General features: G+C 36.9%; 2 protein-coding genes and 1 pseudogene across 2 annotated transcripts in view; all 3 read left to right on the top strand.

Annotated features, from left to right (window-relative positions):
- The first annotated feature begins 19,377 nt into the window (after window positions 1-19,377).
- On the top strand, window positions 19,378-21,627 carry LOC148131299 (MLV-related proviral Env polyprotein-like). Its single transcript, XM_087960000.1, has one exon. The coding sequence runs from the start codon at window positions 19,378-19,380 to the stop codon at window positions 21,625-21,627; it is 2,250 nt and encodes a 749-aa protein (XP_087816126.1).
- An 8,795-nt stretch (window positions 21,628-30,422) lies between these two features.
- LOC148131298 (uncharacterized) lies at window positions 30,423-644,553 on the top strand (annotated as a pseudogene).
- A 251,985-nt stretch (window positions 644,554-896,538) lies between these two features.
- Window positions 896,539-907,500, top strand: part of RGS18 (regulator of G protein signaling 18) — a 22,109-nt gene continuing 11,147 nt past the window's right edge. Inside the window, exons 1-3 of the mRNA XM_087960835.1 lie at window positions 896,539-897,057; window positions 901,486-901,584; window positions 906,430-906,491. Of these exons, the coding sequence (XP_087816961.1) occupies window positions 896,942-897,057; window positions 901,486-901,584; window positions 906,430-906,491 (277 nt within the window). The 5' untranslated portion in view covers window positions 896,539-896,941. The remainder of the gene's footprint in view (window positions 897,058-901,485; window positions 901,585-906,429; window positions 906,492-907,500) is intronic.

Below are 907,500 nucleotides of genomic sequence, written 5' to 3'. Positions count from 1 at the left end.
AGTTATTTTATGTCATTGTTCAATATAGATAGGATGGATAGGTGGGAGTTATAGAATACTGTGGCATTATAACATGAACTCAGTAAAGGAGTGAAAAGAATTCTTCAATTTTCCAAAGTTATATTTTTACTCCAACTGTTCATTAGCCAGTGTTATAATTAATCTAATAACAAAGATTTTAAAAAGTAGGGTAAACTAGAGTTAAATTCATAGTCAACATCAATTTTAATTGTATGCCTATGGGAAGCAATTTCTGATATGAGTGTTCTGCTTTAGGTTTGCACAAGCTGTTAGCTTCGCTTTGGACCATAGGCTTCCTAAACATATAACATCCATACCTACCAACAAAAAGGAAATAATTTTTGCAAAAAAAAAAAAAATTAAACAGTCAAGATGGGAAAGTCAAAACTTGGATAAATAGGTAATATAAAGTCTAGGAATGTTTATCTTGGTAATTTGTTATCATGATTTTTGCATGCCTTGGAGATGGCTATCTGTATAGATACGTTTGTGTGTTCTTTTTTTAGATACTTCAGCTTTCCTTCTTTTTACCTTTGCACTTAATTTTTCCCTGTATATAATAAACTCTCAAGGTGATCTCTTTGCAAACTGCTAATTGATAAATTAATGTTAAATAATTGATGAAATGATGACCAGCAGGAATGGCTTTTTAAATAATGTAACATTGTTCTTAATGATGGATTTCACATTGCATGAAAACACTTTCTTGAAGCTAACAGTTAAAATGTATCCAAATCAATGGGGAGGGAATTCATTATTATGGGTGGTTTGGATCGCCCATAATTTTCCAAACATTATTTAAATTATTTTAGCTCAATAAACATATTAGCTCACTGCAGAAAAACCAAGCTACTTAGCAGTTGAATCCAAGTGAGGAATAATAGAAAAGTTATCTGGATGAAAACAAGAAAGTATCTAGCTTAAAAACTCATCTTCATTCTGCCATATATAATATTTGAATAAAACTAAACTCGGAGAAACATAAATCTTATACTCAAGAATGTTCTGTTACATAGGAATGTAAGTGAATGCAGGATTAGGAGAGAGTACTGTTCAAGGGAAGATTTAACAAGATTCCAATTGTGCTCATGTGCCCTTTCTAATGTCATCAAAGGATCATGCCAAATTGGCTGATGCAAAATTGGGATGCCATCCTATACAGGCTCACTGATGCTTTGGGACCAGTCACAATTCCTGATTGTTTTAACTCTTAAGACTCCTCCAAGTAAGAATGTGGTAGAAGTAGTCAGGAATACCTTCAGCTTTACAAACACAGGAAAGTTTTCTGAAGGCTCAGGAAACCTATAAGAAATGTTTGTCAGAGACGTTGGGTCTGAAAAGGAGACACAAAAAGTTGGTGCGGAGAAACTAGGGGAGAAGGAAGGTGAATGAATGAATGCTTGCTGGGATGGATGGGTACAAATGCTTGCTAAGAGGGATGGGAACAACAAATGTTTGCAGATTGGCCTGCTTGGGAGCCACATGGGGGCTGGGAAGAGAAGGCAGCTAAGCAATAAAGTGCTTTCTGGTGCTTTCTGAGCAGGCTTGGGTGGGTGAGGCTTCCCAGGGCTTACCAAGCAATCCCAGAGCCATCATTCTGGGGCTGCAAAGCAGAGTGCAGGACAATCAAAAGAGCATAGATGGAGGGAGAGGTAGGGAGGTGAAGGTAATCCCTTGCCTTACTGAAGCAGGAAGCTCGAACAGACCAAGTCCAGAATGGCTTAGATTAGGGTGAGTTAACCCATGGTTAACAAGCACAATGGGAAATGCTGGGATTGCAGTTACAAGTTGGTGTGGTCATGTGACATCTCACTTATGACTGCACCGACTTACGATGATGGCAGTCCTGGTCCAAATTGTGGTCATAAGTTCAGGACTACTTTTAAGGTTTTGAGAATAATGAATAATGATATCCCAAATGCTGAAGGCATACAATGCAGCTGTATTTACAATAAAGGGTTAGATTACTAGGGATTCTATAACAAAGAAAAAATAATAGTTGACATGTATGAATATTTCAGAGAGAGAGAGAGAGACAGACAGACAGACAGACAGACAGACAGACAGACAGACAGACAGACACAGACAGACATACAGACTGACTGACTCTGTTTTGAAAGGGGGCAGAATCCTTTGCAAACCAAGAATCCCTCTCTTTTAGAGTTTTAATTGGACTCTTTATCATTCCCATAGATAAAATGTGCATATAGATCGCAGCATTCAACTTTGATGATTTTTATCCCTCCTCAACACCTTTTCACCATTCACCCCAACAAAAACATTCAGCCCTCTTGAAATGCTGAAAGTTGTTAGAAAATAAACAACCACTTGGGTTTATCAGCTACAGTCAATATCACAGGTTTACAAACATTTTGGATTCAGCTGTTAGTCCAAATTATGAGATTCAGTGTGACTCAAGTCTTTTTTTTTTTCCAGATTTCCAAATCCATAAAAAATCTTGTAGTTAATGTTCATTGTAACCATGCAGGTACTTTTAACCTTCACAGCCTTACAGAGGACTCACACAGACTGTTAACATTTTGTGCCAACAAATACTTTTCGCCTATTCAGAGTGACCGACTACATCACGCTTTAATGAGTTCTTCCTCAGCATAATGTTGTGCTATCATTCTTCATTGAAAAAAATCCCATCTACAGCATGTTTAATCAGCAAAAAATGTGCTTCTCTTTTAGGGACCCTTGAGAAGAGCAGAACCACACAAAAAGTTCCACATGGATCTTAAACTGACCAATATCTTACAATAAGAGGAATAAAATGGTTGAATCCTGCATCTGTTATTTACTTCTATTTGAGAGATGGGGAGGATAATGTTTTATTTTTGCATTCCCAGAGTTTGTGTCATAAGCTATGCAATATTTAATTTTTGAAAGATTCCATATTAATTGCTGGTTCTCATCTTGGGACTGTATTTATTTATTTATTATTAACTTATTTATAAGTTGCATATCTCTGTGGTTTTAAAAGCATCTCTGCATTTGCTTTTGTTTCTTTTAGGATTTATTGCTCACATTTATTAAATTGGCATATGCAGCTGAAAGGAATACTTTCACTGCAGGAGGTAAAGTACTATATAACCTAGGCATTTTACTATATGACAGCATTTTGACCACCCTAAAGATGAAGGTTTTGCTGATAACAGTTTTTTTTTAAAGAAAATATTTGGGAAAATTCGAGCATTAATCTTTGCTGTCAAGGAGTGGAATGTAAGCACTGGGATTATTCTTCTGATACCTTCTTTTCAAGGTCGACCTTAGTTTTTTGTTGTTTTTTTAAGCAGTGCTATGTTTTAAATGACCTTTTATCTTTTTTAATGACTATTTTAACAGTTAAATTATGTGATCCCAAGCCCTGTCTTTGTACCTCTGTAGCTTTCCCTGAAAACGGGTGGAACTTGATCTCACCACATTGAACCATCTCAAGATGAGGGGAGAAAAATACTTACACTCTGTGCACCATTGCTCTGCCTATAAGGTTCTCAGTTTTCCTAAAAATGTTAAATGCGGCCCTGGTTGTTAAAAGTTGCCTTCCCATAGTTTAACTTTTATCACACGTACAAAGTTACCAGGCTTCACCAAGATAAGGACACTGACCATCCAGCTCCTACTCCATACCTAATTCATACCTGTTCTTCAGTACTTGTTGGTAAGTTGTCATCACCAACATTAGCCATGGTGGCACAGAATGCAGTACTGCAGGCTACTTCTGCTGACTGCTGGCTGCCAGCATTTTGGCAGTTTTAATCTCACCAGTTTAAGATTGACTCAGTCTTCCATCCTTCCGAGGTGGATAAAATGACGACCCAGATTGCTGGGGAGCAATATGCTGACACTGTAAATTGCTTAGAGAGGGCTGTAAAGGGCTGTGGAATGGTATATAAGTCTAAGTGCTATTGCTACTATATTAATCATGATATTAATCAGGTTTTCAAAGACTCCAGCAAGAGATTTCTGAAATTAGGGCTACTCGGACTGGGCTGCAAAATGATGAGAGGGAAAATATGACCAATGTTTTGGCTTCTCAGACATGCTTGCAGATTTATTACATTGTATTACCACTAAATAAATTATTTTTTTTTCTAATTCACCAAAGCAGGGGTCTCCAATCCTGGTCTGTGGACCTCTACCAGTCCACAGCCTGTTGGGAACCAGGCAATGCAAGCAGTGGGCAAGCATGTAAAGCTTTATTTGTGCATGTGTGGGACCTAAATTGCGCACACAAAACAATCCCCTCCCGCTACCACCACTATCACCACTGCTACCAGTCTATGGAGCCAGAAAAGTTGGGGAAATCTGCTCTAAAGGAATATTTATCTACTATGAAAATATTTTGGGTTTATCTTTTTTTTCCTTTTTTATTTTCACTTTTTGGTTTCCCCTAGAAATAATCAACATCTTACTTAAACTCAAGCAAATGAACCACATTTATGACTTAATCTTTTTGTAGTGGATCTTTGTTTTAGGTGTTTTTTATGTTTAGAGGATAGTGGAAATTAATATGTAAGAATAATAAACAGAAAAGAGAAAGCAGTTAAGAAATAAAAAAAACCACCCTTCCCCTTCTACACAACTTGAGTCTGTTCTTAATCATTCAGGATGGAAGTAATTTTGTCTTTGAATCCTTCCTTCCTTCCTTCCTTCCTTCCTTCCTTCCTTCCTTCCTTCCTTCCTTCCTTCCTTCCTTCCTTCCTTCCTTCCTTCCTTCCTTCCTTCCTTCCTTCCTTCCAAAAATAGCAATACCAGAAATCTACTGTGGAGTTTTAAGATAGCTTTGCTACTAGAACAAGAATAAACAAAGAGACACAAGCTACAAATGAAACTCCACTAATATAGCATAATCCGTGGAACAAGCTCCTTGACATATACCATTGTCAAGTGCACAATTACTGTAAGTTGTTATTCAAGCATTCATCATTTGTCAGGTCCATTGAGGACAATGGCATACGAAAACAAGGGTTGTGAACACGTTGGAGTAATATATGAAGCATAATAGGCTCCTAATTAGGCAGTTAATGTGTGTTGCTTAGAGCTTATATCTCAACATAATTTCAGCTACTGATGTTAACTGCAGCACTTATGCTTCCTGAAATTTTGCCAGTAGCTTCAGGAGGCTATAGATACTAAAGTTTCTCAGACTTGTACATTAGGGTAGCTATTCTCCCAAAGGTGCTTTTTCAAAAGGCAATTGGACTTTGTTTTTTCTTGAAGATGTTTAGCTTCTCATACAAGAAGCTTCTTCAGTTCTGACTGGTGGAGGATGGAAGGATTGATATTCTTTGCACTTATTTGGTCATTAGCACTCTTTTTGGAAGTCATGGAGGCCACTTGGAGATTTATCTGTGCCCTCAGGGTCATCTTAATACAGGTAGTCCTCGAGTTATGACCACAATTGAGCCCAACATTTATATTGCTAAGTGGAACATTTGTTAAGTGAGTTTGCCCCATTTATGTCTTTTCTTGCCACAAGTTAACATACATGCTTGTAAAAGTAAAATTATTTTTGAGTAGTCCACAAACTAACTGCTGCTAAAAAAAATAAAAAAAAACAAAAAAAAAAAAAAAAAAAATTTTTTTTAAAAAAACAAATTTTTAACCACTTTAATTTTTTTTTTTTTTTGGGGGGGGGGTGTTGGGGGATTCCCAAATTTTTTAGGATTTTTTTCTTCAAAGACTAAGATCGAACTGGGAACTGAGTTATTGTTTTTTAGAATATATTCTACCCCTGAGTTGCTGAAATGCTTCCATGAAAGCTATCTTGCTTTAATGATACATTCCTAAGCATGCATCATGTGACAATTATATTATAAAAGTTAAGAAGTACTAATTTTATAGCAATAATTCTGGACCACCTATTATCCAATAGTTTGTTACACTGCCAATCTATACTCAATGTCTCTACTCCAATTTAGTATCATAGGCCACTTTCAACCTGATACGATAGATGTATCATCCTGATTTCAAGAGTCTTCCAGGCAAGCAAATTCTACCATGTTTCTCACAAAATAAGGCTGGGCCTTATTTTTCTTTTGACCCCTGAAAAAACGGCTAGGCCGTCTTTTCGGGGGTGACTTAATTTCCTCCCCCACCTAGAGCAGCCTATACGCACATACCTCGCCACGAGGCCATTTCTATCGGCCAACGAAAGCTCCCCGAAGGCAGAGTCCCTAGCCGCTTCATGATGTGGCATGGCTGCCCGTGTCTCCTCGCCTTTAGGCAGTCTCTTTTAGGCAATGGAAGCTCCCCAAGTGCAGTCACCAGCCACTTTGATCAACCAGTAGAAGTAGCCTCGGGGTGAGCGCACATACACACTCCCCTCGCTGCGAGGCCGCTTCTATTGGCCGACGAAAGCTCCCCAAAGGGAGAGTCTTCAGCCGCTTCAGGGCATGGCATGGCTGACCATGTCCCCTCGCCTTTAGGCAGTCTCTTTCAGGCGATGGAAGCTCCCCAAGTGCAGTCACCAGCCACTTCGATCGGCCAGTAGAAGCAGCCTTGGGGCGAGCGCACACACTCCCCTCGCCACGAGGCCGCTTCTATCAGCCAACGAAAGCTCCCCGAAGGCAGAGTCCCCAGCTGCTTCGGGGTGAGGTGTGGCTGCCCGTGTCCCCTCACCATTAGGCAGTGTCTTTTGGGCGATGGAAGCTCCCCAAGTGCAGTCACTAGCCACTTCGATCGGCCGATAGAAGCAGCCTCGGGGTGAGTGCACACACACACCCCTCGCCACGAGGCCACTTCTATTGGCCAATGAAAGCTCCCTGAAGGCAGAGTCCCCAGCTGCTTCGGGGTGAGGTGTGGCTGCCCGTGTCCCCTCACCTTTAGGCAGTCTTGGATGATGGAAGCTCCCCAAGTGCAGTCACCAGCCACTTCGATTGGCCGATAGAAGGGGCCTCGCGGCAAGGGGAGTGTGTATGTGCGCTCGCCCCAAGGCTGCTTCTACCAGCTGATCAAAATGGCTGGTGACTGCACGTGGGGAGCTTTCATTGCCTGAAAGAGACTGCCTAAAGACGATGGGACACGGGCAGCCACACCATGCCCTGAAGCGGCTGAGGACTCTGCCTTTGGGGAGCTTTCGTTGGCCGATAGAAGCGGCCTTGCAGCGAGGGGAGTGTGTGTGTGTGCTCGCCTCGAGGCCACTTCTACCAGCTGATTGAAGTGGCTGTTGACTGCACTTTGGAAGCTTCCATCGCCCGAAAGAGACTGCCTAAAGGCAAGAGGACACGGGCAGTAATGCCACGCCACGCCCTGAAGCGGCTGGGGACTCTGCCTTCAGGGAACTTCTATCGGCTAATGCTCTATCGGTAGATCGGGGTATTCTAGCCTAGGCTACCTCCAGGGCACTCCTAAAGGCAAGTTTTCTCCCCACCCACCCCGCCCTTCCCCCCCATTTCTCTTCACCTCGTGTAGTTCTAATGAACGATGTGAGAAATGGTGGGGAAACGCATGTTTTAAATAGGCCTAAATTTTGGAGGTGGGGCTTAATTTCACCTCATGCCTAGAAATCATGCTGGGCCTTCCTATTGGTGGAGGCCGTATTGTTGGAGAAACACGGTACTTCCCCCAAAAATCATCTCTTTCACCTACAATGTGGAATTTAACAAGGAACAAAGCGGAGAATAAGAATAATGATGGCCAAATCCTTCCTCAAGATTGCACTGCTCTTCAAGCAATGTTGCCCTTGCAAAATAATATTCTTAAAAGAATAAAAGCCTTATCATAAAAGATTGTCTGCCCACTTTTATTTGGTATTTAAACAAAATGTGGATGATTTCATGGGCCTTTTGTTGGTGATAGAATTCCAGAGATGGCAAATCTCACTTCAAAAGCATCACTAGAGGTTATAAATATACAGCAACAGTATGAAAGATCTTATTCTTAATGAATGTAATGATGATAATAGTCAAGGAAGAATGGGGCATTTGCTTCCTTAATATAAAAAAAAAATTCAATTAGAAGCAAAGCAGGGATATGGCATACGGAAACGATGGATTTTGCTAGTGAAGTTTACCAAAGCCTCTGCTCTTTACAATAGATTGGGGGGTGTTTTCACTGCTCACATCAGCCCTTTGAACAAAGAAGCCATGCTGAATTTTGCCATTCTTTAATATGTGCTTCAAATGATAATTACTGTATCATCACCTAATGCTGCCCTGGAATATTAAAGCAATTATCCCTCTTGGATAATTATAATGTTTTGTTACCTCTTGGACAAACTTTTATTTCACAAAAGGGTACTAACAACTTTCAAAAGCAAAGTCAAGCTCAACTAGGCATCTTTCTCAGTCAATTCTTCCACAATTGATTCAAGGTTTTGTGTTTATGAAGACCAACTATTTCATTACTGGTTGAAATCCTCCAGTATTGCTTGGATCACCATTTCTTCAAATCTGTCTTTCACGCAGATCGAGAGATGACCATTGGCTGCCTATGGGAACAAGATGGAATGAACTTATTTTTAGAAATTTAAATGGTTAGAAAGCAAATTAGATTCATGTATACATTATTGTGGTAAATGAACTTGAGAAGAAACTTCAATGCATTTGGTGACATTGGGTAAGTTTAATTAAAAATGAAGAAATGAATACATTCTCTGACCTTACTTCTCTCCTGATCAACTTGTCTTCAGTAAATCTGAGTTTTCACAGGGCTATCAAAATTTTGTTTGCAGATTCAAAAATAAAAATGACTTGAAATAAGTTCCACTACCACCAATGCCACTTGGATGACATCAGCATCGAAAGGGCATACATGTATACATCACAGGTGGGAAACAAAAGCTTTTGCACAGGCAACTTGAATGAATGGGCTGCCACACAAGCAAGAACAATGACAATGTGAAAGATATAATGCCATTAACATCTACACATGTGGGTATTCTGAAGAGATTGCTGTTATTTAGGTCATGTTGGTTTGGGCAGGACTTCCTGAAAGAGCTTGCAAGGTGGGTGCTCTTGATCTGTAAATGCATTAATAGAATTGAATTCCATTGAGATTGTATCCATGTTATGCTGAGGGTAGTTACAGACTCATTCAGTCAATCCCACCGTCTACAAGTCCTCAGATTTCATAACAATATCCCTGTGCATCAGTGACCCACCTCCAAGAATCTTAAAAGGTTAAAAAAAATTGAAATGATATTTAGAAAATGCTGTCTATATGTATATCTTTGTTCTTTTTTCAGTCGTATAAAACAGAGTAAACTGAATTGAACAATAATATCTCTAAAGAGTTTTTTTTAAAAAAAACTTTAAACAGGATGAAAGCTTAAAAGCAAATTCTGCCCTAAAATAGAATGAAAAAAAGATAAATTGTACCTTACTGTTCATTTTCTTCTTTTAACCTTTATAACAGGCCATGATCACAATAACAGTGATGACGACAGCATTTCCTCCACTCTTCTAGCATTCTTACTTTTTTAACTTTGGAAAGTAAAAAAGAATAGTTTTCAAGAGCCATCAGATCTTAGGCTCTAATTTAGACAACAAATTGATTGTGATGCAGTGTTATTCTCGAGAATATTGTAGGGAAAAGGTTGAGGTAGTCTTCCTTATAAAATGCATTTCATTTATATTTATTGTCATTTCTATTTGTGGCAATCGGAGGATAAGCTATCATTGAGTTTCATGAAATCTATTTCATCAGAATATGTGGGAATTCACTGCAATCAAAATATTATGGGAAATTATTTTAAATGTAAAACTGCCATGTTAATTCAAGATAGATTCATATACTGGTGTTTAAGTAATTCACCTTTCAGTTCTATAATATAGGTACATCCTATAAAAATAAACAAACATGGAGACTTCAAATATTAAGATGGTAATAAGTGAATATTATTTTGAATTGTTGAAAGGCTGGAAAATGCCTTTCTTCTGAGGGTTCGGTTTTCCTGCTGGGAGTACTCCAGTGCAAGGATTCAGACAACTGCTTGGAAGCTGGTTCTTTTTATTTTTCAGGAAGGCGAGAGATAGCAAGAAGTCTGCTTTTCTGGAGCTAGCTCCCTTTGTATAATAAACCCCTGAATTTTATACTTTTTCTCCTTTTGTGTGTGAGTGCTTGTGTTTGTATTTCTTAATGTTTTAAATCCTGTCAGGGGTTGTCTTCATTTCCGCCAGAGGGTAAACTCTGTGGGGTGCAGAAGGCAAACTTTACAGGGTAGTTTGATTGGATTATCAGTTTCCTAATGTTTTCTTATATTTGTTTTGTGGCAATCTCCTGTCTGCTATGGAATTTATTTCGTGTCTTTTGTCTATTTGTTTTGCTGATTTGGCATGACCTGTTGTTTGTAAGGGATTTCTTTTTCTTGTTTCCCTAGCTTTCTTAATTACTTGGCTTTTGTCTATGGGGCTTCTTTCAATACCTTTTATTACATCTCTTTTCCTATGCAAGTTTGTTTTATGGCTGGCCTGATGTTCCCTTTGGGCTTTTCCTGCTTGGGTGTCACCACTGTCCTCATGAAGTTCCCTTTCCACAGAATGTATAAATACCTTACACGGGGAAGCTCCCATTGAAAAATAAGATGTATCCTTTGCTAATATTGCCATTTCTTACTAGGGACCTGTTAAAAATTGGAAAGGCTGTCCCCCCAAAAATTCTGATTGAATAATTTATGACAACTTTGGAAGTCTATATATTACTAAAATTCTTCTGTCTACAACATTTAACTGGACAAAATGGTGTATCGTAAAACAAAACTTCACCAACAATAATAGCTCAAATAGGCTAACTTACAGAATGCTAGGGCCCATTATTCTTGAGGCAATTCAAATTGAGAAATTTGCCTCCCCGCTGCCCAGCTGCTGCTGCTGCAGTCACATGTTCTTCATTTTTAATGTTTTTAACATTCTGTGACAGTTTCCAGTCACTTGCACAATCCCTGCTCCTTCCCATATCAAGTTGTTACCTACTTGAAGGGAAGGGAAGGGAAGAAATTTCCTGTTTATATAGGTAAGAAAAGAAAGAGGGGTCAGGGAAGGGAGAAAGCAAAGAAGGGGGAATAGAAGAAGGGGGAATAAGAGGAATGTGATGGAATGTGTAGCCAAAGAAGGAAAATGGAGAATGTCAGCAGTAACCTCTATGGCTTCCCAGGGATGAGGAAACACATTTTAAAACAGGACCAAGAGAAGTGTGCACAGTTCTGGACTAGATGGTGGAGGGAGGAAAAGTTGCAGGTTAGCAACAATCTACTATATCCAAGAGTATACATGTAAGGTTAGAAGGTTATAACTTTAGTCTATTTTGTCTAGAAATAAGTACTGGACTAAACTGGATCTCACTTTGTCATCTTTGGGCTTAGGCCTGACAAGAAAAGAAAAAAGAGAAGGGGAGGGGAGCGGGGAAGGAGGGAGGAAGGAAGATTCCCAATGCTCGCTGCCAGCATTTCACAAGGGAACTCAATAGTAAAGCGACAGGAAGTCAGAAGTTACTTCCGCTCCCACCCATGGTTATTCTGTTTCTCTGTAATCAAGAAATATATCTGAAAAGATGTCTCAACAGGTCACACATTTTATTGTGTGTGTCCTATATAACACAACATTAGAAGTGAAACTATATTGCAAGTAACTCCCTAGAAACAACAATGTAGAAAGTGTGAGTACAGAGAAAGATACATAGATATATAAATGTGGCCTCCCAAAAATTACAGAATAGCTTAATAATTGCAACTTTTTCTAGTAAGAAAATGTATTGATAGCTAGAGGTGGACTTCTGCCTGGTATTTATAATGTCTCATCAGACACAAAGGTGATGCAACTCTAGCAAAGTCAGCAGATGGCTACTTTAATCTACAACTCCCCATTCTACAATTAGTCTGCCTGTCTGACAGTGGATTCAATAGTCACATGTAATTGGGTCACAGTGAATTTGATTTACTTTAATTTAGAATCCCATAGACAGAAGTCCTAGATTTTATGTTTCTCAGCTGTAACTAAAAAGCCCAGAATTATATATGATTATTAGGATGGAATAGGAAATACAGTATATTTCTGCTATCACATCATCTGGCTTGTTCTTTCTTGGATCCTTCCACTCTCCTACTCTTGGCAATGATACAAAGTTGGTAGGCCCTTATTCCTGTCTCATAGTAAATAGGAAATCTCCAAAAATGATAATGCTGCAGGGAAAAATATAAGCGTAGAAGGAATGGCTGAGCACAAAAACTTTGAAAAGCAATTCCATGGATGCTCATTAATCATAAACTTCCAAAAAAACTAAATATCATGTTGATCCTGAAGTTGAATATTTGCTGGCAATATTCTGACCTTCAGTTTTGACCTTCCTCCACAGATCTCATTTAACATCTTTAAAAACTGACTTATAAAATGCCTTTATTATGTGGGCTGTGATAACCATGTCTCCAAACACTATTGCTTCTGGCTGTTTTGCCATGCTATTTTGGCCTATTATTCTAGAAAATACTTTTTTTATGAATCTGATAGAGAGATTAGGAGATAGAGTTAATAAACTCTTGGCCTTCTTTCCTTTTTCTATTGTGTTCTGCTTCAGGTCTCATCTGATTCAAAGGCAGACTTTTTATTATTTACCAGTGGGCAGCCTTCCAAATATATAAATGGATCCTCCTATATCAATGGATATAATTTTAATTGATTGACAGGTTTAGGGCTAAACCATTTTGATGAATTCTGCTTTTTTATAATGTTAAGTGGCTAGGGCAGAAAGAACATCTATTTAGGAAATGTTAGACAATGATATCCTGAGGGAGAGAACAATATACTTTGGCAGGGCACTATAAACTACATCAGGAAAAAAAAAATCAAAATTTAAAAATAAGCAATTAAAAAGAAAACCCACAGAGATTCCCACATTGCTTTTGCTAATTGTTTCAGTCCTGCCACTGACTGTTTTAAAACTGTCTCCCCCCCCCCCCCAAATTGATGTGAGTTCAACACTCAATTCACTTATCATGTAAGTTAAGAATATAGTAAAGCTGGGGATAAAAAGCAATTTGGGAGGGATTAAAAAACAAACAAACTCACACTTGTACAGAGGAAAGTATTGTTGGAAGAAATATCCATCTGGTTCATTTCCAGGCAGGGAGAAAGACACTGGAAACATGGAGAGTGATTGGAAAGAGGTTTAACGGTGAACAGGACCATTAAGCACATGGTCCTGGTGCAGTTGACCACATGGCGTTGGGAATGAGAGTTATTTATACCTTCTCTGTGGCCTTGCACTTGAGCTTCCTTTTCTTGTGCAAGAACATGCATTCTATAGGCTGTTGCAGGGGTCATAGCTACCTGTAGGTTGTCTGGGAAGTTTGGTTGAAGCCTGGAGGGCGATGTAATGTCCCCAGGTAATTTTTGCAATGCAGTGAGCCCTACTGTTAGATAATCCTATTATGTCCTAGAGGGTCATGTTTTAATCCCATCACTCTGGAGCTGGGAGTCTTTTGTCTTGTAGATAGGCTGGCCCAGTCCCACCGGGGCTATTAAGAAAGGTGGGGAGCATGTTTCCCCTTTAGGAAAATGTAATATTTTGCTTTTTTAAATATTTCTCAAAATATTTCATTTTTCTAGGAGGGATGACTTCCCTCAGTATTAAAACAACAATAACATTTTTATCTCCAGCTGCTGGTTAAAAATAAAAGAGGACTCTTCCAATGATACTATGTTAAAATTTGGGCTGGTGGGCTTCACAATGTCTCCTTGATCTTGACCATGTAGTGACACAGCAACTTAAGCTGACTTATTACTTAAACTTATTCTTTATGTTTATAATTTATCTCCCTTCCACACCTTTGGTTATGGTAAGAACAAGAGGATGTCAGCTTAAGTTGTTTGCAGAAAGCCTGAGAATCATCTGGATAAGTTGGCTAGCAGAATTTCTACATTGTACATCTCCAAATTGTAAAATCTATTAAATTCTGACATATCTTTAACAATAATAGTTTATTGTTTTAATTGAAAAATCAATAGCCTTTCTGTTTAATGTTATTAAGTTGGATTTCTTCTCATGAACAAACTAGTCCTAAAATGACTAGAAGTGGAGTAATCAAATTAAATCAAGAGTAGAAGCAGCAAAAAACAACAGCTAATCAAGAACTGAAATGCAGTACATGCCCATGCATTGATTTTTAGAGATAAAATACAAGGAAAACTTGTATAGCTCTTTTTTTTTTTTTTTTTTGCCAAAGATCACTGGAATGCCATGTAATGTCTGGTATGCTTCTGCTAACCCAATGGGGATTATTTTTTCTGTTCACCCGCAAGCTCAAAATAATCTGTATCAGTCTTCATACCTATTCTAAAATGGTATATTTATATTTATTTATATTTAGACACCTAAAGAACTATGAAGCTCAAGAACAGCTACATGTTTGCAACCTTCTCTGGATGATAGGTTCTTTTTTTGTGTGTTCTCTCTCTCTTTCTCTCTCCCTCTCCATCTCCCTCTCTCCCTCTTTCCCTCTCCCCCTCTTTCCCTCCCTCCCTCCCTCACACACACACACACACACACACACACACACACACACACACAGATACACAAAAGAGTGTCTCCTCTCAATGGCATTTTTTTTCATAAGGTAGGAAAAAACTGCAGAATTTAGCTTGGTTCCTGCCAAACAGTAATCAGAGTAGAAGGGCTTGAATTGTTTGCAGTTTTATTTTTATTAGGAAAAGAAAAAGAAAAAAAATTCCTTCATTGTAGGCAAAAAGGGCAGAGATGCACTCATAAGGGTGTTTGGAAATGCTTAATTGTATATGATTAGTTTAATTCCTAGGGATATTTTTTCCTTAAAAAAAAAAAAACTTTAGATACAGTAGAACCTCTGATCACAAACTTCTGACCATGACTAAATCAGGTTCCAACCAAAAAATTCAACATTTTTTTTTTGCAGCTGATTTCCCCTTCTGTGCCATTTTTTGGGGTAAGCACCAAATTTCCAAAATTAGGTTTGAGTCACGACCAAATTGGGTTGCGACCAAAGTTATGGGATGAATTATGGTTGTGACCAGAGGGTCTACTGTATTTCTACAATTCTTGGACACAAATGACCCCTTGCATTTTTATATATGCTTATCCAGAACCAACCTTGAGTTGATAATGATACTTTAAAATCAGATAGAATCTCAAGTATACATCATGCATGTTTGTATGTAATATCAATCTAAAAGGGTTCTTTTCTGCATGGTGTTGGAGCACTGACTAATGCTTGCTTTTAGTGATAGAAACAAACCAATGGATTTTAACCAATGTTTGTAAAATCCATACTGTTGGTAATGGAATGGAATGTCCTCCAGATTTTGCCGTTAACAGCCTATCTCTTGGAGATGAATTTGACAAACAGGAGACATAACCTCATTGAATTAGTGGGTTAATTCAAAGGTGTCCACAAGATCTGATGCTTTTGCAAAATTACAAAAGCAATATAGGCCCTTATCCATTATCTCTAAATGGACAGAAAAGCATGGTAATAAATTAGTGTGCATGTCAGGATGTTCTAGGATGGAGAAGTGACCAGTCAGCATTTTATAAACTACATAGGGTACACAGTGTCTTTATATGTGCAACACAAGTAAAATATAACCACACACAGCAAAATATATATATTAAATTAATGAAAAATGGACATAATGCATTATACAGTGTAACTATCCCTATACCAGTTTATTGCTGATTTTTTTTTTCTTTACCTGTTGTCCTCTCTACTAATTGGGTACAGATTTGTTAAACAGAATTGTCATACCATTGTAACACAAGCTATTTCCCTTTTGTATGAATGTCATACCAAAAGGGATGCAGTTTGCATCATTGTCTGCCATCCCTCTCATCCAGTTGCCTCTGACTAATTAACAAAAAACTAACAGTATAAGGAAACTTCTCTAAAATAATAAGCAAAGACTCAAAATTAAAAGCAATAGATGAAGAAAAATGAAACATCTGCTACCGACATAAACTGGAATAAAAGATTATCCTATCTACAAATGATCATGCAGACATTTAAACAAACAAACACATTGATGCCCAAGCAGGATGGAAGAATGGAAAACTGGGCAAAATCAAGTTTTATAATTTGGTCCACTATGGATTTTCAGGGAGAATAAAACAGGCATGTAGGCATTTGTTCTAAAACAATTTGATTTCAAAATGACAAAAAATGCCTCATGATATCACAGTGCAAGCACTACCCTTTTATTTATGGGTTGAAATGATGCTCGCAGGTTGAATGGAAATTCACATCATAGCACACATTTCATTATATGCCCTTATAGACACCTCAGCACAAAAACTTAAGAAAAGAAGTGTTATTATCCATTATTCATTGCTCTGAAATATATACAAAGATCTAAAACAATCTGGTCCTGAATTTAAGAGATTTGAGATTCCTCACAGAACCTTCCTACCAAACTCCCTATAATCTCCTATAGCATTTATTATATTCAAGACTGCTGCCAAATCTTCCAGTAGCAGCAGCAGCCACCTCTAAAGTGTTATTTTCCTAGGGCATACAATGCCCCAGCTCCAGCTGTGAAAGTTTTATGGAATTTACTTATCACTAAGAAACAGCACACGAGTACATGAACAGTATTGCATGGGTAAAATAATAAATTTAGACAATACCACAGTATTGAACATATTATTATGAATCTTTAGGTGCCTGGCAGGTATGTCTCCTTACAGTTGGCATCCATCTTCACTCACATCAAAAAAATGTCTCCCTAATGATGCAATGGAAAAAAAGCACATTTTCCCCTATGCCTTCCAGTCAGTCTTGATTCCTGGTGATTGTTGAAGTAGTTCCTCCAGGTTTCTTGGCAATATTTTGGAACTGGTTTGCCCTTATGTTCTTCCTAGGACTGAGAGGGAGTAATGGGCCCGAGGTCACCCAGACAACTTTCATGCTTAAGGTGGGGCTACAACTCCCAGTCTCCCAGTTTCTAGTCTGGCTACTACTGCTACTACTCCATGCTAGCTTTCTACAAAAGTGTAGTACATATTTAAACATATGAACTTCCTGCTCCCTCACAGATTTCCCACAACAACAATCATCACTATGAGGCACTTCTCACAGTCTTTCTTCACATCTTGAACTTCCCTCTGAGGATTTGCTGGATAATTTCATCATTCACAAAGTTGCCACCGTCTCTTCTATCCATGTGCTGGATGAAGTTCCAAGTAATATCCTAAATGTATTGCATGCCTCATACCGGCCCCCTCTCTTATTAGCATCAAATTAGGAAAGTGGTGCTGGGAAAAAGCCTGACGCTTTCTCCTTTTCCCCCTTACTTAGTATTTCTGCCAGTAAAGAAGAGGGTGGTGTTGGAGTATTACTACTCTACCAAATCCTATCACCAACCTATCTCCATGAGGCACTTTTAAAAAGAAGAAGAAGCTGTATTAAAAGCAACATCACACATCAGAAAAAATTGCCTACATTCTACATATATTAGGGGACATTACAGATGAGAACAAATGTAAATTTAAAAATTGGGAACAGAGACTCAAAGCAAATTTAACTGATTTGTACTTCCCAACTATGCTCCAATGGTGGCACTAAACTCATTTGTGGCCTTGCTGCATTTTCATTCTTCTTTATTTAGAAAATGCTATGTATCACAGCTTTTCATTATAATTAAAATGTTTAGGAAAGCAATACAGTACATGAATCTGTGAAACCACTGTCAAGAATATCTGGCTTTATACCAGTTCTGCTAGAATAACATTCTAGTTACATGCCTGCTGGAACCATTCTGCTTCCTTATTAGTGACTGCCTAACTGCCACATGACACAGAAGGTAGGTCATGAACCAGGAACAAGGAAATCCAGCAACTCAGCACGTGCTCAGTATAGGGTGATCAAAAAACCCATGATGCACCAGATTATGCCAGTATGTGGAAGGAGATGATTGGTCCTCCGTATGGGCCAGTATGTGGAAGGAGATTATTGGTCCTGATTAGCAAACAATGTAACTGTTCTTATTACTTCTTGTTAATAAAAGAGCAGGCCCCAAACTGTTCTGGGCTTGCTCGCTTGCTCATTCATTCCAAGGAACCTGGCTCATGTCATTTTTCCTTCTCGGCGTTGTAAGGCCTACCCATGAGCAGCCCATTAGGTGTGGGATGAAAAAACCCGCATTCTGGTGACCCCGACGTGATCCACTCCAGGGTGCGTCTCGGACCGCTCATCCTTACTCGCTCGAAGGGAGCTGCGCATTCGTCTGGCCTGAAACACGACCACGACTCCGTAAGTATGGGCGGAAAATTCTCTCAACAACAGACGAAGCATCTGAAGGAATTGAGAGAATTAACCGAATCCTCTTCCAAATTATTAAAAGCCTCAGGGAAGCCCACATCCCTTGTTAAAAAACGGCAGATAATTGATCTGCTACAATATATTTGGCTCCATTGTCCCACCTACCCCGAAAAGGGTTCTCTTAAAATTAGCACTTGGACTAAAATTGGCGAATATCTCCATACCAGTCCCCGAGCTCCAATTGGCATTTTAACAGCCTGGAGACATGTTATGGAATGTTTAATGGTCCATCATAAATTCTCGTCTCAAAATTGTCCTGGGGATGCCTTACCACCTCCAAATTATGAGGACTATCCCCTTACACACACGGGTCAACCAGACCCTAAAAACTGCGTTAGAACGCTATATTAAAGATGGGGAAAAACTATCACCCAACCTCCCGGCGCTGCAAAACACCTTGAATCTTTGTCTCTATACACTCAATTTCTTAAATCTCACTGGGGTGCCACCCACCTCAGCTGCCACTCGGCATTTTTCTTCTCCTGATCTATCTTCTTCTTCACGCCCTTTGGTCTATTATAGGCAACTTCCCGACCCCCAGTGGAAGGGGCCAGCCAAACTAATTACTTGGGGGCGCGGCTACGCAGCTGTCCAGCTCACTGGAGAAAAGACCCTGTGGGTTCTGGCCCGAGCAGTACGACCCTACCATGGCTCCTCATAGCATTTTACCCTTCATATTATTCCTTTTCTTTTTTCAACCTGTGCTCACTTCACTTTCTGTCTCTCCCGCGGTCATGTTTGCCCCATTCAAAGCTGAGATAATTTTTCATTATAAACTGCCGCGTCCCCCTCACAGCTGCCCCATCGCTTGCCTTTTTAAACAAAAGCCCGTCTTTCCTTCTCCCTACACACGGGAACAGCGCTATTCTAATTTTCGATATTGTTTTCTTGACCTTCACATCCTTTCTCACCCATCTACAACAGGATCCTATTCCTGCCTTGCCTTTTCCACCTTGCCTAATGGCACTCAAATCCAATTTTCCATATCCGCTCAACTCTACACCCCTTACTCCTTCCACTATCCTCCCATTTCCCCCTTCCTTTCTCTTTGGTCCACCCTACCTCAACAAATGCCTGCCATCTCCATCTCGCTGCACGGCTATTGTGATGACTCCATCCTGTGGGATCCACCTGCCAACTTCCGTCAGTGGCTGTCTCATCGACTCTCCTTGATCTGCCACATCTGCAACAACCAGTTTCGCTTCCAACTTTCCTCCTGCCCACCGCTGACGTTACACCGCTGCACAACTGCTCCTACACCGTCGCTGTATGCCCGTGGCTGTTTCCTGCATGCCTCTATGGTTCCTCAGTTTCCGTCAATACCCGCACCTGCTCGACATCGTCGCTCGAAGGACCCTCAACTTGCTCATCGCTCCTTCAACATCACCTGGACTATTAAAGATACTTATGGACAGATTCTAAACTCCACTTCTAACTACACTCGATTGGACTCTTATTTTCCTTCCCTCCACTTCGACCTGGCTGAAATGATCCTGGGACAAACGGCATACAGGGAAGAGACTGGATCTCTTACTCCAAATCCTCAATGGGTCCAGAATACTCCCTTTTATGTATGCCCTGGACATGACTCCATTCCTGCTCACATCTATATGTGCGGAGGGGTGGCGGACTGTTTTTGCAAGAGTTGGTCTTGTGTCTCTACTGGACAAATATCATGTTCACCCCCCTACAAAAATGACTTGATCATAATCCGCCGTACTACCGGCCATTATCCATCATGCCACAAGTATGCTGCCCAACCATGGAATCGGTGCAACCCCGTCACAATCACCTTTACAAATGCAGGGAAAAGTAGTAAAGAATGGGACACTGGGGTTAAATGGGGGGGTCGTATGCATGCTTCATGGCCCGGTTATCATTATGGCAATGTTTTTTATATCCAGCGTTATGTTTCTCTCCTGCCCTCCCCTCCCTTAGGACCAAATGCTGATCAGATTCAGTCTTCTTTTCTTCAGCCACTAACCAATCAACAGCACCCTTTGCTAGGATTGCTCTCCTCCTCCTACCAAGCTTTGAATTCTACTAACTCTACCCCTTCTTCCCAATGTTGGCTGTGTGTTTCCTCTATCCCTCCATTTTATGAAGCGATTGGCTCAATTGAGCCCATTGTCAACGCTACTAATGATTCCTCATGCCGATGGAGAAATAGCTCTCTCACTATTACGTCAGTCATTGGTCAGGGATGTTGTCTTGGTAACATTCCTCAAAACTATTCTCAATATTGTGCCAATGCTACTACTGGTAAATATCTCTGTGATTTATATCTCCCACAATCCAGAAATCCGATCGCTGCAGGCTACACTCAGGTCTTTTCCACGGTCAGTGGTGCTAACATCACTCTGCGCCTTAAAGGTCAATATTTTATTCCTGGTAACAATTCCCTTTGGGCCTGTTCTACCGGTCTCACGGCCTGTGTTCATGGAGATGAGCTAGTTAAAAGTAATTCATTTTGCATTCAAGTACAATTGCTTCCAAAAATAGATGTGTATACCTCTGATGATTTCATTTCTATCTTAGAGCCTCATCAATATCATTTAAAAGCGAAAAGAGAGATTGTCACTGCTCTAACATTATCAGTCCTCTTGGGTCTTGGTGCTATGGGTGCCTCTACCGGCATTGCAGCACTAGCAGTTAACCAGAATCAACTTCATCAACTCAGTGCCACCATTGATGAAGACCTCAGGCGCATAGAAACCTCAATTGTAGCCTTGCAGAACTCTCTCACCTCCTTATCCGAGGTAGTAATACAAAATAGACGAGGCTTAGATCTCCTATATTTAAAACAAGGGGGATTATGTGCAGCACTTAAAGAAGAATGTTGTTTTTATGCGGATAGCTCTGGAATTGTTCTAGACTCTATGAAAGAGCTTGATAAAAGGTTAAAAGAAAGAGAGCTTGAAAGGTCCTCGCAATATGCTTGGTACCAGGGACTATTCTCATGGTCTCCTTGGCTTACTACGCTTCTCTCTGCCCTAATTGGACCTATAATATTACTCATATTACTTTGTACCATTGGACCCTGTGTAGGCACTCGCCTACTAAAATTTGTCAGAAAACGCTTAGCTGCTGTAGATACTGATATCAATATGCTTGTAAACATGCGCTCTGGTGATAAGGACGAACAACTGTCACTATTGGCTTATCAGTCCAAAACTGAGGACGAGTCTGATACACCCCCGGACCAGAGCTATGGTAAGAAACCTCCTTCCCCTGAGAAAGCATCCTTCCCTCTGGCATGTTTGGAGCTCCATGATAAGGTTCCGCCACTGTTCAGTGACAGTGAGCAGGATAGCTCCTAAAAACAAATAAAAACAGAGGAGATGCTGGAACCATTCTGCTTCCTTATTAGTGACTGCCTAACTGCCACATGACACAGAAGGTAGGTCATGAACCAGGAACAAGGAAATCCAGCAACTCAGCACGTGCTCAGTATAGGGTGATCAAAAAACACATGATGCACCAGGTTATGCCAGTATGTGGAAGGAGATGATTGGTCCTCCGTATGGGCCAGTATGTGGAAGGAGATTATTGGTCCTGATTAGCAAACAATGTAACTGTTCTTATTACTTCTTGTTAATAAAAGAGCAGGCCCCAAACTGTTCTGGGCTTGCTCGCTTGCTCATTCATTCCAAGGAACCTGGCTCATGTCATTTTTCCTTCTCGGCGTTGTAAGGCCTACCCAATGAGCAGCCCATTAGGTGCGGGATGAAAAAACCCGCACATGCCAGGATATTTTAACATTTTTTCTTGCAAATAGAATGTGGGTTGTGTATCTGCCTATAAGAGCCCATAAAAACACTGCAAATAATCTGGTTTATAACATGAGTTCAAGGAGTCCATCTGAATAGCCCCAAGTAATCCTGGTCAACCATATTTCCTCAACAAGATACTTACAAAGGATCAAAAAGAGCATATATATCTAGGGCTAATCAATGTAATTGACTTCAGAGAGAATGAATTATAAAGGTCTCTCTCTCTCTCTCTCTCTCTCTCTCTGTGTGTGTGTGTGTGTGTGTGTGCATGTGTGCATGTGCATGTCCCCAGGAATTTGTCATGTTTGTCAGAATGACAAAACTGTTGGGCTACACATTCCACACAGTTGAGGTATGTGAGGCATCTAGAAAAATAGAAGTAGTTGCATTGCATACTGCTGATCAGGAGTGGGTTTCTACCAGTTCGCACCTATTCGCTAGAAACAGTTGTTAACATTCTAAGCAGTTCAGAGAACTGGTTGTTAGAAAAATTATTGGCCTAATCCTGTAAGGAAGGCAGGAAGGAAACATTCTGGTGTTGCTTACAGAAACTGCCGCTCCATTAACCCTTATTATACTCTTGGCAGGACTAGACTTCCTGTCTCAGGAACTTCTCTGGAGTTTTTTTCCCCTCCTTTGCTGGTACTTTGCTTGTGTGGAGTGACCATTCAAAGTTACAATGGCACTGAAAAAAGTGACTTATGACCATTTTTCACACATACGACTGTTGCAGCATCCCCATAGTCATGAGAGGCCAGGTGAAGAGATGAGTGCCTGGACATGAGTGATATTGAGTTGGCCAGTAACATGACCACCAAGCCATGTCCACCCAGTCACATGACCACCAAACCATGCCCACCAACTAAGCCACACCCACAGAACCGGTTGTTAAAACATTTGAATCCCACCCCTGCTGATGTCAGTCAGACACCACCCCCATTTTCCATCTTCCTGCTCACAGATACTGCAAGGGTGAGTGGAATATAAATTAAATGTGGCCAATATTTTTGCAGCTAAAAGAAGGAAGAAGCAATATTTCATTTCATTGTTTGCAGTAGCAGCTGATTCACATTTCATTGGAAACATGTTGTCAACTCTGAAGTGAACCTGGCTGAGGCCATTTTGGAGGCTTCAGGGTTGCTACACAACAGAGTGAGGGGGGAAATAGCTAGATGCAGTTTTGCATCCAAAACAATAAAAAAATTTGTAGGAATCAAGGACATTCTCACAGGAGGCGGGCCAGAGGAGGAGTGAAGTAGCCAGTAACCAGCCAGTAGCCAAGCAATCAGCCAGCACCTTGAATGAACAGCATGACCAGTGACTTGGGGGAAATGTGAAAGCCGTGGGAACTTTAGAGTCAGCTTTCACCAGTTGTGCCAATATGATGTATCCAATAAATTGTTCTTTAAGGAATCTTTCTGCCTCAGAGTTCTGCTTTCTATGGGTGCATTACTTGGAACAGTGACAAATGGAAGAGGGTAGCCCTCAAAATTCACAGCTAACCAAGATACATGGAAAACAAATGTGTGAAAGCAAATGGATTCAGTTTATCTCAGAGATGAATTTTGCTGTAATGTTTAGGAAGCTATTTTTCTTCTACTAAATATGTGATATGATGACATCATAGTTTGAATTTCTCCATTTTTTTCTCCTCTTCATGGGCTACCCATGGGTCAGATCATAACCAAGAATGTTAGATATGTTCTGTTTAATTAATAACATACATTTTAACATGTTTAACCATCACAGTTGTGAAGATTTTTAATGGTGTCTCATGTAGCAAGAAAAAGCACATCTCTTTTCCTCTTGACATGATCCGCATGAAAGAAGGTTTTAATTGGATTTGTCCAATTAAAAATTGATAATTCAATTAGAAATAATGAGAAATTCAGGACAAAGAAAACAGGATACTCAACATGGTACATAAAGCATTGAAATTGGAATTGTTAGAAATCAAATAATGAGAATTTCAGGCTCATAGCATTGTTGACATAAATTAACTACTAGGATTGATGGCTACATGTTATTCTCAGTATCAGAGACAGAATGTTAGGGAGATGAGCAAGAAAATGACATCATTCTCATGTCATGTTTATTGTCTTTTTCGAGGCATCTCTTTTGCTCTTGTGATAAGAAAATGCCAGTTTAAATAAATCCCAAAATTTATCCTGTACAGCTCTTATATTCCTATTCATGAAAAGCTGTAAATACTTTGAATTCAATACTCTTTTCCATTTATTTCTTTTTTATTATGGTAAAACATCTATTGATAGAGTACATATTGGTGTTTTTTTTTAACCATTGAGTAAACTATAAAATGTTACTACATCCTGAAATGGAGAAGAGAATGAAGGTTTTTTTCCACATATTATTATTTTTCTTTAGTCCTTGCATCTGACATCTAATGCCTTAGATTTGTTATAACAAAGTATGTTTATTGATAGACGATTGGATGTTATCTCCATAGCTACTTTACATTTTCTATATGACCTTGTCATGTACTTCTCACCCATGTTGCATGAAAAACAATATCTTTCCTAATTACTAATGCACATCACTCTTATTTTCCATTACTGATGTTAACAATCAATAATCAGACAACACTGACTTATAATATGCAAGAGTTGAGAGAATCCTGCATCCTGTTTAAAGGTGTCATTGAAACATTGGTCTCAACAATCATGCTCTGCTTAATTAAATACAGGGATTCATATATTATATTGCATAGGACAGTATTTCAACATTTCTATTTTTACCTTCTCTGCTTATTACTAAGGCTATTAAGGTCATTGGAAATAGCAAAATAAGCAAGAACAATTGCTTCAAAGGGACAGTGAAATTTCATTTCCAATGCATGTGTTTTTAACACCTACTTTCAGGAACATCATGTTCTTCATCTAAATGCATGCTTTGTGATGGTTGGTTCTACTTCTGTTACAGAGGTGGAATTCAATTTTTTTTTTTACTACCGGTTCTGTGGGTATGGCTTGGTAGGCATGGCAGGGGAAGGATACTGTAAAATCTCCATTCCCACCCCACTCCAGGAGAAGGATAGTGCAAAATCCCATTCTCCCCCCCTCAACCTGCTTTCCAGCTCCGTTCTCCTATGCAGGGCAACAAAAGAAAACCCAGCTCATCACTGGGAACTCGGAAAGCAGAAAATAGATTGGGGCAATGCCCGTCTGAGGTGGTATTTGTCAGTTCTCTGAAGTACTCAAAATTTCCACTACTGGATCTCCAGAACTGGTCAGAACCTGTTGAATACCACCTCTGTTCTGTTAGCATTACAAGCTTTTCAACTAGAAGGCCATGGAACCATGGATACATCTGGAATTTTGCCACATAAAAATGGAATTTTAATAAAATTGGCTGCTATATATCTGTTTATCAACACCCATTTATGTTTTGATGGGTAATTATTGATCAAGTGGAAATATCAGGATGAAATAATTCAAAATGTTCCATCCAAATATGTTATAAGTTCATTGTGAGAATTTGACCTGCTCAATTTTTATCAACCTTACCTTCATAATTATTCTGAAAATACTGAGAATACTGTCAAAATGGAATAAAGATATACACTACTCTGAATTCTTGAAAGCCATGACAGTCTACTTATGATTTCTGGACCTATCTTTTAAATTTAAAGTTTATCTCCCTAGTAACTGAATAAGTCATTGTAACACACTTTGTATGCAAGAAAAATAAATCCTGACCTCTTGACTGCGTCAGAATTGACATCAATGAGTGAGACAATCAATGGTTTCAATTGCTGCAGTGCAGCTTCATGACATCTGAGCTATAAGAATGCAAAGAAATCCAGCACAAGAGCATGATAGAAATATTGTCAACTTGATGATTAATTCAATGCAGAATGACTTTCACTGATAGAATGTAGACTTAAAGTTGTACTTTGAAATGGTCCCATTGTTGCAAGTACATGGATAAATATTGATGTTTATTGGGTAAAAACTGAATTAGCATTTTTCATCTTTAGGTTGGGACATTACCAATTTTTCTGACATTAAAAAATAATATCTATTTCATTTATTTATTACATAAAGCATAGTCCAAAGCAATCCATTAAAACACCAAAATTTTACTCTTATTAATGTAGTTAAAATTGCATTAACATTATGGCCATAACAACAAATATAACATAATAATGAAAATAAAATAAGGATAATTGCAGCTTCACAAGTTATTTCAATTCCATATTAATACATTATTCTTTGCATCCTAAAGCATCTTTTCTTCTCCTATATTCCTTGGTCATCTTATCTGTTTGCAGCTTGGTTTCAAATGAGCTAAAATTCTTCATAGATTCCAACATGTATATAACTGTGAACAACACCTGAAGAATGATGCAAACTGGCTCCATTTAAAAAGACAATGAATCTTGTCAAAATTATATAAATCTGTTTAATAGAAAACAAGTTTAATTTAAAGCAATTAAACCATTAAAGATGGATGGTATATAAAAGAACCATTCACACGTATTCAGTTTTCCTTTTGTCTTTACTTTTGTGCATAGTTTACATATCACATTACCTTAATTTCTAATAATATGTAACTATAATGGTCTAGCTGCAATCAGCAATGGAATATTGGAAACTTTATGATTGGGGAATGGTGCTTTGAAGATGGTTCTATGATTCTATGAATGTAAAGACTATTGCCAAAAGCTCATGCAATTACAGGGGAAGTTTTTCCCTCTGTTTCTTAATTGCTTTTTCAGCTTGTGTTTGGGCATTTAAGTTTTATTGTGAAAGTTGTTATTTTAGCTTAAAGAACTCATAAACAGGCGCTGAAGAAAGAATAAGAAGTTTTTGGCTTAGCTGGAGTTCCCAAATGATTTTTATGGCAATTTTACATTCTGTTCTGTTTGCATTTAATTACTACGGACCAGATGTTTGTGGACTTGATTTCACATCCATCTATATGGCCCAATGCCAGGGGGTTTCAGAAAATTGAAGGACCGGGGAGGAGAGGGGGGGGGGGGGCGGCGCGGTCTGTTTCACCCACCCCGCCCAGTGTCCCGTTGCGCCGCCTGCCTGCTGTTCTGGTGTTGGGAGCAGCCTGAGAACTTGCTCTTCCAGCGGGGTTCTGTCAACCATAACGGAGGCAAACGGCTGGTGAATCCGCGCGGGCGGCGGGCGGACGGTGGGGTGGGGAAACGGGGCCAGGAAAGCCCCCTAGCGTTTCTCCGGTGGTGAGGAGAGAGAGGAGAGGGACCCAGAGAGAAGGCAGGCTGGTGCTTCCCCCCTTTCATTGGTCCTGATCCCCGTCCCAGCAGCATTCACGAAGGTGAAGCCGCCTTTTTAATTCTGCGCCGTAAGCTCCACGGCCGGACCGGCCGCGGCCGTGTTGGGGACCCGTTTGAGCTTAATGGACTTCTTTTTGGAGCAGCACAAGGGAGGATTTCCTGGAAATTTGGTGAATTGAAGATGAGTACAAAAAGCAGAGCTGATGTTTACAACCATGAATACAAGTAGATCAGCTCCTTCAACCTTTTCTGGACAAAAAAAGGATATGAGATTGCCTAAATTGTTCTCTTTATAATTACTTTTCATGAGGAGATTGCAAGACAGTGGTGTCCAGAAAAGGTGAGAAAATGGGTAACAAGGAATTTGCCATTATTGCTCCAGTTACAAATGGAACATTTTTAAATGACACTAAGTTCACACTTTACTTGCTAACCAGTTTCAGAAATGGCATCAAAGAAGTTAGACACCTTCAAAATGAAAATATCATAATGAGAAAAATAGAAAACGGAGACATATCTTTATAACCTTTAAGAAATTAAAAGCAAAAACAAAAGAAGGATGAGGATTTGGCTCTATAACATTTTAAACAGATGAGGACTCAGGAAACATTGGAATATTGGATTTTATTAATTATTATTAATTATTATGAATAATTATTCATAACTATGTATATACTTATACCTATTATCTTGTAAGCGATTGACAGATCAAACAAACAAACAAACAAACAAACAAATAAATAAATAAATAAATATTGGAAACATAACAAAACAAGAAACTTTGAGGAACTGCATTAAAAACAGTGCTTGGACTTGATTAAATTATGTCAGTTATGTTGTGTCTTTTAATGATCAGACATGATTGAAAGAAGAATAAAAAATAACAAGATATGATATTGGTTCACATAATGTTGTTAGAGGTTTAGGTTTTGTTTTTGTTTTTTTTAAATGCAAAACAGTGTAAACCTAAAACGTATATTCCACTGGATTAAAGATCTTTCTTTAGAAATGTGGAAAATTGTAAAAAGCTTAAGGTTTCCCTGTCCAGTCATGCTTGATTCTAAGGTGCAGTGCTTATGTCTGTTTCTTGGCTGACAAACCAACATTGTCTGAAGACATTTTCTATGGTCATGTGGCCAGTATGGCTATGTGCCTAAGGTGCATATAATGCTGTTACCTCCCCACTGTAGTGGCACCTATTAATCTACTCACATTTGCATGCTTTCAAACTGCTAAGTGGCAGCAGCTGGGGCAGGAATGGGAGCTCACCCTATTGTGCAGTGCAGGGTCTCAAACCCAGGCTGTCAACTCTCCAGCTGACAAGGTCCACATCTTTAATCGCTAAGCTATTGTGCCCCTTGGAAAATTGTAGATAAAGCATATAACTGTAGATATTTAAAACCGTGGGAGAGGCAATAAAATAAATATATTGAAATGTCTTTATGGTTTCTTTTCTAAGATATTCGTATAAACATCTGGGCATTTTTTCCTTAAATTTATGTTTTATTTTTTCTTCTTATCCATGTTTTTTTAAAGCAGCCTTCTCCCCCACCCTCTGTAGAAATGTTTAACCATTAACTAGGACCCTAAAAAAACCTAGAGGCAGCTTTAACACAAAATGCTAAGCTTGCTTAGTTTTAACCTTGTTAGTTTTTCTGTGGCTTAGAATGTTAGGGCAGCTGAATTGGTGTTAGTTACATATGTTTAGTAATCATATGTATCATATAAATTCAGAAAATAGATTAATTTACAACCAAGGAAGTATACTGTGCAAAAAATACTACCAGTCTCCTGATGTACTGAAGAAGCTGCTAGACTATGATCTGGAGCCCCAAATCTTTTTGTATTAAGAAATTCACCCAACACATTTGATTGTGAGTTAATTCTTAAACTACTTCCAACATGGTCAGACTCCAGTCTTCCAGAGGATAATATGCATACTATATAATATACAATATTTATATATTCATTTACATTTTACGTATTCTTTGCAATCTAACCCATAGCATGGAAAAACGGGACTTTAAAAAAATGTTTCTTTGTTCTGCAATTTCTCCTAGGAAACAACCAGGCTGTTCCCACATGTGATTCAAGTGGTACAAATATGAATTATACAATCCTTTCCAATAATTTCAAAGCACCTAGTTATATAAGTTTTGCCTTTTTAAAAAACTCATTTACATTATAAAAATATATTCTTAAAATATTGACATTATACTAATAAGCCTCAGAGCATTTTATTTTCACTTGCCACTTGGTGTGTGCCCCCCTCCAACCCTAGAAGTTTCTCATAAAGGACTGATGATAAAATGTTTTGAAAACCTTTTGCAGTCTATGATTGCCAAAGGCAAGCTCCAAAAGAAAACATCTATATTTTTAGATCATTTCACATAAACTCATAAAAAGAAATCCTTTAAATACACTATTCTTTTTCAGACATTTGTCAAGGTCATGAGTTTTTCTTCTCAATACATAATGCACACATAATGTGTGAGAGATTAAGTATACTAACCACCAATGTACGCATAAAAACACATACGCAGATTGCACAGAACTGAATGTAGTCATATAATAAAATCTTATAGCTTATAAGGATATAGAGTAAATCCTAATATACTGCTGGAGCCATCCATCCATCCATCCATCCCAGTACTTTTTCAGTATCCTGTTCTGGATGAATAAATAATGCAAGAATAGAATAAAATAGGACAGGATAGAGTAGGGTAGGGTAGGGTAGGGTAGGGTAGGGTAGGGTAGAATAGAATAGAATAGGGTAGAATAGAATAGAATAGAATAGAATAGAATAGAATAGAATAGAATAGAATAGAATAGAATAGAATAGAATAGAATAGAATAGGTTTATTTGGCCAAATGTGATTAGACACACAAGAAATTTATCTCAGGAGCAACAGAATGATGATGATGATGATGATGATGATGATGATGATGATGATGATGATGATGATACCAATATTTACCAAGAGCAGAGGGTGGTCGAGGTCTCCTATAAGTAAAGCAGACTGTAGAAGAAGAAAGACACAGCTTGAATGACTACATCCAGAAAAGTGAAGAGCCAATGATTAAGGAAGTACATAAAGAAGGTCTTTTGGAGACAACCAAATCAAAAGCTGAATACCAAAATGAAGTAATTGAGAAGCAAACTGAAAATTGGAAAAGCAAAGCTACGCATGCCCAATATCTGAAAAGTATTGAAGGTAAAGCTGACTAAAAGATTACTTGGGACTGGCTAAAATTGGGAATACTGAAAAAAGAAACTGAAGGCTTTATTTTGGCTGCTCAAGAACAAGCCTTAGCCACAAATTGCATGAAGGCAAAGATTCGGTATGTCACCACCAACAGCAAATGCCGCCTCTGTAATGAGAAAGATGAAACAGTTGACCATTTAATTAGTGGGTGCAGCAAAATTTCACACTGACTATTTAGAACGCCATAACCAAGTTGCTAAAATCATTCACTGGAAACTGTGCCAAAAGTTTAGATTTGAGTATAGTAACTACTGGGAACATCAGGTTGAGAAGGTTCTGGAGAATGAAAAAGTCAAGATCTTGTGGGACTTCAGAATTCAGACTGACAGGCACTTTGTCCACAACACACCTGACATAACAATAGTTGAAAAGAAAAAGGTTTGGTTCATTGATATTGCATGAACCAAATGGTGATGCATGAATTGAAGACAAGCGGCACGAAAAAATCACAAAATACTGGGACTTACAAATTGAAGTTGAGCAACTTTGGAAAAAGAAATCATGTGTTATCCCAATTGTAATTGGAGCCCTTGGAGCAATACCTAAAGGGCTACCTCGCTATTTGGAAATTCTGAATTTATCAGACCTGAATACCCTGATTCTACACACACACACACACAAAAAAAAAAAAAAAACAGCCTACTTGGAACAGATTATATCCTCTGATGCTACCTTAACAGTTCCTAAGTCTTCGGTTAGGAGTTGAGCTGTTGAGCTACCAACCAGCTCCAAAGGCTGTGAATCTCACCAAAGATTAACCACCATAATACCAATAAGAGAAGGTAGTAAAAAAGATGAGAATGATAATAACAATGCAACAATACTACATGGGTAAATAATATATGTATATATAAGTACTGTGGGAATTAGGTGTTCAGCAGAGTGATGACATGAGGGAAAAACTGTATCTGTATCTGGTTGCTTTGACATGCAATGCATCCTGAAGGGAGGAGCTGAAACAATTTATGTCCTGCATTGAGGAATCTGTAGGTTACATATTACAGATTAACAAAGTTGGAAGGGATCTTGTAGATCATCTAGTCCAACCCTCTGCCCAAGCAGGATACCCTATACAATTTCTGACAAATGGCAGTCCAGTCCTTCTTGAAAGCCTCCAGTGATGAAGCTCCCACAACTTCCAAAGGCAAGCTGTTCCACTGGTTGATTGTTCTCACTGTCAAAAAATGTCTCCTTATTTCTAGGTTGAATCTCTCCTTGATCAGTTTCCATCCCTTATTCCTCGTGTGGCCTTCGGGTGCCTTGGAAAATAGCTTGACCCCTTCCTCTCTGTGGCAGCCCCTCAAATATTGGAAGACTGCTACCATGTCTCCCCTGGTCCTTTTCTTCACTAGACTTGCCATGCCCAGTTCCTATAACAGTTCTTCATATGTTTTATTCTCCGATCCCTTACTCATCCTGGTTGCTCTTCTTTGCACTTTTTCTAAAATCTCAACGTCTTTTTTATAGTGTGGTGACCAAAACTGTATGCAGTATTATAGGTGTGGTATTTTCTTAATCTTCCTTCTGCAATATACAGGTCCTCAATGGAAGGCAGGCTGGTTTGAATATCATATTCAATCATATTGGAATATATTATTTTCTTCTACAATGACAGTGGGATACAGACAGAGAAAGATGAAAGTGGCCCATTGCCAATGACTGCATCATCTGTGGTGGATGAAAAGGTAATTATATCTTCTGTTGGCTTTCTTCCCAACTCTTTGCCAGCATAAGGTACCATAACAATACAAGTTAATGACATTTTGTCCTATCTTTTTTGATCTAAAGAATGGTTTCTTAGTATAATACCATATCTTCACCTTCACTTATTTGTTGATTTGTTACAAAAATATATATGTTTTTATGGAAGTTCTTATAAAAGGAAATGTAAATATGTTCTTCTTCTCTAACAGTTAGCCTCAGAATTTACAGTGATGGACATATGTACCTTATATTTGTTTTTTCTATAACTATCTTCTTTTACAGAGGCCTAGGGAACTAATCAAATTGATGAATCAAATTACTTGTGGTAGAGTCATGAGCAAATATTTCTCTCTAGCCAGCATTTCAAGATCCCTGTGGTTTCTACTAACAATCTGCCTCAGTTTAGAATTGAAGTCCTATGTCAGTGTCCCCAACTTGTCCTAAGGTTATTCTTGACTTTCTAGAGGAATCATTTGTGATAGCCTACAGAATATTTTTCTATTCTGGAAGGATCCTTTTTTGATAGAAGTTTCTGCAGGCTAGATGAACCTTGGAAAGATATATCCAAGATTCATCTTTTTAGTGTATAGAATATAAGAAGGCCACACTGTTATTGCTGAGGAGGGCTCACCAGGGGAAGTTCTTAGGTTATATTTTCTCATATGTATATTCCTTACAGAAGCTGTTTGTTTGTTTGTTTATTTATTTATTTATTTATTTATTTATTTATTTATTTATTTACAACTTATCACCTTTTATGAACAAGCTGGACGTAATTTTTAAACTTCAAACTAATATTTATAAATATGTTGGTGGATTATTACCAGAATGTATCAGTTTTGCTTGCAATTTCTACTAACCATTAGAATATATTTAATGTATTTTGTGTGTGTGTGTGTGTGTGTATGTATGTATGATTTTCATAAGCATAGACATATGTTACAGGCTTTAATATTTTAAATTTTAATATTTTAAAATTGCATTGTAAAATTCAGAGAATTTTCAAATGATAACTATATTTTGATTTATGTTTTGGTTTACAAATGCTAAATTAATGCTTAGATATGGCTCAGCAGTTAAAGATGCTGGGCTTGTCAGCTGGAGATCTGACAGTTTGGGTTTGAGTATTGAGCTCCATGCAATAGGGTGAGCTCCTACTACTTGCCCCAGCTCCTACCCATCTAGCAGCTCAAAAACATGCAAATGCAAATAGATTAATAGGAACCACTTTGGTGGAAAGGTAACAGTGTTCTGTGTACTTTCAGCATATACTCATGCTGACCATGATTAGGGAAATTGTCTTTGGACCACTCTGGCTCCTTCAGCCAAGAAATGGAGAAGAATATTGTGCCGTAAAGTTGGACATGACTGGCAAGGAAACCTTTACTTTTATAAGCTACCCTCTTCCATTTTTGAAGTCAGAATTAAATCAAACTGTTTAATTAAAGTATTAAAAAGTTTATATTCAAGTACAACGATCTGGTCATTTGAATGCAGAATTACTTTTCATTCTAAAATTAGAACTATAATTAAAATAGAATCAGTTTGGTTATTTAAAAGAATGTGAAAGGATCAGTTCTTGGACAGGAAATTTGTGGTTGAGAAAGAGATTATTCAAAAGAACATAATTTGAGCATTTAAAAACTTCTTTGCATAACTTACGTCTTCACTTTCCTGTTCAACTGTTATTATATGTCTATTTGTTTAGAATTGAGGGGCTGGAACATATTGTTTTATTGTAAACCTTCTGCTCACTCTTAATTAAAAAAAAAGTAGAGATTTTTCTATTTTCTCCTTGAAAAGGAGAAATAGTGCAGGCTATTTGTAGCAACCTTTATTACTTTCCTTACATTTCTCTCATTTATTTGAGCCTCCTGTGATATATTTGCTCCCCCAATTTTATCCCTCAAATCTCCTTCATATTGCTACTTTCAATTCATTTTTAATTCTTCATCTTCTAGTTTGCTGAATGTTCTTTTCTTTCCTTTTGACAAATTTAGCTTGACTTCTGTGTCAGCTATAACTACATAATGTTTACAATCACAGCAAGGCTACATGTATTTCTTGGATCCTGGTGAGATTCCCAAATCAATTCAACAATTAAATAGTCAGGGTGATTGACTCTTCCCTGATTTCTTTGTACCTTTTTTATTTTTATTTTTTGCAGCTGCATGAAAATTTTTAGCAGTGGATAACTTGCAAACTATCTAGTTTATTGTTCTGAATACATCACTGAAGATTTGTGGCTGTATTGTTGCTAGTGACAGTAGAAATAGATTAACCAGCCAACGTGAGGTCACTCTCATCATGCATCAGTTTACCTGGCCATGCCAGCAACAATCAACAATATAAACTGAAGGTGGGAAAATATAGAATCTGGCACCTGAAAATAAGCTGCATGTTGTACCCTCTCCAGTACATATTTCCCAGAGGGAGGATGCTTATCCAAACACTGGAAAATTATCCAAGCATCTCCTGTGTTGCAAAAAGACAATGATATACTTGCTCTTCTTCCTTGCATGCTACTATTATCTCTTTTGTCTTAACCAATTTCCTTGATACATTTGGATTTAAATTATCCCAGGTCCCAAGTCTAGGTCCCATTTGCTGTACCATGAGAAATGAGCCTCATTTATTAGCTTAGTTTTGCATTCCTCACTAGGCCACAGAAGTTAATTCTTGTGCCCAGTTTCAAGAGACTTGTGTCATATTCCCTCAGATCTCTAGTGAATGAATGAATGAATGAATGAATGAATGAATGAATGAATGAATTAATTAATTAATTCTTTATTGGCCAAGTGTGATTAGACACCCAAGGAATTTGTCTTGATGCATACGCTCTCAGGAGTACAAGACTAGTGTAAAGCTATTTCCATTGAGGATAGGAATCAAATGTATTCCTAATTTTCTCTAGGGTCATTTGCAGGGCATTGTTGCTCTCTCAAAGTTTGGATGACTCAGAATTGTTTCTCTCTTCCAAAGTGGGAATTTTAATTTGGCAGGAGATTTCTTTATAAGAAGGGTCAATATCTAAGGAAGATCTTCCAACTTCCTTCTTTACAATTTTCAATTACTTTCGTCTTAACCATTTCTAATTGATCCCCAGATCTCTCTCTCTCTCTCTCTCTCTCTCTGTCTCTCTCTCTCTCTCTCTCTCTCTCTCTCTCACACACACACACACACACACACACAAACACACTCCTTTCAAAATAACTCCTGTGTTTCAACTTTCTCTGTTTTATTTCCTTTTTTCCAGTTAATGCTTACTAAGTTTCCTTCCTGCTATTGCTGTTTAAGCATCTCTTTGAATATTTTCACCCAAACTCCTGTAAGTATGCAGAAAGAAACATGAACTCGATTTATTGCCAATTTGGTCAGGCATGCCTAACCAATAGCACCCTTACAAAATAAAAGTTTGACATAAAATCAGACTGCCTATTTGAATACATGGATATGCAAGCCTAGTTTTAATTCCTTCTCCCTTCTGAGGATTAAACAGGAACATTAATTATACTTGGTAGACAATCTTTCTGGCTAGTACCATAATATTATGCTGAAACTTTGCCACTTAATCTCTCTGTGCAAAGTCTGTCTCTTCTTCACTAAGATCTCTTGCCATTTAGCTTCTTTGTTTTTCCAGAGGCTTCTCTTATGTCATTCTGGATTTGCATCACTGGAATCTACATAGTTTTAGTAGCAACAGCGGCCTAAATCTACCTTGGTTTTCTTCCTTTCTTTCTCTAAACTTGAACAATTCTCCTCTCCATGACAGCTCATCAGCTCCCTTTTCCTTTCCCTGAGACTTTTCTGTAAATGTAATTGCTTATCTTCTTAGCTCAATACTTTTTCTGGGCTAGTTTCCCAGCTTGCTCTTATTAGAGTACAGGAACATGTGCATGTTTGGAATTCATGTGTCTGAATGGCAGATAGCATTCTACTCTCTGCATTCTGTCACAGCTTGTCTTTTTCTTGAGAGAGAGAGAGAGAGAGAGAGAGAGAGAGAGAGAGAGAGATGAAGACAATTTCCAGAAAAACAAAGAGCAAGGCCTGGTAAAACCGTATAAGAAGAAAACTTCTAATTCAATAATTTTTTTTTTACCTAGTTAGACACAGATACATGTCTACTTAGCATTGTGCTATGGTTATTCCTTTTGTGTGAGGGCGACTTAGGAGCTTCTATTGTCTGATATTTATTTACTCTATGCAATTGGGTTTTCATCCTTTTGAAACAGCTTGGACTCTTAGAACAGCAAAGTTCCCTATATACCATAGGTAATGCTCCACTTACAATTAGGCCCAGAATCTCCAACCTTGAGTAAAGCTGTCCTTAAGTGAGATGCCACATGATTACTACTCTCAATGACTGCAATTCCAGCTCACCTAGATATAGTCAATAAATGACTGTAAATGTTGTTAAGTGGAGCATCAGGAAGAGAGTCTGACCTTCTAGCATGGTGGGATGGAGAGAAAGCCCATGCCTCCCACCAGTGACGGGATTCAAATTGTTTTACCCACCGGTTTGGTGGATGTGGCTTGGTGGGCGTGGCTTGGTGGGTGTGCTTTGCCTAACACAGCTTTCACCCTACCAGCTGAGACCAGCAGCGCCAATCAGTTGAGAGGATAAAGGAGAGAAAAGCACAGGGACAGGTGGGAGGGCCGATCCTGCGCTTTTCTCTTCTTTTTCCTCTCAGCTCATTGTCAGAGGATTTTTTTTCCCCTCTCAGCTGATCTTCAGCTTTTTTTTTTACTACCGGCTGAACTGGTCCAAACCGGTAGCATACCACCACTGCCTCCCACCATACCCAAGAGTCCCAGGCTCTTTCCCTGCCCCATTATGTCCAGATCCATTTTCCTTTGTGTTGTTCAGCTGTTGCCTACCAATGCTGCCTGCTTCATCCTGCAAATGGGCCCCATTCTCATGGCCACTTAGGAGACTCCTGCTCCTAATGGTGCAATTTGAAGAAGGAAATGTCCATCAGAACAATGCCATTCAATGGTGCTCACTAATGTTTTCTCCAGATTTGAGATCCATTCCTCCATCATACCAAGAGATTTTCTTTCCAAGTTCACAAATCTGGAAAACACCTGTGTGAATGCCATCATTCTGAAAGGCTGAGGGATTTCCCCTCCCCAAAAACTAACAAAGCCAGTCTTCTTTACCAATTTTGAAGTCTGTTCTTCCCCTCCATGGAGAGGAGGAGAAATCCTTCAGCACATTGGGGCAACAGATTTCCTTCAGCACATTGGGGCAACAGATTTCAAATCCTCCGTTCCTTCTACTTGAAAACCTCCTTGCCAGCTTCCCCAGTGACCTTTTGGAGAAGCTAGTAGAGACTGCAATAATGATCAAATGATTTCTGGTGGTTCTTTATGGGCCATTAAGTACTTGTTCTGAGGCTGTCATAAATGTGAATGGTTGTAAAATTACTCATTGTATGTCAAGGACTACAAGTACTAGCAGCAGATCTATCCCATCTTGTTTCTATCTAAAACCTTATGGTCCTTTATACTGTAGTTTTCTATAGAAGATTCCTTTTAAATGGCTTTTGTGTATTTTGTACAGCTCGGTGCTTTCATTTATTTTTTTGTGTATCTGTGATTGTTATAACAAGAAATCCATTCCTCCTCCGCTTTTTAAAGAAGTAATTTGATTGATCACTTGTCAAATTGTTATATTTCTCAACATGGGATGGGCGGGCAAGGGACTGATTTCTTTAATCCAGTGTTTTTCAACGTGTGCAACCTTAAGACAGGTGGACTTCAACATGCTGGCTAGGGAATTCTGGGAGCTGAAACCCATCTAGCTTAAAATTATCAAGGTTGAGAAACACTTCTTTAATCATATGGCTCTTGGTGCAGATCATAAGGTGATATTTTATCATTTTATCGATTTTTTTCTGTTGTATTTGCCAGTAATTGTATAGGCTGCGAGGATCCTATCTCTCTAACACACCAAGGGTAAGAGGGAGAATGCTAAGATAGTTGGTGGGTTTTATAAAAAAGCTAGATGTGCAAGTACTCCCCAATTTACAATCACAATTGGTAGCAGAATTTCAGTTGCTAAGCAAGGGGGTTATTCAGCAAGTCATGCCCAGTTTCATGAGCTTTTTTGCCATGGTTGTTAAGCAAATCATTGGAGTTTTTATGTAAACCATACAGTTGTTAAGTGAATCCAGCTTTGCTCATTGATATTGCTTGTTGGAATCTTGAAAGCAGGGGAATCTTGAAAGCAGGGGTGGTATTCAAGAGGTACTGACCAGTTCTAGAGAACCGGTAGTGGAAATTTTGGGTAGTTTGGACAACCAGCAAATACCACCTCTGACTGGGGATTTTACAGTATCCTTCCCCTGCCACGCCCACCAAGCCACGCCCACAGAACTGGTAGTAGCAAAATTTGAATCCCATCACTGCTTGAAAGTTCACAAATGGCAATCACATAACCCTGGGATTCTGCAATTATCATAAACACATGCTGGCTATCAAGGGCCAAAATTTTGATCACGTGACCATGAGGATGCTGTGACAGTGGTAAGTGCAATGACCAATCATAAATCACCTTTTTGCTGTTATAACTTTAAATGGTTGGTTGCAAGTTGATGACTATCAGTTCAGGAAGTCAGGGTTGGCTTTTTTTTTTTTTTTACATCTATCAGTCTTTGTTTAAAGAGAACAATCCTGCCACTAAATCATTTCCCAAAATGTGAGGTGTCCCTTACTTGGGGTGGTACCAGTGGTGGTATTCTACTGATTCAGCTGAACTGGTAGCTCCGAGGATCATCTATGAGTAAACCTGTTCACTCCGATGATCAGCTATTAGGGCCTCCCACCCACCCTGGCTCTATACTGACCTTTATTTCCTGGTTTTAAAGCTCAGCTGCTTCGCATGGCACAGTAGATTGCAGATTGCACATCAGCTGTTGAAGACACAAGGAGAGTGCAGGATTGCAGGAGAAGTATCAAACTCTCTATGTGTGCACAAAGTGCACCCTCAAAACCGGTGGTTGAATCCCCCCACTGGGTGGTAGAGTCCAGGGAAGGCATGAAGAACCTTTCAGTTATTATGTTAAAGTAAATTCATATTTCCCAATGTTTCATCGTAGTGTTTTAATTTTTCATTTGTTTTCATTTGGGTGTTTGGAGTTTAAGAGACCTGTCTATGTTAAGTTAAGTTCTTACCAGTTAATGAATATTTCAGCTTTAACCACAACAACACAAGAGCACACAACAGATATAAACTAAATGTAAACTACTCCAAACTCGATTGCAGGAAGTAAGATTTCAGCAACAGTGTGCTCAATGTCTGGAATTCACTATCGAATTCTGTTGTCACCTGCTCAAATCCCCACTCCTTTACCCTCAAACTAACCTCTATTGACCTCACCCCATTCCTAAGAGGTCCATAAGGGGCATGCATAAGCCCACAATCGTCCCTATTGTCCCTGTCCTATTGTCCCCAATTATTAGTTCCTATTTCTTGTATTTAAACCAGCAGTTGCCAGCTGGTGGGCCACAGAGGAATCTCACCCCCAGAGCACCCCCTCAAAGCAATTAATCCAGGTGGCGCAGAAACACAAGGCTGCGCCACCGACATGGCCTGTGGGAACCCTCCCACCCTTACCTGGCAAACTTGCCTGCTAAATTGCTATTTTTCCTTTTTCTGACCATCAGCTGTTCTGCTGTGCCAGGAGATTTAGATTAGCTAGAAATCAGGAAATGGTTGGATTTATTGCTTTCTAGCTAGTCTTTAGATCTTCAGCTCTGCTTTTAAGCACAGCCAAACCTCCCTTAGGACTGAAGGTTCTATTATTCAGTGCAGACTCACGGCAAGCAAATTTTAAGTGACAGACTCAGGTAGCCGATGGCAGATAGATAGATCACTGAATGATTCTGTGAGCAACTCAATCTGCCTGCCTGCTTTGCCTGATTTTGGGTAAAAGTTGCTCTTTTTTAAAATAAAAAGTTCCATATTTACATACATGGTGTGTTGTGAGTTAATTTTGTGAGTTTGCTTGTTAGCAAATTTTATGTGACAGACTGAGCTAGCTGATGGCAGATAGATAGATTACTGAATGATTCTGTGAGCAACTCAATCTGCCTGCATGCTTTGCCTGATTTTAGGTAAAAGTTGCTCTTTTTAAAATAAAAAATTCAATATTTATATAAATATTTAAAATATTTACATACAAGCCATGCCCACCAAGCCACACCCACAAATTAGGACACACCCACAGAACTGGTTAGTGGTCCCTGGGATATAAAATTATGAGTTTGATGGTCCCTGAGTTCCAAAAGATTGGCGAATCCTGATTTAAACTTATGTTTATTCTTGTTTCTGTTGTATTGTAAGCTTTTGACAAATAAAAAAAAAAAAAAAAAAAAAAAAAAAAAAAAAAAAAGAAAAAAAAAAAAAAAAAAAAAAAAAAAAAAAATAAAAAAAAAAAAAAAAAAGAAAAGAGAAAAAAAAAAAAAAAAAAAAAAAAAAAAATAAATAAAAATAAATAAGATTACCTGAAAGGCAGGTTTAATAATAAATAGTTGAGGTATCCTTCTGGTAAAGAATTCTTTAATTCTCTTGATGTTTTGCCTAAGGCAAAATCTTCTAGTAACAGTAATTTGTGGCAGTCAATGCATATTTAAGAATTTCATCAGAAATACCACAATATTTTTGGTTTTCCTTATGATGCTTCAGGCACTCTCTGTCCTTCTCTTTCTGTTTGTGCATGGAGAAGGAGAGAGAGGGAGAGGGAGAGAGGGAGAGAGGGAGGGAAGGGAGGAGAGAGATATTATAGCTGTTTTTGTCTGGGTTGTCTTCAGGGGTGGGATTCTACCAGTTCGCACCTATTCACTAGAAAGAGTTGTTAACATTCTAAGCAGTTCAGAGAACTGGTTGTTAGAAGAAATTACTGGCCTAATCCTGTAAGGAAGGCAGGAAGGAAACATTCTGGTGTTGCTTACAGAAACTGCTGCTCCGTTAACCCTTATTACATTCTTGACAGGACTAGACTTCCTGTGGAGTTTCCCCCCCCTCCTTTGCTGATACTTTGCTTGTGTGGAGTGACCATTCAAAGTTACAATGGCACTGAAAAAGTGACTTATGACCATTTTTCACACTTACTACTGTTGCAGCATCCCCACAGTCATGAGAGGCCAGGGGAGGAGATGCGTGCCTCGATGTGAGTGATATTGAGTTGGCCTCACTCAGCCAATAACATGGCCATCAATCCATGTCCACCCAGTCACATGACCACCAAGCCACACCCACCACCTAAGCCATGCACACAGAACCGGTTGTTAAAAATTTGAATCTCACCCCTGGTTGTCTTGCTACATACTTATTTTTAAATGAAAATGTATATTGAATATTGTAAGCTGCTGATAGTGTTTTGGAGTAGGGCAACTAGAACAAATGTAATAAATAAATTAAAATATTTTGTAGGAGAAACTAATCTATTTATTTTCTAATTTCACATACAGTGTGTATTAAAGTCAGGCCCTGTATCAAATCACAATCTCTTTCTATTTTGGGGTGTATATATTCACATGAAAATATTACTGTACTTAGGAATGTTCAAAGATTATATGTCAAACAAATAAGGAAGTGTTTAGAAGAAACTAGCAACCAATCATAACATTTAATGTGATTTATATAATAAATCCTCTATGGGCCCTGGCTGTGTCTTGGGTTCTTGACTTTTGGTACATCTTGTATATGTATGCATGTGTATAAGCTTCAACTTTTATTCAAGAGATTCAGGTGGGGTTCATATCATTCCCTCCTCCAAATTTTCTCCACAAGGCAATTGGTTAGATTGATAATAGTAACTGTTGCTCAAATATCCAATGAAGTTCCATAACTGAAAGTGGACTTAAATTTGAGAATCTTTGTTTCTAGCCTAATTTAAGCTGTACCCTACACTCACACACACACACACACACACACACACACACGTGGCATATTTCATTTTAGCCACAATGTCTTGTAATCACTGTGTTGTGTATTCTCCATTCTAAAATGTCCTTGAGAAAATATTTCTTTGCCTGATTAGTAGCATCAAATAGTAGCATCATTTCCATAGCAAATGGAAGTGACATAAGAGTAGGGCAGTTTAGGATTATATAAAGTCCCTGAGTTATATTTCAGAATGAACTTGGAGCTCTATTGTAGATAAAGATTCTTGGCTATATATCCATATTCTTTTCCAGCACAGTCATATAAATGAGCCTTACATTTTAACACGAAACTTTTGAGAAACTATACAAGAAATATAACTCCAGCAGAAAATATTACTGTCATTTTTAATAACACAATATATTATTAATACATGAGGGAGACAAATTGGCTGGTGCTAGATCAGTTAAAGTGCATATTCTCCTGTCAAAGAAAAAAATAGCATTATAATAGAATTTCTGATATATATGGAAACCTATCTGTCAGCTGGTGCTCCATTCAAAATCCAAGAAAGAAATACTTAGACTCCATTAATCAGAGAAAAGATATCTTTTACTGGAAATCAAGTGGTAGCAACAAAAGAATTCTGAATCTGAGAAAATGGACGCGTAAATCACATATACAAAGTAATGGCAACGTTCCCACCCCCAATAGTTCAATTGGCTCATCCAATTAAAAGTTGTGTATATCATCATGTGGGCATCTCCAGGTGGTGATGAGGCCTCTGTCCGTTGACCTTGACATATTTTGAAAAAAGTTGCAGCTGCGCATAGCATAGGATAGAAGCCTAAGCAAGAATCTACCCCGCCCCAGCTTATACAGTTCTGTTTTGTAACACCTCCAGTTCACTTCCCATAACCAAATCCCCCCTCCTCCTCCCCGTTACTTATGACAGCCGAAAGATGCAAAGCAAAGGGAGAAAATCTTGAAGGCTGACACTATCTCTGTAGATAGATTTTATCAACAGTTGCAGAGTTATTATACTTTATTACATCATATCAATAGGCAACTTCATCTGAGCTTGTTTTGATAGTTCTATGTGCCTGCTAAAAAGGACTATTTAGTATCAAATATTAAATTATTTCATAATATGCAGCAATGCAGAGAAAAGTAGGAGAATATAGGATTGACAATAGAAGGCAATTTTTATTTGTCTTTTTCAGGAATTGGTACATTCTAAGCTTAAAAAAATAGATGTCATAATATATTCTTTATAATAACTGGCTTAATAGTGAAAGTGATAATTAGGCATATTAAGCTTATTGGCAAAATGTATATTATGATTGCATTATTGCATTATTTTTTCTATTTAGCATATTTTCTACATTTTTGTGGGGGTAGATTATGAGAAGAATTATGGGAAAAGGCAGTAACTTATCTACCCTCCCATCCCATGGAAGCTTCTGCAATCCTTTTGAAATTTGAACAGGTGCTGCCAAATATTTCCAAGGATATTTTTGAGATAATGATGAATAGAAAATTGTTTTTAGACAGGAAAGAAGTACATGAAAATCTTTTGTTTGAGTAATATATTAATTTGAGCCTTCATAAAGAAACTTCCAGCCCTGATGATGCCTGGATGGTATCTACTTCCTCGGCAGAGATAGACGATGTATTGTACAATTTATACCTCCTATAATTATTGTTATCCACATTTTATATTAATATAACCACATTTTGCCCCACTTGCCATATAGCAAATATTCTCTAATAAAAGTACATTTCTTTGACACACTCATAATTTTGTCTTTTCCCATTCTTTTTTTCTTTTTCTTTTTAAAATTTATATTAATTGCTATTTTTATTGATTTTGTACAATTTTACTATATATATGCATATACGCTGGTGAAATCATAATTACTGCTGCTGCTGCTACTAAATATCAGATACTAAATTAAGTCCAAATTGTGTTTATTTTGTCTCCATTGTCATTAATCTGCTGAGAATTCTATAGACTTAAAGAGTTTGATCAGTCCTTTAGAAAAATATTCTTTATTTTAATTATTTCTATTTATTAGATAGTTTATAATGTGCAATATTGTTCATTATTATTGTGGATAGTAATTGTATTAATATTGCTTTGAATTTGAAGAGTAGGAGTTTTTTTTTCCCTGACAGAGATAGTAATGACCTTATGAAATGTTCACTGCCTTATTATGTCATACAAGAGTCAGTTTAATCTCGGAGTTAAGACAACAGGCTAGAAACTGGAAGACCGTGAATTCTATTCCTACCTTAGCCATGAAAACCTAGCCATTTTATCTCAGCCCAGATTGAAAGTGAGCTTCACAGACACAATCATCCATCTTTTGATGTATTATTCTCATAGTGCTCCTTTGTCATTGTTTATTTTATTGTTCTGTTGTTTTATTTCTGTTTTACACTCCTTTCATTTTCCTTCCTTTTTATTATTGTAAGGTGCCTAAAGTAATTCTACAGCGAGAAAGGCAACAAATAAATTTAACAAACAACACAGATAATATATACACAGTATGTATGTATATATCCATGTGTTTATGTATATTAATAATTTTTATTCTTTTTTATTTTGCTTTTTTTTTTAAATTTACACATGGAAGGTTGGAGGAGGGGATGTTTACAGTGAGATATAAAAATCACCCAGAGTATAGAGGAATAAATGATATACAAGCAAAGATACATGAATAAAGACACTTCTTTTGTCTAGACCTAAAAATTGAGAATATAAAGTGAAATATTTGGAAGTAGAGATGTTGAGATAAGTATCAAATACTGTTTTATGGTCTGAGTAATAAGATAGTATTACACCTATCAGTAACCTGTTGTTACTATCATTCTTTTTAAAAAGAGGTCTGGAGTAAAAAAGGAATATCTATTTACTGTTAACAGCTTCTCATAATATGTTTAAAGTCATATGTGCACTTACTCTGGTGTGTCTTTTCTTTCTCTTTTAAATCTTCCCAACATATTTAAAAACAAAACAAAACAAAACATGGCCTTACTTTTTAGCAAAAAAAAAAAAAGTCAGTGTAGTTCTTTTGTTAACTGTAATGTTCTCGGATGAAAGCTTTTTATGAAGTTACACACACACACACACACACACTATATATATACATACATATATATATATATATGTGTGTGTGTGTGTGTGTATGTATATATGTATATATGTATATATGTATATGTATATATGTATATGTATATGCCTTGGTTTTCCAGGTCAGTTTTATCTTTGGGGTTTCTTGGGATGGCTGCTATTTTTCTGTCTGTTTTGAAGGCAGTCTTGATGTGATGCCTGTGTAGTATCTTACTGTTTTTGTCTGTAGTACCTCTTATGTAGGGCAGGACAGCTGTTCCATAGGTCTGTCCATCTAAGTACCCGCCTGGATGAACACAAAAATGCAGTCAAAAAGCTGGAACACACTTCCTCACTAGTCCAACACATGGAAGCTACAGGTCATAGCATCAACTTCAATGGCACCAAAACCCTGGCCACTATGGAAAACCCTAGCCACAGAGTCATCAGAGAAGCCATAGAGATTGAAAAAAGACCAGAAAGCATGAACAGAAGAGATGATTCCACCAGGCTGTCAATCATTTGGAAGCCTGCACTCACAAACAAAAAAATATCCACACCACAAGTCAGGCAAACACCTGGGCACAAACAGATCCCCCTGATACCTCCAGCTCAAACACACCCCAACCAGGCACCCAGATGAAACCCAGCTTCCTAACTAATGATAGCCGTCCATTTACCCGAAGCCAAGCTGCACTAAAGGCCTCCATTAAAGTAACACAATGCTGCCAGCCAATCAAGATACAAAAGAGCCAAAAACAGACAGAAGATATCAGAGACACCCATCAAGCAGAACACAGCAAACTCCGAGACCAATAAACACAGACCAAGACTCCCAACCAATCAGGATGAAGAAAAAACCATTCTGGCACAGCAATAGGCTGCCCCAAATTTAAATCTGAAACCACTGTAAAAGTCTGACCCACAGACGGACACAATACAGAAGCCTGATGATGGCAGAAGAGATGATTCCACCAGACTGTCAATCATTTGGAAGCCTGCACTCACAAACAAAAAAATCTCCACACCACAAGCCAGGCAAACACCTGGGCACAAACAGATCCCCCCTGATACCTCCAGCTCAAACACACCCCAACCAGGCACCCAGATGAAACCTAGCTTCCTAACTAATGATAGCCGTCCATTTACCCGGAGCCAAGCTGCACTAAAGGCCTCCAATAAAGTAACACAATGTTGCCAGCCAATCAAGATACAAAAAGAGCCATAGAAGCCATAGAGATTGAAAAAAGACCAGAAAGCATGAACAGAAGAGATGATTCCATCAGACTGTCAATCATTTGGAAGCCTGCAGTCACAAACAAAAAAATCTCCACACCAGAAGATATTAGAAACACCAATCAAGCAGAACACAGCAAACTCCAAGACCAATAAACACAGACCAAGACTCTCAACCAATCAGGATGAAGAAAAAAACCATTCTGGCACAGCAATAGGCTGCCCCAAATTCAAAGCTGAAACCACTGTAAAAGCCTGACTCACAGATGAACACTATACAGAAGCCTGATGATGGCAGATGAGATTCTGCCGAAACGTCGCTACATGTATGTATGGTATTCAGCTTTGTTCGGGTATTTTCCCACGTCATTATAGTTGTGCTTTTAAAGTTGTAGCAACGTTTCGGCAGAATCTCATCTGCCATCATCAGGCTTCTGTATAGTGTTCGTCTGTGAGTCAGACTTTCACAGCCGTTTCTGTTTTAAATTCAAATAACCAAGAAGAAAATTAAAACCAGCTACATGAGCAAAGAGATCCAACAGACGATCATCCCAAGAGAAAAATCTTCCAGATGCCCCAAACTATACGGCCTCCCAAAAATACACAAAGAAGGCATACCTCTCAGACCCATAGTCAGCTCCAGAGGAGCACCACTACAAAACCTAGTGAAACACTTAGCAAAACAGCTACAGCCCCATGCTGAAACAGCAGCTTCACATGTACAAAACTCATACCACCTCTTGGAAATGATCAAAAATCTACACATGGAACAAGAAGATCTGTTTGTAATTTTAGACGTGGTTTCACTATTCACTCAAGTCCTGATAGAAGAAACTCCCGAAATCATCAAAAATAAATACCAACCACCCAAACACCTCATGGAACTAGCAGAACACTGCTTAACAAACACATATTTCATATACAAAGGACAAAGATACAAGCAAATGGAAGGAGCCCCTATGGGATCACCACTGTCACCCATCATTGAAAACCTGTTCATGGAAGAATTCGAATCCAGAGCCCTAGCCAATGCCACCCACAAACCCAAACTATGGTTAAGATACATCGATGACCCATTTGTTATTTGGCCCCATGGAAAAGAAAACCTAAACAATTTCCTAACACACCTAAACAGCACACACCCCAAAATCAAATTCACCATGGAAATGGAAACAAACAAACAACTACCATTCCTAGATGTACTAATCTACAAAAAAACAGATGGCCCACTAGGACACACCATATACCAGAAGAAAACACACACCAACCGCTACCTCAACACCCAATCCCATCACCACCCAGCACAGATAAACTCCATGGCCAAAACACTAATCGCCAGAACCAAACGCCTGGCAGACAAGACACACATAAAGACTGAACTATGCACCCTGACTAAAGTACTGACAGCCAACGGCTTCCACAAAAGCAAAATCACTGGCTTGATCCACAAAAACATAATGAAGACCTAGAAGATGAACAGACCTATGGAACAGCTGTCCTGCCCTACATAAGAGGTACTACAGACAAAATCAGTAAGATACTACACAGGCATCACATCAAGACTGCCTTCAAAACAGACAGAAACATAGCAGCCATCCTTAAAAACCCCAAAGATAAAATTGACCTGGAAAACCAAGGCATATACGAAGTCCCCTGTGCATCATGCCCTGCCACATACATTGGACAGACCAATAGAAGAATAAGTACCCGCCTAGATGAACACAAAAATGCAGTAAAAAAGCTGGAACACACTTCCTCACTAGTCCAACACATGAAAGCCACAGGTCATAGCATCGACTTCAATGGCACCAAAACCCTAGCCACTATAGAAAACCCCAGCTACAGAATTATCAGAGAAGCCATAGAGATTGAAAAAAGACCTGAAAGCATGAATAGAAGAGATGACTCCACCAGACTGTCAATTATCTGGAAACCTGCACTCTCAAACAAAAAAAATCTCCATACCACAAGCCAGGCAAACACCTAGGCACAAACAGACTCCCCCTGACACCTCCAGCTCAAACACACCCCAACCAGGCACCCAGATATTGTGTTCCTGTATTGGAGGCTTTTAGTGCGGCTTGGCTCCGAGTAAACGGACGGCTATCATTTATTAGGAAGCTAGGTTTCTACAACTTTATACAATGTTGCTACAACTTTAAAAGCACAACTATAATGACGTGGGAAAATACCCGAACAAAGCTGAATACCATACATATAAATACCCACGAAAACTTAAGAAAACAAATACAAACATCTATATCTATATCTATATCTATATCTGTATCTGTATCTGTATCTGTATCTGTATCTGTATCTGTATCTATATCTATATCTATATCTATATCTAAATCTCTATCTATCTATCTATCTATCTATCTATCTATCTATCTATCTATCTATCTATCTATCTCTATCTCTATCTCTATATCTATATCTATCTATATCTATCTATCTATCTCTATCTCTATCTCTATCTCTATCTCTATCTTTATCCTTATCTCTATCTCTATCTCTATCTCTATCTCTATCTCTATCTCTATCTCTATCTCTATCTCTAATCTCTATATATCTCTATCTATCTATCTATCTATCTATCTATCTATCTATCTATCTATCTATCTATCTATCTATCTATCTATCTATCACAAATTCACTATCATAAGCCTGTGATGGATTTCTTTTAAATCCTTACTAGAAAGACGTTTATTTCTGCACTAATAACTTCAGCATCTTCAGACTTTTGCCCACAGCCTTACTGGAATTATATAAAACCTAAATCTATTACTCCTATTTTGCCACAGTGATGGTTTGTTGACTCCAGAAGATGTTACAAGTCACTTGTGAAGAAATGGCTTTAAGCAACTCCAGACATTTTTGTTATCCAGTTTTTCACTACCTGTGCTTCATTTTGAAGAACTCCTTTGATATCTATATCTATATATCTATATCTCTCTATGTCTATATATCTATATATGTATCTGTGTGTGTGTGTGTGTGTGTGTGTGTGCAATAGGAAAAAATGAATTTGATTAAGATGGCAATGTAAACTTTTTTTAAATATGTTTCATTTGCTGTTGTTTCTATTGGGATATTTCTATAGAATAAGTAATAGCACTTAGACTTATATACTGCCTCATAGTGCTTTACAGGACTCTCTAGGTTATTTAGAATGTCCGCACATTGCCCCCAGTAGTCTGGGTTCTCATTTTACCAACGTTGAAAGGATAGAAGGCTGAGTCAACCTTGAGACCTGCCAAGATTGAACTCCTGGCTATGGGTAGAGTTTGCCTGCAATGCTGCTTTCTAACCACTGTGTCACTAGGGCTCTTCTGGTTAATCATCCCCATGCTATAAATGAAAATTCACTCTCTTGTATTCAGCTTATTGATGTTTGTAACTTTTCAATAAAAACTGCAGATGTTTGATTGGGTTCTGGTTTTTATCAATGTTAATAGTTTTCTTGGTATGGTTCCTTTTGATTTTTTATGCTTGAAGTAGAACATGAAATGAAATTTCAAATTTAATTTGAAGGTTTAATAATTGTGCAGTTATAGAACTTGCTTGCAATACTTATAATTATAGGTAATGTAAATATAATGTAAATGAGATATAATATAAAAAGCCAGTTTGTTCTACTGGTTAAGGCAAGGGTGTCAAACTCGTGGCCCATGGATCGGATGTGTCACATGCTGACCATGCCCATCCCCAGTTTAGCGAAGGGAAAAAATGTCACAATACATCACATGATGATAATGTGATGCTGCGAGTTTAACAACCTAGGGTTAAGGCATCAGACTAGAAAGTGGAGGACTGACTTCAAGGCCCACCTTAGCCATGAAAGCCAGCTGAGTGACTTTGAGCCAGTTACTCTCTCTCAGCCCAACCATAAGGTTACTCTCTCTGGCTCATAGGGTTATTACTTTAATGGCTTTGATTTGCATGGTAGAAAGGGGAAAAAAGGCTAAATAGAGCATAATAAAATTTACACTAAGTAATATTTTTGCTTGTTTCACTTGAAACTAAAGATTTTAGTTATTTGCTCCAAATAACCTTGAACAGTTATTCTGAAGGAGTAAGCATCAATCACAAAGAAAAAAAGTTTTCTCTCTTCACTGGTTTTACAAGATTCTTAGTAAGTAGCTATCTTAAATCTATAACATTTTGCACTGCTGTGATAATGGTGTGATGTTACATGTTTTTGTTACAAATAATAAAGTGCAAGCTTGGACTGATAGGAAAACCCATTCATAAATACCACTATTAATGAAATGCTTATCAAATTAATCTTCCATTGAGGAAGTCACAATTTTTAAGAGAGAAGGTATCAAGTATGCAGCATCAGATTTCTTCTGCAACTGCTTAGTGGTTCTGTTTTATTCATGCCAATTCCTTTACTATCTAACACTTCATCAGTGATCTCTAGAAGTCATTGTAGTTAACACAACTAAAATGTTCTGTTGCCAAAAGTACGGTTCCTCCTGTCTTATTCTGTAAAAAAAATTATAAGAGGGATTTGAAAAGAGCCAGGAAATATCTTTCAATATATATCTAGATATGCAGTAGACCTTTAATCCTGCAACAACAATACCTTGTTCTGTATAAGGTGCTATTGTATCCAAAATGGAGATTCTTGGAATTATAAATAACTGTAATTTTCAGTCAAGACCATCAATATTGACAGAAGCCAGGAATGGTATGTATTCATAACAAAATACATAATTCATTTTATGTATTCTGCAGGTTGCAGAATTGCTTACTTTTCTTTTTCTTTTGCCTGTATCTTCTGGTTTCCCTACAGACTGTGATTATCACTATTTATGAATTCTGTCTTTTTTGGTTACTGTCTCTTCCTTGGTCCTTAATAATTTTTTGGGATAATTCCATCCATAATCAGAATGCAATGGGCAATGAAGTGTTGCAAATTATACAAGTTGGGATAGGAGAACATACATTCTTTTGCCCAAGTTACAGAAGCAACCCTATCCCAATTTTACAATTTTAATTTTACATTTGCATTCAGTAGTAGTTACTTTTGCTTCTATTTTTCAGAGGAGAGGAGAAAATAAGAACAACTTACTTTGAAGAAAGGCAAATGGGTAGCTGATAGCCAAGGGTTCCTTATTTCTTTGTTTGTACTAGAGGTTGTCCTCAACTTATGAATGATCATTTAACAATCATTTGAAGTTATGAGAGACTTCCCCAGAAGCCAGGGATGAAAGGTTCACTGTAAAAACGATAAAATTTATGCTGTACCATGCTTGGTCCTCTTCACTGGTTCTACAGATCACTGATCAATATGGAGTATAAGATCACTGAAGGATATGGAGGAGAAATAATCTACCTGGACTAGGAGAAATCCTATGGAATCTGATATTAGGAAACCAAGATATCAATACAGCTTTGTTCTTATCCACATTATTGGTGTAAATTAGACTGCACCTTGACAATCTTACATAAGTCTACTCAAGAGAAAATAAAAAGAACTAGCTTCCAGGCAATTATCTATATTTGTATAGTTTTACTTTGTTAGCACAAAATCCATTCATTAAAATATAAATTTAGCAGACTAGATTTCTAACACTAGTTTTCTCGAGTTTATTGATTAATTTGGATTTCTGTTTTCCCTTTCTTGATATTATATCAGTCCTTTGATGTAGGCCAAGTTTCAAAGACATAAAAGGGATTCCAGCAGGAATGTTCTTTATTGCAGTTAGATAGAATTAGAAAATCTTGAAAGCTGTCCAAGTTTCTTTCTGCCCATCTTACATTATCAAGATGAAGTTATTTTGAGTTTCTTTCTCACATTTCCTTTCTCAACAGCATGTAATCTTTTCTGTAAGTTCCCCCTTAGCAGTTTGTTCCATTCTTCCCAAGGTCAGTTCTTTTTCAGTATATAACCTTCTGGGTAAAAAGTTGTTATCAAAAGAAGCCCATTTTGTTTCCAAAATATGGACAGAAACTGCAAAATGGTGCACTGATTGTTTTTAAATGCAATGTGTCTGTATAAAATTAGACCAAAAACTCCTTACTGTGGACAGAGAAAGGAAAAAAAGAACTGGCAGAAGTAAATGAAAATATAGTATTTTACTGCCTTAAGAGAAGCAGCAACCCCTAAAATCAACATGTACAAGGCCATCCAAAATACTTTAGCACTTGGAGCATGTAATAATTCAATCACTTTCCCAATAAAAATGTAGTAATAACTAACAATTTACTATCCACAATAAGACTTCAGATCAGCTGCCTGCCTCACTTTCTTTATTTATGAGACATACCTTAAGAAAAATACATTTTACGCTAAGGCTCTAGATAATATAGATGAGGGTAGATGGAGGTCAACAATAGCTCTTTGTAACTTATAAAAATATATTTCTTGTCCATACGCTGGTTAGGATGAACTGATGGAAATTTCTAAGACAAAGTTAAACCTCTTGAAATGCATATATTAAACGTGACCTAAGACCAGAAAGCAAATAATTGTTACACCCTATGCTGTTAACCATAAGCATGATGGATTTTGTTCAATTATGCTATGAAAGTTATCATATCATATATAGGCTAGAAACATCTGGACAATAACTAGATTATAGCATCCTCTCTTTGAATGCTGCCTGGATGTTAAAGACCTAGGCTTGTATTTATTTTGTCTTGCATTGCAGTTTTTGCTCATGAAAATAAACATCAGAAACTATATGTGGAAAAAGAAGAACCCAGGGAGACTGGATAATAGAATTCATTGCAATATTATTTGACAAAAAAAGGCAGCACATTTCAAGAGCAGGTGGATATGAGTGTTTTTGAACCAGTTTCTCCTATTGTAATCTACTAGGGCAGGGGTGTCAAACTTGTGTCATCATGGCAGTATCACATGATGTATCATGACTTTTTTCCCCTTTGGTAAATCGGGCATGGGTGTGGCCAGTGTGTGACTCATCTGGCCTGCAGTCCATGAATTTGACAGCCCTGTACTAAAGTATAAAGGTAAGGCAAGTGTAAGTACAGTCTATGTCTATCAAGGACTTTAGATCCTTCTGCATTATCAAAGAGAAAGGACCACTCAGAAAATCTTGTTTGCTAAGCTATAATGGCAGTCCTGCTGCCATGAGGTGATCATTTTTGAATGTCTTTATATTGCATGCCTATATTTTCACTGCATAAGAGCTCCATACTTTTTTTTTGGCAAATATACAGGGCAAGAGAAGGCTGTTTCAGTATGTAGAAAAAAAAATTAAAACAAATATGGAAGATGTGCAGGACTTGCTTCCCAATGCTGAGCGGCTTCCTCTAAGTTTTGCTGATTAAATCTGGAGTCTTTGCCTGAACTTTCCAAGATTTGTTGTTGCTGAGACCATGTGCCCTTAGCATTGGCTAAGATCTTCCCCTTTTGTAGACGCTGGGCTTAAATAGATTGAAAGAAACTAGCTGCTGGCTGATGAACACAGTCTATGACTCTTATGTTTAATGCATATATTCAACCTATGGGTCCTACTTGCCTTGTTGAGGAGTTGAACTTTTCATTCTTTAGGGACTTTCAGTGCAGATGGAGGGGAAAAGGGTAGAAGATGGGTTTATGCTTCTCAAAAGAATCCTAGTTTGAAAGAAATCTGGTTTCCAACATATTTTTTTTAAAGAAAAAAGAACTGTTATTCACCACATTCTTAATTTCTACATCAAAACAATAATGATTCATTCATAACTTTCTTTCCTCGTACTTCCAAGCTGTAGGTAAGATGGCACATTGCAGATTAGAGATGGAAAAAAATAAATTCAAACATGTATTGTTACTACACAAACTAAAATACAGTTACTGTATGATTTAAAATGGGCAGTTTTCCAGATTGTGTGAGAATGGGCACATCTGTATCTGCAAGACAAACGTAATCACCATAAAAAAAAATTACATGACATTTGGGGAAATTCATCCCTTCCATTCCTGTTGTTTACCTCCTTGATTTTTTTAAAAAGTTTTTTTCCTCACATGATTTAACTGATGTACATGTTTTTTTAATAGAACAGTATGGGAGCCAAAATGGGAATTCAAGGAAGTAATACATCAACCTTATTAGTATTAATTAAAATGTAATAATTTTAATCATTGTCGAATGATTTCACACTAGAACAAGGTGACAGTTTAGATGCCACAGAATTTTGAAGCTTTTGGTTCATCTCACATAGTAATAACAATTAAATAATAAATAGTAATTAACAAATAAATATTAAGTCTGCAGTTTTATGCATCTATTCAATAGTAAGTTCAGTGGAATTTACTCCTAGGCAAATAAGTCAAGAGACTACAACTTTTTGAACTTTTTTTTCCAGCTCTCCACAGGCAATCATACTGGAACAGATAAAAAAGACAGGAGAAGTATGCACAAATAGTTCCTGACAGTATGGGATTTTTAAATTCCTTTTTTAACTAGTATCTCTGGTTCATAGTCAGCATGATGATATAACATCATTACTGTCAGTAGGAATCTGAAGAAAGATTGTATAAAATTAAGTGTATTTTTGCATTTTGATTTTACCCGGCTTTTTGTATTCATATTTCTCAAATATGTAAATAGCTGCACCAATTAAATGCTTCAATTGTTTTATTGAAAATGCACTGTTCTCCAAATGATCTGCTTTCGCAAAGCATTAAGTACCCTTCCAAATCCCAGAGTAAAAGCTTTGAGGTTTATTTCTCATTAAAATGATTGAGATGGAAAATTTGTTTATAACTCTAGTTTAAATAAATATTTCATATTTAACTGCAGGTGGTCTCATGGATAACTCAATTCCATTCCACCACTGACAAAAAACCAGTTCTCAGAGTTGTCGTCATTATTATTTTGTCCACTAACGTCTCTGATACATTAGATCTGCGTTTTTTGTGAATCGTTTGCTGCTCAGTGAAGTTAGTCTCTTTGATAGTAGCAAAACAGATTAAATACTGGACATAACATACTTTAATCATTGTTTGTAGATTAGCAGCACAGCAGTACTTTGTAAGTTTAATGGAATTCAGGAAAAAAATAATTAGTTTTGGACTTGGTTAGAATTAAAATAGATCAGAACTGGAAGGGACCTTGGAGGTCTTCTAATCCAACCCCCTGCTCAATACTTCAATTTAATACTTAATTTAATGTAATACTTCAACAAGAGATTCCCAGAAACTCAAGAAAGTATCTGAGGGAAGGCAATAGCAAACTTCTTCCATATTATTTGGGAGAGTATAGAAAAAATGTACAGCTGTATCCAACTAATCGCCAGGAGCTGAACTTTGTTTGAGGAATTGATATTGCTGTCTTTTAAGAAAAGGAAGTTTGGTAATTTGAATGTAGATTGTTAATGACTGTAGTCATATAACCAATAGGTGCCCAATCAGTTTAACTGTGATACAAATCTTGCAAACAGCCCTCCCCAATTAGATTTCCTCCAAATTTGCTGTGGTACAGAAATCTTGCAAGAGCAAATATTGATTGAAGAACTTCTGCTAAAGGTTCTTAAATAGAAATCAACTATAGTTTTTTTTTTTTTAAAGACACATTGGTAATTTGAATGTAGACTGTGAATGGATGTAGTCACATAACCAATAATTTAATTATGATTTGAGACTTGCAAGCAACCCTCCCCAATCAGATCACCTGCAGAATGTTGCAAAAACAGATATTGAAAAATTCCTGCTAAAAGTTCAATAGAAATTAGTTGTTCCTTCCTAGAACTTCATTGTGAATGGAAATATTAAGAGTTTACCTTAAATGTTATGTTTTATATGTAACATTTAAAGAAAAAAATATTTTTTCAGCATGTGGAATAGATAATAAAATTCACAGATTCTATTGCAAAGCCCCTATAGCCAGGTTCAAAATTATACAAATAGCATTGTATTCAGTCAGAATGGGGATAATAATAAAAGAACTTGTAAATGCTTCTCTTTTCCTTAAAGAGTACTTCTCGGGATTTTCTGATGGGTTGAGCTATTCCAAATTGCTCTGAAGATTGAAGAATACATTATAGAGATAACAGACTATTTTCTTGCTTGGAACTTCAGAGATTTAATTTAGCCACACATTTAGAGGTGGTTCCTGTTCTATATTAACATACTCCAAATACTAATTTCTGATTGGTCCGCATATACCGCTATGCGATTGGTCAACTACATTGCTGTGATTGGTTCGCTATGAATCAACCGCGATTGGCCGAGCCGATCGCGGGAGATTCAAAGCACTGTCATTGGCTGGCGAGCCACGAGCAATCCCTATATCAAGGGCTGCTGTGGCTCCGAGATCTTGTACAGATCTATACATGAAATAAAGAGCTGAAAAAGTCACACTGGTCTCGAGTCCCTCTCTCTCCCGACATAACACTGGTGACAAAGGTGGGATTCTGAGACAAAGAGACCAGCCGAGCACATGGCAAATCAAAGCTGAACAACTGACGAGATGGCCGGCAGCAACTCGCCACCCGTACCCTTCGATCAGGTGGCCGAGGACTGGGAATCATACATCGATTGATTCCTAATGTTCCTCGAGAGTAACAACCTAAAAGATGGCAACGACCAGAGGAAGAGAGCCGTGTTCCCGACACACCATGGGCCCGCAGTGTTCAAGATGGCCAAAGCACTGGCCAAGCCCCAAGATGTGAAGGAGATGGCCTGGGCCGACCTGGACCGACTGCTGTGAAACCACTACGCCCCCACCATCCCCAACCTCATCAGGTGGCATGAATTCTACAGAAGGGATTAGAAGGAGGGCAAAAGCATCGGCGATTTCGTGGTGGCCCTAAGGAACCTCGGCGACATGTGCAGGTTTACCGACATGGACGAGGCTCTGCGAGACTGTGTGGTCCTCGGGCTAAGGGACCCCATACTCCAGAGCCGGCTGATGGCCCAAGCGGACATTTCGGTCACCGAGGCCATCACCGAAGCAACCGCAGCCGAGGCAGCGAAACAGTCGGTGGCCAAGATGCGGCAGATGAATGCGATAGACTGACAAGCGCCCGCAGAAATGACACCAGCCCCGGACAGATGACCAGAAGCAAGCCACAAAGCCACAACCACACACACCACGGGGATATCAACTCCCTCTCCAAGACCAAAGACGAAGAGGAGGAGGTCCACAGACTGCAATCGGAATGAGACCAACAGGAGCGGAGAGGTTGTAAGTCGGGGTTCCAGTATGCCGGGTGCGGAGACGAACATCCCCGTTCAGAGTGCCGGTTCATAGATAGCATTTGCCAGCACTGTGACAAACGGGGACACATCGCCAAGGTCTGCCAGAACAAAAGAAACCACAGTCCCAGGCAGCGAGACGGCACTCCCCCCAGAACCAGAGACCGACACGCAGAGAGCCGGTGGAGCTGAGAGGGAAGAAGCAAGCGGTTCAGCGAGACCCGACGAAAGGAAGAGACCAATCAGACGGTCATAATCGGGCACTCGAACACAATTGATGTCCAAAAGATGCATGTGCAGGTAAACATCGAAGGCCAGCCATGCGAGAAGGAGGTGGATTCCAGATCCTACCTCTCCATGGTCTCCTGGAATACAATTAAGTGTCTGGTGCCCACCATACACAGACGAGAATTAGAGAACCAGAAACTGACCCTGAAAGATTACCAGGGAAACCGGATTCCCGTGGTCGGAATTGGACATTTTCAAGTAGTCTTTAAGGGGCATACAGAGGTACTCCCACTCACTATTGTGGATAAAGATTGCCCAAGCCTGCTGGGACTGGAGTGGTTCACACCATTGGGGATCGAGGTGACTGGCATCAACCACATCGCTGAAATGGACTGGGAGGAAATGCTCATGAGGGACTTCCAGGAGGTCTTCAACGGTGAATTAGGCAAGTACTGTGGGTCCCCAATCTCTTTCAACCTTAACCAGAATATTGCCCCAATCCGCCTTAAGCCACGGCGAGTGCCATTCGCACTCAAACCCAAAATTGATGAGCAATTGGACAAGTTCATCGCACAAGGGGTCCTAGAGCCGATAGACCACGCACGATGGGAAACCCCTATAGTCACCCCAATTAAGCCGGACGGGTCTGTGAGGATCTGTGGTGACTACAAGGCCACCCTCAACCATGTGCTGCAGCAGAGTGCTTACCCCGTTCCGGTGGTACAGCACCTCCTACACTCACTGCGGGGAGGAAAAGTCTTCGCAAAGCTCGATCTGGTGCAGGCATACCAGCAGCTGCCAGTCGACGCCGAGACTGCTGAGGCGCAAACCATTGTGACCTGCTGGGTGGCATTCCTTTGCAAAATGCTCCAATTTGGAGTCAGCATGGCACCAGGGGTATTCCAGAGTTTAATGGAAAGACTATTGCAAGGAATAAAAGGGGTGGTGCCCTACTTCGATGATGTATTGGTGTCAGCAAAAAACAAAAACCAATTGGAGAGCCGCCTCAGGGAGGTCCTGCAAAAATTTAAAGACGCAGGACTAAAAGTTAAAAAAGAGAAGTGCCAACTATGCACAGAAAAAGTAGAATTCCTGTGGTACCTAGTTGACAAAAATGGAATCCACCCCACCGAAAAGAAAGTCAAAGCCATCAAAGAAGCCCCTAGACCTCAGAATAAAATGGAGCTGCAGGCTTTCCTTGGACTTATTAATTTTTACAATGTTTTTCTGCCACAGAAGGCAACAACAGCAGAACCCCTACATAGGCTGCTAGACAAGACAGCCACCTGGTCCTGGGGAAAGCGGGAAGAAAAAGCCTTTCAAAAATAAAAGACCTGCTAACATCAGACGCAGTCCTCATGCAGTCCTTATGCAGTACAGCGAAACCCTACCATTGACCGTGACCTGCGACGCTTCACCGTTCGGTGTCGGAGCCATCACTCTGCCAGATGGGAGAGAAGCACCAATCGCATTCTTCTCAAAGACATTGTCCAAAGCAGAGAGGAACTATAGCCAGCTGGACAAGGAGGCGCTAGCAGCGATCACCGGCGTGAAGCGGTTCCACGAATACCTATACGGTAGGATCTTTTCCCTTATCACTGACCATAAACCGCTACTAGGAATACTGGCAGGGAACAAGGCCACCCCGAACACTTTGTCACCAAGGATGACAAGGTGGTCCGAGTTCCTTGCCGCCTACAACTATCAACTAATACACCAACCGGGGAAAAACATCTCACATGCAGACGCACTAAGCCGCTCCCTCTTACCTGACCTGGAAGACAACCCAACACCCACAACATCTACACTACATATAGAGACATTACCCAACCCACCCCTGACCACGTCAGACATTGCCAAAGAGACTAATAAAGACAAGCGGCTGGCGCGAGTTTTGAATTGGGTGGGAAAAGGGTGGCCGGAAACTGACGGCGGTGAACAGTTTAAACCTTTCCGGAATCAGCAGACTGAACTGTTCACAAAGGGGTTGCATATTATGGGGGGACAGGGTTGTGGTTCCTGAGACATTACAAAAAAGAGTACTGGCCATGCTGCACGAGGGACACCCAGGCATAGTCAAAATGAAAGCCCTGGCCAGGAGTTATGCTTGGTGGCCAGGGATGGACAAGAATATTGAAACTTGGGTGGCAACATGCGGAAAATGCCAGGAATCCAGACCAAACCCTCCTGCCGCACCAGCTCTAGAATGGGAGACCCCCAGAGGCCCATGGTCAAGGGTCCATATAGATTTTGCCAGACCCACAAAGGGACAGACATTTCTAATAACGGTCGACGTTTACTCAAACTGGCTGGAGGTTAGCATCATGAAATCCACCACCACGGAGGCCATCATCAAGGAACTAACCAAACTGTTTGCCACCCATGGACTACCAGACTTGCTAGTGTCAGACAACGGGCCACAATTTACCTCGCTGACATTCGAAAAATTTCTGGCTGAACGGGGCATATGGCATGTGTTGACAGCGCCCGCTCATCCAGCGGCGAATGGGCGGGCGGAACGCATGGTTCGTTACACAAAAAACGCAATAGAAAAAATTGACACTGGGGAAATACACGACAAAATAAATAGAATGCTAATGATACAACACATAACACCCAACACAATCACGAATAAAAGCCCAGCAGAACTACTGATGGGCAGAAAATTACGATCCCAACTAGACAGACTGCACCCCACATACAACCCCGAAAAACCACCAGACTCATCTAGTAAATACCGAATATTTACTCCGGGAGATGCAGTCTATGCAAAAAATTTCACAGGGGACCCGCTCTGGATACCAGCAAAAATAACCCAGGTAATGGGCCCCTGGTTGTTCCAGCTAGAAACAGATGACGGAAGAAGCTGGAAACGACACATCGACCAACTAAGGTCAAGAATAACCACCGACAACATGGACACCACACAAACGCCACAAATAGACATTAATAAAAAAAACCAGAGGGGGGGGAGAAACCTCAAACATTGACCAAAAAGAAGGAGAAAATCCCAAAACACAACCCGAACACCCCCAACCAAGAATAAACCAACAATACTTACCGGCAGACGGCGTCGGCAGAAGGGAACCATCGGCGGACGAACAACACGAAGCCTCGCCTGGAAGAAGCAGCCAAGCCAGCTCAACCAGCCTGGAAAGACCAGGTGGGAGCGGCAGAGCCAACAACTCGACCGACCCAGGTAGACCGGGTGGGAGTTGCAGCGGTAGGCCTGACTCACCCTTCCAGGCGGTTCCATCAAGAAGGATGAGAGTAACAAGGATCCCGTCTGAACCAACCGAAGACCAAGCGACAACTGAGCTGCGCAGGTCAAGTAGGCAGGTACGAAGCCCCGCCTACTTACAGGACTACGTTCTGTAGGACTGAACCAAGAGGGGAGGGGTGTTCTATATTAACATACTCCAAATACTAATTTCTGATTGGTCCGCATATACCGCTATATGATTGGTCAACTATGAATCTATGAAACTATGAACTGTGATTGGTTCGCTAGGAATCAACCGCGATTGGCCGAGCCGATCGCGGGAGATTCAAAGCACTGTCATTGGCTGGCGAGCCACGAGCAATCCCTATATCAAGGGCTGCCGCGGCTCCAAGATCTTGTACAGATCTATACATGAAATAAAGAGCTGAAAAAGTCACACTGGTCTCGAGTCCCTCTCTCTCTCCCGACATAACAGTTCCCATTTAGCTACTACAATAGGGAGCAGAAATTTAATTGTTAAAACAGTTGCTAAATGAAGCATTGTGACTTTGCAATTTTACTTCAGCTTTTCTTTGCAGAGCTATGAAGTTTGCAAATACTGATTGCAAAAATCACTTCTTCATCATTGTCATAACTGTGAACAGTCCCATATTGAGGCAGTGGCTAAACTGTATTCTGGAAACACTAGTTTCACTTAACTAAGAGCCTAGTTCAAAGAAGTTAGAGTTCATAACCATCATCAGTTTTGGCAGCAATGATTTGGTGGTGCATTGTATCTATTCCTCCTTCATGGCTATGATGTAGATTGTGTGGGAGGAAAGTCTACTTGGGGACTTTCTGTTCTTTCTTTCTTGGATGGGATCTCACTTCAGGTACAACTGAAGGAGAAAACATGACAAAAGGTTCCCTAATTAAACTCAAAATGACTCTAAGTTTTGTATAAAGCTGCTCAGATGCCAGATGCCCACATGAGGAAGATTCTGAGTGCCTGCAATCGGTAAAGCCCTTTTCCAAGCTTTATATAGGTATAAAAGACATGGATAAGATATATTTCTTTTAAAGTGAGTGGAATTAGATCTGTGCATCCTTCAAATGGCCTTCCAATTTTCTTTTGTTAATGTAAGAGAATACATTTCTACTGTGCTATATTTCCTTTTTATGGATTTGAAGAAGAACATTTTGCTACCAACTATAATAGAAGAGGAGATGAAATCATTTTGGAAAGATATAAAACAATGGAGAGTGAGAGGAGGAGTTTACAGTTCTGGGTGTGTCATTCAGATACCAGTCTTCATTACCTCCTTTATTCATATATAATTCTATACTCCTTTATAAAACCTTATTCTATACTCCTTTATAAAACCTTATTCAGTTTTAACTTGTTGAAAAGCAATACGGTGTCTTTCTTTAAAATAAAAAGTAAAGAAAGAAGAATGTGTGGGGAGGAAAGAATCTTTCAGTGGTTTTGAATTATAATCCACCTGAAGCTGCCTTAGGAGAAGATGAATTACAAGCCTGAAAGGGGAATAAAATGGCTGATTTCAATTTGCCTGTCTGCTAAAAGAATGGTGAATGAATTGTGGGTATTTGAGCATATCCCTAGTTAAAGCTACACAAAGACTAAAGAGGATTGATTGATTGGTTTTGCTTTGTTTTAAGGAATTTGATGAAATTTGAAGTAACAAAAAAAAAAATCTCAGACATTTACAGGGGAGAAATACTCATAAACTGGAAGAACAAAGGGATTACTGAAAAAAAAAGCTTTGGGGGTAGCAAATGTTCTCTCTCTCTCTCTCTCTCTCTCTCTCTCTCTCTCTCTCTCTCTCTCTCTCTCTCTCTCCATCCCCTCTTGTGTTCCAGTGATGTCTTATTAAACAAAACCAGCTTTGCTATATTCAAAGAAAAAAAATGTAAGGGAAATATGGCTTGTAGGCTCTTCAGAGAATTACTATGGTCCTTGCCAAAAAGCAGTTTTAAGAGAATAAAGAAAAGCCTTTGTTGGCACTCTTCTTTTTTTGCAAAATGATTTGTTGTTGGATTTTCACCCACTTTTCAATGTATTTATTTGACATTTAGTGTGGCTTAACGGAGGTTAAAAAACCCCACAACCTTCCAAGTTTAAACAAAGCAACTTTAAGGCAGTGAAACACAGATATGGAACAATGATGAAAATGTATTAATTAACAGTTAACCTCATGAGAGAAGGGATGTGCTTTTACCAGCTTCCAAAATATATAGAGGGCTCCAAAGTCACCTTTTGTGGGAGTGCATTGTGCAGCTTGGGAGCCACACATGCCAGACAAGTGATTGTCTGGTAGCAAAAATATCTCTGATGATTTGAGTTGCTGAGCAATTTAGAATGGAAAAAGGAACCCTAAAGACCTCTGCTGGCCATGCCCACATGTCATTAAGGGGGAAAAAATCACGATATGTCACATGATGCTGCTGTAATGACACAAGTTTTACACCCTTACCCTATGTCATTTAGATTTTATAGGTACTACTACTACTCCATGTCAGAAGCAGTGAAGTGCTTCCATGGTAAAAGGATCTGCTGATGACATCACCATTGCCCAGGGGACACCCAATTGGTGGCTCTTTCATGTTCATGTTAAGTTGCCCAATAAAGTATTACCCATCTATGTATTTGCAATCACCTGCTTTTGAACTGCTGAGTTGGCTGGAGTGTGTGATGGGAGCTCACCCCATCCTGTATAGTAAACAGGTCTTGAAAGTAAGCCTGCCAATCATCAGCCAGCACCCCAAAGTCTGAGCCAATGCGCTCTTCTGAATTTTATAGATAATATCAACCTCCGGTAATATTGAATAGGGTATAACTAGGGCATACAAAACCTTTGCTAGACCAATGGATTCAAATACAGCTTATCTGTCTAGAATCCACACTGTATATCGGAAATTAATATAACTGAGCGAGTCCAGAAGTATTTAATGAGAAAAGTACTATACTCCTCTGCTCGCAACAGTATACCCTATATCACCAGGCTTGAAATTTTGGGCTTGGACAACCTTGAACTATGCTGCCTACTGTTGGACTTAAGCGTAGTACACAAAATTATCTGCTACAATGTCCTACCAGTCAATGACTACTTCAACTTCAACCGCAACAATGCAAGAGCCCACAACAGATACAAACTCAATGTAAATCATTCCAAACTTGATTGCAGAAAATACGACTTCAGCAATAGAGTGGCCAATGCCTGGAATGCACTACCTGACTCTCTTGTTACATCTTCTACCCCCATTCCTTTAACCTTAAACTATCCACTATTGACCTCACCCCATTCCTAAGAGGTCTGTAAGGGGCATGCATAAGTGCACAATCGTGCCTACTGTCTCTGTCCTATTGTCCCCATTTATTTGTACCTATTTCCTGTATTCTTCTTCATGTTTATACTTATACATATTATCTTGAAAGTGATTGACATATCAAATAAATTAAAGAAAATAAAATAATCCTTTTGCAGCTATGCCCAACCAGGAAGAATCAAAGTTACTACCAAATATTGATCCCAAGACCCAATCCATCCAAGCAATCCAGAAAGATACTAGAGGTCATAGTACTGAAATCTACTGAAAGATCTTGAAGAAATAGCAGGCTATATTCTTCCATGTAATGTTCTGGGATAATCTACCAAATGATCAAGTAGATTAGGTTCTTTAGGTAGTCCTCAGTTTACAACCATAATTGGTTCCTGAATTTTTACTGGTAACCTGATGTTATAGTAACACAAGATGTCAATTTGACTTCTTGTTTAGTGACCGCATTCCAGCACTCCTGGCTGTTGTCATTTATTGAAAATCATAGATTGTTAGGAGGGAGCCAGGTAAGTGATATTACATAAAGGTTGATGAAGCCCAAGAAAACCCAGTGAGCTGCACATGAGTTGGATTGGTGCTGCAGAGTAGGTCAAAGCCACAGTTGCTCTTGGAATCTCAGCTACCTCAATCAATATATACCACTATGCGGGGCAGCCAAAAATACATAGATTGGAATTAGTGGGGCAGTTATGGCACCCCTGTGGTCATAAGTGTGGATGGTGTGTCAAATGCCCAATTTTGATCACATGACCAGGAGTGTTGCCATCATTAAAACTTCAGGCACAGGTAGTAAGTGACTTGTAACTTTGAATAGACAGTGAACAAATGGTTGTGAGGTAAGGGCTATCTAATAAATTATATATTCCCTTCTGACATTTTGGCATTTTATTTCATTGTCCTCTGAAAATTGCTGAATTTGCCCTTTATTATTATTATTATTTCTTTAATTATCCTAAAACATCCTTTCTCAACCTAGTGCTTTCTAGCTACACTGGGACATCCTGTTACAAACTCCTCAGCCAGCATGTTGCAATCCCTATTACCTGGGAGTATGCCAGATTGGAAAAGGCAAATAAATCAATTGCCCTGAAAGTATTTAGGGAAGGGCATCATAAGAATCATCTAATAATTAAATGAATCTTTTTTACTATGTCATTACCGTACTGCCTCATTTTTCTACTAATTTGTAGAAGTGCTATTGATTTGATTTCAAGAAAGACCATTAAGCTATTTCTATATTTACACTGTTAGTGTCAAGTTTCAGATAGGAGCTACTGTTCCCTCTTGGTAGAATTTCTCTCAGAGCTCAGCTTACTTCTCACATTCTTCTGTATCATTTTTGAAATACTTGTTTTAGCCAAAAATTCTTTATAATTCAATCACCTATTTCAGGCATTTCTTCCCATTAATACATCCCTCCCTGCTGAGAGGTTTTTGTTTTTAAGGTGCTCTCCACAAGGAAGTAGCATGCTGCCCCCTACAAACTTGAGCTGTGTTTTCTGAGCTCTCCAACCCCATTTATATTACAAATGATTAACTATTCTCTTTCTGAAGCCTGGCAGGGCAGCTGGCTTTGATCTTAACTGCCTTCTGGCTAAGCCTCAGGACTCTGCAGCTTAAACAGATCAGAACTTGTGATCTTGTGATCAAAAAAGTTCTTAGCTCTGTGAAAAAAATTCTTATTTTTCTACCATCTTCTCTGTGGAAGGTGAGATGGAAGTGGAGAATGAAATAAGTGAAACTCTGTAATGTTTCACCATTGCAATCAGCCACCAGATCTTAATACTTTTTAAAAAAATGAACATCTCAATTTGGAACAGCTGACAGGAAAAAGCACTACTTCTTGATAGTAATAAAATTGTTTCTTGTTTCAGGAGGCTAGTTAATTCCAAACTGGGTTAGAATCCAATGCTTAATTCAATAATTTTGGCAGTGTGGAAATAATGTTTTCAGAGAGATAAATGATCATATTACTTGGTCCAACTGGGTGATTGATAGACCTCCAAAGGGAGCTGGGAGTTGTTCCTGCTCATCTACTGCAAGGTCCATCCAAGGCCTTGATCACTGCTTGGAACAGAAGAATAGCTGAGACTGTAGACCAGGGCTGTTAAAATTGTGGCCCACGGGCTGGATGTATCATGTGCTGGCCACACCCACACTCAGTTTAGTGATGGGGGAAAAAGTTGCAATACATTACATGATGCCACCATGACGCCGCAGGTTTGACACCCCTGTGGTAGACTAAATCATGCTTATGAGACTCCTCCCCTCTTGTGGAAAACCCCCCCCCCATTCCCCATGGTTTACACAGGAACTTAAAAAATTGAAGCAAGAGAAGAATGCATTGCTAGGGAATGCTCTACTGGGAATGAATTTGCCTGGACATGGGTTAGAATCATGATTAAGGCGTATCATGTGGCAGAAAATGAGGTGTTTCTTATTGCATCTGCAGATAGTCATCCTGAAGCCCTGTTTCAGGTGACAAGCTCCCTGTTGGGCAAAGAGGACTCCTTTGTAGAAGTGTGTGAAAGAACTTGCTCAGCATCTGTCACTCAGTTGTGCTCACAGTTGGACACTGAGCTTGTTGTAGCTTCAGGAGAGATATTGGGGAAATGTTTTGTCCAGTTATCTAGAAATGGTTTGAACATATCAAGCCTGATGAAGTGGACAGGGTCTTTAGGACTGTGAACTCAGCTACCATCCCTATAGATCAGGGGTGTCAAACTCATGTCATCACAGCAGCATCATGTGACTTATTGGGATCCCCCCGCCTTGGCTAAACCAGGCCTGGCCGTGGCCAGCACATGATGCATCCAACCAATGGGCCATGAGTTTGACAACCCTGTTTTAGATCCTTCCTGGTATGTTAAAGGAAGTTGAAAAGTTGATGGGTAAGTGAGTTCTTGTGGTGAATTCTTCCTTTAATGAGGAGGTTGTCCCTTTACCATTTAAGAAGACCTTTATCTACTCCCTCCTCAAAAAGCCATATGTGGATCCCACAATACTGTACTATACCAAACTGGTTTCAGGCTTCATTCCAGCCACAGCTGTAAATTTTGCTAGCTGGTCCTCCAACTCCTTATTCAGAACTTGGCTTATTCATTAAAATGTTCACACACATTGCATCATGATTAGTTTCTTATACACAAAAATGAAGCTAAACATGGGCAAAAATATTTATCCCCTGAACTACACCATAATCAAAATCCTTGCATTGATCTATTCATTAGGTTTAAATACTAGGTTTTTTTTTCTTTCTTTCTTGCTCAGCAGATAGTCTTGTGATGGCCTTGAAAGATACCAGCTCTGTCTCTCAACCTAATGGTTTTCTTCACCCTGGGAACAGTGCCTTTTGCTGGGTTATGCTGAATGTTGGGGTGTGGCTTGCATTTTTTTTCCTGGCTGCTATTTTATCATGTTATGAGCCAATAGTAGGCTCATATGTCAAATCAGCAACTACATTAATCCACTAAATAAATACAGTATATCAACTATTGGTTCCTGGCTCTTCATATGGTTTATTTATTTAGCAACTTTTATGCTATTTCAGTTGCAACCTCCCATTCAAGAAGGATTCTGAAGACCAGTGTTGGATGTAACATAGTAGTACAGGCAAACTCTATATAAGAATAATTTTCACTACTGAAATAAAAAATACAAGGAAGGGCAACTTCTGGTTTGCAGGGCTTCAGCGGCAGGCAGGAATCCACAATCATGCGCAGTTTCTGCCTGGGCTCGTCGCTGGAGCGTCCCAAGCAAGCTGGCTTTGGGGCTAAGCCACCCCGTAGAGGTGGTGAAGATGGGGGAGACCCAGCAGGGTTTGAGGGGAGCCGCACCTCTCCTCCTCAGCTGGCTAAACTCCCTTTCCCGAAGGCGGTAAGAGCGGCGGTCAGAAATGGCCGCCCCAAAGAAGCACTCAGCCAGAAAAGAAAGTGCAGGAGGAAGTTAAGAAGTGAAAGTTTTTGGCTGACCAGGACAAAAAGTAACAACCAAGGTACCCTGGAATTTAAATTTTGCAAAAGATACATTGCTCCCAAAGAAGAGTTGGAAGCAGCGAACGAAAGTGAAAAGGGAAAGTTTTTTTTTTTCCACTCTCCTTCCTCATGCTGATAACAAGAAGATCTGAATAAAGAAATTGGAAAAATCCACTTTGGCACCAACAGGTAATTTATCTGGAAATATAATTAAATGCCAAAGGGACAATAAAGATTTCTGAACACTAAAAAAATCCCTTTTTTGCTATAAGTGGGAAGGGAGAGGAAAAGAATAAGGGCAGGACTTGGAAGGAGGAGACTGCTTGGAATTCAAAAGAATTTAAAGTTAAATCTTAACAAGACTTCTAAAGGATACATTTTAACTGGAACTTTGCAACTAAATAGTAACCCCAAGAAGAGAAAGTGAAAAAAGAAGAAAGTGTTAAAAGAAATAGCTTGTGTGTATGTGGATTGTTTGGTGATTTTGGGACTTTTGGAAATCATATTTGAATGACTAAAAACAATTGGGTGGTTGTTTAAAAAAAAAACCTCTACAATGGCATCACCTTTGGATGAACTGAATGAACTGAATGAACTGGATGAACTGAAAATCGAATTTAAAAAATATAAAGAAGAAGAACAAGAAGGGAAGGGCTCCTTTGGCTCCATTTTTCAATTCTTAGAAATGGCGATTGGTGTCTACAAGAAACAACAAGAAAAGACTGCACAACAAGAAGATTGGGACAAAGAAGAAGCCATTTTTAATGAACAAGTAATTCTATCTGGGGAAGAAAAGGGAAAGAAAAGGGAAAGGGGGGAAAGAGAATGGAGAATTTAAGACCTAAAATAACAGCCAAAAAAGGGAAAAATAATGTGAAAAGGAGATATAATGTTGGAAAGCAACAGAAAAGGGGAATAAAGAAGAGGGAAATGGAGGTGGAGAGACAGGGGGGTAAAAAGGGGAGAGAGAAGAAAGGGAAAAAGGGAGGGAAGAGAAGTTACAAAGGTTTGGAGCAAGATGTAAAGAAACAAGATTTATTCAGAGATAATGGGTGAAAATTTAACTGAAAAAGGGATTCTGTAAAGGTACATAAGATTGTATTGTTATATTTGTAATAGAAATAATGTTAGAAAATTGGAAACAACATATGATTAAAAAGTGGAATAAAATAGTTAGTGTAATTTAGTGAAACGTTTGTGAACAAAATAAACGAAATGAAATAAATGAGAGATTTGAACTAGGAAGGAATGGGAACATTTTAACTACTCAACCTTTTATAAAATATAAGTGAAGTGAGAGGGAAGTAATTAGGGAAAGTTTATAAGTGTTTCCATAGAAATATGATACTTATTTGAAAAGTAATGTGTAAAATGTTCAAGATTTAAATGAATATTAATATTAATGATAGAATCAAATTGGTATGGATTGTGGTTTTAATTATGTTATATATTTATAATTTTTTTTTTAAATACATTGTGTAGTTTTAGAATGTACCAAGCAGAATCCGAACGGAAGTTATGTATTATATTAAGTGTTATAATTTTAGGGGAAAGATAAAAAGGCGTCATACTCCAATCAGTGATCACAGGAGAAATTTTGCTTAATGAGAAAAGTTAATAGACAGCTGAAATTGGGCAGACAAAGAATATAAGTATGATGATTTGAATTGAGATGAAATAAATAAAATAAAATTAAGAAAGTTGAAAGAGGGGAGAAGTTATATAGAAAATGTAGAATGGTAATAAGATATGGAATGGAATATAAAAATGAGCATGAATTTGAATTTGTGTCTGCACGAAGAGATGTAACCCGGGATCAGGCAGCTTTCAAAAAAGATGTTTTATGTTTTTATGTTCTATGTTTTGTTTGTTTATGTTTGTTTTTAAAAACCAATAAAATTTTCAAAAAAAAAAAAAAAAGGAAGGAAAACAATAGTTTGAGAACCACTGCAACAACACTATCTGTTAGAAAATAGGAAAAAAAAAACTTTATAGCATTTTTACATCAAGAATTTGAGGAGAATTCTGGTGCTCTAATGCCACATAAGAAACATTTAACATTTCAGTGAACTCTAAAACATGTATATCTAAATTCTCAGAGTAGAAAGTTGACTTTAGAGTCTTTCAAAATAGCAAACTAGGTGACCCATTCAGAGTAAAAGTCATGTCAAAAGAGCAGTTTTACATTGGAAAACATGAACCAATCACCAGCTATTGCTAGAAGCTGTGCAGTGTCATGAGCCAACACAGCAGCTGTGTACAACAGATGCCAAGGAATGAAGCAAGAGTCTAATTCATGAAGTTTTATTGAACTAGAGATAGGTTGGAGGCAGAGAGCATGAAATAAATTATATGTGTATCAAAGGCCAGGTGTCTCATATGGATGCTTGTATTTTGTTTGTTTGCAAAAGGAAACCCAATCAAATATTGGTACTGAATATCTGTCTTTATGCATGAACTAAATTAAACTTTTGAGAATAGCCTCTAGTTGTTATTTAAATATCACCATTCAAACTTTTGGAGGGGTGGGTAGAATTATGAATAATTGTTTGCATTATGCTGGACTGCTCTATTATAAATGAAAGGCCATGCTAACTGGTTTATTTCTTTATTATTTGTGTTGAAAATGCATGTGGAGACAAATACGTTATAAGAGATGGGTCAGAAAACTAGTTGTAAATGCTATCAGAAAATGGCAGAAGGCCAAATCAAATATTATATATAATATCCCACAACTTTCAAAAATGGCCCAAGCACTGTTTCCTGAAGCTGCAAGGGTTCTAGAAGACACTTGATATTGATTGAGCCATGGTGGCATAGTGGTTAGAATGCAGTACTGCAGGCTACTTCTGCTGACTGCCAGCTGCTTGCAATTTAGCAGTTCAAATCTCACCAGGCTCAAGGTTGACTCAGACTTCCAGTCTTTATCTTATACACCTATCTGCAACCTATTGCACGCTCACCTGGTGGTAACTTTACATCCTCATACACCTCTAAATCCTTTAAAGATTTTAACTCCCTATTCATAGCTTCCTGCCAAGCTACCTGATCCTTTGTAGGATACAGTTTTATTTCATTGATGTTAGAAGGTTCTGTTTTAACATGACATACAATGCTTGCTTGAAATCTGTCAGGTGGACGTCTCTCCCTAGTTGACCTCCTAGGCAACTCTTCCTTTACCTTCCCTATCAAATCCTCATCTTCTACAGTCATAGAGGGTTCTTCTATTGATGAGTCCTCCATTGAGGATTCCTCCACTATCTTATCATCAATATTATTATCATTAGGGTTATCGGTAAACAATAGAGTCTCAACAACAACACTATCCTGTACCTTATTATATTCCTGTTCAAGCTTTCTCCAGCCAACATGCTCCAGAAATTTAGCACTTGCACTGCAATATACATTAGTAGTACCTGGCTCCCAAAATCTAAATGATCTATGATTAGCTTCATAACCTACAAAATATAATTGTCTCGCTCTATGTTGTCCCTTTTGCCTTACTTGCGTGGGAATATGAACCCATGTTGGGGTCCAAATGTATGTAAATAATTGAGATCTGGCTTTTTTCCATTCCAGCGAGTAAATGGTAATTCACCAGTCATTGAATTCACTATGTTATTCAAAACCTGGTGAGCACACATTATTGTTTCACCCCAAAGTTCCTCTGATAAATCATAGTCCTAGCCATAGCCTATAATGTTTGTCCTCTACGTTCAATATATGAGTTATGTTGTGGTCTATAAGGAGCAGAACGCTTATGTTCAATGCCAGCTTTCCGTAACATGGCTTCAAATTTTCTATTGGTAAATTCAGTACCATTTTCTGTTACTAAGTTAATAACTTTCTGTTTCTTTTTCCTTTCAGCAAATTTTATTCAGTTTACAAAATGCTGGTATGTTTCCATCTTCGTTTTCATTAAATAATAGAAAGCATATCTGGAAAAATGATCAATTATGCTTAATATGTAACAGGCTCCAACTAAACTAGGTTTCTTAGGTCCAATAATATCAGCAAAAACAACTTCTAATGGTTCACTGGTTTTGAATCCATTTACCCTATTCACAGGAGTTACCTTACTTTTTTCTTAATTGCAAGTATTGCAATTTAAATACTGTACTTTGTACAAGGTTTTAATTTTATACCATTAGATAACTCAATAGTTTTCTTTAGCATTTTGAAATTTATATGTCCCATACATCTATGTAGCAGATGAATACATTCATCATGAGGCTTTTTATTCTCATAAACTGAGTTAACATTAATTAATGGATTATCATGTATAATAAACAAACCATTATCCAATCTTGCAGTAACGCTTTTACACCGTTTTTCAATTAAACATTTATCTCCCTGAAAGGTTACAACAAATCCTGTTTTTGCTATTGCTCTTACAGATAGCAAGTTAAATATCAGTCTAGGTACATATAACATCGGTAAACATTCATTAATACATGAACAATATGCAGTACCTTCTCCAGATGCTCTCAATTTCCATCCATTAGCTAATGATACATGCTGTTTACTCTTTGTCATGTTAACAAACCTCTCTTTACTTTTAGTTATACACTGCGATGCTCCACTGTCAACTACCCATATATCATGGTTTACAGTTGTAGTTGTACTTGATATGGCTAAACTAACATCTTTAGAAGCTCTCTGTATATTAATAGCATTCTGTTTCTTACCCTTTTTACAGTATCTGGCTACATGACCTTTAGCCCTACAAGAAAAACATTTCCTAACAATATAGGCAGTTGAAGACAGTTTTTCTTCCTGTGGTTGTCTTTCTCTCAGTTGATTTCTATCTTGCCTTCTTCTTGACTCTTCTAACAGTCTTCCAGTTATGCCAGTCAATGTAAGTTCATCTCTGTTTAAAACTTCCAGTGAAGACACATAATCATCATAAGTTTCATCCAAAGGAGAAAGAATGATGTAAACTTGATGCAACTCCAAGAAAATCAGCTCCTTTTCTTGTAGCTCTTGTAAAGTCCTTTTCATAAACTCCAAATGAGCTAACATATCACCACCTTTTATAAGACGGTCTCTAAACAGTTTACGTGTAAGGTGTATGTGTGCATCCACACTATCTCGAACATAAATCCTCTTCAAAATGTCCCAACACCTAGCAGCAGATTTTTCACCACGAATATGGACTAACTGATGACCACTCAGTGTCAGTCCAATTATACTAAGAGCCTTTTCATTATCCCGGTTAAAGTCAGCTATTTTCTTTTTATCTTCATCATTCAATGAGTCTCAAGCTGTTACATCCAGTGGACTATTAACTACAGTCCATAATCTGTCTTTACGCAGAAGTAGGCTGCACTTCATAGACCAGGAAACATAGTTTGTTCCATCCAACTGGGTAATCTGGGATATACTGGTTGACTGTACTTGTGCCATTGGTAGTTTATCAATAAACCGCAATCTGCTATTTCTTAAAGTAAACTTTAACTCAATTTAGTGTATCTGTGTGTGGCTGGATAATTATTCATAACTACTCTCATAAACGTTTCCATGTGCATATCCTTTTTACTCAAGGGTTATTCTGTACATATCATAACAAAGTGCTATTGCTATTAATCATGGAACTTCACCCTGATTTTCTCTAGTATTACAATTTGCTTACAAAAAATGTTTAGCTTATCAAGTCAACACTTTTTCATCCCCTACCAGCTTCCTATGTCACATGGGTCTTTATACAGAAGGATGAGAAACTTGGGGACTGATAAATTACTATCCAAAAACTGTTTTACAAATGTAAGGTTGATTTCATGTAGCAGGCACATAGAAATGATTTTGCTTTTGAGATTATAGAACAAACTATTCATATTTAGAAGCTGAAATATCTTATAGTTAGAATTCTCTGAATCTTAATTTGGGATGTGGTACAGGGAAGCCCCACAAAGTCAACTAGGCTTGTATGTACTGTACAAGCAGTTAAGTTACTTAAAAGGTGACTTAGTATCTTCCTTCATCTTGGATGTCATTGTTTTTATTTGAAAAGCCATGTTCCTTCTCACATTTACAGCCCATCAAAAGAACATTATATAAAGAATTGAAGGTGAGTTGATCAGTGATGATACGATGCAGTGTAGAGTGTAGTAATTAATTAAATATGACAGTGAACCAAATCCAACCATTTACTCCTAACTGTAACTGTGTGAACATGTGTCACTTGTCCATAGACTTCATTAGTTTTCGTTATACTGTGTGCTGATAAAATGTGTATGGTTATTCTTTCTTCTGTGCTGATTAGTAATGCTACATCATTTTTGAAATAGTAACCATTAAACCTTCTTCAGTATGAGCTCATGAGCATGTTGCAAGAAACAGTTTTCCATTCATTTTGTTTCCTGTAATAGCATGGCCCAACAGAGATGTTGCTTAATAATCCACAGCATCTATACTAGCAGGAAGAAAAATCAAGGATTTCTGCTAGGAGATAAGATAATTATCTTTTTTTCCAATACATACACAATTTCACAGGCCAAATCTTATGAAGAAATAATTAATCTGTAATTTTAACATTTGGGAACAGCACTACCGTATAGGACATTGCCAAAACAAGTAGACAAGGGACAGTTTTTTTCCTTTGTGCCATCAGCCTGCTGAACATCTAATTCCCACAGTGCTGCCTAATGTCTATATATACTTACCTATGTAGTATGGCTGTAGTATTATTATTTATATTTCTTATTATCTTCTTTACTCCCCACCCATCATTTTTATTGTATTTTGTTGTTTTACATGTACACTTTTGTACTGGAGATAAATTCCTTACATGTCTAATCACATTTGACCAAATAAAGTATTCAATTCAATATAATTCAATCATTAATGAGCCTTGATAAAACTGCAATATTACTTTTTTTTCCTAGCAGATTCTGAAATCATAATACACTGTATTATGATTGTTGAGGTAATTCCCTGTTAGGAGAATGAGTGCACACAGGGAGACGTAGTGAGAGTAATGTTGAATAACACACACAGAGCACACAGCTACACTGTATAGTAAAATGTAGGTTTTACTTCCAGTAAATGGTTAAGCAAAGTCCAGCAAACAGTCCAAGTCATACATGGATATAGAAGTCAGTTTTCAGTCTAGGGATAATCCAATAACAAAGTCCAGTATCAAAAACAGTTCAGTTATAGACTCACATCAATCCAAGAATAATGACGATCAGCAAAAGTCAATAGGGAATTCAGGAAACAGCGAACATCAGAACATCGACCAACTAGCAACTAACAACAACAGAACTAACAAGCCAGGTTTCTGGCTCCATCTTATGGCCGTTTTAGGAACCACACCCAATTATAATTTTAACATTTCCTTAAAGAGACAGTATTAAATGTCTATCCTGGTTTATATATTTCCAACCCAACCGTTAGATGACTTACATTCCTAACAATGATCTCTGTTAAAGGTAGTGTTAGGGTTTCACATAATTTGAATTTCAATAATGCAGCATTTCAAATTAAATGCTTCACACAACTGCTTTAGATTAAGAATTTAAAGATTTTTCTTCATCTGATCTTTGGTCTAAATTTACCTTCTTTCCAAGTAAATAGGAAATAGTGTGTATGATAGATATAGTTGTAATCCCTAAAGAAATGTGTTTTTTCACTAAGCATACTGTGACATTTTCCCCTTATGCACATTTTGATGACAAATCCATTGAGAAACATAAGTTAATTCTGGAAAATCTTCTAATAGTATATGGAAATGACTTCAGGACAGAGTAGAAAGACCGCTGCCTCAGACTCAGCAATGGTCTGATAAGAGGCAGCTGAACCAACAAAAGAAGTGGAGTTATGGTAAGGGATCCTCCCTAGTTTACTGAAGACCAGCTTATAGTAGACCAGCAAAATACTGTGGACATAATATATTTAGATTTCAGCAAGGCATTCAGCAAAGTAGATCACAACCTACTTCTTAGTAAGGTAGAAAAAAGTGGAATAGATAGCATCACCACAAGATAGACTCACAACTGGCTGACAAACCATACTCAATGAGTAGTCCTTAATGAGTCTAAGTCTACATGGAGGGAAGTAAGCAGTGGGGTGCCACAAGGTTCTGTCTTAGGCCCAGTACTTTTCAATAACTTCATTAACAACTTAGATGAGGGAATAGAAGGGGAACTTACCAAATTTGCAGATGATACTAAGCTGGCAGGAATAGCTAACACCCAAGAAGATAGGCTCAAGATCCAGATGGATCTTGACAGATTAGAACACTGGGACATATCTAACAAAATGAAATTCAGTGTAGAGAAAGGTAAAGTCCTAGACTTAGGCAAGAAAACCCAAAAACACACATACATACTGGGTGAAACCAGGCTCAATAGCAGTAACAGTGAGAGGGATCTTGGAGTCTTAGTGGACACCCAGCTAAATATGACCCAGCAATGTGCAGCAGCCGCCAAAAAAGCTAATGCAATCCTAAATTGCATTAACAGAGAGATACAATCGAGATCAAGTGAGGTACTAATACCACTCTATAAAGCCTTAGTAAGACCACACCTAGAATACTGCATCCAGTTTTGTTTATCACATTATAAAAATATGTTCAGACTCTAGAAAAAGTGCAGAGAAGAGCAACCAGGATGAGTAAGGGGCCAGAGAATAAAACATATGAAGAACTGTTATAGGAACTGGGCATGGCTAGTCTAGTGAAGAAAAGGACCAGGAGAGACATGATAGCAGTCTTCCAATATTTGAGGGGCTGCCACAGAAAGGAAGGAGTCAAATTATTTTCTGAAGTGCCTTAGTCCAGACAAGGAATAATGGATAGAAACTGAACAAGGAGAGATTTAACCTGGAAATAAGGAGAAACTTTCTGACAGTGAGAACAATCAACCAATGGAATAGCTTGCCCTCGGAAGTTGTGGGAGCGCCATCACTTGAGACCTTCAAGAAGAGATTGGACTGCCATTTGTCAGAAATGGTGTAGGATCTCCCACTTGAGTGGGGGGTTGGACTAAATGACCTATAAGGTCCCTTCCAACTCTGATTATCTGTTATCTGCTATCTGAACTGCAAAGGTGAGGGGGAGAAATAGACTTTCTGCCTTGAAAGATTCTGTTAATATAACCTTACAGTAAAGTTAGAGCTAATAGTCCTGAGTGTATTTCTTGCCTGGGCTATCTTACAAGACTGTCAGATCTACATACCAGGTATTTTTACATTATTTTTATTTTATTATTTTTTCAAACTTTTTAATTGTTTTATTTTATTTCATTTTATTATTTTGTTTTATTATTATTATTCATTTCTATGCCATCCTTCTCACTAATATAGGGACTCTGAATGACTTACAATATTATGTTCTTTCATCTCCCATATAAAAATGTATTGTGAGAAGTGCTAACTAGAGATATAAGAGAAGCGAAAGAAATAAAAGGAATGAAAATTAAGAAAAAAGAATACAAATTACAAGCATTTGCAGATGACCTGGTTTTTATTAGAAGACCCATTGGCAACAGCGACTAGCTTGATAGAAAAGATAGAAGAATATGGAGTGGTAGCTGGTTTAAAAATAAATAAAGATAAAACAAAGATTCTGATGAAGAATATGCTAGTAAAACAGAGGGAAGAATTGGCGGAAGTCCTGGAAATCCAGGTCACAAATAAGGTTAAATACTTGGGAATATATTTGACAGCAAGATGTGGCACACTTAAACAAAATAATTATAATAAACTGAAGCAACAGATTGTGACAGACTTGGCAAAATGGGAAAACTTACAATTATCATTAATAGGGAGAATATCAACAATTAAAATGAATATTTTACCAAGAATTTTATATTTGTTCCAGATAATTCCAATTAGATTAGGGAAAGAGTATTTTGATGAGTTGAATAAAATAGTGCTGAAATATATCTGGCAGGGGAAAAAAGCAAGAATAAAATTAAAGTTATTACAATTGGGAGTTATATTATCAAGCAACAACTCTGATGTGGGTCAAGGAATGGATTACATTAAGAAATACTAGACAATTGACACTTGAAGGACATGATTTGTTGTTGGGTTGGCATGCTTTCTTATAGTACAAGGGAACTAAAACACATGGATATTTTAGAAGACACTATATATGAGAGGCTTTATTATTAAATTGGGAGAAGAGTAAAAGGCAACACTATTTGAAAATTCCAGTCTGGGTTTCAACTATAGAAGCGTTTTCATATCCAGTGATATATAAAATGGAACAAACAGTTAGATATGGAGAAATTATGAATGAAAAGGGTGAACTTAAATCTGTGCAAGAACTGGAGCAACGAGGTATAAGGATGAATTGGTTTTCATATGTGTAAATACATTCTAGGTATGATAAAGATCTCAAAACAGAAGGTTTTTATGATAAATTGACTGCTTTAGATAAAATTTTAGCAGGTACTGATGAAAAGGTGATTAAGAAATTATACGGATATTTATTAGAGGTTAAATTAGAAGAAGAACAAGTTAAAGAAACAATGATTGCATGGGGGGAAAATTTTGGATACGGGATTGACTTAGAGAGATGGCAAAAACTATGGTCCCAAAATTATAAAATGACAATGTCAATTGCATATAAAGAAAATTTGTATAAGATGTTTTACAGGTGGTATCTTCCCCCAATGTGAATAGCAAGAATGTTTAAGAATAAATCCAAAAAATGTTGGAAATGTCATCAGATACCTGGCTCATTTTACTATATGTGGTGGACATGCGCAGAGGCGAAAAAATATTGGACTACAATCCACACATGGTTGGAAAAAATGACAAAAAGTCATATTGATTTTAAACCAGAAATATTTTTATTGGGTATTGTACCAGAGATATACAGTAGAGAACTGATATATTTGATTGTGAATGTACTAACAGCAGCTAGAATTGTATTTGCAAAGAATTGGAAAAATGAGAAAATACCAACACAGGAGGAAGTTAATAAGAAAATAGTGGAATGTGCTGAAATGAGTAAATTGACATTTGAAATTAGAGAACAAGAAGTAAAACAATAAGATATGGGACTTATTTTATCAATGGTTAGAAAAAATGTGGAAATGATATATTTTATAGATAACTTTACAATATAAAATTAATAGAATTTAAGACAAAATTATATAAGAATGTATTTTTATTAGATGAAGTGGCAATGGAAGTTACATTACATATTGGTTTAAAATGTTGAATATTCTATATGAAGTGGTGGAACAAATAGTTATTGTTAAATGAAAGAACCATAATGATAATAATACGTCATTATAGTTGTGCTTTTAAAGTTGTACAACTTTAAAAGCACAACTATAATGATGTGGGAAAATACCTGAACAAAGCTGAATATCATACATATCATCATCATTGAGTGAGTCGTAGGCAGATTGGCTCTTAGAATGGTTTTTCTTCATCACTCTCGAGTTGGTTGATCAACATAGTTTTAATGAGCCGCAGCTACAGCTCAGCAACCAGCATCAATACCCGCTGAGTGAACCATCCCAATAAACGACAAACCACACGATGAAGAAAACCATTAATGAAATATATATATATATATATATATATATATATATATATATATATATATATATATATATATATATATATACACACACACACACACACACACATACATACATACATACATACATATACAAAATGGAAAATATGAGAATTTATGTGTCTTGTGAAGGAGGACTATGGACACGTAGCACAAAAGAATTGCGACCAGTCGACACACTGTATGTAATTGAAAGATGGTTTTATGTTTTTATGTATTGTTTTGTCTGTGTTTGTTTAGAAAAATAAAAATCTTTTAAAAATGTATTATGCATTCCAATACATAGGAACTTTAGTTTTATATAAGAATACATTTTTTTAAAAAAGTATCAAATTAAATAATTATTGCAAAAATACACTAATGTAGAAATGTCTTCACAGCTTATACAAAGACAATATATGAACATAAGAAATACCTAATGAAACTTAAGAGTTAATCTTCTAGCAGTCATTACCACAGAAGCTAACAGGATTCCCCTCAAAGTCTCAAAAAAGGACTTTACAACATAGTATTTTTCTCTTTGTGTTCATGAATACTGAGCATGGTATGAGAAGCACATTGTAATTAATGGGCCAAATGTCATTGATAGAAATATGTGCAATACATGACCAGGGCTGCCTGTGGGATCATTGGATTTAATAAAAAAGATATTACGAAGGTCACTCTTTGGATTCCTCCCCCAGTTCTTTTATTAATAAAATGCATCAAAGTAAGCATGCTACTTTTGATATAATTACATTTCTTAGCAAGAATTAGCAAGGATTATTTACTGTAAGGCAAAATAAGGTCATCTATACTCCTTATTCTTTCTTTTCTACATTGCATCCTGAGATTAAAAAGACATTGCAACAGAAGGCCTTTTTCCCCCTGTACACAAGATTACAGTATAAGTTTACTTTAATGGCATGCATTCTGAAGCTATAATGTTGAACTAATATAAATGTGCACATGGATGATTACACGTCTGCTATTTTAGAAACAAGGGTAGTAATAAATATATCCAGATACTTTTCAGCCTCAAAATAGTCCATGCTCCCTCCCTTAGTTCTAGTAGGTAGAAAGCATTATCTGTAGCTATCTTCAATTTCTGAGGGATCACCTGTGAAAGGTAGACAAGATTTCACCTGCAACTTCAGTGAGCCTACTTCTAGATCTTACCCAGCACTGTTCTGATATAAAACATAATATAGACATATAAAACCACTGGTTGAAAGTATAACATAAATTTTAAGATAAAATTTGGAATATCTCGTATAAAATGATGGAATGAATAGTTTAGTCATGGATGATTAATAACTGATAAATATATAAGCATATGTTAGTTTGACAATGTGAAAATTGATATAAACTGTGAGTAAGGACTACAAAAGGATAGCACAAAAGATTTGTAACCAACTGACACACTGTATGTATATAAAATGGAAGATGGTTTTATGTTTTGTATATTTTTTAAAAAATAAAAAAAACTATTAAAAAAAAGAATATGATATATGACTTATGTGTATGTATGTAAAGTAAATGTAGATAAATAAGTATTGGACTTTAACAGTAATATAGTAAGTAAGGAACTAGTAAATTAGTTACAGATATACTTGTGGTAAATGAACCTGTTATTTAAGGACATGTACACTGCTACAATATCGCTGTAAAATGTGAGAACTTGTTTCTCTTTTTTAAAATTTTAAAACTTTGAATACATTTTCTAAAAAATAAGAATTAAGAATTCATCATTATTGTTCACTAAATCAACAGTTTTTTCCCCAGCACTATTATCTAGACCCATCTTAAGTTCTACTAGATATGCTTAAATTCTGCTAGAGTTCTCTATCAAAAGTCCTTCTCTATCAAAAGTCTTTGTTTCTCTTCCCAGAATTATTTCCACTGTTATGTTAAAGAATCTACATGTTATGAGAATATTTTCATGTCATAAACTGAACTAATGTTAGCTTCTCTTGTCAACTAGCTAACACAAACCATTAATGTGGTGTCAACATGGATAGTGAACAACCATATATGCAGCCCACTTAAAGCTCTGTAAGTTGACTGTTATTTTAGTGAATTTATACTTCATTGTTAAAGAAGCTTGTTTTTTTTTCTTCACCAACTTTCTTTATATATGCATAATTTTATATGCCTATATAATGTTTCTCCACACAGTGGCATCCTTTTGTCCTAAACCAAATATCATATGTTGCAAAATTTCTTCAATAATGAGTTTCTAAAGTACCTCAATAATTTTGAACTATTTTCTGAGTTTTTTCAACATTGTAATATTCTTTTTGAAAAATCATGACCAGAACAAAACATAGCATTTTATCTGTGGTTGCGTCAATATGATTAGGGGACTGGAGGCTAAAACATATGATGAATGGTTGCAGGAATTGGGCATGGCTAGTGTAGTGAAGAGAAGGACCAGGGGAGACATGACAGCAGTGTTCCAATATTTGAGGAACTGCCACAGAGAGTAGGAGTCAAACTATTTTCCAAAGCACCTGAAGGACAGACAAGAAATAATGGATGGAAACTAAACAAGGAGAGATTCAACCTGGAAATAAGGAGAAATTTTCTGACAGTGAGAACAATCAACCAGTGGAACAGCTTGCCCTTGGGGATTGGACACCCATCTGTCAGAAGTGGTGAAGGATCTGCTTAGGTCGATGGTTGGACTAGATGACCTACAAGATCCCTTCCAACTCTGTTAATCTGTAATCATACAGTTACATAAAAAGCTTTATGATTACCCATTCTTTATATTGATTTTGCTTTTGATACAGAAACTGTACTTTTTGTAAGGTGAGAATCCTACTTCACTCCATAAAGCCACAAAATTGGTTCAAAAGAGCTCAGTTTGATTTGTGATCTGAGATTTAGCAAAATGTAATGGTATACCCCAGATAACCTTGTACCGCCACTACCTCTTAATTTAGTCTGGAGGGTCAATTTAGTCTGGAGGGTCAACGTGAAGATAAAATTTACAAAAGAGATAAATTTACATATCTTGAACATTTAGAAAAAAGGTGCGTTTTCACCAATTATGACAAAAGCTTGTTAGATAGATAGATAGATAGATAGATAGATAGATAGATAGATAGATAAAAAATAAATAACCAAAAAAGCATTCAAACAACAAGATATATTCAGTAATATATACTGTATACAGTTTCTTCTGCATTTTGGCATTAAGTTATCAGTGAAAGACATATATAATTATTTGCACATTTTACCTCTTTTTTTCCCCTTAGTATGCTTTATATAAACAACCTGACCATTGTTTGTCTCAAATTCCAGTTTCACATAAAAGAATTATATAGCAATCAACTGAATATTCATTTTTTTCCAATCTCAAAAATACAGAATACCAGAGTCTGTTATAAAACCACAATAATTTTAGTTGGATTAGCCAGATTTGAAAAATCCAAGTGAATTAAACTGTTAGTGACTGTAATAAGTTTGTTTATCCTCTGTATTAGGATTCACTGTATTCTTCGGCCTTGCTGATAATATCCATGCCAGTCTGCCAAATGAAAAACAAAAATTCAAGAAAATACTTAGAATGGGATAAAAATGTATTAATATGTGAGCCTCCACCTCCAAATATTTATTTCTGCTGTGAGAAGAGACAAGTGATGTAATTTATTATACTGGAGGGAAGGAAGGAAGGGAGGGAGGGAGGGAGGGAGGTCCCAAACTACCATCACTTGTTTTTTAATCAGATGTCCAACATGCATTGTAGAACCCCACATTTCATGACAGGATTTAGCCTAGTAGAATTAATGTATTCCCAGTCTTGCCCAAATTTTCAAAAGGAAAATGAAGAGGTCCCATTGATTTGAAAACAATATAGCAAGCAGTCAAACTTCTGCAATCTTATATGAAGCTACATTGGCTAAAGCTATTTGGACTGTGTTCAGCATTTAAATTTATTCAGCAGTCCATTGTTTTCATATTTTACTCAAAATATTTCATTTCTCAGATATGCAGTGAAAGCTTCCAAGCCACTTCCCTTTTTGCATGCCACACTGGGATCCTGAGGGGTTAGTAATGTTGATTAGCCTCAATCACAATCTTTACAAACTTTAATTATAATTTCATCCAGTTATTTTCATATAATATACAGAGACCACCCATTGGGAGGAAGGGAAAGAGGGAAGGAAGTGAGCTATTCCATCCCTCTTCACAACTATTAGAAACAGTGAAAAGCTATAGCAGATCAGCCTCAAAGCCTATTTAATATAATACTCTGTTGTCACGACAGCCAGACAAATACTTATAAGAATCCTGAAAGGAGGATATTAGAATAGTAGCTTCTTCTTGCTCGAATTCATATCAATCAGAACTACTGCTTGTAATACTAGAATATTAGAATTGTACTATAAATCCATCAAGAGGCGTAACCACTGATAGCCTTCAAGAATTTATCTAATGCCCCTTTAAAACTGTCTTTGTTGCCGATTTTCAATTGACTTCTGTCAGTGAATGCTTAAGTTTATAAATGTGCTTTTACTATCCCAAATCTTCCAGCATTCAGTTTTAATACATGATCCTAGATTCAATTTTCTGTTCACAGTACACTCAATTTTATATATCCTTATTTGTCCTTTTTCTTCCTTAACCTATATAATCTTAGTGTTCCAACCCCTTTTTCTAATAGGAGATGTTCCATATCCAAGATCACAGGGGCTTTAGTTGCCCTTTGCTGACATTATGCATTGGGTAGAACAGGTTTTTTAAAAACCACCTAGATAATTTTACCACATGGAAAGTGTCTCTGGGCTCTCTAAATAAGTAATTACTTATAGGCATATCTAATTAGATTCACTTACTAGTGAAAGAGTTGCATGCAGTTTGCTGACACTGCTATTTGTCAAAGTCTTAGTAGCACTTTTTTTTATTAAAATATGTTTACCAGAAAAAAATGTTTCTGAATTAGATTTTAGACAGTTTTCTTTATTTTGAAAAACAATAACAGACATCAATTTATTGTCCAATTCTTCACATTCTAGTATGTGTTGTCCTCTGGTAAGATGGGTGGCCAATATATTTTATAAACACAAACAAACAAATAAATGCACTGTAAGTGTGTGTGTGTGTGTGTGTGTGTGTGTGTGTGTGTGTGTGTATGCATGCTTGTGTCAACCCTGAAGCTGGTCTGACCGAAGCCATTTTGAAGCTGAGCTGAGGGATAAGGAGGGAGGAATAGAAATAGCCAATATGTCCAATAAAGTTATTCTTTGAGGAACCTACATGTCTCAGAGTTCTGTTGACTATGGGCATATTACTTGGAACCCTGATAGCTTGTGTCTGTCTCTCTCTCTCTCTCTCTCTCTCTGTGTCTCTCTCTCTCCTTCTCTCTGTGTGTGTCCAGTATCTTATTAATTTCCATTTTCTTGAGGTGCAGCTATACCTTCTAGGGCCCACTGAGTTCAAATTATATTTCCACAGCTTTTTTTTTTTCATATATAGTATTCCAGATATGCAAAAGAGCTTTCTTTCATAATGTTTAAGACTTCAGCCAAAATAAAAGAGGAATAATAAAGCCAAATTTCACAGAATACCACATGCAGTTCTTGGTGTCATAGGCTACTTCCTATTGTTAAAGTTGGCCTAATTTGATAAACTGGAAATAAACTATGAATCAGATTGATTTGATTCAGAACAGGTCTTCAGGATGCACTGGAATAAGTTCCTGTCTTATTAAAGCAACTACATCATTTTCTAGCATCATGTAGCTATAGAAGTCACATGATCCTAGAACGAGATATGGATACTTGAATGAGTTATGGGCACAAGTTTCTGCTTCCACAGTTCCAGAGGATCTATTTGGAACTGAATTCAAAACATTGTAATCCCTTCAAAGTGCTCCATATTAATAAGGTGTGTAGCTCCTAAAATGTGCTTTTTAAATTGTACAAGCAGAACACATCACTCCCAGAAGATGAGATGTTATCTTTAACCATAAACCAGGTCAATTAGCCTACCAACCTAGAAATGCAAATCATCTCGACATTTAGAAAGACCTTATTTTTTCAATTGGGGCAGGAAAATTATGTCCTATTAAATTTGCTATGCTAGCTCAGCAAATATCTTCCTAGATTCATTGCTGGACTACTTAGTGCCTGTTGTTCTGTTCCTATCTCACTCATTAGAGCTTTGACCTAAAATAGGTACGGATGGATTTTTTTTTAATGAGGGCTGAAACTTTGCAGAGTCAATATCCTCCTAAATGTCCAATTAGTTTTCACCCCTTCTGTCATAATATGAAGCATCTGCATGTGATTCAATATCTTCCCATTACAGTTTTGCTCAAATATTTTATTGGATTGCACATCAGTTTGAAATAAGTATCAGTTTAGTTCAGGTTTATTACAATCATCAACAATAATGTGTAAATCTAAAATTATGAAGCACCAAGGAAATTAAGACCCAAAAGTAATAGTAAAATAGATACATGCAGTGTATAAGGAAACTTTAAGGGAAGTTCTTAAGGTACTAAAAAGATAACAAAATAGAAAAGAAACCACATCTTAATAACAGTACATTAATACAATTTTGAATTGAGTATTAAAAGATACATAAAGATCCACCAAATATTAATATCTTAAGGAAATATATATACCATAATTTCCCAAATATTCAGAAAGGACCTTGACATAAACTCAAACAAAATAAATCAAATGTTGACACTGGGGAAGAACTTCAGAGTGAATTGAATATCTAATTTTAAATTGAAATTCAGTCTTGCTACTTTCAAATCAAGCATGTGAATCAAATCTTGGCTACTCACTCAGCCTTGGTGTATGGTGATGATATAATTCTGCTAAAATAATTTTGTTTATATAGAATGAGTACAAAATAACTGATACTATTAGAATTGTAGTTGACACATTTGCAGAAAGATCATAACAGCATATAAATTCATGAAAGTCCTATCAAATTTATTTCCATGCTCTCTCTAATTCACCAGTGAACCTGAAAAATGTGCATATGGCAACTAAAGCAAAACACATACATAAAAAAATCTTGCTCAGCTCAAAATATAACACACTTTAATTTAGTTTAGTTTGTTAAAAATATTCAACCATACAAGTCAAGGCCAAATATAGATGGAAAGAATTTTAAGAACATTTAAGAAAATGCACGTATCAGCAATTTGCAACATTTAAACATTTTGAACACCTTCAAAACTATCCTTGAAGTGACCTTGGAGATTGTTTTGTGATATGAATGGAACACTGCATAATTGCTTGGTTATCTTAGAACTGTTCAGCTAAATGCTGAATAATTATGGAAATAAATAGTGGAAGGTATAAGCAGCTGAGTTTATCCATTTTTTATCTTTCAATGTTAAAATGTTGAAAAAGACACAACATAGACTGCTTTCATAATTAAAAAAAAACCTGTTTAGTCCTAAGAAATAATTTTTATTTATTTTTATTTTATTTATTTGATTTCTCAATTGCTTACAAGATAATAGGTATAAATATAAACATGAGTAAGAATACAGGAAATATGTACGAATAAATGGGGACAATAGGACAAGGATGGTAGGCACGATTATGCACTTATGCACACCCCTTACAGACCTCTTAGGAATGGGGCAGAGGTGGTATTCAGCAGGTTCTGACCAGTTCTGGAGAACCGGTAGTGGAAATTTTGAGTAGTTTGGAGAACTGGCAAATACCACCTCTGACTGGCTCCACCCCCATCTATTCTCTGCCTCCTGAGTCACAGCTGATTGGCTGGGTCTTTTTTTGTTGCCCTGCACAGGAGAAAGGAGCTGGAAAGCCAGTTAGTGGGGTGGGGAAAGAATGGGATTTTGCAGTAACCTTCCCCCAGGAGTGGGGAGGGAATAGGGATTTTACAGTATCCTTCCCCTGCCATGCCCATCAAGCCATGCCCACCAAGCTACACCACACCCACCAAGCCACACTTACAGAACCGGTAGTAAAAAAAATTGAATCCCACCACTGGAATGGGGTGAGGTCAATAGTGGATAGTTTGAGGTTAAAGGAGTGGGGGTTAGAGGATGTAACAACAGAGTCAGGTAGTGCATTCCAGGCATTGATCACTCTGTTGCTGAAGTCGTACTTTCTGCAATCAAGTTTGGAGTGGTTTACATTGAGAATGTATCTGTTATGTGCTCCTTTATTGAAGCTGAAGTATTCATTGACTGGTAGGACATTGTAGCAAATAATTTTGTGTACTATGCTTAAGTCCAACCATAGGCGGCATAGTTCAAGGTTGTCCAAGCCCAAAATCTCAAGCCTGGTGATATAGGGTATTCTGTTGCAAGCAGAGGAATGTAGTACTCTTCTCGGGAAATAGTTCTGGACTCGCTCAATTGTATTAATGTCTGATATACAGTGTGGATTCCAGACAGGTGTGCTGTATTCGAGTATTGGTCTAGCAAAGGTTTTGTATGCCCTAGTTAGCAATTCTATATTTCTGGAGGAGAAGCTTTGTAAGATTAGATTTAGAACTCTTAATGCTTTTTTGTTAATGCTGTTACAGTGAGCTCTGACGCTTAGGTCGTTAGAGATGAGTACTCCAAGGTCCTTGACAGAATGAAAGTCATCAATGAGGTCATATCCACCTAGCTTGTATTTGGTGTACTGATTTTTTTTTTTTTTTACCAATGTGTAGGACAGACCATTTGTTCTCTTGGATATACAAGAGTAACAGTTTTTCATTTTGGCCAATATGTGAAAGAAATATGTGAAAATTATCCCCAAACCACAGAAATATTTGCTTTCCCCAATAGATATAACTAGAAAATCAAAAAGAGCAGTCAGTACTACACATCCTAATCTTCAATATTGTCCAGTATATCCAGACCACTAGCTCCCTTTAGTTCACATTAAAATTCAGTTTCTGCCCTTGGAGATGCTGCTTATGGGAACTACTGTATTGGTGTAGAGATTGCAGAATGACCCAGTCATAAAGCTGACAAGTCTGGAATACATACAAGCCAAATATCAGAGTGATCCCAATTTTTAGAAGTTCAACCAAAAAAAAAAAAAAAAAAGCAAACTCCAAAACAGAACCAACCAATTAAAACCTGGCTCAGTCCTCAATCTAGTTTACTGCCAACAGTCTTTTCTAAGGAAAACACACTTGCTTGCCAGTAGAAAAAGAATCGAGTGGGAACTGTCAGTGAATTCCCACACCTAGGAATAGCCATCAAGAAAGGCTATGATATTTCTACTCGATGAATAATAAAGGGAGATGAGACAGAACTGCAGAAGCTTTTTAAAACATCTTGATGTATAGTCATGGTCATAATGGAGAATATTTAAAAAATATTTTATAAGACAAATTTTATAAGACTTTACAGGGCATAACTGGCCTTTAGTGCAAGGAATCAAATTAATCACAATATTTTCTATAACCAGTTCCAGACAACAGCCTGGCTGCAGAATTATGGATCACCTGAAATTTCTTGTTGATGTCATTCCTACATAAATAATTTTACAGTGTACTAAACAGAATGCAATTAAGGCATATGTTATTGGTGCTCAGATTCAACTTTTCCAGGAAAAGGTACAGCTAGCATTCTAATTAACTGCAAGCACAGTCATAGTTTTTGCCAGAAAAGGAACAGGACTGAATCTAGGAGAGCAACTGAAGCAAAGCCTTGAGTTTTCAAACCTCATCTTAGCCAGAGCCTCACTCCATGGTCTCTCATATCTTATTTGAATTAAGATCTAGCTGAAGCACAGTTAGTGTTATAAGTCTTGAATCTACTGGCGTTAGTTTGGCATATAGGTTAAATTGCGTGGGAGATAAGTTGGAATATAGATGTGACAATCTTCACCTGTCTTGGCAACCTGGAATTTGAACAAATATAGCCAGGGGTAGGATTCAAATTTCTTAACAACTGGTTCTGTGGGTGTGGCTTAATTTGTGGGTGTGGCTTGGTGGTCATGTGACTGGCTGGGCATGGCTTGTATGTAAATATTATGAATATTTATTTAAATATTGAATTTTTTATTAAAAAATAAGCAACTTTTACCCATAATCAGGTAAAGCAGGCAGACAGATTGAGCTGCTCACAGAATCACATATTAATTCAGAGATCTCTCTTTCTGCCATCAGCTACCTGAGTCTGCACAAGCTTCAATCCTAAGGAAGGTTTGGCTCTGCTTAAAAGCAGAGCTGAAGATCTAAAGATTAGCTAGAAAGCAAGAAATTCAACGGTTTCCTGATTTTTAGCTAATCTAAATCTCCCGGCACAGCAGAACAGCTGATGGTCAGAAAAAAAAGGGAAGATAGCAACTAAGCAGGCAAGTTTGCCAGGTAAGGAGTGAGTGGGCAGGGGGGTTCCCACAGGCCATGTGGGCAGCACATTCTTGTGTTCCTGCACAGCCTGGATTAATTGCTTTGGGGGGTGCTCTGGGGTGACATTTCTCTGCAGATCACCAACATTTTCTCGCGGCCCACCAGTTGGTGACTACTGGCCTAGACTGCACTTGAAGGATTCTGCCTATCTCTGGGCACTGAGGATTGGACATTTGAAAAGCCTCTTCTTTCCTGCTTTTTCAACCTCAGCTGTGCTGCGCGAAGCAGCTGAGGTTGAAAAAGCAGGAAATAAAGTATAGCTAAGAGCCCGGGCAGGTGGTTAGGCCAAACAGATGAACAAAAGATTGTTGCAGTGAACCGGTTCGGTGTCTGCTGCTCTTCAGAGCTACTGGTTCTATAGAACCAGCCAAACCGATAGCATCCCACCCCGGAATATAGCTATTTATGTATGTTAAGGATAACATGGTTACCTAACTTAGTTTCGGTAAAATAATATATATAGACTATGATTGTGTATGTCACTTTAAATGCAGACCATGTATTTTGGGTGCGGTTGTAAAATCACCATAAGAGGGAGCAAGAGAGCTCACTGCTGGCTTTTACTGGATTGCTGACAATGATGGATTGATGGTGATAACTGCCTGTTTTCCCTGCTATTGCTGAACGAAGAAAAGAGGTTTGATTTTCTTCATATCTCTACTGCAAAAAGAGATATATTACTGGACTGATTATTTGTAAGTTTACTGACCTCTTTTTCAACACTGGACTTTGCTAATGGATAATCCCCGGACGGACTGAACTAAGTGTATGATATATGGACTGTTTGACTATGCTAACAATCTTACTGGGATAAACTATTTAACTAGCACATTGTATCTGTTTTACTGAGTGTAAACTACAACAACGTTTATCTCACATATCTGCCTGCCTGACTGACTGCCGTTGCACGTTCTGCTAGGTTGTATATCCCTAACAATGTACTTATGAAATTTATTTGCTGCCCATCTCATATCCAGCAACTCTATTAATGGTCGGCAATCAATCAACATGGGCATTGCTAAGAATCCTGAGAATTTAAATGAGAAATGCTATAACATCACACCAGCACAGCAATACATTTCTCTCTAGCAATAGAAGGACACACCTGTAATTTAGCAAGGGAAGATTGAAAGACAAGGTTCAGACAAATAAGTTGCTTTAAGTGAAGATGCAAAAAAGCTCTTGCAAGATATTGCATAATGTTGGAACGTAGCCATGTTTATATATCACATTTCCAGTGTTTAAACCTTGCCTCTTTCTCCACTTGCATGTGTAATGGACATTTTGCTATCCATTACTCAGCCTTGGATGTTGAGGGAACCTACAAAGTGATTTATTAACAATTTTGTTTAGGATCAGATTCTTTACACCTGGACTTGCCAAATCTTCCCTTGCTAAAAGCTATATTTAACCTGAAACCATTAGCACAGAATCTGGAATTTGGAATTTAGCACAGAATCTGGAATTTGGAATTTGGAATCGGTCTGATCTAAGTATGGTATATAAAATCATACATTGCTATGACTTACATCTGTCAATGAATACTTCAGCTTCAACCATAACAACACAAGAGCACACAACAGATACAAACTCAAGGTTAACCACACCAAACTTGATCGCAGGAAATACGACTTCTGCAACAGAGTGGTCAATGTCTGGAATACTCTACCAGACTCTGTGGTTTCTTCCCCAAACCCCAAAAACTTTAACCTTAGACTGTCTACTATTGACCTCACCCCTTTCCTAAGAGGTCTGTAGGGGGCGTGCATAAGCGCACCAACGTGCCTACCATCCCTGTCCTATTGTTTCTTTTATTTTTCTTATGTATCCATTTCATGTATTCATAACTATGTACATACTTATACCTATTATCTTGTAAGTGATTGACAAATAAAATTAATTAATTAAATAAATATAAAATAAAAATAAATAAAATCATTATGCAGTTGCATGTCTCAACTCAGGACTGAAAAGGAGATCTGCCTGAGGGTTTGTCTTAATGTTTGGAGACTATAATGGGTGGGGATGAACTGGCTTAGACTCAATTCCAGCAAGATGGAATGGTTTTGGCTGTGAAAGCCACTAACTATCTCTACTTCTAGATTAGCCTTGTGCTGCCTTCACAAAAGCAGCTTGTGACTTGGAGATACTTCAGAACACACAATTCCTATTTAAAGAGCAGGTGACAATTGTAGCTAGACACATATTATATGCTAGGCATTGGATTTTCCAGGATCAGGAGGATTTTCTGTCTGTCATTCACACTTTGATCATCTCCTGTTTGGATTATTGTGTGATCTCATGAGGTTGCTCTTGAAGACCACTTGAAAACTTCAGTTTTCAAAATAGAACTTGAAATCCAGCATAATCCACAGGGACTTTCACATCAAATTCCTAACATAATTCATTTTTCAAAGTCACTATAGCAGTCCTTGTCCCTTAGCCATGTAGAAATGGTTCTTCTGAATCTATATAATCCAGAAATACCTTAAACTCAGACTTCAACATATATTGCGGGAGTCCATGTGTTTATGTGCATTAATAATGGTTGTATGTCTGTATTTTGTTTCTTGTCTTGAAACTATTTCTTAAATCTCAAGCACTGAAAGAAACATTTCAAAGTGCCTGTAGTTGTATATTTTGTTTGGATTTAGTGGAGCAAAAATACAAGCATTGTACAAAAATTACTTTCTGATTAATTTCCAACTATGGTGAGTGGATGATTGTGTTTTAGCCTTCAAGTAGACCACACTAGGAAGCCATACCAGACATTTTTTAAAAAAATTATAAAGATACAGGAATGTAGAGATCTGCTAAAGACACCCCTTTATTTTTATAAGAGCTACGGAAGGTCTTGTCTACATTTTGTTATAGTTCTGTCCCTGATTTTAGTTTCTTTAATCTGAAAGATGATAGCGGCTCTTCCTCTAGTCCAGGGGTATCAAACTGGATTTCTTCTTCGAGGGTTGGATTAGCATTGTAATTCTCTGCTGGCTGGGGGAGCAGAGGGAGGTGGCAGGGACTGCAGGAGGAGTAGTGGAGGGGAAGGATGCCTCCTGCAGCACCTTGCTCGCCAAAACAGTACCTGCCCCCCCCGCTTCATTTTCACTCTCAATGGATCCTGTAGCACTTTTTGGGCTGTTATTCTGGCTATTTTCAGTCCATCTTTGGCCCACTTTTGGTGATTTTCAGCCCATATTTTGGCCTGGTTTTGGCCTTGGTTTTGACCCATTTTTGGCCCATTTTCAGTCTTTTGTTATCTCCAGGCCAGCCTTGAGTTTGACACCCTGCTCTTGTCCCTCAAAGCATTCCCTCATCCCACAACATCATAAAAACTTAGACAAATTGTTTTCTTTCTTTTTCTTCAAGTAGATGGATTCTATACTGTAGGTTTGTTGTCATATTGTAATGCTTGTCACATCTCCTGATACTGTAGGAATTTCCAGACCGATTATCTTTTGCTAAGCCAACAGAAGAGTTTGGTCGGGCCCTCCTCTTACATCCAATTTTTTTCCTTTGCATTGTATAAACTGAGGAAAACTTCTTGAAAAATGGGAATGAAAGAAATCATGTAGATATGTTAAGTTTCCATAATTCCAATTTCATAATAGTTAAGATGCTGGGCTTTGTCTACCAGAAGGTGGGCAGTTTGTGACTATGGATGAGGTGAGCTCTGTTCTTGCTCCAGCTTCTGCCAACCTAGTAGTTCAAAAGAAAATGCAACTAGCTAAATAGCTACCACTTCTATGAGAAGGTAATAGCATTCTCTGAGCCTCAGCATACAGGCATGCTGGCCCCATGACCATGGAAACACTAGTTCCTTTGGCTAGGAAGCAAAGATGAGCATTGCCCCCTAGAGTCAGACACGACTGGACAGGGGAAACTTTTATCGTTTTTGTATATTTTTGTGTATAATTGCAGGAGAACTATATAAATCTTTCACTTTAAAAGTATGCTTTAAATTTATATTTACATAATCCTCTAGAGGATAATCCTAGGTGCAAAGACTTTGAATGTAGGTGAAGAAGTGAAATGCAATATATGTACAGTATGTTCCATGCTTCTTTTGTTTCTAGTGTAAAACCCAATGGGTTTTCAGGAGAGGGAAAATCTAATATTTTCTATCCTTCTACTTTGCTCTTAAAAGTTGATTCAGTTTATTCAAAATATATTTTCTAAAGCTTGTTAATTTTTCACTGCCGTGTCCTCAGTAGGAAGAATGTTCACAGAATTCCTTCTGGTACACAGCACCCATTATTCTCTCATGGAATCAGCAGATTTACTACCTGAATGGTATACAACATGTCATAGCAGTAAATAACCTTATGGTCTATCGAAAAAGGAAATAGCTTTGCTGGAAGCTGTCCATGTTTTGCTTTGGTCTCTTGTTAGTGCTAGCATTAATTCTTAAAATACAGAGTTTGATTGCAGATTTGTCAAAAATGATGTACTGGGGAAGAGAGCTTGACAGCCTGTGCTATCTGTGTCCCTGACACCAATATTCTAGCAATATAAGGAAAGGTAATTGAAATAGCATTATATGGAGAAATGAAACCTGACTTGGTAGATAGCCAATCTCTCCCTTCTATCTCGTTGACATTTATCAGTTTAATACGAAGAATATATTTAAACCCTTTAGGGTCTCAAGTTTACATGGTGATTTTGTGTGATGGATACCATGTCATTTAAAAACCTCAGTATAAAAGCCTGTTCTTATTTGAGTTGCTAATTTATCAGCATCTTCTAATCACCTTGTTCCTCAGGTTACAGTCACTACCAGTGACAAATATATCCATGTGAGCTATTCATTTTGAAGTGGGCTGAGAAAAGATGTAAGGATATAAGAGAATGAAAGGAAGCTCAAGGAAGCTAAATTCCAGAGTCAGGATTTCAATCCATATATTTAAAAGCCCTACCATATTAATATCCTGTTGCAACAAGTCCTTAATAGTAGGGTGACTTGTAGCACTTTGGTATATTTTTTTGCATCACACATAAATTATGCAATGCTTCCTTGCAATGTTTTTCAACCATTTTTCAACCATAACACCACAAAGTGGTTGTAAAAGAATCAGTAAAACTAATAAAAATATTTCAGCACATACATAAAGGGAACTGTAAAAAAATTCCAACCAATTTCAGTATTGATTAGAAAAGCCAAAACAAACAAATAAAAGAAAATCTATTATCTGCCCATTGAGTGAATTAAATACTATTATCTATCCATATATATCCATGAAAACAATTTTTACAGTGTAGAGAGTAAGCCAGATGATCGTGATGGAGTAACAAGCTCTGTTACTAAATCAATGAGGGGTAAACATATCTTAAGTCCACAATAGAAAGAAAATATGTGGAAATGGCTTAGGCAGAGGCCTCCATAATGAATGAGTACAGCACAACCAGAATTACAAGATTCTGATATTATGGCCGCGCTCAAAAAAAGTAATCTTAGCCTTCCTATGGAGTTGATTTCCTGGTCTGGGCTAACTAGTCAAGCTAATAACAATGACTGGCTTCATTTATCATACTAAATTGTTTATTTAAATGGTTGATTAAATAAGCCACAATGTCAGATCTGCCCCAACCTGGTCTTTAAGTAAAAATTATCCTTAAGTCCATTTGTTGAGAAGGTATATTTTACTAGAAGTCAAGTGATTGACAGTAGTGCAAAGCCAGAACTAAGGGTTTGCACCAAATTTTCCCAGTTAACTTTCCTCCCTTAGTCCCTTCCCATTGCTTGTCTCTCATTGTTCAATCAATTTTAAAAGAGGTTTTTTTGGACACAGTTACTCTACGTGTTGGTAATCTTCTCCCAGGAAAACAACCTTGAAGACTTCATTGGTTCTCACAAAGAACTGTTCTCACTGTTCAGTTTTACTTTCCCACAAGCTGTCAGCCTTCCTTCCAGCCTCCCCCCAGGGTACATTGCAAACTGGAGGTGAGGTGGCAGTTCTGACACACAATGTTGAATTTGAAATAACACTAAACCATAAAAGAACAGATAACACTAACTATCACAAACACTCTAAGTTAAAGCCAAACAAACCATATTATGGTTTGGCACAATTTATAACTAAGGTCATGCTGTGGGAAAACATTGATTGGTGACTGGTATATTTATATCAGAATCATGTCATATGACATGATTCTTATCTCCCATACTTGCTGGATGTTCAGAAGCACATATCATAGGTTTGAGTCTATATCGAGAATTCCTGACAAACTAATCTCCATCATTTTCCTCTTCCAGTTACTGTTCCACCTAAAGTCAACTCTGGAAACACCAGATCTTCTCAAGGACTTCCAAAACCAGACCCAGCAGATTTATATGCCAAATTGGTGTTGCATAAAATTACAACTGAACGAGATCATGATTTCTTAGAAGAAGAGCAGTTCTTTTTAGAAACCTTGAAAAGAACTTCCTGTAAGACTTCCTTCCAATCAGCATGAGAGAGGATCAGTCCTAAAGATAGCTGTGCCAAGATTCACATTTCATCAACATCATCATCAAAAAATAACTAATGACAAATTTATGACTACATCATCAATGACTAATTTACCTGAAGTAATCTTCACATTCCTTAGGAAACTTAGAAAAGTAGAACTTCCAAGGTTAGAGCTAGCACCTTGAATCCAACTTATATATGAATAGGTATCTAAGATTGATAGATATACTTTCCATTGAGGAGTTGGCAGCATTTTCCTTTAGACCGGAATCCTCAAGGATGATTCTCCAAGCACAACAAAATGGTATAACTGGAAGCACAAAGCATAAATAAGATTTTCAAGTGATGGATGTACCTGATGAACTAACATGCACTTGTTAGGTATAACATTGATACCAAATATGGTTTGGGTGAATAAATATATAAAACTTAGATATCATGGTTTAAGTGCTTATCACTTTAAGCACAATGCAGCAGGCAATTAGCCGATTAAGGGTGCGGTTAGAAGTTACAATATAAGGAAGCATTAGAAGCTGGAAAGCTTACTGGCTGTAACTGTGTGCTGTCTGTTACTGTAACTGTGTGCTGCTGCGACTTACTGTGTGCTACTGCGACTAACTGAGATTACTGACTGTGAGTGCCTGTGACTGAACTGTTATTGTTTGCTACTGTTTGTTGATTACTGCGTAATTCTACTGAATATCCAGCGTTTGTTTCTCTGGAGAGTGAAACTGGAGGAGGAGAAGATATCTTTATCGGCTGATAAAGATATTGCAAGGACTCTTAACTTGGACTATACTAGTGAGTCTTACTGGATGGAAATACTGTGAATGACTTAATGGACTGAATGACAATGCTTAAACTCTAACTGGATTAAAAACTATTTAAACTACAAACAGTGTTTGTGTTCAGTGTGTGTATACTCTGGGGCCCTTCCACTCTCGTTTGGCTTCCTGGCTTGACTACTGCTGCAATACTCTTCTAGGGGTTAATCCTCAAACCCTAACATTGGTTATGGGCCCAGCAGCATAGTCTAACTAACCAGGATATAGCAGAGAGAGTTGGTGTGAGTTGCACATTACTGTAAAAACAAACTGTTTTAATTAGTTTAAAATAGTCAAAATATCTGAAGAGTAATGGCACAAGTAAATTTGTCACAACTGTCCATGATATCCAGGCTGGATGGAACAAACTATGTTTCATGGTCAATGAAATGTAGTTTACTTCTACGCAGAGAAGGTTTGTGGGACATTATAGCAAACCCACCAGATGTGAGTAGCTGGGACCCTGCTAATGATGATGATAAAGAAAAGTTACAAGATTTTAAACTGAAGAATGAGCAGGCTTTATGCATCATAGGACTGACTCTCTGTGATCAGCAGCTTGTCCATATTCGTGGAGAAGAAAATGCTGCAAACTGCTGGGAGAACCTCAGGAAGATTTATGTTCGGGACAGTGTAGGAGCACATATAAATCTTACACGGAAGCTTTTTCGAACGCATCTTCAGAGGAATGGAGATATGTTAGTTCATTTAAACTGTATGAAGAGCATTTTTCAAGATTTGCAAGAAAAAGAGCTTATATTTAATGAACTGCAACAAGTCTACATAATATTATCTTCATTAGATCAAAGCTATGATGACTATGTGACTTCGTTGGAAGTATTGCCAAAAGAAAGCCTCTCATTAACCGAGATTACAGGCAGGCTACTAGAAGAAGCCAGAAGAAGGCGTGAGCGTGACGAGCTGAGAGAAGATAAGAAAGAAGAGAAATTATCTTCAAAGTTTGAAAGAAACCAGCAAAGCAAAGTAAAGCACCTGGAAGAAGAGAATTTATCTTCAACAGCATACACAATTAAAAAGTGTTTTAATTGTGGAGGCAGAGGACATTTGGCAAGATTCTGCAAAAAGAGAAAAAGCCAGAATATAAAAAAGCCAAAGAAAGCATTTGAACTAGCCACGTTTAGCAACTCTGATGTGAAGAATAATTTATGGGTGGTTGACAGTGGCGCATCCCACTGCATCACAAGAGATAAGACAAAATTTATAAAAATGTCTACAAGTTCTCAACATATATCTCTTGCCAATGGCTGGAACCTGAAAGCGAAAGGTCAAGGTTTTGCACGTTGTCCGTACATAAACCAGGATATAAAAATGTTGTATGTACCGCAACTAAAGTTTAATTTGCTTTCAGTAAGGGTATTAGATAAATTAGGTTATGTAATTACTTTTAAAGATAATAATTGCATAATTGAAAAAGATAACAAAAGGGTAACTGCAGCTTTAAATGGAACATTATATGTCTTAGATAATAGTAAGAAAGAGGAGGCTCAGACTGTATTTAATAATATAAAACCTCATGATGAATGTAACCATTTATTGCATAGGCGTTTGGGGCATGTAAATTTTAAAATGCTAAAACGTACAGTTGAGTTATCTGAAGGAATAAGGTTAAAACCTTGTGATAAATATTTGCGTTGTAATGTTTGCTGTGAAGATAAGAGCAAGGTATTGCCTGCAAATAGGTTAAATGGTTTCAAAACAAAAGAACCTTTAGAAGTAGTATTTGCAGACATAATAGGTCCAAAGAAACCCAGTATGGGGGGTGCTAGATATATACTGAGCATTATGGATCATTATTCTAGATATGGGTTTTGCTATTTAATGAAAAGCAAAACTGAAACATATCAACATTTTTTCAATTGGCTTAGGTTTGCTGAAAGAAAGTCTAAACGACAACTGATAACCCTGGTGACAGATAATGGTACGGAATTTATTAATAACAAATTCCAGAACAGACTTAAGGTAGCTGGAATAGAGCATAAGAAGTCTGCTCCATACAGGCCAGAACATAATGCTTTTATTGAAAGAAGAGGCCAAACACTACAGGCAATGGTTAGAACAATGTTAAATGATTCTGGGTTACCTGATTCTTTGTGGGGGGAGGCTACAATGTGTGCTAATAACATATTGAACAACGTTGTTAATACAACAACAGGTGAAATACCATTCACCAGATGGCATGGCAGGAAACCTGATCTAAGTTACCTGCACACATTTGGTGCACCAGCATGGGTGCATATTCCTGCACAACTCAGAAAAAAAAGGGCAACATAGAGCTAAAAGATTTTTCTTCGTTGGTTATCAGGCAAACCATAGGGCATATAGATTTTGGGAGAAAGGCACATCTAAAGTGTTATGTAGTGCTAGTGCCCAATTTCTAGAACATGAAGGATGGGAGAAATTAGAACAGGATGCCAATAAAGATGTAATTATTGAATCCTATAGAAATCCCATTAGTTATCCCTGTAATTTTAAAAATAAAGTAAAGAGAAAAATACAGGATGAAATAGTGCCCATAAAGGAAGAAACAGATTCAATAGCTGAACAGGATGAGGAAGATGAACAGGTAGTAGTTCAACAAAGTCCTCCTGTAAGCCCTGTAATTCCCAGAAGAACTACACGTATATCTAGACCGCCTGATAGGTACCAGGCTAACACAGTGTGTCAGATTAATGAAGTTCCTAATTCTGTTGAAGAAATTAAAAAGTATCCTACTAAGGAAAAAGAAAAATGGTATGCAGCAATGAATAAGGAACTGAATTCATTAAGAGATATGAAGGTATATGAAAAAACCTGTTGGTATTAAAAGTGAAAATAAGGATAATAATGATTGTTGGTTGTTAAAGAAAAGCCTCTATGGTCTTAAACAATCAGGCTATGAATGGAACCAGTATATTGTAAAGGAACTAGACAATATAGGATTTAAAGCTGGTTTAGCCGATCCATGTCTGTTTAAGAGGGAGACAAATGCGAAAGTATCATTATTATTACTATTCACAGATGACATTGCATTGATAACTGAAACTAATGATGAAGCAAATAAAATAATAGCATCATTAGGAAAGAGAATAAAGATCAAGCAATTAGGGGAGATAAAGAAGTATCTCGGTTTGAATATAAAGAAAACACGGAAAGGTTTTAAGATATCTCAGGAAGATAAGATAAGCAAATTGCTAAAAGATTACAAGATGGAGCTTTGTAAGCCAGCTAAGACTCCAATGAGTCAGGAGTTTAGCAACACTGATGTACAAAGCCCTGAGTTTGATAAGGTGATTTATCAATCTTTAATTGGTAGTTTGAGTTATATTAGTAATTGGTCTAGACCAGATATTTCGTACTGTGTGAATCAGTTGGCTAGATTCAATTCTGCACCATGTGAAAGACACTGGAATGCAGCTAAGAGGATATTAAGATATCTTAAAAGACAATGAATTATTCATTGTATTTAGAACCAAAGGGTGATTTAATTCTGTGTGCTTATGCAGATGCTAGCTTTGCATCAGAAAGAGACACTAGAAAGTCGACTTCAGGAACAGCCATAATGCTGGGTAATACATTAATAGGCTGGAAGTCAATAAGACAACAGCATATAAGTTTGTCTACTATGGAGGCAGAATTCTCCTGTTTATCACTGTTATGTACAGAATTAATAATGAATAAACAAATGTTAATTGATATAGGTATAACTGTAGATTATCCTATAATTATTCATGAAGATAATCAGGCAGCAATTCAAATGGCCACAAATATTGGAGTAAAAACAAGGAGCAAGCATACAGATCTAAGATACCTAAACGTGAGACAATCTGTAAGAAGTAAGATGATTCAGCTAGAGTACTGTATGTCGGAGGACAATTTAGCTGATAATTTTACTAAAGCCCAAGGTGCCAGTAAGCACCAGGAGAGTTGTGAAAAATATGGGATTAGATTGTAAAGGTATTATATATTTATTTCACCCAAAAGGGGAGTATGTTAGGTATAACATTGATACCAAATATGGTTTGGGTGAATAAATATATAAAACTTAGATATCATGGTTTAAGTGCTTATCACTTTAAGCACAATGCAGCAGGCAATTAGCCGATTAAGGGTGCGGTTAGAAGTTACAATATAAGGAAGCATTAGAAGCTGGAAAGCTTACTGGCTGTAACTGTGTGCTGTCTGTTACTGTAACTGTGTGCTGCTGCGACTTACTGTGTGCTACTGCGACTAACTGAGATTACTGACTGTGAGTGCCTGTGACTGAACTGTTATTGTTTGCTACTGTTTGTTGATTACTGCGTAATTCTACTGAATATCCAGCGTTTGTTTCTCTGGAGAGTGAAACTGGAGGAGGAGAAGATATCTTTATCGGCTGATAAAGATATTGCAAGGACTCTTAACTTGGACTATACTAGTGAGTCTTACTGGATGGAAATACTGTGAATGACTTAATGGACTGAATGACAATGCTTAAACTCTAACTGGATTAAAAACTATTTAAACTACAAACAGTGTTTGTGTTCAGTGTGTGTATACTCTGGGGCCCTTCCACTCTCGTTTGGCTTCCTGGCTTGACTACTGCTGCAATACTCTTCTAGGGGTTAATCCTCAAACCCTAACATCCAAGAACAGATAACACTAACTATCACAAACACTCTAAGCCAAAGCCAAACAAACCATATTATGGTTTGGCACAATTTATAACTAAGGTCATGCTGTGGGAAAACATTGATTGGTGACTGGTATATTTATATCAGAATCATGTCATATGACATGATTCTTATCTCCCATACTTGCTGGATGTTCAGAAGCACATATCATAGGTTTGAGTCTATATCGAGAATTCCTGACAAACTAATCTCCATCATTTTCCTCTTCCAGTTACTGTTCCACCTAAAGTCAACTCTGGAAACACCAGATCTTCTCAAGGACTTCCAAAACCAGACCCAGCAGATTTATATGCCAAATTGGTGTTGCATAAAATTACAACTGAACGAGATCATGATTTCTTAGAAGAAGAGCAGTTCTTTTTAGAAACCTTGAAAAGAACTTCCTGTAAGACTTCCTTCCAATCAGCATGAGAGAGGATCAGTCCTAAAGATAGCTGTGCCAAGATTCACATTTCATCAACATCATCATCAAAAATAACTAATGACAAATTTATGACTACATCATCAATGACTAATTTACCTGAAGTAATCTTCACATTCCTTAGGAAACTTAGAAAAGTAGAACTTCCAAGGTTAGAGCTAGCACCTTGAATCCAACTTAGATATGAATAGGTATCTAAGATTGATAGATATACTTTCCATTGAGGAGTTGGCAGCATTTTCCTTTAGACCGAATCCTCAAGGATGATTCTCCAAGCACAACAAAATGGTATAACTGGAAGCACAAAGCATAAATAAGATTTTCAAGTGATGGATGTACCTGATGAACTAACATGCACTGATTCAGATTTATGCTGGGTCATAACTTCTACCTAAAAATTCCTTGTGAGGGAATGCTATGCAGAGGAAAAAGAGAATTTCTTTTAAAGTGAATGTAATCTCAGTGCTAGGCATTTCCATGGATTTTTCTGTCCCCAACATTACTGTCAGTTTTCTCCACCACTCATTGTAAATGTTTTTTCAAGCAAGCAATCGTATCTGGATCTAGTAAAAGAAAAGATACTGTTAGATTTTGAAATATTTCATCTAATTTTGCTTCAAGCAAAGACATTTTGAAGTAGATAAAGAGAAGAAGAGAAGAAGAGAAGAAGAGAAGAAGAGAAGAAGAGAAGAAGATGTGTCTACAAAATACTAGAATGCAGATTAATAGAATAAATAATGAAAATGCTAAACTTGTTTCAATGACTGGTATATTTATATCAGAATCATGTCATATGACATGATTCTTATCTCCCATACTTGCTGGATGTTCAGAAGCACATATCATAGGTTTGAGTCTATATCGAGAATTCCTGACAAACTAATCTCCATCATTTTCCTCTTCCAGTTACTGTTCCACCTAAAGTCAACTCTGGAAACACCAGATCTTCTCAAGGACTTCCAAAACCAGACCCAGCAGATTTATATGCCAAATTGGTGTTGCATAAAATTACAACTGAACGAGATCATGATTTCTTAGAAGAAGAGCAGTTCTTTTTAGAAACCTTGAAAAGAACTTCCTGTAAGACTTCCTTCCAATCAGCATGAGAGAGGATCAGTCCTAAAGATAGCTGTGCCAAGATTCACATTTCATCAACATCATCATCAAAAAATAACTAATGACAAATTTATGACTACATCATCAATGACTAATTTACCTGAAGTAATCTTCACATTCCTTAGGAAACTTAGAAAAGTAGAACTTCCAAGGTTAGAGCTAGCACCTTGAATCCAACTTAGATATGAATAGGTATCTAAGATTGATAGATATACTTTCCATTGAGGAGTTGGCAGCATTTTCCTTTAGACCGGAATCCTCAAGGATGATTCTCCAAGCACAACAAAATGGTATAACTGGAAGCACAAAGCATAAATAAGATTTTCAAGTGATGGATGTACCTGATGAACTAACATGCACTGATTCAGATTTATGCTGGGTCATAACTTCTACCTAAAAATTCCTTGTGAGGGAATGCTATGCAGAGGAAAAAAGAGAATTTCTTTTTAAAGTGAATGTAATCTCAGTGCTAGGCATTTCCATGGATTTTTCTGTCCCCAACATTACTGTCAGTTTTCTCCACCACTCATTGTAAATGTTTTTTCAAGCAAGCAATCGTATCTGGATCTAGTAAAATAAAAGATACTGTTAGATTTTGAAATATTTCATCTAATTTTGCTTCAAGCAAAGACATTTTGAAGTAGATAAAGAGAAGAAGATGTGTCTACAAAATACTAGAATGCAGATTAATAGAATAAATAATGAAAATGCTAAACTTGTTTCAATGACAGTGGCTTAAAAATCTCTCCTCCACCTTACGATCCTGGCCAATATATGAATACAAATATTGAAGGAAAATAACCTTTTAACATGATTAAATTGAAAGGATGGTTGGATTGCAAAACAAATCAAATTTGTGTGTGTGTGTGTGTGTGTGTGTGTGTATTTCTAGGCTTATGGATGTACCTGCTTCTTATAAGTTGAGTATCACTGATAATTTTGTTACAGAAATATTAGAGAAATGCTTATGGATGTACCTGCTAATTATAAGTTGAGTATCACTGATAATTTTGTTACAGAAATATTAGAGAAATGCACTTTTGAACCTTGCTGTAATTTTAATCACACAGAGACAAAAAGGCCATTGCTGCTCTTAGAGAGGTTTCTGTTATTTTCAGAGAAGGCCCTACAGAGTAGTCCTTGACAATTAATCACAACTGGGACTGGAACTTCCTTTGTAAGTAAGGCTTACACAGGGATGACAATGTGATTGCTCTTGTGAGTGCTCCCATTACTATGACCTTTTCTCTCACAGTTGTTAATCAAATTGCCTCATTCTTAAGTGAATCCGGTTTCCATCACTGACTTTTCTTGTCAGAAGCCTCCTGCAAAAGTCACAAATAGCAATCCCATGATGTGAAAAATGGTCATAAATCACTTTTTTCAGTACCATTGTAACCTTGAATGGTCACTAAATGAACTGTTGAAAGTAAAAGATTACCTCTACAAAAATACAAAAAGCTTCTTTGCTTGCAAAAAGCTGCTCTAAATACCAATCATTAGATTAAAAAGACCTGCAAGCTGGAGTTACAAATCAGGCAGGGTGCCAGAGCACCTTGAGGAATGAAAATAGTTAAAATGCAATGATAACTATCAGCAGCCAACTCTTGCTCATAAAGTGAAACCCTTTAGCAGAGAGGTCATTTAAGCTCTCCAGAAAGAGCACACCCAGGAGAAGCAATCCTTAGATCCTTTTGCACCACTTAAAGACACCAGCTGGTCTCATTCACCTCACAAGATATCCTAAGGAAATCATCCAGATTTAAGAAAAGATCACTTGCCCCCCAGAAAGGCAGTAAAAAAATCAGTGCCAAGCTTGCATCCTGCTTCTTGGAAGTATACCCCGAAAGGACAGTGCCAGATATCACTAAAGCGGTGAAGGAAGACCCCTTCCCCAGATAGAAAAAGAAACCATGAGGCAAAAAAAATTCAAATACAATACAAATAATTAAATTACGACAGTAGCTGTTGCTTGTTAAATCAATCACCAGAACAAATAGACACAGGAACTAGTCAGATTTCTCAACCCAGTTTCTTTTCAGGAACAGAGATTAACCTTTTTCCTTCCAAACAAAGCTGAACAGGGAAAATTATCACATCAATAAACACAGGATTAAATGTCACCAAAAACCGAATTAAACTTCACCCAAAACCAGTTTTAGACCAAAACTCAGAAAGGGTATTTAAACTCATGTTTGAATGTCAATCTTTCTAGCTAGCCAAGAAGCCTTGCTGAAGGAGCCTCTTGGTTCCTTGTCATTAAAAGCTTCTTTCCAGCAGCTCTGCTTCATTATTCAATTATTTCTTCAAAGTGCTAACTCCAACAGAGGACTATTTCCTCCCAACAGCAGTGTAAAAAGCTTAAAACAACCCTTCCCCTTTAAGAAAGTCAAGCTGTCAGGTTTCCAAGTGAAATGGCTACACATATTTTGGGCTCTACATAAGCAAAGTACCAGCAAAGGAGAAAAAAAAAACTCCAGAGAAGCTCTGGAGACAGGAAGTCTAGTCCTGCCAAAAATGTAATAAGGGTTAACGTAGAGGCAGTTTCTGTAAGCAACAACACCAGAATGTTTTCTTCCTACCTTCCTTACAGGATTAGGCCAGTAAAGTGGAAAAACAAAAACAAAAGGAGATTTCTTCTAACAACTGGTTCTCCAAACTGCTTAGAAAGTTAACAACCGGTTCTAGCGAATAGGTGAAACCGGTAGAATCCTACCCCTGGTTGATATATTAGTCTCAAAGAATTGATCATATATTAAAAATAGTCTCCCATGTCTCTTTTGTAGTTATCTGTACAACAAAATTCTGTTTTCAGTTGTATCTAGTCTTTAAAATTCTTTATAGCAGTGTATATATTGTAATCCAAAACTTTCTGATTTTTTAAGGCCACTGGACATGATAAAATGATCCTTTGTTATGCCTGCATTTTTAAAGGAAATTTGAAATCCCTTATACATTCTGGATATTATTTTTTTTTGAGTCCTACAGCAATGCTACTTATTTTATATGAAGACTTGTTTCACTTATAATATCATGTCAATTTCAATCCTTTCAGCCACATATACTACAGATGAGTTGTGATATCTTTACAATAGTCTACAAACTAATGGAAACACTGTTGCTGAAATTGCAGGCTATGCAATCTAACAACAATAAAGATATCCAAAGACAAACCACATCCAGTTAAGAAAGGTGCTTCTCTTTTATACTGAGAAAAAATCATAGGCCATATTGGAAAACTATTAGAGATACATAGCATAATAACAATCTACAAGTCAATGAAGAAGATTTAAAACATCATTTATTCTTCCAAGGATGGCAGAAATCTATTTGCATTATTAGTGATCTACCAAGTAGTTAATACCAGTTCTAAACAAGTGTGTGTGTATACCTATACACACAGTACACACACACACACACACACATTGTCATGCCCCAGTCGGAGTCTGAATCTGTTGGGGAAGATGATTTGGAATAAGAAATGCCAGACATTGAGAGGGCGGCTTCGTTGGCCTTGGAGGAAACTGGGGAAGGGCAGAGTCAGTCCAGGCAAGGTTTTTCTGAAGTAGTAAGGCCTGCAGGCAGGGAGGAACAGAGGCAGGAGGAACATGAGGGACAGAGTTCAGGTGAGAAGCCAGGACCACCCTTTCCTCATCCAAAAACTCGGTGAGAGCAGGTGTAATCAGCACAGATGGAGAAGTCTACGCACTAGGAGACTGCCCCGCTCATGTTCATAAGGCACACCGGGGTAATGAGACTTTTTTAAAAAAAGAAATTTTTATTAGTTTTTAAAAACAAACATAAACAAACAAAACATAAAAACATCAAGCTATCTTCCATATGTGTACATATAGTGTGCCGGTTGGTTTATAAATTATTTTGTGCTTCTCTTTCGTAGTCTTCAATTACAATTGCATTGCATATAATCTCATATTTTCAATCAAAAATTAAGTACCTTGGTGTCATTATTAATCAATCATTTGACTATACTTTTATTCATTCATGTTTTATAAGATAATCATAATTTACTTAGTTTATTTTATAACAGTTCATATTATCATCCCAAATCTATCCTAAAATCATTTTGTAGATATAATAAGAAAGAAGTACATCTTTATATATTTATTATTTTCTAAAAGTCTACATATTTCATTACTGTATTTTATTATCTAACCATTGATAGAAAAGATCCCAAATTTTATAAAATTGTTTATCCTCTTGTTATCTAATTTCAAATGTCAATCTACTCATTTCAGCACATTCCAATATTTTCTTAATGATTTCCTCCTGTGATAGTATTTTCTCATTTTTCCAGTTTTTAGCAAATACAATCCTAGCCGCTGTCAACATGTTTACAATCAGGTATTTCAAGTCTTTACTATATATTTCAGGTAAAATTCCCAATAAAAACATCTCTGGTTTCAAATCTATATGTCTTTTTTTTTTTTGTTTTTTTTTTTTTTGTTTTTTTTTCCAACCACATGTGGATTTTAGTCCAATATTTTTTAGCATCCGCACAAGTCCACCATATATGGTAATATGAGCCAGGTGTCTGATGACATTTCCAACATTTTTCAGATTTATTCTTGAACATTCTTGCTATTCTTGTCCGGGGAAAATGCCACCTGTAAAACATCTTATACAAATTTTCTTTATATGCTGTTGACATTGTCATTTTATAATTTTGAGGCCACAATTTTTGCCATTTCTCTAAATCAATCTCATATCCAAAATTCTTTCCCCAAGCAATCATAGTTTCTTTAACTTGTTCTTCTTCTAATTTAATTTCTAATAAATATCCATACAATTTTTTAATCACCTTTTCATCAGTACCTGTCAAAATCTTATCTAAATCAGTCAATTTATCATAGAAACCTTCCATTTTAGAATCTTTATCATACCTTGAATGTATTTGTGCATATGAAAACCAATTCATCTTTATACCTTGCTCCTCTAGTTTTTATATAGATTTGAGTTCACCCTTTTCATTCAATATTTCACCATATCTAACTGTTTGTTCCTTTTTGTATATTATAGGATAAGAAAATGCTTCAATAGTCGATAACCAGACTGGAATTTTCAAATAACATTGTCTTTTAATCTTCTCCCAGTTTAACCACAGAGACTCCCGTATATAACATCTTCTAAAATACCCCTGTGTTTTAGTTCCTTTATACCATAAAAAAGCATGCCACCCCAACAACAAATCATGTCCTTCTAATGTCAACAATCTAGTGTTTCTTAGTGTTATCCATTCCTTAACCCACATCAGATTTGGAGCTTGATAGTACAACTCCCAATTAGGCAAACCAAATCCTCCTCTAATTCTAGCATCTTGCAAAAGTTTTAACTTTATTCTCGCTTTCTTACCTTGCCATATATATTTCAACACAATTTTATTTAGATCTTCAAAGTAATCTTTTCCAAGCCTAATTGGAATTGTTTGAAACAAATATAAAATTGTGGGTAATATATTCATCTTGATTGTTGAAATTCTCCCTATTAGTGACAGTTGTAAATTTTCCCATTTCACCAGATCTAGCACTATCTGCTGTTTAAGTTTGATATAATTATTCTCCTTTAATGTACTACATCTTGCTGTCAAATATATCCCCAAGTACTTGATCTTATTCGTGACCTGGATTTTCAATACATCCACCAGTTCTTTCTTTTGTCTTAATAGCATATTCTTTGTCAAGATCTTTGTCTTATCTTTATTTATTTTCAAACCAGCCACCTTTCCATATGTCTCTATCTTTTCTATCAATTTTGATGCTGTTTCTAAAGGGTCTTCTAAGATGAAAACCAGATCATCTGCAAATGCTTGCAGCTTAAATTCTTCCTTTTTGATTTTCATTCCTTTTATATTCTTTTCATCGCTAATATATCTGTTTAGCACTTCCAAAGTTAACACAAACAACAAAGGTGATAATCAGCACCTTGTCTTGTTCCTTTTCTTATATTAATAGAGTCTGTCAGTTCTCCCTCTATCATTACCTTTGCCGTCTGCTTATAGTGTATAGCTTCTATTGCTTGAATAAATTTTCTAGCAAAACCCATCTGTTCCAACAGTAATAACATGAATCGCCAATTCACATTGTCAAATGCCTTCTGTGCATCTAGAAATATCAGAGCCATTTGTTTTTCAGGATATGTCTCATAGTATTCCAAGGTGTCCAAGATTACTCTCATATTGTCTTTAATTTTTTCTCTTTGGCAGAAATCCCTTTTGATCAGGATGGATAAAATTATTTAAATATTTTTAAAGTCTTTCTGCCAATATTGAAGCAAAAATTTTATAATCTGCATTTAGTAGAGAAATGGGTCTATAGTTCTTAATTTGTAATGGGTCAGCCTCCTCTTTTGGAATAAGTGTAATATAGGCTTATGACCATGATTTAGGTATCTTCTTCTTTAACATAACTTCATTCATAACTTCTAGCAATGGAAGATTCAACGATTCTTGTAATGTTTTATAAAATTCTGCCGGAAGTCCATCTGGGCCTGGTGACTTTCCATTATTTTGCTTCTTGAGTGCTTCAATTAACTCCATCATCGTTAAATTGCTTTCTAACATTTTTTCAGTCTCTTTAGGTATCTGAGGTAAATTAGCATTCTGTAAGTACTATTTAACTCTTTCCTCATCAATATTCTCTTGCATATATAATTTCCCATAGAAGTCTCGAATGATTTCCTTCTTCTCTTTACTACCATGGCAAACTTGGCCTTGATCATCTATTAATTGCAATATTTTCCTTGATTCTTTCTCCTTTCTCAATTTGTATGCTAACCATCTACCTGGTTTGTTTGCGTCTTCAAAGTAGTTCTGTTTAGCACCTCTAATTTTCTGTGCTAATTCTTTTTTTTTCTATTTGACCCATTTTATGTTTAATTATATCCATTTTTAGCTTGATATCCTTTTTCTGTGGCATTTTCTATAGCTCTTTTTCAAGTCTTTTATGCTCATCCTCTAAGGCCTTAGAGGCTAGTCTTTTCATAGTATTCCTTTTCCTTGTATAGTCTATTATCAAGCCTCTAACATATGTCTTCATTGTATCCCATACATTCTGAGTTGATGTATCTTCTTTTTTGTTTTCTCTAAAGAAAAAAGCTAATTCTTTCTCCATCCACTGTGTGAAGTCTTTTTCCTTTAAAATACTATTATTTAACGTCCATCTAGATCTTCTTTTTTGTCCTTTCCATTTAATTGTCATTGGATTGTGATCTGCCCAAGTACTTGTTTCAATATTTATTTCTTGAATGTTAGTCATTAATTCTGTTGACATCCACATCATATCTATTCTGGACCATGATAAGTGTCTATTTGAATAGAAGGTGTATTGTTTAGTTTTAGCATTTCTTTCTCTCCATGTATCTTTTAAGTTTATTTCATCTACCATTTTAAAAAAGATTTAGGAGAGTCTTTCTGTTTTGCTTTATTGTTTTCTGTGCTGTATAGTCCAATTTATTGTCTACAATTCCATTAAATTCTCCCATCATAACTATATTAGCATAGTCCAGTTCGATTATTTTCATATGTAATTTTTGTAGAATTCTTCTTGTTTGTCATTCGGAGCATAAATTGCAATCAGGAGTGTTTTCGTATTATTGTCCATTATTTCCACCATTAGTATTCTTCCATCATCATCGGTATAAATCATTTTGCTGGGGTGGTCTCTTTAATATATAAAACCACTCCTCTTTTCTTACATTGTATCAAGGAAGTAAATATTTTCCTAATTTTGGCTGTACCAACAATTGTTCATATTGTTTTTAATATGTACTTCTTGTAGACAAATTATATCAAATTTTAATTTCTCTAATTTGTGAAAGGTTTTCCTTCTTTTAACGGCTGAGTTAAGTCCATTTATATTAATTGTAATCAATTTTTTCTCTTCCATGGTTATATTTTATAGTTAAGTTTAGCAGCTCTCGTAGATCTTAGTTCACGTTGTTCTTTGGCTTCCACCTTTCCCCCTACTGCAACTTCTTCTTTTTCAGTCGCCATTTGGCAGTCCTCTTGGAATTCAGTTAGTGAGATCTCTTTTTCTGCCTCTTCCTCTTTCCCTCCAAAAAATTAAGTATAAAATAATTCCGCTTTCTCGATTGAGTCAATTCTATGTCTCTGTTCTTGCCATGTGAACATTAAACCTTCTGGAATCAGCCATCTACAATTCACCTCTTTTTTAAGTAGCATTTTAGTTAGGAATCGGAATTCTCTTCTCTTCTCATCTCTCTCACTCTTCTGGGTATTTGTTTCAAGACCACAATCTCCTTGTCTTTATATTTCAATGTTTTCTCTTTTGCCACTTGCAATATTTGCATTTTAATGGCTTTCTTTGTAAATCTAATGTGAACTTCTCTTGGTAAGCTATTTCTCATCACATATCTTGTGAAAACTCGATAAACCTCATCTATTCCATCCATTAATTTCTCTTGATTTAGGGGTAATGAGACTTAAGGAGATGCTGTGGGGAGGGGCATTTGTCAGAACAAACACTGACTTTCTGAAGTGTGGGTGCCGATGTTTGAACTGGCCAAGAGTCCTTACATTCCTGTGGGTGTTCTGGACCAGGGGTCGCCAACCTTTTGGATCTCAGGGACCACCAAACTCATAATTTTTGATCCCAGGGACCACTAACCAGTTCTGTGGGCATGGCCTAATTTGTGGGTGTAGCTTGGTGGTCATGTGACTGGCTGAGCATGGCTTGTATGTAAATATTATAGATATTTATATAAATATTGAATTTTTTATTAAAAATGAGCAACTTTTACCCAAATTCAGGCAAAGCAGGCAGGCAGTTTGAGTTGCTCACAGAAACATAGATTCTATCTATCTGCCATCGGCTAGCTCAGTCTGTCACATAAAATTTGCTTGCAAGCAAACTCATAAAATTTGCTAGCAAGCAAACTCGCAAAATTAACTCACAACATACCATGTATGTAAATATTGATTTTTTTATTAAAAAGAGCAACTTTTACCTAAAATCAGGCAAAGCAGGCAGGGAGATTGAGTTGCTTACAGAATCATTCCGTGATCTAGCTATCTGCCATTGGCTAGCTCAGTCTTTCAAATGTACTTGCCTTGAGTCTGCACTGAAAATAGAAGCTTCAGAACTAAGGGAGGTTCGGCTGTGCTTAAAAACAGAGCCCAAGATCTAAAGACTAGCTAGAAAGCAAGAAATCCAACCATTTCCTGCTTCCTAACTAATCTAAATCTCCTGGCAAGCAGAACACCCGATGGTCGGAAAAAGGAAAAATAGCAATTTAGCAGGCAAGTTTGCTAGGTAAGGAGTGGGCGGGGAGGGTTCCCGCGGGCCATGTGGGCGGTGCAACCTTGTGTTTCTGCGCAGCCTGGATTAATTGCTTTGGGGAGGGTGCTCTGGCGGTAAGATTTCTCTGCAGCCCACCAAATTTTTTTCATGGCTACCAGTTGGACACCACTGTTCTGGACTAATTACCTGGATCTTTTGCTCCTTGAACTCCTTGATTTGCCAAATACCTTTGGATTTATTGCTGAGCAGCCTTGGTGCATATAGCTCTGGGCTGGACTAATTGCAGCCACAAGGTGCTTGAGGTTTGTGTGGGGTTTTGTTATCATTCTGCTCAAGACTTGCCAGAAATGTGGGAGCATTTAGGGAACTTTGGATCAATAAAGGGGTGGTTTGAACTGCCAGCTGTTTATTTGATTATTTGTACGTGCCCTGGATCATCACACACACACACACACACACACACACACACACGTGTGTGTGTGTGTGTGTGTGTGTTGAATTCCCATCTTTTCAGGTGGTACAGTCACTGAATATCCTTCTCAGTCATATAATAATTATCTCCCCTTTCTCTCCTCAATTTATAGCACTGCAGCTGTAGAAACTTTATTTATTTTATTTATTTATTTATTTATTTGATTTGCCAATTGCTTACAAGATAATAAGTATAAGCGTATACATAGTTGTGAATACATGAAATGGGTACATATAAGAAAAATAAAAGAATAAGAGAACTTTGTTGTCTACACCTTTCAGAACCATGAGTCTGTGAGGGTACAGCAAGTAAGATTGTTTAAAGAAGTGGAATGCATGTACTTCACCTCCCACCTTCCAAAAATATTCAATATGTTTGTTTTAATTAATCAAACTCTTCAGTCCAGAATGATATCTGCCTTAAATTCCTCCCCACTCTCCAGTCAGGTTAGAAAGAGAGTTTGGTCAAGGATAGCAATGATAGCAATGATAGCAATAATTCATTAAACATGTATGCTATCTGACTCCCAATGACTGTAGGTTGCACACAACAATAAAAAACCCATAATAAAACCAATGAAAGTTAAAAGATGTCAAGTGGGATGAAGCAGGAGTCTTGCTGTCCTTTGCATGAGGGAGGGGCCTGATCTTCACAGCTCTTCTAAACAATAGCACAGTGGGGGCATTTAGATTTCAGAAGAAACTTCTGAGCAGTGATAAGAGAAGGTGCACTTTCAAGGTCCCTATAAATGACATTGTTTAATTGAAGGAACCAGAAGCATGCCAACGCCATACAATTAAAATGGTTGGGTTAGTCAGTCCCTGCTCAGTTGTCTGATGTCTACATAGCAGACTATTTCACCTGTCAATATGCAAAGCACAGTTGCAGGTAAAATATCAAGAAATCTATTTTCAAGACTATGGTCAGTATACCCTGAAGCCCAACACTGCATAGCAAAAATGAGCTGTGAAAGCCTACACAATATACTATACATCAGGATATTATAAAATAACTTTTCCAGAAGTAAACAAAATGGGCATTTTTATATGGCAGCAAAATGGGCAGTAATTTATATAGTAAAACAGGTATTTTTTCTGCGATGGTATTTGTTCTCTCAATCACTTAAATAAAGTATGGATGATGGGAAAGAACAGGAAAGCTTCACCAAGAGTTGGAAAGTGTCATCTAAAACTATGCAGAATAGGGGATCTGTTATTAGAAATTTGATGAATGGCAAGTTATGATTCTAGAAGGTTTTTTTAAAGAGATGAGCTGCCTCAGGAATGAAGGCAAGGACATAACAATGAGTGACATGGGGTACCACCAAACAGCTTTTAGGTCCTGGGAGTTTAGTTGTAAACCTACAAACATTATATTGCAGGGCACTGTGGAAAAGGAAAGACATTTCACAGACCAGAAGTCTTGCAAGTCTCAAACTTGGCATGGTAACAACTGAGGTGTATAAAGAAGCATAATTCTTGACATCTGCTCTGATGCCAGACCACAACAAAGCAGGAAAAAGTAGCTGAGCAATTCTAAATAGCTCAGAATTTTGACAGAGTTTCAACATTTCCTCCTTCAAGGGAAAAAAAAAAAAGTAGCCAGTTATTATTTCACAGTTCTTGTTTGCAGAAAAAAAAAGGAAGAAAAAGATCAAGGGATGCTTTGAAGATCATTTATCTGAGTTTGCACATAAAAGCCTTACTCTGGATTTTTATATGGATTTTATCAATTAATGAAAAAAAAAAAACTCACTTCCAAGTCAAAGAGTCTCATCAAATGAGCTGGAAGAAGAGGACAGGTTTTGGGGGAGTGGTAGGGAAACTTGAGAAAGATTAGATAGTAAAAAAAGTATTCTGTCTTGTACAATATTATTGCTTGTTCTACATTCTCAGAATGAAAGAGATTCAAAAGCCATTTTTTAAAGTGCCCATTTGACCTGTTACTGTGCAATCCTGCCAGAAATCTGCAGGTGGTTAATTTGAATTTCTATATGATTTCACATGCCTTTTAGACAGCAAAGTCTTCTGAAAACCTTCTTTGATGCCCAACAGTTCCTTAGTGAAAGCATCATAGTATTTTTCAACTGTAACTGCCAAGAAAGGAACATGCAGGGGAGAGACTAACTGAAAATTCTGAAATGAACAGTAAAAGAATGACTCCCAAGGTAAAACCAAAAGCACATTATAAGTGTGGGCCAGATCATAATGTCAGAGAATGTGCTACAAATATGACTGAAATGACAAAAGACTTCATGGCCTTTAGTATTTATATAAAGAGTACCCCTTTCCTTTAAACCCCTTTAAAGAGAACACTTTAGTTAGGGCTGCAAAATCAGGAATACACTTACATAAAAATTGGCAATCCCCTATATATCCCATATATATATATATGGCCTTCGGCTTTGTTCGCGTATTTTCCCACGTCATTGTAGTTGTTCTTTTAAAGTTGTAGCAACGTTTCAGCAGAATCTCATCTGCCATCATCAGGCTTCTGTATTCAATCAGCCATCTGATTTACATTTGAGGAAATACAGTAACATAAACAGTTAACATAGGCAGATTCAGTAATGTTTAGCACAGTGTTGTTCTCATAAATATATTGAAAAGCTGCTCAGATTTGAATGTCATGAATTGCAGGATTAAATTAGCACATCACCTTAATTAGCACATCATCTAAATACCTTGTCAAGGAAATATCCAGAAAATCATGAAAAATACGATCCATAAATCTTCAAAGGACCACGGGTTTGTTATGCAGTCCAAAAGGAAGTTAAATATTCATGACCAGCTTTTATACAAATCATATACTATGAGCTCATCTGAGATCCAGTATGGAAAAAAAACTTGCATCTTTTATAAGTTTGTAATTTTGTAAACCTTAACACAATTAGTCATCATGCACTATGCATGGGAAGTTATTTTCCTTTTAGTTAAAAACATAATAATAATAATAATAATAATAATAATAATAATAATAATAATAATAATAATAATAATAATAATAATAATAATAATTGGAAGTGTGGGAAAGAAAAAGGCACTTATTTTCATATCTGGTGGACAGGCCCAGAACTGAAGAAATATTGGAATATAGTTAGACAATGGCTAGAGGAAGTTATAAATCAGAAAATTGAATTTAATCCAGAATTTTTTATTAGTTATAATAACACAGAAATGTAGTAAAAAGATAGATACATTATATTACATATACTAACAGCTGCAAGGATTTCGTATGCTCAACTTTGGAAAGAGAAAAGGATACCATCAGAGGGCATGGTTACAAAGAAAATAATAGATTGTATAGAGATAGACAGGCTATCACTGAAACTAAAAGACAAAGAAGATTCAATATATTATAGAGCCTGTCTGGTATGAGTGGTTTAGAAATAAAAAGAAAAGAAAATGGCAATTAGAAAAGAATGAGGAAGTGTGTGTGGACAGCCAACGGCTTCCACAAAAGCAAAATCACCAGCTTGATCCACAAAAACACACTGAAACATAATAGAGACCCAGAAGATGAACAGACCTATGGAACAGCTGTCCTGCCCTACATAAGAGGTACTACAGACAAAATTAGTAAGGTACTACACAGACATCACATCAGGACTGCCTTCAAAACAGACAGAAAATAGCAGCCATCCTTAGCAACCCCAAAGATAAAATTGACCTGGAAAACCAAGGCATATCGAAGTCCCCTGTGCATCATGCCCGGCCACATACATTGGACAGACCAATAGAAGAATAAGCACCCGCCTGGATGAACACAAAAATGCAGTCAAAAAGCTGGAACACACTTCCTCACTAGTCCAACACATGGAAGCCACAGGTCATAGCATCAACTTCAATGGCACCAAAACCCTGGCCACTATAGAAAACCCTAATCACAGAATCATCAGAGAAGCCATAGAGATTGAAAAAGACCAGAAAGCATGAATAGAAGAGATGATTCCACCAGGCTGTCAATCATTTGGAAGCCTGCACTCACAAACAAAAAATCTCCACACCACAAGCCAGGCAAACACCTGGGCACAAACAGATCCCCCTGATACCTCCAGCTCAAACACATCCCAACCAGGCACCCAGATGAAACCCAGCTTCCTAACTAATGATAGCCGTCCATTTACCCAAAGCCAAGCTGCACTAAAGGCCTCCAATAAAGCAACACAATGCTGCCAGCCAATCAAGATACAAAAAGAGCCAAAAAACAGACAGAAGATATTAGAGACACCAATCAAGCAGAACACAGCAAACTCCGAGACCAATAAACACAGACCAAGACTCCCAACCAATCAGGATGAAGAAAAAACCATTCTGGCACAGCAATAGGCTGCCCCAAATTCAAATCTGAAACCACTGTAAAAGTCTGACTCACAGACGGACACAATACAGAAGCCTGATGATGGCAGATGAGATTCTGTGAAGTGACAACTTTAAAGAACAACTGTGGAAAATACCCAACCAAGCAACACCATACATTATATATATATATATATATATATATATATATATATATATATATATATATATATATATATATATATATATATATATATATTCTTAAGTTTTCGCGGTACTTACATGTATGGCATTCAGCTTTGTTCGGGTATTTTCCCACGTCATTGTAGTTGTGCTTTTAAAGTTGTAGCAACGTTTCGGCAGAATCTCATCTGCCACCATCAGGCTTCTGATTGTGACACATATATATGTGTGTGTGTATGTGTGTGTGTGTGTGTGTGTGTGTGTGTGTTTTCGTAGATTTTCATGGGTACAGGTATGTAGGTCTAGGTGTGTTCAGGTCTTTTCCCGTGTAAAATTAGGAGTATCTTGGCAATGTTTCGGCAAAGTCCCACTCGCCATCCTCAGGTTGGTGCTTTCGGCTTCATGCCAGTGCAAGCAGTGTGTGATCAGAGCTGCCATCTCTCTATAAATACTGGTGGTGGGGGCTGGTTTGCTGGGCTGGTTGGCTGCACTGCTGCCTCTTGATTGGTTGATGGAGTTGATGTTGGTATAATGGGCTGTGTGATGGCCTTGTGAGTTTTGTTGTGGAAATATCCTGGATCTTGTGCTGTAATCTCCTGAGTCATTTGTTTTGTAGTGATCTTTTTTCCATTAGCCACTCGTGTTTTAACGGCTTGAGTAATGGGTTGTGTGATGGGCTTGCGAGTTCTTTTGTTGTGGTATCCTGGGTCCTGCATTGTAATCTCCTGGGTCATTTGTGTTTTGATCTCTTTTCCATTAGCTTCCTGAGTAGTAACGGCTTGGGTAATGGGTTGTGTGATCACCTTGTGAGTCTTATTGCTGTGGTATCCTTGGTCCTGTGCTGTGATATCCTGGGTCATTTGCTGTGTTGCAACTTCTTGAGTTCTTGTGGTGTAATTTCCTGAGTTTTCTGATGTGATATCCTGAGTGGGTGGCTGTGATGTAGCATTCTGGTTTTTAGTCTGGCTTCAAGTTGGGGTCTGGGTCTGTGTTCTTGGTCTGTGTCAGCTTGTTTGGTTTTGGGGTCAGGGGGTCCAACAGCTGGCGAAGCAGCCGTGGTCTGTTTTCTGGATGGTGGTTGACCTTCATTTATAGGATGGGCTTGGGCCTGGGTCTGATGAGGGGGATTGGCGGTGGTGTCCCATGTTGTTTTGGGTCTGATGTTGGTTTTCATGGCTGGGACTCGTTTGTTGGTGAGGGTTAGCTTCCAGATGTCTGCTAGGTGGGAGGTATCTTCCTGTCTATTCATGTTATGGGGGTGTTTCTCTATCTTGATGGCTTCCCTGGTTATTATCTTGCTGGAGTGTTCAGTGTTGGATATTAAATTGGTTCCTTTGAAAATAATTTCATGTCCTGTGGCTTTAAGGTGCTGGAAGAGGGAGGAAGTATTTTCTTCTCTTCTGACTGCGTTTTTGTGTTCTGCGATGCGTGCATTTATTCTCCTGTTGTTTTGTCCAATGTACGTGGCTGGGCAGTTGTTGCATGGTATTTCATAAACTCATTCGTTTTCTAGCTGGATCTTGTCTTTGGATCTTGTCATCTAGGTGGGTAGTGAACACAAAAATGCAGTAAAAAAGCTGGAACACACTTCCTCACTAGTCCAACACATGAAAGCCACAGGTCATAGCATCGACTTCAATGGCACCAAAACCCTAGCCACTATAGAAAACCCCAGCTACAGAATTATCAGAGAAGCCATAGAGATTGAAAAAAGACCTGAAAGCATGAATAGAAGAGATGACTCCACCAGACTGTCAATTATCTGGAAGCCTGCACTCTCAAAGAAAAAAATCTCCACACCACAAGCCAGGCAAACACCTGGGCACAAACAGACTCCCCTGATACCTCACGCTCAAACACACCCCAACCAGTCACCCAGATGAAACCTAGCTTCCTAATAAATGATGGCCATCCATTTACTCGGAGCCAAGCCGCACTAAAAGCCTCCAATACAGGAAACACAATGTTGCCATCCAATCAAGACAGAAAAAGCTACAAAACAGACAGAAGATATTAGAAACACCAATCAAGCAGAACACAGTAAACTCCGAGACCAATAAACACAGACCAAGACTCCCAACCAATCAGGATGAAGAAAAAAACATTCTGGCACAGCGTAGGCTAGCATCAAATTTAAAACAGAAATGGCTGTGAAAGTCTGACTCACAGACTAACACTATACAGAAGCCTGATGATGGCAGATGAGAATCTGCCAAAATGTTGCCACAACTTTAAAAGCACAACTATAATGACGTGGGAAAATACCTGAACAAAGCTGAATACCATACATATAAATACCCACAAAAACTTAAGAAAACACACACACACACACACACACACATATATATATATATATAATTAAAAAGCAGAAGATTATTAAACACAACTTCTTTCTTTAGAATTGATGGCAACTACATCTGGAATAATGTATTTCATTGATACAGCCTGCCAGACCATTAAAACAAATGCTTACTCATGGAAAAGCTAATATTCTGTTAGTTGTTTATATTTTATAATAGGAGTCTACAATTTATTCTGTAAACTGTGAACAAGGAACATACTCCAAAAAAAGCCCTGGGGGGTCATTTCATTTTTTTATATGTAATTAGATATTAAATATTAACTGTAATTGCACTCCATTCATCTATTAAATATTTTCTCGCTTTTAACATATTAAAAAATAATAATGTTTGATAACAACTTTTGGGAGTCATAGCACCTTAGTCTTTTAGAATCCATCTGTAGCCATGGGGGTCTCGGGTTATAGACCTCTTCTAACTCCATTTTCCTATCCAGTGAAACAAACTCTTGTTAAAATAATAATTACTAAAGAGTAGGGGTTAGGGAGTATTGGGGTTAGATTCCAGAGTAATGTTTTTTGCATGCTTCAAATTATAGGCCACAAAGATTGTCCAATAGAGCTATTTGAATTATGTGTAATGTATTGCATACAATAAATATGCTCTACTATATAACAATAAATTTATGTAATATATCTCTTTTTTGTATATGCTTAGTAGCTTTATAGACCTTGGGTTCTATGACCATAATTACCATTGGATAATTCAGCAGACAAGTATAGAAATACTATTTTTTGGGCTTCTTGAAAAAGAGTGAATATTAGGTAACTTTTGAATATTATACTAATCTGGAATTATTGGTTGTATGGAAAAAGCCTAGTGTCAGGTGTATCTGGGTTTGGGGATAGAAACAAGGTTTCAGGTCAGAATTGTATTGCTTTATTAAAAGATAAACTCTTATTTGAGTAAATTATATTCAATAGATCATCAGATCATCAACCATTATATATCTTTCTGAAGTCTATAACATGAATTAAGTTAATGAACTTTCTCAATCTGTTCAGTTTTTTGAACCCACCAATTAAACGTGTTTTTATATGATTCTTATTTGAATCTTTCTACCTGGAATTGTCCTGAATAAAGTTGAAAACAAAACAGAGTGCTCTTTACAGTATGTTATAAAGTACAGTAAACTATATGTAATTGCTGCAAAAGTCATTGCCATTATTCTTCAAAATAAACATCTGCAAACAATCCCCCTGGAGATCAATGAAAAGTAAATAAATACAGAAATTACAGACTTTTAGTGTTACATTTGGGCTGTTGGGTTCATCTTCCATTGCCACCTAATTTAAAATATTTTGTGGTATAATCCTGAAAAAAAGCTATTCATTCATTAGAACTCTAAATAGTATTATCTGTATTTAAATGGAATTTAATCCATCATTTTCTTCAGTAAAATATAAAAGAATATGTAAGTACGTAAATATGTATGTAAATTTTAGCCATTTATAACTGCAGTTGCCAGTTGACCAGAGATATGCCTTTCTCTTTCTGTGTCCTTAGCAAAAACTTAACCTTCAGAAACAGAAATGTAAATTCTTTTCTAATGACAAGCGACCTCACTTAAACTGAATTAAAGATTTACTTAACAGGCAAAGCAATCCTCAAGGGAAATCAATCACTTTATTTAATACTGTCTGATCATATTGCAACTCAGCAAAAGATACTGTGGATTAGACTCCTTTTTCCAATAAACCTTCCATTAAGGATACTAGATCTAAAATGTATAAAGCTGGATGAACTTTAGGTGGCAACAAAGGAATGGAGAACACTTTGTATTTGAATATAAGATACAGAAATACAGAGAAGAAAGCAACAATATCTATACATATGTTCCTTCTCATCTATCAATACTTCATACAGAAATATCTTGAGACTATCTTCACAATAACAATAACTTAGTGCTTAAACACTGGGTAGTCACAGTAGGCATGGACAGATCCAAATATTGTAGGCTCTCCAATGAATACTACAAAATGGGCAGGTTGCAATAGGCATGATCTGGCCATTACAGCCAATCACTGCTTTAAATGGATTATGTGTGCCTGTGATACAACTGCCTCTGTGGAAATAATTTAACCCTAGGCATAAATGGGACTGCTTTGAGCCAAACTTAACCTTCTGGGGATTAAGTGATTAACTGGTTGCTTCTATAGCACATTAATCCCTTAGTGATTAAGTTAAGTGTATGGTGAGAACAGGGTGTCTATGACACATACTGTTTCTTTATATCTGTCTCTGTGTTTGTGTGTGTGTGTGTGTGTGTGTGTGTGTGTGTGTGTGTATACACGCAGAGAGAAAGAGCTGGAATAAATAAGTACAAAAGGAAGAAAGGAGGGAAAAGAAACTAAAAAATTAAATATTAGTAAGTAAATGGAGTTTAAAATTGTCATTAAAGTTTAAGTTCAGTATTTCATTAATTGATTGATTATGTAGAACAAACTATGTTGAATTGTTAAAAATACTGTCTCTTAAATTATATTTTCAAATATATAGTATACAATGGTATAAAATGATACATTTTGAACATTCTGATATGCAGAACTTGGGACTTCTGCTGTGATGGCAGCAGAAATGTCATCCATGTAGCCATGGCATTGATTCTCAAGGTAATCTTTACCCAAATTTTTCAATTATACTACTATTCTTGCCTCCCTGAATTTCATGGATGGATATTTATTCACAAAAATTTTCATACATATTTTGTGTTGTATTAAATTTAAAGCAAGTACTTATTTCCAAGGCATACACCAAGAGATGTGGTTCCTTATTAATCAAGTAACTCTTATATTTCCTTTGATGCCTTAACCTAAGAAAGTGTGAATCAGTATTAAATGTCATAAATCATACCTTGATTCTTGAAGGAAATACTGCCAGAGAATATATTATTACAAATAAATACGGTTGAGATTATTTTTCTAAATGTGAAAGAAATGCATTCTTCCATAGAGACCAGTGGTGGTATTCACATTTTTTACTACTGGTTCTGTGGGCATGGCTTGGTGGGCATGGCTTGGTGGGCATTACAGGGGAAGGATACTGCAAAATCCCCATTCCCTTTCCACCCCACCAGTGGTGGGATTCAAAATTTTTTACTACCGGTTCTGTGGGCATGGCTTGGTGGTGTGGTGTGGCTTGGTGGGCATGGCTTGGTGGGAATGGCAGGGGAAGGGTACTGTGAAATCCCTATTCCCTTCCCACCCCACTAACCTGCTTTCCAGCTCTGTTCTTTTGTGCAGGGCAACAAAAGAAGACCCAGCCAATCAGCTGGGACTCAGGAGGCAGAGAATAGATGGGGCAGGGACAGTCAGAGGAGGTATTTGCCAGTTCTCCGAACTCAAAATTTCTGCTACCAGTTGGTTCTCCAGAACTGGTCAGAACCTGTGTTCCAAACCACTCCAAATTTTTGCTACCGGTTCTCTGAACTTCTCAAAATGTCCACTACCGGTTCTCCAGAACTGGTCAGAACCTGCTGAATGCCACCTCTGATAGAGACCAATGCTAAATTAAGTATTAATTTTACTATGTTAATTTTACTAACATATTTTACTATGTTACTATGTTAAAAATACTTTTAACAAGTATGTTCAAAAAATTAAAAGAAAATATATATTTGGATCAAATCTAAAAGGATAACATCTTTCCAGTTTTCCCATATTGTTCATTTATCACATTTCCCCATTTAGTTTGGATGGTTAGATCAACTAACAGAACTGGCACAGGAGAAAGATATAACAGCTGGTGTTAAGAATGCTGTTCTTGTTCCAACATTCACATTCCTGAGAGGTAAAGTTCTCAGTCAATCAAGCTTCCATAACATGCGTACCTTCACATTTTCAATGAGTTAAATGTGGCAGAAAAATTGTCAAGTCAAATGCAGCCTGTAGATTATATATAAGGGTCTGCCACCTCTTTGACAATCTCCACCTTCATTTCAACCTACTTGTATTGTGGGCAGATGGCAAATTCTGATTATCTACTGAACTTTAATATCCTGTGGCAACTGCATGTCAACCAGATGTGTAATTGTAACTCCTAGAATTTCCAGTCAATAGGACAACATTTGAAAGTCATAGTGTCAATTTCAAGGATCTTGGGAAGTGTCAAGTTAGGCAATATTAAGCTATCATATATGTTGATGGGATGAAAGAGATGAATAATATGAAACAAATAAAAAGCCATCATAATTCTGTTGGTTCACAAAGAAGAAGAATCCATAGCTGGTTAATATATTTATTAAGACCAATAAAATCAGAGTGCAGCAATAAACTGATCCTGGCTGAACTTTAGAAAAGCTTAACAAAAACTATTAAGTTCACCAAGAAATCTTAGGATTGCAGACTAGACTGAAATTAAAAATCACCCTAAAAGAAATGAATGACAAACCGATTACTTTATAAAAAAAACCATACAAATAACTGTTTATGTAGCAATCAGAACTGAGATCAACAAAGGCAGGTTTTATTTTTTTGTAATGTGCAACTTTTAAGAAAGACAATTCCCAAAATTAGGCCATATATTTCAATTATACTCTAAGTATAAAAATTGGAAGTTACAAATTGAACACATAGTTCAGAATTAGTAAATTTTGTGTTCGCTTTGGACAACAAATCCAACAGCCCTTTGTCTTTGCTTTACCTGTAAACTACAGTAAAAAATGACTAGTGGGAGCTTAAGTTATCCATTCTAGCATAGTTGTACCACAATATAAGATGAGGAAAATCAGTGGTTTATTAACCATTAAGCAGACTAAGCATATCCTTAGGGCACCAGGCCCAAAGGGGGCACCATAAAGTTGAGAAAGGAAAAAACAACAATGAAGATTTGTAAAAAAAATCTTGTATGTACAAAGGAGGGGGGCATCAAGACTTGTCTGCCACTGAGGAAAATGGTGATTTTTTTCTTGATTTAAACACATAAAGAACATTATTATCTTATCTACTCCTGTCATGCATATTGCGTTGATCAAAACAATTCACCTAGAAACCAACCACCAACTTCTGCAGTCAGCTGGGGAATACTGGAAGTTAACAGTAACACATTTTCAAGTTGCTAAGGTTGAAAAACATTGTATTAGGCATACTTCTCTATGGCAACATGAAGATATTGAAAGAGGTGTTTTGATTTCTCTACCTTCTTTCTTTTCCAAGAAAGATTGCATAGTGGTATTCTGCTTCTGTTCCTTGAAGTTTCAACACTATTTCTTTCACCAACAGCAAAGCAAGGCAAGTGTCAAACAAAACAAACAAAACAAAATGGTAGGTACAGTGAAAATTACAGTGTGATGATGACTATTTTAGACAAATTCATTCCTGTGACCTTTTATTATTATTCCTTCCTACTAGATTATCATGCTAGCTAAAATTTATTTGAGATATAGTCAGTAAATAGAAACATTCTGGTTTACTGCATATTCCTTAATTTCATATTCTATTCAAAACTAGATGTGGATTGCATACATGTTTGAGTTTGACCTCACCCGATTCTTAAGAGGTCTGTAAGGGGTGTGCATAAGCGCACAATCGCGCCTACGTCCCTGTCCTATTGTCCAAAATTATTAGTTCCTATTTCTTGTATTTAAACTTATGTTTATTCTTGTTTCTGTTGTATTGTAAGCTTTTGAAAAATAAATAAATAAAATCAATTAATAAAATAAAAACCTCATTGGCTTGTATTTTTTATCATTTTGAAGTGTCAGATAATTTATCGACTCCTGTTTTGGATATTTGCAAAGGCTGTCACTTGAATCTGAGTCATAAAGTCACTGCATTAAAAATAAATAAAATACATTTAGAACATGAGACAGCACTACCAACAGAAAAAAGCAATATTATTTTCAAGATCCAAATTTTTATTCAGAAAGGGTGTTGTTCAGTGGTGGGATTCAATTTTTTTTACTACCGGTTCTGTGGGTGTGGCTTGGTGGGCGTGGCAGGGGAAGGATACTATAAAATCTCCAGAGGTTCTCTGAACTACTCAAAATTTCTGCTACTGGTTCTCCAGAACTGTTCAGAACCTGCTGAATACCACCTCTGATGTTGTTGTTTTTTGTTTGTTTGTTTTTGATAGGTGAGCCCTGGCATCATATATTCCTCAGATTAGTCTCTAAGAGTATTTACCATATGTGGATCTGTAAAGAATAGCTTGCTGTGCCTAACCAAAATTCTCTAACAACTCAGAAACAGCTTCATTTTAATTAGGAAATATTGCAAACTGGATGATCATTATAAGAAAACTTTGACCTGTGAAGATTTTCTACGGAGACAAGCAGGATGATGTATTATATAAATTGCCTTATTTTTATTTTAGTAAGAAGCCTCAATTTTTAATAGTTGTTTTGTTTGCAGAGGAGCAAACTTTTTTACCCTCTTGGTTTAGTTACTTGCTTGGCAAGAGATCAGCTACAGTAGCCTCTTGAGAATTCAATCTTTTTCCTTAAAATGCATTCAATCCAGTTAGAGTTCAGTGATCCATGCATGATATGTCACTGATTACTTAAGTTGAATAAAACGTTTTTGTCAAGTGATATTGTTTGGAATAATTAATTATTCAATATTGGCTGATATGCATGGACAATGGAAAAACTACATAAATAAAAAAAACCAAAACTAATATTTATGGCTTGCAATTCAATATACTCTTCACCTGCTGACATCTTATAGAGATCATTAAGACATTGCAGTGTTTTGGTTTTCTTCATGCAATCACACAGTTCTGTGCTATGACAAGTACAATGTTCACATGTGGTATATTGTGAGCGAATTCCACAAGTATGAAGTTAACTCATTATAATCATGTTTCAGGATTTAAGAAATCCCTTTCAGGACAAATCTGCATAGTAGATGTTTGTACTCACACAAATTGTATACCCTTGCATGAATTTATGTATATGTCTGGAGAAGGTTATTTCAAAATATGGCCAGAAGCAATTTTTGAGTTTATAACGATTTGAGAAAATGTAGTTGCAATCACATTGCTGCCAACTAAATCTACGAGCAGCTAAATTCAATCATGTGATTCTAATGTATGCAGCTATTCAGAAATGGCCAAGTCTGCTTGTGCAGCTGAAAAATATATTTTGTGTATATTAACTGCTACAGATTTAGCACCGATAAAATTATATTATTGTGGGTATATATATGTTAAGTTTTCTGTCATAATCACAGCACATATTTTTAGTGAGGCATAAATAAGTATAACATAAAAAATATTACACATTATAGCTATCTTAAATACCTATCCATAGTTTCAGCTGAGGCTGATATAAACTGGTTCAGGTTACAATTTAGAGAAATATATAAGTCTAGAAAACACAGGTATCTTTCTACACTGAAAGAAAAACAGCAGAAACAAAACTCATAGGCAATCACACTAATCAATAAGAAAGTTGTCATCAATAAGAAAGTTGTCATCTTCAGTTACTGAATATGTAGATTTATTAGAAATAAATAATAAAGAGTTAGTAGAGGACATAATGGCTAATGTTTAACATCCTTCATTGCTGGGATATCATAGGTGTTTTTTTAGGAAGGAAGGAAGGAAGGAAGGAAGGAAGGAAGGGAGGAAGGAAGGAGGGAGGGAGGGAAGGAAGGAAGGAAGGAAGGAAGGAAGGAAGGAGATGCAATGGTCCCAAAATGGGAGAATGGGTGCTACATATATCTTTCAGCCTGTGGATTACTCATTTACGGTTTAAACCACCTAAGTTTGATCAAGTTGTAAATTTTCATCTTCAGTTTCAAGTCATCTTTATTACAGCCAAGGACCAACCATATTAACTGTTTACAAGTAACACTCTTTTTAATACTAATTAATGCAATCTCCCATTAAACATTTATATTTCAATCTGTAGTCTTAAACAAAAGGATATAAGGGATTGAGGAACCAGATAATTTGCATAGTCCTAAACTATGGTTCCATATTACATTCTTAACAAAGCCTGTGGGTTTTTACAAGTAGAAGCCATGTGCTAGATATTTAATTTTCTCTGCTAGATTGTATCATATGAGCACCTGATTCACTGAGGCACAGATAGTATGCCACAGAATGCTTCTAAGCCTGGTATCCCTTCTTCTGTGTTCACAACAGTCTGCTGATCTATGATGATAAGATCTCTGTATCTTCTCAGAAAGAGATTTGACCTGAGAAAATCAACAAAAAGGAAAGAAAATATGAACTTTGTTCAATCCAAAGGAGCAAGCATAGAAGCCAATATCGTCCACTCATGTTCATAGGGCTCGTGATACCAATGTGGTTTTATAAGTCTTATTACAACTATATGTTTGAGTTGTTTATTGAATTGAAGCAGCCTGTTAGAGAGAGAACAGTTGGCTTTTATTGCATATCTTATTTTTTAAAAAAATCCACACACACAGACACACTTATACATAGGCCAGCAAAGCTAGAAAATAAACACTTTTTTGTCTCATTTGAATAGATTTCATTGGGATGGAGATTCTGTATGAAATCAAACTTTGGGAAGAGAAACTTGATTGTTTATGTAACACTGGATTTAGTTCATAATATTTAGCACCTATAACAGCAAAATACTTTTACCTTTCATTATTCTGCTACTTCAGCTTTCTTTAGTCACCTTGTTGTGATCTTAATATTGGATAAGGATGTGTGTATATAGGCGTATGTGCATATACATTTTATTTTGGGGTCCATATATAAACAGGACATGGTAAAGGAAGGAGTCCAGTTCAAGCTAAGTAAGGAAGAATTGACTTTCCTCAAATAATTGACATCTCCCAGTCAAGTTAACATTTAAGGCCTCCTGCTACGATCCATTGTGAATAAATGGAAATGATTGTGCTTCTTATAATATAAATGCTAAAAAGGAGTATTCTAACACTAAAATCCAGATAAGCATATTAGTATGTTTTCCTCTCATCCTCAAGTCAGAAGAAAAGTATATGGCATGCTTCCAGCCACATGCAGGGTTTCAGAGGTTTTTTTTTTTTTAAAAAAAATTCAAGGCTAAATTTTTAATATTTGCTTCTTTATTTTTAGAGGAATCTCAATCTTTTAATCTCATGGAATATATGGAAGGTCAATATTTTGTCCAGAGATAAGGCCCACAGATTCCTGTCTCCTTATTTTTGTTTATTAAGAAAAAGGAAAAATATAAGCAAAAAAAGTAACATTCTTTTGAAAAACAAAGAGAGCTCCAACATTCTACAACCCCTCTCTGTTCAATTAGGTATCAAAAAGATCCAGTCTAGTGTCATCTAATCTTCTTCTGTAAAACCTACTTTTATATATCCAGTACAAGGTATTTATGAATATGAGTTTGCATTTTATGTAATCACTATCAGTCACATGTCTCCCACTTCACCAGGAACCACCAAGTGACCTTTGGCAGATTGCTATCAGTCATACTCTTTCATTTACAATAAGGAAAATAGAACAGAAGGTGACACTAGTCAGAAGTTGGAAAAAAAAATGAAATTTTCCAAAAGGAAAGTTATGATTAGGTAGAAATATAGATAATAAATCTTTTTTTTTATTACTGTCAAATAACATTAGTCTGACTTTTTTTTTAAAAAAAAAGCATTACACTGGATTTCCCTCTTTCTTTCCCTGTATGCAAAAGATAACACTTTAATTAAGAAGGAAACTTGACAGAAATCTGCATAATTATTAATCTGCTTGGATACTTTCTTTTTACTTATGTAAAAGTGGTTTTCTGAAAATTATGAAATATATACTTAATAAATTATCACTAATTAAGGAAGCTTAATAGACCTTCGCTTCCATAGCTTTGAAAACATTGCATACAATGTGTTTTTGTTTATTTTTTCATTGTCATACAGTTATAATAAACTCTGCTTTGGCGAACATAAGCTTTTAATGTTCAACTCTTTGCAGATGTTAAGTGTTTGTTTGAGATATAGACCTAATGAAAATAAAGTGCATTATCATATTTATTAGCCTTTTCCTTCTTTGGGCACCTGTCCTTCACATATTTGAACTGATATCTATGTTATATACTGTGAGTGAAGATGCTTGCCTCCCACTTGCAAGTTGAGACTTCAATCCTAGGTAGTGACAGGTTTTTCTCTATTAGGGTACAAAGAGAAAAATATCTGCTGTGAACTCCACATAGGTGTCACCCTGATTCCACCCTGATAAAAGGGATCAGAGGGTCATAAAATGAAAAAAAAAATCAACTTACAACTAACATGTAGACTCTACAAAACTGTAGATGCTCCATCTTATGTATATAAAGCTTTTGTATAATACATAAGTGTACATATCCCCAAACTATAAAATGTTTCAGATTTCAGATTGAGCAGTAGGATAATTTAGGAACTATTGCCCATCAACTAATTTGAGCTGTACTAATGTGTACTCCAGAAATAAGTATTCCATAGAAAGTGTAAGCAGTTATTAAAAATATCCTATTTACTATTAGAAACCAATCTTGAAATTCTTGAGCAGAGGTAAAGAGAAAATTGGAAACAAGCTAAAATTGGAAAGGGAGTTTTTTTTCTTTGTCCCTATATGCCAGGTAGACTGCATATTTTGTAATTCAATTTGCAACTTAAATAATACTATTGTGTACATACAAAACTGAACCCAAAATATATTAATTAGGAAGAAATAAAAGAAAATATATGTAGAGATTCATGTGAACCTATAAAAATACATTGAAATTTATATTGAAATAGTATGGAATAAACATGCAAACATGATAAATTGAATAAAAACCAAGTTAATCGGTATGTCTTTTGGGCTCCCTTCTTCTATGTCTATTTTAGAAGGCTAGAAATGTGGATGCTACCCAAGGACTTATATACATGCAAACATACTAGTATTCCTTTTATAACATGGAATTCTTCTAGAAGACAAGCTCGGGATCCAAAAAGATCTTGACAAACTTGAACAAGGGCGCCTATCCAACAATATGAAATTTAATGTGGAGAAAACCAAGATTTTACATCTAGGAAGGAAAAACCAAAGTTACAAGTACATATAAATTAGGGGTGTCAATCTCGCATTGTCACGGCATCATCACATGATGTATCAGGACTTTTTTCCCCTTCACTAAACTGGGTGAGAGCAGGGCCAGCACATAACACATCTGGTCCAAGTTTGACACCCCTGGATTAGGTGAAACCTGGCTCAAAAACGGTAAATGGGAGAGGGACTTTGGCATCTTAATGGACGATCAATTAAACATGAGCCAGCAGTGCACAGCAGCAGCCAAAAAAGCTAATAAAATCCTTGGTTGTATAAACAGCTGCATAGAATCAAAATCACATGAAATATTAGTTCCACTTTATAAATCCTTAGTAAGACCACACCTAGAATACTGCACCCAGTTTTGATTACCACGTTACAAAAAAGATGTTGCAACTTTGGAAAAAGTGCAGACAAGAGCAACAAAAATGATCAAAGGCCTGGAGACTAAAATGTAGAAAGAACAGTTGCAGGATTTGGGTCTGGCTAGCCTAAAGAAAAAAAAGAATTAGGGGTGATATGATAGCAGTATTTCAGTACTTGAGGGGCTGACACAAAGAAGAGGGGGTCAAATTATTTTCCAAAGCACCAAAAGTCAAGACAAGAAACAATGGATGGAAACTAATCAAGAAGAGAAGCAACTTGGAATTAAGGAGAAACTTCCTAACAGTGAAGACAATTAACCAGTGGAACAGCTTGCCTTCAGAAGTCGTTAGGTGCTTCATCACTGAATGTCAGAAAAGACTGAACAACTACCTGTCTGGGTCTCCTATTTGGGTCTACTGTCTGGGTCTCCTGCTTGGGTTTCCTGCTTGAGCAGGGAGTTGGACTAAAAGACTTCCAAGGTCCCTTGTAGCTCTATTTTTATTGATTGAAGAGAGCAGACTGGGTTATAGTATTCAGCCATGTTGAAACCAAGGTTAGGGGAACATTCAAACATCCACTCAAATGAAGGAAAGTATTTTCAGAACTGGGCCTTGTAATTTTTTCACATTGTAACACTTTCCCTCAATTTTATCTTTTTGCATCTTTGGAGGAAGAAGGGGCAGAGAAAATTAGAACTTATATTGTTACCTTCAGCATTCATTTTAGGGGTGAAGAGTATATTCCATGGTTGCTTGGCAACGACCATTGCTTCAATCATTTTCTGTTGAATTGGCAAGAAAATCTTCTGGACGGAAGCACAAAGGTACATTGTAGCCTATAAAGGAGGATCAAACTAAGCTGGAATGTCTCATATTTTGCAATTTTCCAAATAGAAGGGACTATTTTCTGTCAGGGCTTTTACATTTGGGCTGCAATAAGCTGGACGAGCATCAGAGGGTAAATTTGTTTTTGTTTTTTCAGTAGAGCAAAGAAATAGGAAACAGTAAAGAAGCTGTTTTGTATAAGTGATAAATCATGAATCATGTATGTATATATACACACAGACATACACATATAACACATAAATAACAGACACATACATATACACTTATTAAAAAGATGGTAGCTTCAATATCCAGATTGCAAGGACTGGATCAAACATTTTAATTTTTTTGGTCCAGTAGCTGCACCTCGAATGTTAACAACAAGGAAGAGTATTTTATCTTCCATTTTATCTTTTTAATAATACCTATCTATCTATCTATCTATCTATCTATCTATCTATCTATCTATCTATCTATCTATCTATCTATCTATCTATCATCATCTATCCAGAGGTGGGCTGCTGCCAGTTCACACCATTTTGGGCGTACCGGTTGTTAAGATTCTTACTGAGTTCGGAGAACCGGCAAATCCCACCACTGGCTGGCCCCGCCCCACCCTATCTCACCTCGCCCGCCTTGGTCAGTGGCTATAATCATGTCCTCATCCAGCTACTTTCCGGTTCCTTCGCTCACTTGCCCAGACCACGTGGCCCAGCTGATCTCTGCACCTCACCCACTTTGCTCACTACGGCTGCCTGCAAAGGTAAAGTGTTCAGCCAAAGGGCCACCTCAGGGTGCACATGGTGAGGCTTGGCTGCCTTTCAGGCCTGGATCTCACCATCTTTCCACCTGCATGTCAACCTCTCACCTTTAGCCTCTGGTCAGGGGATGCATCAGTCCCTGGCTGCGGCCTTCCCTGGTGCCTCCACCCGCATGTCACCTGCCCAGCCCAAAGCAGGGCCTGAAAGGTGGCCAAACCTCACTCCACCAAGAAGCCTGCAGCCACCACATCTTTGCTGGCATTAGAATCTTCCAGCCACCAGTCTTTGCCAGTGTGAGAAGCCTGCAGCTGCCAATCTTTGCCGGCACAAGAAACCTCCAGCTGCCACTCCAGGCTCAATTCCAGATGACAAAGAGGCAGCTGCTGGCAAAAAGCAGTGGCTGCAGGCTTCTTGTGCTGAAAAAGAGTGGCGGCTACAGGTTTCTCGCACTGAAAAAGAGTGGCGGCTGCAGGCTTCTCACACTTAAAAAGACTGGTGGCAGCTGCAGGCCAATGTCTCAGGGCGGGGTTGTGTGCTCAACTGTACCAACAAAGACTGGAAGTAGCTGCCCTCCATTTCCTGTTGCAAAAACCTTTTTAAAAACCCTGACTGTCAGGCAGCGAGACCCAGCAAGAGATGAGGCATTGGAGAATCACTGTTTGCTGTTGCTACACAAAGGTAAGTCTAAGGCTTTGGCCACCACGCTTTCAGCCCACCTGTGCTGTCCCACCTTGCTGTGAGTGACATTGAGTTCACCACACCCATTACGTCACATGACAACCACCACCCCAGCTGCACCCACCCAGTCTTTAGGAAGAACCGGTTGCTAAACTACAGTAGTTGGAGCCCACCACTGTATCTATCTACCTATCATCGATATCTAACTGCCATGGGTAAGATTTGCCATTCATAAAACATCTATTTCTCAAGGCAAAAATTGGTGGAGATTACTTTACTTTTAAAAAAGGAAAGAATAAGTTAACTTTAGAACAAGTGTTTCATCAAAGTCATACAGATTTTACTATATTCCTTACCAAAGAACAAAGCCAGAATGAAAAAACTGCCCCACTTTGGTTAGTGTTAAAAGTCACCTCTGCTGAAAGACAAAACTATACTGGTTATGTCAAACATGGCCCCAGTTGAGGTGGGAGGTAATCTTTCCATCACTAGTGTTGAAGGTAGTTCTCTGGGGAGTTCACACATAGGACAATAAGAAACCCTCTACGATTTACATTATGCACAACTTATTCTAATAGCCCAATTAACTCTGCAATTTGTGTTAATGTATAACCACATTGGCTAATACCCAAGGAATCTGCTTGTATTTTGAAGGAGACACAAAAAGAGAGATTGCCTAAAGTTCAAGGGGAAAAGTGAAGGATTGTGACAGTCATCCTAGAAGTGATGTCACTGTAAATAAGCCAGTTATGGGAGATAAAGACAGAGATTGGTGACAGTCAAGCAAAATGAGGAATAGCCATGTGCATATCTGCAATGAAGACAGAAATTGACAATAAAAGCCTAGTCTGGATATTTTATTTAGCTAAACCATTTTGTTTTAATGTGTTTTATGATTAATGTCAAGATACTTAGAATGCCATTGGCATCTCAACGTACATGTTAAGTGCACTAGATAAAGCTCTGTAAAAGCATTATAAAAGCATTCATGCTCTGGTGACCAAATCTCATTTGCTGGCAATACTAATGTGGTGTTATTATGATTCTGTCAGGGCCAGTAGAACCTGTCCCCCAACCAAATTTAATAGGAGTTGAATCAGCCCAGATGATTTCAGACTGAATGTCCCAACCTCCATTATTTGACTGTTGCCAGCACCAGATGCTATAGAGTCTCCTGCAAAACGACAAGAACTGTGAGAACTAAAATGATATGTATCTCTTTAACTCTTAAAGTTTGAAGTTAAAAGTCCAACTGCAGGACAGGTTTTGATTATGTATTGTCTGCTACACAGGAGGTGTGTGTGTGCTTGTGCGTGATACACACATATCTATATATCTATATATCTATCTCATATATATCTATACCCCCCATATGTATGTGTGATTTTTTTTTTTGTCTTTTAAATCTGGCTGATTGGAAACTAGCTTTGCAACAAATTAGCAAGGCTGGCTTGCAAATAAAAATGCATACCCTAAAACAGTTCCAAATAATGAAGCTGAATTGTTTTCTTGCCTAGAATTTTTCCTTAAAGAAATTATTTAACTTTAAAAAAATATATTTTAAGAGAAGCTCAGTGTAAAGAGCTTCATCCTAGATAAGTGTAGGATTGTATTTGACACTAATTGGTAGACATTCTACAAAGATACTAGAAGACTTGACAAGATAGCTAATGGGTAGAAAACCACTGTGTGTTAGGAATGCTTGTTTAGGTTTATTAATTATTTCTTCTGTAGCTTATCTTCTTGTGCCTATATTCCATTAGTATTCATTAGGCTATTATTCTTTCAACACTATTGCTTGCTGTTTGCTTATTCTTTGAATAATTTTCACTGTAATGATATTCTTGGAATATTTAGTTTTCACTGTATCTTGAATCCTGAAGTGGAAGCTCAAATACTTTGACCACCTAATAAAAAAGAGGGCTCATTGGAAAAGACCCTGGTGATGGGGAAGATTGAAGGCAAAAGGAGAAGGAGAAGACAGAGGATGACATAGTTAGAGAGTGTCATTGATGCAACAAACGTGAATTTGGTTAAGGGAGACAGTGGAAGACATTGGGTCCTGGAATGCTATGGTTCATGGGTTTACAAAGAGCTGGACAGAACATAGCAACTGAACAACAACATATCTTGGTTCAGAATAGTGTACAGCATAGTCATTTACCTTTCAAATAACTTACAAAAGAGATAATGTTCCATCCCTGTGGAACTACTGACACATTGATTCCTGAGTTCCAGTCTCAAATTGATGGCCATAATTTCAGAGATAGAATAACAGAATAACAGAGTTGGAAGGGATCTTGGAGGTCTTCTTGTCCATCCCCTGCTAAAAAAAGAGACCCTATAGCATTCCAGACAAGTGGCTTTTCAGTCTCTTCTTAAAAGTCTCCAGTGATGAAGCACCCACTGATGAAGTCAGTCCATTCCACTGGTTAACTGTTTTCATTGTTAGGAAATTTCTCCTTAGTTCTAGGTTGCTTCTCTCCTTGATTAGCTTCCATTCATTGTTTCTTGTCTTGCCCTCTGGTGCTTTAGAAAATAGGTTGATCTTCTTTGTGGCAGCCCCTTAAATATTGTAACATTGCTATCATGTCACCCCTAGTCCTTCTTTTCACTAGATTAGTGAATTCAACCATTCTCCATATGTTTTAGTTTGAAGAGATACTTCTAGAGTTGAACTGGCATCATGCAACCCTGAAATCCCATAATTCAGAGACACATACTGTATATCCTTCCTTTCAAAAATTTTAAATTGAATATTACCTTGGCATGATTTCTCATCTTCATCTTTCCCCCTCCTTCTCAATGCCCAGCTTTGCTTTGCATGCATTCAAGCTAAAGAAAAAAGAAACATTTTAGGGCTGGGATAAGAAAGAATGAAAAAGTATATACAATATGTTTGTATGCATGGGTGGGTGGGCTTATATATGTGTGCCTTTGAATTTGTCTTGATTCCTGATGACTGCTTGGGAAAGTCCCTGCAGTTTTCTTAGCATGCTTTTGGAAATGGTTTGCCATTGCCTTCTTCCTAGGGTTGAGAGAAAACAACTGTCTCAAGGTCACCCAACTAGCTTTGTGCCTAAGGTAGGACTGGAACTAATGGACTCCCCATTTCTTATATGGTGCCTTAACCACTCTGCCAAACTTGCTCTTATTAATAGGTTGTGGAAAGACCAGCATCCAGAAAGAGGTCAGCTTGGGAGATGAGAAACTGTGTCTGCAGATCCCATAGAAAGTTTTGTCTAAAGCCACGACTTTGATAGGATTGCCAATGTATCAAGGCCATAAACTTTACATAAGGAAGGACAACAACGAAACCTTTATGAAAAACAAACCAAAATTATAGCGTTGGATGGATAAATATGTGTACAATCAAGATGAAGAAATCAAATGAGCTTCTCATACATGTAATAAACCAGATGCCTGCAAAGTCACCTTGCTGACTGTAGAATGGAATATTTGGAGGATAATTCCTCATGGAGACAGAGATTTAATAGCATTTCTTTCTCATTACTCTGCATAGTACTTACTTAAATTGATTCTGAGTTCTCATTATTTCCCATCACATTTTACCGTCAGTTTTTTTTTTTTTTAAACAGATCTAGATTTGCTCTTAAAGTATCTTTATGCACTGGGAGAGAACTTAGTTTCAGTCCTGCTTTTCTCTCAGGTGGTAAAAAAAAATGTGCCTGGAATATCATCCTGTACAAGTGGAAGCTCTTCTTGCCAATAGAAAAGTGGAGAGAAAACTAAGTTAAATCTCTTCCCATTAGACAATCTTTTTGAAAACAATAACAACCACCAAAACTAAAATAGATCTTTTAAAGATAAGGAATCATTCAATCAGATGGAGTGGCAAGCTACAATGTTAACAATTGCTTTGTAATTATGTTTATTTGCCATGTATGTGTGTGTGAAGAAGATAGGTTGTACAGGTAGTCCTCAAGTTACAACCACAACTGAACTCACCATTTATATTGCTAAGCGAAACATTTGTTAAGTGAACTTTGCCTCATTTACAACCTTTTTTGCCACAGTTGTTTAGTGCACCATTGCAGTTGTTAAACTAGTAACATGGTTGTTAAGTGAATTGGATATCCCCATTGACTTTGCTTGACAGAAGTTTGCAAAAAGTGATCACATGACCTTGGGATTGCAACCATCATAAATATGAGTCAGTTGCCAAGTGTCTGAATTGTGATCATGTGACCATGGGGATGGTCATAAGTGTGAAAAATGGTCATAAATCACTTTTTTTCAGTGCCATTGTAACACTTTCTTGGAACAGTGACTAAATGAACCTTAGTAATTTGGAGACTATCTGTAGTTACACATAGGTTATAATTATCTTTTTTTGGAGTTTTGACCACAGAAATTGAACTACTGTACCATTATCTGTGCCATCACTTATGTGCAGTTACCTTAGTTTTAGAAATCTGTATTACTGATAGTGGCGGGCTATATGGACCTAATGATAAAATGATGTAGGGCTGTGAATGTTCATCCCTCTGCAGGTTTGTAGACCAAATGCCTTCTTTCTTCTTCTGCAAAATAAGCTTATATTTGAAACTTAAAATATAAGTTTGTGATGTTAAAAAGTTCAAGTTTATTTGAGTGACTTTATTGTTGGACATGCAATGGATGTTACAACTTGTAATTTTGCTTCCCATCAGTTCATCACACTAAAGATTTCCTAGCTGCTGAAACTTCCTAATCTGGGAAAACCCATAGGAGGGATGTCCTAATAATGCCTTTGGAATGTTATTAAAATATAAAAAGCCATGAGTTTGGAGAGGTTGGAGAGATGATTATACATACAACAAAGATGGGACCTCCAAGTATTTATTGTATCTACCTCATGATATCATCATCTGCTCATGAAAATTGAACCATAATTATTTTCTCTAAAATACATCCTGAAAGCAAAATTTCTTCCATTAAACTGGTAAGAAAAAAGTGCTCAATATATTTTCTTCATACCACGAGTTCAGGACACCAATGAGACCCTAATCAATCAATGTTTTGGAGGAGAATGTAATGCATGGAGGGAATGGCCAGTTGAAAGGAGCAATAGGACACAAATGTCAGGATTCATATGTTTGCGTCAGTGGCTTCATCACATTAGTGACCCATTTGCACAAAGATATCAAGATGCATCTGTCAACATTTTGATGTTACTGAAGCTTGCTATATATATTTTTTTCTTTTTATGATCCTGTAATCCCTTAATTCAGGGTACAGTTAGAGCAACTAAATGGAGCCGAATGTTTACTGGCTGGACTCCCTTCCTGATGCCTATGCAGAGTTTGCAGCACCTATTTTGACTTTGTGCCCTTAACTCTCAACCTTCTGAGTGGGAGATGAGCACCTTCACTATTACACTATCATGTCACTCTGAAGCTTACTGCAATATTATTTTATTTATTTTATTATTTATTATTTTATTGTTTTTATCCCACCTTTATTATGTTTATAAGTAATTGGGAGGGGAGCATAGTTTAAATTTCTTGCTCCTCCTATTATTCTAAAACAACAATTATATGAGGTGGGTTAGGTATATAGAGAAAGTGGCTGCCCCACAACCACCAAGTTGGCTTTCATGCCTAGGGCAGGACTAGAATTCACAGTCTCCTGATTTCTAGTCTGGTGTGTTAATCAATTAGACTAAACTGGATCTCTTTAATTCTGAATCAGTCATGAAGTCCCCCCTGGAATAAAGACAAGATGTTTCATTTCAGTTTTTTTTAAAAAAAAGTTGTTCTATAATAACAAACAATTACGGCTTCTGTTCTCTCAATCGCAACAGTGTTAGCTTGTAATAATCATTGAACAGTTCTAAATAGATTAGCTTGATGCAATATATGGCTGAGAGAGTGGTAGAGAAACTCTTTTTTCCCTCATGAATGACAGAAAATGAATAAAGCTTCAAATGGGCTCCATTTGGACTCTTGTCCATGTTCATTAATTTCAAGTTTTGGTCACCCAGGGAGAATTTCAAGGTTTAATGAAAGGAAGAAAAAAATCCTTAGAGTTATTGTGTGAAACCTGAGTCTAATTTCCTATTCTAGAAAGTCATTTAGAATATAGCTAAAATTTATTGGATAAAAGGTGAAGGTAAAAATTTCCCCTGCCCAGTAATATCCAACTCTACGGGGCTGTGCTGATTTCTATTTCTTAGAAAGGAAGCTAGTGTTGTCTGAAGATCCTTTTGGTGATTATATGTCCAGCTTCACTTTATGCCAAGATGCATGGAATACTGCTACTTTCCCACTGAAGTGATACCTATTTATCTAGTCGCATTTGCATGCTTTCTAACTGTTAAGTGGACAGGTTGGGGCACCTATTGGGAACTCATCCCATTATGCAGCACTTCAGAATCGAATATGGGCTATCATCTTTCCAGCTGACAAGCTCAGCATATTTAACTACTGAGTCATTATGACTTTTATTGGATAAAAGTTTAAGATTATGTTCAGGGCACTGTGGAGATAATGCTGCAGAATAATGTCCAGAATTCAGTGATGATTGCAAAGATTGTCAGGAATCAGAAACATAAATGGGGGGGGGGATGAAGAAAGAAAGAAAGAAAGAAAGAAAGAAAGAAAGAAAGAAAGAAAGAAAGAAAGAAAGAAAGAAAGAAAGAAAGAAAGAAAGAAAGAAAATACATACATACATAAATACATACATACATACATACATACATACATACATACATACATACATACATACACAAGAAGAGTTCTCTACTCCTCTATTCGTTGAAGAATACCTTATGCCATCAGACTCAAAATTCTCAGACCTAGAAAACCTACAACTACACCGCCTTCGGTCCGATCTAAGTATAGTATATAAAATCATACATTGCAATGTCCTACCGGTCAATGAATACTTCAGCTTCAACCATAACAATACAAGAGCAAACAATAGATACAAACTCAAGGTTAATCGTACCAAACTTGATTGCAGGAAATACGACTTCAGCAACAGAGTGGTCAATGTCTGGAATACTCTACCTGACTCTGTGGTTTCTTCCCCAAACCCCAAAAAATTTAACCTTAGACTGTCTACTATTGGCCTCACTCCTTTTCTAAGAGGTCTGTGGGGGGGGGGTGCATAAGTGCACCAACATGCCTACCATCCCTGTCCTATTGTTTCTTTTCTTTTTTTTTTATTTTTCTTATATGTATCCATGAATTCATAACTATGTTTTTACTTATACCTATTTTGTTGTAAGCAATTGACAAAAATAAATAAATAAAATAAAACAAATAAATAAATAAATACAAAACATCATACATACTACATACATACATACATACATACATACATACATACATACATACATAAACGGGCGGAGGGAGGAGGAATGCTACTATCACTGCTAAAAATAAGTGTGTTCCTTGGATCTTTTGATGAAATTGTCTCCTTCCAGTTTACTAATCTATAATACGGTGGAGAATTTTGAGAGTCCAAAAGAACTATTGGTCATTCCCATGGACTCATTTTCTAAGTCTGATATAATTTTATACAGATAGATACAGATAATCAGAGTTGGAAGGGACCTTGTAGGTCATCTAGTCCACCCCCCCGCCCAAACAGGAGACCCTACACCATTTCTGACAAATGGCAGTCCAATCTCTTCTTGAGAGTCTCAACTGATGGCGCTCCCACAACTTCCAAAGGTAAGCTGTTCCATTGATTGATTGTTCTCATTGTCAAAAAGTTTCTCCTTGTTTCCAGGTTAAATCTCTCCTTGTTCAGTTTCCATCCATTATTCCTTGTCTGGCCTACAGGAGCTTTAGAAAATACCTTGAGCCCTTCCTCCCTGTGGCAGGCCCTCAAATATTGGAAGACCGCTATCATGTCTCCCCTGGTCCTTCTCTTTACTAGACTAGCCAAGCCCAGTTCCTGCAACTGTTCGTTGTATATTTTAGCCTCCAGTCCCCTAATCACCCTGGTTGCTCTTCTCTGTACTCTTTCTAGAGTCTCAACATCTTTTTTATAATGTGGTGACCAAAACTGGATGCAGTACTCTTGGTGTGGTCTTACTAAGGTTTTATAGAGTGGTATTAGTACTTCCCCTGATCTTGACTGTATCCCTCTGTTAATGCAATTTAGGATTATATTAGCTTTTTTGGCGGCTGCTGCACACTGCTGGCTCATATTTGGCTGGTTGTCCACTAAGACTCTAAGATCCCTGTCACAGTTACTGCTATTGAGCCTGGTTTCACCCAGTCTATATGTGTACTTTTGGTTTTTCTTGCCTAAGTGTAGGACTTTACTTTTCTCTATATTGAATTTCATTTTATTAGATATGGCCCATATCTGTCAAGATCCATCTGGAACTTGAACCTATCTTCTTGGGTGTGAGCTATTCCTGCCAGCTTAGTATCATCTGCAAATTTGGTAAGTTCCCCTTCTATTCCCTCATCTAAGTTGTTAATGAAGATATTGAAGAGTACTGGGCCTAAGACGGAACCTTGTGGCACCCCACTGCTTACTTCCCTCCATGTAGACTTATACCCATTAAGGACTACTCATTGAGTATGGTTTGCCAGCCAGTTGCGAATCCATCTAGTGGTGGTGCTATCTATTCCACTTTTTTCTAGCTTACTAAGAAGTAGGTTGTAGTCTACTTTATCGAATGCCTTGCTGAAATCTAAATATATTATGTCCACAGTATTTTGCTGGTCTACTAATTTAGTCACTGTGTTGAAGAATGAAATAAGTTCTTTGGCATGATCTGTTTTTAACAAACCCTTGCTGACTGCTAGTTATTACTTTACTTGTTTCTAGATGTTGGCAGATCTGTTTTTTTATTATCTTTTCCAGTATCTTCCCGGGTATTAATGTTAGGCTGATTGGTCTACAGTTTCCTGGGTCTGTTTTTTTTTTTTCCTTTTTTGAAAATGGGAACCACATCAGCTCTTTTCCAGTCCTCTGGTAGTTCCCCGATGCTCCAGGATTTTTGAAAGATGTGGTGCAGTGGTCCTGAGATGACCTCTGCCAGCTCCTTTAAAACTCTGAGATGTAATCCACCAGGCCCCGGTGATTTGTTTTCATCAAGATCAGACAGGTGTTCTTTTAGTATTTTTTTTGCCTATTTTAACTTTTATTTCTGGTCTGTCTTTTACAGTTATGTTTTTGGTGGGTTGAGCTATAGTTTCTTCTTGCGTGAAGACAGAGGCAAAGAATGAGTTAAGCAGTTCTGCTTTCTCTCTGTTGTCTGTTACTTCCTTGCCATCTTCTCTCTTTAGTGGATGGACTGTTTCCTTGATTTTTTTCTTGTTATTTATATGTTGGAAGAAACTTTTTTTATTACCTTTGACTTTTGTTGCAAGTCTTTGTTCGTTCTGAGCCTTTGCTTTCCTGACTTCGTCTTTGCAGATTCTGGCTATCTGCTGATATTCTGCCTTAGTTGTATGTTCTTCTTTCCATTTTTTGTACTTGTCCTTTTTTTCTTTCAATTTGCCAAAGAGATCTTTGTGTAGCCATGATGGTTTCTTCTTGGATTTCTTGTTTTTCTTTCTCAGTGGTATTGTGCTGGTCTGGGCTTCTATGATCATACTTTTTAGAGTTTCCCAAGATTCTTGAGTTGTTTTCCCCTTTAGGATTTTCATCCATGGAATCTTTCCGAAGTTCTCTCTGAGTTTATTGAAATCAGCTCTTTTAAAATCGAAGACTCTGGCATCATTATGTTCTGTTGCTTGTGTTTGTCTTATGTTGAATTTTAATATGACATGGTCACTCTCACCCAAGGTTCCTGCAGTTTTATTTTTATCTGTTGGGAGAGGCTATACTTAGAAATTTGGGAAACTCATATTTCATAATGGGATTTGGGGATCAGAGTCATCTGATTAACAGTGAATAAATAATCAGTGAACAATTAAAGCTCTGCTCCATTTTTATCTGTGTTGCACACAAAGGAGCAGAACTTCAGTTGTGTGGCTGCAGCTCACTTTGTTTTCCATCCATCCATCCCCAGGCTCCCTGACTGAGATTGTCATTAACTTACTTCCAATGAGATTTCAAGATCTATTGCTAGACCACTAGATGGATAACCTAGGCAAAAAATAATCATTTTCTTTCAAGTCAGTAATAACATTCAAACAAGCTTTTTCTTAGATATACTCTGGATTCAAATGAATTTGTGTTATAAGGAGTATAAATTGGATATATTTACAAAAGTATGTGACGATTCAAGACCGGACAAATATTAGATTTTATTTATTGATGGATGTGGTTTAGTATTAAAATGATCCAAATATAATTGCAACTTATATGTGAGCCATTTCCCTAGTTTATTTGCAAATTCAAAATTCTTTTGCATAATTCAGCATTATTTCCATCTCTGTCACTGTTTATATATATATATTGATTCCACCAGACTGTCAATTATTTGGAAGCCTGCACTCACAAACAAAAAAATCTCCACACCACAAGCCAGGCAAACACCTGGGCACAAACAGATCCCCCCTGATACCTCCAGCTCAAACACACCCCAACCAGGCATCCAGATGAAACCTAGCTTCCTAACAAATGATAGCCGTCCATTTACTCGGATCCAAGCTGCATTAAAAGCCTCCAACACAGGAACACAATATTGCCAGCCAACCAAGACAAAAAAAAAGCCACAAAACCGACAGAAGATATTAGAAACACCAATCAAGCAGAACACAGCAAACTCCAAGACCAATAAACACAGACCAAGACTCCCAACCAATCAGAATGAAGAAAAAACCATTCTGGCACAGCAGTAGGCTAGCCCCAAATTTAAAACTGAAACAACTGTAAAAGTCTGACTCACAGACGAACACAATACAGAAGCCTGATGATGGCAGATGAGATTCTGCCGAAACGTTGCTACAACTTTAAAAGCACAACTATAATTACGTTGGAACAAAGCTGTACATACATGTAAGTACCTGAAAACTTAAGAATGAATATATATATATATATATATATATATATATATATATATATATATATATATATATATATATATATGTTTTCTTAAGTTTTATATTATATGTTAGCTTTGTTATTTTCCACGTCATTATAGTTGTGCTTTTAAAGTTGTGCTGAACGTTACAACTTTAAAAGCACAACTATAATGATGGGAAAATACAACAAAGCATACCATATATATATAAACCATATATATATATGTGTTTCGAGTATTCCTGTTTTAGTTGTTCTTTAGTTAGCAACGTTCAGCAGATCTCATCTGCCATCATCAGGCTTCTGGCAGATGATGGCAGATGAGATTCTGCTGAAACGTTGCTACAACTTTAAAAGAACAACTACAATGACGTGGAAAATACCCAACCAAGCCGAATACCATACATGTAAGTACCCGCTTATATATATAATTGCCTCTGTAGAAATTTGAATTGGTGGATAATCATTGTCCACTCTGGGGATTTTCTAATTTTTTTTCCTTTTTTAAAAAAATCACTTGTATTTCCTTTTGTATTTTCTTTTTAAATTCTTGGTTATATTGTATAAATACCTTTTAACAAAAGCCTTGTTTGCATTGCAAATCATTCTTACTTTTGTGCTATTATTATTATTATTATTATTATTATTATTATTATTATTATTATTATTATTATTATTATTATTATTATTATTATTATTCTCAAAAATAATTAACTTCTCCACTAATTATCCTCCATTATTTATCCACTATCATTTTCTAACAATATCTCCTTCTATCATCTAAGAGCCATTTTTCCTTCAAAAAGTTAAAGTTGTGGTCTGAACATTAATGTCCAATGTCTAAGAGATCTAAATAATATCTGTTCTTGAAAAAAGATGTATGTCTTTCAGAAAAATACTTTTGAGCCACCATTTTTATATCTTCATACATCACCATGTTCCAAATTGTCCATTAAATCAGAAAAAAATCTTTGATAGTTTGCCTTTTTTAATGTTAAATATTTCGTATATTTTTGAGATGTCCTATTTTTAAGTGGGGAAATTACCTCATTCCAATTTCTGAGAGATGCCTGTTTTTACATGGAAAGTCCAATAATTTATCCATAACTCTTTATGAAATGCTGTTTTATCTCCATTCGGATAATTCACAATATTAAAGTGTTATTGTCCTTATTAACTTCTCCTTAATCCAATTGATACTTTTTTAAAGCATAGGCATTACAGAAATAACTCAGGGGCCTTTACTTAATCCACCAATGAATCCTTGCAATATTTGAACACTGTTTATTGCAAATCTAATATAAAGATAAAATATCATATTGATAGAGTGAAAAAAAGAAAAACAGGAGCTTTGAAGTTGTCCATTGGACAACTTGGAAGCTGGACAGCAGATACAGACCATCTGATTTCAATTTTGATAATGGAGGGGCCTCATAAGACAATCCACAGCAATAGCCTGAGGTCAGTCTCCATGATTCCCAGCAAGAGAAAGCTTCTAAGCAACAGTTATTTCAAGAATAAGTTTCATCTTACACCTGCTGCTTATCTTCATGATGATGCATTCCTTTAGAAAAGAAGGAACCAAAGCAGCATGTTTAGATATTCACATAGAGGTCTTTTCTAATAATTAATATGAACTTTGTCCAATTCATTCTATTTTCATGAAGATTAGAATGTACAAATATTACCAATTTTCTCCCTCAAAAAAGACAGAAGTTTATTCATTATATATGTGTGCATATTCCTACGAATATAAATACAGAGAAGAGAAAATTTTTGCTCTTTGATCCTCAGTTAAATGGATTCACACTCCCTATCCAATACATTGTGATGTACATCATTTGCATAATAATTTAATTCTCACTCATTTATGAATGCACACTCATAAAAATTTTCAAAGTATTAGTAGGACCATATTTAAAGCCCACAGCTACATTGCAATGGGAAGATCACAAGCCTACTAATTGAGGGTGATTTACTACAATTTTATTTTTCATTCAGTAGCAAACAGTTTTTTGAAGATTTTATGAAACATTGGACTGTGTTTAAATACATTGCTTGGGATAAATATTGCAAAAACTGGAACTGAAATTGAGAAAGTTTACTTATGAGTACAATACCCTTATAGAATGAAGCTTTTTGACAGTGATCCTGAATAGACTGGAGATAATTTTTGATATAAGCAGAAGTAAACAGAATAGATAAAAAATAAATGATGTAGAACCATATTCATCCTTTCCCCTGATCAGCAATTCTTCTTCTTCTTCTTCTTCTTCTTCTTCTTCTTCTTCTTCTTCTTCTTCTTCTTCTTCTTCTTCTTCTTCTTCTTCTTCTTCTTCTTCTTCTTCTTCTTCTTCTTCTTCTTCTTCTTCTTCTTCTTCTTCTTCTTCTCCTCTTCTTCTTCTTCTTCTTCTTCTTCTTCTTCTTCTTCTTCTTCTTCTTCTTCTTCTTCTTCTTCTTCTTCTTCTTCTTCTTCTTCTTCTTCTTCTTCCTCCTCCTCCTCCTCCTCCTCCTCCTCCTCCTCCTCCTCTTCTTCTTCTTCTTCCTCCTCCTCCTCCCCTCCTCCTCCTCCTTCTTCTGCTTCCTCCTCCTCCTCCTCCTCCTCCCCCCCATCCTCCTCCTGTTTCTCAGTCTTGTACATATGCATCTAGAGACGTACCTTGTCTTGTATCCCAAAACAAACTTTGTACAGCATGGAATCAGTTCCTTTCACAGAAATAAAATGTATTATAAGGATCTTAATTTTTTTATTCATACTTGTACAGCTGGGATGACAAAGGTGAAAAACTGGAAAGTGGCAAACAGGTTATCCAGCTGAAAGATATTTCTCAAGAGTTTTGTTAACCTACTGCAGCAAACTAATTAGGCAAAGCAAGAGTCCTTTCTGGCCATTGAGTATACATTTCTGTCCAATATCAATAAAGGATCTCCCCAATGTCAGCTGCATGTTAATCATTCTTCCTTTTGTAAAGATTCTCTTGTGTGATGAGAGTAATCTGACAGACTAATATCACTTGACATTTGAAGATATCTAGTATCAGAACTTTCAATAAATTTTGAATCCTTATCAGTCTGAGCTCAGTAGGGCAGAAGAATGATAGAAGCAATATTTCCCTCTATTTTTTTTCTTTCAAAGCAAGAACTTTCTTTTACATTTGTTTAATTTATTCTCATTGAAATCCATGGTAAATAAATGATCTATGTCAGCTCTATGATTGATGTAAATAATAACCACAATTTTTGTATATCTGGTAATTAAACACTGATGGTTTTGTGATTACCAAGCCCCAGTCTCAATGTCATAATTTATTATCTGGGATGTATATGAAAGAATACAACTATAATGAACATTAGAGACAGAAAAGGCCTCAAGCAAAAAATATTCTATGAACCTTGCAATTGTTTTCATAGACAGTTATCATAGTCAGATAATGAAGGATGTTTTTAAAAACTTTTTATGTATAAACTGTAAGTATGTTTAGAGGAAGAGAGCTTTAAGAAGAGTTCTCTCTCTCTCTCTCTCTCTCTCTCTCTCTCTCTCACACACACACACACACACACACACACACACAGAGAGAGAGAGAGAGAGAGAGAGAGAGAGAGCATGGCAAGTCAGAAGTAAGCATAGAATAATGTCTGCAAAGGGACTTAAAATTAAAGTGCAAAATATGGAAGGAATAGGGGGATAATTTCAGTTTATTTGCATTCTACAATTTTCAGATTATGAAATGCCAATATAAAAAGCATGAACTTTTTTCAATTATCATCATAACAATAATAGCAACAACCCAAATCATTGGCAAAAAAGAAAATTAATTTACCTCAGAGAAAACAAAAATTGAGTTAATTTAATCTGCATCCAAAAAGTTTGCAAAAAGGATAAGGTGGCAAGATATCTTTAGACAAACCAAATACACATATCCAGAGAAAGAGAGGTAGGGTTACATTCTGTAACTACCCAAACTGTAGACAGCTTCCTGAGATGGACAAGATAAAAAGATGTTCTGTTTACATCTTTCTACCAGTTCTCTCAGATAAACGTACCCTTGGGTAACTTTAGATTTAATATTTCATCAAACCAATGGAGTTTCATTTTCCTAGATTACATTTCAGAATCAGGAATGATTCAAAATGAGCCATAGTTGGACAGACCTAGATTTCTTCAACTAATTCTGGGTCATTGGATTTAGCTGTGGAATGTAGTGAAATGCACAGCATAAGAAAGAGAGAAAAGATTAGCTCAGTGAAGCAAAGCTTGTTTAAATTAAAGTTCAGCTTTCAAAGATCATATGATTTCTGAATAATTGTGGTACCTCAGGTTTTTTTTCATAGTGATGAAAATGCACATATCCAGTGCATCATAAATATCCCAAAATTCAAAAGTGATAGAGTCAAAATCACAAAACTGGAATAGAATGATGTATTATTCTCAATGAAATTAACATTTTTACAATTAAATTAACTCAGTGTGTTCTCTCTGTTCAAAGAAATTACAAAAGTGTAACATACCTTTATCATGTTAAAGGTTTTATACTTCAGTTTGACTCTAAAGCTTCTTATCTTCTTACAAAATTGGTGATCATATATTGAAAAAAAATCAATGCTCTGACATAATGATCATTATAATAAAAAGACTTTGCACAGAATCCTTGAAAATACATATTTTATTTGCAACACTTCAGGTTCATTGTCATAACATACACGAGTTGTTGTCTGCACTTATTACATAGAAATAATACCCATATAGATATGTCTTTTGTTCATGTATACAATGAGGATCAATTGGGCAACTGAGCAAACTAATCAAAATCTTTGTACAATTCAAGGGCACTCTCCCAGTTTTAGATTTCTTTATTACCAGTTAATTATTACTTAGTAGAAGGCTATGACTTGGTAATAGCCAATGCACTAAGAAATGATTTTGATTAAATAAGTTACTGCTGGCATTCTTCCAGAATAATTTTCTTCTCTTTTATTTCTTTTGCTAGTAACGTGGAAGCCAAATAGAGACTTGGAAGAAATCCAACCCCTGGGATACTTTAATGAATTATGAAAGAGAAATAATTACAGAGTCTGCTAAAGAAAGGTTTAAGAAAGAGGGAGTTTGGTTGCACTGGCTTGGAAAAGGGAGTTAAAGGAAGTTAGCAATCATGACTTAGGTGAGGTAAAACTACTTAATGAACATAGAAGGTGTTGTCTGATAGTCCCTAGAAGCTTTTAACTTTACTTCTGAAGCTGTATAGTAGCTGCATTCCTGATAGCAATTTCCATTAGCAAGACAACTCTTTTTGTGTTGGCATGTTCTTTGAAGATCAATTATTCTAATATGGTTTGTTTCTTGGTCATGTTTAACATTCACATATTTCACATATTAAAATCCTCTAGGGCATTTGGCATGGGTGTCAAACGCAATATATTATGTTACCATCATGTGATGTTTCGTGACTTTTTCCCATTTGTGGAGCTGGGGTGGGCATGGGCTGCACATGATGCATCCAGCCTGCAGGCCACCAGTTTGACACCCTTGCTCTAGGGAAACAATCCATACTCTTTTATTTCATCATAATATCATTACGGCTTATTCTTTTAGTGTTGGTTTTGTATCAGTCAACTTCACTTCGATTTAGAACAGAAGCTTTCAACCTTCTTGTTATTCTTGGTGGTATTATCAGGAAATCTCCCAGACCGGTGCTGCAAATTTCCCAATTACCATAGCAAAGGGCTAGATTTTCATAGGTGTCTTTGCTGTCTACAATTTTTTGACCTAGATCTAGTATCCAGTGACATCAGCACATACCCCCCCTTTAAAACAAAAAACACTGATTTTGCTATGTGAGATGTTATCAGTAATAAATCAGACCTCTTTTTTCAATTACATTTTACTGAACATTTTTGAAAACTGAATGTATTATATTGTTTTGAAAACTGCAGAGCATTGTTAAACTCCAAATGATATATGGATATCAATGGGAGTAATCAACAGAGTATGAATCATAACATAAATAATTACAGTAAATTATGTTTGAACAATTTAAAAATCTAGATCTAGCTTACTTTAATTGAGAGTTAAAATATTAAGACTTTGCGAAAGAAACCCAAATGTTGGATGTGTACATGCCCCTACATACAATTATAAAATTGACTTAAATTCTATACTAAATGCAAAGTCATCTCAGACATTGAGATGTACTCTTACAACTTAATTAGCCATTCTTCCATAAAAGAAACCTATGTGTAGTTTCTAGAAGGAAGGAGTTACCACATACAAAGATACTTTAGCATATTTTGTACAAATAGGAAGTTCAGTAATAATTTTTAAAATTGCAGGTTAAGAATGGAATTCAGTTCATAGGATTTGTTTTATTGTATAAGTAAATTGTTTCCCAAATTGTTGAGTTTCATTGGTTTTACAATCTCCAAATTTTCAGAAAATCAACTCTTCATTTTAGCAATGAAACCTGAGAAATGCACCTTCAATAAAGAATCTTACATCATTTTTTCTATATTTTCTCACACGGTATGGATAATTCAAGCATTTCAAATAAGACAAACTAGAAATAATTAACAATAATAACAGATGATCCATTGTACAATTCACTCCTAATGCACATCAATCAATAACTCATATAGGTATTCCCTTAACCAACAGAAACAAGGGAAGTATGTGAATGATTTCTCTAATTTTAACATGTTTATTTTAGGATTATTATTATTTGTCAGAGTAGGAATAGATAACCTGATGATGATCAAAAGCTGTATTTAAATTTGGGGGGCAGGCCACTAAGGTAGAAAAAGAGGATGGAACCACAACACAATTGTGGAGCAGAGCTGAAATTGAACAAATTCTTTTTTCTTTTCTTTTCCTTTCCTTTCCTTTCCTTTCCCAACATGCTTATTTTAATCCTACAATTTGCATGTATTTCTGTCTCAGAATGGGAATCTGTGCTGTCACTGTTCACAAATTGTGAACTTACAGGAAGTCTGCAGAAAGAAGACTAAGCAATTTTTAAAAGTCATAGATCACAAGGGGCATTCCTGTTCAAGCACAGGACAGGGGACACTCCTGTTCCTCTCTTTATTTTATTTACAAATATATTAGATAATGGAATTTACAGCTCAAATTTACATTAAATTGCAATATTTGTAGTTTTATAAAGTTTTCTAAATATTTTGTAAACAGATTTTTTTCAGGAGTCAAACTGTATATTTACAGTAAGGTCTAAGCTCTTTCAACTCTCATGTACTCTCTTGGTCTTTCACTAAATCACTTCCATTCATTCCCAAAATATTATAATCTTTGATTAACAAATTTTACAAATACATATGCTATAGGTCCTCTTAAATGCTCTCTTATCATTTTTTGCATTACCTTACATTGTGTCCCCTTTAATTGCCTTACCAAGTCGTCTCTTGCTGCTTGTTGTCTACCTTAGGATAGCAATTTTCCCTCTCCCACTTCACTTTTTCTTGTAGAAATCATTTTGGTGGAAGACAATTACTCTGATATCAGCTAACCTTTCATCTGAGCCACTAAAGAAAATTAACTGAATGTAATTTTATGTATAGAAAACATATGAGTGCAATCAAACAATTCAGAGCAAGTAGCATCTATAGAAATAGGTGGTTTGGTCAGAGTAGCAAAATGTTCACTATGGTATTGTAGGAGAAGCAGTGGCAAAACCCGGGGTCAGAGTTAAAAGAGGAATCAGTCTAGAATCTCTACATAATGACAAGTAAACTAAGTTCAACCCTCTTTGAATTCCATTGACCCTTACCTAACTCCTAGCAGATGCTAACCATTAATTGAGAATATAATTGTTAATGTGTTTGAAGGAGAGTGCTCTTTCCTCATCTAGTTGTTGTACTGTATTCATGCATAAAAGTCTGTTGTGATCATTTGAAAAGCATCAGTCAATCAGCCAATGCTTATACAATCAAGTTCTCGGCTGGTTGGTAAGAAACTGGTTGGTATGAGACCACACTTGGAATACTGCATACATTTCTGGTCACCACAGTTCAAAAAGGATGCTGAGATCCTAGAAAGTATGGAGAGATAAACAACAAAGATGATAAAGGGTGTGGTGGCTAAATCATATAATGAATAATTGAGGGAGCTAAGTATGCCTAGCCTATCAAAGAAAATGATTAGAATAACTTGATAATTATCTTCCTGTTGTGTCTGGAAGGATGGGTCCAAGAACGGAGACAGACTCAGAAAGTAACTACAGCTCTTTATTAGTGACTTCCGATCTGAGCAAAATGCCCTAGCCGCAGCAGCTCCTTTTATAGAGCTGGCTGCGGCTATATGGCCAATGACAGAGGTTTGAGCTTGCCATGCTTGGTTTGCCCAATCGCAGCAGCCCGTTTACTAGCCAATCGGATCAGTCCGGAGCAACCAATCACGACCCGCTGTTAGCGGACCAATCCGCTTTGCAGGCTTTCAAGCCTGCTAGTCCGGAACACCCCTCCCCTCTAGGTTCCGTCTAAGGCGTCGCAGGTAGGCGGGTCTTCGCACCTGTCTACCTGACTTGCGCTGTTCGAAATGTCTTTGCTCGGTCTCTGGTTCCAACGGGCTGCTAGCCGGGAATCCCTGGAACGGTGAGCTGGTTCCGTAGCTGTGACTCCCTTCAGGTGACCTCGGGATGAGTGGCACGCCTCCTTCGTTGCTAGCGCTTGGGCTCACAGGGGTTCGCTGGACCTGTTCGGTTGCTGCTACTAGGTGAGGCGATCACTTGCCAAGGCTCTTCATCAGCTGGTGAGTATTGTAGGCTTTTATGTGGTGATTGTGGGGTTCTTGCTTCTATACCAGATGTTGGTTCAATTTCAGAACCCCCGATTTCCCTTCCCCCTCTGGTTTTGTGGTTAGGGTCACTGATGGGAGATGTGGTTAGCCTGGATCGCAGCTGGTTGATGTGGCGTTTCCACACTCTCCCATCTGTGGTTTCTAGCTAGTAAGAGCGGGGGCCTGTAATTTGAGTTATTTTGGCAGGGATCCACAGAGGGTCACCTGAAAAGTTCTTTGCAAATACAGGGTCTCCTACTTTAAAGGCACGGTGTTTACTGCTGGAGCCCAGGGGTTTCTCCGGGATGTATGCAGGATGCAGGCGGTCTAGAGGAGATCTGAGTTTTCTGGCCATCAGAAGTTCAGCTGGGCTTTTGTTGGTTGTAGTGTTTGGTGTAATATGCCGGAGAAGGAGCATCCTGGTGACTTTATCGTGGATGTTGCCATGTTCCATTTTTTGTAGAGTTCTTTTTGTGAACTGAACCATTCGTTCAGCTCTACCATTCGCCGCCGGGTGAGCCGGTGATGTCAGTGCGTGTCGTATGCCACGGTCTGCTAAGTATTATTCAAAGGCTAAGGCGGTAAATTGAGGGCCATTGTCGGATACCAGGACATCTGGTAACCTGTGCATTGCAAAAAGTCTGTTCAATTTCTTGATGACCGCATCTGTGGTGGTGGTCTTCATTTTATTAACCTCGAGCCAGTTAGAGTATGCGTCTACTGTTATTAGGAAAGTGTGCCCTTTTGTAGGTCCCGCAAAATCGATATGGATGCGCGACCAGGGGCCTCTGGGTGTTTCCCATTCGGCTGGTAAGGCTTTTGGTGGGGCTGAGCGTGTCTCTTGGCATTTGCTACAAGTGGCGACCCAGGTTTCAATTTGTTTGTCCATACCTGGCCACCAGGCGTAGCTCCTTGCCAGCGCTTTCATGCGTACGATGCCCGGGTGTCCATCGTGCAGTAATTGTAGAACTTTTTTTGTAGTTTTGCTGGTATGACCACTCGGTCTCCCCACAAAATGCACCCTTTTTGTGAGAAGAGTTCTGTTTGTCTGTTCTTGAAGGGTTTAAAGGTTTCATTGGGTTCGATTTGTGGCCATCCCCTCTCCACCCAGCCAAGAACTCGTGCCAAGCATGAGTCTTTTTTGGTGTCCAATGCGATGTCTTGTGCTGTTAGTGGAGGCGAGGGAAGAGTCTCAATCTGTAGTGTTGATAGTGTGGGAGCCGGGTCATCTTGGAGTTCTGGCAATGGAGAGCGGCTCAAAGCGTCTGTGTGGGGAATGGTTTTCCCTGGGCGGTGCTTCAATTGGTAGTCGTAGGCGGCTAAGAACTCCGACCATCATGTCATTCTGGGGGATAAAATATGTGGAGTAGGTTTATCGCCTGCCAAGATGCCAAGTAATGGTTTATGATCTGTGATGATGGAGAATGATCTTCCATACACATACTTGTGGAACCTTTTGATTGCAGATATGATAGCGAGGGCTTCCTTGTCTAGGTGACTATAGTTTCTTTCTGTTTTTGACAGTGTTCTTGAAAAAAATGCAATAGGCGCCTCTGTACCATTTGGCAGGACGTGGCTCAAGATGGCTCCTACTCCGAAGGGTGAGGCGTCGCAAGTCACAGTTAGTGGAAGTGTTTCATTGTATTGGATGAGCACTGCATCCGAAGTTAAAAGGTCCTTTACACGTTGAAAGGCATGTTCCTCCCTTCATCCCCAAATCCAGGAAGCCTTTTTATCGAGGAGTCTATGAAGGGGTTCAGCAACGGTCGCCTTCTGGGGTAGGAAAATGTTATAAAAGTTAATGAGACCCAGGAAGGCTTGAAGGTCTGTTTTGTTTTGTGGTCTCGGGGCATTTTTGATTGCAGCCAATTTCTTTTCTGTAGGGTGAATTCCTTGTTTGTCAAGGAGGTAACCAAGAAATTAAACCCTTTCAGTGCATAACTGGCACTTTTCCTTCTTTACCTTGAGGCCAGCGTCTTGGAATTTTTGTAGGACTGTTCTCAGTCGTTTTTCTAGCTGACTCCTTGTTGGGGAGGCTATTAACACGTCATCGAAGTAGGGCACGACCCCTTTAATGCCCTGCAACAACCTTTCCATCAGACTTTGGAAGATGCCTGGTGCTACGCTTACTCCAAACTGGAGTCTGTTACACTTGAACGCGCCTCTGTGCGTAACTATGGTTTGGGCTTCGGCGGTTTCAGCATCAACTGGCAGCTGTTGATAAGCTTGGGCCAGGTCAAGCTTTGCGAATATTCTGCCACCCCCAAGTGAGTGAAGGAGATGCTGGACCACAGGTACCGGATAGGCGCTCTGCTGTAACGCGTGGTTGAGGGTGGCCTTGTAATCCCCACAGATTCTCAAGGATCCATCAGGTTTTATGGGAGTTACAATTGGGGTCTCCCATCGGGCGTGATCAATGGGTTCTAACACACCTTGTGCAATTAGTTTGTCCAGTTGCTCATCAATTTTTGGTTTGAGAGCAAAAGGGACACAGCGTGGTTTTAAACGAATGGGCGCGATGTCAGGGCGGAGATTAAAGGAGATAGGGGACCCCTTGTACTTGCCTAGATTTTCACTGAAGACTTCTTGGAAGTCCCGGACGAGGGCTGCTTCCCAGTCTTTGTCTACAGTCTGATTGATGCCTGCCATTTCGATTCCTAATGGCTCGAACCACTGTAGACCCAGTAGGCTGGGTCGGTCTCTGTCAACGATGATGAGTGGTAGTATTGCGGTGTGGTTCTTGAAGGATACCTGGAAATGACTGGAACCGGCGACCGGAATCCGGTTGCCCTGGTAGTCCTTCAATATGAGTCTCTGAGTGCTGAGGTCCTGGCGGCGGATGTTGGGGATCAGCTGCTTCAGGGTTTTCCAGGAGACCATGGATAGGGAAGAACCGGAGTCCACTTCCATGATGCATGGTCGATTCTCAATGTTGACCTCTACACAGATTTTTCTAGTGTCTAAAGATGAGGTGTGGCCGATGGTGATGGTCTGATTTGCTTCTTCCCGTCTGGGTGCGCCGGTAAATTTCCGGGTTCTGTTGTACTGGCTCCACTGGTTGTTTGGGCGGTCTCGATTGGTGGTGGGGTTGCCATCTGTTTGTTGAAGACTGTTTTCTTTCCGTTTGGGACTGGCTCCTCTTTTATTCTGGCATACTTTAGCAATATGCTCTCTTTTCTCACAGAACCGACAGATGGCGTCTAGGAATCTGCATTCGGATCATGGGTAGTTTCCACCACATCCGGCACATTGGAAGTTTGATTTACGACTCCGCTGGTCTCGTTCGCGCTCTGACCGGAGTCTGTGGACTTCTTCCTCCTCACTATCTGATGAGGACTCGATGTCTTCATGGTGGGTGGCTGATGTGTATTTTTCTGATGACGTTGCTGTATCGTTGGTGGGTTGGCGGTTAGCCCCATTGGCCCGGCGCATCCGTGCTGCTGATTTGCGGGTGGCTTCTGCTGCGGTGGCGTCAGCTATTGAGTCTGCGAGGGAGATGTCTCCTTTGGCCATGATTTTGCTTTGGACTGTGGGGTCTCTTAGTCCCAGGACAACTCGATCCCTCATGGCTTCTTCTAGATTTGCGAAGCCACACAACCCACCTATATTCCTTAGGTCAGCTACAAAATCCCCGATGCTCTCACCTTCGCGTTGGTCCCTTTGATAAAATTCGTGTCTGTGGATGAGAGTCGGTACTGCCGGTGCGTAGTGGTTGCGAAGGATAGGAGCAAGGGTATCCCAGTCCATCGATTTAACTTCAGCCAGTTTTGCCAGCGCTTTGGCCATTTTAAAGACGGCAGGTCCACAATGCGTCAGGAAAACTGCTCGTTTTTTGCTGGGAGTGGCATCCTTCAGATTGTTGGACTCTAGGAACATCTGAAACCTGTCCATGTATGAGTCCCAGTCTTCGCTGGCTGGATCGAACGGGGCGGGTGGTATAGCGCTGCTGGCCATTCTGCCGATGTCTGCGTGCTGTCAGCCAAGTGCTCTTGTTGATCGTTGGTGAGTGCTCAGTCAGCTCTGCTGTCTCCGCATCCCATCCTCGTCACCAGTGTTGTGTCTGGAAGGATGGGTCCAAGAACGGAGACAGACTCAGAAAGTAACTACAGCTCTTTATTAGTGACTTCCGATCTGAGCAAAATGCCCTAGCCGCAGCAGCCCCTTTTATAGAGCTGGCTGCGGCTATACGGCCAATGACAGAGGTTTGAGCTTTCCATGCTTGGTTTGCCCAATCACAGCAGCCCGTTTACCAGCCAATCGGATCAGTCCAGAGCGACCAATCACGACCCGCTGTTAGCGGACCAATCCGCTTTGCAGGCTTTCAAGCCTGCTAGTCCAGAACACTTCCAGTACTTGAGAGGCTGTTACAGAGTAGAGGGGATTGTCTTATTGTCTAAAGCAGCAATCCCCAACCTCTGGGCCTCAGCCTGCTATTAGGCTGAGGCCCTTTGACAAGCAAGCCTCCAAAAGAGCAGGTGATTGTGTGAAACTTCATATTTAGTTTGCACACACAAAACCATTCCAACAGAACTAAGAACTAAGAGACAAAGTAACCTCTAAGAGGTGTGACTTTTTGAAGCCCATATTTATTAAAATCTAGAATCATCCTATAAAATCTAGAATCAGCCTATATATCTCAATTTTCCAAGGAACCCTGGAGAAAACCCATTATGCAAAGGTGATTCTTTCTGATTGTTAGGAAATTGGCAAAACATGGTGCAGATTGTGCCATCCATACAGTTCTTCAGAATTCCTCTATTAGAATTTTACTGATAAATATTCTCCAGTTTTGTTGATTGGGAGGGTATTTGCTAGATATTTAATTAGTATTATGTGTCATGATCAAGCACAAATAACCAGCAACTTCACAGTGATTTTCACAGAGCGATTAAGTACGGGTTTGAATTCTTTTGTTAAAATCAATGGCATTTATAAGCATTTAACTTTGTCATAAAAGGGATTCGGCAGAAGCATTTGCCACTTAAAGATTTCATAGCAGAACCCAGTCATTTTATAATATCTGACACTTCGTATGCATGAGCAATTATTATGTGACAGTGTCAGATAAATGACTTGCAACAAGATTTAGTAAATTCAGTTAAGCCATCAAAATGAGGAAGAGGTTGAATGGCATTTTTTCAGAGAGCGAACACTGAATCAGAAATCTTTTTTTAAAAAAACTTTCATTTCTGTTCCCAATTAAATGGAGGTGTTTTTTTTTTTTTTTTTTTTGGCAAGCAGTCTTCATCTGTAATTTTAACCTATCTCAAATATTTTTTAAAGAATTACACATCTGGAATATAAGACATTTTTTGAAACAGTGCTTTTATTTGGAATCATAAAAGTTAGAATTCCAGTTTGAAACTGAAACAGGAAAACCTAGGTCTAATATCAGGGAAATCTAATATCAGGGGATGCAATCAAAAAAAGATTCTAAAAGCTATTGAAAAGTACAATTTTTTCAATGTCTATCATTAAACCAATCACACACAAAACTATTATAAAGGGTTTTTTAAAGGAAAATCTGTTTTCATATCTTATAATGTAGAGGTGTGCAACCTTAAAAAAGTTCAAATCAGAGATGGCATTTCTCTAAGAACAGAGAATCAAAGACATCCAGAAAGAAAGAAATAGCTTTTCCCAGATATCTGAGCTATCTCCTACAAAGGACTTTTGAAATAACATCAAGGGATGCATATCTAATCTTAACAGAAAACTGGTCACCCAAGATGGAGAAATAAAACTTCCTTGTACAAGAAAGTCCAAAGACATTTTTTTAAATAAAAAAGTTATTGCTACTCACTCCCATCCGATCAGCTATTCTTTGAAGAATGAATACTTAGTTTCTTTCAACAAGAAGATTCTTGTCTTTATTTTGATCTGCATTTCTTTAAAGATAAACAGGTAACAACATTACTTCTGGAGATTATTTAATGGATAACATTTTAATCCTGCAGAATCCATTTATGTAGTAGCTGATTTTATGGAACTCAACAGAAACTATATCTGAGGAGATACTGTACTTTAGATTTTCACTTCAGAAGCAGGGCCCAGGTGAACTCAACTGAACTTGCTAAGGAGTAAATATGAGTGGACTTTGATGTAATGCTAGGACTTTTGGTCTGAAATCTTAAGTGTACATATTGGGAAGTATCACTGAACATGACACAACTTTTTTTAGAGTAAGCATACAAAGGATTTTACTGTGGAGTCCGTGATGCTCTTTGAGCTTAGCTGTTTTCTTACAGATATTTCATTACCCAGCTAGGTAACATCATCAGTGCTAGCACTGATAAAACAACCAAGCCCAGAGACCACCAACGGCCTCTCAGTTCAACCCTGATCTATAATATCTTCTACTGATACCTCATACAGATGTCAAATGCTTTACACAGCACATAGCTACCACTAAAGATGTTATCTGGTTGGGTAATGAAATATCTGCAAGAAAACAACCAATCTCAGAGAGCAAACAAGGACACCACAATACAATCCTGAGCTGCAAATATTCTCTTCCAAAAAGTTTTACTGTTTCCTGGCTAAGTTCTATTTGAATGAAGACCTACATCTATAAATTAGAAGTACTACATCCTACAACACCTTGAATCTCCAAATACCTATGCAAGGGTTCTCTTTGTAGACTTCAGTTCAGCATTCAATACCATCATTCCAGACATTCTTCTAACTAAACTAAACCAGCTAGTGGTACCCGAACACACCTGTAAGTGGATCATAAGCTTCTTAACAGACAGGAAGCAACTAGGCAGAATCACATCTGATACCTGTACAATTAACACAGGGCTGTGTGCTTTCTCCACTTCTCTTCTCCCTATATACCAATGACTTCATCTCAAATGATCCATCTGTTAAAATACTGAAGTTTGCAGATGATACAACAGTGTTTGGTCTCATATGAGAAAACAATGTATCTGAGGTTGTACAACTTGCCTCGTGGTGTAACCGGAACAATCTGAAACTGAACACACTCAAAACTGTAGAAAAGGTGGTAGACTTTAGAAGAAATCCTCCCATACTACCATCTCTTACAATACTAGACAACTAGTATCAACAGTAGAGACCTTCAAATTTCTAGGTTCCATCATATCACAAGACCTAAAATGGATACCTAACATCAAAAACATCATCAAAAAAGCACAAGAAAGAATGTTCTTTCTGTGCCAACTCAGAAAGCTCAAAGTGCCCAAGGAGCTGCTGATACAGTTCTACAGAGGAATTATTGAGTCTATCATCTGCACCTCTATAACTGTCTGGTTTGGTTCTGCAGCCCAACAGGACAGACACATACTTCAGAGGGTAATTAGGACTGCAGAAAAAAACAATTACTACCAACCTGCCTTCCATCGAGGATCTGTATACTGCACAAGTCAAAAAGAGGGCTGTGAAAATATTTACAGACCCCTCACATCCCAGACATAAACTGTTTCAACTCCTACCCTCAAAACGATGCTATAGAGCACTGTACACCAGAACAACTAGACACAAGGACAGTTTTTTTCTGAATGCAAGCCTCTGCTAAATAAATAATTCCCTCAACACTGTCCAACTATTTACAAAGTCTGCACTACAATTACTATTCATCTTCTCATCACTCCTTATCACCCATATCCCCTCGCACTTGTGACTGTATGAGTGTAACTTTGTTGCATCCTTACAATTTATATTGACTGTTTCCTAGTATGATTTGACTGCTTATTGTTCCCTATGATTATTATTAAGTATTATACCTTATGATTCTTGACTCTTAATGAACGAATCTTTTCTTTTATGTACACCGAGAGCATTTGCACCAAAACAAATTTCTTGTGTGTCCAATCACACTTGGCCAATAAAGAATTCTATTCTATTAAACTTAAAATGGGGTCTTCACATTCTCTATATTGATAAACTACTATACTCCAGCACATTAAAAACAGAAAGTAGCCTAAAGATCACAGTTCTGAACTTAACTGCAAATATCCACATATATGATGAAGATCTCTTCCCTATAGAGGACATTGGCCTTCCTGTCTGCACTGTTGTTGTTGTTGTTTTTTTGCTGGATCACACACACACAAAAACTTAACTGAAAGGCTACAACTACTTTTACTGAGACATATAAGTCTCAGAGGAAAGTTATTGCAGAGGGTACACAATGTGTTAGAAAAGGCCACACCTCAGTCCTGCAAGATGGCACTATTTAATAGAGAACCTGGAGCAGTTCCACAGGTAACCTGGCTCTGTGTTGTGTAGGGTTTTAAAGGTAGTAACTAGCATCTTGATTTGCAGTTTAACTCAGAGTACTGAAGAATAGATCCCTATAAATCCAATAGTAGTCAGGTTCCTGGAAGAAAATGAACTCACTCCTGGATAAATGATAAATCTGGGTTGGTTTGTGGGGGAAGAGAAATCTATTCAAAGATAAATAAGAAGATCAGACAAACAATACAAAATAAAGAATTTTAGCTAGAATTATATAGAAAATCCAGAAAAAACAGAAGGAATGAAGGAACAGATCTAAATGATGATGGCAAACTTTTATTTTTTGTATGAAATATTAATCATGAAAAAAGGCAGATCAGATGATTATCAAGTGCATGTATAGTCATGCAAAAAGTTTAGAAAGATGATACTCCTAATGCTAATGTAATTCACATAAATACAAAGGATACCAATCCAGTCTACAACTTGCTTGACACCATGTAGCATATCAGTGAAAGATTAAAGCAAATTTTCAACATGGATTTGAAAATATATTTCTGTTGCAAGCAAGATTAGTCCAGAACTTTCATTCTGTTTGTTTCTTTGTTAGCTTTAGGTCTTTCTTTCTCCAGGAGGTCAAGATGGAATTCATAGCACACTCTCCATAAGTCTTTGCTTACACCAAGATCCCAAGCTTTTATGTCTAAAATATATATATATATTTGAACCTGATCCTTCCCAACAACACTCATCACTTGACCTCTATAGGGCCACATAGGATTCCATAGAACTCTGCTAAAGGAGCTGTTAATTATTTACTTAACTGATACTGTTCATTTTAATAGCAAAAAAAACAACAACAGGTGACAGAAGTAAAAATGAAAGCACTAAAAGTTTATTTCCTGAAATCTATAGCCAAGATTCTGATCTACTTATAGTCAAACCAAATTGGCACTAGATAAGGGTCAATTGAGTTTGGGGTGGTGGGTGTGTGGACTTAGGTCTCTTGTGTGGACATAATGACTTCAAACTAATGGTGAATTTGACCCCACCCTTGGGCTCCACCTGATCGTCTCCTACACCTCTTATGTTTCTAAAGATTTACATTATCTAAGTATACCAATAAATAGGCTTATTTTTCCTTAGCAGACAAAATAAAAAATAGTTTTATACTAATTGTTTGAACATACTAAAAATATAGAAGAGATCAAATCATGGTGCAGTAAATGAATTATTAACATTTAAGTGATTAAGAATTCAAAAGTATGGCTTTTTTAGGCATATTGAAGAGCAAACTTCTGGACAGTAGGCAAATTAAATTGATTTATAGCTCTCTAGGATGGAAATAATTTGTTAATCTATCATAATATCCAGTTAACATGCTGATAAGAAGCCGATTTGGAATGATAAAAGAAAGAGAATGTTAGGAATGATAGTCACCTAACAGTTGGGTTGGAAATATATAAACCAGGATAGTAATTTAATACTGTATCTTTAAGAAAATGCTGAAATTGTGATTGGCTAAGGTTCCTCCAATGGCCATAAGATGGAGCCAGAAACCTGGTTTCTTTCTCTTTGCATTTCCTATTTTGCCTTATTGCCTGATCATTGTTCTACTTGGATTGTTGTGAGTCTTGCAACTGTTAGCAAACTCCGTTTACTGAACTTTGTTTATGATACTTGACTTCGTTTTTGGATTATCCCTGCTTTACTACCTGCTTTAACCGTGTATGATTTGGACTGTTTGTTGGACTTTGTTTACCCATTTACAGGAAGTAAAACCTACATTTTACTATTCAGTGTATCTGTATGCTGGTTGTGTGTTATTCCTCACCACTCTCACTACGTTTCCCTGAGTGCACTCATTTTCCTAATGGGGAATATCTCAACACTGGTTATGGGCCCAGTACATACCACACTTAGATAACTGAGAGTTATGAATACACAGTACCGTATACAGACAGCTGTTTACTGTTTAATTGTGGGTTACTGTCCTGATAAAGATGGCACAAGACCCGTCAACAAGTCTATCACCGATAACCCAGTTGGATGGAACATACTATGTTTCCTGGTCTATGAAGTGCAGTCTACTTCTGCATAGGGAAGGGTTATGGGCTGCAGTTCAGAATCCACCAGATATAAATGCTTGGGTTCCAAATAATGAGGACGATGTCAAAAAGTTAGCTGACTTTAAACGGAACAACGAATGAGCTCTTTGCATAATTGGACTAACAATGAGTGACCAGCAGCTAGTCCATATTCATGGAGAAGAGTCTGCTGCTAGGTGTTGGGAGAATTTGAAGAGGATTTATGTTCGTGACAATGTAGGTGCACACATACATCTTACACGTAAACTGTTTAGAGCATGTCTTCTGAAAGGTGGAGATATGTTAGCTCATTTGAATTTCATGAAAAGAACTTTTCAAGAGCTACATGAAAAGGAACTGATTTTTTCAGAGCTGCATCAGGTTTATATCATTCTTTCCTCATTGGATGAAAGTTATGATGATTACATATCTTCACTGGAAGTCCTGACCAGAAATGAACTGACATTGACTGACATAACTGGACAATTATTAGAAGAGGCAAGAAGAAGGCTGGATATAGACCAACTGAGAAAGAAACAACCACAAGAAGAGGATGTGTTTTCAATTGCCTATACTGTTAGGAAATGTTTTTCTTGTGGGGCTAGTGGACATATAGCTAGATTTTGTAAGAAAGGAAAATGACAGAATACTGATAATCACCAGAAGGCTAAGAAGAATGTTAATTTAGCTATGTCTAGCAATTCAACTGTAAACCATGATTTGTGGGTAGTTGATAGTGGAGCATTGCAGTGCATTACTAGAAATAGAGAGAGGTTTGTAAAGATGTGTACGAGTAAGCAACATGTATCATTGGCAAATGGATGGAAGATGAAAGCATCTGGTGAAGGTACTACATATTGTTCATGTGTAAATGAGCATTTATCCATGTTATATGTACCTAAACTGAAATTTAATTTGTTATCAGTAAGGGCTTTAGTTAATATTAGTTATGTAGTAACCTTTAGGGGAGATAACTGTATAATAGAGAAAGAGGGTAAAAGTGTTACTGCTACTTTAGAGAATGATTTATATGTGATACATGATGACCCGTTGCAGACAGCTAACTCGGTTTATAACAATGTTAAGCCACATGACAAATGTATACATTTACTGCATAGACATCTGGGGCACATTAATTTCAAAATGCTGAAACAAACTGTTGAATTGTCAGAGGGAGTAAAATTAAAACCCTGTAGCAAGTACTTAAATTGCAATGCCTGTAACCAGGAGAAAAGCAAGGTTACTTCAGCAAACAGACTGAATGGGTTAAAGACCAAAGAACCTTTAGGGGTTGTGTTTTCTGACATTATTGGTCCTATGAAACCCAGTTTGAGAGGTGCCTGCTATGTTTTGAGTATAATGGACCATTACTCACGATACGGTTTCTGCTATTTAATGAAAAACAAAACAGAAACATTCCAACATTTCTTAAATTGGCTAAGGTTTGCAGAGAGAAAAATGAAATATAAAGTAATTACTGTAGTTACAGATAACGGGACTGAGTTTATTAACAATAGATTCCAAACTATGTTAAAATTGGCGGGTATCGAGCATAAGCGTTCTGCACCTTACAGACCACAACATAACTGGTTTATAGAACAAAGAGGGCAAACATTACAAGACATGGCTCACAGTATGTTATCTGATTCAGATTTGCCTGAAAAACTGTGGGTTGAACCCATAATGTGTAGCAACCATGTCTCAAACAATGTGGTGAACACAACAACTGGAGAATTGCCATTCACTCATTGGCATGGCAGAAAACCAAATTTAAGCTATCTACACACATTTAGAGCTCCAACATGGGTGCATATTCCCTCACAAGTAAGACTGAAAGGACAACATAGAGCTAGGAAATTATTTTTCATAGATTATGGGGCCAACCATAGATCATTTAGATTTTGGGATCCAGGCACAGCTAATATTTACTGTAGCGCTAGTGCTAAATTTCTTGAGCACATTGGGTAGCATAAACTAGAACAGGAATCTAACAATGATGTAGTTATTGACACCCAGTTAGTCCCTAATGATGAAATAGTTAAACCATCAACAGCAATTAAAAAAGAAGAACAGGCACAGGAGGAGGTAGAAGAACAGGAGCAGGTGGAACAAGAGAGTCCACCAGTAAGCCCTGAGTTATCTAGACATTCAACACGTGTAACATGACCAACAGATAGATATCAGGCAAGTATAGTATGCCAAGTAAATACAGTTCCTAGTAACGATAATGAACTGAAACTGTATCCTGCTAAGGATCAGGCTACTTGGCAGGAAGCAATGGATAAGGAACTGAAATCCTTACAAAGTTTGGAGGTATATGAAAATGTCAGGTTACCACCAGGTAAGCATGCCATAGGGTGTAAGTGGATTTATAAAATTAAGACAGGTGTGGATGGGTCTGTTACCCATAAAGCCAGGTTAGTAGCACAAGGGTTCAATCAGTCAGCCAATGACTACGATGAGGTGTTTGCACCTAGTCTGAAGGCTACCACATTATGAGCGGCATTAGTATGGGCAGCTAAAAATAAATACATAATAAACCATTTAGATGTGGAGACAGCATAACTTCATGCACCATTACAACATACTATATATTTAAAGAAGCCTTTGGGGATAAAAACTGATAACAAAACTGATTGCTGGAGATTAAAAAAGAGTCTTTATGGCTTGAAGCAATCAGGCTATGAATGGAACCAGTGCATAGTGAAGGAATTAACAAAGATAGGTTTTGTAGCTGGCACGGCTGATCCATGTTTATTCAAAAAGGAAAGTGATGGTGTAATTTCATTGTTGCTATTGTTCACTGATGACATAGCATTAATCACTAAGACTGAGAAAGAAGCTACTGAGATTATTTCACTGTTAGAGAAGAAATTTAAAATAAAACATTTAGGTGAGATTAAACAGTATCTTGGTTTAAAAATAGATAAAACTAGGTGAGGCTACAAAATCTCACAGGCAGATAAAATTAACCAGTTACTGAAGAACTTTAAAATGGAACTTTGTAAGCTGGCTAAAACACCAATGAGCCGGGAGTTTAGCCACAGTGGATTGGATTGGAAATATATAAACCAGGATAGTAATTTAATACTGTATCTTTAAGAGAATGAAATTTTGATTGGCTGAGGTTCCTCCAACAGCCATAAGATGGAGCCAGAAACCTGGTTTCTTTCTCTTTGCATTTCCTGTTTTGCCATATTGCCTGATCGTCGTGCTACTTGGATTGTTGCGAGTCTTGCAACTGTTAGCAAACTCCATTTACTGAACTTGTTTATGATACTTGACTTCGTTTTTGGATTATCCCTGGACTGATACTACCTGCTTTAACCGTGTATGATTTGGACTGTTTGTTGGACTTTGTTTACCCATTTACAGGAAGTAAAACCTACATTTTACTATTCAGTGTATCTGTATGCTGGTTGTGTGTTATTCCTCATCACTCTCACTATGTTTCCCTGAGTGCACTCATTCTCCTAATGGGGAATACCTCAACAGAGATTATTTAAGTAAATTGATGCTGCTTTTCAGCCTATGACTGAACTCCTGATTCTTAACTCAAAGTCTTGCTGTCATGCTCCTGGTGGAGACTGACTCTGAGGGAGAGGAGGAACAGCCAGCAAGGAGTGGAAGTGTGGCTCCAGAGGTTGTGGAGAAGGCTGAGGAAGGTCAGAGGCTGGCTGGGACATGACCCAGGCCCATCCCCTCTCTGTCCTAGGGCACGCAGGGAGGAGAGGATAAGAGAGAGAGATGGTCTACTGGGAAGGAGGGGGGCTCTTCATGGACTGCAACTGTGACAACTGGATAAGAGGATGGACATGCGTATAGGTGAGTGCTGGAAACAAAGCGTGGAAATATCTCTAGTTTATTGTTCCTCTATGAGTTTGGTGTCCTTCCCAGTGTGTGTTCTGATATCTGTGGACATCTTCCAGCCCTTATCTTGCCTGATTTGTGTTTTTTTTTTTACTCTTTATAATTTAAATGACATTTCCTCCTTCTTGTAACTGCTTGTGTGGGAGCTTTTTTGTCTCCAGTCAAGGATATTTGGGACTTGGAAGCAAAGTGAAGGAATAAAAAGGGATTCACCTGTTTTTTGTGACTGTGTTTATTTTGTATCCCACCCTGGGTCATCACACTTGCATTAGAATTGAATGAGACATTGAAGCTACTGAATCCAACCTTCTGATGAGTGCAGGAATCCAAAGGAAAGCATCACCGAGAGATGTCTGTTGAGTCTTTTCTTGAACAAATCCAATAAAACAGAGCTTGCCATCTCCCTCACTAATTAGTCAATGTTCTCTTTCTTAAGATTCATTTGAAAGCCATCTTTTGTATCTTTAGGACTTTGTTCCATGCCCTGCACTCAGGGGTGACAGAAAATAGAGATTTTTCTTTTTGTATGGTACCTTTTTTCAAGTACTTTAAAGTATGGTTGTTCCTTCTACTCCATCTTCTCAAAGCTAATTAGTTCCCTCATGTCCTCTTTTAAGGTTTGCTTTCCAGACTCTTATCTCCTTTTCCTCCATTGCACTTCTTCTGATTTCTCTGAATCTTACTTAAAATGTGATGCCCAGAATTGGACTGTGTTCTTAAGGTGAAGTTCAGTCAATGCAGAATCTATTAGTTTCTGCAGATTAGAAATTACATTTCAACTGATGCAGACTAACATTGCATTTTTTATTAACCATAACACATTGCTGGAGGGTATTCAGATTCTGATCAACCACATTTATAATACTGATTTCACAGAGGGTATGATACAACAGCTATTTTTTCCTTTCCATACCCTGTTTCATTCTATTGATAAGTAGTTATTCTTTTTCATCTACACCATTAGTAAAAAGGTTGGAAAGTGCCAGTTCCGTGGCTGAACTTCCAGCATCTCACTTGGTATCTCATTCCAGGCAGATGCAGAACCATTGATGAACATTCAAGCTAGCTGTTAGACTCACTTAATAGATATACCTGACTAGCTTGTTCATCAGAATGCAAATGATTTGCTGAAGCTACAATATGTCCATACTCTCATAATATACTATGGAAGTCCCTTATAAAATAGTTGTTAACCTCACACTATATTTGTGTGATGACTCAGGGTGTAACACAAATGTAACAAAATCCAAAACATAAATAAATGTCCTTTATTGCCTCCAACTTTGCCCCACTGTTCAATAATACTCAGTTGGAAATAAAACGTACTCAAAAATAGTGTTCAAAAGACAGCAATACAGTCCGAATTTAATGAGCAGATAGAGGTGAAATAAAAACCAAACTACCATGACGAAATGTCCACAACAGAACAGGTGAAGTATTTACCAAATTCAAGAAAATAACAAAGCACAGACTGTTGGAAGGACACCAACCAAGATAACTTCAGACCAAAATAAAACACGCTTGTTTCTGGCAACCTGTGTTCTCACCGTCCCTCTTGTATACCCGCCTCCGCAGCTGTAACCAATGAGGAGGATCATTGCCGCTTCCTGTCTCACAAGACAAGTTGTTGCCTTCTCCTTTCTTCCCTGTGTGTCCTAGGATGCAGAGGGGATGCTCCTGGTTCTTCCTCTGACTGCCCTGTCGGCTGTTCCTCCTCTCCCTCAGAGTCTGACTCTACCAAGGGCATGACACTTTGTTCTGATGGCTCTCTCTTTGGAAGCTTCAAAATCTATAGGAGTTTTTCATCAAAATTATTATTTTAGAACACAAGAGAGTAGAGGACAATAACTGCACGACAGAGAGATAAAACAGAAATGCTAAAGGCACAGGATTTGAGGCTTAAATTAGAGACTTGGAAGAACAGTCAGTTGTATGTGGTGGAAGTGAAATTAAACATAAACAGTTTGGGTGAGTGAACAATGAAATTCTAAAGATGACACAGCTACAATGAGAAATAGCAAAGCCTAACAAAGAACCTTACAAGTCTTTTGATGATGCAGATCAGTTATGGCCACCTAGCAATGAGTAATTGCCTTCCTCCTCCCACCAATAATAGAGAAATCAAAAACAACTCAGTAAAATGGAACAATTGCCCAGCAGTATGAATCTGTAGCAGACCTACAGAAGTATGGACACCCAAGCATGAAGATAAATATAAGGCCAAATGTACACCCATATTGAAGCACTGAAACAAGTAGCAGAATGGCTCAAATTAAGGCTAATGAAATTACTCTGTGTCACCACTCTTTCTCCTTTTAATTTTTCCTTGATTTCTTTCTAAACTTTCAAGCAAAGAACTGTTCTGCAATCACCCTGAGGCAATTTATATGGGATCAGAGTCATTCTTAGAAACTAGAGATCAAGCAGTGGTGGGATTCAGCCAGTTTGCACAAGTTCGGAAGAACCAGTTGTTAACTTTCTGAACAGTTTGGAGAACTGGTTGTTGGAAGAAATCATTAGGGCAGAGAATTGATTATTAAATTATTTGAATCCCACCACTGGGATGAAGTAATAAACAGAGGATTTTAGCTGGATTAAAAAGGTGTTAAATTTAGTTGAATAAAGAAGGTTATAAATTAATCTATGACAATATGATAAAAATAAACAAAACAAAATTGAAAGCCATTATTCTAATATTGGAATCTCTTTTGGGCACAAATGTTCCCTTCACAGGTGATTATAGTATTGTCCTCTAAATATTGGCAACTACATTGACATCCAAATATTGACTTGTCTGGGTGTTAGGAGTTAAGTTCTGCAGAATCAGGAAGTCTACAGGTTCTCCAGCTGTATTCTGGTAAAGCAACAATATACCGACCTTAGAAAGATCACAGAGTGCTTGCCATCAAATCTTGAAGAAAACAACTACTCATTTTTGGAGAACCATCATTGAAAAGAATTTACAATAATTGTTTTTAAATTGTCCAACTAAACTGGTACCTTCTCTATTTCCTTAGAATATTCATTTAACTGAATATGACATGTAGGAAATATCACAATTGTATGTAGTTTCATATTTTATTTATTTAGAATTTACAGTTTTTATTTTTGACTGAATCTGTCATTTTTACTCTCTGGTTTGTCATAGCAACCAAACAGGACAGGTACAGACTTCAACGGATAATTAGGACCACAGAAAAACAATATCAACCAACCTGCCTTCCATTGAGGATCATATACTGCATGGACCAAAAAGAGGGCTGAGAAAATATCTACACACCCCTCACATCCTGAACTTAAACTGGTTTCAACTTCTCCCCTCAGGATGCTGCTCTAGGGCATTGCATGCCAAAACAACTAGACACAAAGATAGTCCCCTGTCCCCCCCGCCTAGTGCCATCTGCTGAAAACCTATTTCCTGTCTTCGGCTTAAAGATATTTAGCCATATAGTAGGTTATATTGCTATTATCCTTCTCAGCTCCTCAGCTTTCTCATGTTCTCATCTCATTTCCAAGCTTTTCTCATCTTCTCATCTTTCCTACTATCTTCTCCTTTTGGTATCTTATGATTTATCACTGGTTTGTAGCTTATGACTAATGATTGTAACTATGATTTATGACTTATCACATTGCTGTTCATATGTACTGGAACTTACATCAGAGACAAATTCCTTGTGTGTCCAATCACACTTGGCCAATAAAGAATAAAAAAATTCTGAAGTTTTCTGAATTGTCCGATAGCTTTAAAAAATTGTTTCTGATAGAAAGGAATTGATATTGGGGAACTGATCTGGATATTTAAATATTCAGATTCATTAATTAAAAATATGAAAATGTAGTTTTAAATTTTAGGATATGTTTTTTTTCCATTTCAAACTAAATGTTGAGGTGAACAGATATAATTCAATGTAATATAAATTAAACCATTATATCTTTGATGGTTGCCTAGTGTTTATATTCATGTCACTAGTTCTGCTTCTTGAACTAAATAATTCAAAATGCTCAAATCTTTCATTCTTTTTCTTTAAAAAAAACTGGATTCCAGAGGACCACAAGCCAAAGATTTAATAACTTTTTAAAAACAAAGGCATATTTTGCTTTCCCAAATCAGATATTCTCCTCAGATTATAGAATGTTTCAAACACAAGCTGAGATTTAGAACAAACTAAACCTTTTCCTTATTTCAGGGAAAGTATATACTCATCAGTAATTAATTTTAAATTGTATTGTGGATGAGGTAACGACTGAATAGGCTAAGAGCCCAATTTTTTCACTGACTTCTATTTTTTCCCTTCCTTCCTTCTCCTAAGTAGCAGACTTTTATTATGATTTGATCTTAACTGGTCGGCAAAGGAGTTATAAACTGTGTTGATGACAATGCACAGGCATTGACTTTAGCTTATCTAACCCATTCTACAGCATAAATCAACTTTTATTATTAGTAATAAATGTAATTTTTCTATCTGGGTACCATTTACGCCATAACAAACCAAATTACAAAAGCAAAATCAAATAACGAAAATGAGAAATAGCTAAAACGATGAGACAAGGCAAGACTAAAGCATATTCTTGCTTGATATCATATCTGCTAGCACCAATGTGAATAATTTTCTTCCTTGAAATAGCTGCACTGAAATCTGGCCATTGCCCAAGAACATTATCTTTAGTAGAAGACAAGAAAAATGATTATGTAATCAGCTAGCCAATAATTTTGTTCTGCAAGATAGGTGAGAGAGTTTTTTCCAGGGCTTTGTAGAAATAGGGAATCAAATAATTGGTTCAAGTTACTTTTGTCATATACCTACAAAAGGATGAATTATGGAGAATATTTTTGAAACCTGCTTTTAAGTCTGCTTGATGGCACTAATCTTGATAACAGATGCTATCAGTTTCAATGATTGAATAAATTCAATTGATTAGGTGTAAGTTAAAAGTGATCTGACTAAAGCCTGATCTGCTTGATCCCAAAAGGCCAATGTTAGAACCATATGGCTTTGTAGAGCTTGATATACTGATTTGATTATATCTTTCCCTAATAAACAGAATATAGAGTTTTTGAATTACAGTACCATATCAGAATATTTTATTATAGGCACCAGACCAAGGAGGCATATAAAAATAAAACCACACTGATGTATATAACAGAAGTGATAAGATGATTTCAATCATTGAGATGATTCCCCATTCTCAATACTTTAGTTTCTATGCAGGCTGTATACACTGTGTATAGCTGTAGAAAATAATTGTTTGATCGATTTCAGAAATACTATTTTAAGACAGAACATATACATGAAAAGCAATCATTGAACTCTTTCCCATTTACATCTCAGAATTTGCCAACTGATGGGTACTGATTATTTGAGAAATGCAGTTCTGCATCAATTTCAGCATTCCATCCTCCTGTACCGAAATGAAGAAAAAAATATAGGAAAATGTCAGGGTCCTTCCCAAGAATCTAGGAGTTGAAATTCATAACTCTTGACGACGTGCAGTTTAAGATGATATTTTTATAATTTAATAACAAGTTCACTGTTCATAATTGGAGGAATAATTGGAATTATGTTACATTCGGTGAGGCTAGAATATCTCTACTTTAGTTATCTTTAACAGAAATGGAGAATAAATAATTAACCACTGCTGTACATGAACAGAGTACTCAATAATATTAATGGAATATATTTTCTGATTTCCCAGTTTTCCTCAATATGAAGTTAATGGAGCTCTGGAGAAATAAATAACAAGAAACTTAAATGCTAAATTGTATACACTACTGTGTTTTACAAATAATCCCTCTGAATCTTCAACTGAAATTATCTGGTTAATGGATATCTTCATTAGTTTCTTTTTTCTGTTGAATGTCAAATTGTGCTTTTCAAAATGAGGCAGGTCATGTCATGTATGTCTGACACAATTTTCATAATTTGCATCATTTGCATGATGATGTCATGGCATCTACTGGAGATTGATTACTCAGATAGGGAGAATGTGTAAGTGTTGTTTTCAACAAGATGACAATATAGAATACACAGATTTATTTCAGTCTTGCAATATAACCTCCTCCCCCTTATCGTCATCTTGAAGACCAAGTTCACTCTGATACTGAAAAGTGTATGATCATTCCTTTATCCTAGCTTTCAGTTGACTCTGGTTTGTCCATCTTGAAGACCAAGATAGACCAACCACAGTCAACTGAAAGCTAGAACAAAGGAATGATCATACACCAAAACAATGGATACAATTCCTTCTTTTCAGTATTAGAGTGAACTTCACAGTTTGTTTGTAAAATTGACATTTAAAAATCCATTACCATTTTTATTCCTTTTTTTCATTGTAGCAATTTACTTTAGAATGATGGGAAGACTGGTTATTATAAATTATCTGCAACTCGGAAACGATTGCTGATTTCCCTTAATTTGCCAAGAATATTACTAACACATATTGCAAATGACCTTCTGACAGCCTCAGATGTAGAAAAAAGGGGAAAAATCATAACATATTAGTTATATCTTGTCTCATTCTGATTAATAAAATATGCCTATAAACGTTTAACTACTCAGGTAATTTCTACAGCTGGAAATAAATAGTTGATGTTTCAGCAATCCTGGCTAGTTTGAAATGGCAAATTTAACATTTTTGAAGTATTACCATCCATTAGATAGAAGTTGTTTTAACACTCCGATTTGCTCAGCAAACATTAAGTCATAGATTCCAAAGGTCACAAATATTTGTCATCATTTAACTTGGCCAAAGTCATAAAGCTTCCTTTAATCTTGTTATTATGTTGTTGTTTTAACTGTCATTTCAGAAATTACTATTTGTCACCAAGGTTGTGCATTAAATAGAGTACAACCTTGTTACCAAAACAGAAATGTGATATTCCATTTAAAATTATTAATCTAATTCAATTGAATTCATATTAGATTAATCTAATCTAATTAATCCAATTCTAATTTAATATATCCTAATTGTTTAAGTATACTTAAAGAATTAGGATATATTGCTGAAAATAACTGAGATTTGAACCTTTCTGTTGGAAAATGACTGTGGATATTTCCAGTTTAGTTTTCTAGTATATATGGTTGTCCAATCTTTAGGCTTACCTGGGCGATATTGAATGAAAGGAATTGTCTTGGGCCACATATAAAATATACAATACAATTAATGTATATAAATAACAAATGCTCTTTATTTTTTACATTTTTTGTATTATCTTCTGGCACATGACTAGCTTTCTAAAGCCAGAAGCAACTCTAGCATGTTTCCAATCAATTTCTACATCCAGATCAAAGTAAGCAGACATAACATTTAGTTCAAATAGCAAATCAATATGGCATGCTGTTGGTATATTAAACATTTGCAAAAATAAATGGCAAATGTGACAAAAAGCAGGCAAAAACAGGGAGAAAGAACCCCTCAAATAAGAAGAGATAAAAGAAAAGAAGGATAAATATCAACAATCTATGCTCTTGGTATCATTCACAGAAATTTTTAAGTCACTAGAAATAACACTCTGGTTAATTAGCACAGAGAATCCTAAGAATGGAGTGGTCATTCATTATTCCAGCTTTAAATCTTTCATGTAAATATTGGCAGAAGAATAAAGGTGACCATGTACCAGATATACTTTCTGTATTCTGCACCATTTAGACAACAGTTGGGAGGATAACTAGGATATCTTCAACCTTTCAAGAGCTTCTATTGCAGAGGATAGAGAGAAAAAAAATATGAGATTGATTCACTCTTGGTTGTGTCCTATAACCTACGTGTACTAAAGTTATACCATGCAAAAAAAGCGGAAGCAAAAGACACAATATGCTAAAGACACATCCAATCATTTATTCTATAAGATTGCAAAGGTGAATGGATAATAATGACCACAGGCTATGACCAATACTAAATTATAATAATGTTATGAAAAAAATAAAACAATATTATGTTTTACATGTTAATAACCCATACATAAAAGTGCATTACTCTGATCCTCTTATTCTAAAGCACAAGATCTCCACAATAGTTATTACCAGTTCTGCAATAACTCTTTTTCTTAGGTTTTCCCCCCTGGTGCCACAGGATATAAACCCACAATATGAATAAAATATTAATTGCATTGCTCAAATAAAACATTATTTTATCTGGGATACATAAACCAACACATCCTTCCCTTCAGTTTAGCATTGGGCTGATTTTATGTGTTATCTAACACATAAAAAGCTAAACAGTCTACTATATTTATTTCTCATATACATCTGCATTTATTAGGGATCCAATCTACATTAACGCAAGCAGTCACATTTTAATCACAAATTATGTTGTGGAATTTGCCTTGAAAACTAATACAAATTTTGATCTTCCCTCATTTTCATTTTCCTTCTTCTCTCTTATCACCATTAGTTGCATGTGCATATAATATTCTCTCTCAGGACTCTTATTCCATGCATCTGATAAAGGCAATGTGATCTCCTAAAGTCTAAAGTCAATGTGATCTCCTAAAGTCTCTCCTAATACTAAGAGTTCTAGTCCTACCTTAAGTATTAAGCCAGCCAGGTGACCCTGAGTGGGTCAATCCTAAAGTATAAACGATAATAAAACTGTTTAGTTTTAAGGTTGCAGGATACTCTGCTCCTTTTATCTGTAATCAAAATATTTTAGTATTATACTATATGTAGTATTTAAAAGCCAGTTTCTTGTGGTGGTTCAGATACCAGGCTAAGGACTGGAATATTTATTTATTTATTTTATTTATTTATTTATTTGATTTGTCAATCGCTTACAAGATAATAGGTATAAGTATAAACATGAGTAAGAATACAGGAAATAGGTACAAATAAATGGGGACAATAGGACAGGGACGGTAGGCACGATGGTTCACTTATGCATGCCCCTAATACTAAGAGTTCTAGTCCTACCTTAAGTATGAAGCCATCCAGGTGACCCTGAGTGGGTCAATCTGTCTCAGCGTAGGAAGAAAATAACAGCAAAGCATTCTCAAAATCTTTCCAATAAAACTATAGGGATTTATCTAGGTATTTGCAAGGAGTCAACAATGACATGATGACACACACACACACACACATACATACAAGCCTATTACTGATATATCGACAGGGTGTTATATGTTAAAATGCCCTTCCCCAAATTCACTGGTATTGCATTTAGATAAAATTAAATGAAAATGATGTCTCTTAGACCACAGACAGGAACCTCAGCTTCTCCTCTGGTTTCTCTGGTAACAATCAGAATTGCTTCTATCTATGCCCTGCTCCCCAAAATTACTGCTCTTAGTAACTACACAATTTCAGTAGATTTTCTGTTCCTTGTCACCCTCTATTTCTTGATTGTAACTATGTACCATTTTTATTTTATTTGTATTATAGCCTGATTCCATATGGGTAAAAGCTTAAAAGTAAGAGCTGAATCAGAGGTAGATTCACTGCAGAGCTAGATGGGGCACTTCAATCTCTCCAATGGACAGGGCAAACATAATTTCTCAGTGAAAAATAAAGCAAATATCAAGCTGAAAGACCAATCTGGAGGGAAAAATATAAAAGCATATAAAAATCTGCAAATACAGTTTAGGACATGATGCAATCATACTATTGAGAAAAAGTAATAATGGAAAATGTTAATTGTAGTCAGATTGTTAGCAGCTGATAAGCAAACAAAAATAGGTGTTATGTGTTCAATTAACCCATGATCTGGGAACTGAATAATAAAGGGAAATCAGCGAACATTTCTAAATTTTTGCACTTTCTGGAATTCTTTGACAACATTTTCAGTTTATTGCCTAGAAAGAACAGGAAAACCATATTTAACTGACACAAATTTGTTAATGTGATTTTGGGAAGCATGAGTGGGAAGTTAATTCAGAAATCTGCTTCCAAACATGTCATATACACAGGGGTGGGATTCAAACTTTTTAACAACCAGTTCTATGGGTGTGGCTTAGGTGGTGGTCATGGCTTGGTGGTCATGTGACTGGGTGGACATGGCTTGGTGGTCATGTTATTGGCTGGATGTGGCCAACTCAATATCACTCACATCAAGGCATGCATCTCCTCCCCTGGCTTCTCATGACTGTGGGGATGCTGCAATAGCCGTAAGTGTGAAAAATGGTCATAAGTCACTTTTTTCAGTGCCATTGTAACTTTGAATGGTCACTCCACACAAGCAAAGTACCAGCAAAGGAGGGGAAAAAACTCCAGAGAAGTTCCTGAGACAGGAAGTCTAATCCTGCTAAGAATGTAATAAGAGTTAACGGAGAGGCAGTTTCTGTAAGCAACACCAGAATGTTTCCTTCCTGCCCTCCTTACAGGATTAGGCCAGTAATTTCTTCTAACAACCGGTTCTCTGAACTGCTTAGAATGTTAACAACTGGTTCTAGTGAATAGGTGCGAACTGGTAGAATCCCACCTCTGCATATACGCATAGTCTTGTATGCATAATGGCATGAAGCAAACTTTTTAGAATACTAAATAAATTGGAAGTATTATGTTGCATTTCACCTATAATGAGTTATGGATTTGATCATTCCAATTCCATGAAGAAAAGAGATCAAATAATATGCCCAGGGATAGAAATGGAAGTCAAGAAAGTTAAAACCCCAATAGACACATAATAATTTGAATAAACAAAAGCTATGTGTTATTTGTCTTATAAAATATTTGTTTATTTGTTTATTGATGTATTTATCTATTTATTTGTAAAAAATTATTAGCCTTCCATCTTGCCACACGGTAATTCTGGGTGGGTTTAAAATATTAACTTATTAAGTTTTATGTATTTATTTTTCTGCTTGAAATACCTTGAAGATATGAGTACAGAGTCCATCTAAGCAAATATTTTATTATTTTTAAATCAGTTTTATTTATATATTTTTAAATCTTTGAATAAAGTAACTAAAGAAATATGTGTATCTGTCTTGCAGTTTTGTTAATTTGTACCATATTTATATTTCCATATATGATGATAAACTAAAATTAAGAATTGTTTTACAAATATTAATAAGCCCAGCCTACAGAAATTACGTAACAGATACAGATAGTCCTTAATATATAACTATTCATTTAGTGACCATTCAAAGTTATACCAGCACTTATAAAAGTTTTCCCCATAATCAGAATTTGGAGGCCTGCCATGTGTTTATGATGGTTGCATTGTCCTGCCTCAGGTGATCACCTTTTGTGTCCATCTGACAAGCAAAATGAATGGGAAAGTCAGCTTCACTTAACAATTGTATTACTAACTTAACAATTGCAGTAATCCACTTAACAACTATGGCAAAACAGGCTGTAAAATGGGGCAAAACTCAATAACTGTCTTGCTTAGCAAAGGAAATTTGGGGTTCAATTGTGGTTGAATAATGTGATAATTTAACAGAATAATTCTTCTTCTGCTAATAATTTTTGGCATACAGCATTTGTAATTATTAATAAGACACAATATATCTTTAATGTATAGTTATGCTGTTTGTTTCCACTACCTAGAAGGTCCTTCACTACCAAGAACAGGGGTGTCAAACTCATGTCATCATCAGGTGACGTATCAGGACTTTTCCCTCCTTCGCTAAACTGGACATGGGCATGGCCAGCACATGACACATCTGGCCCGTGGCCCAGGAGTTTGACATCCCTGATCAAGAAAGTCCCTGATAAAATAGATTAATATTTCCAATATTGAAGTAAATAAAAGAGACAAAATATTTTCTTGACAATTTCACTTAATATTGTATGTGAAAAAATAATTCAATGAATTTCTTTTACACATTCAACAAGATGATCACTGTTGTTTTCAGCTCTTATGTATGTATATGTATATAACATGTGAAAATCTCATACCATCGCAACCTTGTTAAATAATCAATAGAACCACCACTAGTTTTCAAAAACATTTATATAAGCTCACAAAAGGAATTTAGAAAATATTAGCTTTCTCATATATGCCTGAATATAACTTTACACCATGATGTCAATAAAGATTATCACATTTCATTTTTATCATCTATATACATCTGCAGTTATAAACCATCCATTCAAGAGTCTCAAACATCATAATAACATAACAGTAATGAAGTTCTAACAATGTTAAGATAGTGTGTGTGTGTGTGTGTGTGTGTGTGTGTGTGAGACAGAGAGAGAGAGAGAGAGAGAGAGAGAGAGAGAGAGAAATAGAAATAGCCATAAGATCAGAAGCTTTTCCTGTTTTCATATATTTCTAGGTATTTAATATTTAGTTTGTCCTGAAGAGATAAAGGTGCTGATAGAAAAACAGCTGAATCATCTATAATATTTAGAAGACTTACAATAATTTAAAATGATTAATTTCTTCTACAGTAACCTTTGATTCAGTGTTATAAAGTCAAGTATAAACATGAAAAATGCTGATTTTTAAAAATATATTTTAAAAATATATATTTCCCTTGTGAATCCTTTATATTTCAAATAATATTACTTTTCTGTTGTTATTTTAATCAAGCATAAGTTACCACATCTTTCCCTTTGCTTTTGATCTTTTTCTTTTAATGTATGAATGAATATTCTTTATAAAATGCAAATAGGGAATTTCTCTAATTTAGCAGATAAAAAAAAACCTTTGTAGAGTTCTAGTATAGATTATCTTTAACTCAAAAGCTTCTTAACTTTATTTTTCACATTGTTTACACTTTTCCATGAAATATATACAACAGTAAAACAATGAATAAATTCCTTATTCATGGATCCAAACAATTAGAAAAACATATTTTATCTTCTTTTTTGTAAACAATGGGTTTGTATAATGATGTATTTAAATACCATGTTGAACTACAATAATTGTTTTGATATAGTCATTGATAATTGTAATAGGATCTGTGTTACATTAATCTATACATTCCTCTAAAGATCAAACTGCTAGAAAATAATCATGTCAAAGAAATATCTGATGTAGTGCTGCTGAAATGGTTTTAAAACTTGTCCTATAAAATTCCACTATATTTGTTTGCTGCATTTTCCACACATGGTAATACAGTTTAGTTAAGTTAGTATGATGATACAATACTAAAACTTAATATGTATCACTATTATGAGTAAATAATACAGTAGTGGAACATTTATTTCTTGTTCCTCTACAAATTTGGAGGCTTAATCTAGCAGTATCTATTATAATTTCCATTATTATAATTTGTCCTTCAGATAAAAGATCTTTCTAGTATGAAAGTGGGGAGTTCCTTCAGGTTTTAAATTGTCCAATTCTGTCTGTATGTTATAAATGATAAAGACATCAAAGGCCTTTGATGTTCCACAATTAAAGATGGAAAAAGTAGGGGGAAAACCCTTGCTCTTAAAAAAAATATCCAGTATTTTTATAGAACAAGAGAGAAGAGCTTGGTTGTTTGTTTCTATTTAGTATCACTCTTGCCATGGTGACACTCTGGGTAGCAATAAAATTTAAACAACAATCATAATATAACTATTAAAACATATTATACAGTCATATAATTTAGTCCAGAGACAATGTAGTAGAGTAAAATGCAATAGAATAAAATATGAATCCATCTGAGCTTCAATAACTACATGACCCCTAGGCTTGGACAAATAATCACATTTTCACCACTTTCCAGAAGGTCAACAGGATCATGGGTAATCTGTTCTCAGGTAATATGATGTTCCTGAATGCAGGTTTTGTAATAGAAAATGCTTGCTTACAGGGTCAAACAAGATAACCAAGCCTCTCCTGTTGCATCACGGATGGAGCTCACTGAAAGAAGCCACCATAAAGGACATTGTAGGTGACAGCCATTGCCTTGAATTGGAGCTGAAGGCCAAATAAGAACCATGACAGCTTTCATAGCAAAGATGTGACATTAGCAAATTGGGAAACACCTATAGTTGCGCATACAATCCATTCAGGACCAGATGTAGCCTCTGGATGCTCTTCAAGACCACTCTCATGTAGCATATTTTGAATGGATCCATTCTGAAGTGCACTGTGCATTGCCTCTGTTTAGATCCAGGAAGGAGTGATGTTAATGCACACAACATGAGATTTTGCAAATGGATTGTCATGGATATCACACCTTTTGAATATTATGTACCACGTCTGGTTGGGATAGAGCAAACCATCCAGAACAGGGGTCACCAACCTTTTGGACCTCAGGGACCACCAAACTCATAATTTTAAATCCCAGGGACCACTAATCGGTTCTGTGGCCATGGCCTAAATTGTGGGTGTGGCTTGGTGGTCATGTGACTGACTGGGCATGGCTTGTGTAAATATATATATATATATATATATATATATATATATATATATATATATATATATATATATATATATGTGGTATTCGGCTTGGTTCGGTATTTTCCCACGTCATTGTAGTTGTTCTTTTAAAGTTGTAGCAACGTTTCAGCAGAATCTCATCTGCCATCATCAGGCTTCTGTATAGTGTCCGTCTGTGGGTCAGACTTTTATAGTGGTTTCAGATTTAAATTTGGGGCAGCCTATTGCTGTGCCAGAATGGTTTTTCTTCATCCTGATTGGTTGGGAGTCTTGGTCTGTGTTTATTTACAACTACAACTATGGGAAAATACCGAACCAAGCCGAATACCATACATGTAAGTACCCGAAAACTTAAGAAAACATTGTATGTATGTATGTATGTATGTATGTATGTATGTATGTATATATATATATATATATATATATATATATATATATATATATATATGTTTTCTTAAGTTTTCGTGGTACTTACATGTATGGTGTTCGGCTTGGTTCGGGTATTTTCCCACGTCATTGTAGTTGTTCTTTTAAAGTTGTAGCAACGTTTCAGCAGAATCTCATCTGCCATCATCAGGCATATATATATATATATATATATATATATATATATATATATATATATATATATATATATATATATATATATATATATATATATATATATATATATAGTATTTTTTTATAAAAAAGAGCAACTTTTACCCAAAATTAGGCAAAGCTGGCAGGCAGATTGAGTTGCTTACAGAATCACAGATTCATTCAGAAATCTATCTATCTGCCATTGGCTAGCTCAGTCTGTCACATAAAATTTGTTAGCAAGCAAACTCACAAAATTAACTCACAACACACCATGTATGTAAATATTGATTTTTTTATTTAAAAAAAGCAACTTTTACCCAAAATCAGACAAAGCAGGCAGGGAAATTGAGTTGTTCACAGAATCATTCAGTGATCTCTCTATCTGCCATCGGTTAGCTCAGTGTCTCAAATGTGCTTGCTGTGAGTCTGCACTGAATAATAGAACCTTCAGTCCTAAGGGAGGTTCGGCTGTGCTTAAAAGCAGACCCAAAGATCTAAAGACTAGCTAGAAAGCAAGAAATCCAACCATTTCCTGCTTCCTAGCTAAATCTCCCAAAACAGCAGAATAGCTGATGGTCGGAAAAAGGAAAAATAGCAATTTAGCAGGCAAGTTTGCCGGGTAAGGAGGAGTGGGCAGGGAGGATTCCCACGAGCTATGTGGGTGGCACAGCCTTGTGTTTCTGCACAGCCTGGATTAATTGCTTTGCAGGGGGGTGCTCTGGGTGTGAGATTTCTCTGCAGCCCACCAACATTTTCTCACAGCCCACCAGTGGGCCATGGCCCACCAGTTGGCGACTGCTGATCCAGAATATGCTGTCTCGCTCACTCACATACTCATGTAATATTCCCCAGCAATTTCCTTCACCAAAACCCCAACACTGTCCCAATTATGTCCAGCAACAAGCAGACCAATGTTAGTCCACAGTGAAATGGCTAACGAGACCACAAGGCACTTGAAAGTTTCTCAATAAAAAAAAAATCCACCAGGCAAACTTAAATCCATAACACAAGAGAATTCATGAGGCAAGAAAACTCCAGAATTTCCAAGGCATAATCTAAGTCAAGGCACAGTGTCAATCCAAAGTGAGGCAGGAATTACAATGACCAGAAAATACACAGCTAGGAAATAAACATATTGTTCCCAGCATTGTCTTCATCTATCTGCTGTGTTAAAGAGCCAGCTTCTGATGCAGCCCATCAAGAAGGGCAAGGCTTTGCAAATAATCTGGCTGACCTTCTCTGCTCTGACCTTTTCTCTACTTTATGTGCTCTTGGATCAGATGCAGAAGCAGTTCCTCTTCCTCATCACTGACTGAATCCTTAGGACTGTCCTGCTGCAGCTGCGCTTCAGCCAACTCCCTCACAGCCAGGTGCTTGGAGCCATCAATCAACTGAGCTCTTGAAAGGCTAGGAATTGGTTCAACCTCTCCTGAGCTGACATCTGGAAAGGCATCTGGGAAAGCATCTAGGGAAGTTATCACACAGAACTAGAAATTAAATATCATTGCTAAAGGGGCCACAAATTCCTTAGGTGCCCAGTCTTAGTGGGATTGAGCTTCAGTCCCCTGTAACTTTCAGTCATTGAAACATAACCTACACTGCACCATTTGGTCAGCCAGGCATAGATATAATAGCATGGTATCATTTGCATCCCATGCCATTGGATTACTTTGTTAGGGTTTGTGGATTAACCCCTAGCAGAGTATTGCAGCAGTAGTCAAGCCAGGCAGCCAAAGGAGAGCGGAAGGGCCCCAGAGTATACACACACTGAACACAAACACTGTTTGTAGTTTAAATAGTTTTTAATCCAGTTAGAGTTTAAGCATTGTCATTCAGTCCATTAATTCATTCACAGTATTTCCATCCAGTAAGACTCACTAGTATAGTCCAAGTTTAGAGTCCTTGCAATATCTTTATCAGCCGATAAAGATATCTTCTCCTCCTCCGGTTTCACTCTCCAGAGAAACAAACGCTGGATATTCAGCAAACAGTAGCAAACAATAACAGTTCAGTCACAGGCACTCACAGTCAGTAATCACAGTTAGTCGCAGCAGCACACAGTTACAGCCAGACAGTAACAGCCAGTAATAGACAGACAGAGACAGTAAGCTTTCCAGCTCCTAATGCTTCCTTATATAGTAACTTCTAACCGCACCCTTAATCGGCTAATTTCCTGCTGCATTGTGCTTAAAGTGATAATCACTTAAACCATGATATCTAAGTTTTATATATTTATTCACCCAAACCATATTTGGTATCAATGTTATACCTAACATACTCCCCTTTTGGGTGAAATAAATATATAATACCTTTACAATCTTATCCCATATTTTTCACAACTCTCCTGGTGCTTACTGGCACCTTGGGCTTTAGTAAAATTATCAGCTAAATTGTCCTCCGACATACAGTACTCTAGCTGAATCATCTTACTTCTTACAGATTGTCTCACGTTTAGGTATCTTAGATCTGTATGCTTGCTCCTTGTTTTTACTCCAATATTTGTGGCCATTTGAATTGCTGCCTGATTATCTTCATGAATAATTATAGGATAATCTACAGTTATACCTATATCAATTAACATTTGTTTATACATTATTAACTCTGTACATAACAATGATAAACAGGAGAATTCTGCCTCCATAGTAGACAAACTTATATGCTGTTGTCTTATTGACTTCCAGCCTATTAATGTTTTACCCAGCATTATGGCTGTTCCTGAAGTCGACTTTCTAGTGTCTCTTTCTGATGCAAAGCTAGCATCTGCATAAGCACACAAAATTAAATCACCCTTTGGTTCTAAATACAATGAATAATTCATTGTCTTTTTAAGATATCTTAATATCCTCTTAGCTGCAATCCAGTGTCTTTCACATGGTGCAGAATTGAATCTAGCCAACTGATTCACGCAGTACGATATATCTGGTCTAGACCAAGTACTAATATAACTCAAACTACCAATTAAAGATTGATAAATCACCTTATCAAACTCAGGGCTTTGTACATCAGTGTTGCTAAACTCCTGACTCATTGGAGTCTTAGCCGGCTTACAAAGCTCCATCTTGTAATCTTTTAGCAATTTGCTTATCTTATCTTCCTGAGATATCTTAAAACCTTTCCGTGTTTTCTTTATATTCAAACCGAGATACTTCTTTATCTCCCCTAATTGCTTGATCTTTATTCTCTTTCCTAATGATGCTATTATTTTATTTGCTTCATCATTAGTTTCAGTTATCAATGCAATGTCATCTGTGAATAGTAATAATAATGATACTTTCCCATTTGTCTCCCTCTTAAACAGACATGGATCGGCTAAACCAGCTTTAAATCCTATATTGTCTAGTTCCTTTACAATATACTGGTTCCATTCATAGCCTGATTGTTTTAGACCATAGAGACTTTTCTTTAACAACCAACAATCATTATTATCCTTATTTTCACTTTTAATACCAACAGGTTTTTCATATAAATAATATGTTTTAATGGGGCGTGCAAGTAAGCAGTTTCCACATCTAAATGGTTAACTATATAGTTTTTACTAGCTGCCCACACTAAAGCTGCTCTCAAGGTTGCTGCCTTAAGACTAGGTGCAAACACCTCATCATAGTCATTAGCATTCTGCCTAAAACCTTGGGCTACTAACCTTGCCTTATGGATTAAATTACCATCTTTATCTGTTTTTACCTTAAATATCCATTTGCAGCCAATGGTTTTCTTTCCTGCAGGTAATTTGGTATTTTCATACACTTTCATATCTCTTAATGAATTCAGTTCCTTATTCATTGCTGCATACCATTTTCTTTTTCCTTATTAGGATACTTTTTAATTTCTTCTACAGAATTAGGAACTTGATTAATCTGGCACACTGTGTTAGCCTGGTACCTATCAGGCGGTCTAGATACTCGATGTAGTTCTTCTGGGAATTACAGGGCTTACAGGAGGACTTTGTTGAACTACTACCTGTTCATCTTCCTCATCCTGTTCAGCTATTGAATCTGTTTCTTCCTTTATGGGCACTATTTCATCCTGTATTTGTCTCTTTACTTTATTTTTAAAGTTACAGGGATAACTAATGGGATTTCTATAGGATTCAATAATTACATCTTTATTGGCATCCTTTTCTAATTTATCCCATCCTTCATGTTCTAGAAATTGGGCACTAGCACTACATAACACTTTAGATGTGCCTTTCTCCCAAAATCTATATGCCCTATGGTTTGCCTGATAACCAACGAAGAAAAATCTTTTAGCTCTATGTTGCCCTTTTTTTCCTGAGTTGTGCAGGAATATGCACCCATGCTGGTGCACCAAATGTGTGCAGGTAACTTAGATCAGGTTTCCTGCCATGCCACCTGGTGAATGGAATTTCACCTGTTGTTGTATTAACAACGTTGTTCAATATGTTATTAGCACACATTGTAGCCTCCCCCACAAAGAATCAGGTAACCCAGAATCATTTAACATTGTTCTAACCATTGCCTGTAGTGTTTGGCCTCTTCTTTCAATAAAAGCATTATGTTCTGGCCTGTATGGAGCAGACTTTTATGCTCTATTCCAGCTACCTTAAGTCTGTTCTGGAATTTGTTATTAATAAATTCGTACCATTATCTGTCACCAGGGTTATCAGTTGTCGTTTAGACTTTCTTTCAGCAAACCTAAGCCAATTGAAAAATGTTGATATGTTTCAGTTTTGCTTTTCATTAAATAGCAAAACCCATATCTAGAATAATGGTCCATAATGCTTAGTATATATCTAGCACCCCCATACTGGGTTTCTTTGGACCTATTATGTCTGCAAATACTACTTCTAAAGGTTCTTTTGTTTTGAAACCATTTAGCCTATTTGCAGGCAATACTTTGCTCTTATCTTCACAGCAAACATTACAACGCAAATATTTATCACAAGGTTTTAACCTTATTCCTTCAGATAACTCAACTGTACGTTTTAGCATTTTAAAATTTACATGCCCCAAACGCCTATGCAATAAATGGATACATTCTTCATGAGGCTTTATATTATTAAATACAGTCTGAGCCTCCCCTTTCTTACTATTATCTAAGACATATAATGTTCCATTTAAAGCTGCAGTTACCCTTTTGTTATCTTTTTCAATTATGCAATTATTATCCTTAAAAGTAATTACATAACCTAATTTATCTAATACCCTTACTGAAAGCAAATTAAACTTTAGTTGCGGTACATACAACATTTTTATATCCTGGTTTATGTACGGACAATGTGCAAAACCTTGACCTTTCGCTTTCAGGTTCCAGCCGTTAGCAAGAGATATATGTTGAGAACTTGTAGACATTTTTATAAATTTTGTCTTATCTCTTGTGATGCAGTGGGATGCGCCACTGTCAACCACCCATAAATTATTCTTCACATCAGAGTTGCTAAACGTGGCTAGTTCAAATGCTTTCTTTGGCTTTCTTACATTCTGGCTTTTTCTCTTTTTGCAGAATCTTGCCAAATGTCCTCTGCCTCCACAATTAAAACACTTTTTAATTGTGTATGCCGATGAAGATAAATTCTCTTCTTCCAGGTGCTTTACTTTGCTTTGCTGGTTTCTTTCAAGCTTTGAAGATAATTTCTCTTCTTTCTTATCTTCTCTCAGCTCGTCACGCTCACGCCTTCTTCTGGCTTCTTCTAGTAGCCTGCCTGTAATCTCGGTTAATGAGAGGCTTTCTTTTGGCAATACCTCTACGAAGTCACATAGTCATCATAGCTTTGATCTAATGAAGATAATATTATGTAGACTTGTTGCAGTTCATTAAATATAAGCTCTTTTTCTTGCAAATCTTGAAAAATGCTCTTCATACAGTTTAAATGAACTAACATATCTCCATTCCTCTGAAGATGCGTTCGAAAAAGCTTCCGTGTAAGATTTATATGTGCTCCTACACTGTCCCGAACATAAATCTTCCTGAGGTTCTCCCAGCAGTTGCAGCATTTTCTTCTCCACGAATATGGACAAGCTGCTGATCACAGAGAGTCAGTCCTATGATGCATAAAGCCTGCTCATTCTTCAGTTTAAAGTCTTGTAACTTTTCTTTATCATCATCATCAGCAGGATCCCATCTACTCACATCTGGTGGGTTTGCTATAATGTCCCACAAACCTTCTTTGCGTAGAAGTAAACTACATTTCATTGACCATGAAACATAGTTTGTTCCATCCAGCCTGGATATCATGGACAGTTGTGACAAATTTACTTGTGCCATTGCTCTTCAGATATTTTGACTATTTTAAACTAATTAAAACAATTTGTTTTTACAGTAATGTGCAACTCACACCAACTCTCTCTGGTATATCCTGGTTAGTTAAACTATGCTGCTGGGCCCATAACCAATGTTAGGGTTTGTGGATTAACCCCTAGCAGAGTATTGCAGCAGTAGTCAAGCCAGGCAGCCAAAGGAGAGCGGAAGGGCCCCAGAGTATACACACACTGAACACAAACACTGTTTGTAGTTTAAATAGTTTTTAATCCAGTTAGAGTTTAAGCATTGTCATTCAGTCCATTAAGTCATTCACAGTATTTCCATCCAGTAAGACTCACTAGTATAGTCCAAGTTTAGAGTCCTTGCAATATCTTTATCAGCCGATAAAGATATCTTCTCCTCCTCCGGTTTCACTCTCCAGAGAAACAAACGCTGGATATTTAGCAAACAGTAGCAAACAATAACAGTTCAGTCACAGGCACTCACAGTCAGTAATCACAGTTAGTCGCAGCAGCACACAGTTACAGCCAGACAGTAACAGCCAGTAATAGACAGACAGAGACAGTAAGCTTTCCAGCTCCTAATGCTTCCTTATATAGTAACTTCTAACCGCACCCTTAATCGGCTAATTTCCTGCTGCATTGTGCTTAAAGTGATAATCACTTAAACCATGATATCTAAGTTTTATATATTTATTCACCCAAACCATATTTGGTATCAATGTTATACCTAACATACTTCACTTAGTGACTTCGGACAGATGTTAAGTAGAAGCTTTTCTCTTCCTATCAACAATGACTCAGAACAGAGAAGTAGCTCAAACTTGTGTTCCTAACATTTAAAACCTAAAGCTTGCTACGAGTATGCCTTGAATAAAGCTATCAAAGGCTATTGAGGGTTTAAACAGAGCAAGGATTTCTGCATTATCCCAAGGTTCAAGCAGAGATTATCCACAAGTGTAATCAATGTCATTTTGGTCCAATGCCAAAGTCTGAAACCTGACTGAAAGGGGTCCAGATAATTTGCTTCCCCCAGAATATTACAACTTTCTCAACAGTCTTCCTTAGAAAAAGAATACAGAATGTCACATTAAAATTGTACAAAAAGTACAATGGAGTCTAACTATTGCTAACTAAGAGGAGATGGATCACTGTCTCCTTAAGTGTTAAATGGCCACCCCATGTCTTAATGATGCATTTACCAGCACCAGCACCCATCCACTCATCATCTTCCAGGAGGCCTTAGCCAACCAAGAGTGTTGTCCACTTTCTCAGGATCACAGGATCAATCTTACTTCAGATAACCTTGCAAGACTGAATTCCATCAAATCCATAGGACCATCAAGGACAGAATTCAACTTTGGAATAAATCCAAATGACTTGTGCAATTAATGCATAGCATATTTCTCATAGTGGCCCTAGGAATGTATCACTGGCTCCTCCTTTCCAGAAGGTAACAGAGAGACTGAACAGGGTTATAGAGAAGCTATCTGTGGATGTAATAATATCAGAATAGTACTGGTGCTTGATTGCCCTTGGCATTAACAATGGTTCTAGGTTGTGTTTGTTTAAGTTCATACTTCATGGCCATCTAAATGTGCCCCTTAGCTTCTCCATAAACCAAGGGTAATTCAGGATCCATGGGGCTACATAGGCATGACCCAATCTGAAGTCTTCCCTCTCATTCCAAGTGGAACTATGCTTCAGCTGAGCCATTCACCATGAATAAACCATTCAGGTACAACTCTATGCTCTCTCTTTAGAATCCAGATAGGTCAATCAAACTTTTGGGGCAGCAGAATACTCCAAGCAGCCAGAAAATGGAGCGGTGACAATTTCCTCCAATTCCAGATCATATCATCACTGCACCAACAGGAAGATCAGGTCTAAAGAGTAGCCACCATTATATGTCAGGCCTTCAGTGACCTAGGTCAGGTTAATGGCTACTGTGATAGATATGAATTCCTGAGCTATTTGACTCTACCATAAATTAGGCATGTTGGAATCAGCTCTTCTTTCCACCATGATTGTTGGCTCTACTTTTAGTGTAGCTGTCTTCAGTTCACCATTTCTTCCACAGAAGTACCCTAAATAATCATTGTTTCATGTTAATTAATCACCCAGGTTCTACTAATTTCTCATCTAACACATTAATCTCTACTTAATCTCCCAGAGGCTCTGCTTTATTTTGTACACTGTAATTTTGAACATCAGATTTGTTAAATTGTGGGAAACAACTTTTAAACAATCCTACTTTTCCCCCAGTTATTTTCTTTAATTTTTCTTGTAGGTCTAAAATAAATTCAGCAAAGTATCTTTCAATTTTCAGCTCATTTGGAATCTGCTCTCCCCCAGGAGACATAAAAGAGCCCAGTTTCTTTGCCTTTTTGACTTTAGACCCATTGTTAATGTTAAAAGAGTAACATACATTTAAAATACAAATGAACCATTCTCATTAATTAAGCAAAAAGCTGTCAAAATATAAAAAGATAACTCTTTTCAGTAAAAATTATCTTGTAATGGAGGAATTTACATGAACACAAATATCATCTTTGGATGCCTGTTTTCTCTATTTTGTGCAATTGAGTAAAAATATTTTATAATATGGCTTTTATAACTAAGGCAAGAGGGGAAAAAGTAAATGTTTAAGATCATGTAACAGAATATGTATACAATAGAAAAAATATATTAATTTATCAAAATATTATCTTATTTTACTTGGCTTCCTAAATAGGAAGTTTCACTTTTGACAAATTAGTCTTTTTATGGACTAGTATTTACGTTCATCTATGATGTATTACATACATAAAGGGCAAAGCATATTTATGTTCAGTAAAATTATATTATCTTGCTAACATTTTATCAAATTAGGATACTTAGCTTAGAAACATATATGAACCATCTTTAAAAAATTGCTTGGGTGTAGCAGATTTATAAATATTATAGTTTATTTCCAAAGGCATGGAATAGCTCATATTTATTGATCTTTCATCCATGAAATATGAATTATTTTTGCAATCGGTAGTCTAATTGGGTTTTGGCTCAGCTGGACAGCTACTGCTCAAACATTTGATAGAATGATGTGCTTGTTATTAAGTCTGAAGTCTGGTGATTTCTGCTCAGTCTGATCTTGCAACTATTTTAGTCTTTCTTTTAAGTTGTTTATTAAATGAGCCATTTAAAAATCAAAAGTACTTTGCCAGTTCCTCCTATTAGCTTTATATGACTTTTGTGAAAAGTAATATGTGTGAACAGGGTTGTATATTATTAATTCCTTGAACTGAGTCTGCCAAGTTCAATATTCTATACTGAGAGCATTTTACTGAATTAACTTTCTTTTCTTTTATAACACAGAAGAAAAGCATTTGAAGTTAAATAAAAGCTGCCAGTAGAAACTATAATATATAGACCACATACTTTATAAAGATGTGGATTTGTGCCCATAGCATATTCCTCAACGCATTCTGGAGTCTTGCTGTAACTTAATTTCCAAGAACCTACAGTAGAAAGAGCTGAAATTTTCCTGAATTGCTTTTTCTGAAGTCTAACTGAATGAGCAGCAGAATAATCAGAACTGCTGTGTATTATGTTGTCTTTCAGACAATATTTCCACAGCCCAACCTTTAGAGATATATAGTTCTCTAATATTTTTTGTATTATTTCTGTTGATGCTACCTGCATTTTTATTCACTACTGGTACATATCAAATGAAGAGAATGTCCAAACAGATCAGATTTTCTTTCCAGTAGCTGAAGACAGATAATATTATCCTCTATACTAGATTATGTGCTTGCAAATATTGGACTAATCATATGACTTGAAGATCTAGCTAGATTGTGTCACTTGGTCAATTCTACATGTGTTGAAGTATATCTGTCCAAATTATTACATTTGCATATATTAACCATTGCAGATGTTATTTATCCTCATTATATGCTCCCTCCATACTTAAGAGTCATAAAGACCCTCTGTAGCCTGGAGCCTGGAGCATTGACTTCCTTATGAAATTTCATTATACTCTGAGAATACACTTTTCCACTTTCCAGATTGGGAATCAACAATGATAATGCTTTACATCAATTCACACGTTTCTAAAAATGGTCTAGCATAATGCTGTACAGAAAATATATATGTGTAGCCTTGCATTCATAGGTGCTACGTCTATCTTATTTCCAATATTAAATTGTTTTGCAAATACAAGGGGAGCTTTTTTGATATCTCCTTTATTTTGCCAACCTTCATATTGCCTATATTTTGCCATAGCTGAATCAGCAGTTAGATGTAAGTCAAGATCAGATCTATCACTGCCCTAATACTAGGCAAATCAACTTCTCCTGCATATAAGATACCCAAACATCTTAGGCTCTCTGATGGATAGTAGTAAAGATGCATCTGAACCAATATTTTGTTTTCCCACAATCTTCTGTAATTTTGTTGCTTGTATTGTTACGGTTGATATCAACTGTTTCCTAGTATGATTTGATTGCCTATTTGTACCCTATGACTATATTAAGTGTTGGACCTTATTATTCTTGATGAATGTATATTTTATTTTTATGTATATTGAAAGCATATGCACCCAGAAAAATTCTTTGTATGTCTGATCACACTTGGCCAATAAAGAATTTATCTTCTGTGCTGTCAATTCCACAAACTCACAAACAACATCTACTACAAATTCAAGGGCTAAGGCAACTCCATTTCTGGTTGCTTGCCACTGAGATTCAAAGGTCTACTGTCTTTGCACCTGGAGGCAATACCACAACCATGATTTGTAGTCATGATAGTCTTCATTTCCATTAATTTGTTCAACTCTGACATGGAGTTTAATTATCATCAAAATAATGGCTATTAAAAGATGCTATGGCAGTGGACTACATCGATTTGTTGCCCTCCCTCCTTCACATCAGTTGTACTGAATGACCCCAAGGTCTTATATAATATGCCAGAGAGTGGAAAACTTTTCTTTTAATTTCTCCACATCACACATGATATTATGAACCCAGATGAACTTGCTTAAGAGAATAAGATACATGTAGTATTCATTAATTTAGCATATTTTATCCCGCTTTTCAGCTAAAAGTCCCTGAGAGGCTTACATAGGATTTTTAAAAATAATTTTTATTGTTTTTCAAGTTATATAGCAATTATCCTGATAAACTGCAATGGTAATTAATTAAAGAAAAAAAAATCCTTTATAATGAAAGGCACCAAGTTTTCATCCCTTTCCTCTTCTGTCCCTTGATGGTTTGTTGTGTGTGTGTGTGTGTGTGTGTGTGTGTGTGTGTGTGTACAAATGATTTTCTCAACCCACCTATATGTGTAGTGAGAAGATTGTGTGCTGCCACAATTTATAACCAGTTTTAGATATTTCTTAATTAATAACTGAATGAAGAAGACCAAAATTTCCCAGAATCTGACTGGAGATGCTGGATTTCATCTCAGCAATATATTCTGTACGAGCATCTGAAAATAGACAACTTATTGGTCCTAATCAGCCAGACAGAGAAGGATGTGAATACAAAGTACATTGAATTTTGGAAATTAATGAGTTCCACTAAGTGACTTTATGCCAGCGTAGGCATACAATTCTATTAAGATATAATAATGATAGTACTTAGTACTTACATACCTCTTTACAGTTTCAAAATATTTTACAAGCATTAACTAATTAGTTTTTATAACAACCTTGTGATGAGGTGGGAAAGCATTATCCTTCTTTTATAGTTATATAAATTGACAGGCAAGGATGTTAATTGCTCATGCCTCAGGCTACTGCTGGGTCAATAATGAAGAAACCTCAAAATGCTCTGCTAATATTTGTCTTCTTCTCCATTGATGCACTGATGACTAGATGCCTCACCAACTGCCTCTTTCTCCCTCCCTCTCTATCTCTAGGCCATTGTAAAAAAAATAAAGTGGGGATTCATGTAGATATATGTATGCGGTCCTATTACTTCCCTCTAAAAGCTCCCTCATGTTGGAGCTTAATTATCATCAAAATAATGGGCATTAAAATATGCTATGACAGTGGATTACTCCCATTAACTCATACCAGAAAGACTTCTCTTTGTTGCTCTCCCTCCTTCATGTCAGTTATACTGGAGAAGCATAGAAAAAAAATCTGGTGCTTGAACACATGACTTCCTATGGAATTGCTCTAGATGATATAATGGTAATTTTTTAGGAAATAATGCAGTTGAGACCTCTTGCTATTGTTACTCATTGGCATTTACTTTCCTACAGCTTTGCACATTCAACATGAAAGTTTGCAGTAAGAAAGCCCCTGGCTTTTCCTGGCTTTGCATGTCCCTGCTCCAATGGAAACCAAGTTGGTTTAACCAACATACCTTCTTTTCTGGAGATTATTACCCTGAAGCTGTAAATGTTTTCAGAGAAAGTCACTTCATTAAAACAGTAGGATTGGTTTAATGGAATTTTGGACAACAATTTGGGAGTAATTTAATTAAAGTATTTAGAAGTCAATCTTTATAATATTTTTTTTGCCATTTTTTAATTTTTTTAAAAAATGTTCATTTTGTGAAATAAAACTTCAGGAAAATCTTGCAATTCCATGTTCCAAAGTTTTAGGCTTTCCTCTTAGGAAAGGCTTTTATGTTACAAAGTTCTAACTTACTCCTATCATTTTTTTTCTACTCTAGCAATGACAGCATCCCTTGAAAGTAATGTTTTTTCCCAAAACAAAAAAAGATAACACAAATCTTAAACTCACATACTATTTGTGTAGATGCATATGTTAATCCCTTTTATTTTCTGCTACAATGAAAATTATAGTCATAATCCCAATAAACCTACCATCTGGAAGAATACAGCACACATTTTCCTCCCAAAATAGCAAAGTTTATCCTGATAAAAACAAGAGATTCCACAAAAATACCATTGTACGTAATTACTGACTTTTCAAAATCTTATAAATGCTAAACTCAGAGATTGGTTTTTTGTGTCTTGCTGTGTGTGTGGTGTTTGGTTCTTTTCTCGGTCCACAACTTGTTTCTTTTTTCTACCCATCAAATTCCTATAGCGAAAAGGTAATTTATAGGAATGCACGCAGTAAACGCCCTGTCTTTGGCTGGCTGTGCTGGAAGATTCTCTTGGCTTCTGCCAGGGCGTGGTGGGTCCTCCGTTCTGTGGGCTGGCTTGGTGGGCGGCAGGGGGGTCTGTAAATCTCCAGTCGGGGGGCGGTTCTCAACTACTAAATTTCGCTTCCGGTTCTCCGACGGCCCCCGGCCCTGGCGGGCTGAAGGGGTTCGTCCTGTGTCCCAAAAACCTTCAGGGTCCCAACAAAACAAAATGCCGCTTTGCAAAAGAAAAAAACTTTTTTTACTTTAAAAGAAAAAAGTCATGCAAAATATTTATGTTAATATCTAATGGATTTAATATTATTGTTTTTGCATGATTCGGCAAATAAATATTTTACAAATGTGTCCATATTTATTTATAAATATAACTCATACAAAAAAAAAAAAAAAAAAACTCTTCTGCAAAAAAATGAGAAAGAGTTCTGAGATCAAAAAGTTTAAGAAACAGCGTCTTAGACAAAAAGTAAGCAGAATGATAGCAAAGATTGAGGTGGGGTAAGAATTTCTCTATCTGCACTCTACTGCCTCCTTGTGGATGACAGCTGTTAAAGGTGATGTCCTGAATGAATAAACGTTCCATTGAATTTGAACCCTCAATGGCATATACATTACCACAGGGGTCTATCATCATCCCATTTTTCAGCTTTATTTAATTCTATCAGCTTTGAAAATACCTGAACAAAGATGGTAGAAGAGAGATTCCAAGTTTTTGCACCCAGAAGAAACAAAAGGAAAAAGGGGACTTGTAGCACCAAGGGGAAAGAGCTGGATGAACATTTCCTTTGGAAACAGGTATACCGGTATGATAAAACTAAATATTTTGTCCAGGGCTAATATATAGCACCATCAAGCTTTCTCTTGGTGGTCAACGCCAAGATTACATGGCTGAAGTTAATAGATCTATCACCGAGATCATCTTCATCTGCATTCTCATATCATCATGATCACTCAATTACCAGTCTGCTAGGCAGACCACTGGATTAAGAGCAGACTCTCCCTCTCCCTCCCCACTCTCCACTTGCCCATCTTTTTACTAAGTCATATTGATGTATTTTCTTTGTTTTCCTTTCCTTTGTTTATGTTATTGTTCTTTTATTTTACTTTTGTCTTGTTTAAACTTTTGTTTTATTACTTGATGTTTGTTGTAAGCCACCTAAAGGACCCCCATAGTGAAATAGGCAGGAATAATAATAATAATAATAATAATAATAATAATAATAATAATAATAATAATAATAATAATAATAATAATAATAACAACAACAACAACAACAGCTGAGGTGGTGCAGTGTTTAGAATGCAGTACAGCAGGCCACTTCTGCTGACTATCGGCTGCCTGCAATTTGGCAGTTCAAATCTCACCAAGCTCAGGGTTGACTCAGCCTTCCATCCTTCTGAGGTCTGTAAAATGAGGACCCCAGATGTTGAGGCAATATTCTGACTCTGTAAACCACTTAGAGATGGATGTAAAGCACTGTGAAGTAGTATATAAGTCTAAGTGCTGTTGCTAATTTAACTGAGGCCAATCAGGAAATTCAAAGGAGATCAAAAGTGACAATTACAGCAATAAAACAATGCTAGAAGACATGACTGACTAACTTCTCAGTTTTCAGAAGATGTTCTGTGAGCCTGAATGTTTTGGAGCTAATGAATAGTAACTTATTTAATTGAATAATGTAAATGAAATCTGCAGTGTATTTCTATGGGAAAAGATTTTAAAGATTCACCAAAAGGAACTTCCAACTCCTGAGTGATTAAAATTCAATTCAACACCCATCCTCACATCTGTTTGTGAAACATGAGCTTGTAAAAGAACATTTAGAAGAGTTGCATACAAAAGCAGTTTATCCAGGTAATGTTTACCTTTCAAAGGCTGCATCAGAGAAATTTGCATCACAATATTTTCTCAGGGAACTTAAATTAACAATAATTTGTGTTAGGGAAGCTGAAATGGAATGGAATGGAAGGGAAGGGAAGAGAAGGGAAGAGAAGAGAAGAGAAGAGAAGAGTTGGAAGAGACCTTGGAAATCTTCTAGTCCATAATTCCCCAACCTTTTCAGGTTGCAGGTGGCAGGGGGGAAAGGAGAACGGTTTTGTGGACACATGAGCGCTTGTTTCTCACACAAGTTGGGTGGAGAGTGCCTGTGATGATTATGCAACTGAGGCCCTGAGGGTCCACAATGCTCATGATAGCAGGGCATCCATGACACTCACGTAACTGAGGACCCAAGCTCCCGTGACACGTGTGAGTAGACCAAGAGTGCCTGCGATTCTCACGCATGTGAGGTCCCTCACACCTGCAATGGTTGTGCGAGTGGGGCAGCAAGCCCCTATGCTGCTCGCACAATGCACTGGCATACGCACACACCAGTCAAGCAGTTGCACACCAGTCACACAGCCCGCTGTTGAATAGGCTGCAGCCCAGTAGTGGGCCATAGCCCACAGGTTGGGGACCCCTGTTCTAGTCCAACCTCTGCTCAGGTAGGAAGCCCTATAACATTGCAGACAAATGGTTGTCCAATCTCTTCTTAAAAGCTTCAGGTATTGGAACATTCACAAATTCTGGAGGCTAGTTGTTAAGACAGTTAATTGTTCTAACTGTTCGGAAATTTCTCCTTAGTTTTATGTTTCTTGACTTCTTGATTAGTTTCCATCCATTGTTTCTTGTCCGGCTTTCAGGTGTTTTGGGTAATAGGTTGACCCCCTCTTTGTAGCATCCCCTGAGATATTGGAACACTGCATAGAAGAAGTTGTGAACTGAAACATGTTGTTTTAATGCATATATTTTTGTGCAAACCCTCTCATGTGTGGACTGAAATATTACCCTACCAGTGTGGGGGAAAATGGGGATTTAAATTATCTCTCAACAGTTCTTCAAACCGTTGCTGCTGCTGCTGCTGCTGCTTTTCTGATAAGTTAGTATTGTTACAAGGCAGTTGTATCTGCAGACCCATTCATATTCTTCTGGCTCTTTTGTAACATATCTCAGAAGTTTTTTTTCTCTCAAAGAAAAGCATTTACACCTGTAATTTCAGATTATTTATAATACTCAGAAAATCTTACAGATCACAGAGGAGGAGGAAACTGTATATGTGTTTTTGCACTTTTGTATGCAAGTAACAATTAGTCTACCATGTGTCATGTATCATTTTGATTTATTCAATAATTTTGAATATTTATTTATTTGAGTGGGGAAAGGAATTGTTTGAACACATTCTATTTAGCATGTATTGCATGATTTTTATTTTAAAAATTGGCACCTGCGTCTGCTTCAGTTTTGAAGGTACTCCACTATGCATAAATACACTGAAGGAAATAAGTAAGAATTTGACACTTTTTTAAAAATGCATCATCATTATCATTATCATCATCAGTTTCTTTTTTTTTCTTTTTTTCAAAATACTCTTGTAAACATAGGTAAATCTTCCACAAGAGGGCCTCATTTTTCAAAGTCTCATCCTTTTAATTTGGCAAAAAATGAAGACTAATTTGCTTTCATTATGTCAAAAAGTTTTTTTTAAGCACTGAATTTTATTGCAATAGGAAAACAATTGCCACAACTTTCAGTACATTGGCTAATGGCTACATTACGATGCAGTTTGATAGGCATCTATTTTTTCTGCACACATTACAATGTAAACCAAACAAAGTTTGAAACAATGGCCTAAAGCTTCAGCTTGTGTGGAATGTATTATTTTCCTTCATTTCCTTGATATTATGTAACTATTTTATTATGTTCATTTTTAATTGAGGCTCTTTTTTTGGAGGGGAAAGATAATCCTTTATAGCATCAAAGTAGCCAGTTCTTACAAGATTAATGAGAAAGATGAACATGGGTAATTCAATTTTGCTGCAAAATTATTCTGTCAAAAAGAATGATATGACTGTTCTTTCCATTTAATTTGTGAATATTCAGTGAAATGTTAGCATCTCCCATTTATACATGTTCTTGAAGAGCTGATATTTGATGATGCATTGCTGCTATCAGAAATATGTCAGAATCTGGTGTTATAGTCAACAGCTGAAAGTGTCAATAGGCTGGTTTGCAACAACAGGCACTTTCTGGCAGTTTCCAAAATACAATTGAGCATGTTTGATAAGATATGACAGACAATATCCAGTAGTCATTAGTATTTGACAATCTCTCATAGACAACATAGATGACATTACATGCAATTTAGTCAATGCATCAACTTTCGTTCATGTAACCAATCAAAAACAAGGAAATGTTGAAGTCATCATTTAAATGTCCCTTTGTTCTCTGACAGTGAACAAATAAAACAAATTCAGTCATACAGATGATGACTGGAAGTCCAACTTTTAAACTCAAAGTTATGAGACATGATAATATCTCATTGCAAGTCTTAGTTTTGACAGTTCAAACAAATGTGTATCCCTGGAAAAAATACTTATACATTTAGTCAATAAAACTTTGTTCAATTCATACTGACACAGTTGCAAGCATTTCTTCTTTCTTTTATAAACATATATTCTGCTGTACAGTGACTGTTGCATAGAATGCTCACAATATTTATGTAACAAAATCGGTATTTGCAGCATTTACCAACACCTTACTTCCTTAAATGCAATAAATGTTCCTCTTTTACAATGTGAGACATGACTTTGCAAAAGCTTGATTAATATTTCACTTGGGCAGAGAGGTAATTACTGAAAATATATAACTTATTGCTGACAATGTAGGTCAAAAATAAAGTTTAGAATTTCACCTCTATACTGTGTCATCTTAGAAATATGCAAAGCAGATGTAATATTTTTGTCATATCCAGATTCACTCATTGGACATAATTTTAGACCTGTTCAAATGCTGCAATGATGCAATGAGAAAAATAATGCACCAAATGGCTCTAAACCTGAAAATCTTTGGAGCTGCTTTCTTCTTATTCATTTGCTCATCCAATTAGAACAGGGCCAGTTTTTGCTCCCATGATTTGAAATTTCATTCCTCTCTATGGAGATCCCTCTTGCTCAGAAAAAAAGAGCTAAATTTGGTTGGAAGAAATGGTTTAAGACTGATCCCAATATGCCCCATACCTGACAAAGCATAGTAATTCTGCCCCCTTCTCTGTTGTAGTTTAAAAGCTGGCGAAACTGATTTTATTCTACAAGAATGTTATACACTTGTAAAATATTAATGCCATGAATATTTCAAGAAGAAAACACCTCTTTTCTATTCTAAAAAAAACATCTTTTTTCAGATATTCACATTATTAGGGGAAAACAGCAATGATGTAAAGAGATTTCTCACTGAAGTAAACTTCAAACTGTGGTCCTTTTTAGGATTTCCTAGAATTTTTTTAAAAAACTCTCACATTTCTTTCAATAATCATAAAGAAATACTATTCTCATGCCCTGTTGAAATCTGAATGCCATTTTCCAAATCAATTTTAAAATGGGAGCAGCCCTCCACAAAATGTTTCTGATTTACTATTTTTTAATACAGTTTATATTCCAGCATACTGAGATTTTCACATTTTAAGGTATTAGTGGATTCAAAAATCGGCATAAAATTATTTTGAAGAAATAAATCTGCATTACACACCTTATGGTTTTTCTCCCTATGATTCTGATAGGAGATGCTATTACTATAGCTTATGAAATAAAATTGCTTATAAAACAGAGGTGGAATTCAGCAGGTTTTGACCAGTTCTGGAGAACCCAGTAGCAGAAATTTTGAGTAGTTTGGAGAAACAGCAAATACCACCTCTGACTGGAGATTTTACAGTATCCTTTCCCTGCCATGCCCACCAAGCCAAACCCACAGAACCAGTAATAAAATAATTTGAATCCCACCACTGTTATACAATGATTAAATGATTAGAGAAAAAAAGGATTTCACACAATTTCATTGCTCTAGACATGAGTATGTTGGTCTACTCATATTTTCTAAACTAAGTAAAAAGAGAAGGAAAAACATTTGGTGCTACCAGGTAATATTTATTGGTTTGACATCAGTAGTTACAGCCCATTCAGATCTGAGACCTACTTTGAACCCAATCTGTGACATGGCAGCTACCTTACATTTTCTATAGTACAATAAGTCAGCATATGTTATGACCCATGTTAGACAGATCTATTCTTCTAGCTAAGTAGAGTGAATTTGGGTGTTTTGGGAAAGAAAGGAAGGAAGGAAGGAAGGAAGGAAGGAAGGAAGGAAGGAAGGAAGGAAGGAAGGAAGGAAGGAAGGAAGGAAGGAAATGAAACACAAGAAAGAAAGAAAGAAAGAAAGAAAGAAAGAAAGAAAGAAAGAAAGAAAGAAAGAAAGAAAGAAAGAAAGAAAGAAAGAAAGAAAGAAAGAAAGAAAGATTAGAAGGAAGGCCTGCAGAAAATATATATTCTGTATGACTAATCTGCATACAAACGTATTAGTAAGTCCCTTACTTATAGACTACATTCTGTGACACTGTTCATAAGTCTATTTTGTTTGTAAGATCAAACATCTTTTCTCCCCTATTCGCCACTAACTTCAGAACATGCTTTCAAACGTTTTTTAATAAAAACTGTAGGAAGAGAAAATAAATACCTTTAGCTTTTATCCTTTCACAAGTACTGTATATGAAAACCCACATATACATATACATATGCATATACATATACATATACATATACATATACATATACATATACATATACATATACATATACATATACATATACATACATACATACATACATACATACATACATCCATCCTCCCCTACATCAAAGGCACCACAGACAAAATCAGCAAAATTCTCCACAAACACAATATCAGGACAGCCTTTGACATTGACCAAAAAATAGCCAACATCCTAAGAAACCCCAAAGACAAGATCCAGCTAGAAAACCAAGGAATTTATGAAATACCATGCAACAATTGCCCAGCCACATACATTGGACAAACCAACAGGAGAATAAATGCATGCATCGCAGAACACAAAAACGCAGTCAGAAGAGAAGAAAATACTTCCTCCCTCTTCCAGCACCTTAAAGCTACAGGACATGAAATTAATTTCGAAGGAACCAAATTAATATCCAACACTGAACACACGAGCAAGAGAATAATTAAGGAAGCCATTGAAATACACCCCCATAACATGAATAAAATGGCTGGGACTTGTTTGTTGGTGAGGGCTAGTTTCCAGATGTCTGGTAGGCGGGAGGTATCGATACCTCCCGCCTACCAGACATCTGGAAACTAGCCCTCACCAACAAACAAGTCCCAGCCATGAAAACCAACACCAGACCCAAAACAACATGGGACACCACCACCAATCCCCCTCATCAGACCCAGGCCCAGACCCATTCTATAAACGAAGGACAACCACCGTCCAGAAACCAGACCACGGCTGCTTCGCCAGCTGTCGCACCCCCTGACCCCAAAACCAAACAAGCTGACACACACCAAGAACACAGACCCAGACCCCAAACTCGAAGCCAGACCAAAACCCAGAATGTTACATCACAGCCACCCGCTCAGGATATCACATCAGAAACTCAGGAAATTACACCACAAGAACTCAAGAATGAGTTCAAATGACCCAGAAAATCACAGCACAAGACTAAGGACACCACAGCAATCAAACTCACAAGGTCATCACACAACCCATTATCCAAGCTGTTACAACCAGGAGGCTAATGGAAAAAAGATCACTACAAAACAAACGACTCAGGAGATTACAGCACAAGATCCAGGATATCTCACACAGCCCATTATACAAACATCAACTCCATCAACCAATCAAGAGGCAGCAGCACAGCCAACCAGCCCAGCACACCAGAACCCCCTCCCCCAGTATTTATAGAGAGATGGCAGCTCCGATCACGCACTGCTTGCACTGGCACGAAGCCGAAAGCACCAGTCTGAGGATGGTAGTTACTCTTAATCTTACATGGGAAAAGACCCAAACACACCTACACCTACATACATACATACATACATATTTTCTTATGTTTTTGCGGCTATTTACATGTATGGTATTCAGCTTTGTTTGGGTATTTTCCCACGTCTTTATAGTTGTGCTTTTAAGTTGTAGCGACCGAAACCTACGAGAAGCTGGAAGTTAAAAGAGCAGGAATACTATGTGACCTCAAATTCCTAAACGTCGCTACAACTTTAAAAGCACAACTATAAAGACATGGGAAAATACCCGAACAAAGCTGAATACCATACATACATACATACATACATACATACATACATACATACACACACACACACACACACACACACATACACACACATATATGCATATGCATAACAAGAACATTTTTCATATAGGAGTATGCAACAGATTTATTCATGAAACCAAAAATTTTCATCCTCATCCTCATCTTCATCCTCACCCCATAATCCCTTGTGGGGTGGAGTCTGGGCAATTGAATGGAGCTGAGTGTTTACTGGCCAGATGCCCTTCCTGTTGCCAATGCAGAGTTTTTTTTTCAGCAGATATATTCTCAGCATGCCCAGAGAGAGAAATATTTGCCTCTACCTAGGATTGAACTCACAGCCTCCTGATTGTGAGACAAGAGCTCCACCTCTAGTCATCGTACCACTCTGAAAACACTAATTTTAATACTATTTCTAAATAGGAAATAATTAGAAAGCAAAAAAGAAATAACTCAGACAATCATTCCAATTCAAAATGTGTACGTATAAACAGAGGACTCTTTACATGATAGAAGGGAAAGGTAGCTGGTTATCATACCCCACTCTTAACAATGGATGAGATATTGATATAAGAAAGATGACTATTAATGACAGTTAACAGGCTAAATCCTGGAAAGATATGTGTAGATATCAGGCTGAAAAGAACGCAAATGAGCAAAATAGACGGATTTAGAGAAAAAAGAAATGGATGAAGGATGGATGAGGAAACTTCCAGCTTTCTCCTCTTTTTTAATGAAAATGCAAAGTCGAAGTAAATCAAACCTGTGAACCAACACATCAAAGTAATATGATGCGATCTTATCCAGATATGATTTTCTGGGGAACTTACAACTGGCACCTTGAAACAGATCTTTATTGAAACCAGAATAAATGTGGGAATTGTAGGGTTATATTTCTATATCGTTAATTTATAATGTACTATTAATTAAGGATATTGCTTGGGAGATAGAGTCGGAACCCTCCGATGGATTTCATTTGGAGTAAGATCACATGGTTTTCTCTATTATTCTCCCCTCCAAAAAGAAAGAAACTTGGAAGTTTCAAAAAGCCATATTGTAATTAAAGGTAACTTGAGAGGAGAGCTAAGAACCTGAGAAATTGCATATTCTTCCTCACTGATATATTCAAACAGAAGAACAATAATCTGCTAGAGAAGTTTTAGCTTGGATTTTTTTAGTTTGTATATTTAGTTTATGAAATATATTGTTAATAGAACAGCAAAATAATCATTGCTGTGTCCCAAATAGAGGCCAGAAACTTTAAGTACAAAAAGTGACTTCAATTCATTTCTTAAAGGTCTAACAGCATATGTCACATCTTGAAATGAAGTATGAGCAGTTTGAATTATCTAATAAGAAAAGAGAAGAGAAGAAAGGGAAAAGGAAAGGAAAGGAAAAAGAAAGAAACAAGATGTGTCTTTCTAACATCTAGAAATATGTGCTAAAGGAAGATGACCGCCTTGATTTTCAGTTCTAGTTGTGGATATGATTGTGGCAAATATAAACAGTTGCATGTGTTTATGATATTAAAAAACAACAACCCTGAATTTCCTGTTTAATATTCACAATCATTGATCTCAAAAACTGCAATTTTACATGTTTGAGCTGTTCATAGGCTGACTAAAAACTCCTTTAGAAAAGATACTAAGATAGCTGACAGCTAAAGCCATTCCAACCATAATTTGGATTCAGCAGAAATTTTGTCAAAAGACAAGACAGTCTTTGTTTAATTAGAAGCAAAGTAACTGACCACTGAAGAATTATTGTGTGTATGACATCACTAATGTGATGGGAAGTAGAACACAAATCCTAAGTAAGGCTTTTACGTTAAGCCTCTGGAATGGCCAATTTAAAAGTCAAAATCCTTCACCAGGAATACTGGGTGCAGTTTTTGACAAAAGGTAGCACTGGGAGGTGGATTTTTTCCCCCTGAGAACAATCTATTTTCTTTTTTATATATATAATAAATGTTATTAAGTTTCCAAATTTTAAAAACATAAAATAAAACTTTATACATTGTTATCAACATCAAGGCATCTTTTGCATCTCCTCACATTTTTCAGTATATGTATTTACTTATTCTAAACCAATGAGTGGTTTAGAAATAAAAATAAAATAAAATGGCAGTTAGGAAAACAATGAGGGAATATGTAAATATGTAAATATACCATGGAGAAGATGTAAGGATAAAAGATATTGATTTGTAGTAAGAGTAAGATGTAATGGTAAAGGAATAAGAACAATCCATTTTCATTTGCATAACCATGCAAAGTAAAGATGAAGTATTTGGTAACAGAGGCAGCAAAGTTCCATCTTTTATTGGCATGCCCAATAACAGTAATCAGTAGACTCCTTGCCAAAGGAACTCAGAAGAGTCCCAATGCCTAATTTTCTCTGAAATAATGTATAAGACTTATAAAGGCAGTAAAAATTTTAACATGATCTTGGCACTAGGAATGCAGACTGACAATGACAGGGGAACACCTTACTATGTACTGGTCCTGGACCTCTCACTACATTTTGCTCTTCAAAGAAAGGTCTAAGCCCATCATTTTACTGGTAGTATCACCTTTATGCAGAGGTGGTATTCAGCAGGTTCTGACCAGTTCTGGAGAACCGGTTGCGGAAATTTTGAGTAGTTTGGAGAACCGGCAAATACCACCTCTGACTGGGGTTTTTACAGTATCCTTCCCCTGCCATGCCCACCAAGCCACACCCATAGAACTGGTACTAAACATTTTTGAATCCCACCACTGCCTTTATGTAAACAATGATCTTTATTGTATTCCAACATTAACCCTCTTTTATACCATGGAAAATACCATTTTATTATCCATCTTCTTCCCCTTCAGGATCATAAAACAATTTCAATTTGCCTGCTAAGTGTAATAATGCACTTCAGAATTGTAAAATGAAGGATAGATATTATTTCTCTCCCACCTCCATTCACATTTTATTTTCCCATTCTTCAAGTGGACAATATGGTAGGCCAGAACGATAATAGGCAGATCATGGTGGGTCATCATCTGTTAGAGTACTGAAAAAGATTTGATAAAAACCTTTCCACCTGGGTTTTGAAGAACTTTTCTGCTGGTGTATTAAAAAAGAAAATATCAATATTTCCCATTGGATCATTCACAAAGCTCTACTGCCCATAATCATTAACATAAAATATGGAATTGCCACTCCACTGTGCACTTCCATAATATAACTTATTAAGACTGACAATAACTCTGTTCTTCAAGCCTCTTGCCTGCCACTTTTTTTTCTGAACAAAATAGGCTCATATAATAGTTTGAGGGAAATATACTTTTATAGCAATAGCAATTGCAATTGCACTTAGACTTATATACTGCTTTATAGTGCTTTACAGCCCTCTCTAAGAGTCAACATATTAGCCCCAACAATCTGGGTCCTCATTTTACCCACCTCAGAAGGATGGAAGGCTGAGTCAACCTTGAGCCTGGTGGGATTTGAACTGCCAAATTGCAGGCAGCCGATAGTCAGCAGAAGTGGCCTGCTGTACTGCACTCTAACCACTGCCCCACCAAAGTTCTTTATGTAGGATGTCATATCATTTGTGATTTCTAGCAATTTATAGAAGAGTTCTATGCAATTTTCTTAGCAAGAAAGCAATTGCAGAAGCATTCTGTCATTGTCTTCTTTCAGGTTGTCTTTTGACTGTGAATGAAAAATGCTGTAGAAATAAGTAGAGTAACAAGTCCAATGCCACCTACCTGGTTTCAGAACCTAAGGGAACTTGGGTCTTTGCAGTTCAGAACCTTAACCACCATACTATTTTATTTATTTATTACATTTATTTGCTGCCCATCTCTCCAAAAGATGACCCTTGTCAATCATTCAGGATAGTTCAGACAAGAAGCACCAACTAAAATAATTTACACAAATCTTATGATAAAGTTGCAGTAGCAGAATCTTGCAAATCTGACATTTCTCCTCCCTCACTTCCAAAAGCTAGGAAAGGTCTCTTGTGAGAAGTTTGCCATGCCTCAGTTCTCCTGTGAGCTGAGCTGCTTTTTATTTGATCTTTGTCTAGTCTGTGGTTTCTCTTTGTTTTTATGCCTCTCAAGAACATTCTCATGGATCATCATATCTCACTCTTAGGACAATACCATACTACTGTATTATATCAGCTCTTGATGCATCTAAGCTATCCTATGAAGTTGATACTGGTAGATTCTAGTTCATCAATTAAAACTCATTTGGGTTTATAGATATAGGTATAATTGATATTGAAAAAAATGATATCAATATATAATGTCCTCAAGCACCATTCCAAACAGGTCAAATGTTTTAATTGGTTTCTAGTCTATGCTAAGGAAGAATTTCAACAAGGACAGGAAATAATTGAATAGCATTATTATGATATTAAAATTAATGGGAATTTTCTAAGGAAAATAATATGGCTATAAATTAATGCAAAATATTATGTTGAAATACACTTAGTAAATTGTTTGTAAAGATTAATTAATTCTTATTACCACCCTGTAGGCACAGGTTTTACTTAGTTATTAGGGAAACTGTTAACATTTATATTCATATAGATTTATTTTTGTCCTTGAACGTAATTAATGTTGAAAAATGGCCAATATTTCCCATTCCCTATAGCTATAATAGAAGGGAAAGAATATTAATAGTATACATTCAATTACTTCTAAAAAAAAATTGATGAAAATATTTTCCCCACCCATCCAATGGTGTCCTTTACTTATATTATTTTATTATTGTCAATAAAACACTACTTTTAATATTGCCAGTGATTTTGTTGCATTCAAATGAATGAGAATTTTTGAAATTTTGTTGCAATGCATTTATTTTTCATTTCCCATTATTTTTAAATTGCTATAGTAACTGAAAAAATAGTCTTCAGATACCCTGTTTCCCAAATAGGCAAACATATTAGATCACTAGCTTAAACTGAAATTTCATTTAATATAAAAACTGAATTTGTGGCTACAGGGCTGTCCACTTTGTGTGCTTGACAACTGAAGATGGTAGCTGAAAAGAGGTAATCAAAGATGTACAATTTTTAAAACTGTATTTTATATATACAATACATGAAAAGAGGCTTTGATCATACATTTGCAGTTACATCTTCACTTTGTTAACCTTAATGTACAGTCATTCCAGTATGGCTGGACGGAATGCTCTATGTACTTGAGTCAAGTACTTCAACAATATATTTCTGATATCTCCCCCTCTCTCCACATATGCAATGCTCATCAATCTCCTAAAAATAGCATTCCTTGGGAAAGTATAAAAATCCCCATTGATCTGGATGATTAGGCACTTCTCCAATCTCAAGAAACTGAAATAAGGATCAAGTGTGCAACACAAATAGCATAAGCTCATTGCCATGGCCCCATCGGAGCCCGGTTCCAAGGAGAAGGAGGAGATGGAGCCTGTTGTGGCCCACGCAGCAGATTCAGTCAATGAGGAGGTTGGGGAGGAACATGGGCCAGTCCTGGAGTCTGGGGAAGGCTCTGACGAGTGCTCTGCATCAGAAGCAGAGAAGGGGCCAGGGCCATCTGACAGTTATCAGCTGCCTTCAGAGTCGGACAGTGAGGCAAAAGAACAACTGGAGCCTGTTCCCAGTGTGCACATGTGCAGAGTTGCCAAAAGAAGGGAACATCTATGGAACAAGGGTCGACTTGGGAGTAAAGCCACAGGTGGACAGTAAATGGTCCCTCCCAGAGGGAATAAAAAAGGAGCGAAAGGGGAGTGGGGTTTTGCAAGAGACAATTAGTTCATTTAGGTGAAGATCTGTTCCTGCATTCTTGCTAATTATTTGGCATTTGCAAGATATCGGCCTGGCAACTCTCCAATCCTGATAAAGGTCAGTAATTGTGGAATATCTTAAAAGACTGTTGGCTGAGGCTTTGCCGGAGATGAATTCACCGTAAACTAACTAAAATGAGTTTATCAGGACTAGGAGTCAGCTTCATGCTGTTGGTGAAGCCTAGGCCAGATCAGAGCTGGGGCCATTGGAGGAAGAGGGCACAGCCTCTCTGGCCCTGGAGGAATGACCAGAGGATCAGAAAGAGGCAGTCCTGGATCCCTTGGGCCTCAAAAGAGTTGCCAGAGAGGAAGAGAGGGTGCAACATGACTGAGAAAGTGGGGAGGAGATGGAAAGATAGGCAGTGGAACAGAGGAGGATCGGAGTCCAGATGAACAACTGCCCTAATCCCTGAGTGCAAAGAATGGAGAGGAGGCAGAATCAGACTACTAAGGAGAAGAGTGTCCTGCCCCTCTTCACAAGGCTCACCTGGAGAATAGGATTTGAGGAGATGCCAGGGGGAGGAGCTTTTGTTGGGAACAAGTGTGGTATTTGCCAGCAACATTTTCCATGATTCAAGAAGCCTTGATGTTACCTCTGACTTGCTGCCTTGTTTTGCTTTGCCTTGCTGTCTTGCTCATCCTTTCTTGGCTTTGTTTGCCTTGCCTCATCTTGCCTAGACTTACTGGGTGGGTGTTGCAGTGACCCAGCTAAGAGCTCTGATTTGTGCTGTGGCCTCAGTGAACTCTCTGTAGGACGATGACGCACATGACCAAGTGTCCTGAACTCTTTTTGTTCACAGAACTGTGCTGCCCTCTCTCTCACACTCTGGATTCAAGGAACTGCTTGAGGTGTGAGTACATGTTAGAGCCTTGCCCTTGGGCTTACAGTGAGCTGTGAGGATTTTGGGGAAGGTTAGTTCAATAAAAGGGGATTCAATCCTTCTTTCGCATTGCCGGTGTTGCTTACATGCGCTGCCCTGGGTCATAACACCCATAACTCTTTTTTTTGGCTATGGATTGTATTTGGCTTTTAATTGGCATGCTTAGACATTGTACTTTCCAAAACAAGTAATTTATTGCAACTAAATCACATCAATTCAGTCAGCAAAATTATTCTTCATTTATTACATTTTAATACATTAATACATTTTTTTCTTAATACCTTAAATATGATCATTTTAGCCCATTTGGGGATTATTGATGGAAAATAACCCTACTTTACATAATAATTTTAATAACGTTTCACCTTAATCTCAATCCAGGCCCCTATCCTACTTCAAGAAAGATGTGGATGAATGGCTGCCCATCTCAAAATAGAAACTTTGGGTGGCTTACAGCATTAAAAATAATTCAAAAGCATGATATCATATAAAGTACAGCAGCACACATAGCAGTCAAGGAATGAAACCAGTTGAACAGGCTCCCACTAACCACAATGCCTGGGAACACATATATGTATTCACAGTCTTCTGAAAGACTAGCAGGATTGGGGCCTTTTTAGTTTCAGAGAGAATGGTGCTACATAGGACAAGGGCAGCAATTGATAAAATTTTCTTCCTAGTTTCCATAAGATGACTTTTTTTTACTGATAGGATCTGCACCATACACCTCTAGTTCTAATAGGAAGAGTAGAAGCAGCCAAGGACATGGAAATAACCTAGCTTGATGCCATGGTGACTACAGATTTTATTGATGACTACCAACACTTAAATTTCATCTGGAAGTGCAATTGAATCTAATGAGGCTCATGGAGCAAAATTACTGAGATGCAGTCACATTGATGTCCCTTGGAGGACTAAAACTGCATTGTCTTCTTCCAAACTGCACATGTGGCTTTTCTTCAATACTTACGTTCTAAAGAATATCTCTTCAGTATTGTGATAGAAGACTTTGGGAATATATCTGGTTCATGTACCAGTTCATATATCTGGTTCATGCCTGATTAATAGCAATCATCCCACAATTTCACTGAGACAACATCCCTCTGGTAAAACTTCAGTCATTACAGCTCTGTCTCCTCTTACAATACCTTGTTTTTATACCTCTTGCCAATCAAGTTAAGCCTTTAGAGTTTGAATTTATCTGACATATTACATTTTATTATGTTTTCTCATATCTGAATGACTTTTCCTAGTTGCTTGTGTAGTTAGATATGTTCCTCTTCTAAAAGCTTCTAGCAAAACTTAGACTTATATACTGCTTTATAGTGCCTAACAGCCCTCTCTAAGCTGTTTACAGAGTCAGCATATTGCCCCCAACAATTTGGGTCCTCATTTTACCCACCTCAGAAGGATGGAAGGCTGAGTCAACCTTGATCCTGTTGAGATTTGATCTGTCAAATTGCAGGCAGCTGGCTGCAGCAGAAGTAGCCTGCAGTACTGCACTCTAACCACTGTGCCACGAGACTCCTCATAATACATTTTATAATACATTGCTCTTAAATTAACATCTTATTTCAGGATATGTCTCTAGAAGGTTTAATAAAAAAAAACTTCTTATGAAGAAAATTACTGATTCCTAGAATTTAGAATCAAAAGTTTTTCTCTAGAGGATTTCTTGTCATGAAGATATGAATAGTTTATAGTATATCCACCATAGTGCCTCAGGTCAGACCTAACAAGATTCTTAAACAATGGGTGGGTGGAGTAGTAGTAGTGATGATTAGTAGTGATGGTTGCGTTAAGTAAAATACAATAGAAAATATTTTGAAAAAGTCAGCTGTAAAGAAAACAGAAAACAAAAACCATTCAGCTAAAACTGAGAAGTTTCAGCACCAGCTCCAGAGCCAAACAGTGTGATGTGAAGCTTCTTTGATTTCTATTTCTTACATTTCAAAAAGTATAGAAAAGAGAATAGTGGACAAGACAGCTTTTAGCCTGATCCAACAAGGCAGTTCTTCCAACCAAAATCTATAGAGAGAGTCAGATAACCCAAATTCTGAAAACTGCAGACCGTTGTATTTTTTTGGTATTTTAATCCTTGTATACTTCTTTTCTCTCATCCAGCAATACTAGAATTCAATTTCTACAAAATAATTGATTTGTAAGAATGTATGGTAGGGAATCCTTGAAAATACTATTTAATCATAATCAGTATACTTCACTCATTACTTCTTTCTGATATGCAGGCTACAGAAATTTTAGCTTCTTATAATTTCTTAGGCATCTAGTTAGTTTATGGATGCAGCATCATGGAGGCACATGTATGGAAGTAACTAGGATGTGATTTTTTTTAAAAAAATATCACCATGATTATCTGTTCTTATAATTGAATCCAGCTACTTGTTGCTGATCTTCTTGTTCTTCTCTTTCCTTGCCTTCTGACAAATTTCCATAGTCTTCAAAGGAAAGTTTATTTAACATAGTTAATTATAATCTGAGAAAATTGATTCATATTCTATGCCAGATATCAATCTGTATACTTACTGGAAATGCAAATGATGAAAAACTATAATGTTGTGACAAAGCTTGTCAAATTTATACAGGAGGGAATGGCTAAAATTATTACTCATGTTTCCTCATTGCATTATGAACAGTAAATGTTTAAAACTAGATAGATTAAAAGTTGAGATAATAAATTTTAATAAGGCTAATATGTGAAACAATGGTCTCTTTTATCTATTCAGAATATCAATTTTCAGTGGAATATTAAGCCACTTCTAATTATTGGAGATGTGCTAATAATATTAGTTTTCTAGGTGATAAAAATTGAAAATCCCAACTGAATTTTTATTTTGATTAGATCAATAGTTTGGATCAAGCTGTGTCGAATCAATCTGGTCATTACCAAATCAACACAACAAACTGATGGCTTTGGGTGCATGCAAAATTGTCTTTCTGAAAAGTTGTCTTGACTCAAATATTCAATTTGTAAATGACAATCAGAAAATTTTAAGTATCCAAAGTGAATCCATGCTTTGTTTAAAATTTGGCGTGACCCACACATATTTGTTAGCTATTTAAAAAGGAATTAAGTAATATATAGATGAGAAGGTGAAGAATTCCTCAATTGTAAACATTTAAAAGACAGCATACTATAGGGTATGGTTTAAGGAGTGCCATTAACATTTATTCACAAGGAAAAATTGTGATCTTAATAATGCCAGTGGAAAAAGGTGATTTGGTATCTGGCAATGAGTAATTATAAATGATTATGAAAAAATTGTCCGCTTGCAACAATAATGGATATGGATGAAAGCATAGAGCTTACAAACATCACTTCTACAGATCTTATATATCACAACTATCTGTTTGCTTTCCATTCACTGATGTCTGTACTGAACTATTTAGGATTCTCTTTGACACAAGGACAAAGAGCCATAATGATTGGCAACTGGTTTATAGATGTGCTTAGGAAATGGCCTGGGTGATGTATGGAGTTTATAGAATTGTGTGAAAAATGAATAGGCAATTGATTAAATAAATTTTAGATATTAATGCATTGTGTATTTGTGGTGAGTAGTGTGTTGTTAAGTGAGAAGCACTTATAGAGTCAATAAAATAAGGATTAAGAAGATTGGGAAACAAATCACATAGTTCATTTAAGCATCAGGCATACTATTGAAAAAGTAAGCAACAACCATGGTGAAAGAAGGCTATGGAAAATTAAATGGCCAATGGTTCAATGGGCTCTGGGAAAAATGTATAATGAATTCTTATGTCTGCTTTGAAATTAAACTGTTTTTTTTAAATGCAATTTACATAGTGGCCATCTTACCATGGTGACTCTGGATGGCTAACAATAACAAAAGCCTCAGCAAAATAATATATGCAGCCTGCAGCCAGATCTATCAGGTAGCTATTAAAATAGCAATCCCAGAAATTTGAACTGAAATTTGAACTGAAAACCTGGGATCACAAGCATGTTTTCAGCGCATTGTGAAGAAAGTGTCTATGCATTCATTCATCCATACAATCAGATGTGCAAGTATAACATAATGCCATAGTTAGTATAAGTCGTAAAAGAATGCATGTATTCACAATAGATTCTACTTTTGATTTATCAGAAAACTATATGTTGATCCAAAACTGTTTTGCTGTTCAATTCTATTTACAGAATGTATTTTAAGTACAATTTCTCACAATGATCTACTATTTTTGCCCCTGTGTTATAATGTTGGAAATTGATTATCTGAAAGATGCAGAATAATAATGGAAACATTATTTACATAAACAATTTGTCCAAAATGTTATAGGGTCTCCTGCTCAAGCAGAGATTTGGACTAGATCATCTCCAAAGTCCCTTCCAACTTTGGTATTCTGTTAATACATAAACACAAACCTGCATGAACGTCAGGGGTGGGATGCAAATATTTTTACTATCAGTTCTGTAGGTGTGGCTAGGTGGACATGGCCATGTAACTGGATGGGTGTGGCTTCTGTGGGGTTCTGTGGAGCACCCCCTGCTCCATCTTTTTGCCTCCTGGGCCTCAGAGAAGCTTCTTGGGAGACTGTTTTTGCTCCCAGGAGGCTTCCCTGAGGCCCAGAAAGAAAAAAAATAATGGAGCATAGCCACTACCCCCATGTCCCTTTTTGCTTCCTGGGCCTAAGGGAAGCCTTCTGGGCAAAGCAGTAAGACAGCGAGGGAGATCCTGGCACAGCTGATCATCAGAACAGCTGATCATCAGAAGGAAAAAAAAACCAGCTTGGCCAAACCAGTAGCTGTTTTTTTTACTACCCGTCTAGCCAAACAGTAGCACTTTTTATTACCGGTTCAGCCAAACTGGGGTGAACTGGTAGAATCCCACCACTGATGCATGTGTGTGTGTGTGGGGGGGGGCATTTCTACTTTACAAAATATGTGCAGGAGTGAATAAGGTGAGATTTGGATACACAAGCTACGAATAAATGTTTGTTTAATCTGAATTGTTAGTTTTTATTGAAGTAAGATTGCATTTTCTGTGGCTATACCCCGATTGAGTGTCCTTGCTACAATTTGAAATGTTTCAGAAGTTTCTTCATGCTTTATGTTAGATTTCCAGTCCCAGGTTAAAGCATTTACAATAAACTATGTTTTGCAAATACAGAAAATATTGTGCTGCGTGGTTCATTGAATATAGCATCACCCAAGGTTAGAACTGTTTATAAATAAAATTCAGAATCTCACAATCATTTTACTGGAATTGCAAAATAGTATTATACCTTGAAAAAAAAAAAGCTCTATGCATGGATAATTTATTTTGGAATAGAAAACTCCCTCAACTAGTTTTCCTCTATTGTTACTGTTTCTTCCACTGCTTGCAGTCTTGGTCTTCAGCTTCATTTTTTTTTTAAAAATATTTTATTCTGAAAATTCATGAATTAAGCACAATGGATCACAAATATGTAAAGTAGCCAAAAATAAAATAATTGGAAACTTTGCACAAAAATAGGAATAGTTTGGGGGTTTAATATAGATTTCCAGGCACCTCTATCTGGTGAATGGAAACCATATACTTTCCATTCATATGTTCTGTCCTTGATTTGAATTCTCATGTTAATGCATTGCATGGAAAAGTTTAGCCCTCCTTTGTATCATAATATGATGCAGATTAAAAGTGATCATTCTCTATAGCTAAGTGATAGTTTTTTTTCTTTTACTAACTTCAAATTTGTTCATTCTCAACCTTCACCTTTCCATATCATACCTTCCTCTTATTGTTATCTGTGACTTTCTGAAGTCTGCTTCAATAGAATAGAATAGAATAGGATAGGGTAGGGTAGGGTAGGGTAGGGTAGGGTAGGGTAGGGCAGGACAGAACAGAACAGAACAGAACAGAACAGAACAGAATTCTTCATTGGCCAAGTGTGATTCAACACTCAAGGAATTTGTCTTGGTGCATATTTATTTATTTATTATTTATTTATTTAGATTTGTCAAACGCTTACAAGATAATAGGTATAAGTATATGCATAGTTATGAATACATGAGATGGGTACATATAAGAAAAATAAAAGAAACAATAGGACAGAGATGGTAGGCATGTTGGTGCACTTATGCATGCCCCCTACAGACCTCTTAGAAAAGGGGTGAGGTCAATAGTAGACAGTCTAAGGTTAAAGTTTTGGGAGTTTTGGGAAGAAACCATAGAGTCAGGTTCCAGACATTGACCACTCTGTTGCTGAAGTCATATTTCCTGCAATCAGGTTTGGTGCAGTTAACCTTGAGTTTGTATCTATTGTGTGCTTTTGTGTTGTTATGGTTGAAGCTGAAGTATTCATTGACAGGTAGGACATTGCAATGTATGATTTTATATACTATACTTAGATCAGACCGAAGACAGTGTAATTCAAGGTTTTCTAGGTCTAGAATTTCAAGTCTGGTGGCATAAGTTATTCTACAACGAGTAGAGGAGTGGAGAACTCTTCTTGTGAAATATTTCTGGACTTTCTCAACTGTGCTAATATCAGATACGTAATGTGGGTTCCAGACTGATGAGCTGTATTCAAGTATTGGTCTAGCAAATGTTTTGTATGCTCTAGTTAGTAGTGTGATATTACCAGAGAAAAAGCTACGTAGGATTAGGTTAACAACTCTTAATGCCATTTGGCTATGTACTTACAGTGGGCTCTAGCACTTAGATCATTAGAGATGAGTATTCCAAGGTCCTTTACAGAACTTGGATCATCAACAAGGTCTTGACTATTCAGCTTGTATTTTATTTTCTGATTGTTTTTGCCAATATGTAAGACAGAGCATTTATTTGTTGAGATTTGAAGTTGCCATTTGTTTGACCATTCTGATACATAGTCAAGATCTTTTTGAAGGGTAGCAGTATTGTCTGTGGTATTGAACAGCTTTACATCATCAGCAAAAAGAATGCAATTGCTCTTAATATGATCACAGAGGTCATTTATGTACAGTATGAAGAGAGGAGGTCCTAGAACACTGCCTTGGGGGACACCACTATTGACAGGTACAGAATTTGATAGGACACTCCCAATTTTGGCCATTTCTTGTCTGTTTGACAGGAATGCTTCTATCCAGTTATGCAGGTGTCCAGAGATACCATAAGATTTTAGTTTTAGGAATAGTTTGTCATATACCACTGAATCAAAGGCTTTACAGAAGTCTATGTAGATTGTGTCTATTGTTTTGCCCTGGTCGAGTTGTGTAGTCCATATGTTTTTGCAGTGTAAGAGTTGCAGATTACAGGATAGTTTTTTTTCTGAAACCAAATTGTTTATTAGAGAGTAGGTTGTTTGTCTCTAAGTGGAGGATAATAGATTCATTAATAATTGATTCCATGACTTTACAGGTGACGTAGCATAAGGAGATTGGTCTGTAATTTTCAACTAGGCTGGGGTCTCCATTTTTGAAGATGGGGATGACCATGGCTTGTGACCATAGGTTAGGCAAGGAGCTGGTCCTGAAAGATTTTTCAAAGATTATGCTTAGAGGTTCGGCTATGGCAGTGGATAGCTTTTTTAAGAAGTAGGCACATATTCCATCCGGTCCAATAGATAGAGATGGTTTTAGATTGCGTAGTGCTTTTTCAACATTGTCTTCTGTAAAATCGATATGTATTAGATCATTGTAGTTTTCTGTGGTTCGGCTAGGAAATACTGGGCATGATCCATTGCTGTTTACAAATACTGAGCCAAAGAATGTGTTAAAGAGGTTGGCTTTAATGGTGTCATCGTTGCAGTCTTTGCCATTAGGTCCTTTCAGGGGTGGAATGGACCTTGAGTCTTTTATTTTGTTGTTTATGAAATTGTAGAAAGCGCGGGTGGAATTGGTGCATAGAAGGTTTTCTTCTTGTTTAATGTAATAATTGGTGCATTCAGTCTTTATCTGGTGGCATAAATTTTTGTATTGGCTTTTGAAGTTGGCAACGTGACCAGATTTGTTTTTCCACCAGAGTGATTTTTTTTTGGATTGAAGTTTCCTTATTGATATGGGTAATCTGCTTTTTTTTTTTTTTTTTTTGGGGGTTGTTATTGGTACATATACACTGCTCAAAAAAACTAAAGGGAACACTTAAACAACACAATGTAACTCCAAGTCAATCACACTTCTGTGAAATCAAGCTGTCCATTTCGGTAGCAACACTGATTGACAATCAATTTCACATGCCGTTGTGCAAATGGAATAGACAACAGGTGGAAAGCATAGGCAGTTAGCAAGACAACCCCAGTAAAGGAGTAGTTCTGCAGGTGGTGACCACAGACCACTTCTCAGTTCCTATGCTTTCTAGCTGATGGTTTGGTCACTTTTGAATGTTGGTGGTGCTTTCATTCTAGTGGTAGCATGAGACGGAGTCTACAACCCACACAAGTGGCTCAGGTAGTGCAGCTTATCCAGGATGGCACATCAATGCGAGCTGTGGCAAGGTTTGCTGTGTCTGTCAGCATAGTGTCCAGAGCATGGAGGCACTACCAGGAGACAGGCCAGTACATCAGGAGATGTGGAGGAGGCCATAGAAGGGCAACAACTCAGCATCAGGACTGCTACCTCCGCCTTTGTGCAAGGAGGGACAGGAGGAGCACTGCCAGAGCCCGGCAAAATGACATCCAGCGGACCACAAATGTGCATGTGGCTGCTGAAACAGTCAGAAAAAGGCTCCATGAGGGTGGTATGAGGGCCCAACGTCCACAGGTGGGGGTTGTGCTTACAGTCCAACACCGTGCAGGACGTTTGGCATTTGCCAGAGAACACCAAGATTGGCAAATTCACCACTGGCATCCTGTGCTCTTCACCGATGAAAGCAGGTTCACACTGAGCACATGTGACAGATGTGACAGGGTCTGGAGATGCCAGGGAGAACGTTCTGCTGCCTGCAACATCCTCCAGCATGACCGGTTTGGCAGTGGGTCAGTAATGGTGTAGGGTGGCATTTCTTTAGGGGGCCACACAGCCCTCCATGTGCTCGCCAGAGGTAGCCTGACTGCCATTAGGTACCAAGATGAGATCCTCAGACCCCTTGTGAGACCATATGTTGGCCCTAGGTTCCTCCTAATGCATGACAACGCTAGACCTCATGTGGCTGGAGTATGTCAGCAGTTCCTGCAAGACGAAGGCATTGATGCTATGGACTGGCCTGCCCATTCCCCAGACCTGAATCCAATTGAGCACATCTGGGACATCATGTCTCGCTCCATCCACCAACCCCACATTGCACCACAAACTGTCCGGGAGTTGGGGGATGCTTTAGTCCAGACGTGGGAGGAGATCCCTCAGGAGACCATCCGCCACCTCATCAGGAGCATGTCCAGGCATTGTAGGGAGGTCATACAGGCACGTGGAGGCCACACACACTACTGAGCCTCATTTTGACTTGTTTTAAGGACATTACATCAAAGTTGGATCAGCCTGTAGTGTTTTTTTCCACTTTAATTTTTAGTGTAACTCCAAATCCAAACCTCCATGGGTTGTTAAATTTGATTTCCATTGATAATTTTTGTGTGATTTTGTTGTCAGCACATTCAACTATGTAATGAACAAAGTATTTAATAAGAATATTTCATTCATTCAGATCTAGGATGTTTTATTTTTGTGTTCCCTTTATTTTTTTGAGCAGTGTAGTTTGAGGACTCTTTTGACTTCAAGTAAAAATATGTTGTAATGGTCTTCAACAGTATTGCATCCAGTGAATAGAGATTGCCAATCAAGGGATGAGAGATAAAAGAAAAGATACATTCGTCAAGATACATTCGTCAAGAGTCAAGAATCATAAGGTACAACAATAATAAACATAGGGTACAATAAGCAATTAAATCATACTAGGAAACAGTCAATAAAAATTGTTAGGATACTAGCAACAAGGTTACAGTCATAAGTGGGAGGAGATCAGTGAAAGGAAGGATGGGAGGATTAATAGTAATAGTAATGCAGACTTAGTAAAACGTTTGACAGTGTTGAGGGAATTATTTGTCTAGCAGAGTGATGGCATTTGGGAAAAAACTGCCCTTGTGTCTAGTTGTTCTGGTGTGCAGTGTTCTATAGCGTCATTTTGAGGGTGGCTTATATCCGGGATGTGAGGGGGTCTTTAAATATTTTTACAGCCCTCTTTTTGACTTGTGCAGTATACAGGTCATCAATGGAAGGCAGGTTGGTAGTAATTGTTTTTCCCTGCAGTCCTAATTACTCTTGAAATCTCTGTCTGTCTTATTGGGTTGCAGAAGAGTGGTTGCTTAATTTATAAAAGCGTATGTGTACTACTTTCTTTGTCCCTGTCAAAAATCTTGAAACAAGCCAAACATAATACAGATATTTTCACTGCCTAAACACATCAAAAATGGGGTGACAGGAAATGATTAGCAATGAATTTCATATATATATTCCCCTCTTTTGAGGTTCAGTTTTTGTTGGCAACACCTCCAAAGATAAAGAAATTATTGTTTAAAAAGCTTTTTTTTTTTTTTTTTTTGGCTTTAAAAGTTAAGAAAGATATGCACATATCTCCATATAGTAGTTAAGAAGTAGAAACATTTGCTGGAGACCAATGCAAAAACAAATACATATGTTGTCCATCTCCAGTGTAACATGATTCACATTTATATCATGTCAAGAAATCCAAATCTGAGAACAAATTTAAAAGCCAGTTTGGTCTAGTGGTTAAGGCATCAGGCTAGAAATTCAGAGACCATGGGTTTTAGTCCTGCCTTAGCCAGTTGGGCAACCTTGGTCCAGTCTCTCTCAGCCAACCCATCCCATAGGTTTGTTGTGGAGAAAACACAAAGCAGTGTTTGATATGTTTGCCACCATGGGTTACTTGTAAAAATATTAAAGGTTGGATACAAATATAAATAAACAAACACATAAATGAAGATAATTTAGTTATTCCCCTAGCAATAGCATACGGGATAGTTTATGCATCCTACTGTAGCATCCTCTGCTCTACAAATAAGGCCAGAACCCTGAGCATAATTTTGGTCAGGATTCATTAATGTTCAAGCTTGGGAATGTTTAAGGGTGGGGGGAAGCAAATTGTCTTAGATCAGGTAGATACATTTGGATTTGGCAAAACTGAAATTTTCACTAGTGAACAGACTATCCCTACAATGAACCATGACATAATTGCATCTTGTTTTGCATCTTGCACATTGAATGATTTAATGAGCAATACTCAAGCAAACTTGAGACCAGGATGCTGATCAACCTATTTATACTATGTGTTTGTATTGTACTGGGTACTTGCAGATACATAAGGCAGAAATCACAAGATGGGTAGATGGCAAGCAAAAGAACACAAATGGTGTAGACTTACATTGGCAGATAGCCTTAGGCTCCTTTTATAAAAAAATGTCTTGCAAGAACAAAGGATTGTGAGAACAAGTGGAAAACATGCCATTAAGGCACAAAAGAAAAAAAAAATAGAATGATGAGACTTGAGGACAGCCATTACCACAAACATGCAGATGTTTTGTGTTTACATTACACTGTGAGATTCCAACAGACATTCCTAATTACAGGCTGTACATTGATGTGCCTGCAATGCTAGCCATTAACCTTCACATGAATCACCAGCTTTAGCATAAGGTGCATTGTTGCTGAAGCACACTCCCACTTCCAGCCTCTCACCCATTTCAGACAATATCAGTGAATCCACCCTGAAATGGCATTTGAATGGAACTTATATCAAGCAGCTTTTAAAAAGAGCAAATAATTAAAAGGGGGCAGAAGATAGAGCATTGAACTGAATATAAGCTACTTAGCCATTTGCAAAAAGTGGGGTGGGCATCTTAAAACTGCAGCAATCCTGAGTTTCTAAAGAATGCTTTTCCTTGGAAAGGGGGGAGAAATATGAAGATAATTACAAGAATAATTTAGCAATTTCAAAAGGAAAGAGGTTCAATTATAACATACAATTAAAATCAAGGACGTGCTTGACAAAAGCAGAAATTAAGAAAACAATACAGTGCATTCTGGGAGTATACCAGTTGATAAATTCTTTTGGGCAGACTAATTACTATTTAAAATCTTTAGCTTTGAGAGCCTTTTTTTTAAAAAAATAAGAATAATAATTATAGAACACATTTCTAAATGGTGTAGGGAGGCTCTTTAGAATAGAGAGGCTATTTGTGAGTACTCTTCATGTAGCATGGCAAATGAAATATTGAACCAACAAAAAATATGCCTTTTGCATTCTTACAGTACATTGCCTTCTTTGCACTATGAAATGACATGCCTTTAACCATCATCATTTAGAAATATGTGGACAAAGAAAAAAAAGCATGATATAATGAGCCAGAAAAAAAGAGAACTCAGAGAGGCCAAAGTCGTTCAGCTTAAAAGCAAACTCCATACTGGGTGATAAAAAGTTAATAAATTCCCCTTAGTAAAAGCACTGGTAGGATGTTCTACTCATGGAAGAAAAGTGAGTAGATGTCTACAAGAAGGATCAAAACCAAGAAGTAAAACTACTTTAAGATATATTATGCATTGTAATGTTTTAGTAAAGATGTAAGAGAGAGAGAGAGAGATTCCAGAGAGGTGGCAGTAACTCAGTGACTTTGGTTGATCTTATAAAACTGCTTGGACCTTCCTAACACATGAATGATATCTCCATGAAATCCCAAAACTGTAGTCTAGCCAGGGAAGGTAAGTAAGTAGGTAAGTAGGTAAGTAGGTAAGTAGGTAAGTAAGTAAATAAGTAAATAAGTAAATAAGTAAATAAGTAAATAAGTAAATACAATTTACAATGGAAATTCTAAACTCAGTTGTGGTCTTTAAGTGAGGACTACCTATATATAACTTTAAGTGAGGACACACATATGCACACACACACAACCACACACTCACCCTTTCACATGCATGAACTTACATTATATTGAATTTGTTTATCCAAAATTAAAGCAGCAACATTTACTACTACGAATAATAATAATTAATGAAGAAAATAACAAAAAATACAAAGCTCTGCAAATAGCAGTGAAACAAGTATGGCAAAAGAAAGCAAAGATAGAGTACCAGTAGTATAAAGCTCATTGGGTGCAATTTCAAAACATCTAGAGCATTATTTGCACACATTTGGCATCGACAAAATCAACATCATTCAATTGCAAAAGGCAGATTTACTTGGGATAGCTTACATCTTGCAATAAAACCTTTAACACCATCAAACAATAACACCTGCCTATCCCAGGTCATTGCGAAGGACTTAATAGATGGATAAAAATGCAAAATCTAGTCTAAATATCTGGATAACTATGTAACCAATCTTAATGTATTCAATGCATAAGCTATTTGACTCCAAACGATATGTATCCACAACAAGCAGATTCACACAAATATACTTTCTTCTTGCCCAGTTGCTTTCCAATATCTGTTGGAGCTCCTCTTTCCATGAATGTCATAATAACATGATTATAATATTTACCTACCTCAGCCCTCATGAGTCATTCAAAGGCCATATTGGTAACTACAGTCCAATGACTCTTAGATAATCAAGAGTTTCTAAGCCTTACCTATTAGGTGCCTATTATTAAAATTCTTTGAAAAATCTTGTAGATTGGCCCAAAGGTGCTTTTTCAAGAGACCACTGTGCTTTCTTGTTTTTCTTTGAAGACATTTCACTTCTCTTTCAAGAAACTTCTTCAGCTCTGACTGGATGGTAGGGAATGGAAGGTTTTACATTCCTTGCCAACAGCTGGTCATTTGCACTCTTTTCGAGGGTCATTGAGGCTATTTGGATGTATATGTGTCCTCAGAGTCACCTGAGTAGTGCAAATGGATGTGGAGGACTTGTAGAATGGAGATAGATGATGTCATATGCCTCCCCCTGTGTTGAAAAGGGGCTGTTCAATTTTGACATAGATGGCCACTTTGACCTCTCTTTAGAAACAGTGGTCCTCTCTGGTTTGTCAGTTGCTTCTTGAAAAAGCACTTTTGGAATAAACATGACCTGGATGACTGAGAATCTCCATAGATTCTTGTAGATTGGGAGCTCATTTTTTTTAAGTATAAATGATATTAGTTGTAGATGATTAGCTAGATTCTTTGCACAGTTTGCATGAAAGGCAGAAGAACTTTCTGTGAGCATTTTAATTTTGAGATGGCAAAGTAAAAAAAAATGCAATGTACATCCTTTTTAATCAATCATCAGAAAGCAGCTCATACCTCCTGTTGAAAAAGAAGTGAACAAGAATAAGATAAAAGGCTGCACATTTTCAATTTCTTCATAATTAATAATGGCAATTTTATGAAATCTGGAATATAAAATCACCATTACATATGAGCCTTGAGCTCATTTATTTCAGATAGCTTTAGATAATACAGATATAATACAATGATTGTTATTCCCCAATGCAGGAAATAAAAATCCTTGGTGGACTAGGAAATGTTAATGTGTTTCTTTCCCCCAAGACTAAAACTAGTAAACTGTTTTTCAGATGCAAAGTTCTCATAGGACTAATAGTGAACAAAATTTTATTTGATCTATCTACATAGTTAAAGGTAATGATCTAATTTGCAATTCTGTGTAAATTAGAATACAATTATCCCTCAGATGTTGTAATTTTCTGGGTTTGTTGCAGTTTTTGACTCAAAAGTTCATGCATTAGGAAAAGCTCTTACTAAAATATGTTAGGAATAGTTGGGAACCAAACAGAGATAATTTTATGTGAAAATTGGATGAATTTAACTGTATTTAGTAAGAGGAGAAATTCAGGTATTTTATTTACAAGGCTTCTTGCATTGAGTAGCTTGCATTTAAGGCCAGTTGTGGTTGGAATAGAGGTGGTTAGGGGCATGCATGCCTAGTTTTGTGTGATGTTGGATTGGATGGGATGGGGTTGGATGCGGAGTTGTGGGTTGTGTGACTTTCTTTTGATGCAATCAGCACGGTAGTCAATGTATAGATCCTTTTTTCCATTGTCTAGACGGTTTTTGAGTTCTGCGCGGAGTTCACGGGAGCGGATTCTTTGCAGTATGGATAAGTCTTTCCTGACAATTCCAGCTCTGGAATTCTCAGGAAAGTGTCTCATGGGGAAGGGAGGGGTTTTATGGGGTTTTATGTAAGATTTTGTGGGGGGGGGGGGGGGGGGGGGGGGGGGGGGGGGGGGGGGGGGGGGGGGGGGGGGGGGGGGGGGGGGGGGGGGGGGGGGGGGGGGGGGGGGGGGGGGGGGGGGGGGGGGGGGGGGGGGGGGGGGGGGGGGGGGGGGGGGGGGGGGGGGGGGGGGGGGGGGGGGGGGGGGGGGGGGGGGGGGGGGGGGGGGGGGGGGGGGGGGGGGGGGGGGGGGGGGGGGGGGGGGGGGGGGGGGGGGGGGGGGGGGGGGGGGGGGGGGGGGGGGGGGGGGGGGGGGGGGGGGGGGGGGGGGGGGGGGGGGGGGGGGGGGGGGGGGGGGGGGGGGGGGGGGGGGGGGGGGGGGGGGGGGGGGGGGGGGGGGGGGGGGGGGGGGGGGGGGGGGGGGTGGGGGGGGGGGGTGACATAAACTGACATGTGCATGAGTTGGACAGCCATATAAATTTGTATAATAAAAAATAATAAGTAAATCTCACTTAAGTACTAAGCTACTTCACAGCCCCAGCCAGCTGCTGATATGTCTTAAGAGAATGAAGTTGTTATAATACTTTTGGCAATGTTTCCTATTGATCTATAATTGGCAAATCATTTTCCTAAACCCTTCCCTAAAATCCTTCTGGTTTTTAAACACACAGCATACTCTTTAAATTCTTCTGTCCATCAAATCCTGCTATATAACAATGGTAACTAAAAAGCCAAGGGCTTTGTTGAATTATAACCAATTTGATGTTTAATCCCTAATTTAAGAAATAACTTGTTGGTTGCTGTGAAAGTGTGCTTAAGTAGACTCCGAAGAATATGTTCAGTGTCTGGGCCATTTTTTAAAATATTTTTTTTTCAAATATGTTAATACTTTCAACTGTGTGTATGTGATTTGTTCCCATGTTCATAAGTGTGTTTGGCTGGGCACATGAGTTGAATTTCTAGTCTTCTCATTCTTCTTGTTTTCCAGACATTTGCACTAGGATCTACAATTCCAAAGGCAGAATAAATATATGTGTATTACATTATATGCCAATATTATGTATTATGGCTGATTCCATTCTACAAAATTGGATGTTTGGAAAACAGAGGTTCACCCTCAAATTCTTCCTCCAGTAACTGCCTCAAGAAATCTCTACAGTGTTGTTGGCAAGATTTCTAAAGTGGTTTGCCATTGCCTGCTTCCTAGATTGGAGACAGCCCTAGATTGACCAAGGTCACCCAATTGGCTTTATGATTAAATGGAACTAGAATTCTCAGTCTCCTGATTTCTATCCTGGTGCCTTGACCACTAGATCAGACTGGCACTGTAGATGCTGCTTCCACAAAAACTGTAGGAGTATCATGTTCTCACTGTCTAAACACTCACCTCATAGAAGACAATGGAGTTGTCTTTAATTGGGATGTTATACTGCAAGTCAGGCATGTAAATTTCCTAAAATAATGCTATAAAGATTAGTTCTCAGGCTGATAAAGATTCAGGAGAAGTTCTGTTAATAACCAATTGCCCATGCATTATCAGTGAAGTGTCATTTTTGTCCCAATTCACAGAAAAACAGTTAGGAATAATGAGGAAGTATCTCCATTAGTAGATCTTTGGATATCCTATGTTTATATGGGAAATAGATAGAATCCCACCCTTTATTCTTAAGAATCTTACACAAGGAAGTTGGTAAAAAACAGGATTGGAAGAGTTAATTTAACTTCAGGAAGGTGGACGCCAATAGTCTGAGTACTGCACAATAGAATAATCCATAATTCAAATCTTCACTCTACAGCTCAACTTACTAACAATCAATAGAACAAATTGTGCAATATGTACTTAATAGGCACTTATTGTTATACCTAAATACATTGGCGCAAATTAATCTACTCTTAATAGAAAAGTAGACCAATTTTCATCAGTCAATTTAAATGCATGTCACCTGTAAGTCTATGTCATTCAGTTTGGGAAAAACTAGATAAAGTTACCATATTTGTGATTTCCACAAAGAGGGTCTCACTTCCCGTTATGTCTGGGGCATCTCATTATGACTGGGGCAGTGCCCAAAGTTCAACAGAAATAGCAATAGCACTTCACAGTGCTTTACAGCCTTCTTTAAATGTTTATAGAGTCAGCGTATTGCCCCCAACAATTTTGGTCTTCATTTTACTGACCTCAGAAGGATGGAAGGGCTGAGTTAATCTTGAGCCAATGAGAATCGAACTGCCAAATTCTGCTGGCAGCCAGCAATCAGCAGAAACAGACTAACCATGCTAGTATTTTTAGTATTTATTTGATTTGTCAATTGCTTACAAGATACAGGTATAAGAATAAATATAGTTTTGAATACATGAGATAGATACTTATAAGAAAAATAAAAAAACAATAGGACAGGGACGGTAGGCATGGTTGGTGCGCTTATGCACACCCCCATTCTATATTCTATAGACATATAGATATATTCTATATCCTATTCTATATTCTAGATGATACCAGTCATACCTCCACCATTGCTCCAGTGTAAAGGCTAATGGCCAGTGGTAGGATTAAAACTTTTTTACTACTGGTTCTGTGGGCGTGGCTTAATGGGTGTGGCAGGGGAAGGATACTGTAACATCTCCAGTCAGAGGTGGTATTTGCCGGTTCTCCGAACTACCCAAAATTTCTACTACCGGTTTTCCAGAACTGGTGAGAACCTGCTGAATATCACCTCTGCTAATGGCACACTTGAAACTCAGAAGGACACAGACCTCACCTTAGGCCAGAAGACATTCTAAAGAATGGGGGTGATAATAGAAAATGTTCTCCTTCTAGACTCTACCAACTGAAACTCTCTGACTGCCCATAGTATACTCCTTCTGCTGGACTGGGAATTATTGGAATCTGGTTATGCAGGCCAGAGCAATTCTCTCAGCAACGATCAATTCATGGACAAAGTAAGCTTTGTTACAAGTCAACCTAACATTAAATAGCAGTTTGAGTCCAGGGTCCAGGGTGTTATGTCTTGAGGTTGAACACAGGGGTTGGAACACAACATTGGTATTAAGCCCTGAGCCTGCCTATCCCAAAAGCTGCCACCCCCTGTTTCTGGAATTCTGCAATCCATGTCACTGTGGTGTGAACATTAACAGCAAGAGAAAATTTGCTTTTTTAAATTTTGTCACCCATTGAAAACTTCCAGACAGTTCTCTGAATGTGTATCAATATTAGCTTTAGCTCCTGTAGGTTTGTTGAGGACAGGTCTACCATCGCATTTCATTGTTGCCGGTGTGGTTGTCTTATTTTATTTAAGTTGGAGATGCATTTAGGACAAAAGACAATATTTTTTTCCTTTTTTTGTCATGAACTTCTTTTTTAGGATATTTAGCAGTATTATATATAAGGGAATAAAGTAGTGGAATCCCATATTCAAATCTGCCTTTAATGCAATCCATTGCCACTTGGATCTGTTATTTTTAAAATTAAGTTTTTATCCAGGCTACAGTGCATAATGCTTTTAACTTGGATTTATGTCATAAACTTGTGTTTACATTCTATTACCCACAGCTTGAAGCTACAACACATAAGTGTGAGGCTTGATAATAATATCTAATATTTTTCCCTAGGTGATTGACTCCGTGTACACTTCTGTTACAACACTTCTGTTATAACATCAGCATTTATCACTAACTGCACTGCTGTATCTGTACCTGTTGATATTAGATATTTATCAACCCTATCATATGGAACAGAAGAATGGAAAAAATGCTGATTTTTTTTTTTAAAAAAACGGAATCATATGTGACATCTATAGAAGAGAGGGACTTGAATCTCTCCATTTTTTTTCTCCATTCCAGGCTTATTTGGTGTCATAGGACCCTAAATGAATAAAGTCTATCAAATATAAAAGAAAGATTGAACAAGGATAACAGAGGCACCTCCAAAACTTTTATTCCATAAGCTTCATTACATTTGCTACAATATGAATGTCCCCAATGCATGTACAAAGATGGAAAGAAATAAAAAAGGAACAGGCTTATGAGAATTCTATGTGCAACTGTACCATATAGATTGTACAACTGTTTTTTATTGTTTTGTATGGATTTTTGGAGACAAAACATTTCCCCCTGGTTTTCACAAAAAGAATATTAAACTCCCAAAATAGTTTAAGAAATCAATACTAAACACCGATTTCAGGACATATGACACATCAAAAGAAATTTTGAGATACAGAGAAAAAGTAATTTGGGCACCACATGGTTGTTACAAAGTTCATACAACAACCATCCGTAGTATAAACCAGACAAGAAGACATGGAGCCAAATAATTCTGATGTCACAATTAAAAAGATTTTTCAGGTCAAAATTATTATAGAAACTTCAAGTTTAAACATTTAAAATGATTTTAAAAAAACATTAAGAAGAGATGTACCTGGGTTATTCAAAGGTTTTCTTCATAGGAACCTATTAATAAATTGATTTTTGAACATAGGTGATTATGCATGCACAAATGACTGCCACTATTCTTGTGCACTTGTCTATATTGTTGGATTTATATTCATCTGTGATTACACTATCCAAGTACTGTCTCTGTGGGAGAAAAAAAGTATTCCATCAACAGATAAATAAATAATCTATTTAAAATATCTCGTAAATGACACAGAACACTCCTGGTGAGGACCATGGCTATCTGACATCCTACTAATTTGAAGGACAGTTCACATGAGATGGAGGATCTGAGCCAGCAATTTTTTTCCAAAGAAAGACGAGATCATTGAGACCATCCACATGATTCCAGAGAACTGCTGCTTATGAATAAACCATAGAAACTACCATTTTGTGGATGGCTTATGAGTTGAGTGGCATGAAGGAGGGATTCCACCAAATTCACTCCTGCAATACAACCTTCTACAGACATGATGATTGAGCCTCATTTCTAAATTACCTTTGGGATTTAAAAAAGTATTGTTGTATTGAGAGATTAAGATCCTTCAGATTGACAAAATTTTCCTGCATTCATTAGGTCCTAATGCTGTCCTAGGCTGCATCAACAAAGGGATAGGATTAAGATCCTGCACTGGTAAGAACACACAAACACTGTTTCGAGTTTTGGTCACCATGATATCAAAAAAGATCTTGAGAATATAGAAAGAGTGCAGAGAAGAGCAACATAGATGGTTAGGAGGCTAAACTGTACAATGAATGGTTGTGGAAACTAGGAATGTCTACTCTAACGAAGACAAGGACTAGGAATGACATGATAACAATCTTCTAATTTTTGAAGGCCTGTCACAGAGACATGGTGGTCAATCTATTCTTCAAAACACTTAATGGCAAGACAAGAAGTAATGGATAAAAGTTTAATAAAGGGAGATCCAACCTAGAATTAAAGAGAAATTTCCTGCCAGTGAGAACAATTAATCACTGCCTCCAAAGATGTGGGTGCTCCAACACTGAAGTTTTTAAAAAGAGATTAGACCACCATTTGTCCCAAATGGTATAGGGTCTTTTGCTTGAGCAGGGGGTTTGGCCAGAAAAAATCCAAATTTCCTTCTAACTCTGCTGTTTTGTATTCTGTAGGTAACTTCCCTTCGTCTTAGAGGAAGATAATGTAAATTTGATTTTCTAAAACACATACACACGCACACATCTGTCTATCTGTCTATCTATCTATCTATCTATCTATCTATCTATCTATCTATCTATCTATCTATCTATCCATCTATCTATCTCTCTATCTATCATGATATCTTAGGTTCCTAGGAAGTACTGATTCCTGATAATGAACTGAAAGCTGGTATTTCACATTGTTCTGTGCAAAATACTAATATATTAAAGTGATATACCACCTCACTGCCAGTGACTCTGGACAATTTACAAACAGGAATATTAATAGTACTTCGACTTATCTACTACTTCATAGTGTTTTACAGCCCTCTCTAAGTGATTTATTAGGGTCAGCATATGGGCCACAACAATCTGGGTCTTCATTTTGTTGACCTCCAAAGGATAGAAGGTTGAGTCAAACTTGAGCCCATCAGAATCAAACTCCAGGCTATGGGCAGAGTTAGCCTGCAATACTGCAGTCTAATCATTGTGCCACCACAGCTCTGTTCTAAATCCCTTCCTAAATTATTAAAAAAAATAAAGACAAGGAATACAAAAACACAACAGAAATAAAAATAGCAGATTTGGCAGAGAAAGGAAACCAAGGTGTTCCATACTAGCAGGCTTGTAGACCTGCATTCCCATTGGTCCGGAAGAGCCGGGCCGTGATTGGACGATATAAAGCACTCCTGATTGGTTCGTATGGGGCTTGCCGCAATTGGGTAAAACCAAGCGTGGCAAGCTCAAAAGTCTGTCATAGGCTGCCTAGCCACGGCCAGCTCTATAAAAAGAGCTGCCGCGGCTAGGGTTGTTGTCTCAGAATCTGCTTCCTAAATAAAGAGCTGTTGTTCACTACTTGAGCCTCGTCTCTCAATGGGACCCACCGACCATACTTAACACTGGCGACGAAGGTGGGATGCTGAGACAACTAGACTGATTAGCACGTGGCAAGCAGCGCAGAGACGACCAGCGAAATGGCCAGCAGCGCCATGCCACCCGCACCATTCAACCCAGCCAGCGAGGACTGGGAGTCCTACATTGATCGTTTCCAAATATTTTTGGAATCCAACAACTTAAAAGACGCTACCGCCAGCAAGAAGCGAGCGGTCTTTTTAATGCACTGCGGGCCCGCCGTTTTTAAAATGGCCAAGGCACTAGCGAAGCCCGCAGATGTCAAGACAATGGATTGGGACACCCTAGCTCCCATCCTCCGAAACCACTACGCTCCGGCTGTGCCAACTCTCATCCAAAGGAACGATTTCTATCAGCGCGATCAGCGCGAGGGTGAGAGCATCGGTGAGTTCGTAGCTGACCTGAGGGACCTAGGGGGCTTGTGCGGATTCGCTAACTTGGACGAGGCCATGCATGACCGGGTCGTCCTCGGCCTGAAAGACCCAACACTCCAAAGCAGGTTGATGGCCAAGGGTGACATCTCCCTCACCGACGCCATAGCCGAAGCCACCGCAGCCGAAGCCACCCATAAGTCAGCGGCGTGAATGTGGCGTTCAAACAGAACCGGCCGCCAATCAGCCAGCGAGACAACTACCGCACCAGAAAAACTCGCGACCTCCACCCACCATGGCGACATCGAATCCCCTTCTGACAGTGAAGAGGAAGAAATTCACAGACTTCAATCGGAGCGTGAGCGGCGAGACCGGCGTGGTTGTAAGTCGGGGTACCAATGCGCCGGCTGCGGAGGAAATCACCCGCGTTCCAAATGCAAATTCCTGGACGCTGTTTGCCATTTTTGCGAGAAGCGAGGGCATATTGCCAAAGTATGCCGCAACAAAAGAAATTTCAGCCCCGGCGTTGAGGAAACAGCCCAAGAAGACTAGATGGCACCCCCACCAAAAACCGGGACCGCCCGACTGACAGCAGATGGAGCCGGGATAGTCAAACCAAGAAGTTCAGCGAGGCACCAAGAAGAGAAGAAACGCACCAAACGGTTATCATTGGCAACGCTTCATCAATCGACGCACGGAAGATACGTATTGAGGTCGCCATTGAAAACCAACCATGCACCATGGAAGTAGACTCTGGCTCCTACCTCTCTATGGTCTCTTGGCAGACCATAAAACGCCTGATACCCACCATACGCCACGAAGAACTAAGCGACCAGAAACTGATTTTGAGGGACTATCAAGGAAACCGCATCCCGGTTGCTGGTACAGGACACTTCAAGATTTCTTTCAAAAACCGTACCAACATCCTACCACTCACAATCGTTGACAAGGACCGCCCCAGTCTACTTGGGTTGCAATGGTTCACACCACTGGGGATCGAGATGGCAGGCATCAACCACACAGATGATGAAGACTGGGAAGTGACGCTCGTAAAGGACTTCCAAGAGGTCTTCGATGACACCTTAGGCAAGTACAAGGGGTCCCCAATCTCCTTTAATCTTAGCCCTGAGATTGCTCCCATCCGCCTCAAACCACGCCGAGTGCCATTTGCACTCAAGCCTAAAATAGATGAGCAATTAAATAAGCTCATAGCGCAAGGCGTATTAGAACCTATCGACCATGCCCGATGGGAAACACCAATTGTCACCCCCATCAAACCAGATGGCTCCCTGAGAATTTGTGGAGACTACAAGGCCTCCCTCAACCATGCCCTGCAGCAGAGTGCCTACCCCGTGCCAGTAGTCCAGCATCTCCTACACTCACTGGGGGGTGGCAGAATCTTTGCAAAGCTTGACCTGGCACAAGCCTATCAACAACTGCCGGTTGATGCTGAAACCGCTGAGGCTCAAACTATCGTGACACATCGAGGGGCATTTAAATGCAACCAACTCCAATTTGGAGTCAGCGTTGCACCGGGGGTCTTCCAGAGCCTAATGGAAAGACTTCTGCATGGAATTAAAGGAGTCGTACCCTATTTTGACGACGTTTTAGTAGCAGCCCCCAATAAGAAACAATTGGAAAAACGACTCAGGGCAGTCCTTCAAAAATTTAAAGACTCCGGCCCCAAGGTAAAAAAAGAAAAGTGTCAATTATGAACCTAAAGGGTTGAATTCCTTGGATACCTCCTTGACAAACAGGGAATTCACCCTACCGACAAAAAACTAAAAGCCATCAAAGAAGCCCCCAGACCGAAAAACAAAATGGACCTCCAAGCTTTCCTTGGACTCATTAATTTCTATAATATTTTCCTACCCCAGAAAGCGACTGTCGCGGAACCCTTGCACAGACTCCTCGATAAAAAGGCTTCCTGGATATGGGGACGGCGAGAGGAACACGCTTTTCAACAAATAAAAAACCTTTTGACTTCAGACGCAGTCCTCATTCAATATAACGAAACCCTACCACTGACTGTTACATGCGACGCATCACCCTTTGGTGTTGGTGCAATCTTAAGTCACACTTTGCCAAATGGAACAGAGGCTCCCATTGCATTTTTTTCCAGAACCCTGTCCAAGCTGCAGAGGAACTACAGCCAGCTGGACAAAGAAGCCCTCGCCATCGCCTCAGCAGTAAAAAGATTCCACGAATACATTTATGGTAGGACATTTTCAATTATTATGGACCATAAACCCCTACTTGGCATTTTGGCGGGTAACAAACCCACTCCACACATCCTGTCACCTAGAATGACAAGATGGTCTGAATTTCTTGCCGCTTATAATTACCAATTAATACATCGCCCAGGCAAGACTATCTCACACGCCGATGCTTTAAGCCGCTCCCCCTTACCAGACATGCAAGATGACCCAGCACCCACATTACCAATTTTGCAAATAGAAACGGTATCCATGCCACCTTTGACCGTGCAAGACATTGCCCATGAAACAAGAAAGGACAAACGCTTGGTGCGAGTTCTCAGCTGGGTGGAGAGGGGCTGGCCAGAAAGCGAGCAAAACGAACTCTTTAAACCGTTTAAAAACCGACAAACTGAAGTCTTTTCACAAAGGGGTTGCGTGTTGTGGGGAGACCGGGTGGTAATACCGGAAACATTACAGAAAAAAGTTTTAGATTTGCTACATGACGGGCACCCAGGCATTGTATGTATGAAAGCCCTGGCCAGGAGCTATGCTTGGTGGCCAGGCATGGACAAGCAAATTGAAACCTGGGTCGCCGCTTGTAACAGATGCCAAGAGACTCGCTCGGATCCCCCAAAAGCCCCACCATTGGAATGGGAGACACCCAGAGGCCCTTGGTCGCGCATCCATATTGATTTCGCAGGGCCAACCAAGGGGCATACCTTCTTAATCACTGTTGACGCTTACTCGAACTGGCTCGAAGTGAGCAAAATGAAGACAACCACCACGGAAGCTGTTATCAAGAAATTAAATAAACTCTTTGCCACGCATGGTCTGCCAGATGTGATAGTCTCTGACAATGGACCCCAGTTTACCGCCTTGGCTTTTGAGCAATACTTGGCAGATCGCGGCATCCGACATGCATTGACATCGCCAGCTCACCCGGTGGCGAATGGCAGAGCTGAACGCATGGTTCAATTTATTAAAAAAAACTCTTCAAAAAATGGAACATGACAACATCCATGAGAAAGTCACCAAAATGCTTCTAATTCAACACATCACACCAAACACCACTACCAACAAAACCCCAGCAGAATTACTGATGGGCAGAAGACTCTGGTCACCCCTGGACCGCCTGCACCCTGCTTACACCCCGGAGAAACCCCTTGGCTCCAGCAGCAAGCACCGTGCCTTCAAAGTAGGAGACACTGTCTTTGCCAAAAACTTTACAGGAGACCCACTATGGCTCCCTGCAAAAATCACCCAAATCACCGGCCCTCGTTCCTACCAGCTCGAGACCACCGATGGTAGGTTTTGGAAACGACATATTGACCAGCTAAGATCCAGGCTGGCCACCTTTCCCCTCATAGACTCTAACCAAGAAATCAGAGGGGGGGACCTCAAACACTGAAAAAGAACTGGCACCTGCGCAAGCAGAACACACCCCACACACATTAAATAAAAACCAAGCATTAAACCAACAATACTTACCAGCCAGCAGGGAACCGTGGCAGACGGGTGCTTCACCTGGAAGCAGTAGCCGGACAAGCTCTACCAGCCCAGAGAACCCAGGCGGGAGCAGCAGAGCAAACGACTCGACTGACCCGGAGTCACCAGGTGGGAGTCACAGCTATAGGCCCGGCTCACCCTTCCAGGCGGTTCCATCGAGGAGCTTGAGAGCAACGCGGAGCCCATCCGAACCTGACGACGACCAGAGACCTTATGAACCGCGCAAGTCAAGTAGGCAGGTACGAAGACCCGCCTACTTGCATGACTACGTTACCCCGCCCCTTGGCCGGAACCAAGAGGGGAGGGGTGTTCCATACTAGCAGGCTTGTAGACCTGCATTCCCATTGGTCCGGAAGAGCCGGGCCGTGATTGGACAATATAAAGCACTCCTGATTGGTTCAGAGTGGGGCTTGCCGCAATTGGGTAAAACCAAGCGCTGCAAGCTCAAAAGTCTGTCATAGGCTGCTCAGCCGCGCCAGCTCTATAAAAAGAGCTGCCGTGGCTAGGGTTGTTGTCTCAGAATCTGCTTCCTAAATAAAGAGCTGTTGTTCACTACTTGAGCCTCGTCTCTCAATGGGACCCACCGACCATACTTAACACAAGGAATAGAAAGAAAGGCATTAACCATCCTCACCAAAGGTCTGGGTGAAGACCAGAGATATTCAAAATACCAATGGCTGCTTCATTTTCAAGTAGTGAAGACCATAATTAGAAGAACTATCTTCTTCCCTGAGCCTTTGGTGGGTACACTGCTGCTTGCCTCTGGCAGTTATGGTTTCAATGTTTTTATCTTGATGAAGTTTGTTTGCCATTTTTTATTTTGTGACCCTTGCAAAGTGGGAGGCATCTAAACAGGGGTGGGCTTCAAAAATTTTTAGCACCCGGTTACTGGGTGGGCATTGCCATGGTGAGGGTGGCCTAGTTGGCCTCCTGCACAATGGTGGAGGGGTGTTTTTGCCTTCCGGGCCCCCCAGAGGCTTTCCTCGAGTCTCCTGGAGGGCAAAAACAGTCTCCCCGGGCTCTGGAAGCTCTCTGGAAGCCAGAAACAGGCCCATTTCTGGCCTTCTTGAACTTCCAGGAGGCCTGTTTTTCATCTTCCCTGAGCCTCCATGTAGGCCCTGCAGTTACCTGCATCCAAAATGGACCATGTGGTGACTCTTGGGAGGGGCAGGGCAGGGTAGGCGGGAACAGCCAGGAGTGGTATTTGGGATTCTCCGAACTGCACAAATTCTTAGCTAGGGGCTCTCCTGAACCCCCGCGAGCCCCCAGCAGCCCACTCCTGCATCTAAATATAGTATTCAAGCACATGAGTTCAAGACTGATTATCATTCCAAAGTGGAAGGCATGAAGTAATAGATTTAAAGGCGGATTCCATGTGAAAATTAGGAAAGAAACTTTCTAAGAGTCAGAACAATTTCAGAGTTTGGAATCAATTATCTGGAATGATGGCTCCTATTTATTTTATGCGAATTAGCTGCTATGTAGGCTGGATGATGGCCCTGCTACTCCTACCTCCCTTTTGAATTTAACATGCGTAGCTTGGCTTAATATTTAATGCCTCTATTAGTCAAATTCTCACTTTTGTTCCTTGATGCTTTTATCTGCTGTAGAGCTGTTTCCTATTTTGTACAAGATATTTGCCGAGGCTTTCTTTATTGGTGACTGTCTGAAGGCAGCAATTATGGGAATTGGTTGCTTAGTTTTTTTGTCTGTAATGGCATTCAAAGTATTATGGAAATGCTCAATGATTAAAATAGACAAGCAGAAGAAGGGTGAAGGGAGACAACAAAAGAAGACACATAACATGTGATGACAGAAAAATGTGAGTCAATCCTCTTCTGCATTAAAACGATGAAGGTAGAAAAAATGAAACTGATGGCAATGGATATGTAAGTTATATTTGTTTTCTTTCACATTTACTTTTTTGTTAAAAAAACCTATCCTGTTGTGAAAAAAAATGTTAATATTTATGAAGCTTTATTTAAAAATTGTGAACAAAACAATATTCCAAGAAATGCTAACTGTCATATTCATCTTAATCTACTTTTTCTCCACTTCTGGGAAAATGCATTAAGCACAGGAAGCTCAGATATTATTTATAGGGAGAGGAAAATCAAGTGGTGAAAACCTCTGCAAGACCATATCATTTTGTCTATGTGTGGGAATTGCATATGTGAACTCTCACTTCTGGGAAAATATACGTGAGGCAAAACTCAAGCATATTGTTCTGTCTGGTTGGGTGAACTGATCAGTTGAAAAACAATACATGTAGTCCTTGACTTAGGACCACAACCAGGGGTGGGATTCTACCAGTTCGCACCTATTTGCTAGAACTGATTGTTAACATTCTAAGCAGTTCAGAGAACCGGTTGTTAGAAGAAATTGCTGGCCTAATCCTATAAGGAAGGCAGGAAGGAAACATTCTGGTGTTGCTTACAGAAACTACCTCTCTGTTAACCCTTATTACATTCTTGGCAGGACTAGACTTCCTGTCTCAGGAAGGTCTCTGGAGTTTTTTTCCCCTCCTTTGCTGGTACTTTGTTTGTGTGGAGTGACCATTTAAAGTTGCATTGGCACTGAAAAAAGTGACTTATGACCATTTTTCACACTCACGACTGTTGCAGCATCCCCACAGCCACGAGAGGCCAGGGGAGGAGATGCGTGCCTCGATGTGAATGATATTGACTTGGCCACACCCAGCCAATAACATGACCACCAAGCCATGTCCACCCAGTCACATGACCACCAAGCCACACCCACCACCTAAGCCATGCCCACAGAACCGGTTGTTAACAATTTTGAATCCCCCCCCTGACCACAACTGAACCTAAAAAATTCAGTTGCTAAGCAAGACAGTTGCTAAGTGAGTTTTGCTCCATTTTACAACCTTTCCTTAAGTCTATCATGCCCCTGTTGGAATCTGATTCTGAGGGGGAGGCCGAGCAGCTGACAGGGAGTGAGAGTGTGGCTCTGTTGGCTGTGGAAGTAACTGGGGAAGGGCAAAGTCCCCAGTTACTTCCACAGCCAACAGAGCCACACTCCCACTCCCTGGGCAGAGCAGGGAAGATCCTCTGAACTCCCTCTGCCTTGCTCTAACTCTCCCCTGCTCTGTCCAGCCAGACTGTGCCCTTCCCCAGTTTCTTTCACAGCCAACAGAGCCACACTCCCACTCCCTGTCAGCTGCTCGGCCTCCCCCTTGGAATCAGATTCTGGCAGGGGCATGACAAAATCAAACAAAAAGTTGTTAAGTGAATCCCTGCATTTATTAAATTAGTAACACAGTTGTTAAGTGAATCAGGCTTTCTATTGACTTTGCTTGCCAGAAGATCACAAAAGGTGATCATATGACCCCTGGACACTGTAACTGTTATAAATAAGACACAGTTGCCAAGCATTTGAGGTTTTTTTTTTTTTTTTGAAACAAATTTTATTAATTTTAAAGACAAACAAACCATCGTTATCCATTAAGTACACAAACCTCTCCATTATTAATTTTACAAGTCAGATAGAATACTATTTTATACAACATAATTCTATTTTTCACCATTTCAATATAACCATATAGATATCTCTCAACAAATTTCTCATTATTTCTTTTTTCTTATTCAATTTCATTAATTATTATTAATTTTCTATATTTATCCAGTTTACAACCATCATCTTCATTCCTCTCTGTCTTGTTTAACATTATTCTCATCCAACATTCCTCTGAGGTTTTATTAATTCTCAAAAAAAACATAGACACACAAAACACAAAAATATAAAACTTCTTTTAAGAAAATAGTTTGGCCCCAGATTACCTCTCTTTGTATGGACTTCAATTAAATTCGTGCTCATCTTATATGCCATTACCTATCTTATTTACCATTCTATATCTTCCATATAACTTCTCCCCCACTTTTCACTCTTCTTATTTCTATTTTATTTAATTCATTTTAATTTAATTCATTATATTTATATTTTTTGTCCATTCTTTCCAAATTATCCATTTATCTCATTCCCTACAGCAAGTAAAAAAAAAATTTTTTTCCCTGAAATCCCTGATCAAGGTATGATGCCTTTCTATCCTCCCCCTAAATTGATATTTAAAATAACACCTAATACCCAATCTGATTCTGCTTAGTACATTCAACCTACTAGTCTCTAAAGAAAAAAAAATAATAAGTCCACAATAATTAATATAATTAAATAATAAATCTAAATTTTAAATCTTATAGCCTTCCAATTGTCTATTTCAAAAAACAAATGCTACAGTAATGAGTTTATAATAAGATCAAAACAGCAGTAAATTAGTCTTTTCAATTAAACTCAATATTTTAAACATTCCTTTTAACCTTTTATTAAATTTTAAAATCTATCATTACTAAACATTTCAGATTCTTATAACATTCTAATTTTCTATTTCTAATACAAATACTACCATACCATCTTATGTACCTTGCAGAATCTTCTTTTTTAAAGAAATTATACATTACCCTTTATCCCTGAAAAAAATTCCTTTTTTCCCATCTTGTTTTATACCTTTGTGGCTTTTCCCTCCCTTTTCCCTTCCTTTCTTATACCACCTAACCTTTTTACCTCCAACTTCCCCTCTCTGTTGTATTCCTTTCTCCTTTTGCTCAGTAACATTAACATTAAATTGGTTTTGCATCTTATTTTTTCCTTTCTTAAGTATTTTTTTAGATCTTAAGTCCTTCATTTTCCTTCCTTTCTTTCTCCTTTCTCTCTTAACTAAATTTTTAAATTCATTGAAGATGGCGTCTTCTTCTTCTCCTCCTTCTTCTCCTTCCATTTCTTCCATCTGTTGTTGTTTTTGATAATTAACAAACGCCATTTCTAGAGAGAGAAAGGCTCTTTTCACAGCGTCCTTTCTTTCTTCATATTCTCTAAGTTCATCAGCAGATAAAGCCATTCTTTATTCTTCTTCTTAAAGCAACCAAAGTGTTTCAAAAGTTAGAGCAATTCCCCAAAATTCCAGAGAGAGTCAATCAGTCCAAACAAAACACAAAGTTCTCACTTTCTCTTCCTGGTAAGGTATCAAAGGGAAAGGAAAAAACCTCCAATCTGTATTTTAAAACCTTATTACAATTAATTTCTGGTCTCAAGATCTTCAAGGCATCTCCTCCAACAAAATCTTAATATATATATTTTGTCCTCTTCCTTCCCACTTATAACAAGAAGCCAAATCTTTACCTTTTATAAAAGAAAAACAACAGGTTTTTCAATGGCCATTTGTTGATTCCATAAGGAAGGAGAGTAAACTTTCCCTTTCAGCACTCAGTTTTGCCGCTTGAGATCCTCCTCTGGAAACAAAGTATTTTTCAGAAAACCATCGTTCTCAGGATTAAACGCCTCTTAAAGTCCTGGGTCAGCCACAAAAACTTTCTCTTTACCACTTTCTCCTCTCTTCCTCCTGCTCAGTCTTACCCAGCTGTCGGCTTCTTTGAGGCGGCCATTACAGACCGCCGCTCGACCGTTTTGGGAAAGGGGGGGTTTGCCAGCTGGGAAGGGGGTCTGCAACACCCCCAAACCCCTCACCAGCTCCTCCTTATCTTCGGCTGCTTCTTCGTAGCAACCTTAGCCTCCAGATCTATAGATCGGAGGCACCAAAACGGCTAGCGTGGCAGGGATCGCGCAGGATCGCAAATCCCTGCCGCTAGCGAAGCCGACAAACCGGAAGTTGCCAAGCATTTGAGTTTTGATCAGGTGACCATGGGGATGTTGCAATGGTTGTAAGTTTGAACAATTATTGTAAGTCACTGTTACAGATACAGATATAAGTCAAGGACTATCTGTACCTTCAGCACATATTCTACCCAATATGGTACATTTCCCCTGAATATTGCTCTATAAGTCAAGAGTGGCTTTCAAATTCAACAAAGCAGTTCTCTTCTCTTCTCTTCTCTTCTCTTCTCTTCTCTTCTCTTCTCTTCTCTTCTATTCTATTCTATTCTATTCTATTCTATTCTCATACATACACACATGAATATGTTTAGAAAAGTACACCAAAATGTGCATATTTATTGAAATAATAATATGCTATGCAAACTGTATAAGAAATACATGTAAAATGTGTGCAGTGTTTCTTTTTTGCATTGTTTTCTAAATGCCTTAGAGATTAGTTTAAAAGAGAGTGGGGGAGGGAGGGAGAGAAGGAAAGTGACTTTCTGCCTTGTTTGTGCTGCTTGCTGACAACACTGCAAACTCCTTAAATTTCTTTTTTTTTCTAAAGTTTTTGGTAATATTAAAGTATTGAATTAAATATGGAAAAATCTGCATTTTTAAAGGGAAAATGGTTTTTTCTCCTCAAAATTCAAGTATTGTGAACTTGCTAGCTTTTTTGTCTTTAATTTTAAATTTTTTATTACATACAAAATTCTAGCTTACATATACAATTCTAGCTGCAGTTAATATGTGTAAAATCAAATATGTTTCCCCTTGTTATACTTTTCCAGTAAGATGCCCAACAAAAATATATCTGGTTTTAAATCTATGTGTTGCTTTCTTGATTTCCAGATTTTCAGATAGACATAAGCTATGGAGCATTGGCATGTCTACACATGGAAAAGAAATGGTAGTGAAGGCAAGCTGGTGGACTTATGGTCAAATAATATCTTTTAACTTTGGTGGTCCTAGTGTTAAGTCTGAGGAGGAGTTAGAATCAGAAGGATATGTCTGCCATTGGTTTACATATTTACAATTGAAAAAAAAAATTAAATCCAACAAAAAGAGTTACGGGTTTGATTTTGTGAAAAACAAATTGGAAATCCTACTGTGTGGTGGTCATGAACATATTATTGCCAAAGTTTATAAACTGTTATTGAATTTTAATTTGGAGAATGAATATGTAAAGCACTGCATGACACAGATGGCAAGGGACTTTGGATATAATGTGGGAGAATATGTGGATGAAAGGTTTAAAAATTACATTAAATTATAATTTAAAAGGTTTTTTTTTAATAAGATGATATATCATTGGTGTTTAACACCAGATAAGTTGTCAAGAATGTATAAAGGTATTTCAATTGACTATTGGAAATGTAAAAATAAAGAAGAGACTTTTTATCACTTATAGTGGGCGTGTGACAAAGAAAAAAATATTGGGTAGCGGGCTTAACACAGTGGAAGCTTCCACCCATTCTTTGCTTCTCCCACTTCTATTTCTGTATTTCTTTTTAGAACTGCTAAAAAGCAGGGGAAAACAATTGTTCCTTTGAAACCTGGATTAGAAGGAGAAACCTAGGAAGGAAGGAAGGAAGGAAGGAAGGAAGGAAGGAAGGAAGGAAGGAAGGAAGGAAGGAAGGAAGGAAGGAAGGAAGGAAGGAAGGAAGGAAGGAAGGAAGGAAGGAAGGAAGGAAGGAAGGAAGGAAGGAAGGAAGGAAGGAAGGAAGGAAGGAAGGAAAAAAGGAAGGAAGGTCCATCCAGCATTGAATGGATGCACACAGTCTTTCATGAAAGACAACTGCTGGTATGAAATGGCCATTAAAGGCAGAACTAAATGGAATGGAGGCATTTTTTGTAAGGTGGAGATAGATTAAATTTCCCTGTTTGTACCAAGGAAGGGATTAAAAGAAACACCTTTTTATGTGCATAAAAAAAACCTGGGTAGAAGATAAGTTCCCTGTAGGGTAAAATATGGCTGAGAACACATTATCCAATCCTGCCTTCCCTTAATGTAGGGGTCCCACCAGTGGTGGGATTCAATTTTTTTTACTACCGATTCTGTGGGTGTGGCTTGGTGGGCATGGCAGGAGAAGGAAAAGTCTTCATCCCCACTCCTGGGTGAAAGTTACCACTGGTTCTACGAACTACTCAAAATTTCCACTACGGGTTCTACAGAACTGGTCAGAACCTGCTGAATACCACCTCTGGGTCCCACCCTTTTGCTAAAGCAAGAAGAAAGGGCAGATCAGCTTGAATTATTCCAGAACAGTCAGCTCCAATTCAAGTGCATGAACAGACTGTAATTCAGTACAAAAGCAGATGCAGAAAGACATGCATTGTACTTCTTTTCCCAGAAGAATAGGCCAAGTGAGATATTTAGAAGAGGGCAAAGAACCAGAAGTCGAGCTTCTCTTTGAATTCATTTTTTTTTAAAAAGATGTTTGTAAGAATTGCTACCAGACAGAACATTGTTAAATGTGCAGTGAAAATACTTTTAAGTAGGGAATATCCATGTTAAATTTCATGCAGTGTGTGTTTTGCACAAGGGTAGTGCAGCATTTGTAAATGAATTGGGACATTTTTTTGCAGAATATGAAAGAAACTAATTATCAGAGTCATGGCAGAAGTATCAAGATGGATCTCAAACTTACTGGTCTTCATTTTTCATAAAATACAGTAGCTCAGTTGTTGGGTCAGCTCAGCCAGGAGATCAGTGAAAATCATGCCTGGAACCTTTGTGGATGGATGTTTCTAGAAGTCACAAATATAAGAGTAGGTAGATGTTATCATTTCCTTTCTTGTTTGGAAGAAGTGGGTGCTATGTGGATAATGTCCACATCATGCATCAGATGATAGAAAGGCTAAAAGTGTGGCTGAAACAGTAGGCAAATATAAGTATACAAGGAGTCAGATAATACTTCCACATGACCCCAATTTTATTCTCCAATTTTATCAAAGTTTTTTTCTCAAATCTGCTGTTGAAGTGTCTTTTCTCTTGTTGATCCCAGAATATTGAGAACTAAAATCCTTCATCTTATTTCACAGAGAAAAGAGAAAAAATAAATCAATCTACACCCATATTTCAAATACATGCTGCATTTGACTGATCTCATGTCCCTCGAGTATGTCTGAGGTCCTATTCATCTTGTATTTCTTTTTCCATGTATGTCTCTCTATTTGTCTGTAAGAAAAACCTTGCTTGGACATCATTGTATATTAGTGCAATGATTTGGCAATTTAGACATTCTCCCAAATCTCCCTTATTTGGTCTAAGAATTCCACTTTTAATACTAGTACCATTAGTGACCAAATTTCATTTTGGCTTTGGTCAGAGTATACTATCATTCAATTTATTCATGAAAGTTCATTGCTGTTTCCCAAAAACTAGAATGATCCTCCCTCCCTCCCCGCTCCCTCTTAACTGGACTGACTGATATATGATATCAAATTATCAAATATGATATCAAAATTTAAATATATGGGATAAATAAATTGTTTTAAATATATGGGATCCAAGATGGCACTGACAATGGCTGCCTCGGTGAAATGCTCTCTAATGGTTTCTTTATTCTTAATTATTCTCTGCAATTCACTATGGATTTTATACTCATGAGACCATCTGCTAAGAATTGGGGAATGTTTCTTTAAGGAGCAGCTTTCTGATTTCTCACCTCCCCTGTCTTTACAAATGCGGAGGAGATTCTAACTAATTCCCCAGTGCTATGGATTACAACAAACAAAGGAAAGAAGCAGATGCACCGAAAAAGGAGAGACATCAGAGCAGCAAAAAGAAGCTACTCTGAAAAGTTAAGGAATCAGTTCTCAATAAATGAACCAGCAAACATGTGGAAAACTCTTAAAAACATCACTGGCTACAGCAAACCTCCTTCCCCGGCAGAATGAAATCAACAACTAGCACATGACCTGAATGGGTTTTACTGCAGGTTTGAAAGGAAACTACAGCCACCTATCTCCACAACCCTCATCTCAAACACACCAACAACAGCCAAGCCTCCTACAACTGACCCCAGCCCATTGGGTTCACAACCTCTGGTGATCACAGAAAAAGAAGCGCAATCTCTATTTCACAGACAAAAGCCAGGAAAAGCACCAACTCCTTCTTGCTTAAAAGTCTGTGTTGACCAATTGGCCTACTTCTTCACCTGAATCTTCAATAAATCATGAGAGATGTGCTATGTTCCTTCTTGCTACATTCACTCTACTATCATTCCAGTGCCAAAGAAGCCCTCCATCAGGGAACTGAATGACTACAGACCAGTTGTTCTAACATCTGTAGTTATGAAAACGCTAGTGCTGTCCCACCTGAAAACCATCACAGATCCGCTTAGATCCCATGCAGTTTACATACCGAGCAAATAGATTGACAGATGATGCTGTTAACATGGCTCTGCATTACATCCTACAACACCTTGAATCTCCAAATACATACGCAAGGGTCTTCTTTGTAGACTTCAGTTCAGCATTCAATACCATCATTCCAGACATTCTTCTAACTAAACTAAACCAGCTAGTGGTACCTGAACACACTTAGAAGTGAATAAGCTTCCTAACAGACAGAAAGCAGCAGAAGCTAGGCAGAATCACATCTGATACCTGTACAATTAGCACAGGGACCCCCTAAGGCTGTGTGCTTTCTCCACTTCTCTTCTCCCTATATATGCATCTCAAATGATGCATCTGTTAAAATACTGAAGTTTGCGGATGATACAACAGTGATTGGTCTCATTCAAGACAGTGATGAATCCGCATACAGACAGGAGGTTGTACAACTTGCCTTGTGGTGTAACCAGAACAATCTGGAACTGAACACACTCAAAACTGTAGAAATGGTGGTAGACTTTAGGAGAAAGCCTCCCATACTACCTCCTCTTGCAATACTAGACAACACAGTATCAACAGAAGAGACCTTCAAATTTATAGATTCCATCATATCACAAGACCTAAAATGGACACCTAACATCAAACACATCATCAAAAAAGTACAACGAATAATATTCTTTCTGAGCCAACTCAGAAAGCTCAAACTGCCCAAGGAGCTGCTGATACAGTTTAATAGAGGAATTATTGAGTCTGTTATCTGCACCTCTATAACTGTCTGTTTTGGTTCTACAACCCAACAAGACAGACACAGACTTCAGAGAGTAATTAGGACTGCAGAAAAAACAATTACTACCAACCTGCCTTCCATCAAGGATCTATATACTGTGCAAGTCAAAAAGAGGGCTGTGAAAATATTTACAGACCCCTCACATCCTGGACATAAACTGTTTCAACTCCTACCCTCAAAATGACATAATAGAGCACTGTACACCAGAACAACTAGACACAAGGACAGTTTTTCCCCGAATGCCATCACTTTGCTAACAAATAATTCCCTCAACACTGTCCAACTATTTACAAAGCCTGCACTACTATTACTATTAATCTCCTCCTCATTCCTTATCACCCATCCCCTCCCACTTGTGAATGTATGACTGTAACTTTATCACTTGTATCCTTATGATTTATATTGACTGTTTCCTAGTATGATTTGATTGCTTATTGCACCCTATGACTATTATTAAGTTTTGTACCTTATGATTTTTTACTCTTGACAAATGTATCTTTTCTTTTATGTGCACTGAGAGCATTTGCGCCAAGATAAATTCCTTGTGTATCCAATCACACTTGGCCAATAAAGAATTCTATTCTATTCTATTCTATTCTATTCTATTCTATTCTATTCTATTCTATTCTATTCTATTCTATATAGAAAATTAAACCTTGTGGGAGATGCTAAAATTCTAAGTAGGCAGTAATAAATTACCACTGTTCTTTTAGATTTCCAGTTTTTTCAGCTTGTGCTGGAACAATGATGCCTTTCCTGAAAATTTGTAATATGTTTTTAATCTGGAAATCTCATCATCTGGCATTCAAACTCATTTAAATGAGATAGAAATATCTATATCTTTTCTTGGCAACAATCTAGAAATGGTTTGTCATTGCCTTTTTCCAGTTAAATGTCAATGTTTAGGATAAGTCTAAATAGATTGGTTCCTTTTTCACCTGCCATAGGTCCACTCACTTTGACTTTATGGTCCATGTTGCAATAACTAACTGGTATTTCAAAGACCAATCCATCTTATATTTACTTTATTTCTAGGCAGATGGAAAATGGAATGTACAGCCAATCCATTTTTCTTGTCCAATGGAAAGCATTCATTGTCAAAAAAACTTTATGGAAGTAATAAACAATCTTATATAAAGAGTTTTTTATTAGATTTCCAGTTTCTTTTTAATTTTAAGGGATATTTAGTGCAAAGTATCTTTATTTCCATGATTTTCTTTAGAAAATCAAGATAGATAAGGCTGAAGATTAGCAATCCTGAAAAACCAGGTTAGGGACAGATTGTCATGGGAAAATATCCATCTAACTTCATTTTTAAAGAAATGATTGCTAAGAATTGATGATCATTTGATGACATATTATCAATCAAGGGTAAAAATATGTTGAGAGTATAGGAGCCACTTTCTTACCCATCTTCTCATATAATCTGAATCTCAAAAAGTATCTCTTCCTATAAAAATATTTCTACTTACAGTGTGTTTCATTTAAAAAAATGTTCTTCACACTATTCTTATCCTCAGCTGGAAATTTTTTTAATGTTGTTGTTAGTCGTGAAGTCATGTCCGATCCATTGTGACCCCATGGACAACATTCTTCCACACTTTCGTGTCCTTTACCATCTCCTGGAGTCCACTTAAGTTCATGCTGAATGCTTCAGTGACTCCATCCAGCCACCTCATTCTCTGCTGTCCCCTTCTTCTTTTGCCCTCAATCCTTCCCAGCATTAGGCTCTTCTCCAGTGAGTCCTTTCTTCTCATTAGGTGACCAAAGTATTTGAATTGTATCTTCAGGATCTGGCCTTCTGAAGAGCAGTCAGGGTTGATCTCCTCTAGGACTGACCGGTTTGATCACCTTGCAGTCCAAAGGTATAGTCTATTTTTTGAGTAGACTATACAAAATTCCTGGTTTGATTTACATTGTTTTTAATCTATAGTACTTTTGGTGAACTGATTTATCGCAAATTCAGTTCCAACAACATCCCTATTTAGATGTTTGTATTTGATTCACCTTATGCTAGATTTTTGAATTGCCTTAAGATTGAGGACTTTCAATAAGGGAGAAACGGAATACTATATGATTTGGGACACATGGTATGAGTGATTAGAGAATAGACGTGAAGACTATATATAAAGGTTACTCAAGAATGACAGGAAATATATGTATGTATGTATGTATGTATGTATGTATGTATGTATGTATGTATTTGTGAAAAGGCAAAATATATATGTAAGAATATTATTATAAGAATAATACATAAGAGGAAAGGAAGAAAAAAGAAAATATGTATGTAATTATGAGTGATACTGATACTGAAGCACTGTAAAGATTGGAAATGTGGTGTAAATGTTGGAAAATGTATAATAAAAATAAATAAATAAATAAAAAAGGTTGAGGACTTTCTTCATTGGTTTGGAGTCAAAATAATGCTTTAAAATTGATTGCCTAATTGGTCTAAACAAGGGGATTCACTTGGCCATTTAAAGAAGCCAGAAAGCATGATTGTCTATTTAAAGAACACAGACTGAGAATGAAATAAATGATTCATTGGTCATTTGTTTGTTTATTTCATGGAACAATGTTTGGATATTTTACAAGATTCTGTACTTGACATGGCAACCTTTTCTTTTATCTTCAGTTTTCCTTGAACTCCTTAAACACTGAATCATCTTGTCCCAAATGTGCTTTTTTCAAGAGACAACTGGATTTTCTGGATTTTCTTTGAAGACATTTTGCTTCTCATCCAAGAAACTTCTTCAGCTCTTTTGCACTCCAGATGCCTCTCCAAAAAGCACCTTTGGGGCAACCATGATCAGGATGGCTGAAAATCTCCATAAACATTTAGTGATACACTTTGGGATGAACACCCTTTGTCAGAGCTGAAGAAGCTTCTTGGATGAGAAGCGAAACATGTTCAAAGAAAAACCAGAAAGTCCAGTTGCCTCTTTAGCACAACCATGTCCTAGATGACTGAGAATCTCCATAGACACTGTATAATCTCGTACACATAAGGCCAATTCTAATGTTTTTCTGCAGAGCATATGCATCATTTCTGTATGGGCTGACCACATTCTATCCCACTAATGTCTAATAGCAGGATATGAACAAATGGGAGAAGAGGACAATAGGGCAAAGGGAACAGTTGTCTTTTCCTGCACTGGTTCTGAGTGGGCAGCAATCCCATCAAACTACCCTGATGTTCTCCCATCTGCTGATCCTAAGAACTGTAATTTTAAAAAATGCAAAAACTTCTCCATGCTTTTTCCTTGAAATGTTGTATCTTTGAGATGATAAGTTTGAAGGAAAGGACTGCCTAGATCAGTAGCCTGACAATCTTATCAACTGAATTAATTATGTTAAATAAATAAGAAAAATATGAGCTTGGCAGATGATGTGGATATTCCCATATCATTTCTGCTCTAGGAATGCCTTATGACTCATTCATCAATTTTAGACAATTTAGACAAGAGTCAAGGGACCATACAATAATTTCAAAGTTGTACACATAAAGATCCTGAATCCCGAATGCTTATATAACCTAAGAAGAAGATACTGGAAACAAAAGATTGAAGATCTATAAATCAGTTTTCTGACCAATTTTAGGATGCTGTTTCCAGAGAAGTTCAGCTGGTGTTAAAGTTTGATGCTATCAAAAAATGTTGATGTTAATGTTCATTTTCCAGACCTAATTTACTTCCTTAATTGATTTAAATCTAATTTATTTATCTAATTTTCCAAAATTATTTTGTGGCATTTTATATTATTATTTTCTAATATTTCATAAAGATTGCTGTTTTAGGAAGATATTATTATCTCTTTTTTAGGTGATTGCTGCTGCATTGGCACTCATCTTTAATGTGATATTTCCAGTTTATGGTCTTAGCTTTATTGAAAGTTTAGTTACTTAGCCATGTGAAAACCCACACAGAGATGCATCTATCCCAAAGAATAAAGAGAAAATGTCTTAATTACTTTTGTAGCATTGAGTGAGTAGTTGGAAACAAATCTATCTAACTACAGTATATGGTGAGGTTCACTGTACTTTGAAAGTTGGTTAAAATAGTGTCTATTAAATACTGGCCATCTAATTATTATTTTTTGCCTTCAGCTGATGATTGAAAAAGTAACTGTAATTATCAGCATCATGTTCTGTGGAGCAAAATAGTTCAGTTCATCCTGACTTGCAGTATTATTCAAAGTAATTTAATAAGAAGAAAAGTCATTCAAAATAAGCAACTCAATAGAAATAGATTTCACTTTATTTTGAGAATAAAATTCAGGTTGTTTCCAGACTGAAAATGTTTTATTCCTGAAGATCTTCCTTTGTTATTCTAATCAAAGAACATAAAATATCTCATGTTTTTATTGTACAAGGTTTTTTAAAGCATAAAAGTTATATTTTTCATTGGGCACACATATTCAATAACATTTTCAGTTTTACTGAATGAAAGTGACAGGTTGCATTCAATTACATTGTTTCAATAGATGCTTTGTACTTTACTACGAGGACTTATAAAGCATTTGTGTCCTTATTATTATATCTTTTCTTGAAGTACCATCTGCAGGTCCAAAAACTGATTAATGAGGACATCAAATTAAATGGAATTACTGCAAGAGATCATTTATGATTCCATCCCATAAAGGATGGCAGTGTTAAAAGGTCCATTTTACTAGCTAAATTGAGAGATTTGAGAACCTTAAATTGATTGCAGACAGAAAATTGCATCTGTGAAGTAGTTGTTTACAGTGTGTAGAGAAGAACCAGATTATTTAATCCCAATAAACTTGTGTCACAAACTAACAAAATCAGAACATTTCAAAGATAACATCATAAATCTGTTTTTAAAAAGAGAGAGGAGGAGAATAAGATGAGAATTAATAAAAGGAAGCTGCTGATGGATCATGATGGTAATACAGACTCATTTAAGTATATTGGGGTAAGTAAATTGGTATTCTTCAACAAATTATGTGTAATTATTTGAATAACTGCTATTTTGAAAATAAAAAAATAATCTTTAAAATATTTGGAAAATTAGATTCAGAATTTAGGGCCTAATTTTCATCCCCCAACCTAAATATTGTTCAAGACCAGAGGTGGTATTCAGCAGGTTCTGACCAGTTCTGGAGAACCGGTAGTGGAAATTTTGAGTAGTTCAGAGAATTGGCAAGTGCCACCTCTGACTGCCTCACCCCCATCTATTCTCTGCCTCCCGAGTCCCAGCTGATTGGCTGGGTCTTCTTTTGTGACCTGCACAGGAGAATGGAGCTGGAAAGCAGGTTAGTGGGGTGGAGAGGGAATGGAATTTTGCAGTAACCTTCCCCCAGGAGTCGGGAGGGAATGGAGATTTTGCGGTATCCTTCCCCTGCCATGCCCACTAAGCCACGCCAGCCACGGCACACCATGCCCACCAACCGAAGGCATGAACCGGTACAGAACCTGCAGTAATTTTTTTTTAATCCCACCACTGTTCAGGACCTCTATTATGAAGAATGATCGTAGCCTTGGTATGCAAGAATGTCCTTTATTTCTTTTGATTTTGTCCCATCTTTTAATTCTTGTTAGAGCTAAGGTGAAATGATTCACAGATTTGGAAAATATTTAACAAAATGTCAAAATGCTTTCTTTTCACATTTTTTTTTCAAAATATAATTTAAAACATAGGTTCATTTGAATTTTATCTTGCTTCTCTTTTAATCAAATGAATTATGTTTCATACTGTTCGCTGCATGATCTTTGGTTGTCTTGGATCTCCTACATAACTTACATAACATAAAAAAACCACCTATGTAACATTATTATGTTAGCTGCAACCTATCAATTAATTAATCAAAAGTACTTTAAAAAAAAAAAAAGACCCATAGTGATTATTAGGAAAAATGCACTTGTTTCTATGAGTTCTCATTTAATTTGATGAAAAAGAGCATATAGGAGAATTTCTCTGTTAGGCAATATTTAGTATTTTTGCCAAAGTGATGTTCCATTTATTAAGACAAGAAAAAGGAAGATGCAAAATCGTGGTAATCAAGAGGAGAATGATGTTACTTCATGGTGAAATTTCATCAGATGAAAATCATATAGTATTCTTTGTCTGATAGTGTGTTCCTATGATATAAATGAAGCTACTCATAGATGTAATCTGTCTGTTTTCCTTCCAGTTGGCTTGTCTGAACACAACTGTTCTTTGAAAATGCATACCTGGATGCAAATTATCGTCCATTATTTGTAAAAAATGCATATTCTGAATCGCTGCTGATTGCAAGAGATGTAGTTTGAGAATTGGTAATTACCTAATATGGATGACTGAGCAAAAGTTTCCTTCCAACTTCAAGAGTTAACAGGAGTTTTCAGGAGAAAGTTAATGGAGAATGTTCCTCTCTCAATTTTTTTCCTCTAAATCAGTTGTATGTATTTAACTAACCTGAAGAGCAGAGAGGAGGAGGAGGAGAAGGAGAAGGAAGTGAAGATGGTTGATGTCCCATTCTTCCTTTTTGTTCCCCTCAGGATTTCTTTTTTTGTGATAATTGTTCTTTTGTCTTGTACTGTTTTTGTGGGGGCACCAGTTGTATTGCTTTTTATCCTTAAATGTTTTTAATAACTGTAAATCTCCTGTAGCAATTGAAACAGCTTTTGTCCTCTAATCTTATCCCTCATTGAAACTAAAAAGTACACTTCACATGTCCCAAACTGTCATGCTTCTTCTTGAATGTTTGAGATTTTTAAGCCAGTAGTTAAGATAACCACTTACCCAGCATTTAACAAGAAAGTTTAGAGACATAAAAAGAGACCAATTAAAAGACAATAGACCTTCAGAAAGCAGTCTAAAGAGAATATCATGCAATCCTGAAAAGGAAAAAGGAAAAAAAACCAATTCAAGCTTTTAAAAACTCTTCTTAAAGCCAGCTGACTGTGATATAGAGGAAGAAAAATGTTGCTGTTCTTGGAACCTCCAATATAAATTTACTAGGTAATGTGGTAGACTTAGATATACAACTGCAGTAATAAATGAAGGAGGAGGATTAAGATCACCCAAAATTTGCTTGGAAGAAGAATGAAAGTGGTGTTTTTATTGTTTCCACCCAACTGTGGATATTAATTAATTCCAACCATTAACTCAGTAAGGTTTCTGGACCAATGTGCTAATTCTAGAGCTATTGCTCTTTGGGAAATAAATGAGGAAGTAAATCCTAATATAAATCATGTATAGATTATACAAAAGACAACTGGTCAAGTATTCTGTGGAAGAATTCTTGAGTTCCCTAAAAGTTCATTTTCTTGACATGAAAGGCTTACGTTTATATACCTTGTATATTTCCTAGGCTAAAATGAGGTTTGGATAAAATACAAAGAAAGGGAAGACTTCTCTTTAAATCAATTTGGAACCAGTGAATAAATGGAGTTTTTAAAATAGATTGTCCTGGATTATACAGGCCAGGAATGAGACCTTGATTCAGAAACTTATCAAGTTCTTAAGTCATTCTGTTTGGTCATGCAGTATAATTGATCAAAATAGGCAAAAAAAGAAAAGAAAAAAGAATGACAACTTAGTTTAGCCTTGAATTCATTATATCTCACTGGGGAGCACTATCAAAAATGGATGGAGAGTGAGAGTGAGAGAGAGAGAGAAAGAGAGATGGGTGGGAGAGAGGGAGTGAGCAAGCGAGAGAGATTTTGTATCAGAAGAATATTTAAATTTTGATGGAATTGTTTAATTTCTTAGATTATTTTGCCGGACCATTTCTCATGGGAAAAAAAGGATACATGCTAAGAAGTATCAACCATAACAACAGACTAACATCAGATACTCAAGTCTTACTGAATTAAGTTGTATTCCCTAAAATATCTCTGCTGGCTGCTTCTTTAAAGCAAGGACTATGCTGTAAAATATCTCTCTTTCTCTCTCACTCTCCTACTCCCTCCCTTCCTTCCTCAAAGGAAGGAAATGCAAAGAATCTTGTTTTAGTATAACTCTTCAGTAACAGAAGCCTGATTTTTTTCATTAAAAAAAATATTTTAGTGAATACATTTCACCCTCTTCAATAGGAATATCTGAGCTTGGAGGATGTGAATACTTCATGTACAGACTGCTGAGTTTATTCAAAAATAAAAAAAATATGCATAGTGAGATTCTATGTCCCATTAATTTAGCTAATTTCACCCTATTTTTACTTTATGTGTGTAGTTGTACATCTTGTGTGCTTAGTATGGGCTACAGTCCAAACAAAATAAAACAAAAATATATTCATCCATTCCAAGATTTGCTATATACAGTAGATTACTAAGAATACAACTGTTCAACCCATATCTACCCAAACTAATGATCATCTACACTGTTTTGATTTTTTTTAAAGATTTGTAGTCTAGACACATCTAGAAGTCATGACACAGTCAGGTTGTTATGTAGTCTTACCTGATAATAAGTTGCATTGATTTTCTTTGAAATAGATCTGTGCAACATGCCAGCATAATAAAATTGCATTAGTTCATATTTTAAACAATTTGTATTGTTGCTATTCCCAAAAGGTACATCATGGTTTAGCCTGAACAGCTGTAATGGAATGTATATGGATGACCTTGGGGAAAGAGGGAAATAGTGTCTGCCTAGGAAGCAAGAGAAGAGGAGTCCCCCAGTAGCTTAACAGACAAAGACACATTTAGGAAAGAATCGTTCCCCCATGGATCAAGTAGTTAAAAGTGGGGGTGATGGAAGTGGAAACTTTATACTTTCAGATTTGCAAGACTGTTTTAATGTAACCTTATAACAAAACAGAACTAATTCGTCTACTGCCAATTTCTGTCTTGTTTACCAATAGTCATATAATAGGAAAATTGACAATTGAGCTGCAACTTCATTAAGAAATAGTGGCTGGTCACATTAACTCCAGATGACCCAGGGGTGGGATTCTACCGGTTCACACTGGTTCAGTAGAACTGGTTATTATGATTCCTGGTAGTTTTGAGAACTGGTAAAATGGCCCCCTGGCTGGCCCCACCCTTCTCTGCCCGCTCCTCCATTCCCTCCCCAGTCAGTCCTTATTGTGCATGTGTGACATCATGCACATGCATGACAATCGCTGATGGCATTATCCCCCTGCCCCACCCAGTCACTCCTTATACTGCATGTGTGCTACATCGCTTCCCACATTTTCCCGCCTGCCTTCCACCATCTGATCTCCCTAGGTGAGTGAGGCTCTGAAAGCCCTGGTTGCCTACATACCACTGCTACCACCAGCTCCAGTTGTGTCCCAACTCCTGGGCCGATCTAAGCCACACCATTTTGGCACCACCGCCACCCTCGTCCTTGACACCACCACTCCCACAAGCCCCAGTTGAGTCCTGACTCCTGGGCTGGCCTAGGCTGCCACTGCCATGCCGCTGCCGCCCTCAGCACTCACATCCTAGCAAGCTTCCCCCACTTGCCTGGCTTGCTTAGGCACCAGCATGTACCACCATGTGGCACACATGGCCTAGCAAACTTCCCCACCACCCCACTTGCCTGGCTTGCTGGTGGCTGAGAGGAAAGTGAGCCAAGGCTGACCCGTCGCCACTTGGGTCCTGCCTAGATTCTCCGCAGCTGCTGGGCCTTGCCTACTAGGGTTGGCGGGGTGACCAGGGAGCATGATGCTGTGCCACCTGCATCACGCCTTGCCTGCCACCCCTTCCCTCTGACACCCACTGGCCTGTGCACTTTGGCTGAATATGGGCCAAGCCTCGCAAGAGCAGACCTTCCAGGCCATGGAGCTTGCACAGCGGCAACCTGCACTCAGCTAAAATCCTTGGCTTGAGGGAGGAGCGGCTGGCAGAGGGGCAATGCGAGCAGCAGAGGGGAGGGAGGGAGAGGGAAAAAAGGAGATGAAGGAAGGACACAAACCCTGGTTTCAGAAGACTCTTTGAAATAGCACAGCAATCTAGGGCTGGCCTGGAAGGGATCTCGGAGGTCATATTCTAGTCCAACTATGTGCTCCAGCAGGAGATCCTTAGAGAATCAGAATAGCAGGGTTAGAAGAGAGTTTGTGTATATGTGTGTGTGCATGACTGTCAAAACTCCAAAAACAGGTCAAGTAGCTCTGGGGAGGTCAGTCATAAATTAGAACACTTGCTAAGCAACTGGCCATTAAGCGAGAACCACTTGTATTTGGTTTGCCAGTCACCTGGCCACCTGGCCATGCCCACCCAGTCACATGTTCACATCATCAAGCCACATCCACCTGGTCACGTGACCACCAAACCATGCCCATCCAGTCATGTGACCACCAAGCCACACCCACAAATTAAGCCACACCCACAGAACCAGTTGTTAAAAAATTTGAATCCCACCTCTGAGATGACCCTATTGTTATTCTCATGGTCCAAGGAAATATTAACATAGAATTTATCATAGCCAGTAACATAAACCTGCCTCTTCAGATAATGATGACATAACAGAATTGGATATACATACAAATCTATTTCTATCTCTATCTATCTATCTATCTATCTATCTATCTATCTATCTATCTATGTTTATGTGTGTGTATGTTTAATAAAAATATTATATTTTTAAAAGACATGATATTTTAAAAACAAAATTTCCAAGATCCCTTGATATATTTGGATTTTCAAGGCAGTGGAAGATTCTCCTGATTTACCAGCCTCAGTTTATCAATCATAGAGGCATGCTTACTTTTACTATTCAATGGGAATCCTCAACTTTTGAAGATCTGCCTCTAATATTGGGTTGCAAGCAATAGTTATAAAATTATTCTCTCTGCTCGGCTCAATCAGAAACAATGTCCTTGAAATGTAATAAATCACAATTATTTTTAGCAACACTTAAAAAAATTGGATCAAAAGCTTTCCCATTTATATTGATAACAATGAATTAAATACTTTAGAAGGGAGGGCTTATGGGTTGATGTCAATTGGTCTCAGTTCTAAATAGATATAATCTTTGGCAGTGCTGAAGAAAGACAAAAAGGGTAAGAGGAGTATACCATTAAACTCTGAATTTCTTGCTCATATACCATATTTGATTAATTTCAAATAAATGTAGGTTTTACTGATGTATTGGGATGCCATCCCCATTTAAACTGTCACTGGATTTCTTCAGAAGTCAAACACAGCTGAGAAGAAAACAGCCCTTTGAAGGGAAGTGAGTTGATTTTATATGGCATATTGACATTTCTTGAGGTGGGGTTGTGTAACTGCAAATTTCTTATAAATTGTAAATTGCTTGCAAATTGCTTAATATGAACTTCTAACTAAAAGTAAAGATGCCTGCCAAGACAAAATATAATTTGAGAGATTTGTTATTGGAGAAAGCACATATGTACCATGATGTCTATTGCTATTACTGGTCATGTTGTTATTGTTATTTCAATAAAATGGTACTAAAATCTTTAGGTATTTTCAAGTGTGCTCTCTTCACATGGTTTCACCACTACTAAAAATTATAAGGATGCCATTTCTTTAGGGTTGACATAAATGCTGTTTGTCAGATTCTCCTAAAGCAAAATTAGAAGTGAATTCCAGAAAAAGCGAAAAGGGGGTAGGAGGAAGTGTAAACCTGTAAAATTAGCCAGAAAATAAAAGAAGGACATGAAGCATAGATGATTTATAAGTAATGGCAAAACTTTAGAGAATTGCTTTATGGGAAACATTACCGCATTCACTGAACCACTTATGTAATTTCAGGTGCTTATGCATATACCTATAGATATTTTTAAATGTAGTAAACCAGTCCTTTAGGACAACTGTAGTTTCTTTTGCCAAACTGTGATTTTAAAATGCACCCTGGATAGGACCACTGGCTGAGTTCCACTCACCTCCACTTAGAGTTAAATCAAAGTGAGTTCTATTGACAAAAATGCAGAAATTTCAATAGTAAATCCTTTAGCTGAAATATATTCCCTGAGGCACAGTGCTTTCTATGGGTGCTTTTGAAACAGTGTTCTGTTGGGGCACTGCTAAGGTGCTACAATGCATAGCACTTGTTGCCCAGAGGGCTTTTCAGATTGGTATAAATCAGGCCCCTTTTTGTGTTTTGCGTTGCAGAGCATATTTCAGTTCCAATAGATTTATGTGTTAATTTTTAATGGAATAACCGAACATAAATTTGCTGATTTGTTTAGGAACAAAGGGCAGGTTTAGCTGCATTTGAAAACGTATGGCGCAATCAGCTTTTCAGCTCCCCTCCCCTCTTTCTTTTAAGAGCAAAAATGTTCTACACATTCATACCAGCTTCCATTGAAAATGGCTTTCCTTTTGTAATTCTTTCATCTGATTTCCCTTTGCATAGCCATTTGGCCATTCCAAAAAGTGCTGCAACGTTTCATATGGCTACCTCTGTACACAGGTATCTGTACACAGGCTGATTTTTCTGGGAAAGAAAGGTAAAATTGACATTTTAGGGGCCATGGTGCATTTTTTCAATAGGAAGTTGGATTTTTGTCCAATTAATAAATGAAAGTTAATCAGAAGTCATTTTCTTAGTGTATGTCTCACCTTGAGACTGCTAAATCACAGAGTATGAAATGTCAGCATGACATTTTAGCATCTTAAATTGAGTTTCATTTTACTAATTTCACTGTTTTGACTGTTCACTTTCAGATTCAATTTTTCTGTACAGTCTTTCCATACAGAAGTGAAAACCAGATCTTGTTTATGTTATTTTGTTTTTTTAAAATAAATTTTATTAAGTTTCCAAATTTTAAAAACATAAAATAATACTTTATACATTGTTATCAACATCAAGTCATCTTTTGCATCTCCTCACATTTTTCAGTATATGTATTTACTTATTCCTTTACCATTACATCTTACTCTTACTATAAATCAATATCTTTTATCCTTACATCTCAATCTTCTCCATAGTATCTTTGCATATTTACATATTCCCTCATTCTTTTCCTAATTGCCATTTTATTTTCTTTTTATTTCTAAATCACTCGTACCAGGCATCCCAGGTCCTATAATAAATTGAATCTTCTCTATCTTTTATTTTCATTGTTAGCCTGTCCAGCTCTATACAATCTATTATTTTTTTTTATCACCATGCCTTCCGGTGGAACCCTTTATTCCTTCCAGAGTTGTGTGTACGAAATCCTTGCAACTGTTAATATATGTAACTTAATATATCTATCTGTTTTATTGCATTTTGTGTTATTATACCTAATAAAAAAGTTTCCTGATTAAATTCAGTTTTCTGATTCGTGATTTCTTCTATCCATTGTCTAATTGTATTCCAATATTTTTTCACTTCCTGGCATGTCCACCAGGTATGAAAATAAGTGCCTTTTTCTTTTCCACATTTCCAACAATTTGGGTCTGAGTTAAAAATTTTTGCCAATCTAGCAGGGGGAAGGTGCCATCTGTAGAACATTTTGTATTGATTTTCCTTGTATGCTGTGGATGTAATTAGTTTGTAATTTGATCCCCACATTCTCTCCCAATTTTCCAGGTCTATATTGTGGCCAACATTTTTCGCCCATACCACCATCGTCTCTTTGACCACCTCCTCTTCCATTTTAAAATCTAGTAGAAAGTAATATATTCTTGAAATCATTTTCTTTTCCATTTCTTGTAGAATTTTATCTAATTGATGCTTTTCCATACAGAAACCAAATTGTTCTTTGTCCTTCTGGTATCTCGCATGAATTTGCATGTATGGCCACCAATCTATCTTTATATTTTGTTGCTGTAATTCTTGTCTCATTTTTAATCTTCCTTGTGTGTCTAATAGGTCTTTGTAATTCCTCTTTTTCCCCAGATCCATTGCATTTGGGTAGATTTGTCCTTCCATAGTTGACAACCAGTTCGGTATTTTAGTATAATGATTCTTTTTAATCTTGTTCCATGTCCGAATTAATGAATCTCTAATCATATGTCTCTGAAAATATGCATGCTGTTTACATTTCCCATCCCATAGGAAACTATGCCATTCTCTCTGCAAGTCGTGACCCTCTATCGACAATACTCTTCTATTTTCCAGGTTGATCCAATCTTTAATCCATACCATAGCCGCAGCCTGATAATACATTTCCCAGTCAGGGAGTTCAAAGCTACCCCTTTCTCTTTTGTCCTGTAACAATTTCATTTTTTCCCATCCCAAACAAATTTACTTATTATTCGATCTAATTCTCTAAAAAAGGTTTTATCCAATCTTATTGGTACAGTTTGAAAAAGATATAGTATTTTTGGTAGGGTAGAAATTTTAATTGCCACAATTTTTCCCAGTAGTGATAGCTGTAATTTCCCTCACATTTCCAATTCTTTTTTTGATTTGTATTATTAATTTGTCATAGTTATCTTTTTTGATTGAAGAGCATCTTGCTGTTAACCAAATGCCTAAATATTTTACCTTTTTCACACTTTACATTCCCAATTTTCCTTCTAATTCTTTTTTTTTTTTTTGCTTATCTTTTAAATTTTTAGTCAATAATTTTGTTTTGTTTATATTAATCTTAAGGCCTGTGACCTTGCCAAATTTCTCTATTTCCTTTATTAATTTTACTCCTGTATCCTCTGGATCTTCCAGAAAAAATACTATATCATCGGCAAATGCCTGTACCTTATAATGCTCCTTTTTAATTAAAGCCCCTTTGATTTCTACATTTTTCCTAATGTTTTCCAATAAGTTTTCTAAGGTAAGAATAAAGAGAAGGGGTGACAGTGGGCATCCCTGCCTTACTCCCTTGTTGATCTTAAATGTTTCTGTTCTGTCACCGTTCATTATTACACTGGCCGTCTGTGTTGTATAAATTGTCAAAATCAATTTAATAAATTTATTGCCAAATTGCATGCTTTTTAATTGTTGTATTATGAACTGCCAATTAACATTGTCAAATGCCTTTTGTGCATCAAGGAAGACCATTGCCAATTGTTTTCCTGGGTTTGCTTCATAATATTCTACTATATTCAATACCATTCTGGTATTATTTTTAATTTGTCTATTCGATAAGAATTCGTTTTGGTCGCTATGAACGATCTGATTAAGTTTTTTTTTCAATCTTTCTGCCATTATGGACATAAATATTTTATAATCAACATTTAAAAGGGATATGGGCCTATAATTTTAAATTAATTTATGGTCCGAATCTTCTTTTGGGATCAGTGCTATGTATGTCTCCCCCCATGACTTAGATAATTTTGCTGTCATCAGTACCTCATTATAGAGTTCTAATAATTGTATTTCTAATTTTTCTTGGAGTGTTTTATACAGTTCCCCTGGGAGACTATCCAATCCCGGTGTCTTATTGTTTTTCTGTTTCAGGATTGCCACTTGCAGTTCTCTTAATGTTATTTCCCTGTTTATCTCTTCTTTATCCTCTTCCGGGATCACTGGTTGCCCTTTTCCTTCTAAGTAATGTTGGATATTTCCCTCTGGTACATCTTCCCTACTATATAATTCCTCAAAAAAACTTTTAACATTTTTTTTTCTCTTTTCAGTTTGATGTTGTAGCGTGCCATCAGCATCCTTCAATTGTTGGATTGCTCTTTTTTCTTTTTCTTTCTTAAGTCTTTAGGTTAGCCACCTTCCCGGCTTATTCATGTGTTCAAATAATTCTGTTTTATCTTTTTCATGTCCTGTAACCATTCATCTTGTGCTAACATATTCAATTTATGTCTAATCATTATCCTCTCCGTATTTGGTGTCTGTGGTGTTTTTTCTAGTGTTTTTTTCTAATTCCTTAAGAGTATCTAGTAGTTTAGATTGTTCTCCTTTTTTTTCCTTGTATCAACGTGTATTATATGAAATTGCTAGGCCCCTGATGTATGCTTTAGTCGTGTCCCATAGGTTTGGAATTGATGTTTGTTGTTTTTTGTTTTCCTTCAGAAAGAACTCCAATTCTTTTTCCATCATCTTAACACATTCTTTTTCTTTTAGGATCTCCTTGTTTAGCATCCATCTTCTGTTCTTTTTCAATCCTTTCCAAATTAATTTAATAGAATTATGGTCCGCCCATGTGTTAGATTCAATTTCTATTTCTTTTATATTACGTTCAATTTCCCCATTTGTCCATAACATATCCAATCTTGACCATGATGTGTGTGGTTCTGAATAGTAAGTATACTGTTTTTTGTTTGGATTTCTTTCTCTCCATATATCTTTTAATCCTAATTCTTCTGCCATTTGATAGAATACTTTTGGTAATATTTTCCTTTTCCTTTTTTCCCCTGGATTTTCATTATTGTAATCTTTTCCTAAATTTGCTATTGCAATGAAATCACCTAGCAGGCATATGTTCTACTAATTTTCTGTATAGTTTGGTATAATTTTTTTCTTGTTTCTCGTTCGGTGCATATATCACTGTCAATAACATTTTCTTATAATTTATATAAACTTCTAACATCAAAATTCTACCCTCCTCGTCTGCATATATCCATTTTGCTCATAAATGTTTCCTAATATATATTGCTATCCCCCTCTTTTTTTGTTGGGCTAGAGATACATATAAATCTCCTAACTTTGGTGCTCCTAACAGTTTACTTTGATGTTTCTGGATATGTGTTTCTTGATGGCATATAATATCAGTGGTTCGTCTCTTGTCACTTTGTATATCTCATCTCTCAGTTGTTTCTTTGAGAATCGTATATGAACCTCTCTTGGAAGTTTAAAACGTCTTGTATAGTTGGTATATATTCTATATACCTCATCCATTTCCCTTTGAACCTCTTGATCCTCTTTTTGTAACACTTCTGCTATGAGATCTGCCATTAATTTGGGCAAGTGCCCTCCCCTTTCTTCTGTTGGAGGCTTTTTTATTTACTCGGAACCAAGCTGCACTAAAAGCCTCCAATACAGGAACACAATGCTGCCAGCCAATCAAGACAAAAAAAGCCACAAAACAAACAGAAGATATTAGAAACACCAATGAAGCAGAACACAGCAAACTCCAAGACCAATAAACACAGACCAAGATTCCCAACCAATCAGGATAAAGAAAAAACCATTCTGGCACAGCAATAGGCTGCCCCAAATTTAAAACTGAAACAACTGTGGGGACCTGACTCACAGACGGACACAATACAGAAGCCTGATGATGGCAGATGAGATTATATATATATATATATATATATATATATATATATATATATATATATATATATATATATATATATATATATATATATATATATATATATATATATATATATATGTTTTCTGAGGTTCTCATGGGTATTTGTATGTGGATCTTTGGTTATTCGGGTTTTCTCCCGCGTAAGATTCAAAGTATCTAGGCAATGTTTCGGCGAGGTCCCACTCGCCATCTTCAGGCTGGTGCTTTCGGCTTAGTGCCAGTGCAAGCAGTGTGTGACCGGAGCTGCCATCTCTCTATATACAAGTGGTGGGGATGGTGTGCTGGGCTGGTTGGCTGTGCTGCAGCCTCTTGATTGGTTGATGGAGTTGATGTTGGTATAATGGGCTGTGTAATGGCCTTTTGTTGTAGAGATATCCTGGATCTTGTGCTGTCATCTCCTGGGTCATTAGCCTCTTGTGTTTTAACGGCTTGGGTAATGGGTTGTGTGATGGGCTTGTGAGTTCTTTTGTTGTGGTATCCTGGGTCTTGCGTTGTAATCTCCTGGGTCGTTTGTGTTTTGATCTCTTTTCGATTAGCCTCCTGTGTAGTAACAGCTTGGGTAATGGGTTGTGTGATGACCTTGTGAGATTTATTGCTGTGGTATCCTTGGTCTTGTGCTGTGATATCCTGGGTCATTTGCTGTGTTGTGACTTCTTGAGTTCTTGAGGTGTAATTTCTTGAGTTTATTGATGTGATGTCCTGAGCGGGTGGCTGTGATGTAGCATTTTGGGTTTTTAATATGGCTTTGAGTTTGGGGTCTGGGTCTGTGTTCGTTTGGCTTCGAGTTCGTGGTCGTGCCACATCTTCATGGTGGGGTCAGTTCGCTTCATGTATGGTTCAGAGGAGTTTGAAGTGGGTAGTGATGCAGCTGCAGTGCGGCTTCTGGTCTGTGGTCGTGTCTCATCTTCTGTGTGGGTGTGAGTCTGATTTTTACGTGGAAGTGTGGTGGTGGCACACAAGGAAGTGTGGTGGTGGCACACAAGGTCATCACACAACCCATTACCCAAGCTGTTACTACACAGGAGGCTAATCGAAAAGAGATCAAAACACAAACGACCCAGGAGATTACAACGCAAGACCCAGGATACCACAACAAAAGAACTCACAAGCCCATCACACAACCCATTACCCAAGCCGTTAAAACACAAGAGGCTAACGACCCAGGAGATGACAGCACAAGATCCAGGATATCTCTACAACAAAAGGCCATTACACAGCCCATTATACCAACATCAATTCGGCTTGGTTCGGGTATTTTCCCACGTCATTGTAGTTCTTTTAAAGTTGTAGCAACGTTTCAGCAGAATCTCATCTGCCATCATCAGGCTTTTGTATTGTGTCCGTCTGTGAGTCAGACTTTTACAGTGGTTTCAGTTTTAAATTTGGGGCAGCCTATTGCTGTGCCAGAATGGTTTTTTCTTCATCCTGATTGGTTGGGAGTCTTGGTCTGTGTTTATTGGTCTCGGAGTTTGCTGTGTTCTGCTTGATTGGTGTCTCTAATATCTTCTGTCTGTTTTTTGGCTCTTTTTGTATCTTGATTGGCTGGCAGCATTGTGTTGCTTTATTGGAGGCCTTTAGTGCAGCTTGGCTTCGGGTAAATGGACGGCTATCATTAGTTAGGAAGCTGGGTTTCATCTGGGTGCCTGGTTGGGGTGTGTTTGAGCTGGAGGTATCAGGGGGATCTGTTTGTGCCCAGGTGTTTGCCTGGCTTGTGGTGTGGATATTTTTTGTTTGTGAGTGCAGGCTTCCAAATGATTGACAGCCTGGTGGAATCATCTCTTCTGTTCATGCTTTCTGGTCTTTTTCAATCTCTATGGCTTCTCTGATGACTCTGTGGCTAGGGTTTTCCATAGTGGCCAGGGTTTTGGTGCCATTGAAGTTGATGCTATGACCTGTAGCTTCCATGTGTTGGACTAGTGAGGAAGTGTGTTCCAGCTTTTTGACTGCATTTTTGTGTTCATCCAGGCAGGTACTTATTCTTCTATTGGTCTGTCCAATATATGTGGCGGGCATGATGCACAGGGGACTTCGTATATGCCTTGGTTTTCCAGGTCAATTTTATCTTTGGGGTTGCTAAGGATGGCTGCTATTTTTCTGTCTGTTTTGAAGGCAGTCCTGATGTGATGTCTGTGTAGTACCTTACTAATTTTGTCTGTAGTACCTCTTATGTAGGGCAGGACAGCTGTTCCATAGGTTTGTTCATCTTCTGGGTCTCTATTATGTTTCAGTGTGTTTTTGTGGATCAAGCTGGTGATTTTGCTTTTGTGGAAGCCGTTGGCTGTCAGTACTTTAGTCAGGGTGCATAGTTCAGCCTTAATGTGTGTCTTGTCTGCCAGGCGTTTGGTTCTGGTAATTAGTGTTTTAGCCACGGAGTTTATCTGTGCTGGGTGGTGGTGGGATTGGGCGTTGAGGTAGCGGTTGGTGTGTGTTTTCTTCTGGTATATGGTGTGTCCTAGTGTGCCATCTGTTTTTGTAGATTAGTACATCTAGGAATGGTAGTTGTTTGTTTGTTTCTGTTTCCATGGTGAACTTGATTTTGGGGTGTGTGTTGTTTAGGTGTGTTAGGAAATTGTTTAGGTTTTCTTGTCCATGGGGCCAAATCACGAATGTGTCATCGATGTATCTTAACCATAGTTTGGGTTTGAGGATGGCATTGGCCAGGGCTCTGGATTCGAATTCTTCCATGAACAGGTTAGCAATGACAGGTGACAGTGGTGATCCCATGGGGCTCCTTCTATTTGTTTGTATCTTTGTCCTTTGTATATGAAATATGTGTTGGTTAAGCAGTGTTCTGTTAGTTCCATGAGGTGTTTGGCTGGTTGGTATTTATTTTTGATGATTTCAAGGGTCTCTTTTATCGGGACTTGAGTGAATAGGAAACCACGTCAAAACTTACAAGCAGATCTTCTTGCTCCACGTGTAGATCTTTGATCATTTCCAAGAAGTGGTATGAGTTTTGTACATGTGAAGCTGCTGTTTCAGCATGGGGCTGTAGCTGCTTTGCTAGGTATTTGGCTAGGTTTTGTAGTGGTGCTCCTCTGGAGCTGACTATGGGTCTGAGAGGTATGCCTTCTTTGTGTATTTTTGGGAGGCCGTATAGTTTGGGGCATCTGGAAGATTTCTCTCTGGGTATAATCGTGTGTTGGATCTCTTTGCTTATGTGGCTGGTTATAATTTTCTTCTTGGTTAATTTTTCCAGATATGTGGTTGGGTCTGTGTTTATGGGTTTGTATGTGGAGTCTTGGAGTAGGTCTGTCAATTTTGTTTCGTAGTCTTTTCTGTCCATTACTACAGTGGCATTTCCTTTGTCTGCTGGGAGGATGATTATTCCTACGCAGTTCCTACTCCAATTCCTACGCAGCTGCAGAGACAACAATACTACACCAACCTGCTTCAAATTAACATTTCATCAAAGCACAGCAGCCACTAAACGTATCCTGAAAAGAACTGAAATGGCTTTACTACGGAACGAGCTCCACAGTAAGAGATTCCGATTAGATCAGTTAAACAAAGATTTGCTAGCACTACACCTGGAACTGAGCAGCAAAATCCACCCTCTATTTTGGGACAAGATAAAACAACTTACAACTTGGAGAGCTGATTCTGAAGGCATTTACAAACAGGAAAAATTATTGAAAAAATTAAAGAAATTAGAACATGACAAGAAAACCCACAACAACTCACAACAACACCTGAAACAATTAGTGCACAATGTTTCCAACAGAGAACTCACCAAAACAGAAACAGATGTTCTAACCAAAGGATTCAATTATGCTATAGCACCCCAAAAAATCCCCACAGAATCCATCATATGTGCAGTAGAATCCAGCCTAACTAAATTAAATACAGATGAAGCTGATAAAATAAGACACCAAGTTACCAATATCCTATGCACAAGCAAGCCACCCAAAAGCAACTTACAGAAAAATGAAATTAAAGCACTACAAACCCTGAAAAGAGATAGCAGCATAATCATCCTCCCAGCAGACAAAGGAAATGCCACTGTAGTAATGGACAGAAAAGACTACGAAACAAAATTGACAGACCTACTCCAAGACTCCACATACAAACCCATAAACACAGACCCAACCACATATCTGGAAAAATTAACCAAGAAGAAAATTATAACCAGCCACATAAGCAAAGAGATCCAACACACGATTATACCCAGAGAGAAATCTTCCAGATGCCCCAAACTATACGGCCTCCCAAAAATACACAAAGAAGGCATACCTCTCAGACCCATAGTCAGCTCCAGAGGAGCACCACTACAAAACCTAGCCAAATACCTAGCAAAGCAGCTACAGCCCCATGCTGAAACAGCAGCTTCACATGTACAAAACTCATACCACTTCTTGGAAATGATCAAAGATCTACACGTGGAGCAAGAAGATCTGCTTGTAAGTTTTGACGTGGTTTCCCTATTCACTCAAGTCCCGATAAAAGAGACCCTTGAAATCATCAAAAATAAATACCAACCAGCCAAACACCTCATGGAACTAACAGAACACTGCTTAACCAACACATATTTCATATACAAAGGACAAAGATACAAACAAATAGAAGGAGCCCCCATGGGATCACCACTGTCACCTGTCATTGCTAACCTGTTCATGGAAGAATTCGAATCCAGAGCCCTGGCCAATGCCATCCTCAAACCCAAACTATGGTTAAGATACATCGATGACACATTCGTGATTTGGCCCCATGGACAAGAAAACCTAAACAATTTCCTAACACACCTAAACAACACACACCCCAAAATCAAGTTCACCATGGAAACAGAAACAAACAAACAACTACCATTCCTAGATGTACTAATCTACAAAAAAACAGATGGCACACTAGGACACACCATATACCAGAAGAAAACACACACCAACCGCTACCTCAACGCCCAATCCCACCACCACCCAGCACAGATAAACTCCGTGGCTAAAACACTAATTACCAGAACCAAACGCCTGGCAGACAAGACACACATTAAGGCTGAACTATGCACCCTGACTAAAGTACTGACAGCCAACGGCTTCCACAAAAGCAAAATCACCAGCTTGATCCACAAAAACACACTGAAACATAATAGAGACCCAGAAGATGAACAGACCTATGGAACAGCTGTCCTGCCCTACATAAGAGGTACTACAGACAAAATTAGTAAGGTACTACACAGACATCACATCAGGACTGCCTTCAAAACAGACAGAAAAATAGCAGCCATCCTTAGCAACCCCAAAGATAAAATTGACCTGGAAAACCAAGGCATATACGAAGTCCCCTGTGCATCATGCCCGGCCACATACATTGGACAGACCAATAGAAGAATAAGTACCCGCCTGGATGAACACAAAAATGCAGTCAAAAAGCTGGAACACACTTCCTCACTAGTCCAACACATGGAAGCTACAGGTCATAGCATCAACTTCAATGGCACCAAAACCCTGGCCACTATGGAAAACCCTAGCCACAGAGTCATCAGAGAAGCCATAGAGATTGAAAAAGACCAGAAAGCATGAACAGAAGAGATGATTCCACCAGGCTGTCAATCATTTGGAAGCCTGCACTCACAAACAAAAAATATCCACACCACAAGCCAGGCAAACACCTGGGCACAAACAGATCCCCCTGATACCTCCAGCTCAAACACACCCCAACCAGGCACCCAGATGAAACCCAGCTTCCTAACTAATGATAGCCGTCCATTTACCCGAAGCCAAGCTGCACTAAAGGCCTCCAATAAAGCAACACAATGCTGCCAGCCAATCAAGATACAAAAAGAGCCAAAAAACAGACAGAAGATATTAGAGACACCAATCAAGCAGAACACAGCAAACTCCGAGACCAATAAACACAGACCAAGACTCCCAACCAATCAGGATGAAGAAAAACCATTCTGGCACAGCAATAGGCTGCCCCAAATTTAAAACTGAAACCACTGTAAAAGTCTGACTCACAGACGGACACAATACAAAAGCCTGATGATGGCAGATGAGATTCTGCTGAAACGTTGCTACAACTTTAAAAGAACTACAATGACGTGGGAAAATACCTGAACCAAGCCGAACACCATACATGTAAGTACCCTCGAAAACTTAAGAAAACATATATATATATATATATATATATATATATATATATGTATATGTATATGTATATGTATATGTATATGTATATGTATATGTATATGTATATGTATATGTATATGTATATGTATATGTATATGTATATGTATATGTATATGTATATGTATGTATATATTGCTTTAGATTTTTTTTCAATATACACTTTTGAATTTAATACTTAGAAATTATTCAGCTTTCTTCTTCTTTCTTCCTTCTTCTTTTCCCTTTCTTCTGCACACCATCACATCACTTTCCTCATTTCCTGTTTTCTTAGTAATCTTTAAGTACTTAGTCACTTTCACTCTCAAATTGCACAGTCACAGCTTTCTATCAAAATGGTTCCACTCTCCGTTCAACTACAGTTCTCCATTAAAGTTCCAATTGTTCTCTCTAATGTCTCTTTTCTGCTCTGCTAGTAATCAATCCAAATCGTAAAAATTTTAAGTTTTTATTCACAGAGTCTTGATCTTTTCTTCTGCGGCGCTCTCTCTCAGCTGTCAAACTGTTCTATTTCCTCCTCTCCCTTTTGCTCCACTATCCCCCACCAATTTGCCACTGTATTCACTCTCTCCGGAGACTCCCTCTGTCAAAGTCTTTCACAGGACTCTGTTCTCTCACCTCTCAAAAACCTCTCTGCTCTGCTCCGCCATGACCTCACCACCGGAAGTTCCTTGTTTATGTTATTTTGAATGATTCTTCTTTCTCTGTTGAACTATTTTTTCCTTTTATAAAATTTCCCTCTTTTTTAGGCACACCATTAGAATGGAAAGACCAGTTTTCTTCATGTTTTTCTATACAGTTCAACCATTTATTTTATTTTCCAATAGCTAAGGGTTATGAGTGATTCTAAATAAACTCTAATCAAGTATGTTTTGCTTTTCTGCAGATACAGTATATAATGAAGTGTATGGACAAATCTAAAAAAAAACTTTTTTTACATTTTCAGATCAGAATTAATCTTAATTTTTACTTCATTTTATCATCTCTTGCTTCCTATCCTAATCCTTCAGATTTATAAGAAAATGTATTCTCCCTCTCTCCCTTCCTTCCTTTCTACCATAAAGCACTATGTATTTCAGGTCACTGAATCTGTCTCAACAGGAAAGAGCTGAAAATATCATTGAGTAGTCTCTTTTTCTTTACTTAACTTCTGAAACAGGGCTATTTTGCCAAGTGTCACACTGAAGTTCTAAGCAATCTGCATTCTTAATGTACCGATTGGAACACTGTACTTTGTAACATATACATGGACAGGATGCAGGCATTTTGAAAATAAAAATTAAATTAAATTAAATTAAAAAATGGTTTGCTCCCAGTTCAACTCTGTCCAATGGCAGCTGTTCTGCAGACTGCCATTTAAATGGATGGTGAGGACTGGTATCCTCAATGGAGAAGTTGGGGATTCACCATTGGGAGAAACTGAGCTGAGCTTCAGGTGCTTGAATGATGGGACTAGATCCATGTAGCTTATGTCCTCATAGGAATCATGAGTACAGCAACCAGGTTCTCTGCAGAATTTATTCATTATGGCTGAGGAGCAATTAAGAGAATTGGTACCTAACAATATATTCATTTACTGAAATGCTGAAAGAGACTCAGCCAAATCACACCACACACCTATGATTAGCTTATCAATATTAATAGTTTTGTAAGGCAGATCTAAGGAAGTTGTTTTCAATGGTACTGGCTCATTAGCACTATTCCTTGTTTCTCATTGCACCAACCAGTAACTCATCATTGTAATGCTCCAGACTTTGGAACTAGTCGGAAGAGAACCACATAAATCAGTGCAGTACAGAGGTGGCATTCAGCAGGTTCTGACCAGTTCTAGAGAACCGGTAATGGAAATTTTGAGTAGTTTGGAGAACCGGCAAATACCACCTCTGACTGGAGATTTTACACTATCCTTCCCTTGCCATACCCACCAAGCCACGCCCACAGAACCAGAAGTAAAAAAAATTGAATCCCACCACTAGTGCAGCAACTATATTATCAAACTATAAATATGACAAATGAATAAACAATACAAGGACAGTTAGCATAGATCCTTTATTCTATTATTTATCGCTTGAAACAACCACAGATTCAAGCCAGATAATATATCTCAAATTTGCAGCCCACAGGCCAGATGTGTCACGTGCCAGCCCTAACCCCACCTGCTTTAGCAAAGGAAAAAAAGTCCTGATACATGACATGATGCACCGTGATGCTGTGATACCCCGATATATATGAAGTAAAGCAGAAGTAAAAAAGGCAAAAGTATAAAGGCACCTGTTCTGACCAAAGGTTCCAAGACCATAATTACATACATGCTTATTTAAAAACAAGTCTTGTTTTATTGCAACATTGGGAATTATTTTCATTCCCAGCCAGTAATGAATTCTCAAACAGTCCCTCGAGATAAGCACCCACCTTTCTTTTCTGTGAAGTGCTGCCAATAACAGAAGTGTCCGATGAACTTGGGAAAAAAAAAAAAAACCAACCGAAGTACAAAGAGCTTCAGGAATGAATCTGAACTGAATGAATGACTTTGCTTCCTGCAATGGTTTTGTCATCTTTGTCTGTCCTTTATACTTTATGGGAGGGGCAATCACCTCCCAGCCTTATTTTCAAGTCGCCCCTTTTGTTTCAGCTGCTCTTGCCTTCTAGCAGCTCTGTGCACATGCGGACTGGGAACAGGCTCCCCTGGGTCCTTTGCCTTGCTGCTACCAGACTCTGAAGGCTCTGGTGGCAGAACCCCATTCCCAGATAGCGCCATCTCTGCATTAGATACAGGACCCTTGTCGGAGTCCTCTCCAGACTTCCGGACTGATCCCCTTTCTTCCCCACTGTCCAATTCTGCTGCCGTCTGCACAGGCTGCTGGCAAACTACAACAGCACCTTTCCACCTTTGAGCTAATTCAACTTGTTCTCTACTAATCCTAAAGGATGGAATGCAGCTTTGATGACAATACAATTATTGCCACACCCTTCCCAGTATATCAATCAAATTCATTCCACCCTCAGAATGCTTTGACCTCTCAGTCCCTTATACAACGTTTGGAGAATCTCAGCTATATACAATATGAGCATAAGTTAGACCAGAGACTATTACTTGGCTGTCAGGGAAGAAGCCTCATCTTCTCTTTGGTCAGTTTTAGTCCAAAGAGAGAAATAAATTAAATTTGACTTCTGCATGGAGGAAATGGAGCAAACAGTTAGAAATTGAAGTATTGGGAAAGCCATTTGGTACCCTGGGAGGTACAACATGCTACTATCTCTCTTCCCAGCGCTGTCTGTTACAGATTATGTAAGTATATTGCCCATGATCATAATATTCTTGAAACGGCCATTTATGTTCCCAACTTTGTGAAATCTGCTTTTGTGGTCTTTGTTCTACAAGGCTGAGGAAGATTTACCTTTAGTGAAGATTCAAGCATTAGGGGGAAAAAAAATTGGGGGGAGGAATTAAAATTGGGGAGATTTTTTGTGATGTTTAATATTTTTTTGGGTTTGTGGTGGAAATTTTATAATTTTTTATTTTAAATGTTTTTATATATTTTAAATTTTTAAATTTTAAATTAAAGGAAGATTGTGGAGGAGTTTTGTTAGTGGGGGGGGGGGAATATGGGGGTTTAGTTTTGTGTGGGGGGGTTTTGGGGGTTTTTTTTTTTTTTTTTTTTTTTTTTTTTTTTTTTTTTATTTTTGTTTTTTGAAAAAAAATTATTTTTGTGGGGTTGGGGTTTGGGGGGGGGGTTTAAAAATTGTAAGGTATTTGAGGGTAGATGTATTTATAGAAAAAGAAAAAAAAAATAAAAGAAAGATAGGGTTTGGGGGGGGGGAGGGGGTAGAGGGGGGGGGATGTTGGGGAATTTTTACAATTTGGGTTTTTAAAGGGGAACTTTAACCTTAGACTGTCTACTATTGACCTCACCCCTTTCCTAAGAGGTCTGTAGGGCGTGCATAAGCGCACCAACGTGCCTACCATCCCTGTCCTATTGTTTCTCTTATTCTTCTTTTATTTTTCTTATATGTACCCATTTCATGTATTCACAACTATGTATACACTTATACTTATTATCTTGTAAACAATTGGCAAATCAAATCAAATAAATAAATAAATAAATAAATAAATATCCAAACTAGGTAACTTAGTTTGTGTTACCAGGCTTAGAGAGCGCCAAAGATTCATCAAGTTTTTTGGTATTTGGAAAACCAGAAATTAACCAAGGGGGTAGAATTTATAGACCACAAGTCTTTGCTATTTATTTGTGTAATTATTTATACAAGTTGTATAAGAAGGACACATAGAGTATTTGGAAATGTGTCTGATAGTTAGAGCAGAGACATATGTTTTGATAAATTCATTCTGGGAGTTGAAGTTTGTGTGGGACCCAAGATTTTCCTGCTACTTTCTATACTTAATAAACTACTTTTGTCATTGAGCTAACAGAACTAAATATCACCTGGGGCAAAACAAAAGACCTCTACTACTCCCTCTCCATGTGAGGTACAAATCTACAGCACTAAGCAACATTTTTGAGAGTTATTGATATCTTATTGATACTTTCAATCTTGTGGCATCTTAATGCCAACATTTTCTTTGCTGGGTTTTATAGCACTTCTCACTCATAAATATTAAGGACAATCTGCAGAGAATGGATGAATGAATTTGTTATTAGAAACTGTTAAATGCATTTAGATTTCATTTGAATCAATGGAACAAATAAGACTTAAGGTCGATTGATTTCTACAGGATCTAAGTGTGACTAGATTACAATTCAACCATATACCTATCTGCTGAGAAGCTTGGAAGTAGTAGGACATAGATAAGTTCAATTTGGCTTCGCTCCAAGAAGAACTAAAAAGCTTTGCTTAGATTTATTGATTATGAGTAGCAATTATGTATAAAGAATTATATAACCCTGTACTTTGGGTGTACATGAGAAAGTACTATAGATATTGTAGGATGAGAGCAGCCTAGGGGGCAAATAAAGTCATATTTTTTTCTAACAAATTGTATTAAAAGGCATAAACTTGTGTGAGCTGCATCTAATGAAGTGAACTGTAGCTCATGAAAGCTTTTGTATGTTAACCAATGTATTTAGAAAAAGTGACTCTTGAATATATCCAAGACAAACTCTCTCAGTTTCAATTAAATTTGAAAACATTTTTGCTAATTGCTTCTTTGGGTAGTTATAGCAATTAAATTCAAATCAAATTTGCTGTCTTGAGAACAACTTTGCAATTTTCGCAATTTTCCAGTTTAACTCACTTGATGTCTAATAAAAAACCCAATTTGCCAAAAGGTATCTTAGGACAGTTTATGAAGCTTTCTCCTTGTGTTTGAAAATATTTAACCCTTGGTGTTGTTGAGAAAAATAATAGTAATTGGTAAAGAATATTTTACATTCATTTGTTCTCCTGCTTTCTGTACAATTATATGCAGATCTGGATGTATGAAGATAATTGTCTATAGTGATTTTTGTTTTGCCTTCAGTTCAGTGAACAGAAGACAGTTCCACTTCCTGGTCTGATCCAATATTAGATCCCCTCCAATTGGCTCTTTCCAAATCTTAACACTCCAAGAAAGCAGAAACATCCATGGAGAGACCCAAACATGGTTTTCAAGAGGCAACTGGACTTTCTTGTTTTTCTTTGAAGATGTTTCGCTTCTCATCAAAGAAGCTTCTCAAAAAAGCACCTTGAAAAAAGTACCGATGGGACAACCGTGACCTGGCTGACTGAGAATCTCCATAGACATCCATGGAGAGAAGAGAGGGAATAAAAAAAATTCAAGATGGTGGCTGCTTTTGCACAATTGAAGTTTCACCCATGTTTTACATACAACAACACACATAATATATTTAAAAGGTGGTGGTTTTTGATTGTCTAGTCATAGCCCCTACCTTGGCTCTTTTTTTACTACCTGCTTCCCAAAGAAAGATGATTCTACAAAGAATTAGAAACTGCAATTAACAAGTTCTTCTCAGGAGATTCTGATAACCTAGTAAGTAAAGTAAGATTATTTCAGAAGGAAATGTAGCCATATTTCTCCATATTTTCCTCAATAAAACACATTTTTGCATAGCATTATCTCTGTTGCAAACATCTTTTCTGAGGCTCTCTCCAAAACTCTTTTATTCCCTACACAAAATCCCTATGCACACCACACACCCACACACATCTGCCAAAGAGTCACTGATTTTTATCTGCAATTTCAAGCTGGAAGCCAGCAGACTCTGAATTTTATGCCTACTCCTGACATAATGTATTCCATTTTGTCAGATCACATTATTTCACTTGGAAAGAAATCTGTGATTGATTTCTTTTACAGGAGAAACACATAAAAGTGAATTAAATGGCAGCGAGAATAAATGAAGCTTATGGCTATGAAGGTGAACATAATGAAACAATAGTAACAAAAAGTGCTGAGTCAAATTTTAAGAAAGATTCTGCCATTTTATCAGGATGCAAAATGGTGACCTGATGATGCTGGAGGGCTATTTGAAACTTTACCTCTAGCCTCTTCTAAGGAGCTGAGAATTTCTCTGCCGCTAAATAAATGTTGAAACATAGATTGTCCAGTCTCTATATTAATAGTCCTAATTTGGAAAGGTTATTTGGCCCAGTTCTCAGCATTTATAGCATTCAGAGAAAGTTATAAGTGTACTGTTTCCAACTATTAGAATTTGGAAATCTGTGCTACAGCTCTATAGATGATTGGTCAGATTCATAGGTGATAATCTCTTATTTCATTGTTCTTAATAAAAGAGCATTTCCTTTGTAATCATTATGCTTGGATTCCAGCTATGGCTTAATGCTGTTTGATATATCTTTGGGCTTTCCCCATTGCTAGCTAAATGCAATCCATCCATTTTTAATTTAATACAAATTCACTGGCAAATGCTGGTGTTCCGATTGTGTACCTGTGGTGTCTGTAAGAGAAGCAATTAGCTGATCTGACTGTCAATGCTTCCCTTTTACTCTCCAAACCTCATTAGCTGGCGGGGTCTGACAACTGGGAGCTTCTGTGCCCTTTAAGAGTAAGCACTGTGTAGTGAGAAATCCATGAACACAGGAAATATCATCAAAAACAAATTATACCAGCACACTGCTCTGCAGTTTTCAGGGTTTGCATCAACTGGACCATGTCTCAAAGCCCTCAGGAAACAAGTAACCTCCACTTCTGGGGAAGCAACACAAGACTGAAGAAGGCTTTGCTTTTAACAAACTGACAACTACAGCAGAAAAGGATCTGATGAGCAAATTGGTAGCTTGAAATTCCTCTCCAGTTAAAGGAGAGGACCTTAGATCACCCACAGTGTTCCATATAGAATGATGCTGCCCATGATGTAACCATAGAATAGTAGTCTCTGGTAGATCGTAATGCTCTGGGAAGTATGAGAGTCAGCTTTGCCCAAGCTGTGATTTAGAGCTTTAAAGCAGACACTGGGTTTGCCACTTCCTCTTTTAATCAGTTCAGTAAATATCTTGTTAATTCATTTTTGGATACCGAGAACCTTTAGGAGGGCAATTTCCTTACACTGGGTGATTCCTCTGTGAAAGAAGTTTCATATAAGAACATAAAAGATTTTTATGAGAAATAAGTAGCAAAAGAGTGATTAGAAAGTTTATTTCTAGAAAGTTTGTATACATGGACAAAGGGGAAAGATTGACTGGAAATAAGATTTTGAAACTTATAAGAATCCTTCCCGTGGTTGTTTAATGTTCTATGAAAATATATGAATTTAAGAAATCATTCAATTGAAAAATGTTATGGATTATTGAAAAACACAATAAGATGAAACCTTGAAGGCTGGTTACCAGAGGCAACCAAAAAGAACTAAATATTATAATTAAAATAGAAGAGATCCTCTAAAACAGAATAGAGAAAAGTATTTCAATTCTGGAAGAATTCAAGAATATTTGGAAACAATACTTAGAATGTTCTCTTTAGATTTCTGCTACTATAAAAAGGAGTTTAGGCAAGGAGATAGAAAACAACTGAGATGTGGATTGAAAAATAATAGGCTACAAGAAAAATATTGACAAAGATATGACTTAAATGTGATTTACAAATAAAACTGGCTGATATTTTAATAGCTAAAAGAAACACACAAATAATCAGAAAAGTGATTTGGGTGTATGGATTTCAGTTCAGAAGAATGATTGGATAACTTTCTTATTTTGGTTTTATAAAACAGATTTGTTATATTTATAAAAGAGTTTCTAAGAAAAGATATTGCAAAGAGAGAATGAAAAAGTCAGCCTTTGAAACACTGCTTCAAAGAATTAAACATCAAGACTGTTAAAAGCAAAAAGAAAAAAATATAAAGTCAGCTTATTCTATCAAAGTTAAAATATATGTCATGTTTTTTCTAGTAGTTTTTAATGGTATTTTCTTGATTAGGACCGAGGTTTTTAATTATTTGTTTATAGATAATACATTTTTGTTGTAATGTTAAGCTATTTCTAGATCAGAAACCACCACAGTTTAGAGATGTCCTGTTGAAATTTGAGGAAACTGAAATGAGATGTCTTAAAGAAAAATATGAAAAATATGGCAACTCAAAGAAAAACAGTAAAATAATGCAGCTGTTTGTTATCTAAGTAACATTACTTTTAGGGTTTTTTACACCCCCCCCCCCACTTTCCTTAAGAAGTTGAAAAAAAACCATACAAATCTTTCTAAAAAAAACCTTTTCTACGGTCAACATCTATTGATGCAGTACCTTTAACAACTGAGGTACATAAAACAAAAAGAAGTTTATTGCAGTTATAAATGTAACATTTCCAGGAACTTCAGATAGGTGAAGTATTAATCTCCCTCATCTCCAAAATATACAAAAAAACCTCTACTACACCATACTGTTATATTGCTTTGTTGGTTGTTATTGTTCTTGCTTATCACCTATTAACTTTTACAAACTTAACCTTAACCTTATAAAATCTTTTTAAAAATCATTTTTTAAAAGTCTTGTAAAATTAAATATTTTTGCATTCATGTACACAGAAGATTAATTTATTTTAGTTCAACCCTACTTTTTGATAGTACAAAGAATTCATGCAAATCCCAATCCATGCTTTTGTATAATGGGGAAAAAAACTTCAGCATTTTAATGCTGAAATTATATGTTGGACATTTTTAAAATTGTATGTGGACCAGTTCTTGAATGTACAGAGAAGGAGAATATGGAGAAGAATAGTTCTTTTCTATCCCCAAACAACTATAATGCTGATTGCCGTCTTACATAATTCTAAAAATTACCATCCCTGTCCTATTGTTTCTTTTATTTTTTATTTTTCTTATATGTATCCATGTATTCATAACTATGTTTTTACTTATACCTATTATCTTGTAAGCAATTGACAAAAATAAATAAATAAATAAGATTTGTAAAAGTTTATTATTGTTCTTTCACTTTCCTTGTCTTTCTGCTTGCCTGACTCATATTTACATCAAGATATGAGAAAACTAAGTATATTTCTAAACCCCATGTACAGAATAAGTTTATAGAAGCTGATGAAATATGGTAAAGAGTTTGAAATCCTGTTTGGTTCCTATTGGCTTTGGTGAGTGTGGCTTCTTATTGGTTGTATTGGTTATGAAAATAACTAAGTCATCTCAAAGCTGGAATAGATTGCAAAATGAGGCTTGAAGGATAACTGCATAAACAGAGTAAAGCAATGTATTGAGTTGAATTTAGCTCCCAGTACTTCAGGGGCTATTCCATGCTGTTTTCTTGACAAAAATGTAGAAGTGTTGATTTTTTTACAGCATATATTTTATTTCTTATTCTACTATACAGCATGGAGATTTCCTAGCAGACTTCCATTTATGTATTAACCCGGACTGACCTTACTTAGTTTCTAATTCCAGTGGAGCATGCTGTAATGCCAACTGTGAGAGTAAAACCAACTATGGTACTATCCTTGAACTATAGCTGAGAAATTGTATTAGTCCAAGAGCTCCTGATGTACCCCAGAATAACAATAAGGGACTCCTGAAAAGGAAATCCTACACTGAATAATGAGGTGAAAAATCTAACACGAGATGCTTAATATCATTCCCGAATCAACCCATTTTCTGCATTTCTACCACACAGTAAGACACAAAAAGAGTCATAATGTTTAAAACAGCATATATAAAATCTACAGAAAAATGCAAATATAATTTTATTTGAACATTCTTCTTTTTTAAAGATTTCTAACATGTACAGAATCAGACTGAAACACACTTGTGTTGCAAAAATTGTGAAATAGAATATGACAGAGCAGGATTGACTAAAACTTTTGTGTTTAGCAAATAAACACGATCTTAGCACAAGCAATTTAGGAATGTTGGTCTTTATGATTGAACACTGTCCTATATTCCTAAGGGAGGAACCAGATATGAAACTTTAGGACTTAATCCAGGAAAATAATTGTATTGCAAAGTCAATAAAAGACAGAATCATAGTCAGTTACAGAACTGTATTTCCAAATAAAAGCAACAAAGAGATAGCAATTAGGCAACAGCAAATTGTGGGGCAGGGGGAAGAATGCAGAAAGATCCAGGAGAGGAATAAGTTGAAAGATCATTAAAGAAAAGTGCAATCAGGAATAACAAAAGTTCTTTGCCTGATCTATAATGAATTAAGGTAAAATAAAAAAGAGCAATAGATTTCTCAACTTTTCCTCCCCCCCCCCTTTTTTTTTTTGTTGGATCTTTGAGTCAGTGTTGACTCCTGACCCTCCTCCCAGCTGGACAAGACCCTGCAGTTTTCTTGGGAAGGTTTTCAGAAGTGATTTGGCCTCGCCTTCTTCCTTGGACACAAAGAGACTAGCTGGTCTAAGGTCACCCAGCTGGCTTTGTGCCTAAGGCAGGTCTAAAAGTCATAGTGTCCTGGTTTCTAGAAGGAAAGAAAGACATAGCAAAGTGTTCTGATGTTTTAAGATTAAAGTGTATCTTTCCCTAGGCAGAAGGTTGCTGTGAAAGGAGGCAAAGATGGGAGATTCAAAAATAGACTCTAGATAGCTGGAAGACCTCACCAAACATTTATTTGTTTGTTTGTTTGTTTGTTTGTTTCCTGCCTTTATTAAAATTCTGCACATCTTCCTCCTCCTATTTTCCCCACAATAATGAACCTGTGAGGTAAGTTAGGCTGAGACAGAGTGACTGGCCCAAGGTCACCCAACTGAATTTCATAGCTAAAGTGGGACTAGAACCCATAGTGTCTGTCTTCTTATCCTGTTGCCTTAGCCCCTAGCCCAAACTGGGTCTCTTTATGGAGATGACCCAGGATTCTAGAAGCAAGCAATTTTTAAAATAGGAGTTCATGAAAAATACAGGTAGTCCTTGACTTACAACCACAATTGAGCCCAAAATTTGTGTTGCTAAGTGAGACATTTGTTAAGTGGATTTTGCCCCATTTTATAATCTTTATTGCCATATTTGTTAAGTGAATCATGGCAGTTATTAAGTTAGGAACATGATTGTTAAGTGAATCTGGCTTCAGCATTGACTTTGCTTGTCAGAAGGTCACAAAAGGTGATCACGACCCCAGATCATTACAATTGTCATAAATATGAACCGGTTGCCAACCATCTGTATTTTGTTCACATGACCATGCTGCAATGGTCTTAAGTGTGAAAAAAAGGTCATAACTGAATTTTTCAGTGCCATTGTAACTTTGAACAGTCACTAAATGAACTGTTGTGAGTTAAGGACTATCAAATCCAGTACCTGTCAATAGTGGTGTTCCCCAAGGCAGTGTTCTAGGACCAACTCTCTTCATACTCTACATAAATGACCTCTGTGATCATATTAAGAGCAATTGCGTTCTCTTCGCTGATGATGTAAAGCTGTTCAATACCACAGACAATACTGCTACCCTACAAAAAGATCTTGACTATGTATCAGAATGGTCAAACAAATGGCAACTTCAAATCTCAACAAATAAATGCTCTGTCTTACATATTGGCAAAAAAAATCAGAAAATAAAATACAAGCTGAATAGTCAAGATCTTGTTGATGACCCAAGCTCTGTAAAGGACCTTGGAATACTCACCTCTAATGATCTAAGTGCTAGAGCCCACTGCAACTACATAGCCAAAAAGGCATTAAGAGTTGTTAACCTAATCCTACGTAGCTTTTTCTCTGGTAATATCACACTACTAACCAGAGCATACAAAACATTTGCTAGACCAATACTCGAATACAGTTCATCAGTCTGGAACCCACACTACGTATCTGATATTAGCACAATTGAGAAAGTCCAGAAATATTTCACAAGAAGAGTTCTCCACTCCTCTACTCGTTGTAGAATACCTTATGCCACCAGACTTGAAATTCTAGAACTAGAAAACCTTGAATTACGCCGTCTTCGGTCTGACTTAAGCATGGTATATAAAATCATACATTGCAATGTCCTACCTGTCAATGAATACTTCAGCTTCAACCATAACAACACAAGAGCACACAATAGATACAAACTCAAAGTAAACCGCACCAAACTTGATTGCAGAAAATACGACTTCAGCAATAGAGTGGTCAATGTCTGGAATACTCTACCCGACTCTGTAGTCTCTTCCCCAAACCCCAAAAACTTTAACCTTAGACTGTCTACTATTGACCTCACCCCTTTCCTAAGAGGCCTGTAGGGGGGCGTGCATAAGCGCACCAACGTGCCTACCGTCCCTGTCCTATTGTTTCTCTTATTCTTTTATTTTTCTTATATGTACCCATTTCATGTATTCACAACTATGTATACATTTATACTTATTATCTTGTAAACAATTGGCAAATCAAATAAATAAATAAATAAATAAATAAATAAATCTGTAATTGCCCATCTCCCTCCACACTTGAGAAATGAATAGGAAGAGATGACAGGCCTACTTTCTAAAAGCAAGGAAATACCTGATTTTTTTTAAAAAAAAATTGATGCAAGATTATTGATTAAAAATTTGTCCTAGCTCATTAGGCATTTCTAGGAGGCATCCGGGGTCCAAAATATCCTTGTCTCTATTTCAGTAAAGATTACTGGGACACACATGCTAACACTCAGTTATTTTTACATGCTAAACCTTCATCAGGTAAAACAGCAAAAGGTAAGTACTATGTCAAAACAGAAGTAGTGCAGGCACTCCCTAAACTGCTTAATTCCCTCATATAAGCATTTGGAATTGTACGTGGAAAATGAGCTTTTCACTTCATTCAATTGTCTTGGTGTTTTGAAGACCATGTTTGTGATATGGTGATTGGGGCTAAGTGTATTGGCAAATTTTCTCCCAAAAAAGGAACTAGGGGGCTTTGTGGAAAGCAGCAGAGAAGAAAGGGTGGGTATAAATGAAATTAATGAAATGAAATGAAATTAATTTTACAAAAAAGAGTGAGGGAAATAGCAGCCACTTGCCTTCTTGTATATTCCTATGTCCATTCCTACACTCAAGATCGCACTTTGAAGAAAACTTCTGTTCTGGTCTTCCTGCAATGCTGCTGTCCTAATCAGAACAGCAAGTTGTGATTCCCAGTCAGCAAAAATGCTTTAGATCGAACATTGTTTTGAGATGTTCTAGGAAACAAACAAACAAACAAACAAACAAACCAGAGATTGCAACTGGGAAAACGTCAGAGCTTGCAGAGGAAATCCTATTAAATGATAATCCTTCTTCAGAACAGGGGAAATAGCCTTCTGTGTAAATGCAGCTCCACCTGGCTGCCTTTTGCTTCATACTAATTGCAAATAAGAATATTGTAGAATATATTGCAGAAGTAAAATGTGTATTCTGGGCATCTTCAGGCTATCTCTCCTGCTTAATCCAGGAACAACCGCAGAACTGTTGTTCTTCGAATGTTTTTGATTTGACTGTAACTCCAACAAGTATGATTACATAAGGATGCTGAGAATTGAGATCAATATCTGGAGTCCCAAACATTTCTTCTTTTGGCTTTCTCTTATAATTCCTTCTAGCTTTGCTCTATCATATATGGTGGATTATCATAAAATGCTTTTAAATAATATGTTGATACAGCCTCAAAAATGAAAGAAATATGGCCAACATCAATTTCTAGATTTTTCTTTCTTTCTTTTGTAGTTCAAGGCAACGAACTATCTGTGTGTGAACATAGGAGAAGGGCATTTTCTCAGTACAAAGCCTGTACTTTGCATTCAGAATTTCATTTGCTCGTATCCTTATTTAAAAGGATCTGATTATAGATTGTGGGGAAGACTTACAGTTTAGATATAGAGAAAATTTGTCAATCAAAATGAACAACAGTATTGTACAGAGACAACTTGACATAGTCCTGGGATGTTCTAGCAAGAGCATGGGCTAGTATCTTCTGAACAATATTGCAATTGATGCAGATACATTCTTACATAATGATAACAATCCTAAATCTTCATATAAAAATACATTCTGCAACTTACTTGCTTACTTACTTCCTCTGCATAAATTGTTGCACTGAAAATAGTCTTCCTTACACATCACCGGTAAAAGCTATCTAGCTACCCTAACAAAGGTGAATCAATTATAGTAATAGCACTTAGACTTATATAATGCTTCACAGTGCTTTACAGCCCTCTCTAAACAGTTTACAGAGTCATCATATTGCCCTAACAATATGGGTCCTGATTTTACTGACCTTGGAAGGATGGAAGGATGAATCAACTTTGAGCCACTGAGAATCAAACTGTCGAACTGCTGGCAACACTTTAAGTATGTTTTATAGTTAAATTGTTGATGGGTGTACTTGCAGAAAGCTTGTAGAAGTCTACAAAATTCACTGAAAATGGTGTAAACAATTTATGAGAAAAATATAGACAATTTATGAGAAAAAATTATCAAAATGGGAAAAACATCATACTGCAAATAACCTTCCCAGAATGCCAAATCCATAATTCTTCTTGTGCAGCAATGATTAAAGATTTAATTTTTATATCCAATAGGGCCTTCAGACAGAGTTTGATTTGCTTTCTTAGCCAATTCTGTACATTTTTGATATGAGCTGAGTTGAGAAAAGACGGCTGACTACTGAATTATGTTCTGAACTCAAGGTGAATAGAACTTTGAGTCCACACTTTGCAATATGCAAAAAACTTTGCTTCTGCAGTGGACTTCCGGTTTGCAGGGCTTTGGCGGCAAGCAGGAATCCGCGATCGTGTGTGGTTTCTGCCTGGGCTCGCCGCTGGAGCGCCCCGAGCCAGCTGGCTTTGGAACTAAGCCACCCTGTAGAGATGGTGAAGAGGGGGGGAGATCGCCAGCAGGGTTGAGGAGAGCCGCATCTCTCCTCCTCAACTGGTCAAACTCCCTTTCCCGAAGGCGGTAGGAGCAGTGGTCAGAAATGGCCACCTCAAAGAAGCACTCAACTGGAAAAGAAAGTGCAGGAGGAAGATAAGAAGTGAAAGTTTTGGCTGACCAGGATAAAAAGCAACAACTAAGGTACCCTGGAATTTAAATTTTATAAAAGATAACATCGCTCCCAAAGAAGAGTTGGAAGCAGCGAAAGAAAGTGAAAAGGGAAAGTTTTTTTTTCTTCACTCTCCTTCCTCACATTGACAACGAAGAGAGCTGAATAAGAAATCGGAAAAATCCGCTTTGGCACTAATAGGTAATTAAGCTAAAAATATAATTAAATGCCAAAGGGACAATAAAGATTTCTGGACACTAAAAAAATCCTTTTTTTCTATAAGAAGGAAGGGAGAGGAAAAGAATAAGGGCAGGATTTGGATGGAGGAGACTGCCCGGACTTCAAAAGAATCTAAAGTAAAATCTTAATAAGACTTCTAAAAGATACATTTTAACTGGAACTTTGTAACTAAATAGTAACCCCAGGAAGAGAAAGTGAAGAAAGAAGAAAGTGTAAAAAGAAACAGCTTGTGTGTATTTGGATTGCTTGGTGACTTTGGGATTTTTGGATATTATATTTGAATGACTAAAAACAACTGAGTGGCTGTTTAAAAAAAAAACTACAATGGCATTACTTCTGGATGAACTGAAAATGGAATTTAAAAAATGTAAAGAAGAGACACAAGAAGGGAAGGGCTCCTTTGGCTCCATTTTTCAATTCTTAGAAATGGCGATCTACACCTATGAGAAACAACAAGAAAAGACTGCGCAACTAGAAGAGTGGGACAAAGAAGAAACCATCTTTAATGAACAAGTAACTCTAGTTGGGGAAGAAAGGGGAAAGGGGGGGGGAAAGAGAATGGAGAATTTAAGACTTAAAAAAACAGCCAAAAAGGGAAAAATAATTTGAAAAGTGGATATACAGTTGGAAAGCAACAGAAAAGGGGAATACAGAAGAGGGAAATGGAGGTGGAGAGACAGGAGGGTAAAAAGGAGAGAGAGAAGAAGAAAGGGAAGAAGGAAAGGAAGAGAAGTTACAAAGGTTTGAAGCAAGATGTAAAGAAACAGGACTTATTCAGAGATAATTGGTTGAAAATTTAACTGAAAAAGGGATTCTGTGAAGGTACATAAGATTGTATTGTTATATTTGTAATAGAAATAATGTTAGAAAATTGGAAACAACGTATGATTAAAAAGTGGGATAAAATAGTTAGCGTAATTTAGTGAAATTCTTGTGAACAAAATAAATGAAATAAAATAAATGAGAGAATTGAACTAGGAAGGAACGGGAACATTTTAATTACTCAATGTTTTATAAAATATAAGTGAAGTGCGGGGGAATCAACTATGGAAAGTTTATAAGTGTTCCCATAGAAGTATGATATTTATCTGAAAAGTAATGTGTAAAACGTTAAGATTTAAATGAATATTAATATTAATGATAGAATTGAATTGGTATGGATTGTTGTTCTAATTATATTATACATTTATAATTTTTTCTTTTTTTAAAATACAGTGTGTAGTTTTAGAATGTACCAAGCAGAATCCGAATGGAAGTTATGTATTATATTAAGTGTTATAATTTTAGGGGAAAGATATAAAGGCGTCATACTCCAATCAGTGATTACAGGAGAAATTTTGTTTAATGAGAAAAGATAGTAGACAGTTGAAACAGGACAGACAAAGAATATAAGTACAATGATTTGAATTGAGATGAAATAAATAAAATAAAATAAAGAAAGTTAAAAGAAGGGAGAAGCTATATAGAAAATGTAGAATAATAATAAGATATGGAATGGAATATAAAAATGAGCATGAACTTGAATTTGTGTCTATACGAAGAGATGTAACCCGGGATTATGCTGCTTTCAAAAAAGATGTTTTATGTTTTATGTTTTGTTTGTTTATGTTTGTTTTTAAAAATCAATAAAATTTTCAAAAACAAACCTTTGCTGTTGCAATTTAATTCAATTCAATCTACATTTTAATTTAACTAGGCTATAGATGGCAATTATCAGGAGGCACTCTAAAATTGGTCTGAGAAAAGATATCATTAGGGAAATGATCACTGTGTGATCTTTAGTCTTGAGAGAGAGAAAAAATCTCAGTTATAATAATCAATCTCAATTTAACAAAAACTATATATACCTAGATTTAGTAGCATAAAAAATTGCTTTTCTTGCAAAGGATCCGTGGGGTTCAATCCCTATAATCTCCTGATAAAGCTTAGAAAATATTTACATAAATCATGGTGATCTGTCATTCCACTACTAGCGATTATAAACTCCTCTTTAGTTATCCAACTGAGTGGTGCCAAAATAACAGTATTGAGTACAGACTTTATACAACTTTGTACAACAATAGAAGATAATGCTATGAAAACCCTATTACTGGTAGGAAATACTCAATATTACCATTGTTAGGCTAGATCAGAGGTGTCAAACTCGCGGCCCATTGGCTGGATGTGTAATGTGCTGGCCACGTCCATGCCTGATTTAGTAAAGGGGAGAAAAGTCACGATGTGTCACATGATGATGCCATGACAACGCAAGTTTGACACCATCTAAATGGACCAATAACTTGATTTGGTATTAGGTAACTTAATATGTTCCCATAGAATGCAGTTACTTTTGGTTGATTACACCTATCCCTCCTAAAATTTTCATCACAAAGAAAGAGACCCAAATGTATGTGTGTACATTACAAAATAATAAAAACATCTATGGTATATATTAACTACCCTGTTTCTCCAACAGTACGGCCTCCCCCAATAGGAAGTCCCAGCATGTTTTATAGGCATGAAATGAAATTAAGCCCCTCCCCCCAAATTAAGGCCTATATTAAAACATGCAAAATGGGGGGGAAATGGCAGGGGGGCTTGCCATTAGGAAGCACTTTTGTTGCACACCTGGATATGGTGCTGCCTGCGTTGACCCCGATACAAAGTGCCCCACCAACGCCGAGGTCAACATCCAAGCCATTGCCGCCCGCCCGAAGATGCAAGGGGGGGGGGGAATTAAGTCACCCCCGAAAAGACGGCCTAGCCATTTTTCGGGGCTCAAAAAAAAATAAGATCCAGCCTTATTATATGAGAAACACGGTACATATTGATCACATTACAAATATCATCCTAAAAGTATCAGATACATCTAGTTTTCCCTCTTGCCCTCAGTTTCAAGCAGGTTTTCAGGTATTTTGTAGACTATATTTTAAGACTAGTGGGTTGTGTTCAGCTTGGTAAAGATACAACATGCTGAGTTAATTAAAAATGTACCACTCAATATAACAAGATGACTGGGAGAACTCTTCATTCTTTTATGTTGTTGCTATTAAATATTCTCAACACTCAAAGTATGGTAAAAAACTTTAACTTGAAAGATTACATCCAACTTTGCAGGAGGTATGCCCTCACATCAATGTTGGGAGGATTTGGGTTGTTGGGTATATTTTTCCCCTCGAAGGCATCAGGAATGGATGTAAGAATGGCAGTTGTGATAAATGCCTAAGGAAATATGAAACATATCAAACAAATACAGAGATAGAAAATGAAGTCTGCAACATCGTAAATTGATCTCTGCCTGTAGGAATTGTAAAACCTGGATTCCTTTTCCACAAATGTGACATGGCTACTTCTGCAGCAGGTTTACAAAAATTAAAGAGCCCAAAAATTATCTTACATTTATGACACAAAAAGTCAATGTTTACATACTTATTATGGGAACTGCATCAAAAGATCTGTGGAACGAAATAATTTCATAATGGCTGACTGGTTGCAAATTGCACATGATATATTAGGCACCCTATATAAATAAAGAAGTGTATATTTTAAGTGAGGAAATATATTCCATGCCAGTTTGAGGCAGCCTAGTCTTTCTTATGTTTTTGCTTTCAGATAACCAGCTATCCAAAGTATCTCAACAGAAGATTAAAGTAGGTTAAGGTATCTGCACATGTAGGTTAAGGAAGGTTAAGCCCAACACTGCAAAGGCCATCTTTAATAAAGGACTTAATCCAGGTTTTTACAAAACTGTTGATACAGAAAGAGATGAAATTCTCTTCCAAGGATTCATTTTCTGGCCATCGTTCAGACAACACAATTATAGTGTTTTCCAAGTAGGATCATAGCCTTGACTTTCGGTCCAATCCAATCTTTGTTCACATACTATACAACTTCCACAATATTTCTAAGACATTTGCAAATTGAGTGAGACCTGCTCATTTTTTACCTATCCTAAATATTTCCCATTAGCTCCTGTATGTCCAGTCAGTGCCGAAGAGGTTTTTTTCTCCACGATAAAGGAGTTAACATCTGTTTATAAGGTTGTGAATGGGGTGACTGATAGTGAACTGATAGTGAGGATTACTTTGAACAGATCCATCCATCAAGGAATCCAATGTTCCTTGCATCACCCTTCTTTCACACCAAGGCATTTTATACAAGCAATCATCAAAAGTTATGGTAGTGATGATGAATGTTCAAGTTTAAGTAATTGTCATGTCATAGAAATTTGCAGCACCATGACACTTCCAAATAAAATAAATCAGAGCTGTAGCTTTATAGTTATTTTCATGAAAGAATTTATTTCTTTCTCTTTCTCTCTCTCTCTACTATATTTTAAATATAACCACAGTTCATTAATTTATCCCTTCTTTTGATTTAATAATTTACATATTCATATTTTACTATTCTTGGTGTATCTGGACTTTTTTCCCCTTAGCTAAACCAGGTGTGGGGTGGGTGTGGCCAGCACATGACGCATCCGGCCTGCAGGCTGGGAGTTTGATAGCCCTGTCCTAATGTATACATTTCTAAAAGAAAATATTTTTTCTAATATATAATTTATTTACATGCAATTTTGAACTAACTTTTGTTCACATGCATGCCTTGTGTATTTGTTTCTACTTGTTTAGAGAATTCTCTTATATAACATAGCAATTTTTATCTGGCCCATATGACGTGTCCACCCCACCAATGTCTTAAGCTGTTATTTGGCAACTTATAACAGAAAATGATTTGTTCATTGAGCCATACTAAACTATATTTAGCAAAATTGGTAATTCATTGATTGGTTAATTGATTGATTGATTAGATATATGCCTGTCTTTCATTTATGAGCAAAAGGCAGCAAACATGTTATAGTAAAAGCCAAAAAGGAGAGGGTATAAGAGACAGTGGATGGTGTCTTGTGGTGACTTCACAAAAACTAAATTAAGAAGAAGAAATACATGGGAGTTGATCTTATAGATATATAAGATCATGCTTAAGCTTCCAAAGAAGGAACTATCTTGAATTTTAGTGGGTAAAACTGACTTAACACAAAGACAAAAAAGAAAGTGGAAAAGATAAAAATTGGAAACAGCAGTCAGTTGTTTAATACCATCAGGAATAGCCTATGTAGAATGATCAGCAAGAATAATACATTGATTATCTGATCCAGTCTTTCATTACAAATGATCGTGACCAGAATTCAAACCTATACCTTTCTCCCAATTTAAGATACAATGATTACTTTGATAATATTTTAGAATTGCTTCTGGATATTGTGCACTATATCAGACATTTATACAGACATTGCATTCTCTATCAGACACAAAAATGTTTTATTACATAGACACTGCATATTCATCTCTATTTGTCTTACTCCAAACACATGTCTAAAATGCTGTAAAAACAGAACTGTGATTTTACTGAAATATTCAATTGGATACCTATTCTCCTGTAGCTCACTGCAGTAGCAGAAACAATAATATACTATTTCTTCCTTCTTATTTATCAGCAGGGACAGCTTTTATATCTTCCCCAATATATTTTGCTTCCAGCAGGCCACTCCTAAACAATAAAGCCTAGGATATTATAATCTTGATCTCTAACACAGCCAGACTTGTTTTTAGAATAGACAGAGAAAAAAATACATAACCTAAAAAACAAGTCTTGAATGAATTCTAAAATTATGCTCATTTTACCCCTCTTGCTTCGACGAGCTTCATGGACCACTGAAGGCTAAATTTCTTTTGTATACTCTGTCCTAGTGATTCAAAACATGACATTATTAACTGAGATTCTCTTGCACTTCTCAATGCATCCCTGGAGGAACAAACAATCTGCTTCAACTGCTTTACTTCCAGTCATTTGGTGGTGGGTCCTAATAGTGTTGGCTCCAACTTGTGAAAAGAATGAATCAGAAAGAATGAACCACCTTGACAGTGGTATGGTTTCTTTATTTGCTTAATTTGTGTTCCAACTTTCTATTAAAATTTAATAGAAGGCAGCTTATTTCTTACTCCACCTTGTAGCACATGTTCATTTTTTTTGGTTTGCAAATTGCTAAGTTCCTGTATACAAAAATGAAGTCCCCAAGGATTTTACATCCACTAGTCACTGCTGATTATAGGGAGCAGTGCTCATCTCTATTTCAAGGCCATTGAGCCAGCACTGTATGGAGACATATCGAAGAACATGACATCACAGAGCATTGTTACCTTCTTACTGAAGTGGTACCTATTTATCTACTTGCATTTGCATGCTGGCAGAGCTGGGCAAGGATGGGAATTTACCCTATCACATGGTGTTTCTGGTTTTGTATTAGCGATAAGCTCAGTGACCATATCACCTCCTAAATTCCCTTTTTCTTTTATAACCTTTAATCCCTTTATTTGGGGTAAAGTCAGGGTGACTGAATGGAGCTGAGCATTTGTGGCAAGATGCCCCTCCTAATGCCTATGTGTAGTCTGCAGCAGATATTATCTTTTTGCGTCCTGATAGAGAAACATCCTGCTGCTGTCCAGGATTGAACCCTCAAACCTTTTGAGGCAAGCACCTTAACCTTTAGGCCACAGCACCGCTCGCCTACCGAGTCCTATAACATGAATGAAAGCATGGATGGCAGAAATCACTGTTCAAACTATATTCTTTGCACTCTTCTAGTGGCCATCTAGATGAAAGACTGAGCATTTCATTTATTTGTTTGTTTTTTATGATAATTTTTATATAGTACCATAATACAAACTTGCTTTCTCTCTTTCGCTCAAAATTCCACAGAAACAATAATGGTGGTATGGAATTTTCTGCAATGTTCTCTCCCCCCCCCCCGCCAGCTACTGTAGCTTCAGCTTTCAGAAACAACTAAGCTTTCCTATATTTTGAATTGTTCTATTTCCCTATTAAAAAAAATCCATTCAGGTTTTTTTTACTGTAAACAATTTTTTGGGTTTCTCCCAAAGTTTGGTGATACAAATGCCAGTCACAATAATAATGAAGTATGAGTGCACCCATCTCTGTTCTCAGTCTTGAGGAAGGTGAAAGTAGCCCTTTGGGGATGGGGCGGGAGGACACTGTAATATGTAAATATGTGACACTGTAATAAGTTTTCAGTGTATGAAATGCATTACTTTTATAATGTTGGCTTATTCTTGTATGTAATTCAATGCAAACTGTTACTCAGACAGTGAAAGGGAACTGCATGTCATGTTTCATTAGCTGCACCATTATGTATATGTCTGTGTTTATGGTATTTTCCTCCCAGTTTTACTTCTTATCAAAATCAGGATTTGGCTGTTAATGAGGTATACAATGTACTTTATGGTAGCGGTGACATACTGAGCTATGCAACAATAAAATAATGAAATCGTTAAATATTTGCTTCCTGCCAGTTAGTAGAAAGCAACTTGGTTAGAGATCTGTGTTTTACAATAATGCAGTATACTGTGTGCATATTTACAGTCCATAGGAGGAAATGAAAGTCTGTAAACTCATAAGGAAAATTTATTAGTGTTCTAAGAAGCAAGGAAAAGAATGAATAAAGTATGAAGTAGCACAATATGGATAATTGTCGGGGTTTTTGGTGTGTGTGTGTTTGTGTGTCTGAAATAGATTTGTGGCATGAAGTGATGAGAGACTCAGGCTGTTTGAGGATTACGTTCATAATTTTTTTAAAAAAATTGCATTTTTCCTTGAGCAAAAATTTGAAGAGTCCAAATCTTACTGAACTTTTCAAAATATTTTCCCCCAATGTTTTATTAATTAAGCAAAACAATCAAAAGAGCAAAAATTAAGAGAAAGAAAAACAATACATATGGTGGTTATATTTTTAAAAAAAATAAAAGGCAAACAGACAAGATGATAAAGAAAAATTAATTGTAAAAGAAATATTCCAGTGGCCCCTCTCTTTCTCTTTACCATTTTGCTTCCAGAAATTAATTCCTTCTTAAACATTTTTAAACTTTCACAAGAATTTTTAATTGTTATAGGGATTTAGAAGGAAGGAAGAGTTCCATATTCCTGAGACATGCAAATGTAAACTAAAGCAATACTTACATAGGAAAGACTTAAAATGAATGTGTTTCTCTGGAGAAATTCAGTGGAAGGAAGGAAGGAAGGAAAAAAGGAATGGATGATGAATAAATATAAGTTTGGATATATATATATAGATATAGATAGATAGATAGATAGATAGATAGATAGATAGATAGATAGATAGATAGGGATATGGATATGGATATAGATATAGATAGATATAGATATAGATATAGATATAGATATAGATATAGATATAGATATAGATATAGATAGATAGATAGATAGATAGATAGATAGATAGATAGATAGATAGATAGATAGATAGATAGATAGATAGACATGGTGCATATATATTGATTATATGTGCCATCAAGTAGACCACACAATTTTTTCTCCATGACCATCTATCCCTAACCTGTTCTTTTCAGTCAAACAATCCCACTGCTGCTGGTCATTCTCTTCTTCTCTTTCCTTCCATCTTTCCCAGCATTAGAGTCTTTTCCAAAAAGTCAGAACTTTGCATACTGTAATTGAAGTAATTTGAGCCTGGCCATTTGTTCCTCAAGTGAGAACTTTGAGTTAATATGTTATTTTCCTGGCTGCCTATGGTGTTCTTAGAAGTCTTCTATAACAACAAAGTTCAAAGGAGGTAATCAATAGGAAGTAGTCCTTGAGTTATGACAGCAATTTGGAGCAGAATTTCAATAACTAAGCAATGTGGTCATAAAATGCTAGATCATGTGGAATCCCACCAGTCAATAACTAAGGAGCCATCTTAATCCAATCCATTCTTGACTTGATTCCTTCCAATCTTAAGCCTTTGTAAGATAACAGATTGTCTTCTCTTCAACTCTCCCTACCTGTCTATCTGCCTCGAGTTCTCTTTCCAGGAACATTAAAGGAAACTGGGAAATAAAGGGTAACATAATCATGTGTACACACAAAGCAAAATAGTGTAATAGAGATCCATTTCCATATCATTATTAAGAAAAGTACCTGGATGTGTCTATATAGTCACCAGGAGTTGCTGTGGATTCCAAAAACAGCATTTTTTTTAATTCAGAAAAAAGCCTTCTAAATGTTTCTTGGAACCTTTTCTGTTTATTTTAGTTCTCCCTTTTCCCCCCATTCCTGTTCATTTCATTTTATCCAGTTAAACCCCAATTTATTCCTCTGGACATCAGTTTTTAAAAAGTTCTGTTTCACTTTTGTCAGTCTAATTTTTCTTCTAAATTATGTTATCTTAGTTTCCTAGTACATTACTGATTCTTCACCATTTAAAATAAATATAGTACATTCTGCTTCAGCTTCTCTTTTAAAATTGATAACTACTGTTAGATGAACCTGCTCTTGAACAGAAAAGATTCATCTGCATTTGCAAAATGAGATTTTAGCTTTTAAAAATGAAAAGCACCAATATTCATGGCATTTCTTCCCTATTTTATAGCTGGGATAGAATCATGGGATTATGTCCCATAAACAACTTTAATTGCAGTTAAAATATATCTTCATAGCCATTTGGTTATCTTTGGGCAAATCATCAATCTTCTTACTTAATTGGTTACTATGATGTATCTCTCCTAATTTAATCTGTGAGATTTTTGTAGACTGTTAGGTTTAAATATCTTGTCATTTATCCAAATTAAATAGAAATAATGATCATCAAAGACAGTCATGTCATGTCTTTATTTTCAGCAAATGAATAAAAATGCCTGTATTTTTGCCAGCCAACATTGTCAGTCACTTATACAGTACACTTTAAATTTAAAGTATCCATAGCTTGTTTATGCATTTTTACACATTTTTCTGTTCTATTTCTTCTTATAATATCTTATATAATATCACACTATCATTTCTCAGCTTTGTCTCTTTGCATTAATGCAATCAATTTTCACAAGCAGATTAATCAATTTACTTAATTGAATAGTGACTATCAATTTTAATTGTCTATGTGCAAGGTAAAAGCATCCTTAGGGTTTTCTTTTTTTAATTATTATTTGAAGCTATTTGATTGTGTTGTATTGGTATAAAAAGCAATTGAAATATTAACTTTTACTTTTCATTCAAAGTGAATTCTCTCCTTTTCTTTATCTTATGGAAACATTTGCTGTTGAGCAAATTAGCGGACAGAAAAACTAAATGTAATTTTCTTCTTGATGTTTTCTTCTTCTATGATAAACTAATATTAATGTTGTTTAGGATATATCTAAGAGTTCCCAACTACTTTTGTTGCTTTTGTATCAAATTGTTGATCATAGGATTTTAGGAGAGGGTAAAAAAAATAAGATGATGGGCATGTGTCCTTAGTTTTAATGTCTGATTTTAACTTTTTATTTTTTAACTGTACATGTAACTGTAAGTTATCTAGAGTTACGCTATGATAAGATGGACAGTCCTATCAATCAATAAATCATATTTGTCACATGTGGAAACAAACATGATTATTATTATTATTTCTTCTTCTTCTTCTTCTTCTTCTTCTTCTTCTTCTTCTTCTTCTTCTTCTTCTTCTTCTTCTTCTTCTTCTTCTTCTTCTTCTTCTTCTTCTTCTTCTTCTTCTTCTTCTTCTTCTTCTCCTCCTCCTCCTCCTCCTCCTCCTCCTCCTCCTCCTCCTCCTCCTCCTCCTCCTCCTCCTCCTCCTTCTTCCTTTATTGCTATCTCTGATTGCTACAGCAATGAAGGCAGTCTGAAGAAAAAGTGGAGTCATCTGGAAGCCCCAACTAAAGCAAAACATGTCAAGTTATGGCTGTCGTTATTAAATGATGCAACAAAATGCCCATAATCTATGCTTCATGAGCTTGGAATTAACTGCCTTCTAACTTCTAATTAGAGAAAAAATGTAATATGCAAAATCTTAAATTTGCTAAAGCCTGGTTGTTTGTGAAACAACAAAGCCTTGTTTCAGGAAACTGAATCATTTATGGGGAATTGTCACAACTTCTCCTTGTTTCAAGAGAGCAATTCTTCAAAAATCACAGGTGGATCAAGTCAGTTGTCAGCCTTTATTAATGTACCCTTTAGAAGTTACAGTTGCATCAGTGTGTTTTGTTCTGTCACCCTTGACATTGCTGCAATGTTTTAAGTCCCAAAATTATTTGGATAATTTTTCCATATTCATCACATGCTGGAATGGAAGATAATGATGATCAAGTATAAAAGAAAAGACTTGAACCCTTGAACCTTTTATTCTCATCTATTTTTCCCCTACCACAATCATATAGATACTTGATGGTTCATAAGAGTCCCATAACATCATAAAACTAATACAGGTGAAACTCAAAAAATTAGAATATCGTGCAAAAGTTTATTTATTTCAGTAATGCAACTTAAAAGGTGAAACTAATAAATGAGATAGACTCATTACATGCAAAGCAAGAATGTTCAAGCCATGATTTGTCATAAATGAGATGATTATGGCTTACGGCTCATGAAAACCCCAAATCCACAATCTAGAAAATTAGAATATTGTGAAAAGATCAATATTCTAGGCTCAAAGTGTCCCACTCTAATCGGCTAATTAAGCCATAACACCTGCAAAGGGTTCCTGAGCCTTTAAATGGTCTCTAAGTCTGGTTCAGTAGGAATCACAATCATGGGAAAGACTGCTGATCTGACAGTTGTGCAGAAAACCATCATTGACACCCTCCATAAGGAGGGAAAGCCTCAAAAGGTAATTGCAAAAGAAGTTGGATGTTCCCAAAGTGCTGTATCAAAGCACATGAATAGAAAATTATGTGGAAGGGAAAAGTGGGGAACAAAAAGGTGCACAAGCAGCAAGGATGACCGCAGCCTGGAGAGGATTGTCAGGAAAAGGCCATTCAAAAGTGTTGGGGACTTTCACAAGGAGTGGACTGAGGCTGGAGTCAGTGCATCAAGAGCCACCACACACAGACGGATCCTGGACATGGGCTTCAAATGTTGTATTCCTCTTGCCAAGACTTCCTGAACAACAAACAATGTCAGAAGCATCTTACCTGGGCTAAAGAAAAACAGAACTGGTCTGTTGCTCAGTGGTCCTCTTTTCTGATGAGAACAACTTTTGCATCTCATTTGGAAACCAAGGACCCAGAGTCTGGAGGAAGAATGGAGAGGCACACACTGCAAGATGCTTGAAGTCCAGTGTGAAGTTTCCACAGTCTGTGTTGATTTGGGGAGCCATGTCATCTGCTAGTGTTGGTCCACTGTGCTTCATTAAGTCCAGGGTCAACACAGTCGTCTACCAGGAGATTTTGGAGCACTTCATACTTCCTTCCGCAGATGAGCTTTATGGGGATGCTGCCTTCATTTTCCAACAGGACTTGGCATCTGCCCACACTGCCAAAAGCACCAAAACCTGGTTCAATGACCGTGGGATTACTGTGCTTGATTGGCCAGCAAACTTGGCTGACCTGAACCCCATAGAGAATGAATGGGGCATTGCCAAGAGAAAGATAAGAGACATGAGACCGAACAATGCAGAAGAGCTGAAGGCTGCTATTGAAGCATCCTGGTCTTCCATAACACCTCAGCAGTGCCACAGGCTGATAGCTTCCATTCCACGCTGCATTGAGGCAGTAATTGCTGAAAAAGGGGCCCAAACCAAGTACTGAGTACATATGCATGCTTATACTTTTCAGAGGTCCGATATTGTTCTATGTACAATCCTTATTTTATTGATTGCATGTAATATTCTAATTTTCTGAGATTGTGGATTTGGGGTTTTGATGAGTTGTAAGTCATAAACATCTTAATTATGACAAATCACAGCTTGAACTATCTTGCTTTTCATGTAATGAGTCCATCTCATATATTAGTTTCACCCTTTAAGTTGAATTACTGAAATAAATGAACTTTTACACAATATTCTAATTTTTCTAGTTTCACCTGTATAACTTCATAGAATGATACATGGTAATGAATTAAAATTAACTAAGAAAATCAGCAGCAGATCACAAAAGCTTAAAACCCAAAGGAATTAACTCATGTTCCATTTTCTCTCACAAACAACTATTTGTTCTTGTTAGCTGATACAAAGGTGAGGGGACAAGTTTAATTTGCAGAGACGTTTCATAAAACTGATGTTCTCAACCAAAAGCAGGGCCTACATGATTCAGTCCCACTTGACATACACAATTTGGGGACCAATAGCAGATTCATATGAATATGTATAATTTGGACAGGTTCAGCCTGATTGGAGAAGACAGTTCTATTGGACCTCAGTGTCAGATTGTATAGGACTTTATAGACGAAAATCAGAGTTGACCATGTCCTCATTAGTGTGGGACATTGTTATAGTCCAGGAAGAGTATCAGATGATTCTGTCATAGTTTGAACTTCACAGACAATTGACTCCCACAAATTCAGAAAGTTAAACAGTAATTTAAGCTACTTCCAATTTTCTTTATTAAATTACAACTGTTTTAGCTTATAACATAAATATACTGTAAATACTTTCCTATTTAGATGGTAAGACAAAATAAAGGAAGACATTCAAATTCCTTTTTGTTCTATATCTCTTTATACTGTAAGAGTTCTTTGTTCTTTCCAAATGTTCAGAGGATGGAAAATATCTCAATCCTGACTATCAAAAATTGGGACGAAGGTGATGACATCCACTGGTTGGAATCTCACCCAAATGAAAAACTGGCTGATAAGTATTAGCACATCTGAATTTCATGCATTCTTTTTCATTACTAGATGGAATGTTGCTTATTTGGTTGGCTTTAACACTTAATCATGGCAAAGCAATATATCCCTCTAAACCAGTGGTTGCCAACTGGTGGGATGGGGACCACTGGTGGTCCATGAGAAAATTTTGGTGGTCCTCAGAGAAATGTCTTCCCCAAAGCTATTAATACAGGCTGCGTGGGAACACAAGGCTTCGCTGCCCACATGGCCTGCCTACCTGCTGGCTCCCACCCTTCAGCCAAGCGCAAACCTTACCTTGTGTAGAACAAGGCAAGCTCGAACTGGAAGTTAAGACCAACAGTGGGAGAGGAAAATCCACCCCAGGGTGGCTTGCTGACGTTGGTGGGAAAGTTGGTTCCATATTCCAGAGCTGCAGTAGTCAGAAGACTGGCCCTTTGGTCGTCCTGGAGTAGCTCCTCCTCATGGCAGGCCAGTGCACCCAGGTGGAGGAGCAGCTGCTCTGAGATGACCAAAGGTCCAGTCCTGTGACTACTCCAGCTCTGGAATATGGGACCGACTTTCTCACCAACATCAGCAAGCCACCGTCAGTCGAAATTCATATTAGTGGTCTGTGGGATTTAAAATTATGAGTTTAGTGGTCCCTGAGGTCCAAAAGATTGGCGACCCCGGCTCTAAACTGAGCTTGTGCAGAAGGAATGTCATAAGTTTAAAACTAGATTGAAATTGCTCAGGACCTAGTAAGATTTGATCACCTTACAAAAAACCTTGGAACATTTTTCTTTAAAGTCTAACCCATCATCTCAGAATGTTGGGTCTCTACATTAGTACCATTTTGAGCTAGCAGGAAGTATAGCAGCTTTTGGTGTCCTCAATCTGGAACACTACATTTATCAACATTACTGTAGGTCTTGAGGAAGATTTATTAATTTACAGGACATGCCAGAGTAAAGAAAAAATGGGCCATTTTTTTCCTCTGATACATACACATCTGTATCCAGGTAGATCCAGTTTAGTGCAGTGGTTTAGATGATTTGTGGGACTGTGAGTTCTAGTCAAGACTTAGGCATGAAAGCTAGCTAGATCTAGACTCTTACCCAACCATTCTCACTCAGCCCAGCCCAGTTCACAGGATTGTTTGTAATGGCAAAAATGGAGACAGGAGCATGATATATGCTGCCCTGACTTTGTAAAATAAAGACAGGGATATAAAATCATCTTCATCTGGATTGCAGATTAAAATCAATTCACAAGGCTGTGATAATAGAGCAATAAGAACTCAAGGAGGTTTTCAGGAGCCCAACAGTGAACAAACAAACTCTGCTTCAAGAATTAAACCCACCCTCCAGATGAACTGGTTTTATAGGAGAATTGTAGAAGTGGAGGCTTTTAGAACAGTTCAACTTGACATGAGAGTATAGAAGTCTTTTGGCACTTATACTTCAATGACTGCACTTCTCTTCAACTTTTTAAGTTGTCAAACAGTATATCCTAAGCAAGAAAGGTCACCAAGCTTTCATCTAACTCAGATTCTATTGCTGCATGGAAGGTTCACAGTATTATTGGGTACAACATCTCTTTGTTTACTTCAAGGACTGACCATCTCTTTGTTGGAGGAAAATTAAATCAAATATGTATTTCTTGGTTTCCTTCCTGAATGGGAGGAATTGTCAGTTATGAATTATATCTGTGTGTTGCAGAACAGCTATATCATCCATAATGGGGTTGATTATCAGTCATATATCATTTGTTGGTGTCTCATTCTTAAAGTCCTTGATGACTATGTGATTTCTCAGAAAGAGAATATGAAAACAGAATGGCCTTATGGTCAAGGAAAAGAAAGATTTCTCTGATTAACCGGACTGTGTAGTATAGTAGTTCTTCAATGTATTTTTCTTATAACTATGTTTAGCCTCCAAATTACAATGGAGTGAAACTGAGGTGGGGAGAACCTATGTTACTGAAGGTTGCAGCAGAAGCATCTGATGTGCTCAGTAATTTTAATGCAAAAAAGGGCAGGATGCTATTGGGAATTAAATCAATTTTTACAAGGTGAAATAAAAAAATCAAACCAGGTGTGAACCTTATTAGAAAGGATACTTCACTTTAGATAAAATGGCTTCATTCATATAATATGGTTGGTTTGATTTAACTATAGTCCCAACATAGGAACTCTCTCTGTTTCTCTCTCCCTCCTACTCTCTCTCTCTCACACTCTCTCTGTTTTATTATTTTATTTATTTCATTTATTCCTCATTTTTTTCCAATCTAAATCAACAAAGACTGTGGAAATTGAAATAGTTGGTCAGTAAGAAGTGTTTTGTTCAGTTTTAATTTATCACTACCCACACTGTTATTTTTAGCATTTGAATATTTTGTAAGTGATTTTTTTCTTTTTCTTTTAATTGCATTGATTTACTTTTTCATGTATGATTAAATATATACATGCTTATCAGACAAACCTTTTGGGGTAAGCATTGTTATGCGAAGTGAAGAAGTAAGAAAAGTGAGCTAAAGAAATTAAAGGCATGGGATAAGAAAAACAAATGCAAACTTAGCTAAATCTAATTTACAACATCAGTTGATGTATTTCTTCTCCTCTCTCTATGCTTGCAAATTTTTTCATGTTTCCAGAACAGCCCACACATTGGCTCATATATTTTCTTTTCTTTTTTAAATTGAGGATATCATTAACTCTATTTAGCTACAACATTTGGGGTCTTTCCCTTTCCCACACTCTATTCTTTTTATAACCAAAGAACCTCAAGTTAATTCTTTTGTGTTATCACTTATTTTGTATTCAATCCATATTCATTCAGCATCTTCATTTTTTAAAAGTTTATCTTCATTTTCTTTGGCCAGTATCTCATTCCTATTGTCTTCAACTTTTATTTTTCTCCTGGCACAGTAACTCTTGAGTTGCAAACCACAAAGAGAGTAGGAACACAATTGTATATTCAATCTTATTTTGAAAACATTTCTTGCAGCTGACTGTATACTCCCCACTATCTTTCTGACAGCATGTCTTAACATTTTTTTAATGGATAATAAACAATATTCTAAAATGTGCAAATTCATCAGCTTGCACTAGTTTTATTTTCATTTATGTGTACGTGACAATAATTCATTCTGTTTTCCCTATCAAACAAAATACTTTGGTATGTCTGATTTTGAGATCCATGTGCCTCAGTGCATCATACAAATTATCTACCATTTGCTGATTCTCAGAGTTGAATATTTACCAAGAATTCCTTTTATTCTTATGAATGCTATCTTACACAACTCTTGTAGCATTCAGTAATCAACCTTCACATTACATATTAATTCAATACAAAGAAGTCATCCATTATTTGATAATGATTATTAAATTACAATCTAATACAAAGTTCATGGATGAGAGAAGTCCCACTGAATTTTCAGCATAAACTCAGCAACTATATTGCTGAGATGGCCAATAGTCAATGACATCTGATTATTTTTTTTTGTGCCCAGTATTAAGAGGTGCATAATGAGTCTTACAGAATCATACTGATCTTAAAAATAAAGGAAAATAATTTGATATTAAAATTGGGAGAAGTTGAAAAGCCCCCTTTTTTCTCCAATTCAATTTGTATTGAAACTCCATGAATAATTAATTGGCCAACATTGTACTACAGTTGGAACCAATTCTCATTTTGTTATAGCATATGAATTATCTACAGTGAAATTTCAGCTCCTTATCAAGCATATTTCCTCTGCTCTTCTCTACTTTTGCTGTATCATTTCTTTCTTTTCTGATTTCAGTGGACTGTTATTAAAAGTCTGAAGTTGTTCTCCAAGTTTTATTGGACAGCACCATAGCACTCTCTCTGGCTCAAAAAGCTGTCTTATGAAAGTCAAATTGAAAATGTTGATTCTTCTCCTAAGTGACATTGCTGAAACATAGCATAGACGTGGAAAACTGGCCTGACATGTTGTCTCTTTAACAGAGGAGTTCAAAAAATATATGATCTGACCATGATTGATGGAAGAGCTGCCCTTTCTCGGTGATGGAGAAAATAATCTGAGTCAAAATAGATCTACCTCCATTACGGCAACACTTTCTTTCCTGCTTTTTCCTCATTTCTCTTCATTTAGATGAGAGAATTTTGCTTTGAACACTCTTATTCCAACAGTCTTCAATATACCAACCACTGTGCTTATTACTTTCTTCTTTTCACTTTGAAATTACTTCAGAGACATTGTTTCATTAAAGTGAAGACTTTTAAGCCATTCGTTTCAAAATAGATAGACTAGGTCAAGGACAACTGTGCTGAAAATTAGACTTCCAGATAGAGGTGAGCCTGCTGTGTTGTTTAGATGTTTGCTGTTTATCATGGCAAGCAACAAAGAGGCTAGGCTTACCTGAAATATAACAGAAAGTGTGTGAAACATCTGAGCCATACAGGATTCCACATAGCCAGTGTCACACTAAAATGGAGTGGATGGGACTCCTGAGCAAAGTATTAGTCAGAAATAGCAACTTGTCAACCTGTTCAAGTATTGTACCCCTGAAGTCCTTGCCACTGTTGTGATTGGAAATACAGTAGTTCTGAAAAAGAGATGGGGGAGAATTGGATCTAGAATAGGGAAACTGCACATTAACTGCTCCAAAGGAAAGCAATGTTACACTGAGATGCTTGAGGAAAGGAATTTTACCAGCAAACCAGGAAGTAAAACAAAAAGTGGCACCAAACTTGAGGATGATTCTTAAAATTTCTAAAAGAATTTGGGAAGTTTCCTTATGAAACTCAGAGTACATTTCTTTATTTTATTTTGGATTATGATTGCATTAGGAAAGTTGGACAAATACGCTAAACTCAATGTACATACCTTCCTTGTGTTGTGTTGCAATCAATATCAATACTGAATATTGGAGGGTAGGTAGCAACATGGGAGGATATAGAGGCTGTTATTGTTTATGAGAAATATAAGCTGGTTTAGTACTGTTTTTATTTTGATGTAAAATATGCTCAAGAAGGACAGGAAAGGTATTATTAATATTGGGGCATTTTTAAGTCAAAGTGAAAAGTGTATAGTTATCAGTTGATATTTTTAAAAGAAAATATCTGTTTGCTGCCATCAGGGAAAAGAAAGATAAAGACAGTTGCTGCCACCACTGTCTAAAGAAGTTTTGGTCTCCCATAAAAAGAAAAACCTACATTATTTCTCATGGCTATAGCAAAGAATGGTAGTATATACAGATGTGCATTTTACCGGAGGCTGGAGGAATATTATTTTTTAAATGCTTGGCAAATATGATCCCACCCCTAATCAAAGTGTGGCCTTTCCCAAAACCTATTTGTAGCAGAAAATTCACCAATAACATTTCTCCATTCTCTAACATGTTCAACAAGCCACTGGTTCAATTTGCTATTTGAAGACATTATACTAATAGAGACAAAAATTACCTCCGTTTTCAAAACTATTTGCTTTTGAGCGTCCTACTGTGCTCTTCTGCAGTCATTGCACTGGGCAGACATTATTCTACCCTCACATGCCAATTTAAAACAGCGGTTGGCATGCATGTTGCCAAGCTCCATTTTTCTAATGGAACACAGAGATCCATCTGGACACATTTTATTCAGTGCTTTGGGGCAAACTGACCTTACAAGTTTGGATAAATGGTGAACAGTTAATGTAGCAAAGCCAGGGAGTTATTTTTTTTCTCCAGCTTTCAGAAAAGACACCTATGATGCCAATTCTTTTTTTTTTTTAATTGCTGTGTGTCAAATCTGTTTGTTCAGTTTTGTAAAGAAACATTCTGGTGTAGGTTGGACTGGTTCATTTTGCAAGTTTTTTCTGAGTTTGATGTTAGTTCTAGACACCCAGAAAAGTATACCAGTTTTTTTTTAATAAAAATAATTAAGTAGATAAATAATTCTGAATCAATGAGAGAAAGAGTACCTATAATCATGGAAAAAGCAACTAAGATAAAAAAATGTAAGAATAAAATTAAAAGGAAAAAAGTATTGATTGATTATGAATTTTATAAAGGATCCTTAGTCATAAAAATATGTAAGTCCATGTAAAAATAAGATACATATAAACACAACAACATAATATTTATGTTGGTCCAACCAGAAGCTTGTAAGGTTGTCCCCATTTATCAATTAACTTGTTTAAGGACTATTTGCATTTATGACAGTGATAAATAAGCAACTTTGCAACCAATACATGCATTTACGACATTTGCAAGTCAGTAAAGCACAGAAAAACTGAAGTAAGATTGCAAGTCATTATTTCATTCAGTAACTACTTCACTGAATGATTGAGTTACCAGTCACTAAACAAGGACCACATGTAGAAGCTTCTGGTTAGGTCCATATGATGGTATCTCTATAAAGGAGGGAATAGCCTCACTGACTTTGAAGGAAGTTTCTATGTAGGATAGTGTACTGAGACAGCATTTGTCAAATTTCTTGATGACCATTAGCAGAGTTGAGATATATGTTGTGTGCCCATCCTTCTGCTGATTTCTCAATGGCATTTGATATTGTTTGACATGGTATATTTCTGTATTGGAGGTGGGAATCTCACAAGTCTGAAGGTACAACTCTTTCACTATCTCCTTTACAGCCTGAAAATTTAGGGACATTCCCTTCTAAGCTTCACATTATGCAGGTGTTGGTTTCTTTTGTCTCTTTTTTGGACTTTTTATGGACAGCATCTCCCAAATTCTTTCCCACATACCACATAGAAGAATGCTATAGTTGGCAATATCAAAAGCCTTTGGGAAGTCCAGCAGGATGATACAATCATAGACCTTCTATCCATGTTTTGTCACAAGTTACCTATAAACCCAATAAATGCAATTTCCATCTATAAATATGCATATAGGACAACATAATATTTCATAGAAGCAGAGGTTAAAATTTGAATTATATGTTTTAGAAGCTATTTATTTCAGAGTCCATGGGAAATAGAACATGTGCTGTTTGGAACATTGTCATTTCAAAGTATCTGAAATCCAATGCTCTTAATGCCTTTTTGGCTATGTAGTTGCAGTGGGCTCTAGCACTTAGATCATTAGAGGTGAGTATTCCAAGGTCCTTTTACAGAGCTTGGATCATCAACAAGATCTTGACTATTCAGCTTGTATTTTATTTTCTGATTGTTTTTGCCAATATGTAAGACAGAGCATTTATTTGTTGAGATTTGAAGTTGCCATTTGTTTGACCATTCTGATACATAGTCAAGATCTTTTTGAAGGGTAGCAGTATTGTCTGTGGTATTGAACAGCTTTACATCATCAGCGAAAAGAACGCAGTTGCTCTTAATATGATCACAGAGGTCATTTATGTAGAGTATGAAGAGAGTTGGTTCTAGAACACTGCCTTGGGGGACACCACTGTTGACAGGTACAGAATTTGATAGGACACTCCCAATTTTGACCATTTGTTGTCTGTTTAACAGGAATGCTTCTATCTAGTTATGCAGTTGTCCAGAGATACCATAGGATTTTATTTTTAGGAGTAGTTTGTCGTGTACCACTGAATCAAAGGCTTTACAGAAGTCTATGTAGATTGCGTCTATTGCTTTGCCCTGATCGAGTTGTGTCGTCCATATGTTTTTGCAGTGTAAGAGTTGCAGATTACAGGATAGTTTTTTTCTGAAACCAAATTGTTTATTGGAGAGTAGGTTGTTTGTCTCTAAGTGGAGGATGATGGATTGGTTAATAATTGATTCCATGACTTTGCAGGTGATGCAGCATAAGGAGATTGGTCTGTAATTTTCAACTAGGCTGGGGTCTCCCTTTTTGAAGATGGGGATGACCGTGGCTTGTGACCATAGGTTAGGCAAGGAGCTGGTCCTGAAAGATTTTTCAAAGATTATGCTTAGAGGTTTGGCTATAGCAGTGGGTAGCTTTTTTAAGAAGTAGGCACATATTCCATCCGGTCCAATAGATAGAGATGGTTTTAGATTGCGAAGTGCTTTTTCAACATTGTCTTCTGTAAAATCTATATGTATTAGATCATTGTAGTTATCTGTGGTTCGGCTAGGAAATACTGGGCATGATCCATTGCTGTTTACAAATACTGAGCCGAAGAATGTGTTAAAGATGTTGGCTTTAATGGTGTCGTCGTTGCAGTCTTTACCATTAGGTCCTATCAGGGGTGGGATGGACCTTGAGTCTTTTAGTTTGTTGTTTACAAAATTGTAAAAAGCATGGGTGGAATTGGTACTTAGAAGGTTTTCCTCTTGTTTAATGTGATAATTGGTGCATTCAGTCTTTATCTGGTGGCATAAATTTTTGTATTGGCTTTTGAAATTGGCAGCGTGACCAGATTTGTTTTTCCGCCAGAGTGATCTCTTTTTGGATTGAAGTTTCCTTATTGTTATGGGTAATCTGTTTTTTTTGTTTTGTTTTGGGAGTTGTTGTTGGTACATATAGTTTGATGACTCTTTTGACTTCAAGTAAAAATATGTAATGGTCTTCAACAGTATTGCATCCAGTGAATAGAGATTGCCAATCAAGGGATGAGAGATCATTGTCTATAAGATCATAGTTGCCTTTTTTGAAGTTATAATTGGGGATTACGACATTGTGGTGGTTTTTGTGTGGGCGTATGTTGAGACAAAAGTCAACATCATAGAAGGAACATTCTCTGGGTTTTGGACTGTACGGGTGCGGGAAGGAGGCATATACTTTCAGAATTGCAATATTCTGCTAGTGTAATCATACAATAAAGATAGTGCTGGTGGAAATACTTCTTGTGTGCACTACCTCAAAGCTTGTCACCACTCGGCCAAAACTATGAAATATTATCACTTAACCTTTTCTGGAGGAGGAGGAGGAGGAGGAGGAGGAGGAGGAGGAGGAGGAGGAGGAGGAGGAGGAGGAGGAGGAGGAGGAGGAGGAGGAGAAGAAGAAGAAGAAGAAGAAGAAGAAGAAGAAGAAGAAGAAGAAGAAGAAGAAGAAGAAGAAGAAGAAGAAGAAGAAGAAGAAGAAGAAGAAGAAGAAGAAGAAGAAAGAAAGAAAGAAAGAAAGAAAGAAAGAAAGAAAGAAAGAAAGAAAGAAAGAAAGAAAGAAAGAAAGAAAGAAAGAAAGAAAACAAACAACACTGGCATTTTAATGAACACTTTGTAACCATAGAACACATAGTCTTTGGTCTATTGATTCAGGCACACCATTTAATTGATTTTCTTGAACATAAAATGCCATATGTCCCCTGTTAAGTAACCTGTTTACTTAATAGAACAATAATAGAGTTAAGTAACCTGAATTAAGTATACGCCTCATGGAGTTGGTTGAATTGAAGAGGCACATAAGTTAAGGTAAAAAGAATGATCTATCAGAATTGTAAGAATACATTGTGAAATTCTGTATTAATCAGGTTGTAAAAGAAAAGAGGACTTACAAAGATATACTAATGTAAATCTAAGATGTTTCTTAGTTACATGTGCCTAGTCAGCATCTAGTTTCAAAGTTTTTTGAAGAACTTTTTGAGGCCTAAATACATTAAATCCATAGTAGCTGATGCTACTTAGTATAAACATCTAATATAGTGGTAGTATTGAATATATTACTTATTAAATTCTCAGAAAACAACCTTCATAGTGAAAAGTTTGCCCATGAATGATGCGGCTCTCACAGAATCATTTCTCAGAAGTTAAATTGATATGGAATTGTTTCATGCCCACCTAGGATTCTATTTATCACTCAGCTTATCTTTTGTCTTTATTCCATGCTTATTGGTTGGAAACACACTGTAGACAATACTGGGAGACTGTCAATAAGAGGTCCAACAATATCCTAATAAACAAAGAGGGCCCTAAAGTTCTTAAATTAAGGGTTCTCAAATTTTATTTATTTTGTATTTTTAATTAAAAGCAAAAACTAAATGCTTAAAATGAAATAAGTGAGCTAGTTAAATGCTGAATGAAGTATGGCATAGATCAGGGGTGTCGAATTTGTGGCATCACTGTGGTGTCATGTGATGTATTGGGACTTTTTTCCCCCTTTGCTAAACTGGGCGGTGACAGGGCCAGCACGTAACACATCTGGTTCACAGGCCGTGATTTTGACACCCCTGCCATAGATGGACCAGAAGCAAGCTGAGATTGATCTGAAGCTGGGAAATGTTGGCCTTATCTTGAAAATATTTGGCTTTTTTTAAATCGTGATCTAGCATATAGCTAATGTGAATAAAGAATAAGAATGCAAAAGAATTATGAAATATCATAAAACATTTAAGCTAAAGGAAAGTCATTTGGGGGGAAAAGTTCATTTTTGTTAAAAGGATATTATTAATTAATTACCCAAAGTTATGAAGTTTTAAAGTTAATAAAACTATTTTATCAAATCTAGCTATTTTATATGGTGTAAAAAACCAATTAAAATTGAATTTCGAGACAAATAGTTTATTATACTCTATGGAATCTGTGCAAAAGTTAAATCAATCTGTACTCTATTTCTGCCAGGTTGTTTTTCAATGTGACTTATCTGCTATCTTTTTCTTAGTCTTTTTGTAGGGTGGGCAGTGTGGAAGGGATCAATCTCATAAAATAATTAATTGTAAGAAATTTCCAAAATATTATTTTTAACCTTTAAGGTTATGGGACATAGACCTATTTATGTGTTCACAACCATTAGCAATATCTATGGAATGCTAAGTTTGAAGAGTAATTTCTACATTGCTGACAGGGACCCAGTTCATTGGGTTTACGGATCTTTGACTTTCATGTGAATACCAAAAGCTTTTCTTCCAACAAATTATTAGTAAGGAAGGAACACTTTAAATCAGTGGTCTCCAATCTTTCTAGCTTGGTGGCCCAGTGGTTGGAGACTCTGCTTTAGAAAGAAAGCCTTTCTAAGAATGCAGAAATTGTTCTCACAACTTCCAGCTTTAGAATAACCACAACTCCTTGTATTTCCTAAAACTATACATTAAAATATCAGAAAACATTGAGATTTGAGCTAGAATTATCTGTCATGTGCATTTCATTTTCCCCAAGTCTTTCTTTCTAAAATATTTATGGGCTGCCTTAAAGACCACAAATTCTTCAAAAAGAAGCCTGCAACAATATAATTAAACAATTTAATAATAAAATAATGTAGATTAATAAAGTTAAAGAAAACAAATAGAGCGCTCCACAGTTAAATCTTCCTTCCAGAGTACTAAAATCAATCATAATTAATGTTTCAGCTAAAATACAAAACAAACCAGTAAAGTTTACTCTACAGTGCCTAAGGATGATACATAGCTTTGAAACAATCATCTGAGGAGCAGCAACAGCAAAACACTTCCATATTGTTGCCAAAACCCCAAAAAAACCCTACCTGAGATACGCTGGACTTGAAAATAGCTGGTTGCCATGCTTGCCATGATGGGTAATGATAGAGACCAAATGGCTATTCAATGTCATCATAAATCAAAAACTCTTCAATCTTACATTTTTTTGCACATAGAAAATTGCAGATGCTACTTTACTATATACATTTTTGTATGCACTTTTCCTGAGCACTCACATTTTGGCAAGTCATGTTTGGTCATGAGAAAGTTTGGTCATGAGAAAATATACCTGATATTTGCTTTTCTCTTACACATTTTGAAGATGTCTCTCATGTTGCTTTGTGGACCATTTTCTCATTTCTTATGCTTAAAATGTGATGTGCTATTTCCTAAGTAAGCAATAAAGCTAATTATAATATTTACATGCAACCCATATTTAAACAATTTAAAATATCCATATCTCATCCTACATTCCTATTCTGTATTCCTCTATGTAGGCAGCAAATCCAAAGCTGAACTCAGTTTCTAAAAATCCCTGTGATGTTAAACCATAATGCAATTTCATCAAGCATAGTGTTATTTGATATAGTAATTAAGACCAACATATTTTTTTTGAAATCTATACAATACATTCCAACAAAATGGATACTCACACAACTTTATCAAAAAGTCCCTGACCACCATACCCAATACAGCACAATCAACACAAACCCTAAAATGAATTATGCTGCCATACATCAAGAATATCTTAGAAACCAAAATAGACTACTACAACCACATGGAATCAGCATAACACTCAAGCCAACTAAAGCCCTTTAAAACACCCTGAGCAAACCAAAAGGCCCAGGAACTCCAGAAGAAAAAAAAAGGAGTCATCTATAACATACAATGTACAACTACAACAACCACTATGTTGTACAAATAGCCAGAAGGCTGGCAGAATGCATCCATGAATTGGCAGTCAGAAGTCATGATGATTTTTTTTTAAATTTCACAACATATAGATAAGATAATTTTTATTGTTGTTTTTTTTTACTGTGAGGACACTGGCCCACATTAAAAATGAAATTCTGTTGCTTGCTCTCAAGAGAAAGTGTATATCTCCCCAAACACATACATAACACACATATAGATATGCTATATACATACATAAATATATACTTGCACCATACTTGTGTGTGTATGTGTGTGTGTGTTGTTGTTGTTGTTGTTGTTGCTGCTGCTGCTGCTGCTGTTGATGGTATATTGTGACTGAATCTAGATTTTCTGCTTTGGATACCACAAAGCCTCCTCCCAGAAGGTAACAAGGAAAACAGGTCATGAAGAGGATATGTAGGATCCCAGACAATCCTGTGGATTCTGCTCAAGCATAACTTACATACTATGTCCTGGATAGGCACTGCTATGCACACTTCACCAGTGTCTCACTGTTGAGTGACCAAGTTAGCCTACTTGTTAGAAACTTGATGCTGCTAACCACAGGTGAATTTAACCATAGTTTCAATTGGGAAAATGTGACTATCCTAGACCAGGCCAAGTCCAAAAATGCCAGGGAATTTCTAGAAGCCTAGCACTCTGACAAATCAGTCATCAATAGACACATAGACATTAACAACACCAATAAACTATGCAAAAGAGACAATCAACCAGCCCAAAAGAGAAAAAGACTGCAGCACCTCTCCACCAGTATTCAGCATTCAAATCAGCATAGATTAATTCCAAGGTTAACTTCAGACTAACAATCAAGTGAGCAATACCTGAATCAAGAAAATATCAAAGAGCCATCAGTAAACAGCCCAACCAAACAATTTCTAAGACTGCCCCCACAACACAGACAGGCAAGATACCAAAATATAAACTGACAGCAAACAGCACTCCTTACTAGCACTGATGATGTTACCTAGTTAGAGTAATGAAATGTCTGCAACAAAACAAGCATGCTCAGAGAACACCAAGAACCCCTCATTTTTGAAATCTAAATACAGCATAGTCCACTAAAATATCTCTCACAAAAATTTAGTTTGAAAATTCAACTACCTATCTACCTACCTAGATTAACAGTAGAAAACCTCCAAAGTTGCTTCAATTAAAATAATAATTAATGTGCAGAGTTACATTAAATCAACAAGTGATATTTTTTTCCCTCTAAAATGTTGTCCTGGTAAAACAATTGAAATTTCAGAGAACTTTTCAAAAGTGACATTACTTTAAAGAAGCCCAACCAACAGTAGTGAGTGCTAGGATGGTGAAATTTCAACTTCTGACAGATGTCTTCTATCTCAAAAAAATTGTTTTGATTTACCAAAATAAACTCCCCTGAGGAATGGATAACAGCAGAAAACTACTGCAGATGTTGTCCATCATTCTATACTACAAAAATTTATAAAAACCTGTTTAAAATTGGGAAAGTCAGAGTTTAAAGATATATTGGAAACAATTCAAAGTAAACTGCATTATTGGGTTAATTTGTACTGGAAAAGGTTTTTTGTAAGTGTTTGATAATATTAAAATAGGATTTTTGATAGTAATCCTTAGATCAAAAAAAGCTGCACAAAGGTGACTGCAGATCTGGGGGGGGGGGGAATGATTTGCTGGAAAAAATATGAAATACTAGAAGCTGTGCCCCTGGGGTACTGACACAAATTAGTTTTTAATTAATCTATACACCTGTAAGAAGATAAAGAGAGAATTCAACTGTGTTTTGACCATTGGATATATGAAAATTGTTCAAACTGTGATGCCAATGAAAAAGCAAGCTTTAAAAGCATCAGCATTTATTTCACGTAGCCTACAGAGTGCTGCCTAAGCTTCGTCATATGAAAGTACTAAAAGCACACAGTGGAGAACATTATCTCAGCTTGCAGTAATCAGTCTAAGAAGATTAAATGGTTGAATCTTTCTTTCAGTTTTGTTTCCTAAGCTGATTTTTATCTTCATTCACAGCATAACTACAGAAGATGAGTGGCAAACTTGGCAAGGAATTGTTATTCTTCTGGGTCTCATCTCTCAAGGTGCTTCTTGTTTGCTTTGCCTACTCTAGCTGCTTTGCCTGTTCGGTCAAGCACACATTTTCTTCCCCATTTTTTTAAAGAACTCATGTAATTTTTTTCTCACATTCCCTTGCTTTGCTCTGGGCAGAAAAAGATTAGGAGACAGCAATCCTAGAGCTTTGAAGCTCCTGCTCCAGCTGTGACAGCGTGGCTTCCCGGTGCTTTTTTCCAACAGGGAAAAAAATGAAGATAAATTGAAACCCCAAGAGCTTCAGGGGTCTTCAGGGGATTGGGAGTGTCTTGAAGCTGCAGATTTTGTCTTCAATGTGCTATTGAGAAAAGTGAGGGCATGCTATAATTTTAATTAAACCTGTACCATTACAGAGTCATCGATCTGGATTGAGCTTCTGTTGTTCCCAAGGGTTAAACAACATCTCAAGAGTAACAGCTACTTGCAATTCATTAAAGATGGATCACTGACCCAGCTTCACTTATAAGTCGGTGCTCTTTTCCTTATGGAACAATGAAGGATGAAGCAAAGCCAAAAATAAAAGATGAAGCAAAGCTCATCACTTCCCGGGGAACTGGAAAAAGATATTTGCTTGACGAGGTGTAGGCCACAAAGAGAAGTCCCATCCTTGGTGTACACACTGCATTAAAGTTCACTAGTTTCCATTTCATCCACACTTACCAAGATAATTGCTGATTTATTTAGCTGGGATGGGGTGGTAGTAACTTAATTTTTTTTAATTTATTCTATTATTTCAGGACATGCAATTCTGGCTCGAGGGTTGCATTGAGTTTTTCACTGGCATGCCAAGCTTATTTCCCAAAAAAGTGGTGATGAGCCAAAATAAAAATGTATATATTATTTTATTATGCTTACATGTAAATGAAATTAAAATATATTATGATTAGCTTCCAATCATGTATTTTCTGTGATATTGTCACATTACTTATGAAGTTAGCTGAAAAATCATGAAGTCCACCAACAACTCTTGAATATTTTTACATTTTATGTAGGTGTCCAATAGCTGCTGAAATTTTAAATTTTCCATCGGTGATAATGTCTAGAACCTGAACAGAGAGCACAACTAGAAAGAAGAGAATATGATGTGGTCATCCAGATAGTTTTATTTTGCAAGTGGTAGCATCCCCATTCACCTTGGCCAGTAAGGAGGTATACTGGGAGTTGTAGTTTAGTTTGTTAAATCAAAGAAAGCAAACTTTAAAATGACATTTAAAAGTTATGACAATTTGTTTCAGATTTACAGAAAAATAAATACAATCAATCAGTGGAATTGTGTTTCTCTCTATGTGTGCATATAATAGTACAGTTTTCTCATCAAAACCATTTTCAATTTTTCTAAACTTAGCAGGAAATTTTATCAGATAGTCACTACCCCTCAAGGATTTTAGTATACTTGGTTGATATATTGAGAAATTAATATTTTTAGCCTTTGTGAATGGCACTCAAATACATCTGTAGTCCAAGAGGGCAGCCTTCATTCTGCAGCATAAGTCAAAAATGCCTTTGAGACTAATTTATTTCCTGCTGCAGGTTATATACTCAGTACAGTACGGAACTGTACAGTAATAGAAGTAATGAAACAGAAGAACAAGCCTTAAAGTCCCCAGCATATTTTTGAAGAGAATGTAACCCCTCTAATATATTTTTTATTATTGATTTGCCCAATGCTTCTGATTAAGTTCTTCTAAAAATAAAATTTGAAGGTTTATCGCCTACCCTAGCTTATTGACTATATATGAATCTGTCCAGGGATGCAATACAACCAGTATAAGAATCAGTTTGGTGACTGTGCGCTTTGCGCATGTGCTCTGCTTTTAGAAAAGTAATACTTACCTTCAACAGCAGCTGAAGAAAACAGCTGAGGCACAGCAAACCACTCTGAGGCACAAATCAGCTATGCTCTAACAAAAAGGCACAGGAAAGAGTAGGGGTGGGCACGCAGGCCCACATGCTCGTCAGAGTGAACTGTTTCAGAGCCAGCTGATCATCGGAACAAGGGGTTTGCCAGAATTGGTCTGAACCAGGAGAATCCTACCCCTGAATCTGTACCTTACTGCTTATGGCTTTTCTGATTTCAACTGACTTATAGAAAAGTTACATCACTCAATGTTTTATATTGTATCATGTATGACAACTTAATCTTTCATGTGGATTTAGAAAGCTTGGTGATTTATCTGAATTGTATTTATAGTGAACATTTCCCCCTTTTATATTTTTGTTTCTTCTTTTTCTTCTTAGTCCTATTGAGCAAAGTTCACTTGGAAATATCATTTTCCATTCAGAAGGTGTCCTTTGCTTGCCATGATAGTTGTCCTTCATGCAATTCATTTTTTCCCCTTTGTTAAGTGAAACCTTTAAGACCTTGGGTGATATTTTCTTTTACTGATGAAAAGAAACCATATTGATAATTATAATATTAACAATGATAATAATTGGGTTTAAGAGATTCAGTTGATTAAGAGAAACCCTGCACTGTCATTTGCCTATTTTATAGCAGAGAAGCCAATGTGGAAAAAAACCCAACTGCCCCACCTTGGCCTGTAAAAAGATACAAAAAAGAATTATTAAAAAAATTATTATAGGCTAGTTGTGGCCAATTTCATATATATAATATAAATAATTCATATATCAAATATAAATTATTTTCTACTGACAGCAACATTTGGAAGATAACCATTAATTTAGTTCATTTAGAACTGTGAGATTATAAAATTGGAAGTGCTGTCTAAGTCAAGTCCAACATGATGCTTGATATAGGAATCTAAATTAAAGCTTTCATGATAGATGGCTCCAGCCTTGCCTTAAACTCATCCCATGAAGGAAAGCTTACTATCTTTCTGGATAAATGTTTTTTGTCAAGCTACTTTTGATAGAGGCACTAGGGACATGCATTGAAGATAAGGCTGTGATTAGCTACTAATGTTATAGTTGTATGCCAGCAAGATGGGGGCTGCATAAGGACACCTGAAGGCCTGAACAAATCAGAAGTGTCCATTTTTAAATGGAAAGATTAGTATTTTCTAAATGGTATAAAAAGATGTTTAAGGTAAAAATCAATGCTAAAGTCTAAGTTGGTCAGTGTCAGCTTATTTATAGCCGAAGGAACTATGTCACAAATCAAAACCCAAACAATTGTCACCTCCCTTGATTTTTATTTACTTATTCATTAATTCATGCATTCTATTTTTATCCCTCTGAAATCTTAGGACTCTTAACAGTTACTGTGTTACAGCAAAAATAACAATGACTTCAAATGACATCCAGTATAGAACACAAAAACAAAATCAAAGTAGGAAAGAATAAGAACAAGAGGCACAAGGGATGTTACTGAAAGCCTGTTTGAAAAACCTAGTTGTGTATATGTGGAGGTGAGGGGCAATGTGATCTCAGTGAAAAGTCTATTCCATAGTACCAGTGTTGTTACAAAGAAAAACCTTCTAAATCTGATTTCTTTGATGTTCTGTCAATGTGGGCCCACAGGTCCCACTCTCTACATGATTTATCAGGCTGGGCCAATTCTAGTTGTGGGAGGCAATCCCACAGTTATCCAGGTTCAAACCCATTAAGTGCTTTTTACCAACACTTTAAATTATATTTGGAATTTAACTGTTCAGCTGTGCAGGGCCCACAGTGTAACTGTAGTAAATTCCCAATATAGGGAGCAGTTAAGGAACAGGCTACCACGCCATTCTTGATTTATTGTTATTTCTAGGTAATCTTTAAAGGCTGTCCCATGTAAAGTGCATTCTAGTAGTGAAGTGAGTGATGATGATAGCATGCATTGCTATCACTAGGTCCTTCAACACCCAGTAAGGACACAATTGGCATATCACCTGAAACTGGGCAAGGTGTCCCATTAGCTATAGCCTCCACTTGCTGTTTAAGCAGGATCTGTGAATCTGGAATGATTCCCAAAATGCAAACCTGATCATGGACAGATAGTGTCTATCTGTTCAAAGATTATATTGTGACCATAAGCAAACTCTGATTTGTGAGGAGAAACTCCATCTTGTTTGTGTTTAATTTGAAAATGTTCTTTCCCATCCAGATCTTCCATGGACTAGGAGAGAACATCCTCTCCTACCCATCCCAAGTCAATAATATATAGTTTTGGATGATCACCCTCAATGTAGAGAATGTAAAAAAATCATTGTCCACCAGAATACCATGAACTGTTACTGCTCTGACAGAATGTCACTGTCACATATTAAGTGCTGATCTTTTACACTGTACAAGGTCAACAATAGGATAGCTGTTCAAGAGATAAATCCTGAGGAAAAAAGGAACCAATCAGAGCCTGGGTAGGACACATATTTGGAAAGTATCTAGACATTTGAGGCAATAAAAGATGCCAACAATTTTCCAGTAGAACAAAAAGAATTCTGAAATATGCTTTTCTTCTCAGACCTTAATGTTTTCATTATTTTCTCCAACAGTGTATGTCAGCTTCTAACATCTTCAGACCAACTCTATGAAGCTGTGATAAATTACTTAAGGGTAGCTTGTTTATGCAATTTGGTATGCATCCATTTTCTTTGTATACAGACAACTGAAATTGCATTTAAGGCTAGCTGGCTGTTGACTGGCAACATCTCAGATTGGCTGTGATTTCACCTGAACATCCTTCATGGTTTAGTTCAAATCTATTTGAAACAATATTTCCCTCTAAAAAACCAAAATATTATTCTTTATGTAAAAATATTTTATGTGTATTCAAGTCTAATAATCTAGCCATATATGTTATATATACTAAAAAAAACCTTTCTTAATTAAAGATACAGTTGATGAAGGAACAATGATTACCTTCCTAGGAATTTATTATTATTTTTTCAAGAAGCCCTTAAAGCATTTTTTTTGTATAGGCCCTTCACTTCTGAATTAAAATTTCTGTTTTAAACATTGCTAATATTTTGATTTTAAATTTGATTTTTAAATTATAAATAGCTGAGATACTTATAGACAGGAATAAGCCAAGCTTAAATAAGTAGAAAATATATTCCACTTTGCAATGCTCAAGAATATATTCCAAAAGCTCACAGGAAAGATATCAGGGTGATAGCTGTGTTGCTCCCTACCAGCTGGTAGCATATGTGCTGGAGGTTATATATATTGGAATGGTCAGTTCTTGACCTGCATTAGAATTTGTGTCCCCGGTGAATATATCAAACTCAAATATCACTAAGGAAAGACAACAACTGTTGCATAGTTATTGACTCCAAATTACAATACATCTGCCTTCTTATGTTTATGGGGATTTTCAGTCATCCAGGTCTGGTGTCCCAAAGGTGCTTTTTCAAAAGGCAACTGGACTTTCTTGTTTATTTTTCCTTGAAGACATTTCACTTCTCCTCCAATAAGCTTCTTCAATTGTGACTAAATGGTGGAGAACAGAAGAATTTATATTCCTTGCATCATCTTGTCTTAGCTGTCAACATCCATCTTGAGAATCCAAGTAAAGCTCCAGGATTATTACATTTCCAAAAACCTTACTATTTATTGAATACACTGCATTATAATGTTGAGGCAAAACTAATTCTGAGGTTCCCAGTTCATAGAATTAAATAACAATTTTCCCAGACAAACCCCCAGCCTCTCATGTAGTCTATGTAAACAATTATCTTTGTTATGGGAACTGTCTGCTTTAACTCCACACGATGTTACGATGTCCTTGAAAAGTTTCGAGGCTCTCACGGTTTTCTTTGGAATTGTACAAGTTTCATTTCTCCATCGAATCCATTTGAAAGCAACACCTCTCCCCCTTACTCTAGTGGCAAGTTTAAACAAAGAGGCAGGTAGCTGCCAAAGTTTCATTCTTGACATTAGCACTCTTAAGGTCAGTCATTAGTGCTTTGATAGTCATTGAGGCCACATGGGAGTTTATCTTTCTTCCATTCTTGTCATTCAGTCAGAAATGAAGAAGCTTCTTGGATGAGAAGCAAGATGTCTTTAAGGAAAAAGCAAGAAAGCCCAGTTGCCTTTTTGAAAAGGTACTCTTGGGATCTGCCTCCTTAATTCATCACTAATTATTCAGAGATATCTGCAATCATTCACACTGCTTTCTCAGTGGGGCAAACAGAGAGGCATGTGTTGTACTGGGAATATGTGTTATTGTTCCCATGTTCTAAGGTAGCTGCCCATTGATATTAGTTTAGGATAATAAAAGAGAGTATAAACTAAGAAAGTTTACCGAAAAGGGTCGAGTATTCAGCAGTCATCCATTGTATACTTTCACACTGTTCCTGTACCAGTCAGGGGAAAGTAATTTGTTACTGGTGGCATAGGTCACAAGACTGCTTCTATGTTTGGATTATTGCATTGCAGAGCTGAGGTACACAAGCAGCCAGTGATATCTGAGAAGAATTTCAAAAGATTCTTTGACATGAAGCTTGTCATTGCCCTTTTCTCAGCTCATCGTGTTCAAGACCTATGCTGGATTTCTATAATTCAGAGCTTATAAATATCTCAGTTCATTCACCTACAGTATATGGGAACTGTAATTCCCACCTCTGCATTACATACATCACTTATATCAGTAGCTGGTAAATACAACTTCTTATAAATAGCTACGTATTATAAGTATGGAACAGAAAGTGGGTATAAAATCCCAGGATTTCTCTTATCTGTTCTTCTTATGTATTCAGACTGTCCCAATGAAATTCTTTTTGTGTAGATGTTTTGTGAGATGTCAGCAAAAGGTAAAAAAAAATGAAACAGTTGTCCATACTTTTAATAAAGTAAGAGAAAGTTGTATTCTCTGTTACAAGTAGAAAACTGTGTCTCCAGAGAATGGGTGCATTCTACTCTTTTAGTTGGAAATCCAGTGACATGATAGTGGAAATTCACTGAAGTACAAGGATCCTCTTCTGTTACCTTACTCAACTCTGAATTTTATGCTGAAGGCAAAATGTTGCTTTAACTCTGTTATCTGGAGAAATTTCCTTACACCCACACATTGGACAAGGGATAATTTTCTCATTATTTTTCACATTTCGCTTTCTGGTATAAGAGCAAATCTGTTAGAAAGTTTCTATCTCCTGGTAGGTTTGCATTAAAAGTTTCATTAATAGTAATATTAAGTTTCCATAGAAACTGAGAAACCAACTGGAAGCAAAGTGAAGCTATGTCCTTTTTTATATTAATCAAGTGGATGTCTTGCATGGGGACACAGGAGAGTGATAATGGGAAAGGGAGTGGAGGAGTAAAGGTATGCTCACACTAACAGAGTTGGAGACCCCAAAATATATAGACAATTCAGATTCCTCTGGACTAGTGGTACTATATCTAGACTGTAAAAACCCAGCAAAGCAACACAATAAACCATACAGTAATCCTCTTGTGTGAGTCACACACACACACACACACACACACACACACACACACACAAAGCCTGACCTCAGTAATTATTGCAATATAAAATGCAAACAGTGCATAGATATTACCTTAGCCAGCCTGAGACCCGAATTATAGGGTATTTACCTTGGTATATGTAGTAAAAGAACTTGTTCAATTCATTTGCACTGTTGTAATTATAAGATTCATTCAGCCTTATTGCTAGGTCTAGAAAAGTTTGCTATTTTATACAGCAAGAAGAACCAAGCCTTTCTCCTGTCTGGTGGGAATCCAATTAAGAGCAGAGTGCAAAATGCCAAGTTTGAAGACTAAGGAATCTTTGTCAGAGTCCAACTGCTGCAAAGTTAGTTAAAGTTAAGTTGACAACTCAGCCAACACAGTACCATTAATCTTAGAGAAAGAAGCACAGACAAGAGTCAGAACAAAGTCCAGGACTCAATGAACAAGATTTGGAGTACAGAGGCAATCTAAAGCTGGTATTATGTCTACTCCCTGATTACTTTGCATCAAAGGCAAAAAAAAAAACCAAAAAAACCAGGTTCAGCTTTTTTTAAAAAAAAAATGTATGTGTGTGGGTGTATGTGCTTTTGAATAAGTTCTGCCTCCTTGAATTTGCCTGGACAAATTTTTGCAGCTTTGTTAGGAATATAAGTCATCTAACAGGTATTTGGGTTAGAAATATATAAACCAGGATAAACATTTTAAAACTGTATCTTTAAGAAAATGCAAAACTGTAATAAGGTATGGTTCCTCAAACAGCCATAAGATGGAGCCAGAAACCTGGTTTGTCTTAGTCTTAGTCTCAGAAGAGAGTGTGAGTCAGTCTCTGTTTCCTTCTGTTGGAGAATATTGCCGTTCCTCATAATTGACTAGTATTCCTGGATTTGATGTAAGTCTGATACTGAACTGTTTTTGACACTGGAATGTGTTATTGGATTATCCCTGGATTGAAAACTGACTGATTTACCTGTGAATGACTTTGGATTGCTTGTTTGGACTTTGCTTAAAGTTTCTGGAAGTAAAAACCTACATTTATTATACAGTGTATCTGTGTGCTGTGTATGTGTATTATTCAAACACTACTCTCAAATACGTCTCCCTGTATGTGCTCATTCTCCTAACGGGGAATTACCTCAACAAGCTTCCCAAGTTTCTAGTCTATTGTCTTGACCACCACACCCTCCCCCTCCCTCCCCCTCCCTTCTCTCTCATAATACTTCGGGATTTCAGAATATTGCATAATCTGCTGGAATACTATAATGCAACTACTACACTGCCAATATTTTCAGGTAGCTTTTCCGAATTTTTTATCCAGATGAAATTACCCAGGAATTCTTATGAACAATCCAGAAAGCGTAAAGAAGACACAGCTTTAAATGCAAGTTATAAAAAAGAACAATGCTTAATCACTTTGTATGCATGCAGAAAGCAAAAAGATAATCCCTTGCATAACTAAATAATTCCCCTGTAAATAATTCCCCTGTTCACAACATTTTTCAGAAAAAAATAGCCTGGTGTTATTATATTCAATGTGCCATTTTCTATGGACAAGATTTAGCCATATAACTGTTTATTTATGGGACTTGTGGAAACCAAAACAATTCAAAATGAAAATATTCAGTTGGACATATTGGACAGTTCAGTCACATTGATTTTCATTTCTTAAGTGACTTCAAAGTGTGTTTGTAGTGCCTATAACACTGTTGTGCTTTTCTTGCCAGAGGTTTCCAGCCTTAACATAAATATTTTGTTTTCCATCACACCTTGTGGATAGTGCCATTTTCTCTTGGGATATATCAAAATAAGATTCTATTTTTATCTGCAAAGTAAGGAGCTTCCAAAATCAAGTACTCCAAAAATAAGGCCTGGTTTTATATTTTTTGGGGGACTCCAAAATAAGCATTAGGGGTTATTTTTGGAGAAACATGAAATCAGGGTGATCAGCCTGGCTAGGCACCCCACCCCTGGCACATGCACAAGAAGGGGCAAGCATGTGGGGATTGATGGTACCCAGCAGCAGCAGCAGCCCACCAGTCCCTTCGTTGGCACACTCTGGGGCTGAATAGCCTGCACAGGACAAGTGAGTTGATTCCCTGTCTAAGCAGCGGTCAGAGGCAGAGGCATGGGGTGATGGAATAAACCAGACATGCTACATGGGCTGAAGCCAAGAATCAGTGAACCAGAGAGTACAGCCAGCCATGGGATGGTCATCTTCATGTAGCAGCAGCAGTAGTAGACAGATACAGAGGTGCAGGGTAGAAGGGAGGTGATCCCAATATACCATTTGGGCCGCAGGCAACTGAGAGATGTGAAGACAAGCCTCTCGTGTCTGCCCTCTGGACCACTGACTCTTGGCTTTCCTGTGACCTGCACAGTGTGTCCACATCACATGCCTCCCCCCACCTCTACCTCTACCTGCTGCTTGGACAGGGAATCAACTCACTTGCACTGTGTGGGCTGCAGCTGCTACTGCATACCATCACCCCACATGCACTCGCCACCTCCTGCGCTGGCCATGACCAACCCCTTCATCAGGGCTTATTTTTTGGGTAGGGCTTATAATAGGAGCAGACTAAAATCAGGTTATGTCTTATTTGGGGGATAGGTCTTATTTTGGGGAAAACATGATATGACGGATCAGTACACTTAACTTTCTGCTGGGAATCTGTTCATGGTCTCTCCAGTATTTTAGAATGTAGAGATGACCATGCTCCCTGCCATCATTCCTGTATTGCAACTAACTATATGGCAATATTAAAAAAATACACTTCAATATAGCAAAGGCCCTCCTTATAAGGAACACGTGAGAGCTGTGATCCTGGAAAGAATAGATTTTGGTAAAAATGACCTACCAATATGCAAATTGATAAGCTATACTCAGTTCCTGGTGACTACATAAATGTGTCCTGCTATTTTTATTGCCAACAAAAGAGTATCAAGTGTCTGACTAATGAACCCAAAATAGGGAAACACTTTTGGGAGCTTTGCATTCTCAAAAGTAAAACTTTATTGGATACATCATTTTGGTACTGAAGAAACAAGTCCAGCTCTGGTTTCCCCATGCAAATGCTTGCCTAGTTAAGCTATAGCTTCCTCTTTCCCCCACCCCTGGGTGATTACATTGTCCAATTATGAAACCTTATTTTGTTATGGGAATAGTCCATCTCTTTCTCAAGCACCTACAGTGGTGACCTGGATGGTTGCCAAGCTCTCACGATTCTCACACATATTCTCAGCATTCTATTTCCCTCTTCCCACCCTCCAAGATGAAGATGAAAAGCATTAAGGTTTGAAAGAAGCAAAGCAGTTCAATCTTGACAAAGAGGTTGCCGACCGTACAAGGTGCTCTTGTATATATTTTGCCAACAATAGAGAGATTGCTACCTTTGGATATACATTTTTAACAACTTTTAAAAACTTATATCCAGGGTATATGCTCTGGATTTGTAGATGCTGAAATGTGCTTCCAATAAGGTGGAATTGCTGCAAGTTTTGGCCCTTTTCATATTACATATATTTATACTAAAAAGACCACAGTATGCATTCTCCACAATGGCACAGCATAGCAGAAGCTGAAATGCCTTTCTCACTTAGTGTTACCAATTCCTATAATCCCTTTTCCAAACATAGTGCAAATTCTTTTATACCCAGCTTTGGACTTAATGTGGTGACAATGAAAACATAGACTGCAATTTATAGAGTTGCATTTCAAAAGTAAAAATTCATTCTTTTTCTACTGAAGTTTTATTTCTTCAATTTCCCTAAAAATGATACCCTGGAATTCCTTTTGAATTAGACATCAACTATCATAATTTTATTCACAATAAGAAGGGGACAGAAGTAGAAGACTAATAGAAATCCTAAATTCAGAATCTTTGGAATCTATCTCTTGAAGATGCAGACAAGGAGTTGTGGTGTTTCCCAAGAGGTATAATGTCTCAAAACCTGAAGTCTCCATGAGAACAAAATGTGATTAGAGAGATTGGGGGTTGCTGCAACATTGTACTACTTCTCATTTTGGAGTAGATGGAATTTTTTTTTCTGGTATAATTCTGTTTCCTAAAGTTGTTTCTGTTGAGCATGCCGCTGTGCTATCCTCATCTTGAATACAAATCCACAAAACATGATGGATCCAAGAACATGGGAAAGTTCAGCAAGTTGAGCATTAAATTCATCAAGATCATCCTTAAAGCATTTGTATGCCCAGATGGAGGGGAGGGGAGGGGGTATCCCATTGTAAGTAGACTTATATCAATACCGCTATAGTTTGTCTTCAGTAAGATAAATGGTGGTGCAAAACTGTTTGCTCAATGCAATCTGCAAATTAACTGTTGTGAAACTGAACAGCTCAGTGATGGGAGGAAAAATCTGTGATATCATCATCATCATCATCATCATCATCATCATCATCATCATCATTATCATCACCATCATAATCTTTTTGCCATGATCTAGACAAAATCCTATGAAAGACTACTCTATAGTCATGTTTTTGAGAAGGAGAATACAGCTGTCTCAAAACAGGAGTTTATACTCATTTGGAAACAGCTTTCAGTTTATGGGAGAAGAGGACCTGAAGAAGGTAAACAAAAAACAAAAAACACCACCAGCAGCAATTTCTGATTTCAAGTCTCTAAGTTAATCTCTTGTCATATTGTCTATTGTTGTAAAGAAACTTCACTTCAATAGATCAATAGTAAATAACTCCGAATTGTTGTTGCTTTCAAATCCCATAGGATATATTTCAAGATGTGTACCACACAGTCCAAAATGATTCTGAAACATGTTTTGCATTTAATGTTAAAAAAGACCATAAAATGCAAGATGGAATGTTGCTATCTCTACCCTTCTATTCCACCCCTCTCCAGAAAATTACTATTACTTAATCATTTTAGCTATTATCTGTGACTGAAAATTTGTTCATATATCATAAAGACTCCTTAGCACCTTTCCTTGTGCATGGGTGATGTTGTTTTACATTTTTATGTAGTAATTTAAGCATTTATGTAATAGCATTCCATATTATTGGTTGGGATAACAAAATATTCTTTCTACATTTTAATTTTTTTCTCCCTCTTCAAGTGTTCTATATTGTTCTCTCAACCACTTAACATTCAGCCTGAGTTCCATTCCATACCATTATTGCATAATGAGTGAGAAGTCTTCATGTTTTATTTTTGTTTTCCTAAATCTGTTTCATATCATCTTCAAACCATATGAGAGCTGAGCTGAATATTCTCTGATACATTCTCTGACAAAGTGACAAAATTAGTGGACCAAAGGAATGCTGTTGATATATTTACTTGGACTTCAGTAAGGCATTTGACAAAGTAGACCATAACATACTACTTGATAAAATAGAGCAATAGTGGGTTAGAGAGCATCACCACCAGATGGATTTGTAACTGACTAACCAACTGCACTCAACATGTAGTCCTCAATGGAACTGTATCTACATGAAGGGAGGTATGCAGTGGGTACCCCAGGGCTCTGTTTTAGGCCCAGTACTCTTCAACATATTCATCAATGTTTGGGCAAGGGGATAGATGGGGAACTCATTAAATTTGCAGACAATACCAAGCTAGCAGGAATAGCCAACACTCCTGAATATAGGTTTAAGATACAGAAGGATCTTGACAGACTTGAACATTGGGCACTATCTAACAAAATGAAATTCAATGGTGAAAAAAGTAAGGTTCTATATTTAGGCAAGAAAAACAAAATGCACAGGTACAATATATGTGGTATCTTGTTCAATAGTGGTGACTATGAGGGAGATCTTGAAGTCCTAGTGGACAACCATTTAAATATGAGCTAGCAGTGTGCTGCAGCTGTCAAAAATAAACCAACACAATTGTAGGCTGCATAAACAGAGGGATAGAATCAAGATCATGTGAAGTCTTAATACCACTTTAGAATGGCTTGGTAAGGCCACACTTGGAATACTGCATCCACTTTTGGTCTCCATGATGTAAAAAAGGTTTGAGACTCTAAGAAAAAGTGTAGAGAAGACCAACAAAGATGATTAGGGGACTTGAGGATAAACCATATAAAGAACAGTTGCTGGAACTGGATATGTCTAGTCTTATTAAAAGAAGGACTAGAGGAGACATGATAGCAGTGTTCTAATATCTCAGAGGCTGCCACAAAGAAGAGGGAGTCAAACTATTCTCCAAAGCACCTGAGGACAGAACAAGAAGCAAAGGGTGGAAATTAAACAAGGAGAGAAACAACTTAGAACTAAGGAGAAATTTCCTGACAGAACAATTAATCAGTGGAACAACATGCCTCCAGAAGTTGTAAATGTTCCAACACTGGAAGTTTTTAAGAAGAGATTAGATAACCATTTGTCTGAAGTGGTGTAGTGTTTCCTGCCTAAGCAGGGGATTGGATTAGAAAACTTCCAAGGTCCTTTCCAACTGTGTTATTCTAATTCTAATCCTTCCTGAAAATTCTCCCTTGATGGTTGTCTCATTGCTTTCTCATTCTGAAGGGCCAGGTAAACATACCGTATATGCCGGCGTATAAGACGACCTGGCGTATAAGACGACCCCCCAACATTTCCACTCAAAATATAGTTTGTTATATACTCGCCCCCTCTTCCGCACGCCTTCCACTTTTGCACTTTTTTTTTTTTTGAGGCACTTTTGTGCACCGTGGAAACGAGTCCCGTGAAGCCGAAAGGAGCAGCCAGCCTTCTCCCAGCTCCCAAGGAGGCTCGCACCGAGGCTCTGCTGAGGTATCCGGCTGGGGTTGTCAGGAGTTGCGCTGGCGCAGCTGCGCAGCTCCAGTCCGCGTTGCCTCGGGAAGGGAAAGGCAAAAGGAAGAGCGCGGCGGCGCTTGCAATGGCAGCAGCGGCTCCTGGTTTTGCCTTTCCTTCCCGAGGCAACGTGGGACTGGAGCCGATGGAGCTGCGCCAGCCAACTCCTGACAGCCCCAGCCGGATACCTCAGCGGAGCTCGGGCGGTGCGAGCCTTGTTTCCTTGGGAGCTGGGAGAAGGCTGGCTGCTCCTTTCGGCTTCACGGGATTCATTTCCACGGTGCGCAAAAGTGCCTCAGCCGCGGGCAGCCGCAGTGCTTCCCAATTACTATTTGCTGGCGTATAAGACGACCCGGCATATAAGACGACCCCCCCAATTGGAGGCATGTTTTTCAGGGCAAAAAAGTCATTTTATATGCCGGCAAATACGGTACTTTCAGAAGAAGGGAATAGCCACTTCTGTGTTGTTGCCTGGAAAGTTACAAAGAATTGTTAGAAACTACGTTTGATCTGAAGACTTATACTGCAGTGTGTACTCCTATGCTGGCAGTAAAAGAAAATTAGAACAAAATGAGATGGAAAAGAATTTATCACTTTTTATTGCAAGAAAGTTACTCTTGATTTGGTAATTGGGGAAAAAAGATGCTGTGAAAACTCTTCTATACAACCTAAAATGTGCAGTAGATCTTCATTGCTTGTAAGTATAGGATAAATGTGAAATACATTGTGATTGAGTTCCGTAGGTCAAGCATTAAATGACTAGGAAGGAAATAGATGTTGGTGCTAAACATATAGTGCTAGACATAATTTGTTATAGCAGGTGACTATAAAATAACCAAGCTCATCCGTAGGTTCTCTGCTATTCTAACTGGCGTTCTGGCATTTATGCCAGATCACTTATGACAATCAAATAAATTTTACCGCTTGCTGGCTCCTTCCTTTAAAAAAGAATTAGACCCAGTGGCAGTGTTCTTTTGAAAATTTCTATGTGGCATAACTGTTGAGAGTGAATATTATTCACTGCAATGAATGTGAGGTTTGTTGTCTTTTTTTGCAACAGCAATAATGCTAATTTCTAAATACTGTCTTGAAATCTGCCTTCCGATTTTCAAAGTTTTCTTTCCATTGATTACCATTGACTCAAGTCCTTCTTAGAACTTCACTAAGCAAATAGCAACCTCCACAAAATTAGAACATATTGTAAATGAGTATTCAATAAAGTTAATAACAATGAATGCCAAAGGTCTTATCACTACATGATTGTGCAGGTACAATAATTTTCCAAAATATTACAATTTAGTAAACTTGAAGTTATGTTTCTTTTAGTAAAATTTCAATTCACATTTATTATATTAAGATTTTACTTCAGTTACTCATTTTACAAATGTTGCTGTATTGTTTATGCTGAAATACCTACTGTATGAACAATATTTTTTCTTTTCCAGTAGTTGAACCAGCCCAGAAAGCTTCAGAGGAATTGGGAAATAAATCTGATATAAATTTTCCAAGAGGAATAAATGAACCTAACCCTTGAACACTCCACATCTCATTGAACAGGATATAACTAGTAGAAATTAGGAGCACAGAAAATCACATTGTCAGATACTAAGGTAAATAAACATAGACTGATTTTTACTAAGTCATAGCAACTACATAGATTGATTTTTCTCCATGATGATCTGTCCCTAACCTGCTGTTTCAGCTTTTTCAACAATCCACTCTTGGTTATTTCACTTAGGTTTATTTTTGCTCCTTATCTATATCATTTATTCAAGCTGTATTATTGTTGTATTTCTTTGGGTTTTTTTCCCAGAAACACTCTGATTTTCTTTGTCAGGTATTGACTGGAGGAATGGGACAACTCACCATGGTCAACTCATGATGGTCAACTTGCCATGGCCAATTTGCCATGATCAACTCATCAAGGCCAGCTAGCATGGGACAACTCGATGCAGGACAATTCAACAATTCACTTTAATTATTTAAAATAATTTTTAAAAATATTTTTATTTTTGTCATTCACATTTTATTTTGTCCCTCCTTTGCCATCATTTCTTTAATGATTTTATTTGACTATTTATTCAATATTAGTGTAAGTGTTATCCCAAGTCAAATTTTCCTGTGGCAAATTAGCCCTGACAAGTTGTCCCATGATGAGTTGGCTGCAGTGAGATGGCTGTGGTAAGCTTTCATAGACCATTGATGTCTATAGTATGTAATTCAAGCTTCAAATCTGCTGATCTTCTTCACTATGACTGTTATTTGCTACTTTATTATTTCCACTGCTTTTTAAATATTACTTCTTTCTAGTAGATATATCTTGATTAGATATTCTTTGGTTTTCTTATTCTTCATCTGTTTGAGCTTGTTTGCATCTGGTTGTTAGCATGCTGATCTTATTTTCCACCCTGATGTTCCATTTTGCCTTTTTTTTTCCTTGATTGTTTTTTTCTTGTTTCTTGTTTTTTGCATTACAAATATCTAATTACAACTGCAGCCATGCTGTACATTTGTTGGTTTATTTCTTGCAGTAAGATGATGATGATGATGATGATGATGATGATGATTACAGATTATCCATCCAGAGAAGCCAGCAAAATTACTGTGAGGGAGAGATTTTATGAAAGATCAGTATTAAGCTTTGTCAGTCAAAAATCAAAAGGAATCCAGTAGTACACCTTTTCAGATGAACATAACTTATTAAAACATGTAAGCTTTTGTGTGCTGTAATTCACTTCATTGTATGAGTGAAATGATTTAACTAATTTATGTATTTATTTATTTGTCAAGCATGTACAAGATAGCAGGTATAAATATGAATATAAACATGAACAAAGGAAGTATATACAGATAAATAGGGACAGTAAGACAGGGACGGTAGACATGCTGGTGTGCTTATGCACACCCCCTAATGTGGGATTTAAATAGGGATGAAACAAGGAATAGAAAGAAAAAATGCATATGCGGATGTAGGTTACGTGTGAGAGATTATCTTAACAATTAGCAAATGTAATGTGTGAAAAATCAATTGTTTTTGTTAAACATCTAAGATTTTCTGAAACCTTTTCATGTATGTGACTTCAGCAGACTCTTGCTCTATGATAAAGGTATAGTTTCATTATTTTAAAACAGCAACCTTAAATTCTGTAATCAAATGTCCTAGGAGATTAAAATGCTTTGATATTATTTATTAAGCTTTCACACAAGCATTACTTCATAAGGCATTAAACAATTTCACAAGCAACAGGAAACAAAGCATGATCTAACATGAAATCAGACACCACAACAAACCCAGATGTCTACATTGCATTTACACTGGTAACCACAGCAGCAGGTCTACCTTCAATAACTTCACATACAAGATTAAAGATGTATTTCCATGTTCTTCCTCTTGTCTAGGTGTTATATGCCATCATTTGCCAGGCATTCCCCTCTTGGATTTTATAAGCCAAGTCCTGCACAAAAGAATTAACAGGAACAGGTTTGACATCGGGAGTCATAACAAAGATAAAGTAATATGAGGATATTTTACCCTCCCATGGCACCTTATTACAGATTTCAAGATTGCTATTTTAGAACAGTGAAACAGTCCAACAGTACTGGAAAATGAGACTTTGCTGAACAAAGGCTACATCAAATGCTTCAGGCTAACTCAGAAGGTCTTAATAAACAAAAAAAGGTGTTTAGCAAATTGTTGTGGACAATTGATGAGAAACTTGTAATCTGTCTCACATGTTACCTACTTCTTCATAACCACCCTTTACGTCCTCACCACAGCTCATTCCTATTTAACTACTACATAAAATTTCACTGCTCCATGTACATATCTGAAATAAAAGCTACAATTCATGAAATTTTTCATGTTTTTATAAAATCTGCTTGCCTAAATCTATGCTAGCAGAGTTCTGATCTGGGGGAGGAAGAGGCAATTTTAATTCTCCCTCTCAGTGATCCTGAACAGTGTCACTGAAAAGGGAACAAAGCAATGATACTTGCCTTTCCTAGCAACATTTCCTACAATTAAAAAAAAAAAAAAATCCCTACTGGGAATGAGAAGGAGGCTTAGCAAGTTGCACTTGGTACCATGACCCCTATTGTTAGTTGCTGAGGTAAGAGCATTATGGTACAAGATTTCTGAGGGGGGAAAAAAGGAGATACAACTTTCTCTTTGTCCCAAGTAATCCTCTGTTATCATGGAAGGGGAAAAAAGACATCTGAAATTAAACATTCTAGTGTGGCATATTCAAAGTCAGGGTATAATAATTGATACCCATTCATAGCTGTAAAAAAAACCTACTGCTTTTATGGGTATAAATGATATATTATTATGTCACAAATACTTTCAATTCAAACTGTCTCTGTCCTGTGCACAAATCAGCTTGATTGTAAACTGACTTAAGAAGAACCTATCTAGATTCAAATGCTTTGGCAACAGTAGTTTGGATTACATGCTACCAATCCTTCCATTGGGCAGTCGTCCTGCTGCTGTGCCCGCCTTCCTTTCTGTTCTAGGAAAGCAATGACAAATTGTTTTCCTCCCTCTGGTAAGTTTTTTCTCGGGGTGGGCTGCTGGGGGTTCACAGGGGTTCAGGAGATCCTCTAACTAAGATTCTGCACAGTTTGGAGAACCCCCAAATCCCACTCCTGGCTGGCTCTACCCACCCCACCCCTCCCCTCCCAGGAGTTCCCACGCAGATCATTTTGGATGCAGGGCATGTGCAGAGGCTCAGGGAGGGTGAAAAATGGGCCTCCCAGAAGTTTGGGGAGGCTGGAAATGGGCCTGTTTCTGGCTTCCAGAGAGCCTCTGGAGCCCAGGGAGGCCATTTTCAACCTCCCTGAGGCTCAAGGAAAGCCTCTGGAGCTGAAGAGGGCAAACACATCCTCCCACCATGGTGTAGGAGACTAAATAAGCTATGCCCATCATGGCCACACCCACCAGCAACCAGGTAGAGAACCTGTTGCTACCATTTTTTAAGCCCACCCCTGGTTTTCCTGTATTTACACACTGGTTTGTGTGTTTATGGGCTTTGCACTTTGTGGGAGCAACTTCTTTTTCAGGTGACTAGAATTACACTTATCTCTTTGAACGTTAAAAAAAAAAAAGAATGGCTTGAAGCCTTCTTTATGCTAAGTGAAGACCATAACCATACCATCATGGTATTTCAGTAGCGATCACAGGAGATATACAAAATTAGATAAACATTGGCTCAGATGAAGGGGCAGTTTTTTTTAATAGCTAATAAACTACATGCAGTCGATTGAAATGTTCTAGCTCAGACAGACAGGAACACTTGTAGTGACATAACAGGAAAAGTATAGTTTACAAGTGACACAGAGATTGCAAATGGAGATCAATTTGAAATGAGTGGGAAATTAATAAAGGAAATGTGATCCATTTTTGTCCACCAGAAATGTTTGTCTGGTCATTCTGGCAACAGGACAACCAGACAGTGCAGATCAGCCCATTATGTAATATACCAGCTTTGCTTACAATGTACTTTAATACTTTTTTTTTCTTTTTTAACAGAATGAAATTTCAAATTTCTTTTCTTTGAAGTACCACATTTCTTTTTGATGTCCCAGTACGGCAGTCATCTATAAAGGGAAAAGCTTGGTAAATACATTGTCTTCAAGATATCAACTTGAAAATTGTGACAGCTGAATCAAGCCTTTGTTGTTCTCAGGCTGTTCTGGTTCACTGAATGAATCTATGGAGAAAGAGTGACTGGAGCAGAGATCAGTCTTGTGCTGTCATTATTTTTACTGCATGTTTCACTAGCATAGTCGTGGCATGCGAAACTCTTCCTGAGACTGGCAGAAGAAGCTATGCATGCAAATAACAAAGTGTTGTACCCTTTCAGGTAGGTCAGATAACTATACTTAACAATATAGTAAATAGCATGGCATGTGATCCTAAAAAAACGTATTCTTTAGCTTAAAAATCATCTGGTATGACATTTTATCAGATATCTTCATAGAAAAGACTATCACAAAGCAGATTAACAGATAAAAGATAATCTGAGTTGGAAGGGACCTTGTAGGTCATCTAGTCCAACCCCCCACCCAAGCAGGAAACCCTACACTATTTCTGACAAATGGCAGTCCAATCTCTTCCTGAAAGTCTCAAATGATGGTGCACCCACAACTTCCGAGGGCAGGCTGTTCCATTGGTTGATTGTTCTCACTGTCAGAAAGTTTCTCCTTATTTCCAGGTTAAATCTCTCCTTGTTCGGTTTCCATCCATTATTGCTTGTCTGGCCTACAGGTGTTTTAGAAAAAAGCTTGACCCCTTGCTCTCTGTGGCAGCCCCTCAGATATTGGAAGACCGCTATCATGTCTCCCCTGTCCTTCTCTTTACTAGATTAGATCTTGAGCCTATCTTCTTGGGTGTGAGCTATTCCTGCCAGCTTAGTATCACCTGCGAATTTGGTAAGTTCCCCTTCTATTCCTTCATCTAAGTCGTTAATGAAGATATTGAAGAGTACTGGGCCTAAGACGGAATCTTGTGGCACCCCACTGCTTCCTTCCTTCCATGTAAACCCATTAAGGAGTACTAGTTGAGTACAGTTTGTCAGCCAGTTGCGAGTCCATCTAGTGGTGGTGCTATCTATTCCATTTTTTTCTAGCTTACTAAGAAGTAGGTTGTGGTCTACTACTTTGTCGAATGCCTTGCTGAAATCTAAATATATTATGTCCACAGTATTTTGCTGGTCTACTAATTTAGTCACTATGTTGAAGAATGAAATAAGATTGGTTTGGCATGATCTGTTCTTAAGAAACCCGTGCTGACTGCTAGTTATTACTTTATTTGTTTCTAGATGTTGGCAGATCTGTTTTGTTATTATCTCATCCCGGATATTGATGTTAGGATGATTGGTCTGTAGTTTCCTGGGTCTGTTTTTTTTCTTCCTTTTTTGAAGATGGGAACCACATCAACTCTTTTCCAGTCCTCTGGTAGTTCTCCAGTTCTCCAGGATTTTTGAAAGATATGGTGGAGTGGTTCTGAGATGACCTCTGCCAGCTTCTTTAAAACTCTGGGATGTAATCCATCAGGCCCTGGTGATTTGTTTTCATCAAGATCAGACAGGTGTTTTCTTACTATTTTTTGGCTTATTTTAACTTTTATTTCTGGTCTGTCTTTTACAGTTATGTTTTTGGTGGGTTGAGCTATAGTTTATTTTTGCGTGAAGACGGATGCAAAGAATGAGTTAAGCAGTTCTGCTTTCTCTCTGTTGCCTGTTACTTCCTTTCCATCTTCTCTCTTTAGTGGATGGACTGTTTCCTTGATTTTTTTTTTTCTTGTTATTTATATATTGGAATAAACTTTTTTTTTATTATCTTTGACTTTTGTCGCAAGTCTTTGTTCATTCTGAGCCTTTGCTATCCTGACTTCATCTTTGCAGATTCTGGCTATCTGCTGATATTCTGCCTTAGTTGTATGTCCTTTTTTTCCATTTTTTGTACTTGTCCTTTTTTTCCTTTCAATTGCCAGAGAGATCTTTGTGCAGCCATGCTGGTTTCTTCTTGGATTTCTTGTTTTTCTTTCTCAGTGGTATTGTGTTGGTCTGGGCTTCTATGATCATACTTTTCAGAGTTTCCCAAGATTCTTGAGTTGTTTTCCCCTTTAGGATTTTCATCCATGGAATCTTTCCGAAGTTCTCTCTGAATTTATTGAAATCAGCTCTTTTAAAATCCAAGACTCTGGTGTCCTTATGTTCTGTTGCTTGTGTTTGTGTTATGTTGAATTCTAGTATGACATAGTCACTCTCACCCAAGGTTCCTGCAGTTTCAACTCCCTCTATCACTTCTTCTCTGTTTGTAAGAATCAAGTCCAGTATGGCTGTCCTTCTAGTTTCACCCCCTATCTTTTGGACAACAAAGTTATCAGCTAGGTTGGTTAGGAACTTATTTGATTTCTCACTTGGTGCAAAATTAGTTTTCCAATTGATATCAGGATAATTGAAATCTCCCATTACTATTGTTGTGTGTTTCCTGCATATGTTTGTTAGTTGGTTGGCAAAAAGGACATCTATTTTTTTCTGCTTGATTGGGTGGCCTATAATATATAATATGGCCATGTCATTCTTTTTTTCTTTTATATTGACCCATATGCATTCTAGGAGGTTTTCATCTTTGGTTCCATGCATTTCTATAGTAATATAGTGGTCCTTTACATACAGTGCAACTCCACCTCCTCTTTTATGGGGTCTGGGTTTTTTGAATAGTTTGTATCCTTCTACCAGTATGTTCCAATCATGGGTTTCATCCCACCAAGTTTCTGTTATTCCAACTATATCATATCTACCTTCATGTATTCGTAGTTCAAGTTCACCCTGTTTGTTCCTCAGACTTTGTGCATTTGTATATAGGCACTTGAGATCTTTATGTCTGACACTGTGTTTACTGTCTACATAACCTGTGTGCCTGCCTTCCCCTACTTTCTTGCCACCTGTTTGATTAATGCATATGGTATGGCACTCACTATTAAATGCTTGGTTTTGGGGAGTGCAAAGTGGGGAGATGTAGGCAAGGAATAACAATAAATGCTTCATGGAAATGTAAGTTGCTGTTCATTGACTAGAGTTAAAAGAAAGTTCAAAAACACTGAATCAAAGTGGAAATAAGCATAGGCATAATATCATGTTAAATACATTATGGAAATTCTGTTTTAGGGTCAACCAGAAATAGAGAGGTAGATAAGGCACTAGTGCTACAGTAAACATTAGCTGTGCCTGGATACCAAAATCTAAATGATCTATGGTTGGCCTCATAACCTACGAAAAATAATTTCCTAGCTCTATGTTGCCCTTTCAGTCTTACTTGTGAGGGAATATGCACCCATGCTGAAGCTCCAAATGTGTGTAGATAACCTAAATTTGGTTTTCTGCCATGCCAACAAGTGAATGGCAATTCACCAGTTGCTGTGTTCACTACATTGTTCAAAACATGGTTGCTACACATTATGGCCTCACCCCACAGTGTTTCAGGCAAACCTGAATCAGATAACATAGTGAGAGCCATGGCTTGTAACGTTTGCCCTCTTCGTTCTACAAACGAGTTATGTTGTGACCTGTAAGGTGCAGAATATTTATGTCAGACACCAATCAATTTTAACATAGTTTGGAATCTATTGTTAATAAATTCAGTCCTGTTATCAGTAACTAAAGTAATTACCCTATGTTTCATTTTTATCTCTGCAAACCTTAACCAATTAAAGAAATGTTGAAATGTTTCTGTTTTGTTTTTCATGAGATAGCAGAAACCGTATTGTAAATAATGGTCCATAATACTCAAAATATAGCAGGCACCTCCCAAACTAGGTTTCTTAGGACCAATTATGTCAGCAATAATAACCTCTAAAGGTTCTTTGGTCTTAAACCCATTTAGTCTTTTGCTGGAGTAACCTTGCTTTTCTCCTGGCTACAGGCATTACAGTTTAAGTACTTACTACAGGGTTTTAATTTTACTCCCTCTGACAATTTGACAGTTTGTTTCAACATTTTGAAATTAATGTGCCACAGATGTCTATGCAGTAAATGTATACATTTGTCATGTGGCTTAACATTGTTATAAACTGAGTTAGCCATCTGCAACTGGTCATCATGTATCACATATAAATCATTCTCTAAAGTAGCAGTAACACTTTTACTCTCTTTCTCTATTAAACAGTTATCTCCCCTAAAGGTTACTACATAACCAATATTAACTAAAGTCCTTACTGATAACAAATTAAATTTCAGTTTAGGTACATATAACATGGATAAATGCTCATTTACACATGAACAATATGCTATACCTTCACCAGATGCTTTCATCTTCCATCCATTTGCCAATGATACATGTTGCCTACTTGTGGACATAATTACAAACTTCTCTCTATTTCTAGTAATGCACTGCGATGCTTCACTATCAACTACCCACAAATTATGGTTTACAGTTGAATTGCTAGACATAGCTAAATTAACATTCTTCTTAGCCTTCTGGTGATTACCAGTATTCTCTCATTTTCCCTTCTTACAGAATTTAGCTATATGTCCGCTAGCCCCACAAGAAAAACATCTCCTAACAGTATAGGCAGTTGAACACAAATCCTCTTCTTGTGATTGTTCCTTTCTCAGTTGGTCCCTATCTAGCCGTCTTCTTGCCTCCTCTAATAACTTCCGGTTATGTCAGTCAATGTCAGTTTATCTCTGGGCAGGACTTCCAGTAAAGATATGTAATCACCATAATTTTCATCCAGTGAGAAAAGAATGATGTAAACTTGATGCAGCTCTGAAAAAACCAGTTCCTCTTTATGTAGCTCTTGAAAAGTTATTTTCATGAAGTTCAAATGAGCTAACATATCTCCACCTTTCAGAAGATGTGCTCTAAACAGTTTATGTGTAAGACGGTGTGCACTTACACTGTCACGAACATAAATCCTCTTCAAATTCTCCCAACACCTAGCAGCAGACTCTTCTCCATGAAAATGGACTAACTGCTGGTCACTCAGTCCAATTATACAAAGAGCTTGTTCATTGTTTCATTTAAGGTCAGCTAACTTCTTGGCATTGTCCTCATCATCTGCATTCTAATCATTTACATCTGGTGGATCCTGAACTGTATTCCATAACCCTTCTCTATGCAGAAGTAGGCTGCACTTTATAGACCAGGAAACATAGTTTGTTCCATCCAACTGGATGGATAGTGATAGACTTGTTGACAGGTCTTGTGCCATCTTTACCAGGACAGTAACCCACAATTAAACATTGAACAGTTGTCTGTATACAGTACTGTGCATTTACACCAACTCTCAGTTATCTGAGCCTGGTATGGCCTACGCCCATAACCAGTGTTGAGGTAATTCCCCATGAGGAGAATGAGTGCACACAGGGAGACGACGTGAGAGTGATGTTGAATAACACATGACCAGCACACAGATACACTGAATAGTAAAATGTAGATTTTACTTCCAGTAAACGGTTAAGCAAAGTCCAACAAATAGTCCAAGTCATACACGGTTAAAGCAGTCAGTTTTCAGTCCAGGGATGATCCAAATAACAAAGTCCAGTATCATACACAGTTCAGTAACAGACTTACAGCAATCCCAGAAGAATGACGATCAGCAACAGTCAATAGGGAAAAATGCAGGAACCAAGAACATCGAACATCAGAACAACTAGCTACTAACAACAACAGAACTAACAACCCAGATTTCTGGCTCCATCTTATGGCCATTTGAGGAACCACACCCAATTACTATTTTAGCATTTCCTTAAAGAGACAGTATTAAATGTCTATCCTGGTTTATATATTTCCAACCCAACTGTTAGGTGACTATCAATTCCTAACAGTTCCTTTCTGGTTATTCAATTATTTCTTCAAAGTGCTGATTGTTGCATGCGGCTGGAAGTATATCCAGGGGAGTATTGCCTCCCAACAGCAGTGTAAAAAGCTTAAAATAACCTTTCCCCTTTAAGAAAGTTTTAAAAAAAACCTCCATCGGAGACAGTAAGTCTAGGCTGTCTGCCAAGAATGTAATAAGGGTGGGAAAAAAACAAAAGGAGAATTTTTTCTAACTACTGGTTCTCTGAACTGCTTAGAAAGTTAACAAGGGATTCTATAGAACTGGTCAGAACCGGTAGAATCCCACCCCTGGACAAACTCTGAGAACTAAGGAAATAATGAAATACAGAGGAAAATATGATCAATTTATAAGACTCATGGAATCTTTCTGTCTCCTGAAGTCATTTCTGAAAAACAAAGGCACATGCCCTCCATTTTAGATTAAAGTGATCATATAATTAGAGAACATAGCAAAGAGATTGACATCATTTTCTGGGTTATATCCCATCATATACTGGGATAAAAGCCAAATTAATGAAAAGAGAAACTCTATTTTCCATTTGTCAACTAAGATAAAATAAATGTAGGCTGTTACCCTTGCTTTGTGCAATCATTATATTTTATTTTCCATTATCTCTATTCTGTTTATAATTTACAATTCTAAAAATAATTTACATTTTTTACATTGCACACTTGGTGAAAGAAATCCAAGTCATAATAATAATAAAAAAATCTGAGTTTGAGGGGTAAAGATTAACATTTTCAGTGGGATAGAAATCCCAAATACTGTCCCTCAAATTTGTTTTATTACACTATATGGCAGCTTCATGTACTCATATTTACAACAATTAAAAACTGAAGAAATGTTCAATATCACAAATGATCCTGGAAACAGAACTGGCGAAATGCTGTCATTGAGAGTGTGTGAAGATCAATTAAAGAACAAACATAAACACAAATTTACTTTTTTATAACTATGTAGCCATGTTTATAAAAGCCTGAAGTACATTTTGTCTAGCTTCATATCTGCTTTTATTAGTGTATTTATTAATGTATTTATTAGTGTTAATGTATCCCAGGGTTTCTAAAATTTATTATATGAACATATTGTCTTATGCAGCTGAGACAAACAGAAATCAAGGCAATTACAAGTTTGGGAATGTAATTGGCTTGTCATAATTCTTTCAGCAGAAGCCAAGGCTGACATAGCAGCAGGCTGTAGAGAACCAGAAAGCCTCATACGAATGAATGAGTTCTTGTCATGTAAATTATATCAATGGTGCAAGACCATTTGCTTGAAGAGATAAAGAAGCAAAGGCAGGTTTCTCAGAACAAACCATTGAACAACAGTTAGAGGAATCTACAGAAGTCATCCTAAGGTTGAGCCAAGTGATAGAACAAGAGTTAGAAAATCAAAGAAATACCATCAGGAAACAGGAGGGTTGTTTCAACAAGAGAAGGTGTCTCAAGGACACTTTTATGTAGCTTGAGTTCCTAGCATTGCCTAATTAGACCAGCTGATGTCTCCTCCTGTTCAAATGTGATGCTGATCTCCACTGCTTGGCCTTTTTAACTGGTAGCATGATTTAAGGTTTGGCACTTTCCCAAGAAAAGGCTATGACTCCTGTGCTATCAGAATCAGCAACTCCCTGAGTTGTATCTGATTCATCACACACACACAGCTGGTTGACAGCCTGAGGGTTCCTTAACTGGAAGCTGAAAGTCCCCTTCAGAATCAGAAGTGTCGGAGAGGGCGGAGTTGGCGTCCTGGCAGTTGGATGGGAGATCTTGATTCTCCAAGATCACCATTTATATCTCAGGTGCTGGTCGGTCCCCATGGACCTAAACCATCCCGTAGAGACGGTGATTGACAAGGGCAGGTCCTGTTGATCCCAGGGACATCACAAAGTCCCTGGTTGATCCAGGGAAAGCCTTTTTGCTGGCGGCAGAGAGGCAGCCTCTCAAGCTGCTGAAGCTGGGACAGCTCCGAACAGAAGAGACTGGAAGAAAGTGTGTCAGTTTGGTGAGATGAACTTTTACTTACTATTTCTTGGAGAAAACACCCTGAAAAAATGAAAGTGGACTAAAAGTGAAGAGGAAAGAGTTTAAGCGGAGGTATTAATTGTTAAAGTGAAAGTTTTGTCCTTTTTTCCGCTTTTTATTGGAATTTTGAACTTGGCAAAGCTGTTTTACTTTTTAAGCTGGACTGGTACTTTTTAATCTTTTTATTTCTGTTTGTATTTCCTTCTCCTTTTTAAACAATCCTTTTGAAAATTCTTTTTTGATTAAGACTCTTCTGCTTGATTTAAGATTTATTTCTCTCCCTTTAAAAAAAAGGGGGGGGGAGATTCTACTTTTTTTTCTTGTAGTTCCTGGTTGTAAATTGAGGAGGGGGAAGTGAAAGTGAAGGAAAGTGAGTAGCACTGCCACCCAGAGGCTTGGATACATTGTTTCTTTTTCCTTTCACTCGTTTGTGTTATGATCAAGGACTGTGAGTTGTGTATTGGAAAAGATAGAGATGAGCATGGCAGTTTGTTTATTCAGGTGCTCATTTCTGAACAGATAGTTGGAGTCTGGAGTTGAAGTTGAAAGAAAGAAGATTGAAGTGACCTTGAAAAACTCTGAGCTGATTTATTAAAGAGCCTTGGATATTAGGCGGAAGAGGCTTGTTTTATATTAGAATTGCTTTTTACCTTTTGCTTCCCTTTCTAACCCCCCCCACTAGTGGGGCTCTTTTTTTCTCTCTAATTGGATTTTAACTTTTCAAACCAGGAATTAGAATGTAAACCTTTTATTCTGGTTTTCTTTTTGACTATTAAGAGGAACATATAGAATATTTCTCTTTTTTCTTTTTTCCCTTTTTATTTTTTACATCTACCATTGCAAATAATTGGATTAAGGTATACAAGTGCCTGAAGAGTTTCTTTTTCCTTTTTTCCTTTAAAGTAGCAACTGTTTGCCTTTGTTGTTGTTTTTTCATTTTTTTTCCTTTCCCTCTTTTTTTCTTTTTTTTCTTTTCTCTCTCTCTTTCTTTACAGATAAGCATTACAAGATGAGTAGAAAGACAACAGCACCAGCTTCTTCAATACCAACCCCCTCACCATCTGGAGGACAATGATCTATATAGATAATATTACAACAGGAAAAAGAGAAAGAGAAAGAGAAAGAGAAGGAAGTGACATTGCAGATGATCATACAAGGAATTCAGAAAATTGACCAAAAAATCGAAAAGACAGATGAAAAAGTGGAAAAGATTCAACAGATGATGATGAAATATGAAGACAGATTCAAAAAAAAATTGAAGAAGAAGATATACAAAGAGATAAGAAAATTGGAGATATTGATATTTGTTTGAGCGATATCAAGAAGGGCAGGGGTGAATCATTAGGATGGGAAATAGACAAATCAGAATTTTACTTAAGATTTCAAAATATAGAAGAAGGGAAAGGTAAAAACCTTGCTGAAATAATGGCAGAAATATTGGCAGAAGCACTGGTAACAACTAAAGAAAAGATGATGGATGGAATGTGTGGTAATATAACCTATTGATCATTTTATCATTTTCTGTAAGGCCTTTGTATAACTAGCAGTAAGTCTAGGAAGATGTGGGCATTCTTGGTGGGGGTAGGAGTATCTTTGCTCAGAGTGCCTCATTCTGTTTTGATTCTGCCAGTTTAGAAGGAATAGGAAAATGGGTGAAAGTTCAAGGTACAAGATACACAGTTGTGCTTTCTCATGGGACTTTCCAAACTTTCCCATGAGACTTTCCGTGGCTGTATGATCTCATCCTAGCAAGGTAACATCTGGGACTTTCCAAGATTGTGTGTTCTCATGATGGTGAAGTAATCTCCTGTTGAGGTCATTGTTTTCTGAATATGCATACTGTATTTTTGCTTGTGTTTTTCTCAATAAATACTGCTACCTGAGTTCTCTCAGGGTTGGCATTTTCTCAGAGACAGTTCCCTGTGTCTCATTTCAATGTCAAACCACCATAAATGGTGACCCCGACGTGATAGCTTGAAGGCTATACGTTTCCGCATCCTATACTCATCGTCGCGGACGTCGACTGGGCCCTCATCTTCTTCGCTGGACGAAGATAGATTCTTTTCGTGAGTATGGGGAGATCTCTCGAAGGCTCAGAAAGAGCACATCAGGGAATTGAGAGGGATCATTGGGAATAGTTTTGGGTTTGGAATTGGCAGTAGGGGTTGTGCTGTAGGAAAGAAAGAAATTGAGGACTTACTACAGTATGTTTGGAAAGTCCCAGATGTTACCTTGCTAGGATGAGATCATACAGCCACGGAAAGTCTCATGGGAAAGTTTGGAAAGTCCCATGAGAAAGCACAACTGTGTATCTTGTACCTTGAACTTTCACCCATTTTCCTATTCCTTCTAAACTGGCAGAATCAAAACAGAATGAGGCACTCTGAGCAAAGATACTCCTACCCCACCAAGAATGCCCACATCTTCCTAGACTTACTGCTAGTTATACAAAGGCCTTACAGAAAATGATAAAATGATCAATAGGTTATATTACCACAGAATGGATGAAGTGTTTTTTGTGTACACAAGATACGCAATGAGGAATAGAGTACCAAGAGAAGTTCACATCAGATTTACTAAGAAGAGTATTAAGACACAGATACTCCAGGCGGAGAGAGAGAAAACACTAAAATATAAAAATAAAGAAATTGTGGTGCTGAAACTGATACCAAGAAGAGTAAGAGAGATGAGAAGAGAATATTTATTCTTGACTAAAAAGCTACTTAAAAGAGGAGTAAACTACAGATGGTTGATGCCAGAAGGCCTTTTGTTCACCTGGCAGGAACAAAGACACAGAATTGACACAGCTGGAAAATCTGAGCTATTCTACTTAGAATACGTTAGAGAAAAGGAGGAAGAAGAAAGAAAGAGTCACTAATTGAATTCCAAGAGGAGTCTATAGCAGTAATTGAAAAAGAAAATGAAGAAGGTGCAGTAGGCAGTGAACCCAGAGCACAATGAGAATGGATGAAAGAAAATTGATTACAATTAACATAAATGGACTTAATTCATCTATTAAAAGAAGGAAAGTATTTCACAAATTAGATAAATTAAAATTTGATATAATCTGCTTACAAGAGGTACATATTAAAAAGCAACATGAATATATACTAAAACAAGAAAAATCAGGGAAATTATTCACATTGCTGGCACAATTAAAAAAAAGAGGTGTGGCATTATATATTAAAGAAACAATTTTGGCACAACAAATTTATACAGATGATGATGGAAGGATTTTGATGGTGGAGATAATAGATAACAGTGTTAAAACACTTTTAATTGCAATTTATGCCCCGAATGATAAACAAGAAGAATTTTGTAGGAAATTACATACAAAAATAACTGATTTGGACAATGTTAATTTCTGCATGATGGGTGATCTTAATGGAATAATTAATAACTGGTTGGACTATAAAACACAGAAAACAACAAAGAAAGTTAGAAAGATACTACCAAAATCCTTCCTCCGAATAACAGAAGAATTTAATTTAAAAGATGCATGGAGAGAAAGAAAAGTAAGCAATATACTTTTTACTCAAATAGACACACATCCTGGTCTAGAATAGATATGATATTGATGTTAGCAGAATTATTGACTAATGTACGACAGATTGAAATAGAAACAAGCACATGGGCAGATTATAATCCAGTATCAGTTGTTTGGAAAGGATATAAGAAGAGATCCAGATGGACACTAAATAATATTATTCTGAAAGAAAAAGACTTTAAACAGAAAATGGAGAAAGAACTTGTTTTCTTCTTCAAAGAAAATAGAAAAGAGGATACTTCTTTACAGAATCTCTGGGACACGATGAAGGCCTACACAAGAGGCTTGATAATAGATTATACTAGGAGAAGCAACATAAAACAGAAAAAGACCTTTAAGACATTAGAGCAGTGATCCCCAACCTTTTTTATGCTGCGGCCCGGTACCGGCATCAGCTGGGCGCCGCGACCAGTACCGGCATCAACTGGGCGCCGCCATCTTTTTGACGAAAAAGTGCTTCCGGTGACCTCACCGGAAGCACTTTTTCATCAAAAAGATGGCGGCGCCATACCTCGGTGAGCTTTTTGGGTAGAAATGGCTTTCTACCCGGAAAAGCTCACCGAGCTAGGCGCCGCCATCTTTTTGATGAAAAAGTGCTTCCGGTGAGCTTTCTACCTGGAAAAGCTCACCGGAAGCACTTTTTATCAAAAAGATGGCGGCGCCCAGCAACCAGCGGCCCGGTAAGACTTGTTCCGCGGACCGGTACTGGTCCGCGGACCGGCGGTTGGGGACCCCTGCATTAGAGGATGACTATAAAAAACTGGAAAAAGACTTACAAAAGTCCCCACAAAAAAAAAGACATTAAAAATAAAATGGATATAATTAAACATAAAATGGGACTAATGGAAAAAGAGGTATTAGCACAAAAAATTAAAAGTGTGAAACAGAATTACTTTGAAGATGCAAATAAACCAGGCAGATGGCTAGCTTATAAACTGAGAAAGGAAACAGAAGCAAGAAGAATTAGCCAATTGATAAATAAAGAAAGACAGATTTGTTATGGAAATGAGGAGAAGAAGAAAAATTGTACAAGATTACTATGGAAAACTATACTTTCAAGAGAATATTCAAGAAGAAAAAATCAAGCAATATCTTCAGAAAGCAAATTTACCTCAGATACCCAAAAATATTGAAACAATGTTAGAAGGAAATATAACAATGATGGAACTAACAGAAGCCTTAAAAAAACAGAATGCTGAGAAAGCTCCAGGTCCAGATGGGTTGCCAGAGGAATTCTATAAGACTTTTCAGGAAATATTGAATCTTCATCTTCTAGAAGTTATGAATGAAGTTATGTTAAAGAAAAGAATACCAAAAACATGGTCAGAAGCGTACATTACACTTATACCAAAGGAAGGTACAGACCTGCAGCAAGTTAAAAATTATAGACCTATATCTTTATTGAACTCAGACTATAAAATCTTTGCTTCAATTTTGGCAGAAAGACTAAAAAGATACTTAAATAATTTTATTAATATTGATCAAAATGGATTTCTGCCAAAGAGACAAATCAAAGACAATGTGAGAATCATTTTGGATACTCTGGAATATTATGAAGCACACCCTGAGAAGCAAATGGCCTTGATGTTTTTAGATGCTCAAAAAGCCTTTGACAATGTGAGTTGGCGATTTATTTTACTGCAACTGATACAAATGGGCTTTGGTAAGAAATTTATCCAAGCCATTGAAACAATATATCATGAACAAATTGCAAAGGTGATGGTGAATGGAGAATTAACAGAATCCATAGATATAAGAAAAGGGACAAGGCAAGGCTGTCCATTGTCTCCTCTGCTGTTTGTATTAACATTGGAAGTGTTGAACAGGAATATCAGAGAAGACCAAGAAATAAAAGGAATGAAAATTAAAAAGGAGGAGTATAAATTGCAAGCTTTTGCAGATGACCTGGTATTTATATTAGAAGACCCAATGGAAACAACACCCAAATTAATAGAAAAAATAGAAGAATATGGAAAAGTAGCAGGTCTGAGAATAAATAAAGACAAAACAAAGATATTAACAAAGAATATGTTAACAAGACAAAAGAAAGAGTTGGAAGAAACTTTAAAAATACAGGTCACAAACAAGGTTAAATACTTAGGGATTTATATTACACCAAGATGCAGTACCCTGAAGGAAGATAACTATGTTAAACTCAAACAGCAGATTGCAACAGACTTGATGAAATGGGAAAAATTGCAACTATCATTGATTGGGAGAATATCCACAATTAAGATGAATATATTGCCTAGAGTTTTATATTTATTCCAGACAATTCCTATTTGATTAGGGAAAGAGTTTTTATGAAGATTTAAATAGAATTGTGTTGAAATATATTTGGCAGGGTAAAAAAGCAAGAATAAAATTAAAGCTGTTACAAGATGCAAGAATAAGAGGAGGGTTTGCCTTGCCCAATTGGAAGCTGTATTACCAGGCGACAAGTTTGATGAGGGTAAAGGAATGGATAACACTAAGGAACGGTAGATTATTGACTTTAGAAGGCCACGACTTTCTCTGGTATAAGGGAACTAAAACACAGGGGTATTTTAGAAGACATTATATTCGTGAGGCATTGTTTTTGAGCTGGGAGAAGATTAAAAGACAATATTACTTAAAAATTCCAACATGGATATCAACTATTGAAGCTTTTTCTTATGCAATAATATATAAAAAGGAACAAACAGTTAGATATGGGGAGTTATTGAATGAAAAAGGTGAACTTAAATCTATGCAAACGTTGCAAGAACAAGGTGTAAAATTGAATTGGTTTTCTTATTTGCAAATACAATCTAGGTTTGATAAAGACTCCAAGGAAGAAGGTATTTATGATAAGTTGACTGACTTCGATAAATTTTTGATGGGCACTGATGAAAAGGTAATTAAAAAACTTTATGGACATCTATTAGAATTTAAATTGGAGGAGGAACAAGTTAAAGAAACGATGATTGCTTGGGGGAAAATTTTTGGATATGGGATTGATTTGGATAAAAGGCAAAAATTGTGGTCTCAAAATTATAAAATGACAATGTCAACTGCATATAAAGAAAATTTGTATAAGATGTTTTACAGGTGGCACCTACCCACAATGAGACTTGCGAGAATGTTTAAGAATAAATCAGATAAATTCTGGAAATGTCATCAGATACCTGGTTCATATTACCATATGTGGTGGACATGTTCAGATGCAAAGAAATATTGGACTAAAATCCACACATGGTTGGAAAAAATGATAAAACAGCATATAGACTTTAAACCAGAGATATCTTTTTATTGGGAGTCATACTAGACATATACAATAAAGAACTGAAATATTTGATTGTAAATGTCTTAACAGCAGCTAGTATTGTATTTGCGAAGAACTGGAAAAATGACAAAATACCTATGCAGGAGGAAATTATCAAAAAAATTATGGACTGTGCTGAAATGAGTAAATTGACATTTGAAATTAAAGAACAAGAAGGTAAGCAATTTTATAAGATATGGGATTTGTTTTATCAATGGTTGGATAAAAAGACATGGTAATATAATACACTAGATAATTTTGTGATAGAAATCTAATAGATTGCTATAAAACATGATACAGATATATATAAACCACTGGTTGAAAGTATAACATAAATTTTAAGATAAAATGTGGAACATCTCGTATAAAACGATGGAATATAGTTTAATCATGGATGATTAATAACTGATAAATATATAAACATATGTTAGTTTGACAATGTGAATATAAATTGTGAGTAAATGACTACAAAAGTATAGCACAAAAGATATGTAACCAACTGACACACTGTATGTATGTAAAATGGAAGAGGATTTTATGTCTTTATGTTTTTGTATGTGTATGTTTGCGTTTAAAAATAAAAAACTTTATCTAAAGAATCAGAAGTGTCCATAATGCACATTAAGGAATGAGAAATCTATATGTCAAAATATACTCTAATAACTGAATGTTGTTATTTTAAACAGAGGCTGGTGTTGTGCAATCATTTCAGTCTAAGAATGTTATTGCTGAATGGACCACAGGATATGCAATAACACTATGTACTCAATAATAGATTTTAATTTCAAAAAAGATAAATATGTACCTTGCGATTCTAAGGTTTTCCCCTAAGTACTAGGATGCTTAGAAAAAGGCACATCAAGTTCAGGCCAGATAAGACAGGTAATCAAAAGGACCAGAGCAGGTCTTTTGGACAAGTGAAGGAATATGTTAGCTATCCAGAAAGTGAGTCAAGTGGAAACATCAGGGAAAGAGAATGTTACTATGAACATTAAAGCTGTGAAATATGCAATATGATTGCAAAAAGTTATTTGAAGGCACTAGGAATTTAAAGAATTGGGTCTTGCCTATGAATGAGAACTAGTTTGGTTTAGTGCAAGAGTGTCAAACTCAATTTCATTGAGGACTGAACCAGGGCTGTCATGGGGGGGCTGGACAGGCATGGACGACTGAGCAGCCATGGCTAGTTTGACACCACTCCCCAAACTGATGGCATGTTTCCTCTTTGCATTGGCTAGACCAGGCAAAAGCCATACCGGCTTGATCTTTCCTCTTTTGCATTGGGTAGATCGAGCTGAAGCCAGGCTGGCCTGATCTATTCTCTTCACACTGGATAGACTAGGCTGAAGCTATGTTGACCTGAACTTTTCTTGCATTGGGTAGACCAGGACAAACCTGCAGGCCAGATCTGACCAGATTGCGGGCCGGATTCTGGTTCACAGGCCTTGAGTTTGACACCCCTGGTTTAGTGGTTAAGGTTTTCTGATTAGAAACTATGTGACTATGAGTTCTAGTCCCACCTTAGGAATCAAAGCCAACTGGGTGACTTTTAACCAATCACTTTCTCTGAACCCAAACCACTGAACAGGGTTGTTATGAGGAAAATAGGAGGAGGAAAGAGTATTAGGTGTCCTTGCTGCCTTGAGTTACTAATGAAGGCTGTATAAAATAAACAAACAAACAAACAAGCAAACAAACAAACAAATAAATAAATAAATAAAGTTTATTATGATATTATCAAATAATGTAAATATATCACATATAGAGTTGCATGGTGGCCTAGAGGTGGTGCTCTTGCCTCACAGTCAGGAGGCTGTGAGTTTGATCCTAGGTAGCAGCACATATTTCTGTTTCTGCATAGGCTATCAGGAAAGGCATCCAGCCAGTAAACTCTCAGCTCCATTCAGTTGCCCTGACACCACCCTGCTGCAAGGGATTACAGGGTCGTTAAAAGAAAAAGAATGTAAATACATCACTTATAATGATCCATTGAAGACCAGTTCTACCAGCAGGACATTGATTCCAACTCTTACTGTCAGGAACATGATGTTCTTCCAAACAATTCAGTCAGGACTCTTTTGTATCATAAGGTAATCATGAGGTGATATGAAAATAAAATAGCAATTTTCTTTACAAATATGACAGGATAATTTTATCAATATAAGTAAAGGGCTGTCAGCACTATTATTATTCTAATCAAGGAACAATGATTCAATATTATCACAATGCTGGGGAAAGCAAGATCAGCAAAACTTTAGCACCTGGGGCTTTAATCTTTCTGACTTTTAACAATGATAAAAAGGATTATTGTCAGCAGATTATCATAGTGTATTATTCTCCCTTCCTCCATACAACTGCATTGTAAAAAAGAATAACCTTACTTTTGAATGGATTCTTCCTTTTGCAAATTAGCTTTATGTAGAAAGCTAGACAATGACAAAAGAACACCTAGTAAGTCTGCACATTGAACCCTGCATATCACAATTGATGTGCACCTTTGACATAGCCCTTTATATCCAACCCACTTTTGCTCCATGTTATTCTCATGAACTGCATTTCCATGACTACTGTTACTGATGGAAAAGAAGGAAGTCTGGAGGCAAGAGATGTGGTCAGCAGTCAGTATCTCTAAAGACCAAGCAAAGGATGGTAGCAAAGCATAGGATAAATATATCATAAATGTGTTCTCAATGTGGAGTCACAGCAGAAGAGAAGAGTTGTACAGCTATTGGATGTTTTTCCTGTTTAGCTCACATCATTTCCAGGTTCAGGTAATTTATTTTATTTATTTATTTGATTTGACAATCACTTACAAGATAATAGGTATAAGTGTAAACATGAGTAAGAATACAGGAAATAGGTATGAATAAATGGGGACAAAAGGACAGGGATAGTAGGCACGATTGTGCACTTATGCATGCCCCTTACAGATCTCTTAGGAATGGGGTGAGGTCAATGGTGGATCTGATTACTGAAACCAATAGCTCTGTCTTCCTAAAAAAAAAAAAAAAAATAGAGAGGGTTATCTTTTTATATAACTATTAAGGATGGTGCACAATTGACCATGAGGACAATTTCTGTATTTAATCTGTGAAACATTTTCCCTGGCCCTATAGCTGGGATATTTCCGAAGGCCTGGAAATCACAAAGGTGTTTTTTTTTTCCCAAAAGGAAACTGGACTTTCTTGTTTTTGCCTGAAGATATTTAGCTTCTCATCCAAGAAGCTTCTTCAGTTTCTTCTTCAGAACTAAAGAAGCTTCTTGGATGAAGGGTGAAACATCTTCAAAAAAATCCAGTTGCATTTTGAAAAAGCACCTCTGGAACAACCAGGACTTAGATGACTGAGAATCTGAATAGAATAGAATAGAATAGAATAGAATAGAATAGAATTTGTTATTGGCCAAGTCTGATTGGACACACAATGAATTTATCTTGATGAAAATGCTCTCAGTGTACATAAAAGAAAAGATACATTTGTCAAGAGTCACAAATCATAAGGTAAAACACAATAATAGCCATAGGGAACAATAAGCAGTCAAATCATACTAGGAAACAGTCAATATAAATCATAAGCAACAAAGTTACAGTCATACAGTCACAAGTGAGAGGGGATGGGTGATCAGGAGTGATGAGAAGATTAATAGTAGTAGTAATGCAGACTTAGTAAATAGTTGGACAGTGTTGTGGGAATTATTTGTTTAGCAGAGTGATGGCATTCGGGAAAAACGGTTCTTGTGTCTTGTTCTGTGTGCAATGCTATATAGCATCTTTCTGAGGGTAGGAGTTGAAACAGTTTATGTTTGGGATGTGAGGGGTCTGTAAATATTTTCACAGCCCTCTTTTTGACTCGTGTAGTATACAGATCCTGGATTGAAGGCAGGTTGGTAGTAATTATTTTTTCTACAGTCCTAATTATCCTCTGAAGTCTGGGTCTGTCCTGTTGGGTTGCAGAACCAAACCAGACAATTATAGAGGTGCAGATGATAGACTCAATAATTCTTCTGTAGAACTGTTATCAGCAGCTCCTTGGGCAATTTGAGCTTTCTGAGTTGGAAAGGCTTGGAAAGGAATATCAGTTCATTCTATAAAAAGGAACTTCAGCAAAACAATATAAGTAAGGATGCTTCTTTGGATAAATACAAACATCTTTCTCCCTTATTCTTTAGTGTCTTACTTCATTTTTTTTACTACTGTATTATTTGAAAGCAGCATTTCATATGTTTTAAAATTAATGAGAAGTATTTGCTATATATTTTTTAAAATAAGAACATACTGTTGATTTAAAAAATAACACCTATATTGAATTACCTTAGCTGGAAGTCCAACAGCCACTAGAGAATTAATGAATTCTTTGCTAGAAGTCAGAACGATGTCCTACTGATACCATCTGGATGTTGGCTGGAATCAACTTTTCTCCTGCTGCTGGATGTGAGAAGTTCAGCTGCTGATTAGCTTTCTACACAGGAGCTTTTAAAAATGGTGATTAATCAGTAGGATATGTCAACTACTTGTTTTTAATTTCATCATTTGGTTGTATAAACGACTAAGAATATGAAGAGAGTGATTTAGGTAACAAGTACTTGCTTTCTAAAAAAAACCCCACCTATTAAATAATGGAACGGGGAGAGGTCATTTGATAAACAATGGCCATAACAATCCCTTTCTTGATTTTCATAAATTGCCATCCTACATAATTTTGTCAATTTAAACCCACAGGTATAAGGTCATTTCAATCTTTGGTTTCCTAAGTAACCACCTCATTAAGTGATGAAGCATCACTGCCTTCTTTCTTAGCACCTATTATTTGTTCATAAACTACTCTACATAATTGATTAAATTCTTTATATTTTCCCCCAAAAAATATTTTCTTCTTTTTTCCTCACCCCTTACTGACTTTAACGTTGACTGGAACATTTATCAAATACAAAGGGAAAAAAGGTCATGATTATTTAAACAGAAATTTGAGAGGGAATAGAAGTTTCATGAAATAGAGTCAGCAGCAAATTATTCAATTGTATTAACTCAAAAGGATTTTACAAAGCAAATATATGAGAATATGACAAGAAACTTTGGATTGGATTGTCCTTTAAATGGCTTTTTGCTTAAGCTGAAAATGAAAGTGTGAGTATGTTCATGTGTCACAAAAATCAACTGTAGAATGGCAGTTTTATATCATTGTCTAATGTTGCTGTTACTGAACTATCCAATACTGTGTACATAGATTGGCAGAAGGTCTCCCAGAAGAATATATCTTGTACCTTCTGGAGATACCAGTGAGTGAGTGTATTTGAATGAAAAATGTGACTTCTACAACTGAATGATTGTCCTTCTCCAATAGTAAGTTTTAATCCTTCAGTCATGTACAATTATTGGTGACTTTATAGACAAATGCTCTCCATGCTACCCTGTCAAGCAAGCTTCTTTCGGTTGTTGGATGTTCTACTTAATTTCAGCTTTGATGATATTAAACCAGTGTGTTCTTTGTTTGCCCCTTCTTCTTGATCTACTAACCATTCCTAGTGCTTCTCAAATGAATTTGCATGGATGACATGTCCAAGGTAAATCAGACATGGTCGTGTGATTTTGGCTTTTAGCAATGTTTCTGGTTTTATATAATTCACCACCTCTCTCACACACACACACCTTCTACAATGAATATTCAGAATATGTGTACAGGTATGAATATTCAGAATATGTGTACAGGTAGTTTTTGACTTACAACAGTTTACTTAGTGACTGTTCAAAGTTTCAATGACACTGGAAAAAGTGATTTATGACCATTTTTCATACTTATGAGCGTTGCAGCATCCTCATGGTCATGTGATTTACATTCAGAGGCTTAACAGCTGGCTCACATTTATGATGGTTGCAGTGTCCTGGTGTCATGTGATCACCTTTTCACAAACAAAGTCAATGGGGAAACCAGACTCACTTAACAACTGTGTTACTAATTTAACAATTGCATTGATTCACTTAACCAATGTGGCAAGAAAAGTTGTAAAACAGGGCAAAACTCTCTTAACAAAATTATCACTTAGCAACATAAATTTTGGACTCTATTGTGGTCATAAATTGAGGACTACCTGTAATTCCATTTGAAATCTCAGATATGAGTCCTGATGGGTGCATTGGAGCTGGAAACTTGTTAGAGTTTATTTGTGTCTCTGCACGTGTGTGACTGTACATATGCCAGAGCTGGTTCTTTCTATTCTCTTTTTCCATCCAAGTGTCTAATCAATGGATTGTCATTGATTTTTCCAGACTATACACTGTGAAATCCCAGTAGCTACACAGGGTGGTTGGCTTAGGATCATTAACTCAATGGAATCAATTTCAGTTTTAAATTACTTACCTTCTGTTAACTCCACTGAATCCATCAGGACCATTTATGAGATCTTATTTTCTGCTCACACAATTGGAGTGAAATTACTGGAAGACCATATCTTTCATATCCAAACTTGTGAATTGTTTGAAACTTCTGACTGGCTGCTGTTTGTCAGAGTAGAAGACCTCCATTTGATCAAAATCCACCCTGAAAGATTGGCTTTCTTAAAACAAAAATTCCTAAAAGAAATAAATAAGCAAATAATCAGCAATGTTTTTTCCTTCTGAATTAACACAAGGAATTAAACTCAGCATGCAAGAGAATTAGATAGAACCATACATAAAAATTGGAAACAGGTGTAACAGTTCAGGCATTAGTCTAGAAAATGGGAAGCTGTTGAGTCTTAGATCCACCTTATACATGAAGACAATTGGCTGATGTTGGAATTCCCAGTTCTTTGTATCTTCCTACAAATATGTTTTAGAAAGCACAGCTATTGTTACATACTTTGTTCCTATAATAATGTCACTCCCCTAAACTTTCTATAAGAAAAGCTAGTTTTTCCCAAGAGTTCATTCTCTATCCATAAAAGCAAGACAGAATGTCCTTTAGTTTGGTCTTATATGAAACTGAAATAGATTTGTCCAACACCCAATGTCTCATGATTGCGGGCCAAAAGCCTGATTTTATCAAGAGTTCTTTCTAAATTTTGGCTAGCCCAAGATGGTTCTACAAAAGTTGAGTCAATGACTGCAACAAAGACTAAGCAACCAACAAGTAGACTGGTTCCTTGGAACCTGGCCATGTAAGGAGAAGATAGGAGATCACACATGTATTCGAGATGTCTGCTCCTTTTGAAGAGACCACCCAGTACAGCAATTTTCTGTAGGCTTGCACGCTGAGAGACAACAAAGTTAGTCATCTTGTTTGTAAGCAATCTAGAGACACCATTTCCTAATCAATTTCAGAAATTGTTCATTAAGAACTTCTACACTATTAGACAACTTCAGAAAGACAAATTTGAAAATGCCAAGTGAGTCTGTATTCAATCCTGAATGAATAAAATAAATTTTTAATGATAAGCTTAAGAATTTTTTAAAAAATACAAAATAAACAGCAAAAACCAAAATGACATTTGACAATATGGCAATATTATGACAATAAAAATACTGAAGGAGTGTTTTAAAGAAGTGAATCAGAAAATACTAGCCACAATGTCAACAATATCACTTATTGAAATGTCATATTTTATCTGCCAAGATTGGATGACAGCAAAAATGGATTTACAACTGATGGTCAAGAGAAAGTTTCAGAGAAGGATGTTTTACTAAATCTTCAAAAGAGAATAAATAAATAAAAGCTAAGGTTTTAAAATTTAAAGGGGAAACATGAACATTAAAGCAAGAGTGTGACCTTTATTCCTTTTTTTAATTTTTGTTATCCTACAACCATATTTGAGTAAACCACAAATTAAGAGTATCGGAAGCAAAAGGAAGAAATATAAAGTAGGTTGAATCAAGATAAGTTCTTATTTCTGGCAACTCTTTATGGACTTTCTGATGATACCAAGGCCAAAAAGATGATATTTTATGTATTTGTTTATAGATAGCAAATGGGCTATGGGATGAAGAGATTAATGTATAACTTTAGAGAATGTGAAGAATTTCTAAATTTGTGTATACAGGCAGTCCTTGAGTTATGATTATAATTGAACCTAAAATTTCTGTTGCTAAGTGAGATATTTGTTAAATGAATTTTGCCCCATTTTATGACCTTTCTTGCCATAGTTGTTAAGTGAATCACTGCAGTTGTTCAATTAGTAACATGGTTGTTAAGTGAATCTGGCTTCCCCATTGACTTTGCTTGTCAAAAGGTCACAAAAGATCACATGACCCTGGGAAGTGTCATAAATAAGAGTCAGTTGCCAAGCATCTGAATTTTGATAAGATGACCATGCTACAATAGTCATAAGTGTGAAAAATAGTCATGTCACTTTTTTCAGTGCTGCTGTAACTTTGAACAGTCATTAAACAAACTGTTGTAACTCAAAGAATACCTGTATTTGTGATGAATGTTAAAAATCAGTTCTTTATTTTTTCCCCTCTTTATTATATTCTTACATTTCTCTTCTGGTTTCCTGTTTCTTTTTCCTTGTACATATTTATTTATTTGTTTGTTTGTTTGTTTATATAGATTTTATTATTACAATAAATTCTTAAATAAATCACATAAATATTATTATAATACCATACCATACCATAAATATCATGTGTGGAGTGGTTTCCTGCACCATCTAGGAAAACTGCACAGGGGTTTAAATGTTCCCTTCAGACTCTATGATTTCTTATAACAAAACCTTTTAATCTGAATTGGGAAAAATAATTTTCCTAATGTTTTGTACCAATATAAAATCAACACTGTAAAACTCACACTCCTTTGCTATGGAATTATTATCTTATTTTATTATTGACACAAACTGTTCAGTTAAAGTATTCTGAATGAAATTATAATGCAAACTTCATTAAAATACCTTCCTGTGCAATGAAATGAAAACAACAAAGTCTTACTTGCTTTGTTTCCAATGGTGTAATTGTTTAGTTTAGTGCATGTGATACTGATCAGACCGTCTTTACTGGGCTGATGCCACATATGATAGCTCTTCTCCTTATTTTTGTTACCCTTTCCAGCTCTCTTACATTTTCTCTTCTTGAATGAACAGGGGATAGCTAATAAACCTTTCCCAACATGCTCTGCAATTTACCTGGATAATGTAGTTCCTATGACAACAGGTATTGTGAACCTGCAGAATTTGCTAAGATGGTATACAAATACAATGGATTCTTTTTTTAAAAAAACGTATTTTTTCTAACCACAAAACTTTCCCATCCTTCATTGATGTCTGTCTGGTTAATATCCCCTTCATCCCAGGGCTTTGTGGAAACTACTTAAGTGCCTTGAAAGGGGTGAGATTTCAGGACAATGAACAACAACTATAAACATGTTTCTTTGAGATACGCTATAATGAAACTAATGAAACAAAAGAGAATGGGTAATGATTCTTGAAAGTATCATCGATAAAGAGCTGTAAGTAATTAGCAATCTGCCATTCTAATAGTTTACCTATTCCAGTTCAAGTTTTTCTTTCTTGTATTTGCCTTTTTAATTATTGTTACAGATCTGAGGCCTTCACCTCACAGAGACCATCAAAATGTTATTGCAGCTAATGACATTGACATAGATTGTTTCTGTCAGATGGAAAAAGGTAGGATGCATAAACTGTGAAATGCACAGAGTCTTGCTCCCTCTGGAGGGCACTAACAAATGAAGAAGAAAATTGGAAACATAAAGGTGTGGAGGAAAAGAAAGATCCCTGTTGTTTATCATCACACACTGCAGATATGCAAGTTGGACCAAATACTGGGGAAAAAAACAATATATAGTATAACTTCATAATATAGTTTATATTGCTGATAGGAAAAATTCTGCAGAGTACAAATGTTCTTCAACTTATGACCACAATTGAGCCCAAAATTTCTGTTGCTAAGTAAAGCATTTGTTTGGTGAGTTTGCCCCATTTTACAATCTTTCTTGCCACAGTTGTTAAGTGAATCATAGTAGTTGCAAATTAGACAAACTGTTGTTAAATGAATCTGTCTTCCCAATTGACTTTGCTTGTCAGAAAGTCACAAAAGGGGATCACAGGGCCCTGGGACACTGCAACTGTTATAATATGAGTCAATTGCCAAGTGTCTGAATTTTGATCATGTGACCATGGGGATGCTGCATTGATCATGGTTCAAGGTTGACTCAGCCTTACATCCTTCTGAGGTGGGTAAAATGAGGACCCAGATTGTTGGGGGCAATATGCTGACTCTGTAAAACTGCTTAGAGAGGATTGTAAAAGCACTGTGAAGCAATATATAAGTCTAAATGCTATTAGTATCATAAGTGTGAAAACTCTTGTAAGTTGATGACTACCTGCATTTGATGATTCAACAGATTTTAGGCAAAACAGAAGGGATGTGAATAGTATTTGGTTCGGTTTGTTCATTTTCCAAGTGACATCCTCAAACAAACAAACAAGCAGCAACAACAACAACAATAATATGATTACCAAACTCTGTAATTTGGAATGTCAGTGACTTCTCAGCACTGTTGGTAAAAAAAGCTGGGGTGATATATCCCACTCAGTTTCTCTACCGTAGAAAATGTTCAATATGGCTTCAAAAAGAATCTCAGAAGAGCCATAGATCTTTTTTTATATCTATAAAACAAACAAATTCAGCTACTAAATCCACTTCTTTCATTTTCCAATGACCATGAAGAGCATGAATTGGCTTTATCCTACTTTGAGACACTATGTGGACTTGATCTTCTAGATCTTTCTAGTCTTGTGTAGTACTGACATACCTCAACAAACCAATCTTCAAATTGCATCACCTTCTTCCAAAATTATTCTTTTTTGCATGTTTTACTTCTATGCTTTGAACTTACTAATTCTTTTGTGAGACCACTGTGTTAAACTCTTAATTTTCATTCTCATCGAAACATCACAAAAAGCCTCCAATTATACCTCTTCATATTCAGTCTTAACTTCCTTTCCCCTTTCCTGTTTCTGAAGTGATTATTTGTTCATTTGTCAAATTTATATAAGCAACCATGTCATAAAACAAGTGACCCTGGGTAGTGTACAGCAAGCTCATTGACCTTCATCAATGAGTTGTTATTGTTGTTGCTGCAATGATGTGAACAAGAATACTTTGAATGGAACATGCATTGACTTAGTGATTCCCTTATTCCTTTGTATGAAACAATTCTGTAAATAAGAAAATACAATAATTGGCTGACATTCCATTGGTAAATGAACTGTAATTGAAGACTGATTCAATATCTTGGAAAATATGATATGTAAAATCCAAGCTTACATCTATTTAGGCCAGGGGCTCCCAACCTGGGGTGCTCGCACCCCCTGGGGGTGTGAGATGATATTCCAGGGGGTGCGAGAAAAGTCCAGGTAAATAATAGGATATTGGCTATATGTTGGCACTTTTATTTATTATGCAATGGATTAACTTTGTTTTCATTTTAGAGTTAAGTATCGTTATTTAGTGGCCGTCACATACATAGCTGAAAAGATTCAATCCTACCATATATTTAATGCGTTCAGTAGTTCTAAAGTCTAAATTTCAGGGGGTGTGAGGTTCGAGTGAAATTTCTTTAGGGGTGCGGGGCGAAAAAAAGGTTGGGAACCACTGATTTAGGCACTCATCTGATGATAAATAGAGCTACCATTTTGTTAGGGATAGTCTTTCAATAATAAGAAAGAATAAGAATAATCAAATCAAATCATAAACCAGATAAATAGGTGGGGCACAGTTATTAAAAGAAGTATAAAATATATAAATCAGAAGGTACAAAATACATATAAATGATATACATGTATTTCACTCATATACAATATTAAAAGTGAGAATCTATCAAGGATGTAAAGGAATGATATATATATATATATATATATATATATATATATATGCACAAAACATGAGTCTATGGAAGACTATATTAAGTTACAAACATCCTAATATGACAAAGTTTAAGTTGAATCTACTTTCAGTTGAATACATTGAATTTAGTTTATAATGTTGAGCTCCTAGCATAAGCTAGAAGTTATTACCCATTGAATATTGTTTGTTGCAGCCAGGTTAGCATCCAAAAGCAACATGAGGATGTAAAAACTGTCCTGTGTACCCTGGGCATTTATGTAGTAGTCATAAGATGAGAGTAATACAAATATCCTTGTACTAGAAGCATAGGAGAAGAATATATCCTGCTATTTCTGTGTGTCCAAAGTCACAAGTTCATGAATTTCATTCTAACAGGAAATATCTGGGAGCAAAAAATAATGTATTAAGTAAGATACTATGATTTTGCTACATGCATTTATTAATGTATATTCTGCCTAATATTAAAATTGTATTTCAGTATCTACTTTTGAAATACTTTGGAAAGTACATTCAGAGTCTTTGACCCTAAACAGAAGGGGGGGAGGAATGTTTGACCATATGACTGTAATGTAAATATATTGTTAAACATTCTTCCTACATGAATCATTGCAGTTCCTTAGTTATAAATAGAAACTGAATTTGTGCAGGAAGCAAATTTATGTTACATAATCTTGTATCGAGAAGCTGTAAAAATTTGTCAAGAATTCAAGCTCCAAGTAATAGTTTTATTATATTGATGCCTAAGGGACTTAGTAAATATCATGCAAACTTGTTCTTTTACAAAGCCTTTCTTTTTCATTTGATTTTATTTCTCAGAAAGAAATGTGCAAGCTTCTACTATGAAAGATGCAGTGAAGAAAATATAAAAGTTGGCTTTTTATTGATATTAGATTACAGTTTAGGAGATAGACTTGCACCTCTCCAAAATGCTTCATGTCAGGCAACCAGAACCATGTATGCAGAGTTACTTCTAAACTGCCAATGTTCCACTTGTAAGCTGGCAGGAAAAGCCCATGAATTCTTCTCTGACTTCCAAACACCCACATTATGGCATTTTATAATTTTTAATGGATTTTCTGCCTAGTCCATTTATTAAAATTGCTACTCATTTTGTCTTAGCTCAACTTACTTTACAGGGTAGTTGCTATGGGGGAAAATAGGAAGAAGGTGTTATGTGCCTGTTGCCTTGAGCTCCTGAATGAAAACTGGGATATGAATGAACGAATCAGTTAATCAATCCATCAAGACAGCTCTTGTAAATGGTGACTTGCTTGTTTGTTTTTCCCTCTTTCATGGATAAGGGCAATCCATGAGAAAGTGAGGCAACAACTGGAATCACTGCTAGTTTTCAGTATTCTTCCCAATTCAAAAGCTGTTCACCTCACTCCAATAATGTCAGTAGGATTTTGCCTATCTACAGGTGGCCTCAACTTTCTATGAATAACTTTCTGCTGAGTCAATCTGAGGTTCAAACCCAGAATAGGACATTTAATATATGCCAGTACTTCTTTCTTTGTGCTGTGTACAAAAGAATGTTTCAATATTTTATTTTATTTTTGTCTTAATTGTATTATTAGTACACCGATATGTTTTTCTTATTTTTTCAATTCAGTTTTGAATTAACTAAGATTGGAATGACATTTCTTTCAGCACTTTAAACAGTGAGATTTGTGTGGTCACTTGAGATATTCCCCATGGGAGTGTAAAATGGAAAGTCTGACAAAGCTAACAGAGCAAACTGGATGAAATAGGAAATCATGTTTATTGAGGATAATTGAAAGAAATAGAAATCTTTGTATTGCTGGGGCAAGGATGTTTTGACACAAGCAAAGAAGGTAATCTATAAATAATGAAAATCTTGAGAAACTGCAGCTATTTTATGATGCCCACAGGCAGAATCATCTCCATCATTATAATCTAGCTTCATATATGTTTCCTTAGTTCAGTGGAGTTTTAATTTTAATCTAAATAGTTGAATGAATCTTCTTTACAGGCTTATATTTACAGAATTTTTAAAATATAGGGAAAGCCTAGACTAATAAATTGGTAGACCATAACAGTGAATAGTTATGAACACATTTGTTGCTTTTCTCCTATAATTGCATAGTTTGACTAAACTGATGTAAAATTATGAAATGTTAAAAAGAAATATAACTTTTAGTGAGAAATATGTCCACTGTTGAAATTGGACAGAAGACATATTGTTTGGAAAATTGAAAAAAAGAGAAAAATACTTTTGCTGGAAAAAATATGAAATATTGGTTCAGGATCTCAAAACTATGGAAAAAAAGCTAAGTGTGTGTTTATCAAATAAAAAGACATAGAGCTTCCATAAATATTTTTAGTTCATTAAAAGTATTCTAATTCTATCCAAAACATTTTGCTATGAATTCAAAAATTAAACTGTTCTAAAAGATTTTAGAAACTCGTTTTCAGAAAATGGCATATTGCATTTCTGAGGACATCCTAGTATGATGTTGTTACAGCAGTTACCCATGAGAAATTGTTGTCCTAGTGAGTAAACAGGTTGACAAAAACATTCAGTCTGTTATTCCAGACAAGTGTAGTTTTCTTTCTAGCACTTACATAAGTAGCATTTAAGCTTGGCAGCTGATGTATTCAAATTACTGAGAAGGAAAGCCAATTGACATATTAGTAAAGCGGTAGTGGTTATATGCTGGGGGGTTTGTATAACTATTTCAAAACCTTGATTGCATGTTTTAAAGCAGGGGTGTCAAACTTGTGTCATCATGGCAATGTCACGTGACCTATCGGGACTTTCCCCCGCTTTGCTAAACTGAGCAGGGATGGGCCCAGCATGTGACACATCCAACCCACAGGCCATGAGTTTGTCAATATACAGTATATCATCTTTTGCTTCTTATCCTAGATATGAGAGTGCTGTTTACAATAGTCAGAAGCAAATTCTGCAGATAGTTGCAAGTTCTACACCTAGAATAAATATTGTCCTCTTTGGATATAGTCTTTTTTTCAGCCCAGGAACCATAACTGAATCCTCCAAGTCCAGATCTATAGCTCAGCTCTTCCATTTTCTTCTCATCTATGACTCAGGGATGTCAAACTGGTGGCCTGCAGGCCGGATGCATCATGCATAGGGCATGCCCACCCCAGCTCCATGAAGTGAAAAAAAACATTGAGATATGTCACAGGACAGCAATGTGACACTGCAGGTTTGAGACCCTTGTATATGTAGACATTTACAAATGGGAAGAATTAAAGCAAACCCATAATAAATAAATAAATAAATAAATAAATAAATAAATAAATAAATAAATAAATAAATAAATAAATAAATAAATAAATAAAGGGTTAACTTGTTCTTTTATTCTGGACAAAGTAATAATCTCTATTATAATCCATATAATAGGCCCTCAAACAGATCCTATCCCAAACAGATCCTTTTTCAGTTGCTCATGGCAGAGATATGTGCAAGTTTCTGGAGTAATTTCCCATTGCCCTAATTTTCTTGGCAGTTCCACCCATAACAACTGGAATTGAAACAATGGACAAGTTTATTTAAACCTGTGGAAATAAGTCAAGCAGAAAGGGAGAAAAAGAGCAGGAGTTTAATCTTATAAAAGAAATCAGCAGCCTCATTTGTAGCTATTAGTTATTGAGCAGAAGAAAGTTATCATCTTTGATAAATACAGCTAAATTGCTTAGTTAAAGCAGTAGCTGGAAAAAAAGTTGTTCCATCAGGAATCATGGGTCCTTTAGTTTAATAAATTAGCATCATTTTCTAAACCTGTCAGTAGAATATTACCTTTCATTTCTCTTTCAAGTAGGTAATTTTTCATTAAAGTTAAACACTCTGGTTAGTGTTGAGGGCACCTATCAACTGTTCAGGGCAGCTGAAGTCAAGGTGTAAATGTTTTTGAATGAAATCTCAGTGTATTAGCAATGCACTTTAACTTGAAAATGGCAACAAAGAGATTTATTCTCTTGTCCAGTTCGATGCTCCCAGTCTTGGCTGTCCTTGTCACTTATAAATGCCTTCTCAGATGAAAGAGATAATAGTCAAATGTGTCTCTATATATTTTTTAGATTCAATAAGAATACAATTATTGCAATAACTTTATGGAAGGGTATTTTGAGCTTTTTAAAAATATATTCTGTTTGTGATGGAAGCCAGGATGGAGTAGTACTTCCGGTTGGGTGCTGTGTTGGTGTAGAGCTGAGAGCAGATCGCCGCTCTGAAAGATTCCAAATTTTGCAGGTTGGCGGCTTCTAGGAGCGTGCCAGACCCCGGAAGAAAGGGGAAGGCACGGGAAGGCATGGAGGTCATGGGGAGGTGCTGAGATCCTGGAGACTGGAAGAAGAACCCCGCCGAAAACGAACAGCAGAAGAGAGAGATTGTGATGACTGTGATGATCGGAACCAGAGACGCAGCAGCCCAGCCAACTAAAAGAAGCAAAGAGAGGGAAACAGCAGGCTGAGCAATGGAAAGATGCATTTAAAGAAAGAAAAAAAAGAGGTTCAGGTTTTAAATTTAATTTCAGAGCCTGGGATGAGCAGACCTCAGACTGATTATTCAAATCATCAAATACAAGTTTTTTCCACTATCTAGTTTCCTTCCTTAATTAGAAGGCCTCTAATAGACCCCAGACCTCATATCAGTGACTAAGAGTTAACAAGGTCCTATTGAAATGTCACTGTGTGAATTCTCTCCATTGAATCAAGTTAATATAAAGTTAACACAATTTTACTCACTTCTTAGATAAGTTTCATATAGAAGATTAACAGTTCAGCAAAGATTTACTGATCTAATATTTGCCAGATATTTTATTTTATTATTTTATTTACATATGACTTCAAGTCAGTCTTAATACCAGGCAATTCCCTGGACTAGGCCTTGCAGTTTTCTTGGTAAGATTTCAGAAGCAGTTGTCAATTATCTCCCATCTAGGGTAAGAAAGAATGATTGGTCCAAGGTCAGCCACCTAGCTTTGTATCTAAGATGGAATTAAAATTCACGATCTCTCAGTTTTTAGCCTGGTACCTTAATGACCAGACCAAAATAACTCTTCACACAAATAATTAATACAGTATAAAATGCCAAGACATTAATGTCAAGGTTCCAAGTAATACAGCCATTTCAAAGCAGAACTCTGAGGCATGGTAATTCCTCAAAGAACAACTTTATTTGGAGATAACATCTTGGCACAAACCAGTGGAAAGCCAGTTCTAAATCTTCCTGCACTTGCCACAACCTTCAGAGGGAACATTTCCCCTTTTCTCAAAACAATAAATCATATTGCTCAATATGGAAACTGGCTGGTTGATTGATTACCTCCCTCTTTCTCCTCTCCCAACCCAGCCATTGGAATGCCTCTGACTCAACCAACGCCCCCCTCTTACTCCCCTCTCCAGCTCTAAGCTGTGTCAGCTTGAAACTCTGAGAAAGAAATCCCATAGAAACTAAATGGCCATAGCCACGTTGGTTTCAGGCCTGATAATTAATTTAAAAACAATAGAAAAAGTATCAGCTGAGGTAATCAACATACATTAATAAAAATTAATCAAACCCTACATAAGCTCTACTCCCACTCCCAGGTACCTACACTTGGCAGCAAGGTTGGGACAAATCTGATCACTAGGTGAATAGTGTTCCAAAATGTGGAAATCCCAATGGAGAAGTCTCTCCTTCAATGCATTGCCAGACAATATTTGCTGGTCAATTGGATCAACATGCCTTTTTTGCTAAATCTGATGAGTAATTGCACAGAGACAACCCCTCAAATACATGGAAGGGAGGGAGGGAGGGAGGGAGGGAGGGAGGAAGGAAGGAAGGAAGGAAGGAAGGAAGGAAGGAAGGAAGAAAGAAAGAAAGGAAGGAAGGAAGGAAGGAATGGGGTTGGATAATAAATGACTTAGAAAGCAATGTCTTCCAAAATTTTTGGAAAAGCATGATCACAATTCATTCCAGCCTTCTTTCCAGAAAATGAGATGTTATTTCTCTCAAGGCATTAGGCCTCTATAGTTTAGCTTAATCTGTTTTGTGAAAAGTTGTCTACTCCAGGAGTCCCCAAATCCCAGTCTGTGGATCAGTACCAGTCCACAGCATGCCAGAAGCTGGGCTGCACAAACAAGCAAACTTCCATCTGCAGATAGCACATGAAACCAAACTGCTTTTGGTCCACAGAAAAAAACTCTCTCCATGGAACCAGTCCTTGGTACCCAAAATGTTGGGCTGCTGGTCTCCTCTATGAGTAGTCAGCATCTTTGCATTAATTCTCACATCTCACTCCCTTCTAACTATACTTCATGTTCTTCCAGGCTAGGCACAATTACCAGTATTCAAACTGCAAGTAATGGTTTCATGAAGGTCATATACCAATTTCCCAGCACTTGGTTTTCCAGGGCTGTGATCCATCCAATTACCGTAATGGCTTGCATCAGTATCAAAATGTTGTTATCCAATTGTTGCATGTACCTTAATATTGTCCACACGTCTACCTCTGACAAATGGGGTGATGCCAGGGTTAGAATTTAACCGAGATTCTTTTGCATTCAAAGCAACTGAACAATGGCTTTTCCAAATAAACTACAGATTGGTTAAATTGGGTGGGTGGGTGGTAGGTGCTGTTGAGAAAGATGCATTGTCTCCCAATTTTGGAGTGCCACCATAAGCCAGTTTATTGACTCTCTGGTTAATTTATGGTATTTGTTTGATCTGTATGTTATTTCCATAATCAAATAGTGAAAACTAATAGCAGCCATATATTAACATTTTTATTGAAATGTAAAATAAAGCAATGTATCCAACTGCTGGAATGCAAGAAAAAAAGGTTTTCTTTTACATAATGTGGACTGATTTACACACACTGATTTACAGCTATAATAAGCTTTTCCCCCAAGTTTTGATTACATTGGGCTTCAGATTATTCTTTCTTCTGTTTACTTGTGTTTTTCTATTAAAATTATCAAATGCAAGGGCCTCTTGGCCTTCCATCTGAAGAGCAGCTTTGGATGCAACACTGATAGAGAAATTAAAAATGCAATGCGATCCAGGAACATTATTTAGCTTTGCACCCCAATGGAATATTTTATAATATAAAAATGGATCCTGAATAATTGGTTTTGCCTGGCAAGAGCCCAAGGTACAATGGTAATATCTAGATCACAATCATAGTTGTCAGAATTCTCACTGGATCTACGAGAGGCATAGCCAATAAAAAATATTATTTTCACACAAGTAAGCCATTTCTTAACAAATGATAGGGATGTGAAGAACAAATTGGCCTGCTTTGCATGCACAGAAACACTTGTAAGCTGATGCTGGAGGAATGTAAGAGAAATTTAGCATAGATTTCTAGTTTATTTATTTGAAGTAGTCTCATCTGTCTAAGTGGACCATATTATTATGCAATTTTTATGTCAATAATTAAGATCCGTTCATTACCTGTTATTTATTGGAACAGTTTGCTTTAAAATTGTTCTTTGGAAGCATACAAAATGTACATATGAATGTTACAGGTAAAAAACAAAATGCTATTACATGTTTCATGGGGCAAATGGCTATGGTAAAGTTAAAAATGTAAATTGTGCAACTGCATATGTCATATGCATAGGTCTATTTATTGAAAAAATATTTCAAACATTTATGCTGAGCATTGGGAAGCATTTTATTTTATTTTTTAGATTGCTGAAAATATGATGAAACCAAGTGATATCTATTCATATGGTACTGGTATATATTTGTTTATAGACATTATGAAAACATTCTCTTCTAAATAAGTTTCTAGGAAACAAAAAAAAAAATGATTCTAAAGCACTGTATATGGCAAGGTTTGTACATCTAAAAAAGGTCCACCTGAAAGTTCATGTTCAACAGAATTAGAACTGTTCAGAAAGGCAGTAATTCTGATGCCAATTTTGTGGACAAGGATATTTTATTCATTCATTCATTTCCACAGCCATTAGTGCACGGACTACGGGACATAAATAGCTTGGCTTATTTGTTACATTGTGCTAAGATGTAAACCATGGTTGATAAGCTATGTAACAGTTGAGTTCACAAGCACATAAAACCAAAAATACCATGTTATTGCTTATGATCAGAAAAATAATAACAAAATATTCAAACATATATCAGAAGGTAAATTTAGAGGTTCAGGTACAGCTAGAAAGTCAGAACCAAGAGCATGAGTTAGGAAGGATGTGTAATAGATAGTTGGAGAGACTGCATCTCTGATATACTGCTGCAGTTGTTGGTCAAGTGCAGATTGCTCTGTAAAATTGAGATATCTTCAAATTGTAGCATCAAATGCATGAGACAAATACATGTGCATGAATCCTTCATTCCATTTGTCTACCAGAATTGGAAAAAACAGTCTATCTAAAAGCATTGCTGGAAAACTATAGTGAGTAGGAGTGTGATCTGTCTTCTAAGAGGATATGTCAAAAGAAAGATCCTTCCTATTCATTGCTATAGCTTTGCTGCCTGAGATAGGAAAGTTGTTGAAGAGAGATGAAAATACTGTGACTTACTTATTTCTTTTCCCTTTCTTAATGGGTTTGACTCTTTGACTCCTTTGACTCTTAATAAAGGCTTTGGAATTACAGCGAGTGAGAGGTTCAACCCCCCTCTAATTTTTGTACACCTTGACTTGTGAAATTATTTGATGCATTGCTTGGAAAGCACAACGTAGAAAAGGACTGTAAGCAGAATATGTAAGTTCATTTTTATTTATTTATTTTACTTATTTGATTTGCCAATTGTTTACAAGATAATAAGTATAAATGTATACATAGTTGTGAATACATGAAATGGTTACATATAAGAAAATAAAAGAATAAGAGAAACAATAGGACAGGGACGGTAGGCACGCTTGGTGCGCTTTATGCACGCCCTACAGACCTCTTAGGAAAGGGGTGAGGTCAATAGTAGACAGTCTAAGGTTAAAGTTTTTGGGGTTTGGGGAAGAAACTACAGAGTTGGGTAGAGTATTCCAGACATTGACCACTCTATTGCTGAAGTCGTATTTCCTGCAATCAAGTTTGGTGCGGTTTACTTTGAGTTTGTATCTATTGTGTGCTCTTGTGTTGTTATGGTTGAAGCTGAAGTATTCATTGACAGGTAGGACATTGCAATGTATGATTTTGTATACCATGCTTAAGTCAGACCGAAGACGGCGTAATTCAAGGTTTTCTAGTTCTAGAATTTCAAGTCTGGTGGCATAAGGTATTCTACAGCGAGTAGAGGAGTGGAGAACTCTTCTTGTGAAATATTTCTGGACTTTCTCAATTGTGCTAATATCAGATACGTAGTGTGGGTTCCAGACTGATGAACTGTATTCGAGTATTGGTCTAGCAAATGTTTTGTATGCTCTGGTTAGTAGTGTGATATTACCAGAGAAAAAGCTACGTAGGATTAGGTTAACAACTCTTAATGCCTTTTTGGCTATGTAGTTGCAGTGTGCTCTAGCACTTAGATCATTAGAGGTGAGTATTCCAAGGTCCTTTACAGAGCTTGGGTCATCAACAAGATCTTGACTATTCAGCTTGTATTTTATTTTCTGATTTTTTTTTGCCAATATGTAAGACAGAGCATTTATTTGTTGAGATTTGAAGTTGCCATTTGTTTGACCATTCGGATACATAGTCAAGATCTTTTTGTAGGGTAGCAGTATTGTCTGTGGTATTGAACAGCTTTACATCATCAGCGAAGAGAACGCAATTGCTCTTAATATGATCACAGAGGTCGTTTATGTAGAGTATGAAGAGAGTTGGTCCTAGAACACTGCCTTGGGGAACACTACTATTGACAGGTACTGGATTTGATAGGACGCTCCCGATTTTGACCATTTGTTGTCTGTTTGACAGGAATGCTTCTATCCAGTTATTCAGTTGTCCAGAGATACCATAGGATTTTATTTTTAGGAGTAGTTTGTCGTGTACCACTGAATCAAAGGCTTTACAGAAGTCTATGTAGATTGCGTCTATTGTTTTGCCCTGGTCGAGTTGTGTCGTCCATATGTTTTTGCAGTGTAAGAGTTGCAGATTACAGGATAGTTTTTTTTCTGAAACCAAATTGTTTATTGGAGAGTAGGTTATTTGTCTCTAAGTGAAGGATGATGGATTGGTTAATAATTGATTCCATGACTTTACAGGTGACGCAGCATAAGGAGATTGGCCTGTAATTTTCAACTAGGCTTGGGTCTCCCTTTTTGAAGATGGGGATGACTGTGGCTTGTGACCATAGGTTAGGCAAGGAGCTGGTTCTGAAAGATTTTTCAAAGATTATGCTTAGAGGTTTGGCTATGGCAGTGGATAGCTTTCTTAAGAAGTAGGCACATATTCCATCCGGTCCAATAGATAGAGATGGTTTTAGGTTGCGTATTGCTTTTTCAACATTGTCTTCTGTGAAATCGATATGTATTAGATCATTGTTGTTATCTGTGGTACGGCTAGGAAATATTGGGCATGATCCATTGCTGTTTACAAATACTGAGCCGAAGAATGTGTTAAAGAGGTTGGCTTTAATGGTGTCGTCTGTTGCAGTCTTTACCATCAGGTCCTATCAAGGGAGGGATGGACCTTGAGTCTTTTAGTTTGTTGTTTACAAAATTGTAAAAAGCGCGGGTGGAATTGGTGCTTAGAAGGTTTTCCTCTTGTTTAATGTGATAATTGGTGCATTCGGTCTTTATCTGGTGGCATAGATTTTTGTATCGGTTTTTGAAATTGGCAACGTGACCAGATTTGTTTTTCCGCCAGAGTGATCTCTTTTGGATTGAAGTTTCCTTATTGATATGGGTAATCTGCTTTTTTGTTTTGTTTTGGGAGTTGTTGGTACATATAGTTTGATGACTCTTTTGACTTCAAGTAAAAATATGTTATAATGGTCTTCAACGGTATTGCATCCAGTGAATAGAGATTGCCAATCAAGGGATGAGAGATCGTTGTCTATAAGATCATAGTTGCCTTTTTGAAGTTACAATAGGGGATTACATCATTGTGGTGATTTTTGTGTGGATGTATGTTGAGACAAAAGTCGATCATATTGTGGTCACTACTGGAAAAGGGTTCTTTAGATTGTATTCCGTAGATTAGGTTCAAACTGTTGCAGAAGATGAGATCGAGGCAGTTGTTTAGTCTAGTGTTGTTGGTTACTAGTTGTTCCAGTCCCAGATTTGTAATAGCATTGTAGAAGGTTGTGTGTATGATTTCAGTTGTACAATCATTTAGGGTCCAGTTAATATGAGGTAGATTGAAATCACCAAGAAGGATAAAAGGGTATGGGCAGGATGCAGCCCATGTTAGTAATGTATTTAGCTTGTTTACATGTTCGATGTCATAATCAGGTGCTCTGTAACATAGTAAGAATCGAATTGTGATATTTGAGGATAGTTCACAGATGATGGTTTCAGGAAGGGCAAACTCCTGGGTAACTTGGATATTTTTTAGATGTAAGGATTTTTTATAGAATATAGCAACTCCACCTCCTCGACGATTTTCACGATCTGATCTGTAAACATGATAGTCTCTTACTGTGGTAATGGAGTCAGGAGAGATGCATTGAGCCATGTTTCACAGACAAATATAATGTCGAAGTTAGCCATATTTAGGAGGAAGAGAAATTCAGGTATTTTATTCACGAGGCTTCTTGCATTGAGTAGTTTGCATTTAAGGCCGGCAGTAGTTGGAATTGAGGTAGTTGGGGCGTGCGTGCCTAGTCTTGGGTGATGGTGGATGAGTTGAGGTAGGGTTGTGGTTGAGGGTAAAAGCTGAGTATTGGGTTGAGTGGTTTACTTTTGATACAGTCAGCATGGTAGTCAATGTACAGGTCCTTCTCTCCATTGTCTAGACGGTTTTTGAGTTCGATGCGGAGTGCACGGGAGCGGGCACGTTGCTGTATGGTTAGGTCAGGGCGGCAACGGAGGTTCTTATGGATGGTGTTGGTTTTGGCGAGTGAGTTTATAGTATAAATGAATTTACGTTTGCTTGATTCATTTTTGCAAATGATCCTGCACAAGCGTGGGGCCACAGAGCCATCTCTATTTTTGAGCTCTCGGTCAATGCGGAAATGTCAAGTATTTCATCAGCGGAGATGGTTGATGCTTGATAATTTCTGATGATGTTTCGGACAGTTGTGATGTCATCATTGACATTGATGTCTTCTAGACCAAATAAGATGGCGTTTGGGCGTTTCCGTTCACGCTCAACGGCTTCTCTGATGAGAATTGGGATATCAATATTTGTCTGGGTTGTGTTTATTTGTGGATTGGGTTGTGGATTGGATTGTGGTTGATTGGTAGAGATGTGGTTTGTAGCTATTGGATGTTCAGGTTTTGGCGTTGTGTCCTTTTTTCAAGGTTGGATATTCTTTCTTTTACGGCGTCCAGGGATGCTACTATGATGTTGAGGGATGTTGTAATGGTTTCGATGGTAGGGGATGTTTCAATGGTTTCAATGGTATCAACTCTTTCAGACAGATCCAGTTTGGGTCTGCATGATTTGCAGATATGTGGAAACTCATTGGATGATTTTAGGTATTGAATCATCTGCTCAGGTAATCCCAAGCAGTCATGATGAGTGTATTTTTTACACAGAGAACATTTGATGGAGTTTTCATTATCCTTTAGATTTTTGTAGCATTTAAGGCATGTGCAGGAGTCTTGTGGTTCATTGGTGGGATCATCTTCTCTTTAGGTTGTGGTTTGACGTAGGATTTTCTTTTTGGCATGGTAGGATTGTTAAAATAGTACGTTGATTGAATTAATTAGAGGAACAATTTTGGGTAATCTATATAGCCAATATTATATCAAACAATCAATTGCAGTAATCTCTCAAGTCAGATAATATTCCTGAGCAACAATCAGCCTGAATAGTTAAATTACTCTAATCATTAATCAATTAATTACACTAATCATTAACCACACTGTTCATTTAAATTCACTAGATCAATGATTTTGCTATTCAATTAAATTACATGAATTTTGATCTTTTAAACTAGTCAGTAATCACACTATTTGCACTAAACACTCTAATCACACTAATCAATTAAAAACAATAAATCAGTTAAACCATTAATAAAATATTTTATAGAAATTGATTATCTAATCGTTGATATAGGTGATGAGGTAGAAAAGTTGTAAGATTTGAGGTAATGAGGTAGTATTAAGAGTCTGCAAGGAACGGGTTAATTGTTTAACTGGCAGCTGAATGGGAGGAATTTATCGCTGTTTGAAAAGCAGATCGCTATTACTCTGTAAACAGGAAGTTGTAACACAATGATCCAAGGGTTTTTATCTGAGTGAAGGAAAGATTGAACAGCTCACAGGAAACTATTTGTTTTTGTTTTCCCTTGATGAATGAGATGGCCCTCCCCGCTTGCCTTTGCGCCTCCAGGCTGTTTGTTAGCGCTCTTTCGCTGGTCGTGAGAACGCTCGCTTTGTGCCACGAACGAATCTTTGTATCTTTTGAAAGGCCAGCAATCCGCCAAACATTTACTCTAAACTAGTTCTATTCGAGTCTGAGTCCCGAGGGCGCCAAGCAGAGATCGCGCCTGCAGTCCTCACTTTCTCTTGGGGGAGATGATTCTGCCGGCCCTTCCCGATCGTTTCCCGGCACTTTCACTTTCCCCTCTGGGGCTGTTTCCTTTCCGCGCCGCGGACGGGCTCAGCGCCGAAGAAATCGCTTCCTTCCCGGGGAGAAGCAGCAAAGAACTCGGAGGTCCAAGAAATGCAAAATCCCCTCGCTGGGAACCCCTCGCGCTTTTCCTCCCCCACGGGTCAGATCGGCTTTTCAGGTGGCCCCGCAAATGGAAGCTCTGTCCTCTGCCTTTAGCAACCGGAAAATGGGACTTCTCCAAGAAAGAAAGTCAATTATGTCTGGCTATATTACTTGCAAATATATGAGAGAAATTTATTTATGGGGGGACCTGAAAAAACAAGCAGATGAAAGAAGATACTTAAATATTTTTTTTCAGTCACCCAATAATTCTAAGTAAAACTTGAGGCTATATTTTCTGAATGCCAAATCTCACCAGCCATGCCATCTGCTGTTTGGGTGTCTGTCCTGCTTGGCTCTGTACTCTGTAAAACAAACACAAATGTTCAATTTCTAATATGCATCTAACTGTTCTTCACTTCCCAGATTATTTGCTTGGATTGTGCAAAGCTTCAGATTTGCTTCAGAAGAATACATGGTATGCAGAAACTCTTAGCTATAGACACAATGCCCATGGGAATAATGCCAAAGAAATTCCTGTTAAGAAGAGAGTGAGACAGGATATATTCTAGCCCCACCTTTCTTAATATATCTATACATATTAATGCCCTTATTGACAAATTGAACAGTTTATCTCTTTATCCATCGACACTGGGAAACAGACATATTTCTTCTGTTTGCAGATGATGCTTTCTTGCTTTCCCAAAGATTGGCCTGAAATGGGTGCTCCAAATGCTGACTACTGCCAAGAAGAACACCTAGAAATATATTGCTCTAAAACTAAAGTTATGGTGTTTGCTAAGCACCCTAAGATGCAGATCTGGCAATTAAATAACCACCTAATATAGCAGGTCAAGACCTTTAAATATCTAGGGATTGTCTTCCAGGCTACAGGTAACTGCAGATCTCATGCTGATTATGTCACTTGAAATGCACAAAAACATTGTCAGCCTTACAAAACTTTTACTTCTCCAAAGGATCTTAGCTTACATTTACCACAATTAAAGTCTTCTTGGCTAAGACTGGTGCCCAGCTCCTTTTTGTAGCTTAACTGCAGGCCATTCCCTTAGAAAGAGTTCAGTCCAAATTTCTGAGAATCATTTTTCAAGCACCTTACTATGATTTGAACATAGTCCTTTGCTGTGAGTCTGGCCTTCTCAAAATTGACATGTCTCACCTCTTCTTCAACTGGCCTAAAATCCTTTTCTCTCCAGTCAGTTTGGCTCTTTTAATGATGACTGACAGTTTCCAGTGTTCCTGGATCCAGATAATACAACCCAAACTGCCACTGTCTGCCTATTCATGGCCAACTATCACCTTGATGGGCTATGAACTTAGAGCTGCAGGCTGACTTATCAGCTATATCGAGGGGTGGGATTAGTTCACACCTACCGTATTTGCTGGCGTATAAGATGACTTTTTTGCCCTGAAAAACATGCCTCCAAGTGGGGGGTCGTCTTATACGCCGGGAGGACTCGACTCCCACTTGAGCTTGAGTTGCAGCCGGGAGGGAGGCTGGGGGAGTGTGTGTGTGTGTGTGTGTGTGTGTGTGTGTGTGTGTGTGGCGGGTGTCACTCGCCACGCGCTGTGCAACCTTTCCCCTCTTCCTTCCTTAGCGGTGTGGGGAGGAGAGGATTCAAGATCCTCACGTGCGGCGTACTTTTCTTTTCTTTTTTTCTTTTTGCACGCAGGTTTTGCATGCGGGCGGCTGTAGGTTAAGGATGGGGAGCCCCGGGTGGGTTATCAGGTTTTACGGTGCTTCCAACATGTGCGAACGGTGGGAGAGCAGAGAAGAGAGCGAGCGAGCGCCCGCTGTGTGAAATCCTGCCGTCAAAGCAACACTAGGGGAGGCAGGGTATAAATTTACCAGGTTAATGTAGCAATGGTGATTAATGCCCAGAACATTGTTTGCGGGTATTGGGGTGTGTGTGTGTGTGTGGTGGTGGTGAGGAGAGGTTGTCCTTTGAATGCGGAAAAGTAGGTGTGACCTTGTGTAGGAAAATAAAGAGATCCTTTTAGCGTGTTTGGCTTCTTTGCTCCCTCGTTCGTTTTGACGTGGAGATAATGGCCTTCGGGCGGGAGGGGAAGAAAACGGTAGCTGGATCATTTCAAATTTCACTTACTCTCCTGCCTCACTTCAATATGTCTGAGCGACTCCAGATACTGGAAGACTTTTTGAATGAAAGTGTTACCTCCATTTTTTTTTTTAAAGAGGGCCACTTGGGGAAAAAAAAAGATTCTAAGGAATTCCTTGTTTCTTGATTAAAGAGAAGGCATTGAATATACTGTTCCTTGGCAGCCTTTTCAGTGTCCGGTTTTTGGTGTGTGTGTGTGTGTGAGAGAGAGAGAGAGAGAGAGAGAGATATCAGCTGTATTGAGAAGAGAACGTTTCCTGTGTTCTCATTTTATTTACAACATATTTTACGCTTAATGGTAAGCAATGAAAAATATTTTTAAAACTCATTTCTAAACTCCATAGCTATTTGCATATTCTTGGTTCAAAATTGGATTAGCTCATTTCAAAATTGTCCAAAGCAGAAAAGTGCGTCAAAAAAAAAAAAAAGTGCAAAAGTGGAAGGTGTGTGGAAGAGGGGTAGTCTTATACGGCAGTATATAACAAACTCTATATTTTGAGTGGAAATGTTGGGGGTCATCTTATACGCCCAGTCGTCTTATACGCTCGGCAAACACGGTATTCACTAGAAACAGTTGTTAACATTCTAAGCAGTTCGGAGAACTGGTTGTTAGAAGAAATTACTGGCCTAATCCTGTGGGGAAGGCAGGAAGGAAATATTCTGGTGTTGCTTACAGAAAATGCCTCTCCATTAACCCTTATTCCATTCTTGGCAGGACTAGACTTCCTGTCTCAGGAACTTCTCTGGAGTTTTTTTCCCCTCCTTTGCTGGTACTTTGCTTGTGTGGAGTGACCATTCAAAGTTATAATGGCACTCAAAAAAGTGACTTATGACCATTTTTCACACTTATGACTGTTGCAGCATCCCCACAGTCATGAGAGACCAGGCGAGGAGATGTGTGTCTCGATGTGAGTGATATTGAGTTGGCCACACCCACAACTAAGCCACGTCCACAGAACCGGTTGTTAAAAAATTTGAATCCCACCCCTGGCTATATCCAATGAGGGGAATCACCCATCCAGGACATAATAGGATTATCTAGCAGGAGAGCTCACCACATTGCAAAATCACCTGGAAACATTACATCACCCTCCAGACTTCAACCAAACTTCCCAGACAACCTACAGGGTTAGCTATGATTCCTACATACATGTTCTTGCACAGGAAGAGAAAACTCAAGGGCAAGGCCCTAGAGAAGGCATAAATAACCCTCTTTCTCAACTCCATGTAGTCAGCTGTACCAGAACCATGTGCTTAGTGGTCCTGTTCACTATTAACCCTCTTTCCAATCAGCCTCTCTGTTTCCAGTGTCTTTCTCCCTGCTTGGAACTGAACCAGATGGCTATTTCTTCCAACACCAGAACCAACTTCTTGAGCCACTCTGCACATATCTTCTCCAGCTAGCCAGATATTTCATTTTCATAATGATCCCAATATTTAGAAGGGACCATTTTTTTAGCTAGATTCAATGCCCTTCCAACAGTAATTACAGAAGGAAGATACAAAAAACAATCCCCTTCAAACACAGACCATGTCTCTGTGGTGGTGGAATAACTGAATTGATGAAACATGTTATGCTTTAATGTTATCAGGGACATCCCAGAAATTATTACTTTCACATTTTATTAATTTACTAAATACTTTGGTCATTTTGATTTATTTTATCTTAAAATGTTATCAGATCAACATGACTTCATTTCTCTATCCACAGCCAAGTAATACTCAAGTTGCACAGTACATGTGGTATTAACTCTAGCCATTCTTAGATATTTTACACACACACACACACATACATGATTTCTACATTATATTTGCTGGTCTATGACTGAATAAACATTTGACTGATTAATCATATGCAGAACCATGAAATAGTACCACTTTGCAAATTAATAAAGCAGCTGTATCTATTTCAAATCTTAAATAAAAATCCAAAGCTAAGTGTGATGTGATACTCAAATAAAAACCATTTTTACTTGGTTTTAAAACCAATTAAAAATAAAGTATCCTTGGGGAAAAGTACAGAAAGAAGTGTGTATCAGCAAAAGGAAGGCATAACTAAGTGTTGTATTAAAGAAAATTCCTGGCAAAAATATGCATTTTAGGAGAAAGTGGACAAAATGACATTAATTTAGTGTAATTCAAAAATGTAACTTTAGTAACTAATGCAAATGCCTGACAAAATAAATATTGAAATAATGAACAACTGCAAAAAAGTAAAAATAAAATAAAACTGATGCATTAATTCATTTCAACTTCAACTTCAAAGATGCAAATATATATGAATTTTAAAGTATTTCAGATAAATAAACCAAATAACAGATATCATACAAGATATGCATTTTGTGAGTAAGACTTGGATATTAAATACTTGGATTTGTTTTTTCCCAACTGAGACTTCCAAGCAAATTGAAACCAATGCCATTTAAGATGAACTAACAATTTGCTCTTAAGTGATTTGTAAATTTGCACCATTCCTATGAATTTCATTATGGCAAAACTTTTGAATTCTACAGAATGGCTTGCAATCCTCTTGTGATTCTCTGATCGTTAAATTTGAATCCTAATGGACTGCTTCCTAGAATGCTTAAATACACAAGTGTTTTAAGTGCTCAATAGCTGTTTAGGCTCTTCTGTTCCATACCAATCAGTTATTTAAAAAAAAATCTATTATATGAAGTTCTCATCTTCAGAGGAAACATTTCATTAAACACAAATCATGATGAAGACAAGAGGATGAGAGTCCCTTGATAACATCCCTATACATAAATGCATGAGAGTTAATAAAAGCAATTGCCTACTTCAAAAAAGCCAGATATATCAAGTCACACTCACACTCACAACACACACACCTCGAATTGTAAGCAAGTCATGTTTGAATGACCGATACCAGGTTACACATTTTGTCAATAGTTGGTTCATTGGTTCAACTCTTTAATTAGATGATTTATTTGTAGGTAGCATTCTCTCTACAAAGTATTATACGTACATGATGCCTTCTTGAGTGGTCCTCCTGGACTTAAAAAAAAACAGGTGGTCAGAGGATTCTTGCACCAATCCATCTTGTGTGCTTTGGGCACTTAGTCTTCCAGAGTCTGGAATGATGGGCATTTAGTCTTCCAGAGTCTGGATTTATTATACACAGGACTGCCTGCAGAAAGTATAACATGTCCAGAATGGAGCAGTTTAAGTTGTAATAGGTGCACGTTGGTATGATTCTATAACATTGCTAGCAGGAAACAAGTAGGTTTATGGGTACTATTCAAAGTAGTAATGGCTAGCTAATAAAGATCTTCATGGCTCAGCCCTGGATTATTTGTGAGATCAATTTTCCAAGTTGTTTGCATCAAACCAGAACTATCACCATTGAAGCTGATACTAGCCAGAGCATAGAACAGCTCAAAAAAGCAGTGCAAGATCAGAAGACATGGAGACACCATAACCCTAACCTGGACCACAAAATGCCAAGCATCAGTCACAATTGAATGGATAAATAATATCCAATAATATATGTCAGGTTTGGCATGTTCCAGGTTCCATTCATGGATTCCAGAAGGTATATCTTCTGTTGTTTGTACCTGCCATATGGAATAGTATACCTTCTTCTCCACCTGGAGGTCTGTATTGTTCTGATTATCCTTATCTCTAGAATGACATTTAAGATTTTCATCTTCCCACGGACTCTGAACTTTGTTGCTATGTGACCCTAATAATTACAAGCAATGCTAATGTATGTCTACGTTCCCCTTTCATTAGCGCAGCTTTTTTTTTTTTTTTTTAGGTTTGGCTTAATCTTCACTGTTTTTGCTCTTTTCAACATTTTGTAAACTGCCCCAAGTCATGGACAAATGAACAGCCTTAGAAATTGCTTACACAAATAAATAATCTTGTCTATTCAATCTGTTGAGGATACCAAGTGCCATTTTAATGCACTTAATGGAAACACTTTCATTCTATAAATGACTGGACTAGCAATTAAATTTAACTTCCTTTTCAGAACAGCAAACAAAATAGTTGTGAAAAAATTGCAAGCAGGATTTGAGGAGCATGGTTCTTCATTTTACTTGTGCCTGACAATAAATATTTAGAAAAGTTGACTCTGTTACACATGTATTATTATTTAGATAAATGGCAAGAGCTATGCTTAAGTGTTTTATCATGCATAAAGACCAATTATTTTTAAATATTTTTAAATGCCATTATTGGTAGATACTTCAGTTCCTATCAGATGCCACAATCAGATTTTCTAGTCAAAGTAATTAAAATTATATAATGATTGTGGTGTCAATCAAAATAAGAAAGACTTGTCCTTTTTGTCTTCCTAAATCTATGTATTAGTCAGCTTCATTGTCCAAGTCCATCTCTTACTATATATATTTTCTATATTTTCTTTTCAAGTTTTTTCATATTGTGCATTAAATGCAATTTTTATTATTCTACTTTCCATGACACTTTAGCTGATTATTAAATAAAAATGAGTAAAATTCCACATTATATTACTTGTTGCAAAATTCTCCTGACTATTTGTGCTCTCCAGTTTTTTCTGATCAGGGGCTCTGATATCAGTCTTGAACAAGGAAGTGACAAAAACTTCCAGAATGGGATAAATTCCAGTCAACCATGTCTACTTTCAGTAATTATGTACCACAGTGGTGCAGTGGTTAGAGTGCAGTACTGCAATGTGCTTCTACTGACTGCTGTTTGCCTGTAATGTGACAGTTCAAATCTCACCAGGCTCAAGGTTGACTCAGTCTTCCATCCTTCTGAGGTGAGTAAAATCTTCCCAAATTGTTGGGGGCAAGAGGCTGACTCTGTAGACCGCTTAGAGAGGGCTGTAAAGCACTGTAAAGCATCATATAAATCTAAGTGCCATTGCTATTACTATATTGATTATTCTTTCATAATGAAAAATAAAAGATTCTGATTGGAAACACTGAGCATTGGCACACTACAAAGACAGAACTGTTTGTTTCATGTTCCTTGCCATCATTAATATTTTGCAAGATAATATAAAACAATTTATGGCTGGTCTGCATCACTTCCTCTTCTGTCAGAAAAGTTGACTGTGGCTGTCTTTTAATTTTTTCTTCATTAAAGAGAAAAGAAACACAAAAAATAGATGTATTAACATCATATGGAATAAACATCACTTTAAATAGGTCAGTGTGAATTAAATTAACAAGAACATTGCTATAATGAACAAAAAAGAAGGAAAGAAACACTTGAAAACATATAATCAGAAACTAAACAGTTCAAAGGAACTTAACAAGACTGGTTTCTTTTTTCTTGTCCAGAATAAAGCCCATTTAAACAAAGAACTATATATTGAGGCATATTTCTTCAAGATACCTAACACTGCACTCACCTAAACATGAACTAGATTGAAAAGAAAAACAGATATTGTGATCTGGCACTGCAGAATGGTCAACTAAATCTAAAACAAATTCATTTTGTTTAAATTAAAGGTATAATTGGGGGGGAGTTGCTTTTGTTTTTGTTTCAAATTAACACTTGGATTTCTGCTTAACAACTTATCTGCCTAGTGTCCCTTTTCCAAATCAGTTCAAAAAATCAGAAATAATATTCTATGATTAAATAATACTTACTTTAAATCTTAAGGCAGTGATCTCCAAATAATTTAAAACTCCTTGATCTAATAGTAAGAATGCACAATCTGAGATGCATTTATACTTAAGTTTTTCTGGCTTTCATGACTATTCCTTGATAATGAACCTTCACATTATCTTCAAGTTGAACTCTTCAGGCAGGATGTGAACTACATAAGATGTGTGAGTGATTCAGGACTTCTGGTTTGAGCTTCTTCGGCAACAGACTGAAGCCTCATCTCTGTGAGGTTTCGATCCATGCTCACCGCTGGAGTGTCCTGAGCTGGCTGGTTTCAGGGCTAAGCCACCCTGTAGAAGTGGTGAAGAAGTGGGAGACTGCCTGCAGGGTTGAGGAGAGCCTCATCTCTCCTCCCCAGCTGGCCATTACTCCCTTTCCCGAAGGCGGTTGTAGCGGTGATCAGAAATGGCCACCACAAAGAAGAACTCGACCGGAAAAGAATATGCAGGAGGAAGATAAGAAGAAAAAGTTTTGGTTAACCGGGTCAAACAGCAAAAGCAACAAATAATCTGGAATTGAAACTATTAAAAAAAACAATAACATTGTTCCCTAAGAAGATTTTTAAGCTGCAAAGGAGAGAGATAAGGGAAAAGATTTGGTTTTTTTTTCTCCTTTTCCTATACTGACAGCTAAGAGACTTAAGCAAGAAATTGGAAAAAAATCCACTTTGACATTAATAGGCATTTAGTGCTGAAAATAAAAAGTCAAAGGGATAATAAAGATTTCTGGATAATCAAAAGCTTTTGAAAATAGGAAAAGAGAGAAAAAGAATAAAAGGGCAGGATCTCGAAGGGAGGAGACTGCCTGGAATTAAAAAGAACTTACAGCAAAATCTCAACAAGACTTCCAAAAGATACATTTTAACTGAAACATCGCAACAAAAAACCCAGGAAGAGAAAGTGGAAAAAGAAATAAGAAGAAACAGCTTGGGACTATTTGGATTACTTGATGATCTCTGGATTTTTGGTTATTGTATTTGAATGACTAAAATCAATCGGGTGGCTGTTTAAAACTGTTTAAAATGCCTCCACCTTTAGAAGAAATGAAAATGGAACGTAAAAAGTACAAAGAAGATGCACAAGAAGGGAGAGGTTCTTTTGGCTTTGTATTTCAGTTCTTAGAAATTGGGATTTGGAACTATGAGAAACAACAAGAAATGCCTGCAGAACAAGAAGATTGTGATAAAGAAGAAACCATCTTTAATGAACAAGTAATCTTAGGTGGGGGAAAAAAAGGAAATGGGGGAAAGAGAATGGAAAGTTTAAGATTGGGAAAAACAACACCCCCCCCCCCCCAAAAAAAAATAGAGTGAAAAATAAGTATAAAATCAGAAAGCAACAGAAGAGGGAAATGCAGAAGAGAGAATTAGAAGTAGAGAGACAAGGGGGTAAAAAGGGGAGGGAGAAGATGAGAGGGAAGAAAGAAAGGAAAAGAAGTTATAAAGGACAGAAACAAAATATAGAGAAACAGGGCCTATTTAGAAATAATGGGTGAAAATTTAATGGAAAAAGGGATTCTTCAAAGGTACATAAGATAGTATTGTTATATTAGAAATAGAAATAATTTTAGAAAATATGCAACAATGTATGATTAAAATGTTTGATAAAATAGCTATTGTAATTCAGTGGAATGCTTGTCAATAAATAAATGTAACAAAATGAATATTTAATGATTTACAAAACATATGTGAAGAGAAATAAGGGAAAAATTAATTATGGAGATTATACGTGTCTTTAAGGAAGTATGATATTTAATTGAAAAGAAATGTTAAAGATGTTAAGATTTTAATGATTATTAATAATAATACTGAATTGGAATGGAATGAGGGTTTATAATTACATATATTTATAATCCTTTTTTTTAAAGAATATAGTGTGTATTATAAGAATGCACCAAGCAGAATTCGATTGGAAGTTATGTATTATGTATTACATTGAAGGTCATAACCTTAAGGTATATATTGAAGTTTAAATAAGAGTTGAATGGATGTAATTAAAAGATATAAAGGTGTCATACTCCAATTAGTAACTACAGGAGAAAACTTGTTTAATGAGAAAAGGTAATATGAAATTGAAACAGTGTAAATATGATGATTTGTGTAAATATGATGTAAATATGATGATTTGTAAATATGATGATTTGAATTGAGATGAGATAATCAAAATAAAATTGAGAAAATTAAAAGAGGGGAAAAACTATATAGAAAATGTAGAATAGTATAAGATATGGAATAGAACACAAAAAGGAGCATGAAATTGAGTTTTGTGTCTGTATCAAGAAGTTCAACCCGGGACCATGCTATTTTAAAAAAAGATGTTTTACTTGTATTTTGTATGTATGAAAACCCAAATAAAACTTTATTAAAAAAAAAAAAAAGATGTGTGGGTGATTCAGATGTTTTGGTTCATTCCTCTCTAGGATAGCTGCACTTAGTTCAGGGAGTTGGATTTGTCTTCCAGAGTCACTAAGTGGTAAATCTGAAATGTCATCCTAGCTCTAACTAGTTTTATATTCTGATTAAAGTTTATTCAAATGCATTTCCTGCCATATTGATTCTCTGTAGCTCCAAAATAGGAGATTTCAACCAGATGCTAAGTCTTTCAATGGTAATTAACAGCATGACACAGTAGTGAGTAATTTTGATAATGATTACCATCATTCTTTTTTCATTCTCCTGAAGTGCTAAGTACAGTAATCATCACCTGTTCACAGTCAGTCTTATTGCACCACAGGCTATTAACAATTGATATCAGCATTTAACTAAAGTTTGGTTCTCAGAAATTGTTTGCTTTTAGATTAATAATAAAATAACTCCTTAAAAACTGGGGCCATGTTCAATACAGCAATTTTCCTAGTTCACTGTTTTTCTGATCAAGCTTTGATCCATATTTTCTCTCTAATAAACGTGAAATAATATCTAAACATAGAGCATTTTTCACCCAACTTTTGAATTGTTCTACACAGAGAATATATTTATCTCTATATATTATATGTACAATATTTACATTAGTAATATAAATATAAAGAATATATTTATAGTTCAGCTCAATGTTCAATTCATATAAAATAATTCAGTCAGCTGGAGTAAACTATAAATATGTATGTTTTTAATCTGATTAATTGTTTAAAAGAATGACATATATAGATAGGTACCAATGGTAAGGCATAACAGTAGTTTTCCAAAAATAAAGATTGGGTAAAGGAATGTCTAATTTTGCTTCCATCTTATGTTCATCGGAGCTTTTTGCATTTCCTCCTCCCCTTCTTTATTCAGGGAAAGTCGTGCATGGTATTTCATATTTCAGTGTTAGAAAAGGAAATTATTCTTCTGTACATGCACAGCAAGTCAGAAATTGTACACATTAAATGATTTAACAGTTTGTTTTTACAGTTTTTAATCAGAGTTTATTCTAAGTCCCTTTCTGAGTATGAAGGTAATCTGGGCCAAACTTTGTTACTATATGATCAAAGATCTATAAAATATAAAAAAATTTGATTAGATGGTGAATTTACAAGTACATCCTTGAAGAAATCAATGAAAATCTAATTCTTGTAGGTACTGTCCACATTTATAATAAATTAACTGTTTTCCGAAATCGTTCTGGATAGGGTTCACTGACATTAAGTCCAATCATTTATTCATTTTTTTAAATCATAAAATTTGTTGCAAATTTAAAATCACAAAGATGTTCTCAATTATTCTCAAACAAATGTAAATTAGAGCAAATAATACAGTTTGTAAACCATCTATCAGCAAAATTAAACAATTATACCAAAGAATACAATTGTAATCCCTTCAAGCTAAAACCCAAATGGTGATTATATGGATAAAAGTATTTTCAGCTAGGATCACAATATAGTGATCACTTTTATAATGATGACCACAATTAGCGTAATCTTACATAATCTGAAATAAATTTAGAAATTAAAAATAATTTAGAAATGGAGGGAGAAAGCAATTAGAGTTCATAATTCCTATCTTTTGTGAGTAAAGTTGAACTTTATTCCACAACTTCTATAAAACACATTTCTCCTGAGATTTTAGTGACTCACAATAGAATTGGGAAATTGGCATTGTGTTGTATGGAGGATTACAAATAGATTTAAATAATTAAACAAGCCAAAGTTTATTATTATGAATAATTTTTTGGCACAACACTTTGAAAGAGTTGCCTTGCTTAGGTTTAAGTAAGGAGAAAGGAGTAGAACACCTAAAATAATAATAATAAAAAGTGGGGTGAATAATTTCCTAGTTGTGCAAGGTATAAGAGAGAATTGAAGCAGCAGTTCTTTCATTGCAAACAGCATGGCTGGATCAAAAGCTTTAGAAAAGAATTAAGATGGTATTAGGGAGAGACAAGTGGGAAATTTTTTTTGGATCGGATTAGATATAGCATATGGGGCTGTATCTAGGGCTAGAATAGTCATCAAATTTTGTCCAAATTTAAAATTTAAAGTGAAGTATTATGAAATTTGAAAGATACCCAGATTAAAGAAAATTTATTATTCAGTATTTCTGAAGTGTAATGTCAAGTAATATGAATGCATATCTCAGACTAATATGCAGGTTAGAATGTAATACCTTTTCATATGTTGCCATGGCATATTTCATAACACAGCTTTCAGGAATAAAATGTTTGAGCTGCAAGCATCACTTCAGCCACTGCCTGGCAGCCAAGAAACATAGTTGTCCATAATTGCCACATGGTGCTTTATTCAGATTTTGCAATCCAATTTATTAGATTTAAAATGGGCATTTTAGTATTAGAATATGGCTGGAAATAATGCAGTTTGACAAAATGTACATATAATAATTCATTGTAGGGTGGAACAATTTAAAATATGCATAGAAATATATTTCTATAAGAATTGTTCCTTTAAAAAATTAAAAATTATAAGCACAGGGCAGAATAGATAAGCAGAGACAAATATGCACATCCACCCACCCTCTGGAATTAATGAACAGGTAGACTAAGTGATTTCAAATAAACTACCAGTCCAAGGCCAGGATAAACAGGCGTTGCCAAACATTTTGCTTTACTAGACTTCCACATTCATTGTTTAGTTCTATTGAAACAAGTCTTTCATAAGCATCTTTTTTTAAAATCCTGTTCTCTTATTTTTGTCAGTTGTTGAATGTTATCTTTTCATGACAAGGATCTCTCCTTTAGTGCTTCATGTTACTAGGTGGAAACTGCTGTGGTGTTAGTCATCATGGAGTGGAGATAATGGTAGTATCATTTTACATTATACATACTAATAGCATTTGTGGCACATCATACATGCCTTAAGACTCAAAGGATAGCAAGTGTGTTTCATTAGAATTAAGCCAAAAGCCAGCAGCTTTGACATTTATGTAAAATATTCAACAACTGTTCAGTTTCAAGACCACCAAGCATTGAGCCAACAGCCTACTAACAGGTGAGAAGAAAAAATGAAGTGGTTGAACTTTTGTGAGTGTCAGAGGAATTGGCCAATTCATACCAGCAGTGAACAATCTTGTGGCTTCATTCTTGTCCATCATGAACAGTTATGACTATGAGCTCTTTGCCAAATTTATGTGAGAAGTAATTATTACACACTTGGAGGAAAACAACCTGATACTACATCTGTCCATTACCAAAACACAGGAGAGAAATGAAGCTTCTCTCCTGATAGGACTATTCAGCGTTGCATGAATCAGGTGGAACACAGAAGCACAAAAACTGACCAGAAATCTCACTATAAATAAAACTTGATTTGATGCACAGTATCACCAGAATTCTTTCACAGTAGCTTCATAGCTTTCCTATAATTAAACTACTCATTTTCAGTTTGTGGATTCTTGTATCGGATTCTTTAAGTGGTTCCAGTTTAGTTGCCAGAAAAAAAGTCCCAAAATTAAGCTGAGAAATTGGCTTAAGCAGGGAGGTCTCAAAAAGTCTTTGATTAATGTTCCGTTACAGCCTACAATAGTTGCATAAAAGAGATGTAGCATTTAAGAAAATCAATTCCTATAGTATAACACTACTTTTTTTTACATAGCTGTTTAAGATTATGCACCTGATCCCTTTCCATACCATGATTTCCTCTGGCAAGATTCTTCTATATTTGTGATGATAGACAAATTCTACATTACACCTGAAGCATCTCTGTTGGGACAAGGCTCTTGAAATGAAACTTTGAGTGAAAATTAATCACATAGCCAGTGAATATCTGACCCAGGATTTTCCATTATCACTAAAACCACTGTCAATTGTTCAAGACATTCTTTCCCACTTGGAGACACTTGAAGTTAACTTGTCACACCTGTTCTTTGACACATTTTTCAACAGTGTTAAAAGATGCTAAATGAAACATGAAGCCAAGTAATAGTCTTCAACTGCATTTGCAGTTCAATTAAAAATAAATAAATAAAAAATTTTAAAAAGCTCAAAAGTGACCCAAATGATAACCCAAAGTTGTGTTTTTTTAAAAAAAATATTCACTTCAGATTACTGCCATTTTTGCCAAAGAAACCTTTCAAACTTGTTTTCCATCCCTTCTATTTACAGCACACCAAGTCTTCTGATCATTAAATGTTTTCAATTTTATCCTTTAGCCCTAAATTTTACTACAATGTTTTCAGTACTAGCTTCTTTCACCATGGCAAGATTTAGGTTTTTTGGGAAGGAGTGTAGAGTATAGGGTTATAAAGACATTGTGTGATTGTTCTTAAGTTTTATGAGTATATTGCATGATGCCAATAAAGAATATTTCTATCTCAAGGTTGAAATGAGGGGTCCTTAGTAAACTCTGAGCTTGATTGTTTTCTTGCAGACATTTCATTACCCAAACTAGATAACATCATCAGTGCTAGTAAAGAGTGGGATTTGCTCTCAGTTTATATTCTAGTGCCTTGCCTGTCAATATTGTTGGGAGTGGTGTTAGAAGTTTCTTGATTGGGGTTTTACTGTTGGCTTCTTTGAAAGTTCCTTGATTAGGATATTGTTTACTTGATTGTTGGTCTGATGTTAATCTTGGAATTAATTTATCTCTTTGCATAGTATGTAGCTACTGTTTATGTCTATGTGTCTGTGATGGCTAATTTATTAAAGTGCCAGGCTTCTAGACATTGCCTAGCATTTTTTATCTTGGCTTGGTATAGGATGATCACAGTTTCCCAGTTGAAACTATCTTTAGGTCTGTTCACATGTTTAGGTCTGCCAATATGTTGTGAAATTCATCATGTCTTCTGACTGCTAGTTGGTGTTCATGGAGGTGTTCTGGTAATCTTCTGTCTGTTTGTCATATGTAATGGCTGTTGCAGTCATTACACTGTATATTGTAACAGATTAACAGATAATCAAAGTTGGAAAGGACCTTGTAGGCCATCTAGTCCAACCCCCCGCCCAAGCGGGAGACCCTACACCATTGCTGACAAATGGCAGTCCAATCTGTTCTTGAAAGTCCCAAGTGATGGTGCGCCCACAACTTCCAAGGGCAAGCTGTTCCATTGGTTGATTGTTCTCACTGTCAGAAAGTTTCTCCTTGTTTCCAGGTTAAATCTCTCCTTGTTCAGTTTCCATCCATTATTGCTTGTCTGGCCTACAGGTGCTTTAGAAAAAAGCTTGACCCCTTCCTCTCTGTGGCAACCCCTCAAATATTGGAAGACTGCTATCATGTCTCCCCTGGTCTTTCTCTTTATTAGACTAGCCAAGCCCAGTTCCTGTAACAGTTCTTCATATGTTTTAGTCTCCAGTCCCCTAATCATCCTGGTTGCTCTTCTCCGTAGTTTTTCTAGAATCTCAACATCTTTTTTGTAATGTGGTGAACAAAACTGGATGCAGTACTCTAGGTGTGGTCTTACTAAGGCTTTATAGAATGGTATTAGTACCTCACTTGATCTTGATTGTATCCCTCTGTTAATACAACTTAGGATTGCATCAGCTTTTTTGGTGGCTGCTGCACACTGCTGGGTCATATTTAGCTGGTTGTCCACTAAGACTCCAAGATCCCTCTCACAGTTACTGCTATTGAGCCTGGTTTCACCCAGTCTATATGTGTACTTTTGGTTTTTCTTGCCTAAGTGTAGGACTTTACTTTTCTCTACATTGAATTTCATTTTGTTAGATACGGCCCAGTGTTCTAGTCTGTCAAGATCCATCTGGATCTTGAGCCTATCTTCTTGGGTGTTAGCTATTCCTGCCAGCTTAGTATCATCTGCAAGTTTGATAAGTTCCCCTTCTATTCCCTCATCTAAGTTGTTAAAGAAGATATTGAAGAGTACTGGGCCTAAGATGGAACCTTGTGGCACCCCACTGCTTACTTCCCTCCATGTAGACTTAGACCCATTAAGGACTACTCGTTGAGTATGGTTTGTCAGCCAGTTGCGAGTCCATCTAGTGCTGATGGTATCTATTCCACTTTTTTCTAGCTTACAAAGAAGTAGGTTGTGGTCTACTACTTTGTCGAATGCCTTGCTGAAATCTAAATATATTATGTCCACAGTATTTTTCTGGTCTACTGATTTAGTCACTATGTTGAAGAATGAAATAAGATTGTTTTGGCATGATCTGTTCTTAACAAACCCGTGCTGACTGCTAGTTATTATTTTATTTGTTTCTAGACATTGGCCGATCTGTTTTTTTATTATCATTTCCAGTATCTTCCCGAGCATTGATGTTAGGCTAATTGGTCTGTAGTTTCCTGGGTCTGTTTTTTTTTTCTTTTTTTGAAGATGGAAACCACATCAGCTCTTTTCCAATCGTCCAGTAGTTCTCTGGTGCTCCAGGATTTTTGAAGGATATGATGCAGTGGTTCTGAGATGACCTCTGCCAGCTCCTTTAAAACTCTGGGATGTAATCCATCAGGCCCTGGTGATTTGTTTTTATCAAGATCAGACAGGTGTTCTCTTACTATTTTTTGGCTTATTTTAACTTTTATTTCTGGTCTGTCTTTTAGAGTTATGGTTTTCATGGGTTGAGCTTTATGCATGAAGACTGATGCAAAGAATGAGTTAAGCAGTTCTGCTTTCTCTCTGTTGCCTGTTACTTCCTTGTTGTCTTCTCTTTTTAGTGGACCAACTGTTTCCTTGATTTTTTTCTTGTTATTTATATGTTGGAAGAAACTTTTTTTTATTATCTTTGTTGCAAGTCTTTGTTTGTTCTGAGCCTTTGCTATCCTGACTTCGTCTTTGCAGATTCTGGCTATCTGCTGATATTCTCCCTTAGTTGTATGTCCTTTTTTCCATTTTTTGTACTTGTCCTTTTTTTCCTTTCAATTTGCCAGAGAGATCTTTGTGCAGCCATGCTGGTTTCTTCTTGGATTTCTTGTTTTTCTTTCTCAGTGGTATTGTGTTGGTCTGGGCTTCTATGATCATACTTTTCAGAGTTTCCCAAGATTCTTGAGTTGTTTTCCCCTTTAGGATTTTCATCCATGGAATCTTTCCCAAGTTCTCTCTGAGTTTATTAAAATCAGCTCTTTTAAAATCCAAGACTCTGGTGTCATTATGTTGTATTGCTTGTGTTTGTGTTATGTTGAATTCTAGTACGACATGGTCACTCTCACCCAAGGTTCCTGCAGTTTCAACTCCCTCTATCACTTCTTCTCTGTTTGTAAGAATTAAGTCCAGTATGGCTGTCCCTCTTTTTTCACCCTCTACCTTTTGGACAACAAAGTTATCAGCTAGGTTGGTTAGGAACTTATTTGATTTCTCACTTGGTGCAAAATTAGTTTTCCAATTGATATCAGGATAATTGAAATCTCCCATTACTATTGTTGTGTGTTTCCTGCATATGTTTGTTAGTTGGTTGGCAAAAAGGACATCTATTTTTTCTGCTTGATTGGATGGCCTATAATATACACCTATGGCCATGTCATTCTTTTTTTTCTTTTATATTGACCCATATGCATTCTAGGAGGTTTTCATCTTTGGTTCCATGCATTTCTATAGCAATATAGTGGTCCTTTACATACAGTGCAACTCCACCTCCTCTTTTATGGGGTCTGGGTTTTTTGAATAGTTTGTATCCTTCTACCAGTACGTTCCAATCATGGGTTTCATCCCACCAAGTTTCTGTTATTCCAACTATATCATATCTACCTTCATGTATTCATAGTTCAAGTTCACCCTGTTTGTTCCCCAGACTTTGTGCATTTGTATATAGGCACTTGAGATCTTTATGTCTGACACTGTGTTTACTGTCTACATAACTTGTGTTGTAGATGACTCCTCTTTTTTCTTCTGGGGCCACTGGGTCTTTTGATTTATTTAAGATGTTTTGGAGGGCTTTAGTTGGCTTGTTTATTATGTTGATTCGATGTGGTAGTGGTAGTCTGTTTTTGAGATATGTTCTTGACATATGGTACTGTTATTTTTTTAGGGCAGCAGATTTGGGAGAAATGAGGTCTGAATTATGTATAGAGAAATATACTGAAGATACTATCTTACTAACAAGTATATAGTACTCTTTGTACTCTTTTTACAATTTAAAATAAATCTTTGGTCATAATGGTTGGGTATCTTAGGAGTTGCCATGTTGACATATTTGGAAGATGCAAAGCTGGGGAAAACTGCTGTGTAGGTCATACAACACTTTAAAATTGTTAGGGACACAGGACAAATGTCAATTCAATTGAATAATTTGATGGATACCATTTTGTGTCTAAAGCATAATCCAAAGAGAAAGAACCAAAGAGGTCTTATGTTTTATGTTTTGTGGAATTATATTGGGCATAGGCTCTCTTGGTTCTCAGAGGAAATAAGAGCTGAAACAAAGTGCTACCAATATTAGAAAAGCAGTAGGAACACCTTTGTAAGCTTGACTTTTCTGTACTGTGCAACTTTTGGTAAGTCTGGACATCCACCTTTTTGAAATGTTATAGGGTCTCCTACTTGAGCAGGGGGATTGGACTAGACTACCTCCAAGGCCCCCTCCAGCTCTATTCTGATTGATTGAATAGGGTTAAGATCAGAGACAGGGACTATACAGAAGGAATGAAGAACAATGTTTTTTTGCTGAATATAGACACTAGATTCTTTGTATCTGTTTCTGGTGTTCGAAGCATGTACTTCCTACAAAAGTTGACATCCAGGAAGTGCCTTTTAACAAGACAGTTTGGGTCTCTCTCTTGAGATTTTCCTGGTAAAACTGAAGGTCTGATAACTTTCCCGATTTAAGAGAAAGACTTAAATAGTAAATATTGCCTTGTGCTAATAGAACAGCTATTAAGATGTTTTGTTTTAGAGCAGGGGTGTCAAACTCAGCCTGCGGGCTGGATGCGTCACGTACTGGCCCTGCCCTCACTCAATTTAGCGAAGGGGGAAAAGTCCCAATATGTCACATGATGTCGCCATGATGTCATGAGTTTGACACCCCTGTTTTAGACAATTTTCTTAGCCACAATATGAATATTATGGTAGTGCATAGTTAAATTGGATCTTGAGAAATGAGACAGAATTCAAGACAGAGGGTTTACTTTCACTCACCTCATCAAACCACTTCTGTTAAGTGTAAAGGTTGGCTCAAAGATGAACTAGAACCAGGATAGTCTGCCAGCAATGTGCTAATATTTTACTTTGCATGTTTGGCTTTGGGTTCATTTATTTCAATCTCTCAGAACTTTGAATTTCCTAAGGTGGTTGATTGCCACTTATTTTTTTTCTAAGTCACACCATGATTGCTCATGTTGCAAATGGTTTAATTAAGAGTATTCAGAAGAAAGTAGCAGCATTAAAGCTTCAGCAATATTATTTTAATTATGATGGCATAATTAGTATAATTGAGTTTTATTAGAAAATCTTATTTTCAGTAAGCCAGATAAGTAGAAAGGGAAAATATGATTGTTAATGATTAAAAGAAAAGTGAAGATGAAATGAGATATATTAGGAAGTCATTCTAGCGATTTTAGGGGGGGGATACCTTAAAATATATATGTTTTAAAATATACAGTTGTTTATTTAATGTTAATATGTCTGAAGTTGGGGAATGAATTATTAAATAAGATAGATTGAGGGGATATACCATGTGGAACGTAAATGTATTGGTTTTGTTTTATTTTTGCTTTTTTAAGATTGTTTATTATATAATTGGCTTAGGGAAAATTAATGATAAGAATGATATGTAATGTTAAGGTGGTAAGCTAAAAATGAAAATAATAGGGGATAAAGAACTGGGAATCTATATCTGGATGAAATGATAATGATATTGAATGAATGAATTGAAATATGAAATGGAAATTTATTTAAAAATAAGTAAAATGGATAATGATATGAGATGATATTATATAAGATTGGTGGAAATGAAAGTATGATTACGTACAAGTTTTATAATCTGGAACCATGTTGCCCACGTAAAGAGATGTATACAAATTAAAAAATTAAAAAACTTTTTGGGAAAAAAACAAAAAGCCAGGATTTATTTTACTTTCATTGTAAAGTATTTTTTAAGATACACTTATCAAAATAGTTATAGAGTTGAAGGATCACCATTTCCATGCTTGGGAGTATTAATACTTTACATTTGTAGTCCCTGTACATTTGAGTTGGAAACAAACAAAACTTCAAAAAACAAAATAAAGCAAAATATTGTGCTTTATTTAGTTATCTAATTTATGTAGCCACCCATATCACAAGAAGTGATACTTAATAGCATGCTACAATCAAATTAAATGCAACTATATAAAAACAATAATTTTAAAAATATAAAAATCATTACTAAAAGAAATACTTTCTCCAATAACATTAAGAATTCTTTTTTTAAATTTATTTATAAAATTTATAGGCTGCCCATCTTCAGTCACATGACTCTGCACTTTGGACTCTGATCTAATTTTGTCTTGTAATTCTGCCAGTCTTGACTAATAAATGTCACATAACATATTGTTCATATAGTTTTGTTATAATTGTTATATAATATATAGCTCAAGATGACACAGCCATGAGTCTCCTATGAAAGAATGTATTCTGGATTATAGATAAAATCAACAATCTGAGAGGTAATGGAAAAGCACCAAGCCCTCATGCCTTATTCACTAGTTTTGTGGTTCTCCTTCATTCTGAGCCAACTATGCACATCTCTTAGTTAGCTTTTCAAGATAGTTTAGTATGTCTGAAATAAGACACTTGGATGTGATATTTATTTATTATTTATGTGTTTATTTATTCATTCATTTCAAACTTGTGATTCTGGTGAGAAACAGTGGTTAAAAATACAAAATAATACCAAAGTAAATACAGAACAGCAGCTAAGGGAAAAACTTTCACAATCATCAACACAATCATCCCACTGGGTGTGTCACTTATTCTAACCACCATGTCTGATGACATAAGCAAGTCTTCAAAGCCATCTGAGAGGTTACCAGGTTTGGAATTACTCTAATCTATCAGGGAATGATACAAAGACCAGGCACCGTAACAGAAAAACTGTCTTGCTAGGTCATGCCAGATGGCATTTTGTAATAGATGGAACCTGTAGCTTGTACATATCTCCTGCCAGATCTGCTAGGACAAGTAGACATGATTGCCCTGTCTCAGCATGCAAATCTGATTTATCATTGCTCTTCTAGCATGAATTCTTGCTATTGTCACGTAATGGATCCTTGCCCTCAATAAGGGGCATGACCATTTGAATCCCCCTTCTTTTAATAGCTAAGAACAAATGTCACCTTGGAATGATCTTTTTGCTGGCTGACATGTTGTAATGATTCATACTGGGTTGTAAAAGTCAGGAACTGATCCTGTTTTCCTCCTGGCTTCTCTGGCAAACACCCATGAGAGCAAAGAAACATTGGTTGATCTGCCAGTTACTGTGTGTTGCTGCTGTTGAGCCAGCCTTGTCCCAACTGTTGTCTTAATTGTACCATGGAATTGTGTAGGTTTGCAATTTGTATTTCCAGTTGCTGTTGATATGGTAACAATGAAGAACAAGCTGTTCTGCAGAGAGTAAAGTAAAGTTCTGCTGCCATCTTCATGACCAAAGGAAAGGTTTAATGTTTCTTTTTTTGAATAATAATGTTACTAAAAATAAAAGATTTAAAAAGTATAAAGTAATAGAATATAAAAGAATGAAAAGACAAGATAGAAAGTACAGAAAAATGAAATGAAAAGAAAAGAACTCTATAAACAAAAGGCTTCTCCCTTTATCACAGCAAGTACACAAATAATTTTAGTAATTTACCACTATCTTTGAAAATACAATAAAAGTTCTCTTCCTGTGTTTCATTTATCATTTGATTCTGATCAACAAAAATTCATTAAGGGTTACAGAAGCAATAACACATATACTTTGAACTTGATCAAATAAACCAACTTTATACCCCTATCTTTTGATTTTAACAATTTTGATCTTTGATCTCTTTAAATAAACTTTAATATCCCCAAATGTTACTTCTTTCCATTTTCTCTTTGTCTCTTTTCAGAAACTCTTCAAAACTTCTACTAGTCATTCTTCTGATTGGTTATCTGTAAATACCTTATAATTATTATTTTTTACTTAATTTTTATAGTTGTCATTTTTAAATCTACATTTAAGTTAGTCTTTGGCTAATAAAATTTGTCATTCTACCTTTTTAAAACTAGTTTGCTTATCATACCAGATATTCTTAAGATTAACTTTGGAGTTAATTTTTTACAAATCTCCTTTAATTAATCCAAAGCTAGACTATTTTTCTCCATTGTATATTAGTGAGGCAAAATGAAATGTTCTTTTCCTTTAATTATAATATTTAGTTCTTTCTGATTCCCTCTAGTATCCAACCTTGAAAGTCCCATCTTATCACTTTTTGCCTAACAACAACATTTTCCAATGATAAACTTTTGTATAATGAATTTTAAAATCATTTCACTTCCTTCTGGACCCTTAATCCATTTTAAATTTTCTAAAATCAGGGCTACAATCATACTTTTGAAGTTTATCTATCATCCCATTTTTTAAAAAAGTCCTTAAAAGTCCTTAAGGACTTTAAAACTTCAAGGATTGAAAGACACTCATGGACCAAATACTGTTAAATGTATTGATCAAAAGATTCTTAATAATTGATAAGTGGCTAAAAGACAATTTGTAAAATTGAATAAGAAATGAGGCTCAGCTTCTCCCCCACCCCCATGTATGTGGACTACCTTGTGACTGTAAGTTTAGATGAAATACCTTGACTCCCTATTATTTCACTCACAAGCCAATTACAAAAACTTTAGTTCCTTTAGTTTAACTCACGAGTAGCAAGTGTCTCGAGGGCATGCGAGCAACCTCACAATCTATTTTTTTAGGGGAGATTTCAATTGGTAGAACTTGTCCTCTGGTCACCAATCTCTGCTGCAGCACCATTGCCACTCTTTCAAGGACATCCAACTCTTCATATCTTCATCAGAAGTCTCAAAAAGTAATCAAGCTTTAAATATTGCTGTTAGTCCTCTGAACAGGAGATAAACTCCAAATGGACTGCTGGGACTCTGCTTAATTGTAATACAGTAAAATCTTGAAGGTCTAACAGAGACCTCCTGTCTCTCAACACTTTTTTATCTGTTTGTTTAGTGATAACAAAGTGCTAAATGTACTAGCAAGTTTCCTTTCTCTCTGTGAGGCAGCAACACTTTTTGGCTGTAAAACATGGTCTTTTCTTTTTCAGGTTGTCATCTGGTATTGGATCAAAGCATTGTGCAATTCATTAATAAGTAAGTAAAAAGATGTTACTGTGTACTTGAAGTACAGGATAATGCAATGATTAATTGATTGGTATTCGTTAATAGATAGGATTTGTTTGTGTTTACTTATGGGTCAAAGAGAGAGATAATTGGCTGATTCCCTGAGTTTTTCCTGGCAAGTAAACATGTCCCATCCTCATAGCATCCCAATTTTCAAAATGATATAAAAGATTTGGGCTAAATTTCCTGACTTGGGAAAGGCTACCATATCTGGCTGCAAACATCCAGTTAGACATATCTACAGCCCTATGCTGACATCTCAAAGTTGTTTGCATTTTTGATGCCAAGGTACCGGAGAATTTAAACTTAAACTTAGGCAATTTTTGGAGCTGCAAATCTCAGTGCCCATGATGTTTGCAGCATTTGGAAAATAATGTACACATCCAGAAGTTCCCCAGATCAATGAATATTCTAAAATGAAAAGACTGATCAGAACAGTACTGAGTAAGGTGCATATCAATTAGAAAGTTTTGGAAATTAAAAAAGAGCAACTACTTGTTTGGAAATTCCTTAAGATAAGTCTAACTATCAGGCCTTCTTGCTGTTAAAAATGCAGTGTTGCATGTTTACACTGATGTAAGTTCCATTATGTCCAGGTTGTTTCTAAGTAACAGGTACAGGATTTTAGCCACAAGTTTACTTTTTCATGTATTTCCAAAATGCATGTTAATTGCAATTAAATAACATTCCAATAAACAAGGTTTTCCAAGTATCTTGTAGGATATTTGGATTTTTTTCATCACACATATAATAGCATTAGCACTTAGACTTATATACCACTTTACAGTGCTTTTCAGAATAGAATAGAATAGAATAGAATAGAATAGAATAGAATAGAATAGAATAGAATAGAATAGAATAGAATAGAATAGAATAGAATAGAATACTTTATTGGCCAACTGTGATTGGACACACAAGGAATTTGTCTTGGTGTAAATACTCTCAGTATACATAAAGAAAAGGTACATTCCTTAAGAATCAAGAATCATAACATACAACACTTAATGATAGTCATAAGGTACAATCAACAATCAAATCATACTAGGAAACAGTCAAGTGGGAGGGGATGGGTAATAGGGAATGGTGAGAAGATGAACAGTAATAGTAGTGTATACTTTGTAAATAGTTGAACAGTGTTGAGAGAATTATTTGTTTAGCAGAGTGATGGCTTTCGGGGGAAAAACTGTTCTTGTGTCTAGTTGTTCTGGTGTGCAGTGCTCTATAGCATCGTTTTGAGGGAAGGAGTTGAAACAGTTTATGTCCGGGATGTGAGGGGTCTGTAAATATTTTCACAGCCCTCTTCACAGCAGTATACAGGTCCTCAGTGGAAGGCAGGTTGGTAGTAATTGTTTTTTCTGCAGTCCTAATTATCCTCTGAAGTCTGTGTCTGCCCTGTTGGGTTGCAGAACCATACCAGACAGTTATAGAGGTGCAAATGATAGACTCAATAATTCCTCTATAGAACTGGATCAGCAGCTCCTTGGGCAGTTTGAGCTTTCTGAGTTGGCGCAGAAAGAACATTCTTTGTTGTGCATTTTTGATGATGTTTTTGATGTTAGCTGTCCATTTTAGGTCATGTGATATAGTAGAACCTAGAAATTTGAAGGTCTCTACTGTTGATACTGTGTTGTCTAGTATTGTAAGAGGTGCTAGTATTGTAAGAGGTGGTAGTATGGGAGGGTTTCTTCTAAAGTTTACCACCACTTCTATGATTTTGAGTGTGTTCAGTTCCAGATTGTTCCGGTTACACCACAAGGCAAGTTGTATAACCTCCTGTCTGTATGCAGATTCATTGTTGTCTCAAATGAGACCAATCACTGTTGTGTCATCAGCAAACTTCAGTATTTTAACAGATGGATTGTTTGACATGCAGTCATTGGTATATAGGGAGAAGAGAAGTGGAGATAGCACACAGCCTTGGGGGGGCCCTGTGCTGATTGTACAGGTATCAGATGTGATTCTGCCTAGCTTCACATGCTGCTTCCTGTCTGTTAGGAAGCTTATGATCCACTTACAAGTGTGTTCAGGTACCGCTAGTTGGTTTAATTTACTTAGAAGAGTGTCTGGAATGATGGTATTGAATGCTGAACTGAAGTCTACAAAGAGGACCCTTGCGTAGATATTTGGAGATTCAAGGTGTTGTAGGATGTAATGCAGAGCCATGTTAACAGCATCATCTGTTGATCTATTTGCTCGGTATGCAAACTGCATGGGATCTAACAGCGGATCTGTGATGGTTTTCAGGTGGGACAGCACAATCCTTTCAAAGATTTTCATAACTACAGATGTTAGAGCAACTGGTCTGTAGTCATTCAGTTCCTTGATGGAGGGCTTCTTTAGCACTGGGATGATGGTAGAACATTTGAAGCAGGAAGGAACATAGCACATCTCTAGTGATCTATTGAAGATTCGGGTGAAGATGGGGGCCAATTGGTCAGCACAGACTTTTAAGCAAGAAGGAGTTATCTTGTCTGGCCCTGGTGCTTTTCCTGGCTTCTGTCTGTGTAATAGATCTTGCACTTCTTTTTCTGTGGTCACCAGAGGTTGTGAGCCCAATGGATTGGGGCCAGTTGTAGGGGGCTTGGCTGTTGTTGGTGTGTTTGAGATGTGGGTTGTGGAGATAGGTGGCTGTAGTTTCTTTTCAAACCTGCAGTAAAACACATTCAAGTCATCTGCTAGTTGTTGATTTCCTTCTGCCTGGGAAGGAGGTTTGCTGAAGCCAGTGATGTTTTTAAGAGTTTTCCACATGTTTGCTAGTTCATTTGTTGAGAATTGATTCTTTAACTTTTCAGAGTAGCTTCTTTTTGCTGCTCTGATCTCTCTTGTTAGTATGTTTCTGGCCTGGTTGTATAGCATTCTGTCACTTTTTCTGTAGGCTTCCTCTTTAGAATGACGTAGCTGCTTAAGTTTAGCTGTGAACCAAGGTTTATTGTTACTATATATTTTCAGGTTCCTTGTTGGTACACATAAGTCTTCGCAGAAGCTAACATATGATGTTCCAGTATCTGTGAGCTCATCTAGATCTGCAGAGGCATCTTCAAAAACATTCCAATCAGTGCAATCAAGGCAGGCCTGGAGTTTCAGCTTTGACTCATCTGACCAAGTCTTCACTGATTTAATTGTTGGTTTAATGGTTTTAAGTCTATGTCTGTAGGCAGGTACAAGGTGAATCATGTGGTGGTCAGAGTGTCCCACAGCTGCGTGTGGTAAAGACCTATAAGCATCTTTTACTGTTGTGTAGCAGTGGTCTAAAGTATTTTTGCCTCTGGTGGGACAATTTACATGCTGGAAATATTTTGGGAGCTCTTTCCTTAAATTTGCTTGATTGAAATCTCCTAAAATGATGGGAAGGGAACCCCTCTAAGTGGTTTACAGAGTCAGCCTATTACCCCCAATAATTTGGGAGGATTTTACCCACCTCAGAAGGATGGAAGACTTAGTCAACCTGTTGAGATTTGAACTGCCAAATTACAGGCAGCCGGCAGGCAGCAGAAGTAGCTGCAGTACTGTACTCAAACCAGTGTGCCACTGTATATACTATTCTATGTTATTCAGCATTGTTTGGGTATTTTCCCACATCATTATAGTTGTGCTTTTAAAGTTGTAGCGATATTTTGGCAGAATCTCATCTGCCATCATCAGGCTTGTGTATTGTGTATATACTATTATATATACTGTACATATATAATAATAAATTTGCAGTTCATATTTCAAAGTTCATTTCAAAACAGTTTAGGTGTATTATATATACAAACACACATGAAATGTATATTAAAATCTGATTGGACTTATTTTTTTTAATTTGAAGCAAACAAGTTTGCTTGCTGTAGAATGTATAGCAGATATAAAACTGTCATTTTGTATATCAGTATTGAGAGGTGAAATGTAGCTGAATGGAGCTAACAATGTTTTCAAAGGGACATGGCAAAAGCTTTTTTTTTTTTTTTTTTAGGAAAAGCTAGAACAGAATGGGATGTCATACCATGTACATGCTTCTGGTTATTTATATGCAGTGTTACATCTGTAGCAGTCAGTCCCTATCGGGCAATCAGATTTTGATTTATCTGTAATAATCCCCTCTCTTTTGCTTTCATTCGCCTTACATTGCTTTGGTGCTTGCTCTAGAGAAGGTAAAGTATTCTCGGGGCTTGCAAGGTTAACACTATAAATAGATCTAATTGAAAAGGTGAAGACAATACATACAAAACGTCTTGTTACTGTGCCCTTAGTTTAGAGAGAGAGCTGCAGTTACCTAGAACAGCCTGAGAATGGAGAATTGTTTACATTAGCTTTTCAAACCTGGGCTACAATAACCTTGTAAGTCTTGCCTGATAAAAGAGTCTTTGAAATGTAGGTCTGTCTGGCATTTAGGGCTTCTCCCCCTCCCCCATGCAGAGACAGTGGTGTAAAGAATCCAAATAAAAACTAGAATGTTAGTAAAGGATATTGATTTGCCTTGTTACGTTCCTGATTTGAATCACAGTTTGGCCATGAACTTTTGAGAAGGTTTTTTGGGTAACATGAAAAAGCAAGTAGCAACTCAATTTCTCAGAAACTCTTAAAATTAGAGCTGAACGTGTTTTAATTTTAGAATTCTTTATGGGCCAACTATGATTGGACACACAAGGAATTTGTCTTAGTGCAAATGCTCTCAGTGTACAAAAAAAAAAGATACATTCATCAAGAGTCAAGAATCATCAGGTACAAGACTTAATGATAGTCATAGGGTACAATAAGCAATCAAATCATATTAGAAAACAGTCAATATAAACCGTAAGGATACAAGCAACAAAGTTACAGTCATATAGTCACAAGTGGGAGGTGATGGGTGATAAGGAGTGATGAGAAGTTTAATAATAATAGTAGTGCAGACTTTGTAAATAGTTGGACAGTGTTGAGGGAATTATTTGTTTAGCAGAGTGATGGCATTCAGGGAAAAACTGTTCTTATGTCTAGTTGTTCTGATGTGCAATGCTCTATAGCATCTTTTTGAGGGTAGGAGTCGAAACAGTTTATGTCCGGAATGTGAGGGGTCTGTAAATATTTTCACAGTCCTCTTTTTGACTCGTGCAATCAAAGGTCCTTGATTGAAGGCAGGTTGGTAGTAATTGTTGTTTCTGCAGTCCTAATTATCCCCTGAAGTCTGTGTCTGCCCTGTTGGGTTGCAGAACCAAACCAGACAGTTATAGAGGTGTAGATGATAGACTCAATAATTCCACTGTAGAACTGGATCAGCAGCTCCTTGGGCACTTTGAGCTTTCTGAGTTGACGCAGAAAGAACATTCTTTGTTGTGCTTTTTTGATGATGTTTTTGATGTTAGCTGTCCATTTTAGGTCATGTGATATAGTAGAACCTAGAAATTTGATACTGTTGATACTGTGATGTCTAGATAAGAAGATAAGAAAGTGAGCAATGAGTCCAGAGCTTCAATTGCATCAAGTAAATTAGTACTGCTCATTCACAGTTTGTTTGCATCCTATCTACAGAATGGGACAACTTGGGGTGGTCAACTCACTGCAGCCAACTCACCACAGCCAACTCACCATGCAACAACTCACTGTGGGACAATTCAACAAGTCTATTTAAGTATTTAAAATAATTTAGAAATTATTTAATTTCTGTCATTCACATTTCATTTTGTCCCTCCTTTTGCATTGTTCTTTAAATTATTCTATTTCACCATTTCTTCAATATTAGTGCAAGTCTTGTTCCACTGTGAGTTTATACTGTGGCCATGGTGAGTTGTTCCACAATGAGTTGGCCATGGCAGGTTGGCTGCGGTGAATATGTCCTTTCTTGTACCAGCATTTTCAGAGATTCCAAACAAAACAGAAGTGGATTTGTGAAGCAGTAGTGCTTTCCAGAGGGGAACGATCCAGTTTTTTTCCATCTGTCTTCTGCTTCTTCACTTGTAGTTCCTCTTTTCTTTAATATAAATTCAGTATACACACCTCAGTATGTTCCTGCTCCAGAAGTAAAACAATGTTCCTGTTGTATACACTTCTTCCTACATAACTAGTATGAAGTATATAAGACCACCTTTTGCATAAATTAATCTCTAATGCAGCAATTGCCTTTCTTTCCTCTGCATGGCTTTTCCAATGCAAGCAAGATAAACTGTTTCATATTCTATTCTCCATCATAGTTTTTACACTGCACTTCATCTTGCATTGATGCTCAGAGTTAAGTAAGTTGAAAAGCAGCATGCCTTTATTTTCTAACACAGCAGTTTGATATTACTGTTAACCCATGACTGCTCCAAGCTAAACAATAGGGACAATTCATACACAGCTCCCCTATAAGTAGTTCCTCTCTGTGCATGAATATAAGAAATGTAGCAAAGCTGAAAATTCTTTCTGTTCACCATGGTGACATGTTAGCAATCCAGGTCAATGTATAGCTTCCTCTTGTTTTAGCAGTTACAGCAAAAGATCTACTTATGAAATTCTCAACAATTGGTATGAGAAACCAGTAACATCTTCTCTTCATGTGCAGGTTCCATTTTCAAGGTATAAAATGGACAAAAATTACAGGCAAAAGTTGAGCCCTCTTTCTAGCTCAACCATTTGTCTTATATGGTACAGGTTTCCTGCTTGAAAGGGTTGGACTTTCTAAGGGGTTGGACCAGAAGACGTTCCTTACAACCCTTTCTTATTCTGTTAGCTGAGGATATTTTTTTAATGTAGTTAATATGAATAATACACTTCTAGTGTAGTGAGACTGTAGGATGGTCACTGACTTCTCACCATTTTGGACAACTTACTCTGTGTGTTTATAGGACACATGGAACAATGCCTCTAAATATTGAAGATTTTAATTTGTTTGATCAGGTGTTTATTTAATTGCCATGCATGAATTTTGGGACTCTTAACAAATACTAATAACTTAGAATTTGCATAATTAATTAGAATGTTTCTGCACTTCAATATGTGACTAAAGCACATGAAGCTTGCTTTAGATCAACTGGTGTCTGAAATAATATGGGATCACCTACTTATAGGAGGATTACAATGTGTCCTTCAGTTTAGAAGATGATAAGATACATTATTCATCTTGGCCACAAGGGGACTGATGTACAGATTCAATGCTGCCAAGAAACCTGCTTGCCTAACTCCTCTGCTGTCAGAAATTTGACAGGCTTAGCTAAACCTTGACATTGCCCTCTTAAAATATCATCAGGTGGAGATCTAGATCCAAAGACTTTGTATTTATACCGTGTATTTTCTAAATGTGTAAAGCTTTTACTCTAGGAAACCTGGGAAGCTCACAATACATATATTAGGAATTGAAAACTTCCCTGGTTGCTATAGTGGTTAGACTAGATTGTCTGTGGGGAGTATAAGTTTACACATCTCAATGCATCTTAATATCATGCCCTCTAATTAGAATCCCTGGAATGATATATGCAAATAGTTGTAATTAATTTTATCAATGCAACTTTGTCTTGTAGATATCTAAACACTAAGCCATGAAGAGGTTTGAAATCAACATGTATCTTCAAATGCAGCCAGTAGCTAACTGGCAGTTAGTGCATCCATTAACATAGCAATATTTTATAGAAGCAAATTCTGATGTGCCAGTAACTAGAAAAACAGCTGCATGCTCCATGATGACTTTCAAAGCCACTGCATTTATTTGTTTGTTTGTTTATTTATTTAAATAACACAGGATACCTCAGGTACAATATCAATTCCAAGTGGTTTACAAATTAAGATTAAAGCAAAACCAAGTTAGAGAAATGAAGCAAATAACCTGTTCCAAAAGCCATGTGAGAGAAACAATGATCCCATTTTACAGTATGGAATGTGGATTAGTAGTCTCAGAAAATATGTTGTCTTAAGGCATGCTGAAAAACCATGAGTTCAAGGATTGCTGAATCCAGGGTTAATGTTGTTCCAGAGAGAGAGAGACTGCTAGAAAAAGATCATGTCTGAGGCGCTACAATATCAATATGTTTCAGTGATGGAATCTGGAGACTATTGAATCCACCATATGGTTAGAAACAACTGGAACATGTGATCCTATAGGTATCCAGACGTAACAAGAAGCTTTACATATGACAAACAGCAGATTGAATTTCATCCAGAAAGCAATTTCTATTCAGTACAGTGTGTGTGGTACAGTTGTTATATAAGTGAAATGAGATGCATCCATAACTGGTTGTTGAATTTTGAACCAACTTAGCTACTGAATAGACTTCAAGGGCAGCACTGTGTAATTTATATAGCAGTGTACCATTTAGAAAATGATTTAAGGCTAAATAAAAATAAAACCAAATTGATAATCAAAAACTGCACTGCAAATCAAAAAATAGAGATACAAAGCAAATTGGGATTACATAATGGGAAAAAATAAAATACTTGGGAATATGGCTATCTGCTAGGTGTTCATCAATAAAAGAAGATAATTATTCTAAATTAATTGAACAAATTAGAAGAGAATTAGAAATATGGTTGAAACTATAATTATCAATACTAGAGTTGCAGTATTGAAAATGAACACCCTACCTAAATTAATGTATCTTTTCCAGATGATAAAATTAGGGAAACCATTTTTTAATGAACTAAATAAAATAACAACAAAATTTGTCTGGCTGGGTAAGAAACCATGCATCAAATTAAATCTGATGCATGATAGTAAAAGCAGAGGTGGTTTTGGGCTACCAGATTGGGAATTATACTACCAAGCAGCAATATTAAATTGGGTTAAGGATTAATTGGGTTAAAAAAAATACTAACAATAGAGGGTCATGACCTCTATGAAGTATATTTCAATAGGCATTTATTAAGAGATTCATTATTACAAATGTGGAGAAAAAATAAAAAAACAAACATTATGTGAGAATACCATGCTGGTTGTCAACCATGGAGGCCATGATACACCCAAACAGACTATATTTAGGTAAAATGATAAAGTATAATGATCTATTAAATGCCCAAGGAAAACTAAAATCAAATCAGGAGCTAAAAGAACAAGGAATCACAATTGATTGGTGGCCATATCTTCAAATTCAAAATAGATATAAAACAGATTCAGAAGAATTTGAATTTTATATGGGGCAAAATCAATTGGACAAGATTTCACTTGGACCAGAACAAAAATTTATATCCAAAGCATATAGATATTTATTGGATTTTAAAATGGAAGAGGAAACAATTAAAAATATGATGATAGTGTGGGTGCGGAATTTTGGTTATAATATAAATTTAGACAAGTGGGAAAAACTATGGAATATAAACTATAAATTAACAATGGCCTCATCATATAAGGAAAATTTATATAAAATGTTTTACCAATGGCATTTAGCCCCGGCAAGATTAGCTAAGATATACCCGAACTCAAACCCAAAATGTTGGAAGTGTAAATGAGTTGATGGTATCTTCTATCACATGTGGTGGCTGTGCCCCAAGGCCAGGACTTACTCGACTAAAATTAAAGATTGAATACAAGAAGTCACAGGACACCAAGTGGAATTCAAACCGGAGCTCTCCCTACTGGGGATAATCAAAAAACAATATCCAAAAAAGATAAATTATATAATACTACATATATTGACAGTGGCCATAATAGCTTACATGCAAATGTGGAAAAAGCAGAATCTGACTATTACTCAGTTTGACATAGATGGTACAAATGGCTAGAAAAGAGGAACAAGAATGGATAAAGACTGTATGGAAGAAACTTCAATAAAGTAATACATAGATAGGTAGAAATATAAAATAGATAAAGATAGATAATAAATAAGAATTATAAAGAAAGACAAAAACTATGAATAGAATAGAATAGAATAGAATAGAATAGAATACTTTATTGGCCAAGTATGATTGGACACACAAGGAATTTGTCTTATGTATACTCTCAGTATACATAAAAGAAAAGATACATTCGTCAGGGTCGAGAATCATAAGGTACAATACTTAATGATAGTCATAGGGTACAATAAACAATCAATCATACTAGGAAACAGAATATAAATCGTAAGTATACAAGCAACAAGGTTACAATCATACAGTCACAAGTGGGAGGTGATGGGTGATAAGGAGTGATGACAAGATTAACAGTAATAGTAGTGCAGATTTTGTAATAGTTGAACAGGGTTGAGGGAATTATTTGTTTAGCAGAGTGATGGCTTTTGGGAAAAAACTGTTCTTGTGTCTAGTTGTTCTGGTGTACAGTACTCTATAGCTTTGTTTTGAGGGAAGAAATTGAAACATTTTATGTCTGGGATGTGAGGGGGTCTGTAAATATTTTCACAGCCCTCTTTTTGACTCGTGCATTGTATAGGTCCTCGATTGAAGGCAGGTTGGTAGTAATTGTTTTTCCTGCAGTCTACATTCTCATAAATGGTCTAAGTCCAACTTCTTTTATCCCTTATCTAGTGCCAAAATAGTGCTAACCATTGGTTGACTAGATTCCTGTGCAGGGAATGAACAATAAATCAATTTAATTGGAACTTAATTAGCCTTATTCTTTCATGCCAGGCATGCAGTAGCCAAGCTTTCTGCCACCTCCAACAATACAATAAACTCAAGAAAAGTTTTGAGTCCGGCACTCCTGAAAATAAAATAAAAAAATAGAACCCTTTTGTTAAGCAGAAATCTTTCAAGAAATTGGGAAGGAATGTGAACTAAGTATAACTGAGCTAGCTTTATTGTCTATTCAGAGGTCTTCAGGCTTGACTGCTTTAAGATTTGTGGACTTCAACTACCAGAATGCCTCCTCTTGTCATATTAGCTCAGGAATTCTGGGAGTTGAAGTCCACAACTCTTAAACTTGCCAAGTTTGAAGACCCTTGATATACATAAAAAATCAGAAATCAGCGCAGGAATCTGTCTTAATGGGTTTTATTGCTTGTAATCTGTCTTTATCTGACAATTTCTGAAATTGAAATCTTTTGGGGGGCTTGATATGTATATTATATTTTTTAGATAAAATTTGCCCTTCCTTCCCCTGAATTGATTTCCAGATAAGGACTTTTAAATGCTACTTTCTAAAATCATGCTGTGAGAATTCAATTAGAACTGAACAGAAAAAAATAATTAAGTTATCATTAGTATGCAAGCTGCTTCTTGAAGCTGAAATTTCTCTTCTTCACTTCCTGTGATCACTTAAGGCTCAGTCATTTGTTGTTTTGTCTCCCTGAATTTTACCACCTGGAAAAAAAATGGCAGCACTACAAAAAAGCTAGCAGTTAAATTAGCAATTGCCTGACGACATAGAATGGCATAGCTAAGCAATATGAAGTAAATAAAGCTGAGATTGAGTATGTTCCACAGGGATTAAAATCTCTGTGATAGAAATAAGATTTTTGAAAATGTAGAGTGAAATCCTGGAGCTATGTCCTACTTTAATGGGCTTCTCTTGTGTATATAGATGTTGTGATGGCCTCCACTTTCCATTCTTCATCTACCGTCCTACAACTGTGTCATTCTACATCAAGATGTTCATTTCATTATGCTGTTCCCATTCACTTTATTCAAAAGAAAGTCCCTCTTATTGCTAGTCTACTCATGAGAAGTAAAGTGCCAAGTGATCTCTGATACTCCATAAATTAGAATGGATCTTGGAGAACATCTAGTCCAAATCTACAATATATGCAGTGCAGCAGTACAGGAATTTCTGTAGGATACAAAGTGTTAAAGTTGAAATCTTTTCAGAATAAATGGACTGATTCTGTAAAGAAATTCAAAGCTTTTACTGTATATATTGGGTTTAAGGAACTGATGTGAGTGAGAGACAGAAGGGGAAAATAAAACAAAAATAAGAATCATATTACTTTACTAATTCAAATATTTATCTTTCAACTGATAGGCCTCTAACCAGGAATACATAAACATAAGTATGGATAAAAAAAGCCACAGGATTCTAAAATGAAGCAGCAGCTGAATACAGATAGTCCTCAATTTATAACCATTCATTTAACAACATTTCAGATTTATGATATTGCTGAAAAAAGTGACATGGTTGGTTTTTTTCATTTATGATCACTGCAGTGTCTTCGTGCAGGTGATCAAGTTTCAGATGATTGGCAAATGGCATGTATTTATGATGATTGCACATCCCAGGGTCATGTGATCTTTTGCCATACTTGTTAACATATTGAATAAACAAACAAATATAGGGATGACATAATTCACTGAGCTGGAGTGGAACGATGCATACTTCAGCCATCCATGCCAATACGTGCATAAAGTCCAACACAGAATTGTTGTAAGTAATGGGGCATGAATCTGTTCTTCTTGTCATGGGTGCAGAAATGCATCTGTGTGAAGCTCTTGTGCTTAATTTCATATGGCAAAATGTTTTAACTTCATGCAGAAAACAAGGCAATCGTAGTCTGTCAAATATCCTGTGATTTCAGTGTTATTTACCAAATGCTGTTTCTGTAAACCAAACTTAACAAATTAGAACAACAACCTAAAATTTCCCAGTGTGAAATACCTGCTAATACCTGCTAGTACCTTCTAGTTTCATTCTGATTATCGATGCCAGCAGGAACCCAAGAATAGTTTGAGAGCACTAAAGGAATAATTTTCAAAGTGTAATATGGACCACTGTCTAGGGACAGCCTCAAAGACTAGGTACCTGGCCCATATGTCATGATACTGAAATTCTTAGTCTCTGTATAGAAACAAAAAACAAAACAAAACAAAACCCTTGAAAACCAAAGACCTTGCTAGTCAGAAATGGAGCAATCCATCAAAATTTAGCTTCTCTGATTTTGTAGATGTTTAAATTCTACTCTATTCTCTTCTAACTTCACACTAATAAGAACACTTTTAAAGAAAATATTTTTTCAAAAATATTTCCCTTCCTTGCATTTCAATGAATTGAGTCAATAGTTTGTTCATTTGCTCATATATATTTATTGATCAATTGGTTGGTTGATTTATTGATTGCATTTATATGGCCAGCCATTTTTCAACTAGCTTATGGTTGCAATATAATTTCTGTTCTATTTCACTTAAAACTGCCACAATGCATTGCTGTCATGTATATAAAAATACCCTAACAAGCATTAGAGTATGATGAAATGCCGCCACACACTGGCACATTAGTTGTTTTATTATTTATTTATTAGTGTTTATCCTGTCTTCATTATTTATATAATTAGTTCCTGGTGGTGAACATACCTAAAACTCCTTTCTCCTCCAATTGTGCCAACAAAAGAAAAATAATACTGTGTGATGAGTTGGGCTGAGTTGTGACTAGCTCAAAGTCACACAACTGGCTTTATGCCTAAAATGGGACTAGAACTTCGGGTTTCTAGCCTGGGGCCTCAACCATTTAGATCAAACTGGCACATTATACAGAAAAAAAGAAGTTTGCTGTCCTGAACTATCATGTTATTTTTTTTCTCTCTATTTGGGGACAAGCCATCCCTTGCCTGGAACATTTGCAGGTTTCATTTTCAATGTGTGTGGTAGTCGTTCCACATGACTGTTTCCTTCTTTTCTGCCAAAAGAAATAAAATCCTCCTGGAATATTTAAGTTATGAACTTCATTTCAAAATTTTATTTTATTTTATTTTGTTAAATTTATTTGCAACCTATCTTACTATGGGGCCACTCTGTGCAACTAAAGAAGAAATGAAAAGAGCGAAACAGAAGTAAAATAATAGAACAATAAGCAATGAAAAAGAAAACAAGCATACATCAAAATGATATCCAAAAAGATGGATGGGTGGAGAGAAGAACATGTTGTGTCGGGGGGGAGATGGAGTCTGCCAACAATCCACAGCAACCTCCAGCAAGGGACTCTCCCATACACCAATTTTGGTCCCAGGCCAGCTGCACAGAAAGATCTTCAAGCTCCGGCAGAAGGATAGGAGGTTATGGGCAGCTCTTACCCTAGAGAGTAGAATTTTCCAAAGGGTGGATGCTGTGGCAGAGAAGACTCTTTTTTTGGAATCCAGTAGCCAGAGTTCTTTGATCAATGAGGTCCATAGTAGGCTCTCTCTGCCAGAACAAGTAGGATGGGCTTGTCCTGGCAGCACAAGACATTTCGTCAGGTATCCTGAATCTATGCCATTAATAGTATGATAACTGATACCTTGAACTGCACAGATTGGTAGCGAGTGAAGTTTACAGAGCAGAGGTGTAATACAATTATGTGCATGATATAATATAATTACCCCAGCCACCTGCTTCCTAAAAAAGATACATGAGTCCAGGAGAACCCCTAAATTGTCAATTGGATCTGAAAGGAGTAGTGCAACCCTGTCCAGAACTAAGGATGATAACAAGTTGGATCCTGAGGCTCTATGCACCTAAAGACACTCAATCTACCAGGGTTCAATTGAAGCCTGTTGTTTCTCATCCAGATTCCTCCAGCTTCCAGACATTGTGAGAGGACAGAGACAGTCATAAATAACCCATGAAATATCTGTGAAATATTCAAAAGTTAGAATTTGCCAGGATATTTATTGAGATGATGATGATAAAGAAGATTGCAATATAGAAGTGAAAAATAAAAACACCTTGAGCTCGTGTCGATGGAGAATCTCAGGCATCCAGGTCATGGTTGTCCTCTTTTTCAAGAGGCAACTGGAATTTCTGGGTTTTTCTGTGAAGATGTTTAATTTCACATTCAAGAAGCTTCTTCTTTGTTCTCTACCTGTCCATCATTTTTGATCATATTGATGTATTCATTATGCTATTTTCATTGCTTATTTTATTCTATTTTTTACTTCTATTTATTTACACAAATAAAAAATATAAATAATAATCATGAATTTTAGGGCTCCTCCACATAACATATTTGCCTGATTGTGAGATTGGGTAACCAACAATTTTTGAGAACTTCTGGAACAGTGTTGACTGACTGAGAGTGTTGACTGACTGAGAGATTCTGGGAGCTGAAGTCCACACATATTAAAGTTGGAAAAACACAGCTCTTAGACACATCTAGTCCATTAAGTAAGTAATCTCCATCCATTTGTTTCAGCTATATGTAAAAAAAACCCACCTGTTGTTTGACATCTGCTGGTTCAAGATTGGTTCATCTTCTATGCTTCATTTCATTGTAGGCAGACATCTCCTATATTTTGGGGGCAATGTCTGCTTCCCTTCATGGTCGTTTCATTTCCTAAATCACTGAGGAAACTGATTTTAAAAAAAATCCAGCAGAAATTGACATAAATTATGCTGCTTCTCTAAGAGATTGTGTCTCTAAGTGAAGTGAAAAATATAAATCAGTCAGTTTTTGTTTTTGTTTTGGCCAAGAAGGATAAAGAAGAAAAGATACACACACCAGTCAGAGATTATAGTAGACTTGTTACAAGCCATATCTGTGGCCAAAGTGGAGGAAGGGATTGAAAACTGGAAAGGGACTTCTAAGATTAGCTTCCTTTCCAGCTGATTTATGCATGGCTGCAGTTGAAGGCTGCAGTGAAGAAATGCCCTTAAACCAATATTTATTATGCAATATCAAGCTGTGCAATTGCTCCACTTTGGTGGTAAATAAGGGAATGAATAAAAAAGTATTACTGAATTCTTGAAGGAAGCCAAGTATCCCTTTGTTGTAGTTGCTTGTGTTTAAACTTTGTGTAGGAGCCATGGTGGTTCAGTGTTTAGAATGCAGTATTATGGGTAAACTTTTCCCACAGTCATGAGTTTGATTTTGACCGGCTCAAGGTTGATTCAGCCTTCCAGTTTTCTTATATTGGTAAAAATGAGAACCTGGATTGTTGGGGGCAATGTGCTGACATTTGTAAACTGCTCAGACAGTGTTTTAAAGCACTGTGGAGCAGTGCATAAATCTAAGTACTATTGCTATTGTCTTTAAGTTGCTCATGTTGCATTTATAAAGAAAGGAAGAATTATGAAATTCTGGAAGTAAAAAATCCAACCATGCTTACATGTTGCATGTCTCAAATAATACTTTGTTTATATCCAAGAATTCACTATAATATCTGAAGCAATGGATGGTGGATTCCACCACGAACCTAAGAATATTGAAGATAACCAGCTCAGGATTTGCTGACCCAGTATATTGTGCTAGATAAGGGAAGAAAAAATCTTATATTTCTACATTGCTTGATTATATATATAATCAAAAAATGTTCTTCTTGACTCTACACACACACACACACACACACACACACACACACGTATGTATGTGTATGTCAAGAACATTTTTTTTAAAAAAAGGCTCTATCACGTTCTAAGAGGACTAATTAAAAAGTCCTTTACATTAACTGAATAGATGTTAGCTCATTTTCAAGTGGAACCTCATTAAGGCAAAACCTTCTGCACAAATGTCTCTTTCCAAATAGAACTTCTGGCAATTATTAATGATGTTTCCATGTGAATTACCATCCGCTAAGCTATAAAGCTAAACAAATCCAATATAAACCCGGGGTTGATTATGTCCAGTGGTCTTTTATTTATCTGAAGCCTTAGTTCCTTTTGGAAAGCAATCTCATTTTGAGCAAGTGGGGCTTTTAGAATTAGGGAGCATTGTAATGAAGGCATTACTGTCAGTATTCAGGGTAGAATGTATCTACCATTTATTATTTATGAATTTGTGAAAATCAGTGCATAACACACAGCTATTTGCATCTCCTCATTTTAGGTTGTTCTTGTATTTTTTTTTAACTTCAAAGAATGAAGAAATAGGTAATTAAACCAAATGAAGTAAATAAAACTCAGTGTTAATAGGATGTAAATAAAGCTTTAAACTAATGAGAAATGAAAAGCCTATTACCTGCTGATGAATACATTGTCAATATTGCTTCATGCTTTCTACTTCTCTGAACATTAAAAAAATTCCAGAGGCTGTCCTTCACATGACCAAATATTTTGAAGGGAAGAGACATAATAAAGCAATAAAGTCTTAGAAGCAACTATTTTTTTTCAAAAATGAAGACTAAGTTGCGGGGTGAATAAATTTATTCTTTATTTATATTTTGCATTTCTGGACTGCCTATCTCCCGCTAACCTGCAGAAACTCTCATAGATTAAGACACCTCCAGTTTCTTGCACTGTTCTTCCTAGGTATGCATAAACTTAAACCTGAACTGAGTTTGATTCTTAGAAATTCACATCCATGCAGTTTTCTGGTGGAGGAAGAAAAATCCACTTTGGTTCCAAGCTGGGAGAAATAAAATGGAGGCTACCTACAAGGAAAGAAGGTCTCTGCTTTTTTGGTTTTCAGAAATTTCAGTGACAGCAGCATGTTTCTGGGGTGGCTGACAAAATGGCTGAGTGAGGGGATGGGTTTTTATAGGAATTTGGTGATTGAGATGCTCCAGGGGGTTGTGCAATGAAGTGAGCCTTGTATATTTTGCTATTCTAATGGTGGTGGGTAAATTTTATTATGTCTAAAAGGTCCTGTCTTGTCCTTAGAATTTTGGTGGGGGGATGTAAATTCTTAATCCCATCAGCTCCAGCCTTCTGTGGGAGCTTGTGGCTGAACGGGTTTATGAACGCCTGTTTATGAATAGATTGGCCCAGTCTTTCTGAATGGATACAAAATCTCCATTGCAATAGACCAGTCTATTCTGCTTGAGGCTCTTTTCCTATGGCAGGAAGACTGCTTTCTGCCTTTAAGAACATGTTTCTCCATTTCTCCTTTGGGGAAATATTCTATCCTGTCTCTTTTTGATATTAATAATAAAGAATATTTTAATCTGGGGATGGATGGGGCTTCCTTCCTACTTGGTAACAGTGTAAAAGGAACTTGCCACTTTCTCCATCTAGGATTTTATTACTTCTTCCAGCCTTGAGATTTCCTAAACATTTTACCAGATCCTACCCTGCTTTAATTTTCAAGGTCTGGAAGTGCTGTCATTTATCTGGGTTTAACATTCCTGATGTTGGTTGTCCTTTTCAAGTTTGGAAAAGAAAAAAAAATCCTCCAAAAGTCTCTCAACTTTTATCTCCTCCAAATTTTGCCTCTCATTTTTCTTTAATGGCAATAACAAGCAAAATCTTTGTCTAGTCCCTACAAGCAATCTGACTGAATCACAGTTCTGGGCCATGAAGCAGCATTAAGTCTTCCAAAAGGTAAAAACAAAAGGGTTAAAGAAACTTTTTTTTTTTCAAATTTCAATACACTGATCTGATCAAACCTTTCAGGAACTGGAAATTTGCCAGCAATCCAACTTCAATTTTTCTGAATCTTGGAATCATCTTTTTTTTCAATTAAAAAAATGTATTGAACAGATGTATGTTTAGAGCAAGAAAATTATATGCAAATCATTGAGATGGATTTTGAACAGTGCAAATTAATAAGAATTCAGATAATCCCTCTTAGAGTTACCACTAGATTTTCTATTTTGTCAACCAACAAGAACAACAACAAAAATCTGCAAAGCACTGTTTCTTGTTTTTGTTTTCTTTTTCTGGCTGTGATCCTGCTACCAAATTGAATTACTCCAGCCCTTAGCCAAACATCTGGGATGTGCTTAACAGCTAGTTGTCACCAGTTATCACTGCTCATTTTAAACCATCAGGGGCTATTGAGTAGTCATATTAGATGTTAGTTTTGCAGTGGGCTAGAGACGTTTGTTCACTATGCAGGGCTTTAACAATTGTCTGCATAAACCTTAAAGAAGTGCACAGATACAATACTGTATGAATAAAAAATCTTATCACGACTGCATAGTACTTTCTGGCCTATTTTCTTTTTTCTTTTTCATTTTTGTGAACATGCTTGAACTTTAATGGAAAATTATAGATTGCATTTGTTTTTTCTTCAATGATTCAATAATGGATAATCTGAGCATAGTTTCAAAGTGCATATTTTTTGATCTTCTGACACAGTTAAGTGACAAGAATTGCATCACAAATTATTAATGTAATTGAAATCTTAAGTAACTGAAAACATGTTAAATAAATAAAAAGAACCAGTAGCTCAAGAAGGAAAAAAAATATCTACAGCATAGAGTGCAAGGTTATTTAACAGCCACTATGTAGGACAGACAGAGAGAGTTAGTAGAATGCATCCATGAACCCCAAGTAGCAGTCAGAAGACATTATAAAATTCCTTTATCTCACAATACATGGATATACTCAACCATAATTTCAACTGGAAAATTGAGCATCCTAGTCCAAGCCAAATCCCAAAATCCTGAGTTCAGAGAAATCAGCTATCAATGGACAGATAGCAATAAATCATATTTACACACTATTCATATTTACACACTAAAAAGCTAGGAAGGAAGTAAAAAAGAGCAGGACACATTTCCTCCTAGCCATCCACATAAGCAAGGATTAACACCAACAAACAGTCAATAATAATACTCTAATCAAAGAACCACTAAGGAGAAAACTCCCCCCAATACAGGCAGGACAAGCTACTGTATAAAAACAGAGAGCTAATCTTACACTCACTAGCATTGTAAATGATACATTGTTGGGTAATGAAATATTTGTAAGCAAACTATTAAGCTTGGAGAATCACATTATTGTTGAAAGCAGGACTTTGAGATAGTTGTATTCTAGTGCCCTAAAAGGCTGCTAAAAGAAACATTTAGAAAAAACAGTTGCAGTGCCAGAGAGCTATAAATGGGAAGAACTGTGCCATTAGATTGCTAGATACTCCTCAATTTCTACCATTTATTCTGTTAACCTTACATTCAGCTTTCGCAATTCTTTCCAGTTTTGTTTGGAGCTTGTTATCATTATACAAGAAATAAGGGCATGTCCACTAATTTCTTTAACAAAGATAAATCTGATTGCTTTATTGTACCCAAACACTATTTCAAATTCTTGCATTGTCGACAGCAAACTGAATCAATCAATTGATTTAAGCAGTACATTATGCAGTGAATAATGAGACAGTAGTATAGAACAGTTAAAATTACTCTGAAATGTTTGGCTGCTTGCCTTTCAACTCCTTCTTCACTTATTAGCTGAGCTGTTGCAATAACATGGCATGTTTCCAAGTACTCTAGCTGCTGAAGATAAAAAATAATCAATTCTTCATTAGAAAATTTAAGCCTCTCAAATATTACTTGCCAGATAAAATGAATGGGAGTGTGTCATTACACATTTACTCTGCTTGCAGTCTTTCCATTTGCATTTGGATGGATGGAAGGAGAACATGCTCGACTAAAATAGCCTTCATATCTCATCTGGAAGAGCTCTTTTTACATTTTTATGTGTAGTAAAAAAATGTAGGTTGGATTTTGTGCTAAGGTCTTTGCTAGAAAGAAAATTTAATGCATCACTCACAATATCTTCTATTCTTAACAAAGATCATTAAGAAGAGGATATGGGAATGCATACCATTATTTAAGATAATTATCACTCTAAGAATCCATACTGTTTAATATTTTTCTACCACTAACAATCTGTCTAATTATCTGCATACTGATGAATGTTTTCATAACAACCTACAACCCTTTTGATATTTTTCCAACTCTTGTTCCCATTTCATAGATTGGCACACTCCAATGTAAAGTTTAATAGAAAAAAAGTGTGTGGTCTGAAATGTCCATTCTTCCGAAAGAACAATTGATCTGAAAAATGTCAGGAAAGTTAGATAAAGTATTTGATGGAGATGCTCCTTGCAATGTTTGGCTTTGGCTAGTGGCATTATCATCACAAAGCATAGACAACTATATTTTTACTGCCATGTGTGCCTGAGTTCACCATTTATTTTAGTTGCCAAATATGTGCTATATTGATGGCTTTCAGTGGAAGGGGAAGGGATCTTGGAAAAAGTCATATAATGTATTTCCTATTAGGCAAGTAAGGTGACTTAATCTAGCACCAAATGTACCATGTTTTATATCTAAGTGCAATGCAAGGATGGACAAAGTTTTTGAGGCAAAGGTCTCATTAAATGACTTTTGGAAGACCACCACACAAATGGATGGATAGAACTCTGTTTTCTCCTGGGAATCTTCAATATTTCCTTAAAATGTTACATATTTTAGTACTTCCTCTAAAATTTCTATATGCTTCTCAGCTCAGAGAGACAACAAACTCCAGTTAGTTTTCATTAAGCATTGGTGGCACCATGCACCACAAAAAAGAGAGTTAAGGACACCAGGAGCTGCTCATTTCTAGCACAATTGTTAATGAAAGGACCAAGGTTTTTTGATCAAGAAGAAGCTCATGAAGGATAAGGTGCCAGTGCAGTTCCTGACACATCAAGATTGAGACTTTCAGGAACCAGGCTGCTTAGGACTGCAGCCCAAAGCAGTGTCAAACTGTCTCCAGTTTTATTCTAGTTCAGTGGTGGCTAACCTTTTTGTGCTCCTGTGCCAAAAATTGAGCATGCACCAGCACGCACGCACTTGCGTGCCAGCACCCAGAATGCAATGCATGCCCCACTTCCCACTCCCCCTGTACATGTGCGCACAATCCCCCGCCACCCCCTTACCTGTACTGCTCCTCACAGCTGATTTTTTGGCTGATTTGAGTCCTTTTTCGGCTTGGAAAAAGCCTCTGCAAGGTTTTTCAGGACAAATTATAGGCTCGTTTCGTCACTTCTGGTATTACAGAAAGTGATGAAACAGGCCTATAATTCATCCTGAAAAGCCTTGCAGAGGCTTTTTGTGAAAAAGACCTCAAACTAAGTGAAAAAAATATCAGCTGTGAGGCACGCGCATGAGGTAAGTTTGCCTGTGGCTCACATGCCAGCACAAATAGCTCTGCATGCCACTTGTGGCATGCATGCCATAGGTTCGCCATCATGGGTCTAGTCTCTTAGATGACTTTGGACACAATATATTTTATTTAACATGACCAATTTTATAAAATGAAATATAATTCCACTTATACCCTTTTAAGTTCCATATAGGAAAAAAAATTGTATTGCAATGCAATACAAACTATAGCTTAATTGTAACATTCTGTAGTTAGCAGAATTTACCAAGTCAATAATAACAGGTATTTTTCCCTCTTTGTATTTCTAAAATAAGTCTCCTTTTGGTATCTTGATCTATACTTTTATTATTATTTTCAGTAAGGATATTCAATATTTCTATTTCAACATGTTTTTATACAGTAAATTAGTTGCAGAACAACAAAACAGCTCAAGTATATTATGAAATCCATCATTCAAATTGTTCCTCTTCAAAGAACTTACTAAGGGGGATAGGTCAAGTTGTTCCCCCTACATCTGAAGGCCCATTCAAATTCTGTTGTTGAGATTACCCAAAGAAGCACAAATGTTATTTGGGGATTCTGCAGGACATCTGGTGGACAACATTTACAATTGGCTCTTAAGGTACTTTAAGGAAAAGGCATGGCTCAGCTACTTTATGGTGCTGGACTCAGCATTTATAAAAACTACAGCTCTTGGAGAAGATCCAGTTAATTAGAACTCTGTTAGCAATTCCACAGGGGATGTCAAATGAAGTGCTACCTATGGAGTTAGTACAAAGATCAACTGATTTGTGAGCTTGGCAGTCCAGTTTTGTCTCCATACATTTTCTGTTTAAATTTACTATTTTTTTCTATGGGGATGGAATCTTTAATTCTATAGCATAATTTTCAATTCTCCTAGAATAGGATTATGCACAGGAAGACTTCAGAAGCACTGCAAATGTGATGGTTGTGATAAAGAAGCAAATATTAATTCGTCAAATGATCTTGATTTATATTAAACTTAGTTGGTCTGCTGGAGAGACCTGCCCCTACCCCAGGATGCTGCATGTAGCTCCTAGGTTGCAAATTAGGTAACCTAACCCAGAGAGGTAGATGCAGTTTTTGACAAATGTGTTTTGTATAGTAACTGTATGTTCTTTAGTTTTCTTGCTTAAGACTCCTTAACTTGCAGATTTGGAAATTATTCACTACCTCTGTTAAAAATGTAGATATGGTTTTTCAAGCTACAAATAGCTGCATGCAAGAACTATGAATATGCTAACATTTAGGAATAAAAAACTTAGTAATAGACTGAATTGTGAAGCAGGAAAACCCTCCAGTGCAATTCTCATCCCTGTCATGAATGCAGCAACATTAAGCTAAGTGGAATTTCCCCTCACCAGAAATCTTTATGCTGTTTTTCTTCAATAAAAATGTATGGTTTATAAGTCAGTCAAGACATTGTCTCTCAGCTTTTTACAAAACCTGTAAGATAATGTAACAGATGTCTGAAGGATAACGTAACAGATATCTTATAATTACTCAGATTATCATATTGCTTTCTTTAAAAAATGTTACTTTTCATTATTACTTAAGCTTTTATTATTGTTCATTATTGTTCTCAGTTACCTTTGAAAGAAATGTACTTGATACTATACCTTTTAATATTTCTTAGCAATAAAGGACAAATGCATGTTTTCTGAACTAAAGGAATGAATAGTCTAAAAATAAATATAAATCCTTATCTGCTCTTCCCTCCTCCCTTCCATTTCCCTTCAGATAAGTTTATTTTTGCAAACCCAAATGCATTTAATGTAAGACTTTCTAAACTATAGTCAATATATGTCTGTCTTTATCCATCAGTACATTTCTACATTCATCCTTCTGTCCAAATGTGGTTTCATCTGTCAGTGACTCTGTACATCCATCTGTCATATCAGTCTGTTTGGCAATCAGTCTGTCCTTCTACCTACCTTTCCATCCACCTGTTATTCTTCTATCCTTTTGTATGTATGTTCACCTGTTCATGGGTCTGTTTGTCAGTCTGCGCATTCATCTATATCTGCATCCATCTGTATATTAGTATGTCTATAAATACATCCATATATCCACATGTCTATCCATTCACGTGTCTGTCTAGCTGCCCATCCATCCATGTATCTGTTATTTTATGAGTTTGTGTGTCTTTGCATCCATGTATTCCTCAGTCCATTCATCTGTTCATTCTACCCACGTATATTTTTGTCCACCCCTCTATTTGTTCATCTTGACATCTATGTGTCCATCTTTCTGCCCATTTATTTACTGTTAAAATACTAAAACAATAGAGATATCTCCAGAGGTCTTTATTTGCTGATATGTACTGAATATTATAAATGTCATATTTTAATAAGTGAACGTGATTTGTTCTCAAGCATGAATTCCATACCCTTTAGCAAGAATTATTAGGTGACTTTAATAGCGATACAGGTTTCCCAGCAACTGAATTATTGTAAATATATATGTGTGTGTGTGTGTGTGTATGTGTGTATGTATATGTATATTGTTATATATATGTTAAGAATTATGTGATCTTTATATTGCATTGAATTAGAATGCCCAGGCAAAATACCAAATCTGAGCGGCTTTGCAGAAAGCTAAGAGGATAAGGCCCGTGCAAATGTCAAAGCATAGCTGCTCCATAGGGCAGAGGAAGCAAGTCTTATGATGGCTACACCAGTAGGCTCACCCTGTAAATTCCTATAAAATTACTTCTGTGGTAGGTTAAGTCCATTCTCCAAATTTTACTTTAAATTGTTAGAAAACTATTCAGACACAATGCTACCCATTTTGGAAGCGGAGGAAGAATAAAATGGAAATGTATAAATGCAGTGACTCAGATGTCAAATATTTCAAGCTGGAAAGGGTTTAAGCTCAATTTAGCAATTTCTACAAGGGTCAGTTGATGAATGTAGCTTTCAAATCTGAGACATTTAAAATATACATTAGGAGAGAAATTATTATTCAGTACCACAGGAAGGTGATTTTCTGCAAAATTATTGTAATTAGTGTAAATGAACATTGTACCTGAAATAGCAGTAAATGATTAAGATTCTTGTTTGTAAGAATGAAATTGAAAAGGCAGTCATTTCCATGTCCAAGAGGAAAAAAAGGAGAGTCAAATGAAACTGTGAATAATTTAATATTATATTTCCTCTCTGTGTGATTACCCTGCGATGATGGAAAAATAAAAAAGATTAAAAGTTTTATTTCAATTAAGCACACTTTCTCAATTTTCATATAATTATAATTAATACTGTGCCAATTCAATGTCTAGATTTTTAATAGGTCTTCTCACAAAGTGAGCTCATGTTATTCTACCTCATCCCAGGATTCTTGCAAATTTTATCTTACTGATGTTCTAAGCTTATGTTATTGTTTTGAAGTGCCATAGGATCCTGGTGCTGTTTTTGTTATTAAAAGTCGCAACTCTCTAGTCTTCTTAACTATGCATAAAATTCACACAGAGACACACACACACATAATGTGGGTATGTAACACATACACATATTCCATCCAATTAAATGAGAACAGTTTAAAAATATGCAGAAAAATATTTTATTGTAATAAAATATATATTATTTCACATTCATCTCAGGAGTGGAATGAAATGAAAGCCATTGAGGAACAAAGCAGATTCATTAAAATGCTCACATGAATTTTAAAGAATTGAAGAGACAGCATATTAAAAACAATCAAAAAAGCAAAATTACAAACAATTGATCAATTATGTGCCATCAAGTTATTTCCAATTCTGGAGATCACATATTCAAAGAAATTAATCTCTCTTAAAAACAACAACACCTTCTATTGAGGCATGGAGAACCACCTGAACTGAGTATATGCTGGCTTGGGCTGATTCCAGACAGTGCAAACTTCTTAAATCAAAGGAAGTTCAAGAAATAATCAACATGTGCTCTACACAGTGTTCTTTTGAGTTAACTGCAGAAACTAAAAGGTTCTTGCAGCTGGCTTGAATATTGAGCTGTTGAGGAACCTTAACTTTCATCTATGGTCTTAACTGCAGTAGAGCCAAATGGGCACTTACATTTTTGCTTCGTATTCACACTGGGAAGTAATTAACTACACTGGAAAACAAAGATTTTGCTTCCTGAACATTACTGATTTTTGGCTGCTAATCACAAAAACAAGCTGTAATTTATCAATCACATACCATTGATTAAGTTATGAATATGTACATGCTATCCAGTGATGGGATTCAAATAATTTAACAACCAGTTCTCTGCCCTAATGACCAGCTAAGTAGGCATGGCTGGGTGGGCATGTGGCTGTGTGGACATGGCCAACTCAACATCACTCATACTCATACTCTTCTTCTTGCCATGCCTGGTCATGCCTCACCCCCCCCCCCCAACAGCCAGTCCTTGTCACACCGGGTCTTGCCTCTCCTTGACAAACAACCACAATTGAGCCAAAAATTTATGTTGCTGAGTGAGAAATTTATTAAGTGAATTTTGCTCCATTTCATGACTTTTCTTGCCACATTAATTAAGTGAATCACTGCACTTGTTAAGTTAGTAACATGGCTGTTAAGTGAATCTGGCCTCCCCATTCTCCAAACTGCTCAGAAAATTAACAACCGGTTCTTGCAAACCCATGAGAACCGACTGAATCCCACCACAGATGCTATCCAGCAATATCTGGACAATAAATAGTACAGTACAATATTGAAATAAAAAAATCAGTAATGATTCAATAGGCATCAGATCAATTTTAACTTAGCTTAATGCAATTTAACCCCAAAAGGCTAAGTAGATACACTATAAGATGACTTTTTTAAATTCAATTTTTTTGCCCTTTCTTCTTAAAGACACTGTTAGGAATTGATAGTCACCTAACAGTTGGGTTGGAAATATATAAACCAGGATAGACATTTAATACTGTCTCTTTAAGGGAATGCTAAAATTATAACTGGATGTGGTTCCTCAAACAGCCATAAGATGGAGCCAGAAACCTGGGTTGTTATTTCTGTTGTTGCTAGTTGATAGATGTTCTGATGGTCGATGTTTTTGGTTCTTGCATTTTTCCTTATTGACTGTTGCTGATCGTCATTCTTCTTGGATTGCTGTGAGTCTATTTATTGAACTGTTTATGATACTGGACTTTGTTATTTGGATTATCCCTGGACTGAAAACTGACTGCTTTAACTGTGTATGACTTGGACTGTTTGTTGGACTTTGCTTAACTGTTTACTGGAAGTAAAACCTACATTTTACTATTCAGAGTATCTGTGTGCTGGTCATATGTTATTCATCATCACTCTCACTACATTTCACTGAATGCACTCATTCTCCTAATGGGGAATTACCTCAACAGACACCAGTACATCTTGCTTACTATAACTGGGGTAGAGCGGAGGATATTGTTGAAAATAACATTTCCATACACATTCATTCCATAACCATTCCATTAATATAGGAAAAGTGAATATTTTATTTAATTCATGTGTCCACAGCATTTATTTGTCTGCCTAGTGTGAAAGCAACCAAAATCCTTCATTACTATATTTTATCCATTGGCTTGCTCCAAGATTTCATTCTCCATCTCAAAAGTCACCTTAATTTAGGTGTCTGCTGTTGTTAAAATAGCCCATTTGAAAGCTTTTTGAGACTATGCATGGAGGTAATAATTCAATAACTCATGAAAAATTGAACTGAGTTCTAAAATTGACACATATAATAATGTCCTCAGTAAAGTCTTCATGCCTTATGGAAATATATAGATTGACACTACCTCAAAATTCACATTGTTTGCTTTCACTATCATGTCCAAGATTTTAATTTCTTATAATATGTTCTTATTTCTTCATTAACACCTCATATGAAGAACAGTTACAGGAACTGGGCTTGGCTAGTCTAGTAAACAGAAGGACCAGGGGAGACAGGACCAGGAAATATTCTTCCAATATTTCAGGGGCTGCCACAGAGAGGAAGGGGTCAAGCTATTTTTTAAAGCACCTGTAGGCCAGACAAGGAATAATGGATGGAAATTGAACAAGAAGAGATTTAACCTGGAAATAAGGAGAAACTTTCTGACAGTGAGAACAATTAACCAATGGAACACCTTGCCCTTGGAAGTTGTGGGAGTGCCATCACTTGAGACTTTCAAGAAGAGATTGGACTGCCATCTGTCAGAAATGGTGTAGGGTCTCCTGCTTGGGCGGGGGGTTGGACTAGATGACCTACAAGGTCCCTTCCAACTCTGATTATCTGTAATCTGTTATTAATTTCTTATGAGATTTTTGCATTGGAATTTTTTTTTTGCTCTCTTAATTGTAGATTCTGTGCTCCTTGGCTTGTCCACTTATTATGTTATTTTCATTGCCTTTCTTTCATTATTGCAGTTCTACTTTAAAACATAATGCTGTGAAATATAACATGCCCTTATTATGGTAGAAGACTTACTGGGTGAATGTAGATAAGTGCAGCTTTCCTCCATAAAGAGCATTTTCTAATGCAAATAGCTTTTCTATAGCTCCAGAATAGCAATTGATTCTCTTTTTATATTGACGGATTATGTTAATGGTTACTTTAAAGAAGCATTGCATAAGAACTTTATTTTGGTCATTGGCCCTAATACCACATTTTTACCAAAATGCTTTCTTTGGAAGTTTTATTTGTTTGTGAATTTAGCAAATCCAGTGACATCTGATTGAACTTAAGTTCTCATGAACTCACCTCTTAAAGCCCATTTTCCTTTCTAAATCTGGTTCATAGCATCTCACAATCTTGCAGAATTTTCAGGAAGGGACAAACTTTATGGGAAGGGACAATTTGCTCTCCTCTTCATTCTGCTGAAAGGCATTTTCAATGGAAAATCTATTATCAATTTCACCTTGACTATGTAGAAGTTTCAAGACAAGGTCATCACTATTTATAAATAAATACAAATAAGGCATTTCACAAAGATGTAACAGTTAACACTATCATTTATTGAATGTTTTGGATGGAGAACTCACTTGACTGAGGGCAATGTTTCAATTTTTTTGGATGACTGCTCTTAATATCTCAAGAAGGTTACTACTGCTGTAGCCTATACTACAATAATAGAATATTGTACTGTGCTGCCGATAGTAGGGTTGTTCAAAGTGTTGAAAGGAGGACTTTGTAAAGCTTGCTGGTGCTTCAACATCCTTTCTTCAAAACATCGAGGTAGTTGTATTCTCCAAAAGGCTTGATCAAGAAAACACTTGACAAGTTTTTTCTCAGTTTAATTTCCATAAATGTGCATACATAGCATCTTCATTGTTCCAAAATTCTCAACAGAAGTGTCCTTGTGCAAAAAAAAAAAAAAGTGGATATATCGGGCTAGCTGTAAACTGAATCAAGAAGCACTTTCCCATTAAGAATAAAAATTGCAGAAATGCTTCAATCATTCAAAGACCCTGTTTCAACCTAAGCAATTATGCAAATATGCTCCCCTCTCTGATTTAAAAGGTGTACACACAAAAATATATTTTAATGTTTGATTGTAGAAAATAGATTCCTTCGTTAAATATATAGGCTGTTTCATTCTACTCGGCTAAAACAAATTACAGTGTTTCAACGTCACTTCACCTTTTTAGAGTATGAGAATCAGAAGGAAAGAAAAGTCTGATTTGGCATATTCCCTAGAGAACAAGTGGTCTTGAATATGTCATAGAAATACCTTAAGGTAAGTCATTAGGTAGAATGTACTAAACAATACAACAGAAAAGCTATAACATTTTTATATCTTTTATTTAGAAAGAAAAGAAAGAAAGAAGGAAAGAAGGAAAGAAAGAAGGAAAGAAAGAAGGAAGGAAAGAAGGAAGGAAAGAAGGAAGGAAAGAAGGAAAGAAAGATAAAGAAAGAAAGAAAGAAAGAAAGAAAAGAAAAAAAGAAAGAAAGAGAAAGACATGAAAGGAAGGGCTACTTACTGATACTAGTGGCAATATTAAATTCATTTTTAAAGAAAAAAATCACTAAGATTATAGAATCCTGAGAAAGTCCATCTGTCACATGAAATTTCTCCTGGTTTCAATTTTAATGTCATTTCATGGAAAATTCTGTGAAGGCAATACCTTCATTTTCAATGTAGCTTTTTATTATGAACCATCAAAAGACTTCTGTAGTTGACAATATACCATATTAATTAAAGAAAGTGTACCCTTTTATTTCTGCTTTTGCCTCTGGGGTTATCAGGGGTGTTAGGGGCTCTGTAAAAAAAATCAAGTCAGTGGCTTTAATCATGCATTCACAGTCACCATCTTAACTTTTTAAAAAAATTCCCTTAGGATGCCCCTGGGGTTACATAAGAATTACTGTCCCAATGACAAGAGGAAGATCATTGATTTAGAAAAGAAATACAAAACCAGCCTTTGCCACATATTCTAGTCCTTTTCATGTTAGTCCAGTTGTAGTAGAATAGAAACCCATATTAACTCCCATGTCACTAATAAAATGCAAGAAGGGGTTTGAGGTATAAATCATATGTTTTATTCATATTGGAATTATTTTGGATTGACTTGAAATTGAGGAGATAAAAACTACTCACATGTTGGTCTAGCAGCAGGGTCACCATATTGAAATATACTGAATACCCTCATGTTTTAGACATTCCTCATTAACTTTTCACAGGAAAATGAAACTACTGCCAGCCCCAAGCAGTTTTGTATACATATTGAAAGCACAGGAAACAGAATGGAGCCTTGAGGAACATCATCACCTTATAGCAATCTCCAAAGAACAACATCAGAAATCCACCTGAGGAGCAAGACAATGCCTCCTGTTTCCAAAGGTCCTGAGTGAATTAAAACTATTTATAAAGAAGAAGCAACAGAAATACATTCTCCCTCTTGATCCCCAAAGAAATATAATCACCTAACTGGTTTGAAATGGATCGGGGTTGATTTGCTTCCTCCAGGACTGATCCTACCACAGATCCCTTTACCTAGCACTGGAAGCTTGTAGACTGGTTTATAATTGCTGATCTCTGAGGTATCAAAAACAATCTTCTTGAGAAGAAGTAAATGGTAGTGCTATCAAATTAGAGCTAAGTTGGTTTTACTATGCTGATGTTATCTTAATAGCAATCGATAATTGATGCTTATGTACTTAGTTCAACAATAATAGATAGCCCTAGTCTTCTGGTTTAAGAAATAAGTCATAGTGTCCCATCCCTTCCATTCTTCATTGTCACAACAACTTAATACACATGGAATGTTCTATTTGACTAAAGCCTCTGTTTAAAAAAGTAAGATGAATTGATGCAGGCCATGAAAGGTTACCATATTAAGTTGGATTATGGAATGTATGAAAAGAGATAGATTGCATCAGTTGCTGGACAACCTTGATTACTGTTGAACAGCCTAAAATCTGATAGTGGGAAGAATAAGAGAATGAAGGAAAAATGTTAGAAGTTAGTAGTTTTGTTCCAAAAATTAGAGAAGTGAAAAACTAGAGAGACAAGAATTAGGAAAAAGTTTAAAAACTGCAGAAGTGTGGTATCAGACTCACCTGTGCATGGGACAGAAAAAAGTAAATTTAATCTTGAAGGCACGGCTAGGAAAGAGCAGAGGGGAGGGATTTTAGTTTAAAGACAGTCTAAGAAGATGAGAAGAATAAGAAACAATGTTTGAAATTCAGAGAAAGAGAAAGGTTACTCATGAATAAAGAGAAAGTAGAAGGGAAATGTGCTTTTCTCTCTCTAGCCCTTAGCTCAGATAAAATTCAGGAAGAGAGGGAAAGGAAGAACAATGGTTTGAGGAGCTGAATAAACCAAGCAGCCAGAAAACCAACTATGTTGCAGAAATGGCCGCTATAGTGGGCATTTGCAAAGGTGGGGGCAGTCAAAGAGGGGAGAATTGCTTTGTTTAAACAGATTCTGTGTTTTTGAAATGTACTTAATGCTTAAATAGTCTCTGCTATTGTATTTGAGGGAGCACACATTAACAATCTGTAAGAAAGCCATTCAGGATATAGGGAAGGGATGTCAAACTCAAGCCCCATGGGCTGCATCTGGTTCATGGGGTGCTTAGATCTGCAGGGCCACCCTGGAAACAGTGAAGGACTGGCCTCTGGTGCCAGTGAAAATGGAGCTTATATATTATATGCCTTATGCAGCCACCACAGGCACCCCAAGCATGAGTGATGTTGAACTGGCCATGCCCACTTTGGCCATGCACAACTTTGGCCAAACACAACTTTGATGCGGCCCTCAATGAAATCAAGTTTGACATCCCTGATATAGGGTGATTGTTCTTATTAAATTGTTTTGAATACTTTTACAAGTTAAGTTGTTCCAATCTAGTCATACCAGAGATTTAACATTTCTCTTATTGATGATCTCAAAAAGAAGGAATGTCACATCTTAGCCTTCCCCTTGCTAGTGGAAGATTTGGCAACAAGTTCATTTAAAATGAATGTTAAAATAATGTAGGAGTTGAGAAAGCTCCCACTAAGGACATTTCTGAATATTTCTTAGCTCCTTAAACCCAGGGACAACCTTTGTTGTCACAAAAGATACTTCATACTGTAGATAAGCAGTTTTTCATCAGCATTTCCATCTTTACCGATATAAGAAACTAAGATATATATTTTTTTGTGAAGCAGAGTGTACAAAACAATTCCTGTATAAGCCTGTCACTTGAATAGGACTGGATGTTTTCAGTCCCATAATGGTGAAGCACTAGGTAGAAAAAAAACTTGTTTTAAAAAGATAATATATTCTAAAAATGACAGATGGTACTTCAAAGGCAAACTTCTGATCTTCTAGTTTCTTCCTTTTTTTTTTTTACAATGGAATATATGAATGCTGCTGATTAGGGGGGAAATGAACATCTTCAATTTTGCACAACTTCAAGTATTTAATATGTACTAAAAATGTTTCCAAAAGGACTGTAATTGAAGAGTTGGTCGATTTGTTTGAGTGGGAGAAAGTAATCAGTGGGTTAGATTAAATATCTGTATCTCAAGGGAGCTCAGTATGTCATAGTGGTTTTTTCAAAGCCATTGATAAATAACAATGAACTGGCTTCTCAAGAATAATGGGAGAAAGAAACACTTTTCAACCCTGACATTTATTTGTTTGTGCAAGTCTCTTTGTGTGTAGGTGTGTGTGATGTCAGCCTTCATTTTAATGCTTTATTTAAAAACTATGGGAAGAATTTAGAACTTTTCTATATAACTAATAACTGGAGCTTGACACAGAAACAGCATTATTGGTCCCAGCCTCTGTTATCTATTGTGGTTAGCAGTCATTTGTTAATGATTTATGAATGTATTGTACTTCCATTTTTGAGTCCCTGGAACAGCAGCAAAACAATAAAATCAATCTAAAACTACTCCTTAAAATATATGAAAATAAAATATGTCATTGTTGCCAAACTAAGAGTAAAATAAGTGCCAGGTAAGCCAATCTAGGGGAAAAAATTCGAACAATGAAGTGTTATTTTTTTTAAAAAAATGTCCTTTCTGTTAGAGCCATTCACATTGTTTCTCTGAGAGAAAGCATAATCTGGATAAGTAAATAATCTCCTCCTCTTCCCTCCTGTTACAGCATTGATGGGAAAGAGAAGAGAAGTGAGGCTTGAGCCATTCCAGCCTCCATCTTCCAGTCAGAGAAGCTACTCACAGTTCTTGAGCTGCAATCTCGATCCATCTGAAGGTATTGTGGGTGAGCAGGACATCCTTACATACCTTTAGGCAGTGTAGGCTCTGTGGGATGTCAGGGGCAGTTGTATTTTTTGGCCTAGACAATGAATAGGCTATGTCATACAAAATACATGGTCTCTTTTATGGAGCATAGCTGCTAGTTGTTATTCGGGTTGTAGTCATATACTGCTGCTTATTTTTTCTTACAGTTTTATCGGAACTTCCAGCATTTAATAAAGTTTAGATGTGAAATACTGTCACCTTTGTTGAATGGCAAGAAAGGTTAATTGCTTGGATAGCTTTCCATAGAGCCACTGGCTTACAGATTAGCAAGTCCAGGAGACTTATATAAGGAGAGATTTGTTGTTTGGACATTGAGTCAATGGTGGGATTCAAAACTTTTTACCACTGGTTCTGTGGGCATGGCTTGGTGGGTGCGCTTTGCTTCCCGCATATGCAGAGGTTTCCTACTGACCTCCTTCAATCCTGCACTCTCCCTGTGTGTTAAACAGCTGACGCATAGCAATCCACTTTGCCACGTGAAGCAGCTGAGCTTCAAAACCAAGAAATAAAGTTCGGTATGGAGCCAAGGGCCCAGCAGCTGATCATTGGAGTGAACCGGTTTGTTCATAGGTGATCCTCTGAGCTACCAGTTCAGCTGAAGCAGGCCGAAGTGATAGAATACCATCCCTACATCGAATCATATATAAGACCTATTCACATAGTTAAAAGCCATATACTCTGAATATGAGTAGCTTGAGGACATCAAAATCTGCTTCTGATCCATATGCATTCATTTGTAGATTTGTTTAAGGAAAAAACCTTTTATATTGATGCAATATACAGACATGACTGGGGATTAAATAAAAAACACAGCTCAGTGACTAACTACATACCCTGTTTGCAGAAAACTGCATATTTTTTGACATCTCTAGATAAAGTTGGAAAATATTGTCTGAAAACAATATATTAAGAATGATTGGACATTCCTTTGATACATTCAATTTTGGAAGCACGGGGTTATGAGGCTTCAACTTGTGATCCTTTTTTTTTTTTCAAGAAAAAAATTAGAGTTTGCATTTTAGAGAATGGATTATCGTGACAAGATCTGTCCAATTCACAAACCACATAAATTCCATACAAGAAGACTACCTCCCCCTCTGTGTCCATTCTTAAAAGAAAATGGATGTTATAAGTTCTTTGTTAAAGTCTTCTTAAAAAGAAAAAAAAATAAGCTGTCAAATACAATATATAGCTTGTGCTCTTTCATACCTTCCTGCAGGAGCTTTTGCAATTAGCTCCAAAATAATCTTGGCCAGCAGTGTCAGCCTCTTTCGTAATTGTTCTCTAAGGTTTTGTAAGGTCTCTGCCTTTTGACATTAAAAAGATCAGCCTAGTGAATCTGACTTGAAAGAAGGCTCAGTAATTTGTTAACTCAAGCTTTTAATTAGTGTAAGTGAGCACTTTAGGCTATTTTTAATATAAGCTGTTTTAGGGAACAACTTGAGATCTGTTTATGAAAGACAATTAAAACTGAGCAGAAAATGTGAACACAGTTATTGACCAAGTCACATAACATTGTTTTCTATCCCTGATTGTCCAATGTCTCAGTGTTACAAAATCAATGTGCAATGGCATTATTTTCTTTTACAAAAATATTTAAGGTCTTGTGGAGTATCTTAATACTAATACAATTATTTCAGCTTAATGCTTTTGTGGAATTGAACCTATTTCAGCAAAAAGATGAAATGGTACCCCATATTAGCCCTGTCTCCTAAAGATTCATCAATTAGCTGATGTGTCAAAATAGTTTTTTCCTCAAGTAAAATTGATCGGCAGATCAATATAAAGCAATTCAGTATAAACAGAGTATTACTCCAGTCAATATACTATTATTGTTACTAATATGACAAATAATAATAAAGATTGCACAGACCAATTACAAAGAATGGCATGAAAAGCAATAATAATAGTGCACTGGAATATTTGTAAGAAATATTATTTTTACTGAAAGCAGTAACTGGGCAAGTAATAGAAAATAAAGAAGCTAAAGTGCTCTGGGACTTTAGAATTCAAACAGATAAGTACATGGCACACCACATACCAGTCTTAACAATTCTAGATAAGAATCAAAACAAAATCTGGATAGCGGATGTTGCGGTACCTAGAGATAGCAGAACAGAAGAGAAAGAATTGAAGAAAATCACAAATCCAAATACTTGAAAATAGAAATAGAATAACAACCATAGTACTAATCATAATTGGTGCTTTGGCTGTAATTGCAAATCAACTGGCATACCACTTGAACACTATCGTCATTGACAAAATTACCATCAGTCAATTGCAAAAGGCAGCTTTGCTTAGAACAGCTTTTAACAACTTCAACAACACATGCCTATCCCATGTTCTTGGGTAGTACTTAATAGATGGATACAAATGCCAATTCCAATCTAAAGATCTGGGTGGCTGTTGAAAGAATCATAACAATGATACAAAATGGTCATCTTTTTTTCATCTGTAACTATTCAAGTTTCTTTGTAAGAGCTATTATTTTGAAAATGATTTAGAAGAACTGATTTCGACCTTACATGGCCAACCATTTTGTGATTCAAGCAGCCCATCTTCTTGAAGCTTCCATATGAAAATCAAAGAAAACAAAATGAAGTACTTTCAATAATTCATCTAGGAGGGTGATTTTGTATTTTTCCATACTCACACAGTTAGAAAAATATTACATTATCTCAATGAATAACAGAGATGTATGCTATTTTGTCTCATATGAGATCCAAAATTAACCAGATAATTTTCAAAAAATGTACATTGCATTATCACATATAAAATGGCACATTTCCTTGATATTTTAAAAATCTATATCTTACACAGCCCTACCCCATATATATAAGCATATATTTTTCCACAAGTATGAATGAAAAATAATGAATATGAATAGATTCTATTCATAATAGTCATTCATAATGCACTGGAATTACTTTTGGCCAATCATGCCAATTAGCAGAAGAAATCTGGGATACCTTTATGTGACTTCTCTATCATGTGAAGTTGAAATTTCACCTTTGGGATCTATGCTGCCTAAATAATGTTTCTGGTATGAAACAGAAAATAATTAATTATGTACCATTAAGAGAGCAGATCCCTAGAAGATATCTGGTCTGATGCCCAGATTTCCCAAACAATCTGAAAAATTCTAAATTTTAATTTAGCATTTATTTAAGGGATGAGGTTGTAAATATTTTTAAATGGTAAGAAGTAAAATATACTATTTTCTCATTCTAGATAGAACATAAATTTGGATACATATATTGTCCAAAATGCAATGTATCCTAGATAGAACTGCCTTGAAATTGAATATCTGTGTATCTATCAACATTTGAATCTGATATCCCAATGTGTGTTGGCAGTCTCACATATTTCAAACCAAGATGTAGTAAGAAAGAAATGTATCTGAGATGTTCATACTGTACATTTGAATCTATGTTAAGATATTTATAGAAGTTAGCTAAATTCATCTTTATATGTGTAAGAAAATGGGAGAGAGTTCCACACAAAAAAATATTTAGAAATTTATGGAAGCTCATTTTATCAAAACTCTATATTACTAATAAGATGATAGATAGATAGATAGATAGATAGATAGATAGATAGATAGATAGATAGATAGATAGATAACAAACAGACAGATAAATATAGACAGACGAGAGAGAGCACTATTTTTATATCTATCCATGTACAATATGATACAATATCAATTTAGAAATGATTGAAACACCTTACTATTGCTTATAATCTCTTTCTCTCCCCCTCCCTCCCCCTCTCTGTCCAAGAGAGTTGGAAGTCCAAGCATTATCTTTATTTATTTTTATAGCTACTGCCACCTCCCAAAAGAGGTTTTTGTTTTCTTCCTTTCTCCACTTTAACTGATTTCATGAAGCTTTTGATCTACTTGTGATTAGATATTAGTAGAAAATAGTATGGCTACATAGAACTTCACTTGAAATTGAGGTTGCAGCTAATAGTTTGGATCAAATTATAAACTCAATGAAACAATCTTACCTTTAAAAAGGTGAGTTTATTTCTCCGGTGATAAAATGCAAGGTGAAGTTATCAACTGTGTCTTTGATGATACTGTCTCTGCTTGGTAACTTCATTACTCCCCAGAGTAAAGGATTTCAGAGCACTTTTCAACTGACATTAAAAAAAAAGACAGGAAAAAGAGAGAAAGAAATTGGATTGTGAGATCTCTGTATACAACCAATCTTGACAACCTGTTCCATTTATTTTGTGACCTCATTTCCATTTATTTTGTGACAGATAAAAACAACCTACATCAGTATTCGTTGTAAAAAGTCCTAGGTATAGCTAAATATAGGCTACTGTTTCCCATATTATTCCCCACACTTACAAAAATCAGATATTTTTCCATACTAGGCCACACAAAGCTTTTGTATCTGTGAATTGTCAAATAAAGTGAACTGTATAGACAAATTTCCAAAAGCCTTATCAGTTGTGCTTATAGTATTTCCATTGGATCAATTTTATATAACCCAAATCTGGTCCAAATGTTATTTTCTAATGATTCCTTTTAAAATTAAGGAATGTTGATTGGATAAATGATCTAACTGAGGCATTTATTTATGAATATTGTATCCTGCCCCAGATTGGGTGGCTGAGAAAGTCTGGGAAGCTAACACAAAGATTCATAAATTAAATTAAGTTAGTAATGACAAGTAATAAAAATGATGTTTCAAACATTTCTGTGATGACTATCACCATTCAACTAGGATCAAACACTTGTTAAAATAAAATCCATTTATCTTGCTTGCAAAAAACAAGACAGGTTGAAGCTGCACCAAAAGAAGGTTGTTTTACAAAATCCAACTATGTGTGCCTTTCAAAGAGGTGGGACTCTCAACAAAACAAGACAAATTCCTTGTGTGTCCAGTCACACTTGGCCAATAAAGAATTCTATTCTATTAAAAATACTAGGATTGCAATGCCTACTAGTATTCTACTAGTATATTAGTGACTGTATAACTGTAACTTTGTCACTTGTATCCTTATGATTTATATGACTATTTCCTAGTATGATTTGATTGCTTATTGTACCCTATGATTATTATTGTTGTACCTTATTATTCTTGACTCTTGATGAATGTATCTTTTCTTTTATGTATACAAAGAGCATTTGCACCAAGACAAATTACTTGTGTGTCCAATCACACTTGGCCAATAAAGAATTCTATTCTATTCTATTAAAAATACTAGGATTGCAATGCCTACTAGTATTCTACTAGTATACTAGTGACTGTATGACTTTAACTTTGTTGCTTGTATCCTTATGATTTATATGGACTGTTTCCTAGTATGATTTGATTGCTTATTGTACCCTATGACTATTATTAAGTGTTGTACCTTATGATTCTTAACTCTTGATGAATGTATCTTTTCTTTTATGTACACTGCGAACATTTGCACCAAGACAAATTCCTTGTGTGTCCAATCACACTTGGCCAATAAAAGAATTCTAATTCTAATTTCTAATTCTAATTCTAACCTTTCCTTGATGATCGGACAAGATGATTTATTCAATTCTAGCTGGTTGTTGCCTGATATATTTTGCTGCTCCACCAATAAAGTGTGATAACAAGTACTTTGAATTGGTCTGGGAAGTCTACTGATAAAAACTTCAGAACTGATATTATATTATATTGATAGGTACCCTGTCAGGAATCAAACTGCCACTTTTCAGCTGCTTACCCAAACTAGTCTAGTATTTATCAGGACATAGGCTATCATCACTAGGATATCCTGATTCCCCAAGAAGTGTTGTATTTGATGCACCAACTGGAGCTGGCTGAAAACTTTTACCACCTGTTTAAGCAAAAACTTGAAGTCTAGAAGGATATCTCAAATGATATCCTACTAGACTCATTTCCATACTCATTTCCTGGTGTTGGTTGTTTACTGATTTACCCAGTCACTCATTCTCAAATAGCAATTCTGGCTTAAATGGACAGGTCTTGTTTCAACCATCTAAATTTTTATAATCAGTTCAGGACTCCTATTTCCTCCTCAAACATGCCCATGTAACTAGGTGTCATTCACATATTAATATCACTTCACTTGATGTGTTATCACAGTGTTATCACAGTCTCAAGTGCCTCCCATCTCCACGTCACCGCTGATTGAAACCACCTATTTATGGAGTGGAACCATTATCACATGGTCTCCAACTCCTAATCCTTAAATGAAGTTTGAAAGGATAACATGATGATTGATGGTCCCTCATTTTCATAAGATGTTCATAAGAGGAATAATATGAGCACACTCCTTCCCCATTTAAGTCCTGAAAAAAGTTATTTATCAGAGTGATCAGTGCCATTTTTGTTCTATGGCTAGACCTGAATCCTATTTGAAAAAGATTTTTAAAAAATCCATTTCTAGCTGTGCTTCTATGTGCATTGAAACTTTCTATGTGGAAGAAAGAATTCAATGCCATTAAATAAATGACTTAGGTTTGGCCCAGGAAGGGATGAATGAGTGAGAAAGAAACTCAAGATTGATCTACCTTGATTGTCTTTGTAATAAGTCATAAGTGAGACAATCTTCAACAGGTTTTCAAAATTCTGTTATTATACTTTGCATCAGTAAAATAGAGTTGCAACAGTTCTTATGGAATCTGTTTCTTGACAAGGCTTCTCTCAAAGGGATGAGACTATGCCATCTTACATCATTGTAAGTCATTAATGATGCTTTTGATTGCCACCTCTGAAGTTAAGGGGAACCTGCCAGCACACAGAATTAATTAGAAGTATGGTCCTTAGAGTTCTGGCTACTTAATGTATCTGTGTAATGCACAATGCTCATTTCCATAACAAGAGCATGGTTGATAGAAGCTGAGTCAAACCTGGTTAGTTTGAATTAGTTTATAATAACATAGTTGCAAGTAGAATACACAAAACCTGTAGGTTGAAGCATTGCAGATTTTTAGGGGATGGGAACTTAACTGATGCAATGTAAATACAATAATACTAATGCTTTTTAGTTAATATTGAGATTATAAACTGGAGTGAAAAACTGAAAAAAGAAATCCTAAAAGAAGACAGCAGCAATCCTTTCATATTGTTGCCAAATACAGTATATATGTATGGAGAGAGTGTCCAAGTGTAATCTTGTATAAAAGAAGATCATTTCAATTTAGGATGGTAACAAAATCAGACCATTTGCATATGGTATTATACATTCCCCGAGCTGCTATCTGTGAGGTCTAGGCCTATGCTGCCTTCTTCCCCTGCCCTGATTTATTAGAGCTCTTCTATGGATCACCAGAAATTTATTGTGAGCTGTCTGCTGAAACTAACTGGATCTATAGGCCTAAAGTGAACCTGAAGAACTCTGGCTTCACATTACACTGGTCCGTTTCAAACTATTTAGCTACATGCATTTTTCCACTGCTGGATCACTTGGGTGCTGAATTTATTTGATAGATCTCACAACATAGGCGTCTTGCTGGCCACTTGATCCTTACATAATCTATCATAAGATTATATAGATGGAATTCACCTGTTGATCCTCTTATAGCCACAGGATATATTCCTTGGTTTCACCTGCTGGATCACTTCTGGTCAAGCCAAGTCTATTAGTGAGCCTCTTCAAATGCTTGTACTGGTGTCCTGACACTGATCTGCTGCATCACTTCTCACTGATCCTGAAGCTGGTTTATCTCTACCTGAATGGGAAATTATAGCCTATGATACCCTATACTATCTTCTATTTTTGGATTATTACAGTAGAACTTCTGGCGACAACCATAATTCATTCCATAACTTTGGTGATTTCTTCATCTTCTAATGTTTCGTCTTTAGGGATTTCTGGGTCAGAGGTTGTGTTTGATTGCCACCCAAGTATGTGTTCATGACCAGATTAAAAAAAAAAATTGTGATTTTTTTTGGTGGAACCCAATTTGGTCATGGTCAGAAGCATTCGTGACCAGAGATTCTACTGTACTAGACTTTGAACTCTATAGTTCTGAGGACAGATTTCATGATAGTGTTTCAAGATCAGCTTCTTCTATTTTTTCACACCAGCCAGAGATAGACTTCAAACAGAATTCCTATGCTTTTCTCTTGCATCTCTTGACTATGGATACAAACATACCAGCTGAGCTATACATCCTTACTTTTTTCTATGCAGCTCAGTCAGCAAAAGGAAATTGAGATATTTAAAATAATAGGAAAGGGAGATGAGAGAACCAAAGAGATGACCTTGGAGAAGAAATCCAGAGGGAATTCAATTAAGAAGAATGTTGATAATAAGAGTCTTAATTTACAATGTCCCTGTGTAATGTTTTCATATAAACAATATACTGAAGAAGATAGTAGGGTGCAGATCTCACTACTGAGGTACTGAAGAGCAAATTACACTACATATTTTCACTTCTGCCTGATGCTACACACCAGTACCAAATTGAAATAACTTTACCATGTAGCCTGACCCTTCCCCCAATCAACTTCATCTATCAGAAGTGCATTTAGATTTATTCATCTCACTTTCCAGTCAACCATACAATGCTGTGGACAGTATGTGTGAAATGACTGAGATGCAATCATATTTCATGCTTAGAAAGTCACATTTTATTTAATAGGCACGGTGACTGTGACATTTGAATGTAGGACCAGATTGCTGCCTGAGGTAGTGAATTAGTCATTACACAAAAATGGACAATTCTTGACACAGGCTATTTAACCAATTCAACTTACAGGGAGATCTAATTATCATATTTAGTTATATAACCCAAGAATCGCATGCAATAATTTAATTCCATTAAATAATGCAATTCTGTCAATAGGATACTCACCTCTCTCCCCAAACCTCTGCCTCCAATCTCCTGGATATTTTCAACTTATGTCAGAAGGTTGTAGCATTAATAATATTAACTACAAACGATTGCTCAGAACAGGCAGACTCTATAACTCTCTTCTATCAACAGTGATAGGAATAGATTTGCCATTAGAGCAAAATTTGATTTGTAAGGTAAAATATCTGAGGGATGGTAAGAGATACCATTTATATCAGAAAAACAGTTTGAAGTATTTACTGAGTCATCAAGATGAAAGAATTCTTGCAAGATCACGATATCTCAGGCTGAAAAATCTTAGATTTTATAATCTCATGAGAATGTTGGTATGTATGGGGCAAGTCCCCACAAGACTTTGTATGATGGGCACCAATCACAAGTAAAGTTACAAATCTTCACTCCAGAAAATGGTTTAGGGTACAGGAGGTTGAATATTTATACCCAGTAATAAGTAAGCAGTACTTCCTCAAATTTGTTATTGTCCTTCCTTAATATTACAGTAAGAAAATGTGAATGAAATTAAGAAGTAAGCAGTCTTTATAGTCTTTATAAAGACTATATAGTCTTCACATTTTCTGAGTAAAACTATATAGAGTGCCTTAATTGAACAGTATTAGCAGCAAAACACAACCATCACCACCAACACACTCTGTTCTCATGCATATCTCATTCATGTCAGACACTTTGATTTATGACAAACGTTTAAAAGAAGCTGCATTTTAGCATCAATGCAAACAATTTATGAAAGCATTTCAAAATTTCCTCTGTATTCTTCAAATTATATCACTAGATATAAAGTGTTCCAGATACCTCCAAATATATCCAAATTATTCATTCTGCCAAATGTTTACTGAAATGTGACAGTATACCAAGCATTCTAGTGTAATTATCACTTTTATATCTGAGTACTAAATTCCATCATAAAGGGGAAGAACTTTGGTAATATTTGTATCATAATACTAAAGGAATACACATTGTCTTGATTTTTTTTTTCTGGTAGTCACAATTATTTTATTATTTTTCCTCACAGTGACTTTCATTTTGTTTTCTTAATGTATGGAGAATAGAGTAAGGCAGTTAATCTACTTCATATGGATTCTTCATCCCACTTAAGTGAAAACTGGGATTGGGAAATGGAGCTATTTTCAAAATTTCTGCCCCCTTATGGAACACCAAAGCTTGGCACATTAAGTAGCAAGGTTTTAAATGAATCTCTGTTTGCATTTCTGAACAAGGCTATATATACTTCTAATACAGGGAAAACAAGGGAGAAAAGAAAAATGATGACAACAACAAAATTACTGGACAACAAAAATTTAGTCTCCAGAACACTTTTGAGTGTATCTAATATATTTTTGACTGCCAATCATGAAAATAACCTGTAATTTAACCTATCACATACAATTTTATAGAATTCTTGTGTTCTTACACAATGGCAATGTGCCACCATTTAGTACTTTAGTACATCTGCACATGTGAAAGAAACATGAAAACAAGGAATTGTTTGTTGAAGTATAACTGCAATATCTGTGTACAAGTAGTGGCTCTGCTGCTTGGAATGCAGCTCAGATATACCAAGTATAATTGTTATACATGCAACTGGGACAGCCACACAAGAGACTCACATTACATTAAAAAGAAATGATATCTCTGAAAGAATTTTGTTTTAGGACAGAAAAATGAACCACTTGTTGACCTGATATTTTTGCCTCCTTTTGATCAGACTGATGAAAAAAAATTCTGAAAGCTATGAATAAGGAAGGTGAATGTCTTCATTATCTGAAAGAGATGTTTCCAAGAATAACTGATGCCAAGATTAAGGATGGTATTTTTGTTTGTCCCCAGGTCAGATACATCATCAATGACATGCAATTCAAAGATCTGTTAGTAGGGCAAGAGAAAAACACCTGAAAAGCATTCATGGATGTTGCTACATTCAACTGGTTGACAAACTTCTTACAGCATACAAGACTATGAAGCACAATGTGTCAACTGCAGACTCATTTTCTGCATTCACACTTGGATATCTTTTCCAAAAATCTGGAAACAAAAGCAAAAATAACAAGCTACTATGCAAATTTTAGACTAGCAAGGCATTCTACTGGCATTGCAATTGCCATGGCCCTAATTGGTGGATTCTCCTGCCTGTTTATTCCTTTCACCTCTTTTGGGAAATCAAGCACCTTATTGTTTGGTCCTTTCTCCAGTCAGTCTTCAGAACGTATCCCTAATTTTATAGAATGTAGAGAATAAGTGAAGAGCAATTTCTTTGGGAAATTAACTGTTGCTCAGCTTAGTCAAGTTCCTTCATCTAGTCCACAAATAAAGAATTGAGTGAGGTTTAGACAGAACTATGGTGGTGCAGTGGTTAGAACACAATATTTCAGGCTAATTAATCTCACTGCCAGGAGTTAAATCCTCACTGTGTCAAGGTTGACTCAGCCTTCTATCCTGACTCTGTAAAATGCTTAGGGAGTGCTGTAAAACACTATAAAGTGGTATATGAGTCTAAGTGACATTGCTATTTATCCCTATTTCTAATACACTGATGGGTTTACAAAGGTGCTGTGTGTGGTGTTTACCAGTTTGGTCTTTGTATAAATGGAAGAGGTGTGAGAAGCATTCTTGGAAACAAAAACTAAATTCCATCTATGTGAGCATAGGGTTAATTCACCATTTACCAATTCATCATTATGACTCAGGTAGCACTGCTGATACTCAAAACCATGAGTTTGTCAAAGAAGGACATTCCTGAATCCAGTGTGAATCACTGAATAGACACATGATGATAAAAAAGTATTCCTCAAAATATAGAAGAACATCATAGCATGAAAAAGATCTTTGAGTATGGTTAGGAAAAAGTCTCAAACATTCCTTCAGACATAACAATTAGAAACCAAGAGGCCTTAAAGGTTAAATATCAGCACCTTAAAGGAGGATCTGTGCTATACTGAAAACCAGTTTGTTTACCTAGACCTCTTTTTTCTTCCTTAGAAGAAACTAAATCTTGATATTACAGCTGATCTCATGTGAAATGAATGACTATGCAAAATGCATTTTTCTTTGTGGTGATTCTCCAGTAGACATCACAACATTCTGAGCAGTATAGTATGACTGCCATTTTAATTGCACATTATGACACTGTCACAGCATGGTTACATGTATTGTGAAATATTTAAATGGCATCTAATCAAAGCACAATAATTCAGAGCTTGGGCAGAGCTACTTCCATTATTTGCCCCTGTGACTGTTAACACAATATGATGACCTGGGCATGGCATGAATGCAACACAGCCAGAGAACAGGTCTAACTTCTCTTTATTTCTCCAACTTTGCCCACAAACATCCCCACATTTATGACCATTCCTGGAGCAAAGCTCTCATACGTATTTTTAGCAGCCTTTGGCTGCGAGTAGTGGTCCAGTAAGCCAGGTTAGTAACCAGAGCCAGCACTTCCTTAGAAAAGTTAATAAACACCACCCAACATATCTACTTTGGATTAAAAGAGGAGGGAGGAAAGAAGACAAAATTGGCAAGCTAAGGACAACCAGCAATAAAAGACAATGAACATCCACAGAAGAGACAAGGAAGACCAAGAACCACCTCCACCCAAATTCCTTGGATGATTCAATAACATCAGTGTTCAAAGCCTTATCCTCCATCATATGATTGTCTATTGAAGCTGTTACAATTTTCAACTTTTTTATAAAGAGACAATTAAGTGAATGTTTTGAGCATTGATATTAAGATATATTATTAACAAAAGCAGTTGGCTTAAAAACACCATTGTTTTTTTAAAGCTAGTTTTTGCTCTACTTAAAAAAGGAGCATGGAGAAGTTTGAGGTACTGAATTTTTGGGGGGTGTAATGGAGGGGCATTTTGTGGTTTTGAGGTTATCATTTTGTGATAACCAAAAAAAGCAGAAGCAACAGCATCAAGCTTAAAAATAAAGTGTAGGAAAGCTGAAGTGATTTAAATTTTACTTAGAGGAACAAAATCTCAGAAAATACCTGATAATTATTTTGTGGGATGATGATTATTATTATTATTATTATTATTATTATTATTATTATTATTATTATTATTATTATTATTATTATTATTATTATTATTATTATTATTATTATTATTAGAAACTGTTCAGATAGCGTCGGAGGATATAAGCTGTTCCAAGTAGGGTGCTTTTTGTAGAATCAGAGTATTCAAGTCTGATAAATTCAGGATTTCTAAATAGCGAGGCAGCCCTTTAGGTATTGCTCCAAGGGCTCCAATTACAATTGGGATAACACACAATTTCTTTTTCCAAAGTTGATTATTATTATTATGATTGTTGTTGTTGTTGTTGTTGGATTCAAATTTCTTAACAACCGGTTGGGGTGGGATTCAAATTTCTTAACAACTGGTTCTGTGGTGTGGCCTAACTTGTGGGTGTGGCTTGGTGGTCATGTGACTGGGTGGGTATGGCTAGGTGGTCATGTGATTAGCAAACCAAATATAAGTGGTCCTTGCTTAATGGCCAGTTGCTTAGCAAATGTTCTAATTTACGACTGACATCCCTAGAGCTACTTGACCTGTTTTTGGTGTTTTGACAGCCATGTGCACATGCGTGCACACATACACACACTTATGATCAATTACAATATCCCACACAGTCTTGTGACTGAGGTTTTCTATGTTTTTTGCCAGTTTCCAACAATTCCTTCTGGTTTCCAGTTAAAAATGCCCATTGGGGAAAATGGACTTGTTTAACAGCCACAGTGTTTGCTTAATGACCACAAGGTTCACTTAATGACCAAGGTGTTTGCCTAACCCAGGGTCTGCAATCTTAAACACTCAAAGAACCATTTTTCCATTTTCTTTTAAACAGCTCTCTCTCTCTCTCTCTCTCTCTCTCTCTCTTTCTTTCTTTCTTTCTTTCTTTCTCCCTCTTTCTCATCTCTTTTTCTTTCTCCCTTTTTCTTTCTCTCTCTCTCTCTCTCATCTCTCTGTTTCTTGTCTCTCTCACTCTTTCCCTCCCTCCCTGTCTCTCTCTGTCTTCTCTCTGTGTGTCTTCTCTCTCTCTTTCCCTCCCTCCCTCCCTCTCTTTCTTTCTCTCTATCTGTATGTGTCTCTTGTCTCTCTTTCCCTCCCTCTCTTTCTGTGTGTCTTGTCTCTCTTTCCCTCTCTCTTTCTTTCTGTTTGTGTGTGTCTTGTCTTTCTCTTCCCCACCTCTTTCACTCTGTCTCTTGTCTCTCTCTTTCCCTCCCTCCCTCTGTCTCTCTCTCAGTCTGTCCCTGGGGGGCGGGGATATAAGTCACTTTTTTCAGTGCTGTTGTAACATTAAATGGAGGCTAAACAAATAGTTGTAAGTCTGTTTCTGTGGCTTTAATCTTCCAATTAGCATCTAACTAAATTTCAGCTGCATCTCTGCACCAAGCACATAGGATAATTTCCTTATTCCCAAAATGCAGGAAAATAACAAGAAGTTGTACTTCTGATGTTTTTCAAGCTTAGCAACTTTAAGACATGTGGACTTCAATTCCCAGAATTCCCCAAGCAGCATGAGTCCTGATAATTTGATTACTCCCAAGTCAGTAACATGAAAGAATTACCAACTTTAAAGATACTGAGCATTGTATCTCTGTATGAATTGATTTAGTAGGATTCCATACTTACCACACTCCTGGCTCTGCTTGGACAGAACCATCAAGGCACTTCTACTAGATTGCCCTTTGTACCAAGGCTCTGATTTAATATTGCCTCCTCCTCCTCCTCCTCCTCCTCCTCCTCCTCCTCCTCCTCCCTAAATGCATAGATTGACCTCAAATGGATGTTACCTATTTTCTACTGGTGGATTAATCTATAAAATGTAATATAAACTGCCCCTTCATCACAAGGACACAGCTTTAAAGATATTAAAGCCCCCCCACCAAAGGAATACTTGTTCCAGGCTACTTTAAAAGGCTTTAAAGCCCAGTTCAGCTCCAACAACACTTCCTGGAACTTCTCCTTGTAGCACTGAGCTCCTTGGCTTTTATTTTGAAATCCAGCACTCTTGGGCTTCAGCACTGGATTTTAAAAGGCAAGCAGCTATTCAATGCTACAAGAAGTGCCTGGAAGCCAATGAATCAGTCAATTAAATAATACTTTTAAACTACTTTCTCTCCCAGCAATCTGGGTAGAAGCAGAATTGAACAATATCTGCTCCTTTGTTTTCTGAATGGATTTTATAGGAAGGAGGCTTAATTTCACATGCACATACACCAGCCACTTCCCACTCGATCTACCTCATTTAAGAAGCATGGAGGATGATGTCAGCAACAGCAAAATTCAATATCTTCCAAATGGGATGGCGTGCGGGGAGGAGAGAAAGGGATTCTTGCTTCAGGCTTAAAGCCTGGCAGCTCCAGCAACATATCTTCAGCCTCATTAGAGGCAAGTGGCCAGCCAGGGAAATGATTTGCCGGTTCTCCGAACTGAACAGAATCCTAACATCCAGTTCTATAGAACCAGAGGAAACCAGTAGAATCCCACCCCTGGTCCTAACCAAGGACCTAGGAGCTGTTCAGGTAGTGTCTGAGGATACAAGCTGTTCCAAGTAGGGTGGTTTTTTTGTAAAATCAGGGTATTCAAGTCTGATAAATTTAGGATTTCCAAATAGCGAGGTAGCGAGGTAGGTCCAATTACAATTGGGATAACACGTGATGTCTTTATCCAAAGTCACTCAACTTCAATTTGTAAGTCCCAATACTTTGTGATTTTTTTCTTGCTGTGTGTCTACAATTCATGCATCACCAGGTATTGCAATGTCAATGAACCAAATCCTTTTCTTCACAACAATTGTTATGTCAGGCATGTTGTGGGCCAAATGCCTATCCATCTGAATTCTGAAGTCCCACAAGATCTTGACTTTTTCATTCTCCAGAACCTTCTCAACCTGATGTTCCCAGTAGTTGTTACTATACTCAAATCCAAACTTTTGGCACAGTTTCCAGTGAATGATGTTAGCAACTCGGTTATGGCATTCTAGGTAGTCAGTTTCTGAAATTTTGCTGCACCCACTGCTTAAATGGTCAACTGTTTCATCTTTCTCATTACAGAGGCAGCATTTTCTGTTGGTGGTGACATGCTGAGTCTTTACCTTCATGCAGTTTGTGGCTAAGGCTTGTTCTTGAGCAGCCAAAATAAAGCCTTCAGTTTCTTTTTTCAGTATTCCTGATTTTAGCCAGTTCCAAGAAAGCTTAGGTATTGGCCATGCATAGCTTTGCTTTTCCAATTTTCAATTCGCTTCTCAATTATTTCTTTTTTGTATTCAACTTTTGACTTGGTTGTCTTCAAAAGGCCTCCTTTATGTACTTCCTTAATCATTGGCTCTTCACCTTTTGGGATGTAGTCATTCAAGCTGTGTTTTTCTTCTTCTACTTGTAAGAGACCTCAACCAGCCTCTGCTCTTCATAGATATAATTGATCAAAATCACTTTTAGAGTACAAGGCATGATTCATAGTCATAAGCTTCCTTGTTTTTCTGTCCAAATTGTCCAGCTCCATCTGGGTCCAGTCAATTATTCCTGCAGAGTATTGAATCACAGGTATAGCCCAAGTATTTATTACTTTTATGATGTTTTCACCACTCAACTTGGACTTTAAAATCTTGTGAACTCTTCGAATGTACTTGGCTGAAGTTGATTCCTTGACTTTATTATGCATTAAACCAGAGGCTTCTAAAATCCCTAAGTACTTGTAGCCTGCTTCTGGTTTCATTGCCTTTATCATTTCTTCATTTTCAAGTTCTATTCCATCATCTTCTATGACCTTGCCTGTTTTGATTGCCATTGTTGCACATTTGTCAATTCCAAAATGCATGCCGATGTCCTGGCTAAAAACTTTCATGCTTTCAATTAGTGAATTCAGTTCACCTTTTGTTTACCAAACAGCTTCAAATCATCCACGTACAACAAATGTGAAATTTTCAATCCTTTCTTTGCAAGTTCATATCCACAGTTCACCTTCTTTAAAATGATTGTCAGTGGTAGCATTGACAGAATAAATAATAGGGGCGAAAGAGAGTCACCCTGGAAGATGCCTTGTTTAATTTCAACTTCACCCAGTTCTTCTCCATTAACCATAAGCTTTGTTTTCCAGAGGTTCATTAAAATTTCCATGAATGTTGCTGCTGATGCCAAAGATTTCCAGACATTTCTTAATCCAGCTGTGGGGGCTGAATCGAATGCTTTCTTGTAGTCTATCCAAGCCATGAACAGATCGGTTCACCTTTTCTTCAAATTCTTCAGAATTAGCTTGTTAATCAGTTAATTCCTCTTGAGTTTTTGCAACAACAACAACAACAATAATAATAATAATATCTTCAGATGTAAGTCAGACAGATTCAGCTGTGCCACCACTCTCTACTTTTCTATCGCATATATCTTAACTGTAACAATATGAGTAATTTTTCAAGCTAGAAGAAGCAACAATTTATTAGATATATTGCTGTTTATTTTTCATATTGACTTACTTGTAGATGTGTATGGCACTTGGTTATTGATCTCCCAATACTTCAAGTTAAAGCATTTCAAAATGAACAAACTTCAGACTAACAACAGAAAATGCTGCAAATATTTTGATAGTTTTCAAAGATGATCAGATCATGCCAGTCATCTATAATAATTAGGTATTTATAAAATCAAGGATCTGATGCACTTCTTCCTGAGGCCTTTATAAGATAGATCCTATAAGATTCAATAAGTCTGTTTAGTTTTTTCATCCATCACCATTCTTGGTTATTTATGTATCAAAATGTATAATCAAATTTATATGTTGCTCATTTTGTAGTGCGAGGCGACACTTAGAATTTAGTTATTAAATTGTAGAGTAAGAGACCCCGTTATTGATCCTATAATGCAAAGTAATAATCTATTTCAGTGGTTTACCACTGGGCTTGGTGTAGAATTCAGAAAACGCCTAACTTGACACTGCGGGTATGTCACTCCCATCTGAACAAAAGAGAAACAATTCTCTATGCCTCTCCCTCTACCAATTTAAGCCACCTTGAGCAGTGGCACTCAATGGCGGTGCTGAAGCTTTGAAGTAGAGGCTTTGCATTGCACAAGGCCTTCATTTTTAAAGTAGTTTGGAAGGATGCTATTCTGTGGCCTCTTCCACTTCCAAAAATCATGTGAAAACATGGTCAGCTTTTGGGTTATTTTTGGAGGCTTCAGAGGTTATAAGAGCATGGCCCTCTCACATGACTTCCAGAGGCTCAGAAGAACAAACCCCTTCTAAACCAGGTGTGCTTTCTAGAACAGTTGCCATTGATTGTTGGTGAATGCTAGTGCATTACTCAAAGTACTGAAGTATGTCACTTTTGATATGTGTGTCATAAGTTCACAATTACTGATATATTTCATGGATATAAAACTTTTTAGGATTGTGGATTGTAACAAGGATGAAAACAGCTACGGCAGAGGGAAAAAGACCCTACAAAGATGCCCTAGATCTACTATCACATAGAATTTTTCAACATTACATGCAATGAAATAATTGCTGTGTGATAATAGTAGAGAAATGTAATATTACTCTGATCAACCTGGAAAATGGAATAGGAATGACTGGTGTACTAGTGAATCTTGCAAGCAAACCAGCTAAAAATATTGTTAAATACAAATACAGAATCATGGTTTATCTGAAAACTAGCACTGGACACAATTACTAGGACAATGAGTGTACCATTGAAAATCCTGAGATATCAGATTATGGACAAGTTGTCATGGAGAATATATGTATGGTTGCTAAGAGTTAACTACAAATTGCTGACACATAATCAATTAAAGCTATAACTACTTACAGAAATTATATACCTCTGATTCATTTAAAAGCACTAAAAGATAAAACTCTGATATTTTCCTTGAAAGTCTTTTTTTTAAATACCCTTCAAATCAGAAATTGACTTTCACAATAAATCAATATGGCACTAGGCTAAAATTACACTAAATAAATAGGGATCTGTCCAGACTGCAAGAAAATTGAAATTAGCTTATTTGGTGACAGTGATTAATTAGCCAATATTGTAGCTTCCAAGAATCATAAGTTTTTGAAGAAATTAGGCAAATCACCCAAAATTCTTTTGCAATAAATCCTCCTGTTGCTTCATGGTCTATATTTCCTAAGTCATATAAATTGATTTAATATAAATTGATTCCACATTTTCTTTTAGTTCTCAGACTTCTATAGAAAAGCCTTGAAAACTGAAATACACCTTAAGGTGCATCAGTGAAATTTAAAAGCACAGGAAAATGGAAACAAAAAAAAAAGTTTTTAAAAGCCTTTGATGAAGGATTTTTTTTCTTCTTCTATTCAATTGTGTTCAATTCTCAGAGACTGCTGGACAACATTTTTCAAAAGTGACTTGCCATTGTCACTGCCTTCTTTGTAGGTCTGAGAGCAAGGGCACCCAGCTGGTTTTTCTGCCTAAGGCCGACTAGAACTCACAGTCACCTAGTTTCTACACAAGCTGGATTGAAGGAGATATTTATTTTAAAGCTAGTTTACATTTATTAGCTAAAATAACATAATTTAATAAAATATTAATTTTAATATAATTAAAATAATCTTTATATACTAGTAGTGCATAAAAAGGTTCAGTGTGTATGTGTGAATGTATATGTCTGGGTTTGTTCATGTGTGCGCTCTGTAAATGAATTTCCCCCTGTTTTCCTTTGCTTTTATTCTTGCCCATAATTTATTTGATGTCTACATCTCTGTCTACCTCTACATCTTGTCTTGATATTTTGTTTTTTTCAGTGAAAGAGGAAGAAGAAGAGGAGAAGGGATACTTTCAAGTCAAATCTCCCCACAGTTTGCCATGGTTTAAATGGCCTGATGAAAATGTGTGTCCTTGAGCTTTAAATGAAGTCAATTCAAGGGAATGGGCAATAAATAAATTTGTTCCACAGAAATGCTACAATTTGGATATATTGCGATATATTCTGTCCTTGTAAAGAATATCTTTACTTTTATGAGGACCAATAGAATGGAGAATTTTGAATGGCTATTTGTAAACAGTTGTAGGCAAGCATTTATAGTGAGAAATAAAACATATACTGTGATTCCCTGGAAATGAAATAGAATGAGCAACCATGTAGTGAAATAGTGAAAAGGGATAAGAAAATGAACCATATTAAAGCTACAATTATCAATTCCACAACTACAGTCTTTCTTGATCTGGCCAGGGTTTCAATTATATTTCCCATAAGCATCTCCAGCAATTCAGAATAGTGATAGGAGTTAGCACTACTGCTAAAAATACCAGTCAAAGAACCCTTTTAAAAGAACAATCAGGTTTGATGGAATATTGAAATAAGAGGTGTGACATTTATGTAAACTTTCCTTACAGTCAAAGATCAGAAAGATGTTGGTTCTAGTATGATCATTAGGCTTTTAATCCTGAAAAAGAATAGTGCAGTGTTTATGAATGGATATAGTCAGAAGTACACAGCTTTATTTGAAAATGTACTTATTTCAGAACTGTTTTTCAAAACATTGAAAATTTATTCAATCCCTGGCTAAAAACTTGCCTATTTTTAAAAATGTTTTTTTTTATTTTTTATTTTTAATCTGATGCTTTCTGGACATATTAAGGCAGCATCTTTCAGATTATCTAACCAGATTGGTCAATGTTAGCCTTAGTCTCTGTCTTCAACTTTTCTGTTCTTAGATTTTGCCAGGTCTTGACATAACTGCTTTTCTTTCTTTCTTTCTTTCTTTCTTTCTTTCTTTCTTTCTTTCTTTCTTTCTTTCTTTCTTTCTTTCTTTCTTTCTTTCTTTCTTTCTTTCTTTCTTTCTTTCTCCCTCCCTCCCTCCCTCCCTCCCTCCCTCCCTCCCTCCCTTCCTTCCTGTACTGTACATGTAACACTTGCCATGTCTCTTTTCCATTCTTCATTTAGTCTTTCTTGTAGGCCACTTTCGCCTCTCCAGTACTTAGGAAACCTTCATGATACATTTGTTTCAGTATATCTTCTTCACTATTCTTCTGATATTTTTGCAATGTCCTTTTTTTCCTTCTTCAATCATTTCACACCCACCTACTTTCCTTGGTAGATAGCATCTGTCAACATCACTGTGTGAATGGTTCACTGTCACTATTTTTATGATGTTTCAATCCAGGAATTTTACTTCTGCTTATTATTACAGCTGTGTATTCAGAGGTGGTATTCAGCAGGCTCTGACCAGTTCTGGAGAACTGGTAGCGGAAATTTTGAATAGTTCGAGAACCAGCAAATGCCACATCTGACTGGCCCCACCCCCATCTATTCTCTGCCTCCTGAGTCCCAGCTGATCGGCTGGGTCTTCTTTTGTTGCCCTGCACAGGAGAGTGGAGCTGGAAAGCAGGTTAGTGTGGTGAGGAGGGAATGGGATTTTGCAGTAACCTTCCCCCAGGAGTGGGGAGGGAATGGAGAGTTTACATTATCCTTCTCCTGGAGTGAGGTAGAAATGGAGATTTTACAGTAGCCTTTCCCAACTACACCCACCAAGCTATGCCCACAGAATCAGTAGTAAAAAAAATTGAATCCCACCACTGTGTATCTAATAACTGGAATTGCCTAGTCAAATGTTTCAGTCAAAATGCATTTCATCTTGACCCAGTGTTGACCAATTTATTATTAACACCAATTAATGAATGTATAATATGGTACAATTATTATTATTTCACTTTAAAAAGTACTCATTTTAGCATCCTAAATATTATAGGCCAGGGTTATGTAGAAGGTTGGGTTCAAAGAGAAAAGGGTATATTACTGTTGAGGATTTTATGGATGACCTCCACAATGGAAGTGTAACATTTGGAAAGGAGAAAGGAAACTAAATGTAATTTTTGGTTGAAGACACTGGTTTAAAACATTATCATACTCATGCATACTTTTCCCCTTTAGTTCTGAAGTGGTTCTGAGCTATATGCAGGGATAACCTACACCACTTATAGGATTTATTATTGCTATAATCATAAAACTTTGTCATTAGTAGTCCATAAAACATTGTTAGTCACACTGTTGGCTTTGTAGTACTTATGGAATTAATCCATAGATGTTACTCTCAAGAGTGGTAATCATTTGAAAGATCCAAAACCTTTTAGAAAGTTTGCCAACTTTGCTTTTCAAGCATGAGTAAAGGAGGAAAATAAATGGGAATTTTTTCCTCCACAAATATAAAGTTGCCAATAGTTCCTTTATACTGTTTGGCAACCTGCTGAGAAATGCTCATTCTTCATTGCTAACGTATAAAAATCTACTCAGGAAGCAAACAACAGTTTGGCAGCTGGGAGTTACAATAACATTCTACTTCAGACTGCTTGTTTCAATCAAAGCACTAACTTTCCTAAAATCAATTGTGTCTTCAATCATGTTTGGATGAAGAAGACTGAAATTGCTCTGAATTTAACACTTTTCCATTAAAATAATGGAAACTCTGATATTGGTTTTCTCTCTTTATTAGATCTCACACCATATCCATATTGAAGTCATTTCTGGTCAAAGAAGAACCTTTTTTTTCCCTCCCACCTTCTTAATTTTATGGTGGTGTTTAGAACAGGTTTTGAAGTTAACCTGTTCATGACTTTAGCCTTGGCAACAACACCAACAAGAACACGACATGATTATTTCTCAGAAAACTCACATTCAAACAAGCCAACAATCTCCAACTTGGAACAGCCAGGTGTGTTGAAATAATTCTCATAAGCAATGTTGTCTACAGGTTTGCAACAAGGAATTAAAGGAACTAAAATCCATCATATATCCAAATCAACAGGTTTGAGAACATTGAATTAGACAGCTGTTTTTTGTCAATGAGAGTCTTCTCATGACCATACAACATTCCTGAAAAAAGTAATCATGCAAACACAGAGATGCACACATACAATCATACAAGGTTTGTGCCCAAATCCTACTTTTTATATTTAGGTATACTCCTAACTTATATTTGTTATCAAGTAAAATAATTTTGTCACTCAACTTCTCCATATTATTCTTTAACATATTTATTTTTCAGATAATCTACATGCTATATATTCACAGCAGGTACAAATCCAGTCTCACAAAAAGATATGCAACTTTAGTAGAGGGCAGATCTGCTGTGAAACATTTCTGGGTTCTGCAGTCAGGACTGGTCAACAACATCTGAAGTCTTGGAAAGTTCACAGTTCCAATGGGTTAAGAGGTTTATCCAATAATAAGACACTAGGTTGTAAAATACCAAATAGTTTTCCTTATGTGGCAGCTATTGTTTATTTGACAATTTATATGGTCATCCAACTTGTAAAAATGTGGCATTGGATAGCATACAACAATAAAAATAGAATTACAGTAAAAAAAAACAAGATAAAGAAATACAACAACCAAGCACACACCCTGAGCACACCAAGATATATCTCATGGGATAGGTTTATTTAATGACCTGACCTCAATGTTTGAGAGAACATTTAGATCTGCATTCTCTAGAGTACTGCATTCAGTTTTATTCACCACATTATAAAAAAAGATGTTGAGACTCTAGAAAAAGTACAGAGAAGAGCAACCAGGATGATTAGGGGACTGGAAGCTAAAACATACAATGTACGGTTGCAGGAACTAGGCTTGGCTAGTCTAGTAAAGAGAAGGACCAGGGGAGACGTGATAGCAGTCTTCCAATATTTGAGGGGCTGCCACAGGGAGGAAGGGGTCAAGCTATTTTCTAAAGCTCCTGTAGGCCAGACAAGGAATAATGGATGGAAACTGAACAAGGAGAGATCTAACCTGGAAATAAGGAGAAACTTTCTGACAGTGAGAACAATCAACCAATGGAACACCTTGCTCTCGGAAGTTGTGGGAGCACCATTACTTGAGACTTTCAAGAAGAGATTGGACTGCCATTTGTCAGAAAAGGTGTAGGGTCTTCCGCTTGGGTGGGGGGTTAGACTAGATGACCTACAAGGTCCCTTCCAACTCTGATTATCTGTTATCTGCTTGTACTGCAATTGTATACTTTACAGAGGTAAGCCCTCCTTAAGAGTCGTGGTGGTGCAGTGGTTAGAATGCCGTATTCTGCTGTAACAGATTCTTAATGTACTTAAACAGTAAAGATCACCTGATTTCTATATTATATATTTGTGGAATTATATTATGGAATAAAATTTCAGACATTTGTGTTCATCTTTTCCTCAAAGAATTCCATCTGAAGGGAAACATCACAATCTAACCAAGAAAGTTTAGAACAATATCTAGGGACTAAAATCCAATGCAAATGAGGGCAGGTTATAAGAATATGTAAATAACTTAGCTGTTTGAATACTAGTTGCTGAGGAACTGGAAGAAGTGAGAAGCAGAGGAAATAGAATTCATAAATAGGGTAAGGTAAACAGATATGGAGATAAAGCAAGCTCGTAATAAACATGTTGGAGTTCATAAAGAAAATCAGAATTAGGAGATATTCATCAAGGGAGATTTGTTCCAAAATGTAAAGAGGCATGAAATAAAACTTAGAGAAAATGTAAAAAGCTGTGGAGATGTGGGCGGACAGACTAAGCAACATAAGTTTGTGTGTGGGGAAGTTGGAGAAAGAAGAAGTTAATCCTGCTATCATAGTTAGGAATAAAAGGTAAAGCCTGGAAAGGGGAAATAACAGGAACAAGAAGCAAAATTTTAAGATAGGAAATAAAGTTATTTCGAGAAGATATTGTTCTCCCTTCATCATTTTGCCCAGCTAAAATTCCCACTTCAGCTTACAAGGATAGAGGAACAGAGGGAAATACAAAGGGTTTAGAAGTATTGAGTAGCTAGCAGTTTGCCAGCAAGGAAATGACCCAGTGAACCAACTGGGTGAAAACAGGTTTGAGAAACTGAGGGAAGGAAAAGCAGATGGGGTTCTGATGAGCCAGGTTGAAGAATGAAGAAAGATCAAGGAACCAGAAAGAGAATAAAAAAATAATAATTCTTGAGATTGACAGAAATAGCGATTGCTGAGGGTGGCTTGCAAGAGATGGAGGAAGACGGCTTATTTAAATAGGCACCGGAGTCAAGGAGTATATTGCAACTTTAAGAAGATGCTCATCTATTGTGGATTGATTGATATCATTAAGCAAGCTTTAACTTCATTAAGCAAAATTTATCCTATCAAATTCAATAGCATAATGCTATGTAAAGTTATTCTTGCATCACTGTGATAATGACTGTATATCTGTCTAGCTATTGCTTCTGTAATGTAACTAGTGAAGTTATGCTTGCTCATTTATAAGTTTGAATACGTTTGGAAATTGGCAACTGTATATTTTTATTATTGATCCAGGAAGGAAGTTAAAATCATTCATTTAAGCCTCTCTATTGATTGAAGGGATGTTTCCATGCGAGCTGCCTTGTTTAAAATGAATAAAATATGGAGTGGAAAGTAGAATAATCAGCCAGAATCCAGCAATTCAAATAATAAATGAATACTGTCCATCACAGGGTTTAAAAGTTGATTAAAATAAAATGGATGTAAAGGCCTTTTTAAATAAGAAGAGAATAAGGGACAGTCCCATCTTGGAGGCCTTTGAATTCCATGAATTCCAGGCCTGCCTCCTGGTCCCATCCCCTTCATCTTTTATGGAGGCAGAATCTCTAGATGTTTTTCCTTTAGTATTTAGACTGGATAGGTAAAATCATGCCTAACAAAGTAATTCAGGATATATCCTGTTGGCATTCTATATAAGTGAAGGATTTTATAGGAAAATCTCAACAATTGGCAACATTCCTCAGGGGAATTTGCACTTTATTAACTTAACATTAAAAAAAAAACAATCCTAACCTCATCCAGTTTTGCTGCATTGTCTCAATTTCAATGCAGGAAATGTGTTTTTTACACTGTCATTCTTTTTCTTTCGGTCTTGAACATCTGCCACAGTTAGATTTGCACCATAATAAATTCACCTCAGATTAGAAATTTGCTGTACCTTGCATTTAAAAGATAGGTCCTTTACTAATTATTTAACCCCATAACTAGAATGTTTTTTTAAGGGTTATTGTTATTGGATAGGTTGCTTTCTAATTAATATTTTTCACCTGAAATAGAAAGAAAATAATGATGTTGAAAAGCACTTGCAGAATGGCTTGTTGTGTGGAGGTCATACATTGTGGTTCTTAAAAAAAATGTCAGACACAAGTGCTGTTAATTGCCAGTCTTGTTCAACTGGGACTATCTGAGAGTACACAATAATAATGCTCTAAGTGCCTTGAAGTGCATTTGTCATAAACAATATTGGAGTTTGAAAGTTGCAAAAAAATGTTTTCTTTATTAAATCTCTCTCTGAGTATTGTATAAAGTTGTAACCCATAACACAGGGCTTTATAAAATAAAACATAAGCATAATAAGTATTCTGATCCCCCCCCCCACACACACACATGCATACACAATACACACATCTCTTTTTGTTATTCCCTTTTTTCAAATAAATGTTATTCAAAAACTGAAAGATGAATAGATAAAGCAAAGAAAATATATGCAGATAAATGCAATTTGAGGAATCCATTCACACTGAAGAACTATAGTTTATATTGAAGTGTTTCTATGCCAAGGCTAGAAGCCTTTGAGCCAAGAATGTTTGAAAATGCAAACATAAATATAGGAGTGTATCAAGGCAGGCTTTCAAAGCCAGTGTCAACCTGGTGATGAACTTTCAGGCTAATGAGTGGTGGTCTAATTATTTGGTATCCTGACATTTTGCCAACAATTGTCACTAACATCTTCAGAAAGTGAAAGTGGTAATGGCTGTACTTGCCTTATCAATTGTTGAGTTTAAACAGCTTTGTAGATATTACATTTTTGATTCTGTTTCAGATTATCATACTCCAACTTTATCTCCATTTTTCTATGAACCAAAACTTCCTTTTTCTTTGTCAACTTATTAATCTCTTGGAAATGTAGCTGAAATTATTATCTGTCCATAAGAGTTGAATTCCTTTGTATGGAAGGAATCCATTTGCATAATAAGGCACTTTCAATGTGGTAATATGTCCAATATGTTTGTGCAGTCTTAAAACTCTTTTTTACTTTGAGTCAACCATTGGAAAACCTGAACGACCAGATTGGAAATAGACTCTTCTGGAGAAAATTTACATTGACTCATTAAATTTCAACACCAACCTGTTGCCATATAATAAATAAAATAATTTGTCTGATTGTAGATGGAAATGTTCTCTCCTTATACATGGCAGGACTACCTTCTGGGTGTAATTATATGTGAGAATGACCTTGGGACATGGGGCAAAGAGATGCTGCCTATGGAATGGTCAGATAAGAGAGAACATAGCCCATCGTTGCATAGTGGATTGAGTAAGAGGCTCAGAAGAGATCTTTCCTAAATTCTATGGCTATAAAGTGATATGCAAGATTCTGTTAATGTAACTTTACAATAAAGTAGAATTAGTTTATCTGGTCATGTTTCTTGTCTAGTTTACCTGGTAAGGCTGACACTGGGGCTTTTCCTGGATACCTGACTCTTACTGATAGATCATATGAGAGGCTTTGTGCACAGATATTTCTAGTGCACCCATTGTAGTCTGTCTAAGAACAGGGGCTTTATCGATAATCACTCATGATCCTTATTGATGATCTCATTATTTATTATTTATTGATGATAATTTATATCATTTCTTGGCTTCTGCAACTTCTTTTACTGTCTTTAAAGGCAATTTGGAAACTTGAAGCTGGTGCAAAATGCAGCAGCCTACATTGGTAACAAGCTCTACATAGTTTGCAAACCTTTTCAAAGTCAGCTATACTGGTTGATAGTAAGTGTCTGGCTATAATTCAGTACATTTACTGGTACCTTTAAAATCTTAAATGACTTGAGGCTTGGTATTTCCAAAAGATAGAGTTGGGAGTGTTTATAGAGGTCATCAAATCCAACTATCTGCTTAGTGATGATCTACCATAACACTTCTGAAGATGACCATCCAATCTCAGTTTGAAGAACTCAGATGGAAAATCATACACTTAGAAAGTTCATCTGAGCCCACCTTGTATTTTAATCCACTGGTTCTAGTCCTGCACTCTGATGTGATATAAAATAGTCAATTTCTTGTTCTGTGTGACCACCTTTCATACATTTGTAGACTGATACCTTATCACTCCTTAGTAATTTATATATTCTATCAAGATTCACAACTTCATATCTCTTCCTGTTAACCTTAATCCTGTTTATTTCAGCCCACAGTTCAAGCCTGTTTCAATCATGTTAAATGTTTTCTCTTTCATCTAAAATATTAGCTTCTCCTCCCAATTCTGTCATCAGCAAATTTGATTAATATCCCTCCAATTCCCTCATCCAATTAATTAATAAAATAAACTTGGACAGGTCCAAGGTCTAGGAGAGAACCCTTTGGTGCTCACCTCGGTTCTTCCCTCCAAGCTGAAGTCATTAATGAGGTCTTACTAGGTATGATCATTCAGTCAAGTGTAAGTGTGTCTAATAGTTTATCAAGTATCTTTTTACCATTTTATGAAAGAATATCATAAGGCACTCCAAATATGCTGTATCTTAAGGAATTTAGAGACAACCTTAAGGATGATGTGAAAGAACCATAAAGAAGAACTTACAGGAAAGATTAGCGTTCCAAAGATTAAAGAAAGTATGATAAGAAACCTTAAAATAACCCTAACTTGAATTTGTTTAGTATAAGATGGGAAGAGTTTTAGGGCTGATATTAGCCCTTTCAGGTAGGATCCATGTAGTGATTAAGGATGCCATAGAGATTCCAGGAATGGCCCTTTATTGTTTTAGGGTACAGCAACAGAGTTTTGATTCAATTTGAACTGAAGCCAAGTTTCATACCCTCTATACTCATTAAGCTCTACAAGGTTAGGATGCTGAGCTGATAGGCTCACATTTGAGACTTGGTTGCTACTGCGGTACAGGGTGAGCTTTCATCACTCCTGCCAAACCAGTAGTTTGAAAGCCAGCAACAGTGAGTAGTTAAATGGCTACCACCTCAACGGGCAACCTAATGGGGATGTGAAAGTAGCCCCCAATTGGGCATTCCCTGGGCAATGGTGATGTCACTGTTCTATCCTTTCAACCTGGAAGTGCTTCAGCTCTCCCGATACAACTGTCGTGATAGTATATCACCTCTACTAGTGGAGGCAGTAAAGGGGAAGCAGTAAAGGGGAAGCTGGAATGTGTTTCTGGACACATACTAATGTGCTTAGCCTGCTTAGTTTTAGAGCATATAGCGAATCAATTTCATCTAGTAGTTAAGGCATCAGGGTAGAAATGAAAGCCATGAAAGCCAGGTGACTTTGGGCAAGTCACTCTTTCAGTCCAACTCACCTCCAATTGTGGTGAGTTGGATAGGAAGAGAAAAGTATATTGGATATATTTGCCACCTGAATTATTTTTAAAAATAATAAAAGTAGAATACAAACAAAAAAATAAGAATATAGATCAAATGTCAGTGAAATCTTTTAGCTAGACATGAATGCTAGCTTTCAATTAATATTCAACACTAACCATTATAGACTTTCGTACTTATTGTCTGCTTGTCCCAAAGTCCTTCACTGGACTTTGATTCTAAATCTCTAGCAGCTCAGCGTGGGATTATAAGAACTGTGGTATGAAACACTTGAGAATTCCTGCCAGAGATAGTTGATCCTGTGGATTCACTACTACGTGTCTGTATGTGTGTTGTTTGTATGTAATATGTATTACACAGACACAATATATGTATATATACACATTCACACACACACATGCATATACATATATATGTGTATGTATGTATGTATGTATGTATGTATGTATGTATCGCGTTTCTCCAACAATACGGCCTCCCCCAATAGGAAGTCCCAGCATGTTTTATATTAAACATGTGAAATGGGGGGGGGGAATGGCGGGGGGGCTTGCTGTTAGGAAGTACTTTTGTTGCATACCCGGATATGGTGCTGCCTGCGTTGACTTCAGCGTTGCTGTCGGGAGACAGGAGCGTCTGAAGCCAAGTGTCTCTGCCGGGCTCCGGTTGCTGGGAGGAGCCCTGGATGGCCGCGCATGGCTGCGCCAAACGCCACGGCATTCATCTAAACGCCGCGGCAGCATGGGGAGAAGGGAAAGCAACGGTGGCAGAAGGTCTCCTGATACAAAGTGCCCCACCAACGCTGAAGTCAACATCCAAGCCGTCGCTGCCTGCCCGCCTGAGGATGCAAGGGGGGGGGGTTAAGTCACCCCCCAAAAGACGGCCTAGCCAGTTTTTCGGGGGTCAAAAAAAAAATAAGGCCCGGGCTTATTTTGTGAGAAACACGTTATGTATGTATGTATGTATGTATGTATGTATGTATGTATGTATGTATATGTATACATTACATATACATATATTTGTTTGTGTGTATGTGTGTATTGCTGCAACTTGCCACTGGGATTTGTTTTTTTGTTATTTTCCTATATTGCAGTAAATTTCCCTCTAATATTAAAAAGTCACTGAGGAGGACAACATGAAATAACCCTAAATGAACATTCATTTTGTTTTCTACAGATATTTAAGTACTATTATACACTTCATTGGCAACCTTTTCAAGAATAAGTACCACATGCTGATGTCGTTGTTATGCATTTTAAGGGGAAAAGAGGGGTGGAAAGACACACAACCAAGGAAATCACAGGCACCAATTAAATTATATATACATTTATTCAACCATTCAAGATTTTTTCCATTGATTAGTTCCATTAGACTGTCGGGTGGATTCTTTAACAAATATGCATATGACTGCATAGTTAGCCAATTAAACAGTGGGTGTATCATTGTGAGTGTGCCAAATTATTGAAGAAATAAGTTGTATCCTTTCCACATGCCTATAGCTAATAACCTATTCTTAATAAATTTATATAGACTTTTTTTTCATTGTTTGCTAAAAAAATACCCTTTTGATGTATAATATTATATTTCATTTCTCTTGTGATAACATCTCCTGGCTTATGTTTAATTATTTAAAATCCACCTATGCATAATCTTTGCTGCCTGCTAATAAAGTAGGCATGACCATATCAGAATACTTTGGAAACCTGGCACTGTTACTTTATCAACTCATACTGTGCAATGAAATTAATTATGGTAGCATTAAATATGCTCTCTGCTAGTGTTGACTGCAGTGTTTTGGGAAAACCTTTTGATCCTACCTCAGGCACTGAAGATGTTTGTAATGTAAAACTAATACTGTCAGTTATGGCATCCTGGTCAGAAGTTAATTGGTATTCCCAACCTTCCTTCCTTGCTTATCTGCTTCAGTAAAATTATTCATCATTTTGCTCCTCCTCTAGAGTAAAGAACATAATGTTATAATGCTCGTCCCATTAATTATGATCTGTCTTTTTAATCTTTACTCATACCAAGGTACAAAGTAATCATTTTCCCCCTCCAGTGATTTGCCAAGCCAAAATCTCTCAGTGTAGGAGTTTACTGATAAACCCACCTACCTATCACAGTTCATAAGTCCCATGATTTAATATGCAATATTTTTTCAATCTGTATTTTGATTTTTTAAAAAACTGATATACAACAACATAGAGCTATAACTCATTTTCTCACACTAGTTTACTTTAGTCCAGTCAAGTTCAGTCTTGTCCCTGGTTTCCAATGCTTCAGTTCATGAAGGATCTTCTGTTGGTCTTTTTTCGGTAGATGTCATTGTTAAAATGCAATGTAGATATAAAAAGATACTTAAAAAAATAAATGTAGCAAATCCCAATGGAAGATTAATAATGCATTAAGAAACCACATGATACTGTACATGAAAAAGAAGTTCTTGTTTAATTTCAGGCCAAGATAAGACATCAGGTGTACTGTGGTTTACACCAGTTCACATGTCATGTGGGAGTTCACTGAACACATTGTTCCTTCAATACACTCCAAATTCATTTGCAATGCAAACTGGATATTATGTAGAACAGTTCTGTTTAAGTCTTCTTGACATGTTATTCCTTGATGTAAAGACTTCTTTTGCATTTTGGATAGGGGACAGACATCAGAAAGTGATATAATTGAGATGCAAGGTGCATTTTTAAAAAGACCCTTAGTTAAACAAAAGAAGGAAAAACAAAACCACATAATGTTTTTTTTTAAAGAGAGTAAAAAACTACAACAAAAGTATTTATATAGAATAGAATAGAATAGAATAGAATAGAATAGAATAGAATAGAATAGAATAGAATAGAATAGAGTAGGGTAGGGTAGGGTAGGGTAGGGTAGGGTAGAGTAAAGTAGTGTAGAATAGAATAGAATAGAATAGAATAGAATAGAACAGAACAGAACAGAACAGAACAGAACAGAATAGAATAGAATAGAATAGAATAGAATAGAATAGAATAGAATAGAATAGAATAGAATAGAATAGAATAGAATTCTTTATTGGCCAAGTGTGATTGGACACACAAGGAATTCGTCTTGGTGCAAATGCTCTCAGTGTATATAAAAGAAAAGATACATTTGTCAAGAGTCAAGAATCATAAACTATAACACTTAATAATAGTCATAGAGTACAATAAGCTATTAAACCATACTAGGAAACAGTCAATATAAATCGTAAGGATACAAGTGACAAAGTTACAGTCATACAGTCACAAGTGGGAGGGGATGGGTGATAAGGAGTGATGAGAAGATTAATAGTAATAGTAATGCAGACTTTGTAAATAGTCAGACAGTGTTGACAGTTCCCTCTTGATATAGTTGTACCTTGGTACCAGTACCATCTATTATCATCACTGTCCTTGTTTACTATAACAATGCCTGGTTGATTAATGGTTTGCCTGTCCATCTAGAACTGGAAGTCCCACAGGATCTTAGCTCTGTTATTTTCCACAACCTTCTGTAGAATCTCTCACCTGGACTTGGAAGACTCTAACCTGGGCAGGTCCAACCCATGAGTATGAGCTGCAATTGTCCCTGGATAGCTAGTACTGAGGCCTCATGAGATCATCAACTTTTAACATTTTTATGTGATTTAGTATAAAACAATATTCCATATTTTATATGTATTCCAAGGCAATTCTTCTTCACACAACGTGACCCAAGAGACAAAAGATAGAAGATCCATGGTCTAACCCATGTACTATGAAGTTGTTCATGTGCCATTCTATTTATGATGTTCCTACTTGCATTTTACATCCTGCCACTTTATGTGGGCTGTCTCTCAGGCCTGTCTGCAGAGGTGGTATTCAGCAGGTTCTGGAGAACTGGTAGCAGAAATTTTGAATAGTTCGGAGAACCATCAAATATCACTTCTGACTTGGCCCCGCCCCCATCTATTCTCTGCCTCCTGAGTCCCAGCTGATCAGCTGGGTCTTCTTTTGTTGCCCTGCACAGGAGAAGGAGTTGGAAAGCAGGTTAGTGGGGTGGGGAGGGAATGGGATTTGCAGTAACCTTCCCCCAGGAATGGGATGGGAATGGAGATTTTACAGTATCCTTCCCCTGTCATGCCCACCAAGCCACGCCCACCAAACCACGCTATGCCCACCAAGCCATGCCCACAGAACTGGTAGTAAAAAAAATGAATCCTACCACCGCCTGCCTGCATAATTCACACTTCAGGTCCTGTCTAGTGTGGTAGACCACTTTTTCTATGTATCTAATGTTTAGTGCCTGTCCTTGTGCTGCTATGATTAGTACTTCAGAGCTGTCTTTGCAGCCACTGGTAGGATTTTCCAATATCTGCCATTTCAGTTATCTGTACATCCCATGCACGGTCTTGACTTGCCTTGCGATTTCATCTGCATGATCTTCTTCCCATGTCTACTGTTGCCTCAGGCATTCTTTCAGCAACTCATCTTTGAATGCCATCTTACTGATGTATTTAAAACTACGGATGCTCTGAGTTTTGTTACACTGCAGTTGGGAGTATATTTTGGATGTCCTTTGGAAAACAGGGCATTCATCTTCTTAGTCTCTGCTTCTTTAGTGTTCTTTAACCTGGTAGCCAGTGCTGTGATCCTTTGTTTAACCTCAGATGGAATCAGCCCCTTGTGTTTTTTTTTTTTTTCAATAGCTGTATCTTATCTTTAATCATCACACCCTTCTGTAGTGGTCAGTCTCAGACTGTGAGAACAGCTTCCTCTTCTCTATGTTGAAGCAATGGGTAACCAACTAGTGCAGAGGAAGCTTCACTAGCTGTTTATTGGTTAGTGTAGATGCAGGTCTTCTGTCCATCCATAGTCCCCCTCATTCATTTCATATCTTATCAGGTTCACTGTTATAGCAATGTTGCATCAGTTAGTTCCAAGTTCTCCTATCTCATCTCTTTATGTGTGGATGTGAGCTATATATGCGCATATATTTTATGCTGTGATAAACTGTGCTCTGTTTTCTGTTTCTTGTTTGATAAAGATCAACATGGTAAACTTTTTTCTTTTTTCCCCCTCCAGCTTCACTTCCTATTATTTATGTGAAATAATCGGGATTCTTCATTAGTTCTAAGCTGGAAGAATAGGCTAATTCTTAATGTGGATCAGAATCAGAACTCATTCATATTTGTTGTATTTATATATACAATGCCGTATTGTGTTTTATGGAGAATCATAAGCTCCTTTCCTCTCCTAGAAAACAAAACAAAAACAAAGGAAAACCTTACCTTCTTCAAATATATAGTCTTAAATTTAGTAGTGGCGAACTTATAGTCTCCATAACTTTTATGTGGGAATTAATCATTGAGCCTCTACATTGGCAATGAATACTTTATAAATAGTAGTTAAATATAATCAGCTCCTCAGTTGTTGACAATGGTTTGTACCTCTTATTCTCATGAAATATCCTGACGTGATGCTTATAGTTACTGTCAAAATTCTTCATTTAAAAACTTAATTAGAGAAGGGTATATTTACATCTCTCCCTCTCAGATGGCAAAATCAAAGGCTACAAATTGCTAGACTGTGCTTCTGTTTCTTGGTTCTGAATTTCAGATGAGCAGCTCTTGTCTGGATATATATGAGTTGTGAGAAAATATGCGTAAGTGAATTATGCTATAATACTGGTCTATAACCAACAGTAGAGCAGCTCCATTAGGGAATTATATGTTAGTAATAAAATTTTGGCTTCAGAAGTGAATTACAGGTTCCTTTATTTTATTTTATTTCTTTTTCTTTTCCTCTTAAGGATGGTGTTGTGTTAAAAAGATTATGGCAGATGGTGGGCATCATCATACCTATAAATTTTGCAGGCCTTCAAATTCTATTTGGTCACAGACAACAGTGACATAACACAGAGAGAGAGAGAAAGAGAGAGAATGAAAGAAAGAAAGAGAAAAAGAAGAGCAATGATGTTAAAGAATATCTACAAATACAGAAAATATATTTTGATGGCTAAGATTTAGTGGATAAAATAAGTAATTTACCAACATGCATTTTTTAAAAAAATAGTGAAGATATAATTTCAATATGTTGCTGCTATGTTTGTTGTAGTCCAATTTTTAGATTTCATTTTTGCTCATTGCCTTGTTTTATTGATTTGTCTCCTTATATGTCACTTTACTGTAATGAAAAATTGGATATACACATAAAATACACATGACTTGATATTTAAACAAAGGTTTCCAATGTTGAATATGTCGGCTGGTGGGATTTGAGAGATAATGCTGAATATCAGGATGGGAAAGATTAGATTTGAACCAAACTTTTTCTTTACCAAAGGATTTTTTTTTTTTTTTTGAGGAAATGATCTAATTTGTGTTTGGGTATAGGGATGTTTAAAAAAGAAGAAAATTACTGATAAAATAAACATTATTATTAATTCAGTTTTATTGATAACATTATCTATATCCTTCACTAAGCTTCAGTCAAAATGTTTCAATACTACTTCATGCTTACTAGGGTTGTTTATAACATGTCAACGCAAAAAAGCAACTATTCATCTTTGCACAATCAATATAGGTATGTACACTGAGACCAATCATACCACCCTAACTCATGACAGCTGTGTCATAGTTCACAGAAAGCAACTACTCCGTAAATATATAATTTTTCTGCAGAAAACATGGTGAACGTAGCCCAAATGCATCTGAATTAACAATAAAAGAGGTTTCACACCAATGTCATTTTTTGTGTGTGGAAAGAATATGATTTTTTGATAATTCCATCATTTCACTTTCCCTCAATTGTTCCATCTTTTTTCTCATATTGCCATACAACACAGACAGATACTGCATTTCATTTTTACCTCTTTGATTTCACATTTACCCTTTCTTATTTTAGGCTTCAGCGTACACTTTTTCTTCGCCTACTTCCATGTCTTTCACAGCTCTATTTCAGCTCTCATTATTTGACTAACTACAAGCTATTTTCCAACCGCTACTAAAATGTCATTGGGAAATTGCCAGCCGGAGACTATTTCTCCCTCCCCTCAAAAGTACACTGACACAAATACAAGATGTCTAGAGCATTATTGTTTGCATTCTGAAATGTAACCTAACGGTTGTTTTCATATATACACAAATAAATATTTAAAAAGTTATATTCTTCCTTCCTCTTTAGGTTTTTAATTTTTGTTACTATAAGTTTCCAAATCTGAAATAAATCAATAAATTGCAATAAACAAAAATGACTTTTTGAAATGCTAGCCTTTCCTTGAATAAATTTCTTTGTTTAGCCATGTGTCTTTTAAAAGAATAAGATTTCTTGTGAATCAAATCAGAAGGCTGCCTAATCCAGCATTTTGTTTCTATAACAATCAATCAAGTATGTCTGGAACACTTATAAATAGGACATAAATAAGATATGAAAACAAGGATCTCCTGCATTTCCAGCAATAGATATACAAAAGATTATTACCTGTTGAATATGAGGAAACTATGCAGTCATCATGTCTTCACTCTCTGATCATTATCACATCTTGAGTTGGAAATTCCAGACTTTAAACATTCAATATCTGAGCAACTAATTCATTGATTGGGTTAATTGAACTGAACTTCATTGAGGTCTCAATAGATCCATAATAGGTCAGGGGAAAGTTAGCTGGAGCTAACTCATTCCAGTTCTGTTTTTGTCCCTGTTTTCTGTCCTTAAATAGTACCAAGAACACTTTAAGATGAGTTGCACAATTCTTTATGACTTAGCACAGGAGTTTGCAATTCTTTTGGACAGTCACAAAACACCTATATATCAGAAGGCTTTCAAAGCACTGGATTACAGCTATCCATCATTTTATTCTGTAAGAATGTTTTTGGAGCTTGTCTGGGTCTTAGATGCTTTGTTAGTTATGGAGACTACAATCTAGGCCAGAATTTTCCTTTGCAGTATGTTATCTTCCCATCCATTTTTTGTTAATTAATAAAAATTAAATAAATATAGGACTGGCAATTTGGCAGATTAATTTAAGTATCTGTCATCCACCAGAAGTTGGCAAATCAAGAACAGAACATATTGGCAGATGTTTTCTCATATTTGATTCTCTGGCTGGAAAAAGATATAGTGATTCCAGATTAACCAGTTTTTCAACAAATAATTTGATATGCAATTCTTAGAATGTAGTTACAGTTTAAATTAATGCATTAACTTTATGAGTTATATAATTTTATGTATTGTTCATAAGGCACCTGGCATTTTCTTTATAATAATTCAGGATAATGGAATTTCAGATAAGCGTTAGTCCATAAATGCATTAGTTCAAAGTAATATCCTCCTCATGCCCACATCCATTTCTAAATGAATCACCACTATTGTTAAGTTAATAACATGGTTGTTAATTGAATCTGGTTTCCCCATTGACTTTGCTTTTCATAAGGTCACAAATGATGATCACAGGACCCTGGACATTGCAACTGTCATAAATATGAACAAGTTGTCAAGTGTCCGAATGCTGATCATGTAACACTTATGTGAAAAATGGTATAAGTCACTTTTTTTTCAGGGCCATTGTAACTTTAGACAGTCGCTAAATGAACTGTAGTAAGTCGAGGACTACTTGTATAAAACTTTCATAAACTTTTTGATTCACAATTTCTTGAATGTGCTGCAGATGTTGGGCTAAAGCTTGTTTCCCAAACCATTTCACCTGTATTAAAACAGTTAAAGCATAGGTACAGTATCCTTGGGCCTACCAAAATATGTTTTGATACATTTCTTTCCACTTTGATTAGTTCCTTGAACTTCAAATTGTACAAACTTTCTAAATTCTTCTTTTTTAAAAAAGGGGAATGGCATATTCTTGACCTAATTTTAAGTAAACTGGATCCTTTAAGTAAAGGTGATGTCCATTTTTGCACCCAGAAACTTTGCACAATGCAAACTTCGGCATAGGGCAGGCCACAAACTTTTTAGGATTAGATTGTTAAGGAGGTAGAAGAAAATTCACTATCATGTGACCTGTGAAACATGTTCCCTTCCACATTCTAAAAACTCCTAGATTTAACCCAGTAACATCTTCTCCTTGACTTATTCTATTGACAATTTTGAACATTTTCTCCAGAGTCATCTAGTACATTTAGTAACACTGTTTTATTTTATTTTGTTTTGTTTGTAATGGTATTTTCTTATATCTAAGTACAGATACAAACTTTTGCCTTTTTATCCACAAAATGCCAAGTAGTTTTCTGAGACATACCTAATTGAATATTCCCTAGTGAGATTCCATTGCTAAGGGTGAACTAGATTTTGGGTTTCCTCATTTGTAGTCAGTGGTGAGCTGCAAATTCTTTAACAACTGGTTCTCTGGCTAGGTAGGTGTGGCCAGTTGGCCATGTGACTGGGTAAGTGATATCACTCATCACACCCAGCCCTGCCTCCTGGCCACTCGCCTCAAACACACAGGTAGGATTCAGCTGGTTGGGGCTAATCCCACGACTGGGATTGGCTGGCCCTGCCTCTGCCTGGTTTTTAGCCTGTTTTTTGGCTGTTTTATGGACCATTTTCAGGCCATTTTGGGGGCTGTTTTCAGGCTGTTTGGGGGCCATTTTCAGGCCATTTTTCAGGCCATTTTCAGGTTGTTTTCAGGCCAAAACATCCCCAAAATGGCCTGAAAGTGACCCAAAGAATGGCCTGAAAATGCCCCCAAAACAGGCTGGTTTGGGGCCCTTTTCAGGCCATTTTTGGGACTGTCTTTAGCCCCAAAATGGCCCCAAACCACCTCAAAAATGACTTGAAAATAGCCTGAAAAACAGGCCAAAATACGAGCTGGGGCAGGATAAGCCAGTGGTGGGATTTGCTGGCTCGCTGAACTGCACAGAATCTTAACTACATGTTTGCCTGAACTGGTGTGAACCGGCAGCAGCCCACCTCTGTTTGTAGTCCCACATCATAACCACTGTACCTCATTGATTCTCTAAAACTATTTTACAAGTAATGACCACATCCTCCATCATACAGATGTATGGTAATCTGCTATCTGCCTGATGATGATGATGATGATGATGATGATGATGATGATGATGATGATGATAACGGCAATGATTGCCATCCATTCCAACAAATTCTGAATAGTTTACAAAATCTAGTTTAAGAGCAGACAAAAACATAGGCCAAAAACAGGCAGATTGGAATAAAAATGGTTATTACAACATAATGAGTCCTCCCCCTTCAAAGAAAAAAAAAATAACCCCCAGGCCTAGGACCAAAGCCATTAAAGGAACTTATGGAACTCTAGGAGAGTGGCCATTGTTATTTGTGGGAGAAGTGCTGTTCCAGAGATGGGGGAGGTATGACTATAAAGAAGGCATACTTCCTAGATCTTACAAGATAACAATTTTAGTGAAAGACCCCTGGAGCACACCCATTCTGCCCAAACATACTATGCAGGCTGAAACATGATGATGATGATGATGATGATGATGATGATGATGATGATGATGATGATTTACATTTATATCTAACATTTTTATATCAACTTAAGATGATGGACATCAAGATCTTATCCAATTTTATCCCATGATTGATTTCCTACCCCTATGGGAGTAGGTTGAATTTGCTCTTATGGACATCTGCTCTATCCCATATAATGGAATGAAGATATTCTATTAACAAGAAATACCCCTGGGACAAGGAAGCTCATGAGTCAATCAACAAGGAAGAGCTTCGATCCTCCTTACTGATTGATTGCTTCCATTCTGTGATGACCCCTTCCCACATTCTCCTCTTCAACTGCAAAAAAAGAGGACACTGGTTATATGAGAAGAACAATTTTTATCTGCTAAATGAATTAAAGATCAACTAAAATAGAGTTACAGCTTTAGCCTTTAGCCTGTTAGTAGTTTCATTAACAATGTATGTCTTGTTTCAGTTATTTGATTCATGACATGCATATGCAATTTTATTCTACTATACAACACAAGCTACCTTAAAATTGAGTTTATATAAAACTGGATGAAAAATCGCCTTCCAATTATCAAAAAATGAGATTTATTAATGTAATTCCACAAATCATTTTGAAATTGATATCATTGACATAAATTGCTTTCTGATGAGAATGAGTGCCTCATTACTCACATGCATGAAGTAATATGAAATCTTTTGTAACACCAAGCAGAAAAATAAACTAGGTATCAGAAAATAATACTTTTTGAAAGAGATATAATGACTGAAGATGGGCCCCAGAAACCTAACTTCAAGAAATTAATAGAATCCAGAATTTGCAGTAGTCTTGGTAGTAGTCCACATGGAGTGAGTGGTGTGCATTATAAGCACAGATTAATTTCAGCAATAGCTATAGCACTTAGACTTATATACCACTTCACACTGCTTTATAGCCCTCTCTAAGCAGTTTACAGAGTCAGTATATTGTCCCCAACAATCTGGATCCTCATTTTACCAATCATGGAAGGATGGTAGGCTGAGTCATCCTTGTGAATCAAACTGCAGAATTAACCTCCAATACTGCATCATAATCACTGCACACCATGGCTTTATCAGTAAAGCTGGTGTTTGAAAACTAGTTGCATAGAAAAAAATATCAAAATCATATCTAAGAAAATACCACACCATAATTTGAAATGTTTCCATTACAAAACAATAGGTGGAGCATAATAATGAAACCACACATGTCACATTTAAATTCTTTTAGCTATTTATGTGGGTGATAATTTTTCTGATTAGAAAGTCTCTACAAGAGATATTTGCAACATATTTTGTCCCAAACTGATAGTAAACCAAAATATCAACATATTTCTTATCAAATATACTATGTTTTTCCTATTGACTGGGTTCACTTCATATTTCTCCTCACTTGCAACTTAAGCTGGTAGAGATCACACAATCCAATCTGGCACCTGACACAAGCTCAGAAAATTATCTATTTTACGTTTTTCTATAGGTAGCCCAATTGATTGGAGGTGGAAAAATGGAGATCATTCTAGCATGAGGATAAAAATAAAATAAACTCTTTTTGTTTTGTTTTTCATCATTGCAGAGTAAGATTGGTTGGCAGTGTGTGGAACTTCCATCTCTCAGGAGATTAAATGAACTGAATTTCATAGAAATCAGTATAGGAGTTTTTCAATCTATAATTTTGTTCTTTTGAGGTAGAATATGATGGACATTGCAACAAGAAAAACCCTCTGGCAATGAATATGCCTTCACATTTTAGAGATAGATTGATGAGGTGTTGTGTGCAAGGGACAGAAAAGGTCTTCAAAAATGTTGATGCTCCTTTATGAATAGAAAGGAACTGATTATCAAGATGTGAGAGAAGTGTAAGATTTTCTAAAATGAATAAGTAACTGAAACATATTTCAGCCAAGATAAACAGAAAACTTGAACAGAAAATAAAGATTTAAAAATAGAGTGGAAGTAGAGTAAATGACAAATGATCTCAACTTCCAAGTTCTTTTTATCCTTGAAGTTATCCACTGGGTAACCAGTGGTGATCTGGTTTCAGGGATCACACTTAAAATGTCATAGAATCCAGTCAGCCAACTTCCCTTCTCTACCTATTATGGTGTTTTACATAAACAAGTGTTCACATGGTGACCATCCTGCTTTCTGCAATATACAGAAATACATGCACACACAGAAACACACACACACATCTTAGGAATAATGTTAGTACTGAGTGGATTTAGACTTGCTCATTCTTCCAAATGTTAAAAAAAAATCTGTTCCTAAGTGTTCCATTCTGCATTGTAATTTTTGGATTTAGCTGAATTACTGCACACCCCCAAATTTGGGTTGCCTGTGCATAAATGTTTTAAATAAATAAATACTAATATCTTTAATATGTTTAGTTTTATACCTTTATTATGGCCTTTTTCCTGTTTTAACTTATGATTAGAAGCTGTTCAGTGTTGGTTATAAGATGGACAGCTATCTTAATGTCTTAAATAAACAAATTCATTACTTCATTAATTTAATGTCCTTTGTAACATATGTGAGTGGAAGTGTTTGGAAACTTCAATTGATAGAAGATGGAGCCTGTATCGCAGGTACAGAACAGATTGCCCAAAATCTAAAGTTCCCAGTCATTTTGATGGTGCAAGTCTTAAGAGCTTCTGGATAGTTTAAGAGGTTAATGTCTACAAGTCAAACATTTTGAGATAATTCTTTAGAAAAGTTTTTATTTTATTTTATTTTTCAGGTCAATAAAGACATGAAATGATGCCTTCTTTCTTGCAATCTCATGACTTGAGGACACTATTTTACTGTTAATTTGCCACACCTCAGAGACAAATATTTGTCAAAAATGATGAAAGACATTCTTAGTCTGGTATTTAAAAAACTCTGCTACTGGGTGTCTTGCTTAAAATGGATGGATGAAAATGACTGGCAACAAATTCTGGTAGATTTAGCAAACTATTACTGGATAAAAGCCATATTCTGGGATTAAGGGGGCCTTTATAGATTCCTCTTTCTCCTTCTGGCTACAGAGATGTGAATTTTGTCAAGAACATATACACCAAAACAAATCCTAATAGACAAACCCAGCCAAAAATGCAGTAAAACAATCACAAGCCTGCAACCAGTATGAGGCTGAACAGCCCAGGATGATATCATTAAAAATTAAAAAAAGACTTTTCCTTGGGGGTGGGGGACAAAATTAGCTGGAAACTTTGAGAATCCCAATCTTCCTTCTAAACACCTGAAACTGTTGGAGCTGAAATTTGGCCTTTTGGAAATTAAAAAAAAAAATCAGTGGGATTGTTTGACCAGTTTTAAGAGGGAAAAAGATATATTACCACAGCCTTCTGCAACTTAAAAGAAGCCTCAAATTGTTTCAAATTGTTCCTGCTCCTATTTTAAGGAAGCTCTGCTATGCTCTGCCTCCTATGGAAAGAGAACTGAAAATCCATATGAATCATATTTAACTACTAGCTGAGGACTCACCTTCTTCATCAAAGACTACAAAGAAGCACCTTCCATTTTTCTTGAGCCTTAGGATGACAAAAGGATATTAACATATTTGTGAACCAATTGCAAGAGTAATAACAAAATCAACTGATTTGTGGTTCAGCTGAGTTACAGCAGGGTCCCCAACCGCCGGTCCGCGGACCGGTACCGGGCGTGAACAAGCCTTACCGGGCCGCTGGTTGCTGGGCGCCGCCATCTTTTTTGGTAAAAAAGCAATTTTCGTCAAAAGATGGCGGCGCATGCGCGCTCCGGTGAGCTTTTTCCGGGTAGAAAGCCATTTCTACCCGAAAAAGCTCACCGGAAGCGCTGGCGCCGCCATTTTTGACGAAAAATCACTTCCGTGACATCACCGGAAGTGATTTTCGTCAAAAAAAATGGCGGCGCCCAGCTGACGCCGAACCGGGCCATGGTGCCCAGCTGACGCGGAACCGGGCCGTGGCGTCGAAAGGTTGGGGATCCCTGAGTTACAGCACATCAGGGTTGCTCATTTTCTCTGTAGCTTTTTTTTTTTTAATAAAGTTTTATTTGGGTTTTCACACACACAAAATACAAGTAAAACATCTTTTTTGAAAATAGCATGGTCCCGGGTTGAACTTCTTTATACAGACACAAACTCAGTTTCATGCTCATTTTTGTGTTCTATTCCATATCTTATACTATTCTACATTTTCTATATAGTTTTTCCCCTCTTTTAATTTTCTCAATTTTATTTTGATTATCTCATCTCAATTCAAATCATTATATTTATACTTTTGTCTGTTCTGTTTCAATTTCATATTATCTTTTCTCATTAAACAAATTTTCTCTGGTAGTTACTAATTGGAGTATGACACCTTTATATCTTTTAATTATATCCATTCAACTCTCATTTAAACTTCAATGTATACCTTAAGGTTATGACCTTCAATATAATACATAATACATAACTTCCAATCGAATTCTGCTTGGTACATTCTTATAATACACACTATATTCTTTAAAAAAAGGATTATAAATATATGTAATTATAAACCCTCATTCCATTCCAATTCAGTTCTATCATTAATAATCATTAAAGTCTTAACATCTTTAACATTTCTTTTCAATTAAATATACTTCCTTAAAGACACATATACTCTCCATAATTAATTTTTCCCTTATTTCTCTTCACATATGTTTTGTAAATCATTAAATATTCATTTTGTTACATTTATTTATTGACAAGCATTCCACTGAGTTATGATAACTATTTTATCAAACATTTTAATCATACATTATTTCATATTTTCTGAAATTATTTCTATTTCTAATATAACAATACTATCTTATGTACCTTTGCAGAATCCCTTTTTCCATTAGATTTTCACCCATTATCTCTAAATAGGCCCTGTTTCTCTATATTTTGTTTCTGTCCTTTATAACTTCTTTTCCTTTCTTCCCTCTCTTCTCCCTCCCCTTTTTACCCCCTTGTCTCTCTACTTCTAATTCTCTCTTCTGCATTTCCCTCTTCTGTTGCTTTCTGATTTTATACTTATTTTTCACTCTATTCTTTTTTGGGGGGAGTTGTTTTTCCCAATCTTAAACTTTTCATTCTCTTTTCCCCCTTTCCTTTTTTTCCCCACCTAAGATTACTTGTTCATTAAAGATGGCTTCTTCTTTGTCACAATCTTCTTGTTCTGCAGGCATTTCTTGTTGTTTCTCATAGTTCCAAATCTCCATTTCTGAGAACTGAAATATGAAGCCAAAAGAACCTCTCCCTTCTTGTGCATCTTCTTTGTACTTTTTAAGTTCCATTTTCAGTTCTTCTAAAAGTGGAGCCATTTTAAACAGTGTTAAACAACCACCCGATTGATTTTAGTCATTCAAATGCAATACCCAAGAATCCAGAGATCACCAAGTAATCCAAATAGTCCCAAGCTATTTCTTCTTATTTATTTTTTCACTTTCTCTTCCTGGGGTTTTACTATTTTGTTGCAATGTTTCAGTTAAGATATATCTTTTGGAAGACGTTGAGATTTTGCTGTAAGTTCTCTTTTAATTCCAGGCAGTCTCCTTGCTTCCAGATCCTGCCCTTTTATTCTTTTTCTCTCCTTTCCTGTTTTCAAAAGCTTTTAATTATCCAGAATTCTTTATTATCCCTTTGACTTTTTATTTTCAGCATTAAATGCCTCTTAGTGTCAAAGTGGATTTTTTTTCCAATTTCTTGCTTAAGTTGCTTAGCTGTCAGTATAGGAAGAGGAGAAAAAAAAAACCAAATCCTTTCCCTTTTCTCTCTCCTTCGCAGCTTAGAAATCTTCTTAAGGAACAGTGTTATTGTTTTTTTTTTTTTTAATAGTTTCAATTCCAGGTTATTTGTTGCTTTTGCTGTTTGACCTGGTCAACCAAAACTTTCTCTTCTTATCTTCCTCCTGCACATTCTTTTCCGGTCGAGTTCTTCTTTGTGGTGGCCATTTCTGACCACCGCTACAACCGCCTTTGGGAAAGGGAGTAATGGCCAGCTGGGGAGGAGAGATACAGTTCTCCTCAACCCTGCAGGCAGTCTCCCCCTTCTTCACCACCTCTAAGGGGTGGCTTAGCCCCGAAACCAGCTGGCTCGGGGCACTCCAGCAGCGAGCACAGATCGAAACCACACAGAGATGCAGTTTCGGTCTGTCACCAAAGAAGCTCAAATTGGACTCCATCATTTTCTCTGTAGCTTTTTGATTTAATAGCAATAGCACTTCGACTTATATAGCACTTTACAGTGCTTTACAGCCCTCTCTTTATTATTTACAGTGTCAGCATATTGTCCCCAACAATTTGAGTCCTCATTTTACCTACTTTGAAAGGATGGAAGGTTGAGTCAACTTTGAGCCTGGTGAGATTTGAACTGCCAAATTGCAGGCAGCTGCTAGTCAGCAGAAGTAGACTGCAGGACTGCATTCTAACCACTGCACCACTATGGCTTATAATACTTGAATATTAGCAATCATTGTTAGGCAATCTTGTGATATTACACAGGAAGATTCAGAATATTCAGATTTTTGTAAGGTGATGATAGTTTGGCAGTATTGAATAATTATTCTACTTGATTGCCTAACTTGAAATAAGTGGTTCAACAATTTGTAAATATTCAGGTTATAAGATTAATTAGGAAGAATCTAGCTAATTTCCTTTGGGATCTGAAATATATACATATATACATACATACATACATACATACACACACACACACACACACACCACCACCACCACAAAATATATAGGAATTAATATTTAAAATATTATAGATAAGACTGTATTGGATAATTATAAATGGATTCGTAGTTAGGATAAAAAGTAATATTAGTCTCCAACGTATATTTTAAGAAATGTACCAATATTAATTCCAGATATATATTTTAGTCAGATTGATAAAGACCATATGGGAACATAAGAATCTCATTGGGAAACTGAGATTTCTTTTTATAAAGGGGTTTTTAATTTATCAGGCTTTCAAAATGGAGTATAGCACATTTCCTTTGGCATAGATTTTATTATATTTTAGAAATATAGAGACATTTCTATGTGAAATTTGGTGTATTGGTGATAAATATATATGTAATATATACAGGTGATTTATGTCAGTTTAATATTTTAATTTGTATGGATTTTTTGTTTGTTCACTTCTTCATCTATTTAGGCTTTGTAATTTATTTATATTTATATTTATTTATTTGTTTATTTTTATTTTTGTCAATTGCTTACAAGATAATAGGTGTAAGTAAAAAACATAGTTATTAATACATGGATACATATAAGAAAAATAAAAGAAATAAAAGAAAAAATAGGACAGGGATGGTAGGCACATTGGTGCGCTTATGCACACCCCCTACAGACCTCTTAGGAAAGGGGTGAGGTCAATAGTAGACAGTCTAAGGTTAAAGTTTTTGGGGTTTGGGGAAGAAACCACAGAGTCAAGGAGAGTATTCCAGACATTGACCACTCTGTTGCTGAAGTCGTATTTCCTGCAATCAAGTTTGGTGCGATTAACCTTGAGTTTGTATCTATTGTTTGCTCTTGTGTTGTTATGGTTGAAGCTGAAGTATTCATTGATAGGTAGCACATTGCAATATATGATATTATACACTATACTTAGATCGGACCGAAGGCAGCATAGTTCTAGGTTTTCTAGGTCTAGAATTTCAAGTTTGGTGACATAAGGTATTCTGCAACGAGTAGAGGAGTGGAGAACTCTTCTTGTGAAATATTTCTGGACTTTCTCAACTGTGTTAATATCAGATACGTAATGTGGGTTCCAGACTGATGAGCTGTATTAGAGTATTGGTCTAGCAAATGTTTTGTATGCTCTCGTTAGTAGTGTAATATTACCAGAGAGAAAGCTACGTAAGATTAGGTTAACAACTCTTAATGCCTTTTTGGCTCTGTAGTTACAGTGGGTTCTAGCACTTAGATCATTAGAGATGAGTACTGCAAGATCATTGACAGAGTTTGGATCATCAACAAGGTCTTGACTATTCAGCCTGTATTTTATTTTATGATTATTATTTTTTTGGCCAATATGTAGGACAGAGCATTTATTTGTTGAGATTTGAAGTTGCCATTTGTTTAACCATTCTGATACATAGTCAAGGTCTTTTTGAAGGGTAGTAGTATTGTCTGTGGTGTTGAATAGCTTTACATCAGTGAAGAGAATGCAGTTGCTCTTAATATTATCACAGAGGTCATTTATGTAAAGTATGAAAAGAGTTGCTCCTAGAACACTGCCTTGGGGGACACCACTGTTGACAGGTACAGAATTTGATAGGACACTCCCAATTTTGACCATTTGTTGTCTGTTTGATAGGAATGCTTCTATCCAGTTATGCAGTTGTCCAGAGATACCATAAGATTTTAGTTTTAGGAGTAGTTTGTCGTGTACCACTGAATCAAAGGCTTTACAGAAGTCTATGTAGATTGTGTCTATTGCTTTGCCCTGATCGAGTTGTGTAGTCCATATGTTTTTGCAGTGTAAGAGTTGCAGATTACATGATAGTTTTTTCCTGAAACCAAATTGTTTATTAGAGAGTAGGTTGTTTGTTTCTAAGTGGAGGATGATGGATTGGTTAACAATTGATTCCATGACTTTACAGGTGACACAGCATAAAGAGATTGGTCTGTAATTTTCAACTAGACTGGGGTCTCCCTTTTTGAAGATGGGTATGACTGTGGCTTGTGACCATAGTTTTGGCAAGGAGCTGGTCCTGAAAGATTTTTCAAAGATTATGCTAAGAGGTTCTGCTATGGCAGTGGATAGCTTTTTTAAGAAGTAGGCACATATTCTGTCCAGTCCAATATATAGAGATGGTTTTATATTGCATAGTGCTTTTTCAACATTGTCTTCTGTAAAATCGATATGTATTAGATCATTGTAGTTGTCTGTGGTTCGACTAGGAAATATTGGGCATGATCCATTGCTGTTTACAAATACTGAGGCAAAGAATGTGTTAAAGAGGTTGGCTTTAATAGTGTCATTTTTGCAGTCTTTACCATTAGGTCCTTTCAGGGGTGGGATAGACCTTGAGTCTTTTAGTTTGTTGTTTACAAAATTGTAGAAACCGTGGGTGGAATTGGTGTGTAGAAGGTTTTCTTCTGGTTTAATGTGATAATTGGTGCATTCAGTCTTTATCTGGTGGCATAAATTTTTGTATCGGCTTTGGAAGTTGGCAACATGACCAGATTTGTTTTCTGCCAAAGTGATTTCTTTTTGGATTGAAGCTTCCTTATTGTTATGGGTAATTTGTTTTTTGTGGTTTTGGAGTTGTTATTGGTACATATAGTTTGATGACTCTTTTGACTTCAAGTAAAAATATTTTGTAATGGTCTTCTACAGCAGGGGTCCCCAACCACGGTCCATGGACCGGTACCGATACCAGTCCGCTGAACAGGTCCTACTGGGCCGCTGGCTTGCTGGCGCCGCCATCTTTTTGATGAAAAAATGCTTCCGGTGAGCTTTTCCGGTAGAAAGCTCACCGGAAGCACGTTTTCATCAAAAAAAAAAAAAAAAAAGATGGCGGCGCCAGCGCTTCCGGTGAGCTTTTCCAGGTAGAAAGGTCACCGAAGCACGTTTTCATCAAAAAAGATGGTGGCGCCCAGCTGATGCCGGTACCGGGACGCGGCGCCCAGCTGATGCCGGTACCGGGCCGGCGTAAAAAGGTTGGGGACCCCTGTTCTACAGTATTGCATCCAGTGAATAGAAATTGGCAATCAAGGGATGAGAGATCGTTGTTTATAAGATCATAGTTGCCTTTTTTGAAGTTATAACTGGGGATTCCGTTGTTGTGATGATTTTTGTGTGGACATATGTCGAGACAAAAGTCAATCATGTTGTGGTCACTGTTGGAAAAGGGTTCTTTAATTTGTATTCCATAAATTGAATTCAAACTATTGCAGAAGATGAGATCGAGGCAGCTGTTAAGTCATGTTGTTGGTTACTAGTTGTTCTAGTCCCAGATTGGTTACTGCATTGTAGAAGGTTGCATGTGTGGGTTCAGTTGTACATTCGTTAAGGGTCCAGTTAATATGAGGTAGATTGAAGTCACCAAGAAAGATAAAAGTGTGTGGGTAGGATGCTGCACATGTTAGTAGTGTATTTAGCTAGTTTGCATGTTCAATGTCATACTCAGGTGCTCTGTAACATAGTAAGAACCAAAATGTGATATATATATATATATATATATATATATATATATATATATATATATATATATATATATATATATATATATTTATATTTATATATATATATATATATATATATATATATATATATATATATATATATATATATATATATATATATATATATATATATATATATATATATATATGTTGTGATTCCGGCATCTGCTACAGGTTTTTTGAATGACAGCTCCAGCGAGGAGGACTTATATGAATCAGCAAGTTCTAACGATGAGGAGGAGATGAATGCATTTGATTTGCAAGGTCGGCTTGAACCTTCAAACTCCTCCACCCTTCAATTAGGTGGTCAGCCGGGAACGGGTGATAATGAGGAACAAATGTTATCTTCAGGTGAAGAAGATGATAATTTGGATGATTGCTGGGTAGATGTCAGGACAAGGCGTCTCCTGACAAGGAGGAACCAACGAGGTTACAGTAGGAGAGCAGACCAGCAATTAGACTAATTAGTTACTCTATAAAGGGAGAGATATGACTTTGCACTTTGTCCGGAACAAAGTGTCTATTTGCAAGAGAGAACTGAAGAGCACAGTTTGGAGGATTTTGATCTGAAATATCTTGTTGGGATTTGGATTTAATTCGTTGGAACTTCTACTTATTGGAATTATTTTGTGAAGGAATTTGATCTGAAGAATCTTGTTGAGTCTTGGATTTAGTTCGTTGGAACTTTTACTTATTGGAGCTATCTGTGAAAATTCCTGTTTGCTGCCTTTCTTTACAAGGACTGCTGCTTTCAGCCTTAACTGTTTATTTTAGAAGGTGGGACATAACATATATATATATATATATATATATATATATATATATATATATATATATATATATATATATATATATATATATATATATATATATATATATATATATATATTTTAAACAAGTTTTATTTTCAAGACAAACAATACATAGATACACATAAAACAAAACATAAAAGCATAAAAAATCTCTTATCTGAAAGTTGCTTAGTCCCGGGTTAAAACTCTTGGTACAGACACAAATTCAAATTCATTTTCATTTTACATACCATTTCATATCTTATTAACATTTTCAATTTTCTATATGTCTTCTCCTCTCCTTTAAATTTTCTCAATTTTATTTTATTTTATTTATCTCCTCTCAATTCATATCATAATATTTATTATTCTTTGTCTGTTCTATTCAGCCAGCCCTTTATTTTCCTTCTTTAAAAAAAAAGAAAAAACTTCTCCTGTACACTATATGGAGTATGATGCCTTTATCTCTTTCCCCTACATTTATAATACTTAATATAAAACACATGACATATATTGGGATTCTGTCTGGTACATTCTAAAATTATACTATATTATCAAAAATAATACAAATCTATTCATTAGTATTAATATTCATTCATATCTTAAACATTTAACTCATTACTTTTCAATTAAATCACATACTTTTATGGGAGCCCTATTTTCCATAGTTATATATTATATCCCTCATCATATATTATAACTCATTATTTCATTAAAAAGTACCTCCTTCTTCTACTTCAATTCTCATTTCACAAGAAATTTCGCTAGTATACCATATTCTAATCATTAATATTAACAATCATTTATATCTTAAACATTTTATCCATTTCAATTAAATATCATGCCTTTGTGGGAACACTTATGCTTTTCAAAGATTATTACCCCTCCCACATCACAATCTTAAATCATGTTTCGTTACAGTACTCCCTTTTCTTAACCAAAAATTTCACTAATTTATGTTAAATATTTTATCACATTTTAGGTTACATATTGTTTCTAATTTTCTATGTTTACTTCTAAATACAAGTATAAAAATGCAATCTTATGTACCTTTCTAGAATCCCTTTAACCATAAAGCTTATCCATTATCTCTTAAAAAAATTGCTTCTTAACATCTTGCTCCCCACCATTAGGACTTCTCATCCCTTCCTTTCTTTCTTGTTTCTTCTTCTCCTTGTCCTCTTTAACCCCTTGTCTCTCCACCTCACTTTTATTCTGCTTTCCCCCTTTCTGTTGTTTCTTAACATAATGTCCCCTTTTCACCTTATTCTTCTCTTTTTGGGCTATTTTTCCAGATCTTAAAGACCTTTTCCCTTTTTCTCTTGCTTTTTCTCTTCTCCAGTCAAAGTCATTTGTTCATCAAAGATGGCTTCGCCTTCTTCTTTGTCCCCATCATCCTCATTCTGCTTCACATAAGTATAAACCGCCATTTCTAAGTATTGAAAAATAGTGTCAAGACTAATTTCCCCTCCTTGTTTTTCTCTTTCAAATTTTTGATATATAAGTTCCAATTCATCCATAGATGATGCCATTGTGTAGAGAAAAAGTTTTTCCAAACAACCACCCAGATGATTTAATCAGAAGTAATTTCCAAAGGTTCCAAAGTCACCAAACAATCCAAACAGACTATTTCTTTTAGATACCTTCTTCTTCTTCACTTTCTCTTTCTGGGGTTAAAGTAATCACAAATTCTTTTCAAATATATTTTTGGAAGTTTTAAACTCTTTGTAATTCTAGGCAATCTTCTCCTTATTTTCAAATTTTGCTCTGATTCTTTTTTCACTCTCCCTTCCCACTCACAGCCAAAAAGGTTTTTTTTTCCCCGCTGTCCGATGACTTCCGGTTTGCAACCTTTCGGCGGCGGCAGGGATTCGCGACCGCGCGATCCCTGCTGCGTTCACCGCTAAGGTTCCCGATCCGTTTGGATCTGGGGATATAGCTGCCCGCAGAGGCAGCTGAAGACAGGGGATCCGGCAAGGGGTTTGGGGTGTCGCAAACCCTCCCCAGCCAGCTAAACCCCCTTTTCCTGAGGCGGAGGAACGGCGGTCAGCAATGGCCGCCACGAAGAAAGCTGCAGCTGGACAAGCAGGTGCAGGAGGGAGGAAGCTGAAAGAAAAGTGAAACTTGCTTCTAACCGGGACAAGACGGGAGAAAGTGACCTGGAATCTTGAAGGCTGCTAAGTATATATTGTTCCCTGTGAGAGTTTTAAGCTGCGAATATTCTAAAGGGGAAAGTTGTTTCTTTGTTCTACTCTCCTTCCTAAAGTGACAGACAAAATGTGATATTTAAGGACAGTTCACAGATGATGGTCTCAGGAATAGCAAGCTCCTATTATAATATTAATATATAATATTAATATATAATATATTATTATATTATATTATAATATAATATTAATATATAATAGATAAGATGATATATCTATCATCTTATCGATTATTTCCTCTAGTGTAGACAGCAGGTAGTTTGCAGCATTTAAAAGCTATATAAAAACAAATACAAACATATATCAAAACAATAATTAAAATATATAGCAACATAATCAGACCCGATCTATATCAAAAATAGGCAACCACAATCAACACAACTACTTTATAGACACTATCATTAATCCTTGTCTCCAAAGCTTGATGGCAAAATTAAGTTTTTAAAGGCCTTACAGAAAGCCAATAGAATCAGATTTAATTTGCTTTTGGGAGGATGATGTCATTCATGGCTTATCTGAAAAATGTGGTATACTTAGTGGAAGTCAGCCCCAAATCCAGCCCCTGGTGTATCCCTTAATTATAATATTCAAAATTGGCAATATAGCTGCCATTTTTTTAATGACATAATTCTGCTCTGGATTTTAACCCAGAAAAGTGCAAACTAGGCATGTTAAATCTCTGCTAAGGAATTCTGCCCCCAAATTCAAAAGCAATAAAGCATTAATTTTGATTAATTAAACATTATAAAAATTAAGTGCAGCTCTCTGATAAAAACTTCTGTGTTTGTTTAAAAATAGTTTAAATGATTTTTAAACACACATATAAAAACAAATGGAATTCTCATATGAACTATTGCTTTTCATGTGTCTCAAAGAGCATCATTCCAAAGCTAAATACAGCTTTTGATGTAAAAGTGGTTGCACATTCCTATTCTAGGGCAAACTTCTGTAGAGTTTTGAAATACATATAAATGTTTATTTTCATTATTGACTTCTATTCTAAACTGTAAGCTAAAATAGTAATGTTGTACTTATAACAAGATTTCACCTAAAATGAAAATTTAAGGCAAATTTCTGCTCATGGAGAAAAATACATTTTAAAAGAGATTTCAATTAGTTAGTATATTTTCTTAGGTCAAGATAGAGAAATTGCAAAATGCCCTATTGATTGATACTACAGAATTCTTATATATCAAATTATCATTATCTTTACCAAATGCAGTACGTTTCCTTGAAAAAAAAAGTGGAATTAAACTAGTGATCATTGATGATCTCTGAAACAAACGTGTAATTCCACTTCCAATTTACTCTGAACTCTCTATATACTAAATAGATTTCAAGACTGACCACCAGTCCTTCTGGCTATGATGGATGGATTTTCTCAGGTTGTCCAACAATGAATTCAGTTTCCACAGCTTTTGTTGCATAGGAGAAGGGGTGGGAAGCTCTTTTCAATTTTTTTTAACTAAGCAAACTGATCAGGAACAAACCTTGAGCTTGTCCAGCCTGTTTCTTCTAAACAAAATTCATATGAAAAGTTGCGAAAGAGGAAATGGTGGTAAGGAAAACTTATAGGATGTGAAGAAGCTATACCTGAACACTGAAATTGACAGAACTGGGGGAGCTATTCAAAGTGGTGTCTCATGCACTCAACAAAGAATAGTTGCATCTGAAAGTGTTGTTTGAATATGATTGTTGATATCTCATTCCTTTCTTAAATTTAAATTTAGTAATAATAGTAGTTCATAAATACAACACTGTTTATATACCTTCCTCTTGACTCTTGATGAATGTATATATTTTTTTATGTATACTGAGAGTATTTGTACCAAGACAAATTCTTTGTGTGTACAATCACACTTAGCCAATAAAGAATTCTATTCTATATTCTATTCTCTATGCTTAGGAAAATATAAAATATAGTAAATGCATTACTTTGTATTTATTTAAGTTGTGCTTGATTAGATTCCTGATTAGGACTATAGACATTGAACTATAGAGAAATTTAGGCAGGGCAGTTCATGTTACTTTGTTATTCCCCTTTTGCCGACATTCTCTGAATATCTTACACATTCTGCAACATAGAAAAGCTGCCAGTATTTATAGAAACATTTTTGTATGCTTTGTACATAAGAATCCACTAAGATTTACATTAAAGCAAGTTTAAAAAATATCTCTGCTTTGTGCTCAAATGGCTGAATTTAGCCCACTTGATATTTCATAAATCTTCAGGGGTTGCCTGAATGCTTCTTTAGAAATATTTGGGCAATGATTTTTCAATTTTGGCAGAAAATGAGTATCTTGTTTCTTTATAAGCCTATTTCTTCATCATCTGTTGCAAATCTGTTGAAACTGGTTGATACTCAATAGCGGTTCAGCACCAGGCTGCAGTGATTATGTTAAAAGCAAAATAATTTGGATTTACTGTAGCATATTTGGTCTTACTGCTACTGGTTCAATCTACTTTATGCAAATTTAAATTTCTTGGATCGAACTAAGTAGAATAGATTTAAAGTATTTTGAACATGTTGGAATAGTAGCAATAAATATTACCTGCCAGTTTATTTCTAATTTCAGTTAGTGTCTCTAAGATGTAGAAATTGTCAAGGACAGTGAGTGAAGGAAATCATGAACATTATGTACAAACTTTCTACTGGTAGGTATAGATTCTGTATCATGAATGAAAAACTTGTAGTTCAATGAATGTATTATATTATATATTCCTTTCTTTTAGATTATCATCGATGATATACTATAAAATATTATATATGATATGCAGTTTTTTCTGCTCTGAGACAAGATTGACAGATGAGGCTGACACATGGCTGACACAATGAAGTCTAGCATTGTTAGATATATAATATTCTATGAAATGTCTTATTTTTGTAATATGACATTTTTTCCTCTGAAAACATTAATAGAGGAATGTTTTGATTGGTGTATTTTCCTAATGAATCCACAAGAGAAGACTGTGAATTATATATTTAAACAGTAATATTTGTTAGGCATCACATCTATATATTCATTTATTACACTTATAACCTGATTGTCCTCATAAAACTAGCACACACAATTATGTTAAATGTTATCTGTTTTGTTCTATCACTTCATACTGTGTAACAATCTCTTCTAAATTGACCAAATCCACTGTAAAGAAGAGTTTACTTGGAACTTAATCTTTTTGGCTTGGCTTCAGAAGAATTAGAGATGTTTGTACAAGCCCCAAATATATAATTCTTTCCAGATATAGGTTGTTTAATGAGTGTATTCTGATCCAGATGGAGCCACAAGTTTAAGACTTCACATGATGAAAACACATTGTGAATTGTTAGTCAATGTCAACAGAGCCTTTGAATTAATAGTTAAGATTGTTTTTTGCTTTGGTTTGACTAGTTAAAATGAATTAGAAGAAATCATTCATCATGATCCAGAAGGGTAACCAAACCTTTGAATGTTTTCTCCATATAAAATGGTATTTTCACATAGAAAACACTCCTATTAGAAAAATAGACTATTACTGAACCTCTTCCTGACCCATTCTTTACAAGTGCTAGAAAACATTTCATATGCCTGGGCACTCTATTATTCAATAATTCCATCTGAAGTGATATTCCTTGGAAATAATAGAACATGTTCTGTTTCTTAGCTGAGAATCTAATGTAATGATAGCATCTGACAAAATGCTTTCAGAGGAAAACAAATTTGTCTGATTTCAGATAGAAGACAAAATCTCAAAGGTTAAAGATAAAATCAGATACAGACGTGAGATAATATGGAAACTCATTTGAGTACTCTTTGGGTTTTAGAAATGGCACTTAGACTTATATATCACTTCACAGTGCTCCAAAGCCCTCTCTAAGCAGTTTATAGAGTCAGCATATTGCCCCCAACAATCTGGGTCCTCATTTTACCAACCTTAGAAGATGGAAGGCTGAGTCAACCTTGAGATGGTGAGAATCAAACTGCTGGCAGTCAGCAGAGTTAGCCTGCAATATTGCATTCTAACCACTGCACCACCATGGCTCTTTTAATTTTCTTATTAGACGTTCTTCTTTTGCCATTGTCCATAGTTCTATCATCTCACTTTAGATAACATCTAAATATTTACCAGTTTGCCACTATTACCAATATGAAGTAAAAATGAAATATATTTCTAGCAAAGAGAAATACTTACAAAACTGAATTTTTTAATAGAAGAGGAGGAGGAGGAGGAGGAGGAGGAGGAGGAGGAGGAGGAGGAGGAGGAGGAGGAGGAGGAGGAGGAAAATAATGGTTGACAGTGTAAATAATTGTTATGGAAATTCCCTGTCTCAAATTAGTCTTAAAAAATCACTAGCAAATTGTCTTAAACATATCATTAAGTCTCTATTCCCAGCTCTTAATATGTGGTTAATAATATCAACCTGTATTATAGGCATAATACATATAAAACTCCTGGGAATTTAAAGAAAGCATTACATAGATCCAATTACTTGTTCTGCTACCACTTATCATTTACAAATGGACTCTAAAATATATTATGTCATATTTCAAAGTGTTTTCTTCCTTGATATGTTTTGCCTTATTTCAATAGAACCTGATTACTCCATTTGCTTAATTCAGTTCTTTGTTCAAGGGATGAAGTAAAACTCTGATGATATTTATTGACATCCTTATCCACATTCAAACATAGTTTAAGATTCTGAATTATTTTAAAATATCCATAGATATTAAATATGTTGCTTCAATGCGATGCTTTTCCTAAGAAAAAGTAAGAAAGTCTTATCTGTACCAGGTAGATAAATAGAATTACTATATTCGAAGAAAAACTAGCATTTTCATATTATTCTATTCCCACTGTAGTAGATGGGAGAACCAACTAGATTAAAAAAGCAAACAAAGATTTTGAATCAAAATTCACTTGGGAGCCACTTGTTAAAAAGAAGGGAGAAATGAGAAAAAATGTTATTAGCTTGAGAAAAATAACTTGATATCCCTAGTCCCAAATGAGAATCATGTGATGATTCACCAATCTGTCATAGCAGATAGGAAGAAATGTGCAGTACATATTCATTGCCAGTAAATCACATCTCACAGTCTTTTAAAGTCTCCTAAAGTATGACCAATTTATTCAATTCATTAATTAATGTATAATCTTCATCTGCTATTCTTGTCTGATCTGTTATTTTCTTTCCATCTATATTTTCCTAAACCTTTCCTTCCTCTTTTTCTTTCATAGTATACATATTATATAGTCATTTGTATTGTGTAATTTTTACATTGTCCTACTTCTTCCTTCATTTACCACTCCTCAAACTCTAGAATCAATCTCAATTTCTCAGATTGTGTAGGATTTAAGAATAAAAAGGTATATTATTGAGTGTAGATTTTCTCTGCTGCCATTTACTGATGAAATTACTTTCAGATGACGCTATGAGCCCTTGAATCTGTTTGATATTTCACTAGTCAGATCACACAGCCATCAGCAGTTGCTTGGGGCATTCTGCATTTCCGAACATAGGTAACACATAAACACATGACTTCTGTTGCTAAATTCATTTTCAGATCTGCCTGAGGAAGCTGGAAAAATGGCTAGAGAAATGTTTGTGTATTTGTTTATTATTTTTATATTGTTGCCCAGTCACAAAAAGTGTCAGTAGATATTTATTTATTTATATTTTTTTTCATGTATAGCATACAACATCAAGGAAAATGCTAAGCACAATGCAATCCTGACAGCCTACATTGATATTACATTCTGTTCAGTGCTTGCATACCTATCCTTGGTGCACCATTGGGGGCAAACTACTGTACTTATACCAGCTGACTAATGGCCCTGGAGTTGCTGACTCTTCTGGGTTTCTCGGCTAGTCTCACACCGCCTTGTATTTCATTGCCTCACATCCAGCCAGCTCCAGTGCCAGCTTCTGCTTTCAGCACACACAAATAGCATTTTCCCCCACTAAAATGGTACCCATTATCTACTCTCAACATTGCATGCTTTTGAACAAGAGCCAGGGAGCAGGCAACAGGAACTCACTCTGTCTCACAGAGCCAGGCTCAAACCACTGGAATACAGACCATTCCTTACTAGCAGTTTCAGCATCATTAAGTCACTGCACCACCATGTTACCCCTTCCCCTGGTTCATTATCTCTCACAGCATTACTGCACCACCATGTTCTCCCTTCCTCCGGTTCATTATCTCTCACAGCATTACTCCAGAAGTCATCTCATAAGTGAACGTTTCCATCTTCTTGTCTTCTGTCCTTGGAAGCAGTATTATTTTTCTGTAAGTCTGTTTGTTATGTCACCAGAGAAATAAAGAATGGGAAGAATGGATGCAGATATCAGTGAAATAGTACAGCTTTGAAAAATGCTACATCTGAACAATTGATTGTTAACAGGGGAAAAATACCTGTAATTTGAAAACACCCTTGGAGCACTGTGTCCATGCTTCATCCCCTCATCATGGGCTAATTTTACTGCACATTTAGCACTGTATTACTGCATTCCAATTTGTTATAAAAGAAAGAAAGCAAAAATTTGTTTTGGCTAGCAAATAAGAAAATGGAACTCTCTTTATCAAAATTTCATTACCAAATCAGAAACGGCCTTGAGGGTATTTCAGAGGCATTTCATATTTCTTAGGGGATTTTCACTCCTTTATTTTTTGTCACTCATTTCAAATGAAGAACAATCGCAAAGCATCCCTGCCATTGAATATGTTTGCATTTAAATGGTGCTGCTAGAATGCTATTTGTCTGAATAGAACTTGTAGCATCAATTGTGCAGCAGCTTGATAGCTGCAGGCCCAAATTAAAATGTTGGATTTACCTTTTCAACACCAAAGCATTTGAGCTCCAGCTACTTTAAGGCAAGGGTGTGAGATGTCAATCACTCATAGACCAGAGGATAACCAGATCCAGAGTGCACAAATCTAACACATCCACCAGGTGTCTGTAAAGAAATACAAAAAACACTAATTCTTTACTCTCATTTGATAATTTTTGCAGACAAGTTCTCACAATATATCAACCTTTCTTAATTTAATGCCCTTTGTGTGGCAATATAGTTGAAAGTGAAAGGAGCTAGAGGCTCCAAAGCAGATTGGGGAAATGCTGTTAAATATGGATATTATAATAACAATATCATTAATATGCTTTATAATATGTAATTACTACATTACTATGATTGCATAGACTGCTTCTAAGTCCAATTCCTAATGGTAGAATGGAAATAGAAAATACCCATAAGACACACTTTCATGCTAAAATTTGTCACTTCAATCAAATGATTTTTGCCACAAAATGTTCAGTAAGTCACAAGTATTTTTTATTCTTCCTCCCCCCCGTCTTTTAATATAAAATTGTTAATAAAGTCCCAAGGATGATTGACTCATTAGATCTATAATTAGCCAAGAGAACACAATCCCACTGGTGAATAAATACTTTAACCCTTCGAACCTTTTAGGCTATGATCTGCCTACATTCTGCAACCATATGTCCCTCTAAGCGGCTCTCTGAACATCTGAAAAAGAAGAATATTCACTATTACAAACCAGGGGAACTCTGCTCATATATTCCTGTTTAAATGCTGTGAGAAATATTGTTCAGAAGTAGAATTTACATTGAAATGGTGAAGTGAAGGCAAAACCTGAGAGATCAAAGAAGCAGCTTTGATAAAATTGCTTGAAAATTTCATTAGATCAGAGAATCACTGCAAATACTTTACTGAAAAAATTAACTGATAGTGAAGTAATTGCCTACAGGTTTACAGTGGAGGATTATTTATATCACAATGATCTCCATGGGAAAGTCAGAAGGAAATATTTTCTCCAAGCTCATCCAAAATGATTTGGATCAAAACAAACAAGCTGACTGTTCAACTACAATCACATAAGATGCATCTGGAGAAAAAGGGTGAAACATTTGAGCAAAACTCCTTGCTGATTGCTAAGTGTGTAGGTAGTCATATTATTCTTTGTTGTTAGTACCAAAGAAAAACTTCTATGGGGGAGGAGAATGGATTCAAAATATCAATATAACCTGTTAAGTTATGAAAGCTGAAAAGAATTTGCATCAAGACAATAGTCCAAAATGTACCTCAAATTAACAAGGAAATCTTTGCAGGGAAGAATGATTTTGAAATGGTTTCCCTTGAACTTGAACATTAATACAAAATGATAGGAAGATCACAAGCATGCAGTGCATGTAATGACACCTAATTGTATGTTTGATTTGAAAAGAATTTTCCAAGAAGTAGAAAAAAAAATTCTACAGCAAGAATAACAGGGAAATGGAGCCCTAGGTAATGCCACTATGCTTATGCCACTAGGAAAATGAGAATAAAAGAGGTTAAAAGAGAACTAAACTAAAAAGCCAGGAAAGAAATATGTGAAAAAAAGTGTAAAAATTAAAGAATAAAAAATGGAGAAACTATCAATATGTCACATATTAACCAAATGTCAAAACATTTCTACATCTACATAAGGAAAATGATTAATGGCTGTCCAACATTATAAAATAAAAATAAAAATCTATCATATATAAAAGCACCCTGAGCCATTTTGTTATTAGTAGATAACAAAAATGGGCAAATCACACATCTCTTGAATATGACCAATGGCTCAGGCCTGGTATAATTCATAAGTCCTCAAAAACAATTAAATTCCAATACTTTGGAACACAATTTAACATAACATCAACATTTCTTAATGCTAAAAAATCCCCATCAATTTACTATGTACATTAAAATATTATTCCAGATGGATGTCAGTGATTCATAAAACATAATCATATGAGTTACTAGTTCTTAATTTTTTACAAAAGCAATAGAAATCTGACATTTTTCATACATCCTTCAGAGTCACCAGTACATTTGAAATAAGATCTTTTGTTTAATCAGTTTTAATTTTAAATTTTAAAAAATGTCCCTTGGTTTAATTGCAGATACTCATTCTTTGGTTCCTCAGCCAAAGTTCCAGTCCACCTTGAGATATTAAAATATACTTAATTATTTCCCCACTGGAGGCAAAATACCACTTGAAATTAGAGGGGGGGGACTTTAGAATAGTCATTACAAAGTAATTGATATGGAGTATGCACCCTACCTTCCAATATAATTTTTGTTCTCTATTTTTAGGATAGTTTTTTCTCCATAAATTGAAATATTCATGAGCCTCAACATTAAAATCCAATCAATGACTATCAAGACCCAACTTGTCTGTCCAGGAACAAAGTAGTCTATACAGAGAGAGGCTAGTAATTGCAAGGATCTTAATGAAAATACACATAGATACAGTTGTTAAAACATAAGTCCAATGATATTTTTAAATATCTGGTAAATTTCCTCAATAACTTATCTATGCAAACAAAATATTTATTTGGGATTAACATTACAGAGTCTTTTAATACATAGTTAAAACTTGGAGTATTCTAAAAATATTAATTTACCACATAAATATATAGACTTTTCATCCATATATTAATTTCTAAGACAACACTTTCTAAAACTGTTAAGATATTTAGAAATATTTTAGGAACATAAATTAGCAGATGTTTAATATAATCTGTTGCAGTTACCAAACATAAATCTTTACCTTATGCTACTGTAACTTCAGACATTTTTTTGAATCCCACCATTGCAGTACACACACACTATTAGAAAAGCCAAATAGGATAGATATGGAGATAGTGCTTTTAAGGATTAAAAAGAAATAAGAAGATAAATGCATGCATGCAGTATTGCTGTTACAATTATTTGCACGGTTAAAACCAAAAATAGATGTTAATTAATTACAAATGATTTATAGGAGAGAGAAAGGGACACAGTTTAAGTAGACAGTCTTCTTTCGGGTTTATGCTGCTGCTTCAAGAAGGCCCCTTGTCACCTCTGTGCACACACAACCACACAATCCCAAGTAGAGGTATGCTTTGAAGATACAACAGCAAAAGGCTGAACATCACAAGTTAGACAGATTAGCCAGCACCAGAAAAGACTATGCATTTATCTGATCAATCTCTCTTAAACAATAACATTTCATAAGACAGTTTAAAGATTATATTTATTTTAATTTAAAAAATTCCATCTAGAATGATTGCAACATTGTAACAGGAGTGATAGGAAACTCATAAATGTCAAATCTTTAGATATTTTGTTTTAGTGTCTTGGGAGCAATGTGCATATGAACTAATACCTTCGGTAATGCACATCAAGAAAGAGTGGCAACATTTGTCACAGATGTCAATCTTCTGCTCATACAAGTTATTTTTAGACCTGTCTGCTGTGTAAAGTGTCAATTAAGTGTGCCTATCATTGCAACAAAGTTGGAAATACAGAGTAATATATCAAGGCAATAGTAGCCCCGATCGATGGAAGATCAGACAACAGATCAATTCTCTCTCTCTCTCTCTCTTCTTCAGGATGAATTCACTAACAGTAACTGAAAGGAATTCTTTCACCCAGAGACCAGCAATGCAGTGAAAATGATAATATTTATTCATGATGCTGATGCTCTTCATCATGTAAGTTACTAGAAGACTAAACAAATTATCCTTCTAATGAAACAGAAAAATTGGAAAGGACTAGGTCTTTTTAAGTGACCCTCTTTGGTTCTCATCTTTCTAATATTTAAATCCACAGGGAAACATGTCCTGAAGGATAAAGAAACAATTTATAGACCATGATTCTTAGTTAGAAGTTTTTCCTCTATTCATTTTACAGATGAGTTTAATTGTGGGCTGCAGAAATAAGGACTGTGAAGAAGTTCTGTTAAACAGAACATAGATGGATTCAGAAGCTGGCAGAGTCAATTTGGTTTACAATATTAGGTAGATTAAGTAAGCACATAGCAAAGACACAGAATGATCAGTTTAAGTTTTTTCTATTAATCTAATTTCTAATATAACTTTATTTAAGTAATTTGCGTATAGTCTTATATTGACTTTTTTTTACTATTTTCTTCTAACTGCCAACAAATTCTGATGAGATATGGAGCCTTGTTTTACTTTTCTTTCTTTCTTTCTTTCTTTCTTTCTTTCTTTCTTTCTTTCTTTCTTTCTTTCTTTCTTTCTTTCTTTCTTTCTTTCTTTCTTTCTTTCTTTCTTTCTTTCTTTCTTTCTTTCTTTCTTTCTTTCTTTCTTTCTTTCCTTCTTTCATCAGGATAATCAATCTTTATTACAAACAGTTTGAGTTGAAATCTCAGTTGAATATACCAGCCACTCAGCTGCCCAATAGCTGAAAGGTAACAATAACACTGATGATAACATTGGATATTTTCAGGTTAATCTGATGTTTTAAAAGCTTTCATAATTCATGTTCAATGCCTCCAGGAAAACTAATGTTTTCCTGGAGGCATTGAACATGAATTATGAAAGCTTTTAGTACTTTTTCTATACTTGCCCTTTCCTCTCATTTCTGGTTCTTTCAGCCAATTATCTATGTTGTGTTTCAGTCTCCACCTGTTGATTTTAGTTATAAAAGGAAATTAGCTTTTTTTGTTAGCCATTGGAACAGTTTCTTTGTTATTGTGAGAATAAGTTTGCTGATGCAATGACAAATAGCTGAAACATTTTTTAACTTTTATTTTCTTCAATTGGGTGCAATCTACATGGCAGCTGAATTTCAAAGATTCAAAGATCTGTTCCTAATAAATCAATTGGAGAGATAACATCCAGGAGTGATTGATATCATGGATACTTTCTGGATGCTTGACACTACAAGTTGTGCCAGATTCTCCTTTTGGTCTAGGACAGTGGTAGCTAAACTTTTGGGCAGTGGTGGGATTCAATTTTTTTTACTATTGGTTCTGTGGGCATGGCTTATTTGGTGGGTATGTCTTGGTGGTCATGTGACTGGGTGGGTGTGACTTGGTAGTCATGTGACGGGGTGGACATGGCTTGGTGGTCATGTGACTGGGTGGACATGCTGGGTGGTCATGTGATTGGGTGGGCATAGCCAATTTGACATCACTCACATCAAGGGGTACCTTGCCTGGCCTCTCCTCGATTCAGAGATGCAATTTCCTTCTATATTTATTTACTATTACTGAACATCCAAAATACACTATTTAATCCTATGTATATATGCCATATGTGTACATACATATTACGTAGTATAATGTGTATAGGCACACAAAAAGGTACATTATCTATGATATATACTGTGTGTGTTGTGTGTGTGTGTATGGTATTCAGCTTTATTCGGGTATTTTCCCACGTCATTATAGTTGTGCTTTTAAAGTTGTAGCAATGTTTCAGCAGAATCTCATCTGCCATCATCAGGCTTCTGTATTCTGTTCGTCTGTGAGTCAGACTTTCAGAGCCATTTCTGTTTTAAATTTGGTGCTAGCCTACTACTGTGCCAGAATGCTTTTTTCTTCATCCTGATTGGTTGGGAGTCTTGGTCTGTGTTTATTGGTCTTGGAGTTTGCTGTGTTCTGCTTGATTGGTGTTTCTAATATCTTCTGTCTGTTTTGTACTGGTTTTTTTTTTGTCTTGATTGGCTGGCAACATTGTGTTTCCTGTATTGGAGGCTTTTAGCGTGGCTTGGCTTAGGGTAAACAGATGGCTATCATTTATTAGGAAGCTAGGTTTCATCTGGGTGCCTGGTTGGGGTGTGTTTGAGCTGGAGGTATCAGGGAGGTTCTGTTTATGCCCAGGTATTTGCTTGGCTTGTGGTGTGGAGATTTTTTGTTTGTGAGTGCAGGCTTCCAGATAATTGACAGTCTGGTGGAGTCATCTCTTCTATTCATGCTTTAAGGTCTTTTTCAATCTCTATGGCTTCTCTGATAATTCTGTAGCTGGGTTTTCTATAGTGGCTAGGGTTTTGGTGCCATTGAAGTCGATGCTATGACCTGTGGCTCTCAAGTGTTGGACTAGTAAGGAAGTGTGTTCCAGCTGTTTTACTGCATTTTTGTGTTCATCCAGGCAGGTACTTATTCTTCTATTGGTCTATCCAATGTATGTGGCAGGGCATGATGCACAGGGGACTTCATATATGCCTTGATTTTCCAGGTCAATTTTATCTTTGGGGTTTCTTAGGATGGCTGCTATTTTTCTGTCTGTTTTGAAGGCAGTCTTGATGTGATGCCTGTGTAGTATCTTACTGATTTTGTCTGTAGTACCTCTTATGTAGGGCAGGTCAACTGTTCCATAGGTTTGTTCACCTTCTAGGTCTCCATTATGTCTCAGTGTGTTTTTGTGGATTAGGCCTGTGATTTTGCTTTTGTGGAAGTCGTTGGCTGTCAGTACTTTAGTCAGGGTGCATAGTTCAGTCTTTATGTGCGTCTTGTCTGCCAGGCATTTGGTTCTGGCAATTAGTGTTTGGCCACGGAGTTTATCTGTGCTGGGTGGTGGTGGGATTGGACATTGAGGTAGCAGTTGGTGTGTGTTTTCTTCTGGTATATGGTGTGTCCTAGTGTGCCATCTGTTTTTTTTTTTTTTTTTTTGTAGATTAGCTTGATTGGCTGGCAACATTGTGTTTCCTGTATTGGAGGCTTTTAGTGTGGCTTGGTTCCGAGTAAATGGACGGCTATCATTTATTAGGAAGCTAGGTTTCATCTGGGTGCCTGGTTGGGGTGTGTTTGAGCTGGAGGTATCGGGGGGATCTGTTTGTGCCCAGGTGTTTGCCTGGCTTGTGGTGTGGAGATTTTTTGTTTGTGAGTGCAGGCTTCCAAATAATTGACAGTCTGGTGGAATCATCTCTTCTATTCATGCTTTCAGGTCTTTTTTCAATCTCTATGGCTTCTCTGATAATTCTGTGGCTGGGGTTTTCTATAGTGGCTAGGGTTTTGGTGTCATTGAAGTCGATGCTATGACCTGTTGCCTCTCTCTCTCTATATATATATAACATTGAGATTGCTAAAACGGATAAATGCTAAAATTATGTGTATAAAATTTCCACAACCAATGTTGGAAATGCCATAAGAAAGAAGGGACATTTCACCACATTGTTCAAAAGAATTAAAAGTATTGGAGAGAGATTAAATAAATACAGTTAAAATTAAATCCAAACAGTTCAAAAAAATAAAATTTTAACTGCAGTCAAAAATATTTCTTTTAGGAATAATTCCAGAATTTTTTTAAAAAAATATAATTTACTAAGGTATAAAAATCTAATTCAATATAATGGAAAAAATACACTAAAATAAGTACAAATAAGTACTATTTATTAATCATCATTTGTCTTTTTGGAATAAAAGATGATTCAGAGTGGTCTAGTAGAAAATAAAAAATAGAATTTCAGACAGGTAGAGGACCTTGAAATTTACCTAATCCAACCTCCTGCTTGCTGAAAGAACTATAGTGTAAGGTATAACTTTATCAGCCTTCCTATTTTGATCAGTTCCTGCTGGAATATTACTGTGTAGAAGAATTGATGAATTCCAAAGGTGACCAATTCTTCTGCTATAAAGCATTTACCAAAATTTATTTACCATTGTTGATGCTGTGGGAGCTAATATAGATGCTTTATTGGTAAAGTGAATCTAGTGTATCATGTTTTAAAACCAGAAATTGCAAGCTTGGAGGCTTCAATCTAGATTGCAATCATATTGTCTTATATCAGAAGAACTTTAATGTTAGGTTACCCATTAATCTAAGGTCACATTTTGTTGGCATCTCACTTTTTAATATATCAAGTGCTTTTCCTGTTCTAGTAATTCTTTTATGCATTTCCATTTAAATTACAAAGTTATTAAAAAAAATGAGCGTGCATTTTTGTGGCCTGAGAGGATGCATTGCATTGATGGAAATAAAACACATACACAACCTTTCCTACATACTTTGAATGAATTTTAGATAGCAAAAATGCTATAGTAGCCATGTCCAAAATGCATTTTGGCAAAGCTTTGAGTATTCTTGGGATTGCTGGCACATTTTGGGCTCCAATTGCTAAAAACCTAAACCAGTGTAAAAATGTTTGCCCATACTCCTGTGCAAATGATTAAAATTTTATTAGGTGAGGCTTTAAAATATATATTATTTATTTATTTATTTATTTATTTATTTATTTATTTATTTATTTATTTATTTATTTATTTGATTTGCCAATTGTTTACAAGATAATAAGTATAAGTGTATACATAGTTGTGAATAAATGAAATGGGTACATATAAGAAAAATAAAAGAATAAGAGAAACAATAGGACAGGACGGTAGGCACGTTGGTGCGCTTATGCACGCCCCTACAGACCTCTTAGGAAAGGGGTGAGGTCAATAATAGACAGTCTAAGGTTAAAGTTTTTGGGGTTTGGGGAAGAGACTACAGAGTCGGGTAGAGTATTCCAGACATTGACCACTCTATTGCTGAAGTCGTATTTCCTGCAATCAAGTTTGGTGCGGTTTACTTTGAGTTTGTATCTATTGTGTGCTCTTGTGTTGTTATGGTTGAAGCTGAAGTATTCATAGACAGGTAGGACATTGCAATGTATGATTTTATATACCATGCTTAAGTCAGACCGAAGACGGCGTAATTCAAGGTTTTCTAGTTCTAGAATTTCAAGTCTGGTGGCATAAGGTATTCTACAACAAGTAGAAGAGTGGAGAACTCTTCTTGTGAAATATTTCTGGACTTTCTCAATTGTGCTAATATCAGATACGTAATGAGGGTTCCAGACTGATGAACTGTATTCGAGTATTGGTCTAGCAAATGTTTTGTATGCTCTGGTTAATAGTGTGATATTACCAGAGAAAAAGCTACGTAGGATTAGGTTAACAACTCTTAATGCCTTTTTGGCTATGTAGTTGCAGTGGGCTCTAGCACTTAGATCATTAGAGGTGAGTATTCCAAGGTCCTTTACATAGCTTGGGTCATCAACAAGATCTTGACTATTCAGCTTGTATTTTATTTTCTGATTTTTTTTGCCAATATGTAAGACAGAGCATTTATTTGTTGAGATTTGAAGTTGCCATTTGTTTGACCATTCAGATACATAGTCAAGATCTTTTTGTAGGGTAGCAGTATTGTCTGTGGTATTGAACAGCTTTACATAATCAGCGAAGAGAACGCAATTGCTCTTAATATGATCACAGAGGTCGTTTATGTAGAGTATGAAGAGAGTTGGTCCTAGAACACTGCCTTGGGGACACCACTATTGACAGGTACTGGATTTGATAGGACGCTCCCGATTTTGACCATTTGTTGTCTGTTTGACAGGAATGCTTCTATCCAGTTATTCAGTTGTCCAGAGATACCATAGGATTTTATTTTTAGGAGTAGTTTGTCGTGTACCACTGAATCAAAGGCTTTACAGAAGTCTATGTAGATTGCGTCTATTGCTTTGCCCTGGTCGAGTTGTGTCGTCCATATGTTTTTGCAGTGTAAAAGTTGCAGATTACAGGATAGTTTTTTTCTGAAACCAAATTGTTTATTGGAGAGTAGGTTGTTTGTCTCTAAGTGGAGGATAATGGATTGGTTAATAATTGATTCCATGACTTTACAGGTGACGCAGCATAAGGAGATTGGCCTGTAATTTTCAACTAGGCTTGGGTCTCCCTTTTTGAAGATGGGGATGACTGTGGCTTGTGACCATAGGTTAGGCAAGGAGCTGGTCCTGAAAGATTTTTCAAAGATTATGCTTAGAGGTTTGGCTATGGCAGTGGATAGCTTTCTTAAGAAGTAGGCACATATTCCATCCGGTCCAATAGATAGAGATGGTTTTAGATTGCGTAGTGATTTTTCAACATTGTCTTCTGTGAAATCGATATGTATTAGATCATTGTTGTTATCTGTGGTACGGCTAGGAAATACTGGGCATGATCCATTGCTGTTTACAAATACTGAGCCGAAGAATGTGTTAAAGATGTTGGCTTTAATGGTGTCGTCGTTGCAGTCTTTACCATCAGGTCCTATCAAGGGAGGGATGGACCTTGAGTCTTTTAGTTTGTTGTTTACAAAATTGTAAAAAGCACGGGTGGAATTGGTGCTTAGAAGGTTTTCCTCTTGTTTAATGTGATAATTGGTGCATTCGGTCTTTATCTGGTGGCATAAATTTTTGTATCGGTTTTGAAATTGGCAACGTGACCAGATTTGTTTTTCTGCCAGAGTGATCTCTTTTTGGATTGAAGTTTCCTTATTGATATGGGTAATCTGCTTTTTGTTTTGTTTTGGGAGTTGTTGTTGGTACATATAGTTTGATGACTCTTTTGACTTCAAGTAAAAATATGTTGTAATGGTCTTCAACAGTATTGCATCCAGTGAATAGAGATTGCCAATCAAGGGATGAGAGATCGTTGTCTATAAGATCATAGTTGCCTTTTTGAAGTTACAATTGGGGATTACATCATTGTGGTGATTTTTGTGTGGACGTATGTTGAGACAAAAGTCAATCATATTGTGGTCACTACTGGAAAAGGGTTCTTTAGTTTGTATTCCGTAAATTAAATTCAAACTATTGCAGAAGATGAGATCGAGGCAGTTGTTTAGTCTAGTGTTGTTGGTTACTAGTTGTTCCAGTCCCAGATTTGTAATAGCATTGTAGAAGGTTGTGTGTATAATTTCAGTTGTACAATCATTTAGGGTCCAGTCAATATGAGGTAGATTGAAATCACCAAGAAGGATAAAAGGGTATGGGCAGGATGCAGCCCATGTTAGTAATGTATTTAGCTTGTTTACATGTTCGATGTCATAATCAGGTGCTCTGTAACATAGTAAGAATCGAATTGTGATATTTAAGGATAGTTCACAGATGATGGTTTCAGGAAGAGCAAGCTCCTGGGTAACTTGGATATTTTTAGATGTAAGAATTTTTATAGAATATAGCAACACCACCTCCTCGACGATTTTCACGATCTGATCGGTAAACATGATAGTCTCTTACTGTGGTAATGGAGTCGGGAGAGATGCATTGAGCCATGTTTCACAGACAAATATAATGTCGAAGTTAGCCATATTTAGGAGAATGAGAAATTCAGGTATTTTATTCACGAGGCTTCTTGCATTGAGTAGTTTGCATTTAAGGCCGGTAGTAGTTGGAATTGAGGTAGTTGGGGCGTGCGTGCCTAGTCTTGGGTGATGGTGGATTGGTTGAGGTAGGGTTGTGGTTGAGGGTAAAAGCTGAGTATTGGGTTGCGTGGCTTACTTTTGATACAGTCAGCATGGTAGTCAATGTACAGGTCCTTCTCTCCATTGTCTAGACGGTTTTTGAGTTCAATGCGGAGTACACGGGAGCGGGCACGTTGCTGTATGGTTAGGTCAGGGCGGCAACGGAGGTTCTTATGGTTGGTGTTGGTTTTGGTGAGTGAGTTTATAGTATAAATGAATTTACGTTTGCTTGATTCATTTTTGCAAATGACCCTGCACAAGCGTGGGGCCACAGAGCCGTCTCTATTTTTGAGCTCTCGGTCGATGCGGGAAATGTCAAGTATTTCATCAGTGGAGATGGTTGATGCTTGATAATCCCTGATGATGTTTCGGACAGTTGTGATGTCATCATTGACATTGATGTCCTCTAGACCAAATAAAATGGCGTTTGGACATTTCCGTTCACGCTCAACGGCTTCTCTGATGAGGATTGGGATATCAATATTTGTCTGGGTTGTGTTTATTTGTGGATTGGGTTTTGGATTGGGTTGTGGTTGTTGGGTAGAGATGTGGTTTGCAGCTATTGGAAGTTCAGGTTTTTGCGTTGTGTCTTTTTTTTTTCAAGGTTGGATATTCTTTCTTTTACGGCGTCCAGGGATGCTACTATGGTGTTAAGGGATGTTTTAATGGTTTCGATGGTATGGGATGTTTCAATGGTTTCGATGGTATCAACTCTTTCAGACAGATCCAGTTTGGGTCTGCATGATTTGCAGAAATATGGAAACTCATTGGATGATTCTAGGTATTGAATCATTTGCTCAGGTAATCCCAAGCAGTCATGATGAGCGTATTTTTTACACAGAGAACATTTGATGGATTTTTCATTATCCTTTAGATTTTTGTAGCATTTAAGGCATGTGCAGGAGTCTTGTGGTTCATTGGTGGGGATTATCTTCTCTTTAGGTTGTGGTTTGGCGTAGGATTTTCTTTTTGGCATGGTAGGATTGTTAAAATATTACGTTGATTGAATTAATTAAAGGAACAATTTTGGGTAATCTAAATAGCCAATATTACATCAAACAATCAATTTCAGTAATCTCTCAAGTCAGATAATATTCCTGAGCAACAATCAGCCTGATCAATTAATTACTCTAATCACTAATCAATTAATTACACTAATCATTAATCACACTGTTCATTTAAATTCACTAAATCATTGATTTTGCTATTCAATTAAATTACATGAATTTCGATCTTTTAAACTAGTCAGTAATCACACTATTTGCACTAAACACTCTAATCACACTAATCAATTAAAAACAATAAATCAATTAAACCATTAATAAAATATTTTATAGAAATTGATTATCTAATCGTTGATATAGGTGATGAGGTAGAAAAGTTGTAAGTTTTGAGGTAATGAACTAATCAGTGTTTGATTAAAGTAATGACGCGGCCTCTGCTTCTTCTGCCGCAGCCGCCGCCTCACTCCGCAGCCGCCGCCTCGCTCCGCCGCCACCGCGCGGCCTCCGCTGCCGGCCGCCGCGCGGCCTCCGCAGCCGCCGCCTCGCTCTGCCGCCGCCACGCAGCCTCCGCCGCCACCGCTGCGGCCTCTGCCGCCTCTGCAGCCGCCGCCTCGCTCCGCCACCGCCGCGGCCTCCGCAGCCGCCGTCTCGCTCCGCCGCCACCGCGCGGCCTCCGTTGCCGCGGCCTCCGCTTCTTCTGCCACCGCTGCGCGGCCTCCGCAACGCGGCCTCCGCAGCCGCCGCCTCGCTCTGCCGTCGTCGCGCGGCCTCCGCCGCTGCGGCCTCTGCCGCTGCGGCCTCTGCTGCCTCCGCAGCCGCCGCCTCGCTCAGCCACCGCTGCGCGGCCTCCCACAACCGCCGCCTCGCTCCGCCGCCGCTGCGCGCCTCCGCTGCTGCCGCCGTGGCCTCCGCTTCTTCTGCCGCCGCGCGCCCTCCGCAGCCGCCGCCTCGCTCCGCCGCCGCCGCATGGCCTCCGTCGCCACCACGGCCTCCGCCGCCGCGGCCTCCACTTCTTCTGCCGCTGCCGCGTGGCCTCCGCCTCCGCTGCGGCCTCCTCCGCTCCGCCGCGGCCTCCGCTGCAGGCGCGCAAGTAGTTCCCGGCCGCTCGGAGCCTCCGCCGCTCCCGACTGGGCTCTCGACCCCGGCCCGGCTCAGCAGCTCCCGCTGCCTCCTCCGCCGTCTGCCCCAGCCCCGCCGTCTGCCCCAGCCATTTTTTTTTTGCAAAAATTTTTATATGGATTTCTTTTGTTTTGTACCTAAAAGACATCACTCCTGTTGGTTGACAGCATCTGTTCCTCTATTGCCTCATTTATCTAGTCAGTTTTCCAAACTGTCTGGAGCAGAAGCTTTCTTAAAAACAGAAATCTGGATAAATGTGCAGCATTGAAAGCATTGAAAGCATTGAAAGTGAAAGAAATTACAGCCACCTATCTCCACAACCCACATCGCAAACACACCAACAACAGCCAAGCCCCCTACAACTGGCCCCAATCCATTGGGCTCACAACCTCTGGTGATCACAGAAAAAGAAGTGCAAGATCTATTACAGGAAAAGCACCAGGGCCAGACAAGATAACTCCTTCTTGCTTAAAAGTCTGTGCTGACCAATTGGCCCACTTCTTCACCCCAATCTTCAATAGATCACTAGAGATGTGCTATGTTCCTTCCTGCTTCAAAAGTTCTACCATCATCCCAGTGCCAAAGAAGCCCTCCATCAAGGAACTGAATGACTACAGACCAGTTGCTCTAACATCTGTAGTTATGAAAATCTTTGAAAGGCTTGTGCTGTCCCACCTGAAAACCATCACAGATCCGCTGTTACATCCCATGCAGCTTGCATACCGAGCAAATAGATCAACAGATGATGCTGTTAACATGGCTCTGCATTACATCCTACAACACCTTGAATCTCCAAATACCTACGCAAGGGTCCTCTTTGTAGACTTCAGTTCAGTATTCAATACCATCATTCCAGACACTCTTCTAAGTAAATTAAACCAACTAGCGGTACCTGAACATACTTGTAAGTGGATCATAAGCTTCCTAACAGACAGGAAGCAGCAGGTGAAGCTAGGCGGAATCGCATCCGATACTTGTACAATCAGCACAGGGCCTCCACAAGGCTGTGTGCTATCTCCGCTTCTCTTCTCCCTATATACCAATGACTGCATGATCAAATGATCCATCTGTTAAAATACTGAAGTTTGCTGATGACACAACAGTGATTGGTCTCATTCAAGACAACAATGAATCTGCATACAGACAGGAAGTTATACAACTTGCCTCGTGGTATAACTAGAACAATCTGGAACTGAACACACTCAAAACTGTAGAAATGGTGGTAGACTTTAGAAGAAACCCTCCCATACTACCACCTCTTACAATACTAGATAACACAGTATCAACAGTAGAGACCTTCAAATTTCTAGGTTCTACTATATCACATGACCTAAAATGGACACCTAACATCAAAAACATCATCAAAAATACACAACAAAGAATGTTCTTTCTGCGCCAACTCAGAAAGCTCAAACTGCCCAAGGAGCTGCTGATACAGTTCTACAGAGGAATTATTGAGTCTATCATCTACACCTCTATAACAGTCTGGTTTGGTTCTGCAACCCAACAGGACAGACACAGACTTCAGAGGATAATTAGGACTGCAGAAAAAACAATTACTACCCACCTACCTTCAATTGAGGACCTGTATACTGCATGAGTCAAAAAGAGGGCTGTGAAAATATTTACAGATCACTCACATCCCGGACATAAACTATTTCAACTCCTTCCTTCAAAACGACGTTATAGAGCACTGCACACCTGAACAACTAGACACAAGAACAGTTTTTTTCCCAAAAGCCATCCCTATACTAAACCAATAATTCCCTCAACACTGTTCAACTATTTACAAAGTGTGCACTATTATTACTGTTAATCTTCTCATCACTCCTTATCACCCATCCCCTCCCACTTGTGATTGTAGGACTGTAACTTTGTTGCATGTATCCTTACAATTTATACTGACTGTTTCCTAGTATGATTTGATTGTTGATTGTACCCTATGACTATCATTAAGTGTTGTATGTTATGATTCTTGATTCTTAACGAATGTACCTTTTCTTTATGTATACTGAGAGTATTTACACCAAGATAAATTCCTTGTGTGTCCAATCACACTTGGCCAATAAAGTATTCAATTCTATTCTATTATATTCCTATGAAAATTCATTGCCTCATAGGAAAAATGAACTTGGGGAGGGGCCTTGTTGCATAAAATTATGGGAAGCAATTGATATAATTTACAGAAACACATCTTCATAAATAAATACTTAATAGGGGTGGGGGAGTCCTAAATTTTTTGCATGGGTATATTCATAAATGTCATGTTATTTTCCTCTTCATTTTTTTTTCAGATGAAAATAGTGTGACTTCAAAAATGCAATAAAAAATATTTGTCATTCTTTCTTTATTTTTTATTCATATTTTATTCATCCATTGTAAGAGAAGTCTAAATCTTTTTCACAACGTTTAGACACTATTATCTATTTTTAAAATATTTCAACTCAAGTTATTGTTATGTAAGTACAATTATATGTGTGTTCTCTTCTTTTATTCTTTCAGCATATTTCTTTGCCCTAAAGGCAGAAAATTAATATTCAGCAGGAGAAAGAAAATGAGCTTTTGTTTTAGAGCAGTAAGAAGTATTGGATGATTTTTAAAATAACTGTAGGAAAGAAAAAAATTAACAAAGCTTACAAGGTTTTCAATTTTCTTTTGTTAAAATTTTCAAAAAGTTGGATTTAAAAGAAAATTCAGTTATAAAGATGATAATTTGAAAGACAGCTTAATAGTTTCCAAAGGAGAAATTATATAGTAAAATTCAATAGTTAGGAGAGTTTTCTATCATACATGTTGCCTCATTCTTAATTAATATTTTAATTTAAATATACTGGGAACTATGTTAGGATGTTCAATTATTTTATATAACTATCAAACTTTAGAAACACTTTTTCAAGTTTTATTCTTCTACATGTATACAAAAATGCAAAGAGAAAGTTATCTATTCCTGAAACTGAAAAGATTAATCTACTGTATCTATTTAAATCTTTCTTCTCTCTCTCTCTCTCTCCCTCCCTCCCTCCCTCCCTCCCCCTCTCCCTCTTCCTCCCTCCCTCCCCCTCTCTCTTTTCTTTCTTTCTTTCTTTCTTTCTTTCTTTCTTTCTTTCTTTCTTTCTTTCTTTCTTTCTTTCTTTCTTTCTTTCTTTCTTTCTTTCTTTTTCATCTAACCTAACACAATAGTTTATGGACTGATCTGACTGTGAATGAAGAGTATATAAAAATAAGATAAACAATAAATAGAACTTTCAGAGCTCCACAAAATGGAATTACTGAACTCTCTTCAGACTTCAGGTGTCACACTTAGAGAAAGGTAATATGCATGTCATTTATTATTAGAGCACTTTCACAAAATTATAGGAACTGCTGTTGAAATTTGGTATTTGACTAACGTACAACTGGTATAAACATAAGATTTGTTGCTTGTCAATCAAACTTTGCAAATGTGACCTAAGATTCGAGGTGGCGGAAGGAAGAGACGTTTTCCCCAATCTGAGAAATGCGAAACTTTATTTATTATAAATTCTTGAAGTTTTTGCTTTAATAATTTATACCTAGTTTTTCTCTGAATGTGTTAGGATTACAGTTCCCAGAATTCACAGTTAATGTGATCCTCTGTGTGGCAACCAGAAACACATTTTAATAGAAGCAGTAACTTTTCTCTTGTGCTGCTATCATATCCTGAGAAAACAGTAAAATAGCCTATTCCAATAAATTCTAAGGTCTAAATATTCTGTGTGTGAGAGAGAGGGGGGGAGGGAGGGGGAGGGGGAGGGGGGAGGGAGAGCAATTTATTTCTAGTCATTCCCAAAAACATGTTTAAAGGTAAAGGTTCCCTTTGCACATATGTGCTAGTCATTTCCGGCTCTAGGGGGCAGTGCTCATCTCCATTACAAAGCCAAAGAGCCAGCACTGTTCGAAGATGTCTCCTTGGTCATGTAGCCAATGCCGAAAGTGCATGGAAGGCTATTACCTTCCCACCAAAGTGGTCCCTATTTTTCTACTTGCATTTTTACATGCGAGATCCCTCTCACAGTTACTACTATTGAGGAAGTTACCACATATAATGTACCTGTGCATTTGATTTTTCTTGCCTAAATATAAAACCTTACTTTTTTCACCATTGAATTCCATTTTGTTAGATAGCGCCCAATGTATCTTAAGCCTATCTTTTGGAGTGTTGGCTATTCCTGCCAGCTTGGTGTCATCTGCAAATTTAATGAGTTCCCCATCTATCCCTTTGTCCAAGTCATTGATGAAGATGTTGAAGAGTACTGGGCCTAAAACAGAGCCTTGGGGTACTCCACTGCATATTTCCCTCCATGTTCTTGGTCTCCATTCAATTTCCAAATAGCTCAAAGGTCTACTCATAACTCTCAACCTTGTTGATTAAAATCTCCCCTCACTAGTTAAAATGGGAAACAAATAATAAATTACTTATATGTTACTGAAACTATAGTTGATTGATCTACTGAAACCATTTAAGCCTGCAGTTACCATTAGGAACAAATCTCTTTGTAATTTGTGTAGTTAGTTGTGAGCCACAAATAATGGGATACATCAGGTTTAGTTCCTTCTCAAGTACAGCCTTAATTAGAACATTTACAGAATTTTTAAGAAATAACAAAACCCATTCCTTGAAGCTGCTATTTGCTCATGAAACTCTGTTCATAGACTTCTCTCATCTACTTTTCTTAATTAGCTTTTCTCAACATTTTTGATGGACACTCTTCACATGGAATTCTTTTTATTTAATAGAACCCGATTTCAAGAAAAGACCAGTGATTATTTTCGAAGTGGAATGTAGTATATAACAAAAGAGCAGATGGCTAATAATACTCCTACACAGACTGATACTTCTTTAATCAAAAGAAGGAGTTAACATCAGTCAATATGCCCAAGCTACTTCTTTTAATAAGCATATCTTTATTTCTCCTCCTGATCTCCCCATTGTTATATTCAAGTATAAAACTCACTTCAGCAATATCATTGAAGCAGTAGATCTTTGCAGTAAGTTGATTCAGGAATGAAAATTTTAAAACTGCAGCATCTGGTGGTGGAAAATAAACATTGCTTGCAAAATTGAATATTGTATAATCTCTGTGCATGAGTGGAGCTCAGTAGAAGGGTCCCTTTTAATTTCAGCCAGCTCTTATGCTTGATTTGTTCTTTTTAGGAATTTAATAGATTTTTTTCTTAGTCTTTATTGGGAGGGGGAATGATAAAAAAAACCCCTCACTCTGCATTGTTCTACTAGGGTAGCATTAGGGTTCTGTGACAATCTTTTATTTCATTTTATTTTCTTTCAGCCAGATTAAGTGATTTGAAGGGTGAAGAGGAAAATAAACTCTGCAAATGATAGATTCATTCCAAACACACACACACAAAATACAACACCAGCAGAGATCCTCTTATTTCTGATTGAAAACCGCTTGGATATGAATCTGTTCAGCTTGCCAGAATTGTTCCTATCACCAACATATTCTTTATTATTAATACATTTGCTTTAATCTGTTCTTTTCCAATTTGGAGCAGAAAAATTCCCAAACTCTCTCCCATCAGTAGGAATGGTGGAGAAATCATAGTGTTCATGTTTTCATGGAAATATTATTTTTCCAGTCTCTTCTTAGTACTCCAGTAATGGTGCACTCACAACTACTGAAGGTAAGACTAGTTAATTGTTCTAATTGACTTCCTTACTCCTTCAAGCCAACATTCTTGCTCATGCTAATACATTTCAAACAGACTGAAGTTGCATTTGGAAGAAATCTTATGACAACAATCACCTAAAACCTGTCATTATTGGATCAAAAAAGACCAAAGTTGAGAGAAAATTGGTTCAGGAAAAAAAAAAAGAAACAAACATCTAGTTCAGGGATGTCAAATTCACATCATCATGGTGGCATCACATGATGTATCAGGACATTTTTCCCCTCTCGCTAAACTGGGCATTGGCTTGGTGTGGCCAGCATGTGACGCATCTGGCTCATGGGCTGGAGTTTGACCGCCCTGGTAACATCATTCAGAGAGGTTTGTGGAAAGGTTTTGGAGACAATCTTTTTTTCCCCCTTAAAATATATGAAACACTTAAATAAGTTGCCAGAAACTGTGGCTATGAAAACAAGAATGAAAAGCCACATGTGGTATCACAGATACCTGCCCTAAAAATATCTATATTTATTTTATTGATTGATTTAAAATATTTGCAAAGTCACACATCTTCTAAACATTTGTATTATTCATCTGTTGTAATCTTGTAATATTCATCTATTGTAATATTCATCTATTACATCACTAAAGTTGACCTTTTAGAAAACCCTAGCATTGGGAGATGTTAATGTTCCAAGTTGATCAGGTAGAACAAGAAAATGATCAAATCTTCCTATACTTTATGATCTAGCCATCAAACAAAGCCAGATAAATGAATTGCCCTCAGGAGACATTCTGGCTACCTTCTGAGGTTGTAAATTGTAATGTCAGAATAATGCTTTACACTTGCTCCTGCTCCTGTGTTATTAGAGGAAGATAAAATCAATTATATAGGCCATACTTGGAAAAGGTTAACTCATTAGGATGTGTTTCCTTATTTCTGCCTGATTGATGCCTGAAACTGTATGTTTGCTTTTAGGCTCAGGGATGTGAATAATGCCAAGAGAGTGTGAACTTGGGTTTTTAATGAGGTTTAGGTATTTTGCAAGTCACCTGTTTAAACTAAAGAAGAAGAAAAAGGAGCTCAAGATCTTTCTTCCATCTTAATATATTGCTTGAGTTCAATCCCTGAGCTTAAATCACAGGCTCTCTGTCATCTATGATCTCTTAATAAAGGTTCCCTGGGTATCACTATGTTGACGAGGACCAACTATAATATGTTAAACTAGTGCAAATGATTTGGAGAATTTTCTCAACTTTCAGGTCACCTCAAGAGCATGAATAAAAGATAGTTAAAACTGCAGTAAAACATTCAGACAGTTATCTATGTAGACTGAAGTAACTTGTCTAGTTTTAGAGAAGATTTGTGTTTTTATATTTTGGAAAAAAATGGCAGAACTTGTGATAATGTCTCTTTCTTTACAGTTGCTAATACTTTAGTTTTATAGGGATACAAATAAGCAGAATTTTTCAAGGAAATTTCCTTAAAAATTTTCTTGAGACTTGAAACAAGACTTACAGAAATATTACAGAGATTTCTGTAATATTACAGAGACTCAAATTTTAGACTCACAGAAATATAAATGTCCATAATTCTCAGAAAATATGCCCAAGCAATAGGTATTATGGGATTTGCAAAACCACATCTGAAGAACTCTTGTTTTGGAATTAAGTAAAATATTGAAGTGAACCTATGCTCTGAAACACAGTGATTTGTGAATCATAAATAGGTAGAAAAGAGAAGGAGTGAAAGGAAAAAAACAAAAGAAATGAATACGAAAGAAGTTACAAGAGACAAATGAGTATAATGTCATAACAACGTTGTTTTGCTTTATGTTCTTTTTTATATTGTTTATATATTGTTTGCAGCTATACTATGTGCCATCTAGAGTCCTAATGGACAGTTTATAAACTCAAAGCACAAAGAATACAGGAACTGGGCAAATCTTGTGGTTAAGAGACAGAAGGCAGTCCCAAAAAAGAAAAGAAGTTTTTCCCCCACCCATGTTATATGAGGGAAGAATTGTGTGCAGAGGCGTCTACCAAACATACCTTGGGGTATAAGTTTTTAATTGATTTCAGAATATAAAAAGTGCACCTCTGTGCTTAATTACATTTTCTGTTTTGGAAATGAATACTGACACATTATTATTTTTTTGTCATTGTTGCTTTATTGAACACCAAAAATATAATTTTTAAAGCTCATTAATCTAGAATGTAAGGCTTGAATATTGGATCAGACATAGACAAATATATTCAATCAAGATAATGGAGCATATGCAAATAGTTCTGCTGTTTATGAATACGATCTAATGCACATTTTGAAACAACATGTAAGTAAAATAAATTCCAAGCAGTCATAAAAAGGAAGAACTATCAAAGTCAATTTTAACTAAGAAACATTTTCTTCTTTTAAATAGATATAATATGTCATATGAAACAATGACTCTGTGGCCAATTTAGATATTTTGTGATGGATTCTGCAGATTCTAGAGTTTTAGACCAAATTTCCTTATTACTGTACCTCATAAGGGCACCATAAATACGCCTATAACTGAAATTCACATGGGAATGGAGCATGCATCCATCTGTGATAATTAGGCATGATAATAAGTTAAATAAATTGTTTAACAGTAGCTAAGTGCATCTGAGACAGTTAATCATAATGCCCAACAGATGTTGAGACCATTGTCACACATGATCGGCAAAATCTAAAGTAAATCTGGGAGTTTCAACAGAAGCACCTAAGGAATACATCCAACTGGGGAAAAGTGTCAGTGTTCCAATTAATGTACCCATAGAAAACAGAATTCTGAGGCAGGCAGATTCCTCAAAGAACAGTTTATTGGATGTTTCATATTGGGACAATTGGCACTCTTACAGTAGCTCTGTTTTTTTTGATGTGGCACTCAATGTGCCAATAACCACTGGAATCACCCTGAGTGGTTTATGCCATAATCTTTCAATTTTAATTTTAGAAAATTATCACCATATGTGCTTCAGAGTCTGATTTGGAATACTATTTCTTGGTTTATTTTTTATATTTATATTCTTTCTTTTTTGTGTTGGGAGTTCAAGACATGTAATAGCTGCTAATTTTGTCCACATTTTTAAAAATCTGAAAGAGAATTTGGGCTAAAAGAAGAAGTGAGGTGATAGTCATCTTCATAGTTAAGTGGGAACTTGAAGTTCTCTTCCTCTTAACTACTGTATTACACTGGCTGGGATGTAGTACATCCCAGCTCTCTTGAGCAAAGTATTTCAAATATACAAGAGTGGACTTTCAAACTGTAGCGAATATCTTTTACTATTATATTGAAATTTGAAATAATCCACCTAGTCATTTCATATCCAAAGTACATATATCTCTGTGGGCAGATGCATGAGATTCCTATTTTGAACCTTATGTTCCCTAATAGTGTATTGTACCACTGTGGGCACTTTAAAGGAAACAATCTGCCTTTCATGAGTACCTCACAGCTAAATGAAAACTCACTTAATCCCTAGTTGCTACTTAGGAGTAAATGACGTGAGTTTCACAACTACATTCCCCAAAGAAATTGATGATTTAAAGGACTTCAGGAACTTCTAAGTATATAAAAGCACTTCTGTAGAGTTTTAAATTGCTTGTCTTAAGGGAAATGGTGGCTCTCACCTTTTCCTTTCTTTCCAAGAAGGGCTGTTTTTACAAAATCATTTTCCATCTTCATTTCCCTCTCTTTTTCACACCTCTCAAGATTTTTCTAAGCTTTCCTCATACACACTCCTGCTTTACAAAAAAAACCTTACTTTATCCCAAATGTTTCTGAACAATACCAGTTTTTTCTGTTTCATTCTTTTAAATGCACATTTTATTTTTCAACATTCATAAAGTATGCAGAAATTTATCCTGCACTGAGTTCCTATCAGGGGTGGGATTCAAAAATGGCCTACTGGAACTTTTGGGAGGGCCATTTTTCACCTTCCCCAGGGTTTGGAAGCTTCCCTCAAGCCTCTGGGAGGGTGAAAATGGCCTCCCCTGTGATCTGGAGGCCCTCCGGAAGCCAAAAACAGGCCCATTTCCAGACTTCCGGAACTTCCAGGAGGGCCATTTTTCACCTTCCCCAGGGTCTGGAGGCTTCACTCAGGACAAAAATGGCCTCTCCCGAGGTCCAGAGGCACTCTGGAAGCCAGAAACAGGCCTGTTTCTGGACTTCCAGAAGGCCAGTTTTTTGCCCTCACAGAGCCTCCGCACAGACCCTGCACTTACTTGCATCCATAATGGGCTGTGTGGAGACTCCTGGGAGGAGCAGGGTGGGGTGGGCAGGGCCAGACAGTCAGTTGGACCAGGGAAGAAGAAGAAGAAGAACCGAAAAAGAAGAACCGAGTTCTTCCCTTGTCCAACACTTCAAAGCCACAGGACATAAGATTGACTTTAAAAATACCAAAACTATCGCCAAAACTGAACACTTCAACAACAGAATAATCAGAGAAGCCATAGAGATAGAAAAACTCCCACACAGCATGATTAAACGAGATGACACTTCCTGCCTACCAGCCATTTGGAAACCCGCCCTCATGAACAGATGAGTACCTAACATGAAGAATGACACCAGACCCACACCCACGAGAGCCACACTTCCACGTAGAAAGCAGACTCACACCCACACAGAAGATGAGACACGACAACGGACCAGAAGCCGCACCGCAGCTGCATCACTACCCGCTTCAAACCCCTCCGACCCATACATGAAGCGAACTGACGCCCACCATGAAGATGCGGCACGACCACAAATGTGAAGCCAAACAGCAGAATCACAGCTCACCAGCTCAAATCCCCCAGCAACTAAGACTAACCTGAGCTCAACCAAGCCCCCACCTGAACAGAACACAGCCCCAGCCAATCAGAACACAGCCAACCCCCCAACCAATCAGAACACAGCCAAACCCCCACCCAATCAAGTCACACCCCCACTAGTAGTTCAAAGGAAGAAGCAGCTGCAAGCTCACATTACTCTGAGAAGCACAGAGCCGAAGACACAAGCCTGAAGATGATGAATGAGACTTCATCGAAACGTCGCCTAGATACTTCCAATTTTACGTGGGAGAAAACCCGAATAACCAAAGATCCATATATATATGTGTGTGTGTGTATATATGTGTGTGTTTTATTAAGTTTTCGTGGGTACTTACATGTATGGCATTCAGCTTTTTTCGGGTATTTTCCCACGTCATTGTAGTTGTGCTTTTAAAGTTGTAGCAACGTTTCGGCAGAATCTCATCTGCCATCATCAGGCTTCTGTATTGTGTTCGTCTGTGAGTCAGACTTTCACAGCCGTTTCTGTTTTAAATTTGGAGCCAGCCTACTACTGTGTCAGCATGGTTTTTTTCCTCATCCTGATTGGTTGGGAGTTTTGGTCTGTGTTTATTGGTCTTGGAGTTTGCTATCATTTATTAGGAAGCTAGGTTTCATCTGGGTGCCTGGTTGGGGTGTGTTTGAGCTGGAGGTATCAGTGGGAGTCTGTTTGTGCCCAGGTGTGTCCTTGGCTTGTGGTGTGGAGATTTTTTGTTTGTGAGTGCAGGCTTCCAAATAATTGTCAGTCTGGTGGAAGCATCTCTTCTATTCATGCTTTAAAGTCTTTTTTCAATCTCTATGGCTTCTCTGATAGTTCTGTACCTGGGGTTTTCTATAGTGGCTAGGGTTTTGGTGCCATCGAAGTTGATGCTATGACCTGTTGCTTTCATGTGTTGGACTAGTGAGGAAGTGTGTTCCAGCTGTTTTAGTGCATTTTTGTGTTCATCCAGGTGGGTACTTATTCTTGTATTGGTCTGTCCAATGTATGTGGCAGGGCATGATGCACAGGGGACTTCATATATGCCTTGGTTTTCCAGGTCAATTTTAACTTTGGGGTTTCTTAGGGTGGCTGCTATTTTTCTGTCTGTTTTGAAGGCAGTCTTGATGTAATGCCTGTGTAGTATCTTACTGATTTTGTCTGTAGTACCTCTTATGTAGGGCAGGTCAGCTGTTCCATAGGTCTGTTCATCTTCTAGGTCTCCATTATGTCTCAGTGTGTTTTTGTGTATCAAGCCAGTGACTTTGCTTTTGTGGAAGCCGTTGGCTGTCAGTACTTTAGTCAGGGTGCATAGTTCAGTCTTTATGTGTGTCTTGTCTGCCAGGCGTTTGGTTCTGGCAATTAGTGTTTTGGCCATGGAGTTTATCTGTGCTGGGTGGTGGTGGGATTGGGCCTTGAGGTGGTGGTTGGTGTGTGTTTTCTTCTGGTATATGGTGTGTCCTAGTGTGCCATCTGTTTTTTTTTTTTTTTTTTGTAGATTAGTACATCTAGGAATGGTAGTTGTTTGTTTGTTTCCGTTTCCGTTTCCATGGTGAATTTGATTTTGGGGTGTGTGTTGTTTAGGTGTGTTAGGAAATTGTTTAGGTTTTCTTTTCCATGGGGCCAAATCACAAATGTGTCATCGATGTATCTTAACCATAGTTTGGATTTGTGGGTGGCATTAGCTAGGGCTCTGGATTCGAATTCTTCCATGAACAGGTTTGCAATGACGGGTGACAGTGGTGATCCCATAGTGGTTCCTTCAATTTGCTTGTATCTTTGTCCTTTGTATATGAAATATGTGTTGGTTAAGCAGTGTTCTGCTAGTCCCATGAGGTGTTTAGCTGGTTGGTATTTATTTTTGATGATTTCAATAGTTTCTTTTATCGGGACTTGAGTGAATAGTGAAACCACATCGAAACTTACAAGCAGATCTTCTTGTTCCACGTGTAGATCTTTGATCATTTCCAAGAGGTGGTATGAGTTTTGTATGTATGTATGTATGTATGTGTATATATATATATATATATATATATACACACACACACACATACATACACACACACACACACATATGCTGGCCCCATCTCCACCTCGTTTACTGAAGGGGAAAAAAGAACCACTACGATATATATATATATATATATATATATATATATATATATATATATATATATATATATATATATATATATCACATACATGCATGTGTGTGTGTGTGTGTGTGTGTGTGTATACGTATACATCTATATACACACATACTTCTATTCAACACAATTGCAGTTTATCTTGGCAAAGTTTTTCAGAAGTGGTTTGTTCTTGCCACCATCCTAGGTCTGAAAGAATGTAATTACTTTCCTGGTTTCTAGGCTAATGCCTTAACCCATGGGTGTCAAACTCGCGTCATCATGACACCATCAGGTGACGTAGTGGTTCTTTTTTCCCCTTCAGTAAACGAGGTGGAGATGGGGCCAGCATGTGATGCATCCAGACCGCAGATCTTGAGTTTGACACCCCTGCCTTAACCTCTACACAAAGTGGAACTTAAAAGCCTATAGAGCAATAGCACTGAGACTTACACCGCTTTACAGTATTTTACAGGCCTCTCTAAGTGGTTAACAGAGTCAGCATATTGCCCCCAACAATTTGGGTCCTCATTTTACCCACCTCAGAAGGATGGAAGGCTGAGTCAGGGTAAAGAGGTAAAGGTTTCCCTTGTCCAGTCAAGTTCAACTCTAAGGGGTGGTGCTCACCTCTGTTTCTTGGCCAAGGGGGCCAAGTGTTGTCCAAAGACATTTTGGTGGTCATGTGGCCAGCATGAGTCTACACTGAGGTGCACCAAACCCTGTTACCTTTCCACCATTTATTTACATTTATTTATTTATTTATTTGCATTTGCATTTGCATTTGCATTTGCATACTTTCAAACAGGTAGGTGGGCAGGAGCTAGAGAAATAATGAAATCTTACCCAACACACACACACACACACACACACACACACACACTGTCTGTCTGTCTGTCTGAATTTCAAAAGCTGCATATGCTTTTTTAAAAAGTTGCTACTACTTTTAAAGTTTTTCTAGCTTTATTATTAGCCTGGAATAGCTCAGGCTTTTACATAATTTTGTTTTAGCTATGGTAATGCTGTGACCTGCTACTTTTAGCATTAAATCTCTAAACTCAAATGTATTTCACATATTTATGTGTAAGTATTATAAATTGCTTCATTGCAGAAGCTCATTCCAGAAGCACCAAAATTAAACATAGTACAAAGAACAATATAACAAAAAACCTAATAAAGCTATAAACAGTAACAACAGTAACTTCTTTGGTTTGAAGAAGAAGATTCCTAGAAGTATTATGGGTAGCGAGGAAAACAAATAAATGAATGGTGAAACAAACTGACCAAGAGTTTTCACTCAAGGCATAAATGGCCAGTTTCAAATTATTGTATCACAATCTCAGACACATTAGGAAAGCTCTAGGTTTCTGAGAAGTATATGATACTGGGAAAGATGGAAAGAAAGAGAAGACAAGCATAACTAACAGCAAGATAGATGGAGTCGTTTATAGCAGTAATGGGGCCAAAATATTGATATTACTTGATGGCATGTAATCAAATAAACAAACAAACAGAGGCATACTATTTCTCTCTTCTTGGTTGCAAATGCTTTGTCCAATATGTCCAAAAATTCAGCACTGCCATATAAACAAAAAAAGACATAATTATTAATCTACATTTTTGTACACCTGTATACCCACTTTCTCTTTCACATATGAAAGTCCATAGCAATGGTGTTTGAACTAAATATAGGAAGGCATTTTTTTTCTTATTCAGAGTTTCTACATATATTATACAGATAATTCCTTTTAGTCCATTTCATTGGTGTCTTTTCTCTTGAAGTCCGTTATCTAGATCTTGAAATTCATGTTCAATGTTAGATTAACATTTCTTAAGATTGCCTTTGGTGTTTGATAAAAATCAGGTATTTTAAGATCAGTTTGTATCTTTCTGCAAGTCCAATCTTCTTATCCTATGTATTAAATTTAAAAAAAAACATACATAGGATACTGCTGTCAGTTTAGGAGACATTTTTCTGTTTATGCAGAGAAAATATGTGCTTTACTGTATATTATTATACAGGTCTTCTCTAACTTAACATTTTCCAGAAATGTTGAGATATAATTCTCATCATCTCCAGTAGGAATATGTTCAGAAAACATTCCTCTTCATTTTGTAAGTAACTGTCTTAAGTGGCAAAATTAGACTTTCATATTTTAGATGGAGATCAAAACTGTTTATTATAAGTGGAATGTATAGCTTGGGGATTCTCAAACATGATAGTGTTAGAACTCCCTGAAACAAGAAATGAATTTGTGTGATTCTCCTTTCCATGAATAAAGTATTTCCCTGGGATTAGAGTTGAGAAATAAATAAATGTATTACAGTATTTACTTTGAATAGATAGATACATCGATAACATTTATGCAGCAAAATATAATTTTAATCTAAAACTATAAATTTGAAATAGTAAAAATAAATACAAGGTAAAAATATAATTAAAAATTCAATTCATTGCTATAATTACTGAGGACATAAAATAGCAGCAACCTATGTAAGGTAACTTCAATTACCAAGGCCTTTCAAAATAACTCCATCTTGATTATTTTCCAAAATGAAGCTATAATGTCAAACTAAGCCTAAGAATTACATAAAACAGTTCAGCCAGAGTTCCCACAACAGACAGAATCTTGCCATACTAAACTCTTAATACTCCTAGTCCATTGGATATACCCTGGAAGATGGCAGAGGGTGGCTATCTGATCTCTCTTCCTCTATTCATCTCTGGTTGTGCTGCCTCTTCCCCCCTCCCACCCCATTTTAGGCTCTATCTGAAGTAATTGAGTATTCAGAATATCAAAACAATAAGCTATTGATTGAATAAAAAGATTTATTCTGTAATAATAACTTTTGTTTCTAAAATTCTGTATAGTCCATTTCATATAAGCAAAATAATTCTATAAAATTAAACTTGCTGATCAATGCAGTTTAATTAGAATGATCTCTTTCTTATATGCTTCATGGCTCAGGCAAGATAAACTTTGATTAAAATTATTTGATAAATTTAATATTTATTTAATTTCCAAATGATATTTCTGAACCCATTTGTTCAGAGCTATTTAAAGATACATTAATAAATTAGAAAAGATTTAAATGAGAAGAGATGCTCACAAATAGTCATTAAGTTTAGCCTGGCATTATTTTGGAGTCAAGTAAAATTTCTGAAAATAATTTCCAGCTTTCATTGGAGTGTCATGCATTTGATGATGAAGTTTGCTTGATTACCAGCTGTTCCTCAACCTTCATATATGGAACTTCCCTGAAGGAAAAAAAAAAATTCTCCATGGTTCTCTAAGAAGAATGATTTACTGTATGTGATATAATGGGATCAGCATTTGTTTAATTAATATCATCAAGGGGCACCATGATTTAGTTATTATTAATTAGGGAGGTAGTAAAGTTATGGGAATAACCTGATGACAAAGCATTATTGAATCACTATGTGAAGCTTCCTACGTTGGAATTAAAGTAAATGTGAAGACAAAACCATTTAACAATAAAAATAATAATCCAACAGGCTCATTGTTGTAATCACTTTTTTCTTGGGCTGGCGTATTATTCAAAATCAATACTTTCAGACCTATATCTACTAGTGTAACTCCAGTATCAAAACAAATCAAACTGAGTGAACTGCAACACAGATGGAAAATTCTCCTCACCAATATGTTATGTGTTACTCACTAGTATGTTGTGTTTTTTTTTTTTTTTTTTTTTTGTGTGTGTATACCTGCCTCGATAAACACAAAAATGCAGTAAAAAAGCTGGAACACACTTCGTCACTAGTCCAACACATGAAAGCCACAGGTCACAGCATCGATTTCAATGGCACCAAAACCCTAGCCACTATAGAAAACCTCAGCTACAGAATTATCGGAGAAGCCATAGAGATTGAAAAATGACTTGAAAGCATGACTAGAAGAGATGACTCCACCAGACTGTCAATTATCTGGAAGCCTCCACTCTCAAACAAAAAAATCTCCACACCACAAGCCAAACAAACACCTGGGCACAAACAGACCCCCACCCCCGATACCTCCAGCCCAAACACGCCCCATCCATCCATCCAGATGAAACCTAGCTTCCTAATAAACGATAGCTGGCCATTCACCCGAAGCAAGACACACTGAAAGTCTCCAATACATGAAACAATGTTGCCAGCTAATCAAGACAAAAAAAAAAAAAACCTACAAAACAGACAGAAGATATTAGAAACACCAATCAAGCAGAACACAACAAACTCCAAGATCAATAAACACAGACCAAGACTCCCAATCAATCAGGATGAAGAAAAAACCATTATAACAAAGCATGAGGCTGTGAAAGCCTGACACACAGACAAACCCAATACACAAGCTTGATGATGGCAGATGAGATTCTGCCAAAACTTCACTACAACTTTAAATCACAACTATAATGACGTGGGAAAATACCTGAATAAAGCTGAATACCATACATATAAATACCCGCAAAAACTTAAGAACGTGTGTGTGTGTGTGTGTGTGTGTGTGTGTGTGTGTGAAACAGACATTTGAATATAAAAATGCTTTTCTCACATCTTGATTGTCCCTAAGTTTTAACAATGGAATTTTAGTTAAATAAAAGTTCATTTAGATTTAGCATCAGAAAGAGTTAGATCAATTTGGGAAAGTCACAGGACTCAAAATTAACAGTATAACAGAAAAAACGAAATTAATAATCAAAAACTTAACAGAAAAACAGAAATCAGAATTGGAAAAGGCAATGGGATTACAGGTGGTAAAGAAAATTAAATACTTAGGAATATGGCTGATGGCTCATTTTAAGACACTAATGGAAAATAACTATAACAAATTATTACAACAGGTTAAAAAAGACCTAGAGTTATGGGTTAAATTGCAACTTCCCTGTTAGGGAGGATTGCCACAATTAAAATGACCATTCTTCTTAAATTTATTTATTTGTTCCAGACAATACCAATAAAAATACATAAAAACTACTTTGTGGAACTCAATAGGATAATAGCAAAATTTATTTGGCAAGGGAAAAAACTGAGAATAAATTTAAAAGCAATGCAAGATATGAAGAGCAGGGGGGTATGGCACTCCCAAATTGGGAACTATATCACAGTGCAGCCTCCTTACTATGGCTGAAAGAATGGGTAAATTTATCAAATAAAAGAATATTATTTTTAGAAAGCCATGATTTACAGAGGGGGTGGCATGCGTTCTTATGGGACACGGGGAAAACCAAACAGAATTACTTCCACAGACATGTAATTAGAGACTCTTTATTGGCTAATTGGAATAAAATAAAGAAAAAACACTATCTAAAGATCCCAATTTGGATCTCAACGATGGAGGCGATAATACATCCGAACAATCTGGATCTTAACAAGATGATAAAATACAAAGACCTACTGGATGCACAAAGAGCTTTAAAATCATGGCAAGATCTCCAAGAACAAGGGCTACGAATTGACCGGTGAGCTTACCTCCAAATACAAAATAGATATAGACAGAATAAGAAAGCTTTTGGAATCTACAGTAAGCCACAACAATTAGATAAAATCTTACTAGGTTCACACACACAAAAAAAATAACCAAATTTTACAACTACCTGTTAGAGATAGAACTAGAGGAGAAAGTAGTCAAAGGCAATATGATAGCTTGGAGTAGAAATATAAGATGTAGCATCACCTTAATAGAATGGGAAAAGGTCTGGATCAGGAATAATCACAAAATCAGCAACATATAAAAAAAATGCCTATAAAATGTTTTACAGATGGCATCTCTCTCCTTCGAGATTAGCGAAGATGTCGCCTAACATGAATCCAAATTGCTGAAAATGTAAAAAGAAACATGGAACATTCTACCATATGTGGTAGTCCTGTACAGAAGCCCAAAGATACTGGTGGAGAATCAAAAAATGGTTGGAGGAAATAATGGCTGAGCAGACTGAATTAAAACCAGAATTCTTCCTATTAGGGATATTCAATTGACAACTCCCCCCAAAAGCCAAATATATAATATTACACATACTTACTGCAGCTAGATTAGCTTTTGCACAATGTTGGAAACAAGCCTATATTCCAACAGAGGAAATGACTATTCAGAAAATAATAAGCTGTGCAGAAATGGATAAATTGACCCTAGCACTTAAGGATAAAGAATCATCAGAATATTACAAGAGTTGGGAATGTTGGTATGATTGGATAGAACAAAGATAGATAATATAATAATAAACTTTATTAAATCATAAAGGAGGTAGTAACTATATATTCGCATTAAGATCTAATTGTAAATATGACACCAATAATGATAACAAATAACTGTCGATAATGGAATTGCCTTTTATTCTTTTTTTTTTGTTTTCTCTGTTTTTTATGTTGTGTATGGGTTTGTTCATTTATTTTAATTGTATATTCAATAAAGTTTGCTTTAAAAAAAAGATTTAGCATCAGAGAACACCATGGTCTCTTGTAGCCAATCATGACCATTGTGAATAAATTCAATAGTTCATATATATATTCATATGAACTCATCCATATGATAAGAAAAAGGAACAAAGCAGAAAAAAAAGAGGAAGGGAGAGAGGCATTTTTTATTGTAGAATTCCACAGAAGGACAGAGAAGTATAGTAGAAAGTGATATATGCATGAACCTGTATTATATTTATGAAAGAGAAGAAGGAAGAAGGGGTAGACAGATATTCTGTGGATACAAATATCTGGAGATATGTAGGTTGAGAAAGCAATTGATATTTCCACCTAGAACCATTCTGATCTTTTGTTTGAAAATAAAATTAGAAAAACATACAATGGAACATACTTAGACAAACAGTCAAACAGTAAGCAGCAGCCTAATCAAAGGACCACCAAATCTGCTCCCAGCAACACTGAAAGGGTGAACCAGTTGTATACAGTTTGTATATAGAGATCAAACCCCGTTCCCTTCTAGAGGGAACAATGTTACCTAATTGGATGATTAAATTAACTAAAGGTAATTAAAGGTAATTAAATCTGCAAGAAAACAACCAACTTCAGAGAGCACCAAGGATCTTTTAGTTCAAACATTCTTGCACATTTTCTTTGTGTATATGGACAATATTGAAGGAAGTTGAGTACAATTCCTGGCTCTCAGTTATAAATATCAGTTGCTATCTAATATGAGTTGACATCTCTGACTATTTTAAGTCATATTTGTTGGAACAAGAAAGAAAAACAGATTCAAAGTTATTAATTGTGCAGGTATTTATGGAGAAATAGGCTTGCTAATGGCTTATTATAGATAATAGAGATAATTACTTTAGATCATAATACCTTACCTCACAACACATCACTATAATAGTGAATACATTGATTTATTAGACTTACAATTTAAACATTGTTCATATATATATTTTCCATAAAAACTAATTTTAAAAAAAGGTTTTGAAAATTTGTATTTTTAAGTTGAAATAAGACATTTTCTCTATTAACTTCTTACTGCACAGGTAGAAGCTGCTAAATTGCCCTTACTATTTGTATTTTAAGAGATTTTTTAAAAATAAAAAATGTATTTTGACAGAGCTATTGAAGTTATCTCACTAAGCTTTTGAAGATTAATATGTTATTATCTATCAACCCAGAACTTTCCATTTCATTATGCAAAATTAAAATTATTTTGTTTTAAGAAAACAGTAATTAGATATTTAGGTATTGCCCTATAGTAGCTTATATTCAAATTATTTACCAGTTAAATCAGTTAAAAATGAATATGTTGTCTTCAAAAGTCAAATCATACATTTGAATCCAATCCAATCATTTCATATTTTGTCTATGGATCAGGTCTTGGCTGCTTTATAAGCTTCTATTCTCTATTTGGTGGCAACTATTCTGAATGTTGCAATATGGATCTTGCACAATAGATATAGAAATATTTCAGTTGGGTGTGCAAAGTTTTGCTCCAACTGGTTTAACAGCGGCATAAATCTTTCCTCATTTGATTATCTAAAAATTGGGGAAAACAAACAAACAAAAAGAAATAAAATCTACCATATGCTGAAAGGTACAATCCTATACATTTTATATATTCAATGTTAATCGCATTTTTAAAGTTAGGTTATACTTTAGGTTTAAGAAAAGACCATGATAAAAAAACAAAAGCAGGCTGATTGAATTCTTACACAGTTTATATCACAAAAGCTAAAGGTTTCCCATGTCCGGTCACTTCCAACTCTAGGGTGCTGTGTGCTCAAGATGCATGCAAAACTTAACTGTTTGTATACATAAACAGTTATTCAGCAAAAGGATTTATGTAAAGTAACTTGAGTATAGTAGCTCAATGTACAATGGTTACTTTCACATTCTTGATGGGCCAGATATCTATACTTTCTTTGTCTAGTTTATAATTCTCCTTGACACAAATGTTTATCTTGTTTTCATCTTTCTTTCTTTCTTTCTTTCTTTCTTTCTTTCTTTCTTTCTTTCTTTCTTTCTTTCTTTCTTTCTTTCTTTCTTTCTTTTTCTTTCTTTCTTCCTTCCTTCCTTCCTTCCTTCCTTCCTTCCTTCCTTCCTTCCTTCCTTCCTTCCTTTCTTATTTTGCAACTATGAGCCTCTTCTTTTCTCCCCATTTATTTTAATTCTTATCTTCAATATCAAAGATTGCTTTTTCTCTGTCTTTTTTTCTAAATTTGCCATATTCTTCATTTTTTCTCTGGTTTCTTTAAGCCCTTCTTTCTTTTTCTATTCTTTCTCTCTTTTCAATATATATAAGAGAGCAGCCACTATGTATGACAGACAGAAAGGAGACTGGCAGAGTTGCAAAGTGCATCTATGAACATCAAATAGCAGTTAGAAGACATAATGAAAGCAGTCTTACAACACATGACTTAATCATAGTTTCAACTGGGAAATTGAGCATCCTAGACCAAGCTAAAACCAAAAATGCTAAGGAATTAATGGAATTTTGGCATAAAGGCAAATCAGCTATCAATAGATACATAGAGATAAACCACATTTAGACACCATTCAAAAGAGACAATTTTTTAAAAAATAAGAAGGAAACAAAGAGATCAGAACACATCCTCTCCAACAGCCAACACCCAATAATCAAGTATTAACACCAGGAAAACAATCAAGCAATAACCTAATTAAGGAACCACCAATGAAAAGAATCATAGCCCCACCAACACTGGTAGGACAAATCACTGTATATAAACAGGGAGCAAACCCCACACTCACCAGGACTGTTGGTGTTACCTTATTGGGTAGTGAAACATCTGCAACAATTCAGCTCAGAGAGCACCAAGAACATCTACAGTTCAATTCAGAGACAAACAAACAGGCAGGTAGTCAGGCAGGCAGACATAGTCTTCTAATGTAACTCTTGCATGACTCTATAAAACCATGTAGAGTTCTAAGTTCCTTGCCTTTCTCTGGTAAAAACCATCAGCACTACAGTTTTATTTTATTTATTTATTTATTTTTATTTGTCAATTGCTTACAAGATAATAGGTATAAGTAAAAACATAGTTGTGAATACATGGATACATATAAGAAAAATAAAAAATATATATAAAAGAAACAATAGGACAGGGACGGTAGGCATGTTGGTGCACTTATGCACGCCCCCTACAGACCTCTTAGGAAAGGGGTGAGGTCAATAGTAGACAGTCTAAGGTTAAAGATTCTTTCAGTTATGTATCAATAGCTGATATGAATTCATTTCTCTTAAGAATGATAATCCATCAGACAAAGTTCCTTCTTGATTTTAAGCAATCAATCACTTTCAAAACAATTGATCCAGCCCATTTTGTGGTTTGTTAAAAAAGAAAAGAAAACAAAAAAGCCATTTACTTGCTTTAAAACTGTCTAGATGGTGGAATTGTTTATATTCATTCATACTGTATTTTAAACATTTGCAACTTTTTAAATAGTTTGCTAAGAATCTCAAAATGCAGTACTAAGAAGACTATAGTACTTAAGTTTGAGGCTATTTTTCTTTTCTTTTTTTCATTTAGAATGCATTATTTCAGTGGCAAGTCAAAGAACCACATGAAAATTAGAGATGAGAAATGACTCCTTCATTCCTACTATTTTATTTTTCAATAAGCATGTGTTTTAAAAATACAACAAATCCACCATGTAAATCTACTCTTCAAAATAGACTGGTATAAATTTTGTTAAGAAATATGAAAAATTAGACTTCAGGACAAGGCCATCCTTTCCTTTCCCAAGTTCTTGCTGCTATTATTATTGTACTTATTTCTGAAAACTTAATTAGGGTGAAAATCACAAGGCAACTATTGGATCATGTTAATATTATTTCTATTTATCAATGTGTCTTGCCCTTGGACATCCTTTGAAGTGCATCTTTAATCTGATAGTCTTGTGTACTTGAAGACAAATGTTGAAGGGTGTCTATGAAATCAGATTTAAAATCAAACATTTCTTATTAAAATTGCAGATCTTTATTAAAGTGGTGAGGCTCCATTGTGACTGGCTAGTAATGATAATGTGGTCATAGGAAGCACCTTGGTAAAGCAGAAGGATTGACTATTATTACTTGTGACAGCTTATCTTCTAGGGAATGGTTGTTTTCTAATTATGGCAGCCATTTTGTGAGAAGCATCATGATGTATTTTAAAATTCTAATTCTAGATTGTATTTACAATACATTTTTAAGAACACCATTTGTTTTGTTTTGTTTTACTTTATAGGCTCTTTAATTAAACTACTGAAGAGACATAAAACTGTATATTATGTAATGAAATATACTAATATCTGCTTTTTAAAAAAAATGTAGGTATGTTGCATGTTATAATAAAGATAATAAATATGTGTATGAACCTCATACCTGTTTACGCTGCAGCTACTAAAGTTATGAAGCCTCTTGTTTTCTATTGACTTACTCCCTTCCATTACAAATCTCCCCATCAAACTTTTCATGGCTAAATATGTCTATTTTCTTAAGTAATGCTGCACATTTGTAACCACAGAATTCATATTACTTTTGAATAGGTGCCTAAGGTGGCATTCTAGTAAAAGGAACCAGCTATCAGAATGGTATATAATGTCCACCTTCTCTTAAGCTCTCAATACAGGGAAATATACTTTTTCCATTATGTCGTACTCTTCTATGTGAGATAAAAAAGATAATTTTACAACACATAAAAAATAAATCATAACATACATACATACATACATATATATATATATATATATATATATATATATATATATATATATATATATATATATATATATATATATATATATAATTTGTTTTCTTGTTTTGGTACTTACATGTATGGCCTTCGGCTTTGTTTGGGTATTTTCCACGTCATTGTAGTTGTTCTTTTAAAGTTGTAGCACGTTTCAGCAGAATCTCATCTGCCAACAGAAGCCTGATGATGGCAGATGAGATTCTGCTGAAACGTGCTACAACTTTAAAAGAACAACTACAATGACGTGGAAAATACCCAACAAAGCTGAAGGCCATACATGTAAGTACCAAAACTTAAGAAAAACAATATATATATATATATATATATATATATATATATATATATATATATATATATATATATATATATATATATATATATATATTCTCTCTCTCTCTCTCTCTCTCTCTCTCTCTCTCTCTGTGTGTGTGTGTGTGTGTGTGTGAATGTAAACCCAGACTCCTCATTCTTCTTGAAAGATAAATTTTACCTTTATGAAAACACCAGCTGTGGCATTTATGGTACTAGCTTCAGTACAGTATTACAAATGTTTACTATCAAAACAAATCAAAGAATATAATTAATGGGGAGGAATAAAGGGAACCTCTCCATATAGGGAACACAGTTAATTTCTGCAATTTGATAGGAAATTTTGATGAAAGATACATACCTAATGCAGACTGAGTGGGGGGAAAAGTTGAATGTCATATGACTTCAAGCAGTGATGAGATTTCTCATACCCATGAAATTAGCACCACTTAAGAGGCATAACCTGAGTTATAATCAACTTATTTGGGAACAAAAAAACTAATGTATTTTCTTATTTTTCCGTAGCTATTGTAAGGTATGAGAATAAGCTTGATCATGAATCCAGAGATTTACTGTTTCTTTATTGTACATTTTTAAAAAAAGATGTAAAGCAAAGTCCAGGATAAACTAGTACATTTGCATAGATTTATATTAGCACCAGGGATGATGTAGAGATGAAGAATGAACTGGATTTTCTCACAAAATAAGCTTTGCTTTTGGAATTTGTACTTGTATGTGTGCATATGCATATGAATATGGTATTTAGATGACTAATTTATCTGCACTGACTTGGCATATGAAATTTATATGTGCATTTACATAGATTCAGATAAAATAATCCATGCATTCAGTTCATCAATAGTGATTATACTATTGATCCTGAAACTGCTGGAGAAGGCAAGAAAGAGACTTCTTTGCTTCCTGGATGTGCCAATCTCTGCAATAACTAGATTTACTTTAGTGAAACAAGTAGCAGAAGTTGATTTCTGCTTGTCAATATTCTGTTGATTGCTGCCTGTTGATAACTGGATTTAATTTGGGCAAGATTAAGTTTTTATTACTGTATCTCAGAAAACAAAATATTTAGGGGCATCTCTCCTTGGATAAAGGTATGCAGGGAGAAAATGCCAAAATAAAGATGCCATAAAGAACATTTTGGAGTCAGATTTTCTTCTATTATATTGACCAGACATAACAAACTATATGATCAGATGAACCTTTGACTGATTACTAAATTGACCCTACTAAACAGAATGTAGCAGGTAGGTTTTGAGAATATTTTATTGTTCGTAAATTTCATGGCATCAAATATGGGAAATGCTACAACTTTAGAGCATTGGATGAAAACCTTTTAATTTTTCCCTGGGTCCAAATGTTTAGGTTCTTAACCAATAAATAACTATTATACTTTTTACATTTATTTAGTCTTTTTCTAGAGTTATCACTGTTGACTTTTTAAAAAGATATTGGTTATTTTTCATATCTTTTGAGCCATGCATTGGGAATAGTAGATTCATTATCAAACTTCTTTAAGGAATACATAAGGCACTTTTAATTAGTTTGGTAATTTTAAATTTTCTTTGGAAGAACTCAGGTGGTTTGTGATATGCATTATATATTTGTGTCAGTGTGTGTAATGGGGAAATAAGCATATATACTCTACAATAAAATAGTGGAAGAAGCAGATGGATTCTTTTCAGACTTTGACATTACATTTATAAGTCTCTACCATCTTTGTAGATTAATTTAGAAAAAAACAGCTATTGATTGTTATCAAATCACTTCTTTTTAAAAAAAAAGAGATCTAAAAGTACGTTATGTTTTGCCACCACCCACTGTCCACCATCATAGGCCAAGAACAGCACTATCCAAACAGAGCAAGACTTAATATGCTTGCCCAAAGTAGAATCATACAATATGTTACAGTACTTTGACTCAATTTGAATCATTTGAAAATGCTCTTTTTGTTGTGTATCATACATTCTCTGAGTTAGAGATAATTGATCCTTACAGGAATTGCATTTCATACAGAATGATTTATGAAGTACAAAACCTAACTTAGAGAGAGAGAGAGATGTAATTTGTGCATTTTCTAAGTGCTCAGCCTTCAATATGAATTTCAGAGTGTTCTAAAGAAAATAGTGATGCCCTTGATCTTTGTGTCATATTAATTTCTTTTTGAAGAAGTACATGGAAGAACATAATGAAGTGGTTACCAATTATAATAATGCAATATTCTATCTGGATAAAGCTGTCCTTGAACAGTAATCAGTTGGGAAGCCATTCAGGTTCATCTCCTACCCATCCATTTGATAAAATAGCTAGCAACTTCCATATCATATCTGCATTGCTGCATCTTGGAGAAAAATCTACAAAACAAAAAAGAAAAGAAAACCAATGCAGTGTCCTTGCTTGTAATAAATAATTGATGTAAAAATATGGTTTGTGGACTTCTGATTTCTTTCAATTTTTTATGTTTGTGTAAAATAAATTTCTATATTTCTAGGATAATGGCCAATCTGCAAAGTCCAACTTCCTGTTAAATGGAAGCTCCAAAGATTTTTTTTTCCATTAAATCAAATAATATCCAAACAATGAATGCCTGAATCTTTGATTAAGCTCTTATGCTGCCCTCTAAATAGATGAGCCTAAATTGTAATGTGTAAGAATTTTATCAAGGCCATCTTTCCACTGACACCATTCTTTATGCTACCTTAGTACCTTGCAAACATATAAAGAATTAATTTTCTTTCCCTGCCTGCTTATTTGAAATGGAATATTTACTTGATTAGGCTAGAGAGAGATTGTTCCAAAGCAGCTTAATTATTAGGCTCTTTTTGCGATACATTACTTTGGAGATATATTATAGGAAACTCTTTTAATATTTCATTTCACTGCTAGTTCTTATTGCAAGTTAGATGTTATGGTTAATTTTACCTATTTATGCCATTATTATTTCTTGAGAAAAAAATCTTACTAAAAGAAGAGGGGGGAAATAATCCATTTCTGTTTTAATCTGTGAGTGTAGAAAAAAGTGTTCCACAAGTTTTTTCAGTCAAAATTTAAAATGAAATGTGCACTTTGTTAAGTTTATCTTCTTAAGATATTTACTTCAACACTGGGAGAAGTGAGAAAACATAGTTTATAGTTATCTGGTTATAACTATAACAAAGCAAACCTTTATCAAGTAGTGCAAAGCATATAATATACTTTCCCATTCTTATAGATTTCCCATTCCAATAGATAACCAAGAAAGTACCACTAAAGTTATGAACCTGATTGTGTATGAGGACTTCTGAATGGAAAATAATAGATGATAGAGGCATCATTTCTATAAAAGGAAATATTTCAAAGGCCAATGAGATAACAGCCAAGTTTATTAATTTGGGACAAGACTGAATAAAACTAAAACCCCAAGTACCATTTGAAATGATCAAGCCACTTGGTCCACAATAGTTGATACATAAAACCAACTATCATTCATGGCCAGAATTTCCATATCACTAAAAGCAGTCTTGTCAATGAAAAACACATTTGGCTGGCAGAGGTGAGCATTGCATTCATGGTCCCTAACGTTATTATAAAAATCTAAAGTAACATAGGTACTTTTCCTTTTTTTTCCCCCAGAAAAAGCAATACAAATGAGAACAAATCGTACACAGGCTAACACCCTAACCTTAGTTCTTGATTTAATGAAAAATCCAGCAACCCATAAAGTCTTATCTTCTTGTTCCACATGGGAACAAAACTCAAAATAAATTGAGTAATCATTAATGACCACAACTCCTTAATATACCCTTATAAACCACCTGCTTCTGAAAGTAAAGGAAAGGCAATCTAGCATCTTTCATGTACTGAATGATAAAGAAATATAGAAGTGATGCCACAATTAATCTGCCAATTTCTGCTTTTAAAAGAGATGTGGCTATGATTAGAATGTTGATCTCAGTAGCTTATTGGCAATCAAACCAAGCTTTCATGAATTCTCAAGCTTTCATTGTACTATGAAGATTTTATTATTGTTGTTCTTTTACCATCTTTGATGTTTTTGTTTCTTTATTTTCTGTGTTTCTGTTTCAGTGTTTTAGGGGTTTTATTGTTTTTATGTGTTGCATGCTGCCTCAGGTCACATTTTGTATGAGCAGCTATATAAAATTGCTAAATAAATGAGCAGAGAAAGTATGGGAAATATTTATATTGACCACACGGCAATGACTAAACCCTGAAATATAAGGTGCATATGGTAAATACATTATTTATCTGTGTTATCACAAATATTTCAAATGTTCTTATAGCTATTTATATTGTAATATTATAATTTGCTATCCGTTTTTATAAATGGAATTCCATAAAGGATAGTACAGTAATAATGGAATAAAATACTGACAAATCTCTTATGCTAGTGTAGGCAATCTAAATTATTTTAAACTCAATCTTAATAATTGAAAAATAGCTTTTTTTTTCAATAGATGTGTAAAGAAAATATATGGCCAACATATTTTCCATGGGTGCCAACTAGGGATTGTGGGAAATGAAATCCGCACATATGGAAGGCATTTACATTGGAGGAGACTGAGATAGTTATGTCAGTTGTTGTCGATCCCCATATGTTATTTTTTCTTACCAGAAGATAAACAACTTTCCATCAAATTATCCATCTTTGGACACAATATGTGGACCTAGCTAGCTTCCAGAGAAAACTTTAATGTTGGAAAGAGTGGAAGGAAAGAGAAGAAGAGGAAGATTAGTAGAAGGTAGACAGATTCAATTATAGTAGCAACAAGTGTACGGAGAGGATAGGGATAGAGCATCATGGAAAAAAATCTATGTGGAGTCAAAAATAACTGGATGGCTCTTAATCAATCAATTAATCAATCAATCAGCTTTATAAGTGTTAGATCTATGTGGCACTAATTTACTTTGCAGATCACTTTGATCATAATTGCTGAAATGAAGTAGCATCATGAGATGGAAAAGCAAGATGTTGTGCTTTCCCGACATAGATTTGCAGAGCTGAATCAAAGGGATGTTTCACTGGAGACTCAAACGAAACAAGACATCTGTTTGAGACTTCACTCAAGCCTAATATATATGTCTGTCATTAAACCAATGACACTCTGGTGGCTTCCTTGTGCAATAAAAAACAGTAGGGGTGGCATCAATGTTTTCATAGTGGTATTTTGATATTAAAGTCTGCAGATGACTTTATCCCATAACAGCATCATCAATGGGCTTTAAACAGTAAGGCTAGTAGCTTGACAGGAGATGATAGGTTTTCATATCCATGGTATTTTTCAGTAATTTTTATATGAATAATGCAACCTCATCATTTTGGGAACAGGAAAATAGCCTCCTGAGGTTTGTATAAATTTGTTTTCCCATCAAAATGTGGCATTATAAAGTCAGGTCATGAGGAAACAAAGTGACACAACTCTGCTTCTTCTTGACATGCTATGTGTGGCCAATTTTGAACTTGCTTTGTCCTGCTCATGATTTACATGATTTGCAAAGTTTAGGAAGAAATAGAGGAATAAGTGTTAGAGAGTGATAGGAAAGGGAGGAAATTATCAATATACTTTCTTTTTTAAAAAAACAAAGTTTTTATTTTTTACAACAAATATACAAACAAAACATAAAAACATAAAACCCTCTTTCAATTATATATATATATATATATATATATATATATATATATATATATATATATATATATATATATATACAGTGTGTCAGTTGGTTACAATCTTTTGTGCTATCTTTTTTTTACCATTACTCACAAGTTATATAAATTCTCACCTTATCAGTCTAGCTTGTGCTTATATAATACCAATTATTAAACATTCATTTAACTATTTTTCCATCATTTTATACAAGATACTCTAATTTTCATTATGATTTAACCTTATACATTCATCCAATTGTTATATATTTTATATTGTATTCTTTATCAATCTATTAACTTTTATTGTAAGGCTTACGAATCTATTTCTTTACGATATCTTTTTATCTAACAATTGATAAAACAAATCCCATATCATATACAATTCTTTATCTTCTTGTTCTCTAATTTCAAATGTCAATTTACTCATTTCGGCACAGTCCATGATTTTCTTAATAATTTCCTCCTGCATAGGTATTTTTTCATTTTTCCAATTCTTAGCAAATACAATTCTAGCCGCTGTTAAAACATTTACAATCAAATATTTCAATTCTTTACAATATATTTCTGGTATAATTCCCAATAAAAATATCTCAGATTTAAAGTCTATGTGTTGTTTTGTCATTTTTTCCAACCATGTGTGGATTATAGTCCAATATCTTTTTGCATTCGAGCATGTCCACCACATGTGGTAATATGAACCAGGTATCTGATGACATTTCCAACATTTATCCGATTTATTCTTGAACATCCTCGCAATTCTCGGGGGTAAGTGCCACCTGTAAAACATCTTATACAAATTTTCTTTATATGCAGTTGACATTGTCATTTTATAATTTTGAGATCACAATTTTTGCCATTTATCTAAGTCAATCCCATATCCAAAAATTTTCCCCCACACAATCATTGTTTCTTTTACTTGTTCTTCCTCTAATTTAAACTCTAGCAAATGTCCATAAGGTTTTTTGATTACTTTTTCATCAGTACATGTCAAAATTTTATCTAAATCAGTCAACTTATCATAGATACCTTCTGTTTTAACATCTTTCTCAAATCTAGATTGTATCTGCAAATATGAAAACCAATTCATTTTTACACCTTGTTCTTCCAACACTTGCATAGATTTAAGTTCACCCTTTTCATTCAATATCTCACCATATCTAACTGTTTGTTCCTTTGTATATATTATTGGATAGGAAAAAGCTTCAATAGTAGATAACCATAGCGGATTTTTTAAATAATATTGCTTTTTTATCTTCTCCCAGTTTAGAAGCAATGCTTCTTGAATATAATGTCTTCTAAAATACCCCTGCATTTTAGTTCCCTTATACCAGAGGAAGGCATGTCACCCTAACAGCAGGTCATGTCCTTCTAAATTCAAAAGTCTAGTATTCTTAGTGTTATCCACTCCTTTACCCACATCAGACTCGCCGCTTGGTAGTATAATTCCCAATTAGGCAAAGCAAATCCTCCTCTTATTCTTGTATCTTGTAGCAATTTAAGTTTTATTCTCGCTTTCTTCCCCTGCCAAATGTATTTTAGCACTATTTTGTTTAAATCTTCAAAAAATTCTTTCCCTAATCTGATTGGAATTGTCTGGAATAAGATTCTAGGCAAAACATTCATCTTAATTGTAGATATTCTCCCAATCAGTGATAATTGTAAATTTTCCCATTTTATCAAATCTGTCGCAATCTATTGTTTAAGTTTGAGATAATTGTCCTCCTTACGTGTGCTACATCTTGGTGTTATATGTATCCCTAAATACTTAACCTTGTTTGCGACCTGGCTCCCCAAAACTTCCTCCAATTCTTTCTTTCGTCTTACTAGCATGTTCTTTGCTAAAATCTTTGTTTTATCTTTATTTATTTTCAAACCTGCTACTTTCCCATACTCTTCTATCTTTTCTATCATTTTAGGTGCAGACTCCAATGGATCCTCTAATATAAGTACCAGGTCATCTGCAAAAGCTTGTAGTTTATACTCTTCTTTTTTAATTTTCATTCCTTTTATTTCTTTTTCTTCTCTGATGTTCATATTCAGCACTTCCAGTGTTAACACAAACAACAGAGGCGACAGTGGACAGCCTTGTCTGGTCCCTTTTCTTATATCTATAGAGTCTGTTAACTCTCAATTAATCATAATTATCTCAAACTTAAACAATAGATTGCGACAGATTTGATAAAATGGGAAAATTTGCAGTTTGTTTATGATACATCGTTTCTATGGCTTGAGTAAATTTTTTACCAAAGCCCATTTGGTCCAATTGTAACAGCATAAAATGCCAATTCACTTTATCAAAGGCTTTTTGTGCATCTATAAACATCAGAGCCATTTGTTTTTCAGGATGTACCTCATAGTATTCCAGTGCATCTAAAATTATTCCCATATTATCTTTAATCTGTCTCTTCAGCAGAAATCCATTTTGTTCAGGATGAATAAAATTGTTTAAATATCTGTTCAGTCTTTCTGCCAAAATTGAAGCAAATATTTTATAATCTGAATTTAATAGTGATATATAATCTATATGATCTCCCATCAGACAGATATTAGCATAGTCCAGTTCAATTATTTTCTTATGTAATTTCCTGTAAAAATCTTCTTGATTATCATTTGGAGCATAAATTGCGATTAAAAGTGTCTTTAGTTTATTGTCCATTATCTCCATCATCAAAATCCTTCCATCATCATCTGTATATATTTGTTCTGCAGGGATTGTATCTCTAATGTATAACACCACTCCTCTCTTTATACAGTGTGTCAACGCTGCATTTTTGTTGTTTCAATATATAATCATGTTGTTTTTTAATATGTACTTCTTGTAGGCAGATTATATCAAATTTTAATTTCTCTAACTTATGAAATATTTTTCTTCTTTTAATAGCTGTATTAAGCCCATTTATATTCATTGTAATCAATTTTTTCACATCCATTTTAGACTTTGTAAGAAGGATTTGTTGCTCTAGTAGATCTTGGTTCTCATTGTTCTCTGGGTACACCACCTATGGCTCCTTCTTCTTTTTCAATTACTGCTGTACATTCCTCTTGAAATTCAATTAAGGACTCTTCTTTTCTTGTAACTTCCTCCCTTCCTCTAAAATATTCCAGATATAATAACTCAGCTTTTTCAACTGTATCAATTCTGTGTCTTTGTTCCTGCCAGGTAAACATGAGACCTTCGGGTATCAGCCATCTGTAATTTATTCCTCTCTTAAGTAATTCTTTGGTCAAGAATAAATATTCTCTTCTTATCTCTCTCACTCTTCTCGGTACCTTTTCAGTACCACTATTGCTGCCTGCAGTATTTGTGATTTAATTATTTTCTTAGTAAATCTGATATGAACTTCTCTTGGCAGTTTATTTCTCGTCACATATCTTGTATAGACACGAAAAACCTCATCCATTCCATCCATCATCTTATCTTTAGTTACTTTTAATGCTTCTGCCAGGATTTCTGTCATCATTTCAGCAAGGTTTTCACCCTTTTCTTCTTCTATATTTTGAAATCTAAGATAGAATTCTGATCTATCAATTTCCCATCCCAATGATTACAGAGATCTGCCCTTATCTCTTTCCACTTCACTCAATCGGGTATCCATATCTCCAATCTTCTTATCTCTTTGTACATCTTGTTCTTCAATTTTCTTAATTCTGTCCTCATATTGCATCATCATCTGTTGAATATTTTCAATTTTCTCATCTGTCTTTTCAATTCTTTGCTCAATATTTTCCGTTCTCTTTTCAATATTATCTGTTTTTACTTGTATCTTTTGAATTCCTTACATAATCACCTGCAGTGTCACTTCTTTCTCCTTCTCTTGTTGTAACATCACCTGTATTGATCGTTGTCCTCCAGATGGTGAGGAAGAAGAAGTTGGGATTGAAGAAGCTGATATCTTGAAGAAGCTGGTATCTTTCTGCTCATCTTAGAGTACTTAATAGAAAAATTGAAAAGAAAAAGCAAGAGCAGCCAATTGCCACTCCAGTAAAAAAGAAAAAGAAATAAAAGAAAAAGATAAAAATAAAAAAGGGAAGGGAAAAAAATCTTCAGGCACTTGAATACCTTAATCCAATTGATTCCAATTATGTAGGAAAAAAGGGAAAGAAGAAAAAATATAAAATGGAAAAAGGATGAAAAAAAAAAGGAAAAAATTTAAAAAGACAGAAATCTGTATTTTCCCCTTGCTAAAAAGGTAAAACAAAGGGAGGAGGGAGGGGAAAAAAGTAGTCTTATTCTTGCATCAAAGGACTCAAGTCCAAATATAAAAATCCAACTGGGGGGGAAATAGAAAAAAAAGAGGAAAGAGAAAATGCAATTCTGTCAATAAGCAAAGCACTGCCGCTATATGTTCAAGGCTCTTTACTAAATCAAAAAACAAAATTTCCAGTTCTCTTTTCAAGGTCACTTCAATCTTCCTTCTTCAATTTCAAATCCAGACTCCTGCTATCAGTAGTTCCACAGAAGAGCACCTGCAAACAATCTACATGCTCTTCCCACTATCTTTTCAATGAAAAGCAGAGTCCTTGAATGTAACACCAAATGTATCAACAAGAAAGAAAGGAAAACAATGTATCCAAGCCTCCAGGTGGCAGTGCTACTTATTTCCCTTTCCTTTCCCTTCCCCTCTAATATTAAAACCAGGAATAGAAAAAATAAAAAGAATCTAAAATTATTAAAATGAAAAAACAAGAGAAAAAAAACTTTTCCAAAGAGTTATTTTGAAAGGAAAAAATTAAAATTAAAAAGGAAAGACCAGTCCAGTTTAAAAATTGAAAAGTTTTTACAAAATCCAAAGTTCCAATAAAAAGAAAGAAAAAACCTTCAGGTTTAATTTGTGCTTAATCTTGCTGCTTAAGCACTTTTATCTTCACTTTTAAATTTAAATTTTAGTCTTTTAGGGTGTTCTCTCCAGAAAAAAATAAGTAGAAAATTATCTCACCAAACTGACACACTTTCTTTCCAGCTTTCTTCCGTTCCGGAGCTGTCCCAGCTTCAGCAGCTTTAATGGCTGCCTCTCCACCGCAGGAAAAAAGGGCTTCTCCTGGATCTACCAGGGACTTTGCAACGTCCCTGGGATCAACAGGATGTGCCCTCCTCAGTCACCATCTCTACGGGACGGTTTAGGTCCATTGGGACCGTCCTGCAATGGGGATATCAGCAGCGATCTTAGAGCTTAAAGATTGCATGCTGTACCGCCGCGACACCAGCTCCCTTTCTCTCGAAATTATCAATATACTTTCTGTAAGATGGGTGATTACATACTGTAAATGTGAGGACTCGATCAATCTTTGGGTGTGCTTACTAATTATTTCAGAAGAGGAAGCCATTTTTTTTCTTTGCTTTTAGATCTAAATCACACAAAGAAGTCTAAAAAAAACCCTGCACCCCATTTTTTTGCCTCCTGGGCCTCAGGGAAGCCTGTTGAGAGAAAAATGGCCTCCCAGAGGCTTCCCTGAGGCCCAGGAGGTTAAAAAAAATGGACGATGGGGGGTTTCTGCATGACACACACACTGTGCTCCATTTTTGGCCCCCTAGGCCTCAGGGAAGCCTCCTGGGAGCAAAAACGGCCTCCCAGGAGGCTTCTTCCTAAGCAAGCTAAGGCCGAATATAAGAGGAGAATTGAAGATTGCTTTCTCAGTAATAACATGAGGCAGGTTTGGCAGGGGGTTCAACAACTAACGAACTATAAAGCAAAAAAGGTCTCTTCGGATGGTAGTGCGGCAGTGGTTGAGGAGCTGAACAACTTTTTTGCTCGATTTGAGATCCATCAAACTGAAACTGTCCCTTTGCCATCATCTACTCAGCAGAGCCTCCCCTTCATTGTGAATGAGCAGGATGTGAGGCAGAAAATGAAGGCGGTTAATTCCAGAAAGTCAGCTGGGCCTGACTTAATTCCTGGTCGGGTGGTAAAAGACTGTGCTGATCAGTTAGCTGGGGGTATGGACCGAAATTTTTAATCGATTCTTGACACAATGTGTGGTTCCTGTTTGTCTCAAGGCTTCCACCATCGTTCCACTGCCTAAAAAGTTGCCCACAAATGGTCCGAGCCACTATAGGCCGGTGGCACTAACTTCCATCTTAATGAAGTGCTTTGAGCAGCTAGTTCGAAATTATATTATCTCCTGCCTTCCCAATTCCTTTGATGGGCTTCAGTTTGCTTACAAAGAAAATAGATCAACCGAGGATGCAATTATTACTGTGCTTCACATGGCCTTATCCCATTTGGAAACACCGGGGAATTATGTAAGAATGTTGTTCGCAGATTTTAGTTCTGCTTTCAATACCATCATACCGCACAGATTAATAGCCAAGCTCAAAGATCTAGATTTTCCAGATTCTATTTGTTTATGGATATTGGACTTTTTAACAAATCGTCCACAAAGAGTTAAACTGAATGATTATATTTCTACTGTCAAGACACTTAGCATTGGCACTCCACAAGGTTGTGTCCTTAGTCCACTACTGTTCTCCATCTATTCATCTGATTGCACAAATAAACATCCCAACAATAGGATAATGAAATTTGCAGACGATACTACGCGTGTAGGACTTATTTCTGGGGATGATGAGTCTGCATATCGGGATGAGGTATTACAGCTATCCCGCTGGTGCAAAAATAATAATCTTCTATTTAATATTAAGAAGACCAAGGAGGTTATAGTGGACTATAGGAAAAAAAGAGCAGACATTCAGCCACTGTATATAGAGGGAGTTCGTGTGGAACAGGTGGTTGAATGTAAGTTTCTCGGGACCATCATTACAAATAACCTGACCTGGAGTGCAAACACCGCTGCTTTAATTAAGAAGGCACAACAACGGTTGTATTTACTAAGGATTCTTAGGAAACAACAACTGGCTGAGAGTCTACTGACTACCTTCTATTGGAGTTCAATTGAGAGTATATTATCCTACTGTCTCTGTGTATGGTTCTCGAGCTGCACAGTGGCAGAGAAAAGGCAATTCAGAGGGTGATCAAGACGGCCCAAAACATCATTGGCTGCTCACTCCCCTCTTTGGAAGAACTGTATAGGAATAGACGTAAGAGGAAGATACTTAATATATTGAATGACTCCTCTCATCCGGGACATCAGCTCTTTGAACTATTACCATCGAGAAGGAGATTTAGGGTATTAAGAACAAGGACGACCAGATTTAAGAACAGTTTTTATCCAAGTGCAGTTTTGAGTTTGAATGCAGGGTCATAAGATTTTTGTGGAATTAAATGGCTGAGAGTAATGAGGTATTTACATTTTTAAATTGCATAGAGATGATTGTATGGTTGGTTGTGTTTAGTTTAATTTTTTTCTTTTTAGTTGTGTTTGTCCAGTTTTTACTTTGTGGAAGAGCACCTCATTTCGTTGCACCCGCTTGCGAGTGTAATGACAAATAAATTCTTATGTCTTATGTCTTATGTCTTCCCTGAGGCCCAGGAGGCAAAAAAACACCAGAGCGTGCACGGGGGTGGTGCTGCAAAAAAGATGAAGCCACACCCACCCAGTCACATGATCACACACACCTATCCATGCCCACCTAGCCACACCCACCTAGCCACACCCACAGAACCGGTAGTAAAAATATTTGCATCCCACCCCTGCTGTCCATCCATCCTTCCAAGCACTGAATGAACAAAAATATAAGCCTGTCCTGTATCAAGAAAATATGAATCCTGTAATCTATATGATTCATATCATCTATATGCATAATATAATCTTATAACAGAACAAAACAAAAGATATTACTGCATTGGTAATCTCATGTATATGCACAAAGAAGCATTTGTGAATTTAGATTTCTTTTTTTTTTTAAACAAAAGTAAGAAGAAATCACTCTTCTTATAAAGTACTACGTCTTCTTCAAGATAAGCTTTATTCATGGTGATTTCATACATTTACTCATATGGTTTCCTTGGCAACAATATAGAAGAGATTTGTCATTGCCTTCTTCCAGCATGTTTCTTCAACTACTTCATCTAATCTATAGCCCTGAGGTTTTTGGATGGTTTCCTATCCAAGTGTGTTACAGATCTAATACTGCTTAACTAGAGGGGAAATTAGGAAGCATTTTAGTACAAGCTTTGTCAGAACTATTTAAATTTGAAAGGAGTCAGTGGGAAAACAAACAGTCTAGTTCCTTTCACTAATTTGTTAATGTCTGAAAACTGGTTGGAATTTTTTCTTCTTTAGTCAGTGAGTTCCCTGTGACTTTCTTCAGCTCGCCATTTTCTTCAGATTAATTCACTTGAAAGTACCCTGCATAAGCTACTAACATTTACATCATGCTATATATATGTAGAAGCATGTGCATAAACATGTACAAACATATGCCTACTTCTCTTTTGAAGGCCACATGTCTTAATCCACCCTCATATTATCCAACTTTTTCATGGGGTCCTTTGCAAAAAAAGGTGTGAATGTGAGCTCCAAGGAGTGCATTCTGCTTGACTCAACTGAGTCAGGGACACGGCCCATAACCATCATTGGCCATACATGCATGAAGAGAGACATGACATTGAGAGACAGCTGGGTTGAGGGAGAGTATAAATCTTTTGGGTTAATGGATGATCCAAGGATCAGATAAATGTACATGGGGTCTCTTCCAGTGTGTTTCTCTTTCAGTGCTTACTCCAGGCTTGATAGAGATAGCCAAGTGAACCAAAGGACATAGGGAAGGCTTCCTCCAGGGTGTATTTCTCAAAAGGCAAGAATCAAAGGGCTTTTTTCAATATGTTTTACTCAGTGGTGTGATTCAATTTTTTTTTACTACTGGTTCCATGGGCGTGGCTTGATGGGCGTGGCAGGAAAAGGATACAGTAAAATCTCCAGTCAGAGGTGGTATTTGCCGACTGTTTGAACTACTCAATATTTCTGCTACCGGTTGTCCAGAACTGGTCAGAATCTGCTGAATACAACCTCTGGTTTTACTCCTTATTATGATTTAGGTATTAGACACTTGCTTCTCATCGTTGGCTATATTTGGACAGTAGACAAGCTGTTGCCACTGAAATAACTAGGCTACAGTTATCCACCAGTGGAAGATCAGAGCATTATGCACTGCTGCCAATGCCAAAAAACAACCTCTTTTCTATCACAAAATGTATCATATTGAGATTGTGCTCTCTCTTGCACTGCCAGAAGTAGTACTGAGGCCCTGGTTGTTGCTGCTGCTGTTACTGCAGTGGTCAAGGATAGGAGAGGGAGGGAGGGAGAGGGAGAGGGAGAGGGAGAGGGAGAGGGAGAGAGAGGAGAGAGAGAGAGAGAGAGAGAGAGAGAGAGAGAGAGAGAGAGAGAGAGAGAGACTTCCAGATAGAAGCCAAAATTTTGCCCTTGGCTTGGACTATTTCCATAATCAGGATCTCTCTCTCCTTCACTCTTGGGTCACACAGTTTATCAAGCCCAAATGCTTGCTCAAAACCTAAGGGTTTAGGACACTGTATCTACTCCAGCCTGTCTCAAAGAGCATCTGACTGCAATGGTTTCAATGTTTTTATATTTAGCTGTTAAGTTGATTTAGAGGGACAAAGTGTTCGTGTGTGTGTGTGTGTGTGTGTGTGTGTGTGTGTGTGTGTGTGTGTGTGTAATTTTTTAACTGTGCAACAGAGGGAAAAATTATTTGGCTAAAGAAAACAGATATTTCCAGTATAATAGTTGTAAGTGACATAGTTGTTAAACTGTCTGCAGAAATTAGAATAAGTAAAAGGCATTACAGGGAAATTAATATGCATTGGGAGGAATTCTCAAGCTCCCCCCCCCCTTCATTCTTCTTCAAATGGAGAAGTTTCATGGGTCACAGAACAGCTGTGAGGAGGGGACTGCTGAAAGCAAAGAAATAAGCATCGTGTCACCTGCCTGTACATTTCTTTGAGCAACTTCCACCTCATAAATATATGCTGCCTCTGTTGATGAAGAATTCAAAAGGAAAGCGAGAAAGAAAATGGCAGGAAGGGGAAAAAATGCAATTTACAGTGAACTCATTCAGACAGCTGTAAATTAACCCAAGAAAAATGGCCAAAGGTCTTGCTATTATATAGAATTGTCTCTGGATGCACTATTTAAAGTTGGCAGTTGTGATGGGCTGATCTGGGGAGAAGACCAAATAGGGAAATCTCCTACCCTAATCACAATATTCCCTGCTCTCCAAAGATTGTCAGACAAAAGCAGCAGTATTCACTGTCCTCTTGCTTGCTTTTTTTCTTTTTAAGTCAGAAATTAAATCTTCAAAGACCAATAGTTTAAAATAGCTTATCCCACTAACAGAACCAGGCAATAAGCAGCCCATTTTAAGGCAGATATTTACATGAAAAGAAGGAAGAGATTATTTGCTGTCAATATTGAGAAAACTGGATTATAATTTTCACTGCTTTTTACTTGTTACTGCACACCATTTGTCTTAGAACAGGGGTGTCAAACTCACATCATCATGGTGGCATCACATAATGTATTGAAACTTCTTTCCCCTTCACTAAACTGGGCATGGCCGTGGCCAATGTGATGCATCTGGCCTGTGGGCCAGGAGTTTGACAGCCTTGCCTTAGAGGTTCTAGCTCAGTGGTTCTCAACCTGGGGGTCCATGATATGATCACAAGGTGTCTACAAAGGCTTGAAGAAATTTTAGTTGAGTTGAGTTAAGTCTTGGAGGTTCTGCCCAATGGCTCATGGCCACAAAAGATATTTCAAGGAGGTCCATGTTGAAGAAAAGTGATGACAACCACTTTTCTAGCTGACTGCCTGTCGGGGTAAGTAGAAATTTATCTGGAGTGGCCTGGAAAATTTACTAACAGGGACATTGTAAGTTCATTCGCTAAGTCCCAATTATGCTTGCACTGTTAGGAGGCTATGCCTGACTTTTCCAGCTTCCATCAAAATGATGAAATCAACCTTGTACTACATATCTCAGAACAATTTTTATCCCTTTCATGTTTGTGCGATGCCATAATCATAATACACATACAAAAAGAGTGGAACTTTCATATGTTGATGTGATGTTCCTTTTGTCATTCCATCTTATCTTGCCTTACCTCTTTCACTATGGATTCCGCTGTTCTCTTCTTTTGGGCAGGTGCTCCTCATAAGGAGTTTTATTAAATCTGCCTTCCAGCAGAGCAAAAGGGAAACATTTAGTAGTGCCAGAGCAAATACTCTGCAATAGCAAGCCAGATCTGAGGCTATGAGATAGTTGGATGGCCGCAACTATCATTTCTAGGGCTTCCAAACCAAACCAAACCAAACCAAACTGAAGGCTTGCACTACTCACAGTGGGAAGGAATTTCTTTGGACTAGCTTAAATAAAACATAAGGCAAAAGAGTTGATAGGGTTGAACTCTTTTAGATTTGAAGCTTTACTACCTCACAGTACTATCTCACAGTCTTCTCATTGCACACAATTCTTCCCCCTTTTTGCCTTTCTAGGATCAGATTTCCTGATGTCAAAGATTAATATAAATAAATGGGTTGCATGAAGTTGTACTGAGGGCTGGCCTGCCTATCTATCTATCTATCTATCTATCTATCTATCTATCTATCTATCTATCTATCTATCTATCTATCTATCTATCTATCTATCTTTTATCTATGATAAAAAGAAGCAAACATAAGCAAACATTATTTTGTGTTATTATTTATTTTTAGATTTTCCGAAGAATCTTATATATCACTTGGTTACTATAATATCTGAATCTACATCTATCTATCTATCTATCTATCTATCTATCTATCTATCTATCTATCTATCACATATCTATCTTTATCAATCTATCAATCTATGTAAAATCTGACAGTACCTCCAGGAGGTTGTGGGTGCTTTAACATTGGAGATTTTTAAGAGAAGATTGTACAGCCATTTGTCCAGAATGGTATAGGATTTCCTTCTTGAGTAGAGGATTGGATTAGTAGACCCCCAAGGTCTCTTCCAGCTCTGTTATTCTTCTTCTGATATAAAATAAGATGAGCATTACTATTTGCAATCAATTAGCATATCTCTTTAGGTTTAATTTTATTGACTTTACAAATATATTTCTACACATTTATCAAATACATAAAAAAGAGTTCAGTTTGATCACTTAATTTTCTCCCACTTAACATTTATATGAAACTATTGGAATATGTCATCCATAGTTTTGGGCTGAAATATATCCTCACTTCAGATCTAATGTTGCATTTGCATTAATGAAAAAAGTCTGAAAGGATCTAGACAGAGGTTGGGAGTGGAAATGCTAGGTGAAATGAAGTGGTTATTGATTCAGAAGCCTAGTGATTGCTGTCCTGTATCACTGTTGACTTCCAGTGGGTTATATGAAAAAAACAGGCTGACTACAGGATTGTGCTTCTGAGCTTATTACACCAACTAAAAGAACAGGTAAGGCCAGGGCCAGGAAAGTTTTTACATAGTTATAACCTTAGCTGGAAAAGAAAAGTTGCGGTCAGTCATTCATGCCCATGCAATCTCCTGCCTTGATAGATTATGTGCCATTAAAGATCAAATAACAACAGTAAAAGAACAAGCAATCAAGAAAAACACTGCAAAGCGCCACAGCAGCTGCAGTGGGATTCCACAAGCTCCATAGAAATCATCAAAATTCCCCTGCCTGGTGGTCTCTGGAGACCCTAGCCAACCCTGAAGAAGAGAGGATACTTGGAGCACCACAGGGAGTTTGTAAATCCCTGTAGGAGCAGAGGAAAACCTCTCAGACTGGTGAGGAGTGACAGGCAACCATTATGAGCTGTTAGAAGTTGTGGCACCCAGATCAGGAAGTTAAAAGGAGAAGATTATGGAGCAGTGTGGGAAAGAAGGGAAAAAGTCAGAAAATTTTATCATTTTACTACAAGAAGAGTGGAAGAGAGAGGAGGCTGAAATACTAGTGAGGTTGAGTCTCTGTTGTCCTCACTACATAAAATGAGAAAAAGATGAGAATCATGCAGGCAGTGTTACTCCTTGCTACCATTCCATAGTGTATCTCTGTCACAAGCTAAGGAAGTGAAAGCCATACATTGAAGAAGCAGAATATAAAGAGTGTTGGTGTTTTTGAATTTTGGTATTAGAGAAGACTCTCAAAAACTCCATGGGCAGCCAGCTAGATCATCAATAAATCAATCCCAAATTCTCACTCAAGACATTAATGACCAGACTCAAAATATTCTACTTTAGACACATTATGTAAATATCTTAATATATATAGCTGTCTGGAAAAGGTCAAATAGTGGGCAAGGTGGAGGAAGGAGAAGAAAAAGATAATGAGCACTAAGGCTGCAGACTCATTTATAGTAATGATGACTGTACCACTGGATCTGATGGATCAACTTAGGGATAGATCATCATGGAGCAAGACTATTTGGTCACTAAGAATTGATTCTGAGCTGATAGCAAATAATCAATCAATCAGAAAATGAGACCCCATTCCTGCTTCCATCAAAATGATGAAATCAACCTTGTACTACATATCTCAGAACAATTTTATCCCTTTCGTGTTTGTGTGATGCCATAATCATAATACACATACAAAAAGAGTGGAACTTTCATATGTTGAAAGGGGTCTGAAAGAAGTTAATTTGGCCATCTCCACTAACCATCTTTCTAACCCTTCTTCCTTTTCTCAGCAGACTATAAGACTCCGGTCTATTCTTCCAACAAGGCGGTGGAGCAGCGGTCAGCAATGGCCACCACAAAGAACCTCTCAGCCAGACAAGTTTTGTGCAGGAGGAAGTGGAGAAAGTGAAAGTCTTTGGCTGAACTGGGACAATAAGTAACATCTGAACACCCTGGAAATCTAGCTCTCTAAAGGATACATTGTTTCCCAAGAAGATTGTAAAAAGATGCGGATGAAAGTGAAAGGGAAAGGTTTTTTTTCTTCTTCACTCTCCTTCCCTACGGAGATAGCAATGGAAATTGGAAACACCCGCTTTGGCAACAGAAGGTAACTAATTTTGAAAATTAAAGCCAAGGGAACATCAAAGATTTCTGAACATTGATATTTAAAAATCAATTTTTTTTGCTATAAGTGGGAAGGGGGAGGTAAATGATTTATATTAAAATTCTGCTGGAGGAGACTGCTTGGAGTTTATAAGATTAGAGATTAAACTGCAATAAGACTTCTAAAAGATCATTTTGGAACTGTGTAATTGACCTCTACCCCAGGAAGAGAAAGTATTAAAAGAAGAAAGTGCTAAATGAAATAGTTTGTGTTGATTTGGATTGCTTGATGACTTTGGGACTTTTGTAAACTATTTTTTGAAAGTCTAAAAACACTTGGATTGTTTAAAATATATATATATATATATATTCTTTATATATATATATATATATATATATATATATATATATATATATATATATATATATATATATATATATATATATATATATATATATATAATGGCATTATCTGTGGAAGAATTGAAAATGGAATTTAAAAAGCTAAAAGAAGAGGAACAGGAAGGCAAGGGCTCTTCTGGATCCGTTTTTCACTTCTTAGAAATGGCGATTTCTACCTATCAGGAAATACAGCAATCAGAAGGCTGGGATGAAGAAGAAGAAGCCATCTTTAATGGACAAACTATTTCAGTTGATGAAGAAAAGGGAAAAGGGGGAAAGAAAATGGAGAATTCAAGATCTAAAAAAACAACCAAGAAAGGGAAAAATAAGGTGAAAAATCAATATAATGTCAGAAAGCAACAGAAAAGAGGAATACAACAGAGAGGGGAGACTAAAAGGGTGGAGATTGAGAGATGGGGGGGTAAAAAGGCTAGATTCGACAAGAAAGGAAGGGGAAAAGGAAAAAGAAATTATAAAGGCTTAAAACAAGATGTTAAAAAACAGGTTTTTTTTTAGAGACAAAGGGTAAAATACAATTTAAAAAGAGATTCTGCAAAAGTACACAAGTTTGTATCATAGTATTCGTATTTGAAATAGAGTTAGAAAACTGGAATATTATATGTGTTAATAGAATATTGTAGGGAATGTGTAAAATATCTAAGATTTAATAATATCTAATATCTATGTGTAAAATATCTAAGATTTAATAATAGAGTTTAATTAATTAATTTGTTTTGGAACATTGTTTTTGCTATATTATAAGCTTATTATGTTTTTTATTTTATTTTTAAATGTTATTTAGAATGTACTAAGCAGAATCAGAATGGAAATTATCTATTATTTTAAGTGTTAAAATTGGGGGAAAGATAGAAAGGCATCATACTTCAACCACTGATTACAGGAAAAAAATTGTATTAAAGAGAAAAGATAAATAGACAATTGAAAAAGAACGGACAAAAGATACAAGTATAATGATTTAAATTGAGATGAAGTAAATAAAATAGAATTAAGAGAGTGAAAAGAGGGGAGAAGACATATAGAAAATATAGAATGTTAAATAAGATTGAAATAGTATATAAGGTGAGCATGAATTTGATTTATGTCTGTACAAAAAGATGTAACCTGGGGTTAAGCCGCTTTCTAAAAAGAAGTTTTATGTTTTCATGTTACGTGTTTTGTTTGTTTATGTTTGTTTATTGAGAATTAAGATTGTTGGATGAGAACATATGAAATCATAAATAAGACAGATGAAAGTATAAGTTTAATGAATAAAATTGAATAGAAGTAAAAGGAAAAATAGTGAGAAGTTGGAAAAAGAGTAATAAGGTATGAAGCTGAATACATAAGATGCATATTAAATTGTGTTTGTATGGAAATGTGATAATTTGGAACTATGCTGTACTTAAATAAGATGCTTTATTTGCTTTCTTAAAAGATGTTCTATGTTCTTACGTTTTATGTTTTGTTTGTTTGTGTATTGTCTTTGAAAATTAATAAAATTTGTTTAAAAAAAAAAAAGACTACACGGTACATATTAGCTGTAATGACCCGTGGCATGGCACAAAGGCAACACAGTCAGATAAGCAACACAGATGATACAAGATAAAGTCATGTTTATTCCCAACAGTTTGCTGCACGCAGCTGCACGCAGCTTACCTTTTTTATACATTGTGTTCCCAGCCACAGCTAATGAAGGGAATCAGGATCTTTTCCTCTCCCATAACCCATGCAACCCACATAGCTCTCTTCTCCTTCTATATCATAGAAGAAAGCTTCTGCTGTTGAGAAGATTTGAAGCCCTTAGTAGATTTCATTTTCCATTAGACAGCTTGACTATGCACTGGTTTATTGATTTCCAAATGCATTAGGGAGTAAGAGGTTAACAGGCATGCATAGTTGAACCAAATAAATTTCTCTATTCTGAACAGAAAATACTGCAATATTTTGTAATGTTTAAAGCAGCAATTCTCAGATTGTGGTCTGCCATAATTTCCCTGCATTCACTTCCAGTTAGGGGACATGCCAGAACCCACTCACCATCTTGGGAAGTCTGTTCTTCCCAATATCCATTATCATTCAGTTGGTTCATGAAAAGGCCCATGATGGTGAACTTATGGCATACGTGCCAGAGATGGCACACAGAGCCCTCTCTCTGGGCACACAAGCTGTCATCCCAGCTGAGCTCTGCTGCACATGTGCCTCCCATTAACCAGCTGGTCTTTGGGTCTTTGCTATGTACACGTGGGGGAGTGGCCTGCACCGGAGTCATGTGCGCATGTGGGGGACAACACGTGGGTGTTGCATGTGCATACACAGGGGGTGGGGTGCATACGCAGGAGTCATGCACATGTACATGAGGCAAATGCACAGAGGATCACAGAGAGTGGGGTACATGCGCAGGGTGGCACGCACATGCATGGGGAGGTTGGTATATGTGCAGGGTTGTGCATGTGCAGGGTATGCGGGTGTTGCATTTTGGGAATGTGCACACGCCCTTTGAGCACTTGGTGCCAAAAAGGTTAGCCATCACTGCCTTAGGCCCATATTTTGAAAACGTGGTATTCAAAGTTTTAGATAAACTTACAAGGTAAATATAATAACTAAAATAATGCATATTCACATATTAACTTTTTTTTCAAATTCTTGCTGTATATACCAGTTAATCACTTAAAACTGGATGTAAATCTTTCATGTTTTACGTGTTTAAAAACTCAAAGTTAAAGCTTTCCTTTTTATACAGCATGAGCTTCCTTTGCTTAACCCAATAAAAGATGTATCTTGTCTGTGACCTGTTCTCAGCCTTTTTATGGTACTCAGCCTTCTTATTTCTTCTAATGCACTATGCAAAGCAGTGCTTCTGCTATTTACTCATACTTCCTTGTAGATACTATTGCATTAAAGTCTCAACTGCAAAAGTAGTCATTTTCCCCAGGCTGCTTTGTATAGCATTTGTAAGCATTGTATATCATTTATTATACTATGCTCTTGAACACAGATTAGTAAATTACCAATATAAACGGTAGACGTAAAGTGACCCTTTTGCAGGGTTGGGAATGGGGTAGGGAGGTACATCTGTTTCTACTTTGCCTTACTTTTGATAAAGGCTGTGTGCAGAATTATAAAAGCAGGATGGTCCCATGTAGAGGGAAAATATGCCAGTGGAGAATAAACTGCTGAACATTTTTTTGGATCTGTAATGTAATTGGGAAAGACCTTGGAGCCTGGGCAAAAGGACATTGACAAGGGAATGGCCAGATAAATGACCATAGTCCACATACGGATAGTGGATGGGGCAAGAGGCTCAGAAGAGATCTTTCCTAGTTTCTTTGTCTGTATGGGATATGAGGTTAGGAAGAGAATTGTGCTTTCAGATTTGGAAGATTTATGTCAGTCTTGCAGGGTGAATCAGTGCCACTAATACTACTTTATTATAAAACTATAATGAAAGAAGGAACTGCAAGAGCTGCAACATGGCATGCTGGTTTTTTTCAGTGCAGGAAGAAAAAAAGGAGAGGGGGAGGGGGAAAGAGGAGAAGGGGAAGAAAAGGGGAGGAAAGAAGGAAGAGGGAGAAGAGAGAGAGTGGGACAGGAGAGGAGGGAGACACGGAAGGCCAGAGATGAGATGAGGTGTGAGGAGAAGAGAGGAGAGGAAACTCCTGAAACAGAACATGACTGAATCTGAGCATTTTGTATTTCAACATTTTGTATCTTATTCACTAGCCTTCTTCAATCCTATAAAATCTCTCTAATTACATAGAATTATGCATCATTATTTGAATGTTCTGAAAGATCCTATGATTTCTATGCCCACTGATTTGTCTGTAAAATAAAATGCGTGTTTAGGAGCTAATGGAATTACTAGAGAACCTGACCCATGGCATAGCCACTTATTTAATAAATTCCCTATTCACTTCTATTAACCCAACGACAGAAGGACTACTAAATAAATATCCATTTATTTTCAACATTGGAGAGAGTGATTTAGTCTATATAATGCTAGCCTTCAACATACTGTGTTACTATGCCATTATAGTTACTTACACCTTTTACACATTTCTGTCAGAGTCATTTAAGTATTCTTGTCACTGACCAGTTTCACTAAGAAACTGACCTCAGTTTTTACATTCAGTTATATATCGCTATAATTAAACTGTTGATAAAATACAGAGTAAAGCAGTTTTGGTAGTCAGGTTGGTGACTGCAACTGCATTGAGTTCAATTTGTCCAAGACAAAGCTTCAAAATGGTCTCTCTCCCTGCCTCACCCTCCTTCTCTATAGCTTATCTCCTGCCTGCCTATTTAATTATCTATGTTCAAATCTTTGTTACTAAGCAGATTCTCATGCAATTTTCTAATAAGTTACCTAGATTCCTAACAATGTTATTATTTGGAAAACCGTTAGGAATTATGAAAGAATCTTGGATACACTGTATGTTATGTTCTATTATTTATTTGATTTATAGTAGATGTAGAATGCAAATAAATTCCTTATAGCAGTTGGTAAAGTTGTTGGGTTTTTTAAATCAATATTGAATCTCTTTTTGTCAAAATTCTGCCATTTATGTCTTCTTGTAAAAGTGCAAGCATTACACTGTAATCTATAAATCTTCAGAGCTGATGGCAGCAATAGAAATGACTCTAGAATACAAAATGGAAGAAGATGATAAACTAATGGAAAGGGAAAGAAAATCATGCTCTCATATTAATTGCAGAAACAATGGCAGCAAGTAGGTTCTGAAAAGCACAAATGTTTCTACAATTCAAATGTTTAATAAGAGCATTTCAACATCTAAACTAAATATATAGTTCAGCTGGAATCACTAAAACATGAATTCAGTGAGCCAGAGACATGAGCAAAAATAAAAGTGAACTTAAAACTGAAAACATTCATCTAAAAATGTCAGAATATATCTGGGTCATTTAAGTACTTCAGTACTCAGTATTGGGTTGAATTTGCTTATCTTACAAAGGTTGTAACAACTTACTTTTTTTTTTTTTTAGATAAAAGTTAAAGATTCCAGCTATTTCCAAAATTAAATCAAAATCAAAAAGCACAATACCCTAACATTTGAAAAACATAAACATCACAGAAAGTTATGCAAATGCTACCATCAGAATAACTTTCTCAAGTGGCTGTAAGTAGGCTATTGTTTAAAATGATAAAGCAGTAGGATAAGTTAACGAAGTGACAGATTGAGCGGCTGGAAATGTTTCTGATTGAATTGTACTCAGGGTAGGCTGGTTGTGATATATATCCACGGCCCTTCCCTCCCAATATTTCAGTAAGCAGGATGAAATCATTTCATTTTATAATAATTGTATTCCACAGAAACATCCAAGTTATTCAACTGTTTTCAACATACCTGATACACTGTAACAGGAAACAGGAAGGTATCCTTTCGTGTGCTTGAAATGATTTAAAGTGGACAATATCATGTAAACATAAGGGAGGACTTAGACGATTTTTGCTCCACTATATTGTGCATACTAATATCAGGAAGTACGATATCCAGCCTACTCCAGTCCCTGACTAAGAGAGAAGGAAGCTTCCTAAGAATAAAAGCACTTGGATTTTAGAAACAGTTACCCAGTATTCCTTGCAGTGACTATAAAAATTCAATCAGATATGGCTGCAATACAATGTACATTCTTGTAAAGATTTTAAAAATCATTATTTAAAAATAAGTAAATAAATGCTGGAAAAATACATTGCTCACATGTGAATCTTCCACATATTTTTCCTGTAATTTTGTTATTTTTTATGTCTTCTATGATTCCATGTGTACTTTGTTATGTGTAAAGTTCCCTAATAAATATTTTACTTCATCTAGTGTAAGTTAAGACATAACTGGGTTTACCTGCTACATTAAACTGTGAAGTATGGTTTTTGGGATAAGCCACATTCTTCTATTTCATAAATAACACTCATCTATAAATTATGTTTATAAACAAACATTGGCTGTGATATTTAGTAAGCCTATCATACAAAACATACAAAATGACAATATTGATTACCATAATATATGAATTTCAGCAATGACTGGCTTGAGGCCATGCCTGATTTGAATTTTAAGGCTCTGATCATCCAATCCAATCCAATCCAGTGGCCATCAACTTTAATGGTCATAAATCAAGAGATCACAAAGGTAAACCATCAATTTAAATATACCCATTTGCAATGCATTCTGACTATTTTCTTCCCCAAGGAATTGGAGTCTAGATTATTCACTTTAAACATTAAATATACATTATCAATTTTCCCTAACCAGTTCATGTAACCTGATGTGATTTAGCTGTAGGAAATGTAGTCCAAAATATTATAAGCCCTTATTTTTCTTTACATCTGGAAACCTCAATCTGTGTCCTAATTTTTATTGAATTGCAAGTACTATCATTCCAATACATTGACCAGGTTGGCTAAAACTGCTGGAAAGTGAAGTTCACCCACATCATCATCTAATATTTTGCATCCTGAAATTCTTAATTTCGGTTTTAATATTTTTTATAATTTCATGAGAATATTTGATAGTTATAGTTCTATTTGTTAACCACCTTTTTATGTGGGACTGGAGGCTAAAACTTATAAAGAATGGTTGGTGGAACTGGGTATGGCTATTTTGATGAAAAGAAGGACTAGGGGTGATATGATAGCAGTGTTCCAGTATCTCAGGAGTTTCCACAAAGAAGAGGGAGCTAGTCTCCAAAGTACCTGAGGACAGGACAAGAAGCAATGGGTGGAAACTACTGAATTTTTCGCACTATAACTCCCCCCACCACAAAAAAGTGGGTGGAAATGTCTGTGCTGAAGTCCCACCCACCCACTGGCCCCCACCCTTCAGCCTCTGCCCCCCAGCAATTTGCCTCCTTGCAGCAAACAGCAAACAGCCTGGTCAGTTTCAGCACAGCCTGATTTAACACGAGAAGCTGATTGGCGGTTGGATCGGCCTCCCAGAATACTGCCAATCAGCTGTTCCAGGATGAAGGGATCATACCGTGAAAGAAGAGAAGAAAAAAATATGTGAACATAATGTGCACAAAGCAGTATTTCATACAAGCATAATGTTATGGATTCTAATGTCCAACCTGGTTTCTATGAAAGTTACTCAAATAGCAACAATAAAGAGTCTATATTATCCATTGTGCACAATATTATGTAAATCAGATAAATAAACAAATCACACAACTATTGCTCCTCATAGGAGGACAAAACTGCAGGGAGTTTCAGGTTTACTACAATCCTCTGTAGAACCCTGACTGAGCCTTCCATGCATGAAGAAAAATCATGGTTGCATTTTCAAAATAATTTTTCTCACATCTGAATGACAGTTGATGAACACACAATTGTACCTATAAAGGATTTTCACCCCTTTTAACATATCCTGGAACAAGAGCAGGGGTGGGATTCTACAGGTTTGCACCTATTCACTAGAACCAGTTGTTAACATTCTAAGCAGTTCAGAAAACTGGTTGTTAGAAGAAATTACTGTAGGGAAGGCAGGAAGGAAACATTCTGGTCTTGCTTACAGAAACTGCCTCTCTGTTAACCCTTATTACATTCTTGGCAGGATGAGACTTCCTGTCTCAGGAACTTTTCTAGATGTTTTTTTCCCTCCTTTGCTGGTACTTTGCTTGTGTTGAGTGACCATTCAAAGTTACAATGGCACTGAAAAAAGTGACTGATGACCATTTTTCACACTTACGACTGTTGCAGCATCTCCACAGTCATGAGAGGCCAGGCGAAGAGATGCATGCCTCAATGTGAGTGATGTTGAGTTGGTCACGCCCAGCCAGTCACATGACCACCAAGCCACGCCCACCAACTTAACCACACCCACAGAACCGGTTGTTAAAAAAATTGAATCCCACCCCTGAACAAGAGACTAGTGCTAACAATGAAGTAGCAATAACAATTTTTTAAAAAATAATGTGATAAATTAGTGACTCACATTTTTGAGTATTAAACTAATTTCCCATTGCAGTACTATTTTCATGTATGGAAGAATTCGTGAATTTAAAATACAGCCTAAAAGAAATTACCACATACAATAATTAACTGTAGTTGTCTAGCTAGCACATTCAGATCCCTATGATAAACCTCCAGAGTTTAGTGCAGGAATTCAAGAATTCTTGAGATTCTCTTTTTAATTAAGCAATAATCATATGTATCACCACAGTATTCAGATGCTTCAAATTGGCTTGATGAAGTTTTTTTTATACCACATGGGAAATATAAGGCATTATTATTTGTGTAATATGTATTGAATATCATTTTCTTGAACCCAACATTTTTCTCCTCTCCTCTCCTCCCCTCTCTTTCCTTCCTTCCTTCCTTCTTTCCTTCCTCCCTCCCTCTTTCCTTCCTCTTATCTCACTTTATTCTCAATGCCATTCTAATATTTGGCAGAAGAGTGCTTCAACTCTTTATAGAAAATTGTCAACAAAATTTGACATACATCTTAATCACATCACATTTGAAAGAGTCTTTAATTGTGAATAAATTGTTACCCAGAATATTTACCAAAGAAGATATGTAGGGCTTTTATTTATTGTTGATATTTAATATTTATTGTTTACTGTTTTATTGTGTTAACTTACATTGAATGTTCTTAGAACTACAAGGAGGAAATTGCATTATATAAGTTTCAGTAAATTTTTTTGGGACAAAGCAATTGTCTTAAATATGAACCAGTTGCCAAGCTTCTGAGTTTTCATCATGTGATCTTGGGGATGTTGCAATGGGTGTAAATGTAAAAAATTGGTGTTAAGTCACTTTTTTCAGTGCCATTGTAACTTTGAACAGTCACTGAATGAACTGTTGTACGTCAAGATCCTATATCTGTATGGGCTTTCCTAACCTGAGGCTCAGATGGAATGGATGGCAAATACCATAAGTCCCTATTTATTCCATCAGCCAGACTGTTCTGACCAAGGCTTCCTGAGACAGTAACAATCACACTCTATTCCCAAAAACCTTTTTTTATTATTTCAACGGCTATGAATTATATGCATTCACAGTCCATAATGAGTCCCAAACAGTTTATGAATAGTCCAACAGAAGTCTGCCAGAGTCTTTTGGGATAAGGCTGATAAGCACCCACTTTTATCTCTCTTGAAATGCTGCCAACTAAATTGCCAATTAGCTGTACAAGGCCAAACGGAGCACAAAGTCAACACAGAGCTTCAGATTTTCAACCGACCAGAACAAACAAAGTTGCTTCCTGCAAAGTCTCATGTCCCTTTGCTCCTCCTTTATGTCTTATGGGAGGGGCCAATTATCTCCAAGCCTTACTCCCGAGTCACTCCTTTTGTCTTAACTGTTCTTGCCTTCTGGCAGCTCTGCACAAGCGTGCACTGGAACAGGCTCCCCCTGTTCTTCTGCCTCATTGAAGTCAGATTCTGGAGGCTTTGGAGTCAGAACATAGCTCTCAAATGGCCCTGGCCTCATCTCTGTGTCAGACAGAGATCCCTCGTCTGAGCCCTCCCCATACTCCAGAACTGGCCCATGTTCCTCCCCACTGTCTGACTCTGATGCCAGATCTGCAGGCCACCAGCAGACCATAACACAGATAACACAACTGCATGACAAGTATTTGAGAGATAATGGTAATTGCAAGTCTAACGTATCTGAAGGATATCCTGTTGGACTATGCTAGTCTGTCTGAATTTGCTATATCTTTGAAAGTTGCAGATAAAGTTCTTTCCAACTTATGCTAGGTGCAATCGTTTATTTTTGGCCTCTCTGTGGAATCTCTGCTACATCAGAAAACTTACGTCATCATAATTTCTAAAATCAGATATCAGCCATGCCAGAAACTGGGTTTTACATATTTTTCATTATTCTTATTATTACTTTCTCATAGTTTTGAAATTATGATTTAAGGTAGCTGCATATTAACCTGTCTATCATGAAGATCATACTGGACATATTTAAGCAGATTAAGTGTAAAGCTTCTTTATCCTTTCTCATTATTTCCTGTTCTTTTCAGGGGGATTTCAGAGGATAAATGGAAAGTGGAAATATGCTATATATCTTTATACTGTTCTGCCCACCCACTCCTCCCTAATAATTGTTCTTTTTAAAAGGAGGCAAGCCTACCTTTCAAGGACAAATAAATGCTAAAATCCACAGGGCTGTAACTCATAAATAAGAGGCCTTAAATTAGAGTTTTCTCAGGGATTAGTTCTTAAGCACTTGTTTAGCAAAAATCTAGTCACCTTTCAAACCAAAATTTCAAAGGTCAACAACAACAACAAAATTGTTTCCAATAAAGCTTGTAGGATTGGCCCAATGAAAGATTAAAATATGTCATGTTCTCTAGATCAAGCAAAATGTCAAAGCAAATGTTTGGCATAATTCAAAGATAATATTTTACAATGTAATCTTTCTATATATTTTTTACTTCTCAGAATTAAGTTTCATCACATTGAGTGGAATTATTTTGAGCAGATAAGTATATGACTGCAGCCTTAAAAACTCTGATTTTAGTGGGTTAATCAGCCAAGTGTAACCTTGTTATATTGGAAAACTAAGATATTTAGTAAGGTCAATATTGTTCTTCCATTGTATTTTAAATTAGGCATCATCATTCTTAGTAAATTGTACTCTCTTTATTGCAGATATATATGACCTGTGGCCCTCTAACTTCAATTCCCAGCAGCTCTGGCCAAGCAAGTCAATGATTAAAAATGCTGGAGTAAGTACTATTTACTTACTATTTACTTATTGTGTCAGATTAAGAAAAATCTATTACAACTCTTTAATCAGTTATGGTGACTTTAGAGTAAGTATTGAACTCAGGTGTGATAATAACATAGAAAAAACCCTATATATGCTAACCATGAATGCTTTGTGGAAAAGCTGCTAAGTAAAAATGTTTTTAGATAGCGTGGATTATATTTTAACAGGACTCTAATTCTCTTATCAAGGACCATCCAGTGTAAGATTGTTGACATCTAATAAAGGGGATATGGATATGGGCAAACTGAGTTGTTCTTAATCAAAAATTAAGACAATTTTGAAGCTACAAAGTGTTTGTCAACATCCAAGACAGCACACCATTCAAAGTTGCCACAATGTGCCATTTTGGAGTTGTCACACATGTGCAGGGGGAGGGGGTTGCATGGGGGCACAGTTGGGTGTCGGTTGATGAGACTCATGCTAGGAGAGAAGCCAGGAAGGGAAGCCAGCTGAGGTTAGTTCAGAAGCTATCTAGGCCTGAAAAGTACTTGCTGGAGCCGGCCAGGGAGCAACTGACTCAAAGAGTACTTGCTGGAGCTGGGCCAAAAAAGTACTTGCTGGAGCCAGCCAGGAGCAACTGGGAATATGAGGGCAGGGTGTGCTGAGTCCTGAGTCCATATAGCCAGCTGGGTAGCAGAAGCCAATAATGCTGGCTAAAAAAAAAACCTTTTAATTTGTATTGTTCACTAAGTGACAAGCAGTAAAGAGACCCGTTCTGCTCTTCTTTTACTGGCTTGGTTTGGAACTATGACAGTGTTATTTCATAGGAATAATGGGTGCATTAAATAAAGGCAAATTTATATGAAATTTCTTCTTGATTATTGATTAGTTTCTTGGGAACTTTAAACAAGAAAATATATATATACCTACCTCAAAAATACCGGAGATTAAATATGGGATCATTTATTTGCAAATGCCTCTCCATACAATTTCAGATATAGTGATAAGAATGGAAAGAGCTATAATTAAATTGCTCTACCTGTGGAGTCCTGTGCCTTCTGAGTAGAACAAAACAAAATATCAAAGATGTCTCTCCATGCCATTGAATGCAATTGAAATGGATCCAGGAGGTGGTAGTGAAATTAAAATTAAATAGAAGCTGATTCAAGAAGCTATCTCAAGCACAGAGAGAGGGGGGAAAGTTTACAAAAGCAATCCTTTCTTTTTTACAATTTTTCTTAAGTTTGATCTGAAATTTAAGTAGCGATCCATGAAAATTAGTTAACATAAGTTCACAGTGCTGAGGTAAGAATATTTTGATTGTATTTTCCCTGCAGGATTCCATGTAAGATGTGTCTACATATCTACTTTTGAGCATCTAAAGAGTTGAAAACATCTAAAGAATTAGTGTGTATGAAAGAATACACACAGGAACATGTAATCTTCTTCTGGGCTTTTTACTTTTGAAACCCCAATTCATTTTCTTTTGAAGTGTTTTGGTGCATCCACATTATATCTATAGACTACTAAAACTCTCATACATTATCCGTAACTTTCAGCTGGGCACAATTAGAAGATATAGAGAAACAATTGTTGAATCAAGGTAACTCACATGGGCAAACTTACTAAAACTGGAACCCAGGACTCCCATGGAAATGAAATGAGTGATTTTTGATACTCCCTGCTAACTTCCCACAAGTAATATCAATGGGGTAATATCATCCCACAAATAATATCATCAGGAAGTTCAAACTTGTTCCCATTCCCTCTGCTTTTTTATCTACCTGTGGTCATTTTGTTTCTCCATTTAGGTAAGGAAATAGCTCTGAAAGATGACCTAATGGAGGGGTGTCAAACTCATGTTGTCATGGCAGCATCACATGATGTATTGGGACATTTTTCCCCTTCACTAAACTAGATGTGGACGTAGCCAGCACATGATTTTTTTCTTGGAGATTAGTTTCAAAAATGTGGACATACAAATGACAAATAGAGAATATTGTTCTCTATTGTATCATTCTAATCTCCATCATTGTTCTTCTTGTATCATTTTAATCTCCATCATAGTGATCCTGGTTCCTTTTGTACTTGATATAAAAAGTGTGCCATTGTTTGCTTGAACTTGGATCCAGAAAGTTGGATTAAGTTGGCAGTTGGATTAAACATTTTGAACTCTACCCAGACAGACCTCAAAGATTCTTACAGAACTTTTAACAGAAAAGTGGATTCTTTCTTTCTTTCTTTCTTTCTTTCTTTCTTTCTTTCTTTCTTTCTTTCTTTCTTTCTTTCTTTCTTTCTTTCTTTCTTTCTTTCTTTCCTGACATAATGAATAAGACAAAAAAGACATATCCCTGCTTAGTATGTATTCCAGTTTTGCCTGATCTGATGCATTTATTACTTTGAGTAATTTCAGCATTTGAATGTGTTTTGAAGGTCTTTAAATGTGCCTGTTTTCTTTGTTGTAGGTAACATTAAAGTGATAGGATCCATTGTGATTCATTCTCTCAGTTCCTGAATGGCATGTTAGTAAGATTAGACAGACATACCACCCAGTGAAAAATAATCCCAATTTTGCTATATAAATCATCCATAATACTGTTGTTAAAATAAAAATAATCAAAACTGTATTTCAGTTGTTTATTTTAGAGGTCACCATGCTAAAATTAAGAATATCATATAGAAAATATTTTTACATACATACATACACATATACATACATACACATATACATACATACATACATACATACATATATAGTATTCAGCTTTGTTCGGGTATTTTCCCACGTCATTATAGTTGTGCTTTCACAGACTTTCACAAACGAACACAATACAGAAGCCTGATGATGGCAGATGAGATTCTGCCGAAACATTGCTACAACTTTAAGAGCACAACTATAATGATGTAGGAAAATACCTGAACAAAACTGAATAGCATACATGTAAGTACCCATGAAAACTTAAGAAAACTTACATACATATATACATACATACATACATATATACATATATACATATATACATATATATACATATATATACATATATATACATATACATACACACACACACACACACACACACACACACACACACACACACACACACACACACACACACACACAATATATATATATATATATATATATATATATATATATATATATATATATATATATATATATATATATGGCATTCAGCTTTGTTCGGGTATTTTCCCACGTCATTGTAGTTGTGCTCTTAAATATATATATATATTCTTTCTATGTATAATGTGAGGCTGAATAAAAGATTTGTACATTTTAATTTCTTCATTCCTAAATGTCCTTATCCTTTTTGCAAGAGCCCATATGAGATTGATTTAATGATTATTCCAATTACAATTGAATCTTGTAGCTTTCATTGTCCTATTCAAAGTTGATTTAAAATTTTAATTTCATTTTTTTTTCTAATTGAAAAATATAGATCCTTTTCTTTCATCATGACATAGTGTAGAGACAATTGTGTTGCTTCACAATGATTTTGAGTTATGTAATTAAATATTCAGTGCCTGCATTCCCTTGAATTAGATATAATCTTCAGTATGCTTACTTGCAAGTAAATGCTATTGAACTGAATACTTGAAATCAATTCTGAACAAATGTACTTAGTTTGATTGCTGTTAAGACACTGTTTTCTAACTATTTAATGCCTTCAACATGTAAAGAATTATTGTGTGTGTACTCTGTTACTTCTAAGATTGTGAGGAACATTAAGAGGAACATTTTGCAAAGCGAAGTTTTCATTCAGATCATCTAGGCTAGAGGTGGTATTCAGCAGGTTCTGACCAGTTCTGGAGAAGTGGTAGCGGAAATTTTTAGTAGTTCGGGGAACTGGCAAATACCATCTCTGACTGGCCCCACCCACATCTATTCTCTGCCTCCTGAGTCCCAGTTGATCCTTTGTTGTCCTGCACAGGAGAACAGAGCTGGAAAGCAGATTAGTGGGGTGGGGAGGGAATGGGATTTTGCAGTAACTTTCCCCCAGGTGTGGGGAGGGAATGGGGATTTTAGAGTATCCTTTCCTTGGAGTGGGGTGGGAATGGAGATTTTTCAGTATCCTTCCCCTGCCACACCCACCAAGTCATGCCCACCATGCCATGCCCGCAGAACTGGTAGTAAATTTTTTTTGAATCCCACTGATCTAGGCACCAAATCCTCTTGATAGCATTATCCTTCCTTCCTTCCTTCCTTCCTTCTTTCTTTTCTTTTCTTTTCTTTTCTTCTTTTCTTTTCTTTTCTTTTTTTTTCTTTTTTTGAGAAGAAATATCTTAACCCTCACTTTGGGAGAAAGGCTAGCAGAAATATCTGCTGTGATACATCTCAAGGTCCTTGAAGCAGCAGCACCTTTTGACAGGAGAAATTGCCTGGATGTGCAAAGCAGGATCTTTGCTCATTTTGCAAATGCCTTCTCTGTATGTATCCCACATTCCAATCCATTTTTGTGGATCACATCCACAATTATTTTAATTTTTTTCATCAGTTTAGGAGTCTTGATTCTATGTTTTATCCATTTCTCTTCTATTTTACATAACTAGCAATAATATTTTCAAATGTGCTATTACATAATGCCATCTAGACCAATAAATAAGTAGACCTGTTCTCCGACTTCAATTTAGATATGGAAAACTGCAGCTGTTTTCAGAAGCCCAAATTTAATGGATGATCCAAATAAATGAAAATTCAAAGTAAGCACTACATTGATAGATTCAGATGCAAAAAAAGATATCTGCACTTGCATCATGTTGGATTTTGTTCCTCTTCTTTCAGATTTTTACCAGGAGAGACTATTAGAAAAATAATATCCATGGTTCTGGGAACTCATGTAGAGAAGAGAAGCAATAACGTCTCAGATTTGTATAATATTAGCAGATATGTTTCTTCTCTGATAGCAAGTTGTTCATTCATATCTGGTGTTTGTATCTGTATGCACTGTATTTTTGAAATAAAGGAATTCATGTTATATATTTATTTATTCATCCACGGATCTATTAAACAAAGTTGCACCATAAAACAGTTAATGGTCTGTCACATACCAGCAAATGTGGAGAGTTTCATCTTTAGATTAGAATTGTGCTGTTAGTTTTCTGAGTGCCCAAGGAAGAAGGGCATATTAAAATGTTTTCTTTAAGTACTTGTGTGAAATAAGCAATACACAAACGATTGGTGCACCCCAAATAAAGTCATATCAAGCTAACATTCCAGGTTTTTGGTTTAAAATGAGTAAGTAGATCAGCTCTATCATGCCAGTGATTTTCAAGTTCTTCAGCTCAAGAGGAACACTGTTTCATTTCATTCAGTTTGGAATGTGTGGTGCTCATGGAAGAAAATAAAATAATATCTTGCTTTTTGTTCAATCAGTTCAGGAGAAGCTGAAGAGAAATGATCAATTAAATGGCGACTAGGGTTCAGAATTCAATATTAATTTAGCTCATGCTGTCTTTTGAAACAAATACACAGACTCAAAATTGTTAGCCTGTAAAGGTTGCAATTTCCTGATAACTTCAATTAAAAGATGCAAATTGAATATAGAAGAATGCAAAAAGTATATATGGAGAGAAGCAACTTGAAAGAAATGTTACTATTTTATATCAAGCAGCAATATACTGTGTTTCTCACAAATTAAGGCCAGGCCTTTTTTTTTTTTTTTTTTTTGAGCCCAGAAAAAACAGCTAGGACGTCTCTTCGGGGGTGAATTAATTTCTTTCCCCCCCCACACACACACACTGATGGTGAGGCGTAGCTGCCCGTGGGGCACTCCTAATGGCAAGTTCCCCCACACCTTCCCCCCCCCAATTATGCATGTTTTAAACTCGGCCTAAATTTGTGGGGAGGGGAAAACACACACCAACCGCTACCTCAACGTTCAATCCCACCACCACCCAGCACAGATAAACTCCGTGGCTAAAACACTAATTGCTAGAACCAAATGCCTGGCAGACAAGACACACATAAAGACTGAACTATCCACCCTCACTAAAGTACTGACAGCCAACGGCTTCCACAAAAGCAAAATCACCAGCTTGATCCACAAAAACACACTGAGACATAATGGAGACCCAGAAGATGAACAGACCTATGGAACAGCTGTCCTGCCCTACATAAGAGGTACTACAGACAAAATCAGTAAGATACTACACAGACATCACATCAAGACTGCCTTCAAAACAGACAGAAAAATAGCAGCCATCCTTAGAAACCCCAAAGATAAAATTGACCTGGAAAACCAAGGCATATGCGAAGTCCCCTGTGCATCATGCCCGGCCACATACATTGGACAGACCAATAGAAGAATAAGTACCCGCCTGGATGAACACAAAAATGCAGTCAAAAAGCTGGAACACACTTCCTCACTAGTCCAACACATGGAAGCCACAGGTCATAGTATCAACTTCAATGGCACCAAAACCCTAGCCACTATAAAAAAAACCAGCCACAGAATCATCAGAGAAGCCATAGAGATTGAAAAAAGACTAGAAAGCATGAATAGAAGAGATGATTCCACCAGACTGTCAATCATTTGGAAGCCTGCACTCACAAACAAAAAAATCTCCACACCACAAGCCAGGCAAACACCTGGGCACAAACAGATCCCCCCTGATACCTCCAGCTCAAACACACCCCAACCAGGCACCCAGATGAAACCTAGCTTCCTAATAAATGATAGCCGTCCATTTACTCAGAGCCAAGCTGCACTAAAGGCCTCCAATAAAGTAACACAATGTTGCCAGCCAATCATGATACAAAAAGAGCCAAAAAACAGACAGAAGATATTAGAAACACCAATCAAGCAGAACACAGCAAACTCCAAGACCAATAAACACAGACCAAGACTCCCAACCAATCAGGATGAAGAAAAAACCATTCTGGCACAGCAATAGGCTGCCCCAAATTTAAATCTGAAACCACTGTAAAAGTCTGACTCACAGATGAACACCATACAGAAGCCTGATGATGGCAGATGAGATTCTGCCGAAACGTTGCTACAACTTTAAAAGCACAACTACAATGACGTGGGAAAATACCCGAACAAAACAAAGCTGAATGCCATATATATATACCGTATATGCCGGCGTATAAGACGACCCGGCGTATAAGACGACCCCCCAACATTTCCACTCAAAATATAGTTTGTTATATACTCGCCCCCTCTTCCGCACGCCTTCCACTTTTGCACTTTTTTTTTTTTTGAGGCACTTTTGTCTACCATGGAAACGAATCCCATGAAGCTGAAAGGAGCAGCCAGCCTTCTCCCAGCTCCCAAGGAACGAGGCTCGCACCGCCCGGGCTCCGCTGAGGTATCCGGCTGGGGCTGTCAGGAGTTGTTACCGCTGGCGCGGCTCTGCGCGCTCCAGTCCGCGTTGCCTCGGGAAGGAAGGCAAAAAGGAAGAGCCGCGGCAGCACTTTGCAATGGCAGCAGCGGCTCCTGGTTTTGCCTTTCCTTCCTGAGGCAACGCGGGACTGGAGCCGCACGGAGCCACGCCAGCGGTAACAACTCCTGACAGCCCCAGCCGGATACCTCAGCGGAGCTCGGGCGGTGCGAGCCTCGTTTCCTTGGGAGCTGGGAGAAGGCTGGCTGCTCCTTTCGGCTTCACGGGATTCGTTTCCACGGTGCGCAAAGTGCCTCAGCCGCGGGCAGCCGCAGTGCTTCCCAATTACTATTTGCCGGCGTATAAGGCGACCCGGCATATAAGGCGACCCCCAATTGGAGGCATCTTTTTCAGGGCAAAAAGTCGTCTTATATGCCGGCAAATACGGTATGTGTGTGTGTGTGTGTGTGTGTGTGTGTGTGTGTGTGTATATATATATATATATATATATATATATATATATATATATATATATATATATATATATATATATATATATATATATATGGTGTTCGGCTTGGTTCGGGTATTCTCCCACGTCATTGTAGTTCTTTTAAAGTTGTAGCAACGTTTCAGCAGAATCTCATCTGCCATCATCAGGCTTCTGGTGAAGCCTGATGATGGCAGATGAGATTCTGCTGAAACGTGCTACAACTTTAAAAGAACTACAATGACGTGGGAGAAATACCAACCAAGCCGAACACCATACATGTAATACCCATGAAAACTTAAGAAAACATATATATATATATATATATATATATATATATATATATATATATATATATATATATATATATATATATATGTTACTGTTTATATTAAGCAACAATATAGCAGCAGTGTGTGTGTGTGTGTGCACACGCACACACACATTTATTTTATGGGGAAAATGTCCAAGGCAATTGCCCTTTCTTTTGCATGAATTCTTAAAAATAAACCATGAGAATGAAATAATACGTTATCTTAGCTTAGAAAAGGAAACATGGAAGTTTCATATTTGGCTGCCTTAAATTCTAATAGGGCCAAACACTTCCAAGCTAGATATTGTTAGTGAAAATTTTTATTTTCCTCTTTCCAACTTATTGGTGAGAAAGAATAAACTTGCAACGAACCTCCTTATTAGTTTTAATACAAAAAGTAAAGTCTCAAAACCAGAAACATAAATGTATACCTGACTTGCAATAGCAGTTTGCTAGATCATCTTCCTTTTCATTCTTGGAACTAATCATTTCAACAAATATGCAAGCTAGAAATTCTTGGAGCAATCTGGTCCAGTGTTTTATTCATAAAAAAGTAAGTTTTCTTTCTTTCTTTCTTTCTTTCTTTCTTTCTTTCTTTCTTTCTTTCTTTCTTTCTTTCTTTCTTTCTTTCTTTCTTTCTTTCTTTCTTTCTTTCTTTCTTTCCACACAGGGCAAGTTACTTGGAGCAGAGGGGAGAGTTTATTTCAATAGCATAACATGAAGTACAGTAATTGAAAGGTAGGCTATGAAATCAAAAAGTTGAGAGTAGTAATATTAATAATAATAGTTTTGATCTTGAGGTATGTAGATGTTTCAGTTGAGGTATTTTGCCTGCAAATGTATGAAGACTGGTGGTGAGGAAATGTCTCATCTGCTCTGGAGTGGTGTTCATCTTCTCTAGGAATGGGATTTTATGAGGGGTTTGGAGTCAGGATTTGGGTGAGAGGTCTAGTGTCAGAAAACAATATTATTGGTTTGATTTGTCAGGATCATCTGGCTTCACAGAGAGATGAGCTCTGTCATTTTCCACTCATGTGCCAATATAGATGAAAAGGTTTAAGTGGTTCTCTGTTTTGTTAATTGTAGGCCTAAAGTCAGGTTGAAGGAACCCATGCCTGAATTGTTTGGAGTGGATCCCAAAGGATGTGATGGGTGTCCAGAGTGTCATATGGTCATTTTCTTCTTACAGAAGCAATAAATTAAAAAGTTGATGGGAATACAAATCAGTGTCTCCAGAAACACTCCGAAATACATCTCTGAACCACTCACCAAAGAAGAAAGGATTTCAAGGGACATTCATCTGTTTGCCAAAGACTATCTAAAAGCTTGGTTCGTGGGCACTGTACTATATTCTTAAACTGAAAGTTAGAAAGGAAAAACTGTAAGAAACTCAACACAAAAAAACTAAAAGAAATATACTAAAACATTTTGGAAATACTTTATCCTAATAAAATCTCTTATATTTCTGAAATTGTTTAGCATTAAAAACACATCTAAACCACAATATTGTTTGCCTAATTTTCTATGTCTATATTTTCCAAAAACAATATTGTGACAAGAGAACATTGTTATGTCTGGAGCGTGGGCGCAAGGAACGGAGACGAGGCATCGGGTAGTGACTCAACTCTTTATTAGTGACTTCAGAACAGAGCAAAATACTTGGGCAGCAGCAGCCCTTTTATAGGGCTGGCTGCTGTCACAACAACCAACGCTTTTGAGTTTGCCGCGCTGGGAAGGGCCAATCAGCGGCGCCCGTTAACAGCCAATCAGATCGGCCAGAATTGACCAATCAGGATCCGCTGCTCGCGGGCCAATCAGAAGTGCAGGATTACGAACCTGCCGTAGAAGTAAAACTATTAGGATTTTAAAACAGTGCGTTTGCTTAGTCTGTAACACCCCTCCCCCCCAGGTTCCGTCTGAGGGGTGGGGTGATGTACTCTTTTAAATATGCAGGTCGTTTCACCTGTTTGCCCGATCTGCGTTGCTCAAACAGTCCTTGCCCAGACTCTGGTTCCGCTGGGCTGTTCACTGAGCTTGACGGCCCGGCTGGGTCAACTGTTACGCTGGGCGCCTCGGGGCTGTCATCCCTGCTCCCGTCAAGACTGGCTCCTGAATTTCCTGGATTATTTGCTATCGCAGGGCTGCTTTGTGGAGAGGCAGTCATCTGGTCCAGCCCTCCTTTGGAAGGTGAATATCCCGGGGTTGGTTGTGTTGACTCTCGGTTTTCAAGTCCCGTGTCATATGCTAGCTCTTTTTCGGCCTCCTTGCTTTCCCTTCCCCCTCAAGGTTTGAGGTTCGGGACTTGTGATGGGGGTAGGAGCTAGTCTGGAGCGAAGTTGGTCAATGTGGCACTTCCACATTTTCCCATCAGCAGTTTGTAAACGGTAGGAACGGGGCCCCGTAAGTTGAGTTATGGTAGCGGGGACCCACAATGGGTCACCCGAGAAGTTTTTCGCAAAAACTGAGTCGCCTACCCTGAATGTGCGATACCTGCTGCTGGACCCCAGGGGTTGTTCCGGTGTGTAGGCAGGATGTAGGCGGTCAAGGTGTGAGCGAAGTTTCCGTCCCATCAGGAGTTCGGCTGGGGTTTTGTTTGTGATGCTGTGTGGGGTAATGTGTTGGAGGAGGAGCATCCTGGTCATTTTCTCGTCGATGTCTCCTTTCTCCATCTTGTGTAAGGTTTTCTTTATGAATTGGACCATTTTCTCAGCTCTCCCATTGGCTGCAGGGTGAGCAGGCGAAGTTAAAGCATGGCGTATTCCCCGGTCTGCGAGGTACTGTTCAAATGCAAGAGCTGTGAATTGGGGTCCATTATCTGAGACCAGGACGTCTGGCAACCCATACATAGCGAATAGTTTATTTAGTTTTTTGACGACTGCTTCTGTGGTGGTGCTCTTCATTTTGTGGACCTCTAGCCAATTGGAATAGGCATCTACAGTTATGAGAAATGTATGCCCCTTGGTAGGTCCCGCAAAATCGATGGTGTTTCCCATTCAGTTGGCGGGGCCTTTGGTGGAGCTGAGCGAGTTTCCTGACACTTGCTGCAAGTGGCCACCCAAGTTTCTATTTGCTTATCTATACCTGGCCACCAAGCGTAGCTCCTCGTTAGTGCCTTCATTCGCACGATGCCAGGATGTCCATCGTGCAATAGTTTCAGGACTTTGTGCTGTAGCCGCTCTGGAATGATGACTCTGTCTCCCCACAATATGCATCCTTTTTGTGAGAAGAGTTCTGTCTGGCGGTTTTTGAAAGGTTTGAAGGTGTCGTTGGGTTCATTGTCTGGCCAACCTCTTTCTACCCAGCTGAGGACTCGTGCCAAACAAGGATCCTTCCTTGTCTCCAAGGCGATATCTCGTGCAGTCAGTGGTGGAGAAGGAAGGGTTTCGATTTGAAGTGTAGTTAGAGTTGGAGCTGGATCGTCTATGACTTCAGGTAACGGTGAGCAGCTTAAAGCGTCATCATGGGGAATGGCTTTTCCCGGGCGGTGTAGCAATTGGTAATCGTATGCGGCTAGAAACTCCGACCAACGCGTCATTCTAGACGATAAGATGTGGGGCATTGGTTTGTCTCCCGCTAAGATGCCAAGTAACGGTTTGTGATCGGTGATTATGGAAAAGGGTCTTCCATATACATACTCGTGGAATCATTTGATCGCTGCTACAATAGCGAGGGCCTCTTTATCAAGTTGGCTATAGTTCCTCTCAGTTTTTGACAAGGTCTTTGAAAAAAATGCAATTGGTGCCTCAGTACCGTTTGGTAGGATGTGGCTCAGGATTGCTCCTACCCCAAACGGTGAGGCATCGCAGGTGATGGTTAAAGGTAAAGTCTCGTTGTATTGTATCAATACAGCATCTGAAGTTAAAAGGTCCTTGACTTTCTGAAAGGCACGCTCTTCCCGTTGTTCCCAGATCCAGAAAGCCTTCTTGTCGAGGAGCCTATGCAGGGGTTCAGCAACAGTCGCCTTCTGGGGCAAGAAGATGTTATAAAAGTTAATGAGTCCTAGGAAGGCTTGGAGGTCTGTTTTATTCCTAGGTCTTGGGGCGTTTTTTATTGCGGATAGTTTTTTTTCCAGTTGGGTGAATTCTAGAAAAGTTCAGTTGGGTGAATTCTAGAAAAGAATTCTAGAAAAAACTAGAAGGTAGCCCAGGAATTCAACCTTCTCCGTACAGAGTTGGCACTTGTCCTTCTTGACCTTCAGGCCAGCGTCTTTAAATTTCTGTAGAACCATTCTGAGTCATTTTTCTAACAGGCATCTAGTAGGGGCAGCTATTAAAACATCATTGAAGTATGGCACGACCCCTTTTATGCTTTGCAGTAATCTCTCCATCAAACTCTGGAAAATGCCAGGTGCTACACTTACTCCGAACTGAAGTCTATTACATTTGAAGGCCCCTCTATGCGTAACTATAGTCTGGGCTTCGGCAGTCTGGGAGTCTACGGGCAACTGCTGGTACGCCTGAGCTAGATCCAATTTTGCAAATATTTTTCCAGCTCCCAGGGAATGAAGAAGGTGTTGGACCACAGGTACAGGGTAAGCGCTCTGCTGGAGCGCGTGATTGAGGGTGGCCCGGTAATCCCCACAAATTCTCAACGATCCGTCTGGTTTTATGGGGGTCACAATTGGGGTCTCCCATCGAGCGTGGTCAATCGGTTCCAACACGCCCTGGGCTATTAATTTGTCCAATTGTTCATCAATCTTTGGCTTGAGTGCAAAGGGCACTCGACGAGGCTTAAGGCGAATGGGCGCAACTTCAGGGCTGAGGTTAAATGATATGGGGGATCCCTTGTACTTGCCTAGCTTCTCGCTGAACACGTCCTGGAATTCCTGGACGAGGGCTGCTTCCCAGTCATCGCTCCCAGTCTGGTTGATGCCAGCTAGCTCAATTCCTAGCGGTGCAAACCACTGCAAACCCAGAAGGCTGGGTCGATCTCGATCGACGATGGTCAGAGGTAGGGTTGCGGTGTGGCCTTTGAATGTTACTCGGACGTTGCTGGGTCGGGCAACCGGGATTCGGTTTCCCTGGTAGTCTTTCAATATGATATTTTGAGTGCTGAGGTCCTGGCGGCGGATGTCAGGGATCAGCTGCCTGAAGGTTTTCCATGAGACCATGGATAGGGATGATCCAGAGTCGACTTCCATAATGCATGGACGATTCTCGATACTGACCCTCACTCTGATTTTTCTTGCATCAAGGGACGATGCGTGGCCGATGATGATAGTCTGATGCGCTTCTTCACGTCTGGATGAAGTGACAGGCGTTCGGTTTCTGTAGTGTAGGTTCCATTGAGTGTCTTGGTGGTCCCGATTTGCTGGTGGGGTGCTGGCGGTCTGTCGGAAATTGTTTTCTCTCCTGGTGGGGCTGGGTCCTCGCTTGCTTCTGCAGACCTTCGCGATGTGGCCCCTCTTTCCATAGGAACGGCAGAGTGCGTCTAGGAATTTGCAGTCACATCGCGGGTGGCTACCCCCACACCCGGAGCATTGGTACGGGGATTTCCGATTCCGCTGGTCCCGCTGGTCGTGTTCTGACCTGAGTCTGTTGACCTCTTCTTCCTTACTTTCTGATGAGGATTCAAGGTCCTCATGGTGAGTGGTTGTTGCGTGCCTCTCGGAAAATGATGTAGCATCGCTGGCGAGTTGGCGGTGCGGTGCGTTTGCTCGGCGCATTCGAGTGGCTGACTTCCTGGTTGCTTCTGCTGCAGTAGGCGTCAGCGATGACATCTGCGAGGCGATGTCTCCCTTGCCATTATCTTGCTCTGGGTTGTGGGGTCTTTGAGACCCAAGGCAATCCGATCTCTCATGGATTCTTCGAGGTTGGTGAAGCCACAGAGTCCACCTAGGTTCCTAAGGTCGGCGATAAAGTCTCCAACACTCTCGCCTTCCTGTTGGTCCCTCTGGTAAAACTCGTGTCTTTGGATGAGCGTTGGTACCGCTGGGGCATAATGGGCCCGGAGGATTGGGGCGAGGTTGTCCCAGTCCATAGTCTTGACTTCTGCTGGTTTTGCAAGCGCCTTTGCCATTTTGAAAACGGCAGGCCCGCAATGGGTCAGGAATACAGCTCGTTTCTTGCCAGGCGAAGCATCCTTCAAATTGTTGGTTTCCAGGAACATCTGAAACCTGTCCATATACAAGTCCCAGTCTTTGTTTGCCGGGTCAAATGGAGCGGGTGGTATGGTGCTGCTGCTCATTCTGCCGCTTTTTTCGGTGCGCTCTCAGCCACGTGCTCTGTAGGTTCGATGGGTGTTCAGTCAGCTCTTAATGTCTCCGCATCCCATCCTCGTCGCAGTGTTATGTCTGGAGCGTGGGCGCAAGGAACGGAGACGAGGCATCGGGTAGTGACTCAACTCTTTATTAGTGACTTCAGAACAGAGCAAAATACTTGGGCAGCAGCAGCCCTTTTATAGGGCTGGCTGCTGTCACAACAGCCAATGCTTTTGAGTTTGCCGCACTGGGAAGGGCCAATCAGCGGCACCCGTTAACAGCCAATCAGATCGGCCAGAATTGACCAATCAGGATCCGCTGCTCGCGGGCCAATCAGAAGTGCAGGATTACGAACCTGCCGTAGAAGTAAAACTATTAGGATTTTAAAACAGTGCGTTTGCTTAGTCCGTAACAAACATAATATCATATATATATATATATATATATATATATATATATATATATATATATATATATATATATATATATATATATATATATATATGTTTTCTTAAGTTTTCGGGTACTTACATGTATGGTGTTCGGCTTGGTTCGGGTATTTTCCCACGTCATTGTAGTTCTTTTAAAGTTGTAGCAACGTTTCAGCAGAATCTCATCTGCCATCATCAGGCTTCTATAAATATATATATATATATTTTCCTAAAGATGAAAATGGACACAATTTTACTTCACAGGACATCTGATTTGGAAAGATTCTAATCATATTTAATGCAGTGGTAAAGCCAGCCTAGAGTTTGACTTGTACAAAATAATTGAAAAATAATTGTTAGGGTAAGGGGCAAATTACATGAAGTACAGAATACTAATTGTGCACTGGGCAGGAAATAATTAACACATTTCCAACTGCTGCATTAGCTTGATCATAAATCAGTATACAGACAGCGCTATAACTGAGAAATTATAAAGTAGGTAGAAAAATATCTGCAGAGAAAGAATCTGTTGCCTGTAACTCAGAGATGATAACTATATAATTGTAGTTATTAGTTATGAGATACAGCCACTGAGACACAGAAACAGGCACAACTACCAAGAGAAGATCTGTAGCAAGTCTACAGTTGATACAGTTCAGTATCTAGGCAGCCCTGGATTAAGTCATTAAATAAAATATGCAAGTGCTTTGATCACTAAGGGAAGGGGGTCACATAGAGGAGATTTTCTTGCCTTTAGTTGTCATGTCCATAATACTTTCACTGGCACACTTGACTTTTGTTTACATCACTTATTAAGGTTTAATGCCAGTTAAACAATGGAAGGGCCCAGAGTCCTATTGTTAGGCTGTGCCTAGAACCTCAGGGACATAACTTGAAGACTGTTTATAGAAGAAGCTTTGTTTAGGTAAGAAAAATAATCTACTGGATGAGTCATCTCAACTGCAAGGCCCTCTTTAGCTGGGAATGTGATTTGTGGCCGAGCACTCTCTTAGGGTAATAGTCAGACGCTGACTCCTTGATGGCTGAAAAGCAACCGCCAGTGCTGAATCTGACTCGTTACTCAAAGTTTGCTGGCAGTCTGTTGCTTCCTGAACTGTGCAGGATGAGTCTCTGAGATTTCTCTTTCTGCCTTAAAATACAAGGAATCCATCAATTCTAGTTTCTTGAACTTCATAAGAAGGTCTGCACATAAGAGAAGGGGATGGAAACATCTACTTATGTGACTCACTTCCATGATATGCAATCACATATGAATGTTTTAAATAAACAAATAAACTTGTTTTAAAATTTCCTGTACCTTTCCAAGAGAACTGAGGAAATAAAGCAAGAACCTTAAGGGAAAGAGTCACATGAACTACATGTTTGGGGTATTTTAGGTCACAGTCCTTTCAGCATAGGCAATGATGTATCCTTTGGTGTTGCTTCTTCCTTCTTCTGTGATGGGAATGGCCAGCAAGTTCAGCATGATTTGATTTTCATGGAATTGCTGTGAACTCAAATGGTTAAAGACCATTTCTTGCTAGTTACAGAATGATTCTTCCTCTTTATGTCACATTTAGTGTCAAGACCTGAAAATAAACTATCCCTGGCAATAATTTAAATCTATGATTTATAAATTGATGGGAGGGGGAAAGAGTGAAAGATTACTACTTTGTGCATTTTCCCCATTTGAGTTGCTTTGATGTCCATTTTACTGATGCTGTAATAACCAGTCAATGTGTTGTTTTCACATACATGGGTATAAAATGTATCTACTTCCAAATTCTCACATAAGGCTTTATGGGTTTGGATTTATTGTGAAAACTCTAGTCTAAGTATTGATATTCCCATCAGTTTGGAGCTCAGCCTATTATTAATAGCTTGTTTCCTTCCTTTCAAATGGAAGCAATAAAGTTCTAAGCTACTTAAATCTGAGAAACACATGCATTATATTTTCAAGCAAAAAGAATTTAAGTTCAAAAAGTAAACGATGCTTTATTTTTTTTAAAAGGAACTACACAAGAACAATTTCTTATGATATTAGATACTGGTTTTTATGTCTCTGCAAATAAAATATTCAGGTGCTTTGTTTTTTCCCCAATTAGCATAATGCTTTAACAGACAATGTTTTTTCCTAAGAACTTTCTCAAAATAGACAAACCTCTGTTTATATATTTATGAAGGCATCCATGTGTATGCTTTACAGAAAATTACGGTGAGTAGCTCCATATCAGAATTGAGATATTTTATTCAGAAATTTTGAAAGTATCTATACTTAAAATATCTCTATGTGTTGTACAGTGTGTGTATGTATGTACTGCTTCTAGTCTTGTCTTCTGGTAATTATATGGACAACTCCATATAGTTTTGTTGGTAACAGTTTCAGAAGTGGTTTGTCACTGCATCCTTCCTAGGGCTAAAAGAGGGTGATTTACCCATGCCACCCAACTGGTTTCCTTACCTAATGCCTTTGATTGTTTTGACTGTGTCAAGTTGTGGGATGTCTTTAGGAAAATGAGATTCTCAGAATATTTAATTGTCTTCATGAAAAATTTATTACAGTACAGGGAGTCATACAGACAGCACCTCTTCTCTATTTGGTTGAACTCAGTACAGGATAGGTAGAAAGCCATATACTTTTCAGAGAACTAAACATTTAGTTGCCACAAATGTAGTACTTTGATTTTTACTCTACCTTACCAAAAGAAATGTTAATGTTTGGTCATCCAAATAACTGTAATTTACTAGAACCTATTTTACATTTTAATTATCTTTGCTAAGTAGAGTTTAAAATTCCCCATTAAGACACAAATACTTAAATAATTCTTTCACTTCAAAAGAATCTATGGTATGTATGGGTAATTCTTCCAAGATACACTATTATTACCATAATCATCAAAGCTGAAAGATTCCTTTAGCACTGGTACAGCAAAACAATATGAGTTCTGTAACATATCTACAAACGTTAAAATAGATGCTCACTTTGACTCATGGTGGAGCAAATCCTTGGAATGGCATTGTCCAACTGGCATTCCTTGATTTTAATACACAAATCTAACAAACTATCCAAGAACTTAGTGATCCTGAATATCAGGATTCCAATGAATCAATTGTTGAAAAGGTCCTTATATCTGTGGAAGTGGGTAGATCCATCTGTTTCATTACCCAAACTAGGTAACATCATCAGTGCTAGTGATGATGATGTTGATGTTGATTGATGATGATGATGAATAGCGCTTAAATGTGTGCAATAAAACAACCAAGCTCAGAGACCCCTAACTTTAAGATTTGTGGACTTCAACTCCCAGAATTCTCCAGCCAACATGGCTGGTTGATGAATTCTGGGAGTTGAAGTCCTCAGCGACACATGATCTGGTAGGAATCATACACAGACAAGGTTTGAATCAACTTGCAGTGAGAGCTGTGCATGTTTGAATTTGAATTCATGAATAGAGAGCAATTTCAACAAGATCAAAACCTTGCCACCAGCTTTGTGTATTCCCAGAAGTGACAACATAAGGCTCCACTTGAGATATAAATTTAGTTTTAATTACAAATAGTTGAATGAAAAAACAGAGAGGCACTGCATATGAATTACTGAGTGTGACTTTTCATGGGCAAGAGGTGATGCAGTATCCACTTGATTGGCATCCCTGTATGAATTAGTTACGAATTCCGTCTGTTGTCAGATGATGCAGAAAGTATATTTAGCTGCAGACCTTTCTGAAACTCTAAACCCTTTAAAAACCCCTTAACCTCTCTGTTCTATCATTCAGATAAAGAAAAAGCTTGAATGATACTTTGGTAGTATGCAGTTCACATTTTACCGTACTTTATCTGAAATTAAAGCATGGTACTTAAAAAGCATATAGATGCAGGGACATTTTGGCATTATGTTGTTGATTTTATCAATAAAGGGTGAAATGTTTGATTGTCTTATAGTATATATTTAGACTGCAGTTGAAATTACCATAACAGTGATTTAAAACTGAAAATATTTTGCAGAATACTGGGTTAAATTATCCATTTATGATGATATCTGCTTTTTTTCATAAAATATCCTGGAGTTGTAAAAGTATATATATGAGCATGCCATTTGTTGCAAATGGCAACAAATCAGGCAAACCAGCCTACAATATTAAAGTCCTGGCCCATCTAGAAGAGCTGGCAAGTATTGAATGAGTTATTGCTTACAGTGAATTACAAAAATCTTTTTTTTTTCAGTTGCACTTCTGAAATTTCACAGAGTTTTACTTTTCATAAGTATTGTGCTCCTTTCATTGTTTAACTTGTTCTTACTTTTATTTTTCTCCACCTATTAATAAGGTGCTTATTTTGTTTACTTCTAGTCACCCCATTTTGCATATGAAAGTTTTCATCACTTCCACTTCATTAAACAGACTTTAAGACTGTCAGATTGGTGTAGTGGTTAAAGGCACCGGACTAGAAACCTTGACAGTTCTAGACCTACATTAGGTACCAAGCCAGCTGGCTGACCTTTAGCCAGTCACTTTCTCTCAGCCCTGGGAAGAAGGCAATGGAAAACCACTTCTGAAATTTGCCAAGATAACTGCAAGAATTCATCCAAAAGTCCAAGACTTTGGCAGTAATTCTTTGCCTCCATCTGCCATTTCAGTTACTTCACCCAATTTGTAGAGAAAGAGATTTGCCACTTCTTTCCTTGACCTGGTTTTCCCTCCTTTGTTCTGTCTGGGATCTTCAGCCATTGCCCTGAAAAAATAAGTGCATGACTTTTTAAGGGAAAACTTCCAATCTTTGAATTCTATTTCTTCTGCCACACAGATATACCATAGTACCTTCTCCTCCAATGATCAGCACTTTTACACAGGGGTCGCCAAGCTTTTGGACTTCAGGGACCACCAAACTCATAATTTTAAATCCCATGGACCATTAATATGAATTTTGACTGACAGTGGCTTCCTGACATTGGTGGGAAAGTCGGTCCCATAGTCCAGAGCTGCAGTAGTCACAGGGCTGGCCCTTTGGTCATCCCAGAGCAGCTGCTCCTCCACCCAGGTGCACCAACCTGCCATGGACTGGAGGAGCTGCTCTGGGATGACCAAAGGGCCAATCCTGTGACTACTGCAGCTCTGGAATATGGGACCCACCAATGTCAGCAAGCCACTCCGGGGCAGATTTCCCTCCCCTGCTGTTGGTCTTACCTTCCAGTTCCAGCTTGTGTGGCTCTACTTAAGGTAAGGTTTGCGCTGGGCTGAAGGGTGTGGGTCAGAGGGTGGGCGGGCCATGTGGGCAGCACAGCCTTGTGTTCCTGCGCAGACTAGATTAATTGCTTTGGGGGGACACTTCTCTGTGGACTACCAAAGTTTTCTCATGGACCACCAGTGATCCCCAGGCCACCAGTTGGTGACCACTGCTCTAGCATACTTCAGCTTTCAGTTGTCCACCAAATAACAGCTAAAAAAACTTTCTTGATAGCACCACATTTTTTTTTAGACTTGTTACCTTTCACCATTTCATTCATTCATTCCATTCATGCAGCTTCGGGTCTGTAAGACAGAGCAAGGTCTGGTAACTGGTTACCTTGAGGAATTCTAGTATGCTGGCAGATGACCTTGCTCAGTGGCTTCATCTGGAATATTAATAAATCAATCACCAGCATAAAATCATAATAAGAAAAAAAACCCAAAACAGTAAAGTAATGGGACAAGCAATAAAAGAACAAATACAAAGTAGAGAATACCAGACCCAAGTATTTTTTTGAACAGCATTTGACTGTAAAACAACAAAAGAGACTACTATTTAGACTAAGACTAAAATTTAGAATTAAAACGGTTAGTATGAACCTGTCAGTGAAGTGAGGGAAACTTGTTAATTGTGGTCCTGGGATGAGAAATTGACTAGAATTGTTTCAATATAGGAAAAATATTCAATATAAAACACTGTTAATGGCAGCAAATAGTGGCAACAAATAAAAGAGAATTTTCAGTGGCTTTGCCCATATTCAAGTCCACTGACTATCTCTTCATGAATTTTCACTGCCACCATACAGAACTTAGATACATTTTACACACTGTATGGCTTCCTGTCAAACAAGAGAAAACTTACAGGCAGGCCCTTGTTTTCACCTACATTGTGTGTGTGTGTGTGTGTGTGTGTGTGTGTGTGTGTGTGTGTGTGTGTTATTTTGATACGTGTTCTGATAATATGGGCAGAATAGCACATATGAGTAGAATAGCACATATGATGGCTATGTACATTAAAGTTGGCTCTGTACATTAAAGTTCTTTGACAAATTTTAGCAAATCTTCCATTAAGCACAGAAGAAGGAAGTACATTGAGCCTAGTTCTGGGACAAAAAGCTCTTCGTTGGACAGGAGAAATTAGGGTAATTTGATACCTGCCTGATTTCCTTCTAGGGTGCATTATGTGAGTTCTAATGTGTGCTGGGGTGCTGCTGGATTCATTCTGATATTCTCTTCTCTCTAATTTTATTTTTAGCTTGGGTGTAATCCAATAGGCAGAGTTGTTCTAATGACAACCCATGGTGGATGAGTTTCCACACTATTACTCATTGCCAAGAAAATTGGAAGGGTTTTGTAAAGACTAAGGGAATCAATGCTAATAGAAAGTAATGGCATTTAAGCCAGAAGGAGAAAATTAGCAGCCCAGCCCTCATTTTGACTTTTGGTTGGCCAGCTTCCACTCTGAGGGACACATTAGGTACAGCATTTGGATGCTTAGAATAGTATGTACAAGAACGTAGTTTTTATAATCTCTAGTGGTCTGTAAAATATTCGAAGTGGGCTTTGCAATAAAAAGTTTCAGAACTGCTTGTGTGCAGCCTCTACTCTTCATCTGAATTGCGTGAAGGCTGCTGTTCTTTTTCTTGGCCTCATTAATAATTAATACAGGCCTTCCAGGAACCAGTATGTATTCTACAGCAGCATGCCAAAATATTTGAAGCTTTTCATCTGCTCGATTTTCTTTTCTTTGATGGTCCATTTAAATCTTTTGGGTTTTTCTTTTTAGCAAAAACTGCCAGTTTGGTTTTCTGGTCATTGATTACCAGGCAGTGCTCTTGGCAATAATCAGCAAAAGTCTTTATACCTCTGTAGTACTAAAGATACTTTAGCGCTATAGGAAATGCTGCTATTAGGGAAAATGTTTTTTTCCCTCTGTCATGGTTACTGTTTCCTGTAGGTTTGCTCTTACCTGCTTTCTATGCTTTTTTTATTCTTATATATGTCTCGTAAATCACAAATATGATGTCCATATTTTGTGGGCTGTAATTCTAATAATTTTCAGCCACCAAAACCATTGGGTTGGGAAAGTCAAATGTATCTTTCACACATTTGAAGGGTCCCAGGTTGAGACATGTTGAATGAAAGGAATTTCTCAGATCAATTTCTATTCATTTCAATTCTGTAATATCAAAGCCATGCACAGTTATTGAAAGACAGTTATATTGTCAAGCAGGAAATGGTTCTGAATGTTCCAGAATCTCAAATGCTTGTTGTGACACTCAGAACCATCTTCAAATTTGCTACCAAATGTTTAATTATTACATGAGACAAGGGGGAAGAATGACTGATAATACAAGTCTCCCACAGTTATCCTAACAAGGAACTCTCTTGTCTTGTTGTTATTAGCAGTGGGAAAAGGACAAAGCTGACTGCATAAATTTATTAGAAGGCTACTGAAATATCATACTTTAAAAGAAATTTGATATCTACACCTGAAATTAAAACTTTGGGTTAAATAAATAAGATTAATTAATTCTGTAACCATTTATAGTTGATTCAGAAGAACAATATATTAAATCTTTTCTATCAGCAATGTATAACAACATATCATCCAGTTTTGGAGTTATTGCTATAGTAAACAATAATTCCATCTTACTGGAAAGGCATTTTTAGTGAGACCTTATGGATAATGTTTGTTACTAAGAACATGATAGATTTCATCTAGGTAAAACAGCATACGGTATGGGCTCCTGTGAAAAGCAGATGTCATTCAGTCTATATGTACTCACTTGTATTTTATTCTGTCTCTTTTAAGCAACACAGATTTCTTATTTTTAAAATTCATAGCTATTATCATATAGATTTTGTGATTTCTAAAATGTATGTGGTATTACCTGAAATTGATATAAGTGAATTATATTGTAATTTGAATTATTTTCATATAACTGTGTTTTTTTCTATGCTATCTTCTCTAATATATGTTTTATTGAGATACAGCTAAACCAAATATAAGATATATTGTTATGAACCCAGTTCTTTCCCAAATTTACAGTGCACAGCTGTCACAAACATCATAACTTAATTCACTTTTTCAATCAGAGATGCTGGTTTCTGGTCAAATGCAGTTATTGGGCTGGATCAGATTATATTATGTTTAAAAAACAAAGTCCCAGGCAGAATTTTATATATTCTTAGATAAGGACAAGTACTTCTAAGATGTCTAATTTTAGAATATTTCTGAATCCCCGTTTTTCTTTTTTCTTTTTTAATGGGTAGGAATACATATGAAAATGATTTGTTTTGCATTGTAATTTAAGATTTGTTTTTAACTTTACCTGGTTTGGTTTGCTAATTTTAAAGTTAAAACACAATTAAAAGGAAGTTATTCTATTTTTACATTCTCCAGAAGATTACTTCTATGATTGCAAAAATAGAAAATGTATCCACACACCCCCCAAAAAAAATGCAGTGAAAAGATATGCAAAATGGACAGATAAATATATGCTTAGCTATAATGTAATAAACAGTAGGTTCATATCTATTAGAGTTAATGGACATTTACTAAACATTAATTTATTTAAATGTATGCATTTACTGCAAATGCAATGGGAAAAGATATTGAAGCATTCTGAGACAAATGTCAGAAGATGATAAATGCAACATCAAAAAAAGAATGTACTCATGAGTGACTGGAATGCTGGGAATTAGACATTTGCTGTCAAAGCCTGCTTCACACCACATAATCACAGATCCTATACCTGGGCATTATCAGATGCACAACATCAGAATCAATTGAGAAATGCAAGATGAAGATGTATGATATGCTAACTGGAATTTAATCTTGCTGTCTGGGCAGAGTCAAGTCAGAAAAAAAAGAGTGTCACTGATAAATCATCCTACCCAAAGTCAGATGCAGATAGCAGCATCTGCAGGATCAAAGACTTTAGCCAGAATGTCAAAAGCAGAACCAATCATCATCATTATCATAGTTGTTGTAATCATCATCATCATCATCGCCATCATTATCTTCCTCCAATCCTACCAATACTGAATGCTCTCAGCATTTGGGGTACCCAGATTGGGGGGTATTCCACTTCAAGATTGCATTTGGCCTACAGTCTGCCAATATCCATGGATTCATGTTTTCTGTATGAAGAGCCATTCTCAGGAGATGCCAACAACCACTATTGCACTAGTTGCATCCTTTCCTACATTAGGATGCCCTTCATAAAGTCAATCAAGACTTAGTCACTTTGTGGCTTGAATATGGCAATGTGTTCTACATGAGGCTGCTCTTGAAGACCACCTGGAAACTTCAATTGGTCAAGAATGCAGTTGAATGAGCAGTAATGAACATTTTGTTACATCAAAATGCCCATGTAACACCTCTGCTTCACAAGCTGCACTGGTTGTCAGTTTGCTTTCAAGTTCAATTTAAAGTGCTGGTTGTTACCTATAAAGCCAAACATGACATTGAGCCTGATTAAATAGTATCACTCTACAAATCCAAAACAATAAAGTAAATAGAGAAAAACAGGGATCCAGAAATCCAGCCATTTTCTCCCTCAGTCAGCTTTTGCAGTGGAAGCCAACTGATTGATTTGCAAAAGGTTGAATGGCTTCCATCCAAGAGAGACTCTAAACAAATCCTTCTAACATTTAAACATCCTACTATCACCAGCATATTGTTGAAAATGTAGCATTTTTGAGCAAATTTGAGGTCTTCCCACTATCTATGTTTCACACAGAGGGAGATAGCTCATTAATAATCCATCTTGGCAATAAGAGCGCTTTTACTTTAAAATGTAATTGTGACAACATAAAGGTAAGTAACTCCAAGGACTTTCTACCACCAGTGTCCTTGAGAAAAGACAGCCTGAGCAAACAATCTGTAGCTCTCACAGCAAGTCAATTTCCTGAATAACCTTTAGAGACAAACTTGATTAACTGTTTCAATACCTTTCCAGATACTGAACAAGGAGATATTATAAAAAGGCTAGATAATAATTATGAGTGATTACATTACATTTTACATTAAATTACTGTGCATCCCATCAGTCAAAGAATTTTCTGTCATGGCTCCTGCCCATTGGAATATTTTACCCCCTGAGCTGAGATTGGTTCCCACTGTTCTGTCCTTCTGCAGGAACTTGAAGGCCTGGCTCTGCCAGATGACTTAGGGCTCCAACAGGGAGTATCATATTGGAGATAGCTGATTAATTAAGATTTTTAAATTAAGTTTAATTTAAATTTCCTAAGATAATCCCATCTGCCCTGCTGGACAGATAGGGCCAAAGAGATTATTGGAAAATTCTTGGAAGCACTACAAGATATAAAGTAATCACTGGGGATGTGTCAATATGACAAACATTGGTTAAGGCAATCACCAGTAGCTGGCCTCAAGTGGGGGCACCTCTTTGGTCTTAAAATGCAAATGTGTATATGTAGAAAAGGAAAACTGCATATTATAGAAAGAGGGAAAAGACAAAGGGAAGGAGAAGGACTAGTTCTCTACATAACTAATAACTGGTCATGTTTCTGGTGCTGCTCATAGGGGTGAGAGAGATAGGAAGGGAAACAATTGGAAAGGGGTAATGTAATAATTGTTCAGATATGTAAATGCAACATTTAAGGCTTGTTTTGATGAATAATTAAGAGCTGACTTGATTGACTTCTACATGCTATTCACTTCATCTATTTTTAGAACAAGGTTTAATTTAAACTTCCTTCTTTGTAATGCATTAGGTGAAAGGGTAAGCTCAAGACTTTGTGGACAATGACCCCAAACATCCCTGAGGGAGTGAATCCATTCTCTCTTCTCGGTTTTAAAGTCTTACAAAATTGTACTTTCTTTCAAACTACCTTACATTCAAGAGGAAATCATATAAGAACAATAAAATAGGTGGGGGAGAGAGGTAGCAAATATTAAGAGGAAGAAAGCTAGGAAAAGATGCTAGACTTGGAATGATGATACATTTAACAAATGCATTTGATTTATTTTCTTCTTTCTTCTGCCATATGGCCCAACACAGTGTATAAAGTAGCTTCTCCATTTATGACTTTATTATACATAATCGATCAATGCAACACTTTCACCAGCATGAAAAACAAGCATTGTTGCATGGTTTCATATTCATATGTGGGTCATTCATTCACACTAAAGTAATGGAAAGAAAACTGGAAGCTTTCAAACAATTAAAAGGGTAATCAGCCATCTGGGAAAGTGTACTTTGTAGTGAGCTCAAAGATCACTATGGACAGATGGTTGCTGTATATCTGCTGTATAAGGGTCACTGGAGCTATTCAGACTTCCATTTCATAGTCATATATTGTTAAAGATGTCATAGAATCTGGTTGATGTGTATGTGAAGGACTTTTGGAGCACAGTGACTCCTTCTCCAGGGCAGAATTTCCTATGAGGAAACAGAAGCTTAATGTTTCAGAATCAATCCTTAGCATTTCCATATAAAAGGTCTCTGTGTAGGAATATGTTTAGATTCCAATATGCTTTTTAAGGGGCAAGCAAAATGGAGTGATCATGTGCAATGCAAATTTGCACTAATATGAGAAAAGAGCAATAAAAAAATAGCCTAAATATTATAAATACCAGGGAATTTGGTACAAGATTTGTCATGGAAATCTGGCACTATGGGCAAATCTCATGAGACTCAGAAATGTATTATTAAGATTGGTGACTTCTGGTGACAAGATATGGGCGAACGGAGGTGCTGAAGCTCGCTCTGGGTTTCATGCTATCTCCTCTTGCTGTTGGAGTGACCCTTAGGGGTGCACGCATCTTGTAGAGAAGTGTGCCAGTGTGGGGAGACTCAAGTCGTGGTGTGGAAAAGGCAATTCTCATCACGATGTAGAGAAACCCTGTGGAGACCGACAACAAGAGACTGTCAGCAATGGCGGTCCTAAAGCCTTGATCGTTGCATACAAGAGGAAGTGAGTGAGTAACAGACTGTGGCGAATGAAGACTGCAAGTGAAAGAATTTGCGATCCTGATTGAGCGTTGAATATTGGAGTATCTAAGTTGGAGCGAAGCCCAAAAACAGCGACCAAAGCAGATACGAGCGGCGGTGAAAGCTAAAGGGCTTGTGAGATGGAAGAGGGTAAGGATGCGAGCAATCGGACAGAGAAGATAAGAGAATCGGAGGGATCTGAGAGACTGATAATAATTGTTGGAGAGAGAAAAAAAGAGGAAAGAAAGAATAATAATTTAATTTAAGGGAACTTTGAAGGATTTGAATTGTGGACTTTGGGGAAAATTGGAAGGATGAACTTGAGATGGGGGGAGACTTGAAGTAAGGAATTAAATTACAACTTTAAATATTCCACGAACGAAACTGAATAATTTACTAGTCTCCTTTTGGATTATTGGACTGGAGCTGTAGTAAGTGGAGAAGATTTATTAAAGAAAAAGACTATTTGAATCTAAAAATTGACTTGTTAAACTTTCAGACGAAAGGAGAAATGACTACAGTGGAAAGTGTGGTGAGATAGTGAAATCAGAGACATTACTCAGCAACTCTGTACTTCTGGTGCACTCGGTGAAGGAATCTTGAAGAACTGAACAATTATATTAAGACACTTTAAGCTTTTAAATTTGCGGATTGCAACAATTATTTCTTGACACCAACTTAACTGATTTTTGAATGTGGTAGATGTAATTTATATATATTTAATTGATACATTAGTAATATTGTAGTTTATATTTGGTTATAATACACATTAAAAAGGGAGGTGATAATTAATTAATCATTTAGGTGTAGATATTTGATTATAGGCATTGATTAGATTGAATTAAATAATTGTGATTAGTTTGATTATTATAGATTAACTAATTAATTATTGTATAGTAAGGTTGATATATCTATATTTAGATTTGTAAGTATTTAAAATATTATTTTACAACACTATTTTGAGATTTGGGATTCTATAGCATTTATAGATATACAGGTTAATATTATTTAAATTTAAATAGAGGAATTTGATATATTTATTAAGAATTACAAATCCAGATATTTGATTTCGAAATTAGCTGTAAAAGTGCTCTGGAATATATATATATATATATATATATATATATATATATATATATATATATATATATATATATATATATATATATATATATATATTGATAAGAGAGGTTAATCCTGTAACATATCATATCATTTAGCATAGTGGCCATTTATAGTTGATATTTCTTAATAGTGAATATTAATATTAATTTGGGACAACATATTTAATATAATACAAAAACAAAAACAAATTTTACAAGAAATGACCTCTGTCACTAATACAACGCTTAAAACTGGAAAGAAGACTTCTTCAATACAAACAACTTCAATGCCATCAACCTCAGTGATGGCACAAAAGACAATTGAAGAAACTTTATCTGGAGAAAAACAACCTATCATCACGAATGCCAATATTCAATCGACCCTTCTTACTTTACAAGAGTCCATGCTGAAGCTTCAGGAAATAGTGGTAAAAAATCATATCGAATCAAGAGCTGACACAAATGAACTAAAAGAAGAGATGGGAAACTTAAAGGCAGAAATGAAACTAGATATCCTAAAGCTGGATCAAAAAATTGAAACAATACAGCAAGCACTAGAAAGGAATGAATCAACAATAAAGGAGGTTGAGAAAAGAACGGAAAAAACAGAAAAGAAGCTGGAAATGGTTGGTCAGCAATTAAGAAATGTGAGTAAAGAAATGGACAACTCCTTGGTATATTTGGAAATGGATAAGGCTGCAGCATATCTAAGATTCCAAAATATAATGGAATCTAAAGAAGATGACTTAGAACAAGTGATGGCAGGAATATTAGCAGACCTATTGGAAAAAGATAAGGATGATATTCTGAAAGAGTTAGACGAAGTATAAAGAGTGAGCACAAATTATGCAAGACGACATAAACATCCAAAAGAGGTCCATGTGAGATTTGCCAGAAGGAAAGTTCGAGATATTATATACAAAATTTCTAAAGAAGAAACAATTACATACAAAGGGAAAGAAATCTTGGTGCTTAAACAAATCCCAAGAAGAGTGAGAGAGCAGAGGCGAGATTATAAATTCTTAGCGAACCAATTAAACCAAAAAGGTATCATATTTAGATGGCTAATCCCAAAGGGAATGCTAATCACTTGGGAAGAAAGAAAAATTAAAGTAGACTCCGTGGATAAAGCCCAAGAATTCTATGAACAATTGATAGGCCATGAAGAATCGAGTAGTAGAGACGAGTTAGAAATGAATTCGGAAGACAACCAAGACTACCAAAAAAATAGAGATGGGAATTGTAGGAATTCAAAAAATAAACATCAAGAGAGAGAAGAATCGAAGACGCACAATCAGCCACAAAGAGAGACAGGAGTAACTACAAGACAAAGAGCAAGAGTCAATTAGGTGATAGATGAAGAAAAAAAAATACTATCAATTAACATAAATGGCCTAAACTCTAGGATAAAAAGGAAAAGAATATTAACCAAATTAATTAAACAAAATGCAGATATAATATGTTTACAGGAAACTCGTATAAGGAAGGAAGAAGAAAAATATTTAGAATGCCCCAAGCTAGGGAATTTGTATATGTCGCCAGCAGATTTTAGGAAAAAGAAAGGGATAGCAGTATATGTGAAAGACTATATGAAAGCAGAGCCAATTTGGATAGACCCCAATGGAAGAATTCTGATGTTACAAATTTGGATTAAATCAATTCTAATTCTACTAATGGTAATCTATGCCCATAACAGTAACCAAAAGGAATTTTTTAAACAATTACATGAGAAATTAGTGGAATTAGATAAAAGGAATATTTGTATCTTGGGAGATTTCAATGCTATTGTGGACCACCAGAAAGATCAAAGTAGTTGGAGGGAAAAGAAGAAAAAAAGAGAACTACCAAAAACATGTGAAGAAATGATGATTGAACTAAATTTGATAGACATGTGGAAGAAATTAAACCCTGAGAAAAAGCAATTTACATTTTACTCCAACCCTCACCAATCATGGACACAAATTGATATGGTGTGGATGAATGGTGAATTAGTAAATGAATTAAAATAGATTGAAATCTTACCAAACGAATGGGCAGATCACAACCCGATTCAGATAGTGTGGAAAGGCAGGAAGAAACCAAGGAAAAGGTGGACCTTAAATACACAGTTAATTAAAGAGAAAGAATGATGATAAACTTGATGAGGAATTAGACTATTTTTTAAAAGAAAATAATAATGAGGCAACTACGAAACAGAATATTTGGGATACAATGAAGGCAATAATAAGAGGCATAATGATATCATACCCTGCTAAAAGAAATAAAGAAAAATATGCCCAACAAAATAAATTAGAACAAAGAATCAAAGAATTAGAAATTTAGCTGCAAAACACCCCAAAAGATTGCAAATTGAAAAAACAGATGATAATAACTAAACATAAATTAAATTTAATCGAACAAGAAGGAATGGTCAGCCAGACAGATATTTTTTGAACAGGACAATAAACCAGGAAGGTGGTTGGCCTATAAACTTAAAAAAGAAAAACAAAAATGATTGATCTACCAATTAATAGATGAGAACGGGGATGCCCAACAAGGGATAGAACAGAAAAAAGAAATTGCATGTAAATTTTTTGAAGATCTTTATAAAAAGAAGGAGGTAAATGAGGATATGATAAGAAACTATTTGGGTATTACTAAAGATAAAATAATTAAGGAGGAGATGAAGGAAATGTTAATTAGAGATAATACATGGCCCGAGTTAAAAGCAGCAATAGAAAACCAAAAGAACAATAAAACCCCAGGACCTGACGGGATACCAGGGGAACTTTATAAAAAAATAGGAGAACAAATAAGACCTCTTATGGTGGAAGTATTTAATGAGGTCCTACTAACAGCAAGATTGCCGGATTCATGGAAGGAGACATTGACATCGTTGATTCCAAAAGAAGATTCAGATTCACAACATATACAAAACTATAGACCAATTTCCCTGTTAAATACTGATTATAAAATATTTACTACAATTATAGCAAATAGATTGAAAAAAATATTGAATGAATATATACATAAAGATCAAAACGGATTTCTTCCTAATAGACAAATCAGGAATAATTTAAGGATAGTATTAAATGTTTTGGAATACTACGAAGCCCACCCGGAAAAACAAATAGCCCTTGTATTCTTGGATGCACAGAAGGCCTTTGACAATTTGAATTGGCAATTACTAATTCAACAAATTTACAATATGAATCTAGGCACTAAGTTTGAAAACATCATGATTACAATTTATGATTCACAAAAGGCGAATATTATAATTAATGGAGAGTACACACGGTCAATAAAAATAGAGAAAGGAGTCAGGCAGGGATGTCCATTATCCCCCTAGTCTTCATATTATCTTTGGAAACATTGCTTACACGAATTAGACAGAACCCAGGAATAAAAGGACTAAAAATTAAAAAAGAAGAATATAAACTCCAGTCATTTGCGGATGATATGGTATTTTTCATAGAGGAACCGATTGAAACAGGTCAAGAATTACTGAAAGAGTTAGATCAATTTGGGGAAGTTGCAGGACTTAAAATTAATAGGGAAAAAACAAAATTAATAACTAAAAATTTAACAGAAAAACAAAAATTAAAATTGGAAAGGATAATGGGATTACAAATAGTAAAAAAAAGTTAAATACCTAGGAATTTAGTTGATGGCTCAATGCAAAACTCTAATGGAAAATAATTATAATAAATTATTACAGCAAGTTAAAAAAGATTTAGAGATATGGGTTAAATTGCAAATCTCCTTATTAGGGAGGATTGCCACTATAAAAATGAATATTCTGCCCAAATTTATTTACTTATTCCAAACAATACCAATAAAAATACCGTGTTTCTCCAACAATACGGCCTCCACCAATAGGAAGACCCAGCATGTTTTCTAGGCATAAAATCAAATTAAGCCCCTCCCCCAAATTTAGGCCTAGTTTAAAACATGCAAAATAGGGGGAAGGGTGGGGGGACTTGCCATTTGGAGTGCCGTTGGAGCTGCCGCTGCCGTTTGGAGTGCCGTTGGAGCTGCCACCGCTGTTTGGAGCTGCCGCCACCATTTGGAGTGCCGTTGGAGCTGCCGCCGCCATTTGGAGTGCCGTTGGAGCTGCTGCTGCCGTTTGGAGCTGCCACCGCCATTTGGAGTGCCGCCGTCACGTTTGGAGCTGCCGCTTCTGCGTTTGGAGCACTGCCGCTGTTTGGAGCACCACCGCCATTTGGAGCGCCGCCGCCACTCCAAACACGGCGGCAGCTCCAAACACGGAAGCAGCAGCTCCAAATGTGGCGGCCGCACTCCAAACGGCAGCGGCAGCTCCAAATGGTGGCGGCAGCTCCAAAAGCACTCCAAACAGCGGCAGCAGCTCCAACGGCACTCCAAACGGCGGCAGCAGCTCCAACAGCACTCCAAACGGCAGCAGAATGGGCAGAAGGGAAAGCAACAGCGGCAGGTGCCAAAGGTCTTGGGTCTGCAGCAAAGGTGTTTGGTGGGAGTAGGGAGCTCTCTGCGCTTCGCCATGATTGCCCGTTAGGAGCGGCTGGTGGCGAGACTGCCCACGGGGCACTCTAGATGAGGATGAAAGGGGGGAAATTAAGCTACCCCCGAAAAGACGGCCTAGCCGTTTTTTCGGGGCTCAAAAAAAAATAAGGCCCGGCCTTATTATGTGAGAAACACGGTACATAAAAATTACTTTGTGGAACTTAACAAGATAATCACCAAATTTATCTGGCAAGGAAAAACTGAGGCTCAAAAAATAAGGCCCGGCCTTATTTGAGGACATAAAATTACTTTGTGGAACTTAACAAGATAATCACCAAATTTATCTGGCAAGGGAAAAAACTGAGGACAAACCTAACAGCAATGCAAGATATGAAGAGCAGGGGAGGTATGGCACTCCCAAATTGGGAATTATACTATAGTGCAGCCTCCTTACTCTGGTTGAAAGAGTGGGTAAATCTGTCGAATAAAAGGATCTTATTTTTAGAAGGCCATGATTTACAGAGGGGATGGCATGCTTTTTTATGGGACATTGGGAAAATTAAGCAGAAGTATTTCCACAGACATATAATTAGAGATTCCTTATTGGCTAATTGGAACAAAATAAAAAAAAAATATTTAAAAATCCCAATTTGGATCTCAACGATGGAGACGATGATACATCCAAATAATCTAGATCTTAATAAAATGATAAAATACAAAGACCTTCTTGATGCGCAAGGAACTTTAAAATCATGGCAAGATCTCCAAGAACAGGGGCTACAAGTAGACCGGTGGGCTTACTTGCAAATTCAAAATAGATATAGCCAGGACAAAAAAAAAAAAATGGAATTTATACGAAGGCACAACAAATAGATAAAATTTTATTAGGTCCAGATAAAAAAAATATAACTAAATTTTATCATTATTTACTAGAGATGGAATTAGAAGAGGAAGTAGTCAAAGGCAACATGATAGCTTGGAGCAAAAACATAGGACATAGCATTACATTATTAGAATGGGAAAAGATTTGGACAAGGAATAATAAAATTACAAGATCAGCAGCATATAAAGAAAATGCCTATAAAATGTTTTATAGATGGCATCTCTCACCCTTGAGAATAGCGAAAATGTCTCCTAACATGAATCCGAATTGCTGGAAATGTAAAAAGAAACAGGGAACATTTTTTCATATGTGGTGGTCCTGCACTGAAGCCCAAAGATACTGGCATAGAATAAAAAAATGGTTAGAGGAAATAATGGCGGAGCAAATTGAATTAAAACCAGAATTCTTCCTATTGGGGATATTTAATAGACAAATTCCTAAAAATGTCAAATATATAATACTGCATATTCTTACTGCAGCCAGAATAACCTTTGCACAGTGTTGGAAACAAGCAGATATTCCAACAGAGGAGATGGTTATACAGAAGATAACAGCCTGTGCAGAGATGGACAAGTTAACCTTAGCACTTAAGGAAAAAGAAACATCAGAATATTATAGAAGCTATGAATGCTGGATAGAACAAAAATAGAAAATATATTAGTAAATAATGTAAAATGTAAATCATAATTATATATTCGCAATAAGATGTATTTGTAAATATATCACCAATATTGATAACAAACAAGGAACCATAGATTGTCGATAGTAGAATTGTTAGTTTTTTTTAATCATTTTCTTTTTTTCTATTTCTTTTCTTTCTTCTTCGGTGTGTTGTGTTTGTTTGATATTTTGGTGTTTTTTTTTTAAGTTTAAAAAAAAAAAGATTGGTAGCACAGTCAGTCAAATGTTTAGACTGAATTTGGAATTTTTGTCCACTTATCAAGTCCTTCCCAAGGACCTGAGACAGGCAGGTGTCTTGTTTGAAAGTGTTAAAGATATCACTACATGATATAATTTGTTCTTTTTATAATTTGTTCATTTTATAGAGCAGTGTAACTTAAATAGAGTCTCTGTAACAGTTGAATGATTAGTCCACTCTTCTGAGCAAAATAAAATATTAAATCCCATTAACATTTTTTTTACCGAGTACCAACTTTCATCAATAACATAATCTGAAAAGAACTGTGAAAATTTACATTTTCTGAAATAGCCAATTAGTATCTCTCTTCCTTTATAAGTCTTTCAATATTGTTCTTCCAGAATTAACCTTTGAAATTGCTATTGATTTGACCCCTTTCATTACACTTGTCTTCCTGCTTTTGTTAATTAATTCTATAATTAAGATGCTTCGCATTGGATGATATTAAAGCAATATACTGAAACAATAACTCTAAAAATAAGCATTTGGTAGTTCCTGAACTTTCTGGAGCCACCTGAAACGAATAGATTGAATCTCCCCGCAGTCTTAAACAGACTTGTTGAGGTAATTCCCCGTTAGAAGAATGAGTGCACACAGGGAGACATCGTGAGAGTAATGTTGAATAACACACACAGCACACAGCTACACTGTATAGTAAAATGTAAGTTAAGCAAAGTCCAACAAACAGTCCAAGTCATACACGGTTATAGCAGTCAGTTTTCAGTCCAGGGATAATCCAATAACAAAATCCAGTATCAAAAACAGTTCAGTAATAGACTCACATCAATCCAAGAATAATGACGATCAGCAACAGTCAATAGGGAAATATTCAGGAAACAGCAAACATCAGAACATCGACCAACTAGCAACTAGCAACAATAGGACTAAACAACCCAGGTTTCTGGCTCCATCTTATGGCCATTTGAGGAATCACACCCAATTACAATTTTAGCATTCCCTTAAAGAGACATTCCCTTAAATGTCTATCGTGGTTTACATATTTCTAACCCAACTGTTAGGTGACTAGCAATTCCTAACAAGACTGATAAAATATTCCATGTTTGACTGATTGATGAATGTAAATCCCATCTTTTTGTGCTATTTCTGCAAATTATCCAGTTAACTCCTGAATGTGAATTAGAACATAGTGAAATTTAGTGTTATAAAATATAGATGCATGTTGGTCCATTCTACCTCCCAGAGGCTGAGGACTCATTTACCTCAGAAACACTAAGCTACATATATCAAAGGCCCAGCTGCACTTGAGAATGTCACTCCCAGTATATATATTGGAAAGAGGTTTAATTCTTTAGGGCTGCTGGCCAATATCACAGATGATGATCATGATCATGATGCTGAGATCACAATAATCAATATTGGTTTATTTGAGTAAAATAATGACAATGGCATTTAGGATTAAAAGGGAAAGTGGCTCGTTATGAATTAGATTTATAAAATTAAAGTTTAAATAAATAACTGGGAAAATTATTTTAAAAATGTAATAAAACATATGTGTCAACTGTCTAATTGAAGAATATGTATACAAATGCATGAAGAATTTCGAGCTGCATTGAAATGAGATGCATTGGTGATATTCTCTCTAAGCTGCCACAAACACTTCTCAGGACAGCTTTCCTTTCATTAGGAATGTAGTCCCCAATACAGTCCAAAGGGTTAATTTTTTTTCCTTCAGGCTGAATATGGTTACCAGCCCTTGCTTTAAAAAGTTTTACATCTTACTACTTTCCACCACTTCCTGAAATTTATCATATGAGCAGCAGGAGGAGGGGATAAAAGAGTGTTTTTTTTTCTTCCAGCTCATACCAAAAGCTTAATAAAGAGTCTGCCTCTCTCCAAAAGAGCTTGCTAGATTGCCTATCATTTTGTCATTCTCCCTTTTTCTATAATGTGATGAAATCTTTTGCTCACTTAAAAAAAAGAAAGTCCAATGTCATTTTGTTATTTAGAACTTCAAAACATGTCATAAAAGAGATTGGGCAGGTATTTTTGAGTCCATAACAATACCTTTAAAACCTTCCTCTCCAGATATTCTTATTATTACTTCCTTCTATCTTCTGCACCAATTTGGTGTAATGATTAAATCATCAGGCTAAAAACTCGGAGTTTGTGAGTTCTAGTCCTGCATGAGGTACAGAGCCAGCTGGGTGGCCTTGGTTCTGAAATAGACTGATTGCTCTTTCTCAGACCTAGGAAAGGCAAACTTTGCCAAGAAAACTGGAGGGACTTGTCCAATCACTCACCAGTAGTCAAAAATGAATTGAAGGTGCACAACCTGTCTGTCTATCCATCTATCTCTATAAGACTCAGTTTGGTGTGATAAAAGACACTTAGCTAAAGTCAAAGTCAAAATCAAATGTCTCCTAGTCCAGCTTTAGGCAAAGAAATCACCTAGTGACTTTGGCCTTCTTTGGTCTCATACCTAGGAAGAAACCAATGGTACATCATTTTTGAAAATATTCCCAAGAAAATTACATGGAATCAAGATGAATTCAAAGAAACATCTGTTCTCTCTGTCTCTGTGTATACATTTCTGAGAGGCATTTTTCCTCCTACTAAATATGGCTAAATTCGACATTATATTTGTCTGTGAAACATGGCTCAATGCATCTCTCCCTGACTCCATTACCACAGTAAGAGACTATCATGTTTACCGATCAGATCGTGAAATTCGTAGAGGAGGTGGTGTTGCTATCTTCTATAAAAAGTCCTTACATCTAAAAAATATCCAAGTTACCCAGGAGCTTGCTCTTCCTGAGACCATCATCTGTGAACTATCCTTAAATATCACAATTCGATTCTTACTATGTTACAGAGCACCTGATTATGACATCGAACATGTAAACAAGCTAAATACATTACTAACATGGGCTGCATCCTGCCCATACCCTTTTATCTTTCTTGGTGATTTCAATCTACCTCATATTGACTGGACCCTAAATGAATGTACAACTGAAACCATACACGCAACCTTCTACAATGCTATTACAAATCTGGGACTGGAACAACTAGTAACCAACAACACTAGACTAAAAAACTGCCTCGATCTCATCTTCTGCAATAGTTTGAATTTAATTTACGGAATACAAACTAAAGAACCCTTTTCCAGCAGTGACCACAATATGATTGACTTTTGTCTCAACATACGCCCACACAAAAATCACCACAATGATGTAATCCCCAATTGTAACTTCAAAAAAGGCAACTATGATCTTATAGACAACGATCTCTCATCCCTTGATTGGCAATCTCTATTCACTGGATGCAATACTGTTGAAGACCATTACAACATATTTTTACTTGAAGTCAAAAGAGTATCAAACTATATGTACCAACAACAACTCCCAAAACAAAACAAAAAAGCAGATTACCCATAACAATAAGGAAACTTCAATCCAAAAAGAGATCACTCTGGTGGAAAAACAAATCTGGTCACGTTGCCAATTTCAAAAGCCAATACAAAAATTTATGCCACCAGATAAAGTCCGAATGCACCAATTATCACATTAAACAAGAGGAAAACCTTCTAAGCACCAATTCCACCCATGCTTTCTACAATTTTGTAAACAACAAACTAAAAGACTCAAGGTCCATCCCACCCCTGATAGGACCTGATGGTAAAGACTGCAACGATGACACCATTAAAGCCAACATCTTTAACACATTATTCGGCTCAGTATTTGTAAACAGCAATGGATCATGCCCAGTATTTCCTAGCCGTACCACAGATAACCACAATGATCTAATACATATCGATTTTACAGAAGACAATGTTGAAAAAGCACTACACAATCTAAAACCATCTCTATCTATTGGACCGGACGGAATATGTGCCTACTTCTTAAAAAAGCTATCCACTGCCATAGCCAAACCTCTAAGCATAATCTTTGAAAAATCTTTCAGGACCAGCTCCTTGCCTAACCTATGGTCACAAGCCACAGTCATCTCCATCTTCAAAAAGGGAGACCCAAGCCTAGTTGAAAATTACAGACCAATCTCCTTATGCTGCGTCACCATTAAAGTCATGGAATCAATTATTAACCAATCCATCCTCCTCCACTTAGAAACAAACAACCTACTCTCTAATAAACAATTTGGTTTCAGGAAAAAACTATCCTGTAATCTGCAACTCTTACACTGCAAAAACATATGGACGACACAACTCGATCAGGGCAAAGCAATAGACGCAATCTACATAGACTTCTGTAAAGCCTTTGATTCAGTGGTACACGACAAACTACTCCTAAAAATAAAATCCTATGGTATCTCTGGACAACTGCATAACTGGATAGAAGCATTCCTGTCAAACAGACAACAAATGGTCAAAATTGGGAGTGTCCTATCAAATTCTGTACCTGTCAATAGTGGTGTCCCCCAAGGCAGTGTTCTAGGACCAACTCTCTTCATACTCTACATAAATGACCTCTGTGATCATATTAAGAGCAATTGCGTTCTTTTCGCTGATGATGTAAAGCTGTTCAATACCACAGACAATACTGCTACCCTACAAAAAGATCTTGACTATGTATCAGAATGGTCAAACAAATGGCAACTTCAAATCTCAACAAATAAATGCTCTGTCTTACATATTGGCAAAAAAAAATCAGAAAATAAAATACAAGCTGAATAGTCAAGATCTCTAGTTGATGACCCAAGCTCTGTAAAGGACCTTGGAATACTCACCTCTAATGATCTAAGTGCTAGAGCCCACTGCAACTACATAGCCAAAAAGGCATTAAGAGTTGTTAACCTAATCCTCACGTAGCTTTTTCTCTGGTAATATCGCACTACTAACTAGAGCATACAAAACATTTGCTAGACCAATACTCGAATACAGTTCATCAGTCTGGAACCCACATTACGTATCTGATATTAGCACAATTGAGAAAGTCCAGAAATATTTCACAAGAAGAGTTCTCCACTCCTCTACTCGTTGTAGAATACCTTATGCCACCAGACTTGAAATTCTAGAACTAGAAAACCTTGAATTACGCCGTCTTCGGTCTGATTTAAGCATGGTATATAAAATCATACATTGCAATGTCCTACCTGTCAATGAATACTTCAGCTTCAACCATAACAACACAAGAGCACACAATAGATACAAACTCAAAGTTAACCGCACCAAACTTGATTGCAGGAAAAATCAGCAACGATGTCTTACTCACCCAGGGTCCCCAGCAATAGCCATCTTTTGTAAAGCCGTGAGCTTTTCCAGTGGTCGGAAATGTCTGGAAGGCTGGCCCCATTTCATCTGGCGCACCCAGTTGACTCGGCGCGGCGCCAGCTGATGCCGGTACCAGGCCGGCCAAAGGTTGGGATCCCTGCTCTACCCGACTCTGTAGTTTCTTCCCAAACCCCAAAAACTTTAACCTTAGACTGTCTACTATTGACCTCACCCCTTTCCTAAGAGGTCTGTAGGGGGCGTGCATAAGCGCACCAACCTGCCTACCGTCCCTGTCCTATTGTTTCTCTTATTCTTGTTTTATTTTTCTTATATGTACCCATTTCATGTATTCACAACTATGTATACACTTATACTTATTATCTTGTAAACAATTGGCAAATCAAATAAATAAAATAAATAAATAAAAATAAATAAATAATTTTTTTTAAATAGAAAGGAAGCTTATTAAGTTGATCCACTACTTACCAAAATTCCCTGAGAATCTCAGGCTGAGACCCCATGAAAATCTGTCTATTTTTCATTTCATGAAGCTCTCTAGCACTGAGATAGGCCAAAGGCATTTCTTCTCACTTGGCATCTTTGACATACTGGAGATAGTATTCTTTTTATCTATTGTTATTCCCATTTTTTCTTTTGAAGCTTCATCTTCATATTTAATGTATGTGCTAACAAAATCTGACCAGCAGTTTTGCTGCAAGAAACTTAGCCTAAGTCAAAGTCAGTTCCAGAACATGCTTCACATAAATGTAGTATAAGGCAGATATAACATGAAAATGAATGTTGGCTGAGAGGTATCTATTGCTAAAAAGCAACAGTGTCAGTCAGATCTAAGCATGCCAACTTTGACTCATTTTCATTTCTTTACTTTTCTGCCTTTATTTGATAAAATAAGAATCAGGAAACTTGGGGAATTCCTCCTAGTCTGTAAAACATATATTTATTTACACCCAAGCCTGAAGCCTAAATTATAAGAAAAGCTGTTTCCATATTCAGATTTTTTCTGCAAAGTTATTCATGCATTCATTTAATTTATATAGCTGGCCATCTCACTTTTACATGACTTATAGTGCACTTTGATTTCAATGAGATTTTCAGGCTATGAATTTTATTGAATCTCTTTGATCTGTAAATAAGATTTTTTTTGGCCAGGCTGAGTATACATACTTTAAAAAAATTCTATGTCAAGATTGAACTGCTTTGCTTCTTTCAAACCTAATGCTTTTCAACTTGCAATGAACTGGGTGGAGAGAAATGGAATGTGGAGAATGTAGAGATCATGAGAGTTTGGAGCTAGCAAGGTCATTGCTGCAAGTGCTTGAGAAAGAGATGGACTGTTTTCATAACAAAAGACCACACCATAATTGGACAATGTGAAGAATCAGGGGTGGGGAGAAGGAGAAGGTATTGCTTAACAGGATATGCATTTGTGCAGGAAACCAGAGCTAGTTTTGTTTCTTCAGTACCAACATGGTGTATCCAATAAAGTTTTATTTTTGGGAATTCAATTCTCCCAAGAGTGTTTCCTTGTTTTGGGTTTGCTAATTGGACAGTTCTATAGTTCTAATAATGTGAGACTAGGCACACTATTTCAGGTTTAAAATTATTGAAAATAAAAGAAAAATAATCTCAGAAATTAACTTGAATAGTGTCAATGGAGACATCTGCGTCTATGGAGGGACTGTGTTTAAAATACATTATATAAATGGAAGAAGCTTTACTGACAAGATTGAAATGGAATTAAAAGTGAATTTATAAAAGACTGGCTACAAGAATGACATGGGGAAAGATGGTAGACACACAATAGAAAATTGAATAATTAAGATATATAGAAATAATAATAATACCAAGAGAGTGACCTGGATAATTTTCTTATACTGGATTTACAAAAGAGTCTTGTTAAAGTTTTGAAGAAACTGAAGAGAAGGGACAATGGAAAAATGAAAAGAAATCAAGATTTGTGAGATTATTTGACTCAACTAAAGCAGGCCTGTCATACTGGTGGCCCATGGGCCGGATGCACCACCCCGGCTTCGCAAAGGTAAAAAACATTGTGATACATCACAATACATCACATGACATGATCAAGTTTGACACCCATGAACTAAAGAGTAAGGAATAAAAGTAAAGAATATAAAGTTGGTTTTGGTTTATTTAATCAAATCAAATCAATTTATTCTCATCTCTGGTCTTTGACTGTAATAAACTTAATTTGATTTAATCAATCTTAAAATAATTAAATTGTTATTTCTGGAAACCCTTAATAATAGCAGACTGAAATAACAATGTTTTACACATTTGTTTATGCATAAGACATAATATATGAGAAGAGGCCCTTTATTGTAATTTAAGAACAATTGAAAAGTTCGTAAAATTGTCTGTACTTATTGAGATGAAGAAGAAAGTCATTTTTTTCTATATTTCTTTTTATTTACTGTAATACTTTTTAATTTCTGTTTCTCTTTTACTTGGAGTTTCTTTTGTTTGCATTTTCTACTTTCTTTCTATGTTTCTAGTTATGTTTAGTTTACTACTTAAAATTTCTGTAATCCAATCGTTGTTTGCCTGAAAAGGGAAATTTATTTTGTATTTGTTTAGACAACCAGAAAATCTGAACAAATGTTAAATATATAGTGTGTGCTTCTTGCAAAGCATAGTTAAATTGTCTTGAATTGCCTTAATACTGTGGTGCTATAACTTATCCTTTATTTTATTATGCATTTTTCTATCTTTTGAAATGTTATTAATCACCTTTAGCACTCCACTGAATGGAAAATTGGAGTAGAAACTGACTTAGTAAATCAAGACTGGGCAACATTTTTTTTGGGGGGGGGGCGGGGGGGGCTGGACTGAAGTCACATTTTTCATTTAAAGCTTCATTTGCTTTAATTCCTAAATCTAGGAAACCATCATGACTGTGTTGCAAAAATCTAGACCACTAAACCAAAACATTCAATTTCTTTGTAAAGTCCTCATGTATTATATTCCCAGTTTCTTTGGGCTATTCTACTATCATTTAGTAGTACCACATCAGAGGTGGTATTCAGCAGGTTCTGACCAATTCTGGAGAACCGGTAGCAGAAATCACCTCTGACTGGAAATTTTACAGTATCCTTGCCCTGCCATGCCCACCAAGCCACGCTAACAGAACCAGTAGTAAAAAAAAAACTGAATCCCACCACTGTATGTAACTTTTCTTCATGAATTCCACTTGTTCCTTTGGACATACATCACCTACCACTAATTTTTATTCTGCTGACATTGATGTATCATGTACAATATGACTTTAAGGAAAGAATTGGAGTATTCCAGACAAGGTATCAGCCCTTTGAGATAGATCAGATAAAGAAAGAGGGACAGCAATAATTACATGAATGATCTTCTGTAGTAATAAGGTAATATATCAGAATCATGAAATATTGTTAAAGTTTTCCCATCTTATATTAAAAACAAGGTAGGGTTATTCTGAGTTTCTCATGCTAGGGAGTGGTCCAGAGGGCATTCTTGACAGAGATTGTAGTAGGGTTCCTTGCCTTTCCAAATTATGGTTAGCTCTAAGCTTTGAAAACTTTGGACATTTTTAAAAGATAAAGCTGCCCAGCAAAACATTGGGTTAAATTCTGACCTACCTTGTTACTGCTCTGTATCATCATTTTTAATTGCATGTGATTTTAAGCACACTACACCAATACTTTTTTAAAAAATTGAAATACCCATGTATTTATTTACCACAATTCTGGTTTTGCTTTGCTTAAGAATTCTGAATCTTTTGGCAATATAAGTAGGATTTTTTTTAAAAAAGAAAAGGCCATGAAATCTCCTTCCAATTATAGTATAGATCTATTAATCCAGTCACAGGTACTCACGTTTTCCTATCCTATCACTCTTTCTGTGCCTTATTAAAAAAATAAAACCAGAATATCAACCATTGCAGATGTAAGGATTTTGGATTCACTTTTCTGGGTCTATTTTAAATTGAACTATCTATGTCATGCCCTTTTTTTCTGTAGCTATTTTCGTAATATGAATTGTTTACTTTACAGTCTCAATTATACGGTGGTTTCTGTGCACTTTGATGAATATACACTGATTTATATGAACGCTTCTTGTTATAATATGCCAGCAAATTTGATTTATTGTTGTGATCTCCACCATAGTGAAGTCTACTTTTCAAATTACTTGAGGCATTTCAAGATAAATAGAATCAGTGATGGATTTATTTTAAATTCCTATATTCAGTTTTACTTATGACACTCCAAAAGTTGGAAAGTTCAGTCTAATAACAGTTATCCACCTTAATATTCAAACTGCTGGTATTTTGATTTTATAGAAGCTGAATTCAAGAGGAATGGAAGGGTTGAACTTAGAGTAGACATTTATTTGGGTTTCTATGAACGGTCTTGAAAATTATTTATTTAGATTGACAAGAATTTGCATTGAACCTAAATTGAATGTAGTCATAAATGCTTAAGAACAATATTACAGACAGCCCTTTCTATTTATAGCAAAGGTCTGCCACAATTATTAAGCAATGAATTGACTGAGAATCAATTGGGAGTTACAGTGTGGAGAACTCAAAGCTTAGAGAAGATGTCTATGGGTAATTGAGTGGAAAGAACTAATGGTAGCCCATTCTGTAGCAACAGGTATTTACTAAGAAGGCAAATGGGCATATGAAGGACTCACATTTACTGTATTTAGATTAGACAGATAGATAGACAGGCAGATGACAGATAGATAGATAGATAGATAGATAGATAGATAGATAGATAGATAGATAGATAGATAGATAGATAGATAGATAGATATGGGTGTATGTGCTCTTAACATACACAATTAATCCAATATTTAAAACTGAAGAAAAAATAAAAACAAAACAAAATAGATAAGGAAAAAGAGGCAACCCCAAACTAAGAAAATAAATAAGTATTTTAGATAGGCAGACAGAATTTCCAGGACTTAGTCAAGCTAAATTGTCCCTAAACAGGAGCAGACCCAGGATTAAAGAATCTATGCATTTATGTATATGAAATAACTGTCATGGCTTCACAACACTGTCTTCATTTTTACTGTTTTCAACTGTATGTATGTATGTATGTATGTATGTATGTATGTATGTATGTATGTATGTATGTGGAAAGTTAGGGTGATGTATTTGATGTTCCTGAGAAATCTAGTTGTCCATTTTGGGGTGATATGGCTCCTACACATTTTGGCTCTAAAATTTTCATATTTTTTTTTCAGATAGGCAGTTATACAAGGCAAGATCTATGGTATTGATGAGTGCAAAAGTTGCTATTTGCAATTTTTGACCTCCTCTTAAGTTTATTAAGAACACTGCCCTGTTACTTATCAAGAATAACTGCCAGGGCAGTCTCCTTTGAGAAGCAAGGAGAGGCAACTTAAAGTAAAAGTGAAGTGTTAAGCAGAGTTTGACTAGTGATCTCAAGAACAATCCATACATTTTTTTACTAATAATAATCCTCTCGTAGCTGTTTTTCCAACCTTAGCATAGAGTTCTGGGATTTACTGATTGTCACAATTCAACCTAGAACTAAGGAGAAATTTCCTGACAGTTAAAACAATTAATCAGTGGACCAACTTGGCTCTCCAACATTGGAGGATTTTAAGAAGAGCTTGGCAGCCATCTGTCTGAAATAGTATAGGGCAGTGATGGCTAACATTTTTGTCCTTGTATGCTGAAAGTGTGTGTGCGTACATGCGTGCTGCACTCATAATACAATGAGCACATAACTCCCACCCCCTGCACATGTGCACGTGACCCCCCATGCACCTCACACGTCTGTGCATCTGTGCGTGACCCCCCTGCATGGTGTGCATCTCTGTGCATGTGTGCATTACCCCAACGCACTGTGAACCTCTGTGCATGCATGTGTGTGATGCCCCGTGTGCCCCACCCCCATGTGCATATGTGCACATCTACCATGTGTTCCCTGCCCCCACACACATGCATGGCAGATACCAATCAGCTGACTGGCAGGAGGCACGCACGCATGCACAGTGGATCTGTTCCAGGCAACAGCTCGCATGCTGGCAGAAATGGCTCTGCGTGCTACTTCCGGCACATGTGCCATAGGTTCGCCATCATGGGTATAGGGTTTCCTGTTTGAGCATAGGGTTGGGCTAAAATACTTCCAAGGTCCTTTCCAACTCTGTTATTCTGTTATCTGGTTTACTTGTATACAATCAATGAAATGACTCCAGAGCATGTAAATGTCCCTTTGATTTCTTAACAGAATTTTCAAATCAACCTTGTCAAAGTCTATATGGGGAAAAATTCATTGACAAAGATCAACTACAAAGATAAACACATTATCAATAGTCAACAGATGCTGATAATGGAACTTGCATGCTAATGTTTACCATCTTCAGTTATTTTTACTGGCTGTCTCTGCTCTTTTCACAGTGGAGTCTTTCTTAAAATATCCTGTGATTCCCTGTGTTGTATGGGGATAACCTTTCTCATCAAGGTTTTTAAGACATTTTCTGTTTCAGAAAGACTGATGTGGACTGAATTGGATCTATCAGTTGAGTTTTTTTTTAAAAAAAAAAAAAATCCTTATTTCTAGTCCCTCATATTTCTTCTTCAAAGAAATTGGTCATGAATTTCACTTACCTTGAAAAGCCATGATCTATCAAAATGGACAGAAGCATCTATTGCAATCCATCATACTTGGTTTTCTTAAAAGTGTATGTGTCAGCTGGTGCTCCGTTCAAAATCCAAGAAAAAAATACTTAGACTCTTGTAATTAGAGAAAAGATATCTTTTACTGGAAGTTAGTGGTAGCAACGAGAAAATTCTGAATCTGGGGAAATAGGTACGTACATTACATATATCAAGGGAGTGAAATGTTCCCACCCCCAATAGTTCAAACGGTTCTTCCAATTAAAAGTTGTGAACTTCAGTCATGTGGACATCTCCAGGTGACCTTGGCTTACTCAGATAAAGGTTTGCAATTGCGCAGAGAAGAGAAAGCTAAGCAGGAATGAGAAACCCTCCCCAGTTTATACAATATCAGTTATTAACACTTTCAACACTTTCCACCCCCCGTTACTCATGGCAGCTAGAAAGAAGCAAAGGAAAGGAGGAAGATCTTGAAGGCTGACAGTATGTTTGTGAAAACTGCATTGCAATCAGCTTGTATGGGACAGTTGCATTTTTACAATTATATTAAAGCTAAGACACATTTAAAGAAAAGCTTACAGCACTAAGTTTCACAAAAAAACCCAAAGAAACTCACTTATAGAAAAAAGATTTCATTGATAAAGTTTTTATTTTTAAAAATGCCTTGTATATTGTTCAGAAGAAATGTAAATGAGGAGACAATGGATAAAATAAACAAATGATAGTAATTGCTAGAATTTACTGAGAAATTATACAGAATGGAATATGAAGTCCAGTTGGCAATGAAATACAAATAATGCCCAGGTTACGAGCATTCCGTTAGCAAATATTCAAAGTTACATGATAAGCGCCCCCCCTCCGTGTTTATGAATAAGTCTATGAATGTTACAGCACCATGACAGTTGTTTGCCCTTACAAATGACCACAGAGGCTCTGCAACATTGGCCCTGTCTATTCCCCCCCACACACTGGGTCTTCATAGGCATTAGGCCTGTGGGTACTCACTAAATTAATAACTTATTCTTGGATTGTAAAAGGGGCAAGTCATATAACTGAAGGCATTTCACCTTCTTCTTTTTTTTGTTATTCCTAACAAACTTCTGCATTCAAAATTGGTGAGATTTTTAAAAAGATGTTATTGTTAACTGCTACATAAATCATCCACAACATTGATCTTTCTAATAAAGAAAGATCAGCATTCTCTTAAAAATAACATAAAATCATAAGCAATTGAAAAATGTAATGATAAAATAGTGAAAAGATGATGAAACTATCTGATGGCCTGGAGTCAACCAAGGAACAAATAACTGCAATAATTTTAAGAACTGTACTTGCCATCAAAGGAAAAATAAAAACAATATTGGTCCCACGTGTACAAAGAAGGAAAATAGAAAATAGATGTAACCCATCCTTGTCTTCTTGGTTGTAAGCTATAAGCTCTAGGACATTATTATCAGTCTGAATGTGGCTTCAAACCTGAGTTGGTTCTAAATGATAGCATTTGACTGCAGTTATCAAAAAGAATATATGTTTACTGAACCATGCTTAGAACAAAATCACTGTTGTTACAACAAAGTACAATTACCGTTTCACCATCAGTCTACAGCAGGGCTGTCAAACACACAGCCCTTGGGCCAGATGCCAGTCCCAATACTCACATGACATTGCCATGATGACGCGAGGTTGACATCCCTGGTCTACTGTATAGGATGTATAGGATGTATACAGTATAGGATGTATAAAGGCTTTGATAAGATGTTTATTCAACTGCATCAGTAACAAACTTCTTTGCATTTGTGAATGAGCATACATGAAAACATTGTCTAATTACCTCTATGATTTGATCCTAGGCTTGCAAGGAAAACAAGGTTACAATGTGATATTCATTCATATATTCAGTGTGTACTCCAGTCAGACTTTTGGCAATACACATAGAAGAAAATGTAACACAAATGAAAGATGCACAGGATGTGTTTGTTTGTATATGTCTGTGGGTGTACACATATGAACTAATGAAAAACAATGTCAACAAACACTCAATGATGTAATCTCATTTCTATGAGATTAGCTTCCAAAAAGCTAATAATGTGGGGGCCAGTTTCTCCTGCAGTGCTCAAATTGGACTGGTTGATTCTGGTGGAAGGAGACACTTGAAAGTATCCTGGTATCAGTAGCAGATATAAACAGGATTTAAACCTCTACATGGTAAAATATTAACAAGACCCATATTGCAGTATATGATTATGGCTGCAATCCTATCAACACTTCAGTTTAGAATTAGTGACTGAATAGAAAATAGCTTATACTTTATGTCAACTATGCTTTGGATCTGACTCATCTACCTATATGTGGTACAACTGTTCTCTGATCATAAAAAAAAATAATTTTTAAAAATGTCTTGCTGCTAAGAAAGTAATCACTTGTGCATTTTAGTAAACTTGGTTTGGAGTTTCTGAGTTACAGTTCTGAGCATGCTTAGTTGAAGTAAGTTCCTCTCAAACCAGGAGAAGATGGATGTGTGCACAACACTGCAGCTTAGTTAATGAAGAATGGAACAATATAAGTCCATGTCAGGATCACCGATTTATATCCACACCACACCATTTTGTCAATTTTGTGCAATTATAAAAGAAGGAAAATCAGCATTTCCTGGTGTCCATAAATTTTCCTAATAAACCTATTTTCTGTAATACATACACTGTAGTGTCATATGCACTCTTTTGTAATAAGCCTAACCTATCCCTAATATATGGCTTTGAAATTCTGCCATTCCTATATCTTTCTCCATTTTATTTTAGCTGCTTTCACCAAAGTACAAGTAAAGAATTACGGACACCAACAAATTCCCTGATTGCCATTCCTTATCAGTGCATAGGGCCAAAAGTTTTGGCATAGATTTGGATAGGCTATTTTCCTTCTACTCAATTTAAATTCCATAAACTAGGAGCATGGGGTATCTCAGAGAAAGATTCTGGGCTAGGATGAGGACTTTATCTCCAATATCTTGAGCTGTTATTCTCATGGAAGCAATGACAGTATTTGTGCAACTTATCATTAACTTAGCCATGATTTCACAGTTAATTCAGTGTTAAAGGTTCTGATGGCATACTGATAAACTAACTGCATAGGCAGGATCCACACAACACACTAGACCAGGGCTGTCAAACTCAAGGCTCTGGGGCTGGATCTGGCCCACAGGATGCTTAGATCTGGCACACAGAGCCACCCTGGAAATAGTGAAGAACCAGCCTGTGATGCCTTTGCCAGTGAAAACGGACATCACGAGGGCTGCATGCGGCTCTCCCAAATTCTGTTTTTGCTGGCAGAGAGTTGCAGGAGGCCATCCCATCTGAAAATGGAGTTCACAAGGGCCATGCATGGTCCCCCTAGCTCCATTTTTGCTAGCAGGGGGGTGCAGGAGGTCGTCACAGCCCAAAATAAATATCGGGAGTTCATTTTTGCTCGCAGAACACTCAGGCCACCACAGGCACCCCCCCCAACACAAGTGATGACTACATCCACCCCAGCCACACCCACCCTGCACTCCCAAGGTCAAATACAACTCTGATGCGGCCCTCAATAAAATTGAGTTTGACACTCCTGCACAAGACTAAAATGGGCTGACTTTAGTATGATGATGACCAGCCTAGCTCAGCTACTTTATCTTGGATAGTACCATTTTTTTTTACAATGTAAAGAAAAAGCAAAAATAAAGCCTTCAGATTAGCACCAATCCATCTACATACTATACTTGATTATTTGAATTAATAAATCAAAACTTTGAACATTTTTTCTCAGGCTCTTGAGAAGATCTGTTTGACCACCGAGCAGTGTGTTGGGGACCATATTCCAAGAACTAGTTTGAGCAAAGAAAAACCAAAACAATTTGTTACGAACTAACTAAATAAACTCATTATTAAAAACTCTTCAAGCTTCGCTCCAACCGTAGGCTCGTAAACCTGCAGTTCGGATTGGTCATTACCGCAAGTAAGCGATCATGATTGCTGCCTTCGGCCAACCTGATTGGCTGACAGCGGCCGTCCCGGATTGGAAGACTAAGTGCGGTTAAACTCGTTCTCATTGGTTATTGCGGCAGCAGTCAGCTCTATAAAGAGCTGCTGCTGCCCAAGTTGGTTGCTCTGTTCTGAAGTCACTATTAAGAGAGTCCGAGGTTGACATCCCTGGTCTACTGTATAGGATGTATAGGATGTATACAGTATAGGATGTATAAAGGCTTTGATAAGATGTTTATTCAACTGCATCAGTAACAAACTTCTTTGCATTTGTGAATGAGCATACATGAAAACATTGTCTAGTTACCTCTATGATTTGATCCTAGGCTTGCAAGGAAAACAAGGTTACAATGTGATATTCATTCATATATTCAGTGTACTCCAGTCAGACTTTTGGCAATACACATAGAAGAAAATGTAACACAAATGAAAGATGCACAAGATGTGTTTGTTTGTATATGTCTGTGGGTGTACACATATGAACTAATGAAAAACAATGTCAACAAACACTCAATGATGTAATCTCATTTCTATGAGATTAGCTTCCAAAAAGCTAATAATGTGGGGGCCAGTTTCTCCTGCAGTGCTCAAATTGGACTGGTTGATTCTGGTGGAAGGAGACACTTGAAAGTATCCTGGTATCAGTAGCAGATATAAACAGGATTTAAACCTCTACATGGTTGTTGTGAATCAATAAAAGTTACTAACATAAATGCAAATCAGGGTTTGGAAACCTGCACCTTATTGGCCCTTATACAACAACTAGGATTGGTCCATAAGTAGTCCCTGATGGGCCACTATTTGGACACTTCTCATTGGTTATAAGTTTGAACTTATGGCACATGTCATTGGTTAATAAGGTAGCAGATAACCCTATAAAAGGTTGCTGTTGCCCATAGCCTGGCTCTGTTCTGTTCTATTTACGATTATTAAAGAGTTGAAGTCACTGGTCAGATGTCTGGTCTCCATTATTTCCCAAACTTAACAATGGTAAAATATTAACAAGACCCATATTGCAGTATATGATTATGGCTGCAATCCTATCAACACTTCAGTTTAGAATTAGTGACTGAATAGAAAATAGCTTATACTTTATGTCAACTATGCTTTGGATCTGACTCATCTACCTATATGTGGTACAACTGTTCTCTGATCATAAAAAAAATAATTTTTAAAAATGTCTTGCTGCTAAGAAAGTAATCACTTGTGCATTTTAGTAAACTTGGTTTGGAGTTTCTGAGTTACAGTTCTGAGCATGCTTAGTTGAAGTAAGTTCCTCTCAAACCAGGAGAAGATGGATGTGTGCACAACACCACAGCTTAGTTAATGAAGAATGGAACAATATAAGTCCATGTCAGGATCACCGATTTATATCCACACCACACCATTTTGTCAGTTTTGTGCAATTATAAAAGAAGGAAAATCAGCATTTCCTGGTGTCCATAAATTTTCCTAATAAACCTATTTTCTGTAATACATACACTGTAGTGTCATATGCACTCTTTTGTAATAAGCCTAACCTATCCCTAATATATGGCTTTGAAATTCTGCCATTCCTATATCTTTCTCCATTTTATTTTAGCTGCTTTCACCAAAGTACAAGTAAAGAATTACGGACACCAACAAATTCCCTGATTACCATTCCTTATCAGTGCATAGGGCCAAAAGTTTTGGCATAGATTTGGATAGGCTATTTTCCTTCTACTCAATTTAAATTCCATAAACTAGGAGCATGGGGTATCTCAGAGAAATATTCTGGGCTGGGAAGAGGACTTTATCTCCAATATCTTGAGCTGTTATTCTCATGGAAGCAATTACAGTATTTGTGCAACTTATCATTAACTTAGCCATGATTTCACAGTTAATTCAGTGTTAAAGGTTCTGATGGCATACTGATAAACTAACTGCACAGGCAGGATCCACACAACACACTAGACCAGGGCTGTCAAACTCAAGGCTCTGGGGCTGGATCTGGCCCACAGGATGCTTAGATCTGGCACACAGAGCCACCCTGGAAATAGTGAAGAACCAGCCTGTGATGCCTTTGCCAGTGAAAACGGACATCACGAGGGCTGCATGCGGCTCTCCCAAATTCTGTTTTTGCTGGCAGAGAGTTGCAGGAGGCCATCCCATCTGAAAATGGAGTTCACAAGGGCCATGCATGGTCCCCCTAGCTCCATTTTTGCTAGCAGGGGGTTGCAGGAGGTCGTCACAGCCCAAAATAAATATCGGGAGTTCATTTTTGCTCGCAGAACACTCAGGCCACCACAGGCACCGCCCCCAACACAAGTGATGACTACATCCACCCCAGCCACACCCACCCTGCACTCCCAAGGTCAAATACAACTCTGATGTGGCCCTCAATAAAATTGAGTTTGACACTCCTGCACAAGACTAAAATGGGCTGACTTTAGTATGATGATGACCAGCCTAGCTCAGCTACTTTATCTTGGATAGTACCATTTTTTTTTACAATGTAAAGAAAAAGCAAAAATAAAGCCTTCAGATTAGCACCAATCCATCTACATACTATACTTGATTATTTGAATTAATAAATCAAAACTTTGAACAATTTTTCTCAGGCTCTTGAGAAGATCTGTTTGACCACCGAGCAGTGTGTTGGGGACCATATTCCAAGAACTAGTTTGAGCAAAGAAAAACCAAAACAATTTGTTACGAACTAACTAAATAAACTCATTATTAAAAACTCTTCAAGCTTCGCTCCAACCGTAGGCTCGTAAACCTGCAGTTCAGATTGGTCCAAGTAATCATTAGTGCCTGCCTTGGCTAACCTGATTGGCTGACAGCGGCCGTCCCGGATTGGAAGACTAAGTGCGGTTAAACTCGTTCTCATTGGTTATTGCGGCAGCAGTCAGCTCTATAAAAGAGCTGCTGCTGCCCAAGTTGGTTGCTCTGTTCTGAAGTCACTATTAAAGAGTTGTGTCACTACCCGATGCCTTGTCTCCGTTATTCCGCCCACTCCTCCAAACATAACACTGGCGATGAAGGTGGGATGCGGAGACAATAGAGCCAACTGAGCACTCGCTGTGCACCGAACAGAGCACGTGGCTGAAAGAGCGTCAACAACGGCAAGATGGCCAGCGGCGCCATACCACCCGCTCCATTTGACCCGGCTAACGAAGACTGGGACTCGTATATGGACAGGTTCCAGATGTTTTTGGAGACCAACAACCTAAAGGACGCTTCGCCTGGCAAGAAACGAGCTGTCTTCCTGACCCATTGCGGGCCTGCCATTTTCAAAATGGCTAAGGCACTTGCAAAACCTGCAGAGGTTAAGTCAATGGATTGGGATAACCTCGCTCCTATTCTTCGGGCCCATTATGCACCCGCGGTGCCAATCCTCATCAGAAGACACGAATTTTACCAGAGGGACCAACGGAAGGGCGAGAGCGTTGGAGACTTCATCGCTGACCTCCGGAACCTAGGTGGACTCTGTGGTTTCTCAAACCTCGAAGAAGCTATGCGAGACCGCATAGTTCTGGGATTAGATGACCACACGGCACAAAGCAAGATCATGGCCAAAGGGGACATCGATCTTGCTGATGTCATCGCTGACGCTACTGCAGCAGAGGCAACCAGGAAGTCGGCCGCTCGAATGTGCCGCACCAACGCACCGCTCCGTCAACTCGCCAATGATACTTCGCCTTTCCCAGAAAAGCACTAAACAACGGCGCACCATGAAGACCTCGAATCCCCATCGGATAGTGAGGAAGAAGAGGTAAACCGACTCGGTCAGAGCGCGACCAGCGAGACCAGCGAAGCCAAAACCTTCGCGTCAATGCGCCGGTTGTGGGGCAAATCACCCGCGAGCTGATTGCAAATTCTCGACACACTCTGCCGTTCCTGCAGAAAGAGGGGCCATATCGCAAAGGTCTGCAGGAGCAAGCGAGGGTCAAGCCCAATCCGTAGAGAGAACAACTCCCGCCAAACTACGGGCAGTCCACCCGTAAAACGGGATCGCCTGAATCACCAATGGAACCACTATCACTACAGAAATCGAGTGCCTTCTGCGTCAGCTAGATGAGAAGAGACTCATCAAACCATCACCATCGGTCACGCCTCATCCTTGGATGCAAGGAAGATCCGAGTGAGGGTCACCATTGAGAATCGTCCATGCGTAATGGAAGTAGACTTGGGTTCATCCCTATCAATGGTCTCGTGGAGGACCTTCAAACAGCTGATCCCTGACATCCGTCGTCAAGACCTCAGCACCCAGAAAGTCATATTAAGTTCGGTGTGAGTGTAGCACCAGGCATTTTTCAAAGCCTGATGGAGCGATTGCTGCAAGGCATAAAAGGGGTCGTGCCTTATTTCGATGATGTCTTGATAGCTGCCCCCACTAGAGACGTGTTGGAGACCTGACTCAGAGCGGTTCTCCAAAAATTCAAAGACGCCGGGTTAAAGGTAAAGAGAGACAAGTGTCAACTTTGTACTGAGAGGGTTGAATTCCTGGGGTACCTCCTTGATAAAAAGGGAATTCATCCTACCAAAAAAAAAAGTAACAGCCATAAAAAACGCCCCCAGACCTAGGAATAAAATGGACCTCCAAGCCTTCCTGGGACTCATTAACTTTTATAATATCTTCTTGCCCCAGAAGGTGACTGTAGCTGAGCCCCTACATCGTCTGCTAGACAAGAAAGCTTCCTGGGTCTGGGGACAATGGGAAGAATGAGTGTTCCAGCAAGTAAAAGATCTCTTGACCTCCGACACTGTATTAATGCAGTATAATGAGACTTTGCCTTTAACAGTCACGTGTGATGCCTCGCATTGTCGGGTGGGAGCCATTTTAAGCCATGTCCTACCAAACGGCAATGAGGCACCTATTGCTTTCTTTTCCCGAACATTATCAAAGACTGAAAGGAACTATAGCCAACTCGATAAAGAGGCTCTTGCTATTGTAGCCGCTATTAAACGTTTTCATGAATATGTGTATGGACGGCCGTTTACTATAATAACCGACCACAAGCCACTGCTTGGCATATTAGCGGGGGACAAGCCTACTCCCCACATTTTATCACCAAGGATGACCCGTTGGTCAGAGTTCCTAGCCGCATATGGTTATCAACTGCTACACCGCCCGGGGAAAGCCATTCCCCACGCAGACGCGTTGAGCCGTTCTCTGCTGCCGGAAGCCATAGACGATCCAGCTCCAACCCTTACAGCGCTCCAGATTGAAACACTCCCTTCGCCACCTCTGACTGCACGAGTGTTCCAATATCTGAGGGGCTCCTACAGAGAGGAGGAAGGGGTCAAGCTATTTCCAAGGCACCTGAAGGCCAGACAAGGAATAATGGAAACTGATCAAGTAGAGAAAGGGTGTCAAACTCATGGTGTCACGTTGTTGTCACATGACCTATTGGGACTTTTCCCCCATTCACTGAATTAGGTGGAAGCGGGGCCAGCATGTGACACATCCAGCCTCTGGGCCACGAGTTTGACATCCCTGAAATAGAGATTCAACCTAGAAATAAGGAGAAATTTTCTGATAGGGAGAATAATCAACCAATGGAACAGCTTGCCTTCGGAAGTTATGGAAGCTTCATCATTGGAGGTTTTCAAGAAGAGATTGGAATGCCATTTGTCAGAAATTTGTAGGGTCTCCTGATTGGGCAGGGGGTTAGACTAGCATTTATTTGAAAATTTGCATTGTCTTATTCCACGTATAATTTCCACCTATGTTCCCTTGCATTCTCCTTTGGATCAGAGACTTTGGTTTGTGATTGCCTATCAGATGTCATCCTGGATTTCCTTGAACTGAGGAATAATGGGATTCTACTTGAATTTTTCATCTCTTGTTTTGACTCCCTTCCTTTCCTGGCAAAAAAACTGCCCCTTAGGGCCCCATAGCAAACAATAATTAACATGTTTGCTTTATGACTATGCTATTTCTCTTTATGACTGATGTGCTTACTTAATGAGGTTGAAACTAGAGGCAATCATATGGTGATTTGCTTTACAACTATTATGACTTATGACTATAATTGCAGGACTCAATTACAGTTGTAACTTGAGGACTACCTGTGTAACAGGTAAAAGAAAAGAAAAGGGAACAAATAAAATTGAAATGGTTAAAATGGGGACCCAGTTTGTTGGGGGCTATAGGCTAACTCTGTAAACCTCTTGGAGAGGCTGTAAAGCACTATAAAATGGTATACAAGTCTAAGTCTACTGCTACTGCTATTAGATGGCATGCCATTATATCTGAATGAATGATGCTCACCTAATAATCCCAAGTTTGATTGCTAAACACAATCTCTGTTTCAATCCTCTAGTCCTGGCATACAGGTGAAAAGTCGCTAAACTTTTCTGTGTTTTAAGCTGGGACTTCCTGGAAAGGAAAACATGAAAATAAACAGAACCACAGTCAATATTTATTCAAGTGTTTTTTTAACTTTTAAAAAATGGAAATTGTCAACTATATCAAGTGAATCTTAGATCTGAGTAAAACAGCTGCAGTTAGAAAGATGTTCTATTATTTTGCAGTTAATTAAGTAACTTCAATCATGTCTGGAAAAGTAGGATTTAGAAAGTTTTGTCTATATTTTTCATTTGATTACTGTTTTTTTTTTCTATCTGTGCTATGAGTACATGTGCATAGATGTGTGTTAATGTGGTTTTTTCCTTAAACAGTTTTTAAAAGATAACAACTGATATAAAATATGACTGCCTCCTTTCCTATTGTTTTCAAATTCTTTTCTTTGTTAGCAGACAGAACTGAAGGTTGAGTCTTTGAAGTTCTAAACATCCAGGTGCACCTTATTTAAAAACTCTTTCATCTAAATTTAATTAACTGCATGACTGTTTTCTGCAGCATTCTTTCTTTATTAAAACGTTGACAGTTCCAATTTCATTTTTAACAAACACTTTTAAATTCTGCATGATTCCTGGGAAACACAATTTGAAAAGTGACTCTCAACGCCTTATCATCACATTTTGCCTATTATTATCAACATCATAATGATTAAAACAGTTTGTTTCTAAACACTAACTTTTCTCTTAAGCAAGAGTGGGAACTTAAGGTTCTTTATATATGGCTGAACTGCAGTAATGCCTAGCTGATACATTGGAAGGCTGTGGTGGGACAACAGTGAAAAAATGGCAGGCCTGTCTAAGTTATCAAAGTCCTTTTGTCTTTTTTTATGTGTGGGGGATACACATGATGCATTTAAAAAGGAGGTGATTACCCAGTCTTGCCTGCTGAGTTCTCCCTCTGTGGAAGAGCTGGATCCCCAGGATCCTTCATCAATAATTTGGCTAACCAAAGCTCTTGAAATTCAACTGGATAGCTACAAACTTCTTATCTCTGCTAAGGAATTGCCATCAAGTTTAGTGACCACATAACTAGCTTTTCTCTAAGTTGAACTATCCCTCTTTTAAGAGTGTACTCAGTGCCTTTGTAATTGAGCCTATCTACCTTGCTGCTGGGCATTTTCTTCTCTTTTCTATTCCTTTCCCAGCCTTTTCCAGAGAGTTGGGTCTTTGCATAATGTGCCTGAAGTAGGATAATTTCCGTCTAGTCATTTGTAGCTTGAGTAAAAACTCTGGGTTGATTTGCTTGATGAACCACCAGTGTGTTTTCTTGGTTGTCCATATATTGTCAAGCATTGTTGGAGAGAGACTGACAGAGCCAGGGGAAGGGGTCAAGCAGAGCATTAGTTTAGGGTGGAAGGAGTCAATCAGGAATTAGAGTCTTTACATAGTCACAAGGAGTGACATAAAATCCAACCTCTCCCCCTTTTGAATGCCATCGAACTTGTCTAGTTTTACCTAGGTACAGACTGTTAATCTGAGAATATTTATGTGTATAGACCTGAACAATAAAGCAATCAGCGGAAACTTTTATGTGTGAATCTGATTGTTAGTGCCTGAGAGGAGTCTTCTCCAGAAGGAGTTAATTTTACATTGGTGTATGATAAGATAACATTTATTGTCATTGTTTTACTTTGAGCACACTGGCACACATTAAAAATGAAATTCTGTTGCCTGCTCTCAAAAGTGTAACCATACATACACACATATAGATATGCTACATACATACATACATACATACATACATACATACATACATACATGAGGAAGAGCTTGAGCATCCATACATAACTTTGGTGCCTCCAGCTGTTTTCCTCTTCCAGAGTTCTCAGAAAAAAAAAATCTGATTGGGGTAGTTTGATTTAGAGGATGCATTCATTGCAAATGTAGGAAAAATGTTATTGTGCCAAGATTAGTATAGAACAATGCTGATTCCATTCACATATAATTCACTATTACCATCTGGTATATAATTTCATGAACTAGATATCCATCTTTGATCTCCCACATCCCTGTAACCTATAACTATCTGAACTTGGCTTGTAGTGCTGCTTATCATTGTGGTGTGCTGCTAAAGAACAAAATATGAAATCTTAAAGATGTCTATGCTTTGGTTAACAACAATGGGATTTCAGACAGACTATCCATTAATAGATTTAAAACAAAGAGGGGTTGTGATTAGGAGACTGGCTACATGGCTGGTTTCAGTTGGCATCTGGTGGTTAATTATAGATAAGATAAAATCACATTCTGATGGAAATGTGTTTTATTTGATAGTAGTGTACAGATGGATTCCCATTTTCTATGCAGAGTAAATAACACTGTTCATCTGATGAACAGCTTGCATTCAGTGATTTGTGCTATTTGTAACATTTTATTTGGCAAACAATAATAATTAACTAAACAGTTAAAAACTCTTGTGAGATATATAATTAAATGCACTATTTAGGTTATTAATTATGGGAAATTCAGTAATAGAGTCCAGGAATCCTGAATACATTTGCAATAACATTCTTTAGTGATACATCTTTAGTAGACTTGATGTTTGATTGAAATCCTATATGAAAGTACTTGAGCAAAAGTTCAAGAAACCTTCATTCTGAATAGACATGTAACATTCCATTGTACAAGCAGAGTATTCTGAAGTGTTTGTAGTGCATGGAGATTACAGATGCAAAATATCAGTTACTACCCCAAAATCTATTACCAAACAGATGTTGTACATTACACTAAAATATAATGTGGCTTGCTTGGTTTTGTCATTGTTTTAATATCATGATTTATTATTTGATGCAGTTAATCTAATCCATGAATTGTATTTTCTTAAAAGCCATGATCCAAGAAATCATGTTTGGCATGTTATATATATATATATGGGTTGTATATATAGGCATGCTTAACACTTATCAATAAAAAATAACATACATTTAAAAATAATATTGCTCAGTTGATAATCAGCAGCTGAATGTCTGAACTGCTTCCATTGAAAAGCATAATGTGAAAATAACACTGGGTGATTTGATGGCTCATAATAATTCCATTGTAAAATGAATTTCTCTCTTAGTTGGAGATCAGAAAAATAGCTATATAGATTTGAACACTCTACTTGAGTGATGCAGTTTATTCATTACATCCCATCTTTTATTTGATAGCTCTAGATAGTATATCTGGCACCTACTTCTATTTCCAAACAAACTAATCCTGTGGCTCAAAAACATCATATGAGAAACAGAGTCCTCATGATGCCCTTAGTAATAATCTTTGACTTAAAAAAACACCAATCCATGTTTTTTTTCAATAAAGGTAACATTTCTATAAGTTAAAGTGTTTACCTTAACTCCTAGTATATGAAGGACATAATTTCTTGAAAACAATACAAAGATAGGTTGCCATTATCTACTATCAGTTTCCCAGTCAGCTTACAGCTGTTTTGGAGTGATCTTGAAATGCAAAATTGAATAAAAAAGTACTTAGATATGTGACTACCAGGAAATTCTAAACCTGTAAGAAAGCCTGAGAATTTAACAAAAGATCCTGGAAGACCATTGTTAGGGATATAAGTCACCTAACAGGTATTTGGGTTAGAAATATATAAACCAGGATAAACATTTTAAAACTGTATCTTTAAGAAAATGCAAAACAGTAATTAGGTGTGGTTTCTCAAACGGCCATAAGATGGAGCCAGAAACCTAGTTTGTCTTAGCCTTAGTCTCAGAAGAGAGTGTGAGTAAGTCTCTGTTTCCTTCTGTTGGAAAGTATTGCTGTTCCTCCATTTTTCCTAATTGACTGATATTTCTGGATCTAATGTAAGTCTGTTACTGAACTGTTTTTTGACACTGGACTTTGATATTTGGATTATCCTTGGACTAAAAACTGACTGATCTTACCTGTGAATGACTTTGGACTGTGTTTGGACTTTGCTTAAACCTTTCTGGAAGTAAAAACCTACATTTACTGTACAGTGTATCTGTGTTCTGTGTGTGTATTATTCAAACACTTCTCTCAAATACATCTCCCTGTTTGCGCTCATTCTCCTAACGGGGAATTACCTCAACAACAATAGCAAAACCTAAATATTGGATGTGTGACAAGTCCATATGTAGAATGTTAATTCATAAATGTTTTTGAATTCAATTTAAATCTTTCTAAATTATGCTGCTCATTTGAAGATATTGGAACAAATAATAATCTTTGTTATGGCATTTCCAACAATTTATTGTTATATAATTTATTCATTTTGCCATTTGTTGACATTTATACCATCTGTAAAACATTTTGTAGCAATTTCCCTTCAGCCTAGTGTAAATTATTGTCCACCTCATCCCATAGATTTTACAATTGTTCCATTGTAGAGGTTTCTTTAAAAATGGCATCAATTTTATTTACTTAATTCACAGGGGTATTTTTACTTGTTCTTTCTCTATGCCATACTTAATTGCAAATATAAATGATCTTGATTCTGCACAAGTATTTCAAATATTTGCAGACATGGTGTCCTAAGGGTATAGATGTGCTCACACATACACACCAATTTAAAGCAGGTGTGCTGAGTATGTTGAATAAGAAAAAAATTTTTTGTCCCATTCTTTGGTTGCATATAATAGAACTCCCTAGTCAGGTGGTTCTCAACCTTTTCTTCTCCATGGACTCTCTTTAAATAACTTTTGTGGCCATGGATCATGGTCATGGACCCCCAAGACTTAATAGCATTTGTAATAGCATTTCATCAAGCCTTCACGGACGCTCTGTGACAATATCACAACCCCATCAGGGGTCCGCAGACTACCGGTTGAGAACCAATCCCCTAGTCTATTCTCACATTTGAAAAAAAATCTGGATTTAGTATTAGGCAGACTAATCTAAATAGCAGTATCAAAACCCAGAACCCAAATGTCTTGTTCAGACTTTTATTGAATATATGGAGGTGACAAATTGAGAGAAGACTGAAAGAACATATACAGTTTCACTCCCTCTCTTACCCAATCTTAACACTGTCCCCTAGAAATGTGAAAGGAAATTGGCAGGGTACCCACTTGCATGGATTCTTATATTTAAGCCAATATGAGTAATTGTCTCCTTAAGGCCACCAGTGCTGGAATTCAGAATAGAGTAGAAAATAGAACAGACAGAACAGAACAGAACAGAATAGAATAGAATAGAATAGAATAGAATAGAATAGAATAGAATAGAATAGAATAGAATAGAATAGAATTCTTTATTGCCAAGTGTGATCGGACACACAGATAATTTGTCTCTGGTGCATAAGCTCAGAATGTACATGAAAACAGTAATAGGTTATAGGTCATAATCATACTTACAATCATTAATCATAAATTACAAACAACAATTGATAAATCATAAGAAACCAATAGGAGAAGACAGAAGGAAAGATGAGAAGATGATTAAAAAAGAGAGAAATGAGACAGTGCTGGGGGAATTAAGTATTCAGCAGAGTAATGGCATGAAAGGAGGGGGGGGGACTATCTTTATGTTGGGTTGTTTGGCATGCAATGCTCTATAGCAGCATCCTGAGGAAAAAGTTGAAATGGATTATGTCCAGGATTGGGATTGTTAGGGTTTGGGAATTAACCCCTAGAAGAGTATTGCAGCAGTAGTCAAGCCAGGCAACCAAAGGAGAGCGGAAGGGCCCCAGAGTATACACACACTGAACACAAACACTGTTTGTAGTTTAAATAGTTTTTAATCCAGTTAGAGTTTAAGCATTGTCATTCAGTCCATTAAGTCATTCACAGTATTTCCATCCAGTAAGACTCACTAGTATAGTCCAAGTTAAGAGTCCTTGCAATATCTTTATCAGCCGATAAAGATATCTTCTCCTCCTTCGGTTTCACTCTCCAGAGAAACAAACGCTGGATATTCAGCAAACAGTAGCAAACAATAACAGTTCAGTCACAGGCACTCACAGTCAGTAATCTCAGTTAGTCGCAGCAGCACACAGTAACAGTTACAGACAGTTACAGTCAGTAAGTCTTTCAGCTTCTAATGCTTCCTTATATAGTAACTTCTAACCGCACCCTTAATCGGCTAATTGCCTGCTGCATTTTGCTTAAAGTGATAAGCACTTAAACCATGATATCTAAGTTTTATATATTTATTCACCCAAACCATATTTGGTATCAATGTTATACCTAACATACTCCCCTTTTGGGTGAAATAAATATATAATACCTTTACAATCTAATCCCATATTTTTCACAACACTCCTGGTGCTTACTGGCACCTTGGGCTTTAGTAAAATTATCAGCTAAATTGTCCTCCGACATACAGTACTCTAGCTGAATCATCTTACTTCTTACAGATTGTCTCACGTTTAGGTATCTTAGATCTGTATGCTTGCTCCTTGTTTTTACTCCAATATTTGTGGCCATTTGAATTGCTGCCTGATTATCTTCATGTATAATTATAGGATAATCTACTGTTATACCTATATCAATTAACATTTGTTTATACATTATTAATTCTGTACATAACAATGATAAACAGGAGAATTCTGCCTCCATAGTAGACAAACTTATATGCTGTTGTCTTATTGACTTCCAGCCTATTAATGTCTTACCCAGCATTATGGCTGTTCCTGAAGTCGACTTTCTAGTGTCTCTTTCTGATGCAAAGCTAGCATCTGCATAAGCACTCAGAATTAAATCACCCTTTGGTTCTAAATACAATGAATAATTCATTGTCTTTTTAAGATATCTTAATATCCTCTTAGCTGCAATCCAGTGTCTTTCACATGGTGCAGAATTGAATCTAGCCAACTGATTCACGCAGTACGATATATCTGGTCTAGACCAATTACTAATATAACTCAAACTACCAATTAAAGATTGATAAATCACCTTATCAAACTCAGGGCTTTGTTCATCAGTGTTGCTAAACTCCTGACTCATTGGAGTCTTAGCCGGCTTACAAAGCTCCATCTTGTAATCTTTTAGTAATTTGCTTATCTTATCTTCCTGAGATATCTTAAAACCTTTCTGAGTTTTCTTTATATTCAAACCGAGATACTTCTTTATCTCCCCTAATTGCTTGATCTTTATTCTCTTTCCTAATGATGCTATTATTTTATTTGCTTCATCATTAGTTTCAGTTATCAATGCAATGTCATCTGTGAATAGTAATAATAATGATACTTTACCATTTGTCTCCCTCTTAAACAAACATGGATCGGCTAAACCAGCTTTAAATCCTATATTGTCTAGTTCCTTTACAATATACTGGTTCCATTCATAGCCTGATTGTTTTAGACCATAGAGACTTTTCTTTAACAACCAACAATCATTATTATCCTTATTTTCACTTTTAATACCAACAGGTTTTTTCATATAAATAATATGTTTTAATGGGGCGTGCAAGTAAGCAGTTTCCACATCTAGATGGTTAACTATATAGTTTTTACTAGCTGCCCACACTAAAGCTGCTCTCAAGGTTGCTGCCTTAAGACTAGGTGCAAACACCTCATCGTAGTCATTAGCATTCTGCCTAAAACCTTGGGCTACTAACCTTGCCTTATGGATTAAATTACCATCTTTATCTGTTTTTACCTTAAAAATCCATTTGCAGCCAATGGATTTCTTACCTACAGGTAATTTGGCATTTTCATACACCTTCATATCACTTAATGAATTCAGTTCCTTATTCATTGCTGCATACCAACTTTCTTTTTCCTTAGTAGGATACTTTTTAATTTCTTCTACAGAATTAGGAACTTCATTAATCTGGCACACTGTGTTAGCCTGGTACCTATCAGGCGGTCTAGATATACGTGTAGTTCTTCTGGGAATTACAGGGCTTACAGGAGGACTTTGTTGAACTACTACCTGTTCATCTTCCTCATCCTGTTCAGCTATTGAATCTGTTTCTTCCTCTATGGGCACTATCTTATCCTGTATTTGTCTCTTTACTTTATTTTTAAAGTTACAGGGATAACTAATGGGATTTCTATAGGATTCAATAATTACATCTTTATTGGCATCCTGTTCTAATTTCTCCCATCCTTCATGTTCTAGAAATTGGGCACTAGCACTACATAACACTTTAGATGTGCCTTTCTCCCAAAATCTATATGCCCTATGGTTTGCCTGATAACCAACGAAGAAAAATCTTTTAGCTCTATGTTGCCCTTTTTTTCTGAGTTGTGCAGGAATATGCACCCATGCTGGTGCACCAAATGTGTGCAGGTAACTTAGGTCAGGTTTCCTGCCATGCCATCTGGTAAATGGTATTTCACCTGTTGTTGTATTAACAACGTTGTTCAATATGTTATTAGCACACATTGTAGCCTCCCCCCACAAAGAATCAGGTAACCCAGAATCATTTAACATTGTTCTAACCATTGCCTGTAGTGTTTGGCCTCTTCTTTCAATAAAAGCGTTATGTTCTGGCCTGTATGGAGCAGACTTCTTATGCTCTATTCCAGCTACCTTAAGTCTGTTCTGGAATTTGTTATTAATAAATTCCGTACCATTATCTGTCACCAGGGTTATCAGTTGCCGTTTAGACTTTCTTTCAGCAAACTTTAGCCAATTGAAAAAATGTTGATATGTTTCAGTTTTGCTTTTCATTAAATAGCAAAACCCATATCTAGAATAATGGTCCATAATGCTCAGTATATATCTAGCACCCCCATACTGGGTTTCTTTGGACCTATTATGTCTGCAAATACTACTTCTAAAGGTTCTTTTTGTTTTGAAACCATTTAGCCTATTTGCAGGCAATACCTTGCTCTTATCTTCACAGCAAACATTACAACGCAAATATTTATCACAAGATTTTAACCTTATTCCTTCAGATAACTCAACTGTACGTTTTAGCATTTTAAAATTTACATGCCCCAAACGCCTATGCAATAAATGGATACATTCTTCATGAGGCTTTATATTATTAAATACAGTTTGTGCCTCCCTTTCTTACTATTATCTAAGACATATAATGTTCCATTTAAAGCTGCAGTTACCCTTTTGTTATCTTTTTCAATTATGCAATTATTATCTTTAAAAGTAATTACATAACCTAATTTATCTAATACCCTTACTGAAAGCAAATTAAACTTTAGTTGCGGTACATACAACATTTTTATATCCTGGTTTATGTACGGACAACGTGCAAAACCTTGACCTTTCGCTTTCAGGTTCCAGCCATTGGCAAGTGATATATGTTGAGAACTTGTAGACATTTTTATAAATTTTGTCTTATCTCTTGTGATGCAGTGGGATGCGCCACTGTCAACCACCCATAGATTGTTCTTCACATCAGAGTTGCTAAACGTGGCTAGTTCAAATGCTTTCTTTGGCTTTTTTACATTCTGGCTTTTTCTCTTTTTGCAGAATCTTGCCAAATGTCCTCTGCCTCCACAATTAAAACACTTTTTAATTGTGTATGCTGTTGAAGATAAATTCTCTTCTTCCGGGTGCTTTACTTTGCTTTGCTGGTTTCTTTCAAGCTTTGAAGATAATTTCTCTTCTTTCTTATCTTCTCTCAGCTCGTCACGCTCACGCCTTCTTCTGGCTTCTTCTAGTAGCCTGCCTGTTATCTCGGTTAATGAGAGGCTTTCTTTTGGCAATACCTCTAACGAAGTCACATAGTCATCATAGCTTTGATCTAATGAAGATAATATTATGTAGACTTGTTGCAGTTCATTAAATATAAGCTCTTTTTCTTGCAATTCTTGAAAAATGCTCTTCATACAGTTTAAATGAACTAACATATCTCCATTCCTCTGAAGATGCGTTCGAAAAAGCTTCCGTGTAAGATTTATATGTGCTCCTACACTGTCCCGAACATAAATCTTCCTGAGGTTCTCCCAGCAGTTTGTAGCATTTTCTTCTCCACGAATATGGACAAGCTGCTGATCACAGAGAGTCAGTCCTATGATGCATAAAGCCTGCTCATTCTTCAGTTTAAAGTCTTGTAACTTTTCGTTATCATCATCATTAGCAGGATCCCATCTACTCACATCTGGTGGGTTTGCTATAATGTCCCACAAACCTTCTCTGCGTAGAAGTAAACTACATTTCATTGACCATGAAACATAGTTTGTTCCATCCAGCCTGGATATCATGGACAGTTGTGACAAATTTACTTGTGCCATTACTCTTCAGATATTTTGACTATTTTAAACTAATTAAAACAGTTTGTTTTTACAGTAATGTGCAACTCACACCAACTCTCTCTGCTATATCCTGGTTAGTTAGACTATGCTGCTGGGCCCATAACCAATGTTAGGGTTTGGGAATTAACCCCTAGAAGAGTATTGCAGCAGTAGTCAAGCCAGGCAACCAAAGGAGAGCGGAAGGGCCCCAGAGTATACACACACTGAACACAAACACTGTTTGTAGTTTAAATAGTTTTTAATCCAGTTAGAGTTTAAGCATTGTCATTCAGTCCATTAAGTCATTCACAGTATTTCCATCCAGTAAGACTCACTAGTATAGTCCAAGTTAAGAGTCCTTGCAATATCTTTATCAGCCGATAAAGATATCTTCTCCTCCTTCGGTTTCACTCTCCAGAGAAACAAACGCTGGATATTCAGCAAACAGTAGCAAACAATAACAGTTCAGTCACAGGCACTCACAGTCAGTAATCACAGTTAGTCGCAGCAGCACACAGTAACAGTTACAGACAGTTACAGTCAGTAAGTCTTTCAGCTTCTAATGCTTCCTTATATAGTAACTTCTAACCGCACCCTTAATCGGCTAATTGCCTGCTGCATTTTGCTTAAAGTGATAAGCACTTAAACCATGATATCTAAGTTTTATATATTTATTCACCCAAACCATATTTGGTATCAATGTTATACCTAACAGGGATTGTAGATATTTTCTCAACCCTCTTCCTGGTTTGTGCAGTATACAGATCATCAATGGAAGGCAGGATGGTTACAATTGTTTTTTTCTGCAGTCCTAATTATCCATTAAAGTATGTACCTGACCTGTTTGGTTGCTGTGCCTAACCAGACAATTGTAGACAGACTCAATAATTCCTCTGTAGAACTGTATCAGAAGATCATCGGGTAATCTGAGCTTTCTGAATTGATCTAGGAATAACTTTCTTTGTTGTGCCTTTAATGATGGTTCTAATGTTAGGTGACCATTTCAAGTCCTTGGAGACAATAGAATCTATAAACCCAAAGGTCTCTACAGTTGATACTGTGTTGCCTAATATTGTACGAGGTGGTAGGATAGGAGAGCTTTTTCTAAAATCTATTATCATCTCTATGGTTTAAGAGTGATCAGTTCCATATTATTCCAGCTGCACCCTAGGGCCAGTTGATCTACCTCTTGTCTATTACACAGACTCATCATCACCTTGAATGAGACCAATGACTATTGTATCATTTGCAAACTTCAGCACTTTTTATCAGAAGGATCCTTTGAGATGCAGTCATTCGTATATAGAGTCAAGAGTAATAGAGATTGCACACAGCCCTGGGGAGGTCCTGTGCTAAATGAACTGGCATTCAATGTGATTTTTTCTAACCAAAGATTGGACCAAATATGAACATTCCATTCTCAACTAAATGACAGGCCTCCATGCTTTCAGTTGAAAGCAGGATGTACATTATGTACTGTTCCTAGACATCTACAGAAGAAGCTGGAATAGGCCACTTATGCTTGAATTCCAAAGTTATAGAATATGCAATTATCTTTTAGAATGCAACATCTGCACTTTCAATTGTTACCTTAATTCTTGTTTTCATTAAAAAAAAATAAAAGCTAGAGGGCACTATTGAGTAATACTTTCAATATCAAAGCATTACTCTTTTGATTTAAAGTTGCCCTTTTATATAAGACACATAGAGTGTGTTGTTTTTTTTCCTTAATAACATCCCAAAGATTTATTGTGATCCCCTTGAAGAAATTGTATCCTAGAGGTATTGAGAGTTTTCATGCAATGATGATTATATATATGATTAAAGTTTCTTACACCAGGTTCTGAAATTAATTTTCATGTGAATTAAGGCCTGTGGCAATGATTATGCTAGCAAACTATTTAGCTAACTATATTTTGCTATGTTAATTCAATTCACTTTTTTAGTATATTTAATCATGAAATTTGTAAAGTGCCAATATTGAATACTAGGGAAAGCTATTTGGGGTATTATGTTTACATGTTGCAGACCATAATATTTCTGTTAATAACATGAATTTTGGCTCATACAGTTTAATGCAAACTGTGAAAAATAAAAAAAATGAGGAACAGTTACTTCTATGATATGAAATTGTCAGCAAGTCTTCTAGTGTACTACTATATATTTTCCTTTAGGAACCAGATGATGACTCAAGTGTAACAGCAATTACATGATTGTGAGAGAGGGAACCTGTCCTATTGTGATACCAATATACATTATCCAGTGATGGTAGCATTGGGTTATTGGCTTCCACTGATTCTCTCCCACCTCAATGTATAGTAAAAGGTATCCATTCAACTAAGTTTGCATTATTTCCATAATTGTGTCATTATGCAGATGATCTAATTCTCCATGAATATCAAAACATTAAAGTAAAAAAAACTTTACTTAAAAATAACATATTTTTCTGTGTCTTTGGTTGGATTACATTGGTTGCAGTGGAATTGCCCCCACCAGGGTGGAATGGGGGATCTCCAGCCAGAAATTTGGCTTGTTGCATTCAAAGTCTGCTACATGGGGGGGGGTCCCTTGAAACTATCATCATCATCATCATTATCAATCATCATTGTTGTTGTCGTCATCATGATTATCATCACTTAGTAAAAATTCAATGGTACAGTAAGTGCTACAGCAGGTGTCTATGCCTCTGCAAACCATATTTGGAACCCTCTAAATTAAAATCTATCATATGACTTTGGCCATGTCAGCACAAATAGTGAGTTGTCCAACTGGTGACATTCAATAATTACTCAGGATGAACATGGAGGGAACCTAAGCTTTTCTTTCTTCTTCCCTCCCTCTGTCCTCCCTCCCTCCCTCAGTCCTCCCTCCCTCCCTCAGTCCTCCCTCCCATATATTTGTTTTCTCGTTGATATGTATAATTTTTCATCCTCCATGATTTCTTAGGGTTATGTGTGGGGAGGAAGGGTGGTGACTGCTATACTAACTATGAAGACTATTAAGGAAAAATGCCTGGAAATATTTTTCTTTTCTTTTCTCTCCCCCCCTGCCCCAGATCATAGGTAATAAGAAACATCTTTTGAAAGTAAGAAATATTATTAGGAATTTAGGAATTTAGGAATTTAGGAATTAGGTTTTAAATATAATACCAAATTAAAAGATAAATTTCCAGAATATCTTTCTCTGAGAAGAAATGTGTCTCTGTCTAAGGTGGAAAATATAGGTAAAGTTTCCCCTCGCACATACGTGCTAGTCATTCCTGACTCATCTCCATTTCAAAGCCAAAGAGCCAGCACTGTCCTAAGATATCTCTGTGGTTATGTGACCAGCAAGACTAAACACCAAAGGCACACAGAACGCTGTTACCTTCCCACCAAAGTAGTCCTTATTTCTCTACTTGCATTTTTACGTTTTCTTTTTTTTAATAAAGAGTTTTTTTAAACAAACATACACATACAAAACATAAAAACATAAAACCACCTTCCATTTTATATACATACAGTGTGTCAGTTGGTTACGAATCTTTTGTGCTATCCTTTTGTAGTCATTACTCACAGTTTATATCCATTTTCACATTGTCAAACTAACATATGCTTATATATTTATTAGTTATTAATCATCCATGACTAAACTATTTATTCCATCATTTTATATGAGATATTCCAAATTTTATCTTAAAATTTATGTTATACTTTCAACCAATGGTTATATATGTCTATATTATGTTTTATATCAGTCTATTAAATTTCTATCACAGAATTATCTAGTCTACTACATTAACATGTCTTTTTGTCCAACCATTGATAAAACAAATCCCATATCATATAGAATTGTTTATTTTCATGTTCTCTAATTTCAAATATCAATTTACTCATTTCAGCACAGTCCATAATTTTCTTAATAACTTCCTCCTGCATAGGTATTTTATCGTTTTTCCAATTCTTAGCAAATACAATCCTAGCCACCGTTAAAACATTTACAATCAAATATTTCAACTCTTTGTTATATGTTTCTGGTATAATTCCCAATAAAAAGATCTCTGGTTTAAAGTCTATATGTTTTTTTAGCATTTTTTCCAACCATGTGTGGATTTTAGTCCAATATTTTTTGCGTCTGAGCATGTCCACCACATATGGTAATATGAACCAGGCATCTGATGACATTTCCAACATTTATCCAATTTATTCTTAGACATTCTCGCAAGTCTCATCAGGGGTAGATGCCACCTGTAAAACATCTTATACAAATTTTCTTTATATGCAGTTGACATTGTCATTTTATAATTTTGAGACCACAGTTTTTGCCATTTTTCTAAATCAATCCCATACCCAAAATTTTTCCCCCAAGCAATCATCATTTCTTTAACTTGTTTCTCCTCCAATTTAAATTCTAATGGACATTTGTCCATAAAGTTTTTTAATTACCTTTTCATCAGTACCCATCAAAATTTTATCTAAATCAGTCAACTTATCATATATACCTTCTGTTTTAACATCTTTGTCAAATCTAGATTGTATTTGCAAATATGAAAACCAGTTCATTTTTACATCTTGTTCTTCCAATGCTTGCATAGATTTAAGTTCACCCTTTTCATTCAATATCTCATCATATCTAACTGTTTGTTCCTTTTTATATATTATTGAATAAGAAAAAGCTTCAATAGTAGATATCCATAATGGAATTTTTAAATAGTGTTGTCTTTTTATCTTCTCCCAATTCAAAAACAATGCCTCTTGGATGTAATGTCTTCTAAAATACCCCTGTGTTTTAGTTCCCTTGTACCAAAGAAAGGCATGCTATCCCAACAACAAGTCATGCCCTTCTAAAGTCAATAGTCTACTGTTCCTTAATGTTATTCATTCCTTTACCCACATCAGATTTGTCGCCTGGTAATACAACTCCCAATTGGGCAAGGCAAACCCTCCTCTTGTTCTTGCATCTTGTAACAATTTTAGTTTTATTCTTGCTTTTTTGCCCTGCAAAATTTCAACACAATTCTATTTAGGTCTTCAAAAAACTCTTTCCCTAGTCGGATTGGGAATGTCTGGAATAGATATAAAATTCTAGGCAATATATTCATCTTAATTGTTGATATTCTCCCAATCAATGATAATTGTAAATTTCCCTATTTTGCCAAATCTGTCACAATCTGCTTGTTGAGTTTAAGATAATTATCTTCCTTCAGTGTGCTACATCTTGGTGTGATATATATCCCTAATTACTTAACCTTGTTTGTGACCTGTATTTCTAAAACTTCTTTCAATTCTTTCTTTCATCTTACTAACATATTCTTTGTTAATATCTTTGTTTTATCTTTGTTTATTTTCAAACCTGATACTTTTCCATATTCTTCTATTTTTTTTTATTAGTTTCCAATGGGTCTTCTAATATGAATACCAGGTCATCTGCAAAAGCTTGCAATTTATACTCTTCCTTTTTGATTTTCATTCCTTTTATTTCTTTGTCTTCTCTAATATTTCTATTCAACACTTCCAATGTTAACACAAACAGCATGGGCGACAGTGGACAACCTTGCCTTGTCCCTTTTCTTATATCTATAGATTCTGTTAGTTCTCCATTTACCATAACCTTTGCAGTTTGTTCATAGTATATCGTTTCAATGGCTTGAATGAATTTTTTACCAAAGCCCATTTGTTCCAATTGCAATAAAATAAATCACCAACTCACATTGTCAAAGGCTTTTTGTGCATCTAAAAACATCAAAGCCATTTGCTCCTCAGGATGTGCCTCATAGTATTCCAGAGTATCCAAAATAATTCTCACATTGTCTTTGATTTGTCTCTTTGGCAGGAATCCATTTTGGTTAATATGGATGAAATTATTTAAATATCTTTTTAGTATTTCTGCCAAAATTGAACCAAAAATGTTATAGTCTGAATTTAATAGGGATATAGATCTGTATTTTTTAACTTGCTGCAGGTCTGTATCCTCCTTCGGTATAAGTGTAATATATGCTTCTGTCCATGTTTTGGGTATTCTTTTCTTTAGCATAACTTCGTTCATAACTTCTAATAGATGAAGATTCAATATTTCTTGGAAAGTCTTGTAAAATTCTACTGGTAAGCCACCTGGACCTGGTGCTTTCCCAACATTCTGTTTTTTTAAGGCTTCTGTTAATTCCATCATTGTTATATTTCCTTCTAGCATAGTTTCAATATCTTTAGGTATCTGAGGCAAATTCGCTTTCTGTAAATATTGCTTAACTTCATTTTTACATGTTTTTGAACTGCTAGGTTGGCAGAAGCTGGGACAAGTAATGGGAGCTCACCCCATTATGTGGCACTAGGGATTTGAACTGCTGAACTGCCAACCTTTCGATTGACAAGTTCAGCATCTTAGCTACTGAGCCACCGCACATGGAAAATATAGCTGGAAATTATAGTTGTACACAAATGCATAAAACATTCACAGTGCAATTCTCCTATCAGTCCACCCTGAAGAAGATACATTGATTGCAGGGAACTTCTAGGGAAGAATGTTTAAAACCTTACTCTACATGAATCACTTAAGGAGATGAAAGCCTCTCTTATGCACTGATATAAAAGCTGGGAAGCAGAACTCCGTAGTTTCTACTTCCAATCTTGGCTTCCCTTTCCGCTCTGTCCTTTAGGCCAGTGCAACTTGAAGATGTGTGGACTTCAATTCCCAGAATTCCCCAGATAGTATGAGAAAAACTGCTTTATACCTTTGATGTTTGGCAGAAACAGTGAATATTCTGAAATGAAATTTATAAAGAAAGATTGAGACACCTAGGGAACAAATATTATTTATTCATTTTTTTGTTACTTATGTACCACACCTTTGGACAACATACTCTCAAAGAGGATAAAGATAAGTCAGAATCTTTCCTCCTAATAATATATAATTCATTTATAAGGTATAGATTTATATAAATTCTGGAGAGACATCACTGAGAGAAAGTATACTATGCTCTTTTAGCATCCTATGAACATTATAAGCTGCTAGATAACACATAAATATTGCCCTAAACTTTGAACTGAAGCTCCAAGAGTTATTCAGATTTACTACAGATATTGCTGTCAATAGATAAACACATAAATATTGCCTTAAACTTTGAACTGAAGCTCCAAGAGTTATTCAGATTTACTACAGATATTGCAGTCAATAGATAAATCAGATTTTTTTTAAAAAAAATTGAATTTAAAAAGCCTCTGTATATCTTCTACCATTGCTTAAAAAAATCAGCCGTACTAGAAGGAAACTTGATTGCACAACTAACACTCCTGAGTTGCAAGCATGCACAAATGTCAAATAAGTATTCTGGTTAATCTTGTTACACTCAATGCTTTCACTGTAGGAAAAGAACCATGTTAGTCTACAATGACAAAAAGTCTGGAGTCTGGGGGAAAAAAAGAGTCTGGGAACACATTTTCTGAGTCACCGATTTTATTAAAAGACTATCACATAAAAGCTTATGATTTTAACAAAATATGTTAGTCATAAAAGGTTTATCCATCTTCCTCTAACTGACTGCTTTCTTGTATCCCCTAATTTGGCTGTTTTTATCTATTTGAAAATGTAATACGTTAAGTGTGTCTACTATCAAAGGAAAGTTGAAAAGTAACCAGTGGTAGCTTTTTGTGATGTTATTTAGACAAAGTATTGGAAGACAAAGAAAGATTCATTCTTGCTTTCAATTTATTTCTCATCTAACATTGGCAGAGTTCCATTCACACAGTGGGGGATGCAATTTGCATCAAAGATAGAAAATGGTACATGATGGCTTCACCACAGAGCAACGGGGGATGGGACCTGTCTCTTGCCTTTGAGGCATGACACAGTTTACTGCTTCTAATTGTGTGGCAACATAAACATATGCTTTGCAGTAATTTGGACTTCTGCTTGGCAGAGCTACAACTTAAACCTTTTGTAAGTTGACTGAAAATTTAAAAAAATGTGACACTCAAAAGAAGCCCCTTTTCCAAAGAATGGTAGAATGTGTATAATTTATGTCAATTCAACCAATTATGTGTTCTTGAAAATAAATTACCTACTCGCTTTCATAGACAATAACCTTTGTAAGGACTGCCTGTCTCCAGTGACATCCCTTTCTATCATCTTCAGAGGCTCCAAGTGACACAAACGAAGACATTTCTGGATCCTTTCTGTTCTAATATAGTCTAGGTCCTATGAGATGTGATCCTGACCAAAAAGGTGTCCTTTCTCCTCTAATGTGATTTCACTTTTCACTGTCATAACAACAAGAGTATTAATCATAAATATTTAATGACCCCATAAATCTCTTGTGGGGTGGAGCCTCTGGGCAACTAAATGTAGCTAGCAGAATGTTTTAATGGCTGAATGCTCTTTCTGTCACCAATGTGGAGTTTCGTTCAGCAGATATATTCTCAGTGTGCCCAGAGAGAGAAATATTTGCTTCTACCTAAGATTGAACTCACAACCTCCTGATTGTGAGGAGTAAGTTCTACCTCTAGGCTACCACACCACTCCAAACCAGAGTATTTAATAAGGACAAATCCTATGATATTAACAAAAACAACTCCATCAGGAAAGATGGAATCTCTGAGTCAAAATAGATATAATTCACATTAAATATATGATACTATTTATGTGTTTAAAATATTTGTATGGCTGACCATTTCACACCACAACTCTGGGTGACTCACAACAATATCATATTGAAATGAATAAACACATACACATTATCATCTGGAAGAAAGGAAAATTCTTGATGGCTTTCTGGAAGTTTTGCTAAATTGCCAGGGGAAGTATTCTACAGGGTATGGTCACTATGGAAAAATCTATAGATGGTTGTGCTTGTTTTGTTTGTTTGTTTTAAATAGAAGATGTGTTAGTCAAGGGACCACTAGTATGGAAATGTCTTCATAGGTCTAACTGAAAAAATAATATTGAGGAAGTGGTTAACTCTTGTTCTGTCTGTCATGAAAAATCTATTCCCTCCAAATTTTCTTTTAATTCTAGAAGGCAGCAATTATGAGCACTAATAAAAAGTTCTTTCCCGTGTCAAAAGGTAGCTTGGAGAAGTAATTTTCAACATAACTATCTCAAGATGAAAATATTCACTTCCATTTTATGTGAAAGTTAACCTAATCACATTCTTTATTCCTGTGATGGAGTGCCTAACAAACCTTGGAAACAAGTGAGGCAGTTAAGGGAGGAAACAGAGTGTTACAGAAAAGTATTCTGGAGTCCATGGAAGGGGAAGAATGAAAAACAGACTCAAAATAATCCACTTGTATTATTACTTTAAGATTCCACCATCCCTAGATTCAAACAATTCTTCTATAATGATTTTGTTTCTTTCCTTTTTGCTACCTTCTCTATCTTCCCAAGGTTTACTGGGAATGTCATCACATGCATGTGCTCTTTTCCAGTTGTTTTTCCTGAAAACTATTCAAATAAAATAATGTTATATGTAGCTCTGTTCTTAGGTGTTTGTCAAGAGTAGGAAGCTAGGTTTTTATTTAGTAATAATATGCAGATGATTACTCATCTATCTAGGTTTTAGGCTGGATTTTTTTTTTTCCATTGTTGACACCAAGCATTGAAACTGGAAGCTGCATGTAGGCTATTTTCTACCTTTAAACAAAGGAATTGTGCCCTCATTAATCTGATAAAATAATCTACATAACAGATTGCTAGAATTATTTTTCTTTCGATCCACCATATGAGCAAACAAGTCTTTAACAGCTATATAAAAAAATTGAATTATCAGTTATTTAAGCAGTTGTTATCTCAGTTTTGTAAAAATTAGATACATTTACTATATAGAGGAGATATGATTTATTGATTAGTTATCACATTCTTATACCACAAAAATGAAATCTCTTTGATTTAATTTTCATATTGAATTGTGAAATGTTTAAGACATAAAAAACACATATTGTAGTTATATTATTTCAGATATAGGGAGTGCTTGCTTAGTTATCACAACATGGTTGTTAAGTGAAACTTCAAGTGACCTTGATGGACTTAGAATGTCATTTCCCACTCAGTCATTAAGCAAGTCCCCATGGGTTGTTAAATGAAACACCGCATGGCTATGACATGCCATTTTGCTGCTGGCTTCTCCATTGAATTTGCTTGTTAGAATCCAACTGTGTAAATAACTGTGTTAGAATCCAACTGCGTAAATAACAATTATGTGACTGTGAGACTCTGCAATGGTAGAAAACATCCATCATTTATTATTCCCCTAATATCAGTCACAACACCACAGAGAAACTATGATGATTACAAATGCAAAGATTGCTCATAAAGTTATATCTTCAGCATTGTTGTAACTTTGAACAGTCACTTAACAGGAGAGTCATTGAGGGAGGTCTACCTATACGGATATGGAATTTTCACTTTCACTTCATAATAACAATACTTCATTTTAGTTGTGAATGGAAAAGAGAAGGGCTGCAGACTACACCCATTGCAGGGGAGGAAGCATAACTCCAATGAAGCAGGTTTCTTTCAAGAACTGATGTTAACTTTACTTTCCTATTCCCATTTTAATATGCATAATCTGGGTACATTACTAGACAGTTGGAATCAGCAAATAAGTTTTGTATTTAATCATTATTTCTATTTTAATAAAAGTATGTGAAAAGGGGAGCAACATCAGCAGTAAAACAAATTAACTTCTAAGCAATAAAATAATTTTCAAACCTGCACACTTCTTCCATCTAAATTTTACTGTTAGATATTAAGAATAATGTTACAAATCAAAGGATCAAAAATCCCGAGGCCCTTCTATGTTGAGCCTAATCCTGTCTGGAACCATGCCTTATAGCAGGACATAATTTTCTTAACTTCCTGCTTTTTTCTTCTTCCCTTGCTATATCTTTCCATATATTTTAGGGAAATTTTGCAGCAAAATCAGGATGGAAAGCAGCAACTGACATTAGATCAAAGGCTACCAATAAACAAATTTTGCAGTATTGGAACTCTTAGAACTTAAATTTACTAACAGTTTTTTTTTTTTTTAAATGGTGCCTGGTGTTTCTATTGATAATGAAACATTCAGGTGTGATCTTGTCTAATGGATCTAAACTCCATTAGAGAAAGCTGAGAGCTTCCTTCATTCCCTTCAGTAAGATTTTGGAAAGCCGGGGGGGAGGGGGGAGAGAGAATAATGATCATCTACAAATATAAAGCTTTTCAAGACTTTTGCATAATTATTAAGAAAAGTTTGGAGATACAGATGAAAGCTTTGGCTTTGTTTAAGATGTTCAGCTGAAGATATGATGGATTTAGATGAACAAAAAAAGGCCAGGCACACAACTTACTCTCCCTGAGCTTCACATATTCAACAGAAAACCAAATGGAAGACATACCGAGAACTTGAGCAGAAGGGTTTGCTTAATTAAAAGCTTTAAAAGGCAAAGGCAAACAGAAATTATCTTCAGACCTTCAACTGCCAACTTAAAAGTTAGGGAGAATAAAAGACATGGCTGATGAAGCAACCCAATTCTCTTCCACATAGATCTATGTGTTTAACTAAACACCTAAACATAGGTAGTCTCTGAGATGCGACCCTTAGTTCAGTCACCACTCAAAGTTACCACAGCAATGAAAAAAAGTGATTTATGATCAGTCCTTGTATTTCCAACCAACAAGCGTCTCTAGAGTCACATGGTTGCAATTTGGGTGCTTGGTATTGGGCATTTATTTATGACATTTGCAGCATTCTGGTATCATGTGATCACTACTTGTGACCTTCCCACCATATGCAAAGTCAATGGGAAGAGTGGATTCACTTAACAACTGAGTGATTTGCTTAATGGCTGTAGCAGAAAATGTTGTAAATTCAGGTTTAATCACATGGGGACTCATTTAACAACTGCCTCAGTTTGCCATGAAAGTTCTGGTCCCAATTATGGTCAGAAGTCAAGGACCATCTGTAGGACTTTCAGTAAGTACAGGATTCAATAATCTGTATTCTAGTCTCTTAAAAGTTTGCTTTTCTTGAAAAAGAGACTTTTGCTAGTGGTTTACTTTATTGCTGTTGAAGTTTGGAATCCTGTTTCTCATGGTGTTATGTTTTGTTATAACTCCTCCATGGGCTGCTCACACTTGCAAATCTGAAAAGGTCTTCAAGGCACTGAAATGAGCTATGAGAAGCCCAACAAGACAAAGATGTCTGGAAAAATTATTGGATGGATAGATAGATAGATAGATAGATAGATAGATAGATAGATAGATAGATAGATAGATAACCTTTATTGTCTTTTTTTTTTAGTATGAGTACACTTGCACACATTAAAAAAATAAAAAAATGAAAATATTTTAATTATAGCTTTATTGAGATAAGTAGTCTTTGGAAGGTGTGCTGAAATGAGGCTAGTTCGTTCCAAAGGCAGAGTGACTGGGCATGAAATGGAACAACAAGAGTGCAGTCAAAATTCCAGGCTCTCCAAAATGTTTTTGTTTTCCTTCAGCTTAATGCACTGAGTGTATTTCCTATTGTGTTATGCTCAGGATCCAGCCTTTGCTTTGTTGATCAGAGCAGATTGCAGAAGTCCTTAGCCTGCAGCTGCTTCAGTAATAAGGAGAAGAGAAACTGGAGCAGAGAAATATCAGTAATTAAATGTTTTGGTGTAGCTGCTTAGTGCAGACATTTGTACTGCAAAATTGGAGTATAAGCTCAGTAGGCTCAAATAGGAAAAGCAGTTTAATGGATTCCTCACCCCACCCCCAACCTTTGTTGCTGTTTCAACTCTTTAATTCATTTCCTATGGCCATTTAAAAATATGTTGCTTAGTAGCCATTCCTTGCTCCTGGTTTTGATAAAACAGTGTTAGGGCTCCTTAGGGAATAGCTAATATGTTTGACTGACTGTAGATCTATTACCCTGACATCATGCTGCTTTCCATTAACCTCTGAGCCAAAACCCAATAAGTAATTACAAGGCATAGGAGAACTGAAAACCTGCTAAGTCAATACACTTTCAAAAACTCCTTTCAATGGAGCTCTTTGAAATAACATATAGCCTGAATTTCCCTTTAGATTTTGTGCTCAGTTCCACTTGGCAACAAAACCTCCCTTCCCTGTGGATGAGTTGCTGAAAAACAGAGCAACGCCACCAAGGGCAAAATGAAGATGCCTTGAACTTTTTGCAGAGGCTGAAATGAATTGGGATTTAACAAAAGGCTTCAGGACTAGCTACGGTATATATCTCTTAATCTTACTGATGCTCTCCAGATATTTCAGCCTAGAGTTTATGCAATCCTTTCTAAATAAGGGGTTAAGTGACTGAGATTGATAGGAGTTGAAATCCAAAATGCAGATGTTTGACTGACACACACATGATAGATGATGTGATAGAGCGGGTGTCAGTAACCTGTGGCTCCAGAGCCACATGCAGCTCTTTTGCCTCACTGCTGTGGTTCCTGTCAGGTGATCCCACCACTGGCTAGCCCTGCCCCTCACCTTCCCCTCCCAGTCTCTTCTTACCTGGCTTGAGAAGGTAAGGGTGACAGTGGGGGATGGAGACTCGCTCCATAGAGCAAAGTGCACTTGCTTGCCTCATCTCTTGCTCTTCTTGCAGCACCAGTAAGGGCCGGAAGAAGTACCCATGAGATCCAGCAAGAGATGAGGTGCCAGAGATCAGAATCAGACAGGCACACATACACACACACACGCAGAGAGAGAGAGAGAGAGAGAGAGAGAGAGAGAGAGAGGAGGAGGAGGGAGGGAGAGAGGGAGGGAGGGAGGAAAAAGAAAGAAAGAAAGGGGAAAGCAAGTGAGCAAGAGAGCACAAGATCAAATTATGGGATGCAAAGGAGCCTTTGAGGGTTGAACGCTGAGAGACATGGATTTTCTCTGCCTTCTGCATTCCCACCCCACACTGAAGCAAATCAAATGGGTTGAGGTCTCCATCCCCACAATCGAGCCCGCTTGCAATCTTCACCGAGCACGGCTCCACACATTTTGCTTGTGCGTCACTCCTGGATCCATTCCACCTGTCGCGGCGCCCACCTCCACCTGGATGGCTGAGCTGGATGGTGCAGTGCTTGCCTTCCCTCCCGAAGTAGGGGTCAGCAGCAGCGGCAAGGAATATGTGCGCCCTACCTGCTCTCATTGGCCAAAGGTGGGGCTCACTGGCCTCCCAGCCAGAGTGCCACATTTGTTTGCTTACTGGCCACCTCTGAGGAGGGAGCTTCTCTTGGGCTGCCTGGGCCCCTGCCATTGGGGGATAGAGGGAGAGGGAAGGGGGGTGTCTCCCCAACAGGATCCAGGTTGGAGTTGCCTTATTTTGCATGGATCTCCAATGCTTGGCTTCGCTGGCCAGCTTCCACTTCTCCTCCACAGCCCAAGTGGTTGGATTCACACGACACATGAAGCTGGACAGGAGAGCACAAACAGACAGACAGATAGATAGATATGAGAAAGAGATATAGAGAAAGAGAAAGAGAGAGAGGGAGACAGAGTGAGAGAGAGAAAGAGAGAGAGAAAAGAGAGAGAGAGAGAGATGTTTCCCACAGAATACATTGGGAGCCACAAAATCTGGGTAGGCATGGCTGGGAGGGTCATGTGACTGGGTAGGAGTGAGTGATATTGAGCTGGACACATCCACCCAGGTTTTTTGGCTCCAGGTGTTTTCTTTTCTGTGGGAAATAGCTCTTTGAGTGTTTAAGGTTGCAGGTCCCTGTAGTAGAGATTAACTGTCTTGTCTCAGTACCTGGATGCTGTTAATGTCTAATTGAGGAAGACAGGAAGACTAGATTCTAGCAAGACAATGTAACTGTGAATACAGGAACTTGATTCCAGATATGGACAATCTTTAGTTGTTGACAGAGTCATATGCCCTTGATAGAATGGACTTGTAATTTGGGGTTCTCCTACCTAGATTCATAGTCTTGTCTCAGTACCTGGATGCTGTTAATGTCTAATTGAGGAAGACAGAAAGACTAGATTCTAGAAAGACAATATAACTGTGAATACAGGAACTTGATTCCAGATATGGACAATCTTTAGTTGTTGACAGAGTCATATGCCCTTGATAGAATGGACTTGTAATTTGGGGTTCTCCTACCTAGATTCATAGTTCCTACCTGAACAGCAGGCAGACTCTTTTAACCAGAAGCCTTTTTTGCATATTTACATCTTGAATGCTATCTTCAACCTTTCCTGGATCAGGAAACATGGACATTCATGGTTGTCACTTCATAGTTGAACTACTGCAATATTTTTCACAGAGTTCTTAGTCTTTTGACTAAGATTGAGTATAGTATCTGCTCTTATCAATTTAATCCATTCTTCATGAAATTGCACTTGATGACTGGTCAGAAGCTCAAACTGGTGCAGCAGACTGGGCACTTCAACATTTGTCCAAAAAGCACCTCTATTCGGGGGCTCTTTTACCTTTCAGTCAGTGGTTTTAAAAGTATAATTGCCCTTAAAGTCCTGCCTGACTATTGACTGCTGTAAAGTGAATCTGTCCATTCTGAAAGATGGAGGAAAGAAGTTCTACTGGGGATTCACTTCACCTACAAAATCCTCAAAGTGGGCCTTTCTCAGTATGGTACCCCTTCTTTGAACAGTTGTATCTACATATAAGGATTGCTTTAAGAGTTAACTCTTTTAAGAGTTTCTGAAAAGAGGTAAAAATATTGGAGAATATTATGTTTTATTTTTTATGCATATTTCCCTAATTGATTAATTATAACACCTTTGATTTATTTTTGATTTTAAAAAAACTCAATTTCTACAATATATTGTTCAGAATAGATTTAACACAGAGAACTATCAAAAACAAGCAAACATTCCAATGCACAGATAAAATGCCTTTCCAAAAAAAAAGAATATTTCTTCTTCCTCCTCTTTCTCAATTTATAGGAATTCCTATCTCTCAATCATTACTTTGGGCAGCAACATAGAATTAAAAACTCAATACAGGTAGATCTCACATAGCACCTGCCTTGTTTAGTGAAATATTCATCAATGCTGAAAAGTTAATTTTATAACCAATGCCCACTTTTACGATCTTCACAGCATCCTCCATCATGTGATCACCATTAAAGTCAATATGCATTGTCCTGTGTCTGACTTGCTGTTTTTATTCCTTCCTGCCTGCCTTGCAGATCAGGTAGATGGAGGAGGAGGATTAGTAGACAGTAAGCAGACACATAATGTGGAATAGATATAAAAAGCTGATATGATATCAATTTTTATTTTCCACTGGCAAAAAATGATAACTTTTGTCAATTTTGAGCCCACTATCCCAGAATCAGGGTCAGCTTTTGAAAAGAGGGGGGGACTGGAGAAAAGAGAAACACAGTTGAGATCATGGGATTTCCCACTTAGTACTCCCTTCATTTAACGGCAAAGCTGCTAATGCCAGTTGTGGTTGTTAATTGAGGATTACATGCAAAAACAAACAACAGTAATATAAAAATAGCATAATTCTCTGTGCAATGAAAAAGATTACGATTTTCTAGAAAGATTTTTTTAAAAAATTAGAGAACTTGTTTTGAATCAACTGTATGGAACTTGTTTTGAATCAACAAACCCAGTCAATATAACCATCTTATCACTAATTTGTTTGTAGATCAATTCCTAGCATCTCTGGCACCTTCCTGTCTTTATCTCTTTTAGTCGTAATATCATAGGTTGCAAATAAAATTTGTGGTATCAGGTGCAAAACTGTGGATGCTTAACTGAGCAGCCAAACACCTCTATTTGAAGAAGATTTTTCGTTTTAAAAAGAGGTTAACTACAGATAGAGTTATCCCCGAGGACTAAGGCAAAACAACAACTTGGATAATTTTATGGCCACAAAATGTACTCTTATTAACCAATCTTGATTAAATATAGCTTTTACAAATTTTATATTTAAAAGTTTTAACAGTGCTATTTCTAGAAAACATGGTTTCTCTTTTTCTTTTCAGAAAAGCAAGTTTGGACCTTCCTCCATTGGATAAAATGTGTCTGACATTAGGTATGCTATTTGAGTATTCCACTGCAAGTTACTGAATATTTTGCAAGTTTACCTTTGCCTACAGCAGGTTCTCTTCTAATTTGCTTCTTTCTCTAGACTAAACATAGTAGAAGGGAAATAAGACTTAATTTAGCACTGTCAATCAAAATCCTGTGCTCTGATCAAACATCATCACCTTTTTCAACTTTTTGGCTCAGTATAAATATCACCACTTTCTCAAGGCTACAGATGATGTCAATTTTTATTTCATTTTCTACTGGCAGAACTTAGAGTTGACATAGCAAAGTTTCACACTTTGCAGCTCATACCATTTTAGAAATATCATGTGCACAGTGAACTAAAAGACAAGAAATATAGGGATAGAAGAGAGTTCTGCTCCCCAGATCACAAATCTAAAATAATAATAATAAAATAAAATAAATAGTAATAATAGTAATAATAGTAATAGTAAATCATCATCATCATCATCAACATCATCTTCATCTTCTGATGCTGAACAGTTCCTAGGTCCTTGGTTAGGACTCGAGCTGTAATAATAATAATAATAATAATAATAATAATAATAATAATAATAATAATAATAATAATAATAATAATAATAATCAAATGGCGTGCAACAAACAATAGGCCAAGGAGCAGAACTGGAAATAACTACTGACATGATAAGCAACAAGGTGAACAAAGTCAAGAACTGGACATCGCCTGGCAATGATCAACTGCATGGCTTTTAGCTCAAATACCTGACCAGCTTGCATAGAAAAATAGCCGAACAATTCAATGAGATGCTGCAGACAGGAAACATCAGTGAATGGTTAACAGCTGGGAAAACCTACTTGATACAGAAGGATCCAGCAAAAGGGGAAACACCTGCAAATTACAGGCCAACAACGTTTCTGCCAACCTTGTTCAAGCTGCTGACCGGCATCATAGCTGACAGGATCCAGGACTACCTAGAAGCAAATAACATCTTTCCAGTAGAGCAGAAAGGAAACAAACGAGGGAGCAGAGGCACAAAAAATCAGCTCCTGATCGACAAAATGATTTTAGAGAACTGCAAAAGCTGAAAAACAAATCTGCATACAATTTGGATTGACTACAAGAAAGCATTTGATCACTACCCCATAGCTGGATCATCAAGTGCCTGGATGTCATCGGAATATGCAAGTGCATTGGTACTTTCACTGCAAATGCAATGAAGCACTGGGAAACAGAACTGTTTATTGGAAGTGAAAGCTATGGACTGGTCAACATCAAAAGAGGGATTTTCCAGGGTGATTCTTTGTCACCTCTGCTGTTCATCATCGCCATGACCCCCTGTCAACAATTTTACAGAAAACTAACCTGGGTTATCAAATTTCTTAAAATTCACAGAAAATCTCTCACCTGCTGTACATGGATGAGCTGAAGTTATATGGAAAATCAGAAATTGAAATCCCATCACTGACCAATACAGTTCGAATTTTCAGCACTGATATCAGCATGGAGTTTGGCCTGGACAAATGTGCCACAGTGGCACTGAAGAAAGGGAAGATCGTAGAAAGTGATGGAATTGAAATGCCCAATGGACAAACCATCAAGTGCCACCAACCTGAAGCCTACAAATACCTGGGCATACTGCAGCTGGATAATATCAAGCACGGGCAAGTGAAAAAAGTGGTCAGCAAAGAATACACACAAAGGGTCAGAAAACTTCTAAAAAGCAAACTAAATGGTGGTAACACCATCAAGGCTATAAATACCTGGGCCATACCCATTGTCTGATATACTGCTGGGATCATAAACTGGACACAGCTTGGATAGGAAAACAAGAAAACTGATGACCATACATGATGCGCTGCACCCGTGTAGTGATGTCGACAGGCTATATTTGCTCAGAAAAGCAGGTGGCAAAGAACTTTTGCAAGTGAAGCAGACAGTCAAAGAAGAGAAGCATGCTCTGGCAGATTATGTGAAAGACAGTGTTGAACCAGCTTTGATGGAGGTCAACAAGAGGAAGCTGCTCAAAGTGCAGCAAACCAAGAATCAGTATAGAAAAACAGCGAGGCAAACTCGGGCTGACAGCTGGTGTAACAAAGCACTACGTGGACAGTTCCTTGAAAAGATCCAAGGAAAAGTAGATAAGGAAAAGACTTGGTTATGGCTGACCAATGGAACACTGAAGAAAGAGACAGAAGGATTGATTCTTGCAGCCCAAGAACAAGCCATCAGAACAAATGTAATCAAAGCCAGAATAGAAAAATCTGCTGATGACCACAAATGCAGACTCTGCAAAGAAGCGGATGAAACCATTGATCACATACTGAGCTGTTGTAAGACAATAGCTCAGACTGACTACAAACAATGTCACAACACAGTCGCTCAGATGGTCCACTGGAACTTGTGTCACAACTACCATCTGCCTGCAGATGGTGGGATCATAAGCCTGAAAAAGTGATCAAAAATGAGCATGCAAAACTACTGTGGGATTTCCAAATACAGACTGACAAAGTTTTGGAACACAATACCCTGGATATCATGATTGTGGAGAAGATAAAAGTGTCGATCGTTGACATTGCCATACCTGGTGACAGCAGAATCGATGTGAAACAACTTGAAAAAGTCACCAGATATCAGGACTTGAGAATCGAACTGCAGAGACTGGCATAAACCAGTGCAGGTGGTTCCAGTGGTAATCGACACACTGGGTGCTGTGCCTAAAGACCTAGGCAAGCACTTAAAAACAATTGGCGCTGACAAGATCACCATTGGTCAGCTGCAGAAGGCCACCTTACTGGGATCTGCTTGCATAATCTTCCAATACATCACACAGTCCTAAACACTTGGGAAGTGTTCGACTAGTGGTTTGTGATACGAAACCCAGCATGGTTATCTCGTTTGCTGGGTATACTGTACAACAACAACAACAACAACAACAACAACAACAACAATAATAATAATAATAATAATAATAATAATAATAATAATAATAATAATAATAATAATAATAATAATAATAATAATAATCCATTAAGGCCATTAACAGTTCTTTTGACATCTCTGTCTATGTCTGTGTCTCATCACTTGAGACTTTCAATATCATTGCTTTTAACCAGCTCCAACATGGCTGTGAAACCAGAATACCATGAATTCTAGCCCTGCCTTATACTCTGTGTGTGTGAATATATTCTACACACAGAGAGAATATAAGGCAGGGCTAGAATTTATGGTATTCTGGTTTCACAGCCATGTTGGAGTTGGTTAAAAGCAATGAGAACTGCCATTTTTCAAGGTTGATATTCTACATGTGATATTTGTCTAGCACACTAAACACTCACATTATATAGATATCTGTAGCTATTCCATTCAATCCATTGGGAATTGCTTACTTTTTTTCCCGTTTCAGTCACCAAATATGCTGATATAGTCTGTAAATATGCTCATTTGGGTTTTCTCCTAGTATTGTCTGCCTCCACCATTTAAAAAAACTGGTTCTTTTTTTTTCTGTTGTCCTTTCATCTAAGCTTTACTTACCCCAAAAGAAGCTCAGATGAACAGAGGTTAAGGTCAACCAGAAGACACATCTCAGTACCTCTACTTTCATGTGGTCCAGAAAATGGAAAGAATAGAAAAAAAAAGGTCTATATCTTCAGTGGTGTGAATTTAGTGTGCTTGTTTGTTGCTTTTTAGTGCACCCTAATCTATTTTCTGTTTGCTTTGGATTCCCTCAATTTGTTGTAATTCTACGCCAAATAAAGTTTGTCAAATTCTTACTTCTAATGAAGATTAGATTAATCAGACTGCCTACCCATATCCTGTTGATGATTTAGAAATTCTAGAAGAAGCAGATAAAATGGTAATAAATGTGTGTTCAAACTGGAAATTATTTTATGTACACAATCACCAAACATTGATGGTGCATAATCAGGGGGAATCTTTGGTGCGCTCTGAGCTCGCTTGTTTTCTTGCAGGTGCCCATTCACAATGGGAATGGAGAAAATTGAGATATATAAATTGTTTCAACTTCTCTACTAACTAAGGATTCTGTCCCTTATTTGATGCTATTATGTTCAACATCAGAGAAATGATAGCTAGAATGGCTTTGACAAATGAAAGGGGAAAATCAAACATTCTGGATTCTCTTCTTGCTTGTGCTAATACACATTAATGGACTGGGAGCATAAGTACTTCCAAATAGCTTAGATTTCACCTATTACACAATCAATGAAGTAATTATCCTGCATGATCATGGTAACTGAGGCATGATTAATGAGTCAATATATGAATACTTGGAATAAAGATTTGTGCAAAATCAGAATTGTTGCTGCTTTAAGAAACTTTGTTTATGAGTGACCTTATAGTCTTTAAGGCAAAGTACAAAATTTCTCTTCTACCTTCTTCTAAAGAAAAAGAGAGGCATTGTGCAATCACAACATGAATAGCAAATGGGACCGTTAAGGGCTTCAGCTTTGATTCTATAACATTGCTTCAGAACAAGTATAGATGGAAACATAGTGCTTTGTTTGCAGATCTTTACAAAGGCTGTATCTTTTCCCAAGATTGCACAGAGAGTACAAATTGAACATAAAGCTCTATATAGTCTCAGAGAAAAAGTATTAGGTAATAATGGGCTAAATGTGTTGAAAGCACAATGCTGAAGGTGTTATTGAAGGCACAATCAAATGCAATTCTTCAACACAATGTTGAGTGCCCTCAAAATGAATAACTTGTACATGAAATTGAGATGGGCTTCCATATGTCTACATTCGTTTTCTTTCCATTCCCACTCCTTTTAGACTAAATTGCTGGTTCCTAGTCTAGAATAGAAAGGACTGGAAAGATGTTTCTCCAAACTGTGCAATAAGATCTTTCAGAAAAATATTGTAATGATTATTTATTTAGTTGGGTAATGCATATTTACCTAGCTTACATAATTGAACTCAAACATAATTTTCAGATAGGTTGTTAGTCTCCAAAAATGCATTTTCCTCAAATACAACCTATTTCGGTAATATATAGGAAGCAGGTAGTAATGGTAAGTGTATGCAAGATAAGTGTAAGTGTAATGCAAGGTAAAAGAAGCCTACAGAAATATGATAATATATTAATGGATTGTGAAGATGGCTGAATTTGCAGAAATGGCTACAATGATTTGTTTGATTAAAGAGGGAACTACAACTACCTTGTACATCTATCTAAAAGACTGGGAATCTTTTAAAGAAGTTTTGCTGAAAATAAATAAATATATTGTTGATTTCAAATTTATTGATTAAAAAGGCTTGTTCATAAAAAAGCAATTAACAATTATATATAGGTAATTTCACAAAGGCCACCTTGGAATACAGATACATGCTTGTTTCACGATTTACTACTTGTTTTATCAGTGCTATTGCTATTGCATAATAGCAATATTGCTATTGCATAATACACAAATTGTTTCTTCAATGTTTTAAAGTACATATTACCTAATTAACAAGTACTGAAGGGATTCAAATTGTTTCCCATGTGTCCTTTTTATAGAAAAATAAACAATCCATGAATTGTTGATGTGGGACAGAAATATACTTACGTACAATAAAAGTTCATTTCAGGAGAGGATATATTTCTATCTTAGCTTTAGTAATGACATGTATGACAATAAAAATAGCTTGCTTAAGGTCCATCCTAATATTTAGAACATAAATTGGCCTCATCTACTTATGAGAACCAAGACAGAAAAAAACTGATATTATAATGCATATCATATTTTTATATAGGAAGTCCTCAACTTGGGACCACAATTAAGCCCAAAACTTATGTTGCTAAGTGACAAATTTGTTAAGTGAGATTTCCCCCATTTTTCTTGCCACATTTGTTAAGTGAGTCACAGCAGCTGTTAAATTGATAAGATGGTTGTTAAGTGAATCTGGTTTCCCCATTAGAATAGAATAGAGTTCTTTATTGGCCAAGTATGATTTGACACCCAAGGAGTTTGTCTTGGTGCAAATGCTCTCAGTATACATAAAAGAAAAGATACATTTGTCAAGAGTCAAGAATCATAAGGTATAACACTTAATGATAGTCATAGGGTACAATAAGCAATCAAATCATACAAGGAAATAGTCAATATAGATCGTAAGGATACAAGCAACAAAGTTACAGCCATACAGTCACAAGTTGGAGGAGATGGGTGATAAGGAGTGATGAGAAGGTTAATAGTAATAGTAGTGCAGACTTTGGAAATAGTTGGACAGTGTTGAAGAAATTATTTGTTTAGCAGAGTGATGGCGTTTGGGAAAAAAACTGTTCTTGTGTCCAGTTGTTCTGGTGTGCAGTGCTCCATAGCATTGTTTTGAAGGAGTTGAAACAGCTTATGTCTGGGATGTGAGGGGGTGTGTAAATATTTTCACAGCCCTCTTTTTGACTCATGCAGTATATAGGTCCTCTATGGAAGGGAGGCTGGTAATTGTTTTTTTGTTTTTTGTTTTTGCAGTCCTAATTACTCTCTGAAGTCTGTGTCTGTCCTGTTGGGTTGCAGAACCAAACAGTTATAGAGCTGCAGATGACAGACTCAATAATTCCTCTGTAGAACTGGATCAGCAGCTTCTTGGGCAGTTTGAGCTTTCTGAGTTGTCACAGAAAGAACATTGACTTTGCTTGTCAGAAGGTTGCAAAAGGTGATCACATGACTCTAGGACCCAGCAACCACCGTAAATGTGAATCATGTGTCAAACATCCAAATGTAAAACATGACCATGGGGATGGTCATATGCAATGGTCATAAGTGTGAAAAATGGTCATAAGTCATTTTTTTCAGTGCTGTTGTAACTATGAACGGTCAACAAGTGAATTGGTGTAAGTCAAGAACTACCTGTATTCTTATTCTATTATTCCATTTGCAGAACAGTCAATAATATAAGCTTGTCTCACCATCAGCAGGATATTTTATTTTTTATTTTATTTTCTGCTGTTGCTATGAGTGTAGTGCAGACTAGTGGTCATTCAGAACCAAGTTGGATTTTTTTTTTAAACAAATTTTATTAATTTTTAAGAAACAATACATAAACAAACTAAACGTAGAATGTAATAACATAAAACATTTTTTCTGGAAAAAAAAAACAATAAAACATCTTATTTAAAGACAGAATAATTCCAAATTATCACATTTCCATACAAACACAATTTAATATATATATTTATCTTATCTATTCAACTTCATATCTTATCCCAACTTCTCTTTATTTCTCCTTTTCCTTCTACTATTCAATTAAATTTCTTTTGCCTTAGATTATATATATTCTTTATATCCATCTGTCTTATACAATTTCATTATTCTCTTCCAATGTTCTTCTTACATTCTTCTAAAATTTAATTAATTCAGACATAGACAAACAAAACACAAAACATAAATACATAAAACTTCTTTTTGGAAAGCGGCTTACCCCGGGTTACCTCTTTTTGTACAGACATAAATCAAATTCATGCTCACTTAATATACTATTTCATATCTTATTTGACATTCTGTATTTTCTATATATTTTCTCTCTTCTATTCACTCTCTTAATTCTATTTTATTTATTTCATCTCAATTTAAATGATTATACTTGTATCCTTTGTCCGTTCTCTTTCAATCATCTATTTATCTTTTCTTTCTAATACAATATTTCTCCTGTAATCACTGGTTGAAGCATGACAACTTTCTATCTTTCCCCTAAATTTAACACTTGAAATAATACATACTTTCCAGACTGATTTTGCTTAATACATTCTAAGTACTACATTTTAGAATAATAAGACAAAAATAGAAAAGGAATTGAGTTTATAATATAATAAAAACAATATTCCATAAAATATTAAACTCTATTATTAACTCTTAAACATTTTATACATTCCCTTTAATGCATTATTAACTCATATAATAGTTCAATTTTCTAACTCAATTTCAAATACTAATATCTACAATACAATCTTATGTACTTTTGCAAAATCATATATATTTTTAAAATAATTTTTAACCTTTACTCTGAAAAAAAATCTGTTTTTTAGCATCTTGTTTTAAACCTTTATGACTTCTCTTTCCTTTTCCCCTTCCTTTCTTATCAATTCTAATCTTTTTGCCCCCCCATCTCTCAAATTCCACTCTCTTAATCTTCTCTCTCTGTTGTGTTTCTCTTTTCTGTTGCTTTGTGACATTATATCAATTTTTCATCTTGTTTTTCCCTTTCTTGGTTGCTTTTTTAAGTTCTGAATTCTCCATTTTCATTCGCCCCTTTTCCTCAACTATAATTTTTTGTCCATTAAAGATGGCTCCTTCTTCTTCATCCCAGTCCTTTTGTTGTTGTATTTCTTGGTAGATAAAAATCGCCATTTCCAAAAAGTGAAAAATAGATCCAGAAGAGCCCTTGCCTTCTTGCTCCTCTTCTTGTAACTTTTGATATTCCATTTGTAGTTCTTCCACAGATAGTGCCATTTTCTATTATTTTTTGTTTTAAAACAACCCAAATGTTTTTAGTCTTTCAAAAAATAATTGCCCAAAGATCACAAAGTCACAAAGCAGTCCAAATCAGAACAAACTGTTTCATTAACACTTTCTTCTTCTTCTTTTTTGTTTAATTTCTCTTCCTGGGGTAAAGTTCAGTTACAATTTCAAAATGATTTTTTGGAAGCCTTATTGCCACTTATTTCTAAGTCTTATGAATTCCAAGCAGTCTTCTTCAATGAAATTTTAGAATAAGTTTTTTACCTCTTCCTTCCCACTTTTAGCAATAAAATTTAATTTTAAATTCCACTGTTCCAAAATCTTTTATCCCCTTGGCTTTAATTTTTAGGTTTATTTACCTTCTATGCCCAAGCAGGTTTTCAGATTTCCATCAGCTATTTCCGTAGGGAAGGAGAGTGAGAAAAAATAACTTTCCCTTTCAAAACTTTCTTCCGCCGCTTGCAATCTCTCTGGGAAACAATGTAGCAGTCAAAAAATCAAATTTCCAGGTTTTAAAAGGTTCCTTGTTGTCCTGGTTCAGCCAAAAGAAAACTTTCACTTTCTTCCTCCTGCACAATCTTGTCCAGCTGCAGGCTTCTTTGTGGCAGCCATTGCTGACCACCGCTCCACCACCTTGGGAAAAGGGGTTTAGCCGGCTGGGGAGGGGGTCTGCGACACCCCCAAACCCCTGTCCGGATCCCCCCTATCTTCAGCTGCCTCTACAGGGCAGCTATATCCTCCAAATCCATCTGGATTGGAGGCACCAAGGCGGATCCCTGCCGCCGCCGAAGCCTGGCAAACCGGAAGACCAAGTTGGAATTTTTTTTTAAGGACAAGTTTGGCTGTAAGTGCAGACAATTTTTGACTAGCCTTCACCACCCTTCCTTATTCTGGTATCTTGCAGATTCCTCGTATGTGTGCCTGAGGCCTCCAGATTGGAAAATAGCAATTCTATATCTACTTATAAAAGAAGCTTAGAGAATCATAGAGAAAAAGCCATTGTTACATTAAAGGGGACCTCCTTCAGGCAAGTATTGGAGGCCTAGTTAGAGACTGTCCTCAAAGCTGTATGAGTTGTGTAAGTCAGAGACTCATAAGATGTCTTGATACAGTGTCTGGAAGTTCTGAAGATCTGATGAAAGAAGTTCAGGTTTAAATATAGCAAAACAGAGTTGTTTGTGATCATGACATTGGAGTGAGGCAAGGTGAGGCAAGGTAAGGCAAGATTTATGGCAAATATTGTTTGTATCTACAGCATTTTAGCTTCCTATAACATCCAGCGTTATTGCTACTTCAACAGATAAAACAGATCCAAGTATAGTATTACAGGTTTACCCAAATTATCTATAAGATGTATATTTCTTCTCTGTGTAGGAGTAATAAATTTTCACCCTTAGGGAATCTTGAATAAAACATTGACTTCTCTTACAGCTTTCCATCTTCATTTGTATCCTGAAACCTAACAAAACAAAACTGCAATGAGTTGCCAAGTCATTTTGCAAAGCTTCATGTCCTGACAGATTGTATGGCACAGTTGGAGAACAAGCAGATCATATACACTACATATTTCACTATTACACGGAGTGATTTGGGAAGTCTTATAACAATGAATGGCAGAATGAACACAGGAAATATCCATTCAGTCATAATGTGAAGCTGTCCACTCCAAGAACCAAGCCAAACTTTTTCCTTCCTGATCCACTTGGCTGACCACTTCAGGATTAATGACTGCATTCAATAAGTTCTCCAAATATTATATAGGGAATTCCTGCCAGAAAGTATGTTTCTATACTGCTTTATCTCTAGGCAAGAACCACACTATTAGCTGCAGTTTTGTTTGTTTGATTACCACTGGAGCACCAAAACAAGTTCTCTTCCTAAAACTGGAAATCTCACTCCACTGGCTCAACACATCCTCTTTGATTGCTTTCAGGCTAATGCCCAGGCTAGTGAAGAAAAACAGGCATTGAAGCCTGAGAGCACCAGCCCTATTGCCTCTGCAACAGTAAAACTAGATTCTATCAAAGTAATGAGTCAGTTTGGGATGCATCATTTCATGGATTAGGTTCAAATCATTTTAATTCTGAAAGCTACAATCTATAACTTTCCCCCTTTCTTCCAGCAATGCATTCTTCAACTTCAAACATGGAAAAAATAAGGTCAAGCTTATTCATGCAATCTTGACATCTGTTCTTCAAAAATTTATCAAGAACATATAGCCCACAAGCAACGACTATATCCTTGTGCCCATGGAAAACAATCATTTACTACTAATTTTTTTCCACATTATGGCAACTTCAAGCTACTTCACCCTATTAAATTAAGATCCTGTCATCTTGTAAGTGCCACTAATATGTTTATTTAACAATCTTAAATTACAGAGCCAAAAGAGACTCCAGGGAATTATGTGCATTTTTTAAAATAAATTTCAGTTTAAATTATGCTTTTATTATCTTGCTCAAAGAGTTTTATAATTTCCAGGGAATTCTATATACCCCTTGAAAAAACTGTTCCCCCCCCCCCATTGGGCATTCCTTTAGCCTGATATCATGTATGTTCTGTTATACAATTATATGGTTTGATTATCATGTATTTTGCCGATCAAGCGTGTTAGAAAGTACCTATCATAAAGATTTCCTGTCTTAGAAATAATAAGCATAAGCTGAAGAAAATTGGCAAGAATGCCAATTGAAGTTTTCCAGTGCAATATTTTTGTTCCTATCGATAAGGTTCCTGCACTGGGTGAATCCTTTCATATTTACTGAGAGTTGAGGTCCATCAAAGCTCTTCTCCCATTCCAGACATTTGTATGATTTCTTCACTGTTTGAATTCTTTCATGATATCTAAGTTTAGACCTCATAGGAAAAATCTTTCCACACTCCAAGCATTTATGAGGTTTCTTTCCAATGTGATTTTCATGATGGGAGGCGAAGGTCATCTTCTAGATCTGGGGTGTGATACTGGCAGCCCCATCCAAGCTCTGCGAATGGGAAAAACGTCACAAAGTGTCATGTGATGGCAATGTGATGCCTTAAGTTTGACACCTGTGTTCTAGACAAAATTACTACATGTTCCTTGGAGTTTGAAAACTGTCTGTTGAGGGAGATTTTCAAACCTATCAAGGTTCTCCTCCATGACTGGTCTGTGCAGAATTTTCTGTTGGGAAACCAGGATGTTTAATGTATTTATGCATTTAGGCAACTACAGCTTCTTCAAAACATTCATTCATGTTTTATTTCTCTTTATAAAGGATTGTTGCTATTGTTGTTATTGCTATTATTATTGCTATTATTATTGCTATTATTGCTATTGTTGCTGCTATTATTATTATTATTATTATTATTATTATTATTATTATTATTATTATTATTATTTACTTTATTCATAAAACATGAAACGCAGTCAACAGAACATTCAAAAATGCATCACAAATACCATTGACTGGTGCTAACGGTTGATACAGATTGCTGCCAGAATCCTAGATATCAATTAAACACCTTAAGATGTACAACATTCTGAGTAGCACAGTTTTTTGCAGTTCCGCTGGTGTTATTGCAGGAACCTTCAATTTCTTGATGTATTTTATAAAATCCTTGGACATGGTACCAAGTGCCCCAATGACTATTGTTGTTATTGTTGTTATTGTTGTTGTAAGTAGTGAACTGGCTGGAAAACTGGGGAAGAAATGAATGCTTAAAATAGATAAATTTCAGCCAGGAGACATCATAGGATTTCCTAACAGTTTCTTTCCTTGAAGGAAAATATTAACAAACCAAATAGTGAAATAATAGGATTTATTGCAATTTTCCACTCATTGCAAAGCCAATTATGACCACTTAAATTGCTGCTTTAAAAAAATAGAAAAGGCAGTGAATATTTTACTTATATCAGAATTCTCTCTTTTTCCTTCAGACCTAGATGTTAATTCACAGATTAAAGCAAACCACAAAAACCTGTATTACTCATTTGGTGGTACAATGAGTCAAGAAACTCATTTGGTGGTACAATGGTTCAAGGTAATATTCAATTGCCTCAGGCAGTTAGCATACCCTCAAACAAAAACCTTTGATCCAGTGTTATATACATTGTTGAACAAGAGTCTTTACTCTCTTTCAGTGATCACCTTTCTTTAAAAAAATAAAATAAAGATAGGTTCACAGATTCTTAAACACTTCTATTTCTTAGTACCACGTTATCAACTTCTATTGCTGTCATGATTTGTCCTTGTCTGGGTTGTCTTATCTTTTTTTTTAAATGTGAAATGTCTGAAGGGTAGTCTATCATTCTTTTTGTTTACATTGTGAGCAGTCTTTTTCAAACTTGGGAACTTGGCCACACATCTTGAAGTTGCCAAGTTTGCAAAAATACTGATACAGTGTTTGTGCTTCTCATTTTATAATCTATCAACCAGGTAGAGCTGTCCTGTCAAACTGGCAGTCCACGGGCTGGATGTGTCACGTGCAGGCCACGCCCACCCCACCTTTGCGAAGGCAAAAGACATCACAATATGTCACGTGACATGATCGAGTTTGACACCCGTGAGGTAGAGATTTCCTTTACAGTACTTTCAGGATGAAAGCCTAAATTTAATCTACAGGATTTTAATCTAGCAATTCTGTTTTGAATGCTCATGCAGACTTTCCTCGATGTTTTGCCAGACTAGTGGAATCCTTGTGCTGCTTAAATATGCATGGAGCATTTCAAATATTAAAAAAGGAAACGTTGAAATCTCAGATTTTTATTAAGATAAGCATAATTTCTCTTACACCCTTCTTCGTTCTCTTGTCTTATTTGTTTCATCCTTTTTTATTTCCTCAATGTTTTAATTAATCAATTTTATGGATAAAAATGTAATTTAATAATATTTCTTAATGCTATAACTTACTGAGAGATTTTTTTCTCTCTCTCTTTTCAGGAAATGTCACACCATATGATTTCTATTAATAGATTTAATTTTTGCCTAAACTTTTATTTATCTCTTTGGAAAAAAAATATAGCTTAACTAATCACATAAAATAGATTATCCATGTATCCCCAAATAAAAACTATCTGGAAGATAGTTTAGATGATGAAAGGAAAATATGGCATATCCTTGTTTTGGAATTTTGGATTTGCAACTTCACCTTTTGATGTGGAAAGTTTTCATTTGCCCTGACCTAGACAGTTGTCAGAAAATATAGTATTGTTTACAAATTATTGTTTTTAGGTTTGTAGTAGCTGATAAGCCTGGTAAGAGAACATGGCAAATGGTGTGAAAAAGTTTTCAATTCATCACAGAGATAAGGCTGCATCTTATATTTGCTTGCAAACCTACATAGCATGAAGATTTTAAATTTTCATTTTGACAAATTGGTTTGGCTGCTTGAATAGAATTGTACAATCATATGTGTTTTATTACTAAGCCTTCAACACAGAGGTGGTATTCAGCAGGTTCTCACCAGTTCTGGAGAACCAGTAGCAGAAATTTTGAATAGTTCAGAATACCACCTCTGATTGGCCCCGCCACCATCTAGTCTCTGCCTTCCAAGGCCCAGCTGATCAGCTGGGTCTTCTTTTGTTGCCCTGCACAGGAGAATGGAGCTGGAAAGCAGGTTAGTGGGGTGGGGAGAGAATGGGGATTTTACAGTATCTTTCCCCTGGAGTGGGATGGGAATGGAGATTTTACAGTATCCTTCCCCTGCCACGCCCACCAAGCCACACCCACCAAGCCATACTACACCCACCAAACCACACCCACAGAACTGGTAGTAAAAAAAATTGAATCCCACCAGTGCTTCAACAGTTTCATTTGGCTTATTGTCATCAGCCATGACACTTCACTTATTTACAGAGCCAGAATTATTAAGAAGAAAAAAATGATAGGTTGACTGTCAGTATATAGCCAATCATAAATGCATATTATTTGGGGATACACTGCCAACATGATCTGGAACAAGACAAATTTGTCAGGCGAGAACCTATTTTATGTCCTTATTGTTAAAATTATTATTTGTACACTTGCATAGCAAAACATATAGAATGACCTTTTCTGTGTGATTGCTTCCACATAGTTTGAGTAAGTATATTAATCGCCTTATTCAACTGAATGTCACTTAAGGTTTAAAAAATGCTCTGATGACTTTGGCATGTCAGGGGATGCTTACTGTTCATTTAGCTTCAAGCAGAGCTGAACCAGATAAGCCCAGTGAAACTCATAGCTGTCAGATATAGCCATTTATAATTACTTGAATCCTGACTCCTAATTGCGTTAAAGAGTCATCTTATTAAATAAATGCTTTTAAGGAGAAACAGTTCCTTCTGGTATTACTTGAAAAGAAGAGAAAAACTGTGTTTGCAATAGAATAGATTTCTTTCTTTGTTATCATAATGGTCTATGTAGCATATATATACATACACAAATATATAATATTATTATATTACATTACATAATATTATAATTATTGTTCTATTTGTAGAAAGTAATCTTACAATAAAGTAGAATAAGATCATCTGGTTGTGTTTGCTATCTGGTTTTCCTGAGAAGACTGACAAATTATGCATTTTAGAATTTTCTCATCATAATGTCATCCTGACTCTGTTCAACTTCAGAGGAGATTTATTCTAATTGGACTAGATAAGCCACTTCTTTCTTTCTTTCTTTCTTTCTTTCTTTCTTTCTTTCTTTCTTTCTTTCTTTCTTTCTTTCTTTCTTTCTTTCTTTCTTTCTTTCCTTCCTTCCTTCCTTCCTTCCTTCCTTCCTTCCTTCCTTCCTTCCTTATTTATTTATTTATTTATTTATAGTTGGATCCTGTTCAACTGGTTAAACTGTGAGTGAAACAGGAACAGTGATCAAGTGCCCTTTCACTGGTCTGATGAAGAAAAAAGATTGTAGATGTCGTAGTTGAAGGATTCCATATTGGGGAAGGATCATCCCTATGCATCACACATTCTTACACATCCTTCTTAAGAAGAAAGGATACTTTGCATATTCCTACAATATCAGGTTTCTGACTGAAAGAGGAAGTGACAAATTCCTTTTTTCTACAAAGATTGAGGGAGTTTGGATGGATTTATTACAGTTACCAAGTAACCACTTCTATTTGTACTTTGATCGGAAGATAGATTTATTCTGGAGACTGAATCCATTATATTTAACTAAACAACAATTGATAAGAGATGGAATTAAGAAACAAACATGGATATTTGATCCAGGATGAACTATTTATAACTTTTGGGATGACTTGGGATAGATAAAATACCATGGTAAACCTCCTAAGAATGGATTATAATAACAGTTTGTTAACGGAGAGTTTTGAAACTTTAGTTTAGTTTTAATTTTATTTTATTTTAAAAAGAATATTATTATTTTTCCTGTTAACTCCTTGTCACTAATATAACATAAAATACAGGTCAATAATTTGCAAATGGATTTAATAGTTTAAAATTTTTTGGGAGGGTCTGTTTAGGACCTAATGGTGTATTAATCAAAATTCAACTAGAGGAGATAATGTGTATTTGTGTGTGGGAGGGTGATGTACCTTTTAAAAATATTTTGTTTATTTTTGTTTTGTTTTTTCTTTGTCTTCTTTTGGATATTTTTTTCAGGGTGGGAGAGTTTTGTATTTTAACCTTGCCTTGAACAAAATAAAATATATAAAAGAAGAAAGGGTACTCTGGACAAAGGATCCTTTTTTCTTCCTAGAAATACAACTCTTATATCTGGTTTCATATTTGTTTAGACTGAGATTTACTAATTCGAAACTTCATGAATGATAATAGCATATCTAATCCAGCAATATTTAAAAGGGGAATATTAAAATATTTAAAAAGGCATCCATCTTATTCAATACCAACCCCTAGATTGTCACAATCTATTAAGAAGCACTTTATTAACAAGTGAAGTAGTTAGTACGTAATTGTAATTTTATGTACATGGTGACACAAATCTTCTCTCACTTATGAGCTTGGAGAATTGAACTGAATGTATGTTCGCAGATCCTAATAGATTCAATGATACTGATTCTCACTCTGCAACCTATTGCAGTTGAAATTCTACCAAAATAATTTTTTAAAAAATTGTTAGAACTATGACAACTTAAAAGTGCCCAGAACTGGGTTGTTGTAGTGGTAACATTATTTAAGACATGAGTCACTGTGGAAACAATTTGTTGTGGAATGCATTTAATGTCCTTCATTTGTCTACAAGGCAAGATAGCAGAATTCATGTATTGCAAATGAAGTGGAAAAATATTACAGAAATATCTTAATCCCACTGCTATAAATCAAAGATGAACGTTCACCTTGAAAGTTAATCTGTATATCTGTTTTGCTTTACTTTCACAGAAATTCAAAATGCAGAGAAAGGTAACCAAAATCATTAAAGATATATAAGTATTTGATTTCCTAAACTCAGATGGCTAGATAATATACAATAAAGTTATTGAATAATTACTTTCTGTCAAGTTGAAAGCATAGCACAGACACTGTTTCAGCAGAAAATCAACTTTGGGTGATAAACCAAACAGCCATCAAGGCCCAAAGCACACATTCTGGTAGAGAGAAGTTCCTTGTGGATGATGTCAACATGAGTCTGAAAGTTTGGATTAAACCTGGTTCCGGTGACCAACCCAGATTGTATCCTGCAATCATCAAGGTACTTTAGCAGTTATAATAACCCATCTTTAATTATCTTAGGGAAAAAAAGAGAATTGTTAATACTTGGACTGGAAAATTCAATGCTATGACTTAGACAGGGAAATAATATTTTTAAAAAGTCCCTGGGTGGATCAAATAACTTCCTTATGGTTGTAAAGAAAGTTAAACAGGTTTATGGTATGCAGAGACAAGGAGTTGAGGTTGGCTTGAAAGCGTTTTAATCTGTACTCCAGACAGATGAAATGTGGATGATTTTCAACATTCATTGTTTTAAAAGCAATTAACATTAAAACACAGTTGGAACTACTTTCAAATTAGATTTTCTTGCATATTGGTGTGCTATGTAATTATAAAAGAGTAATGAAACTGAAAGCAAGCTTCTATTTTGCTATTATATACATTAGAGCATCAAAGCCAGCAAATATGTCAACCAAATTTATGACTTCACATATCATTTACCCAAGAATCCATTAAGGACTAAAATGTCACCCATAGTTTTAACTGCATATTTCATATACTTCTTCTGGAGCATTCCTTCCATAGCCTCACTGAGGATATTATCTATTATGAACTATTATGAAGTAGTGTGTAGTTTGTCTATTTCAGTTATTATCCATCTCTATTTATAGCAGTGATTTGTAAGAATGCCTTAGAAAGTAGAGATCTAGAGCTATCTAGTTTAAAATGGATCCTTTAAGGAAATGGGCATGAAAAAAAGCTTGTAAAACCATTGAAAGTACACTGAGACATCTAATGATGAAGAAGTACTTTGATAGTGAAAAGCAATATACTGGTTCGACTTCCAGTTGAATGCTTATGAGGTTTATGAGGAATAGCTTACAATTATAGCAGCCTCGCCAGCTTCCAAATGATAAAATAGCATTGGTCCACATTTCATCAATATATGTTCTGTCCCATAAGCAATTCTGGCATCACATCGCTTGATCATTTATTTTTCTCCCTGCTGGTAGCATGCAGTGACTAAAATTATTTGGATCATCAATTTCAAAGTATTATATATATGGTTATGCCTAAGGATGGATGAACTTCTCACTATTGATTTCAAAAATGATTTGATTTTTGTCAACATTTCTTTTACTTCTCCCTACTATTGTTTCTACCTGGCCTCTTGACCCAGACATATTGTGTTATTTTCACAAGCGGTATGTGTAGTAAGAATTGGCAAAAGAAAATAGTCCCAGCTCACAATTGACAGCAAATTTTGTAAATGAAGTCATAGTTTTGAGCATGTTTAGAATATAATTTTGTGCTGAGACAAGGGGTGGAATGCAAATTTTTAACTACCGGTTCTGTGGGCATGGTGGGTGTTGCCAGATGGTAATGTGACTGGGTGGGCATAAAAATAAAAAAAAAATGCCTACTGGGCCTCAGGGAAGCCTCCTGGGTAAAGCAGTACAATAGCGGGGGGGATCAGCTGTGCCGTGCAATTTAGATTAGCTAGAAAGCAAGAAATCTCACAATTTCAGGCTTTCTAGCTAATCTAAATCGCATGGCACAGCTGATCTTTGGAAAACAGCAGATTGGTTGGTGTCAGATCCATGTATCTGTCATTTCTTCAGTGGAAGAAGAAAAGTGGAGGGGGGGGAATGATAAAGAAATCCTTTCTTGATGCAACTTGAATACATTCAATCTTATATCGAATTTGTATAACCCACACATGATACAATGAAGAAAGGAATCCCAGATGGCCGGAACCTAACACCTCTGAGCGGCACAGCCAGGAGATGAGAAGACCATAAAAATTCCAGTGAGATGTATGCTTGGGAAACTGTGGGAAAGATCGTTCCTTCAGAAGGGGTGGGGGTGGAATAAACATACTGGCTTTTGTTTCACAAAATACACATTGAGAGAAGGGGAGGGGTTCTAAACTCCCTTATCTATCTCTGCATGCCTGAGAGACCTTAGAGGCTGCTTTTAACCCCTACATGAATTGTCTCATTTCAATAAAGGATTCCTTTTTGATACATTTTGATATGTTTCCAGAAGTTCATTCTAGTTGATTGAATGGGAAAAGTTCTGTACCCTGACCGTGGGGGGAAAAAGGAAATACCTTGATCTTCAGAGTGAACTGGTTCTCTCCTAACTGATCTTCAGAGTTACCAGTTTGCCTGAACTGGGCCAAACTGGTAGAATCCCACCCCTGGCTGAGACCAATATTTCTATGATAGGTGAATCATTCCACTTCTAACAGTTAGAGTGCATTTAAAATGGAGAGAAATGGAAGGGGAGTAGAGTCTAAATTTGATCCCACTTCTATTAATCAGGAATAACATGAAACAACTTCTAATTCAATTATTATTGCATTCTTAAACTAATCACAAGAATGAAAAAAATACAAATGTCAAGAATGAGTTACTGTGCTTTAATTGTTTCTAATTGTTTCTATTATCTCTGTTTCTGGTCACTGCCAGTCACCCAAATTAGTGACAAAGCAGATTTACTTTGAAGAAAGTGCTTCATGCTATCCAATTAAGGAGTCTTTGGTATAGCTAAGGGAAACTGTGGTCTATTTCACTCATGGGATGGAGATAAGAAGATGATGATGATGTCATGGAACATTGCAGAAAAAAACAGGTTGCTAAGGAATTACTATAACATGGTTAAATCCAATTGTGGTTTAATCATATCTCAGCTGCTATTTATACCTTCTTTGTTGCTGATTCATAATAAAACCACACTATTTCTTATGCCTACCATAATAAAAAAAGGTATTTCATCTAATCTGTAGAGCCAATAGTCAGTTATGAAGATATGCTATCCAGTCTCCATAAATCATGAATAACTGTTATTAAATGAAACACAAATTGGTGTCAGCCTGCTGGGGTAAACCAAATAGGAATCAGCAACCAGGTGAGTAATTATACTTTATTGTTCTTTAAATAACTACTGAGCATGACTTGCCTATTAAATGTTTCATGCACATAATAAAGAATCAGAATCCAGACTTGTATTACAAGTCAATGAGGCTTTTTTTCTATGAAGCGTATCAGTTATTTCTGCATCAGAAATGAAGTACACAACCTATGACTTGGGGTTCATATGTAGTTTGCATTACTTCCCATTAATATATTCCCAGCTTTTTAATATCATCTCTCTCTGCTTTGAGCTACTATGTTTACTTATTTATTTACTGTATTACAAACATGTCTAATGATATTCACATCTTTCAGGCTTTCTTCATTATTTCTGATTAAACATTTCAGTTACAATAGTATTTATTTATTATTTATTAATTGAATTTGTATGCGGCCCATTTCATTGATACAGTGACTCTGGGCAGTAAAAACAGTAATAGTAAAAGAGTAATTCATCTGACTGGAGAGGAACATGGACAATTCACCCCATGATTCCCAGCACACATATGCATAAGCAGATAAAGATATGACATGAGGAGTATGTCCATGTGTGTGTCTATATGTGCGCATGTGTGCATGTACATGTATGAATGTGTATAATAAAATGACACAGAATCAAGACACAATGCATAACTTTGTTCCATAGATGAAAATATAGATGTCTTCTACAGACAATGTACTGGTAATGTGGTTGGAAAAACACGGCATGTCTTCTGCCACTGCCTCTTAAATTTATTTACATCAAATTTCATCAACTTTCTCAATATCATTCTTTGATCAGGGATCTGGGAAAAAAAATTCTATGGCTTTCTGGAATGAAGTGGAACATTTTAATACATATGATTCAGAGAGATTTTTCTCATTTTCTTTGTTTGACAAAATAGTTAGATTTGCAAAGTCAGCCCTTCTATAATACCCTTGGATATTCAAGATAGTCATCTCTCTGTTACCCAACTTCTAGTGATGCTCTTATATGGACAATAGTTCAATGTATATTCTTCTACAAAGTATTGTAAAGGACAAGGGAGGGAGAGTGAATATCACTATTAGAATTGAATGCCTTTGCTTTCATTGTTTGTTTTCATTGTATTTCAGAAGACAAAGAGGAAAATCTCTTCTTCTGGCATTCCTGAAATGTCCATGAATTTTCACATGCTCTAAAAGATTTTTTTTCTTCCCTTTTCACATTTCCCTAACTCTTAGAAAAGTTGCCAAAAATAGACTTCTGGTTTGGGTCTCTTCAGCAACAGACCGAAATCCACGATCGTGTGTGGCTTTGATCTGTGCTCGCCGCTGGAGCGCCCTGATCCTTTGGATTCGGGGCTGAAGCCACCCCGTAGATGTGGTGAAGAGGGAGGAGACTGCTAGCTGAGTGGAGGGGAGCCACATCTCTCCTCCTTGGCTGGTCTAAACTCCCTTCCCCGAAGGCGGTTGCAGTGGTGGTCAGAAATGGCCACCTCAAAGAAGAATCCAATTGGATAAGATTGTGCAGGAGGAAGACAAAGAGGAAAGCAGGACAGACTGGGATAAACAACAGAGAACATCTAAGCAAGGTACCCTGAATGTAAAAGTACCTAGAGGGATACTTCTGAAAGAAGATCTTTAAGCAGCGAAGGAGAGAGAAAAGGAGGTTAACCCCCCTCCTTTTTTTTACCTTTATATTGACAATTACAAATGGTATGGAAAGAAATTTATGTTAATCTATTTTGACACTAATAGGCAACCTTAAGCTGAAATCTAAGTGTCTAAAGGAGAATAAAGATTTTTTTCTTGGTCATTTTAAAGCCCTAAAAAGGAGAAGAGTGGAGGCAAAAGGGTGAGACTTGGAATAATGGAAAATTGGAGTGCCACCTGGAAAAATAAAGAGGATTAACAGTGAAACTTTGAAAAGACTCCCGAGGATACATTGTAACTGAAATCTTATTAAAAGATACAATAACCCACAGAAAGGAAAAGTAAAGGAAAGAAACAAGAAGGAACAGTTTGGGATCATTTGGTGATTTAAAAAAAAAAGTTTTTGGCATTGGTTTTTTCTTTTTCTGTTTTTACTTAAAGTCAATCGGGTGGTTGTTCAAAAGTGTTTAAAATGCCATCACTCCTGGAGGAATTGAAGATGAGTCTTAAAAAACAGAAAGAAGATGCAGAAAGGGGAGGAAGATCCTTTGGCTTTGTATTTGAATTTTTTGAAATGGAGATCCTGAACTATGAAAAGCAAAAGGAAAAGCTTCAAAAGCAAGAAGAAGGGAGGAACAAAGAAGAAGCCATTTTCAATGATCAAATAATGCAAAGTGTGGTAATAAGGGGGAAAAGGAGTTAAAAGTTTGAGATCAAAGGGAACAGCCAAAAAGAAAAATAGTCTGAAAAAGAAGTATAACAGCAAGGAGAAGCAGAAAAGAAAACTACAGAAGGGAAAATTAGAGAGATAAGGGTATAAAAAAAGGGATGAGAAAAAGGGGGGAAAGATAGAAAGGGAAAAAACTTATGAGGGACAAAAACAGGAAATAAAGAAAAAGGGGAAACATACTAGGATTAAAGGTATTTGCTCAGCTAGAAAACACAGAGACAATGGTTAAATTTAGTTAAAAGTGAGGATTCTGCAAAGGTACAAAAGATAGTGTTGTGACAGTAGAATACTGTATGAGTTAGAAATGAAATAAGTAAATAATCTATGAGATAAAACTGTATTGTTATGTAATGGCATGTTTATTTATAATTAATGCAATAATAAAGAAGAGAGGGAAACATTGCAATTGTTTCTAAAGATATTGAAAAGGAATGTGAAAGATTTATAAGGAAATTTATACCAGTTATTAGAATGAATTTGAATAATTATTTTGCTTATTAATAGTAAATAATTTATAAGATAAAACTGTATGACTATCCAATGGTATGCTTATTAACAGTTAAGTAATAATGAAGAAGGGAGGGAAACATTTCAATTGTTCTCAAAGATTGATAGATATTGAAAAGAAATGTGGAAGATTTACAAGGTTCATACCAGTACTAGAATGATTTTGAATAACTATTTTGTTTACTAATGTGTGTGTATATATATATATATATATATATATATATATATATATATATATATATATATATATATATATATATATATTGTTTTTGCTATGTTTTTAGAATTTTTCTTTTTACATTTTCAAGGGGAAGTACCAAGCAGGAGTCTGAATGATGAGATCTACATGATATAAAATAGATATTAGAAATTTGAATGTTATAATTTTAGAATGCACAAATTCAATGTTTAATGAGATTTCATATGATAATAACAATAAGATTTAATGGTGTTGCACTTCAATTGGCAATCATAGGGGAATTCTGCTTCTTAAGAATGTTGGAAGAGAACATATGAAATTGTAAACAAGACAGATGAAAGTATAAATACAATGAATAAAAAGATACAGAAATTTAGGTAAAAGAAATACAATTGAATAAGAAGAAAATGAGATAACCATAAAAGCAAATTAAGAGAAGTAAAGGGAGAAATGGTGAGAAATTGGAAAAAGATATTTGGAAATAAGTTGGAAATAAGATATGAAGTTGAATACATAAGATGAATATGCATATGAAATTGTGTCTGTATGGAAATGTGATAACCCGGAACAATGCTGTACTCAAATAAGATGGTTTATTTGTTTTGTTAAAACTCAATAAAACTTTATTTAAAAAAAAAGAAAAAAAAGAAAAGTTGCCAAAAATGTCCCAATCAGATCTTTAGGCAGAATACTAATGTCCCAGTCATATCTTTAGGCAGAATACTAATTTATTGGATGCATTCAAATTCAAGCATTTTAAGATGTGGAATGAGAAAGGAATAAAAGCTATTCTTTATTAAATTTTGAAAGGTTGTGTCATTCTGGTGATGCTTCAGGCAAACCATGACTTTAAACTTGCATTATGAACAAATATGCCACTGTCAGCAAAGCAAAACTGCTGCATTTTTTCTCATGGCCTTCTCTATGTGTCCTTGGAATATTGGTGTGTGCCCATATAATACACAAACACAGCCCTGAACCTTCTTCCACCTATTGGAAACACCCTTCATTGCAATCCTGAACCATCTTAAGGAAGCAAATTGTACCACTTCTGTATTTGAGTGAGGAAAATAGTCTATTTGCTGGATATTTTATAAAAGTGATCTAAAAAGGGTTAAAAGGTTTCATCTGCTGTATGTTTTTCCCACTTAAAAAGAACAATTGGTGGTGTTCAGGGACATTTTAACTCCTGCTGTATTTTTACAACACTTATAATAAAATACCTTGTTAAAAAAGTTGCAGCCATCTCACATGTGCCCCTTTTCTGTATTTCTACTGAAGAAGGAAGTCTAATAGGTTGCTTCAGAGATGCCTCCAGGCAAAATCTGATTTGAGTTATGCAACCCATTTTTTTTCTACCAAACTTGAGTTCCTTCCATTGCTTTCTTTTTTTGCTTTCCAGCTGGCATTTCTCTTTGATGCACAATGCATTCTATCCACAGAATACCCATCAATCCAGAGCCTATAAAACTCAAAGTGTCCTAATACATGAGCACATTATAATGTGAGTCAAGTGCTGAAAAAAACAACAGCAACAAGCAACATGTCTTACAACCAGTGATCAAGTTCCTTGCTAGCTTGTTCTATGCCAGCTTATTCCAGGTTCCTGGACAAAGTTATTCTTAACAAATCCAGTTTTTCTTCTGGAGCTATATCAGGGATGCTACATTACTTGCTTAACGTACAAGTGAAATGTTACTCTATCTTTATTGTTTGCAGTCTCTGTAAATGCCATGCCTGCTTTCAATTTTATTCCTTTCCTATTTTCTCTGCCCTAATCATAAACCTCTCCTGGCTTTTAGAAAATGTCATTCTGCCTTTCAAGTAAGTACAATAGGTCATATCAGGAAAGCTCAACCTGCAAAGGGATCATTATAGCAAGTGTTATAATGTCACAAAACTTTGCACAGTTTATTTATTTCTTTTTTAAGTGAGAAAAACAACAAACTGATGAATATAGCCTGACTCCCTACTTAACTCTTCTGAAAATGTCTGGATTGTAGAATTATAAAAATGGTGAAGAATGATGAAGAAACCAAATCTATTGATATTCTAATTATGGTTGCTGCATGCTTTCCATTTGTCAAAGTTCAACTTCTACAGAAAGTTAGAGAAAGTACTCTCATTGGCTCCTTTTATAACAGTAATGGCACCAGCAGATTTAATTGGTGGCACCAACAGTATTTAGATTAAAGGATGGGCAATTAGGTGTAAGAACTGCAAATTTGATCTCCCACAGTCTTGAATGTAATTACAGAGATATAACCTTATGCCTATGAAATTCCCCAGCAGATCTATGGGTGAATATCTTCTGTGAATTTTTCCAGGGGAAATAAAAAATATCCAACATTTTCTCAAAAACAGGACTTCCTTTAGTTATGCAAGTAGCACTGCTATTGGAAAAATGTAAGGGAGCCACTGCCTCAGAAGACCTTTCTTTGAGTTTAATAGAAATATGAGAAGCCAAAGTGGCTGCAGACCACTGGATAAAGACAATATATTCTCAAATTTTCCTTTTAATGAAGCAAATGTAAGGACATCTCACTCCACTCATATTACCCGTGATTTTTTTTATTCTCCTAAATTCTTATTGAATAAATTCCTGAGCACTTTTTCTCCATCAGATTAAATGATAACTGCTAAGAAATAAATGCAAGAGAATTTATCTGTTTGGCATCAAGAATGAAAGCTTATAGATTCATGGATTCAGCTCACTGCAAATTAGATACCTGTGTAAAAGTATCATTAGGGAAGGATCTATAGAGCATTCTGATAGGGTGATAGCTTCCCAGTAATTGCCCTGGAGTGTCTAGGCTTAAAAGATAAGCATCAGGAAGAAATGTGTTTGCTTCACATTTGACAGCCAATATATCCAATTTTGTTCTGGGAAATTAAGAGATATCTAAAATGTCATTGTTCTTCAGAATAAAAATGTTCAAGTCCAGTAAAAGTTTAACTTCATAGATAAATGAGTAGACAGAGGGACAAACCAAAATAGACAATACTGTTTTTACACAAGGAAAAAAAGAAGCTGCATAGAAAATGTGTTCATTAAAAGTATTAAAAATATCCATGGATTTTCATGAGACGATTAAACAAAACCAAGTAATAATCACCACAAGAGACCTTGAAAATATAAAGAAGTAAGACTTAAGGCCTGGAAAATGAAAAATGGCCAAACCTGAAACTGAAACTAGCTTTCATTCATGAGGCAAGAGTTGCTGCATATTCACAATCTATGATCACATGTATTTAATTATATCGAGAAATAAAGCATCCTTTATTCTTGGCAATCATTTATTCTAACCAATGAAGCTTGTTAAGCCTGGATTCCCCAACGGGTGTTAAGGAAAACAAACTAAACAGAATGTACAGCGAAGTCAGATAGGAAGACAGGTAAATGTGTGAGATAAGTTTTCTAGTTAACACGCAGTAAAAATACAGATACACTTGTGCTATCAAAAATATAGTTTATTCCATTTAAGAATTATAGCATAGTCAAACAAACGGTCCATTAGTCATATATCAATTTCAGTCAAGTCTTGTCGGGGATACTCTATTTGCAAAGTCCATGTTGAATAGCCAATGTCAGTTCACTTACAATAAATCAGTCCAATCTTTATCTTCTCTCCGTTGAGAAAAATCAACACTCCTTTTTCTCTCCCCGTTCCAGCAAGAACGCAGTCATCAATCCATTCAGTAATTAGGGATCTTCAAGCCAGAGAGAGCGAGCTGCAATTGCCTCGCTTCTTATATAGTGCTTTTACAACCACACCCTTAATTACATTCCTGCAGTTAAAGTTACACACACTTTAACTAACAAACCATGATACCATATTTATTATTTTTACCCAAACCAGTTAGGGTAAACAATGTTATCCCTAACAAAGCTTTTTTGATGAGATATGAAATGTCTTCCAGGAAAAACAAAGAGAGTCCAGTTGCCTTTTGAAAAAGCACCTTTGAGACAACCATGACCTGGATGACTGAGAATCTCCATAGACAAATAAAGCATCCTGTTTTGCCTTAAATTACACTGTTTGAAAGTTCACCCCTCCCTTTAATTAAAAAACACTGTTCATTCTTTGATAAATTGTTTAGTTATCTTCCATGCCTTCCCTTCCAATTTCCTTCTTTTTATTTTCCAAAATGTACTTTATTTCACACAGACAGTGCAAGGCCAGCAGACAATTTTGACAGTTACTAAATGTAACCACCATAATGGATTCATATTTCCTAACATTCAACTGGCTTTTATTTTTCAGCTTCAATGGTACTATTCCTGTAAAACAGTAAAACAGTGATGACTAAGACAATCCTTTACTTTTGGGTATAAAATGATTGACAATTGGAATCGCAAAGCAAAAATCCTATTTGCTTATAAAAGCATTATAGATTTGTTCAGGTATGCTAATATAGAGAAGAGTGGGGCACTAATAAATTTATCAGCCTTAGGCAGAAACCAGTTAACAAGCTGGTCCTGAACAAAATTCAAGGTGACAGTTTTGACCTCTGGACTTCTTCAACGATCTGGGTTTTCCAGCAGTCTTATCCAAATGATCCAGTTGAGGATTAAATTAGCAATTTCATACTCTCCAAAAGTTTGGGGTGACAATTTTCACAACTCCTTATCATTATGCCTTTAGGATGGAACTAATAGGAACAGAAATCTAAAACTTTTGAAGAACACAAAGTTATTTAAATTGCAAGCCATATTTCCCCAGAACAGGGAAGTAACATTCTTTGCCACTTTTATTGCAGATATAACACTATCATGATCAGAATTGCTCAAAGTTTATCACAGGATGCATAGCTATTTTATGAAACTGTAATCGCACCTTGATCTTACTGTTTAGATCTTATTTTATCTGTGGGCACTTCAGATTCAGTTTCAGATCTATATTTCATCTCATGCAAGGGTACAAACCTACTACCTGTTTGCAATCTTTTTAGCACCAATATCTTTGTCCAAGGATTTCCATTTTGAATTGTGTGTGTTTCTACAAAACACCCTCCCCCCCTCCACAAGTTCTATTTTGAAATAAAGTATGTCTTCTGGATATTTAGATATAAGTATTTAAATGAAAATTTTTCAAGCAGTTTTTCTTTTTACAGAAAAGCTCAGTGGAAAAATTAGAAATAATAGACTTCTAGCAGATTATACAATATTTGGAAGCGATATGAATGCTACATCTAATAACTGATTTGCTCATGCTTTTATGCTACTTTTAGTGAAGAGATAAATGATAGATAAATAGACAGACAGATGATGATGATAGATAGATAGATAGATAGATAGATAGATAGATAGACAGACAGACAGATAGATGATAGATAGATGGATGAATGGATGATAGACCAATATAAATAGATAGATGAGAGAGAGGGGGGAAAGAGAGGGGGGAGAGGGAGAGAGGGAGAAATGTGTTTGAATATTAGTATCTCAGATTGGTAGTTAGGCTGTTGGTTTGAGCTCCGAGCTTGACAATTTGGTTTCAAACATTTTGTCACCATTCAAGGAGACATCATCAGTGCATATTGAGTTGTGCTCATCTGTCAGAACACAGGTCTTTAAATATCTTTTTATGAGATGCAAATTAATCTGAATGTTGTTTGTTTGGATATTTCTGAGTCATGGTCTGATTTTGGACTGTTTGATTGGTTGGCTGTTGTTGCTGGGCTATAGGTAAGTACCAGGGGTGGAATTCTACCAGTTCACATCTATTCACTAGAACTGATTGTTAACATTCTAAGCAGTTTGGAGAACCGGTTGTTAGAAGAAATTACTGGCCTAATCCTGTAAGGAAGGCAGGAAGGAAACAATCTGGTGTTGCTTACAGAAACTGCCTCTCCGTTAACCCTTATTACATTCTTGGCAGGACTAGACTTCCTGTCTCAGGAACATCTCTGGAGTTTTTTCCCCTCCTTTGCTGGTACTTTGCTTGTGTGGAGTGACCATTCAAAGTTACAATGACACTGAAAAAAGTGACTTATGACCATTTTTCACAGTTACGACTGTTGCAGCATCCCCACAGTCATGAGAGGCCAGGCGAGGAAATGCATGGCTCGAAGTGAGTGATATTGAGTTGGCCACACTCAGCCAATAACATGACCAGCAAGCCATGTCCACTCAGTCATATGACCACCAAGCCACACCCACCAACTAAGCCACACCCACAGAACTGGTTGTTAAAATTTTTGAATCCCACCCCTGGTAAGTACTGTTTGTCTGATGCAGATTAGGTTTAGAATTGTTTATCTGGGTGCTTTTGAGTTGTGTTCTGGTTTTGACTTGTTTGATAGTTTGAGTGGCTGGCTGTTATTATTGAGACATGGTCCGATTTCTTGTGAGCTGATGGGTTATAATTTTATTTAAAACAAGTTTTATTAATTCTTCAAGACATACAACACAAAAACACAAAACATAAAAGCATAAAAAATCTCTTTTCTGAAAGTCGCTTAGTCCCGGGTTATAACTCTTGGTACAGACACAAATTCAAATTCATATTCCTTTTATATACCATTTCATATCTTATTAACATTTTCAATTTTCTATATAACTTCTCCTCTCTTTTAAATTTTCTCAATTTTATTTTATTTATCTCCTCTCAATTCAGATCATAATATTTATTATTCTTTGTCTGTTCTATTTCCAGCCATCCATTTATTTTTCTTCTTTAAAAAGAAGAAAAACTTCTCCTGTACACTATATGGAGTATGATGCCTTTATCTCTCTCCCCTATATTTATAATACTTAATATAAAACACATAACTTACATTGGGATTCTGTCTGGTACATTCTAAAATTATACTATATTATCGAAAATGATACAAATCTATTCATTAGTATTGATATTCATTTATATCTTGAACGTTTAACACATTACTTTTCAATTAAATCACATACTTTTATGGGAGCCCTATTTTCCATAGTTATTCCCCCCCCCACATCACATATTATAGCTCATTATTTCATTACGATGTTCCTCCTTCTTCTACTTCAAATCTCTCATTTCACAAAAAATTTCGCTAATATACCATAGTCTGATCATTAATATTAACAATCATTTATATCTTAAACATTTTATCCATTTCAATTAAATATCAGGCCTTTGTGGGAACAGTTATGCTTTCCAAAAATTATTACCCCCCGCCCCAGATCACAATCTTAAATCATATTTCATTGCAGTACTCCTTTTTTCTTAACAAAAATTTCACTAGTTTGTGTTAAATATTTTATCACATTTTAAATTACATATTATTTCCAATTTTCTATGATTATTTCTAAATACAAATATAAAAATACAGTCTTATGTACCTTTCTAGAATCCCTTTATCAATAAAGTTTATCCATTATCTCTAAAAAACTTTTGCTTCTTAACATCTTGCTCCCCACCATTAGGGCTTCTCATCCCTTACTTTCTCCCTTGCTTCTTCTTCTCCTTGTCCTCTTTAACCCCTTGTCTCTCCACCTCCCTTTTATTCTGTTTTCCCCCTTTCTGTTGTTTCCTAACATAATGTCCCTTTTTCACCTTATTCTTCTCTTTTTGGGTTATTCTTCCAGATCTTAGAGTCCTCTTTTCCCTTTTCTCTTTCTTTTTCCCTTCTCCAACCAAAGTCATTTGTTCATCAAAGATGGCTTCTTCTTTGTCCCCTTCATCCTGTTGTTCATTCTGCTTCACATAAGTATAAACCGTCATTTCTAAAAATTGAAAAATAGTGCCAAGACCATCTTCCCCTTCTTTTTTTTTCTTTTTCATATTTTTGATATACAAGTTTCAATCCATCCACAAGTGATGCCATTGTGTAGAGAAAAAGTTTTCCCAGACAACCACGCAGATGTTTTAATCAGAAATAATTCTCAAAAGTTCCAAAGTCACCAAACAATCCAAACAGGCTGTTTCTTTTAAATACCTTCTTCTTCTTCACTTTCTCTTTCTGGAGTTAAAGTTTAATCACAAAGTTCCCTTTCAAATATATTTTTTGGAAGTCTTATTGATATTTAGTAACTCTTTAAAATTCTAGGCAATCTTCTCCTTATTTTTAAATTTTGCTCCAATTTTTTTCCCTCTCCCTTCCCACTCACAGCCAATAGGATTTTTTTCCCTCTGCTGTCACTTTAGGAAGGAGAGTGGAACAAAGAAAAAACTTTCCCTTTTATAATATTCGCAGCTTGTAACTCTCACTAGAGACAATACATACTTAGCAGCCTTCAAGATTCCAGGTCACTTTCTCTTGTCTTGTCCTGGTTAGAAGCAACTTTCACTATTCTTCTGACTTTCTCCCTCCTGCACCTGCTTGTCCGGCTGCAGATTTCTTCGTGGTGGCCATTGTTGACTGCTGTTCCTCCGCCTCGGGAAAAGGGGGTTTAGCCGGCTGGGGAGGGGGTCTGCATCACCCCCAAACCCCTTTCCGGATCCCCCTGTCTTCAGCTGCCTCTATAGGGCAGCTATATCCCCCAGATCCAAACGGATCGAGGGAACCTTGGCGGCGAACGCAGCAGGGATCGTGCGGTGTCACGAATCCCTGCCGCCGCCGAAAGCTTGCAAACCGGAAGTCCTGAGCTGATGGGTTATAATTTTATTGCTGCATAGTGGGGTGCCTTTTTGTTCATTTTAAATGCTGCCTTTGGGATTGTGGTTGATGCAGTTCTTTTGTTCTCAGTGATTAGTAGATTGGGTTGATGTCTATGTGTCTATTTATTGAGACATTGGTGGAAAAGCAGACTTCGAGGAATTCTCTTTCTCTCCTTGATTTCATCTGAGTTATAATCCATTGACTTACAAGAAATCAGACCATGTCTCAGTAACAACAGCCAGCCACGCAAACTATCAAAGAAGCCGAAACCAGACCAAGACTCAGAAGCACCCAGATAAACAACTCTAATCCTAATCTGCATCACCCAAAAGGTATTTAACTATAGCCCTCAACAACAGCCAGCCAATCAAAAGGTACGAAATCAGACCATGACTCAGAAATATGTGAACCAGCAATATTCAGACTAATTTGCATCTCATAAAAAGGCATTTAAAGACCTGTGTTGAATTGTGGGTGAAAGGAGGTGGAGGAGGCTCTGACTGTTTAACTCGTTCATTACATAGTTCAGAATAAAGAACAGTAGCCGTAGCAGCTCCTTTTACAGCAGAGCTGCCTGGCTACAACCAGTGACGGCTCTTTAATTTCCCGCTGCCACGGACCAACCAATCAGAGGTGCATATGTAAAAATCTAACACCCCTCCCCACCTGGTCTGGCTCACCCAATCCTGCTCTGCCTATTGTACATAATCCCATAAATAGGTGGGGTTCTTATGGGTGTGACCGGACCTGCGCATGGGTTGGTCTCTGAGCTGTTTGGCTGGACTTGTCGCCTCTCCTGCTCCCCTCCTTGGAATCTCCTGGAATCTTTTCATCATAGTGGCCATTTTACTTCCACTAGAGGCTGCCCTTTTGATTTCTTCCCTTGTTTGTCGCTGCCTGTGCATGTTTGGTAAGTCTCTGCTATGACCTGTCAGTGTTTTCAGTGCTATTCTTAGTTGTGGGATTGTGCTTAGTTGTTGGGATTAGTTGTCAGGGCCTGTTCTGTGTTATTCTTTGTTTGGTCGGGGTATTCACCTTTCTCTCTGCTTCTAATGTATATATATGAAGGGTCTCCCCCTTCCTCCCTGCTTATATCTGTGTATCTCTTTGTCCCCCAGGTTTGAGGTTGATCAATGTTCCTTCTCCAGCTTCTGCCATCCATTGTATCGACTCTGTACGAACAGGGCCCTGTTACCTGTGTCACCCTTGCCGGTACCCATAGTGGTTCCCCTGTTAAGTTTTTAGCTTAGACTGAATCACCTATTTGGAATGTCCGGCATTTGCTGGATGAATCTAGTGGTCTTTCTGGTGTGTAATTGGGGTAAACTCTGTCTAAGGGTGATCTCAGTTTCCTTCCCATGAGTAGTTTGGTGGGGCTTTTATTTGTTGTTGCGCTAGGTGTTATGTGCTGTATACTAAATAACTTACCTATTTTCACTTGCATGTCCCCTGGCCCTAGTTTCTGAAATGTTTCTTTCATGTGCCGTATCATGCGTTCTACAAGTCCATTCGTCAATGGGTGTCCAGATGCTGAGATGGCATGTCATATCCCATTTTGTGCTAGGAACCCCTCAAACTGTGTGGCTATGAATTGAGGCCCATTGTTGGATACTATCACATCCAGAAGGCTGTGTGTTGCAATTAGTTTCCTTAGATTCCTTATGACTGCCTCTGTCATTGTGGACTGCATAATGCTGACTTCCAGCCATTTAGAATATACATCCACCACGATAAAAAAATGTGTGTCCCTCTACTGGCTCAACAAAATCAATATGTATCCTTGACCAGGGTCCCCTGGGTGTTTCCCACTCATGGTTGGGCACTATGGGGGGTCCTGGTCAGTTTTCCTGACAAGCCTGGCAGGCAGATACCCAGGCCTCTATTTCTTTATCCATCCCTGGCCACCACACATAGTTCCTTGCTTGGGATTTCATTTTAACTATCCCTGGTTGCTCTGCATGCAACATTTCCATTATATTGTCCCTTAAACTGTCTGGAATTATGACCCGATCCCCCCACAATATGCAACCTTTCAGTATTGATAGTTCCATTTGTCTGTTTCTGAACAGTTTAGTTTCTTCGGGTTTTTCCTTTTTGGGCCACCCCCTCCCTTCCCAGTTCAAAATGTGCACCAGAGTTCTGTCTTTTACTGTTGCTCTCGCGATATCAGATGCTGTTACTGGTGGTCATTGAACTGTCTCTATCAGGAGTGTGGTGGTTGCTGGTGCTGGATCCTCGTCCACAATGGGCAGGGGGCATCAGCTCAGTGCGTCAGCATGATCAATTTCTTTCCCTGGTCTATATATCAATGTGTAGTCGTAGGCAGATAAGAATTCTATCCAGCGAGTCATTCTGGATAGCGAGTCATTCATGATGTTTGGAGTGGCTCTGTCCACTGCAATGATGCCCAAAAGTGGTTTGTGGTCTGTGACTAGTGTGAACTTCCTTCCATATATGTATTTGTGGAATTGCTTGATTCTGGTGACTGCGGCTAATGCTTCTTTGTCTAATTGACTATAATTTCATTCTGGTTTGGCTAATGTCTTTGAATAAAATGCTATTGGGGCTTCCTTTCTGTTCTGCAAAATGTGGCTGATAATCACGCCTATCCCAAACAGTGAAGCATCGCAAGTTAATATTACTGGTAAAGTCTGAATACTGAATCAGTACATGTTCTGATGTGATTAAGTTGTTTATCTCTTGGAACGCTGCCTCTTCTTTATGCCCCCAAACCCAGGCTGCTTTCTTGTCAAGCAGTCTGTGGAGAGGCTCTGCCACGGTTGCCTTCTGTGGTAAGAATATATGGTAAAAGTTAATTAGCCCCAGGAAGGCTTGCAATTCTGTTTTGCTTTTTGGTCTGGGGGCTTCGATAGCTTTGGTTTTATTGTCTTCGGGGTGGATCCCTTCACTATCTATCAAATAGCCCAGGAATTCTACTTTGTTGGATGCTAGTTGGCATTTTTCCTTTTTTATTTTAAGCCCCACCTCTTTGAAACAGCTGAGGACTTCACTTAAGCATTCTTGTAATTGTTCTTTGTCCTCTGCTGAGATGAGGACATCGTCAAAGTAAGGCACCACCCCTTTTATTCTGTGCAATAATCGTTCCATGAGGCTCTGGAATAGCCCCAGGGCAACGCTAACCCCAAATTGGAGGTGGTTACATTTAAAAGCCCCTCAGTGTGTAACAATTGTCTGTGCTTCCACTGTTTCAGTGTCTACCGGTAATTGCTGGTAGGCTTGAGCCAGATCTAGCTTTGCAAATATCTTCCCCCGCCCCAGGGAGTGTAAAAGGTGTTGCACCACTGGGATGGGGTACGCACTCTGTTTTAGGACACTGTTAAAGGTTGCCCGGTAGTCAGCACAGATGTGCAGAGATTCAGCTGGCTTTATTGCTGTGATGATGGGGGTTTCCCGTTTCGCATGATCTATAGGTTCTAGGATTCCTTGGGAAATGAGCTTGTCTAACTGCTCATCTATTTTTGGTTTAAGAGTGAATGGGACTCGCCTTGCTTTTAGTCTGATCGTGGCTATATTTGGGTCTAGGTTAAAGGAAATAGGGGACCCCAAGTACTTACCCAATTTTCTGTCGAACTCATCTCGGAACTCCTCCATCAGTTTGTCTTCCCACTTGCTGTCTGTGATGCTGAGGATTCCAGTAAAATCGATCCCCAACAGCTTGAACCACTCTAGCCCCAGCAGACTTGGCCAGTCCTGGTCGACCACGGTTAAAGGCAGAATCCCAGAGTAATTTTGGAAAATCACTTGGAATTCTCCTATGCCAATGACAGAAATCTTGTTCCCTTGATTGTCTTTTAGGATTATTTTTTGTTTTTTTCAGTTGGGCCTTTGTTAGTTGGAGGATTAGACTTTTGATGGTGTACCACAACACCATCAATAGAAGAGACCCGGAATCCACTTCTATCTGACATTGTTTACCTTCTATCGTGACATGAACATGGACTTTCTTGGCATTTGGCATGCTGGAGTGGCCCACAGTCATGGTCTGGTGTGTTCCATTCCTCTTTGTGGTCAACTCGTGGTTCCATCGATTTCGGCTGTTTTGGCTCCAACAGTTCACGGTTTGATTTTCCCGATTCCTTGGGGGTGTACCTTGTCTTGGCCTTTGGATGTTTGGCTTGAATGCTCGACATGCCTTTGTGATGTGCCCCCTCTGCTCACAATGTTGGCAGATGGCATCTCAGAAATGGCATTTCCTTCACAACACATACACCACAATTCCTTCTGCTTCTTTTCTCGGCTTCTCTGGCACCGTTCAGGATGTAGCTGGTTCACTTCCTCATCATCTGCCGATCCCAACTCGGACTTGAGGTCCTCGTGGTGAATGGCGGTGGTGTCTTTCTGGGGGGGCTGTGGAGTCTTATTCACCTTCCTCATGGCTGTGGTGGACTTCTGGGATGCTTCTACTGCTGATGCTTCTTCAATGGCTTTCTTTATTGTTATTTTTGGTTTTGTTAGGAGGCAGCTCTGCAGTGTCAGGTCCCTGAGTCCCAGGACTATGAGATCCTTCATCGCCTCATCCACATTCAGGAACTTGCATGCTCCAGCAATGTTCCTCAGGCTAGCGACAAAATCAGTGATATTCTCTCCTTCCTTCTGGTCTCTCTGGAGGAACTTGTGTCTCTTGACTAAACTGGACACTGGGGGAGTGTAATGGGCTCTCAGAATTCTCTCTAAATTCTCTCTAAACTCTCACAGCTCAGGGCTGTGAGAGTTTTAGCCATTTTGAATACAGTGGGCCTACAATGCGTGAGGAAAACAGCTTGTTTCCTCTGTTCCATAATATTCATCAGGTCGCAGCTTTCCAGGAACATCTGGAATCTATCGATGTAGGATTCTCAGTCCTCGGTCATTGGGTCGAATGGTGTGGGTTGTGTATTTTTTCAAGCCATGTTGAGTTCTTTGTCCGGTTAGTTAGCCACATTGCTTGCAATCCCATTTCTCTCAGGATTCCCCTCTCATCACCAGTGTTGAATTGTGGGTGAGAGAAAATGCGGGAGGCTCCAACTGTTTAACTCGTTTTTTGCATATTCAGAACAAAGAACAGCTGCCGTGGCAGCTCCTTTTACAGCAGAACTGCCCTGCTACAACCAGTGACGGCTCTTTAATTTCCCACTGCTGCGGACCAACCAATCAGAGGTGCATATGTAAATATCTAACAATGTGTGTTCTGACAGACGAGCACAACTCAAAATGCATTGACGATGTCTCTTCGAATGGTGATGAAACATTTGCAACTAAATTGCCAAGCTCGGAGCTCAAATTAACAGCCTAGAGAGAGAGATTATTGTATAGGGTGATGTTTACTTATTCACATTTTTGACCACCCATATCCCTCCATTGTTTAATATCTGATGAGCCAAAGATAACTTAGATCACTCCTTTCTCATCCCACTCACCTGCAGAGTCAAAGGTATGGACTACAGTAAGAAGGAAGGGGAAAATCCCCTGAAACAATCTTGCTAAACAATGTGACTTTTTCATGGAGCAGCATAAATTATTCTTTTTTGTGGGCAAAGAAACTCTGATCAAGTGGTGCCTGAAGATCACGAGTATCCTCAACAGAAAAGGCATACTGTATAGCTGGCAGGAAATATGCTAACTCCCCCCCCCCACCCCACACACATATCTTTGGAAAAATGGATATGTAATGAAAAAAGATCCAAAGCTGATGTTGGGAAGAGAGGAATATAACTTTTTCCCCCATAATTCAGTACAGTATTAAACAATTGTTAACAAGTATCAGTAGTGTCCCTTTTAATTTATTTATTTTATATATTCTTTATTTCCACGACACATCCCATAATACATTTTCTACTTTTTATATAATCAATTAAAAGGACAGCTGATAACCTTCCCTTTTCTGTTTTATCCTTTTGTTAAGGAAAAAATGAACCTAATTTCTGAGAAATATAACATGAAGCTAGAGTTGCATTTTCATATTTTAATTTATTTCATTCTCTTCTAATTCAGGTAGTGTCTGCTATTTTAAGCATGGAAACTACTGATTACCTATTTCAAATCCTAACATGGTTTGATTATGTACCCACTGCTTCAGTCTGACAACTCTAGATTTCTGTCTCTGATCCTTTGAAATTGAAACCATCATTTTCTTCGTCTTTTTCATAAAAATAATACAAATAATATTTATGTATTATAAGGAATTTTGTAGATTGAAGTAATTCATTCTCTGCTCCTCCCTCCTCCCCCTCTTAATGCTAAGATCTGTTCATTAGATGGCATTCTGAGAAATTAATTTGCAAAAGCTTCTTATAGCAGATCAGAAATGACAATTTGCTTGAAGTATATTTGCTTAAAAGAAGTATTCCTATTTCCAATGGTCACATGAGCATCATTTTTCTGGTGTACTTCTTTTGATGGAAAGGCATTTTGCTCCATATCTTTACCATAATGGACTGGGGAATAAATAAAAATATAGTAGAATCATCTATCATTAGCAGAACTTCTGATTTCAAAAGGGCAAAAATTGTATTCTAACAAGTCTGAGGAACAACGAGAAGTTTGATGTACAACTTGGTTCATAACTCAAGCATTGTCTTTGTAGTCTATCTACAACCAGTGTTTCAACTATTTGTACAATGTATATATTTTAATTCATATCTAAGTATATCCTATGCAGTCCAGATGGTCAACATATTTCCAGTGAAGAATACTTAAATGGGAAAATGTACCCCAGTAGAGATATTAAAATTGATAAATTTCAGTTTGGGGTATGAGAAAACATTACAGCCCTACATTTTGATTAAAGCCCTACATTTTGAGCCCACTTGGGAGCAATAAGAGGAGACATCTCTTTCTTCCAAGCTCATTCATGCATTTATTTTCCTCTTCTGAAGAACAAAAGCTTACCATTTTCTTGTCTTATCCATAGCCCAGGAAGATGTTGCATAGAACAGTGATCCCCAACCTTTTTTACGCCGCGGCCCGGTACCGGCATCAGTTGGGCGCCGCGGCCCGGTACCGGCATCAGCTGGGCGCCGCCATCTTTTTGATGAAAAAGTGCTTCCGGTGAGCTTTCTACCCGGAAAAGCTCACGGAAGCGCTAGCGCCGCCATCTTTTTGATGAAACGTGCTTCCGGTGAGCTTTCTACCCGGAAAAGCTCACCGGAAGCACTTTTTCATCAAAAAGATGGCGGCGCCCAGCAAGCCAGTGGCCCGGTAGGACTTGTTCCGCGGACCGGTACCGGTCCACGGACCGGTGGTTGGGGACCCCTGGCATAGAACACTGTGATGAGGGAGGCTTTGAAAATTATAATTCTTGAGGTTCCTACACCATGACCTCTAGCTCATTTTTAAACTTGAGAAAGAAGGCATCCTGAATGAATATGAAAATGGGGCCTAGAGAGAACTCTAAACTGAAGAAGCAGTTCTTAGTTCAACGGAAAAAAAAGTTAGAAAGAACCTTACTAAAATGGTTTAAAGAACTTAGGCTCTATGATCACCAGGTAAAAGGTATGCAAGATGTCAGAATAATTATGTAGAAATATGCAATGCCCAGAAAACTAAACCGGCCCAAAGGTTTGCCACTTTTGTTCCTAATGTTTAGTCTAAAACCAGGCCAAGTCTTTAGAGATAGGCTTATCACAGTGGAAAATTCTTTTCCCATTCCAAATCTAGATGGATGTACAGACGGCGGTCTGTTCTCTGCTGGCTGGAATAGAGAAGCACAGATTTTTCTATCCCTCTCATGATGACAAATGTTATTAAACAGCAAGTTCTTTATTTCCTTGCATGAATTTTTAAGGTCACTGTCCAAGGTCATGCACTATGCTAAAGCTTGGTTTCTTTAAGCAATTTATTGACTATCAAGTTGGCGGGATTTACAGTGCCTTATTCAAGTGTGAGCCCTATCATTACCATGACCTAAATGTACAATCTCTAGAGATTACCAGTGTACTTCTTTATGGCTTCCTCATCCCTGGGATTCGTATGGGTAAAAGTCACTACAGCAACTGAATCCTCAACTGTGACACTTAAAATGTTGTATGGCAGCAACTATGCATTTTTGTATTTAAGGAACTAAATACAATTGCATTGTTTAAAATGAAGAACTAAATATAAGGTCATAATACAATATATTCTACTAATTAAAAATACAGAAACCACATACCAATTTCATAAAATCTGTAGCACATGTATAGTTAGCAAAAATGTATACTGAAACAACTATCAGAAAAGCTGAATTCCATCAAAACTCACTGAATATTTGAATTTAGCAAGATTATCAGTGAAATGATAATAAATCTTAATAAATCTGTTTTCTTTGCCATTGAGTATTAGCTATGTAGCCATGTAGCTACGAAACAGGGAGGGAGGGAGCAGAATTGACATGCTAATGAACTATATTCCATAAGCTTTGATACTGTTGATAAGAAGTCCTATCATAACCAATTATATGTAATTACACATATATCTTATATCATGGAGAAAAGCGAAGCAGTGCCCATGGAGGTTGGGGGATTAAAACTAGGTTCATATAGGAGATAGTTCATTGCCTGAAAGGTTAAGTAGCTTTGTGATCTATTATTAATCATTGTGACAACTTGGATTTACTCTCTGGTATAGTATACCATTCTATTCTGTTTAGGCTTCTTCCTGTGGGAACATAAGGTACCATGCTGAGGCCCCTTGAGGTGGAGATTTATTACATCAAACAATGTTGAATTACTTCTATTGGAGAATGTGACTTTTGGGGGTTGTTTCTAACTTCTAATCTTGTGGGGTAATTCTGGGTTGTGTCAGATCCAGAATTACCATGGACTTTGCCACTTTGATGTTTTCCTAAATAAAAGAAATTGTTTTGGAAGATGGACTTTGCTCTTTTTTAAAAAAAATAATGGATTTCATTACTTGGAAACCTAACACTTTTGGCCTTTGACAACATAGCTTTATAAGTTCTGCTTCTTTTGTTGATCACATATAAATAAAGGTAATTAGCATATATTAGTTATATGTTGCTATTGATAGGCACAACAACATGAAGTGGGAGATTTTTTGCTGTTTGTATCCTACATACTTGTGAAAGAGTGATAGCCATTCCCAGAACATTTGGGGAAAAAAATGGACAAGTTAAAACTTGAGCACAATAATTATTCTCTTTTTGATTAATTTTCAGAAGACCCATTGTAGGTAATGGAAAATCACAGGTGATAAATGGGATTGTAACAAGATAGCAATCGAATACATAAGAGTATTTATTAGGGAAGTGTCTTTTTTATTACCCTCACAGAATTGACATTCTGTGAATTATACAATTTATTCACTCATTCATTTTAATTATTGATCTACTTATTAGTGTTATTGCAGATTTGTGGGTGAAAGGGGAAGTTGAAAAAGGACAAAAGGATACTGAATTCTGATAACAAATAATGGTTTCATGAACAATATGAAATGTTTAGAGAATTATCATTCCTTACCAATTGAAAAATTAGATTGTCCTTAATAGGAATCATACTGACTTGTTGGATGGATAGTGGGAAAATGAGATGTCAAGGGAAGGAAAGCTATATGTTACCAATATAGTGTTAATGTTGTGTCTTCTGTGAACAACTATTAGATTAATGTAGCTTGATATTAAAAAAAGAAAATTAAATGTGTTTATTTATTAAATGATTGGCCAACTTAATATTAAAGTAATCTTTCCAATCACACTCATAATGAGATTAAGAAGAGCACTATCAATTTTATGGAAAAAAATTTAAGAACATATCTGAAGTAAAAGTGGTATGACAATGACCATATTCTTTCATTATAGTAACAATTTTCTATAGATTAAAAAAAAGAAAATAATTTTTATTTATTAGTTTTCTTTTTTGTCTTTCCTTTACTAAATTCATTTTGTAACTCACTTTAATAGAAATCTCAGTAATTTTCTCAAATGCATTTGGTCAGGAAGTCTGAACCAACAACTTGTTTTCACTTATTCCTTCAAGTCAAAACAGTGAACCCAGTTTGCTAATGTTTAGAGGCATTTCAAGCATTCTTTGGAAAAACTCTCTTGTGTTTTTCTTTTCTTTTTCTTTTTAGTTTAGACTTGGTCCACAGATAGAATAATATTTGGAGAAACATACCTTACCTATTTAAGAAAAAAAGCATGCATAATGGAGTAATTCATTCTATATTAATGTTTTTAATAACATTGTAATACAAAATACAGTTCTGCAATTGCACATTTATAAACACCCTAAAAGGGCAGTTGTAATATTATGTTGTAAATACCTTGTGTGAAACCTAAGTAAAGGCAAAGTTGTGTCATTTATTTATTAAAATCATATGCTACCCAACTCACTGTTACAATGACTCTAGGAGGCAAACAGAATAATCATTGGACTTTTGAATTATTGAACACTATAGGATTTTTAAAAAGTTTATTTTAAATTTTGAATGGATGTAGAACTTTCCTAAAACAATGAGAAAATCTATTAAATTTTATTAAAATTTTCAAAAAAAGGTGAAAAAAATTCCTAGAATGAAAAGCTTTGTGTTATAGTTTAGTGCACAGCCCATTTCTTTCCAAATCAATGTAACATTCTCTAACATTGGGAAGGAAGGGATGGAGGGTGAAGAAGATGACATTAACCTCTTCATGCATCAACTGAACTTTTGAATGAATTAAACATAATGAAAAGTTTAATACCTAAACCAAAACACCTACAGTTGTCTAATGACAGCAACGACCAAAGAACCTTATATTTTAAAATCCCAAGAAAACCAGTAGCTGGATGTATCAGTAACAATATTTCATTCTCCCCATTCATGACTGATTGAATTTTAACTTACTTTCAAGTGATTCTACCTGGGCATGAATAATCTACCAAAAGAAGTAGACAGTAGGGACAAAAGTACAAAGAGAGTCTTATTGTACATATGTTATGGACTGTTGCCCCATAAAAATGTTAAATTTGTTGTCGATGAATGAGGTAGACCCCTTCTTTATTTCATCAGAATTCCTGGAAATCCTATCTCAAGGAAAAGCTCAACTTCATTCTTCTTGATAGTGCCATTTATATTCATATTTTGTTTGCATATCACTCTCTCTGATACACAGACTCACACAGACTCACACACAGACACACAGACTCACACACAGAGTTCTATTTTAAAATCATATGTTTATGTTTGTGACTTATACAGAAGCTAATTGTGTATTCACCCTGCAAAAATACCATAAATTAATAAACAAATCATCAAGATGGGTTTCAAAATGAGTGACAGTCAGGGGAATATTCAGTAGGCTCAGTCCAATCTTGACATAGCTTTTATAACAGAAATATTTCTTTCTTTACTCTTCCTGAGATGTTGGTTTCCCTCAAACAGAAAATCAAAAATCAGCAAATATTCATTGTAAACTGAATTAATCTCCCATTACATTTTAGTGAAGTATTATTATTTCCAAGTTGTGAAGTAAAGGGGAACATTGCCTACATCTTCTTTTATTATTCAGCTGGAACAATGAGAGAAAGGCCAAAATGCTAAAGAAGTCTGTCAAACAAGCACAAATAAATGTTGTCATCCTCCCAAAAGCACTTTTCAGATGGGTATTGTTACATTAATGAAGGTTAATAGGGAGCAGATAGAAGCAGCCCTTGCTTGTCATTCATTAAGTATTAGCACTTATGGTTCGTTTGAAATATTGGAAAAGACAAAACATTTGAACATGTTCACTGGGGCCATAAAGAGGGTGGCAGAGGTTGCAAACCATAATGGCTCTGAGATGTTGAATTATTGAATGGGTTTCCTGTGATGTTGCAGTCATTGAGAAACTACTTAATGGAACTAATTAAAGGAGGGGATTGTCATTCACAAAAATGAATCTCTTAGCTGTTTAAAATTCTGGTTTTTAAGCATCATCCTTTTTTTTTTTAAATTCACGAGAGAGGTGATCTGAATTTCCCTAAACTGGTTTTGCCAAGCAAAATTAGGACCAGTGCCTTCCATCTAACAGAGAACAATATTTATTGAAGCTGACCAGGAGAAACAATAATGAAGTTTTGTGACCATGAGTCCATTTCCCACTGGTGTGCCCTGACACTTTGGGTAATTCATAAGTAATATCAAAATTCTTGCAGGAGAGAAGACTGCTGGAAAAAAAATTGCAGGTGTCTGTGCTGCCTTTTTTCTGTCCCATATGAGCCTTCCTTCTCGGCTTTAGCACAATAGATTTACCAATAAAACTGAAAGCTTAACAGGAAAGTGGGGAGAGTTGGGAGGAGAATGAAGAGTGAATGTTTTTGGAGTACTGCAGTCACTAGCAAACTGAGCACAGCAGCCAAACAAAAGAGATGGTGGCTTTTTCTCCTTCAGAAGGAATAGATCAGGGGTGGGCAAACTACGGCCCGCGGGCCACATCCGGCCCGTTGGTCTGTCCAATGCGGCCCGCCCCTGAAAAAAAAATCGCTGCCATTGGTCTGTCCAATCCGGCCCGCCCCTGAAAAAAAATCGCTGGGCGTGGCATAATTGCCCTGTGCCGCGTGGCCCCCAAAGCTGCAAAACAGTGCGGAGCGATCTAGGGGTAGGAAAGAAAAGAAATTTGCAAAGGCCTCGGCTGGGAGTTCGAAATCACCTTCGAGTGCGACCTCTCCGAAGGTGAGTCCCCGCCGATCCCACTTTTTTTTCCGGGGCTTCCAGGCTTAAACTTTGCAAAGGCAAAGCTTGCAGGCTGGAGCGTCTTCCCGCCGAGGAGTGGGAAGGGTTCCACCCGGCGGGCGGGGCGGGCTGCTTGGAGCCACCTAAAGCTATGCCGCTGCTGGTGGAGCTTTGCCCTGCCTTGGTGCCCCGTTTCCCGGCTCGGCGGTCCTGCTCGGGCGGCACTTTAAAAGCCTGCTCCCAGCACCCGAGCAACTTCCCAGCAACTTCCGGCTTCGTTTTAACTCGCGGCCGCTCGCGCCTGGCCCCGAGCCGCGCGGCGGAAGGGAAGCCCGGCGGGCGGGCGGGCGGGCAGGCTGCTTGGAGGAGGCTCCAGGCTTCCCCTCCGCCAGGCGCGAGTGCCCGCGAGTTAAAAAGAAGCCGAAAGTTGCTGGGAAGTTGCTCCGTTTTCCAGGGCTTTGCAAAGGTAAAGTTTGCAGGCTGGAGCATCTTCCCGCCGAGGAGCGGGAAGGGTTCCTCCCAATGGGCGGGGCGGGCTGCTTGGAGTGGGCTGCCATGCGGCTCAGGGCGAGGTGCGAGCGCCCGCGAGTTAAAACGAAGCCGAAAGTTGCTGGGAAGTTGCTCGGGTGCTGGGAGCAGGCTTTTAAAGTGCTGCCCGAGCAAAGTTTAAGCAGCCCGCCCCGCCTGCTGGGCAGAACCCTTCCCGCTCCTCAGCGGGAAGACGCTCCAGCCAGCAAACTTTGCCTTTGCAAAGCCCTGGAAAACGGAGCAACTTCCCAGCAACTTTCGGCTTCGTTTTAACTCGCCGCCGCTCGCGCCTGGTGGAGGGGAAGCCCGGAGCCTCCTCCAAGCAGCCTGCCCGCCCGCCCGCCGGACTTCCCTTCCGCCACATGGCTCGGGGCCAGGCGTGAGCGCCCGCGAGTTAAAAGGAAGCCGAAAGTTGCTGGGAAGTTGCTCGGATTTCCGGGGCTTCCAGGCTTAAACTTTGCTTGGGCGGCACTTTAAAAGCCTGCTCCCAGCACCCGAGCAACTTCCCAGCAACTTTTGGCTTCCTTCCGGTGGGCGGGCAGGCTGCTTGGAGGAGGCGACCCGGTGGTGCTCCGGCAGCAGCAAGAGGCAGTTTCGCCCGGGCTCTGCTCAGGTGTCCGGCTGGGGCTGTCAGGAGTTGCTACCGCCGGCGCAGCTCCGTGCGGCTCCAGTCCCGCGTTGCCTTGGGAAGGAAAAGGCAAAACCAGGAGCCGCTGAGCCTGTTGCAAAGCACCGCCGCGGCTCTTCCTTTTTGCCTTTCCCTTCCCGAGGCAACGCGGGACTGGAGCCGCACCGGCGGTAGCAACTCCTGACTCAGAGGGCCTCTGAGGGGAGCCTCCGAGGGGAGGGGAAGGAGGAGAAGAGGGGGGGGAAGGGGGGGCGAATCCCCAAAAATCTTGTGCTGACCCGGCCCGTCTGTCAAATTTTAAAAGTCAGTGCGGCCCCCGAGCCAAAAAGTTTGCCCACCCCTGATCTAGATGGACGCTAAATAATACTATTTTAAAGGAAAAAGACTTCACACAGTAGATGGAGAAAGAACTAGCTTTTTTTTAGAGAAAACAAAAAAGAAGATACATCAATCCAGAATGTATGGGATACAATGAAGGCATATGCCAGAGGCTTGATAATAGACTATGCAAGGAAAAGAAATACCATGAAAAGATTAGCCTCTAAGAGGATGAGTCTAAAGGACTTGAAAAAGAGTTACAGAAAATGCCACAGAAAAAGCAGATAGCGCTAGATTTGGCGAAATGTTACAACTGTCATTAATAGGGAGAATATCAACAATCAAGGTGAATATATTACCCAGAATTTTATATTTGTTTCAAACAATTCCAATTAGGTTTGGAAAAGACTATTTTGAAGATTTAAATAAAATTGTGTTGAAATATATATGGCAAGATAAGAAAATGAGAATAAAGTTAAAACTTTTGCAAGGTGCTAGAATAAGAGGAGGATTTGGTTTGCCTAATTGGGAGTTGTATTACCAAGCTACAAATTTGATGTGGGTTAAGGAATGGATAACATTAAGAAATACTAGATTGTTTACATTAGAAGGACATGATTGGGGTGGCACGCTTTTTTATGGTATAAAGGAACTAAAACACAGGGGTATTTTAGAAGACATTATATACTGGAGTCTCTGTGGTTAAACTGGGAGAAGATTAAAAGACAATGTTATTTGAAAATTCCAGTCTGGCTATCGACTATTGAAGCATTTTCTTATCCTATAATATACAAAAAGGAACAAACAGTTAGATATGGTGAAATACTGAATGAAAAGGGTGAACTTAAATCTATACAAAAACTAGAGGAACAAGGTATAAAGATGAATTGGTTTTCATATGCACAAATACATTCAAGGTATGATAACAATGCTAAAACAGAAGGTTTCTATGATAAATTGACTGATTTAGATAAGATTTTGACAGGTACTGATGAAAAGGTGATTAAAAAATTGTATGGATATCTATTAGAAATTAAACTAGAAGAAGAACAAGTTAAAGAAACAATGATTGCTTGGGGGAAGAATTTTGGATATGGGATTGATCTAGAGAAATGGTAAAAACTGTGGTCTCAAAATTATAAAATGACAATGTCAACAGCATATAAAGAAAATTTGTATAAGATGTTTTACAGGTGGCATTTTCCCCTGACAAGAATAGCAAGAATGTTCAAGAATAAATCTGAAAAATGTTGGAAATGTCATCAGACACCTGCCTCATATTACCATATGTGGTGGACTTGTGCGGATGCTAAAAAATACTGGACTAAAATCCACACGTGGTTGGAAAAAATGACAAAAAAACATATAGATTTGAAACCAGAGATATTTTTATTGGGAATTTTACCTGAAATATATAGTAAAGATTTGAAATACCTGATTGTAAATGTATTAACAGCGGCTAGGATTGTATTTGCTAAAAACTGGAAAAATGAGAAAATACCATCACAGGAAGAAATCATTAAGAAAATATTGGAATGTGCTGAAATGAGCAGATTGACATTTGAAATTAGAAAACAGGATGATAAACAATTTTATAAACTTTGGGATCTATTCTATCAATGGTTAGACAATAAAGTATAGTAACAAAATATGTAGACTTTTAGAAAATACTAAATATATAAAGATGTATTCTTTCATTATATCTACAGAATGATTTTAGGATAGATTTGGGATGATAATATGAATTGTCACAAAACAAATTAAGTAAAATATGATTATTTCCTAAAGCATGAATGAATAAAAATATAGTCAAATGATTGATTAATAATGATACCAATGTATTTAATATTGGATTGAAAATACGAGATCATATACAATGTAATTGTAATTGAAGACTACGAAATGGAAGCACAAAACAATTTGTAAACCAACCGGCACACTGTATGTACATATATGGAAGATGGCCTGATGTTTTTATGTTTTGTTTGTTTATGTTTGTTTTAAAAACCAATAAAAATTTATAATAATAAAATAATAATAATAATATATGTCTTCAAGCACCTGAAAAATTGTCACGTAGAAGACAGAACAGACAGAGCAGGGTTTATATCTTGAGGTAAATATTCTGACTGTATACAAGGAAGAATTTTCTTTCTTCAGTAGGGGAACAGAAGATGGTAGAAGATGGTAGATGTTCTTTCATGGGAAGATTTTAAGCAGAGGATGGCCATCTGTCAGTACTCTTGTGATACTGAAATCCTGCAGTGGGAGGAAGTTGAACTATATGATCTCCAAGATACTTTCCAATAGTAATTTCTGTATCACTATGTGTCTGCACATTCTTTTCAAAATCCAGGTTCTAAAATATCAACTATATTAAAGTCTTCTGTACAAATGAGGAATGAAAATGCCAATATTTTTTACAAAATATAATACCCCCAATGCCTACAAAACATTTCATTCTGTTCTTCAGGGGACCTAAAGCCATCGCCTTTAACCTTTCTTCTCCTGAAAATAATTGAAATTCTTTCAAAGGTGACATAATTTGAGTTGCATTTTATGTTACAGTGTGTGTTAAGGTTAGAAAACTCAATGGGAACTTTCATAGTTTGGGAAATTGAACCCTAAAATGCTGGTTAAGTCATTTCATTGCAAGGCATAGCACTTGTGATAGTAACTTTATCAATGTCAGGCATGAGAGACCAGGACCACATGTTAAGTTCCAATTAAACTAATGTATTGCTCATGCCTATGCACAGGAATTTAATCAACTAATGGTTAGCACTATTTTGGCACTAAATAAGGCTTAATGGAATTCAGAAAGGTTGGACTTAGCCCACTTGTGTCTATATATAGACTCTAGGCTGATTCCTTTTTTGACTCCACCTCCAATTTCTGCCACTCCTTGTTCTACAATTAAATATGTTTACACCAACCAAGGTGTTCATAAAATTGCTCTACATTTCTAATCACAGTGGAATGCTTTGGTTACTATGGAATATATATACCGATGAAATGTGTGCCATGACATGTGATGTTGGAAGGTATTTGCCCTCAAATAATATTCATCAAGATAGATTTTAAAAATTCATTTAAAAACAACAACAGAGTAACCCATAATGTAGGGCAATGGAGACAGGAAAAAAGCATGTCAGCTCCTTAGGACTAGGGCTTAATTTCCAGTGTTCTACTGTATGCCCATAGAAGTTTTCATTAACCATGAATGAGAATTTCTGGATAAAAATTGAAATGCAAGCACATATCAATATACATATTTTTTCTTGTTTTTATAATGCAGCTATTTTATTAAAATGCATTAGGATTCATAAATTATAAGGAAAATACATACATAAATGTATACATTTATAAAATGTTATAGTTTATTATATTACACATAAATGCTTCCAAAAATATACAAATGGGAAGAAATGTAGATAAAGTTGCAATCTTTATACATTCACTGCAAAAAATATTTCAGGTGGCTTTTTTAAATAGTTAAACATTTAGTTTTAAATTTCCTCTTCTTTATATAGATTTCTTTAAAAAAATGTTCCTCTGCAAAGTCTTTCTTAGACATGGACCATCATGTTCAACAGTCCCCTCATTGAGATCTGCAAATATAAATGCATTTAAATTTAACCAACTACTTAATTCATAAATCAGTGAAGTATTTAACAGATTGACAGCCAACTGATTGAGATAAATATATATCAGCACTTTGTTCATATTTATCCTTCTGTCACAGAATGATAATACAACCTAGGCATATACTGTTCCTATATACTTAATCCTGCTGCTAAGACTCAGAGAAGCACTGTAAGATTGATTGTAGATGGGTTCATGCTCCTGAAAGGAGTTAAACAACTCAAATAATAAGTTTACATCCAACTATTTATATACTTGCTGGGAGTCAAAGGCAAGTGGATGGGACATAATCAATCAATCAATCAATCAATCAGCCATTGAAAAAGGCAAGGCAAGTTGAAGTCTATCAGGGTCTTAGATAGATATTTGTGCTATAGGATAATTAGAACTACTCAAGAAAAGTTATTGATTCAACAACAGTTCAGAGTCCATCATGGCCCGACCTAGTATTAATTCCACTTTCTCTGACACAGCTTTCCAGTGTGCACTAAAACCCAAGAATGACAATAGGGCTCTTTGCTTCCTTTTAACCAAAAGCATCATCATTTAAAGTATCTCCTCATTACAGTTATCCTGAACAATGATGTAAATGTGTGATTACAGAAGACATTATAAGTTCCTTGTGAGAAAATAGGCTTACTTCATTGAATGTCTTCACAGAGATAGTATGGAGAGAAATGACTAAATGACTTGTTTGCATGTTTGCTAAAGAATGTGATGCTTTCTACCTAATGAATAGACATATCAATGATGACTAGAAAACCTTGAATTACGCCGTAATTTTAATCTTTCAACCATATATTCCGCACTGTTCCATTTATATTTTGTAATCAACATTTTTCCCATTTATCACCTATTCTTTCATTTGTTCTTCTGTTTCAAATTCCAATAATAGCAATGGTATGTTCATCATTTTTACACAATTCTATTCCAAAGGTAGTCTTATAATGTTCAAAAACATAAACTCTTTTGTATGATTTAATTCTTTCTAATAATTATAAATAATAATTATAAATCAATTGACAACTGTATTCTTCTGCCACCACTTGTTTGCTTGATTTTATTTTATACCCCCTTTGATAAAATTCTAGTATCTCACAATAAGTTGGCCATTTTTGTTTGCCTATTATTTTTCATCTATAAAAGACTTCAAAAGTATTTTTGGGCACATGCTAGGTTGATGATGGTAAAGACTGCAACGACGACACCATTAAAGCCAACATCTTTAACACATTCTTCGGCTCAGTATTTGTAAACAGCAATGGATCATGCCCAGTATTTCCTAGCCGTACCACAGATAACAACAATGATCTAATACATATCGATTTCACAGAAGACAATGTTGAAAAAGCACTACGCAATCTAAAACCATCCCTATCTATTGGACCGGATGGAATATGTGCCTACTTCTTAAAAAAAGCTATCCACTGCCATAGCCAAACCTCTAAGCATAATCTTTGAAAAATCTTTCAGGACCAGCTCCTTGCCTAACCTATGGTCACAAGCCACAGTCATCCCCATCTTCAAAAAGGGAGACCCAAGCCTAGTTGAAAATTATAGGCCAATCTCCTTATGCTGCGTCACCTGTAAAGTCATGGAATCAATTATTAACCAATCCATCATCCTCCACTTAGAGACAAATAACCTACTCTCCAATAAACAATTTGGTTTCAGAAAAAAACTATCCTGTAATCTGCAACTCTTACACTGCAAAAACATATGGACGACACAACTCGACCAGGGCAAAGCAATAGACGCAATCTACATAGACTTCTGTAAAGCCTTTGATTCAGTGGTACACGACAAACTACTCCTAAAAATAAAATCCTATGGTATCTCTGGACAACTGAATAACTGGATAGAAGCATTCCTGTCAAACAGACAACAAATGGTCAAAATTGGGAGCGTCCTATCAAATCCAGTACCTGTCAATAGTGGTGTCCCCCAAGGCAGTGTTCTAGGACCAACTCTCTTCATACTCTACATAAATGACCTCTGTGATCATATTAAGAGCAATTGCGTTCTCTTCGCTGATGATGTAAAGCTGTTCAATACCACAGACAATACTGCTACCCTACAAAAAGATATTGACTATGTATCAGAATGGTCAAACAAATGGCAACTTCAAATCTCAACAAATAAATGCTCTGTCTTACATATTGGCAAAAAAAAAAATCAGAAAATAAAATACAAGCTGAATAGTCAAGATCTTGTTGATGACCCAAGCTCTGTAAAGGACCTTGGAATACTCACCTCTAATGATCTAAGTGCTAGAGCCCACTGCAACTACATAGCCAAAAAGGCATTAAGAGTTGTTAACCTAATCCTACGTAGCTTTTTCTCTGGTAATATCACACTACTAACCAGAGCATACAAAACATTTGCTAGACCAATACTCGAATACAGTTCATCAGTCTGGAACCCACATTACGTATCTGATATTAGCACAATTGAGAAAGTCCAGAAATATTTCACAAGAAGAGTTCTCCACTCCTCTACTCGTTGTAGAATACCTTATGCCACCAGACTTGAAATTCTAGAACTAGAAAACCTTGAATTACGCCATCTTCGGTCTGACTTAAACATGGTATATAAAATCATACATTGCAATGTCCTACCTGTCAATGAATACTTCAGCTTCAACCATAACAACACAAGAGCACACAATAGATACAAACTCAAAGTTAACCGCACCAAACTTGATTGCAGGAAATACGACTTCAGCAATAGAGTTGTCAATGTCTGGAATACTCTACCCGACTCTGTAGTTTCTTCCCCAAACCCCAAAAACTTTAACCTTAGACTGTCTACTATTGACCTCACCCCTTTCCTAAGAGGTCTGTAGGGGGCGTGCATAAGCGCACCAACGTGCCTACCGTCCCTGTCCTATTGTTTCTCTTATTCTTCTTTTATTTTTCTTATATGTACCCATTTCATGTATTCACAACTATGTATACACTTATACTTATTATCTTGTAAACAATTGGCAAATCAAATAAATAAATAAATAAATAAATAAAATAAATATTTCATCCAACCTATTCAGATTTTGTCATTAGGTTGGATGGATTTTCCTCCTATTGGTTTTGGATTTATCAAACTGCTATTCTTGACTGATATAGAAAATATCATCCAGAATAATAATGTTTCCTTATAATTATAACTTATAAATTGGGCCTAAAACAACAAAGTTGACTTTACTGGTGTTTAAAGAAGTGGTACAATCAGATTAGGGGATATATTGTCAGGTAATTAAAATGACTTTCATAACTATATGCAACAGAGAGAGGGACAATAAACTCTCCACTTGTATGTGACTTTGACAAATCAACCTCAATTTAATTATGTCAGCCCTTCAAAGTAATGAAGATAGAGATAAATCAAAACCATGAGTACTAATACTACTTTGATAGTAATATTAAAATAACAGAATCTTATAAGTCCAAAAGTACATCCTTCTCCCCTGCTTTTCTTTTCCAGAGAACTAGCAAAAATTCCTTATGAGATGCTTTTAACAATCCCATTCCTTCTTTGGATCCAGATTTCTTGCATCAGGCCTTTGTCTAGGACAAGGGTCTCAAACTTGGCAAGTTTAAGACTTATGGACTTCAACTCCCAGAATTCCTGAGCTAACATGACTGGAGGAGGAATTCTGAGAGTTGAAGTACACAAGTCTTAAAGCTGTCAAGTTTGAAGACCCCTAGTCTAGGCTGTGGGTCTTTCTCCTGTTTTCTAAAGTTCATAACCCATTACACATAAACACACACACACACACACACACACACACACAAACACACAGGGAGGGAGGGAGGGAGGGAGAAAGATATGTATCCATATTTTTACCCTTTGCAACATTTCTTGAATTCTTTTCTATGGAAAAGAAGTAGGCCCCAAGAATTTGTGTTTCCTGTAGCATTTGGGGAAATGCATATAAATAATTCTTTCAACTTCTGTGCTTCCCAGCTTTTCTCAGCAGGTAGATGTGAAGAAGTCTTGTTGTAAACAAACTTTATCAGGTAGCTTAATTGTGAATGGGTTATCATGGACCCCATATAGTGCATGGCTTGACTTCCAAATGCAGAATACTTCCACTTTTCTATACATTTGGTTTGGCCAAGGTCATGAAAGGTTGTGAGAGAATAGGCAAACTATTCCTGTCTCTAAATAAGATAACCAATAACTTGACCAATATAAAACTAGGGTGGAATCTTGGAATCAAGAGGGACCCACTCCCCAATGGCAGTTTTTGCTTAACATGATTTGTGTATGCATAGGTCGCTCAGTTTAATAGATCTGATAATTCTTACAAAAATGGTATGGTGCCAAAATCCAAGAGAGTTGTAAGAAAGTTAGCAGGATTGAAAGAATACAACTGCTTTATGATCAAGGGTAAGTACTTTTGATAATGGAATAGCTCACCTTTGCAACAGCTTAAAAGTCACTGAAATGGGAGAAAACTACATTAGTGAAGGAAAAGGAAAAGCTGGAATCTAATCTCACTAAGGGGAACAGGTCACTTTTACTGTTAAACTATTTTCAGTGCAAACAATCATGTGCCACATATAATTTATTGATGTCATTGCTTTAAGAGCAAACGAAAATAAGATTTTCATATTTTTCCCTGATAAGAAGTTCCACTTATTGATCTTAAACTTCATGACTTTTCTACGTACTTAATAAAGTTTATTATCTTTCTCCATTATAGCATCTCACATCAATAATCAAAAAAATGTATTGTGCAATGGTATTTTCCGGGATTGAGAATGTTTTAAGAACAGATTTTTAAAAAATGTTTCTTTTTATATTACTGTCAGAACTGGAGCAAGAATAATCCTTTGAGCAGTCGTTATTGTACTGAGAAGCAGTAAATTAAAGCATAATCATTACCTAATCAATATCATCAAGACTGCTCTTTAATTTACTGATGTACAGTCATTATCAGCAGGTGCTATAGACAGATATTTTCAACACTGGTGTGTTAACACGTCTTTCAAATCAGCCTAAGGAAATTGAAAGCCTTTCCAATATCTGGCATTGGCTTCACTTCAGTAAGTGCTGATAAAGTTTCCAATTTAAATATAAAAGGGAAGTTAACAAAAGGACATGACTCAGATCAGGCAGAAATGGATAAAAAGTGCTCACTCAATTCAGGAAACATTGGAATGTGTCTCAAGCTCTCACAATGATTTGTGCCTTACTAGGGCCATATGGCAACATTCAGACAAATGAAAGAAACAGATTTTTTTTAAGGCATCACATTACAGCAAATATTTACCACTTAGCACCTCTGAGTGATTTAGCATTTCCATAATTCCATTTTTTTCAGTGCAATTAGACAAAATGGTTGTTTTGGAAAACTGGCACAATACTGAGACATATTCACAACTGCCAGGTTTTTTGCATAGTCGGAATGAAAAAGACAAGGATGGGAAAGGCTGCAAACATACATAAAACCAGTCACATACTTTTTCTTTACACATGATTCCTTCTTCATGGCCAGATTCTGGCAAAGATCTAAATAAACAGACCCATGAATGAAAAAAAAATCACAGATTTCTATGAGCAACAGATGTACAAGTTTAATCATCCATTGCATGTATTTTTCTCTCCCATCTCCACCTTTTTACTTTGTGACAAGTTTGGCCTTTCAGTTCATACGTACAGCTTTATTTTCTCAATTTATTTTACCACCTACTGCTTACATTTGAAGCATTACTCTCTTCCAACCATTGACTCACAATGCAAATATTCTCTGGGGCTCCAATCCTCCAGCCTGGGCTTGGCTTTATTCTCTCTCAGATGCTCTGATGGTTTTAAAAAAGTAGTAAATGAAAATGGATATTTTGAAAAGACTGCCTGACTAACAGAGATGTAAAAAAAAGGATAGATTTATACTGATGATTAATACATCAATACTGGACTGTTTACCTGCCTTATCGTGCACATAAGAGCACTGTGTATGGAAGATGTTACCAAGATGAGGTCACCTTAAATTATTAAACTATATTGGACTACGGCTGAGGAGATCTGGATTCAAATCTATTAATGGCTATGAAATTCACCAGGAATCAGCTTTTTGAAATAGTAAAGTCAGAGGCATGTGGCTGATGGCCACTCAAAATGGACATAACTAGAGTAAAGAAGGACTAGGGATGACATGATATTCAAGTATTCCAATTTTTGAGAGGCTGCTACAGAGAAGAAGAGGTCAACTTATTTTCCAAAGCACCAGAAGGCAAGATAAGAAACAATGGATGGAAACTAATCAAGGAAAAAAGCAACATGGAATTACGGAGAAACTTCCTAACAGTGAGAACAGTTAACCAGTGGAACAGCTTGCCTTCAGAAGTTGTAGGTGCTTCGTAACTGTAGGTGCTTCATCACTGGAGGTTTTTAAAAGGAGACTGGACAGCCATTTGTCTCAAATTATATAGGATCTCCCACTTGCGCAGGGTATTGGATTAGAAGACTTCCAAAGTGCCTTCCAGCTCTATTCTGATTGTTTGATTGATTAACTGACTTTGTAGTACCAACAACATGGCCTTTGTATTGTTGTACTTTGATAAGCAGAATGGGTTTTCTAGTATTTCCGCATTTAATGTAGAAAACTTGTTTCCCTGTTAGTACTGATCAGGTGATTGATACATTATAATATTCTCAAATTGCAAGATAAAGTAGCTTTGCTCTCCAGGCGAGGATCAGATAGGAGTGTGTTCGTCTTAACAGGATGTCCATAGTTTGTCTTTTGATTAGATAGAGAACTCTTCAGTATTAATTGACATCTAGTTTGTCTCTTTGTACCCTTAAGTGGAATCTAAGCAAACTTTTGACATTTTTTCTCATTAACACTCTAAATTTTCTACCCACAGGTCTTGGAAGTTCATTTAAATGATCATACTAAGAATATTATGGGTTAGCATTCATTGATACATAGTTACTGAGCATGCTCTCTATATGCCATATGATTCAAATTATATTGCTCAATGAGAGAAAACATTTGAAACCCAATATTCTTCATATATAAAATTATTTCTCCACTTCCTAAGGATGTTTCAAACTTGTACCTGTGAGAGACCTATCCTTTATGCATAAATAAAGAATATTATCTACTTTTTCTAGTTCAGATGCTCTTTTGGGCAGGGACACACCAAGCTAAAGACCTTATCATGATTTATGGCCAAAAAGGCATTCTCTTTATTTTTGTAGGCTGGAATAACAGAATTTTGAAAGCTTATTAGAATTTCTCTATACCTTATATTATACCAAAGAAAATGCAAGTGGGATTACTTTAGATTTCTTTTTGATACTTCTTTTTCAAGACTGAGTCATCTTTTCTGATCTTCTTCCCCCATTAAATAGTTTACTCATTCCTTCCTTATTCTGAAGACTAAGTGTACTTTATTTCACAGTCATGATTCTGGCCCTAATTGATACCATGAGGATGAGAGGTAAGCTGATAACCTTATGACTGAAATAGAAATTAAACTTTCTCCTCAGTCTCCATTTCCAAAGCATTACAGAAAAATGTAGATAAGTGGATCTTTTAAAATAATTAGGAAGCTATGCATACAAAATGTTTTCTAGCAGCATTGTGGAATCCTGTTATCTACTTTCATTAGTTACCAGATTTGGGTTGTGGACAATCTTTCCCCATTTTTGAACCAATAGTTGTGTAATTGCTAATTTCCCAGCCTTGAAGGTTTCTGCCATTTGTCCTTGGTTTTAAAAATAAATAAGGTTTCTGGCATTAAAATCAGAGATCCCATTTCATCATGTTGAAATCTCACATCAGTCACTTTAGATTAAGCTCTTTGAAAAAATGCAGGATTGAGCTACCTGCATTCCTGTCTGCTGATCCATGTCTTCATCTATTCAGGAATCCATTTTTATAATGGTGTTGTTGTGTATCAGAGAGCTTTGGAGAACTCCTTGCAGGTAGTCCTTGGATTATGAATGTTCATTTAGCGACTGTTCAAAGTTACAGTGGCAATGAACAAGAGGGATTTAGATGGGTCTTTAAAGTTCTGCTGCAGCATCCCCATCACATGATCACAATTTAGGCACTTGGTACCAGATTTGTAATTATGAAGCCATAGTGACCCACAGTCACACTGTGATCATATGATCATTTTTTTCGACATTCCCTGCTGGCTTACAACATCAATGGGTAAACCAGAAGGAGTCAGAAATCATGATTATATGACATCCTTGTGTGCTCAAGGGACTGCCAGAGTTGCCATCAGTAGGTGATGAATCACACTTTGCAACTGTGTTGTTTGGTGATAAAGTTCCTAGTCCCAATTGTCATAACCCGAGGAAATAAGACATAAAAATGATATGTGAGTGCTTCCTACATTCTGTGCTATTACTATCTCTAAACTGTTGCCATGATAATCCTAGTGATTACTATTATTACTACTACCTATTACTCAAATACAATTACCAATATTCTATGTTCTAGCTATTACATTAATTATGCACAAATGTTGCTTTCTTAATCCTGTTGTGCCTTAAGACCACTGTCTCTGAGATTCTTCTTTTTCTGTAAATAGCCAGCATGTAGAACTCTTTCCACCTTCTTTATGTTGTGCTTTGTCCTGCTGGCTGCTATTCTTCCTTTCCTTTCTTTTGGACCATCTATTCCAGGGGTGGGCAAACTTTTTGGCTCGGGGGCCGCACTGACTTTTAAAATTTGACAGACGGGCCGGGTCAGCACAAGATTTTTGGGGATTCGCCCCCCCTTCCCCCCCTCTTCTCCTCTGTTAGGTATAACATTGATACCAAATATGGTTTGGGTGAATAAATATATAAAACTTAGATATCATGGTTTAAGTGCTTATCACTTTAAGCAAAATGCAGCAGGCAATTAGCCGATTAAGGGTGCGGTTAGAAGTTACAATATAAGGAAGCATTAGAAGCTGACTGTAACTGACTGGCTGTAACTGTCTGTCTGTAACTGTGTGCTGCTGCGACTTACTGTGTCTTGCTGTGACTAACTGTGATTACTGACTGTGAGTGCCTGTGACTGAACTGTTATTGTTTGCTACTGTTTGCTGATTTACTGCGTAATTCTACTGAATATCCAGCGTTTGTTTCTCTGGAGAGTGAAACCGGAGGAGGAGAAGATATCTTTATCGGCTGATAAAGATATTGCAAGGACTCTTAAATTGGACTATACTAGTGAGTCTTACTGGATGGAAATACTGTGAATGACTTAATGGACTGAATGACAATGCTTAAACTCTAAATGGATTAAAAAACTATTTAAACTACAAACAGTGTTTGTATTCAGTGTGTGTATACTCTGGGGCCCTTCCGCTCTCCTTTGGTTGCCTGGCTTGACTACTGCTGAAATACTCTGCTAGGGGTTAATCCTCAAACCCTAACATTGGTTATGGGCCCAGCAGCATAGTCTAACTAACCAGGATATAGCAGAGAGAGTTGGTGTGAGTTGCACATTACTGTAAAAACAAACTGTTTTAATTAGTTTAAAATAGTCAAAATATCTGAAGAGTAATGGCACAAGTAAATTTGTCACAACTGTCCATGATATCCAGGCTGGATGGAACAAACTATGTTTCATGGTCAATGAAATGTAGTTTACTTCTACGCAGAGAAGGTTTGTGGGACATTATAGCAAACCCACCAGATGTGAGTAGCTGGGATCCTGCTAATGATGATGATAACGAAAAGTTACAAGACTTTAAACTGAAGAATGAGCAGGCTTTATGCATCATAGGACTGACTCTCTGTGATCAGCAGCTTGTCCATATTCGTGGAGAAGAAAATGCTGCAAACTGCTGGGAGAACCTCAGGAAGATTTATGTTCGGGACAGTGTAGGAGCACATATAAATCTTACACGGAAGCTTTTTCGAACGCATCTTCAGAGGAATGGAGATATGTTAGTTCATTTAAACTGTATGAAGAGCATTTTTCAAGATTTGCAAGAAAAAGAGCTTATATTTAATGAACTGCAACAAGTCTACATAATATTATCTTCATTAGATCAAAGCTATGATGACTATGTGACTTCGTTAGAGGTATTGCCAAAAGAAAGCCTCTCATTAACCGAGATTACAGGCAGGCTACTAGAAGAAGCCAGAAGAAGGCGTGAGCGTGACGAGCTGAGAGAAGATAAGAAAGAAGAGAAATTATCTTCAAAGCTTGAAAGAAACCAGATTAGTAAAGTACAGCACCTGGAAGAAGAGAATTTATCTTCAACAGCATACACAATTAAAAAGTGTTTTAATTGTGGAGGCAGAGGACATTTGGCAAGATTCTGCAAAAAGAGAAAAGGCCAGAATGTAAAAAAGCCAAAGAAAGCATTTGAACTAGCCACGTTTAGCAACTCTGATGTGAAGAATAATCTATGGGTGGTTGACAGTGGCGCATCCCACTGCATCACAAGAGATAAGACAAAATTTATAAAAATGTCTACAAGCTCTCAACATATATCTCTTCCCAATGGCTGGAACCTGAAAGCGAAAGGTCAAGGTTTTGCACGTTGTCCGTACATAAACCAGGATATAAAAATGTTGTATGTACCGCAACTAAAGTTTAATTTGCTTTCAGTAAGGGTATTAGATAAATTAGGTTATGTAATTACTTTTAAAGATAATAATTGCATAATTGAAAAAGATAACAAAAAGGTAACTGCAGCTTTAAATGGAACATTATATGTCTTAGATAATAGTAAGAAAGGGGAGGCTCAAACTGTATTTAATAATATAAAGCCTCATGATGAATGTATCCATTTATTGCATAGGCGTTTGGGGCATGTAAATTTTAAAATGCTAAAACGTACAGTTGAGTTATCTGAAGGAATAAGTTTAAAATCTTGTGATAAATATTTGCGTTGTAATGTTTGCTGTGAAGATAAGAGCAAAGTATTGCCTGCAAATAGGCTAAATGGTTTCAAAACAAAAGAACCTTTAGAAGTAGTATTTGCAGACATCATAGGTCCAAAGAAACCCAGTATGGGGGTGCTAGATATATACTGAGCATTATGGACCATTATTCTAGATATGGGTTTTGCTATTTAATGAAAAGCAAAACTGAAACATATCAACATTTTTCAATTGGCTTAGGTTTGCTGAAAGAAAGTCTAAGCGACAACTGATAACCCTGGTGACAGATAATGGCACGGAATTTATTAATAACAAATTCCAGAACAGACTTAAGATAGCTGGAATAGAGCATAAGAAGTCTGCTCCATACAGGCCAGAACATAATGCTTTTATTGAAAGAAGAGGCCAAACACTACAGGCAATGGTTAGAACAATGTTAAATGATTCTGGGTTACCTGATTCTTTGTGGGGGAGGCTACAATGTGTGCTAATAACATATTGAACAACGTTGTTAATACAACAACAGGTGAAATACCATTCACCAGATGGCATGGCAGGAAACCTGACCTAAGTTACCTGCACACATTTGGTGCACCAGCATGGGTGCATATTCCTGCACAACTCAGAAAAAAGGGCAACATAGAGCTAAAAGATTTTTCTTCGTTGGTTATCAGGCAAACCATAGGGCATATAGATTTTGGGAGAAAGGCACATCTAAAGTGTTATGTAGTGCTAGTGCCCAATTTCTAGAACATGAAGGATGGGAGAAATTAGAACAGGATGCCAATAAAGATGTAATTATTGAATCCTATAGAAATCCCATTAGTTATCCCTGTAACTTTAAAAATAAAGTAAAGAGACAAATACAGGATGAAATAGTGCCCATAAAGGAAGAAACAGATTCAATAGCTGAACAGGATGAGGAAGATGAACAGGTAGTAGTTCAACAAAGTCCTCCTGTAAGCCCTGTAATTCCCAGAAGAACTACACGTGTATCTAGACCGCCTGATATGTACCAGGCTAACACATTGTGCCAGATTAATCAAGTTCCTAATTCTGTAGAAGAAATTAAAAAGTATCCTACTAAGGAAAAAGAAAAATGGTATGCAGCAATGAATAAGGAACTGAATTCATTAAGAGATATGAAAGTGTATGAAAATGCCAAATTACCTGTAGGAAAGAAATCCATTGGCTGCAAATGGATATTTAAGGTAAAAACAGATAAAGATGGTAATTTAATCCATAAGGCAAGGTTAGTAGCCCAAGGTTTTAGGCAGAATGCCAATGACTACGATGAGGTGTTTGCACCTAGTCTTAAGGCAGCAACCTTGAGGGCAGCTTTAGTGTGGGCAGCTAGTAAAAACTATATAGTTAACCATCTAGATGTGGAAACTGCTTACTTGCACGCCCCATTAAAACATACTATTTATATGAATAAACCTGTTGGTATTAAAAGTGAAAGTAAGAATAATAATGATTGTTGGTTGTTAAAGAAAAGTCTCTATGGTCTTAAACAATCAGGCTATGAATGGAACCAGTATATTGTAAAGGAACTTAACAATATAGGATTTAAAGCTGGTTTAGCCGATCCATGTCTGTTTAAGAGGGAGACAAATGGGAAAGTATCATTATTATTACTATTCACAGATGACATTGCTTTGATAACTGAAACTAATGATGAAGCAAATAAAATAATAGCATCATTAGGAAAGAGAATAAAGATCAAGCAATTAGGGGAGATAAAGAAGTATCTCGGTTTGAATATAAAGAAAACAAGGAAAGGTTTTAAGATATCTCAGGAAGATAAGATAAGCAAATTGCTAAAAGATTACAAGATGGAGCTTTGTAAGCCAGCTAAGACTCCAATGAGTCAGGAGTTTAGCAACACTGATGAACAAAGTCCTGAGTTTGATAAGGTGATTTATCAATCTTTAATTGGTAGTTTGAGTTATATTAGTAATTGGTCTAGACCAGATATATCGTACTGCGTGAATCAGTTGGCTAGATTCAATTCTGCACCATGTGAAAGACACTGGATAGCAGCTAAGAGGATATTAAGATATCTTAAAAAGACAATGAATTATTCATTGTATTTAGAACCAAAGGGTGATTTAATTCTAAGTGCATATGCAGATGCTAGCTTTGCATCAGAAAGAGACACTAGAAAGTCGACTTCAGGAACAGCCATAATGCTGGGTAATACATTAATAGGCTGGAAGTCAATTAGACAACAGCATATAAGTTTGTCTACTATGGAGGCAGAATTCTCCTGTTTATCATTGTTATGTACAGAATTAATAATGTATAAACAAATGTTAATTGATATAGGTATAACTGTAGATTATCCTATAATTATACATGAAGATAATCAGGCAGCAATTCAAATGGCCACAAATATTGGAGTAAAAACAAGGAGCAAGCATACAGATCTAAGATACCTAAACGTGAGACAATCTGTAAGAAGTAAGATGATTCAGCTAGAGTACTGTATGTCGGAGGACAATTTAGCTGATAATTTTACTAAAGCCCAAGGTGCCAGTAAGCACCAGGAGAGTTGTGAAAAATATGGGATAAGATTGTAAAGGTATTATATATTTATTTCACCCAAAAGGGGAGTATGTTAGGTATAACATTGATACCAAATATGGTTTGGGTGAATAAATATATAAAACTTAGATATCATGGTTTAAGTGCTTATCACTTTAAGCAAAATGCAGCAGGCAATTAGCCGATTAAGGGTGCGGTTAGAAGTTACAATATAAGGAAGCATTAGAAGCTGACTGTAACTGACTGGCTGTAACTGTCTGTCTGTAACTGTGTGCTGCTGCGACTTACTGTGTCTTGCTGTGACTAACTGTGATTACTGACTGTGAGTGCCTGTGACTGAACTGTTATTGTTTGCTACTGTTTGCTGATTTACTGCGTAATTCTACTGAATATCCAGCGTTTGTTTCTCTGGAGAGTGAAACCGGAGGAGGAAGATATCTTTATCGGCTGATAAAGATATTGCAAGGACTCTTAAATTGGACTATACTAGTGAGTCTTACTGGATGGAAATACTGTGAATGACTTAATGGACTGAATGACAATGCTTAAACTCTAAATGGATTAAAAACTATTTAAACTACAAACAGTGTTTGTATTCAGTGTGTGTATACTCTGGGGCCCTTCCGCTCTCCTTTGGTTGCCTGGCTTGACTACTGCTGAAATACTCTGCTAGGGGTTAATCCTCAAACCCTAACATCCTCCTTCCCCTCCCCTCGGAGGCTCCCCTCCCCTCGGAGGCCCTCTGAGTCAGGAGTTGCTACCGCCGGCGCGGCTCCAGTCCCGCGTTGCCTCGGGAAGGGAAAGGCAAAAAGGAAGAGCCGCGGCGGTGCTTTGCAACAGGCTCAGCGGCTCCTGGTTTTGCCTTTTCCTTCCCAAGGCAACGCGGGACTGGAGCCGCACGGAGCTGCGCCGGCGGTAGCAACTCCTGACAGCCCCAGCCGGACACCTGAGCGGAGCCCGGGCGAAACTGCCTCTTGCTGCTGCCGGAGCACCACCGGGTCGCCTCCTCCAAGCAGCCTGCCCGCCCACCGGAAGGAAGCCAAAAGTTGCTGGGAAGTTGCTCGGGTGCTGGGAGCAGGCTTTTAAAGTGCCGCCCAAGCAAAGTTTAAGCCTGGAAGCCCCGGAAATCCGAGCAACTTCCCAGCAACTTTCGGCTTCCTTTTAACTCGCGGGCACTCACGCCTGGCCCCGAGCCACATGGCGGAAGGGAAGTCCGGCGGGCGGGCGGGCAGGCTGCTTGGAGGAGGCTCCGGGCTTCCCCTCCACCAGGCGCGAGCGGCCGCGAGTTAAAACGAAGCCGAAAGTTGCTGGGAAGTTGCTCGGGTGCTGGGAGCAGGCTTTTAAAGTGCCACCCGAGCAAAGTTTAAGCAGCCCACCCCGCCCACCGGGCGGAACCCTTCCCGCTCCTCGGTGGGAAGACGCTCCAGCCTGCAAACTTTACATTTGCAAAGCCCTGGAAAACGGAGCAACTTCCCAGCAACTTTCGGCTTCGTTTTAACTCGCGGCCACTCGCGCCTGGCGGAGAGGAAGCCCGGAAGAGGATACCTAAATCATGGTCAGAAGCTTATATCACACTTGTTCCAAAAGAGGAGGCCTATCCATTACAAATCAAGAACTAGAGACCTATTTCCCTACTAAACGCAGATTATAAAATTTTTGCTTCAATATTGGCAGAAAGACTTAAAAAATACTTAAATAATTTTATCCACCCTGATCAAAATGGATTTCTGCCAAAGAGACAAATTAAAGACAATATGAGAGTAATCTTGGACACTTTGGAATACTATGAGGCACATCCTGAAAAACAAATGGCTTTGATATTTCTAGATGCACAGAAGGCATTTGATAATGTGAATTGGCAATTCATGTTGTTACTGCTGGAACAGATGGGCTTTGCTAGAAAATTTATTCAAGCAATAGAAGCTATATATCATAAGCAAACGGCAAAGGTAACGATAGAGGGAGAACTGACAGACTCTATTGATATAAGAAAAGGAACAAGACAAGGGTGCCCACTATCACCTCTGTTGTTTGTGTGAACTTTGGAAGTGCTAAATAGAAATATTAGAGATGAAAAGAATATAAAAGGGATGAAAATTAAAAAGGAAGAATTTAAGTTGCAAGCATTTGCAGATGATCTGGTCTTTATTTTAGAAGACCCACTAGAAACAGCATCAAAATTGATAGAAAAGATAGAGACATATGGAAAGGTGGCTGGTTTGAAAATAAATAAAGATAAGACAAAGATCTTGACAAAGTATATGCTATCAAGACAAAAGGAAGAACTGGCAGACCTATTGAAAATTCAGGTCATGAATAAGATCAAGTACTTGGGGATATACTTGACAGCAAGATGCAGTACACTAAAAGCCTGCCCGCCTGCCCGCCGGGCTTCCCTTCCGCCGCGCGGCTTGGGGCCAGGCGCGAGCGCCCGCGAGTTAAAACGAAGCCGAAAGTTGCTGGGAAGTTGCTCGGGTGCTGGGAGCAGGCTTTTAAAGTGCCATCCGAGCAAAATTTAAGCAGCCCACCCCGCCCGCCGGGCGGAACCCTTCCCGCTCCTCGGCGGGAAGACGCTCCAGCCTGCAAACTTTACCTTTGCAAAGCCCTGGAAAACGGAGCAACTTCCCAGCAACTTTCGGCTTCTTTTTAACTCGCGGGCACTCGCGCCTGGCGGAGGGGAAGCCCGGAGCCTCCTCCAAGCAGCCTGCCCGCCCGCCGGGCTTCCCTTCCGCCGCACGGCTCGGGGCCAGGCGCGAGCGGCCGCGAGTTAAAACGAAGCCGGAAATTGCTGGGAAGTTGCTCGGGTGCTGGGAGCAGGCTTTTAAAGTGCCGCCCGAGCAGGACCGCCGAGCCGGGAAACGGGGCACCAAGGCAGGGCAAAGCTCCACCAGCAGCGGCATAGCTTTAGGTGGCTCCAAGCAGCCCGCCCCGCCCGCCGGGTGGAACCCTTCCCACTCCTCGGCGGGAAGACGCTCCAGCCTGCAAGCTTTGCCTTTGCAAAGTTTAAGCCTGGAAGCCCCGGAAAAAAAAGTGGGATCGGCGGGGACTCACCTTCGGAGAGGTCGCACTTGAAGGTGATTTCGAACTCCCAGCCGAGGCCTTTGCAAATTTCTTTTCTTTCCTACCCCTAGATCGCTCTGCACTGTTTTGCAGCTTTGGGGGCCACGCGGCACAGGGCAATTACGCCACGCCCAGCGATTTTTTTTCAGGGGCGGGCCGGATTGGACAGACCAATGGCTGCAATTTTTTTTCAGGGGCGGGCCGCATTGGACAGACCAACGGGCCGGATGTGGCCCGCGGGCCATAGTTTGCCCACCCCTGCTTTAAGTGGTTCTGCTTTAACTCTCATTGTAAGAGAGAGAGAAGAGAAAAATGCTGTCAGATTTTCAAAATTCTCTTACTATAGCCTATATTAACAGAGGGTTTTTATTTTATTTCCTTCCATTTTTTTCTTCTAATTACCAAAATAATGAAAAACTCTTTTGTTGCTTTTGTTCATAATGCATCTAAATTATATTTGTGCTTCAGTCTTTCTAAGTTTCCTATTGCAAATATGAGCTTCTTGCTATGCAACTCTTTGGTGGTTTGTTCCATCTTCCATGTCCCAGGATATTCCTTTTAATTCTTTACTAAGTGATGGGTACTCCCAGTACATCCAAAATTATTTCCCAAGTTGCCCTCATTTTTCTTCTCCTTGAAATGAAATGCAATGTTTTATTTTTTAGAAGTTCCCAAATCTTTTGTACTGCCTTTGATTTGAAAATTTCAAATCATTGACTACCTCTTCAAGTTTGTTGAAATATGCTATCCTGAAGTGCAGTGTAACAGGCTGTAAAAATAACCTTGAGAAACAGGAGAAGGAGGCACAACTATGACCATGGTCAGATAAAAGAAATGTAAATCCAAAGCAGAAATGTAACTTGAGAAAACATCTCAGACTTGACTCTCATTCGTTTTCAAAAGATAAAGGCAGGGAAGAAGAAGAACTATTCACACTTTCAAAGTTCTGTTATTATATTCAGAAAATATAGTACCTATAATATACCTATATAACAATAGTATTAACTCTCATAACTTTGGTTTCATAAGTTGTATACTGACATCAAGTGTGAATGCATGACTATGTTCCAGTTTCTGATGAACTTTTAAATGCAAGATGACATATGGATTTCTTTCCAATGATCTCTTAAAGATAAAAGCATTTTCCTATTCCTTAGGATCAAATCTAGAAGAATAATTCCCTTTTAATCTTCTGGAATAATGACATTACAAGTAATCCTCGACTTACAACCACAATTGACCCCAAATTTTTGTTGCTAAGCAAGACAGTTGTGAAGTGAAATTTACCCAATTTTACAGCCTTTCTTGTCACAGTTGTTAAGTGAATCATTGCAATTGTTAAATTAGTAACATGGTTGTTGAGTGACTCTGGTTTCCCCCTTGATTTTTGTCAGGGAATTGCACAGCTGGTGTTCAAATTAAGCCATAGATGTTGACATGAGTGTGTAGTTTTATATATAAATAAATATATTTACAGCAAATAAGATAGTCAGGCAAATGGGTGCATCGTGAGGAAAATCAATAAAGCAAGGATGTCTGAGTTACAAATCACACAGGGCACACAGAGGAAAAAGGTGGGAAACAACAAAACTCCCCCTTTACACTCACAACAACTAATCACAGCTTAGATTTCCTCATTCAGTGGCCAGCTCTCTTCAACCCATTAGCTATAACTATCCGTTCTTACTCATTGTTCAATCCTTCACTGCTCCAGCTTTTAAATTAAATATTTTAACAATTTTGCTTGTCTGAAGATCACAAAAGACGCCAGAACACTGCATGATGATCAGTGTGAAAAATGGCCATAAGTCCTTTTTTTCAGTGCCATTATAATTGAATGGTAACTAAACAAATGGTTCTATGTCAAGGACTACATGTATTGAAGAATTTGGGGGGTCTTGGCTGCATTATTTTCTACACTTATCTGAAGACTGTTTTGAAAAAGAAATCTGTAATCTAGGTCAGGGTTAAATAAACCAGACCTTCCATATGCTTTAGTAATTTATAATACACCCCAACAATAATGCCACTTCTACTTTTCCCTTGTTTAGCTTATTCAATGCAATGCCTTTCTTTTGAGGAAAGAAATAGTAGTTGATTAAATTAAATGATCCTGCTTATTAGGATGCTTTATTTTATACAATTTCTATGGCTATTATTGAGTTAAGTTTAATCAAAACTGCATTTAACAGCAGCTATGGGAAGGTTTTGCACCATTCTAGCCTTAATGAAACTTTATCTTACCACTGATGGAGGAGAATAAGAAAGATTCTGATTTGGGGAGGAGTTGCCTAGCAACCTTAGGAGTATAGCCTAACCTCACCATGATGACCTGAACATACATCTAAGCTTTGAACTGTTTGTCACATACAAAAAAAATAAAATCTATACTCTTTCTTCTAGAAATTTGGTATTTATTCTGTCAAGGACACCAATGAGAGCTTATCAGGAACTATTGTTTAAAACGGATAAATTAACCCTAGCATTAAAAGATAAAGAAACATCAATGTATTATGACAGCTGGAACTGCTGGTATGAATGGTTAGATCAAAGATGGGCTACATAACATTGTAAAAGAGGATAAGCTATAACTGTACTGGTAATTATATATTTGCATTAAGGATTACTTGTAAATATGGCATAAAATAAGGATAGAAATAATGACCCACAAACTGTCGAAGATGAAATTGTTTTTAATCACTTTTTGATTACTTTTTACTTTTACTTCTTTTTTCTTTTTCTCTCCTCTCTCTTTTACTTCTCAACTCTGTTTCGCTTCTTCTTTTCTACATTTGTGTATGTGTTGTTTGTTTATTTTAATTGTAAAATTAATAAAGTTTGTTTTTTAAAAAGGAACTATTGTTTAGCTTTTGAACTGCCTGTGCAAAGGCTAGCCCTGCTACAAGTCAAGGATAAAATACAAACAATACAGAACAGAAGCCTTTGGATTTATCCCACAAAGTAAAATTGCCAGCTGATTTGTCTACCCACAGCCATGGCCAGATAGTCCAATTGAGTGTACCACTGGAGGAGATTATTGGCAGGCAGCCCTCATGGCAGCTGTATTTTATTTATTTATTTTATTTAGGGAATTTATATTGCCACCTATTCATACATGGCGACTCAAGGCGGCTTACAGAATATAAAACCCTATACAAAAACAATAAAACTAAGAAAAGAGATCATATAATAAATTAATATACTAAAATCATCCCCCTGCCCCAGTGACAGCACCTCACATGAGCTATTTAATGAGCTCCATCCCGCTCTGGGTTCCCCGGGCCTGCTGGCAGAACCAGATCTTAGCGCCTTCTGGAAGAGTGCTAGAGTGGGGGCCATTCTAATCTCTGTGGGGATGATGTTCCAGAGAGAGGAGGCAGATGTACTATATACAGATATACAACGTTTGCATTTTTGTAGCATCCCAAGAGCATTAATTTTCTGTAGATGCATATATCTGGATTTTGGGGGGTTGGAGTGGGGTTGGTTGCAGACAGTGTGTTTTATTCTAGATTCAAAATCTAATCCTGTAAACATGACTTCTTGACAGTCACATATTATTTTGTAAGTTGTGCAAAATACTCAAATGGTCTTTCTTCACTGGATTTTCAGGCTCAAATTCCTGAATCTCTGTATGTGTTTCTTTATACTCCTCTCCTTTTGTCTGGCTTATTTACTTTTAAATTAATTACCTCCTTCAGTCCCTGCATTCCACTTACAATTTTCATTCCACTAGGTTTTAATAGTTCCTTTGAAACAATATTAGCTTCCTGCAGTCCACTTACAAACTTCTAGTTCTTCTTATCTGCTTCTCAGCTCCATATATTTATACAGGGATCCTGAAAGCATTGGATCAAATAATCTGACATTCCTTGTTACATTTAGCAGTTCATTACTGGATGCTGACACATCCTATATATTCTGTATACATATCCTATGTATCCCTCCCATCCCTCTTTCTCCTAGTCTCAATTGCAGTATTTGGTGTCACTAATTTGTAGGCTGGGTCCACCTTTCCCTCTAGCATTTGACTGAAGGAATTCTGTCATATCTTTTCATGAACCACATGAAAAAGATTGACATAGCTATCTTGAAAAATGTCTCTGCATAATTCCCATCCCAATTTTTTTTTACCCTTGAAGAATGCCTTATTAAAATGTTATTCCTCTGAGTACTAAAGTTAGAACTGTTCAGATTTAACTTATCCCCAGGCCTCTAGAATATAAAACTCTCAAAAGTAAATGGACTTCCCTAAAGGATGTAAAATAATTCTGTCATTAATTTCCATGGAGATGAATCTGTAATATCAATCAGACTAGACTAGATATTTATATCTGTAATATATATCAGACTAGACGGTATCAGAGAAATCCATGTAACTAGATTGACATTAGGGAAATCTGTCTTTAAGCAAATTATTTTTCAGGGAGTTCATAAGAAATATGGATATTAGGGGGAATGGTTTGCAAACATTTATGTATTACTGAAATCTCTGAATAAAAATAGGTTTCGATTTTTTGAAACATTTAGAAAAAATAAAGAGAAATCCCTTGGAAATGCAATGTAATTCTGCTGTTGCAAAACAGATGTATTGTGATTCGTGCATTCTTAGTATCCATATTCATGAACACTACTATGAAGTAGACCTGGGTATCAGATTAAGACAAATGTTAGTTAGAAATTAGAGTTTAGAGAAATTAGAGCTGGTAGATGCAACACAGAGAGTCAGAGTTTATAACTTATCTGGGAACTGACTGGAGCTAAAAACAAACAAACAAAAAACCTTCCTAGTTTGCTCCCATCATAACTGTAGCATAGACTCTCTGATCCAACCTTTTTGCATCCTCTAAATTTCCACTAAACTGCAAATTTAGTCCTATGGGTTAGATGGTGACTCAGTCTATATATTTATAAATCCACTCCCAATGAAAGGCAAAGTGGTGGGATTCAGAAAGGTACTATTTTCCCAGTAACTATTGGCAGGAAATCCTGACAGCAACAAAGACATTAATACTAGATTTCCTACCTAGGACTTTGGTTTATGCCATCTGTTCATAAGCCCTGAGAGAACTGGAACCAATATAATAAAAATGTTAGGAAAAAGATAGAAGTGTTTTATTTTTTCAGTGCTATTTGATTTTGCCCACATCCCTCACTCTCTTTTTTAAAACTGGTTATGTCTGACATATAGATCTAGGCTTCTAATAAAAGTCCACTTGCTTGCATGTTATTAAAATAAAACAAAAACATCCTCGTTTTGGCAGAAAAATAAGAGAAAGTGTAAAATAATAGAATATAAAGATTGGCTGATCTTGGAAATAATTTGTCCAATCCCTTGCCTAGCATAGGGATTTTTTTCTTGATTCCTGCCAGACATTGTAATCAACAAAGATGGGGAAACTAGTTTGTGGGAAAATGTGTTTAAAATTACTGTTATATCCCAAACCAACAACCAGGAACCTTGCAGGTACATGGCAAAATGAACACCAGTGTAGTTTTTTTGAGGGGTCAGTCTGGGTCAAAACCCAGAAAACTGAATGAGTTTAGTAAATTACAATTCAGATAATGGTGAAAAAGGAAATAACATTATCATAAACCTCAATTCAGGGCTGCCCTACATTCCTATATTGATGCTTACTAAGCTTCTACTCTTAAATGCAGACAAAATATGATTGAGTGAGAATACAGTATAATAACATAGACCTACAATATACAACTTCCAAAATATTTAATCTCATCTGCCTAGTACAGTGTCCTTGACAGATGACCCTGCAGATTTTCTATATAAACTATAGAACTATATCCAGTAATATAAAGGCCCCTATCTTCTCATGGTGCTGCCTTAAGGGTATATGGTACCTCTAGACCATATTGATTTATGATGCCAACTCCCAACAATGAGGAAATTGGCAGTCATGGTGGCACAGTGGTTAGAATGCAGTACTGAAGGCTACATCTGTTGACAGCCAGCTGCTGTGATTTGGCAGTTTGATTCTCACTTGCTCAAGATCGATTTAGCTTTCCATCCTTCCGATGATGGTAAAATGAGGACCCAGATTGTTGGGAATGTTACTGCTATTTTTAGAATGATTCAGAGGAAGATGTCCCATTGGTGCCATCTAAGCTTTGGCACCCTAGCTCAGGGGCCATTCAGCCTGAGCCTGAAGCCATCCCTGCCTAATCTAGTTCATTTAATTTATTCATGGACTTATGTGTTATATCAGTTCCACTGGAATATCTAAAGTAAATCAAGCAACACAGTTTTTGCACATGCAGGAATGTTTGTATGATCAAAATCAATTGCAATTGGTAATTTAGTTCAACCTATTGATTCCATTTGTCACATCAAATTGACATGAACTACACTGTTGTACTACAGTGATGTTCACCTAAGAAGTATAGCTGATTATGGCTGAGCTTATAAAGCTAAGCAATTAGTACTTGGATGGAAGTCAACAAGAAAATCTGGTGTTATAAAATAGATTAGAAAGTCAAGAAGAAATAAATGATTCTGGAAAAAAGGCAATGGTAAGCCACTTATATATTGTTACAGTATGGCTATTACTTTAAAGTGCAGTCTCACTTGGTTTAATGGCCCATAAAGATCTCATATATACTTCCATTAATTATATTTTGAGAGAATTAACTAGTAACTTGTAAATTCTGGGCATAATGTTCTATGTCGAGGTACTATCACCAAAAAAGAACAGGTTATAGAAGAAGGATAGCTTGCTATGAAATGTATTTTTCTATTTCAACATATGCCCACACTCCTGATGTAAAAGAAGTAATCACCAGAAACATTATTTCCATTGTTCCTAAAATATATTTTTATATTTCTAATCTTTTCTTAAGTTTTCTTTATATATTCTTTATATCTCTATTCTTTTCTTAAGTTTTCGCGGGTACTTACATGTATGGTATTCAGCTTTGTTCGGGTATTTTCCCATGTCATTATAGTTGTGCTTTTAAAGTTGTAGCAACGTTTCGGCAGAATCTCATCTGCCATCATCAGGCTTCTGTATTGTGTTCATCTGTGAGTCAGACTTTTACAGTGGTTTGAGTTTTAAATTTGGGGCTAGCCTATTGCTGTGCCAGAATGGTTTTTTCTTCATCCTGATTGGTTGGGAGTCTTGGTCTGTGTTTATTGGTCTCGGAGTTTGCTGTGTTCTGCTTGATTGGTGTTTCTAATATCTTCTGTTTGTTTTGTGGCTCTTTTTGTGTCTTGATTGGCTGGCAACATTGTGTTCCTTTATTGGAGGCCTTTAGTGCAGCTTGGCTCTGAGTAAATGGACGGCTATCATTTGTTAGGAAGCTAGGTTTCATCTGGGTGCCTGGTTGGGGTGTGTTTGAGCTGGAGGTATCAGGGGGGATCTCTTTGTGCCCAGGTATTTTCCTGGCTAGTGGTGTGGAGATTTGTTTGTTTGTGAGTGCAGGCTTCCAAATGATTGACAGTCTGGTGGAATCATCTCTTCTATTCATGCTTTCAGGTCTTTTTTCAATCTCCATGGCTTCTCTGACGATTCTGTGGCTGGGGTTTTCTATAGTGGCTAGGGTTTTGGTGCCATTGAAGTTGATGCTATGACCTGTGGCTTTCATGTGTTGGACTAGTGAGGAAGTGTGTTCCAGCTTTTTTACTGTATTTTTGTGTTCATCCAGGCGGGTACTTATTCTTCTATTGGTCTGTCCAATGTATGTGGCCGGGCATGATGCACAGGGGACTTCGTATATGCCTTGGTTTTCCAGGTCAATTTTATCTTTGGGTTTTCTAAGGATGGCTGCTATTTTTCTGTCTGTTTTGAAGGCAGTCTTGATGTGATGCCTGTGTAGTATCTTACTGATTTTGTCTGTAGTACCTCTTATGTAGGGCAGGACAGCTGTTCCATAGGTCTGTTCATCTTCTAGGTCTCCATTATGTCTCAGTGTGTTTTTGTGGATCAAGCCGGTGATTTTGCTTTTGTGGAAGCCGTTGGCTGTCAGTACTTTAGTCAGGGTGCATAGTTCAGTCTTTATGTGTGTCTTGTCTGTCAGGAGTTTGGTTCTGGTGATTAGTGTCTTGGCCATGGAGTTTATCTGTGCTGGGTGGTGGTGGGATTGGGCATTGAGGTAGCGGTTGGTATGTGTTTTCTTCTGGTATATGGTGTATCCTAGTGTGCCATCTGTTTTTTTGTAGATTAGTACATCTAGGAATGGTAGTTGTTTGTTTGTTTCTGTTTCCACAGTGAACTTGATTTTGGGGTGTGTGCTGTTTAGGTGTGTTAGAAAATTGTTTAGGTTTTCTTTTCCATTGGGCCAAATCACAAATGTGTCATCGATGTATCTTAACCATAGTTTGGGTTTGTGGGTGGCATTGGCTAGGGCTCTGGATTTGAATTCTTCCATGAACAGGTTTGCAATGACGGGTGACAGTGGTGATCCCATAGGGGCTCCTTCAATTTGTTTGTATCTTTGTACTTTGTATATGAAATATGTGTTGGTTAAGCAGTGTTCTGTTAGTTCCATGAAGTGTTTAGCTGGTTCGTATTTATTTTTGATGATTTCAAGGGTTTCTTTTATCGGGACTTGAGTGAATAGTGAAACCACGTCGAAACTTACAAGCAGATCTTCTTGCTCCACATGTAGATCTTTGATCATTTCCAAGAAGTGGTATGAGTTTTGTACATGTGAAGCTGCTGTTTCAGCATGGGGCTATAGCTGTTTTGCTAAGTGTTTTGCTAGGTTTTGTAGTGGTGCTCCTCTGGAGCTGACTATGGGTCTGAGAGGTATGCCTTCTTTGTGTATTTTTGGGAGGCCGTATAGTTTGGGGCATCAGGAAGATTTTTCTCTTGGTATGATCGTCTGTTGGATCTCTTTGCTCATGTGGCTGGTTATAATTTTCTTCTTGGTTAATTTTTCCAGATATGTGGTTGGGTCTGTGTTTATGGGCTTGTATGTGGAGTCTTGGAGTAGGTCTGTCAATTTTGTTTCATAGTCTTTTCTATCCATTACTCCATTAAATGCCACTACTGTGGCATTTCCTTTGTCTGCTGGAAGTATGATTATGCTGCTATCTTTTTTCTGGGCTTGCAGTGCTTTTATTTCTTCTTTCTGCAAGTTGGTTTTGGGTGGTTTGCTTGTGCATAGGATGTTAGTAACTTGGTGTCTTATTCTATCAGCTTATATATATATATATATATTTGTTTTCTTAAGTTTTCGCGGGTACTTACATGTATGGCCTTCAGCTTTGTTCGGGTATTTTCCCACGTCATTATAGTTGTGCTTTTAAAGTTGTAGCAACGTTTCAGCAGAATCTCATCTGCCATCATCAGGCTTCTGTATTGTGTCCATCTGTGAGTCAGACTTTTACAGTGGTTTCAGATTTAAATTTGGGGCAGCCTATTGCTGTGCCAGAATGGTTTTTTCTTCATCCTGATTGGTTGGGAGTCTTGATCTGTGTTTATTGGTCTCGGAGTTTGCTGTGTTCTGCTTGATTGGTGTCTCTAATATCTTCTGTCTGTTTTTTGGCTCTTTTTGTATCTTGATTGGCTGGCAGCATTGTGTTACTTTATTGGAGGTCTTTAGTGCAGCTTAGCTTCGGGTAAATGGATGGCTATCATTAGTTAGGAAGCTGGGTTTCATCTGGGTGCCTGGTTGGGATGTGTTTGAGCTGGAGGTATCAGGGGGGGATCTGTTTGTGCCCAGGTGTTTGCCTGGCTTGTGGTGTGGAGATTTTTTTGTTTGTGAGTGCAGGCTTCCAAATGATTGACAGCCTGGTGGAATCATCTCTTCTGTTCATGCTTTCTGGTCTTTTTTCAATCTCTATGGCTTCTCTGATGATTCTGTGGCTGGAATTTTCTATAGTGGCTAGGGTTTTGGTGCCATTGAAGTTGATGCTATGACCTGTGGCTTCCATGTGTTGGACTAGTGAGGAAGTGTGTTCCAGCTTTTTGACTGCATTTTTGTGTTCATCCAGGCGGGTGCTTATTCTTCTATTGGTCTGTCCAATGTATGTGGCCGGGCATGATGCACAGGGGACTTCGTATATGCCTTGGTTTTCCAGGTCAATTTTGTCTTTGGGGTTTCTGAGGATGGCTGCTATTTTTCTGTCTGTTTTGAAGGCAGTCTTGATGTGGTGTCTGTATAGTATCTTACTAATTTTGTCTGTAGTGCCTCTTATGTAGGGCAGGACAGCTGTTCCATGGGTCTGTTCATCTTCTGGGTCTCTATTATGTCTCAGTGTGTTTTTGTGGATCAAGTTGGTGATTTTGCTTTTGTGGAAGCCGTTGGCTGTCAATATTTTAGTCAGGGTGCATAGTTCAGTCTTAATGTGTGTCTTGTCTGCCAGGCGTTTGGTTCTAGTAATTAGTGTTTTAGCCATGGAGTTTATCTGTGCTGGGTGGTGGTGGGATTGGGCGTTGAGGTAGCGGTTGGTGTGTGTTTTCTTCTGGTATATGATATATATCTGGTATATATCCAGAAGCCTGATGATGGCAGATGAGATTCTGCTGAAACGTTGCTACAACTTTAAAAGCACAACTATAATGACGTGGGAAAATACCCGAACAAAGCTGAAGGCCATACATGTAAGTACCCGCGAAAACTTAAGAAAACAAATATCAAACCTCTACGGGGAGGGATTAAACAGCCAGATCAAAACCTACGAGAAACTGGAAATTAAAAGAGCAGGACTACTATGTGACCTCCAATTCCTACGCAGCTGCAGAGATAACAATACTACACCAACCTGCTTCAAATTAAAATTTCATCAAAGCACAGCAGCCACTAAACGTATCCTGAAAAGAACTGAAATGGCTCTACTAAGGAACGAGCTCCACAGTAAGAGATTCCAATTAGATCAGTTAAACAAAGATTTGCTAGCACTACACCTGGAATTGAGCAGCAAAATCCACCCTCTACTTTGGGACAAGATAAAACAACTCACAACTTGGAGATCAGAATCTGCAAGCACTTACAAACAGGCAAAGCTCTTGAAAAAATTAAAGAAATTAGAACATGACAAGAAAACCCCCAACAACTCACAACAACACCTGAAACAATTAGTGTACAATGTTTCCAACAGAGAACTCACCAAAACAGAAACAGAAGTCCTAACCAAAGGATTCAACTATGCTATAGCACCCCAAAAAATCCCCACAGAATCCATCATATGTGCAGTAGAATCCAGCCTAACTAAATTAAATACAGATGAAGCTGATAAAATAAGACACCAAGTTACCAACATCCTATGCACAAGCAAACCACCAAAAAGCAACTTACAGAAAAATGAAATTAAAGCGCTACAAACCCTGAAAAGAGACAGCAGCATAATCATCCTCCCAGCAGATAAAGGGAATGCCACTGTAGTAATGGACAGAAAAGACTATGAAACAAAATTGACAGACCTACTCCAAGACTCCACATACAAACCCATAAACACAGACCCAACCACATATCTGGAAAAATTAACCAAGAAGAAAATTATAACCAGCCACATAAGCAAAGAGATCCAACAGACGATCATACCAAGAGAAAAATCTTCCAGATGCCCCAAACTATACGGCCTCCCAAAAATACACAAAGAAGGCATACCTCTCAGACCCATAGTCAGCTCCAGAGGAGCACCACTACAAAACCTAGCCAAATACCTAGCAAAGCAGCTACAGCCCCATGCTGAAACAGCAGCTTCACATGTACAAAACTCATACCACTTCTTGGAAATGATCAAAGATCTACATGTGGAGCAAGAAGATCTGCTTGTAAGTTTTGACGTGGTTTCACTATTCACTCAAGTCCCGATAAAAGAGACCCTTGAAATCATCAAAAATAAATACCAACCAGCTAAACACCTCATGGAACTAACAGAACACTGCTTAACCAACACATATTTCATATACAAAGGACAAAGATACAAACAAATAGAAGGAGCCCCCATGGGATCACCACTGTCACCTGTCATTGCAAACCTGTTCATGGAAGAATTCGAATCCAGAGCCCTGGCCAATGCCATCCTCAAACCCAAACTATGGTTAAGATACATCGATGACACATTCGTGATTTGGCCCCATGGACAAGAAAACCTAAACAATTTCCTAACACACCTAAACAGCGCACACCCCAAAATCAAGTTCACCATGGAAACAGAAACAGACCCATGGAACAGGTGTCCTGCCCTACATAAGAGGCACTACAGACAAAATTAGTAAGATACTATACAGACACCACATCAAGACTGCCTTCAAAACAGACAGAAAAATAGCAGCCATCCTCAGAAACCCCAAACACAAAATTGACCTGGAAAACCAAGGCATATACGAAGTCCCCTGTGCATCATGCCCGGCCACATACATTGGACAGACCAATAGAAGAATAAGCACCCGCCTGGATGAACACAAAAATGCAGTCAAAAAGCTGGAACACACTTCCTCACTAGTCCAACACATGGAAGCCACAGGTCATAGCATCAACTTCAATGGCACCAAAACCCTAGCCACTATGGAAAATTCCAGCCACAGAATCATCAGAGAAGCCATAGAGATTGAAAAAAGACCAGAAAGCATGAACAGAAGAGATGATTCCACCAGGCTGTCAATCATTTGGAAGCCTGCACTCACAAACAAAAAAATCTCCACACCACAAGCCAGGCAAACACCTGGGCACAAACAGATCCCCCCTGATACCTCCAGCTCAAACACATCCCAACCAGGCACCCAGATGAAACCCAGCTTCCTAACTAATGATAGCCGTCCATTTACCCGAAGCCAAGCTGCACTAAAGACCTCCAATAAAGTAACACAATGTTGCCAGCCAATCAAGATACAAAAAGAGCCAAAAAACAGACAGAAGATATTAGAGACACCAATCAAGCAGAACACAGCAAACTCCGAGACCAATAAACACAGATCAAGACTCCCAACCAATCAGGATGAAGAAAAAACCATTCTGGCACAGCAATAGGCTGCCCCAAATTTAAAGCTGAAACCACTGTAAAAGTCTGAGTCACAGATGGACACAATACAGAAGCCTGATGATGGCAGATGAGATTCTGTTGAAACGTTGCTACAACTTTAAAAGCACAACTATAATGACGTGGGAAAATACCCGAACAAAGCTGAAGGCCATAAATATATATATAATATATATTTATATATATATAAATAATATATGTTTTCTGAGGTTCTCGCGGGTATTTGTATGTGGATCTTTGGTTATTCGGGTTTTCTCCCGCGTAAGATTGGAAGTATCTAGGCAACGTTTCGATGAAGTCTCATTCATCATCTTCAGGCTTCTGTCTTCAGCTCGGTGCTTCTCAGAGTGATGTGAGCTTGCAGCTGCTTCTTCCTTTTAACTGCTAGTGGGGGTGTGACTTGATTGGGTGGGGGCTTGGCTGTGTTCTGATTGGGTGGGGGTGTGTTCTCATTGGTTGGGGTTTTGGCTGTGTTCTGATTGGTTGGGGGTTGGCCATGTTCTGATTGGCTGGAGGTGTGTTCTGTTCAGGTGGGGGCTTGGTTGTGCTCAGGTTGGTCTTAGTTACTTAGTTACTTCCTTTTAACTAGCAGTTAAAAGGAAGAAGCAGCTGCAAGCTCACATCACTCTTAGAAGCACAGAGCTGAAGACAGAAGCCTGAAGATGATGAATGAGACTTCATCGAAACGTTACCTAGATACTTCCAATCTTACGCGGAGAAAACCCGAATAACCAAAGATCCACATATTATATATATATATATATATATATATATATATATATATATATATATATATATATATATATATATATATATATATATATATATGGTGTTCGGCTTGGTTCGGGTATTTTCCCACGTCATTGTAGTTCTTTTAAAGTTGTAGCAACGTTTCAGCAGAATCTCATCTGCCATCATCAGGCTTCTGTATTGTGTCCGAACAAAGCTGAAGGCCATAAATATATATATAATATATATTTATATATATATAAATAATATATGTTTTCTGAGGTTCTCGCGGGTATTTGTATGTGGATCTTTGGTTATTCGGGTTTTCTCCCGCGTAAGATTGGAAGTATCTAGGCAACGTTTCGATGAAGTCTCATTCATCATCTTCAGGCTTCTGTCTTCAGCTCGGTGCTTCTCAGAGTGATGTGAGCTTGCAGCTGCTTCTTCCTTTTAACTGCTAGTGGGGGTGTGACTTGATTGGGTGGGGGCTTGGCTGTGTTCTGATTGGGTGGGGGTGTGTTCTCATTGGTTGGGGTTTTGGCTGTGTTCTGATTGGTTGGGGGGTTGGCCATGTTCTGATTGGCTGGAGGTGTGTTCTGTTCAGGTGGGGGCTTGGTTGTGCTCAGGTTGGTCTTAGTTACTTAGTTACTTTCTTTTAACTAGCAGTTAAAAGGAAGAAGCAGCTGCAAGCTCACATCACTCTTAGAAGCACAGAGCTGAAGACAGAAGCCTGAAGATGATGAATGAGACTTCATCGAAACGTTACCTAGATACTTCCAATCTTACACGGGAGAAAACCCGAATAACCAAAGATCCACATATATTATATATATATATATATATATATATATATATATATATATATATATATATATATATATATATATATATATATATATATATATATATATGGTGTTGGCTTGGTTCGGGTATTTTCCCACGTCATTGTAGTTCTTTTAAAGTTGTAGCAACGTTTCAGCAGAATCTCATCTGCCATCATCAGGCTTCTGTATTGTGTCCGTCTGTGGGTCAGACTTTTACAGTGGTTTCAGATTTAAATTTGGGGCAGCCTATTGCTGTGCCAGAATGGTTTTTCTTCATCCTGATTGGTTGGGAGTCTTGGTCTGTGTTTATTGGTCTCGGAGTTTGCTGTGTTCTGCTTGATGGGTGTTTCTGATATCTTCTGTCTGTTTTTGGCTCTTTTTGTATCTTGATTGGCTGGCAGCATTGTGTTACTTTAATGGAGGTCTTTAGTGCAGCTTGGCTTCGGGTAAATGGACGGCTATCATTAGTTAGGAAGCTGGGTTTCATCTGGGTGCCTGGTTGGGGTGTGTTTGAGCTGGAGGTATCAGGGGGATCTGTTTGTGCCCAGGTGTTTGCCTGGCTTGTGGTGTGGAGATTTTTTGTTTGTGAGTGCAGGCTTCCAAATGATTGACAGCCTGGTGGAATCATCTCTTCTGTTCATGCTTTCTGGTCTTTTTCAATCTCTATGGCTTCTCTGATGACTCTGTGGCTAGGGTTTTCCATAGTGGCCAGGGTTTTGGTGCCATTGAAGTTGATGCTATGACCTGTAGCTTCCATGTGTTGGACTAGTGAGGAAGTGTGTTCCAGCTTTTTGACTGCATTTTTGTGTTCATCCAGGCGGGTACTTATTCTTCTATTGGTCTATCCAATGTATGTGGCCGGGCATGATGCACAGGGGACTTCGTATACACCTTGGTTTTCCAGGTCAATTTTATCTTTGGGGTTGCTAAGGATGGCTGCTATTTTTCTGTCTGTTTTGAAGGCAGTCCTGATGTGATGTCTGTGTAGTACCTTACTAATTTTGTCTGTAGTACCTCTTATGTAGGGCAGGACAGCTGTTCCATAGGTCTGTTCATCTTCTGGGTCTCTATTATGTTTCAGTGTGTTTTTGTGGATCAAGCTGGTGATTTTGCTTTTGTGGAAGCCGTTGGCTGTCAGTACTTTAGTCAGGGTGCATAGTTCAGCCTTAATGTGTGTCTTGTCTGCCAGGCGTTTGGTTCTGGTAATTAGTGTTTTAGCCACGGAGTTTATCTGTGCTGGGTGGTGGTGGGATTGGGCGTTGAGGTAGCGGTTGGTGTGTGTTTTCTTCTGGTATATGGTGTGTCCTAGTGTGCCATCTGTTTTTTTGTAGATTAGTACATCTAGGAATGGTAGTTGTTTGTTTGTTTCTGTTTCCATGGTGAACTTGATTTTGGGGTGTGCGCTGTTTAGGTGTGTTAGGAAATTGTTTAGGTTTTCTTGTCCATGGGGCCAAATCACGAATGTGTCATCGATGTATCTTAACCATAGTTTGGGTTTGAGGATGGCATTGGCCAGGGCTCTGGATTCGAATTCTTCCATGAACAGGTTAGCAATGACAGGTGACAGTGGTGATCCCATGGGGGCTCCTTCTATTTGTTTGTATCTTTGTCCTTTGTATATGAAATATGTGTTGGTTAAGCAGTGTTCTGTTAGTTCCATGAGGTGTTTGGCTGGTTGGTATTTATTTTTGATGATTTCAAGGGTCTCTTTTATCGGGACTTGAGTGAATAGGGAAACCACGTCAAAACTTACAAGCAGATCTTCTTGCTCCACGTGTAGATCTTTGATCATTTCCAAGAAGTGGTATGAGTTTTGTACATGTGAAGCTGCTGTTTCAGCATGGGGCTGTAGCTGCTTTGCTAGGTATTTGGCTAGGTTTTGTAGTGGTGCTCCTCTGGAGCTGACTATGGGTCTGAGAGGTATGCCTTCTTTGTGTATTTTTGGGAGGCCGTATAGTTTGGGGCATCTGGAAGATTTCTCTCTGGGTATAATCGTGTGTTGGATCTCTTTGCTTATGTGGCTGGTTATAATTTTCTTCTTGGTTAATTTTTCCAGATATGTGGTTGGGTCTGTGTTTATGGGTTTGTATGTGGAGTCTTGGAGTAGGTCTGTCAATTTTGTTTCGTAGTCTTTTCTGTCCATTACTACAGTGGCATTTCCTTTGTCTGCTGGGAGGATGATTATGCTGCTATCTCTTTTCAGGGTTTGTAGTGCTTTAATTTCATTTTTCTGTAAGTTGCTTTTGGGTGGCTTGCTTGTGCATAGGATATTGGTAACTTGGTGTCTTATTTTATCAGCTTCATCTGTATTTAATTTAGTTAGGCTGGATTCTACTGCACATATGATGGATTCTGTGGGGATTTTTTGGGGTGCTATAGCATAATTGAATCCTTTGGTTAGAACATCTGTTTCTGTTTTGGTGAGTTCTCTGTTGGAAACGTTGTGCACTAATTGTTTCAGGTGTTGTTGTGAGTTGTTGGGGGTTTTCTTGTCATGTTCTAATTTCTTTAATTTTTTCAATAATTTTTCCTGTTTGTAAATACCTTCAGAATCAGCTCTCCAAGTTGTAAGTTGTTTTATCTTGTCCCAAAGTAGAGGGTGGATTTTGCTGCTCAGTTCCAGGTGTAGTGCTAGCAAACACCTGGAAAAATAGCAGCCATCCTTAGCAACCCCAAAGATAAAATTGACCTGGAAAACCAAGGCGTATACGAAGTCCCCTGTGCATCATGCCCGGCCACATACATTGGACAGACCAATAGAAGAATAAGTACCCGCCTGGATGAACACAAAAATGCAGTCAAAAAGCTGGAACACACTTCCTCACTAGTCCAACACATGGAAGCTACAGGTCATAGCATCAACTTCAATGGCACCAAAACCCTGGCCACTATGGAAAACCCTAGCCACAGAGTCATCAGAGAAGCCATAGAGATTGAAAAAAGACCAGAAAGCATGAACAGAAGAGATGATTCCACCAGGCTGTCAATCATTTGGAAGCCTGCACTCACAAACAAAAAAATCTCCACACCACAAGCCAGGCAAACACCTGGGCACAAACAGATCCCCCCTGATACCTCCAGCTCAAACACACCCCAACCAGGCACCCAGATGAAACCCAGCTTCCTAACTAATGATAGCCGTCCATTTACCCGAAGCCAAGCTGCACTAAAGACCTCCATTAAAGTAACACAATGCTGCCAGCCAATCAAGATACAAAAAGAGCCAAAAACAGACAGAAGATATCAGAAACACCCATCAAGCAGAACACAGCAAACTCCGAGACCAATAAACACAGACCAAGACTCCCAACCAATCAGGATGAAGAAAAAACCATTCTGGCACAGCAATAGGCTGCCCCAAATTTAAATCTGAAACCACTGTAAAAGTCTGACCCACAGACGGACACAATACAGAAGCCTGATGATGGCAGATGAGATTCTGCTGAAACGTTGCTAAAACTTTAAAAGAACTACAATGACGTGGGAAAATACCCGAACCAAGCCGAACACCATACATGTAAGTACCCGCGAAAACTTAAGAAAACATTATATATATATATATATATATATATATATATATATATATATATATATATATATATATATATATATATATATATATATATATACATACATACATACATACATACATACATACATACATACATACTCTGAGGTTCTCGCGGGTATTTGTATGTGGATCTTTGGTTATTCGGGTTTCCTCCCGCGTAAGATTGGAAGTATCTAGGCAACGTTTCGATGAAGTCTCATTCATCATCTTCAGGCTTGTGTCTTCGGCTCTGTGCTTCTCAGAGTGAAAACCTGAATAACCAAAGATAGATAGATAGATAGATAGATAGATAGATAGATAGATAGATAGATAGATAGATAGATATATTCTTAAGTTTTCGCAGGTACTTACATGTATGGTATTCAGCTTTGTTCGGGTATTTTCCCACGTCATTATAGTTGTGCTTTTAAAGTTGTAGCAACGTTTCGGCAATTTGTACAATACAGAAGCCTGATGATGGCAGATGAGATTTGCTGAAACATTGCTACAACTTTAAAAGCACAGCTATAATGACGTGGGAAAATACCCGAACAAAGCTGAATATCTATCTATCTATCTATCTATCTATCTATCTATCTATCTATACACACACACACACACACACACATGCATACACACACATAACTGCTATTGGTCAGTAGGACAGAGTATCTCAAAAGACATGGCACTTTCACTTCCTATCCTGCTTATTTAAAGTACACTTATTTAGTATTATAAGTAAAGGTCTTTATAATATGCCCTGTATATGTATATGTTATACCTCACTTTTTCCAAACATGCAAATATATTGAATCTCAATTTCTTGTAACTCAATCTTTCCCAATATGGGTCCTTCAGTAAGGCAACGTTTTTTCTCCCCTTATTACTTTAAAAGGCAGTAGATTCAATTTTGGCAATGAGAGTGGCAGATTATTGTTTTGTACAGCACATAATTTATTTATGGAATTGGAAATTATAACATATGGAGATGGCTATTTAGATATCTTTGAAAGGAGATTGGACAAGTTAATAGAGAAACTGTCAACAATGTGAGTCAATGAAACTTCCTTATCATCAATTCCCATCTTCAGATGGTTGTATTGCTTATAATTTGCCCATTGTTCTGCAATATTCTGCTTATAAATCTAGGCCATTGTTTCGAAACTAATACTTGATAAAATTGGGCATTTAATTTCCTCAAGCAAGTTTCTTATGCTCTTTTCCATTTCAAAGGTAGAAACTAAATATTCACTTCTATTTAAAAAAAAAGTTTACATATACTCTGCATGCATTAAAATCAACCTGACTGAAATTTATTCCACTTTCACATGATTAAACATTTTTCTTTGGAGTTTATTCAAAAGTGGTCATTAAATTATCTGGAGCAGGGATTTGGGTATAGCTAAGGTCTACTGTTACAAAGAGTTTGATGGGGAAAATATAACAAATATTTTATGCCCAATTTTGTTTTCCATTATTTGTACATCTGGGTGGGAGGTGGAAGAGTTTGAAGGAAATTGTGAAATGATACTTAATGGTGCAATACTGAATAATCAAGTGGTGCATGACTGATGAACATGTTTGAAAGGCTGAGAACCAGACTGGCACAGGCAATTATCATCACAGTGACCTTACAAATGTGAAATGGGAGTTGAACATTAGAAATGCAAGTGATGAGGCATGGCCTTGCTAAATCTGAACATTTTTTTAAAATATTGTAATTTAATGTTCAGGATTAATGACAGCCTGTAAAAAGACATGATTTTGTAAGTCATGGTAGCAGCTAGTTTGAAAGATGGGAGAAGAAGAGGCAAGGAGTAAAGGAACTAGAAGAGAACTAGAAGGAAGGAGAATATATATGTCCCAGGATAATGTTGCAGGATCCCATCTGGTTCGGTCATCAGGACCAGAAGTTTTGACTTCCAAGCTTTTGTACTCATGTTACAGCCCATCTTCAGGGAAATTCTCTCTAGTAGAGTGTATGCTGTTCTCTGTGTGGTGTTTATAGTGTCTGTTGTAAGTGGTTTTTTAGATGTTGATTGGGGTGTGTTGATGGCTGGCTTTTAAGTCATTAGCTGTCATTTGCTTGTGCTGCCCAGCTCTCACTTTTTAAATATTTGATAGGCTGGTGGTAAATCAACACTCCTATTGACTGATGAGGGCCCTCTTTCCCAGGCTTCAATCTGTTCCCTGGCTGTTTTTATGCCTGCTCATCCAACAATATTGGTAGCTTCACAATTAAATGTGTATTGTTTGTAATGTGAGGTAATAATGAGTTTGGGTCTCCTCGTCTGACCACTCACTTGTGTTCTTGTAATCTTACAAGAGTTAGCTGCCTTCCTGTCTATCCTACATAGTCACAGGGACAATCCATGCAGGGTGTTCAGTAGTTTACATTGAAAATATCTCCCATCTCCAAAGGATCTTTACAATGCATAATTTGTCCTCATATGGTAGCCTCTAGGTGTGCGATGCCCACTTGCAAATCTCAGAAGCTATGTTCTACAACTTCCAAAATGTTTTTGAGAACTAGAAAGGACAAGCATGCCTTGAGCTGGATATTATTTATGTATTGATCCAGCCATCCATTCATTCTACATCTTATGTAACCACCCACCTAAACAAGATAAAAACACAATGCAATAAAAATCATTTAAAACAAGAACGCCCTGTTGCTTAAAAAGGCAAAGATCTGACCACTTCAGAATTCTGTCTCTCAGCCAGCACAAGAATCTCAAAAGCAGTATATAGGCACATCCTACCACTAAAAAACTACCAGAAGCTTTGGACTTCTGATGCCACAGGTACTAGACTGCTGCAAGTCATCATAACTAGCAGCCAGTGATGGATTGTTTATGGAGATTCTCAGTTATCCAGATCATGATTGTCCCAAATGTGTTGTTTCAAGAGGCAACTGGACTTTTCTTGAAGACATTTTGCTTCTTATCCAAGTAGCTGTGTCCTTCATGACTTTATTTAATCTCCTTTCTAAGCCATCCAAATTTGTGATCCCATTTTCCTATCATGGCAATCAAATTAGCAATTGCAACCCCAAAGAATAACAGAGCACCAGAGCTTGATGGGTGAGGTGTTCCTAATAGTGGAAATCAAACATTGCCAACCTGCCTGCTGTTCTCTGAAGCCAAAAGAGACTGGCTTTTTTGTATTAAGCAGCAGCCGAAGCAGCAGCTTCAGTGACAATGCTGTGTGTATATAATTCTGTCCTGATTTATCCACTCATGCTTTCTTGCTTACTGACAGCTTTTATTTCTAGATCTCATATATCATCCCCAACTTCAGAGAAGGCAGGGGCTCTCCTAGGCCACTCCTCAAGTATCATGGTGGGAAGAATGTAAGCCAGGGGTGGGATTCTACCAGTTTGCACCTATTCGCTAGAACCGGTTGTTAACATTCTAAGCAGTTCGGAGAACCGGTTGTTAGAAGAAATTATTGGCCTAATCCTGGGAAGGCAGGAAGGAAACATTCTGGTGTTGCTTACAGAAACTGCCTCTCCGTTAACCCTTTTTACATTCTTGGCAGGACTAGACTTCCTGTTTCAGGAACTTCTCTGGATTTTTCTTCCCTCCTTTGCTGGTACTTTGCTTGTGTGGAGTGACCATTCAAAGTTACAATGGCACTGAAAAAAAGTGACTTATGACCATTTTTCACACTTATGACTGTTGCAGCATCCCCACAGTTATGAAAGGCCAGGCGAGGAGATGCGTGCCTCAATGTGAGTGATGTTGAGTTGGCCACACCTAGCCAATAACATGACCACCAAGCCACTCCCACCAACTAAGCCACGCCCACAGAACCAGTTGTTAAAAAATTTGAATCCCACCCCTGATGTAAGCTAACCATTCTATATTATTTCCAGGCTCATTAACTGGTTTTTGTTGACAAGGGTGATTTAATTTGGGAAAACAGAAAACACATGGGTGCTCACAAACATTACACTGAGAGGTCAGCTCAAAAAACTTTTAAGTTAGCAGGATTAATTTTTTCTAAGGTGCAGAAAGAATATAGATATGCATTTTAAGCCAAGTTGGTGAAATGTAATAACAAAGTAAAGAAGCTCTGGGATTATTTTTATCTTGGACAGTTTCTCAGTCTCCCCTTCTCCAACCCATGTCAAATAACCCCACACGTAAATACATTACTGTCATTTAAACAGCATGATCACAAAAGAAAACATACAAAAAGAAAAGCTAAATGCATTCCCCTTCAATGAACAACATCGGGAACAATTGGGAAGAAATGACTAAAAGAATAAAGGAATAATATTGTTATTTCAACAGGTGCAGAGAACCAGTAAGGCTTGTACTGTGAACTGCAATGGCTTGTGGAGGTGCACCATTCAGTGCATTATTAAGTGACATATTTGCTTTCAATGAATTATATGAAATTAGTTCTTTTTTCTCCATTCCCCAAGCAAAACTTCCAGAAAATTGAAAGAATGTCTTCAGCAGATCTGAGGATGCAGGAACCTATAAGTTAATATATTATTACACTGTAGTAAGAAAAATGAAGTTAACTGGCACCAGTGTGCTTCCAGAAGTAATTTTACATCTACCAGATTTCACGTCACACTTCAATGTATATACCTTTTTAACTTAAAAGAAAAGAAAAAAGTTGAAATGATAAAACCCAAATACTACCTTGTAGCTTATTTTTCAGCCTCCGGGAGGATTCTACTGCGTTGATAGAGAATAAGATAGGATGAACATGAAATAAATAATGGAGAATTAGATCATCATCTGGTAAAAGAGTGATTTCTGCTTAGACATGTGCATCATGGGAATCATTTTCTTAGCATATCCATTATTCACTAAGTTCCAAATATTACCTCAGACTAGGAGCATCACTACATGATGAGATGATGTGACTGATACTGGCAATACTTTTAGGTCAATATCGATCAGCCACTAGATACCTTAAATGACACATCTGGTAAATTTGTCAAACATGTTTTTTCTCCAGTTCTACTTTTTCCAATGAAAATTTGTTCCAATCTATTTTTACTTAAGAAAAAGAAGGGGAAAATATACTTGAAAATTTGTAGCCATTCTGAGGTATATTTTCCTTATATTTCAACTGGATGATGAAATAATCCAAAGGGATCTCAATCCTGATTGGATCCCTCCACACTTTCTCTATAGTAATTAAAAGCAAAATTAGTTGCATGCTACTTAATGGACATAGCATTAGTTTGATCTTTGGTATAATTTGAATGACAGATATGAATACAGATATAGATTTAAGTATACTAAAAATACAGTTTTTGTTGAAAAGAACTTAGAACTTAGATCTTAGAGGATTGTTTTAAGCTATGTTTAATCATTTGAAATATCCAAATGGTCAATAGTTTTTGCTCAAGACTGTAAAATTAACCAACTAAAATGTAGCTCCAGAGTTACAACATTTCAATATTTGTTTTCCCTGAATATTTCTCTTTCTCAGAATGTCAATGAATTCAACAAATAATTTTACAGATTTACAGATAATCAGAGTTGGAAGGGACCTTGTAGGTCATCTAGTCCAAACCCCCGCCCAAACCCTACACCATTTCTGACAAATGGCAGTCCAAAATCTTCTTGAAAGTCTCAAGTGATGATGCTCCCACAACTTCCGAGGGCAAGCTGTTCCACTGGTTGATTGTTCTCACTGTCAGAAAGTTTCTCCATATCAAATCTCTCCTTGTTCAGTTTCCATCCATTATTCCTTGTCTGGCCTACAGGTGCTTTAGAAAAAACTTGACCCCTTCCTCTCTGTGGCAGCCCCTGAAATATTGGAAGTCTGCTGTCTCCCCTGGTCCTTCTCTTTCCTAGACTAGCCATGCCCATTTCCTGTAACCGTTCTTCATATGTTTTAGTCTCCTGTCCCCAAATCATCCTGGTTGCTCTTCTCTGTGCTTTTTCTAGAGTCTCAACATCTTTTTTATAATGTGGTGACCAAAACTGGATGCAGTACTCTAGGTGTGGTCTTACTAAGGCTTTAAAGAGTGGTATTAGTACCTCACTTGATTTCAATTGTATCCCTCTGTTAATGCAACTTACGATTGTATTAGCTTTTTTGGCTGCTGCTGCACACTGCTGGCTCATATTTAGCTGGTTGTCCACTAGGACTCCAAGATCCCTCTCACAGTTACTGCTATTGAGCCTGGTTTCACCCAGTCTATATGTGTACTTTTGGTTTTTCTTGCCAAGTATAGGATTTCACTTTTCTCTACATTGAATTTCATTTTGTTAGATATGGCCCAATGTTCTAGTCTGTCAAGATCCATCTGACATAATGGGGAATAATGGGGGGAAAGCCCACAATGATATGGAATGTTATGAAAAGTAGGGATCTCTAGAATAGAATAGAACAGAATAGAATAGAATAGAATAGAATAGAATAGAATAGAATAGAATAGAATAGAATAGAATAGAATAGAATAGAATAGAATAGAATAGAATACTTTATTAGCCAAGTGTGATTGGACACACAAGGTCTTGGTGCAAATACTCTCAGTATACATAAAAGAAAAGATACATTCGTCAAGAGTGAAGAATCATAAGGTACAACAATTAATGATAGTCATAGGGTACAATAAGTAATCAAATCATAGTAGGAAACAAGTCATTATAAATTGAAACGATACATGTGACAAAGTCACAGTCATACAGTCACAAGTGGGAGGGGATGGGTGATAAGGAGTGATGAGAAGATTAACAATAATAGTAGTGCAGACTTTGTAATAGTTGAACAGTGTTGAAGGAATTTTTTTTTAGCAGAGTGATTGGCTTTTGGGAAAAAAAAACTGTTCTTATGTCTAGTTGTTCTGGTGTGCAGTACTCTATAGCAGGGTTGCTATGGACTTTACGTTTCGGCAGAATCTCATCTGCCATCACCAGAAGCCTGATGATGGCAGATGAGATTCTGCCAAAAGGTCGCTACAACTTTAAAAGCACAACTACTATGACGTGGGAAAATACCCGAACAAAGCTGAATGCCATCCATATATATATAAAACTCATACCACTTCTTGGAAATGATCAAAGATCTACATGTGGAGCAAGAAGATCTGCTTGTAAGTTTTGACGTGGTTTCACTATTCACTCAAGTCCCGATAAAAGAGACCCTTGAAATCATCAAAAATAAATACCAACCAGCTAAACACCTCATGGAACTAACAGAACACTACTTAACCAACACATATTTCATATACAAAGTACAAAGATACAAACAAATTGAAGGAGCCCCTATGGGATCACCACTGTCACCCGTCATTGCAAACCTGTTCATGGAAGAATTCGAATCCAGAGCCCTGGCCAATGCCACCCACAAACCCAAACTATGGTTAAGATACATCGATGACACATTCGTGATTTGGCCCCATGAAAAGAAAACCTAAACAATTTCCTAACACACCTAAACAGCACACACCCCAAAATCAAGTTCACCATGGAAACGGAAACAAACAAACAACTACCATTCCTAGATGTACTAATCTACAAAAAAACAGATGGCACACTAGGACACACCGTATACCAGAAGAAAACACACACTAACCGCTACCTCAACGCCCAATCCCACCACCACCCAGCACAGATAAACTCCGTGGCTAAAATACTAATTACCAGAACCAAACGCCTGGCAGACAAGACACACATTAAGACTGAACTATGCACCCTGACTAAAGTACTGACAGCCAACAGCTTCCACAAAAGCAAAATCACCAGCTTGATCCACAAAAACACATTGAAACATAATAGAAACCCAGAAGATGAACAGACCTATGGAACAGCTGTCCTGCCCTACATAAGAGGTACTACAGACAAAATTAGTAAGGTACTACAAAGACATCACATCAGGACTGCCTTCAAAACAGACAGAAAAATAGCAGCCATCCTTAGCAACCCCAAAGATAAAATTGACCTGGAAAACCAAGGCATATACGAAGTCCCCTGTGCATCATGCCCAGCCACATACATTGGACAGACCAATAGAAGAATAAGTGCCCGCCTGGATGAACACAAAAATGCAGTCAAAAAGCTGGAACACACTTCCTCACTAGTCCAACACATGGAAGCCACAGGTCATAGCATCAACTTCAATGGCACCAAAACCCTGGCCACTATGGAAAACCCTAGCCACAGAGTCATCAGAGAAGCCATAGAGATTGAAAAAAGACCCGAAAGCATGAATAGAAGAGATGATTCCACCAGGCTGTCAATCATTTGGAAGCCTGCACTCACAAACAAAAAAATCTCCACACCACAAGCCAGGCAAACACCTGGGCACAAACAGATCCCCCCGATACCTCCAGCTCAAACACACCCCAACCAAGCACCCAGATGAAACCCAGCTTCCTAACTAATGATAGCAGTCCATTTACCCGAAGCCAAGCTGCACTAAAGGCCTCCAATAAAGTAACACAATGCTGCCAGCCAATCAAGATACAAAAAGAACCAAAAAACAGACAGAAGATATTAGAGACACCAATCAAGCAGAACACAGCAAACTCCGAGACCAATAAACACAGACCAAGACTCCCAACCAATCAGGATGAAGAAAAAACCATTCTGGCACAGCAATAGGCTGCCCCAAATTTAAATCTGAAACCACTGTAAAAGTCTGGAACCTCACCGAAACATCACCAAGATACTCTTAATCTTACACGGGAAAAGACCCGAACACACCTAGACCTACATACCTGTACCCGTGAAAATCTACGAATATATATATATATGTTTTCTTAAGTTTTCGTGGGTACTTACATGTATGGTATTCAGCTTTGTTCAGGTATTTTCCCACGTCATTGTAGTTGTACTTTTAAAGTTGTAGCAATGTTTTGGCAGAATCTCATCTGCCATCATCAGGCTTCTGTATTGTGTTCATCTGTGAGTCAGACTTTTACAGTGGTTTCAGATTTAAATTGGGGCTAGCCTATTGCTGTGCCAGAATAGTTTTTTCTTGTAAGAAGAGAGGCAGTGAGGGCTGGAAAAGTGGAGAGCTGCACATGGCTCTGTCTCTCTTTCCTTGCCTGCCTGCACATGGGTGTGGGGGAGGGCAGCAAAGAGAGAGAGGCGGGAGCAATTCAAAACTAGAGAACTAATGGGGAGAGCTAACAGTGGGCATTGGGGGAGGGGACTGTTGTTGCCGCTGCCCGCCGTTTGTGGGAGCTGGTTGGTGTGTGCATCTCAGGGACCTGACTCCGGGGTCGTTGAAGAGCCGGGTGGCATGAGAACTGCACAGCCCAGATTAATTGCTTTCAGGGGCCATTTCATCTGTGGCCCACCAAAAATTTTCCATGTCCCACCAGTGGGCTGCAGCTCACCGGTGGGCAACCGCTGCTCTATAACATTGTTTGGAGGGAAGGAGCTGAAACAGTTTACGTTCAGGATGTGAGGGGTTTGTAAATATTTTCACAGCCCACTTTTTGACTCGTGAGGTATACAGGTCCTCAATTGAAGGCAGATTGGTAGTAATTTATTTGATTTGATTTGATTTGTCAATTGCTTACAAGGTAATAGTATAAACATAGTTATGAATACATGGATACATATAAGAAAAATAAAAGAAACAATAGGACAGGAACGATAGGCACATTGGTGTGCTTATGCATGCCCCCTACAGACCTCTTAGGAAAGGGGTGAGGTCAATAATAGACAGTCTAAGGTTAAAGTTTTTGGGGTTTGGGGAAGAAACCACAGAGTCAGGTAGAGTATTCCAGACATTGACCACTCTGTTGCTGAAGACGTATTTCCTACAATCAATTTTGGTGCAGTTAACCTTGAGTTTGTAACTATTGTGTGCTCTTTTATTGTTATGGTTGAAGTTAAAGTATTCATTGACAGGTAGGACATTGCAAAGTATGATTTTATATACTATACTTAGATCAGACTGAAGGTGGTGTAGTGGGCTCTAGCATTTAGATCATTTGAGATGATCCAAGGTCCTTGACATAGTTTGGATCATCAACAAGGTCTTGACTATTCACCTTGTATTTTATTTTCTGATTATTTTGCCAATATGTAAGACAGAACATTTATTTGTTGAGATTTGAAGTTGCCATTTGTTTGACCATTCTGATACATAGTCGAGGTCTTTTTGAAGGGTAGCAGAATTATCTGTGGTGTTGAATAGCTTCACATCATCAGTGAAGAGAACGCAATTGCTCTTAATATGATCACCGAAGTCATTTATGTAGAGTATGAAGAGAGTTGGTCCTAGAACACTGCCTTGGGGGACACCACTGTTGACAGGTACAGAATTTGATAGGATGTTTCCAATTTTGACCATTTGTTGTCTGTTTGATAGGAATGCTTCTATCCAGTTATGCAGGTGTCCAGAGATACCATAAGATTTTAGTTTTAAAAGTAGTTTGGCGTGTACCACTGAATCAAAGGCTTTACAGAAGTCTATGTAGATTGCATCTATTGTTTTGCTCTGATCGAGTTGTGTAGTCCATATGTTTTTGCAGTGTAAGAGTTGCAGATTACAGGATAGTTTTTTTCTGAAACCAAATTGTTTATTAGAGAGTAGGTTGTTTGTCTCTAAGTGGAGGATAATGGATTGGTTAATAATTGATTCCATGACTTTACAGGTGATGTAGCATAAGGAGATTGGTCTGTAATTTTCAACTAGGCTGGGGTCTCCCTTTCTGAAAATGGGGATGACCATGGCTAGTGACCATAGGTTTGGCAAGGAGCTGGTCCTGAAAGATTTTTCAAAGATTAATTATTTTTTCTGCAGTCCTAATTATCCTCTGAAGTCCAAGTCTGTCCTGTTGGGTTGCAGAACCAAACCAGACAGTTATAGAGATGCAGATGATAAACTCAATAATTCCTCTGTAGAACTGTTTCAGCAGCTCCTTGGGCAGTTTGAGCTTCCTGAGTTGGTGCAGAAGGAACATTCTTTGTTGTGCTTTTTTGATGATGTTTAATTAATGTCCTTCCCTTAAATCCCCTAAGACAGAAGGAGACGGAAGAAGAGAGGAAGGGAAGGAGGGAGGGACGGAGGGAGAGAGAACTTTAAAAACAAAACAAAACTCATTTGCTGTCAGCAGATTTATGTCATTTCCAATTCAGACAAATTGCTCTAAAGATGACTTCATTTCAGGTGAAATTGGTAGAATTTTAAAGTGCTTTTAAAGTAATTTCAGTTGTGTCCAGTATTTTTAGAGCCAAGAAATTTGCAAATTACCAAGTCTGGTTCATGGATCTGACCACATGTTTTTTTCAGGGTCATTTCCAAAACTTCTTGAAAACAGACACTGAGAGGATAAACCTTGCCAAAGGCTTGGATTCTTGAATGTGGCTTAAGATTTTAATTGCCAAACTAATGGCTTTCTTACCCCCATGCATGGCTGTCAAGTTTCAGATTTAGTCAATAGAAAATCTAATAGCAGCTCCCAGAGGAGAGAAGTTGTCATGCGATATCATATTTTCAATCCACTTGTTCTCTTGCCCTATGAATCCTAATCAAGAAATAAAAGTAAATTGCAGTAACCTACCAGTTATGAGACTTTCCAGTCACATAAAACTGGCTGGCATCAGATTTATGAACAAGAAGTAAGGAGTCGTGGAGTATAAAGCAACTGTTTAAAGGACTATGCTAATGAAAGAAAAAACAGAATTACATTTTGAAAGAGTTCAGATAAAGAGAAGCTAGAGCTTTACATAGGACATATTTGAGGTCTTTGCCAGTAAATGATTCTTGAGAGAAGAAACACTAAGGGTTATGGTGAATTGCCACTTAGTGAAACAAAGATATTCCAAAGCACACATTTAATTCCAAGATCTAATCTTTTGTAGTAGGGGTCGCCAACCTTTTGGATCTCAGGGACCACTAAACTCATATTTTTAAATACCAAGGACTTTTTTTTAACATATTTAATATAATTTTTTAAATTAAATATAAATTTTATATATATATATATATATATATATATATATATATATATATATATATATATATATATATATATATATATTCTTAAGTTTTCGGTATTTACATGTATGGTATTCAGCTTTGCTCGGGTATTTTCTCGCGTCATTGTAGTTGTGCTTTTAAAGTTGTAGCAACGTTTCGGCAGAATCTCATCTGCCATCATCAGGCTTCTGTATTGGAAGCGCAGGCAAAGGCGCCACAGCGGTAGTGCCCTGAGTTGCTTGCTTCTCCACTACTGCCTCCTCCTCCTCCTCCAGCACCACTTCCTTCTCTGGGTAGGGTGATTCTTAACTAACTGAACATGCTAAGGCAAATCAGGACACTACTGCTGCGGTAGCTTTGCCTGAGTTTCCAAGGCTTTGATGTTGGGAGAGGCAACAAGGGCTGGAAAAGGGGAGAGCTGTGCACGGCTCTGTCTTCCTTTCCTTTCCTGCCTGCACGTGGCGGGGAGGGGGAAGAGAGAGAGCCAGGAGCAATTCAAAGCTAGAGAACTAATGGGGAAGAGCTGACAGCGGGTGCTGGGGGAGGGGACTGCTGTTGCCACTGCCGCCGGGTTTTGGAGCTGGTTGGCGTGTGCATCTCAGGGGCCTGACTCCGGGGTCCCTCAGAGAGCTGGGAGGTGCAAGAACTGCGCGGCCCAGATTAATTGCTTTTGGGGGCCATTTCTTCTGCGGCCCACCAAAATTTTTCCATGGCCCACCAGTGGGCCGCGGTCCACCAGTTGGCGACTGCTATTATAGAAGAAAGTTGGATGCAGCCAAGATGTAAAAGTTACAGATATGAATAGCTGTTTTGTGGAATATATCTCAGAAGGTTATGGTTCTTCTGAGCCACACAAAAAACAATACCACCACTTGCCTTTGGTTATCAGATGATATTCAGGCACTCAAAGTAGAAATGGCCATGTAGACATAGAAATCTGAGAGTCTTTCTGCAGGCACCTGGAGCACTGCAGATTGCTGGCATTCCAGATCTATCTTCTCTTTGTGACTTAGAATGTTCCACGGGAGATAGCAATAGCACTTAGACTTATATACTGCTTTACAGCCCTCTACAAGCGGTTTACAGAGTCAGCATATTGCCCCCAACAATTTGGGTCCTCATTTTACCACCTCAGAAGGATGGAAGGATGGGTCAGCCTTGAGCCTGGTGAATTTTGAACTGCCAAATTTCAGGCAGCCAGCAATCAGCAGAAGTAGCCTGCAGTACTGAACTCTAACCACTGTGCCACTGTGGCTCAGATCTTGTTCTTTGCTGTAGAATCACTTGATCCAGCTTCAGCCTTCCTCAAAAGTGGTCTGGCACTGAAATGGTGCCACCACAGTGGGGATATTTCCTCTGGAAAATGTAAGTGAAAATCAGTTTGGTGTACTGGATAAGGCATCAGGCTTGAAATTGGGAGACTGTGCGTTTTAGTCACACCTTAGGCACAAAGCCAGCTGGGTGACCTGGAACCAATCACAGTTCTAGGAAGGTCATAATGGCAAACTACTTTTGTAAAATCATGCCAAGAAAATTAGAAGGACCTTTCCAGGTTGTCTCTGAGAATCAGACACAATTCAATGGAAGGAAAATGGAAGTGGTCTGTCTTGGAAAAGAAGCACAGAGATTTACAGAGACTTAAAGGAAGTCAACAAATTGATTACGATCCATTACCTGCCACTGTCAGGAACTACTCAACAATTGAGTAATTCATTGGTCTATTAGCTAACAGCCCCATATGATTATTATCAAATATAAACATAATTTTAGTATAAAAAATAAATGCAATAGTTTATTTCAGTGTTATTCAGATTTTCACAGGATAAATGAAGTTAGGTGTGTGTTATGTCTGAAATGAAAACCAGCATGCAATCAGTATGAAGACAACAGAAATGTTCTAAGATATTGATGTTTGATTACAATCTTCCGATCTGGCTATACTCACTAAATGCTAGATAACATAAAAATGAATACGGCCCATTTATTGAACACTTGCTTTATATTGTCTCATATTTTGGACTTTATCAAGGGAATATTTGGTGACAAAAAGAGGGATAGATTATGATGAAAGCTGTGATACAAGGTGTTATATCAACGATGCAGGCAAACACATTGGGGGAAGCCTTTAGGATTAATTTTTATGATTAATTCTAGTCTTTATATGATAAGTCTTTTTTATCTAGCAGGGAGAAAAGATCAGCTTTCTAATTAATTGTTTCCAGTGTATCTTCTGTGTTGAGACATTACATTATTAATGTTCGCTAAGTGATTAAGCAATGGCAAGCAATGCATTTAATTGATTCAGAAACCTTATCTGATGGCCCCTTCATTCTGAGAGCTGAACCAACTGTTTACCACAAAATTCCTATCTCAATTAGCCTGACATAAAATGATTCAAAATTATGTCTTTTATTCTCTTTCTCTTCTTTTGTTTTCCTATGTTCGTTATCAAAACAAACCTCCCAAGACAATATGAAGTAGATACATCAGCCAAACACAGCTTTTCTTCCATCCTTACCCTAGCCACCACTCCCCGTAGCACACACAAACTGTGTGTCTGCTTGCTATCTTGTAATTGCTTCTTCTCTGATGAATATAAATGCAAACTATTCCATTATTGTTAATTATCCCAGTGCTAAGGTGAGCATTCCAAAGGGTGGGGGAATGGTTAGGAGACAAATAAAAGTTATAGGTGTAAAACTGGTTATTCTTGCCACTTTTGATCTGCCTACCCTCCGTATGTCACTTTGATGTAGTGGTCAAGGCATCCAGCTAGAAATTGGGAGGCTGTAAGTTCCAGTTCTGTTTTAGCTACAAAGATGGATAACCCTGGGCCTGTCATTCTCTCTTGGTCCTAGGAAGCAGGCAATGGCAAACCACTTCTGAAATCTTGCCAAGAGTATTACAAAGACTAATCTTGCAGTTGCTACAATCAAAACTGATTCAAAGGCACAAATACACATGCACACACCCAAACACACACCACATGTCACTATGGTGTGTTATGTTGACCCATGTAGTGTCTTTGTACATTGTAGCACATGGGTGTTAAACTCATAGTGTCACGTTGCTGTTCCATGACATATCACAATGTTTTTCCCCTTCACAGAGCTGGGGTGGGTGTGGCTTGCATGTGATGCATCTGGCCCATGGGCTGTCAGTTTCACACACCTGCTGTACAGAATCCTTAATCATGCTGGGAATTTGCTTGGACAAAGCATGTTTCCTTCTGCAATCATTTATCAGGATTTAGCATATTTCCAGAAAATTATTGAGAAGGAAATACAATTTCTCCTTCTTTACCATTGTCATCCACAATGCTAAGTCTTTAAATGAATACAGAAGCTGCCAAACCACTACCAGAGCCCCCAGCTACTTGCAGATGTGACCATAATTATTTTAAAATAGACAAATGCTGCCAGTGGGAAGCATTATTTGTCTCAGGAAGTTGCCTATCCTTTAATTTCCTTCCTGTTGTCATTCCCACTTTTTTTTTCAATCTCAGTATTAAGTTCTTCAGTTGTGAAATGGCTCATTCACTCTCTGGAACTTGGAGGACAAGTAAGGGATCTCTTGAGGAAAATTGACTTTATTTCCATCCTTACATAAATAACTCAGTTATAAATATTATTTTATAAACTTCCTCAGTGACTGAGCAACATCTGTTTTCAACATTATCCTGAATTCAGAGATTTGGGGGAAAGTCTTTTTTATGGGCTATCAATGAGAGCTATGTAGTAGAGACCTCTTGCTAAAATAATACCTTTGTCACAGTCAATTCTCCCCATAAATTGTGAAGTATGTAATAAAGAAGACTTGCTGGCTGGTTTTCCTATTTTTTTCTCTAGTTCCCCCACTGAGAAATATTCAAGAGAAACACAGCTGAACCCCTGGGGAAATGAGTTAGAGTTCTAGCACAGAACTGTCAAACTCCAAATAGTTGTGAATCAAAATGTATATATTACAAAATTCACTTTTTTATGATTTATGGTTCAGTGTGCAAATGGAATAATTTTGGAAAGTGATGTTTTCCTTTTTCTCAGGATTCAAAAATAAACATTGATTTTTAGTTTTCATTTCAGTTTATTTGTTGCTGTCAGCTTTGGATAGGTTTCTCTTTCCTGTCTCAATGAAATGATTTATATTATGTTTTTTTTATTTGTTTGGAGTATTTGAGATTATTTTTTTGGCAAAGAGAGAGGGGGGAAAAACCTTAGACTTTTATTGGCATTCAGTAGGTAAACCAGCAAAAATTTTCTCTATAAACATGCATGTTCTCATTCAACATAGTGGAAATTTGAGCATTGGAGAAGAAGTTAAAACTGATAGGCACATTACATATTTCAATCCTAGGTAATAGATCTACAATAAGGTTTCTTTCAACAAAGCTTCATATAGTAAATGAAAGGTACCCAAGCAAATGTTATGATGCTGTTTATATGGCTAAGATAAACTATAGGAACAATTACCATAAGATCATTTGCCAGAAAGGGATGAGTAGCATTACCTTCAGCTAAAATTTATTCTGAGATTTAATTATTAGCCACCATAAGTTGTTGGAACTATTCATTCTTTATCAAATAATAAACACACTTAACTAGTTGCTAAATGTCTTCCAGAATACGTTAAATTATATATTTTAGATGCATGGAATAAGGAATTTAAGTTACAGGTTTTTTTTTTAATCTTGACAAATTACAAAATTACTCCAGGTAGCTCACAATATAAAATCACAATAGCCATAAAACCATTTTGGATGTATTGTGTGAAAACCTAACTCTCGGACAAAGGCTCCAATGCTAAGAAAGAAAAGAAGATGATTGTTAGGGATAACATTGGTTACCTAACTTAGTTTGGCTAAATATAATATATGTTTGTTAGTTTAAATGTGTGTGTCACTTTAAACTGTAAGCCAAGTATTTGGGTGCGGTTGTAAATCGCCATAAGAGGGAGCAAGAGAGCTCACTGTTCCCCGGCTTTTACTGGAATGCTGACAGAGAAGGATTGATGGTGATTACTGCGTGCGTTTGCTGAGAGAAGAAAAGAAGGTTTGATTTTGCTTCATATCTCTGACTGCAAAAGAGATACATCACTGGACAGATTGTTTGTAAGTTGAACGACCTATTTTCTACACTGGACTTTGCAAACTGAATAACCCTCGGACTGTCTGAACTTAGTGTATGACATATGGACTGCTTTGACTATGCTATAACTCTTGCTGGAATAAAAACTATTTAACTGCACAGTGTATCTGTCTTACTGAGTGAAAGCTACAACAACGCTTTATCTCACACACACTCTCTGTCTGCTAGACTGCCGTTGCACGTTCTGCTAGGGTGTTGTATCCCTAACACTGGTTATGGGCCCAGGTGCACAGTCAGTCTAACCAGTATAACAGGCTTGTGAGTGAGAGTTTGTTTAGCAACACAATATTGTAAACAGAAAGCTGTGTTTTTATTAATATAGTTTTATATCCAGATAAAGATGGCAGGAGTCAATCTACAAAGTTTGTCTCTCATATCCAAGTTGGATGGAACAAACTATGTTTCATGGTCTATGAAATGTAGCCTACTTCTACAAAGAGAAGGTTTGTGGGATATAATACAAAACCCACCAGAAGTAGATGCATGGGATCCGGAGGATGAGGATGATGCCCAGAAGATAAAAGAATATAAGTGAAGAATGAGCAAGCTCTCTGCATAATAGGACTGACTCTCTCTGATCAACAGCTTGTCCATATACGTGGGGAAGAGACAGCTGCGAAATGTTGGGAGAACCTAAAGAAGATTTATGTTCGGGACAGTGTAGGAGCACATATAAATCTTACACGGAAACTGTTCAGAACACATCTTCAGAAGGATGGAGACATGCTAAATCATATAAACTCAATGAAGAGAATTTTTCAAGAACTGCATGAAAAGGAACTTATCTTCACTGAATTGCACCAAGTTTATATCATTTTGTCTTCATTAGACCAGAGCTACGATGATTACGTAACTTCGCTTGAAGTATTGCCAAAAGATAGTTTATCTTTAACTGACATTACTGGCAGATTAATTGAAGAAGCCAGGAGACGGCTTGAAAGGGATCAACTCAGAAGTGAACCATCACAATGTGAAGAAGAGAAAATATCTCCGTCAGCGTATACAATTAGAAAATGTTTTAATTGTGGAGCAAAAGGACATTTGGCTAGATTCTGCAAGAAAGCAAAAAGCCAAAGAGCCAGCCAGAATGCTAAAAAGCATCGAAAGAATAAAGAAAGCATAGAGTTAGCCATGTATAGCAACGAAACTGTGAATAGTAATTTATGGGTGATAGATAGTGGAGCATCTCACTGCATAACAAACGATAAGAAAAAATTTGTTAAGATGTCCACAAGTTCACAGAAAATATCGTTAGCTAATGGATGGAAACTTAAGGCTAAAGGTGAAGGTATAGCATATTGCAATAGCATAAGAGAAAATGTAAAAATGTTATATGTACCACAACTTAAGTTTAATTTGCTTTCGGTGAGAGTTTTGGTTAAACTAGGTTATGTAATTACCTTTAGGGGAGACAATTGCATAATTGAAAAAGAAGATAAGAAAGTGACTGCAACTTTAAGAGGTGAATTGTATGTGTTAAATGATAGTTTAGAGGTGGCTAACACAGTTTATGATAATGTTAAACCTCACAATGAGTGCATACATCTGTTACACAGACGTTTGGGGCATATAAATTTTAAAATGCTTAAACAAATAGTAGAACAATCTAAGGGTATAAAACTGAAAACTTGCAGCAAGTATTTGCAATGCAATGTATGTAGTGAAGAGAAAAGCAAGGTGATATCAGCAAATAGAGTAAATGGATTTAAAACCAAGGAGCCTTTAGAGGTAGTATTTGCTGATATCATAGGTCCTAAAAAACCAAGTGTGGGAGGTGCTCTATATATTCTTAGTATAATGGACCATTATTCTAGATATGGTTTCTGTTATCTAATGAAAAGTAAAACTGAAACTTATCAAAATTTCTTTAATTGGCTTAAATTCGCTGAAAGGAAAACTAAAAGGAAGTTAGTTACACTTATTACTGATAACGGTACGGAATTTACAAACAATAAATTCCAAGATAAGCTGAAGTTGGCAGGTGTAGAACATAAGAAGTCTGCACCATATAGGCCACAACATAATGCCTTTATAGAGAGACGAGGCCAAACGTTACAGGCAATGGCTCGTACGATGATCTCAGATTCAGGATTACCTGATAATTTGTGGGGAGAAGCAATTATGTGTGGGAATCATATACTGAATAATGTGGTTAATTCTACAACTAGTGAATTACCATTCACACGGTGGCATGGCAGAAAACCTGACCTAAGCTACTTGCACACATTTGGTGCACCAGCATGGGTGCATATCCCTACTCAACTGAGAAAGAAAGGGCAACATAGGGCAAAAAGATTGATTTTTGTAGGATATGAATCTAACCATAGATCATACAGATTCTGGGAACAAGGTACATCTAGAGTTTACTGTAGCGCTAGTGCACAATTCCTGGAACATGTAGGATGGGAGAAACTGGAACAAGATTCAAGTAAGGAAGTAATTATAGAATCCTAAAAAAGGCCAGAAAAAACCAGTAATAAGAAGAGAGCAATTAAAGAGGAAGTAAAGGAAGAGCATATAGGACCAGAACAAGAAGAATTATCAGAACAGGAAGAAGTAGATAATCAAGAGCAGGTAGAATATGTAAGTCCACCTGTAAGCCCTGTAATACCTAGATGTTTTACACGTGTAACTAGACCACCTGATAGGTATCAAGCCAGTATAGTTTGCCAAGTGAGTAAAGTTCCTACTAGTATAGATGAACTTAGGATGTATCCTGTAAAGGATCAGGAGAATTGGCAAAAGGCAATAGAAAAGGAGTTAAATTCATTAAAGGAAATGAAGGTTTATGAAGAAACCAAATTACCTCCAGTTGAAAAGTCCATTGGTTGCAAATGGATATTTAAGTTAAAAACTGGTAAGAATGGGACTGTTACCCATAAGGCAAGGTTGGTAGCTCAAGGATATAATCAAACGGCATGTGATTATGATGAGGTATTTGCACCAAATTTAAAGGCTACAACTTTAAGAGCAGCGTTAGTGTGGGCAGCTAAGAAGAATTATATAGTTAACCATTTAGATGTGGAAACTGCCTATCTGCATGCACCATTGCAGCACACTATATATTTAAGAAAACCAGTAGGTATTAAGGATGGTAAAAATAATAATGACTATTGGCAACTGAATAAGAGTCTCTACGGATTGAAACAATCTGGTTATGAATACAACCAATATATTGTAAAAGAGCTAAACAATATTGGATTTAAGGCAGGTTTAGCTGATCCATGTTTATTTAAGAAAGAGACAAATGGAAAGGTATCATTATTATTGTTGTTTACAGATGATATTGCTTTAATAACTAAGACTAATAATGAAGCTAGTGAGATTATATCATTATTAAGTAAGAGAATAAAATTAAAGCATTTAGGAGAAATCAGACAGTATTTAGGATTGACAATAGACAAAACCAATAGTGGATTTAAGATATCACAAGTAGATAAAATATACCAATTACTCAAAATGTATAAAATGGAACTGTGTAAACCGGCAAAGACTCCAATGAGTCAGGAATTTTGTCGTACTGATGCTCAGAGTTCAAAATTTGATAAGACTATTTATCAGTCATTAATAGGAAGCTTATAAGTAATTGGTCAAGGCCAGATATTGCATATGGAGTTAATCAAATGGCAAGATTTAGTGCTGAACCAAATGAACGTCACTGGCAAGCGCTAAAGCGTATATTAAGGTATCTTAAGAAAACAATGAATTATGCATTGTATTTAGAGCCAAAAGATGATTTGATTTTGAGTGCATATGCTGATGCAAGTTTTGCAACAGATATAAAAACAAGAAAATCAACTTCTGGTATGGCTATACTATTAGGTAAAACACTAATTGGTTGGAGGTCTATTAGACAGCAACATATAAGTATGTCCACAATGGAGGCAGAATTTTCATGTTTATCATTACTATGTACTGATATAATTCTGTATAAACAGTTATTATTAGATATGGGAGTAACTGTTAAGAATGCCATTGTTGTGTATGAGGACAACCAAGCAGCCATACGGTTGGCTACAAATATTGCTGTAAAGACTAGATCTAAGCACACTGACCTTAGATATTTGAATGTTAGACAATCTGTGAAAAATAGTCTGATAAAATTGGAGTACTGCATAACTGATGAAAATATTGCAGATGGATTTACAAAAGCCCAAGGTGCAGTAAGGCACAAGGAGAATTGTGAAAAATATGGGTTGAAATTGTAAATAAAGATATATATTATGATGTTACCCAAAAGGGGAGAATGTTAGGGATAACATTGGTTACCTAACTTAGTTTGGCTAAATATAATATATGTTTGTTAGTTTAAATGTGTGTGTGTCACTTTAAACTGTAAGCCAAGTATTTGGGTGCGGTTGTAAATCGCCATAAGAGGGAGCAAGAGAGCTCACTGTTCCCCGACTTTTACTGGAATGCTGACAGAGAAGGATTGATGGTGATTACTGCGTGCGTTTGCAAAGAGAAGAAAAGAAGGTTTGATTTTGCTTCATATCTCTGACTGCAAAAGAGATACATCACTGGACAGATTGTTTGTGAGTTGAACGACCTATTTTCTACACTGGACTTTGCAAACTGAATAACCCTCGGACTGTCTGAACTTAGTGTATGACATATGGACTGCTTTGACTATGCTATAACTCTTGCTGGAATAAAAACTATTTAACTGCACAGTGTATCTGTCTTACAGAGTGAAAGCTACAACAACGCTTTATCTCACACACACTCTCTGTCTGCTAGACTGCCGTTGCACGTTCTGCTAGGGTGTTGTATCCCTTACAATGATGACCAACAAGAATGATGAACTCGGTTACAGTGGCAATGATGTCAGTATTGGAAGACTTGAAAGACCAAATGAGGCACAGATCATCATGGAGACCAGATCATCTGTCTACGTGGTCACTAATATTGTCTTCCACTTCTGAGGACAAACTGCAGCGCATCACTAGTTAAAACCTAGACTAACATATTCTAGCATAGTCTATCCTAATGTATAATTAATCCCTGAATCTACTCTACCTCCAGGAGTTATTTATTCCCTGAAAGAAAAAGCCAGAATTGTCCACACAAATCCAGTATGTGTACATTTATAGGCAAAATGTCTATGAATGTATAATTACAACTAATTCAGTAAAAATTATAATACAGGGCTTTGGATAATTTTAAAAGTATTTGGAAGACATATTTTGGAATGCAGTGGAATACAAATACATGTTAACGCAACTACATCCTTCCCATAAGAAAGGAAAAGAACATTTTGATCACTAAAGCAGTCACATTTAATGTAATTCATTGAGACAGCTACAGGATTCTTCAGGCTCTTGCAAAGCTAATTTTATGATGAATGTTGGACTCCTTAATTTTAATAAGTTCAAGAATGTACTATTTCCAGTTGCTCAAGACAAGTGGGTTTCTGAACTAGTATACAATTAGACCTATTTAAAAAAAATCCAAGAAAAGGCAGGTACTTCCCAAAAAGAAAAGATAGTTTCTCTTTGTTCTTCAAATTAAAAAGAAAATCTATTTACATAGAAATGTTATAAATATTGTGTAATGATAGCATTCTTGGTGAAAGTAGCTCTTAGAGACCCGCATGGAAGTGAAAAAGAAAATTTTGTTTGCTGCCATTTGTGGTTTCTGTTTGGCCATTTTGATTTTGTAACTTGTATATATAAATTCAGTTTTACTTTATGTTATCTATCCTATCATCTATCTATCTATCTATCTATCTATCTATCTATCTATCTATCTATCTATCTATCTATCTATCTATCTATCTATCATCTACCTACCATCTATCATCTATCCATCTATCATCTATCTATCTTCTATCTATATATCTACTCATTAATCATCATTTCCTGTCTTAAACCAATTTAAATCAGTCTGGAATGATCATATGGAAGAATCATTTAAAAGTGCAGTGAACATGCCCTAGGTTCAAAGGGTCTAATAGGGTGGTATGCACCACAGATAATTAATTGAGCTTACAATAATGAATGATACTGTATTCAGAGGGAGTAATTTTTGAGGAGATATTGCTATGTTGGGCTTTTCAATTATAATTGGATCATTTTTTCCCCCAAATCACTCAGGCCATTCATTAAAATCAGTCACCTGAAGGCTTTTTTCCCCTTCCTACAAATATAGAAATAACCTTTTCATTGGGTTTTATTAATTTCTGGTAATACCCACACTGTAGGAAAGTTTGCTTTATACCTAAACATTAAGTTTTAAATTACTTTTCATGCATTAGGACATTGATAGTAATTTTGGAATTCTGGTATAATTCAAGTTATTTAAATGAATTGTTTCTTTATTTTTGTCTGTGGTTCTATATTTATATTTGATCTATATTCTTCATCCTGCAAACATAGATCAATTTTTGCACAATTACTTATTTACAAAAAATAATTATATAAGTTGTTGAATAATGAAAAAAAACCAAAGCTTTCTGTCAATTATAGTAATTATAATTATAAATTATAAAATACATGTAAATATTCTATGCATAGGAATATTTATATTGCAGAAATTTATTCATAAAAATCATTCTATCCAGATGTTGAATAATGAAACAATCCCAAAGTACATTGTGTCAATCATAGAAATAAAAATATAAATGTAAGCATAAGAGCATAGGATATCAATTATATAAATATATGTAATTATATACTATTGTTTCTCTCTCATAATAGTGTGAACAATTTCTCTCTGAGCATTTCAGAATGCCATGAAAATACTGAACTAAAGTTCTGTTGGAATACATTGTCCCTTGTGAATTGTCTTAGTATTTAGTTTATCTGAGAAAATCTCATAAACTGGTAAGGCCAGTTTATCAATGTACTTACCAGTCAAAAACACTTTTGTCATTGAAAGATTTCCAATTACTAGCTTAGAATTTGTCGCTATCCAAAATCTAAGAAAGAATCAGATTGGTTTAGTGGTTAAGTCAGCAGGCTAAAACCAGGAGTTCATGGGTCTTAGTCACACTACGAGCATCGAACCATTGGATGACCTTTCCTCTCAGAAAGAGACAATAGCAAGTTACTTCAGAAAAAAAAAAAAACTTACCAAGAAAAATGGCAGGGAACCTGTCCAAGAGGTCTCCAAGAATTGGACACAACTGAATGGAAGAAAGAAAAAGCCCAAGTTGTGGGAAAAGAAAAGCTAAGGAAAGATCACATGACATTTTATCTCATTTTAATTTTATATGGGGGCCTTTCTCGTTCAAATAAAAAAATCTGAAATGTAGAATCTGAGCCTTCATGCCCTGTTAACTCCAAGTCTGGAATGGGAAAACATGAAAAGAAGAAAGACTAATTGTCCATCAATAACATTCTTCCTCCTCCCAGTTGCATCCCTGCTAGTACATTTAACTAAATAAATTATACCCTTGAAATAGACTTGGTGAAAAACTTATGCATCACATTTGAATCTATAAAAAAAAGTTAAATTTTAAAATATGGCTGACTCTTTTTTTAAAAAAAAGAAAAATGCATTCTACTGTCACTCCTCTATGTTTCCGTGTGCATATTTCTTTTCTAGCATTAAAATCTGGCAATGAAGAAAACAAATTCAGAACTGACTGTTTTCTCAGTTCATCAAGCACATCCAGAACTAGAAAAAAATCTATTCCAAAATTATTTCCACCTCTCAGATTCATTTCCTTCTTTTTTTCTGCTCTTTCTCTATATTCAGTAAAATGTGAAGTTTGGTTCCTCAATTAAAAATAGATAAATATAACGTTGTAACCATTGAATAATCATATCTGTGGAATAGACCAATATTTAAAAGTGTGAATTATATCAGCTGATATATGAAGCTTCTTTATATACTACAAAGAAAAAAAAGCTAAGTCATTGAAAATTTGCATGATGCTATGCACTTATTTTCTATAGAATATTCCTCAACTTATGATTCTTATTACTAGATATACACATATTGCATTTAATTCATTTAGTCTTATCCATTTTTATTTTTATTTTTAGATTTTATTGTTATTCAGCTCTGTCATTTTCTGTTAATGTTGAATTTTACAGGCCATAAAGCATCCTTTCCTCGGTCATCTTTAATCCCAACTGACATTAAGTGAATGAACATCAGTTGAAGACTATATTTGTGTCAATGACCATAAATGAATAATCACTCAACATTCATCCATTCCAAACAAGAAACATTAGATACCTTTTAAAATAGAGTATATGTATCAATATTTTTCTTTATTGTAATGCATTCCATTTCTATATTGAATATACGTATGCATTGCATTTTCAAGTTGCTTTTAAAAATGGATAGGTAGCATGCAGCTTACATCTCTTTGAAATTTGTGTGTCTTAAAGTACACATTGTTTCATTGGGAAATAAAATTAGAGTCTATTTTGGAATGCCTTACTCATTTCAATTATCTTCTGAGTAACTTAGTCAAAATAATTCCTCATAATAAAGAACAGTTTTTAAATTTGACATTAACAGAAAATGGCAGAGCTGAATAACATCTGAAATAAATGAAATAGATGAGATGCAAAATTAAATTAAATGCTACAATGTGTATATCTGGAGTCACCTTGTGGATAGATGGGTGGCAAATAAATTTAATGAATAAAATAAAATTTAGCAATAAGAATATCTGGGAATGGAGTCAATTAAAAAATCAACACAGTGGTTGCCACCACATAATTGAGCTTAATTGAATTTTTTTGGTGCCTTAGATCAGGGTCCCCAACCACGGGCGCGGACCGTACCGGTCCGTGGAGCACTCTGCACCGGGCCGCAAAGAAAAAAAAAAAAAATGGCGGCTTTCTTCGCCTTCGGTGAATGCTGCTGGGATCAGGGATCAAGGACACAAATGAAAGAAGGGGAGGGAGGAAGCAACCAAAGCCTGTCCTGCTCTCTGGCTCAGCGGCTTCGGTTTCCTCCCGCCTCGTTCCTCTCTCAGTCGCTCTCTCGCTCCTCCACCAGCCCAGGAAGAAACTGCTTCAAAGGAGCTGGCAGGGTGGCTTTTCCTGTCGGTGCAGCTCCCCGAAGCGCCTGTTCACCCCCCCGCCGCCAATCAATCCAGGTTCAATCCAGTGCTCCGTTCTGCCTGCCTGCCTGCCTTCATTTGTTTGGAGCAGCTTCGGCTGAGAATAATAACTATTCGCCTCTTTTTATCAGCTGAAGCTGCTCGAAACAACCAGAAACACAGGCAGGCAGGCAGGCAGGCAGGCAGAACGGAGCACTGGATTGAACCTGCGTGGGCGGGCGGGGGGGGTGGGGTGAACGGGCGCTTCGGAGGGGCTGCGGCGCAGGAAAAGCCACCCCCGGCTTCTTTGAAGCAGTTTCTTCCTGGGCTTCCTGGATGTTAGAGGTCCATCGTAGCTCGAATGATCCCTAAACAAGGACTACAGGTGCTTCCTAGGAAAACACACTGACTAAATGCTCCTCATTCAATTCCTGTTTTCACCAAACGGAGATAAGAGAAACATCTGCATGAAATTTTGTAGCTACACAGCTGGGCAAGAGCTAGAACTAGAGAGACTGCAGTCAGGTGTCTTTAATGCTAGTTGTAGGGTAAACATAAAAGTTTTGGGAATGGAAAATAGAATCCCCCCGCCGGTCCTTGAAAAAGTGTTTCTGCTTGAAACTGGTCCCTGGTACAAAAAAGGTTGGGGACCACTGCCTTAGATGACTTCCCCTTCTCCACAAAAAACATTCCTGATGAGCTTAAAATGAAATACTGTATTTTAATCTTAATAAAGAACTATTCCTTTAATTCAGATAAGGAGACAAGGCTTTCCTTTAGTGCTATTACAGGTATCTGCTTTATGTTTGCTATTCAGATCTATCCATAGTCTTTGAAAATTGCCAGAATGCTACATAGGTGATTTGTTGAAATAAGTGGAATGCAAACATGAAGGCACTTAAATTGTTAGGATGTCCCTCAAACCCAGAGTCAGCCTTGAATTTGCTTCAGAATTCAAAAAAAAAAAAAAAAGCACAGAACCGCTAGCAGTGTATAGCATTCAAGTAACATCCAAATTTACTTTTTGAAAGATATGTTTAATATATGTCTCGAAGGAGACAGACTTATTTTTCTGAATCAAATACAAATAAATGTTATTGAGTAGAAAAGAGTTTAGAAGCATCTCTGAGTCTCTTGATTGATCCTATCTTATATAGGTCCTATATAGCAGAAAGTATTCTAGAATAATAAGAGAAAGGAAAGGGGAAGAATTCCTTGAGAACATATTTTTTTCTTGATACCATAGGTAGACAGAGGTAGAGACAGTGATAAAATAAAGAATGTTAAAATAGCCTAAATCCATGCTGCTTAGAGACCTTGGCGTCTTATTTATTTTTATTTATTTATTTGATTTGTCAATCACTTACAAGATAATAGGTATAAGTATAAACATGAGTAATAATACAGGAAATAAGTACAAATAAACGGGGACAATAGGACAGGGACAGGAGGCACAATGGTGCACTTATGCACCCCTCTTACAGACCTCTTAGGAATGGGGTGAGATCAATAGTGGATAGTCTGAGGTTAAAGGAGTGGGGGTTTGAGGATGTAATAATAGAGTCAGGTAGTGCATTCCAGGCATTGACCACTCTGTTGTTGAAGTTGTACTTTCTGCAATCAAGTTTGGAGAGCAGTTAATCTTCACAAGTTTTACCAAGATGGCAACCAGGGCAGAGTTACGGTGCAATTGTCATTAGATAAGATGCTGAGACCTGTGGGCATTCTAAGCTGAGAAAAAGGAAAAATGATTTTTTTCCCCCTTAGGACCTGAAGTAGCTACAAACTGCAAGTATTAAAATGCATTGTAATTTGTTATCTGAGATTGGCAAATTTCATTTAGAGAGATACATATCTAGAGGGAATGATTTTGATCTTGCTGCAAAGAAGTTGTTGCTAAAATGCAAGCTAGCTCTTTTGTTGCAAAATAAAGCAATAATGGAGCACAGGCTGCAGCTCAGCTATTTTAGATTTCCAGGAAATAAAATAAAACTCATGCAGTATTTTTCTCAGGAAATAAAACTCATGCAGTATTTTTCTCAGTAGATTGAAGCAGCTAGGAGCTGACTGACCAAAGCAGCCCTAACCATTCCTCAGTTTTATATCTGAGTGGTATTTTTCACTCCACTTTGTTTGGTCTTGAAGTTCTGACACAAAGGAGTACATAAACCACTCTTTCTTCCCACTGTATTGATTGGGATTTCTAAGCTGGCTGCTCCCACTGACATCTAGTGCAAGGGGCTTGAGCCCTTACAAGTGAAAAGCAAACAAATCCCTGGCTTTGTAAAAGCTTTCATTAAGGTCAGTTCACCAAACTTAGAATATACCCTGTTTGGGGGATCTCAGAATAGCAGCCATCAGCATCAGTCCAGCACTTTTCTGTCTCTGTTTTCTGCTATACTGCCACAACTGACTTGCTTTTCATTCATCAAGTTCTACCACATGGCAATCTTGCTTGGAAACCGTTGGTTGTTCTTGTTGAAAACTCTTCATCACAGAATTGGGTGACTTTTAAAAGATTGATCATGGTGGAAAGGATGGGTAGTTCAAATGGAAATGACAGGGGGAGGGAGGCAGTGTAAAAGAAAATTTATCATTATGCCCATATAATCTGCTAGAAAGTGATCCATTTCTTTATATGTAGCTGAAATGTATCACTAGTTCATGTTTAACTTCACTTTTCACTTGCCGATCATTTAGGATGAAAGCCAGAATTTAATGTATCACTTTCCTTTGTGCTTCTTTTTTGTTCCATTACTAGAGGAGGCATTTTTAATCAAAGTTGCTAAACAATGGGAAACTTTATTTTGCAAGGAAAACATTTCAGTTACCACTGGATGAAATTTCTTCCTCTAGATCAGAGGTGTCGAACTCACATCATCATGGCAGTGTCACGTGATATATCAGGACTTTTTCCCCCTTCGCTAAACCAGGCATGTGCATGGCCAGTGTGTGACACATCCAACCCACAGGCTGGGTGTTGGACAGCCCTGCTCTAGATTAATCTGTACTTCCTGGGAAAATCGTGAAAAAATGAAAGCTTGCTAGCTAAATTAAATGTTTGTTTTATTTTTGCATGAATGGAACAGTCATATGTGAAGATGGTCCTAGGAAATGTTTGGGGAGGGGGGGATAAAGTAATCCAAGATGGTGGCCTCATCCATGGCTTCAATCATGAAGGTGTGGCTGCCACTTTGCCTTTTTGATACTCCTTAAGGATACTACTGATAGAAAGAGCATGAGATTTATACAGTAGCAGTGGTGGGATTCTACCAGTTCACACCTATTCACTAGAACGGTTGTTAACATTCTAAGCAGTTAGGAGAACCAGTTGTTAGAAGAAATTACTGGCCTAATTCTGTAAGGAAGGCAGGAAGGAAACATTATGGTGTTGCTTACAGAAACTGCCTCTCCGTTAACCCTTATTACATTCTTGGCAGGACTAGACTTCCTGTTTCAGGAACTTCTCTGGAGTTTTTTTTCCCTTCCTTTGCTGGTTCGTTGCTTGTGTGGAGTGACCATTTAAAGTTACAATGACACTGAAAAAAGTGACTTATGACCATTTTTCACACTTACGACTGTTGCAGCATCCCCACAGTCATGAGAGGCCAGGCGAGGAGATGCGTGCCTCGATGTGAGTGATATTGAGTTGGCCACATCCAGCCAATAACATGACCACCAAGCCATGTCCACCCAGTCACATGACCACCAAGCCACGCCCACCACCTAAGCCACGCCCACAGAACTGGTTGTTAAAAATTTTAATCCCACCCCTATACAGTAGATATTGATTGTCTACTTTTTCCTGATTCTTGAGCTAAACTGTTTTTAATGCTTTCTTTCCCACTCTTAATTCAAAGGAAATATTCTTGTAGTAAAAAGAAAATGAGTCCCTCAAGTAGCTCCTGATTATTTTATCTATAGTCCTTTTTAGCAGTATTGCAAAATTGTTGGCTCTTTTGGGATACTTTTTTTTTTTAACTTTCAAGTCTCACCTATAGCTCTGGGATTTCTTGGTCACTTTCCATCCAAGTAATAAGCAGAGCTAAACCTCTTTGGGTTTTGAAGTTAGCCAAGCTCAGTTAGATGCTAAAATCTGCTGAAGAGTGGGCTTTTTCCTTCCTCAGGCCCATTGGCCTTTGCTCCCAATTGCTTTTCACTTTTCTGTTCTGCCTTTCAGGTCTGTTTGAGGGAATCAACTGACTTTCATATGATTCTTACAGCTGAATAGAAGAATCCACTGGAATAATTGAGGCTTACGTTGGCCTCAACTTGGCCTATATTTAGATGGACCTGATCTCTGATTTCAAAGACAAGGATAGTAACAATACCTAACAAGATTTATTGCCTCCACCTCCTGAAATGAAGACATCAAATACTGAATTATAAATTTAAAGAGAAAGGAAAAAGAGAATTAAAGTCTTTAAATCAGGGGTTCTTCCATCATTTGCGTTATGGTAAAACATATAGATCTTCATTATGCTATGTTCAGATGTTTTTATCAAAATCTTTAAAAAAATAACAAATATGTCATATAATAATTTATGTGAAAATGAAGGTGTATTTTTCACCAAGTTTTCAGATCCACTGAAATCTATACAAGCACCCCAGGTTAAGAACCCTACTTTAAACTCTGAAATACATCTTTATATCTGATGAGTTCATTTTTTTGTATTGGAGCAGAATTCCAATCACTAGTTTTAAATAATATACACTTAAAGACAATTAAGATGCACATATAACAATAAGAACTGAATGTAATGGGCTTTATTTGCTTGTAAGTGAATACAGCAATAGCACTTAACCTTATATACCACTTCATAGAGCTCTCTAAGCAGTTTACACAGTTAGCATAAAAGATTCTTTATTCTTTATTTAATAATCTACAAATTAGAACACACTTCCAATGCTTAGCAACTTTTTTAATATCCAGTTTTTAATTGTAGAAAATATAAGAATTTCAGAGACATCTTGTACCTCTAAATGCGTGCCTCTAATACAATTTACGACTATTGCACTAAAAGTACATTAAAAATCTAATGCTGCCCTAAAGACAGAGAAGTTCATTGTGGCATAAGCCTACATGGAGTATAGTTCACTTTTAGACATTAGTATTAGTTGTATTGATATGATTATTAAACTATATATATCTTGCTATTGAACCCAGAGTAGGTTATATTAAAGAAAACCAATAACTTGAAATGCCTTTTCAATAAAAATGAAAAGACTATAATATTAAAACACTCCAGACATAAATATGTGTTCTGAAATAAGTACTACTGAATTCAATAAAACTTAATTCCAAGTAGCTATCTATAGATTGGAGATGTAAAAAAGCAAAGTGGTCCATGGAATGAAAAACTAAATCTGGTCATATCTAAGAGATGGAATTTTCAAATGTCAGTTTTGCTTTGTGATAACAGGATCACTATTGTCCCTGAAAACAATTTAATATTACTAAGTTACTTACAGGAAAATAATATAAGCCAGAGAGATGAGAACCATGGAACATGAAAACTGAAATCCAGTTTTTTTTTTAAAAAATGCAGTGAAATAGAATGTATGAATCTGCAGCTCCCAGTATCCATCATCATTAGCCATACTGCTAGGGAGAAGTTGGATCAACAACTCTGTCTGAGATGTTACATTTCTGAAGCAGAGTTGTGTACAGTTAGTGCTTATTGAGCTAAAAAGATAAGACAGACAATATAGAAACAGAATATTTCACTTCAGGTCTTGATTTGAAGAATTATTTGGATGAGAATATTTCCCTGGCACATAGCCATGGTAAGCAATTGATAGCTATTAGCAACTTCTCTTGTTTGACTATCTGAAGATGCAGGGGGAAAAAAACCAAGTACAATGGCAAATTAATTTCTATTTTAAGCTACGTCATTTTCACAATAGTATAAAATAAAATAGCAGCCCAACACCTGTAATTTATAAGCTTGCTAATAGTCTAGCAAAAAATAACGAAGAGATAAAGATAGATTTTGAGGAAGGGAAAGCTAATAAAATTATGATAATTAAAAAAAACCACTTTACATAAAAAATGATAGAATAATTTTGCAAAAATGAGGGCAGTATAAAATTAAAGATAATAAAAATTCTAGCATTGTTAGCACCATCTAGTCAAGCTTAAAAAGAAAGCAGGGTCAGACTTACACATTAGACTGAGAAAGGGAGGAGGAGCAGGAGGAGCAGGAGGAGCAGGAGGAGGAAGCATATCCTGTTTCCATATTAAAGTCACATCCATAAAGCACTAGGAGCTGAGTTTGAATCAAGATAGCAGTATTAGAATGAAGATGCACACTAAGATTTGAGTGTTTAATGGGATTTCTCATACTACTAATACAAGGTTCCCTGCATATGAAAACAAATAAACAATAGTATGTTCCCATTGCAGAGTCACATACTTCTCAATCGAAAAAAAGAAATTCACACTGAAGAGCTACAGTTTGTATGAAAAATAATACATGTTTCAGAAATCAAAAAACAAAAAGAGATAATTATTTTAAAATAACTTACTCTTCTAAAATTGTACATCAGAGAAATTTTCATCACAACAAATGTCAGGGCAGTGTGAATTAAAATAGTTTATCAATGTGATAAAGTGCACATTAGGAGTTAGAGAAGTGAATGAAATTGGATGATGGTTCTTGGATATCTTTTTTGAAAATTTGATAAGAGAGGGGAGAGGAGGAAGAGGAGTGGAGAGAGAAGGAAGAGAAGAGAAAATAAGAAAAGGAGAAACAAAGCGTTAGCATATTTTAGTTCAGTATGCCCAAGCTCAAAATGGAACAGTAGTTGTTGTAGCCTTGAAGTTTATGTTAAATGTAGCACAGCAGTGCCCCCTGGGGCAAAACCATAGCTGAGATGCTGCATGTATTTTGAAATCACTGACACTGTGGAGGCTATGCAGCAGCTACTTGTCTCAGCTATGCAGGGAGAGGGGTGGTATTTTTGCTTTTGTTTAATTTTTTTAAAGCAAGACTTCAAGGAAACTAATACATGATGGACTACCCTTGGCTTACTACACAGACCTTGCTTGATCTCACTGCTGATTGCCATGACCTTGATATTGTTGTTAAATTTTTTCCCCTCTTGTAAAAAACATCTATGTGACATGTTGCAAAATGAAGACCTGCTGCAGGAAATAAATGGATGGGGGGGGGGGGGTAAAATGTGATTTATGTACTACAGAGGATGACAAACCCTTTATTCAGTGCCTAGATACTTGACTTTCAGTATTGTTAAACACATGACTCCCCCTCTTCCAAGGGATAACCTGTGAATTAATCTTTCATCTGAACTTCACCAAAGTATATTGTGTGATCAGCTCCAAGAAATAGACGGAGTATTTATGGGAACTAGCCAAGGGAAGAGACCATGCCTTACTTTTGCATGCTGAAAGCCAACAGTAAGCCATGCAAAGTGATCTAGTTTCACTTAAATAAAGAGAATTTGTGCTCATATCCGTTTCTTGGCTGAGGGAGTCAGTGTTGTCCAAAGATGCCAAAGGCATATGGAACATTGTTACCTTCCCATCAAAGTGGCATATATTTAATCTACTTGCATTTGCATGCTTTTGAGCGGCTAAATGGGCAGGAGCTGGAGCAAGAACTGGAAGTCATTCCATTGCATGGTGCTCGGGTCTCGAATTTGAGCTGTCAGCTTTCCATCTAACAAACTCAGCATCTTTAACCACTGAGCCATCACCCCCCACCCCCAATAGTACAAGATATTATGTGAGCATCTTGTGTCTTGAATGCCCTACCCAAAACAGTGGATATTACAAACTCATCTCTGTTAACTCACTTAGAACCAGAGGGATCCTTAGATTTTTCCCCCCTCCAATTCCTTAACAAAATGAGATAGATTGTCAGCACTGTCTTACTTTCGACAATTGCTCAGTGCTATTTATTAGTCTAGGATTTAACTACATAACACATGCTTCCCTAATCAGAAACACTTCAAAATAAAAGGGATTTAATCTAGAATTTCTTATCAAATCAAAACACTGAGCAAAGACTTGGAAGCTGTAGTTCTAATATTTTTGTTTCAATCATCTTTGTCCTACTATAAATTATTGATCCTTCATTACACATTTCCTATATGGTGGGCAATTTTTCTTTTCAATTTTTTATCATTCTCCCACCTTACCCTATCCCTTCAGCTGTAACATCTAACCTCATTCTGCCAAACAAGCACATTAACAATACTATAAATGAAGCAAAATTTCAGGAACTGGGGTTTACATCAATGCAGTAATGAACAATCCATTTGCTTGAGTGGAGTTTATACCACAAGACTGTTACAGCAACCAATCACTAGATTAAAGTTGTGATCTTCCCTGGGTCTATGCCTGATCAGCAGAGAGTTGAACTTCAAATAGGCATACATGGAATATACATATATGCAGTTAAAAACACACATTTTAACTGAATGAAAGTGGTATGTCTAAAAGATCTCAGATGATTTAGTCAAGCCTCCTATTTTTCCACTTATTTTATCTTAAAAAATGAATGCTCCTTGATGGATCTATGATAAGAAATACTTGATAATAAATATTAAATATTTGATTAATTGTAAAAAAAAATCTGGCACAAGGATAGACAAGCAGGTGTTCTTTCTAAATCTTTTAGAATACAATTTTTAAAATCCGCAATCAATGGTCATAATGGCTAGGAGGTTATATGAACTGTACACTGACTAGCATGATTATTCCTGGTGTGGAAGATATCTGATAAAGAAATTAGGGTGATTCATATTTTAACTCAGGCCTAATTAATTTCACTTCCTGAAGCAATACATTAGACAAAATATCTGAAAAATATTAAAATCATAGCAACTGGACCAAAGTTTGTTAATCTGAGATGTTTTGTTACTCATTCAAGTAAATTCTTCAGTCAAAATTTTTAAATATCCAAGAGCTGCTTTTTGCTTGCAGGAGCTTTTATTAAAAGGATAGCATTTCCCCGCAAACTGAATTCCTTCCCTTTAACTTTGTACATGATTTGAAGAAGATAATGTGTCTGATCTGCCTAGGTTAGATATTGGCTTTATATTATTTCATACACCCTCTGGGTTGACTATGAAAAAAAGGGAACGTGTAGAGCGGCAGCACAGCCCCTCAAACAATTTGCCTTCCAAAGATGGAAATAATACTGCCATAGCTTCAGAAATAGCTCAGGAAAGGCCACAGCCATGTTATTTCTTGATAATATAAGAGTGAAGCCTGACATTTCTTAGAGATTTCAGAGAGAGCAAGAAGTCCTTAGAAAAGGAAAGCAAGTCATAGAAAAGTTAAAGGGAAGGAATTCAGTTTGCGGGGAAATGCTATCCTTTTAATATTTTCAGTCATTTTAAAGCAAGCATTTGGTCGTGGGGTTAGAGGTAGTTCTGTAAAAGATGCACCAGAAGCTTCACATGCTCAGTTAAAATCAAGGTTTAAAATGGATAATAAAATAAATGGAATTGAAAAACACAAAAGATAATATGAAATTGGAATATGCATAAATAATGAACATGTAATAGCAAAAGTGTTTAAACTTCTTTTAAATTTTGAAATAGAAGACACACAGGGTAAAGATAGGTTATTAATTTTGAATATAATATATAGATGGAGACGGGACAGAATGTAGATAGCTGATGTTAAATTTACACTGTATCATAACTTAAAAGTATGTAAAAGTAAAAAGACATCAGACAGCAGAGAAATTATCAAAAAGTTACAAAGCTAATTCAAACCAGGGGACTGTTTATAATGCATGGTGGACCTGCAGGTTAGCTAAGAAATTTTGGATACAAAATTCATAAAACAATGCAAAGAATTTTAAAGTTAGACATTATGAAAAAACCAGGATTCTTTTTAGTGGGACTTATGGATGAGTTAGGGGGAAAATATTGGAATATTAATTTTATATATACTATTTGAAGCAAGATTACTGTATGCCCAATAAAGGAAGAACAATTAAATTCCCACAGTAAGAATCTAACTTTGTTTCTATTTGGAAATCACCTTTGGGGGTTTTTTGTCTTGAAATTGAAAGCAATGAAATTTTAACCTTGGGATTTTATGATTAGATTTGTTTATGATTATAGAAGTACATGTTATGGTTTATTCTAACTCAAAGAGTCATTATATTTTATTTATGTGTTTCGTGTTGATATCTGTAGTGAACAAAGTTAGAAATTACTTTTTCCTATAACCTTTTTCCTTTTTGTTTGCACTACCCAATTTTGATTTCTCATTGTTCCCTCTTTTTGCTCTGTTTTTCTTTCATAAATACACATTCACACAAACATAGAGTAGTATATCTATATCTATACCTATATCATCTATACCTATACCTATCAATCCATTTAACCATCCATCCATCCATGCAGCTATTTATCTACACATACACATTATTGTGTGTGTGTGTGTGTGTACACACACACATACATACACACACACACATAGATGGAGGAGTAGATTATAAAATTATCAGAATTTGATGAAATGGCAAAACTGACCTATTTAGTCAGAAAAAAATGAAAATAAAAACTTTTCTGAAACAGTGGAAACCTTATATGGGTATTTTTGCTGAAAGAAGAAAACAATAATATGCTTTATCAGTTAGGAGATTTAAAGAGATGTAAATTAAATGAAAGGCTAAAGGGATTTAATATCTGAGAGGGACAATGGATTATAACTGTAATTATCTGTTGAAGCAAAGATCAGAAGTCATTATATTTCAAAACTTCGTTTTCTTTCTTCTCTTTTTTCTTTTCTTGCACATTTTCCCTTATTCTTTTTTTTTTAGATTTGTCTTTTACTTTACATAAAAGACTCAATAAATATAAAGAAAGCAGATACATCAGAAGCCACAATCATATCCAAGTTAAATTGGTTACATTTACCATCCACCAAAATCACAGACTATCATATATCTTATGAACTTATATCTTGTTCATTTCAGGATCCAATTATTTTATTTTATAATTTATATTTTATTTATTTTATTTTATTTTAGGGAATTGCATACAGCAAGAATAGGCAAACTGTCATCTATCAGTTGTGGCTGAACTATAGTTAGTAGCAACCCAAACAAATGTAACAAGAAGTAAGTAATGATAGAAATTAAAATTGTTACTAATGCTATTGAAGATTGCATTTTTCTGATTCCAAAATATAAATTTCAGCACCGATTAAGCACACACATATACTCTTCCCTCAAACACACACACACATACACACACACTTCTAGTTTGTTATGTTGAGCTATACAAATAGCTCCTGAACATGAGGTTAGGTGCCTGGAGACCCAAAGTTTGTTGTTATGTCTGGTGTAAATCTTGTCACATTTTTAACAGGTGCATATGTGTGTGTAGGGGTATGTCTTTGAGTCAGTCTGAACTCTTGGTGGATTCCTCGACAAGTCTCTGCAGTATTCTTGGCAATATTTCAGATGCACCTTCCTCTCTTACAGAAAATTATTAATGTAGTATAAATGGTTGAATATAGCTTTAGGGATATGAAATATATTCTTCTTTAAAGGATGTGGGTGGCTTACAAAGATATAATAGGAACTCTATAAAAATTACATTAAATATGTGCAGATAAAAACATGGATTAAAATAGAATAGAATAGAATACTTTATTGGCCAAGTGTGATTGGACACACAAGGAATTTGTCTTGATGTAAATACTCTCAGTATACATAAAAGAAAAGATACCTTCGTCAGGAATCAAGAATCATAAGGTACGACACTTAATGATAGTCATAGGGTACTATAAGCAATCAATCATACTAGGAAACAGTCAATATAAATAGTAAGTATACAAGCGACAAAGTTACAGTCATACAGTCACAAGTGGGAGGTGATGGGTGATAAGGAGTGATGACAAGATTTAACAGTAATAGTAGCACATACTTTGTAATAGTTGGACAGTGTTGAGGAAATTATTTGTTTAGCAAAGTGATGATGTTCGGGAAAAAGCTGTCATTGTGTCTAGTTGTTCTGGTGTGCAATGCTCTATAGTGTCATTTTGAGGGAAGGAGTTGAAACAGTTTATGTCCGGGATGTGAGGGCTGTGTAAATATTTTCACAGCCCTCTTTTTGAATAATGCAGTATACAGGTCCTTGATTGAAGGCAGGTTGGTAGTAATTGTTTTTTCTGCAGTTCTAATTACTCTCTGAAGTCTGTGTCTGTCCTGTTGGGTTGCAGAACCAAACCAGACAGTTATAGAGGTGCAGATGACAGACTCAATCATTCCTAACTATAATCCTATATAATCCTAACTATAAATAATTAGAAGGTCTGGCTAAATGTCTTTGATGCCCTACTTCATCTGAATCAGTGAAGGGCTGCCTCAGTTTTAATAATAGTCTATTCCACAGGGGAAGAAGCAGATTTATCTGTTGATAATATCTAAGGCAAATCCTGCAAGACTTGCCACCTGAAAATGCAGGCTTGATGAGACCATTTTAGGTTGTCCTATAGATAACTTGGATCTAAGCCACTGTATTCCAAAATTAGCTTTTTGCATTGGATTTAGAAAATAACCAGGGTGTTTGTTTCAAGACAACCACTCAGTATACTGGTTGTTGCATTCTGGTTCAGCTCCATTGCTAAATCATCTTCTAGCACCAATCCCTGAACAATGCATTGCAATAGTTCACTCTTGAAATTGCTGCTGTGTACCTCACTGGTGGTAGATCCTTTCTCATCCAGGGAGGAGCACAACTTATGAAAGTCCATCTCCATATCACAGATATTTTGTAGATTTCTATTTGGGTCAAGAAAAACCCTCCCAAAGTATATTTCTCCCCTCAGGAAGCATCATAGTCTCAATTTGAAATCAGCAATATAGTAAGAAGAACTTCATGGATTTCTTCTCTCCAATAATTATTGTCAAAATGGTCAGCTGTTTCAATTTTTTTCAGCATGTGAATCAATGTTTTATAAAGTCAGGAAGGAATCAGATTGCAGACATCAATGAATAATTGCAGATAGCCATGAAATAATCAAACAATTTGAAGCAAGGAGAGGCAAATATAGTAGATGCAAAAAAACATTTGTTGTCTACTACTTTATTCCCGTCATCCCTGCCTCCCTCTCTGTTTATCCCGATGTTCATTTATTCATTCTCACCAGGTTTTTGCTAGTACAGAACAAATTTATAATATGAAATTTGCATTGCTTTCTGTTTGGGCTTTTTTAATGCCTGTGATATGTATCGGTTTTTATACTCAACAGCAATTAGACTGACCTAAGCACTGCTATAGCTATTTCGTGAAAAATTCATGAGGCTTTATTGACAAACATGAATTTGACCTGAGCTTTCAGAATTCTCAAAAGCTGGAAGCAGAATTCCAAATGAACCAGATGATTGGTATTAAAAATCTAATACTTGTAAATATTAAATGATAAATAAACTTTTAAAAATCCCAAATAAACTTTAAATACTTAGATTAAAAAAACCTTAATGATACATAACACAATAAAATACCACACATAAAGTAGGATCAGTGAAACAAGAGCATGTTATGGCATCCATTCAAGATATCAAGTGGAAACCATTAATTTAATCAAATTTTTCCACATCTAAGCACTGAGATTCTTTTGGAGAGGGCTCGTTCCTCCCCTTTGCCTGCCTACAAATATGATGTCATTCTATTGGGATTGCACTTTTAAACAAAACTATTGTCTTGAAAAACTCAAAAGTACAAACTTCCAGGGAAGATACGGTGATCTGAAAACTGCAGCAAAGATCAAGTAACTTATGAGTAGATAAGGAGAGAATGGGAGATCACCCACTTGCATTCTAGGCAACTGTTCCTCACAAGAAAACAGCAGTACAGTGGTTTTCTGCAGGTTTGAGTCTTGGGAGAGAGTGAGATCAGCCATTTTGCCTGCAACCATGGTGGAGCTTTTTAAAAGGCACTAAGTTTGCAAAGCTCACTTTTAAATCACCTTCAGAAATGGCCTATCAGTTAAGTTAATGTAATTAGAGACCTTCAGAATATCAAGTTTGAAAAAGTCTTCATTAGGTAAATTTATCTTCAATTCTCAACAAAAGAAAAAAAATAATTATAAGCATAAGAATTAAAGAATTTAAAACAAACAGCAAAAATCTCAGTAATATTTTGAAGTAAGAAATTTATAAATGAATAAATTTCAAATATTAACTTTTACTGTTAGATTTTGAAATCAGTTTAAAGAAATAAACAGCTACTCATTTATTTTTGTTATTCTGGTTTTTGCAAATCACAACAAAAAATAAGTTATTAGTTTAGAAACTAGACGCTAGGGGCTAAAGATTTTAAGCTATATACACAAGCCTGTTCTTTATATCACTTAACACCATGACTTACAAAATTACATAAAATTACACTCTATAATATTATTGGTATTAAATGAACTCTTTGAAGAATGCAGTAAGAATTAGTAATCAAAGTATCACAGGAAAATTCAACAAAGTCAAGAAAATAAATAATTTGATTTAAATAAATCAGTAGGACAGTTTTCTGAAATTAAGTAGTTATAATTACTGTATGTGTGACCCAAAACTATTCTTGTTCAGCAACGTGACCTTTCCTCCAAAGAGAAGTGGAATGCCACTTGGATTCACAGAAAGTGTTCTGGAGTAATGTTTGTTCAGATATTTGTTAACATGAAGCACCATTGGAATATTTTCACAGTTTTTTTAGTAATATTCATATTTGGGTAATAGAGTTCAAGCTAATCCCTTTTTGATATTGCTCTTGTGACATCTGCAGAAGAAAAGCTTATGCAATTGCACTTAGGTCTTTTCCCTGCAGAATCATTGTCAAGTAAGTGGCCTTAAACATTAATTAATAGATGCATAAATAAATATTATGCTGAATATGCAAGAGCCTCCAAACCTCATTTGAATGACATTGGTAGGGAATGAATGTTCCTTGGTTCCAGCACCTGGTTTTTGAATGCCCAAATGAGGCTATAAATCAGCTTGAGCCTGGTAGTACCTTTTTCAATTGAAATGTTTTATTAAAAAGCACAAGCTTTTGTATGCTGCAGCATATTTCATCATATTCTGTGTATCATACTCTGTGCATGAGAACATGGCTTTCCTACTAGAATGTCTCCAGCAAGGATATATCTCTTGAAACACTTTTTTTTATCACCTTTTATTTTAAATAGAGGAAACTTGCTCTTAAAAGTGTGTTTCTACCCACTTTGTTATGCAAAAGTAAGAGTTGGTGCTGTCAAGGGAAATGTCAAAGTAAGTTGATGCAATGGGAATGGATTATTATTCAAGACAAGGGTGCTATAAAAGAAGCAAAGATAGGGTCTAAAAACAATGGGTGTGAATGAATGCAAACCTAATACATAAGAGGAAATTAGTACAGAAGAAGTATCTGTGGTGGCTTAGCCGTTGAGAAAGAATGAATGAGGATCAAATTGCAGAATAAAGATATGAAGAATGAATTGGTCAAGAAGAAAAGAAGGACCATGAAAGCCATGGTTGCATGGAGTTGATGAGATCCTCACGAAGAGAGATGGTGAAGGATTTTACAGAACAGAAATCGAAGTCTGAAGCAGCATATGAATGCGATATAGAAGTAAGGACAGTTTTCAAGGATAAAAAGATACCCACAGTGCTGCTGACAACTAGATTTATGAGCTTTTTTCTTCATCATCTGCTTTTACCTTTTTTTGCCCTACAATTTTATTCTCCTTTCTTCATTTCTTTCTTATTCTCCTTTATGATGTTGTTGTTTACAATGTTGTTTATCCCCAATGAGAATTATGTACTGCAAAAATGTGGAAAAATACCCCCCAAATATGAAGTGATTTCCCCCTCCCCCTTAAAATTGCACAACTTTAACTCTTGAGTCATTTCATATCCAAACACTTCCTTAAAATAGACTTTTCATGTAAAATTGACATTTCTGGAAGATGTCCATCATATCAGAGATGAGGAGGATGAGATGTTGAAGGTTAGGGCTCATTGAAGATTAATACTTATACAGAATGGGCAGGTCATATTCTTTAAAATATGGCTGCCATTTTATCAGGATTACATTGTCACTTCCCCCTCTCAATCCCCAGAATACTTATCACATTGGCTTTCCTTTTCTGGGCAGATTGATATATTTCTGAAGTGCCCATGCCAGTGTTCTTTTTTATTTTATATACCTATTTGGAATACAGTGGGGATAAAGATGGGCCTTTGCTGTGCAGCATGCTGATATATCACTTGTTTAAACATTAAAACTTCTTTTATTGTAAAGACCTGGAGGAAAGGAACTGGTTAGGCAAAAAAAAACAAAACACACACACACAAAAAAAACAGATGTCTCTATTAGGGCACTAGCACCCTGGATTCCATCTTGTGGACTTCAGTCATATTACTTTAAGATTTGGTCACACAATTTATAGTTAAAAACCTGTGAATTTATGAACACATTTCTGCAAACATAATCAAGATATATGTAAGGTAGATTTTTATAAGCAGCTTCTGATAATTCTAGTACACACACACATACACACACACACACACACACCTATACATACATATACATATACATATACATATACATATACATATACATATACATACATACATACATACATACATACATACATACATACATATATATATATATAAAGATATTTGCTATTGATCACTGATCAGTAGGAGTGAAAATGACTAATTGGCATTACCAGAAATTCTAAAGTTTTCAGACTCCATGCTATTAAAGATTCTAAGTTCCTCACCCAAATCCTTTCAGTTTCTGGGCATATGTTTTGCTTCAAATAAATTTGAATAAACTTTTAGTGCAGACAGGAAACATGGATGATAAAAATATCAACAGATATGACAGCCATATTTTAGAGACAAAAGGTAAAAGTGGAGAATGATTAGGAAAATGAAGCATTACTCTTTTCAAGATGATAAAACTTGATTAGAATGCGTAGAAAAGAAGAAATGTTTCAATTCTGAAGATTCTCTTGACTATCTGTATATCTCTTGAAGAAGCATTTGACAATTTGAATTTTACAGGAAAGAAAAAAGTGCAGACTCATACATATTTCTGGAAATTAATCAACTTGAAACATCATAATCATTAGCTTGAGAAAAAATGGGTGTTTCTTAGTATAAGATTCTTCTAACCTTCCAGTGATAGTCTTAGCTTAAAAAACCCCTCCTATATGGCAGGGGTCCCTAACCACCGGTCCGTGGAACAAGTCCTACCGGGCCGCTCGTTTGCTGGGCGCCGCCATCTTTTTGATGAAAAAGTGCTTCCGGTGAGCTTTTCCGGGTGAAAGCTCACCGGAAGCACTTTTCATCAAAAAGATGAGGCGCAGCGCTTCGTGAGCTTTTCCGGGTAGAAAGCCATTTCTACCTGGAAAAGCTCATCGAGCGCTAGCGCCGCCATCTTTTTGATGAAAAAGTGCTTCCGGTGAGGTCACCAGAAGCACTTTTTCATCAAAAAAGATGGCGGCGCCCAGCTAATGCCGGTACCGGGCCGCGCCATAAAAAAGGTTGGGGATACCGGGCCGCAGCATAAGAAAGGTTGGGGATCACTGCTATATGGGAAATTTAATTTAAAGTTTTATGCCAACCTTATAAGTTGAAGATTCATTTCACACAACCGATGTACTTTTTCTGAACACATTCACACCAAAGTGATTGAACTAATTGGGTTTCAGAGGGATCGAGGCTGCCCATCCCCATCAAAATGGTATCAAGCATATATCTTATTGTTCTGTAGGGTAGTTTCTATGTAAAATAAATTTGATTAACAATTAGATGAATCAGGTTTGCTCAAGGGGTTTCAGTGTCACTCTGGCAAGAATTCACTTCAGTTCCCTTTTTTATTGCAAATATACTTCAAATATTTATTTGTTGGAGATCTAAACAGATTTGTTTCATTGTACAAAATGAATGAAAAATGTATTTCCTGCAGGGATTAAGATTGTAGCATTGTGCCTATGGTGAGAATTGCTGAAATATTTATAATATATTTATGAAAGGACAGAAGAGAACTATGGGATACTTTCTTATTTTCCTGTTTATTATTGTATTCACATACACTGCCATCTATAACCAAGGATCTGGAGGGTTGAGTGGCTATAGCCAAAGATTTGGGATGTTAGTCTGATTTATTTATCTTTATCTCTATCTTCTTAACCTCTGAAATTCTTGATTGTTTCTCTTTCTCTGTGGTGTCTATAGATGTTTGTATGTCTAACTGGCAAGGCAGTGGACAGAACAGTGCAATGCAAGCCTTACTTTTTATGTGTGTTGATTTGGATTACTTATTTATTTAATCTATAGAGGATCTCACATGCAAATAATACACAAGAAAGTACTTTCAGATGTTTCTGCTAATCTTTTCCATCTTACTTTTCCCTTTGGCCTTCATTTTGTATTTCTCATTTTCAACTTAAGCAACTTACCTCTTAGCATTGATTCACAGTTTTTCCATTTGGACTACTTCCTTAAGGATTCTAGGTGAAATATTTGAACTTCTGTGCATTTGTTAATTTATCATATTTCCCCAATGATTAGCTATTATTTTGCTTTGTTCCTTCCTGTTGAAGTTAAAATCACCAGAAAGAAAAAGTAGCAAAAGAAACTCTTTCATATGGGCTAGATAAGCATATAATATAACTTGCTATTAAATCTGCTTCTTAGCTTCTTGTATTTTCCTTACCAGGGTAGGATCTGGAGATAGGTTTGTAGCCAAAACTACTGATAAACTGACTTCATTTTTCATATACCCCAAGAAATTAGATAGAAAATATTTATTCCATTTTTCCCTTACATAAACATATAATGTGGAACCCTATGCAAATTATTTAAGTGGACTTGGAATAGCAACATCTGCAGATTTGGAAACTACTACTGTCAAACAAGTCAAAATGATTACAATCATACTATCAAAGGTGCAATTTTTTTTCATATGGATAATCTATGCAACATTAATACATACATAAAAATGTTAAGATTTCAAATACATGGAAGCTGCTATCTTGACCTGACTATGTCAACTATCTTAACATAATTGTTGTAAATATGGAACACAAAAAACCCCACTTTATCTTTAAAGTTCTTTTCAAAATTAACTACATTCTTATCACAAATCCTGATTCTCTCATGGCTGCCAAAATGGGGATGGAATTAATCTCATTTTGATCTAAAAGTGATCTACTTGAACAGTTATTTATAGCTGTATATTTTGTACTGACTCAGAGTTTTAAAACTAAGTTAATTGTACTCATAAGAAATAATTTGGTCAATCATCTTTTTTCCTCCACTGTAGAGTATGCCTCATTCATATTAAAAAATGCCAGTTTGAGCAGTTTTCTTACCATTGTGCCAATAAATTAATTGGACAAATGCTTAATAAGTAACAAACACCCCTCTGAGTTGACATATTGAATTTATGTTGGTTTGGCAAGCTGAGCAAGCAATTACTAATACAACTGAGTGCTGCTTTATTTAATGCAGCACTCCCCCCCCCCCTTTGAATATCATTATAGATGGAGAAAGAGGCTTTTGTTTTCTTCTCAAGAGAAGAGTTGTATGAACAAGGAAAAATGATAGCTATTAAAACCAAACAAAATCATTCTTGGAAGCCAACAAACAACTTCTGTGTTTGCCATTTATCAACAGCCAAACTTGATATTCACTTGACTGATATTCACCTGATTGTCAAAAGATTAGTGTCACACAGATTGTGACTATTGATATAGCTAGAGATGGAGATAAAGACATGTAAGTTATACAGCTTTGTTCGGGTATTTTCCCACGTCATTGTAGTTGTACTTTTAAAGTTGTAGCAACGTTTCGGCAGAATCTCATCTGGCATCATCAGGCTTCTGTATTGTGTTTGTCTGGAAAATACCCGAACAAAGCTGAATAACATACATGTAAGTACCCACGAAAACTTAAGAAAACAAAGACATGTAAATATATACATTATATAGAGACAGTCAGATGTAGTATTCACTATAGCAGACCATACAGCCAGAAGGTGATTTTCTTCTTCACTGAATTTATAAATTCTTTGAAACCATATCCCATTTATGTTTCAGTCTTAACAAGTATTTACTGTAGTGTTTTTGAAAGATATCCTGACAACTGATGTTTCAGTGATGGTATGTGCTTTGTCTTTGATCTAGTCACAGAACAGGGACACTTTTGTGTTGTTATAGAAAACTAATCTCTCACCTCCTGTAGTTGATAAATCAGGCCTGAAATACCATATCAATTTATAAAGTACTAGTAGTTTTAAGAAATTCTGTCAACAAGTTAGCTTTGTTCTGAGCAATATCTCTATACCCCAGCCTTTATTCTTCATGGCACAACTATTATTAGCAGGTGATGTTTTTAAAAAATGTGTCCTTACTTCCTTTTCACTTCTGCATAATGTTGACTTCTCTCTTCATTCCCCAGAAATGGGAGTGTTATTATTTAGTGCCCTGTGGTTACTTTTGGAAATAAGAGAAAATATTATTCCATATATGATGACCACCTTCTATCCCACCAAATTCTTTCCAAAATATATGCCTATGCCTTGTACATCTACTTTTTCCATGCCTTTAACAGCAACTTAGTTAATTGACATTTTTCTGACATCTTTGTTTACAGTATATTATGGGACGCTATTAAAGCAGGGGGGGAGATTCTACCAGCTCTGACTGGTTCTATAGAACCCCTTGTTAACTTTCTAAGCAGTTCAGAGAATGGATAGTTAGAAGAAATCTCCTTTTGGTTTTTTTCCACCCTTACTACATTCTTGGCAGTATGCCTAGACTTACTGTCTTTGAAGGAGGGTTTTTTCTTTCCTGGTACTTTCTTAAAGGGGAATGGTTGTTTTAAGCTTTTTACACTGCTGTTGAGAGGAAATACTCTCCTGGAAATACTTCTAGCTGGCATGCAATGATCAGCACTTTGAAGAAATAATTAAATAACGAAGCAGAGCTGCAGAAAGAAACTTTTTAATGACAAGGAACCAAGATGAGTGACATTCAGCAAGGCTTCTTGGCTAGCTAGAAAGATTGACATTCAAATGTGAGTTTACATACCCTTTCTGAGTTTTGGTCTAAAACTGGTTTTTAATTCTGTCCTTGGTAACATTTAATCCTGTGTTTATTGGTGGGATAATTTTCCCTATTCAGCTTTGGATTAACAAGCAACAAATACTGTTGTCATTTAATTATTTGTATTGTGTTTGAATTTTTCCTCCATCGTGTTTTTTTTTTCTTTCTGGGGAGGGGGTCTTCCTTCACTGCTTTAGTGATATCTGGCACTGTCCTTTTGGGGTGTACTTCCAAGAGGCAGGATGCAAACTTGGCATGACAGCATCCCCACTGTCATGAGAGGCCAAGTGAGGAGAAGCGCCACATGATGTGAGTGATGTTGAGTTGGCCACGCCCACCCAATTACATGACCACCAAGCCACACCCACCAAGCCATGCCCACAGAACCGGTTGTTAAAAAATTTGAATCTCACCCCTGTATTAAAGGAACAAGAGCAGCCTCCTCCACTTAACCACTTCATGGCAGTTAGAGAAGATAAAGTGACTTAAAGAGCAACTGTTGACCTATCCAACCTTAACCAACTGATTTCATTGTGGTTTATTTCCCAATAGGCATGCTTTTGGTTGTAACAGAATACCAACTTCTTTAGACTGTTCAAATGCACAGTCTATATACAGGCACCTTTATATTGTTTTTTTTCAAATAATTTTAATCATGTTGTTCTCAAGTATTATTTCACCCATAACTATTTTTCCAGTTTTCTTCTAATGCAATCTCTTCAAATTTTGGTTTTGTTTCTGTTTTTATTCTTTTTTGGCAATGTCTTTCAAAATAAGATATTCAAATTATATTCCTTTTCAAGTGGTCATCCAACTCATACCCATTTTTAAATATTCAAATGTTCTAGGAAAGGCATTAACCCTTTATATAATTCAAGAAAGAAAAGGCTATTCTTTTGTGTTGCCAAAAGAACAACAACAATCAATCCTATAGGTAAACAAAGCTACAAAACAGATCCACAAAATCACAAAATGATTTTTCTCCAAATGAAGATTGACTAATGTAGAAACTGAATCTTCTGTATGATGTTACTGGCAGCATTAACTAGTCTTTGTCCATTCAGTGGATTTGATTAGTAATTACAAATCAGTTAAAAAATAAAACATGCTTTTGCCAGGTTTGGGGTGTGTGTGTGTGTGTGTGTGTGTGTGTGTGTGTGTGTGTGTGTGAATCAGTGTATACTTATGACCAAATCCAAAACAAACCACAGGTAACTTCCTCATCACTAGAATGTAATGACTGTCTTTTGAAAATACTTGATGCACAGATGTTTTCCTTTCTCTGACCATGCTAGGTAAAACATGAAGAATAAACACTCTGCCTGTTCTCAGCCATATTAAAGCTGGCTCTCCTGCTGAGAATTGATTGAAAGATTAAACTCCTTATCATATGCAATGTTCAATCCAGTGGTGGGGTTCAATTTTTTTTTACTACCGGTTCTGTGGGCATGGCTTGGTGGGCGTGGCAGGGGAAGGATACTGCAAAATCTCCATTCCCTTCCCACTCTTGGTGGAAGGTTACTGGAAAATCCCATTGCTTCCCCACTCCACTAACCTGCTTTCCAGCTCCATTCACATGTGCAGGGCAACAAAAGAAGACCAGCTGCTAAGCTGGGACACAGGAGGCAGAGAATAGATGAGGGCAGGGCCAGTCAGAGGTGGCATTTGTCGATTCTCCAAACTACTCAAAATTTCTGCTACCGGTTCTCCAGAACTGGTCAGAACCTGCTGAATACCACCTCTGGTTAAATTATACTAAAAATAACACAAATGACTTATTCTGTGGTGTGATGCCCACATACACATGCACACATATTTATACAAGCCCATACGTGCTGTGTTTTAGTTTCTATTTTTAGTTTCTTCATTTATAATAAAATATAAAGCTGCCTGTATATAGACTGTGCATTTGAACAGTCTAAAGAAGTAGCAAAACTGTTGGTATTCTGTTACAACCAAAAGCATGCCTATTGGGAAATAAACCACAATGAAATCAGTTGGTTAAGGTTGGATAGGTCAGCAATTACTCTTTAAGTCACTTTAACTTCTCTAACTGCCATGAAGTGGTTAAGTGGAAGAGGCTGTTCTTGTTCCTTTAATACAGGGGTGGGATTCAAATTAATTTCTATTTTTACTTCTATGTAACCATAATTCTTCTGGGAAGCCTTTTCCTTCTGAGTGCAAATAAAAGCAAAGAATGCTTTTTGATTTGAACATTATAGAATACTTCATACTGAACGTTCTTCAAACCAAATGCTAACATCTATAAATACAGAACTGAATATCTCATATACTCCCCTTTATTCCATATTTCCTGTCAAGCAATAAGGAAATCAGGAAATCCAGGCAATTCAAATTAATATAAAAGTCTATTGCAAGCTTCAAAACTACTAATGGTTAAAAGTAAATTGGCAGTGATAAGGGTCAATGGAATTCAAGGTGAGCTGGACTTAAATCTCTTGTGAGTATGAAGGGACTACAGACTGATGATGGCATTTGGCCCCTCCCTCGGATTCAGCCTGGCCATCTCCTACGTATCTCAGATTATTTTCAGAATAACTTGCAGAAAATGCAGGCAGTTTGCTAACGTTTTCAATTCCGTCAATTCATTTTTATCCTTTTTTGTGCAGATAAACACATGTGGAATGTTTTGGAAATCAATCTTCTGTCTGTATGATGAAATAATCTCACTAAGTTATACAAACTTTTATTTGCTATGCTGACTGAGGTAGACATTAAAAAAGACTTTTATAAATAGCAAATGGTAATACACTAGGACTGGATGAATTTCCTATTGAGTGGTATAAAACATTTATAGCTCTTTGGATGCCAAAACATTATCAATTGTATGATATTTGATAAGGAAATTCTATCAGCAACATTAATCAAGGTTACATTACAGTTGTATTAAAAACAGGTAAAATCATATTCAGTGTGCGTCCAATCTTACTGATTAATGTTGATACAAAGATTTTAAGCACTGTTAGCAAATAGATCATAGCAAGTGATATTGTTTGTTATTAAGAATGATCAAAAGAAATTTATAAAAACTAGGCAAGTGGCCAACACCATTACATTAGGTGCAGATTTAATACAGTTGAATAAAAATAAAGATCAATTTGTAATAGTATTATTGGGTGCTGAAAAAGTATTTCATAAAATATATATACAGTATATGTTTGTCATACTAAACAGATTCGGTTTCCTTTAGAATTTATAAATAGATCAAGATATTGATCTACCATCACCTATGTAATGGTTCATAGCATATTTTCTTTTACTTTCCCACTATTTAGAGGATCTAGACAAAGATACCTTCTTTTACCCTGACTCTTTAATATTTGTGTGTAGCACTTGCTCTTTCTACTGGACAACATAAGGAGATCTACAGACTAGTAGATAATACAGATAAACACAAATAGATTTTAAATGGTGATGACATTCTTTTACCTATGTCTTATGTCTATGAAATAGACTAAATAGTCTATTTCATACTACAATTCCAATGTTGATACAAATAACAGATGCCTTTTGTAAGCAAATATTGTAAAAAATATTGTTATATAGCAGGATGCTATATTAATAGGTCCAAATTGGAATTGATGCTGATAGATTAAAATGTAATGACTCATACATTTAAGGAATATCAGTTCCGTATTTGTACTGAATCCATGAAATATCTAGGAAAGTATGTACTGAAAGATATAATTCAGTGACATATAATATAAATAAATAGCTGGAGAGAAAGTAGAATATGGCTGGATGATAAAAGCTAAAATTTTCAGAGGATATTATTCCAAATTGTGTACCCCAAATATGGCTAAAAGACTAATATTTCAACATTGGAAAGATAAATGTATTTATCTATGGACTTAAGATCTGATTACACTTATCATGTGATAAGTGTAGAATCATATAAAAGCAGATCACCTATAGCTGTAAACTTTGTATGGATAAGTGTAATAAAAAGTGGAATCTATTTATACAAAATACAGTAGTTAAAAAAGAATGATATTTAGGATTACATGAATGAATGTATCAGAAATTAATATAGACATACTTGAATATAATTTACATTAGAAAAGCATTGTAACTGTTAATTTTTATAATGATATATTATACTTTTTCTTTTTCCTGTTATATTTTTTTACTTTTTAAAGCATTTTATGCAGTTTTTTTTCCTTTGAAATGTATTGTATTATAATCATAATGTATATAATGTTATAATATATATTATATTGTTTAATATTATATTATAATATATAATATACTGTAATGTAATCAAAAATGTTTTGTTTCTTTTCTTATTACTTTAAAAGCAATTAAATTAAATTAAAAAGTGACATATGAAGTTTACTAGGTAACTTCAAGACAATCAATAAACAGAAGTAAAAATGGTTGAAGAAAACATTTAACCTGTTTTGAACTCATTAACCAAACTGCAATATTCCAGGTCAAAAACATCAGAAATTCTTAGAATATGAGTTAATAAACCAGCTAAAAGCCAAATTTTATTTTTATTTATTTATTTATTTATTTTTGTCAATTGCTTACAAGATAATAGGTATAAGTAAAAACATAGTTATGAATACATGGATACATATAAGAAAAATATATATAAAAGAAACAATAGGACAGGGACAGTAGGCACATTGGTGCGCTTATGCACACCGCCTACAGACCTCTTAGGAAAGGTGTGAGGTCAAAAGTAGACAGTCTAAGGTTAAAGTTTTTGGGGTTTGGGGAAAAAAACCACAGAGTCAGGTAGAATATTCCAGACATTGACCACTCTGTTGCTGAAATCGTATTTCCTGCAATCAATTTTGGTGCGATTAACCTTGAGTTTGTATCTATTGTTTGCTCTTGTGTTGTTATGGTTGAAGCTGAAGTATTCATTGACTAGTAGGACATTGCAATGTATGATTTTATATACTATACTTAGATCGGATCGAAGTTCCAGGTTTTCTAGGTCTAGAATTTTGAGTCTGGTGGCATAAGGTATTCTACAATGAGTAGAGGAGTGGAGAACTCTTCTTGTGAAATATTTCTGGACTTTCTCAACTGTGTTAATATCAGATACGTAATGAGATGTATTCGAGTATTGGTCTAGCAAATGTTTTGTATGCTCTAGTTATTAGTGTAATATTACCAAATAAAAAGCTTAAGATTAGGTTAACAACTCTTAACGCCTTTTTGGCTATGTAGTTAGAGTGGGCTCTAGCACTTAGGTCATTAGAGATGAGTACTCCAAGATCCTTGACAGAGTTTGGATCACCAACAAGGTCTTGACTATTCAGCCTGTATTTTTTTAACTTCTTCTTCTTCTTTTTCTTCAGCGTTTGTCTCGCGCTCTGGCGAGGTCCGCTAATGTCCTTGAGTACTGCTTCCACGCCTCTCTGTCTGCCACGTATGTCGGGTCTGCCTTCGCGATCTCTAGATCGGCCTTGATCGTGTCCATCCAGCGTTGCTTAGGTCTACCACGCGGTCTCGCTCCTCCGACAATCACCTTCATCGCAGATTTGATGATGGATTCTTCCTTGGCGCGACTCACATGGCCGAACCATCGTAGCCGGGACTGCCTCATGACCGTGGGGATGGGCACGACGTTGAACCGTCTGCGCACTTCTTCATTCCTGACGCGATCGAGTAGGGTGAGGCCTACCGACCATCGGAGCATTCGCATCTCCATTGTCTGGAGTCTGCTTTCGACTTCTTTGGTCGTCGGCCAGCACTCTGCGCCGTATATGGCCACCGGGCGCACCACAGAGTTATAGATTTTCGCCTTCAGGCGCATCGGCATCTTCTTGTCACAGAGGACGCCCGTGACGGACTTCCATTTGCCCCACGCTGCGTTGATCCTGGCTGCCACCTCAGTTTGTAGTAGGCCTTCTTCCCCAAGAGTAGTTCCCAGGTACTTGAAGGTGGAGGCGCGCGGTAGCTCCTGCCCGTTCACGTGGATGGAGCCTGTCGTTTCATTGTCAGTGGTCAGGTATTCGGACTTCTTTAGGTTCAACCGGAGCCCGAACTGCTCGAGGCGGTCGTGCCACTGTTGGACTAGGTGCTCAAGTTCAGCCTTGCGCAGGTTGGCCAGGAACACATCATCGGCGTAGAGCAGCGTCCATGGGGCGGGCGTGTGCAGGTCGTGTGTAATTGTGTCCATCACCAGAATGAACAGCAGTGGTGAGAGAGCAGAGCCCTGGTGTACGCCGACGGTGATATTGAACTCCTCTGATATCCCAGCTGCCGCTTTTACACGGCTTTTGTGACATCTGTATAGGAGTTGGACCCATTGTACGAGTAGCTCGGGCACGCCGTGATCTCGCAGTGCGTACCAGATGAGATCGTGCGGGACTCGGTCGAAGGCCTTTTCCAAGTCCAAGAAGGCGGTGTGAGCGGGATTTTCTTCTCTCTGTGAGCCTCCATCAGCATCCGCACACCGAAGATGGCATCGGTGGTGCCGCAGTTCTTGATGAATCCGGCCTGGTTGACGCTGATGTCGACGATGTCCCGAATGCGCTTATCGAGGACGCGTTCGAAGATCTTCATAGTGTGTGACAGTAACCTGACCGGTCTGTAGTTGGAGCAGTCCGCTGGGCTGCCCTTTCCCTTCCAGATCGGAACAGTGGTGCTGCGGTACCAGTCGTGTGGCACTATTCCCGTGGAGACGATGTTGTTGAACAGCTCGCACAGCCACAATGCCGAGCCCGGTAGTGCCTTTTTCCAGAAGTCGGCAGGGATGTCGTCTGGTCCTGTTGCCTTACCGTTTTCATGGCCTTGATGGCGTTGGTGACCTCGCTGGCGTGAATGCCTGAGACTGGGCCTTCGACGGGGTCACCTCGCGGGGTTCGTGGGTGTGGGAACTCCTCGGTGGAGATCTTCTCGAAGTATTGCCGCCACCTCTCGGCAGCGTCTCTGGGGTTGACGATCAAATTTCCCCTTTCGTCGTTGATCCCATGAAACTGGTCAATGTCCAGGGTCTTCCTGTGTCTGCTTTTGGCTAGGCGGTAGATCTCATTCTCGCCTTCTCGCGTGTTCAGCTTCTCATAGATGTCGTCGTAGTGGGAGCTTCTGGCTGTCGCTACTGCTTTCTTGGCTGCCTTTTTGGCCGCCTTGTACTCTGCAGAGCTTCTCGCTGGTCTTGTCCTGAAGAAAGGCCTTGTAGAGCCGTTTCTTCAGGTGCACGGCATCTTGTACTTCCGGTGTCCAGAGCCATGTATCTCGTTCGTGCGTCTCCGTCCTGGCTTGGTACAACCAAGCTGTTGGCAGCCGGCAGTGTGAACAGTGCTCTTCAGCATGGACCACGCTTCCTGTGGCCCGTCGACCATCTGCAGGAACTGCTCCGGTTTGATGAGGGTCCCGCCATCTTCTTCTGGTTCCACCACTTGATTCGTGGCTGGTCTGCATTCTTTTTGTCAATCTTGGTCTTGGGCTTGCTGATCCTGATCTTCGCCATCAGCGGCCTGTGCTGACTGCTCGATTCGCACGGGTACACCTTGGCGTTGAGCACGTTTTTAGCGGCTCTTCGTCGCACGATGATGTAGTCGATCTGTGTGTGGTGGTTCCCATTTCTGCTATGGTAGGTGAGGAGTTGAGGTTCTCGCCTAATGAAGCAGGTGTTCGTGATGGTCATATCATGGGAGTCGGCAAAGTCCAGGATCCTCTGGCCATTCTCATTCATATCGCCTGTGCCGTGCCCACCGTGGCACTGGTGTCCGTTTTGTCCCGCCCTACATGACCATTCAGGTCGCCAGAGATGATGATGTCGTCTTCATATGGGATCTGCCTGAGTTGGATGTCGAGCAGTTCCCAGAAGGTATCCTTCTCCTGCTCGTGACATCCGGTCTGAGGGGCGTGGCGGACAAGATGTGTAGGCGCTGCCTCTCGGTCGCACAACGATTATCATCAGTTGTTCTGTGAGGCGCTTAACTTCTGCAACGGAGCTTTGCCAGCTGGGACTGACAACCACAGCTACACCGCCGCGGTTTTCCTTACAGCTGGTGTATATGATCTTATAGCCGTCTATAGTCGTAGCCTTGTTGCCCTTCCAGCGAGTTTCCTGGAGGCAGCAGATGTCCAGCTTCCTGTCCCGCATGGCCCTGACGATCTCGGTCGAGCGTCCAGTCAGCGAATCCACGCCCAGGTGGCCACCTTGAGCGTCTGGCAATCCTCTGTTCCCGCTTGCGATTTTTCACACGGATCGGGTAGTCTCCGTGCGCGTCAGACCCGGACGCGGCCGTCATAGCTTTCTCACACGGTGCAAGTGCGCCGTGCTTTCGCGTGGACCATTTCGTTGATTTTTGACGCAGGCCAATGGTCTCCTGCGCCCGTCGGTTCCCCGAAGCGCGGTAGCATTGGGCGTGTGTTCAGTAGTGGACATTTCCACCATGTTGATGCGGCATTTGAGTACTCCAGCCGGCCTGTCGCGTGGGCCTGTCGTCGGAGGGTCTGCTCTCAGTTACGGTCAGCGATTTACGGCCGCGCATCCAGGGGACACCACTTGGAGGTGGCAGACCGCTCGTCCCTGTATTTTTAACTGATTTTTTTTTTTTTTTGCCAATATGTAGGACAGAGCATTTATTTGTTGAGATTCGAAGTTGCCATTTGTTTGACCATTTTGATATATAGTCAAGGTCTTTTTGAAGGGTAGCAGTATTGTCTGTGGTGTTGAACAGCTTTACATCATCAGCGAAGAGAACGCAATTGCTCTTAATATGATCACAGAGGTCGTTTATGTAGAGTATGAAGAGAGTTGGTCCTAGAACACTGCCCTGGGGGACACCACTATTGACAGGTACTGGATTTGATAGGACGCTCCCGATTTTGACCATTTGTTGTCTGTTTGACAGGAATGCTTCTATCCAGTTATTCAGTGATATGATCACAGAAGTCATTTATGTAGAGTATGAAAAGAGTTGGTCCTAGAACATTGCCTTGGGGGACACCACTGTTGACAGATACAGAATTTGATAGGATGCTCCCAATTTTGACCATTTGTTGTCTGTTTGACAGGAATGCTTCTATCCAGTTATGCAGGTGTCCAGAGATACAGTAAGATTTTAGTTTTAGAAGTAGTTTGTCATGTACCACTGAAGCAAAGGCTTTACAGAAGTCTATGGAGTTTGCGTCTATTGTTTTCTACCAAGCAAGTGTATTGTTAGTTCATTTTTTTCCTGGTAGACAGAGAGAGATCATAATGTGGTTCGCCTTTATTGACCTAAAGAATATACAGCTACCCTTTTATAAAATAGAAGGCTATCACTGACAAAGCAACAATGCATTTGCATTTTTTTTCTCCCTCCTACCATCCCTATGGTTTTCAGTGGAAACTTGTAAAAAGCTATAGCAAGAAAACTGCTTAGTCAGGAAACTGAAAGAAAAATTATCTTCAAACTTGTCAGCCATAGGAGAGCTCAATTAAAGTGAATTGATGTGTCTTTGAAATATACACCATTCCCTAGTTATTGCTTCTCTGAGGTTCCTGCTAGGTCAATACAGCAGGTATGAAAAAATCATACTGTTTTGCCTCAAACTCCCTATCCTGCATCCCAAAACACAAATTCCCCCATATGCTAAATGCATTGATTTATTTTAAATGAAAACAGGGATATAGCATTGCCATCCTCAGATGCTTAACTTCATCTCATCCCTGATTAACACAGGTATTGATTCAAACTCTCACACCAGGGAATGAAAATGCAGAACCTTTTATCTTCTCTCTCAAAATCTTCATTGCCACAATGCACATTTAATCATCCAAGTTACGGAGGAAGTGCGGTGGGGGTGGGGGATAGAGCCACAAAGGAGGGGGAGTTGTTCTTTTATTTCAACCAGTAGATCTTGTGGTTCGTTGAAAACAATTCAACAGGGCTGTAAGTTCCTGCTGAGCTCTGTACAGAAGCATTGTAGAAAGAAGTTTCAACTCAACCTGTGGGATGTCTTTGGCAATCTTAACTGAGCAATCAAACAGTCAAGAAGAGAGCCTGGAAATCTATATTACAGTCGATATGGTGCTACTTCTCTTTCCTGCCCAAAAACAACCAGTGCTTTTTTTTCCACATGACCTCCATATGTGGTTTACTCATGGTAGAAATATTGTCAGATTGCAAGCAGCAGAAATTCGCACAAAAGCAACCACACCACCAGCAAGAAGGAAGTAGAATATACTATGATGCCAGACAGCATGAGAGAAACTTACTTATACTGTATCAATAGAGACAGTAGACCATCTAACCCACTCACACCCTGGCAATTATCTTTTTGACCTGATGCCGTCTGGACGGCGCTTTAGGTCAATAAAATCCCACACCACTAGACTAACAAATAGTTTCTTTCCCTGGGCCATCCGAACCGCAAATAAATACAAAGTCACTATCTTATTAAGATGTGAAAAGATGTGAAATCGCAAGACCTCATTCAGATGTATAATAACATATTACAGTACAATCCATCTCTTGTGAATTACACTTGGCAAAGCGTCACAGTCAGTGTTGGATCTATATTTGGTGTATATTCATAGATATTGTACTCTCTAATTGCAAATGGAGATGCGGGTACTCTATTTTTCTTATCTTCATCTCTAAGTGCTCTGGTTTTTGTTGAGGTAATTCTCCATTAGGAGAATGAGCGCACACAGGGAGACGTAGTGAGAGTAATGTTGAATAACACACACACAGCACACAGCTACACTCTATAGTAAAAATGTAGGTTTTTACTTCCAGGAAAACGGTTAAGCAAAGTTCAACAAACAGTCCAAGTCATTCATGGTTAAAGCAGTCAGTTTTCAGTCCAGGGATAATCCAATAACAAAGTCCAATATCAAAAACAGTTCAGTAACAGACTTACATCAAATCCAAGAATAACAATGATCAGTAACAGTCAATAGGAAAAAATGCAGGAATGGCAACACTCTCCAGAAACAACCAAAGAACAGAACAACCCAGGTTTCTGGCTCCATCTTATGGCCGTTTGGGGAACCACACCCAATTATAATTTTAGCATTCCCTTAAAGAGACAGTATTAAAATGTCTATCCTGGTTTATATATTTTCCAACCCAACTGTTAGGTGACTTACACTCCTAACAGTTTTATTGTATTGAGAACAGTTGCTGGGGTACATCCACAGTTTCACTGTACTTATACAATTACAATAAAGTTCTTCTTCTTCTTCTTCTTCTTCTTCTTCTTCTTCTTCTTCTTCTTCTTCTTCTTCTTCTTCTTCTTCTTCTTCTTCTTCTTCTTCTTCTTCTTCTTCTTCTTCTTCTTCTTCTTCTTCAACAACAACACTGAAAGTGTTCAATCTGCAGGATAATCTTCTCAAGTTAAATGTATTTCACTGATGCCCTATAGCACAAATAAAATAGTGCCTCAAGATTGCCTACATGGGGTTGTGGTAGGTATCCAGAGTTTTCAGGGAGAGAGAGAATTCTTCCAGCCCAACATGGAGTTGCTGGCAACTAAAGGTGGAACTTTTTTCAGGTATAATGTATGCTCAACCTCCAAGTTAAAGCCCTTGATCTCATACAACTAGTCATTGTTAGATTCAGCAAAGAGCAAAAAATAAGTGTAATGTGAAATTCCTTCCCCCCTCCCCTTTGATGTTATTTACAAGCAATTATTTCAGATTATTCCCAGCTGTTGCCCTTAAATAAACATATGGTTAACACAAAAGAGTTTCCTTCTGTGTAATTTCCATAAAACCAGGATCTGCAGTTAGCTTGCACGTTCACCCTTTAGACCTGCCATTATTACTCTGACCCCTACAGATCAGAATTAATAGAACCATTACCTCCAGAACTATAGATGCCATTCCCTGTGCCAGCAGGGTTTCAATAATAATAGAAATGTAAGACACAATTATATAAGGAAACTACGCATTACATGCCCCAAGCATCAGTCCTACACAATTGTAGGCCTTTGACTTATCTTGCTAAAGTTCTGGAACAAACTGTGCTTATTAAAGCCCACCAAGAAAGCAAACTCTATAGTCTAATTAGGTCCCCTGAGCTTATTGGATGGCTTTACAGCTGGAGAATTAAAAGAAAATCACTTCAAGTATGATACAGACTACAATTACCTGTAATTACATCTGTTTTGCTGTAATAGATATGGAACAGCATACTGATTATCCTGGAAGCAAAGGTGCAAAACCTGGAGATCTTGGGCCCTCTTCAACTCTCAAAATTTGTCATTAAATAATATTTTTAATGAGGCACCAAGAAGGAATTTACTAAAAGCATTAAATGCTGCATTTACTTGATTGGAATTAAATTGAATTTAAATATAAACTTAATTTTGATCCAGACTGCATCCAATTTTGGAGTGCAGTCCTCTCCTAACACATAATTAAAATATCAAGTGCATCCAAGCCCCCTGCCATGCAAAGCTATACATCTCTGTTGTAAGCAGTCCCCAAAGATGCTCTCCAAAGGATGCATTTTCTCCTGTTGGTGGAAAAGAAAATTAGAAGATGTGGAATTTATTCCGTTCGAGCTTGAATATTTGTTTTGACTGGCAGACTCGCTGAAGCCTCCAGACTGGGAAGGACCACTTATGTGCACCAGGATCCTAAAATTATCCCTGTCTCAGCAAACAGAGAAATTGTTTCTCATTATAGCTGAAACTTTTTTTTTCAAAGCTGAGGTTAGCTTTATACAACAGTGGCTCAAATAAGGATGGCAGCTCAGTATAGTTCTCTTCCATATCAAATAAACATTGCATGAATATTCTCTACTCTGTTTTTTATTGCTATAGTTTTCAGGAGCCATCCTGTGGCATTACAGATATTTATTAAATCAAAGACATTATCTTCTATGCAAGCATCCCCTTGCTGATATCCAGAATAACTGTTTTCTTTTATGTGCTTCAAATTCTTTGATTTTTTAGGCTCAGGGCAGATTTCAGCCCCATGTCCTCAGCAACCTTTGATGAGGGTTTTGGGATTAAAGACTGTCATATATTTCTTTTGTGCAAGTAGCATCTTTAGTAATTCTGTTTAAAAGCCTGGTATGTCTCTGGGTGTATATGTGTATATGCTTAATTCTAAAGTTGGAATAACATTAATTTATCAAAACAAAATTCTTTTAGCCTGGGGGTGGTATTCAATGATAAAATAGGCACTGTGGGTAAAAATAGGAGGGCTGTGTTTGCTGCCTTTAGTTCATGAAGGAAAGAAGGAATTGCAATCTAAACAAACAAACACATTTCAAATTCTGAAATCTGACCAGACAAAAGAATAATCATTTCCTTTTTACCTTTAGAAAAAAAGGCTTCCTTTCTAACTCTAACAACATTTTTCTCCATTTCCTTATAGCTGCCTTTGATTTATATTCCTGTCTTTTTAAGGTTATTATGTGGACAATTTTTTATCCATTTGTCAGTGCATATACATTTTTAAGCTATCCTTCTCATCACTTTCACATCATTTTTCTATTCCACATATCTACTGTTATATCTGTTATTCCATTTTATATATAATTCTAATTATTTTGTTCCATATGCCTTTGTGTCACCTCCATTTTTAACTGATAATTTAATGCAATGTTTATTGGGCTTCAATTCCTGCTTTTTTGCTTGAAACTTTGTTCTGTGATTCCATTCTCTTCTTATTCTATATTACCTCCCTTTTCCAAATTTTACTTTTTCATAAGCATCAGCAGTGCTGTGAGCCTTTAACAATATTTTTGTTGTTGTTCAATTGTATCTGTGCCTTTCTTCTTCATATTTAATTGTCTTGCATTTTTATGGTTGCAAATTGTTGTTACTATAAATTGAGAATGTTATTTATAATTTTCTATCTCCCTTGTTTTGTTCTTTCTTTTTCATACAGATGTTTAGGTTTTTATCTTTAAATATCTTTTTCTCTGGTATGATACCATTACCAAACTATCTATAATACTGACATAGGTTTAATCCCAAACATCCACAAACAGACACTCATACACAGCCTTTCCAATTATTGGTCTTGGAAAATTGGTCTCATTCTCTCCTAGATTGCACAAGCAATTTGCTTTATTCTTCCTGAGTGTATAAGCATCTCCCATTCCTACAGAAAGTTTGAGTAGTTGCAAGATCATCACCATTGTTCAGGATTCATCCTAATATGCTTTACAAATCTTGCTGACTCAGCACCATAGTGAATATAATACTTTGTGGCTCCTTTATATAATATTTTCAAAATTCAGTCTTTCTTTCCAGCCAGTCACATAGCAGCTGATCATCTTCAAAAATTGAAATACTTTTGCAAACCATCACATTTACTCTTCTTCTTGGTGTTTACTGAATCCTCTTGTATTTTCACTGCATTCATCTAGGTTTTATAATGAAGATATCAAATTATGAAGTGACATGCTTTTGATTCTCAACCAACTTGTTTCAGAGCCCAATATTGATTGGGACTGAAAGGGACCGGCTGAAGATTATCCTGCTGGCTCCCATGCTTAAAAGAATATTGGTGTCTGAGTCTTCCTATTCTTAATTCAGCACCATAACCACCATACTAGCTCTATAGAAACCATCAGACACATGCATACAGATATATATGGACAAATGTATGAATCTGTTTGGGAAAGAGACACTCAATGCTTTTTTTAAAAAATGATGCAAAGTGAAAGGGCTGATATTAGAATAATATCAACAATAGAATGTTGGAAGCAAATGAGAAAGAGATGGAATCAGTTTGCAAAGTAAGAATGGTTATGTTTTCATTCTCTGTGCTCAATTTTCTGGTTTACTTTGGTAGAGAAATGATGAGTTGGCTAAATGGTTGTGCCCGTAAGCTTAAGAATTACAAAGGTAGATAACACCAAGTACACTCCCCAGTTATACATAATAATAGGAAAGTAGAGAACATGCAGGTTGAATTTAAAGTATCTTGAAAATGGAATGGATGCTGAAGTAGCAGAACTATTAGGAACTCACCCATGTGTTCAGTACTTGATCATGCAATGGACATACTCCAACAACCACTTTTTTCTGGCATGACCTTAAGAAGTTTCCTTCATTTCATCCACAACTCATACCAAAGTCAATTTAATATTATTAGAAAATGTTCCCATTGGTGTAATCTGATGTGTCTCACAAGTTCATAGGGAGGTGGGATTAGCTTGGCAAATGCAGATCCAAAAGCGGTTCCCTCCACATCTTTATTTTACAAGATGACTAGGAAGGGTCAAGTCTAAGACATTTTATCAAGTTACATTTCTCCTTTGGAATCAGATTTCCCTTACTTGACCATTGTCTTGGCCACAGTTCTTCTTCCTGTCCCTCAAGATTATTCTCACAGTGCATTACATCATAGGATGATATGAGATTGTTTTTCTTGTCCAGAAGTATGTGTACACACACACACACACACACACACACACACAAACACACACACATTAATATAGGTAACCTAATATTAGAGTCAGTTGAATCTTGAATCCAACTGGTAGAGAACATGAGCAGCAGATTCTATTGTACTAATATGTTATTCTGGGCCATTTGTTTTTTTAAAAATAAGTGAAAATTCAAATGTTTTTAAAAAGCAACAAAAATAAAAATATTATTTCCAAGGCGTATATCAGGACTTTACTATCCTATGTCTACAGAAACTACATTTAGACCCTCCTTATTCCTATTTTGGTGTCTACATGCAAATCATTTATTTACTAGTGGGAAAGTATGTTTAAAATTGCTGTATTTTCACCATGATTGGCTTCTCCAAGTACAGTCAGTGACAACCATTCCCATGAAATATAGTCTGACATGTATAGTTTACTACTTTGTTAAATGATTATGGATTTCTTTTTTAAATGCATAAATATCTCATATAATGGGATACTGTAAGTAATGGAGAAAAAGATTTCCAGCTTTTTAAAACAAAAAAAGGTATTCTATTCCTCAAGGTTTTTTTTTATAACTTTCTAATATGAACAGGCAATATTACAGGGTTTACACTAATTAAGGCACTGATGAGTGATTCTTTTAACATTACACTGCTAAAATAATAATACAGAGATACCTCATAGAGTGCATTAGCAGTCCGCTCTTGCAGATATTTACCCATAAAATGTCCCAGTTCCACATTAAATGGTGAATTTAAAATAAACAGATTAATACTTGCATTTAAATGTCCTTTCAAAATATGTGTGTCAGGGTTAAAATTGCCCTCAGGCTGAACCAGTTTGGGAAGGGAAATTGTTGCCTGATGCCAAAAAGATATCAGAGAAGGAACTTGAGTGATCTTTCTGGAGAAGGGAAAGGCATTTTATAGCCACAATGCCATTATTAAAGAGGTCTCTTTGATCCTAGCCACCTGCTGTACACTTCCCCTTGATGTGACAATGAAGAAAAGAAGAAGAGAAGGATGTGCATGTAACTTAGGAGATTATTATTTGGTGTAAAGATAAATATACCCCAAAATGTCATCATATATTAGACATACCCATGATGTATTCATAGATGATATTCCTATAAATTCTCTGAAAAGATTGGCAACTAAGTGTTAGTTGAGATTCAAATTTATATTCATAAATAGGGGTAGTGGTGGGCTGTTGGATGGTTGGCGAGGTATGGGCAAGCCCTTAGCTGTGATCTCTGGTTGGGCCCACCCATTCACCCTTGTTCTAGGCTTTCCCTAAAAACAAACTTTCCCCCCGTCCAGGCTGCCCATGTGAGTTCTGCATCACACTGCTGTACTCACCAGAGCTGTCTGAGTCGATTAGCTGCCTGTTTGAAGCTGCGTTTCAGCCGCAAAGAGCAAGTGCGAGTGAAGCGAGCATGCGTGTGCTACCAGTGGGCCCCTTGAAAGTGCAGCCCACCTCTGAATAGGGGACACAGCATGCCATTATCTGTTGCCATCTGCAATTTAAGAATAATTATTTTGCCTACCATTGCTACACTTGCAAGTCTGAAAATAGATTGCTTTGGCAATATGTGGTGAGTTATCTAAATTGCCATATGAATGTAAAGGAGGACTATCTCCCTTGGCTATATCAGAGAGAAAGGACAATACAAATGTACTTAACTGAAAAATAAGTACTGATCTCTCTGTGTTGTTTCCAGTCAAGTTAGTATTGATAAGAATAAATGCAATCCATTTTCATATAGATTATTTCATATGTTCATTGCATTCTGTCATTATTGGGGTTGCTCCAATTATATGGTAATTCACGTTGAAGGAAAAATAAACTTCACATGAACAGGCTAAAGTGAAGATATCTTCCATATTTGTTCCATAGAAGTTGTAGGTTCTATCCAAGATAGCCATAAAGGAGAAAGGCTGCTAAATTCCAAAAGCGTAATATGAATGTATACTAAGTATAAATTCCAAAAGTATAATATTTGATCTGGACTTTATCCCAGTGTCCACAATTCACTATATTTAAAAAAAAAATACTTCTTATAACAATCAAGAATACATGTATTAGTTACTTTCCATGTGACAGTAAGCTCAAATAAGCCCTGATTTATACTATTATTAAAAATGAGAGAACTGAGATTCAAGACAACATCCATTTTCCTGGATTTAAAGTTTCATGTGTTAAATGAATCTCGAATACAAACTCAGCTTTACTGAATGGTTGCTCTTCAAGTGTACTAAATATATAAACAGTTTTCATGCCAAAATTACATCTGTATAATAAAATAGAATACATTCTATAGGGGAAAATTTCTATTTCCCCATTTTTTTTTCTCTCCAGAGGAAACCAGGCTATTGTATTTGGCTCTAGAAGTAAAAGAGAACCTACCACTACTGCCTTTAAGTGTGTCATCCTTATGAAGAAGTCTATATTGGAATCATACTTAGAGATACTTACTCTAACTTTATTGTACAGTTACTTTAACAGAATCTTGCAAGTCTCAAAGTATATCTGTTCCCTCCACCACTACCCATTGCCTTTACAATCCAATCCAAACTAAGAAGGCTTCCTTCTGTGAAGTTTACCATGTCCCCATTCCTTCTGTAGTCTCAGCTGCCTCTTGTCTAACATTGCCTAGTTTGCAGATGTCATGTCCGGCGCAGGAAGGAAGCTCGGAGTCAGTGACTGGTTTCAGCTCTTTATTGTGCTCCGGCTTAAACTTGGAAGGAGAAGTGGCGGCTTTTTATTTCCAAGCCGCGGCGGCCGCAGCCAATGGCACCGCTTTGAATCTCCCGCGCTTGGTTCCACCAATCGCGGGAGATTCTTAACGGGCCAATCCGTGCGGCTCGCTCGACCAATCCGGTCGCCGCGCGCTTTAGCCAATCGCGGCGTGGGGTTTACGAGTATGTTAATTGACTGTACAGAACAGCAGATCTTTCATCTGTCTCCCAGGATCATCCTCTCATGCCATTACAATCTAAAACAAACTAAGGACAGATCTATTACTAACATTCTTCTACTTCCCAACATTATAATGCAGATCTGCTGTCTCATATGTAGCCCAAGATAATGAAAAGTATGAAATTCAGCTGCCACCTTGGGAACTTTGAGACAAATGCTGCACTTTGTTCCCTGTCAAGCAAAAAACATGTTTGAACACACATTTCTCCCTTTCCCTGTAGCAAGCATCTTTTAAAAAAAAAAAAAAAAAATTCAAGTCAGCTTTGCCTTAGCAACCTTGCATTGTTCAGCAAGGAGCATTTACATTTTGATTAAGGGTCAAGATGCATCCAAGCTTCCTCGACAATGTTGCCAGATATATGAAACATGACCTAGCTTTGTGCAGAAGGGAAACATGAAGACAGGGTAAAGAAAGATAGCTAATTTGTATATGTCAATGCAGATTAGTGAACTAAATTTTTGCTGGGTTTCTTTTCCAGACAGTTGTTTTGGTTTGTAATTTGTCAGGTTTCTTATCAGGTAGATTGTGTAATGTTTCATTATTTTAAAAAATGTTTCCTGATTGGGATTTTGAAATAGTCCTGTCATCTTATCAATGCCATGCTTATTTTTTTAAAAAAAAATATTGCAGTTCAGAAAACTAAATTAGAACTGACAAGCAGGGCAATTCTATTTCTCCAGCTCTTATTTCAGAAGTTCCAATATTGTCAATGTCCTACTGGCAGAGAAGATTTTTCTTACTTCTTTTGCTGATTTCCATCCCATGGGAGGGAAATAATGTAAACCAGTATTTTAAAAAACTTGGTGACTTTAAAATATGTGGACTTCAGCTCACAGAATTCCCTAGCCAGTAGCTACAAAAAGGTTACCATAAATTTTCTTTTTGCATTGCCTATGGCATAATGGAAACCAAGTCCACTGTCTTAATATTTACTGGGAAACAGACCTGAGGACAACCTTATTGGTATGTCCATGCATATTTTTAAAAGTTCCATTTTTAAAAGATAGCATTTAACCCTTAACTACATAGAACAATAGTGATCAATCTTTGCATTATATTTAGAATAAGCCCATTCATAAACAGGTAGCAAAGCATATCATTCATCTAATATTTTAATCTGGGATGGGACTATCTTTCTACCAGGAAATAGTAAATGCATCTTTTTCATATATATATGTAGATACATTCCAAATTTCTGACATTTAATTACAAAACAAATCAACATATTTAAAAAACATTACACTTCCCAAAATAATATTAACAAACAAATGAATATTAAATTACTATTGGCTAAAAGTGGGGGAAATAATGTTAGATGTGCAAATGACCCCTATATCATTTTACACTTCCAGCACTACCAACCATTTTTTTCTCTGACATATCCAATAAATATGAGTGAGGTGGGATATTGTTCTAATTTACCAATAAGCTCACTATGTTTTTTAATTTCTTTACTAAAATCAGATATTCCAACCCTTTATTCCAAATTTATGATGTGCATTTTAATAGCTTTCTTTAATTGTCTGTAAAATTGCAGTAGATGTAGAACTACAGTAGAATGATCCCAAACACATTTCAATAGTGATATTAACTTGAGTGTTTCAAATGTTTCTAATAAGTCTGGAATAAATTGAGAAATCAAAAGGTGTTTTTATTAAATATACTAACATTTTGCAGTTTTGCAGAATCCCATTTCCTCTTGCAATAAATCAAACGTTTTTAAAAACCTGATTGGTGAGAAGGTGATAGAGAATATAAATTCCTCTATTATCCCATATGTTTTATTTTATATAAAAAAAGTTTTATGTGCAATTTTCAAACAAGGATTATCCCAAAATATCATTATCATGCACATAAAGTTTCAGTTTCAGTTTATTACAATCAATGCTCTATTTCCATCTCAGCATCTTACAAATATCCCTTGCAGCCTTTAATGTTGGAAATGTAATAGAATTATGAAATAGGGTCCAAGCTTCTTTCATAATACCAGAAAGGCTGACATAATAACAACTCCTTTAATCTAGGGTTACCTCCACGTTCCCAGTTCTGAGTCTGTACAAGATTTAAGAGTAGAATCAACCACAGGATCCGCTATAGAATCTACTTTCATTAATCTGATTAAAGCAATTTTACAGTGTCATGCCCTAAGTCCCAGGTTTGGGTAAGAGTGGCCAGGCTTGTGTCACAATGCTGTGATATTGTTGTTGCAGATGTTGCTCCCTTTGTGGATCATCCATCTTGCTTATCAACTTATAGCAATAGCACTTAGACTTATATATTGCTTCATAGTGCTCTATAGTTCTCTCTAAACGGTTTACATATGCTGCATAGCATATTGCCCCCAACAATCTGTATCCTCATTTTACTGACCTTGGAAAGATGGAAGGCTGAGTGAATCTTGAGCCAGTCAGAAATGAACTCCTGCAAGGAATATTTTGCAGTCATTGGAATTAGCCTGTAATATTGCATTCTAATCACTGCATCACCACAGCTCTTATTCAAGAGCCTTATCTTTAGTATCAGTTAGATTTGGCAAATACAAAATGCACACCCATAAGAGTGTATGGCTTTCTGTTTCTCTGATCAAATTCTAGAATTGTCTCAGAGCTAAATATATTTAAAAATGTTTGAGCTGATTATTACAATGGGTTGGTACTAAGCAATGTTTTACTATTATTTACAATTGGGAATAAGTTGATACTGGTATAATTGTATTGCATTCTACTTAAGTCAATTTTTGTTATGTGAATGGTAAATGTTCCATTGTACTTTATTGCAGTTATTACATTTATTATTATCATAGGGTTTTAAACATGGGTGGGCTTCAAAAATTTTAGCAAGTGGTTCTCTGCCTGGTTGCTGGGTGGGCATGGCCATGGAGAGTGGGGCCTAGTCTGCCTCCTGCACCATGGCAGGGGGGAATTTTTGCCCTCCCTGAGCTCTGGAGGTTTTCCTTGAGCCTCCAGGAGGGCAAAAATGGCCTCCCTAGGCTCTGGAGGCTCTCTGGAAGCCGGAAATGGGCTCATTTCCAGCCTCCCCAAACTTCTGGTAGGCCCATTTTTTGCCCTCTCCAAGCCTCCAAATGCGCCCTGCACTTACCTGCATCCCAAATGGACTGTGTGGGTCTCCTGGGAGGGGTGGAGTGGGGTGGATGGGGCCAGCCAGGAGTAGGATTTGGGGGGGGGGTCTCCAAACTGCACAGAATCTTAGCTAGGGCCTCTCCCAAACGCCTGCAAGCCCCCAGAAGCCCACCCCTGGTTTTAAAAGACTTTTGAGATCATTTAATCCATTTCCCTTCTCATTGCAATATTATGCATTGAATTAATTTATTAGATTAATTAACTATGATACTATGATTCTGAAGCCATTGGGATTTATTCCCAGGGAAAGATCTAGAAGCGTTCAGGCTCAGACAGTGTGCTGTCCAGACAGTTTAGAGTTAATGGGATTTGGGATAGTTACCTAGGAATTGTGAGCTGTCCCCTTAAGGGAATGCATCATGGTAAATGTAGTTAAAGGTATCCTGGGAAATGTAGCCCATGTCACGTGACCACATCTATAATCCTGATTGGTCACTATATTGACCCTTGTTGGGTTGGGGGAGGCTCCCTAACTCTTCCTGAAACCACCATTCCATGCAGCTGCTTCAATCATCATGGGGTTGAGACCTTTTTATCTTTCTACACTACAAGACAGATATGCGAAGGATTGGACATTAAGATGAACTTCATCACAAATGTGAGTTATGAGGATACCTGATGAACCAATAAAAAAGATTTTGTTATGGATGTTTTGTGGAGTTACTCTGTCTGCTTTATACCATCCAGAGAATAATAAGCAGAACAGACAGAAAACACTTTTTCCTCTTCCTTGTTTTAATTTTTGGTGTACATTATCAGTTGATAAATCATCATATTTGAAAAAAGTTATAGCTAGTAGATTTCCCATTGAGTTTTATTATTAAAACTCATTGCATATTTATTAAGACAAAGAGACTAGATAAAATTTGGAACTTTCCTAAAGTTAGCAATTTGCAGATTCATGGGAAATCATAGATCTTACATCTATGTCAGCCAGCTTGAGTTCACCTCAGTATAAAGGCATCATCACCTCACTGCCTAAGCTGGAAAAAAAAATTCACATATTGTAGTCACTGGTAACCTCTTCCAGAGATTAGAATTGTCACATAAAACTTCACAACAGAGATAAAGCAAAGTATGTGTGGTGAGATAGAGTTGTGTTCCTTTCATCTGTCTGTGAAGTAATCAACTTGGTAATTATAGGAGGAACTGTTGAAGAAACTATCTATGAAACATTTCTAATATTTATAGAATGCATTGCTAACCTCCTTAGCTTCTTGAGTCATTATAATTCCCCTTTTGTTGCTCTTATTACAGTACTACAGTTAGAAAAAGAAAACATGGGAATTTACATTGGTTAAAAAAATATTAAAAAGCACAAATTAGCTCTGTGATTAAGTAGGCATCTAATAACATTACTTATTCTAACAATTCTGTCAAACTATTTTGCCTAAAAATTCACAGAGATGGCAGATTGAATGAATAAATTGCCGCATTGGAAAAAAAGAAAGAACGAAAGAAAGAGAACTATTGAAAGAAGCAAAAGGGAAGCTGCAGTTTCAAAGCCTTCCCTAACTTAGTATGTATAAGTATAGAAAGGAAAAGATTTGTATCTACTTCATACAGATGCTTTTTGCATTAAATCTTATCACATATACTGTAGATGCTATTCATTTTTATACAGCATTTTGCAATCTCTTTTGCAATTTCCTAAAAGTGTTCTTTCCCTGTGAAAGAGGCTTCTGCATTTCTACAAATTTTAAGGACACTTCAGATGTTTTAAGGCACTTCTCTAGTATTCACAGTTGTCACGTGTACTTTTGTCCTACACATCTTTTTATTATCCCAAAGATTCCAGGTGTGCCATTCCACTCTACCAAAGCTGAATGGAAGGAATACTCTCATATATGCCACCCATATATCTTGAAATTTTATTAGTAAATTCAATAGTCATTTCTTCATTATTGGGCACATAGTTACATATCCTATTCACCAATCCATCAAGTGTCAAGTATAGGTTTGTATAAAATGCCAAGCTTTTCCCAGGGGGAGAGAAAAAAACAAACAGAAGGAAGGGCTCACCCTGATCATTTTACAAGGATGTCATTTCACATATGCCTTGAAAACAACGACATATGTGGCATGATATAATGCTGATTCACCTCCTTTCTTCAGGATCAATTCCAATCAATGTGATTGGGTAGAAGAGGTCCTGTCCTCAGCCTCTACTTTGTGGGCAACTGCAGAAATTGGAAATCTCTGTTCCTATTTATCATTTACATGAGGGTTAGTTCACCTGTCACCACAGAGTGAGGTATCATCAATAGGTTGACTATAGCCAATTGTATATCTCTGCTTCTAGTGAATTAAAGATGTGTATCCCTTATCTCATCATCTGGAGGCTGTCTGGGTTTTGATGGGAAACAATAGGCTTCAGGTAAACCCTGGCAAGATTGAGTTATTTGTTCTTTGAGGTACTTTGGTTCTAGGATGATACTCTCTGGTGCAGGATGGGATTGCATTGGTGCAATCTGGAGGTCCTCTTGCACTCTCAACTCCTGATCAATGACCCAGTGGCATTTGTGGCTAGAAGACCCTTTGCACAAATTCATATTGTATGTCAGTTGCTCCCATTCCTGGTTTGAAAGGCCTTAGTCATGGTCATTTATGCCCCTGGTCACTTCCTGGTGAGCTACTCTACTACAATGCACTCTACAAGGGGCTGAAATACCAAAAACTTCAGCTGAGGCAAAATGTGCCCCGTTATTTATGAGCAGTTATTTATGTCTGTGGTAGAATACATGTTACACCTCAACTTCATGAACTGCACTGGTTACCAGTCTCTTTCCAGGTCCAATTCAAGATGCTGATAATGACTTCAAAGCCATTTATATTCTGATACAATATTTTGATACTACTATTATTTTATAAGATATGGTAGAATTTAAGCTAAATTTGATTTAAAAAACCAAACCCAGACTGATATATTTTCTAACAAACAAAGCTTCTTTAGCATATCTAATCCCACATTTTTAAAAGGATTCCAAATATAATTTTCCAGTTTACCAAATTTGCCTGATGAGCTTACACAGACACACATGCACACACATACATGCACATATATATGTGCAGGTCTGGGCATGTTCGGGTCTTTTCCCATGTAAGATTGAGAGTATCTTGGCAACGTTTCGACGAGGTCCCACTCGCCATCTTCAGGCTGGTGCTTTCAGCTTTGTGCTTGTGCGAGCAAAGCATGATCGGAGCTGCTGTCTCCCTATATATAGTGGTGGGGATGTTGACTGTGTTGTCATTTCTTGATTGGTTGATGGAGTTGATGTTTGCAGATTGGCTGGCTTTTTTGTAAGAACATATGTGGCTGAGGTATTGGCTGTGTGTCTATCAGCCTCCTGTTTGTAACGACCTGGGTAATGGGCTGTGTGATGACCTTCTGAATTCTATTGTTGTGACATCCTGGGTCTTGTACTGTAATCTCCTGGGTCATTGGCAGTGTTGCAACATCCTGAGGTTTTGTGGTGTAACCTCCTGTGTTCCGTGATGTGATATCCTGAGTGGGTGGCTGTGATGTGACATCCATTTACTTGGTTTGGGAGTTGGGATGTGTGGCAGCTGGTGATGCAGCCGTGGTCTGGTTTCTGGATGGTGGTTGTCTTTTGTCTATGGGATGGGTTTGGGTTTGAGTCTGGTTGTCGGGCTTTGTGAAAGAACTCACTTGACAGCATTGGAAGATTAAGGGCTTGAAGGAGATGAAACAAAAACAAATATTCCTACCAGATGATGTCTCCATGCTGATTAGTTTAGATTGATGGGGGGGGGGGTACAAACACTTCATTACATACCCACAATCAGCAATGCAGCTTTAATGAAGAGGAACATCATACTAATAAATTCATAAAGACAGCTCTTGGCAGGGTGGGTAAATAAATCAAGAGAGAGCAACTGCAGGAATGGGAGGAGTAAGGGGTAGTTGGGAATCATGGCTTAGTTAGTATGCGATGTAGACCATAGAATTATAGTGTTAATAGGGTAATTGGGACACGAGTGCAGGGCAGAGATAGACAGTGATTAGGTGGGTGGAGTGAACGGATAAATTGCACTGAAAGATGATTGATTTCAGTGCTAACCTTGTTCAGTTTAACTGTGCTTGCCGGTTACTGTAGTAGGAACAATAAAAAGAAAAAGAAAAAAGAATACAAACCTACCTGTTTGCAATTTCTTACATAGGATTCACAGAACCACGGCTAAGACTGGTGAGGGAGAATGGTGGTGGTGTCATGTGTTGTTTTGGGTCCGGTGTTGGTTTTTGTGGTTGGGACTCATTTGTTGATAAGGGCTAGTTTCCAGATGTCTGGTAGGCAGGAGGCATCATCCCGTTTATTCATGTTATGGGGGTGTTTCTCTATTTCGATGGCTTCCCTGATTATTCTCTTGTTGAAGTGTTCAGTATTGGAGATTAATTTGGTTCCCGCAAAATTAATTTAATGTCCTGTGGCTTTAAGGTGCTGGAAAAGGGAGGAAGTATTTTCTTCTTTTCTGACTGTGTTCTTGTGTTCTGCGATGCGTGCATTTATTCTCCTGTTGGTTTGTCCAATGTTTGTCCAGGTTTTCATGGGTATTTATATGTATGGTATTCAGCTTTGTTCGGGTATTTTCCCACGTCATTATAGTTATGCTTTTAAAATTGTAGCGATGTTTCAGCAGAATCTCATCAGCCATCATCAGGCTTGTGTATTGTGTTCGTCTGTGAGCCAGGCTTTCACAGCCATTTCTGTTTTAAATTTGGGGCTAGCCTACTGCTGTGCCAGAATGTTTTTTTCTTCCTCCTGATTGGTTGGGAGTCTTGATCTGTGTTTATTGGTCTTGGAGTTTTCTGTGTTCTGCTTGATTGGTGTTTCTAATATCTTCTGTCTGTTTTGTAGCTCTTTTTTTGGTCTTGATTGGCTGGCAACATTGTGTTTCTGTATTGGAGGCTTTTAGTGCAGCGTGGCTTTGGGTAAACAGACGGCTATCATTTATTAGGAAGCTAGGTTTCATCTGGGTGCCTGGTTGGGGTGTGTTTGAGCTGGAGGTATCGGGGGGGGTCTTTTTGTGCCCAGGTGTTTGCTTGGCTTGTGGTGTGAAGATTTTTTTGTTTGTGAGTGCAGGCTTCCAGATAATTGACAGTCTGGTGGAGTCATCTCTTCTATTCATGCTTTCAGGTCTTTTTTCAATCTCTATGGCTTCTCTGATAATTCTGTAGCTGGGGTTTTCTATAGTGGCTAGGGTTTTGGTGCCATTGAAATCGATGCTATGACCTGTGGCTTTCATGTGTTGGACTAGTGAGGAAGTGTGTTCCAGCTTTTTTACTGCATTTTTGTGTTCATCCAGGCGGGTACTTATTCTTCTATTGGTCTATCCAATGTATGTGGCAGGGCATGATGCGCAGAGGACTTTATATATGCCTTGGTTTTCCAGGTCAATTTTATCTTTGGGTTTTCTTAGGATGGCTGTTATTTTTCTATATATAAAAATCTAAATCTAAAAAAGAGCCATTGTTTAACTTGCCTATCATTAATAAACAACTTGTTCCTAATTAAGCATAGAGACCATAGATAAAGACCAGCAAAGTGTTACAGGAAAATGACACACTTGAAGAAGATGTGCTCTGTGATACAAAACACCAATATTTTATTCTGAGCCATTGCTTTCATGAGGGCTCATCTTTAACTGGGAGGGACAGAATTGGGAAGATATATATATTATTTTGTAAAAGGTAAAGTGCTGTCAAGGAATAGTGATATATACAATGTTTCAGACATAAGAAAAATGATCTGGTACATCTGAATTTTTTTTTTAAAAAAACTGCTGTCAGATTGGTAGCCTGCAATGTTATAATATGTTCTACATCTGATGGTGAAGCACATGAATAAGTTAAAAGCCATTTTGCATCTGTTTTTAGACAGTCCGTTCACGCTAGAATGAAACTCACATTATCTGTGCCAGTGCTATTAAAATTAATGATGATTCATGTATATATTAACTCACACCTGCCATTTATGGTTGCCTTGGGTGAGAAAACACATCACTCAGTCCACTTTATCTGCAATGCCAAAATTCATTCTTTTTTTAAAAAGGGCTCTTAAAGAATGTTCAGATTAGGTTCCTCCCTGCAATGATCTTTTTACTAGAGTAAAGTAAAGTAAATAATAATGCTGATATTTTCTGAAAGAGGGACATTATCAATGAAGCCAGTTTTACATTCACCATATCAGGTAGCCTTTGGTTAACAATTGCCCTGTTTAGTGATCATTCAAACTTACAATAAAAAAAAAAAAGCTATAAAAACAAGTTTAATGACTGGTCCTTCAACTTAGAAACATTGCAGCATCCTCGTGGACAAATGATTGCCATTTGTTCATAGCCAGCTTCCAACAAGCCAAGTCAATGGAGAAGCTAGCAGTAAGTTGTAAATTGTGGCCATGTAATGTTTCACTTAATGACCACATCACTTAGCACAGAGTTGCTGATCCTGATTGCAATGGTAAAGTGAGGACTACCTGAATTTCTCCAATAGATTTTCATAAAAGCATAGGTCTCTCATTCCTACATTGCCTCCATTCAAATCAGAAAACCACACTTGGACTACTGCATCCAGTTTTGGTCACCATGATACAGAAAAGATGTACAGAGAAAGAGTACAGAGAAAAGTAACAGTGATGATTAGGTGACAGGAGGCTAAAACATAAGAAGAATGGTTGCAGGAATTGGGTATGTATAGACTAATAAAAAGAAGAACTAGGTGTGACATGATAGAAATATTCCAATATTTAAAGGGTGCCACAAACAAGAGGGGGTCAACCTATTCTGCAAAGCATCTGAAGGCAAAACAAGAAGCAATAGATTGAAACTAATCAGGGAGAGAAGCAACTTAGAATTAAGGAGAAATTTCCTGACATTTAGAACAATTAATCAGTGGAATGATTTGCCTTCAGAAGTTGGGTTTCCTGTCTGAGCAGAGAGTTGAACTAGGAGAACTCCAAGATCCCTTCCAACTTTTTATTGTGTTATTCTAAATGACTAGCATTTGTTTTCAAGTATACAACTACTGCCCATTTAACACCATTTTGAAAAGAGGCAAAGAACAGCAGCATCTAGTTGAATAATGGTGAGTGGTAGCTCTTCAGGGAAAGGAAGAGAAGGTTTCCATCAAAGGAGTAGGAACTAGCAGCAGCTACACAATTTGAGAACTGAGGTGAAGTGGGCAAATTTATATTCTACCTCCCTATACTTCAGAAATGTAAATTCAGTCTCATTCCAGGACCTCAATGGATAAAATGCTGGGCCAATTAATTTTGGGTTGGCTTTGAACTGGGTATTTGGGAGAATGAATTGGGAGAATGGGATTTCTGTATTTAATAATGGTTGATCACATGGGCATTAATGATGGATGAGGGTAATTAACTAAAGGGGAATGGATCTGTAATAGGATCAGGATCAGTGGGTGGTAAATTCACGCAAAATAAATGAATGCAAAGGCTGCAACAGATTAAGGCCAGCAGAATGAATAGAGCATGGGGAGAAAAGGAAGGTTTCAAATATGGGTTGAAAGACCTTATCTTCAAGAAATATGGACAGGGGAGATTAGGAATACAAATTTCTCAGACACCAGTTAATCCAGTCTTGTTAAAAAAAAATCCTCTTCTGAAGTCCTCAAAACTAGCAGAAATTATAGCAGAATTATGGTTAATTAATTAATTAGTTAATTAAAGATGTACCTATAAATGATAGTTTACAGGGTGCTCTGAACAGGAAATGGCCAGGAATATTTCCTTTGGTGCCTTTCAATTTCAATAACTTATCTGGCTTTTTAGATTCTTGTAATTAAACTGATCTAAAGTAAAAGAATGTGGGTTATAATGGGGAGGGGATAGCGGCAACAGAAATTATGCAGGAGTGGCAACTTTATCTATAAACTTCTCAAATTCCAGTGTGAGAAATGGATGCATTGGAACTGGTTACATTCACCAACCCTGTTACTTGGGGAAATATGCACAGTCTGAATAGAGGTGGCCACCCTAGCCATAGAACACAGACCACCTCTCATCAACTACTTTTAATGGAGTTGATATAAGAAGAAGAGGGCTGAGTCTTAACAGTAATATTTTTCCACCACAGCCTCCTTGGTGAAACACTCTCCCTCCCTGAGATTACACTAGCACTGTTATTGTTGGCCTATCAAAAAGTTATTGTAGAGAACTTTCAGGAATGAGTGACCACACATTATCCATACCAGTTGTATGTGTCCTTGCATATTCATTGATCTGTATATATTTTATTCTGGTTTTCCATTTTTGTTTTAATGTTTTAAACTATCAGGAGACTTTTAAAAAATATTTAAAAAATATTTAAATGTGTGTGTGTATGTGTTTCAATATTGTTAATTTTTTAAAAGTTTCCTGGTAGTTTAAAACATTAAAACATATATAACTTAATATAAGGTAATATAACATATTATATTATATGTACTGTATATATATTACTGCCTCTCTGCCAAGTATTTTGTGGGCATTCTCTCAAATTTCCAGATGACTTCAAGGATTAAAAGATTTACTTGCCATCCACCCTTTTGAAAATTTTCAGTGGATGTTCATGATGAGAGTTAAGTTCCAGTTATGGTTTGTTTTATTTATATCCTAACTAGCCCCTAAGAGCAAAAAGCAGTGTAAATAGCACTCCCTCCTCAACAATGCCAGGTTGATTGGGCTAAAAGAAACTGATCAGTTCAAAGTCAGCTTTCGAGCTTCCCGTTGATGAAGGTGAATTTGAATCTGGACTTGCCAGTCAAGTCCTACTGCAGACTTCTTTTCTATGTACTTATTATGTTCCCTCATTAAATGGCATTTTCCAGGGATTTTTCTGAAGATTAAAAAAAAAGATACTTGTGGTACAGAGACAAAAAATAATAATATGCATAGTTGCTGATTCCTGATTTTTTTTAACATTTCCAACCATGCTTCACCCAGATTAGTACATCTGGGCTGTAAAATGTCAAATGATCATCACTAGATAACTGTAAAGATACAGAAAACCACATTTGCCTCCATCTAATGTTCCTCTGAGGCATTGGTGGAATTCAAAAATTTTTACTACCGGTTCTGTGGGAGTGGCTTGGTGGGCATGGCATGGCTTGGTAGGCATCAGTTGGTGGGCGTGGCAAGGGAAGGATATTGCAAAATCCCCATCCCATGTACCTGCTTTCCAGCTCCATTCTCCTGTGCAGTGCAACAAAACAAGACCCAGCCAATCAGATGGGACTCAGGAGGCAGAGAATAGATGGGGTTGGTGGGGTCAGTCAGAGGTGGGATTCTGAATTACTCAAAATTTCTGCTACCGGTTCTCCGAACTACTCAGAATTTCTGCTACCGGTTCTCCAGAACTGGTGAGAACCTGCTGAATCCCACCTCTGATCTGAGGTTGCTGTCCAGCTTAGGTAGTCCTAATTCAATATCTACTTTTGGTAATAGTTATACAAAATGTCTTGATGTGCCTAATTTGGAAAGGAAAACAAAGAAATGGTTTATAGTAATATTGGTATCAAGACTTAAACAATGAAAAACACTACATTGACAGAACATCTTATTTTCCGTTAAGTGGGATCTTTAAAAAAAAAAAAGTATTGAATGGTTTTAATCTCCTGGATGTGTATCATATGGATTTTATAGGCAGAATTTTGGAATTGTCAGGCTTATAAGTAAATGCCTTGTCAGTTTGGGTTAGAACTCTTAGCTGATTAAAGAGGATTATAATTATTTGTCACTTTTAGTCTGAGGAAACAATTATTCATAAGCTTCTAATGAAAATATATCATTAGAACAAAACCCATATAATTGAATTAAATTAAATTAAATTATCTTGGCAAATTCTGGTTTAGCTATTTTTACAGAGGGCATGAGTATTCCTACAACCTTTTAAAATTATGACAAATAAACAGAAGGATAAATTAACAAAGGGAGTAAATATTCAGATAGAGAAAAAAGTGAAGTATTTAGGAATATATTTAACAGCAAGGTGTATAACAATCAAAGAGGATAATTATACAAAACTAATAAATCAAATTAAATCAGACCTGGAGAGATGGAAGAATTTGAAACTTTCCCTAATGGGTAGAATAGCTGCAATAAAAATGAGTATTCTGACAAAGATACTTTTTCTATTTCAAAATATATCCATAAAATTAGAGAAAAAATATTTCAAGAACTTGAACAAAATAATGTCCAAGGAAAAAACCTGAGAATTAAATTGAAACTATTGCAAGAATCAAAAGAGAAAGGAGGGTTTGGCCTGCCTGACTGGGAACTGTATTACCAAGCTGCGGTATACTCATAGGTAAAAAGAGTGGATAACTTTAAGGAATACGAGATTATTAGTAATGGAGAGCTATGATATCCAACTAGGGTGGCATGCATTTCTTTTGTATGGGAGAAGCACGGTACATCAATACTTTCAAAGGCATAAGAGATGCTATATTGGCAATGTGGAATAAAATCAAACAACAAAATTGTATGAAAATACCAGTCTGGCTCTCCACATTAGAAGCACTGATACACCCAAATCTTATAAACATGGGAAAAAAGTCTCATACAAGGATATATTAAGTGAAAAAAGGTGAACTGAAAATTAGACTAGAATTAAAATAACAAGGGGTGGAATTGAAGTGGTGGTCATACCTGCAAATATAATCATGTTATATGAAGGATGTGAAAGTATGGGGTATTCATTAGAGAATTAATGAGATTAGATAAACTATTGGTAGGGACCAATGACAAATTGATAAAGACAATATATAAATATTTACTAGACTATGAAATGGAGGAAGAACAAGTTAAGGAGGCAATGGTTGTATGGGTTAAAAACTTTGGATACAACATTGAGATTGACAGTTGGCAAAAACTTTGGGAAAGAAATAAGAAATTGACATTGGCCACATCATACAAAGAAAATCTGTGTAAAATGTTTTACAGGTGGAACCTTCCTCCAGCAAGATTGACTAAAATGTTTAGTAATACCTCCCCAAAGTGCTGGAAATGTAAATAATCACCAGGTACGTACTACCACATGTGGTGGATGTGTAAAAAAGTAAGGCAATTTTGGTGACAAATCCAGATGTGATTAGAAAAAATGGTTGGACAACGTATAGAATTCAAACCAGAACTCTTTCTATTAGGAATTATAATAGATGGTTGTAGTAAAGGGTTAGTGTATCTAATATTACTCATCCTGATGGCAACGAGAATGGTATATACCCAGCAATGGAAAAGTGAAAACACCCCCTCAGAAAAGGAGATAATAAAGAAAATATTGGTTTGTGCAGAATTGGACAGATTAATGTTAGAATTAAAAAACAAAGGGGAGACAGAATACTACGATACATGGAATAGGTATTACCAATGGCTGGAATCAAGAGGTGGGAGTTGGAACATGAAATAACTGGTTTAAGTAGACCCTGAATGAAATATTAGATATGTATTAGAATGAGTATGTTTGTCAGAAATAACTGTATAAGATTAGCGATGTATAAACAGTATATATATCATTTGTATTTCACTTGGGTGTGTATGACGGAGGAAATGCCAAAATGGTCACACTGTATTTGATATACCTATATGTAAATAATAAAAATATTTATAAAAAAATGACATAACAAGGACACAGACAGATTTTTAATAAAAAAATCTAGTTCAAAAAATATTTTGATAAACTCAGAGTGATTTTTATTTAAAAAAAGAGTCACAGAAGTGTTTCACTTCCTATATATCACATTCATTGGCTTTTATCCCAGACTTATCCATCATTATCAGGACTTACTCCTTATGACCTGAATGAGAAAAACATATTACCAGACATTTGAAAGACCATATGCTACTGCTAAGATTCAAGCCACATCCATCAAAACATCACGGAGCTGAGCAAAAGTGGAAACTAAACTCCTTACATTCTTGAAGAAGTATCCTGGGAAAAGACCAGCTTCCTAAAAATAGAGAAGCAGTGGCAAAAATAAGGAACCAAGGGCAGTTTTAAGCTGGTTTATTACTCATTCTGGTTCCACAGGGAATCCTTGGAGTAGTAATTTTATAAATGGGTTTAGAGTTTCTTAGAGAAAATCCTTAATCCTTCTCAAAGATCACAAAAGTAGATAGTTGTAAACCAACCAAAATTCTCCCCCAAGAAATTGGTTGATTTTCTGTTTCCTGTTCTTCTTCTTCCCCCACAATAAATAAGGTTTTATCACATATATATAAGAAGAGAGGTATTCAAACAAGTAAAGATAGTGGGTATCACATGATCAAAGCCCCACCCTGTTTTAAACACATGTTGCATATGTCACATACATGAAGAAAGACTGAGGTTTTCATTACGTTTGTATCTGCCACATTAATCTTTTCTTACTCCATCCCATCTTTATCCAAGACACTCTCATTGGAATTCAGGTAGTTTACTTGGCAGCAATATGGAATTGGTTTGCCACTTCTTCTGAGGTGCTTTTTGGTTGGTTGGTTTGTTTGTTTCAACTTCCCAATCTAGCCCACAGTCCTGAGATTTGTTGCTGGCTTAACATCTAATCCCTAATTTTTTTAATTTAGGCAAGGTTAGCTAGGGCTGACATTGGGTCAAGCATTTAAATATGAAGAAGAAATAATGTTTGATTAAAGATACCAAGAGATGACTTGTAGATCTCTGTCAGGAAACCTGGCCAATTTAGGATTCATTCATTCACATCTCAAAGATGGACCTTTTTGTGTGTTTGCAGTGATTCTTTACTTCCTCACTCTAGATGCAATGATGATATAGTGTAGCCTACTTCAAACTGCCACTGAAAGCATAAAGAACTTTTCCTAATGTGGATTGCACCAGAATGCTTGTTATTTGGAAATCCTTGGTTATCATCTTATATGACCCAGTATTAATTTGCTAGTTTTATAAACACAGATACATATTTGTATGATATGTATTAGGGAAGTTCAATGCTTCTTCCACTTCCAAGATGGGAATTCAAACCTCTCTAAATGTGTTGAATTGAGCTATGAATATCCTTTAAAACTGATTATGTTGAAACTTATACCTTGGCAACATCTGGCAGATCAGAGGTTGATCACCCCTGAACCATTCTGGCACTGTTTTCCACTACCTCTTCAATTCTTCTCTTGCAAAAAGTAGAGTCTTGCATTTCAGATCCAAAAAAAAGAAATGTTACATTCTTGCCTATCCTAGTATTTTTAAAGCATTATCTCCCCCAGATATCCCATTAAAATATTACACTTCTGGACTGAAATATTAAACATTTTGACTCTTCCATCATTAGTGTTATGCTGGACAAGGTGAAAATAGAGCCAGGGTAATTGATAGATAGCTTAATGTAACCAGTGGTGGGATTCAAATTTTTTTTACTACCGGTTCTGTGGGCATGGCATGGTGGGTGTGGCGTGGCTTGGTGGGCATGGCTTGGTGGGCATGGCAGGGGAAGGATACTGTAAAATCTCCATTCCCACCCCACTCCAGAAGAAATGTAATACTGTAAAATCTCAATTCCCTCCCCACTCCTGGGGGAAGGTTACTGCAAAATCCTATTCCCTCCCCACCCCACTAACCTACTTCCCAGCTCCGTTCTCTTGTGCAGAGCAACAAAAGAAGACCCAGCCAATCAACTGGGACTCGGGAGGCAGAGAATTGATGGAGGGTGGGGCCAATCAGAGGTGGTATTTGCCAGTTCTCTGAACTACTCAAAATTTCTGTTACCGGTTTTCCAGAACTGGTCAAAACCTCCTGAATACCATCTCTGAATGTAACTGTGTGGTCAACTCAAAATAATTCTGTAGAAGTACGGATCACCTCTTCACACAGTAACCAAGGTGAGAAACATGTAAATTCTATTTAAATCCAATATAACAAAAAAGTATTACAGCCAAAGATCAGTATAGAATGATACAAAATGAAAAGAAAAGAATAGGGATCCTGATGTGTGTATCCTGATTACTTAACCACTACATCAAACTGGCTCTCATTATAAAGTTATTATATATCAAGCAAATTAAACAATACATTTAAAACACAAGGAAAAGGCAATACAACAATACAAATACATTTAAAACACAAGGAAAAGGCAACAATACAAATTAAACAATACATTTAAAACACAAGGAAAAGGCGGAGAAGAAAAAACTTATTGCTAATATTTTGTAGGAACTAGTATCTTTCAGATTTTACATTCCACCACATTATACATTATAGCGGAACTCTTGGCAGGCAATATAAAAGATGTATAGAAAATGTCTGAAGTGATCAGGAACATCTACTAGCAGTTATGTAATATAGATATACACACAGACATACACACACACACACACACACACACACAAGTACCCTCCCTCTTACATTCACCCTTCCCATGTCACTCTTACCAACAGGTTAGAGGCTCTCTTCCTTTCACCTAATTCCAACAATACCATCCTCTACTTTACTTTACTTTTACTTTGCTTTGCCCTTACTTTAAATCACTGAAATGCTATTTTCCTTAGATAACAAATTGTTGTCCTTTAAAAAAACAAACAGGAAACTGCAATACAAACTTGGAGAAGTTCCAAAATTGGAAGACATGCTGCACTTGCATTTCATCTAGTTTAGCAAATAAAAAATAAAAAAAAAAAAATCAGTTCATACTAAAGGAACAATTTTGGGGTTCATCTCTAGGGTCACTTTGATATGAGAAAGTTGTCTGCTAATTTGATCTCTCAAAAAGTTTCTGTCCAAAAAAAAAACCCATGCACAGTAATAAAAAAGAGGGATTAGAAATCTCATTTTTTCCAAATCAGTGTGAAGATTGTGATGATCTTTTTGTAAGGTATGACCATGGGGAACCTCTAGCACTCTGATCAAGCATGGTCCTTGGAGACTCCACATCTGAACGGCCACTACCTTAGAAAGTTCATCCCTCTCCAGTGACCTATTTCCTTTTCAAAGATCCAACTCATCTCTTTTTCTTGTTTACGATTCTCAGTAACACCTCCCCAGAGTGCTATTAAATGTCACAACAGCAATCCTAAAACAAGGGAATTGCAGGGGACATGAAGCAAGACCTAAAGCAGCTTTTTGTTTTTAAGCTTGTTAGTATGAAGCATGTTTGCTCCATCCTCCATCCTTGCATTTTCATAAGTAACATTTGCTCATCAAATATTACAATAACATTTCCTGTACAATCAAACTTCATAAAAGCAGCCATCCACATTTTGGCTTCAGTCTGCAATTACTCTTGGCAATTCCAATAATTAAGGTTGATGTTTGTCTTCCTGAATCTTCTGCTAAAGAAATAATTACAACTTAGTTCTTCTTAGCAATGCTTTCGGAAACTAATTTTTAGGTTCTCTTTAAAGTATCTGGCAAGGAGTGTTGATGTGAATCTCCTTTTCTGTTTTCACTTTATAGTTGAAGTGTCATAAAAATAGCAAACTCTGATTTTCAGAAGAATCTCCTTCCTTAAAATCAATAATTCTCTATTCGGAAGTGGAATTGACAAGAAATCCCAAGTAAAATGGTCATTCTACTGCCCAGGGGTGGGATTCTACCAGTTCTGTCCACTTCTGTAGAACTGGTTGCTCTGAAAAGCAGCAAACAGAGAGCATACATAGAACCAGTTCTATGTCTGCTGCTGTTTTGGCTCACCCGCCCACCCGGGCTCTTACCTGACCTTTATTTCCTGCTTTTTCAACCGCAGCTGCTTTGCGCAACACAGCTGTGGTTGAAAAAGCAGGAAAAAAGGGCTTTTTCAACCTCTGTGCACTTGCACGCAGCACTGCTCAGCTGTCCGGGCAGCTCAGCAGATCATAAATTGCACTCGCATGACTCACGCAACTTGTGCATGCGTGTGTGACGCAGAGCAACAGAACCAGTAGTTATACCGATTGGATCCCAACCCTGCTACTGCCTTTAGCAAGTTCTTCTTAAAAAGATTAAACAAAAAAAAGTGTGTGGACTTGATACATTGTATGGTTCATATACATACTTTAAGGCAAGGGTCTTCAAACTTGGCAAGTTTAAGATTTGTGGACTTCAACTCCCAGAATTCCCGAGCTAACATGACTGGAGGGGGGATTCTGGGAGTTGTAGTCCACAAGTCTTAAACTTGCCAAGTTTGAAGACCCCTACTTTAATGATTAATTTTTACAGCCTTTGAAAAACACTATGAATCTTATATTATAGAGAGAAAAGATGCCAAAGAGACTTGGAAAATCACAAATATAATAGTAATAACTAAGGATATTTGACTTCAATGAAAAATTATAGACCAATATCATTACTTAATATTGATTATAAATTGTTAACAATATAAATTGTGAAATAATTTTACAATAATTTATTCATGAAGATACATGAGGGTTTTTACCACCACCCCAAAAGAAGTACAATTAAAAGATAATTGGTCCTTAACATCAGTAAGACCAAGGAGTTTATAGTGGACTATAAAAGGAATAGATCAGACATCCAGCCCTTGCTTATCAATGGAGACCAAGTGGAGTAAGTGGCCAGTTTTAAGTTTCTGAGTGTTATCATAAAAGAGGATCTGACCTGGGGCACTCACATTGCAGCACTGGTCAAAAGGGCCCATCAGAGATTATACTACCTGAGATTTCTCAAGAAACAACAACTAAATGAAAAACTGGTAGTGACCTTTTACTGCTGTACCATAGAGTATTTTAACTTACTGTACCTCTGTATGGTTTGCCAACTGCACAGTGGCAGATAGGACAGCACTCCAGAGGATTAACGTCATTGCCCAGAGGGTCATTAGTTGCCCTCTCCTTTATTTGGAAGAGCTTTATAGCTCCCACTGCCTTAAGAACATTCAAAACATTCTTAAAGAGCCATCTCATTCCGGGCACCCTTTTTTTGAACTATTACCATCTGGTAAGGGAAAGGGAAAGGTTCCCCTCACACATATGTACTAGTCATTTCCAGTTCTAGGGGGTGGTGCTCATCTCCATTAGAAAGCCGAAGAGTCAGCACAGTCTAAAGACGTCTCCATGGTCATGTGACTGTCATGACTAAATGCTAAGAGTGCATGGAACGCTGTTAACTTCCCACCAAAATGGTCCCTATTTTTCTACAGGATAATAAAAACAAGGACAAATAGCCTGAAAAACAGCTTCTATCCCAGGGCAGTAATTATATTGAATTCTATTGTATACTGCAATACTAATGTAATATTGGGTTTTCAATTCAATTGTATAGGATGTGAAGGATGTGCGTTTGTGTTTTATTTTTATAGTTATAATGTACACCTAAAATGGCATTTAATTTCATTGCAATGAAGATAAAGTAAATTAAATATTAAATAATATTATAAATGAGTTGGATATTTTAGAATATCTTAAACAACATAATGAAAAACAAGTGGTATTATTTTTTTCAATGGTGACAAAGCTTTTGATAGTATAAATTGCACACTTTTATTTAAAATTTGGAAAATACATATTGAAGAAAATTTTATAAAATGGATGAAATTGATATATACTTCACAAAAGTCACAAATATTTGTTAACTAAACCATGTGAAATACAAAAAAGAACAAGACAGGCTTGTCCATTAAGTCCTCTTCTGATCATTTTAGTTCTAGAAACACTGAGTAGCATCATAAGATAATATGAACAGTTTAGGACATTAAGATTAAAAAGAGATTTATAAACTAAAAGCTTTTGCAGATGAACTGGGGTTGGTTTTAGAAGATCCTTTAAAATATTAGTTGAAAATATTTTTCAACTAATTAGAAGAATGTGATGCATTAGCAGGTTTTAAGATTAACAATCATGTTTACAAAGATGTTGAAAAAGGTATAAAAATACAAGATCAAATAGAGTTGATGAATAAAATGAGTTGTGAGGTTGAAAAAAAAGACAAAGTACTTGGCTATTCATATGACAAATATGAATTATATGTTATTTCAAAATAATTATGTTAAGACTTGGAATGAAATTTAAAAAGAGGTGTTAAGGTGGGAGAAAACACAGTTGTCATTGTTGGGGAGAATTTCCGTAATTAAGACAAATGTTTTACCTAGAATGTTATTTTTATTTCAGACAATGCCCATTTTGACATCTGATGTACTAATTAAACAATGTTAAAAAGATACATCTAAATTTGTGTAGGACAGGATGAGAAAGCATGAGTTAAATATAAAGTATTACAAGATGTAAAAACTGTTCTGTCCTGGAGAGTGGACGCAATAATGGAGACGAGGCATTGAATAGTGACTCCAATTCTTTATTAGTGACTTCAGAACAGAGCAAATAAGTCTGGCAGCAGCAGCTCCTTTTATAGAGCTGGCTGCTGTCAAAGCGTCCAATGGTTTAAGTTTGCCGCGCTTGGAGCGTCCAATCGCGGCAGCCCGTTAACTAGCCAATCGGATCAGCCCGGAACGACCAATCACAACCCGCTGTTCACGGACCAATCAGATATGCAGGATTACGAGCCTGCTGTGGAAAAAAGGCCAGTCAGGTTTGCAGGCTTACGAGCCTGCTAGTTCGGAACACCCCTCCCCTCTAGGTTTCGTCTCAGGGGTGGGGTGATGTATTCGCACAGGTAGGCAGGCCTTCGCACTTGTCTACCTGACTTGCGTTGTTCAACCTGTCTTTGTTCGGATTCTAGTTCTGGTGGACTGTTTGCTGTGTTCAGCTGTAAAGGTGACCTGGCTTCTACACTGGGTATCCTTGGAGGTGACTCGGGGATACCTGTAACGCTTCCTTCATTCCTGTCATCTGGATCCTCTGGACTCACTGACCCCGCTCGGCTGCTATTGCCTGGAGAGATGACCATCTGCCACGGCTCCTCTTCAGCTGGTGAATATGCTGGGCTTTGTTGTATTGACTGTGGGGTTGCGTGTACTGAACCTGGTGTTAGTTCGTTTTCAAAACCCTCGGTTTCCCTTCCCCCTCTGGTTACGAGTTCAGGGTTTGTGAAGGGGGTAGTTGTCATCCTTGAGTGCATCTGGTCGATGTGGCGCTTCCACAATCTCCCATCTGTGGTTTCTAATCGGTAGGAATGGGGGCCCGTAATTTGTGTTATTTTGGCAGGGACCCACAATGGGTCACCTGTAAAGTTCTTTGCGAATACGGGGTCTCCTACCTTAAATGTGCGATGTTTGCTGCTGGAACCCAGAGGCTTTTCTGGAGTGTAGGCAGGATGTAGGCAGTCCAGATGCGATCTAAGTTTCCTGCCCATGAGGAGTTCAGCTGGGCTTTTGTTTGTGGTGCTGTTTGGTGTAATATGTTGAAGGAGGAGCATCCTGGTGACTTTGTCGTTGATGTTTCCTTGGTCCATTTTGTGTAAGGTTTTTTTTGTGAATTGGACCATTCGTTCAGCCCTGCCATTGGCTGCCGGGTGAGCAGGTGATGTCAAGGCGCGGCGTATTCCCCGGTCTGCTAGGTATTGTTCAAACGCCAAGGCGGTAAATTGCGGGCCATTGTCGGAAACCAAGACATCTGGTAACCCGTGCGTTGCAAACAGTCTGTTTAATTTTTTGATGACCGCTTCTGTGGTGGTGGTCTTCATCTTGTTCACCTCGAGCCAGTTCGAGTAGGCGTCTACTGTTATTAGAAAAGTATGTCCTTTTGTAGGTCCCGAAAAATCGATGTGGATACGGGACCATGGACCCCTGGGCGTTTCCCATTCTGTTGGTGGTTCTTTTGGTGGAGCCGAACGTGTTTCTTGGCATTTGCTACAGGTGGCAACCCAGGCTTCAATTTGTCTGTCCATACCTGGCCACCAGGCGTAGCTCCTTGCCAGTGCTTTCATTCGTACAATGCCCGGGTGTCCATCATGTAGCAATTTCAGGACTTTTTTTTGTAGTTTTTCTGGAATGACTACTCGGTCTCCCCACAACACGCACCCTTTTTGGGAGAAAAGTTCTGTTTGTCTGTTTTTGAAGGGTCTGAACGAGTCGTTGGGTTCGATTTCTGGCCATCCCCTCTCCACCCAGCTGAGGACTCGTGCCAAACAAGGGTCCTTTTTTGTTTCCAATGCGATATCCTGCGCAGTTAGTGGAGGTGAGGGAAGCATCTCAATTTGTAGCGTGGATAGTGTAGGAGCTGGGTCGTTTAGGAACTCAGGTAATGGCGAACGGCTTAAAGCGTCAGCATGGGGAATGGCTTTCCCCGGTCGATGTCTTAACTGGTAGTCGTAGGCGGCTAAGAACTCCGACCAGCGTGTCATTCTTGGCGATAGAATGTGGGGAGTTGGTTTATCCCCTGCCAAAATGCCAAGCAATGGCTTGTGATCTGTGATTATGGAAAAGGACCTTCCATACACGTATTCGTGGAACCTTTTAATCGTTGATACAATAGCGAGGGCTTCTTTATCTAGTTGACTATAGTTCCTTTCAGTTTTAGACAAGGTTCTTGAAAAGAATGCAATAGGCGCTTCCGTACCATTTGGTAGGACGTGGCTCAGGATAGCTCCTACCCCAAAAGGTGAGGCGTCACAAGTCACAGTCAATGGTAGTGTCTCATTATATTGTATTAACACTGCATCTGATGTTAAAAGGTCTTTTACTTGTTGGAATGCCTGCTCCTCTCGACGTCCCCAAAACCAGGAAGCCTTCTTGTCGAGGAGCCTATGCAGGGGTTCAGCAACAGTCGCCTTCTGGGGTAGGAAGATGTTATAAAAGTTAATGAGGCCCAGGAAGGCTTGGATGTCTGTCTTGTTCCTAGGTCTTGGAGCGTTTTTAATGGCAGCCAATTTCTTTTCAGTAGGGTGAATTCCTTGTTTGTCAAGAAGGTAACCAATAAATTCAACCCTCTCAGTGCATAATTGGCACTTTTCTTTCTTAACTTTGAGTCCTGCGTCCTTGAACTTTTGTAGGACAGTTCTCAGGCGTTTTTCTAACTGATTTCTTGTAGGGGTGGCTATCAATACATCATCGAAGTAGGGTACAACCCCTTTTATGCCCTGTAGCAACCTTTCCATCAAGCTTTGAAAAATGCCAGGTGCTACACTTACTCCGAACTGGAGTCTATTACATTTGAACGCACCCCTGTGCGTGACTATAGTTTGGGCTTCTGTGGTCTCTGCGTCTATTGGCAGCTGTTGATACGCTTGGGCCAGGTCAAGCTTTGCAAATACCTTTCCGCCCCCAAGCAAGTGAAGAAGGTGTTGTACCACGGGTACTGGATAGGCGCTCTGCTGTAGCGCGTGATTCAGGGTGGCCTTGTAATCCCCACAGATTCTCAAGGATCCGTCAGGTTTTATGGGGGTTATGATTGGGGTCTCCCAACGGGCATGGTCGATGGGTTCTAACACGCCCTGTGCTATTAATTTGTCCAATTGCTCATCAATTTTTGGTTTGAGAGCAAAGGGAACTCGGCGTGGCTTTAGACGGATGGGTGCGATATCAGGGCAGAGATTAAACGAGATGGGGGACCCCTTGTACTTGCCTAATTGCTCAGTGAAGACTTCTTGAAAGTCCCGGACGAGGGCCGCCTCCCAGTCTTCGCTTACAGTCTGGTTGATGCCTGCTAGTTCGATTCCTAGCGGCGCGAACCACTGCAATCCCAATAAGCTGGGTCGGTCTCTGTCAACGACGGTGAGAGGTAGAGTTGCGGTGTGGTCTTTAAATGAGACCTGGACGTGACTGGAACCAGCAACCGGGATTCGATTGCCTTGGTAGTCCTTTAATATGATTCTCTGAGTGCTGAGATCCTGGCGGCGGATGTCAGGGATCAGCTGCTTGAGGGTTTTCCAGGAGACCATCGATAGGGAAGACCCGGAGTCGACTTCCATGATGCATGGTTGATTTTCAATGGTGACCTTTACCCGGATTTTTTTTGCATCCAATGATGAAGCGTGGCTGATGGTGATGGTCTGATGTGCCTCTTCTCGTCTGGTAGTGGTAGCAAGCATTCGGTTTCTGTTGTACTGGCTCCACTGGTTGTTTGGGCGGTCCCGGTTTGATGGTGGGGTGCCTGATGCCTGCCGGAAACTATTTTATTTTCTCTTGGGGCTGGATCCTCGTTTACTCCTGCACACTTTAGCAATGTGGCCCCTTTTATCACAGGAACGACAGATGGCATCTAGGAACCTGCAGTCTGATCGTGGGTGGTTTCCCCCGCATCCGGCGCATTGGAAATTGGGTTTACGACCTCGCTGGTCTCGCTGATCACGCTCTGATCTGAGTCTGTTGACTTCTTCCTCCTCACTTTCCGATGAGGACTCAATGTCTTCATGGTGGGTAGCTGTTGTGTATCTCTCTGAGGATATTGCAGTGTCGCTGGCGAGTTGGCGGTTGGTCCCATTCGCTCGGTGCTTTCGGGCTGCTGACTTCCTGGTTGCTTCTGCTGCAGTGGCATCCGCTATGGCATCTGCGAGGGCGATGTCTCCTTTTGCCATAATTTTGCATTGGATGGTGAGGTCTCTTAGACCTAGGACAATCCGATCTCTCATGGCTTCTTCCAAGTTTGCGAAGCCACATAGTCCACCCAAATTTCTTAGGTCAGCTACAAAGTCCCCGATGCTCTTGCTTTCCCGTTGGTCCCTCTGGTAAAACTCGTGTCTTCTGATGAGGGTTGGAACTGCTGGGGCGTAATGAGCCCTGAGGATGGGAGCAAGAGTATCCCAGTCCATTGTTTTGACTTCAGCTGGTTTTGCAAGTGCCTTTGCCATTTTGAAAACGGCGGGTCCGCAATGCGTTAGGAAAACCACATGTTTCTTGCTAGGTGTAGCATCCTTTAGATTATTAGTTTCCAGGAACATTTGAAACCTGTCCATATACGAGTCCCAATCTTCGTTGGCTGGATCAAATGGAGCGGGTGGTATAGCGCTGCTGGTCATTCTGCCGCTATCTGTGCGCCTTCAGCCACGTGCTCTGTCAATATTTCGTGAGTGCTCAGTCAGCTCTATCATCTCCGCATCCCATCCTCGTCGCCAGTGTTCTGTCCTGGAGAGTGGGCGCAATAACGGAGATGAGGCATCGAATAGTGACTCCAATTCTTTATTAGTGACTTCAGAACAGAGCAAATAAGTCTGGCAGCAGCAGCTCCTTTTATAGAGCTGGCTGCTGTCAAAGCGTCCAATGGTTTAAGTTTGCCGCGCTTGGAGCGTCCAATCGCGGCAGCCCGTTAACTAGCCAGTCGGATCAGCCCGGAACGACCAATCACGACCCGCTGTTCACGGACCAATCAGATATGCAGGATTACGAGCCTGCTGTGGAAAAAAGGCCAGTCAGGTTTGCAGGCTTACGAGCCTGCTAGTTCGGAACAAAAACATCTTGGGTTTACTTGATTAGAAATTTTCTTTGCAGTTTGTTGTTTTGTCTTGATGAAATAATGGATGTTGATGATAAATAGAAAGCTTTTGGAGTTTGAAGGACAGAATTTAAAATTTCTTTGGCACAAATATTTATGGTACAAGAAGGCTAAAGTTAATGTAGAATTGAACAATCATTCTGCTAGATGTGCCATACTTAGTATATGGAACAGATATAAACCTAGCATGTGCCCAAAAATACTTTTGAAGTCTTTTATAGATGAAAAATAATAGGCAAACAAAAATGGCCAACTTATTGTGAGATACTAGAATTTTATCAAAGGGAGTATAAAATAAAATCAAGCAAACAAGTGGTGGCAGAGGAATACAGTTGTCAATTGATTTATAATTATTATTTATAATTATTAGAAAGAATTAAATCATACAAAAGAGTTTATGTTTTTGAACATTATAAGACTACCTTTGGAATAGAATTGTGCAAAAATGATGAACATACCATTGCTATTATTGGAATTTGAAACAGAAGAACAAATGAAAGAATAGGTGATAAATGGGAAAAATGTTGATTACAAAATATAAATGGAACAGTGGGGAATATATGGTTGAAAGATTAAAATTTACATCATAGCATTTATAAAATGATGTATCAGTGGTGCATATCACTGAAAAAACTGTCTAGATATTTCAAATTTATGCTGGAAATATAATCAACAAGAAGGAACAATTTACCATGCTTGTTGTAAGTGTAAAATGACTAGAAATTTTTGGACTCGATTACATATAACGCAGAAGGTTTTAAGAACTGATATACAATTAAAAGCAGAGATCTTTATTTTGGGTAAAAGGTAAAGGTATTCCCTGTCCAGTCATATCTGACTCCTAAGGGGTGGTGCTCATCTTTGTTTCATAGCCAAGGGCGCCAGAGTTGTCTGAAGATGCTTCTGTGATCATGTGTCCAGCATTACACAAGGTGCACATATTATTGTTACCTTCCCATGAAAATAGTACCTATTTATCTACTTACATTTGCATGCTTTTGAACTGCTTGGTTGGGAGGGACTGGGGCTCACTCTATTACAGGGTATCTGTTACTATTAACCATCCAATCAACATCCCAACATCATAATCATTAGGCCATTACACCCTCTTTTATTTTGGGACTGATGGATAAACAATTGGAGGGTTGAACTTTGTTTTTGTATATGTCAACTGCATCAAGATTGTCTTATACACAAAGATTTGATTTTCTCTGCAATGGAGAAGTGATTGATGAAGATGGTAGAACTTGCTGAGGTAGCCAAATTGACAGCTATAATCAGAATCAAAATCAGAATAGAGCTGGAAGGGACCTTGGAGGTCTTCTAGTCCAGCCCCCTGCTCAAGCAGGAGATCCTATATAATTTCAGGCAAATGACTGTCCAGTCTCTTCTTAAAAACCTCCAGTGATGAAGCACCCACTTTGTCTAAATTTGTCTAAATTTAACATTGATTGGAAACCCTTATAGACTTTCTTTGTGAAAGAGAAAAAAATGAAATTATGACGGATGGTTTTGATGAATAGGAAAAAAATAGATTGTAGGAAAAAATGTTGTAGCCATAGATTAAGAACTTGATTTACATTCATTCTTATAACTGTGAATACTTGTAAATGACTGTAAATGTCAATTCTTTGTTTTTCTTTTTTTTTTTTCACTTTTGACTTTCCCCCCTTGTTTCCTTTTTTCTTTTCTTTTCATTCTAAATATTAGTCCTTATTAGTCTTTATCTTTCATCTTGAAATTTGAATAAAGTTATATATGTATATAAAAAAGCAAACACTTCAGATGCTTCAGAGATTCACTAAAATTTCCAAATCATGATTGCCTGAAGTATGAATGCAAACACAAGGGGTTGTACATCATTTAGTGGTTCAGTGAATAAAGAATGAAACTAGGCAACAGGAACAGCCTTTGAGTCCATTACTTTGGAAATTATGCTTTCATTTTCTTTCTTTGTTTCCTTCCTTTTTGAAGATATTGTGGAACATTTTTGATGAAGCTGTGCCTATAACAGTCATTGAGCTTCTGCCTAAATATCACCTTCAACATCAATTTTCTTCCTGCCTTTCTTCTTGGACTATATTAAAGAGATTTTAAAAAGTAAGCTTTTAGTGGAACAATTGCTTACTTTTTCTGTTAGAATTTTCAGCATTTCCCAAACCTAAGAACTAGCTGTCACCTAATATTATCATCATTAATATTGAAGGAGCATTGTACTCTTACATAGAGTAAGAATGCTGGAGAGTAGCCAATTCCTGATTCCTGCAAGCAGACCATTTTCCAGTCACTGCAAGATGAAATAGGCAGAGTTGTCAATTTAGATCAGGGGTATCAAGCTGCGGCCCACAGACCGGTTGTGTCACATGCAGGCCATGCCCACCCCAGCTCCATGAAGGGGAAAAATGTCACAAAACATCACGTGATGGCAATGTGACGTGGTGAGTTTGACACTCATGATTTAGATGCATTCCTAAACTGAGAAACTCAGGTAACTAGGGTTTATTTTAAAATTCATTCTTTAGCATTACAGCTATTTTGTCATTGTTTTGTTAAAACTTGCATTTTTATTCATTGACTTGTTGTTGTATATGCTTATGTGCAGATAATCCAAATCTTGATTTTTTAAAATCAAAGTACCATGAAAAATATCCCTCCTATGGATAAGGCAGTTCTCAAAGTTTTTGTATTTTTCTAGTTTTCATATCTGGTTTATCTCTGGGTAATACATGGATTATCCATTTTTCACATTGGTTTTTTTTTTTTTATATTTTCCCCTTTTTGGATTAAAAATGTGAACTTCAGTGTGGATGGGCTTCTACAAGAGTATCTGCAGGATACACAGGTAGTTGAAAAAATGTAATAAACCCATCCGCAGAAAAAACAAAACCAGTTTGGGGGATTGGACTTAAAATTTTCAGTTTATTCATATGTACACTGTATATGTACAGTCCTTTGTTTACAATCATTCATTAAGTGACCAAAGTTACAACAGTGATGAAAAAAGAGACTTACAATCCATGCCTGAAGTTATGGATATTGTATAATTATGCCCTACACAGTCATATGACCAAAATTAGGGGACTTGGCAGTGCACCCACTGTTATGGCATTGCACTCATTGTTATGGCTGCAGGGGCATTTCAGCTACACCCTACCCATCTATCTCCCTCCATCTATGCCATTTTTGACCCCTGACACTCAGTGCTTCATCTCTTCCAGCTGATCTTCTTCATATTTTTCCTCCCATGCTTACAAGACATGTCCAGCTGAGTTCTGGGCAACAATAAAAGAAAGAGAGAGAGAAGCCCCTGAGCTGTAACAAAAACAAAGCACCACTTTACAAAGAATTCCTGGATGGGGAGGGGGATTGTAAAAGATAAAACAAAACAGCCAAGATGTCCCTTTGCAACAACAACTCTGTGGTGTAAAAAGAGTTCCTGAGTTGGAAAAAAAGTATTAAAAGCAGCCCCTGAGCTGCAGCACACCATGAAACTTAGCATCAGCCTAGTCCAGCAGCTGGGCTAGTCATGTCTCATCACCCATAGGAACAAGAAGATGGTGAAGGTCAACCGGACTGGTGAAGCATGGGGAGACTGGGGTTTTAAAATGCAGAGTGCAGGTTGGTGAGAGTAACTGGGATTGAGTTGAGGTTGCATCAGCCCATTCCAAGTAGCCCCAGAGCTGTATGGTCTTGGGACTGCTTGCCATTCCACAAATCAAGGTGTAGGGCAGTCAAAAGCACAGAGATGGTGAGGAGATGGATGGATTGTACAGTCCCTTATCTTATTGAGACTCAGGGCTGTGGGGAACCAAAGCCAGAATGGCTTGGATTGAAATGAGTCATTGGCTAATGACTGGTAAAATTCACTTAGCAATGGCAACATGGATTTCCAGGATTATGATTGCTAAACAATGCGATCAATTCAATTGGCAAAAGAAAGCTCAGAACCATATTGGTTGGAAACATGTGGAAGAAACCATTCTGCTGTGGATCGACAATGGCTGAAATAATGATGAAGATGATTCCCTATAACTAGAAGTCATTTAAATGTTAGATATTACCACTTCATGGATATTAATAGATACTTTTACTTGTTGTAACTTTAGGTATCATAATATAATTTTAATGTTTACCTTATAATATAATATAATATAGGCTATCTCTGGATTTCAAATATTAGATGCTAGCTAGGTTATTATATATATATTTTAAATGTGTCTTAAATTTTATTTGTTTAGTATCTTAGCTGGTCTTTGACTGTAATAAATTGAATCAATTGATTGATTAATAATATTAGGTTCCACTAACACAAACTGGAAGTTCAGCACAAATATGAATTGTACTTCCAAAGTGTTCAGCTTTCTAACTTTGTACACAGTTTCTAGCTTCTTCTCTCTCATGTCTGTACTTCAAAACCTATTTATCATTTATTGAGTTCATGCCCTACTCAGCCACAGGATATATTGGGTGACTTTCTCCAAACTTCAAAAATGTTTCTGAGATATGTTGGTAACTATTACTCTATATTTAAGGATAGTGCAAAGACTGCAAAGTAATGAATGTTTACAATTAATTAGTAATAAATGCATTATTAATAACTGAAATCATTTTGGCAGTGTTATAGACATAGAGAAAACTAGCTTTGGGCACAGAATGTAATTGATTAAATTCTGTTTGAGTTTCTTCTCCTTCCCCCAAAATGTCAGTGGCAAAGATCTATTTATCTGCAAAATGGAGATCAAAATACCTTCTTTCCTAGTCTTGCCATATGTTCTCTGTACTAGAAATGACAGCTCCTCCAGCATAATGCAATTAAATGCCTTGAAATCAATGCAGTAGACTAATTAAAGCAACTTTACATTGAAAGCTTATCAAGAATCCCAGCCAACATGAGGTCGAGTTTGACATGGAAAAATAGCTGCATCCATCCTGCCTATGCCAAGTGGGCTCTGTTTCCTAGTGATACCGATTTTTTTTTCCTGAAATAAACTGCATTTGAACTTACTTTCAATTCAGGTCCTCAGTCTTACTTAACTCACTTGGTCTTGATTTTAGTCAAGATGCATAGGTTGCTAGGTCTTATCTGCCTAATGTTATTAAAAAAATAAAAGGAAAAAATACAAACTAATACAAACTAATATAAAATGAAAAATGAAAAGACCTGAGCCATGCCTCTTGCACACTCCCAAGCACCCTGGGGGAGGCACCCTTCCTAATTCATGTCACCAATACCCTTGGCACACCATCCCCAAATGGTGGGGCACTTATCACACACACTAGCACCCCATACATTCTACTTGACTGTATTGCCCCTTAGTGGTTCACGCAACACTTCTTACATGTCCCCCATGCACTCTTCTTGACCTCTACCATATCCAAGCACCCCAATTGACCTGCACAGTACCTCTCATGCACTCCTGGGCACCCTTCCCCAATCTTTGTCACTTGAGTGCCCTCCCAACCATCTCTGGTGCAGACCTGCATACCATTCACAACTCAGGCAGCAACTCTCGTGCACTTGCTCATGGCATTCCTGACCTGTGCCCCTTTCCCACCGGGCAGCAGCTACTTTTACCTGCTGGCTTTGGACTGGCAACTCCTGCTGACTTTTTACAGGCAAGCTTCCCAAAAGCAAAGTAAATGGAGAAGCCAGCAGGAATTTGAGAAAGGGAGAGAAGGAGGGGAAGTGGGCGGAACTGGCGTCGCGACGGTACGGTTTGCAATCGAGCTCCAAGATTGCAGCCGATATCTCAGCCCCTGGTCGGTCCAAACGGACCTAAACCGTCCCGTAGAGATGGTGATAGTGAAGGGCACATCCTGTGGATCCCAGGGACATCGCAAAGTCCCTGGTTGATCCAGGAGAAGCCCTTTTGCCAGCGGCGGAGAGGCAGCCATTAAGCTGCTGAAGTTGGGACAGCTCCGGAACGGAAGAGACTGAAAGAGAAAGTGTGTCGGCTTGGGTGAGAACTTTTTTTTTTTTACTATTATTCTGAGACTTAAAGGACACCCTAAGAAAAAGGGAAATATGTAAAAGTTTTGACAGAATTGAGTAAGCAGCGGTTTTTAAATGGAAACGTCAAAGTGAGGCTTGGCTTTTTACTTTTTCACTTTTTTTTTCTACTGGACTTCTATCGCGATTTAGCTTTGTTAACTGGACTGGTTTTTTTCATATATATATTTATTCTTTCTTCTCTTTTTTGATTTTTTAATTTTTTAGATTAGAGGCTCCCTTTAGTAATCCTTTTTTCTTTATAATATATATATATATATATATATATATATATATATATATATATATATATATATATATATATATGTATGTATGTATGTATGTATGTATGTATGTATGTATGTATGTATGTATGTATGGTATTCGGCTTGGTTCGGGTATTTTCCCACGTCATTGTAGTTGTTCTTTTAAAGTTGTAGCAACGTTTCAGCAGAATCTCATCTGCCATCATCAGGCTTCTGTATTGTGTCCGTCTGTGGGTCAGACTTTTACAGTGGTTTCAGATTTAAATTTGGGGCAGCCTATTGCTGTGCCAGAATGGTTTTTTCTTCATCCTGATTGGTTGGGAGTCTTGGTCTGTGTTTATTGGTCTCGGAGTTTGCTGTGTTCTGCTTGATGGGTGTCTCTGATATCTTCTGTCTGTTTTTTGGCTCTTTTTGTATCTTGATTGGCTGGCAGCATTGTGTTACTTTAATGGAGGCCTTTAGTGCAGCTTGGCTTCGGGTAAATGGACGGCTATCATTAGTTAGGAAGCTGGGTTTCATCTGGGTGCCTGGTTGGGGTGTGTTTGAGCTGGAGGTATCAGGGGGATCTGTTTGTGCCCAGGTGTTTGCCTGGCTTGTGGTGTGGAGATTTTTTTGTTTGTGAGTGCAGGCTTCCAAATGATTGACAGCCTGGTGGAATCATCTCTTCTATTCATGCTTTCTGGTCTTTTTCAATCTCTATGGCTTCTCTGATGACTCTGTGGCTAGGGTTTTCCATAGTGGCCAGGGTTTTGGTGCCATTGAAGTTGATGCTATGACCTGTGGCTTCCATGTGTTGGACTAGTGAGGAAGTGTGTTCCAGCTTTTTGACTGCATTTTTGTGTTCATCCAGGCGGGTACTTATTCTTCTGTTGGAACACACTTCCTCACTAGACCAACACATGGAAGCCACAGGTCATAGCAATTTTGCCGCTTGTAATCCTCCTCTGGAAACGAAGTGTTGTTCAAAAAACCATAGATCTCAGGATTAAACGCCTCTTAAAATCCTGGGTCAGCCAAAAAACTTTTTCTTGACAACTTTCTCCTCTCTTCCTCCTGCTCAATCTTACCCAGCTGCCGGCTTCTTTGAGGCGGCCATTACAGACCGCCGCTCGACCGTCTTGGGAGAAGGGGGTTTTGCTGGCTGGGAAGGGGGTCTGCAACACCCCCAAACCCCTCACCAGCTCCCCCTTATCTTCGGCTGCCTCTTCGTGGCAGCCGTAGCCTCCAGATCCATGGATTGGAGGCACCAAAGCGGCTAGCGCGGCAGGGATCGCGCAGGATCGCAAATCCCTGCCGCTAGCGAAGCCGACAAACCGGAAGTTCCCAGAACTGTGAAAGATTCTTCTTTCAAGGACATTGTAACTTGATTAGAGGGAAGAACATGAGAGTGTTATTACAGGTGTTCTTCTGGACTTCTATCAACAATTGAAGTTTGGCTTTGAAGCTTGTGGAGAAGAGACTTTTAATAAGAGCCTTGGATAATTAAACAAAGTGCAGTGTGTTCTTTTTTATTTTATTTTTAGCTGTGCCGCCCCTCCTTACCAGTTTTACTGTACTCCTTTCCTTTTTTTTTTCTCCTTAAAAGAAAAAAAATATCTTTATTTTTGTAATATTTTTATTTTTGCCTTCTGTTTTAAAGGGAAAGCCTCAGAATCTCTCTTTTTTCTTTTTCCATTGGGATTTTCTTTTTTGCCATTCATATTTTTGGTTCATCTTTATGGGGTTTTTTTGTTTTTTTTATTTTTCACTTTTGAGACCTCTCAATTGGATTAAGGTGTGAAGAACCTGAAGAAATTTTCTCTCTCATTCTCTTTTTTTATTATTATTGGGCTTTTTTCTTTTTCTTATTTTTCTTTTTTATCTTGGATCACAACTGACCATTTTATAATTGGATTAAGGTCTTGAAGAACCTGAAGAATTTTTCTTTCCTTTTATTGGGCTTTTTATCTTTTATCACCTCTACCCCCCATTTTGGATTATAATTGGCTACTTGAAATTGAAGATTTCGACGTTCAAAATGAGTAGGAAACTCATACCTTCTGGCGCCTCAACTTCCACTTCCGCCTCCCCACCATCTGGAGGTCAACATTTAATTCAGACAATGTTAAAGCAAGATAAAGAACAAGAAAAAGTGACTCTACAGATGATTATACAAGGAATCCAAGACATTAATTTGTCCATTAAAGACATTAAAACAAAATCAGATACCATTGAAAAGAGAATAGAGAATATTGAACAAAGAACAGAGAATATTGAACAAAGAACAGGCAAGACTGATGAAAAAAATGAAAATATTCAACAAATGATGGTGAAATATGATGAGAGATTCCAAAAAATTGAAGAAGAAGATAAACAAAGAGAGGAGAAGATTGGAAATATTGACAGCAGACTAACAGTGGTTGAACAAGATAAAAGTGGGGTGCTGAAGTGGGAGATGGACAGGTCAGAATTCTATCTCAGATTTCAAAATATAGAGGAAGAAAAAGGACAAAACCTAGCTGCGATAATGATAGAAATTCTGGCTGAAGCCTTGGAAATAACAGAGGAAAAGATGATGGATGGAGTAGATGAGGTATACCGAGTCTTTACAAGATATGCGATGAGAAACAAGTTACCAAGAGAAGTTCACATCAGATTTACAAAAAAATCCATTAAAACACAAATATTACAAGTGGCAAGAGAGAAGACATTGAAATATAAAGGCAAGGAGATTGTGGTTTTAAAAGAAAGGGAGAGGAGGATGGAAATTGTACCTATTCCATATTTTCAGCATAGCACATCTAACATTGTAATCTTTAAAATCCATATATCCTTATCCATGCCACCCAAATCTCATGTCATGTCATTCTAATTCTGCAAGCTTTTTATTTCTCAACAAAACCCACTCTTCATCCCACAGAAACAGCAAGCCATAGGTAGTTTCTTTTAAATCTTCCTCTTTTTTTGTAAGACAGGTATAAGCTGGAGTATAGCAGTCATCATTTTTGCTGGCTTTTAATGCTGTAGAAAGTGACTTAGACTAGATTAGATTAGACTTGCCCTTCCATTAAAGAATAATGTCCTCATTTGATATTGGGATACTAATAAGGAACAAACAAGAATCAGATATATCAGATTCTTAGATGAATTGAAATATTTCTTTGGGCTTATATATGTGATGAATCATTTGATTGCAATAGAACCAAATGTTTTCACTGCCCAATCTAACTGTCAACTCATCAGAATCCTGACACTAACTATGACAACAATTTACACAATTCTCCCCAGCCCCCCCAAAAGAGAAAAAACATGTCATTAAAAAAGACAAAAGACAGAGCCTTGCTTTTGTTAATTTAGAAGGGTACATGGACATTAAGAAATAACTGATATGATTCTGTTTGAAATTCATTATGGGAAGACTATTATCAGAAAACAAGCATAGATGGGCAAGTTCAAAATTTGTGTTTTCCAATCTTGGACTTTTTATATATAAACTGGACTTAAATTGGAAAGAAGTAAAAGCTTTCAAATAAAAATTAACTGTTATTTGTTTATATATTACAATACTGTACATTTCCTTTCCTAATCCAATCAAAATAAAACATAGAGATACTCAATTTGCTTTCACTTCCTAAGATGGAAATAGAATGGAAACAGAATCTTTACCTTTAAAAGAAGTTGGTCATCAGTAGATACTTAAAAGAACAAAGAAAATATGATAGAAATTCTCTGCTTATATTAGCTGTTCCATTAATTAAGAATGAACTAGGAGCCCATCTGTAATTATTTATAAAATAGATTACATCAAGGTCTTGCTTTTTCTAGCTGGATGAATTATTATGAGCTTTAATTATTAGGCCCAGCACTGGATCTCAAATTGAAAAATTAATTTTAACCTACTTTTATTATACACCATAATATAAATTAATTACTTGTGTGGCTGGTACATTGTGAAATGAAAAGGCATACTTTTCATTAACTGGGTCTAATTTATTATAGTTTTTTGATACTAGGTTGCAGTAAGTGGATATACATTCTAATTAAACAGGTGACAATGAGTTCATTTTAATTTAGACACTTACATGAGTTTCTTTATAAGAACCTAGCAGGAAAATCAAAGAAAACTTGAAGTCAATTTCTCTCAGATCCTTTGCATTTTCTTCAGTAGTTGAGCAAAAAAACCAAAACACAAAAAGCACCCCTCTAAATAGCTGCAGTACCACCTCACATATTTTAAATATTTGTATGTGATCTATCTATTATCTATCTCTATCATCTATCTGCTAGTGGTGGAAATGGAGACAGCAGAAGCAGTTGTTATATATTTATCAGCACACCGTTGTATGTGTATAAATACACACACACCTTAGAGAAAACTAAATTATTTTTATTTTCTAAGAGTGCTTTTTTTCCTTATAGAGAGAAGAGAAGGAAAACATTTTCCATTTTGATAGCTCAGCATATTGGTGTCCTCATTTCTGTTTTGGGATGGCATTGAAAGTGAATATTCAAGTTTAGTAGAGGGGGAAACAACTTTTGAAGTCTAAGATCTGGTTACATTTTATTATGAGACAGACTTAGGGAACTGTATTTTAAGCAGATTAAGAATGCTCATGTACAATGGCAATCCCAACTGCATATTGAAATTCCACCCCTTTTATATCTATGCTGACACCAATTCACTTAAAGAGTTGGTCCTTTCATCACACAGATGGAAATGGGCAGCTACAGAGAAGAGGGTGAAAAGTAATGCAATGTGCATTATTACATTGTGACGCACACTATCCAACCTATGTATTTGTGTGTGACACAGTAATCATTGTTGTGTCATTGTAGTTTGTACCTAGATACCTATGCTTAATTGTTGTTCCTGAGCTCCAGCCTTGACTTCTGAACTGAACCTTGATCATGCTTTTTCTATTGTTTTTTCTGTGAGCACTGTGACAGTTTTTGATCCTAGGAATTTAACTCTGTCTCTTGCCTTGCTGTTTACAACTGCAAAACAAAAAACAATAATTTCACAGGTAAAGAATCCTAACGACGAACCTAATTGACCCAATCTCTAAATGAAGCATGTACTGTATTTTCTAGGCAGAATACTTATTTACTGGTCTTTGACTGAATTTGCTGTATGCAGGTAGTTCTTAGCCTGAGAAAAATAGGCCAGAATTTTTAATGCCTTCCAGTCTTTTGACAGAATCCCAAGAAATTTGCTAGTGTTTATGGAAAACTGGTGCTGCTTTCTAAATAATTTTTTTTCTGTTCACAACACTGCCCATTCCTGCAGTTCAGTCTGTAAATAAACTAATCATAGGCAGAAAATAACATCTTCTTTTGCCAGATCTATTTTATTTTATGGAACACAATTCAGTTTAGAAATTATTTCAAAGGAAAAGAGCATGTCAGAAAAATTATTTGGGAAGCAATGGATTTTTTAACATATATTTAATTCAGAGGTAAACAGGAAGGGGCTGTCATTGTCCTTCAGTGTATAGCAATGTCAGAGAAAGCTCTTCCCATGGGGCTTTTTCAGTAGCAGTCTTAGAGTGGTGTCTTGCCCCTGAGAAATTGCTAGAAAAAAAATCACCTTTCCTCAGAAGGGGGGAAATCCATCCAATTTTTCTATTCCTCAAATATGAATGAAATTTTCAAAAGCTGTGAAGTAAACTGGGTTTATGAAAATACTTTAAGCATACTTTCCTTACAAGGAAATTGATTTCATCAAAGGCTGCCTTGGAATTTCAAGCAAGCTCAAAATATTGAAATCTTTATGAAAATTAATACAAAAAAATCCTTGCTATTCCCTAAAGCTAACAAAAAGGCAAGATTCGTTGGGAAATGTTTGATAGATGCAGATTTTAAAGAAAGCATCCTATTGGCGGGCTAGGTTTTGAAGTGAATTAAGGAATAGCATACATGGATTTTTTTTTGTGAAGTTTAAATAATTTAGTGGTAATTTATCATCACCTGTCCTAGGTTTCCTAGTCATTTCTGTGACTCTCCCCAGGACTTGTTTAGCCATTTAAACTTATTGCTGTTTATTAATGGCTAAATCAGACTGCAGGGACACTGATCCTCTTAGAAGAGAAAACCAATTATATCCAAAGATTTTGCTCTCTGGAATTGAGGCTTCAAGTAATTGAAGTAGGCAATGTCCAAGGTTGATGTATTTGGACAGGAATAAGATATATTGGTTTGTTTAATCATCTGTCACACCTGAACCGTAACTAGAGGGATCACAAGGCATGATACTTCATTTTCTAGCTCCTTTTTAAAGGACCAAATAAAAGGCCATCTATGAGGATTAATCAATTGAAATTGAATTCAGGTAAAGAAGAGTTGCTGATGGTTGGAGGAGGGAAATTATTTCAGTGATATCAGGAGAAGAGATTACCTGCTCTGGAGAGAACTAGGGTTGCATTTTCTGTTTATTTAGATACTGGTGTTTTAATGTATAAACATCAAAAAGACAAGCACACAAAACCAGTATTTGCCAATTCCCCTGAATTCTAAATCCTTTTCTTTGGGAAAAGCTAAATATTATGGTATGCATTATAGGCATGTTAATACAGCTGTCCTTTTTAAAATGGAAGTTGCTGTGGGCATTGGACAAAGTAGACAGGCATGAAAAAATGACAGACTGGTGAATGATTTATTTTCCTTTCCCTTCTTGTTGCTGCTATCTCTTCCCAGAGGTGAAGAGATATACAGAATAATGTAAGGATTTGGGATAAAATGAATATAATGTTAGGAGAATGAAAGCTGACTGAAGGTGACTATTTCTGGTGACAGCCACAATTTCTTTGTGAAAACCTGTCCAATTTCACTTGATTGCTGAAAGTATCAACTTTTGGAAGAAAGTTGGGGATCAAAAATTTGTAAGTTAATGCATTTCCTAAAGTGACAAAATCCTTTTAGTAATCCTTTCAGTAAGATGTCTGAGTAATTACATTTTGAAAATGATCCCTGAAGAATTACATAAATTGTCTACATTGCCAAAACAGAAGAAATGCTTCTGAAAAAGGTCTCGTCAAACGTCAATTAAAGTAGATATTACACAATGTATTTTTATGTAGCTTTCCCTCAGGGTTATTTTTAGATTATTTTTCTTGTAGTGTCCATTTTAGTTTCTGCTACGTTTATATATTGCTGCTTTTAATTGATTTACTTTTAATTGATTGTATTACAGAAGCATTTTGTATTTACATGGACTATTTTCTAACCTTGGCTGCCTAATGAATTTCATAGATAAATAAATATATATCCATTATAGTCATAGCTGGAAGCAGTGAATTCAGGTAGCCATTATGTCTATGGAGATTCTCAGTCATCCAACACATGGTTGTCCCAAAGGTTCTTTTTCAAAAAGCAACTAAACTTTGTTTTTTCCTCACATTTCACCTCACATCCAAGAAGCTTCTTCAGTTCTGAAGAAGTTTCTTGGATGAGAAGAACTGAAAAAGCTTTTTGGATGGCAAGTGAAATGTTTTCAAGGAAAAACAAAATCCAATTGCCGTTTGAAAAAGCATCTTTGATTCAACACACCTATTATGTTTTTCCTTCTTAGGGTTTCTTGTTGGGTTAAAAAGTGCAAACAAACATTTTCCAAGATGGTTAGGAAGATGCCCTCCGTCATCCTCATTTAGATTTGCTTCATCTTGGCAGGAGCCAGATTGGGAAACAGCAAGACAGAGTTAATGGGTTGCAGTGTGAAATTTGGTTAATGGGCTACCCTGCAAAATGTTTATCATTTTTTAAGCAATATTGTTCTACATCTCTTATCAGGTAAGGTGCTGGGAGAAAACAATAATATGATAATATCTCAGTTGTCTATTTTTCACAAGTTTGCAGAGTCAACAGTAGTCAAGGAGAACCTTTAGTCTCTTTCCCCCTCCCCCATTACTTTAAGTTTCAAACATTTAAAAAATGTAGTAACTTCATTGAAAACAGATGTAGAGAGAAATAAATGGGGACTATTTCATGTATTTAATACATAATACTATTCTTCCATTAACATGTTGATGTAGAATAGTACTAAACCCCCTTTTTTATCAAATAAATACGAAGTTTGTCATAATATCAAAAATAAAAAAATAGAATCATTTACACATATCTTCAATAAATGAGGAGTTCAAGGCAGAATGATATAATATTCTGACAACATTTTATTCCAAGATCTGTGTTTACAGAAATGCAACAACAGAGTTGAGACTTTAAATAAATGGATGAGAATTTCAATACATAAGGCACCCCTTGGAAATGGTTGAACACCTGAGAGGTATAGGAGAAGAAATAAAAGGTTTTCATGTTGCAGTTCATGTCACAGCACTATCATTTAGTGGTTTAGCAGAAAGTTATGAAATGCTTTGACAACACTTGATGCATCTCCAGATGACAAGCTAACATTTGAATATATTAAGGGCAAGCTTATACATGAATATAAGCATAAAACAGAAAGCATTCATAGTGATAGTGCTTTTGTCGCAATCTGTTTTAAAGATGAAAAATAAGAATAAAAACAGTTACATGAAGCAAGAAACACAAAGCAGATTGCAGAATCTGGAAAGTTACAATGCAAAAATGAATTAAACTACAAAAAGTCAAAAGTTGTGAAGGAAGAAACTGTTTTTTCTTCAGATATGAACATATTTTTCAATCCAAAAGTTATACCTCATCTTTGAAAGCAGGGTGTGTTGATTCAGGAGTTATGAGTCACATGACAAATGACAGAAATTTCTTTACTCACCTTGACCAGAATAAAACAGGAAAAAAAATCACCACAGCTAATGGGCAAATAATAGAATCATAAGGAATGGGAGATGGTTTTCTTTACTGTCCTATTTCTCAGACTGTCACCAGAAAGATACTTCTTGTGAAAAATGTAGTGTATGTCACTGCTTTTGAAACTAATCTTTTGTCAGTGAAGTAGCTCACAAAACTAGTGACCTTCAAAGGGGTTATTCTGTCATCACAAAAGGGGATATCTTACTTGCAAGGGATAAAATTACAGATGAATTCTAGCAGCTGAATTGCAATCAGGTGGCTAATACTACCAAAGAGAAAAAAACATTCAAACTGCATTCACACATGGCACAGACGATTTGGACACAGAAGTCCTGATATAGATAAAGAAATTAACTGAGAACAATTATCCAAGAGGAATAAACCAGATCACGAGAGGCTTCAATCAGGAGATTGACCAGAAGCAATAAAGATGCCCCAGCCAAATGTCTGTCCTATGTTGCTTGCATAGCATTAAAACCCAGAGATGGGAAGGAGAATCCAAAAAAAGTCTGTAGCCATTGTCCTGGTCCCAGAGTCTCAGCAGCTCCAGTGCCAGCCCTTCTGACAGCCAAGGCTGAAGCCGCAGCATCTCCAGCTCTGTGGTCAGCCAGGACAACAACAAAAAGAGGAAGAAAGACAAGAACAATCATAAGAAACAAGAAACAGAATTAAGATTTGAAATTGAAACCCTAACCTTATAAGTAGTCGTTGTTGAGTGGGAGTGTTGGAATACATGTATTTTTTATTGCAACAACTACAGAATTATTCAGCCAATAGATAGCAGTTTTTAATTTTGCATCTAGGATTATAACCTATGGTTCCTTTATGTTCTGAGGAGACTTTCCTGTGACCGTTGAAAACCGTTAAGTAGCAAGAACTGTACACTGTACACTTTATTTGATCTGTATGGCTATATAATCATCCTCTGTTATCAACCTGTTTGGATATATAATAATCCTCTGCTACCATTTATACAGTATATAATAAAACATAATTTTCTAAAACATGGAAAGATCAGTGGAAATGCTGAAAGACCAGTAGATAAGGGGTGGGGGGGTGATAAGGAAAGCACAGTTATTTTAGCAGAAGAGTGGCCAGAGAATTGCTTTTGCCATACTTGGATTCAAGAGTGGTTTATTAACATCAATCTGACAGTTAAGTCAAAGTAAGGAGAAAGAAGGAGCAGCAATATTAGGGAACCATGCAGAGGAGGCAGGAGATGGAAGACGTACAACAATTTTGGTATGCTCAATCCTTGACATTTACCACCAAAATGTTTTGGGTTTTAATTTGTCCAAACCACCACCTGCTGAAATGATCCAAATTCCAGATGAACTTCTGAACCACTGTGTGTTTATATAAACACTTGTGCATGACAATAATCCTTTGCTCAACCCACTTCATTTTCTTTCCCACTATTATACTTGAGCCAAAGAAGACAAATGTGAACATGAACCCTTCTTAGAGAGTAATAAAAGGAATCAGCAAATTAAAATGGTCTTTTGTTTAAGCAATTTCTATCTGCTGCTAAAGCAATCAATTTCCAATCCAACTATCTCTGTAATAGAGTGTTTTTCTTTTCCAAGACTGAGGGATCAGCCATTTCACTACCCATAATGACTCACTTCTCCCTTTATTCAGCCCAAATACCTGGTTTATACTGAAGAGGCAGAAAATGTAGGGAAGGCAAGAAGAAATTTGATTTCCATCACAGTATTGAAGATCAACAGGGACTTGAAAGGTGAGAAAGAGAACTTGTAGCAGTAACAGATGTATTAGGAATCAGTAAGACTAAAGGAAATAATTATTAGATCTAGAGATCAGATCCAGTGAGGTCATTTTGCACTTTGTAGTTTCTGTTAGGACTTGAACACATATATTTGAGTTAAGAAGCTTCTTTAGCTGTGGCTCCTACCTGACCCACAATGCACATCAAAAAAATCTTGACTACTTTTACAGCAGTTTTACCTCTGAATGACTCTTCACATTATACTAATCATGATTGCTAAATGTTCTCGTGCTGTAAATTTCAAATGCTACCTTATTTTTCTATTTGCCCTTTAAACAATTCAAGGGGAAGAGATAATCTCTCAGGAATATTTTAGTACTAATGTAGCTTTCTGATGATTGGCAAGCCTTTAAAAAAAGGCTAATATAATTACAAATACATTACATTATGATATTGTAAATGATTAAATGATTAGCTCAATATGTCAGCTAACATTCCCCAAAGAGCTATTGAGGTAATAATTTTATGATAATTTTTTTTATTCTTTCCATTTCAACAAAATGTTGGAAAGCAATTAGTAAAATCTTTCTGTATCTGTCTGAATGACAGCAAGCTAACATTTTGAAAGCAAAAGGACCAAATCTGAAGCTATGGAAGAAATCAACAAATAAATGATACAATTTGAAAATGGGTCAGATTCAGCTATTTTGGAAAAATATGGGACAGGCAATTGAGTAGTGGATCAGAATGTTGCTGACTGTTCTCTTCTAAATTTCATTTCTTTATGGTCACCTGATCTACAGTGGAGAATCTGGAGTTCAGCCTGTGCTTTCCAATATACACCTACACACAAGGTTGAGCTTCAAAAATGTTAGCAATGGGTTCTCTGCCCGGTTGCTGGTGGTCCTAGCCATGGTGGGCATGACCTAGTCAGCCTCCTGCACCATGGCAGGGGGGTTGTTTTTGCCCTCTCCTGGCTCGGTAGGCTCTCTGAAAGCTGGAAACAGGCCCATTTCCAGCCTTCCCGAACTTATGAGAGGCCCATTTTTTGCCCTCCCTAAGCCTCCGTATGTGCTCTGCACTTACCTGCATGGTAAGGTCATGTAGGGAACTCCTGAAAGCAGCAGGGTGGGCAGGGCCAGCCTGGAATGGGATTTGGGGGTTCTCCAAACTGCACAGAATCTTAACTAGGGGCTCTCCCACATCCCTGCAAACCCCCAGCAACCCACCGCTGCCTACACACAAAAACACGTCAAGGCAAAACATAAATGTGTGTGCATGCATGCATGCATCCAGAGACAATTGATATGCATATATCCTGATTAGGATCTGAGGACAAAATTCACACACATTATATAGAAGAAAAGACAGACACTTTGAAGGTTACATCTGGTAAAGAAGTTAGAAAGACTTCATATATACACATGTATACTGTATGTGGTGAAAAAAATGACTGTTCGCAGCCTCTTCAAAAAATGGCAAATGCAGAAGGTAGTCTACATAGTCCATTAATTTTGTACTACAAGGAATGGTTAAGTTGCTTTTGTTTTGGGTGTTATGGCCAGATAAAAATACTCAGGCTCTATATCAGGGGTGTCAAGCTGGCGGCCCTCTGGCCAGATGCATCACACATAGGCCACACCCACCCCTACTCTGCAAAGGCAAAAAACATCATGATATGTCACGTGACATGATCAAGTTTGACACCTGTGTTCTGTATCATAAACAGCTGTGTCCAACAGCCTTTTTTGTTGTTATTCAATTTTTGTAAACACTAGTAATAATCTTCAATTATTCTTGTCTTGCCAACATGTATCCAAAATATCTACATCTTAACTTCATTATTACTGCTTCTAAACAACATTCTGTATTTTCTTTATCTAGTACTGAATGAGCGATTCTTCTTGCCATCTAAGTTATTTACAAATATTTTCTTTAGTACTACAATGTTAAGGCATCCATTTTCATTGTTCAGCTAATCCAATTTTCAGGGCCTTATGTTACAGATGAGACAGCCATGCCCTTGAAAATGCAAACCTTTGTTGGGATATGTCTCTGCCTTTTAATATTGTGTCTATCTCCATCATACTGCAGTCTTCCCCCACCCCCCAAATAATAGTTCTCTAATTCATGGCTTAAACACATAATACAATAAGCCACATCTCAGTCAATTTTTAAGTCTAAGAAGTCTAATATTTCAACATCTTCTCCACCTATCTGCCTTGGGTTGATACTGTATTTTGACATAAGCTTAAGAGTTTGGGGGATTTTTTTTCATTTGTTTATATTGAGCAGCTTTCGTACTTTCTTCGTTCATCTTCAAAAAAAAGATTCTTTAGATCTTTCTTGCTTCTAGCTATCAGTGCTGTCATACACATATATGATCTTCTTTGTTCTTTAGTCAATCTCTCACAATTGGCATGATGTGTTTTGGAGTATATCAAGAAGATATGGCAGATTACTATAGAACTGGCAGCCTTTGTGTTTGAAGCATGGACTTCAATCACCATAATATTAACTAAGAATCACCATAATACTAAGAAATTTCCTGATAGTTGGAACAATTAATCAGTGGAACAACTTGCCCCCAGAAGATGTGAATGCTGCAATACCAAAAGTTTTTAAGAAGAGATTGGAGAATCATTTGTCTGAAATGGTATAGGGTTTCCTGCCTGAGATGAGCAGGGGGTCGGATTAGAAGACCTCCAAGGCGCCTTCTTATTCTATTCTATTCTATTCTATTCTATTCTATTCTATTCTATTCTATTCTATTCTATTCTATTCTATTCTATTCTATTCCATTCCATTCCATTCCATTCTACCGTGAACATAAAGTAGAACCATTCTATTCTTGTGTTGTTCTATCTAAAATCTGATTTTGATAATATTTCATTATTAATGAAAACTGTTTCATTTCAAAATTAAAATCAAAACTGATATTTTTCTAATGTGAAGTAACCCATTTTCTATGTCTAGGGTCACTTTATATTCCCTATAGAGGGTACATATGGTCTGAGTGGCTACTTTTTCTGTTCTTTATCTTTTTTTTTTTTAAAAAAAATAAAGAATAAATCTATATATTACAGAAAGCTCTGTTGTAAAATTTATATGTCAGAAAAATATGCATTAATACCATCCTGGGTGGGTATTTCAAATGTTTACATTAATGACAGCATAGATTAATGAATTTAGAGAGGTGCAGTGACCCAGAGGTGAAACTCTTGCCTCACAATCAGGAGGCTGTGAGTTTGATCCTAGGGAGAGGCAGATAATTCTCTTTCTGGGCACTTTGAGATTATATCTGCTGAATACAACTCCACATTGGCAACAGGAAAGGCATCTGGCCAGTAAACCCACAGCTCCATTCAGTTACCCAGACTCTACCCCACAAGGGGTTATGGGATCATTAAAAGATGATGATGACAGGTTAATGAATTTAGACTAATCATTCGAATCCTAAGAATAATACATGAATCATTTTGCATGCTAGTACCACTATCGTTTACTTCTAAGATTTGGAACAAATTTTAAATTGTGCTTTGGAGAACAGCATAGGAATAATATTTCATGCTGTCTCCTTTCTTCATAAATTTAAACTATATTTCTCTATAATTGCTCCTTATTTTCTTCTGATTTTGTATAATACATTTTTTAAAAAAGAAACAGTAGATGCATGCAGGGTAAAATAATGACCCAATTTAAAATCCAGGGGGAACATTGCCAAAGAGGGTCCTTTTATACCTTTAATTTTCACATACTGATCTAATTATCCACCCACTAGATTCCAAAGCTCAGCTAAAGAAACAAATTACTGCTTATCATTTTGGAAGCCAGAAAATGACGTAAACAATATTTATTTATTTATTTTTAAAAAAAAATAGCAGTATTTCTGGATTTCAGGGTAATAATGTATTAATAATAAAGAAGTGTAGTAATGTAATTACAGTTAAGTAATTGTTGACTCTCGAGACAGCTCCTGAAAGATTTCATTTCACCATAACTGAGGAAACACACACAGATAGCCGTACTCAGTAGCACCTTAAAAATGCTGAAAGGAGACTACTTGGTGCTTTGCTGTTTAGGTCTGATAAAAATAACAGATGTCTTAAATATTCTTAATACATTAACAAGTCCTCAAGGAAACGTTGCTAAGTTTCAACACCTCCATCATTTTAATGGTCAATTACCAAAGAGGGTGCAATTTTTGTTTTCAGCTTTTAATGCATAGCTTTGCACCACACTGTTGTAAACAGCACTCACAGCAGTAGAAGCAGCAGCACTAAACTGCCTCTATTTATTTCTTGTAATTCATTGTATATTGCAAGACATTTGGGATTATTTTTTAATAATTAGATTTCTGGCCAAGAGACATAGGAGGACTTGCCATATTGGTTAATTGTTGACATACTACTTAACATAAAAGAAGTTTAGATTCAGATGAGCTACTGGAATCTGAATTGTTTTCTGGGCTACTCTTTCACTTAAACAACTTTTTGAATAAATTAGTATAGCTTCTCCAATAGAAATATCTCTCCCCCCCTCCCCCCTTCTCCCCTGAATGATAAGAGAGTCTGTGGCCAACATATAATAGAGTGAGGAGTCAAGATTAAAGTTAAAGTAGGTATTGACATATGTTTTGGACTGGTTTGCATTCTGAATTTTGGCAGCATCTCATGTCTTATAAAATGGCTGCTTAGGTATCTATCCTATTCTTAAAATACTATAAGCAGTAGGTATGAGCATTTACCAAATACCCTATTGTTGAAAGTGAACCCAAACACACACGCACCTCCATAATCTTTTGGAACTTCTCTACTACTCCAGTTGATGTATCCATTTAATCTGAGTAGGCAGACATAAATTCAATTTAATAATATACTATTTTTATTTCTAATGAAGCATGTGGAGCTATATGCAGATATTTTTGTAGGGAAAAAGACACTAATACTTTATTTTGCAGTATAACACATAAGCAGTGGGGATAGTGTGTTGTCCACAGCTGCTTTTCTGTATTTGTAATGATACTTTCCATTCCAAGCATAGATGCTTTTTTTTAATTAACCCTGAGTATGCAATATATACAGATATAATGAGATCAGCTCCTAGCTCTTCTCTTATCATCAGGGGAGATCTGATGTTTATGTTCAAGCTCTCTTGGAATCCTACTATCTATAGAAGTATTAAAATCAGATCATGCAACTGAAAAGATCCCTTGACAGTTCTATTGACCAAATAACAACTAAATGATGCCATTTACTTCTACTATTTTCATGTACTAATATTTTTATTAAATATTATAATTAAAAAGATAAAAACTAGTACAGACTGAAAAAATAAAAGAATAAAAAGATTGAAAGTGCAGAAAAGAAAAATAAGAAAAATAGAAAAGAAATAAAAAGAATATAGTAAAGAATGTGTGCATGTGTGTGACTTTCTCCATCATAAGTATAAACAATATTAGTAATTTATCATATTTTGTGAAAATGCAAGGAAAGATGTCTTTTTTTTCTCACATCCCATATACAATCTATTTTTACCATCTTATTGCTAATGTTTCATAATCACATTAAATTGTTTTCTCTAAATTAGAAACATGTATACCTTTTCATTTTTCTACAACAGGGGTTTTAAACTGGATTTCTTCAAGGGCCGGATCAGCAATGTAGTTTTCCTCCGCAGGCCGGCCAAGGGGGTGGACAAATGGAATGGACGCCTCCTGCAGCACTCTGCCAGCCAAAATGGAGGGGAAAGGCCCCCTGTGCCCCATTTTTGGCCTGGATGGTCTTCTGCAGTACCTTACCAGCCAAAATGGGGCGTCATGACCCAATCCTTTGCTATTTTCAGGCTGGCCCTGTGGGCCAGATTTAAACACCCCTGTTCTACAATAAAGGTTGTAGTTAAAACAACTAAAAATGCCAACATCATATCCACATTCTATCCCAATATTCTGTTATCATGGTTGCCAATTAGATGCCACATAAAAATCCAGGCTTACAAGGTCTGGACTTGTGAAAGAGGGTATTGATAAATATAATAAACCTTTCTCATTCTCCTGTGCTTATTTTTTCCCTCAAGAGAAATGTCTTTCCTTTTGCAAAGAAGGGGAAAAATGGATCTTTCTCATGAAGAAATTATCCATCGGTTTTGAACTTTGACATTTGCCTTGCCTTTGTCTTACACCTTTTCCACTTTCAGTCCTATACAGATTTACATTACAATTAGAAAGAGGAGACATAAATCCTATTCTTTTCAATGGGAGGAAGCTACTTACATCAAAGTTAGACGTGTTGATTTAAACAGTAGATCTGCTTTTTCACTAGTTGTTTATTTTTATGTTTTGAAGGGTCCTCAACACTTACTTCTTAGGGTTGTTAGCAAATGCTTAGCTTTTCTAATATTCCCTGGTATTTTATCATTTTTCAAACAGAATAAAGGGCATAAAAATAATGTTGTACTAGCTTCCTGCAGGGTCTTTGTAAGTTTCCCTTGGTAAGAGATTGTGTTGAGGCTCAGAAAGAAATAAAAGTATCTCTTAACACAAACCACCAGCAGATAGATGGTCCTGTTACCAAGTAAATGTGGAATAAATAAGCTCTTGGTCTGTCAAGCAAGCATTCTAGGGGGGGAAAAACATTATAGAACTTTAAAAAGACCCCACATTAATGAACTCATAGAGAATGCTTGAGGGCTCCTATCTCAAGTTTATCTCTTCTAGCTCTTTTTTTTTTTTCATTACAACTCATTGAAGAAAATATATCTAACTTTCTGCAGCATGTTCCACAATGAAGGCACTTTACACTTCAGGGTGAAAAGAGACGCACCCTAAGATAAAAACAATATTTACTCTAGCTGTTCAAACAATATTTTACAGCAATTTGAAAGAGGTAGACAGAGTCTGAGGTAGATTCTATTCAGACAGGGCTGTGCTAGATAGAAATGAACAAGGATTATTCAGAAGACATAATTACTATGGATTACAGCATCTATTACAATGCCCAATAGAATGCATGTAATGGAGATGGACTGGCTCCAAGTAGAGTTTTAAAATGACAGAAATGCCTTAAATATGCTCCACAATAGCAGCATTCTTTTGAAAAAAAAAACCTTGTTAAACCATTTTGTGCTGATATTTATATTCAGCCTAAATTACATTAAGTATAAAAAAATTTAAAAAAATCTCTTTCAAAAAGAAGAAGAACAATGATCTCTTTACTTGTCTTAAATTGACTGATATTCTACATATTTTCCATTTTAAATACACAATACTTGACTGATCTGAAGAGTATTCTTTATCAGCATGCAAATATTATTGGACCGGATGGAATATGTGCCTACTTCTTAAGAAAGCTATCCACTGCCATAGCCAAACCTCTAAGCATAATCTTTGAAAAATCTTTCAGAACCAGCTCCTTGCCTAACCTATGGTCACAAGCCACAGTCATCCCCATCTTCAAAAAGGGAGACCCAAGCCTAGTTGAAAACTACAGGCCAATCTCCTTATGCTGCGTCACCTGTAAAGTCATGGAATCAATTATTAACCAATCCATCATCCTTCACTTAGAGACAAATAACCTACTCTCCAATAAACAATTTGGTTTCAGGAAAAAACTATCCTGTAATCTGCAACTCTTACACTGCAAAAACATATGGACGACACAACTCGACCAGGGCAAAACAATAGACGCAATCTACACAGACTTCTGTAAAGCCTTTGATTCAGTGGTACACGACAAACTACTCCTAAAAATAAAATCCTATGGTATCTCTGGACAACTGAATAACTGGATAGAAGCATTCCTGTCAAACAGACAACAAATGGTCAAAATCGGGAGCGTCCTATCAAATCCAGTACCTGTCAATAGTGGTGTTCCCCAGGGCAGTGTTCTAGGACCAACTCTCTTCATACTCTACATAAACGACCTCTGTGATCATATTAAGAGCAATTGCGTTCTCTTCGCTGATGATGTAAAGCTGTTCAATACCACAGACAATACTGCTACCCTACAAAAAGATCTTGACTATGTATCCGAATGGTCAAACAAATGGCAACTTCAAATCTCAACAAATAAATGCTCTGTCTTACATATTGGCAAAAAGAATCAGAAAATAAAATACAAGCTGAATAGTCAAGATCTTGTTGATGACCCAAGCTCTGTAAAGGACCTTGGAATACTCACCTCTAATGATCTAAGTGCTAGAGCACACTGCAACTACATAGCCAAAAAGGCATTAAGAGTTGTTAACCTAATCCTACGTAGCTTTTTCTCTGGTAATATCACACTACTAACCAGAGCATACAAAACATTTGCTAGACCAATACTCGAATACAGTTCATCAGTCTGGAATCCACACTACGTATCTGATATTAGCACAATTGAGAAAGTCCAGAAATATTTCACAAGAAGAGTTCTCCACTCCTCTACTCGCTGTAGAATACCTTATGCCACCAGACTTGAAATTCTAGAACTAGAAAACCTTGAATTACGCCGTCTTCGGTCTGACTTAAGCATGGTATACAAAATCATACATTGCAATGTCCTACCTGTCAATGAATACTTCAGCTTCAACCATAACAACACAAGAGCACACAATAGATACAAACTCAAAGTAAACCGCACCAAACTTGATTGCAGGAAATACGACTTCAGCAATAGAGTGGTCAATGTCTGGAATACTCTACCCGACTCTGTAGTTTCTTCCCCAAACCCCAAAAACTTTAACCTTAGACTGTCTACTATTGACCTCACCCCTTTCCTAAGAGGTCTGTAGGGGGCGTGCATAAGCGCACCAACGTGCCTACCGTCCCTGTCCTATTGTTTCTCTTATTCTTTATTTTTCTTATATGTAACCATTTCATGTATTCACAACTATGTATACATTTATACTTATTGTCTTGTAAACAATTGGCAAATCAAATAAATAAATAAAATAAATAAATAATAAATTATGCTTGGAAGATATCCTCTTGATGTCAGCAGATCTGTATTACACTCCCCCCCCCCCCCAAGGAAGGGGTGGGATTCAACCAGTGTTACTACTGGTTCAGTGATTACGTTTTGCATGCAATAATCTTAGGCTGTGCCACCCGGACAACTGAAAAGCGCTGTGCGCAAGTGCACAGCATTCGAAAAGCCTTTTTCCCTGCTTTTTCAACCTCAGCTGTGCTGCACAAAGCAGCTGAGGTTGAAAAAGCAGGAAATAAAGGACAGGTAAGAGCCCGGGCTGGTGAATGGGCCAAACAGCAGCAAACACAGAACCGGTTCAGTGTCTGTTGCTCTTCAGAGCTACCAGCTCTATAGAGCCGGGCAGAACCGGTAGCATCCCACCCTTGCCCCCAAAGTTCTATTTGCAATGTAAAGAAGCAAAACATGAAATACAAGGATGTGTACAGGACTGAATCAAATCACTTTAGATTATAATTGCTTGGAAGTAGTAGCAGGAAATTACAGTAGTCATCAGCTCCCTAAAGTCTGCTCCCTTCTATGAAAATAATGAATTTTCCATCACCAGTAGCCTTAGTTCTGAAGTGGGAAGGAGTACTGTTTTGTTTTGGTTTTTTTGTTTTTTGTTTTTTTTTGTTATATGCCATTCATTTTGTGGTTCAAGGGAACTCTCGGTGACTTAGTTTCCCTGAAGCAGTAAAATGTTTTGGGTTGCCATTAGTTCTTTCTGTAAAAGGATTTACTTAAAAGAAGAATGTTCAATTGGTAGAACCTTGTGTGAAATGTCCATTCAAATCAAACTTATATTCCTGTGAGCTCATAGACACAATCCTGTAGTTTTCTTTGCAATAATGTAAAAGTGGTTTACCATTGCCTTCTCCCAAAATGTTTTTTCCCCTGATTTCCAAGCTAGCCTGTAAACTGGGATCTTCTAATGATCCCACATTCAACTTATCAGATCCAATCTAATTAACTTTTCCAAATTAGCCAGGTTTGACAAAATGCTACCATCTGGCTGATCTAATAAAGGTCTCCTCTTGCAAAAAAAAAAAAAAAAAGTATCTTGAAGCTTATAGGCAAATTTAGGAAATCTGTTTGGTTTTTTTTGCCCAATTCTTATGCTTTTTTAATTTTAAATTATATTTATCTTATATGGTTCTTTAAACAAAAGACCATACTTTGGGGAAAGGGCACCTACCTGCCCATATATCTAAACTTGAATAATAAATAGCATTCTTCATCAAATTGACTCCTCCCAAGAAAGCAGTGATATAGCTGTTGTATTTATACACTTGCATTCTTTGTTTTTCTCTAAGAAGCTGTATACATCATACATAATTTTCATACAACAGTTTTACCAAGAATTGTAGATTGAAGACAATGATTGACTGATGCCACTTTGGCTTCATCAAATAATAAAGATTGGAACTCAAATTGTTCTAATCAAATATTAAGATTGTACAGACTATATTATAAGCTTCTTCAAGCCAGAGTTTGGCCACACATTTAACATGCTAGCAGCACTTCTTCTGTTTAACATTTATATAGAATTTGAGCAAGTGGAAACTCTCTTGCCTCAGCTGACACTTTGATAAATTCCACTGTTGCTGCTCAGTCAGAAATTGTTACTGCTTGGACAGAACACCAAAAGTGTTTACACTTTTTACATGTAATTCAACAGCCATCATTTTGAGCACAAGGTTATTGTTTCACCTTGCATAGAATTATTGGTGCAAAGTTATAGAATCATAAATAGAATTAACAAAGGTCTTAAAGGCTCACATACTAATATTTCAATGAAACACAGTTTATTCAAACAAAAATCATATGTCAGAATATGAAACATTTAGCTTTCAGCTCAGATAGAGTTTATTGTTACTCATTTCAAGCAGCATGCTTGAATAATCCAGTTAAAATGGTCTGGTTATCCAGTTTAATCAGTTGAGTGGATTCAGTTCATATTAAATGTATTGTATGTTATACATAGGACTACTTTCAAAAACTGAAAAATATTAGTCGTTCAAAATATAAAAATAGTACCAATAACTATTATTTGTACTTAAATGATTTTTGTTCTAATTGTTTTTATTATATTTATTGGTTTATGATAGAGGAAAAATTGACAAGTGTGCATAGTTTTTAATAAAGATTCTTTTTATTGCAGAATAAGAGCATGCTTTGTTGATGTTTCCCTCAGCACCAAAGCAGTAAAAGAGTAAGTAAAGAAGAAGATGGTTGATGCTGTTATAGCCAGTTTATCAACCAATGTTAGATAAACACACACTATCTAATCAGAATTTAACTACGATGGATCACTTGGATGACATTAATAAGTCTAACTATATTGAAGCTTCAGATTTTTTACAGTGGTGGGATTCAAAAAATTTTGCGGTTCTGTGGATGTGGCTTGGTGGATGTGCCAGGGGAAGGATACAGTAAAATCTCCAGTCAGAGGTGATATTTGCCAGTTCTCCAAACTACTCAAAATTTCTGCTACCAGTTCTCCAGAACTGGTCAGAACCTGCTGAATACCACCTCTGCTTCAGAACCATAAACACCTTTCCGTATGATATGTTGCTGTTGTTAGTTGCAAAGTCGTGTCTGACCCATCACGACCCCATGAATAACATTCCTCCAGACCTTCCTGTCCTTTACCATCTTCTGGAGTCCATTTAAGCTCATGCCTACTGCTTCAGTGACTCCATCCAGCCATCTCATTCTCTGTCATTCCTTTCTTCTGCTGCCCTCAATCTTTCCCAGCATTAGGCTCTTCTCCAATGAGGCCTTCCTTCTTATTAGGTGGCCAAAGTATTTGAGTTTCATTTTCAGGATCTGGCCTTCTAAAGAGCAGTCAGAGTTGATCTCCTCTTGAACTGACTGGATTGATCACCTTACAGTCAAAAGGATATACTACGATATACTAGGAGTTAATTTCTTTCACAAAACTTTGGAATCATCTCTTCTATTCATACTTTCGGGTCTTTTTTCAATCTCTATCTCCACTAGACTGTCAATTATTTGGAAGCCTGCACTCACAAACAAAAAAATCTGCATACCACAATCCAGGCAAACACCTGGGCACAAACAGATCCCCCTTGATACCTCCAGCTCAAACACACCCCAACCAGGCACCCAGATGAAACGTAGCTTCCTAATAAATGATAGCCATCTGTTTACCCAAAGCCAAGCTGCACTAAAAGCCTCCAATACAGGAAACACAATGTTGCCAGCCAATCAAGACAAAAAAAGCCACAAAACAGACAGAAGATATTAGAAACACCAATCAAGCAGAACACAGCAAATTCCAAGACCAATAAACATGGACCAAGACTCCCAACCAATCAGGATGAAGAAAAAACCATTCTGGCACAGCAGTAGGCTAGCCCCAAATTTAAAACAGAAATGGCTGTGAAAGTCTGACTCACAGATGAAGACAATACAGAAGCCTGATGATGGCAGATGAGATTCTGCCGAAACGTTGCCACAACTTTAAAAGCACAACTATAATGACGTGGGAAAATACCCGAACAAAGCTGAATACCATACATGTAAGTACCCGCAAAAACTTAAGAAAACACACATATATATATGGTATTCAGCTTTGTTTGGGTATTTCATCATCTAGTTGTGCTTGAGTGTGTCGGCAGAATCATCTGCCATCATCAGGCTTGTGTATTGATCAACAAGCCTGATGATGGCAGATGAGATTCTGCGAAATGTCGCTACAACTTTAAAAGCACAACTATAATGACATGGCAAAATACCCAAACAAAGCTGAATACCATAAATATAAATACCCACGAAAACTTAAGAATATATATATATATATACACACACACACACACACACATATACATAATACATATATATATATATATATATATATATATATATATACATATACATATATATATACATATATATATATACATATATATATATACATATATACATATTTGTTTTCTTAAGCTTTCGTGGTACTTACATGTATGTTATTCAGCTTTGTTGAGTATTTTCCCACGTCATTGTAGTTGTGCTTTTAAATGTAGCTTTCGGCAGAATCTCATCTGCCATCTGCCAATACAGAAGCCTGATGATGGCAGATGAGATTCTGCCAAAACGTTGCTACAACTTTAAAAGCACAACTACAATGACGTGGGAAAATACCCGAACAAAGCTGAATAATACACATACATACATACATACATACATACACACACACACACACACACACACACACACACACACACACACACACACATATATATATATATATATATATATATATATATATATATATATATATATATATATATATATATATATATATAATTGAAGTTGTGCTACTTGTTTCAATGATTGGTTTTATTTTTATGGCTTAAAATGCATTTGAAATGGTTCAAAACTGCTTTAGGTTCCTCTGGGGAAAATATTGCTTTTATGTGCAAATATGAATGAAATATTTGGCCTCATAGTTAAAGGGAAGACAGACTCATAATTCTTACTATGTAATGGCAGGAGTGGAAGTGCATTAACCCAAAACACTGATGAAGACAATCCATCAAACATTTGTTGCAAGTACATCCTGCTGAAGATAGAAGGGGAACTCAACCAAAGAAAAGTTGATGTTTCCATTGATTTTAGTGAAAATAATTGTTTTTTTTCAGAGAGATGGACTCATTTTAACCCTATTTATATGTGAAAGAAATTATTCTGCTCATTTTTTTCCCTAGAACTCCTTTAACTGAATATCCTACTCATATAGTCCAAGGAAGACTTTTAAGTGTGATATTTACACCAAAGTAGATAAGGGAAAACTCTATCTGATCTATTCATGCTACCAACTACCGGTACCTGAACACACTTGTAAGTGTGTTCATAAGCTTTCTAACAGACAGGAAGCAGCAGGTGAAGCTAAGCAGAATCACATCCAATACCTGTATAATCATCACAGGGCCCCCCAAGGCTGTGTGCTATCTCTACTTCTCTTCTCCCTATATACCAATGACTGCATCTCAAACGATCCATCTGTTAAAATACTGAAGTTTGCTGATGACACAACAATGATTGGTCTGATTCGAAACAATGGTGAATCTGCATACAGACAGGAGGTTATACAACTTGCCTTGTGGTGTAATCAGAACAATCTGGAACTGAACACACTCAAAACAGTAGAAATGGTGGTAGACTTTAGAAGAAACCCTCCCATACTACCACCTCTTACAATATTGGACAACACAGTATCAACAGTATAGACCTTCAAATTTCTAGGTTCTACTATATCACATGACCTAAAATGGACAGCTAACATCAAAAAGTCATCAAAAAAGCACAACAAAGAATGTTCCTTCTGTGCCAACTCAGAAAGCTCAAACTGCCCAAGGAGCTGCTGATATAGTTCTACAGAGGAATTATTGAGTCTATCATCTGCACCTCTATAACTGTCTGGTTTGGTTCTGCAACCCAACAGGACAGACACAGACTTCAGAGGATAATTAGGACTGCAGAAAAAACAGTTACTACCCACTTGCCTTCAATCGAGGACCTGCATACTGCACGAGTCAAAAAGAGGGCTGTGAAAATATTTACAGACCCCCACATCCCGGACATAAACTGTTTCAACTCCTTCCCTCAAAACAACGCTATAGACCACTGCACACCAGATCAACGAGACACAAAAACAGTTTTTTTCCTGAAAGCCATCACTCTGCTAAACAAATAATTCCCTCAACACTGTTCAACTATTTACAAAGTGTACTCTACTATTACTGTTAATCTTCTCATCACTCCTTATCACCCATCCCCTCCCACTTGTGATTGTAGGACTGTAACTTTGTCGCTTGTATCCTTACGATTTATATTGACTGTTTCCTAGTATGATTTGATTGTTGTTTGTACCCTATGACTATCATTAAGTGTTGTACGTTATGATTCTTGATTCTTAACAAATGTATCTTTTCTTTATGTATACTGAAAATATTTACACCAAGACAAATTCCTTGTGTGTCCAATCACACTTGGCCAATAAAGTATTCTATTCTATTCTATTCTATTCTATTCTATTCTATTCTATTCTATTCTATTCTATTCTATTCTATTCTATTCTAGTAATTAAGCAACGATAAAGGAATCTCAGCGGAGGTGGCGTAATGGCCCAGAGGTGGTGTGTTTACCTCACAATCAGGAGGCTCTGAGTTCACTCCTTAGGTAGGGACAAATATTTCTCTCTCTGGGCACAAGTAATTGTCTGCTGTGAACTCCACTTAGACATCAGAAAGGGCATCTGGCCATTAAATTCTCAACTCCAATCAGTTGGCCCAACCCCACCTGAATGCAAGAGATTGCAAGCCATTAAAAGAAAAGAAAGAAAAGAAAGAAAAGAAAGAAAAAGGGAGTCTCTGTAGATTTTATTCCATTAGTCATAAATGATAGGAGGCAGTACTCATCTTTGTTTCAACAGCCATTGAGTCAGTGCTCTCCAAAGATATTTCTTTGTGGCCAGGATGTACTAATAATTGTATATTTATTTTTTTAGAAAGATATTGGCAGCCTGATATCTATCTTTATTGGAACCCATGACACAGATAGAAGAGTGTATATTTTTATCTCCCATTGCAGCTCTAATCTTGATGGGGAAGTTTTGCCATTTGCAAAAACACCTGAAAAATGAAAAATACTCCGTGGACATTTCATTTGAGTAGTGATTCAGGTGTACAAATGTTTCAAGGCACAAAGGATTAAAGCACCTCATCTCTCTGAATACCAGTTCTAATTATGGAGTTGCATGCTTTAGTGTTTTGCTTTTTGACTCATGGTATTTGAAATGGAATCTTTGAATCATTGATCACTTGGAGTTGAGGCAATTTCCAGACAAGCAACAAGTTTAAATATTTGCTAGCCTACCTTAGATGTGAATAGATTTTGCTCAGTTTGGAAAGCTGTAATTATACAGGTTTCTTCTTGAGTCATCCAAATGTTTTTCCCCTCTTTTCTCTTTTTAATCTATCTAGCTATCTATCAGCTATCATAACAAACATAAGAAGCTAAAGCTTTAGAAGATGTGTACAATGTAATATAGGTAAGACAAGTATGTTTCAAGGAGTATTGTGGAAAATGCCAACAGGGAAATTGTTGCTATCTCATTTTCCTGTGCTTTCTGGTATGCTTAGATAAGATAGGTTAGAAGGATACATGTCTTTCTTCTCTGAATTGCCATGCTGTTATTGTTGTTCCTGGGTGCAGTTGCTTTTACTGCTCCATATACCTAAATGGGGAGAAGAACTAAACTTTAGTTAAGGACTTTGGGAACAATTTGGAATTGGGCTCCCTTCTTAGCATTTGCACAATTGACCTTGCAAATGGTCATCTCCATTCCATTGTGCTTGAATGCAACAAAGAAAAGTGAGAAAGGGAGTTAGATTGGTCCCAATGCCATGCACTGGAGTATGAAATTAATTTAAGTACACCAGGTATTAATAACTTAGATATTGCCATCCAGGAACATTTTACATCTAGCTACTAGGAAGCTGTCAGTCAAGTAGCCTTCTAGAACAATCAAGATGTATTAAACAAAGTGCTTGCTTGCTAATGATAATAATAGTGTGCAAAAGTCAGCAATTATATAACTCACCACTTTTCACAGTATGTGTAGAACTTGTGTCTTTCTTTGCAGAGAATATTCTTTTAAGGACTATTTGATTATTAAATTTATATGCTCCCCGTCTCCCTATTAAGCAACTCTGGCAGCTTAAAACACCATAAATAATTAAAAGGTCTCAAACAATGGACATCGAAAGTTGAAATATTAAAATTGACAACAAAGGGGATAAAAAGACCAATGCAAAGATGGGATGAAGGTCCAATCTTCTTCGAACCTATCCCCAGAATGGGATGCTCCCATTGAGCCCCCCCAGTAGTAGACAGCAAGGTTCTCAGACCCTTGAAGCAGATATATATGGGAAGAATTGTCCAATCCACTCATGAGTTAAATCATTATAAGAGGGGGAAAGGCAGATATGTCCATTAGCACCATGTGGATAGTTGTCAGGCTACAGAACTTTTCCCCATTCAATTAACAAGAATGAACTTCTGAACACCAAATATATCAAAAGGAATCCTTTATTGAGATGAGACAATTCATGTGGGAGTTCAAAGCAGCCTCTGAGGTCCCTCAGGCATACAGGGATAGATAAGGGAGTTTAGAAACCCCTCAGCTTATCTCGATGTGTATTTGGTGAAACAAAAGCCAGTATGTTAATTCCCCCCTCCACCCCTTCTGTAGAACAGATCTTTTTCACAGTTTCCCAGGGCATACCTAATTTTCCCCCACCCCCTTTTTAGAATGAACTTTTCCAGAGATTCCCAGGACACATTTCACTGTGGAATTTTTATGATCTTCTCATCTCCTGGCTGTGCCTCTCAGAGGTGATAGGTTCCGGCCATCTGGCTTTTTTCCCTCCATGGTATCATGTGTGGGTTATACAAATTCAATATAAGATTAAATATATTCAGGTTACATCAAGAAAGGATTTCTTTATCAGTCTCCCCACCACCTTTTCTTCTTCCACTGAAGAAATGACAGATGCACGGATCTGACAACAGTACACAGAACTGCTTCATGGAATATCTGGTCATAATTGTGCTCTATTATTTATTAGAATCAAAATCAAAATAACAAAAGAGTGGTTATTAATATTTTTTCTCTCATATAGCATAAGTATATAACTCCTCTGTTACTCCTTTTGGTGATGGTGATGTATTTCCTTTTTCTTTCTTTATTCTTATTTTTTTTAAAAAGCAACTGCCCAGGGCAAATAGGAAACTTACAAATCTTTCAAATATTAATAACATTTTCTACACCGTTTGTCCTGTGAAAAGCCATCCTTTCCGGAATATCACCCTAACTTTTAATGATATAAGGCATCATACTGAAGATATATTCAGCACCAGAAAGATCATCCATCTTAAATTCTGGCCTTATGCCCAGAAAGACAGCTTGTATACCTCTGTGCATATATAATCCTAAATCAGCCCCCTGAGTTCAATATGACCTCTCAAATAAAAGCTGATAAGCTTGCAGGCTTTATCTCTCACCTCTTTAAAACACATCCACATGACAGTAAATATTTTTGTGATGTTTCTTTTACCTCCAGAAAAGGAGTCAGTCTACTACAGCTCCACTGATCCTGATGGAAAAAAATTGCAGCATTTCCAATCACTTTGTACTTCTTTGGTGTGTTCTGCTGCCATTCTTCTGGAACTTCCTAGTCATTGCAGATGGTGACATTCAGATTGTATCTCTCTGATTTCAGCAATGCCAGGAATGCAAAGTAAAATGTATATACAGGGAGGCAGCAATGACAAAAGATAGAAGAAGAGGGGAGCCAACAAAATTGCTTGTCTCACCACACCCCATCTGCATCTCCAATTCCAAAACAGGTGGCAAGGCCAGTCGGACAGATTGCATCTCCACGCTAACTCAATCTTACTTATTGCCCTGCTTCAATTAGGTAACAATTCCTTGTCAATCCTGGTTATTAAATCAAAGAAAATCTAACGTTGAATGTCTATTGGTCTCTAGGGAGATAACTTTGAGAAGTATTGAATGATCTTTTTTTTCCAAGCAAAAACCCTTAATTTGATCTTTTGCTTCAGATTTGATATATACATGTATATCTTTGTAATATATTCTCATTTCCAGAAGCAAGATACAAAGTGTTATGCTTTTTTTTTTTGTATCTCATGAACTTTGCATTTCCATTGCAACAAAGAAAGTCAACAAAATGCATAATGGATTTTTCCTAACTTGTGGCACTTGATTTTAATGCTATTTGAAAGGTGTTTTTGAAAAATCAATCCCAGTTGAGAAAATTAACCAAATCCTTAACATACATATGCCTTCCTTCTTTCCTTCCTTCCTTCCTTCCTTCCTTCCTTCCTTCTCAAATGGCTTTATGATTTCCTATTTCATTTATCGTGTGTGTGTGTGTGTGTGTTTTTGTGTGTGTTTGGATTGCAGATGGGAGGGAAGGGAAGGAGGAAGGAAGGAAACCACAATCCACAGAAGGGAAACCAGGTGACATCTTTACCTGAGAGTCAACTACTGGGAATCTTGCTTGGAAAAATATCAGTTAGATTCTTTCATAAGCATAAATGATTGAGATCATAAAATATGGGTGCATTGCACTTGCATTCACGTGATACAATCAGAAATGGTATAAATTTTCAAATAAATGAGAAGAAGATATGCAGTTCATAAGCATTCTCTAGCAATTATGAAGACAGTGACCAGTCAAAATCACTTTAAACACACTTATATTCACTTTGAATAGGTTTGCTGACACTTCTGTGCCCATCTCAAGTCCTCCTTCCAATGGCAATCTCAGTTCCACTTTGTGTCTGGAACATTTTGATGCCCTAAGGATGGTAAAGTAGAATCCCTGGATACAAATCTCTTCTCTTCTAAGCATGGTGTAACATCAAGAAAAAGTCAGTATCTGGATCGATATAATTCAGCCCTCCTATATTTTGGAGGGCTGCAGAAGGCAACTCAGTCAACACATGTATTACCAAAATGGGTTTGGCTAAATTTGGAGAGGTTCTTTTTTGGGTGGGTTAAAGAGGCAAACTGCTCTGGAACCAAATTGCACTTATTCCAACTTTAATAACAGCAGTCCATGGCACAAAATTATGCCATGAAAATTTTGCCATTTTGAATTGCTAGGAGGAATAAAGGATACCAGCCACATGCAGCCTGGTGGGTTGTCCATCAAAACAAAATGAGTGCAAAGTGAAGTTGTTTTCCAAAACAAACCACCTCTTTTTCTGACTCACAGCACTGCCTAAGGATCTCAAACATGGTTGTAAATATCTTGTTGTTGTTAGTTGCGAAGTTATGTCCTACCCATTGTGACCCCATGGACAACGTTCCTCCAAGCCTTCCTGTCCTCTACTATCTTCTGGAGCCCATTTAAGCTCACGCCGACTGCTTCAGTGACTCCATCCAGCCACCTCAATCTCTATTGTCCTCTTCTTCTATTGCCCTCAAAAATCTGGAGCACAAGAAAACAATCCATGAATTTTCTTTTACATGTTAAGCAAAGAAAGACATTACTGCTTCTATGTTCTCCCACTGTAGTTATACCTTGTGATTCAGTTCATTTCCCTTCAGTTCAGGAAAACAACTACTTGGACATTTCCCCACTCCGTATGCATGTGAAGCTAAGGTGTTTGTCATGTGTAATTCTGCAAATGAGTTCTATTAAAAGGGGGAAGTAATGAAAATGCTAAGTGATTTGCACTAATTATTTTTAAATGTGACTATTTTTCCCACCAAAATCTTAGATTGATATAACAGCTAATGAGCAACAGCAAGGCCTTCTAACTCTTTCAAAATCTAAAAGAAAAATGCAAATATATTATTAAAAGTTCAATGGAATTAACAATCAAACAAGGAGGATGTTCACAAGGTACCTTAAACTGAGTATATTAAAACAGTGACATAGAATTGCCTGAATCAAACATGCAATAATATTTTCTTTAACCATTTCAGATTAAACAGAAAGAAACCTAAATGAATACAAATGAAATGAACCTCTAGACATTCCAAAGAAGTAATAAATACCACAGATTAATCATTTCACTCAAGTTTCCTATTTTTGTCTCTGCAAAACTGTAATATGTGACCTGCAAAACTGCAAAATTATACCAACTCATCATGCAATTCCCTTCTAGGTGAACATGGTTATATAAAGCATCACACACACACACACACACACACATACACACACACACACACACACACACAAACACACACACTAAGAACTAAGCCCCCAAAGTGAAAGGCATGAGATAAGAAAAAAAGAAAAAATTGTTACAAGTAATTTACATCAGCAAATTTCATTATATTTCTCCATATCTTCCTCTCTTGCAAATCATTCTTGCTCCCCAATACATTCTTACAATGCTCCAGAGATTGCTTTTATTCTTTAAACATTTGATCTCTCAGGATCACATCAATTCCATCTCCATACTCTTCATTTAGCACCTGTTCATTCTTAACCCTCTCTCTTCATTTTTAGCTCCCACACTTAAGTACTATATTTCCACTATATTGAAATTATTTTTAACTTTCTTCTACAATGCTGAACTCCCATTTCCATACAAAATGCAGACATGTTAGCTTTTTTCAATATATATTCTTTGTTTATTCAGTTGCATATCAAGTTTACAATCCATCTTTACAAACACTCTACTAACATACACAATCTTGTTCTAGTTTTTAAAATCATTTCTACATACATTGCAATTATTCATTGTATTTTCCATAATTTAATTAATTTTCAGGTCCATATTTCTTGCATCATATTGCATAACAAATACTAAGATTCAATGGAAAAAGTTTAAATGTTCAGCTAATAATATGTTATTATCTACATACAAAACTTCACATACAATGACATCTCTAATCAATACCATAAGTAGTTATGAAGATTTAAAATATATTAAACAACCAATAATATGTTACATATTGTTGATTTATTACCTGCTCAATGATTACTTATTTGCTAAGCATTCCATTTCTTCTTATGCTTGTTTTATTTCCATCATAAGTGACTTTTACACAACTTAGCAACCACGTTATAACTGTCAACTTATAAAATATTTATATGGTCTTTTTAGAGTTGCCAATAGAAAGGAAGGGGAAAGCAGTGTTGTAGCTTGGAAACTGAAAGTGCATTCCATAAATAGTTTTCGAAGATAGTAACTAAATGGCTAAAGTTTCTGCCGCAGAAAATTGTAAATGGAGAACCTGATTGATGATTCTTGGCTATGGATGTGTCATTGAAGAATATGAATTATGATACACCCAGGGGGTGGGGGAAAACCAGGGTCAAGGGTGACAATGAATTATGTGTCCCAGAGTCGGCTACACCCAGGCAGTGCCAGACATTTTAACTCCCAATAAATCCTTTTGAAGTTTTGGAAGTTTGGCTCAAGACTCATGATTTAATTGGGGTAACTGCCGGAATCCTGACAGCAACTTCATATTCACAGAAAGCATTCCAATCTTTAACTTATTTACTTTATCAGATGCCTTCACTAAATAATGCATGCATAATAATTTTTATTTATCACATCTCAATGAAATCTGGTCTTAGACCTAGATTTTAGTCCAGTCCTGTAGTAAAAAGCAAAAATGTTCTTCATAGATTTTGCATCTTTTCTTAGATGTAACTTCTTGTATTTTTTATTTAGGCTTCTGCTATACCTGCCCAAGCAGATTTTGCAAACTGATTCCCTCTAGTGTCTGCCTTTCTTTGCTACCTTTTTGTTATATAGCAGTAAGTTAAAAAAAAAGGCGTACCTACAGATTTTACTCCACTAATTATTGCTAACTATAAGGTACATTATTCATCTCTGTTTCTAGGCCACTGAGCAGTGGTGGGGAAAGGATATTGTTAAATCTCCAGTCAGAGGAGGTATTTGCTGGTTCTCTGAACTACTCAGCATTTCCGCTACCGGTTCTCCAAAACTGATCAGAACCAGCTGCATACCACTACTGTGCACTGAGCCAATGCTGTCCAAAGAGATTTTTGTGGTCATGTGGCCAGCAAGACATCACAGAGCTCTGTTACCTCCCCGCTGAAGTGGTACCTAATTATCTAACTCACATTTACATGCTTTTGAACTGCTAGGTTGGCAGGAGTTGAGATGAGGATGGAAGCTCACCCTCTCATCTGGCAATCAGGTCTTGTACCTGGGTTGCTAGCTTTCCAACCAACAAGCCCAGCGTCTTAACCACTGAGCCACCATTCCACTCCAGAACAATAAGGGCATCCTTCTAATTCATCCAATCAGTAAACAAGTCACACAACTTCTCCCTCAGCAAACCACAACTATCATTACCATTTTTCCATTTATTTAACTGTTTAACTGATAATATTTATTATTTGGCTTTCTTCACACTAACATTAATAGTATTTGTTTCAAGTATACCACTTGACATAAGATTTTAAAATCCAGACAAATTTCTAAAGTATTTCTTCCAGGAACCATCACTTTGATCAATCCTAAATAATTTCAGTACTTTTCTTTTTAATTTTAGACAATTTGCTAGAGCTATCTTGTTCAGCCTTTCTTTTTTTCCTTATTTCATTTGATTTATTAATTCAAGATCTTTATTTCTGTAAGATTCTAAATCATAATCTGCTATTTGTAATCTTTTTGTAATCTTTTTAAATTTTAAAAATAAACTTTATTATATACATGTGTGTGTGTGTGTGTGTGTATCTTTGGTTATTCGGGTTTTCTCCCGCGTAAAATTGGAAGTATCTTGGCAACGTTTCGATGAAATCTCATTCGTCATCTTCAGGCTTGTGTCTTCGGCTTTGTGCTTCTCAAAACGTTGCCAAGATACTTCCAATTTTATACGGGAGAAAACCTGAATAACCAAAGATCCACATACAAATACCCGTGAAAATCTCAGAAATAAATATATATGACGTGGGAAAATACCCGAACCAAGCCGAACACCATACATGTAAGTACCCTGAAAACTTACGAAAACACATATATATATATATATATATATATATATATATATATATATATATATATATATATATATATAGCCTTCAGCTTTGTTCGGGTATTTTCCCACGTCATAGTAGTGGTGCTTTTAAAGTTGTAGCAGCGTTTCAGCAGAATCTCATCTGCTATCATCAGGCTTCATAGAAGCCTGATGATGGCAGATGAGATTCTGCTGAAACGCTGTGCTACAACTTTAAAAGCACCACTACTATGACGTGGGAAAATACCCGAACAAAGCTGAAGGCCATACATGTAAGTACCCGCGAAAACTTAAGAATATATATATATATATATACATATACATATACATATACATATACATATACATATATATATATATATATATATATATATATATATATATATATATATATATATATATATATATAACATAAGACATTTCATTACAAAAGAAATCACTGTGAAAAACAAAAGTAATACACATAAAACATATACGTTTCTCATCAATTAGATGGTGTGTTCTTTCCTCAAAAACAATTTTTCTAATATTCATTTCCTGTTCTTGGTAAATATTCTTAGTGTAACCCCTTTATTTTTTCCAGTCCTTATCTTTTTATTCTCTGGTTTTTATCTTTAATCCAATTGTACCATTTTTCCCAAACTGTGCTATATTTTGAGTCTACCTCTTCCTTTAGTTTTTGGGTAAGTACATCCATTTCAGCACAGTCAAGGACCTTCTGGATTATCAGATTGTTTGTTGGCATTTGGTCACCCTTCCAGCATTGTGCCAATGCAATTCTTGCTGCCGTAATTATATGAAGAATTAAATATTTCATTTCTTTTGCATGATCGCCTTTTATCATTCCCAATAAAAATATTTTGGCTTTAAAGTCTAATTGAATATTTGTAATTTCTTTTGTCCAAGTTCTAATTTTTCCCAGTATTTTTTACTTTCTCGACCAAGTGTGGAAGAAGATACCCCTCTTTTGCTTACATTTCCAACAAAGCGGACTTAGGTTTGGGTACATATTAGCTAACCTTGAATGTGCCAGATACCACCGATTACACATTTTGTATTGATTTTCTTTATAGACTGCCAATTTTGTTACTTTATAATTTTGCTTCCAGATTCTTTCCCAATCTTCCAGGTTGATGTTATGTCCTATGTTCCTTGCCCATGCAATCATTGGACTGCTATTTGTAATCTTGATAACTAAATGAGCCTATGGAGATTGGCCATCATCATCCATTATGGCTTTGACTAATAAACATTTTCATTTCATACTTTTTTTTTAGTAAAACAAAGGAAGATACATTACCAGGTTTAGTTTAACCCAGATCAAATACATTTTTTCACAGTAAAAAATACATTTTGGCCACGATGCTGAAAATGAAACCAAAGGCCATGTTTATTCCAAGCTCATTCATGCTATTTTACAGAATCTATGCTCTTTATTCTAGATGTTATTTTCCAAGACAACAGTTATCATATCTCACCATCCAGGAGGTGTACACAATATACTGGCATGCACTTAGGATGCTGCAGTGATATAGGTTTTATTTAATTACAATGGATATACCGTATATGCCGGCGTATAAGACGACCCGGCGTATAAGACGACCCCCCAACATTTCCACTCAAAATATAGTTTGTTATATACTCGCCCCCTCTTCCGCACGCCTTCCACTTTTGCACTTTTTTTTTTTTGAGGCACTTTTGCGCACCGTGGAAGCGATCCCGTGAAGCCGAAAGGAGCAGCCAGCCTTCTCCCAGCTCCCAAGGAAGCGAGGCTGCACCTGAGCTCCGCTGAGGTATCCGGCTGGGGCTGTCAGGAGTTGTTACCGCTGGCGCGCTCGCGCTGCTCCAGTCCCGCGTTGCCTCGGGAAGGAAAGGCAAAAAAAAAGGTTTTGCCTTTCCTTCCCGAGGCAACGCGGGACTGGAGCTGCGCGGAGCCGCGCCAGCGGTAACAACTCCTGACAGCCCCAGCCGGATACCTCAGCGGAGCTCGGGCGGTGCGAGCCTCGTTTCCTTGGGAGCTGGGAGAAGGCTGGCTGCTCCTTTCGGCTTCACGGGATTCGTTTCCACGGTGCGCAAAAGTGCCTCAGCCGCGGGCAGCCGCAGTGCTTCCCAATTACTATTTGCCGGCGTATAAGACGACCCGGCATATAAGACGACCCCCCCAATTGGAGGCATCTTTTTCAGGGCAAAAAAGTCGTCTTATACGCCGGCAAATACGGTATGTTAGAGATTAGATGAGAGTTAGATAAAGATAAAGACAGAGAGACAGAGAAACAGAGAGAAAGACAATTTCTAAGTCTGAGAGGTATTTTTTATTAAAATATTGAATTAAAGTGATGAGATGCCTCAAATTAAATTAAGGCAATTGGAGCAAAGTTTAAGAGATCCAAAGATATAAAGTTACCTGATGACCTTCCAAATAACCACAAATGATCATCTAGCATAATGGTTTCATTCTTAACTACCAAATTTGGGAACATTTACACAAATCTCATGAACTTCAGGCTGTTTCCAGAGAGATTGGTGTGATTAGGTGAGGGGAGCTATTTGTTGCAAGGGTGTTGTAATTCCATTCCACCTTCAATTTTGAAACCAAACAAAAATCATGCCAAAATTCCAAATAGTATTATCTTGTTTGAGCTTCTAAGAACACAGATGACTTGCTGACCTCTAAATTAAAACAAGAAGAATACCTTTAAATCTTCCCAAACACTCTTCTCTCTTTTGTTATAGGTTTAGGATAACAAATCCGTCTATACTGAATAGCAAAACCATAGCACCAGAATCGTAAACTACCTTCATGCTCCAACAAGCCAACCTGGACTTAAATCACATGGAGAAGAAGACTGATGGGCAGTATGGAGGCAACAAGTAACAACTAATCTGTATTCTGCTTTCTGAAGGGTAAAAAAAAGCAATTTTCATCTGAAGCAAATGCACAGGTTGGCCTTCTTTTAATAACCATTCAATTAGACAGTAAGATGTCAAACTTCATTGTCAAAAAAGAGATGGGTTAGATATGCTATGAATAACATATATCTGAATTCTTATCTATGTGACAAATAAAGGAACTTTATTTCTAAGTCACAAAATAGTGTCCTCTCCAGCTGCAGTAGTATTGTTTGTCATTAGAAAAAGTATTGCAGAATTCATTTCACTGAATGTTCAACAATTATTGTCTTTAATATACTATAGATGAACTGAACTTCAAACATATTCAGCGATATTCAGCAACCTTTCATCTGTAGACTAGGGATACCAGATCTGGGCTGAACAAATCTGGATGACCACTAGATGGAAGCAAATTAGGAGATTCAATAGTCCCCTGTTATCATCTAGTGATCATCTAGATTTTTTAGCCCATTAGTATAATATAAACAGATAGGGGGGTGTTCTGGTAGGGAGCCAGTACACAACTTAATTGAGTGTCCATGTTTAAAAAAGATCCCCAACATATCCCTAAATGGCAGCTAACTAAAAGTTAAGGCTGTCTCCAATGTATTGAGCTAGTTGGGACATATAAGAAAGCTACAACTCATATGATTTTTCAGTGTCTTTGAGAGCCAAAACATCCAATCTGCAAACATTAATAAGTTATTTGTATATTATATTCCATTTTATTTTGAATCCCTTATAAGCACAATATGCTGTCTTCCCCAGCTACACAGCTAAAAATAGTTGACATTTCACAGAGTTTCTATAGTAACAAAGATAATAGTATCACATAATAATCATATTCCAGCAGAGCTGAGTGTTGTCTTTCTATTGCCTACACAACTCTGTCTCAACCATAATAATATAGTTAACGATATTTCCAAAGAAGAATAGGCTTACTGAAATATGCTCTTGCTTGGAAGACTTAAAAATATACAAACAAACAAACAAACAAACAAACAAACCCTTATCTGATTATTATTTAATCTATCAAGCATACAGAAGGTCATATTAGAAAAGGCCCTGTAAGAAAGTGATCCTAAGTTCCATTGACCAAAATTAGTTTTTCAAAATCCTAAAACCATTGTGTCAACCCTTTGGGGTAGAACAGACACAAACACCAAAGTTAATTAATAGTAAGATAACTTTCATTATACAGGGTTAGAACAACAGAATCCTGTAATTCTGAATTTGCCTCTCCCCTTCCTCCCTTTAATCTAAAGAGGACATGGAGGATCAAGTCTGAAACACTTTCTCAAATTCCATTCCTGCTTTGAGTTCAGTTTTTTTTTATCTGACCACTGGCTTGCAATTGCAGTCTTACAATTATGTCAAATCATGAAGCAACAAACATAATCAGACTACTTGAAAAAAATTACATATTTTTTTAAAAAATAAAGTACAGTATTTAAAATCTTTTCGAAGTCAGGGTTATAATACATTAAAGTATACTTGAGTGTGCTTACTCAAGAGTGGTAGTGGAATAAAAAGCAAGAAGTGAAACTAAAATGTAAGTTTAACTGAAGCTTGTACATTTTATGGCTATTTTACACATAATGATCAGCATCTGAACATTTGCATTGATTTTTGAAAAGTGGTATTTTTAAGCAATAGAAACATCCTATCTGAATGTGATGGTTTATTTCTACATTATAACCGAAAGCAAATCAATATGATGTTGAACCCTGGTGAATATATCTGTTGGAGACTGTCCTTAGAGAACTAAAAAAAGAGAGAAAAATAAAATGATGTAAATATATATATATATATATATATATATATATATATATATATATATATATATATATATATGTGTGTGTGTGTGTGTGTGTGTGTGTGTGTGTGTGTGTGTGTGTGTGTGTGTATATATATATATATATATATATATATATATATATATATATATATATATATATATATATAAAATTAATCTAGCTCCTAAATGCTATAACTTCCAGAATTCAGTAAGATGTTGAAAAAAATACTTGCAAATTAGACAAGAGGAATGAAAGCATATTTAAAATGTGCTGTTTTCAGTTTTGTCATTTAAAATTTCATCTAAAAGGTACAAATTCATAAATGAAATTTTCACTGTTGAAATCTACTTCTTATCTTGGAATTCAAATATTTTTGCATTTATCTGCATCTGTTTCACTTTTGAGAGGCTCCAAGTATGAAACAGAGACCATTCAAATGCTATTAGATACTAAATAAGTTGTTGGTCTCATTTATTAAATTGTGTAGGATTAAGAAGCATTATTATGTGTCAGCTATGAAATAGTAGCAACCTTTGCAAACAAATATGGCTTATGCTGCCTGATATGATTTTCAGGCTGTCTTCAGGACAACCAAGATTCTTTTATAGCATATCAAAAGCTCTAAAAATGTCATAGTTTGGTTTATGGAACAAGAGGCACCTTATTGTGGATAAAATGTATTGTATTATTTAATCCAATGCCCAAATTAACTCATTCAAATCCTATGTCATACAATTCCAGAATTTTCACTGTGCCTTATATTTCTAATCAGGATATTTTACTTCGTGTAATAGTTAGAAGATGCTTAATAGTTCCACCCATTCAGGGAGCATTCTATCATATTGTGAAATTTATCTATTTACCATAATTTTATGGACAGGCCAAATGGCTTTCTAGTTGTTGTTTCCTCAACAATTCTTTTATATTCTTTCAATAGAAAATGTATTCTGGAGAAGGAGATAGAATAGTGAACTATGTATTTCAATTGATAGTCATAAAAGTTATGGATAGAGAAACACTATGTCTGTCTGGTAATTCCCAATATATATGTTAGTTTTTGGCAATTGGAGTAGCCATATTCCATGTATCATTTTCTTCCTACATTCTGCTACTGGGGAATGCTAAATTTTCATTAGGAAGTTTTCTTATGTTACACAATTACAACTGTGCCCCTGCCCCCTGAAAATAAGATGAAGATAAGATGAATAAGATAAGGATGAATGTTACTATTATTTATTATTTTTTTATTTTTTATTTTTTTAACAAAGTTTTTATTTTTTACAACAAACATACGAACAAAACATAAAACCATAAAACCATCTTTCAAATATGTACATACAGTGTGTCAGTTGGTTACAATCTTTTGTGCTATCTTTTGTTTACCATTACTCACAAGTTATATAAATTCTCACCTTATCGGTCTAGCTTGTGCTTATATAATATCAATTATTAAACATTCATTTAACTATTTTTCTATCATTTTATACAAGATACTCTAATTTTCATTATGATTTAACCTTATACATTCATCCAATGGTTATATATTTTATATTGTATTCTTTATCAATTTATTAACTTTTATTGTAAGGCTTATGAATCTATTTCTTTACGATGTCTTTTTATCTAACCATTGATAAAATAAATCCCATATCATATAAAATTGTTTATCTTCTTGTTCTCTAATTTCAAATGTCAATTTACTCATTTCGGCACAGTCCATGATTTTCTTAATAATTTCCTCCTGCATAGGTATTTTTTCATTTTTCCAATTCTTAGCAAATACAATTCTAGCTGCTGTTAAAACATTTACAATCAAATATTTCAATTCTTTATAATATATTTCTGGTATAATTCCCAATAAAAATATCTCAGGTTTAAAGTCTATGTGTTGTTTTGTCATTTTTTCCAACCATGTGTGGATTATAGTCCAATATCTTTTTGCATCCGAGCATGTCCACCACATGTGGTAATATGAACCAGGTATCTGATGACATTTCCAACATTTATCCGATTTATTCTTGAACATCCTCGCAATTCTCGTCGGGGGTAAGTGCCACCTGTAAAACATCTTATACAAATTTTCTTTATATGCAGTTGACATTGTCATTTTATAATTTTGAGACCACAGTTTTTGCCATTTATCTAAGTCAATCCCATATCCAAAATTTTTCCTCCACACAATCATTGTTTCTTTTACTTGTTCTTCCTCTAATTTAAACTCTAGCAAATGTCCATAAAGTTTTTTGATTACTTTTTCATCAGTACCTGTCAAAATTTTATCTAAATCAGTCAACTTGTCATAGATACCATCTGTTTTAACATCTTTATCAAATCTAGATTGTATTTGCAAATATGTAAACCAATTCATTTTTACACCTTGTTCTTCCAACACTTGCATAGATTTAAGTTCACCCTTTTTATTCAATATCTCACCATATCTAACTGTTTGTTCCTTTTTATATATTATTGGATAGGAAAAAGCTTCAATAGTAGATAACCATAGTGGAATTTTTAAATAATATTGCTTTTTTATCTTCTCCCAGTTTAGAAACAATGTGTCTCGAATATAATGTCTTCTAAAATACCCCTGCGTTTTAGTTCCCTTATACCAGAGGAAGGCATGCCACACTAACAGCAAGTCATGTCCTTCTAAATTCAAAAGTCTAGTATTCCTTAGTGTTATCCACTCCTTTACCCACATCAGACTTGTCGCTTGGTAGTATAATTCCCAATTGGGCAAAGCAAATCCTCCTCTTATTCTTGCATCTTGTAACAATTTACGTTTTATTCTCGCTTTCTTCCCCTGCCAAATGTATTTTAGCACTATTTTGTTTAAATCTTCAAAAAATTCTTTCCCTAATCTGGTTGGAATTGTCTGGAATAAGTATAAGATTCTAGGCAATACATTCATCTTAACTATAGATATTCTCCCAATCAGTGATAATTGTAAATTTTCCCATTTTATCAAATCTGTCGCAATCTGTTGTTTAAGTTTAAGATAATTGTCCTCCTTAAGTGTGCTACATCTTGGTGTTATATGTATCCCTAAATACTTAACCTTGTTTGTGACCTGGATCCCCAAAACTTCCTCCAATTCTTTCTTTCATCTTACTAGCATGTTCTTTGCTAAAATCTTTGTTTTATCCTTATTTATTTTCAAACCTGCTACTTTCCCATACTCTTCTATCTTTTCTATCAGTTTAGGTGCAGACTCCAATGGATCCTCTAATATAAATACCAGGTCATCTGCAAAAGCTTGTAATTTATACTCTTCTTTTTTAATTTTCATTCCTTTTATTTCTTTTTCTTCTCTAATATTCCTATTCAGCACTTCCAGTGTTAACACAAACAACAGAGGCGATAGTGGACAGCCTTGTCTGGTCCCTTTTCTTATATCTATAAAGTCTGTTAACTCTCCATTTATCATAACCTTTGCAGTTTGTTTATGATATATCGTTCTGATGGCTTGGGTAAAACTTTTACCAAAGCCCATTTGGTCCAATTGTAACAGCATAAAACACCAATTCACTTTATCAAAGGCTTTTTGTGCATCTATAAACATCAGAGCCATTTGTTTTTCAGGATGTGCCTCATAGTATTCCAGTGTATCTAAAATTATTCTCATATTATCTTTAATCAGTCTCTTCGGCAGAAATCCATTTTGATCAGGATGAATAAAATTGTTTAAACATCTTTTCAGCCTTTCTGCCAGAATTGAAGCAAAAATTTTATAATCTGAATTTAATAGTGATATAGGTCTGTAATTTTTAACTTGCTGTGGGTCTATGTCCTCCTTCAGTACAAGTGTGATATATGCTTCTGACCATGTTTCGGGTATTCTCTTCTTTGTCATAACTTCATTCATAATTTCTAATAAGTTTCCTGGAATGTTTTATAAAATTCCACTGGCAAACCGTCCGGACCTGGTGCTTTCCCAGTGTTTTGCTTTTTTAAAGTTTCTGTTAATTCTATCATTGTTATGTTACTTTCTAACATTGTTTCAATATCTTTGGGTATCTGGGGCAAATTTGCTTCCTGTAAGTATTGTTGAATTCTTTCTTCCTGAACATTCTCTTGATGGTACAGTTTTCCATAGTAATCTTGAATATTTTTTTTTCTTCTCCGCATTTCCATAGCATACATGTCCTTGTTCGTTTATCAATTGATTTATTCTTTTCGAGTCTCTTTCCTTTCTCAGTTTATATGCTAGCCATCTGCCTGGTTTATTTGCATCTTCAAAATAGTTCTGCTTAGCATTTCTAATTTTTTGTGCTACTTCTTCTTTTTCCATTAGCCCCATTCTATGTTTAGTGATATCCATTTTATTTTTATTGTCCTTTTTTGTGGAAATTTCTGTAGTTCTTTTTCCAACTTCTTGTAGTCATCTTCCATATTTACAAAAAACATTCTGTTTTATATTTCTTTTCCTTGTATAGTCCATTATCAAGCCTCTTGTATAAGTCTTCATTGTGTCCCAGAGGTTCTGTAATGATGTATCCTCTTTTGTATTTTCTTTAAAGAAAAAAGTAAATTCTCTCTCAATTTTCTGTTTAAAGTCTTTTTCCTTTAATAACATATTATTTAAAGTCCACCTAGATCTCCTTTTTTGTCCTTTCCATACAAGTGTTATTGGGTTGTGATCTGCCCAGGTACTTGCTTCTATTTAAATGTCTTGTATGTTAGAAAGCAATTCTGTTGACATCCATATCATATCTATTCTAGACCATGATGCATGCCTATTTGAATAAAAAGTATATTGTTTATTTTCCACATTTCTCTCTCTCCATGCATCTTTTAAGTTTATCTCATCTACCATTCGAAAGAAGGATTTTGGCAATGTCTTTCTAGTTTTCTTTGCTGTTTTTTTGTGTTTTATGATCCAATTTGTTATTTATTATTCCATTAAAATCTCCCATCAGACAGATATTAGCATAGTCCAGTTCAATTATTTTCTTATGTAATTTCCTGTAAAAATCTTCTTGATTATCATTTGGAGCATAAATTGTTATTAAAAGTGTCTTTAGATTATTGTCCATTATCTCCATCATCAAAATCCTTCCATCATCATCTGTATATATTTGTTCTGCAGGGATTGTATCTCTAATGTATAACACCACTCCTCTCTTTTTACAATGTGTTAACACTGTAAATAATTTCCCTATTTTTTGTTGTTTCAATATATAATCATGTTGTTTTTTAATATGTACTTCTTGTAGGCAGATTATATCAAATTTTAATTTCTCTAACTTATGAAATATTTTTCTTCTTTTAATAGCTGAATTAAGCCCATTTATATTCATTGTAATCAATTTTTTCTCATCCATTTTAGACTTTGTAAGAAGGATTTGTTGCTCTAGTAGATCTTGGTTCTTGTTTTTCTCTGGGTACACCACCTATGGCTCCTTCCTCTTTTTCAATTGCTGCTGTACATTCCTCTTGAAATTCAATTAACAACTCTTCTTTTCTTGTATCTTCCTCCCTTCCTCTAAAATATTCCAGATAGAATAACTCAGCTTTTTCAACTGTATCAATTCTATGTCTTTGTTCCTGCCAGGTATACATGAGACCTTCGGGTATCAGCCATCTGTAATTTATTCCTCTCTTAAGTAACTCTTTGTTCAAAAATAAATATTCTCTTCTTATCTCTCTCACTCTTCTCGGTACCTGTTTCAGTACCACTATTTCTTTATCTTTGTACTTTAGTGTTTTTTCTCTTGCCGCCTGCAGTTTTTGTGATTTTATTATTTTCTTAGTAAATCTGATATGAACTTCTCTTGACAGTTTATTTCTCATCACATATCTTGTATAAACACGAAAAACCTCATCCATTCCATCCATCATCTTCTCTTTAGTTACCTCTAATGCTTCTGCCAGGATTTCTGTCACCATTTCAGCAAGGTTTTCACCCTTTTCTTCTTTTATATTTTGAAATCTAAGATAGAATTCTGATCTATCAATTTCGCATCCCAGTGATTGCAGAGATCTGCCCTTATCTCTTTCCACTTCACTCAGTCGGGTATCCATATCTCCAATCTTCTTATCTCTTTGTACGTCTTGTTCTTCAATTTTCTTAATTCTGTCCTCGTATTGTATCATCATCTGTTGAATATTTTCTATTTTTTCATCCGTCTTTTCTGTTCTTTGCTTGATATTCTCCATTCTCTTTTCAATATTATCTGTTTTTACTTGTATCTTTTGAATTCCTTGCATAATCATCTGCAGTGTCACTTCTTTCTCCTTCTCTTGTTGTAACATCACCTGTATTGATCGTTGTCCTCCAGATGGTGAGGAAGAAGAAGTCAGGATTGAGGAAGCTGAGGATGGCATTTTTCTGCTCATCTTGAAATACAATAGAAAAATTGAATAAAAAAGCCAGAGCAGCCAATTGCCACTCCAGTAAAAAAATAATAATAATAATAATTAAAAATAAAAGAGGGACGGGAGAAATCTTCAGGCACTTGAATACCTTAATCCAATTGGTTCCAATTATGTAGGAAAAAAGGAAAAAAAGAAAAAAAATATAAAATGGAAAAAGGATGAAAAAATAAAAAAATTAAGAAAAGATTTAAAAAGACAGAAATCTGTATATTCCCCTTGCCTAAGAGGTAAAACAAAGGGGGGGGGAGTAGTTATTCTTGCATAAGTCCAAATATAAAAATCCAACTGGGGGGGGGGGGTAGAAAAAAAAGGAAAGAGAAAATGCAATTCTGTCAACAAGCAAAGCACTGCCACTATATGTTCGAGGCTCTTTACTAAATCAAAAAACATAATTTCCAGTTCTCTTTTCAAGGTCACTTCAATCTTCTTTCTTCAATTTCAAATCCAGACTCCAGTTATCAGTAGTTCCACAGAAGAGCACCTGCAAACAATCTACATGCTCTTCCCACTATCTTTTCAATGAAAAGCACAGAGACCTTGAATGTAACAGCAAATGTATCAACAAGAAAGAAAGATAGGAAAACAATGTATCCGAGCCTCCAGGTGGCAGCGCTTCTTATTTCCCTTTCCTTTCCCTTCCCCTCTAATATTAAAATCAGGAATCATAAAAAATATAATCTACAATTATTAAAAAGAAAAAGCAAGAGAATAAAAAACTTTTCCAAATAGTTATTTTGAAGGGAAAAAATAAAAATTAAAAAGGAAAGACCAGCCCAGTTTAAAAGTTAAAAGGTTTTAACAAAATCCAAAGTTCCAACAAAAAGAAAAAAAAAAACCTTCAGGTTTAATTTGTGCTTAATCTCGCCGCTTGAGCACTTTTATCTTCACTTTTAAATTTAATTTTTAGTCTTTTAGGGTGTTCTCTCCAGAAAAAAATAAGTCGAAAATTATCTCACCAAACTAACACACTTTCTTTCCAGCTTTCTTCTGCTCTGGAGCTGTCCCAGCTTCAGCAGCTTTAATGGATGCCTCTCCAGCGCAGGAAAAAAAGGGCTTCTCCTGGATCTACCAGGGACTTTGCGATATCCCTGGGATCAACAGGATGTGCCCTCCTCAGTCACTGTCTCTACGGGATGGTTTAGGTCCATTGGGACCGTCCTGCAATGGAGATATCAGCAGCGATCTTAGAGCTTAAAGATCGCATGCTGTACTGCTGCGATGCAAGCTCCGCCCTCCGAATGTTACTATTCTTTTTAATTAGCTTTAAAAAGTGTTCTATTTTTTTCTATATTCTGAAGTGCAGGTAGCCAGGTAGTAAGGCTTTTTGTTGTCATGTATCAAATATTCAATCTTTTGACAGTATCTTTTTGGGCAAATTTGCATTTTTAACTTGGCCCATTGATTGTATGGGCCATTTTCACTTGCTGAGTGCAGGAAGAGATGATGTCATCCTACTACTACTTCCAGCCTATTGCAAAGGCATCACATTCTTGTGTTTTTCAGATTCAGTTGAAAACTGCTGGCTTCTGACCTAGTTAAAGCTCTTCAGAACAGATGTTCTTCAATGCTTTGTTTGATACCAGTAGCAGCCTCAGCTCTGATTAGATGCAGTCTCTGATATGCTCTTTACCTTTGAGTTGGGCAACCATTTTGTCTCTGCTGGTCCACAGTTGGTTTTAAAATATATGTATGTATATATGTGTGTATGTGTGTCTCTGTCTACTGTATATCTTGCAGTTGATCCAGGTGCTTAAGTGAATTATCCTCAACCCTCATGTTTCTTTCACTCTTTTTATCTCCCAGCAGGCATCCTTTGGCTTCCTAAAAAGTGAAGTCAGAAAATGAAACTCACTTTTCTTGCTTTCTGAACTTGTGACCAGTGATGCAAAGCTTCCCTTCCCTTCATCTGGTTAAATTTATTTAAATTCTATCATAGGAGCATGTTTGTTTCTATAAAGCTGAATTATCAGTTCTTCCTTGCTAAAGAGTTTCAGAGGATCCACCTGTTCTATACTGCTTTGACTATTGTAACTTCAAAAGTGTGATGGTACTATAAAGGAGGGGGGAAACCAGATGAAGGTCTGCTTGAAAACAAATAATGTGGCAAAGGATCCATTTGTACAAATATCTGAAAATCTAAAGAAAGGCACAAAAATACTAGTGAGTGGACTCACTCCCTTAAAAGAAAAGAATGAAATTTGCATTCTGGCAATGCCTCATCACATTTGTTTCCTGTCCCTGGGCATATACCTATAATCCTTTTGAAGGCCAATCTTATAGTTGTACAAGAGTTGTAGACTGCTGTAAAACCACAGTCACTACTTCCCATAAAGTGCTTTGATATATTCACACCTCAATAATGAGATACACAGTACATTAGCTATTAAAATATGGGGAGGAAAATAACCTGTTTCCAGACAGATTTATAGGTTGTCTTGCTTTACCTTAAGGTAAAAAAAGATTTTGATACACTTTTGCAATTACTACCATAAAGATAAGCTTTTTTCTCATTAAGCAATATAATTTAAATCTCCTCATTAACTGTTGCACATTAAATGGCATTAATCAAGGTTTAATATCACCTGGTGCTTCAGAAGAAAAGACGGAATATTCTTTTGGCTTGATTCACAAAGTTTTCTTAGTGATCAAGCATATAAATCAGAGATATGAAAGATGAGGCCATGTGAAATCTCCAAACCTCTTGGACTTGAAAATATCCCAGAATCCCATGTAAAAGCCTTGAGTTGGAGATGTCCTAAAATTGCTATTGTAACATAGTGTGATTCAAGGAAAAATGTTAAACACATCATACCATCAATTACATTGAATATTCATTAAATGAAATTAGGTTTAGTTTATCTCCTAATCCCATCACCTACTTTGAGGAATGCAGCCCTGGGCTCAATACTCAGCTTCCACCATGCATAAATGAACAAACAAACAAACAACAAAGTCATGAACCCCTGCTGTCCTACACAGTAAGATGGCTTCAGGATATATATAAGATCTTCAAACTGCAATGGATGAAAAAATAAAAGCCCAGTGGTTAGTCACACATTAAAAATAAAAATAAAATGGCCACCCTGACTAACTCAGCTTACCATGAGGCTTGAAGAGCATCACATAAATTATGGAAATGATGAAAAATGTAAGATTGCCTATATCATGAATAATGGAATATAAGGATGTTTTCTCAGCAGTAGTTCTGAAATGCCAGCTGTATGGGATCCTGCTCATAATTATTATGGAAATAAGCTAGAATAACTGCAACCAAGTAGACAAATCTGAAAAATAGTACAACTTCTGAACAATTCACAATTCATAAATTCGCACATGAAGTCTGATCAAAAGAATGGGATTAGATTTATTACTTATGCACAAGCTATAACTGTGGTCTTCCTATATAGGAGATGGATTGGAATCAGAATTAATAGACATTATAGTTCAAAGATTTGACTATTTATTCCTGATCTATTGTTTCATTTGTCCCATTGAACAAAATGCCTGCTTCATATGAGCTCAGTATATTTTATTCACCAAGAGAAAAAGTAATTCCTAACTTTGATGGTATGAGAAAGTTTCTTACCTAAATGATTTTGTATTTCTTTACCTTCTCCAAGGCCAAGGTAAAATAATTAATCCATTTCATTCTGTTTCTAAAATGAATTCAATCACAATAAAAATTACAATTTTCAAAAGATACTAGGAGTTACACCCTGGGTTTTAAAAAAAGTACAAGACAATTTAAAACTGTTCACAGACACGCTGTTTTTGGTCTGCAAAAATCCAGATGCAACAAAAATTTAGAGTTTCTTTATCTTCTTGAGACAATCTAGTGGTTGTCTGTATTTTTGCAGTCCAGATATGGCAATCTACAATAGCTTGAATACCTCTTGGTGAAGAATTATATCTGGGACACTGCATTTTGTAAGTCAAGCTACATAGGAATGGAAGGATATAGCTTGAATAGATCATTAATAAAACTACCTGTATAAGTAACGCTGGGAATTATGACAGTCTAAGTATCTAGCTGTCTCTCTGTGTCTGTTCTTGAGATTTCTGAGGTTAAATCATGAATTTTGGTCTTCCTTTCTTTGGTGTAATGGACTGGTTGTTGCTGATTTCTTGATAGTACCCATACTGGAGTCTGTCACTGTCTTCTCATTGCCTATCTTGCCAGCTTCAGTTTTCCACTCTATACAATAGCATTTCTCCTCTTTAGATCCTTTTAGATACTAATCCTACTATTTAAAAATCATTTTGGCCCTCTCTGAAAAGTCCTCTCATCTGTCTATTCTACCCAGACAGATGATACTAAAGGAGAAGGTTCTGATAATTTATGAACAATGCTAACTAGAGCATACCAATTTTTTGCCAGACCAATACTTGAATACAGCTCATCATTCTGGAATCCACACTGCATATTGGACATTAATACAATCGAGCAAGTCCAGAAGTAGTTCACGAGAAGAATACTACACTCCTCTGTTCACAACAGAATACCCTATATCACCAGGCTTGGATTTTGGGCTTGGATAACCTTGAACTATGCTGACTACGGTTAGACTTAAGCATAGCACACAAAATTATCTGTTACAATGTCCTACCAGTCAATGACTACTTTAGCTTTAACCACAACAATACAAGAGCACACAACAGATACAAACTCAATGTAAATCACTCCAAACTTGATTGCAGAAAGTACGACTTCAGCAATAGAGTGGCCAATGCCTGGAATGCACTACCTGACTCTGTTGTTACATCCTCCAACCCCCAACTCCTTTAACCTCAAACTAACCACTATTGACCTCACCCCAGTCCTAAGAGGTCTGTAAAGGGTGTTCATAAGTGCACCATCATGCCTACTGTCCCTGTCTTATTGTCCCCATTTATTCGTACCTATTTCCTGTACTCTTACTCATGTTTATACTTATACCTATTATCTTGTAAGCAATTGACAAATCAAATAAATAAATAAAATAACATTCTGGGAACATGATTCTACATAGGAAAAGATTCAAGGGCAGCAGAAATGATGTCAGAAAATGAGACAAACTATCTAGTCACAATTTCCCTGGATGTGGTCCAAGTGTGTCAATTTTAATATCTATTAAAATGTGCACTTCGTTGTAGTGAAGTTTATCTTCACCTCACTGTGGGTGACTTTGGACAATCGCTCTTGCTCAGCCCCATCTACATCAGAGAGTGATTGTTGTGGAGATTGATGGGAGGAAGAAGCATCATGTGCTCCATCTTCAGCTCCTGAACTAAAGATGGATTATAAATCTCAAAAAATCAAATAAGCAACTTATTTTTTTGATTATATCAATACATAAGAATAAAAACAGCATAAGTAATGAATGCTTCCATTTAATTCTATTATCTACCAGTTTATAGGTTTTTTAAAATTAATATTGTCATTCATTGATGAATCTATCACATTTTAGTTGATTGATGAATTACTGCAACTAATTTGCACGGGCGCTCCCAATACAACTCGATTTTCTGGGTCTAATACAAAGTTGCATCTGTTGGTAAATTAAATCAATATATCTTATTTTGTAACTTCTAAAAACATTTTGTCAAATCTAAATTCACATTTTGCCTTGCTAAGACATTTTGTGTACTTTTATAATCCAATTCCCTTATGTACTTGCTGGCAAAATGTCATGCTGCCATCACATGTTTAGGGACCTTGACACTATCAGCCAATTAGAGTTTCTCTGCTGGCAGGTGCAAGTTACTTATTTCATTTAGCTATTTGATCATATTATCTAGTTTGCTTGGCTGACAACTGAGACCCAAGAGAATTGTGCTTTCATTGCATGCAAAACAAGAAAAAAAATCTCCAGTCAAAATTAGGATACTAAAATGTGTTTGATTAAAGGGATTTGATCTGCACTGAAAATACTTGGCTCAGCTGTAGGGAAAATGCCCAAATTTTCAGATTATTATTAATTTGCTGCAAAATTTCATATGCATCTGTGAAAATATAATCAGCATTTCAAGCCCATAATCTGAAAAACAAAAAAGGAGAGGAAGTATTGCATACTTTTTTTTAAACTTGATCTGATTCTCATATTACCACATTACAATACTGCATGTCCCCCTTCAGATCTGAAAAGGGACAGATAGATCTTAGGTTTCCATTCCTTGTTTGTACTTTTATTTTTATATAATGTTATGTCCTTTATGATACATAGAATGTGCTGATTAAAGGGATCTTCTCTATAGCTGAATTAAAGTGTTAGTGTCCATCCTCAAAAATCAACACAGGGAAGGCCAAACATCAGCTCTCTCAACAAGCTCTTATCTGCACTCTTAGCACTAAACAATGTTCAATAGAAACCCGATTAACATGCAAGTCTTCACACTACCACCATGACAGATATTTAGATTTTAAAAATTAATATTTTGTGATATCTCAGCCAACTACTATTATCTGGACCAGAAAATGATGATTAGGGGGTTTTCTCTACTGCTACTGCTACTGCCTATCAGCATGTGTTTAAGAGGAAATACTGAACTTAAAAATGTCAGAGTATATTCATGAACTGGAACAGAGCATAGTAACAAGGTCAGCCAATGAATAGGCACAGCAACTAAGTCAACCAATGAGGACTGTTTGGAAACTGAAACTAGTATTAAACTCTGCAGCTCTGAAGCTATGTTAAGCTCTGAGTCTATCTACTGAAATGAAACTACTCTCCCCTGCTGTGTATCTTGCTTGCCTGCTGAACTAAAGTGAAACTGATGTCTGTTTCTGTTTGAGTTTGCTCCATGTTGGAGAAATTTATAACTGGTTTGTAAAATTTACTTCATATATTTATAAAGAACTTATATGAAGCCTCAGTCATCTGTGTTTACTTTTCTGGCACTGAATTTACACTGCAATACTCTAAAGAGAAAAACTACTAAACAACATCAGTCTTTTTTAACAAAAGCAAGTAAAGCCACTATGTATTCAAAGGAAATAGAGCAGGCTAGGACATTTTTAAAAAATTCTGGAGGAAAAGGCAATGGCAAACACATTATTATCTGCTAATATATCACATATATCAACACCCATAATAACCACATGCTATCATTGTTATTTCTATCAGACATCTAAGCATGGGTTGCAAATTGTGGCAATGTGAAAAATGCAAAAGATTGACAAGATACCCCAAGAAGCTGTTCATCATCTTGTGCCCTCCAAATATAATGGGACTACAACTCCCAGAATTTTCCAAGATGACTTGGCCATATGGCCAAAAGATTTGAGGGATCTAATCACTGCATGTTTGAAAAGAACTAAGTTGGGGAAACTGAGCTGAAGTATATAGCTTAAACCAAAATCTAGGATTTATTTTTCACCCAAACTTCATGACAGATTACTGTATATTCCCTGGTTAACAAATCTACATGAAGTAAAATTTGTCTCATTTAGGTATACTGTACAAGTATTTATTTTTACACAGATATCTTTCTGTGAGACTGAAATGGATTTCCTCCAAGGCTAAATAAAGCAGCCATATGTTGGCAGCTCATTGGTTATCATATCAAGGAAAATGATTGGTCCAATTATAATTTCTTCCAAGACTGAGCAAACTCATCATAAATATTCATCCAATTTTGATAAATGTGGAAATGCCTTCTGTGAGCCACCAAATTCATTTTCACATGCAAATGCATTCAGTTTTAATTTTCAACACTTCATCTTCCACTGTAGTATGAAAAAAAAGAAGTCTTGGAAGTTGTCCTTCTAATATCTTTAAATGAAGCTCCTTGATGAGTTGATGAAAGATCTTTGCACTCACCTAGGCAACTCAACATTTAATGAAATGGTTTTGGAATATGATTTCTTGTTGGAATCTCCATGGCTGCATCACATTTGGTTAGCTGTGCATTATAGATTTCTTCATATCTAGCTATGGGAAAGGCAGGACTCTGCCCTACATGCATTTTTCCTATTATGATTAGAAAATATAATGCAAGTGATAAAAAATGTAATGGAAGGGAGAAGTCCTAAGCTTGCAAGCAACAAGATTCCAGTTTTTTTAAAAAAATAGAATTTGGATTATATAGACTTGCTAGACTCTTCTATATGCTCATAGCAGGGTTTTAGGGTTAACCAATAAAGACTGACCTTGTGATAAAGAAGGAAACTGCAATGAGATAAATAAACTATGTGCATCACTATGTATCAACACAAGCCTGTAAATTACTACATAATTTTAAACAGTTATTAATAAAGAGGCTTTCTTTCCCTCCTACCCCTGCGCTCCCCACCCAACAACACTAGGAAGAGTAAAGCACATAAAATCTATGGTGATCAATATTCCTGTGCATTTCTATCTTGGTAGCTGCAATTTTACTTTTTAAAGATCCTGATAGATAAACAGGAGACAGAATGCTGGAAAAAAAAAAGGCTACCAACAGAGAGAAGGCCAAATTGGCATTATTTTTGTCTTATCATGATTCCTCTGAGATTATATGAAACTTGCAGTAAATTGGTTGAGTGACTGCAGTGTAGTGCTTTGTTGAGAAGTGCTTGTTGGCCCAAACCACAAGAAAAAGATAAAATTGGGAGATCAGGATCATCTTGGGAGTCTAGAGTGGTTCACTAGACTTTTTAAAGTGGCAGTATACCCAGCTTTCTCATTTGGTGATATATACAATTCATTGTAAAAAAGAAAGAACGAAAATTTTATGTATTTATGTTTTGTGTAATGTTTGTTTAAGTCTGACAGGATGTGGAAGAATACTAATGAAAATATATTCAATTAGTATACATTTTTAAGGCAGAAGAAATATGATTAAATAGAAGGAAAGGGAGAAATAAAGAAAAGTTTTGAAAAGATATGAAGTTGATTAGATAAGATAAATATATATATATAGAAGTGTGATAATTTGGAATTATCTTCTTTTTAAATAAGATGGTTTATTTGTTTCTTCTAGAAAAGATATTTTATGTTACTACATCCTATGTTTTGTTTGTGTGTTTAAATTTTTTTTTAATAAAGTTTGTTTTTAAAAAAAGAAGAAAGAACGAACGAATGAATGAATGATTGAATGAATGAATGAATGAAAGAAAGAAAGAAAGAGTAGTCTCAACAAAATTAGATTCATTCTGTAGGAGAGGCTCCATTAGTGTACTTGAAATTATCAGATCCTCTAAACATCAGATGAGAAAAACCAGTTAAAGAGCTGAAATTAGGTAAATTCATTTTTAACACAAATACAAAAAAAAAAAAAAGAAGAAGAAGTATGGTTTACTTAGGGGTGGGATTCAATTTTTTTTAACAACCGGTTCTGTAAGCGTGGCTTTGGTGGTGGGCATGGCTTGGTGGTCATGTTATTGGCTGGATATGGCCAACTCAATATCACTCACATCGAGGCACACATCTCCTCACCTGGCCTCTCATGACTGTGGGAATGCTGCAACAGTCATAAGTGTGAAAAATGGTCATAAGCCACTTTTTTCAGTGCCATTGTAGTTTTGAATGATCACTCCATACAAGGAAAGTACCAGCAAAGGAAGGGGGAAAAACTCCAGAGAAGTTCCTAAGACAGGAAGTCTAGTCCTGCCAAGAATGTAATAAGGGTTAACGGAGAAGCAGTTTCTGTAAGCAACACCAGAATGTTTCCTTCCTGCCTTCCTTACAGGATCAGGCCAGTGATTTATTTTAACAACTGGTTCTCCAAACTGCTTAGTACGTTAACAACCAGTTCTAGCGAATAGGTGCAAACTGGTAGAATCCCACCCCTGGGTTTATCAATAATTCAAATATGGGGTATGTATGTCATAGGAGGGCATGACTTTCATGTACATTGATTCTGCCTGATGTACAAAAAATATATTCTCAAAAGTTCTCTACAATTACATCTTGAGAAAAAGCAGAATTTATGTAAATTATGCACAGTCTAGCAAAAATGTGTCTGGTTTTATTCCTCTTTAAATTATTGTGATTTAATCTAGGATCCTTTTGTCCTTGGAATGACATGTTATATAATAATTGCCTCTACCAAAACAAAGATAGATATTCACCATGAGACATGGATATTTGACTTCAGGGGCCTCTAAAAATCACAGTAAAGTCTTCTGCAGTTCTCCCCTCTATAATATTGAAGTACTGATGTCCCTGATGGCAAAAAGAAGAACTGATCTTTAACACAGAGTTCCATTCTTTAGAAATTAATGGAACATACTTGTAAAACTAAGATGGAGATGATCACTCTGCTGGTCAAGAGTTATGAGGTCTATATCTCTGACATATTCCATCTTGAAAAGAAGACATGAACTTGAACTAGCTTAAAATTAAATTTGTATTCAAGGGCTCTCTAATGCTGTAGTTAGTTTGTAAAGAAACTTGGATACTTAAGAGAATCCCAACTGTACACCTCTGTTCAAGACTAGGGAATTAATGGGGAGGGATTCTCATCTGCTGTCAGTGGCATACTTGACATTTATATCATACTAACTCTGAAACATTGTGGATTGGAGAAAAGCCCATATTCTAGCCTTCCGCAGAATCAGGTTTGAGAGTGAAGGTTCATTCTCCAAGCTTGTGGTTTGGTTTCTGAATGTTTCATTACCATGCTAGGTAACATCTTCAGCAGAGTTTAGGAGATGCCTGTGTCAGTGTTGTTCTATTTATAAGGGCTTCATGTGGTTAGCAGGTCTTGTGATGGTGAAGTCAGGTCAGGTCAGGATCAGGTCAGGGTCTTGTGACAGACCTTGTGATGTTGGGTCAGGTGTGAGTAACCAATGAGAATCTTGTGATGGGTCTTGTGATGGGGAGGTTACATCAGGTGAGGGTCATTGGGAGGTGAAGTGCTGGTTGGGGGGCTTGTGTGGGTTGGTTGAGGTTCAGCATTGTCTCTGGTTGCTGTTGATTTCGATTCTGAGGAGTTTGGAGGCTGGTTGTAAGTCAATTGTCTGTTGATAGAATTGCTTGTGAAGTGCCAGGCTTCAATGAAATCACAAGCATGGAAGGTAGTAGCATGGCTGATGATTTTTGTGTTGCTCCAATTGAACTTGTGCTGTTTGGTGTCACTGTGGGTAGAGATTAAGGATTTGGGATTGTGATGTTTGACTGCCAGCTAGTGTATATGGATCCTGGTTTTTAATTCATGTGATGTTTGTCCCGTGTAGAATTGGTTTCAATGTTAATTTTGTAAATTACATTGTTTTTTTCATCCTACTGTATCTTATCTTTGGTTCTGGATAATTCCTGGCAGAGTGTCTCTATGGGTTTATGGGTTATTGCTATTCCTAGAGGTTGGGGATTCTGGCTGTCATTTCCATACCCCTTTTGTGTATAGTAGGGTTACTTTTTGTATGGTGGTTTGCTGTGTGGTGTATTATGGTTTGGGTGCTGTGTGTCAGAATGCAAAGTTTTTTGGATAGCCATTATGGAGAAAGACATCAAGCCATTTCTTTTCTGATTTTCTTAGTGTGGTGTTGCAGTGTGTCCTGGCCCTTCTGAAGAGGGTCTGGACACAGCTTATTTTATTTGCAGTGGAGTGGTTGCTTGCGAAGCTAAGGATCTGGTCCATGTGTTGAGGGTTTGTGGTAGATGCAGGTTTCTAGTGCACCATTGTCTAGTCTCCTTATGTCAATGCCAAGGAATGGGAATCTGTTGTCTATTTCTTCTTCACATGTGAATTTGATCCCAGTGAATATGTTATTGTGTAGGTGGAGTATTTCTTCAATTTGGTAATGTTTGATAATGATGACAGAGTCATTGATATAACATGTCCAGAAATTTGGTTGGATGATGTGTAGAACTATCGATTCAAGTCATTGCATGACTGTTTCCTTTTATTAGGCCTGATATGAGTGATACCATAGGGTTACCTTGTACTTGCTTATAGATTTTCCCATTGAACTTGAAGTATGTGTTGAGGCAAAGATCCAGAAATTTCATGATGTTTCCTGTTGACATGGAATGTTCTGTAGTGATATCATCTTTGTGGATGTGGTGGTTAGTGAGTAGGTGGTGTACAGTTTGTTTAACCAGGTCAATGTCAATTGAGGTGAAGAGATTAATGATATTGAAGGATACCATAATTTCTTCCTTGTTGATCTTGGCATGCTTGATGAATTGGAAAAATTGTTCTGGGGAGTTTATTGAGTGAATTGAGTTGTATCTGGGTTTCCTTTACAGGTTTTTGCTAGTTTGTAAATCAGTGTTCCTGGTAGAGACACAATTGGGCAAAAGGGGACCAGGTCCTTGTGTATTTTGGGGGTTCCAGAGAACCTGGGTGTGGAAGAGTTTTGTGGTTGCATGTGCTTTCTCTCTTGTGGTATTAACTGTTTTTCTTTTTCCATTTTTCTTATGGTATCTTTTATTTTGTTCTCTAGCTGTTTTGTCATTGTGGATTATATGGTAGGTGTTGGTGTTATTTAGATGGTTTTCAGCTTTGCTGATGTAGTCAGTTTTGTCCATTACTACTGTCAGTCTGCCTTTGTCTGCCAGTAAAACAATGATGCTTTATCTTGTTTCAGTGTCTTTAGTGCTCTCTTCTCCTTTCGGCTGAGTGTTGTGTTTTGTCTGTTGCATTGCACATTGGGGATGATTCTTTGTCTGATTCTTTGATGAATCAAACCTGGCTGAAGCCATCTTGTACTGCTTCATAGTTGCCATGCACTATGGGGGAGGATGTTCCTGCCTCGAGGTTTTGATTTCTTTGGATGCATTACTCGGAACATTGACAATTATATTGTTCCTAGCCTCTATTTTCCAGTTGGAGGAATACATATAGGTAGATGTGGGAATAGAGGGGAACTCATGAAATTTACAGATGACACCAAACTGGCAGGAATAGCCAACACTCCAGAAGATAGGCTTAAGATACAGAAGGATCTTGACAGACTTGATCATTGAGCCCTATCTAACAAAATGAAATTCAATGGTGAAAAAAGTTAAGGTTCTATATTTAGGCAAGAAAAATCAAATGCACAGCCATAGTATAGGAGGAACTTGTCTCAATAGTACTAATTGTGAGAGGGATCTTTGAGTCCTAGTGGACAATCACTTAAATATGAGCCAGCAGTGTGCTGCAGTTGCCAAAAAAAGCCAATGCACTCCTAGGCTGCATTAATAGAAGATAGAATCAAGATGATGTGAAGTGTTAGTACCACTTTATAATGCCTTGTTAAGATCCTACTTGGACTATGGCATCCAGTTTTTGTTTCCATGATGTAAAAAAGATGTTGACACTCTAGAAAGAGTACAGAAAAGAGCAACAAAGATGATTAGGGGAGTGGACATATAAAGAACTATTGCAGGAATTGAGTATGTCTAGTTTAATGTAAAGGACTAGGGGTGATATGATAACAGTGTTCCAATATCTAAGAGGCTTTCACAAAGAAAAGGTAGTCAATCTATTTTCCAAAGCACCTGAGGACAGGACAAGAAGCAATGGATGGAAATTAATCAAGGAGTGAAGCAACCTAGAACTAAGGAGAAATTTCCTGACAGTTAGAACAATTCATCAGTGGAACAACTTGCTTCCAGAAGTTGTAAGTGCTCCAACACTGGAAGCTTTTGAGAAGAGATTGGAGAACCATTTGCCTGAAATAATATAGGCTTTCTTGTCTGGACTAGAAGACCTCCAAGGTCCCTTCTATTATTCTGTGTCCACTATATCTCTGCTTCCGCTATTCAGCACAAAGAAGAATCACTTTCTGTATAAGTACTTCAACATCTGAATAATGTGGTTTTTTTTAAAGTGACCCTGGCTGAATGTTGCCCTGACATAAGCCACCAGGGCCATTAAAAAACAGGTTATAATAGCTAAAAGGGAAAGTTGAGAGAAACATCACTTCCCATTGTATGCATAGAATATCTTTTCAATTGAAATTCCTACCACCTACTCATCATGACAAGAGAAAGAGCCAAATGTGGGCAGCCCATCATTCACTTTCTAACATTGCCCGTTTTCTCTGCCCATATTTTGGATCACTTTTCTCTTCTTTGCACCATAGGCTGCCAGACAAAGAATAGGTTATGGCTTCCGGTTGCTCGTCATCGGTGTCAGAACAGAATCCAAAATTGTGCATGGTTTAGCTTCGAGCTCACTTGTTGGAGGGTCCCAATCAAGACCAGAACCACCCTGGAGTGGTGGTGAAGAAAGGGGGAACCACTTGAAGGTCTGAGGGGAATTGCAACTCTCCTCCCTGACAAGAAAAAACCCTTCCAAAGGCAAGTTAGGGGGCATGCATAAGCACACCAACGTGCCTACCATCCCTGTCCTATTGTTTCTTTTATTTTCTTTTATTTTTCTTATATGTATCCATGTATTCATAACTATGTTTTACTTATACCTATTATCTTGTAAGCAATTGACAAAAATAAATAAAGAAAATAAAGAAAAAGTTGCATTGGTGGTCTAAAATGGTCACCTCGAAGACGAGGAGCAGTCCGGGAAACTAAGACTGTGATGGAGCAGAGAAGAAGCAAGTGGAGTGAATCAGGCAAAATACATGGACTTTAAGGTACCCCGGTATTAAGGAACAAAGGACTATCTTGGAAGAAAGTATGTAGAGGCGGCGACCAGAAAGAGTGAGAAGGAAATTGTATCTTATAAAATTGGCTTGAATCATTATAAAGGATTAATTTGGAGGAGAAAATTTAGAAAAAAATATCTGATTACAAAAGGCGTGAAATTAAATTGGATAACTATTGGAATTTTGGCACTAAAAGGCATAAATAAATGCTGGAATTGAATGTGTAGAAAAGAAATAATAGCTAATAATTGAAATTAATGAATTTAATAAATGTATTATATTATGTTTAAAAAAAAAAGCAAGAATAAAGAAAAGAGTAGATTTTGGAAAAGAACCTAGAGCCACCTGATGGTACAGGAAAATTTTCAGTGACTTTTTGAAAAGTGCTTGGTCTTTCTAATAAACTGGACTCCATTATAATAAAATAAAAACCTTGGAAAGTGATATCAGAATACTATAACGGGGGGAGATATTTGAAAACATTGTTCTAGAACCACCCAGTGACTTTGGGAAATAGCTGGGAAAGGACCAATCAGAAGACCTGGAAACAAAGATTTATGGACATTAATTGTTGAAAATAAATTTAAAAGACACTGGCTGAAATAATATACTGGACTTTTAGATTGGATACATCTATCAAGGAAGGAGGGGAGAAAGAAGGAACAGACACAATGGGGGAATTATTTGTTGAAATAAGATTGGATTTGCAAGATATAAAGGAAATGAAACTGGAAATGTGCAACAATTTATTACAGAAACTAGAAATGGTGACTCAGCTTGCAGAAGAACAAAGAGAACCAGAGGGCGGGGAGTCAAACAAAGAGGAAGCCAGCTTTGAAGATCTAGCGGAACAACAAACATTTAAGCAGGGGGGGAAAGGAATTAAAATTAAAAATTTGTGGTCTGATGTGATAATGAAAGGGGGAATGGTTCAGAAAATGAAAAAAAGGAAAGGGAAAAAGCAGAAAAGGGAAGTGCAAAAGAAAGACCAAGAGAGGAGGGAGATAAACTAAATAATTGGAATGAGAAATGGAGGAGAATAATAATGGGGAAAAGGGAATTAAAGAGAAAGGAGCAGAAAATAAAGAGAAACAGGAAGCAAACAAAAATGAAAAGGAATTACATTGCTAGGAGAGTGAGAGATAATGGGTAAAAAAAAGGATAGGGAAGGAGCAGGGGTGGGATATGACAGGGTTAGCTAGCGGTTTGGGATTTACGAGCTTCCCTGCACGCTGTGAGCCGCGTGCCTGTAAATCGTCATCAGCATGCTGTGTGCAGAGAAGCAGCCTTTGAAACAGCCCTCTTTTCCTGCTTTTTTAACTGCAGCTGTGCCTCGTTCGGCAGCTGAAATTGAAAAATCAGGAAATAAAAATCAGGTAAGAGCCTGGGTGGGCGGGTGGGCAAAACATCAGCAGACATAGAACGGGTTCTATGGCTGCTGCTTTTCAGAGCTACCGGTTCTACAGAGGTGGATAAAACCAGTAGAAACCCACCCCTGGGAAGGAGATTCTGCAAAGTAATATGTTGTGGTATATAAGAATAAGTATTGAAAATAGATAAGGTTGTAACTGATATTGTTTTTTCTTTATCTCTTTTTTTCTTCTTTTTTACTAAAGGATTATCGCCCCATTAGATATGGAACTTAATGAAATAAATATGGAAATGGGAATTTATAATAAGAATATTATGTATTAATTGATGATCAGTGATGCATAAAATATGAGAATTATTTTGGAAAGGTTTATCAGTTGCTATAACTAATTCATTACCGTGTTTCTCATATAATAAGGCCGGGTCTTATTTTTTTTGAGCCCCGAAAAAATGGCTAGGCCGTCTTTTCGGGTGACTTAATTCCCCCCACCTTGCATCTTCGGGTGGGTGGCGACGGCTTGGATGTTGACCTTGGCGTTGGTGGGGCACTTCATATCGGGTCAACGCAGGCAGCACCATATCCGGGTGTGCAACAAAAGTACTTCCTAACAGCAAGCCCCCACCATTCCCCCATTTTGCATGTTTTAATATAGGCCTTAATTTGGGGGAGGGGCTTAATTTCATTTCATGCCTATAAAACATGCTGGGACTTCCTATTGGGGAGGCCGTATTGTTGGAGAAACAGGGTAGATTAATACTTTTGTAATGTATAGATTACTTATAAGGTGACTGAGAAAATGTTATGGGGAATCTGATATAAAATATGTGTATGTTTGATAGTAAATAGGGAAATATTGTTATTAAAGTAGAATGATAGTGGTTAGTTTGAATTATTAACCAAAGGGGATGATTTTAAGAATTAATAGAATAAGGATTAATAAAATTGCAAATGTGACAGATTAAGGCAATATGGGAAATGAATATAGAAGTGAGATAAGAATTTTTGATAACACTGTAAAATAAGATATGAGAATATCCTAAGAAAAATGAAATAAGTTATAATATGAACTGAGATTGGATAAAATAAGTTTAAGGAATTTAATATTAACAAGGAATAATGTGATATGAAATTGAATAAGTAAAATGAATAGGTAACTATGGTCATGTTTGTATTGAGATGTGAAACCTGGAACTACACTGCTTGTCAAATGAGAATTTTTATTTAAAAAATAAAAAATAGGAGAGGAAATTGAATAATGAAATTACTAGGCATGTTTAAATGATATGGTGGCTGGCACCAGGAGAAAGTACTGAAATGTTGAAAATAAGCAATGAAGGATTATGATTTAATACGAATATGTGTATTAAGAGATATGAATGGTATTATTCTGTTTATAGTAAAATGTATGATGTATTGATGCCACACTGTTTATGTATTGTTGTGTATATGTAGATTGAAATAAACAAAACTTGACTGAAAAAAAACCAGATTATAATACTAAAAGGGAAAGTTGAGAGAAACATCACTTCCCATTGTATGCATAGAATATATTTTCAATTGAAATTCCTACCACCTACTCATCATGACAAGAGAAAGAGCCAAACGTGGGCAGCCAATCATTCACTCTCCAACATTGCATGTTTTTTCTACCCATATTTTGGACCACTTTTCTCTTCTTTGCACCATAGGCTGCCAGACAAAGAATAGGTTGCTTTTGCCAGAGGCTATAAGGTTAAAAGCATAACAAAAAGGTTTTTAAATAAGGCCTGCTTGTGCACATACTCTGTCACTTCCAGTCAAAAAGCTTTTGCAGAGATTTACATACAATGACACGCTGCAAACATATATACAGTTTGGAATCCATTTGCCAAAGGCAAAGAGGAATTGCTATCAAGCAGCAATTCCTTTCCTAGTTTCTATTTCTGTTCTCTCTCACACACAACAACAACGATCTGAACCCTGCAAAGAACATATAGTGAGGAAAAACATAAATGGCTTTGTTCTATTCAGCACTTTCCCCCAATAACACAGATTGTTTTAAATAGATGTGTGGCATGGCAACTGAATGGAGTTTATTCATTGCCTTTAAATCATCTTTAAGCAGCAACAGTGAAATTCCTTCAGGTAGAGTGGCTTGCTCATCTTCACAAAATGACTGTAATAGAATTGACATTTTTGTATGCAAATGCTAAGCTAAGAAATATTGCAGGACAGTTACTGGCGCACAACACCAATTACATGCCTGCTTGTGTTATGATAGCAAGAATTAAGAAGAAATAGCCATTTCTAATATTTTCTTAAATTAAATGGATTGTGAAACTCCTAGGAGAAAATAAAAATATGTTAAAAAGAAAATAATTGCTCCAGCATAAAAAAGCCACATATAGAAGCAAACATTTTCAAGCTTCAGAAGGACTTTACAAAATAATTAGTTCAACAACTTTGTTAGTTGCATTGTTATCAATGAAAGGTCATTGGTGCTCTCTGAGCTTGCTTATTTTTTTGCAGATGTTTCATTTCCCAAACATCATCAGTGCTGATATGTCAATGTTACATTATATATGTCTCTTATTAATGCATGCTTGGGGGGGGTGTTTGTTTGGGCAAGACTTATAACCTTAATTTCAAGAAAAAGTGTCCTACTGTAGACTAAAATGCAAATAATTTATTTCTCAAATTAACAAAGAATGAAGGATTTCAGTTTTCTGTTTCTTTTTTATTAAAGTAACCAAACCAAACCAAAAGAGTATGTCACCGCAAAAAAAAAAAAAAACCTACACACAAGCCAAGAACAAAAAAACAAAATGAAACATATAAACCTATATTTGTGTGCTTACGTATTTGTGTAAATGCACATGAGCAAATTGTGGTATGTGTTAAGATTGCATTTTCCCCACTTTTTCTGACCTTGATAACTGGTCCAGCTCAGTGATGGGATTCAATTTTTTTTTTTACTACCAATTCTGTGGGCATGACTTGGTGGGCATAGCAGGGGAACGATACTGTAAAATCTCCAGTCAGAGGTGGTATTTGCTGGTTCTCCGAACTACTCAAAATTTCTGCTACTGGTTTTCCAGAACTGGTCAGAACCTGCTGAATACCACCTCTGGTCCAGCTGAACATTCGAGTATCATGGAAAGACACTTACAATAAAAAAAAAAATGGCAGCGAGCAGAATAAATTGTAGGCGGTAATATAGCCCATAAATGTTGAGCCTAAATTGAACACTGGGAGAGAAATCTTTTGAAGTTTATTCCAAGAGAGTAAAATTTATTTACAGTGTTTAGCAGCAATTTTAATTTAACCCACCATCTGTTAATTTGTTTGAGATGTTATCATTATCGTCCTCGTCTGTTTCCCTTTAGAGCCTACTTTTAAAAATGGCTATTGTTCATTTCAGGGTGGCACATGAGGAACACTATTGATATTCATCAAATATCTACTACAGTTAAATACCTTTAAAATATCATTTTTGGTGTCAGCTAAGTTACGGAGACCCCAGATTTTTTTGAATACTACCAAATAATGCATACAGAGCTTCCTCAGAAATTTGCTTGCATAAATACACTAAATGCATTCATTCAATATACAGTATTTGTCTTTTCTAAAATGCATGTTTTGAAACATGTATTACATTACATGCATTATGTTAACATCTTACAATTCAGATGGTAATCTATGTACGGTTGCAAAAGGGTAGCATACTATAGGCTATGTCTCACCAAGGTTTTCACTGCTACCCCCAAAGGCAGGGCTATCAAAATCCAGGCCCATGGGCTGGATATATCACGTGCTGGCCACACCCACACCCGGTTTAGCGAATGGGAAAAAAAGTCCCAATACGTCATGTGAAGCCACCATGATGATGTGAGTTTAACACCCCTGCCTTATGGCAACCTTACCTCCTTTTCCTCTTTGCTGTTTATTTTCCTTTCAAAAGGTGCAAACACTTTGCTGCTTGGAACTTCTTATAAACTTTTTGCATAAAAATCAAAATGACAGACTTGTGATTTATGGTTTTGATGATTAGACGGGGCAGTTTATAGTAAGAAGACTCAGATGATGTAACTTTAGAGAGAGAAGTTCAAATATATTTGTACATACAAGCTGTATAATGAATAATGAAAAAACTCTTTTACATTTTTTATATTTTTCTTTAACTGATTTTCTTTTTCTTGAACCTTTTGGTTTTTATTTAATTTCTTTTTTTTCCCCTTACTTCCTGTTAATTTGTGTTAGGTTTTATCTTCTCTTTTAAATATTTTAATAAAATTTATACATTAAAAAATGCAAACAGATGGAAGCAGCCTGCAGAAGAAGCAGGCAATGGCATCAGTAGCAAAGAGATGTGCCTACTCCATTGACAATACCTTGCCTAGGAGCCCACATAACCTGGAACCATCATTTAAAACACAGGAAGTTGGTTTCAACTAAGTCAGGTCATTCATCCTACTGGAACATTAATATTACTGTTGTCACATATTGACATTGGCAGATAGTGAATCTCTAACTTAATCTCCCCTATCCTGACATTCTCCTGAATTTCAACTTTCTCCATTTTTTTCATGTTGCTTGGGAATTCTGGAAGCTGAAATAGCTCTATTAGGAAAAGCTCAGAAAAACTTTTCTGGATATTTTCAGATGTCTTAGTCTGGATTATGTAAATATAAATTGTATGAGTCCCTATCACTACACCTAAACTCTGACAGGCCAACTCACTGTTTGCAGATGGACTCTTCCAGGGCTTATATGATTCCTACCATATCTGACATTAACAAAAAACAACAACAAAGGTGGATATGATATCTTAGAACAGAAAACATAGAATAACAGAGTTGAAAGAAACCTTGAAGATCTTCTAGTCCAAAATCCTGTTTAAGCAAGAGAACCTATTGTTGGATTCGGGTGGGATTCAATTTTTTTAACAACCGGTTCTGTGGGCCTGGCTAAGTTGGTGGGCGTGGCTTGGTGGTCATGTTTTTGGCAGGGCGTGGCCAACTCAATATCACTCACATCGAGGCACACATCTCCTCGCCTAGCCTCTCATGACTGTGGGGATGCTGCAATAGTCGTAAGTGTGAAAAATGTTCATAAGTCACTTTTTTCAGTGCCATTGTAACTTTGAATGGTCACTCCACACAAGCAAAGTACCAGCAAAGGAGGGGAAAAAAACTCCAGAGAAGTTCCTGAGACAGGAAGTCTAATCCTGCCAAGAATGTAATAAGGGTTAATAGAGAGGCAATTTCTGTAAGCAACACCAAAATGTTTCCTTTCTGCCTTCCTTAAAGGATTAGGCCAGTAATTTCTTCTAACAACCGGTTCTCCGAACTGCTTAAAATGTTAACAACCGGTTCTAGCAAATAGGTGCGAACTGGTAGAATCCCACCCCTGGTTGGAATACATGTTAGACTGTGTTTTGTATTGCAACAACTACATAATTATTTAGCCAGTAGATGGCAATGTTTAGTTTGCATCTATGGTTATAATTTATGATTTCTTTTGTTCTGAGGAGATTTTTTCCTGTGACTGTTGAAACCATTAAGCAGCAAGGTCCATATGGAGTGTCAGTGGACTGTACATTTTATTTGATCTATATGGCTATGTAACCATCCTCTGCTACCAATCTGTATGGCTATAGAATAATCCTCTGCTACTATTTCTATAGAATAAAATAGAACTTCTAAGAGGTTATGGGCCCAGCTTCAGCCCGGTTTCAATTCAGTACCTAATATCAAGCCAGAGATTAACCCAGCTTCAATCCAGAGATAAAACCAAAGATGAACCCAGCATAAACCTCAGATTATAGGAGAAATATAAAATGCTGCTAATAAGGGAAGGTACGTGAAAATGTGGAAATGAAGCTCGGCCAAAACACCCTTCAGATAAGTGGATAAAGCTCAGAACATAATCTCTCTTAGCATAGAAGATTATCAAATTGTGTGTGTGTGTGTGTGTGTGTGTGTGTAACTGTTAAAGGATTACAAAAGGTTCACGAAAAAGCTAATCTCAGCAGTAAACTGTATTTGATTAGAAATCTAAATCAAACTGATGAAAGACCTGGATATGCAAAATTACATAAGGCACATCTTGGAAATGGTTTAATGCCTGAGAAATATAGAAGAAATAAAAGATTTTTGTTATGGCCAGCAAGTCTTCACTCCGCTGTTTAAGCTGCCTCCGCCTCTTCTTCTAAGCGCGCCAAATATAAAAATTTTCACGTCGTAGCACTATCATTTAGTGATTTACCAGAAAATTATGAAATGCTTGTCACAGCGCTTGGTGTATGTCCAGATGATGAGCTAACATTGGAATATATTAAGGGCAAGCTTATAGATGAATATAAGCAAAAAACAGAAAGCATTAATAGTGAGGGTGCTTCTACCTATGCTTCTATCACAAAGTCTGTTTTAAAGATGAAAAATAGGAATAAAAACAGTTACATGAAGCAAGAACCATGTGAATGCTTTGTGTTCAAAAAAAGGGGTAATTTAAAAGCAGACTCTAGAATCTGGCAAGCGAGCATGCAAAAATTACAAAAAGCCAAAAGTGTGAAGAAAGAATCTGATTTTTCTTCAGACAATGAACATGTTTTTCAATCCAAAAGTTGAACCTCATCTTTGAAAGCATGGTGTGTTGATTCAGGAGCTATGAGTCACATGACAAAGACAGAAATTTCTTTATTCACCTTGACCAGAATAAAACTGAAAAAAATCACCACAGCTAGTGGGCAAATAATAGAATCAGAAGGAATGGGAGATGGTTTTCTTTACTCTCCTATTTCTCAGACTGTCACCAGAAAGATTCTTGTGAAAAATATAGTATATGTCCCTGCTATTGAAACTCATCTTTTATCAGTGAAGAAGCTCACAAAACAGAGCAATATAATGACCTCCAAAGGGGTAGTTGTTTTATCACAAAAGAGGATGTAAAGGCTAAAATTACAGATAAAGTGTATCAGCTGAACTGCAATCAGTAATACTGCCAAGGAGGAAACACATTCAAACTGCATTTGTATATGGCACAGATGACTAGGGCACAGAAGTCCTGATATAATAAAGAAATTAACTGAGAAAGAATATCCAAGTAGAATAAAAGAAGAAACCAGGGCACAAGAAATTTCAATCAGGAGATCCACCAGAAGCAATAAAGGCATCCCAGCCAAACGTCTCTCCTATATTGCTTGCAAAGCATTAAAACCCAGAGATGGGAAGGAGAATCCAATAGACACTGCAGCCACCACCCTGATCTGCCAGCGCAGCTGGAGCTAGAGTCTCAGCAGCTCCAGTATCAGCCCTTTAGAGAGACAATGCTAAAGCCGCAGCAGCAGCAGCAGTAACTCTGTGGACAGTCAGGACAGCAAAAAGAAGAGGAAGAAGAAGGACAAGAAGAATCCTAAGAAACAGGAAACGAAACTGAAAGCAGAAATTGAACTGTTATAAGGAGTAGTTGTTGAGTGGGGGCATTGGCATACATATTAGAAGATATTCTGTATTGCAACAACTACAATTATTCAGTCAGTTGATGGCAGTATTTAGTTTGCATCTATGGTTATAATCCATGGTTCCTTTTGTTCTGTGAAGAGTTTTTCCCCTGACAGCTGAAACCATTAAGCAACAAAGCCCTAGTGGCTGTACACTTCATGTCTTATTTGATCTGAATGGCTGTATGGCTATGTAATCATCCTCTGTTACTAATCTGTATGGCTACAGAATAATCCTCTGCTACCATTTTTATAGAATCAAACACCTAGACAGTGCAAAGACTTTGCTGTATACAGCAAAAATCTTTGCTGCCCAAAGATTCCTTTCTGCCATGGGAAGGAAGCTGCAAACCACATGTATGCTTGCGGGCCAGAGTAAGCTAGCTGTGTCTGGATTCACGGCAGCAGCAAGACAGAGGAACCATGGACAGCCAGTCTGCCTGGTGTAGAGTGCTGCTGTCCTCTTAGGACTTCCTGTGATAGGGAGGGAGGGACTCAGTAGCACAAGTTAATGTCATTCCCATCTCTGAGCAAGCCTGGTTCTGATATGGTTTTAGTACAGGCATTACTATATTACTGTGTATGATAAAATTCTCATAACAATGAATTTAAAAAAATGTATTTTAGATATGAGAATGATGAAAATATTTGCATAGAGTGTAAATGATAGCGAGTACCATCTGGAGTGGTCCCTTTTTATTAAATAAATAAACAAACCAAATCCATCTAGTCCACATTTTCCTGCAAATAGACACAAAGCAAGATAATGAAGCAGGCTGCCTGAATTTATTTAGTGTTTTGCATACAAGGAAATGATTTCACTCAGCCATCCTAAGTATTGCTTTTATTAAGGTCCTCTAAAAAAGCTTCTTGGTCTCCAAATGATCTAAGAGGATATCAGATGAAGGCATATGAAGCCAGACTATATGGAACTTATCTTTTAAAAATCCAATCAATCAATATTGCTTTGTTAAAGGAAACGAATGAGAAGGAAATAAAACATTTGCAAGCATACAAAATGATGATTTAAACAAGAAGCCCCCTTACTCTTTTTTTCACCATTGTTTCATCATGGAAATTTTCTTTGCTACTTTTTTTATTTCTTCCTTCCTGAGATTATTTTTGGTCTTCCTGGAGTTAAACATTTTTATTTCTGATATGGGCTTGGTTTTCTTTGTCTCATTCAACCTCATTAGTCTCTCCTCTTATCATTCACTTCACTTGTATATTTAGCTTCTAATGAAAGGAAATTCATGGGTCTTTGGGGAAATAGTCACATTTGCACTGCATACTAACAATATTAAGTAAGTCAGTAATAGGTAGTAATAGTTGCCATCATATTACAGACCTACTCCAACATTCACAATCCACCCAATTAGATAATATAAAGTCTGCTTGGTCTATTTCAATGACAAATGCACATTTAAATAACATAACTTGAAAAAGACAGATATTTAATGTTTATTTTGCAAGTACACAATTACATATGTATTAACATGTTTTAGAAGAAGTGTTTTAATTAAAACAAATAAAAAACTCTACAGCTTATTCTGGAACAAACTAGAATTTTGAGAGGTGCAGTGGCACAGTGGTTAGAATGCAGTACTGCAGGGTACTTCTGCTGTTTGCCGACTGCCAGCAGTTTGGCAGTCTCACCCGGCTCAAGGTTGACTCAGTCTTCCATCCTTCCGAGGTGGGTAAATTGAGGACCCAGATTGATGGGGACAATATGCTGACTCTGTAAACCACTTAGAGAGGGCTGTAAAGCGTTATGAAGTGGTATATAAGTCTAAGTGCTATCGCTATTCTGAGTAAAATCTGTAAAAGTATTACAGACCTTCTTTGAACTGTAGGTCCAGGCTCACCTCTTAGACTTCTGACTTTCTCTCTTCTTTCCAAAGCTCTATCCTGCATACTATTTCTGCCCTGAGTAGAATGCTGATTTGCTTATATTTAATTTGATAGCAGTGGTTATTATTTTTACAAATACTTTTATTATATGTCATAAACAAGCATTAAAATACAAACTAACATAAATGGATTAATAAAATAGAAGCTCTTCAAATTGTTTAGACATAAAAAGCAGATGCTATTGCACCAGCCCATTAAAAGCTCAATTTCATAGGAACTGGGGAATATATATATCTTCTGTGCAAATATTATATTAATTGAAAAGAACTACAGGTGAAACTCGAAAAATTAGAATATCATGCAAAAGTTCATTTATTTCAGTAATGCAACTTAAAAAGTGAAACTAATTTATGAGATAGACTCATTACATGCAAAGCAAGACAGTTCAAGCCATGATTTGTCATAATTGAGATGATTATGGCTTACAGCTCATGAAAATTCCAAATCCACAATCTCAGAAAATTAGAATATTGTGAAAAGGTTCAATATTCTAGGCTCAAAGTGTCCCACTCTAATCAGCTAATTAAGCCATAACACCTGCAAAGGATTCCTGAGCCTTAAAATGGTCTCTCAGTCTTGTTCAGTAGGAATCACAATCATGGGAAAGACTGCTGACCTGACAGTTGTGCAGAAAACCATCATTGACACCCTCCAGAAGGAGGGAAAGCCTCAAAAGGTAACTGCAAAAGAAGTTGGATCTTCCCAAAGTGCTGTATCAAAGCACATTAATAGAAAATTGTGTGGAAGGGAAAAGTGTGGAAGAAAATGGTGCACAAGCAGCAGGGATGATTGCAGCCTGGAGAGGATTGTCAGTAAAAGGCCATTCAAAAGTGTTGGGGACTTTCACAAGGAGTGGACTGAGGCTGGAGTCAGTGCATCAAGAGCCACCACACAGACAGATCCTGGACATGGGCTTCAAATGTCGTATTCCTCTTGTCAAGCCACTCCTGAACAAAGAACAACAGAACTGGTCTGTTGCTCAGTGGTCCAAAGTCCTCTTTTCTGATGAGAGCAACTTTTGCATCTCATTTGGAAACCAAGGACCCAGAGTCTGGAGGAAGAATGGAAAGGCACACACTGCAAGATGCTTGAAGTCCAGTGTGAAGTTTCCACAGTCTGTGTTGATTTGGGGAGCCATGTCATCCATTGTGCTTCATTAAATCCAGGGTCAACACAGTCATCTACCAGGAGATTTTGGAGCACTTCCTTCCACAGACGAGCTTTATGGGGATGCTGACTTCATTTTCCAGCAGGACTTGGCACCTGCCCACACTGCCAAAAGCACCAAAACCAGGTTCAATGACCATGGGATTACTGTGCTTGATTGGCCAGCAAACTCACCTGACCTGAACCCCATAGAGAATCTATGGGGCATTGCCAAGAGAAAGATGGGAGACATGAGACCGAACAATGCAGAAGAGCTGAAGGCCGCTATTGAAGCATCCTGGTCTTCCCTAACACCCCAGCAGTGCCGCAGGCTGATAACTTCCATGCCACGACACATTGAGACAGTAATTGCTACAAAAGGGGCCCAAACCAAGTTCTGAGTACATATGTATGCTTATAGTTTTCAGAGGTCCGATATTATTCTATGTATAATCCTTGTTTTATTGATTGCATGTAATATTCTAATTTTCTGAAATTGTGGATTTGGGGTTTTAATGAGCTGTAAGCCATCATCTTCACAATTATGATAAATCATGGCTTGAACTATCTTGCTCTGCATGTAATGAGTCTATCTCATATATAAGGTTCATCTTTTAAGTTGCATTACTGAAATAAATGAACTTTTGCACGATATTCTAATTTTTTGAGTTTCACCTGTATGTGAGAAAAATTAGAATGCAAAATGTTAAAATAGAGAAACAAAATATGCATGTCTGTAGTGTTCATTTTTACTAAATGTTTCCATGGCTAGTTAGAAATTATAGGATGTGAAACAGGATTCTGAGGTTCAACACAAAATGCAATTTTTCACATACAAACTTTTCAAAGCTGGGTTTCATACTACACAGTTTCCAACTCATGTAGTTCTAAAGTAACTGTAGAAATTCACAATGAATTTTTGACTCAAATTCTGGTTACATTTTGTAGAACTGTTATTCAGACAGGATAAAGAATGGTAGCTGTGGTTCATATTAAGTGGGTACAATATGTGCTTGAAGGAAATATATGTACAAGCCAGACTTTGATTTGAAAATTGTTGGTGAAAGACTGTCAATCAAAAATTCACCATCCAAGGGCCACTTGTGTTTTGCCACTCAGTCTAACCTCCTTCACAGAGTTCTCATATGATGAAGACAACATTAGCCCATTCACAGGGTCTTGACCTCTTAGGAGTAGGTCTGGATGTCTATGAAATAAATAAAATAGTTTTTAAAAAGCACTAAAACAGCAGATTGAAGTTAACATGTATCTTCATCAGTGCCTGACTGAAGAACTACTTGCAGCCCTTTAAGCTATTTTAAGTTCTGTTTTAAAAAAAACTGTAATAAGAGGAAATCATATCAATTTTCCCTTTTGCTGCTCTGTGTGGCTGATTTTGTTTAGTTCTCAGTATAGTGTGCTAAAAGCCATCTTGTTTGACCAAATATCGCATTCATATCTGCTAACCACAAGCTACAACCACAAGTTGAGGGAAGGCCTATGTTTATCTTTCCAACTTGCAAAACATAAGCTTATTTCTAATCTCTCTTTTGAAGAAATGACTTCTGGGTGGAAAAAAAAAACTTCTCTAAAAGGTCACGTGTGCTTATCACAGCAGCTAGGACTCTAGTGGTGGAACATCCCACAAACTGAATAGCCCATGCCAAATAATCAAGTTTCAAAGTAAGTGCAACATAAAAAAGAGCAATCCAGTCCTTGAGGATTTATTAACGTGCAACGGAAAGAAGATCAGAGGAAGATCTAATCTGACGGACTGCTTACACACAAAATGGAGAATCCGTTGGTTTTATCCTCTCAGCTCAACTCGGCATCAAGAGTGAAAACTCTCTGTAAAATCATGAAATCCTTGAATAGAGAAGGGGCAAAGCCAGACACAGGAAACAGGTAAGAGACTGAATGTTCATTATTTTTTGATTTTCTTGCTCAGTGTGAAAAACAACAAAATGCCTGAGTCCAGATTCCATTCCACCACTCAGGGCAGAAATAGCATGTAGGATAGAGCTTTGAAAAGAAGAGAGAAGGCCAGAAGTCTAAGAAGCGAGCACTGACGTACAGTTCAAAGAATGGAAAGAAATGATGAGGGAGGGAATAAATTCCATTGAGCCTTTTGCAGCTAAAGGGAAGATAAGAGCATGTTCTTGTTTCAATACAAGCTTTATTCAATCCTTACACCCTCCCCTCCAAAAAAAAAAATTAAAAAAAATCAAGATGTAGTGAAGAGTCTGCAGTCATGCAAAAATTACTATTTCTTATTGCAGGTAACAAATGTTGACAAATGCAGAAACTGGTACACATTTGGTTCAATGCATAGAATGAAGTGAAAAACTTTTGAAAATATCTACATATTTTAGGGTTTTTTTGGGAGGGGGGTGCCAATCCACAGAAAAAGCATACTACTGAAAGGGTCTGTTAAAATCCGAATGTTATTTATTTATTTAGAATGTTTGTATAGCTTCCCAACTCCAACAATGCAACTCTGAAAGAGTAGAAAATGTTTAAATAAAAATATGAAAGAAAATGAACTGTGTTTTTTTCAAGCAAACACAAGCTATTCAGTTAATTGGCTTAGAAGTTGTTTTATAAAGAGGCCAGTATATCTATCCGATGAAGAGCAAAATAAAACAATGCAGTAACAGTTTAAATGGTTCCAAATCACTGAGATCAGAATTCAGTAGAGATATGTGTTCCTCCTTTTGAAGACAAAATGAAAGATGTTTAGCTAATTCATAATCAGAACTAAAGATCTCTCTACAAAACTATCATAAGATCTGGTATCAGGGATAAGCATCACAAAGTACCTGCCCACAGACAAAAGCATCCCCTCTCCCAAAATAAAAATATGGATGTTAACATTGGTAAGAGTCAAAATAAGTGGTTATCAACTCAGATCAATGTGTCCTTTAGGCAGAAAACAACATTCCCTATCTTGATTAAATTCAACTTTAGTGATGTGTATTTGTTAAAGAATCTGTCTCAGAACACTAGTCTCCATTCTGACTGCCAACAATACTGAGAAAATGTGAAGTGGAAAACATATTACTTCTGCCTATTGAAGGACCGGTTCTTTGAAACACAATTAAGAAATAATTTAGTTAATTTAATTTAATGATCCTCCAATACCATTTGATTTTCTTTAAGTGCTGCTCTGAAATCCTGCATGGCAATTGAGCATTGTTTTTCCCCCCCAAGTATCTAAACCCAATACGTGATGATGTTTCCTTGTCTGCCAGTCTATTTTATTGTATTGTATTTAGGATGCCCCGTATCTTCCTTGCAAACTGTCGTGATGGACGGGATCCAGTGATTCCAAAACTTTGCTCCCTTTCTCACACTATGAACTCTGGTAGCACAACATTTCTAAAAAATTGCAACAAAGAACTACACCTCTTGGCTGGATTTTATGATTGCTTCCAGTCAAAGAGAAAAAAAAAGATCATTTACAGCAGTGCCTAGGAGTAGTCCAGGTTTTATCAAGTTTTGCTGGTGTGTGGCTATTCACATTAAAAAGGTATGCCAACATGGGATCATCCTTACAGATCCTAGAATGTCAGCATAGAGTGGCAAATGAAACCTGCAACATAATTGCAATGCAAATATTCTATGTTCAAGATTCCAGTAATTTTCATTATTCCATGCCTGGGGCACATATTCAGGCCTCATGATATCATCATACTGATTCTCTTTTAGTCATTTTCCCCCCCTTTAAATATTTGCACTCTTGCAAATTTTGGATTTCCTGTAAGCCTGCTAACACTTCCGTACTGGGCACAACTGATAGCTGGTGCATTTTGGTTATGTAAACAGCAGCACTCATATCTTTCACACTGGAAAGTGAGGAAGTGGTTTCTTGTTTATATATATGATGATTTGAATAAATACAAAGAATCCACACATGCAAAGTAGTAGACAAACGTCAGTCTTGTGATGTTTAATAATAATACTTGAAAACACACACACACACACACAAACACAAAACCTTAGTTACATTGTTATGGTAGACTGTGGTGTAATGTATAAATAATGAATATTGATTGAATACTTAAAAATTTCAAAGTTCTTTGATTATTTTTAAAAAATTAGTTTGTAAAGTGTCATGTTGGGTATTATGTATATAAAGCTAAATGTTTTCCTAAACACTTACAGGATTGCTTTTCTTTGGTGGTCTATCCAAATCTGTCAGATTGGCATGTTCTGTGTCTTCTGGGTGACCAATGTCACTGGTGGAACCTACGAACTGTGCCTTCTCTGCCATGTTACCTGCCTTATTTTCAGCCCATTGAGATTGTCCACATCATGAAATAAACTCCACAAAATAGCAATAGCAATAGCACTTAGACTTACATACCATTCCATAGCACTTTGTAGCACTCTCTGCGTGCTTTACAATGTTAGCATATTACCCCCCAACAATCTGGGTCCTCATTTTACTGACCTTGGAAGAATGAAAGGCTGAGTCAACTTTGAGCTGGTCATGATCAAATTCTAAACTGTGGGCAGAGGTGGCCTGCAATAATGTATTCTAACCACTGAACCACCACAGTTGCTAGAATAAAACTTAGCTTCATTGAGATACACTCTATGGACAGAGTGTGCTTTTCCTCTCTCAATATTCATTAAGTTTTAGGAAATGACTCAGGCTGGCTCTTCACTGAATCTATACCTTAGTTTTTTTCGTAAAACTTAATGAATACCTCTGTCTTTTCTTCTTTTTGTAACAGTTTCTGAATATTTCCATCAAGACCGTCTCTATATTCCTTGTTATAGAACAGTTTTTCCTCCCTCCCCACAGAGATAGTCCTGACTTGCCAGGCTTCAAGAAAGCCATGAATATTTGATTCTCCCACCCCCAGGCATTGGGGCTAGATTATTATGGGACCCAGCATTGTGCATGTGCTATGTGGGCAAGAAATTTCTTACAAGGACCTTGATAAATTGGATTTGAATGTACATTGTATTTTTATCCACTGTTCATTGTTCCATTGCTTAGATAGACAGCCGTATAAATTTGTTAAATAAATAAGCAAGGTTTGATGCCATCTAGAAGCTTTGGATGCAATACCTCGAATTATCAAGCTGCATGGTAATATTTCGGGAGAACCAGGTTGTACCAGTTAAATACACAACCTGTATTCAACTCTCCAAACTTTGACTATGGTCTCCAGAAAACTTTGCTATTTATAATGAAAAAAAAGGATGAAATTCTGAAATGCTTGAACATTAGATTAAATGTCATCAGATTAAATGTAACTGAGGTTTAGCTTTTTGTACTTTCCTTTTTGTAAGTCAAGGATGCTACTCAGATGCCAAATGTTGTATCCATAAAAATAGATGTATACACCTATGAATACATTACTTCTCTTTTTCTATATTCATTATAGTAACTAAAATACAATACAAATAATATGGTACAAGAGAGCTAAGGTTATACATCAGGATAAAAACTGGGAGACTATGAGTTCTAGTTCCTCCTTAAGTATGAAGCCAGCTGGATGACTGTGAGCCAATCACCTTCTCTCAGTTCTACAAAGCAGGCAATCACAAACTACTTTTGAAAAATCTTGTCAAGAAAACTTCAGGGGCTTGTTCAGACAGTCAACAGGAGTTAATGCTGACAAGAAAGCATAAAAAAATAGTGGTGCAAGGGGAAAAAAACTCCTAATACTAGTTTTAATGGATGGGTGGTTTGGCTAAAAGTTCCACCTCCATTTGTTGTTGTCCCTTGAGATGATAGCATTCTACTTGTACAAATCCTATGATATGGCAACCAAGGAATCAGGAACAGAGGAATGGAAAGCCATTATTATACCACATCATCACCCACTTTGCATCATTCAATATTATCAAAGCAAGCAGCACTTTCTGTGGCAGTGATATACTAGCTAATACATTTAAATGTCATTGAATGCATCATGAAATGTGTTTCGTTTTAATCATTTCAGCTACTGAATTTCCTCTTCTGTTATCTGATTTTATACAGCACAGTATCAGAAGCTCATGATCTCAGCCTGCCTTCACTGAGATTAAACCTATTCCTTCCCCCTCTCAAGTCCCTACTGATCTTGTCACCAAAGTAAATGTGAAAGACTATCAACATGAAAAGATGTTCATTTACCCTTTGCAGATGATTCTGTATGTAAAAATATTCAGAGGTGTAAGTGAGAAATCTATTATTCTCTCCTGCAAATGGGAAAATAACATCAACATTTATGGAATCATATGTGAAAGGGAAACAATGAGCTTTGCAGAGCACTCTAAGCTGGTAAAAGAGAAATGCTTGAAAATCTTACTGCAGTAACATTCATTTTCTTGTAGGTCTCTTGAAAAGAGGAATCGGCTAAGTTACTCGCATAAGTCTGAATTGCACCCAAATATGAATTTTGACAAATTTGAACAACTAGCAAAAGCATCAAGGTGAGACCTGTTTTGGAATGAATATATATACATACATATATGCATACATATAAATATAACAGGAAATTGTGTTTTGTTTTGTTTTTCTATTGAGAAAGTTTCATAAAAGTTTTAATGAGTAAGATATAGATGTTCCTTCTACTTATTGTAATAAGATGATCATCAAGGGAGGGTTTCTTTTTAGCTAAATCTCCAAGTTTAAACCACATGATATGGACTTCATGATATGGTGATAGCATAGCTCCACCAGGACAGGTTGGCATAGATAGGGTATATTCAACAACTATTAGTATCACTTTACTACAATGAAAGATGTTCAAAAACCCCACCTCTAAAATGCTAAAGGAACTTGCAAGCAAAAAAGGCAAAAATAGAAAAATTAAAGAACTGAAACATTTGAGGGTAAATGCGGGAGAGGTGTCAGCATAGTACTGATATGATGCTTCATCACCATGTTTTGATAGAGATTAGGAACATCTTTCAGTTCCTTTGCACCATTGTGCAGCTTAGTGATGGTCTCGTCAAAGATGGATACATGAACGTATCATGCTTATGAGATCTCACAGAATTTTTGAAATTCTTAATAGAATTCTTCTAGTTTTTTGAAAAAAAGTCTTTTTTTTTTTTGCAGGATCCTCATCTTCCCACAATCCTTTTTGTTCTGTTGTTTAGTTTGATTTTGTGCCTATTTCTTTCTTTTCTATATGTGTTTTGTAAAAATGGTAAATGTAAGATATCAATTGGCTTAATACTTCAATTCAAACCATTTTTCACCCAGCATACTGGCTCGGGAGTTCTGGTAGTTGAAATCCATGCATCTTAATGTTTCTGATATTAAGAAATATTGCCTTAATTTATTAATTGTCACATATTCTTTGCATAGGCTTATTTTTCTCAGTGTACATACCTTTATGAAATCTGCTTTTTATATGTGTATATTTTCAGCTATAGGTTCACTGACATTCTGAAGACTAGTCTACAGTTCAGTGTCCCCTTCTATAAAATGGATAAATATTTGTGAATTGGCTTCTGATTTATATTAAAAAAGACATTAAAAAGTCCTCCACTTACAACCACAATTAGGATCAGAATTTTCACTGCTAAGTAAAGCTGTTGTTAAGGGAATCTTACCTGATTTTATGAACATTTTTGCTATGGTTGTTAAGTGTAAAGGACCACTATATTGCTACAGAAATGCATGAAACCAAAGATGAAAACCTCCTAGAATGCATATGGGTCAATATAAAAGAAAAAAAGAATGACATGGCCATAGGCGTATGTTATAGGCCACCCAATCAAGCAGAAAAAATAGATGTCCTTTTTGCCAACCAACTAACAAACATATGCAGGAAACACACAACAATAGTAATGGGAGATTTCAATTATCCTGATATCAATTTGAAAACTAATTCTGCACCAAGTGAGAAATCAAATAAGTTCCTAACCAACCTAGCTGACAACTTTGTTGTCCAAAAAGTAGAGGGTGAAACTAGAGGGACAGCCATACTGGACTTAATTCTTACAAACAGAGAAGAAGTGATAGAGAGAGTTGAAACTGCAGGAAACTTGGGTGAGAGTGACCATGTCATACTAGAATTCAACATAACACAAACACAAGCAACAGAACATAATGACACCAGAGTCTTGGATTTTAAAAGAGCTGATTTCAATAGACTCAGAGAGAACTTGGGAAAGATTCCATGGATGAAAATCCGAAAGGGGAAAACAACTCAAGAATCTTGGGAAACTCTAAAAAGTATGATCATAGAAGCCAAGACCAGCACAATACCACTGAGAAAGAAAAACAAGAAATCCAAGAAGAAACCATCATGGCTACACAAAGATCTCTTTGGCAAATTGAAAGAAAAAAAGGACAAGTACAAAAAATGGAAAGAAGGACATACAACTAAGGCAGAATATCAGCAGATAGCCAGAATCTGCAAAGACGAAGTCAGGATAGCAAAGGCTCAGAACGAACAAAGACTTGTAACAAAAGTCAAAAATAATATAAAAAAGTTTCTTCCAACATATAAATAACAAGAAAAAAATCAAGGAAACAGTCGGTCCACTAAAAAGAGAAGATGGCAAGGAAGTAACAGGCAACAGAGAGAAAGCAGAACTAATTAACTCATTCTTTGCCTCTGTCTTCACACAAAAAGAAACTATAGCTCAACCCACCAAAAACATAACTGTAAAAGATAGACCAGAAATAAAAGTTAAAATGAGCAAAAAAAATAGTAAGAGAACACCTGTCTGATCTTGATGAAAACAAATCACCGGGGCCTGATGGATTACATCCCAGAGTTTTAAAGGAGCTGGCAGAGGTCATCTCAGAACCACTGCACCATATCTTTCAAAAATCCTGGAGCATTGGGGAACTACCAGAGGACTGGAAAAGAGCTGATGTGGTTCCCATCTTCAAAAAAGGGAAAAAAAACCAGACCCAGGAAACTATAGACCAATCAGCCTAACATCAATACCCGGGAAGATACTGGAAAAGATAATAAAAAAACAGATGTGCCAACATCTAGAAACAAGTAAAGTAATAACTACAGTTAGCATGGGTTTGTTAAAAGCAGATCATGCCAAACCAATCTTATTTCATTCTTCAACATAGTGACTAAATTAGTAGACCAGCAAAATACTGTGGACATAATATATTTAGATTTCAGCAAGGCATTTGATAAAGTAGACCACAACCTACTTCTTAGTAAGCTAGAAAAAAGTGGAATAGATAGCACCACCACTAGATGGATTTGCAACTGGCTGGCAAACTGTACTCAATGAGTAGTCCTTAATGGGTCTAAGTCTACATGGAGGGAAGTAAGCAGTGGGGTGCCACAAGGTTCCGTCTTAGGCCCAGTACTCTTCAATATCTTCATTAACGACTTAGATGAGGGAATAGAAGGAGAACTTACCAAATTTGCAGATGATACTAAGCTAGCAGGAATAGCTCACACCCAAGAAGATAGGCTCAAGATCCAGATGGATCTTGACAGACTAGAACACTGGGCCATATCTAATAAAATGAAATTCAATATAGAGAAAAGTAAAGTCCTACACTTAGGCAAGAAAAACCAAAAATACACATATAGACTGGTTGAAACCAGGCTCAATAGCTGTAACTGTGAGGGGGATCTTGGAGTCTTAGTGGACAACCAGCCAAATATGAGCCAGCAGTGTGCAGCAGCAGCCAAAAAAGCTAATGCAATCCTAAATTGTATTAACAGAGGGATACAATCAAGATTAAGGGAAGTACTAATGCCACTCTATAAAGCCTCAGTAAGACCACACCTAGAGTACTGCATCCAGTTTTGTTCACCACATTATAAAAAAGATGTTGAGACTCTAGAAAAAGTACAGAGAAGAGCAACCAGGAAGATTAGGGGACTGGAGGCTAAAACATACAATGAATGATTGCAGGAACTGGGCTTGGCTAGTCTAGTAAAGAGAAGGACCAGGGGAGACATGATAGCAGTCTTCCAATATTTGAGGGGCTGCCACAGGGAGGAAGGGGTCAAGCTATTTTCTAAAGCTCCTGTAGGCCAGATAAGGAATAGTGGATGGAAACTGAACAAGGAGAGATTTAACCTGGAAACAAGGAGAAACTTTCTGACAGTGAGAACAATCAACCAATGGAACAGCTTGTCCTTGGAAGTTGTGGGAGCGCCATCACTTGAGACTTTCAAGAAGAGATTGGACTGCCATTTGTCAGAAATAGTGTAGGGTCTCCCGCTTGGGTGGGGGGTTGGACTAGATGACCTACAAGATCCCTTCTAACCCTGATTATCTGTACCTATCTGTCTGAATCTCTGCAATTGTTAAACAAGTCATGCAGTACTGAAGCGAATGCAGCTCCCCATTGACTTTGCTTGTCAGAAGTCAGCTGAGAAGGTTGCAAAAGGTAATCTGCTCTGTCTCAGCTTGATTATCAACCTTGCCTGCTATTGTCTTTATATCCTCACTATTTGTTTCCCTCTGCAAATTATTTTCCCTCTAAGTTAATTTATTTTGCACACTTCTCCAAGGCTGCACCACATATTATTATGATCTATCTAAAATCGAATTTTCTCAACTGCTTGTGAAAGCAGCCCAGCACATACTTGAAAAGGTCACTTCCCAGACTTTTTAGCAGAAGAATGGTTGAGACTTTTTGGTGTATCTTTCTCTGAGCTACAATGTCAAAGACCAGTGACCACTATGGACAATTTGACATAGTTGGCTTTTTTGAAAAAGAAAAAGAAGAAAAAAAAAACCTTCTTTCTCATCTTCTAAATTAAATATGAGTCCTTCCAAAATAGCATGGCATTTGATGAAAAATATTGCTGTAAGCAAATTGTGTGCTTATGTCCTGGCACCACTGCTATTGCATCCTTCTTTCTGAATACCATAAAGCTTCCTGTGTAATGTTAAAAATAGCCTGTGGTCATAGTGTCTTTGGCAGTATTCAAAACCACACCTTAGTATGAACTCTTTCCTTCCCAAGCTTTTATGTAGAAACCATTTCACCTGCCACAAACAAAATAGTTTGTTTGGTTGTTTATTTATTTTTAAAAAAATAAAGATGTCAAACATGCATTTACTTATTTAAAAAGATTAAGGGTGTAGAATAAAATGACTCAGAAGACAGCACTTCTTTCCAATACATTGATTCTTTTCCTAATTTAATGGGAAAAACATCAGTGAAATTAGACCAAAAACTTTTTGAAGTTTTTTTCTTCTAAGAAATTCTTATTCAATACCATGAGAAATATGACAGACTGAAATTAACTGGAGATAATATATGTTAGGAAAATATGAAAGTATGCACACAATAAGTGATGCCTCTGTTTTTATCTTGTGCAGTGAGACCCCTGAAACTGTAAAAAAATGGGCTGAATCTTTTGACCAGCTGATTTCTCACAAAGGTTGGTATTGATGTTTTCAACTAGCATTATGCTTCATTACAGTTCAGCATCTTACAGCAAGGCTCAATTGTTTCATGCAAGTTATCTTTTCATTATTATTATTCTGTGATGAAAGATTAACCATGTATAAAGTGAAGAAGTCTATTAAGTTTGACTGTCAGATTGCTGTGAAAAATGGCCATGAATTTTGATCACTACCATAAAAGCTTAGAAGTATCGAAGCTTCAGTAGTGGAGAAAATTATTTAAGGAAGAAGTGGATATTTTATTAATCCTTAAAGACTAATATTAAATATGTTATGCAATGCACAATGAATAATTATGAAATGGAACTTGTGACTATTAACTTAGATATGAACTTCTAGCTAGTCCATCAATATCAATTATGATTCAGGATGTCAATATTACAAACAAAATATTTTTTTGTAATATTTGTGTTATTTATTTATTTTTAATCCAAAGTTGAGTACACCATTGAAAATGAAACAAAATGTCATACAATTTTTGAAGTTCAATTAAGGAAAAAAAAATCACTCAATGAAAACGGCTGTTGATTGTGATATCATCAGTCAACCGACCAATCATCTTCCTTTCCCATTTCCCAAGTCTTCCAAGCAAAGACTTGGTGCAGCTTTCAATTATTCTCAGTAATTGTACATTAAACTAGAGTTTCTAAATATGCCTGCAATGCTTATTTAATAATTATAATATTATACATTACCATGTTTACTGATCTTTTGCTGGCCCATAGTTCAATATGCATTAACTAAAGGCTGCCTTGTTGGGCCTCAGATAAAGTTTTGAGCAACCTGATGAAACCTGGCTTTAAAAAGTAGCACTGCAAATGAGTTAACCAGCATGCAAGCAATTTTTGAGTTAACACTTGACTCATGCCCATTGCACTGTGCATATGTTTGGACTGGTAGGATCTATACATAAGCTCCATTGGGTCAAAGGAGAAGGAAATACTATTTCTTTTTGCTGACCAGCCAATAGAAACCTCCAGAGAG

The sequence above is a fragment of the Notechis scutatus genome, chromosome 3, assembly GCF_049901735.1.
Source record: "Notechis scutatus isolate UNSWTSFEM ecotype Mainland chromosome 3, rNotScu1.2, whole genome shotgun sequence".
Lineage (NCBI taxonomy): Eukaryota > Metazoa > Chordata > Lepidosauria > Squamata > Elapidae > Notechis > Notechis scutatus.
The sequence above is the reverse complement of the archived record's forward strand: the minus strand, read 5'-3'. Positions and strand labels throughout refer to the sequence as shown.

Excerpts from the sequence above, each read along its gene's own strand:
- LOC148131299 (XM_087960000.1), top strand. The coding sequence starts at position 19,378 with ATGCCTGCCATCTCCATCTCGCTGCACGGCTATTGTGATGACTCCATC.